At 40.4% G+C, this 1,153,433-nt stretch overlaps 12 protein-coding genes and 2 long non-coding RNA genes across 59 annotated transcripts in view; 6 read left to right on the plus strand and 8 right to left on the minus strand.

The window, feature by feature from the left end:
* Positions 1-102,162: 102,162 nt before the first annotated feature.
* On the minus strand, positions 102,163-131,480 carry ACTR3 (actin related protein 3). The gene is made up of 12 exons (XM_068687298.1): positions 131,301-131,480; positions 116,696-116,751; positions 112,586-112,710; positions 111,936-112,046; positions 110,362-110,457; positions 108,810-108,917; positions 107,037-107,180; positions 106,196-106,369; positions 105,562-105,654; positions 104,979-105,104; positions 103,391-103,474; positions 102,163-103,038 (listed from the first exon to the last, which is right to left on the minus strand). The coding sequence occupies exons 1-12, from the start codon at positions 131,342-131,344 to the stop codon at positions 102,943-102,945; spliced, it is 1,257 nt and encodes a 418-aa protein (XP_068543399.1). The 5' UTR covers positions 131,345-131,480; the 3' UTR covers positions 102,163-102,942.
* Positions 131,481-144,546: 13,066 nt separating this feature from the next.
* On the plus strand, positions 144,547-179,704 carry SLC35F5 (solute carrier family 35 member F5). Of its 2 annotated transcripts, none has more exons than XM_068687299.1 (17): positions 144,547-144,679; positions 147,036-147,106; positions 149,164-149,239; positions 153,070-153,211; positions 154,346-154,489; positions 156,628-156,690; positions 158,240-158,321; positions 159,670-159,860; positions 161,364-161,445; positions 162,197-162,284; positions 162,561-162,625; positions 162,959-163,063; positions 163,476-163,635; positions 166,325-166,415; positions 170,410-170,564; positions 171,004-171,092; positions 171,961-179,704. In XM_068687299.1, the coding sequence occupies exons 4-16, from the start codon at positions 153,077-153,079 to the stop codon at positions 171,083-171,085; spliced, it is 1,443 nt and encodes a 480-aa protein (XP_068543400.1). In that variant the 5' UTR covers positions 144,547-144,679; positions 147,036-147,106; positions 149,164-149,239; positions 153,070-153,076; the 3' UTR covers positions 171,086-171,092; positions 171,961-179,704. The 2 variants fall into 2 exon arrangements, with proteins under 2 accessions (XP_068543400.1, XP_068543401.1); XM_068687300.1 differs by lacking the exon at positions 144,547-144,679 and adding an exon at positions 144,902-145,187.
* A 25,428-nt stretch (positions 179,705-205,132) lies between these two features.
* Positions 205,133-277,077, plus strand: GPR39 (G protein-coupled receptor 39). The gene is made up of 2 exons (XM_068687301.1): positions 205,133-206,482; positions 276,563-277,077. The coding sequence occupies exons 1-2, from the start codon at positions 205,618-205,620 to the stop codon at positions 277,075-277,077; spliced, it is 1,380 nt and encodes a 459-aa protein (XP_068543402.1). The 5' UTR covers positions 205,133-205,617.
* On the minus strand, positions 274,855-301,055 carry LYPD1 (LY6/PLAUR domain containing 1). Of its 2 annotated transcripts, XR_011098075.1 has the most exons (4): positions 300,631-301,055; positions 299,895-300,032; positions 275,469-277,662; positions 274,855-275,365 (listed from the first exon to the last, which is right to left on the minus strand). XR_011098075.1 is itself a non-coding variant. In XM_068687303.1 (3 exons), exons 1-3 carry the CDS (start codon positions 300,680-300,682, stop codon positions 277,427-277,429), a joined length of 426 nt encoding a protein of 141 aa, XP_068543404.1. In that variant the 5' UTR covers positions 300,683-301,055; the 3' UTR covers positions 274,855-277,426. The 2 variants fall into 2 exon arrangements, 1 of the variants encoding a protein (XP_068543404.1); XM_068687303.1 differs by having other exon boundaries at positions 274,855-277,662.
* Positions 301,056-301,487: 432 nt separating this feature from the next.
* NCKAP5 (NCK associated protein 5) lies at positions 301,488-736,701 on the minus strand. 29 transcript variants are annotated; one of them, XM_068687308.1, is made up of 22 exons: positions 736,446-736,701; positions 736,256-736,346; positions 735,518-735,609; positions 647,848-647,976; positions 549,879-549,952; positions 514,597-514,660; positions 489,609-489,742; positions 438,657-438,747; positions 422,173-422,322; positions 399,189-399,257; positions 394,220-394,258; positions 387,880-387,999; positions 367,550-367,654; positions 364,217-364,408; positions 359,914-363,740; positions 359,055-359,232; positions 354,687-354,765; positions 333,895-334,209; positions 331,554-331,690; positions 329,998-330,127; positions 327,104-327,291; positions 301,488-303,123 (listed from the first exon to the last, which is right to left on the minus strand). In XM_068687308.1, exons 4-22 carry the CDS (start codon positions 647,914-647,916, stop codon positions 302,842-302,844), a joined length of 6,243 nt encoding a protein of 2,080 aa, XP_068543409.1. In that variant the 5' UTR covers positions 647,917-647,976; positions 735,518-735,609; positions 736,256-736,346; positions 736,446-736,701; the 3' UTR covers positions 301,488-302,841. The 29 variants fall into 29 exon arrangements, with proteins under 29 accessions (XP_068543409.1, XP_068543407.1, XP_068543411.1 ...); XM_068687306.1 differs by having other exon boundaries at positions 735,518-735,612; XM_068687310.1 differs by having other exon boundaries at positions 736,256-736,375.
* On the minus strand, positions 623,665-635,334 carry LOC137858914 (uncharacterized). Its single transcript, XR_011098076.1, has 3 exons — positions 635,131-635,334; positions 629,783-629,852; positions 623,665-624,589 (listed from the first exon to the last, which is right to left on the minus strand). It is a non-coding gene; the product is annotated as an uncharacterized lncRNA (long non-coding RNA).
* Positions 736,702-774,825: 38,124 nt separating the features above from the next.
* On the plus strand, positions 774,826-891,155 carry MGAT5 (alpha-1,6-mannosylglycoprotein 6-beta-N-acetylglucosaminyltransferase). 3 transcript variants are annotated; one of them, XM_068687365.1, is made up of 17 exons: positions 774,826-775,003; positions 816,419-816,809; positions 821,444-821,614; positions 834,832-834,908; positions 835,992-836,081; positions 847,523-847,594; positions 848,718-848,879; positions 850,634-850,803; positions 851,701-851,835; positions 857,893-858,026; positions 861,499-861,632; positions 868,701-868,850; positions 875,286-875,432; positions 878,737-878,853; positions 879,699-879,773; positions 883,150-883,307; positions 883,924-891,155. In XM_068687365.1, exons 2-17 carry the CDS (start codon positions 816,572-816,574, stop codon positions 884,120-884,122), a joined length of 2,229 nt encoding a protein of 742 aa, XP_068543466.1. In that variant the 5' UTR covers positions 774,826-775,003; positions 816,419-816,571; the 3' UTR covers positions 884,123-891,155. The 3 variants fall into 3 exon arrangements, with proteins under 3 accessions (XP_068543466.1, XP_068543468.1, XP_068543467.1); XM_068687367.1 differs by lacking the exon at positions 774,826-775,003 and adding an exon at positions 806,128-806,207; XM_068687366.1 differs by lacking the exon at positions 774,826-775,003 and adding an exon at positions 814,070-814,208.
* LOC137858927 (uncharacterized) lies at positions 806,636-813,752 on the minus strand. The gene is made up of 3 exons (XR_011098078.1): positions 813,691-813,752; positions 813,081-813,270; positions 806,636-807,889 (listed from the first exon to the last, which is right to left on the minus strand). It is a non-coding gene; the product is annotated as an uncharacterized lncRNA (long non-coding RNA).
* Positions 891,156-896,536: 5,381 nt separating the features above from the next.
* TMEM163 (transmembrane protein 163) lies at positions 896,537-997,654 on the minus strand. Of its 2 annotated transcripts, XM_068687376.1 has the most exons (8): positions 997,126-997,642; positions 992,211-992,330; positions 938,797-938,840; positions 937,590-937,681; positions 920,893-920,989; positions 906,504-906,615; positions 899,092-899,233; positions 896,537-897,666 (listed from the first exon to the last, which is right to left on the minus strand). In XM_068687376.1, exons 1-8 carry the CDS (start codon positions 997,307-997,309, stop codon positions 897,606-897,608), a joined length of 852 nt encoding a protein of 283 aa, XP_068543477.1. In that variant the 5' UTR covers positions 997,310-997,642; the 3' UTR covers positions 896,537-897,605. The 2 variants fall into 2 exon arrangements, with proteins under 2 accessions (XP_068543477.1, XP_068543478.1); XM_068687377.1 differs by lacking the exon at positions 992,211-992,330 and having other exon boundaries at positions 997,126-997,654.
* Positions 997,655-998,409: 755 nt separating this feature from the next.
* Positions 998,410-1,043,171, plus strand: ACMSD (aminocarboxymuconate semialdehyde decarboxylase). Of its 5 annotated transcripts, XM_068687372.1 has the most exons (13): positions 998,410-998,521; positions 999,705-999,796; positions 1,002,880-1,002,936; positions 1,009,104-1,009,211; positions 1,019,905-1,019,949; positions 1,024,971-1,025,067; positions 1,027,859-1,027,908; positions 1,029,240-1,029,476; positions 1,032,095-1,032,188; positions 1,033,515-1,033,610; positions 1,034,077-1,034,249; positions 1,042,604-1,042,702; positions 1,043,002-1,043,171. In XM_068687372.1, the coding sequence occupies exons 4-13, from the start codon at positions 1,009,173-1,009,175 to the stop codon at positions 1,043,062-1,043,064; spliced, it is 993 nt and encodes a 330-aa protein (XP_068543473.1). In that variant the 5' UTR covers positions 998,410-998,521; positions 999,705-999,796; positions 1,002,880-1,002,936; positions 1,009,104-1,009,172; the 3' UTR covers positions 1,043,065-1,043,171. The 5 variants fall into 5 exon arrangements, with proteins under 5 accessions (XP_068543473.1, XP_068543475.1, XP_068543471.1 ...); XM_068687374.1 differs by lacking the exons at positions 998,410-998,521; positions 999,705-999,796; positions 1,002,880-1,002,936; positions 1,009,104-1,009,211 and adding an exon at positions 1,015,219-1,015,360; XM_068687370.1 differs by lacking the exons at positions 998,410-998,521; positions 999,705-999,796; positions 1,002,880-1,002,936; positions 1,009,104-1,009,211 and adding an exon at positions 1,016,092-1,016,360.
* Positions 1,043,172-1,045,589: 2,418 nt separating this feature from the next.
* On the plus strand, positions 1,045,590-1,068,896 carry CCNT2 (cyclin T2). 6 transcript variants are annotated; one of them, XM_068687361.1, is made up of 10 exons: positions 1,045,601-1,045,880; positions 1,046,386-1,046,467; positions 1,053,942-1,054,070; positions 1,055,160-1,055,220; positions 1,056,304-1,056,366; positions 1,062,527-1,062,572; positions 1,063,938-1,064,101; positions 1,066,021-1,066,091; positions 1,066,315-1,067,464; positions 1,067,563-1,068,896. In XM_068687361.1, the coding sequence occupies exons 1-10, from the start codon at positions 1,045,630-1,045,632 to the stop codon at positions 1,067,625-1,067,627; spliced, it is 2,082 nt and encodes a 693-aa protein (XP_068543462.1). In that variant the 5' UTR covers positions 1,045,601-1,045,629; the 3' UTR covers positions 1,067,628-1,068,896. The 6 variants fall into 6 exon arrangements, 5 of the variants coding, with proteins under 5 accessions (XP_068543460.1, XP_068543462.1, XP_068543461.1 ...); XM_068687359.1 differs by having other exon boundaries at positions 1,045,600-1,045,880; positions 1,066,315-1,068,896; XM_068687360.1 differs by lacking the exon at positions 1,045,601-1,045,880 and adding an exon at positions 1,045,916-1,046,278 and having other exon boundaries at positions 1,046,378-1,046,467; positions 1,066,315-1,068,896.
* Positions 1,068,897-1,070,861: 1,965 nt separating this feature from the next.
* On the minus strand, positions 1,070,862-1,086,462 carry MAP3K19 (mitogen-activated protein kinase kinase kinase 19). 2 transcript variants are annotated; one of them, XM_068687338.1, is made up of 7 exons: positions 1,086,220-1,086,462; positions 1,082,692-1,082,933; positions 1,081,987-1,082,030; positions 1,077,340-1,079,793; positions 1,076,740-1,076,889; positions 1,075,841-1,076,538; positions 1,070,862-1,074,739 (listed from the first exon to the last, which is right to left on the minus strand). In XM_068687338.1, the coding sequence occupies exons 2-7, from the start codon at positions 1,082,852-1,082,854 to the stop codon at positions 1,074,673-1,074,675; spliced, it is 3,576 nt and encodes a 1,191-aa protein (XP_068543439.1). In that variant the 5' UTR covers positions 1,082,855-1,082,933; positions 1,086,220-1,086,462; the 3' UTR covers positions 1,070,862-1,074,672. The 2 variants fall into 2 exon arrangements, with proteins under 2 accessions (XP_068543439.1, XP_068543437.1); XM_068687336.1 differs by having other exon boundaries at positions 1,076,740-1,076,892.
* A 219-nt stretch (positions 1,086,463-1,086,681) lies between these two features.
* On the plus strand, positions 1,086,682-1,108,895 carry RAB3GAP1 (RAB3 GTPase activating protein catalytic subunit 1). Of its 2 annotated transcripts, XM_068687356.1 has the most exons (25): positions 1,086,682-1,087,034; positions 1,087,130-1,087,185; positions 1,088,408-1,088,483; positions 1,089,778-1,089,910; positions 1,090,172-1,090,250; positions 1,090,943-1,091,062; positions 1,091,629-1,091,794; positions 1,092,582-1,092,681; positions 1,094,887-1,094,968; positions 1,095,717-1,095,785; positions 1,096,228-1,096,301; positions 1,096,829-1,096,921; positions 1,097,955-1,098,124; positions 1,098,325-1,098,423; positions 1,098,734-1,098,906; positions 1,099,811-1,099,865; positions 1,100,146-1,100,523; positions 1,100,884-1,101,021; positions 1,102,356-1,102,583; positions 1,103,078-1,103,174; positions 1,103,264-1,103,367; positions 1,103,471-1,103,586; positions 1,104,642-1,104,744; positions 1,106,306-1,106,326; positions 1,107,659-1,108,895. In XM_068687356.1, the coding sequence occupies exons 1-25, from the start codon at positions 1,087,017-1,087,019 to the stop codon at positions 1,107,899-1,107,901; spliced, it is 2,991 nt and encodes a 996-aa protein (XP_068543457.1). In that variant the 5' UTR covers positions 1,086,682-1,087,016; the 3' UTR covers positions 1,107,902-1,108,895. The 2 variants fall into 2 exon arrangements, with proteins under 2 accessions (XP_068543457.1, XP_068543458.1); XM_068687357.1 differs by lacking the exon at positions 1,106,306-1,106,326.
* A 500-nt stretch (positions 1,108,896-1,109,395) lies between these two features.
* ZRANB3 (zinc finger RANBP2-type containing 3) overlaps positions 1,109,396-1,153,433 on the minus strand; it is a 47,397-nt gene continuing 3,359 nt past the window's right edge. Inside the window, exons 1-21 of one of the 2 annotated variants that reach the window (XM_068687355.1) lie at positions 1,150,803-1,150,916; positions 1,142,681-1,142,732; positions 1,135,308-1,135,326; positions 1,134,074-1,134,252; positions 1,131,586-1,131,817; positions 1,129,837-1,129,922; positions 1,127,135-1,127,306; positions 1,126,562-1,126,690; positions 1,125,130-1,125,249; positions 1,124,300-1,124,419; positions 1,123,612-1,123,791; positions 1,122,233-1,122,385; positions 1,121,128-1,121,596; positions 1,119,980-1,120,174; positions 1,119,209-1,119,300; positions 1,117,608-1,117,709; positions 1,115,269-1,115,411; positions 1,113,666-1,113,809; positions 1,112,385-1,112,769; positions 1,111,109-1,111,240; positions 1,109,396-1,110,257 (exon numbers count right to left, since the gene is read on the minus strand). In XM_068687355.1, coding sequence (XP_068543456.1) covers positions 1,110,159-1,110,257; positions 1,111,109-1,111,240; positions 1,112,385-1,112,769; positions 1,113,666-1,113,809; positions 1,115,269-1,115,411; positions 1,117,608-1,117,709; positions 1,119,209-1,119,300; positions 1,119,980-1,120,174; positions 1,121,128-1,121,596; positions 1,122,233-1,122,385; positions 1,123,612-1,123,791; positions 1,124,300-1,124,419; positions 1,125,130-1,125,249; positions 1,126,562-1,126,690; positions 1,127,135-1,127,306; positions 1,129,837-1,129,922; positions 1,131,586-1,131,817; positions 1,134,074-1,134,252; positions 1,135,308-1,135,322 — 3,147 coding nt within the window. In that variant the 5' untranslated portion in view covers positions 1,135,323-1,135,326; positions 1,142,681-1,142,732; positions 1,150,803-1,150,916 and the 3' untranslated portion in view covers positions 1,109,396-1,110,158. Of the gene's footprint in view, positions 1,110,258-1,111,108; positions 1,111,241-1,112,384; positions 1,112,770-1,113,665; positions 1,113,810-1,115,268; positions 1,115,412-1,117,607; positions 1,117,710-1,119,208; positions 1,119,301-1,119,979; positions 1,120,175-1,121,127; positions 1,121,597-1,122,232; positions 1,122,386-1,123,611; positions 1,123,792-1,124,299; positions 1,124,420-1,125,129; positions 1,125,250-1,126,561; positions 1,126,691-1,127,134; positions 1,127,307-1,129,836; positions 1,129,923-1,131,585; positions 1,131,818-1,134,073; positions 1,134,253-1,135,307; positions 1,135,327-1,142,680; positions 1,142,733-1,150,802; positions 1,150,962-1,153,433 lie in introns of those variants that run through there. The other variant, XM_068687354.1, reaches the window with a different exon arrangement.

The following is a 1,153,433-nucleotide window of genomic DNA, read 5'->3' on the forward strand; positions in this document are numbered from 1 at the left end:
AGGAGGACACGAGGAAGGAAGGGAGAGAGCAGAGCCAGCAGCCGTGGCTTGGGGCTCCCGTGGCTTGGGGCTCGTGTGGGTTTGGAGCCTCTCGCTGCATGAGGCTCCAGATGCCATACCAAAAGCGACATTCCCAAAAAAATGGGCCTGAAGATTGAACGTGAAGGTTCCTCAGTTGGTGTGGATGGAGAAGGAGCAAGCAAGCTGCAGTTTGGGGCAAAGGCTAGTGGTCTTTCTGACTTGCACCATAGTCTGCCTCATACCCAAATGTTTTCCGAAAAGAAAGACTGTGTGTTATCAGCACCACGAGCTGAAGCAGCCAGAGATAACCTGGAGGCTTCAAGGACACATTTTTCTTTTTCATCTTGAAATATGTTTGTGTTTGACAATCTCAGATGGGAACTACTCGAAGCCAAAAGGATGAACTCATGATATTTTTAGTTGGACTAGGTAGCCGTGGAGTTTTGTAAGCTCCTGTGGGAACTTTGTGTAAAGTTTTTGTGCTTGATGTTATGTTTCATAGTGGCTGACCTATGTGAGACACACACACACACACACACACAAAGTTTTAAGCTAACACAAAAATCTCTACTTCACGAAAACAATGAAAAAGGAGCTTGGGTAAAAAGCTGTCAGTCAGAGATAAGATCAATAACTTGCTGGCATTGTTTTTAAATCAACTTCTACAAATTGTAATTTATGTGTTCCTAGGGGGAATAAATTTTGCTGGTTCACCTCCTGCTCTTACCGGGTACAACCTAATTACAGCATGAACCTAACGAGGGTGATCAGGAGTTGTAATGACTCTATAAATGCACCATTCATCATTACAACACATCTCAGAAACAACCTAGGTTAGCAGAGCAGGTTTCCATGTGATGCCAGCAGAATGCCTGCACTGCTGGCTCCCCCAAATGCCACCCCTCAGCTCCTTCATGCAGCTGTCAATCCTCCTTCATGGGCAATCCTCTCGGGGACCTGGCTGCCGAGCAAACTCACCTCACTCTGGATGTTAACTGCGAACACAAGTATCCATGTTAGCCCTGCAAGGCAGTTGTTCAAAAGTTTCAGCATCCTTAGGGTGCAATTAAATAACTGAGTGATTACCAAAATATGCTGGAGAATATGAAAGCTGCGAGCAGATGCCTCTCTTACATATTGCAGGAGAGCAGGTGGTACCTGCTGGTGTCAGAGCTGCCCTTCGGCGCGCTGAACAACCCCCCTTCTTGAAATATTTAAAAAGAGTAAAGAAATCAGCATGATCAGCCAGGAAAATTGATGAAACTATCCAGAAAGTTTAAATGAAAAGCCAATCCCCATTTCCCTGCCTGCCGCGCTGCCCAAACGCAGCGAGCAGCCACACACAGACGGTCCTCCTGCTGGAGGTACATCTCCCTGGGCCCCCATCACTGTCCCTGTCCTGTCATTACCTGCTGCCAGTGATTCCTGCTACAGTTCCCTGGCTGCACATTTCCCTGCTGCTTGCTTGCTTGCTTTCTAAACCTTATGTTCTTCCAAAAAAAAAACACAAAGCTTTCTTCATTCTTTTGATCCACAATTCCTGAATTACCTTGTATACTCTCTGTTTTAAGAAATAAAAAATTAATGTGCGTATTGGTAATTAGAGGTACTTCACAACATGTTTTCCAATAGCTGTTTGCTTTCTTTTCTTTTTCATGCAAGTACATAAAATTCCCTTTTACTGCTGGTCCACATACCCGGGGCCTAATTCTGCATTTGCACACATTGGCAGCAATTGACAGGAGTGAGGTGTTACCAGGCTCAACAGGGCTTACTCTTCAGAGTAACAACCAAGAAGATTTAAGAAAGCAAAGCAAAACAAAACAAAAAAATGTGGCCATACTAATTTACTTTAGCCCACAAGTGTCTCTTTCTGATTCCATATTTGCATTGCGGCCATTCCCTAAAAGCCAAAAACCAAAGTTGTACCCTGTTCACACAGCATTTAAATAAGCAGCACATATTTTTGCACATAAGGAACTTCTGCAAAGAAGAACAAATCCTTTTTCTTCAATCTCCCATGAAGTCCATAGCAGACCCCAGGAGGAGTAGGCTCCATCTTACTGTTTTCGTAAAGAATTTTCTCATTCATTTAGCTTTGTGTCTGCAGGAGCTATTGCATTCTAAAAAGAAAAAAAGTGAACCTGACTGATTTGAGAAGTAGATTTAATTTCATGCAAAACTATTACTCACACTCCTAACAGGATTCAATATTTCTACCACCAGAGAGCTCCGGGATGAGTAATGTTTCTGCACACCTGAAGACTTGGAGGAACCCAGCTAACCACCTCCCTGCTGTGAGCTTTGCAGTATTCCCATGCTTATTGCACAGCACTCAGGAGCTGTCACAAAACACTGGAGACATGCCCAAAGTAGTGTTAAGTGCCTTTCTGTACCAGTTTATGCTTCTTTAAGCATTAAAGTCTTTCTTGTCATGGAAAACACTGAGCTTCAACACAGAACACTTTGAATGCAAGAGCACAACAGCAGTGTCCATCGCTGGTCCTCCAGGGATGCTCTTCCTCACTGAAGAAAGGTCTGAGCCTTTGGTTGGGTCCACACCCAAAATGCACAGTGCAGTGGGGCTTTAGTGAAGATCCCGGATTAGGGATTAAGCTTGAATGAAATGTCAAGCAAGACCAAGGGTGCTGTGTCTAAGCAAAATACACCATTACATGGGCCACACAGAGGCAACCCCCCTTTTTAAAGGTCGGTCCCCAGCTAGTAGCTAAACCTCTGAAACGTTATACAAATTCCCACCCTCAAACCAAACTCAGCTTTCCAAGTAGTTACATACCTTATAGATAGCCCTGCAAACTTGTCGAGGCATTGCCAAGCTTATTACAACAGAACTCAATCTAAAATCTTTGTCCCCTCGACATGAAGAAGTTGCTCCATGATTCTTTCTGCACCTGGGCTGAAGAACAAGATGCCACCTGCAAACAAAATTCACTCTAAGCCATTGCGTTGGCCTGAGAAATTTTACCTCGAGATGCTTGTACATAGAGGAAGCTTCCTGACAGAAAGAAAGATTGCATATTTAAAGGGTTTGAAGTTTTAATTAATAGTTTGTAGCTATGGAGACTGAAGTGAAGATGGAGTTTTTTGCATTAGATCTCAGAGGCTGCAGGAAAGAGTGATGCTTTCCAGATTAAACAAAAACAGAAAAGTTCATGACAACAGCTAAAAAGAGAGAGGGAGAGAGAATGCAAATTGGCTACTACAGACCCTTTTCCTTTATCTTTCCGGGTTAATACAAACCTAAGCAAAATTTTAGAGGCATGCTATCACCTGTGGGCATAAGAAAAAAAAAAAATCTGTAGAAGAATAATACTGAACCATAATTATTCCCAACATTATATTTCAATGTTACTGAAAAACAGATCAACACCCTCCCTTAGTCAGGGTGAATCTAGTAACACATAACATGATGGATTTAACATAGGTGAAAGGTAGCCTGCAATCAAGTATGCATTTTCTCTAAAACACCGCATGGGAGTGGTTACCATCAAGAACAAAAAGATGCTTTCTCTACCCCTTAAGCCAACCCCAAATTTCTTGCCCTACAAGACATGCATTCCTCTCTCCCCACTTTAAAGATGCTTTTACAAAACTTTCAGGACACCAAAGGCTCTAACTCATTGCCACATGCGTAACATAGCAGATGAGTGGTTCATGTTCTGACTTATTCTTCCCTCACAGTACTAATTAATTGGCTGGGCATGGTTTATGTATGTGTTTCTATGTCATGGCAGAAGCCATCCTTTTCATGAAAAGAGATGAAAGGCAGGACAGCAAGATCCCTGCCAGCAGGCCTGCAGCTCCAATTTCCAAGGTGGCCATCCTGAGGACACGTCTTTGCCTGCCCACCTCTGGGGCAAGGGAGAGCAGCCTGAAAACAGCAGCAGCCTCATGCAGGCAGCCAGCAATCATTTTGGCAGCGCTGAGAGCTGAGAGTGAACTGACCCTAGTAAACTAAGGATTGTGTGCAATCTCTAGTTGTTGCTTCAGTAAAGGAAACGCATGATGGTGCAGGGAAGGCACTTGTGGGGAAAAATTTTACACAACCTCCTTCATGAAGCTAGGAGGAGGCAGACCACAGGAATTTGAAGGAAGAGGTTGATCAAAGCACAAGTAATTCAGCAAGAAACCTCACATTTTAGATATAAACCTTGCCATAGGGCTATGAAGATGGGGCTGGGGCATACTGTGCCTTTTACCGCTGATGCTAGCAGGCACAAATGCAGCATGTTCCTGGAAGACAGTCCTTTTCCTCCCTGTGCATAACTTTTCTCAGCCTTTTCAGATGTGTGATGCCTTTTCAATAATAAAATGTTTATATTCTCCCCTTCTCTCTCTTTCTCTTTTCAATCACAAGTGTGTCAGTCGCAAGCCTCCATTACCCGGCCACCATGATTGCTGCTGTGCTTCAGCTGACAAGCTGTGAAAGTTTTGGCTGCCCAAAATCATTGTGAACATTTTTATTTCCTTGTGTTTCCATGTCTGCATCTCGTTGCTGTGTACCAAAGTACCTTCACACTTATACATCAGTGAGTTTTAATGCCATCAAATGGTGCTTCCAACTAGTTAGGAAATACAACCTTGTTAATGAGACGCAACATTGCTGCCAGCTGCTCATTCAAATATCACTTAAACATGCACAGAAATAATTTCTTTATATTTTAGCATCCTTTTTACATTCCAGTTATAAAAAAAAAAAATGTAGAACACTACGTGGGAAAAAGCAGCGTGGATCATTCCCTCCTATACTTTGCAATGAACCATGGACTCTTTCAATGGAAATTACATTCAGTGTCACAGTGCTTAAACTAACGAAGGGACGAGAGATGAGATTGGAACAGCTTCTTCTTTCCTTTAGGCTTTTAGTACATCCCAGAGAGGTGGTCTGGGATTTCAGTACCCCAGAGACTGAAGACCTGTGGGACTCACAGGGTTGGGAGGAATTTGTCAGAGACCAACCAAGTCGTATGTGTGCTTATAGAGTCCCCAGAAACTGTTTAATCTACCAATAACTAAATCCAGAAACTTCTCACCTTAGGTGGAATAGTAAAATTTACACTTACTGTGATGCTGAAGGCCTCAAAATGCAGGTTTCAGTGACAGCTCGGATACCTGTAGGCAAATGCTGAGCATCACACTCACTGATAACTTCTGAGACAAATGTAACACAGCCATCCTGCATGCACAGTAAAAGGATAGTAGCTCTAAACACATAATCCAGCCATTATTTTGATTTCAGTATATTTTCCAAATCATTCTGAAAATATGTTTTTATTAAAGTACATGAATTGTCAAAAGCAATTCCAGCAGGTGGAAGAAAAAGAGCAGAGAAATTGGAGCTGGCTTAACCAGGTTTATAAACCTGCTGTTTCAGTCTCAAAGATAAATTACACTGCGGGAGCACGTTCACTAAACATTCATGCTCTCCTTCTTGCCCTCCTACTTATGTTCAAAGAGCAGAATAGAAAAACATAAATCAAAGTCTCAGAACATATTTCTTCTCCAATTCTGAATCTGCCATATCTCCATGCTGGAATCATAACCCCCCACAACACAAATAAAAAGCATGGCCCAGCGATCACCACTTAAAAAATAATTAAGGGCAACACAGTAATTTACACTTATCTAAAGCCTTTCACCCCAAGGATCCCAAAGCAATTTATACACAATACAGATGTGGCTGATATGAAAACAATAATGGCAGGGAGCAATTTGGGAATTGAGGAATGCTCTGAACTCTACAGCTCTTTGCAGACCAAAACTTTACATTCCCCACTATCCTACTAGCAGTCAGAACCAAACCCACAACAGTCTTTGTCCCAGGTTTAGGAACAGTCTAGTTTCATATTGAAATACGTGTCCTGAATTTCAATTCCAGTCCGTGAGTTTGAGAAATGAAGGAAGGAGAGCATACAACACTGCCCATCGGATGTTGTGCCCAGTTTTACGAGGTGCTCATCCCCAGGACTAGCAGGATTAACACATTCTTCAAGAGGAAAGAAAAGTTTCAAGTTCTATGCTTACCTCTCTATTCCTTTTTTATGTGTTTCTGACTTGTTTGTGATCCATCTGGGCTCTGGGTAAACACTGGTGTGCAGGCAGAGCCTCGCTCTGTCTGTGCTAGCACCAAAATACCATCTTTTACCTGCTGGCTGCTCAGCAAATTACAGCAGCCAGTCTATGGGTGCTTGATGGAGTCCCAGCACTGGCAATAACATTGGACTCCTATATTATATCCCCAAACCACACCCTTGGGGTGCTGGGAGAAAGGCAGCATGAGGAACTGCACTAATACATATTTCAGAAATTAACCAGTAATCCATTTACATTTTCAAGGCAATTTTCATATAGAAAAGGGCTATCGGCTCTATATTACAAGCCATGACTTTTGCATTTCGTTTTAGAAGAAATTTTCTTTTTAAATTTTGTGAGCACTCAAACTCTGAAAGCACGAGCTGTTTACTTTCTAGGACCTCCAAAATACAAATTTTTGGAAAACAAGATCTCTTTTGTAATGGGAGTTATAGATGCCAACAACAGCAAAGCCCCCTGGCACTGTTCAGGTCCAAAGGGGTCACTGCACACCCCAGCATTTCAAGGTGTAGCTGTGTATTATTACCACCTTTTAAAATTGGGAAATCAAATCAAAACACCTCGGTGCCACACACCATTTCACTCTCAAGGTCAGGAAACTCACCCTTTTCCCTTCTTAAGCCCTCTGTTTCTCTACCAAACCAGGTATGTTGGCCTGCCAGAGAAACACAACGGTTTTTAATGGATTGAATGAGAACAGCACGTGCAGCAGGAGTGCAGCATCCAATCTGCATGGCTAATGCACCAGCAGTTGGTCTGAGCAGGGAGAGGAGCTGGCCTCACCACTGGGCTGCAGGAGCATTACTGGCTCGGGAAGGAGGGAAAGCCAACTATGCTTTTTGGAGGTTTTGCTTGTTTGATTTTTTTTAAAGTAAAGTAGCATAAGGGAACAACGTTACCATCTGAGCTGCCTGCACAGCACATCTCAGCTTCAGTCCTGGGTGGCAGCCACAGCATCTCTCAGCAGGGAGCAAGGAGTTTGCTGTGAAAGAACACAGAGAGGAGTGATTGGGTGGGATTTCTCTCCCTTCCTCACGATCCTGGGCTGCTGGCAGCTGATGCGCTAATGACACACGAGAGTAGTGAATTATTCAAGCAGTTTTCATAAAGAAAGGCTGGAGGGGGTTGATCACTTTGCCTCACGCTGGATTACTTTTCCTTATCTCTTTTTTTGGGGAGGAAGTGGCAACAAAATGAACATATTGCTCTAATTAGAGAGTCCACAGAAATTGCAAGTTTTTAATATTGTCTGTTGAGAGATAGATGCCAAAGAAAAAAATAAAATAAAAACAAACCTCATAATGAGAGTAGTTTGGGCTAAATTCTGAAACTAAAAAAAAAACAAATATACAAGGGTCATTTGTTTTTCAATCTTCATCCTGCTTCAGTCTGTGTCTCACATCGTCAAGAGGCGGAAAACAATTTCATTTCCTAGCTGCCCAAAGAAGCTGTGCCTATGTGTGCCACCTGGGGATCTCACCCAGTGCTGCTGTTTCATTCCTCCCTATTTTTGACAGATACCTGCCAAGGGACTAGCCTGGATCTGGAAATGCATTACCCGAGTGTCACGGGTAACGCACTCCCTTTCTCTCCCATCTTCTCCAAATCATCCAAAGCACAAGAGACATCAAAACTGGGTTGGGGAAAGTGAACGGATGCAAGGGCAAAAATACTGGACTGAAGGAGTAAGACTCTGCAGTAAATTGTGGATAAAACAGGCTCTGTGGCTGCCTGTACTGCACACAGGAGTTCATTCCACAGTCCAGTCTTGTGTTCGTACATTTATGAAAATGATTTATTGCATGGAGCTGTGGCTGTGAGGGAGTACATTACATGACCCATGTGGTCCTACAAATCTTTATCCACCATTTCCTTGCTTTCATGGCACGCAGCCATGGCAAGAAGTTGGTCTGGCAATAGTATGGATTTTGATTATCAGTGCAACAGGTCTTGCGCTGGCCTTGGGCTTTGATGAAGAATCACCGCAGAGACCTGATAACACAAGCGTGTATTTGCCATTTCCTCTGCTTCTAATCATTTTGCACTGGTCTGGAAAGACTTTCTGGGGCATTCAGTCCAGTTCCGTGCTGCTGCAGGTGAGCAAATAATGAAGTCCATTTCATAAGCTGATGGATTGCTTTGTTTTGTCATAAGACATTTCATCTTGTGTAGCTTTATTTCTAGCTACAGAAACTTTCAGTCGGTGGGTGGGAAATGCCAGACACTTCTGATCAAAGTGTTTTTTACACTCTCAGGATATTAAAGCATTGGGAAGGAAGGGAAAAGAGAGACATCCAAAGAGATGTTGCAGCCAAGAGACAACTTTACTGTGTTGGGCTCTTTTAAGAGGAAAGGTTGTTTAAAGGGAGCTGAATTCGTCCAAGCATTTCTACAGCTCCCAGAAGTGCTGCTTTCTCCATCTCTGTGCCAGGCACCTGCAGCATCGGGGGCAGCTTCCCACATCAAGCCCTGTGGCCTCTGAAGAGCTCTGGGAAGGAGCAAACATCGCGCTATCAAAAATCCCCACTGAGATACAACCAATGGAGAATTAGGAATAGATGTGGCTTCATGGAAAATAGGTCTTCAGCACCCAGCGTCATCTGGTCGTGCCATTAAATACAAGCTCGGCCACGCTGTTGGAATACAATTCTGTATCTCACTTGATTTGCTTCCAGAGATGCTCTAACTGAGAAGAGCACTCTGACACTACGCAACAAAGTTCACGCTAAATGGATTAAAATTATAGAACTGATAGATCTTACGGCATAAATTTAAATGTAAGTATCTGTCCCACTTCAGCGCAGCCATACAGTTTGTATTTAGAAGAAGATATAAGTGATCATTAATGAAATTTATGGTAACATTAAAAACTAGTGATGTAGTCAGTAACATTGGGAACTGCTCAATTATGTAAATCAATTGGCAGAGTAACACGGATTTTAAAACTGCAAAATGTCGTGTATTAAAGATCCTTAAAAGGTGGGAAATGGGACGGTCAGAGATGCTGGCAACAAAGTGACTCGACACAAGAAGTCCCCACGGAAATGTGGCTGCTACAACTGAGAAGCTGCCACCAAGAGGGCAAAGCAAACCTGTGGCTGCGTAAGCTGCAGACCCCAAACTGTCCAGGAAGGATTTTCTTTTCACATTTTTTAAAGGAGCTGTTGAAAAGGCTAGGGAAGGGTAAGAGGAGAGCTGCAGGAATGACATGAGTAGGAAATGCAGCTCCTAATGAGGTACTAAAGCAGTTTAACCTCTTTAACTTCAGTATCTATGCAGGAATATATTCAGAGCCAAAGCAATCTATAATTAGCTATATATATAACCTCCAAGAATGGGAAACTGAAACAATATCAGGATGAAGACTAAAGTTCTAATTTTATAAAACGAGTGTAACCGACCTTTGCAGATGCTTAGGAATCCCAGCAACCTGAAAGCACAGAAAGCAAGAGCACAGCTCCTGTAAAAGTCACAGCACTCATCTAGTAGCCACCCCGTGGGGTGCACGAGCCCTGGCCCTTCAGCCTAGAAACAAGAGGCACTGATGTCTTCCCTGGCCCCAGGGGACCCTACAGAAGGGCTTAGTAGGGTCCAGGAGGTGGCAGGGAGGAACCCTCCCTGTTTTTTCAGGGCTCACAGGAAAGCAAACATCTTGCAGGTCCCGCACTGCTGGGCAAACAGCTCGCCAGTTTCTGGCGAAGCGCTTCCCCAAGGTAATACTCTTTCATTCCCTGCTCGCTTTGTACCCAGCTTTACACAATTAATTAGGGAAGTGTTCAAAGACCTAGATTTTAAACCACTTAATTAATAAGGAATGAACGGTTAATGGCTATTCCTCTCAGACTGTTTAATTTAATGAGAGAATTTGCAAGAAAAAAGAAGCCAGAAAATCGATTTAGCGTGTAACAAATTGCGGCAGAAAACAGAAATGTCTGACGTGAGCATATGTAGCCATTTACTGTTCCAACGTACCCGAGCATCCCCTCCAGAGCTGGGGGTGTCCCTGAGCAGCAGAAGGAGCGAGTCCCCATCCTAGCAGCCAGCTGGGCAATGTCAGTTTGTGCAGGACACACTTATTCGAACTAAATCTTTCTATTAGGGAAAAAGAAAAACCCTCCTGCAGCAGCAGCATATCAGTTTGATCTTGTAAGAGCTGTCACGCTGACATCTCTGTAAAGGCAATGATTCTTTTTATGTCAGTAGAAGGTCTGAATGCCACACGATGGGAACATGCCCTTCTATGTTACCCGAACATCGCAAGGTGTTTCCTTCCCTGAGGTACCTGCCACCAACAAGAAGAGCCAAGACTGAAGACAGGATGGCTCGGAGAGAGCAGCGAAATACTTCTAATAATACAAAAAAAAAAAAAAAAAAAAAAAAGACCTAAGAAAGTATCGGAGCTGTTACACTCAGTTTTGTAAATTCACGAAAGAAACTGCTCCGCTACTGAGGCACTTCAAGCCTAACCTCTGCTTTTAAACCACAGCTATGCTGGTACATACACAACAGAAGGCTTGGGGCTGGGGAGAGATGGCATTTTGCTGCTTTAGTTTAAGAGCTGGGAATTCAGTGAGATGAGTATAAACATTCAAAATACAAAACAAAACAAAAACATTGCATCTGAAAAAAGGCCTTGGTTATCAGCACTGGCAAGACTGAATGATTTGTGCAGGGATGGAATGAGACTCCAGCATATGTAGCGTTTGGAAATAAATAGTGGCATATAGCTTTGCTGTGATTTTACCAACCATTTTCATCATTCATTCCCATATACTGGTTTAGCCACCTATTTTTGCAAGGCATGTGACTTGCTGATGCACAGCGTAACAGTTTTTTTTCCTTGACTATTGATAACTAGCCCTACCTCTGTAATTCATATCAACCCAGTAAGGCCAATTCAATAAGGGATTGGATGTCTCTTCCAGAGGTCACATAGAAAAGGTATTCACAGTGAGTGTTGCTAATCTGTACTGGGAATTGCTCTTCTTAACAAACTAATTGATAACCCTTGGCCAAAAAGAAGAGAGGAGAAGAAGATAATAGGGAAAGCTTTTTGGCTTTTGCAGGTCAAATCTGTACCCAAAGCCTGGGAAACTCTAAGAAGACAAAAATAGTTGTGTTGGCCAAAAAGCGGCGTGCCCAGCTGAAGCAAGGAACCTACTGGTGTGAAAGGAATCAAAAAATGTCCTCAGCAAATCCCTGAGCCCACCCCAAATGATGCCGGGGCACCCAGCTGCAGTCCTGTGCCAAGGGGGCAGGATGCCCCTAGCCAGTAGGGGATTTAGCCCATAAACACTTTCGAACTTTAAAATTTATGTAATCACTTCTGACTAAATCCTCATTATAGCAGAAGTTAGAGTATATGCAATTATCTCCTTGGTTTGGGTTTTAAATTAATATGAGTCATTCTCCTTCCATTTAAAACCTCATTTTCCACACGTACAACACTTCCAACCAACTTTGGAAGAGAAATATCAAAGGGGCTAATTCCCCTGTTTTAATTTAACTGAAGAAAATAACGTTACATAAAGGACAGATCTGAATCATTAAACTGTGCCTGAGCTGACAAGGAAGAGAGAAAGCAAGGGCAAAACTACATGTGCATAAAAAATTCAGCACCTGTTACTGTGTTTTAATGCTGCGTGTTTGTTTTTACTGAGAGGAGTGCAGGGAAAGAGGAAAGCGTTCCTGCAGTACTAAACATATCCTGGAATAAGACTGGGCCTCTTCTCTGATCCCTGCTCTGCTCCTGAAATTGCTCGCAAAATGAAGCATGACTGGCACGACTGTCAAATCCCCTTTCCTCAAGCCCCATCATAACTCCCTGCACCATGGGACTCTGTCAGAAGAGAAGCAAGCTCTCAGCTCCTCCAAGCAGCAGCTTTCTTGGCATCACCGTTGTGTTTGAACAGCATTATCTAATCTGTGCGCCAAATTATTGCCCTGCTTAGAGCCGCACCAGTGCTGTGCTGCTGCTCCAGAGCTACCCTGGCACTGCTGGGTTCTGCTCTGGGACACTGCAGGGCACTGTACGAGGACACAAGTTCAAAGCCTCATCATGTCTCCTGAGCATCAGCTCAGTATTTGGCTCCAAACCCTCATCGTGAGGCTCAGAGCTGCAGGCAGAGAGAGCCCAGAGACAGGCTCCGTTAGCTGATACTCCCTTAACCCGCACCACCAGGGAGATGGATCCTTTCATTTTTCAAAGATTTCAGATGATCCTTGCTTACGCACATCTTGTGGGCTTTTCATGATGACAAGACTGATTTCTCTTGTCCCTGAAGTCCGGGCCATGACTGACCATGCTGAAGATGCCAATCCTCAACAAGCAGTTCCCTTAAAGATTCATTATTAGCCCCAATTTTGAGAGTCTGATGATATAGACAGGTAAACAAGTGGTACAGTGAACCCAAAACAAAACCAACTCTCTCCTTATGCCTGGTTTACTTATGTATTTTACCTAAATCACTGTACGTTCTAGACTAGCTTCTGTGGTATGAAGTCCTTTGAATAATAAGAAATTTATAATGGGGTGTACTCCAGCCTCCCTTCTGTATTTCGGTTCCCATATTAGAAAAGCACAAGGATTTGCAGTAAGAATATCTCACTGCACAAATATCAAGTCTTTGAAAGCTCTTAAATGAGTCAGGAAAATGCTCAAAGTAAACTATAAACAAATATTTGGGAATATTTGAGAAATGTGAGAGTAAGTTTGTGCTCTGTTGGTTTGGCTCCATCTTTCTACAGGAATGATTTGAAAAAGAGAATTATTAAAACTTCTTTGCATGAAAAATATAAATTCTCTGCAAAATGATAAGGAATGTGTTTGACTCCATCCTAAGAGATAACTTCTTGTTTTGAGAAAAAACACATCCGTAAATATCTGTGAGCTACATGCACAACAAGTACTTGAAGTTGTGTATGGTGTGTAATTTAGAACAGGTCTCCCCCAGCGTGGCATCGCTGCTTTTCCTCCCGCTGGAAGATGACAGCTCTGCAGAGAGCCCACTGGACTTTTGGCCCCTTTTTGGTTCAAAAAGGAAGGGGACCCCTGGCAAGCCCCTGCTGCAGGAAGGTTTTGGGGAAATCTAGGAAGGTGGCAGCCAGCTGCTAGCACACCAGGAGCCCAGCAGGGAGGCAGCTGGTCACTGGCAAGAGCAGCAGCAGTCTGAGTCCAAAACGATGCTAAAATCAGAGGCACTGGTAACAGAATCCCAAACTGATGGCGGTGGTATTCTGAAAAGAAGCATTTCTAAATAGAAATAGTCCAAGTTTTGGATCATCAATTAATTGGATTAATTTGGATTAATCAATTCTAATAAAAAAAATGGTTTTGGCAGAAAGCAGACACTCAAAAAAAAAAAAAAAAAAAAAAAAAAAAGAAAGTTTCATTTAGTTAACAAACTAGTTTGCCAGTAAAAAAAAAAAAAACTCTGACAGAAGATGGTGACCCACACCACCCTGCTTTCACACCATGAAAATGGATTTTAAGAACATTACAACACCTTCAGGGTGAAGCAAGCTTGCCTCTGCCCCATGCACAGCACATCCCAGTTGGTACCTGGGATGTGAACATCATCTCTCCACCAGGAGCAGACAGTGAGATATACGACTGTGCTGCTGTGTTTGAAATCATGGGGATCACAGGAGCACGTTGGATGAATGGCACCAGCACATTACAAAGATGCCAGAAGTAAAAAATCACACGAAAAGCAAACATCTGCAAATGCTATATTTAGACCTAGCTATGATTTGTAGAGGCTCAGCACACCTTTTCTGTGAAATTATTTTTGACAGCAGTCTTAAAATATTACTGCTAAGCCATAAGAAATATTCCTCATTAATTTCCACAGAAGTATATTGGAATCTCTCCCAGAGATGAGCTATCGATTACTAATATGTTAGACTTTTCCATGCCAATGTTGATTTGTTTGCAACCAGGCAAGCAAGCTTTCCTCATGGCTTACGATTCACTATGGCTCAAAAAAGACTTCATATTGTCAAGATTACTTTCCTAAGGAACGTTCACAAATTAAATGCCTAAAAAGGAAGCTAAGTAATCTGTAATTGACATTTACACACACCTAGGCATATGCAATACATTAACTCAGTGTTTATGGCTCTGCATGCAATTAACAGCACTGCAATTAAGTTCTGGCATAATACTGCATTTCTGAAGGCCAACAAAAGGATGGATATAAAACGAACTAGCAGAAACAAGTCCTTTATCATCATGTTTTCCCTTAGGTGGCTGCATCCTGAAACACAGCCTCACAAGAGCCAGGCTGAGCCCAAACTGGGCTCAGAAATGAGGTACTTCATCACCGTCCCGCTGGGGATGTTCTGCCTTAAACGTCAGCATCTGCTCTGAAATTGAAAAGTAAGGCGTGAGTCACTCACCTACCCTGTTATGAAATGACAAACCCGAGCTAGATGTCAGAAAGGTGGTGACTTGCGAAGTGATCGGCTGCTTAACACCACAGCATTACTTCTGGTGGAGAGGCCAGCTACAAGTGCTGCCATGGTCAGAAACACAGGGAATTAGAAAGACGTCCAAACATGGATGATCACATCTTAAAAAGATGCTGGCAGAACTGCCCGTCCAATACTCACACCTCCGTACAGGTGCAGGATGTGCCCCTGACCACATCCTGAGTGCCCCTGCTCCCCTCGCACCGCCTCCTGCTGGGCTAAAAGCTTGCTGCTGCTGCAGCTGCTCCAACAGCTTCCCACAAAACAGCTTTCCCTAAGAAAATGCCAGTCTGCAGATAACAATTCTTGTCCTCCTAAATGTCAGTTTTCATAATCACAGGTGATTTTTGTTGCTTTCCAGTAGGATTACTCGTGGAAAGCACAGGGCAGGTTTAACCCAAGCCCATCTTGCAGCCTTCACGTCTCTGGAGAGGTTTTCAAGTACCTGCCCCGATTACCTTGGAAAACTAACACAGACTTTATGAGGTTGTTCGTCTTTAGCACAGTTGCTAAATGTTTAATTACAGTACATTGTTTATGACGCTTCCTGCTGAGTTCCCTACAGCAAACGAGGAGGATGCTGCACCCAGTTCAGATGTCACCACTGCCCAGCAACTACCGAGGAAGGATTTTCAGGAGCAGGTCTGGATTTAGGACCACTCACAACACACTTTGACAGATGAATGTATTACTGTTTTGGATCTGATCCAGAAACCAGTCCTGATCCTTTAATCACTCACTTAATGTAAACTGCAAAGGGCATGAACCAGATACCAGGCTAAATAACACTAGGTGCTTTTTGGGTTTTGTAATCTTAATTATAGGACATCTTTTCTCAAATTACTTAATGGATGTAATGCACATAACACATCAATAGAGACAAGGAGCCGCGTCATTAGCAATCGCACTATGCTGTAGCATAGAACTGTCAGAAATAAAAGCAAATGTGACTGTGCAAAATGCTCTTCACTTAGCAGACACAAAACGCACGGAAGCCAATTTGTTCCTCTCCTATCACTACTTCTCAGGTTGGCAACAGCCTCCTAAATTGAATCCTATTTTATTCATAAGCATTATGCAGCACTTTCAGTAATTCTCCTTTTTAAAGCTAAGCAAGCCACCCTGCTTTATTAACTAACCCAAGTTTTGTTAGTGTCTGTAACACAAATGATTCAGCTCACTGCGTGCTGGGATGGCACGTGCTGATTGCCCAAACTGCCCTTTAGAAAAAGATCACTCTGATTCTCAAAGTTGCTCAATTATCTGGTTTATCAAATAAATAATCCCAGAGAGCTTGCATTTCACCCTTGCATAGTGCTCAGAAACCTATTTCTGAAAAACATCTAGAATCCAGGAGTGATCCAGAGCTAAAAGTGCATGAAGGGGGAACACTAACAAATGAACCTAATGCCTACTCTTTGTTTTCTGCTAGTGCTACTTATTGCAGATGCTTGAAATGCATTTGGTATCCAATTAGTGCTTGTTTCTGTCTTTGGTGTTGCCTTTAAATCAGGCTAATGAATGAAAATTGCTGATGGTTTAATATCACTTGGGCTATTTTGACACTAAGCAGATTTAACATTGATTTCTAGCATAAGTTAGTTTACTCAAACAGTCTGTGTTTATATATAAATATGTACTTATATTACATATACATTACACGCATCATCCTCTGTGAAGTGAGGGGGAAGGAGTCTACCTCCTGGATTCCAGTCTCAAAAAAAAAAAAAAAATCAATTTAAAATCGCACGCCTGCATCTCTGCAGCACACACTTCACAAGTCTGTACCCAAACATTGCATCTCAGCCCGTGTAGCCTGTGCAGATAGCAGGCAATGGTTTAATGGTTCAAAAGCCCCTTCCCTTCTTTTTCTCCATCTCCATGGTAAGATGGTGACAAGTGTCCCTGACAATCCCAATAAAGCAGAAAAGTCCCGTTCCTAACTTGGCAGAGGCACCACCATGGCAGCTTACACCCTGCCTGCAAGAAGCCATGGGTAGCCAGGATTTATCCATCTTGCTCAGCATAAACTGAGAGTATTTATATAGCATCCAGACAGCCCTATCCCTATTTCTTTATTCCAGGACCCTGGGCCCAGCTGTGCCCCAGAAGGGTGCTTCTGCAGGGTGGGAGCTCACATAGCACACCCACACCCTGGCTTCAGCTCACACAAGGCACCCAAAGGCACTTTTTGGAGCTCAAGAGCAGGCTCGAGGTGCACAATTTCACTGCTGCTATGCAGTGTCCACCCCCTCATACAGCAGTGCTCCTTTCCCAGCTGTCCTTATAAGCTCTCTCAGGATACAGAAGTAATATTTGTTATCTCCAGTAGCCTCTGGGACAATTTCTGAGCTGTATTTGTTGCTGCAGCATCACTACCCACCTCCGTGCTGCAGTCTGAGGATTGTTTAATGGTACTGTAAGCACCTTTGCAGTGAATATTGCCGTGTCAGGCAGGAAGGCAAATCAGAGATGCTGGCACAGCTCTTCTCATTTCACCCCTTATCAGACAATAAACCTAGCCTCACTGGCCATAAATTTGGCCAAAATAGGCCTTCTAAGTATTTGTGAAAACACTTGCTAAAAATACCCCATCTAGCTGCTTCCGTCAAATGTCTCAGTCACCCAGGAGGTGTAAATGCTCTCGCAGACACAAAGTAGTCTAGTCCAGAGCAAAACAAATGTGCATGTTGGAGGCCCTAGCTCTAAATTTAAGAAAAATGTTCTCTCTCTTCTGCTACTTCACTATTTTAAATTGAAAAGCAAGACTGAGTGCACTGCTTTTGGAGATTAGCATTTGAGGAAGTTTTTGGAGCTGTAGGGACTTTTAAAAAGCTGCCTAATCCCCGCACTGTCTTCCTGCAAGCTTTGAGCTTGAAGTTCTAGCAGTGGTGAACTTATTGCACAGATTATGATCAGAAAAGATTGGTTTGCATGGGCTAAAAATATAAATTCAGAAGCCAAATCCTCCTTTTTCCCATTCTGTTTTATCCAATCAATATGGATAGCATTTGAATTCTTCCTCAGAACATAAGCGAGCTTAACTGGAACAGAACTTTTCTCGCTGTAAAGTTGACATTGACTGTCATTACTGCTCCTATTGATCTAAGTAGTTTCTGATCATATTTTCCTACCATATCTTTGTAGATTCATAGGATTGACTTCATTCAGACATGATGTGTATCCTATTGCTTTGATAGTTGTCCAAATTCTTGCTGCGTCCACTAAACTGCTGAAACCAAACCAAGCTGTGTTACTTTCAGTGTGCTATAATGATGGAAAAATATGTTTTGAACAGCAACTATCAACCTATCATAAACTTCAAAGAAACAGAGAGTTGAAAAGTCTTTCACTATCTCCAGTTTGCAGAATATCTGACTAGAACTAAAATATTAAAATGTGAGAAAATCAATTATTGAACCACATTCTTTATTCACTGACACTTTTTGTCAATTAAGCCAAGCTTCAGTTTCTCAGGCTTCCTAGAGCGTATCTTATCATAGCAATTATTGTTGCATCTCTCCTTCAAGTCTGTGTGTTTTCTTTTAACTCCTGGATCACTGAGGTAAGCTGCTTTATAACTGCTGTGTCATCTCTTTGTTGAACTCTCTTTTAGACCTGCCCCAGCATTGCTGAATCTCTCGGGTGTGCCACAAGTGTGTTTTGCCCATTTGGGGATGAAAGATCTCAAAACCATTCCCTTGATACACTCAGCCATTAACACTTCATGTGCCCATCATACAGCTATAGGACAGCTAAGAGATATCCAAGTTAAGATTCAAATCAGCTGTCCTAAAGGCTTAAATCATCTCCAAATTGCCTTTGTAGCCACACTCCCATCTCCAGCCTTGCCTGTCTGAAACTATCTGGGATGCTTTCATGTGACAGTGCTGACTGCAGCTGCTCTTGAAGAATTAGCTACACCACATGCCTCTGTATTCAGGGAAACTAAGTTCAAATCCTCTTACCAAATGCTGTTTACTCAGCGTCATGTAAACATCAGGTAAAATCTGTGATGGGTGCTAGCTACCAACCTGCTGTTCTGGGGGAAAGACAGCAACAAAAGAAGAGGATTCGCTTCAAGCTGCCAAGCGAGACCTTTTTGCATGCATGTTAGAGGCTGGATTTACAAATGATGCAGTTTAGGGGAAGGATAACTTTCCTATCATGTGCAAAATATCAGAAAAAGAAAAACATGTATATATTTATTACTCCTGAACACCTTTTGACTCTCTTGCTAACTCACTGGCATGAGCAGACATTCACTGGGGCTGCTGAGTTGAAGTGGCTGCCACCAAAGGACCTATAAGCATAATAATGGGGAAGCCAGCCCTGGGGCAGCACAGCAGCCAGCCCCAAAAGCTGGTCCTCAAGGGATATCACTGCTCTGCTTGAGCGAGCTGCTGCATCCTGTATGTCACTTGGAGCAAGGCAAAGCCTGTGCAAGGGCAGCGTGGCTGTCTCCTCCCTGTGCCAGAGTTCACCTCCCAGATTGCTCCACTAGGAAGCCTGGTTTGAAGGCACAGGCAAGCACAAGGGACTGCCCCCACCCTTCAGGCCATACTTTAGGAATGACAACCCTATGATAACATTTTGGGCACAATCAAAAAAAAAAAAATAAAAATGAAGTCAACTATTAACTCAGAGAAAATTAACAGGCTTCTCTGACTACTGTCTGTAATTCATCTACAGCACTTGAAGTGCCAAAGAGGGGCACTTCACCGTGAGATGGGACTGAAGCAGATGCCACTCGAGCACACAGCCACTCACCCAGCAATAGCGAAGCACAAAGTTCAGCAGCCAGTTGCAGGCAGCCTCGCCGGTCTCTAAATAGCTGCTTCTCAGCCCTGTGCATAGGAAAATGAAACAGAAAACACTCTTGAACTCAGAAAACACTTTGTGATTTGCCCGGTGGTCAGGATTCAGACCCCTGCTACTGGCCCATGCTCCTGCACCTACTGCAAACAGAAATTTCTAAAGCTTAAGGTAATTTTTGTTTCCTAAACCCAGAGGGGTTTTAAACTCAAATTTGTCAGAGCACTGAAGCACAGGACACTTGGAATAAGTGAAAACATACAAATCTACTGATGAAAAATTAGTGACTAAACAATAATGAAGATTAAGCACTGCCCTGGTATACCATTATCCTTTCTATGCAGTATATAGCTTTCCATCAAAAAAAGCAAAGCCATAAGGGCTCACCCAGTCTGAAGGCCCTCAGAGGGCTCAGGAAGCTCAGCCCTGTACCTGCACTCATCTCTGCAACACTTACCATCAGCACAGTTAAGGCTTCAGCTTTTGGACTTCATCCCATCTAAACCCAAGCAGTAATCCAAAAGGCCCTACCTGACTTGTATCCTCAATTTGTTCTGCCAATGGCCTTTCAAACCTTGCGAAACCTTTTACAGCCTCAGGAGAAAACCCTCCTGAGTCCATGAGAAAAACAACTAACAGAAGGAAACTTTCCCAGGACAACAAGCACAGACCTCTTATGTCGCTTCACCAGCAATGTTTGCTTTTCTGCTTAGGCAACCTGCAGCAGAAATGTACCTGTGTTTTGGTAGGTACAAACCCAGCTCATCATGCAGGAGAACACACAGGCAAAACCCACAAGGGTCGTGTCATCTCCAATAGCAGCACGCGTGGTCTCGGCCAAAAGGCAGGTGTGGTGGTCCTCAGAGCTATTCCAGCATCTCACCCACACCCTAATCACAGTTCCCAGCCTGGGCTTAAATCATCGTTAAATGCTTGATAGCTCATCCAAACAGATCATCTGTTTGCAGGCATCATTGCAACAATTCCACCTGTTAGAATCTGTAATCTATGGGCTATTCATAATTCCTTGAATGCTTTGTTTGCAAGCTCTTCATTGAAATCTGAGAGAGAAACTACTTCAGGAAAGTTTAGTGGGGACTGTTAGTGTTAGGTCAGAGGTTGGACTCGATGATCTTGAGGTCTCTTCCAACCTAGAAATTCTGTGATTCTGTGATTCTGTGAAATTATTTTTTTAACCTTGCCTGCTAACATACAATTCAACAAGGCATTGCAAGCCGGTAGCCAGGTCATTCAGCAGGAGCCAGGTAGCTGCCATGCAGCCTCTGCCATCCAGGCTGAGCGATCACCCAACACTGCAAGGCGTTTGAGGAACACGTTCATTTTCTGCTTGGTACTGGCTCTTTTATCTGTCTTTTTGCCAGACTGAACACTTCCCTGTAACACATTAAGTAATATGAATATTATATATCACCTCTGCGGTTCTTGTTCTCATGTTCGTGTAGTCAGAAGAGATAAATACATTAATGTTAATGAACACTTTAGACTTCTTTAATATTTAGCCTTCTAGTTTTTCAGGGCAGGGACTCTTTAATTCTGTTTAGACCATTGGTGCTTAAAGCTCATTCTGGTTTTACAGTGCATGGCAGTGAAAGTCCTTATATTTTAAGTAAAGGATTTGGTAGCCTCACTACAGCCATGTTAATTTGAGATGCCCAGGCTCTGCAAGGCACTCACGACCGTGTCGAGCCAGCAGGCATCCAAAGGCTGAACCAAGTGCAGAGGTACACGGTGTGGGCTCAGGACAGCACCAGAATACTTCTACCCTGACACTCTGGCCCACTCCCAGCTGCCCAGAGCCTGCTGACAGCTGCTCCTCCAAGCTGTGAGCCCTTCTCCCGAAACCATTTCTGAAAAGCCTTATCATGACGTTAAAAAAAAATCCCCTATTAGTGCTTATCTTTCCACTAACATGAATTCCAGTTGTTTGTAGGCTTTGTTTAATATCATCCTTTCCATTTAAATGTTCTTATTCTGAGATAAGAAAAACAATTCACTGACTTTCATTTCTTTTATCCATCCTAATTAGTTTTCTAATTAATTCATAACTCCAAAAGCCTTCATTTATTTCATGTTTCAATTTAACTTCCGAGCTGCCATAATCAGATTAGCAATCAAACCCATTTTGAAAGTACTTCTTCTGCCAAGGAGCTGGGAAAGCTCACATGAAACTGCCTCTGTGAAGCTAATAAGCTTACAGCTTCTGCTTTGTTCTCCCCGGTCTAATTTTCAAGTTTGCAGACATCCCACTCAATCTGATGTGAACTTACCCGCACAAGGATGTTTTTTTCCCCCAGCAACAGCACTGTTATTATTAGTTAGTTGTGGTACAGCTCTTGGAAAGGAAACGGAGCTGCAGGGAGCTGGATTGCACCAAGGCGTGCAGGCACAGCCACGCCAGAGCATCCAGACCTCCCCCCTTCCCAGCCACTGCTCTGAAGTGACAAGAGGTACTTCGTAGGCATGCTTGAAAAGAAGGCATTCCCCTAAAGAGATAGGGGCAGCTGAAGATCAAGGGGATGTGAGGGAGCTGTATCCTGCCCCAAAACACTTGTTTCATAGCTCTGATTCAGGGAAGCATCACTTTGGAAGAGCACTTAAACGCTTGCTCGCGTTGAATACACACTCGGTCCTGCCAAAGCCTCTGAAAGATAAGCATCCTCGAGAGCATCACGAATAAAGACAGGCTTAGCACGTGATTACACTCTCTAGCTGATTTGAGATCTAGAAAGTGCAGCCCAAGAAGCAGAAAGCAATTGTCAAGGCAGACTTACAGCACATCACAACACTGTCTGTGCCTGTCACGCAGCATGGGAAGCAGCGATGCTACGATTTCTTGTTCGACTGATACGCGTATTTTTGCCACTTTTCCACTGGAAATGGAGAAGCTGTGCAGCATTTCTTACAGCATCCCCTCTAATCTTTCTCCTATCAAACTTTGGAGATGTTCAGATCTTCTCTGAAGATATCTCATGGTGATACTTATGACTGTTTCCTAAAATCCCAATAAACACCGTCTCATTATTGTGCTCTCCTTCAATTACTACATGACACTGGGAAGGACTAATTCAAAACCACCTAAGCAGACCACAGATTCAGACCTGCCACCATCTCTATACCTTCAAAGAATTTAAAAGTTACAGAGCATGTTTTTTTGTTTTTTTTTTTGTTGGTTTTTTTTTTTGTGCAAAGAGATAGGGAAATGTTAAGAAATTACATAAATAAAAGCTTCTTAGTTTGCATAAACACATGTGAATAAGCAACTGAAGGAATCACCTAACTCCAGTGCAGGTTTTGTAAATATAAATTTTTAAACTCTTCAGGCACCTCAAAGAATGAAGGTTTCAAATCTAATTAGATGTTTCCCACCCCACCCTCAGAAATCCCTCGGGTACTGGTCAAACTTAATGCCATAATGAAAATATGGTCACATATACAAAGAGAAGAACAATTCTTGTAAGGGTGAGATCTACTGTGTTACACTGAGAGCGAGTTTAGTTGGATAAAAGCTATTACGTGAGAGTTTTACCAAGGATGAGAGGTTCGTGCATACAGATGAAGAAAGCCTTGAAGAAGACAGATGGAAAAGGCAATTCAAAATAAAAATAAATAGCCACGTATTTGTGTAACACAGAAGTCTCTCTTGCTTTTAAAATCACTCAGAAGAAATCTAAGTGCCATGACGTGACGATTCAGTTTAAATTAAGTCTCCCACATTAATCAATATTCATTTCTTCTTATCACAAGTAATGTAACAGTGTTGTCAACGTTTCATCTTCTAAAAAGGATTAACGACATTAAAAACAACTCTCATGATGAGAGAAAATTAAATGTGCTCATTCTCACTGAAGAACACCCGTACTGCTCCTATCGTTATGCTAACTTCCAGGGAAGTCACAGCATTTGCACATTTGTACACATGAACCACAGATTCAGGGATGAAACTGCTAATTGTGCAACTGCACAGAAGATTTAAAAAAAAAAAAAAAAAGCCAGAAAGATTTTTCTTCTTCCAAAAGCATTCTGCACATGCTCTCATGTAAAACATCACATCAGCTGACAGCACCCAGATTAGGATGTCTCTGGCTGTGGGAAATAATCTTTCATTAATTTTCTGTGATGCTGTGAGCGGCATGAAGTTCCATGTCATGTTTTTCTCGGCGTTTGCTGTTGTTGTTGTTTCTTTTTTTGACAGCTGAACCCCATTCAGAGTTCATGTGTCTATAGAAGCCATTTGAGAGCACACCAGAGGAGGGGCACGGCTGTATCTGCCACGCTGAGTGCACAGGCACCACACCGCACTCTGGGTCTGTCCCCTCCAAGAGGCACAGCTCTGCAGAGCAGCAAAGCCAATTTGTAAAGGTTACAGCAAAAGAGAAGCGGCAGCGAGCACAGCGTGCCGGCACCCAGCTCTTCCCAGCACGGAGATCACCAGGCATAAGCAGGAAAGCGAGGCCTTGCAGGTCCCTTCAGGTTAACATACAAGCTCTGTGTGTAATCCATCACGGGATGAAGGACGCGGCAGTTCAGAGGACTGTCGCCACTTAACACTTTGCCTGCATCCACCTTCTGCCCACTCACAGCCCCGTGCAGCAAGCACAGGGGTGTTAGTGGAGCTGCTGCGGTGCTGAGGCATAGCACTCAGCTGCTTTTAGCAGGGTCTTAATGCTTCCCTAAGCATCTTCCTTGAAGGATTTAATACTTGCCGTCATCTCTTTCTGCTCTGCATCCCTCTGCCTGACACATAAGTAATGGAAGTGTACTCTTCCTATTTTGGCACCTCGTACTGACAGTCAGCTGCAGGGGAAAACGCAGTTGCTCAGGATCTGACAGGGAGGAAGGAGACAGTGGGCTGAATTTGACCGATGCAATAAGTTTCGAAGGCAATCTCATACACCCTCCTCGGCAAGGCTAGAGTCTGACAACTCCAGCTGCCGGAGATGCTCGCTCCTTTACACGAGTCCCTAGCTGCAACAGCAGCTCCTGTAGCCCACTAAATCATATCTTTATCGGAAGGACAGGGGAGCATATAACAGTTCTGACAAGCACATGAGCAGCCATTCATCCCTCTGTTTTAGGAGTACGAGCAAGCTTGAAGTGAACAACAGAAACTTCCAGGCAGGAACAGAGAGTGCTTGGCAAACGCCAAGTCATGGGGGAAAGCTTCAAGGGTTTGGCAACCTGGACAAGGTGGAGCGGAGATGTCCATCTGCCAAACCCACTGAGAGGCAACCATCATTTCACAGTTTTAATATTTCTGAAGCTCAAATTAAACTGACCCCAAGCCTAGACTTTGAGCTCTAAAGATGGTTTTAATGGGGACATTTTTTGTATTCTCTTACATCAGCTACTGCTTGCAACTGGATGGAGATCTTCCAGGAGTATCATTGACAGTAAATGGTTTGATGAAACCAGAGAGAGTTTGTCCGCAGAGATGCCCCTTACACCACAGGAGATAAGATCCTTCACTGAGCATCTGGGAAACATTCATTATTCATACAACCAAAACACATGTGGGTCTTGCGTACCACTCTGCCAAAAGCTTTTAAGATTCTCCTGCAGGTATCAGAGATTTTTTTTTTGATGCTGAAACCTTGCAGCCCTGTTGAAAATTGAGGCTGCCAGGAGCTTGCACCCACCATGCAGAAGCTGATTCATCACCACTGCATCTCTTGTGGAGGTCAAAAATCAGCTGGTCTCCCGCTGTAGTATTCAATCCCACTCATGGGTCCTTTTTCCATAGTCACACACAAACACAACAAAGAAGCAAGCCTGGTGCTTTGTTTTCATGCCATGTATTTCACCCAGGATGCAGGAAAATTAAGTTCATGTCCATCCTCTTCCTTCCCACTGTCACAGATGTGCAGAAGGCATCATGGTCTGAACTTGGGTAGACCTGTGCGGTGTCAAGAGTTGGACTTGATGATCCTTAAGGGTCCCTTCCAACTCAGGATATTCTATGATTCTATGATTCTATGGTCCTTCCCATTAAAAACCCTAAAAACTAAAACCTTGATTGATGTTTCTTGTCTCTGACATGTGGGAGAAGAAAGGAGAGAGCTTTTGCCTTTAACAGTACCTGAGTGGCATAGGTTTCAAACTGACACTGGATTGAATAAGTAAACACAAATATTGTTATTTTTATGCATAAAGAATGACAGTGGAGAAGACCAGAATAACTCTTCGAGACATTTCCTAACTGGAGGGAGAAATAAAATATGCAATAAAAGTTTTACAGCAGTTAGTGATTTCACTTTTGGAAAACCTGCTAGAAAGTTAATGGCACAATAAATTCTTTTGTTGTGAGAAATGATTATTTGGGGTTTTAAGGTTTGACAATTCCTTGTAAATCTAATCAGCCAGCTAGCAATTAATAACATTAAATGGCTTCACGTCTTTCTGCGTGAGCACAGCAGCGCTGTGTCAATGCACACACCTCCCAATGTTCGCAGGCTGGCTCACATTAGCTGGGTGAAAGCAAAAGAAAGCATTTCTCCAGGCGTTAAATAACCACCAGCACGAGCCCAGGGGGAAAGGATCAGAGGGCCCAAGATTTCTACCAGCATGGTTGGAAGACCTCTTATTTTGCTTCAGATTCTGCCTGACCTGGCTTTTGTGCTTCATTTTAACTGCAAGAAAGAAGCAGGTAATTTGAGGCTGACACATCTCAAATCAACACTCCAACCCTCTAACTTGCTGTGTTTTCATCTTTTAAGCTTTTGATCCATGAAGGGACCGAAATCTCTTTGAACCATGTTATTTTTCACCATTGCAGATGACACTACAACTTTTTGCCCTGGACTAAGTTCAGAAAAGGAACGAGGCAGTGTCACAACATCGAAGCCAGGCAGCTGAAGATGGCCTGGGTAATATTGTTAATTTGGACCCAGAATGATACATTGAACTATAGAGTACAAGAGTTTGCATTTTTTGCATAAATATTAAAAAGCTATGTAGGACAACCACAGATCAGATGTGAAATTCAGGAGGTCCCTCTCGGCTCCAACCCTGCTTCAGATTTTTGCTTTAAAACCAAACTCAACCAGATTTTAGCGGTGGGAGATGCTCTGAAGACAAATCAGTGGTCGGCAGGCTACAGTGAAAATTCATAACATTCTTGCACAGGAAAGGAGGTTGAACAGTGCTGAGTGAGACTTAAAATCTACATTTGTCCATTATAATACTTTTTTTAAGTTATTACGTATCCCTAAGAAAATGAATGTGCTACAGTGGCTTTATTTAAGCTTCGGTGGAGTTTGAAGTGATTTGGATTTTGTCTCCTGTGCAATTTCATCTATTGCTCTTCTTGTCTCCCACCAGCAGACACAGAAGCCAAAACCCAGCTACAAGATCAAGTAGCTTTTCATCTTCAAACATTAATTATCACAAACTCTGTGAAGCTGGTGAGCATTGCTGCCTTCCATTTCTCAAGTAAAGAGGCAGACAGCAGCAAAGCAGCTTTCCCAGAGCCACAGAGAAACCATTGCAGAGCCCAAAATGTGATTTAACTTCTTCCTGTGCTTCTACAAACTGAGCGGCAGCAGGAAAGTACCCCCAGTTGAGTCTCACTGGGCACTAAGTCAACAAACACTTTAAATCACTCTTCTGGAAGTCAGTAGAAGTGAGCAAACATACTCGTGACCGAGCCATCCTCACGCAGACACTTGGCTCAGACAAATCCTGACTGGGGCAGAGCCAGCTGGTCAGCCCCAGACAGAACTGCAGGTTAACCTCAGTAATAACGCCACATCGAGAAATTCGCAGTGGGTGGGTGCTGGCAGGTAGGAGGAAGAATTTGGGCCAGTCCGTAAGAGCAGAGCCCCAGGGCAAGCCCTGTGGCACAGAAAGCAAAGAGGAAGGGATAAAGCAGCTTAAATTGTGAGACAAATTGTTGCAAACCCCACTGGCAGAAAGCACAGCCCACAAGCTGAACACTGTGCATGGGAGGGGACGTGAAGCCCTTGCTCCCCAGCCTGCCTTGGCATTTCACATTTTACTGCAACATCAATCCCGCTCCCAGTGTAAAGTACATCACTTTTATCAAAAGTCTTTCCCTCTTCAAAGGGAAACCACAACCAAACAGAGCACAAACAGATCCATGGGGTTCATATGTATTTAGAAAGCTCCTAAAAGAAAAACTCTCATTGTTCACCTCCTTAGCTAAAAAAAAAAAAAAAAGTTTTGTTTTGTTTTTTAATATTTACACTGAAATACCATAATATCTGTGAGCTATCCACAGCCCACAGCTGTGAAGATAGCTCAGACACCTCTGCCACTCCCACCTGCAGAGGACACCCTAAGCTGGTTCATGCAACACATCACCTTATTTCTCCCACACCACTTTTTGGGTGTGCATAGAACCCCTTTTCTCACCGAGCAGCAGGATTGCACCTTCAGCATGCCCTGTCTGGCAGGAACAGCCCCACAGGTGGTGACCCTTTACTGGATTTATGTGGTAGGGTAAAACGTGGCTCAGTAAAGCCACCACAGACCCTCACGTCCCAAACCTCTGGAGTAGATGACAGAGAACTGGCAAATCTGACTGATTGTGTGTTCACCACCAATGCTTATTGCTGGACAATAACCACAAATGCTAATTCTTATTCTGGAGTAGGACGGCTCCTCGGCACCAGGCAGGGCTCCCAGGGTCCCCCAAGTGAAGCCAGACACCACGGCAGGGGTCTGTGGGGTCATCACTGGCAAAGCTCAATTCCCCACACCACCAGTGTGGCATCACAGGCTGCCTAGTCTAAAACAGGCTAGTCCCTGCTTTTCAGTCTCTTCTTTTAAAAAATGAGTAAAATTAGACCTTAAAAAAAAATCCTACTACGAGCAAGGAATTTGATAGCGAAGAATGCAGTTGGCACGTAAAATTCAGCGCTGTTATTCCTCTAAAAATAACATTTGGAAGCTTCCACTCAGCTAGTGCCACCGGTGCAAATTGTTTTCACTGGTAATGACATGATAAAATGTTAAGCAGCAGGTGGGAGCTCCATTACTAAATGCCCAGGAGGAAACCAGATGAAGGATTTTTTTAATCTGCTGAGAATTGACCATTATTATAATTGAGTAACCTTTTTAGAAAAGAGATACGAAGGGAAGTTTTCATGACCTTAACTGCTTCGCATAACTTCACATGTCATCTGTTCCTGTTGTTCCTACCCTAAGAGGCACTTGGTATTCATAACAATCCATAAAGCCCATCGCTCGCAGTAATTGATATCATTAATTTACATTCTTTGAAGGCCTTTCTGTAATCATTAGCCAGCCATACGGGAGGTAAAATCAATGATCTGAACTATGTCATTAATAATAAGACAGGTGTGAACACGTTTTTCTAAAAACATGAATACTGCAAGTTATTTAATTTATATTATCACTGTAGACAAACAATAAACTTGACACAAAACAAAATTTACGCACAACACAACACTGCTATCTAATGATTGCTCCTGATTGATGTTTAACTAAAAGAAATCTATGTTATTTTCTATACTCTTTGCAGGACATTAATTCCAACTACAAGAGAACTTTTCAGTGAGACCCAAATCTTCTCTAGTGGTGTTTATTTAAATAAAGTGTCTGAATACTGGAAAAAATCCTTCAGTCTGAGAGAGAACAGTAAAATTTTGCCACTAAATTCATGAACAGTGCAGGATTTTCCTTATCGCCTCCTCTTCACCATAAAAACCCGGGGGAACTTCACACCTGTTGGCTGTTGCATGCAGGTGCTGAGCCCTCCTGACTGCTATTACATCCCCATCCACACACGACGTGCAGATGCCACAGCCCAATTTCTAGTTTCTTGACTGAAATCTTCCCTAACTGACAGTTTCATAGGAGCGATGCTGCCAAAGATGAGATCTGACTGACGTCTTTACAAATGAGGTTCTGTCAAGCAAAATGAAGCTTGATTTGTGGATTTGCAATGAAAAGCCATTTAAAATGTTTACTCATGAACTCAGCACGTTTCCTGCAAAGACGTGAAAGATATTATAGGCTACAAAAGCTGAATGTCATTTTATGAGAACTGCTTTACAGAATATTACTGCAGTATGTAAATAATATTTTGCTGTTTAAAGCTAAATAATTATCAATGGATAAAGCATTAATATGGCTGGGAATGCCTGAAAAACCATTGAGGAGACACCCTGCTCTTGCCTTTGAGGAATGTACTTGCAAAAACCATTTTTGGTTGGTTGTTTCAGGGTGCCAAAGCTGCAGAGGAACTTCTGCAAAAAAAAAAAAGGCAGATTTTCAACAGAACATTTCCATTTCAAAGCACTTTGCTGTAAAAGAAATGGTCTGAGCCACCTCTAGCCCCAGCCACATGTTCATGATTTCTCTGTGCAGTTTGCTATCCATTAACAGCATTATTTCTATGCACTTTGCTCCAACATGAGGCAGTTTCCGTGCCGTGCCCCCACCTGGCTGCAGCTCCATGCCTCTCTGCACACCAGGCAGGCACCTGCAAGGTGACCCAGGGAGGCTGTGGTTGAATTTCCATCCTTCATTTCCTTCAACACTGCACAGAGTTTTCCATCGGAGATCAAGATAGTTTTGATCAGGCTATTTTTATTTTGTATTATGTTTTTTTCATCGCTGCCTAGCCCATCTTCTTGCCTTGAACCGGACTGCGATGACTTATCTCCCTGTTTTCAATCATCCATTCTCTGGGGAAAAAGCAAACAAGGCAATCACACCGCGGGGACAGCAGCAGCTTTTTCTTATAAAGATCTTGTGGGTGTTTGTCAGCAGGGCTGGGTTTTATTCTCCTCTCTCAGTTAAAACCAGAGGAACGTCTTCAAGAGGCTGAAGATGCATTTAGGCACCTGTCAAATTTGGCTTTCAGTAAACCTCATTTCCTTGCAGTCTCCTTGAATTAATGCCAGTGGCTGACATGTGAGGGGCCTGGCTGACTACAAAGTTCATTTCAGATCTCATAGAAACTGTATTCCTGGATCCTTCTCAGAAAGTGATTTGTTTTCATTTTAAATTTAATTATTTTAATTGCCAACCATAAAAATTTGCTTTCATTATGTTCACGTTAAGCATAGCATTTTCCCCCTACTACAATCACTAACTCACATAAAAAAAAATACGCTAAATTGATTTTCTTCCATAGGAAATACATCAAGGAAAGGATTGATTTCCCTCCATGGGAAACAAGACACGAATGTTTTTAATCCAGCTGCTGCATTCAGTTATCATGTACAGTATGAAGAACTGTGCCATAAAAATGAAACTAAATGTATAATGGCACAGACCACTCTTCTCTCATGTTATCTTCAAGTATCCAGTGCTTTGGCAGGACACTACATAAACCTTTAAGCATTACCTACCCCCATTTATTTTCCATTGGGTTCCAATCCTTGTTTATGCACCTTTCTGGGATGTTCTTTGGAAAGGACTGCATTTAGTCATGCATTTATTTCAGTGAAAAGACTGGATGCAACATTAGTTACAAAACTTGAGTAAGTGTGGCAAGTCTCACCCTCTGCTACTGCAGACTAGGCTATTCTATCATATATATCAACCCCATGAAGATTTGTAACCGAAGATACATTTCACAGGCAGCTTAAATGATTTTATCTGGGGTCTGCACCATCCTTGACCTTAAAAACATCCATGCAGATTTTCTCAGGAGAAGGATGTAATTACATCAAATTTAAACAAAATTTGTCATCTGAATAATGTAGAAAAAAAGCCATACCTGGAAATAACAGTTCTAAGCCCTGCAAAGGTTGCAGCTTGACGGCTACATTGAAGCTCGGGCTAATCCTTAGTGAAAATACATCAGCCACTATATTCTTCCGAGATCATCATCATGGCCAAACTGCTGTCAAGGAGAAGGATTCCCTGGTATTTTACATTTGAAAAAGTGATTCCCAGCATCACTTCTTTTCTGTACTGTGTGCACAGGGAGGAAACAGCTTTGTGATCTGGATGCCCATGGGAGATGCTGAGTGCCATACAGGGGCCATTGGCTGCAGCTCACATGCAACTGATCCATGCCCCATCACACCCCAACCCTGAGCAGGCAGCAGGACCAGGAGGATGCAGCAGGGCTCACTTGTGAGACCAGTGGCCCCAGCAAAGGAGGATGTTTGCTTGTTTCTAACTCATTATCTTCTGAGCCTTCTACTCCACAAACACAACATCTGAATTTCTTTCTTTCAAGACTATTTCCCTGGTTAACAGACACTATGTCCTCTTTGATCAGTATTCAGTGAAAGCTGGGCAGATACAATCCGTCTGGATGGCATTTCCTATATCTGTAAACAAAATATCAGCAAAAGGTTGAGTCCACTCTGTCCTCCAAACTGAGGGAGCCGCAGTTATTGATCCGGACATCAGGCTGCCATTTTAGTGAAAGAAAGACTGATTATCTTTGTATCTAAACTGGCACAAGGTATCAATAAGAAACTTCCTACACTTAGCACCAATGCAGGCAGCTCCTGTTTTAAGGAGAGTATGTTGGCCATGAGCAGAGATTTGACTTTCTTCACTGCTCCTCAACTGCTATTATCCACTAATTAAAAAATGACCAGTTTTAGTTCAATAGAACTGAAATCAAATACAGGAGTGTCATAACTGACACTGGATATTAAACACAGCTTCTAGGGTCGTCTTTGTAATTGTTCAACAAAATCCACAACCTTAGTTCTTCAAATTGCCCTCTGCTACCAGTGTACCAGGAATGCCCATGTTTAATCTCTAGTTTTGGTCTCAATTTACAAATTGAACTTCCCTTTAACATCACAAAAGTTGTGCATGTTGAGGTTAAAGATAACCAGGAAAATCAAGAAAACGAAACAAGCAAAAAAAAAAAAAAAAAAGCAACATGCTCTCTTTAATCGCTCATTTATCATAACTAAGCCATGCAGATGACAAGAAAAGGCCCCATAAAGGGTTGAAGACGTTGTCTTTCAGCCAGTCTGCTAAGGCAATCAAAATCACACATGCTCACCTGCTCCCTGCAGGAGACAGGCAGAGCATCAGCTGCTTCTCCCCATGTGAATGCACTGCCCCAACGATGCACATGCCACCGGGGGCTCTGTAAGGGTTTTCCTCAATCCTGTGGTCACAGCCATTTCCCACACTACATTTTCTTTCTAGCTCAGACAGAACTCTATTCATTTGCCTTCCTAACAATTTACTCAAAGGATTTGACTGCCTTTATATTTTTTACTAAAGCTCAAATAGGTTCCTTGACAGGCTTTAATAATAGCCACTCAAGTGATGTGAAATCAGGAGTCTCTTATAAGTGTACCATGCTCCTTTGATGTTCATTTATAGACCAAAGAGCAAACAAATCCAAAGCAGGCAATCAGGGATGCACTGCAGCCACTCTGGTGAAATGTCCCGGACTTATCCTGGGAGATTTCAGCACTTACTTTGGCGAGATCCCACATGAAAGAAAAGAATTACTTTGAAAATAAGAAATCCTCATTTCTCAAAGACTTCGGATGTCCCTGAGGTTATGTGGGCACACAAGACATAAAACTATTTCAGGTCTCGCAGCCAGCTCTGTCCCAAACAATTTGCCCTCCTGTAAGGTAGGTGTCCTGGTTTCAGTTAGAACAGAATTAATTTTCTTCCTAGTAGCTGGTGGAATGCTGTGTTTTGGCTTAGGATGAGAAGAGTGCTGATAACACCCCGATGTTTTAATTGTTGCAGAGCAGTGCTTATACCAAGCCAAGGACATCTCAGCCTGTCGTTAAACCACGACAGTAGGGATGTAAGTCCGAGTAGTAGCAAGTCAGCCCAGCGGCATTCAGCAGATCACAGCAATCCGAGGCTCAGCCTGGGTCTGCCTGTGCCACTGGTCAGGAGGGACTGCAGCTCCCCCTGGGAGCAGCTCAGCTGCAAGGGAATGGGTAATTTATTTAACCAGTTTCTTATCTTTAAGATACATTCATAGGGGTAGTGAAGGAAAACCGTGCTTATGCCACAGCTCTTTGGTTTATGGAGACTTATTCAATATCTCCACAGAAAGCAAAGCTGGCAGTAGCTGAACTCCCTGTCAGCAAGACACGGACGATACACTCTTCCCACAACGAGCAGCAGAAGATCAATCCATCAATAAAGATCAAAGGATTAAGGCTGAATCCACACCAGGAGGGAGCCACACTCCTGGGCAGGAGGAGGAACTGTGAGAAGTTTGCAGACACAGGTTGGTCTCTCCTGAGACTGATAGTACCTGCCCAGCCACAAACAGTGCCCCACTCCTGCCAGGCAGCAGCAACAACAGTTTCTACAATCCCTGCAGACTAGCAGGTTTCTATTTATCAATCAGTGTCTTTGCACCAAGTTGTGTGCCTTCATTGGATGTGTCAGGGTCTGTACAACGATTTATCTGGACAGAGAGCCATGTCCAGGACTTGTGAAGAGGGCACAACCACAAGGATTTTTATGAGATGTCGTGGATGTCCTCCATTGTCCAGTGGCTGCCCAGAAGATGTCCTAGCCACAGTGAGGTCCCCATCCTAATCCTCCAGTCACCTTGTGTATCTCATAGATTTCCTGGTGCTTCAGGTTTAAGGCCGTGATCCAAATTAGATGATACCTTTTGCCACAAGGGCTGCCCATGAGGGGGAAGCACCCTCTCACTGACTTTGCAGGACACTTCAGTGTGTCCTCACAGTAGGAAGGCCTCTGTGCCAGAGGGCATGAATGAGTCTTTGGTTATCCTTTTAGTGCACCTATTCTAAGACACACTTAGGGAGATATGTAGGGACTATAACATAAAACCACATGCAAAACCTAACAAAACAATAAGCTGATTAAAAGTGAAATGTCTCTGTATATTTGAGAACAATTGATAGTAAAATCGTCGCAAGCTGCTACCAGCTTATTTGTTTGACTCTATTAAGTTGTTAGCGTGGCAAACGTCACCCTTATTTGCTTGTTTTCCACATGTGGCATCTTGTTACATACTGTGACTGACCTTCCAGAAAAGCGGTGATTATCTGCAGTTATTCATCCTGGCACAAAGGGTCCTGATCCCCAGCCGCTGCTCACTTACAAATAAATACAAGCTCAAACTCCTTAAAGCTATTAAGGAGCAGACAAAGTTTGCTTATTCTGCCCCAGGTACTTACACTGCATCTGTTCATTTCAAGAAATAACGTTGCTACTCTGTAGTTCAGAAGAGGCTGTAAATCAGCTCACTCTGAACTGTATATATTCGCAGTTACCATTTGCTATTGCCAAGCACCTATAGATTTCCAATAAACAGGTCTCATTCATTGTGAAAATTAGATAATTGAAACTATCTATTTGCTTCAAGGCTTTGGTCTCAGAGGTGATGCTCGCGTGTTGCCATGACAAGTGGGTGACAGCAGCCGTAATTCAATTCCACCATACTCTGTGGCCCATTTTGTTTGTCAGTAATGAGAGCGCTTTACGAGATACTGGAGATTATCGGTCAGCTTCTGCCCATTGCTATCCTGCCTGAGGAACACCCTTTTTTCCCTATTACCATCTCTATCTCTGTAGAGAGATTTTAAAATGGAACAAGAATGGGACCCTGTCAAAACCAGCAGTCCCAAATCACTCTGTTATCTTTGCCACGCTGCAGATTGCTAACTCTAGATTGTTATGCAGGACTAGATACATCAGAGCAAATAGGAAATGTATAGCAAACACTGCCTAACAAATTTGCATGCAGCCATTTCCATTGAAGAGCAGCATATCTAATGATATCTGATGAAGGATTAATTCAATTACTTTGCCTTTCTGAATAAAATCTTAGGAATAAAAATGAACATTTTGTGTTAGACTGTGCAGCGAGGTAAAATAGGCAGAGAAAGCTTGACTGGTACAAAACGTTTGCATCAAGTACAGTCCAGGGAGCTATGTATGTATTTATATCTCTAATTTAACCAGAAAAGAGAGAGAGAGAGAGAGAGAGAGAGAGAGAGAGAAAGGCTTCCCACTCACAAAATCCATCTCTATGGTTTTCTCACTGTTCTCTTCAGCCAGAGCCACATTCCAATCAAGTCCTTGCTGCAGTGGAAATCCCCTTAGTATTTAAGTGGTCAAAACCTGTATTCAGCTGGGGCATGAGCTTTTCTCATTCTGTGCTATGCTTTTTTCCAAAACAATTATGATCATCAGACTAGATGCTCTTCAACTGAAAATTACTACAAATAAATAAATATACATATATGTATTAGCAGATAACCCAATAGTTCATAATCCATCACCTATTAGCCAGACACAAAGCTATTCACCGGCCACTGAACCTTGCCATCTGACAGACTGCTGCTTGGGTCCATCTGATGCAATTTATAAACTCTTCATTTATTACTTTTTACATATTAAGGCACTTTTCTACCCATGAAATAATGAGGAGATATGAAACATTAATGAGAAACAGTTTAAATTAATTTGAAAATTCCAATTCAAGAAGTTTAAAAAAAAACTAGTTCAGTGGAAAGGAGGACTGAATTCTGATTTGTACAAAACCAGAACATACCAAAGCCACCTTATTCTACTTTGTCACCATTTTGTTGTTCCTAGCTACAGAAGTGTATCTGCAACTTAACCACAAAGATGTAAATCAAAGTTAGCCAGGCATTTTTAAACAAAAGCTCACCTTTTATTTTAACCTATGAGCTGCTGGCTCATGAAAACATGAACATGGAAACAAAGTGACAGGTTTGTGTGCCTGTGCAGCCTGAGTTAGGGCCAAAGAGATGCTCCAGGTCTCCCCTATCACCTCTTGCACCAGAGTTGGTCTCCTCTTGAGGGAAGGATCTTGTTCAAAGCCATGCATTTGGACACCTGAGAGCAGCTCCTTTTAGAAGAGTCTGGGAGTTCCCTAAAGCACTGTTGGTGCTCAGCTCCAGTGAGGTGCTGTGCAGCTGCAGTCTGTGCTCAGCTCCTTGCTCTACATCAAGGACATGCCCAGAGCAAAGAAAAGAGGCAGCGTTAAGCACAGACCAGAGTGAATATTATCCCTTCTGATGCAGGACTTGCTGCAGAGGCAGCCCATTTTCTGCTAAATTCACAGATACAGAATTGCATGCAATCCGTGTTTATAAACACGGCTGTGCCAAAGCAACACTTGACCCACATTATTAATTCTTCTCCCAAAGGAAGGGAATAAATGAAAGAAACACTGGCAACTGTCCAGGCTAAAAGGGCAATATCACTCAAGAGATAGTTGCCAACTACAGTGGGAACGTTTGCTTTAGTAACTCAGAAGCATCAAGTATTCTGCCTTTAAAATTACACTATTTTTCATACACATTTTCAAGCCACTTGCTGTATCATTTGTTTCAAGATCAAAATGATATTTTTATTCTTACTAACAATATTTAAAGTATGATGTACCTGCCGAGAAATACATGATTGCTCTGCAAAAGAATGCTTCAGATACTGAAACTGGCAAGTCCCTTATCCATAAGCCAAGAGATTTGTTGCACTTGTTAAAACGGAAATATGTAATACTGAAAAAGAAGGATATAATTATAATTTATGGAGACACTATTCAGTAAACAGTTTGATTCAAGTCATTTGTATGTGCTGCTTTAAATAACCAGCTTTCTGCATGAAAAACTTTGAGTTCAAACAGAACAAATGGAGAACTGGAACTCAAGCTGGTGTTTTCTTCCATACAATGACCATTCAAACAGAAAAATCTCCACTGATTACATTCATTTATGGGCCTTGGTAAGGATAAGTAATGATGTTAGCTAATTTATGAAGATGAGAATAGTCATGACTTATAAGAAACAATTTATATAACCAGTTCTAAAATATACTTTTAGATCAGGAAAGTGCTAAAATTCTGGCAGTGGCCACATTAGCAAAGAGAAGAGACACAATAGTATTGATTAAAATTTGCATAATATCTGCTTAATTAAAAATGCAGCCTTATATATTGCAGCCAATAGATTAAACCACTCTTCAAGCACTTTTAAAAGAATAACGTAATTCCAGTTCAGAAATATATTTTCCTCCAAGCAATTTGCCAAATAAGGGGCTAAAATGTAAAATATTTTTTCCATTAGTTTTAGGTAATTGAAATGCAAAGTGCTGAGCACTTAATCTTTCCAGGCAGGAAAAGCTGCCTGCTGTCAGATTTTATTAAGTCTTTTTGCCGCTCCTTGTATAGTCAATAACAAGTGTCTAAACCCAGGAAATGATGTAGAGGTAGTGTTCAAAGGTAAGGATATGATAAGGTGGTGTTTGCATTCTGGATAATATGAGAAAGTCCAGCATGTACCCGGGAAGATTTTTCTGCACGTCAACTAATTAGCATGTTTATTGGAAGCATTAATTATTCTGACAACCTCAGAGATTGTTAAGTGTGTTAACTCCTCACATGCTCCCTTCCCCACATGCCTTTCCAGGCACTGTTTACACACCAACCATCAGAGGTAGCTTCCTATATATTAGTAAAGCCAAACAAAACTGGTGTTTCCCATTCTGGCATTTGTTAGAAGTCAAAACAAATTTGACTCAGTTTCAAAGGCAAATAATGTTTTGATAAAAATTAGAAAATCCTTGACACCTCCACAGAAGTGGCCCTGTATCTGAGCATGAGGTCCTGTTTCCAGCTGTAGATTTAAACCTACAGCTGGAAAACAAAGATCCCACTATCTATGCAGCCACCAAAGTTAGGCACACAATTGTCTTCATTGCTCTTGTTGAACATTTCGTTTTTATTTAATCTTTGTAGGTACCACTGCACATCATTTAGGCAGCAACACATATGTCCTATTTTCTCCTATCTATTTTCTTCCCCCTTATTTTCTTTGCCACTTTTCTTCCTTTCATTTCCTCCAATGTTATTTCCTTTTTTACTTTTCTTGTGTTTTAAGCTTCCTGCTCCCAGTTCTGTCTCGTTAAACCCATATCTGAATCAATCTTTCTTTCATGACTTTTCCTCTTTCCCTTGTCTGCTTCTTGCATAAAGGTTTCTGTTACTGACATGAATGTATATGAAAGGAAAATTGGGTGTTTATTAATAGGTTGCAGTTGCTGGGCTCAGGTGTAGCTACTCGTGGCTGTTTTACATCCCTCTGAATGTTTTTTCTAAAGGTTTCCTGTTACTCCTGTGTCTGCATTACAGACCTGCAAGATGGGGACAGGGACAAACACTTCATAAAATACCTCAAAGGTTGAGCCATCGTGAAGCCTTTTCCCACTCCCTCCCTGGTCAGCTCCTCCCGATCTCTTCTTCCTCCCAAACACTCAACAGACACGGATCTAATTACCAATATCTCAGACCATCATTAGCAAAGTAGACACAGACTGAATTTAATATCACCTTGGGGAGATCATTACTTCTACAATCCCACAAAGGTTTTAATACACCTTTCATTAAAACTGCACCCCCAAGCATTTTGCAAAAACTCAATAACACACTTGTAAGGATGAATAATTTGGGGGTAAAAAGAGAGAACTTCAGAATCTACATACAAAGTAAAAATACAAAGTCAAGATAAAATCTGCAGAACAGCAAAACATCTGTGGCTGAGCTAATAATGGTGTTTGCAGGCAGATCCAGGCTCACCCTGCTGATGTTACCCTGCTATAAGCTGAAATGACACACAAACCCATCTGTAATGGACACACTGGTCTGTAGAAAAGATTGAGACTTGAGACACCAGAGCTGGCTTTGCAGCTGGGGTATTTCACAAAGCCAATAAAAAGCGGTGTTGCTACCTCCCCAGATGACAGGCACAGCTGCACCACTCCTAGCACAGACAAAGCAGTGTAAGCAGCTAGGGCAAAAGAAAGTTTGGGGCACTCCCCGCTTGTCCAGAAGAAATCCTAACCAGCAGCCACTGTGCTCCTGCTGCTACACAGCCTGAAACAGAGAAGTTTCTGCTAGGAAATAAAATCTCAGAGAGCTGCTGGCTGCACATCTCCATGCTTCAAGGCCGCTCCTGGCTGTGGGTAACACCAACAGGGCTCCCGTGAGTTTTTTTTTGTTTTTTTTTGTCATTTTCTGTAAAACGTTACAACTCAGAGGTCAGCATTTTATAACTATTTAGTGGCACAGGTACACATAACTACCGTTCTAAAATCCACTAGAGACTCATCTGCCTCTTTGGGCATGTCAAAACATACAGCTCTGATATTAAATAAACAGACATTGCGTATTAAATGCTCTATTTTTTTTTTTTTATTTCCAACCATACTCATGTACAGTAGCATAAATGGTCCAAAAGGAAAAAATAACCAAAAGGACTGGGATTAAAAAGAGAAAAACAGAGATAAAGATGCAAAGAATGGCACCTGTGGAATAACGAACCAAGAGCAGCTGATAGATATCTTTCTTACTACGTTAAGTTAATTTATTTGTAGCACTAAAATATACCTTTTGGATAAGATATCTCAAGTTGGCTGCATCCTTCTTTCCCATGGGAAGGGAATGGGATCCAAGCCAGCAGTGAAGATTGTCAGCCAAAATACTATTTCACAAAAGATTAGAAAAATCAAAGGGTAAAATAAATTGCTGAAAAAATTATTGGCTTGATATTTAAAGTTGCTGAGCATTTGCAAGTCCCACTTAAGTCACAGAGAGCCAAAGGCATTGACAGCCTTTGTAAATCAGGCTACATATGTGGCAGGACCAATAACCAGCCAGATTTTAGAAGCTAATGATGTGAAATTAAGCGTTCTCACTTGAGTGTTGCAGTAAAAAAAATATAATAAAGTTTAATAAGAAAGCTTTCCAAATTCATGATGCAAACACTTACCAATTTACTTTTTGTATTTTCTTTTAAACAAGACTCATTTTCTCTGTAGTGCTTCTGATAAGCAAAACATTTCAGTGACAAGTACAGTATTACAAGCAAAGCTGTACTAACAATTCAGTATTCGAGACACAGAGATACTGTTAAGAATATATATATGTCAAAGCTTGTCTCAGTGATCCTTTAGCTTTGTTTTTTCAAGAATATACTGAAAATTAAGGTGGAAAGTCTTCAAAATCCTTTGACACTGACATGTTCAGGCTTATAAACAGTACAGAGAGAGCAGAGCATGCTGATCCTTTATTCTTATCTTTCCCACACCAGAAAACAGTATCAAAGATTTTCAGTTGTCATAGGAATAAAGGACTGGAGGGCAACATTTCATATTTTGTGTTCAAGTTTAGGATGTTACAGTTACTGTCTTTATAAAATGTTCTTAAAATGAGAGTAATTATGGCCATGTAGGCTTTTTAACAGGTATATACAAATCTTTTGGGGGGCTAAGACAATACTTTACCATTATTTAAGCTGTTCTTCCCTTTCAAATGTAGGTGGTAGAAGTCTTCAGCTGGCAAAAACTACCGCAAAAAGTGATGCGGGCTAGCCTGTGAATGCACATTTTCAAAACTAGTAGGATTGTACCCTCAAGATTTTCCTATAAGATGTTCTGAGACCAGAAATTTCCTTTCCAGCAAAATTTCTTCATTTTTAAATTAATGTAGTTGGACTGTGGCCTCCCTGTTTCCTTCAAGAGGACCACAAAGCTTTGCCACGCTCTTTCCTCTCCTCAGAAAAGGCAGAGACACCCACTGGAGCTGGGTCACAGTCTTTTCTTTCAGACCTTGAACCAAGGCATGTCCCATGACCTCAGGCTCATGTCTGCACTGGGTAGAGGTTGGTCAACCCACTTTGATGTCAGTACTTCCACCAGAAATACTTTATTCTTGCTCAGTGCTCTCCTACAAGTACCAACAGTAGCAGGAGGAGATGTGGAGAATTTTATTGATCCTTAGAAAGAATTTATGTTTCTTATTCAATTAATACTCCCTGTGGAGTATCAGCAATGTGCTGGCCATAGCTAAGTAGAAATTCCCTCCATTTGCATGAGATCAACAGGGTGGCAGGGAGGGGAAAGACAATTTGGAAAATCCTTTTAAATGTAAATGGCTGCTTGTGCACATGTAGGAAGATAAAGCTGTCCCAAGCAGCCCATAGCCAAGACCCAACCCCACAGGGACAACGTACTCACAATGTACAGACATCAGCAACTCCAGAAGAGGCTCCCCTTGTCCATCCTTATTTGGCTCAAACAATTATTTTTTAAAAAGCAATAAATAAAGCAATCTCAGGTGTGGGTCCATGCAACAGATTAAAACAGTCCTGCTAACACCACCTTCAAAATCACATTTCCTCAGTTTTAGCTCAGCATATAAGCAAAACTGCACCAGAAGCAGCAGGGACAACCATGTCATCCCTTGCTCTCAGAGGTACCCTCAGCCCAAAGATGTTGAGAAATCTGGAGAGGTCACAGACACTGCAATGAGAAGCACAAAACCCAAAGCGATTGCTCCAGTCCAAGAGCCAAGAAGGCTGCTCCCCAGGTGTCCTCTAGGGGTACCAGTCCATTAGTATAGGGTAACTTTCTACTGGGTAGAACCATCCAAAATGGTTGACCATCTCTTTGCACCTGTTTTCAGATCTATGGACATCTCTCAGTGAACACAGGTTTGAGAACACTGTAAACTGCTGAATTCTTTGGCCACATTGAAGCAACAGTTAAGAACGTCAATGTCCGCTGGAAGAAAAATACTGGGTAACTGCTTTGAAAATTGTTGCAGCCTTAGGAACACTGAAGAATGATTTTAGGAGCACTCATCAGGAAATCTAAATATGCTCACTTTCTTTAATGATACAAAGGCCACTGCAAATGTCTCACTTTTTGTCATGGAATATGCTTTAAAAAGATCTGACTACTGAGATGTCATTAAATTAAAACTACTCCTGGTGAAAAGTGTCTCAAAATTGCCCTATTTTTTAGTAAGATGAAAAAAATGTTTTTGTTCTTTCCTGTAATTTGTCATAGCCACACAAATCTATTACATGGCTTGACACTTTTTTGAAGAGTAATTTCTGAGAGAACTCATAAGGGAAAGATGAATCCACGTTTCAAGATACAAAGAGACATCTCTGTGAAATAATGCACAGATCATCAGCAGCACCCACACAACTAATGGACATTTTCCTTCCTTCAGTACAATGCATTTGTATCACTTTTACCTTGTTTTCCCTTTCCAGAGCACTTGGAAAAACCCACAAGGGAATAGAAGGATTTGCTGCTACCAGGTGTAGATCTTCCAAAAATCCTGTCCTACCCTAACCGAGTCAATCTACCCAACCCCCTGGTGTTATGGGAGCCACCTTGGGTAGGAAGAGCCAAAGCAGCCTCCAGTGCAAGACAACATCAGTTTTCAGACTGACTCCTTGGCCACAGAAACATCAAGAAAAAAGGCAATCACTTGCTGTCTATCAGAGCAGAAATATTCACCTCTAAAGAAATGACATGGGGCATCTGAGTTGATACGTTCATCCATTTCAGAGGTGAGAGATCCAAATAAGCACTCCATGATCACTTGACTAATACTAAACAAGAGCAAAATTAAAAGAGAAAAACATGATCCAGCAAATAATCACCCCAGTGACCAGGCATCATAAACGAGCACCCAGGCACAGCACATCTTTGTCTGCAAGACAGTTTGAAAGCATTGCATCACCAGCACACAAAACCTGCACATGAATAACTTTCAAATGTGAAAAAGATGAATTAATCTGAAGACTGATGAATTTTTGATCACTATTCATATGGATTCACTATAAAAAAAAAAAAAAGGAGGCAGGAGGAAGGGCAGAGAACATTTTTAATGAACCACAAGTGCACTGTGCTGGTACATTTTCTGAAGTCTAAGGTTGGGTATATAAAGCAGGTGTCATCTAGGCCTCACCTAGTGTCTTTTCATCATCATCCATATCTTCAACAATTTCAAGTATTCAAAAGAAGCTTGCCTTGGATATGACATTTTTCAAGTCCCAAACATATCAGATTTACTTGCTTTCAAGTACAAGCTGATCTAGTGCCAAATCTAGTTTGTTGAGCTGAGCTACAATACCTGGTATCACACTATCACTCATATCTCATATCAGTGCCGATGCTGCACGCTTACACCAGAGTAAGAAAATGCAGTCTGAACACTCTTTAAAGAGAGTTTTACCTCCTCCTCTACCCTTCAGGTTACCTAAATACCTGTTTTCAATCTTCTTAGAGACAGTCCACTGAAGGTTAGCACTCTGAAATACAGTGGAGAATGATTTGTAATGTATGGCTGAAGATATTCTTCTTTTTCCTGTGCAGTTCCTTGAGGTGCCCCTCAGCAGATCCATTAAATAATTGCCCTTGGTTTCCTAAATCCAACAAAAATGCAGGAATTCCACTAAGGTCCTTCACAGATTACTGTAGATTTTACGGTGCCGTCTTCTATTATGGCAGGATGTCTCAATCTTAGCCAAATGTCATAAGGAAGATAACAATGAAGCAATAAAATGTGAATGCAGTCAATATTTTTTTCCTCTGAAGGCACACAGAGCATTTTCTAGAACTTCTCCACAAATAATTACTTTTACTGTTTCCCTCCTCCAGGCCACCTTCACCTGGCTCACCCAATGCAGAATTTGACCAAACAGTTCCTGCACCTTGTTCGTAAATTCTGGCTGAGGCAGGAAACATCTTTTAGAGGAAAACACAAACACTTGGGACAATGAAATGTATACAATTTTGCTTATAAACAACTTAACACAACTGTGCCCTGATCTCAGACGAGGCCTTTGGTGCTTTGCCATGCAAATGATAAAGAATAACATTTTCCTTATGAAGATGTTTCATCTTTTAGGACACTGAGCCTTTCTCCAATTGTGCGCCAACTTCTCATTTCAGATTCAGATACAAACACTTTCATGGAGCTCTGTGCTTGTACAAAGGAATTGCTTTAGCTTAAACACTTTGCTGGTAAAAGTCACTCGAGTACAGACTAACTGATTCATGAAATTTTGCATATATTTCCAGTACTAGTCAGGTATTCATTGCAGCTCTGAGAGCATATATCGGGGTAATGAGCATTCCCATTTTGATTCTTTTATATTGCGTGGTGTATCTTGTCTGATTTATTCATATATCAAACACCAGTCACTGTACTATAAAGCAGCTGCTAAGCCCCAGAAACAGACTGTAATAAGATTTTCAAGCACCTGATATGGAAAAAAAAACAGCTGCTTATATATTCTGGAATGTTTGCAAATACAGTTTAAACACGTAGCATCCATAAGACGCTGAGTGTTTTATTTTACAGAACCAGAAGTAATAACAGTGAGAATTCTTGCATTATTTTGTATCATAGCAACTAACGAAGCCATTGCTTTTCTTTCTGAATTCAGCTCATTAATGATTTCAGTGGAAAACTTATTCAAAACACTTCACCAGAGGCAACCCTAATGTTCCACTAGTAAATAACATTTCATTTATAAAGCTGTTTTCTGGCCCACTTGGCTGGTCCTTTAGAAGCCTGTCAATAAGCTAAGGAAATCCAATTTTCTAATCTCCCCTAAATCTCATTTTCAAAAGCAACTTCAATGCTCTGAACTTGTCCTCAGCTCAGTCAAAGACAGGGCTGTAATGCAGACAGGCAACCCTGAGCTAGACAACTACACGAGGCACCAATGCCAGAAGTCCTACCACGGCACAGGTGTTAGCTGGGAAATACCTGTGCTAAATCCTGGCTGGGTTTCTGCCCCCTGTATGGCCTGCCATGGTTAGATTACTGCTGGACACTTAATACCTGCTTTGGGCTCACTAGGAAAGCTGTAGACTGTTTTGTCTTTCACGGACTGGGTGTCCTTGCGCAGAACAGCCCAGCTGACACCAGCGGCACCCATAGGGAGGCTCATCCATGGCTCAAGGACCAGCCAGTCACCATTTGGGGATAGCAGAAACCAAACAAAACCAAATACACTTCTAGCACATACTGAGGAATTTTTTTTTTTTTGCTTTTTCATATGGGTGTTAAGCAAAAGGCTGAGTTTGCCACTGAGCTCTGCACTGCTGCATTGCAAGAGCCACTGCAGCACAACGTAGCCCCTTCACAGCTGGTGGGTTTAGAGCCCCCAGGTAAAGCTCACCATAGTTCAGTAAGTCCAGAATATGAATAGGCATTAATACTTGCAGCAATTTTTAGAACTGAAAGCACTCATATCACACAAATCTACTCTCCACTTTGTTCAGTAAAATATTTAGGTACGTGTATAGACCCCTTTGAGGCTCCAGCAGTACTGCTGGGAGCTGCATATTGCTGAATTACAGCCTCACAGAAACGTACCAAACTATAAAAAAAATCTATTGCAGGCAATATGAAAATAGGAATCCAATGAGCTGAATTATTAATATGAACATCCAACAAGACAAGCAGATATTTGCATCCCTTCCAGTTTGCGCAGTCTGTAAGAGGCAGATGAGTGTTCCTGGAAGCCTTACCCAGAGACCACTTCAGCTTGAGGAGTCAACTGTTAATTGAGCCCCAAAGTTCAGAAAGATTTATAGTATTATTGTTATCATAGCTGATTCAAATGAGCTGAAGGTTCAAGTTACCGAAAGTGTACAGATGATTGAAATACTCCTAAAACACAAACAACAGCTGAAGAGGCACCAAAATCTTCTCCAAATGCTTCCTTACCATTCCTTATTAAATCAACCCCTCACTCTCCCATTCCCCCATCTCAGCAATGCTCAGGGATGAGAATGCAAAAGAGGTTATTTTAAAATAAAAATTCTCCTAATCCGAATGTTTTCTACAGATATGGGAAGAGACAGAGCAGGATTATTTTGGCTCCCAAAGAAGAGTTATTGGGCAAGACAAAACTAGAGAAATCTAGAGGGCAGGTAAATCTTAACTCATTGCACAGGTAAAAGATAAAATCTTTGGAAGAAGTATTTTTCCTCATTTAACATCTGCAAAATTTTAAGGAATTGTAAAAGGTTATATGATGATCAATAATAAGTCATAAAAATAAATCTGTAACTGATTACATTATTTTATCTGGAGATGACAGTCACCGAAGGCTTCCAAGATGCATGCACTACATTACCAGTTCAGATAGAGCTCGTTGCAGACAAAAGACCACAAGAATTGGTAAAACCAATTCCACAGAAGAAACGTGCAAATAGACAGACCCCACAAAAAAACTACCACATCCAATTTTCTGTACTCAGCAAAGAACATTCAGCCAATTAAGGTGCTGGAATTGATTTCTGATTAAACCACTTGAATTTCTGATTCTTTGAACGTTTACTCCTACGTGCACTAAACTGACCTCACAGCCTAGTGTTAGGACCGAATAACATCACGTACAAAAAAGCTGTAGCACTTTACCTTGCTAGATTCCACCTAAAGAACTGAGAAAAACAGTAAATTTACTAACTTGTTTACTCACTGACAACACATACAGTCAGCTTTTCCTACTGATAGGCTTTAAATGTACTTTCAAGGTGCCATGTATTTCCTCATTTTTTAAATCCTGTGCTTTTTCTCGGTCTTACTTCTAAAACCCTCTGGAAGTTCTTTGCTTCCCTAGACTAAAAAAACACTACAGTATTTTTTGCATTTTGTTATGTACATGTGAATGATTTATTACTGTAGAATTGCTCTTAAGTACATAAGTAACAGACAGTTGTAAAAGAGCAAAATAGGCTTATACTTAGCAATCTTCCCAAGTTTACAAAATAACTGCAATTCCAGACATTTCAATGTACCCTTGATTTTAAAACTTGCACAGATCTAAGCCGTGTGTTACACAGACAATTCTAGCAGGTTCTTTTATAAATATATTCCATAAGGCAATAAGGAAGTGTCAAACTGTTGAGTATTAAAGCTGCTACTGTTATTTTAGGAGATGTCATGCTATGAACAAATGAGGTTATTACATCTTAATCATTGTACAAAACAGGTGTCATTCAGAAAATCAGTTTCCCTCTGATCAAAGAGAATTTGCAATTCTAAAAAAGGGAAAGAGAAACCTCCTTATGAGTTTAGTGATTAAAAAAATCTCATCTGCTTCAACCTTCTCAGCTTGAAGGCATTATGAGAAAGCACACTCCCCTCTACTCTGTTTGATGGCCTAAGCTTTAGCAAAAGCTGGTTTATTTTCCTTGGAACCACCTCAAGATGCTGAAAACCTCTCACTAGGGAGGAAACATGCCAACATGCAGTACTGCAGGAGCTAAAACGAAGTAAGAGAAGGCCATACACAAAAGCAGCCAAAGGATTGACAAGATTGACAAGCGTTTTGTTGATGCTGCTCAGTGTGGTACTGAAGCAAGAAAAGCTGGACTTTTCTAGCTCTCCGTGTCCTAGTCTGTCAAATATAAACATCAGCTCTTTACAAAGAACATAAGATCCTACCAAGACCTTACAGGTCGGCTGAAGACTTCCAACATGAAAAACCTGACTGACGCATGCTGTTCTTGGATTACTGAAACTCTGGGGTCAGCCTGCCATTAATGAGGGGTGCTTGCTTTGATTTTTATGATCAGAGGGGATATATTCATTCATACTCTTTCGATTGCTTTAGAAATACCATCAAAATTGTCGAGAGAATTAGGTCAGTCTTCTTTTAGAAAACTCAATGTCCATTATAAGAATGAGAAGAGACAGACAACTCTCCAGTGAACCCTATTTAACGTAAATTGAGAGGAACTGCATGTTGAAGTGATATACGGCCTTGTGTCTGAACTCTACAGCATCAAACATATAAAACAAGCTTGGCTTCCCTTTCTGCTCACTTTTGATGTGCCTTATTGATGGCGATGGGAGTTCAACATAACGATGATTTAGATGCCATTCAGAAGATGGGGATGCAAACTATCAGTGTTTTCAGTGGGCAGTTTTCTACAAAGCCTAACAAGCCAGTCTGTTATAAAATTAACACATTTTAGCATCAAAAGCACTAAAACATTACTTGGTTTCAGTTGTGAACACATCCAGCTCTCAAGTTCTACCAAAGTGGCCCACGAAGGCTCTCTACAGCCCCCAGTACAAGCCCTTAAAAATTGTGGTAGTCTCCATGCAGCAGTCCTGTGAACAGAAACCTGCTGTGCGTGCGTGGAGTTATTCTGGTACTTGCATTGGGTGTAGGTAGAAGGGATTGGCAGTAGGGGGCAGCAGGGGTAGCCTCTGTGAGAAGAGGACAAAGCTGCCCTGTGCCAGACACTGCCCAGCAGTGAGGAACACCAGGGTCAGAGAAGATCACACCACACTCCCCAAAGATCCCAAGAACGCCCTGTAAACATTTGTATTGCCATTCTTGGAGCTTTTCTTTATTAATGGAGACTGAAAGAAGCCAGAATGTGTCACGTAGAGAAACGGGACTGACTCTTGGAAAGAAATCATTCAAAGATCTGTAACTTCTATGCTCTTGCCCTCCCAGAAGGATAATTCTTTTTCTATTTAATCAAATAGTCAATCTTCTCACTTCCCACAATTATTTATGCATTCATCTTTGAGAATGATGTAAAGAGAAGGGGAGTTGAGCCCTAGTTTGCTTTTTTTCCTGATAACTAGCAATTTGTTTCAGCTTCTGAGGAAGCTGCAAACATTCCACGTGGAGCCAAATACCTTTGAACCTGACAGCTACTTTCCAGTAATTTCTCTAACTCGCTCTTAAAAGGATCAGAAGTCACCTAGCTGTTCTTTCACAGAGCTGACTTGCACTGATTTTAATGCCCTGAATTACATTAAAGTAAGAAAAATATCTACTTACAAAGTAAGTGTGGTTTCCCTCCCTCGTTCAAAGGGGACAGGAATTAGAAGGTGGTGTCCAATGGGAACACAGAAAACAGCATAAACTCTAGTGAAAAGAGATGGAGGTGCAGCTGTCAGAAGAGACAGTTAATTTATGCTTTTAAGGTTTTCTGTATGCAGAAGGAGATAGGAATAATTGCCACAGAAAGCCCAGAAGCTTACTTTAAAATTATTTTGAAGGTATAAGTATTTCAGGCAAAAAGGTGAGAGAAAATTTCATTGACTTTGTAAGCTGTCAAGTCCAACTCTCCTTTGCAAGATCATCCAAGAAAGTTTGCCCTAGGCACACAAGAAAAATAAAAAAGCCTTCATAAATTTCTCCTACCTAAAAAATTTTAATATCACCCTCTCCCTCAAATGTAATTCAAACAATTATTGAAACCACTAGCTGAGAACTGTCATTTGTTAAATATGCGTAGAGTGGCATTAACAGAAGGCTTTGTGTTTCCCATTAATGGTATGACATGTAATGCCACATATTTGGTCTTCCCTCAAAGTTTAATGAGACCAGACACTTGAATCATTTCAAACTTTATCTCATGAGCTCAATCCTTCCTTCAGGTACCAAACAGCAAGGCAAGCAAGTTAGCAAGGAGGGAGATGAGGGTGTGCAAAGCTTGCCCTTGAGCTCTCCCAAACTCAAGATGAAGACATCTCACCAAAAGCTCAGTAATGTCAACATGTATCACATAAGGAGTCAGATTATTTCTGTCTTAGAGAATGGGGGTGGGGAGTGTGTGTTCTGGGTTGTTTTTCTTTGTGAGCTCTCTTCATCCTGCTCCCCTGTTCTTTCTTCTCATCTGTAGAACTTGTGTAGTCCATTACATGGGGCTGCCGCTGTGGGCAATGGTTGAGGGGAGGCCTGGAAGGGGAAGGGTTTGATTTGCTTCTGCAGGGATATTTATCTTCTTCACCAGATGATAGTCTAATGGTGGGCTGTAAGATACTACTGAGCAAAACTTTGCAATTGTTGATCAGCTATTGTTGGGATGACTAGAGTCTGTAATCTAGACAATCTTTTTATCTATTAAGAAAAAAGGTATAGGATTTTATGTATTTGAAATACATACATTACTACCAAATCATTTTCAAACATCTTAAAGACAAAGTGATTGTTATGATATTTAGAAAGCTAAACAAAAGATTAATCTAAAGCCAGAAGTCCAGACTTAGAGCAGGATGTTCACTACCTTCAACTCACAGCTAACACCTCTGATTCTCTTATGATGGTAAAATTGTCAAGAACAATATTTGTGTTGTTTTATTCTACTATATTTCAGCCTGAAATAACTCCAGGCTTTTATTAACTGTGTGACTGAGTCCTATTCATCAGTTAGGCAGGTGTATTGCCTGATAATGCAATAAGCTTTCCTGGATGTATGAGTTGTTTTATTTCTTTTATACCAGTAATCAGTTCCAAGAGCATAATAAAAATAAAAGGTTTATTTCTTTTTTACTGGTAGCAGAGCTGTAAATTATCATCCATCAGCAATAACGTTGCCATTTAATAAAAAAAATAAACCTTTCCTTAATCTCACATGGAACATAATAGATAAAAATAAACAATGATATTAAAGTAGGTGCCAAAATGAAGGATTGCTGCAACTGATGATGCACAGTGAAGTTATTTATGCAGATAACACAGTTTGGCATCAAAAAGAAACTAATTTACTTATAATAAAATAGATAATCCAAGCTCTTCTGAAATATAAATAGTTGCAATAAACTTAGCTCATTCTCCAAGTATTTCAAAAACTCAGAAAATCGGTCAGAAAAACAAACAATTAAAAAAAAAAAAAAGGCTGAATGGGAGATCTCCAAAGAAGTATTCTTCTCTCAGTTCTGTCCTGCTTAGCTCAGAACATCAGGATGTTGTCAAATTTATTTTTTCTATCGTGATTTTTTCAGTCTACTACTGAGATAAATACCAACTTTAAATAACCAGCATGCAGACTGCTACTTCACAAAGTCTTGCAGCTCTTGTGACCACAGCCAAGTATGCACCACATTTATAAAAACATGTAGCAGAAGTTACTGTTATGAGTAGTTGAAAAAAAAAATCAACAGGAAAATCTGAAAAGACAGGCTTTCAAATGCAGTCAGCAAGAACTGATGGATAGGAGTCTCTCTGCAAGAGGTAGCTGGTATGTAGACTGAGTGCTCAAGCACCTACACAGATAAGCACACACAGTCTCTAGGAATAACCAGGACGGCCAAAACACAATGTCTTAACCAGAACATGATTTCCAAAACTATGCTTTTTCCTCTCACGGCAGTCGGGTTATCTTTCAGCTCTCTGCCTTGGCACAGACCAGTTTCACAGACTCAGTTTCTTCCCAGCTAGGGGACCTTAGTGCATTATTTAATCCACTTTCAAAATTTAATGCCTCAAAGTGACAAGTGCTCTTTTTTGTAATATATCAAGACTTTGTGATCTTCTGACATTTTCTCATCGCATTTTTGTAAAACAAGACAAAGTATACAGTGTGTACAACTGCTTTGAAGGACTTTTACCCAGCAAAGTCCTTTCCCAACTACTCACCCCAGGCCTCACAGTAGGAGCTGCTGCAGTCTCAGCAGTGGCAAAGGGAGACCAGCAGCTGAATACACCAACAACATCAACATTTATGAGCAGGAAAGCATGCTTCCAGGGAAACTGATCAGCAGATGGACTGATAACCTTCCCAGCTGTTATTCAGGGAAGGTGAAATTTTGTCCTTTACCTTCCAGCCAGGTAGAAATCCTCCTTTCCACCAGCACTCCTGCCAGCTGGCAACTGGACCATCACCTCTGTTGTTTAGAAGAGGAGACACCTTTCTGCATGCAGGAGGACAGGGACAGGAGCTCAGCACCCAGGAGACTTCTTCATGTTAATACAGTGTGGGGTTGGAGGAGGCAGCATGCAGGACCAGGCAATGTTGAGAAATGCTGGCTGTCCCAGAGACCTCATCCCTTAAGCTGCAGGCTGAGGTTGGGAGGACAGTGCCCGCAGCTTCCTATAAATCCTGAAACGCAGTGCTGGCTTCTCTAAATATAGAGATATGTTAGCTACAGGAAAGATGCATTATGAGCCAGTCATAAAATTCATAGGGATGCTTTTTTTTTGTTTAAGGTTTAAAAATGGAAAGTATCTTCCCATTATCTCTTTTCTTGATATATCAGCCTTATAAATCACTAGCACTCCATTAGTCTACTCTGAGGAACCAATTTATATGAGCAAATAATAATGCAATTCCATTTTTTTTCCCTTCACAGAGCTGACCAACTCAATGACCAAGAAAGATGCAGACATGAAACTCCCTGGAGGAGAGGATAAACATATTTTGGCCAGAGAGGATGCCAGTGAGGATACATGGGGCAGTCAGTACAATGTGGCATGCTCACAGGCAGCAGCGTAATATCCACTCCCTTTCATCGACACACCAGAACAGACCATTAGAGTGACTTGCCTGACCCCCTTAGGTATCAGCTTTGTTTCATTCATCTACACCTCTAAAAAACTCAATCTGCTAGTTTGTCTTTATTTGGCAAAAAAAATAAAATAAAAAAAAATCAATGGATAACTATGAACAAAAAGCTCAGACTGTAAAAGCAACAGAGGCGCAGTCAGTTTGGTGTGTTGGATAAAGCACAACATGCAGCTTGCATGGGCCAGGATATCTGCCTTTGCCATTGCTTCTAAGGAAGCTTGCTCTCAAGTTTTTCTTGCCTTTTTCCTACCTCTTCCCTCTTGTCAACCAGCACCTCAACTTGTGTAGTGGTCTCCTGCATCTGGAGCAGAAGCCTGAGCTTAGTGGATAAGCGATAACCCTTCAGCAGACTGATGTTGTAAGCAGCTCCCAGGACATCAGGCATGCAAGCAGCACATTTGCTGTCAGACATCTCACATCACGCAGACCTCCACTGGAGTCATCTCAGAAGGAAGAGGAGAGACCTCAGATCTGCCCCAGTTTGCCTGAATAGTGCCATCTTCCCTAGGACAAGCAAGTGGCAGTGACACAGGTAGCCCAGCAGTGACCCACTGGGGCTGCCCTTGTGGTGAGCCCAGAGGAAGGTCAGCCCTGTTGGAGCACAGCGAGCCCTTAACTGGGACAGGACTTTGGGGGCAGCTGGGGCTTGAGTGAACAAGGCAGGTCGCACTGGGCTGGGCTGCCGTACCCAGTTAAGGCTAAAATTCAAACCCCAAAGCACTCGCAGACCCCACAGCCATGCACTTGGATGCTGACAGGGAGTTATATTTGACTTGCCTGCCAGCTGGACCATACAAGCCATTTGTGAGAAAGGGTTCCATGAAAAAAATGTTAACAGAAGAGATAGATTTATTTCCTACCAGAATTGCTTTACATGGATTAGGGTTAAGTTTTGGGAAGTTACATCTCACTCTACTGGCAAAAAGTATTAATAATGCATTTGTCCTTCCAGCCTCTTCCACAATTTTCCCTCATTCCTCCCTCCTTTCACATCCTCTTTTCCTATTCCCCGTTGCTGGCAGCCCAGGAAAGCAGCACCTCTGCCCCCTCAGCCTTTAGGAGTCATCCAAAAAATCAAAGCTCTGTCACAGGCTGGCCCCTGAGTATCTGGCAGAGCCTGGGAAAAGCCTGGAGACCTCTAAGATCTTCAACACATGTTTAAAAATATCCTTACTGCAAAATGCTTATAAGGACCAAGCATATCATTGGGTTTTTGCAAAGAAAAAGAGGTTCTGAACTTCCTTCCTAATGGGTCTCTTCACAGATAGCATAATGTACAAAGGAATCAACTTATACAAAGAGGAGGGAAAATTAATTGCAAACATTTGCTAGAACAATGAGTTCAGCAAGGCAGCCAGTGTAACATTATAGGCTTTAGTATCTGGGCATGAGAAGTCATACTTCATGAACTCACTCATTATGTATCCTAAGAAAATCAGGACTTTCTTGCTGAAGATGGATAAGGGAAAGAATTTGTTAAATAGTCTCAGAAAATGATACTATATGCTTCAAAGATTAGCAGCATAAAACTTCTTTCACATTAACTGTAGTAATTCCTCTGTGCTATAATAGCTTAACAAATATACTTGGGATTTTTACAATAAAGAGAAAGTGATAAGGCAATTAGTTACTATCCACAAAAAAGCTTTGAAACGATTTATTCAACATACCATCAAAATCACACATTAGATTAGCAGGTTGTAAATGATAATCTAGCGCAAACCTCAAATGATGGCTTTTGCATCCCAGAGCGATAACATTTTTCCCAGCTAGAAGGGAATAAAAATACAAATTATTTTTTCATTGTGACAGTGAAAACTTTCCAGTTACAATTCACATGCAGTTTGGTATTTTATGCACAAGTGAAGGAAGCAAGCAACATTCAAATGACAGAGTTATCAGTCTTTTTTGTGTATTGCAGCTGTTTGGAAAGCCACAGGGCAAAGGCATTTATATATGAGATAAGCTCAGTCTGTAGAACAAATTAATGCTGGATTGTGAATTAAATGGCATGTCTTCGGACAGCTAATTAGCTTTGTGCTGCTCAATTAAGCTTTGAAAGGACATGTTGTGTTTCTTGATGGAAGAGAAAACATTTCCAGGCTGTTTCACAGTCTCAGGGCTTTCTGTTTCATTGACTGAGAAGTCCAAGAAGAAATAAAGAAAGATCCAGCAGCCTTACTGAAAGGTATTAAAGTCTAAACTACAAAGCATGCAACAAAGTTGCTTTCAATAGCTCCAGAAATCTTTGATTTGATGTCAACTGGCTTAAGAATATAAGCTAGCTTGGGATAGCAAGGAACTATAAATCCATGTCTACAATTCATTTTAAACCAGAAAAGTAGCAGGACCCTCTCTAAAGAGAGGACAGAGTTAATTTATAACAGCTTTCAGTGATTTGTTAATGTTGCATCTTCAGCAAGTCCAAAATTTTCCACCTGTTTTCTACCGTGCTACCATCCTAAGCATGTGTATCAAGCAATAAGCACTCCAATGTCACTTGGGTCCCTCATTCAATAGTATGAAAGAGACACTAAAGGTTTGGGTCTTGCTTCACTAATTACGGTTTTCCTAGTGTTATCCAAATCCTCTGAGAGTCAACAGTAAGTGAAAGCCTTCCAAGATCAGGTTTCTCTCAAACTCAGTCCTCCTACCTTTTTTTCTCTGCTGGTAGCAACTTAAAAGCTGGTTTCTTGCTTCTCTTTTTCTGCTGCCAAGCTCGAGCAGAAAAGCCTGGTTAAATTGGCATGGAGTAGGGTAAAACCTAACTGAGCTTCCTGGAAAGGAGTCGTGGCTGTCAAATCTAAAACCAAAGCTATTCAGGGTGAGTTTATCTCTAGGTGTAGGATCTCTTGTAAAGTGACAGGCCAAATTGTCTTTCTGAGCTAGATTAACACCCAAAGCAATAGAAATCTATTGTTGATCTACAAGCCGCACACACAGGGTATTTATTCAATGTAATAACCATCAAAAGGGAGAAACCTATGATCAAATGCTGCACTTTGGCACAGCAGACATTGGAATAAACACTCAACTAAGTGCAGAAATCTGATGAATTTTCTTCAGCCTGAATCTTAACCAAAAGAACATTTAAGTAGTATTGTGGATTACAAAATAAACAGCTGTCAATTCTGTCGTAAATCTCTGAAGATCACGCTAAGAAGCGGGGTACAAAAGCCAAGAAAATTCTCAAGCTGTGAAATGGTTTCCACCTGCACTCTCCGGATCTGTACTTTGCCAAGCAAATTCTAACTTTGAGCAACTGCACCCCAGAAGCAGAAGCGGAAATCCAGCCCAAGGAAGGGCTGCCATCTACTAACCTGCAGGTGTGAACGCACACGGTACACACAGCAGTGTATACATACACATGCATTCATATATTTTATGCACAGCAGTAAAAGTGGGCCAAGTACAAACCTACTTGCTATTCTGGCACTTCAGAGAGATCCCCTTGTCAGAAACAGAATAGCTGCGTACCAAGACTACTTCTCTGTAACAATACTTTTGAAGATTTGTGTTCTCAGAGCCCCAATTCACTGTTGTACAGCTACACTGGTATGCAAGTATGTAAATCTATATATTCTAGATATAAAAACACAATGCACACATCTGTTAGTGCACGACAGGGAACCCCTTTCAAATACATGCAGGTTTTGTAGTTTATTTTGCTTGATTCTGTTTCTCCTGAAAAAAAAAAAACACACCTAGTGTTCCTGCTCTTGCAACTTCTATTCAGGGAAGAAAGAAAAATTCCTGAGGGCTAAGTAAGAAAATCTTTGAAATAAAAGGTTAAATCCACAGGTAGCAACACCAAGAAAGTAGTAGTTCTTATGAGCTCAAATGGAAACTTATCAGGAAGCCATCAGGAAACATTAACATAACCTCAACAGCCATTTTCACAGTGGTGTCTGGAAGTCACCAAAGGGTTGTTCAGTTTGTTACACATGAATTTTTCACAGATATTCCACTATAGCCTTTGAAATTTAGTCTATACATGCCATAAAGAGCTTCAGCATGGCCTTCCTCAGGGGTTAACGTGAAGAAGCTCCTGATGCTTCCCTACTGGGCTTGGAAGAGGAAAATGAGACGAAAAGTAATGGATGCAGCTTGATGGCAAGCATGCAGATGTCACAACGTTGTCACCTGGGAAACAGAAGGCACAGCTTGCAGGCACAGGTCCCCATGCTGGTGGACAACCAAAGTGCCTCAAACATAGCACAGAAGCACTTTCTGTTCATGGGGAGAGGAGTCAGTCTTATTTGCTACTGTTGACAGCTGTTCTCCCATAAATACATGAATATTTCCCCCCGACGGTATCTTTATTACAATAACTATCCAATAGAAAATATTTATCGCATGCCAATAACAATAAAAACCACTTAATTATGTAAATAATGAAAATGAGAAAATGAGAAAAAAATGTCTGTATTTACTTCTCTTTCCGTGAGCCACACCTCCATGACAAGCTGAGACTTTCAATGGCAGACCAAGGATTTCAATATGCAGTTCCGACCACTTGCACAATGGCTAGCTTTCAAATCACATAGATGGCCTCGAAAATTTGAACAGTTAAAGCTATTAGGCATATATTTTCAGTTTTTTGGTTACTCCTGTATTATACCTGCCTCTTGTTTTATTTTTTAAAAGGTACCATTACTTTTGTTTTTGCCTGGACCCTCTTCTCAACATGCATACCACCACATGTAATTAAGCAACCTCCAAACACACTTCACAAGCCTGTGTACAGCATAGAAGTGCTTCATATAGAAAGCTGTCAGAACTGAAAAAACTGAAAACCAGCATTTGTCTGAGCTGTATTTAGCATTCTCTGAGTGAATCTGATGCCGTGTCAAGAGTGAGGAATCAGCAAGAGCCAACCATGAAAGAAAGAGAGCTTGCTTTGTTCCACATCCAAGAAAACATTCAGCATCACTACTCCCCAAATTGTACATGAATCCTGCCCCATTTCATTATTCAAAGCCCTTAATATGTTGGGCTGAAAGCTGGAATACTTCAAAAAGCACCAGCAGTAGATCTGCAGCTATTAAATGCTGTGCTGTGTTACCCCTGCAAATTCTGTAGTGCTGGCTTTCAGACGAGCGCTATGAAGCCAGCACAGACAGGAACAGTGGCTCCTTGAACACCCGTTTCTAAGATTTTGCACATGCTAAGGTCACGTGGAAGGAAACCAAGATGTACACAAAGGAAAAGCACAGGGAAAGTCTGGACAGAAAAACCCCAATAACTGAAACCCAAAGATGTATTTTGGAGGAAAACAGAAACCAAAGTTTTCAGTAAGGCACAAAATACTGATGAACAGCTGCTTTCCCAGGTATTTCTCAGCCTCCAGGCACGCATCCTGCTCAGTTTGGCACCCGCCACACAGCTCCCCAGGGTGACACAGGCTTTCCTTTACCTGGGGCACAGCCCCAGAGGTCCCCACATCATGCCCGCAGCCATGGGCTGCTGAGCAAAGCTGCTGCTCCCCTTCACTTCCTCACCATGCCCTCCACAGCAAAGCCCCCCTGGAGGACAGGTTGTGATAGGTTTCAGCCTTGGTGGCCTGAGCACAAAGATTGATGTCAGCTGAAAGCCAGATAAAAGCTTGACTGCATTGAACGCCAGAAATGCTCCTTATTTCCTCTTTCATTATGAAAAATGATTTTATCTTGACTTTTCAAAAGTACAGTGATTGCTCTCTCAATTAACTGTGTTCTAAGTTTTCCATTAGCACAGCACGGAATAACTGTAACCCATTGTACCATCCCAGGGCTCTTTTTGAAGACACTGATTTACAGCAAAAAAGGGATTTCGTGTTTCTTGCCAGTTATAAAATTGCTAAGGTAAAGCTGGGAACCAGACACGACAGCATTCATTTCATCTTCAGCTCCTATTTCCCAAGAAGGCTGCAGCAGGCAGCTCAACATAAAAGAAGGTTATTAAAAATTCCACATCCTTGAAGAAGTCTTCATAACATTGATAATAAATTCGATTTTCAAGTTGCTTAATACAGCCTTCTCCTGACTAACACAGTTATCCTAACTTAAGGACCTTTTAAACTAATGACCTGGAAGGAATAGGGGATATTTCATTTGAATCTGTGCAAAATTTGAAAAATTGCTCCATACTCTGATTTTCTGCATCTCTTAGTACAATTAGTAGTCCCCAAGCGTCCCTCCCTGCCATGGAAACTTACAGGAAAGAACAGGGTGATTCATAATGCAACACAAGTGATTAGGTGCATCTGAACTCAGAAATATTAATAAGTTGCTGGTCATATTTTAAACAAAGTCATGCATAAGTAATGCCTTACAAATCAAATTCAAATATTACAAGAGATAAAATAATGAAAGTTTACTTAACTAAACCACCTAGGACCCAAACATGCAATAAATGAACTTCAGTCTTGGGTTTTGGATTGGAGTCACAATTTAAAAAATCATTTAAGTCTTATGGATCTTTTTCAGATATAGCACTTGGTTGAAAAGAAAAATAAAAAAATGGACTTTATAGAAAATTATGGCATGAACTTACATTAAAAACAGGTTTTTACCTTTGTCCAACCTAGTGAATATCACTTACACAGCAGAAAAGATAGTTCCTAAGGAGCACACTTCCCTACATAAGAAAACACTCAGAAACCAGTCCGCAGTGGGTCTGAAAGTGGGTCAGGAGAGCATAAAATGTCTCGCCCCATTTGAAGATAGTAGCCCAGATTTCTCAAAGGCTTTGATAAAAAAAAAAAAAAAAAAAAAAAAAAAAAGCAGGCAGAGGTAGAGAGTCCAATGGCATGTGGTCCCAGTTGTGCATTGAGCTGCACCCACACTCCACCAATGCTGAGACCTCTGCCACCTGTGGGGTCCTGACCATCCCCTTCAGTCCCCACAAGTAACTCACCCACTCAGATAAGACTTCCCCGTAGCCAAGAGCCTCCAGCACTGGAGATGATGCTCAGGCAAGCAGAAGCTGCAGCCAAAATTCCCCGACGTGCACCTGAACAGAACAGCAAGCCTCCCAATTGCCCAGCTTTGCCTGGGCTTTGGATTCCTCTGTCTGGCTCCCTGATACAACCTAAACACCCACACCCTGATGCGAGGCTAGTCTGTGCTGTGAAGAAGCAAGAACAGCCTAAAACATACGTGGAGGAAGGTACTATTTTGCAACAAGGTTCCCACATCCCTCATCAAAGCCTTTGACAGAGATGAACCCTTCCTCTAATGCACCAAGATTGTTCCTTTTGAACTTCTGACGGGGTTTAATTTCTGATTCGGGAACAAGCTTGTGCATTGATTAGCAAAAGAGGGGAAAATCACCTTTGAAATTGTTCTTTTGAAGATATTATCTTCCAGCTCCATGTAAATATCTAATGAATTTGGAAAATATTTGCAACTTCAATCAAGTAGCTGGATGTAATCTTAACAGAAATGAAAGTCTCTGATCTGATACTACTGAGTGCTGTAGAGATTTGGATGAGTGAGCATCCACTTGGACTCACGTGCTATCTGTGAGTTAGTTTTTGAAGAAATTAGCAGATCAAAATTAATTTTGTATTTATACAACTGCAAAAAAGATTTTACTTCAAGTACTCGCTTTTATAAATTGCGCTCACAACATCATTATCTGATTAAGTGCAGTGCGGATTGTCAAATTCAGGAAGTGATACATTCTCACGTTAACTGAGCATATATTTACAGACAACTTCTGTGACTTTTCAAGTTTTAAAATACATACAATAGGGACAGAGGCTGATAACTAGATAACTTTAAAAAATTTCTATGGATGTTTTGATGAGTTGGGCTTAAGAGCATGTTACAACAAAGCCTCAAAAATAACAGGGGAAAAAACAGAACAAGAAGCTGTCATGGCCACAAGAGACTGTAAGCGCTTCAGAGCACAATCTATGTAGAGACAAACAAGTGAGGAGAGGAAGCCTTAACCCCACTTGTAAGAGAATTCAATCTGGATGTCCTTGCGAGGCAGCCCAAGCCCATCAAACTGCCCCGTAGTGTCACACAGTGCCACTTTGGAGAAGCACTCACTGTTGACTTCTGCCTGCTCACATAAAATCCATGGCAAGGCTCCTACTGGCTTCACCACGAGCCTGGAAGAGGCAATGGGAAGAGTTCTGTAAGGTCTGCCCCGTAACACACATGGTGAGAAAGCAATTTCGCTCACACCATTTGTCTAAGCAGAGCATTGTTGTGCTCTGAGCACACCTATTTTCCAGTGAGCTACAGTGGCTGTTAGAGCATCAGCCCAATCTGCCACCGCATAATAAAGTCAACACATTAGAATTTAATTGGATGGAGTTGTTTACACAGTAATAACGAGGATTAAGACACAGAACACAACAACTCATTTTCTTAAATCTATAACCAGCTGGTTTCACTGCAGGAGTAGAGAGTACTTGCCTCACTCACCTCCTATTAGTTGACATGTTTTGCCAGGTACTTTAAGGAATGTTTAACAAAAAAACACTATTTTCAGATACTGAGGCATTCAGCCACACAGCTGCTCACGGGGGAGTCCATTAGCACATGAGTGCAGAGCATCTCCTCCAACTTTTACAAAGCTATGAGACTTCCAGACAGCAACAATCCAAAAGACACATGAACTCCTTTTGCTCTCATGTACAGCCCTCAGCTGAATGCTCCTAGAAAACTGTGGGGTCACTACCTTGAGGCCTAGGACCATGACCCACATCTCCTGCGGGATGTGGCTGTCAGCCACAGACAAGAATAAATCTGCTGGAGAAGATTTTCCCCACCCTGAGTTTCGATCTCAAAGTGATGCAACAGCAGATGAAGGCAAAGCCACCCTCACTGTGAGGTTTTAAGAGTTTCATAGGACCTCAGTCCTAAAAGCCTCTTATCACAAGCTCCGAGGCAGTGAGCTGCTCCAGAACACCTCCATGCATTTAAAAGGAGAGGTCAAACCTCTCATTTCTCTATTATTTTTGCTAATCTCAGTTTCGGTAGTTTCAAACGGGAACAGGAGACAAGGCTGAGTTTTGCTGCCTCGCAGCACGCCCGAGGCTGTGGCTCCGGGCAGACAGTAGCCTCCTCCTCCAGCAGCCCCCCACAGTGCTGCCTCCCCATCCTCTGCAGCGCAGGAAAAGAGAAAACACAGCTGAACAGATAAGCATGGCTTGCTGTTGGACCATACTGTTCTCAGAGTGGCATTTCGCATCGTTTGATATTTTTGAGGTACTGAGCTGGCTGGCATGAGGTAGTATCAGCCACCAGCATCCTCAAGGCTCACAGCTGACAGCCACACACTGCTAAGAGCAAAGCTCCCCCCAGCACGTCTGCAAGCAGCTACCAAACTGAAGCAGCGATAGCGTGGTGCTTATTTGCCAAAAACACAACTTAATTCAGTAAGTAGACAAAGATGAGGGCTGTACAATAATGTTTTGAGGGGTAACGTAAGAAGAGAAAACTAAATGTAACTGGAAGAGATTAATTATTCACTGCAAGCTATTTGCCAAATTAAATCTCAGTATCTTTTAATACAGTAGCTGGTTAGATATTATTCTAAATGAAACCTTATAACCTTTTAACCAAATATTACTAAATCACCTCTGCTGGCTTGATTAGCGCTAATCAGACCAAACATTTGACTGGATAAGCATTTGTCTCATGTTTTCTCTTCAACAGCAAACATGTTCTGGTGCTGCTGCTTCTGCCAGAGCCAAGCATGCAACTTTGAAACCTGGAACTGCGCTCCAATAACACCTCCTCAGTAAAGCTAAACATAACAGATGGCTTTGGAAACCAATTTTTTGAAGTTTGGCAAATATTATTTGTTTCCAAATCAAACAGGTATTTCCATAAATTCTTTGTCATAATTCATCTGAAGCTGGTAATTATGCTTCTTCCCTCCCCAAAGTTTGCTGAAAGGCTTCATTCCCAGCACTGGTAAATACTGTTTCGCAGTACAAGCAGTACAAAACAGATAACCTAATGTGAGAATATCTATGTCCAGAGATCGTCTCTCTGCTTATCTGTTGCATGGATCAGGACAAACCAGTCAGGCTAATCCCCAAAGCTGTTTTCTCTGAGGGGCTCTGTGTTACAGCTGTCTAGAAAATGGAAATGAAAAGGAAAAATGAAAGTAACTCAGTTCTGTGATATTTTGATGTTTCCAGAAAGAAAACATTTCTCCAAGAAAGAAAATACCTTCCCAAGCAGGCATCTTACAGCTGCAATACTTTCCTGCATGCATCCAATGCAACCCATGCCAGCTCAGGGTGCCCACCAGGTCCCGGCTCAGAGCTGCAGCCGGGCAAGCTTCCAGCACAGCCTGCCCTGCCTTGAAAAATGAATTCTGCACGTTTCCATGAAGCATTTCGCTTATGACAAATTGGCATATTCTGATGGAGAACTGAGTCCTCAAAAAACTTCTAAATAGCTTCACTCAGTGTGATTTCGCTACACAAATAGAACTTGACAGTGTTTATTGCCATCCACCAGGACTCCATTAGAAGAGTGGAAATTCATCACAAGCCGCCTCTTGTAAAAGGTTGCTGTCATATAAAGTTTCTTCTTCAGGTATAATTGTATTTTTTCACTTCTGTTTCTCCTCAAGACTTATTTTAACACATTATTCTATTGCATTATTTGTCCCCAAGTAATCTGTTCAGTCAGTTTTAGGGGGGTGAAAACTCATCGGACAGACTGAGGTAAATACAGGATTCTAGCCTGTTTAACGCTACTGACTTGGAAACAAATTTAAATGCATTTTTGGGGAGTAAATCTATCTATAAGTGATATTTGGGGTGTTTTTATCTATATGTTTTATTTCCAGAAAGAGATGTTAACAATATTCTCCTAACTTTACTGAAACGGTGGTAAATACACATTACTCTGTCAAGGTAAGAAAACCCTCCAAACCAACAGCTCCCATTGCATTGCCCGAACCCTTGAAAAGCCCCATCACCTCCCCAAAACAAGGTTTCTCCTCCCCATAGTCCTGGGGTGCCTTAGCATCACGTCCCCTGACAGAGCCTTAGCAAGGGCAGTGGGGAAAGGCAGCCTAGGTGTTTCCAGCTGGCGTCCAACCCACCTCTGAACTGAATGTTCCTCCCCAGTGTCTTCCTCTTGCCTTCTCCATATTCAAGCCCACCCTAGAGCTCTGCACATCAAATTCAGGTAAAGAACAGTGCTGAGACACTGCTCTGAGCTTTTCCTTTGAATCGGGATTAGGAAACTGCTGCTGCATGCACAGCAGGTCAGTATTTTAAAACGTGACTTAGACACAGGATGTTGGATTTCCAAGCTAAGGGAAATTAAGGACTAACTTTAAAATTGAGAACAACTTTCTAACATGCCTGGCACTGATAGCTTCAACAGCAAAGTAGGACTTTTTCCTGCTTTGAATTATACAAGAACTGAAATATGCTTAGTATATAATGAAGCATTTGCTTCTTTCTCCATTTCTTGCCCATGAAAAACCATAGTAAAGTCATAACAGTGACAACAAACATTGTGGGCTAGTTTAAGCCAAATTGCCTCCAGCTAACTCAAAAGCACCCTTAGGACAAAAATTAGAACGATCAAGTTATATCCCATTCATTGTCTACATTTAAATCCACATAGAAAAATTAATCTCCAGTTCAGAGAAAGTCTGTGAAGTTTGTGAAGCACTTTTCTAAGTTCCTGAAGAAAATCCATCAACACTCAGAATTAGCAATTAAAATAAATTCATTTAGATTTCCCAGAGGTAGTGGCAGAGTGGTATTACCTTCCAAACTAACAAAATGCCTTTGATACCAATTACTGCCTTTACTATTTCGGCACTGCAGAAGAGGCTCAAATAACGGCAGGGAGCCGGTTAGGACCCCCAGGGTGCCAGCACGCGGAGTGTACAGTGGGAGAGCCATTACCCACAGACATTTTTAGCTTTTCAACATTTACATTGAATGCCTAAAGTCAGACAGGAATTACCCAGATTAAAGCACTGCTTTTATTGACATTACAAGGCGCTTCCATGAAGCCCAACATGGTGTCTGATAGCTTCATGTGCATGGGTAGAGGAACAGCAAGAAATGGGCAGACCTGTTCTTATGATTTCACACTCCAAAGAGCCTTCCCCATCTCACTGTATACCATAAAATCAGAGGAAAAAAAATACCCAAGATGTTTATTTTTAAAAGAAAGTCCACATTCCAATGGTAAGAGGAAAACTTGGGTACAAATTGTCTTGAAATACAGCTGAGTAATGGATTAAATGCTTTTGCAATTATAAACAAAGCATCTTGCCAAAGAACAGTGAGAAAGTATTGCACTGTACAATTCAACAAAAAAAATATCTGGCATTACCTCTGAGTTACCAGGGATAAATGCTCCCTGGCAGGAATGATTTGGTACCATCAATTTTGTACTGAATTTTCCCAGAGGAAGAGGATTTTGTTTTAGCTCCCTGTATATTTGTTGACAGAGCCCTCACTGGGGCTTACCTGCAATAACTTCACTTCCTTTAAGAAGCAAGGCAGATAACATGATTTTACTTTTCTGCTGTTGAGAGGGTGGCGGCCAAGGAGCAAACTCTAGAAGTTGTTTTCTACCCTTGCCATAGCCTTAAGCACAGGCACCACACTGCACACATCAATGGAGCAGCAGTCCAGGTCAACTTGTCTGCCCAGCGTTAACCCCACGCTGCACCCAGCACCACACCAGGAGTGCACAGCAGCTGGCTGGGGCTGAGCAGGCGGAGCTACACAGCCTTCTGCAGGCTGCAAAGGCATCAGGGCAACCCCAAGCTGTTTTTCTTCCAGCATTTGCTGAAAACAGCTGGAGCAAACTTGGCATCAGGCATTCACCCCCCTGTCAGAGACCAGAGAGAGGAAGTCTTGTTTCTCTAGAGCATCATCTGCTGCTCAGAGACTGTGTTGCTTTTACTCACTTGTTATTCCCCAATGCTGTCAGTGCTGCTATAGTGTCAATCACTCCTCCCTGCAAACCAAATATTCCTGCACGTTTCTTTCATTATCCCTCCAAACGAAAGCACCAAAGTATGTATGAGTTGAGATTAGGCCAAGTATGCTCTGGTTTGATTAAGAGTACTGTAAAAGTTGTAGTGAAATCCAGCATTTCCCTCACCCTTGCTTATCTGGTTAATAGCTTTGACACAGCACAGACAGGCTGCTAGACAACCCGATCCTGGTAATAATGGAAAATCAGATACTGCCTGTTTCTAAGGGTCTGAATAAAGACATGAAATAAAGACATGCCTCCTGGGCTTCTCATCTGCTCTGTTACTGCCAAAAGACCAAGTCAACCTCTTCCTAGCTAAGAGTCACCTAAAGACTCAGCCTTCTTTTGCAGGAGGAGGTGGCAAGTAATGAATACCTGTGCCTTAGCATCTTAAAAAGAGACTATATTAACTGTATTACGAGTGATCCTGAAAAAACTGGCAGCTCACGTGTTAAGCAGTACAAGTCTTTTTCTTGGAGGTTCCCAAATGACTCAAAGATATTGGTTTTATCAGACAAAGCCCTTGCACCTTTCCGTTTCCTATCATAACTGCTGGGGCTGTAGTCAAGCTCATGTGCTTTAGTAGCTGGAAAAAAAAAAAAAAAAAAGAGCCAAATATTCTTCTTTAGAGTCTTCTGCCTTTGAAATTCATATTTGCCCACTCCCCTATGAACCAGTGACCAAAAATTCTGGGAATTACTTCAGTGCACATGCTTGTGGTGGGTTACTTGATTTGGAGTGAAAAAGAATTGATAAAGATCTGCTATGTAGTGGATTACAGAGATATCCCAAGACATGAGAAACCTTTAATAAAACAATCTAAGTTAAAGAATAAAATGTTGATCTTGTCTGACAAGGCCAAAATAACACAGAAGGTTCTCTACCCCCAGCACACATTAAATAAGCAAATTACTAAAACAGAATGCTACAGCTAAACGTTTACTTCTGTCTTTCACACCAATATCCTTTAGCTCCTGATATTCTGCAAGCATTTTTGCCAGCTGCTGCAGTACAGGGACATGCATTATTTATGCACTGTGCACACTTGTAAAAGGGAAGATCTTTGCCATGCCCAAGTCTCTGAACAACCTATGAAAGTGCTGGCTCACACAGAGAAGCCCTAACACGAGCCCTGCAGAGGCTCTTCCCTGACCACTCTCCTGCAAACTGCAACCCAGGGGTGTGCCAGGAATGCAGCTGCTGGAAAGGTCACATCAGGAGCAAGTGGCTTCGTGCAGCTCTGCTATTGGCAAGTAGCGGTGGCCCGTATCACACAACCCCAGAGCAGCATACCATCCAAGGGTGGCAGAGCAGTCAAAGCCATATTAATCCCTCCATCCCTGGGCTGCACCTTTGGTATTCTGCCTCCTGCACACCACCAAATCCTGCCCAGGGTTTGCCAAATACCTTGAAGTAATGCGGGATAAATGCTGCAAAATAAGGGGTGTTGTAATTCCATGCATATCTCACGCAGAAAAGACACAATCCCTATTAGTCACCTAACACAGATGATGCTGACATGAGAACTGGTTTCTTTCACTCAGCTTCAGAAGCAAAGCACTGCTTACCCTAGCACTGCATGGAGGACCGGTGGGTGTTTCCACAGGACCTGGTCCCGAGCCTGGGCCCCTTGTGCTGGTGCTGTGCAGAAACAAAAAATATGCCTCCATCCCAAACAGCAAACAAGGTACAGCAAAGAGCAGTGGGGATGCAGTAATGCAAATGGAGTTGAGCATGCCACTGAGAAGGTCTTAGCTTGTTTCACAAGAATTCAAGTCAATACAGACCACAGCCTTTAGCAGAAGAACAGGATGATGCTGAGGAAAATCCCCTTCCACAGCCAAGCCACTACTTGCACACTGATCTGATCGTCTTGCACCTGACCAAGCTGATTTCATCTGAGGGATGGGATCGGCACAGATCAGGTACCTGGGGGTAGCAAGGTAAGCCCAAAACAAGACCTGGCACATCTGGAAGCAAGGAGGGGGTTAGGTGGGTCTGCCTGATGTACCACCAGTCATGTAACTGAAGTGCCACTTCACTGCTTCGGTAACAAAGGAAGGGTTTGACCTTGCAGTCCTTTTCCCTGACCTCAAGCTCCTGTTCACCTGGGGTGCAATAAATAAGAATTCAATAAAGTGAAATGAAGTGGAAGTCTTATTAAATAAGTGAGACTGGGCAGGATTTACCCCCTTTCAGGCCAGCCAACAACCATCAGTGTTTCTTCACATTTTAGATTCCCTGGACTGACACTGATCTTGTTTGTGTGTTAGTACACATTTTTATGGGGTAGTTTTGTTTGTTGTATTCCTTAATTAGGATTTTCCAACTTTGTGAATTCACTCCTTTTAAACACTTGTTTTCCTCAGTTGTTTTTGGCAGGTGAAAGACCAAGGGTTATCAACTATTACTTGACTTTATGTAAAATTAAATGCAACATAAGTTCATAATAATAGAAATGCCAGCTACATAGCCATAGCTTGTTTCTCAGTAGCCTGTTGGAATTTCACTTAAAACTTCTGGCATCAAGTTATCTCCTACTTGCTTTTGTGAAAAATAAAATGCTAACCATCTTTGCAGAGAGCCAACTGGAGCAATATATTAAAGATGCAAGTCATAGTGCCTTCAGGATATACTGCTTCTCAAAAGGCCTTCGCTCAATTAATCAGACATAAAGAGTTTGGCAGTATCACCATCTGCACGTTGGTGTCAAGGACATCACCCATGTGTCACTCCTGTAATCAACCCAATTTGCCAAGCTCCCAAGTTCCTTGCTGCAGCCTTTAGTCTTTCTGAGATGGAAATAAAGCCCCGTTGTTAATCACAAGAATAATGGATTTTGCTGTAATTGACAGTGACAGAAGCAAAAAGAATATATTGCCTTGGGTAAACAATGAACTAGCAAAAGCCTCAGCAGCAAACAGCTATGATCTCTACTCCTGAAATAAAAAAAAATGCACAAATAATGCTGAAACTAAGCATCAGTCTCTCTTAAGCCACTTGATTTCATAGGTAATTTTATCCAGAGCAACAGGGGACTGAGATATGTCAGGAAACCTCAGAATATCGGTAGAGCAGGATGCTCTGGGAAACACCCTGCACAGGGCTGGCCCAAACTCCTGCACCCACAGGAGACAACTCCTGTCTCAAAAAAGTGAGATTCTCCCAAGGAAAAGGGCAAAGGGTGGGAGCACAGGGGTATTGCTCTCCTGGTGTCGCTGCCAGAACCGTGGTGAAAATCAGGTTAAAAAGCACTACAGCCAGACCCCTCTCACCAGAATTCAGCATTTGGAGTACTCAGCTACACAACACAGTATTTTTATCATAACTCTGGGTATTAAAACAATTACAGAAACGTAAGGGGAGCAAAAGCTATTTCTGTAAAAGTTGTATTACTCAGGGCTATAACAGTGATTGAAATCTGTGCTATTTAATTTGTAAATGCTGAGAAGTATGAAACATTTAGTGCATACCACATAATGTAGAAACAAACAGTCCAAAAGCAGTGAAGGCCAGGGTTTCCGTGAAAACTTCCTAGAAAAAAGCTTAATAACAATCATTTTTATTTGCACCCTGCTGTCACTCCAGTGGGTGCAGTGCAACAGCAGATGTCCATTCTGACATCAATCCCTACTTAAGGATTATTAAAAAAAAAAAGTTCCAGAAAAACATCCTAATTTCAGAGCTATCAGCTCCATGGTTGTGGATCACAGATTTAAAGGGCTACCAGGAGAACAAGATGGGAAGCTGTTACTTTGAAGAGATCATACACTCACACTTAGCAGTGTAATACAGGAATCAAAAAGCAGGATGTGCATGGTAATGAACAAGGACAACCAGCCTTATCAGCCTGGGAGCTATGGCAAATACTTGTGTTTCCAGTCAACTTTTCCCTCTGCAAACTTGCCATACAGCCTCCTCGCACCGTAAAAATAAGGCCCTGCATTTACACTGTAGGTACCTGAGGACTTCAGTTATTTCAGCTTCTCTGGGCACCCACAGGAGGCAGAAGATTTCACATTCACATGACAGAGGAACAAATTGAATAACAATGAAATTAAGCAAGTTTCTAAAGGACACTTCCCCACACTTCAGCAAATGAGTGAGTTACCAAGAGCAGGGGTAGCACCCCCACATGCCATACTACAGCTCTTTGAGATACCGAGGGTACAGCAAATGAAAAGCCCCATTACTTGCAGGAAGAAAAAAGTTTCTGGACACTACTGGGTTTCAGCAGCAGGTGACAGAGCTAGACATAGGACAAGTCATTGGTTATTTGTTAAATTCATCTAAGCATTTCTGCAAGAATATTGCACAGATCTAACACAAAGCAATATTAGCATGTTGGCAGACATCATTAATACATTAATACTACTGGCCCATTACTGCTCAAATTCCTGAATCTTCCACATTTCAGAGGTTCTCTATAACAAACATTGGAAGTTTTACAGTTCTAACCTTTTCTATGCTTTTTTTCCCCTTTAGCTTTTCCATCAGAAGCACTGTGGGCACCGTTTGCAGCCCTGATGCTGCAAAGTGCTTGTGCTCACCTCACAATGCTCAGCACATCCATCGCCGATCCAGCGACTCACAAGCTGTCCTTATATATATGCCATAGGTACAATATGAATTCTGAGAACCTGCTGTCAAACAGCATTATAAAAATCCTTTAGAGCCAAGTTCTTTAAACATTTATGGCTAACTGCTATGCAAGTCAATTGCACTGTTTATATTACCAAATGTCATATCTAATTCCCTGTTATGAGCCCTTGAAATAAAACTATGTGATAATTACACAATCTGTTTGAAACCTGACAAATATATCCCCAGTACAAATGATTTATGAAGATAATGTGTTGCTATAGCATAATGGTACTTCTTAATGGAAGCAGTAAAGCTGTTTCCCATGCTCCGATAACCACAGTGATTTCTTACACAACTACTGATTAAGCAATAGATAATGTAGGCATTTCAGGAACCATGTACACCACAGATTTGTTCCAGGCTGTTCAAAAGTTATAGCCCGTCTATCTAACTGGCCTGTTAGCAAGGTACGAGCTTCATTTGGGCTGTTTCCCTTGCTCCTACCCAATTTAGCACCACTGCAAGAGATTTATGTTGGGAGTAACGCACGGTTTGGTCTCTTTTTGTAAGAACCGCTGCTAATCAGCACATTAATCGCTTGGCTGGTGTGGAGTGAGATGTTAGTGGTGCATAGCCTGGCCTCCTGCAGGGGACTCTGGATTAGTAACTGGTGAGGATGCAGCTCCCACACCTGAGAAAGACTGCAATGCTTTCTGCTGGTGATTAGCTAGCTCTGATGAGCAAGCCCTGCCGCTCTGAGGTCACAACTAGTGACAGTAATTAAGGCACAGGCAGCAAAGAGCAGCACAGGGGCATCTTCTGTGTGCCCTCCATTTGGTTTCCCACCATGTCCTCTCCCTCCCAACAACTCTGCCCTTTCAAAGGGAACAAGACAACACACACAAAACACCTTCACCTAACCCCTCAGAATGGACCTCCTCCCCAGCATGTCTCCAGTTATTCTGGCTTTTCAGGGCACTACACCAGCCCTTGTCAGATCTTTCCCCATGTGCTTCCAGCAATGCACCTCACAACAGAACTTTGGATGCCCACAAAACCATGTATATTTTTGCTTTCTGGTCACCCATGCCCCCTGCACACTAGTAAGAAAAAGCTCCTTATTCCACACTGCATTCAGCCAGCCTCACTCACTCCCTTTCCCATGCTGAAACAGAGAGGTTAACAGGAGCACTGAGATCATGGCATCAAGCAGCAGCAGCAGATGTTGGTACGTATTCACTTGCAGTATGTAAAAGTGTTACCGAAGCAGAGCTGACTCCTAGCAGTTAGACAAGTCTGGCTAACACCCCTAAAAAGAGATATTTCTTTTTGCTTTACTCTTAAGTACTGTTACTTACAGATGAGGTAAACCTACATTAACAAAACATCACACTTCAGTGTACACCTGGACAGAACTTCACCAATCTGTCTGCTGGTAAAAATTGTGCATGAAACCTCAACATTTGCTACTGCAAGAAAAAAAATACTACAATAAAGGTAAGGAGCAGGATGAGCAGCTTACATAAACGTCTTATAACAAACCTGAATGAGAAGCTGGGAAGTTGCTCAAGAGAAGGAAAGTGACTCAATATGCTTTTCCCAGTTTAAGATCAGCCCTACCAAGTATATATTACATTATTTTCCTACTCCTTTTTCCACTAAAGGGGAATATACGCCTCTTCTCCATCACTTCAGCCGTATCATAATTTGTATGTATGGCAGATGATCAAATTAATTGTTTCTGGGTTCAAATCTAATACTGGTAAGATGTTAACAATTTAAATGAGACCCTCAATTTTCTACACATTTCTGCAGAGAGTTTGGTAATTGCTTTAGCTTTGTTCATTCTGCCAATCCATGCTTCATAACACTGATTCCATTAATGAGCAGCTAAACATGACTGCCCTGCTGATGATTTGTCCCTGTGCTACCTATGAAATGTCATTTGAAATGGCCTAAACTCAGTAAAAAGGGCACTGAAAATATTTTAAGTGGCAGCACTTTGTTTGATTCCAATTTGCTATGTGTAGCAGAAAAAAATGTGTTTTTATAATAGCTGTATATAAAAAAGACATCCAAAAGTGATTGATGCACATTGTAAAGTCATACCTGTGGTAAAGAAGGGTGAAAAACCTAACTATGACAACTTATGTTTAACATAGATGTTTATTCTTTGAGTACATCACTGCTAGAATTAGGGTCTATTTAAGGAGAGACTCTAATCTGTTCTGTTCTTGCTTTAACTCTCCTTTTTTCCAGTAGTACTAGACCTGTAAAGAATGATCATTTCATATTTCAGAACCAATGTCAAGTGGACTTAGAAAAAGGAAGAGGCTTAAGATAGAGCTTTCAGAAGCACAAAAGCCATTATTTGCTTACAAGGGACAGGACAAAGGGAAGCAGACAGATTCGCTTGTATGGCTGAAAAACTTGTCTACAACAGGAAGAAATAGTGATTGGCACGGGGAAAAACATGCTGTGCCATTCTCAAAACATCAGCATCCTTTCAGTTAGCCTAAGTTGCATCATTTTTTCTTGTTAGCAATACAGCTATTACAGACATAGGTGAACAAGTTGCCACTTGAAAATCTGCCTTTCCTATAAGTGATATTATGGGATTGAAATAACAGGACAATCCCATTAGACAATTTACCGTACAAAATCCACTCATCCAGCAGTTATCATAACAAAGATTAGTGCATCAGCACCTGGTGAAATACATTAATAAAACCTTGATATTTGCAGAGTGTATTTGATTAGTTGCAGAATTTAGTAATTTTAATACATCAAAATATTTCATCTTTGGAAGAAATGGATGGTTGGGGATACAATAGAAAAAAGTAAGCGATACAATAGAAAAAAGTAAGCCTTGTAGGTTACAGATACACTTGAACTGACCCGTTAAGAAGCAATTATGCAGAGATCAACACCTAGGTATTTCTTGCTAAAATGAAAAGCACCCTGTTCATTTCTAATTAGGGTAGATAATTGGATTGACAATTTTGTGACATTTATTTTAAATTGGATTTAAGTCTTTCCTAAACTTGGCTCATTTGAGAGCAAGACTGGTAAAAATAATATTTCTTCATCAATAGCAATATTTTCCTGCATGGCTAGCTGGTATTTCCAGCTGTCCCCATGTTTTTAAGTGTCAGAGAAGCATTGACTAAAAGAACAGAATAGTATTACGGATATATTTCTTGCTATTTTAGCAAAAATGTACCCATATTCATCTAAACCTCACAGATCTTTTGTTACCTCAGTTTGTATTCGCTCAGAACTTGGCAGCTAAAGCCCCCAGCTGGGGGGGAGCCAGGCATCCCGCAGCCATCCTGCCTGGCAGCCAGGGAGGATGGCAGGAGCAGCATCAGGAAGAGCTCGGTACTGTGGGCCAGGACCCTGTCAGCTAGAAACACTTCCCCAGACAAGGGAACACTTATCTAGCTACACTGCACAAATCAATTCACTGATATTCTGGGAAGGTTAGATTGATTGCACTGGGGTTTGCTTCCAACATCTCCCCTGCTACTGACTGAGGTTAGATCTCTTCATATAAGAGGTTGACTCTTTCAGCGCTCTGTTGCCTGCAGATGACTGAGAAGCCTACTAACACCACTGAAAGCTGTTATAAGAACATTTTTAACAGGAGCAAAACAAGATTTTTTTTCCCTGAACTTTGTTCTGATCCCACAATTTTGGTTGAAGCATTTCTAAAGAAATGTCTCCTGTAAAGGGCTGGTAGTTGGACAAAGTTATAAGCAAGAAAAAGTGTGGCCCTCAGGAAAGAAACAAACATACAACCAGGAACCTTTACCTGCGCTGCCAATAATGCCAAAGAAGGGATTAGTCTTAGAAAGATCAGCACAATGCCATCTGCCATCCTCATGAATAATTTTAAGGTGGTTGTTTAAATTAGAAATACAGTGGGTATTAAACACTAATCAGTTTTGCAAAGTGATTACATTAGTTCTGTGCAATGTAATTGCAAATGAGTATAACAGGCATTGAAGTAGGGGTGGGAGACAAGAGTAACAAGGGTAGAAGCCTGCAGGTGAACTTCAAGAATTTATTTTAGAAGGTAGAAATAGGAACTATTCTTAGGTCTTATTGGATATGTAACCATGCCATGGCTAAGCAAAGGTGCCAGAGTGTGGCAGAATCGATGGTGCAGAGCATCCAGCAGCTGCCAGTTCTCCGCAACATGGGAGAGAGCAACTTCAAAAATGCAAACAGATTTTGTAAGGCACTATGTAATAATACGGGAATAAAGCTCACTGACATTTTAAAATGTTCTCAGATGCAAGAAGGTAACTACAAGGAGCCTCAGACAAATGTGTTCAACTTCTGACTGCCTGCACTCATTTCCACTACCCTTCAAGCTCTCACACACTGGAGATCTCCCACCTCACCCTGGCCTGTCCTGCTTTTCTCCCAGGAGACAAGGCCACTGCAACCCATCCGCAGGACAAGGCAGGTCCACCAGGGAGGTCAATAGTCACTGACACAGCCAAACTTTAGCACTCATTTCTAATTACATCCTAAAACCTGGATTAACAGTGCTTGGTCTTACAGAGTAGAAACGCTTTAACAGAAAGTTAGTAAAGATGCTTGTTTAAAAGGTACATCTCATTAGGTAAGACACTTTACCTAATTTTACCTAATGAAAAAATAGGAAGGAAAACCTATGAATTTTTTCAGCATATCACAAATTTCAACTCCAACCAGGCTGTAAACCATGACAAACCTGAGGAAAACAATGTAGTGAGACTACCAAATGGTCCTTAAAAAGGTAGGGGAGAAAAAAAAAAAAAAAAAAAAGCATTTCAGCAGTTTTAAACTTCACAGACACTTATTTTTAAATGAGAATTGCTTTTTACTTCTTAATCTGGTGGAGAATATCATCAACAGACAGAAGAGCCAGCAATGCATACAACTCCAGAAGTTCTATGAAACTTAAAGCTCTGAAAAATTGCTTTTTCATCCTTCCCCATGTCCCAGGACACAAAATGCTCCCCTATTTCACATCTTTCCCTTCACATCTGAAAGATCACCAACCTACTTAGAGGCTCGCAGAGCATTCAGAAGTGTTTTGATGAAAGGCCTACTTGACTTTTGATGGATACTTCCCTTCTGATCATTCCCTTTCTCCAGCTGGAATTCAGCTGCAGCTGCATTTGGTCGAAGGTGTTATTTACTGTTCAACAGCACATCACTTGACAACAGGTGAGATACTGACTACAGACTCACTCCAAATGCAGTCCCATCTTCTGCTGTTAGACACGCAGCCTGCATTAGCCACTTCGGGAGTAACACAGAAGACAGCACAGAAAGGGTGCTATGGCATTGCAGAGGATTTTGACTGTCATTTATTTCATGTTTGGAAAAGAAACATGAATCAAACAAAGTCTCAATGCGCAGATCCTCACAAGAAACCAGTTTATAGCTACAAGAATAGTTTAGAGGACTGTTTTCTGAAGGACTGAAAAACATGCACAGTATTGAGATCTTCCTGAGAACTTCTGCTCAAACCATACTGAGATTTAAAATCTGCTTTCAGGAAAAAATACTGTGTGCAAAAAGTATGTTGAAGTCAGCCACTTTTTTTTTTTCTGTCATGAGTGGATCAACCATATCTGTAAGACAATGTTCTCATAACACAATAAGCAGTGGAGTAAGAAAAAAAAAAAAAAAAGTCACATCTGTAGGGTTAAGATAAATTAAAATTGCAAGTGGCTTTTATGAAGCATCAGCTTTCTTCATCCCTAACACATTTGAAAAAAAACACATGCACTTAGGAGCACTGGCTGTTAGGAAGCTAGGTTTCAAGTTTTTAGCTTCCCTTCCTACTCACACAGGACAGATAAGTATCTGTGTTGATTAATGCAGTCTGAGATGTTCTGCAAGAGCTACCTGTGTGTGCTGCACAACTCCAATTTCACACAGCATCTTTCTGAGTAGACAAAGAAACTGCTCCAGGCACAGCAATGGTCAAAAATCCAGTCAAACAATCGGATGCCTAGAAAACGTGATAGAAAAAACTAGAACAGAAATAATGCTCTCAGATCAATATTAACCATTTCAGAATATAAGGAAAGACTACAAAGCCTAGCTGCAAATAAAGATGCACATCAAACTTCAATTTCCATTCTGTCTACAGAAAGGCATAAAACTTACAGAAAGAAGTGCACGTTGATAGTGACCTGACTTTAAAATCCTTTGGTTTACACCAATCAGAGCAAATGTAAGCAAGGAACACAAACGCGAGGCTCTGTCAGTATCTGCAAGCTCTGCTCACACTCTGCCTTACAGGCAGAACACTATGGCTCAAGCTGTCTGAAATAGATACTGTGGACAGCAGCACAAACACTGAATTGATCAAGAGAGCTGATGCAGCATTCAGCACATCTGTAATTGCAATCTGCCCCTACCAGAAGCAATTCCAAGCAACCACTTCAAAACAATATTTTTCTCCCCCTCCCTTTCTATTTTTAAAGAAACTCAGAAAGTCTCTCCAGATGACTCAGCGCTCCTCGCTGCTGTCCCCATCCACATGTGTGACCACCCCCACACAGCTTGAAGATACAGCAGCTGTCGCCCATGTCCCTGCTGGATGAGTAGGGTCTTCTCCATCTCTGCTGTGACACTTGGTAGACCATTTCAGAAAGCAGCGATCTGGTATACCTTTTTCTCATCACAACCACATTAGTAGCCTGCCTTCTTGGGACTGCTGCACCGCCAAGTAAATGCCAATGCCTTCACCAGCCAGAAGGAGCTGCAGAGCTTGTCAGATTACAGATACCTAGGCCATCACTTTCATTTAAATCTCAAAATAAAAGCATTTATGGCTACATTTATCAGCAGTCTCTGAAAACACAAAGAGGAAGTGTCAGAAGCTTTTCTTTCCCTAACTGTTTTTGGATGACTACACCACATTCATTTAAGGAAGAAGCAACTTAGAGGAAAAAGTAATTTTCTTATCACACTCAGCTAGCACATCTGTTAAGATATAGTCAAGAGGGAATTTTGGTATGGGTAAGTTAATCACTGTGTTATTGATAGAAAGGCAATCTTAGTCTGTTAAGGCTCAGAGAAGATGCCAGAGACCTGCTAGCTATGAGTAGGTGCTTAAACCCTACAGTACTCACAGGCAGGCAGAGGTAAGCATTGGCTGAACTGAGGTCCTTGGTATAAAAGCATTTGAACAATAGCAGACCTTGAACACATCTATTCATCTGAGGATAATGAAAAAAAAGCCTGATACCTTAAATTTTAAAATCCTTGCCCGTTTCCAAGCAGTGAAATTGTAATTTCGTACATTCTGAAACACAACTTTATTATCATGCATCTCCACATTTGCTTCTGTATAACAGCTTAAATAAGGAAATACTGCCCCATTGCATAAAATCATAACTGAAGCTAAACCAAATGCTTGAAAAAAAGCTCAAGTTGTTTCACTTTCAATTACAAGAACTCTTAGAGAAGTAGAAAACTTAAAGAACAAAGTTACCCAATACAAGAAAACTAAAGTGTAAGCTAGGATGTTATTACCAATTATAACACCTTCTATTTCAATGGCATCCTGTTCGCTGTTTTCAGCTTTATGAAACGAATTGCTGCCACAGCCTATGCAAAACTGTGACCACGCTGCAGACACTCAGACCCACAACTTCTGGTGCTACAATTGCCACCTCATCATAGGAAAAAAAAATATCTAAATTTTTTCAGGTAAATTGTTTTGCCAATGTTTTTATTTTTTAAACAAATACTTCAAGATCTTTAAAGGCAGAAATCAATGATTACTATAATGAGTTTCAATATAGCAATTCCAATGCCAAGAAGTAATTATGGTTTATTAGATTTGCTATTTTACTGGAAATGCCCACATTGATGATAAATTGTCATACTACTCAGTCTGGATGCTAGACCAAATCTAACATTAGAAGAAATGACAAATTTAATTAGACTAATTGTGCCATCATGCCAGTGCTCAACGGTCCTGTCTTCACTATGATAAAATAGGAAATATTTGAAAGTTTTGATTCTATACAGCTAACAATTCAGAGTAAGGTTCAAATTTTGCCAGAGATTTTTTAATATGAATGTTAAGTTTTAAAGTCTTAATTGCTCCCTTTCAGATATATTTCCTCCCCTGTCATTTTAACTGTGTATCTCTTGTAATTATGAACAGGTATATTTGCTTTAAAATAATAAAGAAAAGATGCTTTCAATTCATCTATTTTCTCGTGACTATGGCATTTGCATCAGTGAGAAGCACTGCAGCGTGTACAAGTTCCAAACAAGTTGAGCATACCTGAAGCAATCACTGCTTCTGCAGCTTCCCTTTGGTGTAACACTTGAAGGAAGAGGACAAGGGGACATGCTGAGGCCATCTGCCCCAGCCTCCCCACACCACTCCAGCCATCGGTCACACTGCCCCAGGGGTGCACCGGTCACTCTGTTACCAGTGCCACAGGGGTGCTGGCCCACAATGGGAATTTGTTATCTACTACGCAGGTGGTTGCTGATAGGTTTCTCTGCCCCATAGATGCATAGACCTCTGTAACATCTCTGTAACTGGCCGCTGCCAACCAAAGACTCAGGAGAGGCACTGTTGAACATTTGTTCAAAACTTTTGTGGAAAACTAGGGTGGAATATAACCCACCCTTATTTTTTTGTCCCACACAATTGAGGCTGGCTCTGCACCACCAGCACGGGCAGCTTCCTTCTTCTGTGTGGGATGCAGCAAGGGTCTCCCAAAGCACAGGTGCATGTACCTTTATCTCTCACTTCATTTTTGCTTTTCTCCCTCAGATGCAGCTCTGCATTTCCAGACTCAGCTCAACCTCTGCTGCTGCACTCCTAAGGCCTAGCTGAGGGAAACTGGCTACTGCCCAAGAGGGGCTGATAAACCCCAACCCTCCACAAAGCTCCTCTCACCTGTGCAGCCTCAGCAAGCCCAGGTGTTGCTGGAGGGGGAAACAACCCAGCTGGGGAAGCCATGTGTTGGGGCAGTGGGGTGCCAGATGGCGGCAGCCATCTGGGGGATAACCTGGGAAGAAGAGACTTTTCATCAAAAGAAGCGCTTCTTTCCTAAACTCAGCTCCCAAAGAAAGGGGTTGTGCACTTCTCTGTGCTTGCCTGTAACCTGCTCTTTTTTTTACCTTTTGACTAAAAGTACAAGTGTTTCTTGTAAAGTTGTGCCTGGTGTGCATGTCCGTGTGCAGGCAGGAGGCTCTGTGAGGAGAGGCCGCAGCTGCTCTGTGCCAGACGTGGCTGGTCCCAGCTGGCTCCTCAGCCATGCTGGTGGCACCTGAGGGTCAGTGTAGTTAAGAAAGGGCAAAACACTCCAGGGCAGTGAGGGGTGAGGGAAAAAGTGCTGGGTACAACACACCAGAGGTAGCTGCCCCACATACCTCCTGCCCTGTATACAGGACAGGTGCCACCACTGCTAGGATGAACCAGTCCTGTGTGTGCACGGTACATCTTTAGCGCACTGAAACGGTGGATATCTTACTGCAAGTCATTTACTGAATTATTTACAGCATGGTGTGTTTCATACCTCCCTCTTCCCTGCTACTGAAAGCACAATGTTTAGGATTATTGGCCCGCAGTCCCTTGCAACGACATGGCAGGCCACACGTTACATGCTGACGCTTCAGGGAGCCCGAGTCTTGCCTCCTGTCAGCTCCCCATCTGATTTCCAGGGAATTCAATGCTGTTAAATAATGCATTTCTGAGATTAGCAGCAACAAACAGATTCTGCCATAAACCGGTCAAATTTAATCAGAAACATTAATCAGAAAGTAGCAACGGCCATGCAGACCGAAATATTTTTCTCTCAATGTCTTGTGTTCAGCGGAGTTTTGCTGAATCCTCGGCCTGGTTCCCAGATCGGAGCTGATTTCCAGGCAGACTTTGCCAGGTTCCTCAGATCTAAAGCAGATCTGCCACAGGGCAGACTTCCCCTGAAAAGGGACGTCACCACCAAGTCCTTCAAAGCCTTTCCAGAACATTTGCATATCTGCCATACAACAAGGAAAATGTCCTTCCAGCTCTGTCAGTGTGAAAGTACCACAAGTACTAGATGGAGTCAGGCTCTTACAGTTTCCACATCCTTACTTTTTTCTTCTTTAAACTGACACATGCAGATATCCAGTCATTCGTCTTGCTTTTCGGGTAGATAGACTCCTGGCAAGCCTACCTAACTCAAACTCTAACTTAAACCCCAGCAGGGGAAGTTCTACACCTTCCCTAACTGTGGTTCACATGGACAAGAGGCATGGAGAAATAAAATCTTTGCCCTTGACCACTTTACCAAGGGAGAGCGATAGATCAACCAGCTGACAGCCTGAGAAGTGCTGATTTGGACTATATTTTAGCTTACTGTGATGTATTCTGAGCTTCCCCCTAGAATCAGCAAACACAAAAGTACAAATATCTTCCTAATGCCTGAGTTCCCCTTGCTGCAGCTTTAGTCCAGCTCTTCTTCCTTTATCTGTCTTAGGCCTGGAAACACTTCCTTTCTCTTTGCAGTTTTCTCAAGTGTATTTCAGGACTGAGATCTTCCATTGATCCTCTCTCCTCTACAGGACACAGATGCAGCACCTCAGTCTTTGCTCATACATCTCACTGTCCATAGCTCCAAACAGGTTCACTTCGTATTACTAAGTACAGCACCAGTTACACCTGCCAAGACTTCCCCAGAGCAGTGTGTAAAGACTACTTCAAACATTTTAAATGTCATGCAGCTACTTACATATTGCAATATTTGCCATTTTTGTTTCAGAGGAAAGGAACAAAAGTATGATGTTCATGATTTCCCTGACAGAGCAAAACTGCTGCTGCAGTGTGGCTCAAATATTCTTTTTAGAAATATCTTTGTCGCCTACTTTCCAATTTCTGTAAAAATTCCTTCTAAAATTTCAGCTCGCTAAAAGCTCACAATTTAACTTCATGTCCTGTTCTCCACAGCAGGATACTTTGCTCTCGAATTCCTTAAGGAACGGCCAAGTCTCCTGAGTACCTATTTACCATTGGGAAACCATTTGTTTCCCATAGAGAAATCCTACCAGTTTTTGGAGGGAAGCAACATGTGCTGTCTTGAATTCATCCTTTTTATCTTCTCCCTTTTTGCCTTCCCAATGACACTATATAGTTATCAAAACTGCCTTTCACCATCCTGTTCTTAACAGGATGATCTTCTTCTGATCTTCTACTGATCAGTTCAAAGCTAGATGGGTCCACTCTGCTTTTCTGTCCAAAGTTGTCTCCAGGTTACTTCAGAAACCCCAGTCTGTGTCCTGGAGCAGTCTGCTCCTCCCATGATGTCTCCCATCCATCCTAGTCCTTCCTTTAGATGATGCTATTTGTTGTTACATGAGGTCCCATCTACCTGGCATGCTTACCTCAGCCCCTACCACTGCCATGTGTATCCTTCATTCCTTTTACATTGATCCAGAGATTTTCAGTGGCTTTATTACCTCCAAGTTTCTGGACCTCAAAGAAGTAATGCAGCTCCTTCCTTGGTTCCTTCCCTCTCCTTATCTCCCAGAGTAGTATGCACACCAGATTCTTAAGAATCTTGTAATTCTTAAGATTCTTGTAAAAAATTAACTTCATTTTTTCTTGTCCTTCCCAATGCTGTACCTTGACTATGTAAATTAGGATCACCACTTCTCTTCTTCTTGTATATTTCTTCAAGGATCCATTTCTAAGTCCCAGATCTCATTTACTAGTTTGCAGAATTCCAAGGATACTCTTTCCAATATTTAGATTTTAAACAATATTTTGATTTTCTCCTCACCCTCTTTCCATTGACTGAATCGCTCTATGCTCAATATTTTACGTTAGAGGGCATGTTCTCACAAAAGTGTTGTTTGGTGAGAAGCACATAATCACAGTATTTTGGAACCAGATGAACATATTTATACAATTCCTATTTTTGTTGTTGTTGTTGTTGTGTTTTGTTGTTTGTTTTTTGTTTTGTTTTGTTTTTAAATATTGATAAAACAAGAACAGAAAACATTTATCTATATGTATATAGAGAGATTTGTGGATAGATATAGACAAATAGTTTTAATTTTATGAATAATGAAAATAGTTCCTCAGAATATATTCCCTTTAGTGTATTTTCCTTTGGTTTTATTATAAATGGCCTTCTTTTGACCAAAGTCTAGCTTCCTGGAGACACATTTTCACTATTTTTTTAGTTTTATAAAACAAAATCCACAAGTACTGCAAAATTTCATACGCCTATCAAATGACAGTTCCTTTGAATACAGGCAACCAAATCCTGCTGATCCTGTGACAATTGAACTGCCACTCAATAAAGTTACATTTTTCTTAGGGAATAGCATGTTTTGGTCCAGAATTGCATTTATTTTGTTTTATGTAGAATTTTACAGTGAAGATGATTTCCACAATGCAAAGCTACATAAGCATGTTAATCAACTCACAAGGGTTCACATCTTTATTACAGGATATCTGCTATCCCTTGAAAGTGAAAAAAATAAAATAATAAAAATAAAAAAAATAAAGTTTAACTAATTATAAGAAAACACCATGAAACCTCAAGAATGCTGAGAATTTTAAGAGAAATGGGACAGAAAAGACAGAGGAGGGTGATGATCAGAAATTTCCTCTGCAGCACCTTCCTCTTCACCATTTGTTATTCACCATTTCAATTATACAGAAATCAGTTTCACAAATCATGTTTGTAATTGAAGTATTTGTGCTTATCCTAAGGTCTACCCTAGCTGCTGCAAACAGAACAACTCTTCAAATCCCATGCTGCTTCTGAAACCTTGCACACGCTGAAGTCTACTTACATGAAGTGACCCAGAAGCCAATGCTCAGTGTTGCTCACGGGGGTCTACATGGTGGACACTCCCCTGGAGCCCCAGCTCTGCAGAGTGCTGGTGCACAGCCCATCCTGACCACTCACCTGGGAGCACATCTCATGTGGTTCATGGCAAACAAGAGCTTACACAGCTGTCTGTGGAAGCTCCCCCAGTTACCAAGCTCTGGACGCTTTGCAGGACCAGGATGATCTCAGTAACTGCTGCAGGAGTCAGCCAGACTGAACTGTCAGCCCTGGGCAGTAGCTGAGAGTGTCAGAATATCTCATGGTTGTGTAGGAAATATCTCTGCGTATCTGCTTGGTAACCACAGGCTTTATGCTGGGTGTTGGCAAACCCTTCTCCGTCTTGGCCCAGGGCAGTGAACAGAAAGCAGATCCTGGCAAGGACTGCAGGGCAGCATCAGCATGAGCCACATCCATGGAGTTAATGAACTCAAGGAGTGAAGCTCTTAAAGGAATGAATATCCCCGAATTAATGAAATTTTTCATTTCATTAGGAAGCAAATACTCTTTCTTTTTATTCTACATCATTGAAACCATAAAGACAGCCCCTATGGAAAGAGAAGACTCGTCTGAAAAACTGATTTCATCTTTATCCATTATCGTTCTAAAAGCAGCATCTTAGTGCTTGTGCTTTGAGTGTTCTCTGGAGAGCCAACAGGATTTTTTAATGGACTTTGTGCCAGGCTGTGGGAGGATGGCTGTGGTACTTATTTCCTCGCATAGCTTCACATAATGTTATAAATGTAGCACTGCAACTGAAGAAAGATGGAAGTTGTCGGTTATTGCCCTGCATGTGGGAATCCCTCAGAGTATTTGGGTGCATTTCCTGACAGGGAGAACTCTGGTGCAAATTTCTATATCATGTTTAAAACTTAACTGTGTTTAACAAACCGAGCAAAAAGTGGCAAGCAATGCAACAGCAAAGCAAAGTCCAGACTTGTTTCCAAACAAGCCCTGGGCTAGTTTAGCCAGGCAGCTCTCAAGACCTGTTCCCAAGGATGCATCAGGCAGGACAGGGTGTCACAGGGATGGCTGCAGGAGGTACCTGGGGCCCTGGAGGGGCTGGGGCTGCAAGAAGTGGATTTTAAGGGTACTTTTGGCAGCCTCTGCACCTGGTCTCAGCAGTATCCCCATCCCTGGACCCCTTCAGGGAATGGCAAAGAGAGCCCAGTACCTCTATGTTGGGGGGAAGGAGAGAGGTGAAAGGGGCCTCATGTCTGATTGCCAAAATCTGCAGGTCCAGCCTGACCTACCAGAGTAATTAAATATCACTCTGTTACCTCTCTATTAAGCCCAATATTTTTTGTTTAACTGAGGACATCCACTCTGGGCTTAAGACAACTGGTTGTGATTCAAAAGCACTGAGAGACTGTGAATCAACTGCTTCACTTGGTAATTTGTTCCAGTGATTAATCATCCTCACTGCTAAAAACTGTGCTGGGATTCTCATTTGAATTTATTTGGCTTCAGCTTTCAGTTATTCATTCTTTTTATACCTTTTCTTCCTGAGCCACTTAACTCTATCATAGCCATTACTTTTTCCATGTGGGTTTACACCATAGTCACATTACCTCTGCATCTCCTTTCTGATAACTTAAACAATGTAAACTCATTACGGCTCTCACTTTCAGGTGGAGCCCAGAAAATCCTGCAGCCTAAAATTCTGTGAATGGCTTTTTTCTGTATCCCCGCTGGTGTTCTTCATCATCCTTTTAAAATATCAGCCTCATTAAAATCAGATTAAAATGCATTTTGCCCAAATAAGCCTGGCTCCCCAAGTGATCTGCACAGCTTTAATAGACTTCCCTTTCCTCGTGCGAGTTCTGGCTTTGTGTCAGCCACAGGTGCACAGCCCGTGCCATCATATTTACGTTGATGAAGGGCAGCAGTACTGCCGTGCTGCTCCCTGCCGACCCCACAGCTGTCCAGGATGGGTGGCAGCTCCACAGCCAGCGTCATAACATTGCACAGCCTCGGCCCATGCAGTGCCCCAGTAAATGTAATATTTTGTGACATCTTCCTTTACCCACATCTGATTCTGCGCGGCTGTGACACATCCCTCCCGTGACAGCCAAGGCACTGCCTGGGGTTGTCCCTGACCCCACAGTGTGGCCAGCCAGGCCCCTGCACCCCCCTGGATTCCAACTATCTCACAAGACTGATGAGTGCATGTATTACAAGGGGATTTACGCTCCTCTGCACCTGTTGGTGTACTACCTCTGCAGGCAGCATGATAAATAAAACAAACAAGGCGGCCACACGGGTTTCTTGCCGAGGTGTCTTTGGTGCAGTCTGAGCTCCCATTGCCATACGCCAACATCACGTTGCTAATGAGGAGATCTGAGATGAGCATGTGTGCAGCTGAGACCAGCTTCAGCTGTTTAACATTTTACAGGTTTCTTTTTTTTAATCTACAGTAGGTGTCGTATTTTTCCATTACCATACTTCCACAGGCGCAATCTTTTTTGCTTTCCAGTACGATTACTGCGTCCACTTTGTTCCAGATAAAAAGTTCAGTGATAGCTCCTTAATTAATCTTAATAGCCTAGCTAAAATTGCAATTTACAACACAAGAGGGACACCAGGGAGATGAAGGACAAGTGGTGGCAGCACAGGTGCTGCTCTGTGCCTCTAACATCTCTCCCACCACCTTGTGCAATGCCCCTTGCTGCACCTGGAGCCCCGTTTTGTGCAGATGGGGTGATGGCCCTGGCTGCCAGCCCAACCTTCTGGACTCCAGATATTTAGAAGAGAAGATGTCTCCTGGGCTGTGGACACTATCCCAGTGGGGCTCGTATTTGTAATTCAGTGGCATTTTGATCATCTCTGGGGAAATTAAGGAAAATGGCTTTATAATGAAAGATCTGTTTGTATTTTCTCTGTGCCTCATGAAATCCCTCCAGGATTCACCTTTATGCATGCCTTGAGTCAGGAGCAAGTAATGCATTTTAGCATATACATTTCATGGGATCTGCAGCTGTGGAATTAGAAAGCAGGGCCAAAATAAATAATAAAAATAAAACAAGTGCCAGAAAGACACTATTTCCATGCTGATCACAAGGTAGCTTCTGTAAATGGGAGCACCAGGCAGAGCTTGCCGGGCTTCCTCAGGGAAATAACAGGACAGCATCTTTCCATCACTGAAATCATCTGGGAAACAGCCTCTGTCAGAAGCTCTCCACAGCTCCTTGTTTCTCACATCTTAAGTCAGGGCAGCCTTTCCTCAGGCACTTGTAATTTGGCAGGTAGGGGACGGCGTGTGCGTGGAGCTGAGCGGCTGGCAGAGAGGCACACAAGCAGACAGGAATTGGTTCCTGGCCATACACAACCTCCTGAGTGGTGCAGAGGGGTCAGCACTATGCAAAGCACAAGTTAAGATTTACATTTTTAAAGCTAAAGATAATAGAGGAGCCTCTCCTGACCTTCTGAGCTCTGGGAGGGAGACAGTCAATACTTTAAGAGAGTTGGTTTGGGTTTTGTTTTCTGGGAGTAAGCTTGGTACCACAGAAGCCATCACCAAATGCCAAGCTGCCTTGCTTCCTCCCCCTCCAACCACACACCTGTAATTTTAGTTTTATTTGCTAACAAAACCAAAGCTATGAGGAGCAGCGGCGTTGGGGCTGGAGGAAACACTCCTGCTTGGGTGCTGGGTGCGTGGCACAGCCGGCTAAAACAGGGGTGGCCACATGCTGGTTTCTCCTTTTCCCTATCACTTTGCACTAAAAGCCTGGACAGTTTTATTCTTTGCGATGAGATATATTTTTTGAACAGTTTGGGAACTTCTAAAGCTCTTTCTGGTTTTATTCTTTTTCCCGGACGAGGACTCTTCTTCTGTCTGGTACTTACCGGAATTGATTTTTAATTCAAATGACTCCACCTCTAGGTCATCCTGTCAGCGCGAGAGGTGCAGCCATTACATTGCTGCCTTCTCAAGTTTGGAACGTATTTTTCATTTTGCAGCTTTAGAAATTAGCTCTCTTTGCTCCCAGAAGAGCAACAGTTACAAGAAATGCTCATCCGCAGCCGCAGAGAGCAAAAAGTGGCACTAAGCGAAGCCCTGGCAGGAAGCCTGGGGAGCACACCCTAGCCCCGGCTGCCTTCTGTGTTTTGGGGCAGCATGTTTATTTGGAGCTAATCAGGTCAAAACTTAGGGCCAAATCAGGCCAAAATCCCAGGGATGGGGGAAAAGCACTGTAGTGAGGGGGAAATGGGTATGTAGATATGCAGCCACATTGCAGGGACCCCAAATGCACCCGGTCCCATCTGCCAGGACTGAGCAGCCCAGTGCCTTGTGGGGCTGCCCCAGCTCCAATTCGGGACCAGCAGCAGCTCGGTCACATCCCCTTTGTGGTGCTGCTGTGCTCCCGGTGGCACACTGTGGCTCCCCTTTAAATGCAATGATTGGATCAATACTCAATATTCAGGACTTTAAAAGTTACTAGAAAATTCAAAGGGACATGAGACAGATTTGAGCCTGTGCTGCTGATTCATGTAATTGTTTTTAAGGGGGGTAGTATTCTCATTTCCTTTTTTTTTTTAACTGAAATTCTCTTCCATTTTAAAACCCCTCAAAATACTAATTGTTTAAAACACTACCTGATCATTCTTTATCCTCTTTGTGTTTTTCTGCTTTTTTCTTTCAGCAATAATGCCAACAGATACACAGCACATTTAATTCACTCCATAGACCTCAGTTATAGATCACTAGAATGATTCCTTTCCTGCAGCACACTGAGATTTAGAGAAATGCAAGTAAGCACAAAATATTGGACTTTAAATAGGGATTCAGACACAGAAACAAGTTACCTCAGTGGAAAATTTACAAGGAGCAGCTGGGCAGCAGGAACTACATGTATGTCCATGCTTGTAAGTGGAGTTAACCAGGAGGATATTTTTTTTCTAATTTTGTCTGCAAGAGGGGAGGATGAGCAAAACCCAGCTCTCTGGTGTTTCTGGTGGGCACAGATCATATTGGGCATGGCAGCATCCTCACTGGCAGTCCCATTGTGCTGTCCTTGAGACAGATGTTGTCTTCCACTCAAACTGAACACTTTGGGTGGGCTCTAGGTGGTATAGTCTGTGTTGTATTTTGTATTTCAGTACATTATTACACGTTTGTTCTTGAGCTTCCTTTAGGTTTCTGCACAAGTGAGCACTTCCAAGCTGGAACCAACTGAGGTGCTCTGAATTGCTCTGCACCATGCCTCCAAGCACAGCACTGTGGTCCCTGTGCGACTGGACAGGATGAGTAAGGCCACACAGTCACAGGGCCTGGAGCACAGCAAAGCAAAGACCCCCCGGTGGCTCAGGCACACTGCTCGCTTTACCGAAAATGCACTTTTTGTACCTTGGCATCATTCAAGAGTCACGCTGGGATACAAATCACAGATCCAAGGGATGGCTTTGCCTGTCAGTGCTCCCAGGCAAGACCTTGCAGCTGGGCCAATTAAGGACCAGTCTGGTTACTGCCTACAAACCTTTTCTTTTAGGATTTCAGCAGTGGGTTTCACTGCCAAATGACATATCTGAACACTTTATTCTAAAAAGAAATACTCTCTGATGATCCAAGACACCCTGTGAGACATGGGCAGTAATCCCTTCAAAGACACAACCCTCCTTTTCTCTGAAATGTTGTTGGCAAATTGCTCATTTCTAAAGGTGAACAGCAAGAACAATCATGTGCTATATATTTTATTGCTATTAATTTTTGACATATTATTTAATTAGATTCCTGAACTTACTCTGTCTCTTGCAGTGTTTTTTTAGCTGGAATCATTTTCACCATTTAAGATATACATGTTGAATTGGTGTTTTGTTTTTTCCTGGTTATTTAAACTCAGATTGAATTTCATTGTTAACTTTCCCGATATCCATTAGTATCAAAAAGATAAATGTCACATATGTCCTGTTTCTATGCAGAGATATCCATACAAGGGTATGTCTGAGTGAGGGAGTGCTGAAAGCTTTCACTAGCTTTCAATGATCACCAACATTGCCATCAGTTGGTGCAGAGCTGGGAAAGAGGCAGATAACGAGGAAAAGGGGGCTTAACTGAGATATGTGCTTCCAGTTCAACATCTTCCTTGAGCAAAGATTTCTCTTCATGCATGACTTCCCAGCTCACCTTTTCAAATAAGAAAGACCAATCCTTGGCTTAGACCAATACAAAAAGACCAGTACAAAGCTCAGAGAAAAATCTGGAGGCAGAATAGGAGTTACTAAAAATGCCACCGCAGACCAGACAGAGACCACCATCAACTTGTATCGGCTCCCAGGCCAGCCCACCCCGCAGGCAGTGGTATTGAGCGCTCCTGTCACTTCCTGGGGCATTCAGGACTTTGTTTCAGCAGAAAGCAGACACAACCTTTCGAAGTTCTGGAGATGATCAAATAAGAAGTTTAAGTCTGTTTCCTATTTGGGAGAGTGCAGAATAATATGCCATTTTCTGTATAATTCTGCATAATACGCTTTTTCTATCTCAGCTACAGTGTCTCTCTTCATTATTTCTGCAGGCCCAGAAACCCTCACTTTAAATCTTCCTCCATCACTCCTCTCTATCATGTCTACACCATCCTACATGTTGTTATCTCTTTAAGCTTGCTAGGTAGGATTTCATCATATCTTCACTCTCCTACACATCTCTCATACTATCCTATAATTTTATTTCTCATCATTTATTTTGTTTTTCCAGGCACCTGCTATTTCTGTTAGTCCCGTTATTCTACATTATCCTTCTGACTTGACTGTATGATCATCCTACTGATTACATTTCCCCTTCTGTTTTCCCCAGATCTTATGTTTTTCAACATTTAAATTTATTTTTCTGACAAGGTTTTGGTGCTGATATAAGTACTAACAGCTCTTGGGTTTAAGGGATGATGTACCTTTGAGAACTTGGACCCCAATTTCTATTGGTTTTAAGGGGAAAAAAGCAGCTCAGTGCTGACCTGATAGTTTAGATGTGGCTGTACCAGACTGGGCAGTAGAAATCTGCATTATCTTGAATGAGGGAAAGGGTGAAAAGAGCAAAGAGATCAAGTTTATTACAATAGCAATATCACAGCCGGTATGCGTTGCCTTATTCCAGATTTATAGCTGGGATCTGTGAATGCCCCAGGGCTCAGCATGCCATCCCGAAGATGCTATATTTGCATGTATTTCACATTCTGTAAATAAAAAATGGACGTGTCAGAGAAGCACTTTAAAACACTGTGTTATTAAGCAGTTACCAGCAGATCTTGTGCTTTTCGGTCATTAGTCTTCTACAAGCTGTCCCTGTAGATGTCATACATCTACCAGCAGTAGATGTTCCAGCTTTGGTGCCAGACTGGGAACTGAAGCAAAAGAAAAAAAAAAAAAAAAAAGAGGTGGAAAAAATTATATTTAATTCGTTGTGTCTTAAGATAAAGTCCTGCCTGGAGACAGCCCCCAGCAGAAGGAGGGATGGCTGAGCCCCGGTACCTGCAGTGAGCAGCCCCTTCACTGACAACCTCAGACACACAGCTCTATGCACCAAGGGATACTGATGGCCCATGAAATTTGAGCCTGTATCAATGATACATTTAATTTCCCATCTTTTGCTGCAGAGCAATGAGTTCCAGGTGGATGTGATGCATAAAGGACAGGTTTGGCAGTTAGCAAACAGAAACAAAGCCATGATGTTCAGGTGACCGGTCACCTGTGGTCACACATCAGCTGCTCAGAGGAGCGAAGAAACCATCTGCCAAAAGTTCCTCCAAGACATACTGTCCAAGATTTTATGTACACGAGCAATTTAGTCAAAAAATATTAAGTAGGGAAGAAATGAAGCTCCCACTTCCTTTGTGAAGAAAGATGGTAAAGGTAACTATACAGTTATTCCCTTTTATGCTCTTGTTTTGGCAAGAGCAAAGGAACCTTTGTTCCTTCCTCCAACCTCTTTAGCTTGTGTTACTTAACCCAGAAGGACAAAAAGGGTCTCTCCTTCTGGGTAGCTCTCAAAAGAGCCAGTTCCAGCCCTGGCAGCTTGCTGCATGAGCCCGAGAGCTGATGTGTTCCTGAAGGCCCATGTGTTCAGCGCGGTGTCATCTAGGGGACTAGCTCACCTTTTGGTGTATTCAAATGTCTTTAAAATGATTTGGGGTCTCTAAGTCATGATCCCTATAACAAGTCATGTATCAAAGCAGAGATACTAGATGTAGAAATCCCGAGTTCCTTAAGGAAGAGAAATTCTCCAAGCCCTGAAGGCCTCCAGGAGCTCGCCACTGCTGCGGCCTACATGGCTGTGGTGCCAGGATGAGGACAGTGTTCCCCACGCCTCAAACTCATACCTGCTTCAAGCTCCCGGTGTGTCAAATAAATCCTGTAGACAGGCTGGCAGGTTTTCACTTGTGGAGCTATTGATTTTGTGCACAAACTTAAACTAGAAATTACAACTACCACAGTAAGCACAAAAACAAATCTCACCGTGACCCCAACACAGCGTGGCGGAGTCTCAATCGCTTCACTCATTGTTTTGCTCCAATCTGTGTGTGCTTGGGGCACTGTCTGGCATTTCTGAGGATTTTGTATCCTGCTGTGTCATGTCCCACCCAGGACCTCTTCTCCTGTCCCTTTTTCTGCTGATTCCCCCCTTACCAGGCCCTTTTGTTTTCACTCCTGGGCCTCATGCAGGCACGTGCCAGCTAGATAACCCAAGATACATGACATGTTTAACCACCATTGGCTCCCTTGCCTTTTACCCTCTGGAATATAACTTTGATTTTTCCTTTCAGTGAAAGGCAAAGCACTGCCAGGCAATAACCTCTAAGGGACGAATAAATTTACAGCTCTCCCGTCCCTGCAAAGGCAAAAGCAAAAATGTAATTTGCTCTCCAAAAGTGGGCTCCTTCCCACTCCATTATGTCAGTGCTCACCCACTGCCAGGGCCAAGCTGCACGGTGTGAAGGAGAAAAGTAATCCCAGTCACAAGGAAACACAGAAATTTGTTCTGTAAACTACCTCAGTCACTGGGTGATTAATCCAAGTCTTCTTTTGTATTTGTGTGGGAAGGACAGGTCCTACCTCAGTGAGAGTTGAATGTTTGTTCATCCCAGATGTATTGCCAGTGCCTGTGGGCATCTCCTACTGAGGGTCATGTGTAGCCCCTCCAAGCCAGCTCTACCAGGCTTGGTGTCTCTTACAAAACCTTGCCTTCTGCTGAGCGCCTTGGAGCCATAGCCCCCAAAGCTATGGAGGGATCACAAACAGCCTTTGTGTCTCCCACACCTCCCCACACTCGTGTTTTTTACACATCTGTAGTAGGTCCCCCTACATGTGTGATGCTTGCTGCCACTTTGCTGATGTACTGCTGGGGCACCCCACAGAAAAAGCACCATCGCAGATGCAGCCCTGGGTTTGAAAATTGCTGGCTCAGGCTTTTGGATTATTATTCTGTTTCCTCCATGAGAGATGAGCTGCACTTCCAGCTCCATGTTCTTTATTTGCAGGTGATTTTTACTTAACTGCGCTATTGATCCTGAGATGGATAGGCAGCCCAGCAGCTCCAGCCCTGTCCCCCAAGGTGTGAAAGCTTCATTAGATTTATGAAATTCTCCAGGATACGCTGAGGCTCTGCAGTCCATCTAGCAAAAAGGCTTTGCATTTTACCCACACTCCTGTGATTTGTATTCCCTGCTGAATTATTATTTTATTATGATTCTTGTTTAGACTCGAGCTTTCTCTTCTAGCTCAACTGCATGTGAAATGCAGACAATTAATAGGCGCAAGCCATGTCACCTGCCTAAGAAAAGGAGAAAGATTTGCAGGATGAGCCACATCAATGTGCTGCCTCTTTTCCCCAGCCACAAAAAGAAAGGACTGCAGCTCCCATCGCATGCCAGCACCCGCCAGGCTCCCTCAGAGGACAAGGTGGCCCTAGCTTCATTGCCTCTTATTTAACACAACAGCACTGGCTAAAGCATTAGCAGCGTGCCAAAGGGACTGCTTAGGACCAGAGTTATTTAACACACTCCCTCATGATGTGGCTAAGGGAGGTAGTGGCAGATTCATGGCATTTGTAGAAGAGACTAATTCAGAGGCTAGGCCCAGAGAGGATAATGAAGTTAAATGGATATCAGCTAAATGAGACAGAGAAAAGTCTAGCTTGTAGATACAGGAAATATGATCCAAAAAGTGTGGCATTTTTATTTAGATAGAAAGCAAAGCTTGGAAAATGATAATACAGAAGAAATCCAAGAAGAATGGACAATAAATGAAGCAAGAACAAGCAGGAACTGGCTGGTGCCACCAATTCATGACTGTTCCCTGGGGCAGCTGGAGGAACATGGTGGGGCAGCACCAGAACCAGAGGGATAAAGGAGCAGCACTGCAATGGTGTTGAGGACCGGCAAGAACAGGCTTGGAGGAGCCACAGGAGCTGCACGGTGAAGGATTGTGAAAATCAGGAGTATCCAGAGCAGAGACTCAAGCAAATCTGACAGCAGCGTGTGGCAGGAGGGCAGACCAGTCACCCTAATGAGCACAGAAACCTGCCCAGCCACAAGAACAATTGTCTGTGGGACCCTGCAGCTTCCAGGCATGGGGCTGGAGCACCACACACCTGGGCATGCCAATGGAGCACAAAGAACATCGCCCCTGGCAGGCTCACATTTCTCTGGTGGTCAAACGGAAACATTCGTGCTTCCCTTTATCTGCAGTTTTTGGATAGCTTCAGCATGAATATCCTTACAGAAATGCCAGCTTTTAGACAATTCCTCATTTCTGCCCATAGCAAGACAGTACACTTTTCTTCACAAGAAATAGCAATTTTCCTCACAGTTAAATGTCATTTTTGTTACACTTCCCATCTGCAAAAAATTTTGCACATGGGCATTTTTTAAAGCTACCTCTAGTAGTAGTACTGAAAAGGAGCTTTAAAAGAACATTTAGAGTCCTGATTTCCCCACTTCTGCCACCAAATCATCAAAAGCTTTTTTGCTTGCATGTTTTTTCAAGGTAGCAATTTCCCTGGTGTATTTTGAAGGAGGCATTTCACAGGCAGCACCCCCAGGTGATGGGCAGCATCCCCTTTGCCCAAGCACAGCTGTGGCTATTTAATTTTCACAGGTCCCTTAGGGTCCCTCACTTAAGGGAGTTTTCACTTGCAGGGTTTTCAATTCCAGGGTTACTCCCTGCCCTGGCACTGCAGAAAAGACCCCACAAGCTTATTTGCTTCAATGGCTATTTTTATTCATCCTTTTAATCAAATATTTGGCTGCTGCAATCAGCGTGATTAATGAACATGAGCAGCACCCCTCCTTGTTCAGCGAGCAAGTGCTCTCTGCCCTTCACACCCACATCACTCCCTTCCCTCCTTGTGCAGACACGGACGCACCTGGGCTCATTTATTTCCAAGAGCCACCAGAATTTATTTCTCCCTCTCAAACTGGAATCTGAAATAGCAGAATTACTTTCCTATAAAGTAGGCTGAATAATTAGGCATGTGACCATTCTGCTTATTTAAGTATAGTATTTCTTAAAGCTCTTGGAAAAAAGCATGTCTCTTCAAGACCACATTGAAAAAGTATTTTTCAATACTGCTTTATTTAAAAGCACAACATTTAAATAAATAAATAAATAAATAAGCTGAAAACCCTAAATATCTCAAAAGCTATCCAAGGGTTATTTGGGCTGATTTAGCAATGCCAGCGTGCTATAGGTAACCAGTGCTACAAGCATTGTCAGGGGAAGCCTGGGTGAAGGTCCTGCTTTGCAAAACCACCTGGCCTGTGTTCGCAGCCCCTGGCCTGTGTTCGCAGCCCCACCAGAGGTGCAGCAAGACATCATCTCCTGCAGTTTAGGAAGTTCAAGGTGCACTTTTGGCATGCTGCAACCCTAAAAACAAATATGATGAAAATTATATATCTTTCCTTTGGGGGTGAGAGAAAATTACACATGTATGGACAAGAAATCTGTTAAGTATTCAACAGGTAAAAATTCCTGCCAAACTATGCAGTTATGTTAGTTGCCTTTATATTAGATACCTGAGGACAGAAGGCATGTGACATTACCATGGCACAGAGTTATCCTGGGATTTGTTTCAGGCCACTTGTATTTGTGAGCCCCGCTCAGGAAGCCATCAGCTGAAATAGGTCAGTTATAGGTTCCTACTTTATCCATTGATCTCTTTGAATTACAGCAGTACAAGCTGCAGGCTGAATTACACCCAGCTGTCTGCAGGCTTGGTTTAAGAGAAAATTGTACTTGAAGTTCAGGTGAGCCAAGGAAGCTTTGCCACTGCATATCTCACCCCTAAACCTCTGTGGTCTTCCCCAAGCAGCACTGCAGAGAGGACACGCGGAGAGGAACAACCTACGGAACTGACCCATACGGTATCAGCATCCATGTCCAACATCAGGCTTCACAGATAAAATAGCTGATACAAGATAGGAACAGAGAGAAGATGCATCAATATACATCTCACAGAAAGAGAGGGAAAAATTAGATTTCAGTACATGTGTGGCTCTTTGACCAATTATTGCACAGTGATCTCAAGCAGCAATTTAAATTTCTAACTACTCATAGAATTTTCCAGCCACATTAAACAACTGCAGTTGGATCCCTCTGCTCCCACCAGCCCTGTTGGCAGCTGCTGCCCCCAGCCCACACAATACCAGTGTTATTCCCTTGCTTTTCAGTTCAAAGCATCACCCTCTAAAGAGATAACGTAAGAACATACACTGTATTTATTAGTGCCAATGTTGCATTCTGCTTGGACAGGTCTTCCCTATGGTTTCTTTGTAAAAGTCCAAAACCCAGCTGTGATGCAGCACAAGATATAAAAATTACCACCAATTTTGCTGAAACACAGGTAAATGTGCTGTTACCATTGGAGAAATGTAAACGTGTCGGGACCACTGAAGATCTGCAGCACCACTACCTAACCTCTACATTCAATGACTAAGTTAAAAGGACCAAAAAAGGCCAGGATAATCATACTGAAAAGACTCTGAAGGAAGCAAGAACTTACTTTGTTTATATATATATATACTTAGCATACAGCCAAAAACAAATCCACTGCTACAGGGACACAGGGAAAAAAAAATCTACTGCTTTATTTTTTGTAATCAATACAGTATCTCGAGAAAGTCTTTAGATCTCTCTGCTGTCTCGGGGAAATGAAGGCGTTAACCCCACATATTCTGAAGCATTATCTTCTGCTATTTAATCATTAATTTTGACCTGTATAGTTCCACAGGGCAAAGACAGTAAGTGAGGAACCTTTTCCCCCCACAGAAGGGAGGAAGAGAAGCAGGAAAGCATTGCAGGTATTTAGGCAGCATCATTTGTGCCTGCAGAAGCGATGTTACCAGAATTTCACAATTCAGAGACTTTGTTGCCCTCCTGGTGCAGCACATCCCTGGAAGAAGGACCTGAAAGACACTCATGTGTAATCAGCCAGGCTGCATTTTGGGATGCGGTATGGCCAGCATCACATCCCCATAGCATCTCTGCACCCAACTCCATACCTTACCATTCCTCTTTTGGCAACTTTGGGGCCCTGTGGGAAACAGGAGACATGGATGAGATGTGGGCAGTGCCTGCCTTCATGGCTGCCTTTAAAACAAGGGGAGAGCAATGTTCAGGAAGCAGGCTTCTCTGGGAGAGCGTGGGGGTCAGATGGTGTCTGGGAATCCATGACCAGAGAAACCTTCCTGACAGAAGCATCACCGTAATGGTAAACTTCTGAAAAACACACTTTTTTTAATATACAAACTAACACTCAGGTAAAAGCCTATTTTGCTCAGAAATGCCTAACAATCCACACTGACAAAATTGCTGTGACATCCATGCAGTAAGTATCATCATGTTAGGGTAATATCACCATTATCTACACTTTGTGGGTGACAAGTACAGTGCACCAACAGCACCTAGCTACAAGAAAACTATCAAAACTCTCTCACCTTCGCTCTGCCTGGCTCAGCCCCTGTGCATAGGTATATCATCGGGTCCTGCAAAGCCTCAGCATCACCCACAGCACCCTGGGCTGTCTCCTGTGCCCTGCCCATGGCCAGGTGCAGGGGCAGGTTAAATTAATTCAGAGCTGAGTTGCAATGGGAGTACAGCTTCATTGGTAACTCCTTAAATTAGCTTTATATCCTGTGTGCAGTGTCTTCCCCTGTGCTAATCCCCCTCCAGAGCATCCCCAACACTCAGCTCTGGCTCAGCACAGGGACACCAAAGCTGGTGGTGGATGGTGCAGGTCCGGCCCTGCCTCCTTGGGTCACTTCTCACCATTTTCCTAGAGCATCTTGCAGGTGTCCAGGCACCCACACCTGAAGGGAGATGCTGGTTTATTGTCTCCAGCAACACTCCAGTCCTCCTTACCTGGGCATCACTAAGGCACCCACCTCTCCCTGAACATTTTCCATCAGTCTCCCTCCTAAAATGCTTTCCTGGCTGCGCTGGTGCTGGATTTCTTGTGGGAAGGTGCCCTCCTGTGGCTAAGCGTGAAACCCTCACTGCTTTGCCTCAGAACTGTCAGCCAAAGCCACCTCAGTGAAATATCGAGGTGGGATATTATTATATTAATAAGCAAGGCTCTAAGCACAGCCTCCCCGTGATAAGGCCGACCGCCCACCACCCACCTCCAGCCCTCCTTTTGGCCACAAATCAGAATTAAAAAGGCCTGATCCTCACATCTTCGTTATGTTTTGACTTCCTCCTAGTTTTACAGGGACACTTGGTAGGCGTCACCTGCTGTTATTCCCTGGGGACAGCCCTTGCTGCTTGTCACTGTTCTTGAGGCCTGGCTGAACCCCAGGGCCTGGAGGCAGGAGCAGAGGCCCCGGGCAGGTTGGCACCCACATAAGGGAGCTCTGAGGTCCTAGGCCAGAGCAGAACAAGGCCCAGCAGCTCCCCACAGAAAGAAATAAAAAATTGGAACAACTTCAAGAAGATACTATGAGGTTTTACCCTGAAACAGAGTAAATGCCCATGAAACCGTGTCTTCTCACCTTGGAGAACTGAAAAATGCCTCTTCTGCACTGGTTTGTCTTTCAAACACCACGCTTTTACTGGTATTTCTTTCAGCTCACGAAACCAAGAAAAGTTTCATTACTCGACTCTTTTCTAAACAGTATTGGTGTCACTTGTTCTACACTATGCTATACATACTGGAGTTGGAGTCAATGATCCCTGCAGCTCCCTTTCAACGCAGGCCTTTCTACGATTCTGTGATTTTTGGTTCCCATAAACTTGCTGCTCCAAACCACAGAGAAACGCTGGGGCAAAACACAGGGCACCCCTTATACTTCTTATATCTGCACCTATTTTGGGTCAGCCTGTCCTTTCCCTTTAGTTATTATGTTTCTGATAAAAAAATGTCAAGATTAGAGGCATCTGCAAAACCCAGGAAGCAGCGAGCTGTCCTGGATGACCCAGCTCCTGCTCAAAACCAGGAAGCCAGAGGCATAGGCCAGAACAGGGAAGGGGACCTGCATGCAGTGCTGATTATTCAAACTCTGTCAAAAGTTAAATCAGAAGTGAAATCTGGACTACAGAATCACCACCCTACGTCTTTTGCTTCTTCAGGAGAGGGAAAAAATATTTAAGTGATGACACATTTCCCAGTTTTACTGCCACAAGAGTTTGGCAAACAAATGTTCAGCCTGCCCAAACAACAAAACGGCTACCAGCTAGCAAACTTAAAAAGCACTTTGCTATCAGCCAGCAGCAATGGCACAAGCAACCCTGTGCCCAGCAGGCACCTGTGGTCAGCTCCCAGTAACACATCATTTGGCTGAACCATGCCTTATGTGTGGGTGACATAGTAAGAGGAAGGACATTTTGGTCCAAATATCTTTGTTTCCATGGATACTTAAGATACAAATTTAATGAAATCTTTCATGTGACCAAGGATTTCAGAAGAAAAATTCTCATAAAATGAGATGAGCCTGAAGTGATATGGCAGTGACCTCTGATTTACTTTAAGTTGAGCTACATGAAAATAAAAGCTTTTGACACACAGAGCCAATTAAACCTAGGGTTCTTGTTTTCCTGGGGGAATAAATCAAACTCACAGAAGTTAGAAAAGCCAGCCAGGTTCAGACAGGCCAATATTCAAGCTTTCAGTGTTCCTGGGACTCTTCCATGCATAAATACCCCGGCTGCTGGTCACTAAGACAATAAAATTATGATTTGTCTTTATGATGCACTGTAAACATGAATCCTGTTAAACTCTCCACTATACAGCAAGCATGACCCACATTTGCTGCCTCGTATTTCTTCTCTGATCCATTCAGCTGTGCATTTTGGTCACTCGCTGCACCAGCAGTACCCCTGCCTGAGGGGCTGCACCCCGGGAGGTGGAGGTGAAAGCTGAGCTACCTGCTAATTACCAGCACAACAGGACTTTGAAACCAAGAAAAAAAAAAAAAAAAAAAAAAGAGCTTAATTTGTACAGGGATGCAAATTTTTAATTGCCTTTTTATGTAACCTCTCCTGACAAGTCTTAGAAGAAAAACATCGTTTTTGTTTTGTTTTTTTTTTTAAACACCTGCCTTTGCAATTAATCTTTTGGATGCTTTATATTCAAGCATCAGAACAGCACAGAACAGCAGCAGCAGGTACAATTAAAAAGCAGAGGGTTTTCTGGTATCACTTTGGCAAGGCATGTTTTATGTGTGCAGCACCAAAATGGCAGCCTGGATTTGGATCCAGCTTTATAGGCACAGAGGAGTGATGTAAGCCATTTCCCAAGTTATCCCCAACATAGAAGACTATAATTGAATATTACACCTGGGTGTTTAAGTTTTCATGACTCTCTGTTCAATCCGAGTCATTAATGAGAGTTGCTCATGGTTTTCTAGTTCCCCAGTGCACAAGAAGGTAGCAATGCCTCCATACCTTCTCCATGATCTCTAGGGTATAAAAAATACAAAATACATTATGAAAGTCTCTCACTTGTTTCATTTTATGGTAACCTTAACATTATTTTCAACTACAGCTACAAGAAAATGCATTGTATAAGGACAAGAGTGCTTCCCCCTCTTTTCTCTTCCACAAGCGACTAAACAAGCTTGGAGCATCTCTCTTGAAGCGAAGCGAAGATGAACACACATTGGGGTGTCCCACCTGAGAGGCACGCAGCACATGGGCTGAACAGCTGCGCTTGGACACACACGGTACCTGCTCCCTGGGAGCTGAGGTCCGTCAGCCACAGCAAAGTGATGCTGAGACCATGCAGCTTCTTGTCGGAGCACGGGATCTACCTCTGTGCCAAGGATCCAGAGCTTGGCAGGGGCTGCCCAAAGCCACGCTGTCCTGCACCGCTCCAGCAGTTTTCATTCACTGCAGGCAGGAGGCATCCTTCAGATTAGGAAAAGATTACTCCTGCACGTATCAAACCCATGATTAAGAACTCAGTAGTACCTGTAGCAGTACCCTTATTGGAAAAAACAGCTGTAAGGCAAAAATCCACCCATTTTACACTTGGCAGCAACTCCTGCTCTCAGCCTGACAGCTTCCAGGCTCAAATGTCAATTCTCTCCCGTCAACGAGCTCCCATATGATCTGGCTTGTTTCCTTAACAGAAGTGCTGTTTGTCAATGCAGTTATTATTGAGTCAGACACGAAATCCAGCTCTAGAGTGCTCCCTGCCACTGGGGAGCAGGCATTCCTGAAATCCCAGCCCAAGAGAACTGCCTGACAGTGTCAGGCTGCAAGTCACCATCCCCTTCTGGGGCAGCCTGGTCTCTAGTTTCCCCCCTCCCCTCTCCTGCAAGAGCCTAGCTTCCAAAGCACACTACAGAATTGCCTTCTCCTTGTGACCAGTCACGTCCAAATTCCAAGCTGCAGGCATCCCCCAAGGACCGGTTCAGTTCTGCAGCCCAGCATGCGTGGAGCTCCCTGAAGTACCCAGATGTGCTCTGCCACCAGCAGGGAAGACCTGCAGCAGCCAGCACAGCACTGACAGAACCAGTAGCTAGGCTTGGCATGAAGGTTTTGTTCTCCAGTGCACGGGTAGCACGCCTGCATGAAGGCATGCAAGTGGCACCTCTTCTCTTCCAGCGTAACTCAGTGTGGTCCAGTTGTCAGTCATGTTGGTTTCCAGCCACAAAATACAGGGCCCCCACATACACACCCGTGGGAATTACTGGAGGAGACTGTTCCCCTACCTGCCAAGATTGCCAGGCAACTTTACCCATATATAAAGAGGAATCTATGTGTCTGTGTTTCAGGAATAAATCTTCAAAGTAAATTTGTTTCCCTGAAAATTGGGTCTGTCTTCAGGCCATTGCCGTGTATCAGGAAATCCAATCACTAAAGCATGATACAGTTGAACTAGATGACTGTTGGGAAAGCACAGCTTAAATTAATCTCTATTTTACATATATTTGTCTGTGTGTCTTACCATATGAATTAGTCAGCAGTTACTCAAAAGGTCACTACTATATGACAACCTTTCAAAGCCAGGTATACAAAATTTGTATCATTGATCAGGAGAGGTTAATAATAGCTTTGTAATACCATTATTTAATTTTTTTTTCCTGTTTGCACCAAGGTTCTATTCCAGTACGTCAAGTTTTGTAATGTTTACTGTAAAAATAGCTTTCCAGCTTTCCATATATAGCTTTGTTTTGGAGGCTCATTTATCATGCTCTGAAGTAACTGAAAGCTCTGGCAATTGAAGAGCTTCTCTCTAAAAAGTGAACTTGAGGAATAATGAATTCTGTAGAAGAAACCAAGAGATCTCCCTCTTGTGGTCTTCTACATGAACAGTCTTGACTACATTTGTGAGTTCGGAAGTGTCTGAATCGGAGTTTTCTATCATCAAGTATTAATAGAAATTGCAAGTATGAAGCTTTCTTCCTAGAAAGAATGAGAAAGAGATCGTTTTCACTTCACTTTTTATCTACATGGTATTTTCTTGCAGAAAAACCAGAGATTTAAAACGCAGAGCTGTCTCCTGTATGCCACCACTTGAAAGAAAATGGGAAAAAAAAAAATCAGTTACAGAATGAAGTAGATGAACAAACCTAACAATGCAGATGGATGTTAGGTTTATATAGATCAGTGCTATCTAGATGAACATATAAACTGTAGTTCTAAGAAGCTCACACTTCAGCTTACACAATGCACATAGTGATCTCTATCTTACAAGCCAATCTTACTCATTAAAAACAACAGCGGATATGTAGGAACCCATGCTCACAACTTCCCATGTAATGATATGAACAAGTCTGACACAAACATAAAAAGAAATTTTGTGCCTTTATTGGAATGGTGTTAGGCTTTAAATACACCAATTTTGATAACCTGATTATTTGGTTTTAATTAGAAATGACACTACAGAACTGCAATACTGGTCCAACAGTCTTGTCTTTTTTTTTTTTTTTAAAGCAAGAGATAGAATGAAAATGCACCGAGTAATCAGAAAGCACTAGCAGGCATCAGTTAATCCAAGATACTAGCTTCTTAGTTCCAAAAGCACTCGCATCGTGTGGAACAGGATTTAGACTGGTCATGATTTTCAAGAACTAGTTGCATGAGTCTTAATGACTTTTCTTTAATTTACTTTAAAGATGGTCACTGGTAATTTTTCTCAAATATTACAGTTTCTTTAATTCATATTTTTCCTCAAAGTATAAAAAAAGTAAGAAATATAAACAAGCTCCTGCGTTGTACCCATAAAAGGGTACAACTGAAGCATTAGAGAGCTGACTATCTACACACCGTCAAATCCCACCAAATCTTGGATAATTCTTTAATATACAAAATATCAGGGCACAGAAAGAACTAAAACCCACTTTGTTTGTTACGCACAAGTCAAATAATCTAAAGAAAAAACGTGATCATTTTGGCTTTCCACTACATCCGCATGTTCAGACACTTAAAGTAATCCTGTTTAATTGCGTTTGGTCTTTTTCTTATTGTCAAGGCATGTTTGTTATCTTAATACCAGCCATCAGACAAACGAGTGATCAGAAAAACTCCTCCCCACCTCCCTATCCCTGACCCCTGCAAGGTCAGCTTTAAGACATGACTCCAAACACTGGGTTGTGACGACAGATGCTAGGACCAATTTCTTCATAATCTTTTTTGGTATGGCATACTTGGTAGAATTCAGGCTGTAAAGAGGAAGAGAAAAAATAGTCAACAACACTATAATTTACATAGCAAGTGGGAAAAAGCAAATACAGATGATTTGGAAGACCTAAAGTAAGTACTATTCATCACATCAAACCAAAATGTACTATAAAAAAAAAAAAAAAAAAAAACAAAACACAGAAGTAATTCAGCTTTCATTTGCTCTTTTAGAATTTCCAAATCCAATACAAAAGCTTTGAGGGAGAGTGTAGTGTTTCTTACCTAAAAACTATCAGAAATCCCCCACTTGCATTCGATATGAACTACATGGTAGATGAGAAACCCAAAAACATACCCAGGACTAAAACATGTTTAGCTTTATAGCTAACTTACTGTGGAAGCCAGCATTGATCCTCCAAACCAAACAGCGTATCTTTGCATATGGTGTGTAATGACTTGTACATCAATGGGCTTAGGCTATAAAATAATTTAAAAAAAAAAAAAAGGAATATATTAACATTTAAATGATTTTTTTTTTTTAACTAACAAAAGCAAAAGACTATATTCCAAGCTTACTAATCACAAAATAGTTTTTCTGAAATGGTTGGTATGTAAACATACAATTATACTATCAGATTTTCATTTGTACAACCCAGACTAAGAAATAAGTGTTTGTTTATTAGCAAGAGCTATCTACTTTTCAGATATTTTAAGGTATTTGCATTCATGCCAATTTTCTCAACAGCTCCACCACCCTCGTTCCTCTCACATTACCCACCTTCAATTTTCTGTTTAATTTCCTTCAGGGAATAGCTATGCAATTGCAAGAATAGATCCGTACTACTTATCCCTTTCCAAAGAAGGCTTCTGAAACTTAGTTTTTAAATTTCATGTCATTATTTTAACAAAGCATTAGTTGCAGATCGATCAAAAATTTAGCTATGATCAATGCACAGCTGTGCTTTTCCAACCTATAACATAAAGGTCTGTCTCACAAAGAGAACTGAGAATAAACTGAGTTACTTGAGCTAAGGAACTGTTTATAACAAACTTCAGAGTTGCCTCCATGGCATATTACGAAAAAGCACTTTTTTTTTTTTTAAGTACTGTTTGAGCTTGTCTAGCTACATTACTACTAAAAATTAAGTGAGAAAATCACTTCATTATTGACTTAAAAAATATTCTAACCTGCTAATATCTTTTATGTATTCAGAGTCAACAGAAAAAAATGCAAAAATAAGATCAGAGGTAAGAAGTAGAATGCATGTAAACTAAGGAACATGCAGTTCAGTGAGAATATTAATTCAGAGTATCATAGGATAATTCAGATGGGAACAGAACTCAATGGCTCTAGTGCAATCTCCTGGAGGTCAAAGGAAATTATTCAGAATTTTATCCAACAGAATCTTCAAAGGACAGTGACCACACAACCTCTCTGTGCAGTTACCCATCCAACACCCAATTATCCCCAAGGAGATTTTCCTTACATCCAAGCTCATACGCTGCTGTCCTTTACATGGTCATCATGCAGCACTGTCAAGGGCCTGGTTGCACCTTGATAACCTCCACACAGGTTCCAAGGGGGCTGCTATTAGGACCCCACAAAGATTTGACTTCTCCAAATAAGCCACTTCTTTCAGCTTTTTCTAAAGGGCAAATGCTCTATTCCTTTGGCTACTACTGCTACTAGTGGCTTTGCACTGAGCCTGTACCACACCTTTTAGTGTCTTTATGAAATACAAAACACTGTTTTGAAATACAAAACAGTACTGTAGCTTCCTACAATGTTATACAAATGGCCCCCAGAAACAGTCTTTAACTCTCTACAACATATATAATCTCTGAAAAGCCTGTAGAAGAACCTTAAATGAAGGTGAGAAAATTTCAAACAATACTGTTGTTCCAGTATGTTATTTTTGCATTTTCCAGGTAACAAGGGATAGAAAGCTGCTAGTTAAATGTATTGGCTACAAGAACTAACCTTCAGTCTGCCACCACTAAGTTCTTCACTAAGTTTCAGTCTTGCATCAACTGTCCTCTTCAAGTCTCGCTGCAAACGGCGACCAAAGTCCCTGAACATGGTTGAACCTCCAGAGAGGACAATATTCTGTTTAAGGAAATAAAAAAAATAAAGGTGAAGACCTACAGTTAATTTTTTTAATTAATCTACTCCTTTTTTATTTTTTTTTTAAACACAGTTAACAGGTATGCTTTTACCCTGTTTTAAGTTGTTTAACACTTATACACGACAGAATATGAATACAAAGAGGCTGTGATATTAAAACTGCCTATGCTTTAAAATCCATTTATATCTTAGTGTGTCTCACTTCTTTCACTTAAATTTACACTTCCCTTATTTCTTTCCTTTACATATAACTTTTCAGAATGGGATGTCTCATTACTCAAAAGTAAATATAAAGCCTTCCGCATGTTAGACACTCTTCCAGAAATGGTTTCTGCTTTTGAAATTGCTTTTTTTTTTCCAAACCAAGTTGCCAATACATATTTCAATATAAACCACAATCCTTCTAAAACAAGTATTAAAAAACATTTTAGCTACATACCTTATAGAGAGGACGCCTAACATCAATGGGACAATTCTGAATAACTTCATCTACTACTTCTGAGATTGGTTGTGTAAAGTCAGGATTAGCAAACTACAAGCAAGAATAAAAAAAACAGTAAGTCAACATGCAGGACCATATGCTGCAAAGAAAAAGGGGCTAAAAATAGAAAGGGGAAAATAAAGAACCATCCCATTATACTAGGGATGCAGTGAAAGTGAAAAAGCTAATGGAATATATTCCTTAGCTATATTTACTGCCATTTATAAAAGTTTTGAAAGAACCATAAACCTAAACTATCTATTTTGCTATTCTCCTGTACAGCTTTTGTTAACAACGGGTCAAAGAATACATGACCTTCTCAGATGCTGAGAGCTGAAGCAAAACACCCTAACATGAAACAAAAGCTTTCACAGGAGAACATGGAGAGGAATTCAAGGAAAAGAAAAACAAAGATTTATTTCCAGTTAATTTTTCCCTACACTGGAAAGAGAACTTAAAATAGCTGATACCAATTTACCAATGCAGAATTCTTAGTTGGAATTACCACTTCAATAATTTACAAATACTACTTGTAGGACACCATCTAAAACGCACCTAAAACAAAAGGTGAAGACAATTCAAATCAACTTACCTCAGGATGGAAGAAAATCTCTGGCCCCAGGAATCTCTCATAACCAACATCTATGGTAAATTCTTTCTTTGAGATAGCATTAATTCCAGTATACTGTTTAATCCACTTTGTACCATCTGTGTCATACTTGTTAAACTCTTTTACTAAGTCAGGGCAAACATAACTAAAACGTTCCTGAAAATTAAATATATACAGTTGTAAGTATCTCGTTAAGTAGAGCAGAAAACATGGTATCAACTTTGTAAAAGTATAGTTATTTGAACCTTTAAGAATACGAGTTTGAAACTAGCAAATAATCTTCCTCAAAAACAGCTGAATTGATGTTTACTGCATACAGTAATAGCTCTGCTACTAGAAATCATTTCTGTGCAGCACTGAAAGCAGCACATCTTGCTGGGTTAAATTACTTTTCTTCTGTTTTTCCCTCTAAACTTCTATAGCAATGAGAAATGAGTTCTAAAGTATACTGAAGAACTGCCATAGAAACACTGTTAAAGCATACTTTAAGCTGAATGTCTTTCAAAATAGCTCTGTACTGTAAAAAAATATATCAACATTCTTTCTGAATGAGTGATTACAGCTCTTTACATTACACATCCCACCAAGAACATTTTCTACTAAAATAATAAAGGGGAGGGACAAGTGAAAATTGAAATTCTAGGCCAAAGTGCGGACAACCCAACAATACATCTTAAATGCAATGTATTTAATGCTTAGACATTTTAATATTTACAAACAGAGCAACATTATTTAGAAGGCAATGACTGAGATAATTTATTTTTTAAAATGTATATTGAACTCTGTTCTTAAACAACCCGAACATTTACAATGTTCACATTACCTTCACTGCTTTAGCTGTTTCCAAGGATTGTTCGGGAGGAATTCCTACTTCTCGTTCTCTCAGCAGCTGCTGAATGAAGTATGTTATATCTCGCCCTGCAATTGGAATGTGTTTGATACAGCTGCCAATCACGTATCCTTCAGCCTATAAATAAAAATGAAAGGAAGACATTTACAAGAATTCAACAAAGCTTAGAATGGAGACAGAAAGAGAGTCTAAACACCAATTCGTTACCTGTGATTGCAAAACTGAAGCATTTTAAGACCAGCTCTTAATTACCAGAAGTACACTTCTTCAGTTGCACTATTTTACTTTTGCAGTGTTTTGCTTTGTGTTTGATTCCCAATTACTACAAGGTTAGGAGGAACAGGAAGGCCACTAACATATAAGGCAGACAGTTGCTATACTCACTATTCTTTGGCCTTCATTCTCTCTTTAAAATGAGGTTACTCTTACCAAGAAGATCAAGGTACCTTGTACTGTACAACATTTTAAAATAAACGATTTGACTCTACAGTCACAGCCATGTTACAATCCACATGAACCAAAATTAATTTTCTGAAAGCAGGGAGAAAATGGATCACTTAAGCACATTAACTGAGATGGCTTAGAAAGTGAGGCTGGGATACATTCATCCATCAGTCTACCCTTACAAGTCATATTCATACTGGGGGACAGTATTGGGGCATTTAAAATATCTGGTCTAAATGCAGAAACCAAAAACACTAAAAAAAAAAAAGCACAAGACATGAAACCATTTTAAAAAGCAATTTGCACTACTAAGTGCAATTAGAAAATAGCTTAGCTAAACAAGGTTTGAAATCCCAACTGTTTTGACAAGCCTTATTAAAAATATGCCATCTCATGAACAGTCAGAACAAATAATTGCCGCTATATTCCACAAAGATTAATAAGAAATTTCTACATTACAGCATAGTTTTGCTCATAAACAACGCTACTGTCTGGTATAACCAATAAAGTAACACCTGAGGTTAGTGTGGCAGGATAAAGCTTTATACAGATTTTGGTCTGTAAAAATTGTAATCTAAATTTTTTCAAGAAAAAGTTATGGTGCCTAGACATACATTTATTTCCTCAATGGGAAAGGGGCAGAGCCATGTTAGCTGCCATTTGAAATAAAGAACACTAGTGAATGCTCCAATTTTAAGTACATAGCTTTGTAAAAGGAAATACATGCCCACTGTGAAAATAGCAATTTGACAGTTAAGAAAGCGTTAATTATTTAAAAAAATATATGATCATACCAGTTTTTGCTTTTAAAAATCATATAAGGGAACAGATATTCAACATTAAATAACCTTTGATTTTTAGTCAGGTTGGAACTTCTGTTTTTGCTTGCATCACTGATGCACTAGTATACTAGTGGACATTAAGCACAAATTGAGAAAAAACCTGTAAACGATGCTGCATCTGCCCTTAAATATTTTGCATCATTTTCTAGCAACACAAACTGGAAATATAATAAAGCCATAAAATTTCACTGATCACTTCGCATGGCCTTGCAAATCTTCATTTAGGGTAAATCTTTGAAAGACAATATGCCCTGACAAACTCAGGGTGCAGAAAAGTTCTTCCAAAAGTTTCTGCACTAGCAAATAAACAAAATGCCCCACACCTATCAACCTGGCAATTATCTGACATTTTTGAAGAATCCTAGCTATACTTCAGTCTGCATGAATGAAGACTTCAGAGAAGCTGCAGGACAAACTGTTCTCCAGGTAAGTTGTTTCTATGGCTTTGATGTACACTTACCACAGGAATGACATGAGTGACACCATCGCCACTGTCTATGACTGTGCCGGTCAGCGTCCGTTCTCCTACTTGTCTTGACGTCCAAGATGCAGCTAAGGCAAGGACAGCCTTGTAAAAGAATACAAATGAAAGACTCATCTTAATAATTTGTCATAATAAATCCATTGCAAATCCCACCTTCCACTACTACTTCCAACAAAACAGTACCATGCACAATACATTCCATTTATTACACAAATGTCCTAGCAACAGAAAGGAAGATTTCCTGTGCTGTAAGCAAAGATAGTAAGACCACTGGAGCTTACTAGCATTCAGTCTACTTCTATAAACAAGCACCAGTTTTACAGGCTAAGGAGAGCATTACAAAATGACAGGGCCATAAAATCCATTATTTCCATTAGATGAGTATACAACTACTGCAATTTTTACCCAATCCAAATCTTTAGCATCTAAGCATTCTCTCAACAGTAGAAATAAAATTGAATTGCAAGCTGAATATGATAAATTGAGAGCAACATATTACAGGGAAGACCAACACAAAGTTTTATGAAGGAACCAGGGTTAAAAACTTTCATACTGAAGATGAAAGGGTATTTGTCTTTTTCTACACAATGGGAGGCAAAAAAAGGACATTGTCAAAAATGTGGTATTTCTCGCAGTTACTTTATTATTATAGCCTGGTAAACCGGTTGGGAGAAAAGTAAATTCACAAGCCATCTTGCAAAGTAATCAGAGATTTTTCCCTGAAGGAATCATAAAAGAACAATGGGTCTGAGTTTGCAGAGGGAAGAACCAAATAAAAACTTGAAAAATTGAGGGCATCTTCTAGTGAGCTCCTGCTAAACAGCATTCTAGATATTTTAAAATGTTTTATTAAGTAGTACTTTCACCTTATCTCCAAGTTACAAATTTCCAGTGGAAATGTGATTCTGTGCTATTTCAGAAGTTATGAACAGAAGTCATCAAGAAGTACGTCATGCTCTCAAAACTGAAGTCCAGTGGAACAAAATAAGTGTCTCCTTATGCTAAAATAACTTTATCTACATGTAAACAAGAAAAACCTTTGTCTTAAATCGTGCTTACAAAAAAAGTTTCATTAGTCTGCTTCGTTTTTTTTTCTCCACTATTGACAGAAATATCCTCTTAAAAGCTGCTAATGAAAAGAAACTTGTGGTCATTTATGGCACAGAAACTGATTTGATAATATGCATACCCAAGAGTTTACAAACAAAAAAGGCTGCATAAATGCAGTTTTTGCCTTCTGATGCTTTCTAAGCATGTTCAAATAAACATCCTTTTTGCTACTTCATATTAAGAGTAGTATAGTTCTTGGCCTACTACCACAATTATCACAATTTTTGTTTATGATGCAGCAAGATTTTATACTGTCTAGTGCCATTATGTACCCAGACAGGAGGAACATATCTAGACAGACATCTAGCAGTGGAACTAGTGATGTAGAGTACATAAAAATATTCCAAGCATCACTCATACAATTTTCCTCAGTGAATTTGTGAACCGTAGCCCTAACTTTCAATAGTCCTGCTCTTACCTGAACAGCAATATATAGCCCTGGAACATTGAAAGATTCAAACATGATTTCAGCAGTGTATTCTCTATTTTCTGGAGTATTTAATGGAGGCTCAGTCTGTGGGACAAAAAAGAAAAAATTTTATTTACACTGAAATCAAACACGTCTTTCAAAAACCACCTGTAAGTACATTTTGAAAGATGAGCCATTCAACAACAATAGTATGTAAAAATAGTAAGGTGCAAATGGTCCTATTAGATGCCAATGGTGTAAAGAAGAAAACTCCCCTGACAATAATAGAATTTTTGCAAATCACACTGCAAAAGCACGATCTGAGTGAAAACAGAAAAAAGTTTATGTCTAAAGTTTAGACATTAGAATAATTACTGTTTAAGCATTCACATCAATAGTCCCTTGTGTGGCTTGGTCGGCTCGTTTATAACTTTTCTTTCACAAAGAATCAAGGACTATCAACCTAAACACGTCAATATCTACATTTTACCACATGAAGCACAGCAATTAAGAAAAAACAATTCATTGAACAAATTTTTCTTCAAGAAGCAATCATTATAAAACAAGAGTATACACGATCAGCTGTAGAAACGCACTTAACAGAGGAACTAGCAACTGTGTACGATACTATAACAGCACACTAAGTTTCATAAAAGTACTATGCATACTATTAAATCTCTCCTTTAAGAACGCATTTTGAGTTGTGGCATAGGGTATTTCAGAAGTATCTATCTTTTATTGCATTAACCATGTAAGAGTAAAGACAAGAAGGAATCTGACTTAATGAATATGATACAAGAAGTCATGGAGACAAACAGCAACATGGGAAAGCCCAATTATTTATTCATAGGGAAAAAAAAAGAGTAGCATGAGGGTTGGTAAAACAGTGGAAGAGGTGCCCAATTGGCATCTCTACCCTTGGAGATATTCGAAGCTTGGCTGGACAGTCCTAAGCAACCAGATCCAATTACACCTGCTTCAAGGACATGGTTGCATTAGATGGCCTTTAACAACGATGGCCAACACGAAATTCCAAATTGCTCTATAAAATCCACACAAACATATTGCTTATTTTGATGGCTTTAAAGGAAATGCAAAGGAATAGCAGAGTCTTCAGAATAACCTTTGATCCCAATTCAAATTCAATACATCCAAATATGACAATCAATCCTTCTGAATTCCACACAGAAAAGAGACAGAAGTTCTACTCTCTAGACATACTATATTGGTGACAGTACTGTAAAAACAAAACAGATGCAATTTCACCAAGTCAAAACACACGGGTACTATTCTGCCTCAAATTTAAACATCATTATTGAACTTAGTGGATAAGTAATAAAAGACGAAGGAGGCAGAGGTGCACTGGGTAGAATTCAGAAGGGAAAAAATGCTGCAGTTCAGACACTGGCTTTTAACGTCTTTAGGAAATTAAAGCACTTGGATGTGATAAACAAAGCCAGGAAAGCATCATAGAAATTGTATTCACTTTAGTTTTCAAGTTAAGCATATTCATATTTAAGAATTATTCCATGAACCAGCATAAAATTATTATTAGTCATATACTACTTCATAGTTTTACTTACCAAAAGAAAATAATGATCCTCAGGTTCTGCCCTTAGATACTTAAAGATTACTTGCTCCATAAACCTCTCCATCAGGTCCCAGTCTTCAACTATACCATGGCGGATGGGCCACTGTTATAGAAAATGTAAAAACAATAATAATTATTATTATTATAATAAAATAATCTGTTTTCAATTGTGGTAGAAGCATATGATCTACATTTGAAAACTTTGCATCAGGTTTTCCCTGTCCCAACCTGACACCTATTCAAAATTCTGACCTTGAACAGTAAACAACACATTAAGCATTCCTCATTAGCAGAGAACAATGGTACTAGGATAAACCAGAGGATCCCCCTAGGCCAGTATCCTGATTCTGAAGAGGCTGATGGAAGATACCAAGGAAGAAGAAATAATGTCCTACCTCCCCTTACCACTCTCCCAGCTCCTCTTCATTTAAAAAGAAGCATGTATTCACTTTTTTTTTTTCCAAAATTCCCAAAGGCTCCCAAAGATCAGCAAAATGTATACGATACCAAACCTTATCTTCCATTAAAATGGTTAATAAGAAAATAAGATTAGCCATCTAAGAAGCATTCATAAGTTATTTACCAGGTACCTGATTTTTTTCCTAAAGAACAGTGGAAAATTAGTTTAAATGTCTCTGATACCTTGGTTGCATAAGTTGGTTTTTCTATTGCTTCATCCCCGATAAAGAAGTCTAAATCATCAACACCTTTCAAGACCCTCCTCTGTGCTTGATCCACCACTTTTGCTGATTCTTTGATAGCAATACCTTTAACAAAGAACATAAACAATGCTGTAGGTTATATGTCCCGCACTTCAAAAGAAACAAAAGGAAACCCCACATTCAGAAATAGGAAAACACCAACTGTATTCATCCTTCGGTTCAGGCATAAACACAGAAAACCTAAATAAAACAAAGAATTTGAGTTCCCATGACGGACAGAACTAGGCTTCACACAGTAACACAATAAGGATCTAAACGCAGATTTAATTTTTGGGTGCTCAACATGCAATCAGGGAGATTAAATACTAGAAGAATCAGTCTGATAGGGTATCCCTAAAGATCTCATTTTGTTCAACAAGTGGCCTAAGTTTCTCCACAGTCAGCTGTTAACACCCAAAAGAAAGGAATGCAGTGGTAGGAGTTGTGCAAAGAGCAAGACAGAAGACACATTGCTATTACATAAATCAGTATTTCATTTCACTTGCTCCAATTTGATTTCTGGACGTATTATGAAAATGAGATACAGTACACACAAAAGGAACTGAAAAGCAACTTAAAAACACAAATGCAGAAATGCACAAAAAGGAAGGATAGGACATAAGACAGAGTAAAAAAAAGAAAGTTGGAAGATAATAAAAGGAATATTTTGAAACAAAAAAAATAGGAATTTATATGGCTGTATCATGCATCTTTAGACACTTTAAAACAGATTTTCGTAGTCTTTAATTTCTTCCTTTTAATCCTATTCCTATCTTATCATTAAGAACAGGATGGAGAGTTTCACTTAAGACTATAAATCTCTCCCTTGCTTCAAGGAATAACTGGCAAAAGTTAAGAGCTTTTATCTTGGTAATTTATTCCTTCCAGGATAATTACTCGTCATAAATAAAGAAAAAATTAGAGAAATACTGGCTAAGGCTAAACACAGGATCCAGGAAAGATGGATCAGCGATGAGATATCACAGAAACACAGATGTGTTTCTCCCCTCCTCTTTTGCATCAGCCTCCAGGCTACCAGGGTTACAGTGCCAGCAAACAAAAAAACATCAGGTTTTGAGTCTTCCTGATTGTCTTAAAACATTCGCCTTTAAACAAGTGGAAAATTTCATATAAAAAAATAAGTATTAATATCAGGCTCTATTATTCAAAGGCTGCGAACCAAAAGCATGCTTAAATACAGAATTATGTCATTAATCCTCACCTTCAGCTAGGAAGTGCTCTTTGCTCACAACCAAAAGAAATGTCATGAAAACAGCTGCTGCAGCCTCAAGGCTGCAGGGCAAGGGGCTGCACAGCCACAGGGCTTGGACATGTACAGCATGCTAGGCTAAAGCACCACCAGCTCAGCAGTGGCCCCATCCTTCTCCCTTCTCTTCCCATAAACAGCAACAGAAGAGCTGCGCAGCCACAGAAACTAAGAAGTGTTGTGAAAGACTGAACAGAGTGAGGCAGAAGATATTATTTTGAGCTCTTCAAGAGGAAAACTGAATCATACCACAACTTCTGTAGCGGCTTACAGGAGGGGAGAGGAAGCAAAAGGCTAGAAGCCAAAAAGCAGAGAGGTAGGTAAGAAGCAGAAGCTGAAGCTGAGCGGAAGGAGATGTTGCAAGGCCAGTGCTCGCTGCAAATGAGAAGAAGCATCTTGCCAAATACTTTTCAGGTCAGCAACACAGCTTGCAGACTTCGGGGAAGTTTTGCCGTCCAGATGTGTGTTATCACCACGACGTTTCGAGTGAGACACCAGCACTTGCCACAGCAGTCAGAAACCTTTGAGTCCAAGTGGCTGAATGCTGCTGTAAGCCGCCAGCGAGACGAGAGCTCTGCACACACTGCTGGCGGTCAGCGCTCGTGGCCAACATCAGAAACAGGGAGAAGGAAACAAGCAGAATGAAGAACTACAGCCCCAACACACAAACGGGAACATTCATCTTGCTAAAACCAGAGCTCGGCTACCACGGTGCTGAAGATGGGCAGCGCTCCAGCAGTATCACAGGGCTTTGGCTTTGGTTTGCTTGGCACGAGAATAAGAGCTTTTAGGAAAAAAAAAAATAAATCAATTTTTCTGCTTAACCACTCCCATGGCCTTTTTTCCTCTTTTAAAAGCAAGTAAAAGGTCATCTAATATGTAAATTATCATAGATATTTTGAAACAGATAAATCTGTAGAACTACTGGGTTACAGAAATAGACTCCTATCTTAATATACTGTAGGAAAGCAGGATTGAGTGAATGAAAAATCAAGCAATGATCAGCTGGCAGAAGAAGATGAGAAAAGCAAATAAGTCTCTTCAAAGAATTAACCCAACATAATTTCATTTCACTTTTCACGCAAACATTTTTCATCTCTACAGAAGCCAGAATTAAGCCACGACAACAATATAAAAGAGTGAGAGATAAAAATTTGTTAATCCTAGGAGTGAGTAAGATAAGCAGAAAGTGAACCAGGGAGAAGGAATGCTGCTCCAACCTGTTCCTCAGCAAACCTTTTTTTTTTTTTTTTTTAAAGAAACTTCGAATTGACAAATGCAACAGTTATTCCCGGAAATCAAAATGAGAAACCGAAATATTTCTTAACTGTGAATATTATGAAAAAAATGCAGAACTCCTTGAAAAGACCCACAGTTCTTTTTAGTAAGATACTACTTCGAAACTAACTACTACCATAATCTGTTTTCAGTTTCAACTGTAGGAGAATTTAGTCTGAAGTGCCTCTTTTAAATACATCCTATATGAAAAGCTATCAAGAAATCCCATATTCCCCTTCTCTTCTATTTTAAAAACATCCCTGTTGTATAAATTTCGCTGCTGAATGATCTGACAACTGACTTGGTTTCAAGTGTCAGAATATCTCTTTGCTTTCGTAACAAGAAAGTAATTTTCAAATGAAATAAACCAAGTCTGAATATGCTGAAAAAAGCACGCAAGCCCTAGTTATATGAAATTAAATAATTTGTTTATTTTTTTAAATTAAACTTGGCTAGGAAGCATAAAAAGCAATGTGAGGTTTTTTCATATAGATCAGTAAATCTAACGTTAAGATAAAGTTTGCATGTGAAAGACTAAATTAAATTGTAAGTTATATTTTATATGCCAGAGTTAACCACATGATACTTGGAAAGACACATGAATTGAGAACTATATATTAGAAATCAATCTAGAAGAGATTGCAAGGATTCTATCGCATGTATAAAAACATGAGAACGCATTAAGTGATTTAACATTAGCTTGCCATGAAAATGGCTTTTCTGACGCACATTTTGTACCCCAAAAAAACAAACAACAGAAAAACAGAGCCTGAACTACCAGTTCTTTTCTACAGCATTAAGCATTGTTACTTCCAGCTCTTTTCCTGTTGTATTTACAAGGAAAACTGGGTGTACTAATTACTCCTTTCTACCAGGATGCAATACTTGATTACTTTGGCCCCGATGAACATGAACACTGACAAAACACCAAATGGTGCAGAAGGTGAAGTATTTCTAAGGGAAGTATTATGAAGGGAAGTTGACTGAGCTCCACTCTCCAGGCAAGAACCACATCCCTTCATGTGGCAGAAACATTTCAGAAGGCAGGGAGTGAATAAATAAGCAGTTTTACATTTGAAAGCATATGTTCCTTAATTTAATGTTTTGCAAGTAAAATAAGTAGCACAAACTGTAATACTAAAAAATACCTGGGAAGCATAATATTATTATTTTTCTATTTATGATCACCTGAAGTTTTATCTGATCTATTAACTAGCAGGAGAAGAATCTTCTAAAAAGCAAATATAGCCATGCTATAACTTAATATCTGAAGTTAACTTCTTGGAGATTGAAACCATCACAGTATGCTCTTTTAATGAATCTGTCTTTCTAAACCGAGCATCCAGAGCAAAAAAAGTCACATAACCATCCTGTCATCAGTCACAGGTCTTTTCTATTTGCTTGGTTTTAAATGCCCTTGTACATAGCACATGCTCAGAACTTAAAGGGATCATACCAACTTTTACGTGTAACTTGAGCACTCACATGCAAGTAACAAATACTTACATGAGGGAATAATGAACTGTGGTTCAGTGTTACCGGCATATCCGAGCTTCGTATACCTATTAAAGCAAAAAAAAAAAAAAAACAACTTAGTTATAATATTTAACACAAGAAATACTAAAGATGTTTTAAAGATTAAAAAAAAAAAAAAAACATGATGTGGGAAGAGAGGTGTGTTCGTTAAAAAATACAAAGTCCTTTTAAAAGAGGTGAACCAATGCCTCCTACTACAAAGCAAGTATTGTTGCTAGTTTCTACTCAATCGAAATGGCACTACGAAACATGAAGTAATTCAGTTTATCAATGACTAGGAGTAAAATTCAGTCACAGAAGTTGTTCTTCCCTCTTCAGGGATCTGCAGGAATCCTTTGGTGTATTTTCACGTAATAAATGTTAGCAGTAGAATTATTTTTGCAACTGCTAACCATAGGGGAAAAAATTCCCTTGGCCACGGGCTGCCAGCCAGACTTGAGGCAGGACTGACAACCACAAGCCTCTCCTGCCATGTCCTGCCATAGGTGCTACCAGTGACAGTGGTTTAACAGAAGTTAATAAATGGAAAATATTCTTAATGTGTTTAATAAGACTAAGGAGAGCAAAAAGAAGAGAACTACACACCTTTGCCCACTTGGTTTCCAGAACACCCTACGGACATCACTTACTGGGATGAAATAAGAAATCTGACAAAATTCCCAAGGCATTCGTGGAAAAAAAAAGTCAATGAAATCCACAATACCAAATCTTTGCTGCTGCAAGAAGTGTTATAAAAGAACAGCGCAGGCAAATTCTAATGTGTGCAAACCAACACGCACGCTGCATTTTGGGTTACAGCCTACGGACGAGGTTAACACACGCAGATCTAACAGAGATTGCATTTTCTTCATGCAGCCCCGAAGCTGCCCTAGCCCCAGCAGCAGGAGCAGGAGGCCCTGCAGCGGCACCACCACACCTTTCAGCCGTGCCATACAAACCTGGCACATCCTAGGCACCACGAGGCAGTGCTGACTTTAATAACCCATAAATCTGTGTCAACAATACAGCAAAATGCCAGGCAACGCATACAGTAACAGGCTAGAGGAGTGTTTTGCTGTGATGCTGATGACACAGAGGCTCCCGAGCTGCTCACGTGTTCGCTACCACCTACACAGCTCCTGCTGCTGACACGAGCTGTGCCTGGTAGCACTGGGCCAGAAGTGTTATCCTAATGAAAAGGAAGATAAGTTTCCCTTTAACAAAGTGCTTAGCACAGGACCTCAACTAGAGCCAGAAATGCTTTGCAAGAGTGTTTTACAAGCTGTAAAACCCATCTTGTCTGTAACCCACTGCAACCGGTATAACCGTGCAAAAAAACTTGACTTCGTATTGATCAACTGCTATGTTTACTGAAGAAGAAAAAAGGCAAAATAAAATACTTAATGGAAGAGAAAAGAAGTTGAACACCAGAAAGACATGTACAATTCACACAGAGACCAGCACGTACCGCACATGCCTGAACTCAGGACAGGCAACTCAGATTTTGCAGACTCGAGTTACATGAAGAGTTTTGCTTTTTTCTTTTAGATGCCTTAGATAGTTCCTAAGAAATCCCAAGTAAGAATCCCACAAGTTGATGCCTCTGTAACCAGCTAACGCAGAATACAGCTTTCAGTTCCAAATGAAAATTAATAATAAACCCAACAAATATTGACTCACTCTCTCCACCTTCCCATGCAAATCAGAAGCTGTGGCATGTAGGGTTTTAAAGCCGAACCTACAGAGGAACTTTGGACCCTGATGGCTACACAAGCTACTAGATCAGAAGTGCCTTGTCAAGCAATAGTCCGGCTTAGCTTTCTTTAAGTGACCTATTTCAAAGAAAACAGAAGTTAAAGTGCTGCAGGTAACATGCTGTTTAGTTGCTTGTGGTGTTGGAAACTGCCCCGTATGCACACATCCAGCAGACAGGAAGAAAACCAGCCAAATGAAAGACGTATTTTAAATAAAAAGGCTGTATTCAGACATAAAATCAGCATATCTAAAAATACTATGGCCTACTCAGCAAAGAAAAGTCTCCTGACTCATGGAAAAAAAGCCCAGTTTTTAGGTTTCTGAAAAAGGACAAAGAAAACCCCACGTGGCTTCTGGTGTCGGAATATTAAAGCCTTAAAGCAGCTCTCCAACGTAGTCTCAGATGCAATGCTTCAGATTTCTAGTAGATCCAAGCTTCCCAGCCAGGCTCTGCTGTGCATGGGGAGCACCACCATGCCCGGCTGTGGGTCAGGGAAATAACCCACCCTCCTCACCTCCTGCAGCTTCCCCAGGCACCATCCCACAGCCCGCGCCTAGGGCTGCTGGGGAACAAGCAGCAGGCTTCCTCTTCCTAGCCACGAGGCAACAGACGCTCTTGAATTACAACGGAGTGTGAAACCAGTTAAGCCAAAACTATAAAAGTTAATACAAAACTGCAGCTCTCCGAGTGTGCAGTCTAATAAAAGCTTCTTTAATGACTGGGTTTTGCGAAGAGTATTGTTCAGATTGATGAGTTCTGTTCTACCAGCCACTTCATGTGAATTGCTCAAATCTTCTGAAAAAAAAAAAATGATACCTTGGGCAAGCTGGATTTTCCAAGTCTCGGATTTCCACAGAGCAATTCACGCAGCGTGCCTGAGTAATGGATGATTCACGGGGGAATGAGGCACGCCCTGCCTTGTTCAGGGTAGGGATCCAGTATCTTCTGGCACTCCTGAAAAACCTCCTGACATTAAGATATCACAAGGCAGCACCAAGGCTGGATTGCACTTCCCCTGGAAACCACAGCTTCGTTTGCTTGCTGCGCACACTGAGAGGTGACAGGAACGACGTCCATGGAAAACGCAGGCACACATCGCTTGACGAGACTCAAACTCAGCTCTCCCACACTGAATTTGAGGCACTTGGCAGCAAAAGAACAAGGCACAGCATAGACGAGGACAAACATTAGCTATGTGGATTTCTATTGAAATCTGCAAAACAGAACTGATTTTCAAGACCCCAAAGGTGGAAACCTGCACTCAGCCTCCATCATGCAGACGACCTTCGGCTACCTGAAGTGTTTCTGCAGCCCTATTAGCTCACTTAAGGAAAAAGGAGAAAAGCATTAAAAAATGTTGGATAATAACTATTTGGGCTGCCTTTAGAAGATGAACTACAGAACACCCAACCCCAGCAGGGCCTCACACAGCACCCCATGGTCTGGCCTGGGCAGATGCTGTGACAACCACAAACATGTCATTGGGGGGGGGGGGGGGGGGGGGAGGGGGACGACGACGGACACATTCAGAAGCTAGTGGCGGTTCCTTCTCACTTGACTCTACTCATCTACACCTTAACCATCAAGGCAGGAGCATCACTCGGGTCCCACCCACCTCAAACTCACACCCTGAAATTAAGAAGTAGTTCTGTGCTACTCCGCATGAGAGCTTTCTGCAAGGACAGCCAAAAGGCTCTTCGCAAAGCTCTCAGCTACACTAATGGGATTTCTTCTGTGCACTCTCTCACCTAGAATGGATGTTTCTAAGGCTAGGACATGAAAGCAGTAAGTTCACTTGAAGGTTACTTGCATATCAGTCACGCAGACGATTTTAGAGCTAAGAGGAAACAGCACTTAGAGCAAGAATCTCTAATGAGCACGTCATTAAAAACCTCCATCTGCAAACCACAAGCCTTGACCACGTGCCTTTCCTCCATTTCTTTTCTGTCCATGATGAGTGTCATTCTGCTTCCATTCACCCAAATTATACACCCCAATCCTAACACAACTGTAGTTTTAACAGAAGCCTTAAGAATAGGGGAGAATTATTTCTTGGATAACACACTGAAGTACTGAGAAGCAGATGAGAAATGGGGTGGCCCCATACGAGCTGAACCCTACACCTGCTGCTGCCAGTGCTGTGCAAAGACACAAGGAGTTACCAAGTGCAAGCAGAGCAGAGGCACGGGTAAAGTTCTGATTCCTGCTCCAAAGACTGCTGAAATGTTTTATTCTGTGATGGTAGAGATGTGGATACCTCAAAGACACTACACATTGCTTCCTGCAAAAAGCTGAATTTTGCAAGTTACACTGCCAACAGGAGTGAAAATGACCATGTGCTCCCAAGTGCACTTTCTCCATTAAAATCCAACCTAACAAACTCTTCTCCCACCACACCACAGAAGTAAACTCTCCATATGTGCTACCTGGACACCAGCAAGGAGCATTTTAATATCTGCACATGAATCTGCTTGCTAAAATAATGTTTATGCAGACATCCTCCACTGTAGCTTGACACGCTTTGCTGCATAACTAATTCTTACAGAAAACTAGATAAAGCAACTGCACAAAACAGGGCTTTCCTTTCGTATTTCAATTTATTAGATTCCAGGCATTACTGATTTTCACATTTATATTAGCATTATTAAGTAAGTGGCATCGTTATGAATGGCTTAAGATGTAAAAAGGTTATCTTGTGATTTTATGATTTCACAGTAGGCCACTGTACAAGTATGCAGGATAGCACAAATGCCACTTAAGGTCACCAAAGTGCGTAAATCCTTTCTTGCAGGTGTGCACGCAACAGCAAGATTCTCCTCTGGCAAAATTACCCTCATTCTAGGAAATGAGTAATTAAATGAGCAGGTTGAAGAAGGCACTACAGAAAAGCTGAGAATGTGACCCAGTTCTATGGGACATACAGGCAGGCATGTGCTAATACATTCCAAAGGGCATGACATACATCAAGTGACAAAAACAGCATTTTTTTAAACGAGAAAGGAAAGGGATCCCACCCATCAGTCTCCAACTCCTTACAGATAGGTGTCCCTGCCACCAGATAAGCTGCTGTTGGAGAAAAACCCAAGGGGTCCTACTTCACTGGTGCAGAGAGATTGCACAACCTCAAAAGCTAGAGGGTGACAACTTCAAAGGGTATGATATCCTTTCCTGTTTTAACTGGTGAATTCTGCACTGACGTGATTTATTAGATATGGTGGTTTTACTGTCTCATATCTTTTGATAACAAAACTGCCTTAAAAAGAAGTGGAAAACTTTTCCAGCATGGATGAACCTATAGCTTTTAGATGCAGAGCCCCACCTGACTGAAAAGCCTGAACAAGCCCTTACGTTTTTATTTGCTGTTTTACTTCATTCAGACTTCTCAAGAAACAGATGAGACTGAGGACAGAAAAAAAAAAAAAAAAAAAGAAAGAAAAAGACCACACCTAGGGAGCATTTGATTCTTAAATCCCCATAAAGAGAAATAATGGGAAATTGATGGTGAAAGCAAGGAAATCCATCCTCCCCCTTAAAAAGAGGTCCCATGCTCCAGCAGGTGTAAATTGCTTAAACAGCAGCAGATCATCAGAAGCCCCTGAAGGAACTGATTATATTAGGAAAATGGGACTTCCTTTAATGAATTAAGATGTCCTTGATAAAACACGAGATAGCAGAAGACTTTGGAATGAGTTGAGCCCTTTATATTACTTTATATCTTTAGCTAATACAGATCATCTTTCACACATCATTAGGTTTTTAGTTTTAGGGTTTTTTTTGTGTGTGTTTTTTTTTTTTTTTTTTAAATAGCAGCTGCTTAGATGAAAAGTTTTAAAACACCCGTTGATCAAAAATGTTTCAAGCACTCAATAGTGAAAGCCAAAGCGTTAGTTCTACAAATGGAAAAAGCACACGAGATTAGAAATGCTTTTAGATCCTGGTTAATGCATAAAAGACACATCAAGTGATGGCTAAAGTACTCTCAAGTACGTATGGGACCCCTGGGCACCAGAGAGGGATTTGGCAGTTTGCAACTTTGGCCTTGGAATGAACAGCATTAGCACGTATTTGAAACCATTCCCTTGCTTCTCAGGTGGAATATTGCATCAAGCCACTTGAAGAAAAAAAGTCACCTTGACAACTAACACTTCTTTGCCATATGCCGTAACAGACAGGGTAAGACAGAACAGAAGCAGACTGAAGTGGTATGCAATTTGAAAGGTAATGTCAAAAATTAAAGCAGTGCAATGTCAAAAGCAGCTTAAAATAAATGTTTGTTAGAAGTGTTTGTTTCCTGAAAAGAGGAAAAAAAAATAAGGAAGGCTAACATTTTTTTTTTAAGTATCTGAATAAAGAATCCTTGACAAAAACACGGTTCTGCTTTTTCTTCACAGCTACACCTGCAACTCAAAGTACAGATACCATTGCAATGCTCACCAGTAAAATCGAGCTTAAAGCACAATAAAAACTGCCAAGTCATGGCCACAAATGGACAGAAGCCTCCAGGTGTGTGTAAAAGGAGTGCAGGCAGCAGCAGGCACTACAGACACTCACAATAAGGTCAGCTGCATTTGAAAACTGGCACCTGGAGAATCTTATTAACTGCAGCCTGGGGAGAAGACAAAGCTCAAAGCTACCACTGTGCACAGCTCCTATTTTGCTAACAGTTGAGGGGAATTTTCCTAACATTTGGGCAGAACAGAAGAGAATCTACATTCAAGATTGCTTTATGTTTACTTGCATCTTTGATTTAAATTAAAAGCCCCAACAGCATTGAGAATTGACTCTAGAAGCTCTCCCCTCCTGAAGTCAGCAGGAAGATAAGATGCATTTATTAGCGAGAGACCTTAGGTTAGGAGTGAGTCACAAGCAGCATACCTGAAAGCCACCCCTACTTAAATGTCTAAGGCTAACAAAACCCAAGGTCAGGCACCCTGATGTCAATAACATCTAAACTTGTAGTCCTAGTCAATTTGATTTCTATTTGTAAAATCTCTTTCAGATATTTAATGCTGACATGTCCTTTAGCACAGAACGGAGTTAGTTCTGCTTTGAATACATTTTCCTCAAAGTCAGAGAGGCAAATGGCCTTGGATATTATCTTTGCATAATGAAAGCAGTTTGTGTTGGCAAAAGCAGAATGCTCTCTTTTTCCTCGCTGCTTCCTTCGAGACTTTTATATTAAATCATTTTAAAAAGCATTTTAACAGTGCCTCTGTGTTACACCACACCCACACAATACTAACCTACACAGATTTTTTTTTAATTTACATTTAATTTGCTCTCTGAGCACTTTCTATAGTCTGACTCCTCCATGTAGGATGTCCAAGTAGGAGGAAACAATACCCCAAGTCCGGAAGTCATCATGACTGATTCCTTACACTGTAAATTACTTTTTATGAGAGGGAGATTAACTTCGCAACTTTCCACACTGTTTGTCCAAAACAAGCTGAACACCGTGCAGACATACTGAAAGAAAAGAATAGGTGAGTATACCTAATATTTGACAGCTGAAACAAGAAGGGACCAATTTAAACAACAAATACACAATTTCCCAGTGAACAAAACCCTGCACTGGGGATGCTGGTGACCAACACACCACAGCAACATGCTCATGGATATGGGATTGGCAAAACCTTCAAGCCATGATGCAGATGGAGCCACAGCTTGCACAAACCTGAGTGAACTTGATGGTTTTTCCCAAGAAAATGCAATGCATTGGCTAAAAGTGTAAATAGTTAATCCAGATTAAAAGAGAGAAGATCACTTCTGCTTGCTATTGGCACTACAGCTGTGCCTGAGAGCTGCAGCCCTGAATGGAGAGCTGTGTGCTGTCACCTCAGTGATATCCCAGCAGAGGGCAAGATGAACCCAAAGGGACTGGCAGACCATGGAGAGGAGACCAGGAGCCCGCAGCAAGCCCTGCTGGCAGCTCAGGCTTCCCACCTGCCCAGTACTGGCCACCTCTTCAGCAGGTAGCCAAGCACTTTCTGAAAAGGATATGCTTGCATAGAAATATCAATTTACATACTTACCTGATCACACCACACTTCTATTAAAATGTGGCTTTGAATTAGAAAGAGTTGCTTGTAGAAAAGTGTGCCTTACTAAGCTGGGGCTGAAAATCTATCACTGAGTTTTGGTGTAATAAAAGGTAGGTCTCATTTAGCAAGTCATATTGTGAGAGTTCTTGCAGATGATAAACAACATGAGAAATTGAAGGCAAGTCATGACAAAAGTGGACATTGAAAAATTGATGAGATATTGCATCAACTACATTATTAAAATTTGGATTAATTCACTGACAGCAGGGTACAATCAAAATAGAGCGGACAGCCTCCTGCCTGCATCTTGTTCTCTACAGACTGATCACGACATAACACATCCAGCGCACAGCTGCGGACACTCGCAGTGACCACAAGAGAATTATGCAGAGAAAAACGATATCTAGATTTTCTACTTTCCACATCTAGGCTTAAAAAAGCAAAGTCACGCTCAGGTCAAAAAAAAGAGGGAGGGAGGGAAAAAAAAAGACTGACATTGTGACCTACAGAAAGTCAGTGGATGAAACAATGACTTCTTCAACTCGGATATAATCCTCCCTTGGCAACTGATTCCTTTGCAGAATAGTTAAGGCAACATCAGCAGTAGCACTTGGAAAGGACAGATCAGTATCATTTTGATGGTTAAAATAACCCCGATTCGGGCACTTCTAAGTCTGCATTCAAAGCGGTATTTTTAAGGATCTACCCAAGGATATATATTAGATCTGTACACCTACGTATATTTTAGTTCATTGACTAAAAAGAGGAAGTTGCAAAGATTCCTTTTTCTATTTCATTGGGACTGACTAAAATTTTAGTTGTTTTACCCTTGGATTTATAATTTTCTCCTTCAAGTCTTTAAATGAACAATACCTAAATTAAAAGAGGTCTTGTTGGAAATCAAAGCTTTTTTGCATTTTTTTTTTCCAGAGTCTGCAATGATGAAACAAAATGTTGAAACTTTTACACTCATGAACTAAATGAGAAACTTTGCAGCTGGTCTTGTGCCTATGAAATAATAGAGAAGATGGATTGCTACTCAGGAACGAGTATGGCATTTCTGAATTCATTGAAGCCGTATTTTCAACTAATCTAGATGCTCAAACATGCATCACACCCATACAATCAACATCCTTTCTGGGCAAAGCGTTCACGCGAGGTAATAACAAGCGACCAAGAAGGGAGCAGAGAGCCTGCTCTGTGCCACCCACACCTTCCCCAAAGCCGCCGCCACCGCCAGGGCCGTGCTCTGTTCTCAACTGCTTCATGAGCTTCCCACGCACGCCCGACCAGGAGCCGTGCTGTACATGAAAAGGGGCTCATTTATCAGCAACTTCACAGATCCGGCCCATGGATGCAAGCAGTTTTGTCCTCAGCTCAGAAATGTATTCCCTTCCCCCTCCCCCCCCCCCCTTTTTTTTTTTTTAAATATCAAGCTTAAGTGGGAAGCAGGGCAAGGAAAGCAAAAAGAAGGACCAAAAGGTGTTGTGGATCTTGAATGGTTTCTGACGTGCATTCAAATAACATGTAAGCTGACTCCTGTAATGGCATTCCTACAGAGAGGGAGGAATATACAGCAATCTGTGTGTAAAGGAATATGGATTTTAATGGACATAATGTGTACCTATAGCATTATAACAGACTGTGATGTACTAGAATTACTTAAGAAATCCTGTCAATCATAGGTCTGCAGAACCTTTTCTCAATTATTGAAAATATATATATTTTAAGCCACCAACTCAATCTAGCACAACACCTTTTTTCATGTTAAGGATGAAGCATTTCCTCCTCCGTCCCTGACCACTCATTTACTGGCAAGCAAAAGATATTCTGAAAATCCTGGAAGAATGTTTTTCCATATTCCATTAAGGAATGATTTCATTCATGCTTTCCATTCTGAAAAATTACTTCTCGGATAACACAAAATAGAGAGAATTCATCCCAATAGAGGCAGTTTTCACGAAGACTGGAACCCATGAACAGTCACAACAAGACATCTGATGGAAACGTTCACTGTTATAAATCACAGTGCTGAAGCAATTCATACTCAGTAGAAGTAAGGATGTGAAAAATCCGTGGAAATAGCCCGTGGAATGTTAGGAAATGTTAGGAAAGAAAACTCTTTTCAAGGCCCGGTGTAAGTTACTTTTACGAAATTTATGTTAAGTAGCTAAGAGTAGAACCACAGAAGTTGCAGATCAAACAAAATACATGCTGTTACTTCCCTTATGTTGGTTCCTTGTCTCATGTATGTTTGCTGTCTACTAAAGATTAGATTCTCATGGATCTCATACTCTTTTACACTACCAGGACAAAACCCAAAAGTGAAACAGAACAACACAAGCCTGTTACAACTTTTCACACTCAACCTACAAATACTTTTGTCTACTTAAGACCATGAAGGTTTACAAGTGTTGCACAAAGATTAACTGAAGAAGTAAGATTTGTTAAGAAGCATCCCCCAAAGCTTGCTCTGCTGCATGCACCAGAAAAGCCCTAGCCCCAGCATCTCTGAGATCTCATACACCAAAGCCTTCCTTCATTTCTGGCAAAACTTGTTATAGAAACTCCCCAGGAAACTCTCAGGGAGACAACTGATTCCAAAGAAGTTTGCAACTTTAGAACAAGACTTGGAAATCCTGAGCAGCCTCAGCTTTCCCAGCTCTCAGCTGAGAGGCTCTAGGGACACTCGTGCTCCCACCACGAACATCACAGCTTTCTCAAGTCTGATCCAAAACCTTTAATTCTGAATTCTAGAATTCAGAGGGATAAAAAAGGAAGAAAAAAACATGCACCCATTTTTGTAACCTGTATAAGGGAAATAAAAAGGTGCCTAGCTCAGCATGTAAAAAGAGATAAAAAAAATCAACAAGGGAGACCAACATTTTTTCCTTCTCAACTGTGTAAGCTAATTTACCCAGAGGGATAACAATAATCCATGACTCTACTGATGCAAAAGAATTTGGGGTACACTAGAACAAAGCCACTCACTGGTGACAGCCAAGTATCGGTTGGTAACGGATCCACCTGGAAGCCACAGAAAACTGCATGAAAGCCTATAAAATGTAAAGTTGAGGTATGGAAAACACAAACACTTTCCTTCAAATCATTTTCCTTGCTAAAATGAAGTTCTCATTTTGGAACTGCAGTAGGTTACACAGCCACTTAGTTCAGCTCAACTGAAGAGCCATTAATTTGAACACTTGCAATTATCTGCCATCCCAAATGAGCTAATTCAGTGTTGTGCAAGTTCATACTAAGAGAAAACCACGTTCACAACGATTAGAGAAATACAGCTCAAATCTAGATGTCAACCTAATCAAGCTAAATTCTGAAGTGGCGTAGGAAGAGCTTTTAATCGTGACTTTCAGGCTGTTCAATGTTCACCCATAGAAGAGAACAGCAAGAACTATTCAAATACCCAAAAGACACGCAGTAAGAGACTCCAGCCTACTGAGATTAAAAAATGACTAAGAGGCTTTTTCTTTCTTTAGTGTGTTGTTCATATACCTGAAATAAATAATATGGATTCATTTCCTTTTCATATTTTAAAATGCACATAGTCCTTACACCCCCCTCAATACAAAGTATCATTAACAGCATACATATAGAGTCAGTGAACATCATAAAAAGAACAGCACACAGCTCCAAAGAGAAAGGGGTTCACATTAGCCAAGCTATATCCCATTCAACATTACCATGGACAACTACTTCCTGACACTAGTACTTCCAATATTGTTTCACAGATTTCCCAACAAAGCAGCAATATGCTTAAAACTAAGCCAGACAACACTATTGATTACAGAAAGAAATAATCCTGTGCTAAAACTGTGCTAACTGTCTGAGCTCTTCAGATATTTCATTCCCATGTCTGTAACCTTATTATGTAATAAAGAAACTGCTTCATCTAAGGTTTGTTTGGCTTTTAACTGCAATTAGGTATTTTACCTGCTCTTACTCATTACCCTATTTTCTAGATAGCAGGTTTGGTCAAGCAAAGAATGCACAAGAACTTCTGAGGAATGCATCGCTCAAAATAACAAGTGTAATTCTGGAAGAATTTTGCTGCACCCATAATCCGATTGCCATGTCACTGACTTTACCCATTTGCCAGCTCCAGCTATATGACATATACTTGGACTATCCCTAAAGCATTTGACTAACTGTTAAAACATCAAATGACAGGTATTACACGATCTCCCTAACCTCTTCTGTGCTTTGTTCCCTTTATGCTTGAAAAGCGGTTCTTAAAACACGCCTGAGCTGTGCAGGCGGATGCTGAAAAGCACAACTCAGCCACCTCTTCCCCCTCTCATCCTTCTCCTTGCCCCTGGATGCTAGCTGGCCAAAATACACATGTACACCACTCAGGTCAACAAACGGAACCCTGCAGAATCTGTAACTACATGTATAAAACATGTAGAAGAGATACTGAGGGTGTCTTCCTCCATCTGCCCTTTTGCTGATTAAGGTTATTAATTTACAGTCCAAGGACTGTCCCTTCCCTGTAAAAAAAATAAAATAAAAAAAATAAAACTTCTTGGAAAACTTGTGCGCTTTTGAAGTCCTGCCTATTCTACGCAGGACAGCTTCTTTCAACCTTACCGTATTGGTTATGCTTTCTAAACCTCTTTTCCTGCTTTCAGTGGCTCTAACTTGTCTTGTCCACCAAAATTAAAGCAAGCACACAGTAACGTAGCTGAATCCTCAGCTGATCTGCACAGAGCACAAGACGTGCATAATTTGTGTGCAGTGATCTCGCTTATACACACAAAATGAGATGGGGTTGCATTAAAAAAACGAGAGCTATGTGATTATGCTACCCCCATCCCAACACACCTGTTTCCTAATTGTGTCAGGCATTAGATTTCTCCTTTATTAATTCACTACTTCACACCTTCATCTACTTAAATCAATGAAATCCAACAAGCCCAACTCTCTGGTGTACTTTCAACACTAAACGTCTTTGTCCACAGTTTTATGGAGCACAAAGTCAGGGAAGAAAGAAGAACCTCGCCCTTTCAAGTGCTTAAGAAACAGAAGTGAGAGCAGAACTGTTTGGGTTGTTTTCAAATAAACATGGCCTGACAATAAAACACTATCTTAGAGAGACCTACAATGACTTGAAAAAAGGATAAGTACGTGAAACAGGCAGAAGATTTGGTCAGCATCACATACAAGAATGCTAGAGCATGCCCTGTGCAATTAAGTTGATTAATGGTGTACTTATGTTCCGATCTCTTCAGGAAGATTTGCTTTTAACTCTAAGGTCCCTTGGTACACTTCTCCCATTAAAAAGCCAACATCATTTCTTACACTGCTATATTCTCGCATGCTGCTTCTGCTTGGCATCACTGAAAGCTCTGAGCCAATCTCTTGACACCAGTGCTCACAACCTGTATTTTGCAAGCCTAGAAAGACAGGATTACCACAATGGGACTACCTGTAATGCACATACATGCGAGATGGGAAGAAGCTTCTACTGGCATGTGGCAGAGTGCATTACAAATCTTGGCTCTGAAAGATAAATAGTACATACAGACATCATGTTACACTCTTGTATATTTCTCGTATATTACTCGCAACTACACACTCTCAGTCCTCCTGTGCTCACCTTCCTTTCACCCCACTGAATTCAATGTTTTAATTCCAGCTCTACAGATATGACTTGAACATCTGTACACTTAACATTTGTATGGAATAGACGTATATGCCTGCTCTTCTTAAACGCTGATTTGTTAACATCCTACACCAAATGGATTATCTTAAAGGGAAGACAGGGATGTGCTTTCAAAAAGCAAGTGCCTGGATTTCAAATGAACACGCCCTTTCAGAAGAGCACTTTAAATATCCATACCTTCGCTGCACTCACTAAGAAACCTCTTCCATTATTTTCAGGAAGGTGGATGAGAAGTGAAACAAAAAGATACGCTTAGAAATTCGCAGTGGCAGCTGAAGGAGCTTTGAAAAGACACCCGCGTTTCCCATCACAGTAAAACCCCAGTGCACAGCAGCTAAAATAAAACACTCCATCTTTAAAACCGTACGCAGGGAGCAGCTCGCAGAGCGGTTTTCACTTCCTGAGTGCGCTGCCGTAAGCGGCACAGCGTGACCCTTCCCACAGGCACCTCCGAGGCTCTGCTACCGAGGTCTCCAGAGACACCGAAAGCCGTGCCACGGCGGAAAAGGAGGCTGAATCCCAAGGGCTGCCTCCCGAAATCAGGTTTTAGGCTATGTATCACTGGCAATTCATCCTCTTCACCTCCTGGTTGCTGCTAGATAAAAAGAAGAGTTTCTAAAACGGATTTGGTTCAGGTTTGACACTGAAAACTGCCTTATAAGGTATAAAAGCCTGAAAGCAGGAAGAGGCTTTGACAAAACTAAGGAAGTTCCTCTGCGCTTGCTCACTAGCGGAGGAGGCTTTTTTTTTTTCCTCCCTTTCCACAGAGAGAAGTAACAGAGAATAAATGACCCAGGCAGCGGCGACAACAACGGGGGGCCCCCCGAGCTCAAGCCACCGAGGGGGGCCGGCTGCAGGCAGGGCCCTGAGCCCAGGCAGCCCCTCGGGGAGGGCTTGCGGCTCCTGCCCGGCTCCTGCCGGCACAGCACAGGGCCGGCGGAGGCCTCCCCGCTGCCGGGCACCCTGAGGGAGCCGCGGGTGGATGCGCTCCCGGCTCAGCACAGCCCAGCCCAGCCCTGCCCGGCCCCACACATCCCCGGCGCCCCCCACGGCAGCAGGGGGGGAAGGCACACGCCCGCCACCCGCCAGCCCCGAGCTGTCAGCAGCCGCCCCGCTCACCCCGTGCCGCAGTCCACCACGCAGGCGGGAAGCCGCCCGGCCATGCTCCTCGCTAGCGGCGGTGCTGGGGACGGCGGGCAGCCCTGGGCGCGCTCCGGCTCCGCTCGGCTCCGGGGGGCGAGGGCACTTCCGCAGGGCGGCCGCGCCTCCTCCTCCTCCTCCTCCTCCTCCCCGCCCGGCCCGGCGAAGCCCAAGATGGCCGACCCGCCCCTCCCTCTCCTCCCTCCTCCCTCGGTGGCGGCGGCGGGCGCGACAACCCCAGCCCTCTTCCCTCTGACGTCCGATCTCGCGGCCTCGCCGTTGCGCGGCGAGGAGAAGTGGAGCGGGCGGGAGGAGTTTTTATTTTTTTGTTCTTTTTTCCTTCTTTCGTTCTCTCTCTTATTTATCTATTTATTTATTTATTTTACACAGTCACCCGCCCTGTCTGAAGGTTCTCCCGAAAGGACGCGGCATCAGGCCTCCTGTCGTGTCGTCCCCAGCGGAAATAGTATTTTAACGCCGAAACCCTGACAGAAGGCAGCAGCGTGGTGTTAAAAGTGCTGAGGGGATGGCTTCCTGCAGGCACTGCCACTCAGGGCCGTGGGTGGCTGTCCCTGCAGCAGCACTGACGGACTGCTCCAGGAAAACCGCCACAAAGGGCAAATACAGAAGTCAGTGTTGCTTGTTCTGCTTTTTGGTGTTTCCAGAGGCACCATGGAAGATGCTAGGTGGCTGCCTGCAGCCCTGTTAGCAGGCAAAACTATCCCTTGGGAAGGTACCAGATGCCTCTCATCCTGCAGTCTGCTTCCCCTCTGCCATCTTGAAGCCCTCAAGCATCTTAGCCACAGATGCCCATAGGAGTGTTGATCTGAGGTCTCATTCCTGCTCTACTGCCCGCCATTAAGACCTTTGTGCTACAATCTCACGTAATCAGAGCCAGAAGCATAGATTCTGCCCCAGATATCTGTCCCAGAAAAAAAAAAAAATCCAATAGAATCAATGGTGTCCATTGCTTCTTGGGTTCGACCATAACCCTTTTGCCTGGGATACTGAAGCTTTGAACAGGCCAGGAGGTCATTTCTGATTCAGGATAATAAATTGCTCATATTGCCTATATGAGAGGCACTATGCTGCGGTTTTCTGCTGAGCGTATCTATAGTACATGACTTCATAGCTTCACCCCTCCCAGCCTTTCATACACAGCAACATGGGAAGCCATGCTCTTCCCCTTTCTGTTACCCTCTCTTTCTTGTAGCAAAAGCACATAAACCTTCAAATAAGAACAGGTCATACCCTTGCCCACAACAGAGCAAATGAGATGACAGAAAAGAGATGAATAGGTAAATCAAATCAATGTACACTCGAACTACAAGACTAACGGAATTAGCTGTCAGCTGGAAATTATGATAAATAATGAGGGTTGGCTGTGCAGCTCACCTTACTCCCACACTCCTTTTGAAGAATTTTTCATCCCAAAAGGGGCAAGGATGCACCCTGTTGGGGTTTTGGCTTTCAGATGGAAAAAAATAAAAACCATTCAAGGGGTCACTATTTTCCTTCTCTTCCCACCTTTCACAGTCCTTCAGGGTTTGCAGAAGACTGCTGTGTTTATCAGATCTGGCCCAGTTCTTGCCCCATGGTATACTGTAGTCACACATTTTTTGTTTGCTGTCAAAGTATTTTAATATTTTTGCTATTCTGGTATTGTGCCTTTCAGGTATTTTTCAGTTTGCTGCTACAGCTGTGGCAATGTGGAGATGTGGGTTTGATGTTGTAATCTGATGTCACAACCAAGACCTATTTGGTTGCCCATCCAGAGGAGTAGTGTCAGGCCTCAGAGTGTGCTAATTGACCTTAATGGCATTAATCTGCCTCACCTGGGGCTTCTACTCCACACTCCCTGCCCTGAGCACAGGAGCCACAATGAAGTCCTGGGCTCTTAGCCCTTGTTTGAATTATGGTGCAATGTGTGTGGTTCCAGGCTGACTTCCTGGCCCAGTCTTGGGCCTACTTCATCCTTACAGACCTCCCTGTTGGTCACCGAGCTGTGTCTGATGTTGTTTTCTGTTATTGTCATCATTTCCTGGTTTGCAGACTGATCTTCTGGATTGACTTTGGACCCGTTTTACCCTGTCTCATGAACCTGTCTGATGATGTGGACTCTTGGTTCAACCTGGTCACTATCTTAGGTTCTGCCTAATTAGTCTCACCTAGGTGCTGCAGGACATGCTCTGGCTGTTACTGCACCTGGCTCCACATCCCTCAGGGAAACCACCAGCCCTCAATGCATTCTTTCAGTGGTTTTGCTTCCTTGTCCAAGCATTGGTACTCCTCACTTAGATTAGTTATCTTTGAATAAGGACAGCCTTGTTTCCTGAGTTGGCTCTCTTGTAGGGTTAGACAAAGGTCGGGGCCAGTGCAAAGGGAAGGGCTAAGTACATGCCCTTCAGGTTGAGATTGGAGAGCACAAAAACATCCCTTCATGTAGCAGCTAGACCAGTTCAGTTGTGAAGTCAAGCTACCATCTGGCTTCTGTGAGCTGCCAGAGTTTCCTGAGGAACACAGGCAAGGAATGGAGATACTCAGTACATTAACATTTTTATTTTAATACCAAAGTAAATTATGAATAGAACATAATGAGTCAGTTTGCAGATAATGAAAGGGATTTCTGAAGAATATTCTGTGGGCTGTGAGCTATCTTCTGCTAGAATGTGAAAGATGAATATCTGACAGATTTTCAGAGAAAGTGCAAATAGTCCCTTTCTAATGCATATGCTCATGTATGTGTACATAAGTACATATTTATCTAAAGTAAATACAGCTAGTATATAAAGTACCATGTGGACTTTTCACTTTCTTCTTGGTTTTATCACCTGGCATTCAGGGTTATACATGCACCAATACAACTGCTACATCTGACAGATGGAGCCCTGGAGTGAGAGAGCAGCTGAGTGCTCCAGTTGCAGAAGTTCATGTAACCCCAAAAAGGAGAATGAGACAAGGGCCAAAAAGATATGACATGTAGAAAGCATAGAGATGGCAGTTCTTGCCTTTGTTGTACAGCTTGAGAGCAAGGCCCAGAAGGGATGAGCACTGCCTAGTTAGCATGCCTAGCTGTAGTTTTGGTTTTGAACTGTGTAAGTGTTAGTGTGACATGGCTGATTATAATTTATTACCTAATATTTCCAAGTGATACTCTATATAGAGTGATACTCTATATACTAACTTTGATGATAAAGTCAGAAGACAGAGGTAGTAGAACTGTTTTAAAAGTATGCTTATGACTTTTTGCTGACAGAAGAATCTATATTCATACTATATTTGTCACTATAAAACTTTAAATCATACACACAAGTACTCACTGTAATGCACTCTACTGAAAATATCCCATGGCTGGATTTTTTTTCACCTTGTCAATATGAGCATTTTCTCTGAACTTGCAGGACACAGGGTGATAAAAAAATACTACAGTTCATACAGAAAGTGAAACAAATCTGGTAGCTCCATTAGTGATCTCTTGTTATCAGTTGTGCTCTTCCTGAGTCTGTTTTAAGAATGATATTGAAAAAGAGCATTGCTGTTGCTTTTTTTTTTTTTTTTTTTTTTTTTTTTTTTTTAATAAAATGCTGTGGCATTTACAATTGAGAAAACAAAGACTAGGACTTCTTTCAATACTGAGGTGCCAAGCCAATCGATATTTTGCAAGGGGAAGGAGTTGAAAGACTAAAGTCTCTGGCTGTGAGCTCTCAAGTTTCATTTTATTAGTCTTTCCAGATGCAGCTCTTCAGGTGGCTGTGGACCAAGACCCCAGTCCAATAAACTAAAGGTACAAGATTTCTCTCTAAGTAATATTATCCCACCTTGTTATACTACAAACATTTTTGCTGTACTGCTCATCAAAATTCAAATACCTCAATTTAAATTTCAATACTGATTCCTTTACAGACCCTTTGTAGTTTCATGCATCGGTACCTCAATTATCTTTGTAGATATTTTTACTGTAGGAGTCTTGTGCTCAAATTACAAAATTGAGCCTATAAAGCTAAAACTCAGATAGACCCAGCAGGATTGCAGTGATGAATAATACACTTCAAAACTTTCTTGCATTTAAATGTTTTCCAGCCTTTATTTCTTCAGTACAGGAGCAGTAGGAAAGGACATTTTGTCTCTTTGCATGCTATAATTTTCTGAATTTTTTCCTCCTATTTTGGCCAAAAGTCAGTTCCAAACATATGCAAAGCTTTTAGCTGTTTCAGGATGTACCACAAATAGATTTTTTAATGTGTAGAGGCAATGTCTTAGTATGTTCTCAATCTCTCCAATTGGAGTAAAAACCCAAATTGTTTTTATCCGGCACTGTCCTGTACAGCAGCCATAATTCAGCAGTATCATCATCCTATAATGCACAGTTGTTCAGCTTTTATAAGCAGGGTTGGATTGCATGCGACCTTTCCTGAATATCCATGATAAGAGAAGTAATTATCATTGGAGAGCATACTCCTTGTGTTGGTTTTAGGCAGTTTCCAATGTAAATAGAGAACAAGAGAATGCAGATGAATACAAATGCATAAAGAATGAAAAGAGAAAAGTTGAGGAGTAAAGTGTTCCTGTCAGTCAACAAGTAAACACGGGAATGATCTAACAGTTTGACTCAGATGGAGGTAATTGTCAGACAAATTTCTGCAGTTTTATACAAAAAAAAAAAAAAAAGTCTTGGGACCCCAATCTTTTGCATGAAGTGGGCATGACTTACTAGCTCTGGCAGTATTAGGTATTGAAATTTTGCAAGTCCTTCCACTTGGAGAAATGCAGACCTAGACAAAAGCATTACAGATCATGTACTGAACTTAGTGGGAAGCTTTTCAGCATCCTGCTCATTCTGGATCATTTTCACGCAGGTAACGGCCTGCCCTTGTGCATGCAGAAAGAGCAACTCTGTGATTTCACATACAGATTAAGGCCCAGGAAGCTCACTGAAGTGCAAGGAACAAGAAGAAACAAAAGGAACTAAAGTCACAGGGGTGCAGCAATTTTTGAAATGCCCAGGAGAGTATGATTAAACCAAGCTGAGAATCTGAGCTTGCCTGGGTCAGCATGTTGCCACTTAAACAGGTATAAATTGAAATTAAAAGCTGGGTTAATTTACAGTGCATCACACTGAACATACCTTAAGGCCAGAAATGACTGACAATAAAAGCTAGAGAAACAACCAAGGTAAATCAGGTCTCAATTATCCATTAGACAATATTCACTTTATTGCATGCTTTTCCTATGAAGTACATTGCTTAATAATTTATCCATCATGTTTTGAATATTTTAATATAAGTAAGTTTTAGCAATTGTTGGTGGACTAATACAGAGAGCTAAACAAGAAAACTCTTTACCGTGATATTTGACATATGTAGATTTCTTCCAGGAAGGGCCACAAGCAAAATTACAATGTTACTGGTTGATTTTGGCATAGCTATAGTAGCAGCCATATGGCAGGCATGTAATTTCATGGAGCTGCACATGGTGAAGTCATGGCAAATTATCAGGATCTCATTTGATGTGGCTGCTCTCCAAGATTTCTGACTTAGATGAACTAAAAACATTAACTTTCAAAATATATTTAGTCCAATGATATTTTTTCAAAATAATGAACAGGAAAAAAAAAAAAAAGCCTATGGTCCTTTATACACCAAAACTAGTAAGGAGAGAAATTTACAAACAGGAGCCTGTTTATACCCCTTGATTATTAGGGTGATGACACCACTACTGCCTATTATATTTGCTAGGAATAGCAACAAAATGTGCATCAAAAAATAAACCAGAAAATACAAGGGAAGAAGTAGACTGGAAATGTGATGACTTAAATAGAAATTCAGTTTTCTGGACAGAGCCAAAATCTGTAAAAGTCACTCTGTCTGGAGAAACACTGAATTCCTATTAAAGCTTACTTTTGCCTTCAGAAATATTTGTATGCTACTAGTCTGCGATTTCTTGTAACAAGTATGTCTTGTTCCTGCATAAAAGTTAGTGTGAGGGCAACTGGGGAGTGATGCAGCAGTATTCCCAGCCCAGCCAAATGCCGTCTGATTCTCTGCCTTTGTATTGTACCCACACTGCACAGACTCCACACACTCACACCTGGGAGATGAGGAATAAAAGCACATAGCTTGGCCCTGGCCAGGAAATTTGTGATTTCTGTTCTTACATGTTCCAAGTTGTATCTCTTTACTTTCTTGGCTGGAACAAATTTGCATTACTACCTGCTTCATAAGACTTCTAGATAGTACACACTCAAGAGAAGTGAAAACTTCAAGCAATCCCAGCTGAAGAATCTACTTGCTTTAGAGGATGTATGGTAGGCTTCCATGCTTCCATGTTTACCATGTCATTAAAAAATTATTTGACTAAAACTCATAACTTGCAAACATGTAAAACACTTTTTTTTAACTTAGTGGTTTTTCTTATTTAAAAATGCCAGTCATGCTAAATCACACCAGCAAGTCTGAAGTTTAGCAGGCACTGCAGGTATCTGTAACCACTGGCATTTCCAGCAAAGCAGAGAAGCTCACTGGAGTAAAACCAAGCCTTGAAGAAGTGACAAGTACAACAGCAAGAGAAGTGCCAGATCACAGATTCTTAGAACACAGGAAATAAATATCCAAGAGGGCCACCTCAGAAATGCAGGAGCACGATGATTCATAGAGCATGCAGTGATGCCATGGCTTTTTGAGCAAAAGCCCTGCTGTGACAAGCCTTTAGAGTTACTCAGACATTTGAAGCTGCAAGCAATTGAATCTATGATAGGTAAACAAGTTAGTCTCTGTTCTGAAACACTTGTTCGGACTTTAACAGATGTTCACCACCTTTTGAGAAGGTTTTGCTGCCAATATTTGACCTCGCATTCTAAATTGCTTTTCACAAGAGGATGCTTTAGAAACACTCACATTATACCTTTTGGGTATTTTTCCTTGTTTTGTGGCTTTTGAAAAAAAAATATGCTCTTCAGTTGATCCAAACTACTGACCTTTCAGATTAGCTTTTAGAAGGAAAAAAAAAAAAAAAAGACCACAAATATCGCTGTAGTGCCATGTTATTCATTTTGTATTTAGTTCAAGAAACTAGGGGAGGAGACTTTGCAAGTCACATAGACAGATGCCATTCTCTGGATCAAGCAGAGTCCTAGTGAAAAATGGCACCAGTCTTTCCAATTAGCTGGATATTATAGTATCCACAGTTCCATTGGCTAAGCCATGAATAAGTACTCCCTAATTTGCTTCAGACAAAATGAGACATAACTAAAAATATCCTCTCTGATGGGTTAAATAATGTGTCTGCTTCCTCTCTAGCAGAATAAGGAATGCTCTCTCCAACAGAGTGGGGGGCATGCAGCATCTTTTTCAATTATCACAAGTATGTGGAGCCCAAGTTTGACTATTAGTCAAGTAGGTCAACAGTGGAAACCCTTCAAAAACATTGTGTTCCATACAAAATAAATCTATTCCTAGTGACAATGCTGCATGCGTAAAAGTGGAAAAAAAAATTCTAGGCACTATTTCTGAATGCTCTGTACTTCTACAATAGGTTTATTCAATCTATTTGGTAATACATAGAGAAAGAAACTCTAAACACGTTTCTGTGAACTTGACATTTCTTGCTTGTCCTGCTGAAAGACTGCAGGGAATTTTCCAAAAATAATACTTTAATCAAACATAAAAATAACAAAAGTTGATTTGCAGTTCTACAATGTTGTGTCAGACATCATCAGGACTATAAGGATGTCTTTGAAGAAGACCACAGAAAATTTGTGAGAATGTGCTTGTGTGTAGTATCTTAAATACATGTATAACAAAACCAACAAGCATTTTATCCAAGTGTTTAATTCACTCTGCTGCTTTTGAACAACTGTACTAGGTAAATACTGTGGCAAATGTTATTAATGAATGTGTTAGGTTGGGCAACATTTTACAAACAAACAAACAAACAGGTAACATGAATTTTGTTAGCCCTTACTGTAAGAACGAGGACATTAAAATACATATTTGGAGCACTACATGCCTTTTCAAGTTGGTGTGCCAGCTTGAAAGCCTTCCAACTTGAGAGCCAGCTAGCTTAACCTTTAATGACAAAATATTTTGAAACCTTACTATCTGAAGACAAGGAACTGGCAAAGCCCAAAATCCATATCTCTGTCAGTGCAGTTTTTCATCTGATAAACTTTTGGTTTTGGTGTAACTTAAGAGTCTGCACTGAAAAGACTATAGCTACTTTTTACGTTATAGGATGTGAAAAACAGAAACTTTCCTGGATTTCCCTGCGGGATAACTTCCAGTTTAATCCCTTTGCATGTGATACGTATAGAACCTACATACACAGTATGCCTCTCATGGTAACACTGGTAATACTGCAAGAATCAGTACAGAACATTTGTTCCTTTGCTTTAGGCCCTTTTTAAGAGAATGCCTGACTTATCTTGAATATCACGCATGCCCAGCAAGGGATCAGTTAACTATTAGCATATTGGGCAATACTTCAATTCACTTTCAATCGTACCTTATGTTGCAATTAGCCTCAGTGAATCACTGGGATTATTCATACAGGAATGTACAAAAGCACAAATATCAAAATCTGTTCTGTGTTCTCTTGAACATACAGGGTCAGATTATATCCAAACCCTGTAGCATTGTGCTAAGGAAACTGCCTGGCTTGACTTTTAGCAAGTTGCTTTTATTCAGTGCAAGTAAAAATCACATTCAGCTCTCCATTAAGAAATATTTCTTTTTTTCTAATTGAATCTCCAGACAGAGCAGGTACCCACACATGCATTTCAGCTCGCTTTGGTATTCAAATTACTCCCTTCTTGCCAACACATGTGAAGGTTACACATGCAGTCCCTTCCTAAGCTTATTACTTTTCTCAATAACATGGTGAATCTGGGATTCAGAGCACTTCTGAAGGCTTACTTTCCATTTACTTTTTGTTTTGCTTGGATAGGCTTCCAAATGGTCTTTTAAATTGCCTTTTCTAACAAATTAATTATGATCACAATTTATCAACTGAAAATAATTGAATAATAGCAATTTAGTAGTATTTCCAGTTTGGGAAATCCCATTACCCAAAATAATAACAATAATAATAAGCCTGTAAGAGTAAAGAGACTCAAGTAAGTGATAACAACTATGCCAGACAAGTTGTTTACTAGTAATCTTATTAGTAGATAATATTTGCAAGTAATGTTCAGTGGGAAGCAGAAAAGGCTCTGGAGTCCAGTTCATTTTCTAAAGCTATTAAAAGCAATACCTGATAAAAAGCTACATTGCAAAAATATTTGTGGGTTTTGCTTCTAAGACATCTGCAGCATAACATTTTTCCTTTAAGTACTGGTAGTTTTCATACTAATGAGCATACATTTTATTGCAAATAATACATTTCTAAGCACTGAAATCTTACAGCTTTGTCATATGATGAAACAGGTAATAGGAACCACATAACAGCTCAGCAAGGGTAGAAAATACAAAACATTAGTAAATATATAAAAGAGGACTGAGAGCAAAGTGGAAATCATAACTATCATAGCCTAACTCAAAATATGCCCTGGTTTTGAAGTTTTAATTTCAGTATCTCAGAAATTGGATCAGAAATCTGGGAAGGCAGCAAAGGTAGTTGAGCAATAGAACCATTGCCTGAAGCAGTGGTGGTTTCATGCAAAGTGGGATTTAGGATGTTAGGACACATCAGGGACAGCTGAGGATGACTATGATGACTTTAAAACACAAATGGTGCAAAGAAGGTGAAGTGGAACAACTAGTAGAAGCTATGCAATAGGATTATTAACCAGTGGGCTAAGAAAGCAAAACAAAGCATTTTCTTTTACACTGAGAAACTACCTAAATAAATCCTTAGCAGTTAATGTTTTACAGTACAACTGGGTTTAACAAGGGAATTAGACAAGTTCATAGGTCCATCAGGGGCTATTAAATATGTTGGCTGAATTACAGACTTCCAGATAAGGATGCTGTAAACCATTTATTTCTAAAACCCACAAGGATGTTCCATAGAAACAACTCCTGTGTAATTGCCCCATTTCTGATACCCTTTTCAGAGGTATCCATTACCAGTTGTCATAGAGACCTGATTCTGAGGTAGATGGATTTTTGGTCTAACCCAACAGAACAGTGAAAATACTCTGCTGTGTTCTCTATCAAGTCTAGCCCTGCACATCTGGACTGCGTCCTTCCCCCAAGGAGAAAAGAAATTGATCGAAACTGAGTTTTTCAGTTTAAATTTTAATAGAGTTTCTTCTGCCGCTTTGTCCTTTATATCTTATTCATCAAAGATCTGATCCAAATCCTTCTGAAGAAAGCATTTATCTAAAATAAACAAATAAAATTTCATTTATAAAATTCTAATGTGAGACTTATTGAAGTATTACATTTCCTTTTTGGGATCTGATCCATTTCATCCAAATCAGCTATTACGTTCTTGTAAGTAGAACATGCAAGAGCAGAAACTAAATTCTAATTCTCTTTATAAATGCAATTTAGCAGGTCTGTAAAATAAAATCAAGGATATTTTCTCTTATGAAAATATTACAGTGCAGCTGGGAAGTAGATGTAATTTTGCCTTGCCTATAAATGTGCTATTTATGTAACTGTAAAATATTCACCACAACAGAAATAAATATGCAATATGTGTATACTGGCAATATACTTAGAGTTATATTACATGGGATTACTCAAACTAACTCTAAAAGAAACAGTAAAAAAGGGGAAATCATAGTTTCGTTCGGAGAAGACACAAGATCATCATGTGTACTTGTACAATAGGAAGCAAATTACTTAGTCAAGAGCTAAAAATATGAGTCCTGTGATATTTCTAAGTGTAAAAAATGCAGGCCTGTGGGTTTCTTACAATGTTGACCCATTTTTATTCAAATGCCTCAAGAACCACAGCCTAAGTGCGTCATCATGTGATGAAGAAATGTCTGGCACTCCACCTTAAGATCTGCAGTTTGCCTGCCTTGGTCAAAATGTTTAAAACCAAAACAATACCAGCTTGGATTTAGCTGTGTTGCTGCCCTGAGTTGCGAACTCCATAGCCTCATAAAGAAGAAAACTTGCATACAAGGGAGGACATATGAAGCTACAATCAGAAAGACAGTCTCAATTCACAGTTGGGATTTCATATCCTTCGTTTCCACTAAGAGACTGAGAAGAAAATACATAAAATTGGTGCATCTCCAGATATTTTGCCATCCCTTGCACCAGTCCCTCCACTTTCCAGGTACAACAAACTGAGCTGAGCTTTATTATGCTAGGCCTTCAAAGGTGAGGTCACCTTTTTCAGTTTTTCTTCCACTGCATGATCAGGTAGGACAGAAAACATTGGAAACCTGCACCTTTTGTGTTGCTGTGGGTGCTCTCTCTGTTCACGTCAACATATGCAGCTTGATTTTAGTAAATTATAGAACAATCAGTTCATTTTAATAGGTTGTGCATAAAAAATTCAGATTCTTTTTTAGTAAAAGCACCATTAGGTATAAAAAGCTGTTATGTGTAGTCTCTCTGTCATTGCTGTAGTCATAACTTTTTGGCTGTCTTCTCAGGGTTTGCCACATATTAACTAAGTGACCTTGGATAAGCCATGGAAGTTTACCAAGTTGCAGTATAAATACTTAGAGGAAGGATGTGGAAGATCAAAATAAAATTAAATGCTGTGAGATGCGTACACACTTTCATAATTACATTTTATATTATTTTCAGCTCCTCCAAATTCCACAGAAAGCACTATTTCTAGAAGACTTTTTTTTTCTGCAGCTTTAACTAATTCATTTTATCTATAATCTTTTTTGAAAGTTGTGAAGTTAATATTTGTTAATAAAAGCACCACTCTGTATATTTTTTGCTTGAAGGCAGAAGACAGTAAGCACTGAAACACAACATATCAATACAGTATCATTTATAGTATATACTCAGAATATTTTTTTTAATAAAAAGTTTAAACCAAGAGCATAATTCACTGTGTTTCCTGTATTGTTTAGGCTATAAATGCTTCAAGGCAAGCGTTGTTTATCATACTACTACTAACAGTTTTATGTGGCATCAAGCTTGTTGGATGTCTCTTAGTGCTACCACATGCAAATAAAACTACAGATATATTAAGAAATGAAGGGGTCAGTAAAAAAAAAAAAAAGTTTAATTAGGACTAAAATTTCTTAGTTCTTTTTCTCTTAAGAAGCAGCTTTTCTTTGTATTATCAACACCTTATGCATCTCAAACATAAGGTAACAGTTTGTCTAGACAGTTTCACTTTTTTATTCTGTTCAAACTGCGTTGATTGCGAAGTAGCCATCTATTTTGAGAATTTAATTAGTTGTCGCTGCTTCCTGGTCCTCTGAGATTTTGTATCGCAGGCTGTAAAGATCACTGTCTTCATGAAACAAAGCTTCTGTCACCTCAGTGTATTTCAGGACATTTCTCAAGGGCCTTGCTCACTGTTTTTTTTTTTTTTCTTTTCTTTTTTTCTTTTTTTCTTTCTTTCCTCTTTTTGACGTACCAGTTTCAAGCTCCCTCCCACTTCTCCAATCTAGTTCTTTAGCTTGTGCTGTCCCTCCGTGCGTCGCTTTGGTTTTGACCTGCTTATCACCCTCCAGTATCTCACTGCTTGGAAGAGACCGCACAAATGCTGGACGATGACTTCTAGCCGAAGGAAATCCTTTTCCATCCAGGCTGTTCTGTCCCATTTTTGTTCTGGGAGCGGGCTGTGGTTTTGAAGCCCGCAGCCGCCCTGCTCTGCACAGCCTGGCACGGCGCTTCCCAGCCGCAGGGGGGTGACCGATGCCTCTGAAGAAACAACCCAAAGCCCCGTTTTACCACCCCTTTTTCCAAGCCGAAGAAATCTGGCTGTAGTGAAACGGCAAGGTTTCAAAGCTGTTTATTTATCATTATTTAGCGTGCCAACGCAGCTACCACAGGCGGCGAGGCAGGGCTCTGCTGAGCACCTCGCAGCCCCTTCCTCCTCCAGACGTCTCCTGGAGGCCTAACGCAGCCCTGGGGTGGCAGCGGGGAGAAAAGACCCGCAGGGGGCTGTACAGAGAGGGGACAAACCCCTGCGGGCTTCGGGGAGCCCCAGCGCCGCCATTTCGGGCTGAGGGGCGCCTGGACAGGGCTGGCGGGCGGCTGGACGGGGCCGGGAGGCTCGATGGGACCGGGAGGCTGGACGGGGCTGAGGGGCTGGATGAAGCTGAGGCTCGATGAGCCCGGGCGGCTCGATGGGGCGGGACGGGGCGGTCGCTGCCGTGCTCGGGGCTGGGCTCGCTCCGCGCCTCCATCTTGAGAGGGAGGGCAGGGGGAGGGCAGCGGGCGGCGCCGCCGCCGCCGGTCGTAGCTGCGGGCCCCCCCGGCGGCGCTCAGGTACCTCCGCCGAGGCGGGCAGGGGGCTGCGGCCAAACCCCCCGAGCGGCTGCGGGCGGTGGGTGGGGAGGGGAGGCGGGCAGCGGAGCCCCCCCGCCCGCTCGGCCCTGCCGCCGGGGGGGTGCCGCGGGCCGGAGGCCTCGCCCGCCCCGTGCCCGAGCCGAGGGGGCCGAGCGGGCGGTGCGCGGCCGGGAGCCGCCGTTCCTCGCCCCGGGGTCCTGCGGGAGAAGCCCCACACCCTCGTCGGGCTGTAGGGCCGCCTCCCTCCCCGGGTCGTGCGGCCCCTGCTCGGCCCGGCCCGGCCCCCGCTGCCGGTGTTGGCGTTGGGAGGGCGGGAGGAGCCCGTCCTGCCTCCGCCGTGAGCCCCAGGCGGGCAGGAGAAGCCCCCGGCCGGGCCGTGCACGCCGCTGCCTGGCCTCGGTGGTTTTCCCCGCTTGCCTGCAAGGCTCGGCTTTCAGGTGGTGGCGACGTGCGGTTCTGGAGGCTGCCGGGCTTGTTCTTATCAAAGGTCTGCGGCTGTTTATCCCGTGACAACGTGCGATATGTTTAGATCTGGCAGGATGACACGGGTAACCTATGAAGGAGATGTCACTTGCAATTCTGCGCTGGTATTAAATGTATGACTGCAGGTGTTTAACAGATGTGCGCTGCTCTGCACACGATAACGTTTAAAGAGCTTTGGCAGCTTGACATTATTTTCCTCATCTGTTTTTATTGGAAGGAAAGGAAGAAGCGAGGCGATGTCAGTTTCTCTTGTCAGCTTTCACTGCCAACCTGAAGCTACTCTGTAATTCCCGTGGTGCCAGCTGCTTGTGTCCCACAGCCAGCAGCCCTGCTGGGATGCTGGCGGACTGGACCTGGAGCTCTGGTTAGGTGTCCTAAAAGCTGATAGACACTGCTACCTAGGCAATAGATCAGTATTATGCATTCAAAATTCATGAAAAAACTTTGCATAAGTGTAGTTTGCATACACAGAAATAGTAAGTACAGAATTAGGAAACATTTAGAAGTGTTAACATTATACCTTAGGTACCACGATCGAGCTGTACCATAACAGTTTGAAATATTACTTACATTTCCCAGTATGGTCCACTAGCAGATTCCCAAAGTATCTCTTTATGTGAAATTAAACTCTCTCTCTCTCTCTCTTTTTTTCTTTTTTTTTTTTTTTGGTAGTGAACTTGATGTGTTTTCTGTGCATATCTTGGGCTTGTTTAACTTTTCATTTAGCTAAGAATGGTGATCTTTACCTTTAGCACCCAATACTGGTATGAAAAACTTGGTTCAGTTTCCTTTTTTTTCAGTCCTTTGCTTCATTATATTCTGCAGGAAACTTGCCCTGAGTGAAGATTACCAGGCTTTACGAGAGTGTGATTGGCATGTTGCATAAGTCTCACCTTTCCATCTCTTTTGATGATTTTTGCTTTTACTGTCGTTCAGTGATACCTCTCAGCAGAGGTCGAAGTCGTGTTAGTTGAACATTGCTTTAGTGTATATTTCCAAATGTAGAAGGAGGGAATGTCAGCCAGCTTACTTTTTTTCTCCTGATTAGTCAAAGCAGTGTCTCTGTTTGTCTTATCTTGAAAGTAATCAAACACAAAGTGAGAATCACCTGACGGTGACAGTACATATTCAAGGAGGGGGGTTGTATCCCAGAACTTGTATGATTGGAGCAGCCAGTATAACTGGAAAAACTAAAACTATTTCTTCTGTGTGCAAGCCCTATCTTGGTATGTTGTCTCTTATATTGTACGTGAAATAATCTTGAGTAAATACAAGGAAGAATTTCAAGTTGACTTGCCCACACCATAGCTTGTGACTGAGATTCTCTTCTGGGTTTCTTGTTATTCTTGCTATCAAGTACTTCTTCAGAGGTTTTGTTTTCTTTGTAAAACAGCTTGGGGCAATAATCTTGTGCTGCAGTGATTTTGTCATTTATTTTACTTGTAATGACCTCTTCCCTAATCATCAGTAAATCAAGAGTGATTTCGTATTTTGTGAACTTCATGTAGTTTTCCTTTTTAGGGTTGAACTCTTAATGTGGAAAAAACATGATAGTGTTCCCAAGGAAATATTTAGTGCTACAGAAACAAGTTTGCACATTAAATATCAGTAGTGGAGTTATACGTGCTGTCCTCAGAAGTCTCTTCTTCCATTTCAGTGTAGTAAGAGTTGGACAGGCCTGTTGTGTACACACTTTGTGGATTATATTGAGAGACCTTTTTTAAATATATATTTTTTTGAGCATCATAAACTAAAGTGGTGGTGACTCAAGTGATCTAGGATATGGTATGTTAAGAAACAAAATACAGTGACGTGACAAGGAATGTTAAGTACTTTCTTTTTCCTTCTGCAGAAGACCTTCATGTAACTGGCTGAAAAATGGTTCTACAAGATGACAACCCCAACTCTAACACTATTGAAATGGTAAATAAAATTTAAAAGACTTAAAAAGATAGCCATGCTGTTTGCTGAAAATTATAATGATATTAAGAAATGCATTTTAAATGAATATTCCCTCAAATGTCTCATTTCAACCAGCATCTTTTAAAATTATATCGCGTGGAAATGATATTTTCCTATAACGCAAACAGAAGGCAAACGTAGACTAGATTTAATAGGGTGGAATATTGTATTTACTTCTAAACCATCATTTCTATTTCATCCCATGTGTCTTCTGATAGCTTAAATTTATCATAGGTTTATGCGCTTCATGAATTAAGTGTTTTATAATGGGGAAGCCATCTTTTTCAAGAGAAGGACCCTTCTTTTGCGTGGTTCTCAGTTTATTCTTGCTAATAAGGAGTTCTGTGTGACCAGCCCCACTGGGTCTACAGCCCACAGCACATCTTGAGGGCTGATAGGGGGTAACATACAGTTCTTGCATGATAACTAAGTTTGGGTGTAAATCCTGAATGTGGTTACTTGAGTATAGCTAATGTGGATTAAGTAGGGATGGAAAATAAGCAACTGAATGGTATCTTTTAGTTTAGTAATATTTCATGTAGTGTGCATGGAGAAAAGATTTTTTAAGCAACTTCTTTTTTCTTTCTGTTTATTTCTGTTAATGTTATATACAATTACTTCTTCTGGGACATAAATAGGCCTGAACAAACAGCTTGAACTTTGTATGGATAAATACTTTCCGGTTTAGGTCCTGATTATCTGAGATGCTGATTGTAATCTCCAGTTACATTGATAGCATAAGGAAAATATGACCGGCAGCTGTTTGCATGTGAGGGCACTGAACTAGACAGGCATCAGAATGTACAGTGTGTACATTGTGTTTGTGGTATATGACATGGATAAGCACATGCCTGTGTCTTCAAAGTACATCTTCAAAACTGTTTTGACTGGTTTTAGTCATTCAGTAAACTGTGTGGTGAAGGGATTGAATTTGCTGGATGCTAAGCAGTGTTTAAATCTTGATGAGTTTAGTGGGGGCTGAATTATAAACTTATGTGATCTATTTTTACAGTCTCCCTCTTAATCTATTTTAAAATAAATGAGAAGCATCAGTTAAACTCTTGTAGGAGGTAAAAGTTAATAAACTTTCAGGCAAACTTCAGAGGCAGTCAAAGGCAAAATTTCAGCTAAACATTTAGTGCTGCCCTTACTGCTACCTCTTCTTTCACACACTAATTTGTGACTCATTAATGTGGAGTATACATGCATATAGGGTATATGATACAGGGCATCCCTAAATAGTGATTAGCAACATGTAAAATTGTTAGATATTTCCATAAATAAGAAAAGAAAAAACCTTCCTGCACTTTCGAGCAATAAAACAGCTTTATTATTCTTGTTTGTCAGTTCCAGTTTGGTTGTGCATCCTTTTGTTGTGCATCATATACTTGCTAATGTCTGGATTTGCACATGGTTAGATATTAGATGGGCTCCTGGTTTGTATAGTATAGCACTTTTCCTCAGTCCCTAATATATTATGTTTCTTTTCTATACAGCAATTAAAAAAAAAAGTGTGTTAAATAATACTAATACTGTATCAAATCAAGGAAAGATGATGCACTTACACCAGAAATAATGTGGAAGTGTACCATCTGTCTAGATTTTTTAAAGGCTGAAAAGCCTATATGCTCTTCCACTGCTTTCCTAATTCTAACACTTCAATTTTTGCTTAGGAACGTAGGCTTGAGAAATAGGATCTTTCCCTGCATTGCTTATAAAATTAGAACTAAATGTTGTCACCTTCGCATGTGAGCCTCTTGCATTCAGTTAATAAGGAAGGGACAGTGTTCTTTGAAATAAAGATAGTAAATGATCCTGTTTTCAAGCAATTCAGCGTTGTCCTCCCAGCATTTTTTATGGGAACCAATTGTTGAGGTTCTATATTTGTATATCTCTAACATCTAGGACTTGAGCTGCAGTAGATGCATGTTGAACTTGCAATTTTAGAAAATACTTTGTGAAGCTAACTGTCTAATATACACCCACAACATTTTTCAAAATTTTGTCTTTCTTTTTAGGAGACTATCTTCACTGTGACGTGATATGTGAAGTTTGTTAGCATTTTTTGTTTGTTTTTTACACTTATTGTGGAAGGTATGTATGCAAAAAAATAAAGCTTATTCTTTCTGCTTTATTTTTTTATCAGAGTTTATTGCTGTCAATGTGCAGAAGCCAAATATAAAAGAATGTGTGCAATTGTTATTTCATTGCAAGTTTGGAAATACCAGTGATTTGTCAATAAGTTGGATAATGTGGCTGTCTAAAAATTCCCCAAATACTTGTTTCTACCTGTCTTTGCATTCTGCATGAAGTTTTACAGGTCTTAATTCAATCCTAAAACATTTTATGTAACTTTCAGTAGGGTTCTGCTGTTCTTTTGGTAAATTGTGGGTGAGGTATGAAAAATCAGGTACTAAAAAGGACATTGTCCTAATGAGAGAAATGCAAATTAAAAAACCATGTTATAGACACGTTAGTACTGTCACTTAACCATTTTTTAGTCATCTGCTAGCTTGAAGATGCATCTTGCTATATGATCACGAGTTGGTAGTCACCTCTTCTTGTTAAGCATTTTTTTCTCATTATGGGAGAATGATGCAAAGAGTGATTTATTAGGCACACAAAAATGTTAAACAGATACTCTGCAAATCAGATGAGCAGGCAGTAGCTGCTATTGCTGTAACATACTAAACCCCTCATTTTTGAGGTGTAAATATGTGCTTTTTAATTTGAATTTTAAAATCTACATGTAGGTAGAAAAGAAATGGTGTAACACGTAGTTACACTCTGAATAGCTTCATATATAACCTCTAATCTGCAGAGTACAAGGAATTTTATTGTCCTTTACTTCACTCCCACTGAGGGATCCTAATGCGAGGAATTTGCAGGAGCCTAACGCAGCCAGGTTGGATACAGTGTTCAGCAGCTACAGAATGCACACAGTCTCTGCACAGATTATATGTGCTGTATGCTTTGACACAGTTTGTGGTGCAAACAGAAGAGCTAGTTGTGTAAGCATGTCATGTAGAGATTTCAAATCCGCTAGGCAACTGCTGTTCCTTCCTGTTTCCAGCTACCTATGCCCTTCCTACCCACAGCACGTAAGTGGTGAAAGGCTGGAGTAGTTTCCTCTTCTGCTATAGCTTACCACTGTTACTTTGTCACCTGGTAGCCTGACAAGGAATGAGACTTTTCTTCTAGCTTCTTTGGAACTTCTTTATGCTCAGCTTCCATTTTGGCTGCATGTTATGAAAACGTGGGTGATCTGTAGGCTACATATAATAAAATGTAATACAATGCCTTGTAGGCTATTAGTCATAATAAAATGGAGGCAAAGTTGATAGAGCTTAGTACATAATATCTATGAAACTAATTCTTAACAACTCAAAAAACTCACAAGCTTTCAGGCACCAAAATGTTTCTGTTCAGTTACTTGGGCTTAAAATAATATACCTATTTATTTTCTCTTTGGAAACAAACGTTTTCTTCTTTATTCTGTATTGGATAAAAACTGCAGTTTCTTGCTGAGTCTTTCATAACGTTGCTCCTATCCACTTATAGACCTTGCTTTCTTTTGTCAGTCCCACCATTTTATCAGAAAAGCAGAATAATTATCCAGAAGTAGTGCCCACACATGGAATATGTGAGCATAGAACTAGTGATGTAATTATACTTCAGGATCTATTATGATTTTTTTTTTCTTTGGAACGAAGCCCTTTGAGAAATGGAGAAAGAAAAAGTGTCTAGATTTAAATGTGTCAGAGAGTATATAGCAAAGGAGAGTCATGGAGCAAACAAAGGTGGGAAACAGTGTAGTGGTCTGAAAAGCACTTGTGCACATGTAAACATATAAGTAATTAATCTGAAGAATAGGCAAGTCTGAAAGAAAAATGCTGTAGCTTCCTTGCTGAAGATATTGTGGCACTGTCTCCTTCATACAAAAATGTTCAAGTAATGAAAAGGCAGTGAGTGAGGATAAGTTGACATGTGGAAAAAAACAAAGCGTAGTGTAGTTTAAAGTCAAATAACTTTATTAGCAAAGCAGTTCACCTCTCTTTATTGGAAGAGTCAGGATTTGCTCCATAAAGGTGAATTACTTCTTAGTTCCTTGAGTTCTTTCATAGATATTGAGCTTGGTTTTTATGGTGATAATTGGCAAGGTATGCTATATGTTCTGTAGTGAATCAACTCTTAATGCATTTTCTTAAAATAGACCCAAAATAAGATAATGTTAATCATAGAACTACCATATGTATATCTCAGAGTTTCATTAGGAAGTATTTGAAAGACTCTACTATGAGTGGACAGAGGTATGAGATGTCCGTCTCTGTTATATACCTAAGCTTGTATTTGAAGGTTTTAATCATAAAGTTGAAGGTTCCCAAGTTTGGGTCTTACAGTCAGCACTTGTAAAGCTGTATCACAATTCTGAATCTTCTACTAGTGTTAGTGAATGTGAGTGCACATAGGTCTGGCACGTTCGTGACTAGCACTTGAGTTACAACACAAGCAAGATTTTTAAAAGCTCCTCTGTTTTGTTTTTATTTTTTTTGATGTACTTTATTGATCTCCTAATGTTTACTGAAAATACTGAAATTAATACTTTATTTGATGTAAGTTGTACAAAGTCAAGCCCTCTAAAGTCAGGATGTACCACTTCTTTGGCCAACCCAAACAAAAGCACTTCTGTTCTCATGTTTACTCTGTGATTTGAATAAAACAGAAGTACTCTGCCTACTGAGAGAAAAGGAGAGCAGGTTGGTCTGTGCACTGCTATAGTGCTCATCTCCTTCATCCATTTTCTCTTCAGAAATTTCTGTTGAGCAGGAATAGGAGTATACTCCTACTCTTTCAGTAAAAAAAAAAAAAAAAAAAAAAAAAAAGGCAGTTGAGTAAAATACTTAAACTGAGCTGGGCTTTCCTGGTAATTCACTAGAATTGCTGTAATTGAGACCTTTCTATCAATACTTTGGACAAAGATTTCTAAGGTCCATGAAAAGGCTGATAGGCTTGTGTCTGTCAAAATCTGAACTTTTTATGTTGTGATTTCTGGCAAGTCTGTATGGTTTGATAAAGCTGTACTAGATGACAAACCTAAACTTTGTGGCTGTAGTTTTGATGTCTCAGCATATGAAGTGTATGTAAGTGATTATTCCTATGTGTAACGTAGCAGGGACACAGTCAAAATCATAATCAAAATGTCTGAGCTTTATCTTAACCAGGCGAATTTTTCTGTTGTGTATATGCTTACTGTAAGTTTGAAAGTTTTTTACTGGGATTGGTGCATGCCTGTACCTCATGAATTATCATACACACACACACACACACACACACACATAAAAACAATACATAAAAAAGTTATAAAACAATATATTAAAACAGTTCAAGTGCATGTGTGATGTGATTTTGTAAGCTTACAAGTAGGTGTTTTTTAACATTTTAAACATGGAGGGATCATAATTTATTAAGTGTTGCCATATCTTCAGAAATGTTTGATGAATCCTAAAGTTTAAACAAGTTTCTGACTACTGTTAGTTGACTTGTATTTGACATAACATGCCAAACTAATTCCTACTGTAAGCCTAGAGTATCTGAATTTACAGAAATGCGTTGGTTTGAAATTTTGCAGAACTCGCAGCATAAAAATTCCAGACATTTTATGCTTTACCTACTTTTGCTTGTTTCGGTGGTGGAAAGGTAGATAAATTCTTGAAAAGCCTAGGTTGACATTTTTGTTGCTGCTGTCTCTGAAAGTCTTACGCCAGATCTATCAAAGATCTGTCTTTTTAACAAGCGTAAGCATCTGCTTCTTGGTATATTGGGTCTGTTTCATATATGGAATACTTGGTCCTCTCTGCACCCAGCGTGTTTTACATTCTTGTTTGTAATAATTTGGGTTTTATTTCTTTATTAATACTGGACAGGTTACAAATGGTGTGGGTTTTTATCATGAATCGAATGAGCTCCCAGAGCAGTTCATCCTCTCAGCGCAGGCGAATGGCTCTAGGAATCGTCATTCTTCTCCTTGTTGATGTGATATGGGTTGCCTCCTCGGAACTCACTTCTGTAAGTATTGTTCTGTGAACCTTAAAAGAAAATAAAAGTCTATTTAAGAGAAAATTCCAGGGGAAACATTGTCACTCACACTCAGTAGGCATTCTAGTGTAAGGTTTGACATTGTTTTCAGTATAGGGAAGACAGTGTCCTCCTTTACTGAATTACTTTTACTGGAGTTACTTACTTTACTGGATTACTGAAATAACCTGTATACATTAAATGTTATGAGCACGCACAACTCAGTGACTCCTGCTTTCAATATAGCAGGTATTATTGGCGATTTTAAAATGAAATAACATAAATTAATAAATGCGTACTGTAACTTGGGAATTCATTTTGTTTATTGCCATATTGATTAAAATAACACCTCAACTTTTCCTGAGAAGTAGTAAACAAGTTGTAGCATTACAAGTTAGTATGGTAGATTTTAGTATGGAACATCTAGAAGCCTTGGATTAAAGGACTCATGGGTCATGGAGTTAAGCTCTGTAACTGCAGACAAGTGTGTTGTAATCTAGTTCATATATTCACCATCTTAAAACTGGTCTGCTATTTAAGTTTTAGGACCTGAAGTGGAGCTTTAGCAATGAAAATTGAATTGTAATAATTTTTTCTTAAATTCACGTTTCTGAATAGATTATGTTATGTGACAGTTCTGAAATTAAGCATTTACAAATGTTTGTGTTTTAACATGCTATTATTAATGTAACTTTTTTCCAATGACCTGGTGTAAACACTACTGATTCTGAAATATTACTTAGAATAACGTTCTCTAGTTTGTGAATACTATGTTATTGCTTATAAAAGTGTTTTTTTTTTTTTTTGTTTAAGAAATGTTTAGAGATGAGTGTATCTTTGGTCCTATTTGAGTTATATAGTGTGTAACACTGTGTTGCTTGATAAGTAAAAAGTAGCTTTCCTCTGGTGGCATAGTGTCTTACAAGATGGCATTTGAGATGCTTTGAGAGTGGATGTCTCCAGAATAGGTAGGACCACTTATCTTTTCGTCATTGGTGCCAATATTTGCAATGACTTTGGAAACCAAACTACCATGGAGTATATATACCTGAAACTGTTCATTCATTTTTATGAATTCGTACCTAACTGGTAATTTTGGATACTGCTATTATTTTCTTTCCACAGTATGTTTTTACGAAGTACAACAAACCTTTTTTCAGTACATTTGCGAAAACATCTATGTTTGTTCTATATCTCTTGGGATTTATTGTTTGGAAACCGTGGAGGCAACAGTGTACTCGTGGGTTTCGTGGAAGGCATGCAGCTTTTGTAAGTACTTTAACTTCTACAAAAATTGAAACGTTTATATAAGTTTGTGCAGAATTATTTAAAATAAGGAATAGAAAAAGGTGGAATTCATATACTTGCTAAATAATGCTTTAACAAAAGCAGTTATAAACTGAATAATGGCACAGGCTGAGGTGACAATCGTAATAGTAACAGTCTTGTGAGGAAGAAAAATTAAAGAAAAAGCAGTGTGAAATATGTGAGGAATCATAAGAAATCTACTGAACCAGAGCATGTGCGCATTTACCTTGGGCAGTTGCAGAGGATGATTCTTTTCAAGAAGAGCTTACCTGCCTCATTGTCGATTCCCTTTTACTTCTCCAGCATTTATAACCAATAAAATTAGTATTTGAACATAGTAGTTGATTTTTAGATTTTCTAAAAGAGGTTTTGAGTTTTTTGCCATCATATTTAGGAAAGGTGGTAGAATTGTGACTTTTTTGCTGTTAATGCTCACCGAAAGTAAATACTGGCAACCTTTTATGCATATGAATGGCCTTCTGTTGCCCATCTTAGAACCGGGCACAGTTTGTGCTAGAGTCTAAAATTATGACAGAAATAGAGGCATTTTCCAAGGAATTGAGAGATGTTGGGAAGAGCTCTTGTTCTGTGCCAGTGTTTCAGAATGCTGAACAGCAGGACTCAGGAAACAGTAAGACATTTAGCCTTACACTAATCTTGCATTAAAATAACAGAAAAAGGTGATCCAAGAACATGCTGTTAATCAACATGTCTCTAAGAGCTTGTATGAAAGGAACATATTGGATATATATATGGATATATTGAGCGTCACTGATAGTGATATTTTAGGTGTAACATACTTTGTTATTGGGCTTAATGTCATACCTAACATGGCAGTTAAAACAAAACCCAAACTTGTTTAAAAAAATTGTGCTAAACAAATGGAAATCATTTAGAGTTGGGTGATATCTTGAAATATTTTTTGGTAGGCCTTATGCTGTTTAGAATCTTCACAAGGTAACTGGGAAATAAACAGAATTTACGGGTTCTTTACTGGCAGAAATGACAAGGATGTGATGAAAGCACTGAAGGGTGATTAGTTGTACAGAGCAGTTAAATTGATCAGGTTTACTAATCTAAGCAGATAAGTAGAATGAGCAGCTCTCACCTAGAGTGAAAGGTAGTGGTAATATTGACCACCTGGATCCAGACCAGTGCTATGGCAAAGACAGAGATGGTACTTAATTCTCATGTGAACTGGGTAGCAATGAGTAAGATTGCTGAATCTGTCACGTTTTGTGTGTGGCACTCATGGGACTGCTCCTGGAATCCTGTTATTTTCCTTTTATTTTACCCTATAAAGGTAATTTTTAATAATTTGTAGGAAATAACTGTTGCTTTTGATGTTTAGATACTGTGAAAGAACAACACAAAGGACTGTAGAGTGCAATTAGAAGAAAGATTTTTTTGTAGAGACTTTTGAACAAATTAGTAGATACTCAACGGCATAATTACTGCAAGTGCCTTTAAAATGCCGTGTGTTTACCACTGAACAAAAATTATATATTTATGCATTTTTATTTCAACAGTGATTGTTTAGATAAAGATGCTTTACTTTAAGCCCTCTTCCACATTAGAGGCTTTGTAGATTTATTACCAGAGTGATAGAACAGGAAGGTGCAAGTCAGGGAACTGGGTAGCCGTGCTTGTAAGGATGTAGAAAGGAAGAGGAAAAAGGATGGCTGACCTTATCCTGACTTAAGTCTTGTTAAGACTGAGGCACAGTTCTGTGCTTTTACACAAATGAACTTTGCCCCAGTAAAGTGGAGAAACAAGAGGACTATTGTAATGTCTGCACAATAACTTAGTGCAACGTCTCAGTGACTGAACTTCGTAGGTTTTGGCTTTCCAACAGTCTGATCTTGCAGTGACACCTGGGTAGTTGAATTCAGTGGGGTTCTCCAAGAGGTAAAGGGAATTACCAAAAATTGGGTTCCTTACTGAACTTCTAAGCCCTCTTGGTTTTGGGGGTGAGGGTGTCTGTGTGGGGGGAGAATTGTGACAGAAATATGGAAGAAGGCATTAAAAAAACGTGTTCTCAAAATAAACAAGCACAGATTGTCTTCATAAATTGTTACATTTAAGGTTCTTTTAACTAGTTTGCAGATGCTGAAGGTTATTTTGCTGCTTGCACAACAGATAATGCTGTAAACAGTTCTCTGGTAAGTTCCTTAACTTTTAAATCTCAGTGCTTTGTAGTAATATGATACCATTATCTTGACTTCTTGCCTTTAAAAGATCTATTTGCATGTAATAGTTTTGGCAAAGGGGCTTGGTAACTCAAGTATTTTTTAAGTACTGCAAATAATGCTGTGACTTATTATGAAAAATAGAGAGTCTGAACTCGATAAAACATTTACTTAAACGTTTCTGTAGTAGTTTGTGAAAGAAGTATTTGTCATAAAAAGGAAACCTTTTTCAGCTCAGTAGCTATCAAAGCAAAATGTGGAGAGCTAATGGTAAAGCAGAACATCTTCAAGACAAACACACCAGAGCATCATTCAGTTGGTTGAGTGTCTTGTGTACTGTGATCCTGCATTGCAGTTTGGAAGAGAAATGGACTGCCTTCTTCCATCCAGTGAATGAAGCGATTACAGTTTACTAAAGCAAAAGTCATTGCTGATAATTCTGCTGATAAGCCAGATGTCATTTTTGCAATGATTTTCATCATCAACAAATGCTGTTTTTTTATGCTCCCGTTGCTCATGGACTGCTGGCTAATCTGCATGCTTAAATTGGAGGCAACATCCAGAAGTGGATCCAAAACATAGAACATTACTACAGAAGCAGTGCAAGCTTTAATAAAGTAGGGGAAAACAATTGAGTGTTGACAAACTGATACGTAATTTATATTTTCTACTGAAGGAGAAGTTGGAGAAGTTTTTTTTGTTTTGTTTTGTTTTTTCCCCAGAAGTATGCTTCAATATTTTTTTTTTCAACTTAATTTATGTACATTTAAAAAATAATCACGGTAGTCTGCTTAGTGTGTAAAGATCATCTGACCTTAGAAGAAAGATTCATGGTTAAGCTTGGACAATTTTGCGTTAATATAACCACCCACAAAAATTCTCGTCCTAAGGAAGGAACCTAATAAAAATGCAGCTACCAGATTTTTTTTTCTTATTTCACTCTTACAGCTTATTAATTTAATTTAAATAAGCAGCTTAACTCTTGGCTTATTGGAAATAATTTAAACAATTAAAACTCCTGCAAAGTGTCTCGTATACTGGAGGTCTTTTCCCAATTTTTTTTTTTTTTTGACATTTAGTTCTAGTTCATCAGTTTTTGGGAAATGAGTATGGGAAATTTTGTATGGATATTCTGTATTTTATGTTTCTAGTTTAGCATTTGGACAGAGGCTATAGATATACTGAAACTTCTGTGATATTTTTGTGAGTTCTTTTTAATTTTAAATCAGTAGGTTTGTATTGTGGGGGGATGACCTTGGTGACTTTTGTGTTCATGAGGATTTACACAAAAGCACGCAGTTATTTGCGTGCTGTGTTTTACCAGTATGTTTAATGTAAAATACAGAAAACATATGAGCATTCTTGACAAGCCTGTCTGCTCTGTATAAAAACATTCAATTAAATTTTATTCTCAGTATTCACCAAACTTTTATTTTGTATTTATTTTCTAATAAATTAATTCAATTGCTTATAATTTAAATATCCTGCTTAACTTTATTTTACGTATACTGATTCATTTCAGAGTGAACCTTTATATGTTCCTGTAAAGTTTCATGATTTGCCAACTGAAAAAAGTGGCAGTAATAATAGTGATGCAGAGAAAAGTGAGTAAAGATTCTTTGGAATGCTGAAATGCTAGTTCTTTGATTTTTTTTTTTTTAATTATTATTATTATTTTTTTCCCATTTATTGGTATAAGTGCTCTCGTGTTGCAGGACTGACTTTTTTTTTTTTTTTTTCCTCCCCATCCCCTCCCCTTAAATCTCATGTTGCATGAATTGCAGTCTCATATTTGCTTTCAGGTAGAGAAAACATAGGCCTATCGTTCAGTTTACCTTTCTTGGTCACTACAGATCCAGCCTATGTTTATCTCAAGGGACCAGCTGGGTTCAGTACTTGTGATTCTTTCCTTCTGGGCTTGTATGACCAGCAGCAATGAGTCAGCCTCTGGAAAAACAAGCTATTGTCCTTTTTAGAGCAGGAGCAAAGCAGTCAAAGTAAGAATTTTAACAGTCTATGTGCATTCTGATTTTATTTAAGCCTCACTATCTTGTGATAGTAGCTGAAATGGGCCTAACTGGCCCAGATAATTAAAGAAGGGTTGGCTGTCAAGAGTCCAGTTATCTGATCCTCAGCAAAAGTCCCTGTTTATAAAGGGGAAAGTCTCTTAATTTCTAGATGAGAGGTGTTTAGAACCACTTTAGTAGGCTCTACTGTCCTGTGACAACAGGCACCAATCATACGGTGATTGAGCTAGGCTTTTATCCTTTTTTTTTTTTTTTTTTCTTAAATTTAGGAAATGAGGTATTGTTTCATATCAAATCAAGTTAGTACTCCTATGTAGCACGTACTGTTTTTCTTTCCATAGGAAAATAATACTACAATAGTCTTTCAAGTAAAATCTAAAACTGTCTAGTCCTAATACTTGGTTTAGTTAGGGGATGAATTTCAAATGAGAAAGTGACCTTATGATTTCTGCTAAACTTTGAGGTCTGCTGGACACTGTCATCCTCTGAATAGAACACTGTCCTTGCAGTTAGGTATAGATGTGTGTAGTTTTTGGTTAATTTTCTTTAGCTGGTTAATAGTCAGTTTTATATGTAATATTTGCCAATACAGAATAATTCCTACCCTAAAATTCATTGTCCTCTGGGATTTTTTTTTTTTTCTTCTTTCTGACAGGGAGAAGGGATGCTATTTTTAGGATTATTTTTTTTTGTGGATGGATGGACAACTGTATTGATTTAAAACAAAAATTGTGCTTTGTCTTGGTAACAGCCTGCTAAATAGCAAAATACTACTGTAAGAAATTAAAACAGTGACAAGTCTTCTATTTGGATAAAAATTTTTTATTATTTATGAATTATTTAGAATCATAATTTTTATTGCTTTTTGAGGTTTTTGGAACGGTTTAATGATCATGTACAACTTTTTTTCTTTTTTGTCCTTAAGCTCCCAAAAAGCCTCGTGTAAGGTTCAGTAATATTATGGAGATTCGACAACTCCCATCAAGCCATGCACTGGAAGCAAAGTTATCTCGCATGTCATATCCAGCGGTTAAGGAGCAGGAATCAATATTAAAAACTGTAGGAAAACTCACTGCAACTCAAGTAGCAAAAATTAGCTTTTTCTTTTGCTTTGTGGTACGTGCTCCATTCTTTCAGAAAACTATAGATGCATTTAAAGCTTGTATAATAATAGTGAAAATACAGTATTGAGATAAGTTGTGTTCTTTCTGCCTTTTTTTTTTTTTTTTTGTAAAAATACTGTAACTAGTAAAACCTGTTTCATGGTAGACATGGTAGACATAAAGGTGAAACTTCTTAAAGGATGGGTAACCAAAAGAGATCTAGGGTGTGTAGTTAACAGTAAGGTCGGTTGTAAGATGCACCATGCTTTTGTGCCCTGTTGTCGAACACTGGACATGTTTGATACAGCAAAATCTGGGTCTACATGTACACGGGTTGGTCTTACCTCCACTGAGACTGAATGAAATGGTTAAATGTTACTGTGGCTTCTTTCTGTGGACCATCACAGGAAAAGCACCATCTTATCTGGCATTGTGCTCTCTCATAGTATGAAGAGAAGATGGTTAATTGTATTTCAGCTCCACTGAAGGCTGCAGGTTTTTCTTAGGAGTCTGTTGGTCATTGGTGTCTCTGCATAATGCCTCAGTGCTGGGGAGAGAGCTGATGGTGGCAGGATTTTTAAGAGACAGTAAAAATGTATAGAGCAGAGCAGTGAGCTTTTCTAGGCGTGAGTGGCTTCACTGAAGGTTACACGTAGTGTGGACCTGCCAGATCTTTTCTTCAGCGAGTGGTACTAAGTAAACATTAAAAAACATTAATTAGTTCTGTTGATGCATGGACCAGAAAACAGTGATAAAACTTTCTGTGTATACATAAAGAATATGCTTACAGCAGCAAGAGAAAAATGAGTCTCTTGTGAATGATTTTTTGGATGGTTGAAATACCTTTTCTTAGAAGTTATTTAGAATGATGTGTCTGAATATATTTCCATATATACACACATGCAAAATTTTCTGGAGTAAAGTCATTATGTTCAAAACATTCTTTTTATGCCATTCATGGATGCTGCTATTACCAGAATATATATGTATTTATTGGACAGTATAAATATTCCTCTCCAAGAGGAATTATTTTTCTCATTTTCTCTAGAATCAGTTTTCTCATTTCCTAAAGAGAGCGGTAACTTCCCTGAGAATATCTAAAATTTTCTTAAGATATTAATCAAGAAATTTTATTTTTTAAACAAACAAACTTGCTGCTGCTTATATTTATGATGGAATTGAAAGACGTGAATCTTTTCAAAATGTTTTTGAGGTATTAAATGTGATGCTTGTTTTTTATACTGCAGATTAAGCTGACTAAAGTCCCATGTATCACCAGAAATTTCTTCACAGCCCTTGTGTAGTAATCATCTTGAAGCACTTACAAAACATGATAAATATAGCTTTAGATACCACAGAATAACTGTTATAATTTCATTTGAATTATTCAATTATGCTTACATTTTGAAGTATGTTATTTCACTATCACACACATGTTGAATGTGGTCGTTTTAATTTTGTTCTACTCTTGCCTGTCATGTAATGTAATCACTGAATTATTTTTCTCGTCCTCCAGTGGTTCTTGGCAAATTTCTCTTACCAAGAAGCCCTATCAGATACTCAAGTTGCTATAGTTAATATCTTGTCTTCAACCTCTGGTAGGTTTTATTTACAAGATCATACTTGTGTTATAAGGCTGTTTAAAATTCTTTTTGGTTACATTATGCTCGTGTAATGTTTTAGCTGTGGTTTTGGGGGAATTAAACCATTGAATGCATGCATTTAAAAATGTCAGTATGTAATTGCAAGGTTTTAGTCTTTCTTTATGATTCCCTTGCTTTTTGCATTTCAAGGTGTGTGTGAGTAACTATAAAGTATGTATTTTAAATAACTATTCTGGGAGTGGAATATGTTTGAAGGAAGGGTGGTATAACTTTTTGTCAAAAAAAGGTGCAATTCAGAGTAAAGTCATCTTGCCAATTATTCGTTTTAAAAAAATGGGGTTTGAGTGTATAGAACTTAAACCACCTAGATATTGTACATTTCATTTGTTTTTTTGAAAGGCTCAACTATGAGCTTTAAAACCAGCAAATTATGTTAATGTTTTGAGGTGTAACTTTTGTTTTATGAAATCAGTTTTAAAGGCACAATTATTTATTTTGGACTGATTTTTTAGGCTTGTTGCAGTTTTGTTAGAAATTCAGCTCTTCTCAGAGTTGAGTGTGTTCATCTGAGGATTGAGACCACGATGCCTTAGTTTTATAACAGTTCTGTTTTAAAAGCATGGATGCTAAAATCCCATCGTTGACACAAGTGTGTAAAATGCAAAGAATAAAATGTCAGTGCAGCTTTCTGAGCAAAACAGTAGCAAAACTTGATTGTATAAACTGTTCTTATTTTCTCTTGCAGGGCTCTTTACTTTAATCTTAGCTGCGGTCTTTCCCAGTAACAGTGGAGATAGATTTACTCTTTCCAAATTATTAGCTGTTATTTTAAGGTAAGATAATGGAATGGAACATTTGATCAAAAACTCCCTGATGCAGTATGAGGACAAATACAATTATGATATCTGTGATGATATATTGATATGCTTCTAAATCCTTCCTTCATGAATAAATTGAGGAAACAAATTAAAAAGTCTTTTTACAAAATACCATGCTCATATAGAAAATAAGATTAATCCAGTTTCAGTTGGAAGTACATGGGTTTATTTTCTTTTTGTTTAACATTTTTGTGTTTTAAGCAGCATTTTGTATTTCTTCTTTCTTGCTAGCATTGGTGGTGTGGTACTCGTTAACCTTTCTGGATCTGAAAAATCTCCTGGAAGAGATACAATAGGTATTCACTTACTTTTTAAACCTTAGAATATGCAGTGATGAGTACCATCTTTTGTCAATTATCAGTACATTGTACAGCAAATTACATTTCTTTGTGTAACACAACTAAAAGCCTGGCTTTGTAGTTTCAACTTCTGAAACTGGTTTATAGCTTAATTGAGTCAGTATTTACATTATTGAGCTTTTTACATTTTTCCTACTTTTCACATAGTAATGGATTCCATAATAAACAATTTCTATCTCTGTTTGACAGCTTTATAATAGGTGTGTGTTTTGAAGAGCTGATCCTAGCAACACTTGGCATGACTTAAATCAGTGTTTTTCATCTTTACAGGCTCCCTTTGGTCTCTTGTAGGAGCAATGTTGTATGCTGTGTACATAGTGATGATCAAAAGGAAAGTAGATAGAGAAGATAAACTTGATATACCAATGTTCTTTGGTAAGAATAAAAACAATGCTATTGAAAGTTTTAATTCAATGTGTGACTCAGTTGTTTGCTTTCACTCACTTAACTATATGTGAGTGGTTAAGGGGCTTAGAAGAGCCAAAGAGAGAGCTTATTGTTCCCATAATTATCAGTACTTCAGAGAATAGTTGTATGAGATGTTTCTTTTTTATAGTCTCAACAAGGAACGATTGTTGTCCTACTACCTGAAGGAATGTGGACAGCCCCTTTTGATTCAGTGGATTTTTTTTCCTATTTCTAAACCTGTAAATGTATGACATAACTGTTTGTCAGCGTCCTTTCCTCTGTGTATGTGTATTGTCAGGGTAGCAGAGTTTGAGATTTTAATTATCTTGCAGCTGAAGAACATTTATTGTGATTTACTTAATGTTGTTCTTATACTCAGGTTTTGTAGGGCTGTTCAATCTGTTGCTGCTATGGCCAGGTTTTTTCCTGCTTCACTATACTGGCTTTGAAGCATTTGAGTTTCCCAGCAAACTGATATGGATGTGCATTGTCATTAATGGCCTTATTGGAACAGTTCTGTCAGAGTTCCTCTGGTTGTGGTATGTACTACTTGCTTCACGTATATTTCACAATATAAATTGTCTTATATGTGTTATCAAATGTTGAGATGTCAAATCAGTAGCTTTTTTGCTCTCTAGTTTGAGTTGCAGATTGTCATCTGTCACATTACAGTGTCCCTTTTGAGAGCAACAGCAAACTTTAAAAAACAGGTGATGTGGACTTAAAGTATTCATTAAGATAAGCTTAGCTCATTATAGAACTAACATTTTGGTATGTTAGTTCTTCATTTTCCAAGGGCACGTAGAAATAATGAGAGACAGAATGCAGCAAAAAAGTTTTCTACAGTTTGTCTTCAGAGACATACTGCAACATATCTCATTAGAATGTGTTAATCACCAAGGTATGGCAATTCATATATTACCCAGAGTTTTGTTAATTTCATGATATGATAGTCTGGATAGGTCAGCAACAGAGAATCAAACAGGAGGGTTGTAGGAGAACAGCTCAAAAGCTGTAGCAAAGTTGAAAATTTGTGTATAACCGTCAAAAGGAGAGAGTGCTCTAAGAGCAGTGGTTGATAAGGTGGAGTTTCCAGCCTGGAAGAATTCAGGCAGCCAAAGTTTCTTCTGGGCTAGCATTAGGTTAAAATAGGAGTGTAACAGGTAATTCTATAAGTAGTAAAATCATATTTATTCTGGAAACATTAAGGAAGAGTTTCCAAAAAAAAAGAGGTGTTTCCTATGCCATATGGTTGCTCAGTGAACTAGAAGTCTGTTTCAATACTATGTTTTGAATATGTGTGGCAGTTTCTGTTGACTGAGAACCCCTGGCTTTCAATCTCTATTTGTGGTAGAGAGGATAGAAAACCTTGTGGGTTAGACAGTCTTAAACTGACATACTTCTGATCCTAAGTTCTCGGACAGGCCTACAATAAAAAACCTTAATGGAACCCCCCTTTCTGTGTGTGTATTTTCAGCTGAAGTTTAAAATCTAGAAAGTTTAATCATGACTTTTTTTGTTTATTGGCAAAATTTTAGCCTATCCTAGGCATAAATCTATTTTAAAATATATACTTTTTTTGTAATTAAATTTAGTTTATTTATTCACTGAATACTTTTGTTAAATTAATAACATTCTGTAAGACTAGTTCAGTGTTGGTTGGTAAAAAGATTAACTGCTATTTTGACATAGGCCAAATGAAACACCAACAAAAACAAACAAAAAAAACACCTTGGCTGTTGTCCCAAAATTAAGAACCAGCATAGAAGTACGTGGGTGGGCACAGACAATTCTTTAATACACCTGCTAGTTGTGTAACTTCTCAGAATGATAATCCAGTCAATTAAAGAGCTATTTTTATTTTCAGTTACCTTTGTCTAGAATTTTGGACTACAACTAATCTCAGTTCATGCTGACTTCATTCTTTACATGTATAGTGTGGAGCTAGCATGGTCCTTTAATCTTTCTTTGGATGTAAATGCCATTTAATGCACTTCACTCTCCCCAAGAGTAGAGTCCTGCCAAGTAAATAATGTGATAGATGTGACCCTTTCGTTCTTTTTCTTTTTTTAACCCGCTGATAAATTTGGATTGGATTCTATGCTGTTCGTGCATTTATGATGATCTAGTGGTAAGGTTCGTTCTAATTCAGTAACAGCAGTCAGTGCTGCATTAAAGAAGTACTCTGTAATGATGCAGAAAGGGGATTTAGAATATTGGGGGTGGGAAGGAAATTTGCAAAAATTCAGAGCATGCAAAAGCTTTGTTTCAGTTCTGTTTCTTTCTCATCTGCATACATTTTTCTTTCTTTTGAAGACATGGAACAAACCAAAGAGATCACAAATGTTAAAACCGGTCATTTTCGTTTGTTTGAAAGTCAGCTTTATGGAAGGACCTAAGGGCTGGGTATAGGAGTAGTCTTCTAGTTGGAGAACGTGCACGAAATAATGTTCTGGAAAATGTTTTCCAAATATTTGTTCAGTTCTTTGTGTTTAAACGCTGTTAATAAATTCAACCACTTCTGTGAGGTGAAAATAGTATTTTCTTTAGTGAATCACATTTAATGATTATAGTTTCAGTGATGATGCATCTGTTTAATTTTACAGAAGCCGGAGTAAAGATTGTGTGAGTTTAAAATAAATATTACAACTAAAGATTTTTCTTTAAAATTAGTTATTGGCATAACAGATAGCAGTTCCACAAAAAAAAAAAAAGCACAGCTAGTGCTGTTTTCAGCACTTCTCAAAGATGAGGAAAAAATGTCTTTATTTAAAAAAAACAAATAAAAAAATCCAAGTATCTTTGAAATAAGAGTTAACAACTCACTAGTAAACATTGATTTGAACTGGGTAAATACCATTTAGTTGATATTTTCTTCATATGGTAGAATAGACCATTTCATTGCTAACGAGACTCACTTGATGCTTGGGAATTTTTGAGTTGGTCAATCATAATATGGTAGTTGCAGTTTTTATTTTGGATTTTATGATGTTCACTTTATCAAAATGGCTCAGACTAGTCAAATTTTATTTATAGAGCCTTTGGTTTATATCGAAGTGCAGAAGATCTCAGGAGCTGTTTTACAAATCAGTGACTGTGGATATTACATTTTATTAAAGAAGATGACTGAAAGTTGAGCTTAATCATATACCTCCTGCAGTTTGATGTATTACTTTAGTTGTCTTTAAACTTTTATGTAAGAATTCTTTTTTAATTATTATTTTGTAGGGGCTGCTTTCTTACCTCATCACTGATAGGCACACTTGCGCTAAGCCTTACAATACCTCTGTCCATAATAGCTGACATGTGCATGCAAAAGGTAATGTACTACTAAGGTTTGAGCATTGTTAACAGACTGGAGCTAATAGTTCCTTATTTTTCCTTCCCCACCTCAAATCAATGGCAGTGTTATTTTTCACAATGTATGCAATGAACGGTATTCACTTATTTTAATTATTGAATCGCATTGTAATTAATCCTCTTTATATTGACAGTTACAGTAATTTTGCACTTGCAGGAGATTACTTGCGTACTTTAGTTTAGATCTGATTGAGATGCTGCTTGGATGGAAAGTACCCCAAGTCATCAATAATGCCTGTCAAATGCTTTACCTTAACAGGCACTTTCCAGAATTAAAGAACAACTGCAAGTGCAGCCCATGTTAAGACCTTTACGATTACAGAATTGCTGCAGACTGCCTATCTTGAAAATGCCCAATTAGTAATGAAATGAAAATTGTATGGGTTTATGACACAGGCATGTAGAAGCTACAAGGCTTAATTACACATTATTAGGTTAATGTGGATTATAGCTTCCATTTAACTGTCCTGCTTTAAGTTAGTCTAGTGTCATTGTTACTGAGCTAATAACTGTGGGAAAGACCCTGCATATAAGGAAAGAAAAAAGAAACAGGTAATCAGTTTAGAACAGAAACTATCTAAAGTTGGTTTATATTACTCGTCAAGCTGTATAGATACTTCTCATGCTGATCATGTAGAACTTCCAGATTTTATTTATGCATGAATTTCAACTCTGACTTTGAATATTTATTTGAATTTAATATTTAATCAGTGGCAAGGAATATCAAATTCTTAATTTAATGTGAATAATGATTATTTAGCATATTCTGCAAGCATACAATTAACATCTTTTTTGTTTAAGTTGAGGTCATGCAACTGTTTCTGTTTTCTGAAGGCAAGATCACTTTTTTTCCTGCTCTTTATTTTGGATTTAAGTTATCCCTAGTGTTAAAATTTATATTTGAGAAGTTAAGTTTTAATTTGAAAGTTGAACCACCTGTTTAACTTTTTATTCGAGTGACTTTTGGCCCGATTTTCTCACACATCTGTGTAAGTTTAATCTTTCTTACAGCGATAATGCCTTTTCTGGGGGACAGGGCATCCCCTACCTATAGCTTTTGATGTCACTCATTATAGACACTGGTGTATCTGTGACGTGGCTAAACTAAGCATTTACCATCACATGTTTCTTTGCATTTTGACCATTGGTAACCTGTATTACACCAATGTTAGATCACGTATAGTTGAGTGGTATGGAGAGGCTGCCAGAGTTGATGCCTGGCTATTTGTTTTCTGGGATGAAAAGGGTGAATTAGTCAGCCTTTGAGCACTTTGGCCTGGCTACAATTTATAATTGAAGCACATGGCGTTAGAGAACTGGGATGCTAAATTTTGTGTGAATTAGAAAGCAGTTTAGTCATGGAATAGCTTAGCTGAAGATAATAGAAATTAAAACAGCAAAACTGTCCAAACTTAGAGCTAACCATAGAATACTGCCACTGAAAGTGGTCACACTGCCAACTACTGCTTGCTTACACTGCTTTGATGCTCTTTTGAGTTCTTTAGCAAATACAGCTATGTTGAGTTTGTAAGCAATGTACACCTAGAAATGTGGAAATATGTGAAGGAAAAAAATCTGACTATGCCTGGAACGTAACAAATTGAGCATTTTCTGAGTAGTGTCATCCCTGAAGCAGATGTGGTTCATGCATTATCTGTGGTAGTACAATCTGTGACTTGTATTCAGTCACTACATTTGAGTTTTCGTCTGTTTCTTTTGAGGTTTTTGTTTGTACAAGACTTACAAGAAATAAGGTGGTAAGTCTTGCACTTAGAATGGTTCCTGCCAAAAAGAAGCTATACTGAGAAATGTTTCTACAAGCAAAGTGTCAATTCTAATGAAAACTTTTTGACTTCTGAAATTTTCTGGCAGACATGTAAAACGGGGCGAGGAACACCACAGAATTTGTATTTCACCCTTGTTTAATGTCAGGGGAGATTTAGGGGAAATAAAGCAGAAAAATAAAAGGATAAAAATAATGAAAGTCAAATTGGAAAATAAAACGGGAGACAGGCCCAGAATAAATAGTCTTGTAACAAACATGAAATAAAGTATATTTCATATTAGTATTACCTGAGTCTTTCAACATGGAAATGCAGCAAAACCTTGCAGCAATTCTACCTATAGTAAAGCAGTCACTGGTAAGATAACAGCATTCATTTTGCTGTTCAAGTGTCTGCAACATACGCTTGGGACGTAAACTGTAGCAAGAATGTAAATACTTCATGGTAGATATTAAGAAAAAAATGAGGAAAAAGTAAATTTCTTACCAAAAATCACTTCAGTGAGGTGGAATTAGGTTTATATGTAAACTAGTTTTAATAGCAATTTTTTTTAAAAAAAGCGTTCATTTATATTTATTTTTGATCTATTTTTATGTGTGCAAATTTTTAGATCATATGTATAGTTAGATATTGATATTTGAAAATCTTAGGCTGTCTTCTGTACTGATTCATCTAAACTTTATTCTGCAGCACAGTGAAAACTGGAATGTGTTTTTCCTAACTCTTTGTAAATAATTTCTTCTCTAAGCTATTTGATCTGAGTAAACACAGAGTCCGGATCTTTAAAACAAATTTCTTCTCCGTGTACACATGCAATATTGAGTTAGCTGAAGTAGCAGAATCATCTTTAAAGCTCTGTTTGGTGACTTTCAGTTGATATTGGTAGCACAAGGGCAACTTAATTTTTTAACTCGCTTTTATAGTTGTCAGTGTTTTCACTGTTAGAGTTACTCCATGTGATATGTATTTGGTATTTAAAAAAAAAAAAAAAAGTAGTTAACCATTAATCTAACTTCCGGTACACCTTGTTTTCACTTGCTCTTTTCATATCCCTTATCTTAAATCTTCACCTTCCTGTATTGTCTCAGCTTATGTGCTGGCAACATCTTTCATAATCCGAATCTTCATGCCTTTTTCATTCCCTCCACCGTTATTTTCATTTGCCTACACCTGGTTCTTTCTGGAGGTTCTGAAAACCTATTTGCTACCTTCCATTTCTCTTAATTTTACTGGCCTTGTGTAAAAAGGCTGCTTTGTCTTCCTTGGGGTAAATACAAAACCTGACTATGTTTAGGCATTTGTCCATCTGGTGATGCCTCTTTCTTCATCTAACAATTCCAATTTGTTAGATTTTGAGAGTGAGCATCAGTACTTGGTATCAAAACTGTACCTTTTTTTTTCCCCCTCTGAAATCTTCTGTTTTGGACTTTTTTTTTTTTTTTTCCACAAGGGGGAGCTGTGCTTATGTTTCATTGCTCTGTAATCCTTAAAGACATTTCAAACAAGATTATAATTCTTGCACCCTTGATTTATGTAACTTTCTACAATTTTAAGTTTAAAACTGTTTCAGATGATCAATTCTGAGTACTAGTAGTATAGGAACAAGTAGAATTTAATTTAAATTGAGCAAGTATTGTGCCATGCTTTTTTATTATTATTATTGTTTTTAAAAAAAAAAAAAAAAACAACACAAAACTGTAAGTTTCCAGTGGGGTAGTCTTATCTCTGCACGTAGATTTCATCAGTGACTGCTTAGTGACAGGATGTTCACAGTGGATAATCAGATGTACAAATCTTTCAGGTGACTTTTTTTTTTTTGTCCAACGCTTTGGAAGTGACTAGGGGACTTCCTCATTTATAACCAACAGATGACTGCAGCCTAAAAATGAGAGCATCTTTAAATAGCAGATTTCATCTGCACCACAGCACAAACAAAATGTTTGGATGTACAGAACAGAAAAAGTGTTATTGACTTATTAGAAGTAGCAGTGACTGTAGAAATTGTACCAAATGACTTGCAGAAATATTTGTAATATTTCACCCCATTCAAAAGAATTGTGCATCTTAAAATTGCAAATAGTTTTAAAATAACTACTTCTAATATACAGTATACTCTAAAGGAAAAAAAAAATGCTTTCTGAATGAATGATGTCTGTGTCTTAATTCCAGGTGCAGTTTTCCTGGTTATTTTTTGCAGGGGCAATCCCTGTATTTTTTTCTTTTTTCATTGCAACTCTTTTATGTCACTATAACAACTGGGATCCAGTGATGGTGGGAATCAGAAGAGTTTTTGCCTTTATTTGCAGAAAACATCGAATTCAGAGGTAGGACAGTCACAAAATATGATCCTATGTCTCCTTTCTGATATCCTGTAATTTTTTGTAAGCCACAGTATACATGCCGTATTTGTTTTCATCTAATTTTGTATTAAGATGGCTGACTTTTTAGTTGTAGTAGTTGCCAATCCATTTATTAACCTATATAATGTTCAGAAAAGGGAAAGATTTGAAGTCTGTTTATTTCTTTTTAAATAAGTTTCCTAGTGGCTATCACACTTGATTATTTTTTCTTAATGCTTTTATAATAGTTGCTGTATCCAAAGCATGCAGTGAAGAAGTGCTAACTTTATGAAGTGAAGGGGTTTTGTATATTTTTAATGGTGCAGTTCAAACCTCTATAGCACATTTAGTACTTATGAAATGAGTTGCTTTGATGTCAACATATTACTGTGTAATTTAAATAAATAAATCTGTTTCTTTTAAGAATGCCAGAAGAAAGTGAGCAGTGTGAAAGTCTCATTCCTATGCATAGTGTTTCACAAGATGGGGATAGTTGCTGTTCATAGACAAAAGGTATGCTAATAAACAAATTTGAAACAGTATGGTGAAAGATGAGGATCCTATTTCATGATGGCATTTGTTACATCAGTACACATTTTTACAGAGCATACAGTTAATCTAGTTTTGAATTAATGGATAGAGTTTTAAAGAATATCTTCAAAATCCGTATTATTCTATACCAAACATTATTCTTACTTTAATGTAGTTCTTGGCCAATGGTTTTGAAACGTAAAGTAGATTTTTACTTTAATGTTTACATTTTCTCAATGTGACTTTAGGGGGCGAGGAGGGTGACATAAGACAGACAGTGGGGACAGGAGCAGGAAGAGGTAGGAGGATTTAGGTAATGTAAAAAGAAAGCACCTGTAACTTTGAAAAGTCTCATAGAAACTTAATTACTCAAACGTTAAAAAAAATAATATAATGATTGGGGAAAAAAGAAAACTGCCTTCAGGGGGCACAGATGCAGTATATTACAACAAGGAATACCTAGGGAGTTTGCAAAATAACCCTCTAAGAACAGGTTGCACAAATCTCTAGCAGGATTATTACAGATGGTTTGCTGATACTGTCTTGGAGCATGGAGATGGACTTAGTTTTTTGACTGTCTTAGCCCCGTGCCTAGGGGCTGTAGTTTTCAAAGAATGTATGCAGAATTTACGTGATCAGGAGTGTATTTTTATTTTCTGATGTTGCTTAAACGTAATAATGAAATTAAAAATATACTTACCATAAGAGTAATTTACAATGTCTTAAGCTTCGATGCACTAGCACTTCCTTTTGTTTATTAATAAGATGGAAACAAACACACACAGTGATTCCCTTTTGTAATTTTTAATTATTTAGCACTGGTAACTTTTTTTTTTCTTTTCCTTCTTAGTTTAAAAATGGAGTGATGCCTAGCGAAGAGACAATCTTCTGGAAAAGTCCCTAAGGAATCATGTTTCAGTGCCTATTCTGAATTTTTAGTAAAAATAAGAAGTTTTGGTTCTTGTGAAACGTTAATGTTTTCCTCTCTCCTGCTTTCATCTGGTTTTATAAATGAACAAATTTACTACATGCATATCACTGTAGGGAGTCTTAGTCCATCTGAGCAACCAAACCTGCCTTACAACACTGAGCTGGTGAAGTTACTTGACAAAATCAAGAAAATGAATGCTGTTAAGTGATTTCTTTCTCTTTTTAACTCACAATTTTGTTAAATGCTGGACAATATTGTTTTTAAAAAATACTTTCAAATGCGTTATGTAAATAAGTTTGCAGGTTATCACGTCTTACAGGCTTTTTGATGAAAAGCTAAATAGATATGTTACCTGTAGTAGGTACAAATTAACTTTTTTATGTTGTATAGACTATTTGCATATTAATAGAAGAAAATAGTAAAGTAATTTATTAAGTGAATTCTTGTAATTATTGAGGCAGGATCTTTGTACGGTCCTGGAACACTACATATATATTGTTTTATCCCATTTTGAGAAGCCTTGTAATGGCAACGGGTGCCGATGTTTAAAAATCTTGTATTACCTAATGTTCTGGAATGTTTACAATTTTAGTGAATGATACAATATTTCTAATGACAGTACATTTGGGTGTACATTCTCAAAATCAGTGTTTGTTTTAAACAGACTGATTCTGTAACCCATCATTCCGAATGATCTCATACAGAAAACTGAATTTGAAAATTTTCATTAGTACAGCTGCCAGCTAAGAAACAGATCAAATTAATTGTTCAAGTTTTCAGTCAGTGGGTTGCACTATGAAAGATAAAGATAATTATATTGATTTTTTTTCCCAATTGCATTAATAAATTTTTTCTAAAATTGATCGTTTTCCTTATAACCTGCATCTTCCTTCTACTGCGGCATTTTTCCTATTTAATTGTGAGAAGTTAGGAATAATTAAGTTCAGGGATATTTGACACAAATCAGTAACTTTCCCAACTTCTGGTTATAAGACACTTATATTTTAAAAAATAATAATAATTTTGTCTTTTGTATGATTTTGTTTTATTATAATGAATAAAGGACAGATTTTTAGCAAATAGTTTTCCACATAAGAAGTCTGTTAATAACATAGGGTATTCCCATATGCCTTCCAAGACCAGTTTTGGTGATTTGGTGACACAACTACTAGACTAGAGGGAATGCAAGAAAGTGACATGTTTAGTGATACAGTTACAAGACTTGATTTAACCAGCAGCTAGAATGTAGAATTCTTTATGTAGAGAAGAGAAAAAGATACCCAGGAGAAATAAGTGAATCTGGGGACTGTTCTTGTTGACTATTGCACCTTTATAAAATTTTCCTTTCCAGTTCTTAATATTGGATGTCATTAAAAGTTGCAATTATCTGAGGCATCTCTTTAAGATGATGTAGTAAGTCTTCGGATACCTGAGATAGGATTTTTTTTTTTTTAAATAAACTAATAAGATTATTAATTTTTCTGTGGCATTTTCAGAAACTTTCCATTTCAATTCCAAAGCCCAGTAGTAGAGGGGTTGAAAATAGAGTGTGTAAAACTAATTTTACATTTGACTTAGAATTTTCAGAGATTTCTTTGGTAAGAGGAGTTTACAGTAGTTTTTCTTCTAAATTAGCACAAATTAGAGGATGTTAGTTTCAGCTTTTCCAATAAATGTTGTTAAGGCTTACTGGCAATAAAAAAAATGATATCCGTTTTCTCCTAATTTTAACATTTCAATGAGATCATGCCATATACTCAATACCAGCCATTAACTACAAATTTACATCTGTTCCTTTACAACATCTAATCAGTTACAGCTTCAGCAAACTAACCTTAGGAAAACTGAGTTTGCTTTTAAATGGGCAATTACAATATTTTTAGCTGAGTATTTTAATAATGTCGTCTGAAATTGGTCACTGATAGGATTGGAGTGATAACGCATGGTGGGCAATTGCTACCATATTTGTTCATGACTTAGAAGTGAAAGATCATCATTGTCTCGTCTGTATATGATGTCTGTTAAGTGGCATTGTTATGTTAGAGAGGTTTAGAAACTAAGTACTAGGAGAGTGGTGTTCTGTCTCTGACCCGGTCATCTTTCTGTTCAGCAGAGTCAATGTTAGGGCCTTCCCACTGCTTCTGTTTTTAACAAGAGATGTATTAATCTTTTTTTTTAAAAATACTTAATATTTTAATCTTATGTCACTAAGTAGCTTGAGCAGTCTTCTTGCATTAAATTACAGTTCTTTACAGAATAATAATAATAAAAAAAGGCAAACTATCCTTCCTGAACTGCCATGGATTTTTAAACAGTGGTGCCCCTGTGGTTACAAGAAATATACTGCAGTTTTATTTACTGAAGTTATGACATGTAACATCGTTCCTGCATTTAATAGAATGTGATGAGATTTTTCTATAAAATCTTGTGATTTTTAGTACAATAATATTTTATAAATATATCGTCTTATTTGAAATGTAAATTGCATAGTTCTCTAATGGGTGCTTGGTAAATGCACAAGAGATTTAGCTTTGATTCTCAGGTACCTCTGATGTAATGGTGACATGCTGTTTTTTTTCCTCATGACACAACTGGAATGTGAAGGCGCTCCCGTAAATGCTTTAACACTGTGTGCTAGCATAAATTGTCATTGTTCCTACTGTTTCATTTGGGAATGTCTTTATTCTGACTTATTTCTCACAGGAAGTACATACTTCAGATGCTTAAAGAATGATGATTTCCCATGCCTACAAAACGGAAAATGGGTACTGCGTGTATTGTTCTGTCAAACAGCTTAAGTAATTCCTACGGTCCTATGAGATAACCAAGAATTTCTTCCTTGTGTGATTCGAGCTTTTGAGTTGTTCAGTTTTTATATCTGGAGGAGGAAATGGCGATAATTTGCTAAATGCCATGTAGCATGTCTTAGCTTTTAGGGTTCTTGTGAGTCTTGCATAGTTCAGCGTACTGTGTACTGTAACCCAGTACAAAGGAGAAAAACATCATGTGGAGATCTTTAGTTTTTTTTTTTTTTTGAGCTACTTTCTCTTAGGTTTCAGTCATGCCAAAAATGTGCTCACTGAGAGGGGCTGCTGTAGATGTAATACTGATTCAGCAAAGATATGAAATACGTGTGACACCACTACTCAGCAGTTAATTAGAAAGTATGGAGCACAAGAATGTCACTGAATTCACCAGAGGCCCCATATTTCTGTTGTCAAGCATGCGCTGCATCTGGCTTAGGCATTGCCTTTTTGCCCATGGATATTGCTGTGGGGGACGTGGCTGATTTCAGCTGAGAAGCTGCAAGGCTAAGGCACAGCCTGGTTGTCTTACGGGGGGGGAGCAAAGGCTGAAGTATTTCGCCACAGTAGGGCATTGAACTGAGAAACCATGGTGCTGCACATGAGAGGTGACCTGGAATGCTGCTCTATGCATTGCGCACTGCCATGTAACATAAAAGAGCCTGTGAGATGCTTTTCTTGGTGTGTGCTGTTGGAATATTCTCTTTCACTCTCCCCATTGTGCCTAGGTACTCCTATTTACTAATATGGTTGCCTTAAATAAGGTGGTGATTTTTTTTTTTGTTAATTCTAAGTTCCGTCTTTCATTGGGGTGAAAGTCATTCCTATTCCCTGCTAAAAAAAAATCCTTCTATTTTAAGGAAACTAACTTGAGCTTAAGCTAAGGCTATCAGAGGAGGGGAAAAGCAGTTAAACTTGGTGTCTAAAATTTATGGCCATACTTCCAAATTTCACATGAAGATAGGCCTCATTAAGGCAGATTGTGTGTTTGTAAATGAAGATATAGGAAGTGGCATGCTCAAAATTCAAGAAACGAGCTAGTGTTTAAAAACCATGTTGAGTTATATGGCTACCTATAGGGTAGTGATTTTTTAATCAGTTTTCTGTGTTTGGTCTAGGTTTTGCATTAGTTAACAGTTTCTGTTAGGATTGTCACAGGTAGTATCTGCAATGTAATAGCTATCTGCAACAGCATGGAAGTGTTGATGGCTCACTGACAGTTGCTATGCATGATTTTTTTTTCTTCTGAATCTAGGATTGATTAATGGTGTATTCTGTTTTATGTGGTTATTGCATGGCATGATTTCTCAGGGAAATGTGGATGATACCATGCATTGTATGAGCTGATAACTAACTCCTGCTTTTAAAATCGTTCCAAATTTTCAGGTTTCACTCAGACATTTCACATCACATGATTTTCATGTTGAATTTCCTCATTTGTTAGGTGAATCACAATGATAATAGCATCTAAAGGTGTCTGTAAAATGTGCACCGCACAATACTTCGTTAGCTTTTGGACACACATCCATTCTAAATTGATTTTGCAATTTTTTTTTTTTATTTTTTTTTCCTATTTCATTGCACCATGTAAATTAATAGTTGCACTTTTGTTTTCAGAGCTGCACCTGAGGCACGAGAGTGACATTAACTTTCAGGTTTAGACAATGCTGTAGTAATACATGGTCTGACTATGGGGTAGAGTCTTCTAACATAAATATATTTATTTTTATCATTAAATTTTTACAAAGTGTGTTCACTTTGGGGATATTTTTTGTTTGCTTTTCCAGTAAAGTTACTTTGGCTAGGCTGGGATTTTATCCAAAGCCCACCAGTATCATAGGCAGCATTAATAAACTAAAACTTTATTGAAATACTCTGCAGTCAGGTTGACCTTTTATGCCTTTGCAGTATTTCTGTCTGCAGCATACATCTGAAGTAGTTTGCTCTAGGACTTCAGTAATATAAAATTGAGGGATTTTGTGCTGGGAAAAATGGTAAACATACTGTAACTGATCACAGACTGTGTTTCTCTATGGCTGGCATGCAGCTTAATTATTTAGAAGGTGAATTTGTCTTTCTACACGATTTTTCTGTAAAATCATCAGTATAAGAGATGTTAACCACTTCACTTAGTGGTATACTTCAAGGAGAATATTTTTTTTGTCAATAGTGAGAATGTGAGCATAGTGATCATAGCCCTGCGGATCAGCTTCCCCTTGATGATTTCTGATTTGACATTTCCATTTACTTTGCAAAGAATATAACAGGACATTTCCCAGCTAGTTGAAACTTCTGTAATTATATTTTGATTACCCAGATTCTCTCTACTGCTATAAACCTAATATAAAACATGTAATTCTAACAGAGATATAACCGGTCAGCTTTCTGTCTTCTCGCTCCCTCCCCATTGATGTATTGCATCATTACATCCGGTGTTTGTAGGTGACCGGACTTTTTCAGGAATGCATGCCATGATGAGGAGTTCATCCAGACTTTAACCTAGTTGTCACTTCCTACTTTTAAAAGTATAAAACGCTTTTCTTTGAGGATTCAGTAAAAAGCAGCTGTTCAGTTGAGCTACAGTTCATAAAGTTGCATCCAATTTTCTTTTCTTCTTTTTTTTTTTTTAATGAACTTTTGACTGTTTTATCAGGAAAGATGCACAATTTGTTCACGTGTTCCATGAAAGGTGCATTGGAATGGCCTCAGAAAATAATAGTGTGGGGATATTTGTATGGTTCTTGACATATGGTTCTAAAGGTTTTCCATGGTTTATTTAAATAAAAAAATAAAATAAAATAAAAATCAAGCTGAGGAGAAAGTAGCCGTATAGCAAAGAGCTAAATTTATGATATGCACATTACCATGTTTTCGTTAAATATCCTTCAGTGTATTACTAATATTGTCAGCCCACAAGTCTGCTTTTCCTTGTCTGTTATAGGTGATGCTTCTCTTCGATATAAATCTGACCTTTTGCAAGTCAATTAAACTAGATCCCCCATCACAATGAGTGATTTCTAAAATATTTTAGAATCTCCTCTTTTTAGCCTTTAGCTAGAAAAACAACAGGGGCTTTCCAGTATCCCTTTCCTGTGGGAGAAGGAAAAGAGAAAAAGAGTAAATACAATAATTTTTATTGAAAATAAATACAACTTACTGGGCAGCATATGGGATCAGCTGTAAAACCATCGAGGTAATTGCTTACATAGCACAACTATGTACAGGACGTGTTTAGGCAATAATTGTGCATTAAATTGATCTCTCTGATCTTGATTTACTATAGAATGTACATATTTTAAGTCTCATAATTTTGTATTGAAGCTGAATGTTTAAGCCCTGTGACTGTAAGAATCATGGAAAAATATATTTAGGGAGGTAGGGTAAATGATACAGATTTTCTTGGTTGCATTTTGGGATTCTTAGGGGTTTTTGTGTGTGAGAGAGTTGTTAAAAGTCTCACATATGATCCAGTTACAAATGAATGATCTGCCTATTAATCAAAAATCTTGAAACTGTTCACACAAAGCTCTTGTGAATGCTTATCCCCTTGCTCAAGTTGATGTTATCTCAATGGAATTAGTGTAAGAGGTGTGCACTATGGACTTCAGCATTGTACAATCGATTGAATCCTTGTAATGATTTAAAACTTACTCAGATTTTTTAGGAATGAATATCAGTAAAACAAAACTGTACCTGAAACTTTTTGCTTAGATGTTTATACTGATTGATTTCTTAAACATCTAAAATTTCTGCATTACAAGATGCACAAACCCAATAGTTAGTAGCTTTGGTCTTTTTGGCATTAAATTCTGTACTAAATTTCAGCTCTCTGTAATTTGAAGATAATTCTGAATGTTTTTAAAGCAGAGACTGCTTTAGCTGAAACTTTAAACTGACAAAAGCTTCTGTTTGCATGAAGTTTGTGCCGTTCGCTGATAATTCAGATGTTCTGAGAGCACAGATACTCGCAGGTATGCTTCCTTTGTGAAATACCTTTATGCATAACAGTTTAACCGTTTTCCTTAGTGAGATCAGAACATGAATTGCTGATGAGTATTGCATTTGCACTTAAATACCTGATTTCAGAGTGTGTTAAACCTTGTCTATTTCTGACAAAAAACACGGCATTTTCATCTAATTTCCATTTAATGATAAGTATATTCATGCAGAGAAAAACATATAATCATGGCTTGATGCAGTGATTTATGCCAAGAAAACAGCAGGATAGCAGTAGTAACTCTGAAATGAAGATGCACATCTCTTAAGAAACTCTGGCTTCTTGCTCTTTGCTTCCCTCTGTTCTAAACAGGTGTCTCCACTATTTCCGATTTGTACAGCTGAAGCAAGGACCTGAACTTTTGCCCTTTGTTTTTTAAAAGTGAATGTTGACTTTTACCTGGAGTGTCTTTGTCCAATCACTTCATTTTCTGAGGGGATTCACTTCATTTTCTGAGGGGATTCATTTAAATGAGAACTATAGAATAAGTATTTTTTATTAAAATCAGATTTAAGCTATTAATTATTTTGAAATTCTCAATATGAATAGAGATCTAATGAATGGAAATTATAGGCCTATACTGCAAATACCAAATACTGCTTATATATTTTTAACAAAATCAGTATATATGTGATTATTTGAAACATGTATAAAGGTGAAAATGGGAAAATCATTCTTGTCTTGATAGATTTATAAATTGAAATTCTGAATATCCAATACCAAAACCCTATGAAAGGGCTAGTGAAAAAAAAATGTAATGTATTCTGATAAACAGCCTGTGTAATACAATCGCTGGGTGTGATGTTTTTGTTCTGTATTATATTTATTATATGTAAGTAAACAATAAAGATTATAAATCATATTTTCTTAACAGGAGTTAGTATTTGGTTGGGGTTAATGCTTAATGTACTTTATAACATCATTTAAACTCTGAATGGTTGCTAAGGGTTGCTGCCTGGAGAGAGCAGCATAGTGGTGAAAAGGTCTTGAATTAGCCCCCTTAATTCCCCTCTTCCACTGCTAGAGGTGAGTCTCAGGATATCTCACCTTACCTGAAGTCAGCTAGGATGCCAAAAGGTTACAACTTGGTCTCAGATTGGCCAGGTAATTAAGCAGTGAAGTATCCATTTATAATCCATTTTCATGACTGTAGGTGGTTTAGCATGCTCATATATGAATTATACAATACTCTGGAAGACTGTGTTTCATCAGCAGGGGGAGCTACTGTAGTAGCTATCCATCGTGTTCCTGAACTTTAGTGTCAGAAATGCCATAAACAGTAAAATGCACTTAACGTAGCTGTTTGTCATCCTTGATCCTTAACCGGTTAGAGTTAACCAGGACTGGACACCGGCCTTCTGTCATGCAGTTGAACTTTTAGTGTCTTTAATTATTACAAATCTCTTGGGGATCATAGACACTTACTAGAAAAATTAGAGAAAATATTTTGCTACCATAAGCTTTTGAGTTTTCTGAAATTTAGCTGAATTCTGTGCACTGATATAAGCAGTGTTGCTGCACAGGTGTAGCAGGAAGCAGAATGACATAAAAACAAGAGGATACTTGCTGTGCCATATCAAAATCTGCAGATACTTAATATGGCCCTACTGACAATGCAGATACCAAATAAATGACTCTAAGTTTAACATCAGTGTTTCTTAGAAAAATGGTAAATGTAGGTACAAACACGCGCCAAATACAACTCACAATGTGGAGAAGAGTGTCACTGCTGCGTACAAATTTCTAAAATCTAATTACCTATAATAAGCAAGCATGATGTAATCAAAACAATCATTTTATGGAAGCTGCAATTACAGTGACTGCACTGTCTTGTGAATGTTTCATTACCAGGAAGAACTATTAACATTGAAAAATAGTTGGCCTTTTTTTCCTTTTCTTTTCTGTGTTTTTTTTTTTTTTTCTTTTAATAGGCTAATGAATTGCGGTGAGAAGCTTCTCTACTTCAAAAAGGATTTATAAAAAATCAATTGCCATTTTCACTTATGCAATAATTTATCCTTGATATCAAAAGGACAAGTATCATACATCATTTTTTGGGGGGGGGGGGGGAGGGGAAGTCTTCTGTCTTCAGCATTGGCAAGCAACTTTGAGAGATAGGAAATGTAGCAAAATTTTGAAGTCAAGACCAGTGCACTTCAGTACTTCATTTTTTTTTTTTTTTCCAAGCTAATTAATGTAGTTCATCTGATTGCTTGGCAAGCAACAGGAATTCTGGAGCTCAGGTTAAGAACCTGAAGTGAGTTTGTATTAAAATTTTCTATACACTTGCAAGGGGAATTTGGCAATTACATGCCTTGCTCTTACTAGTGTCCTAACCGATGAGTTGATGTATTTTTATCCCACTAGGCTAGCAAGATCTCAATTGTTTTCTGTGGTGTCTTGGCACCTCGTACATTTCTATGTACAGTGGGATAAGCTAGCACAGGCTCTCTGGGTTGCTTTTCACTCTCTGGGACATAACTTGTGAACATATTCTCTTAATCTACTCTGTATTCTCTTCAGTTTTAGGAGATGCATTTCATGAAGCAGCCTTTTGCCAGAAGCTTAATGTCACTGCTAGGGGAGGTTTAAAGCTTCTGAGATGTTTTATACCATATTTCAAAGTTTTTTCCTTCTATCATTAGTATGTATGTGGAAGACCTTTTTTATTTTTACTTATGTCTGCAAACCAAGTATATCCAATTTATATTGATTTAAAAAAAAAAAAAAAAGTCAGAACTTACAGTTTCCAAAGAACCCATGGTGTATCATCTCCATGTGAACTCTCCTTCTTTTCTTCCCCTCTTTCCTATCCCTAGTAAAAGATTATGCAAAATAAAATCTATTTCTAGTTTGTGGGGTTGCAAGCTCTCAGGACTTATTTTTGGTAGGGTTATCCACTGTCTTAGAATTCACTGCAACATGAAGGTGTTCATATCGTAAAGATTCCTTAATTACCAAAATTGGCTATTCTTTGTGGGAACCCTACAGTGCTGTATCATCTACTAGGCTTTGATTTAACTACTAGGATCATGCTGCCAATAACAATAAGCCCGTGCTTCTACTACAAGTAGGTGTTTACACAAGGCAAGGTAAAGACATATTCTGTCTGTAATAGTGTTCACATTCAGAAAGTGTTCCCAGAAGCTCATACGCCAGTAGATTTTTTTTTATTTCTTAATCCAGTTTGTAAAAGACTTCAAATTATGTGCAGATAGCTTCTGTGGCTGGGAATGTCAGTTTGTGGTGGTACAAGCAAGCTGTGGTAGTGCCCCAACGCAGGTTTCTGGCCATTGGACACGTGGTGGTCTGAGAGGAACAGAAGATGAGGAGGAGGTTTGATGTGAGAACCACTGAAAAATGGAGTTTTCCTATGCACGCCTTTCCCCAAGTCCTTCTTGCCCTTTTATATATTTCCTTACTCACAGAGTAATGTACAGAACATGCTTTTCACCAACTGAGATCACATCACTAGTTTATAACATATATATATATATATAAAATATTACGACAGTATATTAGTAATTTAACAAACGTATTTTGTTAAAAACATTTTGACACAAGTACTGAGTTTGCTTCCCTTCTTCATTGTTGAAAAAAGCTGATATGTCTGTCACTCTTCTGCATGTGACTTTTTCCCAGAATTTGCATATAATCAACCACCAGTGAATGGAAATGTGCCTCAACTTCTATAGCTAGTCCTATTTAATTGCAAGTGGCTCATTCTTGTATGCAAAACTGCTTAAAAATGAGGTTGGATTCATTCTTCCTCACACAGGAGGGTGTCACCCAGAGTGAATTTCAAGTGTAGGAAAAGAACTTCCTGAATAATGTGTTCATAGGGATAAGGTAAAAGAAAAAGTCACAAAGTATTTTTTGTGAGGAAGTGGTTATGGACTAAGCCAGCCTCCATTCTGAGATACTCATGTGCTGTTGGGACCAGCCTAGGCTGGAGAAGAAAAATAATAAAAGCAATGATCTACCACGAGCTGATGGAGAGACATGGGAAGGGAAAAAAGAGTCCTTCAGAACCAAGAGGAGTTCCAGTATGTGGGGTGCAACTGAGCTCTTGCAGAAGGAGGCAGCCTGAGATAAAGTTACTTCTTTCCTTATCCATTCCTTTTGTACTTGAAGGTAGGCTAAGGATTGGGGCTCACGGTAAAGCTCCAAGACAACACAAACAACACAAATTTGTGAGAATCTCAGCTGTTACATGAATAGTGAATAAATAAGCTTCAAATTCTCGTGGATGAAAAATTTCAAAACACCAAAAAACTTAACTGGCAGAAATAATTCGTATTGAAACTAATTTTTTTGTTTAAATTGCCTTGAGCGGTCTAACTGCTACATAGGTTTGATGACACGGATTCATTCAGGAAATAATGCTAATATTGTATTGGTTCTTTGCCAAAGTAATTCCTCAAAATGCCTCGTCAATGCTTTTAATGATGTGTCTGTGCTTTCTGGTTCTGGTCTGCCAATCCATATCCTCCCTTTGCAGATGATTTTTAAAATTGCCACGTTTATGTCTCCCTTTATAAATTCTTCATTTTGCCTTTTTTTCCCCTCAGAGCTTAAAAAAAAATAAAATAAAAAAAATTGAATGCTAAATTGCTTGCAAGATTGGCACCGGAGGCATGCTTGCAGTATAATACAGAAGCACAAGTACTGAGGATTTGAGAATACCTGCTTTGACTATTTCTCCTGACAACACAACCGTACAAGGCATATGGTAGCCTTGAACTGTATCTTCAGAAAAGCTCTGAACAAAGCCTCTTGTTTTCACATAATAGTTGGAGCTTGTTGTTTTACGTTTAAAGAACTTTTTGCATAGCTTTGTTTTCAGGGGGTAATAGTTCAGACATAAGTTCTGTGTAAATGCAACACAAAATGGACTCCAAGGAAACTTTACAATCTTAAAGTAAATTTATTGGTGTTCCCTCTGATTTGGCACATATCAAAGGCTAGATCTTACATTGGGATGCTTTGAATATTGAGGGTGGACATGGTACTACTTCTTCCCCTTCCTCATCATTGTGGGTCATATTTGGGAAAGTCCCTTTGCTTTTCTGTGGTTTCAGTTTCTTCAGTTTCCCTTCCCTTAAATGTTAGTGATTATAGTTTTCTTCTCTGTGAGGTGAGAACATATTAATGGTGTTATCATGAGGCATTCTTAAGGAAGTAAGAACTACAGCTTTCAGCCTGAGCCCAGCAGCAGCATTGCTATGCTCATCCTCATATTCCCTTAAATCTCCTCTGTTCCCCTTGCCTTGCCTTACCTGGGCTACTTGGGCAATCAGTCTGCTTCCAAAAGTCCTTAATCAGCCCTGCTGATTGTGTACCTGTACCATGAAAAGCCCTTGTTGCAATGGTGTTGCTGTACCAATGGCCTTATCCTCATAGGAATCCACCTACTTAGCTGTTTTCGTAATCAAAAGAGAACTCAGAGAACATGACAAAACTGGGCCTGTCTATACATAATTATTCTGAGCTATTTTTTTAAAAGTACTGAAATAATTTTTATGTTCAGTGTCCCTTAGCCCAGACACAACTTGCAGCATCAAAACACCCAATGTCTGGGTATTTTTCTGTTCTAGAAAAATCTGCATATAATAATAATAATAAAAAAATCCCATAAGCAATATTATTTCATCACTCTACACCCACAACCTACTGAGACTAGATTTTTGCTTCCTCTGAGCCACCTCACTGCCTCTAAACCCGTTCATGTGCCTCTAAAAATGCTTCTGCTGCACTCTGCAAATCAGCAAGCTCAGGTTAGGTAGGAGAAATTCCTCCGCTGGTAAATGGACTGATTATAGTAGTACCCCGGTGTGGCTTTTGTCTGTTTTTTAATCACGTGTTAGTCCCACAAACCTACTGCATTTTTCTTCTCCTCATCTTTGTATGCACAAACATACCCCTTGGAGATAGTCTGGCTTCCAGAAGTCTGAAATGTGTGCCTGTTACAGAAGGGATAATTGCCAACATGTAAATTGTAGTTCTCTGAAGATACATCTCAAAAATAAACCCTTGGCCATGTACTCACCTTCCCACTGAGCTGAGATTTCTCTGCACTTTATGGGCTTTAAAAATAGGGTGTTCCTCCTTCTGTTCTTAATTTGCTGCTGTATTGGGAGATTTTTAAATTTATTTTTTTTTAAACTTTCTTTTGCAGACAAAGTGGGCTTTTGTAGAATTTGGGATAGCTGAAATATCGCAGCAGGTGTGTTGTGAAACTCTGCTTGCTGTGAACACTGACTTACAACTTTGAGCTCAGCACCATCCCCCTTAGTCTCTGTTCAGGTGAACAAAATCCCACTTTTTTCCAAGAATGTTATAGGTTAGAACATCAGCTGGGACAAAAAAGCATTGCCCCATTTTTTTTCAATGGAGCTGTGCTAATTTACATCAAATAAGAACTTGATTTTGAAGGATAACCTGCAGCTGAGTCCCACAGTGAGTAAGTATCTGTCTAACAGGAGCTGCACCTGGACTTCACAACACTGGGAGGGTCGGGCAGGCTCTGAGGGCTCCTGTCACAGACCCACAAGTGTGGGTACGGGGCTGTTGCAGTGCCATGAGGAATGAACTGGAAAAGCTGTCCAACAGGAGGCTGCCTTTGAGAGTTTATTCTTTCCCTGTGAGGAAATGGCTTTCCCCATGCTGCTCCACAAGGGTGTCCTTCTCTGGCCTTGTCGCCGCAGCTGTGCGCCCACGGGCTCCTTTAGACGACGTGTTTTGCTTGTTGACATGAAAGTGGTTCTCAAGGACTGGCCAAAACATGACCTTGAAATTGTAATCTTATTAACAGAAGCTTGTATTGGTGGTGTTTCATTTGATCTACTTACACGTCTCTACAGACTTGCTTTGACATTGCCTTTGTCTCATCTGGACATTACAGCATGGCCTACATAATGCCTATTAAATTTATTTTACCACTGGCTTTAGCATAATACCATCCCATAGAGCAGGCATGCTGTGATCATCAACGTGACCATGGAAATAAGCAGGCATAATTGGAAAAACCTTGCTGAACTGGCTAGCTCATACCCAGTGCATGTGCACACTCACAGGCCTGTGGCTTGGCTGGGCCTCATGCCCTCATGGCCACAGGTATGTGCCCTCCTTGCAAGGTCTGCACCCACCGCCTTGTCTGGGGCACCACGGCTTTCCTTGATGCTCAGCTGGCTGAGGGATGTTCCTTGAGTCCATCTTGGCTCCACGCTGAAGGATTTTAAAGCTCAGGCTGAAAGTTGAAGGTAGAGAAGCTGCCGCTGTGCCCAAACCTGTGAGTCTAAACCTGGGTTCAGTCACGTCCTCTGCTGTGTTCTCTGGTTTGAAATTTAATTTACAAATGCGTATTAGATTTTAAAATTCAAAACCTCTTTCTGCAGGACATGATGTTGTCTTGCAAGCCAGACCTGAGGTGACTGAACCTGATTGCATTTTGTAAATTTTGATCAAATAAGTAGACTCTGAAAGAAAGCTAATGGCTCCAATTATATATGGATCATGATTTTTTTTTCTGAGAGACCTTGACTTCCTTGTCCAAAAGTAACAACAGCTACTTTAGTAAAAGGCTTTAAAGTTATAAAAGGGGGAGCTAAAGGATCTCAGATACAAAATATTATATATAAAATAACCTAGCAATAACATACATTTTTATTTCTTTATTTCTGTAGTCCTTTTTCCACAGAAAGAATGCGTCCATCACATATGATAAGTCACATATGGTAGTATTAGCATTGGTGTAAACAATATCAAATGTTTTGCATAAAAAGTGGAAGTGAATTCATGGGCCAAACCTGCTGTTGCTCCAAAACTGATCTTTCTTCAAAGCTAAATAAAACAGACATACAGAATGGAACTGCAAAATGCAAACATCTTGTCTAGAGTTAATTCTTGCTTGCAATCTCACTGCTGGAGAATTACAGGGCAGCACACAGCTTTACCAGCCTCTTGCAGACTGCAAGTTCATGAAGAGAGCCAGGCTGCCTTAAACAGCTGCTTTTAAAGCTTCTCTCTAGGCCCACGGCTGCCAAAGGCAGAGGCTTAGCAGCCTAAGCTGGACTCTCATTAGAGAAAAGGGATAACAGTAAGAGGAGTAGTCTGCAGAAAGAGAAGGAAACACATCAGGGAAAGGACAATACCAGAAATTCAAAGTCCACTTTCCTGGTTGGCGTCATACCATCTGAGGAGCTCTTCAGGTTGGGAAGTTAGGAGAAGGAGCAAATTTTTTTTTTTGAGTTCATCTTTACACATGTGCCTAATAAAAATCTTGTGTAGCTACTCCAAAAGGACTAACAAATAACTACCACCACTGTATTTTTGAAGAATTTATCTTTAACCTTGACACATTGTCTTTGTTCCACTGATTTTCATTATCCTTTTGCTTTCTATTTATAATCAGAACACAGTCCTTGGTATTTATTTGGATAAATTTAGTCCTAGTAATCTTTCTGTACTAAATGTTTAGACAACATTCGTCATGACTGGTGACTGGTGCTTTATGGGCCTTTGTCTGTGAAGTAGCACCAAAGCTTAGGCCCCGGTAGGCCCCAGCTGTGAAAGTGTACAAAGAAAGGAATTATAACCTGACTGAAGCTACTGAGAAAACACCTTCTTCAAAGGCAGGGATAAAAGAAGAGTATTTTGGGAAATGCTGGACATCCATAAATATACATGCATATATTATGTCTTCTTATACACCATCTTAAGAACTAAGCTGCTGTCTATTAAGCGAGGCTACCATACCTGTTAAGTCCTCATGGGATTTATCCCCTTTTAGCTCCCATAACAGTGCCTGTTAGAAAATCGTGGAATCTGGGTAAATTTCTTACTCCTAGAAACTGTAATGTGTTCTGCAAAGGAATCTTATTCAGCTGGCCTCTGTGGTAATGTTACTCCAGGTAAATGTGTGAGCCAAATGAATTGTCAGGCATCAAGTAATGGGTATAAGCATGTTCATTCTCGTACAGTGTGAACTCCACTTTTCTGTATTTTTAAGAATCTATACTAAGTATCACAATGGTCTTAATTGTTCGGTAGCTATTATGAGCCACCAAGATGAATGAGAAGCACATTTCCTACAAATGAAACGTGGAAGGATTCTCTAGGCTATATTAATGCTAATTCTTTACACTTTTTCGGAGCTTGAACTTTAAGCACCACAACCGTGAAAAGATTGGACCAAATTGAGAAATGCATTTGGGCCATCGAGATGAAATTGTGAATTGGCATTTAATTGTGGAAAGTGATTCTGTAACAGGTCGTTTCAGATTTTTCAATTGGTGTGAGTCAGTGAGCTTTTATGGTAACAAAATTGCACAGTAGGCTTTAATTGTGCATAATTATTGCACTGCATGGTGCATAGTGCTATATTCCAGGCATTCAACTGCATTCTGTTAAATTTTTTATTGAACTCTGTGAAGAAGTATACCTAATGGTATTTGATACATGCTTGTTTAATCTGCTCATCTTTTTGTCTTAGGAAAATGAAAACAATTATAATAGATATATATTTTTTCCCCAGTTTTCAGATGACTAATTATACTGCATGGGCTATCTGCGAGCTTCTGCTAAAATTAACTGGAGTTTTATTTCTGATTTCAGCTGTAACAATCTTGTAATAGGTCTTTGGGGTTTAGGAGCATAACTTTAAATAATACAATGTTTGGGAGGTGAGCGTAGGGAGGGCTGCTTTTGTTTTGTTTTACATTCGTCTGTGCATTCTTCAGGCTGAGTGATACTTGGTGGACTTTCAGCTTGTTACTTCAGTAATCTGTAGCCTTTTCCAATTCAATTATTTTTCATTCCTGATCCATTTGCTGGATCTGACCAGTGCATCCAGATAGAACACAGCCTGTGGTTCAGAATTAGGAAAATTTTATTACTTCCTCTATAAGTAAAACATTTTCATCTCTGTGGACCCAGTGACTACAAAATCCTGTTGTACTGTTTTTTTCCTTCCTCCTGCTAAGCTTTCAAGTCGTCGGGACTGATCTGTTTCTTCCCCATCTTTTCACCAAAAACGGAGCCCAGGCCAGTACTCTGTTGTTGTCATGAATTTAGTATTACAGCTCTCGTTCATCAAAAGGCCTAATTATGATGCTTGCAGGATGTGACATTTCTATGGCAAAACAGCTTTGGGTTTGGGGCTTGTTTTTTTTTTGGGGGGGGATGAAAAAATAGTCTGACATTTATTGTAATTACTCTACCAAAAGATTCTGTAGTTCTCTTTCCCTGCCGGGGATGAAAGTACTGTATAACAAACAGTAGCTCTTGCAGATCTCTTTCCTATCTGTATTGATGAAGAAGCTGTTGTTACAATGTAGATAACAAATTTTACAATAGTCCTCTTTCTTGTTAGCATCATCCAGCACGGCAAGTTCTGTAGCTGGCCTCAAAGAACAAGCCACAGGAAGAATGAATTTTGATTGCACTGCCGCAAAGTCTTTTTTTGTTCTTCTTGTAAAAATGAAGGAGCAGGAAGAGGCTTTTTTTTTTTTTTCTTTTTTTTTTTTAATCATCTATTCTGTATTCCTCCAAGACATTCAGAAGAATATTGCTACACATGGGGGTAAGCCAGGCAGGATTTTTTTTTTTCCCCTTCCAGCCTAGTTACAATTTATACCTGGTGGTTCCTGTAATTCAAAGGGAACAAGTGAAAAATTCTCTAATTACTTTACTGTTCTTTCCCTAAGAATACATGCATTCAGGAACAATGCAGGATTGTTGGCACCCCACCCTACTCCAAATTGTTGAATTTTACTGGGGAGATGAGTCGTGCTCCTAGCTTTTATTATTTCTGCTTCACTGTTTATATCAATGGGAAGTAACTGTGCAAACACCAAGTCCTGTCTGACGCCTGCCTTCCCGTGGTGCTCTCAGGCAGAGCGCAGAGAGAACAGACACCTCTGTGGGAGGGTGAGGAGGGATAGCTGCTCAGAGGAACTGTGAAAGGAAACATTTGAACACTTTTTAAGACCCTTCTTTTTTTTATAGGCACTAACTGTTAAGTGGGGTATGATCCGCAGTTAAATAAGGTCATTTTACAATATGGCAGGTTTAAATATTTATTTACTTCAAAAGCCATTGCACTTCAATCAAGTGCAATGATAATCAAGTTGAGATAATCAACTCTTTGACAATGTGCCATAGAACTGCATCAACTGTAATGCTTCACTCAGATCTTTCTTTCTTTTTTTTTTTTTAATAGGTTCTTGTTTTATTTTTATTTTGTCTTGCTTTAGTTTTTAGTGGCAGGAGAAGGAATGAGCAAGACAAGAAAAGGAAGAAAATCTTACTGATTATCTTATTGCCTTAGAAGAGAATCTGGATGCAGTCCCAGATTATACATCTGCCCCTCTAATGTACATCTCAAATAATATTAATATCAAATCAGACATCTGTGCGCTAGATGTGTTCAGCTGCTTCCATGTGTGGTGGTGCTGCTGCATCTGCAGAGAACAGCCTGAGCTTCCTCCGGTGCTTAGCAAGGAACGGCGAGAGGAATGAGCAGCTTCCATGCATGGGCTCACCGCCTGATTCAGAAAGGTCTGTTTGGCATTTCACTCTTCGTTTTTCATCCTTCTTGCTCTGACAGCCATAATAGTCTGTAGTTCACATCTGCAGTCAGGTTATGCTTCAGAATTACAGAAGTAATTAAAATAAAATGGGTTTCTCAGCATATCGCTAACTGGACAGAAGCTGGCACAAAGGTGATAGGTGATCAGGGCAGTCTTTCCATACAGAATTGAAGCTTGAAACGGAGAAAATAGCAATTGTCTGACTTGCACCAGGTACTCAGACTTACTCCTCTAAATGTTCTTAGCCAGTTCGATAAAGTAATTAAATTTACTTATATATTTCCAGCCTTTGAAAGAGAAGTGAAACTTTTTTGTAGTTTGGCTGAAGGGGCAGGCAGGGGCAGGACAGTGAAAAGTTTTACCATATTTATTTATTCATATATATTTTTGTACTTTTCTAATATTTCTAACTATAAACTAGTTACAGAGTGGAAAGATCTTTTTGTGAAATAGCTGCATTTACAATGTAGAAAGAACACTGATATTCAACAAGTCCCTCCCTTCAGGTTCCTTTTCCAAAAGACTTCATTTACAGGTTGCCAGGTAACCATAAGTCTTTGACTTTTAAATAATACTTTATACAGCTACAAAAACTGAGATTTTTCCAGAGCTGAAATGGCAAGGGCTATCTGAAATGAACAGTAGTCAAAGTAAATGCCTACAGAGCTGACCACTGCTATGCGCACACACAAAAGTAAAAGAAGCAATTTGCTAAACTCTTCAGTGGCTGCATGGATCCAATTTCAAGTACAGACAGCATGTATTTTCCTACCTGATTATTAAATTCAATTTGTGTATTCTTGCTTAAAGTCACATTGCTGTTCAACAGGTAAACCATATTCTTCATCTCCTCCAGGAAGCCAGGTGTGTGCTGCTCCCAGTCCGCGTTTGCTTCTCCACCAAGTTGGTTGGGGTTTCTGCAGTGTGGAAGACAGGGATCAAAAAGATAGGGTAAAGAAAATTGTCTGTGTTATCATGACCAGCTAAATATCCATGGAGGACAAGGCAGCTCTTCTTCTGCCTTCATCTTAGAAGAAGGAGCCCAGTGCTGTGGATGATGCAGATTCACCCACTGAGCTGAGAGGAACGCAGAGTGCCCCAAATAGAGCTTGGCCAGGGATCTGCCAGTGTCTCAGCCATCTGCAAGACTATGGCTCAGTTACCTCTTAGGTAGCTCCCTTCTTTTATGGATCTAATCCAATATAAAACAAACATGCTTAATTACTGTCCTGTAAAGGTATCGGTGAGGAGATGATGATGATTTTAGCTGCAATCCCATGTAACTAAAGCCCCCAAGCCCTGACTGTGGGCAGGGGCAGGAGAGGCCAGGCTGGGGCTGCAGTCTGGGGAGCAGGATCGTTATGGGTCTCAAAAGCTGTTGACGCAGCCCAAAAGAGAGAAGTTTTTGGTTCGCATCTTGCTGTGGTGAGTCCAAGAGGCAGGTCACCTGCCTCGGAGTGATTTCTAATGACTGCCTTTCTCTGATGCTTAGCACCAGGGCAGCAGTTGCAATACTGCCCTGCCAGCGGGGAGCTCCGAGACCACCACCTTGTTTCACATCCTGAGAGTCCCAGAGTGGCAGTGAGTTTCTGCTCTTTGACCAGCTTTGAGTTCAAGCTCTCCCCACTACAACATGTCCCCTTTCCCTTTAAAGTCTGCATTTTGAAAGTCATCCTCTTACTGTGGTATACAGTGGAGGTCATTGTGAGATATCATGAACATTCAAGCCAAATCAATTACACTTCCAGAGCTTCGTCATGGCCGCAATGTAGTGGAGCAAGTTAATGAAATGTTTATGGCAATGATTGAAGTTCACAGTAATCTGAGAGTGTGCAAAGACAGCTGTAGGATAAGTTACACAGCTCAGCATTGAAACATGACCATGGTACAAAGTATATTGTTTGGAAATCTATTGTATTGTAGGACATGAAATCTACTTCTGCAATTTTTGCTTGAGAATTTACACTGACAACTTCTTTATCGTAAATGAGACACTTAAAGCCATCCTTTGGGCATTCCAGTCCAATCTGAGTACTTCAGGATCAAAACTGATGCAGAAAACGCAGCCTGTGTATCATTAAAAACAGACAGACTTTTTCTAGCAGAGTGTTTGTGTTGGCTATTCAGACAAGGTAAAACTGGTAACACATTTATTGTGTGTTTTGCTACATCTGTGCTCTGAAATTACAGCGTGAAGACTGCAGGTTTATTTCAGCTGAATCCCAAAGGCTTAATTCTTTCCTGTTGCAAAAGCAGACAACTGTACTTGTAAGCAGCCTAAAACAGGACAACGCAGAGAAGAGTCCTTCCACACAGTCACAACAGTTCTTGGGTAGTAAGTTACCTATTTGTAACTCAAAATATAATTGTTTAGTTATATCAAACTACAAGATGTTCAGCAACACAAAGCAGAAATTTGGCCTCAGCCTGCCTTTCTCTTCATTCCTACAAAAAAAAAAAAAAAAAAAAAAAGAAAAGTAAAAAAACACACATACCTCCTAAAAGTACAAAAAAAAAAAAAAAACAAAACAAAAAACCCTACATCAAACTTGATACATCAGTTTGCAAAAATTGCAAATGGAAGTGATTCATCTCTTTCAGATACTGACTTCCTACTATTAATTCAGAAATAGTGAAAAGGTGTGGGGGAGCTGGAAAAGCTGATTTCAGTGGCTTTTTTCATTCATAATTCGGTTGGGGTTGGACCCAAACCTGTCAAAGGATTATCACAGTTGATTGCAATAGGATTGTACTATCCATCCCTGTGCTACACGTGCCAGGTAAAAGACACGAGAAAAGAAGAGCATAGAAATGATATACAGGCATGCAGCGCAACGGCATATCCCAGTCAAATCATAGCCAGATCTTTCAGACACTGCTCAAGCAAAATTTTTGTAGTGATCCAGAAATATTCAATGCAGTTTCTTGTTGGATGCCACAGAAGGATGACTAAAGCAAGTTTAAATTGGCAGATTTGGATGTCTTGCACTCCATAAAACTGTTTAGAAGTTTTTTTTAAATGTCATCTCGGGACTTGTGATGGTGGTTGTTTTTTTTTTTTTTTCATTTGCTTGTGGGCTTTTTGTTTGTTTGTTTGTTTTGTTCTGTTTTGATTGGTTGACTGTTTTGTTTTGTTTTAAACCATGAAGTGTGGGGTAGAGTAGCTAATGTAATAACATATTTCAAAAGCTTAAAAAAACTGACATGGGTAAGGAACCATACTCTTAGCCTTATGTCATTCCCGGGCAAAATAATGGGAAAGTTAATAAGGGATTAAAATGAGAGAGATTCAAAGGACAGAAACATAACAAATGCTAATCAGCATAGTTTTTCTGAAAAATATAGCTTATCCAGCAAACCTGATTTCAAATGAGATTATAAATGTGTTGATAATAGTGGCTGTATAATGTTGATAAAATTTTCTCATATCCTGATGAAAAATTTTACATTCTACAGCTTCAGTGAAACGTGCATTAAAAGTAAGCTAATGGATCAAAAATGAGATATCAATGGCAATTATTACAGAACTCTTACAGTGCTCTAGGGAGGTTGGTTCAGGAAATCAAACAAAATGTGGCAGAGAGACTGAGCAGCTAGGGCTAATCAAAGGTCTGCAGTCAGGCATCCCAGATGGGAATCAGAAAAGCTTGGACGTATTTCAAACAACATCTGAAACTACCGGACATTTTCATCACTAATCCAGCTGCAAATATATAAATTAAAGGCAGGGGCATGATGTAGGATGGGGGTAGGGTATCCCACGTTGCTGTACAGGTCATTTAATAATCTGAACCCACTCACAAATGCAACCAATGCAAAAGGACAAGCTGCAAAGTCCAGATGTGCAGCAGAAATAATTTCCTGGAAAACTCTAAAGATGTTTTAGGAGGTCAAATGAAATTCAAGGCAACTTGTTGACAGGATGCTGCAGCAGAAATGAGGAGGAAGAAAGGCACACAAACTGAGGAACAGCTGATGGGACTAAGAAAGTGAGACCCTGACTTAAAAGATGTAAAAAGTTGAACACCACGAAACAAGCAAACAAACAAACAAATGTGATTAGAGGGCTGGAGGTAGCACCTTGATATAAATGAAAGAAATAATTAGAAAGACCACACACAGATGATTGATTTATCTAGGTGACTGGAATAGATAATAGTTACTTTTCTGAGGGCTGTTTAATTAGAGTCACAAGAACTAGTGTCTGGAGGCAAAATCAAACAAGTTCAAATGTGAAACTGGACTTTCATTTTTAAGAAATGACAAAGAGAAATGTTGGTGTCTTCACCTCTTGAGGTCTGCAGGTTAAGATGGGAATATATGTTTTAGCCAAAGAGAAGCTAATGTACTTACTGCAGGCGATTGTCATGGGATCCAACTAACCTGTTCACTTCTGATCTTAAATTTAATGAACCTATGAATGAAAAAGCAGAACTTTCATTGAAGACGGTTAAATTTTGCCTACAGAAGTAGTGCAGTGTAATTCCCATTTTTTGAAAATTGAACAAAGTTCCTGGTTCTGAATACAAATCCTGCCTTACAGTCCTGGTGTTCACACACATCACAGAATTCTGGAGCTATTTATTCCTCATTAGCACAGCAGTATTAATCCGCAACACTGAAGGACGGGAAGTATAATTTAGAGAAATCCTTATGGGAAGGATCTCATAGGAGAAAAAGCAATTGCAGTCTTTTGGCAGACTAGTAAGACAAATCATGGCATTGCAATGCAGTTATTTTTTAATGTTGCAAATACAGAACTCTGCAGGAGAGTTTTGATTTCCAAGGGGTGCTACAGGGCTAGAGAGTAATTATAATTTTTAACCTGTATGATATATAACCTGGTCTATGCGATTTTTGTCTTTTCTGTAAGTCTTTCCGATACTGTAACGTGTTAGAGAATCACTGAACTGTTCAGTTCACTGTCTTGGGATTATTTTCTTTTATGCTTACTAGCAGTTTAACCTGTCAAAAACAATTATTAAGCAATTTGTAATATAGTAGACACATAAATGGTCTCAAAAAGCTTATGACAGAAGAAAGAAGAATGACAACAACAACAACAAAAAAAAGAGCAACAACTTGCTAGAATTCCCATATTTGTAAAAATCCGTAATAATTTGTTTCACAAAGGTTAGAATACATGAAAAGTATTTGGAAGGTTAGAATATTTTGAAATTATCCATCTGGATTTTTGAGGGTCTCTCTGCTGAGATAAATGTTGCCGTCTCGTGCAATGGCCAGCTCTTCGCTGTGGCACAGGAGCCGCCTTGCTCAGACAGCAGTCCTTGCAAAGAGCAGTGCCTTCAGCTGTGCGAACTGGGATCAAGTGGGGTTGTCGCTCCTGGTCAGCTCGTGACCGTATCAGACAGGAGTGCTCTTAACAAAAACCCTCAGGTTTGTATTGACTGAGCCAGGCTCACCGTGGAGAAGTACAGGGCCACGTCAGTATGGTGCTGATGCCGCAGAGGCAGAGCTTTCTTCCCCACTTCTCAGCATTTAAAAACTGAGCCAACCCCGCTGTCCACCCCATAGCACATACCAGGAGAAAGACAAAGAGCTTTATGGCTCAGGGAGAGAGGGAAATCCCTCTGCCCATATGAGTCATTTTCTACATTTCTGGTAGGGATTGTGGAGAGCGCATTTCTCAAGGACGCATCCCAGGTCCCCAGGGAAGGACGTGCCTCCCCTCCATTTGAGAAGCTGGATCTGTCATCTCTCGCAGCTTAAAAGGAAGAGATGCAATGCCTTGGAAACAGCAGTCTCCATGAGCGATGCTGCAGTCAAAGTGGAAATGAAACAATGGTGCTTTACACAGCACAATCAGAGAAAGGGTACAGGCATGATACTATACTCCAAAATGTTTCAGTGTGGGAGGCAAATTATCTCAGTCAATAACAGCAAAGTGAACAAATAAAAGAGCTTGTATTTTCACTTAACAAAAGGAAATGGATGTTTTGACCACATTTAGCACTTCCTCAGCTCCTTTTCACTGGGTTCATCCCATAGTGGTGCTAAAGACAAAATACTTATATTTAATGCACTTGCAGAGCAGAAGCATTCAGTCTGGGACTTCCTACAAATCCTGCCATCAGCCCAAAGCAGGAGAAAAACCTCAGCATCACCTTCCAGGGGTGCCAGGCCTACAGCCAGAGAGGTAAGTGCCAAGTTTAGGAATCTCTTACTGCAAGTCTGTTGACCATGGTCTAAAATGGAAGATAACAATTATTCTCTGACACCCACCAGAGAACCCTGTTTATTTCTTGCTTTGCTTATTTCCTTTTGAGATTGTGAGTACAAACACCTCACCCAGGAGAGGAGAAGGTTCATGAAATGCAGCATCCTTCCCACTGACAGAACCATGGAGTTGTACAATGGTTTGGCTTGGAAGGGACCTTAAAGACCATCTAGTTCCATCCCACCTCCGTGGGCAGGGATCCTTCATGTTTTCTGTGTGAAAAAGCAGTCTTTGGCTCTGTCTCTCTAAGCACAGTGTTGTGTACAGATCCTCTACCAATCATTTCTCCTGGAGAAAACTGGTGTGCAGTTTGTTTTAAATCCTGCGTGGCCTCCAGAGCTGCACTGCAGCTGCAAAATTCCCGAATCAACCATTTATTTGGAGACCTCTGTACAAGTTTCAAGCAGATTTTGCAAATGCATTTTAAAATATAACTTACACATAGACAAAACCCTAGACAGACTCTAAAACTTGCAACCACCTACATATAAAACACTTCCTAGGAGACCTTCCTGACTTAGCACCCTTTTAGGATTTCGATTCATGTTTTGCAGCCCCAGGAATCTTTCTTCCTAGACTGTCTTTTCTTCCTGTAGGTGGCACAGAAATCTGAGTAAAGACTTTGTAGTTTTACAAACTCCAGTTCCTTCTATCTAGGTACTATCTGGAGCTAACATCTGAAGAGACTGTTTCTAGGATAGTGTCTTCTGATAATTTCTTCTCTTTATCAAATGTTTATTTAGGTCCAAACCAGGCAAAGTCCACCCTGGAAGAATTATTTCCTTTGGTCTAGAGCCAAATCTTTTATCTGTTTGAATGGATGTCCTGTAAAACTAATGACTCTTAAGCAGTCTGTATTGCTTGCTCTTTTCTGCATTCAGTGATTCTTCCTGATAGCTCTTAGGCCAAATTGAAGTTGTTACCGCATGCCACAATTACAAATAAATGTCACCCAACAGTTGGACAATCGAAGTAACGTTCACAAAATGTGGAATTTATCATCTGATGTATACACAAAGATTGTATTTGTCTCACTTCCCTTCACATGCTCTCTCTACAGAGGGCTGTAGATATTGCAGCTGTTATTTGTGTTATGGCATCACAGAATGGTTTGGGTTGGAAGGGACCTTAAAGATCATGTAGTTCCAACCCCCTGCCATGGGCAGGGACCTACAGAGAGCCCTTTTGTTGACAGAAGGAAATAAGTACTCCTAGGGCTACAGGAATACTTTGCACATTTTCCTAAGACTGGCATTAATCAGGTTGTGGTTCCTCTGAGGAAGATCTTCATTGACACAAGGCAATCTTGGGGTGATAGTGTGGGATGTCAGGGTGGGCCTTGTGGCAGCAGGTTGGCATTCACAGCTGTTGGAAGCACGTATTTCCCTTGCAGGAACAGTACACCAAAGAACAAGGATAAAAAATATTGTCAAGAGGGGAGGAAATGAGGGGGAGAGAATTACAGATCCAGAAAGCAAAGAGAAAAAAAGTGATAACTAAAATATTTTCACATTAACTTTATATAATTCATGCTTCAAAAACTACATAATAGCAGTTGGTTTGCTCCAGACAAAGGAGATTCTGTATTTTTCCAAAATAGAAGAGCTCTGCTTACCCAGTATGGGAAGTCATCACAATTTATTGATCATATATTTGTACTGCGAGGTAGTTCTGTCTGTACCTGGACAACCACTTGGGCAGAATATGGTACCACATAAACGCAGGTGAAAACACCATTAAAAAACAGTTTGGAATCCTATTTCCTATTTATTTCCACATTCAGTTTCAGGATTTGGGTCTGTAGGACAGTGAGCAGCCACTTCCAGTGTCAGTCTTCAGCAGAAGAATTTCAGAAGTCAAGGAAGTTACACAGATGAAATAACACTGCCAAAGCAAGTGAGGAACACCCCCCACAGCCACCGTGCAGGGATAAAGTAAATAAGCATGGCAAGCATCACAAATGCCTACTCCTGTGTAAATTCTCTGCTCTAAATTTAGAACAGCTCACTTTCACATTTGTTTGTTTTAGATCTTTGCTTGACTTCGAGCTACCAATATAGTGCGAAATTGCCAAACAGTCCCGTTACACTGTTTATATTTGCTTCTGCATCTCAATGACAGCTAAAATGCAGTGAAGAAAAAGTGCAATCCTCCCAGTCAATACCCGGCGGGTATGGAAATGTGTCGCTGCCACAGAGCTAATTTGGGACACTGCTCGGTGCTGGTGGAGGGCAGCAGCTGCGCAGAACTGCTGGGGACCGATGGAGAGCAGGGCACTGTGCCAACAGCCCCAACGCGAGGCAGTGAGCCTCAATGAGCCTTCACTGCCTGTTGATCCCAGGCCAGTGCCTCCACATTCCTGCACATGCTGTGCTGTCCTCCAAAGCTTTCTCAGATTTTCCTGGCTGCTGTGTGCCCGGCGGAGGAGCAGCCCAGCATGCAGCAGCACGGATCTCCTGACCCAGAAAGCCCCGGTGATAGGCACCAGCATGCGGAGGGCACAGATGAGAGCAGAAGCAACTGGAGTCTGGCATTTCAGCTGGGTAAATGGGGGCTCAGTGCTTCACAGACTCTGCAGTGATGGCATATCTGGGAGCTAAAACTCCTGAAATTCGCTTAGTGCTTTCTCTGAGAACAAAAAACGAAGCCTGTGTTCTGGCCAAATTGCAGCTCTGATGGATTCTGTGTGTTTTACTTAGAAGCCCAGATGTGGCATCCCCTACACCTATAAATTGCTGTGTAATGTTAATTGCCTGCTCTACCCAGAGGTAGCTGCATCATTTCAGCAGTAGGTGAAGCAGTCCACTTTTTCTTACAAGCTATTTAAAATTAGTTTGGTTGAAATTCTTGCAAGAGAAGGAGCTATATAGTGATAAAATACAATTTTCTGAAAGTGAGGTGTTGGTTATTTTGAGCTTTGGCATCATGTATGTGTTGTTAATGAGAAAGAACAAGGTGACAGAAGTACTCTTGCTGCGGTGACATGCTGCTAGGATTCTTTAGATGCAGGTCAAAAAGCCGTCATTAGCTTGCTTCAGGCTAAACCCCATCAGCTGAGTTTTGAAGAGAGGCAAAATGGTTCTGTAATAGCTCTGCTGGGCATAGGAGTGCAAGTGCTGATGATGACAAGGTGGCAAGCACAAGAAGGGAGAAAGAAACCATTTCTTTTGCTTCTCCTTGCAATAGTAAAGCTTAATATGGTTATAAAGAGAATTTTCAAGAGACCAAGAGTGAACCATCAACATTTTTAGACAATTCCTAGTTGGTTTGTTGGCAAACAAAGAAGAGAGTGTTCTCTGAGTTCCAGGTTTTTTATTTGCATGTGATGACCATCTCCATAGGTTACTGACCTTGCAGATTCATAACAAAAGTTATGGTGAAGTCAGGTTATCAGAAGGCGCATTTCTGCAGAAGTTCTTTCTATCTGATATATTTAGGCAACATTCAGAGAGAGGTCTGAAGTTTTTTCCAGTGCAATGGCACAACAAGATCCAAAAGGATGAACCTCTATTAAAGGATGGATTGGAAGAATGCACTGTGTATAAGAAATTTTACTTGTCAGCTTAAAAATACGGCATGGGGAACTAAGTGTGTTCTTAAAAAGGAGCTTTGGCATGTATTTTGAAGCCATTGCCACCTATTTGGACAAGGCATTTTAGAAGTTACAGGGAGAAAAATGAGATTTCACTCAGCATGCTGGGGCTTGTGCCCCAAGGCTCATGGTGGTAATTTCTTGAACCAGATGTTGTGTTGTGGTGCCACTGTGCTGCAGATAAAGGGGAGTCCGAACATGCTATTGTGTTAAATAGGCTAAATGTGTTCAGTATGGTCGATTCATGATTGTTGGGAGCTGGGCTTAGTCTATACGTGTAGTTTGTTTTTAAGTTACAGTTCTTTTGTCAATCCTGGGATATAAATAAACTCAGTTCCTCTGGTGCCTCATTCCCAAAGGATGCAAAAAGTATCAACTAACTCCAGTAGGAGACTTGCTTTTCCCAGCCCTTCTAATCAGCTTCTCACCATTTGGGGACACAGCAGCTGGCCTTTTTTTTTTTTTTCTTACCCCTTCTAACAGCTACAGCAGTGTCAAGGGAGGGAGAGGAGCAGACCTCTTACCTTACTCCAAAAGTGAAAAATTAACCCTTTCACTTTCTTGCCAGAGAAATGCACTCCCGCCTAATCACAGCAATCCACAGACATCCTAGTGCATTTGGTTTACTTCAGACAGTGACATATTTGAGGGAATGCCTTGAACATCTTGAATGTCTTTAATTTACCAAGGTGATCGGAAAGCAGGTGGTGTATTGTTCAACAATTGAAGATATGACTTAGTACAATAATTACGTGTTTTGCTGCTGTAAATGTATTTTAATTATTTTGAATTAACATCAGTTAAAACCACCAAGGCAACTGGTTAAGAGCTGTGTAAATACATTTATTGCTTTGTAGACTGTTGCAGGTTTTTAGCTGAAAATCCAGGTATCGGTAGGTGGCTCAGGCATTGCACAGATTTTCTGTGTCTTGGATAAACCACTTATTCTCACTGTCACCACTTTCTTCTCTTGTTGCTAGCCAATTTGTAAAATACACTGTAAGAAGTGAGGTGCTTTGATCTATTTATTTATATGGAGTGATTTGGAGCAGAGATCACTTTTACAGTGTATCCTGGAAGCATATTTGCAAACCCATTCTCTCCTCCAGATGAGCAAACACTCACAATATGATCTTCCAAGAGGATGGCATTGCAGCAGATAGCTCTGTACATAGCTAAATAAAAGATGGCAGCTTTCCATATGTCACCTTTCTAGAGGTAATCTAATTAGACTAGAATTAATTATGGATATGCAGGTTACACAGCGCATCCATTGCCCTGATTGCATAACCCAGTCTCTAAAGTTGTCAGAAGAAAAGGAGCCGAGCAGTTAACAGCATGGGAATTGTTAAGACTGTGTTGCCCAAGAATGAACTCTTTAGGAAATTAAAAAGTAATGCATTTCACAAATTACTTGTACTTACTTGTATTAGTAAGTACATCATAGACTTCCAAAGAAGTAGAATAGCATTCAAGAATAACTTACCAGAAGCATACAAAGGAATCTTAACAGTAAAGAAGAGGTTTGTTAGATATCAAGAAAACAGCAAGAAACCTTGAGTTAGTTGAATGCAGTCTTTAATTATTTATATTTTTAATGGAATATAATTTAAAAAACCAACATGAGCTGTCTCTGGCAAATTGATTTTTTAAAACATTTAATATCATTTGGGCTCCTCACTTTTATCTGTGTTATTTCTTCCTTTTATTCCTGCAACACTTTCCCCTCTGTCTGTGCAGATCAGAGTAGCTGTCTTCTGCAGAACAGCAATCTCATTTTGTTTACCTTGTGTTTCCAAGAGAATTGAACAAGCCCAGGATTCACCTCCTCTAAACAAATACTTGCAAGACAAAGGTATCTCAGCTATTCTAAGGACAAGAGGTTTGTTGAGATGGAGAACAGTAAAGACTACCAAGGAAAAAAAGTCAATGTGTTTTTATCTGAAAAAAAAAAGTTAATCCTTTGCGCAGCCTCATTTTCTTTGCTTTTGAGATAGCTCTCCTTTTCATTTAAGTTTTAGAGTTTTTCATCCAAAGGAAGCAAGAAACCGAGGTATTTTCTTTGTTCCTGTCAAGTAGCTCGAACAGTTTGAGAACAGAAACCAGTCAGAGCAGTGTGATTAGCGTAGCCAATTAGGGTGGATTTGCATATTCACAACATGGCTATCGAGAAATAATTCTGCAGAGATAATGCAAGCGTGGCAGCGCCTGTCTGCCAATCGGAGCACCCTGGCTCCCGTGCTGGATGGTAATTGAGAAATAACCGTGCAGTGATCCTGCAGATTGGGCACCCCGCACCAATCCACATGCTGGCACTGCGCAGCTGGGGAAGAAAGTGCGTTTGCAAAGCAGTCGCTGTATGATACCCCTGCACGCTGGAAAAGGTTAATCTACACTCCATTTACATAAAATGCAACAGCATCTGTCAAATGAGTTGGTTCTTCTAAGATTATTTCCAGCTACAACTTGTGCTAGCTGCCACTTTTGGGGGCCCAACCTCACCAGGAGTCTGGGGGATGTGGCTTTTAATGAGGTGTCAGGCGGCCAAGCCCTGAGTGTCCCGTGGCTCCTCCGTCCTTCAGTTCAGCCAGGTACAGGGTATGAGGTGCAGGTGAGCTTTGCACAATAGCCCAAAGGTTGAGCCATAAAACCCTGCTTGTTTTTGCCCCATCATCGGGGTGTTATCCAACAACCAGGCAAGAAAGCAAACAGCCTTGCAAGAAACCTTGTAGGTTCTGCTGGATAAAAGACCAGGGTGGCTGATCACAGCAGCTTTATTTTCTCTGAAAGTGAAAAATCACCTTATATACTATAGTGACAACAACCTGTGCTCCCTCTCTGCATTCCTCTGGCTCCCACTGCTCTTCGGCTCATACCAGCAACGATGTTGCTGCAGGCATGTGGGCGAGCACAGGGCAGAGCTCCCTGCTGCCCCGTGCCCACATAATCTGCATCTTCAGGACACCGTTTGCTGATCCAGGGGCTGCCAATTCCCTTCCTGCAGTGTGCAGCAGCCATGTGTGCTGATTTTAGAAAGACTGATGGTGATGTTTGTCCGCAGTACTCCTGAATTCTCTGGTGAGGGGGCTGAGGCCTTGATGCTGAGTCATGGCGGGGCACCCTGAGGCCTTCTCTCAGGTACAGCTCCACAGGCCACGGGCACTTTCAGAGCTGCTAAGGGAAAGACAACTCCACAAAAAAATGAGCTTGTGGGTACTCAGGGCTACGAGATATCAAGGGAAACTTAAAAAAAAATCCCTAAAATTAGACCATTGCACAAATCATAAGATTATAACCTGGTATCATATCTACCAGGATAAAGACCATGAGCTCTCAACCTCTGTGCCACAAAGAGACATTAGGCACATTTAGTTGGGTAGAAATGTCTCCCTCAAGAAAGATATATATTTTATAATAACCCATGATAGGGTTTTTATACCCATCTCAAGAATACTCACCACTGGTTTATCTACTCCACTAACTTACGTAAGATTTTTTTTTTTTTGTAATGGCCTCCCTTTATGAATAACCACAATCATCTCTTTCCTTCCTATCCCCTTTGTGGCACAAGCTTTTTATTAGAAAGTTAATAAACTTTGTGTATGTTCTAAAGATAATATTGAAAACTGCAAAACTGTGTTCTGCATTTTATAATTGGTGTGGAAAAAAGGGGGAGATCTAATCCAATTGGGTCTTCTTTGCTCTCTTTTGCTCTCTCTCTCCCTTTTTCCCCTTTGATGGTAAGCAGCAAATTTTAATTAGCTTCATTTCCACAATTCAGTCATGCATATGTAATCTTTGTTCACACTTTTATAAAGTAAAATTAAGTGAAAGAAATTGGGTAATAATAGAAAGCTTGTCTGAGCAGAACAAATGTGAATTATCAAACATAAGGAGAGATGACTGGGAGTACAGGGCTTGAAGTTGTGCAAGGTTTGAGGTGTTTTTTTTTTTTTTTTTTTTTTTTTTTCTGAAATAGGACTGCATAAATAATGCATAGGAACAGGTGCTGATTATCCTGTTTTGGGCATCTTTTGTTCATTATGTACTTGGGCTGCTGAGGTACAGTGATAACCAGTGAATGTGAGGAGACTGCTTAATAACAGCTTTCTAATGTTTCTCTTTTATTACAAGCTGAAAGTGTCACATGAGCTTGTCTAGTTAATAAAAATCACTTTGTGAACCCACTGTTCTTAGATTTGGTATTGGAACAGATCACTGTATTGGGCCTCTCTTGATTATAGCTGCAAAAGCTGTTCTGCTGTTTTGCATTGTAATTTAAAGGTTTCCTAATCCATATACACACCCTCTAATTAAATGTTTCCAGGGGTTACCTTGGGAGCCTTCAGTGCTATGGTTTGAAACTAAAACTAAAGAGTGCATTAAATTCATTCTCCCTGGGGTGAGACACAGGAGAGGGAAGTACATTTTCATCCCCTGCTACTCTTGATTATTAGAAAGCACCAGCATGGTTGGGACTGCTAACTTCACTGTTTTTGTTATCTAACATGAGAAGATGGAAATTTAAAGGGAGATGATCAATATGTTTATATCTTGTTCAGCTTATCATTTCTGAAGAGATTCATCATCAGCAATGAAAAACCAGAACCTCCTGTTGACGTAAATGGATCCATGGCCACAGAAGCTGCACAACAAACACTGCTGCACCAGACGCTGAGATCTTCACTAAAGGTAATGTAAAGTAGTGAAGCATGTTGGTGTCACCACATAGAGAAGTAAAGTTAATGGTTAATGGTTAATGTTAAACTTATGAGCAGATACTTTCTCTTCAGCGCCTGTGCACACACACTCAGCCTCACCCCACCAACCTAACAGGTCTCAGGGAAACACCTCTTTTTGTCCCTGAGAAGGAGCTCTTGTTACAGGAAGTGTTTCAGACTTGGGAGTTTCTTTTTCTTTTTCTTTTCTCTCTAAGCGTGCTTTGCTATCAGTACATAGGGATAACCAAGATTTAGGTTAATGGTTAACAGACCAGTGATAACCACATAGAAACTCTGACTTCCTCCTGCTGTGGTCAGGACAGAAAACTGCCTTCACTCACAGAAGAGGCAAGAGCTGAAAGGAGTGCAGTTCACAGCGCAGAGGGCTGGAGTATGGCAGCTTTGCTACAGATTGGTAAGAGCTAAGACACTTTCTCTCCCACTCAGATTACTGACTCAGCTGCTGTTGCTTACAAAACCCACAGGTGTGTCTAGTTGAGACACTTTCATTGTACTTGATTGTTCTGACCTGTGTGTCTTGGTGAAGAGGGCAAAGCGAGAAAGGATCTATTTTCTGTCATTTTGGACATCAGGGAGGCTCTTCTTCCCTCTTCATCATCCCAGGGGCTGCTCATGGAAGGACAGACATCCTCTTCAGACTGTTTTCATCGCATTAACCACACTCATATCCCAGAGTTTGAGGTGTCTCATTGGATCAAGATCACTATGGCCTCTCTTGACATCTGCATCTTTGTAGCAGGCATCTTGGGCAACAGCATCACCATCAAGGCCACCAAGATCCTGCAGAAGAAAGGCTACTTGCAGAAGGAGGTCACGAATCACATGGTGAGTTTGGCCTGTTCAGACCTGTTGGTCATCCTGCTTGGCATGCCTGTGGAGTTCTTCAGCGCCATCTGGAGACCTTTTGGCACCCCAAATGGCAATGTGGCTTGCAAGCTCTACTGTTTCCTTTTTGAAGCCTGCAGTTATGCCACCGTGCTGCATGTGGCCACCCTTAGCTTTGAGAGGTACGTGGCTATCTGCCATCCCTTCAAGTTCAAGGCACTCTCCGGACCCCGCACAGTGAAGCTGCTCATCGCCTTTGTCTGGGTGACATCTGTCATCGTGGCTCTGCCCCTGCTCTTTGCCATGGGCACAGAATATCCCCTGGAAATCATCGAGGGCTACGAAAGTAAGATGGGCTGCATGAAGCCAACTCCCAGGCACCAGTTACCCGCTACGGACAACATGACCATCTGTACCAGCCTCTCCTCCAAGTGGCCTGTTTTTCAGGCCAGCATCTTCACTGCTTTTGCTGTGTACATCATAGTGCTGGGGTGTGTCACCTTCATGTGCCACAGCATGATGAAGGCCCTGAAGATCCACAAGAAAGGAACTGTGGCGGTGAAAGGTGACCTAGGACACCAGGAGCAGTACCTAAGGAAAAGTGAGAGCTCGGAGGGCAAGAGCTCCAGGAGACAGATCACTCTGTTCCTGGGTAAGATCCCTCTTCTACTCTGCCTCTTCTCCCCTGCCCCCTTCCCACAAAGGAAGGAAAACCAGAGGCCTGCATCTTGCCTCGCCAAATTCCCCCAAATGAGGGATGTATGGTTTGACACTGGTCCGAGATGGAGAGGCATACTTCTGGTTACAATGACATATTTAAGAAACCTGATTTCTTTGCATGTTTCTGACTATTTTTGTTGTTAGAACAGGTGGGAGGGAAGACAAAAGGAAAAATCCATTTACTGTCTAATATTTATGTTGCCTGATTATACTGCATGTCTACGTGCAGCAATAGTGGTAATAGGATGTTGCTGCTTGACCTTTGTGGTAGCAATAGCCACAGCTGCCTGGACATAAAGTAGCTCTACTTGCATGTCTTCCCATTAAATTACAAATACATGCATATTTAGTAAGGCCCTTAATAAGAGGGCAGACTGTCTTGCAAGATATAAAGCTTGTCCCGCTCTGAAGGCATGTCCCTGTTAACTGGGGATGCTCCCTGAAGTGCACTGATTTAGCTTTCCGTGGCTGTGTTGCATCCGAGCATTGAGGGAGCTGGGCTGGGCAGCTGATCTGGTCTTGCAAATTGCTGTTGCCCTTTTTGATTTTTTTCTCGGTTTTATTTGAAGGCCTATAACCTTGGAATTATGTTTGATTCTGATCTCTCTTGCCACATTTGTCAGACAGAAACTAATCAAGCTGTCATTTTACCAACTTGGACTCTTTCCAGGCAGTGATCCATGCAGTCTCCACATTTGTTGATGCTCTTAGAGGTACCCTTAATCATGTCCTGGCTGAATTACAGCTAGTTCTTGTTTTGTTGGGTTGCTTAATATGATACCGGGTATAATAAATGAACCATCTTGTGTAGGAATGCACAGCAGACCTAGGATTCCTGTGTTGATTTTTGATGCTCTGCTTGATATTGCAGAGGGGGAGCTGAAACTCGTGGACCTGCCCAATTCTAGAGTTTTATCTTGATGGTGATGACTTGAGAATCCCTTGCTTCCTCAGCTAGTCCTGCTTCTGCCCTGGTCTGGGGCAGGGAAGGGTGTAGGGCAAGGAGTCCAGGGTGCAACCAGCACCTTTTCTGCTGCAGGTGTGGTGGAAACCTGTCAGACAAGGCCTGTGACTCAGGCATGGGGACAGGCTGGAGCTGCGTGCTGTGCCTGCCGTCACCCTCCAGATGGGAGACGTGACGCTGCAGGCTGTGCACGGCTCTTCCGCGTGCCCAGGGTGCACATCTGAAGAAGAAATCGTCTCCTCGCACAAGGCATCTATTAGTCAGGGACGAGAGCCCCCGTATCAGGATGATTAAAAGGGCTCTTGATACCTGAGTCCACCAAAAGTACAGACTTCTGGGCTGGAAGCTTAACAGCTGAAGCTAAATGCAGCATGTTGCACAGAGCTGAAAAAGGGATAAGGCTTTGCTCTTTAAGTTAAGTGCTACTGTGGGATCCTTAAATGTCTGTGGATCTCGCTCTCCTTGTAAATTATCACCCACAGCTACATTAAAGTCCAGTCTAAGATCCAAATCCTGTAGCAAGTTCTAGTCAGGTTGAGAGGTGAAGGTAAATTACTGCGGCTTTTCTTCCCCTCCTTGATTATTTTTCTTGCTTGCTGATAGTCTAGTGTGGAGTAGGGCAGACCCGTTGCTGCTTGCAGAAGTGTTAAAAAAAAATAAATGAAAGGACAAGCGAGTTGCTTTATCTTACGGGAATTTGCCACCGGTATCTGACGCTTTCTCTGCTCTCAGCTTTCTGGAGCCGGTAGACACTTCTGTGAATCCCCTGAAATGATTTCAGTGGCGTATTTTAAATGGCTCTTAATATGAGTCTTGCTAATTAACTTGGGTTGGGAAATAAATTAATAAACTGAAGAGGAAGAAACTGTGGCTTGCATCCCTGAGAACAATGCAAAGCAATTTAATTTGGAAATTTCATAAGAGTGATGCTTTAGGGCAGTTTTAACCCAGAAGAAATGAACATATAAATTGTTTACAAATTGCTGAATTTAAATATAGTGATTTAGAAGTCCTCTTTGTTTTTCATTTAACAGATGGGTCAAATTAAAACAAATATTTGCTCATTTACAACATATTTCACTTTTAATGTGAAATGTAAATGACAGCATATAGCAAGATGTCTTCAAACATCTAACAGCAATAAAAACAATTTAGCATTTTCTTCTTCTAGTTGTTAAAAGTGATAAGTTCTCCAAAACGGAGATTAAATTCATAAATCTCTTGACGATGAGAAAAAGCTAAGTGGAAAGAGACACAAGAAGGAACTGGTGCTTTTTTAGTGTCATGTTATTGTGAAGCACTCGAGAAAATTCATGAAAACAAATTGTAAATGTTGAAAGACTGTGTGCTGTGGGAGGCACTGGTGCTTGCAGGATGAGCCCCGGCCGGGATGACACCACAGCTGGGGTGGAGGAGGAGGGGGACGAGAGGCCAAAAGAGGGGAGCACATGGTACTGGGCAGGCTGAGCACGAGGGGAATGGGTTTCTTCCAAGGGGGTGTCTGCAAGGGTCCAGTCCTTTGGTTTAAACCCTGGAGAGGCTGGTTTGAGGGTTGAGGTCCATGGGGTAGGGATGTCTGACCCTCCTGTCTCTGCTGCCCTCACCATGCCTGTGGTGGAGAGGAGAGACTGGTGCAGCAGTCGCTGTAGTTCTGCACCTGGTGATGGAGAGGGAGCACTTCCAGGGGCTGTTCGGCTCAAAGTTTGGTAGATTTGCCCCAGTGGGGGAATGCAGATTTGTCCCAGTGTTTTGGAGAAAATCAGTTCTGTTTTTTAAACTAGGCTGTGCAGTGCTGCTCTTTCCAGGTTCTTTCCCATTATTGCTGTTGGCTTCGAGGAAGATATGATAGTACATGTAAGGAGGCTCTGCTTAATGCTCCTGATCCTGAAATTAGGCATTTGGGGCTTTGGAAAGCCTGGGGCAAGCTTCCTGCAATCTCTGTGCATGTGATTTATTTGATCATCTTCTGAGTGAGGTGGTAAAACTCCAGTGCCTCCAGTGGCTCAGCCCATCCATATGAGCAGGGCAGATCAGACTGGGTGACACGGTGTGGGTTTTCCATAGCTGTTAAAGCAGCTTTGCTCATGTTGGGACAGCAGATCTGTCTTCTAGTGAAGGGCAGCATGGGTCTGCTTGAGTGTGGGCGACTCAACAGCAAGGAAAATATAGCTGGACTTAATTTTTGAGTGGCTCACGGCAGCACTTGATTATAGAAGTTTCTCCACCTCCAGCAGCAGAAATAGAACAGGTAAATGTGCTTATGAAAATACTGGGCGGATGGCACTTTGATGAAATGCAAGTTTTTAATAGTATTTAAAGCCTCCTAGTTCTCAGCCCACCGTGACACTCTTGTCTTTGTGCTGGGGCTGTGAAGGGCCAGACGGTGATGAGAGAGATACCTAAATGGCCACAGAGTGATGTTGGGGCCCTCTGGCTGCTCCAACACCTGAGCTGAGGCACCTGCCCCCATCAGGGAGCTCTTGACAAAGGGTGGGTTTGGGGACTTCGGCTGGGTCACAGCAAAGAAAGGGAGGGAATGTGACAGAAGGGTCCTGCAAAAGGGAGACCCAGCTAGTGCAGGAATTATTAACGTTAGTAAAAGAGGGCACTTCCATAGCTGAATCTATGTCAGTTAAAAATCTTCAGGAATCATTAACTTAATCGCTAATCTCCAGCAGTCGTTAAGGGGAGCCATGTGGGACAAGGCCCTGTGCCAGCCACCGGCGGAGTGCACCTCAGCGGCAGCAGGCCTGTGCCAGCCATGCGGGTCTTGGCTCCTTTCCTCCTAATCCGGTCACTGATATAAGGCTGCTTTTATGCAAAAGCACCTGTGTGCTTAGATCAGACTGGCCTGAACTTGTACTCAAAAATGAAGTGAGTTTTGACTGTCCCAGATGGAAAATTTACCACTTCTGAAGCTTCTGTGGTATTTCCCTTGCCAGCTTCAGTTTTGTGCTTCTGCTGAAGGCTTTAATTATTTTGTATAAAGCAGCCTCGGGCCTACCACGGTAAATACATTGAAATTGAAAAGTCCTTTAGTGTTGCTATATGCACTGCTTTTCTTTGTTATGTGCTTCCAGCATGCCCTTCAGAGCAGCGCTCCTCTCTGTGCAGCAGAGGGGCTGCAAGGTGCTGGGGGCACTTTGCCGCCTGCCCACCAGCATCCAGGCACGGTCTTCTGTCTCCTGGCTGCTATGAGACATCCGTCCATCCTGCCTCTCTTCCAGAAGAAGGAAGTATCAGAGTAATCCAGCTGCTATGAAATTGTTGCACAGATCATAACCAGTGGCAGGGCCTCTGTCTGAGAAAGGCAGTGTCGTGGCTTTATTTATATTTTCCTTTTGTCAAATGCTTTAGTATGTTTGTCAGATACACAGAGTGTCAGCTTGAAGAAGGTAGCAGTGTTGGTTTCATGTGTTGTGGTATGGTACAGGTAGCTTCTGGTCTGTTTTATGGAGTAAAAGAAATTAGAGGCTTTGCTGAGACTGGTGAGTTCCACAGAAGGAAAGGCAGTCCCTCCTGCTAAATCCAAATACAATGAGCAAAGACTGGAAAAGCTAGAGGTGGTGGCTGTTAAAATGATGGGAGGCTATTCTATCACAACCCCGAATGCCACTACAAACACCATGGACACAACTGAACCTGGCCATAAGCTAAAGATAGATAAAACATTGAGTCAGAAATTAAAAAGATCTCTTGGAACTTGAGCTGGAGCACTGTTGTCTCCCCCTGATATACTACTGCTGGCAGATTAATATTTTGCTCCGAATAAAGGTATTGTGTGTAGAAATAGCCTTTCCAAAGATCACTAAGGAAATGTATTCTGCAAGGCACTTGGCAATTGGATTTTCAGGAGGACAAATTACTTCAAGTACTCTGCAAAAAATACATGGTTGTCATCTAGAGATGACTCAGGCACTGCATAGCTTGACAGTGGTAGGACTTTTGTTACAGGAAAATTAGATGCTTCTTCGTAGGCTGGAAATTGGCTTGTTTTTTTTTTTTTTTTTTTCCTTACTGAAAAAGGTAAAACTTGGTAGAACAAAAATTGAAAGAATAACGTAATTGATTAGATTCCAGAAGAACACAGCTCCAGCCCGTGTTCTTTAAACTCAGCTTCATCGACTCCTCTCGGTTCATTTCTTTAATCATTCCACTCAGCTGCCTTTCTTCAGAGACTTTGTTGGAGAGGTGCCTGAAGATAAATATATTGTAGGCTGGATATGATTTTCATCTATGTGTTTTATACGGTGTCTTCATCTATATATTTCCCTGAGCACGGCTTCGAAGTACACAAGACAAGCAGGAGACTGCATGCTCTGCAATGAGTAGCAGGGGCTGAGCAGGGGGCATGAAACACCTGGACCCAGAGACCAGGGGCTGATTATTCAGCCGAATGAGACACCCGCCCCTGCCACCAGTAAGATTTTTCCTTTAGATGTTGCTTTCTAGAAGAGAGATCAAAGAAAGGGATTTACTTGGTGGTGTTCAGGAAATTTTGCTTTCCTCTTTTCTGCAAAAGTATTAACCTGGTGTCAACAGCAAAACTAATCAATGCTAGCGAACACTGGTAGCACAAAACTGAAGCTCAGCAATTCAGCAGATGACAATGGAAAGACTGCATTCAGGGATCTCAGCTTCTCGGGGCAATTGTGTACAGCCAGCCTCCTCTGATAAGCTGTGGGACTTTTGTTGTTTCAAAAAAAAACAAACAAACAAAAAACCAACAACAACAACAACAAAACATAGCCACAGTAAAATACACTCAAGGCAAACTTCTGAAGTCCAGGTATCTAGATATTTTCCGTTTTTCCACAATGCAATTTAAAAATGAACATAAGCAAAAACAGCATAATTTTCCTCCCTATTGTAGAGAAAGCAATTTATCTACTACTGCTTTTAACTGGACTCATGTACTAGGAGATGGTGCTTTTGGCTTAAATAGATGGTCTTCCTTTTCTCCTACTCAGAGGGATGGCAAAATGGTGCAGAGAGAAAAAGAATGTAAGAATAGGGACTAATTGAGGCCAGTACCCCCAGGGTATTTAAGACTTTTGTAGTTTTAATGGAAAAATCAATGCGTGATTACACTTTGCATTAGAGTACTTAAAAATTGCTTGAAAGTGAAGTCTGCAGCTTTAAAAACAACCTAACCCTGAAAATACTACACTTGGAGAAGCAAATTCACTACCAGTGTAATCCACATCATTCTTCATGTGTGTTGTCCTCGCAGAGGACTACTGTCTTTGCTTCTGTGCATCCTGTCTCCCTTCTATTTGTGTATCTTCTCCCCATACCTTTCAGCCCTTGTGTTTTCCAGCACCCCTAGGTATACACTAGGAGAAGGAAGGTGGGAAGTGCAGGCACCATCCCTCAAGAAACAGGGAGGAGGCTACTGCATTTGGGGAGATGAGATTGAGCTGTGTCATTTCAGCTCTGAAAAACCCATCCTGGCTCATGGCAAACCCACTCTAGGGCATGTTTTCTCACAAGTCAAAAGCCTGGGAGCTGTCTCTTTCTCCAAAGAACAGAAAAGAAAGCAAGAAGATTTATTTCCATCTAAATGGAGAAATATAGACGTTGATCCAGGTATGAAATGAATTGAGGGAGATTGTTCTCAGCTAAAAATCAGCACCCCTACTTTGGGAAACCCTGTCCTATTGATTCTGGTTGACTGCCCTCATTCTTTGGTCAAGAGACTATTTTCTTAAGCATTAATTTTCCACTTTGTGTTTTCTTGCTATCTCTTCTGAGCCAGACACCATCTCAAACACAGATTGCTCTTCAGACTTCCCAGTTTTAGTAAATGGGTCTCATTTGTGGCAAGTTCACACATGATTTATTGAAGTCTTCACCTGTGAAAATTAAATGCATTATCTATTCCTCTATTGTTTCATATTCCAATTATACCACATTTCGCAAAATTAAATCTTTTGTTTTCCTAGCTGATGTTAAGACCATTATCTTTAAACAATGATTGCTAGCCTGTGAATTTTAATAGAAGACAACTTTAATTTATGAGCATTTATTAGTAATATGAAGCTTTCAATTTTATCCTACATAACTTCTTGATTTCCTAAAGGCAAAATTTGTATTAGAAACTGAGAACCGATGAACTGCCAACCAACAGGTTAAAGATTATTTTTGTCTCTTTCCTTGTTACAAGTGAGTTCCTAAGCCTATAATTTCACTGGATAGGTAGCAAAATTGAAAAACGAATATGATGGAATTTCCACAGAAGATAAACAGTTAAGATTTCGACTTATGGTTGGCACACGTTGTAGCACCTTCTTTGCCTTTTTTGAGGGCATCATAAGTGTGTTTGTACTGGTAGATGTAAGTCTTATGCTTAAGTGAGAAAGCAGTTATCCTCTGAACTCTGTTGCAGATGTATGAGTAATATCAAGGCTAAACATTTATGGATTAAATGAGTTTGCCAAAAGCCTCTTCATTGTATAAATACTAACTTACAAGGGTTGGTGAAACTGAGAAAGAGGTCCAGTATTGATATGAGCTAACTTTCCCTTGCTTCTCCTTAAGTTGTTTCCATTCTCTTGGTTGTTACGCTTAATTGTCTCTTAAAGGCACTTAGCATATTTGTTTCTATGAATTTTTAAAGAAGGTATTCAAGTTGGAAGTGCAGTTGATGGGGTTAGAGTTGAGGGTCTCTCTGAAACCAGCTGTCTGCTTGTTAGGGAGACGTGCAGAGAGAGAGAGTTGTATGAGCACTCAAACAACACTTGACATCCACCTGCAAACAGGTGCACATACATAATAGTTACCAGGAAACTCAATTATACTCATGTGTGTAAAGAACCCCAGGCACAAAGGTGTATTAGAGAAGACAAAATTGCTTAGTTACCCATACTGGTCCTCACCCAGCATAAATGGCTTTCTCTCCTCATGTTTTATTAGGTAGCATCTGCACAGGTATTCAAGAAGCCCTTCTGCTCCAATCTCTCGTTGAACTCTGCAAAAGAGCTTCTCAGATACAGCCCTTTTCGGAGGGGAGACTAAATATTTTGTCCCTATTCATATAATATTTATGCAAGGCTGCTTTGTTTTTACTCTGCCATATAATATTGCCAGGTTGTTTTTTGTTGAATGCAATGATTATCTTGTGTAGCTCAAGGAGGGGCTGCCTTCAGCTCACCCTTGTTTTGGTGCTGTATCTAACAGGGTGCTGCTGAAGGTGATTTTGATTTGAAGGAATGTTAGGAGACTGTCCTGATTGCTCCTTCCTAAAAAAATCTGTTGAGTTCAGTATATGTGTACCCCTTAAAGTACAGTAACTACCATTATTTGAGCACTTCTTCCATGAAGTGTAAAATTTGAATTGTGGAATTTATAGTCATGGAGACCAAATATAAAAGTGGGCTCCAAAGGGGATTAAATATAACCTTGAAGGATAGTGCTGTCAAGAACAAGATACAGTCTCTAGTTTGGAAAGTCCTCGTGGTGCTGAGTGCCAGAAACTTGATGTGAATAGTACAGGAAAATCCCTCTTGCTTGTTCCTTCTCCCACAGATGCCAATGTGGGATTATCACAAAGAGAAAGGAGTTGCCAGATGAGTGCTAGGTCTGTCCCTGTATGTCTGCCCTGAAACTTTCTGTATATGCCAAAATTGTCAATTAATCAGGGGCTGCCTTCAGACAGGAAGAATATATGCTTTTAAGATGGTGGAAAAAGGAGTTTGGCTGAACAAGAAAAAATTGAAATGCTCTCTCTAAAACTTTTTTTATTGAAAGGTCATTTTTCCTACACACTCTTAGACCATAAACTTGTAAAGAAAAAATTCTATACATTACTGGGGTGCATTTAATTTTAATCTAGAGGAGTTAAAATGTGTCTCTTTTGATGAGCTCCAGTATTTGCTGATTTTTTTCTTCCTGTGCCTCACATTATGTTTCTGCAGTAAAGAAAACTTTTGGGCTCCCTGATTTCCAAAAGAAAACTGACCTTAAATTTGTCCCTTAAAGGTGTTAAGAATGAAGGTGTTCAAGAACCGAATCTCAAGGGAATGCTTAAGGAGAGCTATAGAAGAAAAGCTCTTCAAGCTGCCATAACTGGGCCAATGATCAGAATTAAGCCTTTAAGGTGACGAAAGATTGCAGTACCGCAGCAATACCGTACAGAGAGATTCAAACAGTCTTTGCTGTGGGTGCAACTTAAACATGCCACATTTCTGACCATTAGATAAGAACTAATGTCGTGTGGTGAAGGACAAAGTCAAAAGAGGGCCTGCTGGACAAGTGGAATTGTTTGCCCTTGCCCTGTAGATAGTGAGAGCCTTCTGACTTTGTATCACGAGCTCCTTCAACAGATCAGAAACCCAGGTCTAAAACGGCTGGATTGGGTTGTGTCAGAGGTATTCAAAAGATGGTATCTGAGTAATCTTTTTGTCGTGAAAGCCTGAATACTTAAATTTTAGTGGTAATAATAATGATATCGACTCCTGCCTAGATTTGTAAAGGCTTCTGTTGGTATTTGCAGGCCTACACATACCTTTGAAAACTCGGACATTGGTTCTAGGGCAGGAACTTTGGTACTGAAATGTAATGGGTTAAAATATATTCTTGTTTAAACTTGAACTTTTGACAAAACGTGATGTCTAACTACCCGCATCGAGGCTGGAGAATAGGGCTACTAAGATGACTGGGGAATGTGGAGATGAACCTTAATGGAAGCTAAAATTAGGTTATCTTGTTTAATGTAGCAAAACTAAGAAATGTCTGGCTTTGAGTTGTCTGTAAGCACATTGGGGCAGTGAGTACTGAGGAAAGAGGAAGATCTGGTTTGTACCCTGACCTGAAAATCTTGCAAGACTGACTCAGGAACAGCCATCAGTGCAGTTACTCCAGGACAATCAATCTGATCTCATGGTGCAACCAGTTAAGCGTAGCAGTCTTGCTGTGTCCATCTTCAGAAACAGCCGGACCTGTTAAAGTTAGGCCTTATGTCAAAGAGTTTGCAGTCACCCTTGTCTCAGCTGTGGAGCCGGGGACCTTGCACGAGTCTTCCCCTCCAGCTTAGAGACTGTCTCAAAGTCATAATACCCTTGATTAACTTTGAATTTATGGAGCTCTAAATCCATGCTGAGTATGGATTTGCTAATTTGGTCTATAAGGAGAGTAACCTGCAATAGGACGGCTGGAAGACAGAGTTCTTCTGAAACCGCTGTCTGCTGGTCTGGTGAGTACGAGGGACCATCAGAGATGCCTCTGAGCAAAGCCAGAGCAGATCTCACCTCTCTGTCCCTGTGGGGGTTTGGGACCGTGTACCTCATCTGTCTTTCAATGCTTCTCTTGTGCCCTTTCTTAAAGGACTTTCCCCACCTACTGTACTTGGAGGCAGCCGTGGGAGTTCACTGTTAAATGTGAATGTCTAGAGAGATAGGAACTTTCCACTGTCGTGATTCCCTTCACTTTTCCTATTCCCACTTCCATGCACGTCTGCTGAATTCTAAGAAGCTTTTTGATAGCAACTTGAAATTCAAATGTCCCTTTTCTTTTTGTCTTCTGGTCCAAGCCAACATTTAAATGCATTCCTTTCTATTATAAAGAGCATATTGACAATTTAGGAAACGCTGTCCTGCAGTACAAATGCTCTGATATTACAAAATATTACCATGTTCTCTGCATTGATCTAAATGATGGCATTGGCACAAGAACTAATAGGTCTACAGGGGCCATGAATGAGCACAGGCAGAAATGAGAAAATTTCTAATCATGAGAAGGACATGTTCAGGGACAACCTTCCAACTGGAGAGCTGGACCGAACTAGTTCAGTTTCTGGGGCAGAGAACATGCTGATTTCTGCAAGTCTGTGGTTTGGATGCCCATGCCAGGAGTTAAGGGATGTCTGGTCGTGAAGCCCAGGCCTCTGCTGGGTTGGAGGGAGGAGGTTATGATTGTTACTCCGTGGTGTGGCACTGACTCAGCATCCTGCCCTAGGAGGGTGCTGAATTTGGAAAGGTGCAGCAAGCAAATGTTCATAAGGTTCAACATTTTCTTGGCAAATACCTGCTGGCAAACTCAGACTTTCAGAAATCTGGCCTGGGACTACACAGCATGGTGCATACACGGGTTCCCGTTGTAAATGAAGGATCCATTTCCTGCACGTTGGGGTCTCTGAGTATCAGGGCATCTCCTTTGCTTTCCTCCCCCCCTGCCCGCAGGCCCTCTGTACCAGCCTGCCTTGATACCCTCCTCCACCGCCAGCATGCCCATTAGTCCCGGTGTGCCTGGTGACTGGCATTTGAAAACCTGCCTCCGAGTGCCTTTCTCCGAGAGAGAATTGCTTTAACCTTATCAAATGGAAGTGAAATTTAAAATGACTTCACGTTTATTTACTGACAGGCAGGAATGTCCTCTAAATTGACTGTCACAGCACGAACGCAGTGCGGCAGGACCGCATCATAACCTCTTGTTGGCCTTCAATCAGTGTTAAATTTGGGGAGTGGGGATATTATTTCGGCCTCCCTGGGTGTACGGATAGCATTCTCATTTTGAAGTTTTATACAACGAAGTTATATTTGATATTTGCATAATTCAAATAGATGAAATCCTCAAACAGGCACAGAAGACTTGATTTCATTAACTTGGGATGCAGCCATTCCCATCTCTCATGCATATGGCAAATACCTTTCCTGTAAGTATACTTTAAAGATTCATTTCTTTCTCTAATCAAGTGGTGAAATCCTACTCACGGGAACCAGAATTGATTTCTTTTCCCTTCAGACTGAATGGCACAGACCTTATTTGGGTTAACTTCTGTCGTGAAAGGTAAGGTTAACCCTTCTGTGTGCCGAGAATCAGCCAACTGAGTTCCCATTTGCTGCTCCAACGCCCTGCAAATGTACACAGTGCAGTTGTCCTGCAAATGTAGCTGTCAGCTCTGCTAAGCTCAGAGATGCTCTGCCTATTCTCAGCAAGGGCCTATTTTCACTGAAAGCCTGGCCAAAAGCTGTTTTTTAAATTTCCTCCTCGGCTTTGAATGCTGTAATTGATCATGTGTAGTTTGGTTTTAGTCTTTAACAATCAAGGTGAGGAATTGCTCTCAAATCAGTTAAGATGTTAGGAGGGAGGCAGCTTCTCTGTGCCACATGGATGGTACCAAGGAATCACAACAGGCTCTTGCAAGCCTTCTTCAAAGCATAAGGTTTTCTGGTAGGAAATGGAAATCAGGCAGAAATGCTCCTGTCTCGGAGCTGGCACCTGTGCCTTGCTGTCTGTGGGGGACCTGTGGGGACATGGGAGAGCTCCACCACATCAGTGCAATTTAATAGACATCAGTGGAGAATTAAAGCAATTTTGGTTTAGGTATCTGATGTTGCTTCAAGTAGTCTTGAGGAATACTCCTGCACAGTGTGCAGTCTGAGCCCATGGCTGGGACTCCTCTTCGTAGCAGCACCTCAGTGAATTTCCATTCTCTTTACTACTGAGTTGCCCAAATACATTTGTATGCTTTTTTCCTGTTCACCTTCTTGATAATGGAGTTCTGCATTTTGTTTTCTACCTTTCAGATACATCACTTTTCACTTCAATTGTCTTATATTAGTTGAAACTGATAACCTGACCCTTTGGCTGCTCTGCTTCTCTGAAACATTTCCCAGTGCTTTCACTGAAATCAGGATGCTCTGCTACACTCCTACGGGGAGCTGCTTAAAAAAAAAGGAGGGGGGGGGGGGTCAGGAATGAGGAAAAATATATTCTTTCTTGGTAATTTGGGATGCTTAATTTTCTACTTCTTGTCTTAGAACATGAAGTTGTCCCTGGGGAGGGTTTTCTTCCCCGTGTTACTAGTGCATTTATGGTGTGTTTTCTGCCTCTCCTGCCTGCCAGGTAAATGACAGCAGTAGGTCAGTTGGTATGGAACACCCCAAGAAAAGCCAGGGTTACCCTCCTGTATTAAAGGAAGATTTTATGCTGTAATTGATAGTAATTAGTAAACCTTCCATTAAATGGATACACACTTCAGTATTTGATCTCTAAAATTCCCCTTGTGGGGATGCAGAGTGGGCAGGAAGCACTGAGCTTGCTCTGGTGTGTCGGTTCCCACATCAGCTGTCAGCTGCCTCGCACAAACAAGTTTATAAGCTCAGCACTGTCGTTCCTGAGCAGTTCTGATCCGTCTGGCTTTACTGCTTTGTTCACTTAAATGTTGCACTGCTAGGCCATTATGCAGAGATTTTCAGCTCATCCTAAGGAAGTAGTGCCCTGTTTCTGCTTTTCTGGGCATTCCTGTGGCACAGAAAAGTGGGCTTTTTTGACAGCAGGGAATGCTGAAATGGTCTAATCATTCTCACCAAACATTCATCCTGTGTCAAGGCATGTTCCTCATGCTGGGCGGCTTCTTCACACTTAGGAGGTAGCAGCCCAGAGCCCCGTGGTTGGCACCGTGTTGCCTTTTGCAAGAAGAGCAGCCCAAAATAACAGGGCCTGAAACAATGTCTTACTCTTCTTGTATCTGGAATTTCTGGTAGTTTTGTTTGATTTTTGCAGGGCTCTTTTTGGTTTGTTGGTTTATTTGCTGTGATCTTTAAGCAGGCTCAGATCAAGGGGACCCAGCTCCCATCCTGAGGAGAAGCCCTGGAAAAATCCTCATTCAGCGGAAGCCCCAGGAGCCTAGACAGGCACATGCCGTGTGTTGGGGTGCACAGGAGATCGATGCACTGAGTTCAGTAGGACCTAGAAGCACTTTAGACCTTTGGTATCAAAAATCTTGTTGACAAGCCCCTGAACTCTGACTTTAAAATCATTTCAGATCAGGAATCATTGCCACTTTACATCACCGTTTTCAAATCCTTTATCTTTTGAAGTAACCCTGAGAGAGCCAGCACCCCCAAGGTTCAAACCTTATTTATTTAATTTTCCTATTATTTCAGTACATCAACAGTTAAGATAATTTTCACTCAATTTGTTTTTGGGGAGAATATTTAGAAGCCTGAAAAAATATATATTTGAAGTGAAACATCATATCATCCTTTTGATCCAAGGACTGGTGTTCTGCAGGAGAAATTAAAAAAAAAAAAATCTCATGATAACCCCTCTGCTTTCCTAAAATAGAAAACCTGCATAGTTAATGAATATAAATGAATGTACATTCACTTCCTTTTTTTTGAGGTTACTAAAGCTGATTAACATTAGGTACCACAATTTATTTAAAGCAGTTGAGTAATTATTCTGCTTCCTATCCCATGAACACGCAACTTATTTATTACTGAGGTTGTTTTTTTTTTCCTTTAAGTGTATCCTTGAAATCACATTGGGGACATATCTTTGTCATCATCAGAGTTTTAAAATAAGTATTTTACAGTAAGTAATTTTTGGTACACAAGCAAAGAAGAATAATTGGGCAATGCATTGAAATTCAATGAACTGTGATGAATCGTCTTACAGGAAAGGACCTGAAAGGCTTAGGAATGAAATAATATATTGACAATTTGGGGTTACACGAGTAGAATTCAATATTCAGCATAATTAAATTAGAAATTGATAGCTTCAGCAAAACAAAACAGTTCTTCATATAAAATCTAAAAGAGGTGAAGCATCTCTGCGTTATTGCTACACCGTGTGGGTCAAGGTGCTTTGGCTGAGAGCTGTTTTCCAGCAGATCGTTGTGTAGTGACTTCTATGTGTTGGCCCTTCCTGTTATCTCAGCCAAATGTCGATTTCTTCTCTGCTTTCTAGGCTGCCATAAGTTCTCCTGTGTTGCTAGTTATGCCAAGCAGGTTAAGTCCTTCTGTCTAGGTCAATCTATCCTAAAATTACATGCATCCATCCTTGGGACCAAGAGAGAGAGAGAAGTGAGCAGATGCCAGATGCAGTTGGAGGTGGCCAGGAGCTGTGCAGTTGTGGAGATTTTGAGATTTTGCAGGTTTTTTCCTCATTGCCCCTTTTGTTAACTTTTAGAAGTTGGCTGTTGAACAAAAATGCCTTTAACCTGGTTAAAAGTTACTCTCTAATTTGCCACGCTTGGTAATTGTCTGTAAGAACATATCAAATTCTGCATGAAGGAAAAGAAATACCAAGATTCTTAAATACACGATTACTGTTTTAAACATAATAACAGCACTTCATAGCAACTATCACTTCAGTATGAAAACTGAAAGAATTTGAGGTTTAATGACTAATCATAGATACCTCTGGACAAAATAAACTCAATGTGAGCACCGTAACAGAACAGAGAGTTTCAGTATTAGGTCTGTGTCCCACAGGAACACATGCATACCTCTCACTAATATTTGCAAGTTGTGTGCATGCACCTATGGAGGAACATAAACCACACTAAAACAAGCTGGGGAAAAATAAAAAATAATCTGTTCTGGAAGTTTCCCCACCAAAACACTTGAACCTCATCTAAGGAGAATTATGGGACAGAGAAAAGTTCTGCAGCTGGTGAACTTTATGGCAAAGTTGCTTTTCATCCTCAGATCAGTTGTAAAAAAAAACAATTTAAAATAAATCTTCCACGTTCCGCAGATGTACAGTCAATTCATGAATAAAACGTAATTCTGCGAGTAACCTATTTATGGCTATAATACAAGTTTAAAAAATCCAGGACAACTGGATGCTGCTCATTTAAGGTCACCAGCTTATGCTGGAAGCAATGATATCGAGTCACCGATCGTGGCTTAGCAGAGGCAGTACTGATCTATCCAAACACAGGCACTTCAGTGACATATCTTGTAATTTCTCTCTTACGTGGTAGTATTTTGGAGCCCGATGTGAGACCAGGGGCTCATTGTATTATGCAGTGTACAGATAAGAACAAAGAAAGCATCCCTGCCTATGAAAACGTATAAAATCTATGTACTTAAAGCCAGAAAGAATGGTGAAAAGGAAGCTGCACGTACAATTGATCTTCTCTAGCTTTTAACAATACAATTGTTGTATTAAATATTTTGAGACTAAATGAGAAATGTTTATTTACTGAAGAAATGTGGCCCAGCTGAGAAGTACAGATGATGTGCTACAACCGTGTAGCATATTCAGTTTTTGTTTTGCATTTTCTGCTGCTGCAGATGCAAGAACCTGTTTTAAAAACAATTATTTTTCTTCGGAGAGCTCACCATTATCAGGTGCTCTGACACGTATTGCATTTTTCAAGATATTCATCAGTAGATGAAAATAGGCTTTGTTTCCATGAAGAAACCTCCTTAATTTACAGTGAGGCTCTGAAATGCAGCCAGGTTGTATTTCTCTCATAGCAGTGTTTGAAAACCTCATCTCTCCCTGGGCTGCATTTGAACCCTCTTTGTTTTGCTCTCCTAGAAAACCTGCTTTCAACAATTCCTTTCTCTCCTTCTCATTTGAGCATGGAGATGTTGGGAGGGTTTTTTTTTTTTTTTTTTTAATTCATTTTGAGCCAGGTCCGACGCAATGGCTTTATAGTGTCTCTGGTTTGTCCTTGATAGGCAGCTGTATTTCCAAATGGTCTGACTACAGCTCTCGTGGGTGTCTCTTTTGTCTGACATGGTTTGGGGTAACCCTGGGAGAAGCGTGCAGGCTTGTTTGTTCCTAGCCCTGGGCATGCAGACACGTTGGAGCATTAAATGTCCATGCTTTATGCATTTAGGATGGCAGGCTTCCCATAATGCGTAGGGGGTAGGCTTATAATTTCTAATAAATTTCCAGCTTGATGTGCGAAAGAATTATATGGAGTGTAGAAAAATTAAGAGAGCAGTGAAACCGTACAGTTTAATTCCGGCAGACATCACTCTGCAGGAACGGCCATTTGGGTGAGTGATGCGGGTGTCACCGTAACGCTCACTGTGCAACCCAATATTTTGGACTTTTCAGAAGAGCAGCACATGATGGTAATAGTGCAGGTTTTCCGAGCCTGTAATATCAAGATGTGAAGAAATGAAGCTGAAACCTCTCCTTCCTTTCCCCTTCTTCCCTCCACCGCTATGCCTGCTGTAGGTCAATCAGCAACAAACAAACGTGCAGGAGAAAGGGAGAAGTGTGTAGTTTACTACCAGCACTTGATTTGAGACCGCATGTGAGTAATTAACCAGTTTTTTTGGAGACTGATCTTCCTTTTGCCCTACCAGCAATCCCTTTCTCCTCAGCCGGCTCAACAGCAGCCTGTGAAGAAATTGCTTTGAAGCCTTCTTTCCCTGAGTCTCTCTCCCGCCTTTAATTCGGTAGTTTATATGTGGAAAATATGATTATATAGGCTGTGATTTGACAGAGGATGTTTTCCCCTTGAATGCCCGTAAGACCAGAAGTGATTGCGAAGTGACTACTGCTTTATGCTTCGAAGACAACTTCCTCTTTGTAGCTTATAAAATCCTATAAGCCAGGAATGTCTTATGTTCATAAAATCTATAGCTCCCTCTTGCATCCTAGCCGTAATAGGTTTTTTACGGCTCTTGTGCTCTTCCTCAAGCGGACAGGACAGTCGCCCAAAAACAAGCACCGAATCTGCATAGCCTGATTGCGGAAGAACTAATAATTGTCTTGTTCTGGAACCTGGCCTAGTAGGGCTTTTTAATTCTCTGCTTGGAGAAGGCAGTGGCAGCTTCATAAAGCCATATTACTTGCTAACTGTTACAGATGAAGATAATCTGAAACACAGGAACTATTAATAACGGAAAGCACTGGGCAGAAGAAGTTTTTCTATATGGGGAATTGCTCATCTGCAGCATACTAAGGATTTTATTCCTTCCATAAGTCAGGATTCTGACTTCACCCAAAAGCTTTTATGACTTTAAGCTTTTTTTTATTTATTTATTTTTCCTACTGTCCAGCTGCTTGTTCTTTTCTTTTGGGGAACTACGTAAAGCTTTTCTTTTTAAAACACCAGTTCCTGGCCTCAACACCTGATGCTTTGCCTACATCCTGGCCAGGGTTATTTATTATTTAACCTGCTTGCAATTAGGGTTCTCAAAATGAAACTAGTTAACCCTCTCAGAGAACAAACAGCAATTTCCTCAGTGCTCAGTTGTAGCAGTCTCTTTCCCTCCACTCTGTCCCTCAAATCAAAAGTAAATAGGTCTTAATTTCATTCCCCCAACCCCTGCCTTAAATTGTTCTGGCACAACAGAGACTTTATTTTACAAGCTTTTGCATTTACACCTTTAGAAATAAACACGTTTACTGACAACAGCTTTGCTAAATTTGTAACCCTTGCACTCAGGGGCTTTGCCCTCGGGTCCTCTGTGGTTTTGCTGTGGAAAAATTGGACAAGGACTTCCAGTGGTGTAGCTATTTTACAACCTTCCCAGTCAGTATCTTTTGCTTTTCTTTTTAAAAAGCAGCAGAAATTATTTCAATGACACACAAAGATCTGTGTTGCAGAATAGCTGGAAAGAGGGTTTCCCTCTGTTTGTATTCATGACAGCTCCTACATATCCAACTATCAAAACCTATTATGAAGAGTCGTATTATGGTGCAGATAGATTTGTATGCTTGTCATAATACAGATCTATAGGTAAACTTGTCAGTGATGAATCCACTGTCATATTGCTGTATTTCTTATGGAAAATACTCCTAGTGATGAATACCCAGTTGAATATCCTTACTGTGTATGTCTGTCTGAGTTAATTTGGTTGCTTGGTTTTAGGAAGAATGTATTAAATTATCTTTTTTTTTTTTTTTTTTTTGAGTTTGGAGCAAGTTTAGAAATACAATATTTAAACCAAAAGTAATTTACCGAGCTAGTTACTTTCTACATCCTTTTTTGAAATAAAGTATGCACGGTCCAACAAGCCTCTTTCTACGACTTGCAGTGAGGTTTTTCCTTCTCCCAAGTTAGACATGATTTGTCCAGCCCTTGTTAACGGCTTACACTAGAATAACTTTTGACAGTTTGATGAAAAATCAGCCCTCCTTGATTCCCGTTTTGAAGCTAGGGATTGTTTGAGCTCTAGGGCTGTGTTTAAAACGTAAAAAAGAAGAATTCTCTGTGTGATTTTGTTAGAAAATCTTCCAATGAAAGGACTAATGTCCTCCTTTTCTACAGTGTGTTAGTTCTTGTCCTACCCTCCCTCTTGTTTCTCCGTTCCCTGTTTTTAGCTGAACTGGGGGTGGCAGTGGGGTGACCATGCAGTTATGAAACGTGGGGAAAAAAGATCACCCACTTGTTTCAGGACTGAAACTCAGTTGTGTTTGTATTTTTTTTTTTCTTTTCCTCAACAATCAAAAATTTGTAGTAAACAGATCTCTTTTTTTTTTTTCCCATAAAAAAATAAAAGTTGTTAATCTCTTTAGCTTGGCTTTTAAGAATATGAAGGCCCTGATAGACCAAGATGATAAACCGAAAGGTATTGCCTTGATGATTTTGTCTGATCTGCAAAACCAAGAGTTGAAGCATCGCCAGTTCCTCCCACCCCACTGACAGCAAACTCATCTGGGGCAGGGGAAGTGGAAGAACTGAGGGCAGAGCTTGGTTTTGGTGGCTCTCCAGACTGTGTTGCATGCATGGTGTCACTTCCTAATTCCTTCTCATGCACACTGACATTACTTCTTGTGTGTGCAAGCCCAGAGGTGCGTGCCTGCTGGGACCAGCAATTGCTGGTATCCTTGAGCTATGACTAATTCTCTTTGCAAACATAAAAATGTCATCAGTCATGGACTGAAAGACAAACTAGGTGGTGCCAAGAGGAAAAAGACAGCAGAGCTAAAAGACGCCCACCTAAGGTGGGGTCAGGGAGGGTGCTGGGAGTGATGCTGGGGTCAGCAATGCAAGCAAAGCTTGGGACATGCACATGGGACAGCTCTGCCAGCACAGTCGGTCTCTGCATGTGGACAGGAGCCACCCAAAGGTGCCTTTGTGTGAGGTAAGAGGCAAAGGACAGCTGCTGGTCCCTTCCCATGGTGGAGTCAGGAGCTGGATGGCATGACCTTTCCCCACAGTGATTTTCCAAGGCCTGGTTTTCCAGTCCATGCCTATTTGCTAGAAAGCCAGCTCAATGTATGGGCACTGCACGGTGTTTGTACAGGCCGTGAGGTTCCTACTCAAAATGCTTTGGCAGCGCTGAGTTGGATAGCCTGCTGCTTGAGAGATTTCTCTGAGATCTATGCATCTGTTTCTGGGTTCGTTCGTCTTCCCCAAACACTCTCTGTCTTTGCAGGCTCTGTCTTTGCTTCTGGTTTGGGTTGTGAGTGCATGCAAAAACATGCAAATTAGCTAATTTCCAAAACACAACGTGTGGTTTCCCTAATGCGGGGCTTGCACTGTGAGAAACAGGTATACATCCAGTCACAGGAGCCTTTCTGCCTCTATTTTACTGAGATTCTTAAGTGCTTTTTTTTCTTTTTTCCTTTTTTTTTCTTCTTCTTTTCTTTTTTCTTTCTTCCCAAATTGCCCTGCAGGTTAAACTGCTAGTCCTATTCCCTGTCGTTCAGCCCAAAATAGAGTACATACCACAGCAATAGCATTCAAGCTTTTAAAGGAGAATAACGATGAACCCAAATTAGGTCTGTGTCTGTGAAAGAGACAAAATAAAAGCACAAACTAGTTTAACTACTCCCCATTCAGATGTAATTCAGTTGTATTACACTAAGAAAAATAAATGCTGCTGGGATGTTATGAGACAATTAGTAAGATAATGGAAAATAGTTAATGCCCCTCATGCCTGTGGAAGGAAGCTCTCCCCACTGCTTCAGTGTAGTCTTGAAAGGGTTTTCTGAATTGTATTTCCAAGCAAGAATGTCTTTTCCCTTTAGAAATTTAAGAAAATCCTGGCACAGTCTGAAATGGTTATTTGAAGTTTGGAAATGAAAAGAAATCACCTTGTTCCTGATCCTGCCCCAGGGCACAGGTCCAGGCACCTTGTGGATGCTCGTGCTTGGGGAGGGAGTGACAGCAGCGGTTCTGTCTGTGCCCTGCTCCTCGCAGGCACATCTAAGTGTCTCGTGGGCCTTCCTGGTAGCCATCCCAAACATTTCACAGATATATCAGGCACTCAGAATGCATCCCAAGTATCTTCATTTGTTATATTCAAGGTGGAGGACTTCTTCCCCTTGTGCAGTGATGAAGTTAGAACAGCAAACTTCCCTGCTGCTTCTCAGCTCATCTTCCCAGTGCCCATCAGCCCTAAAAAATGTGCCCTAAAAGTCACTTGGCTATGGGTCTGTGACCTGGCCCCTCATCCCTGCTCCTCAGTGGTTCTGCTGGGTGACCTTGTTCAAGCCGTATGGTCTTGCTGTGTCTCGGACACTTATGTGCCACAAGGATAATGGTTTCTGACCCCTTTGTGTTGCGTGTTTTATTTACTAGAGTCCAATTATCCTGGCTGCTGTCACTGCATGAATTACCAGCTTCCAGCACCCATGGGCACAGCAGGGTGAACTTCAGCATGTGTGGCATTAACACAGGTTTCCTCAGTTCTCTTGTCTTGAAGTTTTTTCCTTGGGGTAAAGAGTTTCTGATATTTTTTTTCCTGGATGTTAGTCCCTCAGCTGCACAACTCCCATTAAAAGTCAACCTCTCCGTGCAACTTGATAAAAAACCAAAAATCCTGTTTAATGTGAGATTAGTTTAGGCTTTTGTACTTGGTATCCTTGGGAAAATGGCAGTCTGAAAAAGAAAATCACCCTGAGAATGTCTAGCACTTTGGGTTTCACATAAATGTAATCCAATTACCCCAGTCTAGGCCATGCAGAACTATTTGGTCTGAGGTACACATCAATCTAGGGGAAGTACAATATACTGCGCTGAAAAGAAGGCAGATTGGGCATATTTCTTAATAGCATAACACAATGCAATTGCCAAAGGAAAGGCATATGCTTCTGTCCTGCATTAGTCAGTGTCTGAACTGAGTAATTCGGGGGGGAGAGGGAGTGAAGTCCTCGCAGGGAGGGATTTTAGAGGTATCTTCCCTGGAGGCCAGTTTTGTAAAGGCACACCATCTGGTGCATTCAAAATGCAAAAAGATTTGTTCTTCAGAAGTCTGCGCCAGGGATAAAAGTCCATCCCTGCCAGGGATGGCTTAGCAGTATCCAGAGAGAGGGATGAGTTTTATCACAAACAGCGAAACTCTCCTTTCCCTCCGCCCTTCACCTCCAATTCACACATCAAACGAACCGATCGCACTGCGGCTGCTGCTTTCCGTGCTGGAGGTTTCTCTGAGCTGAGCAACGAGCTCTTTCAGTGCTGTTTCTCCTTTGCTTCCAGGCACCTTCTTTTTTTTTTTTTTTTTCAGAGGGGTCGGAAGGGGGTTAAACATGAACGCTGACTGTATCCCAAGCAAAGCCTCTGCTGGGACTCGAACTGCTGCTCCTCTCCTGCCTGCCCTGTGTGGCAGTCAGCGGCCTTGACATCGGCGTCTTTTAGGCCCGAGCTGTAATGCTGGAGTCTCTGCGCAGAATTAAGCATTTATTTTACCCTGTACCTTGAAGGGTAGATTTCAAATTGCATTTTAAAGGAGCACTTGGATGTTTAGCTTGCCCCAGAGACACCGCGGGCTCTGGCGGTGCGAGCCCTCGATGCATCACTGCCACAACTGAAGTTCCCTGCAGAGGCTGGAGGCCTGCGGGAGGCGGCTGCTGGTTTGTGCTGCCTCCAGTTTGGGGCCTACCGTGTTGTGCTTAATGCTTACATCAGGTGAGCTCAGGCTATTCACAGAGTTAAGATTTTACAACAAAAGATGGGAAAAACGCTAGGTGAGGAGACATCGCTGCATCGTGCCTGAACGCTGAGTGTGATCTGAGCCCTGTGGCATCGCTCATGGCTGCGAGGGGAGCTTCCCTCCGAAAGCTGGCCACAGACTGCTCTGCCACAGCTGGTGTCCTGGTAGCCCTGATCCTCACTGTTCACACCCACAGAGCTTCAGTCTTGTCTCTATTTTGTTAATTTGAACTTCTTAACTTGCAGCAATTGATGCACTAGTGAGATCTGACTGCTGTAAAATCTTTTTTTTTGCATGTGTCTTTTCTGGTATAAGCAGTTAGAAAAGAAAACATAACCGTAATCAATTACTTAAAAACAAATTTTACACTGGCTTTTCTCATACTAGGAAAAAAATGTCTGTGTGTGAAGTAGAAGCCTGTATCACCTCATCTTCCACAGGTATTTCTGCAAGTAAGAAACTTGTAGAAAATAACTTCTGCTTCACTCCTTTTAATTGCTGCTGCTCTTCTTCCAGATTTGTGGATAGATTTTCATGTGTCTTTGGAGCCTCGTAGCCTTAATCTCATTCCAGGCTGTCCTCAATCTGGACACATAATGTGTAACACTGTGGACCTCAGAGGGCAATAACTCACTGAAATGTCAGACATCTTCCTGGCACCCTGTAAGTAAAGGATGCTCCAGTCCTGAGGAAGCAAGCTGGGTCCTGGTGGTGATGCTTTGCTTTGTGATCCCTTTGTCTGTTCCTTATTAATCTTTGAAATCTGTTTGATGCAATATTATTGAGTTCTAACAACTCCCACATGAAATCTTTGTCACTAATTTTGAGACATTTGTTCAATGAAGTGCTTACCTGGGTATAACTAAACCTGTGAGCATCAGCCACAGCTTCTGTCCTGCCCATCTTATTCCTGGCAATTGAAGGAGAAGAGGAATGCAAGAGAAAAATCTGTTTCCCTATTACAATAAATCACGTCATCAGGCAAATTCATGCAAAATAATTGTGTTATGGAGGAACAGTGCTAACAGAGCCCATGCATTTTCCTTTGTGTGGTTCTTCAAGGGCCAGCTATTAGAAACAAATCAAATTATTTAAACTGGGACTTTTTTTTTCTGGTAAGTCATGTTTTCTTACCTGCTCTGTCTGGCCTTTTCTTTTTCTTTTTTTCTTTTTTTTTTGGAGGATTTTTTTTTTTTTTTTGTGGATTGACAGAGCTCAAGAGAGCTGAGGAAAGCTTATTCAAATGTAATCTGTATGGGAAGGTTAAATACTGCTCTTTGCTTCACTCATGTATATGCTCCCTATGCTCCCCTCCATGCCTACCTCAAGCCTCAGAGCACCACATCAGTGGGGCCAAAGGAGTGTACTCATTGTCAAACTTGGGAGAATGTATAAAAGCCCTCTGAAAACCTGTGGAAGGTGAAGTAAGAAGCAGTGTTATTCTTCATTCACCTGTTCCTTTTAAGCTCTTTCCTAATCATCCATGTGGTAAATATCTCTGACCCAGAAGAGCGAGCATTTTAGGTGGAAGCCACAGCAAAACAAAAAATGTGGCTTAATTTAAGTCTCCCTGAGGAAAAATGTGTTGGCCATTACAGCAAAATCCCAGAGCATCATTAAGAGCTGTAAATACCCTATTAATAAAACACAGTTATTTAGCCCTAATTTGCCACACTGCACAAAGGACGTGTGATTCAGAACTTTTTTTCCCGTCATCTTGAGAAGGGGGGACCTTGCTGATTAATGGTGAGATAGTGAAGGGGAGAAGTGGTGAGAGAGGCTTTTGTTAGCATAAATTACCCTGAACATTCCCTTTTAAAATTCAGTACTGCTGCTCTTCCTCTTTCTCTTGCAGCATCTTTTCTCCCCAGCACTAACAAACCTTCCGGAGGCTCGTGAGGGCTCAACCAGAAGCGTTGCTTTTTGCTGCTTTTTTCTCTTTATGTGCCTGGGCTCCTTTTGAACGATATGTGGGCCTTGAGTCATTGCAGCTGTGAGGGTCAAGTTTCCCTTTTGTCTCCAGGCATATCACACCTCTAGAAGTCACTGAACTGTTGTTGGCAATGAGCAGGAAAGGTGTGTGATGTTGACAGGAGTAAATGCCAAGGCTGTAATGATACAGCTTTCCCTCTGTCTCTTTCCTCCCTGGAAATGCTCAAGACAAGCAAGACATTTCAAGCATCTGTAATTGAAGGCATTAAGGTTTTCCTTGGCTCTGCTTAAATCGGTGGTCTCAAGCATACAGTCCGTTGCAATTATATATTGCTCCGTGCTTGGTTTTATGGATCTGCACACATAAACTGCTGGAGCTTTTTCAGGCATAAGTAAATCTGAAACGTACAGATCATTAGAGGAAGTATTGAACCATTTATTTGTAGAATAGACATAGATTAACTGGGAATGGATCAACGCGCTTTTATCGCATGGCATCAATAGTAAGATTGAAAATCTCTTTGGGATAAAACCAGAATTGTTGGCAGTTACAAGGAGATGAGCGACAGCTTGAGAGAGCACGCTGTGAGATGCTCTGCAGCTTGCGGCCTCTGAATGGAAATAAATATTTGTAAAGCAGACCACAGTCCTAGTTTAAGTGAAATTTAAGAAGTGAAAACAAACCCCTGAGGGGAAACAGAGGGAGACGAGGCTGGCACCGAGCCACACATTCTCCTGCCACCCACCTGGGCACTGGTGACTCTCCTGTACCTCAGCCTGGCTCCATGGTGTGGGAAGGCGTCGCTCTCCCCTCCTTCCTCCGTGCTGCTGCTGCAGCGGGGATCGATTCGGCAGCAAGGTCCTATGGCCTGCGTTATTGAGCAGGTCGGACTAGGAGATTACGGTGGTTCATTCTGCCTTTCTAATCTAATAACCTGCTTTTATCCGGTTACCTTCTGGACTTTAATTTGAGATACTCTTCCGTCAGAGCAGAAGCAAATGATAGAAACCTTCAATGACAGCATGCCAGAGGAAATGCTACGAAAACAGAATTAATTGAAAATATATATTCCGAGAGTGAGATATGGACCCTTTTTCTAATAGACTTAGACTTGGATATTATTACTGAAATACTGGCAAATTCACACATCAATGTAAATTGTCTTGCTGCATCTGTCAACAGGCACCTAAAGCAGTAATAAAGGCAGAATAGCGCCTCATAAATATCCAATATCCTAATTATCAGAGCTTGACTTAACCAATGGCAGGATAATAAAAAGTGAGCTTTTTTTGATCTTTTGCCATGAAAAATGCATACTTTATTCTTTGAAGACTGACTGCAGTGTCACAACTTTTGTGGCAAATAGAGCATGAAGCATATTGTCAAAAATATGGTTAGGGAATATGAAGCCACTAAATATTTTATCTTCCTGGCAATGTACTAGGAGAAAAGTATAAACCTTAAATCTATCAGGTCCCTCCTCCCACCTCCCAAACTGTTTTAATAATATAGAAATTCAAGTTCCTGAGAGAGAAGCAATGCATCCATTTTCCACCGTGCCTTGATATAGTGAATATCATGAATTATGTAGTGTTTGCATTGGGGTTTAAAATGTCATCAGTGTATATCTCTAAGAATTGTTTAGCAGTTGTGTGTTATGAACTTTGTGTTTTTTTTTTAACTGGTGAACCAAGATGCACTGGTTGGATGCAAACTTCTTCTGACGGGGCGCCTCAAGGGTGGTGGGAGACTAGGGGACAGGAGGGACACCAAGGAGGGACAGGAGGTCCCGTACACTGTCAGAAAGCCTCATCCCTCCTGGCAGAGTGATTCCTCTGTGTGCCATCCCTCTCACAGAGCCTCTTCCACCTGCTTTGTCACCGAGTCCTGCTGCTGAGAGCCTGGCAGGACGTGCTGCCTGCCTGGGCACTGGCTGTGGGGCAGGTAAGCTGATGGCACAACACAGGCCCGCAGTGCTCCTCCTGGGGTTTGGCATGGGGCCTGCCTGTGCTCCAAGTTGAATTTCAGCTGAGAAGTTACCTCCATGGCACAAACAAGCCACGTTCCTCTCTGTAACTTGCATCCCGCAAAAATTAAGTGTGGCTAAGCTAACCTTCCTCCTCTCTCATCACCCTCTTGTGAGAATCAAACACCTACACTGTATTACCACTGTCAGTTTTGGGGCACGGTGGAAAATTTTTATTTTAGAGACCCTGTCTTTGATTGCCAACATGGCCTTCGACTTCTCTGGAACAAGGAGATGATCTGCTCTGCCTCGTTCCTCATTAGTAACACTGTCTTATCTTGGGCTGACACATGATTTTGTCATTAATGAGTATTTGTCTCCAGGTGCTGGTAGGGAGGGGGTAGGCACCGTGACACCGGTGGAAGCAGCAGTCCTCCGGCTTTCTGCTCAAAGACCCCTCCAGCAAAACAGCTGGGCAAATAGAATTATGCTTTGAAGGGAGAAGTGTGCAGAGAAGCAGTGGGATCCATCCCATTTTTCTCCTCCCTGTGGCCATTTCTGCAGTTGGGAACACATGGCTTGCTCCGTGAATTGGTAAAAAGCAGTACTAAAAGCATGAAGTTCATACCAAGCACCTGGATAGATGCTGTAGTTCACATTTTAATTTATTAAATCAGAGCAGCTTTTCCCAGTGTACGAGGACATATGACCTTTGTGGCAAAGATATATAGGGGCCCTGACTGACTGCTGACATTCACCTGACCCTCATGAAAAAGGTACGTGGATGCAGAAAGTTTGTGCCTCATAGAAGAGGAGAGTTCAGTGGGAAGGGACTTTCAAAGACCCTGGAGTCCATCTGCCTAACCACGTCAGGGCTAACCAGAACCTAAAGCATGTTACTGAGGGCATTGCCCGAATGTCTCCTGACCACTGACAGACACGAGGCATCAACCACCTTGCTAGGAAGCCTGGGCCAGTGTTTGCCCACCCTCACGGTAAAGAAATTTCTCCTGATGTCCAACCTGAACCTAGTCTGCTGCTCATCACTATGTGAAGTAAGAGGAAAAGAGCATGTGTGTGCAGGGTGGGGTGACATGAGGACTTTGGTTATGCAGCCAAATAACCCAGCTTTCAGCTGTCCGAGAGGCTGGCTTTTCTGTTATATCACTGATGCGGGGCCAAATGATTTCAAAGTGAGAAATCAATTCCTGCTTTGTAAGTAGGAATAGATTATACTGAGATTTAAAGGCTGCCTTTTTTCTCCTTGGATTCCTTGAAAGCACCGAGTGGTGGTTTCCCATTGGGGAGCTGGCTCGCACCTCCACTGCCAGCTGGGTGGAGATGCTGGCATTCGTGCTCAGTGCCAGGATCCCACACATCAAATAATTTGTTGAGGCACACGTTTGGTACAGGTCTTGGGGAACTCTGCTCTTCTGGTGTAGGAATTTCACCTCTCTGTACAGTGGCACTGGCATAAAAATGCTGCATTCACTACATGTCACAGTATTTGAGATAAAAGGGACTGTGAGCGTGTAGTAATGTTTTGACAACAGTGCTTTTTGGGAAGCTTTATAACAGGGACTGTTGCTTTTTCGGTGACAAAAGCTTACAGATGAATGTGCATAAAGCAGAGGACTCCAATTTTTCACAACCTGGGAGAAAAAAAAAAGCTCTTTTCCGTGACACACCGCTCATGCTACAAGTGTGCTCGCCTCTCTATTTTAAAGCATGAGAATGCTTAACAGCCAGGACGGCGCTGAGTACATCCTTTAGAAAGGATAGTCTATCATCTCGTCTCTGGCTTTACATTCCCTGTTGAACAAATCTGCCAACATGACACTGGATACTGATGAGCAATTTGTATGGTTATAAAAATATTGGCAGAACTCCATTGTTTTGCTACTTAATTCTTAATTTACATTTTTAATGTGCTGTGTCCTCATTCATATTACAGGTTTTACTCTTCTGTGTACATCTATAATAGAATGACTTTTTTTTTTTTTTCTAAAAAATAATTATGAATACTAAAGAGCTGCTACAATTGCACTGTGTTTAGATTAAGAACTGTGCCTGTCTTTTAAGATATGCTTCCTTAGGAAGGGAGTATGTTTGCAGGGGACAGGGGAAAACAGAGCAAGTATTTGATTTAGGTTAAAAATCCTGAAGTGTTCTGCTTAACTCCGGATCGCCTTCAGTAATCAGGCTGGTGAAAAGACGCAGTAAACGATGGGCTCTGGAGACCCAGCCTCTGGAAGGCCTGTCTCAATGTGTTTATAAGTCTTCTCTCTCTCTCTCTCTTTTCCCCGTCACAATTTTTTGTTGAAACAGATGACGGCCCACGGAAATAAGGGCTCAGCAGCAGTACCCTCGCTCTCTGCATCCAAGCTGTGTTTCTGAATCTCCGTGTCCTGTAAAACTTTTTCAGCCAGGCTGTGATTTGCGCAAGAACTAAACTGCAGGCAGTCACCTTGCTTCTTACAGCTGGCTTTCTGCTGGCCTGCAGGATGCTGGCCATGGATGACTTCGGGAACAGCAATGCAGTGAAAGCATTGGTGGTGGGTTCAGAGCATGACTTCAGGACGCTGAACCCAGAGAACCAGCAGCAAAGCGCTTTGCGCAGCACGGGCTTGTGAATTTGCTGCTGTGAGAAACTCGTGTAGGACAAAAGAAAAGAAAATGTGTGTTTTCCTGAGAGGGGCATGTCCGCAGGACACCACAGTGCCACTGGAGCAGGGCTGCAGCTCCTGCGCCCTGCAAGTGCACTGGGGAGGGCTTCTCGGTTACAAGGCTTTGCTCCAGTGGAGACCTTTGAAGCTGCCATGAAAACTGCAACTTTGGGGCTCCTTTCCTTAATGCAGGCTTTCCCCCAGCTGGGACCACATGTGTGCCCATGCCGAGAGCAGGCAGCAGCACGGGAGGGTGCAGCAGGAGCAATTTCTGCTGCGTGGCCACGGAGGGACTTGCAGGGAGACTCGAAACAATTCACCGAGTGGAGGAATTAGACTGGAAACAAGTTTTTACATACTCACGCAGACCCATGCATTTTTATGAGGACTCGTTAAGTCATGGTGGAGATAAAAGGGCTTTGGGGAATGGGAACCTGGTTGTTCAATGGAAGAAATAGGATATCGATTTGATCTGGGGTGTATAATGAACAGCGTTGAACCGACCGACTCCTCATTGGGAGCTGCTCCTGGGAAAGCTTTCTTGGGGTTTTAAAGCTCGGATTGTGTTCAGGGAACCTGGAAAATATGGAAATAATTTTAGCGAGCTCCTCACTGTGCTGCAGAGGAGCTGGAGCCCATGGGGCCCCAGCAGAGGAAGAAGAGGGGGATCTTTAAGGGAGTGGCCCAGAGCCAGATGCAGGAGGCTGTGGGATTTTGTTCTCGTTGCTGCCAAAGCGCAGCTCCTAGAGCAGGCTGAGCGCTCCCAAGCACCAGGGGGAGAAATGCCCAGTATGGCTTGGTCATCTTGGAACCAAATCTGATCGACCTCTTGTGGCACTTACTCTCCAAAGTCAGACCAAGCCCTGCAGTGCCGGGGAGATGCCCAGATGTGTGCTTCGAGGAAGTACGGGCTTCGAGTAGCGCTCCGTTGTGAACACGGTGACTAATTTGTGCAGTCAACGAAGCACACCTGCACCCCGTACATTAACTTGTCTCGCACTGAGCTGTCAAGGGAGAAGAATGGCTGCAGAAACCTGTGTGACCCCTGGCTTATTCTGTATTTTAATGTAATATGTTACCATCACAAACGTCTGCGATGAGCTAGTGCACTCCATGGGCTTGTTTCACAGGCCTTTTTCTCAAACAAGCTGGAGTTTGGAAGTAAGCATTGCTGCCTCATTCGGGGGCTTTTTGCTGCTGAATGTTGTGGACGGGGGAATTGTAAAGTAAAGCTCTCGTTATGTCTCTTGTTCTGAAAAAATACTAAAAGCTGAAGTGTGATTTAGGAGCCCAGGCAGCAGGTTTCTGTTGCTGAAAGAAGTCGATGCTGGGTGGATGCAGACTGGCACAATGCTTCCTCTCCGGAATAGTCCCACTGGCTGCTTTACAGCAGGCTCTCTGCGGGGCACTGAGCGTTTTTTGGGATGGAGATCTCACCAAGCAGCTCTTTGAAACGAAACTGCTGTCTTTAGATCTGTCTCTTAGTTACCCATGCTGTTTTTAAGCCCGTGTGTTTACCTGAGAGACATGTTAAAGTAAAAAAAACAAAAACAAACAACAAACACACTAATTAATCTACTCAGTTTTGAATTCGTAAGACCCTGTGCATCCTAGACTACTTTGCTTGGATCATTGGAGATCTGTGATGTATATCTTGGACTCTCAGTGCTCATTATATGGATTTATATTTTTAACTAATAATTTAATGCATTAGTTTCCTTTACACTGCGCAGCCACAATGCTGCTAAAAATAAACGTTTTTACTTTTTACCTCCAGATTCGGATTTCTCTTGTGTCTAGCAGCCTTTCAGAGGCATTGGTGAGGAGGGAACTGGGGCATCCTCTAACTTGCAAGTGAGAAGGATTTGTCGTCTTGGTGGCACTTAAAAAATTATTTTGCTCTAACACTTTTGAAATGATTATCAAAAGAAAAATCATCATTCAAGAGAAATTATACAAGCTCTGGTGAGCATCTCTTCTCCCTTATGTGATTTCAAATAGTCACGGTTTCTTCAGAAAAAATTGTTGGGTAATTAAGAAAAAAGAAGTCTCTTGCAATGGCTTTACCCTTAACAGCAAAGTAAGAGCAGGAGGCACTGCCTGCCAGAATTACAGGTGCGATGCTGGAGAAGAGCTCCCCGAAGACCTGCTGCTTTGCGGCATCCCCAGCTTTATTAGCTGGGGTCTCCGAGTGGGTTTGACACATCCACCTAATGGCCCTGGCACAGCTTTATTACCGCGGCTCCTTCCAGCTTGCCGCACCTCGCTGCGCCTGCTGCAGATTTTCTAAAGCGTCGGGCAGGTAACAGAGCACATCCCCTGCAAAAGCAGCACCTCTGTTAGCTCAGGAGCAGGGAAGGGTGGCCCTAAGTGCCATGGGGCCGGGCGTCAGCAGCAGCTGTGCACAGGGGCCTCAGGAGCTCCTGCACCACTCATCAGCTGAAAAGGTGGCCAAGGAGAGAGAGAGGATGCTCAGGGAAGGGTTTATGCCTGCTGCTGGTGCCTTCTCCGAGGAAATATATTGGAAATGCCACCCTTGGCTCCCTGGACAAACATTCTTTGCTTCCTCAGAAGCTGCATAGGGTGTAATAAACTGTTACTGCAGGGAGTCTACCGAGCGCTTTAGTTTTAATTCAAAAGATGTCTTTAATCTTCCTGTTGCTTTGTGTAAATTGTAAATTACACAACCCTGCAGAAAATTATATGTAAAGTAGGATTATGATCCTTATTTTTATTATGGAACTGGCTCTGCATGGTAAAAACAGATTCTCATGATCACTTAATTTTTCATTTGCTCTCTGATTTACTTTTCACGTATTGAATTCCTTAAAATCTGGGTGGATTATTGTAATTGGGATATTCCAAAGGTATTTATAAACAAACTAGCCAAGCAGATGCTGTTGAGATGGCAGGTCTCCTGTAAACGATCCCAGACATCCCAAAAGCCCTGGAGTTGGCGCTGATGTGTCCAAGCAGCAGCCTTATGTGAAGATTCCCAGTGAGTTTCTTAGATACTAGTCCTAAAATAAAATGATACAAAGTGGTGCATTATTTCACTGCTGATGTTGAGTGCTCCTTGAATGTCTCCTGACTGGTAGGGAATTCTTTTTCTTTCCCCCACAGGTTAAAGTTTTTGTACTTAGTCTTTCCCTTCTTTCCTCTCCTTTTCTTCCTTCTTTCCTCACTTCTCCTTTCCTTTCTCTCTCTCTTTCTCTCATTTACGCAAAATTGGTTCAGCTGGTTTTGATTTATGCAAGCACGGGGAAAATGTGTTTTTCCCATATCTTCAGAATAAAATATGTGCAAACTCATAAGTCTAAGCTGGCTGGAAATAGCGATGTCAAATTAGCTTGTTTATAGCCCTCACTGGGGAGTTCCAAGTTCTGGAGAAAATTGGTTCCATGTTTTTAAGTTCTGAACGCGCTGGAAGTCAGCGATTTTATGTACACACATTAGGTGGGGGTTGTTTTTTGGTTTGGTTTTGTTTTTTTTTCTCCCTCCCCTAATGCTTTTAACCTGAATCAGCTTTGAGCATTTAAGGATGCATCGCTAGGAGACTTTTACATTCAGTTCAAGTTGTCTTGCTAAAGCACTTTGGTCACACATGGGTGCAGAGAGCAGCACACTTTCCTTCCTTTTAAATAAACGCGTACGAGAACCAAAATGCAATGGGGAATCTTGAATAATACAAGCCTAGTGCTCCTAATGCAATGTTAACCATGGGAAATATTCACTTCTCAGAATGATCGGATTGTGTCAAAGGCCTCTACCACAACGTTTGTGGCAGCTGCTGAACGACACGCTCTGTAGCACGCAGCACCAGGCAGGTGGACAGTCATCTAGGAGAGCTTTAAATGCACCGGTGCGTACCACTCTGTTGTGCCTGGGTGTTCTTGGCGAAACCCCAAGGTGCCGGCCCTGTATCTCTGTCTGGGGCTGGGTTCGTCCATTCAGTCCCAGCCGTGGTCTCAGCAGCCTGGTCAGAGCTCGGAGCCCAGCTCAGGAATTGGCCTTGCTGTTAGCACAGATCCTGCTTTAGACAAGGATTGGCTGATGTTAACTCTGGGAATAGAGTGCTGAGAGGTGAGGGCTAAAAATAATAGTTGAATTAACCTAGCTACAAGGTCTATACCTGCCTTTTGGCAGCTGCTGGCCTACTTGCTTGCAAGGAAACCCCAGCTCCCTTCTGTGGCCCAGGCACTAATGCTGCTGCCCCTTGTAGCCAGCAGAGCCTGGGCCTTCGGGCCACAATTCTTTGAATGTGAGCACTCCCTGAGTCTTGTCTGTATAGCTTTTTTATTATTATTATTTTTTCCCCCTCCTGTTTATGCTGCTTCCCAGCTGCCTTTGAGTGCCAGCAGGTGGTAGTGCGAGATGTTACCGGGATCCCTGTCTGCACCAAATAATTCACACCTCGGAGCTGTTCTTGTTGTGGAGAAAGAAAGAAAAGGAGCTGGAGGCCCTCTCTCTCTTCCCCACCTCATTACTCTTCTGTAACCAGTGTGTGGATGCCTCCCCTGTCCCCTTCCCTCCACTGGCAGAGAAAAGCAGGGGGGAACGTGGTGAACCTTCTTTAGGGCACTTCTTCAAGTCCTGGTGGATGTATTTGGCTATTAGACATTGCAGGGCTTATTGGTAGCCTTTCAGCATAACCTGCTTCTGTGCTAATGTATCCGAAATCCCTCTCTATCATCGTTAACATTTATCATTGTTAATGAAATTACTTACTTAATCATCTTAACCTTGATGCTACCCTGGATAAAAGACCTATGATATATCTGTAAAGGAATAACTACACATTTGATACAGATGAAAAGATAGCAGTAATTTATTTTAGCCTGATTTATGATTAGTGCTGCACGGCATGAAGCACTCAGTGCTGCTCTGTACATCACTTAGGGTCCATAGGGTAAATAATTGCTGTACTCGCCGTCCCAGAAGCTGTGTGTGTGGAGCTGTTTTTAGGAGGGTTGGTGACACCAGGCCCACTGCCAGGCATGGGGGCGGCGTTCCTCGGTTATTAGCTCTGGAAAGCTTCATGATTTTACCTTCCAAAAATATATATATGTGTTTCAGCAACAAGAAGGCAGCTCCATTTGCAGCAGTAGGTGTTTGTTTGAGTTATTGCCCCTGCTGCATGTGCACACATCAGTAATACCACCTGGAGAGTGGTGTCAAAGCCCAGGAGCACCCCATGGATGCCCACCACGGGGAGATGCCGAGCCAAAAGCAGGGTGGGAGGAACACCAGGGGGTTTCCAGAGCTCCAGGAATCGACTCCATGGGCCAACAGGGGGGCTGTGGAGGCACCAGCTTTTTCCCATAAAGATGCCCAGATCTACAAAGCAACCCTTGTAGTTGTGCCAGGCAGTCTGACAGTGAAGCTCATTATTTTTGGTTCTTAATTTTAATGTAAGATGACTTTTTTAGCCATGCCTTGATCACGTAGTACATCTCCAATCTACAGAGGGGACTGGAACATTAGGATAATTAGAAGCCATTAAGCATATCGGATAATATCACTGCAAAGCTGTACAGATGTTCTGCGTTCTTCAGGTCTCTGTCAATGGAGGAAATCTAACATATGTCAGGTCCTGTCGATGATGTCTACTTTATTCCCGTAGCATATAGGAGGCTTGGAGGGATTCATCATGCTAGACTCAGAATATTTTTTCTTTCCTTGTTTTCCAATAAAAAAGCGCTTTCTTCTTAAAATCAGCAAAGATACTTTTCCCCTGCTCCATCACCCCCTCCCAGTATCTGGACTCAGAGGTGTAGAGCCAGGAGCTCCTGCCAGTTACTTCTCTCTAAATTCCAGCTTGCCTTTTTGTCTCTTACATTTATTCAGCCAGCGATCATCAGTTCTGCGTTACATGAACCTGTCTGACCTGTCACATTTTACTATGGTAAATGGAAGGGGTGGCTCTATCCCATCTGTGATGGCACTGGGATTGGATCTCGTACATCCACACACCCGGGCTCGAACAACTGACCCCACAATATGGTCACACTTTGAATTAGATTGATACCTGGGTGGCCACTGATTTTTTCTGTGGATAATTTCAGGTCTTGGTGATGTTTTTAAACATTAACAATGTTTAATTGCTTCTTTGTTGTTTTTAATTAAAAGTGGTAGCTTTCTTATGTCTCCCATACCTAACTGGAGACTGCACTATTTAGATTCTTGCCTCCCTCTCTCAAATGCATATTTTGAGGTTGTTGTCATTTTAGATAGCATCTCTAAAATAGATTTCCAGATTATTTGAATGGATACCAAAAGGTATTTTAAGTCTTAATGTTAGATATATTTCATGTCTTTCACTCGGTCTCTCTTGGTTGAAAGAAGCTTTCAAAATGCTGAGCTCTCGTCCTATATCTGAATGATTGGCACAAAGATTTAATAATCTCTTTTGTCTTTATGGCAGTTCCATTTGTAGCAATTTAAGCATCCGTCTCCAGCGAGCCTGAGTCAAAAACTTTATTTAATATGAGCCAGCTAAATATCATTTCCCATTTCTTTGATCTCCTCTATTTTAATTTGCTTCTTATCAGGTACCTGTAGGGCTAACAAATACAGTTTATGGTTTGCTGCTTATGGAAAGATCTAGTTTAAGCTGCATGGATTATTGTTGGTGAGATATTGCCACATTCTTCTCATTAGGGATATGGTAGAATAGGTTATAGATGTTATTGCTGCCAAACACCCTGCAGCTGTTGTGGTTAAGGGCTTTGCTTCCTGAACCCCTTACCAGAAACTTCAGTAAAGTGTCAGGAAGGGGTCTGAAGAGCAGCAGCTGAAGTAAGTTCACCAGGTCAGGATCAGGATCAGGTCCCTCCAGCTCCCATGGCCCTGCCAGGCCCGGGGTACATGAGCTGATGCTCACGGTCCATGGCCTTAGCCGTGAGGTTGCAGAGCGAGCACCCGTTGCTGAATAACATCCAGTTCAGGTGTAAGCAAGGCAAGGGTGAAAGAAATGCAAACAAGAGCTGAGTATGGTCATCCTGGCTGCCTGCACTCAGCAGCATGTCCCTTCAGCCCAGGCCATCCTGTGCAAGCAAATTGCATGCTGAAACGCCTGTCGTGGAGGCAGCAGAGAGGAACATCCAAGCTCTCAATATTTCTTTGGCTGTGTCACTCATTGCTTGGTACAGCAAGAGGCAAACCGCTCCAAAATCGCTGGAGGAAAGCATCTTGGGAACAAGTGTGAAATGCAGGGAGGAAGAGCCAGGCTCGAGCGATGCTTTGTGCTACTGCTGTTTGCATCTCTCCTTGTTGAAGATGCGTCTTGAAAAATGGTGAGGGTAGGTAGCTCAGTCCCTGCATCCTCCTCACCTGGGGAGACCACCTGAGCATGTATTTGTAGGAGAAAAAAGCAGCCTGCCTTTTTTGTGGGTTGTGGCACTTCTGTTCAGCAGTCCGATAGGGACCCCGGTGGTTGTGAAGCAGTGATCAGGTGTGCGCATGCACACACAGGCACATTCTCCTAATTAGAGGCAATTTGAAAACCAAACTCTTCTGCACTATTTAAAACACAATAAACAGCTTTGCTCCCTAAGTGTTAATCATCTCCTGCTGTTCACTCTCTGAAGCTAAAACCCTCTCCTCACTTCAAAACACTCTCTCAGTAACCAAGTGTGACATCGCAAAAAGGATTTTGAGGACTTCAGCCTGGGAAAAAGCAGATGTGTTCAGGAGAATAAAATCACCAAGGTCTTTGGATCTACAAAGAAACTCCAGGCAAGGGAAGGAGAAGAAAGGAAAAAAAAACAACCCAGTCAGCACAAGTGGAAATGCTTGAAAATTCGGTTTCTCAAGCCACGTGGGTGCCCAGGAGGCAGAGCAGGGAGAGGAGCCATCGGTCTGTGTGCTCCTCGGGGAGCCCCAGCCACCCGTGTGGGGTCGCACCCCACGAGGGCATGGCTGTTGCTTTTCCTCCAAGTCCTGACATCGCGTCTTGGGACTATTTGTTGATAATGTCACGCTGCCAGCACCCTTTGCTGTTGGGAGGCAATGAGTTGCCTGCCCTGGCTCCACCGGTGCCTGCTTCCCGGCCCCTGGCAGATGAGATGAGATCCTGCCACACCATCACCGCAGCGAGACAGAGTGTGTTATTAAGCTGAGCCTAGAAATAAAGAAAGGGTTGAGAAATTGCTACAATCACCGATCCATGCATTTATTATAATTGAGTCCATTAGCCTTAATTTTATAATTTCTAAATTAACTTTGCACATTTACAAATGGCCTTAATTGCTTGATGGAGGGAGTTAGGCTTTAACAAAGCTAAATGCATAAAAACTGTATCAGTTACATCAGTATGAGTGGATTCATTTGTAATATAATGCTGCCAATTAGATCAAGCAAATTGTTTAGAAAACACATTGTTGAAACATCAAAATTACTTTAAGTCATTGGAGCTGGTAAGAGAAAAACAACCCCCAACTTGATGTTTCCACTTGCAGGTTCCTCCCTATGCTGAGGCCCTTGTACATATTAAGCACTTAAAAACAGCGCTTATGAAGGGTGTTTGCATGCAAACAGCAAACCTGAAATTATGTTTCTTGACTGGCTATTGCCTCTCCTTATCTAAGTCCTCATCCAGAATTTGAGGTCATTACCTGGCATGCTGATAGCAGTCTGTGAAGGACTTTTATTTTATGATCTGAAATGTGGCTTTCCTTTGGACCTTGTGGAAGGACACTCCAATTCCTAGTCCTACAGCCTGGTGGGGGAAGGACTTCAACACAGGAACTTTTTAATCTACAGATACGTATCTCCAGATGCATATCTGCATATCTCCAGATGCAATCTGTAGATGCATCTACAGATGCAAGAAACAAAGTCCCTAGGGGACACTCCTGGAGAGTAACCAAATCCCCAGTCTTTATTTATCAGTACCAAATCTAGTGATTAGAAGAAGGTTCCTCCAGTGTATTAAGAGATGTGAAGCGGAGTGGTTTCAGAGGGCTTACAAGCTCTGCCTGATGGAGACAAGCTGTGAGGAAGTTGATGATAAGAAATCTGTTGCCTTTCAACTCTTCTTTTTTTTCCCTAAAATTCACATAATTGAAAAAAAGATAAATTAAAAACCTGACTTCTGTTTTGAGTATGATGCTGAGACTTGAATTCAGACCAATTGGCACTTTACCCCAAACTGCTGTTCCCGACGTGAAGCTTTTCAGATTGTTTTCCTCACTACTGAGAAATGCCAGACTCTAACACTGAAATGCCTTTGTTGTCGTTGACTGCAAGGTGAATATTTTAATGGTTTTCTGGAACTTTGATGTTTGGCCTTCTTCACAGGTAGCATTTCCTGAAGGCACTGTGAAGTGTAACCAACTATTTGAAGGATCAGTCTGTGCAGTATGGCCACAAAATTGCTGCTGTACTAAACTTTTTAGAGCAAGATGTTAAGGCTGAAATTTTCCTTTTGAATTCTTTTATTCAAAGCGAGAAGGAGTATGAATTAGAAGTTGTAGTTCTCTGATCTTTATCTAGAGGGAGTGAATTGAGGGGAGCAGAAAAACAAGGGCTGGAAAGTAATTTATTCAAGAGGAAAGAGAATTTTATATATTTGGGATTATTAATATGCAGCAGTGACATCTGTGCTCAAGAAGAAAGTGAACATAGAGGCTTCAGCAGACAGCTCTGGTACAGCATGTGACATTATGGTATGTTTGATTGTCAGTACTATTGCATGACTGACATCGAGCTGGGGTGGGCAAGACCAATTTACCCCTGTTTGTATTTGAAGATGGAAGATGTTTCTTTGCAGATGCGGATGCTTTGATTGAAGCTTGGAAATCGAGGACTCTTAATAAAGTAGGGAGCAACAAGAGTTATAGCTAGATTAAATACTTGTCTTCCTTCCATCTTCCATTTCAAAATATCAGGGCATTTCTTTTCTGCATAAGGATGAACTGCTTCTACCTTTTTTTCCCCTCACTTCTTCAAAAGAAAACCCTCTCTTCCAGTAATTTGATGGTAGGGGCTATTCTTGGAGGTAAACAGCAGGGCCAAGGTGATGACCTAGTCTGAACATCCAGGTTATTGGCTATTTTGATGTTGAGTCTCTGTTATTACATAAACTGTTTCCCCTGTGACTTGAGACTCTTTTCCTGGGGAAATTTTTGTTTAAAACTTTACATATATTCCTATAAAAATGTAGGTTTAATAACTATTTTTTCCAGGATCGGGAGTGGAGAAAATAAACCCCTGACAGAAAATCATCTGGAGTTCTGGTCCCAGTGGGACCTGAGTTATTTTCTGAAAAGATGGACCTGTTCAATGCTATTTTTATTATTTCATTTTAAACAACTTATTTTGTTGCTTGCTGAGTTGGTTATGAATCTGAAGTACCCCTGAGAAAAAGGGAAAAATTAAAAAAAAAAACACAAAAACACAACTGAAAGATCCTATGTATGGGGAACAGCTGTTATTTCAGATGGTAGTGATTTTAAAGACATCACCCATGAATTGTAGCATTCAGGTGCAGGTTAGCTCTGGTGCCCTTCACATTTATGGTGCTACGTTACTAATAACAGGAGTCAGAGAGGGAGCTGAAGAAATCTTTACAGAAGTAGCTCGCTCTTCTGTCACTGTACCAATTTTCCCTGTCTAATCTTTCACCTCCAAGGCCTCCATTAAATGCTGTGGTCCTCTTAAGTGCAGAATAGCAAATATTTCCCAGCGTGCAAAGATGTATCCTGAACCCATTAAATCTTTCAGCTCGATTCTTTTGTTGGAGTGCTTGGCCTGGAGGTTGTAGTGTGAATTCTTTCTGGGGCCACTGAAGGCCTCTTCAGTTCCCTGGATGGGATGGAGTCTAAGAGTGCATTTGAACTGTGCACAACCCTTTTGTCTTGACTGCTGTCCTGCTGTCCGGCTCAATTTGACCTGTTTTTTTTTTTTTTTTTTTTTTTTTTTTGTGCTATTATCATTAAAGGTTGCAATGTTAAAGGCTACATATGTTAAAAGTTCAGAGAAGAGGGAAGGTGACAGGATGCAAAGAGATGCTGATGATCTGAATAATCCAGAAAGGCAGTTTATTCCTATTTCTTCTCTTTCTCAGAAGTAAATGAACAATAAGAGAGAAATCAGATGGACTCCTTAAAGCTTTGTCATACTCATCCAATGAGTAAAAAGCACGTACAGAGTTACAGGAGTCCAGGTGCTTTGAACAAGACCTATTGAGGGCTATTGGATGAAAATGGTGTAGAAATAAATAAAGGTGCAGTCATGACCTAACTGAAAGCTACCTTTTTGATTTGAAGGAGGTTGCAGTATGGGTTATAATGTTTGGATTGGAGGCTTTAATGGGATGATTTTTACTGCATCCTTTGATGTTTGATAACAAGCAACAGCCTTTAATGTTTAATAATACAGAAACAGCGACCACGAGCTGTGCTTGAAGCCCTGGTGAGGCCTGAGCCAGAGGCCTGGGCCTCCTCCTCCCTGGCACTGGTGTCAGCTGGAAACCCCACAAGTAAATGTGGTGGTTTTGTACCCCAGCCAGTCCTCTGCACGCTACTGTGCAGAGAAGAAATGCCTTTCTCTTCTGTGAGGCTTGGAAAAAGCTGGTGCTGTGTTTTGTGGGGCACAGGAGGTGAGCTGCTGTCTGGAACTGACCTCCGTAAAGGAAAGGACAGGCCCTCTCTTGGATGAACATAGGACTGAGTCTAGGGGCATGAACCCGGTTCATTTCAGACAGGGGCTCCGTGGAGCCCCAGGTTTTGCATGGCCACGACACCTCCTGGCCCACCACGCTAGGGTTGGGCCCGTGAGCTTGGAGGGGCTTTGCAGCTCCCGTGTGACACTGGCATGGAGCAAACCAAGCGGGAGAGGCCTTCACAACTTTCACCCATCCCAAGTCTTTTCATATGAGTCTGTCCACCATCACCACTGAGATTTATAATTTTGGATTTACGTAGAGCTAAGGCACTTGTTGCTCATACCAAGGAAACAGAGAGAACCACGACAAGTACACCCGCTGTAACCTCAGCACTTGCAAAGCAGAACTTCTTAATCTGTAGGGTTTCCTCAGGCTTTTTAGCAGTGAGGCAAGTGTGATCCGAGACCAGCATTCTTGTGAAGCTGGGGAAAATGGATGCTTCTGGCAGTGGGGTTTCCTCTGAAACACCATGGAATACATTCAAGAAAAAGATAATTCTCTGGAATACATTCAAGAAGGAGACACCAATGGGAAGGATGTCAGGATGAACACAAGGATGGCGTCATTTGGGTGCACGAGTGTGTCAGAATAGGCTCAAATGTATCCCAGCATAATGAAATTGGAGAGAGGATGTGAATTGCTGTCTATAAATACATCAGAGTAGTAAACACCAGGGAGAGAAAGGAGCTAGTTCAGCTAAAGGACAGTGCTGGCACAAGAGCAAATTGATAATAAACTGTCTGTGAATAAATTTCAGATGGAAATTAGCAGAAGCTTTTAAATCAGTAAAAAGGTGAGTTTCTGGAACAGCCTTTCTCTGGGATTTTGGGGGCAAAACCCTAACTAGTTTGCAGATGGATCTTAATCAGTTTATTAAAGGGATTCTGTGTTGTGGTTGTCTCCAATATCAGGAGACTGGACTCCGTGGCCTGTATGTCCCATCAGTGCTGTGTTCCTGCATATTGCAGCTAGTGATACTCTCTGAATTGCAGCGAGGATAAAGAAATGCTGTATTCTTCTGACACAATTTATTTTTTTCCAAAAAGCAGACCAAACCACAAATGCACAGGATGTGGATTGGGGCACCTTTTTATTTAACCTACTTTAAAATGAAACCTGTGGACTAAATGGCTTTAGTGACTAGGAGGACATTGGCCATATCTCTCCCCCATCCATAAGTAATTTCATTTCTGAAACTTGTACTTCCAAAAATATTGGCTGCTTGGAATTGGAAGCGTTGGAGGATATATAGTATTCAAGGTTACTGTGTGATTAAGGACAGCAAGCTGCCATCGCATGCACTAGGTGTTAGCATAGCCTTGTCCACAAAAAGACCAGAAACTAATCATTACTGCTTGCGACTTCCCATAGTGGTAGACACTTCAAGCAACAGAGAAAGCAATTTCTTACTTAGAAATTGTTTTACCCTTTTTCCTTTGAACATCTAGAACCATCACTCTCAGGTCCCTCCCTTCTGATCGATTGATTGACAGTTTCAATAGAAAAAGCAGTTGGCTGCTAAAAAAAAACACCGAAACCCTCTCTCTAGTTTTATACATGGGTATGTGAGCTTTGAAATGAATCCTGTGAGACTAATTGAATGTGATTGGCATCTGCCACTGGTACAGCGTGGAGAGGAAAGACCTAAATTCCTGACAGGGAGAGAACAGGCGCCTTGCAAAAAGCTATTCTTTTTCCTTCATTCATCATCTCCCAGGGTTCACAACAATAGCTAAATAGCAAAAAAAAAAAAAAAAAAAACAACAAATTCTAGATTCTGAGTCTGCTGTTTGAAATGCTAAAAAGCAAATCAACAGCCTGGTTCTTCCTGGGCTAAGAGGTCTCAGAAATTAAGTCAAACCATGATGAATGTACCATAATGCTGAGTTTCCAGCAATGATTACTGTGTAAACATTATAAACAGCCAGTCTGAGGGAATAATTTATTTTACATTGAACAGAATGCACTACTTGTGACTGTCAGCAGAATCTAATACTGGTCCCCAAACTCATTTTTATTTTAAAAAAGGTGTAATAAGCAGATCAAAGAATGCGTGAGAAGAAAGGAATCTAAACACGACATACAAACTTAGAAAATATCCTCTGCACAGAGGATGTGCATTCATAACGTGCAATTTGTTTATGTAGGTTTAGGAGGTTTTGTGCACCTTGCTGACTGTTTGTTGTGTGTAACAAAGCTTTTCGCGTTTGGGCACTGAATTCTGCTTTGTACCCTGTTGCCGGGGGGAAGCGCAACGTGGTGCAGAGCTGCTCGTGTTGGCAGGTGTAAAAGTGGAGGGTCCTGCTCATGAGCATCAGGTCTACTTTATTTCCCCAGTCTATAATTGCCTCAGATTTGGACAGAGCTCTGATACATCAGATTTGTGACATGTGCAGGCTGCCTCTGCACCACGTACGTGCGAGTTCTCTGCGCCTGCAGACAGGTCGTTGGTGTGGGGCTGCAGTCGAGGCTTGCTCAGGGCTCTCTGAATTTTTCCGTTCACTTACAGGGAAGAAAACAGGAATCTGCTGTCAAAGTACATCGCACTGGCAGCTCCTGCAATGACTGGAGAACAGCCCCAGCTTTCCCAAATGTTGTTGTCCTTTTAACCGAATTATTTATTATTATTGGAGGCTCTTTTCCTGCTAGCCAAGGGGAAGTGTTAGGAGGGGATTTGACCTTTGGAGTGCTTTTCTATCTGATACTCTGTTGTTGTATCTGCATGGCCAAATTCTCCTCCAAGTTTAGTTTGTTGAACATGATAAGCAAATAAAGAATAAAGGACTTATTTTTAATAGCCATGTTTCCAGCAGAAGAAAGTAAATATGGCCCAGTGCTTCCTTAGGACTCAAACAGGAAAGTAATCTCTCAAATGGTAAACATTTTTTAATGTAGGTACAACTCATTTTCATCACCTAGCGGAGGAAGCTCACGCATGTCGAGCATTTCTGTTTGGTGATGCTACCTGCTCTGTGTCCTTTCCAGCCTGACCATGCAGTAACAGTAAACTGGACGTGTATAAGAGCCCAGCCGAGGGTTTTTGACATGAGAAATTATTTCCGAAAAGCACAACGTTGGAGGAGTCTACTGAGCTATCTCCTGCTGCAGCGGATTTACCCTGTCCTCCGGCAGAGGCTTGTTAGGAAGCAGAACTGAGCGGGTTTCAAAGTGTTGCTTTTGGGGCTCTGGGAGAAAGGTGCTGCTGTGGGAGGGATGGAGAGAGAGCAGGGAGGGACCACAGCTCCCACCATGTCAACTGCTCTGCTCCCAAATCAGTTAATCCTGGAAAACCATGGATGATGATTGAGGCTTTATGGCCCTTTTGATTTTCGGAGTGAAAATCAAGGGACACAGGCCTCTGGAAATGAATGCTTGAGGAAGGGCAGCACATGCTGTGAAGCTCACTGCCCGTGGAGGCTCTGGGTCCCTGTTGCTCCAGTTAAACCCCACCTTTTTGAAATAAGTTTATTCTGTTTTCATTTTAATGGGAAAGAGGGGCGGTACTACTAATGTGCAGCACGGAGCCTTGCTGCAGCCCTCGTCAGGTAACCAGGTGCCACATTGTAGATACAACAATGAATATTAAAAAGGCGTGTAAGCAAAAATTACTATAGGGATTTGAAAGGAGGAGGCTGAGATCAGTTCTGCAGGTGTTCACTGTGTGGGGAGACACCTGGGACACAGCGCAAGCTGCTAATTAAAACCACGGAGCGGATAAGAAAGCTTGATGCCATGGGCAGAGGAGATATGGACACTGATGTTTCATCTGCTGCTGGGGAGTCAACATTGAGTAGAAACACCCAGGAGAATCTCTTCTTTTGTATTGAGGCAAGGGAGAAGCAGCAGGGAGAGGGGTGAGGTGTCCATCTCAACCACACGGGATTAAAGGTCCCTCAAGCACTTTGAATGGATGCAAACAAATCAGAGCAATGTTTGCTAAGGCTGAAGAAGAAATGAGCACAGCCTGGGCTGCACACAGATTGCTCAGGTCCATCCCAGGCGCTTGGAGAGGACAAAACCCAGGCTGGCCATCTCTGCCAGAGGCAGGACAGGATCTGCAGCTATGGGACGACTTGATGGGCCTGGAGAAGATCTATGAAAGAGGTGGTGGTGGGGATTCAGTTCGTGCTTGAGCCAAATTGATGGCGAGTGGACAGCTGGACATCCAGGGGTATGTCCACCCTGTGACCAAAGAGCTCTTTCCTGTCACATTGGCAGTACAACCGAAATGGCACAGCTAGAAGTGCTGTGGACAAAACTTGAAAACACAACTGCAAAGCGAATGCCTTTGACAAGCTGAGTTGTTGGGACCAGCTCTGACACAGGGAATTGAAGGAACTGCTGATGCCCTTGCAGTAGCGGCGATTTCCTTTTCATGCTGCGAGAGCTAGAAAGATGGAAAAGAGAAAAATAGCATGATTGGTACAACAAGCGGCTGTCGCTCACCTGCGAGCGCTGAAGTCAAACATCAAAGCCTGTGGACGTATTAACGGGGAGGCAAAGATCAAGGAGCGCCGGCAGAACAAACAGCGCGGTGGCAGCTGTGTGCGGGCAGGCAGGCTGCTCCTCCCAGAGCAGCAATCTAAAGCCACCAGAGAAATGCCCCTGCCTTGGCAGGAGGTGTATTTGTGACTGTTCAGCAGTGGGATGTGGCTTTTAGCAGCAGTGTGCTGCTCTCACAGCTCTTGAAAATCCCATGCCTCGTCTTGCCTGAGGCTGTCCCTCCTTGTGCTGGTGCCCACAGAGCCCTGCCACATCTGGCAGGTGGAACGACAGCATCACTGATCCATGTGTGTCTTGTGCCTCCTTGTGTCACTTTGCTTCGGACTTTTTTTAACTTTTTGAGTAAGTTACGATAGCTGTGTAAATAATTGAAGCTGGTTTATGTGTAGGACTTCCTGGCAAGGAGGCAGCCTGGCACTCTGCTTTGGGAGAGCTTGAGGTGTGTGGCAGCAGCAGTGTAGTACGAGGTGAGATGGGTGCTGTGCCCACCTCTTTCTGGCACTGAGAGCTGCCTTTGGCTTCTGTCTTGTGAAACAAACCATGAAGGAGGGGATGACTGAGCAGAGAGCAATCTGTCCCCTAAATCTTCCAGGTGGGAAACTCCATCAGAGGTGGAGCAGCCGAGACTGAGAGCAGGCATGGAGAGCCAATGAGTTTTAAGTCCAAATCCTACGACACTGCAAGCTTCGTTATCTTCTAAAATCTATTTCTTGGAAGAAGGAATTCACAGAAACCCAGATCTTTGCATACAAATCAGTCTGTCAGAGGAAATCAACAGGAAATAAAATACTTGTTTAGCATTTTCCCTTCTGACCCTCTCCCTCCTGGCATGGTCGCTTGGAAGGGCTGTGGGGCGCTGAGGTCTCCCTTGCCCCAAAACCCAGCACATTTGACAGTCAAACAGAAGTGCAGCAAAAGTCCTGCCAAACTAACTTGTGATCTTTTGGTTGACTGAGTGGAGAGCAGAGAAAAACCTGCAAAAAGTAGTGACTTCATCAGTGGCAAGAGCTGTGCACACAGAAAAGTGATGAAACTGTGATTATTAACCTAATGGTTGCATTGCTGGAAGATTGCAGGGCTTTTATTTATTTATTTATTTATTTTGTAGCAGTGCCAACTGCTGTTTTTATTTACACTGTCTTATTTTTTCCTGTACCTCTTGTAATGTTCTCTTTCATAAAGACACATATGAGGCTCCCAGCAGCATTATCTCAGGGACTTTCTTTTCATATTTCCCGTGTGCAGCTGTGAACTGCCATGGAAACAATTCCTGGTCCAATTGGAAGACTTTTTTTGTTGTTGTTGTTAAATAAAAAAACTTTCTCCTGGGTCTTCAGTTATTTTCGTTTTTAAATATTTTGATGTGTGGGAGAGGTTTTTATAAAGAGAGGCAGCAATTGATTTCTGGAATGTAGTTTTAATTAAATTGCAGAAACAGTATCTGCTGCAGTACTAACAAACTACGTTATTAAAGTAATAAAAGTGAAAGAAACAATTTATTGAGGACAAAGTAGAGGAAAGCAAGAGGAGAAAGATAGCTGATGAAAGGCAAATAAGGGTTTGGCAGCCCTCTACAGGGCAGAGTGGAGCTGGCAAAGGTCCAGCTGGAATATGTTTCCTAATTAACTTTAATTCTCCACTTTTGCATTCAGAATAGATTGCAATATTGTCATTTCTCTGTCACGTGCGCTTCTCTTGCCGAGTTTTCCTTCCGAGCAGGAATTGTACACTGAATGGCGAACGAGTAAATAAATAAATAAAGTCAATTGCCACGAACCATTCCAGTTTTGAAGACTACAGGATATGCTTTTAATGCTCCTCTCGGAGCTCCGCGTTCGACTGCGGGAACTTCATTAACACGCTCATTAGCGCTATCTGATTCACTGCTGCAGCCTCTCACTGGGAGCTGCGAGCAGCAGCTGGGAGAGCGGATCAGCTCGAGCTAATGCATATGTTAATAACACTAATGTTGTAGCATTTGGTGTTGCTGGAAGAGAGAGACAGTAAAATATCTGCGCTGCCTCCTGCAACACTTAAAAAGAAGAAGAAGAAAAAAAAAAAAAGACCAACGCAACGTAAAATAAAGCTATCTGCTAGGGATGTTTATAGTCAGTATTTAGAGATTAGTGCGCTATGCTGGAAAGTCACACAGCACAATGCACACACGGAGACCCATTCAATGAATTATTCAGGGAGATCTATTGTAAAGCGCTCCGCTGACAGGGAAAGCAAAGTAATGTTTTGGTGAGGAGAACTGAATCCGACACCCCTGGCCCACCACTTCACCCCAGCAGGAGAGCTCCGCGGGTGTAAATTTGGCTTTCCTCCGGCTCTCCGTGCATCACTGGTGGTGGCGTGACAGAGGTGCTGCTCCATTTGGGGTCATGCTGGAGGTCCTGTGAGGATCCAGGGAAACCAGCAACATCTCCACAGCCAGCGGGACGTGATGTGGGTCACTCTGCTCTGGAACATGCTGTGTGGCCCTGTAGTTGTCAATTTGAGAAGTATTTGGCCCTGCAGTGCTCTGCTTGCTGAAGTGATCGAGGTAGGCAGAAAAAGCAACTGTGGCATTGTAGGCTTTGCAGGTCTGTGGAGGTGTGTTGGCCTCTTTGCATCCAGTTTGTTATGAATTTCAGTGTCTCCACCATGAAAGGTGAAGGTGGGAGCCAAGGCGATGAGTTTTTTTTGATTTACACCTTCTGGGCTTCTTGACTTCTGTCCTTTCCCTGTGTCCTTGGAAGGTTGATGCATGCATGGATCAAGGACAGGTGTCTGCTGCCAGGAGAGTTCTCTGCTCCGATTTCCCCCTCCCTAAAATCACACCCAAGTTGCATTAGCAAAGCGTACCTTTGGACAGTGTGGGAGAGCTCTGCCAATAGTGAACACTTATGAACAAGGACAGGGTTGGGATTAACCACGATGAATAGTTTAAAAAGGTGCAATGACTTTTTAATAAAAAGATCTTGTACATGCCTCCTTGCAAAAGCATCTTAATTCGTGTGTGAAAGGTGGTCTGAGTGCCCCTGGACACTCCACAGGGTTGAGATACTGTCTACCGTGCACCTCTCAACTCAGAAATAAGTGAAATATTAATTTTGCATGAACTGCTTACAGCTAAAATAGATTTTCAAGCTTCCTAGCCTGGTTGCAGGATTGCAACCTGGTTCCTCTTATTCACATGGGGTAAATCTTTGCTTCTGGTGTTGAGTATGTGCTTGAACTTGTGCATTTGTCACACTATTTACTGTGGTTTTGTTTTGCTGTACATAGTCTCTGTTAAATACTGATACATTCTCAATTATTTTCTTAATCTGATAAAGCTTTCAGCTAATTTTATTTCAGCTAATAAGCAACTCACCCTTCAAAACTGTGTTTTCAGATCTTTTATCTGAAATCCCAATCTCCATTGCAGGCGCTGCTTTCTTCTCACCCGCTGAGGCTTTGCACACCAAAATGATGTGCAGCACACTTCAGCAACTCCCTGTGAGTAGACCTGAAAAGTATTTGGTCCACCACTGGGTGTTTTTTTCCCCTCCATATCTTTGTATGCCACATTTGAATGTATCATAGTGCTGCATTGATATTACAGCAAGAAAGCCTTCATGCCCACGAAGTCTTTTATTGCTGTGAACAAAGCGTGCCCTCCAAGTTGTGGTGTGGAGACAAAATCATGATAATCCGTAGAGCTGTGGTGTGTGAGGGGATGTGGAGAGCCTCAGCTCCTTCCCTGCAGCGAGTCTGCGCCTGGTCTGGGCATCATCATCGTGTTGTAACCTGCCGGGAGAAGGCCTAGCCAGCAGCAATGCTGTCAGAGTCAACAGCAAATTCCCCAGTGGCCTGGATATGTTTTTACTGGTACTGGGGGAAAGAGCTGAGTTTAATGGTAATTATGAAGGCCTTCCTATTTACTTTATGAGGTAAAGTGCTCCTTTATGAGGTAAAGTCATTTACTTTATGAGGTAAAGTCTTCCTCATCAGTCTCATGCGGCCTACTTGCCTCGTGCAGGCCCAGTTCGTGTGCCAGACGGATGTCCCTGATATACTGCGATGTCCCCAACACACTGGGATGGCCCCAACACACTGGGATATCCCTGATATACTGGGATGTCACCACCACAGCAAACCCCATGCCCAAAGCACTGAGCTGGGCTTTGTCCCCTGTGCTTTTTCTTGTGCCCGTGCTGCACGTACAGCACCGCTATCAAAGCGGCGTGACTGCGGCGTGCTATGAATCACCTCCTGTTTCTGACAGTATGGGGACCTTGCATACAAAGTATCATCGTGGAGCCAATTTTTACTGTTGAATCAAATCCCATAGAAACTACTTTCTAATGGAAATGATAATGAAACTTTAATTATAACTGTGCTACTTGGTTCCCTGAGCATACACATCCCATTAGATGGTTTCTGCTAAGATAGTGACATCTTTCAAGCTCATTTCTATGCATATTAAAAAAAAAAAAAAAAAAGAGGATGATATTTTACCTGTGATGTGTTACAACTGTTGGTATTTTTTCTGGGTTCATCAAATTCTCGTTAGCATTAATCAAAGACATGACCAGAGAATAATGTAGTTCCTTGGGTTGTAGACTGAACAGAAATATTTGCACAAGCCAGAAACAGAATTTTTGATCAAGTTTTAGATTTTTAATTTTTATTTTTTTTTTCCTCCCAGAAATTAGCAGCACACTATAAGGGCTTGTGGAGATAGACGCACACAGTCAAGTTTTGCAGGGGATTTGTCTCCTCAGCCTTGGTGCCCTGGGGTGAAACCAGCCTGCTCATCACCACTGCCAGCCGTGAGTGGTTTTGGGGCAGGCACCCCTACATTGTGGTGCCAAGGTGACCCAAGGCACAGCCTGCTCCCTGGAACTATATGACTGAACTCCCTTGCCCAGGATAGCGGTTTTGGGTTTTAGAACCAACATTTTTGTCCTTTTCTGTGAGCACCTGAAAGCAGCAGAAGAATAAAAGGTAGTGTAGTCTCCCTGATACTGCTGGCTAATGGGGACATGAGCACCTTAGCAGCATTACAGCACTGGAAAGTTGGCAGAGATTTTTCAGAGCTGGTTTTGAAGAAGGGGAAGAAAAGAGGCAGCTGCTCCAGTGCAGAAAAGTGTAAGGAAGGCCAATGTTCTTAGTTTAAAATAGCCCCAGAAAGCAATTACTTTTCTTGTGGGAAGTGCAGGATTCCTGGGCACTTCTTAAGCCTTTCCTGCAGGTACAAATGTGCCTTTTAAAGTTTAACCTGCTCTGTGATTACTGCTGGGAGCTCTGTTTTCTCTCCCAGGCTTTGTGCTGTATCTCCAGCTTGTCTGCACGAGCAACGCCAGATTGCAGTAACGAAAAGTTGACATTACAACTTGGAATAAAGCCTTCTTCCCTCTGTGACGCGAGGGGCTTGCTTTTTACAGATAAGGTTAACACCTTTGGCTCCAGCAGTACCCTTGAGATAATGATTATCATATCCCAGGTGCAGAACCAGGGGGGTGAGGATGCTAAGGGAAAGGTACTGAGGGGATGTGCTGCCTTTGACGTGACAGCATATATCAGTGGGGAGCTGCGGGCCTGAGCTCTCCTTTAGTGCCTACAGAAACCTGGCTGTTATTTTGAGTTCCTTTCCTCTGCCTTCGGTTCGGCTTTGTATTCCTGCTATTAATTTTTCAAAGATGCCAGGATCAGGAGCAGCGAGGGAAAATGGTTCATCCCAAATACCTCGCTGCAGAGCCAGATCTTTGCTCCTTGCTGCTAACAGAGTGACCGAGGAGCTCGGGTGGGAGCTGCAGGGCTGGGCTGCTGCAGTGTTTCCAGGTGGGTCCTACAGGCAGCACATGGACCAAAGCCAGGCAGTGAACGGTCCTGGCCTTCCGTCATTGAAAAAAAAAAGAAAAAAGAGAGAAACAAACAAACAAACACAAACCAAACTATGTATGCTGCTCAGGAGAATATTGCTGCACAGGAGAACCGACCTGTGTAGGTCCGGTTCATCATCTTCCTGATGGGCACTTCCCTTAACAAGCCAACTGGTTGCAACACAAACAACACAGCGGCCGTGTGAGCACCGTGTCTGTGACCATTTAAACCATCATACAGGCTGGGCTGCAGATCTGTGTTTGTTTTGGAGGGGCCCATCTGCTCCCCCCAGCCCCAAGGAGCATCCCACAGCAGGGCAGAAGTACAGAGCAGATCTCCACCCAGTGGATACCTTCCAGCATGGCTTGCATGGAGCCAAACCCTGCACAGTGCAGCACCCCAGAACAGGGACTGAGCTGGATGGAAGTGCTTTGAAGCTGGAAGATTTCTCATTTAATAAGTTTGTCCTTAACATGGTACCATTCTTCGCTACCTCATGATCTTCTGATTTCGAATGAACACACCGTATAGAGCACCAATTTGCATGGAAATCTTTACAAATGTGGGGAAGTGCTCTTCGTGTCGGCAGTTTGACTTTATACCCTGGAAACTTCCTTCAGATGTAAATCAGTACGACTCCATAAAAAAAAAAACAACAAAAAACACAGAGACTATACCACATGGATTTTGTTTTAAATTAGACTCCAAGGTCCAGTCTTTAGAACTGAGTCTGGCCAAGACCTGTAGGACCTCAGTACCTGATGTTACAAGCCTAAATCCGTATTGACAAATGTACTGCTGCAAACTGCCCCCTGTGTCTCTCGCTGCCCCACACACCAGCACCAGCAGCCTCCCTCGTTCTCAGGGATACAGAAGCTGGGATACAGAAAACCTCTGCAGAATGCACTTTATCATACAACATCTAGATTTAGAAAACAAAATGAAGGCCAGCTTTTTTTTTTCTCCCTCCCTAAGGCTGTTTTGAAGAGAGATATACTTTATTTTACCAAAATATCTGATCTAATCCGCAACATCCCTCTGTTTTTAATTGCTGTGATAGTATGGGAATAACGGAGAAGAGCGATCTGGAGGTAGGCAGGAACCAGGACAAACCCACCCAGCTTCCCAGGCAGGCTCCCCGGGGGCTGCAGGAGCGGGTTTCAGAAGTGCTGTGAAAGTGAAACCTGATTAGGGAAGGACAAACAGATTACAGCGCAGGCAGCACCACGAGTTTGAATGAGGAGAGAAGTGTGTACCGGTGTACAAGCAGATACAAACAATCAAAGCCTTTTCATTTGAGGCTTGCAGAGGAATACCTTGCTAAGGTACACTTTTATAAGCATGAAACAATTTTTGGCACTCGTGATAATCACAAGGTCCAAAAAAACGAAGGTAGAAAATTGCCTTTTTCTGGGAAAGAGCACAGTTAATATTGAAATCATTAAAGCAGCCAAACTGTGTGAAGGGCATCTTTATTCCCCTTTGGCACATCATGACTACACCTCGATCAATGCAAGATACATCCCCACAGTTTTCTTTGTCTAAACCAGCTTTGATCAACTCAATTGCACAAATTTCTTCAGGCTGCCTCTGTGGTAAGGATGTGTGTGCCAGGCTGGTTGCAGGCGACCTGTCCTTATCCACGTGACCCTTCTGATGAAGAAACAAGATTTAGAAATCAGATTTTTAGATGAAGAAATAACGTTGAGGGCTCAGCAGATTCAGCGAAAGGACACAGCTGCGCATTGCTGCTTCACTGGAGCCGCTGGGATTTATTCCAGCCAGCGGCAGCGGCATGGGGCGCCCGCTCCTTCGTGTTTTGACAAAATATGAAAACTCCATCCCTTTTCAAGAGGAGAGCCATAAACTAAAGGCTGATGGCTAAAGGCAGCCCCTCCTGCTGTTGTGGGCTGTGCAGGCTGCGTCCAGCCAGGTCTGGCAGCCAGGGGCAGGAGGGGAGGCTTTGGGGCTGCAGCTCTGGCAGGAGCAGCGTGAAAGAGGCATAAGGAGGGATTCAACAGGCAGAAAACAACACCTGGTTTTAAAACTGGGTAGAGGGGAAGTCCTGCTGGTGAAATGCTTTTGGTGTTAATCTCCTGCTTGAACTGGCAGCTCCTCTTTTCTTGCCCCCCGTCGCTCTCCTGGCAGGAGCAGGGAGCCTCGCGGCCGGGATGCCGCCCAGGCAGAGCAGAGAAGAAGCAGGGAAGGACACGGGGGACACACAACACTCCGGCATGCATGGCGAGTAGATCGGGGTGTTAAACACAACCTCTGCTCTCAGCTGGCTAATGTTTCAAAGGAAAACATTTCAAACGCTGAGAGAGATTGTGCAGTTAGCCGGTGATGCAATTACATGGCTGTAAGCTGTAGAAACTCTTTCAATGTGGCACATATTAAACCTTTCAGAGGTAGTGCTTTGATTTTTAATTTTACGCTGTTGGCAGGCAATCAGGGTCTTTAATAGTATGGGGGCCAGAGGGAAAATGTTTCAAAACAGCAAGGATCTTATCATAGTGTGCAATTAATGAATAATTATTAAAAACCAGAAATAGCTGGAAGAGCAGGCAAGAGCTGGCAGTGCAATTCTCTGGTTTCAGGCCTATAATGAAATCTCAAGAGAGGGAAGCATGATATGCAGCTCTGTGCAATTAAAGCTAGGATTTTTTCCCCCTAGTTGAAAGATCAGTGATCTTGAAAAAATATACCTGTCACTTGGTTTAGTTTTCAAGTCATTTAATTGTCATGGTAAAGCATTTAACGTTTAACTAGAGTGGAGACATTCTTCTGTGAGTTAGGGAGTTTTGGGGTTGTTTTGTATTAAATGGTGAGGTTTGTTTTTTGTTTGTAAGATGGAAGTCTTACAATGAGAAATGATAAACTCCTCAGTGGAGGAGGCCTTCATCATGAGCAGTGGGTAACCTCAGATTTTAGGCTTTATTTATTTATTTATTTATTTATTTATTTTTCCTAAAATGCAGCTAAATACAACACAGCTTTGTGTTACCTCTGGTCTCTTTTTCCTAATCCAAAGTGAACTTACACTTTGCATTTCCACTTGGCGAGGATAGGAACTTCCTGCCTGGAGGTGTGATCAGCCTCCTTTTTCGCTTTTAGAGCTGCATAACAAATCTGATAATTAGAGTTGTAACATGTGCTTTGTCACTGAAACGCATTCGTCGGTGTCTCAGTGAGTGTCTCTGGCATGTGAACGCTGAAGACGCATTTGCTTGAGCATCCTCTTCCTTTGAGTACCGAACTGCGTTTGCTCACAGCTTTTTCATTATATATGAGCTAAACGAAGAAAAAGTTATTTACAACTATCAGGCATTTTGACATGCAATATTAAGAGAGGTTTTCCATTAGCTTCACGAGAGAGCAGCTTAAATTGTGTGTGCATGTTTTCGTGTCCCTGGTGCTAATCCTGTTGCATTTGCATGCAGCAGGAGTGTAACACCTTGCACCCCCCGTGCCTGCAGCGGGCTCTGGTTCATGACTGGCATTGACAGAAGAAATTGTGAACTACTTGGATCTGCGCTGAATGGGGAAGAAAAGTCTATCGGTTTCTTGGAAGGCTTTCTGGCTTGAGTGCACTTCTGTGTATTTATTTAGACACTTTGATTGCCACGGAGCACAGCAGCTTTAAAGAATTTCACGAGCAAGAAAGTGCTTCAAGAAACAATTAGACTTCCCAGACACATTACATTGAAACCCAACAGCACGCTAGCGGGGAGGAGGCCAAATTGCCTGGTGGGGGCATGCAAAACCCAGATTGGATCAGCATAAGCGAGCTGCAGCGGTTTCTGGAAGCTGTTTCTAGGAGACAGACACAACCTTCGCCACCGCGCCTGGGCTCTCTGTGCCGCCTTTCTGCTTTCTGGCCTTGGGGTCTTTGCTGGCTTCCCTTGCTCCTGGCTCCTCTGCTGCTTGCTCTGAGGCTCTGGGGATGGGTAGGCCTGTGCTGGGGCCTGTGCTGGGGCCTGGGTTCACATCCCATTTCGGGAGGGTTTTGCTGCCCTGGCCCTGTTCCCATCACTGTCACACAACCGTGGATGCTGTGGTAGTGAATAGGTGCGGGATGCTCCCCTCTGCCCATCTCACTCACTTGAGGAAACACGGCTGCTCTTTCTTCGGCTGCTGGAAGATCAGCCCTCGCTGGTGCGGCAACACGGGGCACTTCTGCCTTTGGCACAGCCATCAGGGACATACAAAGCTGTGCTGGCTGGCGTTAGCACTGTGGATGTGCTGTGAGATGAGTTTTCAGCTCTTACCAAGCAGTGGGGATGGGGCCATCACCCTTCTCTGGGGATTTATCCACACACCTGAGAGGTACCCACGGCTCTTGGGCTCATAGGGGACCTTCACTGCGAGATGTGCTCAGTGCTCCTGGAAAACAGGTCACTAACACAGTTCATGAAGCAAGGCAGTGCCTTTTTTCTCTCTTCTCCCTTCAGAACGTAGCATGTGCACCGGTGAAGCTCATTACGGGGTGGTAGCTGGCCTCAGCTCCTGCCATTAATTCATAATCTTACCGTGTGGGCTGTAAGGCAGTGCCAGCTCAGCAAGCTCCGAGGAACTCTTGGGTAAAGTGCTCTCCATTTTGAGACCGTCAGCGGCAACTTATTGCTTGATTTATCTCTCATTTCCAGGTGTGGAGCTAGAAGTAAACTGACATTGTAAATCACTAATTCAAGCAGAGTGCGAGAACAGCGCACAGTCTGCATATTTCAATGCTGCTTAATTAGAAAAGGGGAAAAAAAAATACAACTTGTTCCATAGACATGTGCAGTGCAAATTCTTTTTCTTAAAGCTTCAGGTGGGCAAGATGTCCTTCTGAGTCCCACATGTCCAATGCTGCTGCTTATCTCCTTACAGCAGTCTTTCAGTTTTGCCCCCAGGCCCAGGTCGATCCCAAACCCACCCAGTGTCTCTGCTGGGGAGCAGCCCCTGCCTGCTGCTGCCACGTACACCAGCACAAACACCAGCCTCTCATCCCAGCTCTGAGCCTGCTGACCTTTTTCTTCTTAATTAAAAAAATCCTTTTCTGCTTGCTAATTACATAACGTCCATTTTGTGCCCCAGCAGTCCTGGACGAGGTTGAGCTCTGCACCCTCCCCAAAGGTGTTCTCATCCGCCTCTGGTTCACAATCAGCTTCCAGTTGCAATTGTGCTTTCGCATGACCAGAGTTTCTCTCCCAGCCCCTCATTTCATTGAAACCACCACCTTGGAAAACAGAATCATTTGCTGGATCAGTGGGAATAACATGCTCCTGTGGCATGCCGCTTCAGAAAAAGAAGTGATCCTTGATGCGATCACTGCCTTTGCCTCTCCCATCATGATGTCCCCCTCTTCCATTACCCTTTACACTCCTGCTGCGCTGCTGGATGACTGCACCTGCAGCATTTGCATCTCGTCACTCCTTCTGCTCTTTGTCTTGGTGGTGTGAATTGCCCCAGCAGCCTTGTTGTTTTGATCTGTGGGCATTTTGCTCCGCTAGTTGTGCTGCTCACTGTTACCCCAGGTTGGCTGCTGCGTTCTGCTCCCAGTGTCTGTGGAGCTGAGAGCTTCCCGAAGTGCCACGTGCACCAAGAGGTGGAGTAAAAAGTAAAGCAAGGAGAAAGAGCTCCCCTTTTAATAAAACACCCTCCAACTTTTTAGGTTCCTGCTTTTTTCCTTCTGCTCTTACCCGCCATCCCATTATAAAGCGAAATATGCTGCTTTAGAAAAATGAACAAACAATAACACCACCTTCTGATTTATTGGCATGATTTTTTTTTTCCAAAGGTGATCTCTAACAGGCTTTTCTATTGTTGCTAAAAATGTGGCATTGTGCATAAGATTTTCTTGTTGAGATCAATTTGCTAAATTTTCATTTAGTTTCAAAGTGGTTCATTTTGTTGAGGCTTCATTTCGTTCAGACTAGCAACTCAAGAGGTTTCCTGTAGCTTAGAGAGATTGCTTTTGAATTGACACATTATTCAGTCATGAATTGTTTCTTAGTGTATGAACGGCTGAGTGGGGTTTTTATTACAAATATGAGTTTGAGTGCAGAACTACTACTATTTTGGCCAAATAAAGAACGTAAAATTAAGTGTGAGTCTTCATAGTATACTGTGATGCTTTGCTATACTGTGCCTGTTTCTTTTTTAAGTACTTAGTGAAACCTTCCTGTAGTGCATAGTAATATGATTGACTGCACACAGAATTAAAAAAATAATACAGGATTTTGTAGAAATGTGGCTGTGCTAGTAAGAAATGAAATAATTTTCTTATTATCGGAAGCTAAAAATGAGTAATTTTAGTCTTCCTGATCAGCTGCTAATTAAATGCATCTTCAGCTGCGTTCAGCATCTCATCCTTTTGTGCTGCTCCAGGTGGGGGCAGCAGGATTGCTGCAGTCCCCGAGGTAATGAGGTGTCACAGGGCAGCAGCACAAGTGCAATTCCAGTGTTATGCAGCAGCCTGTTTAAATATGGTTTTCCTCCGTGCTGTTTCTTCTTGTTTACCTGCGTACGTGATTGCTCCTACCTAACTTGAATTAGTTTCCACCTCCGCAGGATTTTTTTTTTTTGCCCAATAAAGTTAACTTGGGTAAATGGAAAGCAGTAGGAGAGAAATATCTGTTTCCTGAAGGTGTTGGCTCCGGGCTGCAGGTGGACGATTGTTGTAGCAGATCAGCTGGCAATTTTTGCCAGGTGCATGGAACTGAACTGCAGGACCTTGTGTGTGCCAGCTGCCTGAAGTGAAGGGATCGAGGATCTCATCTGTGCCCCAGAGCAAATCTCCTGCCTTGTTTGCTGCCATAGGCTTTACCACCAAAAATCAGCTTCCCTGATTTCCTTTAGGAGGGAGGCTGGCCTGCAAGGGCAGCAGCCTGAGGTCTCTGCAGCACCAAGTCTCAGCTCTTTGCTCTCTTCCTTCAAGGAGTAAGAGGTGATCTTTACTCAGAGATCCTGGGAGAGAGCCACTTGTCCTTTGCTCTGTGACTTAGCAGTTGAAGAAGTTTATTGCCAGAGAAGATAATTTAGACTTTTTGTTTCAATCTCATAATCTTGACTATTTTTTTTTTCTATTAGCTCTTAGGAGTGAGCATTTCAGTCATTAGTAGGTGAAAACGCTACAAAGCTCAAGAAGGACTCCAGAAATCTTTCTTACCAAGATGGCTTAGTTGATAGGTCTGATAGAAGAAGTTATTTCAGAGTGAGGTATTACTGGAATGGGGATGAGAAATAAAATCCAGTGGCTCTAGCTATGTTCATGGGGGCGGAGCAGCTACTGAATGATGTGGCAGTGTCAGAAGCAATAGGAGTATTTATTTCTGTCATGGTATAGGTCAGACTAAAGACCAGCAGTTGAATATAGGGTACATAGGGAAGTCCTTCAATGCTTATAATTGCTGCGAATGCAGATATTTAATCATCTTTCTTTCTTTCATATTCATATATTTATTATATATGGGAGGGTAATTGGAAAAGTCTTCATCACTGTGGTCCTGTGTGCCCAAAGCTGGAGCCAGCCACATGAGGTTAGAAGAGGAAAAGAGCTTGGTAACTCACAGTCAGGTAGATTTAGTCCTCGTTAAAATCCCCTGCATCTGCACTGCGCTCCAGAAATCATCACATTTATCGCCAGATTCCAGAATTTCCATTAAAAACGGCATAATCGAATCACACGCATTGCCACGTTGTGGTTCCTCTTTCTTATTTACAGGATTTCCTCCAAAACACACACTCTCATCCCTGTAGTTTTTAGAAGAAAGGGAGAGAGCAAGCTGCTGGGTAGTCGGAGCTCCGGCTTAATTAGTTTTCTCAGGTCTGCAGTAATATCTGCTGGTTCATAGTGTTTCTTGGAAAGGTGCTACGAAAGATAGAGAAAGCTGCGTGCTCCAATTCCACCTGGAATACGCTGGGTAGCTCTGGGTTCTCCTCAAGGAAATAAAAGAGAGCTCAATGGACAGCAAAAATATACCCTGTAAGGCTTGGATAAAGAAAGGAACATCATTGTTGTTTTTTTTTTTCCTAATGTTACAAGTGATTATAAGGGGGTTTACTTCCCGTACGTTATAGGAAAACGAGCTGCATCTTTTGCTAGTGCTGAGGTGCAAGATGGAGCTCACAGCTGGGAGGGAGGACGAGCGGCAGCCTCACGTGTGCTGGGAGCTCTCGCTGCGTGCCGGCTGGCTGAGGCGCTCTGCGCGTCCCCGGCAGCTCCCAAAGCAAAGAGCAAATATCACAGCACAGGCACGGGGCTCCCAAACCAAACGGTGAGCGTAGTCGGTGAGCACATTCGCCTCCTCATCCGACACGGGGAGGCTTTCGTCTCACGGGCTTTGAATTAGGCTGCCGGCAAGGTGGTGCCGGGGGGAGGAATGCTCTTTATCTTGTACACATACTCCTCGGAAAGGATTGAGAGAGGTGGTTTTGACATGTTTGCACTCATTACGATTCTCTGGACAGCTCTGAAATGTGAATAAAAGGAGATACAGGTGTTGGCAGAGAGGAGGCTTCGCTGGATGGAAATGGCTCTGTGCCCTGGAGAAGGCTCCAGGAGGGGAGCCGAGGACTGGGGGCATCTTCCTTGGTGTGAGCACGGAGCTTCACCACTACCCGAGGCTTTGATCTGAGTTATCAAAGCGTGGGCTAGTTTAAAGACTAAAACTGCCTTGCCGTGCCACAGTCGCTTCATGTTTCCTCCATTAACACGGCTGCCAGGGCACGCTTCAAGGACTCAGACTGGAGTTCAGTCTCTGGGCACCTGCAGCTTTGAAATCGCCCCTGTAGCTGTACTGGGGGTGCCTGAAGCAGACATTCCCCTTCTCCCCACTCTTTCCAAAAGATAGTGGTCTTTCACCCTGAAACATCTTTCATTTCTCATGACAGTTTCCAGGCAAGAAAGTCTTCGTAGCTCTCCTGCTGATTACGATTGTCCTTAAGCCTTAAAGCAAATTGCTTCTGAGGATGCGCAGAACTTTGGCTGTCGTTCTGACCGCGTTTGTTTTCTGTTTCCCTTCCGAAAAGAAGAGGAATCCCTCCACAGCAGCAGAATACTCTCTGTTGTCAGAAAGGGAAGCTTGTCGGCATGCTGAGAAGAACATGAGGTCCTTCGGGCTGCACCTCACCTGCCCACATCGGGCCTTCGGTGGGCACACAGAGCGATGTGGTTCGCTGGGCACCTCTCTTGCAGCCAGGGGCACCTCTGGCAGCCTTGGCAGTGGGATTAAGGCTGCACAGTGTGCTGCGGTACACGAGCAGCAAAGGCCAGCCACGTGCAGCAGGGGTTAGCTCCAGAAAGGATCTGGGATGCCCATGTAACCGCTGTGGCCAGATTGTGAACCACAGATGGGGGAAGAAACAGGACTGGTCCAATGCAGCCCTGGAACTCTTCTTTTCCTCCCAGCAAGGGTGATGGAGGCAGTGGCCTCTCACAGGGCTGTCACAGCCGCCTTCCTCAGGGACAGAAGGGGACAACCATGTCACCCTTGGTCCCAAGCTGCAGCCCCCGAGCTGCCAGCCTCCGTGCCACTGCTGCCACCTCTGCCTCCATGTGTTCCTGCTCGTCTGCCCTCAGGATGCTGCTTCCTATCCTGGGATTTGCTGTGGAATTGGAGTAGCTGCACATAATTTCTATGGCGATTTGCTTTGGTTTCTCCTCTCACTTAGGCTGCTGAATGTAAGCTCCAGTTGTGTTTGTTTTTTAAAGCAGTTGGCAGTCCTGATCTCGCTACCATTTGTGCATCAATAACGCCATTTTCATCTCGCTAGCTACCAAGCCTGCAAGTTTTCTTCATTTGAGGGGTTTTGGTACAACAATCTGACTGGGAGATTGGTTATACCTTGCTCATTTAGGAAGAACTTCAGTGATTCCCCCTAAGACGATTGGTTCCATATAACATGTAGCTTGAGCTTGTCTTTCTGGCAAAGCTCACGGGCATCTCATGCGTCTGCTGAGCTAATATTTTGTTTGTCTGTATTTGTATTCTGCAGTTGATTGTTCAATGATTTCTCCTGCTGAATTGCAATAGATGAGCTGTTTAATGTTGCAATGGCTGATTTTGTAATGTAAAAACAAAAAACCTCTCCATTCCAAATTGTGTTTGCTAGTTAGAGCACTGAATTTAAATGAGATTTGTATGGAAAATGTATTTTTCCATTGTTTTGCCAATGCAGAAAGAAAACGAGACTTCAGTCTTTCTAAAAGGAAATCAAAGCAACCATGGCAAAAATTTGTTTTGCAAGGAAGAAGCAGCAATAAAAACTAAATTTGTTCCCTTCTACACATTTATGTCCATATTGGCATTTAAAAAAATATATTTTCTCAATGCAGAAATAACCATTTCCAATAAGCATGTCTTTTCTGACAACTGGAATATTAACATTTCTGAAGAATTAAAAATATATTTATTATACCACAGCACATCTTCAGGTGGTGATTCTGTCTATTTCCACAATATTCTTGATCTTCTTTTCCCCTAAAGTAGCCCAGATTTAAAATGTCATGTTTTTTTTGGAGAATTGCTGCCGTGAATGGAAATGAAGGACCCGAAAGCTGATGCTGGATTGTGTAGCTCTTATCGATAAACCACATGAGATGGGCACCTGACTGACACCGAGCGGTCGATCGCTGCTTCAAATGCCGCGTTGGTATTTACCATCAGGTGTAACGATCGCAGGACTCTTTACCCAGCCACGTGAAGGAAAGCAGCAAAGTGGACAAGGGACTCTTCGAAATCCTCCCGTCAGCTGGTGCCTTTCCCAGTTCTTGTCTGGGCGGGGGGACCAAACATCTGGCTTTGGCCATGGCACTGCAGTGCCTCTTCAAAGTGAGCCAGGAGCTCGTGGCACTGCGGGATGCGCCTGCTGCCGGTTACAGCAGTGAGATCTCCATCATCATTTTTAAGTATTAACGCTAACATGATTTCCTCTCATAATGTATGAGCATGTATGTCTTTTAAAAGCACATCGTGCCTTTAATCGCCGCTTTGCAGAAAGGCTGCTCGTGTTCAGTAACCATAATTCGGTCATGAAACTTCCTGGAGTATTTGCACTTTTTACTGGTGTTTGCACTGCAAAATGACAGTATTTAAAAATATTTGAGAAGCAAAACTTGACCTTGCTAAGAACTGAAGATAATTGTCAGATATTTTAAATTGCAAAGAAGCAAAGCCGTTAACACTTGTGTCCTGACTAATTATATTCCGCATAGCTGCGTTCCCCTGACAACTTCAGATGCACCCAGTATCACTCCACCTAACTGCTGAGGGCTGCTAAGTGACAGAGCAAGGCAAAATCAGCTTATTGCTCTGCCCTGGCTTGCAGAGCGCGTGCGAAGGGATCCCCAGAAGCTCTCATGTTTTAACGTTGCAGAGTCAGAAAAGGTTTTACCATTGTGCTCTGCAAGTCCCAGATGTAGGGACTGACAAATGCACATACTGGAAACGGACTTGAAGCTTAGGTTTGGCTCTGTGGAAGCCTCTCGTTATGTTATCTTTGTTTAACGGGGACATTGATGTTTCTCAACCAATGTGCAGTTTGTCGGCTGGGAAGTCCAACAGATGTCTCTCTGCTCCAAAGCGCTGATGTTCTGGGCAGGTGTCTTTGGGGTTAGCTCCTGTTGGAGGGGATCCTGGCAGCACACTCCAGAGCCTGTCCCGTGGCTGCAGAGCTGCCGACGTGCTGTCCATGGTGCGCCTTCGTCGCCAGGCTCAGGCGGGACATGGCCCCAGCAGACACATGGCTGGGTGGCCCGGGGCTTCAGCTGCAGCAAGGCCTCGCAGGCCTTTTATTTCATTTATTGCCCCAAGAGGCCGCTTGCTGCTTCTCAGTGCCTTCAATTTATTGCACCGCTTTGTGGGGCTGCACTGTCCTGATCAGCAAATGGAGCTCCCTAATAGGACGTATCGTTGGTGTAGGCCACCCATGAGGCTGGGAGGAGCACCGTGAGCATGAGGTGGACCAAATCCCTCTGAAGGCTGCAGCAATTCCTGGCCCATTGTTTTTGTTTTTCTTTTTTTTTTGCTGGCAGCTGTTAGCAGGACATGGTTTTCGACTGTCTGGCCCAGGCCATATGCTTAATTATTCCAGCAGCATTTATAAAGATTAGTTGGTTGCTGACTTCTGTTCAGTTTAAACCCACTCTGAGAAGGGCAGAGTTTTCTTTGCCAGAGCTGTTCCTTGAGTGCTTGAGATCTGTCTGCTTGTGCTGGCAACAAAAATACCTTGCTAACTCTGTTGTCCTTGTTATCCTTGGATTCCCAGCACAAGCAGAGAAGGGGCTGGATTTTATCTCTGGGAGCTATCCACTGGCCATACCTTCTCAAAGCTACCCTGTAGTTACTGCTTGGATAGGGATAGTTTACATATTACCTCCTTCCCTTGCAGAGAAGCATTTTTGAAAGACAAATCCATGATTCTGAAAGTTGAGGATAAAAGGAGCCGAGTTGCTGAATAATTTGAGCTCATACAAAATGTATGCAGCAATGCATGTATTGACTTGTTTCGGTGAATATCACAATTTATTGTCCCTTGAACTAAATATTGACACAGACAAAGCAGCGTCAATATTTATCTCTCAGGTTAATACATTTTTATATTCACCTCAACATCCATCAATATGTGGTTATTATTATGATGATGTTTGTCCTTCAGCAGAGGGAAGTTGCATGTGGGCAATAAAGGGAAAAAGGAGTTTTATATTAATATTCTTTTCCTACTTCAATCTTCATGAGATGCTTTGTCCTGGACATGGAGCACACTGCAGGCCTCACTCAAACAAAACTCTTATTGATGGCTGTGACACTCTGCGCTGAGTACAGGATCGAGCGATTGATTTTCGGGAAATGTGGAGCTAGCTGTCACTAGCAGAGGGGGCAGCAGAACCATCATTTTTGTTTTTACAGCGTTTTTTTGGTGGTGCTTCCTCCAGTGACTCTGTAACTAAGTGAGATCTGCTTTACAGAAAGCGAGAGGTAGAGCCAAGCGCGGGGCACAACCTGACAAGAGTCTGGGAGCCAGGTGGGAACTGCCACCTACAAAATGATGCTCGTAAAGCATAACGGGGACATCTGCAAGTCTGTTAGGACCCTTGTGTTCAGTTTATCTCATGCCTGTGTTACGTGTGGCACTCTGAGTGCCAGCTGAAATGTTATTTCTGGGCATTCGTTAATACTGTGGAGAATAGTGGCATATTTGGGCCACCTGCATCTCTTCCAGGAAGAAAGTGTGCGTGGGCAAGAAGACATTAACAGTGCCTGAGGGCTTATCCTTCCCATCTGCCCCGTCTCTTCTTTTTGGTCCCAATTCTGGGACTTCAAGAACGAGAGAAAGGAGGTTTCCTGGGTAGAAGATTAGGGTGGGCAGCACAAAAAGGATGCGGGCATGGTGGCACTGAGTGTCAGTTCAGGGCTAGGCCTCGGGGACAGAAAGGCCTTCAGCACATGCTTCAGGCTGTAGCGACACGTTTATCAAGTAGTGCCTCAGTTCCTCTCTGGACTGTGCTTTTAAACCTCCTGACCTCAAGCAGAGGGGAGATGGAGAGGTGGGAGATAAATAGAGTGGGTGTCGCAGGCATGGCGCCTTCCTCTGCCAGCCCACGCAGGCTGGAGAGGGCCTTGCTTCACACATCGGGCTGAGCGTCTGCTGCTCGCCAGAGGCTGCTCAAAGCTGCAAGGTTGGGTCTGGCACTCAGCCCAGCTGCAGGCACAGCACAGACCTTCCCCAAATGCCTGACTGCCGGGAGCAGCTATGCCAGGAAGGCAGCGAGGCGAAGGCCGCCCGGACAGGCCCTGCTCCTGCTGCCCACAGCCCTGCCAGGCCGCAGCGTGCCGGCTGGTTTCCTTGCTGTGCTGGCCACTCAGAGCTGCAGCAGTGAAAGCAACAGCAGTTTGTAAACTGGCGATTGTCAGCAGACAGTCGGCATGTGGCAGGCGACTTGTCACAGGCAGACTGTGGCAGCAGAAGGGGTGCGCAACGGCGGCAGGCGCTGGAAGGTGTTGGGCCGCGTCTGGAAGGTCACCTCAGCACCCAAACCCACGGTGCCTTTTGTGGCTCATTTTCTTCATGAAAGCCAGAAAGACAACAGACTGATGATTTATGACCTTATTTGTAATGGAAAAAATGGTTTTGAGTCCTGGTTAAAATAATGCACGATATGCCCCAAACCCACTTCCTGAGAGCAACATCCTTAATTAGTGCTAGTTTTTTCTTCTGCTCTGGAGTTTAGCAGTGACAGCGCTTACAACCCTCCACAACCTGATTAGAGAGCTGTGTTTGCTCCTATTTTCAAAGCCATGGTTGGCAGAGTCAAACAGGGGCCAAGCGCTTTCCTCCTGACTGGCATTTTGCTTCGTGATGGCGAACTTAATGGTGGGGGATGCTCTCGGTATCTTCACCTTTTGGAAGCTGGTAACTGCGGTAGGAAGACTTTGTGACTAAGGCACGGGGCAAATGTCACGCTATACCTTTGAGTATAAAGCTGGGCCAAGTACACAAGTGCAAAATGAGCACTCAGACAGGAAGCCTCCCTCTGAACCAGCGGCACCGCTGCCTGCACGCGAGTCATAACTCAGTAACCATATGCTTATATTCCACTGGCAATTGCCATTTAAATGTCAGTTTACAAGCAGATGTTGAGAAGCCTCCTTTGTGCCATTACTCACAGAAAAACAAAGTTTGAGGCTTAACCCTGTTTGAGCTCGCTGTGATTTGGGGTAGCAGCGGTCCTGCAGACCCTGACTCACCAGGACTCAGTTCCAACAGCCTTGGCTAATGGCGATGGCAGCCAGATACAGGCGTGTGTTGGCATTTCCTAAGGACAATTGCCATTTTGTAGATGGTTCCAAGTTTTGTGGTTGGTTGGCAGTGGCCAAGATAGAGGAGAAATGTGGGACTATAGACAGGGAAAGAGTTAAGTGTCCAGGTCTAGAAAAAATAATGATAAAGAAAAAAAAAAAAAAGAATCTGCTTAACAGAAGAACAATCAAAACCTGGGAAGGCGGAGAAGGAAGCCCTCTCTGCTCTACCAGACATTTGCATGTATTTAAAATCCTTCCCAATAAAGTTCATAATGAATTTAATTCAGTCCCCTATGGCCCAGAGGAATGTTCCGAGTAATAAAAAGTATTGCTAAGGGAGAGATGACTGCCAAACTCGTATTCCATGCCAGCGATGCATATTTATATTATTGGCACTTAAACGCTAGGTTTATTTTACTACTTAAATGATCCTTTGTCACATATTAAGAATTAATACTATAAGATCTACTTTTGGGAAGTTACAATAACAATTGCCGAATTTAAATCATTGTTAAATTTGTATGCTTTACTTTTAAAGAGGCTTAGTGTTTGTTTTTGGTTGTTTTTTTTTCAGACCAAAACAGTAATTGAATGTGGCAATTCTTATTTATGGCTTAGCCTTTTAAAATGGTTTTAGTCAAGGGTCTTTTCATGTCTGCTTTTTGTTGTTGTTACAGTGAAATATGCACATCAATGTTAAACGAATTATAAGCTCAAACACTTACTTAAAAGGTGGTGTATTCACTTACACACAGTCAATTAGGTAACACAAGGGCTCCTGGCTTCTGGTGGCACGGTCTGATGTGCTTCTGAAGATTAAACCCAGTGATTCAAACCTGTGTGGGAAATGTCAGGCACCAGGGGTGGAGGTCACCGGCCCACAGCATCACTCTGTTTATAAACATCATTATTCCATGGGAGATAAATCTCTGCTCTCACCTAGCGTGTCACTTCAGTGCAGTAGGTAGGAAAACAGAAAAATAAATAAAATAAATGGAGCTACTAATTGTTTTCACTTTAATAAGAAGGAGTGGAAAGGGAAGCTGAATATGAGATGAAATGTGAAGGTGTTTAATTCCTAGCAGGCAGCAAATGCTAGGGAAAAAGTGCATGAGTACTGACATAAGATGCAGTTTGTTTTACATTTGAGTTGATACGGAGTTATTTAAGCACCTTCTGCACATTACATTACAAGATTAAAATCTATATAGCCTGTGTACACGTTCACATTGCAGCAATAATTCAGTCAAAATATTTAATCTGTTAAGGCCTGAACATAAAGATTTTTCTTTTGATGCACTTAGGCTTACTGCATACTTTTAAGTGTGAACAGCTGGAAAAAATACTGTGAATTTGTCAGGTTTCTTTTTTTTTTTTTTTTTTTTTTTGTCCAAGTGTAAAAATTCAGTTAGTTATCACTGGCAAATGAGGAAGTTTTCCAGACATTTCCTCCCAACCCCAAAAGTCTAACCTCCTCCATACTATGCAAGGGCACGAGCAGCTCATTTTTCACTTGCTGTACAGACAACGAAATATTCAATTGCCCAGAACAAAAGTCTCTGAAGGATATAAGGGGGAATCTCAAGCATTTGGCAGTTTGGCCTAAAAAGAAAGGTCAATGGCACAGAATTCAGATACGAGTGAAAAATTGGGCTTCTCAGTGCACTGCACATGAGCTCTAAAACTGAATGCATGCAGTGTATGCCCAGTTTTTCACAGCATCATTCATAATTTGGGAAGCTATTAATCAGGATGATGAAATATCCTTTTTGTGACTAATAATACAAATTTTAAACAATAGAGCTTATTTTCTTTCCCCTTGAAAGAAATCATATGGTAAAATTTGGCAAGAACTTTGCAGGCCCTGGTTTGTGGGCTTTGTGTTTAGGCTGCACAGGAGAAGAAGTCACCACAGCGCCCTGCTGCAATCTTTTTGTAAGGCTCAGCAAAAGTCACTGCTTGGGGCTCCTTGTTTTCTGTCAGTCTGTGCCAGGCCCACTATCCCTGTATTTGTTATGCTGTCAGCAGATTAAAAAAAAAAAAGTAGATCAGTTTATGCCAGAGACACTCCAGGAACTGAAACAAACGAGGCAAGAAGTCGGGGAGAGTCGGGCAGCCAAGCAGGAGCACACGACTGTGTAAGAACAGGGATGAGAATAAGGAGACTTGGTAACGGAAGTAAGGGGAGTTAAAGAACACGAAATGGCAAAGATGTCTGCTTTTATCACTTGCCCACTAAAAACAGGCTTCCTAGTCGTCCTCCCCCCCAACCCTGTGAATCTATTGCTGTATTTTTCAGCTAGGCTACTTCCCCATCCTTCCAAAATTACCGTGACGTGAAGTGACTACTTTTGCTGTGACATTAAGTGATTATGGAAGCACACGAGCAAAAAGATGACTTTTATTTGGTATCTGTCATTCAGTGAGATCATAATTATGGCTTTCATTAAGAAAATCAACTTCTTTAAGAAAACCTGACGTTTCTTGCCTTTCCTTTGATGGAGATGGTGGTGGAGGGAATGGGGAAATACCCTGTCTTCAGTTTCAAAGTAAAAAAGCTTGATTTTCTTCCACCCTTCCCATTACATTCATGTCTGCTCACTAGTAAAATATCATTTTTCTGGCTTGAAAACAGTGGGAATGTACTGTTTCAGAACTGCATTCCTACAGTGATCTGTTTAGTGGGGGCATCTGCCATTCTAGACAGGTAAGAAAACCTTTCCGTGCTTCTGCTGGGAAAGGAGGCACAGCACTCCAGGAAATAAAAACCACAAGTGTCTCTGGAAAGGCAAACCACGCACCAGCAAGATACTCCCTGCTACTTTGTGCACTTGCAGCAGGGAAGGCAGCCTGCAACTTGCACTCCCTCTGAAGCACTCGCATAAGGCACGCTTCCTGCAAAGAGAAAAACAAAGCGGGAGCAGTAAACCTGTGGCTCTATTTCGTTTCAGAAGTAGAGCTTTGAAGGGGAGCACTGTAGAGGAATTATCTCCTGTACCTCATGGTTCATGTAGGATGCCAGCACATCTGTGTGCTGGAAGTGGGTGCCAGGGAGGACTGGGGTGCCCGTCCTGGGTGCCCATCCCCTGCTCCATCTCCTGGTGGGCGCTGAGCTCTCCCGTCACCAACATGTTTCTCCAGGGCTGCACTTCTGAGGATGGCATTGCTGCTGCAGCTCCGCTGAGCAGAAGCAGTGTTTTCAGACATCCAGCACTTAAGCCACCCCCTTTTTAATGCCATCAGTGATGCAGCAATGTGTATTTATATCTACATATAAATACAAAATGGTCGGATACCACATTTTAAAGCATAATTTATAATCCGAAACTGTTTACACTTTCATGATTAGGCTTGGGTTTTTCTCATTTACATTCATAATTTAATTCCACTGGAATTTGATTTTAAGAAAGCCCAACAAATCTTAATTACCATAAAAAGATCCATACATATTTTACTTAAAAATATCTTCTGTAAGAGGAAATTTACCAAAAATAACACCAAATATATTACTATGCATACAGTTTCTTCTTTTTTTGTAAAGTACAAACAAGAATCTGATCTCTTTTGGGTATTGCCTGATCTTATATGGCTATAGGTTCTATTTATTTTGTTCATTTGTTTCTCAAAATAAAGGGAAAAACATAAAAAGTGTAAGAACACAGACCAAAACAAAGACCCATTCTTTCCAAAGATATAGGCATTGATGAAAGAACACCTTGAAAACTAATAAATGGCAACAGGTACAAAGAAACACTATCCAAGCACTGTGCGATCTTTTGTCCGTAGCATATGCTGCAATGACCTCGTAACAGTAATTAAAACAAACAAACAAAAAAAGCTACTGGCAGAAAAAGCTGTTAAGCAAAACACTGAAAAACTGGTAGTGTTTCCTAACCAGTAAGTGCAGAACTGATACTAGGTCCTTTGTTTTTTTCCCCCTACATACGCACACTTCTCCCTCCGAGACAAGGCTCTCAGACACGTGATTTTTGGGTGGTCCTTTGGGGACCCAGGCGTTGGACTTGCTGATCCTCGTGGATCCCTTCCAGCTCGGGATATTCTGTGACTCTGTGCTTCTCTGTTTGTTCACAGGGCTGATTGTTGCAACTCTAGCAATATGCTGGATGCCAAACCAGGTTAGAAGGATCATGGCTGCTGCAAAACCAAAGCAGGACTGGACTGTCCCCTACTTCAGAGCGTACATCACTCTTCTTCCCATAGCTGACAGCTTCTTCTTCCTCAGCTCCGTGGTGAACCCCCTGCTGTACAACATCTCCTCTCAGCAGTTCCGCAGCGTGTTTCTGCAGGTCCTCCGCTGCCACCTGACCATACAGCACGCCAACAAAGAGAAGTTCCTCAGAGCCAACCTGAACTCGACAGCCAGGAGCAGACGGTCCCTGCGCCCGCTCTTCTTTTCCTCTGTGCGCAATTCTTCCACCAAGAGCAGCAAGAAAGTTTTTTTAAGTACTTTTCAGACTGAGACCAACTGCAGTCCACAGAAACCAGGTCTTGAATCACTGGAGCCCAGCTTGGAAGTAGTGCCACTGAAGACGAGCTCAGAGCCCGCTCCAGACACACAAACCAGCCTTTGTGAAAATGAAGTATGACTTCATATATAAGGCAAAGTTAACGATCAGCGATGAACTTAAAAACGTGAATTAAAGTGGCTGAGGAACTGACTACATCTTAAATGCAATAACACAGATGGATTTGTTTCCAGTTATGCAAAAAGAGCAGGAGTTCTGGATCCTGCTGTTTAGATTTTTAAGTGCACACTGGAAATTCAATCTGCTAACTGAATTCATTAGCTGCCAAAAATGTCAGCCTCTTTCTCCCCACAGCCACTGAACTTCCCTCGCTGCTGATAGGGATTTGGAAACAAATAGAAAATAATTGCAGTGTCTTTGAAGAAAGGAGACAGAACAAACTGTGCAGAGCAAAAAACTTGCTCGAAGTTTAGCAATACAAAAACAAGAGAGACAATTTAAGGAGCAGAGCAGTGGTTATCACGTGTGCCCTCGGCACCACACCAGAATTCCCTCTCTTCTTCGGCCGGGGTCCATTGCAGAGCGGAGTGTTGCAGCAGCTGATACAAACAGAGTTCACTTTCCCAGGAGAGCAAAAAGACTGATATCCGGCAGAGGCTATCAGACAGGCTGCTGAAGATGCGCAGGATTTGCGATACATGATTCCTGTGACACAGAACAAAGGTTACTCAGCTTGGTACAAACCTAGCTTTCCTTTATAACATGACTCACACTTGAAAACTGTTGCAAAACCAGTTAAATCTCCAAAGCAATGCTGGTGATTAAGACACAAACCTGAGCTGGGACGTGACTACCAGCTCTGCACTGCAGGAGGATCATGGCCACCCTTTCTGGCATTTTTTTCTTTTATTTAACTCTGGTTGGAACCAAAAATACTTGATTCACATAATGTACAGCAAAATGTATTTTATAACCAGAATTTTCCATGTTTTGGAATACATTGTTTGAATAGCTACAACTGGAATGCAGTTAGTTTGAAAATTACTTTTTGATGCTGAATGTGTCTGAATTAAGGTGTCTCCATAGCTACTGTTTTATATGCTGTTAATTTGCCTTTTAATGTGTTTTTTTTCCCTTTCTTGTTGCTTTGCCACACAGACACAAGTAACCAAGAGTAAAAGGAGAATGACTCTCAGCAAAACTTTCTTCTTCTCTACCCCACTTTTTTATTTTAAAGAAAAACTAGAAGTACTTTTCCAAGTAATCGCAGTTCTTGCTCTCTTTGAAGTTTAACGCTTCAACAAATAACTTCCATTTGGACAGAAATGGGTTTTCTGAATGTCTTTTATTTATAAATATGACTAAATTTAATCTATTTTAATTAGTTAACCTAATTAAATATATAACTTCTCAAATTCTTCATATCTGAAAAAAAACATGTACATTCTGATGCACATAGCTGTTATTTTAAAATGTTCCATAAAGGCTATAAAATAAATAGTTGTCTTCCCCCTCCCATCCACTCCCAAACACAGCAGGAACCAGTTGTGGCAGTTCCACCTCTCATTGCTCTAAAATTTTCCCACAAGTGATACAGTAGAAATTGTGCTGGACAAAGGCATGCACCATCTACATACTGGAGGTTTGCTCGTATTGTCTTGTGGTTGCAGAAAGAGGTAAATATTTCTAAGGCTAATAAAATCATGATTCCTTTAGAATATGAGATGCTCAAAAGGATTTTTCTTTTCCCCTCTGAAGGACATGGGACCAGGATTCCCTCAGACAGTGCCTCCAAACCCTGAAGCATGGTTCCATAACGTTTCCTAAACACACAGTGATTAAGAATTGTTTTTTTATTATTGAAAGAAACGAGGCAGGAAAGTAACCTGCAGGTACTTGTTAAATCCCCAGGAACTTCAGAAACAAGCATTGCAGCACCTACACCGTTCAGTAGATACTTCTGCAGTAGCAACTGGCACCACACTACTAAGTGCTGTGTGTAGCAGCAAAATACTGTTTATCTGGGTTATGTTCAGAAAGAAGGATTTCCTGCCTTCAGAGGATCTTAATTAAAGCAGTTCTTTTGTACTGTCACTACCTCGCTGCCATTCAAACAACGTGAGGACTTCTCTGCTTTTTGTTGTCCCTCCCGCCCCAAATCTGAACTCTGAGATGTGTTTTAAGGCTGTCAGGTTAAACTCATGAAGAGAAGCCCTCAAGACAGTATTAAATCTTTCTCTATCTCCAGTGAGCTTCAATCAATCAACACAGCAGGTGGAGTCTTTTCTCAGGAAGGTAGAGGAGCTACAGGCGGCTCTAACCGTACCAGCAACGGCTGACTGATCAGGAGGCACAATATTGGTGTAGGTCACAAAAAGGAGAGCTCTGGCCCTGCTGACAGACCATTGCCAAGGGGCCTCGACTATGCTGCCATCGATAGGTTTGTGATACTGACATCTCAGTAGCTGTCTCCCACAAAGATCTGGTATTTTGTCCGAAGTCTTCCTACAGCTGAGGCAGACGTGACCCTTCCCATGGCTGCAGTTAACTTTTTTCTTTCCCTTTCTCTCCTGAAAAAAAAGAAGTCCTGCATTCAGTGGAACTAAACACAGTGGTTGTTTTCCCCCCTCTAATCCAGCACCTCTTCATCATCTATTCCTTCCCTACAGCTACAGCCACCTGCCTAACTCAGCCATTCTTCAGTCTTCCATACACAGCAGCAAATCTCAGTTTTCTCCTCAAAGCCCATGTCTGCCAAAAGCTTTTGACATTGGCAGATTTGCTACTCCCATTGTTTTATAGATCATTGCCTGTCTGCCATTTCTTTTTTGTGGAATTCCTGCAAGGCCCTATTCTCAACAGCAAATGATTTAGCAAAGTCCCTGAAAATATCATATACCTTGCAATATTCCAGTAGACTAGGAGATGAGAGCTGTACAGTGCTGTGAACAATTAGGCAATGCGCTCGGATGCATGTTTTTCACCTGACAACTCCAGGAGACCTCTCCTGCAGAAATCGAAGTCCTGCAGCATAACTCCAGGCATTTACAACACCTCTGTTCTACGGGATAAATTCCACAGAATAATCCTGAGCTCTTTTTAAAGTCAAACCCCAATATTCCGGCACAGACCAGAATTTTACAACTTCAGCACTGGAGTTTCACACACAGATGGACCATGTTCACGCATAAATAGAGAGAATAATCTCACCAGTAATAAAATCCCATTGTAATGCTTCTCCTGTGTCTTTTCTGTAACTATTTTTTTCCAGTTGGAAATTCCACTCCCAAATGATTGTTTACTCCCATTTCCAGCTATAATCTGAATTGTAACAAGATTCTTGACAGAATTAAAAAAAGTCATCACTTCCATCAGTTTTTCAATAGCTACTAAGTTAAGACATCCTCCACAGCCAAGCTTTCTTTTTTCTTTAAATACTTATGGATCCTTTTCAGCTCACAAATTAGATGTTATTGTACACTAATTAAGCTTCCAAGAATTTATGAAGCATCAGGCGTGAACTAAACTTGATCAGGATAAAATGGCTGTCCCTCTTCTGTAGTTCTGTAGTATCTTTATGGCAAGACATAATGAAAATGAAAACAGGCATAGAAGATTAATGGAAAAAGAAAGAACATTGCTACTACAAGAGTGGCATTTTTAGAACATTTCAGCCACGAGTTCACTTTTTTTTTTTTTTTTTTTAACTTTGAGTGTCAAAAAGGAATGACACTCTTAACTGTATGATTTAAAAGCAGGAAAATACTCTTAAGCCTTTTTCACACCATATTGTGATTCCAGTGAAATAAATTGTGGTAGAAAATAAATTAGCACAACTGACTTCCATGATTCAATGCCAGAAGCACTACCCCTCTTACCCCAGCAATGGCTTAATATACCACAGCTACTGCAGTTGACCACTGGCTTAGAAATCCTAAAGGCCCGGGAGCAGGCTGTCCCCACATGCTAAGAGATAAGTCAGTGCAAAAGAAACCAGCCTGGTAGACCAGAGAGCTGTGGCTAGAGCTCAGGAAGAGAAAGAGGGTTTATAGCCTTTGGAAGAAGGGGCGGGCACTCAGGAGAACTGCAAAGATGTCATGAGGCTGTGCAGGTAGAAAATTAGAAGTGCCAAAGCCCAGCTGAAGCTCAATCTGGCTATTACTGTCAAAGACAATAAAAAATGTCTTTATAAACACACAAAGAAAAAAAGGAGGACTAAAGAGACTCTCCATCCTGTATTAGATGTGGAGGGAAACAGTGACAAGGGATGAGGAAAAGGCTGAGGTACTTACTGCCTTTTTTTCCTCAGTCTTTAGCAGCTAGACCACTTGTTGCCCCCTGAGCTGGTAGATAGGGAGAGGGAGCAGAATAGAGACCTCATAATCCATGAGGAAATGCTTAGTGACCTGCTATCCACTTAAATGTGTGCCAGTCTATAGGTTCAGGTGACATCCACCCAAGGGTACTGAGAGAAGTGCTAGTCAGGATGTTTCCATCATTTATCAGCAGCCCTGGCTATCAGGGGAGGTCCCAGTCAACTGGCGGCTAGCAAATGTTTCGCCCATCTACAAGAAAGGCTGGAAGGAGGATCCAGGAAATTACAAGCCTGTCAGTCTAACCTCAGAGCTGGGGAAGCCCCTGGAGCAGATTATCTTGAGTGCCATCACAGCACTTACAGGGCAAGCAGGCGATCAGGCCCAGTTAGCAGGCGTTTATGAAAGGCAGATCCTGCTTGATGAACCTGATCTCCTTCTACAACAAGGTGACACATTCAGTGGACGAGGGAAAGGCTGTGGACGTGATCTACTCAGACTTCAGTAGGGCTGTTGACAACATTTCCCATGGCATTCTCCAGAAGAAACTGGCTGCTCAAGGCTTGGATGGGTGTACGCTTTGTTGGGTTAAAAAACAGCTGGGTAGCTGGGCCCAAAGAGTCGTGGTGAATGGAGCTAAATCCAGTTGGAGGCCAGTCACTAGTGGTGTCCCCCAGGGCCCAGTACTTGGGCCAGTTCTCTTCAATATCTTCATTGATGATCTGGATGAGGGGATGGAGCACACCCGCAGCAAATTTGCTGGTGACACCAAGTAGGGCAGGAGGCTTGATCTGCTCGAGGGTATGAAGGGCCTGCAGAGGGATCTGGATAGGCCGGACCGATGGGCTGAGGCCAACTGCATGAAGTTCAACAAGTCCACGTGCCAGGTCCTGCACCTGGGGCACAACTATCTGTGAAGCACCTCTCCTGTGAAGGCAGGCTGAGGGCATTGGGGTTGTTCAGCCTGGAGAAGACAAAGCTTTGGGGAGACCTTGTAGTAGCCTTTCAGTACCTAAAGGGGGCCTACAGCAAAGCTGGGGAAAGACCCTTTGTCAGGGGGTGCAGCGATAAGACAAGGGGTAATGGCTTTAAACAGAAAGAGAGGAGATTTAGAGCAGACATTAGAAAGAAGTTCTTCACTGAGAGGCCCTGGCACAGGCTGCCCAAAGAAGCTGTGGCTGCCCCATCCCTGACAGCGTTGAAGGTCAGGCTGGATGGGGCTTTGGGAAGCCTGGGCTCGCAGGAGGTGTCCCTGTTTATGGCAGGGGGTCCGGAATTATATATTTAAGGTTCTTTCCAACTGAAACTATTCTGTGACTCTGTGAAATGCCACTCTCCTTGCTCCAGCTAATATACCACAGCTACTGCTGTTTGCCCACTGAGCTCAGGTAGGACAACAGCATCCTTTCCACATTATCTGTGGAAAACAAATTGCTTTTTTATCACAAGGATGTCCTTCCTCATACTTGACACTTGCAGTGGTTTATTTTAGTGTTGAGCCAGTTCTGAGATCTTCCGGCACCATCTGCCACCAGCAGTCTGAACAGCAGACAGTGCTTCAGAGTGGTTATCTGCCTCGTAAGGCTCATACCACAGACAACTGCTAATTACTGGATATTCTTGCTTGAGCAATCAGCTTGATACTGTCATTAATGCATCACATAGAAATATAATTGGCAAACTTTGGGGGAGCTCTTCTTCTATCTACAAATGTTCTGAGTTTCTGGCTGGGTAAGGACAGCTCATGTTTTGTACTCTGCTTTTATTGGGACAGGGTTGTTCCCAGCTACCTACCCTCAACAGTTTACACTGGTGCACAATTACTGTATGTGCTGTGCATTCTCTTGATAGCTGAGTACTGAGTAATTCAGCCTTTTCACTGATTCAGCAGGGCAGCGTGTGCTATGCATATGCATAGGTACTATAAAGATGTTTTACTATAAAGTATCTATTGCTGACAGATTGATTTTCCTTCATTTTAGCCTCAAGGCCTGTGTGGTTGGCTGAAGATGCACTTTACCAGTACTTTTAAGAAGAGAGGGGAGTAGACAAGGCTGGAGTGCCTGTGTGACAGTGCAGTAATATTCCACCCCCTCTTCTTCCACAGGCACCTACTACACATTAAAACAAACAAGACACCAACAAATAAACAAATCCAACACTCTGAGGTAAAACCAAACATTGACAATTTACTCCTGGACTGAGCAACCTGCCAACCTTATGCTTCTCTCTGCCCCATCTGATCATACATTGAGAGAGCGTGAAGGCCCAGAACTATTTCTGCAGCATTTCTGCCCTATTCCATGCAATTAAGTGATGAAGGTAAAGGTCCTGAAGGCTGTTCCATAGCTCCAGTTTGCAATACCGATTTTCTCGTCAAGATCCACACTACGCACACACCCGAGAACTGTATTGCAATGCTCAAAGCCCCTGCTTAGCTGCTGTCTAGCTCCACACATCCACACCCTGGTACTCTGTTTCAGTCGCATGCAGATGCATTCAGTCTTGATAGCAACAAACAATTGATGCTACAATTTATTCAAATCTAAAATATGAGAGTTCTTCCACCTACCCTGTCTGCAAAGCTCAGTGCATGTTATCTACATGTTGAGTAGCAGCTAAACATGTTTCTGGGACAACAACAAGGTGACATCATACCTACCTACTTCTTACACCATATATAAAAGACGTTAGAATATCCAAACATTTTTTCCTACTGCTTTTCTTACTGCTTATTAGGCACCTCAAATTCTTCTGTTATAGAAGGTACAGAGAAAAAAGAGCAAGTCTGACCCACCGACCTTAGAGCCAACCATAATCCTAAAAATAGGTAACTTTGCTTTGCACCTGTACACTCAAGACCGTCCTTCAGTAGAAGTCTTTGAGGCCAAACTCGGCAACTAAGATACCACACCCAAGATCCATGACCTCATTTCCAAAAAAGACAGCCACCTTCCCACTTGATGACCCAACTACTCTTAACCTGTTTCCTGCAAAGATACACCTCAGCAAGAAACTGCTGCACTCTGCTCTACACCAGAACTGGCTATGGCCACAAAACCGGTAGCTGTAAGTTTAACTCACACCAAACACACAATTCTGTTTAGCCCAATGCCAACTCTTTCAAGCCAAACATTCCACCTAATGGGCTATGACTGACAAACCCTCATTAAAAACAAAAAAAAACTACACACTTGCTCCAGTGTTTTGTACATATCCAACTCTGTAGGCATGAAGTCGTATTTGTCTTCTGCAATTCCTTCCACAATACTGCTTTAGAGAAATCTTCTCTGTGTACTCCAAGCATGCAGGCTGCATGAAATCTTCTGCAGTGCTGGAAGAAACTCTGTGCCAAGCAAAGGTTCAGGAACAAGTCATCCTTGAGCAGTCACAAAATCCCCTTGTCCAGCTTGGAGTAGGAGGTGTGGATGTACACACAAGCACAGCTTCAAGCATGTAGGGAAGTTCTGTATCTTAGGATAAGTAACTTAAAAAAGTTAGCAGGTAGGCGAACATAAATTTTGAGGTGTACCATTAAGAGACTTTGGCAGAAGTTATCCCCTCGTGTCTTTTAATCTTTGTCTGTCTCCTCCAAACAAGAGGCGGAAAACTGCCCAACAGTGGCCACTTCGTATTACAGCACACACAACCCCTGTGAAACCTGTAGTTATCTAGTATTAGCATATTTTGATGATTTGCATGCCATTTGTTTTGTGTTATTTTCATGTGTACCGAGGACCATGTGTATGAACTGATACTCCTCCTCTGTTACAGTATCCCCAATAGCTCCAATTATCTTATTTCACAGCAGTCAACGTTCAGTCCTGGTAAGTCTGCAAGTTTTCCTTTTTGTTGTGCTTGGACTTGTTGTCTTGTGTGCCTACCCACACTTTGACTTTGGTTTCGATTATATATCAACCTTTATTTCTTGTCCTAAACTGTCATCCCTCCAGTTGAGTGAAATTCAGCACCCAGTAGGAGTTATAAAAGTTCTGTGATGTATGCTGAAACCTAAAACGAGAACTTACTCTACAGCAACACGTAAACATTTAATACCCTTTTCTGAAGCACATAAAATATACAATGTGACTATTTCTGGATTTTACTGTACCAGTAAAGTTCAAAATTGCATTCAAAATATAAAGAAATACATTTCTAAGTTCTAGTTTTCATATTAGGTTTTGTGCCCATCTTTTTATGACATCAGTGGTTTTGCCATTATAAATTGTCTGCTCCTTAGCTAGAACCTGCTTGCATACTTCATACAGTGACAGAGGCAACAGTTCCCATTGTGACTTGCTGTTTTCTAGAGATCTTATAATAATCTTCTAGATTATGTTTCAATAGAAATGTTTCATCTAATAAGGTTCTAAATATCTTAGAAAGTGACTGAATGTTGGAAAGGTAACATTCTTCCAATGCTGTGCTTCCATGCACAGTCATGGTTACAGCTGGATCATGTTTATATTGGTTTAAAACAGAATTTATGCTGGGGAAGCTTAATTTATTTATTTATGATTGTAAATGCAAAGTTAGGAAGAGAAAGTTTAAAGTATAACCACTGTAAAGTATAACCATATCCAACCACATCCTCTGTGCTTCATTTTGCACAAACTCTTTCTATCCCATCTTCTCAGCTTTCTTTCTGGAGCTCATGAGTGGGTTAAATAATTTGTACCTTGCTAGAAATTCTCATGAAATGTACTAAATGCCTTATAAACAACTAATTAAATACTACAAGCAAGGATAATCACTGTTCTTTAGTTGAAGAAACTTAGGCACTGAAATTAGGTGACCTGAAATCTTTTACAAAGCTGGGACACATACTTCCCGATTTTTAATCCTGTGTTTTAGGACCACAGCTATTTCATCCCTATCTCCTCCCTTTGATGTGTTCAGTAGGCAAGATAAAAGCATATCCATGCGATTAGACTCTTATGGAGTACATAATTCTGAAAAAAAAAAAAAGCAAACCGAAACCTACCTGCTCATATTAGCATATTTTCATCATAATTTTCAGCGAAAACTCACAAATCCTCCTACAGGATCACAAACCCTCCTATATCTGGTGTATTTTAAAATTATTTTTTGCACTTTTTTGTGGAAAATAATAGGAGGTTTTTGAAAATGAAATAATGGCCTCCTCATTCTCCTTCTGACCTGAACTTCCACATCATCTTGCAGAAATTAAAACATTTTAGAAGAAAACTGGGTAATCGTTGACCGACAGATGACAGCAGTCTGGATTACCATGCTATCTCTTCATAAATCGTGCCTTCTAATTCTGGTACTGGAAATCTGAATCAAAACTACACTGTTAATAAGGTAAATAACAGTACAAAGTAGCCTTTATTACTGCTTGCAGCATCACAAAGCAGAAGCAAGGCATTCAACTGCTTAAAAATGCATAGACGGAGAAAGTTAAGTACAGCTGCTAATGCTGGTATTATCAAGCATTTTTTAAAGCCACTGGAGGCTACAAACCAAAAGGCAAAGCTCAACTTTCACCTGCATGTCTAATTCTTTTGTTTCCTACTGTCCTTATTAATTTCTCTGCTCACTAATGGGGACTTAGAGCCAAGCATTAACAAATTCATTCTTTCAAGCAAAGCTGGTTCACAGTTCTCCATCATCTGTATGTTCATGCTACAACAACAACAACAAAAGGAAATGCCTTGGATATCAAGACCAAAATATACTTTATCTTCTAGCAAGAGAGGTGAACTTGGACTTCACTTTCAGGATTGTGTGTCAGCATTTTTCTTGACACAATCCGTATCTGCTGAAATGAAGTGGAAAGCCACAATCCTTTACGCCTTTACAAAATTATATACTTTTGTAGTAAGTCCCATAAATAATTTTACATGCAAAATGTCTTGATACATCTTACTCACTGATGATCTTGCCAATTCCACATGATCTTGCCATTCATGTGGAATGTCTCACATGTTTATACTGGTGTGCTGCTATGGTGCTAATGGATTTTAAAAATCCATTCAGCTTTTATAGCTTAGTTATTTTATACCTACAGTTTTATAACCTGTTCAACTTTAGAACAGGCTTGGCCTGTTTATTTGTTTATGTATATTTTCCCCACATTCATAGCATCATTGCTAATTTGGCAAAGTAGGTTACACCAACCCATTTGCCGAGGCGATCGGCTCCGGGGCAGACGCGTTCTGCAGCGGAGCGGGGGATCGGGCCAGGCAGGGCTAACTTTCCGGCATCGAGCCGACTTCAGGGAGCCGCCAGGAGCCGGCAGCCCTCGTGAGGGAGGCTGACGAGGCGAAGGCGGAGCCAGCAGCGTCAGCGGCGGGCTATTTAAACCGGGCGCCACCGCCATTTCACTGCCATTTGCCGAGGCGATCGGCTCCGGGGCAGACGCGTTCTGCAGCGGAGCGGGGGATCGGGCCAGGCAGGGCTAACTTTCCGGCATCGAGCCGACTTCAGGGAGCCGCCAGGAGCCGGCAGCCCTCGTGAGGGAGGCTGACGAGGCGAAGGCGGAGCCAGCAGCGTCAGCGGCGGGCTATTTAAACCGGGCGCCACCGCCATTTCACTGCCATTTGCCGAGGCGATCGGCTCCGGGGCAGACGCGTTCTGCAGCGGAGCGGGGGATCGGGCCAGGCAGGGCTAACTTTCCGGCATCGAGCCGACTTCAGGGAGCCGCCAGGAGCCGGCAGCCCTCGTGAGGGAGGCTGACGAGGCGAAGGCGGAGCCAGCAGCGTCAGCGGCGGGCTATTTAAACCGGGCGCCACCGCCATTTCACTGCCATTTGCCGAGGCGATCGGCTCCGGGGCAGACGCGTTCTGCAGCGGAGCGGGGGATCGGGCCAGGCAGGGCTAACTTTCCGGCATCGAGCCGACTTCAGGGAGCCGCCAGGAGCCGGCAGCCCTCGTGAGGGAGGCTGACGAGGCGAAGGCGGAGCCAGCAGCGTCAGCGGCGGGCTATTTAAACCGGGCGCCACCGCCATTTCACTGCCATTTGCCGAGGCGATCGGCTCCGGGGCAGACGCGTTCTGCAGCGGAGCGGGGGATCGGGCCAGGCAGGGCTAACTTTCCGGCATCGAGCCGACTTCAGGGAGCCGCCAGGAGCCGGCAGCCCTCGTGAGGGAGGCTGACGAGGCGAAGGCGGAGCCAGCAGCGTCAGCGGCGGGCTATTTAAACCGGGCGCCACCGCCATTTCACTGCCATTTGCCGAGGCGATCGGCTCCGGGGCAGACGCGTTCTGCAGCGGAGCGGGGGATCGGGCCAGGCAGGGCTAACTTTCCGGCATCGAGCCGACTTCAGGGAGCCGCCAGGAGCCGGCAGCCCTCGTGAGGGAGGCTGACGAGGCGAAGGCGGAGCCAGCAGCGTCAGCGGCGGGCTATTTAAACCGGGCGCCACCGCCATTTCACTGCCATTTGCCGAGGCGATCGGCTCCGGGGCAGACGCGTTCTGCAGCGGAGCGGGGGATCGGGCCAGGCAGGGCTAACTTTCCGGCATCGAGCCGACTTCAGGGAGCCGCCAGGAGCCGGCAGCCCTCGTGAGGGAGGCTGACGAGGCGAAGGCGGAGCCAGCAGCGTCAGCGGCGGGCTATTTAAACCGGGCGCCACCGCCATTTCACTGCCATTTGCCGAGGCGATCGGCTCCGGGGCAGACGCGTTCTGCAGCGGAGCGGGGGATCGGGCCAGGCAGGGCTAACTTTCCGGCATCGAGCCGACTTCAGGGAGCCGCCAGGAGCCGGCAGCCCTCGTGAGGGAGGCTGACGAGGCGAAGGCGGAGCCAGCAGCGTCAGCGGCGGGCTATTTAAACCGGGCGCCACCGCCATTTCACTGCCATTTGCCGAGGCGATCGGCTCCGGGGCAGACGCGTTCTGCAGCGGAGCGGGGGATCGGGCCAGGCAGGGCTAACTTTCCGGCATCGAGCCGACTTCAGGGAGCCGCCAGGAGCCGGCAGCCCTCGTGAGGGAGGCTGACGAGGCGAAGGCGGAGCCAGCAGCGTCAGCGGCGGGCTATTTAAACCGGGCGCCACCGCCATTTCACTGCCATTTGCCGAGGCGATCGGCTCCGGGGCAGACGCGTTCTGCAGCGGAGCGGGGGATCGGGCCAGGCAGGGCTAACTTTCCGGCATCGAGCCGACTTCAGGGAGCCGCCAGGAGCCGGCAGCCCTCGTGAGGGAGGCTGACGAGGCGAAGGCGGAGCCAGCAGCGCCCCCCTCCCCGGCCGTTCAAAAGCAGCCCCTAGGGAGCGCGAGCGACCAGGAGCGCGGCGAACAGGGCGGGCAAACAGGGCGTGGCGCGTCAGAAGGGAGTGGCGCGGCAGTTAGCGCGGCAGTTCGCGCAGGCAGGGCGAGCAGGAAGGGCGGAGAGGAACCCCCGCCCACACGAACGCCTGTTAACGACAGTCGTTAGCTAGGCGATAATGGTCTCCACCAGGCACGGAGCGCTCTGCAGGAGGTCGGTACACACCCAGACCGACTGCCCGCTAAAGAATGCAGCGGTTCAGGTCACCGGATGCAGGGAGTGTCAGAGCCTATTCCTGCCATCGGCAGGAGGCAGAGACGCTGCGTGTGTTAGGTGTGAGCAAGTGGATGACCTGATCCGCATGGTGGCGGAGCTCAAGGAGGAGGTGGAGAGGCTGAGGGCCATCAGGGAGTGTGAGCGGGAGATAGACTTCTGGAGCAACTCCCTGCAGGGCCTCAAGGAGAGGTACCGGGGTGAGACACCCCAAATGGGGGTGGACACCCTGCCCAGTCGCCGTCGGGCAGAGGGAGGGGACCTGGGAGTTGAGGAGGAATGGAGACAGGTCCCTGCTCGACATCGCAGGCGATGCCCTCCTCTTCCGACCCCACCTTCCCAGGTGCCCTTACAAAACAGGTTTGAGGCCCTGGAGAATGAGAGATCAACAGCAACTGAGGAAGAGGTAGAAAGTGTTCCCAGGAGGATTCCTAGGGTGAGGAGGTCAACTCCACGCATCAGGACTGCCTCCACCAAGAACGAAAGAAGGGTGATTGTTGTGGGTGACTCTGTCCTTAGGGGAACAGAGGGCCCTATTTGTCGGCCTGACCCTACCCGTAGGGAGGTCTGCTGCCTCCCTGGGGCCAGGGTCAGGGACATTGCCAAGAAGGTCAAGCGCCTGGTACGGCCCACTGACTACTACCCGCTATTGGTCTTTCAGGCTGGTAGCGATGAAGTAGCAAAGAGAAGCCCGAAGGCGATCAAAAGAGACTTTAGGGATTTGGGGCGACAACTTAGAGGTTCAGGCGCACAGGTTGTGTTTGCCTCTGTCCTTCCGATAGGGGGGATGGAAGCTGAAAGGTGCGCTGTTCGCATAAACTCGTGGCTTCGTGACTGGTGTGACCGGCACAACTTTGGGTTTTTTGATCACGGGAAGGTCTATGCTACACCGGGCCTGATGGCACCGGATGGGATGGGCCTCTCTCGGAGAGGGGTAAGGATCTTGGGTCAGGAGTTGGCAGGGCTGATAGATAGGGCTTTAAACTAGGTAAGAAGGGGGATGGGGCTGAAACAAGGACTGTTGGGGCTGTGCCAGGGGGAACAATGGCAAGGCCGGAGGATAAGGTAAAGGCCCAGCTGAAGTGCATCTACACCAATGCACGCAGCATGGGTAATAAACAGGAGGAGCTGGAAGCCATCGTGCAGCGGGCAGGCTACGACTTGGTTGCCATCACGGAAACGTGGTGGGACCAGTCTCATGACTGGAGTGCTGCGATGCCTGGCTATAGGCTCTTCAGAAGGGACAGGCAGCACAGAAGGGGTGGCGGTGTGGCTCTCTATATTAGAGAGTCTTTCGATGTTGTAGAACTCGAGGCTAGGAATGACAAGATCGAGTCCCTTTGGGTTAGGATCGGCAGGGACAACAAGGCTAGTGTCCTGGTCGGGGTCTGCTATAGACCGCCGAACCAGGATGAGGAGACGGATGAGGAGTTCTACAGGCAGCTGACAGAAGTTGCGAATTCGTCAGCGCTTGTACTCGTGGGGGACTTCAACTTCCCTGACATATCCTGGAAGCACAACACAGCCCAGAGGAAGCAGTCTAGGAGGTTTCTGGAGAAAGTGGAAGATAGCTTCCTGACGCAGCTGATTAGTGAACCTACCAGGGGTGGTGCCCTGCTAGACCTTCTCTTCACAAACAGAGAAGGACTGGTGGAGGATGTGATTGTCGGGAACAGTCTTGGGCAGAGTGACCACGAAATGGTGGAGTTCACTATTCTTGGCGGGGCCAGGAAGGGAACCAGTAAAACCACTGTATTGGACTTTCGGAGGGCTGACTTTGGGCTGCTCAGGACACTAGTTGGTGGAGTCCCATGGGAGGCGGTTCTGAAGGGCAGAGGGGTCCAGGAAGGCTGGGCGCTCTTTAAGAGGCAAATCCTAATGGTGCAGGAGCGGTCTATTCCCATGCGCCCAAAGATGAGCCAGCGGGGAAGAAGACCAGCCTGGCTCAACAGAGAATTGTGGCTTGAGCTTAGGAGAAAAAAGAGGGTTTATAATCTTTGGAAAATTGGGCAGGCCACTAAGGAGGACTATAAGGATGTAGCGAGGCTGTGCAGGGACAAGATTAGGAAGGCCAAAGCTCGTCTGGAGCTCAATCTGGCTACTGCCGTTAAAGACAATAAAAAACGCTTTTATAAATACATCAACACAAAAAGGAGGACTAGGGAGAATCTCCATCCTTTACTGGATGCAGGGGGAAACTTAGTTACAAGAGATGAGGAAAAGGCGGAGGTGCTCAATGCCTTCTTTGCCTCAGTCTTTAGCGGCAAAACCGGTTGCTCTCTGGATACCCAGTACCCAGAACTGGTGGAAGGGGACGGGGGGCAGGATGTGGCCCTCACCATCCACGAAGAACTGGTTGGTGACCTGCTACAGCACTTGGATGTCCACAAATCGATGGGGCCGGATGGGATCCACCCAAGGGTACTGAGAGAACTGGCAGAGGAGCTGGCCAAGCCCCTATCCATCATTTATCAGCAGTCCTGGCTATCGGGGGAGGTCCCAGCTGACTGGCGGCTAGCAAATGTGACGCCCATCTACAAGAAGGGCCGGAGGGCAGACCCGGGGAACTACAGGCCGGTCAGTTTGACCTCAGTACCAGGGAAGCTCATGGAGCAGATCCTCTTGGGAGTCATCATGCGGCACTTGAAGGGCAAGCAGGCGATCAGGCCCAGCCAGCATGGGTTTATGGAAGGCAGGTCCTGCTTGACGAACCTGATCTCCTTCTACGACAAAGTGACGCGCTGGGTGGACGAGGGAAAGGCTGTGGATGTGGTCTACCTTGACTTCAGCAAGGCTTTTGACACCGTCTCCCACAGCATTCTCCTCAAGAAACTGGCTGCTCTTGGCTTGGACTGGCGCACGCTTCGTTGGGTTAGAAACTGGCTGGATAGCCGGGCCCAAAGAGTTGTGGTGAATGGAGCCAAGTCCAGTTGGAGGCCAGTCACTAGTGGCGTCCCCCAGGGCTCGGTGCTGGGGCCGGTCCTCTTTAACATCTTCATCAATGATCTGGATGACGGCATCGAGTGCACCCTCAGTAAGTTTGCAGATGACACCAAGCTAGGTGCGTGTGTCGATCTGCTCGAGGGTAGGAAGGCTCTGCAGGAGGATCTGGATAGGCTGCACCGATGGGCTGAGGTCAACTGTATGAAGTTCAATAAGGCCAAGTGCCGGGTCCTGCACCTGGGGCGCAATAACCCCAAGCAGAACTACAGGCTGGGAGAGGAATGGTTGGAGAGCTGCCAGGCAGAGAAGGACCTGGGAGTGGTGGTGGACAGTCGGCTGAGTATGAGCCAGCAGTGTGCTCAGGTGGCCAAGAAGGCCAACGGCATCCTGGCTTGTATCAGAAACACTGTGACCAGCAGGGCTAGGGAGGTGATCGTCCCCCTGTACTCGGCTCTGGTGAGGCCGCACCTCGAGTACTGTGTTCAGTTTTGGGCCCCTCGCTACAAGAAGGACATCGAGGTGCTTGAGCGGGTCCAAAGAAGGGCGACGAAGCTGGTGAGGGGCCTGGAGAGCAAGTCCTACGAGGAGCGGCTGAGGGAGCTGGGCTTGTTCGGCCTAGAGAGGAGGAGGCTCAGGGGTGACCTTGTTGCTCTGTATAGGTACATTGGAGGAGGCTGTGGCGGGGTGGGGGTTGGCCTGTTCTCCCATGTGCCTGGTGACAGGACGGGGGGGAATGGGCTAGAGTTACGCCAGGGGAGTTTTAGGTTGGATGTTAGGAGGAATTTCTTTGCTGGAGGGGTTGTGGGGCATTGGAGCGGGCTGCCCAGGGAGGTGGTGGAGTCACCATCCCTGGAGGTCTTCAGGAGACGTTTAGATGTAGAGCTTGGGGATGTGGTTTAGTGGGGACTGTTAGTTTTAGGTCAGAGGTTGGACTCGATGATCTTGGAGGTCTCTTCCAACCTAGAAAATTCTGTGATTCTGTGAACCCTTCCAATAAATGTCCAGACTAAAAATGAAAAATGGAGATGAAAAGAGTTTAGATCTAATAAAAATGCATTTGCCTACATTTTGATAAAGTCACTGGAAGCTACGAGAAGTGATAGGGTCAGTCCACAGGGAAGGTTTTGGAAATGCAGATCACTTGTGTGTGAAGTGCAGTAGTCTTAAAGGAGGTTTAAAAGATACCAGGCTGTGTGCACTGTATCCTCCCCAAATTCAATTGTATACCTTTCATACAAGTCTGAGAAATAGAAAAACATAAAAAGCTATTGTCCATGTCCGGTGAAAAATGAAATTCACTGGACCAGTTACCACAACTTCCTTAAAATAATACAGCCCTTCATCACTTTTGCACTTGGATATTTGTCATGACTTTTGAGTCATAAACTACTTGAACTGTTAACTCTGCCATTACTCTTGTGTATTTAAAGACAGTCAAAACAGCAACCTATTAAGTACTGTCCATAATTTCTCCTTAGCTGATGCACTTAGTTCGGTTCATCATGTGTGTCTGGAAGTTTTCCAAGCAACTCAAAGATTGGAAACAATTTCCTAAGAAAAGCTTTGGCATCTGGAAAGTGTTTCTGAATGGAAATATATCCACAGCTCTAAGTTTTCAGCATGCAGTACAAATTACCAACATATACTGTATGCTTTTTATTCAAGCCAGCATCAAAAACAAATAGCATGCTTTCAGTATTACTGTGTCTTCATTTCATCGGGTACCCAACAGTAGGAGGTACGATACAACAACTGTCACATGCTAAGTTTTTTTTTAATTGTCAATAAAGATTGTATTACACTTTAATTTTAAAAACATATCAAAAGTTGAATTGTTTTAATAAGCCTTGGCCAAAAGGGACAGCGTGGAGGGAAAAAAAGATTCACTGCCAGCTCAGTGTATGTTCCTTACTGTTTCTAAACGGATACTGGAGATACAGCTATTACCTGAAAAACTTTAATGTCTTCAGAATTGCTGTAGGCATTAAACTGTGTTTGCTATTTTAATCATTTAGTCAATACATGTGCACCAGAGTATAATTTCCCCTTGATACAAATGTGCAGTTAGTATTAGTACTAATGGATGCTACGCATGAAAACAGAGAAGAGTATGCGCTTCTGTAACCCTGAACAGCCACACACAAAGCAGTTTAAGCATGGCAGCAACACAGTAAGATTGAAAAATAAATAAATCATAAGTAGAAAAGTTAACGTAGGCCAAATCACGGCACAACTTAAGACACTGCTTTCCTCTGCTGGATAAATCAAGTAACTTGGAAACCAATACTGAAGAAAGTAAAGAAAAAAAAAATTACAACGGTGAGATGATCATCTTGTTCCTGATGTTCCCATGCACTACTCTTAAGCATACAATTACAGTAATTGCTTTAATTACATTGCAGGATGATTACATACAATGTAAATACATTAGAAAGGTCATTGTAAACCAAACAAATAAGAAGTTTCTTATTGTAGATTAATAGAAGCAATGAGCTTGTTTTCCAATTCATTTGCAAAGGGAAATTCATAAACAATCTTAGTTTTATATATACAGATGTTATAAAATATCAGCCTTGTTATTGCACATCCTTCCCCCCCCATAGTAAGAAAGATATTTTGTGAAAGTATGTTCACTGCTACATTACAGCACAAAGTATACTGTTCAGAACATTTACATAGGCAGGTTTACTTACAGTAAGGTCTGTGAAATTTGCATTTGCTGCCTTCTGCATTGATGGTCTCATCCTTCAAGCTCAAGTCCTTTCTGAGCTATTCATATTGCAAGTTTCATTTTGCCCTAAGTAGATTTTATATCAGCTTTAATGCTCAGAGGCTGAGCTCTTGCCCTAAGTAAAAGGTAAACATTAGGTTTTCTATGACGTATGTATAAAAGCACATATATATTATAGACTCATATAAGTATCATCAAGATGTTTCATCCAATCCCAGTACACCATGGGATTTCTTTGTCCCTACTTACATTCTAAAATGCAGCAGCATGGAAATTTCTGAGTTAAAAGCCCATGGAGGGAAAGGAGAGAGGCAAGCAGGATGAAGGGGTCTGCCATGGGTATTTCCACAAAGTATCTGCACATGGAATTATTATAAGCAAGAATTCTGATCCTTTGTCAAACATTTCATTTATGCTGTTTTCAAACACCAGCATATCCAGCTAAATGCACTGGAAACTTATCCCTTATGTTACTTTCTACGGGACAAAAATTACTTGGTGTAGTCTTCAGTGCCACATCCCATTTTCACCGTTCTTCCCTCTAAAAGTAAAAAGCACCGATAACTTAATCTCTAAAAAACAAATAATAAATTAACAAAGTAATTTGTAAGATTCTGCTTCACAGGCAAAATCTTGTCCTTCTGTCTATCCCACTGCAGCAGAACATTAGCATAACTGCATAAAACGTATGCCAGCAAAAATTTTAAATAAAACTCTGCTTAAAGTGAGAAAAATATTTTGTCATTTACTTGACAAAGTCTCTAATTCTGTGCACTGATAAATCCCCAAGTGCAACTAAAAATAAATTGCCATAGCAAAGCGCATCTTTGCAGGGGAGACAGAGTTATCCTAGTTCCACGTTATCACTCAGGTACATACTTAATTACTGCTGGATTCTCAATTCATTTTAAGTTGTGCACTGAAGCAAGTTTCTACCCAACAATACCAACAGCTGGGATACCATGCCCGCCTATCTGATTCAAAACATAAGTGACAAATACCTGCATTCTGAGCTACTCCCATCAGAGGCTGTCACAATAATAGCTGCTTTTTGAAGCACTGGCTTAGAAATGTGTCTAAGCTGCTGTTACTTCTGTCTCACCTGAACCTGAAATACGCTTTGTGAGATTGGCTCTCCAGAAATTGGGAAAATGTTCTGAGAAAATAGTAGTATTTGAAGCACTAACCCTAATTTATAGCAAATGAAGAAGGGTGGTTTGTTTAACTACAGTCGGACAGAAGGAATAATTTACAACATAAATGAAAAAACTGCATAGTCAAAGTTCTCCACTGAGTTGCTTACATTAGTTTAATACAGAACTGAGGCTGAACCATCCAAGTGTTGCTGTGTGACTAAATAGGCACTAACAAGTGCCCCAGGAAAAAGTCACTGGCTACAAGCTGGGGACTGTGTTGTAGGCACACCACAAAATGTAAGGGGGAGACCCCCTTCACTGCTAACCAGACTGATACATATTGCAAAGGCCGGGTGACTGGATCAGTAGGTTACTCATTTAGACCATGAACTCTACCTCAATATATCACATTCAACTTTTAAATATGGTTTAGAAGAACTTAACATTTTGCTTACTGACACAGCTATATTTTACTAAGGATAAAAGTGGGTTAGTCTATAAAAATTAAATTACACTCCTTTGGCTGTATCTAGTCAAGAGGAAAAACTCTAATTATGAGATTGCATTGTCAAATAAATGCAAATTCTCATCTTTCATATTCTGGGTTAGAAACTCGAACTCAAATCTATTATAAATTAAAATCAATATTTGAAACACTTCAGCTTTCAGTGATAAGCAACAACTGAAAAAACCCACGAAGTTATGAGATGTATTGGTAGAAGTAGAATGAATTATTAAATAAAACTTGTGAGAATAAGGCATTTATATTACGCACATTTAAATATCAATTAGGAATAAAAACAATAAAGGATGATGAACTGAATCATATCAGTTTTACAACCCATTCTCTCTAGAATTGACTGAGAATAACAAACTATGCTCACAATGTAAATTTCACTCAATTTGAAATACTTAGGTTAAAAATTCTAAATTCCAGCTTGTGAATAAATTTAAATCTCGCAGCTTCAAATGAACAAGGACTGCATTTACAGAAGTAAATTAAATAAAATAGAACAGTAGTACCTGCTATGCACAGCATGCTAGTTATCTCCTAAAGGGAAAATCCAAGTACCAGCCCAGAGATGGTATAAAATTGCACAGAAAAGAAAAATACAACTTGCAAATCAATTTCTTCGTAGGAGTAAGGTCAAGTTGTTATGCATCTCTGGATGTCTAAAACCTATTAAAACTGTTTCAACTCGCATTTTCAGTGTGTCACAGCCACACTGGCCAGATTGCAGTCTTGTTTGCTACTCTGTGAGAAGGAGCATGACCGCCTAACCCCGGTACATGTGGCACACAAGAGGCTGTCTCCCAACACACCCGCAGGTGTGCGCACGCACATGTGCAGCACGCTTATCCAGAAGCGTTGCACTTCAACATGCGAGTGGTTCCCCTGACTGAAAACACTCCTCTACCATCCACCTGAAGACATTACAGCAGTGTTCCTGGAAGGCTGACACACTCTGAGGTAGCACTGAATTGAAACATGAAGGACCCCAGGAAGATATTTAAAAATATGAAAACACGCACACAAATGTTAAGAATTAACTGAGAACAACTGACTATTGTTAAGGACAGGTATTTTTACATTTGTCTACATACCATATTGACAGCACTTCAAACCTCCACAGCATCAGCTCAGACTGATTAAAATTATTATTGAATCTTTGGTGTGCAGATAGCAAAACCTTCAAATATTCATTTAGAGATGCTGAGACTTTCAAAGTACCTAGCAAGCCATAACTATCTCACATCATCACCATCTTTTACAAGTAAACTTGAAATAAAATACTCCAATAAAATACAGCTTGAAGAGGACTAATCTTCCTTTAAACATGCATCTTTTTCTCTACACTGGAGAGCTTCTGAATACTGTACAGAAACAGGCACTGTGCATGATGTTACCCAGGATGATACAAAGTGCCAGCAGCTCAGCTACTGCTGAACAGTTAACAACAACTGCTAGTATTTTCATATTGCTCGTAATGCAATGATCTGCAGCTACCAGCACAAGCAGCACTAGCTAATTGATAAGCACCTTGAAAATACTGATGAATGGTTCCCTAATGCAAAAGAACCAATGTTACAGTTCAAGACAGAGGCTGCACACATTTGCTAGGAAGAGAGGGACTCCCCTGTCCCTGAACGACTCGCTGAGGAAGGACATACTTCAGCTGGATTTATATGAACAGCATAACAGTCCTTTACATCAGTAACGTCCGTGCTCTAAAGCATTACCCTCGGCTGCAAGCTGTTATGCTACAGAGAGCAAGTTCTCCTTAAATCATGGTCAAGTCCAGTCCTGCCTTTTGCTCCATCAGCCTACCACTTGGTACAGGGGTCACATCTACATGGAAGCATACCAGTGCTGTTGCTATCTTACCCTTCTAATGCCTAAAAACACCTTAATCTCTGTTTGCAGTAAAAGCAGGATGATACAGAAACTCCAGCAAACACATTTCCTCATCATCTACCCAGCCCCGAAGTCCCTAATAAAGCTGTAGTCTTCTACACATGCAGAAAGCTACAGAGCAACACGGTGTTCTGAGAGTCAAGGCAGCTCTCTAAAAATCTCAGATTTCTTCCATGAGGCTGAATAAAATAGCAATTTCTAGCACAGCTCAAAAGACAATAGGGTTGAAAAGCAGAATCACAGCTGGTTTGTGAACACATTTATCTCCAAATATGCTAACTCAATATTAATTACAGTAAGGGAAAAACCTCCTTAGACTTAGAAAATGAGCATAGCAAATACATCCATTTATGCCCTCCCACTCTGCCTCGAACTCAAAATAAAATAAAATAAAAAAATGTTCAGTATATTCTTCTCTCCCTTTTGCTTGATGTTTTCTTTTATGGATGAAAGCAAAGATGACTAAACTTTCCTTCCCTTAAGATAAACCTTCAGAGTATATGAATTGCTAGAGTAAATAAAAGAAAGGAGGGAATTATTAATTTAATGCTCTTTCCTTACATCTCTTGGGGAAAAAAGCCATGTAATTAACTGTAATGAGATTAAACTAACTTGTTGTTATTAATTTCCCAGTGCTGGGAAACTAAATCTGAGACCTATAAGACTGCGCATTAACAGCTTTATCAACATTTGGCTTATATCCTTCAGTTTTGACACCAGTTTTAAAGGGAAATTATTAACTCTATTGAGTTGCAAAGTCACTCTGAAGCATAAGAAATTGAATCAGAAGTCTCTCGGTGGGAATACCACATTTATTTGCAGCTGAAGACTGTGAAAGGGTGGAGCAAGAAGCAACAAATCCTGCCCAACGCCAATAAACAGGAGCATAATCATGACATTCTTACCAAAACTTTTCTCCATGACTTCTTTCTGACACATATCTTGAACGTTCACTGTACAATTCACAATAAACTCTGGAGAAGAGCAGTCATTGTTCAGCTGGAACTCCTCACACTGGTAGCACTGTATTTGCAACCCAAAACCTGGAACAGACAGAGGTTTGCTCAGAATAGTAATAATATTAGAGGCAACCCAATGTGTGGCAGAAGTCCTGCTTATCCCTTTCTCTCTGCGTTTCACTGATCTTAACAGCTCTGCAGCTCCAAGTGGGACTTCGGCACAACCAAAACGCACCCAACGCGTCTCCTGCTTCCCTGAGGCGATGCCCGGTGCGCTCAGCACCCCGCTACGAGCCGGCTCCGTTCCGGGGGGCTCCGGGGAGGGCGGGCAGGTGCGTGCCCCGCTCCGCCGGGCGGCAGCCGCCAGCAGGCGGCGGGGACCCGGCGGGGACCCGGCACAGCTCCGCACCGTGCCCTCAGCGCACGGTGGGCTCAGAACCGCCCGGCTCCAGGGAGAGGGACCCGGCCGGCCCCTGATCCGCGCCGCCGGGTTTCCTTCCCCCCTAATCCGGTGCAAACGGTTTAATTACTGTTTTGCCACGCGCAATTACAGCCGCAGAGCATCCTTCACCTCCCGCTTTCAGCACGGCAAGCGGGGAGCTCCGCGCGGCTCCGTCGGGGTGCCTCGCCCGGCAGCCGGGGCGCCTCCGTGTGTGTGTGTGTAGGGGGGGCAGCCCCTTACCTGCACCCAGGCACAATCCCCAGAAAGTTGCGGCGAGGAGGAAGAGCCGCATCCTCCCGGAGCCGCGGCCGCCGGGCTGGCGTGCAGCGGTCGCGAAGGGGCATCAGCGGGAGGGAGGCGCCCCGGGAGCGCTGCTGCCGCTTCCCCGCCGCCTTGCGCCGCGCTCAGGAGCCCCGGGAGCCTCCCTGCCCGCCTGCCCGCTCCAGCCCCGCCGGAGTTGAGCGCCGAGGCTGGCGGCAGCCGTACGAGAGGCGAGGGCTGGGGGGCGGCTCCCCCCCTCCCTCTCTCCCTCCCTCAGCACCATGTGATGCCGCCGAGCCGAGCGGGGCGGGGAGCGCCGACGGGGAAAGTTGAGAGAGGGAGGAGGGAGCCCCGCTGCCGCCGAGCCCCTCAGCCCCGCTCCTCCTCCTCCTCCTTCTCCTCCTCCACAGGTGGCGGAGCGGGGCCGGCCCCACGCGTGACCCGCTCCCTCCGGCAGGGACCGGAGCGTGACGGGCGAGAAAACGGCCACGGGTGGCCGCGGGCTGCCGGGCGGTGCGGAGCCGGCCGCCGCTGCCCCCAAACGGCCGCGTTGACGCCTCTGTGCCGGGGCGGGGCGGGGCGGCCGGGATGGATGGCAGGGAAGGAGGGAGGGAGGCAGGGACGGAGGCACGGAGGGAGCGGCGGGGAGCTGCGGGGCCGGCAGCCGTTGGCGGGGCGAGGCGGCTGAGGCGGCGCGAGCGGCCGGAGCCGTTGGCGGGAGCCGTTACCGGGCACGGCTGAGGCGGCGCGAGCGGCCGCGGCCGTTACGGGACCGCGCTGAGGGAGCCCCCGGCCAGCCCCCCTCCAGGCACTGCACATAGCCACCAGAGGCACTTATACAAGAGGAGGTTTTATTTAAGAAAGACGTCTCGATGAAAATTTCTGAAAAGTCGAAAAAGACAATGCGAGCTTACGGCCGAAATTACTTAAAATATAGCAAATTGCACAAAGTATTAACACTGATGATACAATATCGTTTCAAAGATTAACAGGCGTGTGCTAGAGAAACTGTCGAGTCTAGAAATATCCCAAATATATCTAGTTTACAGATCACTGTACAAAAAGCAGTTATAAATACTTCACATCTAGAAAAAATACACGGAACCTTTGAAATAGACTTTCCCTTACATATAAACAGCCTCTGTAGAAAAACAAAACCGAGACACACCAATCCTCCGAGATATGTTGGAGCTGGCGCTGGCTAGCACCCACATCCTCCTTACACGTACCACAAACAGGAGTGGAGTTCCAATTTTGAAAAATTATTTAGCATTTACGACTTAATTAAGACCAAATGGGGACTACAAAGGATAGCACAATATGCTACATTCAGAAATTGATAGGAAATAATTACAGAGGAGGCAGAAGTAGAGAAACTTTGTTGCTGTCAGAATTAAAGACGCTTGTGTAGTTCCCATTCAACAAGCCTCCCATTTGTGTCAGCAGTGAATTACTCCGGCCCTGATCTTTCAAACTGTTAACGCAGATGATTTATGAAGTCAGTGCCAGCAGTATCAGGCCTTTTAATCTATTCATTTTCTTGCCACGTCAAAAGTCAAAAACCTTTTGAAATAAGACATCTGTTGTGACATTGTAGTAACCGAAATGCACATTTCCCTAGAACACGAGTATGGAATTGCACTAAAAATGAAAAATAAAAAATGTTCCATAAAAGGGACTCCTAGAAAGTTTATTACAGACGATTTGGCAGGCTCAGGTTTATGGTCACGCAGTGTTTCTACATACAGTTTTAAGACTAGAACAATTATAAATCTTTTTTAAAAAATCTACCAACTTTTCTTGTTAATATTAACATCAAGTTCTTTAAGTTAGTAATCTGCCATTACAGGAGCATAGCACCAATTTAATATTTATTGCTGTCATTTCTCCCTACAAATATATTTTCCCCACATATTTACATCTATACAAATATTCAGAAAAGTGCAAAATTAAGCCTTTTTTTTTGTGTGTGGAACCATTTGTTGTGTTCAGCGTTGAGTCTCCTGCATCGCGGCGAATGCAGTCCTGCCTTTCTTATTGCTGTGTCATGAGAAAAAAAGTCAGGAATACCCTGCTGTGAGTACAGCGATCTGGAGTGAGGATTTTCAACAAGTGTCTCTTCTCCCCCCTCTCTCCCCATTTGCCTTTCGCTCTGTAAGTGCTCCATTCACAGCCCACTGGAAAGTGTCTTTATACATCATTAGAGCCTTGGCTGGCGCAAGAGGAGAAGCTATCATACAAAGAATCACTCAAGGATTCTAAATTGTCCACGTCGTGCCTATCGGAGCTATTTAAGGAAGCTTCTTCTTTCTTTCCATTTTCTTCCTTTTGTCCTTCACCCTTATTCAGACAGTTCTTCTCTGTTTCTAATAAAAGTACGGTATTGCTGTTAAATTTATTGAGAGCCTCCAGGGAAATTTTAGATAATCTAGTCTGAGAATCTTCTTTTGTTTCTTCAGTTTGCTTCAATTTCTGTAATGAATGAGAAAAATATTAGAAACATATATCTTATAAAGTTATCGTACTGTACACCATTAGCTACCTTCTTTCCAAAGTTCACAAGGTTAAAGGAAATAGATTAGTAGATGCTTAAATCTCTATTATAATTAAATAGAACATGAATGTCCATTTTAGGATAAATCATAGCTTTGGCAATTCTGCTGAGACAAATAGGACTCCATGTACAAAACAAAAAAATGTACATTTTAACTAGCAAATCCTATATTTGTATGTGTTAAGCATCTTTGGCATCTTCACAGATAATAATGTACATCTTCTCCTTCAAGAGTACTTTGGGGGTATGTTTAAATGGGTAGTTGTTTTGGTGGAATTTGGAGTCTGCCAAAAAAAGGTGCATAGACACATTCAGAGGAGAAAATAGCGTTTTCTATAAATTACAGACAACAATGAAAGTTGCTAGAAAATAACCTCACATTTTGCATGTGTAAGCCTATTGATTTCCAAGAACCCACACCCTCTCTAATAGAAAAGAAGGCAACAAGACAGGAAATTATACTGAACCGGGCCAATCCTCACAGACCAGAATCAATCAGATATTGGCCAGGCCTACTCTGAGAAGTGCTGTAATTCTGCTGGAACACCGGAAAAAGTATTAGCACTTTATATTAAAAATTCACAGCAGGATTATACAAGAGTAATTTTATCCCTTTGTTGCCTACTGCTATCTTCAATCAGAGATCTGACCAAGGAATACTTAGGGAACAGCTTAGGGAGCAGTTCAATAAAACTGACCCGCCTTCCATATACAGGGTGTTTCAAAACCCGTGTAACTACCTGCTCTTACAGAAGATGTTATCACAGAAGTATGAGATAACGTTCAGCGTTTCATAGGATGCTCGGAGAGGCAAGATGCAAGAATTTTGAGATACGCTGTCACAGTGCAAGCCGTTCCTCGTTTTCAGTGAAACCATCAGATAGTATAGATTGAATCAGTAAATTACTGCCAATCTAGGACATTAGTATTTTGGTTTAGATAGAAAATGAGATGGTATTTTAAGCACACCGAAAACAGCATGGCCAGGTGTATGGAGGATGTGGGTCACTAAATATGCAGTTGTAAATGGTCATTGGAACTTTCAGAAAAATTCAAGTTCCAAGTCACTTCATGTGTGCTGGGCTGCTCACCCTAGGAAGTCTTGGGCAAAACGAAGACATTGCTACATGCCTTGAATGCTTCTTTTTCCAACTATTGAAATAAAAATGGAAATGCCAATCTAGTGACTGTTGATGCTGTGATCCTGTCATTTTTTGTAAACTAACAATGCCTGGCTTAGGTTAGTATTTTCATCAAAAGTTTCAAGCAAGCTTCAACAAAGCAATAAGAGATGCTAAAGTCTTAATAACTGAGGATCTGCCATTTGGTTCATTAAATAATCTTTAGTGCAAAAGTTTCGGGGGATGCTATGTTAGGTGCTGGTTTTAGATGACAGTTAAACCTAAGGTCTTCACTGTCTGGAATGACAATAGTTTCTGAAACAGAGGAATATAACCTTTTATAACAGGAACAAACACAAATTTAAACTCTTCAATAGAAATTTCTTCCAATTTCAGCTCAAAAAGTTCTTCTCTTTGCTCTCATTTAAAATATTATAAGCTATTATCAGAACAGTTGTTTCACTTCTGTGTAGGTCAGATGAGATAATTTGGAGACATAGCATCAATAAAATACATATTAGCACTTTTTGCTTGTCAGACTACTAAACCTGAAATACTTTATTATATGAAAGACTAAATGGTTTTTCTTTGTATATATTTTTCCCACCTCACAGCTTTTCTTTGGATAAATTGAATGTGTCTGCTTAGCACAGACTTGGGTCTGCAAGAAGTCAATACTGGTGTTAATAAAGTCTATGATAAAACTTTTATTGATTCAAATGAAGGCCAATTTCAACTGTTGAGCAGGAGGAACTAGAGAGACCTAAAGTGTTTGCTGTGCAGAGCAGTCCAGACAAAGTACCAAAATAAGAGCAGGATCTTTGGCTGGCTGAAGGATAGATTTAAATCACAGGACAGACTGGAAAAAACTCATCAGGATAATCTACATATATGTCGTATCAGTAATTTATTATAACCTACAAGCATGACCTAGACTAAAATCCTACCTTAATCACACCCTAGTTTGTCATTTAATATAAGGGTAACAGTTAAAAAAATATATTAGAGAAACTGCAGGGTACAAAAGTATTCTCTACAAATTTTAAGTCAAATCATTGAACCAAATGAAATTGAAGTGAACTGAAGTGAAGCCCATCACGAAACCCATTCACAAAAGATACATAGAGTAGTGAACAGTATCAGAGTCATAAATTTGATGCATGTAAGTGCTACTAGTATAGCAGACCCTACTACCATTCATGAGGAAACAAAGGAAAAATATAGATAAAAGTTGTAGCAAAATTTATTTCTAAAATAGAGACAATATTTGTATCCAGAAATAAGTTATGGATAATTTAGGATGTACAGCTGTCCTTTTTGCACATCTTAAGCCCCAGTTATGCCCTTCTGTTGAAAAAAAAAAAAAAAAGAAAAAAAAGAGATGTTTTCTTTAACACATTATTGCAACAGCATGCAAATTTGTAAAGGTAATGCTCGCGATCTGGAAAGTAACACATAGGGGATTTTCACTTGATGTAGATGAAATCTGTTTGGATATGATACACTTTCTGGCATAGTATTACTCTAGGAGCTATGACCACCTATTGCTGATTTTATATCTAAACAAGAATGAGAGGTCATCCAGATTAGACTTTTGGGTAGGGAATATTAATATGCTAGAGCTGTACTAAGATATCAGACGTACAATAAGAGTGATTTTATCTGACAGCTTTATTACTACAGATATACTTTAATAATCTTAAATTTTCTCTTAAAACTTGTTTGAAATACAGTAATATCATGTAAATGCAGTTAGAAAGTTAAAATATGATATTCCAGTCCTTGACATACAGAAGAAAACATGTTCACATCCTGTGCTCCATGAGAAAAACTAAAAAGTTTGTGCAAAGATATTAATGCAGGGATCCCTATAACCAGCTAATAATTTTCTCCCACAGTACCAAAATTATGTTCCTAGAGGTGAAAAGCCACTGATAATTTCTGTAAACTCGGTATCTTGGAACAAAAGTTACCCCAAGTTTTACTTTAAGAATCTTCTCTCTAGTCACTATAGATACAACCTGGAAAAAAATATCAGATTATTCATTTAGATCCATCCTTAAATTAAGTTTCCTGTTTTTCAGGGCAGCCACAACAGCTGCTAGATGAAACAAAAGGCAAAACCAAACCAACTACTAGAATCTGTTGCTAAAGCATGTAAGTGTGTGGTTAAATGTGTCCGTAGTTCTGTCAATGTACATTTTTATGACTTGAGCAGAGACACAGATACCACAAAGAACAAGGGTTAGCCCAAAGATGTTACTATTGTGCATTTGAATGTAGTTATTTTACTAATGCATTTGAGAGTCACACGAATGAGACTTGATAGCTTTTCCTGCAGATAAGGAACATCTGGCAGCAGCTGAGATGCATTTTGTATCCATGCGAGCTGGGTGAGATCTGGTAATAGTGTGCAGAGCACCTAGCCTGAAGGTCCTGGGCTCCAATCAAACCTTTCCCATATTTATAGCGGCTTTCTGCATGATGAACAGATGCTTTTATCACCATAAAAAGAAAAGCACTTAGCTATTTTCTTGAGTGTTGCTAGAAGAGCTAAGATGGGCCCAACAGTATGTTCTTGCTCTCAGACTTGGTTCTTTCGAGGAGTAATACTGAAAGCCATTTCCTCCCAGAGGTGTTGACTTTGCTGCTGACTATTCTGCACCTGTCCTATGAATAAATAAAGTGCCTACTACATTCAGAGCGGACATTTATGTTTTCCTGAGTATTAGCTTCAGGGAAAAGATAAGAAGACGCAGTCACAGATTTTGGCCCAAGCCAAAATAGGCTCAGTGCAGGAAAGGACTAATTTTCACTGTGCCTTTGTAAAAGCGCTGACCCATTATCCTAAAGCAGCTCAGTTTATAGCTTATTTTACTTTTATTAACTAGTTTCAGAGTTTCGGAGCTGGTCAGTTACGGGGTGCCTTACACCACCTGAGAGCAGCGGCTGGTCGTTACAAGAGGAGAAACTCTACCTGACATAACCCAGACATTCATCTCGAGCCACATCACTTTGAAATAAACTCACGAGTCATGAATCAGAATAATGTTCCCTTGTTGGCGTCATCCTAAAGGGAATAACTAAAAGCCATTAATGATATAATAAAATTTGGCATGTCGCTTCAAGCACAGCAAATTAGGAAAACACAACTAGCCTGCAGCTACACTGATGCATTATAAATAGGTGCTATTTCTACATTAATACATCAAAATAGATTTTTTCAAACTTTAAAAACGAGAGGTTACATGTGGGCAGAATGCACGTTCAGTGCTGTGTGATCATGGACTAGCCAGAGCTGCTCTGAATGGCAGGAAGGTTTTGCAGGTGTAGCAGAAAGGTGGGCAGAAGGACGGGCTAGTTCATAGGTACAAAGGGCTCGCAGTTGGCATGCAGGAAGGAATGCTACAGCAAGTCCATTTTTTCTTCTATGTAGTAACATGCAGAAGCTCTGGTAGCCTGGAGGTCAGGCGATGCTTATAAGGCATGCCAGAGTCCAGAATTAGCAATGAACCGTTCTGCGAGATAAATGTATTTTCCAGCTGTCTAAGTTTAGTTAACCAGCAGTTTAAGGGGCTCAGAGTCATTTACACACAAGAATAAAATGAACTTTATTTATGTCTCTCATGCACTGGGCAATTTAGTTTTTAGATTAACACAAAAGCAAAAAGGGCACTGCTTCAAGTGCAGTATAACTGCAAACCACTATTGGGTAAAAACAACTAAATTGCTATGAGAATTAAATATAGATCAACAGAATCAATACTTAATTGTATAACTCAAGGTCTTTCATTTCAGATCTGATCTCTAATAGAAGGTACATAGTATGTTCACTTTTTTTTTTTTTGGTAGTTATTTAAAACTTTATTGTGAGTGAAAACAATTTTCTAGGTTTTCACCTTTTTAAAAATTCTGTGAGTTACTTTGTCTGCATATATTCAAGGTAAACTTGATCCCATAATGCCACTGTTTATTACTTTAAATTTAGAGGTTTACAAATTTAGATATCTCATAGTCCACTACTTTGTATTTATGACACAGTAGGTCTAAGTGGTATAAGCAGTTGCAGCATTACATAAATTGCTCATATATAATGTTTAGTAGGACAGTTTTAATATGTTCATGGCTTCTTGTAAAACAGATGCACTGAGATACAGAGCAGTACCCTGCTCAGGGATATATTGTTGTCATTGGAAGTAATGTCTCACTGAATGGTGTTTCACTACTGGTTTGCAGGTTTTTGCGTGGAGTAAAAAGGTGTAACATGAAAAGAGCTACCTCTGAGAGCTACTGTGGAGTAGTTTTCTATCAGCTAGCCAGGACAGAATGCAATGGTAGGCTACCTGTGGAAAGTGAACAATCTCCAGACCTCATTTAACCAAACTGATGAGAACATCAGGTGGACAGGTAACACTCCACAGTGAAAAGAGTCATAAAGACACATCCAGGAAAACTACAAAGGTGAAAGCTGTAACTGCATGACCTCCGCTGCGTTACAGCTGAGCTAAAAATGTGATGTTTGAACTTCTTTCCCTTTAAAACATAACCTTAAATAATAAGTTAAGCCTTGCTCTCTGCTGTATATTGTCAGAAGCTTTCATCCATTTTCTGGACTGACAGTAAAATAATTTTTGAAATAATGAATCACTTTTCTTTTTCCTACTTGAGCAGAAATCCCACGACTATTTTACAGAAAATGACATTTTCAAGGTAACACCATGAGATTTTCAAGATAAACAATAATTGATGATGTCTTTTCTTGGGAAGAGATGTATTGATATGAAGTATTCTTAAGTTCATTAGTCTGCTCAGCAGTTTATGAGATAGCCACATACGCATAGGGAAATATCAACCACATTTGGTGTTATGGTAATGTAACAATGACAACAGATCCAAAGCTTGCCTGCTCTATTTAGGAGTGTAACAATCTACAAATACATTGAAGTTTTAGTACCGCAAAGACAGCATTTCTGATGCTCCTGAATTGTAAGTCAATTACCTTAGAGGAAATAAAGCTGATTAGCATGTATTGTGCATGATTCATAACTGCAGATCTGGACAAAACAGTTGTTGCTTAATGAATAGGTGACTGAGGAATTGAGACTTACATTGCCTGGCTTGAATCCTCACATGGTTTAGAAGATAAAAGATATTTCAGTGAACTGCAACTTACAGTTTTAAAAGCACAGTTTTCACAAAATGATGAGTTGACAAGGTGCAATCAGCAGTCTAATGCCAAGAATCTCATTTTCACAATTTACAAAGTACATGATTTTTTTGTTGTTGATGATAGGACAAAACTGTTTGACCTGATTAGGTACATACCAACCCTCTTTGCGCTTTTGCATAATTTAATAAACCTGAACTTTCAGGACCCAATTTCAAGGTCAGGTAAATCTCACCTTTTACCTTCTGCTCTGTTAAGAACTGAATGTCACAAATATGGTTGTTTTCTAGTAGTGCATCAGGCTGGTTACTGGATGGATCAAAAATGTGTGGGCAAAGTTCATTTAAAATTGAGTAAGAAAACATAATACTAATACCTTGGAAAATAGTGACAATGTAATACACTCATGCTCAGTCAAGTGTGTTGAGAAGAGATATTAAAAAGAGAATCAATTAAATATGTACTTTTTCCAGAAGATGATCAGGCCTGACTGTTCACACTGGTGGAACGACCAATTTTCCTTCTCACAGAAAGAACCTGACCACTAAAAGCCATGCTTACTGCAATCAGAGGCTCATCACAAGGCATTAAGGAAGAAATACCCATGGTGAAAAAGGAAGCTGATGCTTAGTTTTTAGAACTTAAGAGACTGAAAATGAACAAGACATGCATAGGATACACTTTACTTTTCAGAGATCCTTTTAGCTTTACTCATGGAGGGAGTTCAATAACAAAATTGTTCTGATTTTCTAGTGATGAAAAAAAATCACAGTAAAAAAAATTCACACTGAAATATAAGATTGGTGAAAAAGTTATTGAACTTTGCTAAACCATCTGAAGTCCGATACCATTCCTTAACAGAATCAGGTTTAAGGTCATTATGTCAGTGATGACCAACTGAATGTTACTGAAACTATGTGGTCCTAAAGAACTTCACTGTTTCAGTCTTCAGATACTATTTTACCAAGTGATATTTTAGTATAAAGAGGTTATGTCCTACTGAGGAGTTACCTTGATGAAAGTGTGGATGCCTGTTTCAGTAAAGAAGAGGCTTTATAAACAATGGGCTACAATTTTATTCTAGACCAGAAATTTGGAGGATTTTTTCTATTTATTGAGATACTCACTTAGAACTGAATCGAGAAAGGGGCGAAAAGCACAGTTCAAGAAAGATTTTTGAAAGCTAATGCAAAGTGCTGCTCCTGAAGAGTCAGATTCTATCCCACATTAGACTGTAGCAAAAAAAAAAAAAAAGTCTCAAATCCAGTAAATGCAGGATCACACTCATACAACATATAATCTCACTGACATTTTCAGTAATCGGGGGCATTTTTCTGTATGGCTGAACTCTTCTCAGACTACTGTTCCTAAGTATTAGCTGTGTTCTTACCTGTCTTCATCTTCCACCTTTGGCTTTTTTGAACAAGACTATTTATTTTGGTAATTACAAGGGCACTTATCCTCTCCCTCTCTAGTGATGTCTGAGCTCCTGGCCTGTAATATCAGCCACCCAGCATATTGATGGAAAGCAGAACTGTACTTCAGGACTGTACTGCGGATGGCAGTTGGTAGTGGGTAATGACTTTCCCCGCTAGTAATCCTCTCTTCTGAGTACTGGACTAGATTCCCTCCAGGTTAGCCTCTGAGTACCCTAGGCACATCAGCTGACCTAGTGACAAAAAGACAGAAGGAGCAGGTAGAGAAGGAGCAATGTTAAGTGGCAGAACCAAGAGCAAGTCAGCAGTATGAAGACACCACACAGTAATAATTTCCAGCTATGGGAACTGGCTTGTATGCACTAATAGGACCGCGTTGTCTGCAGGTGAGTTCAAAGAGTACAAATCTCTGCTGGGAGATCTGCAGAGGACAGAAAGGTAATGTCCCCTCTTACAAGTTCTAGAGATGATTCACAGAGGTCATTTAAAAACAGGAGTGAGCTCCACAGCCAGTAGTTTTCTCATTTTTAGCCTCTGAGGAGGACAGCTGGGAAGAGAAAAGCAATCTTTCCAGAGCCATCAGTCCACCTCTGCGTGACTGCACATTTAGCCACTGTGGAGGGAGCCTCCACGGCGTGTGTACTTGGTGCACACACATCAGAATGACACCTCTCCCAAGCTCTCACCAAGCAGAAATAGTTTTTTTTATTCCTAAAAAAAGTCTGAATACACACGCTTAGCTGCCAGCCCTATCCCAACAAAACTGATTATTTTAGGAGCTGTCATTTTCCTTTCCATTTCAGACTTCAATCAACTTTCTAAATACTGGAGGCCTTTTTTACTTCTAATGAATCTAACCAAACCATTGCCCTCTCTGGAAACCAGTAACGAGTGCCCCCAGGGGCTCTATTAGGAAGAGGATAGGGCCCTCCCTAAAGGAGGGTTGTGGGTTGGAGGGTGCAGCTGGGCAATCCCACCACACCTTGCACTGGTGAGTGCTCCTGGAGGCAGCGGAGGAAGAGGCTGTAGCGCTGGCTGCCTTCCCCGTGGACCTGTTGCAGCCTGAACTGCATGTGTTCTGTTTCCTGATCCCGTGCAGTGAGACTGCAAAAGCTTCCATGTAATCAGGACACACTGGGACAGGAGAGGTGCAAATAATGCTGGTTACGTGACTGCACTTGCTGCCTCTTCAGCTGACATTATGATCGGCACAATTCTCAGTACTTATTCAAGCAAAGTATGAATTGCAGAGTGGAAACCTGCGTTTAAGTTCATCTGCCATCAAATCCTACCTAACAGAACAGTTATTTACAAGCACTTCCCAAATCTATGCAAACAATTTAACTTTGCTGTAGGGCAGAACATTTTGAGGGACAGAGGCACAACATGCACAGAAAATTTGAGCAAGAGTTTCAGATAAAGGCTGCAGAACCAAATTAAAGTAGAAGGAAAAATCCTCTTGCAATATTTAGTTCATTTCAGTACATCCAGTCATATCAATAAAGAGCCCATAGTATAAGTCAGCTAGGAAATAAATGCTATGAAGGATGTTCCATTTTATGTGGTTGGAATTTGATTAGTGATTAGTCCTGGCGGTTAAACCACATGGGAACAGTAATCAAGGCTTCTCTGCTGCAGTTCTGTAACAACTGGAAAACACTGTTGGCTCATGTCCCATACCATGATGGGATATTAACCTAAAATCTAATTAATCTATGAATGAATTACGGTTCTAGAAATATACTATATTATAATCAATTTTAAGTGAGTTCCTAACAGAAGATAAGATGAGGAAAAAGCTGTAAAATTACCAGGGGTTGATAAATTCTGTTTACTATGACTGATGATTTTTAGGGGGGATAATTTTACAATCCATCAACCTTTTGTCAGTTCAAGAATCATGCTGCCAAACGTATGCAGTAAATTAATTTTTAAATTTACATATTTATTAAAAATCTTATTGAAAACAGCAGGAAGTAAGCCCTGTTTGAATAATAAAATAACTTGTTATTCTACTGGAAAGAAAACAACAACAAAAAAAAAAACAACCAACCTTCTATTAAGATGATTTTATAGTAAGGCAATAATTACAAACAGCTACATGAATTAGTTAACCAAACAATGTATTAAATAGCCAAGCAAAAATTAATCAAGAATTAGAAAAAACTGTTGGAAGATAATCAAGTGAAAAAAAAAAAAAAAAGCAATTTAAAAGCTGAGAAATTCAGGGCTGAGTTTCAGATGTGCTCAAGGCCATGTTTGTTAACTCGGCGGCCCGCTGGCACGGGCTCCCAGCTCCCCGGTGAAGGCATGGAGAGCTGCAGGTGTCTGCTACACGGCTTCCCCACCCGAGGTGCTTCCCTGGTCTCACCTCCATCATTATTCCAGATTTGTTTGACCATGGCCACCATTGGTGCTACGTGCTCACACTCGTAGAGTGCCTGCCTCTCCCCAAATGCTACTTTGAGCACATGAACTAGGTAAAGCTGTCCTGCCTGTGTCCGTCAGGCAGCAGAAGTGCACGGCTCCAGAATCTGTGCTTCCTCGCTCAGCCCTCCTGCTTGTCCCCTGTTCAACTGGTGTAAGGGAAAGGGTCTCTTCACCTGTTTTTTATGGGATCTGGTGCACTCTGAGCCCTGCTGTACGCCTCACTGCCTGCGATGATCTGGGAGCATCTGACACAGCCGTCAGTCACCGGTGTAAAGAAGGATGCCTGCGCTGGTGGTGACAATGCCCAGAATAGAAACAGGCTAAAACGAGATGTGATAATTTAGCCAGTGGACTAAAACGTAGCTTGATGGAAAAAATATAGGTTGCAACTAATCTCATGTTTATCAGACAATTCAAGGATATGGTCCTGGGCTGTGACCCAGTAACCCTGGGGATTAATCCAGAAGGAGATGAGACAGACAGGGCTGCATGCAGGGAATAGGCAATTCTGGCCATAAACGCAGGTTGTAGATGATATTCCTTAGCCCAGCACTAAAGGATGATCAAAAAGAAACACTGTGAATAAGCAAAATAATGCTGGGCATCAAGAAGACTACTGCTGGAGATGCAGATGGAAGTTCCCATAACCAGGAGATTTCTGAAGTGTTCAGCTCGCCTCCTCACAAAATTAAAGCAGCGATACACATTTGGATTAATAAACATATCATTTGGGTGCGATCTGGGGGAATGTTAGTTAATTTGTGTTTTTAGGTTTGTTTGCTTCATCCTTTAGATACAAGCACATCCGTTTCAGGTCAAGAGAACCTCTACCCTACTCGTGTTTCAACCAGGCACAGAAAATGTCCCTCACCTGGAGCTGGGAGGAGGCATTGGTGGCTGCAGGCTCTCTGGGAGGGGCACAGCCTCCAAACAGCAAGGACTGAAAGCCACGTGTGCTGGACAGATCTTCATCTTTCCACCTTTACCTCCCCTAGATGCCAGCAAGGTTCAGGCTATGCAGCTAACAGGATCTGCAAGGCTGGTAAATGTTTGTGCTGAGCCTATCCAGGCTATAAAAATCTTTTTGAATGTGAGATGTTTTTCTGACAAGGCTTCAAGGCTTTTTTTTTTTTTTTTTTTTTTTTTTTTTTTTCCCAGAGAATTGAAACCTGGTGAAAGCACATGCTGGGAACCACAGTTCTGTGGGGCCTGATCCCCTGTTTGGCTGTGAGAAAATCTTTGTCAGGAATGAGAGAAGGAATTCAGTGTGAAGACGTGGATTCAGTCTCCTGTTCCCACTGTAGGCTTCCCTGCAGTGACAGAATAATGTAATATTTTTGTATTGATTTTGCTACAGTTTGTGTATAAATACAGAAATGTGTAAGTGAAGTGATAGCCAGCCACATGAGTGGATTTGTTGGACAAATGCTGAGAAAGATTTATTGCCCTTAGCAATACATAAGTGTTACTGCAGTATTTACACTGCAAACTGTTGTGAGATACTGGTAGTGCAGAACGTGTTCTTATGCCTAAAATAAAGATGACAATATTGTTAATATAATAGGCCACTAGGAGGACTAAAATACAACTGGAATTCATGCAGACACGTTGTGGAGGTAATGTGCACTCATTTTGTGAATGACCAGTGATGACACAAACAGGAAACTCAGAGAAAAATAAAGCAGTTCCCAGCCTTATTAGCAAATTAGTAACTTGAAAATTGTTGTTGAAAATGAACAGGCATTTGGTATTTATTGGAGTACAAAGCAAACCTTTAAAATGTTAATTTCTTCAATGTTTCAGATTATTCAGGATTCAAATATTTGTAAGAATGGAATACAAATTTCTGCCATGTCGGTACTGTGCAGAGCTCTGCATGGGCAGTACGACCACTGAAGGTGGCACAGCTCAGCTCAGGCAAAACTCAGGGCAGGGGCAGGGTGTAAACTGGCTTCTGACATTCTGAAGATTCCTTAGCAAAGGGGCAAGGTGTTTGTGGTGAGCCCTTGTGGTGCGAGATCCTCTCGTGAGTAAGAGTGCTTGATGAGAAATGACACTGATTACTTGCTCAGCGTTGCCATAGGGCCTTCAAAGCCCTCAAAGCAGTCAGATTACATTCTAAATGCAGCTGGAAGGTATTATTTATATTCTTTAGTTAAAAATGGGAAATTTAATATCAAGAGAAGTTTGGCAGTTTGGACAGTCAGCCAGACCATTACCCTAATCTCCACAGCCCTGCATTTTTAACTGCTGAGCACTTTGTCACTATTTGAACATTTATTTTTTTCTTTGCAGGCAGAAATTCTCTGTGGAAAAAACTGGGGCAGAGGCCTCTGTTGTTCTCCTCACTACAGTGCATCTGAAATCCTCTTCACCAGACAGGACCTGGCATTTGATCCAGTGTATGTGGTAGTTAATCAAATGTTTTGCACTGACTTCAGTAGACTTTGGATCAGACTCTTAATGCATTAGAGAGATAAATTATTTAACTTACTGAGTTCCCCTAGAAACAAAATATTGAGCTGCAAACAAAGCTAACAAACACCAAATGGGATACCATCTGCTGCAATGAACAGACCACAACCAGTTTCCCCCATGCTTGAGATTCTTCCAAAATGCAATCTGAAAGAGGTTTGTTAAACTCCCAACTGTCTCATAAAATTGGCTTAGCACAGGTTAGCAAATGCTAATGCCATGAGCAACAGCAAGCCAGACTCTGATATATCAATTGGAGTTGTCTGTAATTTTATTTCTATTGGACTGCCCTGTCTGAAAGCTTGGGGGATTTCTGCTATTCAGAGCCTCTGGAGCCTATGGAGAAGTTTCTCTTCATGCTTTGTGTCCTAGGGCCTACAGACACTGAGTAGCTTCTACCCCTGAGTAAATATGCATGGTAAATATCTATATAATGATATGTATATTGTTATAAATCTGGACTTTGACATACAGACTCCACATCAAATGACCTTCTAGGGAACAGGACATGGAGGCAAAAGAGGCTCAATTTCTCACAGGAATGGCAGGAGCTACCTGAAATCCCCAGTCCAGAGCATTCCCCACTTGGTATCAAAGCTTTCGGCTCTGGCAGAGAACATGCAGGCTCCCAAACACTTTCACAGGGACAGAAGGACATTGCTAAGCTAAATGCAGTGCATGTGGTACTAGTGGGTGCCATCAGCATCCTCCATATTTGCCCTGTAGAACAAGACAAGAAGATAAATGTCTTTACACCTAGATTTCCTACATAGCCAGATAACTTCATCTTCTCGTATCATCACTGCAAGCGATGAAACTACCACGAGCAAACAGAAACTCCAAAGACTATTCAGTCTTTATCTGATAATGAGAAAGGCTACATCTCTCCACATTACTCAGCTGTTTTAGATGGTGACTGCTGTTCTTTGGCTTGCTCTGCTGCCTCTGTTTTCATCACTGTGCTACTAATGATGGCATAATACAGATTCCATTTTTTACAAACTAATTTATTTATAGAAATACTGCATTATAAATGTTGAACTCTTTGGTGTCCTGGCTTCTTATAGTGGTTCTCAGAAACAATGGACTCTATTCCAATAACAGTGATGATAAAAATATTCTATAAAATGAAATAGATGATAGAGTTTCAGCATTTTACAGTCAGTCATACTCTAATGGTATGGAAAATGCAATAAAGAAATAGGTATAGAAGTGCAAACAGTTTCATTATGATATGATCTTAGTTGTAACATTGTAGAAGCAGATTAAAAAATACTCAGCATTTGGCCTTCCCTTTAACTTATGGGAAATTGCCTGCTGAGGTTCCCTGACATTGCCCACGAGCACGAGCACTGCAGTAGGATGCTACAGGCATAAATTCTGCCAGACAGAGGGAGAATATCTAAAGCAGGTTTTGAGCACCTATGTAAACACCATGATTTTCACAGGATCCAACATGAGAAACTGTCACAGACATCAGCAAAAGCTGCAATTTTCTAGCACCCTTGAAAACAAGGCAGCTGAAGTGTCTAAAGACGAATTTAGGTACCACCATTAGGAAATGAAGCTTGGGAAAACTGGCCTCTATTTTTACTGATCAGTGCCCAAAAGTAAGGCTGCAGTTGGGCTATGCAAGACAAACTAATCCTTGCAAGAGGGATCAGAAAGTGTGCCGACTGCTTAGCTGCTTTTATCCACCATTTTCAGGCATTGTCTGAAAAGCTCGTGCATTTCAAATCTGCTCTGCATCTTAGTACGTGTGTTATGCAACAGGTTTCCCAGTCTGGCAACTCTTCTGCATATACAGTATCTTGGTGAATTTTAGACATTTCTGTTATAAGAAATATCACAGAGTATTAATATATGATTAACATTTGAATTTTAAAAGACTCAGCCATATAATATATTCATATTTAATTTCTTCATTCCCACCCACTTCTGCTTTATTCTTCATCCTCCCAAATCCATTTGATGTCTTTTTTTTACAGTATGCTATGTCACGTATTCAGTAACACATGGGATATGTGCATGTGCAATAGGGTGTTAGAAAAATCACTTTTAAATGTTTAACCGTTAATTATTCAGATAGTAATCACTTGGGATTTTATTTACCGAGAATAAAATTAGAGTAGTTAAGGGAAGTTCTTAAGGCTACAGTTTTTATAGCATCTAGACATTTAAGTGACCTCTTTTAATGATCAGAAAAAAGGATGGAGTAATCCAGAGAAGAAGGCAGTAATGGGAGCTGAGCCATTAGGATGTGCCTCAGTCTTGAATGGAAGGCAGCTCAGGCTGGGGGGACTCTGACATGCTACAAAAACTTACATCACTCTTCTTAGCTTTTGTGAAAGGTAATTAGGTATGTAAATTACACAGCTGTATCTTATAAACTTCCCAGACTTCCCTGTGCCAGTTACTGCTAATAAGTGCTCAATGTTTATTTGTCCTACCAAATACAAATCCTGCTTTCCATTACAGTAACACAGATGATGCACAAGGCCTGGAATTCATGTAATGGGGCCTAAAAACACAGCAAAAAAAATAAAATATTTTACTTTGGGGCGCACCATAAATGAGAGTGTTTAGGCTCACAAAAATACTTAACCAATACTTTTCAACAGGATGCAAACAATCCGTATGCCATACTGCATAAAATCCAATATGCTTTCTCATTTAAATGAAATCACTTTGGGGAGATGAAAGTAGATGGTGGAGCAAACTATGAACACCTTCAAATTATTTCAGTATGAGTTTTGCAAACATTTGATATAAAATTTGCCCTCTTTTCAAATAGTATGCTGATTAGGGTATTATTTCTTGTGTTCATATGAAAAGAGAAGGCATCCTCTTACAAAATTGTTTACTAACATATTTCCAGTGTACCGCCACAGTTGCTGCTAGCATCAGCTGTGTAACTTGTTCCTCACGTATTCTGCTCAGAACAGAGCTCTCATACTAAAAGATCTGTCATTCCCCTTCCCTGCATGATGTTTGAGTGCTTTATGCAAAACATATCACTGCTGTAGATGGAGAAGGCAAGTTTCAGCTGGAAACACAATTCACAAAAATATTACAGCATTATTCATCTCATTTAACTCTGCTAATCAGATGCTCCTCTTGGAGTGAAAATATTTTCCAGTTTCAGAAAACAAACAGCTCACTGAATACCTCTCTGCCCTACTGCTCTTGATTGACTCAATCCAGTGTTTATTATATCCAATTTCTTTTTTAGCTTTTTCTTTCATTACTAATATCATTTCTACCATTACAACAATTACACTATCTTGCAAGCTTACTAATATTCATCATTTGTTGCTGTTAATGTGCCCTGAATTCCATTTTGGCCTACGGTGTTATTATAATATTCCAAGTCAACACAGAGAAATGAAACTAAAGCATTATTTCCAAAGATGGACGGCTGAAGGGTGGCTGGTTACAAATGGCAGAAACATTAGTGCACTTTGGGCCATGCTGCAAATCACAGTAGCTCCATCTGTCAAACCTTTGAAAAACAGCTCAGAACATTTTCCACTCAGGGAAATCAGCTAGCAAATGATACTTCTACTCAATACCTACTTTTGGTTCTTATTAGACTAAAGCATCTACCTACTTACGCCCAGGAGCCGCAGCGTCGATTAAATCCTGATGTAATCTTCAGTTACACAGGCAAATAGACATTGACAGTGCTCAGGGCACATCTGCACGGCGGAGGTGTGAAGGTAGGGGTTGGTGGGCTGGGACCAAGAGTGGTGGAAGGAGTCTTACCAACGCCCTGTTATCACGGGCACTCAGCCCTGCTGAGACACTGAGTGGTGCTAACGCTGGGCCTGAGCAGGCTCACTGTAAATTAGCTCTGGATGGTTCTGCTTTGCTCTGGGCATCCGTATGCTCGCCGTGTCAAACTGCTCCTCCGGGGACTCCAGCACATGAGCTGCAGGCCTTCCTGTGACTGGTGAGCAGTGTGCTGGGTGGTTATGGGGCTCCTACATACATTTCTTGAAAACAAAAGGGTCTCTTTGTAATTCAAAATTACTTGCTGAGATGGTGGGGCACGGGGTTTCTGCTCCGGTGATCGTGTTTTTCCCTTTGCAAAGGGCAAAGTTCTCCCTGCTTACAGTGCCAGGGGGTCACAGTCAGCGGCACGCCGCCCCAGCGGCAGCTCGGTGTGCTGCCTTCTGTCAGCCAAGCCCACACACCTGCATCTGGCACCTGGCAAACCAGAGGCACACTGCTGTTGGTGCTGTGAGTTATTTGGGGATTTAGCGCTACATGACACCGTGCCATAGGCACTAGAACCGCACCTACGTGCCAGTGATGCTTCACGTCTTTAACTTTCCTACCGTGTCTACAGCTTTTCACTTCCTCCGCATCTTCTCTCAGACTCACATCCAAACTATTCTCCTGCTAGCCTTGCACACCATGTGTTTTAAATGCCACACAGCCTGCTGCACTATGCCAAATACTTCGTGTCCCTCACCAATATCCAAATACTCTTTTAAAACCCTATGCTAAAAGATACTGAGTTAAAATGTCGCCACCTACCCATCCCCATAAATACACTAAACAAACATAAAATAGAGAGAACTTTTACACCAGCTGGAGGGCTAGTCAGAATGGGATTTGGTGGCGCAGCACTAAAATTAAAGAGTTCGTTAGTGTTAGAAACAGAACTGCATCAGCAGATTACAACTTCCATTTTTGTAGGGTATAAATGTCCTTTGCATACTATTTTAAAAGTTTTTTCTCTGGTGGACTCTGCTCTACATATGTCCTTTTGCCTCGCCAGAGCCTTTTAAAAGCTTAATCAAGTTATGGGGAATGTTATCATCCTGGTATCATCCTCGTTGCTGAACCACTCTCCATTGCATGGTTTTTCTAAAAGGCTCAGCAGCGTAAGAAGCCTCACTTGTTTCGCCTAGAAGGCAGAGGGAGAGAGATGAGTCTCTGTATAACTGCAGCTTTTTATTGTTGCCAAGCTAGTTCCTCAGGCTAACTCTAGGAATGTTCTTCCACACTACACAACATTTCTTTTAAGTGATACACGTCAAGTGAGACTTTGGTCCCAGGAGACTGCCTAGCAGTCTTCAAATTGCTTGTTTAGCTGTCTCTTCACTTTACTTTTTGGAGGCAACTTTGATGGCAAGATACTAGAAACAATGAGACCTGATTAGGTATATAAGACTTGGTAGCAGATCTTCGAATGTGAACTTGCCCTATGGAGGGGAAAAAACATGCAGAGACGTGGGATTTGTTGATGTCTGGAGACATCCTAGCCTATTTGTGATTCCGTATTTCCCCACACTGTGTTGAATCAGACTTGAGGCTAGGAAAAATATTTTTAATTCTGTAATACTCCCATGGGTGATAATGTAAGATCTGTTTTCTTATCAGATCATGCTCCTGTGGTTTTTGTCACTTATGTTGTCAAATACTCCTATGAAATTCCCCTGACAATAGATCTTACATCAACTTGGGTAATTACTCAGACAGTCTTTGCTTTGGCGGAACGAGCATTGCATCATTCATCTGAGGATCAAAACCCTTCGGCTAAACACAAAGAAAGCCTCGCAGCACCGAGCCTGTCAGGAGGCAAACACTGCTGAGGCAATTTTGGTATGAGGAAGCAAACTCAGCTAAACACCCCCTCGCACACCACATGTGGGGGACATGGGGACTGTGGGGCTGGCATCTGCTAGGCAAGGCCTGGTGTGTGCTGACAGGGCTGTCCCGCAGTGGTGGCATCTCCATGAGACCCTGTGCTGGCACACACGAGGCTGGTGAGCTCAGGGACAGCCCAGCCACGCCACTGCCAGGACGAGACAGCTCGAGCTGAGCAGTTAAGTCTGCCTGGCTTTATACCTCCATGGGCCTTCTGGCTGGGGTCCCAGGCAACTCAAGCACAGTGCTCAGAAACGGGGCCCTCTCTTCTGGGAGAGGTAGGTCTCTGCTTGCAGGGCTGATGTGCCGTGTCCCAGATGGGCACATGAGTCTGCCAGGCAGTTTGCTTTCCTTTCATAACACTGCCCTTCTTAGAACTGCTTCTGGATCTTCTCTGCACGCCCTGCACTAACGTGATCTCAATTTTGAAGATGACATACAACAGCATAAATACAGTACAGGTCATTTTCACGTTTTGTTGACAGGGAAGATGAAAGGATACCTGATCCTGACTGAATTACAACGTGTGGTGCCAGACTGGCCTCACCTAACGTTTACATCAACAAACCACCTCCCTAAATATATGCGATGATTTGATACACCGATTCCCTACATGGAAGAAAAGCATTGATCTGACAACACAAAAGCCAGGTGAATGACTGCAGACTTATTCCCTATCTGCAAATTTTGCGATGGCAGTATCTTTCTCAGCATCAATCTCATCAGGTCTAGGAAAGGAAATATAGCTGATTCCCTCCTCACCTCATCATCTTCCTCTGTCTTAAGGCAGGCAAGGAAAATAGCAAAAAGGATGTGAGGTTTCTGTGCTTGATACCTCATAACTGAATTTCACTCTAAAATATAAATGGTATCTACAATAGCTGCTTTTTACCAGCTTCCCACACAGACAAGCTTGGGGCAAAGTTTATCCTCCTATCTTTGGGTAAGAAGTCTGGTATCCGGTATAAGCTAGCTGTGCAGGCTCCCTGTCTGTGGTCAAGGCAAGGAAACAAGTAGTTCCATGGGTAAACACCTCGTTACCTCCAGACCTTACTTTAAGGTCTTTGGTTGCAGCTCTTCCTAACTAATAAGTGGTCCTAAATCATTATCTTACTTTTTTTTTTTTTTTTTTTTTTCACATGTGATAGGCAGAATCCTTCCCTAAGCACATCTGATAATATGGAAAAGATTAGTTCTCTGTGAAAGCACAGTGCAGAGTCTCCCTTAAACTACTTTAGACATTTAAATATAGACAGTTTCTTTTAAGAGAGGCTCCATTGAAAAGCCCATATAATTAAGATAGAACAAGGCAACTACAGAAAATGATTCAAAGAACCCAAATCAGGCACCTAAACTTCACTGGCATGTTCTCCAAGAGCTGCCTAAATAGCTGAACAGTGTCAAGCGCCCAGTGTGCAGCCAATTCATACCCTAGCTCACCACTTACTGTTCTCTGTAGGAGACAAGCCGCAAGCAGAACTAGCTCATGCCTTTCTCTGTTTTCCTCTTTCTTGTGTTTAGTGCAGCCTGCAGAGGTGACTTTAACTATTGCTGTAATTCAGGGACGCTGGAACATCCTCCATAGTATCAGCTTACTACTCTGTGATCCTACAGGATGGCAAATGGTGTGCAATTACCAAACTTTCTTATTATTGTTGCTAGCCCAATTGTGGATATTTAATTCTCTTTAAAATGATACATTTGAAGGGTTGTGAGCACAATGAGATAATCATATAGCATTAACTCCCAATCAGCTTACTCATCTGTAAAAAACCCTCAAATTTATCTGGGAATGCCGCCATGTCAGTCCCAAATGTAAGTACGGCCAAAACAGTAGAAACTTCTCTAATTTTTCCTTTTCCTGTATTTGCCAACAAGCTCTAATATCTACTTGAATTGCAAAAGACATGGTGATTTGAGCACTGCATCTCCTTCATCAATCAATTGTACGATACATACAAACTCTGCTGTGTTGAGTAAGACCATACCTTCATGTTGCACCTACAAGCCTCTTCAGTCACTTGAGCTGCTTAGTTAAATTGTTGATGTAGTTAACATAGTAGTTGTGATAGAAATGTCAAGTTTCTCATGTATGTCATCACAACTGAGGGTAAGCAAGAGAATTTAAAAACTTGTGGTGGGTACCAGCCCCCTCCATGAATGATCTTTTCTTTAAAAGTGCTCCTCAAGACATTCCTTCAAATACAACCAAGATGTAGCACAGAAAAAAATGTATGTGATGGTTGGTTAAGAACAGAAAAAAAAATACATTTTTCATGATGCTTGGGATCATAAGGAAGATTAAGTAATAAAGTCTTTGAACAACACCATTACTTCTCCAAGTGAACAAAGAAGATAAAAAACAAACAAACAAACAAAAACAATTTGTATTGCTTCTCATTTGATCATAAAGTAAGTCAATAAACAGTAGGCTTGGGTGAGGGAAATTCATCTTGTTTTCTGGATTATTTTAAGAAAAAAAATGCTTCTAAAATCTGAGCAGAAAATTAATTGAAATGTGAAATATTTTTTTCATTGAGAAAATATGGTAGCAATCACGATGTCAAAAAACTGCTCAAGGTGCTATCAGGTACTGCTACTAGCAGGAGAAGCAGCTGTGCAACGTAGGTCTCTCTGAAGTTTCACTCAATTGGTGTCTCTCCCATGCTGTGACTGCAGTGGACTTTGGCACTGCATATGTTTTATTAAATTGGAGAAGTTCCTGTTTAATTAAAATTAATTGATGGGTATAAAAGTAACAGTTTCTAGTTTTGAAAATCCTACATGACAAAAATACACTATGGCTGTTAATTTAAGTGGAAGTTTTGTCCTCAACTCAATGTATTTTATTCCTTTCTTTGACACTGTGATTTGCTTTTCTTGTCCAAGATACTGCAGTGTACGAAAGAATGACATTATTCTGGAATATGTTTCCCAGGTCAAAATAGATGTAACGTCAAATTGGTTTTAGGGCCAAAAGAATTTAACCAGGGTGCTGTTTAAGACTTTGCAGATAAGGAACTGGAACAATAAATACTTCTTTCAATGTGTAGAAGCCTTTTTGATTTCTCAAACTGTGCATTCAGTGTCCTTTCATTATAGGAATTGCCCATTGATCGTTTCCCCTCTGAAACTCCTTCTGTGCAATACTTTTTGCTGATAAAACTTGTGTGTATACTCTGGGGGTAACACTGGTGAATACATTTGGTGAGAAGGAGACAACTCAAATGAAATAAGTCCAGGCTAAAAGAGCTCCCTGCCAGACTGTCTCATTAGAGCACCCAGTCTGAAGCCACTATCTTACTGGTGCTGTACAGTCCAATTTAATTGGACTAAGAGACTGATACAGCACACTGCTCTTTCGACAAGCAGAGTAAACTCATTCTGTCCATCACGACACTTGTGTTTTTTTGTGTTTTTTTTTTTTTTTTTTTTTCTTATGGCTTCGCACACACCATTTGGGAAGGAAATTCAAAGCACGTAACATTTCCTTTTTCAAAATGTCAAATATTCTGCATGAAAGCTGCATTCCCCCTCTCCTCAAAATGTATCTGTTGGTCTTTTTTTCAGAGTTGCTGGCCTTCAGTGTCTCGGTAACTGGTGTCCCCCTTCTTTGTGGGTAAAGTTCTAGATCACACAGTTCTAATTTAAACAGGCTGTGGATCTTCTCAGATTGGACAAATTACAGCTGAGAAAAATTTGCTGTTCTGGTTCAAACAAGGAGTTCGGGGCAACCTGCTTTTCATGGTTACTGCTTCTCATTTGTCATTTTGAAAAGTTTAATACTAATAGGCAAATCTCTAACACTTTATTGAGTTTCCACTGCTCACCGAGAGGCAATGCTGTTTTGAGAGCTCTTTCAGATCCTCAAAAGTAATCTCAAAATCCCCCCACCATAATGCATGAAAAATGTTAATGCTGAGTTATACCTGTTGCCTTCCAGTTTAATGATGGACTTTTACAAGGACCCTAAGGCTCTTTTAATGAGTGTTGTTTAAACCTTGGTGCTGATTGGGCACATTGCAGAGATTTGTCGTGTACAATAAATGCACAAGAAGAATGAATTAAATGCAGACACAACTCTGAGCAACTTTTCTCTAGTGGAACCAAATCTAATTACTCCAATAATAGCAAAATACCTTGGCCTTCAGAAGGCAGAACTGATTTTATGTATATATCTTACATATATATAATTATAATTCATCTCATCTACATAATTAAGCTATGAATCTGTAAAAGTTCAAGGTGAGGAATTAAGTGGATGCTCATATTATTTGCCTTTATCTATCCTTCTTAATGCTCTTCTTCTACCTTTTTTTTTCCTTTTCTTCTTCCCAACTATGAAAATAGATTCTTTAAAATTATTCTTTCTAATATGACTCAAATGTATTCAGATTGAATCATATTCTAGGTACTAGCAAAATCTGGTTGATTGGGAAATGAGGCTGATACATTTCAGAAGTTTGTGAGTCAATTTAATATTCAGTTAAGCGGGGTTTTTATGCCAGCAGAGTTGGAATAAACAGGGGCACTGCCAGTTTGTTCCACACATTCCTTCTGCACACTTGGCCCAGATTCCTGAAAGCTGTAAGACTCTAACTTTGGTTAGAGTTAATCACCTCTGAAGTTGCAATGCACTGTGATTCTCTGAAACCGAAAACTGGGGTCTCAGAACAGATAAAAATTCTTTTCACTCCATGAACTACACCAGTGTGCTACAAACAGCAGCTCGTTCATTATTTTATGCTACCACTTTTGTTTATACTGTAAGGTACCCAAAATTGCTTAGGCATGGAAATAAAAGAGCTTGTATTTAAAAAGAAAAAAAAGAACATGGAGGCAAAATGATAACAGGGGACCATGGTTGGGTGTCTGTGCTTTCAAAAAGGTAGGCTTGTTAAAGCAAAGGAGAGACCAAGTGAGAAAAAACCATGAGAATGAAAGGAGAAGGCATGAGAAAAAAGAACAGGTTGAAGGGGTGCTTTTCAGGAATGTTTAGACTGCATGATGTCAGGTTCAGCATTTTTAGAGATAGAAATAACAAGTGGGTTCACATGAAATAATGGGAGAAAACTAATTTGGTTTTGTTTAGTATCAAGATCTACCGATCAGATTAGGACTGATCACAAAAATAATGTTTAAAACTCTCAGGTCAGGAGTACCAGAGCTAACATCAAGTATGTTGCACCAGAGCCCAGAAGGAGCTGCCTTCTATAGCACAGTCTCATTCATATTTTCAGGATTACTTCAGATGCTGAAGTCATTTACTACATGTTGTGCTACACATATTAGCTAACTGTGTATGAAAGAGCAGCTTTAAAAGATAAATTCTGTGTTTTCTTGCCTTAAATGTCAACTCTTTTTTAATGGCAGAGTGCTAGCTCTAGACTGTCTCTAATTGTCAATTTTGGAAGTCTAATTCTATGACAGACAAACATCACAATGTAACATCCTGTTCTAAAAATATTTAGATCTTTACGCTTCTGGATGTCAAGCTGTTTATTCAGGTCTGCCTGGTTTCAGTAACTAACCAACACATTGAGGAGAAAATAAGCAGCAAGTAAAAATCATGAAGAAAACAAGAAGTAATATAAAAATCATGGCAACTCACACTTGGGCTCTCTTTGTCCCTGCTGTCTTTACTGGAAGGTCCACTCAGCTGCTCAATTAAACTGTAATGTGCTAATTGTTCAGGTCCATCCTCTCCAAAATGGCCATAGAGACTGTGCTGGTATAAATCCAAGATTGACATCGGGTTCCCCAGATTTGACTTTTTCTGCTTCTGTTTTTCCTGCTCAGCTGTAAGAGTTATTAAAAATAATGTTATTATGGCTTATTTACTCGATGAAATACAGTCTAAATATACTGTTAATGTAATTTTACAATTTAAAAATGCATTTCAAGTATTTTAAAGGATCTAGAATTCAGTAGTAATAAAAACATTAGAATACTAGCTGCTCTCCAATCAATACATATACATGGGACTGTTCATATTTAACATTCAAGGTGAAAGAGATGGTATGAGAAAGCCAAAATTAATTTCCTTTCTTTTCTAAATGTGGACAAGATGGTTAATTTGGGAGGATTGTTCCATTTATTTATTTCCTGTAAGTTTTCATTCTCCTCTCTTAATAGCTTTACAGGGCTGATATGCTAAGCTGCTTTAGCATGTCTTTCAGTTTGAAGTTTGACTATTTCTGATAATTCTTTCATTGTAATTACATTTTAGCTAATGAAAACAACAGTATAAAAATACATTAGCAAGGTTAAAAATCAGGCTCTGTTCATTTGTTATAGATCCTACTGTAATACAAGAATACGAGGAGTAGAACCTCAGTTTCCGAAGTCCAAAGCTCAAAACTCATACTAAAGATCAAAAACAAAGAAATTTTCTGCAGCTTCAATAAAAAGCACAAGGGATAGAGGCTTGGATGATCATTAGCCTCTTTCCTCACACTTCTTGTTACACAAACTTCAACTCTATCTTATAACCTATAGCATTAGAAGAGCCTCTGCCTCCAGAGTCTAAAGCAGAATCTCATCAGAATAAAACCTCTATGAAACTGGAATCAAAACATTCTCATGGTTGAAACAGAAGAAGCTGGAATATTTGGACGATTCCCTGCTATTCCACTGACTTTCTCTGTAACACTGGATAAAGTACTGGGAGTCTCATCCAAAGTCCTCCAAATCAATGAAGGTCTTACCACTAACTCTTAATAGCCTTTGCATTAGGCAGTCTCTCAACCTTTCAATTTCCTGCTCATATATGGAAAATGAAAATCATTCTAACATTATAATACTGCAACAAGGAAAGTTCATTAATGTTTTGAGGACTCGTCTAATAAATATAATTATCTCTGCATATTAAAATATACACAGTGACTTGGTTTGCTGCAGCCCCTGCTCCAGTCTCACGTGGATGTTTTGAGGCTGTATCACTTGTGTGCAAAAAGAAGCCAAGATCTTTGAACACAGAATGGAATAAAGTACTGTTAATAATCTGATGTGGGAACTGCATTTATAGAGAACAGAGCAGAAATCCTGTTCAGAAAGAATGACCATGGCAGAAATAATTTTGCAATAATGCTTTGTAATTTTATTTTCTATTTGTCTCAGTCACAGCTATGAATTTTAGTTCTGTTACTAGCCCCAAAGTTAGGCATATACACAAAATAAATGGTTTGCTGTGTAAAACGGTGATTTTAAGTCTTGCTTATGTATCACTAAACTTGGAATCTGCTGTCATTTAATGCAACTGCTTACACATGCTAAAATCCTTTTTTCTCAAACTGTGATCAATCATGAAAGAATTCCTTACATACCCTTTTGGAAAAGAAAAAAAAAAAAGCAAGAGAGAATGTGATTTGTAAAAAGCAATTCAGTAACAAGAAGTGTTTATTGGCTGAGTTAAATTACTTCCAATGTTTCATACAGATTAAATACGGAACGTTACAGGAATAATGTAAATAAATGGTCCTAGCTTCCTACTTTGCTCTTTCTGTGGTGGAATCACACAAAAAGGATTATCTCTGAAAATGCCAAATGTTTAAGTCCAACTCCCAGCAGACACTAAAGAGCACAGTATGCCTGTCTACAGTATCTAACGGTCCACGGCATTTTTAATGCATTCATCACTGCAGTATCTACTGTAGGTGCTAATCTCTGCTAGGTCAGGCTCACTGCTGTGCTGAGAGCCGGCACAAATCCTCCGTATCGCTGAAGTGCTGCTTAAGCTCTCAGGGCTTCAGTGGTGGCTGAGACCTTGCACTGGCCTTTGCACTCGCCAGAATTCATCACCAGCAGGGAAGCCATCAGCTGCATAGGATATCAGCCACCGTCTCCTCCCGCTCCCAGGGGACACCCATCTGCACTGAAAGGTGGCTGGCAGCGTGGCAAGCTGGTGGTCATGACAAGACAGCAATTTCCCGGGTTATTAAACACACAGAAAACTATTATCTCAAGAACTTTGCTTAAGGTGCTTTCATCTACTGGAATTCAGTAAATTCCAAATTGCTATCAGTTGCTGCAGGAAGGTTTGATACTTGAAAATGGCAATATGTACATGGGGGACACTGAGGGAGACCTCACTACGGCATCACAACCAACATCATTTTGATGTAGAGGTTGGAAAACTATGGCCTTGATCATTGGGTTATTACAACCAGCTAATATATATTTTTTTTTAAAGGGGGGGGGAAACTATCTTTATAGTCACCTTTTAAATTCTGTAATAATGTAACAGAAGACTTTTTACCTACATTGAAGCAATTTATGCATAAAAACCTATGAGTTAAGCCCTTGCCAGCAAAAGCAGTGGAAGAAGGGAAAAAAAGATACACGAATAAAAAGCAAAAAGCAATAAAAAGTTAATGGAAAATTAGACTGAAGTAAGATCTGGGGTTAGAAAGTGAAAATTAGAGACTCCAATGAAGGACATTATCTGTTGCTGAGTCAGTGTGGAGATGAGAGATACGCATTTCTTATGTACAAATTTTCAATTACCTTGTTTGTTGCTCTTTGTTAACTCTAATAATGTCTCCTCTGCGGTTTGAAAATAATTTGTTTCATACTCTGGCTCCGGCTCAGTGTCACTGCTGCTGGCAGAATAAGTGCACACTCTCAGAGCTGTGTCCTGTACAAATAAGGGTATTGCAATCACTCAGATGATGCATACATACCAAAATAATGCAGAAGATGGAATGAGGAGTGGAACAGTTTATATTCTTCATGCCATGGAAATGGATAATTCAGTTGGTAAAATGTCTGCTTTACCAGTTTAACTAGCCACTTACCCTTCAGGTAAGTAATCAGCTACCACCTACTGGCCTAACTTCAACTGCCTCTCCGTGGCTCACTGTATTTTTCAAAGAGCAATATTAATTTCCCCATCTTCCCAGCCATGGTGCAGCTTTTAACTGATGCAGAAGGCCATTCACTGGAGAGGGAGCACATAGCTGTGAAGTGGGTACCGGACCTGAGGATACCTGCACAGAGCCAGATATGCCCAGCACTACTCTACTGCTAAAACGGGGAGGGTGCAAGCTCCTGACTCTGAGGCAGACTAATTACCCATGAATCATGCTAACATGGTTTTGGGGCTGGTCTGTCGTAACTGAGGCAGGGTGAATATGACAGTAATGTGGTTGTGACTTGGAAGCCAACATGTTGCACCACAGAGGGTTCACTGCCCGTTCGCCAATAATATACGAGACAAGCCATTGTTTTCTCTCTATTTCTGTCCTAAATATCCAGAGCACGAGCTATATAAAAATGGGAGATACTCCAGTCAGTAAATAAATGGATGAAGCAGACATGCAAAAACGTTAAGCAACAAAAGGTTTTCAGCCTCTTACAATGCAAGTCTTATTAGCTAACGGTCTGACAGCTTCCTTGCCTTAATGCCCACTTTCTGGAGGGGGTTGTTCTCTTTACTTGCTAACCTCCTGACCCTGTGCTTCTCACAGGACTTGGCAGCCTGGAATTCCTGAATATGAATAACAACCATCAGCAGTAGCTTTTACACAGGTACGTGTATTTGCCTGTTCTTCCTGCAGTTTTCTTGAAAACGTCAAAGGACAGACAGATCACTGCAGGAATTACCCAAAACCCCACAGAAACATGTAAGAAGACTATTTTCTCTTTCACAATACTTTCCCAGCACAGCTGCTCAAACACTCATACTACACAGCCAAAGAGAAAAGGAAACCTAGACCTGGGAAATAAAACTGGAACACAACAGATCTGATTCTCCAAAGGAAAGCAAACAAGCAAGATCAAGTTCCTAGAAGAGAAAAACAGAGTGAAAAGGTCTCTATTTCCTTGCCTATAAAATGGCTGTGCATTTTAATTAATCATGGTTTGCAAACCATGAGAACAAAGTACCTTTTGGTGCTGTATTATTATTAATAATAAATAATGAGATTGCTAATGAAGGTCAAGAAAATAAATGTAGCTATTAGATTGTTATTCTTTCCACTGCATTAATAACATTCACCATTTCTGACTCTTTACACCACAATACCGATCTCACTTAAGAGATGACACTTCTTAATTTATACCTTTGTTTTAGCAGTTTTCTTGGTGGTCCAGCCTGGAAGAACTTTTCTATTTTCCACAGTTTCTTCAGTAAGCTGTAATGAGGCAGAGGTCACAGAACTTGGTTCTTGTTCACTTTGCTTTGCAAGGTTAATTATTCCTGAATTAAGAGAGACATTATTTAAACTGTAGGTCTCATCAGCATCTTCTTGAGAGTTTCAATTATAATTTGGTAAAAAATGGGAACTAATCATGATACTTTTATTGTGTCAAATAGTATCTTACTATTCAAAGGAACTACTTACCTTCTTACCGGAATAATTCTAACAACTATAGTGGCAGAATTTGATCCAAAGCCTTTTCCAGTTAACAAGAGAAGAGGAAGGCATGGACTTAAATCCCTCTTTTAGTTTTATAATGTATGTTCTTTCAAATAAGAAAAAACATTCAATAACTACTTCCAGGCATTGTAGGATCTGCTTTGCTATTTTATGTTCTCAGAGCGAGAACAGTGTGTTAACATAAATATAATTAGAAGTACCTTTCTAGCAGAAATTCTCAATCAGCTAGCCTTTTTATTTGCTATATTTGCACTATGCAAAATCAGAACATCAAAGAAGATCTATGGTGCGCATGGAATAAAGTGATAATTGTAATTTGGAAGAAAAAGTGAGGGAGAGGAGAAGATTCAATTGAAAATATTCTAGTAAAGAATGAGTTGACCTCACTGTCTGGTGTATACTACTTTTTTTTAACATCTCTTCATGACAATTTAATTAAGATACAAACCTTGCAAGGTTGGTGCAGTGAATATTAGCATTAAGATCAGAACAATCTTACTGCTACTGACTTCTTATGAAGCAATTCAGTGCTTGCAGTTTCTATTCAATTTGTTATAATGACAGTGTTTAATCATGGAGTCTACTCTATAGCACAATGCTGAACTGAGGTCACACATGTGGCTATTCAAGCATGTAGCATATAATCTATAACTAAGATTTCTCTTCTGAATCCTTCTTAGCTGTACCATTAATTACATTTACATTAAAGTACATTTATTTAAAAAATACTAAGTATTAAAATATCTTTTATTTAGCTTTGATTTGAAATGAGCAGGGGAGACCACAATTAAGCATACAATGTGTGTTTGCAGTCTTTTATACCATTACAATACTGCATAGGGAATATTGCTAAATCAACCAGTTCTAAGATGTTTAATTAGAATTCTTCTGTTATGCATCTTATGAACATATTAAAGAGCCTTCTTTCCTCCTAGGCTCAATATACATCAACTCATTAGCAGAACACATATTTGATGGTCTTAAACTAAGATTAAACTTTATACTTAACCTTACATGCTAATTATATGGAATCTTTCTTGGAGCAATACAGATTTATGGAAGTTAAGCACTCACAAGTTGTTATATGGGCAAAAAATACTCATGTTGACAGTGTTAACAGCCATAACACCAGTGACATTGCATTCCATCAAGATTAAAAAAAAACACTCTTCCCCATTAAGCCAATTAATTTTGCTGAGTTTTGTTCCATATCTATCATACATGAAAAATTGTTTTATAAAGCTAAATGCTATAAGTAATGATTTCTAACTCTATTGGCATATATATTCGTTGCTCAAAAACCTTCAAAAATGTATACAAATAGTGTGCATTTATAAGGAATTGCACAAAGTTCAATAGAACTATTTACTAATATGAAGTTATTTGTTCATGTTTTGCTGAATTGCTATTACATTTATTCCTTTGTCAGCTTTTGTTTTATACTTTATAGTAAACATCTACTCGGCTGACAAGTTAAAGTGAAGTACTTTATGTTCATATACATAAATATTTGTGTAATGTAGTAAAATAACAGGAGTCCTCTTTGAGGTCAAGGCCATATATTCAGTGGGATAGAATTTATGCACTGAGGCCAAATGAATATTTAGACTAACTCTGGTTTCAAAAGCAAGTCTTTATGAATGTGTCTTTTCTATGTCACAGCATAGCTATGCATTGTACTTTGCTACAAAGTCTGATCCTGAATACTGCTGAACATCTGCATTCTTATTCAATTCACTTTCCAAAGCAGGCATGTTTTTTTTCTTCAAGTACTGTTTCTTGAGAAAAGGATTTAAGTACTTAACACATTTTTCTTCCTCAGTTACAGATAAGCATTATGTGTAGCAAAATTTCCATATGGCTCAGGTCACAAACTTGTTAACCTTATGCATTCACACAAAGAATATTTTCTGCTCTGTATTTAACATTTCTGTTATCAATCGTCATTATTGTAGGACTTCTGCTAATCAAAACAGACATCAGGACAGAAATAATGTGATTTTCAGTGTAATTGACATTTTACCTGAGGAAGCTGGTTTTGGAAGGCGACTTTGAAAAGGTCGTATACCTTTGGCAGTCATGGCCGGATCAGATGTTGAGTGACTAATTATGCTTTCCACAGACTCCTGACTCTTAGCTGTTGAAGGCACTTCTCGCTCAAGAGTTTTGGCTCTTACTGAAGGAGCTGAAAGAAGAACTTGCTCAGACGCTGCAAGGGCTTCTGTTTCCAAGGTTGATTCTTGCTTAGAAATGTGTCGCCCTGCAGATCGGTTCCCTGAGTCGGGGAGGGGGAACGTTCCGATTCCGCTGTCCAGTGTCCTCATCTGGCAGCAAGACTCTAATAAGACACAGGAAAATTGTGTGACAGGGTGGAGCTAAAGGAGTCACTGGTTCTTAAAGACAGTGAAAGGGTCTACGGGAAAAAAGGGCATCTTCAAGGGAACATTTCAAGGGAAAAAAACATTTTGCATTTTGTGAGTGTGCTGGTACCTGTCATTTGCATGCTTTTGACGCAACACATCTATTTAAATGAGTGCAATGAAATACCATTTTCAGGTGCAATGAATCTAACATATGCCAAGACACTGAAACTGGCCTGCTTCAGACTTATGGTGTGATAATGAATATGAAAGGCATTGTCCTAGAAAGTGATTACGGATAGAATTTTTGAATGACTTAGTTTCAAGACCCACAGGTCTGGAGACTACCAATGTGAGGGATTAAGTTAGGTAACACCCCTTGCTAAACAGAACTATGCTTGGCTTCTCCTTATTTATTTCTGTTTACTTCATTGTTTCTGTTATAAGAAGTGTGTTCATCAAAATGTGCCATTTATTCTTACCAAAAATTAATGTATATATTTCCTAGAGATACTGGTCTCTCAGAGCTTCCTCAAAAACTCGAATAGCAACAGTTATGTCTTTGTTCACCTTGCCACACTCTGGCTCAGCACATCCTGCTTTGGGTAAGTGTACATCTTACAACACAATGCCTTGAAGACTTGGTTTGGAAGCAGGATGGTCACACACAGCTCTTCATATAATTCACACTACTGGAAACGTCCTCTGCTAAACACAGAATAGCAGAAGATGCAAGTGCAGATACACGCCCACTGCTGTTCTAGCAACACCATCCTGCCCCAACATTTTCTGCTCATTCCCAGTGACTTGCCTTTTGTTTGTATACTGAACAAACAATATTAAAGAGACCATGATGGCAAAGTCCTTTTGAGCTGTATAAACATCAAGAAGGGAACTTCAGCACTAATGGTTGGAAAATGAGCATAATGTAGGTTAAACATCTGGAAACATCCCTTGACAGCAAGATCTTCAGTCTGTGGCAGACACTCCCAAAGGAAGTAGAAAAATTTCCTTTGCTTGAACAATTTAAGGCTACACTGGATAAAAGACATACTGCAGTGAACAACTGTACTCTAGCAGGAGATGCAAAATATGACCCAATACATCTTTTCTTCTCTACTTCCTGTGTTCCTGAGTATTGATTATTTTTTTTTATGATATCCCCATTTGTTATGTAAGTCTGTTGTAGTTAGCAGTCTTCTGTCAAATCATTTCTTGTGATTTTTTTCCTCTGTAGTGTTTCTAATACTTTGAGAAATTTGGAAATATTTCTCTTCTACAGTTTTTCCTGTTTCTTTTCAAAAAAAAAGAACATTACCATGGTCGTTTTCCATTACTATCTCAATCTCAATGGGCCTTGTTTGATAGCACATAAGGAATTACTTACAAATAAATGTTTATTTATGTTTCTTGGTTCTTGTCAAAAAAGGAGCAATTTATACTTTCATGGTGCTCGTTATCTTATCCTAGTAATTCTTAGTCTCTCGAATGTGATTTTCCTGATAACATTTTTAAGAGGAAGTGAAGCATTTTCTCCCCTCATTAAAAACAGAGGATTTAGAATCACAGAAAGATTGGAAGTCATATTGAGCACTCTTCTTACCTTACAGGGCCTAGCTGAGCTGCATCAACAATCCCAACAACTATGCCCTGTTTTAAAAGGGTAAGAAGTGACTCTGATTTCTCTTACACAATTACTACACCACAATCAGTTCTTCCCGCTGATAAAATGAGAAAAGGTGTGGAAGCTGTGGCCAGCTGGCAACTCCATTTTCCATCACATTTTTGAGCTAATGTGCCATACTGATTTTTGAAGCTGCTAAAGGTTGTCCAGGAAATGTGACAAAGAAGAGAATTATATTTGGATCTGCTAAGTCATGTGGAGGTTTCCCAACTACTGAACCCTTGTACAGTCTTAGTCCTTCCCCTAAGATATTTTTGTTGCTTCTTTTTGAATAGTCAAACACCTAGCTGGAAGTGGGTGAGCTGTTCCTCTTAGGATATAACAGAGTACAGAAAAGTAAGTTAAAATGTTAAGTGTCTGTCCTTGCCATTTACACTCTACATAAATAAACTTAAAAAATGCATTAGCTCATGGATAGGCAGCACTTTAGCTAATGACTGTCAGTGAGAGAGTCATCAAGTAAAGAAAAATATAGGGTAAGAAAGGACCTCCAGTAGTTTCTTTTTGACCAGAAGAAAGACATTCATGCAACACTGGCTTATTGGAGATGCAGAGCTCTTCAGTGGAGACACGGAGTAAATTAGAAGCACCACAGAAAAGAACATCCTGAAGGCAAAAATCAGAAGAGATATCCCTTTGCTGTATGTATGGCTAATGCCAGACCCAATTCCACAACTCAGTTTCACAGGGACTTTGAACGATTTTGTAGCACTGTTTCCTTCCCAAACATTCTCTAAGAAGCTAAAAAGGTAGTCCAGTCCTTCCTGCTTACTGCAAGAAAGCCGAGTAGACTCAAAATCTGAACAGCAAAGCTATGTCCTTTGCTCAGGCCAAACTGGAAGATGAACTCTGTTTTATCTTCTAAGGTCATGCTTCTTAAATTTACATAATCTATGTCCTGCCCGCAGTTACCTTTTGTAAGTCTATGAATGGATCAAGAAAACACACAGAGTATAAAATCAAGAAAAATGAATCATACTTCCAAGAACACATAGTCTGCCATTTTTAAAATAATTGAGAGAGTGATAGAAGAACACACCAAAAGCATAACACTTAATTAAAAGGAAAAATAGTTTAAATCAATTCTGCCTTCACTTTATCCACAAGAAAGGAAATACACCATGTGGAAAACAGATTTTTAAAACATCTCACTAATTTTTAATTCTCAACTACAAAGTGCTCTGGCTTTCAAACTGCTCAAAGCTCAGCAGCTCCCACTGTGACACTTAAAAGACAAATTTTTGAAAACTCCTTACTGGACTATGCTGAGTAATCCTGAAAAACTTAGTCCTAAATCCACAGAGTATGCCACAATATTCTGTACTAATGTCAACTGTGCACTAACAGAAGTAACTAATCACTTGTTTTATATTCAACAAACAAAGAAGTATCTGTGAGAACAATTTGCATTACTGAATGAATGAACATACAACATTATCTTGTGTTGTTTTTAAACTTTTATGAGGCAACCGCAAATTCAAAAAGAATATGTTACACATCTCAGTGACAGCTTTCAAACCAATCAGTTCATGGCCCATCTGATTTCATCAGTCGTGCTGACACTTCAAATGGCTGTTATCAGCGAGAGCTGCACAAGACTACATAATGAAAATTTGTAAAAGTAAAATCTCTGATGCTGCAACAGTACTACTTGATAGATAAAAAGTGTTTCTGCAGAACATTAAAGTCTGAAAAAAAAAGTTGTATTTCAGCTTAATTGATTTTGCTTGTGAATCTTTTCTGGCAAACAAGGCAAATTCCTTGCCTGATTTTGTTTTGTTTTGTCTCTTTCCCTGTCAAGGAAGAAAGAAGCTCACACAATAGCACTAGCTTTTATAGTAGGCACAGATAGACTTACCATCTGCCATTTACCGAACAGTCAGACTAGAATCAAGACTGAAATATTGAAATAGCCCTTCCCTCCCATCATGGGGATTTGATTCGAGGCAGAAAACAAAGTGCTTGGAAGTCCTACGGTAGAGGAACATACAACTGAAAATGGAAATAAGGAAAGTATTTATTGGAAATCAAGAAATTCCTTACTGCATGGGAGTCTTTTGACAACAGGCTGCTGTAAGACAGATGTGGACAATCTGAGGAAGACCTTCAATGTTGAGAAGCTTCTTCCCAATAAGAGTTTAGAGAAAACATCAGCTAAGACATTAACACTGAGCAGGAAGTTTTCTGAAAGTTTGCTGAACACCCTACTCCTGAATAAATTTGAGTTTTAATATTTTCATAGGCAAGACAATCATTCAATCATTCAGTCCATGTTCTGCATCAGCAGGACACCATGGAAGTTTGTGCAGTTGGACTGGCACACTGTAACATTACTGGTGTTCCACCAGAGTTTTCTGGTATCAGTAGACCACCAAGACATCTTCAATACGGAGACAGCACCCAAATTCAATGGAATAAAAAGTATCTTTGAAAACTGTGCACTGCTCTGAGGGTATAGGCAAGAGGAGAATAGAAGTGGGACATAAACTTAGGCTGGTAGGTATCAGGAATTCTGAAAATGACATTTTTCTTCAACAGGGAAAAATTACAATAGCAACTCCCTCTGTAGGTTTCTTATGGCTTCCTCCAAAATGCAAAAATTAGAAGTTTGAAATAAACATAGCCTGCTGACAGGAACTGACAACCCAGAATGTATTAGTCACATTCTCCTGAGCACATATCATTTAAAAATACATCTTAAATACCAGCAACAGATCATTAAACCTAATTATTTTCAAACTTTGTTATTGTTTCTAAAGACACTATCTCTAGCTCAGGACCTACCCTCATTACAAATCATTGTGCTGGCTTGGAGAAAATACCCAGGGAAGCCAACTGCTGGCCTCATTTTTGTGTTCCTCCTGAAGCCTCTGTATTGGTCACTCTAAGGTCAGTGAACAAGAGGAGCTCTCAGTCTCTTACAAAGCACCCTTCTGTGCTCCTCTTTTTACACAACACATGTGAAAGGAAAATCAATTTTGGGGAAAAAATACAAGAAAACATAGAACAGCTACTATGAAGGGAATTGCTTCCAGCACAACACAAGAGACGTGGGTCCAGCCTCCCTCAGGGTAAGCTCTATACTGATACTTAAAAATAGGATATAATTCAAAATACACAATGGACCCAAGCCTTTCTCACATTAGGTATAGAGAAGTCTTTCTAGTGTTGAACTTCGGTAAACTTATATTGAGTCCCAGCACATATCCAAGAGATTTCATGAAGATCATACAAAAGAAGACACAAAAAGTGGTAACACAGCTTTTAAAAAACGCTTATACACACCTCTTCAAGATGCTTTTACTAAGGGGGATGTAATGCCACGTATAATTGTATACAAACCCTTAATTGAATGACTGGAGAGTATTTCAAAATATTTACTCTAATAAAGATTCACATCCTAATAAAGTCCTATCTTAAAAGGGGTTTAAGAAATTCTTAGTCTATTCACAAATCACATCAGTCTTCCTTTCCATAGGGGCCGTTATAATTTCCAGAAGCTCATGTATTTACCCACTGTTATTTTGAGCACTTAGTTAAAAGAATATGAGTTTTCTTATGCTGCTTAAATCACATGTAAAAATCTTTACAGAAACCACAAGATCCAAAGTTTTATTCATAGAACTAAAGTAATAAGCCCTCGATCAGCAATTGTATTAAGCAGGTATATTGTCTTATGGTACACATAATCTCATTCAAAATGATCGGGCAATTGACTCACTTTGAATTAAACATAATAATAGGAGACATTTTTGGATGCGGGCACATAGGGAAGGATTTACAGGTCTCAAGAGGATGTAATTGTAGGTCCTACTGTGCTGTAAGTCAAGTTTTGCCTCTCCACCAACTTGGGCTATGACTGACACAGCCGCCTCTCAGCGCTGCTTGAGGGGTCAGGATTTCCAGAAGCAGTTCAGTAACTTCAGCCATCCCCTGTCACTTGGAGCCACAAGAATACTAATAAAACATATCGACGGATTCCAGGATGCAATTACCGCAAACAGCCATAATCTCTACTTTAAACAGTTTCTATTTGAAGGTAGCAAAGCTACAGAAGCATGTATGTCACTTAACTGTGATGGCTGATCCATCTTAACATCAAAAACGCATCGAACAGCAACAAACAGGACAATTGTATTTTAGGTCCAAAAAAAAATAAAAGAAAGGAAAAAAAAAAGAAAAAAAGATCACAGGGTGTTCTGCTTAAACCAGCCTTTCTAGATAATGCTCATAGCACAGGGACACATTTTCTACCAAAGAAGCATCCCACCTCAGGAAAAGTGTGGAGTTCTCCTCTGTGCTCACCACTACAGCTGGTTTGATATCTTCCTCACATAAATTTTCAAGTTCTGGCCTCCCAAATTGCATATGATTGACACAAATTTCAGCTGAAACTTTTGAATAACAACCAGAATTTTCCACAGAAAGCAGACATTTTTAAGAAAAAAAAAAAATCAGTCATAAATAGCTCTGTATCAAGAACAGTTTCACTGGGAAATTTCCAGCAAGCTGTTTTCAGAAGTACAGACTCACTTAAGCCTTAAAAGAAGGTTTTGAGAGATATCTAACACCGAGTGGGCTTTCTGCAAGGAGTACCTACACCACTAAGAATGAAAGGGCTTTAATCCCATCAGTACACAAATTCTAACAAATTATCTTTCTCTGCATTAGAAAGATCAAGACTTCTATTAAGCTGACATGGGGAACCAGAGAATATGTAATTTTTTTTTTCCTGACACACAGTGGTAGTATCATTTTTCTAGTATTATCAAACACGCCAAATTATTAATTAATACTTTTTCTTTTTCTTTTTTTTAACATATAAAATCTCAAATGTAAATAGGTCTCTGCAAAATTGCTTTATCAGTTAATAAACATCTTTAAGCTACATGTGGCATTGGCAGGAAGAACTTAAACTACAGATGGCAAAACAGATCTCTTTATTTGCACATCCTTCTCTTCATCTGCAATGCTAAAGCAACCACAAAAAAAATGAACGTATTTCTGCCAAATCAATGTCAATTTTAAGCAAATTATTCCTTCTGGGTTTACGCCATCATTTGATCCAACAAAGATGAATGCATTATTGTTTTCTATCTGGATCTGAATGTAACCATTATGCAAAACTACAAAAACTGAAGGCTATCCTAAGTAAAACTATATAAACCACAAGTTTTCACAGCCCTGATACTCCCCTAGGCACTGCACTGGTGAAACGTAATTATTTCTAATGTATACTGAGAAAGGGTAAATGGGAGGAGGACTGTGCAGTGGATTTTCAAATAATGAATCTGTAAGTAGACTTGAACTAAATTCATGGCTGTTTGAATGTAGGATTAGAGTTTATGCCTATTTATAATGGCAATAATAACAATAATAATAAACACTAAATACAGACTTTACCAACTTTACCAATTTAGTATTTCTTCTACTGCTTCTTCCTAAAGTTCTTTGCAAAAATCACTAACCTCAATATGTCATTTGTCCAGCAGTTTGACAGTTGTCTTCACAGTTTTCCATGCCCATAATTGCATCTTTGAAATGTATTTCCTATGTTGAAACATGCAATTGCTGCCTCATTTCACTTCAAGTCCCGCTTTAAAATACAATTCAAAATAAGTCAAAAGATTAGTTTTAATTATTAGTGAGTACTGATAATCCTGTTCAGCAGTTTAACAGTTACATATGGATTTTTTTTTTTTTTTTTGCAATAAGCACTTTCAATCTCCCTCCAGGCATTTAGGTCCCTTCCTTGCATACTTGGAAAGACTGGTGGTAAGCTATTTTGAGCAGGGTTGTTACACAGAACAAAACTTTAAATAAGTTGTAACAAGAACTAAGATAATGCTTGAAATTTTGTGTTCCACTTCTCTGGGTGTCTGCTAAATACATAGGTGTACCTTGCAGCTTCCACATGGTCCCACAACAGATGACCACTGGCATAATCTCTCTGTATTATGTTGGAATACTTTCTTTCTAAAAATCTATTCACTGTTCTCAGGAGCCAGGATATTAGAAAGAGATATGGTTTTAGCCCTTTAGAAACGATTTTGGAATCTTTAGAATAGAAAGACTGAGACCTCCAATTCATGTGAACAGCAACTTTAAGCTCCATGTAAAAGGTAATTAACTGCAGTCCAATGCAGCCCGGCTGCCAATGAGGCCAGCCTACAAATAATTTGGGGAACCATCCCTCTTCTTTATGGCTGTATGTCCTTTTAGTTTTACCTCTGCAGCTGCCAATGAGCCTTAGAGACCTGCAACTATCTTTAAGACATCCTGATAGATGAGTAATAGTTGAAAAGAAAAGGAACCTGATGCAAGGGTGAATCCCGGATAAGCAACAGATCTGCAGAAATGCAGAAATTTGGCTTTTCCAGGAACTTTCATGAAGAGAGAGTAGCTTTCTGTTTCCCTTAGAACCCTGAAATGCAAAGGTCAGAAGCCAATAATTGCATGCTATCACAAGAAACAACTCAATATGGCAATACTCATTCAAGGCAAAGATGGATGCTTCCTTTCATTTCCTGCTGTCTAATAGAAGAGACCCATCCCCACGCTCTGAAATTGTACATAATAAATTAGCAAAACCTAAGAGGCAACCTAAAAGGGCTGCCTCAGCCATGCCTCTTCCATGTGACCACAGGCCTCTCTCTCTCACTATGCTTCAGTTCTTCATATTAAAACACCGAGCTAATTGCACCTCCCTATTACATAGTGACGGTGTAAGGGTAAAGAACCTCAGAGCTTCACAGGCAGCAAATAACCACCCTGCAGTCACTTCAATCTGTAATGCTTGTGTGGAAATACCCAAACTCAGTTTAATGCAGCTATTTTGGAGGCTGTTCAGGAACTGTGCTGCAAAAGACTTCCATGAAGCATTATGATCATTATTTTTGCTCTTACTATTAGAGATAGCTGGGTTGACTTTAGTTGGGAACATCTCCATTAGACCACATTTACAGAAGAGCTGAGGGCACACGTAGCATCCCATACATGGGCTGCACACAGTGCCCAAGGGAACATTTGCTGCTGGTATTACTTGGCTGGTCCCTCGAGGGCTTGAGTTCACTGACTGGTGCATTAGAAGCCCTTAAGGACAAAGACATGGAATCACTGATTTACTTGCACTTAAACATCTCTTAAAAATTGGAGTTTGGTTTCACTCATGTTGAGAGACTTTCTTTGATGTTCTGTTCCCAACGCACAGGACTAGTGATGGTGCGTAACCATAAATGCTCTCCCTGGTAACACTGACCAATTACTAAATGCACAGAAAGCTCTGGGTTTTGTAAATACACAGGAGAACACGCTATATTTATTTTAGTAACATTGTTGCTTTTTGTTTATTAATAGAAAACAAGACTGTAATTAAAGCCACATAAATATTAAATGAGGCTTTAAATAATTTATTTTTAGTTCTGCCCTGCAGATGGCTTTACTTAAGGGTACTAGTAATAAACAGTTAAATATATACATGCACACCTGAAACAGCCTGATTTTATTTCTTAATTAATGAAGTGAAAACTCATTAACAGAGTGAGCACAGAAAGCTCTGACTGACTTTTAGGTGAACTATAATCTTTTAATTTCAGTACTCAAGTTCAGCTCCTCCAAACCAGCTGAATCACTGTGAAAGTATCTGCAAGGAAGTAGGGGTTGGTGAGAAACCATCATGATTTAAAGCCAGAAGAACGAAGTGATTTTTTTCAGGAAGTCTGTTTTTTTTGGAAAAAAAAGAAAAAAGTATGTGATGTTAAATGGCGTTTCAAAAACACCATTAGAATGAGCAGTTTAAAACAACATACTAGATCTCTTTGCATGTTAAAGACAGTAAGTAGGGAAATCACTATATTTTTTGCTTTTTCTTTTTCTCGCAGTGCATTATCCAAATACTGAGAAATTTTCAAGATCATCTAGAATTAAAAAAACAATGCACTAATTGTATAATTATTATTTCTCTATATTTATTTTTGAAGAGCCTGCTTTTCTACGAGATGCCATAATTACTAATTGCATAATTAAATGTCAACAGTTCAGTCTCTGACTTAAGATACAAATCAAAGCTCCTCAAACTCCATTAAAAATGGCAAAGACAGCATCAAATTAGGAATTGGTATCTCATCCTCATACTGAAGATTTAGAAAGGCATATGCTGATAGAGCTTAAATATAATTGATAATTCAGGTGAAAATGTGTTTCCCATGAAAATTCTCCTAAATGTCATTTTAGAAAAGGAACACGGAGCTCATATGAGCACGGTTGAAACAAATGCTTGGAGTAACTGAACACATACTCCCTCAAAATGCTTTTCAGTTTGCTCAGTTGTATTTCAGGTGTATGAATTAGAGTTAATAGGAAATGCATGACTGAAGATCCATACAAATGCCTACAGATGGTCCTAGCCAGGAGCAAAAAACATGCAAAACAGAAAAGTTTCAAACAGAAGGACTTAAACTAACATAGAGAATACCAGCATATCCTAGTCTGTATTAAGTATGATAATCAGGTACAGTCCTGATATGAGTGATAAAAACAAATATAGATTGGGTCAGACTGTAAGCCAGTGAAAATCAACACAGCAGCATTAACTTCAGAGCTGAAGAACCAGACTATCGTGTTTAATTGACATTTTAAGCCTGAATGAGACCAGCAGATTCTCAGTATCTTGAATAATAATTAGACTGCATCCTATATATAATGTACAAAGAGCCACACTTCTACTCATTCTAGTGATAAAATATAGTATTTCTGGGTGAACAACCATAATGACAAAAGAATGAAATTAACAGAAAATCATTGTGGCTAATAAGGAAGCGTTGATCCAAAATATGAATACTCTGCATCGAAGAAGACAAGCTAGACAGTAGGCTGCAGCAGCGCTGCAGAAGAACTGGCAATTAGACAAGTGCTCTGTGTACTATCTGTTAAAGTACAAAGAAATGATTTGTCTCTGCCAGACTGTGAAGAAGGTAAGCTGACATAAATTAGAAGACACTAATGGATGTTAGTTTCGTATTATTTACATTGGCAAGGTTCTCCATCATCTTCAGCCTACATAAGTAACAATTACAAAAATACACAGAAAGTTTCACTCTATTATAATAGACTCCTTCAGAACGTCATTTCAAAATTAATCCCTGCAGAAATACCCAAATGCCAAAGAAGAGTGAAGAACACAGTACAGCAGACAGTCCCATTTCTAGTGGCCCAAACCAACATAATGCTCTTCCTCTTGCAGCTCTTTCCATTCTGCAAAGTCACCTATTCATGTCCTATCTCACCCCAAAACTAATAAATCCCCACTGAAAAGATGTGGAGCAACTCAGAAGAAGAAGGTATTTAATCAGTTTTATGCACCAGTGCATGGGCTGTTTCTGATGAGCAAGCCCTGGGGCAGTAAATGAGGCACTACAGAAGGCTGCTCCACGCTGACTTGGAAGGCCATTCAACAACATGACCACACTGATTGTCAGTAACAAGAATACTGCAGCACAAAAACACAGGACTGCTAAATGTTATGTAAAACATCCCAAAGCAACGGTGCATTGGCCATGAACCAATTTAGAACAATATCCTTGAAGACATTCAAACCTGAACTGGTAAGTCCCTGAGCAAGAAGCGTCTGGACCTCTGGGGGTCCCTTCTGCCCTATATGCTCCTAGGGGCATGTTGCTACACTCAAGAAAGTCAGTTCTTGCAATGCCTAGTGGTTACTAAACAAGGTTTCTCTTTAACAATGTCTTCTTTCAGCTACTTGAGCTCAGAAGAGTAAGTAAACCACAGATAGGGGTCATTTCAGCAGCACTGAAGGAACAAAGAAGGAAGATTTTGAAGTACAAAAAGGGGTAGAACAGTGCTCGATAATAGCATTCAAGTGTGAGCAATTTGGGGAAATTAGATGGAGGCATGAAATGCCACAGACTTCGAACCCAGGGAACAAAACAACCAATTCGGCACTGAAGTGGAAGAGGGAAAGAAGGAGAAAATTTTAATTCTAGTGGAGACACTGCCCCTCTATACTCATGATTTAGATGTATAACTAATATCTGTATAAAGCTTCTGTGCACATGACAACATGGCAGATTCTCCTCTGAGCACACAGCCAGTATCCCGTGTCTTGGGCACACCAAGATTAGAGGAACTGACAGACATTTAAGTGAGTGAAAGTACAAATACAACTGCTCTTTACCCAGCTGAGCTCATTTCTGCTTCTGCGCTTTCATACATACCTCTTTTCTGAAAAATCCTGAGGACAGAGAGATAATGATAGGTAAGGAGGTTGTGAGGGTCTGCCAGGTATCTTCCAGGCCACTTATGGGTCTGGATGTTGAGTTTGTTTGTTTGTTTTTTAAGCCATTACTGTCACGGATGAATTCTGATGTTCATAGAGGTAAGCAGCTTATTTCAGTGTTTATTAATTCAGCGTTTTAGCAATTGAGAACAAGTCCTTTGGATTAACACCCAAGTTGGCTAGATACAGTGAGAGTGCGTGTCATTAAGTTGTCTGCTACACTGAAGTCCCATTTCAAAGCTGCAGCCCAGGTCAGCATCTACAGATTTAATACTTACCTCTCAGCCAGCACATGTACACAGGGCTTTAGAAAATGGCTTTGTTATTGAGGTACAAATAAATGCACACATACACATGTTTGTGACATTGCCCATATAGAAGGGATTAATGAAAAATTTCACACTTTATCACAACTTGTATCAAGCCATAAAACTTTTGAGTATGCAGATTCCAAACAACAGCCCCATGCTGGAAACTTACTCAGTGATAACTGGGTTTGTTTGATGGCTTTTACAGACAGCAACCTCACACTCACTTGTAGATTTTGAGATATTCCACAGCTTTACTGGGTGGTGATGGGGAAGATAAAACAAACATTTTTCCTTTATCTGATCATGTGTAAATGAACAAATCAACTCCTGTATCAGTGATAAGATGTTTGCTAAATGGTTCTTCTCAACTTCTATCAATGGCCTGATGAAAGGAATTAACACTGACAGGGATAAGTTATTTTCTCAGGCATTGAGACTTCATGACAAAGGAGGATTTCTTTTGTGGTCAAAAGACATTTTATCAGTTGAATATTCTTCTTCATTAAATGCATTAGAGGCGTCCAAGGATTCGCCTGACATTTAAACAACTTCTGGATTATTCTTTTGCCTTTCTGATGTGGATCACCTCTCTTTACTGAATGCACAGGCTGTAATTCAGATCAATTTGTTCACCATCTTTCCTCTGTCACTTATTCTGTTACATTTATCTCAGTAATTCATTACAGACCTCACCTAATCTGCCTCCAGGTTTTGAGGGTTCTTTAACGTGAATGTGTTTGCTCAAATATGTCAGGCTTAATGGACATGTTTTAGGATGATGCATGTCAGACTTAATGTATTTACCACATTAATCAAGCTCGCTTCCTTCACATCTATTTCCATTCCCTTAGAATGAGAAAACATGAATTAAATAATTATTTACTTAGCAGTCCAGAAAAAAAATAACCTGTTTTGGCAGTCTAGAAAATAGCGAATGAAACCAAGTCTTTTGTTTAGCGGAGGGGATTGTCCGGTATTTTTTGTTCTACAGGAAGCTTGGTGCAAGCTTATTAAACAAGTAGAAGAACTGCTATTGTTTACATCAAGCTTTGGAAAAGGCCACTGAATAACTTACGTAATTAAGCATTTTGAGTATGTACATGAAATGGCACGTTTAGAAATAAAATGTGAAATGTATTTTTTCAGTTCCAGTGTACATCAGATCTAGATTTCAGGAAGAAGCCTAGGCCTATCCAAGAGACAAAGGCAGATGATACTGGAATTAAGGATCCACTGATTACAACTGGTATCAGTGTGAAAACAAAAAGGCAGGCTCTGTGTCATGGTTGAGATTCATGGGGAGTCAGATAAGCTGGGAGAGCAGCCTATGAGTAAAGTTTAGAACGACTATGACTTTTAAACAATGCAGGTGAACAGGCATGAGGATATGCCTTGGCAGCGAATGAATGTATCTGTGGGAAAATCAGAAGAATCAGAAAGAAAAGAAGAGTCAGAGATGAATGAATTTACTTGGGGTACTACAAAGAATGTATGTCCTTTTCCTCATAGAAAAAAACTGCTTAGGAAGTATGTTGTTTTTTTTTTTATCATTTCTATAGCTTCTAGTATAGCTACTGGATGCTGGACAAAACATTATCAGAAAGCACAGATAAGGCTATCATTTTCACTATTTTGATACCTTGATACAAATAATTATAATACTGACATTTCATTTTATGTTGAACCTACTCACATATACATTTTATATATCCTATTTTTGCTATCATTTTATCTTCAAAATTGCTATCAAGTTGCTGGCAACTTCTCTATAAAACTTGCTGTCAAGGACATCCCTGTTTTCTATTGAAAATGTAGTCTGATCACTTTTCTGCATACAAAACTTAGAGTGGTGGACTTTAAAATACAATACAACATGCAAAATGGCAAAAATAACCAACAAACGTTCCATTCTGGAACATCGGGAATACACGGAATTCAACCAAATGTTCTCTGGAGAAGACAAAACCTTCTAAAAGTTGCTTAAAAGACTTTTTTTTTTTTTCTTTTTTTGACCAGATTGCCTTTAAATTACACTGCAAAACCCTTCTGCAGGGTTGTTCTTGGAAAGTAGAAAAAAAAGATGATAAAGCCTGCTATAAGGGAGATGATTATCAAGAACTTTAATGGAATTGAGCGCTGGGATACAGCACAACTACAAAAGAATCCCTTGACCTCAATGTGTGGTTTTGTTCTAGCACAAAGCAGCACAGTCTACAATGCACTTTTAATGTTGCTTTGATAGTGTGGATGCCCAACCCTCCATCTAGCTTGAGACTTTTCAATACCCTTTTAAGCATCTGCAGGCCTTTTCTCTGTATTATAGAAATGCCAGTATCTACAATGTTCCATTTAATGCCGGATGAATCAATTTTGAGCAACTGACCTGGACCTCTAATGAAAATTTGACAGAAATTAGACATAAGTCTTTCTTTAAAGTTCGAAAAATTCTGCCTACGCTTATCTTCATAATCTTTACTTGGTTCTGAATTTCACCTGACATAGTCAAAACAAACAATATGGGTCAATGCCACAGACAGATAATTTATTTCCAAGAGCTGTGAATCTTTCTACCGTGGATCCTAACTCCAGGCAGCTTCAGTGAATTAACTCCCATACAGCTTCAGTAGGTAATATCCTGTACTTCTAGTGGATCAGACAGTACCACCACCAAATGGATAGATTTTGGATTGCCACTACCAATTCTTGCATTATCAAGTATTTGCTCTGTACAGTACCCACAATGCTAATGCAAATTGCAGGTCTGTTCAGAATTACCTTTTTTGGGGATTTATTTTTACCTGTAATGTCATTCCAAGAACCCAGAGGACAAAACCAGCACTTTCTCTCTCTCAACAGGCTTTCCTTAAAGAATGAAATTGGCCCTTCAGTTCAATCAGTGGCATATTGAAGTTAACATTTCAAACCAAAAAGCTTGCAGTTCAGTAAAACAGTTCCTCTAGATGAATTGTCCATGCGTTCACATCCCTGAGCTTCAGTGCTTTTGACCAGAATTGCTTGTTTGATACATTTAGGGACTGCTGAGGACTGAATGACCACTGGAAGTCCTCTAGGGTGAATAAAGACATTTGCACATAGAAATATCTGGGACAAGAAAAAAAAACAAAAAACAAACAGAAAATTCTTTCTTTGTATTGAAACCTGAGTATAGATTTAAGAATAGACTTGAAATCTCAGAAACCTCTCATCAGCCTATTCAGGTTGGTGAGGACATACTGAGATCGTGTATTTTGTGCAGCTTAAGTATATCATTTTCATTGCTGATTTGTTCCTCTAGTGAATTTGTCATCCACTTGGGGTAACAAAGAGAAAAGGAAACTGGATCCAAAGAAATGATTATCATGCAGCTTTCAAACAGGGTGTTTTTTAAATTACCAAAGTGTTGATTACTGAGAAAAGGTCACACTCAGTCTCTCCTCCTTCAGCATCAGCATAGGTTTACATGAACCCTGAAGAATAATATGGTTAATTACTACTAACTTACCTCTTCATTACATATATATATATATTTCTAAAAAATATATATATATAAAAATAGATAAGCTCAGAAATCTTTCCATTTGTATAGGGACCTTACATACCCTTCCATACCGAATACCCTTGTGCCTTCATTTAGAACTTAGAGCAGCCTCCCAGTACTTTCCATGGCCTACAAGAAAGCTAGAGAGGGACTCTTTGTCAGGTAGCGTAGTGATAGGACAATGAGAAGTGATTTTAAGCTTAGAGAGGGGAAATTTAGATTAGATATAATGAAGAAATTCTTTACTCAGAGGGTGTGAGGCACAGGAAAAGGTTGCCCAGAGAAGCTGTGGATGTCCCATCCCTGGAGGTGCTCAAGACCAGGCTGGATGGGGCTTTGGACAACCTGGGCTGGTGGGCGGTGTCCCTGCCCATGGCAGGGGGTTGGAACTGGGGGTTGGCTTTAAGATCCCATCTAACCCAAACCATTCAGTGATTCTATGTCAACTGTATTTTAGATGTAACAGATAAATATTATGATCAAAGAAACTCTGTATTTGGTATGACTATGACTGTATACCACAGTATTGTCATGTGAAATTGTCTATAAGAATGAATTCTTCAGTAATTAGCATTTGTTTGCTTGTGCCATGGATTTTTGTCTTTTCCCTGTTTATCAATGAAAACTCTGAATACATTATAATTAGTACAATCACACTTTTCCTGGAGTGGTTGCTAATAGGAACATTAAACTTTGTAAATGCTTTTTTTCTTCTCAATATGTCCACTTATTTGCCTCTTTGTGTAAAGCTGTCATTTGTAACTGTCTTGTAATGTTTTTGGCCGTTGTGACAATGGGGAAATTCAAGACAGGAAGCAAACACTGAATATTCTATTCCATTGAGAGAATTCTCTTCCTTTGTGAAGTGAAGGCTTTTTTATGTTTACGTGGGAGCAATACTGTCAGAAGCCTGACACATTGTCTTTGTATTCAATAAAGGAATTTATTGATAAGAACGTCTTGCAACCCCATTGCACCTGTCTGAGCTGGGGAATCTCTCATGACATGAAGGGAAAGGCAACCTTTTTATCATGCCATTTCTATTATTATGTACTTTAGAATTTCCCTCTTCACCACTCCTTTTAAACCCAACTACTTCACTGCAAAGGGCTTGAGGAATGAGCTCTGAGGATAGCTGGACCTGAAAGCAATACACCTGGATTTTCAGGTCTCTTATTTGGGGGAAGAGAGAGTACAGGTAGCATCTCTGCTGCCAGGGCCACATTTGGCATCCTCACCTACAATCCAGCAAAAACATCCAGGGTGTAACGCAGTTATTTTTTAAAAAAAGATTAAAACTGTTTTAAATATGTGCTTAAGCACAATACAACAACATAAATGACTGCTACATAGGGAAATGATGTCTACCTGAGATACAAGTACACTAGACAAGTAATTTTGTATTATCGTGCTTTCTTGTATTCTTTCAATGCAGCAAAACCAAAGAATCAGCAAAGTACTTAAATTTGTTCAGATCACCAAATGGTAATAAATTAAAAACCTAGCAACTGGCAATTTACAACTACAGCAACACTTATCTTTTCTATTATTTCTTTACCACAGTAAAGAACATCTTTCCTACTTAATCACAGCTTCTCTACATCTTCTGTACATTCAGCTCTGTTTTGTTAACATTTCAGAACAAAACTAGTAGAATGAAGTCCTTAAAGTACAGCTACAAAACCACAATGAACTTTGTTTCTAAAAATGACTGTTTATGATGGCGAAGAATGGAGACTAGTAAAAAACTAATTTACTACCCACTGAAATTTTCAAGATTTCAAAGACGTTCCTGTTCTTCAAGAACCCTGCAATCTGTGAAACTGTTCCATGAAAACAACAGACCAAAAGCTTCCACCAGGACAGGAACTGCTGAGGGGACAAAGCAACTGCCCTCTGATCACACCAAGGACCTGGGTCACCATTGTGTGCTTGATGGCAGTGAGGCAGAGCATTGTGGAGCCATCCTTCCTGTATTATTCCTTTCAGCTTCTGACAACCAGAAGCTTAGTTCATAACAAAGAAAGCTGAATTTGCCTCTATCACACATCAAGTAATCCTTCTTACCAGCAGGTTCTTTATAATCTTCACAAGTTGTGTATGGTTCTAAGAATATCAGCATGACGTGGGAAGTATTCCAACTAAAGTTTCTCAAAGCTGCACAGAGATCAGTTTTGAAAAGAAAAAACAAGCAAGCAAGCAAGCAAACAAACAAACAAAACAACAACAACAAACACATTTGTTCTATGTAAACCAGAAAAATGTGGTATGTATCAGAAAAATGTATGTATCAGAAAAATCCAAGAACATCTAGCAAGGAATTCGGTAAAAGAATCTGAACCAGAGCTAGCAAAGTTTGCTATCCACCAAAGAGCAACGTGGACATACAGAAGCAAAAATTCCAGTGTGGTATAAAACACAGCCTGGTGAGAGGGGCATAAAACACAGCATGATACTGATTTAGGAGTATTCAGGAAGCTCACTTAATCCACGCTTCCAATTTCCCGGCCTTGTTCTCATCCTGCTGAAGTAAGTAATGACTAGGACATTCTGTGTTAGGACTCTGTGTGCTAGTGCCAAAAACTTTGCTCAGACTTCGATTATTTTTACCATGCCAAAACTATCTACTGCATGTCTCTCATCATCAAGGAGTTTCCTTACATCAACTAGATCCTTAGAGCAAAATACTTGAGTTATTCTAGATGCTTTAAAAAGGCAGAAACAGGGGTAGATACCACACTGTGTTGAGCCTTAAAGAGATGGAACTGTATAGGGTAAAGATGTGTCTTTTATAATTAGTATAATTCAGATGTAATTAGTATAATTCAGATGGTGGGAAGTTCTTGTACAAGCTGTATGAGTTTCCCAAGAACAGCACTGCCTGGCTACTCTGCAGAGCCACATACAGTGGACTTGTACACACCCGGTCCACAGACCTACCTGTCACTCCATCCATGTGACCAGCCCTGCAAAATGGCACAGAAAAGGAGCTTTTTGCTGAGAAAAGGGGCTTTGGTGCACAGGACCGTCAGATCCACAGTGACGATGTCTCAGCTAACTGAGGGCCTCATGAACCTAAGGCACAATAGAAGTCTGGCTTTTGGGTGCGCCAGCCACCCTACTCCACAGCCACTCTGTCCTGTCAGAGACTCAGACTTGATGTATGCAGGAGGAGTAGCACATTAGCATCCTCCCCCCCCCCCCCCCCCATGACATATTACAGGACCCACTGACACAGTAATATATGAAAATGCATAGTGATTAGGTGTCAGCCACAACCACCAATTACACTGATGAACACCAAGGAAGAACTGCAGTCTTTTCAGGACAACACTTTACATATAGCTGTTTCTTCTTATTCGGTAACTGGATTAAAAACAAAAACAAAATATTTCAAATCAATTCAAAGTAAAAGTTTTCAGAACTTTGGGGCTGGGAGTGAGGGCAAAACAATTCTGAACTAACTTAAGTGAGTTATTCTCTTTTCGGCAATTTCTAGCATCAGAAAGAAAGGCCTTTATTCTTAGAGGGAGTAGCAAGTATTTCACTTTTCAGGGCTTGCATCTATCCAGCTGCAGAGCCCCATCACAGTCGTACAGTGCATTGTTCAAAGTTCTTGTTATTTAGTTACTGTAACAGAGCCAAGTTTTGGATGGGTTGCTAGAGATCAGAGAATTTAGGGATCTCTGCTGCAAGGAAGACAGAGTTCATTTACTTGATATTAGGACTGAAAACATTGGACAAGTCAACAAGGCACACAAACGTTATCCCAAAGAGAAATGTGTTTCAACATGATACCTCTGGTTCAGCCCCACTTTCTGGATTGAGAGCATTAGTGAAATGAAAGAGCTCTGGGCTACTACAGTTACTGACAGTGTCCTGAAAACACCGAATCAGATTTTAACTACTGCAGCAGTCTCTGCCTGCAAAGGGAACTTGCTAAAGATTATTATATATTTTTTTAAATTCAGAATCTTTTTCTTATATTGGTGACACATTGCTCTATTACAGATCTCAAACAAACTTCTGTTTCATCCTCCATTGTCTATTAGGTATTTTATAACAAGTATTGAAAGTTCACCTGCGGTTAAAAATTAGTACCTGCCAATCAAGAAGGACTGACGGTGCCACTCTCCTGAAAAGTTTAGAGCAAGGGCAGCTATATTTGCAATTACAACTTCAATGTTTGCTGAACAGACACCTGGTTTGGTACCCACTCTGGGATAGTTTATCACAGTTATTCTGCTATTTGGAATTTTACTCTGAATCTTACAAACTCAAGGACAGACTGCAGAGTTACAGAAAATCAGTATAATTTCCACTGAAAGTATCATGTGCAATATCCCTTGAGTTAGGCCGTTGTATGTAACCCCCATGTTTTGGAGACTGAAATGGTATTTCGTAGTCATATTCCAAAGATCTTCTATCAAACATTGCTTTGATCCACAATCAGTAATGGCATGTACTGATCTTTTATATAGTTGGTGAAATCTGACTGGTGGTGACTGCAGAGCTAAATGAATGCTAAAACTGGCATTAGGTGGGCAAACAAAGTAATGAGGATTGAGCATGTTTTTTTCTATGAATGGAGACAGCAATAAAATCCAGTGTAAAACATAGTTTTGTACCTATGTCATGACTCTGACATGTAGTCCTTGTCATGGTGTCCTCCTCTTCTTCTTGCAGGTTTTCTGTCACTACTTTAGCCTGTACATAGTACAACAATGACAAAAGTGAGGAACATCTGTGACTCTGCTTATGTTGCTATATGATAACTACTGAACATCTTTTCAGAAATAAACCACAGTAAAGTTACAGGGCAGCTAAGAGTGGAAGTATATAGCCTGTCCCATTCTATTAATTATATCAGAGGACAACAACTTTAACTTCATTAAAAGTCACAACATGCAGTAATCCAAAAATACCCTTGGAAATTGCAATTCCTCTGAAGAAAAAATATTTTTATGCATTTAAAAAAAACTAAGAATCAAGAATTACACTCAGGACTGTTGACCTCATACTTGTTTTTCCTTGAGAAATACCATGTTTCAGTTCCTATGCTAAAAAGAAAAAAAAAAAAAGTGAATTTAATAGGTGATACCTTATTTAATCCAGTTTCCAAGCACTTAACTTTGGCATTTTTGTTTCTGCATCTCTTTAAAAACATTTTATTAGCTAAACAGCGAGAAAATCCAAATTTCAGAATTCACTAAGAGCTCTTACATCGAGCTCTTTAAACCTGTTTCAAGTATGTGTTACTCAGATCCCCTAGATTGGCCTGTTCTTCTGCATGAGTATTTCCAAAGCGTGTATGTAAGGTCAGTATCTTCCTATAATACAGTGAAAACCCCCTCAATTACATGTCACGAGTGGCCATAATTCAGATGCTAGGGACATATTTTTCTGCTATGGTATATAAATCAAACAGGAATGAAGATACTTGTAGAGTGCTGAGAAGAAAGCCAGCCCTGCAGAAAAAATTACTGTCAGTATCTCACAGATCTTAAATTGTTTGCTAATCACTATCTGCCATTTAAACCACTTATAGCACACTCCAGTAGCATTAGATACATTCTGTAATCTAAAACAGCAGAATTTATCATCATTTGCATGACATATCTTTGATCATTGTATATATTTTGCTTGTCTGGCTTAAAGTAGTAGCCCTATTGACCTCTTGTGACTAGCCTCAGCAAAACATGAAAGATTTACTCTCTATATTTATAAAAGTGCATTTATAATCTCTTAATCCCAGGTATTTAATTACATCTTTTTTTTTTTTTTTTTTTTTTTTCTTCTGAAATAAGGATTTTCAGGCTATGGAAAATGAAGAGGAGGATGCATAACTATTTGGCATCAAAATACAGGCAAAACCATCTCTCACATGTGCATATGGCAGTCTGTTGCTTGCTAGTGCTGGGACAGTTCACATTAGGATAGATCTTGGGTGTTCCCCAACCACACAGACTACAGGCTGACAGTGCTATACAGAACTGGTGTCTTGATTTTGGTGCCACACTTCCACCTCACAAAGTAAAGCTCATGGCTTTTCTAAATTACACTGGGCTGTAATAAAATCACAAAGGTGAAATGAAGCAGTGCGGCACAAAAATGATTGTATCTCACCTTAAGCTTCAGCCAAGGACATGAAAAAGTATTCAGGAACATGGAACATCCTTGGTGTAGGCTAAAGGATTATGTATTTCTGTTGGCTGGCCTTTACAGCAAAGTGCTTTTTTGATGAACACTAACGGGAAGTGTATCCCTTTGAAGGTGAATGCACAAGGCTGCCATTGGTGGAACATTGCTTTTTCCATAAATTCAGTGGCAGTCAAGCAATCGTGTTCTTTGTATGAACAGTAATCAGACGTAATTAGTGCATATGTTATGGCATAATAGTGCCTCAAGTCTTTTCCTGGCACATCATAAGAGAAGAAATTTAATTGTCAAAAATTAAATGGGCTTTAAAGGAAAAACTTTCTATAAAATTAATATTTAAAATGTTATGGCTAGACTTAAATAAGAGGTATATACGATATGCAGTTTCTGCACTGTACCTGTGTCACTAAATGCACTTTGCATTGTTCAAAGAAGAAAAAAAATGCTCTTAGTTTAGGGCTTTGCAAAAGATTTATGCTCTTTTCTCCAAAAGTATTCATTTTGTCTTCATACAAGCAAAAAAATGCACAATAGGCCGTTCTACCACACGCAACTGTTTTCAGTCTCAACTATATCCCAGTCCTTTGCAATCTGCTTCAAAGGAAGCTGACACCAAAGAATAACTGAAAATGATAGTAATAAGATGCATGAACTTTGAATTTACAGACTTTCTATTGTTTTTCTTGTGCAAGTTTGGAGGACAAGATGAAATCTCACATACTTTGGAGTCTTATGGTATATTTCTTTCAGAAGTAAGCATTAACAACTGCAAGCATGTTTTTATTCTCTTTATTCTAGATGTCTTCAGCCTTTTAGCACTAGATATTTCATTCAGGAATTGAATGCCGCAAAAACAAAACATGAAACTCACAGAGATGAAGCATATAATGCAACTCAATCTCCCAAAACAATATTAAAAATACTTTGATTCTCAGTGAACAAAAGAGTGCGTGGTATAGGATAGGTAATGCCTTTTCTCTGTGACTAACGTGTCCTTAAAAGCTAAACAGAATAATTAGGATTCCTCCATTATTTATATATATTAAGGGCAATCTTGTAGTTCCTTAATAAATTGAAGTGTGTTTCTTGAAGATACACTTAAAGTCCTAAACGACTATTATTGCTGCATTTAGAAAGACTGCACAAATTGACAGACAAAAAGCACAGCAAATTATTACAGCATTAGAAAATAATAAGTTCGAAAGAAATTGTAGAAGCGATGTGCAGGGTTTTTTGTACTTCTGTACAGTGAAGATATACCCTAAGCTGTCAGGACCATATTAAATGGGGCATAGTTAAACTGAGTGGCTCTGATAAGGGGCTCTGCTTTGCTATCAAAGTTCTAGATCAGTTGGATTGAATTTCCTGCATATTGCACATTTCCAGACTTTCATTCTCTCTCTTTCCTTTCCGTGACACTACAAGGACAGCCTTAGATACGCTTATAATTTGTGGTTTTATAATGCAGGAGACATCTACATTTTCAAAGAAGAGATGATACCACAATAGTCAGGAGAAAAAAGTTTTCCAACACACGCATTCTGCGCATATTCCCTTTAAGTTTTAAAAAATGACTTTGTGGATATTCTTAGGAAAGACATTTGCACTGAAGTAAAATATCTTTTGCCTGAAGTTGAAACCATGTGTGTTCATACTTCAGCCTTAACCATCTGAAACAACAACAAAGAGTTTCTCCAGTTCCCATTATGAAGCTTTTTGAATTGTTTTAACCTTGAAACACATCCCCCCCAAAATGTATTTCAAATTCTCTAAAATGAAATAGTTGCATGCGCTGTACTTCAATAATTCAGTTTTATCAGAACAACAGAAGTAGTAGCTTCATGTTCAGTATATATATTTGACATAAATTTTCAGATTATTTTGTGAAAAGTGATTATTTGTAATAACAATCATAATAATATGGTCAAGACAGCTACCAGGAATGAGAAAAGAATGCTTATGAAGTTCAATTACATGAGATCAAGTCAAAGTATCTCTGCTCTCATGGTGCTTGGGCTTTAAAACATAATGGGAAAGGCCCTTTCTGGGCAAGAAATCACTCGCTAAATTCCAAGGTTAATTATTAAAAGCTTCACAAGGAAGGGCACCCATTCAGTTTCACTTTAGGCTACAGTCCAGGGCTGTGCTTAAACTATTCAAGGTACAGAAAAGTTAGCCACTCACATAACCTTTCAAGAATCAGAATCTAGCAGTTAACAGAAAATAAAATTATTTTTCTTCAAAATCACAACATTGCTATTTGCTAGATAAATTAAAAAATCAGGTATAGTTAGTACCTTATTAAAATGTAAAACTAACTACAAGGCATTAACAGGGAGATTTTCCGCGGTACAGAGTCATGGGTGAAATGTATGCTTTTGCTTTTGAAAGACTCCTTCTGAAGTGACAAATATTCCCCAGTGTGGTCAAATGCTTTGCCTTTTCCCCACCAGCATTGCACTTTTTGGGCTTAATGTTTTCTATAACATTCAGAGTAATGTTCAACACTGGCAGGCATGCAATTTTCAGGGAAAGGGGAAAAAATGGAAAAAAAGAAAATGGTCCTATTATTACACTGTACTGCAGTATGATTATAACATCGCTGTGCATATATCTCCACTGAAATTGAATTGCCAGCAGAAGCAGTAGGACCTTCATGACTAGCTGTATAATCTGGCCTATAGTCAAGCTGCCAACTTCGGTATTAATTCACAATTCTCTCGCTGCACAAAATCATATATAAACAGTTATTATCCTGTTTGTCTGTACTGGCAATAAGGAACACATCCAGAAGTTAAAAAGAAGGTAATAACGTTTTCATGTTCTAAAGCACTTACCAGGGTCTGATTCTGCATTTCCATATCAGCTTTTGTGTTGCTGTTTTTCTTGTGGTTTCCTTGAGAGCTGATAGAGTTGCTGTGAAGAGAGGAGCCCTGGGAGCTGCCCTTCGACACACTCCTGTAGGAAACATTATTTGATCCACTTTCTGTCTGCTGAGCTGCTTTCTTATCAACTCTGCAGGTAGAGAGTGATTCCTCTGATAAATTACATTGCCCTTCTTCAATCACTCTACTTTTCCATTCCTTTAATGTTTAAAGTAACCTCTCCATATCTTTCTGTCTCTAGACCTTTGAGTGATAAATGTTTCTAACTAGCCTTGATCAAATCTGTCACTTGCAATTTCAGGTAGTATATCAATTTAGTCTTTCACATGTAATGATTTATTTTATATTTGTGACTGCTGTGGGGCAAACGTGAAAACACAATATAGCAATTGCTACGTTGTTCTGTGACCAAAGGTTATGGTAGCTAGAAATGTAACTAATTCTGACTAGTTTCCAAACATGTCTACTGGTTAGAATACATGGAAATGGAATTCATTAAAAGATGTACCTAAGTATCCTCTATATTTACACATTGTCTGCCTACATTCTTGATTTCTACAATAATTTTGTATTTCTATCAACTTGGATGTAACTTCCCATTCTTTAATTTCAAAGACCATTGGTTTGGTTAACAAGAAAAAGTCAACAGAATTATCATTTCATTATTAATACTTTTTTCCCTTAAAGATGAGAGTCCTGTTAGTTTACAAACCGATTGCTCCCATCCATTCTTAGTCTAAGAGGAACATACATTGAACTTAGCATCTGAGGATGCCAGCAAAGTTACACGGCACAACAAAATATCCCATACCTGTTTAAAAGTTCCTTCATAAAACTGTCTTTCGGTGAGTATGCAGCTGTGGTGGAACCTCTGACTTGTTCACACCCAATGTGGCCGGACGTGTTTTGTGACGATTTCAAAATTTTACTCTCCATAGCATCACCTAAAATGTCATTGTTTGTTTTCCTGTTAATTTCATTTTCCATTTCACAGCGTTGTTCAGTTTGCTTTTTTTCTTTTCTTCTCTCTAATTTTGCCTGCTTAATTCCAAATCCTGAAACCTTTGCTTCTTTTTTTTCTACCTTTGTTTTAGGAACATCAGGTTTCCTGCTACTCAGTGCTGGGAGCTTACTCTTTCGAAAGCCAAACCAATTAGCTATAGAGGGCCCTGTCTTTTGTTTAGTCTCCACAGTAGGAGATTTGTTTTGTTCCTGACCCTTCTGGACATTTTCTTGGATGCATAACATGACCTTCTCCTCTATTGTAGGCTGTAGAGCAGGCGAACTGAAAACATCAGTAACCTCAGAGGCTTCCGCTAACTTTAAAGACATCTGCTGTCTTTGTGATTTTGTTGCTTCCAGTTTATGAGGACACTTTATTCCATCCAAGCTTTGAAATGATGAAATCTGTTTGGAAGATGCAGTAGCTGATGCTTCTAACTCCAATTCTGCAGGCAAAATGCTTTTTTTATTTAGAACTTCATGTTTTACATTTTCACTGTTTTTCTCACTCTGGACAGATGGACTGCGTGCATCTTTTTGAGAAAATGCTTTGTTTCCATCACATTTTGAAGTGCTGTGAAACAAGTCTACTTTTGGAGACGATCTGAATGGCAGTTTGCTTGGGCTTCCATGCTGGCTATTGCAATTACTCTTATTTCCAACAGAACCTTGTCTAGAGTACGAATTTTCAGTGGTTTTTGAAGCATTTGAAGGAGTCTCTTGTGTCACTGCTGACCCAGGAATGGCCTTGATTTGAAGTCCTTCCATGGCTGAGTTCTGCCTTGTTAGAGAATTTCCTCTGTCAGAAGTATTTGTAATAATCTGAGTCCGTACTTTTCCAAGACCTTCTGTAACAAGAGCAGATGGCTTTTCCCCTGTATGAATGCTAAAACTCTGACTACGAGCTTTTGCTCCATTCATGCCCAGAGCTGGTTTCAAGTGTGACTTGTTGCTGGAAGAAGCAGATCTCTTAACTAATTTGCTTTCTAATCCATCTACTCTGTCTACCACCAAGCTGCAGTTTTCATGTGGCTGAGGTGATGCTGTATCCATACTAAGTCCCACAGTAAAATTATCTTTTATATCGGTATCAGACTTAGAGTCTTTTAATTCAGCATCCATTGCACCCCTGGTGGTTAGGCATTCATTTTGCTTGTACTTACTTGAACTCACATTGCTTTTGGAAGCTGCATTTATACTGTCTTTTTCCTGCTTCCCTGGGACGGTAGAGCTCTTTCGGAGAAGTTGAGGAGATTTGACAAATAATTTCAGTCCTACGGGGAGACGGGTTTTCATTCCTTTCTCATTAGAGTTTTGCGTAGTATTTGCAGTGTCGCTGCCATGAAAGGATGACAACGGGGAATTGTTTACCTGAGATAGTAAGGGCTCGCTTGTGCTTGTGGCGTGACATTGAGGAGTTGCGGGGAGAATGTTTGGCATCTTTTGAGGCTGATCAACCCCACTGTCACTGGAAATATCTTTTTTGCTGGAATATGCTTCTGTCGAAGAAGTTGTTTCCAGTGACGGACAGCCCAGGGGAAAGGACCTGTCTGTTTGAAAGTTTGTTTTCAGGAGCTCACGATTCCTGTGGAGACCTGGCTGATTAGGGCTTTTTGGGCAGACTTGCTTTGTGAAAACTTTGGAAAGTCCTTGGCATGCAGTATGGGGTTGCTGAGATACACATTTATTTTGCATAATTGCTTCTGCATTTTCCTGAAGGTAAGATAACTCAATTTTGGCCCCAGAAGATACAGCTTTTGCTTGCACTTCATGACTAGATTGATTATGAAAGCCGGAGTTCACAGCTCCTTTTAATGGTGATGATTTCAGTATATTTTTTGCTGTTTCACTGGGACCAGCTCCTTCAAACTTTACAGCTATAGGTGATGAATGAGCATAATCAGGCCGAATCAACAGGGATGTTGACCTGCCCGGAGGAAGGGGTGGGGATGGCGATCGGGCTTCTACAGTTGCCGAGTCGCAATGAAAGTCTCTGGTTGGAGGTTCTCCATAGTCACTGGGCTCTATAAGGTGCTGAGGCAACAGTGGTGATGCTGGGCTCGGACTCTTTGGATACTTTGTCCCATTGGCCCTGCCTGGACGCTTTGAGCTGGGCAGGAGGTGGGCAGGGGGCTTTGGAACCTGGAAGTCGACTTTTGAGTCAAAATTATGAGGTGGACTTTGGGCCTTTTTGAATCTGGAAAGCTTTACAGGTGGCAGAGCAGGTGATTTTTCAAGGGTTGCATGGCTCACTGATGTAGCTACAGGTGTCTCCTGGCTCTCCATCATCATAGTTTTTTGTGGAGAAAATTTCCCTCTGCTGGGTATTTTAGTCAAGTTTGGCTTTTGATTGATTCCTGTATGAACAGTGAAGCTTGAATTGGCCTTGTATGATACCTCATTCACTGGCTTCACTATTTTTTGCCGTGGAGCATTTTGCAGTATTATTCTTCCACAGCGTGAAGATTCACTGCAGGTCAGGGGGACAACCGTATTTTTATTACCTGTATTATCCTCAAGAGTGTTCTTGGTTTTATCTTCAGATCCTTCTAAAGCAGTGTAGTTTCTAGCACTGCTTCCTGTCTGCAAATTAGTTATTCCCTGAGGCATAAGTTCAGTATATTCAGCACTGGACCTAGTTTGTGGCTGGTTGATTGAAATTTCATTTCTTGTTACAGTGACAACTCCAGTTTGATGCGAGCTGAATTCAATAGGCTCACCATCCTCGGCATCAAATATTACGGTAATGCACTCTTCAGAAGAGGTCTTTTTTACGACCTTTTGTTGTTTAATGAAATTACATGTCTTTGGCCTAATATCTGACTGAGCAGATACCTGTTTTTCCTCTTTGTCAGTAAACTGAGAATTCTCTGTGACTACGAGGACGTCAGAGTTCTTTGTGTACTTCTCAGAAAAAGGACTTGATAATAGATCTGATGGACTCTTCTCATCACTGCTTTCTATACGCAATTCATCCAAGACTTCATTGTCATCAGTATCTGAAAGCTGAAAATTAAGGTCCTTCCAGCCCGTATTAGCATGGCTTTGATCTAACTGTAACTCAGGCAGCTTTGCTCTGGTGCACAGTTTTACTTCTGCCTGAAATCCACTGACAAAACTAGTTAATTTTTCAGGTCTTTCCTTTGAATTAAAATATGAACTTCTTTCTGGCAAATGTTTCCTATTAGGGTCCCAGTCAAAGAGACTGTCAGAAACACTGTGAGTTAATTTGTTACAATAGATCCTGCAGTCTTTGCTGGGTACTTCCTGCAGCAATAATAAGGATGAAGAATCGTCATCTGCATCATCATGTGAATCTGAATCATAAGAGAAAGTTTTATGTTCAATGCAAATACTTCCCATCTCCATTGGCTTACAATGAGTCTGTTCATTATGGCTGCCACATTTAACACCAGGGGAATATATTCCTTCATTGGAGTTCATGCAGTCTTTGTAACCCCATTTCGATATTACTGAAGGTGATTCAAGTAATATTTTTTGCTTCTGTAATTTCTTCAGCCCTTCTAGGATGTGGTTTTCCTTGATACGAGTTGGAGGTAGATCATCTGCAGGACTTGAGAGGTTACTTGGGAGTGAAGAACCAATGCTTATTCTTTTATCCCAGCTCACGGATGACTGTCAAAACAAAATAGAACTCACATATTACTCACAAGTGCCGTTAATAAAAACGTTACCATTTTATTAAAGAGATTTAGGAGTGCATAGGGCATTACGTTTCATCCATTGCTATTAATAGCAATGTTCTTTTTTAATACAGGATTTCATACTGGTGTGAAAGCTGCAGTGGATTTAAAACCTGTAGGAAGAACAATATGAATGGAAGGATTAAGATAAAGAAGGAGAAGAACAATTTGGATTGTGAAAAGACAGAATAAATGTCAGAATAAATGTGGAAACTGCGAGCAAATTGGAGTGATAAAGGAATTGTTAAAAAAAATAAATGAGGGAGAGAGAAAGGGAGGGAGATGGCAGGGAGAGAACTCCTGAGTTTAGTGACAACTGTTTTAAATACAAAAGAAGGAAGAAAATTAAAAAAAAAAAATCTGAAAGTCAGCTTAAGCTAACAAATGAAACAAATTAATTTCATTTACCCTTTTGCTGCATGTCTTCCCATCATTCCAAGTGTAGGAGGAACCACTGGAATATTCACTGCAAGCACTTGAGAGGGAGAGTTCACTGCTACTGCAGCTGCTCCGGGGATATAGGCGGCTAGGACCTGTCGTATTTAATTGACTCTGGCATTTCAAGACAGGTATACTGGATTTCACATTCTGCTGGCATTCCTAAAACATGAGAAGAAATAGAAATATCTCATGGCTGGAAAAAGATCATTTAACTTCCCCCTGATAAAGAAGGACAAAGAAAAGCCAGTAAGCTACTTACACCTTCCTACTATGCCATTAGTGTTTGGTGATTTTCATACAGAGAACTAAGTTAAAAATTGCTAATATTTTCATTTGTCAGGGGAAAAATCCCCGATCCTCCATGTTTTTTCTTTATTCTTGAACAAGTATTGTCCTCTTCTTTTGCTAAAGATTATTCTGAGTCTGCTTGAATTATGCTTTGTACATAAGCAGCATGCTCCAGTAAGATACAGAAAACAAAGTTATAAGAATACAAGTACATCTTGACAACTGCATTATAGCCCTGGAATGTAACAGATGAGGCTGTACACCCTAGACAAGGTAAATTAATTTAGTATCCCAAGCAGAATGTCCACTGAGAATGGAATCTCTCCATTACAGTCTAATTTTGGTTTCCTATCTAGTTCAAAGCTTTGTCTAAGAAACTCTCTGACGTAGGACAATCCATCTTTGTGTCACTTGCAGACAGCTGAAGCCTCTTGCTTATGCAATTTATTGACACTTTATGGCTGCCTTTAGTACTTGTGTAGTTATCGCCTCTCTCCAAATGCAATTTCAGCTGACTGTGACTAAGTGCCAGCTTTGAGGAAGAGAGTAATGAAGAGCAGATAGCACTTTAGGTAAAATATTAAACCTCCGTAGGAGTATCTAGGATTACTTTAATTTGTTTCCAAACTAATACTCTTGTGCCTAACAATGTTAGAGCTTCTTTAACGTTAAGCGCCTGCACCATTCTGTTAGGCGATTCTCCAGTTTCCTTACCAAATCTGACATCTTTTTAATTACCAGTAACACCAGAAAGAATGACACAACTCTATTTCATAAAACTTTGGTTTGAATTTCATTAAGGCAGAGTATGATTGTGCAACCTCAAATATTTATTGCTTTTTGCACATGGATATAGCCCCAATTAATTTTGCATAGATGAAAAATTTACCTTTATATTCAGGAAGTCACAAGAAATCTGAAGTTACAGGATCCACAAAAGAAATATCAAAACTGCACATGCAACAGACGCAGCTGCTTCATGCAAATTTCTGGAAAAATGTTCAGTTTGTACGCATTTCTCATACACCAGCATGTTTATTGGACTTCTGCTCATTTCTTCCACTTATTCCTCCACAACCTCCCATTTATTATTGCTAGGGCTGAACCGCTTTTGGTTAAATGGGAGAGCAGAATTTTTACTGCTGAGGAGTTCATCAGTACAGCTGTTCATTGCTCAGCTGACATAATAATGTTCTGTTTTTGACAAACTTAACTACAGGGCAAATCATTATTCTCTGTCACAGGCCAAACTTATGAATGGGAAAATCATTTAGAGGTAGAAAGAGCACATTTCACCTCTGGGAGTTATTGGTACATGTCCTCCTAGGAAGTCAAATGGATGCAGGAGGAATAGCCTTTAAATCTGTTGACTCTGGGAGGAATACATGTTTCAGCATCAGACGCAGGATGATGCCTTTGTTTTTAGCTCTGAAGCAGACTTTTTGCTTTGTGGAGACAAATTACACTTTATTTCTGACGCCATGGCTCCCATGGGAGACCCTCTCATCAGCTGCCACAGCCACGACGGCGTCGTTCCCTGTAAGGCTGACTGAACAGAGGCCAATGGCAGCATATGCCAGCTCTGGCTATTTCAGTGCCTTTCAGCTGTGGCACTGGAAAAAGATGTCATGTCAAATTTCTGCCCTTTATACTAAGCTATGTCCTAGCCATCATAGTGTTGAAGGGAAGGATGCCTGGATAATCCTTTCCAATAAGAACATCCTATAAGAGAAAAGAAGGGATTGGAGCCCCTTCCCTTCCTATCACCTTGGCTAGCGTGTGGGCCTGTCCATCCCCTCGCTTCGTTTCCTTTGCACCAAAAGAAAAGAAAGGTATGGTTGGTTTTCTAGTTTTAACAATATGAAAAGAGGATATACAAGTGAAGCAAAAGAACAATATATTACTGTAATCATCTTTAGTGTTGAAGAGATAAGAAAACGTGCAAAAAATATCATGCCATTGGAGATTCTGAGTTAGGATGCCTACCCAACATCTAGACTGCATTCAGATTACTAAGAACTGGAATATTCTCTGGCAATTTGCCTTTATTCTCTAAATTCTCTCAGAAAGTACTTTAAATTGTATGTTTATGATGCATTAATTAAATACATTTAACTTGTATATGGGTTTATTAACTGACATGGTGAAATGTTAATTTTTTGTAATCATGACTTTTAAATCATTACCTTTAACAAAACTGGAGTACAAAGGCCCGAATGTAATACTACAATTTAAATACCTAATTTTTGCTAGACATCACAGAGAACTGAATCAGACTATAAAAGAGACAAAACTATACACTTAGAAAAACCTAACCTGAAGGCTTAATTACATATCATACAAAGGGTTGTTAGCATTTTCGTGAACCTTTGAAACAATGCCTTTTCATTATAATACGTACTACAAAGGAGATTACATTTTTGTTGACACTACTACACTTCGAGATCAAAGGCACACACAGGTTCAATGTTCTGTTCTTGTCCTCTTTATTTCTCTTTATTCCTCTCTATCTTCATGTGACTTTTGTTTTTTAAGCTACTTTTCTCTTTGACAATGAAACATGAAAGCCACACTGGCTAAGATTTTGCCAAATAAGCACAAAGCTAACTCTATTTGGAAAAAAAAAAAAAAAAAAAAGCAGAGCCCATGAATTTTTAAAAGTTCATACATAATATATCATAAAAGTGGATGAATAATATGGTGTACGGGCTTTAATAAAAAGCTCCTTGACCATTTCTCAGAGATTCTGAGATGTAATCAATACCCAGAAAGGTATCTTGGGGACATTGCTAAGATTTATGCTTTTTTGCACAGAGTGACACTATCTGCTTACTATATCAACCGAGGACACAATATTGAATTTCAGAGAACAGAAGGAAGAAGAAGTATTGTTATCTGCCTCAACAGTGTTTCAATTCAGAGATCAGCTTTATGCCTCATCCCTGACATCAGACTTCAGAGGCGAAAAGGAAGGTGCCGAACGAGGAATACAAGGACAGCACAAAAACTCACGTGGATCTGAGCATCAGCAGTTCGCGATTGCATCAAGCTTCTGTTTCTTTCTACTTCTGAAAGCAAATCCCCAGACGAGAGGTCTAAGATGCGTGAATGGAGTTTCTGGGGGGTGGGGAGGTTAGAAGGGAATGAGCAAAGCATAAGCACTTGTCAAGTATGCAACAGATCAGCATTTTTAAAATTCCAAACTCTGCGGTTAAATTTCAAGGGAAAGGAGGACCCCGAGGTAAAAGAGGATTTGTTCTATTTCGAAGTGTTGCTGTTCGTGCTTGTTTTGTTCCAGACATCCTGTCTGAAGAACAGGTTGTTCTTCATCTAAAACAAACCATACTTTTTCTTCCAGCCTCTGTTTTGCAACTTATCATTATTTAATATGCAACAATGACAAATGACCATGAGTTCCACCACTATCCATAGAGTCTGACAGGTTTCAGGGAAAAAAGCATAAAAATGAACTACAAAATTAACATTTATAAATCAATCAACATGTTAATGTTGTTTTATTTACGAGCTGCTACACCTTGAATGAATGATTGCAAAAGTGACCCAATTTTTAAACAGCATTGATCTGCTGAAGGCCTCCCTTGCACACATTTTAACTCAAAGTCATTAATGTCATCTGTTAGGAACAATTAATGTGAATAGAAAATAATTGCATCAGGGAACTAGGGACTCAGAGGATTTTGTGCATTAATATTCAGATGCTGTTCGATTATATACACTGTTCTTTCCTTGGGTTTTGCTTGGAAGAACGACTAAGCTGGTGCCACTTCCCCCATATTCACCTGTATACCAATTACTAAGGCTTTCAGTGTGCATTAAACCTGATTTGTTTTAATTGCAGTTTCAATAAAATCCATGATTTATGTGAATGCCTTGGCCAATGACTTCAACAGAAGAAATACCTGCAGTCTTGTCAGTCACTGGGCCCACATATCATGTAACAGGCAGTATGGATCTTATTCACAGTCCACCAAAATCAATGAAAAAGGACTTTAAAAGAAAAAAAAAATCAACACAAACACCTTCCACCTGCAGGAACCAGCAGCACAGCCCCTGCCCTAGCACTGCTCCAGGCTCCCTTCCTTGCAAAGGATGTAAACCAGGGGCGAGATTTGCTGAGGCTGCTTGCGTGGCCCTTCACCCTGCCCATCCAAAAACCTGGTAAAAGACGGAAGGAGACTCTCTACCCACTGAAGTCCTTCCCCACAGCTCAGCAGTAACAGTGACAATGCAGCTCTTTGCAGGGCCCCGAAACATCAGTTACACAGTACCTTACAGCTGGATGTGCCCCTGCCTGCTCTCCTAGTACTCGCTGCAGAAATTCATCTGCTGGAAACCAAGCAGGCAGAGCCACAGGGCCATTGCTACAGCCTCTGGATCTGCATGCTGTGCTTCAGGCGCATTTCAGAAATGCTAGCAAACCTTTTTTTTTTTTTTTTTTTCTAAACAGTAATTAGTAATTTGGGAATAATTTCTGAAGAGTTACATATTGATACAGGTTTTATGCGCTGGCTCTTCAGGAGGTGCTGTCCTGCTGCAGATTATGGCAAATAGCTTCAGTGAGCAATGCTCTGCAGAATCATATTTTGTCCAACATATTGTTGGGTAGATTAAAATGCTACAAGCACTCAGCATCCAATATACATTTTATTATAAATATTAAGTACACTCAGGCTATGTGTTTTTTAACACCAGGGATGCCTATTCCCTAGTTATTCAGTGTGTACCCTTTAAAACGTTATTACTAGAGTTACCGTTGGGTGTTTGCTCAAGATTTAAGCTCCAGGTAAAATGCTTTCCCAAGCTCACAGATTTACTGACTTAGTACACGTGTTATTCTTGACAATAATTCCAAGTGCATCATTGAACCACCAGAAAATTCCACTGTTTTCTGAAACAGGAGAACCTGATGCTACGAACAAGTGTTGTGCTTGCTCTTGGCAGAGGAATTACTTTCTCCAATGAAACCAGCCATCTGATTTTTGCTTCCAGAGATTTTTTGGGTGAGTTACAATAGCCAGACCTGTGCATTCAAACTGATGACAAGGGACATCTGAGATGGATGAACATTTACACCTGAACATCTATTTTCCCCAAAGTATTCTAGAAATAGTGCTATAGGAGTTTTACAGTTGTAAAATTGTCTTCTTTTTCCAGCAAAGCATTTTAAGTAGCTCATTACTTAAATGGGAACGTGCATGCATCTCAGTAAGGGAAACAAAATACACCCTACAATGTCATCCAGTGGGACTTAGCGCGCTGCTGTTATTGTCCATGTCAGACTTGAGAGCAGAGGTCAGCCCACTTGGATCTAACACCTTTGAACAGGCAGAAGAACCAAACATTTCTGGCCGGAGAGCTGGCTGGTGATAAGACACAGCCCAGCAGAGCACGCTGCCAATAGTCCAGAGCTGCAGGGCTCCAACCACATCAGCTCCATCACTGGGCAGGCTGGGCTGTGCACGGCTCACGCTCTGTTTCAATAGGCTTTGACTGACTTATAATAACAAAGGTGAACCAGCAGACTGAAATGGAGGAAAATGCTTTCAAGATGTGTAATGTGATTATACATGTATTTCTGCATCAAGTGAAAGACTGCCACATTGGAAATATCCCCCCCATGCATATGCAAAGACACCAACAGCCACGGGGCCAGCACAATGACTAGCATTAACAAACAGCCTAGCAAAGTTTGAGATCATTAATTAAATAGTCACACAGCACTGAAGCAAGTCATCCAATTACAGAAGAAAAATGATAAGAAAATTGTTTTTCTTTCATTTATTTGTTTTTCTTCCTTCTCCATTTTCCAAATCAAAAATAGGAAAAACTCGGTTAAAAAAATCTCATTAACGATCCATTTAAAATCAAGTAGCAGATTGTGCTAACTATGTAACTTGATTCTGATTTCTTCTCAGATAACAAAATGTACTGTGTCCTTTGTGGTTATTTTTGGATGGTCACATACCCAGATCAAGGAGTCACCGTTGCCTTGAAAATCACACAATGGGAAAATCACTGTTGGTGCTATCGCAGTGCAGAGCAACGCAAGGCTGACCACAGCACAGACCGACTTTCACAGAAAAGACCACATCAGTTCAAATGAATATTTAAATACAAGCCAAAGAGTTATAACTATAAATTCACTTCATCTGCCCCATTTGGAATGTATTGAGGTAGCTGGTGACCTTCGGGGATAAGGGGAAACTGGGCAGTATTTGTGCATGGGACATATCAGCCCCTCTGAAAACAGGAAAGTATCAAGAGCTGCAGGATGGGAATCCATTATGGAAGCGAACACAGCATGGGTTGGACCCATTTGCTCAGAAATTACCCTGTGCTGAGCAGTGCTGGGGCAGGTGCAGATGAAAAAGTTACCAGCATCATGGCTGGGCTGCAGCCACGTCTCTGGGGCTGGTGGGGAGGCGCAGGCCAGGCAGAGCAGAAGGGGCATCTCTGGGGCTGCCTCTGAGCAGTGGCAGAAAAGCTCCACCTTCGACTATAAGATCGTGGTGTTTCCCAGGCTTTATTGCCACGGTCTCTCTCCCGGCTTGCCTGTGTTTTCAGCCAAGATGGAGCAATATGGCTCAAAGTCAAGAATAACTCCTGTAACCCACATAAAAAATAAAAACAAAGTAATTGATAATTTAGGTGGAAACCTATTATATCAAGTGCAATAGGAAATACAATTATCTGGCAGCAGATAACCAATCCATCAGACGGAAGGCCAGCCCCCATCCCCACAGCGACATCCTTATTAAGGCTTTCTAGGAAGAGAAAAGAAGGCTCCGGCCTCCTGGCATGAGGCAGTATTACGGGGAGACTCCACAGTGCCTCGTGACTGGATCTGCACAGAATATCTATCAGTTCCCATCTCCTTTTTAAAATGTCTAATGGCCTGCAGCATTGCCAGAACAATTTTCAATGAATTATGCCAAACTGCGTATGACTCTCCAATATCGGATGAGTTAATTGCTATTAAATCAATTGGCTTTGTTTTTCTCACATGAGCCAAAGCCCATCATTCACAAGAAAGAAATTTTCGAGGTTCTGAGAGAGACATTTTCATCCCGGTGCTCTGAGCCAGAGCTGCAAATGTTTGTTTGGTACATCCCCTCGTCTCTGCTGCTATCCGGGGCATCACAACGCTGAAAAGGCAAACTCTGGACTTCTTTCCCACATAGAGCAGCTGTTGCAACACTACTGGCAGGGAATACCTTCTCTGCAGCCTTCACACCACCCATTTTTAATAATTCTCTGCACAAAGAAGGTTCCTCTCAAATCCACAGGCAGCAACACACCTGCTCAGGTTCTACCCTGGCTGTACTAAATAAGCAAGCCTTAGTAGCTCTACCAAAAACACACAATAAATGTACAACACGAGAAGAGTGCTGATACAGCTGTGACAGAAGCTCCAGAACTCTTGCTAGGTGACTTTTTCACTCCTGATCCCTTGCTCATAACTGCTATATCCATCCAAAGCAGAGTCCAGCTATGAATTAATCCCACCTAGGATGAGATTTAGTTTCAAAGGTCTTACAGAAATAGCACTCCATCCTGCATTTCCATTGCACCCTGGCAGATAGCAGACCAAATATATATGTATGTGATTAGGTATGCAATTCACTTAATACTGGTTTATGCAGAAATAACATCTGTCTTGAAACTGAATGCTGATTTTTTCAGTCCCTAGGTGCATTTTCGTCCCTAGATGCATTGCAGAGGGATTCAGATGGAGAGAGAATAACTTTCACATACTCCATCAGAGGTTAGCTAGATTAAGAACACACACTATTCAAAGCATGAAGGGTGAACTTCTCATACAGCTGATATTCTGAAATAAAGGAGAATGTTAAATGTATGGAAAAATAATAAAATGAAGTTCAACTTCTGAAAGCAGAAGTAGATTTTGCCTTTAGACAAATCAGAGACTGCAATACATGTGCTTCTGGCATCTGGTAAATCTGCTTTTTAAAGTGAGCAGAACAAGTTGTTGTCAACAGAAAACAGCCAACTATGAAGCAAAAGTGAATGTTATATAAAGGTGCTTCCATCGTATTTAATTCCAATAATCACTAACGTAGGAAATACACTTGAAATCATACACTGTGTGCATGCAGCAATGCCTGATGTTTCATCGTATGTAACTGATGCAATGAAAATAAAATGATAAATATTTCAACACTCGGAAGTTATATATTTAATAGAAAATTCAGAATTATGTCCTACTTTCTTACTGCTCACTTCCTATAAACAGAACATTTCACAGTTTATAATGGCAATAGCAGTTGGCATACTGAGCACTTTACACGAGTAAATCAGCTTGGTTAAGAACTTGCCTTCATCCTTCCAGCTGTCTATTGAATATGAAGACAGGCAACTTCCTAGCAGACTTCTTGTGCATCATTTATACCACCTCATACTCCTTTTTATACCTGTATCCTTTAGGTTAATTTCAAGGACATTTCACTGTGGAAATATCCATGCTTTTTTCCTTCTAATTCCCTGATAATCTGCTTTGCAATCATTTACCCTAACAGCATGACATTACCTCTGACTGTTTCTCTCTGATAAATATTTTAGACTAAAATCATGTCCAGCCTTATGGTGCTTGAGCTGAAGAATTCAGCATGTCTTTAAGAAGCATTTATGTTCTTTTTAACCACTTTTCAGGAGTGCCTTTACATCAAATAAGGTCCCTTATTCACAATTGTGTTCTGGTATTTCTTCACAGAAATAGGCAGTTAATAAAATGAATTTTTCCACCAGTTCTGAAAACAAAACACAGCCTTATCTTATAAGTTGCACAGAGTAGTGCAATGCAACATGAACCACGTAAGGGTATGCTTTTCTATATTTTTAACAAGTGTTAGAAAGAGACCAAGTTTTATAGGACTACGTGAGATTGACACAAATACTTAGATTTGTATTTTCACTTGTACCTATAGCAAAAGTGACCAATCAGTCTGTACCTGTGCATTTCCTTAAGCAACAAAATACTGCATCAAGGAAGAAGAAATGGCAAGGTATGGGTGAAGCACAGGAGCAACGAGAGGTTCGCCATAGCTCTGCTCTGGCCTGCTCTGCTGCTGCAGAGCATCCCCTGCAGAAAGTGAATATTTCTCTGCAGTATGGGCAACGGGAGTCAGCCACAGGAGACAGCTGGGAGAACGTGCACTGTGCAGCCAACTTGTCAGGGAGCTCCCTTCTCCTGCCAAACCTTGTCCAGGACTGAGGCTAAACACAGAGTGGGAAACGAACAGCCTCTGTCTGTTCCAAATGCTGCTCCTGGCCCCAAATTGCTCTACTCTCATCACTTCTTAGACATCAAGAAGCTGTCAATGCACAAGTTTGCCTCTATACCAGCAGGCACACACAACTTCTCATCGTAAAGCTAAGGCATCACACAAAACTCTTCTTACTCTTTCCTTGTTGTTACAGGCTCCATTTCTAACAGATCAGGCTCTAGCAGAGGTACATGATATTTGGCAAAAGCACACAACATGAAACGTTATACAGCTCTGTCTGGAATAGACAAAGCAACGCAGAGGTCTTACACCCCGTGGTAATCAGCACCAACAAATATACTGCCTTTGATACTTAGTACTCTGCTCTGTCTGCCTGGTGGGTCACCTGAAATTCATTGCCCTGTGTGATGCTGCTAGGGTTCTCACCTCTCATACCGTGGGAAACACACCTCTACAGCTGGTTAGATTTATTTCTGGTGGGAGGAGGGGGGTTAATCCACAGCGAGTGAACCCCAGGATAACTCTCACAGTGCTAGGAGCGAGCAGCGAGAGACTGGTATTTATTGGCCTTATTTACTGGCTGTGTAAAATACAGGAAACAGAATCACAAACTTACAGTATTGCCCAGCGTTAAAAGGGGAAAGAGTTATAGAAAATATGAATACTAAAGGCTCAACTATAAAATACATTTCAGTAAGCTAAAACATTTCATGGTACAAAAAAGGCAGCCTCCAGTTATTCCAGAAATTTCAAGTCAAGCAGATTTGAATTTTCTATTAATCTAACAAAAATATTTCCATGCAAGTTCTAATTTGATTTTTGCCATTTGTTTTTGCTGTCTCCCCCACTACTAGGTGGACATTGCTAAAAAACTTGATGTCTGGAGATCTAATATCTAGCAGATGCTAGACTTTAAATTCATACCCAGTATAACAGCAGTTTGTCAGTTTTGCTGGCAAATCCTCCAGGCGAGTTCACTGAGACTTAACTGACAACGTCCAAGACAAAGTACACGGGTATGATATTACAAACATTTGTATAGAAGATTAGGGTGCTAAAACTACATCGGAAAATCCTGTTAACAAGGCAAATCCAGCACAAAAAAAACAAAACAAAACAAAACAAAACAAAAGCTTCACTTGCATCTACTTCAGGTTTTCCAGGCTTGCCGCTCTCTGTTATTATCAAACCATTCAGAGAGAGGAAAAAAACAGTCAATTAGATTCCAAAGTAAGGAACTCAGAAGGTTGAAAACTTATATCCTAGGGTATAAATTGGGAGGTATTAAGCAGACATTTGATGCATAAACATAAATAACATAATCTCTCTGAATTCTTCACAGAGTTGGCAATATTATTGTAAGCCTAAAATTACTCCTCTTCCAAATCCCTTCGTTTCATTAATTTTCATAAACTGTTTTAAATAAAAGTTACACTGAAAGACAGAAAGTAATCCTCCCTGATCCTAGTTTTGTTTTTATAACTCTATCAGTGTTCTCAAGCTCTAAGACTCCAATGTGGTTTTAATAGCACTACAGTAGGAGCCTGTAAATATTGCAGTAATAATACAAGGAGCTAATTTAATTTCTTAGGAAAATGTACGCATAAAGTTCCCTGTGGTTTGTAATTACTGTAAAGTCAACAGTTTACATCAATGACCTGGTAATCAGCTACTCAGAATGTAAACAATTAATGAAATAAATGTTTTAAACAAGCTTTCTCTTGGTAGAGTCCTTGGAGTATGGTAAAACAGCAGTTTTGTGAGAATAGTATTGTAGAAGAGTCAAGCCTCTTATTAAGTTTATATATTTACTTTTTCTCATTAATTTGGTACAAAACAGTACATGCTTTTTGTAAATACCTTTCTATTGATCTGATAGCAATCCATATGTTAATTCCACTTTGCTAAATGGATGCCAGCCTCATGCTGGTGCTATGAATTATAGGAACACCCGAGCGTGGAGGCAGACATCTGCACGTTCTGCAACCTTCCCTTCCTGCACTGCTCACAAACAACACCAGTTTTCCTTCACATCTCAGCATGGTCAAAATCAGTCTAGAAAACAGCTTTATACTAAACTTCTGTGACAAGGAAGAACAATGCCATTAATCTTTTATGGCATGCCTTTCACATGCTATCTGTGCTTTAACAGTGAAAAGGTGGAGTGTTTGTTATTATTTCACTGTATTTAAGAAACGCTTTAACATGAAAACACAGCTGAAAAGTGTTGAAGGTTTAGTGTCACTTAGACTATTGCAATCGCGTTATCAATAATAATCTGATTAAATTACTCACTAATTTCAACATGCTGCTAAATTGATACTGATCACTGATACTATGACAGCCAGAGATATTCCTGGTAGCACAAAATAATTTTGGTCTTTGAATTTGTGATTCTTACAGTTTAAAACTCATTTTCACATTCACTTTCTGACTATGCCCCAAAATCATCTAAAGGAATTAGGCAGCCCTCAATACGATCTTGTTATTGACATTTATGTTGATCGATGTTGGCTCTTACAGAATTGGAATCTACAGATCAATTCCCTTATTAGATTCGTTCTCAGTGCTGCCATGATCATTTTATCACAGAAGCTGCTGCTATCAAATGCTGCTTTATCACTTTATAATAGGATACACTGAAGCTTTCCTCTGGCATATAGTTGGAAATGAAAACTGGCTGAGCTCTTAGAATTGTTTTTACAGATTTTCAAAATTATCCTTATTAACTGCATATGTCTAATTTTTAAAAGCTACTTAAAACTCAATTTACCTAACTAGTAAAAATTCTTCCCCATGAGAAAATACTAGTCCTCAGGGTGGTAAAAAAAAAAAATAAAAAATAAAGGTTAACACTAGACATTGCCCTGGATTTATTAATCACCTTCTTTCTGTTGCCTCTAAGAGTGAAGAGATGTTAGATAAAAATGAGTGTAAGAATGTAGGTATGATAGAAGAAACAATGTGGTTTCAGGAATGGCATTATGTGAACACAAACACATGTACGAGCACTCAAAAGCACACAGAACAAAATTATACTCGCGGTTTGTTGCAGATTTTTTTATCTGGTTTTGAAAATATGCAGGGCAATGGTATTTTTGTAAGAGTGGTGTAACAGCCCCTGTTGAGAGAGGAGTTCATCACATTAATTTAAATCTACAATAAAATAAATTAGCTTTTTTATTGCCAGGTTGAACTACGGGGCTATGATTGTTATGTATTGCTACAATCTAAGTCTTAATGGCATTTTAGCCCTGTGGTGGTCAAACAGAAACCATTTCAAACCTTCTAAAGGCTATTAAAACATGTGCAGATGTCTGGAAAATTAATACTATTATCTAACTCTAACCTTTTGCCTGTAGGAGGAAAAGGAGAGAGAAGGCTCGGGGAAGATGTTTTAGATCAATACATGGCAACAGAGGAGGGTGAACGCTGCTTCACATGGAAGTTCATTGGCTGTGAACAGGTGATTCAAGTGAGCAGATTCATCCTTATTTGGTTTGCACTGAAATCATTCATTTACTCAGAAAAAATAATTTAAGAGATATGAGCATCATTTTTACAGTCCTTCCTCACTGCTGTTTCTCAAGGTCCAGCAAGCTAGACACTGGAAAGGTTCATTCATTTAAATGACAGGAGCACGAATTTGTCAAGGTTAATGTTGAACAAGTTGCATTTTCCGTGCTTCAAAATTATGCATTTGAAAGGTTTCACAATCCCTCCACCCTTCCTTATTCTTTTTTTTTGTTTCATTTTTTTTGGTGAAATTGTTGAAATGTCAGCTGGACTGAAAAGAGTGTAAAAGTAGTAGGAGGATTTAAGGAAATAACGTTATTGTTAGTTTAAGGCTTTTACATACATATTTTCTCTCCAACACTAATGCATTGTTTTTGGCTCTGACAGAACAATTTCAAATAAGGAGAGCCTTTTTACAGTGGTTTTCTTGGATGCCTGGATACCAGGTACTTATGGAAATGGAAAATAAATACCACCAGCCATTGCTCCTGGGCCAAACTGGGCTCTTGCGAGTACAGTGCCGTCTAAGTGCTGTGCAGGACCTGGACCAGCCCTGTGAGTGCCAAGCCCTGGCACACGATGGCATTAAAGAGAGTTCCTCTCCCACCCTGCTGCAAGAATGTCCCTGGAGGCAGCCTGCCCTGGGCTCGAAGCAGCCATGATCTTTACCATGGAAAGCTGAGAGCTGCAGACCCCTTCGGCAGCTGTACGTGCTCGGAATAAGCGGTGCCAACTTTTGATTAGGAATCTGTGACCTTGTGAATTGATCATTATTTTCCCGTAGATAAAAGCTTAAAGGGCTTAGGAGGTATTATATAGGAGTTTTAAAAAGGGTCAGCCCCCGGTTCAGCACCAAATAAGTAGCCAGATTTTTAGAAGAGCTCAGCAAAATGCCTGAACAGTTGAAAGTCTGGGTCTGTGTATGTGAAGGACCTAAAGACCTAAATTAAAGGTTAATTCCATTTGTTATTCCCCCATGAACTGGTAAAGACTGGCAGCAAAGCTGAGTACCCATATGTCTAATTATTGTCAAGAACCTCCTAAGGACCATTTAATGGAATAAATTTAAGCAAGCCTCTAAAATACAATGCTAATGTCTGGTTCGTGTTCACACTCACATTATCTATAATCCATAATAAGTGTACCTAGACATATATGTATCTACAGAACAGGAGGAGGATGCAATGCTTATTTAGGGAAAAAGAAAAGGGGGAGGGTTAAGAGTAAGTGAAAGGAAACTTAAACACATTAGATGAAGTATTTCTGCTTTTAGAATATGACTGACTATAAAAATTTAGAATCAAAACACTACAAAATGAAGTAATTCATCTCAGAAGGTGTATACCAGAAGAAGGAACAGAAAAGTGCTATCTGTTTGAGTTTTTAAAGCACTGATATTAATTCCAGATGTCATTACTTTGACACTCTGGTTTCCATACTTTTAACCCAGTAAGACGGAGTTTAATTCATAATGTTCAAGATGCCCTTGTAATGCACACAGGACACAGACAAATCACTGCTCCTCCCTGCATCCAGACATCTGTTAGTGACTAATGAAACAGGGCTTGCTCACATCCAGGCAGAAATGAGCAGGAATGCAATCTAAAAATGCTAAAAATACAGTAAGACTCAAGTTTGTCAATATCACATTATTAAAGATTTAATGACAAAGGTAACTTTTCCTTTCAGCTTGCCCTTATCAAGAGATACCCAGATGGTAATACAAGAGTTAAGGCACTAATGGACTCTTCAGTTTCACTGAGCATCTACGTGCTGATTTTATCTCGCAATACAGTATTTCACATTCTCAGCGAAGTCAACAGAGACGTAGTCAATAGTGTCACAGCCTCTGGATGAGGATCTGAATCTTACCAGTATCCAAACCATCATTAAAGAAGATAGGTCATTTGGGAAACAAAGGAGAGCATTAGTAAAATTCAATACTAAAAGATGGGGTTGGTTCAGTAGGTGTTTTATGATTCATTATGAATAACATTTCATTTTAATTACCAACCCTTTCTTCCATGCACAGTATACATAAAAGTACACAAAACATACAGAGCACATGCCAGGGAAATTATTTTTTTTTCATAACAGATGGCAACAGAAAATACTTATTGAGTAATTTTATGTGCTAAAAACCACTTACCATGATGTTGGATTCATCTGATTGAATGTGTAATTTAAAATTACTAGCAAATTACACTGACCTGATATAATCTGAAATGCTTAAATGTTACTAAGCAAAGCACTTATTGGCACACCACTTTTGAAGTAAAGGAGCCATAGTTCCAGATTGATTCATGTCCTTAGACTCTGCCACTATGCTTCAACAGTAACAGAAACACAGTTACGAGTAAAGTACAATTTAAATGAAATTCCACACGTATTAAGTGTAGTAAAATTAGAAATTAAATTAATCATTTACTTATTGTTATTTATTCCATACATGCATACTTCTGAGCAGTTGTCCTTCATTTAAGTTTCAAAGTCTTTTAGGAAAACAAACGACATGCATAGCTCCACTAGAGCAATAGGAGAAACATGACACGTCTGTAATAATAATGATTATGCTTTTATACTGCCTTAGAATTTCAATAGATTTCTACTTTGCCACAAGAAGAAGGCCTCAAAATCTTCGAATCATTTAATTTTATGCATTCTTTTGGTAATTCATTTGGGAGTTATGGAGTGTGAAATATGCACCATGATGAAACAACAATTATCTAGCACACCTGTTGTTTATCCACACTGTATTTAAGAAGGGCCTGCAGTGGCTACTATTTCAATCCGCTGTGCAATTCAAAATCAGGAAGCTTTAAGAAATGACCTGATGACACAAAATTACACTTCCATATGTAACACTTGGCTTGTACTGTGCATATCATACACTGAGATAGCATTAGAACAAATACATGCTAATTTCTGCTATCAGAATTTCAATGAGAAAGATTTTTCCATTTAGAAAGGAAACCAGAGTGAATGACTTTTGATTAAATACACCTAACATAACAAAAACGTTGTAAATTTAATCAAAACCTGAAATATATCATACAAAAAAAAAAAAGAAAAAAAAGATGCTGGTCATACAAAATTTAAAGGCATGAATAACTCAAAGAGTTTTCACAAAGTTCTCAGTCTACAATAAGGATTCCTTGTAACCAGCCTCTATACTTATTCTTTGACCATTCATGCAACGATTTACACAGTACGTTGCCAATACAGTCAGCAAATAGCACAGGTTGAAACTGCATCCAGTGGGTTATTCTCTCTAAGTTAAGCATTGCTATAGGTTAAATGTAACTGCAGAAAATTAAAAAAAAAAAAAAGTGTATCTTTTTCATGCTTACTGTAAGTTTGAAGCACAGGGCAAGAGTTTGGAATACAGAAATACGGTTTTGTACTGTGGGACTCTTACCTTTTGTCTTATTTGTCGTCTCTCACTGAATGTACACAATGATAGGAAAAGCTTTGAAATACGCTGTTGTACTTAATGACTGCTTACATACTCGCTCAGGGTTTCAAATGCCATATTGGATTCCTGCCATCATGTGTATCATCACTGATAGTAAAAATCCATGCATAAAATAAAGAGAAATCTACAGCTCACTCAGCATCAGTTGCATGTTTGTCTAAAAAAATAGGCAGCAAAATCTGACTTCTTTTGTTAAGGCCTGTCGCATCAGCACAGCCCCACTGTTTCCTTGACGTATGCTTACTCTGAAAGACCATCTCTGCTCTTCAGCACTTGGTGAGCTTTAGTCATTATTTTCTTTTTGTTTAAGAGTACATCAGTGAAGAGTTTAGGTACTGGAATAAGGATTAACAGTCTGACAAGAAGGGAGGTCACCAAGACACAAATTACAGATGGGGCAGACCTATCAGCTACGTTGATCTAACTCCCTGATAATAAAAATACCCTTCTCCACACAACACCTAGCTGTGCTTTGCTTGCTCTAGTTTTAAAAGCTGTGAAGGATAATACCCTCGCTCTCCTTTCATATATCATGCCACAGTCTATAACTTTGTGTGTGTGTGTGTGTGTGTGTGTGTGTGTGTGATGTTCCTTTATCAGCCTGAAATAGATTTAGATCCAGCAAAGCATTTTGGCAAATGTTCCATTTTCAGAATGAGAGTTTTACAGTTTCCCTAGTTATAAAAGAGCACAACAGGTTTCCCCGGTGCTACAGACTGGTATTCGTAAGGGACAAGAAAGGCCTCCTCAGCCATGTGGTTCAAGGGATCTATCTCACAAAGCTTTTTGAAAGTCTGCACAACACAGCCATGATTTTCACACTGATCTTCCTGGTAATCCGTGATATAACAAAAAGGAATGGCACAAAGCTGCCTCAAGGGATGTTCAGACTGGACATGAGGAAACATTTCTCTGCCACGAAGGTAGGCAAACACTGGCACAGGCTTCCTAGTGAGGTGGTTGGTGCCCCAAGCCTGTCGGTGGTCAGGAGGCATTGGGATAATGCCCTCACTAATATGCTCGAGCTTTTGGTTATCCCTGAAGTGGTCAGGCAGTTGGACTCGAGGATCTTTGTAAGGTCTCTTTCAACTGAACTATTCGATAAGTTTGCTTCTGTCAGCTTACATCCTTGTGACTAGAGATGACCTGTAGGGAGCCACTGTTGTGGATGACATCCAGCGATGCGAGGTGCTCTCCCAAAAATCTGCTCGTCTCAGAGCCTTCTAGAGCTGTCAGGTTATCAGATGTCTAGCCTCATTCTTCCAAGCATTCTCCTATCACTGTTCCTTCAAAACTAGAGGTCATGCAGCTTAATTTAGGGAGGTTAGATGGACTTGCTTTGGAGGATATTTTCTTTCCTTCTCTCATCACTGACTTTGGTTACCCATACATTTAACCAGTAGGCTCTCAGCCATACTTTATTCCTGTAACATTTCTTCAGCATGTATGTGAAGCTGTAAAAAGGGTAAGAAATATGGTTCCAATAATATATTCCGATATATGGAATATATTATTCCATGTCGGTGATTTAAGCTGAGATGAAATACAGAGCATTAAGTATCACTGCAGAAGCTGTTATGCCTTATTTTTACTTTAATATTTTCTGAGAAAAAAAGGCCATTTGCCAATCTGTTCGGGAGTTGGAGTTTCAGAAGATTTGCAAATACGAGTGCCCTGACAATGTGATGGATACCAAGGAAGAGAAGTGAAGTAAGAAAATAAGCAGGTCAACCGCGGGAGTTTCCAAACTTCACACACAAATTTGCTGATCTTGGTCTCAAGTCTGCGTGCTCTGTGAAGAGCCCAGAGGCAGCAGGCAGGACGAGTGGCTGGCTTCTGTCAGACGGGAATTATGCTGCTGCTCAGCGTGTAACGATCCAGTTATTTAAATAGATTTGGACTGCTGACAAACTGTTTTCTAACAATGTGCGATGATCTTTAGCTTTAATTTCAAACCCTCCAATACTTTCTTTCTGAAATACTTAACCATTTCATATATCTAATTGCTGGAAGGTGATGCAACTTCACTTTTAACCTTCCGCATTCAGACATCATCGTGTCTAACGATGTCTGAACCAGAGGTCAGGCTCTGAGGCCAGACACTCCATCTCCTTTTGTCAGGTGTTAGGGCAATTAATTGCCCTTTTTCCTTCTCATATATAATAATGTCGTCAGTGTAATTTACCCCTTCCTGCTAAGTTGCACAACTGTTTCCATCCAAGTGCGTACAGTTACAGTCTATCTCATATGTCTCGCAGTTGTCAGGTTATTACAAGAGCTAATGTCAATGCAGTTACAACAAAGTAGTTATTATTTGAATCTAAGGATTCAGCAGACTGTGCTATGGCACTCGAAACAAAATCTTAGACATGAAATTAAACAATGTGGATGGTCCATGAGTAATAAATGAAACTAATCTAGCCAGAGAAACACAATGAGAAAATGGATGCTTCAGGAGTTCTCCCTACCTTGTTCTGGAGTTGGTAAAGTAGCATTTTTATGATGGGAATAAAAAGGCAATGAAAATACAGTTTGGGATCAGAGATACTGTAAATCTTGTGATTAGTAGTATTATTTTATGCTTTCCCAACTATGAAAATTTTATTACTTATTTAATCAAGTAAATCAATTCAATAAATGTTGCTACTCTGCACTTTTTAACACCTTTCACTGTAAGTTCCCTGCCTGCTTTATAAACAGCAACCTCCTGGATGAAAAGTGAAAACAAGAATTTTATCCATGAGAAGAATTTATCTAACAAACATTTTCCTTTTATGTAAACAGAGATACATTACATAAACGACTGCAGTATCTATCAGAAGGCAAACACCAACCCCTTTTACCTCTCAAAAACTCTATGAATGTCATCCTTGTTGCAAAGGAAAAACATTCAATTCTAGAATCAGGTTTGATGGCAATCATTATATTGTCAAGTAGGAGTAGAATAAGAGGGCTAACTAGAAAAAAAAAGGCCCGAGACAGATCTGTCTCAAGAGTGAGTAGTCTATACCCAATAAAGTCAAACAACTTTATGAGACGACAGAGAAAAAGTATAAAAGTCTATAATTTGGTTATTTTAATAGTTTTACGTTTCTCTGAACAAAACACTGTGCCATTTATTAAAAATAAATAAATAAAGAAAAGACAGAAATTAAGTGATATTAACATTTACATTTAAACCTATTTCATATATGCTATACATGACCATGGGCAAATCAAAAGTGGTAGGTTTAATCTAAGGCTGCTTCTTTTTCCTACCCTTACCCTTTTTCTTACCTTTTTCTCACCAGTTTTCTTACCCTTACCCTTCTTCTTATCCTTACCCTCTCTTTAGATTTATCTCATCCCTTCATCAATCTTCTGAGCATCACCTGCGCAAATTTGCCTCTTTGCTTCCAACCAGTTCCACTCTACCCTATTTTAAACCTTTGTCTGTCATTCCCAACTACATCTCCCACTGCCAGATGAAATACAAAGTACCTCACCATAATGGAGTTCCTGTTTTTCTTTCCCAAACCTTTTTTTTTGCCATGACAGGCAGAATTTCATATCTTTTTAGCAACCATATCAACTGAGGAAAAGGAAGGCTGTCTTGGCAGAAGCCACTCCTATGTGATAGTTTCTAATGCTATTCCTTTTCTTCAGATGGTGCTGAGACAGAAGCACTTTTCCAAGGCTTCTAAATTTTCAGAAAGCCATTTCAGAGAGATTTATTGGATAATATAAAACAAAAATAAGCACAAACAAAAAACCCACAGGTTATCAGATTCTTCCTTATTTACCTACCCTAATAACCCTAATACTGGATTTGTAAATCACACTATTCAGTTAGAAAGAACGTCCCTAGAAAGACAGGGTAGCTCTTAAAATCATCCACAAAAGAAGTAGTGGAAAAAAAAAAAGCTTGAGTTATCTCTTTCTCCTCCTTATATTTTGCATCAGAGCCTGTGTTATTTAATCTTTTCATGACAGGAATGAGATGTCCTCTGTATCACAGTCACTACAGGCAGTAAGTACACCAGAATTTCTAGCAGCAAAGAACTTATATGGCAATCTACTTAATCACATGCCTCAAGAAAACACATGTATTTCTTTTAAAATATTATTAGGCCCTTCAATTTCATGAGTACTTACTTTTCTTGTAAATGCATGAGAGTGTAATACTTTCAATAATAGTTTTATAGTGAAGGATTCCAGAAGCAGTCATGAAAACCTTCACTACATGATTTCATTTTTAAATTGGAAGCAATCAGTTTTTCTTCTGATCTATGTGAGAAGCACGATGAAAAACAACGCAGTGCAATCAGTACTGTACACAGGCTGCTATTCTGCAGTCAAGTTCAAGACATTTAAATCAATTTGTTTACTGGGAAAAAAAGTGAATGAACTGATTTCTAAGAAGACACAAATTGTGTAAAATTTGCTTAAAACCAAATAACAAAGAAACTTAGGGTAATGGTGAAATCTATTTCACCTTATTTAAGAAATCTATATTTCTGTTGAAATCTGAGATACTCAGAATGTTTATGATTTAAAAATAAGCTCAGTCTTTCATACAAGAGTTTTCTAGTGCCAATCACAGAATGAATTGATGGTAACATAGAAACAAATCACAGAAGATATGCAGACAAAGTAACTAATGTTACTTATTTTTAGCTTAGACCCTGTTCTGCAGCATTATTGAAAATTTCTAATTGTACTGAGTATAAATACTTGTAGGATGAGACCAAAATGTAAATTATATTAAACTTTGCTGTACCGGACAGTATGGGAAAGGTAAAAGTAACACCACCACCACCCCCAACAGTATTTGTCCATTCACTTTGATCAGGGCTGTGAATTAACAGAAGTCTCCTTAACCACACAGTTAGTACTCTACTGGAGAGCGAGAGATTTAAACAAATATTTAGTTCTTGCTCTAAACCTGCTGTTTATGCATTTCCAAAAAAGACATAATCCAAACTTTTCTTCCATTTTTGTTTCAGGCACACAACAATATTTGCTTAATTTCAGCCCTAAGGAAACAGTCTTCTTTAGATTTTACATCCCAGTCTACAAGATCACAGATGACACACCACTAATTCAAGCCTGGAGTAAAATTGGAGAAAAAAATAGATTTCTGGAAACTCACTAATTGACTTTTTTGTGTGTGTGTGTGTGTGTGTGTAAAAGTGACATATGAAGTGTTTTAACAGAAGTTCTTCATTTTCTCCTGTACACTGCAACTTGTTCGCTGCCTTTTATTTTTTTTATTTTTATTTTTTTTCCCCCCGAGGGGGGTTAAAATCTGTTGATAGTGTAGGGACATAACAGCACATTTTGTCATCTGTGTGACATGGACCTTAAGAATGATCTTAATTCTCTTTCTTCTTTGGCAAAAAAGACAAAGCAGTGAAAAAAGGGCAGGGGTGAGGGGTGTGGGGGGAATCTACACACATTGCCTGCCTGCCAAACTGTGCAGGGACAACAACGTAAAACAGTTTGAAGCCCTCTCTAAAACCTACATCATTTAGTCCTTCTACTTGGTGCAGGTTCATCTCTTTCAACTTCCTTTGCAGCAGTGACACAATCCAGTTTCAAGGAACTGAAGTCAAACCATCGATCCCACTTTTCAGATGTTATCTTACACTTCTGTAACACTCCCAAAATAACCTGGCCTTATTGTTGCCACATAACTAGGCAGTAAGGAATGTGAAATGTCTGACTTCTGTGCAACCTAACCCAATACTAACACTGGCTAGAGTTAGGCACTTTGGAAACGGAACAAAATAAGAAAATGGGAAGAAGGAGCAGGTGATGGAACTGTCAAAATCAGAAGTGAGCAATAAACGTGCATGCTGCAGTGGATGCATTAAAGACTGAATAAATAAAGATGTAACAGTTTTACACAGCAACCATGAGTCTATGGAGGATGAACAAACAGGCAAGAAAGCGGGGGACAGGAGAAAAGAAAACAAAAGAACGAGGGTCTTGACCAAGCAATACCCAAATCAACACAAAATGAGGAATATGAGGACAATGCAAGAACACAGATCCCTGTGATGGTGACCTAGCACCACTCTGCCTGTGCTTTAGTTTCACAGCTATTTGCTCTCACTGTGGGGATTCCTTGCCCTTAAGCACCAGTTGGTGAGCAGACCAATGTTTTCTCAATAAAGAACCCAAAATGATGAGAGTTAGTAGCTGTCAGGTGTTGAGTGATAGTGCAAAGGCTAAATTTTACTTCAAGATATACTTGCACAGCATCAGACGATTTTAATAAGACACACATTTAATATCATTTAACTAGGTGAGTTACCCAAATTTCTCCCCTTAAGTTTATGATTTTTTTTTCTCTAATAATAATAACATGCATTGCCAAAGCCAGACTTTGCCCCGTTGTTTGAAACTTGCAAAATCTAGTTAGTCTTCATTTACTGTTCTTCTAGCTCGTGGTCAGATTTGTTGGAAGTTCTGCAAAGCAATTCTACTTCTACAAAAGGATGTCAAAAAGATGGATTAATTCATAATAATGGACTTTGCCAAATCGAAAGGGATACTGAAACATCTCTTATTATTCCAGAATGGCAAAGGAGTGGGAGATGGGTCAATTGGTTCCTCAGCTATATCCTCCCATGAAAGGTTAAAAAAAATATCTCTGTAAGCTTGTGAAGATGTACTTAAGTCCTCGTAACACATATGGCAGGAGTTAAATAAATGGGCTGTCTTCTTGCAGGAAATTACACTGTTCACCATCAAGCAGAATGTTAAGGAATCTGAGTTTCTCTCCTGCAGAGGGATAATGAACCCATATAATTCCATTTATCATAGTGAAGAAGCACTGAAAGAGAAAGTCACTCCACAGGTATACTCCTTTTTCCACATTTGCACATAATATGTAATCATAACTCATTGGTGTACACTTTCAGTTTCAGTGGTATTAGATTATAGATAACTGACATTCTTCTGATATATTAAATCTACCAACTGTCATTTCCTGCTTATTGACATAACCTTAAGAAAAAGAGAAGAACAGAAGAAGAGAATTTTATAATTGTGAGAAATATAATGCTCATGGCTTTCCTTCTGCAAAGCCCATTTCCTACCTGAAGGAGGAGGTCAGAAGCTGGTTTGACTCTCTGCTGGAAAAGCACACTTAGCGTTCGATTCTGTTGTTCCAAATCAAAAACTCTCGTTTTCAGCTTTATACATTCTTCCCTCAGATCCTGCAGCACAAGGGAAAACAGGAAGATTAGAAAGCAGGTAACAGAAGCAATTTTAAAATCTCTATGTAATGTCAGGCTCTAAGAAGGAATTTAGAATTTAGAATAGTGCAGTCGGAAGGGACCTACAAAGATCATCAAAACCAACTGCCTGACCACTTCAGGGATAAAGAAATTAGAGCATGTTATTGAGGGCATTACCAAAATGCCTCTTGAACACTGACAGGCATGGAGCATCAACTTGTATATATATGAACAACATAGACAGCTTTTAAAATAATACAGATCAGAAAAATTTGCTACTTCATTTTCTCTGGTTATTCGATCATCACATGATAACATCAAAAAATTCTTGTAATGAAAAATGACAGTTACATGCTACATCCTTTAGGAGTTTCTGTTAGTATAAAAAGTGACTGCTAGCAACGTGTTTCATTTTGCATCCTGCTCAAAGCAGAAAACAGCAATTAAGATATGAATATTGTAATAAGCATACGCTAAGGAAAAAGCTTCAGCCACACCATAGAAGAAAAAAGTTCAAAGAGGCACTGTGCCTTCAAGGTACTCTTCTGAAGTCGCATCCCCTCCCTGCTTTTTCTGGAATAACCAAGTCAGCAATGCTGGCTGCATGTTGTGGATGGTCTGTATCTTCCTCACTGTAACTAGTCACTGTAGAGGAGGCCAGGCCTTAGATGTCGATTCACCAGACACACTTGTGAACACGATCCTGCCTGCCATTTCCAATATGAGGTACCAAAAAGCCTTCAGATAGGCCATTAAAGCAGCGGTAATGCGTAAAGACCATTAGAAGCAGAGGCAGAGTGTGAAACCTCTGCATCGTAAGGCACGGGATGTAACTGCCACAACTGAAAGATGCAGGTCTTTTAGCCAAGGCTATGGCAAGTTCATCACGAGCAAGCCATTAGTGGCTTCCCTATACAGCAAATTATCTATCCTTCTTTCTTTCTTTCTATCTATCTATCTATCTATCTATCTATCTATCTATCTATCTATCCATTTATCTAATTTCTAATGTCAATACAAGACCTGCTTTTCCTGGCCACATGGAGGAGTAAGGGATTCTATCAGAAAGAGGATTTTGATTTTGGAAAGAGCTGAATCGGACACTCCACCTTCCCCCATAATTTCTGAAGCTGTCTACTTTGAGGTATGGGAGCTTCTTAAATTAAGAAGAGCTGTTTGCTAATAAAGATCACATATAAAAGTAATAAGCTGCAGCCATGTCTAGTTTTATTAAAAAAATAAATAAATAATGAACCCCCCCCAAACACCTTGCCTTATGCTTTTAAATTTAGGCCAGTTGCTGCCCTGTGGTATTGCCTAACTGATTTTACTTCCCACCATATGAAGGTGGAGAAACAGGCCTCTGGATCCCCATATGCTGTCCTGTCAATACCATTATCAACATAATGACCTACCCTCATGAGAAAACAACACAGAGGAGGAAACTGCAGTCAGATGTAGCCTAAATTCTTGCCTACAGTAGCTCTTGTCTCCACTGCAGCCAGCACTGAGGTTATAAGAGGTGAACACACAATAAAGTAAGCTCATCTTGAGACTTTCAGAAAATTGTAAACATCTTTTTATGCATATAGAATGCATCAGATTTTATGATGCTACTGGATGAATGCAGTTATTTTCTCTTGATAGGTTCTCAGCTTAATATTTGTTTTAAGTGGCCATCAGGCTGTAAGTAAAATTGTTAGAGCCTTTTAACATAACCCCCCCAAAATCTTGAATTTGATGTTATATAAAAAATCTAAAGTTTTGATTTCTGACAGTGAGACCTATTTTATCTCTGGTCTCACAGAAAGCAATGACTAACAGGAAAGTGCAAGCATCAAGACTCATCATTATCTGCCTTTCACAAATAATCAGAGAATTTAAAACAAAGCCTTGGTTGTTACAACATTATTTAACATTTCAACACTACTAAGTGTACTGAAAGGGAAAAATGATTCACAGGAACTGACACTGTAGAAAGAAATTAAATCTTAGCAATGCCTCTGCTCAAAACTTTCTTATCGTACAGTCCTAAAACCATAAGATTTATGTTTGAAACTTTAGACTTCCTGTAAAAAGTGAAATATAAGATAGTAGATTACCCACCCAGATGCTATAAACTGTGCCAATGGCAATGCCACTTATAGTACAGAGAAGAAATGAAGCACATTAAGGTAGCAGTATTCTGGTAAAATAAAATCTCAGTTTAGCAAGTTGAAGTCTTAAAATTACCAATTAATAAAACTATCAAATGTCTGAAACAACTCTTTCCCCTCCTGAGCGCAAAACGACCAGCTATTAAGATCACAATCTCCCAAATATGTAAGGTATTCCTACGGTCTCACTATAGCAATAACTGAGCATCTCTCTATTCTTGCTTTTTCTCTGCAGTATGAGTCCCACTCTTCTCCAAAATGGGATTCAGTGCCCATTTCTAGAGGTTCCAGAAATGTGCTGCTCTTCCTCTGAATGTGCTTCTTCTGTTTGAATAATCCAGTTCATTTTATTTCACTGATGAAAAAGGAGAAAAGACTTTCCTACAAAACCCTGAAAAAACAATATTCCCTCAATATACTAATGAAGAAGGTAATATGCAAAAAGCAAATACGTAGATCAGAAGATAATTTAATTAAGTGGTATAGCTCAAATTTCAAACTGCTGATCTAGGTTTTACATAAAGAAAATAAAATAAAACATACAGTCCCCAGCACTTTTACCATCTCATGTGATATGAAGAGTCTTTGGATAGAAGGAGAAAGAATAGACGCTTCCAGTAAGTATCAGAGCACACACATTTGTCTCATTTTTTTTCTGACTTTTTAAATTTCCCAGAGGTAAAATTTTCTATTAGTTAGTGGTGGAAAATCCATATAATTTTGCCATATAGAATTGTGAATTTTTGCTGTTTGGCTAATTCAGCACAAACCTCAATTTAATATAGTTTTTTCCACAATCCACAGTAAAAAAAAGAAAAAGCCTCCCACATTAGAGAAATTCTATATGTATTGTAACAACCGACCAACTTGAAACGTGCACATTTAAGACTGTAATTCCATTTCAAGGTTTCAGTGACATTGATAAATCACTCAGGCTTTGCTCACTCAATTTGTGTCACCAGAATCTCTCGGTGGAATCACAGTCCTTCCACATACTGGTGAGTACACAGTGCTTTATTCGTTACATTACAGCATGTACTTAATTTAAACAAAAATTAGTCCTTGAGGGACAATTTCAAACTCACAGCAAAGCCTACGCAGTGTGCGTTACTGTACAAAATCACTCCTCTCCATTTTCTGAAAGCTCCCGGCTTTTCTTCATGTCTCACTATGCCCCAGAGGTGTGTTATCTCACTGTGGCATGACTGGCTCTGTCTTACTGCTTAGCTGCACTACCCTAGATTTATCTGTTTACTGGTTACTATTTGGATTCAGATATCCACTTATTTGGGACTGGTGTGAGGAGCCCAGGTTCCTCTTTATTGCATGCTATTGTGTTCCTGTCTTTTCTTATAAAAGGACTTGTATGAATGGTGTCAGGAGAACTCTAACAGTTAAATATTCATTAGCATTTAGAAAAGTACCCTCTTTTCTCCTACTATGGATATTAAATTAGCTGTTATTACTCAGTAATAGGTAAGCAGCTGTTACTTCCCATCAATACTAAGTAAATCACTTTATTAAAATGTATTCAGATCTGTTTTTATTGTATCCATATGAACTCGCTGGTTCCTATGGGCTTGGGAGGATTCATTACTGAGAAAGTACATAGTCATCAAAATGTCTGACACCTTTGAAATGGGATTCAGGAAACTCCTTTATTCACTGGAAAACAACCACGTTATTCCCAAAGTAGAGATGAATACACTGAGATTAACCCTCTGGTAAATATTTAATCACAAATGGTTTTATATTACAATATGTGGATCCGTTTTTTTGTGTGTGTTAATACATAAGAAAGTGCCTCCATCTTCATTTAAGCTGTACTGAAATGCAGGTTTGGGATTTTTAAAAAATAGCTGATGTTTCTAAAAGGTGTTACAGCAATAGCTCTGTAGGCTGCAGTCCTCTGACAATATGCAGCCCATACAGTATATGCGTATATGGAGAATAGGGAGTATAGGCAGAGTAATACAAGGCAGACAGCAGCCGTGCAAACTTGCCCATATGTTGTGGTTCACGAAGATCACTTCCAAGTTACAATAATTCCAAGAGCTGTAAGGAAATATCCCTCTTCTAGAGCAAAAAAGGCTTTGTCATGCTTCAGTAAGTCATGGGATGAAATAATGATACATGAATCCCCAACCTGTGGAAACAGCTGTTTTGTGGCCACAATTCTTGGGGGAAGAGATTTCAGGAATATTCTTACTTCTGGATTTCTGATTCCAGGAATATGTGGCCCAAACTGGCAATGGCACCCTCCAGAATCTTGCATCACTCACCTACACATCACCTCCACCCATCTCTGCCTCCACAGCAGGGTAGCCAAAAGCAGACTTACTGGGGGCAGAACATCTGCCTGAACATCTCCTAATCCCGTCCAGAAGGTCATAAAGTTGATTCGCAAAAAAATTGGTCCAACAAGGCACTGAGCAGGGTCTCCATCCTTTTCCCTGCTGTCCAGATGAACTAGTCTGCACGTATTAGTATTCACTGACATGCAGATGTTTAGGGCTGTAGCTGTTTGTCTCTCCTGCTGCCAGGGCATGCTCCCTTCTGTTAATTTAGTTGGCGAAGCTGAAGGTCATCACGTTCATGCCAAAGCAGTGCAGCAGCCACCCCGAAGCTACACCTATGCCCAGCCTCCTACCACCTCAGTCCTGAGCTGCGTCCTGACCCCTGCCTCAGCTTTCCTTGAATGCCTGCCCCAAACAATGAACCTAACAGGCTTTGGAGCCTCTCCCCTAAAACTATTCCCATATGTTGTTATATTTGCATCTGCAAAGGTTTTAGGTGCATGGAGGAGGTTTTTGATTATCTTGGTGTTTCTTGCTGCATTTTAAGAACATTATTTCTTGTCCTGTCATTCAGTGTAGACAAAACAGTTTATATTCTTCCTTGCACTATCTGCACTAAAAGACTGTATTTATGTTCCTTTCAGACTTGTCTTTTTAAAGCTAAATGATCCAAAACATTTTAATAATTGCACATTCATCAAGTGTTCTAGATCACACAAAGGATCATTTCATGAATACTGCAGTGTTTATAGCTTATTATAAATCTTTATATCTTGGGTTTGTTTATTTTTTGTTCTTTTTCCCCTAAGACAATGACATCATGGAATTGTGTTCAACTTAAAGACCACATCTTTGTATAATTGTTTGTCCTACCAGTTAATCCCTGCTCTCTCTGGGCAGCTGATTATTTCTGCTTATATGTAATTACCTTGCTTTTCTCTCTATTGAATTCCGTCTTACTTTTTTTTCCCAGAACACTTTTTCATTTTGCCAAGATCTTTTTTTAATTTTACTTGTCCAGCTAGGTTCTATTTGAAACTACCACACTTCATATTCAACAGTTTGGAGTGTGAATGGAAAGAAACTTCAGACATGACTTGATCCAGAGTGGACCTTTACAGTATCTGCAGTGAATGTTTTCATTTTGACAGGTTTGCACAACCCCACAAGAATGTTGTTTATACAGTGCTTCCCTTGCTTATCCAGAATAATGGAGCATGAGGCCATCAAAAGGCAAAATACACAATCTCTATTGCTGGTCCCCAGCCCACAAGCAGAGTAGCCAAATTGCCATTCTAGACTCACTCTCTTTTACCCAGGGAAGCACAAGCTGACACCAGGAAGTCTTTCCTTTTCCTGTGCATGAGTGGAAGTGCCAACTACTGACTTGCACTGTTATTTTTTATTTTATTTCACACAGGAACAGGCTGTGGGAGAGCCAGAGCTAATTATGGATAAGGAATGGAGAAGTCACCATCTGGGGATGATTTTCAGACACTGTTTCGGCATAGGTAAACAGTAAGAACTGGACATGGCTCCTATTTGATTGAGCCTTGAAGATGTACAGTTTCATGGACTTTTATTGACCTGTATTTCAGAAAGCCCTTGAATTTGGGCCAGACATGTTGCAGCATTGGTAATTAAGTGTGCGAAAACTATTTAAAAAAAAGTACCCTATATAACAATATGTATATCTTAAATGAATGAACTTCTGTAAGCTTTAAGTTACACCAAAATACAACTTACCTTTTGAGTAAGTAAAGCCTGAACAACCTGATTAGCTACCTGAAAGAAATAGATAATATAGTTTAAGTACATGATCATATGTGTTTTTGCATAACATTACCTTCTTCTGTGGCTTTATACTCCATTTTCCATCTAAAACCACCATGAAACCTACTATTTTCATTATTTACTAGCATTTTCATCAGGTTATACTAGAAAGAATATATGAAATGCCAGTCATTACTTCTGTGCTAGTCTTTATAAACAAACATCTATCAATTTTAGTGTGACATGATGGACATTTCCTTAACTTCTGTCACCCTTTCTTTAAACTAGATTAAAACCTCACAGGTTTATATGCAGCTGTTGTGCATCAGCATGGATTGACTTGCATTCACTAGAGCTGATTTTTACCAGCTGAGGAGTCCTGAATGTTTTCATGAAGTTTAATTGCTTCTTGATTCAATATTGACAAAATGGTACATCTATCATGACAAGCAGAAACCATAAAGAGCCACAGAAAATTAAAGTACCTACTGTCATCAAAATGTGGTTGGAAGGCATTCACACCACACAGTATAATTGACTTGAATGACATTACACACCATTGATTAGTGGAACTATATATTCAATGGGGAATTGTTGAAGTTATTTATATTATACACCCTTTCTAATTTATATTTACCAGCAGGCATGGGGGGAAGAAGGAGGAATGGAAAGAAGGGCCGAGGTAAGATTTTCTGTTGATGATGTCTAACTTGCAAGTTATGTTTTCAGTGTAATATAAGAGTTGAAGCTAATTCATTTCTGCAAAAGATTCAGTGCCATTTGATCTAAAAGGTACCTTAGATTCGTACTCTCACAAAATTGCCTAGTATCAGTCTTTTCCTCTGAGCTGGTCCCTAAGTTAAGGCAGCCTGTGGAACAATGGTCCCATAAAATTGCTCTATACATGATTTAACAGAAGACAGACTAATATTAGAACAGTAATAAGCAACAGAAGTAAATATGTTGCAGTTTTGAAAAACCATGTGCCTTGCCCTATGGGCTTTCACAATCTACATCCAACAGCGTTCCTTCTGGCATATTCTTCCAATGTCTGTTTGCTCTACCTGAAAATTGAACAAGCCATGTCTAATACATTATTTCTTTACTTTCTGACATGGAGTTACTTTACCAAGAACTAAAAGGTTCTTAGAAGTGTATACAAGTCTCTTGCAACAGAATTGCCTATGAAATTACACCTATACCTTTATATATTGAGTGTAAATGACATGATCCGCCAAATTAGAAAAAAAAAACAAACAATTTTCCAGTGCATATGGGACAAATTTTCTAACTCTGAGTGTATGAAGTTAGGTATCTAAATGGACGTACTTGCCTATGATCCATAGCTCCCCTAGATCTCAGTAAGAAAGATATGGAGCTAGTTTCTTAACAAAATTAGGCTATTTGATTCTTGTATCTAGCAACTTGGCAAAATGTGTTGCTATTACTATTCAAAGATTTTTAGGTCTGTATGCTTGGTGGGAACAGTGGTGGGAAGCCTCCAGTGAAATGTTCTGCAGCAACTACAGTTAATTTAGCAGTCTGTAAGTGGAATCGTGTCCAAACTTTTGCATTTCAAATGAGGTTGTCATTCTAGTCCTACAACAGGGTTAGTGTCCAGATGGAAATAAACTTCTAAGCTATAAGGTATTTTTACTTACAGGTATCAAGAGACACCATGGATATGAACAACGTAAGCCAGCACTACAAAGCGGATAGTCACTACTACCAAACTGAGACCACTGAAGGCAGAGGGACTGGTACCTGAGAATACGTGAAATTCCCACTGATATGAGACAGAACTGTGCCTCAATCCCTGCAGGCAAGAGACTGTAAAATGACTTGACCTGTGAGTCATGAAGTTAACAGGGCAAACACAAGGCATAGAACCAACGTGGCTGGTTCCTCAGTCTGCTGTTAAGCAGCATATGACACTGCTTGCCTTCACACTGCCTGCCTCTACTTTTGGCTTAATCGCTAAGATTTTTTGGTGAGATTTCTTTTTGTGGACTGCAATAAAAGAGATAAAAGATCAAGCTCCACTTTTCCCTTACACGATTATGTTTACATATACATATTATAAAGTGGTCTTAATAGAAAAGGTATAAAAGAATGAATCAGAGAAAAGAGACCCTAGTGTAACATCTATTACATCTTTTACAAGTACTCAGATTTTACAGGGCTGTCTTTAATGGATTTTTACATACGCACAAAGACATTTCAACTGTACTAAAATGAAAGGTGTTATATTTTATTCAAACTTCAGAATGAGTTTTTACGATGACTTTGTATTTTTTATTAGCTAAATGGATACGTATTCAATAATGTTACAGTTTAATTCTTAAAACATCAGCAAACATATTATCTAAGCTAACTTACACAATTTCCTGCTTATAAGTATAGTGAAGCTTGACAGAAATCTCAGCTGGCACTGTAAAGTGAATAAACATGACATTACCACTTGCCAATAAACTGAGAGCTGAATTCTAGGATAGGAAACTAGGATTAGGCATGCTAACCTCAAACACTGAAAATATAGGAAGACAATCCTGGTTTTAGCATTAAATTCTTCAGAGATGGAAAGATACGTATTTGTGGTATTTGTGAAATTAAATGAGCTCTTTTAAGTATTAAGTACTGGGACGATAACACTTTCTTCCAGATGTTTCTTCTAAAGTTGTTTATATATACATTCCAATATGAACAATTACTTTAAAAATCAGTGAGTATTTATTTAAATTCATGAAGGACTCTTTTTTTTTTTCCCACAAAAATATTCATGCAATACATTTTATTTTCTCGAGATCTCCAGTAAGAATCCTTTTTTTGGAAAGGACTTTTTCACATGCAATACATCCTCAGAAGACTCTAGATGGAAGTGAAGGTTCTCACATGGACTGAGTTATTCACTAATTACTTTTATATCTAATCTCTATATTGGTACTGTAATGAAGCAGAATTTCCTGGGGAGGCCCCCAAGGGGATGTGCTCAGGTGGGTGCTAACTCAGGAATCCTGCAGAACTTATGATTATTAAAAAACGATTTTGCTGCCTAAGCCAACGGTAACAACTTCTTCACCTCAGTGCTCAGAAAGGAGTAGGTCCAAGCCTGTGCCAGCTAAAACAACACTGGCTGCAGTGTCCCTGCCAAAGCACCATGGGAGCTCAAAGGGGAAGGAGGAGAAAAAAAGTGATACCAAACAATGGGAAAGGACAAGAAAGGGCATTGCACACACACAAAAAGATAAGCAAACAAAACAAAAAAGTAGGGAAGCACAAAACCACAGGTGACAAGAAGCACTCTCTCCTGAAAAAGTTGACACAGTGGGAGAAGATGGATACAGCTGTGATAATATCGAAGAACTGTACACAACCAGCCTAATGTTGAAAATAATAAAGTTCAGAGCATAGTTTGATATAATTATTCATTCTTCGAACTGCAACAGCATGTAAAAAATACAGCCTTGGATCAGAAATCCATCATGTTACTGCAAACACAGAATAAATACATATCATCTGTCCTTGTAGTGTGCCTGCAGTGTTTTTTCTGGGAGGGACAGTTATGGTGCTTTACACATCTCCAAAGTGTAGACAGATTTTGTCCAAGACAATCTAAAAAATAATTTTAAGCTCTGTAATTTAAACTAAAGTAAATAACTGTGTGGTAATTTCATCAGGCCATTGTGCTAATTTCACTCAGGCCAACGCAGACCAAGGCTCTGCAGCTGGCCCACAGCCACAGAAGAGACAGCACGCAGCCTGGTGGGAAAGTGCATCTGCAAATATACTACACTGGTGAAAGTGTGCGTGTGCTGATGAAAGTCAACCTAAATTGGAAGCTTGTTGTACCACAGCTATATTGATCATGACAGTAAAACTTCAGCAAATGCTGATTGAAAATTTAAAAAGCTGGTATGAATGCATGAATTTTTATCTGCTATGTGTGGTTTAGACACTTTGTGTACTCTTTTTTCAAAGGTAGAGCTAAGAAGCCAGAATAGGTTTTATGGTGTTTTTTTTTGGTTGCATGTTAGCTAATTACTTTCACTACTACGCGTTCCCATTGTAGAATGAGCAAATGATTTTCGCTAAGTAACACCTTAAGCTACTAAAAGTCTCAAACTTATTTTAAGCTCTTGCACGTCTTGAAGAGCATTATTTCAGGAAAATGAGAGGAATAAGTAAACACCAGTAAACATCTCATCATACAGAGAAAGCTGTAAGCAATAGGAGAGACACTGCCCAAAATCTTGTATGTCCTAAGGCAGACATTTCTGGAATGGTAAGCATTGATGGAGTGCTCAGGCAGTAACTGATGGGTGAATTAGATAGCTGTAAATGATCAGAAGATGAGGCATGCAGTAGAAGTCAGCCAACAGATAGGAAAAACAAAAAACAAACAAAAACAAACAAACAAACAAAAAAAAACCCACACACAAAACCAGCATAAAGACCTGGGTATGTAAACACAAGGGGGAGCAGAGAGACAATTCCTATTACATAGGAAAGCTGGGGGAGTTCTGACAGAAGCATTGCCACCTGTGTTCCACGCTACTGAAAAGCAAGAGCACACAAAACCAAACAGGTAAATGATAATTTTCTCCTCTTAGGATAATTTACTGGGAGAAGGCATCCCTGCAAAAGGGCATCTGTCTGACAATTTAATTCCAGAATAACATTTTTGGTGGCAAAGCCAGTACAGCAGTCAAGTTCCAAATATTGGTCACGGAGATACCAACTTTTTGGTGAAGACAAACAACAACAATTTACAGCAGAGGTCACGGAGTATTTATGACTGACAGACACATGTTCTTGGAATTACATAGACTGAGGTAGTACCAGAAAATTGCAGAACAATGTCAACCTTGTATGAGAGGAGAAATTTGTTTCTATTCATTTCATTGCAGTACCAGGTAAGAACACCCCTTTTTAGCTACCTTACCTCATCAAGACATCTTTCATACTGTTCTCTCTGATTTTCGTTTTCCAGAGCCAGTGCTGAATTCTCTGCCTACAATAAAATACAATAAACAAATAAATAGGTATTTTGAATTACAGGCCAATTCATAAGTTTTCTTAAGGTGAGTGCTTTGTGTGCTTCTTCAAGATCCAAAATAAAAAGCACGATACAACTTGTTTGAGTAAAAATAGTTTCTGAAATTATTCACACCATGCATTACAATTTAGAACAAAATACCAGCAGAAGTATGTCTACAGTCTCATCTTGCCAGGTGCAACAGAGTCTGCAATGAAACATTATAAAAGATCTTCATATATCTTTCTCTCTCCCTTTCTTACTCTTAGAGTGAACTTGCTGTCTGAGAAAGCCACTTGGAAGCGGACAGAAGCAGCTACTATCAAAAGGTAATGATGGGCAATCTTATGTAAACATTTACTCATGGCAGCTTTTCATAAGCCAGGTTTCTGCATCGAGTAACTCCAGATGCACTGACACATAATAAATAATTGGTAAATTACACCCTTTAGCAAAACCAGAGAAATTTATTAATCTTTACCTTAAAAAAGCTACCATCACTTCAAGAATACAAGTGGTATTTTAGTACCTCTAAATGCAATCTTAAAGTCAGAATTTTTTTCTCTAGTGTATGTCAGTTTAAATATGATAAAGTTTTCTGTACAGTAGTGCCTTTTATCTATCTTTAATTTCCATTACACTCATATTCTTGCATAGTGCGAACTTCAGAATGGCAGAATCTGGTACATAAATTAAAGGAAATCAATGCATTTTTCTATATATTATGACTTGGACTTTAGGAATACTGTCAGTGTTAGAAAAGGAAAATCTCTTAAGTGAGATGTATACAGCTGCATCAGAACAAGTTTCAACTAGTTTTCTTTTAAAGACTGAGAAACTAAAACAATATATAAAAAGCTGTGAGTTAAAATAGGCTCCAGAAAGCTCTTTGCCTCCCCTGTATAACTTCTTATCACGTAACCATAACACCACAATCACTGCATTCAGATAATTACAACTATTATACAATTTACATTACTCGCTTCACTATAACTGTTCTGTCAATCTGTAAAAGTTTAACAAGTGCTGTTTCAGAAGAGTCATGGTTATATAATACAACACTCATAAATATGGTTAATGCATAATATTAGGAGAAAAATTAATGCAATGTACTGCACGGAAAGAGTCTACAGAAAGATGCACAGTTATCACTTCTGTGTTAAGAAAGGTCAATGATTCAGCAAAATGAAAAGCCCTAAGTCCAATAAATTGATTTGTGGTCACTGTGGTCACAGTCCAAGCTAGCAAAGGTGGTAAAATGCTCAGCGTAATATTTTCACAGTGCTTCCTCCCAATGGATTCAACATATGGCTATAAAAAGTCTATGGGTGATCCTGCATGGAGCAATGTAAGACGAGGGAACAAAAAATACAGATGCAGAAGTAGCAAGGTAGAAGTAGCAGAAGCCACAAAAAGCAAGAGCAGCAGTAAGGAATTAGGAGCTGGAGGGTAAATAGTCCTCCTCCGCACTGAAGACGCTATCACATACAGTTATCAGTTTGCTTTTACAGATGCATTCCTGCAGATTGATTGATAAAATAAAGAGAGGATTGCTATGTAAAAAGGTATTTCTATGAGTTAAAGATCTTCAGATGTTTTCTCTACGACTATCACCTTAAAATGTCATCCAAGATAAATTCTTACTGTTTTGAAGCTCTCATTAAAGGATTAGTCTGCACAGCCGTTTAACTCACTCATGTGGTGTACCTATGGGTTTAATTTTTGGAATTTTCATTTTCCATAATGTGAAAATATACTGTGTGATTTTATCCTAGAACAGTCTGAGCAGATTGCTTCCATATAGAGATGTCTAAAAGACCTACTACCTGCAGTTGTACTATACAAAATACCCAGAGAAGTCCCCATTATTTCTTAGTCCTTTTTTCCTTTGAATGCTGTGAGGTTTTAAAATGGAAGCTAAGCCTTCCTGGCTCTGTTAGCTGAATCTCTGATTTCAGTGAGCTATCCCTTTACAAACAGGCTACCAAAATTAGGAAATCTGAACTTGACAGCATTATAAATAAATGGTACATTTTTCCTCTTATCAAGCCATAGTGGAAACATCTGTATAATAAAACCCTTTTCACACCAGTAGCTCTGAAAGTGCAGAGAAAGGATGTAATGCAGCCAATGTTAGCTTGACTTCTGTTCTTCTTGATTGCTGAGCAAATCATGCCCATTTATTTGGCGTTTTTGTAATGAGGACTGGACTAGAAGGGAACACTTGACCGACTTTGCTTAAGATTCTGCGCCACTTCCCACAACGTGGGAAAACCAGGACTTGATACACTAAATCACCCTATTCAGCAACTGAATACTTGATAATAATCCACAATCCCCCAAAAGTATTCATTTAGAAAATCTGTAATAGCACTTGTGGTCTCAAAACCCTGCCTCCTAATCCAAACCTTCATTTATTGAACAGAAACCACTGGGCTTTGTTGTTGCCGTACGTCTGCTCCTTCTTGCTCAGAGGGACCTGCCCACCTCTGAGCCCACCTCCGGTATTGTTCATTCTGGGCATCTTCCGCCTGTTAAGCAAAGTAGGTCTCATTGGAGAAATCACTATTACATTTTATTTTCATTTTTATTTTCAGGCCGTGCTTTTAGTAGGCTAAGCCGCAATAAGAAGCCCCCACTTCTCTCAGCACGAAGGCTATTGCACGCTTGCAGGCACCCAGAGGCAGTGGCAGAGAAGTACTGACCCCTCTCCAGTCACTTCTCCCACACACAGATAGCCTAGCAGGGCAGCAAAATCGAGACTGCTGAGAATACCCTCTGAGATACCACCTCATTTCTACGGTGATTTCTAGTCTTAGGCATAGCTATCATCTAGGTATTTATATGTATTTTGTTACAGACGGAAATAAAACACCTCTGCCCTTCAGCCTCACAGGCACTAGAAGTGATGCAGCCCAGCAAGCTGCTGCAGGCACACGACATTCAGCACTTGCCATCAGCGTCCATAGGCAAGCCTGTGTTTTCTTGGGGGTCAGCTCCCAAAGCATGGTATCATCCTTACAGCCAGCAGTAACTGTGCAGAACTTATCACTAAATGAAACATTGCATGTGGTTTTTGGGTCATCACAGAGTCAAGGATCCTACAGATGTCGGAACAGAGGGACCTCCTAGTTCTGATTTGGAAAAATTATTGCCCACAAAAGTCTCTCCAAACATTGGAAAATTTAAATATTTCAGTCAAGACTTGGGAAATGTTAAACAGCCATCAGCTGCCTTAATTAGAGACAGCTTTGTTATGAATGGTGAGAGTGAGTTTATGGAAAATCAATTTGAAATTGAAAACTTCAGATTACTTTGCATAAACCAGAAGTAACACTGCTAAGATACAGTCATTACAGAAGACTTTGTCAACTCTAATTTTAATCCTTTTCTTGGGGTGGAAAACATAGCCATAGTAACAATGATGATCTTCAGGTCAACTAAGAGTCTTCTTTCTCCTTCACAGATGCTGAAGAAAACTACTTTCACCTGCGGGGCAGCTGCTCACTGTTTCATTTGAGACCAGTAACAGACAGACTACAGGACTGATACTCTGAGGTCCAGTCCTGTTCGTGCTGAAGTCACTAAGAATCTGACGTTTATTTCCAATGAATGAAGATCCAGGTCCAATGCAAAGAAATAAACTATATTTGTTTTCACATTACACAATGTTTCCTTAAAACTATTTTTTTTTTTTTCCTCTGGGACAGCAGGAAGCTCCTTGGTTCACAATGATTTATTGCTCTTGATGCTATAGAAGAAACAAGGAGACAGAAAGCAGCCATGGCTTTTTTCACGTTACTAAAAACGTGTTACTCTACCCAATCAGTAAAGGCACACCAATTAATTACAATTTAAAAAAAAATAATAACTGTAAAATGGTAATGATCGTTATGATACCCTTAACACCAAGAAACAAGGAGCATCTATTCAAGCACGATATTTATCTATCCTTCAAATTCTTGTGAAAATCATCTTCACCTGAAGTCTAAAATGGATGTCAAATGTATCCTTAACACGGTCATACTTACTATTTTGTTAAAAACAAACAAACAAACAAACAACAACAAAAAACACAACACAAATATCCCCCTAACACTCCCAAAAAAGAGAAAAGTGCTATCTTCCCAGAAGCATTTATTACCAGTAGGCTCTAAGACAAAAAGTGCTCTGCTGCCTTCCATTTTTTTCTGAGTTTTTATATCCTCAAGATATCCTCACCCACACTGATAGAGCCTGGCACCTTTCAGCTAAATAGTATCAGACTATAAATAGCTGAAATCAATATGCTCATCATAAATATACTCTTACATCGATACACACATTTAGGATGATTTCTTCATTCTCTCCTCTTCCCTCTTAACTGTCTCAGAGAGGATTATTAGAACAGGTTAAGGACTGCCGACTAGCTATACTTTGTTCAGCACTTACCCGTGTTTGGTAGGAGTGGCAGACATTCTCGCGTCTGAGAACGCCATGAGACATCCATGTCTCCTCCAGATTTGCGTCTCTAAGTGGCACTTGAGAGGACATCTCTCACTTAACATCTTGCAAAAGCCCTTTCTGTGTGCTTCTTGAAAAAGGAGTGAAATGCTTAAATCATGTTTGAAATGAGATTTGGATTTTAGTCCCTAAAGTGCTTTTCAAAAAGTTTAATCTTAACCTTTATGTGCCTTGATTTATTAAGGCAGGAGAACAGGAACAACATTTTGTTATTTAGCTAGCCTATTTCAATGAGATAAGAACGAGGATATGCTGGGTGCTTTGGGGTCTTTAAGTGAAGAATTACTTAATGTACCTATTAGGGAATCTTCAACAGGCAGTCCTCTACACCTTTAGCACCACGCTGAAAAGAATTAAAGCACCAAAGTTTCTGCTAGAAGACATGAATAAAAGAGAAGCACATAAAACCAGTTGTCCTTATTCAACCATTGTAGAGTTGAAACAACATAAAAGAATGGGTGGAAGAAGGGAGAAGAAAAGGAAGGATAGAAAGCATTTACTGTGCACTGAGGGAAAAGCAGATGAAGGTCTAAAGGTTGTGTGTCAAGTTAGCAGCTCAACATGCTTTGAAGGTATCATCAATAAAGGTCAAGAGGAACAAAGTTATGACAGTGAACTTTAAAATCCCTGACAGAACGCTACAACAGTGGTTACCATGTGCACTTCTTTGCTATTCATACTAAACCATTAGTGCATTTATAGAAAGGTTTATCGATTTACACAGACACTCATTTGTCATGCCCCGCGCAGTATATTAATAGCTGTCCAAGCACTTCAGAAGTGCTCAGCAATTTCTTCATGCTTTCAGCCTCTGATTTTGTATACTTCTGTGGTCACAGCTGCATACAGCACACTATTGGAGAGGTTACAGCCTGTTGCTGGTAAAAGTAAGTAACAACATTGTTGTAATATTCCCCTAGGTCCTTATGAGGTCCTTATGGCTTTTTTTTTTTTTTCTAAGCTGCCACCCCAGGAAGAGTTTACCACTTGAACCACCTCCATATATTTGGTCGCAGGAAACTTGGTATTATTCTGCCCACCTTACCCAGAAAACTTGTCCTTTGAGATCTAGCCCAGTAATCACGCTTTCTTTTCAATTAAACAAGTTGTCAGACTAAAGTTTAACAGCAGAGTTATGCTGGCTAGAAGTAGATAAAATGGCATCTTTGCTTTAAACTCAACATAACGATAGGAACAACAGCCTAAATTTATTTCTAGCAGTACAGAAGCATTGCCACTGGTCATTTGCCGATGTTTTTTATGTTGCTACAGATGTCTCCTTGCTAGGAATAAGCTGGGAACTGCTCCCCACAACCTGTCAGCACCGGGCTGCTCCCCGATCCTGCCCTGCAACAGGACAACGCCAGAGAGCCCCAGAGCCTCCATGCAGAGCTGTTCCCCCCCCCAGGGGCAGAGACCAACTGAGGAAAGCCACGTGCTGATGGAGTAACAGGGCACTGGGCAAGCTAATACTTAAGTGAACACTACCAGATGCTTTTTCAACTGTTCCAGTCTCATCTGTTTCTTCCACCTCATGGAGATGGGGAAAAAGAAGCAAGAAGGACAAATTATTGATATGACAGCCAAGCTTCTCACCCTTGCTTGGGAACACAGGGGCCCTAAGCCTTGTCAACTGCCGCATTTGCAGCTTTCTTTTCAGCATGATAAAATAGTCTTTCCTCTTCAACCGCACTTATAAGATTTGACACATTTTATCTGAAATATTCAGCCAATGCTCAACACAATTCAAATAAAACAGGATGAAAGCAACGCGTGCTATTTTAAATTACAAAATACAGAACCATAAAAGAGTTAACCATAATTCTGTCTGTAAGAAGGCCACAACAAAGCTCTCTGGGAGGGATCATTCTTGAAATTAAAAATTTTAGTCTTGTTTTTTAGTTCTTTACTGATGCAAAAATCCCATGAGATTAGAAGAAGCCACCACCAGCTCTCACAAGCAGCCTATCTCACAGCCGTGCTGAATTATAGCTGTGCTGCCAGCAAAGTGGGGTTGTAGCCTTGCAGAGAGCAGCATAACCTTCTTGTTTTAATGTGTGCTAGAAATCAGAAGATTATTCAACATCAAAAGGCTAACCACTTAAGACTATGTAAAAACTTGGCTTTAAATGTTTTTAAGTAAAAGCAGCCCAAGGTCTCTGCAGCTGCATATGGTGTTTTACGAATTATTGATGAGCTGATTCGTGTATTTAAACAGGAATTTACACTGGAGATTATATTAGCTTTAAAAATCATACAGATTTCATGCTGCCAGAGATCAGATAACAGAACTTGCCCGTTATATGCCCAGATCTGGAGCAGATGGAAGGAGACCCAACCCTGGGTCCTGGACAGGGCTCACAGGCAGGGAGCTCCTCTCCTGCCCACTGACTGTCTCCCACTTCCCATGGGAAGACAAAACTGGTTCTCGGCTTACAAGGCAAAGCCTCCTTTTTGTAAGGGGACGGCTATAACCTAATCCTTCAAACCTACTTATGCTGGAGGAACGTACAAACTTCAGCAGATGAACCAAACAAACCCAAATCGAATGATTCATACACATCTGATGAGACTGCCTCCTAAAATGTGCTAAAAATGAACCTCACATTCCTGGGAATTCCTCTGTGATTCCCCCCCCCCCCCCCCCCCCCGTTGTTATTTCCAGAAGCTGTGGCTGGAAATTTTTAACTGGTTCAAGCATGGTAATATTTGTCTTCTTTTTATTATTTTGGTTGACTCTAATGTGTTTAAGAATGACAAGCCTTTAAAACCTTCAACATTTTCCCTCCTGACACCACAGAAATGTCTGCAGTTGACATTTTAAAGAGAAGGTTAGGAATGGATCTAGCAAAACAGACTGCCCAGGCTTATCTTCCAGCAAATAAATATCTAGGCTACCAACAGATCTATCAATAATAGCTTTGTCTGTTTCCTTGCATACAAATTGTAGCAAATGGCAAATTCTAGCATTATTTACTGAGACTATAATAGACTTACAATATGCCCACTGGCAATGCACTGTCAATACAGGCCTTTGAAAAAATAGGTTAAAATTGTGAAAGATGACATTTTTTTTTCCCAAAAATTATTCCAAATGATCACCAATAAAACATTTTTGAGGACAAGAAGTAAATAGATACAAATAAGCAAAGACAGGCGGTATAAAGCCATGTGTATTTTCTTAAGTTAAAGATACACATATAGGGGTAATTGTACATGTACTGTGCACACACTTGATGAAGCACAAAAGTATGAGGATGGAGACCCAAAAGCCCCAGCAGAACTCCTGCTTTTCACCGCTCATCCTCCACACAAAGTGCTAAGCTGTGCACCTTGGTGTGACGCCATGCTCTGCACAGGGACTGCGGCACTCAGCTTGCCTGTAAACCACAGGCAAGACAGCTCTCAGCAGCCCCAAGAAGCTCTGTGCTATGGACTGGTTGACTTGGGCAGCAGGAAGGAGGAATGCTGGAAGTCATTCACCCATCCCAAAAACGCCACTGTGCCAACAGTGCGGGGCATCTCCCTAGAGCATGCACCTGAGCACGATGCTACAGGCTCCAACGCCGTCACACAATTGTATGATATAAGACTGAAATGTTATGCAAGGAACTGTGTGTGCCTATCGCAAAATTTGTTTATTTTCTGATTTTCCAGTATTTACATTTGGTGATCCTTCCCCTTGCAAGTTGTAAACCTGAGGCAGCTGCTCGATCTCCTTCATTTTCCTCTTGTTTTAAGTGATTTGTTCCCCTTTGAAACAGGCTGTCCCTGAAGAACTCACAGGACCTCGCTCCGGCAGCCTTACAGTGCTTCCCCATGTAATATTAAGAGGCAGTTACTTCCTCTATCAAAGAACTAAAAATAAAATCCCTGGTCAATAAAAAATAGTAAGCAGTCCCGAAATTGGAACTGAAATTAAGATTCTTACAATTAATACAGGTAGATAAGAGCAAGCAGAGTGGACCTGATTCAACTGAAGGGACATTTTGTGTTTAACATTAATTTGTATGTAACATATACATATATATCTTTGTATTTTAAGCTCTTACCTGGATTTTTTTTTTTTTTTTTTTTTTTTTGGTAAAAAGACCAAAACACCAAACTCTTCAGGGAAAATTCTACTAGGATTCTAATAGGATTTTTTATTTTTTTTTTGATTTCTAGAAATTCAATCCATCAAGAGCAGCTTTTCTCTTTTAAAATGGCTTTTATCTATTTTTTCTAATATCACTGGAATGAACATGCGATATAATTTCATAGGTTAACACAAGCAGTGGCCCTCACGCAGTAATCCCAGGGTGCTCCTTGCACTCAAATGGAAAGGGTATTAATAAATGATAGTAAACTGCAAATTTGGATCTAAAGTTGGCACTGTCTCCATGGAACACCAACACACCCCACGCTCCCTGTTCCCCAGGAAACTAAGGAACTGAGCATGTTTGGGGCTGATAATAGAAAGAAAATGTGCAAAACTTTAATGCATTCCTGCCTTTTTTCCCTGTGTATCATACGATCAACAATACTATTCACTGTCTCCCATTAACTGGTTATTTTAGTTCTCACTGAAAGGTGAAACAACAGATGTTTTGCCCTGTCTTGGTAAATGAGGATGGTGAATTTTTATCAAGAAATAATTTTTTATGCTGGTTATTTATTCAAAGCTTTTGCGTGTAGTTAAAACAAAAATAATTCTATGTATGCAGTAATTGAAACTGATAGCCTGGCAGACACAGATCCCCTGTGCTGAAATGTCACATCCATTGCCTGTGTGATGTGAAACTCGTATTAGTTCCCTGGTATCCAATGATTCTTTAAGTGGGAACACCTGATTTTTCTTCTCCAAGTAAACATGTGTGGTTCCTGATGCAATGGCAGAAAATACACAAGCGGTTTTCCTTTATAAAAATATCCTGTGAGCTTATTTTGATTTGAACTGTGAGTAAAAAGAACGATTTTTCTTTGCCACACTATGCAATGGATTTAAAGTATTACACAATATTATAATTGATATTGTCAGAAAATTTCTTTTAAACATAATAAAATATAAAATATGTTATTTTCTTCCTTCTATGATGAATCATTTTATTCTACTCCTTTAAAGACTCAGAGTTAAAAGGTTTCCACCACAATAAGCTATTAATGTCAACCATTTCACAAGGCATAACGTAAATTTATAACAAGTTTCTCTGTTCTTAACTACACAGGAGCATTGAGTTATTTCTGAAGGCAGTGTTTCCTGCAATTTCACTTTCTTCATCCAAGTCACCCATAAGTCAACAGCCCCAGGTACTTAAAAATGAACTTCTTTTGATGGTTTCAGTTATGTCTCTCCCTTCCAGGTAAGGAGGCGAGAAGCAAAGCAAAGCAGAACAAGGTAGTGGTTTGCTGTGCTATGAATAGCATCAAATGCCATATAATGTGCAGGAATTGTTTTGTAGCCAATAGCTAACTTCTCATAACTGAATCACAAAATTACTGTTTCATTTCTTGCTGAAATAAAACTCAATTTGTAATCAGTTTGCATCTCCTGAAAGCTTTATATATACACACACACACACACATATATATATATTTTAAGAGACGGAGCAAGTACCAAATGATGCCCCTCACTCCACACAGCAATACGTGGTGGGCTGACTTCTGCATGGACATTTTTTAAATGATTTATTTTTAATCTTTGAGAGCAGAATAGTGAATTTACAAAGTAATTGCCTTTTGCTTGACAGATAAACAGCTCAGGCCTCAAACTCTGTCTATTTAAAGTTTCAACATTTTGGAGTTCCGTCTGTTCTTTCTGCCCTGCGGACTGCATTCATGTTAAAGAAGACAGATGTAGAGGAACGAGAATCCCTTCGAAGCTGTCTGATGTGACAGTACCTGACTGCTACCCTAATTTCTCACAGGGAATTTCTCCCATTGGGCTGGCTGATGTCTGGTGCACCTACATCAGCTTTTTGACTTGGATAAGCAGTGAGCAGCCTTCTCAAGTATTTTTCTGATAAAAATCAGAAACTAACCAGGTTGCAGTTCACACTGTGGTGTGGCTTTGGGACCACAGACAACTGTCTGAGTTTCTTGCAGACAGAACTAGAGGAGGAACTCCAACACCTCCTGGGCTTGACTAGAGCTAGGCCAAAGGACTGCACCTCCCTGCACCAAAGGGAAAGGCAGGCCTGTTGGGAAGGCTTTCTCCTGCATGAAACAGAGATGTGCCAGAGGCATTTTTTTTACTTGGATAATTTTACAACTTGGTATTTCATGAAAATATAAAATATGAAACTGTACAGAAACATAAACAATAAAGTTAGCTACACAGAAAACAAACAAACAAAAAAAAAAACAAAAAAAAACCACTTTATTTTAATTATATATTATGAAGTGTTACAGTGAAAGACTAAATACTTTCCTACTATTTATTCAATCTTGCTTTTCAGTATATAAAATTCTACTCAGAGCTTATCCTTTGTACTTTTGTTCACTGGTAAACTATACCCCTAAGATGTCCAAGAAAAGACTTACACTACACACTATGGGAACATGTAGCAAATTGCAAAAATTCTTAGAAAAAAACAAGCTTTGGATACCAATAACAGTTTCATATGGATTTTTTTTTTTAAGACAGGAAACAGTTATTTCTTAAATGTTGTGTGTATTACAGGAAGTGTATTCATTAGCATATTGTATTGAGTCATTTGCTATTTAAAAAATAAGAATAGAACATATATTAAGTCAAATTTGATGGGATTCGGAGGTGTTCCAGCAAGAAACTCAGGCATGGAAAGTGCAGCAGCACCAGCCCAACAGCCCAGCTGGGATCTACAAACTGAGCCAAAGTGGTGTCACACATAAGTAAGCACAACTCGAGTACAGCCACTGGAACTGCACCCACCTGCACACCTCCCAGTCTGACACAAGATAGCCAAATACACTACTGCTAGGATCAAACATGAGGATATGTTTCTGTTATCTTATTCCAAGCTGCTGTTCAAGAGCAGTATGTGTGATTAATTGATTGGCCTAAAGGGAAAATGTGGAAAAAAGAACAAAAATAAATCAATGTGTGAAATACTATGCAATGTAATATATACCTAGGATCGATCATATTACTGCTCTGTCAGTACAGGCTGCAGTTGGGAAATATCCCTGCCTGGCAGAGGTCACCAGCAGGGCAAATCAGTTGCTTAAAAACATCAGAAGTTCTCATCTCTTATTTCTATTCAATTTCTCTGTGAAAAATAGATTTTTCTCCTAATATTAGCAAGTCCTTTGTTACAATGAACTAAGAATGCCTAGTTTTACCAACCTAATTCGGTAAAAGTTTGAATAGATACCCTTGAGTCACTGTGAAGGACAAAACATTTGATAAAGAGTACAAAAAATACCATCACCGGTATGTAAAAATATATATATATATATATATATATATATATATATATATATATATTCCCCCACAAAGAGGACCAAGAGAAAGACACAAGCTCTTTCCTTAGCTTTGAAGATAAGTCAACACTCACCAAGCAGCTCTGCAAAGATCCCCCAAAGCTAGCTCAAGTTGCTAACATCCTGTTCTATCAGCGCTAAGGCCCTGGGTTTCCAGAGGAGTTAATTAGTCCCTACAAAAATGATGCTTCTGCTACCTGAAATACCTTGCTTGGCAGTGTGGAATGCACGACAGCCTCCACAGCCCAACAAACCTTGGATCCACTTCTTCGGCTGATCTGATACTGTTGTTTCGATAACTTTACGGAGGACAGTGACTAAGAAAATAACCATTTTTTAGTATTTTAGTCTTAGATTTGTTCGTGAATAATTTACTGAAAAAGTGAATGAAAAACCTTGGTCTTACTTGTTTCCTCTTTTTTTCTTTTTCTTAAGAACCTGAATATTAAGAGCAAGGTCATTAAAATCAGAAAGATTACTCTGGAAGAACTTGTCATTTGATTGTTGGAAGACAATAAGGAAACTTGAAAGCTTATAAATGGGAAGAGTTATAATTACTAAAGGAACCTTTTATCTTCCAAATAATATCCAGGTCTTGGCCTTGCATGCATCTATACTAAGCAGACCAGGAATAGGAAAGTCCATGAATTGCAAAGATGAATGGGCTCTGTCACCACTCGTAATGGAAGGCTACTAGTTATCCCAAGTATTCCTGTGGGAAGGGAAGAAACTCTGCCCTCTAGATGGCATTATGCACCTGCATATCCCAGGCGCGTGCGGAGCCCTGCCAGGCAATTTAATCATTTCTCCACCTGCAGAGGAAACGCGGGCACATACGTCAAGAAGATCAGATGGCAGTTCTTGGTCTCAACGGAAAGGTGACAGCTGCACGTTGCTAAAAGGCAGAGCAGAGGCTACCCAGGGCAGAGACCTTGTCTGAGCCGTTTGACGTGGGAAGCAGAGGAAAGGTGCTCATCCTGAGAAGCAGCAGAATGGAGGCTCTCCCCGACACCATATGGGGAAAGGGAACTTAGAGCAGGCAGCGATGGGCAGTGTCTGAAAACAAATAATTATCAAACACTTGCAGAAAAAAAGGGTAAGATTGTCCCTATGAAAAAAAAAACAAAAAACAAAAAAACAAAACCTATACTTGGCATTTAATAGTCTTGTATCTTGTAAACGTGTATTAAAGCATGGATATATACATGCAGGCATGTATGTCAGTGGATATAAGGTTACATCATATCCACATATAGCACTTTTGATAAAAAACTTAAATTAAATATTTGGTTAGTGGTTACCAAGCATCTATGGAACCATCAAGAAAAATCACAGTCCTACATAATAGACCAAAGTAAGACTATTCCACATTTGATTTATCTATTCTTTTTATATATTTATTACTAATCTTAAGATCTGGGCTTGTAGATATGATAGATTAAGTAGATTTAAAAATAATTGCTTTTTTTCTGCTGTAGATTTTTGAAGTGGCTGCATAATAATGCCAGTGAATATTGAATTTCACAAGTATGTTAACTGGATAGATTTCACATGTGCAGGTAAACATACAGCCAACGCAAGAGCCCAAATCCACATCATGACAAGCACTTATATGCTGCCAGTCAGCATGGCTCTGGTAATTCCAGTAATTTGAGTGTAACTATACCTGCCCAGAGTCTCAGCTGTAATCTCTAATTTTGTGTTCCTGCAAGATGGAAATCACTGTCAAACTACAAAAAAGTGCATCACCATGTGGACCTCATTATTGTTTCATTTTCCAAGGCCAGTGCAAAGAAATGAAAAGAGAGTAATTATTTTTGCTATGTAAGGGTTATAAGGGATTCAATTCAGCAGTTGAGGTAAATTAATTGGGATTTCCTGTGCAGCCAGTAGAGAATGCCCGCAGAATACAGGGATTTTCTTGATAATGCTACTTTGACATGAACTGCAGCTATTTATTTAGTTTATGAACTATACGACTCCCATTACTGTCAGCCAAATTGCATGCATTAGTATGCAAATTAAAAATATAAGGCATGATTCTAAAATCTGTTATGCAGAATCTTTCCTCTGAAATAAGTGCCACTGTGAGGAATGAGAAGGCTCACAAAAGGGGCTTTCGTGGAGGCTGGCCCAGCCTGGCACACCTGATAGAGACTGTTTTAAAAAACTTCTGAGTCTCACTCTGAAATGATAGATGTGTTGGGATAAACACAGTCACCTAGATCTATAACATACTATTGGAAAATCTCATTTCACTCAGAGAGGAGAGTGAATTTTCAATTGTATCACATGCCTGATTGCTATAAAAGGTAAGTCGCATTATCTACTGATTACGTGTAAGAAGGCACTACAAATGGAGAGAAGGGCACTGAAAAACTACCCTTATTTAAATTATAAAAGTCAGACCAAAATATCAGATTCCTTTGGTGCAACCTAGCAAGGACTCTTTGCAGAACATGGTTAACATTTATTTCAATAGAGAAAATTTGACAGGTTTAATAAAACCACGATGATTTTCCTTCACTTCTGTAACTTACCTTTTCTCCACTACCTAGACCTATTTCTCAGACCTTCTGGCACCAAATCATTATTCTTGTTGCTATATTCAGTATTTTGAACTTCGTACAGAGTGGTTCAGCCAAGTAAGTACCACAGAAAAAGAAGCATAAAGAAAAAAGCCATTGTAAAAAATTGGAATATCATAGAAAAATCTGCCCTTACAATAAATACAAGCAATTACAATTAGCTGTGGTAAAGCAAACATCTAAATGTTTATCTCTGTTCTCACTATTTTTTGTAAAAGTTCTAGAGCTCAATATAACATCTTAGGTATCTTAAAGTATTATTGTAATTTTCAAGTGTGCACACACTTGAATAATTTGGGCAGAAAATGAACAGCACAGGTAAACTAAATACATTTCTAAACAGTATGCTGACCCAAATATGAATGTAAATTAAAAATTGTACAGAAGAGATGTTTCTTCCACATGGAAGATGTTGGATTTACTGTCATGGAAAATGACATCTTTTGTTAATCTACCCTGAGAAGGTACAAATCAGGAATAACCTAAGTTATTTACTCTGCCTTTCTACCTCTCTCAGGTAGAGGTGCTTTGTACCTCACTCAGATAAGACTGATGTGTGTGATAAGAGCATATCTGAAATATCTGACTCTAGTTTAGAAAGCTACTAACCTTTACTAAAACCTAAATTCCTTCCATAAGCAGGCTAATGAAGAAAAATTCTGATATGCACCAAAATTGCTGGTGATGGTGTATGACACAGAATTAAATGCAGTTTTAAAACTTCATAGAACAGAAATGCTAATCAGCACATATTCTGTGGATCAAGGAAATAGCACATCTTGAAAGATTACTGCTACACGGGAATCTCATAGCAGAAAGCAGAGAATCAATCTGAAAGCTTTTACCTTTTCACCACATGCCAAAAATTCAGAAGCCCTGCATGTTTTGACCAAACCCAAAACATTTAACTTCTGAACCACTGCTGTGTTGCTTTGTGGGAGATGCAACTGAATATTTTTTTCTTCTTCTTCCTTTTTTTTTTTTTTCTAGACTTTGCTAGAAATGAAAACAATACCATCTGTCATTTGGACTAGAATTCCCAGGAGGCACCATGGTTGATTTTGGAAACTAAGTACTTTAAGCTCTCATTCAACTGGATAGTCAGAAAAACTCAGATATGCACGACCTCCCCCACCACTCATGGATGCAATGACTTACTGTGCAGACTTATTTATATGAAGCCTCTATCCTAGCTCAGGAGATGGAGCTGTTTTGGTGGAACAGAGGATCAGCAGTCTAATGATACCATCAAATGGTTACAGCAACAAGAAAGAACAAATCTCAACAGCTCTTCCAGTGGGCTATTTTCAACCTCCCTGTGTAAATTTATACCCACGGTAGATCTTCTTGATTTTTGCATGCCAGAAAAGAAATTGCCATGAACTTTGTCTGGCTTAGATAAAAAATTGTAAAGGGAGTGAGAAAATAAGAAAGTCCATTTAGATCCTCAATATTTTAAATGTCTGTGAGAACTATATTCTCTTTTCTTAAATACTCATCACCTCCTAACTGAATTCAATTAGTCTGCCCAGAAGAGGTTTCTCTTAGTATTCACCTTCTGTATGAAGATATAATTTCTATTAACATCCAAACTGATAAGGTGCATTGACACTGAAAGCAATTCAGGGTGTGTGCCATCTATGGAGAATGCAGCTTCATGCATTCATCTGCAGCATGTAGGATGGGATGGAGAAAGCACAGAGGAAGATCTGATGGGCAGGAAGGCCCATGTTGGCAAAAGGGAAGGTACAAGCATGTGGCAAAGATGTGCATTTAGAGACTGCAGCAGGAAAGGGTAAGGACAGATGGCAAAGAAGAACGAATCCTAGAGCACAAAGGCAATGAGACACAGGTAGAAGCCACGGGATTTGTTTCTCAAACACTAGGAATAACTGAGCCACTGAAGATCTACAATGAAAGAGTTCAAGCATCAACAGATTATAGCATACGTTCCGCATGATAGTACTTGTTTGGTTTTCATTTAAAAACGTATTCGTTTCTTAGGAAGCCACAGCAGTTTGACAGTACTGTTACCAGCACAGAGCTGGAATAAACTGGGCTGTATTTGAAACCAGTGATGTGAGTCAATGCTGATTCATTATCAGCCTTTGTGTAACTTTGGAAATAAAACTTTTCCAGCCTCATCTTCTGATCCCTGGCTATTTATTAAGAAAAAAAAAAAAAAAAAAGACTTCTTAGGCACAGTTCAGAAAACAAATTATAAAAGTCTCCTACGAGGAGAGATTTAAAAGGAAGGAAGATTTAAAAGTAAAATAATCCAATAATTAGGATTAAGTAGGTTGGCCTTTGGTGATCAGCATATTGAATCTATTTATGTGGATTGTCAAGGCATTGGGCTAAGAAGAGGCCTCTGGCTGAATTAGTTTAAATGCACTTAGATATTGCATGTTTCTTTTCACATAAAATGATACAATTATTAATTTTCTTTACAATTGACATTGTATTACATGGAAAATGAGAAAAAACAGGAAAACCATGTAAAAGCAAAACAAAAATCACACAATGCCAAAATAAGGCTCTCTTCTCAACACGCCCAAAGGAATTAAGTCACCTTCTCATATCTCTTTTTCATCTCACAGTTTGTTAAAACCATGTGTCTCTTCTTCTACAGGGTAATAAAAGCATAATATGGGAAATACTTGACATACTTTCTCGTTTGTTTAATGGTGATGATACAAGGGAAATTACCCCTCTAATATATTTGAACATTTAGCTTATTATTCTGAGTGAGTTTTGTCCCAAAAGCTCAATTTATTAAAACAAAACACATCTTTCTATGATGAACTGCAAAAGGACAAGAGGGCAACATTTCATAATTAAAATCAGAGTATTTCCTTGACTCTTCCCTAGCGGATATTGGTTCTACTGCAGCTTAGTTTGCTGAAACTTTCATTGAGTCTCACTCACCCGCAAGCAATGAGATTTTCACACATGAATTAGGCTTTTCATTTGATAACTTCAACGTTACAATTTAATGCTACTCCAGTGGCTTGCAATTTGGTGCCGCGCTGCAAGGTTGTGAGCAGCCTTCAATCATTAGTTTTTGAGGCCAACAGAATTTGTTCCCATTGCAGAAGGTCTGGAAGGGAAGTAAGGGTAGTCAGCAAACCAGGCCAACCACTGAAACCACTTTTTTTTTTTTTTACTTTTTTTTTTTTTTTTCCCCTGCAGAATGGATCTAGGATCTATAGTTTAGATTTTCCTTGTATGTGGTAAAGGCTGGATAGACACATCCAGACTTAAAACCTTAATTCTGCCAAAGTTGTCCATTTTCCTCTTTGTTTCATGTGTAAAATGTTACCCTACCAGACTAAATCAGGTTATTATGGCCGGAGTTGTTTCCAGTTCCATGTTTTTAAGTAAAAGAGTACGTACAGAAGAAGCTAGGCGAAACCAACCAGCTTCCCAAGGCATTTGACTGCATGCCCCATTCTACCTCTTTGCTTGCCTCCAGGTGTAGTACCAAGGTAGAAGTAAAACAGTCTGTACAAGGATGCAGGAAATCTGGAGCTGAGACAGGAACTGAATCCAGTCTTCTTGAGTTTTCATCCCACCTTGACTCACAATCCCCTTTCTTTTTGAAGAATTGAGGGGACATGGACTGTGTGAAAGGACATAGTATCAATAATTTTTTTTTTTTTTTACTGGCAAAGGAGCATCTTTCATATGAGGAAAGGCTGAGGGAGCTGGGCCTGCTCAGCCTGGATAAGAAAAGGCTCAGGGGGGATCTGATCAATGTGTTTAAATATCTGGAGGGAGGGCGTCAAGACGATGGGTCCAGACTCTTCTCAGTGGTGCCCAGTGACAAGACAAGAGGCAATGGGCACAAACTACAACACAGAAGTTCTATCTGAGCATAAACAAAAACTTTTTTGTGGGGATGACTGAGCCCTCAGGTTGATTTGCGATAATAAATTCAAAAGCAAATACTGTGAAAAGAAAGTTGCTTTGAAAAGAAAGTTGCAGTATTGCAATGGCAAAGTAGGAAGTCTGGAAGAACTCAAACATTTCATACAGTTAGACATAGTTAATTCATGCTGAATTATCGTCACCGCATAAATGTCTGTGCAAATGACAGACTTTAATAAGCCTTCAAAGCTGACACACTATTTATCACTGATTAAATTTTTTAAATCAAAGTAACTATGGCTTTTACAGACATGTTTAGATTAAGACTGACACTAACTCAGTATATCAGTTTAAGTCACTTGCAATTATGCAGGTGCTTGGGCAGCCTGTAGCTCTGTCACTTAAGGCTAAATTGGGGCAAAGAGCCCGTATCCATGTTGGATAATGAAGCCCTTGTCTCAGGAGACAGATAATGATTTTCAAATGTAGAATATTCCCAAAGTTTTCCTCTGTGCACTGTGACTGTGTAATCTGTTCTTGCTGGAAAAAGGCTGTCACAGGGAAAGTATTAGTATAAAACCTTTCAGTTTGAGTCTGTGTAATACCCATCGTCCTCAGGAGGTCAAACAAAGCCTTTGCGAAAATTTCCCAACTTACATGCATATGACTTTGGAAAAGCAATAATATTGTTTTAATGTAATTTTATACATATATATATACCTGAAATCATTATACAGGGGTTGATACATGTCCAGAATAATTTATATTTTTTGTACATGCTGGCTACTGGTTTCAAAAACAAAACATAAAAGAATGCAATCCGTCTGCTGATGAAAACAGATTAAAAAATGAAATTCCACCGAGGAGTGGATGTTATTCCCTGTACTTCGTTAACATTTCATTTTTTGCAGCACTCCAAATACACAGAGTTATCAGGGATTTTTTTTTTCTTTGTAAGAGTTTTAAGGCATTTGATCATAACAACTGCTGAAGTAAATTAAGTGGCATTTCATGAGCAGCCAACTAAAAATGCTGAAGGCACAAAGTAGTTTTGATATCCAGGAAATCACAATTAATTTCAACTACATAAAATGGAATACAAGACTGTATGAACCATTTGTTATTTGTCACCTGTTTCATTTGATTAGAAACGTATGGTATTTATCAGTCAGTAGAGTGGAAATAGAATTTGCTGTAAACGATAAAGAATGTAAAAAGATTACAGGTAAAAGGAGCAATTGGGGAATATGTATATATATTTCTTATCGAAGTATATGATAGCTTTCACTTGGGCTGACTACAAAGACACTGTATTATACTGGTTTTTACTGTTCAGTGAGAAAATTTCTAGGTTAAACAGAATTTAATAAAACCTAAAACATACTACAGACATTTATTTGGCAATACATTTGACAGCACCCAAGTATAAGAAAAGAAATGTTAAATACAGCTCCACTGATAAGGAAGTCATTTAAAGAAAGTTTTTCTCTGAAAATGAAGCCTAAGCCCTTTATTCCACTTGAAGCTGATAATTTGCTGGTCAGTATCTGACAGTCCAAGATGACTGCAGTTCTCTTCACCTTGCCAGAACTTCCTGAAGAAAACCACCACTCACCTCATGTATACCACAGGAGTAATTGACAAAGGATGGGATAAAAAACTATTTCATGCATGGATCAGGAGGGTTTTTTTCCCCATGTAGATATTAAAAACAAAGAAAAAAAACAAAAAAAAAAACTAAACAATTTATTATCTTATATATGTACTTGCTGAGCTGTCCATTTATTCCTGTGCTGGTGGATGGCTTTTCTCTTTTTCTCTTCATTCACTTGAAAACCAGCTTGGACTTATCCTTTTGTTTGTTTGTTTGTTTGTTTGAATATCACCAGTCAAGAGAACATATTAATCAGGAAAAAAAAATTAACTACTGAATAAAAACCTTTCTATAATAAAAACATTACACCAATTCATCACACTTCTCCCCACATGGACATTGTAATATCCCTTTATATACACATACGTACACACAGGCCCTCATTTCAGGAGAAGTGCACCCCAGCAGTAGGACAGGTAGGGAGGGAGGATGGAATGTTCTAGCAGACCAGGCTACATGGGTTAAACTGATAACATAGACAGGAAAACGAAGCTAACTAAAGAAACAAAGTTATACAAAGACATATTAATATATATTTTTTTAATGCTGATATTCCTGAAATTATAGTAAGAGGTTTTAATGAGTTAGGCCCCACATTTTCACTATCTTTTCAGTAGTTCTGTTTGTATGCAGTGTTCAGATTCTACAGTGCACAGATGGAGGACCAACTTTACTAAGTATTTTACTAGTCTTGCTGATTTTATTAATTGTGTATCATACTGTAACATCTAATAATGTAAAGTAAGATTAAAGATTCTGACACCCACTGCACAGGAACTAGCAAACAGCAATTTTTCGTTCCTTTTTATATAGACTAATAAAATATTTAGAGTAATTGCTTTGCAAATAGTAAAGGTTTAGAAGTCCTAATTGCATATAACTTAAAAAAAAAAAAGTATGTCTCAATTAATAAACCATAAAGTCTTTGACATTACAATTTATGTTCTTCACAAGAAAAAACAAGTGTGTGAATATATGCCACTGAACAACACACAATTAACAACACTTTGTTTTAATTATCTTGGGCCACAATTAATGATAGTCCTACAGTTCATCCTTCAACTTTGATAGCTACTTAGACTACTTATGTAGATTAATTATTGAAGTATTGGCATTCACTAATAAGTGCTTTTTTAACAAGCCACTGCACAGCACTGACATCAGTGAGGGGATCTGTTCACTCACCTTCCAGGCCTAGATTCTGTCTGTCCATTATGTTATGTTACATATCTGGGCAGTTTGCCACAACTGATAAAGGCCGTGACATTGCTGAACAACTTCCTATTAACTGGGGACATAAAGAACTGAAACTGTCACGCAGACCGATTAAGATTCTGGCCAAGTAAACACAAGTCACGCGTATTTGAAAATTAAAGACCACAAAGAACATACAGTCATCCTCCACTGACAGATAAAGCAAGACGATAGTAAACTGTATATTTATCAGTGGTTTATGGGCCTTAAAAATTTCCTATTGAGCAGTTGGTTTCTGTGCAAAGTTAAGGTTAATTAATATTCATAGAATCATAGAATGGCTTGGGTTGGAAGGGACCTCAAAGATCATCTAGTTCCAACCCCCTGCCGTAGGCAGGGATGCCACCCACCAGGTAAGCCAATGCCCCATCCAGCCTCGCCTTGAACACCTCCAGGGATGGGACATCCACAACTTCTCTGGGCCAATATTAAATGTGTTTACTTTACAAACTGCTCATTATCTTAAAGGAAAGAAAAACTACAGTGACTTTGTGTACCTTTCAGATTTTGGAATCTGTATTTAGATCCAAACAGGGTTATAACTGTCCATGTTTTACTTTTAACAAAGTCCTCAAGAACAAAAATCCAGAGTTTTATTTTGATCAGAGTATAACTCAAAAATAGAAACTGTGATGAGAAAAAGTGATGGCAAAAGAGCCATCACTTTGAACTGAAAATGTATAAGGCCCAGTGATGAAGACCTTGCTTACCAAGAGTAGGTAAAAGGCCGCTACAGTCACTGCAATGCATTCATTTATAAATACACAGAATGCAACATAGCTTGAACGGAAGAGAATGAAGCAAATGCTTTGTAAATTCAAAATGTCTTATTACTAGTTTTAATTTATATTAAACTCTGCATAGTCTTAATGTTTTATACACATTGAAATCCATGTTTCTGTCAGGGAGAACAAAGTTCATATATGTAAACATACATATATCAATATATAGTGGTTACAATCCTACCTGCACCTTCTTCGTGGTTGCTTAACAAAACTAGAACTTTTTCTTCAGGAATTTTTAACCATCTTGAATTGTAGAGATTATGATTAATAAGTACCACAAGATTCAGTACTTTGCATGCCTTGATTTTCCATTGGACTAAAAATGTGAAGAGTGCAGTTTTCCTTGTGGTCTACAAAGAAATAGATTTTCCACAGTCCAGCAGTAAAAAGACTTGAGCCAAGTCTTTGAGCACGCTGAGCAATAAACTACAATGAAGCGGCATTGGTTTTATGACAGTTGTTAAACCATCTGTATTTGTCTGAAAATATTAATAATTGAAATAAAAACAGTAAAAAATCTCTTTAAATGATCTCAGTTGAATTAAAATCAAGTATGAAGACTTTTATAAAGATATATGATGCTCAACATTAGAGAGAAATCCTTTCAGTGATTCTAAGACTGAGTTTCTTATTCATCCCTGGTAAATGAATTATAAAAAAGAAATATCCCATAATATGAGTACAGGTGAAGTGTGAAAGATTAGATTTATACTACAGGGGAGATTCAGTGACAATAAACGAATGAGGTAGGGGACAAGGTGGGCTTTTATGTGTGAAACTGTTGTATTTCTTACCTCCAGAGCCTTCAAACGCTCTAATAGCAATTTTGTCTTTTCTCTTTCCTCTTCAGTGCTGCTGCTTTCACTTCTTGAATCTTCATCTACTACTGCGTGAATTTTTTCCATGCCTTCTTTACATTTCCTACTGTCTTCTGACAGCTTTTCCTGAAACGATTTTTTAAAATGTCATTACTCACAGGTGGAAATGAAGTTAACTGTGCAAGTATCTTCAAATCTCCCTTGTATATGAATGAAAAAAAGACAGAGCAAATTGCGACTTACAGAACTAAATAAATGGAGTCGTGAAGGGTTTATTAAACATGCTGCTATGCCAGTTCTACAAAAGTGTATGCACAAATGAACTGCTACATCTACTTAAGATACTTAAAATTTGGAACTTATCATTTTTAAATAGAGTAACTTGCATTTTCTTCTTTTAAGGTTGCAATGAAAATTGAGTGTATCTTCTTTCAATGGAAACATTCTGCCACTGAGATATAAAGCAGTTTATTAACGAAAAGCTAACATATGTTCATGTCTGATGTATTTCACCTTTCTTCATCTTGAGCTAATATTTGAATTACTAAATAATGGGCTGAGAACCAAGCTACGACCTGAATACTGATTTAAGACCCACACTAACAGACAACTAGAGAGAACCTGACAGCAAAATTTTCCGAAGTGCCCCAGCCTATTACAAGTCAGTCAGACTGGGTATTATTAGCTGCTGCTGTTTTACGGCTGTTCGGTTTTACAAGATGTCTATAAAAATGCTAGATTTGAACACTTGAATGCTACTAACACCATTAATTATGTGCCCAAGTTCTCTGTTGAGAGAATGAGATAGAGCAAGCAAAAGATCTAGACTACAAAAACAGGCAACAATAACTCTAGACATAAAAATATGTATTTTCATGAAGAACTGTTCAGCTTGAATAACTGCGCAAATATCTGATAACTCTTCAAAGACTTAACAGCAAAACATTATCTTAATTAAAACCCATAAACATAACTGAATTAAAAATTAGCTCTGTGAATCACAATTCTAGCAATGCCTTTTTAAAAAATTAGCTAGCTTAGAAATGGACTGTTACCATTTTAAAACTTTAATCAAGAATCAATTTTATAAGCTATGGGCTTAATCATTGAATACTCTTACAGAAACCAGGGGGCACAAAGCCTCAAAACATTGACTTCAAAGAGCCATTCCATCAGGTTTCCAGCATTAGTGTTATCCTGATCACATGAGAATCATAAATACAGTTTGTTTGTTTGTTTTCTTGCCCCTCGCTACAAGAAGGACATGGAGGTGCTTGAGCGGGTCCAGAGCACGGTGACGAAGCTGGTGAGGGGCCTGGAGAACAAGTCCTACGAGGAGCGGCTGAGGGAGCTGGGCTTGTTCAGCCTGGAGAAAAGGAGGCTCAGGGGTGATCTTATTGCTCTTCATAAGTACATTAAAGGAGGCTGTAGAGAGGTGGGGGTTGGTCTGTTCTCCCACGTGCCTGGTGACAGGATGAAGGGGAATGGGCTTAAGTTGTGCCAGGGGAGTTTTAGGCTGGATGTTAGGAAGAACTTCTTTTCCGAAAGGGTTGTTAGGCACTGGAACAGGCTGCCCAGGGAGGTGGTGGAGTCACCATCCCTGGAGGTCTTTAAAAGACGTTTAGATGTAGAGCTTAGGGATATGGTTTAGTGGGTACTGTTAGCATTAGGTCAGAGGTTGGACTTGATGATCTTGAGGTCTCTTCCAACCTAGAAATTCTGTGATTCTATGTGATTGTTACTAACTGATAACAATGATCAAGCATCTATAGAAGAGCCATTGAACACCTTTCCCTTCAAGTTACCCCGATGAGTACATTCACATAAAGTATTTCAATGAACTCAGAAAAACATTGACAAAGGTACCTCTGAAGTAATTCAAACACAATTATTTTTAGGAGAGAGACTGACATGTTTTAGAAGTAGCTAACAATGGTAGAACAGATAGGAGAAAGCACAGGCTCTGCGATTTCATCGCAGAACAGGAGTAATGTAACTTCAATCAGAGTAAATCCCAGACGTCCATCAGCTGAAGAAGTAACCAATTCATCTTCTAATTACAAAACCTGGTGAACTTTGCACACCAGTGGCATAAACAAGAATACACATCCTGCTTTGCTATGATGTGCACTAGAATAATTGCAAATACTTCACACTGTACCCCTGCTTGAGTATTTAAATACAGCTCACATATTTAATAATAAACTAGTTTCAGTGTTTCATGGGCTAAAAGGCCCCGATATATCACATATCCTATCTGGAAAAGGTGCAGGATAAATACTATTTGTGTTTAAAATCAAGTCAAGTAAGGGGGAGGATGACAGAATCCTCTTAAAAGTGATAAGCCTGCTAATGTCAAAGGCAGCTGCCTGCAAGGGGAAGACAGGGAGGGGCAGAAGACAGAGAGGGGCAAGAGGAAATATGCATCTCCTACATGATGTTGATCAAATCTTACAGAAAGCTCTGGAGTGAGCATGCTGAAGGCAGAAAACAATGGCATGGAACAGCTTTCTTTCTTTTTTTTTTCTTTTTCCTTAGATTGCTGTACAGCTGGAGTTACCTGGAACAAAGACCATATTTGGAATCTTCTACAATGTCTCTGTTGTGCACCCTTTCATTGCACAATGAAAGGCAGGCTGGATTTGCAAGCTGAACCGCAAAATACTTTGGGTCGGAAGTCCTGCAAGGGCAGAGTAAGTGTTGTCCTGCTGATCAATGCTGCTTCACTTCTCTTGAAAGGTAACAGATGAAAACTGCACTCTGGAAGTAAGCTGGACACCAAAAAACAAGCAATAGCCCAGCTTGGTCTCCCCAGAGCACTAAGAATTTAAGACACGTGCCTGTACCCTAAGAGGATGCAAGCACAGCAGCCTGATGAGAATTGTACAGTAAAGACTCATCCACGTCTCTAATGCTCTGTATCAACAAAGAGACAATAAGAACATTAAATATTCAAATCTTTCTAAAAGGAAACTAGGATTATGCTGCTCACTACGGACCCATCTCACTGAAACTAATGAGAGACCTGCTATCAAGTCCCACCTCATGGAAGCTTCTCAAACTGGTTTAAACTGTCATGGCTTTTTTGAAGCCAACTTCACTTTCCAAATCTAAAATGACATCCTAGACTGATCATTATTTCTATGCATTGTTTGCTCTATAAATCAAACAAATAGTACACTGATGATGAACCTTTTGATCAAACGCTGTAGGCCCTCCAGCCAATAGAAAACAACCGATGAAAACACAGCCGGCAGTCTGGAAATGGCAAGCTTTCTAGAATCAATGGGAAGATATAAATCACTGAAGACATTGATCTATGAAGCTGTACAAGACAGCGACCTCACTGAGACTCATCAAAAAGTTGGTTTTCAGTTAGATCAAGTAGAAAAGAACAGTATAATACTTCCTCTTTCCATTAATAAATGTAAGTGAGAACAACAAACTAAGAGAGCAGGAAACCCAATTGAAATTCCAAATAATAATTTTCCTGGAATATGTAGGAATATAAACAAACTTTTAAAGCCAGTCTTCCCCCTTCTGCCCACGTCTGAGAACACTGAGCAAGGAAGTGTTTATGCTGTTTATAAATAAAGGAGTGTAACTGAAGTGATGGGAAAGATCACATAGCAGCTTGCAAGAAGATGAAAGACACAAAAGTGCTTACTTCAGGAATTCCTCCTTCATCCCAAGGAAGGCAACAGGCTGACCTTCTGGACACAGCTTTAGTCGCTGGGAGCTGTGGCCAATGCCAGTCCTCTGAGTCTGGTCACCTTTCCGGGGAACAGCCAAATGTCAAAGGGATGCTTAGCCATATAGTTCTTAACCACTGCAATCTCACAAATGAGTGTACTTTTGAAGTTTTATTGGCAATAGTGTGGTTTGTCATTCCTTGGCCTTTCATCTTTCTTAAGATGCTTCCTAGGAATCACACTACACACACACACGCGCGTGAAAACTGGAAAAAAAAATGAATACAATTTAAAATATTTCAATTTGTAACTACAAAATTTCAAACGAGGGCTAAAAGTCAGATGATGCAAAGAATAATAATAATACTAACAAAAAAGGTATCACCAAAAAATCTATTCTAGATTTTCTTTTTTATAATGAACAAAATGATTAGGCACTAATTGTAATCAGGACTCTTCTCTAGTAGTAAGGACAAATACGTTATACAAAATGATCATATAATTCCTCAGTACCTTATGTTCCAATTTTTGCTACTTTGAGATGTTACCATGCAGGAACTGCCTACACAAATGAGAAAACTTTAAGAAAACAAAAGTCTTTCACGCTGTTAATGCAGCAGACAGGCTTCCACAGGAGGAGCTCTTGCCAGACATGAAACTAAAAGAGACAGCAATTGCACAGCACGTGCCATAGCTGTCAGCATGGCAAATGCAAAGTCCTGCACTGGGGGAGAGTGGTTATATGGTCACTAGAACAGGTTACCCTGCTTCTCGAGTTCACTGGACAAGTGGCTACAATAATATAACAGCCTAATTTTAACCTGATATAACTGGATCTATACTCTACAGTGCTGATTATAAACAGCTATCTCTCACAAGGACATGTGACACAATCCTGTTTGAACCAAACGAATTAAAAAAAGATCAAGATACTTGAGATGCTGATTTTCTCAATGAGCATTTGATGATGAATTGCTTGTCTGGAAACTGATAAGTAATAATTATAAATGACATCTTTACTTACAGCAGCTAGAGATCATTCTCAGGTGATTAACCCAAGCCCTCCATGGAAGTGAAGTGTTTCAGATGCAACACAGTAAAGATCCCTCAAATACAAACTATCCCTTTTTCCATTTGGGGTGTCAGGTTGTGATGCTGTGATGCTAGAGTTCTTTTTTTTAAATTTTTTTTTCTTTTAATTCTTCAACCTATGAAATTCATTAGACAATGGTTTTATAAGGGTTACAAATGCAAATTCTTCAGAGATTCGTGCCTGCATTTTTCCAAATAGCATACTTTAATCACACAGGAAAAAAAAAAAAAAGTAAGACATATAATTAAATAGTGTTTATAATTGGCTATAAGGACTGATTTTAGGAGAAACTTAGCAACTTTCATAATGTAAATCTCTACTAGCAGAATGTACTTAGATGCCCCCAAGAATCCAGTCAATACTGAACCCAAGCTATGTGGCTAGCTCAGCGTCTCAAACCAGTTAGCACTTCTCATGAGCACATCTCAGGAGCTTCTGCAGTTCTTTCTGAGTAAGATAGGTACTGAGCTGTCAGTAACTCAGTTTGGTAATTCAGGTAAATTCCTTTAGTTCTACGCTTTTAACACTCTCTTGTGCTATCAGAAAGACAGACTCTTAACCTCCAAACCTGAACTGCAATTTACAAAACCATATACAGAATTGTGTCTGTAATAATAAATTCTGAATGCTGCTTCTTGCAAGGCCGTTCTATAGTCTTGATGTATTCTTAGATTATGTACTTTCAGTGTTATTTCCACTGCAGACCTCCTAGTGTTCAGCACTATTCTTCACTGTGAGTGAGCAATATGAAACGAGAATTTTTAGACTGTCAATGTAGATAAAAACAGTAGATGAGGGTTTCTTTGTACTTTCAGGAAAAAACAGCCCCAAGCTATGCACAACTAGCTCCAATAATTTGACTGCAGAAGCTGAAAAAGACAGCAATTGCTCCAAGGACTACTGACTTAACATTCCAACAAGTTTAAAATTGTTTTTCAGTGGCACCTTGCTCTCCTTTTACCTCCCACCATAGTCTTTTTTTCCTTTATCATAATTAACACATTTACTGGGACTCAATCCCTCTTAAATACGCCATTTGACATGTTTGCAGTTTCTTCTCATAGGCTGTTTGGCCAATTTCACTTGGAAAAACCTGAAGTGCATAAAGGACGCTTGTACATTAAGTCAATGCGATATGAAGTAGGACTGATGAATTCACTAAGTGCTTCCTGCAAGATGCCCTGTACACAAGTAGTTACTGATGTCACTGTGACATGAATATGTCTGTTCTAGCTGCAACTTTTTTCTTTTATTATTATTTGCTCTATCTGCTAATGGCAATCCAATTGAACACCATGACTCAGGCCCCAAAAAAAAGTAACTGAACAATCAAGTTACAATGAAAAAAAAAATTACACACAACTGGATTGTGCAATCTAAATGATCTCTCAATATAAGGCTACAAACACAACTTCTGTTTTAGCTGCTTATTTGTCTCTATGTATTCAGCTGTTTTCTTTCACTTCTTCCCAGTGGAAGGGTAGACTAAAATATAGCCTTGTTTCTGATAGCGCATCAGCAAATGCAATAATAATATATTTTTGTTTAGCCAACAGCTTTTGTTCTGAACAAGCTGACAAAATTGAAGAAAAAGGAAGGAATGCACATAGATCACAACATTTTACACAAACATCCCAAATTGTTCACAGGTTAACATTACTGTTGTCAGGAAGAACATATAAAGTTCTTCTTTTTCATCTCTGGTTTTGACTTACAGAGTGAACAGAGTGAGCAGTAACATTCCCTAGATTAAATATGGGTGATGGATAAGAGAACAAAGTACTTTCTTTATGTTTCTGATATGAGCCTCCTACCGCTCACATATCAATCTCAATGTACTACATATTATTCTTCACTCAAAACTCTCTTCAGCAGTGCAGGCTACCACCCCTATGAGCACTTCTGCAGTCACATTAATAAACTTCCTGATGATGCTTTTATTGGCTGCTCCATGCATCAGAAACAGTTTTGAAAAAGTTCTGATCAAAAAGGACTCTAAGAGAAGAAAACCTTTGCACTGAAGTTCACTGCTAAGTGAACTTAGAAAATCAGAAAGATGAGATGGAGCTTCTTGTCTTGAGGTCCCCAGATTAAAGTCAGTCCTGGGTGCCAAAGGGAACTGCACCAACCTGTGACCAAATATTGCTGTTGACACCGTCCTGACTTTAGTAAATGGGCATTCACAGGATCAGCAGCACCCTCACCTCTGGCACTTCAGCTGTCAGAAGCGAAATCAGGGAGTGACAATTCTGGAGGTGACCCTTGTGTGCCAGGTCTCAGGCACGGTGATGGCAGGGCAAGGTGGCAGCAGCTCTGTGTTGTGTCACTGCCTTCTCAAAATGGAAGGCTGCAGCAACATTCAACAGCAATTGGCAGAAAGGAGGTATTCAAGAGCTAAGCTGTTTCTTCTTCCTATGTTTCTTCTTCATACGGCTTTATGAGAAGAATCTGCAGCATAGTTTTTCACGCAGATATCCTCCTACTAGTTGGTTTGTTAGTACCACCCTTGAAGTAACCATCTTTCTTCACAGGAAACCTACATGCAGCATTTCAACTTTTACAAATGAGTTTGTATGTGTTAAAGTGACTGCACTTGACTGAAGTGACTGTATTAAAATATCTACCTTTGACTGAAGTACAAACAAACCAAACTATTATGATAATTAAATTGGGTAAATTCTATGTGATGGCAATTAAGGCAACAGATTTACTCTGGATTTAAATTGCTAGAAACAAGCCTATTTTTCTTCCCTTTGCAACCCTTTCACATTCTAAAAAATAATATCTTTTCACTACTTGGATGAAGGCCAAATTGCTCTTTTTAATGAAATAAAAGACTTTAAGTGCAGTGTTGTTTTTTTTTTTTTTTTAACCACAAGAAAGTCTCCTGAGAATTTATACTTGTTGATCCAGTTTTCTGTACATGGTTTCTCTTGGGAATACCACAAAGCAGCTCTAAAGAACATACCTGAAGACGAGTATTAACTAGTACTTTGGAATGAAAGCAATATATTAACTGACTTGTTTCCCACCATAAGCACAAATGCTGAAGCTGACCTAAGAAGCTACCTGTGTGATTTGGACCAAAAAAAAAAAAAAAAAATTTTATTACATAACCAGGTAATTTTTGCAAATTGCAGGACAGTTGGTTTGTCTCACAATCTTGTTGGGGCAACTCCTGAAACAAACTCAAAATGCATCTCCACAAAAAAATATAACAGAGGAACAACTATCATCAATCTCATCAAAACTCCGCCTTTTCAAATCTGTTATTATATTTTGTATCAAATACATTCAACTGAATTAAAATATAGAATCATAGAATCATAGAATATCCTGAGTTGGAAGGGACCCTTAAGGATCATCAAGTCCAACTCTTGACACCGCACAGGTCTACCCAAGTTCAGACCATGTGACTAAGTGCACAGTCCAATCTCTTCTTAAATTCAGTCAGGCTCGGTGCAGTGACCACTTCCCTGGGGAGCCTGTTCCAGTGTGCAACCACTCTCTCTGTGAAGAACCCCTTCCTGATGTCCAGCCTAAACTTCCCCTGCCTCAGCTTAACTCCGTTCCCGCGGGTCCTGTCGCTGGTGTTAATGGAGAAAAGGTCTCCTGCCTCTCGACACCCCCTTACGAGGAAGTTGTAGACTGCGATGAGGTCTCCCCTTAGCCTCCTCTTCTCCAGGCTGAACAGGCCCAGTGCCCTCAGCCGTTCCTCGTACGTCTTCCCCTCCAGGCCTTTCACCATCTTCGTAGCCCTCCTCTGGACACTCTCCAACAGATATATATATATACTTTCCTTGATCAGTACTGTAAATTATTTCCAGAACAGATATACCTCTATTTGTATACTTCTAAGTTCATTCTTATGTTTAAAGAAGTTTTCAAGAAGGATGTTTGTAAATACATAATAGATTCCTTTTTTTTTTTCCTCAGAAAACAAGCAAATTTTGTCTAGAATTTTTTCATTTTTTTTTAGAATTTAAACTGCCAAACTTTCCCAAACTTTCCCAACTGCCTTTTTACAAACATAAATGAATCACAGTTCAAAATGCAGAAGGAGCAATATCTTTAACTGAGATGTGGAAACAGAGAGCAAGTGACTTGGCCGTATACACAACCCATCCTTGGAATACCAAGGAACACAAACTGGAATTCAACTTCTTTGTCACTAGGCAGCTGATTGCAGTCTCTATTTCTAATTTCTTATTTCTATTTATTATTTTCTTTCTGGACTCTATTTATTATTTCTTATTCATTTTTATTTTTTTCTCAGAAACCACAAAAGGATTAGAGAGATAAGGATGCTTCTTATTTACTTGCTCGTCCCTCCTGCCCAACCAGAAGCTCAATAGCAGCCCAGGATGCACAATGCTGTGTAGGTCAAAAAAACACTTCTGGATCCCAACAGGGATCCAGCCTGTCCTTAGCCTACAAAAATCTTCTGGTCAAGAGCCAGGAGACACCCTACAGACCTGGGAGCTCAGAAAGCAGTCGCCAGATGGGAGATGACAACAGCTCCCTGGGGATCTCACTGCTCTGCTGAGAACTGGAGCAGGGCTGCAAGTGGTGCCGGTCCCACAGCGAGTGCGCTGCAGCAGGCTTGCTTCCTCCTGCTGCCGAAGCGTGGGCCAGCCTCAGCCCCTGCTGGCAGCTCGGAGCTGACCTGCTTAAGGAAGACATGCAGATAAGGAGCAGTAAATTGGCCTTCGCATTCCAAGATACTGGCGTCTCTCCGAGCAGCAGACAGATTATCTGAAAACTGAGAGGTGCTAGGAGCTCCTGGAGGTTATTGCAGTCTCTTTGGACTACCAGGCAGAGGCGTGTCAGAGCCATGTTCTTCTCTCAGATACAAACCCTGAATTAAAAAAAAAGGGCAATCACAAGAACACCATTAAGGGCAAGATTTAGGCTGCAGGCAGCCTGCTGTGCATGTTTGGGAAGTCCCTGTATGCGCTAGGATGACCTGCACCTGCCAGGCTGTGAAGCACATCATCACCTTGTTTTCCTGAGTGTCTCCGGATTTCCCTTATGCCTGTTTCATATGCACAGGGTTTAGGCAGGGTTTATGGGCTGATTTTTGTGGACTCCTTTCAAAAATAAGATCTAGAAGAATGATATATCAAAAGACAAATTCTGTATTGCAGAGAAAAATCTAACCAGAGACTTAAAATCAGTACAGTACATAACAGTATCATCATACCAGTCAATCTGCACCACTTGTTACTAAAGATATATAGAAAATCCCAGGAAGGAAAGAGCAGCTTGTTTTCTGAGAAACACAGACACACAAATTGCAAATTTCAGTTCTGAGACTTCATTATGTTAAACATAACTCCACTGCTTCATTACTGTACTACAAACAAACAATCAGGAAGGGAAAACTATTTGCACACAACTTCCTTGCAGCGACGTTGTCATTTTGAGCAGTGTCTGAGAAGCACCATCACTGCCCTTTGGGGGCAAGAATCCAACCTCAATTTAGATAAAGAGGGAACAAATATCTAACAGTCTCTGCACACTGATGGAAGGCTACCAAAAGAAAAGCTGTAAGGAATTAGTTGTTACAGAGCTAGCTCTGAGTTTCTCCGTGTGGAAAGCAGTCCGAGAGCAGAGGCTGGTGTAGCTGACCGCCCAGGATTTCTGGTGGAGGTCCCAGGAGTGTGGGTGGCTGCTCCTCAGTCCTTCTCTGGGCGACACAAAGCTGCCAGCCTTTGCCTACTAACATTCTCCTTAGTAGCCGAGGGGACCCGGCTGATGCAGTCTCCTGCGTGTCCTTCCAATCCAGAGATGTAAGTTTAATTTTAAGGATATATTTCCTCTCTCTGCAACAGCAGTTAGCATTAAAAATCCTATGTGGATTTCAGCTAGGGAATTCAACTACTGCCTTTTTTTCAATTCATGACCATGCCCCTTCTATAAAATGTTACGTATCAGCAGCCTGAACATCAAACTTGCATAATTTTGTGTTAAGATAAAATTATATTGCCAGAAGATACAATTTTTCTTCTCCTGAAAGACCTGTTGACACCAATGGCTGTGCAAATTACCAGTGCCAGCCACAACAACTGTTCCGAATTTGTTGTTCCACACAACACACAGACAAAAAAAGGGTTGATCTGCCCAACAATGCCACCTGAAATGTGCCTGCATCACCCATGCAGTCACACCTTGCTGACACCTGCTTCAGAAAGCAATCAGCAAAACACTGCAAACTTCATGAGAAAGAGCTGGAGGTCTTGCAGAATTGGCATTGCTTTATCTTCGTATGGAAGTTATCAGTATTAACACTCCTGACAAATCTTCATCTATCACCTTTCCTACTTTTCATTAAAGCAGAAGCATGTAAACATATCCAGCAAGAGGGCAGGAAAAGGAACTGAACTTTCCTACGTTCAAAGCCACTGCAGAGAAGCAGATGACCGGTGGTGATGCCCTGCAAACATGACAGATCTCCCCCATGGGGCTGCGTGTTGTCCTTCTCGTGGTGCACAATGAAACCTACATGTAAGACGCCTCTTTGGAAGTCATTCCTTCCCAAAACCTTGTCATTCCTCTGACTGAGGAGAAGTCCGGAGCTGAACCACCATCACCCAGCCAGCCCTTACTTGGCAAGAAGAACCCACACAAATGCCAGGCTGCAACTGCTCAAACTGTCTGCCACCACTTTGATGTTGCTTTGGGTGCAGAAATGAGCAGAGGAACAGAAATGAGACAGGACACATACCTCTACCAGAAAGAACTGGAAGGAATCACACTGATATTCTCTGTTGTGCCCAGGGCCAAAGAAACCCGAAGCATCCCACTACAAAGGCTACCTGTGATCCCCATTCAGTCTCTCAGCCAGACTTTGTTTGGTGATGACTCAACAGCACTGACCTCAGTGTGGGAATCTTCTCCTCGATAAACTTCCTAGCACAGAAGTTCAGGGATGACAGGACCTGTGATGTTAGATGGGTACGGGCTTCAGGCTGTGTAAATCGCAGGATTTCAGTTCCCACTGAGCAAAAGACTGTGCCTGCTCCCCACAGCCGTGTTCTTTTGGAGACTAAATCTCAAAGAAGCACAGTAGGGCTCAGAAAAGGTTGCAATGGTTTTAGTCCCAAGTGCTCATTTCCATAAAACGAGCACAACTCACTTCCACACTTTTAAATAAGACAAAACAATTCTACTCAAAGACCATCCAAGCTCCACTTCAAAACTGATTCCTTTTCTATCAGAAATATTCGTATGCCAAGCAAATTCTTTGGGAGAAACAGGCCTTTTTTCAAGTTTACCAAAAAACATCAAAAGTCTGTTTTTCTTTTTCTATTCATTATCTGACCCAGTACTTATAAGAGTTCCTGTTACCAGAAATAGCAGTTCATACATACTGATAACATTTTAAACATAACTAGCGTATTGTTACCATCTTTTTTATAGACAATGTAAAAGACGGACAGATAAATGTATTTGTCCAAGAAAATTGAGACATTTGTGGCAAACGAAGGAATCAAAATCTAGTCTCCCAAATGCAGTGTTTTAAACAGCAGATTGTCGTCCCTCCTCTCCTCTCTGATGTGACTGTGGCACGTCTGTTCTGAGCTTCAGTGCGTATATTGACGGTTCCAGAATTGTAACAAATCATAAACTCACAACAAACACTCTTCCTCATCTATTTTGATTACTATGCAGTGACAGATAAAGTCAAAAGGAGTTCAAAGAAAACTTGAAAGACTTTGTTTGCGTGATTTGTAATCAGGTAGGAGTCTAGATACCCAGTAATGCGACCAGGCAGGGAACAGGCTAGTTTTTGATATCCAGAAGACAAGGACAACACTAGGAAGAAAAGTCTGCAGTGGTGCTCACAATTATTTCTGTGGATCACTTTCCTTCTTAGATAAAGTATTAGTATCTTGAATGACAATAAAAATAGTACATAAGATATTGGTTTGGCCTTTCATGGTCTTAATGCACGTGGATAATGCCTCTTGGAAATGTCCTAAAAGCTCTTATACACTAGAGCCTTTTAGTCAAATAAACTTGAAGAAGTGAAAGAAGCACGATGGTTCACATCAATTCAAATCACACATATTCTTATCTACATTTTCGTGAGCATTCATTATGAATTTTCCATCAGATATTATTATGCAGAATGATAACAACGAATTTTATTTACACTCCCGCTTCTGAAGTCATTTACCCCAAAGAAATCACATCATCCATCTGTAAGTCCAGCAAATTAAATTCCCATAGGGCAGCTAGCTCTACAGAAGGGGTTAGAATATTTTGCTTCAAGTAAGAATCCTGACAAGACCTAACAAAATATTGCAATAATACTGCACGCTCTGGGCTCTATCTTATTATTATTCTTCTAACACGAACACTATGCAACATTTAATGTTCATTAGCAACAATATTTATTCTGGAGTCAGCCGTATTGATATTATAATAAGAACTCAATTTCATACATCCCAGAACAATAATTAGATTTGTAAAAAAGCAAATATGTAGACAACGGTCAATAGATCAACAGCGTTTATTGCACAGAGGTATCTTTTATGACTATTCAGATATTAATTTGAACAGGCTTCACACACTAAAACTAGCTTACCATGGTGTCAAAAAATATGGGACATATGTTGATATGTCACGCTGGAGATCTCCTAGTACATGTCCTCATTTGTTACAAAATACGTGGCTGTGAAACAGCAGTAAAATCTGATCCTCTGGTGCACCGAGTGCAGAACATGTCATACTAATTACGAAGAACAGTTACCAACACATTCTATAAGGTAGCTGCTTGACTGTAAAGGCTAGCTTTCAAAACAATGCTAATATTTATATATTCGATACATTTTGTATATATATATAGATAGATATAGATGTGGGTATATATATCACTTGCTATTCATATCATAAAAAATCTTTTCTCATGTGTTAGCTCACATTGATAGTTCACTCCCAAATACAGGATGACAATATGGTTATCATGTTCCCAAAAAGCTGAATACATCAGGGTATAAAGAAACATTACCTTGGTTGTACTTTCAAGTTCTACCTCCATTTGTGAATTACCCTTATAAATATATCAAAAACTGTCTGAGCACATTTGGAAAAAGATAGAAATGAAATGTTTCTATCACAATATTGGTGCCTCTTGCCAAAACTGGACTTGCAATATTTGCAATAAAACATTACAATAAAATACAATAAAAGTATTTTATATAAAATAAAGTATATTTAAAGTATTTTTATACAAAATAAAAGTATATATTGCAATAAAATGCAATAAATTATTTGCAATAAAATTCGTCATATATTTCAATGATATGTTTGTCTATGACTTCCACACGGTTTATTTCAGTAACACATCCATTATTCATACATTGCTTCATTAATATGTTTCTCAATGCTAAAATACTTTATGAACATTTTAGATTGCAGATTCATTGCCAACTATTTGTTTCAATGAGTTTTTCAAGTATTAACTTTTGCTATTATATGTGATTGTTGCCTAAATCACTGCATAGTTTTCACCTGGTGACTGAGTAACAACCATACAAGGGAATCCACCTCTAGCCTACACTTCAGTAGGAGGGTAGAAATGCCCTGTTTTGCATGTGAATGGAGCCATTCGTTAACATTTTCAGTAAACAAACTGTTCAAAAGTTTGGCATAAAACATGAACAAAAGGTATGTCAGGAAGAATAAACCACAACATTCATGGAAATGTTCCATGTTTATGCCTGTTTTACTCATCACAGACTGGTATATGATGCAGTAGACTAGCTACAGTAGACTTTCCTTCAGGAAAGGAAAAAACATTGCTTCTGAGTCACAAATTGGGAAAAGAAATTCATAAGCAAGGCAAACAGTATATTGGCCATAAGAAGGAAATCAAAATTGCTAAACTGCAAGCTGACTTGCATACCATGAGCCAAATTAAAACAAACAGTCAAACTTTCCCAAGAACAAGAAGAGAGCAGGAAGAGAAGGATGCTGGTATGCAATGTGGAGCACACAATTGAAAACAACTCCAGAATAACAGGTATATGGGTCCTTGAAGGTCCTGGGATGGAGGTAGCTTCACTTTAGGTTAACAGTTAATGGTTGGACTTGATGACCTTAGCTGCCTTTTCTAACCTAAATGATTCTATGATCCTAAAAGAGAGTTAGGCTCTGTCTGGGGAATAAGCCTAGCAGATTCAGAGAAAAGCCGATGTCCAGAAAGAAGGGAAAAAAGTGTTAGAGGGCACTTTGCTAGGTGGAGGAGGCTGTTTTCTAGAGATGAAGGGAAGCAACAATTGTTCTTGTTTCTAACCAGGCAGATCTTTTTCTTTTGTTGGACCAGTTTCCAAGGTAAAACAGTACACAGAAAAGCAGGTAATGAAGTCATTCCAGCATCTGTTATAAACAGACAAACATGTAATCCACCCAAGGCAGAGACAGAGGCCAAGCCCACTTCAGAACACCCACCGTTTGGTGGCAGGAGTGAGCAGGAAGCATTGATTTAAACTCTGTACCAGGAGGAGGGAACTGAGCTTCATTTTCGCATCCCAAAGGGCAGTAAGTAAAATATAGATGCTTTTATAACCAGTTTCTGAAAGCACAATGGTTCTATCATGAGTTCAACAAAAAGTTTAATTCATCCTGAAATTAAATTTTACAGGCTATCATTTTAACAAGAAAAATTGATTATTTTGGAAGGTTAATCTAAAAGATTCTTTTCCCCTCAATTCCAACTTAAAATGAAAATTCAATTACAGTGATAAATACTCTCCAGTACACATTTCTGTTTAGCTCTATGGCTGTATATTTGATCCATTGGTTGTTAGAAAGGACTAAGGTAACTACAATTTTATGAAAAATCTCTTATCAGAAGGATTGCTACCTGGTGGCAGACTTTAACATATTGTTTCGGCATTTCATACCCTTTAAAAATGCTTATTCTATTTTAAAAAGAGAAAACGCAGGACTGACCTTCATTACGTGTTTTTTTTTTTTAAGAACTAATGTGCAGAAAATCTGGTTAACTGGGATGTATATCATTCCCATTTCCAGAGACTAAAAAAAGGCTTTCTACCACCTCATGTTCCCTGCTTCCAGAACACAGCAGTGCATTAGAAAAGTGTTATTTCTCATAAACAGCATAAACAAACCTGGTTCCTTTTAAAACCTCTAAAATCATTGCCCTCATAATCTGTCCTGAGACTCTCCCTTTACAGCAGATGAGGACAGAAAAATGCACCTACCACAAGCAGTAAGAAGAAATTATGCAGATTCATAAGGAAACCTCAAACCAAGTAAGAATATGCGTTGATAATATTATCCATCACAATCTGAAGGTCAAGTTGCCAAAAACATCTATGTCTTTTAGGGATTCCAGAATATATGACTTTATTAAAATGATAAACACAGTAATAAAATCTTCAAAACTAGTTTCACTGTCCCCTGCTAACTGTGAGTGAGAAGCAACAACTGCAAATAACAATGTCAACAAAAATGGAAAACCTGTAACTGAGGTGAGAAAACACCTGGAAAAAAAAGTAGCTGGTACCAACAGCCACTTACACACATTCATAACTAATATAACAAATAGAGGAAACAATGCCAGACTCATTTATCTCACTAGAGAGATTTTTGTTTTAAAGAACTTTTCTAACACAAGAAAACAGGCAATAAGTCACTAATACCTGATAAACCTTCATGATATTGACAGTTCCTTCTCCATTCTGGCCTGGGGATCCTTGGCTCTGTAGTAGATTCCTTACTGTCTCCTCCATTCTAGAGAAGGAAAACATTTATGTAAGTCAACCATATGGAAGAAAATTTTAGACTTGCATTCAGTGTTTTTGTTCTTTAGAAGAGCCTAATGCATCCATGGCTACCATGAAATTAATATTTAAAGGAAATCCTGGCCTTATAATGTTCTCATACTCCATGTTATGAATAACACATTAAGGGCACTCTTTTATCTTTTGAATATGCACAGTAATTAGGTGCATTGTTAAAATCCTACTGTAGCTCAGTTACAAAAATTAAAAACAAGTGTCAGCTAAAAACCTCACCTTGTCAACACTGTAACCAAACACCATCAAAAAATTACTGTCATTTAGGAACAAAATCAGTCAGATTCCAAAATAAACTGTTGTATCACCAGCCAATTGTCAGTTTTGTGCAATTTAGGCAAGCTGTCAAATACATTAGCAGTATTTACTCTATGTTATAGGTGCAGCAGCGTGTGCCAGTACATTTGTTTATAGAGGCACAGCTGCTTGAATACATTCACCCCTCTTTGCCCTTTCAAAGGGATGTAAAAGCAAGTGTAGGCTACAATCCGGCATTACCATCTCATGAAAACGTAATCAACTTCAGTTCCATCAGTGAAAGAAGGAAGGTTTGTACTTTCACTTTACAAGGTATTAATGCTACCATCAGAAGTTGCCTTTGATCTTCACAGATTCATCCAGCACATCAGGACTGAGAATAACGGTAACTGCTACCCCTCCTGGGTGGCGGCAGAACACAGCAGAGAGTTCTGCTCCGCCACGCAGGAGGACCACTGCAGGCACCCATGAAACCCTTGGGCCCATTCCAGGCAGATCACAAATTAAATCCTGTGGGCTATGAGGATGTCACTGAGACTGACTACACATCAAGCAACTGGGGCTACAGCTGGTTTCCCCCCTGCGAATATGTGTAAGAAGAGGAAAGGCATCACAAGCAGAGAAGCAGTGATGGCCAAGCCATGAAGAGGCTGGCTTTCAGGACAAAGATTGCGGAGTGTCATCCACACACAGTTCCTCGTGCTTCTCCTCCTCACATGAATTCTCACTCCCGTGCAGCTTCTTAGGTGTGTGGATGCAAGTTTCTCTGATGCTCACTTTTGTTTTCTGTTCTTTCCCTTTTAAGCTGTCTAGGTCTGGAAGACGCAGCTGGAAGAGCAGCCCAGCTGGAAGAAGGGCTGGAGAAAGGAAAAATGCTGTGGCATAGGTGTGAGGGTGACGCAAAGGCAGGAGAGGAGGAGGAATACCTTCTGCCATAATGCCAGATAAGCTACACATCAAAACTGCAACCTTGAGAAAAGAGCCAATATTCCTAGGAGTCAGGCTAGAAACTGCCAGTTGCTCATTCCTACTGTGTTTAGGGAAACATGACTTTCGTGTACCATTCTTTGCAAATGCAATCGAGCAGAATTACTCACAGCATATCTTTTTTATTATTATTTGATTTTATTTCTAAGGTAACAATCTAGTGAGACTGCAAATATTAGCTAACTGCTCTGGCCAGAGGCCAATAACATTATCTTTTATATAAGCTATGTCTGCCTCGTAGCCTTTCTGTTCTTTCAGTCTTATCAGAATGAATGGTATCGGCTAATGTAGCAATAATACCAGCTTTTACTAGGTTTTCTCCGTTCAAGCCAGCCAGCTAGGCTACTTTTCAAGAAGCTGACACTGTGAGGTATTCATTCTACCAAGGTGCCCACTGACATTTTACTTATATGTATGATATTTTTTTTGTCATTGATGTGCAGACTTCTACATTGCCAGAATGCCCACAGAATAGTTGGACCATCTGTTGACCAAATGTGAATAAAAATAAGCCAGCTCTAATCTCTAGTGCAGACAGTGGTGCAGTTTTTCACTTGCAGATTGGAACCATTTCTGTTCACAGGCTGACCTTAATCAGATCCATTTTACACAAAAGAACAAATCTTTTTGTGGTTCACAATAGAAGTATCCTTGTATTTCCTTTCCTAACGTGCTTACTAATTCATTTTTTCAATTAACAATGTAGTACAATTCTTATTTTAATTACTGGGTTTACACATGCATATACAATTCCAACTCTAGTCCTATAGAAAGTTAAACAAAAGTAATAAACAATGAAAAATGGGAGAAAGGATAGATTTGACTTTCACTAAAATCAGAGTTTTTCAACTTAGGCCTAATAGCATTAATGAAAATAAAGTTGAGCTGCATATTAGCATCACCAATAAGCCGTTCAGAAACATTAAGCAGAATTATTGAACTCAGTAGGTCATTTCACCTTCAAAGTCAGGTATTTTGGATAACAGGCCTATCTCATCCAAAAACCTTACAGGGACTGGCTGGCACGCTGTTTCATGTGGCAATTAGAAACACCTCCCAGCAGGACATAGATTTCTAAGCAACATAATAATATTTGCAACCTGACAAAGAGCTCAGCTAAACGCAGGGGAAACTTGTTGTTTTCCTTGCATCTATTACAAAAGTTTGTAGAAGTCGACAGCCACGAAGCTGAAGGACGGGGATAGCAGAGACATCGCCTGAGCTGTCACGTCGCTGCAAAACCAGCACGGAGAGGAGCTCAGAAGCTTTGGGTACCCGTGGCATCTCCGAAAATGGAAAGAGCAAACTAGTTTCTGTCAGACAAGGAGGTGAAACATGCTTTTGGTCAGATTTACTGCAGAGCTCTGATGGCCAGCGCTCCTGCAGCTTATAAGCTGCTGCTTCTTCACTAGTATCCCAGTTTGCTACTTTTTTTAGGAAGGATTGTTTAACCAAACGTTGCACAGGGTAATAATTCAGACTTTTTCCCCATAAATTAGACTCTTTGAAGCCTGAATTAATGGCGCAGTAATTAAAAAGTGATTGTTATATCACAGTCTGTAACGCTCCCCGCAGTGACATTATATGCCAGGAAGATTTAGTATAAATTCTTTTAAAGAATGCAAGAACAGTTGAGCCTCTGTAAATTTAATGCGAAATACCATGTTTTATTCCCTGAACAAGGCTTCCAGAGGACATGTAAATTTTGGAAGTGAAGCAGAAAAATAAAGCGCTTTATGAAAGGCTATTTCTACACATCAAACCGTGACTTTGCCCCTTCTGGTAGCCACGAAAGGTTATCTGCTCTCGGTTGCGATTCGACTATCCTAGATGGACCCACTCCAACATCGAGCACTTGCCGATTACATCTAGAATAGCTATCCCCCACGCATATATTCTGGCTGCTTGCTGGCCGATGCTAAAAAACCTGTTTTGTCAAGGATTCTGTGTATCTTACATAACTATCAAGCTGTTAAAATCTGCAAAAATGGTCTCTAAATCTCTCCATTCCCAAGTCTACGTTTTCCAACCACTTTAAGAACATTTCTTTTCCCTTTTCTTTTAGTGTGCTGTTTAGCGTCTACTCATCTGAAGCATCTTAGTTAGTATCATTAAAATTCTTGTTACATCCATTATTTGAAGAGAAAATTGAAGTTTCTCAAACTGCAGTGTTCCTTTCAATTTATATATATATATTTAAAAAAAAATAATGGATTTTCTCTTCAGGAGAAAAATAAATGAAACCTGTGTTTGATAGAAGCTTTTTAAAGTTTCTTGACATAATGTCAGAGTAAGGAAACAGTCCTCCACCAGCCCTAAACTCAGGATAAATTTCTCAGAGCATTAAACAGACGAAGAAATGAGGCACTCTGAGACCAGAATCTGTTCGAGGAATACAGGAGTTTAAGGAACATAAAATATTAATGTTACTGTGGAAAGCACTGTCAAGATTTCATCTAGAATATTATCTGCAATTGCGATTAGCAGTGTTCAGGAGCAGCTCACTCACAGAGGATTCAGTGAAGAGGCAGCTCGGAGGTTGTTTAGAGGAACGGAGAAGCTGTGTCATGAGCAGAGGCTGAACAACTTCCTGAACCGAAGAGAACAGGCTCACAGAGGTATGACTTCCCCAAATGAATCAGTGAGAAAAAGTAACACGGAGAAGAAAACAACATCAAGTTGAGGTCAATGATTGATAAAACAAAATGGAAATGCAGTGGCTACAAATACATTTGGGCTGAAATGAGAATGTTTTTAATCACTGAAAAAGTGAGACTCTGAAACTGCCTGCCAGGCAGCGTAACGGGATGGGAAACCTGAACAGCTTTAAGCCAGTTGAGCAGTTTGTGAAATTAATTAGATAACAGGGGCTGAGGACTTGAATTTATGACCCGCAGGTCCTTGCATCCTGAAACAAAATCAGTCATTCCTACATATTTAAAATGTAATTTGTCCAGTGCTGTTGCAAGAACACCAGGAAATCAACCCAGCTGCAACATACAGTGTTTAGTTTGGCCTTTTTTCTGTGTGTGTTTCTGGCGAGACAGGCCCTGCTGGGGTTGACAGCTCCCTGAAAGGCCGGCAAGTTCCTGACTGTCCCCTCACTTTTCTTAGGGCCATCACCCTCACAGACCGGCAGCTCCTGGTGCTGTCCCCCAGCAATGTTGGGACATGGTCAGAAAACTTGCCCATTTTGTGCCTGGCCCAGTTCTTCCTATTCAAGTGGCCCATAGCCATACAGTATTTTACTGGGGTCCTCCCCAAGAACAGAATTTAATACCACACAGGAATTGAAGTTCCCTCACATACACCATTCCAGGAGGCACAAGTGTCAGGTTTTCTCAGCCCTCCAACTCTGGAGGGCCTTCCCCGTACATATCCTTCCCCAATAGAGCTTTCAGACCCTGTTCAGTGAGGTTTATGGATTTCCTTCCCTGAGAGATGTCTGTCTCACAGTTTGCCACTGCAGTTTCACATAAAGAGGGGATTTTCTCCGACCAGCTCCCTACTGTACAGCACATGCCTTTATGCCCTGTTTCACTGCAGAGGAAACTCCTTCTCTTTTGTGGCCCTCTGCAGCATATCGCTTAGAGCTGTTTGATCTCCCCAGACCTAAAACCTTTTCTTGACAGAGCAAGCTCTCCTTGAGAAAGATAAAAAAAAAAAAAAAAGCCTTTCCATAAATCCTGATCTTCGATTCCCTTTCCAGCACCGGGGATATACACACTGTAGCCTTCCCTCTGCTCAGCCGCATCCCCACAGCCCAGCTGATGACTCTCCCCGCAGGGGACAGGCAGCACGCAGTCACTGCAGCTCTAGAAGGTGCTCGACAGCTCCAGCCCCTTCTCCCGTGACCTATTTCCTTCAATATTTCCACAGGCTGGCTGCTACCTTTTGCTAGGTGCCATCACCTTCCCTCTTCATCACCCTCAAGCTGAGGTGACAGTACTCGGTGGTTATTTCAAAGGCATGTCACAACAACTCCTGCAGCTTTGTCCTGACTTACAGCCTTACAGAGAGGTGTTTCTAGAGTCTCACTGCAGCAGTTGAAGTTTGTATTTCATTTTTTCCCATTTTTGTATTTCATTTTTTCCACTTGCCCATGCCATGCAGCAGGCACAGGACTCTTTTTAAGGCCATAGACAAAATATCAATGGCAGATCCTTCTACATCTTTAGCTTAAATTACCTCTGTGTATTCCAAACTCTCAGATGGGTATTTTCTTCCAGCTCCTCTCTGTGAGACAGTGGAGCTTCTTGCCTCTCCCCTGGGCAGTCTCCAGCTCAGATTTGCTCATTGCTATTTCTAGTTACAGCCTCCCTGGTGACATGGCCTGGGTTTCAGGTCCTTGAGCTGTCTTGACCCTTCCCTACAGACTGATCGTGGACCAAGGAACAAGTTCCCATGTGGTCTCTCAGCTCCTTTGGCCTCTGCCAGCTCTGCCCAAGCACTCCTGTGCAGCACCGTGACTAAACATTGCTCGTTCAAACTTCACTTTTGGGGCTACCTGCACCTCGCGTCCTCACCACTCCGACAGGACCCAGAGATGTTCAAAGGTGAGACTCCTTACAGTGAGCTCCTCAGACTACCAAAAGGCTTCAGAATAAACAAGCATGCCTCCCCCTCACAAACAATGAATCCAGATTTTAGATTAAATGCTGGACTTCTTAAACAGAGAAAATATCAAAGGGGCTTTACGGGCCACATCAGAAACACAAAGAGCTCAGCAAACAACTGCTCCTGTTCGCTGCGTCCTTGTACCTGACGTCAGCTCATTCAGCAGCTGCCTTCCTGGGGCTCACTCCTGTGAACCAGAGCACTGCCTCGAATGGTAGGCAGCCCGCAGACTGATGCAAGCTTCTTCAAATAATTCAGATATTGAAAATGGATTTAAAAAAAGCAAAGAGAGAAGTGAAAACAGATACGTGGTAAACTTTAAAGAGAAGTGACAGATGGGCAATGTTGAGGCTCTAAACCCCAAGGGGTTTTCTCAGCGTTTTCAGTTCTGCTTAGGATATGACACTGGTACATGCCTTATAGCAGTGCACTGGGCAAAGCCTACAAATGCACAAAATCCAGCCTTAGCATTTCAGCTGGAAAACAAAGTACTAACACTCTACAACAGCAACAGAGAGCTGCCCATATAACCCGTGATGTACATTTAACTCATTCTGCTCACAAGCAGCTCACCACCAAAGGAATACCACGGCAAAGCCTCTTCCCGCAGCCCCAGCACAGCCCCGTCCCCAGCTCAGGCTCAGAGCAGCCCGCTCAGCCCCGGGGCTTTTGCTGGTGGCAAAGCCAAACTGCGCCAGCCGTGCTCTGCTCACACACTGATGCTAAACCACTCTGCTGAAAGCACTCGGAGCCTACTCAAAGTTTTGCCTGCAGGGCAAGCTGTCTACCCAACAGTGGCACATAAAACAAACAAAGCATCTTGTGTAAGATGCAGGCCATTATTGCATGGCTGTGCCAAAATGAATCAGGTCTCAAGCCCTATTAATACAAGTGGAGAAGGCCTCTTCCTTCAAGTGGAGAACCAAATCTCCACTAGCCCACACCACTTCAAATTACAGAGGGTTGAAGCACTGAGCACAACACGTGCTTAGTTGAACTGCTGATGATTGAACCCACTGGAAATTTTCAAGGTATCCTGAAAATAATGTACATGCCTCAAGCCTGAGATAAGTGGGGTAGGATTTTGGAAGACCTCAGCATTGGCACATCACTGCACCCACGCAAGCCTGAACTCTGTCATCGTGCAATGGCAGACCTGACATTTCTCTGAAACTCCTCTAACTACCGTTGGAGCCAGGAAAAGTTGGAAATGTTTCCATCGTCTTTCAGCCACACAGATTTCAATCATCAAACTCATACCTACAGCAAAAAGTTTCGGAACTGCAATAGAAACCAGTGGTAATGTTTATTTCTGTGTTGACAGATAGACAAATGCCATATGGACTGTATGGGTGTCTTCCATCACCAGCCCCATGTAAGATGTTGTAAGTTACAGGCATGGAGGAGGATTAAATAAAATATAGTCCAAGACTAAGCCTCACAGAAAAGCTGCTTACAGGCAACAGAAAGGATTTTTCAAATGCTAAGACTGTCCCTCCTACAACTCCCCAGTAACACATTCGGGACCTTATGAAAGGAGATATTTTCATTAGCTATAAATGGATAGAAGCAGACACACAGCGAAAGCTAATTCTCATGTCAGCTTAAACATATGCTCATAAGTTCAAACTTTATTCATGCTGGAGGCACCAGAAATAGTTGCAGTGTTTCAGCATATCTAAAAGCATCGGAAAGATTACAGACAACTATATGACCAGACTGCAAATATTTCCAGTTTCAAGCAATGATTTTTTACTCCTCCCTCCCCATTTTCTATATTTTAAACAAATACTTGTTTTTTCCATATTTGCAAACACCCAGATAGGTGAATAGATGCATCTACCAGCTCCCCCAAAAACATGTTTTCTTTTGTATATACAAGCGCCCTGATATAGACAAACCACTGTTGCTTTTCAGTACTCACGGGAATGTAATGCCACCCAAAACCAAACGCTTGTGTTCCACTTTGTATGTGCTGACATGGCTGCATGAATTTCTTTGTTTGTCATGAACGAAGGCAGCTTTTGTGTGGTTTAAGAGGTATAGAGATGCACAAGCTGAAAGCCTTGCCTGTCATCTGCAAGCATTTGCCCACTGCCCACAGTGCAAACTAGTGCATCTCCTGCATTTTCACACTAGGCAGCCCATCAGGAAACATTCAGGCTCCGATTGCAAAGTGTAGACACCCACCTGTACTGCCCAGAGTACAGACAGCAGCTGAAAGAAAGCTAAAAAGAGGAGGATTTTTTTTTTCCTACTACTGAAATTATCATGATTTGTTTTCAGTCTCTCCAGCTCCCCAGTGAAGGCTTTTTTAGGCCATAAGATTCTGGATTCCAATCTCAAACTCTACATAATATGAAGTTATTTCACTTTCTTCATAGCTCCACCTCTCTGCATATCTTATAGGAGAATTGAGACAGTTCCAGGGCTGTGACAAATATCTGGAAAAGCCTTGGGAAGATGGGTGGATAAGGTTTTCTGTAAGTAAAATGCCAACTTAATGGAACCAATAAATAATAGCATTTTCTTTACCGTAACATTTTCACCTATAAATTTGGATTCTCCCTAGCTCATATGTACACCACTGATGGCAACAGAAGATTTGTTTGTATTTGGTGACAGATTCACTGTTAATTACCCTTCACAACACATGTGTGAGTACTCTTGTAGTAGCAGTACCTTTCAGATTCACACATCTGAGAAATCCATTGCAAAGTACAGACATTTTCCCAGTAGTGAACAACAGCAATAAAAATCCAAGGATGATTTATCACAAAGTGGAGTTTGTTCTTCTAACTGACAGATCAGATTAGCTTTAGTTATCATAACTCACCATGTGCTGGTAAATATGGTTATTCTTTTAGAAAGATCAGTGACGTGAGTCCTCATCCCAGAATGTACTTGTGAGAGGTTTGAATGTTCATAGCTTTTGTGCTGTGATTACACAGGTTAACACAACATAATATATATTTTCGTCTTACAGGTGAATAAAAAAACACAGCAGGGTTAAACAACATGGCCAATATCAGTGACAGAAGCCAGGATGCCAACTGTTCACTGTGCTGGGTCTAACCAGCAGATGAGGTCCTCTCTACTTCATATCTTTCTGTTGATATGACAACAAATCTTAAGGTCCTTTCATCAGTGATTTGCGCTCTGTATCTCAGAAAATATTTGAATAACTTCAAATAAATTGGTAGTTTTTCTATCTCTTTACTGGCATGTTAATGTTTCACACATTTCAATGAATAGCTTATGCTCGTGCTCACATAACCTTAAACAAGCCGTTCGATCTGGAATGAGGTATGGTATCAAAAACTTCATTCTGTCTTTTTATCATTCTGACATTTCTACTGTTCTGCATTAAAATGAAACCTGGAGGACTTGTGAAATGATATAAAAAGATATTTATCTCTCACCATTCTATGATTGTTTAGCAATAAAAAGAACAAAAAACGTTTAAAATATATAATTATTTTGATTAAGCGGCTAGTGAGGATGCATATTATTGCTGTACAGAAAGATACATAATTCTTTTGATTAAGTGACTACTAAATATGCATATCACTGAAGTTTTTTTCAGAAAGTTTCATTATATTCAACTCTGTGCAACATGCCCCAGTGCCTTGAGAGACAAAGACTGGGAAGTTTTTCTAGCATATTTTTCTCTTCAAATGCTGTTTGCGAATTTAATGTCTATAAAAAACTAAGTACTAATGGAGCTAAAGGGAGTCTAACTACACAACATTCAACCACTCCTGGTTTAATTCAGTAAACTACCCCTTACATTAAAAATCAATCAAATTCATAAGAGAACACCAGCCTTTTCCTGACACCATACCGCCTAATGCAAAGGCACAGAGGCCAAACTCCTGCAGATGTAACTACACAGGACTCAGGTATGTCAGGAAAGATTTATACTTTGAACTCAGATGCCCCCCAAAACGAATCACCTCGGATGTTCACAAAGAACAGCAAGAATCAACAGAACAGCATGAACCAGGCAGGTTCCCAACCATGCGAGTTGCTTAGAAATATTTTTAAAGACAACATGGAGTCTTAATAAATATAATTTCTTTTGACCTATTCAATTTAGCCTTTCCAAATTACAGCTTATAAGGAGTAGAATAAGACAAGAAAAGAACTTGAGATTTTCAATTCAGCTATGGCTTCCTGAAAGCCTCTATGTATGAGACTAGCAAAGGCAGACAAAATGCGTAGGAATATTCCAAGTGATTTCTATGTTACATATAATGATACATTAATATTTTAATTCCTAAGGGGGACAGTGTATCTAGTAGGTGTATCTAGAATATGTCATTCCATTTTTCTCCTCAGCAGAAAGCTTGCTTTGAATATTCAAATAGACCTTTATAAACAGGGAGTATGAGACAGTTCTTGACTGATCAACTATGATCAAGGGTTTTCCTGGTACACTTCATGAACTGCTGACGCTCCCTCTGTGTGACTGGGACCTTCTCACATACCTTTGCTGGCCAGGGAGGCTGTGCAGGCACAGGGGGATGGCCTACCATGGCATTAGCTACACCCTGGTGAAGTTTTTTTAACATGGAAAACGTGCATAGGATTTTATTTCCCAAGGCTGAAATCTTCCTGGAAGAAATGTTTTTATAAATGATCTAGATGCAGGACTCGAATGCATACTGATTAAATTTGTGGATGATACTAAATTAGGAGGAACTATTGACTCCCTTGAGAGTGGAGAGGTCTTGCAGAGAAATCCTGACAAATCAGATGTCTGGGCAATCACAAATCACATGAAATTAAAAATAAGTGCTGGATTCTGCACCCAGGGTGGGGCAACCCTGGATGTATGTAGACTGGGGGGCAAGAGGCTGCAAAAAGGGATCTGGGGACTCTGGTCGATGGCAAGTTGAACATGAGCCAGCAGGGTGCCCTGGCAGCCAGGAGGGCCAACTGCATCCTGGAGTGCATCAAGCACTGCTGGCTGGTCAAGGGAAGGGATCGTCCCACTTTGCTCTGCCTGGCGCAGCCTTAACTTGAGTTTGGGGTGATCCAGTATCAGAAAGACATAAAGCTATTAGAGAGGAAAGTTACAAAGATAGGGAAGAGTCTAAAGAAGACATATGAAGAGCAGCTGATGCCCATTGGTTTGTTCAGCCCCAAGCAGAGCAGGCTGAGGGGAGGCCTCATGGCCGCCTGTAGCTCCCTCACGAGGGGAGCGGAGGGGCAGGCGCTGAGCTCTGCTCTCTGGGGACAGCGACTGGACCCGAGGGAACGGCATGGAGCGGGGACGGGGGCCGGTCAGGCTGGGGGTTAGGGAAAGGGTCTGCACCCAGAGGTGGTCGGGCACTGGCACAGGCTGCTCAGGGCAGTGGGCGCAGCACCAAGTCTGCTGAAGTTAAAGGAGAGTTTGGACACTGCTCTCAGATATGGGGTCTGGTTTTGTGTGGTCCTATATGGAACCAGGAGTTGGACTCGAGGATCCTTGCGGGTCCTTTCGAACCTGGGATATTCTGTGATTCTACAAACAGTGACATTCAGACACCTTTCCAACATTGTGTCTAGATTTTCAAATGACCAATTTACGGCATGAAAAATAATAAGTAGTTTAAACAAAATATTTCTATGTTTTTCCCACAAAGCAGGTGGGGAATGACTGCCAGGATAGTGAATGCCAAATGCCTTCTCCTGAGCCTGAAGAATGCCTCCTCCAGCACAAGTTTCCTGCAGCACTGCCCTGCAACAAGGCAGTTTTCTATTCTAATGGCACCTGGCTCAAAAGGAGTTTGATGTTGTGGAGGACAGATTCGGTTAACAGCAACACACACCTACTACCAAAGAATGAGATGTAGAAGTAATTACTCTTCCTGTTTCAAATTTCAGATGGTTAGAAAACAATCATGAAAACAAATCATGTTGGAGACATAAGAATGAAAACTTCCTGGTTGTAGATTCCCAAACCCTAGTAACACAGCAAAGGGCCTAAACAAGTAACACATGGTTAGAATAATGGTCTCCAAGGGCTAATTGCCTGGATCATTAGATAGTGGTAATCTCTCTTAAAACTGTATTGACAGCTCTTCTACATCTACGCCGTTGATAATGAGGCAATAAAAATACAGGACAATGCACAGAGAAGAGGGCTGGAATGGTGTCACATAAAGCATCAACATCCTTGATGCCAATGAACAAGAAGAGCTAAATTAAATTATTTGTGATCTGGTCACAAAAGAATCAGAAAGTACCTGATATGAAACATTTTGCCATCAATCACTTTTAGCGTTCCCCCTTGCTAGGTGTGCAACCCTAACAGAAAGGGAGAGAAAAAAAAAAAAAAAAAAGGGGGAAGGGAAGAAAAAGGGGGAAGGGAAGAATATCAAGGTACAAATAAATTCAAGGTGAAGAATTAAAAACTGCATTTAAAAGAAAAAGAACATTTCTGTGACTCTGTTAAGTGGCATAAAGCACTCCCCACATCTTTCATATCTTTCCAAACAAATTACTCAGTCACAACCATTATCCATTGTATGACGCAACAACAGGAAACAAAAACCTGATCAGATCAGCTCAAAATGCCAAATTCTACACTATTGAAGCTCATCCTTTTAAATTGCATTATCTTGGAGATTAATTCAATAAAAACAGGAGGAAAACATTTGTGTTTCTCTGTGTATGATTTACACTGAAATATACAGAAGAAGCTTTGTGCATGTTGTGCTTCCACTGCTGCATCTTCCCACTTTTCCCTTGCTGAATTTATATCAGATGCAGTGTCTGAAATCTTCCATGCCTTGTAGGTTGTAAGTTGTATGATGCCAGTAATTGGGTTAGAAGAGGAAAGGACACTTCAGATTGCTAGGCAGCTGTCAATATGGAAGGAAAAAAAAAAACACACACACACAAAAAAAAAAAAAAAAAAAGAAAAAGAGAAGGTAAAGGAGTGTAGAACAACTGGACAAACTAAGATTTGGATTAGGAGAAGAGAGAAGGAAATACTTATAAACAAAGAGGGAAAAGAGAGTGAAAAGTTCTGAGAAAGCCTCTTAAGGAGTGAATGGAGAGAAAGAGAACAGAGCATGGCATGAGGATCACAAATAAAGAAAACGGCATAAAAGATCTAAGAGAACTTTAAGGAAAAGAAGATAAAAGGATATGCAAATGTAAGCAAGACGTAAGAAAACAAAAAGACTACAGCGGATCAACATCAACAACAAAAAGGTAAATATAAAGACAAAAGAAGAGAGAGGACATCTAGATATCTACGCATCTCAGAGATGCAAATGTATCATTATTTGCATAGTATTGGAATTTCATTTTCAGAAACAAAAGAGCTATTAGCTTGGACTTCCAACAGAACATCATTTATGAAGGGTTTAGAGAAGGATTTTTGGTCTAACTATAGCCCTAAATGGAGAATCACTACATCGCTCCCTCCTTCCTTTTCAAGCACTCATTCTTTAATCATCTATCTTCAGCACAGCACGGGATACATTTTAAAACTGCTTTGCAGGATTTTAGCCATGCAGCTCCCATTGTGTTTAATGGGAATCCTGTGAACAGAGCTCTGTATGAGGCTTTCAAAATGTACTCAAAAAATCTCTAAATAATGCACTAGTTGAACATTACCCTGTTTACTTCTCATAGTACACAACTAAAATGAAACAAAGGATAGGTCTTTTATAAAAGTAGTATTTATTGGGAAGCTCATCAGTGTTTCCTATAAAGCTATTTTTCCTCTCTATAAATATTTAAAATGACTATTTAGATTTTTTTTTTCCCCCATAATACCTAAACAAGAGGACAAACTTGAAATCAGCCACATTTGCTTCAGAAAGTAAGATCTGACAGTTAACACATCAGCCTGAGATTCGAGAAGCCCTTCTTCAAGACTTCACACTGTGACAGGATACCTCTGGTTTTGTTTCAGATTTTCCTCTGAAAATTGGTTTAATAGTTTCTATTTCATAATGGCTTTACGATGATAATAAATACCAGTGAAGTATTAATCAAAGATTCGCCAGAGACAGAAGAATGTTCCAGTATTCATTCTCTCTCTCCCTTCAAGATGAGGACTGTGTCCACAATCAGGTCTGAGATAACATGAAAGTTTTGAGAAATGTAAATTCTTGCCACCTGTGCTCTATAAAGAAAATACCAGGCTTTCTGTGCTTTCACCTTTCAGAAGCAGCCGTCAAAATAAATCCACAAAGATGCAATTTTAATCAGCTTTCTTGCGACCAGACAGTGGATCATATTCCATCATGTTTTGCAATATGATCCAAATAGCCTCAGCTCCATAAAGAACTTCAGGTATTTCAGTTTCAGAAGACAGATCCTCAACCTCTACGAAGCAGAACTGAGTTACTGTAGAGAAGAGAAGGCTGGCACGTTTGTTAAGCAAAAGTTTATCCAAGGAACAGCAACGAGGTACGTACAGAGCTTATAGTTTTGGCTTCAGAAGTGAACATTAGATGTAATGTTAATCTCAACAGCTCACTATAAATTTATGCTTATGCTTATACATGAGATTTGTGCTACCATGTAGGTGGGAGATCACTTCAGGAATACATGTACTTATATTAAGATAACTCAAAGAATTAGGCTCAGCAAATACAATTCTTCAGTCATGAACCAATTAGGCACTTTTTCCTAGTCTTACAGAACAGATACTGAACATAAAGGTCTGCCATTACAGCCTAGGGAAATACCTGTAACACATGAAATTCAACCTTTTGTGAGAATCTGAGTTTGTCAGTGCAATGCAGAAAAATTAGATGACTAGAAAGTACTGTGCCTACCAGCTTCAACATGTACCCACGTGAATTACTGCAAAATTGAATAGCTTTGGTCAGAAGTCATTTCATTGAATTAACAGTTCATTTCATAGAATCAGGGTCTTTGTGACATAAGTGAAGTGAGAACATGTATTTTAGCTAATCTGGCTGAAACAAAGCTTCATAAGCCCACTGTACTAAGAAATAATTTAGTAGTTCTCCTGAGGGAACTTTTTTCCCCCCTCAAAGCAAGAATCAACACAAAGAAAAAGATCCTTTGAATACTTAATTAATATAAAAAGATGAAAGAAAACAATCATTATCTTATAAATACACCCTTGCAATGCAGGAGACCAACTTCTGAAAACCCAATTTAGATATCAGTGTTCATAAGGGGAAAGGGCAATACCAACAAAAAAGCCATAGAGACGTATGGAAGAGATGGGAAAGAGGCTGGGCTGGAGATACGGGAGAACTGCTGAACAGCAGCTCACAGCGCGACAGCCTTAAAAATTCCCTTTGTTCTTCAGAACGGAAGGACAGCTTACCTTCCTTGTGAGCAAAAACACTACATAGGGCAGGAAACTGTGTGTAACAGGATTCTGGTAATGTGAAGAGAAGTTACGTCGGGTCCTTTTATATCCATAGCTGGGCAGGGGGAAGGGCAGGACTCTCCAGTCCTTAAACAAACACAATGAAACCTGTGGGTATAGGAGGTAGGAGGAACAATAAAGCAAGAGGGCAAACATCATAACTGTGCTAAAAAACTGCATCCAGACCAGTGAAGTGCTGATGGTGTAGGTCAGCCTGCTCGCTGTCTTCCCAGCCAAGGCAATCCGAGCTGACACAAATGCAAGTAATGTCACCTTGCAGAAAATATAATGCTAGGAATGACTGCAAAATGGAACTAAAATGAAATAGAATTATTTTAGATCATGCATGATCACTTTATTTTTAAAATAACTGCCATAATAGTAATTTGTAAATTATCCATATTTGCCTGTTTTATCAGTATCTTCTAAACAGCGTTTTTATTTCAAGATTCTTATAAAATAAAGATGCTGACAGTATTTTTATTAAGATAATGCTAGCACCATGTTTATTTATTTATTTATTTATTTATTTTTACCTGTGTTAAGCTCATCATTAATGAGTCATTTCAAAATTAGTTCAGATTAAAAGGAAGTGTAATGTATTGCCCTTAATCTTCATTATCCTACACCGCCATTCGCTGTTCATGCCTCCAAGCAAATTGCACGTTTTAAGAAATCCCTTGGTCTACAACCTACATAAACTAAACCTGCTAAAAAAATAAAGGTATTTTTTACAATTGTAAAAATTATAAATCCCACAGTGTTTGAATTGCTGAAAGAATATGGTAACTCATTTTGTAATAAAGGCCACATTCTTCCGTAAAACATGGGCATTTTTTTGTTCTGATATTTACACTGATGCATCACCAAATGGAAAATAGTCTAGTGGGAGGAAGGGAGCCAAATCTGTATCTGGCAGGTTGATCATTTCCAGTGTTTGACTACTAACGCTGTTTGCTAAAGACAAATCTTTTAAAACTTGAACAAATATATCTTGATTTTATAGATTATATCTTCACCTCTTTGAGCAAGTGGAAAGCTTCTAAGTTTTAAACTCATTTGGGAACAAATCTTTCAGTTTATCACTGATGACAAACAACAGAGAAAAAAGCTGTTGTTAACTTAAAATATAACCAATCGTACTCACTTTATTATTGCTATCCCATGCTGCTGTTAAAAAAGTTCTTTTAAGGACCTGCTTCCAAACCATATAAAGACAAATACAAAGTTAAGAGGAACCTGGGTCAGTTAACCATTAAGGCCTGGAGAATGGCTTATAAACCCAAAAGACTGCGTATTATTAGTAGGTCCAAAAGAATGTATCTGCAGGACAAACTTGTCTTGTAATAAACAGCACAGTCTTCAATTATGGATATGAAATTCAGATATTTCTATGTTCAGTAGAATACCTGATGATGTAAAGATATCTGATATTTCTTTACTCATGTAACTCAATTCATTATTGTGACAGAGTGAAAAAGTCAAACACTTTTGTCAAGTTGTTCTAGGGGTCAAGACCTAATGATGGGAACAGTACTTCAAACAGTTCCTTACACTTACACAAACATACTTCCATCACAATAGTTTTTCAGAACTAGCAAGTGGATCACACATGCCATTAAGTCTGCCTTAAACAGGCATAGATTGCACAGGCAGAATTCTATCCTGAGACACCAGATGTTTTGAACAAGCCTCATGTTGTGCAACCAAGAACCAAGACATCTACAGTCATCCTGCACTTCTTATATCCTGTGTTTTGTACTAAAAGCTTTCACATTTTTAATAGAAATAAAAGGCAGGGTAAAAGCTAGGTAGCTTGCCTAGAGCCAGTCACTCCAAAGTGCTCAAACTCCCTTTCAGATTTCCATGACAGCAGTGTCTGACTGGGTTAGTAATTTAGTCAAGAGCAAAACACAGCAGCCTAGCTTCATCCTTCATTACCAAACTGCACCAATTATACTTTGCTCCCATTTTCTGTAATAATTTAAAGGCATTCTTTTACATCTTAGTCCTTTGTGTAGACACAATATGAACTCTGTGGTTTGGTTTAATCTTTGCTCTGATATCCTAATATTTAAAGAGCAATGCAAAGCTGAAGTACTAGCTATATTTGTCTAAGCATTATTTTTTTTCTATAATTTTCTCTAGCATGTGAACAGCACATGCAGAACAGAACCAGAAATAGTAACCAAATGAAAGTTGTTTGTATTGTCTTAGTAGAGCCAAAGATGAAATCACAGCATGAGGGAAACGTACAGTAAGAACTACAGGGAATCTAACAAAAAGGAAGCTTTTTTCTAAAGTTTTAGGATTTTTTTTTTACCAGTTAAATTTGCAAATACTTGTGACAATCACAATAAAGCCAGGTGTGTGCCTGACTGGCTATTTACCAGGCTAAGATTTACTTATAATACCATATAATATTTGCCAGAGCAACTGGCCCATCATTACACAGAGGGAGGAAAAGCTGCGGATGGATACGAGCTGCACCAGCAGCTTTAACTGCTGGAATATTCCCAGAGCTATTGTATCTGTCATACTCTGCATTCAACATTTATGGCAGAATTTACTGTTTTTAGCTGAGAAATCACTCAGATGCCATGAAGGACAGCAACATAAAAGCAGGACAAGCAGGCAGTATCCACCATAAGAGTGCCTGGTGTTTAACACGAGGTCAGACAGATAGCATCACTCTTGGCTTGGACTGGCGCACGCTTCGTTGGGTTAGAAACTGGCTGGATAGCCGGGCCCAAAGAGTTGTGGTAAATGGAGCCAAGTCCAGTTGGAGGCCAGTCACTAGTGGCGTCCCCCAGGGCTCGGTGCTGGGGCCGGCCCTCTTTAACATCTTCATCAATGATCTGGATGACGGCATTGAGTGCACCCTCAGTAAGTTTGCAGGTGACACCAAGCTAGGTGCGTGTGTCGATCTGCTCGAGGGTAGGAAGGCTCTGCAGGAGGATCTGGATAGGCTGCACCGATGGGCTGAGGTCAACTGTATGAAGTTCAACAAGGCCAAGTGCCGGGTCCTGCACCTGGGGCGCAATAACCCCAAGCAGAACTACAGGCTGGGAGAGGAATGGTTGGAGAGCTGCCAGGCAGAGAAGGACCTGGCAGTGATGGTGGACAGTCGGCTGAATATGAGCCAGCAGTGTGCTCAGGTGGCCAAGAAGGCCAACGGCATCCTGGCTTGTATCAGAAACACTGTGACCAGCAGGGCTAGGGAGGTGATCGTCCCCCTGTACTCGGCTCTGGTGAGGCCGCACCTCGAGTACTGTGTTCAGTTTTGGGCCCCTCGCTACAAGAAGGACATCGAGGTGCTTGAGCGGGTCCAAAGAAGGGCGACGAAGCTGGTGAGGGGCCTGGAGAGCAAGTCCTATGAGAAGCGGCTGAGGGAGCTGGGCTTGTTCAGCCTAGAGAAGAGGAGGCTCAGGGGTGACCTTATTGCTCTGTATAAGTACATTAAAGGAGGCTGTAGCGAGGTGGGGGTTGGCCTGTTCTCCCATGTGCCTGGTGACAGGACGAGGGGGAATGGGCTAAAGTTACGCCAGGGGAGTTTTAGGTTAGATGTTAGGAAGAATTTCTTTACTGAAAGGGTTGTTAGGCACTGGAACGGGCTGCCCAGGGAGGTGGTGGAGTCACCATCCCTGGAAGTCTTCAAAAGACGTTTAGATGTAGAACTTAGGGATATGGTTTAGTGGGTACTGTTAGTGTTAGGTTAGAGGTTGGACTTGATGATCTTGAGGTCTCTTCCAACCTAGAGATTCTGTGATTCTGTGATCACTCCTTACAGAGCTACTCATGGTGTCTGCCTAGGATACAAAATCAGAGCACCTTAAACCTTGCACCCACTGCATTGCTGGTGGATTCTGCTGGATCATTGCAAGTCTGAGCACCAGCACTGGAGCTGTACTGTGGGCACCTCCCTGCTCCGCTCACCGGCAGTGCCCAGTGCAGCCACCATCGGCACGGCTGCGCTTCGTGCTCTGTAGGTGAAGCTAGTGCCCACCCTACCTCGCAGCTGGATTCAGACTGCAGTTGGCATCCTGAGTTCAGGCTCCTTCCAAAACAGAATTTTTTAAAAGGCAGTGTTATTTGCAGCAGGTCAAAACCATTAAAGTAGGCTGCAGGCTTACAGTCATTGGAGAAGGAAATGGAGATATGAAACAGCCTGTTTCAGATCTTAAAAATATAATAAAATATAAAATAAACAAACAAACAAAGAAGATAACAAAACCTCAAGATCTTGAGGTATAAGATGATAGAAGGTGCAGATGGCACCTGGTAGGAAAAAAGTTTGAATCCAGCTAAGATTTGACAGGATTACTACATACATGTAGGGCAATGGAAAGGCTGTTTTCTTCCAAGAGTCAGAAACCAGAGCTTACACATCCCTCTCCACCAGGCACTTGAGGAAGAACAAGGATAAATCCTGACTTGTAATTTGCATTGATACTAGCAGTCTGCTCAGACAGGATTTTCACATAAATTCCAGCCAGGTCTTTTAATACAATTTTCAATATCACTTGCATACATGATCTGGTAATACGAAAAAGACACAAGACTTTGTTTTAACCTAATGGTGGCCATTTTCCTTGCGTTTCTTTTTTTTCAGGAGCTGTCTGTGTTCAACACCACATCATGGCATGCCTTGCTGTGGCAGCATATAGAAATTCTGCCCTGTCTTGTTTGTATAAATATCAGATAGGAAAATACTTTCAGGAAAATGTTTATTTAGAGTATTGTACTTTAAATAGACATACACATTTAACATCAGTTTAATTGCATTAAATATATTTAATTTCTTGCTTAAAGTTCAGTTTGGTGAGTGTGCCTGCATTTAGGTCCTTGTATTTCACGATGTAACAGGAAGAGTGAACAGAGGAAGAGACTCATGTTTTTAAACCAATTCCTTAATTCAGGTGATCTCCTAGAAGACAAACTTTAGTAACAGGTCTCCAGCTTTCTTCAGTGAGAAAAAATTCAAAGCTAGACTCTAGGCACTGCTGGAAAATAAACAACTTTCACCAACACACAGCACCTGCAGTCTCGAAGTTTTGCTTTACACTATATTTGTGAGAGGCACAGAGGTGATGTGAAGATACCACTTGGTTCCACCTTTGCGGTATTTGAGCAGTGTTGGGAAATGCCAAGACTTTTTTTTTTTTTTTTAAATAATTTTTTAACCTTACCTTTGGTGCTTTAGAGTTTCATTGTCATTTTGATTGAACACTATTCATACCATCGCATGTGCACTTTATCTGTTTGGCTCCAGGGCTTTCATCTTCATGCCTTACTTTAAATTTTTATAAAAGCTCAGTCCATGCACTAGATTGTTGTGCTGATACTGCCACAAACATGACTGCCGTGGATGTGATAGGCAGATTTAATTTACCCAAATACCGAGCTAATTTTAATATGAACTTATCATTTAATTAAAGGAAAAATGGTGAAGAAAAAAGAACTCACATGATCATTTAAAAAATTTTGCTGGACAGATTTCCTTAAATATTTTGACTGCTTTTATTTCTATAATTAAGAAAAAGGTTGGTAGTGAATTAGCATTACTTTCAGGAGCTTATGATCACTCTTGCATTTTATCTGAGAGTTACTGAGTATATCCACCACTACGAAAAGCAAATTTGGGAATCTTAATGCAGGATTTTTCTAACTTCTGAACTAGATAATAAATGCATGCTGTACTTAGGAACACTTAAAAATCTATTCATAAACTCTAATAGCATTCTCCAGGAGACAAACCTACAGTCTCTTCTGCATTATCCGACAGATTTACTTTGATTATCACTTTGTTGAACAATGTATTATTACAGGCCTAATCCAACAAACAGTGGACTAAAAATTTTTGAAGTTTACAGACACACATTAATTGAATGAATAATTCACAGCAGTTTAACAGCAATTTAGAACTTTTTCTTTTAAACAGAGAACTTTTCTTCTTCTCTTCTATTGTGAACAGAAACACAGACAATACTGTAAGAAGCTGCACAGAAGTGATCAATCACAAATGCTCTAGGAGACTTCTCTTCTACGTTCAGCTTTTACTTCTATAAATATTGATTTATTGAATATTGAGGGGAAAAAAACAAACACACTATAAAACAAGTTTTAAGATCTTGAATACAAGCGGAAAACCTCCCCCACCTTTGGTCCTTTCCCAGTCAATGACCAGAGGGTGCAATCCAACCTTCCTCAAGCCCACTGCACAAAACCATCGCTAGAAAAGTATAAATCAAAGCTGGAATTAAAGGAGTATTGCTGAAATCTATGATAAAAGGTGACATAAGCATATGAAATATTTCCAATTCCATTAACTCCTCCAAGCTGACAACAGAGACATATTATCTACAAACTGCAACAAGCTTTAAAATGACTGAATCCCTTTGTATCTACCCTCCTTACGGGAAGCATAATCAAATAAATTCAGTTGTAATTACATGGGACTCAGATTCAATTTAATTTTAATTATTTGCACTGTGTACACACTCCAGAAAAAAACTCATTAAGATGGCTCAGCCAGTTTGTTTTCAAATGGGACCTGTAAGTCAACATTTATAACTATCCATCATAACTGCCAACCAGGTCAGATTAATCACTTATTATGGTCGATTCATATTTGTAAGTAATAACAAATAAAACTGTTCTCCAGTTGTATAAAGAAGATCTGATCATCCAAACAAGAGAAAGGTTCTTACTGCTGGAAAGTTTTGTTTCTCTTGCTGCTTCCTACTTTTCCTGTAGGACAGTAAATCATGTTGTAGGGATGTGACCTCCACGGGTTTCCTCAAACAAAATGGCCTTTAAGTTCTTTGGATTCCTACTAGAAGCAGAGTGCTGCCATAAAGAAGAAAAAGATATTTTGACCTCAAGTTCAACACCAATAGGTTGATTTTTAGTACACTGCCTATCTGCAATACATTAAACAGCACTATCTTCCTATTTTGCTGTAAGCAAAGAGTACAATCAAATGTTGTTCAGAAAAAAATCCTTCTTGCAGGGCTGTTCTCTTTATCCTTTTCTCCCATTCTACTTCTCCATCTCCCCATCTTAAACACCGTGTTTCTCTCTTTCTCTGAGTAATTCTTGCAATGCAAGACTAAACTGCTGCAGAATAAACAGCATTTGTGACACAGTAGTATGTTTAAGGAAAATTTTTGAGTAATAAAAAAGATTTTTCTTTTAATCTTGGCATCTGAAGAGGCAGCAGATGCTTTTTTTCCCACTACCTGGGAATTTTTTGTAGCACCAAAATCATTGGCATATTAAATCCATTGGTTTGAAGACAGCAAATGCAACAAGACCTCCGGCATGAATAGAAGCCTATTGTACAAAAGCACTTCTGTGAAGTCAGCCAAAGCTAAATCCTGGAGTTCAGCACTAGGTCAGTACATAGCTCTTTCCAGTCCAAGTAAACAATTGAAAAAGAAATCAGCGGTATCGGAAAACCGTGTTTGAAATCCTTATTTAAAACACGGTGTTAGTAAGCCCAACCCTTTTTTCATGGCATCCTAAGAAGAATCACCATACTGTCCATGTATTATGCCTTGCCTTACTAGTAGCAGTAGACACTTGGAAAATGTTATTCAGATATTAACTTCCCTAATTATATAAATTGTTATTATTAGTATTCTCAATCTAAAATTCACAGAGCATGGAGGTGGAACAGTCATAAAAGATGTCATTCTTGAGAGCTGGTCATTAGCTTCACCAGATCATCAACAACCAAATGCTTTATAACCCAATCCCTACACTGGTCACTTTGGCCAGTTCTTGTCTGGAACCTCTCAGCACATTTTCCTATCGTCATTCTTAACTTTTTATTAATAGGGGCATTACAAAAGTGCTTTTGTTTTTTCTTCCAATTGCTGCAAAGCATCTGTGAGGTTTTTCAGTTTCTGCAAGAGTAACTGCCCAGCTTTGAAATGATGCTGATAACAGGTGAAGGAACTGTGCAGGGTCTGCCTGAATTCAATGGAATGCATTGAGATTTAGGTTGATGCTTTGGGTGATGTACCTTTACTACCAAGGCAAGTATCTTGCAATAGCGGAAACTTCTATGTAAAAGAAGAGAGAAGCAAAATGAGTTCATGCCTTTCAACTTACAAGAATCCAATAAAGTATTTTAGAAAGACAAAGGATTTACAGCATTTTTTTCCAATGACTATACTTAGAATTCAAACACTGCATCTTCCCCAGATATATAACGACACCAGACAATATGTTCAATAAATATTCACGCATCTGCACTAGTGATAAACATGAAAAGTCTGCAGCACTTCCAGAATGCAACATACTGTAAAGTAGGAACAAAATAGTTTTAATTTTATTCCGTGACTAAGTGTGCCCAAAGAATGTTTTTATGAAGCGCTAACATTACCCCACAGTAAAGAACTGATAGAAAATAAATGGTTGTTAACCAAATACTTGAACTAAATAAAGTGTAACGTATACAGTTATTAAGGTTCAGTGGTTAAGCAAGAATACTCATCTCTTCACTGCACCTATCCTCTCTTGTTACTGTTCATGTCATTATTTAGCCGTAGGTCACTCAAATTCATTTTCACAGGGTAATATTATAACCTTGCAGGTATTTGAAGCAGGCAGAATAAAACAAAAAGGTTAATTGTGCATTCTGTCAGGACCATGCTGCATCAGGCCATGACCATCACTTGTCTGGTAAATCTTATCTTGGTTTCTTTGTTATTTAAACTGTCCTTGGATGAATGATATTTTTGTCATTTTCTAAGTTGCCTAAAGGATAGGTTTCAAAATAAAGTTCCAGTTTCAGGTTCTTTTGCTTATACCTTGGTTTTACTTACTAAAATCCCCAATGTTGGCAATGTTTACTGTATTCTTACAGCTCTCTCACCTCCTAATTAATCATTATATTAATTGTAGTTTAAATTATTATGAAACTTGTCCTCTTAGTACATAGCTACTAGGCATAAAATATCTTAATTATATGTACTTAACAAATTGCATTCCCTGCTATCAGCAAACAGGACACAATAAGCTTTGTGCACAATGTAAAGAAGGCTGAAATATTAAGAACTATAGCGAATTTTGATTCTTTTGGCCAAATTCAGTTCAAATAGGAGAAAGCCCAGCCCCGCCAAGGATAATTCAGGATTTCATCAGCAAGATCACTGTGAGTTGAATCCCTAAGAGAGCTGGTGTGTGCCAGAATGCTTAGTCTTAAGGAATCAGGAATGGGGCAGAGCAGAATTAGTCTTTGAAGGCCACCAGATTTGGTGCCCAGGCTCTGAGCACAGCTACTGCTTACACCAAGGACTGGAACTCTCATAAAATGCAGTCATGATAACCCTGTTTTGGGGGAGAGGAAGCTGATGTTGACCTTTTACAGCATAGCTTTGTACATTCACATTCAACCCATGACGGCAACTGGGAAAAAGAGGCATGAAGGGTCCCTCAATTAGTAGGTGGAACACTCAGGTAGGAGATATGGGCAATTTTTATTCAGTGACTTTATGGGTATGTGAGTCCATGTAAAATGATCTAATTCCAGACAAAGCCCAGCTTTAAGGGGAGAACAGAAGACTATTTCCACAATGAGGCCACCCTTATGCTGGTGAGGGGACACCCTCCTGAAAGATGGGAGAAAGCAGCTAGACTCAGTGGGCTGAAGCAGTGCACGGACACTACGTGTTCCAATTCTGGCCCAAGTGCTGCCTCCATTAAGGGGTCAGAAAAGAGGATTCCCTACACCATCATTGCTTCTCCCAACCAGTTTAAAGACCAATTCTGAGCAGCTTGCCTCCAGCACCAGCTTGTGCATGAGCTCTGTGATGGGACATACTCTTTCCAACAGCCCTAGCTGGTTTCTCACTTAGCATGAAGGCTTTATGAGTCACCTTCAGAAGTGCCTTTTGCTGTGCATTGTAAGTGGAACCTGGGTGTCTAATTGTGACTTTTTTTATTCCCTCTACAGGTGTATTTTTATATCATTAAAAAAAAAAAAAAAGTTAAAAATTAAAAAACAAAATTTGTCCACAACATACGTGTATTCCAACTATACAACAGACAAATGCAGTAGAGAGAAGGGAGAACTAATTTGCGTCTTCAAGACAAGTGAACACTCTCTTACTCCATTTAACAGCATACTGTGTACTCACAGGAGCAGCTGGGCAAGGATATTAATATTATCGCTCTGTTCCAGTAATTAATAGCAACGCCTCTCATAGCACTGATAAGCTAGGAAACACATTTCATTCTTTGTCCTTTTGTGCTTGTGAAACACTAATGGAAGAGAAATGGGTGCAATATTCAGGCAATGACCTTGTATCAGGACCGCAACTCCTTTAAACTAACTCAGAATCAGTATGGAGCCATTACAAGTCTCCAGCAGTAAATGGTATGGGACAGCCAGTAAAGTTTTTGAGAGCATGCAGCTCAATGAGGCATTTCAATTCCATCACAACACACTATTAATGCCAATTACAGCATGAAAGATGCTAATGCAAGGTACTTCAGAGACTAAGCAAAACTGCTCAGTTTTGAAGATAGCCTGTCTTACTTTCCCCTCCCAAGCACAGATTTATCTGCTGAAATTTCACAGCCTGCTTATTTCCCGTCGCTTTCAGAGGTACCAAGAGACACAGAAATGTAAAGTTAGGGACAAGTTCCCCTCTCCAGATGATGGAATGACTTACAAATAGGACAAAGATTTATTGTTACTGTTGTAACTATATTTTCTGAATCACAGAATTATAGAATCATAGTTCTATGAGTTAACATCCATAAAGTTTCCTCTTCCCCTCTTATTCTACATGGACTAGGGAAAAATACATCCATGTGTAGCTCACAGAGGGAGAGGAAGAAACAAAAAACATGACATACATCACTTCAGTTACATATGGTTAACGCCACATGTTTTGACAGTGCTGGCTGGAGAGATAATGTATGTTTATCAAGCAGAAATACAGTAGTATATCTTGACAGCAAGGTGTATCTATGAGAGCAAAAGGCAAAAATGCGCTCTTTGGACTCTGCCAAAGTTTATAGAAAGAAAAATACATGTCGAATGCTAGACCTTAAATCCTCAGAAGATGGCATATGAAATCTGTGAGATATTTTAAGAAATTGTCATTGGCCCAGTACACATAAAAATCCTATGCTAAACGAACAAGCATGTTCATTAGTAAAAACAAGTTAATAAAGAAGCAGAATTCTGTTTTATGGTTCCAGTGGGCTATTACTAAACAGCATCAAACAAAATGATGAGTTTAAAATTAAAGACCTCCCAGGAGTGTCTTTTTTTTTTTTTCTTTTTTTTTTTAATTAGAATTAACAGCATAAAGATGCTGATCACCAGCACGCAACTTAAAGATGAATTAAAAGTCTACAGAAAAAGATAGGGATTAAAAAAAAAAAAAAGAAGTTAAATAAGCCTTTCTAGAAAAAAATCAGGATATTACCAAAGAACGTGCTGAGTGAAAATCTATTGGACTACCAAATGTTCCCTTGGTATTTCTTGTGCTTGCTGTTAGTGATTTCTGCTGTGTGAGTGCCATCACTTGTAAATCAACAGGATTTCTAAAGGGAATAAAGTGGCTTCTTCCAAAAAAAAAGCAAACAGAAGTTCTCATTAAAAAAACAAAAACAGCCAATGGAGTTTGATTTTCTCACTGTATATAACTCCCCTACGCAATGCCTGCCACCTCATGAAGCAAGCTCAATGGCACAGACATCACTGAGCAAATCCAGGTGACCAGAATAGATCTTCCTTACCATCAGCATCTTGGCAATTGTAAGGGATGTGAGATCAACAAACTGCTGAAAAACATTTAAGTGGACCAATAACATTTGAGAAAAGTTACTCAATTCCAACAGCATCTATGCTACAAGCATAACTAGCTGTGGGGTAAAACTTGCATCACAGAACTACGAAGCTCTCCTGAAACCAATGGCCCATTCTTCTCAATGGAATAAAATTTTTCTAAGTATTTCAGGTATGCAGTAAGGACATCAGGCTCATGCAGATACACAACAAGTGTTCATTCCTGGTATCACTTTTAGATACATGGCAAGGCTTTTGCTTAATGATTTTTAACAAAGATGACAATGAGCAACAAATTAAAGTCTAACCATGAATTAACATAACTTACTCCAACACCGGCCACCACATTCACCCTCTGCTGGAAGACATTTGCTTTCCTCACTTGCAACTTCCTCTCTTTAGCAATAGTCACAGGGAATATTACAATCTCTATTCACATATAGATTCCAGTACAAAGACAGGATTCTGAAGTATTACGAAAAGCTGCTTTATGTACATGTTAATACGTGCTGATGAATTATGTAAGTGCAAGGAGAGCCAAAGAAATATATCATCCAGTATCTACTTACCTCCATTCACATGAAGTCTAACAATATGTCTTCACAGAAGAAAGGTGACAGCCACAGTTCACAGATTTTAGGTTTTGAATTTAAGTAATTTCATGTCTTTCTAATTCTACATGCCTGTTGGTAGAAGAGGTCTGTACTCCCCAGTAGGGGGATTTTCCAATCTAAATTAATTACATATCAGATTTGTAAGAGAAAAGCACCGAAAAGAAAGCTGCTACATGATACGTGAAAAAACAGTATTTTTTCTTTTGTGTTAAGTATCTTGGATTCTCCATATGCCCACAGCAGTGCTCAACCTCTTTAGCATCAAATATCTTCCCTATGTCTTTCTTCTGCATATACTGAGATAAATTCAGTGAAATTGTAAATGAAACTAATACCATTAATATCAGATGTAAGCGTGTATCTGTCCATGGACAAGGTGATGATCCTCTACAAAATCTCGGTCAGGACTTTGCTCATCTATACTGTACTGGCCTTCAACTCCCCAGTGTACAGTCACTGCTAGATATATGTAACTGCAGAATGTTGCAACAAAGACTTCCTATTGTTCTTTACTATGTTTCATACAATCAACCAATTTCATAGCAGTGGCATAAAATGTTTTCATAAGGCACTTACAAGGGAAAGTTGTGCATTGTATGAACAAATGATATTGTCATGCTTTCTCCTTTTTTCTCACGTACATATTTCAGCAATTACAAGTTACAGGTGGGTTATTAACTAGATTAACCTGCATATACCCCTCTATGGAAAAACTATGTGAAGTTTTCTTTTGGTTTGTGGGTTTTACCCTTTTGATTAAAATAGTTCTGTAAAAATGTCTCAACTTGCTGTGCTCTTTATTGACATAAAAGTAGATTTCCTGTTAACTGGAAAAGAATTTGAATGACTAATTGTACCAATTTGGATTCCCTCTATATAGTCTCTCCATTTTTGGAGCCAAATGCCACCAGTTTTGTTTGGAATGCTTGGAGACCCAGCTTTATACCAGGTAACTTCCCTGCAAGAACAAAAGGTATTCAGGATATTTAAGCACATGAAAATTCATCACTGATAGATAACAAATGAGAACCTTTGAGTCAGGCTTAAATTATGATTCAGAAGACGATGCAAAGTGAAATTCAAACTTATACCACTCTAGAACAGAAAAATCATAAAGCAATCTTAGAATGGTGACATCAACAGCTGTCCTATTTATAATTCTTTTGGTTGCAAATACAGATAAGTTCTTGCAGGTCCAACATGTGAAAGCTTAACACATGAAAGCTCAAGCTGAAGAAAACAAGCCTACATAGTGATTCCTGTCAGAAACCATTAACTTCACCTGCCCAAAAAAACACTGTTGTGGCTGAAACGATTCCCCAGATTGCAGGTCACCAATGGGAAAGAAAGGCTGCACACTTATCACAGAATTCCTCTGCTAGGATTTTATGCGCTGCTGAGACATACAGAAATGCCTATAGACAAATTTTCCCATTTTATTGCTCTGTTACACCAAGTGGGTGGAACATACCCGTAGTAAGCAGCACCGTTAGAGCTGCTGGATGACTGTAATTGCCATTTGCATTAACATAACTGCAGGATTTGAACTTAAAGGGATTGAGAAGATGGAGAAGAATGTAATTCCTGGAATTAGAATGTCTTATATATTTGTACATAAAAAACTGAGTAGCAGAAGGAAAGAGAATCCCAGGTGTAAAGAGCCTGTGGTCTGAACAAACCTCTCCCCATCCCACCCCAATTATATTTGTATAGGATAACGCAGTAGATAGATACTTTAGATATCAGAAGATAGTACAAGTAGCCAAACATTTTGCTTTTTTAAAAATTTTGTTTTGTTTTATTTTATTTTGTTTTGTTTTTGTTACTAGCACCTTCTCAGAGAGGTACCTATGCTACCTAGAACAAGAAATAAAATACCCAAAACCTCTACAGCAATCTTGTGCTCTGATCAGTATCATGCAAGGAGGACAGAGGGATTGTTTTCCCACAAACATGCAGAAAACAGATGCCTGGTGCTACCACTAGGAAACGTATACATTCACTAAAACACAGATGTGTGTCTTCAGCTGGCTGATATAACCAAAAAGAAATTTAATCTTAGTGCAAGTCTCATTGCAATCAAGCTGATCTACACAAAACAAGAAGTCTACAAAACACTAGATTGGCTTAAAAATTAATTACACTCAGCAGGAAGAATTTGATTTATCTAGATTAGTTACTAAAATGCCTGCAGGGGGTAGATATAATCTTTCCTTAGAAAAGAAATGAAGATATGATTCCAAATGTCATGCTTTGAACATATAATCAATACTCCAATTACCAAAATTTCCACACTAAACTTTCTTAAAATAGTACCAGCCAATTTTGTGAGGTGTCTGAAGGAAGACAATTATGAAAACCTGCTTTTATACATGACAATTAACTTGGATGGGTATGACAAATCTCATTACAGTACGCACACTTTCTCCAGTGACTTATTAGGAATTACAGGCTATGAAAATATACTAAAAACATCAACAGATTTAGCAAGGTTTGCCATCTATAAATGAGGACACTTATACCTAACAAACACGATGCACAATAAAAAATGCCAACAAGAAGTATTCAAAGATGTTCAAGCTACTGCTTTTACAGTAGCAACATGAAGGTACAAATAATTTGATTCGTAAACTGAAAAACACAATCCACCACTTCCAATTCTTACATCATTTTGAAATTTAGACAATCTTGTCTCTTTCATGAGACATCAATCTAAAAGACAATAGGGGAGCCAGACAAGGAAAATGACAGTGATGATTTCAATGCCTAATCCTGGCTATGGTTGCAATTTATCTTGAAATGTAAGTTTTCCAGTATATAGAGGCTGGAAAATTAAGTTTTTAATTCTTGAAAAATAGAAGACAAAAATAACAAACTTACAATTTTTCTACTTCTTACAAGGACTGCAAAGTAGTGTATCAAAAAACTTCATTCTCTGAGAATTCTTCCCATATAATTTATAATTTTTCTGTAGCTGCTCCTAGACACCAAGGGTCTTTCTTGATATCAAAGCATAAAACCTCAGGGACTGAACAGCAAAGAAACAATCCTTCATTTTTATTCTACACCTTTGATGATTAAAACTGAGCAACTTCAGACAGTGGAAGTAAGAAACCGAAGGGAAAAAAAAACAGACACCTAGTATTGGGTTTATCAGTGTTTAAAAAAACAACAACTATTTACAAATAAAGTCTGTCTTTGATCATCTTTCTAACAACTATCTCTTAAAAGAGCAGTATCTTATCAAGGAGCAAAATCCACAAAACATGAATATTAACTGTAAGAGTGAAAAAAGAATTAGAAGCAGGATGGATGCACAATTACAACTTTATCTATAAAGAAGGCAATACTTCTACAGGTCCACAGAGATGCAAATGAGACTGAGCTGGTCTATGTGCAGTCGGTTCTCTGAAGTCATAGTCATGACAGTTCTTTAAATATTCGGAATTGTAAAAGTCAATCTAAAAATGGAGAGGGGAGAGAAGACAGAGACTAAAATGTGGAAGTTCGTTTCTTAGCCAAAAATATCATTATCACAACTTGCAAATGAGATTAAGTGTGCTTTTAAAAGATTTTTGCTGCAATGGAACTAGTTTCTGATAAATCTATGAAACTACCACAAGTACAATAAAAGTATCTAAACCACGGGTGAATGACACATAAATTTGTGGCTTGCTACAATCACACACTGCTACACATCAGAGTTATATCCTTTCCATGGCATGAGAAATGACGAGATTTCAGATGAAACACTGAAAGAAGAAACAGTTCTTCAGACCAACATTTAAAGTGCTGTCAAAGGACAGTGCTCCACTTCTTAAGACCTCTTCAAATTGATTGCACACAAGTGTGAACTCTCGCTCTTAGTATACAATCAACTTTATGAATTTCACTGTATCATTCATCTTAAATTCTCTCAGACTTAACACAATCAATAAGAAAAGTTTCTCCAGAAAGATGCAGTACCTGCAAACAGCCTCTCTTAGCATGAAATTAAAGTCAGGCTCCTGTGAATAGGCTCTCCCGGGGACACTCCTCCTGTGCATGTTCCGGGACATTGCCAGTTCCTTTTTCTGACTTGGACAAATGACTTCTCACAAAAGGCTACTCAGGAACTGAGCTGCTTTTTAAAAAAGCATTAACGTGGCCCCACACTGTGCAGTCAGAGACTCTTCTGCATGAAGCCTTCATTACTCATACATTTCAAAACTGTTGCACAGCACACAGGACATCAGAACTAATCACTCTGTCTGGTCCTCTCTTTCAAAGTCCGCAGAGCTACTGTTTCCACTTGCTACTGGGAAAAACAGGCTTTTTCTCCACCACATGTTTGCTAGTGTCTGACCTACATCATGAAGAAGAATGATCTTCCACTAATCCACATCCTAATAGCCAGACTTTCTTAAACCCCAAACAGGAAAGCCAGGCATGTGACAAGAAGCATTACTCCTGCCCCCACCTTTTATTTAATATTCCTGCTCCTCAACTTTTTTCATATCCTCTTGTTCTCTTTGCAAAATGATTTCAGAGTGAATTAATGACATTTATAATAATCTACTATGTTCATAAATTTCAAAGATATGATCCGCTGGTACTCCATTTATCAGCAAGCTAGGTATCTCCGCTGTAGTTTTTAATACAATAAACCTTTTAAATCAGCTTTAACAGAACTCAATCAGAATGTGCTTACAGTAAGCAATATTCAGTACTGGACCTGCAACTTGTTTATCGAAATAGACTCATCTATGCTACATCAAACCATGAAATCCAAAATTATGCAGTGGATTTTTTTTTCCCTTCCAAAGATTTTATCGTTAAACTGATTTGGAAGCCTACAGACTCAGCACTGGATAACTGTGGCTTTCATGGTCTGAATTAGCGAGACGACTGGCACTTACTGAAAATTTCATTTCACTGGACAGGAACATTTAGAAATGTCTATCAGGTATTTTTCAAGCTAGGGTCCCCAGTGCTCTCCTACAGGGGAAAAAAAAAAAAAGTTCTTGTATTATCAGTAGCATACTGGTGGTTAGACCATGCAGTTTGCAAATGCAGATAGGAAAACAGTTTCCTGACATCCAGCAACACAGTCCTCTCCCACTTACCCATTTTTTCATGAGTAATTTTAATCTTTTTAGTATTTTTAAAATCTTTTCAATGCTGCTTACTAGTTGATTTACTATTACCCCACTATGCTTTTCAAATAAACTTCAATGCCTGAAGAAGAAACAATTCTACTGGGTGCTTTATGAAATTCAACACAGAGTTAAGACGTGGATTCTTAGTCTCAGGCATGCTGCTGTTTTACCAAATAAACAAAGATTTACTTTGCAAAACACTATGAACTCTGTAGGTAAGAAGTCCCATAAGTAAAAGTTTACATATAAATTTACTTTATTCTCAGTGTTTTCTTCTCTTGTTTTTGCAGAGTGCATTAACAGAAGGGAATGAAATCCACAACTCAGATGTGCTGGGTTATTCAGCCCTCGAATCCCCCAGCTGAGGTCTGAACCCAGAATAGTTCTTGATGATGTCCCAGGGCACACCTGCTGCATCTGAAGCCCATGCAAGGGAGGGATCAAAACTCATAAAGATTTCTTATGAGGTAAGTGCAGCCTGTTTAATGAGGTTATTTTCTTAAAGGAGAGATGATTCAGACACTCTTCCATGCACATCCCACTGAGGAATTTAATTTTATTGTTTTAGAACTCCTGGGGAAGGTCTTGTGTCCATGTCTTGTGTCCATGTTCTAACACCCTATGTCTTATAGAACTGTCACCAAGCCTAAAAGCTTGTGACGAGCATTATTCTCACGTGTGCTTTTCAAAATTTTATTGAAAAATCTTGACAAGAAACATTTCAGTATTTGCTTCCTTAGTAAGCACAAGTTACCCGGATTTACCTTTCCCGGTTTTGGAACGGGAGACAAGACCTAGAAACTTCTTTTCTTTTCCTGCCTGGTTCCCTCAGAAATGGCTGTTATGGAACCTCATGAATGGGAGTTTGGCTGAGTCTGAGCAGAGGGGTACATTTTCCATTGCATAATCACCATGTTTGCCCATTTCATGACATAGCTATGTGATTTCGATCAATCATACCTGCTTCAAGTGGACACGTTCTTTGGCTCTGATTCATTAGGACCACAATACCAAACACCACACTGGATTATGTACATACAAGGTTCTCTTCAGTGGTCCACAAGACAGATTTTTTATGAGCACACACATACAACTACTTTGAAAGACATCAGGGCTGACTGATGTCCTGCCACTGAGTATGGGGTTAGAAACGATGGGATCAGCAGGCACTTGAAACACTGACATGGCTTCCGTTAAAAGCAATCTGCCTGTGAAAAACTTGACATTCAGTTAGAGTTCATTTGTGTCTTTTCATTTGCACAGTTTTATTTTTTTTTTAAACCAGGTAGGCGGATTAGATTTGCAGTTACCAAAGTTTTCTTTCAGTGTTTAAATATCTCCCTTTCTACTTCTTGATGCTATGTATAATTTCACAGCAATATTAGTAAATAGTTCAGAATTGCTCTGCTTGCTTAGCTGTAAAGCATCATTATTTTCGTTTAGGAGCCAACAAAGGAAAAAAATCCCAAGAAATCTGGAGTCAGCTTTATAATCTTTTTGTAAAGCAACTGATTTAAATACTGAAAAACAAAGAGCAAAACATGTTTACAGAAGTGTTTCTTCACCAAAAAATAAATAAATAAAAATTCAGGCTAAGTACTGGCTGAATTATTAGCAAGAGATAATATTGTTTATTAGACTTGTATCGGCTCCTTTACAAATATCTCTATTTCCATAGCCCAGGAAGGCAATGACACAGTTACTACCGCCAGATAATTCCTTCTTTCATTTTGTAAATTAATGTATTTTTCAAATGTAGATTTTAAATTTCTGAAAGTGTGATTATTTCTCCTCTAAAGCACAGCTTATCTTCCCAACATAATTTGCTGAATGTTATTTCTGCAAGAGGTGCATGCTCTTCATCAAAACCACTGCTGCAGCTCAAATAACCAAGCTAACTTTAAATGAACTGGCTCTGCTCCTGATCAACAGCACTACATCAAGGAGCTTGGCGCAGGGCAGTCAACAGAATATTCGTCTGTGGAACAGGGAAGCTTAGAGAACACACTGCTAAATACGCTATGTGGGGGGCTGCATTGCTCACCAAATGCCGGCTCAAATACCTGTGTGTTAGCTACCATCCCAATTCGGATTTATTTCTAAGTGTTCTGGAGGGAGGAGGAATGCTATTTTGCTTTTTAATTGATCTGTGTAGCTTTACAGGTTATTAGGTAACTGTAAAAGCAACGTGCTTCTTGGAAAATCATTATAGAGCAGGTAAATCAAGTGTGCTGTCGGAATGCTTGCAGTGGGATTTGTGCATTCTTACTATCTTGAGCAAAAATAAGTATACACCACACACAGTGGCACACACACTTAGAGACTTTACCAACAAGTGGTAATATAGATCATTAAGAAGTAAGTGGTACAGGACAGGATACTCATATCCTTTATTTATTCCCAATGCATTTACAAAATTGATGGTGATATCAAAAAAATCAGCAATGTTTTGTTCTTGTCTACATAGCAGAAATAAACACTATCAGCACAACAATTGGCTAGCACTTTCACAATGTTAAATTAATCTCAGTGCTGCAGACATAAATTTATGTTAGAATTGCACAAAAATATATGGGGGCTAAACAAGATGCTGGAAATAAAAATATATTCTCATCTACTATATTTATGGGATCACAAAATCACTGGTCCACTTCAATTTAAGCAAGACAGAATGAAATCACATCCTCGAAAGAATTAGTTAAACAGTCCTAATCCTTCATCTTCTAAATCCAGCCCTACCTCTCAGCCTTCGTATTGTTTAATCTGAAGAGAGGACTCTCATCTAGTTCTCTGAATGCCGTGGTGATTAACCCTTCCAAATGAGAACGCGGGGCACAGAGGGAAGATGCAAAGTGATTAAGATTCCACATCTGACTCAGATGGTATTTTTAACTAAAAATGTGCCTAACCATTTTAGATATGCTAAACAGTAGCAAATGCAGAGCAAATGGCAAAGTCTCTCCTGGAAGCAAGAATAATAATACTGGCCATCCAGAAACTCAGCTGGGTATTTTAACTGAAGGAGAAGATCCGCGTAACCAGAGGACTGGAGGATAAACAAGTAAGAGAAGACAGACAGGAAAGGCTTCATGCACTGTGCAAGGCGTTGGTAAGACCCTTCTGAAATATATTTCAGACCTGGGAAAAATTAATCATATTGGAATAGACACAGGAAAGAGGCTGAAAGACCTGGTTAAGTTTAGTTTGGCAAAGCAAGCTTCAGCGGGGACAGCGTTAGGCAACGTGTATTTATTTAAATGAAGGTGATGCAAGAACAAATAGGCCTGCATGGAGCAGTACTCTATATCCAACAAATCTGAGCAGCTGAAGCCAGACCAGTCGTGCCGTAGCAGCAGAGGGACAGAACAACTGCTCAGCAGGGCGTGCGGTCAGATTGCAGAAGGATTATGAGCCAGGACTGCTTTAGCAAGGTGGGGGATGAACCTCTTGGCCTAATTTTAGACCCTAAAGTTTCTGGGCGTTAAATACCTGTCAAGTAAGTAGAGCAAGTCAAGAAAACAGTAAGAGTGAGCTAAACTACCTGGTTATGTTGTGAATTACAAATTATTCTCCAATACATGCATATTGTTTTATATTTGTAACTAGGTTAATATCCGTATGAAAATGACAGATTATTTTAAATATAGACCCTATGCATTTTAGATTTAAAATGTTATTAACTACTCAGTATCCTCCATAAATTGGAAGGTAGGGTTCTGAAGAACCTAGACTAAATCATGACACAGCTTTTCTCAGCGCTTAGTTCTTCATTCATTTCATCAGAATTTTGCCAACCCCAACACTGCACCAGCAGCATGTGCCAACCTAATGATAACACATTTCTTCTAACAATTTCACATTTTTATATACTGCAAACACCAATGATTCAGAAAGAACCCCCCTCCTTAATTCAGCAGGATTAGGGAACCTCTTAAACAACCTCAATCACATTTCTCATCCTGCCAGCACCACAAGGGATCACGATGCATGTGCTTCACGTTGTGCTTGCCAGTATAATTGTCCTATTACAAACACGCTGATTGAGAAAATACATACAAGGCTCCAACAAGCACCAAATATGTCACAAAATATGCAACAGAGGGCTCACAGTGAAACGTGGCCATATCTGGAATGGGAAAATATTGCCCATTAGTTTGCAATATTACAAATTTCAGCAGTTCAGTACAAGACTGCTACAAAACCCAGAATATTTCAGGTACTTTTACAAAAAGAATACTGACTGAAGTATGAAACTAGTGAAACCTGTGACCCATTTTACTTCCCTGTATCCACTGTCTGCAACAAAAATCTCAGAAACAAATCTAAATGGCCTCTGTGAAACTCAAATACGTTTAAAAAAAAATCAAGTATTCCTCATTCCTCCCTCTAACAAGTTCTACAGTAAATTCACACCAATATAACATACTCTCCCACTATTCACTACCACATAGTCAAAGACAAAATGAGCACTTTTCTCTGGGAAGGGCTGAGATTAAAATATAAGAACAGAATTTGAGACACATTTTGCCTTGCATTAACCGTTGGGTCGGTTCTTGGTATCTTTTTCTCTGCAATTTAAGAACACGTGCCTTGTAGCAGCAGCAATGTACAGTGCTTGCGAGGTTAAGAAACACTTTTTTTTTTTTTGTAGCAGAATTCATATTCTGAGCTATGTTTGCATTCAACAAGCAAGGGGAGGGATTTCCACAGTACACTGTTTTTAACACAGATTCATTTTGATATACCATAATCTAAAGGCAGCTTTGAAGTCTGTTAACTCCCTGGATTTTAAAGCTACTGCTTGCCTCTGCTCTGCCTTTCAGAAAGTAGTACGGGTGGTCAGAATTTTCTGTTTTCTCATTTAGTTTTATTTTTTCTAGTCAAAAGGAATATACACAAAGGCTTACAGTGACTTGCTCATTATCAATGCATGAAATATACACAACTAGCTTTCTCCTGTTTAGTAGGAACAAACTGGAAGGAATCTGTGCACAACTTAAGACACAGAGAACACAGCAATAAAACCCCAATCAACGCCGTGCCTCTAAAAAGGCGTTACGATGATGGATGAAACCCATAGCTAAAGACAGAAAAAGGTTACCTTCTGATTAGGCCAGGTGGTATATCAACCCATGCCACATTCATTCAATTAATAGACTCTGCAGCTTGCAAACACTGATAAGGGCACTACAACTTAATGATCTAATCTGTGCTCCTAGAGAATGAAAACTTAGTTCAGAACAGACAGCGTACTTGGATTTCCAATGCAGTCACAATGTATGGCAAGATGTACTTTCTCTGCTAGGCCTGCAGTGCACTAGCATAGGAAAAAATGAAGAAATAAATCTCACAAATACTGAAGAAAAAGAAAAAAGGAGGATTAAAAAAGCTTGCAGGAAAAGGTATGTCAAGTTTTAAAGTGCAGCCCAACACCTTGCTCAAGACCAAGAGACTGCAGAGATCTCTGCTCCCTTCCAGCATTAAGTCTCACTGTCTGACACCTCCAAAGCACTTTCCTCATGACAAACCCAACTCCCTCAGCATGCCACTTCTTCCTTTAAGAAAAGCAAGAAGAAGAGGGCCTTTTACCAAGATCTGCATTCAGGGAGGATAATGGATGATTTCTGAAATATATGTTTACCTAATGCTATTTAATACATAATTGTACTGAAGGGTAGCACTGCCCAATTAGCAAAATTTCAGATTATGAGGCAGACTTTACAAATGGAACTAAAACCAAGTTACACTGAAACAATCATTCATATCAATCTACGTTTTCTTACAGTATCTGCAAACTGAAGCATACATTATGACTAAAGATAATCACATTAAGATTTTTGGCAATGCTTTACAATGAAAGCTATCTGCAAGAGCAGACAGTAATTATTACTAAACTGTAGCAGAATCCCTATGGAGTTAGGTATTATAACCATATTAGTCGTACAGGTTCAGCATGATTAATGACACTGAAAGAAAAAAAAAAAAAAAGTTTTAAAGCAATAAATCCCTTACAGGAAAAGCCCATGGCAAGTACCCAGGCCCAATCCTGCCACAAACTATACACAGTTAACTCTTGTCTTGCATTTCCAGGGCAGTCATCTAGCATCCTTCAGGAGTTGGTGAGGATCTGGCCCACCAGTTTTCCTAGCCTAGTTGATTAGCTTGAGTCATGCTATATGAGTTAAAACTGCATTGTTTGTCCTTTAATGCTTTCCTCATCCTGAAGAAGGGAAATGTCCATTCCTCCCCAGGAGTTATTCCCTCTGCTAGGTCTAGATCCAAATTTAGTGAGAACCCTAAAGCTTTTCCTCAAACAGGACTGAATAAAGACCTCATAGCTGTCCTTCCTGATACAGATTGACTATAAACAAGCTTTTTTTGCCTTTTTTTTTGGTCACATTTTCCCTCTACGCAAATTCCATGACAAACCTCAAGAAAATGAACAATCTACATCCATGTAGCTGAAACAAACTTATTCTGCCTTCAGGGCATAAATCCCTGAGGATACATCAGTAAAGTACCTAGCAAAATGCAGCACCAGAGTAAGATATGAACAGTTAGAAGAACTAAAGCTATAAGCCTATACAAGAGCAGCAAATCCCATCGTGTTCTCTTAAAGTTTGTCATACACTCAGAGAAGCATAACTCTGAAATGGAGGGTTTGTGCCTTACAGCTTTTCAGTGTTAAATATACTCGCTGCAACTTTTAATAATCATATTTGAAAGTTGCTCATAGGGGAAAACACACACCCAAAACATTTTGATAAAGGGAAAAGATTATAACTAATTTTTTAAGTTGCCCTGTCCAATTCTGAGCACTGACAACAAATTGACTGCTGCATGGCCTGTTACATTAGAACAATACTGTAGAATAATTACAAGTTCTAAGATAAAATTAAAATTACCATAATAATTCTCCTGTGAAACAATCCAATCTACATAGGCTACAAATTGCTGCTAGGTTGAAAAAATATATTACCACTTCAAGTCAGGCAGAAAAATTATTCTGTTTCCATTAGTTAATATAGCTACTTAAGAGGTTATGCAGAGCAAGATGACAAACTGATTATATTTACAAATTCCGTACTGGTCACGTTCAGAGACCAGCTGCTTACTTGCACAGCAGCAGTAGGAATTGGCTGAGCAAACTGTGAGTAAAGACTCTACAACAGGTTGTCACTGACTAGAGTGAATAGCCCAAACTACAGGGCCCACCTTTGGGTAGAACAGGCAACATGATGTTGGGCAGGTCTTTGTACACATTTCTCGATTATTCTGCCACCTGTGCTGCTTCCGTGCTCTTTGGAGAAAGCCCTTTTCTCCTCTAGGCCTCATACACACATGAGAAAACTTGTTTCGAGATCCCTACAAGACAAAGCACTCACCTATTATTCTATGCTGAGAGGTAACATCCAGGATTTCATGTTACTATACCTTGCAGCACAAATCTGCACATCTGTACGATGTAAGGCAACAAACTCCTCAAGGGTACCTGAAGTACTTTTTTCCTCCTGATTTCAATGAGAGCAGAATGCACACGAGTACCTTAAAAAGGCTGAGCACTTTTCTGGATCAGATTTATATCTGCTTGCAATTAGAAAGGAAGTGCAGGCTTCTCCTTCTTAGTTTGTTTAAGATTGTAAAGGTAAAATTTGGACTCAGTCAACCAACGGTCCGTTGAAGAACTCCAATCACACTCATAAAAGCGAAGCATCACTATCAAGATCATTTAGTTTTATGTCAGCTTTTTAATCATAATATTCCCTCATAATTTAATTTGTACTGTACCTAACACCATCAATCTGAATATGCTCCACTGCCCATTAATGATATATTTAGAGTTTACAACACAAATTTTATAGGACAGGAGAATTATTAATACAAGTCACCTCAAGCACCTACCAGAAAAACAACCACCACAAAAATCCTGATCATAAACTCACATTTCTCTGTGAAGCACTAGTAAAGAAAAACAGTCTATAAGCTGTTGCACATCAGTTACCACTTTCAAGTATAGGTTCACTATCAAGTGACAAAAGGAACCACAAGTGTGACAGGCTCAGTAAATTAAAATGGGATAAATCCATGTTATCTGAGCAGTAAACTTAAATCTAATCATGCAATCAGACGACCAGTCTCAACCAGCATTCTACGTATTGATTTTTGGCATGCTTGTCTTTTTGACTCTCCAGGAGAACTGCCCGCCCTATTAAGAAATGAGTCTCAAAGCATAGGTGGCACATGTACACATGGCAAGAAGTAAGTGTAAGTACGCACAGAGAGCCATTTGTGAGGGGCACAGGCAATGGAAATTGTTAAAACAGTCTTGTGCTTTCCATTTTGTGTTTTCTTCATTCCTAGGAAAAGGGTATCTAATAAAAGGCACCACTGGACAGCACTGTAAGGAAACAAGACCTTAAGGACAGACTGAGTTATCGTATTGGTGTAGAAAACAACTCCAGGAGACAATCCTGCAGCTCAAACCAGACTGATGCTTTTTAAAAAACATCCTTTAAACTTACCGCAATCATCCGTGACAGACCCTAAAGTAACATCTGCTCTCTGCCTGCTTTCTTCTCGCTGTTTGCTTTGTCTAGTTTAACTTCTCTAATCATTTTAACAGGACATGATCTTCATTTAAACAGATCTCTTTGAATTACTGAATTCAAAAATGTCGATGAATGCTGCCTCAAAGGTGACTGTAATATATTCTATTGTAAGGATTCAAGATCTTTATCACTACATTGTCTTTCTCTCACAGGTATTCCGTCCATTTCCTTTTAATATTCCTTTGTTATACAGGTAGTATGAAATGAAGATAATCTTTTTCAAGGACAGAGGTACACATATAATCTGAAGTAGGGATTTTTTCCACTTTCAGGTTCAAAAAGGTGGATCTGGCTTTTACATGCTGAGTAAAACACTCTGTTGAAGACTTCCATCCCACTGCAGCTTCATATTCACTCTTACTGTTTTGGTAGGGATCATGCCAGAAAGCATTACTGATTTTTTAAAAGCTCTTTATTGTAGGAAAGGCCTTCTTTTTTGAAACCTAGGAACTTTAAGATTATATGAAGCCATTCTTTACTACTCACTTCTTCAAAGCATATAAATAGTAAAGGCCATTAACAAAGAGAAAGTTAGCATACAGAATTAACAGAGTTATATACTCAATACACAAAATTAAATATGCACAATATACAAGCCAAGGCGATCTCCCATGTTGATATTTTTAAAGCACACCTGAACTTTTAACAAACACACAAAGGTGATTTATAGATTTATGACTGCAATCTAGACAGAAGCTTGTCACCTGTAAATACATTGCTTATTATGTCTTCTCCAAACAATGAAAAATTATTCTAATACGTTGGGTTGGCAGGAGTTCCTAATGAGACAAGTAAGGGATTGACCTCACACCTCAGGACATGGGAACATCTCAGTTTTTTCCATCATGAAAAAGCTTTCCCAGAGCAGATATCTCTAGCCACCACTAAGGACTTAGTGCCTGAATCTAGCCATGTTCTAACTTCAAAAGTGATGTGAGAGGCACACGACAGAGCATTGCTAACCTTGGCACTTCCTGTATGAGTACATTTAAGTCAAAAAAAAAAAAAAAAAGAAACATACTAGAAGAGTTTCTCCAAATGTACTTATCAGAGCACAAGCAACTGAACTGAGCACTGGGACCATAATTGTTTTGTCTTTATGAATATTATTGTGGAACCATATCTGAATTTTATAAACTGCAAATCGGTCTAATCTTCTGTGCACAATTCCTTATTTATATACAAGTAAATAACACTCCTTTGGGACTTCCCTCATTCTCCAGACTGCCTACACACATAATTGTCAGTGATGGTTTGGGTATGGTTGATGCCTGTGAGTACAATCAAGAAATCCTGGCTCCATGGAACCCACTTCTGTTATCTTAATTCTTTAACTAGTTTTCTTCCACATTCCATCTTGCAATCTCAGATCATCCTTGCTGGTCTTTATTGGTGTGTTTATGCTGTTACTTTCCTTCAGGGAAGACTAAGACAGAACAGCTGCTAAGCATTCCTGCTTTCACATCTATTATATACTCTTCTGTTTCATATCTTGCACATGCTTTTCTGTTTATAATCACTTCTAATCCTTTTATAATCTTTGCAAAGATGCCTTAGCTATATATGCAAATATAAATATATACATGTATATATATGTACATATATATATCAATCATACTTCCAAATAAAAAAGAGATGTCAAGTATGAAGGAGTTTAGTCTTTCGTGTAAGGGGATAATCATGCATGGGCACACCAAGGTAAGGTATGAATAAGAAGTGATGACAATTTTCCAGCTTAATTAGGGCAGGTTCTTTCCTGAAAAATGGCTCTGAATTTACAATATAATGTTAAAAGAAAGCCTTTTAAGAGATGTTCTTCTTTTAAGAAGATACTTTCTAGTATGAAATGGCTTGACTTAAAGGAAGAACTAAACCTAAGGAAAACAAATCATTTTCTGCTGATCTTTGCAGATCTTTTCCTCGCAGATGTGCTGATCTTTCTGCTGGTCCTTGGAATTAAAGTATCTATCATGTCTAGCACAGGAATCTTTTTATTAAATATGTGGAGGAGTGTGTTGGTTTGAATAGTCCTTTTATATTGCATCAAGGAATTGCAGAATAACATGTACGGTAACTGTGACTTTCCTGCTTTCACAAGCTCAAAAGAAACCAAAATAATGACAAGATCCACAGTAAAGAAGCCGTCAGTACTTGTACTTGCATGTTTCAATGCAACTGTAAAAATATATCCATAAGAACAGCAAACTAGTACTAAGTGTAAGCTCTCTTGACAGCCACAGGTCCTACCTTTGGAAACATCTTACCATCCACGACTGCACAGCATTTAGGCAGCAGCATTACTCCATAATAGTACTTAGCTCCTATATCAGCACTTTCCTTTCATAAATGTAAACATGTTTTACGACCGAGAATTATCTGTAGCTAGGAATATCTGCAAGAAATATACCTATTATCGTGCAAAATAAAATGCACAGAGCTGTGAACTTCAACAGGTAGAGGATTTTACAGTACATAAACAGCAAACATGAACCTTAATCTCTTTAAACAGCAGTAACAAGGGAGTCTGCAATTTCACCCAAAAGAGGTTTTCTCTGTCCTCTGACATAAAAGGGTCTGTAAACCCAATCACATAATCTGCACACGAATCCCTGCACTTACAATATTATTTGGAATATGCTTCCAGGAGTTTTCTTCAGCATAAGTGAGGATCTCACTTTGGGAATGAAACAGCCACATAACAAGAGAAATTATGGCTACAAACCACTCACTGTCTAACACAGATAGGTCCTGCTTTATTGATGATCATGGTATGGGGAATGAGAAGAATATTCAAACCAGCTTTCTGTCACATAAAAGCAAGGAGTAGAGTGGATAACATGCTTTGTGTGGACCTACGTATGGTAACCTACTGTTAGCTTGGAGTGAAAATTTTAATGTCTTGAATTTTTGATAGTTTTTTCTTTACCTGTCTTTACCCTAGACAGGGTAAACAGTCTACTACTACTTTGGTGGTTATCTACTACATTATGCAAAGGAAAAGAAAAAAAAACAAAACACAACACAATGTCCTATTAAAGTGTAGCGCTACATAGGAGAACAGAGGAAACAGTATCATTTCATGCTCTGATAAATCTAATAAACAGGCAATAGATGCAACTGTCCATAAATACAAGTATGCATACTTGTATTGCATACTGTCAGCATACAAATACAAACCAAAATCAGGATTTTCTGAGCACACAGATAACCATCTTTTTTTTTTCTGTGAAGACAAAGATTACCTACTTACCTGGAACCCTTGAGAGAGGGGTCTTTCATCAACTAAGAATTGTCATGAAACTTCACCACCTGATTTACTACTGTGTTGGGGTACTAAAATAAGCTTCCTCTTAATGTAGCTTCAGTGCCTGAAGAGTCCACAGAAGTTCAGGATCTCCACATACCTCTCCATGTGTCTACAATAATGTCTGAAGCAAAGCAATCCATTGCTCTCTAAAAGTGTAACGTATGTCAATGTATGTCGCACAATGTAGTCTCTTAGAACTTTTGCTCCTTCTCTCACTTCTGTGTTTTGAGGTTACAGATTCTTCAGTATTCTACGGTCACTCTGACCTCATTGCTTGTTTTCCTTCTCAACTTCGTTATGAAAATATGTGTAGCTCAACCAGATGGTTTTGAACATCAGAATGAGAATTTGAAGGAAACTGAGGTAATAAACTCTACGAAGATATTCCTCATGAGTATGTACCTTCAAAACTACAGTATTTAGATAAAAAATGAAGCTTGATGAGAAGTTATAAAATTCGTTTTTTCTTCCTGTTGGTAAAACAATGTGACACTACAATGTTTAGTCCAGACTAGCCTGTGAAATGGGACCAAAACTCCTATACAACTCAAGGCGACCTCCTCTTCAGACTCAAGTTCAGGGGTTTGGTAAACCATTCTTTTATTTTCTGCCACATAAAAACTATTCACACAAAAGCTCCTTGATCTTACTTAAAACAGTGCTTGACACTTCTGAGCAAGGATTAGGGATGAAATATGTACCTAAGGGTTGTACATGCACATAAATAAAAATACTAATATGCTCACCCCATCAGTGTTAATCTAAAAGAAACTTCATCCTTTTACTCTGTCAATTCTAATAAAAAGTCCAGATCAATATCCTAAGCATTAGGTCAAAGCCCCAGTAAAATGCTATTCATACCACGTCCTGAGGCTTAGCAAGGCAAGCCAAGAGCTGAGCACCCCTCCAGTGAAAGCACCCTGCCCAGCGCCCTGCGAGCAGCAGCTCCAGAGCTGATGCCTGTGGCCCTGCGACCAGCCCCCCTCACACACCCCGTACACCTCCCAGGCCTCCCAGCACTCCCAAAACAAGGTGGGATCAAGCTGGAGCAGCGAAAAGTGTGATGAGGAAGGAGTAGCAGGGACAAAGTGGAATGGCCAAGGTCAACCTAGCACAACGTGGCTGAGGATGGAGGACTTGCAGTCAGCAGCAAAGCAAGCAGTAAGTGTAGGAGTGAGACACGCACCCAACATGTAACACTTTCAAGTCCTGAAGTTTAGTTTTGTATTTATTCACCAGTTTTCTACATGACATTTCACACAGGCACATCTAGAGATATCCAGAGGTACCTAAATGCCTCAGTTTTGTGAGGCAGTATGACAAGGCCAGCCTTTGATACAAACGCTATCTTTGTGACCGCCTGGCCCCCAACAACCTTCTGTTCAGGCCACTTGGGGAGGACAAGAGATTTCTGCAGAACTACACAAACAAGAGGAAGACTGCAGACAGCTCCTCCTGTGATACTACTCTGAGAAAAAGAACGAATTCCTACACAGTATTTTATTCATCCCTTCTATGAGAAAATCAGAGGAATAGCATAAATTGCTGCCAGGAGAGCATTTTAATCACCCAGAAATGAGACTGAAATGCTATTAATGGTTTAAATTGGCATTCAATGGGCATTAGACAAACTGACCGACCACAGGAGCTACAGATACATCCTGCTGGTTTATGCTCTCAGAAATGATCTCTGCTCTATATGGACTGCCAGTCATGGCAGTAAGGCCTCTCTGAAGTGCAAGCAGGTGGTGACCTCTCACACTCTCACATCAAGCAGATGTGACAGGGTTAGACATGATGATGTGATGATGCTGGAAATGGGAAAGATCTCTTTGTCACAATTGCTAGGAAAACAGTTACCATCTCCACTCACCTGTGGACAAGCCTGAATAGAGCAAGAGGAATTAAAAATAGTTGGAGAAAAGCATATAGGCTATGCTCAAAATAATGGACACACAGTCCTTTCACACAAAGCATTATCAGGTTTGTAGGAGTCACGTTTCCCCTCATCAGAAGCGACAGGCCAACACTGACGTGAGGGAATGCTGAAATATGGTCTAATGAGAATTACACTCATCCCATTTGCAGGACTCTGGCAGACCAAACAAGGATCATTTCCTACAATTCCAGTAACATCTCCCCCTAAAAGCCTGAGGCAGCTTTCCAGTCACAGGCATTGATACCTATAAACAACATCGTCTTAACTGAAAGAATTTTTTAAATTTACCCAAAAGGGATTTTAAAGATTTGATACCAGTTTCCTCAATTATTGTTTAAAGATATACTTTGCAATGGTGTGCTCTATTAAACTGGTTCCATTTAGACCAAAACACTAATCAAAATAACTTAAGTAAAGCTACTTCTTTTACTGCTTTACCATTTAATCCCAGTTTGGAGTCGCATCTACTGTATGCACTCAACAAAAACCAATTTGTATTACTTACTGATATATAGCAGAGAAATGTAATCAATTTATATTGCGTATATCAGTGTGCTTTTTAGAGTGAAACTATAAATCACTACTGCTTTGGGCAGGGTTGTTGTGTTTCTGCTCCTACTGCTGTAGGAAGATGCTGAAATTAGGAAAAGCACAGTTGAATCTAAGAACAAGGAGATACACAAGACGCAGTGGTTGCATTTTCTTCTCTAATGTCCAAAATGGAACACGTCCAAGGAGGAGCTAATGTTAAACTGTGAGCCATCAAAGATAAAATAAAATAAAATAAAATAAAATAAAATAAAATAAAATAAAATAAAATAAAATAAAATAAAATAAAATAAAATAAAATAAAATAAATCAAGAAGAATTGACCCAATTTCTTCCAGAGCTGGATAAAGAGACAGCAGGCATAATCCTATCGTGAATGCTAACCTGTCAGTATATGCATGAGAGATGCCAACAGTCAAAATGGAGAAGTTGGACTGCGTGACACTATCTTGGAAGGAACTGGGTGATAGGTATTTATAGGGTTAGTCACTGTGCATTTAAGCAACGTTCATCTATACACTGCTATGCCAAAAAGGGCCTTATATAGTAACAGAGTAGTTGTAGTAAAGCAACAGATCTCCATGGTTTAAGAGAGAAAACATCAAAGATTTCACTTCAAGGTGAGATTATACTAAGGCAATGAAAAAATAACTGCATTCAACTAGAGCGTAAAATCCTAGTTTTAGCATTAAATATATTTTTTTCAGGACCTTTGCGCACCTCCAATACATTCCCCTCCAATAAAATTAGAAGACAATTTTAAAACTGCATGGAATTCACAATGGAATTCTAGAGAAGAAGTTTGGTTTTAAAAGCTCTTTCTTCTTCTGTGTAACTGTCACATATTTATCAAACTAACCACTGTGTCATCTTAAGGCTCTGGCAGATTTATATAGATGTTAAGAAAGAGAACTTCGATTTACTTCAGACTCTTAGCCTGGAATACTGCTTACTTGGTAAGAACAGAAGCGTCAATCAATTAAACAACAACAACAACAAAAATCAGACAAAAAACCCTTGTGTTCTGAATTCCTCAATCTCAAACTAGATGCTTATTTGATAGACTGAAGTCTTCACAAAATTTCAGCATGGAACAAGCAGCTTTCCTTGACTGATTAGAAAGGTCAACTTACAGCTTTCACAGAGTCGTGGAATCATGGAAACCACAGAATGGTTTGTGTTGGAAGGGACCTGGAAGACCACCTAATTCCACCCCCCCTGCCACAGGTAGCCACTATCCACGAACCATTATGTTTCACTCTTTCAAATAAAATATTTGAGATGCAAAGAAACACCTCCAAATCACAGCTTAACCAACTGCACTACATGTAAATGAACTCAGTTCAGGAATTACGCAGATTTAAAAGATTTATGCTTTAATACATGTTCTTACTTCAGTCTATCTTCATTTGAAATCCCGAACATTTGGGCCCAGAGTATTATTCTCTGGTCATTTTCTTCTAAAGTACTTCCTATTTGCTTAATTTTAATATTTCCTATCACCACCTGTCTTGTCCCATTTAACTACGCTCAAACTGGAGAAAAAAAGCCTCATATCCTTCAAACAACACAGAGTCTCCAAAGAACACAAGATTATCCTGTTGCCATTACTTGCTCAAACAGGGTGAGAAAAACACTCCCATTTAAGGAGAAGTTCTGTACCTTAATATTCTACTAAATATAAGAAAAAGTAACCACTAATGTTCATAATGACAAACACAAGGTTTTAAAAGCAACTGAAGTACATTTAAGTGAGGCATTCTCTTCCTAGCACTGGTCTACACTAAAATAAAATCATAGCACAACGAAGCCCATGACAGTTTTCATTACAGGCAATAACAGGGCCAACCTCAGGTGCTATTAATGAAAAGTGGTATTTAAGTTTGTCTTCAATTAATATAGCTAATGTGCAGACAGTCTTATACGGAACATAACACTGATTTAGACTGTATTCACCTTTATCTAAATCAGAGATACAAAAATAGAGACAAACAGCTTTAATCCAAAGAGCTTGTATCCCTCTGCTTCTTTATAGATAGAGCAAGCTAGACTGCAAATAAAATAATAGAAGAAAAAGAATGGATTAATTTGAAGATAGTGGACTTCAGGGATCCTAACTAATAATACAGTAGTTCTTTTCAGAAATACTGTAGAAAAGAATCAGGCTACCACAGTTTCACAGGAATAATGAAGCTTTATCCTGAAAAGATCTGAATATGCAACAGATAAAATTTTACCAAGTTACGGACATGTTATTCTGGTTTCCTCTCACCTCGTTCCTTCCTTTTTCTTAATCAGGACTGCACCAACTTAAAAAGTTTATTTCAAAGGTTTCTAATTATTGTGACTGTAATTATTGTTCTAAAATCAGCACCTCAAGAAATTTGTCCATAAACAAGGATTAATATATAAGAACATTTTCTAAACAAGAGTACAGGTGTATTTAATTTGTGTATATTATACAGGGACTCTGATCAGAATAAATAAAAATTGAAAACAAAAATCATAGAAAAACAGCAACCAAAAAAAAAAAGAAAAAAGAAAAAGAACATCTTTAACATTTTTAGAAAAAGAATTTCAAATTTCTCTGAACACTTTTAAATCTAAAGAACATTAATGGAATTTTTCCAAAAACAAAATAACAGATCAGAACAAATTTTATTATTGCTATTAACTGCTTTTTTGTCGTTGCCTAGAAACCCAATCTCAGAGAGAGGATCAGCATGGCAGACACTGAGCAAAAAAAACCCAAGAACTAAAAAAAAATTTTAAAAAGAAAGCCTTAAAAAAAAACAAAACACACACACACAAAACAACCAAAGGAAAAAACACATCCCATAGCTTGTTTTCATCATATGAAACTGAACTTGAACTTTTCAATGATTTGGGGGCCTAAGGGAAGGAGACCTAAGGGAGTGAGTTAAAATACTGGATCTTGATGGAAAATATACAACATAAAATTCCATTGTCTCTTTCAATTCTGTTTTGATTGTTTTGTTTCTGTTCATGTGACAAAAACAATAAAAAATTCTATTTGATGTACAAGATCTCATCACGCCTCATAAAAACGATAAAGAACTCCAATCCTTAATGTGGCCATCTGAATTAACAGTTTGTCTTCCATCCCCCTTTCAAGGCTGGCTCCCTTGTACGTGGAGCTCTGCTACAGTAGATGCAGGATGAGGCACTGAGCTTGTCCAAGGAGAATGATTACCCAGCTGGCAAAAGGCATCACTTTTTTGTCATTATTGAGATTGATCAAAACCACTGCTGTTGGTTAACAGAAAAGCAACCAAACATGGACTTATTTTGAGAAGTGAAGACCTGTACATCTTAGAATATTACCGGGAATTCTAACCAATACAAAATCCTGGAAATTAAAATGTTCACCATTATAGTGAAAAATGGCATAAGCCTTTTAAATTTTACCTCATGTAGAACAGTCACAACAGTCATTCTGACAAAATCCTGCTATGTTTACAGAACTTCAGAGGGAAAGCAGTTTTTGCCTTAGATTCCACCCATTCAAGCTATGAAGAGGTTTGATCAGTCTTTTTGAATCAAAGTTTGTTCTTCTCTTATTTTGAATGTAATTTATTTATGCAACATACCTGGAAAACTGTTCTTGTAGCCCACGCATCTGAGCTCTGCTACGCTCTGACTCCAGTGTTACCTCCCGTAATCTTTTTTCACTCTCAAGTCTTAAATGTCTTTCTTCCTCCAACTCATGTATCAGTTTCTCACGCTGAAAGACCATAGAAAGTTATTTATTAATTGTACATGTAAAACACTTTTAGGATAAATTTTATATTTAATTTGGTAAAAATCATCAGATATTCAACTATGCAGTCCGAACATTTTATTTTTGGAATGGCAATGATACACAGAATAACAAACGAGGGATTGAGAGCCTTTCAGAGTATCCCCATCACAGTGAGCTACACTTACATAGCTCATACTTACTGAAGTCAGCTTAAAAGCTATTTAAAACCAAACACCATCCTCTCCTTCCAAGTGCTTTTTCTTCACCTCGACTCAAAATAAATTTTGCAAAAATATTTAAGATCTGTGATCTATCTTGCTTGGTGATAGATACAGGAAGCCTGAATCAAGTCATGATGAAAACTTGCACCTATCCCTTAATGATTCAGTCACAAGAACAGAGAAGGACATGATTCTGCAGCCCTGGTTTTGCTGTAACCAAACCAGAAAAATAAGACAAAACAAAACAAAACAAACAAACAAAACCAAAAAATAAGGGGCAGGATTCCTATGAATAGGACAGAGTCTATTCGAGTCTATATAGAGAGATACTATGACAAACATATGAATATGTCTGTAAAAACTGGGAATCTGAACAATTAGAGGAATAAAAATGCCATTATTTTTACTACTAGTTCTCAAAGGCAAATAGATAATGCTTGTTGTTAATTCTTGAACTACAGGAACAAATATACTGTGCTACCTGGATATATCGACATATGTCTTGGAGTTTTTTTGTGTTTTTTTTTTTTTTTTTTTAAACTTCAGGTCCAGATACAAAAACATCATAGAAAAGCATCCTAATGATTTCAAAACTCTATTTAAAAAGTAGCTACATGTGATTTAGGAGGAGTAGAATGAACTGAAAAGTTATAAAAAATGTGAATTTAATTTAAAAAAAATGTATGCACAGCCTTTTCCTGTGTGACCTTGTTACACAGGAATTAAATTAAATTAAATTAAATTTATCCTTGTGCGTTTAAATGGGATAAAAAGTCAATTTAAAAAAAAAAGCAATTAACATGGTACTGCATTATACTCCTCCAACGAAGGCGTTAGTTGCCTAAGAATAGGTTAAGTTACTGTAAAGTTATACTGGATGCACCACCTATATGCTTTAAAAAATTTCTGTGTGCTTGGTGAATTGCGATTTGTAGCCTGTCTGACATTCTAATGGAGTTCCATTGCTGACCTAAATTTTCATGACATACCTGCAAAAAACTATCTAGAAATTATACATACAATTTCATTAGAAAATAACAAAGGCATCTTAGTGTTAAGCCATTAAATGGGAGAGATATATTATTTGTACAAGTCTTACAGCTATAAATCTTACTGGATAATAATTTATAATAGTGGTAACCAAGGGACCAAAAATAAGAACATTACCAAGTGGAAAAGGGATCTTAAAGACAGTGATAAATAAGCAGATGCCACAAAGGGAGACTGCACAGGATTAAATGAAATATCCACATACTTGTGCAAAAATATGGGGAATTACTCAGAGAATAGAGGGGGTTTGTCTATTAAGTCACACACAATATCTGGAAAATGTAAAACTGCAAAATGAGAAACAAATTATTGGAAAATAAAGATATTGTTCTAACTAAACTATCTAATTTCTGTTCTTACGGTTGCATAACCACGTTCTGACAGGTGCTGAGTAATCCTTTGTTCCTGCTAAAATGAAAAGAGCAGAGTGCTCAGCACCAAGAAGAAGACACACAGCACCTTTGAGAAAGAGAATTTGTCCCATGAACAGTAACTCGGGCCAGTGATATGAGAATAATATTAAAAACTGTTAGAATTTCTTGAGATTTGATTCCATCAACACCAATTTTTAAGATTATGTTGTTCCAGTGGCCCTTGCTGAACACTCTTCTAATAGATGCATTTCGCTGCTGCTAAGGAGACACCTGGAGCTTGCAGGGAGTCAGAGAATAGCATAGAAAATGACCCAGTAGAAAGGCATAGTTACTAATCAGTGCTTAAGACAAGTTCACAGGACTACAGAAATTGGACTTAAACCCCGATAACTGTCCCTACAGTAACTGATAAGCCACCTTGGAGGAACTGCTCTGAACTGCAGAGTGCCCAAGCTAATTCAAAGCACCAGACTGTGCCTGAGCCTCGTGATGCAGTAACGGCTCCACTGTGGTTACACGCTGAAGAACAGAGATTCAGCCATGCCTTCTGCACTCATCCAGCGTCATTACTGCCACAATGATCTTCCTCTGATACAGCACCAACCTCCATGTCTCTGCTACACTGGCCATGCTCTTGGTCCTTGGATAAACCTTCTTTCTATATTAGGTACAAAGCCACAACTCCACAGGGAGGACTACAGAGAAATACAGTTGTTGTGAATATTTTGGGTACTTTACAGCGTCTCTTACCAAAATATGACACTTCAAAAAGCAGATGAATGTCCTTTCTTCCATCTCACTGCCCGAATCTTTTGTAGGTTGTATACAGCTTCGCTGATGCTGCCCTGCAGAATGACTGTGTTGCATCTCTGTGTACAGCTATGTTGCCACTAACCACAAAACCACATTTTCTAGCAGAACATAGAATATACAGCAGATTCACAAATTCAAACTGTCCCCTACAGGTCGAAGGGCAGCGTAAGCTATCTCGAGGTTTCATTTACCTCTTGCTGATAGTTCAGAGAATGCTGTTGCTACCACTTACTTTGTATTTTCAGGTGGGAAAGTCTGCATTATCATCCTACACAAAAAGATCAGCACATCCACAGGATTTTTTCTTTTTTTTTTTTTTTGAAGAGTAGGAAGAGAAAAGGATGTGGGAGTTGCCTTAAGAAAACTATCCGTAATGCAGTAACAAATGCACCTATCAAGAACAATAATATTATAGGAATTAAATGTTTTAGCATAAGGAACTTCTGGACTGAGTTAAATGTCCAGTCTTTATTCAGTCACCTCAAGGGCCGGCATCACGACACAGTATTAGTTATACGAGCAACTCGCTGTACAAAGCTTATGCTTCTTTGAGGGTATGGGACGAATAACAAGCAAATCACAAGACTCTCTACAAGACCAGAAACAAAAGTACTAGCCTATGACCCTGAAATTGTAGGTTCTCTTCCCAACAACAATAAATTTCCCATATGAATGAGGAGAAGACTAAAGAGTCCAAAGGGAGAAAAAACAAGTAAGACACCACCCACACTTGGAGAGTTTTCAGTCTCCAGGACACAAAACACTCACACATACTACGTACAGTAAGCAGCTCCCAGCAGCACCGATCTTATCTACAAGAAAAGATGACTACATTTTTATTCAAACACAGAGAAGCCATAATGAAGAGTCAAAAGAGAGAAGTGAACCTCATGCACTGAAAGGCCAGGATTAAACACAGATTTTTTTTTGTCCCTGGAAGTAGACTACAACCCTGAATTCTCCAGAAATTTTGCATTGTCATAACACCCTTTATAAACTCATCTGTGCTAAACCCACTTTATTCCTGTGCAAAATAAAGGTGTGTGAAAAGAAATGAAGTAGCCACAAGTAGTTCCTGTTTTTATACCGAATGTATGCTTACTGGAAAGGGATACAATTAGCATGCAACATGAAGAAAAGGTTAAATAAAAAAGAAAGTGTTGTGAAACATCAATATGTTTTAACACCAGAAACATCGTTGCTATCTTCAAATGAAGTGATATGTATTCCCACTTGTCAATTCTTCTTTAATTGCAGCTTCTTCTCACCACGAGCTCTGCTCAAACTTTTCCCTGTTGCCTCTCCTCGCACAGCTATAACCTTCTCCTCTTAGAAGTATAACCCTTACCTCACTCTCGTTTCCCCTTTTTCAGCCTCTCCAGATAGCCTCACTTTCATCACATCTCCCTGTCAGATCTCTGGTAGCTTTCCAAATATGCAAAAATTTCAAGTGAACAAACTAGACTGAAAGTCGGGGTTAGCAAGCTCAACCAATACTTTTGTGTTAAGTACTAGAATATTTTAACACTTGAACAAGTACTGTTTGTAGTTACTTTTTCATGAACGTGTGAGCAATTTGAGTTTCACTAGCTGCTCATTATGCTCGTGAGCAAGCATTTGCACGTCAACAAGTTCCTTTTTGTGTAGCTGTAGAAACGTTCATGTCAAAATGTTTCCTTTCTCATCCAGTCAGGGACATGTACCACACATTAATTCGTCTTCTCAAAGTTAAGCAAGAAATCAGAGCGAGATTCATGATCAAAACAAAATGCAGGAAAACTATTTATGGCTCAACCGAAATTAGGACATGTATTTGACAGAAAGATCCAAATTGCTCCTCAGCACTCCAGGAAGAGACAAACAGACAAAGCTTATTTTCAGAGTCCCTGGTTAATAGCCATGCTCTCGGCCCCAGGACTGGCCCAACGCAGCCTTTATGTCTCCTGAAATTCACCGGGACCATGTCGCAAATGTCAGGACCTGGTTCCTCCACCTTACACCCAACTGCGAACCTCTCCGCTCTGGAGCTCTTGAATGACCCCTAATGCTACAACACCCAGCGGAAAATACAGAAGTTACAAAAAATAAAAGTACACAGCACGAGTGGCAGCCACAAAAGGCAGAGCAAGGGGCATGTTGTACAGGGCAGGGGCTGTACGATCAGGGTTTCATTTCTGGCGACAGCTTTACACCCACTGTGACTCAAACATGTAGTAGGTTAAGGTTTTGTATGGGAAGGCTACCTTCTTACCCATTTTTTTTCCTCTCAGGGCTATTTCACTGTCAACCCTACATTTATATGTGGACAACAGTCATGCCTTTGAATGTGGAGACTTGCAGTTAACCTCCTTTAATCATTATTGCAAATAAAACAAGCAGATGCCAGTCCTGTCACTCAAAGCAGGCTACCATGACAAAAACTTACCAGAGTACTCTCTTTACTGGGGTCAAGCATTTGCCTAACTCAAGCAGGTTTCTTATTTCAAAATCCTCTAGTCTCATCCTACTTTTTTTTGCTGGACGTACTTGACTGCCCTCCCGAGTACTGATGATCTTGTATCCTTTGCACTCAAAAACAAACAAACAAACACATTTCCTCCTTCCCCACCCTACTGTGCCATGCCAACAACCTCACTTTTTCTTAAAGTAGGTTTTCTGTAGGTTAGATGTGCTGGGCCTGCATGGCTGGGTGCAGGCAGGGGGTTCTGTGAGGAGAGGCCAGGGCTGCCCTGTGTGGGCACAGCTGGCTCCGGCTGCTTCCAGCTGGTTCCAGGCAGTTCCAGCTGGTTCCAGATGCTTCTATCTGGTTCCAGCCAGTTCCAGCCAGTTCCAGCCCTACCACAGGGCCCCGCTGAGCCCCTCAGCTACCCCGGGGGCACCTCAGTGTAGTTAAGAAAGGCCAAAGCTCTGCAGGGCAGCAAGGTGTTGGATTAAATTTGTTTCTCGCTGTCCAGATCTATTTTAATTGGCAATAAATTAAATTGATCTTCCCCGAGTCAAGTCTGTTTTGCCTGTGATGGTAATTGGCATGTGATCTCCCTGTCCTAACCTCAGCCCAGGAGCTTTTCCATCTTGTTTTCTCCCCAGTCCTGTTGAAGGACTCCACCACACCAAAATATTTTATTTTTAACTTCGCTAGTTGTCTTCCACATAAAAATCATACTACTCCATTGATCAATAATATCTCTATGTTAAAACATGGCTGTGCATCAAGATTTAAAACTATAGACACCTGCAAATGAAATACTCAAGACATTTGGCCTACACATGCCACACGTGCTGCACAGGTTGTAGGTGTTCAAAAGGGAGTCAGCCCGACAGCACCACAGAAAGTGGTCCCTCCTTTTTCTGCTTAGCCCTTCTTACAAACTACTGTTCTTACAAACAGACCGGTGTTACGGGACTGCTCAGCTCAAATACGAAAGATGTCTTATAGGAGGCACAAATGGAACCTCCCCTCATATTTAAGATTAATTCCTAAGTAGTAAAATGGGCTGCTGTTTACACGGAAGCAAGATTCCTCTTTCTTCTTGAATTTGTTCATTGCTTTCCCAGTGTATCATAAGATGGTACTACTATGGCACTACCAATCATGTTAACATCAGAGAACAATTTTGTCAAAAAAAGTCAACGTCAGGATACTTAACACAGGCTTAATGTTGCTCTAAATCGGGCTATTAACCTGCACATTAATTTTTTAACAACTATTTTTAAGCATTTGCTAAAGAGGGCTACAATTTCTGTATAATTAATATTGATTTCAAACAGTTACTTTGCACTGAATTTAAATGAGGGGGAGAAAATAATACATTTTTTTGTTATTGTTGTATACAGTCTGCAGCACCACTAACCTGAAGTGAGTCTGTCTGTAAGTTCTTATACAATTTCTGATGATAAGCATCTGATACCTTGCATTAAGAGTAATAATTTAATAGAATCACAGCCTGGTCTGGAAAAAAAAACACGGTACCAGCCTGAGGATCAACTGGAGGAAGCAGACAACAAAAACAAAACCAAGCAAACAAATAGCTACTAGAAGCACATTAAAATTCTGCAAATCGGTTTTTAGAGCAAGTCAATGCCCAATACTGTTATGAATAAATATATATATTCAAAGTACTCAGAAACACTATTTTGCTATAATACTGGGGACTATCTGTACCAATGCAGTAGTGCTGGGGGTGTTCAGAGTGTGCTGCATACTGCAATCACTGTCATATCAGCATTCAGTAACTCTGGAGCCACTTAACCAAATTAGTGGATTCCAGCTCACTGGGCAGGATACAAACATAAGGACATTCATCAATATAAAGGCTGTGCTGCAACATATACAAGGGTTTGGAAAATTACTGTCAGGAAGGTGTGTACAGAAATATAAATTGCCTGTTCAAGATGATGTGCAAGAAGCCTGGGACAGGTCACATCGGTCTAAACCTAGATGTGGGCCCTCTGCCCCAAGACCTTCATTTCATCACTGCCTTCAGTCCCTGTGCACACACAGGCAAATGGCCTGGGAAGCATGAAGAGATAGTGGTAGCTCCATACTAGGTGAAAAGCATACTCAAAATGTAAAGATATACTCATAAAGATAAGGAAGAAAAAGCTTTAAGTTTTTCTTCTGCCTGAGAGGAGCTAGACACTTACACTCCACTTTTGAAAGCCTGCTTCAGGCAGCAGCCATGGAACAGCATGCAGTAAGGAAAGGGGGATGAGGAGGGCTAACCCCCATCCCCTTGCTGGTGGAACACTTCTGTTTTCCAAGAATTAAGTGTGAAATATTAATTGAAATGGAAACTAGAATTTGTGACTTCATCTCTTATTTGGTTACTTTAACAGGGTAACTTTTCCTGATGCAATGAGTATTTAATTCCCCCAATATAAAACATAGTAATCAAACAGTATTTGAGCAAGTGCCTCTTGTCCACAGAAGACACCTGAACCCCCATTGCCTGGAGCCCAAAGCCCCGGGCTCCCACATGAGGCGGGACCTTTCCATCAAATTCCCCTTGTGCAACCTGGTCCCAAAACCAGCACACAGGAGACTAAGGTCCTCTGTCTAAACTTACTTCACTCACAGATGACAGGAAAGAATCATGATTATAAGAATAGAGAGAGTAGATGTCATTTGTTACTCCATCATAAATTGTACCAGGTACTGTACTTTTGTTCAAATTAAAATGAGTGAAACTTCAGTGTCCTTTGTTTGCTCCTCATCGATCGCTGTTAAACCAAATGTTTCTCATTCTGTAATCAATACTTCTCTGCAAAAATAAACCAAGGCACTGACAAACAACTTTGCAGCACACTGCAGCTTTCCTTGTAGCGGACTTTGACAGCATGAAAAAACACTACCCCAACGAACAGAAAAAAAGAAGTGCATTGCTTATTGTACTTATTACAATTTTAACAGGCTGCTTACAGCTGAATCATTTTACTGTAACAAGACTTTATTAAATCAGCCAGCTATTGAAGCCAGAACTTTCCAACAGTGGCAGTTAATATGCCTTTGTCCTTTATTAATGTTTCCAGCTATACTGGGAAAACTGACAAATACTCTTAAACACTCAAAGCTTTCCCAGTGATGAAGTTATAGGTGTTTTTAAACCACTGTGAAGCATTAAGATATAAACAGTAATAACTTAAGCACTTGGAAGGTTCATGGAGGGAGAGGTAGTTTTATTTCCCCATCTCTTCAAAATAAACTTAAGGGTAAAATTATGTCATTGCTTTGTAATCAAAATGAATTACCCTTTCATCTGATACAGGCTTGTACCACAGAGGCTTAAGAAGACAATTCTTTGACTTATGTTACATCTCTAATTTTTTTCCCCAATTATTTCACGATGTAATTATTTTTCCTAACCTTATTCCCACTAAAGCTCTGCAACAGCAAGATATAAACAGTATAAAAAGCATCTCTGAATTTTAGGCTGGTATCTTCTAGCTCTTTCATTCCAGTAAGAAAAAATGATGACTCTCTGGAATAGGATTCTGCTCCCAAAATGACAAGCTGCCCCGAATAAGCCAGGAAAACCTAATTGGCACTAAATAATTTGTATTAGCATTTCCTAAAACTGCCTTATAAACAGTTAAAGTGAGTAATTTCAAGCAAATAATTTATTTTTCACTATTAAGTTTTAATATGCTGATAGATCTCTCCCTTTTGCCCCATAACAGACTAGCGCGTGTGTTCCGTGACTACCAGATGTAAACTTCAGGCTTTGCTTGGCTCTGAGATGAATAGCAGGATAGGAAACATTTATTATTACTAGTGATATTTTAGTGACAGTAGTTTACAGACTTTATATTCTTGGGTGATAACACTGCTCCAGAGCAATTCAAGTAAATTAGAAACACTTTCTTGGTATGGTTACTACTTCCGAATAAAGTAACGCTGCCTTTCATTGTGCAGTAGCTCAAAATTGCCACCATGTGGCAGGACAGCAACTTAATTTAGCATTATTTATGCTGCACTGATACAGATTTAATTGCATCTGTACAACAGAATAACTGCTGTGCTGAAGCTCCTTTATCATTGCAAGCCTACAATTAATCTGAATTAGGCAGGCTATTACATGAGCAGCGCTGTATATATAGTTGGAGTTGTAACATTTATTTTACAGATTTTTTTAACAGAATAATTCATAAAGCCTTTCAATGCAGAGCTAGATGGCTAGCACTACTGCCTGCCCATCTCCCTCGACAACTACGGCCACCCCTTGGAAAGGAAGCTCTTACTGCCAACAGCTCTTTAATTCTGTGAAACATGCAACAAAGGCCACAGAAAATTGGAATTGCCATTGAAAATATAGTAAAATAAAAACCAACACCAACACCAAAACCCACTCCTAGTCTTCCAGAATCAACTGAAGGCAAGTATATGGTTGACTTTTCTTTTACCACCTTTCCTGGAGTCACACCTGTAGACGTCTATTGGGTTACACCCAATCGACCACAGCGACTCGCACCATTTGCGGACACGCTTTATGGAGATGAACCACCTGCATCCCCAGTAGCCACCATTAGCTAGAACTTCTTGAAGATCATCTCCAGATCACATTTTCAAAGTTGAACAAAGGCAAGGATTTTTATTTTATTTTTTTATTTTTAATCCTGTCTCCGTCATACAACAATTGCTGTTCACTCAAATTCACAACTGATAGCCCAATTTCCAAGACTGGTATTGATCCTCCGTCCTCAGCCTAATTCTTATTCCATTTTGGATATATTATTTCCTCACAGGGGACGAGTGTAAAGAGAATACTCTTAGTGAACAAGGAAGTCCCACACAGATCAAGTTTTTTTTTTTTTTTTAATTATTAATCTTAAAATGATAATGCTTTTCAAAAATGAATTTGCAAATGTAATTGAGCTTTTAATAGCTTCAACAGACAGTAATTAAAGAAATTTCATTTCCCTAAATTAAACATAATGTAATGTTTTTCAAGATCAAGTAAAAACTTCGAAACAGTATTAAGACAGAGATAACTCATATGAATACCCAGTATTCAGAAGCGTGCAGAACAAACTTCTGTCAATACCAAAATGAGAACCAGTGCAAGTAATATGTAATGTAATGGAAATTTTTTTCTCCCCTAACACATGTTAAGTTTTAATAGCTGATTATAATTCCAAGCTCTTTGCTACACATTTTTTTGATAAGGTGACATGATTATATTAAGATGTCTAACTAAGTACAGACATGGGATTTTTTTTTTAATGCTATTTTAACTTGCAGCGCAGGCAGAACATTGACTAAAGTTCTCTCAAGCGCTTTACGTGTTGTTTTGTGCCCTACAGCAATGCTTTCAAAACAACTATCTAGAAAAAAAAAAAAAGTCAAGGAAGTTTGTAAATAAAGAAAACTCTCACTTAGGGAAGAGCGTTTTGGCAAGAAAACCAGTAGGCCAGCAAAACATTTAATTAAAATTATGTTTCTTTACTGTTACCATTCTACAACCAACAGAGACAAACATGAACTATTCTTCCACATTTTCCTCTGCTGCTCAAAAACTCGGCTGCAGAGAGTTACCCATCCCTTCTGGAGGCAGAGGAAGGAACTGAGGAATGAATACCAGCCATTTTCACTGTTCTTGTTGACCACGTCCCTGAGAAGGCCAGCAGAACCTGAAGGAAGAGTCCTGGTGGGGCTGGTATTGCTTGGGGCTGGAGCTGCCAGCAGCAGACAGGTCTCTGCTTTATGCTTGCTTTCTGCTGCTGTGCTGGGCAAAGGCCAAACAAAGTAGAAGAGTAAAAAGAGCAAGACAGGAACCAAAAAGAAGAGTAGTGTGCCCTTCTGATGTTCCTTCTGCTGGTGGAAGGACGGGTCAGAAGGTACCTGTCCTCACAGGACCTGACGGGGGCAGGACTAGCACTGAACACACAGGTCTGGCTGTATGACAGAGGGTTGTTTCCACACTTGCACATGCTCAGATGACGTTTAATTTTTGATAGGGCACAGCTGTGTTTTATAGTTAAGTAGTAGATAATTGCTGTCAGTTTAGATGAAGTTCCAGCCTAAGCACTGTTGTGATTTCATAGAAAGAAAAAATAAAGTCCCATAAAGAACAAAGGAGAACCTTATTACAGTACTGTGCTACTTTGTTCAGTGCTATTTTCATTAACTTGTGATTAGCACCAGGACTTATCGGCCATCAGAAACCAATCAACTTCTCCAAGCTGATTAATCCCCAAGATTAATTACAGTCCAATCCACATAGCTGTGCAGAGTGTCTTCATTGCTTAACGAGCACCGTGTGGCTTATGCTTCATGGCTGCAGGCACGACCCAGAGCAGCACCTCTCTGGGCTAGGTCAAACCACAGGTAATGCTGGCTGCCGTTCCCAGCAGCTATGGATACCAGCCCAAACACAAAAATCCTTACGCTTATAATTCACTCTTGGAACTGCTAATAGAGGTATAACAGGGTATTGCTCAGCACGTGAACTGTGACGGACTGACACCTCCGTGGCTGCCAGCCCACCACCAAACGAGCTTTGAAGTCCCCTGTGCGCAGAGGCAGGCGACGGAGCAGTGCTGTGACCCTCGCCACCTCTGCTGGCGTTACTGTCACAGCGTAAATTACTTCCGCTTATCTGAAATGAACGTGAGCCTATACCCAAAGCAAATGTGTTTTTTTTCCCCCCCTGTAACTGACCAATGTGTTTGTTAGATGATACGAACGGCTTCTTTCCTAAACGGCTGGGTGCTCACAGAACAAACGGGCACGTGGCTGAACTGAGCATTTCCCACTTGGAGCTGGGTTAGAGAGATACGAGATAAGCAGCAGAGCACAGGATAAGCATTAAAATAAATAAATAACTTCTAAGAGTTTCATTTGGTGTAATGGGAAAGGCCAGTGGAACTGTGCTTCACTGCTCCGGGGACCTCTGGTATTTACGCAGAAGCAGGGAGTAGCATGCGTTCCCTGCCCTGATGCTAGGGACAGTTAGCATTTCTTCCCTCTCTGAACTTCTCATGAATGTATTCATATTTTCTGCTAATAAATGGGATATCAAGAAGTTAACTGAAGTAGATGTCAGGCTAAACAAGAATTGGGAGGACGGAAGATGCAGAACAGATCATAATGATTGTCAGAAGTGGCTCAGAAACATCTGCAGTGCCACCAAGCCCCCGCGGATCTGGGATATGCTGATATTTTAGTTTCCAGACACACTTCTTTTTGCCTTTCTCAGCTGACACACTCAACACCTCCGGCAACACTGTTTTGCTGCTAGCTACCTTTCCATCTAGCATTTCTATTTCCCAGGCTCTTTACAGCATTGCTCATGAACATGTCAGATCTTATTACAATTTTTTCTGTGTTCACTTGAAGAGTCCATTTATGGCTGGTAAGTAACTGCAAAAAAAGGCACCTTATTTACTCAGCTGTTTCATGCACGTATTCCAGAGGCCTATTGCTTTAGTTTTCTGACGAATGGACCTCTATCGTTTTCACTCCTTAGGCATTGCAGGCACTGCTGTAAGCAATGGGGAAATATGGTGCATTTTTTGTTGGCTGGCATGTCTTAAATGGTATTTTTAACCAAGCTGCCACTGCAAAATCTTTATGAGGGCTGATGATGCACTCATCCAGAAGAACTGACATCACTTGCAGAGGCCAGACTGAGTTTGCAAGCCTGGTAGATGGAAGAACTTGAAATAAAAAAAAAAAAAAAAAAAAGAGAGAAAAGAAAAAAAAAAAAAAAACACAACAAGTTTGCATCGTGTTTTTCATTTGTTCACTGGTCCAACCAGAGTAATTGAAAGACTGTATCACAACCTGATAGCATTTTGCAGAGTCCCTTTTCAGTAATAGGTTCACTTCAATGTCTGTTCAAGTTTCCACAGACCAATTTCAGCTCGACTCTAAGCAGCAGCCAGGCTCTACCCCTTCAGTCTCCTTCCCTTACTAGGACAGCTGGGGTAGGTGTACTTCTACAGGAGCAGATCAAAACCAGATACAAAGCCTCTGACATCGAGCTCTCTGGTTTTCATTGCCATGTTTATCTATTTACATAGGATATAACAGTTTTACTTCATCTAACCATAGTTTATTCTAATTTGTTAATTGCGCTTAGTCATGTACTCATCTCTCATTTACGACATGACTAAAAAGTCTGCTATTTTCCAACCTAACAGCAAATGTTGACAATTACAACTGCTTGATTTTCTTGAAGAAAAATAGAAAAGGCGTTTCTTTCTTTACAGAAAGTGCCAACTACTAAAACCAAAGAGTGTGACTCTCCTCTCTGCTGCCTCTTCCACCTTCACACTGGTTGAAAATATCATAAAGAAGGAGGTGCAGCTATTAGGCTGAGAGAAGATTTGTCTCTGAACAATAAAACACTTAATCACATAATTAACATGCCATGTTCTTTCCAAGTGAGACCTTCCACATGTATTGTATTGTGTAGAGCACTAGAATAGGAGTCAGGGGAATCGTGCTAAATTTTTGGTACGTTTTGGCCAGCACATCAAGGCTTCCCATCGCTTCCACACAAGGTTCCCTTACAGATGCTCTGTAGAAGCAACAGAGCCACCTCCCCAAATCACGAATGCTCAGCAATGCTCTTGAGATTGCCTGGTTCACAGCCACATTTGTCTGTCCACTGGGTGTAAGAAGTATGAAGAGCAAACTACTTGTAATTATACAGTGCTTAAGCTGTGGTGAGAAAGAAATGTTGCTGTTTATCTGCAAAACAGGAAATTTGCTGTTCACTAATGCTTCTGTGGACCGCTGTAAAATATTAGTACTTCCTGGAACTCACTCAAGACATCAGGCTCGATATCAATTTCCATAGAGGTGAAATATGAACAATCTTTATCTAAATAGGGCTGAAAGAAATAACCCAGCTGCACTGACCACAGAGGCAAAGTCAAACAGAGCTGGGTTGACTGGAATTGGGGTGCGCCAGAGTTTTGGTCAATTACTCGGCTGTTGTGGGGACAGGGGGGTGAATCCCAGCTAGTACTGGTGGCTCTGCCCCAGCCCTGGCATCCAGAACCAAGTCAGGAGCTACACGGGAAGAATAAAGCTGAGAGAAGTTTCTTCATCCCGTTTGCATTAAATTTCCAGAAACTTGATGTTCTTGCTTCCTCAGGGTTCACACGGATATTTCTGCAAACCTGTTTATGTCCCGTATAAAGCTCTTCCTTTTGTAATGTGTTTTACACGTACACTCCTTCTTCGCACCTCAACTTTCATTCACCTCCTCCTACATATTCCAGTTTGTGAGCAGGCTGCCCTTACCAGCTGCTGTAACATACAGCTGCTGAATGCAACCAACAACTCTGAAAAGCCAGTTTTAGCCTGAAAATCCTTTTCAGCTTCAGATTTAAGGCACATCTTCTCGTACGGTATCTCCCACATGACAAGTTTTCCATCGAAGGGGTAACATCACCTCAGCAACATCTGTTGGGCAACTGGACGTAGCACAAGGTTTCCAGCAACAGCCTGGGAATCCTGACCTGCTCCGCCAGCGACAGCCACGGGGAAAGTTTTTTAACTGGAAAACTCTGCCAGCCAGCGCTCCAGGGCGCTTGTTAATGGATACTACCAGAAACAGGATGTTCCCAAGAGATAACAAATTTTCTCTGGCACTCAGAAATCGTTTCTAAATAAGCAGTGTCACCATGGATGCCAATCACAAATCTGCAGTGTAAAGATGTAATTACAAAACGCCTGCTGCACGGCTTGTGCATACTGAGCCAAATTCCCTCTCAGTATTCATCCCAAGTGGCTGGGCTGTGATTATCCACAGCACATCAGCACCCCCGGGCTCCAAATGGCTCCCAGCACTACTTACAAGCGTAGTAAGATCCTGCCTCTTCCCCAACAAGTTCACTACCTACACTGGCAATCACACAGCCAGCAGAAAAGTTAGAATAAAGGCTGTTTGACAAATAAGCTGTTTGGATCAGACATTAAGCATTTGCCAAGATTATTAAAGAATTCGGTGGCGGAGGTAGTATCCTGCCTTGTACAATGCTAACGCTAAAGAAGAATATGGCCTTTAATGAGAACAGCGAGTAGAGATTTTATCCACCTGGTTATCTGAAGGCCACAGCAGGTATTTGAAAGAGAGAAGGACTTAGCAGCACAGTTTGGAGAATGAGTGAAAGCCGCTTCACAGCCAGGTAAGGCCCTGTATCAGGCCTGGTACTTTTATTTGTATTAGTTTCCAGAATAACTGCGGAGTGCAACATGCCAAGTGGTATGGAAATAACACAGTCCAAACATCACAGTCATTCCCACAGTCTAGACAGTCTCCTCTCGCAGGACATTTAAGCAAGTCTGATCACCAGTTCCAGACTTGGAAAACTATGTCATGAGATCTTCGTTATGAAAGATCCCATAGAATATCAAAAGATGCTTTATCACAATGCAGTGAGCAGAGAGCCAAAACAAACATAAAGTATGTAAAAGCAAATTCCTGACAAAGCAAAAACTGAATTAAAGATTATGAAACTGAAGTAGGGCGGAAAAGAGAGGAAGAATCAGAGTTGATAGCTCAAGCCACATGGATCTATGCAAAGCTATGCAAGTTTAACATACAATTTCCTCGCTCTATTTTAATATTTCTTCTAAACCTTGACCCGAAGTTGCAGAGAGCAAGGTGATTACTAAATGCCAAGAGAACAAAACAAAACAAAACAACAAAGTAAACCTCTGCTTTACGGCATAAAGAACAGTCACAAGTCCAAGTCTTGCTCTGGTTGCTGTGACTGGTTTTCATGTCTACTCAAAAAGCGCTCTGTGCTCTGAAACAGGCAAATAGTTTTTTCCAGCTTCTTCTCTCTCTGTTTCACTCATCTCCAATAGAATATTTTCTGTATATATATATATATATATATATATATATGTATATACACATATGTACATATATATATGTTTTGGGAACCGGTCAAGACACTGATACATTTTGATGTTACCTTGGTGCTGCAGAACTCAAGCATGGACCAGGACTCCATTGCACGAGATGCTGAACAGAGCTGGTGCAGTGAAGTTTTCCTCTAATACGATGCAATCTAAAGCACTGCTTGAGCTGACTCATTCTAAGGGTCAGCACCAACTTAATGGTACAAGCTCCAAGAGCACTGCATTCATTTAAATAAATGGGCATTTAATGGAATCACAACTGAGCAATACTCTTGGTACATAAACTTTGTCCTTCCTCATGCAGAAATTTTGTTTCTCTCTCTCTCCTGATAACCTTTTCTTCTGCATTTGGAAAATAAGGTCATTCTGTGGGACCCAGACAAAAAAGCGCCTTGGTTTGTGTATTACCTAGTGCCACATACAAAAAAAAAAAAAAAAAAAAGTTATATTTAAGTTCACATTTCTATAATAACAACAATGAAGAAATTAAAACCTTACTTTCTCCATCTCTCCAGCAGTGAAAGTGCTCACTGGCATTGGTTGGCTTGATTAGACAGAGGCAAATTCAGGGAATCAATATTGCTGCTTGGCCGCACCCTCTCTGCCCTGTTTTAGCCATGCTCTACGCAACAAATCAGTAACTGGCTCCAACTGCCATGAGGGCAACTGCAAAGCAACAACCCACAGAACCACTGGAAGAGTTGATACAGATGCTGTAAGAGGAAAAGGCTGCAATTTTTTGGAGGGATATTGTGACCAGAGCTGCATCAATGGACTGAAACCAGAAAGACAACAGTTCTTTGGTCTTACAAGAGGGCCTACCAAGATTGGAGAACAAAACCTAAAAATACTAACAAAGAGGTTTATTTAAAACAAACAAACAAACAAACAAAAAACAACACCAAGTGTATCACAGGGGTTTCGCTCCTATTAATCTGAATAAATTTACCTTCCCAGTTCGCAGGAAATTCCAATTGTTGGCCCACTTTATCCACTCACCTTTCCTCTTCAGAGCCTCAGATGCTGCGACTAATTCAGCGCTAGCCGAGATTGCTTTCCGGCATTAGGGAAAAGCTGCCCGTAAACACTCTGCCTGCTCGGGCTGCAGAACGACGGCTCTATTCAGGTCATCCTTGCAAGAATATTAATCCAGTGAGTGTGCAGCTTCCCGGAGTCAACTCATGCCATTGCCTGGAGGAGTTCAGGATTGCAGAGCTTAACCTTTGATATGAAAATGGCTACAATTCACTGTTATTAGTGCATGTGCGCATCACTCCTATTAGGCAGTGAGGTATTGCCTAGAGCGGGGTACAGCTGTTTCGAGTCATAAAGTGGGATTTGCTTCACGTTGAAGCCAACTGCCGCTCTGATAGCAAATATATCCATAGCTACTATGAGACTGCATGTGCTTTTTCTGTGCTGCCTTCAACATCCCCTGCCTTTGTTATCTAATGTATAAATGGCAATTTCCACTTGAGGGCAATTTAGTTTATGACATACTTTCTACAGATTGCCTTTCAGACCTTATATAAATGCATTTCGTATATATATTTTTTCTCTGTTCAATGATTCTTATATAATGCTATTTCTCTCTTTTTTTATGTTGACTAAATACTTCCAGAGACTTGCTGGAGAGACAGACCACTTTGGTAGGTTCCAGCAGGAGAGGCAAAATTTATTTCTGCTCCTTTGGATTTAACTATGGTCTTCCTCAGTGCTGGCACCTACAGCAGCATCCCAGGCAAGTGCAGCAAGAGAATACCAAAAGTGAGGAGAGCGTATCGCTGCCTTTACAGTGCCAAGCACCAAGAGTCCCTGCAAAGCTCAGCTTATTTTCAAATACTGTAACTAATATTTTCCATCTCAGAAACTAAACAAACAAAAACCCATAAATTCCAGTGAACCAAAAGTGACTGAGTTTGTGTTCTACTTTTACAGTAAGTCACATATTCTGCGCTTGAACAGATGGTTTGCTTTTTAACAGGGCTTTGGACATAGGTGTTATTGTAAGTGAACGTAGCTCCCTCTCCTGGTTGAAAGCCAGATTCAGAAAGGCCACTAACTGGGGCAGGGGGAATTGACCGGCATCTTTTTATCCCTGTATATGCTCACACCATTTCTATTACATTTTAAACAACGAGACTGAAAGTAAATTGGTTTTAACGAATATGCTCCTTACAATTTATTGTTCAATTTGGTGACCAAACCAGGCTCTGAAATTAATTAACCAGGAACTGACATAGGCCTGAAAGGCAGAATTATTCTGAGCAGACATAATCAGGCTTTTATTACTTCAATTTCAGAAGAGTGAGCAATTTATTTATTTATTTATTTAACTTTAAAGTAACTCTTGAAAGGTCTAACTACCTTAGCTCATGAAGAATCATTAGATTCATAAAATCCATAAAGTAAAAAAATAAAATGTCAATGTGCTTGCAAAGTTGTAGAAACCAAACCAAATATGTATGTACGTATATACATACATATATATACACACATACATGCATGCACAGACAAACACACACTTAGGAGTTGTAAAGATCTAAAAAGAACTAAAATCCTCTCCTGGACTAAAAATTCTAAAACAACTAAAAATGAAACTGCTAAGTTGTGGATAAGGACAGTTGGACTAATGAGGTATGGACAATTAATGAGGTCCAGGAGCATTAAAGCAGGTTCGCAGAGAATTTCAATAGCCATTATTGATGTTAACTACTACTAATGCCACCTAGTTTCTCTGACGGCCATGTGACAAAGTTTCTAAGAAAGAGGAGCTAGACAGCATGGCTGGTTGTATAAACACACAGCTTCACAGAGAAGGCACGAGGGTCAGACTGCTCCTTTCTTAGGTTTAGGATGTTGAATATTCAAAGAGACATTTTACAACAGCGGCTTTGCCTCTCTCTCTGCTACTTTCTAATTAGAGCACAGATAGATGATTTCATAGATGTAAGAACCCAGGAGTTGGGAAAGATAATTTAGCCTTTTGTACCTCATCTTTAACACTTCATTTATTACTAAATATCATCTATTTTTGCCTGATCCGGGTGCTTCTGCAGCAATCCCGGCTGCCCCTGGCCATGGTGCGGACCCATCATGCCGATGACAGCGAGTGCCCCCCGGCCGCGGCCGCTCATCGCATCGTGCTGCCATCCGTCAGGCTGGAGCTCATGCACAACCTCACGATTCCCTCTTGGGCATAAGGGCAAGGTGCCTGGTGCAGATGTGAGGGGCTGGGCCTCTGAAAATGCTGCCTGTGCTCCTTTTAAGAATGCTCCCTGCTTGACGATTAGCGGGGCAGCGTGAGCATCAGCTTTGGCGCTGAGCGCACAGCCAGAATGTGGCACGAGACTGGGTGCCTGGACTGTGCTGGGAGCCAGGAGTGGTACACACAGCTTTCTGGAGGGGGAACAGGTGCAGAAAAAGGGCAACTTCCTATAATCATGGCCTGCCCCTATAAATGCACATTTCCAGCTTCCTGCAAAAAAAGACGGAGATTTAGCTTTTTGTTTCTGACTTCATTTCGCTTCAGCTCAACAAAGCATCGTCAGGCAGGGCTCTGATCTCCTCTTTCTTCTCACCAAAACCTCATACCTACATTAAGGTGAAAGAGGAAACAACTGAAATTACACACAAAACAACCTGGAGCTTGGAAAAGTAGAGAATATGGTCAGAGTCTCTACTGATTTTCATAAGATTTCAATCAAGACCTTTTCTGCACTCTAGCACATCCATCTCCTTGTGAATGCTCCAGTTCAGCAGCCCATGATGAGAAGAGGGAGCAAGAGAGAGATCTTATCACAGCTGATTACATTAGAAGTTCAGCTTCAATCCGGGAAAAAGACTGGTTTGCATTTCAATCCCAGCAGTTTTACAAGAGGCTGTTATGTATATCTGGGAAATTACATTTTAAAAAGTTGTAACAAGCAAAAGTGACTCCGTTCCTAGTAATAGTGGGGTATCTTACTGCAGGGAGACTTTTCCTGCCTTTTCCTTTTACTTTTTCCAGTCTTTATTTTGAAACTTGCAGTCTCTAGTATTTTATAGCAAAAACTGTTTGTAAAGCAAGAATTGTGCTGATCGCATCAGAACTCATTAATATAACTTGTTTTTCCATTATTAGCACCATCTGAGCCTGTTGAAAGCCTTAACCAGGGCTTTAATTTTTCCACAGAGAGCTTTAAATTAATTAGTGGTTTACATGCTAACAAAGAATCTGATACATTCATAAATCAATCTAATGCAGAAGGATTACCAGAGGGTGGAAACCTATTCAGTGGGGACCTCACATTCAGTTAACATGGTGGTTTTTAACAAAAGGGTGCAGGTGTGGAATAGACAGACACCGGGAAGAGCCCACGATAATCACTTTGCATCACTTAAATACGCAGCGGGACACATGGTAAATCAGAGCCTAGGGCCCACCCTAAGTGAAAGCCATGTACACATAAAAGGCGCCATCATCCCACTTTAACCTTCACAGCTAAATTGCCAAAGTGGCACAATTTCTTTTGTGTAGGTTACAGGCCACTGAACTAATGGAAAATAGAGTAGATTTAAAGTACTTGGATGCAGAAGTACAAACTAATGAAGCAACCCTGTAACATGTATGAATATAAAAGGATCGAATAAATAAAATCTTGAACTTTTTCTAGGTAATTATTAACTGAAGTTATTAAAACATGATGTAATTCTGTGTATGTTTGGTTCACTCAAGGTAATCTAGATGTCTGCTAACACAACACTTAATCTATCACAAAGACTCTGCTATGTAACTATGGAATCATTTTTCTTGTATTTTTCCTAACCCAGCATTGTTCACTGTTAATAAAATCTCACAAAAATGAACACTTTTCCTGGTATTGTTCTGTGTCCTAAAGATCCAAAGTCAGGCACTTAAGGTTTGGTAAAAACATTTGGATTTAATGAGTCAAAAATAAATAAATAAAAGAGGACTGACTAAAACAGTTTCTAGCTTTTATGATCTTTTGAAATAAACACTTCATCTGTATGGAAAGCTGTTAATTTTAATAAAGGAGACACCTGCACAGTCTCCATCAAATTCATACGCACTGTACACACATGAAGTGATCGTATTCTTTTCCTTTACAGAAAGGTAAAATATCTTTGATGAGTCACAAGTAACATGACTAAGAACATTTCTTAAATTCACATTAAAGAACTGAAGGCCACAAGCAAAAGAGCCACACCACAGCTAGGCTCACTGCTGCTGGTGTTTCCAGTAGCTTGACTGGCAGCAGAGCAGATGTGTCTTCTGGTAATGACTAATCATTAATATTTACTGATGAGAAACTTGAGCAAATGTCAGGTATTCACAGCCTAAATTTATTTGGTTCTCCTAATTCAAACAATTTATAATGCACATTCATGCAATATTACGTATGAGGTATCAATTTCTTTACAACCATATGGAAAAAATGGGATCTTAGAGTCAGCTCATATTTTTGGTGATGAACACTAGTCTTGAAGTGCAATACCTTCATTTGTTCTCTTCTTTAGAGTATCTTCTGGTACATATCTACTTCCAATAATCCAGTCATGAAAAATACATGTCTGGGACATGGGAAAAAATACATTTCTACAGGGACTGTTGTGGAGCTGACACACTGGTATCGCACACAGTACAGCATACCTGATCTTTTAGCCTTAGCTTTTAAAAAAGGTCTCCTCATAAAAACCACATTCCCTCATCACTCACCGTGTTATTTACACAGATGTACAAATCCCTTTTTGAGCAAAGATATCACAGCTTAACTAGTTTCTACAGTACATGCTTAGCGTTGATCGTTTGATGTTGTTCCTGTGTCCGAGCAGGCCTTGCCACAGCGATCCCTGCCTCAGCTTCCAGGGACCACATGAGAAATGCAGAGACCACAAATACCGACGGGCCCACGTGCAGGGAAGCGAATCATAAATAGCACATTCTGCACATGATTCCTGCAGGGAAGGCAATAGTGAAGTCTATGCACAACTTTCTCACACTGCGATCAAACAGGCACCGAACGGAGAGCAGGCAGGGCAGGCCGAACCCCATCCTGCAGCCATGTGGTGCCAGGGACAAACACCTCTGGCCCTCTGACTCTGCTTGTCCTAGAAGTGGCCGTGGGTTGGTGTAATGCCACCACCTCTTACACTCATGACCCATCTGTATTGCAAAACCCCAATAAAATGTAAAATTCTTTGAAGTAAGGAAGGAGCACTGGCACGGTGCTAAATGAGGTGCCCCCCTGCAGAAGGCTGGGTGATGTTTCGTGCGGTTTGCAGAGGCAGGAGAGGCGGCACGGCTCCTCCTGCAGGCTGCTTTCCACCCATCCCACACCGTGTACTCCGTGCGAGACAGCACAGTGCTAATAGCAGCAACTGCTGTCACCCCTGCCCTTCCCAAACAAACTCGTTAGCTCACCAAAAGGCCAAAGCCAAAGGCTTGCTCTGCCCAAAATCCCCCTCCAAAATTTCTCTGTGCATCTTTCCTAAGAATGTGCCCTGAGACCGGCCGGCGGTTCAGGTTCTGTGCTCAATAGCCCAGGAACGCAGCCTACCTGAGTTACTTGGTCCATGGCCTCCCCTGCATTCAGATACTCCATCTCCCGGACCCATACTGCTTCCACACTGCTCACAGCTGAGTTCATTAATGTTAATTAATGACTGCTGTGTTTCGTATTAAAATTACCGGTTCTGAGCTCTGAGACACAGGCAAGTTTCCATACATCAGCTGCTTCAAAGCAATTGTCTCTCCAGGCGCACTCTGCCTCGGCAGTAGTTGCAGGATAATTGTGGAAATGACCCCTCGGGAAAGAGCAGGAAAACAGTCTGATATTTACCTTGGGGAGAGGCTGCACCCCTGGGGAGCTACCTGTCAGCTTGTAACGGGCTACAGCACTCAGCCTCGCAACCAATTATCCAAAATCACACTCTACTTAGCAGTGCCGTGTGAGGAATCTCACAAGCCCGCAGGAAAAGGCACCCGGCGTTCCTGACCCCCAGGAGATGAAACCACCAGGTGGGTACGACACCAAGGCCAGAAGCCCAAGCCTGGGGCTTTTTCAGAGGCCCCACTGCTTCCCTGCCCTGCTGCAGCCCTCTCCCAAAGGCATGTTATCATCTCCAAGCTGCTGAGAGCTGCTGGGACAGAGGAAGATCGATTCCCATTATTCTGTGCTGTTTCTTGAGTCCAAAAAGTATGTAAGCAAAGTTACTGAATAGTAAATAAAAGGAATTGTAATGGTCTTTGAATCTGAGTGTCATTTATCAGGCAGATAGGTCTTGCAGCAGTTCACTTGTTATGACAACTCTTCTTCCACTATAAGTTACTTCAGGAGAGTGACAACCTACAAATTATAGGTTTTCTACTAAAAATAGGGGGTCTCTGGAATTGCATATACCAAAAGCATTACCAGGTCTAGAAGGTTAATCACTGTTGCTTATTTCATGAAGTCTTGAATTATCCCGCTAAGTGTATTTTACATGCAATATATTATATTAGTTCTATGCCTCCAAGGGAAAACTGGTTTAAAAAAAAAAATTAAAGGAAACACTTCAAATACAGTAAACAGCTCTTTTCAGATTTTGAAAATTGTTTACGCTGGAAACTAAAATGCAATTCTAAACCCCATGCCTGATCTTTGCCATCCTTCCTGAGGCAAAATCCCCTCTGAAGTCAGCAGGAGTTACATCGTGGTTATCAGCTGCTGGATTACAGCTCAACGTGACAGAAGTTTGCTTCTCAGTTCCTAGAGAACTTCTGCCCCAACACGCACCCCATAGCCAAGTGCCGCATCTGCCTGACTGCCGAACTCTCAAAACTTTCTGGTGGCCAAATCAGCCCCAGCACAGACCCAAGGGTCTTGGGGTAATGCTTGCACCATGCCTGGCACACAGCAGGATTTGGTGCAAATCCCACTGCCCTCCTTCCCCTCACTACAAGCCATGAGGATTGCCAAGGCTCCTGTCCCTGCAGAGCCCCCTGTCAGCCACCCTTCCTCCGTTATGGAGCTGCACGTGGCTATCGTCATATGGCTCATGGCAGGTTTCTCCTGTCTGTCACCCACATCCCTCCAAACCTTCTTGCATTGCATTGATCACTAATAATGATTTATAAAATGCACTCACCGGAGGCAGCTGGGATTTTAAGGACCTGGAAGCACACAGCTAGCTGAGCGTACAGATCCTACACAGCTTCTCTCCACCAGGTTAAACAAGCTTTGCCCCAGATTATTTCACAGCCAACTATGAGACCCACTCAGATCAACAGCAGCTTCCTACATGTGTCTGAGGGAGTGGATCTGGGTTTGGGACTCTTCTGCTTTGTTATCCCATGGAAGCCTACGACATTTTATCCAAAGACAGGGACAAACAAACTTCTTAACAGATGGGAAGAGTTCCTCAGATATTAAGTAATTAAGCACATTCTGCACATGTTGGCTCCGAAAGAAAATTGTTTTGAAGAGATAAGGCACTCTGTTAATTGAGAGCTCTGGTTAACCAAAAATCACTCGTTTCAACTTTTGCTCACAAGCCTAATCTCAAACTGCTATGAGAAAAATGAAGATACAAAGAGCATTACATGATTTACAAATTGATTGGATTGACTTTTTTGTTTTTAATTAAAGCTTCCATGCTTGCACTCTTCCATTTTTCTGCAGCTGGCCAAGATTTAAGGCCAACGAAAGGCAACTAAATCTACTACATTTTGATCTGAAATTGCCCTTCTGTGCTCATGGTCTTGCTTGCCTCTCTTCCCATTCCAGTGAGCACCATCAGCAGGGAAAAGGAAACAGCTTTTCACTACCGCAGCTTTCCCCAGAAGCCAAGACAGAGCCTTGAGCTTCCTCAGAGGTATGAATGGTTGGCACCCATCGTTACATCCACGACAGCCTTAACACTCGGGTGTTCATCTTCAGCAAGACAAAATGGACCTAAGGCCTGGACAGAAGCAGTACAGTAAGAACCGCAAAGCAGAGGGGTGCCGCAGCTTACCATGGTTCCTTCACTCTTACTTTGTGCAACTTCTCGCTGCAGCCGAGCCACAGACAGCTTCTCCCTACGGAAAGAAAAGCGTGTGAATAGCATTTCATTTCTCACTGCCGGAGAGGACGCGCCACATCCACGTCACGGCGGCGTTCCTGCACGCCGCTCGGGTAACCCTCCTGGCAGAGCGCTGCCATATTTCTGTGAGGTATTTAATGGCTGTGTTATTGTTTCATTTTGTGGCAGTCCGACAGAACTGGCAATAAATCAACAGAATCTCAACATCATTTGCTCCGTTCAAACACCAGAACAGCTCATCATGCTGCTGGTACGGAAGCAGACCGTGCAAATCAGGCCGCGTGATTTGTTTTCCTGCGGCCCTGCACATCAGCCTCTGCTGCACTGCATTACCACAAGCTAGAAGACTGTTAAATTATCAGTAAATGTATGCATAAAATTAAAATAAATATGCTCCATTTCTAAACATAGTGTAGATATTTTGCAATTTTATTCTTTCTATTAAGCTTTTTTTTTTTTTTTGTACAAGGCCTTTACCCAAATCTTTGTCATGACTCATATAGCAATTCACGTGCTTAATTAAGAATTTGGCAATCACAACACAGGTTCTCCTGAAAAGTTGTAAGAAAGGACTGGAATTACACTTTTAGTATGTGCAGAAAGGGAGATGTTTTCAGTGTATGGACTGGGAGAATGTACCATGTACCAAGTCTGTGAACTACAGAATACTGTGGCATGGGAGACCCACAAGGAACAAAATCCCCCCATTTTCAGGAGGTCCCAAATGGTCATCAGAGTAATCGTAGGCATTGGTAATATTGTGATCTGTGAACGTACAGTGCTGAAAAAAATGAATATTGGCAAAAGCTAAACACAACGCAGCCACCACCCCAGAGAGGCTGCATTTGTGTTACTGCAGAATATTTGGATGCTTTTGTGAACATGTGAAAAATGACTGAAAATGGAGGAGTGGCAATAACATAAGAGAGAGCCTTAATGCAAGTATCCTACAAACTGCTTCTAAACCACACGTGTAACCCTCCCTCTGTCCTGCTTGGTCAGTGTCACACTATCACACAGTATCACAACTTACAACATTGGTTAAACCTATTTTAAGGATGTAATAAAAATAGCCAGTTGCCTTTTTGCACTGGTTCAATGCCCTAATATGTTTTAGCGGAAAAAGCTTGCATACCCTTTGAGGGGGAGTTGACTTTTTAATTGCAAAACAAATGCCTGAAGATATTTTATGAGAAAAGATTTGATTTAGGGAAACAAACAAAGAAACAATCCATGAACCAGTCTTCCATGTACTTCCAATCTGCATAGGTTTAGTTATTCCTCCTGAATGAGGACAATGCTTTTCCCTCTCCATTTTACCCCTAACAGAGATTTATTTACACATTTCTGGAATTCTGTAGCTTTTATAAAGCTAAATTCTATTCAAGCTCCATCAGCAAAGAGAGCTGCGCTTAATGAGATCCAATTTTCACCATTCTTACAGGGGAAGAGTCAGAGGGGGCTTCCTGAACAATTTTCCCAGCAAAGGAGGGCAGAGCCAGGCGTTCCCATACCGTGCCTACAACACTCCTGCTATTGGGAGTGGAATGACTCTTCAACAGGAGAAAGCAACAAATAAACCAGATCATCATGTATGGGAAAACTTGCACCAGGGGATGCAGAAGAGCTATCTGTTGCAGTGGCACCTCCAAATAAGCAGACAGAGGAAGGCAAGCTCCGTGCTCCCTGTTCAGAGGGGTCCCAGTGCTCTTTCTCCTTTCCTCTAGGCAAAGGATCCGGGCACAGGGCACCAGCCCCAAGCAGATGGTCATCCTCACCTGTGCAGGGCATGCCATGTGCCCCCAGAGCATGGTAATCCCTTGGGTAACTCCATCCAGTTTTGGGACGCATCTGGCCCATTGCCCACAGTGAGCCGCTCTGTGTAAATGTGCCCACATTACCTCTGTAAATACCCACCAGTGCCATGGGTGAGAAATGTGGTCAAAATCCTGCTGTGAGCCAACAGCGTTTAGCACCAATTTGCAGCGCTGGAAGTTTTCGTGTAAGCTACGAGGCAAGGGAGAAGTGGGACCTTCGTGTACAAGCACGACCAAATTACCCAGCTCATCCTCAGCACAGTGAGTTTTCACTTCTTTTTTTTTTTTTTTCCTTTTTTTAACAAGTGTTACAACTGGATAAGCACTTTTACTATGACTGAGCTGCAAAAATAACAAGCTTTCAGCTACTTTAGCCTTTCAGATGCAAAGAACATTTGACATGCAGCTTCAGCGTTAATCTTGTTTTTTTAATCTTTGCTTTTAAATAGGAAAAAAATCAGTAGCGTTGCTTTGTGGCTATATGGCTTTATTTATTTTTAATCAAGCATGTTTCATCCCTATAGCATGATTAATTAACGAAGTTAATTAGCAACTACAGCCAACCTACAAGAAAACAAAATCCTTCTGAGGGTTTAAAAAACCTAAAACATGTTCATTGAGAAGTTCTCATGTTCGCTTTTGAAAAACTACCAAATGATAAAAGGTTTACAAAAATGTTCTTTGAAAGCACAGTTTATGCTCCTAAGTTTGAATATTTGCATTGTAAGTGGCAAAACTCCCAGCCGAGGCCTTTGCAAAGAGATAATTAAAGGAGCCAAACAAGGATGCAATTATATCTTTTCCAGATGGAAGCAGGCACACAAGTGTTCAGTGTGTGGATGTAAGAAAGATACATTTCAAGTCTCAGTATCACCACTAGATTTTGCAGTAGCTTGTTCTAAAAAACAACAGTTTGAGGAAAGCCCATTTAGTCCAAGAAAAACACGAGTGTTTTAAATAATCCTGCACATGCTAAACTCTCCTCAAGCCGACGTTTCTCCTTCTCTCTTCCCCACCAGCGAGACTCCACCAGCCACCAGACAAAAGCAGTCTCCTACCAGCAGTGGCAGCCACCCAGCACAGCTCAGGTTTTCCCTGCAGATCTGTGTCACTTGAACTTCTCACAGTCCACAGCTATTAAGAAAGTCAAAAAGATGCAATTGCAGACCCCCACCTACCACCTAAATTTGAACAAATGCTGATCCTCATCAGATCCACCAAGGCGATGAAGGCAGTACTGGATGCAGGGAAGACCGCCTTGTTCTTTCAGTTCTTCTTTGTGCGTGTTTTACATTGCTGAGACAAACAGAAACCTCTAGCAGCAAAGTTCAACTTCCCAAATGTTAGAGCGAGATTTTCATTCGTATTTTGAAACTTCAGACTCAGCAGCTCGTAGATATATATGGTGTTGCTTCTGCATCTCACACAGGAAAGGTATTTCTTAAAATAGTTTCTCGATAAAGGCATGAAGTAAAGACTTCATTACGACATGCTGGATTGGAACTATTTGCCAAGACCTCAGCCCTGCAGACTCAGAGTAGATTTTCAATGCTAGATAATGATTGTACAGTTTTAATGAAGAGAAATAATTTTAGTATTAACAATGAAAAAGAACAAATCCCAAACTCTAAAAGAATGCAGAATTTCCTTGTGACATCCCCTGAAAGTCAAGTTAATGCTTCACTGAATCTTAATTGCTATGATCCACTGAGAACGGGATGGTTACACCAGACCCCAACATTGTTCATCCACACTTTACACATCAATGTCACTACACACCACCAAGTATCAGCATCTTGCATTTTCAGCATTAATGAAAAGATTTTCACCTTTTCTTATTCCTTATAACTTATTACATTCCTACACCTGGAGTGAATGAGGACAAGATTTCATAGGTATGGCAGTTCCCAAGTAACTAACTTAACTGCTTCTTTACTCTCCGATTTATTTATTTCATGACCAGGAAAGTGTTTTCTTCATGTTTCATCCTTTCTTGGAAACTTTCACTCAGCAGCAATTTCCCTTAGAAGTGGTCAGTTCTGCACCAGAAAATAAACCCTGGATTCATCTTTCATCTTACAGCTTTCACCATTTGCAAAGATGGAAAACAATCACTTAACCTATGGAAAAAGTCAGGCTTGAAAGTGTTGCTCTTACAATTGGTTTTATTTTTAGTGCTTGTGTCCAACCACAGCAACTGTGCTATATTCCAGGGAACACTTTGGTGTCTTTCTGCAGACCACTTTGGAGCAGAGAAATTAGCAGGAGGTTCCTGCTCTACGCTATGGAGATTCAGAAAGTGAATAAACAGCTCACAATAGGAAAAAATATATTTCACCATGTAAAAGTCAGCAAAATGAGAAGAGCTCAGAATGTGAATTTGCAAAGTGTCCCTACTCATTACGCGCTGAAATGTCTCCCTATTTATCACCTAAAATTCGTTCTTTGTAATTTTCTCCCCCAAGCACCCAGTTGTCATAACCCTGACTTCCCAAGGCACCAGAAACCCCAGCATCAAGCCCACTGAGCCGTGCTCAAGCCCCTCGCCTGATGGGAGCTGACAAGGGACAGCCACAGGTGTGGGGAGCTGACGTGCCTCCTTCAGTGCTTGGCGATGCCACGACCTTCCTTGCAACTGAAGATCAGGCACAAGGGGTGCGTTTGGTGTGCTGGAAGTGTCAGCGCTGTGCTCTTTTTGAAGCTGGTAGTTTAGAATCACAACAGTTTAGCTAGATCTGGCAATAAAGAGAGTCGTCTTGCAAAGAAATATTAATTGAAAATTTAACGCTGAGCAGAGTACGAGCTTTATTTAGTTATTTTTATAATAATTGCAGACTGTGGTTACTACAATAGAAGGAGCAATGCTGTCAAGGAGAAGCAGAATAAATAGGAAGAGCCACCAGCAAGGCACAGGCTCCCAATTATTGCTAATTTATTTCTGAGTAAGAGATAAGCATACTGAAAACATCATTTACATTAAAGCTCTCTTCCACGGGACATGTTCCTGCCAAATCCAGACAAGCCGAACAGGTAGCAACTTACTTAAAGTGCATTTCCTTGGGGATGAGGCAGCGTGCGTTGGGGGAACACAGGATGTACAACTGTGATCTAAAATATCAATCAGCCACCCCCAGGGCTCTCACCGATTTCCAGTAGATTTGAAAGTATGTGAAATCTGAAGCAGCAGGTTCAAAGACCATCTAATTACCTCCAGAAGCATCCACGAGACCACATACAACAAAATCCCATGGGAGACCAGGGGGGTGCCACGGGGCTCAGTCACACACCTGGGCTAGAAGCGAGAAGCAGCACAAGCAGCAGACACACCTGGAGGAGGCAGAACTGTGATAAGAGCCCAAACGCCCCCCTTTGCTAGGCGAGGGGGAAAGGAAAGGTTGTCAGCAGTCCCTGTCGGGTGATGACGGGCTGGTTTTTGTGACAAATTCCTCTCCCAGTCCTGGTCCATCAGCAGAGGCCAGCCGGGTACGGTCACATCACTGGTGCTGAGCTCATGTGTGGGGCTGGCAGCAGAACTATCTTCTCTCACATGGACAATCCTCATTACTTCTCTGCCATTTATTGCTTTCAACAGGGGAAACCTGGGTGCAAGCTTGCACGCATTAATTATTCACCGTTATCTCAGTCAACACTTCAAACTTTTTTATTTTTTTTTTTTTAATGCTGAGGAAAAAGTCTCCTTCCACTGTGAGCACTGACCCCACAGCACAGCCACCTCCCAAATCCTGTACACGTCTGGGCCAGCAGCATCAGACAGCCAGGGACACCTACACAGGGACTTTAAAGTGCCTTTTTTTCTTTCCCCCTCAAGCTTTGGGCTGTTTTTTTTTAACTTCGGTATTGTAGAAAAGCCAGCAAGCAAAGGGTAAAAGCTTTTTAAATAGAAGTCCCTAACACTCATTAGTAACCTGCTGCTAATGAGAATGACAGCAAATAGAGCCAGCAGCACCTGTCACTACCCGGACACACAGACAGCAGCAGCTAGCACAGTCAAAGCAGTTTCCAGATGAAGAAAAGGCGAGCAGGTGACTCCTTCCTCATGGCACAGACATTTACTCATAGAATGAGAGACTGATGTCTGGGTGGCACAATGCCAAACCAGCAGGGTGATTACACATTACACCAAGTGATCATTCCACAGATCTCCTGGAGCATCTCACTTGTGACCATCATGTGAGAGAGAAAGCATTTGTGTGTGTTTTTTTCAGATCTATTCCTCTGACACCTTCCACCTGGAACCCCAGCCCAAAAGGAGGAGGAAAATGGGGGGGTTCAAAATTCATTTATGAAACACAAAAACAGAAAAAAATCCTAATAATTTCTGAAGTCCAGGGGCAGTAGTGAGAGATACTTAAAGATTTGTTTTTAAAAGTCAGCTCAAACATAAACCAGTAAACTGCAGCAGGCAAGGGAATTACAGATGTTCACTCTAATGCACCAGCAAGTATGACACTTCAAATACCCAAGTTTCAAGAAGAAATAGACAGCACTACAGTACTGAACCCTGGAATGCTTCTAGCATACAGTTTTTCACATTACAAGTAAAATATTCCAAGCATTATGAGAACCTCACATTTCTCAAAAAGCACGTGAGGATTTTAGCAGGGCCAGAGGCTGCCCAGATTTGTTCCCCATTTAAACCTGCTGATTTAGTACATCCCACAAACGACTGAAACACACTACTACAAATAAGTCAGCACAGGATCTGTCCCACAGTTACTTTTTTCTTCTAAGAAGCAACACGTTAACCATAAACCTTATCGTCTCTCTTCTATAATCCTCGCCACACAATAGATAGCAAAAGCAATTTAACAAAATTCAACAGCGTGGCTACAACTTCGGAATTTCTTGACAGAAGTGATTGATTTATCAATTTTAATGTTACATTAACAGTAATACTCAGATTTAATGCTGTATTATTTCAGCCCATAAGTTGCAATCCAAGAAGCATACAGAGCAAATGTGTATGATTAGGCAAGCTGCCAACTTCTCAAAGACTTATCGTGGAAAAGCTCGGTGTTCGGGCAGATAGGGAAAGAGATGAAAAGGACTAATAGAAGTCAGTTTGGAATATTAATTTAGCCAAAGAAACTTTAAAGTGTAATATAGGACGCAGTTGCGTGTAGATCCCCGCACTACACTTCGAGAATAACTGCTTGTTCTTCTTTCCAGGTGATAGCTTAAATTGTTATGCAAATGAAAGCATCTGTTTAATGCAAGCCCTGAAACACTCTAAAATTGTACTAAAATTCTTCCTGAGACTTCTGTCACAGTAGAAGGGCTGCAGTTAGCACTTTTCCATAATAAAAAGAAAACAACAGTGTACATCATCGTCCTGACAGCATGCTCCGAGTGGCTGAGTCATTCTTATAACCTTATCCAGTACAGGGCAGTGTGAAGAGCATGTTTTATGCTACCCCTTCTGCATCACTAACCCAGCTCATTGCTTTGCAGCAGTTTGTGGTCCAGCAGCTCCATTTCTTTAAATGGGAGGATGAGACAAGAAGACAGGCTGCTAAAAGTCTCCAGTTTTAGCTTTATACTGAAGGCAGGCACAGAGAAGGCGCTGAAAGAGGCACCAGGCCAGAGCTGAGTGCTGCTTTAGCCGCTGCCTTTTACCTCCTTGTATCTTGCACCATTATTCATAAAGGTACTTTTTGCATCTTGCCTCTCCGCAGCATCTCCTTCACACTGCTCCAGGTTTAAAACTGAACACACCAGCACCAGCAGGGGACCTGTAGCTGCTTCCCCCCAGCTCAACTGCTCCTCGTGGCGTGTTTCATCCTGTGAGCACATACCTTTTTACTTTCCATGTTGTTGACTGTTTTTAAGTTGGACGAAGCTGCTCTCTAGGTAAGATGGATTCTCAGCTCTCGTGTTTCTGGGTGGGGGACTTGGTATGGCTTGAAGTACTAGATCCTTAGAGCATATGGAACTATCTATCTATGTTCCTTCTTTTTATACTTTTTACTGGTGTTAATTGTTTCAAGAATTAAACATTTTGAAGTCAGAAGCTGTCTCCCGACACAGGAAGAACTCTCCGGATTGTTACCCAGACAGAATTGGCTGAGAGACCTAACCCGGTTCAGCCATTCCCAGTAATAAATAAATAAATATTTTTTAAAAAATAAGCCTGCTCCCAAGAAGACCTTGAAAATAGAAAAAGAAAGGAACAAACAATCAAGAAATACATTCTTTCTGCAAAAGACTTTAAAGTTAAGCTAACAAATCCCCCAATCACTGGTGGTTCGTATACATTTTTTCCTCTGGAGATCTGTCACATGGACATGATGTGCTGTGGAAATTCTTCTGAAAGGCTCTGCATTTCCCTAAAGGATTTTTAATGAGAATTTATTGCTCATGAAAGATTCAGGATTGGCAGCACTTCTGTCTTCAGCTAATGATCTTTGTTTATTAACATAAAATGCATCGTGCTCAACAGTACTTTTACTTTCCCAACCACTGCATCAAAGCATGAAAGCATTCTCACTCCTTCCATCCCGTTCCCTGAGGCTCTCTGCACGGGTGCTAACTGATATTTATATGACAGTCCCCTCGCAGGATGAAGTCAGAACCCTTGTTTCACATAAGGCTGAAAATAGGGGAAACATTTCTTCATAACCAATATTACTCAGACATAAAGCTAACAGCAGCCAAGAGCAGCAGACTGCCATTGCTTCTGGTGTCTGTTCCTTCAATGCAAGCCTTTCATCACTAGCAGATCTTTTCTTAGTCCTAATACTAATTGCTCTTAAATTCCACGATTAACATTCGCACAAAATGCTCCTTCCACATGCTTTTAGTGAATTACCAGCTTCTGAAACTTCATTTCATTGAATGTGCAAAAGAGCGATGAAGTCTGTAGACAACTGGGCCTGCAAACCAGAGATCCTATAAACAAACTGCTGAGCCTTCTCTTGTATTTCTATGGAAATCAAATCAAAGGAGTACATACATTTCTTTGGGAAAAAAGGACCAAATGCAAGACTGAAGAAAAATGGGGGTGTAAAGCTCAAAAAAAAAAAAAAAATCAAATACACTGGTATGTCAACAAGCATCTCTTAGATCCTACTCCTTTCTTCCTAACTAGCTTTCCTTCTGCTATGCCTCAGTGATGCACTCATCTCTCAGGTTGGCTGTGACAATGTTTAGGAAGATTTTTTCCTCATTCTCTACAAAATCTTCTCAGTTTCACACTTACAAATCAAAGAGGCTATCTGATTTTGCTTCATTACTGGTTGACCTATTACCTCCGTTTCCTCTCCTTTGTTCCCAGATCATCATAACACATTCCTGGTATTCTTTGTAATCACTTTTTTAGGGTGCTGTACAGTGCAATAGGGTTTTAAACCATCCAGAAAGCCCACAGCATCAGGACTTGTGTTTTTCTTACCAGACGGCACTTACAAACACCATGTCTTTTCTCTCTGAGCATCATTTATTACATGCTCTGTAACCTTCCTGCTGTCATTCATGTCCTGTTCCAATTAAGCACTGGAATATACCTTGAAAAAAAGTCCTTTTTTTTTCCCCTTGATGGACAAGAAATAAAATAAAAGTGATTTCATTCCGTTTGACTCCCTGGATTTTTTTCTTGACTTTTTCCATTTCTGTAGCAGTTCAATGCTTTCAAGTATTCTGCCACACACGCTAGCAAATCTACAATGACCCTCTGCTCAAAGAGAATCAGAGTTGTTCAGAAAAATTCCCTTTCTTTACTCTTTAAACTGCTCTTGTTGCTTCTTGTCATTCCCTTTAGCACCCTCAAGACTACCAATATCCTTTTATTAAGGCTCATGAATAATGCTCAGTCATGCAGGCTGGGGACGGCTCCGTTTCAGGGCCAGAGGCAGCTCACACTTGGATCAAGTCCCTGCAGCAGAGTTCTGTCCCGCATCCCATCTCCGCTTTCCTCTACCAACTCAGCTGAGAGAATTTCTTCTCACATCATTTTACAGGAAAACAAACTGAATAGTGAGATGCTCTGCAGATCCGTGGGTGCAGCAGGACAGTAGCACCACCACCTCCCATGGGTATTAACTGCGTGCATCAACACCCAGCACTGGGCACTTCGATTGCAGAGCAGTACTGCCGAGTGCTTTGTACCCAGGAAGCAATCAGAATAGGTCAAAATATACACCAAACCAGCAGGTACATATTAATACTTTCTGTATGAGGGAAAACATACATGTGTAAGCCACACATTTCCTGTATTTGTGCCTCCAAATTTCCATTCTGGGATACTGTGCACAGAAACCCCTCACAAGTCTGTGGATACCCAACAAGTAAGAGTCAAAGTGAGAGCAGGTAAACAAAACTAACCATACAAGACAGGTAACAGTTTCCTAAATGCACTTTGAAGAAAGGACCAATAGAAGAAACAAAAAGGGCTACTAAAAGGACGGAAATAAAGTTTGCAGCACAGAATTTAAGTATTGATCAATACTGAGTACATATGCTGGAAGATGAGCAATACCTGCAATACTTGCAACACTGCTATGAAATCAGCTACTCCTTTTTACATGTGTATATCATTGATCTCCATTATTAAAAGCTCTTGTGCACCTATTCAATCACATTAGCTTACACTGTGGCAGTGAAAAATAAACCAATTATGAAAATAATTTCAGATGACCATCCATTTTTCATAATTCTGGAAGGAAAAAGCCTATTTCATAGTTAAAGGACACATTAGTCTGCCAAGGTCATCTTTGTACAAAAGATGTGCCTGCAGTACAAGGTAAAGCAGATGATGTGTACTTACAGAGCAACAGGTTGCTCGGTGGCATGCAACAGTTGGCTCTCGGGCCACCTGCAAACAGCCAGCAGCAAGAGCTGCCCGCTCCTGGCAGACGCCGAGCATCAAGGCAAGCCCCGCAGGGGCCTTCTGCTCGGACTCCCAGCAGGAGAGAGATGAAAGAAACGCATTCTTTCCTACACGCATCCTCAAATGTCAACATAAAAATGGTTTGGATTTACTGATAGACAGTAATCACCACATAGATTTTAGATTTCAGAAACACGAGTCCCTGTAAACTTCAGCATACCTACCAGTTTTGTGAAGAGGAGAGAAGCAGGGAAGGAAGTACCAGAGAATCCCTTGTTTATTTAAAGAAAAAAAAGTGATAGCATAACAATTTTCTTGGAGAAGTTACAAACTGTTGGACTTCCCCCAATACTTTCCCAGCTTCAGGAACGTGCTTTGCCATGCCTTAAACAAAATAATGTGGTCTAAATCATGTCTCATTATGCCAGAAATAAAAAAAATTAGCATGCTGAAAACCACTTTGAAGTATCCTTCAGTAACCCAATCCATGAATTCATATTTATGCAGCCTTACAGCAATAAAATCAGTTACATGCTAATGATATAATTGTTTCTTCTATCACTCTGTCTACAAAAGACAACTAGATAAAGTCAAAGCCAGTGGCCTCTGGCTGATTATGTGTTTTGACAAATTAGATGATTAACTGGAACCTCTAACTCAAGCTCCGCAATCTCAGTAGACCCAAAAGAGAAGAAAAGACCGACTGTGAGAAGGACACGGCTCTACAGGGACTCTCGCCCAGACTGAGGAGAGCTTCTCAAAGAGCAGTATTTGCATTGGATCAAACAGTGGCTGGCACGCACACAGGCTAATTTTAATGCAGAAATTACCCGTGTCACTTTAAATAATGGGCACAGCGTTTGGTAATGTATGCAAAATGCTTTCAAACACGGTCAAGTAAAGATAGAGAACCTCACTTCTCAGTGACAGTTCTGCCAGTGTAACACTTAATGACAGTGAAAATTAAATCCAAAGCACATCACAATTATCACTGGAGCAATGGAAGTATTTGTGTGTATTTATGAAGCCGTTTAAACTCACACAGTCAAATCACAGCCTCAGTAATTGTCTGGGGATGATGCAAGAGCTGAACAGCAACTGGCACAAGATCCACTTGCTTCACTCAAGTTGTTTTACTGAGCACACGCAGTTATACAGCAATGAGGACTTGCTTCAATACAGGAGCTTTAAACATTGATCTCTTCATGTTAAATGAAAAACTTTCAGATAAGCACAGGCACATCCTGAGCTGTCCTTTCAGCTAGTACAGCTCAACAAGGCTGGGACAAAATTGTAATTCAAAACTTTTCTAATTACTCATGATGCATCGCAAAATTGAAATTGTAACAAAATTATGAAAATGTGTACTCCTAGCATTTCCTTGTAAATGATACCTGGAGAAAGACTAAAAAAAAAAAAAAAAAAAAGGAAAGATTTCTGTTTAAAAGCTGAACCAGGGAAGCAAACACCTTCAAGAAACCCCAGACAACTTAAACCCTTTTAGGGCATCATAAAAGATCTTCCCCAAGGACATCAGCAAGCTCTCCTCTGCGAATGAGGACAGCTTCTCAGAGCTCAAATAGCGTCAACTTCAATGGAAGTTTAATTTCAGCAAACAAAATAAATAATTTAAAAGATAAGGGTGAATCAGGATGCAGATGCGTTAGCATTCAGGCATTTCCAAACAAACATTAAATGTATATTAACAATGATTTAAATATTAACTGTCTGAAATATTAACATAGAAAAATCTTCAGATGTTCAACTATCAACCAGATGCTTACACAAGTCTGCATTTCTCCAGTTTAAGAATAACATTTTGAAGCCAATTTGATATTTGAACAGAGCTCCTTGCCATTATTTTACAGCAGAAAAAAATATCTGGTATTTTATCTATGAGGCTGAGTAATAAATTGTGGTCTGAAATGACTTATTACTGTCACTGTCACTAGCCAGATACCTCACCTTTCTATGAAGCAAAATCCAAACCACGAACAGTGGTCACATAACATCACCTCAAGAATTATCTCATTAACAGAATCAGGAAAACATCAGTCTGAAATCAAGGTATTGATTATTTCAAAATTTAATTCCCCAGGCAAAAGCCAGACTGACAAATAAATCCAGTAAAGGGCATCTGCCTATTACCCAGGTGAGCCTAATCTTGAGCTTAAGTTGAACTACACTTAAAGTACTTACATTAGTGAAGAAGACAAACAGCCATACATGAAATTGGTGATCAACTTTGCAGGTGAACTCCATGTCGCTACATGGTCACGCCTTCAGGTTATGAGATCAAGACAGCTGACAGACAACACACATATGGACATCTTGAATATCTGCTGCTTAAACCAAAGGTATGTGTTCACCTGGAGTTCAGAGGATCGGTGTGAGGCTGCAGTAAGCAGCTGCTTTCACATCCAGTCCCACCAGTAACTGGCAAATGTCTGTGCAAAAGGCAGCTGAAGCCATCTTCTCAAGAACCAGGGTTCACAAGGAAAATTTTATCAGTGGCTCTTAACAGTATTTTACAAGAGTGCTCAGAGAACTGAACATCCTCTTCAATACAGAATGCATACTATTAGTGTTCTGAGTTAGTAAAATGGGCATCAAGAGCTTTTCCAAACTCAGAGGATCAATATCTAGGGGATGTTTGCATTCACCTTCCTTTCTTAAAGTCCCCAAAGCAGAACAGAATAGCTTCTCCTGTTTAATCATGCTGCAAAAATAATCATATTTTGATACACTAAGGTTACTTCCATGCTGACATATTTTTCTTAACAAGCTACTGTCTTAATTAGTTTTGTCTGTCATTAAAAGGTTACCTACAGGGCAAGTTAAGGATTTTTTTTTTAGTGAAGCAGAAAAACCCATGGTTTTAGATTATTCCTTACTGTAAAAGCAGCAGATGCTCTTTGCTGCACTTCCCATAAAAACATGTTTCATAGTGAAAGCTATTAATATCTAATTTCACGTGGAAGCAAAGTGTTAGGATTTTGTTCTGCACTCTACATCCATATTCATCTCTTCAGAAGCTGGGTCATTGAGGATATGTGGCCAAAACACAATGGTCTTGTGTTGCCCTACAGCCACTGGCTCAGTTTATTATGTTCAGGGTTTCCATCAGCACTTCTTACGATGTCCTCTTTTGGATAAGTTCTCACCCTGCACCAATGCAATGGCCTAGTGCACAATGGTTATACAGCTACCTGCTAGACTTAGTTACTGCAGCCAGCTTACTCATGCTTTTTCCAAATCTCAGATGCAGGAAGAAAGAAATGCTCAAGACACATGAGGTCATGTTACTGTTCAGCAAGCATCTTCCCCCAGTACTGTCTTGTGAAAATGTTATGAAAAAACTTTACCTCCTTATAAACAGTGTTTCTATAGTTGTCTATAAAAAACAGTTTTACTTAAGAATACAAAAGCTGTCAACCTCTCAGAAGTGCAACTGACAAAGAAAACTATTTTCTAGATAGGTACTAAATAATTCCTATTTTCCCCTAAACACAGGTCATGTCTCGTGGCTTTCCCAAAGCCGTATTTTCTTTAAAATTAGTGGTATCTTGCAGATCAAAGACTGCAAAACATTTAACAAAGCAACATCAGCCACCAGCCTTTGTATGAGGAAAATGTTTTTAAGTAAATGCACACAAGGACCTCAATAACGCCAATGAGGAACAGCATAAAAAAATACCCTAGCAAATTGCAATCATACCAAGAAGCGATGTAAGACTTCAGGAAAGGGGCCCACTCCCAATGACACGTACTTCACCAGCTGATTTACCCCAGATGAACGCCTAGCTGGATCTTCAAGAGGCAGACCACCATGGAGCTGGAGCTAGCAGGGTTCAGGAATTGCCAAATGCCACAACTGGGAAGAAAAAGCTCTTGCTGCCCCGCTGACCCTTCGGATGTTACACAGCCCAGCCCAAAACTTCACATGGAGAGAATACAAAAAGGAGTCAAATTTACACAAATTGCTCTAATATTACAGTCTGAGTACTCAAATACTTCTGCCTCAGCCTCTAGGGGAAGCACGAGGTGTATGCTGTTAACTCCATGGCACATCGATGGCTCCCTGAACCAGCCCCGGTGAGCAGGTGGCATGCCTGCAGCCTCACCACGGGGCAAAACCAAGGCTCCATCACCCCTATTTGCCTTGGGAACCAAGCTCACGCTCAATACTTATTTTTTACACAACATACTGCAACATAGTATTTACTGCCTTTTTTATCCTCTTCCATACATATGAAGCACGAAACAGTTTTTATTTTAAACTTCTGAAAGTTGGTAAGCTTTTCTGACAGTTAGGTGTTCTTTTTTTAAGTTTCATTTTTAAAAGGCATGAAAAATAAATCTAAATCCCAACATCCAACACCAAACAGCAGTGAAAATCAGTGACAGGTCACTTATTCTCAGAAAAAGCTGAGCAATTTCAGGACCTTGTCTTTTGAGCATAGATTGCATTCTGGCATATCAGATGCTGCGGTAATGGGATTTTGTAAATCTGAAACATGTTCATATTGTGTACATAAAGAAATCTCTTGATATTTTAAATAGTTTAGTGCTTTTTTCATCATATATACCTTCCCATGCCCCCTTGCTTTCAACAGCTAATAACCCATACATCTGATGAAAATTAATTGTCTTGACAGCTTGCATAAAACCTATAAAGGTCCAAAGGAAAAACGCTGTAACAGCAGTTTCTTTCCGTGTAGGACAGTAGCTATGGAAACTATCTTTAGAGGCCAACTGGCCTTCATCCCAGCACAACATTAAAAGAAAAAATCAAAACGCTACTTTCACTGGGATAGCCAGAGGCACCAGTCTTAATTGTCAACCTTTACAACTTGGCTGCATGTTAGCTAAAGCAAAGTATTCATTGATGTTATTGGGAGCACAGCTAGTAGGACGCTATAGTAATATTACAGAGTTAGATAATATACACCTTATGAACCGTGCCTATATTGATAATTATAATGATAACCTGTTACAAAGAACCTGTAAAATGTGGAAAACTAGACAGATACCTCAAATATCGATGTGCACATTATTCAGTTCCTTATATATTTTATTAATTATTATGATATAAATAATTTTGTCTTATCTTTAGGTAGATATTGCAGCCAAAGAAGAAACCTCTAATCTGATTTAACTCTGTCACATTGTATCAGCTGAAACACCTATCTTTTGGAAGGGATTTATCTCATACACCGAGCCTGAACAAAAGCTGCAATTCCTAATACAGCCTGACAAAATCATTTTTTATGAATGCTGATAGCTTATGCAAGGTCTTTCCCTCAAACGGTAAGACACAAACAAGGCAGAGATGCCCTACTGCAAACGCATGTGGCAACTTCCACCAGCAGCCACAAAATTATTCCGCAGAGCTGCAGCCACAGGCTGGTAACAGGGCTCCTAAATTTTAGGAAGTACAGTTTTCTTCAAGAATGATATTCAGAAAGTAGTGAAAGATTTTATTCATACATAAACGTACCTGTATGAAAGGAAGCATCACATATACACCTCAAGTACGCATGCAGAGCTCAGCTCTTCACAGAGCGACACCATTTTGTCCCCCTGCGGTACCCTGTTACAGCAGCGCTTCTGGAAAGCACTTAAGTCTCATCTGAAGCTTCTGCCCACAGCAGCAATTCTCATTTACATGGCTTTTGGGAACCACCCAGGCAGGTCAGAACTACACAGACCTGGTTCGGGTTTAATCAAGGCCCAAATGCTCCCAGCTGCCAAGCGGCCCTCCCTGGATGCGGGCCTACTCGGGTAAGGAAACGCAGCACCTGAAGCACGCTTGAAACACTGGTACTTTGCTACACCAGTTCATAAAAGAAATGAGTGTATGATTTTGGTTAATATACCAAGAGGCACTAGGCTAACAGCTGGTAGCTGATTATTCAGATAAATCCATAAATATGGTTGCATTCAGAAGTACCTACGCCTGTTGGCAGAAGACAACTAAAGGCAGGGTGTAGGCCTAACTCCAGGACACCTATCAAACATTAACACTGGATTTAGCTCACAGATTACAATCATGGGGTTCATGAGAGCTCATCAATTTACCTGTTACCCTCAAACAGATTTATCAGTGTAAGATTGCAGTAAAATGAAGCAGAACCGTTTATTACACACCTCACACTGAGCTGATCCAACTATTACTAAACAAGGCAGGTACATTTTAACTCTCTTGGATTTCACTCAAAAATAGTTGGGCTGTGCCACCATCATTAAAAAGAGGAGATTAACATGGAAAAGGAAGTCAAGCTTTTGGCACATAAGCCCTATTGTCTGCCTTTTTAGTTCTGTTAATCTCTTAAGAGACACCCACGACTGAAAACCTTGTGGTGCTTACCCATCCTTAAGCCTATCACAGCTACACCGCTGCTGAGTGAAGATGTTAAGGAGATTAATCCAGACTCTAATAATATTTATCTAAGTATTGCCATAAATATCTATTTTAAAAAAAAAAAAAAGCCTTTCCATGCCAAGGGAAAGAGAAGCTCACATACTGCTACATCCCAACCTACCCTACCTCCACCCTAGCACAAAATCTAAAATCAGCCAACAAAATACATGTTAAGTACCCAAGTACCTGGCTTTACTTCATGGAGTAATGAACATCTGGGAGCACTGCCATCATCTTTATGTTAACAGCATTCATACTACAGTGATGAGTGACAGCATTAGCTTTTATTAAAAAAATTTAACAACTTATAAACAGATTGTCCCTTTGTTTGATATAAGCATCTCCATCCCAGAAAAATCCCAGTGAAAACAAAGGACTTCTAACAGCTGTTAATAGCACATTTCCTTTCTTCCAGTTTTACAATGTGGTTTCACACTTCGTAACATCTGTATCACGAATCTAAAGACCTGACAGACTGTCCTGCTACATTTTTATTCCCTAGTTCTCATGATTTCCTAGTACTACTTTTCAAACTTCACAGAACATACAACTTCAGCTGAGTATTTTCTACCTTTGATTCATTTCTCCAAACCTGCAGTTCTCTTTCTGAACATGATTTCATCATTTTCTTTCAAGAGGAAGTAAACCAAGATCCAACATGGCCATTTTCTTCCTCCTCACCTGAGAAGACCAAGCTCGTCATTTCACCTCCCAATCCCTTCTCTCACCTGTTCACGATGCTTGCCCTGCTCTTCCTCAGGATTTTGCTGCCTGTGGGTCCCATTCCTTGCCATGCAGATCTATTAGCCTTCCCCAGCTTAAAACAGTCATCCTACTTGCCCCACGCTTTTCTTCCTTCTGTGGGATCATTGAACATTGTGGCAAGGATGGGTGGCTGCCTAGACTTTTCACCCATCTCTTTCCTAGCCAAACACCCGGAGTAGTCTTCCTCTGCAGGAATGATTATGACTCCACCTCATTTTCAGCAGCCCCTAGGAACCACTTCATAGCCAATGCAAAGAAGGCCAAGACGTGCCACATATTGAGTATGGTTCAACTAGTAGCTCTGGACTTCATCCCAAATTAAGAGGAAGATGAGTTTATTACACTGGTTTGGTCTACATTCCCTATTTATTGCATCTTGCATACTTATTACAGACACAGCTGCCCTTCGGGTTGCAAGTCAGTCAGGTCAGCATCTTACATAGTGCACTTTGGCTTCTGTATCTGAGTCTAGCAACATATGCTAGAATGCAGACATACACGGTGGATGTAGAGAAGAGGTATGCAGGCAATTAATGTAAAGGAGAAAGAGCAAAACAAACAGCAGAGATCCACTTCTCTTTCCATGGAAAAAAAAAAAAAAAAAATAATTGTGCATACGGCAATGATGTGACAACAAAAACTGGACTGATCATTCTAAGGACATCATCAGGCACCTTCGGAAACAGAGTCACTCATAAGAAATTGGTACATGCAGTCGGTCACAAGAAGTTTTCTTATTAGCAAATATACAATGGGATAAAGATTTTAGCTTCCTGTAGTGGATTAGAGCAACAACATGGGCAAAATCTTGGCACAGAGAAGAACTGTAAAGCCTTAAGGATCCAAGTGAATGTAATGAGAGAACAGCTGCATTGTCTATTTAGAACAACACAGGCCACAAGGAGCCAGGAGTCTATTTAAAGGGGGTTATACACAATGCAAGGAAAGTTATTAGAAAATGGAACAAAGATGTATATGGAAAGCAACTGGTAAATGTTTGGCTCAGAGCCTCAGATTTAAGGGAGATCCTAAGAAGGGAGATGTGAAATAAAACAAGAAGAAATACTTTTATTTTTCCCAATATACAGCAGCAGTGAAAATTTTGTTTCTGTGATACATCAAACTTTTTTCCATACCTTGTTTTTTTCCCCTCCTGATCTTACTTCCATTCTGATTACTCTGAGGAATAATTTATGTTTCAGATGTGAACTGTCAGTGCATACGCCACAGCAAGAGAGGAAGAAGTACTTGACTCTCCTTTATGAGCCATTAGTTTCTGTATTTTAAAGCTTTTCTCCTTTTGAAAAAGGAAAAATCCTATTTTCATTTCAAGGAAAAGTATAGAAGAAAAATCAGTTCTCAAAGAAGTAGAGAACTCCAGGGTCTCTGCCTTTTAGAAGAATTTTGCATATCGACTCTTGCTGGCAGAACACCCAGTCTCTCTCTCTTAATGTTTAAATCATTTGAATATATTAAGAAAAGAAGAATTTCCTTTTTTATTATTTATTTTTAATTCTATCCACATCAGCTTAGGTCTGTATGCACTATCTAATATCCTAATTCTGTCAATTCCTTGGTCATTCCTAGGAGTTTCCATTACACAATTTAAATGGGGTCTAAATATGACAGAGTTAGAAACAATAAACAGAATTTTGCTGTAGCAATTCCTCTGGACCTTCTTCAAAATGGGAACAAACCTAAAACCTACCAGGCTCCTGGTCGGTTTTCTCAGACAAGTATTATTACAATTGCCTCTCCACTGTCTGACTTCTGAGCAGTGCCAGCTCTGCACACCTCAACTTTATCACAATGCAGACTCAGTAGGAAGAAATGGTTCCAACCTCTACAGACGCACAAGCCACAAGTAGAAACAACCCCTGCTGCTTGATACCAGTCCCAAGCCAGCTCCATCCCACTATGTGAATACATTTTAACTAAATGAACTGATAGCAACTACCAACCATGATTCTTGAGAATAGGAGCAAAACAAAAGGGATTGTTTTTTGTTTTTAAGTCTTCTACATTTTTTGTGCAGCACATCTTTGCAAGCCTTAATCCTGCAAATACCTCCGCACACACCTGACTTTACACCCAGTCACCTATCTATTTCAATGCTGTAACTCTGAGGTTAAGCAGGTGGTCAACCAGTTGCAAAATCAGGATTGTAAATGGAAAATTAATCAGCGCGAGAAGTGGATTTATACACAACACCTGATTTCGGTGACTCAGTCTCTGCATAAGGATTCATCCGCCAGAGTGGCACAGCTCTGCAAGAACTGAAACCAACCTGACCTGGCCCAGGAGTGGAGAAGTTCACCATGACATAATTACTACAGCAACGGAGGTTCTTTGCTTAAGAAAGAAGGCATCACCAAATATCTATTAAAACATACACTTAGACTTCACTCCAGCAACAAATCCTGTCAGTAATTGAGTGCTGCATGCAATTAACAGCAAAGACACAGATGAGAAAAAGCAGAGGCAGGAATACCTTTGAGGAAACTCTCTAGAAACACCAAGATGAAAAGACCAGACTGAAAATGCCAAGTAATACAACTGATTATATTTGAGCTAAAGGATGTAACTCTCCTATCAGAACTATTTAACAATGTGCAGTGAGAGAAGAAACTGTACAAGAGATGCCAAAACCATCCTGAAGTTTTGTTCTTTCCCATTTTCCTGTCAGAGCTCCTCACCCAGCTTCCAACCCATCCTTAACTGTCAGCACACTGCTGAGCTGGGCACAGGGGGCCATATGCTTCTCTTTAAGCGCGTAAATTGTACGGCATGACATGAATGGAGCTGCTCCACGCACACAGTCAATCACACGTCTCAAGTATTTGGCAGAATACTTGAAACTTGTGATTGTGACTGTACCCTGCACTGCAGCTACTCGAAGAGTCAGACCTGGGCTTCTGCAACACACCGCTGGTTCACGAGCAAGTTCTGGGATGCTTGAACTCCGAAGACTCAGGATTTTGTCAGGGTATTTTTAAAGCAATGGCAAACAGTGCACTTCTTCATACTGTTGGCCTGTAACAGCACGGTAATTTTCAAGTTTTAAAGGAACACGTAAACCTGCAGTAGCAGGGACCTGATGACATTATTCTTGCTACTGGCAAGCCTCATCCAATGCCAGCAGCATTATTCCCAGTGATCACTGGCAAAAGGAAGCAAGTCTTGGTAAATTCAGGTAGGGCTACTGGCCACTTGAACCTGAAAGCACGTACTGCATTTGGCTTATGCAGCTTGATCCTTCTGTTAACAAAAAAATGGAGAAACATTCTCAGTATTCAAGGCCAAACAAGTATTTTTGGTTCATCACCACTAACAAGCATCAAAACCCACAGAAAAAAAGAATTCCTTAGAGTTCCGCCTGCTGCATAGTTATTCCCCAACCACGTTTAAAAATCCAGCCTGTCAATTCCAGCATTTCAGCGCAATTTTTATTGACCTACTAACCTGTAACTCTGGGAAGCCTGGAGCTAAGAATGCAATAATGGCTAGCAAATACGAGTCTCCAAACGGAGTGTAATAACCTTAAGTAAACTACTGCCAAGCAAAAGTCCTGCAGATCAAACAGTTCCCACGAAGCCTCATGCTATTAACTGGCAAAGAAGTCCCACGATATCTCCATAGCCACGCACAATAACAGAGCGCTGCGCTCCTGTTTACTTACACGGCTTATCTGCAATCCCGTAATGTATACAGCTGACCCCGCCGATGTAAATCACTTGTCTATTGAACGTTACTTCACTTGTTACAAACTTCGCCAGCTTTCCACGGGTAAACAAGGGGTTTTAGCTGAAATACCCGCTTTTAAGGGAAGTGAAAATTTGTGCTGGATGTTTATGGGTCCGAGGCTGAAATGGTTTAAATTTGTTTATTGTTATGCGGAGAAAAGGGGTCTTATATGCAGCAGGTTAGCAATGCTGTTATTTATGAGGTTCTTTTCTTCTTATGGGGAAACTGTGAGGCCCAGTCATGCTTCTTCAGGCTCATTTAGGGTATTTTCAGGTCAAACGCACCTCAGAAGACAAACAGGGGATCCAACACCTGCGTAAAGCCAACCCGGTGACAACCAGCGCTGGGTGACCCCACGCTGCCTTCCCTTCCACCCCATGGCTCCAGCTCATTTTGGGGCACCCTCCTTCCCCACAGCACCACCGCCTTTTTCCATGGGTGCAGAGGAGCCGAGCAGAAACCCCAAACCAAAGACAAATAAACACAACCACCCCCAAAACAACCCCAGGCGCTGCTGCCAGAAGCAAACCCGCTGCCCCGGGAGCAACAGGGCCGCGCTGAGGCGGGCTGGGGGGGGGAAGCCCGGCGGGGCGGAGGCAGCGGGGAGGGAGGGCAGCGGGGCAGGAGGGAGGGAGGGCGGCCGGGCCGGGCCCTCCGGGGCTCTCGGGCCCCGACCGTGCGGGCCCGGCGCTGCCCGGCAGTGGGGAGCGGGGCGGGAGCAGGTGCCGGGGCCGGGGCCCGCCTCCGGCCGCGCCCCGCCGGGGGCAGGCGAGGGGGAAGCGGGCGGCTGAGGGGAGCGGCGGGGCCGGCGCTTACCTGGCGGGGGCAGCCCGCGCCCCGCTGCCTCACGGCGCTCTCCGCCCGTGGCCGTAGCCGCGTCCCCGTCCCCCGGCTCGGTCCCCGTGCGTTTAAGGCGCGGGGGCGGCTCCTCCCGCCGGGCGGCCGTGCCCCGTCCCCGTGGCCGTCCCCGGGAGCAGCAGCAGCAGCGGCGGCGGCGGGCTGTCAGCTGCAGCCCATCTGCCGCCATCAGCCGCGGCTCAATGGCTCCGGCAGCTCGGCGGCGGCGGAGGGGGCTCCCCGCGGCGGGGGGGGGCGGCCCGGGGCGGGAGGTGAAGCCCCCCCCCGGGTTGGGGGGCGCGGAGCCGGGGGGAGCCGCGGGGAGCGGCCCGCAGGGGAAAGGCTGAGGGGTAGCGGGGTGCTGGGTCGGGGTGTGGGGGCCTCATGGGGACACGGACGGAGCTCGGGGAGAACTGGGGGGTTAATTGGTGAGTTGCGGGTTTAATTAGTGAAAGGGCACGGTAGAGGCCTCGGGAGGTGAGGAAAGCTGAGGCAGGCTGGAGCGGTCCTGCAGCCGGGCTGCTGTGGGTTGGGTAGCCCGGCAGGCAGCTTTGTGCAGGCTTCCAGGTTGGGCATCCCTGTCTGCAGTGTGTAACGGGAACCTCCAGCATTGCTTGGATCTGCCAACGAGAAAATGCCCTCTCCAGGACAGCAGCCTGTGCTGGCACCTCCGTCTCTCTCGGAGAGATGCAGCCGCTGTTTTCTGAGGGCCGATGGCAAGTCCTGGGCTAGCCAAAGTCTCCGGGTTTCATTCAGTACGACTGGGTGAAGTATAAAGCCTGTGCTCCGCTGAGAATCAGAGCCAATGATTTAGTCATGACTCCTGCTCGAAATACCACAAAACTGCAAAAGTGAACTGCAAAGAAACATGAGAAGGGAGCTAGGCAGAATGGTAGCTAAAAAGTCCTTAAATCCAGCCAGTTTGGGGTTCTCCAAATGGATTGTGATTTCTCGTTCATTCTCACGCCTTAAACCAGGATCCTGCAGCAGTCACACAGTACTGGAGTAATGTCAATTGATGTGTTTAATTGCTTTGTTGTGCAGGGAAACACCTTGAGCAACTCTCCGAAGAGCTAGGTTTTAATTACTGAGTTTAAAATATGTTAATGTTGTGTTTAAGTAGAAATAACAACATTCCAATAAAATGTAATCACATTGTAATGCTTGTTGCTTGCACAATCAATCTAAATCACCTGTTCAGATTCCTTTATAATTAGTGATTCAAACTGCAAGCACTAAATGTTTCCGAGGCTTGGGTAACATCGCAGCAGCAGCAACAGATCTGACTGAAGTGTCTGTGTAGCTCAGCATCACCTCTCTGACAGTGGCAAAAACTGAATGTCCAAAGAAGGACAAAGTACTTTTCTGCTCCCCCACCATCCAGGAGCTCAGGGACTTCCAGAGCCAAGCTTGCCCTCTCTGCCTGTGGTACCTCTCACTGGCTTTCTGCCGTGACTTAGTCCAGTCTCCAGCTGAACCCACGCACACCTTCAAAGTCCTCAATATCCTGTTGCAGGGGCTCTGAAGCCTGATTACTTACTGCATGAAAAATCTCTTCATTTGTTTTTTTGGCATGCCACCTGTTAGTTTCATCTGATACTGTGTATTTTGTGTATTGCAAGAAGCAGCAGACAACCTGCTCCTCTCCATGCAGCTCACGTTCTCGGATCTGTCGCTCCCCTGCCTAAGTTCCTGCTTCTTCAGACCAAGGAGTCCAGGTAGTGCCATAAATGAAAGCCATCATCTCGTGCTTCTGCCCTTCTCTGCCCTCCTCTGAACTTTTCCAGTTCTTTTGCACCTTCTTCAGGGTGGGGAACTCAAACTGCAGCCAATATCCAACGTGCAAGAAAATCACTGGCATAATGATGAGCCTTTCCTAAGCCTGATGCGGCAGATTTTAAAATACAGTTCTAGTCTTGTCAACAAATCCCTCAGTCAGCTGTAAATTATTGAACAGAAAGCATTTATTTAAATACCACAGCTACCTTTCTGCAATTCTGGTTTCTTCAAATTCCTAGTGAAATCTGCAGGTGTTAGGTCACTGAGTGATCTTACCAGGTATGCTAGATAAGCTGGACTACTAGAATGAAAAAAATAATATTGTCAGTTCTTTAATTATTTTCAGGCATGAGCTTACATCCACTGAAATCAATAACAATGGAATTGGTCTCCAATTCTATAACTAGAAGTGTTTTAGAATTAAAAAGAACCAGTATTCATCTACAACTTGAAGCTATAATTACATTTTTTAAATATTTTCATGCATATCGAGCTTCTGGTCCTGACAGCTGAGATACTGTTCTTTGTATCTCTTTAAGATTAATTGTATCTCAGTTTCATACCCAGCAGTACGTACATGACCCAGATCGTTAATTATTTCTTGACCCTGGGTTTGTGCAGTTTTATCTAGCATTTTTAAGACAATACACTGGTCCTCCAACCAAATTCATGACTTTGCTTACCAGTACTTTGGGGTGATACTAGAAATGCAAGGCTCGTATTTCAGAACACCAGAATGAAGTAGATACATTCATGGTAGCCATCGTTTAAATATAGAAACCTGGCAGCTGGCACATTCCGAAATTGCCCAGTATAGGAATTTTATCGTTTTCTCAGAGATACCTAGCAACTGTGAAAGACAGGACAGACAGTTCTTTCAGCTGGCTTCTGTTTCTCGACTGGGCTAGCGAAAATGTAGAGGTGATTTACCTCTGCCTACTGCTGCTTTCTGCAGATCCTCCAAACAGGAGATACTTGGGAAAGAGCAGACGCATTGACAGGTTGGAAGTAATGTGTGTGCCTTGACATCAGTGATACACAATGACCACGTCATCTTCAAGAGGGTCTGCGCTTCAGGGAGAAAACTGGTATTTGGAAATTTGGGGGAAAAAAGCCTTCAGAAAGGTACAGTTATTAAGTTTAACTCACTTCTCCGTATTGGATGGTGATTTACGTTGGACTGAAGCTATACACAAGCACTGTACTACTAGATTTTCAGGCGTTATACCCAAAGGTTACTGGCACTTAACGCACGCTGTCCCAAAACTCCATAAAACACGAGTAGGGCAGAAATCACATGGCTGGTGTCACTTTCAACCCACCACCAAACACTATTCATCGAGACCTGAGGCAGCCCTGCACTTTTGGGGGCTTCAATTCAGCTACGGAGACAATTACCTGTGGATCTGGGAAGCCCACCAGGCGAAGCTACTACACCCTGAGCTCTGCAACCACAGAGCTGGCACTCATTGAGCTCCCTGTGCTGGAATAAAGCATCACTGCACAGAGCAGCACCCAAGCACTCCAGTCCTTAAGAAGCAGGTTTCCAAGGTGGTGAGAAGGGCTACGGGAAGAGCTGTGGTCCTGCTGCTGCCTTGGGTTGTCTTCCTTGGCTGTCAGCTCCTGCTGCGGGCTGTTGGGTTCAGCCTCGGTCTGACCCCACGTGAGTTTTCTGTCGATGGCAATTCAGAATTCAGACCCCACGTGGGAATTCTGTGCATATTTTGAAACATCTGAAGAAAGGCACCAGTGCTGCCATTTGCACTTTTCTGCACTGCAGCAAAGTGCAAGGAACTCCGGCCGCTGCTAGCGCTGGCAGCAGAGCAGCACTTAGCCAGTTCTGCAAGCGTTTATACCAGCGTTGGTAGAGAAAAGGAGCAGACAGATTCAGCGTGCTTACAGCTTTGATCTGTGTTTCTGGATCAATCTCCCTCCGGGCTTTGCAGGAAGATAGGTCCTTCCTTTGCATTTGATCTCCCTTCCTCAGCCAGGAAGAGGAAGATCATAAAAATACAGGCGGCCCAACAGGAGCCACGCTGTATGTGCTTACTGCTCAAAAGGGCTTAAAAGGCTCCCAAATCACCTGGTGGAGGACTGAGAATCTGCTTCCACTGGAGTGAATGAAAAACAGTATTTGTTTTATTACAGCATTACCATGAGTGTGCCTGAACTGGGAAGAATTTGAGAGTAGCATCAAGATAGCATCAAGCCTCCTCTGGGACTGGGCGTGAGCCTCTCCGGGCAGCACGGGGAAGCAGACAGGGTCAGTCATTCCTCTGCCATCCTCAGAGGTGCTCCATAAACTGCAGCAATATCCTGCCAAAGCTGGTATCTCCTGGCTGCTAAGCTGTGCTGGAAATTAAGCTGGGGTTTCTGTTTTTTTTTTTGCATATTTACGTTACACTTTCTAGACTCGGCTTAGCTAATCAGGTGGTAATGAAACCATGAGGACTGTATTTTGCAAGGTTTTATTCATTTTCCAAAATCTCTGGAGAATATCTACATAAGCAAGAGTTTGCAAATTCTGAGCTGTGCTGATTTAAATAAGAAAAAATATGCTCGGGTCTTTAATATCTAATGAATACTGCCTTATATTTGAAACCTTGTCCCTAGTGGAACCCATTACAATAATGTTTATACAGGCGTATGCTGTAATGCATGATATTTTCCCTACAGCAGAATATGTTGGAATTTATTCCTGATTAAAGAAAAAAAAAATTGCAAATGGGCCGTATCCCAGAACATGGGCTGCTGCTGTCACAGCGATGCCCTCTTATTAACAAATAAAGCAATAAAAATTTAATTTGTTAATATGAGAAGGCGGGCAGCATTCACAGAAGTGCACTCTGGGTCCCATGCAATGTGTGCGAACAGGAGGGCAGCCAAATCCTGCAGCATTAAAGGAGACTTTCAGAAGGTAGCGACGTGATCTAAATTTCACGTCTGCAGTAACGCCCTTCAGGGAGGGCGCTGAGTGTCAGGGGGACAGCAGAAAGGTAGCAGTGACAGGCCAGGGCCCCCTTTGGCTGCTGGAGAAGAGTAAGAGATGATGGCACAGGAATATTGGTGTTGCCCAGGTGTCCTGCGGTATTTGTCCTTTAAGAGCCCAGCTGGATGTGACACATCTACATCCATGGTTTTGTCTGCAGTAAAAATCCTTTGCAGCAGCGCAGCAACATCAATGTACATTCAACTAAACTTTCTTAAGAGAAGAGGGTAGGGCTCTTTTCTCCTTCTGCCCTCGTGAATGCCCATCTCCTGACGAAGATCATTTGCAGTGGACTTCTGTACTGTGGAGCGGGGCCACAGACAAGAGCTGGAGGGGACGCTTCCTCAGGCAGGGCTCCTCTTCCACACCTCACCATACTGCGAGCTGCAGACAGAGGAAAATGCTCTTCTCTTGCAGAGCACAGGATAAGGTTGTCACCGAGACTGCTTTAAGCAGCAAAACCTTTTAAAGATTCAGGCAGTGCTGTAGGAACTTCATTCCCTGGACGGCAGCGGCAGGCTGACACGCGGTACCGTGACATGGGAAACACAATCTTATTATTCAGACACCAAACTGGAGCACTGAACAACTCGGCTCAGCTCCTGGCTTAGACACAGATCTCTTCTATAAGCTCCATCACTTAGTATATTCACAACTTTACTTTCCTCTGTAAGAAGGGAATTATGTTATTTCTGGTTTCATCCTTGGGGCTGGGGGGATGAAAAGCATTTCTCACTTTGTGTAGGACTGGAACAATGAGGCCTTGTTCTTACGTGGGATCTTAAAGCCTTGCTTTAACGTAATTTAGGAGAAATAAAAACGGTAGAGTGTTACAGAATGAAGTAGAAATGCTAAACGTGATTATTTAACTTTGCTTCCACAAGTGGGACTGATTTACAGGGAGAGCTGCTAACGTGACTCGCATGACTTCATGTGCAGCTCCTCCTGGGCCTCGGCTAACGCTGCCATCAGCGCTGCTATCCAAACACTTTAGTGAAATACATCAGTGATGTGGCGTTCCTTCAAAAATTATGGATTCAAAAATTGCCCATTTCTCTGTGCTCAAGCCTTCCTGCCTACCCCTCAAAACCCCCTGGAAAACCCTCTTGACAAGGTTCCTCTATCACAGCCTGTGTCTGTGCACCACTCCTTTCTAAAATATCTTTCAAATCCTGGTTTTGTAACAGCACAACTTGTCATTTTGTTATCTCGATGTAAATCCATGGGTTTTCCTCTACCAAATAGGAAACAGCACTGCAGATGCTGCTGCTGTTGGGTCACCGAGAAGACTTCAGGGCAATGTCACTGTCACGCGTCCAAATTATCCCTTGCTCTGTGAATAATTCCAGTGAAATCATTGGAATTATCTGAGGAATTAAATATGATTCAACACGGTAAGCGTGGCTGTGTCTAGCCACCAGTGGGATCGGAAGGCTGTATTCAGTACAAAATAATAAAAGCAGCCCACACATAATTTTACACGTGGAGCTGTGTGATTTTTAAACACGGCTGAGATAAACTGGAGATAAACAGCTAATTGCTATTCATTTCTTGCAGTCGGGTGTTTTGATCTGTTGCTTGGATTCACAGCACAGAGCAGGGCGGCACTTTCGGACTGGAGCACGGCCACGTGCCCGTGCTGGAGCAGGGTGCTGGGCAGGGTTAGACAGCAGCAGCCCCGAGCATCCCGTTTCTTCCTGACCTACAGAGCCACCAAGGTAATATGTGTATCTGCATACACAAAAGAGTTCATTTTTATAGAAATGTAAAACAAACAGAGAGCCGTGCCAAGATTATACATTTCATTTCCCAGCATACAAATGAGGATCTAATTTACTCTGGGCCGTTCATGCATTTTGCTTTTAACAAACATCCATATGTCAAATAGACCTTCTGCATACTTCCCCGCTGGAGGTTTTTTTTTTTTCCTTTTTACTTTCAACTTGGTAGGGAACATTTGTGATCCTTATTCTACCAAATATATCTAAAGAATATATTTTGCTCAAGGCCTTCTATTTTTTTTTTTTTTAATTTAAGAGAAACAAATCAATTCCTGGTTCAGGCAGTCTTGCTATTAAGACGAGCATACATCTGTGCAAAAATAACCCAGTCCCTAATTAATTACAGAATGTTATTAACATTTTAACTCTGGTTAATTTATTTAATTTCATAAACATGATCACACCGAGTTACTTTTTAAAGAACGTTTTTCCATCCTTTTGTCTGCAGCCTTACAATTCGGGTAGTTTATCATAGGTATGGAGATACTTGCTCACACCATGATGATTTTATATTCGGATGGTTCCAGATCCTTTCTGTAATGACCTCAGGAACTGAGGCTTGACGCTTCAACCCCGACTCCCGCGGCACTGATGGGCAGTGTTAATGGCAGTTTTCTCCGATTAAAGAAAATGGGCTGAGATGCATTCTTCAGAATTAATACATTTAATGAATTTATTATACCGAAACCATCCCAAGTCCTGTTTCTCATATAGCACAGCACATCAATTTGTCCTTATTTTAAGCCATCTTAGTAAATAGTCCACGAAAGCAGGCCCAGTTGGTGTTACAATGACTTGCTGTCAGAGCAGATTTACTTATTGATCAGGCAGATTGCCCATAAAGTGACTATTAACTTTAATCAGTTGTGGACAAATGTGTTATTTGACTGATTCCTGCACCTGATAAAATCTTTTGAACAGGTGTAAACTTTAGTAAGGCATCTATCTATTTGACTTGATATTTGTTCAAAAGGCAGTGATCAGTCTTGATCTGAACAGGGAGTTAAATTATGCTCCCTTACACACACAGTTTTCCTTGCAACTTGCAACAAGTGCTCTAGCTTCCAGCCAACCTTTTCCCTTTGTTAGGTTAGTATTTAGAGGGGACTGAGGCGCTACATAAGGTTCACATGTGATCTTTAACCTACTACCTCTTACTTTTCTAGGATCCTATTAGAAATATGATTTGCATGGCTAAATGGCAATCACAGTAAAATGGCTGCTTTTCTATGTCCCGGTTATTCACATTACTCTCATCCAGCTCAGTCATGGAAAAGTATCTTTACCAGCCATGGGGTGACACAGGCATTGTAGCAGGGATTCAAAGGAAGCAAGTCTTTTTCATTCACTGCTCATACAATGGCAGTGCTTTCTGTGACCTGGTAGCTACACACACACTGCTCACTGAACCATCCAAATTTACACTCGTCTAAAGAAAAGCACATTTGGCCAAAAATCAGATACATTATTAATTGGTAGTCTCCTAATGTGCATATTCAAACACTAATCTGTGGTAGAAATGCAGCCTTATGTATTTCATAGCCATATAATGTGTGATTTATTTTATTTTTAAACATTAAAGGCGCAAATCAGAAGCCCCAGCTTCAGAGAGACAAATACATGATATTGTAATTTTAGTTGGAAACATCTGAGTAATTGTGATGACTGAATGACTTCAAAGTGCCAAACTAAATTGTGCTCTGCCCCTGCCAGCCTCACCTCCTAACTTGAAGGATTTCCTGAAAGAAATACATCAGTGTTTGAGGGAACTTCACAAATTTAACATCATGCTAAATTCTCCAGTGTTCTAGGGATATGACAAAATCAAAACTAACCAACAACCACCCAAAACACCAACAAAGAGATGATAGGTAGGTGCTAATGGGTAATAGCACAAAACACCTTTCCTGGCTTTGTCCACTGGCAAGATGGTGGGATAAGGCAGGGGACTGAATACCAAGAAGCAAAGGGGAAGGAAACCTCTCGCTCTTACAAATCAAACCAACCAAACCAATCCCAGCTGGTCATGGGCTACAACAGCATTTTGGCAAGATTCTGCATGCAGTCTGTAACTCAGGCTAGCATCATAGACCAGAGACATTTGTTATTAAGAACCTTCCAGAAAGGGATAAACCAGGGTTGCAGCCCCAGTATCTGGCTGCTTTGACCTTAGTTCCACTCAGACCAAGTTACTAAGCCCCTGATGAGAAAAAGATATTTGTGCAGAGCATGACCTTATGGAGCTGGGGTAGCATTTGGGTTTTTTCATAGCCTTCATTACTGTAATATCATACATTGGGTTTTCATTTGTTTGCCATGCAACTTATTCCCCCAAGATTAGTCCTTTTCTAGTCAAGCAGTTTAAAGCTAATCACAGTTGTTATTTTAATCTGTGCTTACCATTAAGAATTCTTGCAGAGCTATTTTGCTTGTTAGCAATTATGGTCTCCCAATGGAAGTTTGTGATTACAGCAAAAGCAACCTGTTTAATGCTTGGCACCTCTTTAGTATACAGGCATTAAACCCAGGAGCATAGAAGCATGCTAATGCTGGAGATGAAAGTAGAGCAAATCTATTTAGTAAACTCTGTTTTTAAAACACGAAGTCGGTGAGATGCCATCTGGTCCTCGCAAATTTTGTGGTGCTCCCCCTCTGTGTTTTTCCTTCCTTTTACAAGGTAATAAGGTGTTGTTGCTCTGTGGTTTGTTTTATGATTGTCATGTCTGAAAAGCAGCCATGCTTTATATGCAGTATATCCTAACACTTTTACCAAGACAGACTGAAGGTTTGGTCCCGGTTCCAGGAGCACTAATAATAAAATTCCCATGAACGTCCTTAAGAACAGGACCTGACCCTTGCATATTTCGATGTGCTGAAATTCATCCTTCTGTTAAGGGAATTAGTAATTGCTGTCATTGACCTAAGTGTCAAGAATAAAAAATTATGATCTATTGTCAAGGTCAATTAGCAAAGACTGTAGGAGCAAATTTCTGCCTCTCACATTGTTTCTTCATGTGATTTTGCCATAAAGGATGCTACAGAGTAATACAGGTCAGCCGAATTAGAATGAACATTAAATGAGTGAGAAATGCCACTGCAGGAGCTCCCCTCGCCCATGACCCCTTTCTGTCCTATTTAAAGTTATTTCCAGGCACGATAGGGCAGAGAAATCTAAAGTAAAGCAGAGCTCTAGCTCAAGCTCATACACTGATACATGTTATTCATGTAACTCCACTGATAAATGTTGGCAACGGGAGTTGAATTTGCCTCACATGAAATAAGTTTATTTTGTTCTAACAAGCTAGAGAAATGGGGGGAGCCACTGACCACTCAAGCATGCTGCCATATTCATCGTTCTTCAGCTGAAAATAATTATTGGAAGATCCTCAGCACCAGAAAAGCTTAAGAAAGCCCACGTGTCCATGTGCTACTGGGGTAACTCTGCTCGTTGCGAAGGTCTTTAAGAACAGGAACTCGAAAGCTGGGCTAAAGGCCTGCTTTAGCAGAAAGCTATAAAACGTGAGCTAACCACAGACAGATCTCCGGGGACTGCAATTACAGCAATAAATGTTCGACAGCAGATGCTTAAGCCATGTATAAACAGTAGTCCTGTAAAATGAAAAGAAATTTTTGCCCCCGCATGTCTTTTAGGGTCCCATTGTACATGTGGAAATGTAAAGGAAATGTAAAATTGATATGCGCACCATGACATCGGCTTTAGTCTCCTCGGTCTTAGCCCGGCTGCTATAAATCTGTCCGGCTGTAAGCAACACTGAAGGAGCTAAGCGCTGAGGATTTGTGTCTGCCCTTTTTATTAGCTCGCCTAGAGTAAAGTAGGGGTTATCGGTCAGTGTCAGGTTCAGCGCCCAGTGACCCACCAGGTTAAAACTGTGGTAGTCACAAATCAAGAGCATAATGAAGTCTGAGAAGAGGTCCATGCTGATTTATTAGGACATCTGTCTGCCTGTAGACAGTCTAGTCCTGCCCTTGCGTCGTGTGAGCTATTAGCATAATCCTCACATGAAACATATTACAGATTTAAAAGAGAGAAATGAAGTGTTCAAAGACGGCTGGCAAACCAGAAGGGTTTACCTTCTAGGGCTCATTTTAAGTCTTAACCTTTTGTGCCAACACACCATAAAAATAACATTAAACATAAATTAACATTAAAACCAAAAATTAGTCTTGAGTTTTCCAAAAACACTGAATTTTCAGCCCACATCTGAATGTCTGTTCATAATAAAATGAAGTCGCTCTCTGACACTTTTCAGACTTTTTCATCTCTTCATTTTTTTACTTTTCATTTATATTTAACCACTGCATTGTCTTCCACACTTACTACCTTCATTCAGACAAACACAATTTCCCAGATACTGTGATCTTAAAAGTAAAGTTACGGGTTTTATATCAATTATTTTGACTATTTCTGTATTTTTTTAAGCAGGAATTACACACAAACTTTCAGAGTTTTCCCTATAAAAAGATGAAGCCCATATCTCAAATGCCGTATGCTTTAAATGCTGTAACACTACTTTCGTATCCTCCAGGACAGGAAGTTTGTGAGATGCATGCTAACTAGTACTGTGATGTGCAAAGCTACTTCTTCTGTGCATGAGAGGCATTCAACTGAAAAATCAGACAGATCATTACGTCTCCCCTTGATCAGAACTAAGGAGAATCAGGTTTTAGTCTACAAAGACTAAATTAATCTATAAAGATTAATTTACAGTTGAATATGTATTAATAAAGATTGTCATCTATGCCTTTAGAAAAAAAAAAAGTTAAATCAAATATTACATTTAAAAATATATGAATTGAGAATGTTGAATTAGTTTAGTCACTGGTATTATTCCATTTCCTCTGTATTAAAAGTTATTCCAGATATGAATCTAGCTATTAACTATAAAAATATGAGATACTGAGCAGTTAAAACTGAGATACTGCATACTTAAGTAAATATAAGTACAAGGAAATTCTGCGAAGTGCTGTCATACAGATCTCTTTATACCAACTTGATAACAACTCTATATAAAATAAAATTCTGGAAGAATTAATTTAAAAGTGATCAAGAGATAATTAACTCATTAAGAGCAAGAGACTTCTGAGGCTTTCCAAGATTAGGTAGTTTCTCAGCTATCTTTATCATTTTACACCAGAACAGCCCTGAAATACAGCTGGAGAGCAGTACTGCAGAAATACCTAAAAAATCTTCAGTATTTGCACCAATGCGTCACAGTTAGAGATGTCACTTGATAAATTTTGTGAAGATGCAAACAATACACAAAAGTTTGTCCTATCCAATGAAGACATCAACAGTAAAACAGCAGCAAAACTACTGAAGTAAATTATGTAATAAAGTGGTTGTTGTAAAGAGGAAACTGTGTCTGCAATGAGGGAAGCACCTTTTTGCAAGAGAGCGGACAACCTACCCCTGTGAGTAAATGACATTTACTAGATCAGACAAATGCCCAGAGATTTGCAGGGCCCTATAGCCATCATACCAGAGGAACACAAATTTTGAGGAGATCTTCAGAAGTGCTGGTGCAGTTATCACATTTGCTGAGTAGAAATGACCGCTAGTTTTACATTAGCATGTGGAAATTCACAGAATCACAGAATTTCTAGGTTGGAAGAGACCTCAAGATCATCGAGTCCAACCTCTAACCTAACACTAACAGTCCCCACTAAACCATATCCCTAAGCTCTACATCTAAACGTCTAAATTGCTGCTTTGCTTAAATCAGAGTTAAATCTGGGCAACCTGCACTGAGCAATATGAACATAGGAGACAGAGAAAATTCTGGACTATCAAAAGTACTGCAAAAATTTTAAATCTTGTTTATTTCAGTTTTGAAACTCTCAAATTCTGTTACGCTATCTAAAATGCTGTTATGCTGGGTTTTGTGCCAAAACGCTTATACTCAAGAATATCAAAGCATTTATTAAATTCAGTCCAATTAAAAGAATTTGAAATAGAGTTAGCATCCACTGCTTTGAAAATAGGACGGGAAAACTGTGCATGTATTTAACTGCCCTGAGTATCAAAGTTCAACTGGTGTGTGATGCCTTACTGAGTTATTTCATTTAGGTAAGATTCGGTAAGGACAGTCCGCAAAGCACTAAAAGTGCAGAAACTCAATACCCAACCATTTATTTGAAATCAAGAACTATGGAGTGGAGTATTTCTTCCAACAGAACAACATAAATAAAGATGTATATCTATTGTACTTGCCTCCATAAATTCCAGCGTTGTTCCTCCAGCTGAGTCACTAGATGCTCTATGTATTTGTTTGAGTCCATATATTCCTAAAAGAAAAAAGAGCAGAAGTTATTTCTTCAATGTTCAAAGCATTTGTAAATGTTTGAGTGAAAGACACAGTGATAGTTTGTGGAGTCCACCTTCATTTTGCACCCAAGGTTATCCCACATACATACAAGTCCCAGTGATGAAAAATCTAGATTAAAATCAAATTTCTATTCATTCCAAATGAGTAAGGTAGTAGCCCAACACACTCCTCAGTGATTATGTGAGGGGAAGATGAAAGGCAGTGAGGATCTGCAAGCAGCTCAAATGAATTAGAGTACATATAAATACGTATCCATATTCTAAGCCCAGAATTATATACCTTGGATTTGGACTGAAAAATAACTTTTCATCAGTGTTTTGGTGCTGTCATTATTTTGGTGTACATTTTGTTTACTTCAGGTATATATCAAAGCGAGCTGAATATTTGACTCAAATATTTATTTCGTGCCTGGTATGAAAAATATTATACTATGTACCCTATTTGAAAATGGAGCTATAATTCAACTCCTATATCATTTCCCAGTTCAACTTTTGCAGATGCTCTAACTTGCAATATCGGCTATATGAAAGATACTGTATTTGTGTCTAGACCAAACTTCTGATAAATAATCATGATCAGATGAACAATTTGTACTTTTTAAATTGAAGCCTATTTTTTAAACTCAATGTAAAGAGATGATCATCAGAGAAGTATTTCAGTAATAGAAATACACCACTTAATTTCCAGGAAGAAGGCAACTTGAGTGCTATATATATAAAAATATTTCAGAATGAGCCCACAGAATAACGTGTCATATAGCATGATATATTCATATGACATTGGTAACAATACAGCAACATTACTATTATTCTGAAAACCTATCAGTAGTAACGTAACTCTCTTGAAATAGCTCAAAAACATATATATGTTTCCAACCTCATACTTCAGCAAATAACAAGTACCGGAGTGCTATCCGGGAAAGAATCCATCTACAGCTCCTGGAGACAAAAGGTCCAGTTTTATAGCTCCGATTTTATAGCTTTGGACTTATCACAAAACCACTTTGTGGGGTTCCTGTTTGTATTAGGGGTTGTTTCACTCGTATTATTATTTATTCTGTGTACAAATATGTTTTTTCATTACAAAGCAGCTGGTTCTTCTTAGCCATTTATCTTTATAATCAGGAATATGAGACAGCCACCGCAGGGACAGTACATCATCATGTCTTCTCAGGCTGGAGATAAATGTTAGCTGATTCTAATGATCATAATTTATATAGAAATGTACATTTTCATTTCTCGGGACTGAAACTGCTCTAAGTGATTGGGTAATAGTACGAGGCAGTCATACAATATTTCTTGAAATCTCATTAAACTTTTAATACTCTGTATAAAGTAGCGAAAGACGTAAGATACATACAATCAATGGCAAATATTTTCCTGTGCATATACACAAGCACACTCAGTGGGTGCCCATCGTTGCTGAGCGGTACAGCTCTGCCCTGAGGCAGAAGATAGCTGGGCCAAGGTAGTGTGGGGCTTGTGCCATCCCTTGCAGGAGCTGTGCCTGCACCTTTGGGTGCCAGTGGGTGCTACCAGTGGTGGAGGATCCTCCACACCATGTTTCTGCCCACAGGCTGGTCTGACTGAGAAGGATCCTCCCCAAAGGCACCCAGCAATATTTCCTGGCATGAGCAGGAGTTTTCTGAAGAAAGCAAGAGCAGGACCTTGCTCCCAGGGAGTTGTGCAATGCATCTGCTGCCGTTTGCTACAAGGCTGCCTTGCTTGAAAACCTCCGCGTATCGTGAAACTTTGCATTAAACTCCGTGCTTGCCCTAAGCTTGAATTTTAATCTAACCGCTGTAGGTAGACATATTTTGTAATGTTGCTCTCAGAAAACACTCAAAATGTAAATACTGGGAAATGCCGTGAACTTCATAACACAGCCTTTGTACCAGTGCTGTTAGACCAGACACTGGCTCGAGCACGGGCTGTGGCTCTCCCTGTTAATCAGCTGAGCTGCGTTTCACATGGAGTACACCACGTAAAGTAGGCAGCAAGCTTCTTCTAAGCCAAAACAAGTCAAGCCATTCTGTAACACACACACATCACAGTTTAGAAAAATTATGCCATACATATGTATAATGATGGTTAGTTGCAGAACCAAGTTCTTTAGAATAGGCTTTTTTTTTCTTATTATTTTTTACTACATTGTACCTACTGTAAATTATTATTAATACCTTTATATTTTTAATGTAATATTAAACAATATTCCTGATTTATTCATCAGTGCACTTTGCCCCACAGGCAAGGATAGGATCAGCAGTTTTCTTCTGCATAATTCTATCATGATAATATAAAAAACTCATTCTGAAGCAATTTTCTGAAAAATATGGTGAAGAAAATGAAGACAATGGGGAAAAAGAAAGCCATGTGTTTATACTGTATGATTCCTGCCCTCATGTCAGGTTTTTCCTGTGGCAAATCAGGAATATTCTATTTCTCTTTGAAGACCTGCAGCTCAGAAGTATGTACGCTGTCAATCTGCAAAAGTGTAAAAAAATCAGTCGTGATTTGATGTAAATACCACGATTGGAAGCACCTTCGTTCTTCTGTGCCTCTCTAGCACCTTAATGTGCCAGCTGTGTCCAAAGCGAGCCATCTGCTTAAGGCCAGGTCTCTGTTCCCAAGGCCAGGTTTCTGTGCTTTTCTGTTATCAGCCATCCCAATAAGCCAAATTCTGCAAATTCTGGACCAGAAGCCAGTATTATCATTTTGTCTACATGAAGCATGCAGTGCTTTGAGATTTTAAGCAACTTGGTGGTTTAAAATAACTTGGCATGTTCAATTAAAACAAAAATCTGGAAAAAGAAGCCATAGTACCCACACTTTTTCACAAAGTCTGCAGCTTAGTAAAGTACCAACACTTTTCAGTTCCCAACAGATCACATCGAGAGAGGAATTACAAATGTTTTGAGGCTTCCTCGGAGCAATGTTGTGTGCATACTTGCACCGTGTAGGGTTTGGGCAGCACGGTTGACTCAAATATGCAAAACTACACAAAGCGTCATTTTCTGGTACAAGCACCTGACTTTAGGAGTTTGTGTTATTGAAAGGAGGATCCTAGAGACCCACACGTAGTTAAGAAAAATACCTCTTCCATATGAAAACAGAAACAAATCCCATAACGGAGCAGGGATAAGAACCACTGAGGGAGACAAAACCTGTACTTTTACTAGCTACTGATAAAACAGCCCCACCAAATGGTGGAGAAGGCCTGGGGAGCACAGTGGTGCCAGGTTTGCACAAGAAGTGTGCACGTTCCTAACAAAGCCTGAGGGGTGGGAGGGCTGAGTGCTCAGCACCTGGGAACAGGCAGGTCTCTGTAAGGCCAAGACAACGTTTCCAAAGCTGTCTGAAGCTGGAGAGTCCACACACAGGCCTGTTGTGAATCTGCTGGTATCACACAGTGACTCTGCAGGCCGCGGAACCAGTCAGCCTCTTCTCATGGGTAACTAGTGACAGGACCAGAGGGAATGGCCTCAAGTTGTGCCACGGGAGGTTCAGGTTGGAAATGAGGAGACATTTCTGCTCAGAAAGAGCGGTCAGACATTGGGATGGGTTGCCCAGGGAGGTGGTGGAGTCACTGTGCCTGGGGGTGTTCAAGGAGAGGTTGGACGTGGTGCTTGGGGACATGGTTAGTGGGTGACATTGGTGTTAGAGGGGTGGTCGGATCAGATGATCTTGGAGGCCTTTTCCAGCCCTAATGATTCTGTGATTCTGTGATCCCTGCCACACTGGAGCAGAGCAAGGCCCCATGCTGCGCCCACTCCCACCTCCGGCGGCTGCCCCAGCCTGCAGGACCAGCAGGAGGCCTGGCCTCAAGTCTTTTCTCTTATATCCCTCAAATCAAAAGGGGGGAAACCCGCCCCCTTTCTTCCCAGTGGCAAAACAAAGTTGGTAGCTTTCCAGCCAGGATTTCACCGCTCCATCTCTCCTCCTGTGATGGCACATAACTGTGCCGTTTTAAGGCAAAAACCTTCTGTAATGTGCTTAACTAGGGTAGGAAATCTTCCTAGCAGCTGCATAGATTCAGGCTTCCAGGAGGAGCTGGGATGCAAATGTCACTTAACGGCTCATCTAATTTAGAAAAATTTAGAGAGAATCAGAGAATCGCTTTACCGAAATTGTCACTGCACTGAGCTGAGGCACGAGCTTACCTACTTAGGCTTTTTGACAGGACTAAATATCAAGCTTTGTGATGCTTTAATTACTTTTTTTTTTTTTCCCCCTTCTTTGTTAGCTGGACAAAAGGCAGGAAAGTCTGCTGGTCAGGAAGAAAGGGAAGAGAAAGGAAATGAAGCGCCTCCACAGAGGCCTGGGATGCACCGCTCGGTATTTGGGTTGGTTCCGTGGGTATTTGTTCTGGCATCTGCGTGCTGTTGTGCTGGGCAGGGGATCAACAATTATGCAGCACACGGAGCATTTTCCCATCCACTGCTACAGAGCAAACCCAGGGGCAACCTCAGGCTCCTAACACTGGGTTCCCTCGCTGGAAGGTTACAAATTCAGGCTAAGGAAATAACGCGTATTCTCTGCCTCTCGTAAGGAACTTGCACAGCTTGGTATCAAAGAGAGTTTAATGAGCTTAGCAATATGTGAAAAGGATTAAGGATACAGTCGCTGATCCAGCAAATCACTTGATTACATACTTAATTCAATAGGGCCACTTGTGCTCAAAGTTCAGGGTGTGCCCACGAGCAGTGGGCAGTGGGTGGTGGGAAGTGCTGCTGTGGGGCTGAGGCACCCAAGTCTGAATCTGGCCCCTCGATGCTTACCCCTAAACCCACACGTGTGTGGGGACAAGGCAGCTGCCTCATCTGCCACCTCTCTCCTGCTCTGAAGCAGCTCCCAGAGTACACCCTGGACACACAGCTGAGGTGCCCGAGTTGCAGAAAATGGGGAAATTTGGATAGTTTTGGCCAGCACTCATCCTCCTGCAGGGCTGGGAGGTAAATGTCACAGAGCCCCAAATGTCCCGTTCTCCTTTTGGCTCATCTAACACTGCTCCCGATGGGGTTGGGACACTGAGCTCGCAGCCCTCATGCCACAGCGCCCAGTTCCTCCTCTGATATTTGCATCTGAAACCAGACAGGAAAACACCAGTGTGGGTTCAGGCTTCACAAGGGAAGGCGTTTGTTATCCAGGGGGTTGAGAAAAACAGGGAGTGAACACGGCAGTAAAAGCACAGACTAGTTGCTGCGAGCGTCTGGAGCCGGCCGGCCCTGGGGACACGGAGCTGCCTTGGGGAGCCCCAGTCGTCTGCCCCAACAGGGGAAGTTGTGTTTTCACAGGGAAAGGTTATTAGCAATCAAACAACAACAAAGCTGTCTGCAGCCCAAAGCAGACTGTTGCAATTAGGAAATGATGTTAGCAAAGCACAGAGTGGATGCGACTGACCTGCGAGGGGGAGACGGGAGCTGTTGCACCAATGCGGAGACACAAGTCAGCTTTGAAGGATCTTGGAAGGGTGCCCTGGGGTAAGGCTTTAGATCTAGGGAGGGTGCCTTCAGACAATATTGTACATTTTGTAAAATATTTATTTTTGTTATCATCCTGCCGCATAGACCTTTGATGGAAAAGAGGCTTTTTTCCAGCAGCCCGAGAGGATATATATACATATTCTTGTCTGGACTGTGTTTTTCGCATGTCTGAAAGCGTTATAATTGAGGATTTGAGTGAGCTGTCTGTTATACAACATTACTCAGCTATGCACTAAAAATAAATCACATATTAAAAAAGATAAAAACCTCTTTGCATTAGATATTTTTCTGTCACTTCCTTCAATACCACACCTGGCCAGACTGCTCGCTGTCAGTGCTCAACAGCAACAAAAGCTGAACTGTGCAGCTTAAGCAAATCAGATCTTTTTAAGCTGCCATTATTGCTAATTTATTATTTGCCTACCTGATTTCAACATGTTATTTTAATTGTCAGTTTTATTAATGATCAAACAAAATGTGTATGTTCAGAGTGTCTGCAATGGAGCAGAAGGCTGGCAAGAGCCCTTGTGCACATACTGTGGAATTACACCATTATGGTAAAAACAGTAATGATTATTTTAATAAATGTGTTGAGCAAATTTCTTAATTGTTTAAAATCACTCAAGCCTCAGTGAACAGTTCATATTACATCTCAGCTGCAGTGATTAAAACTGATTTACCGACTCATCTGAAGCCAGTTGTTTTCATGGGAATCAGCTGGGTTTTCCTCCTGCTGCTGCCTGGTTTCCGCTCAGCACCCTATTAAATGTCACCAACCACAGAGGACAGCAGAGCTTAATAAAGCTTGAAATAGCTCAAGCTTGTTAGCTAATGGACAGATCCTGCACCCCGTGCAGGCAGGGATGCGGGGATGATACGTCCCCCAGGAGCAATGCCCAGACTCACAGAGCCCCACTGCATTTGGGTTTTTGCCAGTTTGTCCCCAAAGAAGCACAGGCTCTCGAACATCAATGTGGGTGCTCTGCTGATCAGTGAGACCTGAGAATGCTGTAATTTTTACGTTTTCATACAAAACCTTCTGTTTTCCAACAAGACACTTTCTACATGCAATTCCCAGGCAGTTACATACACGAGAGATGTTGGGACCAGTATTCCGAGTGAGCTCTCCCCCAGCTTAGCAGACCACAGCTGGGAAGTGAACAATGGGTTTGGCAGGAGCCACCAGCACCACCTGGACTTCCAGATGCTGCCTGGTTTGGTTTGCTCACCCTCAGGGAGTTACTTCTCATGTCACTTATACAACATATGTGGGCTTGGACAGGGGCAATAAATCCTAACAGGTAGGTGGATAGCAATGGTACTGGGAGAGAAAAAGCTCAAATGTTGGCCTAACTGAGGTTAATTGCATTAAAGCAGATTTACATTAAGTCAATGTATGAAGGGAGAAGGGAAGAAGAACGAACGGAAGAGTCCCAGCGGCCCAGCTCCTGTGACACTAAGGAGTGAAGATGGAAAGACAAAAAAATAGCTTCAGCTTTCCAAAGGGAAGCCTGATGAAAGACTCAGACAGAAAAATAGGACAGCAGTTTTCAGACGGACAGAATCAGCACGGCTCTGCTGAATTCAGCCCTTTTTGTTACAAGTGAGCACTACCCTGTCAGAATTCGTTGCAGTACAACGCTGCATCTCCCCTGTAGGAGATGCACGTATCTCCCCTTCCTTCTCAGCAATACCTGCTGCCTTCTGTAAGGACAGGACTGTTCTCAGGGTCATGAGGAAACACCAAACTTCCCTCACCAAACCCAGATGGCTAAGCAGGGGCCACAGAAATTATTGCAGCACCACCTGGACATCGCAGTGCTTGCAACCCAAGCCGTTTAGATCAAGATAAAAATAATGCAGAAGGTCCAGCTGATGCCCGAGTTTCCCATGGCCTGGAAGATCTCTGGCAGTGGTAACACCACTGTGCTGCATCCCATGTCAGTGTAATCCTCTGGCCCCTCATTTTCAAAGCACTTAATGGTTTTAGAAACAGCCGTGTTAAAGGGCAAATGCCAATTTATAAAGCAGTATGGCAGCTTCCTTCTCTCAGGGCAATGAAACACAGCCCAAGATGAAGTAGGTGAGTGGTAGGAAAAATTCCTGAGATCAAACAGATAGATGAAAATAATATTTTACAGAAAATAGGCACTTGGGCAGACAATTTCAAACCGGGATCCATTAACAAAAAAGTGCTTATTTGACAGAATGGAATATTTTGCAAAATGAGATATGATATAAAATAAGATAGCGGGAAGTGAAGTCAGAAACCAAGAAGATGGATGAAATACAAGAGGGAGGGCTAACTAAAAACAGAAAAAAGGAGAATGGGAATGAGTAAGTACAGAGAATGTGTCTAGAACCTGACAGATTTTTTTTCTACCAAATATCTTTTACTCCAAAAAAATTATCATTCCTTTGTCCCCAAAGGCTCTATGCACATATGCAAATAATAGGGATGAGAAGTGTTGTCATTTCTACTCAATATTGAGCTAATTCTTTTGTTTGGCTGTATATGAAACCAGACATTTTGTCCAACAGACAAATCCACACTATTTTTGGTTGTTTTTCTTTCCTTGAAAGAAAACAAATCAGCCAAAGCAAATACAAAGCATTAACTGGAATTTACTGTAATTATCGTGAAATAGGAAAGGATAATATCATACCAGAAAAATGTGAATTTATTAGACACCCTCCAAGTCACAGAGCTTTCAACACCAGTTAACAGATCCAGTGAGCAATACGTCAGAGGTACACACCACTACTGCAGGAACAAACCCCAAGATTGTACAGCTTTGTGTCCTACAGCATCACCAGGGGTGCTTCCAAAAAAAAGAAGTGGATGCTCTTGATTTGTGTTTGGGGTAATCCCTCAACCTCCTCTGATACACATCTCTTCTGGAGTGTAGTTCCTTGTGACTGCATTCAAGAGGACTGCACAGGGCCTGATCCTGGCCAGCAGGCAGGGAGCATGAGATGCAGCAGAGGTGGGTGATGAAGGTGCACAAGGCAGCCCTGTGGGCTGGGCTCACCCTCGCCAAGAGCTGAGAGCTCTTTGAGCTTTGAAAGCTTCAAAAAAAAAAAAATCAACATGGCCATTGCAGCAGGCAAGGATTTTAGGGGGAGGTGGGACAAGAAGGCCTTTTTCAGGGAAGGAAGAGATGGGGGTGAGCAGGCTGCACCACTGTGCCCTGCCCACGTCTCCTGGGCAGGCTCGGAGGCTGCTCTCCCCGTTTCCTCGAGTATGGGAAGCTCTTGTCCTCAGGCAGTGTGGAACCCCTCTGCACAGAGAAATGCAAAGCCAAGAGATGAAGAGGCTTAGTGGAGTGGTACCTGACAGCTCGCGGTTGTTTGAGGTTATTAATGGCTGTGTGCAAGTAAAGAAGGTGCCGGAGTGACAGAAAAGCTTATGTCTCAGAAATTCCACCTATGGAAAGGCCTCAATGTTATTTAGGGCAGTAGGAACTTAAAAACAGACATTCAGAGTAAAAAAAAACTGAGTGCAAGAAGATGTGCAGATTTTATGGGCTCAGAATGTGTATATGTACGTGAAGTAATTAGCTGTAGTCTTGTTTATGTCAAATCCAATTTCCATTAATAAACTTCTCACAGCAAAGACACTGATGCTGTAAGAAATTGCCCAGAAATGTTAGCAGTCATAACGATGCAGGGCAAACACTGGAGCATTTAATTAATCAATTTCTGACATTACCAGGTAATTATAATTTCTGAATCACTTCTTGATGTTTTTTAGGAATACAAACCAAGCAGAACACACAGCAGAAGTGCTGGTTGCAGGCATCTGACATACGTAGACACGTGGGGCTCACGTGGGACTCACGGTGGCTGAAGACAAGGAGTTATAGCAAGGAGAGAAAAACATTCCTGGGCTCTATTGCAGAGGTGGGGAAATCTCATTCTAATGTTATTACAGACACTCGGCAGTCACAAATAAAGACCTTCTTCATTCTCTGCATGTGTCAGATGTGTTAACTCATCTGGAATAACCGCTATCATCTATCCTAGCAAATACATCGGGACCTGAAGTTTCCTACCAGTTCCTCTCACTGCTTCATTATCGCTGTCTTCGCATATATTCTGGCAACTTCTGACAAGGATCAAGGCACATACTCAAAAATCAAGTGTATCTTCACCTTTGTATCTCTTCTTAAAAGCAACTATATATGAAACAAAGCTATGCTGAGTTCAATCAGTCACTTATTAAGAGTCCATAGTAAAATTTATTTCAATACTTAACAAAACAATCCCACACAGTGTCACAGGGGTGTCATTCTGGTCATCCCAAAATGCTTCCAAGCAGCACTGGGCAAAACAGAGTGAGGACACCCAGCTCCACCCCCTGCTCTGAGCACCAGGGTGACCTGCTGTTTAGCAAAAGCCCAATTATCAACCTGTTAGGGGTTGTATGGTAGGAAAAATGAGAAAAAAAAAAAGGAGATGAGCAAAGAGAGGGCAATATTCTCAGACCTGCCTCCCAGACATTGCGGCCATGCCTTTTCCTGCTGCCCCTCTTTTGCCATGCTCTTTTGCCACACTCCACATTTTGGAAATTAGTATTTGTGTCAATGGCTCTGCTTGCAATGCCTTGCACACGCATAATTATAATAAAGAAAAATTAATCTGGGAGTTAGAAAGGTAGCAAAGCCCCTTTCCTCAGAAGCTGCTTCTGGCACTCTGCCTCCTCCTGGCCAGCTGCATTCAGCAGCACGCCCCTGGCTGACACCCATCCATCCATAACCAGTACGGTGCAGACACGGACATGCAGATAAATGACAGAACACGCACATAAATAAGCTCCTGAACAGCTCTTACTGCTTTGCTTTTTCACTCTGTGTATAGAGGAATGAATCAAAAGCTACCACACAAACAGACCTCTGCATGTCTGCACGCTTACGACAACCAGAGCCAGCAGCCTCGCTGCAGGGAGCTGCGTGAGCTCAGGTACGTCCTGGGGCACATCCATTGCCTGCTGTCATTGCCAGGCTTGGCTCTGCGCCGTTCAGTTTGGGTATTGACTGAGCATTGGGCACCACTGAGCCCAAGGCATTCATCGGTTGTAAACTGGGGCCCAAATCACACCATTTATCCAGCTGAAATCCCCACTAATTTCCATGAGATATTCAGGAAAACAAAACCATTCCTAAGTGCAACTGGATTGGCTCCGGTTTGTGCATTTACATGCACAGATGGGAATAGACAGAACTGAGACCCTCACTGTATTTTCTTGCAGGTAACAATTACATGAGGTGTGTGTGAGGAAGCTAACCTTCCCTGAGACCTCTGCAGCGCCGTGTCCCATGCCAAGCTCCGATCCCAGCCACCGCACATCTCCAGCAGCCTCCCTTCATAACAGGGGCTTATGACAAGATTAGAGCCTACATGGACTAGATGAGATGCAAAATGTTATAACTGAGGACTGTTCTGGCACACACATAGATTTTTACATGGGCACGCTGCTCCTGCTCCTCAGCTGGCCTCAGTGATGGGTTCCCATTTTGCAAGCAGCCATGCAGGATGTCTCCGTGTCCTTCACAAAGCCAGGAGAAAGCTGTGCACCTAAGGCAAGCGTTAAAGGTTGCTCTGATGGAAAGCTGCGAGCCAGACCCATGCTCACAAACAGAGCAGCTGCAATGCATGGAGGGGGCAGCTTGGGAGACTGCCTGGAGCCAGATGTGGAGCGGGGAGATGCTGTACTGGAGAGAAAGGGATGCACACTGCTAGATGTAATGTGTAGGAGTACCAGAATATAACATAAAGGTTGTCATAAAGCAGAAATTAGTAGTTTTTCCTCCTCACTTGTGTTCCAGACAAAGCAAAGAACTCCCCCTTCAATTCTTGCATGTAACAATTGTATTAATAATCATTATTATCTTGTGCTTCTATAAGTGGTCTAATGCATTGTTCACGTTTTGTCTTCTGAACACTTGTAACTTCAGTGTTGCCATATATACAGTAGATGCTAAACAAATATAATGACATTTCTCAATTTAAAGATAATCTATGTCCTTTTCATAAAAATTAAAGTGAACCTTTAATTTTGTTCCGCATTTTAGAATTCACAGGTACGATGCGGTATTGGTGAAATCAAAGCCGTAATTTAGCTCCCAGTAACACTAATAATTTTTCTGCCATTGAGTATTGCTGCACTGAATTGCAGATCTGTCTCAAATGTTATGCGCCTAGAGATACTAGTTACAGCTATTGCAAAACATTATATTTATTCAAATAAGACCAAAACAAATATAAACTGTAAAATGAAAGGTTTGAAAACACTCGTTTAGATAAATATTCATTGTCAGCTTCTTTGCAGGATATATAGTGAAAATTCAGATTACATGATGGCTTTCTGTTTTATACCCTGTCTTGCTAGTTAGCATTCAAAAGTGTATCTTTAAAAATGTCCTTAATTTAATGTGTGAAATAGCAAGAGAAATACTTAGCTTTCCATATTTCTTAAACATGAATCTTTCAATCCACATCAAACTTAATGTGAATTAACAGTGAGGACAGAAGCATAGCCCTTTATATTTCTGCAAATCTAATTCTTGCCATTATCTGCGGCTTACTGGAAAAGTTCTTCACAACATTTAACTGAATTACATTTTAAAGATCTTTCTCATCATCGGCTGGAAAATCTATGGCAACAAGTGATGAGTCACGTTAGTGTACCTTCTGCTCTACTGCAGACTTTGTGATATTTAGATACCGCGTCTCTCTCTTGGGAGACAGACATACACAATTTCCTGCAGATGCCTTGGTTCCCAGTATCTAAGACACAAAGGACAAATTAAAGCAAAATACATATTAACCCTGGACCTAAAAGAATTAGTTTCACACAAAGGTGACATCACATTTCCTGTGGTTAAGGGTGATATGGATCAACTTCAGCTGGAATCATGCTGACCTTGAGATGGAATTAACTTAGGGCATGGCAGTCCAAAATGAAGACAGACAAGCGAGTCACAAGGTGATCAGCTTTTCCTCTCTACTATTAATGGGTGATTTTTGGAGTAATTGGACAAAAAGAGTTTCAAATACATTTCTTAAAAAAAAAGTCAGATCTCACAGTTATTAAGCATCTCATGTTTTTAAGTACTTAAAATAGTGGCAATAGTTTATATAAAAAAGGAGAGTTGGAATGCTGTGTCTCAACTGAGTATGTGCTCCATGCATGACTCACAGACTATATACTGCATGATTGTCGCAAGGGCTGATGATGGAATTAACTTACGTAAGACTTCAGACGTTTGCATGCATGCTCTAAATCAGAGATATTAAATCACAGGAGGAAAAAAAGAAAAAAAAAAGAAACTTTAAAAGAGAGATTCATTTCATGCATATTATTATGGGAAAGGTTGATAAGTCTTTAAAAGTGCTGCCCTGTCTCATGGCTTACGCAGTTGCAGAGCCTCCAGCTGGAAATGGGACAGGGCTCTGGTGCCCAGCTCTCACTAAAAGTCTGCAGAAATGCTCTCACCTCTGCCTTAAAGAGAAGCCTACCACATACCTATGGTTTTAAGGTGTTGCAGACATCAAGGCAGCCATAAAACTGAGCCATTTTACCCACTCAGCCATACTCCTATAATCTTGCACAGCTTCATTGTGAAAAGCGCTGAGCATCTGCAAGTCTCATTGATATCACAGAATTAAACTTATTCAGGGGAGGAAAAGCAATTTTCAAACTTTAGATACAGTCCTTAATCATTCATTTAAAAAGAATTTCCATAGCCATCAACTTGACAGTGTTTAAATGAAAAGACTCTGAAAACCTCTTGTTTTCCAACAGGAAATGTTTTCAGGGACTGGCATTTCACATGTATAGAGAAATTTACAGTAATCATATCCTGATGACAAGTCTAGGAGAGGATTTACATCTAACGGGAACGATCTAATTTATCTTTCATACAGTAATACCCAGTGGCTATTGTGAACATTTCATTATCAAGGAATTAAAGACAACACAAGAAAATTAATGTTTTAAGAGAAACTCATATGGTCCATTTAACTCTTCTTTTGACTGTCCACATAATGTAATAAGATAATTTGCTTCCTTTCATACGCCTGAGTAATAGAAATAACACTTTTCATAAATCATCCACAAAAGCTTTAAGAACAAATGCATGCTATTCAGTGTAAAGCTTTCAGATTACTTCCATATAAATGCATATCGTGCATATTTCAGAAATTCCCCTCTCAAAGAAAAAGCCCTTGCGCTGAGTAATGACCTACCTCTTCTTCTCCTTCCCAACTGTTTCTGCCTGGGTATCAGACAGCCCCTCTGCATGACAGGACTATCCCCCGCTCTGACGGGACTCAGAGGAGATTTTGTCACAAACTCAGGATGTGGAAGCGGTGACACGCTGTGAGAGCACGGCGTGCCTTCCCCGCAGGGAAATGCCTCATAGCGCTTTATGGGCTGAGGCTTGGAGGGAAGCGCTCAGAAGTTTTGCTGCTGAGCAGAGCCGTTTCTCCTGCCTCACTTCCACATACCCTTAAAAACCCTGCAACTCATAAAACAAAATTGTTCAGCCAGAAGCTCTTTGCAGGAGCAGGGAAGGAACAGGGCCTGACAGAGACCGCATAGCTCAGACCTTAATCCTCCTTCTTGCCCTGGGGACGTGGCTACAACAGCCCCCCTGTAGAAAAGGCCCTGGGCCTGGCATCCTGACGAGGTCTCTTGTCGTGGCCTCTCCTGAGGATGCTCACAGAGGCCTCCAGGTCACGCCAGGCCCCGCAGCTCTCCCACAAGTGCACCTCAGAGCTCCGAGTGCCCTGGGGCCATGCTGCGGCCTGCACCGCTTCTCTGGCCGAAGAGAGAAGCACAAATGGCACAGGAATCAAACCAGCACAGGGTTAGACGAGGCGTTTCAACATCTGAAGATGCAAATAGGCGCCTAATGAGATTTTCAGAAGAATGTGCACATTCTGCCCCCTCAGAGATTTCTGAAATCCCTCTGGATCTGTGGTGAATTTTCGGATCTGTCTCCCAGATCCTTCCCATGAATCCGACAGCTTTGCTTTGCTTTGAGTGGGGAGGGCAGGGAAGCACAGCGTATAAATTCCTTTCCTTTGATACTCACATTCATACTGCATAAGGTGAAATACAGCCTCCTCTGTACATATTTGAAAAACACAATCACTTTTGTGGATGGCTGAATTTCCCCTTCTACTAGTTTGCACTCACGCACCGCATGCCTGGGGCTAGAAGGGCAGCTGAATGTGAGAGTGTCTGTCTAGCCACAAAGTAAATATGGGGCAAGGGGAGGATTAGAGTGAGGCAAATGAGTCTGTCATTTCAGACAGACTTTGCAGGCTCTCCTGCAATGCCATAAGAGCGACGCGTTTCACAGAGATGATTGAATTTATCTCCAAGCCAGGGGAAACTGAGTCACTGAACCAGTCACATTCACTGAGTCCTTCTGGCAATGAAATCTAGATGTGGCTGAAATCTAGACGTCCTCAGTCCTCCCATCCATCTCCATAGCCTGTTACCAGAAACACACCAAGCATGCACGTGCTTTATATGTGTGGACACATACATATACAGAAATAAGCTTCTTTGAAACATGTATGTAGTTAGGATGCAATGACTTCATCTTATGGTCTTGAAAATTGGAGAGGTCCTTTGCAAAAGAGAGTTATGCAGTCGGCTCTAGGGATGGCTCAGGAACAATTGATTTTTCTGCTTTGACAGATTGCACTGCCGATGCTAAAATGCATCAGCTAATAGATCTCAAGCCATATTGCATTGTTTTATCTTCTAAATTTTGATGAAAAAGACCTTTGGATTATTTGTCTCCTAAAACACTCCTGATTAGCGCTTGTTCTTTCAAATCTGATATTAAGTTATTAATCAAGGCAGAGTTTTCTGCTTTCCACAGACTGGTAATTATCCATTTAGCTATGTGCTACACTGCGAAACCTTAGTTTTAGAACAGGCAGCGTTCAACCTCTAACAGATACAGTGCATCAAAACCTCAGCTTGGAAGCTGGGATAGTGTAGAGGTGTACAGTTCTGCCGGGAGGTCTGAGGATTTGCTCCTCATCTAATTTTAATTTACAGCGTTGTTATGCTATAACTTTTATCTGAAAAATAAACCTGTGGTTAAGCCCACCAAAGATATGAGACACATACTAATACCCACCACAAGAAATTCATGAGCATGATTGCAAAGCAGTTACTAACTTACAGTCTATGGGAACACTGATTAGTTGCATGACCACATCCAATTATTTGCATCCTCTAAAAGCTTTGGGAAAATTTGTAAAACAGGCTGCTTTCCCATGGAGAGCACTGCAATTCCAGCAACACAGTAGCACAATATTAGGCTAGATTTCACTATTTCTACTACCAATTAATATTATTATTTTCATCAGCATTAATATTCATTAATATGAATTATATTCATTAATATAATTTGCAGAACCAGTCAGACATGGAGCCCAGCTCTACTGGCTTACAAAGGTGCTGCTCCTGCCTTGGCCACCTCAAGGTTTTAAGGTTAATCATTTAAACTAAGGATTAAATAACATCATTTGGATTATAAACTATAACTTAGACCTGACAATGTTTTACATTTGTGTACTTTCAGGGCTCAGTCATGGCTGCAAATGGCATTTCCAAGGCACGGCTGGTGACATTTCCCACTTCCTCGTCTATTTTTCTCCTGTTGCTCCTGTTATGACTAAAAGCAGCAGGATTATATTTTTCTCAGTGGGAAATGTGTCACCTGCTGGTGAAAGGAAAGCAATTATTGTGTCCTAGCTAAATCTTGGGCCTATTTGTGTAGGCTTTAGAGCTTAAAAATATAAACATGCCTCCCTGTGCCAGTGGCAGCGGGGAGGCACTTTGGGACCCAGCTGGGATCCCCTGCATGTCACCTTCGGCGCCTGTTAAGCATGGGGAGAGATGCCAAACCCGAGTGCCTTTCCTGTAACTGTGTCTAATCAATGGAAGGTAAACGTGAATGATGGGCTCGGAGTTCCTGCACAGGACACCTCAAGTGCTAAAAATTAGGTTCTCCCTCTCCCCCCTTATTCCAGGAGAAGATTATACTTCTCAGCTTCACAAACATTTCTGTCTGTCTTGCATCTGTGTGGTTGTTTTCACTCCTTCTGTGTGTTTTTATGTGACTGTAAACCTGTCTGACAAAGGCACAGGTATTTTATTTGCACACTCTAAGATGCTCTTTTTTGTGCAATCCCTGTTATCAAACTAAAGAAGTCTTATAATCGAAAGGGGAAGTAAAGCAACTAGAATTTTACATTTGCAGTTGGCAAAAAGCAACAAAAAACAAACTCACAAAATGTGTGTGTGTGTATATAAACATAAGAAAGGATATACAGTTGTATGCTAAGAGATGGTAGATTTTAATATACAAAATTTGTTTCTGGTGAGTCTATTGTTATTTATATATTTTTTATTTCTTATGTATATTCATTAAAGAAAATGCATATAGATACTGCAAAGGGAAAGAGCATGAGCATGACTAAATTTAAGAAAAAGTAATATTAGACCATGTATAAAGGGAAGTTTCTGACGCTGCTGATCACTTCCCTGGGACCTAGGGAAGTAGATCTAGGATGCTTCTAGGAGAATGATCAGCAGGGTCAGTATCAGGCATCATTTTAGGTAATAAAAGGGTTGCCAATTTTTACTACCATATGATCCCAACCAATTACAATAATTGTCAGGAAGATCTATTTTCTCTAACATAAATTAACCCCCCTTTTTTTTTTTTTTTTTTTTTTTTTTGACAAATACGCATGTGGGAGATTTTACCCCTGGACAAACTAGTAGAAACACCAGATTTTGGTTGTTTGATTTAAAAAATATCCCAATTCTATTTGCAGTGGTTTGAGTAACTGACAACCTTTTCTCTGTGCTTGTTTTACTACAAATATGCAGGGTGCTCCATCTTTGAAAACTGACTCAGAACAAGAAAATTATGATTTTACAGTCAAGTTATACGTTCTCAAAAGCCCTCTGAAGACACCAATTCTTGTTGGCAAAGAACTAATTTCACGTGAAGAAGAAACACTGTATTATAGAGTATATAAAATATTGCCCCAGCTTTCCCCTCTCTGTACCACCAAACATTTTTCTAAGAGAATTCTTCTACTACAAAATTAAATATTGTGCTTTAATGTAATTTGTTACTAGGAAAGGCAGTGGAAAATTGCCACACTGAAGAGCAACCTTCTGTTCATTTCGCTTCAATGGTCCTTATCCATTTTGTTACAGAATTTCTGACCAGAAGTCCAGAAACAGACCAGCAAAAATCAGAGGGCTACACATCACAGAGCATGTTTTCCTTCACATGATCTGCTAGAAACAAGGGCTTTTAGCATTTGGCCAAATTCAACCACTCTGGCATATTCATAGGTAACTGTTCAAAATTGTAGTCCATGAAATAAAACAGTATTTAACAGCTTGACCTATAAAATCTTTCCTAAATTGTGACTATGAAAATAAATAGAGCATATGGTCTTTGCTGAGACATACCAAAAGATTCAGTGATAACATAAACACAACAAGACCGGGTACTTCCTTTCCAGATCACATTGTATATAAGAGTTGCCAAAAGCTATAGCATATGGACATATTTTATTTTATTTCATCTCATTTCTCTTCCATTTCTCTTAAAATACTCTGGCTACACTAACTTTTAATTCCAGATTCATTGTTAGTTCACCTTTGATCAGGGAACTGCCATCTCACTATGCAGTGTGAAAGGTTCACGAGTTTCACAATTGCTGCTTTAATACTGCTTTGTATCCTTTGCTTTCTAACTTCATATGGTCTTCTCATGTCGAGTCACAACCAATATCGGAGTAATGTCTACAACAGATTTGCACTGGAGACTACAGAGGAGAAATACTGTATTTCTCTTCTTTTCTCAGCTGCGGATGAAAGTGGTACACGGCCACTAATCCCTTCTATATGGGCAGATGGCCATTTGTTGTATGTACTCATTTACAAATGAAATTCAGAAATTCATCTGGCTTTATCTGCATTCATTATGTATTATTGGTCTCTCTTCATTTAACATCAAAAGTGCAAGTAAGAGGAATGCCATTCTTTATGGTAATTGTTCCGTTGGTTCCGCATGAGTAACACTTAGCATTTATAGCGTTCTTTACATCTCTCAATTATAAATTTATAATTCTTAGTTCATCAAAAAGTCCCAGATTTCTTACCAGAACTTACCTTCTGGAAATAATGACTAACCAAAAGGTAAAATAATAATAATATATTAAAAAATGAAAAAAAAAAAAAAAGTATCATGGCGCAATTTGTTAAATATCTCGTGATTTAAGGTACCGAAGCAACTGAGTGCATGAGCATTGAAAAGAGGTTGCATTTCAGTCTTATGTCAAAATTCTTCTCACCTGTTTACATGGAAGCAAGCAGGCTAGAAAGGGATGAGAAACAAGAGTGAGTAGGGAAGCATTATGCCACTGAAAATGAACTAATTGAAGGATTTTATACCACAGCTACTGCTATCTGACTGCCCAGTACGGGTCAAAAAATCAGAACTTACCCCACTAACTTCATCCACTTTTGAGGTCTGTACCAGGCAGCTGAACACTAGTCATGGATAAATTGCATCCCCGTGCCTGTGGCTCTCCGTACTGCTTGCTGAGAATTTGTCACTGCTTTTTGGCAGGACTTTGTTAGCAGATTCAGGGTGGTAATCTTACAAATCAATATCCCTCCATCCCTTCACTGCCCAAGCTTACAAAGCTGCTTCTTGCACAAGATTTCCTTGTACGTGGCTGTCAAACTACCCAGCATAACGGCCAGAAGTAATGAGAGCAGTGACTCAAATGAATACACTCACGAAAGCAGAGAAGTCAACAGAATGTCCTTGTAATAAGAGGCACAGCAACGTAAGTTTTGATCAGGAAGAAGCAAAGCAGAGCAGTGAGGTAACATAACTGGGTGGCCATGCAGTCCAACGCAGTGTCACCAGCTGGGTCAGGCCTGCAGCTGAGCCTGGGTGCCTGTTGTGCCTGGCACTGGGTGTCCGGAACTTTCTCTTTGCATTATTTCAATTAAACAGAGAAGAGAAGGGAAGGGACTGACATGACATTTATATATATTCAGTACATTCTATAGGAAACATGGAGTTTATCCAAGATGCTAGCATGCTACAAAACAACTTTCTATCTAAAACAGCCCATTCTCCTCTAGACAGAGCAAAATAAATACAGATTGTGTGTCTGTCCATACAATTGGAAGGCAGTTTACATACAGATTTGTATGAGAATAGGTTTTGCTGAAGAAAAAAGAGGACTATCCCACAAGTGGCCACTATCTCACAGAGCACTGCATGGAAATGAGTTCATAAAATAATTGTAGTCCTTTTTGTGGGATCTAAACACATCTTCTTGCCAAGAACAGATGCACCCAGAACAGATGCAGAAAGGGGTCAAGGCCTTTTTTGGTTGCTGGCCCACCACAGTCACTCGGGCTGCCTTTAGGTGTATGTTGGTAGCTCTGTGCTGTTTTTACAAATGCAAGGACCAGCTGTGCTCTTTGCCAGCTCACATTAAATATGAGGTGACTCTGCAGCTGTTTGGTACCTCTGCACTGCATAAAAAAATGATTATTAAAGTTGGTCTTCCATGGGACAGCTTACTTGAGTGTCACTTAAAGTTCAAGCATTTGCTGGGCTGAAAATTCAAGCGCAAAAAAAGAAATTGTTTTTTGATATTAGTTGTGCTACCAATTCTTTAACAATCATAAAAACAATTGCAGGCTTCAAAATGTGCTATTTAAGTGAGACGATTAAAACCAATGGTCCAGTGTCAACGATAGCTGCTAGGGGTTGAACAAAATAAACACACCTTTTAAAATAAGTGGATGCTCAACCTCCGCTCATCACGAGATGTTGAATATCATTTAGAGGATTTTTGCTAGCTTGTAAATAACAATGTCACCACAGTGTAATTTTTGTCATTTACTGTCCAGAAGTCAAGGAGTCTCCACTGAGGAAAGGCAAAATGTGGCCTCATACCTATAAGAAGAATTAGCTCTATGCCAGCAGCTGCAGCTGCCTGATTTTATACAGCCTTCCAACCAATACATCTGGTTAGAGTTTGAATTAAATGCAGATGCCACAGCGTCATTGCAGCACTTTAGCCCATGGTTTTGGGGCCATTTTTACTCTATGCAGGCAGATTCTTGCCCCGTGTTGGCAGAAACCCATGTGTGTGCAGTCGTTTGTAAGATCCAGGCTCAGCACAGTTTTCTAAAGGAGTACTTGATTTCCTAAAACTCCGACTCTTTCAGTTTCAGATACATTTCTGATCCTATTTGTTTTAAACAGGTCTTATTGCCATCATAGTTTGAGATACAAGTCATCTTGTGAATTTCTAAAGCACATTAGCCAAAAGCTGAGTACTGTGAATGTCTCATTTCATCCTGGTGGTTGTGTTATGTTAACTATTAACATGCAATAAACCCCCATGTTTAAAACAAATTATAATGGTTTAATAGACAAGAAATAATTCAAGTGTCTAATTTCTGCTTTGCTTAATGTAAAATTTGGTCGTTGACTCCACTTACAGTAAAATGGTTGAAACAGCAAGAACAGTAGCAATAGTCATGCAATCCATCTGGACCATAAACACTTCAAAAATCTACTTCACCAAAAACATTTTGATTAATGAAAAGTGCTTTCCTCTTTTTATTAACTATGCAATTCATCCTTATTAGTGTTAAAGTGAATGTATTAGATCCTTAACAACACAAGAAAGGATATAAATGAATTAACAGGCCATTTTAGCCGTCTTGACATGATTAGCTTGTAACATCAATTGTGCAATGTATCAATTGCATTATGACTTTCTGGAGAGTCTTGCACATTACAAAACTGATGGATATTTAAGCTCCTGTGCATTTTTTTTTGTTTTCGTTTTAAAACCGGTCTCAGGGGCTTCTACTTAATAAAAAGCAAATGTATCGCTCTGTAAGCCTCAAGTAAGCCTGGGCTTGGGCCAGGGCTCGTACAGGGATCCTGGACTTCACAGGCAAAGAGAAAGTGCCTACGACATTTGGCATCCTGGAGATGTTGTGCATGCCTTCATGGGGATGGGCGGCTGGTTGGTTTGATTGCAAACATTTGCACAAATTTCACTGAGAGCGCTGGGAGCTTCTTAGGAGGTAAGAAAGCACAGGCATTCAGAGAGAAACACTGGAGGCAGGTCGTTCAGATCTCAGGAGGAACCTCAAGAGAATCTCCTCAGACAGGGGAAGGATCCCAGCCCTGCATGTCTGCCCCAGGATGGGGACAAAAAGCTCAGTTTGGGTGGCAAGTGATGCAGTAGTGAAGGAGAAGACAAGAACGTCCTCTACCAAGACCCCTGCAATCCCACGGACTCTCTGAGGCCAGCAGTGCCATCGTTTCATAGTGATTACCACATGAAATTAGTTCAAAACAAAAAATAATAAAAAAAAATATTACTACCCTGAAAGATTCAAATGCTATATGCCATCCTCACAGGAATTTCCAAATTGCCCTTCATAATGCGGGCATCATCCCATCGAATGAAAGGTTTCTTGGTTAATCAGAAGGAATGACAGCAAGCAGCCCGTGAGCAAGCGTGTCCCAGTCCAGGGGCCCTAGACACTGGGTCTGCCCGTGGTGCTCTCACCGAGGGAGGGCAGTGGGGGTTTCAGCAAGCCCCCCTTTCTGCCAGTGTTGTTGCTAGCAGTGGTGTGGGGTGGGTTTGGGATGTAGGAAGGAGGTGGCAGCACTCCCAGGCCCTGGGTCTGGCAGCCCTTCCACTGCAGGCACAAGATTTCAAGAAATGCAAAAAGGCCTCAGGTTTCATGGAAGAAATATGACCTTTCATAGAACAGGGGGGGAAATCCAGGGAACAGTGTTTGCCTGAGGATTACCTCAATAACCTGCTGTCAGTTCCAGAAGCAAAGTCCATTATTACACTTCTACTGCTGCCTTGAACAAGTTTCTGCAGTGTAAATGAAATGATTCTTATTATCTGCCCGCGATAGTGATAAGTTTGCACTTTACAGAAACAGCTCACTGCTCTCAACTGCCTCATCATTGATTTTCTCCAGGCCATGCCTCTGCTGTCATGCCACAGACAGAAAGCCCCCTTCTGTGAGGTTCGTCAAGATGCAATGAATTTTACCACTGCCAAAACTCACTTTATGCCAGGGAAAATTTGTGGAGACGGAGCTAATGGAAAATCCCCTTACCTTGTCCTCGCTGGCCCTGCCATTTGCTTCCCGCGTTATCCAGGGCTCGGTTTTTCATCAGGAAGGTGAAAGCCCATGGCAGAGGACAGAGAGCAGGAGAGGATGAAACAGTGTCGGCCCTACCAGCGGCAGGGGAAGGGCCGTATCATATCTGCACACCTGCTCAATGAGACACGCTGAGAGGGATCCCTCTGGGTCTTGTGAGATAGGTGCACGGGTCTCAGGAGAAAATTAAGAGTGAGAGAACCTCAAGAGCTGACAGGATAAATGGGATTACATTTTTTAAAGCTGCTAAAACTCAAGACCCTGAACCTATCTATATACATATATAGATATATGTATGTATGAAGTAACCATTTCTCTCCATCCAGCTTAGGCTCGGAATTTTCCCCCGCTGATATGCCAAAATTAGAAACACATTTTCAGAGAAGACCAAGTCACAGATAGGTGCATGGCTTTCAGAAAGGCAGCTCTGTCCCTAAAGCCTTCTAATTTTTCTCTTAGCAGCCCCTTGTTTGGCCAATTAGATATTAACAATCCAGTCAGAAGGAAAAGGGAATAATTCACAAAGGGCAGCTACATACTTTGTCTGCCTCGCGCACAGCACCAGCAGCAGTCTGTCCGTCCGCCTGGCGCCACGGGCACGCAGCCACCAGCTCCTCTGGCTGCCAAGCTCCGGCCAAACGCTGCTTCCCTCCGAGTCGAAGCACGCTGATAATAAGAGCATGACAAATTGATCTGCTTCTCTGGCGAGTCCTTTGACGCTGCTCTAATGGCTGCTTGAATTTGTGGGGAACATGAGATCAAACAAGGTTGAAGTTTAAGGATGGGATTCAATCGCTTACTGCATCTGCGATACCTGAGCGGTGTCTGGTGGGGAAATGTGGGCCGTTGTTTTCTGCAGCTACTTCCACAAAATATTTAAAATAGATTACAAAGATGATAAAATCACATAATGATCTTTGGTTAATCAATGTATGAAAGGTGTGAATTGTGCCGTGATCCAGTAATTGCCAGTTATTTCAGATTCACTCTTGTGAGTTACTTGTCTGTGACTTATCTACGTGTGGTAAGTCACTGTCACAAGGCAACAGTGATGCTTCAGAAGAGGCTGAGCCTACCTGGGCTTAAATATTACCTGCTGGTCCTTCCATGCCTAAGAAAATATAGAGAATACTTAAAAAATATTGTCATATAAAACATTTTGTTTCATAGGGCTCCACAGACAACTTGCATTGGCATTAAAAGGTTGTCTCCACAACCTGGAGTCCATCCCAAATCAATACAGAGGTTTAAGCAAATGCTTTCTTGACTAGGGGCTTTTGTGAGTAAGTGGTTTTTCCTTTTTATTTTTTAAATTTGTATTATGTCAAAATACCTACACATATAAATTAACCCCCTGTGTTTTCTCACTCCCCTCTTTGCCAACCTACCCATTCATCATCCTTGGGTACCGAGCTGTGTACTCCTTGGCGCTGGGGCATTGCCTCTTGGAAAGCGAACAGCCAACATTTTGGAAGTTTCAACAACAGCAAAACTGAGCTGAGGTGATTTCTGTGAAATTCTGAAAGATCACGCACAGCGAGTGGCAGCAGACTGTACTGAACTTTGGGAGACCTCCATGCAAAAGGACATGGCTTGAGCCCTTGTTCTCACGGCTGCTGGGAACTAAAAGCCATAGAGAGAGGATGTGCTCAGCCTGCAAAGGCAGAGATAAGTCTTACAGCTCCGAGAGTGAGTGCACAGGGTGAACTATGGATATTCTGACCCTTCCTCCTGGAATATAAATGAGTTTATGACTATAAGATATGGGGCCAGAGTTAGGGGAATGGGCTAGAAAGTTTAAATGAGATCCCAGTGCATAACAATGCTCTCCAGAGCCAATGTGGTAACTGAGGTATGGGAAAAATTACATAGATTTGGATCTCATTTGTGCCCATACAAATCTGTTTCTATGCACTGCTCCCTACAGACAGAATTTGCAATCAATATGTACCCTCCCCACACCTTAATCTTCAATCTAGGTAACTTTTAAAAAATACTGAAATAGTTAAAATTTATAAAACAATGTGTCCAGACCACCAAGACAAAGAAGCATGAAAATGTATTTGGAAAATGCTTTCTCTTTTGGCAGACCTGCTGGAAACCTTTTATCATAATTAGAACTACTAAGTAGCTTTATAATTCATTTCCATATAAGGCAGTCATAATATTTGAGAAACAGCGAAATTCCTGTATGCTTTTTGAGCTACGGCATAAAGCGCTGGGAAACACAATACATACATCGTTTAAGCACACTACGGAAGAGAATGCATCGACACAGTCAAACATAAAAAACACAGAGCAATTTTTTCTTCAGATAACTCTCGAAATGCTACATAAGACAAACATAAATGATTCCTTGGAATAAAACGACAATGTTTTGTCTATCTTCAGCTTTGCGAGCTCATTCTAAAGTATTTTAGTAATGGGCATGAATGATTATGAAGGTTGTCATAGATGGTTGCCCATTGCCCTGAAGAAAATGTTTATGACCTGAATAGATTAATTATATTCTCCTCTTAAATATCATTCCTTCAGGACTAGTTATTGTTGAGTGTAAATGTGCCACTTTATATGCAAATAAAATAGACTGAGAGTGGAATAAAAAGTTCGGCATATATCTACTGACAAATCATCTTATTATGTTTTATATTAGCAAGTGGAACATCTTGTGGTATGAAATGTTAATAGAGTTCAACAGGATGCAGTACTTGCTTCCTGGTTTCTAAAAAATCTTAGTCAAACTTTCACTTATTTTATGTTAGTCACGTTGGTTTAATTTTAACTGAACAGTAAGAAAAAGTTACACACTGAATGCAAGAAAAATATCTGAAGTTCATTAATACCCAATATTAGTAAACCTATTTAACAGAAGTGATGTAAATTAAAAATAGGAGCTAATGTGAACTTGAACATTCTACAAGAGATGATTCAAACCAGCAACTAATTTAGCACTGCACTCTTTGGTCACACAAAAAAATTAGATATTCAAGAGAAGAAGGAATCTCAAGAACAGACTTTAATTTTCATCCTTAGTTGCAGTTGCTTGTCTGAGTATTGAACACCGTCTGGCTACACCGTAACTGAGCTTTGATAGTTAATTTTCAGATATTTTGAACAAATTAGGAAGTTGCTTGCACCTGCATTCATGATAAGGAACTCTTCTGTCACTACCTACCTATAATACGTGGTTGGATTATTACTTGTTTTTATAGAAAAAAGATGCTCTGGAGTTTGGCATACCAGGACATTTATTCCTGAGGTGCCCAAAGCAACAGTCCACTGCCTGCCATCAGCCATAAATAAGGAAAGTGAAGATGTTCACCAGCTCTTGAAGACATGACCTTTGTTTTTTAAATAAAGGAAACATCCAGGAGACCTGAAGAGGAAAGGGTGCTGTCTCTAGAAAACTGAAAGGCATAAGGGCAAAAAAATGTCTTGGCTTGATTCTCACTTGGGAGTTTCACAAGGGATGCAAGGTTATTTAAATTAAGAATTATTAATTGGTCATAACCAGGAAAAACATGGAATAGGAGTCATGAAGTTTAACTTCTCTCATCTCCTGAGAACTAAACTGAGAGTCTTCTATAAGACACATTAGCAATGTGAATGTGGTAATAGGGCAGCATACTAAAACCACCTCTCCTATCCCTAAGATCTGCTGTAAGAGGAATACAAGTTTGGAATGAAGTGATACAGTCACATACAGCATTAAAATGTAAGGTTATCCATTCCTATTGCAGTCTAAATCTGTTCTAGACCAAAATAAATCTTTGAATTTAAATAAAGCAGTATTTCATTCGTTGAATGGTAATAGCTGAATGTAATTTTATGGATAAATATAGTATATATACTCCCATTTTTAGCTAAAATGTTAATAAAGTGATTATACTTTTTTTTAATATTATGATAGCCAAAAGTCAGCGTCAAACTACCTGACTGAGTTCAGAGAAGCCAGGTTAATTGTAGAGCTCTGGATCAGGCCATGGCAATTAAAAGAAAATCATAATCATAATGATGTAATCACAGATGTCTTGACATAGGATTATTGCCTTTGAAGTGTGAACTTAATTATTGAACCAGCTGCTGGGAATCCTCAGATACTACTGAAGCTGAAGGTACCTAGGGGCCTCTGAGATGCCCCCACCTCTGTGATGGATCAGCACCAACGATGGGATCATTGAGTTCATCAGCACAGCGATATATAAGCAGGATATACAATCTACCTGCTGCATTTACACTGCTAATGTGTTTGATAATGATACAGAATGATTGCACCGGCTGTTAATCTAGGATGCCATACAAAGTGCTATGAGCACAGTAAGACAAAAAACCACCACCAACAACAAAAAAATAAAGTATTTCTCATGCATAAAAATTTAATTTATCTTATTTTCACATTCTCTCCCAAATCCATGTGCGCTTTTGAAAAGAAAAACTATCCTTTTTTCACATGTGGAAATCTGCTCATATGGAAGTTAAAAACAACCTTTGAATTCCAAAGAGCAGATAGATAGATAGATAATAAGGATGACAGCAAAAATCCACATATTACTTTTAAGATCCCATTAGTCAAAACTGTTCAAACAGATTGAAACAAAATTTGGAAAAAAAAAAAAAAAAGAAAGAAAAAAAAAACAACTGCTGCATTTAGGTCTTGAATGCCAAGTTCCTACTCAGAAATCTTTTTTACAACTATAATAATCCTGTGAAATTGGGGTAAAACTGCTGCTGATGTTCTTTAAACTGTGTGGCACTATCAGGAAACTCTACATTATTAGGAGATATTTGAGCCCCTCGTCTCCAATTTCCAGATAATGTACTGACTTAATCACCACTCTCCACAATACAAAGCAGGCAATCTTTCTGTCTTTTGTTCATTTTTTACATCTTAGAACAGTTGCTTTTCAGTCTTCTATACCCCATCTACTCCCACATCTGTCTCACCCTACATAGCTGTTCTTTACAATTCCTGCCATGCTTATTTTTGTTGCTACATTGAAATCTTATGCATAATTATGGGAGGTTGCTATGGAGATTATGTGTGATTTGTCATGAGGAAAATCTATTGTGTTTGAGATAATTCTGCTCACTAATGACCGCCAAATCTTTCTTCTTCCCCTGCCGGGGATTAGGAGAAGCTACCTGCATGGGTGTCACCAGCTGCAAGCCAAGCAGACTTCATGAGCAGGACAGTGTGCTCTGCACAGAGGACAAAAACTTTCTCTTTTTAGACAGACGGATATGAACTTGTACGGGGTGGGGTTTTCACAAAAGGTAGGTGTCAGTGGTTATGAAGTTAATTTTTTCCTTTGGTGAAAATCCCTTAGTCAACGTGTACAACTTCACACGAAGAAGATAAGGCACAGATAAGGTCCCAAACTAGATGCAATTTAGGAACTTTGTAAATGATCTTGCTAGCAGTGCCTCAAAACATTAAGTCCTCTGTTCCTAGTTCTGCATCTTTTTTAGAGCCAGGAAAGTTTACAGTGTGATTGATTACGGCACATCAGTCACGAGCAATTCAGGCCATCCAGTTTGGGCTGAACAATAGCTGAAACCTCTCATGCTGCTTTCAAGCAAGGTCACGGTTTAGTTCCTCCTCACCCCATTTAACAACTTCCCTCCTTCCTCAGGCCGGGACTATCTAGGAAAGTGTACCTATTTGCATAGCAAGTGGACAGAGAGGCACAGGAACACACTAAACATTTCCACCATGGAAGAGTCGCCAGAAGAATTCACAGGGACTTGGTAGGAAAATGCCCCCATATCAGGCAGGGGAGGTGCAGCACAAAGATGCCAAACTCCTGTGGGCGAGGAAATGTACTCACAGAAACACACATTTCATAAGGAAAGTGCAATTCAAGGAGCTTTTTTAAAAACCTTTTCACGTGACAACTCCGAAGTCTAAACTAAATCCTCCACCGATCACAGGCATCATTCAGTGCGGGTCATCATCACGAGGTTAGTGCAGGTGTGATATGCTCTACCACCCAAAAATGCTGGGTGGAAGGGAAGGAGCAAACCATACACACAATAAAAAAATAGCAAAAGCTTTAAAAACTTCAAAACATTCATCATCATCTACCATTCATTCACTCCCTGTAAGTGACCCTTTTCATTTTTACTGCCCTCCTACAGACCACCTTGCAATTTTTGTTTTTATTCAATTAGTTATGGGCGTTTGCTGGCCTAAGCAATCCTCAAATGAGCAATATCAGAAACATTCAGACTGAGCTTGTAACAGAAGGACAAACACACCCTGAGGTGTATGTATTTTTATGCAGAGAGCTGTATTGCCGCATAATCTTGCATTAACCTACTGTTCAGTACTGCTGACTACGAGCACAGGAATACATCTGAAATGGAGAGACTCCTTAATTAAAATCCGACTTTTGATAAAAAATATAACTACTATGGCCAATTCTTTGATTCAGTGATTTAGACTTCAGAAGCAACAGGACTTTGAACAATTCTTTTGTGTCTTCCATGCCCTACACTGTGCACTTACCATGCAGCCTGGCTGATGCTGGCAGCACTTTGATTGCTGCCCTACCATGCTCAGGAGGGGCAATCTGCTTCAAAAGCTGCGCAAATTGATTGGCCTGACTTTGGTGACATTAAAAAAAAAATATAGAGTTTGCTCTGGTGGTTCACAATGTTGGCAGAACCCTTGAATGAATTTACAACCTCATTATGCACAAATGGGAATACATTATTCTATATACTGCTAATGTTACAATTGGGTTGAATAATAGAACTTTTTAGTATTTAAAAAGCTCCTCTACAACACTTTCAAAGGTAGTTGATAAAATATGGCCAGGTAAAGCCAATTATTGACTTGAACAAAGCATGACTCTATGCATTTTTAAGCCCCTTTAATTTTTGACAGTTAGAACTAACATAAAGAAGTCAGTTTTTTTGTTTTGTCTTGTTTGTTTGTTTTAATCAGAATAAATGAGAGAAAGGAAGGGATGGTGGTCTGATAATCAATTGCGTGCCTTTCTTATACTCTGAGGCATACTGGTCTTGAACGCTGTGTACAAGAAAATTGTGCAATTCATTCTGTCCCTGATACACACCAAAGATGTTCTCCCAAAGAAAGGGTGAGTAGAGGTGATCTGGAAAGGGCTTTTAATCTGTGTGATAAATTGCCAAATGCCATTACATTTAATGAGTCCCATCAATGCAGTGCAGGAATAGCACATATAAATAAATAAATAAGTAAAGTCCAATCAAAAAACTCATATAAACAATTACATGAATTAATAATAAGAATCCTATTAATGCCTACATAATTTAGAGAAGTTAATGAAGCCAATTTTTACTAATGTATTTGGTGCTCTGAAGTCTAATTTTCTAAACAGATCTTAATACTCCTTTTCCCTATTCATCCCTCACCACCACCACCCATTTAAGAAATGAGCTTTTCTAGAAAAAAGCATGAAATTTAATGGAAAATTGTATTTTCTTCAGGATTTTAGAACTGCATTGTGAATCCCTCTTTGCTTTAGAATACCCAGTGGCTTGAATAAACAAAGCTACAAGGCACAGAGCCATCATTTACAACTGTAACAATTGAGAGTCCATAAAACCCTTAGTAGAAGACTCTATTGTTCTCAGTTTTCAGCTCCTATTACTGTCATCTTGTTAAAATTAAATAAATAAATAAGTGTTAAGGAAATGTTTCAAAGGGGAACCATCATTCATGTACATACACATTGTCAGGAGAAGATTTTTACACCTCAGCACCTGCACATAGGAAAACAGACCTGTCTTGACCTGCAATGAAGAAATGAGGTTCTGAGTTAAACCCCCCTGCACTTCTTTCTAAGCAGCAGATACTATTTGTGAATTTCCAAGAAATAATTCTTGGTCATTTGATGGTTAAAAAAAACATAAGATTGAATTTTGGTCAGAAAATCAAAGCTGTGAACAAGAAGCATCCACAAATCATCAGGTGTAATGAAACCTGTTCTGGCTAGTTCTACATTAGGAGAAATTAGAAAAAAAAAAATGTGTTGTTTGGCATCAACAACTGCTTGCAGAAAATGTTTTTGTGATTTTCATGTACTGGCTTTGGCAAATCCACTTTTGCCCCAGCTCCAGAAATGACTTCTGTGCTCAGCGACTGGGAATTACCACGAGTTTAGCATTGATCACAGCAGAGCCTGGGACTGAATCTCAATCCCTGCAGGGATCAAAGTCTAAAGCTGCCATTGGCCCCAGCAGGGCCACGAGGCTGTGCCCTGTCCTCGCTTCCCACTAACGGGGTTTATTGGACCGGTCATAGGTCTCCCTGTAAAACCCAGGAGTGAAGCAGTTTCTCGATTGCACCGAAAGGCACAGCCTCACCCTGTGCTTTCCCCAGCTGTGCTGAGATCCAGGCGCCTGACTTTGTTCCACATCCAGCGAGGGCAGGCTAAAACAGAAACCTGCAGTTAGTTAGGTAATGTGCAGTTAGCTAGTGTGAGGATCTTGCTGACACCTTTGCTAGGAGAAGTGTTCACCTGCTGTCTGTAAACAGTTCTTCAAAGCTGGCTGCTTACAGCTGCCACCCAGCTTGGCACAAACTAGAGGGCTGGCTCCAGCTCCGGGAGCAAGTCAGCTTTTTGTTAAGGATCCTCACTGGGAGTCAGCCTGGGAGATGTTCCTGCACATCACCTTTAATCATCCTGGTGCTTAGTGTATTTATAACCTCAGTTCTCATCATCTTTGAATAGGGGAATTCAGATTTTTTTTTTGGCCATCCTCTTGGTACTGCTTACCAGGCCATACATTTGCAAGGGGTCACTTTTGGGTTGCCCAAAATTGTTTCAGGCACTGCTACCTGAGAAAATTCTTGTACATGTATACGACATATACGTGTTTTATTTATCATTTCTTAAGTAAACCATGGCCAAAAAAAAAACACAGCACCATGTTATCTGTAAGGCATTGGGCTTCATGAGATGACTCTGCAGAAGTAAAATGACATTTTAAAGCTCCTGGTGATGTCTGTTTCAAGTTGCAGTGCAACAGAAAGTGATGTTACCAGCTGACATCAGTCATATATCTACTTTTTAACAAGGAAGGAGTTCACAGATACGTATTCTCTTAACAGCAGTGATACTGTTTTCTACTATTTTCCCCTTCTCCTAATTTAACCTTATCTTCCATTTGGTAAGCATATCAGATCCCTTCTGTCTTGCTAAGCAGCAAATATTGATTTTTTATTTATCTGTTATGAGAATGTATTTAAAAAATAAAGATTTTATGAGAAGGTAAATTTACATCTATATTTTCACTTCAAGCTAAAACTAAACTAATAGAAATAAGCAATTGAACAACAAAGCTGAAATTTACCTAGGAAGCTGTACATCATGTTCAGTCCAATCACACACAAACAGTAAACATATTAGGTTTAAGTGATTTTCATCAAAGATTATAAATACTACAGCATTTTTTTTTTCCTGAGGAATATTTCAATGAAACGTATTTGTAATATTCTGTCCTGTGAGGCCAATGGAGAGAAAGGTTGTAGCACAAAAGCTGCTGTATGAGAGCATGGAGCAGCAGGTGCCTTAAGAAGCTGGCTCTGCAGCTGGGTATCTTCCGAGGGTATTAACCATGCACAGCAATGCACATCAGCTGTGCCTCCACATCATCTGTGCCAGGCTCCCAGCACCTCCAACATGACAAATAGTTTAACTGCCAAAGGAAAATAAAAGAAATAAAAATGAAATTATAAACTTGGGAAGGTCATAGGCCAACTCTCTGTCATGGCAGGGCCAGAATAGGTGATGGAGAAGATTTGTTTCCCCAAATCCTGGGCCTTCGAATGGTGATTAGGGAAGGGTAAATAGGAAGGAAGTAATGAGGTTGAAAGCAATCTCTAAAATAAATGAGGCTGGGTGTTGGAAAGCAATAAGGGTATGCAAAACCCATCCTTATGTGCATAGTGGGCTCAGCATGAGAGTCTAGATAGTCTGAGATGTGCCTGTCTTCACTGCCAATGAAGCGAAGAAAAGTGCCAGTCCCACAGAATCAGGAGGCTGAAATTTCAAACAGTGGTGTGGGTTTCCACTGGAGAAGGGCTAGACCTCAAGGAGGATCTTGTACGAACAAAAGTGAGTCATGGTGTTGTCCAGTCTGCACCGTGAGCTAGATTTACACCCTTAATGAAGCAGTAGGTCTCTTGCTTAGGTCTTGGACTCCAAACAATAACTGGGTGAGACATTGCCATTGTCATTAGGGTGTCATACCCGTATTTGTTCTGGAAGAACAAATCATCTCATCTCTGCTTAGAGATGTTGGTATCGATGCTTCTTCCATCTCAAAGGAAAGTTGAGATGGCCTCAGAAACACTTGGCATGTCTCAGCAGGCTCCAGAAGTATGGCATTATGTACTGTCTGCAGCTCTGCCTCACCCCCCTAGTCAGCCTCAGCCCCCTAAAAACTGAATATACCTTCCCAAAGGGTCACAACACTAGTTACCCTGTTCAACTGCAAGCCAGATACTAGAGTTACACACATCCTCTCAAGTAAGATACGTATTTCAAAAGGATTCTGACTCATCCCAAATCTCCTTCATTTCAACAATATTTTTCTCACTCAGTTGCTTGCGAAAGTGTAAGCTCATTATGCGCTGTCCAACACTCATCAGAAGATTATCGCGTATTAATTTTAAAACCTAATATTGCATTTCTTCCTTGTGATAAAGTTTCTCAGAACAGAGAGCTAGAAATTACTTTAGAGTGGCAATTTGTAAAGAAGATTAGTCTGGCAAAGTGGATCTGAAGAGTTTGTTTCTAATTATTTCCATAAATGAGCTTTACAGGAAATTCTAATAGCGAGTTCCAATAATCAAGCAATTTATGCCAAAGTAAGCTGTAGTATTCTTCACTTTCAGATACTGCATTTATTCCATTAAGATCCATAGACGTTTGAGAATAACACTCAAGTTCTAAAGTAACAATGAACATTTATTTCATTATGAATTTTACAAAGTACTCACATCTTGTGCTTGCATTTGAGTTCTGTGTAATTGTGCCTGATACCAAAAGGAATTTTATCACATTAGGTGGGCTGTGTCATGCATCTATGATCAACTCGAAGCATTATTTCACAGCTCAGCGCTTTGAGCACAGTAAGAGGAAGGTAAAGGCTTTGGCTATCATTTTGCATATGCATTAATGTCAACCTGGTAAAGAGCACTGCCTTTAATAACATCATGCACCTTTTAGGTTGCTTGCAATGGAATAAACACTCTGGGATGCATCATTTTTCCTCAGTATCTGCCTTCAAAACTGCAATCACAAGATCAAAGTGACAGCAAAGAAAACTGCACGTGTACCCTCAGCTACACAGGTACCCTGCTTTCGGAGTGTATGGGCATTCACTCCCTCCATTTGGACAGGAATTACGTAAAGCTCTAACAAAGCAAACAAGAACATCAGTGAACCCATCACATACTTCATATATTGTCTCCAGCATTGTTTTCTGAGACCATCTGTTTGTGTTTCAACCTGACACAGATATATACATCCTATATGGAAAGATCTCTGTGAGCATATACCCTGCCTGTCTTCAACAAGACCTTACCCCAAAGCAGATGAGTTGCAAGACTGACATTTCTGAAGCAGGGTTCATGTTGAAATGCTTGCAGTGTGGCACTAAGCACCTGGCAGCAGGCAGTGCTGGGATCCTGGCAGTGACAGCCTCGCTGCTGCCTGCCTGGTGCTTCCCAGACGCGGAGATCTGAGGGGACTCATCTCATTGAGGAGAGCATGTCAAATATTTTCTAACTAAACATGAGTGAGATTTTTTGCCAGTCAGAACGGTAGACGCATTCATAGTTCCATGTCACTAGGAGAGAAAGTATTTCCACATTTCAGTCTTCTGTGTTAGTTAATAAAAATTGGTGATTGCATCTATTATTCTCTTGCAAGGCTTAATATTTCTGCCTTCGGCTCAGTGATGCAGCCCAGATAGCTTTAAATGAAACAAGCATGAAAGAGCAAAAGAAAGAACAAACTGCTGAGAATCTTCTGTGACGTTTCTCCCTTCACATGCTCACTTACAGGGGGACTCAAGGAAGAAACACCCAATTGCAGCTCTTTCTAGCTTATAAGTCTTCCCTAAACTGCAACCTATTTACGTGGTCCCCTTCACCAGCTTACCCAAGAAATTCAGGACGTGTGGAAGGAGAAATAACAAACCATCCACTTCATCTTTCCCTTCTCATTCTACACGAGGAACGTTCACTTTGACAGAGTGAACTCTCTGTCAAAGCACGGGGAAACAGAGTCAGCACAGGGAATGGGAAACCAGGACGTGTTGCTCCACAGACTGGCACTCTGCTTGTGGCTTGTCAGGCTACACAGCCTTCCTTATAATGCTCTGTCAAAACCAATATTATGAATCATGGATGTGGTCATCATGTTGGTCAGGTGCGTGCCCCATAGCTTGGGTTGCAACCTACTGACCGGCTGCACATGAAGCTTAAAAATCAGCTGCCTGAGAGCACTTCCCACAAGTGCACAAATCAGCTCTGCTCAGTAAAGTGCAATTAAAAGAAGAGGCCATCGTGCTGCTGCAGAAAGCGTCGATTGTGCACTCAAGTGCTCCACTGGAGCCCCCTTTGCCCCTGCCAAGGCTCCCCCTGTGCCCCTCTGTCTGTTTGGATTGCCGGGCAGGACTGCAAGTCGGCTAACAAACAGCGAATTTACGGGCTAACGAGCAGTGCTTTGTTGAATGCTCCTTTGATATAAGTTCAACCATGATCAAATGTGCTGGCAAACAAAGCTAAGGGCTAGCAAACACGCTGGAGAGGAGAACAAAACTGTAAAGTGACCTATAATATCAGGACACACTGCAACTTGCAATTATTGAATGATTTAGAGTGAATGAGGAGAGGGAAAATTAGTGTAAAAGGGCACCTAGGAAATTGTGAGGTATTACACAAAGATGGGGTCTGAGGGAGGCTGCAGCATGACTGCAACAGAGTACCTCAGCTCGAAGGGGGAACAGTCCTTACCTGGGATGTTACTTGATGTTAATGCCATGTGGCAACCATCGCCACAACTGAGGGGTGCAATACACAGAGCGAGCAGCTTTTCAAGCACTGCAAGGAGCCAAAATTTTGCCCCATGCCTCCTGAGGGTAGACAAGAACTCCGCAGGAAGCTGAGGAACTGTACAATCCCCATTTTCTGCAGTTCAGAGAGAAGTTTGGCTTGTTTTTTTATCACTGAAGCCTCTTGTAATAAATTCAACCTTACACTGCTGAAAGGGTGTTAAATCTTGGTTTTCGGCAGGAATTCCAGAACCCGCTACTGGCCACTTGTTTTATTTATTTAACCTTCACAGGAAGACACGCAGGGCTGAAGCCATTGCAACTGTGTCTACAAAGGGACATCATTCATGAGGTTTCTGTACGTGGCGCTAGCACAAAGGTACAGGGAGTCCAGAGTACTGTGGATGTCAGTGATAGGGCAAAAAGGACTGAGCTATTTTAAAATTACATACTTATTTCTCTCAGTTTCATCACGGAGACAAAGAAATCATTTTCTTTCCCTTTCCTGTACTGAAAATAACTTTTCATAAGATTTTTTTATCAGCTAATCCACATTTTATTGCTCTCTTTACTAACTCCGAGGAAATATGTAGCTTATTTTAGCAAAAATTTCACTGCAGATTATGGTAGCTTGAAAGTTATGTGATGAAACCCAAAACCAGACTCAACGCTGGAGATTTTCCACTTCATTTCAAATGAAAGGTGTGCCAAGCTCACAAATACTCCTCTGAAGGCAGCCAAGCAAGTGCAGGATAACACAGCATCTGAGTTTTGGTTGTTACAAGTAAGTAAAGCCCCAAGCCAAGCAAACTTTTGTTCCTATTAAAAGCCAAACAGCAGTTGGAAAACGGCTCTCAAAACCCCTGTTACAGCTCAGACTTGACTACCTGCTTTCTGGGAGCACCTTTCAGGGTACAAAAAGTAGCAGCAGTAATGTACCTTCCCCATCCTACACCAAAAGGAGGTGCACAGAAGGCACCCACAGCACCTTAAATAGCATGAAATGGGTCTTCAGCAACACTGCATACTTGGTCACAGTCATTCAGACTAAATAAGAAAAGCATAACATAAGTAAAGCTGCTCTGCTCCTCTGGAGATTTCCTATTCTGTGTAGGCTGTGACACACTTCAGAAGAAATTTGTTGTAGCATTTACTTAGGACTGACCTCGCTATGACAATTCAGCTGCAGAGCGGTTTAGTCTAATTTATTTACTCTGGCAAATAATCTACCACGTCTGACCCGACAATACAGATTACAGCCATTCCCACGTGTTTGAAATACTGCTTAAAAAGGTAAGGAGAGAGCTCCCTGAGCCTCTCTATAGCATGTAATCAGTAAGTGCTTACTGATAGAGACACTCCGCACTGAGACTCGCCTGATACTGAGTAGTATCTGCTCATCAGGGAGCAGATGGTTATTTCTAAAAACCAGCCTAATTCTGTAACCTCTCGCTGCCCAGGTTAGAACAGCGATGAACTGATAAATGGCAGGGAATCCAGATGTGCCTTTCTCCACCAGCACAAAGCCTGCTTGCTGTGCACCCTCAGCTATGCTGTTAAGCCACTTCTTGAATGAAGACAAGCTCAGCAGATGTAGAGAAATTACTGCTCGTGTTTTAGGGCCTTTGGTTGTATTTAAAGGTGCAGGCTTTCGAAGTTTGATGTGTTCCCAGCTATAAGAAGATGCTATAATGAATTAATATAGTAAGCATGTAAATGAACATCCCAAAGAGTCTGGTACAAAAGAGTTCCTTCATCATTACCTAAATACTCTGGTGTCCTTTATGAGTTTGAGACCACCTAGAGTTTCATTCCATAGACTATTAAAATGCAAGGGTTCTCTTGGAAAAAACACAAACAAACCACAAGTTTCTCTGTAGCATGCAGGGATCAGAGCTCTAAGGGCTCAGAGCTTCTCGCTGGATGGCTGGGATGAAGGACGAGCAGGACACAGGGCGCCCAACCCACCCTCACCCTTCTCAGCATGGGAACTCATCCCATGACACCCTGCACTCCTCTGCCCCCTCTCCATCCCTTTCCCCTTTCATCATTCTTTATAAATACCATCATTTCCTGGCTACTCCCCGTGCTATTTGTGCTGTTTTTACTATCTTGTTTACATTGAAACTTCCTCTCCTTTACAATTCCCTGGCCATATTTACGTTCCCATTGCAGGCTAACCCCCTGGGCGCACAGCACACACTGGGGAGCTCTGCAGGGCTTCCTGCCCGGGGGAGCAGCTCATTGCCGTGCTATTTTAAACTTGATGTTTGTTAGTTATCTCCAAGATAACATCGGATGCTGACTTACATGGATCAAGGAGAAAAATCCAGCTCTCCTTCATTAAAAGCGTTTGTCCTATTCTGCCTGAAGCCAGCGTACAGTAGCCATAAATTTCAGAGCTAATGAATGGTATCTCAAGGAGCCGAGCTTTAGCGGGCTGCCTTGCTTGAGTTCTGTCATGAAAGTCATTTCTGTACTTGCTGAATCCTGGATAAACAGAGGTTTTAAATGCTGGAACAGTGTCAAGGGTTTTACAAGGCTGTCACCATTTATTTACTTGTGCAGCAGAGTCTGAAGGAGCATATGCTTGTAAGTTACTTTGCCTACTGGGGGAACCAGAAGATGTGTGACCGTCTTGTGAAATTAAGAGGGAAACAAGGAAACTATTAGTAATATGGAAGAGCTGTGCTATTAATACCCCATGTCATTAGGGTGTCAAACATGCAGTATCTTTAACTTCACATCTTCATCTCCCTAGATCCATTCATGGCCATAGTTCTGCTTGTCTCTGAGCAGATCCCGTGGCCTCCTGCACTGAGACAGTAACTGCTTTCATCTGTCTGCCACAAGGAGATCTGATTTTAAATATACTTGGTTTGCCTCATCTAATTCCAAGTTGGCAGCACAAAAACTAACTGGAAACTTATAATGAGAGTGTAAAGAAAGCACAGATTAATGTCAGGTGAGAAGCTAAAAATCCTGGTGACACAAGCCAGATTTCCTACTCCCAGTCAATCTTTGCACAAATACATAGCTGACTATGTAAAATGTCTAAAACACAGAGATTTGGCAAATACAAGACTTTCCACTTATAATTTTCCCACTTTCCATTCTCCTTGTAGTCATATACCCTATAAAAAGATTTATTGGGAGGCTCCAATAAATGTTGGTATTAGCTATAGCTGTATATACCCTTACCATGTCAATCCTTGAAGGTCTGCATTCGCACATTTTTTATTAACGGAGCCCCATGCCACAGATCTTACACTAATTGTTCCCTCACTGCAATCCATGAAGCATTCACCAGGATTAAAACTTGGAGGTAAAACCACAAACTATCAGTCTCTGTGGGAGCTTCACTCAGGCAAGAGGCAGAAAATGAGGTATGAGATGCGGTCTTCTTGGCAGGCCCCTTGCCAGAGGAAGCTCTGCTGCAGAGGATAAGCCAGAGCCACGCACGCTCTGCTATGAGGGATGAGCTGGAGCTTTTGCTTAGGTAACCAGTGAATTTTTAAAAAGTAATGCTAAAGCAGAACCACAATGTACCTATCTATTTCTGTACTGGCAGCGCCTGGTAGGTATTTAGCCAAACAGATGTTTGTTTGATTATCGTTGTAGGGGAAACAGCCCTCCAGAGAGCTCTGGACTCCTGATGATGTGTGTCTGCATGGTGCTTGCCTCCCAGTCGGCACCCAACAGGCAGTGAGCAGAGTGAGGCACTGCCGCTGTGCGGCCCCATCTGAGGCACCCCCTGCCTCATTCCCCAAGGGCTCCAAATATCCAAAAATGCCTGGGGCCTAGGCATTTCCCCAGCTAGGACTTGAGCCTTTGCTGAGCCTTCCTGAGGTTGACGTTTGGACCCTCACGCAGGAGCAGGCAGAGCATCGTACATCATCCAACGCCCTTCTTATCTCAACACTGTCCCAGGCTGGTGAGTTCAGAGAACTTGGAAAAATAAAAAATGGAGCAGCTCCCTGATAGATTTTCCTTGGGATTACAAACTTCTAATTAAGATTTTCAAATGTAAAAATCATGGGTTAAGCTGAAGCCACTGTCACCAAACATGACGGAGTATTAAAACATTACACAACGAAGCATAAACAATGTGCTTCATTTGTCCATTTGCTTTACAGCCAGCTGAGAGAGTATTTAGGTCATTACATCTAAAATGCCGTTGCATTAAGCCATCTCTCGAACAGCACCACATCCAGGTAATAGCAGATCTGCAGGTTTCCCAATGCCTTCCCAGAAAGAGAAAAAAGCTGCAATTAGTACATCACAGGATTTCATAGGAAAGGTGTCCAGGGCCAGTCTGGTGGCTTCTACTTAAATGTTGTATCATGTCAAAAGGTTTGGGTGATGTCAGGAAAGTGATTTCAGGATGTTAAATTTGAATAAATAAATAAATAAATCCCATAAGAAACACAAGCAAGGATTGGAATAAGAGAGGACAGACTGCAGAAAAGCATGATTGATTGCCAGTAGCAGAGGGCAAGCATGCAAGGGAGAGAGGTCCTTGCACAGAGCCTCTCCAGCACGAGCTGCAAACGCTGGGAGCCGCACTCAGGAGCCGAGCTGTGTGCACAGACTGCACTTAGCACTGACCCCACATCTGCAAGTTAGACCAAGAAGGGGGAAAATAAATAAATATTAATAATAAAGTTCTTGAAAACCAGAGACAAATCCAGGATTTTAGATGTATGTCAGGATTGGAATGAAAAATAATTCAGAAGGGATTTCACTGTCTGTATTACACGTCTGCTTTTGAGTATTGCTCCATCAAACGTGCCATCAAGGCATGTTGGTATCCACTTCCACAAATACAAGCATACATAGTATGTGAAGAGAAACCTCAGTTTTGAGAGAAAAGATGTAAGATACTTTACTGCAGGTAACAGTGAACATACACAGGGCATGGAGCTGTGCTGCCCTCAAGGTCCTCAAGGACCAGCCACGTCCATCAGCCCAGCCAAGCTCCTAAGTTAACGCGTGCTGGCTACCAAAACATCTTTAAAATCATGTTGCCAACCATCAGTAGTAATTACAGGGAATATCCACCTCTTAGCAGTTGCATTCAAGGCGCGTCTTCTTCAGTCCTGTTCTACCTTGAATTTGCTCAATCAGTGTTTGCTGTACGTGCCTTATTAGGTGCTGGCCTTGCCTAGTAAATATTTTGCCAAACAGATGTTTGTTTGATTAAAATTATACGGGAAATAGATTGAGTTCTGTGCCTGTGACGATGTACTGCAAATAACTTCCCAGCTTTTGAATACCTATGAATTGAAAACAGGAGATGTGCAGCAATCAGTTGACAAGGCTAGAAATGTCTCCAGTGATTCACCTGACAAACCACGTACAAGCATGACATGGAGAGAAGCAAACCCTTTGAGCCAGCCGGACCCTACTCAGAATATCTGCGGGTTTTAGCCAGCCTGTCACTGTATGTGCAGCCCAAACCTTCCCTTTCCCATATGTCTGGCAGTCTGCAGTGGGACCATATGGGATCGCAGGATAAGGAAAGCACCACCACTATCTAGGCTGATATGCTGATGGCGCGGTCAGAGAGGCTCTGCTCGCTATTTGTAACGACAGAGTTTTACCTGGTGCTGCTTGATTGTTTTCCATAAAACAGGCAATAATTCACAAAGTCATTGTTTACCCTCACATTAAGTATAAAGACTCTCCAGTAAGAGCTAAGATTTACTTACAATTTGAGTAATATTGTCAAATCTTCCATTCGTTTTATTTTGAGGAGTAAATTTCTTTTACTATACACTGCTGACACACTGCATTTCTCTTCTTGCCTCTAAAAACACACAGCTATTTCCAGAGTTTATTCTCCTACTAAGCTTTGAAGACATTCACTATATTCCATATAATACATCTTTTAAAATATCATTTTATGTCATATTTTGGAGCCTGAAGAGTGGATTACATAGGAGAAATGAACACAGTAGACGGCGAAGTTTGAGAAGAATTCGAGTCACATTTCAAAATGAAAATCCCCAAATTGGATTTTAAAGCTCCTATCTCAGGGAAGAGTTTCCATGCAATTTGATTTCTGTCCGAGGCAGGGCCAAGGATCAGAACACAATCCAAAGAAAATACAAGTTGCAAAGATCCTTTCCTCAAAACTCAGCCTGTGCTGAAACTACATCCAACTCAAAGGTATTACGGGTAGGGAGAACTACTCTGGACCAGAATATCAAGAAAGTGCAGCAACTGGACCAATGTTTTATTACTGCCACCAAACCAGAACCATCGCTGTTTATTTATGGGAAGGTGGCTAGTTCTGTACAAGGATAACATACTGCATTAATAGACAAATCCCTGTTTCTTTCCAGGGCAAAATTCCTTTCAGAGCTAAAGAAACACAAAATGTAACTAACAAATAGCTGCTTTCTGTAGCATTTGTAGGGAGAGGCTGATGAACCCCTTGTGCCTTACCCAAATGTGATTACATTCTGTTGCCTGCTAGTGTTGAGTGCTTATTAATCACTTTTAAAGCCAATTTATGAACTTGGCTTGGAATCCTGTTCTTACAACATCTTTGCTGTTCTCCTTGGCTTTGTTTTTAAAATGATAAAAAGTACAATGAAAAACATTGCCTGAACAGATGTTGTGTTCTTTTACAAACCAGCAGGAAAACTCAGATTACCAGTCTTGCTTCGTTAGAGGAAATTTTACAGACAATTTTATTTTCACCCGTTTAATTACAAAGTAAAATTTCACTCCTCTGAAGCTTCTGTTTCCATAGTTAAACAAAACCAGGCACCAAAAGGAGCATCTTCTAATTTTGAAAGTCCCCAGTCCTCTGCCAAACATTTGGCTTAGCTTAATCACACAGAACAGCTCCACTGCATAAATAGGAGCATGATATTAAGTGACAACTGAACAAAAAATTCTGTTAAGCATGATCATTCACAGTTAAGTTTCCTCTGAACTACAGTACTTTCTTTTAAGTTTCGGAGATGCATAGTAAAAGTATTTCTGGATTTGTTCAGAATGTTTCCTGTGCCTACATAAGCAAACATTTTCTCCGAGTACAGTGAAACAAACAGGAGAATGAAATCAACTCCATTATATTTATTTTACTTCATAGCTTCTGGGCCGGATTCAATAAAAGCTCTATCTGATTTTAGTCTGTGTGACAGAACATTAAAAAGATGGGGTATTTATTTGATTTAGCACTGACTACTTTTGAGCAACAAATGATAATTTCCTGCTGATCCTTGTTTACCATGACTTATTCATGGGAATGATGCTTTAAATAGCCCAAGTCCATAGGATGTCAACTTCTGGAGCTTGGACTGGAATGCACACAGATCTTATTAATTAACGAGGCCTGGGAAAATAAATGGGATAGAGAAAATGTATTTGGGCTCTGAATTCAGCATGAGAACAGAGTCAGCATTCAGATTCGAAGCCAAATCAGAGCAAGCATTCAAATATGCATGGAATGAGGCTCCTAGCAGCGGTTATTGTGAAATTCCGACGCTGTGACAGAAATCTCCTGACATTTCCCTCATTTCTAGCCAACTCAAAGCAACTTCCTTCATTTCCTTATTCCTTTACTCACCTGGCCTTGGGACCATAAATTGATACCCCAATCCTGCGAATTTTCACTGTACGCCTAAGGTGATCAGGCCCTCGTTGGATAGAAAGTTAGGGAAAACAGGTGCTGTTACAAGCTGCCTGCACATCAGTAATCACCATGCTTCTCTCAGAGCTAGGCACAAAGTATGGGCTCATAATTAGCAGCTTTCTGCTGCTTGAGCTCTGTTTTCATGAGAGGTAGAACCGAGCATGCTCTGTCCACCTGCAGCAGTGAAAACTGAGAAAGGCTCAAATCTCATCTTGTCGCAGCTTCAAAAATTGTGTTTTGCACACCTGCATAAGTACTTCCTCCTAATTAACACTTACTGCAACATGTTGGCAAAACTGCCAACCTAATGAATAAAGGATGAATTACGTTCATGTCTGAGCATTGTTTGCAAAAGACTATTTGTTACTGAGCGTCCTCCTAGGCTTTCATGACTTATCCCTGCAGAATGGGCAGGGAAATACCTCTGTTGGTATCAGATTTCCGAATTATTTGTACAGCTCTGATGCATGGGAATGTACATGGGAGCTCTGTGCATCACTCTCAGCAGACACTGCTCTATGTCCACACTTCACCCAGTAATTTACCTTTCTGAATTTTGGTTCGTGCTCTGCCAAAGAACATGCAGTTCAGCCTAAAACTCCACCTACACATTTTCTTTTCCAGCATCTCCCATTCCCAAAATGTGAAGGATATTTCTTTTCTTTGCTCTTCTGTGTGAAGCTTTTGTTTGAGGAAAAGCGCTGTCCTTTTGAAGGCTTTTAGGTGCATGAAAGCAGGCTCCCTAGCTTAAGAAACTCTCATGGGAAACCCATAGTTTCTTTCCCTTCTGCATCAGCACCAGGAAAAGCAGGAACATGAGGCCACCAACAGCAGCACAGAGCAGATACAGCCCATAGTTAGACATTTGCTCCAGGTGGGCCAAATTCAACTCCGGTAATCGCAACAAACACTTTGAATGCAAAAGTTACATGAAGATTTGGAGAGTATCTTGGATTTTTTTTCTTTGAATCACAAGAAATTAAAGGCTTCAAGAATAAGTTTTAAAGATCTCTTGCAAGTTCTCAAAAATATTTTCGAGTTCATCAGTGTCTGACCTTCACCACACACATTTACATTGTTACATCTTTCTGTTTTAATATTCTTTTGTATTCGTAATCATTCCTGGAAATGGGTTGTTTGAACAGTATCACAAAATTGTTTGTAGAAAAAATACATTGCTTTATTAATACACATACTAATGCCAGTTCCTTGTACTGCTTGGATTCCTAGCCCCATTTTTCCTTTCTGAAAAACTATGCTCGGCTTGGAAGGCTTTCCATATGCAGAATTCCCTCCTGGCTTAACAAGGCTGATGTCACCACTGTGCAATTCTGGGTTAAGCCGCAGTGACTCCCCTGATCTCCATAAAGCTGTAACAGCAGAAAACTGGAGTAACACAGCAGTGAGTCACACCCAGGCAGCTCTACATGTGGAAGGGTTCTGGATGTGTCCGAAGAGTAATCAATGAATGCTTCTCGTTTTTACCATGTGCTGGCTGCATTGCACTATGAAACGTGTTCAGTATGCCAAAGTACACGTAAAAAACTTACACAAAACAAAGAAACTAAGAGTTGATTTTGATGTTCATGATCTGTACAGATCAGTGACCTGAAGCTATTTGAGATACCAAAGGTTATCATGTTATGAGACAGCAAAATTGATTAAATGGTCCTGATGACACAAAGTCACAGCTTATTAAGCCTTAGTAAAACAGTGTCACACACGGCTTTCTTCCCAGGTTGGTGCCTGAGCTGCAGCACTGTGAGACAAACTCTATGTTTTTATCAAGCAGAAAGGTTGGGATTTCGGCCTAGGAACAAGGCAGGCATTCAGTTCTGCGCCCCGCATTTGCAGAATCAGGCGATGTAGATTGCACATTTGCATATATGTTACACTTCCTTCTTTCCGTAATCTGCTTCTTCTATAACAATTCATACCAAGGGACTGATAACGAAAAACAGTTCAGGGAATTTCCCAGAAGAAACAAACATCAAATGCAACGTGCACTGCATCGTTCTATTTAAAGCACTGGTAAATGAGCCAACAAACTACTGTCCATGAGCATTACATCACATGTTGCCACGTTTCTCTGAGGCTATATAAAGCTGTAACATGTTCACTAATGAATTGCATGGTATGTTCAGGCCATATGGCACACCGGAATTGTACAGTACAATGCTCTGTTTGTGGGGGTAAATAACAATCCATATCTGACATCTATATCATCGCCAGTTTATGAAATGTCTCCCAAGGAGACTAAATGTTAAAATAAACAGTAAATATTTTACTGCTCGCTCTCTTGAGTGCTTGTTACCATTTTGCTTCTATATTATTTGTTTATAAAATCATTTGTGCTAATAAAAAATATGTTGGCGTTTTTGGTTATTTTCTTCTATGTCCCAATTTCATTGCTGTTGTGGGAATAGAGAAAAGGTGATTGGCTACCGTTAGTTAGTCTCAAAAGCTCCAGCTGCTGACTAATTACCCTTTGGAAAAGCAAACATGGCTGTTTCCCGTATCTCCACTACACTTTCTTATTTCTAAATATGAAACTACAGGAATGCAAGGCAGTTAATATGTCAGGTTTTATTTACATAGCTCTTCAGTTATCATGTGGAGCAACATATCTGCCCAACCTTTTGGATTATAAAAGGATTTTGTTGAAAGATAAAATGCTAGGGAATGGGTTAAAGTATGTAAATAAATTTAAACAAACACATAAACAAAAAGCAGAACCCTCAGACTATCTCTGTGCATTATGGCAAATGAAGCAGTAATCTCATAATACCCTTTGATGATGAGGCCTCTCCATTAGCTAATAGCTGGTTTTAAACACAGTCTTATAATAATTCTACCAACTAAATACACATTTTTAAATGAACAGACACACATGTGCATAATCGCTCTGATTTATAAGGTAAAAAATGTACAACATAATGTCGTACTAAAAAAACACAATTAGTTTTCTTCATTAAATTTTGAACAGTGCATGCCTGTATGCAACCGAGCAGCCCATGATAAAAATATCTCCTGAAGTCAAACCAGCTCGGAGATACCCACACAGCTTTCTGACAAGGTGCTGCACCCCCAGGAGCAGCCCTGCTGGGAGAGCAGCCCTACCTTGAGCAGGAGAGATGGCGAGCCATGCAGGTCACTGGATGGGGGCACATCACCAGGGCTCCAGCAGCCGCTCATTCTAGGTGTGCAAGTCCTGGTCGTGCTCAATCAGAAAAGCAAGAGTCTTCTCCTCAGCCCGAGCTTGGCTGCTCTTCCGCTTCTTGTCAATATTTAACTAGTTTGTCAAGCTGGATTATATCGCCTGTCCTAAATCATACTCCTTTCATTCCAACTCAGCGGGTGTGCTTCCAACGCAGCCTCTTAGGCAAATATTGATACCTTATCAAAGCCATTTGCTTGACCTGAAAGGTACCCAGATTTCTTCCTGAGTGCATTATCATACATAGGCAATATGGTTACCAAACCAGTGGACTGAAGAGAAACTGATGGGGTAAAAAAGCTGTAATGATTTCTGTGTTTGACAGCAACATGCCCAGAAAACAAGGACTTACTTGGATTTGCAGCATTTCCTCAGGATTATTTGCCACAGAAGGAAGCATATATAAAAGTAGCATTCACAACAACAGGAAGAATTCCAATCCACCCATCCTTTTCAGCAGACTAGTACCAAATGGCCTGCTTTACAGACTTTTCCTCTGAAGGCTGGGACGTGGCCGGCAGCTGCCCACTCCCTGTACAGACCCCACAACACCCGGAGGGGCTCCTGGGCCTACAAACAGGCCTCTTCTGTTTGACTCACTGAAGATTCAACTATACACTATTACGGACAGGCTTACGTGGCTTTGCTTTTTGCTCTACTTATGTACATTTATTTGCAGGCTAAGTGAGTCTCTCAGGCACAGGCAATTTGCCGACACAGGCCTCAACGGAACAAAATTTTGCTCTGCAAATTTAAAGGCATCAAGCAGGAAAAACAATGATGCAAAACCCATATGGTGCTTCAAGCTATGGTAGTTAACACTAAAAAGTCAATTATCACCATCCCGCTGGAATATTTTCTCTCAGGAGGTACAATTTTTTAAAGAAATATTACAACGCCTCAGTCATTTGTTGAAGGAAAATAGTGACTTTCAACAACAAATTTCACTTATTGGAAAAAAATAAATAAAAAAAATCCAGTTTTGCTCTCTTAGTGGGTTATCAGAGCAGAATCACTACAACTGGGCCTGACCCCAAGGCCACTGAATGTTCTGGAAGTTTTCCTGCTCCCTTCTCGGGGCTCAGGGCTGGGCCAGGCCACGCCAGTACCTGCACTGGGGCCTGGGGGCGGATTGCCTCGGTGCCCCTACCTCTGCCTCCTGAGACCAAAAATCTCACAAGATGGTTTGAGGTTGATCTATACAGTCTTGTCCCTCATTACGTGATTTCAGACCACCAGAAACTGACAGAAGCTCACATTTGCCGTTCAGACAGATGGCCACGAACCTTCATATTCATTGCCAGTCAGTGAAATCGTGTATGCAATAGTCGGTTACTTGAGATAAAAAGGGATTCTTAACCTGCACCCGATCTCTTGAGCAACCTAATTCCCCTCCCCTTCCCTGCTGCTGCTCTGAAACCCACAGCCTGTACCGAAATAGATGCTGAGCCTCAAACAGTCAAAAGCTATTTTGTAGTTCTACATCCAAACCACGTACAACTGGTCTCTGAAACCAGGGGAACAAATGCTACTCTTCCGCAGCAAGACATTTTCATCTCTGATAAATATTAGCTGACGTGCAATAGTCACGGGGAAATCAGCTGACCCATATTTCCTAACTGGGGGAGCTACGAAATGGGGAAGTTTTCCGTGATGCTGCCACTGGAGGCACTGAGCTGCTGAGGGCTGTGAACCCTCAGACCACAGAGAACAGCATCACCGCGTGCGGCAGCGAAAGGATGAATTGCATTGGCAATCACTCAATAGAAGATTTTCATGTGGTTCTTTACATCCTGAAATTAGCTTAAAAAAAAAAAAAAAAAAAAAAAAAAAAGTGAAGGCTTTCCAGTTATGCCTTATTAAATGTTATTTTTCACTGGGGACGTATCTCTGTGGACTCATCACTGTCAGCAAATGCAGCCACTGGTAGGAGGAGGCAGACACCACTGGGGGTGTTTTGTCCCAAGTGTATTGTCACTAAATGTAATTTTGGTGAAAATTACCTCTAATACCTAAAATCTGCAGACCCAAAAAGGAATTTTTAGTAATCCCAGTTTGTATAAAATTTGAGAAAATGCCAAAAATTTTCGACAGCAGAAGCCGTTAGAAAAGACAACACTCTTGAGTCTAGAATGTTTTTTTACTATGAAACTGAAACACTGCTAATGTTTTCAGGTGCTTTCTGCATTTTTTTTTTTTTTTCAAATAAATAATTGGATTCAAAGTTTGCAAACCAAAAGGGAATGCAGAAAAACTGAAAACACTGAAACTACGCCGAATATTGTAAGCAATACAAAGCATCTCAGAAGAATTCACTACAAATTAGGTAAAGCGCAATCTTTGTTTACTGAATGCAATTCTGACTGCTTATTTATTTATTTATCGAAGCATTGCGTGAGCTTCCCCAGCCAAGCTGTTTGGGATGCCAGCATGAATAGCTTTCCACATCTGCTGCCAGCTGATGTCTCCCCTGACAGTATTCAGAGCTGAAGACCAAAATTTCACATAGAGCAGAATTAGCTCTTTAATAAGTGAGTCTGTGGACCAGCTCAGCCTAGTATAAAGCAGCAATTTAGTGGTTATGTGGCTTTTGGCAATTGTCTCCAAAATCTGCCTTTACCACAGCACCCACATCGAAGAGTTACGTGTTTCTTTCATCACAAATCCCTGTTTTTGCATTCTTAAAAAATACTTTAAATGAAATGGGCACCTCGAAGCATATTATTATGTTGTGAGATGTTCTCTGTTGTTTGCAGAACAAGAGTAAATTCTGACCTCAGAAGTAAATTCTGACCTTCTGATCTCAGTCCAGATCCTTTTCTTGAAAGCCATTTACGCTTGTGTATTGGTTTTGCACTTGCATCAAGGCAACATTTTCCTGGTACACACTGCAACGATCTTAACTCACAGATTCACTTAAGCATCTTAGACATACCCATTGAGGTCGTACTGTCTTCCAATGAGTGCTGAATGCATTCTGTCAAACTCCCACGGCCCCCAGTGGAAATTAGTCCAAAATGAAATGAATAAATAAATAAATAAATAAATAAAATCTACCAACAACAAAAAAAATGCATCATGCTTTGTGTTTGGGAGAAAAATGAACTGTCTTGGTAGCTGCCACATTTGTGTGCCAGAAATTGTTGTGTGGGATTTTAAAAGGTGCTTACTTTTGGCCTCTGTTCCCAGTGAAATCAGTCAGTGATTAAACTTCCATTGACCTCAGTGGGAACAGATTTAAACTAACATTAAGCATTTTAAAATTCAAGTGTGCAAGTTTTACGTACTAGACAACATACCTTTCCAAGCACTATTTTATTAAACCTTTTTCTCCATCAAATCTATTGGCAATGAATCTTTTGCAGTAGATGTTGGAAGAGGCTGAATAAGTGCAATTGTTTTTCAATGTCACTTAAATAAATTGCTTATAACGCCACAGGCTAAATAAGAAGAGCCAATTCCTGGTAAGCTCATAATGTTTTTCTTTGTCTTAGAATGTGCTCATTAAACTTTGAATAGTGTACATCACACAGCATCCAACATAACTGTGGTCCTAACACTGCCATGTCAGCCCCATCACACAACAAACTGAACATGACTTTTTCATGAGAAACAATAAAAAATGTTCATCAATTATTAAAGTTTTCTTTTCAGCACTTATGGTTGAAGAAAAAAAACAAAAAAAAAACAAAAAACAAAAAATAAAATATCTCTTTCCACATGTCAGTTATGCACACACTAAATACTTTGGATTTCTGATATCAGGCCCAGCCACCCTAACACCTTGTTTAGGGCATTGCCTGGCATCTGAATTTCACCATTTTAAACACAAAGGCATTCAGGACCCTCACTGCTATCCTATATATAACTATGGCCTTGGGCTAAAAAATAAATACCTGCCATCCACAGAACGCAGTAGGCAGTTCAGCATTTCTGGAAATAAAACTGTACTTTCACCACACTCTATCTTGATCTTTTTAGAACAAGTCAATTGATAAGAAATCTCTGAAACACTAAATATTTCCAAATGCAGCCGTGATGATAACCCCGATGGCTCGCACAAAAGGTGATTAGTCCTGCAGTCCAGCATTCCCCTGCAGGAGTGGGAACATTGTGCGGGCAGCTTCCAGTGACCTGAGGGTCATTCTTTTGTATGTGGACATTTGTCTACAGTGAGGTCATTATGTTTTTTTTTAAAAAACCACCAGGGAAAATAAGGAGACTGCTTTCCTCCTCCATTGGCTTCTCTGCAGAGCATCACCACATTTCTGCCAAATTTCTGCTGCCTTCTGCCCCCATACTACACCTGAGCAAAGGATACTTTTTCTTTTTTATTCCTTTATTTGTTTATTTTGTCCTTCGTTGACTTTCCCTGAAAAAAAATCTTATCTTTCCTAAGACAGAAAAGACCTTCCTTTGACCTCATTCATCTTGATTTTTTTTCCTGTACTCATGGATGCCAAAGGAGAATGATGAGGAAACCGTTTGTTTCCTTTCTTCCCATAGCCACTCATTTCTCTCTATTTCCAGTTTGTGGCCACAACAAGACTAGTAAAAGATCATAATCTCTTGGCTTCACCCTATACATCCCACAGTTTCTTCATCCCATCTAAATGTTAGCACCTTAGCAAGTACAATGAGTATCAGCAGGTTCCAAGGAATCGGTTCAGTAGCCGATGGGAGGTGAGCGTGGCACCCAAGAAAGACAAACAGTTTCCTATGACATCCATATACCAAAAGGCTGCAAAACCTAACATCCAGATATGGGCCAGCCAAACTTGGCTTAATGTGAGATTGAAAGAGATCACAGCCCAGGGAAGGATGGCTGCAGGCCATAAATGCAAATAGCTGTGAGATTAACAACATGTTATACCCATAAAATTTAAATCAAATGTTGGTCAGCTGAAGGTCATTAAGTGAAGCAAGTCCCTTAGTTCTCCTTCCCTCTGCTCCGCAAGGCTGATACCATTGGGACTTACAGCAAACTGAGACAAAACCACACAGACTTAAAAGGTTTTGTTTCAAGAAAAAAAAAAAAAAAAAAAAGGATTTGCTGACTGTTATGGTGAGCCTAATCAGTGCAAGGAAAGTAGCAATAAACTATAAATTACAAGGAACAATAAAAAATAAATAAATAATAGTTGTTGATTTGAGTGACTATTGCCAATAAGTATCACTTACATAGCACCAAAAGAGAGCACTCACAGCGCAAATTATAAAAAGGCCAGAGTGCTCTGGATACTTTGCCAGCTTTTGCAAGCAGAGTTCAAGAAATGTGAAAACACTTACTGCCAAATGGCTGCCTGCGAACTGTCACCTTTTACAAGAGGTAGAGGGGATCTGGATGTTGTTTCTACAAGAAGTTAACTCAGAGCTCCTCAAAGCAGCAGAGGAGGCTTCGGAGTCCTAAGAGGAGGTACAATCAGCTGAGCATCCCATCATGTCACTGCAGTATGAAATAACTTCTGAATAAACAGGATCTGCAGAACTGGATCGCTGTCTCCTGTATGAATTTAACTGCTCGCTGGCAGTACGAATGGCAACTTGTTTTATCTCCACTACCAGACTGAGCAGAAATTTGCTGGACTTAAACAAAAGGGAAGAAAGAACTTGTAATCCCAATGAAACTACCTACAACCAAAGTACAACTTCTGTAACTACAGTAAGATAAAAGATTTAAAACAAAGTGGATATTTTAATTCATAAATCCATTTAAAAATTACAAGCTACTGATACAAACTCGGGTAAGTGTAACCTTTTGGTCAGCCTCCCACATCACCAGGGCAACTACAGATAAGGAAATGTCAGCGTGCCCCTGAATAGCTGGAGGACAAATCTTCAGGAGTCTTGGAGGACAAGTCTTTGGGAGACCTCTGAGCCTGTGACTCTTTTGAACATGGAATATTTTGATCCATGCAAAACCAAGGGATTAGTTTTCCTTAGCAGCTTCTAAACAATAGAAAAGATCAGGAGGATCTGGCCAGCTGGGAAGCCAGTATTAGACCTGGCCAGGTATACAGTGGCAGTGTTAGAAAACAATGCAAAGAGCAACGAGCCTCTACATAAAACTTGTCAAACCGAGTACATTCACATAAACACTGATTTAAGTATGTTTACAGCAGTTTCAATTTATGAACATATTACTATTGCATTATTTTCCTTGGCTTCTTTGTAAAGTTAAAAGGAAAAAAAAAGTAATTCTGGTCTTTGTCTGGGAAGTTGTTCAGATGCTGACTTTATTTATTTGTTTATTGCCAAATAGAAGCCTTAAGGAAGTGTAAAGTATCTGTTGTGACACACAGCACTTTCTTACTAGATCAAATCTACGTCTCTATAGACAGCAGATAATAGTACAAAAGGGGAAATGTAAGATGAACTCACACTAGAATTAGAAAAAGAAAGGATTTAAGGCTGAAGGATTTGAGGGAAAACATCCATTATGATACACTTCACATTCACCATTAGGCTGCCCTTGGGAGGGAGAGAATCAAGAAACTGTAAAGCAGGGTTTAAAATGGGCTTCCCGGGACTTGTGTCAGGAAGCGGCAGCCTTACATTAGGCAGACTTTTGACAGGTCTCTAACTTCGGATATTCTATACATAAAAATAAACACGGCTCTAGCTGACAGCCTATTGTTCCTACCGCGGTGTAGATCATGACCAGTCAGAGCTCTTAGCAGACTCTGAAACCGAACTATTTTCTAAAAACACAAGCAGCACCCGGTGCAGATCACACATCGCTGCCAGCCTGGAGCTCCCCAGTGACAGCGGCCGCCTGCCCAAAGCCCCGCTGCCTGTCCGCCCTGCTGGGAGGCTCCAGGACACAGCAAACAGCAGGGAATCCATGCCCAAAGCCAAGGGACTGAGCTAAGAAGGCAAATGGGACAAATTTCAAATATAACTTTACAGTCTCCTGTTTTGCACATCAATTTGTTCTTTTTCAATTTTTTTTTTTTTAGTCTTGGTAATGTTGATTACTGCATTTCCTCACTCTCACCAGGCAGATACAGGGTAGAAAACTGTTGGATCCATTCAGTTCTGCTAAATTTGAACCCTGTTTTCTCAGTCAGTCCACCTTCTGTTATTCTCTTCCCTTTGGGGAAGACCCTCAGCTCTGATTTTTTCAGGTCTCTAGAGAGCACTTGTGGCAGGACAGCTTCTGCCAGGTGAAGAAATGTGTGTTAGGATAATGCACCGTAAATCCAGGAGAAGAGGAAGGCAAAGAAAAGGACTAATTTGCAAATGTTAGAGACTAAGAGCTAGAGAAGCTTTCAGGATGGAATACATTGTTTTACACAAAACAGTTCCTTGTTCAGGTTGCTTTACCAGATTACAAAGGGCTTTTACCAACCGGAGACAAAAGCAGAAGGGAGGGATTGAGCTCAGGGCACTGGTTTCACATGAGGCAGCATTCTCTTAATGTCTTATCTCTAGAAGAAAATCCAGCAGAAGAGACAGAAATCCATGGCAATGAAAATATATGCATTATAGCAGTCCTGGTAAAGTGTATATTTATTTGGGGATGCTTCTAGCAAGCTTAATATGAACCTACTGAATTTAATAAAAGAAATACAATTTCATTTCTTGTTGATCATTCTTGCATAGACCTGAATCCTTTGCTCTTCATGTTCCAGTCTAAGAATCTAATCAGAAATACAGGTTTTTCCACTCAATGCTTTTTAGAAGGAAGGTTATTTGCAACACCCAAGTTAAACAGCAGAACACAGCCACACAAGGCAGAGCTGGAAAATACACAGTATTCCCCAGTGGGTCCTACCAGTAACTCGCAAACATCGGAGATAAGACAAATCACCTGAGGCCAGCAGTGTGTTGATTTTTGCAGCACCCAGGTCTCAGGTAGGCAATTCCCAGCACGGCGTGGAGCATATGCCTGCTTTCACTGTAGGTCCCAGAACACCTATGTGAGGCTTGGAGGAGGGAATGGGAACGGAGCAGAACATTCCACAAGCAGTGGGAAGCAGGGCTTCAGTCAACTGGCTGCCTCTTGGCCTCCGAGTTGTAGAAATCTTAGCTTCCTAAGCATCCTCTGAGTTTCGGAAAAACATTTCAGTACATTTACAAGCTGTCAGGATGGTAACGTGGGGTTTAAATAGGCCGACTGCTTTGTAAGTACATTCTTCTCCCTCTACTACAGCTGTGTCAAAGCTTATGCCAAGCGGCATTTGAAGCTGTTCTACTGCCAAAATTTGCTGTCTCTGAAGAAAATGGGGAAGAGTCAATGTCCTGCAGGTCTCAGCTGTGAGGAGCCATCTACCACAATATAACATGAACTTGCAGAAGAAACAAGCAATCTCCATAGGAACAGTCGACTCAGAGACAGAAAGGGGGAGGCTATGTATATTGGATAAACAGTTCATTTTTGTCTCCTGACTAATATTTAGGATCACATTCTCCACTGGGATAAATTAGAGCATCTTTAGCCATATGTTTGCAAAAATCTTGACATCATTGTATAAACCGTATTATTTGAGATGATCAGTCTGGGGGCTGCTTTCTTTGCCTTATAGTTTGAGGGCCTCTGGGCCTATTGTTTTCAAGACACTTTCTAAAAATCAGACAAGCAAGGCACTTGGTCACACGTTGTCTTCATGCAAATGGAGACTGTGGGTAGTGCCCCAGATCTGGGTGTCAGGGAGTGAAAGACAGACCTGGAACCACATACTGTAAAACGAGCAACAAAACCATGAGAGCTTGTGGCTGCAAAATCTGTCCAGTTCCAGCTCCCCTCAGTGGAACTCTGTGATTTTCTGCCAGCTGAGGACCCAGCCCTCAGTCTAAATATTGACTCACTGTTTGGTCTTGTGGACTAAACAAGAAGTTTTGGAAAGCATTTCCCAACCCAGTTGAGTATGCCTGAAAGCCTCCACTTCAGCTTTTGTGTGATCAAAGTTAAGAGCTCTATTTTACTTTGCTCCTGAATGCAGTCAAAAGATTTTCAGCTGCTTGAAGATTTATATATCTATATACACTAGCTGCAGCACATACAATATACAAATTATGTGCCACAGATTCAAGAAAAAAAAAATATTTCCTGATCCTGTAGTTATAGTTAAGGTTGGACAAAATATTTAAGAACAATTTTTCCCTTCCAGAATAAGTGATTTATCTATTTCAGAAGGAAATCGATATTTACTGCTATGCCTATAGTGAAAATTATCTTCTACCTACTGAGAGCTTTGTGTTTTATTTGGCCAACTAAGCATGTTCTGTGGTAATGTAGGAAAAAAGGCAAATTACAAGCATTTCAACATTTATCAAATTCTTTAAAGAAGACAGCACTGCTTGCAAGATTTGCATTTTTCAAACCTTAAAACAGTTAAAGGATTTTTTCTGTGACCAAGCAAAAGACAGCACATTTCATCTTCTGCATAAGACACGTAAGTTCATTGTCACCCCAGGACAACCAGCACGGTCATGTACATACCTTTGCTCAAAAATCTCATTTCTTCAAGTCATTTACATCTCTATGGCCACTGGAAATCTGATTTTTTGTTTGATACCTGTTCTCTCTTGAGCCCGATTCTGTACTCTCAGCATACTGACTGTACTGCAAATTACGAGGGGAAAAAAAAAGAATGAATCCTTATCCTGAGCAATTGGCTTTGATGCTGAGTTAATTGGCTCTGAATTTCTATTAACTGTTTTTCCAGGTTCACTCTTTTAAAGGCTCTGTCAGCAACACACTGCCACATACACCGAAGTAAATCTAATTGTACCATCCTTTGTGCTCATCACATTTTGGTATAACTGACATAATCAAGGTAGATGGGCTGGGTTAACTATTTTCTTCCCTAAAGGTTTATTGGAAGATTATGGAAAGAAGACAGGTATGTTATCATTAGCTGTAATACACCACCTCAATCAAAGGCCATCAAAACCTCTTTCATATCAAAATTCCTTACTGAGAATTTATGTAACAAGCAGGGATAGCAGACTGGGATCACGAAACTTTGGGGCTCAAAGAAGGAAACCACCTTTTCCTACCTGTAGCCATTTGGTGTGGCTGCTTTCCTTGACTGCCTGACTCTGGCCTTAAGTGCTCTTGTACATCACACTCCAGCCTCCACTCAGCAAGCAGTCACCAGAGCAAAGGGACAAAAGACACGTTGCCCTCAGCTTTGAGAGCAGTCAGCCACACCAGGAATATTTTCCAAGAGAAAATATAAATCCTTTTTGCTACTCACGTTCTCGGTTTGGGATCCTTTCTGTTCACCTAACGATGACAACAGTGAGAGCAGCGTGCGTCCAGCCCCCACCCACTGCCCAATTCCCTGGCACAGCGTAAGGGACATCGCCGGTGGGGTCAGACTCGGGTGACTTCCGTCTGTGCTGAGGGATATTGCCTAAATACAAAGAGGGCAAAATGCACCCCGTGAAGAGGAGAAGACCATTTTATTTGTTTTGCAAGGCTATCAAGGATTTCAATAAAAGGCAATAGATGCATTGCCTCTGATTAACTAATAGAGCCCCGTACTGCCATTATGGAGAAATAAAGCTCTGCTTAACACACTCTGCTCCTCATAGAGATGGATGGAATTTATCTCTGATGGCTCTGAACTGAAAACGAGTCATTATTACATATTTTAAGAAGTACTAGAATAATGAAAACAAGTACAGATATTTTTTTCTCATTGGAAAAATTTCCTTTTTGAAGAATTAACTGGACTTTCTGAGTGGTTTGTAAATCAAGGCAGAATATCCTTAAATAATTTATTAATGTGTATTAATGCTCATTATTTTCAGAGATTGGAAAAACAAGCCCATTCCTACCCAAAACCCCCCTAAACCAGGCAATCTCATCAACAGGCAGACTCTCTAGTTCAGCCTCACAAGCATGTGAGCATCCCAGGTCTCTAAATACGAGACACGCTTTCTGTGTTTCCAGTTAAGTGATACAAAACAGCAATAAGTATTTATGAGGGATTCAGCCAAAGGTCTTTAATTCATAATATCTGTGCCCTTTTAAGCCACTTAGTCTTAGGATGTGTCACCTTCTACACGCAATGGCAGCAGACCCTCTGGAGACGACCCACATCACAAGCAAAGGCTGAAGCCTAGTTAGTAGCAGGGATCAGACAAGCAAATACTTAAAATAAACAGAGAAATCTGCAGCCTGTGACTGATTCCCTGCCTCCCTGCAGCTTGTCCTGCTTGCTGATCTGTGCCCTGTGACAAGCAGGGAAAGAAGCTCTAGGAGCAAGGTGCCACCTTTCCCTCTCCATCAGGGGACATGAGATGCCTCCCATGCAGGCATGCAGAGGTGCAGCTCACACACTCGTGAACTAGCTCTAAAAAACACAGTCTAACAATTGCACAGGGAGTTTAGAGGAGGCCCACAGGGCTCATTCACTTAGGGGAAAAAAAAAAAAAAAAAAAAAAAAGAGCAGCCCTGACTTTTGAAATTCATTTACCCAGCCAGATCATAAATGCAGTAGTCTCAGCTGATCAGTCAAGGAGAATGGCTTGGGAAGGCCAGAACAAAAAAACAGCACTTGGGAAGAGCTTGATTTCATTGTCTGAAGGTTTCTCTGCTGAGTTCAACCAGCCCTGCCCTCCGCTTGTTTAGGCAGCTTTTCTCAGTACCAAAGGCCGTTCACACTCCAGTATACACGAGCCGTACAGTTTCCAGAGGCACTGACGGGACACGGGCTTGGCGCTGCGCGTACCCAACGTCATGGGGTGGTGGCCACTGGTCTGTGGGCAAGCACCAGCTTCCAGTCCACTGATCGATTCATCTTCAGCCAGAAGCACGCTGATGTCCAAAATGGACCCACTTCACACTGGCGGAGGGGATATTTGGGGTTAGAAAATTGTACGGTATGATTTTTTGAAGCTCCTGTGGTACAGTATTGGATGCCACAAATAAACACAACGTACACCCCAAAGTGAGGTCACACAGAAAAGCACAATTCTACGCTCTGTATGGTACCAACAAGTGTATAAAGAGTAACTCACCCTATTTTGAGGTTTGCCAGTCATTTCTCACTTCCCTCTATCCCTATCTCTGCTGGCACCACTTCCTGAGCTTTGCTAATTAGTGCATTGAACCATCTACATGGATATATAAATATAGATTAGATATAAAGACCTTGCGTTTCTGACTTCCAAAAATAACCCTAAAAATAGATGATAATTGTGTCCAATACAAAGCGCTGTCCTCCATATTTCCTTCCTCACCACCATTTTGTGAGCACAGTATAAACAATGATTTTATCATCATAAATAATTCAAGTCATTCCACAAGATATCAGCAACGCCAATTAGACATATTTCTTCCCATCAGTGAAAACTTCCTGTTTTATCCAGCATTTTGGGAAAAACACTCTTAGCCTTGATGTAAAAGCAATTGAAAAGACGTCCTTTGTTTCTCGTTCACTGCCATCAGGGTTCATCGTGTACTCAGTGAGCCCAGATTCAGGTTCGTGCTTGCTGAAGTCCATATCCTCACTTCAAAGCGCCGTCCTGCAATCCACGCAGGGCTGGACAACTTATGGAACTTGATATGAAGGTACCATAACGCAAGTTTATTGCGCCCATAATTAGCACGTGTCCTCACAACATCTGCCCTGAAAATCATGTAACATATTAAATAAAACTCGAACCATTTTCAATAACATTTGTTCAGTTTTAAAAGGCCATTAGAAGGTGAGCAAAGGTTGAGGGAGATCTTTATGTGGTGGATAAGAATAACATAGCACAGATGTAATTATAATCTTGCTTGGTGGATGATCCACCAGGTCTTTACAAACATTAATTAAGCCTCACATTTTCCATATGAGGTAGGTAAACACCGTCACTCCCTTGCTCTCAGATCTATAAAACAAAGCCAGTAAAAGACCTGTGACTCATAAGATATCAGAAGAGCCAAGAGCAAAATTAAAAAAGCCTCAGCAGCCAGCCCACATTCAAGCAACTCGAATTAATCCAGCTGGTGATAGGATCCTTGTACAGGCTCACATACAGTTTCCACTGCCAATGACAGCATATTTCTGGCTGTACTCGACTTCCAGTTTTGTACAATGATAAATAATCTGTTAGATTTCATTATTCCAGAGTCCAGTCATCTATAATTTCTAACATGATTTCTTTCCTCCTCCTCCTCCTCCTCTACTCTATTCCTTTGATACTTAACTCCTCAGTTCTTTTCTATGCAGCATGGTATTACAAGAAACCTCTGCAGAAAGGGAAGCTGTGAACCAAATGATGAACATGTTCAGTGTAGAGTCCACAGCTGTGAGAAATTCAATGTTAACAAAAGCCAGCAGGAAAGTGTTTAAATTTCCCCTTCTGTCCTCAGACGTGAGTAACAGCAGGGTGTAAGTGGTTCACGGACATTGTACCTCTCATCTTCACCATGGGATGAATTTCACTTAAACACCGCTGTCATATCTCACGGTTTTGGTCTCCGTTCCTACCCATTTCCAGTTCTGCAATATATCCAACTGAAACTATATCTAAAAATAAATACTAAAGCATACTTGTGCTAACTTTCAAATGCAGTTTTATACCTGTAAGTGCTGCACCAGGCACATGGAATCAGAGATGCCACAAGACTCAAGATGAATACATCAGTAAAAGAAGAAACAAGATCATTCATTGCCAATGCAAATTTTCTACATGGCTGGGCTTCATATATTATATAAAATGGATAACCAAATTTTCTCTTGCTTTAGTTGGTCAAAGATGTCCAAAATTCTGTGCCCTCAAGAGGGCTTTTGAAATGAATTCACCAGCCTGTTGCTTAGGACAGAAGTTTTGACTAAGACCTGCCGGTCCATAATCAAAATTAGGATACTGTAAGGGTAACTGTATATCCAGTTATTTAAGCTGAGGTCCCATTTGCTTATGTTATTGAGAAAAATGTATTTTATTATTTTTAGCTCTTTGAGAGAAGAGCTTCACTATGTGCTCTTCTGAACATTAACAAAACAAGTGCCAGAAAATGGTTAACCATAGCATTCACCCGTGCTGCAAGCACACACATATTTTTAAGCTCCGAAATGAGATAAATTCCGCTGGTAGTCAAAAGAATCAAAATGATGGTAAAGAATGGTGATGAAATAGATACAACTCCCTTAGCTGAATCAGGGCATGGTGGGCTCTAGAAACATCACTGTTTTATTTTCTCACCCAGATGCATGAGAACAAGCAGGTCATTTGGGGTCATTTTTTGAAATATTGTGTTAGTATCTACATTCCAACGTGAAGTTCCCATTTAACTCTGTGTAAATTCAGTGTGCACTGCTAAGAGCAAAAGAGGGTCAAGTAACCTCTTGACCTGTGCATCGAAATCCTACATCACTAATGAGATGAAAAAACCCTAAATGGAAGGACCACATTTGGACCTCTGGAGGACAGCTGATCCAGCAGAGTAAATTTGTTGAGCTGGAACCACCTAGTTAATTCTACTGCATTAATATTTCAAATGCAGCAGGTTCAGAGCAATATATATTTGCCAAAAACAACAGTTTGGCTTAAAGCCAAGACCTGTAAACTGCGGTGTATTAACTGCCAATGCTCTTGAAATACTTCCTGTTCTTATAAATAGAACCTGCAAGGCAAGTGCTATCACGTAAGGAGCGTAAGGAGACATATGAAAACAAAGGTGTGAAATGCAGCATACCAGAATGGCTGTGGTTTAAGAACACAAATATACAGGGAGTCACGCCATGGCTCACAAAGTACCATTGCACTATTTGGAGGGAATGGACTCCACAAAGAGATGGCTTGTACGTGGTACTAACGATGCTACCATCTTAAAAGCACACAAGCTCCTTTAAGACTGACAGTGTTGGAAGTCCTGGGCTATTCCATGCCAAGGAGGGTTCTGTTTATTCACATATGCCAAGTTCTAGGATCTGAACAGGTGTGTTCGGTTTTTTAGTAGTGTTGACCATGCCTAACTTGTTTGTTTTTTTATAGTTGAATATGCACATAAATTTTATATACCTTTTTATACCTTTAATGACTTTTATTCAGGCTTTTCTTGTACTAGCGTAATAATGCACTGCAGTTGCCCACCACAGTAGGCATCTCATTCCTCTAATAGTCAGAAGACAGAAATTCATTTCAATGACCTGAGCAAAAATAATTGAAAGCCTAAGACTTGGAATGCTGGATACCTCCCGCGCTTGGGACCAAAGCACGGTCTGGACAAAAATGATGAACTGAGGGGATGCAACTATCATTTAAGTGAGGTGGAGATAAATGATTCTGGAGTGGATCTCACCCTCTATTTGTGTTAAAGCTTCCCCACTTTGCACAGAATACTTAATTAGCCAGAAAGATTTTCTTGTCCTGTAGTGGGAGATTTGGATTCCTGTTGCTGCACTAGTGGATCATCAATTATTTATACAAAGGAGAAGAAAGTCAACAGGAGGGACTGTGAATGCCCTATACAACATAATGACCTATCGCTCAGAGGCTGTGATGCTCCTGAGGCAGAGGAGAGAACTGAACCTTATAAAAGCAGGACAAAATCATCTCCCTCTCCCTGGATAATATAGCTCTTTACCTCTTTTTTTTTTTTTCCTGAAACGAGAAGGAAAATTTGACCCAAATTCACAAGCAGTTTCCAGGCAACTGAACTTTGCCAGAGTGCATAACAAAGCTCTGGTCCTCCCTGAAATGCTCTTTGCCATCCTGCTGTAAAACAGAATGGAAACAAGGGACCACGAGGTAAACTAAGGACAGCCACCTACTTCTGAGAAGCAGGGAGGAGAATTTTCTGTCACTGAGGAAACGTTAAATACTTATCACCAGGATGTATTTTCAGCTCCATAGGATAATGATCCAGATCTTGAAAGTGATAGGAATCCTTCCTCCCGCACCACCACGAATCTTGTTTCCAGTTCTGCTGTGTGCAATTACTATTAATACCTTAAGCTATATTAGGATCTAAGAGGCCCAGTTGTTATCTAGAAACCCCACTGGTTCAATGCTGTAGAAGCTGTGGATTTGGGGCAGCAGAACAAGAAAGGAACAGAAGCCACCCTAACCTCCCCATTTTTTCCAGTATATGGGGCAGGAAAGTGTTTTAAAGGCTTTTGAAGGAGGGCAGTGAGGCATTTTTTGGCTTTTTATGGAGCACTTTCCCAAAGCGTGCAGAAGAGCCCGGGAAGCAGTCTGAATGCCTTTCAGTGTCTCTTCAAGCAAAGCGGGGAGCCGAGCCTGACGCCAGCGGCCGGTCAGGGAGCCCAGCCGACTCTCCACAAGAGGCCTCAAGAGGTAAGTTATAGGGAAAGGAGAGCTAATGAAGGACCACAAAGAGAGAGATGATCTGAGTGAGTGAGCAGATAGGAAAGCAAGTCCCTCCATTTGACAATTTAAACTAGATTTTTTCATCTCGAACCTGGCTAACAAATTACTGAAGGAAAACCAACCTACCCTCCGACCAGCCCAGAGAAAGCTGTCAAGTTCAGTCAAGTTCGCACCTTGCACTTGCTCCTGGTGGGGTTGGCAGAGCTCTGGTGACAGCCTGCTGTCATCACTCAGCCCTGAGGACTGCTGAAGAGCCCCAGCCCTCCAGCGGCACTGCTCCTGTTGGAAGGGAGACCCGCAGACTGCTGACAAGTGAATGCTGGATTACCTTTTGGAGACAAACCGTGCGGTGCTTCCGCAGAAGGTTAAACATCACAGCAGCAAGTAAAAGTGGTCTGAAATCTTAATAACTTAAACTTTAACCAACTTATTTGTAACTGGCTTGTATTCACTTCTAATTCTAGATTAAGCCATATTAATTAGCTCTTGAGTTAAACGATATGTCTAACGCTACCAGCTGTCTTCCTGTTCTTCCTAGATACACATGTATGGAGCCAGAGATGCTTAAGAGGATAAATTCACCCCAAGTCTGGGAATGTTCACAGAAGAAATCCCAACTGAGCTTGTGCTTCCTCTTGCATTGAGAAACCCAACAGAGCAGCTCGCTGCAGAGCTGGCTAGGAGCATAAATAATGTATACAATTGAATTTGTTTGCCTTGCTGTGTTTTCAATTATTGCTAGTCGCCCAGTCCCTAAACTGTATTCTTTGTCTTGGAGAGCCATCCATTTTGAGAGATGCACTAATCAGTCCTCTTCTACTGTGTGGCTGTGCCCACAGACAAGATATTTTAATGACTCAGGTTACCAGCCATACTATTCCAATCATAAATTAAATCAAGGGAAAAAAAAAAAAAAAAAAAACACAAAGAAATGCATATACTGATCAGAGTCAGTGATTAGCCAGGCAAGAGAATGATATTTTTTCTCTCATTTTGGCCAATAAACACAGATTTTATCTTTCAGTAAAACATCCAAAAATAAGATGATATATCATTTTTACAATGAAAACGCTCCAGAAAAAATATTTCCCCTGGTTTTGACTTTATGATTTAAGCGAGCACTTTCCATACTAATATAATTTTACACTTACTTTAATTCCAGTTCTTCTACTGGCAGTGGTAAATTGCATCACTCTAAAGATGAATATTGTTTACTCCTATGTAAGTTTTATACTTTTGCTGCCCACACCCATTCAGCATGAAGGGCACAGGAGAAGAGGAGATCTTCTCCCTGCAGTTAAATATAGGGCTATTTATTGTTCTGCACTCAGTATTTTCTTTATGGTCTCTCAGATAAAGATGTGGGAAATGGTTAACATCCAAATTTGCAAGGCAAAACAAAACACAATCTGACTACTGCCAAGTATTGCATTCTTCTGTATGTCACAGTGAGTGAACTTAATCACGGTTCATTAACCCCAAATCCAGTTTCTCATTCATGTACCCAACAGTGTGGTATCAAACCATCTCTCATAACTTCAGCATGATGTTCTTAAATCAATGTGAGCTTTTTTTTTTAATATCAACATATCCTATAGCCCTTGCATTTTCATAATATTTATAAATGGAAACACAGCACATTATAATTAATCATTTCAAAAGCCAGTTTTGAAGGAAATAAACTGGGATTACCAAATCTCTTCCCTGAGGACAGAGACGGCCTGATTAAGTGCTTCAAAAAGTTCCTTTTTGATATCTTTTGCAGAAAATGCCCCTGCTGTGTCTGCCCTCTGGTTATTAGTTTCACCTGTAAACAGTTCATTGCCACTGCTGACTCCACTAAACATCTTCTTTGTACTTCAATCTGCATTTTATGTGAACTCTGGAGCTATTAGCCACTAATATCAACAGCATTGCACAGTCTAGGAACATTTATTGCTCCCCTGCTTAGTTTAATGTTTCTGCCTTAGTACCGTAATATTATTAATAGTCACCAAGTACAATAAAAGAAAATTAAGTGTTTATTTTGTTTAGGCTTTCGCCACTTTACCTGCAGCCTTTTTCCATTACATTTGCACATAAATGAGCATACACTACATTTTTTAGATGCAAATCAGGGTTTAACTCCCCTAATCATATTGTTCTATTTTCAGTCATCTTCCAGGCCACTTTATTTGTTATTGCAAATGCAAGTATATTATGGTAAATTTATACATATATATATATATTATATAAATGCATAGCATGCATTTGGTAGCTATTCGCCTAGCTAATAGACTTCATTTGTGTATTTTACGTCTTTTAAAACAAATATTTTGTAAAAAGATGGTCCTCAGTAGAGTTATGACATAGCTTGCAGAACATGCTCACATCACATGCATGCCAAAATAGCCTGTTGGCTCTTTGAGATGCTGCTTTATTTCCCCCCTCAGTTTCACAGATATAAAACTGAAGGAAAGGTTTTAATGCCTATTAAGACGGGCATCGATTCAGACACATTTCAGACTGGTGTGACTGAGATCTGAAGGCAGATGCCTTTAAACTGACAATGAAATTCTGAAGTGCCCACTCTCTAGAGAAGCGCTGGCCTTGGTCGGCGATGTGTTGTTAGAGAGCGAGCCAAATAATATCTGGCCACAAGAATATAAACCAAAGTGCTTCCCATGGACACACACAATTACGCGTTAAGAATAGCATTAACCGCATTCTTTCCGAAGACCAGCTCAAGTTCATAGTGCTGTTCAAGAAAGTAGACGGTAGATAAAATTAAAGATTACATGGTTAATGAGTATGTAAAATTGCAGCTGTGAGAGGCCTCTCTCTGCGAGGCGCTGCCTGCGTGTGTGCCGCCGTGGTGGGTCCAGCCCAGGCGGCTTCTCTGCTGCTGCCTGCATTGGAACCGCCTGCGAGGTACCTGGAGGGACTTGGGGTACAAACCAGCTCTTTTTGGGGGCTACACACTGCCAGGGTTAACATTTAACCAGGCCCATATTCTCATCAGCAGAGAGAAGCTAGTCATTTTCCCTGCCTAGATAATTTAGCTACACGCATGTTCCAGTTAGCACTGCCGAACTTGCACACTCTTGTGCGTTTGCAGCACAAATTACCTAAAATAAATGTGATTTGAGCGTTGGAAGTGCAGGTCCAGAGCAGCCTGATGGGCCCTGATTTCCCAAGCGCTCCTCAGACTGGCCTCCTGCCAGCCTGGCACAGGGACCCAGGATTTTTGGATCCCATCTCCGATTCAGCTCTCTCTGGTTAAAGCAGCTTGCTGAAAAACAGTGGGTAGCTCACATTTATTTTTTTCTGAACCGTCTCTAATTTGACAGCATTTTTGCAGTATTCATGGGCTTAGATTATATGCCAGGAGTCCTGGCCCCAAAGGAAGGGTATTAGATTTTGTATTCTTTTGCTCTGAATCTAGATTAATAGCCCTAAATTCCTTCTCCCAGTGGACTGAAAAGAGATGCTTTGAAATCTATGCATTTGTTGGGCCATATTCATTTGTACATGTAACTAATTACAAAGTAATTAGTATTATCTCAATACATCTAAACACAGACAAGAAAGGGAAGACACAACCATTTATTATAGTGACAAAGGAAATCAGCATTTTCTTATCATAAAACTCGGCGTAATCTTGTTTTCTTGTACATCAGTGTAATTAATCACTGTATTTAGCATTCATAGATAATAACACCTAGTATCTGCTTTGATGAGATAGAAACAAGCATATTATGAATCACTTCACAACCAGACCATCTTAATTGCTAAAATTACTGTCTCCACGCCTGCCTTTTCTGTAACAGCATTGGCTCAATGAAATGACTGAGATACCTGCATGCCTTGGCAACCACTTCAGCCCCTGCACTAATATGGCATTTGTCGTTCCTATTATGGAGCCACACTCTTCCCTCATTTACAATTGCATTAAGGCAGAGAAGTCAATGGGGTGATGCAAGGCATAAACAAGGGCATAATCAGACTTATTACAGTGGATGACTGAAGGAGTGAAAAACGCTTTCAAATTCAGTAATCCCATCTAACTAAACCTCTCAACTGGATCAAACACAAAGTGAAACCTGACTTTTGTCTTTAACCAGGTAATAAAATAAAATATGAAATCTAAAAAAAACTTATCAGTTAATTGGGATTGTCTTCCATTACATAAACACAGCTGACTAGCCTTTAGGGCTTTTCATTAACCAAGGTTCATCAATTCTAATCATCTGGCACTCAAATACTCCAACGGCCATGCCGCTGCAATTAAAGTTGCCAGCACTGCTAACAAAGTTCTTAGGTTACACGCACAGTTATCAGTGTACGATAAGCAATCCTGTACCACGCTGATTTCACAGATACTGTCCTACCCCATTAATGTCTTAACTGGTGACAGAATTTATTAATGGAATTCATCTTCAAATATGTCCTCATTCTTTACTTTCTGTTCAGAACCAGAAGTAGTCACGAGTCCATAATCCCATGTGATATTTTATCGCAGTTAATAAACACAATAGGAGTCCTAGTAGGATTAATAATCATGTTTAAGCAAAATAATTAAGGCTTTAATCTCCTAAGGGTAATTTGTTTGACCTCATCCTACCAAATACATTCTCAACCCATTCTGCCGTATGGATTGTGACTGTGGGCAGGAGGCGAGTCAAAGTGCAAGAAAACAGCCCAACAGCTGCTTTAGAAGATCTTTCATATTCTAAGAATATCCACATGACAAATAGAAAGATTTCTCATGGCTACCGTATGACTTTCCAGTTAAATCGCTGCCAGAAAAATATGCATAAATTAACTTAAACAGCATGTAATACTATCAATCAGAAGAATCAAAAAGCATTAGACTAGTGACTATGCAGCTGCAGACACTGAAGCAATTGCCAGACATAACATGGAGGAATAGTTTCATTGACTTCCATTGGGCTGACCACATGAGTAAAATTAATTCCAGTTCACATATTGCAGACCATAGAACCAGACCCTGAGGTTCTTGCTCCTAAAACTCTGCCCAAGCAATACACTTTGTGATGGAAGGAGCATGCATGTGACTTGGTGGAAGGAAAAACACAGCTGTGGGAGACATTTTGTTCTCTTTGTGTTTTTCCTCTTCCAGAATTATTACAGGATGTTTAGGATTGCATTTCCAAGAAGATGTATCATCTTTCTTGCTTACATTCACCATTGTTTGATTTGTCTTTTCTGTATAGATCAGGAAGAAAAGAATCAGAGGAAGTCTTAGAGCATATGATAAACACAACTTATAGCAGTAATATGACAAAACATAGCGTGACTTTCAAGCATTAGGTAAGGAAAGAACAACCAAACTGGTGAGACCAAGGGTTCTGAGAGGCCAGCAGAAGACGTCAAGGGAAGAACATAAGAGGATGGCAAGCATAAAATCTTACATCCATGGGATACTTTCAGACAGCTCTGGTCTCAATTGTTTCTCTAATAATGCCTAAATTCAATTTTCTTCCTTGACTGCTACTGAATATTGAGATGACATTTACATTGAGCTACCTATAGTAACTACTGTACCTCATTCATGAACCGTAGCACTTAGTTCACATCCTGAATATACTGAATATTTTCATTTCGTCACTAGTCCCTATAGCAATCATAATTTTTAAAAATGAAGATACATTTGTGGACTATGCCTGAACAATAAATACATCCAATAGCTTCTTAGCTGTTTTCAGCCATTCAGAAGCAGAAAAAAAGAGATTTTCTAAGCACTTTGAGGGTTTGGTTTTGGCCTCTTGGATTGCTTTTTTCACCAAAATCACACAGAGGGTATTAGAATTATTATTACTTCACAAGTATGTCCTGATGTGCTCATTCAAGGAACCTCTGGCTTTCTGACTGTATACCATAAGCAGTTATGAGACAACTGAAAGAAAAGCAAAAAAATAAAAATAAAAATAAAAAGACCTGCTATATATTGTTGTTCATGAGTCAGTGAAAGTTGTAGGTCATTGCCTCACTGCTGTGCTTCCAGAATTTCTTCTGGCAAAATGGCAGGACTGTGCCCATATTAAAAGCAATGATACTACTACTAATTTGCTAATATCTTAGAATTGTTGCTGAGTGGTCAAACTTATACTGAAAATTTGCATCAGTACTTGATCTAGCCAGGAGCAAACAGAAAGCTGAAAGCAAGCATTTGGTTTTGTTGTTTTTTGTATTCTTTTTTTCTCAAATAAATTACTTCATTTACTACAAAGACATCTACCTACACTAGCTTGGGGCTGCGTCAGTTTAGGGTTTAGCTTACAATGAATTACTTTGTGTGTTCTTTGACAGGGAGCCAATTTTGTTCAGAATAATATCTGTACAACTATGCTGGAGTCAGTAAAGCCTTGAACTTGCAGACTTACGCCCATATTTTTTTTATGTACTGCAAACAGGCTGGCTGATGTCAATGAGAAAAGGCACAATGGATAAGAAGTGAAACACAGACAAGAGTTCGTAGGAGGAGAACCTACAAAAATGTCATTCAACTTGTAGAGTTTTGGTGTTTGCTACAAAAGCACATTCCCACAAGCATTTCAAGAGTATCTGACACTTTGTAAACCACATTTATCAAAAAGAAAGTGCAAAAGCTACCCTTTAAAGTTTATTGTACAACTGCATTACATTAGTAACTATATGCCCCACAGCAGTTGGACTCAGTGATCCTTGTGGGTCCTTTCCAACTTGGGATATTCTATGATTCTCTGTGATACAGTGGAGCAACCATCCTCATTACACCATGCATAGTTTCAAGCCACACACTCCCACAAAGGGTATATGAAAGAGCTGTCTCTATTCAGCCTGAACACTAGGAGAAGAGGTGCCTGTAAAACGCAGTGATGTCTCCCAGAAGTGACTAAAATGTTCAGTGAGCTACACGAAGAAGCCCATAGCAAAGTCAAGAATGGAAGTCTGATCTCAAAATACAGCCTTACGTTTTTTCCACAAGACCACCAAGTGGATGCACATTTCAAACACAGTGGAAAACACTTGGGAGTCATCCTGTTTCCTTGAATTTCCCTCATTTGTAGCTGGGCTGTCAAAACGTGCTCAGTAGCAATGCTATGCATGGAATTTGCCAACAGTGGTAAGAAAATTAGGAGCAATTAGAGAGCAATACTAGTTAAAGTAATCTCAATTCTCACAACCATTTCTTCCCACAACCCATATTTGAAGTCAAATTCTGGAAACTCCATTTGATCCTTATTCATCCAAACATGCGCTCACCCTCTGAAGTGCCTGCCTGGGAGTTTTTTTCCGAAAAGCGCCGAACAACAATGTCAATTGTTGGCCCAAAGTCAGCTGGAAACAAGCCACAACCTAGACACAGTTGGCCCTCAGGATATGCTTCCAAAGACCTTGACAAACTTAGAATTAAATTTTAATTATCCCTGTTCAGTTTGATTTATACTAATTGTCAATATCTGTGGTTTGAAATAACACATTTTACAACACGATCAGTCAGACAAAATATTTTCCTAATGACTAAAGGGAGGAAGAGTCTGCAATAAGTCCAAGAATTATATTATCAATCTTATTTATTATTTTTTTAAACCACAGAACACAAACATTTTAGGAGACATTGATCTGAAATTGGGGTGAAAGGCTGAAAAATACTGTTTTTCTGGTTTTGCAGCAGTCAGATTTAGGAGTCTAATCCTGCAGACACGTTAGCAGTTGAGGTCCCAAGAGTTCACAGAGATAATTAATGGTGTTAGAAACACTCAGAAATTTTGAAGAGTCCACAGAAGCATACAAATTTTACTTGCCAACTATTTTTCTTTAAATAATTCTGGTGTGCTAAGTGTTGGTAATTTATTCAGTTGGACAAAGATTTGTGTGACGTTCTTCACAGCAAGTAAGCCCACAACCGTCTGTACCCACGACAAGTCCATTAACGTATTCAACTCATTTCATTCCTGTAGAATTGCACAGAAAAGGTCACTTTTAACACTAGGCTATGGGGTTCGTCAGGTTCTGGGCAATACTTCTGAAATAAATGACTGCCATGACTTAAAGGACAGCAGGCAGAACAACAAACAAACTCTTTCTGAAGTGGTGGCAGCATTTCTTGCCTTCCAGCAGTGGCCACTAGCAGAACTACAGGCTCAAGCTGTAGCTGTGCCATGATTTTTTTTTTTAATCAATACTTCAAGTTGCTTAGAAATGATCTGCTTTCCTGCTTTGAATCATTTACAACAAAATTACTCCATATGGTGGTAAAAATCAAAAGCAGAGGGGTAGATTAAAAATCTAAGAGCAACTCAATTCACGTGAAATAAGAACTGCTAAGCTTCTGTGAAAAATAGATCCCAATAATGTTAGCAGAGGAGCATTTGGAGGCCATAAACCACGGCAATATTGCAGTTGCTGTCCCTGCGTCGAGCAAACAGCTCACCAGAAACAAATCGCATCATTTGCAAGCAGTGTATCAGTAGGTCACTGTAACAGATGATGTACATAGGCCTCTATTCTCAATGATCCTTTTTTTTTCCCCATGTATAAAATGGATAAAACTTATATACTTTCCCATTTGTTTATTATTTATTTATTTATTTATTTCTGTGACTGGGCTCTGAAATTGCTTCTGCCATGGGTCTATGAATTCCCAGCCTGTATTTGATTCATTCTTACCAGCAGTCACTTAAGCTGAAAAGACATTATAAGCTTTTGTGATTTTGTTTGCTTTTTAAAGGTAGTCTCCTGTAACGACTCCTTTCTAATAAGCTACTTGCTTTTCATAATATCAATTGGATGAAACATTTCACTTCATGCCTCAAATCCTGCCTCATTTACACCCATCATTCACGTGGGCTATAAATAAAATTACCATTGCCTTTCTTTTAAATAACTCATGTGAGTAAAATTTGCCCATCCTGAATCCCATAGACAATGGAAAAAAGAGGGGACTTTCTAGCTTTTCTGCACTTTACCCTCGGAAACACACAGCTGATAAGCCAATGGACTTCCTCACACGAGATCATTGCTCATTCACAAAGACGAGCCCAGAAACTCCACGTATCATCTGGGAATACTGTATATTAATCTTCTTGAACAACTCCTACCCTGCCCTAAAGCAAAATTTGTCCTTTAAGAATTAGAGCACATTATTCTATAACAACATTTTTCTTCTCTTCTCACCCAGGCAGCAGAAATATGAGAAGGTGAAGGAAAACTCTGTGGCAGTTCCCCCAGAGGAGGCTGAAGTCTCTATCTCAGCCCAGCTACAGACCTAGCTGGATTCTGATTCTCTGCCTCTGAGAGCAACACAGCCTTAAAATGTTTCTGACAGCTTCTTCTAAAGTTAGCCCATCAGTTGCCATCCATCTACATGTAACATTGGCAGCTGCAATGGGCTCCGCAGAGGCCTCAAGTAATTCTGCGCAGAACCTGTCCTCCTGGATAGAGGGGAAGAATTTATGCCCAAGACTGCTAATTTTGAGCACAGACACTTCTACATCCTCACAAACTATAAAAATCTAGGCTGCTGGCCAAATCAGTGCTTAGGAGGATGAGCAGGGAAGACTTAAGCAGCAATTCAAGGGAACAGAAACAACTGTGGCTCCCAAGGAAGAAAGCAAGAATAGCAAAAAGTATCAAAATACCATTAAATATTGAAATTCCGCTAGGTATTTTGGGGAAGAGATCGGTGGGGCTTTAGGGGACTGTATTTAGGGGAAGATACACTCGGTTTGTGTCCCTTGTCCTGTGTGATCTCATGCTAGGATAAGGAATGCCAGGTCCTACCCCCGAAGAAACTTCCCCTTTGCCAGAGGTCACGGTGTTTGCCACTTCTGCAGTCCCCTGGAGGCAAAGCCTCTTCACTGCCTCTTCCAGAGCTGCCAGAATCCATCACTGCCAAAGCTCTGCTCAGCACAGCGCTGGGGTGCAGGAGCAGAGGGAGAAGCAGAGGCTTTCCAGAGCAGACACCCAGGTAGCATCCCCCAGCCCTGGGACAGGTCATCTGTGCAGGCCTGGATTACCAGCTCTGCAAAGCCAGCAATGTGGATAACACAATGCCACGGTAGGATTAACACCTAATAATTTTGCTGTCATTTGCTATTGCATATTTCTAGAACTGCGATAATGCCCTGAAAGCTGCGTATCAGCCATTATTTCAGGGAAGGCTTTGTGAGAATTATCTCTTAAAGCGGAAGGTTTCTATAGAGTCGTTGTGCTTTAACTGTATGTGCTCACAGTCCAAGGTTCATTAATTCAATAGACAATTTATTCTTTTGCAAAAATGATACTCCAGAAGCTACTATTTGAACAGAAATAACATTTCACATGAAGCAGACTCCACAGGGAAGAGACTAACTACCAGATGTTTTATGTTCATTTAATAAATTTATGAAATTGCAAGCTTGACTGAAAAGAAATCTAAGAGAAAAAAAAAACTGTTTGGAGAACAAATGTTGCCTTCATATAGCTGTTTATCAATACCAACAAGACAGTGACACAGCACAGAGTTTAAATCTTTAACTGCTTAACATCTCCCAAGCAAAGATGGTGTTGTAATAGAGCAATGACCTCAGGATCTGTCCCCAGAGTTGAGAACAAAACAGAAAAAAACACAGGTTTGTCAACTTAAGGTTGTCTGCAAGTTAAAAGAGTCTTCTAAGCAAATCTTTGTTCATCTCCCTTGGGCAATAATGAGCTTTTTCTGCCACAAGTTTTCTAGTGTAGCAGTAAGAGGTAGATTTACTGCATTTAACTTTCAATTCTGTACCACAAATAGTAAAAAAAAAAAAAAATGATAAAACTTAGAAAAGAGCACAGCACAGCAGCCTTCTTCAGGCACATGGGAAGGATCTTCAGTGCAGACCCTGGGCCGAAGCTAGGATTGGCATCCCTGACACAGAATTCACCCAAATTGCCTCTGAGGTGCAGAATCCTTTAATGGGATGGGAGTAAAAAGCTTCATGAAGAAAAAAGATCTAAAATCAATTGAGTCAAAAGGAGAGGAATAGGTTTTGATCATTTGTGTGGTGAAGGTGAGCTGTGTCTGGTGGAAGTCCACACGATGTGCGCTGTGCTGACACCGTGTTTATTTATACACAGCATAAATGCTATCAGGGCTGGGGCTTCAGGGGACAGCTTTACCCTAACATACAGCATCCTTGCTTCATTCCTTTCCTTTTCATCAGGAAAGTATCTCTCCATGGGATAGGGGTTTTCTTATCTGCAGAGAACATGCAGAGCTCTCATACATCCCACTGCAGAGTCTTCAATAGTATTTAAGGGCTGATGTGGGGGTTTTGGGGGAACAACCTTCATGGAAGGGGTCAACATTATGACTCCAGCCATCAGTCTGGGAGTCACTCGGATAACTTCTTAGCACAGAGAAAGGCAGCGTGCCATTGCAACAGCACGCCCGCATGCACACGCACATGAATAAGACTTCTTTTGGCCCAAAATGTCTGGTCCAGATTTCAACTCCCAGGCTATTGGCTTGGCATCAGGCTGTCAGTCGTGCAGCCTGGGATGGCAGCCTTCATTCTCCTGCTAACTCCGTGCCTTCTGTTTCTAAGCAATGGACGCCGGATCCCTGCGGGAGTTCTGAATTGCTGGATGCACGTCAGGAACCTGGCAAAGGAACTTCAGGAGAGGGGTGGGAAGGAGTCATAAGAAATGATAAAAAATAAATTAGATGGATTTAAGTTTGATTCAAAAAGAAAAGCTTTTCTGAGTCCCAGCAGCTCCTGACTCACCGTTCCAGCCTGTACAGATATGAAAGGTGGGATGCCCAAACTCAGAGGGGGTGGTGTACACTATATAGGGACTATAACTAGCACAGGGCACTAGATAGCTGAAGCTGAAGCTATCCAGTCCCACAGGGACCAAGATTTCCTTTGGTTTGCTTCCACTTCTCCCCTCTGTATCCCTTCCCTTATTGCAACTGAAAGTGGGAAACCCCCAGGGCTGTGAGGAACCCAGCAGCCACACAGACACATCCCACAGGCTCGGGATACCAACCCTACACGAGCAGAGATTGTAAAAGCCAAGAGAACTTTCCCGTCTGCCATTTCCCAGCCCTCTTTTACTTCAGACTGTCACACACGGTGCATGAAGGATACCAGCAATGACACCGCTGTGTATTTTCCTCACTATGCAGTGTGTGGAGAATCACGTTTGTAAAACACACAGAAAGAGATCAGTGGGGTGGCACCACGTACCACACGTTCATTTGATTTTCACTTCGCTCTTAGACACTCAATATTTAAGCATTAACAGTCTAACGCATAAACTTTATGGATGGGTTCTCTTCAAATGAGACAGTGTCAAAGATTTTGTGCCAAAACGACTATTTTCTCCAGTAAAATTAAGTCCTTTACACTTTCATGCATGCCTTTTATGTATATGAGACCTTTAACCAAAACATATGCTTCTCTTCTGCAGAGTAATTTCTTCCTTTGTCAACAGTACATGCACTGACTGCTGAGTGGAGGAGAATCCAAAAATTTTAACTTCAGTTTTCGGCTTTCCTAACCTTATACAATCACTACAGTCATGTCTCACTTGCCAGCAGTTAACTCTAAATGTTTCTGCTTCCCTAGAGGGGAAAAAAAAAAAAAAGAAAAAAAAAAAGAAAGAAACAGAAGACAGAATAGAGCATTTCAAAAGAACTATCATAGCCATTAGTTCCACAAACACACTGCACCTAGCTCAGAACCAAATTCTGCCCTCAAAAAATAATGTGTCACTTACAATTATGTGTGTATGCACACAGAAAGTGATGGGGACAGGCAGAATGAGAGGACAGTGTAGCCCCCGAATTTTATAAAGCAACATATGCCTCAGGTGTTCAAGTGTCGTGGATATCCATTATACTGTTATCTTTGTTTAACAAGACTTTGTGTGTTTTGCAAATCGAGTTCATCAACAAAATGAACTAATTGTTTCACAGAAAAAGTTGGTGGGGGGTGCGTTGCCTTTTAATTTTAATTCAGATTGCTTCTACCAGCTCTAGCTGTCAACGCTGGTTAAAATAAAACAGGCAAGCAGGAGATCTGGACCATTTTTATCATACTTCATACTTCATATGATAAAATATGTATAACTCCAAAATAGTTAATAGAAATCTAGCACAATATTCATACATTGCAATTTCACTCAATGATTCACAGATATCCTTGATTCACAGATATCCTTGTGGGTTAAGTATTACTATTCCTGTTATATGGAAAGAATTGCTAGAAAGTCAGTGGCAGAATAAGCTCCTAGACTGTGTTTCTGTGCCCACCCCACTCGTGTCCTATAGCTCTTCTTTAAAGGAATTTCACAATATTCACAATATTTATGCCAGTTCTTCTAGGAAAAAGCAATTTTCATGTTATGTGTCAGTGGCACAACCTAACACGTCCCATAGTGGATACAAATATTGCAAAGAGAGCTGGGCAAGAAATGTCTAAGTGCACATTTTGTAACTTTTCCATGCTGAACTGGGAAATGACAGAGACCTTTCAACAGTTTTCATAGTAGATGAAGGAGGTAGATGGTTTGGGCATTCATCCGAAACATAAAAAAGCATGACTAAGCAGGTGCTGGTGTAGTCTGTCTTATTTCAGTCCAGGTTCTTTATCTCTGTCTTATTTAATTATAAACTGCAATATGAAAGATTTATCAGTTTAAAAAATAACGATCTGATACATTTCAGCAAGAAATGTCATAATCTTAAAACGGGCATGTTACTATGAAAAGTTAAGGAAAAACAAATGACTATCCCTTTTATTTTTCCTGACTGCAATACAAAGTGATAAAGGCACCCAGCTTTGACCCATCCCATGATCTGCATTGGTTGGGACAGTCCTGGAAAACAATTTCTTGCCCAGTTCCCCAGGACTTACTCGGAATGCTTCTCTGTCTTGGAAAATCCACAGCTAAAAATTAAACTGAGGACCAAGATCGCCTTGGTCTTTGACAGATCAATTTCAGATTTCCACTGGAATCTAAAAGCAAAAGCAAAAGCACACCCAACGTGTGGCAAAGATAAAACAAATAGCTCTAAAAATTGCTGGAGGATCAGCACAGCGCTGATAGAGTAGTGAATCAAAAGGCACACATCCTTTAAGGCTTCATGCTGACAGTCCTGCACTGAAGGCACGAGACAACTCAGACGAGTCACACTGTGTTACAGCATTTATCATAAATCAATGCTATTAATGCAAGCAGACAAGATAAGTCACTATCTGATGTGTTAGTCGAGAAAGAACAGGAAGAGACAGATTTTGTACAAACCAGTTGAACACAAAATAAATACAAAAGCATTTTTGTTCTTTGAAACAGCCCTCTTACTGGTGAAAAAAAACCATCACTATTCACATATCTTCAGAAATTCTTGTTCTGAAAGTAACATTTTGAATGTTATTTTCCTCCAGCCTAAAGGTCAAAGGGATTCTACAGGTGGCACATTCCTGCTACAACAACCACTCTGCCCTCTGCCCCGAAGTCAGGGGAAGGAGAGGAGCTCAAGGCAATGGGCTGCTGCATTAGGAGAGGATGAACCACTTCTTGCAGGGCTGCTCTTTTACCTACTCGTGCCTCCCTTCACACATCTTTCCTTGCGAATTTTCCACACTGCTTCCAGCGGCTCTTCATGCATTGCTGCCACGGGGGATGAGGAAAGTTTGCCCATGTGTCAAGTTATTGGCAGTGCTTCTGCCCATAAAGTCAGTGACGTACCGTAATGACACCCTGTCCTCCAGAGCACTCAGGCAAGACTGCAAAGCGCTTGAGGAAAGGTAGCAGCTCTTAGCCTCAAGTTACTGGTGAAGGAACTGAGACACAGCATTAGCCACTGTGAAAACGGAGCCATGAAGTGGAAGCAGCCACTAATTACTGGTTTCTCTTTTCCACCACTATTTTGTCCATCATCACTGAAAAGTTAGTTATGCCAGATCGTGCCTTCCCCAGCTGTTTGCTTACGCAGAAGAATAAACTGCTGCAAATCCCTTTTCCCTCTGAGAACCGACCCAGTGATATAGTTGCTTCATAACATTACTAGGCTGAAAAACAAGGAGTGAAACAATGAGAGCATGACACCTAAACCTGGTTCCTGATCCTTACCCCTCTCGAACTGCAGAAGTACTGGATTGCATAGGCAGCAGGGCCATCATTATCCCCAGGCTGACCTCCTGCGTAATGAAGGCCACTGAATTTCATTCGGTAACCGGGGTGGCGGAGGGAATTAATAAGGGGAGTTTGATTCTGCCTGCTGCAGGAGCTCTTGAGGCAGTAGGAGGTTACCAGGAGGGTAAGGTCATCCCTTCCGTGCTCCTTCCAGGCAGTGAAAGCTCCATTAATTCTGTACTCTCCAAATGTAAAACTTCCAAGTATGAAAATATAGATAAGCCTTTATTCTCATTTATAAACTCATTTAACAACTTTTCCAAGCTGTGTCTACCAGGACAGACCCATCACCCTAAAGCTACTGGCCAGCCATGCGGCAGACCTTGCTGAAATGTTGCCACTCTGCAGCAAACTCTGTGTTACTCACAGTCACAGAGAGTGGAAAAGTTCAAAAAATGGCCGAGGATGCACCACATACTGCCTTTTCTTACTGCTTTTTTCCAGGTCTGTAGTGGCCAGAAATCTCAGTAAGGAAGGGAAAGAAAACAGAAGAAAACAGCCTTTGAAAAGTTTAGCAAGGCATTTCTATCTCAAATACCAGAAAAATACTAGGAAAACATTGTATAAACTGTGCTTCTGGGATTTCTTTTGTCCTTATTTTACAGGGATAAAACTATGGTGAACGAGAGTGAAAAACTAGAACACACTAACAACATTAAATTTACAGGAGGGAAATCCCAGTAAAAATCACAGCAGGATCTTCTCCCTTCAAGCAAATTCAGACAGAAGTTGCCACACACAATGCAGCCCAGAACATGGCCAACCCATCAAATGATGAGATTCAGCACGAGCTGTAGAGAAGCTTTTAAGCAAGTGACCAGTAGCCCATTGCAACAGGGAGTACCCCCAGTTTCAGCCCTGTCCTGTGGAGCTTCCCCAGTTCCCACCTGAGGAGTTTCTTCTGAATCACTTCTCCGCGGGGACATTTGCTCCAGGAACAGCAGGAGAGGTCACTGCCCAGACACCCTGTGTGTCCCAAAGCTGCACTGCACATCCAGAAGAAGACAAGTCCATCATATATAAACACTGCCATCACTTCCTTCTTTATACATGCGGAAACTCTGCAACTTTAGGAAGGTTCAGAACAGTGCCTTTCCTCCACCCCTGCTGTGACGTGCGGGATGTATCCTGGGGATGCCCATTTGGCAGAAACCACCTTGGGTCAGTGGTTTATTAGCCATTTGTTTGCCATCTGAAAGACCCCACACAGACACTGGATGTTTTGTTTTCTTTTCCTGACTGCTTTCACATGTGAAGCTGCAAGGACGTGTCAATTGATCAGATGAAGCTACTGCACACTTAAACTCACAGCAAGCGTGCCAGGTGAGGAGTCCATGTAATCAGCTGCTTGGGTCAGTGCAGCTGCTGGCAACTTGTCGTCTGCTGGAAAACAGCCCCAGTGCTTAAAGGCTCCAATCCCACCCCATGTCTGCACCCCAAAATAAAGCTCCCCCTCCAGACTGCCCTTCAACTTATGTTTTGAAAAATTTCAGGATGACAGACAGAATTCGCAGCACAAGAAGTTTCCTCGCATGAACCAACAGTGGAATCAGAGTAAATAAGCATCACTCTGTCTCCTCTCTCCTCTACTGTAACCATTTTGTCCTCATTTGGTCCACAACAGGTTCCTCTACTGACAGCACGACAAAAGTCTCCACTGACCGTACCAGTTTGGGTTCCACTGTAGGTGCTCTGAATTGAAAGGCTCCAAGCTAGCACTCCATTATGCCACCTATAATGCATTAATATACATGCAATTAATTTTAAAAACTTTCCAGTTCTGAACCCAACTCATATACTTATAATAATTAAAATCTTCTAAAGTGCTGTACTTGTTGCATACACTTTGCCATTAGGTTTAAAATACAAGTGCTTACAGAATCGAGCTACGGCTGCAATTTCTCTTTCTGCATTTTCATCTTCCGCGAAGCTGAAGGGACAGCTTTTGTAGCAAGGACAGTCATTACATTTTTGAACAAACGGAGTTCATTCAGTGACAGGTTTATTGCTTGTTTGTCTCAGAAATATTTGCTACAATGGACATCATAGAAAATTGCAAGAAACTGAAATATTGAATGTAGTTTGAATTGCATTATATGGAATTCTACAGCTCAAATGGTATTTGATAAAACAATATTCTCGACTCAAATCACCGTGCCCAAGAAGGATGCTTGGGTCACTAACAAAAGCTGGATCTTATTTGTTTTCTGCCAATATTTTTGCTTGACTAAAGAAAGGCTTGAATCTTCTTGACATCATAATTTCATTGTATCCCAGGATCGGCACAGAACTGAATAACTCTGCTTGCTTGAGCTGCCAATGTTATTACTTTAAAAGTTTACAGAAGCAGGGAGTGCACTGTAAATTTGACATTCCTGTAGGATATAGAAATGTCGCATTTAAACATATCCCTCAAAATGCTTTTTCAAAATGGCAGGATTAGGGACAAAGGTCATGTTTTTGACATTATTTATAGTCAAGTTGCTCAGATTACTTATGGAAAAAGCAGCCATGAGACTTATTATACCCACAGCCACCCATCACTCAGATATATGTTATGGTGAAAAGATAAGACCAGCTCCGCTGGGGGGAATGAACTGAGATGAGAAATGCTGGGCACTGCATATGGCAGCATTTCAACCTGCAAACTCCCCAAACAGAGAGTTAAGAGTCAGCCTAAGGTCTCTCCCTAAGTACTGTGTTCTCCTCCCCAAAGCAGGAGACGAACTGCAGCCTGTGGGAGAGCTAAGTCAGGGAAGAGAGAATACAAACTTTAAACCAACAGGAGGTTTCAAGAGATGTGAGAGAAGTTAATTGTTTCCCACTAGAACATGAAATTTCTTACCTGACTCTGGAGTATGAAAAAGGAAAACTCTGAACGCTCTGTCCCTGTCCTATAATTCAGTATAATTTACCTTATCATTTCTACAGCATTCCTTAAAACTGATTTTAATGGGCACCTAAGCAGCACTGCTACATAAGCTCTTGAGAAGTATCAACAGAGCATGTTAATTTAATGCTACACTAACCAGCCTAATGTCAAAGCTCCTGGTTCAAATTTAAATATGCTTTCCCTCCTCTGGATCCTTCCTTACCGCTCATCAAGGATGAGCCTCAGTAAACAAACGTGTTATGTAAATTCCTCAGACAATCACCTGCATTTACAAGTTACAGATGAGCAAATCCTCTCCCCCATCCCCTCACCCCCAGGGGAGAGCCCCAGGCCCCAAGGCAGCACAGGGTGCCCAGCAGCAGCACGGCTGCTGAGAAGAGCTGAAGGAAAAGCCGAGGCACAAAGACCAGGCTGAGCCAGGGATGTGTAGGGAAGGCAAGTCAAACTCCATTCAAAACCACAAAATAACGAATTGTAACAGTATCTGACTTGAAAGGATTTTTTCCCCCCATTATTTTGTTCTGGAACTTGTAATAACCTGACATTTCTTAAAATACCAAAATTGAAGTACAAAGAGCCCAATTAAGTAATGCCGAGATTATGAAACAAGCCAGGTGCAGCACAAAAATTCAAATTAACGCTCATCGCAAGCTTCAAATCAAGTGTCAGTTTGCTCCTTTTTATTTTAATTTATTGTAGTCAACATTAGTTAAAGCTGGAGACATTTGTTCTCTTGCTAATGATACACACACAACTCCCACTTCCATCCCCCTGCTCCTTCCAATTAAGAACTTCTTCAGAACATTTCAGCTAGGAGGCTTATCTGGCACAGATTATTCACTGCATCATATGGATCCAGGTTCTTATGTCTGCGAGCTCTTTAGAGCAGCAATTTGTTCATTGTTTAGCATATTTTGCAGCGCGCAGTGCTAAATAAGCTTAGGGAGCTCTAGTCACTGAGGCATGTTTGCGCTGGGTGCATTCGGCGTTGCCTCGTGCTTTGTTGTTGGAGTCTGTGCAAAACCCTGCCTCGGTGCCATGAATAAAATCCTGGCTGCCTCTAAGTGGATCTGTTTCTTGAGGAAACCTTCAGACTAAACACACAGAAATTAGTGGATCTGAGAAGCTCTGTAGGTGGAAACAGCACACATTGTATTACCTCGCTGCTCCCTAAGTATACGAAATGAGCAGCAGCTCACTGCTTACCTCCCTGCACAGCTAATTGCCTTCCTTACCATGCTTCTGACACATCTTGCATGCACCCTGGGTGCATTTAACACCAACCGAGTAACAAAACAACACCAGTTCCTTCATGTGGGAAATTCAACACAGCTCACCCAAGTTAACCCTATTGCTTTTGCTCCTAACTTTTCAGCCTCACTGAAATACATTTTGAGAACTAAAAATACCTGGCATGGTTCCTCTGAGGAGCATGGAACAGGTTTCTGCCATCGATGCTGAGCATGGAACATGCAGGACTTTATAAAAGCCTCACATCTGTTAGCATGGACACCAGAGGGGCTGGACAGACCCAGTGGCTGCATCTTCTGGTCTTGAAATTCATTTCCAACAGACTGCCAAACATTTTGGTGTTTGAAAGCCCTATGTCCTCCATGAAAAATGTTTTCTTCCCAGAAAATACAGCATATGTCCTTGGTTTTGTTTAAATAAAGCTTTCTCACCGCTATCATTGTTAAGGGAACTGGAAATGGGCAATCAGTGCTCTGCACTCTTACAGGCTTTCCCCGAAGGGAAGGGAAATCCAACAAAACATTATCTTCCATCTCATGCGACTCTCATCCTCCCGGCTCACACATCGGAGACTGAGCAAGGGGTGTTTAGATAAGACACTGTAAGTGGTTACAGGGACTGTGTTGCCAATATTCCTGCTCTCAGCTGACAGGAGAGGACTTGTAATACCTGCAGGTTATAAGACTTCTGAACCCAGGCTGAATCCCTCCGATGGCAGAAAGGATACTTAAAGTGAACACTTGATTTCCACAGCTGCTACACAACCTAAGCAATCAGTTCAAACACTGAGAAAGGCTTAAAGTGCTTAAGCTATCAGCACTCCTTTCTCTGACAGAGACACATGAAAAACAGAGAAAAGAGTATGCTGACGAGATTTCCACTGAGGGAAAAAGCAATCTTACCAAGCTGCGGGGCCAGGCTCCTGCTTTCACTCAGACCAGCAGAAATCTGCAGAAACTTCACCAGACTGCCATTCACCAAACAGCATCGAGCCTTAAGCAGCCTTAGCCAAAGGAAATATTTCAGGTTTCTGGTCTCTTGACCTGATTTTAGTCATGCTTGCTTGATTGCTAAGCTCTTAATTCCAGCTGATACCAGGTTAGTATAAACTGAAATAGTTTGATTAGCATCGATGCCGATTTATACCACATAAGGGCTCGGTCTACTGGCTTTCTTAAAAGGCTTCTCAATTTACTCCAAAGCTTATGGGGGCAAAATCTTTACATTGGAGTTTCAAACTGCAAGCCTAATTTTGAAAAGGGGCTTGACAGAAAAGTTCTTCTCTAATATATAGATTAGAGGGGCAGAAAGTGTGCCAGTTGGCATTAAACTTCACTGTCCTCCCCTCCCTCTGCCTGTCTAATCCACCAGAACACTCAGCTTACCCTTTAAATAAACAAGAACCAGTTCAGGTTGCATATTTTATCTCACAATTGCATTTGGTGCTCCAAAAGCACATTAAAAGTGGTTTTAAACATATATATTGTATATGTTTATGTGTTCTCTATCTTCCCTGTAGGGATTGATACTTTCTTAAAATTTTACATATGATTATATATGAAGGAAAATAAGAGTAAGTTCAAAGCCCAACTAGTGTGCTTAGGACTTTGTATTTTAATAAGCATAACAGGCAATGATAAAAATACCTATCAGTCTCCAGTCCTAAAGGAAGAAAAGGATGGAAATTGCAAACTCAAACAGTCAAAACAAGGTAAACAAGAGTTAGGAGGCTTCCCCTTGTTTACTTTCAATGAAATTTGATACTTTTTCTACTTTCAAATATTTCAATATTTCAAACCCTTGTTTTGAAATTGGAAACCACTAACCCCAAACTTCTAGATATTAACACAGCTCCCAAAACACGTGTTAGGTTTTAATATTAATATGAGAAAAATCAACTTAACAATCATTTTAGTATTAAACTTACTTCTAAATCATGCACATTAAAACACTGAACACTCGCTCCTGAATATTTGTTCATATTTTAATCCTACAGGAATGATGAAATACAGATCAAAGAAGCTGCTTGTTTAGCCAACTACCTTAGTGAAAGGTAGGAACCAGAAAAGTAGAAACTCTCTCCCAGCTTTACAGGAGACCACGCTATTCCCTGCAGCAAGAGGTGCAATTATGGTCACCACTATTATCCAAGGTCAGAAAATTATTGAATACTATTAAAAGTTCATCCAAAGTACTTATACCTCAGTGACCTCCAGCGATCTTGAATTCCACTGGGTGACAACATATTGGCTTACTTATTGCCTCTTATTTGAGACGGGCCCCAAGCTAAACTTATTAAGAAGTGTTCGGATCCAAGGATTTGAGTCGACACAGTTTTAATTCACAGCAGTTCTTTCATTTCAGAAAGTGTCTTATTTCCTTCTCTCAGGCATCTGGGAGCACGCAAAGCACAGGGAACACACTTTGCTAAAAGCCCAGGGAACAGCATCATTAACCTTGATGCTGATTACACCTCCTGCCTTTGGACTGTGGGCTGCCACTGCAATAAATACCAGCAGCCAGTTCTACAAACGGAGCGGGCACATTTACAATCATTAATGATATTGTAGCTCTGTAAGGTAGGCTGAGACCTCCAAACCCATCACGGAGTTGGGTGCAACGGGCACGTTGAAACCCGGATGCTGAGTCAGTGCTGGCCAATGGGGCGGGTGCCCCAGCACCACCCCTCCTGCCACAGCTGTGCCAAATGAGCTTTGCACGTGGGAGCTGAGCTGACAGCACGGCTGCACAGAGCCACGCAGCCATGCCAACAAAATTCAGTGCAAAAGGGATTAAAGTAGAGCCAACATTATCAGCAGGAAATTATTTTTCAGTACTTGCCTATTTTAGTTTTTTAAAACCTCACCTTTTTCTGGCTGCATCATGTTATTAAAGCACAAGGGTTGTGAATGCACCGAGACTACCCTGAATCCAGGTTCCAGTTGGTATAACTCCCTTCAACAGCAGCTCACATCTGTGGGTGACACTGGGGACATGCTGGGTAAGAAAACCACAGCCTGTGTTGGACTTCCCTTTCCATCACCTGAAACTGGTCCTGACCAGCTGTATGGAGTTGGCCCAGATAGCAGCATCACATCACCAATGAGGGGCAGATGAGTCAGCATCCTTCTTACAAAGAGCTGATGTTGTTACAGATGAGACAATAAGATATACAATACATCTTAACAGCTCTAGGAGTGCTGTAACTGACCTTCTGTCTTGTCCATCTTCCTCAAGAAGCTAGGGCAGAGTGCATATGGACCAGCAGCAAGCATCTTTTCAGTCCTGTCCCATCCCAACACGCTGCCTTCCCATGCCTTCCACTTTAGGCAAATGGAAAAACACTGAAAATGTATTTACCATCTGGAAGGAAGAACACTGCACGTTTCTCTTCTGAAGAAGGATCTTTCAGATACAAAGAAGTGTGAAAAAGTTTTAACTGCACTTACTGTAAGTTTTTAATTAGTTTTGACTTTTTTTGAAAGTTCAGAGTTAGTGCTATTCCTGTATTCATAAAATGTTTAAAATTATCTCACAGTCCTGAAATACTTAAAGGATTTATTTTTTAATTAATCTTAATGTATAAATGAATTAACTAATATAATTGCTCATTTCAGAAAGTTAATTCTGTACTCAAAAGAGTAGATGCTATAATATCAGTGCCACATAAACTATTCTTTACAGATATTAAAGTAGCTGAATCCCTATTTTAATTGTCAAATCCGGATTAGGAAAGTTTTTGGCCATGAAGAATACTTTGATCTGTGTGTAATTACAAATCTTTACGTTGGCATGGTTTGCACTTCTGCAGCTAGCATTTCCCTGCCAAATGTGTCTTTGTAAATGTAACGTCTAGGTAGGTGGAGGTTTAATGGCTCAGACCTTCAAAGGAACTTATGGAGTCTGAAAGTTTCCAGTGTCCCACTTGATGGGATCTGTGTTTCAGATTTCCAACATTTCTGCAATCTAGGTACCCAAAGTTGAATGCCCCAAAGTTTAACCAAAGTTTAAACAAAGCTCCATTCAGAAATAATTCCATGCCTTGCATAGGCGTGGTGTGCCGATACCTCAGCATGTTTAATTGTGTGTCCCTTAGCTGCTGAATCTTGCACAAACTTACCAATACCGTGTAGCAGCCAATCTGGGAGGCTGGGAGGCAGCTACTGCAATAATTCAGCTTGTGCCGTTATCCAGACATAAATCAAACCCTCTGTATCCTGCTGAGACAGCAAGACCCAAGCTTTGCTGAATCCCTACACTGATAAAAAAAAAAAAGGAAAAGGAAAAAAAAAAAAGCCCTGACAATGTAGTTGATGTGGTACTCAAAGGAGAGCTTGAAGTCGCAGATGAAACCAAGATTACAAGGTGGTTGGAAAGTAAATAACAATCCCATCAAACAGAACCACACATGGAAGGGGGTTAGGAGGAACCTGCTGCTTAGCCAGTGACAGCCCGTGTGATTCAGTATCACAAGACAATCCAATTTACAAAGACAAAAAATGAAAGAAAAGTCCAATCCAATCCTCGGTAACAGCAGGAGAAACAGATACGAGGTATGAGGAGAACTGAAAGCGTTTGAGTCAAAATAGTTATGGAACAAATACAGGATGTTAGCTTGGTTATTGGCTAATTTAGACACACGTACATCAGGAACAAGTCCATTGACGTTCCTGGAGTTTACACAATGTAAAAGGCACACAAGTGAAATAAAGAAGCAGACACCTGCAACGTCAGATTCTGTCACCTTATGGAGTACGCATTTTTCTGTCTGAGATATCTGTCTAATCAGTGCCACTGAGGTTTCTGCTTTGTGGAATAATGTAATATATAGACTGGCTGAAGCTAAAAGCATCATCTTGTATATCTTTAGTAAAGCTGGTCAGGTTTTTTCTATCTGAATACTCTTCAGGAGACTACAGTTTCTACAAGAAAAAGCAGAATTTTTGAAAGAAAATGCCAACATCATTCTTAAAAATCAGATTTCCTTTAAGATAACAGAAAATGTTTAATTTTGGGGGTAATCTGTATGAATTAACCCATACACGTCTACACAAACCCTTTCTTAAAATGAGTCATAAGGTTTGGGGTTGGTTTCCCTCCAGACAGAGCACCTCAGCAGATGACAGCTGCGTAACCTGTGGCTGCATGCGTGCCATGGGGTGGCTGTGCAGCAGGGAACACAAGGTGGGGAAATGGCAACTCTCTGAAGGCATTGCAGCTAGACTGGGAAGAAAGTAAAAACACTTCAAAATTCATTTTAAGAGGAGACATATTAAAAATTTCTAAGTAAAAAACAACAACAAAAACAAAAAAACAGTTCTAGCTGAAAAGACAAATATCAAAATAATTAATCAAATTTTGCAGGATGGAAATACCCATTCTAATTATTTCTAATTTCTACTTTCTACTTTCCAACTTCTGATTTCCAATTTCAAATGCTGTCCAGGTCCGATGCGTAACTCTCAGAGGCATTTTGCATTGCATCTAGAGGAGTCTCTTGATTAAGGCTCGTTTTCCAGTAAAGATCTTTGATAAACGGGTATATTTGAACCTTCTTACAAATTAATGGAAGCAAAAGTATTTTCATTAAGAGTCAGATCTTGCTTTTTTTTTTTGTTTTTTTTTCCAATAGGACTGCAATTCATGCTTTAAAGGCAAACAAGAAGTAATTCCTACTTCAAAAAACTGTTTCATTACACCAGTGAATAATATGCAGGAGGCAAAAACAGACTGGTGGGATTTTGGAGGGCCATGTACCACATGCATACATCACCAAAGATGCATAGGAGCTTTCTGAGCAGTCATACTTTGGTTTTGGATTCAGTGAGAGAAACCACTACCCTGAAACACGATCACATTGCGAGTTATCTTTGCCAAAACTCATAAATTCAAGCAAAGGGAAAACATATTGGGTGTCTGGAAACAGTGGAGGTAATTTTTCCCCTTGGACCTAGCAGAGGTTTTCACTATAATGAAAAACTCTGAGGCATAATTACAGAAATACGTTTTCTAGAAATGAACTGAGAAAGTGTTTCCCAGCCCAAATTACTTGGGTCTGCTTTGTACGCTAGAAAAAAAATACCCATTGACATCACACAAACTCTTTGGATTTACACTATCAACTCCTCATAATGCCAGATGTTGATACCCAGAGTCACTCTAAAAGCTTTACGGTGATCCTAGATCACTTCCTATCTGGGTCAAATGAGGCCCTAAAAACAAAAAGCAGAGAGGCAAGCTCCAAGACACAAGAACAGAAGTAACGAGAAAACAGCAGCAAAGCCAATCACAGCAATTAGAGCTCGAGGAGCACTCACAGAGTACCTAGAACAGCAAAATGTCTGGTTTCAGAGCACCTGAATGTCCCTGAATGTCCCTGCCTCCAGGGGTGCTGAGCAAAAGCCATATCCGAGTCACACTGCACCGTTCTGGGTAGCTCTGTTCACAATATAAAGCAGAGTATTTTCAATTTGAAACTAACTAACATTATAGCTAGAGAATCAAATGAGCCAGAAAGACAAGTGAATATATATATATTTTAGAACAAAACCCAGGATATTCCAGCTGGGACCAAACCAAGTATCAAAATCTCAGAATTTCCCACATAGGCTGGAAATGCAGACAGTTCAAAATCATAGTTTTGATTCAAGGCTATCCCACAATCATTGCGAGTAGCTGGACAAAATACACAAAACTTGAGAACACCAGGGAAACCTTTTTTCATTAACCATAGTATTTGTAAAATAAATCTACCTGGACCTAGGATTTCTATCCCTTTTGCCCTTTTTATGGTTGCATGGACACAACTCCATGAGAGAAATGCAGATCCTCCCAGGGATGTAACAATATTGAAAATAGGACATTTGAGAGGATGCCAGGCCATGACTGAGCCTGCAGGAGGTAGATTCGCTGCTCGTACTCAGTCTCGCAGGGCAGGGAATTATATCAACACCATAAAACAACACAGGACATAATTCCTCGCTCTCTTCTCCCCGGGATTGTATTCAAGCAAAATCAGGCAACTGTGAGAGACAGAGGAGACCTGTCCTGCTCAGGGTGTTATGTTTAATTGCTGAAGGCAAGAAGCATTTTTAAAGGTTTGTCAATAAAATCCCTATTTAGTTAACCCCAATCTCCTCAGATCTCTTGTTACAGACAGCCTTCTGCTCTCAACATCTGGGCAGGCAAAGCCTCCAATTACACTGCTGGATTTGGTAGCTTAATAGACCCAGATAAGGGCCCCCCGGTGTATCCATTTCCCTTGGTAACAGCTTATCTGCAGCCAGCCCAACGATACGCAACCTTTATGCCCCGCGACCTTTCCTTTTCTGTGGCTGGGCCTGCATCTGCCACAGCCACTCCATAATTTATGGGGAAGGGGCAGGGGGCAAGGAGAGAGAGGCCTGGTAGCACGGCCGGGACAGGCCTGCACCACACGGGCTCTTCCCTCCTCACCCTGAGGGGCAGCTGAGCTAGGGGCCCGGTGGTAGCCACCCCCAGGGCCCAAACACCTGAGCTGCAGGCTGCAAATTGCCCCATAGCCTCCAAATCCTGGCCCTTAATCCAAACCTGCACACGTCCTTGGCTGAAGGATGCTGAGAAATCCTGCAGAAGTCAGCTCAAGGCACACACACACACTGTTTCTCCCACGCTGAGGTGAATCCACAACCGCATTGCTGTGAGCTCCCTTCCTCCCTCCCCTCAAAATCCATGCAGACATTTGTCTTGTCTTCTCCTTTATTTTCATTTTCAGCTCCTCCTTTGCAATCAAATCAATTTCTTTAAAAGGTTTTTTAAAAGTTATCTAGGATTTAACGTTTTCATGTTGAAAGTCTGACAGGGAATTTGCAGAGACCCTGTTGTAACACAGGCTGATTTCTCCTGCTTCTCTTAAAGGCCACAGAATTTCATTGCCCTCTGTTTTTCTCAGCCCATCTGTCAGCTAATTTGCAGGAACTAGTTAAATCACCTCTTCTCCATACTTCTTTCTCAGTTTTCCTCTACTTTTGCATCGAGTTCTGTGACAATGAACAAGGGCAGATCAGCTACAGAAATTTCTCTTCAAGCTTTCATTGTAACCTTCGAGTCTCATGTTTGTAGCTTGAAGTTTATGTGCCAAAGACGGGAGAAAGCACAAGCCAGCAGTTTGTCAAAGCATGCTGTCTTGGGATTTGTGCTCTGTTTCAGCTGTCACCGTGTCACCATATATATGTATCGATGCAACTTCTGATGTGCAGCAACAAATGGTAAATAATTCCCTTCTCCAAGTGCACTTCTGGCTGTGTTGGTGTCAGTGCTTTTCATCAATAAACCACTGAGGCATCTTCCAGCAGGAATATTGTTCCAGCTGTTGTTCAGGAACAACATGCTCCATGCACCGTTTCCTTGGTTTGAATGCAATATATGAGGCTTTTACTTTTTCTCTCTCTTCAGGAAACATCCTATCTGGCTTGCTATGCAAGTACTGCTCGCTGTTTATCCACATCTCCAGCTCCTGAAAAGGCTTGCTGGTTTCTGTTGGTGTAAGTTAGTTTTAATTGAAGTAAGAGGTCACTACCTGTATCACTCCAAGCAGGGATTCCAGCTCTTCCTGGGGTGCTGGCAGACAACAGAGCTGCTTCTTCCCATTAGGCCTGACGCTTCCTTTTCCTCAGAAAATTCCAAGTGCGCTGAGTCCCTATGAACTTGCAGCCCTTGTATTTTCTGTCTTACCTCATTAGGCTGCTCCAGACTCCAAGACATGCACTTACTCTAACTGCCTGCCACTGGGACACCCACTGCTTTGCACACTTGGGTTTTGAACCTCTTCCTCAATGAAATCCCAAACTGACATCTCCACGACTGCTACACCACCTTCCATCTCACTTGGTGATACCGGTCACTTTATGCTGTCTTTATCCAAGCTGATGTAGATTTTCTTCTAGTACCTTGGACACACTGCCATGCTCATAAATGATGCCCTTAAATTACCCATGCAGACCACAGCGTTTCCCACAGCAGTGCTAATGGTACGCTGCTGTCAGTAAAGGCATTCCTGCCCCACCAGTGGTTTCTCCATTCTTGCCAGCTGCTGCTGTGAACTGCTCCATTCAGATGGTTCTTTTTGTTTGTGTTTTCTAGTCCTTGACATTCCAGAATTCTTTTTCTGATTAAAATTAATTAAAAATGCAAATGCAGATAAATATATGCTACTGGCAATACATTTAGACAGCTCAGTTTTTGCAAAATCCTGGTGCATGCCCAGTGCCATTAAGCACAACAATCTGTTCTTACTCTCTTCTTCTGTCTTTACACATTCTATAGACCCTAGGATTTTCTTTTTATATGATGTTTCAAGCAAATTACAGGGCTGTATATTATATAGACAGCTAATAGCACTTTAGTTTATGCCTTTAAGGCTGCATTTGCCCAGTCTGCGGAGTGATGTCCTTACTGGCAGATTCGCAGAACAGTGCAGGCATCACTAACGTCGCCATAAGGAAAAGACTTTCCCAATATTGCCTTGGTAATTCAGTTTACTGAGTCCTTATGTCAGTTCTAAATTTTAAGGTTTTCCCTATGAATGTGCAAACATTAATCTATTAAGTTAGTACCACTTCATGGACTTCATTGCTGTTCTCTTCTGCCTTCTACCCCCAAACAACACTCTTGCTGACTTCATTAAACTGTTCTCTTTGACATATGCTCTTGCTGTATGCACTGAATGTTATGGATGTTTAACTTTCTTCTCCAACACGTAGTGAAAACTGCGTGCTTGAGGCTCACATTCTGCATGTTTTTTCCAGTGCTGCACCATGCTTTTGCAGTGCCTGACTGCCCTTGGTTGATCCTTTTCTTCTGATGCTGAATGCAAGCAGAACTGAATAAAACTTTAATTCACACATACAAAAAAATCCAAGTTTTGAGAGCACTGAAAGTATTTTCAGATTCATATGGAATTTGACAGCAGTTTTAGGTGGAAAAAAATGTAATCAGGGTGCAAATGTTAAAACATTAGCGAGCATCTGACCAGTAAATATTTTTAGTGACACCTTTCACTTCCAAATGCTGGAATATGTTATGCTACATAGTAACGCTAGACAAATTGTGAGTGTCACAGTCAACTAGTAAAAAGGTCAGGGCTATTCTCTTCAGCGGATTTAATTCCTACACATGAAGAGTCCCCTCCATGCGCTGCTGGTGCAGCATTCTTCACAGCTTTGGCATAACGTTGTTCTCTCTGTGGAACCTTTCATCTGAAGAAACTGAAGCAAGCTGCAGACACATGCTAATAACAGATCACTCTCAGAATACTTACAAGGTAAAAAATATATATATATATAATCTCCAGTTTATTGATTAGCAAACTGGGTTAGCGATTTGTTGGTGATGACGGATTTGGGATTTACACCCCAAATTGGTGGCTCCCAGCCCCAGGCATTGCTCACAGATAACGTGCACACTTCTCAGCAAAGGTCTCCAATACAACTAAGGGATCTTGTGCATGATGCTAATGCAACTGTGGGCAGGCTGGATGTAGGTAGTACTCCCATCCCCATGTACGATTCGTTACATTACACTGCTACCCTTATTACAACCAAGTGCTGTCATTAAAGCTAATGCTACAGAGACCCACGGGAGCGTGTGACCAGAATGAAAGAAGCAGGGCACAGTTCATGAGCCACCAGAGAGGCACATTCCTGCAGCTTGCTTTCAGAAGTAAAACCCTCATTTTAAATAAAACAAAAACTTTTACTTTGATAAATGCTGGCTGCTTCTAAAAGATATTCTGTTCTCAAATCTCCCCGGCAAAATGCCACCACAGTTGTAAGGGCCAACCACGTGTGCAGTCAGGCTGGGAATTATCCACACAAATAAAGAGCACAGCTTGAAACATCGACTTTTTCCTGATCAAAAGGGTCTTGGAGACAACTGGACAGTTTGGATCAGGCAAAGGATAGGGCTTTTATTTTTTTCAAAGAGTGCCCCAGTGAACAGAGTAGCCAATGTGGCCCTGGTGGCAGCGATATGCTGTAACACTCTCCTCCTCCCACACAAGTTATTGAAAGCTTGGCTTTGGATCTGTTTGTTGGTATTTTTTTTTTTTGCCTTTATTATTTATTTTTGTTGAAGAAATTCTGTAAGGGAAATGTGATATACAATCAACCCTTTCATTAACTTTTTTAATAGCATTCCCTGTCTAAGCTGCTTCACCCCTACATACCAAGTAATAAATTGCAAATGTTACCAAAGAAGCATTGTCACCCAAAAAGTGTCTTCATTATACCAGTACAAAGGAACTGTGTGCTGTGATTTTGTTAAAATCAAAATATAAAATAGCATTAAATGTACTTTTCTGTGTTCCCATATCTGTTTTCTTTATGTACTTTAGTCTAAAGTGAAAAAACAATGCATATCCTTTTGCATCTTGTTTTTACCTAGTTTCATTCATTAGGGGTTTTCAACTATATATGCTGAAATGAAAGATTTAACATGGAAAAATTATTTATGAAAAATTTTACAATCATGAAATATTCACATTACTTAACTTTGTAAAGCTGTTCTTTTTAACAAAACCTAAAGAATTTAGGGATTTAAGCTGCATGATAAGGTACAATGCTCTTCAGAAAGATCTGTTTCTTTTTTACTAGTTATATTTCCATTCTAAATAAAAACCAATCTGACACTGTGGTAGGTGACAGCTAAGCAATATGTTGCAAATAAATATATTTTACCACCATTACAATTTTTGTGATTTATTTTAATTCCAATCAGATGTACTTCAGCAATCATTGTAAAGGCTTTGGCCTCAATTTCTATACACAGCAATCCAGAAGAGCATAAGCTTCCACCTTTTTCTTTGATTGTTGTCTATCTTATCATCTTATAACTGGTTCACGTAGGGTAAAATATATTACTTACTAATGCCATAATACATTATGGGACAGAGATCCATTATGTGGAACTCAAAAAGAATCAAAGATCTTCTTTAGTCCTCCTAATTCGTGGCGTTCTGTTTATAAGCAATTTGCATAAGACAATTTCTAAAACTAAAACATAGTAGCATCACTTTTACAACAGATGAAAACAAGAAGTTATTATAAAGTTATTTTAAAACTGTAAAAAGTATATCCTTCTTGTACGGTGTGTTTCCATTTTAAAATGTCAGGCAGAATATGAAGATAAATTGCAAATATATAATTTTCTATAACTGATCTTATAGGATTACCTGTATGAATTGTTAAAAAGTTAAAATTTGTTATTGCTTCATCTAAACATAGAGCTATAAAACATCATGGTCACTGCAGACTTCTTTGTCTGTGAATGTAAATGAGCATCTTTGTGTAAAAAGGTTCTCCAATACTGGGATCCTACAGAGCGATAAGAGCCATTAGCTATAGTAGGGATTTCAGGAGAAATAGGTGTGATATTATGACTAAATGCTCATAGGAATCTAATTCCATCAGAGCAAACAGAAAGTCTCCCCTTTGACCTGAACGGTCGTTGAATTGATTCCTCTGCTGGATGACATGAAAAGTCAGATCAAAGGTAGGATTCTGAATCTTGTTAAAACACACGGCTTCAAACTACTTACTTCCTGCAAAGCATTAATGAAAATACCCATTGGGCCCGTAACCAATCACTGAAAAAATACATCCTATGATGCTCATCCTATGAGCATATATGTGCATTTATATTTTTTGCTTTTTAAAAGGTTTATCTGCCCTCATTTTAAAGCTTATTTCCCCCAGACACAAGCTGGAAAGAGGAACAGTAGTACACGGAACAACTGTGAACTCTTCTCCTTTATCTGAGGTGATCAAAAAGCAGTTACTGTGCCTGTGTTGTAAGGAAGAGTGTTTTAATGTCTACGAAATTTCTCACTGGCATATCATTTGAAGGATCTGGTTTCTGAAACTGATCCACATCATTTGAAGCCTGACATTTGCTGTTTGATGGGCTAGACCTGAATACAGAACACTCTGATGAAATTCATATTCATATTTCGAAGGCCCAGATACATATTCTAAGCAGGTGGAGGCCATCTCTATTGTTTAGAAACATCTCTTTCCTCTCCTCCCACTTCTTTCAAATAGCATCATTGCCTATATACTCAGAATCTAAGAGATAAGGGAGGCAGAGGGAATTTTTTGGCTTTAAGTATCTCTGAACAATTCTTGTAGATTATATCACGGCAAAAACATTCTAGAAGAAGAGTACAGTCTGATACAGATGGGAAAAGCAGCAGAGCCAAGCAGGGTGGGGAATGTTATCAGAAATGCCTATTTGTAACTCATGGTCCAGAATACAAAAGCAGAAATGTGTTTCATTTAAACACGCAGAAATCAGAATTCTTTCAAAGATACGAGAATGCTGGAAGACTCCACCAAACAAGGGCAAGCTATAGTTTACAAGCAAATCCGAGCCAAGATTTCAAGCAAAGTGTCCAGCCCTGAATACTTGAGAGGTTAAACACAACACCTTTGGGAAAAGACACAAGAAGAAAGAGATGCGAAGACTTGAGGGGGCAGGAGCAGGAGTAAAACATAGCACTTGGATGGAATTTGGCAACAGGAGTAACGAAGACAGATATACGATATGAAGGCAACAATTAAGAAGTTACAGACAAAGGTAGGATAGAACAGGAAATTGGGGAAAATGAGAGGAGTGCTTCGTTTTGCCTGGTTGAATTTCATGGGACGGGATATGTAGTGTGAATTACTAACGTGCTGCTGAAGGCACTCATATCTCAAAATGTCTCTATCAGTTTGTTAAGAAGTAATAGCTGGCAGTTAACTATGAACAGTGGTCATGTGTTTCTAATTAAATTTATGGATGACACTCTTTAATCTAGTTATATGTAGTCTATTCAATACAAACTTTCAATGGACACTGACCTGTAATATACAAGTACTAAAAATGCAAGTTTGCACTGACAAACTATGGAGGCAAGCATAACCTTTAGCTGTCACGGGCAGAAGAAGCCACTGTAAAAAAATGTGTGTCAGCCTGATGGTATGATAGGTTTATATGTTCAAAACATACCACGAAATAACACCCCTTTCATCTTTCCCTCACACATTTCCTTCCACACCTTATCACAACATGGGTTAGTCGAAGACAAATCTGGCATGCGCTGACATAGATGCACTGACCTCAAGCCAGCACCTGAATGCTGGTTTTAAACTGTGAGCAGTCTCCCACCCTACTTACCACTTGCCAAAGAGTAGGGAGGAAACATCACCTTTTCTTGGAGTCACAGGCTCATTTTTTTTTCCTCCACAAGGAGCATTTTAATATGCAGACAGCATTAATTACTACACAAAGCACTTTTCATGGTGTTACACCCACAGTATTCCCAACGACAACAATAAATGTCTCTCTCTACTCCCCCCTTACTGATGCGAAAGGGTAAGAATTAAGCACGGAGCACTAACCTGGCTGTAAATAAACCCAAATTAGCACTAGATGGGTTTGGAAGCCAGAATTACCTAGTTCCTTGTTCCCATCCAGACAGCAGACCATGCTGTCACCTCAGGGAAAAGATAATTCCTGTCTTAATACATGAAGGAAAGGCTGAATCTAGCCTATCATCCCAGCAAAAACAGTACTGATTTGCCATACTAAGCATCATCTTTGTGCAAAATTCACAACTGCTGGCATTCCCATTAGCGTTCACTACCCAGTTTCCATATTGCTGACCCCCAGAAACCAAACGCAACTCTTGCTGCTCCCAGTGCCAAACCTCCCAGCTCCCAGCACTTCCAAGCATCAGCCCAGCAGTACGAACACTTGAAAAAAGAGGCAGCTCTGTTAACAAAAGCTAAGGACACACTTCTTCTGCAGAAGACGCTGTCTATGGAAGTCAAAGAGATGGCATGGGCTTCCTCAGAGCTCTTAGCTTTGCTTGTTTCAGTGTTTGTTCCATTAATAGTCCCACTAGCACGCTGAGTACTTGACTTTGGTATGTTTATCCTCTCACACAACTGTTCAACATCTTTGAGCATTTTCCAGTCATGTATCCGTAGTACAGCTATAAAAACTCCTTGTTAATCTCAATCATCATTTGAAAACATTACCTACATGTAAATATAAATCTAGAATATAATCCCAATAAATTCACATCCTACATATATCAAAAACAAGCACTTTACAGCATATGGCATTTACATTTCACTTTCAGGTGATATTATAGTAGTTTATACATTCACTATGGTGAACAATTTTTTCCTGGTATCCTCAACAAGTATTTCTGATTAGATGACCTCAGCTACCTACAGCTCTCATACACTCAGTATAAAGAAACAGAGGCTTACAGAGGTAAGATTTTAATTACAAGTTTGGTAACTTGTCTGGATTCTTTCCTAGAACGCAGTGAATTCAGGGAGGTTCTTCTATATGATGACATGTTTCTATTTAGGATGCTTTAAAATTCCTCCACCACTTTTGTTCTAGAGACTCTTAAAAATGAGGAAAGGTTGTGATACTGTGATGAATAAATAAACATCTTCAAAATGTACATCATTATGAGTATTGCTTCTTAACAACTGTATCTTTATGACACAAGATATATTTAGTAAATTCAGTAAATATTAATTCTTACCACAAGACTGCTGTCCAGGGAAAGTCTTTTTCCAAATTCCCTTTTCTGGAGCTGTCTTTTTCTCTCCATAGCTGAGGTTATTTGTTTTCCTTTTCATCTACTAGAAATGTCAGACTCTTTCCAGCATCACTGAAAAAAAAATAAAAATGCACATTTCAATATTCTACTTAACAGTTTCTGTCTTTCATCATTAACTTTGTAATAACCCAGCAGCTAATGACTTTGTGTCCATAGTAGGCTGTGCTCCAGGAACAAATTTTCTGTGCCAGAAAAGCTAAACTCTCCAGACAGAAATATCACCAAAATGTTTGGGTCACGTCTCCAACAAAACAAAAACAATCAACAACAACAACAACAAAGGAAAAAAATAAAATCTACTACTACTACTACTACTGTCTTTATCAATACACCCCGTGTTTTAATAGTCTCTGTTTAACCAGGCTGGGAAATGGATTTGCAGAGCCAGCGAACTACCTGGGGTTTGCAGGAGGGAAACAGTTTGTTTCGTATTAATTGCACTCCTCAGTAAGCCCTGCTTGTTGGCACATCTGTGCTGCTACTGTGATGTACAAATTTTGGAACTAATCCTGACAAGTTCTAAAAGCTTTCAACTCCTATTATCCTTAATGAGACACTAATGCCCTCAGCGCTTTTCGTATATTTTTAAGGTCAAATATTTGGCTGTGATAATCAGAGTCCCACTGACAGTGCAGAATGGCCGGGGAACTTCACCTAAAGCACGGAGGGCAGTAGTCTTACTGATTTGGTAGGATTCATTTATTCCACTGATGATTTCTACTAAAATCAAGGCATAATTTACACATAGCTACTTCCAAGTCTCTCCTTTACTACAAGTTTCTGGTGAAACTTGTATTTGAAAGTTTTGGCTTCTACATCGAGGTAGTATTTGTTGTGCGTGATTTGGCAGCATGGGCAAAGCTAAAGAAGTTGTTCAGGATTTACAGAAAATAGTAACAGAAATCAGAGTTTAAATTGAAGTGGGCAGATAGCCCATGAATGCTGAACCAAACAGAGGAATTTTCTCCTGTACCTTGTAGTGACTGCATTTGCTATATCAGGGGGAATATCCTCTCTCTTCCTCTGGGATAACTCTCATTAAAGACTGAGGACTTTCACCATAAGATTTTGTCCACTTTTTTTAGTCAAGGCTTGATATGGAAGCCTATTTAAAATCATAATTCTAGCAAGGTTGTGATATTCATACAGCGCTACTTAATTCTAAACCTAGAGTAGTTCATTGCATTTAACTGGAAGGAAAAAAAAAGATAAAAAATACAAATCTATCAAATCTATCTGTTTCTGATCCCTTGTACTCTTTGTGAACAGCAACTTCAGTTGCCAAGAGCCAGGTGACTACAACAGGCACGAATATCACTGGGCTTGGCTGCAGAGTAATGCAGCTGGCGTTCCCAAAAGAAGCCTTACATTTGGCCTCCAGATGTGCTTACATGCCTGTGGATAGCCTTGACTTCTCATGCACCTGTGAACTAGACCATCTGTCACTGCGGTGATGTCAAGCAGATAAATCCACCCCAACTCTTCCCCCAAATTGCCCCCGAATGCTCTGCCACAAGGGCACAGGGGACTCAGCACGTGGGCCGAGCACGGGCTGCCTTGCAAGGAGATCAGGATGCTCTGGGCGAAGCCTCAGAAACCAGCTGGAATTCAGAGGGCTCCCAGAGGCATGCAAATTGTGATAATCAATCAGGTACAACGCGGACATCACAAGTGGGACTGCTCTTGTAAAGCATTTCCCATGGGGAATCAGTAATTGGTCCAGTTAGCAAGCGATCCAACGGTAACGCAGCGCTCTAAGAAACAGCACCTGGTCTCTCATACGCTTTGTACTTCTGGTTTGCACTTCCACGAGGCCAGTATTCACCCCTTTTTCTCCAAAATGGACAAAAATCAGCTTCTATAACATGAATCTAAATAACACCCATGATGGTAGGGATATGTGTTATATCACAGCGATCATTGTTTAGGTGTATTTTTTTCCAGTTTTACCTGCAAGCTCTTGCTTCCCATCTGTAGCACCAATCCTAAAGCTACACCCACTACTTAATTGAGCTAATAAGGAAGAACAATGGCATGCTATCACACAATTGCCATTGCTTCCTAATTAGCTATCATGTCTCAGAAGACACACTGCAATCCTTACAAACACAGAGGCAATGTATTACACTGTTCTTGCAATCATGACAGAAATCAGCGAAAGAAAAAACTTAATGTAATCTTTGTGTCATTTTTCCGTGCATTTGTCATGACTGGAGAGCATGATTTCCACCAAGGCAGTCTTTGTTGATCAGTAAGCACAGCACTACAGATGAGTGAGCTGGTGACAGCTACAGTTGGAGCCAATTATCCCAGCAGAAGGTCAAGTATTTAACTTCAGTGCCTGAAGAGCCTGTCTGCAGGTATTTGGCAGAACAACCCCAAATCCTAGTTCAGAAGGAGAAAGGATTATTCGTTATTCCAACAGCTTATACACTGAGCTGCCTTGGACACTTCAGAGGGTGGATTTACTGTCCCTCTGTAGCCCTGGCAGGTGCAGCACACCTACCTACGTGAGCAATGGTGAGGCTGCCTCCGACCTGCAGACTCCTTCCCCATGTACACCACGGGAGCTCAAATCTCGGGGCACATCACAATTAGCAGGCTGCCAGGGATCTCTCCTGAAAAGTTAACAACCTAAGGCTGAACCCACCCAAACTTCTGAATCAGAGGTAATTACCTTACGAGATAATACAGCGCCTGTATCAACATATGCTGGTGGCTCAGGGCACCCAACTCGGGAGGTCTTAAAAACATCCTGATCATCAGAGCGAAGTACTTAACAAAACCAGAACAAGTTTCCACGTGGAATGGTCATTTCTGTGCAGTATGCTTCTTGTCACAGAGAAAAATGACCTTCCTAGGTAAATCTGTCTTCCTCTGAGACCAACCCAGAGACTAAAATGAATTCAAGCTGCAAGTAATGCATCTCCCGGGAAGCTCAGCACCGGAGAACAGCCATCCAGATGGAGCACTCTTGAAATGTAAAAACACTGAGAATCAGTTTGCCCAACCATCAAAAATACCATTTTTGTGTTATCAAGAGAACAGGCTGTAGAAATTTATCAGCCTTCCCTGACCGTTTGGTTGTCGGTATCTCTCAGATGATGTCTTCACAGCAGAGCCCCCAGTGATCAGCATTCAGACCCTGACGATCCCATTTGGCTTGGCTGAAGTGGGACCTACATTGCAAACTCACTCCTGATTTCTGGTGTCTTCACTGATACTGCGCTCACATTGGGAGCTGAGTTTTGGGGCCATACCTTTGTGCTGAAGGAAGCTTGCCCACTGCAGGACTCTTCCCTGTGGGACTACAGAGCTCAGCTATGCTGAGCATACCGGGGGAGGCACTGAAGTCAGAGGCACTCGGCGATTACGCCCGTATCCTGAAGAGGTATGTGGGGATCAGTCAGTGAGAATGCAGGTCCCAGATGTTTGCCTGCTGCCTGCTCACTTTAGCACTGAGCTCAGAGAAGTAGGTTTTGTGTGGATGCAGAAAAAAAAAGTCCCAGGGGATGCCCTAAGTGGCATCTTGCGTCAATACGGTGTACCCTCACCGTTCATAAAGCCAGCAAGCCAGAGGCACCAGCTTGATTACATATCTTAAAGTGCAGCAATTTCAGTACTCAACACAAGCACGTTCAGTACTTTGGGAGATGGCTCTAAAACTATGCCCTGGAGAAATGGTGTGATTAACATAGAAAAGCACTCTCCATAATCTATGCAAGAAATTTCTTGGATTATAATACCTTCTCCATTTCTAGTAGTAACAAAGCATGATTGATGCCTATTGCTTTAGCTGATGAAAACGGGTAATATATGTATTACATCCCTCAGATAAGCAGCCAAGATGTTTTCAGACAGTTTGAAACTGTGCAGTTACATTTCAGCAGAGCTATGCCAACACATACCAGCTGGGAACTAACACGTAGGAAATCTTTTTGCTAACTGGAAATGGACTGTATTTATTTTTCCGTCTCACAAATTAGTATAAATCTAGCAGTTCTGACAGGTGACACAAACGACAGCTCCGGAACCTAGTGTCCTTTTGTTTAAATTCAACGTAGATGCTAATTCAGCCTCCCCACCCCCTGCTTACTGTACCTTACCACTGGCAGAAAGCACGATACCTGGCGGGCACCAGCTCATTCTCCCCCTGCAATCTGTTTGTCTGTCTGAGCGTTAACGAGAGGACAGCTTTTGTGATGTGGACGTCAAACTCTCAGGTAATGGAACGAGGCCAAAGTTTCGCAGTGATCACCTTTGAGCCCTTTTTTCTACTTGGCCAGTTGTACTTGTTCACCAGGCATACTTTAAAGCTGCAAGGGAATAACCATATCTGGTATTATCCTTTAGCAAGGAAAGGAAAATGAAAATAATGTCACTAGCACAGGTCAGGAGGCAGCTATGAGAAAGTACAAATTTTCATCAATGCAAATGTTAGTTAGAATGAACAGGTGACCTAAAGGTGAAAGATTTTATAGTTCATTACCAGCCTCTGGATGATTCCGTTTCCTGAGAACCTAATTGAATTGAATTGAGTCTTTCACTGTACAGCTGGGTTCTTTTGCCAACTCTGGTGCTAACACCGATGTCTGAATGCTTGCTTTTGTTGTGGTCTTTGTAGGAAAAGGAGCAGAAGTAAGTACAGTACAGTTTGTCCAGGCCTTCTCAGAGCTGGAATAACAAAAGGCTCCAGGATGATGAACTTGATGTACATTCATTTGATAGATCAGAAATTGTTCAGTCCTACAAGCTCACTACATTTATTCTTCCTAGGCCTAAAACACTAGGTCTGTACTAAGTTTTTGAGTGTTTCCTGTTCTTTTTTAAACGGCAGGGTGTTAAAATCACCAGAGCAGTTAACAGCAGAGAATTTCACCTTCGCGAGAGATGAGAAAATTTTGCCTAGTGACTAAAAGTGAGCCATGAAACCAGTTTCATTACCACACCCCTATCCCTCCCTGTCATGGTGTTCAGCCTGGTCATGACTTTAAGTGGTGAAGTGGAAAAAATAATTCCCAAATTCTCTTCTGAGCTGATGTTTCTAACTTCAACACTTGGGAACTAGCAAGCTACAGCGACATCTGCACTTATGCAACCTGAAACTTAGCTAAATGTTTTTTATTTTGCCCGCAGTGCATTTCAGAGCAATGCCATGAGCATGACCTGCCTAATGCTCAATACACTCAGGTATTTGCTGAGGCTGGTCAGCAGTTTGTTGGCGCTAATGTATGCATTGTGCACGCACACCCACTGGATTAGGCTGCTATTTAGATAAGCAAGCTGCATTTTTGCAGAGAGGGAAGGAGAATGTGCCATGTGCCAGCATTAATGAGTTAATTAAATTAGAAAAATTCCAATGCAAGACCCTAAAATGCTTAGATAAGTGGAATACTATGGGAACTGCAAAGCAGCAAACACTGCTGTACCATTCTGCCTGCATACCCAGGTATTCTGATTGGTTTCGGAAAACTGAGTTAAACCAAAGTATGTCAAGACAGTCAGAAAATATCCAGATTGAAGAAAAAACTCCTTCCTAGTCTTCTTCCCATCACACTGATGCATGGCAGTCTACAAAGAAACTGAGAACTGACTTATTTTAGAGCCAAATTACATAGATCACTCTTGCTCAGATCCCAGCTCTTGAAAGGGAATCAGCAGAGCACATAGCATTGTCTAAAGCAAATTTTTAATGGTGATCACTTGTCAGCACTGAACAGACTCAGAGCACTGTGTCCTAGAAATACAGCATTTAAAACAAAGCATCTCAGCTGCTAAATTCCACATTTGAATCTGTCCGAACCACCGTTTTCAATATACATTTATGCTATCTCCACGCAAGATAATCTTCCATTTATTTGGCAAACTAAACAGCCAGTAAAGCTTTCTATAGCATTGCCTCTAGGATTTAAGCAAGTTAAGATTAGGGGCTTAAATCTAGCAGACCTATCAGTGTGCTCAAAATAATACCAGGAATTTCAATAAATCAGAAAATAAAGAATATGGCATTAAAGATGTTATTACTCTGACAGCTGTCAAGATGAATTGCATGAGAAGCATTTAAAAGATTTATATCTCCGAATCTCACCAGGTTAATTAAATGGATGCATGCATTCATTTAAGAGGATAAGGTGGGTTGCAGTGACATAAAATGAGAGGGCATAAGATTACGTTCTTTCAGCATTAACAAGAATGGGTTGAACCGATATCATTTCCGTATTCTGTAATAAGCGTGATTCATCCACTGCCATTTTCAGCTCTCATTTTCTTTCTGGCAACAAAAAAAGACCATGAACATTTATAGACTAACATAATCAAAGCCTTAACCTTTTCAGCGTTTTGTGTTTGCATTGGCTGTCCATTTTTATCGCAGAGCTCCACAGGCCATGCTGCAGGGAAGAGAAGAATCGCCAGTAAATTACACCAAAGAATGCTGGAAAGGTCAAAGGATTACCCTCCCCTGTTTGCTTTTATGGAACATATGAAGCATTCATATCATGCAATAAAATTACTGAGACAAAAACGATGAAAGATAAGCAGACAGAAAGCATGAATCTGTTGTCAGGACAGCAATCGGTAAGGATGGAAAAAAGGATTTATTACAGCGTTATCATCAATAAGAAATAGGCTCTGACAATGATGGTTATGTACCCCTGGCTCCTGCACTGAAATCAAATCCCTCTCCGTGCCCTAAGACCTATAGCCAAGAACGGGATACCCAAGTACGATCCAAGAAGCTACTCAGGTTGAAGGGAACACCAGGCCCAGAGCTTCCATTTCTTGGGAGCGTTTCTAACCACTCATTATCATACATTATTTATTACCATATACTACTCTAAATTACATAATATAGCTTATTATATGGTAAAAATGGATTCCCTCAGCCACTAAAGCTCCACCAGCAATGTTTTGCAATATGGGCTGTTCATCTGCAGAAGGCACGCTCTGCAGACAGCTACAGCCACAGGCACCTCTGCAGGCTTCAGCGCAGATTTGTCTCCTTTGTGAGGCACTGCCAACCTTGGGGAACTGTTGTAGGGCACCCACCCTAAAGGAATATGTGGAGATCATGAGGTTCAAAAACAAATGTCCCTTTTATATGCCAATAAAGATGCCTCTGGCACTTCATGGTTTCAGGCTGGTAAGTATGAAATGCTGGAAACAACTTCTCTAACTTCCTAAACCATTCTTAGGGCTTGCTGTTTCTCACGGCAAAATATTTTATCAAAATTTACATGCTGTAAACTAACGGGAAGGTCTTAGCACACAACATTTGAATGCGGGTACATCAGAGGGTAAGGTGGGAAAATCACATTGAAACTCAGCATTTAAATAACATTTGTTTAAGAAGTTCAAGAGTAAGTTTCAAACTGATAGAGCAAATATCCCAAACCTGGCATATCGTATATAATGGCCAGGTATGGGAAATTCATGAAGAAGTCATAGTCATTTCTGACTCTTTGTATGCCAGGAAAGAAATCAGAAAGAATCTTTTCACTACATTTTTACGATAGAAGAAAAATCTGTCAGGCATAGGCTTCTGCATAGGACACCTTCAACAGAGGGAGCAGCATCTGGTTGAGGAGGCCAGTGAAGATCACATACCAAATTCACACGTATTCATATAATATGTTGCAAGGTTCAGAAAACTGCAAGCAATTAAATCCAAAACCTGAACTTTTCCAACAGACAACAAAGCAGAAGGAAGAATTTAAAACATACAGTCAAGATTCCTAGAGTTTGTTCACTTCTTTTGTTTCCTCTGCATTTTTCTTTCATTAATATAAATCAAAACACTATTCAAGAAAGTCCAAGAGTTACAAACCCACCCATAAGACTTCAGCTGGAAGCAAACTGCTGGATTAAAAGCTCAATTCTTGAAACTAGACCTGGGAGCTTGTGAAACGTGCTTAAATACGGCTTCTTCCCTGGAACAGATGCATTTCAGCCGGCATCTCTTCTGCCTGCCCATCTGCCCTAATTGTATTCCAGAGGGACCACTAAAAATCGCAGTCCTTTGTGCACGTCCCACCCCTTCCACCTGCAGTGCGGAGAGGGACGATGGCTGCAGTGGCCACGGGATGGCTGAGCGACCTGAGCGCCAGCCCGACAGACACCAGCGAGCCAATGTGGCCAGGAGCCCTTTGTCACAATTACCTCTCATTCGCTCATTTTCCACACCCTGAATAAAATATTTTGCTACAAAACATTTTCTAATAGTCCATTTTTGGCGAACGACCACAGTTTTATGAAATTAAGTGTCGCAAATAAATGCTACCTGATTTGGTCCTTCCCAGCCACGGAGGTGAAAGGCATCAAAGACCATTTCCTTACTGAGACACTCCAACCCATTAAAATGAGGAATTATTAAAATTATCTTAGTGATAATGCCCAGACCACTGGCTTCACTCCACAGAGCACTGGGTAACGCTTTAAAACATTCACTTGGCTCAATGTAAAACTCTCAATATTAAACAAGCACTGTAAAAATATTTCTGGGGCTACTAGTAACATCTTCAGCATCCGGCTGTGCATGTCCTCCTTAGATAACCAAAGGTATTTGCAGCAGAAGGAATATTTCAACATCTAGAGCACAGAATTACTTTCTGATGAATGTGGGGCCCTATGGGTTGCAATGTGCTGTCTCACATCCCACCGTGCTGTTCAGACACTCCCAGAGGGCCAGGGCCTAACCTTCCATTAAAGGTAATATCTTTATAATGAAGATGCTCACTCAGGAACAGCCCAGAAAAGAAGCTGAATCAAACTCATAATCCCTTTTTGTCCTATGAAAAATAAGGGAGGATAAGGTACAATGAAACACATGGGATCCCTGCATCATCCAGGCACAGAGTCACTAAGAAGAGGCTCAGCTTGGCTATCGGCAGGACCTGAAAATAGCTCCTTCACAGCACCATGAGAAAAGGCAGCCCTGGGGAGGAACAAGAGAGGGAAGATGGTGACAATCTCTTCCAGTGCCAGGAACACCAAACCCAAGCCCATGGCTTGAAAGAAAGGACTGTAGCACGGGCCTGAAGCAGGAACACGCAGCCTTATTACGCTGTGCAGCTCCAGCTGCTTCCCGCACAGGCCACCATACACATTTTTATCGGAAGAATTCTCTATACATTCCTTATTTTGCTGTGCAAAGACCTCCACCGAGTCCTGTAAATGCGTAGTTGGGCCAGCCATAACTCCAGCAGCAGCCCCTTGCAGTCACCTCTGCCCACAGGTACAGACACGAACCAAAAGCCAGGCAGTACCCAAGCTGAATTCGGAGCTGCCTGCACTAACAGCAAACCCCCTAGCTCTAGTCCTTTGCTCATCTAAGTATGGGCACTAAAATCCTTCAGCTGGCTCCCCAGCTGTTCAGCCTGCAGATGTTGGACCAAACCTACTCTAATTTCAGCCGACATAACTTCATCCAAGGATCAGACCAAAGAAATTCATCTCCATTGTTCCCAAACACACTCTGGGGACGTCTCTTCTCTCCTTCATGCTCATAACAGAAAGATAACAGGGTACAACTCAGCTCTACCTCCTCCAGTTTTGTAGTGGGATGTATTCTCTATAAATCAATGGACACACATTAAGAAAAAGCGCAGAGAGATTTGCCCAGCCAATTCAAATTCACTTTATTCTTGTTACACAACAGAGCATGTAGGACTGTGGGACATCAAGGCTGTAAAATTAAAAGGAACAGATACACATTGATTAAGCTCCATCTTCAGCTTATAGCCAAGAAAACTATTGTGAAAACGTTAAAAATGAAAGATGTTATGTCCTCATCCATATATCCTCCGACAGTGACAGAGCACTGAACAGCACCGGCATACTGAACAGCCCTGCAACTTTTTTCTCCGCAACTCTGGAGAGATCTCATCTCAAACACTGGCTTCAGTTCTGGGCCAAAAGGATATAGACAAACTTGATGAAATTCAGACAATAGCTGTAAAGACGATTAAGATATTGATTTGGTGGGAAAACGATTAACAAGTCTCATAGTAGCTTCAAACAACACCAAGAGAAGGCTAAGAGAGGAAGGAATGACCACATCTACATGGGTTTGAGGGACATGTACTAACAGTAGAGACAGGGAGGAATTGATTAGGCTATTGACAATAGGCTGAAAAGAAATAAAGACAGGGAAATGATGCTGAGTATCTGAAGAAATTACCTAAAGTGAAATCCAATACAGTGATTCCCAGAGAATCAGAGCAACACTTGTCATATAAAAAAAATAAGGCAGGATAAAGTACGAGGAAATGCACTGACAGTGGGGATGCTGCCAGGAATGAGTTGTGTGAGGATCCTGATGGGCAAAAAAAGAGTTCTCCCTTTCTTCTCAGAGCCTATACATTACCATGGTTGCTCCACATTAGAGACTATTAGAGTGGAAGGCTTTTCCTTTGGGGAGAAAATAAAAAAGAGCCACTCCATCCTTCCCCCACGCAGTCAGCTGCCTGCAGTGCTTACTTCAGTTTCTCACTGTGAAGACTGGCTGTCACACACTGGCTTCAAATTTTTCCATCTGTCAGAAACTTAATAAAAATGTAAATTAAAAACATTCACAAATTTCCTACTTAAAAGGTTCATAACTCTCCTATGTTTTATGTCATCCTACCGATCTTTAACTCATCTGCACTCAGTTCCACCGAGCGAAATGGAAAAGAACGTATAGTCTGCCATCACAGATAATAATCCAACACATTCGGGTTATGGATACAGTAATATCCAGAAAATATTAGAAAGAGAGGAAGCATACTATTAAAACCCTATAGTATTTCTCTCTCTCAAGTGCCTGCCTGTTTAGAATGCAAAGTAAAAGTCAAAAAGTGACACAAAAGAAAAAAGCACTCCGCTGATGTTTCAGAAGTTCATAATTCATTAAAATCTGAATTATATTTTTGCTTGTGGTAGCAACAGTTTGTTAGGTTTATTTTTTACTTGTAGAATTCACGTTAATTACTCAGGATTGTCTTCCTCAGGTTGTTTCCTTATAAGCAATGCCATGTAGGTTCAGATAATTATTATTTTTTTTAAGATTATAGTTTATGGACCTGCAGGATTGGAATAACTGAAGTTATTCAAAGTTATTGCTTTGCCTCTATTCTGGCTGTGGAAAATAACAATAACTGAAAAAAACAACAGTACTTTTAATGGGGAAGGGGAAAGAGTTAATACACTCATACATTTTAAAGGAAGCACTTGGAATTTTAAAGTGTATTTTGAGCCCAAATATAACCTTTTAAAGTACTGTGCTCAGCATGAGTTTTTTTAATTGTTTTCTTGGGGGGGAGAACAGCCTAGGACACATGCACTGAGGAAAGAAAGCACACCTGGCTCATTTCAAGGAAGTGCTAAGCACTGACCAATGTTTGGAGTTGGATCCTGGCTTGAGTGGGTGGTTTAGGTTGGTACCACGGGACTTCTCGCCCCAAGGCTGTGCCCTAAAGCCGCATGAAAGTGTCACATCCTCCCTCCCTTCCCAGGTGAGGACCCTCCGAGTTAGAGTTTCAGCTCTGCCCCTCCTCATCCACGAGCGTGAGCCACGCCGTCTCAGATGAGTGCAGTGGGCGCTAAGGAGATCCAGCCTCCTAGGCTACCAGGGCGGGTATCTATGGAGCCGAGCTCAGCATCCCCCTGTAACACACAGGACTCAAACCTGGAGCTCAGGTAGAGAGGAATAAGTAAAACGAGGAAAGAAAAACTTACTTCCACAACTGACAATAGCCAGCGGGGGAAAGCCAGACTGTGTGTGCTTTACTAGCGAGACAGAGCCCATCGGTAACATGACCTCGCTGCCACGAGCAAGGAATAGTGGCCAGGAGTGGTGGTACCTGCCTCCGCATCCTCATGCTGCCCATGGTCATCTCATGAGCCGTCCTCCTCTCAGAGTTGTGTCAAAAACCATAATCTCTTTGCTAAATTCTCATTGATGTCTGTTTAAAGCTTTTTCTTGGGACGGAAGATTTTTGTGGTAATCGAGAAGAAAAGCAATTCACTTGATTAAAGATTGGTAAATACAAGTGACAGAAATGGTTTCCTATGAACATCATGATGTGTCCCCAATCGATAACCCCATGAGAGAACTGGAGCTTAAGGGAAGGAAGTTATTAGTTTTAGTAAAGGCTCATATAATTAAATACAAGTCTACAGATTCCCAAGCAGAGAGGCAAGGAGAATGTCCAGGGAAGACTTTTCAGATTGTTCTACTTTTTTTCCTCTTCTTTTCAGTTGATATGGTGCTTTCATTTAATTGTGCAATTTTAAGAAAGGTGAAGATCTTAGTCTCACATGTTAGGGCAAACAGCCAGTGACATAACAGAGAACTGTTTATTAAAATGTTAGGCCAGGTTTCACCTAAATTGTCCTTCAGTAGCAGCCAACAGTGGATGTTAAAAATCCTTAATGATTTAGCTGAACTTTTAGTAAGTCATTAATTTCTAAATGTTTCTCATGTGTGACTGCAAAGAGCACCTACAACTTAGCACCAGCTTTATCTGATCCCCATACTGGGCTGATTTCTGGTAATTGGGACTTTAGCCTTTCACCCCTGGATCAGCGTTTCAAACTCACACCAGGCTGGTATTGAATAAAAGTCATTTCCATCAGCAGGCTGCTCAGTGACCTCTGTGAAATATTGCAAGTTGGTAGTGGACAGGTGTCTATATAATTAAAATACACTTTGCAAGCACAGTTGGCACCCTGGAATTTTCTTATTATGACTCTATAATTTGCTCCCCCCAGCTCATAAATGGGAAGCATTCAGGAACACTGATATGTCATTTGAAAACAAGGAGGATACAGTTTTCTTCATAAATCCCGCAAACAAAGTACCTCTGTTTCTAGAGCAGTTTTAAATCCCTAGACAAATGCTTTTGTGCACTGCAAAGATTATTATTCAGTCTAGTAAAACTCAGGAATTGTAAGTAAAAGATCAGCTTTAAAAACTGATAAAAACCCAGAGCCCGATAGGTGCATGACAAGATCTCCCAGCTGGTGTTATGCCCAGCATTCACTGCAAAGATGCTGTTTCACACAGCAGAATAACACAGCGTATCCCATGTATCTGTGAATCTGCATTAATTGAGGTAGCATGCCCAGATATCCACACTGACTCAGAGTACGTTTTGTAGCAAAAAATACAATGAGGGTCTTAACAGGAGAAGATATGCCCAGCTCAACATGAGGCAGTTTCGCTGACTAGGAATCAAGGCAACAGTTTTATGTTTTAGCTGGATTTGGAGGGCAGGCAGGGGAACAGCACAACGTTTTTTGACTTTTGACTAAGCAAGCCACAATCCAAGCCTCAATCCTTTACCCTGTTCCTCTTCTCTAACCTCTTTAAGCAGAGGTTTTGTCAGAAAACACGACACACTGATCTCCTCGTGCAGTAAGGGAGAGCTAAGCAAGGCAGAGCGCTTCGGGCTGAGGCCGTGGGACAGATGCAGCTGCACAGAACTGGGGGATGCTCAGAGGCTGTCATGGGTATCTTTGTGGATTCACCAGCAACTCACGTCTGTGCCAATGAAAGAAATAAGGAGAACGTTATATGGAATCCAACCACCAAGGAAGGATAGTTAAGCACAACACACGTGCATGATGTTTCACCCCTCTAGACAGACACATCATTTGTTCTGACCTCGTTTGAGATGTTAAAAGATGTGTAAGAACACCGTTACGCATGGATGGCATGAGCTCCCATCTCAGGGTGGGAACAAAACAGAAGAAATTATTTAGCTCAAGAACTGAGTAACCTTCATTTTGTAGGAAAGCGAAATGAAAGCACACACCCACCCCCATACTCCCTCTATCCCCAAAAAGCAAAGCCAAGGCATTACAGTGGTCCTGCTAGGGACATCTATAGGGTTCTATTTGAAAAGTTCTCTAGAAACTTTCTCCTACTAGGAAGTTTCTCCTCAAATTGTTTTTCTTAGCCACTCATTTCCTCTGCACTTGGCAACTGGAATACAGAGGCAAACACACTGCCAAACAGATCTCAGCATTCACCCCTCATTCCCCAATTTATATTCATTAAAGCTAGTCTGCTTTTTACATGTATTTCCGAAGGAATGGTTAAGAGCAGGAGGAAAACAGAAATGCGTAACCAAAGCAAGTATCACACACCCATTTTAACACATTTCCGTCACGTATTTTTGTTCCAGAAGAACATACATAGCCTGCTCAGCCTGAAACACAAAACCCCAAAGTTACAAACTGTGAAGATGGCCACTGTTAACAAATTGCAGATGCATGAGACCTATCCAGAAAGACCTCACAAATCAGCAGTGAGGGAGAAGAGAGAGCAAATCATGCAGAAACTATTTAATCAATGAGTAAAGACAATTATAACATCTGTTAATCTTTTGTGTAGGTTATAATTAGATGCTGCAGAGGAGTAGCCTTTAAGGGGGGAGGCAGGGAATCCTTTAACATCTGCTAGAAGGGCAAACACTGTGCAATAAATGACTTTAAATGCAATCAGCAAAATGAGAGCTGTGCAGAGTTCACAAAAGGCCTGTATAAAAGATTGAGGATAACAAAATATTTTGCCAAAGGTCAACTCCTGCAGCACAAGAGCCTGAATAATGACAGCTAGTTTAGAGGCCACATCAAAAACAAACGTGATTGTACCTCTGAAAAACAATTCTTTTCTCATTTGTGTCATTATAGCAAAAGCACATGCTGCTGCTGTATATCACGTCAGCTTAATGACTTATTAGAGCTGTATCTATCAACCTTGAACAGTTGCGAATAAACAGGTAGCTACGATGCATTTCAAGGATCAGAATTCAGTCTAATTAGTCTGACACGGAACTGTGGTGTGCTGCAAAAGTGATGTGATTCTTATTTTAAATAATTAATCATTCTGTAGCTTCTAAAAAATCTAATTATTTACTCATTTTGCCCTTGAAAACAACCATATGCTTTAAGCTGCTACTCACTGAAAATGTGAGCCCAAGAGGGAGTTACTTTATCCAGTTTAACGTGGCCCTCTACTGGCAAAATAGCCCCCAAAATCTTATCACTATGAACCATTTTGTCAGATCCAGGGAGCTAAGCAGCTGAAAAGATCCTACATTTTACAGCAGAGTTACCCCATATTTTAGAAAACAGCAACGTGGAGCAGAGCTTTAGGAATGTGTAGAAATTAAGCCATTGTTAATCTCCTCTCGAGTTCCCCACTACTCCTTTTACCCAGCAGATGCAGCTCTGGCCATCCACCAGAGCACTGGAGAGAAAAGCCAAGCGCTCATGTCTGGAGGGGTAAGTCATTTCAGAAGCAAAAGCCATCCTCTTACTCGTGTGTCAAGTTGTGCTGTATTCCTCGAGGAGTGCTGCTGATTCCAAAGTGGATCAAATCACATATGTGAGTTCAGTTTGCACGATTAGCTAATACTTAGTGCTGGGGAAGTAAGCATGATACGACCCAGCTGCAACAAGAAGAATAGCTCTCAAAATACAAATGGTAACCACCACCAAAAAGCAAATTCAGTGCACAAGGAGACCTGCTTCTTTTTTTTTTTTTCCCCACCATTACTGACAACCCACAGTGGTGATTCAACACAGCTTCAATCAAAGCGAAGCAGACAATGCAATTCGCCTCTGTTGTTGCGTGCAGTAATTAACTCTTCCTGTTTGCATTATGCCTGAGCAACAACGAAACAAAAGGATATGGTAAACTGTTGAATTTAACAATTTAGATAACAATGAATTATAATAATCAATTAGCACTGTCAAAGACCAGAATTTATGGCATATTTGGTTCTGCACAGACCTATTGTGTGCACTATCCAAGGCTAGTTTGGCTCAGGAAAACAAATAGTGGCGTCTTGTGGGCAGCTTATCAACCCCGCGGTTTCCCGGTAGCATTTGTTCTTGCTCTGTGTCAATACCAGTAGTCCATTTTTCAGCAACATAATTTTTATCCACCGTTTTATAATCCAAGCTACTGCTCAGGGCCTGCATCATTCACAGCCCAGTGTTACTGCCAGCTTCCAGAACCCGCTGCTGCAGCACTGACCCCATCCCTGGGACTCACCCCATCCAACTCCGCATGCCAGGCTAGGGAATCATACACAATTTCTAAGTATTTTTCAGCTATCTAACTTTCCATCCCCAAAACACTGTGACTAATGTATGCAACCATCAGGGAACACTTAATGCACTTCAGGTTTCTGCACAGTATAGGAGAGGGATCATCAGGCAGCATGGAACAGTACTGCAAGTGCTAACGGTTCATGTTTTACTTGCATTGTACATTTATCCTATTTTAGTAATAAAACTCTACTTTCGATGCTAAAACTTCCAAAGGTGTATATTAGCAGCTTTGGTAGGGATTTTTGGGAAGCATAACTCCATCCTGCCAGGAGCTGAACATGGCAGAGCACCTCCTGCTAAGCCCCGCAGCCAGCTGTGCTCCCCTTGGCACCTTTGTTCGGTGGCTTTTATCCCAGCCTCAGTCCCACTTGTCAGCTGATGACAGGCTGGAGCCTGCACTCATTCCACTTCTTTTCAGACGGCCAGAAAGCCCGAAGAATTGCCATTCTGCTGGCAATTGTCCCCTTTAATGCCATCCCACAATGTTATCAGATAATATGCGGTGTCCTTGGGCTTATTTCTCAGACCTGTAGCCTCTACCCAGGGAAAATCCAACCAGGGGATCGCTCGACTGAAAACCGAGCTTGCTCTGTAGCCTAATTTGCTACATTGAAATATAGGAAAGAAAATGTAAATGCGAGAAGGGAAATGTAAGAAAGAAAAATGAAAATCAAATGGCCTCAAGCTCATCAGGTTTCGAGAGTCTGCTCCTGCTCTTAAAGCAATTATCTGAAAATTTGCTCTTGACTCAAGTGTAAGGGGAATTGCACCCTACCACAGGGCATTTAATGGGGCAAGATTTCTACTTGTTTAAATCTAAGCCTCAAAACACTAGTATGCAACTCACGCTATGCGCAAGAATAAGAGCAGAAAAGTCCATGAAATTTTCTTAAAACAGGAGTGAGATCCACATTTGTAAGAGCAGGACTTGCACATAAAATGAAATTAAGTGGGAAAGCTAAGTGGGCCCTGATTATTACTATTTTTTTTAATCTCAGTTTTTGTTCTGAAGGTCTTGTAGGCATTTGCCACCACGATGCCTGAGCTTTGCAAACAAGAATACACTTATCAGCTCACAGCAGTAGATCATCATTACTGACCACAGGCTGACAGAGGGAAGGAAAGACTGGCCACAGGAGTCAGTGTGGTAGGGCTCAAAGCACCTTGCCTTCAGCCCATTCCCTCTCCCCAGCGAAAGGCTCTATCACAATGCCCTGTTCTCCACTTCCAAATTCAGTGGCAGCTTCTACAAAAAGGTCTTTTAAAGGAAAAACTCTTTTAAAGAACATATAAACTTTTTTATTTATACTATTTCTGAAGGAAGAGGATGAATACACAGAACAAAACTCTATGCCCTCACTTAAGCCCCTATTTAAAGCCCCCCAAACCTTTGCCATTCCCATGGCATGGCATCAATGCAGAGCTAAATTTAGGGACCTTTTTTTTTTTTTTTCTTCCAAGAGAATACACTTCAGTTCCAAAGACAGAACAACGGGTCCTAAGTTGCACATCTTGACATGCCAAGCCACATTAAAACATCAAAAGAAAAGACAGACAGGTTTTGATCTGCTATAGAAACAAGGTCACTTGAGAGAGGCATCTGCAGTTGCAGCCACCCAAGCCTGGGAGTGAAGCCCCAGTAATCTGTTGCTGTGTGTGACTGAGAGGCCTTGTAAACAAAGTCAGTGGCAGGAGAGGCAACAAAAATAAAATAAAATAAAATAACATCAGTGCTAATAATTAAGGAGGAATCCTCCTGTTTGATTGATTTGTGCTGGCTTAGCCTCATAATACTTGCCCTCCAGAGTCATAGATTTCTGATTTCATTCTTTAGAAATGTGCTTTGTCTCCCCAAAGATCATTAAACAGAGGTAAACAGTAATAAAAGAGATCCTCATACACGGTCCTGTGATCAGGTTACTTTCTGGAAGAGCCACAGCAATTGAAATTGCAGTAATTTAGAACGGGCTCCTGTGAAGGGCTGAAATGAGAAGCAGGAGAGCTGTGGTCTGTTACCAGCTTTTGAAGAAGGTAAACTAAGTTTTAATAAATCACCGCTCTGGGTCAGTGTCCCCCTCTGTAAAATGGGAATAACAGCATGACAATCTCACCTGGTTGTCATGAAAATGAGTTAATTGGTGGCTATAAACACAGCTCTGTCCTCAAACAGCAGGCAGTGCAGAAAAAGTTTATTTCACAGCAGTTACCAAAGTAGTAGTGGTTTTGTCCTGATGTGTCAGGATTTCTTGGATTTCTAACATTAATACTCAAAACAAAGTAAAAATCACTGTTTCTCATATAATTGACAATTCATTTAATCCAAAAGGCGTCAGATTTCAAAGCAGGGTACGACTCTCTTTTAAACTTAACTACCTCCAGAACTTGAACAAGGGAAAAGAGTAGAAATAGCCAAGTTTTACTTTAAATCTCTGCCTGCATAAGCAGCAAAACAGTTTTAAAAGAAAATGTGTTAAAAACTACAAGGAAATTATATTAAAAATTCACACTAATTTTGAGCATTCAAATAAATGCCACGAACTGATAAAAGAACAATCTTTAAAAGACAGACTGCTTTTGTTTGCTTAATGGCAATATGATATTTTAAGAACCTTAGAGTTTCATCAATTATATTAAGAGAGTCACTTCAGTGCAGCCTCATACAAACAAAAGCTAGATTCAAGTTTTCATTTGCCCTTTATCCTGTTACAGATACATGGCTGCAATTCCTAACTACATACTTGCTGCTCTTTTAATTAAACTACAAACAGCAATGCTGACAAATTCCTAGAGAAAATAAGCTTTACAGAGATGATAAAAACACTAAAACAGCAAAAGTCTTACTTGCAGCAGTTCAGTCAAAACATGCCAGCCCTGGAGAACTCAGAACCGTAAGAAGTCTTTGCAGTCCAGAAATTCTCTCGAGTTTATCCAGTGTTTATTTACCAAGCTTTAAAAGTCTGTGGTTAGAAGAACAGAGTTAGCTTTCTGCACCATCCACAGCACTACAGAAGTCCTCCAGTAACAGCAGACATGAAGTTTGCTGATAGTTGGGTTTTCTGCTGCTATGTAGTTGCTCAGTACTTGTAAATACAAGCTCTGTGGACAAAGTCCCAAATGACATCACAGGCAGCTGCTTATTGTTGAGTCTTTATTAACTGACTGTCAAAAAAAGAAAAGAGAAGAGGAAAGAAAAGCACAAACTATCTTCCCTGCAGCACAATTTGCATCTTAGTAGGAGTTGCAGTGCTACACACATAAATACTTCTGTTTACCCAACTGATGTTTTCTTAGAATGAATAAACAGTGTTTGCAGGGAAAGCACAAAATTAAGAACAACCTCACCAGAGCTTCAAAATGCAAAGAGTGCAGGGAGAAAAAGAAAAATTAGAAGTGTCAGCAGCGCCTTTTTCAGAATTCACCCCTGCATTCTCCTAATTCTTTTGTTTATTTTAACGATATGCAACCAGGGGTGCAAATCTGCATGGATTTAAAAGCACAGAGCACAGAGTTTCATTAAGTTGAAATGAGTATTTCAACTAAGTCCTAATTTTAAAAGTTACACAATTACAGACTTCTATCCTTACAAGATTTAAGGCAGTTCAATGTCAGTTACAACACGTTCTGAAGAAATTCTCCTCACTTTCCCAGGGTGAAAATATAAGAAAGCAAGAAACAGCCTCAAACGGAGTTTTTCACTCGGTGATGAGGGTGTAAATACTGACCTTTCCTCCCCTGAGTCGGAGGTCCATGACTAGGAGGTGTTTTGGAGCTGAAATACCCGCTCAGCACCTGGGGGGCAGGGGGTACTCACCTGAGCACTGGCACAGGCACTCATCTCAATCTATCCCCTGTCACTGAGAGCTCCTGCTGAAAGAGAGGGGCTGGGAGCCTGTGCCTTGGTTTCTCAGAAGTCTGTGCTTTCAAGTCAGAACTTCAAACGCTGGAAGGGCACCACCAAGGGCTGTGACAGACAGAGCTCTCTCTTATCTGCACGCTCTTCCACACAAAGAGCTTCGATATTGGGAAACGCCTCACCACTCGCATCCAAACACCCCAGATTGCACGTTCCACACACAACAAAACAGAAACCTGAGCTCAGAGATGAGCTGAAGCCAAGTTTTTACGATGTTCTCCACTGCTACACAGAAGAGTAGCAACCCACATTTCTGCCAGGATTTACAGTGAGCAAATCAACCTGGGGCCAGATCCTCAGCTGATGCAACTCATGCTAGTTGCAATGACACAGCTGAATGACAGCAGTTAACATTGGCTGAAGATCTTGCTCTTCCCTGCAACAGCATCATTAAAAAAAAAAAAAAAAAAAAAAAAAAGTGGTCTTGATGGCAAAGTGCCTGATTTCCCTGGTGCTTGCCCAAAGGGGCAGCGATACCCTGCTGCCACAGTGCCGTGGAGCTCACTGGAACCGCTCGCACCAGCACGCGCTGCCTCGAAACCTAAGTTTGTGCCTTGAAGGAGCTGTGCTGTAATTCCCCTACCTTCACTCCTGTGGCTCATCAGCCCGAGCACACCAGAACAGCAGCAGGCAGTGCCACCAGGAGCTGCATTCACCGCCCTGCCTCATGGGGCTGCGCTTAATCTTCTGTCACAGTCAGCATAGGTTTGTGATGGGTTTGTGTTGGGTTTGTGTCTCGCTCCTTAAGCCCTGGTCCAGGAAGCCTTCAAAAGACTTTGAAGATGAAGTGGGCCACGGGAGTAGTGAGTACTAACACATAACATGCAATAACATGCACTTCAAAAAAAGCAGCTTTAGGCCTAGCTATGCAAGGGCTGTGCTGCAGCTACTCCTTTAAAAATAAAAATAATTAATAAAAAAAAAAAAAGAGATTGCATGCTCACACGTACAGGTCCACAAGACATCAGAGGAACAGGCCCATCCATAAGATCAGTAGAAGGGTCACATTCTGTTTACATTCAATGCCAGCTTGCAGTGCACCATCTCGGGCCAAGGATAAGATTTGTTTTTTCACCTGCCATTACAAGTACTGATGAACGTTAAATAACTGCAAAACACAGATTATACTCCAGCTCTCTTGACAACAAAACTGGCTTGTAGCATGATGCTCATGCAGGCACACATGTGTAGAAGAAAGCAAGATTCATAAAGCAAGGAAACCCCTGATTTAATAGAAAAAGCCAGATACTTCATGAAATGAAAAAAGACAAGCCTTAAGAGAAAATGCAGCCTGTTACCAGGAAGCATTTGTAGCATTTAGCAAAATTCATCATTTACTCAACTTCCTAAAGAACTGTGATGTGTTTCCAGGCTAACTACACCCAGCTGCAGAGGATCAGGAGAGCAGACACCAGGCAGACTTCTCTGGTCAAGCAGCTCTGCAGGGCAGTGGCGTCAATTCCCTGAAACCAGTTTTTTGGAGACTTCCACCAAAATAAGTTCTCTCTTAATCCTTTTCAGAACTGGTGGATCTTGCAAAAATAAACGCGCAAAGAAACCAGTATTGAGGCTGGTGGGGTTAAGCAGTAGGTTATTCTTCCCAAGATGAGAATTCCCATGTGGGGGGACAAACAGATTCTGCATTCTTCACATTGCAGCCCTTATTACGGGAGTGGCCATTAGCTCACCCTCCGAGTGCATTTATCCATCTAACTTCTATTCTAGGTCATCGTAAGATACAGTTACTGGCTGTGCGGATACAGCTTATTTTTGGCAGGAATGCCATGGCTTTTGTTAGAACAAAACTCACAACAGAAGCCTGTCCTTGACGAGCTACAGGTTGACTGCAAAGATAAATGAGTGGAAGTCGTGAGCTACAGCAGTCACTCCCGGGCTTAACATCTGAGGACTGCATCAAGGGACTAGCTCTGCTTCATGCTGCCACATTTCCAATGGGCAGACAGCTCAGATGAGACATAATGAAGTGACCTAAGTACACACAGCCATTAGTAAAGCTTGTCAATTCACCTATCGCAGCGTAGGCAGGATCTGTTAAAGACCCAGTGTCTCATGCTAATACAAATCCATACCATCTCCAATACCTCTGTTTGCTGCTCACCAGCACGAGATCAGAAAACAGCTGGGATCCCGGATGCTTGCAGTCCCCTCTCCGCGACAGACCATAAAGCCGTGGTGTGAGCTGCTCGGCTCCCATCAGTTGAACAGGAGGTGGCAATTGCTGAGAGGATTTCCAGCCAGGGCCACCTAACAGCGCAGGGAGTCGTGCGTGCTCCAGCACAGCTTCATGCGGTGAGCCCGCGGGCTGTGCAAAAGCCTTTTTGTACCCAATGCCTGGGGCAAGGGCAGGCAAGCTGGCAGACTGCAGAACAGCATGGCCTAGAAGGATTAAACTGCAGGACGTTCACATCCCAACAGATTGCAACACAATATAATATGAGGTTATGTAGCATAATGCAATACAATAACTCATACTACATAGAATAGAATAATCCCAATATGTTATAGTACTATTCCACAATAAATACTCAGATCACTGGAGGGCAAATTTGAAAAATAGTAAAACAAATCACAGGCTGCAGAACTTGCCCTCCTTGGAGTTGCACATGGTTGGAAGTCTCGGGCTGATCCTTAAAATATCACAGAAATTTCCCCAGAATGGCACCAGGGAACTGGAAAGCAAAATGCTCTCTGGAAATTAAAATTATTCTCTCTTTTACCATCACAATTAAGTATCAGTTTCATAAAACAAATACCTAAAAGCATGTGGGATCATCACATGTTAGCACAGTAAACACTTTTCTAAGCCTGGGGTAGCTGGCAGAGAGGATAAACAACAGAACCAAGTAAAAATATGTGGAGAGAATAAAAGGAAATGTGCGGAGGCGGTGTATGAATCTCCTCAAATACTCACTGTCAAAAAAGGGTCTTCAGCTGAAGCAGTTTGATCAGGCTGGTAAGCTTTTGATCACAGAAACAGTTTGGGTTTTAACCTTACTAGGTGATTTTTCAAAGCTTTTTACCTCCCCTGCATGTCAGGAATAGGGGAAAGGTCCTCAGCAAAGGAAGGTTTTATTGCTGGAACAAACGATAGATCTCTCCTTTGTCACATTTACGAATTTAAGCTTCAGAGAAAGCAGCAAGTAAGATGTAACAACAATAAGTGTGCCCAGTTGGCCATTCTGCCCCATCTGGGGTCACGGGACATTATCCATCTGGTTTGTCCTTCCCAGCCCTGCTCTGCGCATGTACTGCCGCATGCTCCCCACCACCTCGCAGACAGCTCTGTGTAATGGGCTGCCTGCTCCCCTGTACCTAGCACCCCGGCACCTAAAAAGACGATATTCCATCTCCTGGAAGACGACAGTCACACAGAAACATTTCTTCTACCTCACATCCTACACTAGGGGAATCCTGTCCTTAAGTGTCAGGATAAACTTGACACCACATACTTACACGTAAGAAAGCGAATGGCTAAAATGAAATGTTTTATCTAACCTTTTTAGATGAGCTGAGGACTAAAATGAGCACCTACCATTTTTCCAGCTGTAACAGTGATGTGAAATCAATTCCTAAATCTTTTTCAGTTCCATAGTTTATGCTTCAATAGAATTCCAAAAAAGCATTCACAGGTGAAAATTGATGTGATGCCTTCAAAGGACATTGACTTTCACTATAAATTGCCTCACTGTAAAATACATTTTTAAGCAAATCATACGAAGTCTCTTCCGTGTGTTGCCACTTGAGCCAGGAAAGGGGACGCAGAAGCTGGATTCTTAGCTTGCAAAGGAACTCAGAAACATTTTAAATGTGATTACTAAATACAAGTACCTTTGACTGGCTTTCATTAATTTCCCAATTTAAGCCATTATTCTTTCTCTGCCTTTCTTGTTGTTTCTGGAGTCGTGAGATTGATTCAGCCACCAGTGACCTTAGCCAGAGTTAATTGAAATCAATGGCATTAGTGCATTCTGGAGCAGGCCCAAAATCAACCTGCGTTCAAGGGCTTTTGTGTATCCTTAATCACACGGGTAAGTCTCTGCAAATTTAGCTTCCAATGGGTCCAATCATTAGATCAGTTATGCAGCGTTTGATTTCACATATGGACAGTGGTCCCTCTCTGGTTATCAAATGTGTTCTCTACTAAGAGGAGAAGGTTATTTCCATAATTTCTTTCTGGTGAAAATACCTATTTCTGCAGGTGTTGGTGTTCCAGCAAGGCTGGCAGCTAATGGGAATGCTGACTAATTTGCACTCTCCTCCTGCCTTTTCGGACGTGTCCCTGTGTGTCAGGAAGCAGAGGTATCAGCTTGTGAAACACACATTCCTCTGATGCGAGCATCTGGCCTCTTGGCAGCCAAGTCGTGACAGGTTCTGCAGCAGCTGTGATGGCTCCATGCTCTTTCAGATGGTTAAACAGCCTTGTTTTCTAGCCTCGCTGTTTGTTTTCTGCTGCACTCCTGGATGAAAGCCCATTTGCCCTTTTAATCAATGAACTGGCCGTTGGATTGGAGCAATCAGTTACATTTTTGTACATGTCAGAGCAGAGATTCTTGCCCGGGGAATGCCAGCCTCACAGCCCTGAGCTCTCGACTGGATGGTTGCACTCCTCTGGCTGCACCCTGACACTCTCACCCACCAAAGGAAGGGTTGGTCGTCTTCCCAAAGCGAGGGCAAGTGCTAGCATATCGCCCTCCAGCCCTCAGACATGGAATTGCCTTGCTCCTGTCCTATTACAGGACCTGGTAATCAGACTGAAAAGAGGAAATGAGGAAAACAATTTATATATTTCAGATGGCTTTATAAACCATCCTCCCATGTGCACGCACCAGATGGAGATACGGATCTGGCTGGAAGCTGTACCCGTACGCTGTGCGGCACAGAGGTAGCAGCACATCAGCGTACTAAGAGGAAAAAATCCTCAAAGATTATATAAATCAGAACCAAATTTTATGTAAATTGCTTTTAAACACATAACGCAAGTCCATAATATAGCAAACAGTTCCAAATAGTTCCCTTGAATGAACAAGCACGTCGCACCGTAACAGCTGGGGTGGTGTTAGGGATAACACTGCATCTTTTGAAAGCTCTCAGAGACCTCCTGAACACTGGGAGCTGGCAGCTCCTGGCCATTTGTGAGCCCCTCTCTGCCCTCTCACTCCCAGCGATAACCCCTGTCTCTCTGTAACTGATGCCCTCTTTTCCCCCTGTGTATTGCTGCTCGTGGAGGAAAACCAAGTAATGAACTGGTTGGGTTAGCCTACTTTCTCTCTTACCAGGCTTTTACTCCAAGTTCTTCTTGTACTCGCCACAGGAAGCTCTTTTTGTGGGGTGCCACCGCTCCTGCTTCTGCCTTTCTGTCACGAAGGGGCCGCTTCTTGCTCCTGCTGCGGGGTGAGCCTGAGGCGGGAACAAAGCTGCCTGCTATCTACCTGCATGTGTTTCATCGATCCCTTGATGAGGACATAGTAACCATCTGATGGGTCCTATCACCCACTCTATTTGCCAAAGGGCACACACGTAGTTAATCAGTACCCATGAGCAGCTGTGGTCACTGGCCAAAGTGCCGCCGTGAGAGCAAGGCAGCGGCGTCCCCACAGGGCCCAGCCACACCAGGGCCCGTGAGGCCCAGCATGGCGACCAAAATGGGGCCCTCAGCACCACTCTTGCCCAAAGGCTGCAAAAAAAACAGCAATCCTGGAACTGTTAGACAAACATTCATATCATTTAAAGCTCTCTTTGGGTCTTTCAAATTCTGTCTTCAGAGCAGGACGGGGAGGAGCCACTACCAGCATATGACTTGTCAAATAAGAGGCGCAACACGCCGTGTTTTAATACCACACAATTCCATACTGTGACACGCCGCAGGGCTGATAAAAGCATCCCGTTTTCCTGACTGTGATAAACAACAGTCTGCCTGAAACACCCTGCAAGTACGCTGCTCCCACAGCACCCCTGAGACCCACAGAAAGCTGATCCGGCAGCACAGGTAAAACCCCCGGGGGTCAGTTCCCTGCTTAAAGCCAAAATGGAGCCACCAACAAATTAAAGTCTGGGAGTTACTGTTCTCTGTACTGCCAACAGGCCCCTGAACAGCACCACTAATTCTTACCAAAAAGTACCTCAATTCAAGGCCTCTGGCCTCCCTCCACTGCCCTCTTGAAAAATCCTGGGTTGTTGTAGAAGAGGGTGATAAATTGCACACCCACTTTCAACACACAGGATTTCAACAATCTGCTGTGATTACCTTAAATCTGTGAAATATAACAGTTCGTAACAGCCAGCTAAACAGTTTTCAGGGAAGGGGACCAAGTGTGGCTTTGCAAAAGGGATGATGAAACAGCCTGAAATTATTTTTGTGAGAAGAAAAGTTTCTCAGGCCCCCTGCAAAATAAAGCCCTCCGTTCTGTGTGTCTGGCTCGAAAGGGGCAGGTATATCAAATGAAGGCTGTGCTGGTTTATCATGCTGCCTCCTCTACTACAGTACTGAAGATTTTATGGCATGCTATAAAGAGAGGAAAAACTCATCTTGTAATCATATAAACACAGTGAACAACACAGAATAAGTATCAATTACTTTTCAAGTTTCAGTGATAGCCTCAGCCCCTGAGGATAATTTCAAATGGTATGATAAAGACTTCAGTTAGATTAAAAGCATCAAAAGCAAGCTAGCGTTCAAAAACAAACAATTCACTCTCAGCTACCTAAGTTACAATAAATTTTCTGAACTGGCAGATTTCCCTCCTAGCTGTTCAGCTGTTCCTTCCCCACAGGTAAAACAAGTCAATCTGCTTGAGAAGACAATTTGCCACCCAGCTTACTTAACGCCACACATTAAAATAAAATGAATAATTTTGATGTCAAAACGCTGTTTTAATGTGAACCCACGGTTAAAAGAAACAACCACAACAGAGAAATGCAATCAGCTGCTGCTGACTTCTATACAGATTAGATCTAAATGAAATAACTGTCCAGCTTTTGGTCTCATATTTTACACCGAACCTTCCTCAATTCCTGCAGCAGGTCGCTACAGATACGTTATTCTTTGCTTGCTTTAATCTCATGATCCACATTTTTCTCAGTGACATTATTATAAACACAAACGTGACTAACAGACAGCAGTAGATCTGTGATAAATTTTTATTCATCTGGAACCAAACCGACGATCAAGTTGTGTAACACGCTAGCGACTCAGCATAGCTGCATTTTACATTGACTTTGTGCCAGTGTATGTGATGGGAAAGTGCACAATAGTGCAGAAAAGCAGTACTAGGTGATATTCACACAGTGCAATGCAGTGACCTGCAGAGGGGCTCGAAGTGTCTTTCAACAAGCTACCTGGGTTATGGGAAGCAGCCCTGCCACGTCAGCTCCCTGCACGGAGCAGAAGGAAAGGAGCACTTCTCAGCATCGCTGCGGTCACGGTCCTCCACACACAGACTTCATATACCCATGGATACATGATTAATGAAATGGGCTATCACCAGCCAGAACCACTTGCTTAGTGCATTTGGCACATCCTAAAAATACAAGCCCTTTACAGTTTTAACTCAGAGATTCTAGCTCTAATTTGGGTTTTAGGCTGCATTACCAAACTACTTGGATCAAGTCTTGTGTGCTGACCAAGGGGTCGGTCATCACAGACACATGGGACAGCTTCTCAGGCATCTCCCCTGCCCTGTTGCTGCTTCCTTACCCCTCCAACAAGACAGATACAGCAGCCCGCAGAATGCAGAAATGTGTCTCACGCTGCACAAGTTAGCATTACCGGTTGGTATTGCTCATACCATACCACAGGTTTATGGACAACGTCTAAGAATTTTAAATAAGGCCCCAAACATTTCATTCACTGCCCATAATATTGACAATTTCCTTTCAGAGCTTTCCTTCCAAACATCCCAGAAGCTTGGACGTGAATAATTTCTCCAGTGCTCTAAGTTTGGCACATGTCTTTAAACAGATGGAAATTACTGTTATGCAGCCTTAGGACATATCAAGATCTCTTTTTGTTTCCATAATGAGGCCCAATTAATACCTACGACTTTCTGCCACTCAAATGATTTCAAAATATCAGGATTTCAGCCAGAACAGCCACGCTGATGTGTGCTTTCATGATTTAATCTAACTGTAATTATCTAAACCAATATCAACCTCAGTAATGATAGTCATTCTATAGGAAACTCAGGTATTCTGCTATATTCAAAATACACCTACTACAAAAGACTTCCCTTTCCCATTGCAGAAGCAACATTATATCTTCATCAGGCTTCAAATTAGAGTAATATTATTGAGCTAGATAATCTCTGGGGAAGCGTCCATGGAAGTTTTGCAGCAAAATAGGATGGGACAGAGCAGTTGTCACTGTGTGCAATCTTACCACATGGCAAGCATTAGAAACATCTGCACAGAGAATCAGTGTGGAATAGCTGTTTTGTAGTGTGATTCACTGCTAATTTTGCAGTAACTTTTCTGTGTAGACAAAGCCCTAAAACTAGGTTTCTATTTTTAAGACTTATAAATCTCAAAAGCTTTTACAGAAAATGATACCCATGAAAATGCAGTATTTATAAAACATTGCAAATGAATAACTTAATTATAGCTTATTTACCCATCAGGACCAGGATTACCACTCCCCCCTTAAAAAGTCAGTTTATGAATGCTTGAAATGCTCATGGCAATTCTTGAACTTTGTCCTGTTCATGAAAACTTTGCTGTGATTACTTACTATTTTAAAACCAGGCAACTCTAGGCAAATAATAAGATGACACTTCTTCCTAATTAGCTGTACAGTTCACGAGTTTTTCTCCACCTGCAGCGCACTAGGAACCCTCTGAATTAATTCTCAGCAGCTTTGCTTGATCCACTAGGACTGTTCACTTGCTGTGGTTTCCAGCTGCTACCTAACATACCTGAAAATTTCCACCAACCTCAGAATCCTGGCTGTCATATTCAGAACAGATTGAGAAATATTTTATTAGTATACCCAGATACATTACAAAACAGAAATTCTTTACAACCAGGACAAGGCTGAACCGATGCTATTAAAATATAGGTAAACTGAACACAAGCAAGCTGCTTTCTTCTCCTCTCCTCCTTTCCTTAGAGAGATTCAGTGACAAGACAGTGACAATAAATGCCACTGTGTCTTCCTGGGCACTATGTACGTACAAAGCAGAAATGGTAAATACTGTGGCAGGAGTTGGTTTAATATTATATGCTATGATTTTTAAAAATATATTTAATTACTACTGTCAGAAGCTGTGCTAAAAATAGGTTATTGAGCTGCATTTTTTCTAAATGACAGATAACTGTAGGAATGCAGCATTCACAAGGAACTGTTTGTACTAGGCACTGTATTTCCCCTCCACCCAACAGTACTTCCAGCAGAAGATCATATGAATTCTGCAAATATATCAAGGAGAGAATAGACACCAAAGGCTGTAAAAAACAGAAGATCATAGACATGCAAGTATATGCAGGTGTTATAAGCAAACATTTTTATCCTGCCAAAAAGGCCTCTCTAATCTCAAGTCAGTGAGAATGTCCTCATTGCTCCAATATTTTCCCCCTAGCCACAACAATTATTTAAAATACATGTATGCAGCCATTTGAGTTTTTCACCTAGAATGATAACTTCATGTACACGCTGAAAATCAGCCTACATATTGGGGCTATCTGTACAGTTATTAAAATACTGCCAGCAGTCTTCAAGAAGGAGAAGAGCTCGGAATCCAGCTCTTCCTGTAGCCCTGACTCAAGCTAATTCTCCTGAAGCCGAGTGCAGAAGTCAGACCCTACAGGGCAGATAACTGACGCCAAATCACTGCTCCTCTGCCTCAGAGCTACAGAGCTGGTTTGTTTCGGAAGGGTTTGGTGCTAAGGGCTGAAACCACAGCCGCCTGCTATCCAAGCAGCTGCGTAGGACGCACTGCCCTGTGCTGCACCAGCCTGCTGGTGCTGCTGGCGGCCACTGGAGCTGGGCTCTCGCTTGTGGTCCGCTCCTGAGGCAGAGCTGTAAATCAAGGCATCCGAGTCAGCACAGCTTTAATTTACTCAAAATAAAGGCATTAGAAACCTATCTAAATACTCCTGCTTCCACTGGGAACAGCACTGTCCGCCAGTGGTAGGAACTGGAAACCCAGCTTCCCAAACCGATGCCAAAGCAGGGGAGAAGCACGGCCCCACTGACCTGGGCAGCAGGTAATGCTGCCAGGCCCCCTGAACTGGCAAATCCCATGCCTTCCAATTATCAAGTATTTATTTTCTATGGACCCTTGGGGAAGATAGCTGCCCTCCCTGAAGATGGCACGTTCTGGAAATATTTGTGAGGAAAGTAACACGGGTTTGGGGAGCAAGGCAGTCTCAGGGGCACTGCTCAGGGACAGACATTTATCTGGAAAATTTTCCCCCAGAGTTCCCATGAATACTGGAGAAGTCTCCCTGGCCACCTCAGGTCTGGAGCATCTTTACCACGATCTCTTCTTGCTGCCTGCAGTTACCCCACTACCGGTGTCTGCGCCTTACCACAGCGCTTACCCCTTGCTCTAGAATGTGAGCTTTAATTAAACGTTTCTACACCTTATGCCTGGAAGGAAGATTTATCAAAACAGGAGCGGAACATAAACCTTGAGCCTATATAAAGCCTGAGACACCAGCCCTGAAATTCTGCTAGTCTTTCTTAGCATGATGCTGAGACGAAATAACAGTACTTTGTAGAGGCAGCTTCACTGAGAACACCAACTTATTAAATAAAAATTAAAGAACAACTCTTGCTGTTTTGTTTTTTTTTTTTTGGCACCGTTTTAAAGGTGCCCTAACAGATTTTACCTTCAAGTCTTATTGCTTTCCTCCTGATGACCCCAAAAGGAAATCTGTATTATTTTCCCAATTTAAAATTTAAAACTTATTTAGAAACAAGGTATTAAAAGACTATAATAAATTGAACAACAGTATAATGGACTTACTTAGTAGAACGTTTTTAAAAATATATGTTTACATGTTTAATTCGGCAAAAGCACCCTCCTTTCAAAAACAGCTGGGCTGCTGACCTGGAATTTCAGAAAACGAAGAGAGACTTCAGCGCCGGGGCAAGGCCTCTACAGAGGCTGCACAGAGCCTGCTGGGGGTGTCACAGGCACTCAGAAACTGGCTCTGATCCACATATTTAGCATCCTTATCAAAACCCAGCCGGGGGTCTGCTGATGGCCACTGGGAACCCGTGGGGTGCCCTGGGCTTTGGGCAGGCAGAGAGGCGAGCTGCAGGGCGGCTCCACGGTGCGCGTTGCCAGCAGGAGCAGAAGCCGCAGGGACACGTCCCGTCCCGCAGCCCTGCCTTAGACAGCAAATCTTTCAGCCTCGGGGGAACGGCAGGCAAACAGTTTAATCACGGTGCACCGCTGCGGGCATACAAAACCAGTTTTGTTTCAGGGCAGAACCACAGAAACAACGAGGCACGGCACTGGGGTCACAGATGCTGCTGGGTCCTGCCTGCTGCTGGCCGGGAGGGCTAAGGAGCTTCCCTCAGCTCCCAGGTGGAAAACACCCAAAACTTCCCCGACTGGGCGCATGACACCCATTTGTCCACAGAGACATGCTTCAACCGAGCCGGGCCGCCCCACAGCCAGGCCATCCCACACAGGAAGGACTGGAAAGCTGTGTGGGTACGGCAGGGCCAGGCAAAGATGGAGCGATGTCCAGGTGGGCTACAAGGTAAAAGGCCGCAATGTGGTTGCCCTCCGTGCACCGTTCAGCTCGGAGAGACGTGCTGGGCTTGCACAAAATACCCCCAGATGATTGCATTCTGGTTTTCGTCCCTACTGTAATGAAAGAGATGAAGTTATTAAACTTTCCCCATGCAAAAATCTAATTTATCATCCATACCGAGCTAAGCTTTGCAGCCACACCGATGTTCAGTGACAGTGCTACAGTAGGCAGTCCTTTCGTACAGATTAGTTTTGAAGTCTTCCACACCCATGGACTGTCTCAAATCTATCCAGCCTTACAGCTTACAGACACTCACCCAGTTAATACACAAGTACCTTCACACGATTATATGGGAGAAAAGAGGAAAACAAGAGGGAACCCAACGCACCATCCCCTCTCCTCGACTGAATGCCAGAGGTTGCCCCTCATTCCCATTTCTCTTTCTTTGCTCTTGCTAAGTATGAATGACAGCACCCCATGGACACGCTTCTGGCAAGAATGGAGCTTCCTTCCATGCAGACGTGTTGCTCTCTTGAAGGACGCACTTCAAGCTGCCAAGTGTTCTTCTAACACACAGCTTTCCAGTGTGTGATGGCTCCTTTCCCTCCACAGCACTCAGCAACCACACTGGTGCTAGGAAGATGGATTCAGCTCAGCTCTACCTGCCCACTGTGCCACAGAAAATAGACCAGAAAGGTAGAGGCCTTCACTCCTTTTGAAGGGGGAAAAACATTTTCTGACCTCACTTTCCCAATCACACTTCCATAGGTTGATTGCACGCAGGGTCTGATAAATACTGAGCAAGTTTAAGGTTAATGTACACTCCTAAAAGATTGGACCACAAAAGGGAAAAACTCAGACAAGAGGGAGCAAATGCAGTGTGCTGTCAGGATGGTGCGTTGCTGCACCACACAGACCTGAGCAGCTCTGGGACCAAAGCTGGTACAGAGGTGGGAATTTGGCTGAAAGCTGATGAAGCTCCTCCCAGTGCTACTGGCACTCACATAGCTGTGATCAAACAAATCTCACCTGAATTTTGTGAAGACACAAAGACAAATTACCATGGGAGTCACCATTTCTAAGTTTGTTACTGAAGTAGAGCACATGCAAAAAATTTACAAACCTCTTTGTGCAACACAATTTCCAGCACGTCGCTGAAGACCCACATTACTAATAAATAAATAAATAAATAAATAAATAAATAAATAAATAAATAAATGCCAAGGCCTGTGTGACTGTGTGTGGCAGGGAAACATCCATGTGTTGAGCCCCACAATTTCTATTTGCCAAGAGATACAATTGCAACTACCGGATGCCACAGGGGATTAAACAGTTAACAGAAACGTCAGAAAATGCACAATTACATAAAATACAATCTGTCAGTCAGCTATTGGGAATGGACTACAAGGATGCCAGTGTAAGTGCACGTACTTATACCCAGAGACCACTTTAAACAGCCGAGCATGATTTACACGTACTGCAGCTGTCACGCACACTATTTTTGACATTCAAGAGCCTATGCATACTGTCACTCGAAGAAATTTCTAGTTATTTGCTATTTTGTAGATCTGTAAATCACATAAATGCTCATATTATTACCATGTGCTCTGACAGAGCACATGCATCAGCAGACCATCTCGGAAGAACTACAGTGATGAATTATTGATAGTATCTCACATAGCTGGCAAACATTTATTTGAAAATCAGACTCCTGTGATACAGAACCTGCTTCCTTCCAATCTTGAGATCGACCCTAATGTAAACTATAGCATACAACAGATTAAAAAATATATAGCCTAGCTCCCAATTCATGTTCTCATTTTTATCATTTGATGGTTCCCATAAAGATTGTTTATTATTGATGTGAAATGTTGGAACCAAAATATCCTGTAGCTGGAAACTGGAAGTCTCAGTGACTGAGTCAGTGTGACTCTTTTGGCCTCCTCTCAATATGCTTTATTTCTTCTGCTGAACAAACAAGCAGTCCCATTCTGTAATGACAAAGCAAACCCGAATTTTCCCATATTGTTTTGACAGATGTTGTCAGGGGCTGATTACAAAAACCTGTATACCTAGCAGATATTTACTACTATGATTTTCCATAATGTAACTGAACTTACATGCAGAATAAACTCATGTCATAAGAAGCTGTGCTAATGAAAAACCTCTGACTATGGAAATTAAACTGCAAAATAACTTTTCCAACTGCAGTAAAATCTATTTTTAAGGGCACTGCAGGAAGAAAAAAAAAAAAAAAAACCACTGTTATTTGTTAAGTTGTACTAACAGGGCACAAATGACTGATGGGCAGGAAAGGACCGATTATCAAAACACCTCAGCGTCTGGCTCTGACACCTTGCAGGAGGAGATCAGATCTTTCTCCAAAGGTCTCCTTCCTCAAAAGCTCTCCGTGAGAACAGCCAGGCCAGCCTTTAGCTGACTGCTGCTTAGCTCAATGCATTTAGTCAGCATTTAGTCTGTTAATGAGTCTGTTTTGGACTCTGTTAGTTGGAAAATGCATCAAAGCTGCTGAGGTTCAATTATAACCAATTATTTTAAAGTTTTTTGGGGGTTTTCTGTTCCAGGATGGTTAGAGGATGATACTGTTTCACTGACCACATCAGGGCATTATTTTAACTCACAATACATACAAGTGGAACGCTGCTGCAGTACAACTACATGCAGAATTGAGAAAGGGAACGATTTTCTGTTCTCAGGTGTTAATGTGCCATTTGTAGCTGCCAAAAGGAAGATCCCAGACACCGCCACATCAAGGGGCTTCCTTTTGAATATTATTTTTCAGGTCTCTAGCCCCCACTGGCTCTGACATTTCCTTGTTAGATAAAAGAGCACGAGTGAGTATCAAGAGGACAATCATCTTTTGAAGTTAAGGGAAAATGAGACCTACTGGATAAGGAGCATCGCTGCGAGGATATTTTCATCACAGCAAGGGTATTTAGACCAGCAGGTTTACACAGGCAACAGGTGTTTTTGCAAGCCCAGGTGACTAATAATTCTGGAAATTAAAAACATGTCACTCTGTATGACTGCCAAAAGAGATATTTCCCCACGTCATTTCGTCTGGGCAGAATGAAGCAATACAATTTGTATTTAAAAGCATGTTTCGCCAGTATTTCTCCAGATTTTGTACAGCCACAAAGATAAATGTGCATGTATGCATGCGTACACACTACAGATAGGTTCAAATGAATAAATATAAATAAAAGGGCATCAACAACACAATTCACTTGGTTGGAGTGGGATGCTAACATAACACGAGTCAAAAGGTCTAAAAAGTTTGTGATTTGAACTTTTCACTGCTCTCTCTGATAAAAGACTTCCTTCGGTGAAAAAAGAGGGGGTTTAATTATCTGTAGAAACGTATCATTTGATGGCTTTTCTTCAGTTGTTTGTCTGCAGGTAATTGCATGTTAAGCAAGCCCAAACCTGAGGATTTTGCAGGTTTTCTATTTAGAAGTAAATGGGAACTGCAACTGGGGGAAAAAAAAAAAAAAAAAAAAAAAAAAAAAAAAAAAAAGCTTAATTCTTCACCAGTGTGGAGTAAAACTTGAAATATATTAACATAATTAGCATACAGGAGGAAAAGTATTTCAGTGAGAGTTAGGATATCTTAGTCTCTACAAGGATATGGGCCTAAGTGCCGTAGGCTTTCCTGGATGTGGAGAATAAAAGCCAAAGCCTATTTTAAAATCCACTAATTTTTCCAGTGATTTACTTTATATTAGACTACAGATCTGATCTGATAGAAACCTCAGAAAAATGGAAACCACTTTCTAAGTTAGTGTCCTTTTCCCAAAACATTGACTCTCTCCACATGAAAAACATATTAAAATGGGCTGCCATGCTCGGGAAGGATTCTGACCTAGCCACTGTCCCTCCGTGTCATAAGGGTCATTGATGTGGCGCTCCTTCCATGCAGAAAATGATGTAAGCTGAGCAAGCTACATGTACAGTAACAGTTCACAGAAGCACTCCAACCACCCCAACACTACAGATCCTTTCCCAATTTCCACAAGTTTCCAAGAAGCAGCACAGGGAGTCATCTCCCTCCACCTGATGACATTCACCTCGGTGACATCCCCCTGAGGGGATAATGCACTGGGATTTGTGCAGCTGAAACTGCCCCCGGGAGGCTTGTGAAAACCCTCAGCCCAATGCACTATTTAAAACCAAAGCCTGATTTAAGGAAAAAGGCAAATTCTTTGGAGGGCAACATCATTAAACTAACAGATAAACAAAAACTGTGGCAAATATGCATACAGATGAGAATCAAGCAAAACTTTTATTCAACAAAACAAAAAACTTGAAGTAACATTCATCCTCCAATACCTTTGAAATCAGTCATGCCTTCAGCAAAAAAAAAAAAAAATTGTCCTTGTGAGCTGTGATGATACTGATAATATCTCTGGCTGTAGGGAGTATTAGGTATTTGGAAAAACAGAGTCAGGCTAAATCTGGTCTGCTCATCGTTGCCTGACTTGCAGATGTGAAGCGGCCGTGGGGGAGCAGGGGGTGCTGTCACCACGCTCCCAGACCCTCCCACAGCACTCTAATGATGCCCCCGCAGATAGTACAAGCTGTGAACATTTCCTCCCCTTCTTCTTCTTATTTTTTTTAACTTGTCTAACCCTGGAGAGTCCTCCAGACTGTACAGCACAGTACTGTTTCAGGCCAACATCTTACTTCATTGTGCCCCTGAACACAATTAAACTTCAAACTCAAGTTGATTGAAGGGGGATGATGCTTAGCATCTCTGTGAAAAAAAAATGAAGGTGGTTAAACCCATCAGCAAGTGATTCATCTTTCAGATGAAATGAGCACCACCAGAAAATAGTAGAATGCAAGAGACAACAGAGAAACAAAACAGGTGGGTGCAATCTTTAATTTAGATATGATAATTTACACTGTTCTGGTCACCTTCAGCAATCATTACTGCATGCAGGAAGGGTGATGTAAACCGTAACTAGAGGGTGAAGAAAAGATGCCAAGGAATCAGATTAAAAAACAAAAAAGGAAGTGGAATTTCAGGCAGATTGACACGCACAAGCATTTTCTTGAGCGATACATGGCTAGAGTGAGAGAGAGGCTGAGCTGTCATTGATTTCCTTTCAATTACACGAGCAAAGCCAAGAGGGCACAGCATTATTCATTACACCACCATCTTCCCGGTGGGCTGTATGCAAATAGGGACCAGCACAGCAAAGTTGGATTGTCTCTGAAAGAGCACTTGCAGCAGATGCTCACCAAGTGGTTACGTGTGCTTCACCCAAAGGCTGGCCGTGGTAGTGGCAGTTCCGACCCCAAAGCCACCCTCCTTGCCACCAGCAGACCTCCCATCTGTGTGTCACCCAGCCCAACACGCTTCCCAGAGTAGGGCCACCACAGCCATAGCTAACCACTGTCCACCCCCAGGAGATTCGCAGAGCCCAAGCGCTCACCGCTCAAGCAGGAGGCAGTGGGCCTGGCTGCGGGCTCATGGCCAGCAAAGGATGCAGCAGCAGGGGGAGGCTTTGCTGAGACCCGGATCCTTGCTCTGTGAGAACTGTGAATTCCCAAGAGGCTGCATTTGCAAAGCATGAAAGTGCTGTTGGTCACATCCACTGCAATCCGATTGATCTGAACAAGAAATACTTGTAACTATCCAAGGCTGTCAATAATTCAAGAACAAGTTTTGCTTAGTTGAATTTCCGCAGCTGACGCCTCTGCCATTAAAGTCTCCCGTACTTCATACGCAGAGCTCTACAGATTTATTTCGTATACATACTATGCTGCTCATATAAAGTTGTCATTTGAAATTATTTTAAGCATAATATTTACAAAATTAATTCAATAAGAAAGCTTACTGCTGAGGGATTCCAATTCTGACTGCTGAAATCACTTGGTCCAATCGTTTATGGTAGTAAATAAATGTTATGAAACCTCATGGAGAAACTATTATCTAAATTACTGAACAAAAACAAAAAAAAAGCATTTATTATGTTCCAGGAATGCATTTCTGGCAGAGAAAATAACATTCATATACAATGTCTTTTTATAGATTAGTCAAGGGAAAAAATGACTGCATTGATGTGCTGCAAACTGTAAGGATTTTTTCTTCCCTGAAGAATTAGAAGTGACATCAGTTTTCATAATATCCAAAAAGAATAGAAAATACTTTGTTGAAAGAATTCCAGCTTTTTTATTCTGCTATGTTATGTTACTGGGACAAAAATTCCCATTGTTTATTGTCTGGCCAGTTGTGGATGTGGTGTACATAAAGGGAAAATGTTTCAAGCTCTAAAAGATTTTTTTCTGAATAATTATTTTATTGTTTTCTCTCAAGCCAGGCAGCAAAATGACCCTACTGAGATCTGTGACAGCATTTGCCAGCGGATTCTAGCCTCCACCTCCAGCATGCAGAATAAAGCTGTCCGTGTGGTCGTGGCGGAGCGTTCTCAGACCATTTATTCCTGGATCAGGTGAGTTCAAACAATCCTCAGCAACAGCCAAAAACTTTGCTCAAAAAAAAGGCAGCAGTAATTACTGGGGTTCTGCAGAGGAAAACAGTCTATGAGATCTTCCCAAGATGCTAAGCAAAATGCAAAGTGTACTGGGGGAAAAAAAGCATCTACATGGTGGGATCTTAGAGTGAAGCTCTAGGGATATCCACTTCTTCTCTTCTTCATCGCTGTACAACATCCAGAGCTTTGGATTATACTCCTACGTGCAAATACAGCTGATGGTGTGTATGGGATCTGTTGTCTATCCCAGGACAAGTCCCTTTATGAAATGTTTCTTCCCAGGTAGAAATTGGAAGGGTGCACTTTTACTCCACTGGTTAAACTTCTCATATAAATGGTTCGTGATGCCATATGTTCGTTAGCTAGGAACTCAACAGACTGACCATGCTGTTGACTCTGACTTCAACAGTTCAGTTTATTTTTTTGTCCATCTCACTGGGAAAAGGATAAAAGTCACACATGTTGAGTTGGTGAGCTACTGCCACTTGTCACAGGTTACCACAGAGTCATCCAGGTCCACATCAGAAATACCTCTTACATAACTTGACTCATCTGGCAAAAGTAGACAGCAGCTGTTTGTGCTAGTTACAGTTTGTCCTCTATTTCTTTACTGCCTCCCAATATTCCATTGAAGAGCATTTCCTTTTTTTTCCCCCCCCATCTACAAAACTTTGTTTGGGGAATTAATGTTGGCATGGCATCCTTTCCCTCAGAATGAGTGACCCCCCAAGGTTTGTTGTGTCTGTTAGGTGTAGTCTCAGCACATCTTAGCATCTCTGTTCTGCAAAAGACATAGGCAGTGAGGTACAAGGACTGTCCCATATGCCAAAAGCACAAGCTCTCAAAATGGTTTTGGTTCAGGGCTAAATGAAGAGATCAGGCCAAATGTCTGGACCCATCTGGCTTTGTACAGCTGTCCTTTCAGGTTTCTGGTGGTCTTCTGCCTGTGGCGGAATCCTGTTCTCACAGGAGCCACCAGAAGGCTCCTTACTGTCATCCTCTAAAATTAAAAACTCTACCAACGAGCACAGTCCCCCTCCAGAAGATATTTCAGGCCTTTCAGACCAAATGCACAACCTAAGTACCCCTGTGCAGTAGCTGAGGATTTCACAGCAGAATGCGCTATGCAGCTGCGTGCCTAGCAAGCAGTGTCACACAGAATGAATTTTTCTTCCCTTTCATGTATTAAAAGGAGCACTTGACAAGAGACAAACTACACTGTTGACTCGAACTTCAGCAGGCATTCCACAAGCCGCTGCTTTATGTGAGGCAGAGACCAGCAGCTCCGTACAATCATCAGTCATTTCAGGAAGTTCTTCTGCAAAGCCAAGATTATAACAGCTTAAAGGAAATAACTTTGCAACTGTCAAAAGGCAGGAACACGCTCATCTTTTGAAGAAGTCCTATAACAGTGACTGTCATTGCTAGGAGCAAAATTATTTAAGAGCTTCATAGAGAAAGGGTGATGGTGTGGTTGTTAAAGCACAAGCACTTAACCAAGATGATTTGGGTCTCTCTTGTTTGTTTTAAAAACCACTGCCACCTGTGGGGCATTGGGCCAATCCCTTACCCATCTGTATTTCTGCCCCACTCTACACCTCTCTCACTTTGAGGTACCCTTTTTTTCTCCACTCAGTTGATTCTGACTGCCAAGATCTGGGTGCTAGGAGCAAGCCAGCAGTGGCAGGGTGAAGCTGCAGTGACAGGAATGCCCTGGGGAGTAAGGCATCACCAACTGGGAGCACCACCTCCAGCGTTCCTGTGCTGTCCTGCACCTGGTGCCCGAAGCTGGATGCCCTCAGTATCAAAGTCCAAATGAAGTTGCACCTGGATTCCAAAATCTTAAATCTTACTGAAGAATAAGTAGTTCTTGTTCTCCAACACCACCTGAATTAATCGGTAAAGCATATTTTTGGGTGACACCAATTGCCAAAGGTTCCAGTTGTGCACCAGCTGTGCTCTGAGGTTCAGCAAGCAAGTTCAGTGCAGCAATGACAATAAACCCCACCTTAGGATCCATTCCAGTGAACTGGGGCAAAGATAAACTATTTCCTAATGTAAGGTGGACTTTAGCTGGAAAGTAGTAAAGGGTGATTTGAGATTCATGTTTGCTCAGCTCTCTTTTCCCTTACCCCTCTCCTCCTCCTAACCCTCCCCACCCCCCGTCCCTTTTTTTGTTGTTTTCCTCTTGTGCATGAAGGAAATAGCTTTGTAGGAGTTAAAAAATAAACAACAAAACACAAAAAAACTCCACTTCGGTGTCCTGTCACGTAGATAACCTGCTGCTTTGCAGAAGAATCAATGCTTTTACTATTCAAGAAAATGTGTCTTTGCTTACAGTACCAATTGTGTGAAACATTTAGTAATCAATGAAATAAACACACCATCAACAGATCCTCCATGGTGGAGGAAAGGTTAGCTCAGAAAAAGAGATGGAAGGCAAGCTCAAAGAGCTAATGCCAATTATATACTGCGTGCTGGAGAAATTGCAGTGTATGCCTCCCAGTGCTAGGAAGGATCTTGCCAGAGGTACCCACACCTTGAACAACAAAGCTGTGACATTCTGGGGGAAGCCTCCATACTTCTCCTCTCTAGGATCTTTCAAATGCAAAAAAAATAAAATAAAAAAATCCATTTACTGATACTTAGCTTCAAAATTACTGTTTCAGCAACCCCTGACAGCCTCCTGAGGTGATCAAGTACAGTACAGGCAGAGCTGCTTTCTGTTCTCATAAAGCTCCATCATCGAGAGCTAGTCAATAAAATATTCTTCCAGTTCGTACTCTCACTAGCAATGCACTGTGTTTGCAGCACACGCTTGAGGCCAGGCAATCACAAAGCACTTTAAATACCTTATTTTGCAGAACAGCTATAATCACACATCCCACCCTCACAAAGAGCCATGCACGCCGAGGCTGAGCAGGGATTGCAGCACCTGATCGCTGCCCCTGCTGCCTGTGTGCCCAGGCCAGCCTTCAGACCTCCCCACTGAGTACCTGCCCTGCAAAAGGGAGCAGAGCAAAGTCTGCAGGGCTTTGTAAGAGATGAAATTTCACACCTGGTTATTCCCTGCATCATGTATTCCTAAGCGTCAAGAGTGTATTAACAACTCACATCACAAAAACCTGCATCACATTATTGAAAATAAGGAGTTAACAAGAAAAATGGCAAAAAAAATCCACTGTGCTTCTCCACAGGAGTGTCAAGAAAGTATAAAATAGTTTTAAAAGCTAACCTGCACTAATAGGCGTAACGATACTTGTTCCTTGGACTTTGCAATGCCAGAGCATGCTGCTCAGATTGTGTTGCTTTGAAAGTGCACATAGCTCCAGGAACACAGCCTGTTCCCCATTACAGCAGCCTCCCATACACAACCCTTTGCAGTGGGTCAGTTTCTTTCTTAGCTGTACACAGGCCTTCTAGAATAAAAAAAGAAAGACTCTAAATGCAGGTGTTACTTTGATAGTGTCCCCGCATATATCCCCTACGGGCATAGAGGGGATTGAAAGGAAAGAGTAGGAACTACACAGCTACTGTTATTTTCTCTGGAATGGCGACTTGGAAAGACTAATGAATTGGCTTTTCCTTTAGGACTAGCCACAAAAAGCCAGTGTGGGTGAGAGACTAGAAAACAGAAGCAAATTACTTCTCTTCCAACAAATTAAGGAAATAAAGGCAGTTCCTTCCTTGGAGCAGTCGCATTTATACAAATCGGTGTCTAGAGACACAGCCTAACCCTACAGGAACAAAGCTCTGCGTAATGAGCCCAGCTGCCTATCTGAGAAATTCTCCTGGGTCGATGCGACAAAGACAACATTCACATGGGCTGCTGCAGAAGAAGTCTCATAAAAATTACCCTCAATTTCTGTTTAGTCACTCCTACCACAAAAGAAAGGAAGGGAAGAGCTCCTTGACTTTGGACAGGAAAAAAATGACTTTGGTCCTATAGGCTGTTGAAGGAATAATTTCATTAAGGCCCAGGATCCAGGCTGAACACACTGATCACCAAGGCCCTAAAACCTCATTTGACTGCGATGCCCTCATTTATCAGCTTTAGTTACTGCTACGAGATTAAAGTTCCAGGATACTGCATTGAACTGCGTAACTCGGGGTAACTAAAATAGTGATTGCATTGGAATAGTTCTCTGGAGAGGAAAGGATGGTCAGCAACCTAATTGTATGCACGATGATCTCATTGCTTAGGTGAGAGGCTGGGGAGTTGCCTCTTCTGCCACTGAATTATGAAAGCAGCTTTAAGAAGGTCTGTCTTCTTGGGTTATCCACAGGATCTCAGACAGATAGCGTGAGATTCGAAATAATCACTTTAAAGACTATAGATTAAGAGTTACATTCATTACCAGAGCAAAGTTCTGCAGAGAGAAGCCTACCAGAGCTCTTACCAGATGTTGAAGGACTACCTGAACCAGCCTTGACAATCTCATAATTTGGGTAATTAAAGGATAGCTCAATGTTTATGTTCTGTCATGAGTACTGATCACCAACCCCCTTTATCCTTATAACATAAAAATAACAAGAAGAGGAACTTTACATGAGAACTAGCTCCACAAAAAAATAAGTACTCACACAGCAAGTCCCACTAAGAGATTTCCTGCAATAAGTTCTGATTTGCCCTGCTTGCCTTTTACTATTTCTTACTCAAAATCAATCCTACCAAAAATGTAGTTCTTGTTACACACATATCTGGTATACATTACTCTTTCCTTTAAGCTTTCCAATAACCATGTCAGAGAGTTTAACAATTTATGTTAGCTGAGTATTTCTTTTCTTCCTTTACATGTTGCACAACCTCTGTGTTTGGAAATAGTTATCCATCCTTCCAACAACTTGCCCCTGACTTCACTACGCGGAATCCTAAGCAAATAGGAACCAAATCAATGACTGACCAAACAAAATAGGAAAGTTATTTTTAAGAATCCCACAGAACCAGAAATCCCAGAACTGAAGCCCCAGTAGAGTTGTTTTGCAACAGCAAATGTGCCTGAAATGAACAGAAATCCATGTTTTGGCTTTAAGACACCCCTAGAAAGTGATATGGAAAGTTTTAATTATCCATTATGAGTAAACTACTGGTATGAGATCAATGAGAAAAGAACTGACCACCTCACCGAGGACCAGACCCTACTGTCTGTCGAAACTGAAGGAACACGAGTGCTACTCTAGCTTCTTCCAGCGGTTTCTCTATATGCACACAGGTGCAGCCGTTGCACTTGCTTTCAGCTTTCACTTCACAGGTCCAAGGTTATGAGGAAACTCTCAAGCACAGCTTTGGTGTAAATGAAAAAATCTACTTTGTAAGCGCCCTGAATTCTCCCCTTTAATCTAGAAAACAAGCACCATCCTTTTGGCCTTTAAAAAAAAAAAAAAAATGATATCCCATCCCAAATTTTTCATACTCTAAACATAACTCTCAGCTCCCTCTTGAGACTTGAAAGTTATGAGATCTCTCCACCCCTGTGCCGCACATTGCTGCAGAGATATTTATCTGGTTAAGTCTGATCAACAGAGGACACGTCCTGATCCAGGGTTTTGCATGGAACATGACCCCAGCCAGCCCATGCAATTACTTTTTATGGTTCAGTAGAAAATATCAACAACACTGGCCCTACCAGAGCTTTTCAGGTCTCTGGAACAGTCGTGGAAATTTAACCTTCACCATGCTTCCTAGAACAGGCTGTCCTCATGGCTAACAATTCCTCCTAAGTTATTCTTACTGCACTCAGGTTCCAGTAAGGGTAAAATGAAGAATTCTCTTACTAAATACGAAATGTAAGCGATGCTATTCCACAGTTAACAGAAGTGAACACAAAAATCAAATACATAGATGTATTTCCTACATCTTTCTGACCCTGCACAGTCCACTCAATGGTCTGCTAGGTATTCAGCTGCAGATCCATTTCATACAGAAACATTTTTGTTCTTGCACTGACTGCATTCACATCAGAGGATCTAGACTTGAGACCACTCTGAAAGAGCCATACTCACATTTTCAACCCTGTCTTTCCTTCTTCTCCCAAGAGTTCCTAAATCTTAACTGGCTTGGGAATAGGGTTTGATCCTCCGCTGGCACCAGTTCTGCCATCATCATGATGGGATGTGATTACCACATGCTCAGAGTGGAGTCAGCTCAAGAATTTACAGCACTTGCAAAGCCCCAAAGAGACCTGTAGGCCACTGCCTGCTGAGGCAAATGGAAGCCAGTCCCAACTCACTGTGTGCAGTGTGCTACTGCCTCCCGTCTGGGGAGGGACACGGTGGTGTGCAATCATGCTGGAGGGACAACGAGCATAAGAAGAAACTCTGGAAGATGCATCAGGTTTACTCCAAGTTAAGTCTTTCTGCAGTCTCCCATTATCAACAGCTTCTTCCTGGCCGTATGCCACCAGGCTGGGGACCTCAGGACCAGATCCAATGACCGTGGCAGAAGACACTTGCGGCAGAGAGAAGCACGTGCCATACAGCACCTGTCACAGAAACCAACCACCAGAGCTATCAGGGCTGACACAGGGCAACAGCCCCCTTGGGCCAACTCCTTCATCACCTGTACATCTTCTCCTGCACATCCTACAGGAGTCCTCATCAAGGCCACGAAGGCGGACCCAATGTAAGAGGCAGAGGCATCTATTCTCAGAGCTACAGGAAAATACCATGCACAGGAGAAGTCTCCCCCTCTGCCAGGTAAAAGGACTTCAGTTAGAGTTCAGGCTGCATGAGACTCATCTTCATCCACTAATTAGCTTTCCCTCTGCTGCCATTCCACTTACTGTGAGGTTGGGGACAGGTTCTGTCCTCTGGAGTCCTCTAGAGCATCAGCAACATAATAAGGGAATGAACAGCAAATCCTAAGTAAAATGAATAGATGCTTTAATGCAGAAACCAGAGAGCACTTTGATTTTCAGGAAAGCAGCAGAATAGCCGTTCTCTAGTCCTGTGGGCAGTATAATCATTACGGACTCCTTGCAAGCCTTTTAATAAAGAAGGGTATATGTTCAGATACCCAAAGATTTCAGAGTTTGACCTGCCAAAGACATGAAGTAGTAGTGGCTATAGCCGTACCAGAATCACTAATACTGCCCAGGGGAATACTGCAGGAAAGTTCTCATCTGTTTGCCATTATAAATTATGCCGACCCTTCAGTTGGACTCATGTAATTTTCCCTGTGGAGTCACACCAGAGCCATACAACTTTTCAGCAAGTCATTCTGGGGGAAAAGCCCAATAGAAATCTGCCCGTGTTTTGGCAGAATTTAAGGACTAATATCCAAGGAAAAAAAAAAAAAAAAAGCAAGCTTTCCAAAGGATATTTAACCTTGGGGAGACCTAAAAAGCTTTTTAGAATTCCCAAACTATTTCCTTAACACCTGTGTAGAAGCACACTGTAGTTTGGAAAGTTTCACACGTAGCTCCACCTAAACTCCAAAGACCAGGCAGCAGCGTGCCCGTAGGTCAGTACGCTCCCCAAAGAGATGCTTGCTCCAAGTTTAATTGTGCAGCAAAGGACTGCAAACGGCTGAAGCCCAAACACTGGTACGAGAAGAAGGAAATACAGAAGTACTAATACATCCTCTTCACCTGTTTGCATCCTTTCTAAGCACCTCTCTCGTTTTCCTTGAGGTAAACAGTGTATTAGCTGAATCACTGGACCTCAGAGATACATCCATCATTGCATACAGGAAAAGTACACAAAATGCAAAACATCATTGTGCAGGAGGACAGATTCATCTTTTGATTTATCCTGAGTCAGCCAAGCCTGTTTAAGATGGAGACTTAGTTTGAAACAAGTTTTGCCCATTGCTGGCCCTGAAGGTCCGTCAAAAAGGTTAACAGCCCACTTTTTGGTGGGCCTCTACTCATGTAGTGGCTTCCTCATCTCCCACCTCATTTACTTAGTAAATGTTCAGAAAGGAGTCGTTTGGTATTCTATAATAAAAACATGCTCATATAGCCCTGTTCATCTGCAGATCCAACAAATTTTGCAGATCTGCAAAATGTTCTAAAACATACCATTTATTAAAAGTCAGAGAGCATACAAAACTAACTACTAACAGTGTTAGCACACTACTGCAGCCATAGCTGGCTTGGCCTAGCCCCTTTCTTTAAGGTCAGCTAACTTCTTCACACTCCCTTCTGTACTCCCACTGCCTTTGGGCTTGGATCAGATCTTTAATGCTATAACAGACCAGGTGCTGCTAAAACTTATATGCATGATTCAAGTCACTTAAGTCAAAAAAAAAAATCAACATTATATTTTATGTACCTACGTATTTCATGTACATATATATAATTTCCATGATACAAAATTGGGGCCAACGCTTGTTTAATTGCAATAAGTAACAGTGAATGGTGGTGAGTAGGACTTACCCAAACAAAATAGTTCCTAATCTGTCAATAGATTTCACTCTGAATACCTGCAGTTCAAAAAGGGTATTTTAACAAGAACACCAACCTCTCAATTTAGAGATTTTTTAATGTTGATTCTCTTGAATTTTATTGTCTTAACTGCATTAATTTTCATAGTATAAGTGTACTCTCATTTAAGTTTCTTGATAAGTGTTTTTAAAGTTTTATAATTTGACATTTATTTTGGCAATAAGTTTGTTGGTGTTTTTTTTTTTTTTTTTTTTTTTTATAAGCCTCCCTTTGGCACTCTCTCTGTGCTACTCACACATCAGCAATTAACAAGGCACTTTTAAATGCACCCCTACTGCTGCAATATGATCTGTCACCATGAAATTTGCAGGAAACTTTACTCACAGTTTAAAAAAAAAAAAAAAAAAAATGAAGCCAAGACTGACTGACCATTATATACTGGAATAGGAAGGAATTAGGATTTTGTATAATTTCATATGAATTTAATACGATAAGACATAACCATAGGTAGAAACAAATACTTGTTACTTATGGAAGACGTTCTCTGAATTCTGCATTATTTTCTGATAAGACTTAAAAAAAAAAAAAAAAAAAAAAAAAAAGATAGAACATAGGAAAAACTTTTCATTCCCCTACTTTCAGCTGCTTGTTAAATACCAAAAGGTAATGAGAGTATTCTCTGATACACTATTAGGTAAAAAACACTGAGCCATCTATAAAAATATTTGCATTTGCATTTCTAAAATCAGCACAATAATCAGTTAAACAGCAAAAAGTAAACTTTACACAGGCATATTACAAGCAGCAAATTTTGAAGGCTCGCTTCTAACCTAGCAGGGCAGCGTAGCCATTCAAACCTAGACGTGCATTCATTTGTGCACCTATTGCACACAGTATCAGCAGTGACTGTGTACAGCTACTTCTGGTAAGGTCTTTCACCTCTTCACATTGTCGCTTCCTCCCAAAACACGAGGTTAAATCAGAAGCGTTAATGGCTTCTTTCAGAGCTCTAACTGCACACCTCCTTCCGAGCAACATTTAAAACATTAAACAAAAAAAAATCTCTCCTTACTTACAAGGCAAAGCAGAAAAGGAAGGTCATTCATGACACCCCATTCACTATTTTCTGTTTCTTTCTGTAAATATTACAGTGCTACTGAAAAAAATATCAAGTCTGAGGTTCTCAGATCTTCCTTCAGAGTTTTAATCATTCGCTTCCCAAGAAGGGGTTTAACAAATACCACAGTGTTCTGTCAATATTTGTATGCAGCACCACACAGGGCAAGCTGCCAAACTTGCATGGTTTAAAGAGCCAAGGGTGGAAAACTGACACCCTAACAAACACACTCCCCGCTTTGTCCCAGTTAAGGTGGTGCTAAAAGTGTCATCGTTGCTGCTGGACTGTGGTTGAGGACAGCTTTGTTCGACTGCCGTGCTTCTGCAGAAATGCAGCATTTAATAATCGCCTTCACCAAACTTCAGGGATTTGTTTCATGCCCAAACGGTTCTTAGGCAATTACGAGCCTTTTGCTTTCCACCAGCTGCACTTTAAATGTATTTTAATTGGCTGGAATTTCGAAGGAATCCATTTGGCAGTCATTTACATTTGAAGCACGCCCCTAGCAGCTGAAACAGGCCCCAGAAGCAGCCCGATTACTTCATCAAAAGAAACTGTTTGAATACCGTTGACTCCTACATAACTACAGTGAACTCCATTATATAGGTGTGGTGATGCAATTAATAATTCCTCGCTGCATTTTTGCTTATCCTGGGAGCACAAAGCCTTACGAACTGAGAAATTGAGAGTGGTCTGCAGACTTCCAGAGCTCGGTGTTAGTTTCCCAACATCGCTGCGCTTCCAGAGAGAGGCCTTCCTTCTGCTTTCTCTCTATCTGATCTGAGCCACTCTGTGGAAATGACAATGGTATTATTGTTTCTACACTTGCAACGCATCAAGAATGTTACCAGCTGGATTTCTGGATATAAAGTTATTTTAAAAGCTAATGTGTTAGTTATTCGAGGATCAAAGTATAAAGCAAATTTAGTCCATTATATTAGTAATGGCTCTTTTTTCCCCTTTCTCTTTATTTTTGGGCTCCTAATGTGCACTGCAAGCCAACTTTGCCGGGCCTTAGTTTAATGCAGCGAGTTCATCCTGCTCTGCAGTTTGTAATGCAGAGGTTTAAGGGCTGACAGCATTAGGGAGAGCTACCAACAGCTGCTCAGAGAAAAGAATGAGAAGACATTAATGAAAGAACCACAAGAATTCACACTGCAAAACGCAATATTTAGGCTGAATGTAGCAACATTAAGAAGTCAGATTTAAAAACAGAGAGACATTCCAAGCCATGCTGATTGAACGCGTGGTATCTGAAAAACCCAGAGCTCTGCAGCCCATGAAAGCTCCTGTGAAATTGTAACTGCTTGAGAGTTCACTTATCATCAGTGCGCCACGGAGGATGAAGGCGCAAAAGAAAGGGGATTATTCTCTAGCTGAAGCACAATGAGAACTGTTTTTTACATTTAAAAGGTGAATAGTTCTTGAAGTGAAGTTATGACAATACTTGCCGCCTACGGAGAAAAGCAGCATTTCAAGTGCATTGTATGAAAAGGAGAAGGATTAATGCCACAGAGAGAGACCATTATGCTGCAGAAGGGTTGCATATTTTAATAATTTGACTCCATCCAGCTCTGGAAATTTCCATAGTTAACTGGCTTATGCTCCTAAGAAGTACAAACCCTCAGTGTACGAAGGTCTTGAGGGAACTTACTGGAAGTAGCACTTGGGAGAAAGAAAAAAAAAGCAGACATGAAGAAGCAGCCAAAGCGGATGATAAATGATGAGAAGCCCGAGGATTTGTTAGTTTTAACTACCTCATGATACTTCACTGAGAGAGGGTCAAGCAGCCATCCAGACTCTGTCCACATTCTTATGGTAACCCAGTGTATCACAATCACTTCATGTATTTTATCCTCAAATATATTCATGACATACAGAAGTATTCTTGTCTTCCTGCTTTTGAAGGCACGACACCTCTGACCAAACTGGGACATGAACCCAGCACCTCAATGCCTTCCTTCTTTCATTATGCATCTATAGATGTCCCATGCAGACCTGCTTGCAGCTACAGCACAGGTTAGAGCTGACCCAGGTTAACAGCTGAAAAGCACTACAAAGCATCTTAGATCTTTGAAAGCCAAAGGGAAGAGAAGTAGAGGCTTAAATCCAGACTTTCCCTCCTCATCCAAGTGGGAACAGATGATTAGAGAGCACCGGTCACCTCTATCTCATCTGTAGCCTACCAAAACTGATGACAAAACTCCAAACAAGTTCAAAAGGCGATATGGGTGAAGGAGAATCGCAGTGACCTCAGCCATAAACAAAAAGAAAATCCTAGATCATCACCAGCAATTGCAACTCACCGTATTTCAATCCGTAGCCACATTACCTATACGACTTCATGTATTTATTTAAAAAACAAAAGCCTTCCTGATAAGTCTGCTACAGTGCAAGCATCTGGGGATGTATCAGCAGGAATCATGTGGTGGACCAGGAGGAGGTCCAGGCGGGATGGCTGAGGGCACAGCAGCACAGCCTGCCCCGTCCCACTGCCTCTGCTGAGCCCTGATCGGCAGAGAAAGGTCGGAGCTCTATTCATGCTGCCGCTCTGGGAATCCCTTGCGTTGTCATGGGCTGCGTGATGACAGCCATGAAGCCTTGATGTGGCACTGATTGTTAGAGGACACTGAAGACAATCGGCCATTATTTAGCTTCAATATCTATCTTTACTATTATTTAAATCGGAGACACTGGCCAGTGTTTCCAGAGAAACAGCGCTGGTGTGATTTTCAAAAGAAGGAGACTGATTTATTTTCAAGACTCGTGTGGGATTCAAGTCACAGCCACAATAAGCCTCAGAAAAGCTGTACACTAAACTGATTTTCTGGTAACAGTTACACAAGAAAACCCATGCATTGACAAAAACTTAAGCATATGAAACATTTACTATTAAGACAGTTAATAGCCCTTAGCGCAGTGAAAAAGAAAAGCATTACTTTGAAATTTCAGAAACTATTAAAAAAAAACAACATCGAGAGAAATATGGCTGCTATCAAAGGGAAGATAATCAATCCTTCAAAAGCAGGGACATCAAGCCGTAAAGAACACTTCCACCATGCCTAATGGCAATTCTCTGCTGCCTTCCTGCTCTAACTGCTGTTGGCATTCAGCTGGACAAGAGGAAAAAACATTACAGTACTACACACAGGCATGAATGAACTATGGCAAAGGAGAAATCCCACAGTGAATGGAAAGCCGATTTTCCCTTATGCAAATGCTACGCATCAATGAAACAGTTTCCAGTCAAACGGAACCATCTTGAGGAAATATATAAAGGCTATTGGTGTAACTGATACCTGGTTAAAAACGAAGGAAGCGAGGCAGATGAGAATATAAGCATGGAGGATTTATTGAAACACCAGCAGGGTCCTAGCGAAACACATGACAAAATACAAGAATGATGTCTCTGAAAAGGACATTAGAAAGAATATGTCCTCTGACCAGCATGCTAGAAACCAGGAGGTAGAACCATTACAATAAGGCTTATTACAGGCTTTTACAAATTAGGTGAGAATACCGCCCAGTCAGATATTTCTCCTCAACACAGAGATTGCCCACCTGAAATGCTGTAAATGCAAGTAATTAGATGATCAGCCTCTCCCTGGCCCTAATTGAGGTAGACAGGCAGAAGGAAAGCAGAGGACAAATCACAGCCCTTGTGCTCACAAAGACAGACCATACCTTCTGTACATTTCTTATCACTTTCCGCCTGCCCATCTTCATTCTGCACATTTCAAGGTTTCCAGACCTGGGCAGGCAAGAACAGGGTAGCAGCAGACTTCAGCTCCACTGCCCTACAATGTTCTCCTAAGCATCACCACAAAGGTTGTCATAGCACACCCACACCTCCACCATGCTGAGGTGTATGGGGAAGGATGTATATTTATGAAAATACACTTCCTTCTGTGACCTATTTAGATCTGGTTCTGCACCCCTTGCTCATGAAGAAACTATTGTACTCCACTATGCCACTCCCGCTGCATTGCACTACTGACTAATGTTGACATATCCCTATTGGAAGCCCCCTCAGGGCTGAACAAAGGCAAGATGGCCATTGATTAACGTCTTATGCTTCTGAATAAGAAAGTCTAGGCTTTGTAAACAAAAGAATGCATAGAAAATATACCTGATAATTTTTTTGGATGGCAGAACAGGTAAGGAAGACAGTCTCCTTCCTTGAACACCTTGACTGCTTGACAGCAACAGCAAAGGGAGCTGGGGATGTCAGAAAGCAGCCTCTTCCTTCACAGTAGGCAGCACTGAGAAGTGTTTCCATGTTGTCAGTCTCCTGGGATTTCAAATGTCATCTGTCTGTACCAACTTGGAAGGAAAAAAAATTCTCTGATCCTGGAAGTGGAGTACAGGGCATGCTGCTGAAATACCAAGAGCAGAGATGATAGACAACCTTTGACTGATCAATTCCCTAAAGCTAAGATACGTGTTGTTGGTCCATTATCTGCTACACACGCTCCTGTGAATTGGCATTTGCTGCACTACTACAGTCTTCAAAGTAGGCCCAAACAGCATTAACATGGAAAAGATTTCTCAAAAAATAACAAATTATTTGTGTTCTAGACCAAATTTATACCCTTACCAAATACGGCTAGGCACAAAATCATATTACTTAGCATTAACATCACTTTGGAAGTTTAATGTATATTAAAACACATGGAAGTTTAATGTATATTAAATCCCGTAGCATCACTTCTTAATCTTTCCCTTCAAAATATCATACCCACAAACTCGTTGTTATTACTTTTGTGTTCCCTTTTATCACTTGAAAATAAATAAGGTATTTTAAACATCAGTTAGCATTCAGAATTGCTGCAATCATATGCCCTGCAAACTGCTGCTACCAGATAAGGTAATCTGCTCCTGAAGAGAAGCATATGACCAAGCAGGGTGGTTATGGAAAACTTCAGACCACCCCTTTGCAAGGGCACGGTCTGAAAGTTCACATTTTCAAGGCAGAAGACAGGCGTGTGCAGAAGACAGTAAAGGTTGTGGGAGAATGCAGTTGGCTACAAACAGGTCTGGACAACATAACTGACTGCAGGGCAAAAGTAAACAGGCGTGGAGCAAAAACAATCCAAATTATGCATCTTGTGTGGATGCACATTTACCTCCAGGGTAGTCAGTCTGCTGCCCTGGAGAGATGCGTCATCTGCAGGTGCATATTTCCTTTGGTGAGTTAAGGCAAATGCCATTTTCAGCTGTGCCATGCTGGTTTACCTTAGGACCAAGCAGAGTCACATGCCAAACTGCGACAACTTGAGAAGAAATAACAGAAAAGCTATATATAGAGAGAAAAGAATCCGTGTTTCACACCCCACTGTAGATATTTAAAAATATTTACAACATCATCTGCTATTCTAATATGTCATCTCACTGGGGATTAAATGAAGAATCAAGAGTGCTTACAGTTAGAGGAGTCAGGGGGAGATGCAAGCCCACAGCTGCTCTTTCGTATTACCTCTATTAGCTTAAATTTCTATTGAGCAAACAGGTAGAGGAAGACCAACGGATACTCAGCATAGAGAGTAACTATGGACACCTAGAAAAGCTTAAGGTTTGGTTTACACATTCCTAACAAAGCCTTGGTCATAAGGACTCACAGCTTGTAATAAAACAATGCCTGGGAAGTTATTTCAAGGAAAGCATTTTCAATAAATATAAGAAACTATGACATTTGCACTAGCTTTGTTATGGTAAGACAGCCTGCAAAGATTTTATTATTATTATTAAAATATTAATTGAAACAGCACAGAACAATAATACACAGTGTTACCAGTGAAAGTGGTCAACCACTGAGTTTTGTGAAATAGTGCTGTGGCCCAGGATACCAGCCGTACTAGCAGATTATCGGTGCCTGCATGGAGTCCCACTGGTGTTGGGGAAGTTATTTCAGCAGAAAGTACCGTATCACCCCTTAATCACTCAGGTTTTCCACACTACTTAGCAATTACCATAACAATTCATATATTAAGAATTTTGTTTCACATACTCTTTTAATAACAGTACTTGGAACTCTATACAGTATCAGAGAGCTCAGCACCTAACCCTTCCCAGAAGGCAGGCAAAAAGCAAGTGTCATACTTTCATAATGCATTTAGGTACTGCATAGATGGGACATAATTAAAGCAAGACTTAATTAAAGCTTTTCTTCTCCGGAGACGGACAGGTAAAACATAACTTACTGTATTCCTGAGTACAAAAGAGTCTAAAATTGTCTCTCCTGTTACACAATTGTAGTCTCTCTGTGCAGCAAAAGAGGAAAAACAGTAACAGTCGGGAGTAAGTTTTGCTTCCACCTGTACCCTGCTCAGTCTGGACTAGTTTATAATACCTGGAAACAAAACAGTCAGGATTTGTTCTGCTTCATACAGAAAACTTGGCCTTTGTAGCATGCTGCTGAAAGATTGCATGGGTGATCCCTTCTGCTCATGCTAAACTGCACTGCCTTCAACAGTACACCACGAAAAATTAAGCAGGGTGGAACTAGCCACTTGAAAGTGTGTCCTTGGGCAAGTTACTTAGCTTTCTCGGTTAACAACGGGGTTTCTTTGTGGCGGTACTCACCACTCACTATCTGCAGGCATAGAAAGTACATCCACAAAGGCAGCATCGCTTGCTGGCACCACATTACTGAGCACTATGTAAACTTAGTGTTGGCTGCTTTGTGCTTGGAGGGAGATCTCCCAGACGGTGGCTGGCCACAGCATTCAGTATGGTGCACGGGGAGAGACTTAGAAAACAAAAACAGCAGCATGTGCTGAAGTCAAGTACACATTAAACCTCAGTCCCTCTTGTACCTGAAGAACCTTTTCAGAGCTGGGCAGAAATCTTTCCGCTCATTTCTATTCTAACCTGCGGATCCCTCTCTAAAAGGAACTGGGCAATGCCAGTTCTCTGACAAAACTTACACCTAAGGATACCATAGGAAGCAAGCTACTACTCTGTGTTCCTAAATAGCAGCTAGAGGTAAAACGTGTCAAAGAAAGGTGCCACCAGACTGTTCTCAGTGTCAGCAGTAAGCCAGCAACAGACATCTACTGAAACAGCCCAACTCTTACTGTAGAGACCCTCTGACTTCAGTCTGAGGGTGATGCAGAGGCAAAGCACAGATTGGAGAGGCAGAGCTGGGGCAGGAATTGTGGCCACGAGGTGGAAACAAGAGAACTGACATCTGTCAGATTCAGCTACAGACTTGCTGATATCCTTTCTTCTTAGTTCCTTGTTCTGCAGAATAGGGATAACCTTCTCTTCTGATGACTGCAGTGGCAGGAGAGGAACTTCCATCAGTTATATTGAAGAATTTACTTACAAAATCCTCTGCTAGAAGAGACAGTTCAGGTCCTGTAACTGCGTTACATGAGAACTATCACCAAAAAAAAAAAAAAAAAACTATTCACAATGCTGTACTAAGTTCTCCTGAGCACAAGTAACATTTTAGTAGAATTTTTCTTGCAAAGGCACAGGAAAGAAAGGTGGACAAAGAGTTACAGCATGACTAGTACACAAGTCCATGTTTTCTAAGGTCATAAAAATAAAGCAAGACAGTTCTGTATATTAGCTGTAAGATCTTCCAATTACCTCACTCTTCCTCCAAAAGCAAATAAAGCTCCCTGACCATATCATTCTTTACTGAGTTTGCTCATCCTCCACCAAGTAACTCTGTGGGTGAATTCTGAACAAACAGAACTGCAGGATAGGGGTATTTATGATTACTCAGCTAAGTAGACATGTGCACATGTAAACAGTCAAGCCAGAATTAGGGCATTTTTGTCAACGAACCAGCAAAAGACAGAAATAAAGGTAATAGAGCTGACAAAGAAGGACAAGAGAATAAACAGCCAGTCTGGGAAGAGGTAGCAAGTTCAGCATTTCAGTTTCCCAGACCTGATACTCACTTTTAAGGATTTCCCCCCCCCCCCACTATGAGTTCTTAGGCCTTAAGGTGCTATAGGATGGGCAGCTGAATCTTCTATCCTGTTTTCATTTCCAAGGCAACAACAAACGTTCACCAGATCAAAGGAGACTTGTGCCAGGACATTTTTTCCCCAGTGAACTAGAATTTGTCGTCTTAACCACAGAGCCCACAGACAACTTCTCACAGATGCATTCTAAGTTTTAAATAATCCACAGAAATATTTTAAACACCTTCTGATGACAAAGCACTGTTAATCATATTCCATAGTGCAGGAGCAAAAACGGACAGCTGGATGTCTGCAAGAAGAAATGTGATTCTGTTTGTAGCTGGAGTTTCCAGAGCCTCAGTAGTGATGCTCTGAATCAGTGCATTCTCTAGCTACCCAGACCAGTATCACGTATTTTGGGATCACATTTATCCATTCTCCAGTTGCAACAGAGATTCGAACACAGTATGCTTCTGCAAATGATTGCTTACCCCAGATTTCCACTCCAGGAATCCTAGTCAAGGGTCTTGTGTTGATACACACCAAGAGTGAATAAGGCCCTGAGTATTTTGACAATAGAACAGCACTTAACTTCTAAACATATTGCCCAGCTGTGGTCTTATTAAATCTAAATAAACTGCATGCCTGAAGCAATTTTCTTCCTTGCATGATAAGCCTAGTTTGCTTTTGTTCTGATCCCTAAATAGACCTCTCCCATTTGTGTTTAGCCAAATATTTTGCTGTAAAATTTTAACAAGGGGAATGATGATTCACCTGAATTACAGCTATACATCTGCAGTAACTGTTTGTGAGGATGCTTGGATGCTCAACACACCCATGAGATGGCTTGCAAAATAATCCACAGGAATGTACATGAGAAAAAACAGCCATAAACACACCAAGATGAAGGTCTGACGGGGATTTAGTCAGTTAAGACAAATATTTTTGCACTAAGCAATTAGAGTCACAATTAGAAGGTGTCCTCTTCACTACGTGGTAGGTGCGTATGGTTCAAATGGAAGAGATTGTTAGCGCTTCGGTCAGTAAGCTCATTCTTAAAAATTGCAAGCAGAAGGGGTGGATAAAGAGCCCCAGACCAGGTTGGCCTTGGATCACGCATGAAGATTGATGGAGCCAGAGCAGTTGCAATAACAAGCATTTCAATCATGCCCTAGGCCTCCCTAGGAAAGCGCTTTTAAAAGGCAACAATAGAGACACTACTGCTGATACAGGAAAACTACAGTGTGTATCATCTGGATCTCCCAGATGCTAGGCTGTGCGCCCGTGATGGATTGACTTGTCTACACGACGGCAGCACGTAGGGAGCGTTTCATTGTTCTTTTCTTCTGCAGCTATTCTTTGGGCTGCCTCCTCACAGCAATGGGGCACTGGGCTGCACGGGGCCTCAACGGCATCACATTACTTTTCCTCAGCTACCATCGCTAACTATATTCTGGTCGGTACTCTTCAATAAAAAGGACAAGTTCAGCTTTTGATTGTGCAGCAAGCAGTTGGAAACGCAGACCCAGCCTTTAAGCCATAATAACCCTAGCACACAGAACATATTTCATGTTCTATTTTTATGCTACTTCCATACTGTAATTAAAAGAAAAGATTACCACCTCTTTCTTCCCAATTAAAAATCTCCAGATGGAAGTAGATTGGGCATGGCAGATAGCAATCCAAAAAGATAGACAATAAAGTGAAGCGAAGAGGGAATTTATCTTCATTTAATCAACAATTTTTAGGGAAATAAGGAATTACATTCATTAAGAAAAACAGCAATACTGTCTGCAGCACCAATGCAGTAGTCTGCAGCTGCGCAGTGGGAATTTACAGCGATTCAATAACCCTTTTACATGAAAAGGGACTTCTTCCATCCAATATGAAGAACAAATAGAACAGGATACGTTCATTTGGTCCATGATCAGAGAGAAAACAGGACTAAACATCACTGTACAAATGATGTCACAGCTTTGCAGCTCAGGAGCTATATTGGTCTTTGAGGACTTCTAGGTTGTCCAAAGTTTTCCTATTGCGCTGCAGGACTGATTCTGTCATTCTGTCCCTGGTATCTGATGGCAGGACACGTGGGAATGGTACACAGCTGTGCCAGGGGACGTTCAGACTGGACATGAGGAAAAGTTTATTTACCATGAGGGTTGGCAGGCACTGGCACAGGCTTCCTAGCAAGGTGGTTGATGTCCCAAGCCTCCTAATGGTCAATCTTTATAGGTCCATCCCAACTGACCTATTGTATTCTCATCTTCCGTGGAGTTCCTGGAATAATACCTATTTATTCCAACTGTGCAAGAAGAAAACATGAGATATTTGTTGGTGTTGTGTCATAGATGAAAGAGATACAAAAAGGCTGACCAAGCCACAGAACAGTAAAGCTGATTTGGGAGGGGAGAAAGGAAGAAAAAGTAACTTTTTATGGGAAAAGAGCTAGGAGCACTGGAATACTGTCTTGCCAAAAAATAGTCTGATGGACTCTGGCCTGAGTGGTGACTAGACCTTTGTTAGACAAACAAGAGGGAAGACAGGCTCCTCGGAGCTGCAAGATAAGGAGTCCTGCTCCATCAGCTCCTCAGCATCTCATAGTGCAGAAAGGAGAGGCTCAGAGCTGCTGCTTATTTAAAGCTAGATCTGCTAATCTGTGGCTTAATAATTATAAGCAAAGAGCATACAATTTGTTAAGTTTCAGGCCAAGTTTAGTCATATTTCCCCAGCACAGCAAATCCACCTACCCCTCTGGCAAGAAAATGAAAGATGTAAGAATCAAGAATAAACATGTACTACTGGAGGACACACACCGCATTTTTAAGCCCAGACGCTTAGAAGCTTTCACTATAAAGCAGTTAATGATAGGCCAAAACCCCAAAGCTTTTTTATTCTCCTTAACCATCTGTCAGCTTCAATTGCAGATAAAATAGGATCCTGATTTAAGTTTCAAAGATAAATCCAGCAAAACATCCAAAGTCTAGATCATCCCCATGAACACTGGTAAGTATCTTACAAGCAGTACCATGGTGCTGCTCAGTCCATCTTTTTCTTCTGTTTTACAAGTGGCAAAAAACATCGCTGTTATATTTTTGTGTTTGGAAAATTCAGTTGTGTCCCTAAACCTCTGAACCTGGCCCCAGCCAAAGACCTTCAAGTGACTGCAGCAAATAGACTGTTGTCATTTCCTTCTAACTTCATTACCCCCTTGATTTCAAGTAATGTTATAGTCCAGCTCTGCATGCAAGATGCTCAAATTCAGATTGACAGAGCCTATGGAATCTGTGGAAACAAGGATTCTTAAATAAAAAGCAGAAGAAAAAACAAAAATTTCTGACCTCAAATCATGAAGTTTGCACAAAAAGCAGTATAATAAAACAGTCTGCAGTTATTTTATGGTCTGGTAGCTGATTTTCTGATAAGTACTGAGGGAACATGCATATAGAGGAAAATCCTTTAACATAAGTAAGAGTTACAAACAGAACTGCAGTCAAACATTTCTCTGAAATGACCATGGTTCCTCCTAACATACTTCTCAGTACACTTACTTCCTTTGACCTGGAAAATCTGATAAAACTTGTGGGTTTCTTTTTTCTTTTTTCTTTTTTTTTTTTTTTTTTAATATAAACTAAATAGTGAGAGAATTATTCAATGTGATTATTCCTTAAGCATGAGCATGTAGTCATTTTTTAAAAATGTGGCTCTGGATGAAAATTTTTACATTTCCTTCATAGATCTGGAATGTGCAAAAGGAAAGATGTAGTTTTAGATGTCCACTGAAACCACCTTCATCTATATAAACATTAATGTTCTTCGTATCTGGAAAAAAAAATCTACAAAACTAAAAGCCAGGATATTAAGATGTAAAGTAACTTAAATCACGGTAAACTAGAACTGACTCAACAGCCAGCTGTGAAAAGAGTGATTCTAGATGAAATGGACTGTAACATATTTACAAAAGAAAGCAAGGAACATAACCTTCAACTTTCCCTGAGGCTTCATAAAAGAGATTCAGCTGTGATTTAAGAGACCTGAGGCAGGAAGGCATCACAGAACACTGAAGATTGACTTGTTTTTTTTGTTTGTTTGTTTTTTAAATTACTCAAAACATTACAGACAATATAATATGCACTTAACTATATATAAAAAGAACTATATATATATAGTTTTTTTTTATATATAGTTATATATATATATAAATTTTCATCCTCTCTTCTTCTCCCATCCCATAAGACGATAAAAATCTATTGCTATATTGATGTGCTTCCATGCGAAGTATTCCTAAGGAAGAAAACAAAATTGAAGTCCTCTTTGCAGGACAGTAAGGTCAAAGTAACAGCAGCTAAACAGGAACAAGTTTTGCCCCATCCCTCTTCCAGCAAAATGAAGTTCAGACCTGCTCCAAAGCACTAACCTTCCAGCAAGGCAGTTTCTCACTACAGTGAAAATTAGAAGGCATTCCAGAATTTAATGATATTTTGCCTTCTTCATTTTCCAGCAGTATTCACCACCATCCTAGTGCCTTATGTGTGCAGGCTCCAATCAAGTGTCACTGAAGCCTTTCCTTTACAGCAAAAAGCTGTTGCTTGCCTTCCCATCTCATAATGCAGCTTCATGTCAGGTGAACCTCATGTAACTGTAATTCAGTTTATGTTAACCTGATGTCACCTCCTCCATTTCTGCATTTGAGCAGACCTGCTACTCAAGGAATCCTGCCCCTGTGCTTCCAGTTTATCAGACACCAAAACAAGTTTTCTGGTAAACCTGTGCTGTAACACCAGTCAGATCCATAATTAGAGGAAATTAAAATATCTTATGGAATATATATCTAATGAGGAAGAAAAAAAACTGAGAAGTAAAAAAAAAAAAGTCAGGTGTTCTATGAATCATTATGTGGCTTGTGGACTAAATTCTTTAATAATTATGTTTTTTGCTGACACGTTGTTTGTATTTGCCTTCATAACTATCTGTATTAATAATGAGTAATTTCATTTGGAAAATATTTACATAAAAGTATTTATTCTCATGCCATGGGCATAGATAATGGATTTTTAAAGGGGAAGAGCAGCCAGGAAATGACTAATACTGCAACCAACTTAAAGTGCTGCTCTGGGATATCCCACCAGAAATCTATAGATACACAAGGGATGTGACTCCAACCTCAGTTACCACCACTTGGAAGAAACAAGGCTCCACTGGCCCTCAGGTTTTGGGATACTCAGTGATTCTGTAGTGTCTGAGTTGGAAGGGGCCCACAAGAATTATCAGGTCTGACTCCTGGCTCCACACAGGACCACCCAAAGCCAGGCTCTGTGTCTGAGAGCAGTGTCCAAACACTTCTTGAACTCTGGCAGGCTCAGTGCTGTGACCACATCCTTGGTAAATGCCCAACCACCCTCTGGGTGCAGAACCTTTCCCTAACCCCCAGCCTGACCCTGCCCTGTCCCAGCTCCATGCTGTCCCCTCAGGTCCTGTCGCTGTCCCCAGAGAGCAGAGCTCAGCGCCTGCCCCTCCACTCCCCTCGTGAGGGAGCTGCAGGCCGCCATGAGGCCTCCCCTCAGCCTGCTCTGCTCGGGGCTGAGCAAACCCAGGGACCTCAGCCACTCCTCATACATCTTGCCCTCCAGAACCTTCACCATCTTCGTAGCCCTCCTTGGGATGCTCTAATAGTTTTATGTCCTTATATTGTGGTGCAAAAAGCTGCACGTGGTACTCAAGGCAAGGCCACCACCACGCGCATTATGCTACACTCCGCCAGCCAGACACAACATTCAGAAGTTTCCACTAGTGCAAAGGTTTTCAAAGCCACCCCAGTATGGTCTGCAACCACAGTTTACATTCATGGTTATAATGTTTGCAGGAGTAATTAACAAGGCAGGTGTAGAAATATTTGTCATATTTCACTATGGCCCCACCATTTTCCTGTACTAATTGTTAACTCGGTCTACAGACATTTTCATTTGGAAATAAAGGGAACACAAAGCACTGTGGAGTAGGTAGAAGGCATAATGCTCTCTTCAGAAAAGACAGTCTGTGGAGAACAAAAAGAAGGATACAGGACGATGCTGATAGATTTTAGATGCAGAGCAATAAGGATCACGGTGACTCTGAACTTAGAACTGCCAAGACAGCAAAGCTGAGGAAAAAAGGCTGAACTGGACATCAGCTATTAATAATTCAACCATCCTCCTCCCTCAGGAACAGCTGAGTTTTGAATCCAAAAATCGGGTTTTCAGATTAACTTTTACACCCAAAAAGGAAACCATGTGAAAGAGCAGGACAACAAAGAGGAAACAGAAGAATCCTTCCTGACTGCTATTCCTGCTAGCTCTAGCTGTAGCTACCACTAAGCAATGTTTATCTGTTCACACTTTACCACGCTTTGCGTTTGTACTAAGGAGTTTGTAAATTTGTAGTACAGCTAAGATTAGAAGCGATTTTATTGACATTTTTGTTTTACAAAGCATGGGGCTAATTTTACTTTGCATCATTTTTAAAGATATTCAGTTGCAGATAAGAAATAAACCTAAAACACACACAAGCTGCTATAACTTAAATTTTAAATGGTCTACTGTGGTTTCAAAGCTGCCAATTGTAATCAAATATATCCTTCTGAAAGCAAAGCTGTTGTCCTGTAAAAAGCCTTGCCTGGGAATATTTCCCCACTTGGTGCTTGCTGTAAGAGGCCTGCCCAGTTCAGGCAAAAGCAGCCTCTACTGAGAGGGTGGGAAAGCGTAGTTAAAATGAAATATCAAGGAATGGGCTGGAAAGGAACTTCCCATTGGCAAAAACAGGGAGCAAAGACTATGCAGAGTGCTGCTCAGAATCAAAAGGTTTTCCCAAAGCTGTTGTAAGACAGAGTAAGACAGAGGTGAACAACCCCAGAGTGAGATGCAGAACATGGCTATGCCTACAATACCCATCGTAAGCCGAGAAAGGAGAAATAAAACTAAAAAGATTACAATAAAACATTACACACATCATGTGTTTTTCTTCACAGCTGTATCCATAGCTGAACATCCAAGGAATTCTGCAGATGTCTTCCTTACATTCCTTGCAAAAGATAAACATCTGCTGGGCAATGAGACAGAACCAAGTGAATAAATATCTCAGGTTGGAAATACCCGAAGGACTTTGCGTGTCTTCAGTATCTTTTTGGACGGTTTGACTGTGTGAGTAACACAGTACAGTGTAAAGTGAAGCCATTTAAGAGGCCCACAATTAAGATATCCCCTCGTCATTACAACTTCTTGCTTCCAAACTCAGCAGGTTCTCCGTTTGCTTTGCATGACTGAGTGAGAAAGTCCCGACATGATACATTACTCTCCCTTTTGAACTTGCACTTTTAAACATTTCCAACAGCCTGTGCAGGAGGCAACCAAGAAACTAATGAGACCACTACATATGGCCTTTGGATGTTGCAGCCATTGTAAGCCCACAAGCCACACTGCCTGCTGCATATCAGGCGTTGGTGACAGCTGTCTCCTCGGAGGACAATCCACCCCAGCAGCACCTACACCCGGAGAGCCAGTTGTCTCTGTTGTGGCCAGCACAAAAGGCTCACTTGGGCATTATTCATGCAGCTCCGTGACAGATTGTGCCACACAGCATGGCTCCGTGCACCGACCTCTGCTCTGAGCATCGTATTGAATGCAGTGGGTCATAAGTGAAGTGTTTGCCCAAAAAGCTGTTATCATTTCTAAATTAGAAATGGCTAAACTGTGCAAAAGGCTTGCAAACATTTTGTCAGCGTTCCCACCCACAAGCCGTCCTAAGTTTTCCAGATTGCTTTGCAGCCACAAATCCAGCTGGCGACTGTGCATAACCTGTACAATGGACTGCCTAATACCTTGCTCATCTGGCAGGTTGGATATTTGATGGCTTATCCGTGGTTACAAGTCACACCATTACACTGTGCTACTTTTATAAATGCAGCTAGGCCTGCTTTTAAATAATGGCTATGATTTCCAAAAGGGAGTCCACAGTCCTCTTAGGTGAACCAGAGCTAACAAAAGCACAACTCTGATTCTCTAAATCTGACAGGTTGCTCAAGAGATGGATGAATTTAGCATAGCTGGAAAGCATTGCTTCCAAGAAAGGTGACATGAGACAGATGCTAGTCATATCCCCCTATTTTTTTCCTGAGACTTACAAATAAGAGTTGAAATTTACCTCTGCCATGAAATAATATGTGCACTCTTGTTTCTCTGCCTTGGAGAATAAAAAAAAAAAAAAAAAAAAAAAAAAGAAGAAAAAAGCTGCTACTTTTTTTTTTCCAGAGCTAAATATACAAAGACATGCCTGAGTATTGCCATAGGCACCTTTAATGAAAATTTAAAAGACATTTCAAATGAAAACCTTGGCAAACATCCCCCTTCTACCACCCCCCCTCAAAAAAAAAAAAAAAGAAAAAAAGAAAAAATCAACTGCCAACAGCAAATATTTCCACTGGCGAACACTTTTCTGCTCTATAAAGTTCTTCCCCATTAGGAACCTCCTTCCCCAAAGGCCTGGTAAAAAGCGTTTGAGCGAGCTCCACAAATATTGTCAAGTGGAGGCTACACTTAGCCAGAGGGCCAGAAGGGACCATTAGATCATCTCGTCTAACACCTGCATTGAAAATAAAATAATAACAACAACAAACATGATTTCACTCTCTCAATTCTGTGTACAGTCAGCAAACTGCATTTGGTTGGCAAGTATCTTCCAGAAAGTCAGTCTTTACCTTTGCTCATCAAGAAATTAAGAGTCCACTCTGCAGCTCCCCTATTTTTATCTCTATGGAAAAATCACATTATGCACCTCAAGAATAACTTCCTTGGAAAGAGCTACCCTTGTTTGTTTGTTTTTAAACTAAAATCTGTGTTTGTATTTCTGCCATGCCTCTTTCTAAATGCAGAGTCTCCATCTCACTGAAATCTGTTTAAGCATGAGTTGACCCTGGTTGTGCAATATTGAATTTATCAGTCATTTTGGAGCCACATGATAATAGAAGTGTACAGTTAAAAGTACACCCATCACTAACAGTAGCGTGCCAAATGTATAAGACAGACACATGTGCTAGTGGCATTGAGTCCTCTAGAGAGTGGATTTGGAGATGGATCCTGATTGACGCTGAACAACATTGATTTACTGGCATCTGTAAAGTAAAAGGGCTCCATCTATGACAGCTGCCCGATTTGGTTTATCTGCTAAGCAGTTAGTTCAGCTACTTATGTAGAAGTCTTACATTTTTAATGCAACCCCCCCCAAAAAATGTGTTAAATAAAGATAAAATCAAGTTAAAATATTTCACCACATTTTGTTTTTAAAAGTATAAAACATTACGTTTCTAATCAGTTCTTATCTTCCTGTACCCCTAATAGAATCATGGCATTTGCATATGCATTTTAAAGAACCTTCATGTTTATATATTTCCTATTTAATTTTATAGCACATAACTGAGTGGTTTACTGGCACTTCACATTTATAATTGATCACATGATTTTTGCCTGGTCTCACTTGCAGGAACATTTCCCATTTGGGGGAAGAAATCCAGATTGGAGTTATTTGTCCGTGAGGTAGTGTAGGTTTCTATTTATCAGCATATGATTGTTGTGGCTCTGGTTCTGTAGAACTATGTTAGCTTCCCGCAGTATAAAGATGACATTTCTGCCTTTTTGACAGAAAGTATAAGTGATGGCACAAAATTAAATCCATTGTCTTCATAACAAGATAAGAGATAATGAAGTAGAAAATAAACAAACAGAACTTTAACCAGCAATAAATCCAACAAAACATGGAGGGATGTCAGCTTCTGAAATAGTAGGTATTCTGCTGAAATCTATGGCACAAATAAAGCATGTGTCTGTGTATATATAGAGGTGACACAAACCTGGGTCACTGTCCAGTCAGAATTAGTGGGAAGTATTATGCTTGATAGTAATGGTTTGCAGGATTGGCCTTAACATGGTCAAATCTGACACCCAGCAAGCAGATTTAATGTGCAAAGTCTGTTTTGCCTTCTACAAGTGGTTTTGCCAAGACAAGAATAAAGTTATGACATCATCTGAAAAAAATCTAAATTACACTCTTACCTGAACAATGGGCCGCCTTGCTGTTTTGTGCAGTTTGCATACAATAGCTGTGCGTAAGCATTCCAAAGCAATCATTGTCAGTGCTCCAAATTTGCATCCTTGCCCATCCAAAGATAATGAAGTGCTTTGCAAACACTGGCTCTTAATCATTTGGGAAAATGCATTCATCCTCAAACACCGCCCTTCAGAGGCACGTATGGAAAAGTGCTTTCTCTAACGCTGATGCATGCAGACTTTCTTATGAAGAAATATAAAGCTGTGTGGTATAACTACTCCTATCTCTCTGCACAGCATCATCATAAGCTTCCTCCTGTGTCAAAAACTATGCTAGTCATCTGCAATAGGCACTCTGTGAGAGAGAGGGGGAGGGAAAAAAAAAGGGAAAGATTTACTGTTTTATTATAATTTATGGAAGAAACTTCATCATTACAGTAGAGACTTCATCTTTCACAGCAAGAAAAAAAGCATCATGTTCTGTTTTCAGATGCCTCCACTGGGAGGCATCCCTCAAATGATAAATAACGTTGGCAGACGTAAGACTGGAACTCCGCTCTCCTCCAGGAGTGGAAGTGGAATTGAAGCTCCGACACGAGCATTTATAAAGTTGCTCGAGGAAAGCAACTACAATTAGAAGATATATATTTAAAATGAATCTTAGAATGTGTGAAAATCCGCAGGACTGAGGCACCTACCTACGGCTAAATACATGCTTGAGTACTTTCCTGACCTAGGGCCACAGCTGGGAGTTAGGAGTTTCTCATCAGCTTCAGCTCAGGCTCCCAGATGTCTGTCAATGGTGAAATTAGAAAGCAGATATCTATTTGCACTCATTCGGTTTCTGTGCTAAATAACCTGCACTGACTTGAGGGCTACACCAAATCTTGCTCAAAATCATGCACTAGGCTGGGGAAAGAATGAAGTCACTAGCGTAACAATCAAGGAGTCAACACAATGAACACATCTGCAAAAACCTATAGGGAGACACTGGGCTCTTATAAGACAGGCAGATCATTTCAGTAGCTCCTGTGTAATGACTCTGCACAGAAATATCAGTGGTTTATACACAGCGTAATTCCACACAAACAGCTACGGGATAAAATAGATCACACTAATTCATTTACGCACAAAGATGAAATCCCTATGGATCTCAACACATTCAGTAAGCTACAGCCTGTGATAAGCAGCCAGAATAGGTGGCCAACTGCACTGTCTGCAGCCTCCAGGAACCCCCAATCCCTTTCTTCCCCTCCTACAGCCTCTGCTAGGAAGGGACAATAGGATGGAGGCCGGTAGAGTTAATCCCCTGCAGTGCAGTACCGGTTACTTACCCCAACTAAGGAACAGCGATGTTATTATCAGCCCTGCTGCAAGCGTACACACTTGGATCACCAACATGAAGTTGTTTCCAGGTTGCAGAGTGATGATCGATTATTTGATGTTGGATACCAAAAGCACCTGTCCACGAGGGCTCTGTTCCACTAACAAATTAAGATCAGATGGTCTTCGTTCTGTCTTTGCTTCTTACATTTTCTTAGTGTCCTCTCAGAAATGTTGTGCTTCTAGTGGAGGGATCAGAACCCACTGAGCACAGATCAGCTATGGATTAAAGACTAATTAAAGTCTTAATTTAATTAAAGGCTAATTAAAGACTGCATATAAAGAAACCTGCAGAGCAAGTGCCTGTCCTCTTATCTAAGCATGGCTACTAAAGCAATTTCTACGGATGTACTTGCAAATCCGTACATGTAACATCAATATTGCAACTCCTCACCAAGTCTTTTCAAGCTGCCAATCGGCTTTTCCCATTTGTCTCCATTTCCACATTTGTCAGAGTGAATTCATTCCCTATGAATCAATACTAGCTAGCTTTTGTCAGCTGATACCTCTCCAGATGTTTTGTGATCTCACGGCTTATTAATGCCTCCAGGACACTGCCTGCCAGTAAGGTTGGGCGCACAAACCTGTAATTGTTTGTCTTGTGCTCTTCCAAAGGGCTCCCACGCCGACTTCCAGGTCTCCTCAGCAAGGTCAGCCAGAGAGAGCCACACGCAGAAAACACGCTTAGAGCCATCCACGAGGAGCACTCAGCATATATTTCATCCCTTTAGTGGCCAAGACATTTGCAACGGCATAAATCTAAAATATATATATATCTACTGGCACAGAGCCCACAAATCCAGTGGTGGGAATTAAATGGTTATAAGTAAAAGAAAAGAGAAAGGGAGATGTTTCCCACACCTATCATTTGAGAACTTATCATTCAAAGAAAATCCCTCTCCTCCATCTCTTACAAATACTCTTTTGTGCCTGGTGCATTTCAAGTCGCTACTAGTCCTCAGGTTATGCCCTGAGAAGAGCCCTAACACTAGAGAGAGCAAGATGTGACAGGAGAGCTGGCAGGAGTCCAGCAGATACAATTTGCACAGCACAGATTTGAGGCAGCCTTAATTCAAGGTACAAACTACTGGGGGCTTCTATGGTGGAGTCTTAGACACTCATCTCAGAGATAGCGTGGGTACAGCAGAACGGAAAGTATGAATGACCACCTTATAAAAGGATTGCTCATACTGGAGAGCTACACAAAATCTTCTAGCTGCTTCTACTGCTATTCCAAATTCAGGTTTGCCTCTATGTCGTTGAATAGTTTTCTTTCAAAATCCAAGACTTTGCATAGTTTTAAAGTTCAGAACAGCATGCCTCTGCTTGTGCAGGTGCTTCCCTCCTTTCCTTTCTGAATCTGAGAACTCCAGGCAGAGAGATCTTCCTATTTACACATCGATTAAACACCCTTCTTACCGGCTATACAATTTCATCTGTTAGTTCGTTCCATGTGATACAATACAGATTATTTAGATTATCCTAAAGCATTATCACCAACATTTTTTAAAGCTGTGTCAAATGGTCATTCAGAATTGGACTTGCACAGATTTTCCTTAAGCTACTGTACACAACAGGGCCTCTTAGCTCTTTGTGATTACGCCTCTGTACCACAATTGTATGTGCAAGAACCATCTCAGCCACGTTTACAGCCCTTCTCCTTTCTTTGCTTGCTCCTAATGCCCTGCTTTAAGTTCTCACTCATCAAGAGGAACTGGTCTCATTTCCCAGCACTTTCTGCCTAGAATTAAAGCTTCAGCATGTGCCTATTTTCAGTCTCCATACTCATACCTTTGTCCTCAGTTTTGTAAACACTTTTTTTAAACACTTCCATTATTGCACAACTAGGAAGTGTACTTATTTTCCTTACAAGCTAGTAGGTTATTACACCACCTGACACTACATCCAACTCCACCATCCTCTCTGGTATCTTCCACAAACATTTCCTCCCAGAAATCCCCTCATTGCTTCCTGTTAGCCTCTGACTGGCTGTTCCTCACTCAGGCTCCATCATCTGCTATTGGGAGTCTTCCCCCCTTACATGCCATTTAGCTCTGTTTTCCTGCACTGGCTGATTTCTCCACCACCCTTCCTCACACTCACATTCTTCTGTTTATTAACCTCCTCATAAAAGGGTCTCCAATTTAGAGATGATGCTCCTCTTGAGCATCAGCTATCTGCAACTTGCCAGACTTACGACGAGTCTCAGTCTCCTCAATAATCTCTCAAAATTCAATTGGAAACCCCAGGACTTTCTTTGATTGTGCTTCTACTCTGTAGAGCTTTCTGTCCATGAGGTTTATTAAGTGCTCTTCCATACCAGCTGCACAATTTGATAAATCCTATACCCTGTAGGCTTGTTTGCCCATGACATGTTTTCATATTCAGTATTCAGCTGCCATTTCAATCTTCCTTATCCCCACCAGAATAAGACGGAGATGCTCCCCCTTTACTTACACAGGCACTAAAAAGCTCATAAGAACTCTTGCATACAAATATTTGCCGGCTTGTACTACTTGTTGGACTTCCAGCAAACACAGTCTGGTGGGTTTTTAAAGCTCTGCCCCTCAGCCAGCTCACTATTAAACATAACCCAGGACTGTGGGCAGGAAAGAAAATCTTGCCTGCCAGCAAAAAGGCTCCTACAATGTACCCGGGAAAGACCCCCCAGACTACCAACTGCTACAGGTTAACGTCACCGTGCTACAGAAAAATCCTGCTGCATGCACAGCCTCTGAGCTAAGCCTCCTTCCTAATGCTCTGCTCCCTGTTTTCCGCTGGGCAGTTGGATTGAAACATCTTTCTGCTCCTTCTATGAAAACATTCTGGATTTTGGGGAAGGATCACGACCTAAGATGAAACCTTGGCATCAGCCAAGCCCAGTGGCCACTAACATGACAGGGGGAAGACTTGGCCCAAAGGTTTCAGTGCCCTAAGGAACCAGCACCGATCTCTTGTCAAGTCTCTGCACGCAGAGCTGGATTAACTCTGGAGATTAACGCACTCTATCATCTCCTGAATATTTACACTTTATTTCATCTAATACCAAGTATGAATCTTGTAACTAGCTATTGCATATTAGCCTGTTCCATTTCCGTGATTTATGGCGCTCGTCTCTTGGCATCCACCTCCGAACATAAATCAACCAGCATATAAAAATCATTGCCAAAAAGAAATAAGATTTATGCGCAACTCAGTGGTCATGCAGCATCTCTAACTGTAAAAGATGTTCTCTAATCAATTTAAGACGCATCATCTTTCTCATCTCAGAGCTTTAAAAATATACAATATATTGAAAACCTATTCGCAGTAGTCCTCAAAGACTGCACTTTAAGCCCTTGTTTTCCGTAGCCCAATAATACAGGAGCACATCTTGCAGAAATACACCTTGCAAGCAGTCAAATGCAGTCGTCAGCCTCCTAGTGTTAACAGTAGAACCTTTTCTATCCTAATTTTTAGCACAAAGAATTACTACTAATGAAATTCAGCATTCCCAAGGCACAAATGAAAGGCAACACCTAATGCCAACTATTTCCATCATCTCCTTTGTTATTCCGAATGTTTTTATCTGTTGCCATTGTTGTTATTCCACAAACACAATTACTTCTAGAATTACAGTTGTTAGTAAAGTCTGTAAGACAAAATGAGCCATACCTATCAAAGGTTATTATCATAAAGTCAGAGCTGCTATCTAAATTTTTTCCCAAAAGAACTGAGTACCATAAAAAAGTAAACTTACCTTCACTAAGTATTTTTAATTGAAAGTGTTGTTTATCAAATTTCCAAGAATATATCATTACAACTTTAATTTTTGACAAGCTTTATCTGTATTTTTTGTGTGTTTTTTTTTGTGTGTTTTTTGTGTTGTTTTGTTTTTAAGTTTCTGAAAAAGTGTTGTAAAACCAAACAAAAAAAAGTGTTAAGAAATTGAAACTTTTTAAGTAACAAGTTTTTAAATTATGGTATTTGTGGAAAAATAAAAAAAGCTCAGAAATTAGGATGCAGTAACAGATATACAAGATCAACAGTTTTCACAGAATCATCTTTCTTTTGAAGAAGTTTTATATCCCCAAAGAAATAGAGCTACAAATATTATTTGTCAGTCCTGTCAGCTAATACATGGATGGAAACTGTGCAACTTCCTTCTGGATACATCAGTGCTATTAAAAACCTAAATCAACAAGCATAAAAGCCCAAGGAAAATAAGGATAAAGTCAGTTCTCCTGTTTATTATTACCATTAATTAAAATAAAAGTAATTGTGTTTATATTGATCTGTGGCTACTGGATGAGAAATACAGATTCTTTGACACAAATGATCCCCTCAGATCATTAAAAGCCCTCTTCCAGGCCAGGAGAAGAAACGACAGCCATTACCCCCCCAGAACACCTTCCCAATTTAGCAGAATGCTGTTACATGTAACTCATCTCTTGGGGGTTTTGTCTGCACACAGCTTGTCTGCTTGGAGAAGCCCAGGAAACCCCAGCCCCTGAGCTCAGGGAGTTAAAATCCTTCACTTACCTCTCCCTCCCACAAGTAATTTTAATGGCATAGGTTTCAGCATAACCTGGGCACTTTAAAAGCCAAAGCAAGTTGAACCCGAATATCTTATGTGTTGGTGTGGGGTTCCCCATGCACTGCTTTCAGCAGCTTGCTGAAGGCCTCCAGGGCTGAGGACTGAGCAGGGCTCTCTCTCTCTCCAGCTCATTTTCAGCTCTTGTTCCCACACAAATGTGTGGCGGTTTTAAAAATAAGATACTCATGTTTTATGGCCCTGACCGGGCATTTGATTTTCACAAGGGAAATAATACAGAAATGATGATAAATTGTCCAATAATTCCTCCAGTAGGAATCCAGGGAGAGAAGACACCAAAGACTTTAAAACTGGAAGTAGGAGCCAATTCAACAGGACAATGGTTTTGTTCTGGAAGAGTGTGTATGAAATGTTACTGCTCCTTTTTTTGGGGGGGTTACTTCTGCTTAGAATATTTGTTCACTGTGACCATGATTTGTGAAGTTCTGTGTGAACACTGCTGTAGTTATCTATTGCTCAATGTGTTATGCTAGTGAAAACACAGACTGCAAGCTTGCAGTGCAACTGTAGAATTAAACAGTTGCTTATTTAGTGGGCCCTTTAATCACCCTGTGAATCCTAGCAGCCTGCTGCAGTACTTGCCAAGGGTCATACTCCAACAAATCATCACCCAAGTGATGGAAGGAGAAGAGAAAAGGTGTACCATACCCTCTTATGTCTCTGCGTTCAGGATGCAACAATTATCCCAGCTCCTCCGTACCTGGTTAACAGCTCACACAGGTGGTAAAGCTGTCGGGGTGTACGCATATTGCAACACATGCATAACACCACATAGTCATGCTTTCCTTGGAAAGGAAACAAATCACAAGCCCTCAACTGAAACCTTAGTTTCCTTCTTGGTTTGAGAACAAAACACTGCTAAACTACAGCTGAACTGAACTTTTCGCTGGCATCTGACTGTGCCTCATGGCATTTAAGTATAATGAGAGAAGGACGAGAGAAGGACAGTCATAAAACAGTATATGAAAACTTTGGATATAACGACATTAAAGCCAAAGCTCCCACTTAACTTCAGAAGGGCCAGAATTTTAGCCCAAATCTAGAGATGCTGACACAAAAACAATGTCACACCCCCCACCAAGAAAAAAAACACACACACACACACCTAAAACTAGTTGATTTACAGTACTCAAAATGAATATAATCAATGCTTCCACATGAAAGCAGAATGATTTATACCAAAATATCCAAAAGAGACAAGACACAGATGTCAGGAAAGCTTCAGTTTAGCAATAATCTTTGTAATGTGGCTTTTTATTCCTGTTATGCTGCTTAAAGGTACACGGACGTTTGCTACTTTGCAAATACACATTTCAATTCCTGCATTCACAACCAGTTTGAAACACATCCCAGTAAGAGCTGTTTTCCATGGTTCTGCATACTGCTGAGAAAAGAAAATGAATTTAAAGAAATACTGCAAATGGCTTAAGTTGGCATCAATTTCACCCCACTGTGTATGTGCAAACAGCCCCAAAACAAACACAATAAATAAAAAACTGAACTGAACTGGAACATCATTTGTCCACAAGACAAGACTCATTTCAAGATAAAGGAAATAAGGTACTGCAGCATCAGGAGAAAGACTGCTCATCCTTTAAGTCACCCAAACATTTAATTCCTTACATTCTCATCTGCCTTAAGAGAGGACACACACAAGATCTGGACTACACCCTCACAAATTCTTCCTCCCGAAAAGCTGAATGCCCCCCTCCCTCACTGAAATATAGTTTTGTTTTAAACCTGTTCTTGCATATGCAGCATGGAAATGGGGCTGGGGAACTCACATCTCATTGAAGCGAAGAGAAATTGAGGATGAGTAGCCTCTGTGAGCCTTCTGTAAATGAAAACACTGTCTGACCTTTCATATTCTTATATTTATGCAAATTCTCCAAGAATATCCTAAATTGTTACTCAAGTTTAATGCCTTCATGCAATTTAGCACCAAATATACCTGCATTATACATGCAGAGCCCATAGTTCATACTGAATGAACTCATTTATCTCAGAAATAGAGACACTACAACGACTTACTACCTGGTGTGAACTTCTCTGCCAGGTATTTACCTGCACAAAACCAAGCAGACATTCCTTAGCGGCCCTTTACTTAATTACTTAGAGTAGTTTAGGCTTTTGTTAGTGGGCACTATGCCTCTGTGCCATGTGTCACAAATACATCATGAGTAACACCGCAGCAATACTGAGACAACAGGTGTAAGAAACTATTACTAACACCTTCACTCTTGATTTTGTCTTGGGTCCAAGAGATATTACTCTTAGTACAAATCCTGACATTTCATATTTACAGTGTGAAGTGGTGAATCAGTTCTTCTGTGTTGTCATTAACACACCATATCATTTGATTATAAGTTACAAGTATAAAGGAGACCAAAATGAAGCTGCTGCTAGAAATGCCTATCGAATGATTGATGTTCTCGCTGGTTTTTCAGACCCATTGTCTGGTGTTTTGGTGCACTGCAGTGCAGTCATTTCTGACTCAAAAGCTCTGTGCAGGGGATTTAGAAAGATAGGACGGGCTGCAAATGGTCTAAAAAAACCCCGAGAAATTTGGGACAACTTCATTGTGAACAAACTTCTATTCATCCGCTGAGTGTAATGCGGTGAGTGACAGCTTATACAGAACTTGGCAGGCTTCACAGAACGAGAAATAAAAGCAAACTTTTAGCCTGTGATAAGCTTTATGACAGGGCAGTAAAATCTTAATTGAGATACACTGAACCATACAAAGAAGCTTCTATAATACAATGCAGGTTTAAATGAATAGGCATAGTCAGAAGAAGATGAAAGAACCTTCAGTTAATGATATAGCCTCTGATATTTTTATGGTATTATTCTAATTCTCGCGTTTGCTGTTTATCTTACCTATTCTTGGCATTTATACTATGCATAAGCAGATAAACTCTCATATTTCCTCTCATTCTTGTAATTACTTTGACAAGCTTTAATTGCACTAGTCATTTTTAATTCTCCTTTTCAGAGGAACACGTAGCACAGCCTTAAAACTTGTATCATCTTGCCCATGAAGTTGTGCCACCCCAAACACAATCCTAAGCCTCCTGAAATCCAGCAGATGTTTAGCTCATTACATCACACCGAGTGTGGGAATAGCTCTTACCATACTTCTGTCTCATTGCATCCTCACTACAGGATTTGGTACGACAGGACAATTTGTACAGAAATTAAGTCAGCTGTAACTATAGAACGAGAGATGTTCAAGCTGAAATCAATAGACTTCAGGGCAGCTCACGTGTTCGTGCAGACCTCCCACCAGAAAGTCACATTGCAATTAAAGGATTAATAAAGGAAGTGGAAATAAATATCTGAGGGCAGAGACTTATTTTATATCCTCTTTTGCACTATCATGACAAGGCAGCTGAGAATACATGAATGATCTGCTGAACTTTAGTCTCTCTCAAGAGGCACCACATGATTTGGACCGCATGAAATATTGCCCACATAAAAGGCTGCATCAGCTAAAGATTTTTAGCTTGAACTAGCAGCCTTTCTGTACCTAACAGCCCTACCTCCAATCCCAAATCCAGCCCAAGCTTTGCATTTTTCTAAAAATTCTTTATAACACAGACCTAAACTTGTGGTCCAGATTGACAAGCAACAGCCCTAAAGTCGGACCAGATCCCCACCCCTGACCTCCAGCAATGCTTGTCACAGCCCAAGACCCCTAGAAGCCCCAGGGCCCTTTTAGACCTACCAGTGTATCTCAGACTCTGCCAGTTCATATCCCATCCTTACTCCTAACCCACTGCTTCTGCCAACCACAGAAACCTAAACAATTCTCAAAGGCACCTGCCCTGTATCTATCCCAACAATCTCTGGTCCTTCAGCACTTCTGATCTTTAACTCTGTCCCCTACTCTTAAATCATTTCTTCTCATGCATAACCCTGACCACGTTCCATACTTTCAGCCCATATTTGTATCAGCCACTCATCTCCCAGGCACTAGATTTTTTTTCCTGAGATAAAAGGAAATTCAGTCAAGGTTGTTTGTGATGTCTCCACTTGCTGTTAAGTCAGGTTAACAGTGCACAGAGCACTATTTTACAATCACACTCATACATTACCTGGTCACTATCAGATCCATTTCAAACTAACAGAGCAGCCACTATGTTCTAAAGGCTATCTGCTGCGCTACCACTGCTGGATCAGTAAACCTAAGGCAAGGATATTGGTCCTCCTGAGACTGACCACAGCCTGGACTGATGCCCATCATTCTGCTTGGTTGCCTTGACTACAGCCCCTTCTGTCAAATAGCCCATGAAGTCAGGAGTTCACTTTGCAAACACACAATCCTAACCTTTTGCTGGGAGTATTGCTGAGCCTCTTTCATCAGAGGCTGATAAAAGTTCACCACCATGATAAGGGATCACATGAATACAAGCTTTCTTGAGTCTTTCATTGTAGCTCCTATTTCTCCATTGGGATTTGAGCTTTAAGAATAAGACAAGCCGCTTCCTCCTCACTGTGTTTTGCTGTCTGTGATTGCTTTGATGGCTACAAATTATCAAATCCCACATTTCTAATACATTTTTCAATTTGGTGAATGACCTTTGTAGCTGGTTGCCATGTGGAGTGCACACATTCCAGTACTTAAATGCTATCCAAGTGGAACATCTTCCTCTTGAAGACATCACTGAAGACTCTTCAAAATGTAAAATCATTAATACTTTCTCTCAGTTACGTTCATGTAAACCACTGACATTACCCAGGGGCAGCAATGAGGTGAAGACGTTCCTACCATGGATGAAAAGAGCCCATTCATCGCCTGAAAGACTTCTGACTTCCAAATATCTGCCTTTGACCTCAAAGCAGTTTTATACTTAATTTTGGAGGGAAAAGAGAAGAGGAAGGATTGAAAACCCAGAGACATGGTCTCACCTTTACATCTGAAACTGTTTCATTGATTTCAACAGATTTATTGCACTCAGGGTCCCCTGGTAACAGGGTGTTTAAGACTATGGCCATGCTAAAATGGAAGTAAAACCCTAAGAATTAAAGAGACGGATATTGGCAAAGGGAAGCAGACTGAAAAGGAAGGAGAGGGTAAAACTGTTTCCATGGCAACTCCTCCGATAACAGTAACAGTCTACCTAGCCTAGAGGGATAGGTAAGCGAGACTAAAATATGTATGTAAAATAAATACTGTCAAGGCTCTTCTTCAGTTTAAATACATGCATTTGAATTCAGGTACTGCCTGAAAAATCACAGATATTATGCACCCTGTATGTCCAATTTCAACAGTAAAAGAACATGTTTTACACTGTACAGAATGATTTAGGTGAGAAAACCCTGAGATCTGTCCATGGAAAAAAGATCATTGCTCTATCTTCCCTAGGTAAGCTGCACAGGCTTTGGCTAATTTAGAAGCCCACTGAAGTGTCAGTGAAATGGATCTCCATATAGCTTGCATCCTGCTTCATCACATAAATCATTGACCTAAAAGGTCTAGATGATTACTTTGCCATTGCTAGTAAGAAAGCAGATGCTGGCTTCACACGCTGACACCCTTCACGGTGGGGCCATGAGAAAGCCCTCTGGTGGTTGCAAGAACCTGGACAGCAAGAGGCCAGTGGCATGGCTGGCAAAGCCAGGCCAAGCAGAAAACCTTGGAAAACACATGGGAAAGATGTTAGAGGAGAGAGTCAGACAGCATTAAAAGGATGTTTAAAGAAATTAGGGGGTGCTTGTGGGAAAAAAAGCTCAGAAGTCATCACACTAGCACCGGGAAAATACCATTCCCATCCCCAGGATGCTCAAGGTCCCACACCCAGAGATGGGAACCCTGGAGCAGAGGCAACTGCCCCAGCTGCATGGCAGGACGGCTCAGGAAACAGATTCTGGACTGCAGAAACTTTACTCCAATGTGTGCAGGTAGAGTAACACCAACCAGTTTTCTTACCACATGTTGCAAGTTACTCCATGAACAGCACCGAGGCTGTGGCTACAACTCCGTCTTCCTAAAATGCTTCTCTGCTCAGGCAGCAATTAGGAATCCAATTAGAACACCTCTACAAGTCTTCGCTGCAACTTAAGTGATTCCTTTTTTCTTCGAGGGGGAAGAAATAATAGTCATTTATCTCCCATCTCATGTCCTGAGAACCACCTGCTGTTCTCATTACTCTTCTCTCATTTCTTTCAAACTCTTTCTTGAAGCGTGGTGCCTAGAGCTGAAGGCAGGATTCCAGCTGAGCCTTCACCAGCACCGAGGTGAGCAGAATAATTACATCTGACACTCCTCCTACAGCCTTCTGCAATGATATTTGCCTTTTTGCAACTGCGTCATGTAGCTGGCACACACCTGAGTAGCCAAAGACTTGCGATACATATGTATTTCATTTCCAAAAACAGAGCCTAACTTTATTTCCAGTTTAGCCTCTGTTCTGATGCCATCCTTCAGAGTGTTTGATAGCTCTCCTCTTCTTCATTTTGAGTCATAACAAATATTGTTGTAACTGCATTGCTGCTCCATTAGCCAAGTTGCTAAAGGAAAATGCTGTCCAGAACTGAGTACGAAACAGATCTGGTCTGCCCCAACTCCAGAAGCCCTCCCACCAGTTTCACAGCAAGCCACTGCACACCACTTAGGCTCATGAAAAACTTTTAAAAACTGCGTTTGTGTGTGTGTCTGTGTGTGAGAGAGAGAGAGAGAACACATTAAAGCAATGACCTCCAGGCCTGCCCACCTAGCTGGATCATGGCATTTGGGAGTGTTAAAAAAAAAAAAAAAACTTTACCTAAAAATACTTCAAAGCTCTCAGCTATACCAAAGGTACTGCTTCCACCCTGTTGGGAGTTCAGCTGACGTACTGCATTTACATTGTGTGTCAAGGTAAGGCTCTTGATTGTCTTCAGCTCAGGATCCTTCAGAAATCAAAATTTGACTGACTGTTCTGCTGTGCACTAGCTCTTCCACACTTTTTCACTGTAAAGGTACTTGCTATGCTCATTTTTCTCCCCTCCTTTGGGATATAATTCATGAAATCTTGTGGATAGCCTCAGATAGTTGAGAGATCATTGCAGTTGACTCCTTACATACTCTAAACTAAGCCTGAAGTTTACCAAACCTTTTAACTAGAAAACACAGAATTTATTCTTTCCCTGCATTGGCCTACACATCTATCCCCTTATTAAAATTAATCTCATTAAGCATCTGATCACAACTAACTGTTCGGTGAAGACTGAAACAAAGGCGGCATTGACTACTCCAGTCCTGTCTGCTTCATCCATTATTTTCTCATTTTCTCTCTTCCCCCATTTAGCAGGAAACCTATGTTTTCCTTTTTTTTCTTCCTCCCCTCCTTATTCCTAATATATTCATAAAACCCACTTGGGTTGTCTTTTACATCCCTTGCCAAGCAAACCACACAGCACTCATCCCACTAAATAAGACTGAGACACATAACTGGGCAGTTCTCATTTTAATCCATGAAACCTTGAGACATCCCAAATGCTCACTCTCTCTTGTGCTCTTGATAACTATCAGCTGTGGATCAGCTGGATTCAAGTAGATTCCAAACGAAGAAGAGTTCATCAGCTACCAAATGTAATTCCCTCTCAGAAACACAGTCCACTGCAGAGAGCTGTCACAGGAGACATTTGCACCATGTGCCCGGTGTCACTCCAACCTGCACCTTGTTTGTAAAAAGTCAAATCTCAGATTAACCACTTCCCTCCTTGCACTTCAAAACCCACCATGGTCTCCAGAATCAGTGCAGTGAGTGACTCTACCACAGCTCTGCACAGACTGTAAGAGTACTTAAACAGCTATTTCAGCATTAGTCTTTTAAGTTCTTGCCTAGGAAAATAGTGAGCTTCCTTCAAGTTTTTCCACTACCCATGTACTACCACAGGGCTTCTTATTTGTACACAGCTCCCTCCTCCTCATGAATTGTCAAATAACTGCTTAAACAGTTTTAAAAGAATAGTTAGTTCTCTGCAGAGTTGTAAATAATTTATCATTGCCAAGAATCTGAAAATTAATCTATACCTGTCCATCCAAGCAATAGAGACATAACATTTTACTGGCTGCTAGAGAAAGGCTGCTGGTATTAAAGTGGGAGCTATTTAAAGTAATGCAAGGGAAAAAAATTTTTGCTCTTTTCCTCCTTCTTTCCTCGCCTTACTCCCCTGGTGACTTAGTGCAATTTGCTAGCAGCCCATCTTCTCCAACCTGGCTGCAGAGCCAGTGCCCTTTTGAACTCAGCCAGCAATCTCATCTGAAACACCTACAGCAGGAAGCGTGACAAACGCCGAGTAGCAGAACGCTGGCAGCGTTTATCAAATCCTTCCATCTCCCCCTGTAAACTTCTGTCATGGGCATTCTGCATTCCCTGTCTGTTCAAACAGACAACCTGGAACAGTGACACTATTCCTCATAGAAAAAGCCCTTACTGGCAGATCCTGCAGACAAGATTTAAAGGCTATGAAGGTGTCTCATTTGAAGTGTGAATGCACTCAGAGGTCACCCCTCTGCTCAAGGCCAGGCTGGATGGGGCTTTGGGCAGCCTGGGCTGGTGGGAGGTGCCCTTGCCTATGGCAGTGTGTTGGAATGAGATGGTCTTTAAGGTCCCTTCCAACCCAAACCATACTGTGATATTCATGCCTGAAGTAGGTTTTAAGGGTATGGAGGAAGAGTTTACTCTAAAAAGAGTAATTAAATTTGTACAATTTTGCTTTTTTCATATTAATTTTTTTTTCCATATTAACATATACCTAGAAATTCTTTGGCAGTAAAATATTGTGCAGCCAAGAATACAAGCACTGCTCTTCCTTCTGGAGGCCTCATTTTGCCTCCATTTGTGCCTCACTTGCTCTGATTCTTCCCTGCTTTACAAGCAGTAATTACTAGACTCAGAAGAATTACACTTGAAAGTTTTGTTCTAGTAGCATTAAGCCTGACTTAGTATTCCAGAAACAGAAACCAACCTCAAAATGAACAAAAGTAGTAGGCAGGACATTACCTTTTTACACAAGTAAATAGTAACTGAACACAAAGTGCTATGGGAAGTCTTAAGACACAATCCTGTGCAACGAAATGCAGCAGTCCGTCAGCGTGTACACCTGAACTACTTCTGAATTATCTCACACAAGGCCGAGTTGGCAGCACAGCTGTGTTAGCATGATGCCCTGCTTGCGTTACTTACCCCAAGCCAAACTATCACATGCAACTGCAATCCAGGCAGCTACATTGCTTCTGGGATCAAGCTAGCTAAAAAAACTACATTGTGCCACGTAGACATACACAGAGCGGTGGCAGAAGTGCAGTTTGAATGGATAAACTGTGCCATTTTTCAACTAAGTGACTTAATGGATGCAGCACTTCAAATCTGTTCCCATGGCAATGTAGAGACAGCAATGGAAATACAGGCAGTTTCCTCTTATACTCCCAGTACAAGGAGCAGAACAAAAACCTTTTCTCCATTTGAATGAACAAAAGCAGGAGCATTTTCCAGTGCAAACATGTAAAGCCAAAATCTTTCCCATGTCCCGACCACAGTAAAATTCATGAATAAACAGAAAAGACTTGCCAACAAGGTCAAAAAACTTGGGTTTTGCTTTGTCGGACCAACAGGGGTTAGGGCTGATTCACAGAGAACATCCTGCCCCCATTCCTCCTGAGCTAAAAATCAAAGCACTTTTGGAAGAAGAGTCCCAGATGTTCTTTCAAGAGGGTGAATAAAGGCAGAGACAGCCTGTAAGGTAGCCTCGGCTTTGCTGATTAGTCATCAGTTTCCATTGTGTTTGGAAACAGACAGCTAGCGCAGTACAGGAAGCAAAGAGATACACCACACACACAGATCTCCCAGAGAATCTTTGTGATGTGTGTCAAAAAAAAAAAAAAAAAAAAATAGAAAGAGTCCAGACAAACTCCAAACCGTTCTCCTGGCCGCCTCTGCTACCTTAGAAGTCTGCACCCTCCCATCGCTCCCAAACAGAAGGTACCTCTTGGGCTGCTAGCTTCATTAACAGAGGGGATTTAAGAGATATGCCTCTCACCACATTGTCCTGCTCTCTTGCATCACTTCAGTCTGGTCTGGCAATCTTCAGAAAAGCTGGTTGTCAGGCAGGCCCCTAAGGCAGGTGTTGAGAAAGCCCAGAGTCTGGGCCATCACACTGTGACTCAGCTGAACATCAATCTGTGTACTCAGCTCATAGTTTATCATAGCCACCTATTTTTGGTACTTGCATCCTAGTTGTACCTAAAAACACCAGTCAGCAGCAAGAACTCCGTTCTGCCAGGCATTTTGTACTTAAATATGCTCTGTGTACACACAGAACACAAAAGCAGTACAACTAGCTGGCCTGCATACTGAAGAACTAAGCTAGAAAGCAACCCCTTTGCATGCTTTCTAGACTCAAACACCTGAAAAACTAAACACCTTGCTTAAGGGCTTGTAGCAGCAGCAATGTGTCTGCAGGAAGACACCGTAACTTCCACTGGAACTCTGTACCCTGTCTGGCCTTCTTCAGGTCCCGAGTTCATCAAGAACCTGACCAAAGAACACAGATATTTCATTGCATTTTCCTGAAGGAAATACAGAGATTCAAATAGAAACAGACCAAGTCTCAGAATAAGCATCCTGACCTTTAATGCTATGAAAAAATATTATCATAGCACCTGTCATTTATTGCCTATCCAGAAGGCCAAGGCCAAGTTCTCCTGTTTTCATTGCAAAGCCCAGGCAAACAGCTTCTCCCCCAACCCTTTCCCATGTGGTCCTAATGGGTTTGTCATTAGGAGCTTAGTTTCAGCTGCACTGTGTAAATCTAGAAAAGGAAAGTGAGAGCAGAGACTTCTGAGAGCAGCCCTCCAGCATAAATACCGGTCTGATTACACTGCCTGTCCACTGAGAAGTCCTCTGTCTGCCTCTGCCATCCCTCTTTTCTCCTCCCCAGCACTAGCAGTGAAGCACCAACATGCAGTACCACAGATCCTCTCTGTGAGCACAGCGCTGTCCCTGGGCCCTGAAATCCAGGGCACTGCCTGGCGGCTCTGTTCCACCTCACACTTCATGATACAGAGCCGAGCACTAAGTGCAGGGCTCCAGCTGAGGAGACGCAGGCTTCCCGCTACCCTGCCTTTTAATTAAATAATAAACAGGATTAAATGGAACTCAATTCCCTGGGAAACTCCCACCCACTCCACGGGAGCGCATCACTCGCCAGCAGCCAGCACTGTAGGCACGTCTCTTTTTATTAATAAACGCTCCTCCACTGCAGGCTCTGCTTCTGCCTCTGTCTCCCTGTCACTCTCAACATGGGGCTTTCCTAATCTCTTGCCTTTAAACACACCAAAGCCCATCATCAGGGTATTCAGAAAGAATCAGGATGGGATTTCTTTGCACATGTAGGCTGCGATATACTCAAACGTTCACAATACGGTCTTGAATTTAACCCGATGGATGTGGCAGAGTATTTTTGTTAATATTAATGAGAATTATTTTCTTTATAAAGGGCTTAGGGGCAGCTTCTCTGTGCTGAGTGCAGCGTGCCAGTTCGCACTCCTCAGCCACGAGGAGTGCTCTTTGTACCACAGTGCACCCCAAGCAATCAGCGTTTGGGATGTGAATTTTGCATCTCATCCAGTGGCATGTGGTCTGGAGACACACTTTACTTGGTTTCTCACAAAAAGCCCTGATAGCCTGTACCACTTCATCCCTGGTGTAATGTTAGCTGAGTCAGTGGAACTTAGCTGGCCCGGCTATGATTTATATATCTGCTGTACAGCCTGCTGCAGTAATTTCAGAACAGGAATATCACAGTGACCTTGACATGCCTTCTGTTCGCTGTTGTTTTTAGCAGTTTTAATGAATACATCTTTCCTGAGCAAAGGATCAAGATGTGGTCCCTTAGATTACCCACATGGATGATGGCTTCCAAATTCATTTTAAAAATCGCAGGGAAAGGATTTAAGAGTTATTACAAACAATTCAGAGATGGTGCCTGCTGAAAGCCTGATTATGCTCCCAGCCATCATTTTTCAGACAGAGGGAAATCTGTTAAAGTAAATCTCCAATTAGGATGCTTGTGTTCTTTTAAATTAATGTTTCATTTCAATTTTGTTGCCTAGTTCCTCCTGTCATTTTCTAAGGAATACATGTGCTGAAATCATCCCTTTGATGAGGCTTGGACAAGAAGCTTAGTGTGCTTTGATGTGGAAAAGGAAAATGGGCCTCCTTTTTCTACGGAACTGGCTTGCATTTCTATGGAACAGCAAGCTGTAGTTAAAGCAGGGTGAGCCTAACTTCTTTTTTTCCAACCAGTAAAGAAGGCAGGAAGAAGCAGCTTGTTCAAACACTAATGAGCAATCAGGTGAGGACAAGAACTTCCACAGTTACCCAAGTTTCCATTATTCTCCTTATCCTTCAGAGCACCACAGGGCAGTGGGAGAAACCACATTTAGACCAGGAACTCCTCAGGACAAAGCGATGCCACCTGGACATCAGAACTACGCACTTGTAGCATCACTCTGTGTCTGTGCAACCTTTGCATCTCTTGGCCGGTAAGAAGCAGAACTGAATCAGAGCAAGAAACCCATTTTTGGATTTGTTTTTCTCACTGATGTGCTCTCACAAGAATAGGAGGAAACAACTGAGGACATTCAGAGGCACTCATACCTAACACACCCCACCTATAGGGAGCAGCGTTTGACCACAGAAGAAATGCAGCCAAGTAAGGCTGTAAAAGGACTTCAATGTGTGAACAGAAGAGGTCCAATGGTAAAGCCACAGTCTTCCCGTATAAATACATGTCCCTTGGCTTCATCTTTAGAAGAATCAGAAGCAAAGATCCAAATTGCTCCAGCAAAGCCAAGAATAGAAGTACTGCTGACATGGGTGTGAGATGGGTCAAGCCTAGACTCTGCTGATGGACAAGACACCCTGCTTTGGTAAACTAAAAGCAAGAATATGTCAAACTACATTAGCATGCTGAAAACCAAAACAAATGTCTGCCTTGTTACCTTCTATAACTGTTAACCATGAATAAAAGCAGGTAGTTGCTATGAGACCCATAGTTTTGTACATTGCAACCTCACTGCATCTAAAATATTAGCAATAACATCACGCTGCTGTATCTGATTTCCTATACAGCAGGATGCTTCAACGTGAAAGTCACATTAAAAATGGATTGGATTAGATTAGACGTGCTAAGTGCCTTGTGCAAAGTGCAACATACCTCCAACTCTCCTTTTTCTTTGAGAAGTCCATGAGAGCACCAAGCACTTCACAAGAGCTGGTCAGTGATGACAGGCACGTCTCGTCTCCTCTGCGTTTCAGCACTTTCCCACATGCATACTGTATCAGTGAAAGGAATAACTTCTCTTGAAGCTATTATGTGCTAAATCATACATAACACATAAAAGGTTTTTTACGCTGTTAATTTTAGAATGAGAAATACCCAGTTCTGCTAAGTTATATGGCTCCCTTGCACTAAATGACCTGCAGCAGAGAGAAGGCTGCCATTTCAGCTTATGCTGTTGGCAAGTTTTTGATTCTTTTTTTGAGCAAGTTTCTTGCAGGTCAGTTCCACGCACAAAGGAGGTAAAGAATTAACAATGTTAATAAAAATGCGCATTAATCAACCAATTCATTTTTAAAAAGATGCTCTTAGTCGGCAGAAAGTGTCACAGTGAATGATATATTGCCACCCTGACTCCAAAAGCCACCTGCAGCTCATCAGGAAGCTATAAAGTAAATTCTTCAAAGAGAAACTAACAATCTTCTGACCCAAAAATAATGGAGAAAAAAAAATGCAAAAGGGAAAAAGAAATCCATTCCTCTATTGTGAGTCAGCTCTGGTGGGGAGAAAAAAAAAAAAAAAAAAAAAAAAAAAAAAAAAAAAAAAGAAAGAAACCTGTAGCAGTTACATTTTTGGAGATGTCATGTTCCTACTTCTATATTCCTTTCCATTTCTTTGATCTAAAAAGATCTCAGCCACCGGGGGCTGAACCAATCCAGGAGATTTACATGGCTTCTCTGTTCACTCCTGGGTGCTTATCACATTTTCTACTGCAGGCACTTTTTAACAATTCTTTTTAATTTCAATTTGGAAAATACAGATGCCACTACAGCACATAAGGCTGTCTTTCTTATACCTCCACTGACCTCAGGATTAGGGAAGGGCGAAGCTGTTCCCAGCTGTGCCTCCTGCGCTCATGCAAATCACTTGGGTACCGTACACCTCCCTCACACAAGTGAGCATCACTTCTTATGCTGTGTTTCATTGCTGAAAAGGTTCCAGGTTGTTAATGCCACGCTTTGATTAGCCAAACTCTGTGCTGAAGACAGCTCCTTTTCTGACAGAAGCGTCACTGCTCCTACCCAGAGACTGACATGCTGTCACTGCAACGCACGTAACTCCTCTGCAGCAGGCAGGATACAGTGACCTGCAGAGAGAGAGAGGCCGTGCCACTAATAGAGGGCTAAAATCTGAGTTCTTTGCCTGCCATTAAATGCTGCTCCCTGGGCAAACACTCCTAGGCCAAGTAACGAAGGGCAGTAGCTGCCATGAAGGAAACAGCCCCGCAGCCATGCCCTGTCCTTCCTTGCCAAGCAAGCCATGAAGGAGCATCTTAAATCCCAGGGAAGCAAATCATGACATGACAATCCTTTACATGCTGGTAGGTGCATAATGCAGAGACATGTGAGGGAAAGCTGTCAGGAGGAGGAAGCCTAGGCGTACGTGCAGCACAAAGCCTGTATTTTACTTATCTGGAATCTAAAAATCCATTCCAAAGCACTAGCAGACAAAACTTCTGAATGTGACAAACTAGTTCTGGTACACATTTCAGCCTGACGTTTTGCTGCTTCCCACATGTACACAGAGACCCCTAGCTGCAATTCAGCTCAGGACAAGTATGTGCCCAAGAACACCATTTATTATCATTTTAAGTGAATAGTCATGTTTCATTTTTAGCAACCATCACCCTAAGGTGCACAGCCGCATAGTGTCACTACCCTATACAGCACACCTGGCAATGCTCACAGATTTCCAGTGGCAAAATCGGTCAATCGTTTTTGCAGTCTCCCACTGAAACTTCTTGTCTGAAGGATAGCTAAAACGTGTGTTATTCCCTACAGAAGTAACCAGAAGAGCCTGTCTCTGAGCACTACAAGATCTACCTCAAAACCCTGCAAAAGCTGAAGCATCATATGGGGGGGGGGGGGGTTTGATTCTAACGAGACATGCTGGGAAGCCCTTTAAAAAATGGTCACGGGACCTTTTATGATGAGACATAGTGCTGACTCCCCCTGCTTCCACATTACCCCCTTACAAGCAGACCCCCAGGACAGCCACACGTGGCTCTGGAAGCGCAGCAGGCACCAACCTGAGACCAGGACTCTGCACGGAGCTGCCAGACAAGCCCGACCATGCAGGAGCCCAGCTGCACGCACCAGCTGCCAGCTCAAACACCAGATGTGCCCGGGCACACAGGTCCCAGCATGTTCTGACCGCCTGCCTCCAGAGGGCTGCCCCAGCACTACACCCCAAAAGTGCCAGATGTGGCCAGAGCTGGGCCAGGTCTGCTTTGGGGACAGATGGCTCATCCGCTTCTTGTTCCAGCCTCACTCCGCGTTCACACCTCACAGCACCGCTAAGATCCCCCCTTTTCTCTGTGCTCTCAGAGTAACACCTGATGCTGTCCCTCTTCCCTCGACACAGACGGGTACTGTGACTGATTCAGCAAGGAAGCAAAGTACTTGTGTTTACTCTTCCATTTGCACAAACAAATTTGTGCAAACCTCAAGAAATACGTGATCCCACAGAGGTGATACACACTTCCTTATTTCTCCAGCCAAAAGAAAAGAAGATTTAAAATCACTTACAGCTTCCTGGGATCAGCACATTTAGCAGGAGAGCTGCTTCCATCTGCTGACTCACGTAACAGAGATGAGCTTTTGGCCAGGTGTGCTGAACCCTACTGGATCAATGCAGAGGGGAAAAAGGCAAACTTGTTTGAGTACTCCATCCTCTAATGTACACAGAGAAATGCCAAGACAACCTGTGTACACTCTACAAAGTCAAACTAATCGTATGTTATGTTGCCTCTTCCTATCCATCCTGCTTTCTCTCATATACACGCAAGCTATTAGGATGCTAGCAAATAAAACTTGAGGGAGAGAAAAAAGGCTGAGACCCCTTACACCTTGCTTCCAGATTTTCTGCCGCTCCAGTTAAAGTCAATCAACTTGGTAAAATAACTTTTGGAGATCAGTCAAATGATCAGCTGAAGTAGCAGCTCCTTGTCTGAATGCAAGTATTGATGAGCAGACTTCTTAAGCAAAAAATATTGAAAAATATATGTATACATATAGACATAAAAACGTAGAAAAGGTAAGTGAGTTTTTCCTTGAGTGGGCTACTGAAGCAAAAGAGATGCAGAGAACAGACAGGGAATGGGAGACTGTGGCCCTTTTACTGCACCATAAAGGTGGTCATAACCATTTTTTGCCCTAAAATAAGATTAAGACACACACATCTCACTATCAGAGTGAACTCTGCCACATTTCCCACAGCAAGCAGGGCCTGCGGGGAGGCCAGCAGCCCCTGGACAAGGCACATACCTGCTGCGTATCCCACAAGACTGCTCGTGCTGCCTTGAGTCACTTCCCCCTTGGAGAGTCACAGTTCTGTACCACCCACACAGTAAGACAACTGAGGAGCCAGAAGGAGAACAGCAACACCTCGTGAGGCCCAAAAGCCATGATTAGACTCTCCCACACCCTTCCAGTTAGGGGAAGGAGGAATACCTACCTCTCCCAAGGCAGCTCTGAGCTAACCCTCAATGAGCTAGTGCTGGGACCTGAAGAGCCGCAGCTGCAGCCAGCTCGTGCTCAGGCTGCTGAGCCTCCTGATTTCTGCCCACCGACTGGGCAGAAACCAGCTGGGCTGTGTAGATGTGCCAACCCATTCCAACTCACACCTGTCCTGTAGGCATACCAAGAAGGTCTTGCCATATATTGCTACACCAAAACATTCAGAAACACGCTGTGGTACAGTACAGTACCCAAGAGCTCTGCTTTGGACATCTGTGGCTGGGAATTGCTCTCCTGAAAACAAACAAATGCCACAGCAAAGGCTGACTCACCTGGTTCACGTGCATCCCACAGCCATTTCTCTGGCCCACAGCTTGCCACACACCACTTGGGGCTGATTAACAACCTTGTGTACATGGGAACAACCTGACCCAATCATCTCCACTAAAGGTTTCTCATTATGTCAGTTAGCAAGCAGCTAACTCCTCCTGCTGCTCGTTGAAAAAAAAAAAAAAAAAAAAAAAAAAAAAAAGAATTTTTCTGTATGGGAACACATTCGAAGAAGAAATGCCCCATTAAGGGCAACAGTAAAATGCATTTGCATTTCAAAGGAGGCAAATTTGGCTTCCTAAACTCTAGAGGATCATGAGAGACATTTCTTACTAGCTCTGTTGGTCATTAACAAGAAGTAACTCATCTGACACACCTGTCTATAAAAGAGAAGGATCGTGGAAGTGCCTGAGTCACTGAAAACAAAGCATTTTCAGATCTGCAAATGATAAGTGCTTTGGCACAAAAGCAGATATGCAGGACAGAGTTATTCATCATTCCTGCCTGCTAATAAGACAGCTTCCTAGACACCTAGGCAATTTCTGAAAACAGTTTCAACAATTTTGATTAATACCTACTGGGTGGCGTTATTGCTTTCCTTGCTAAAAAAAAAAATAAAAAATAAAATACATTATAAAAACCATTTGTGATTGAGCTGTGTTAGAACAGCTCTTAAAACATAGCATTTCTTAGTTTCAGTCCAGCCTCCAGAAAAAATCTCTCATCAGGTCAGATAAAGTGGGTGGGCACGATTAGGCTAATGCATAACTTTGCATGCAACTTTAAAACTCATGGGCTGATGTATAAGGATGAGAGGGCTGTGAGACAGCACATCTTCCCCCATGGCTAACAGAGACAGACATGGAGCTGTCATAAATTCTTTAATGCAGAAGTTAAATATGAAAATCACGTGTATGCAGAGTGACACAAGGTCTGGGGAAGCAGCTGACAATTGCTAGAGACTCATTGCAGAGCATATGAATTTTGACCTTCCCTTTACAACCAAGCAGGTTACGAGCAAAGGCTAAGTACTTGCCATTCTGCTTTTTTTTTTTTCCCCCTTTAGGTTACAAATCTTAATGTTATCTCAATATGTGTTATGAAATCATGCACCTCATTGGGAGTAACGAGGCAGGCAAACACTGAACAGCCACTTTTAAGACCTTGCAGTGTTGCTTACGCTGCGAGGAAGAGCACCAGGGCACAGGTAGAAAGGAGCTCTGAAGTAAGGGTGAAGTCGCTATGGAGATGCAGCTTATTAGCACGCGATCTGTAGGATATTAAGATGGATGTGAAGAATTAATAAACAAATAAATCTGACAATTCTTTACGCCGCAGTTTTGCACTGATGCTGGATTCCCTCCTAACTCCCCGGCCTTTTGCTGCCACCTCCCGGGCTGCTGCTCGTCCGCGGCGGGGTCCCGCACAGCCCCGGGGCCTGGCTGTGCTCGGCGGGCTGGCTTTGTGACAACTTCGTGTGGTTGTGCAAAGCCTGGCACACGCACTGCACGGTACAGACCGTGTTATATCGCAGCATGAAGTATAAATATCACTCCCACGCGGCGGGGCTCGTTAGGGAGCGTAAAGCCTGTTGTGAGATCATTTATCCTCTAGTTTTACTCGCAGAGAGTGCGTGTGTGTGGAGGAGCTGTCCTCTAACAGCTGAGACGACAGCACGAGGCCAGGCCAACCTTGTACTGCCAGCCACCCGAGTCTTGCTCTAAGCAGAGCCCCAGGTATGCTCGCTCCCAAGCAGGTCTGTGTACCTGTGCTGGCAGCACGACCCAGCCGCCTGCCGGGCGCAGAGATCCTCACGATCGGATTGTCCAGGGCTGCCTGCTGCCAGAAATGAAACTGGAACAGTTTAGGTGCAGGAAAACGTGGGCCTAATCCAGCTGGGAGAGCGGCGCCGAAATCCCTCAGGTAGAAATACACTGACAATGAATCGCTCTCTTATCCTTCGTCTGGATTATTTAACAAGTGAAGAATGGGCACTACAGGCTATTTTTCACCCAGCCAACGCCTTTCCTCATGCATGCAAATCAGCACACAGGAGATTTTATGCCCATTTTTCACTTGGAAGGGAGCTAGAAGAGTATAAATTCATCTCAGTCCTTCACGCTTCCCCTGTTCACAACCGGTCATAACTTTCATTTATTGTTTGTGCTATCCTTTAAAACTAATCACACTTTGCTTTTCTATCTTGCCACTCCAGCGTCTTCTGCTATTGCATGAGGAATGACAGCAGTTTTCTAAGAGGCTCACAAGCAACTCGGTGGAATAATGTCCTTAGGTGCCCTCTGACTGGCTTGCAGCCCTGGCACCCTGCGCCTCTACATTAACCCCATGGAAGCAAACAGGAGATCTGACAGTGTCAGGGAAAGGGAAAGGAGACTTCAGCTTGTTATCTTTAGGTGTATCCTAAACCAAAGAAGTAAAGGATTTTCCTAAACACCAAAAGAAAAGTAAAAATCCACCACCATGGGTTTGGGATTGAAAGGACTAAAATAAAAGAAGGCAAATTTATTACCAAGAGCAGCAAAACACAAAAACAAGTTTCTATTCGACTAATTTTCAAGTTTCTAACACTATATTTTTATTTTATTAAAAGAAAGTTGCTCCAAACCATTTTTTTTTCAGGTTATCCTTACATATTTCAGATCAGACCGACATGAGAGCTGCAGCAGCACCCCCCTGACGCCGCTTTCAGCGATCAGTACTTCCAGCATCCACCCTCCTCTCTGGGCGAGATTCCTGCGAAGCTGCAACTCCCACGGCTTGCCTGAGAAAAATCTCACGGATACGGTGGCTGTGAGCCTGGTGGGAAGAGAGAGCTGCCATCTGCTTCTAGGAACAGCAGGTGAGGTGAGGTGGATGTGCAGAGGCTGAGGACAGACCATAGCCCCGGTCAGCCTGTACCTGCAGTCTCACCGCTTGTCTGATGCACGCCGGGCATCTCACAGCCGTGGCCAGCACCCTCACCTAACGCATCTTTGATGTCACAGAGCCTTGCTGCCTCCCTTTTTGTAGGCTGGCTGGGCTCCTAATGGCAATTTTGCTAAGGTAAGGCACAGATCTGGGCTGAAATGAAGCATTTTGCAACATTCAGAACAACAACAAGAAAAAAAGAGAAGAGACAATGGAGGAGTTCCAACTTTATAATTCAGTTTATAGAAGAGCAGAAAGAGTTAAAATGAGAGGTTCTCTCCCGTGCATCTCACTGGTGCAAGAGGGATTCAGAACCAAGCAAATGCTCTCTAGAAAGGTTTTAAAAGGCATTTTCTGTCAAAAGAAACGTTTGATGTGTTCCATCTTTTGCTGTTAGGGCACACATAAAGGAAGGGCTTGGATAAAACTGTGTCAGAATTGCAATTCTGGAACAAAGGAAGGGCTCTCTGTAAAGGAAAATAAACAGCACCTGCACTGTTAGAAAAGTCTCGATTGCTTCTTGGTGCTGAGCTGGGGCGCGACTGGCCAACCAGCCTGGAAGGTGGCATCATCTCCTTACACGGGGCACCAGGACTGACCTCAGTTAGGTGACTCAGCTGTGGGACCTGCCACCTTGCTGTGAGTTCAGGTGGCTCTGTACCCAAGAAACAAAAAGGTGATAGGTGTCCCCTTGTAGTAACATCTGCGTTGATTTTTGGCACTTCTTCAGAGACACCTTCAAAATTAGTCCAAACAAGCTCATGGAGAATCACCAGCCTCCTATGGCTAGGCCAGCTGGTCACACTCACTACGAAGTGTATTGCTCATTTTAGGGCTGTAGTTCCTGAGCTGCCACACAAGTTTTGAGCCCTTCTTATTGCTGTGAATATTCTTAACATCCAAAAAGTCAATATGGAAGTGCTGGGACAGAAGCACTAGAAAGCTGAGAAGAGCAAAGAGACACGTTTAGGAGCACGTGAGCTCCCATAGGTTAGCGCTCTGTCAGTTTTGTTTGAGATACTCAGAGAAGCCAAATGCAAAGTCTGAATCAGTTTCACGATGATTTCCCTGCCAGAAGAGGTGGCATTCACTGTGAATGCATTACCAAAAAAAGAAAAGCACAATTGTTTCAAATGCCAGATTTTTCAAATAATAGGTAGCTTCTGAAGCCTCATCTGAAAGGAATAACTCGAGCTGAGCCAGGTCATGCCCAGCAGATCCCAGGATTTTGCCATAAGGAACAGCACGTGTCACAATCATTTTATTTCCTGCAAATCCATGTGCTAGCAGAAAATTAAGTTAAAAGGCCTCTGTACACAAAGGATCTTTTTTACTTATTTTGCCCACAGTGTTCTCTGCTGCATCTCTGCTCTCTGCTTACCCAAAGAGCACAGCGTGTCCCCATGGCACAGCCCAGAGCAGAACATCTTCTCCAGAAGCCAGCACGCTCTCAGAGGCAGAGGACCAAGGCCGTGCTAAAGCTGGGCTACCCACCATAATGCAGCACCTCACCTGCAGCTTTTAAGAGGTGCACGCACCTATGCCAGAACACGGAGAAACAAGCTCTGTCGTAGGCCTTGGACAGCTTCACAGCTTTTTGGTCAGGCTTACAAAAAGAGGCAGCTGGCTCTACAGCCTGCCCCAGGGGCTACCTATTGGCTGCTCTTACATGACAGCTTCTGCACAAAAGTCTCAGTGCACCACAGTTGCCTTCAAGTTTTGCCAGGGATGTTCCGAGGGCAAAAAGCTCCCTTTTTTTTTTTTTTGTGACACTTCTTGACAGGGACTCACCCCTTCTGCTGCGTGAACAGCCTCACTGGGGAGTGAACTGGCTGGGGAGCCTCAGGAAGGAGGGAACCTTGCAATTGCATTCAATAAAAGGGTAAAGGCCGGGAACCTCAGCCTGATCTGGAGCAGAATGCATTTGGCTTTAATCCAAAACCACCAGTGTGGTGTCACCTAGCATGTCCACACAAGGCTTTTCTGCCGCAGAGTGATTCAATAGATTTATCTTAGAGCCTGTCCATTAGGTAGGAAACCTGGGCCAGCTAACTGGAATACTGTCTCTCCTTGCATTTCATTTAGCTAGAAGAAAACTAGATATGATGAAAAAAAGGTTTTAGAATAACTGAAGAAATCCTAAAATTATCATTCAGTGGCTGTATGGTGTCTCGCATTATTTTAAATCAGGACTGACTGGGGTTGATCCTGCTAAAAACTAAACATTCAAATCTAGGTATAATTTTAATTAAGTCTAGCCCAGTACATAAGTGAACAGGAGCCACTGCTCTGATCCGTGCTTCCTTCAAGCTAGGTGGCAACTGGCTCCCAGCTTCTCCTACAACTCTCTAATGTTGGATGGAGTCTCCAGAGAGAAGAAGTGATTTCAAAACCAGCAAAGCATTCCTGGGAGTGGAATCTCTTTAGGCACTGATGTGACTTCCTAACATTTATATTGAAATACTGTGATGAGAGAGAAGAGGAAGAGTTAAATTGGCACCTTGTTGGGAAAGGCACCCATAAATTCCCCAGTGATTGCTCTCACAGCTGAACTAAACACGAAAAGACAATTAATTGGCAAGGGGCACAAGGTGACAGCAAGATTGTGACTAATGTGACAGCTAGCAGTTACAGCAGCCCCAGCACTCAGAAAGACTCCAGGTTTCCAGATAATATAGTGAAAAAAACTCTTTAGAAAGCACAGAGATACTGAGCACTGTAATAAGAACGTGTACTGATAGCATGCCTCTACAATATCTGTCTCCATCCAAAAATTGTCCATTTCTAATAGTCACCAGTAAGTATACCAGATTCTTCTGAGGTCCTGGGACGTCACATTTGTCATGTTTCCCTATCACAGGGGCAAGCGATTGCTGCTTCTGGCAAGAAACCCCTGCATGATTTGTGGGCTCTTCCTCTGCTCTGTTTTAGAACAAACTACAAATGGTTAAAGGGAACCAGCTTTTCTTTGAACTGGAAGAGAACAGAGTGGTTCATAGATTCAGAAGCAACAGAGGGGTATTTAAAGAAATGACAGACTTTGATCTGAGAGCACTTCCTGACTAATACCGCAGACAGACTCATACACATTATCATCAAACACATAGGTATGCTGATAAGTACGTGTGACTGAGCTTGCAATCACTACATCTTTTGTGTAATCATGCGAGCATACCCCAGCGCTATTCCACAGATAAATTTTCAATGGAGGAAACGCAGCCTAATGATATATATTTGGCATAAAAGAAGCTAGATCAAAGACGGGTGTCAAAGCTGCAATCTTTTCAAGACGGGAGGGAGGAAATGTCAGGATGGCCTGAACAGTGCACAGTTTTTAGTCCTGTACGGCCTCCTGCTCCGAACCCAGATAGGCAATAATAAGTCCTCCTGGAGTATCTTGCTCCAAAACAAACCCAAAGCACTGAAATCAGCGTTTCACAAAGCTCTGAGAAGCACGTCAACACGCAGCATTACAGATAAGTGAGGCCCACAGAGGTCCAGGCCATGCCTGGACTAGGCTGGGAAGAGCCTGATATTCTCTGTTCTCATTTTCTTATTAGAGAGCTGGCGAGCGATGTCATCTAGATTTGCAGGGATTTATTGCGTGTTTCCAATCTTATCAAAATGAATAACCTCTGAGAAATTTCGCAGACAAGTCTGCAGGCAGAAGGATACCTTGGCTGTTGAGATCAGCGTTTTTCAGTGGCAGAAGATTGCAATGTGAGGAACGTCCAGCCGGCTCTAAGCCACAGCGTTAGCGCTGATACCAAACTGTGACAATACGAATTCTTGAATGCCCTTGTAAAATCCACTTAGTTTCTTAGCACCCTGGTTCTGCTACCAGGCAATGTCCTGTGGCAGAAGAGGTGTTCAGGTACGCAGAACATAGGCGTGGTGGAATGAGCTGGATGACACAGGCAGCCAGGATGAGGAGTGATATCCCTCTGACATGCATTTCTGCACAGTACGGGCTGCTGGGTTTTTCCTCTCAGATTTTACCAGCACTACAGCCTTTTATGACATTGAGCTCTTCACCGTACATGAAGCAGGTCATGTGAAACAAGTACCCCTTGCAAGGCAGCCCATCCTTCAAACACCCTGTGGAGGCATCCAGCCCCATCTGCAAATGCATTTTTCCAATGAACAACTGCAGCGTGATAAGGATTAGCAAGAAAATGGTTCCCTTCCAGTACTTTCAACCCCATGGTCAGTTGTGGCCTCATATTAGCATCCTTTAATTGGGAAAACAACAAACAAGCCTGGCCATTTTTAAGCCAGCCATGCCTGCTGCAGTGTGTCACCAGTAGCCTCAGTCATGCTAAGACCAAGATTAAAAACCAATTAAAACCAAGTTTCCATTGGTTTTCCATCAGTCTAATGCTACAGTCATTATACAAGGCCACCTCTCGTCTGCGTATACTGGTTTCAGCATTTTAAAAGAACAAGATGTCAAAAAGTGCCAGCTACTGCATAGGAAATGAGTTTGGGGGATATATCTCAGCCGCTTCTCTCTTCATCTAATGCACCCAAGATTTGAGTTTGATTTTGGTGCATTGAAGTATAGATATAATAGGTATCAGATTTTTTTAGTAGGGGTAAGACCCTTCAAAATATTTTAAAGTATACAAATAGAAAGCAAACAGAAAGCAATTGGGCATCTTTTTCTACTCAGAAAGAAAACTTTACTGCAACACTGTTAGAAGGAAGAGTACCCAAGAGAGTCCATTTCCTCCTTCCTCCCACTCTTCATAAGTGGTTCCTAAAATAGATTTTCTTTCCTATAAGCAATCTGGAGCTTTAATGGAAGATACTTTAACAGAAGGTAACACTTTCATTCATGCATTACTGGGAGATTGTAAGCCCAGGACACCTTTGCTCCGTGCCTCAAATATTAGCATGCCACTTCAGAAACAGCAAAACACAGACAGATCAAGCAGTAGTCTGTTCAGTCACCCAAAACCAAAGGGCTGTTGCCCACAACATCTAGGAATACTCCTGGCAACTAAACAACTGTCAGTTTTTGCTGTTATAGAACAGAAAGCTTCCAAATACAACGATATTTAAGAACTTGTTTAAAAGCAATGTAATTCCATCAGTATGAGCAGCCTCTGAGTTTGGCTGGCCATTTCAAAAAGAGGGGAGTGAAAGAATCTCAGCACTGTAAGAAATCCACAGCGCCAGAGCACATCTGACGTGTTTGATATTCCACATACTGCACTAACGAGCAGAAGACACGTTGTAAGCTTATATCCTTACTGAAGTGTAAGAGGTTCGCTTCAACAAAGAGCATGCTGCATTCTCTTGCATGATAAGTAGCATCTTTCTTTTAATCTTCTTTAATTAATATCTGTCAGCTAATTTTTAATTTGCCTGTATAATATGACCAATGGGCAGATGATTCATGAACTGATACAGCATTTCAAAAACTCTTTCATCAGTAGTCTGCATTCTTAATTATTTTGAAACTTCTGTGTTTGTCAAAACCCACAGTGCATTATCCTAATTTGTATTATGCCTGGAGGTTTCAGTGAAGTAAGAGCCCAGCGAAAGTAAATGAAGTTTTGATGGAGCCTGAGAAGTTGTTGTGAATACAACCTTCCCTTTCGCTTGCTTTGTTCTCTTGTGTTTCACAAACATACCTGTCTAAAGAAACGTGGATTTGGCACCGTGCCTATGGATTGAACTTCTGTGGATAACCCTAAGTGGTTGGAAATGTAATTGGACAGAATCTCTATATCCCTTTTATGTACCTTAAATAAGGCAAGATTTTAGTTCACTAAAGAGGGATTTTACTTGCTGAAATACAGAAAAGCTTTCTCAAGAATGAGGAGCACAACATCCCCTTTTTCAAGCAATAATTTATGAAATGTCTAGGGTTGTGTGCAAAGCAAACACTCAGGGCTCCCTTGCCCTACGCAGCTCAGCACGGAGCTTGTGCAACAGGGCTAAGTGCAAGGTAGACAGAATATGCCTTTCATTTTATGCTAGTCCCAGCTCTCAGTTCTGCACACACAATTTACATTAAACAAGTATTAGTTAAAAAATAAATCAGCCTCAGAGCAGAGACCAGGCACAGGAGCTTCCCGTTCCAGCCAAGCACCTTGAACACCAGACACCACAATTATTTCCATCTCTGTTTGATCTCCTCTTGGCCCCAGGAATACTGCACAGTGACCCACTTTTAGACCAGGCACAAGAGATTTCTCCCTCCATTTACATCCTCATGCTGGGAGGCTCTTTGGTGAAAAAGCAAAGGGAATTCACAGCCATTCAGGCCACCAGCAGCTACACTCGGGAGCAGGCTGTGTACTTTGGAGCATCAGCTCTCAGAGCGTCTGCCTCAGATGCCATAATCTCCCTAAGCAAGGGGGAATATCTGAGCTACGGACAGCACTTGGCATTTCCTTTGAGCTAATTCATTCAGCACACATCTGAGATACCACGCTGAATTACACCTTTGTTTTGGCAGCCATCCCCATCTCCCTTGTTTTTCATAACACTTCTCATTCCCAAACACGCAGCATGCCTCCAGGTCATTACGCTGCTTCCATAGCTTTGAAAGGCTCTAAGACAGTCCTCAGGAGCTGTGACATCCACCGGGCATGAGATCCAAGGGGGTGAGGCCTGCTCAGATCCATATGTTGCTCCTGACCTGAAAATCCAATTTATACAACCTAGTTCTAATAAGGAACGAACTGACAGAGCACAACTGAAAAGCACTCTCAGGACAATGGGTCTGTTTTCAGGTGCATCCGCGTTCTCTTGAACTGGAACAATCACAAGCTGCTTCAATCCATTTTAATCCATCTTTTGTCCCCGAATTACAAACGCTGAGAAACCAAGGAAACTAGCTAGCAAGGTTGTCCAGACAGAGTAATTTGAGTATGGAAATGACCAAAGAAAAAAACAAACAAAAGAAAGAGTCTCAAGAGAAAGGAAAACTTGGCCAAATAGACATCCCAATGTAAAATGTGTCTATGTAGAGTTTGTAAAGGGATGGGAAGGGCATTCATTTGCAAAGAGCATTCTTCATAAATGAAAGGTATAGAAATATACCCAGGAGGGTTTAGCTGACCCGTACAAAGAAAATTGAGCTGACTCTAGTTCCTAAGTAGAGAAAGGCGAAAGAGGCAAGAAGTGACGCCTTTAGCCACTCAAAATGCTGTGGAGTCAAAAGATAATTTAGGTCTGGCCTAGCAGTTAAATACAGCTTTTCTGCTGTTTTTAACAGAGATGGTTACATTCATGGGGATAACAAGAGGGCACCTCATAGCAGTGAAGCATTAACCACATCCTAGGAACTACCAACATTTGGAAAATCTCGATAAAATTGAACATAAAGGGTAAATAGTCTCAATCCAAAGAGGTACAAAGATCACCAGTCTGTCAGATAGCGTATCTGTCTTTTAATTTGACAGTGATATGCTATGATCCAGAGCAAAAAACATTGTGTGTATTTTTAAAAGTAGGGAGTGGTAAGAGAGAAATAACATTTTGCAAGACTTTAGTACCATTAGTGGAGAAATGAGTCAACCTAGGAGAGGGAGGTAAATTAAAACTGTGATGAAATGCCCCATGGTTTTATCAAGCTTGATGGTGGCAGCCTGTAGCATCCCTGTTCAATAAGAGAATCGTTTCCTTATACAAGTTCAACGATTGGAACTAATCTCTATAGACTTAAACCAGGCATTTCCTTCAGTGCCTCCGGGCAGATTATTAAAGCAGAAAAAATGGAGATTAAGAGAATAACTATTAAGTAGGTAAGAAGTAGAGATTGTAATTGTTTACACCACCAGGAGAAAAAGGAGCATCCTCCTGGTATCAGTGCTGTGCTCAGCTCTGCTTATATTTTAATAAAAATCTTGGTCCAAGAAAAAGGTGATCTAAAAAGGTGTGTGGTCCTAAAGCTTCAGGTAACACAGAATAGGAAAGCAGTGCTAATTACTCAGAATACGTCTTCATGCATGCCGAAAGAATTGCACAGCCTCATCAGTCTGAGATGGGCAGAAATTCAACACTGCAATTCGCCAGTCCACTGCACCCACCCTGCCGGGCAGCCAGCCGGGGACAGGGGCAGAGGGAGGCACCGAGAGTCCAGAAATGGGGAGCAGCAGTGCCCGGCCATGTCCTCGGCTCCAGGCCGTGGACCTCCTGCCACAGTGGCACGAAGTGGAGCTGGCTGGAGGCCCGACAGGAGGCCTGAATGCACACCTGCATTTAACTGACTAGTCACTAGATGTCGCTGAAAAATGTCTCAAAAGGCAGAGAGGCAAAAATACCTGTCTGTAAGCATGGCCAACACCATTTACCGGCTCCCAAGCAGGAGCATGCACCCTGTGCCGAGCAGCAGCCCATCCCGAAGCCTTGGCTGAAAGGGAGCAGCAGTTCCTGTGCCTGAGCATCACTGACAAGTTTCGGTGCTGAGCACCACGGGTGCTGATGCAGATCTCGGGCTTGGCAGAAGTTCAGCGCCCTCAATATGGCCAGTGGGACCCAAAGTGGTTTGTCCCAGGTGGTTTGTGAGGGTTGTACAAAATGCCAGAGTTTCTACAGGCTGTACTAACTGCTCCCTTTTCACTCCACACTTAGAGCAATTCCTTCTCGGCCCTTTCGCCAAGGCCATCTCTTCCTAAGCACAAAAAAGCCACTGTTGGTACTGGATGGTTTAAATGCCGAGTCGGTGCCCACCACGGACACCCGGTAGCTGGTAGAAGGCAGCCGTCTGTGCCATGTGCCCGTCAGCAATTCGACTTTCTTCCTCCCTGACAACATGTTGGATAACCTTGTGCAAAAAAAGGCAAAATGTTATTGCTACCATGCTTACAGCTCTAGCTACTGCTTTTAGTCTGCGCCACGAGACAGAAAGTTTGTTTTCTACCTTGATTCTGAATTTGACTCTCATACTATTCATTTTATTTTTATTTTTATTTTTATTTTTATTTTTATTTTTATTTTATTTTTATTTTTATTTAGTGGAACTGATCCAGAGGGAGAAGGCAATAATTGGTGGTGGTTTGGTCTTTTGTTGTTGTTGCTCTTTGTTTTCACTCTAAGAGAGCTAAAAGGAAGCTTGTGGGGTTTTTTGTTTGATTGATTGTTTGTTTTTTGTTTTGTTTTGGTTTGGTTTGTTTTTTTCCTGATAAAAAGAAAAAATGATCAGTCCTTGGCTCCCCCGCTTTATATGAAATAGTTATTGATGGCTTGCTGGTATAAATGCATACCAGACTAATTCAGTCCTCCCTGGCTCTATCCCCCACAGAGCATTTAACCACTGTCTGTGTAACACTGGAGCCACTTTCCTGTCTTTTTTTTGCTTCTAATGAATTTATAATATACGACACCTTCCTGTACATCACTCCCCTTTCTGTAGAGGCCATGAGTTACTGCTTGTTCTTCCTCACAGACCTGTTCTTCCTCTGCTCCCACCTACAGAGCAGAGGCTCGGTCCTTATGAAAATCCGTCTGTTTCTCCCTCCCATCTCATGCATGCCATCCACTAAAGGTAACAGCTGCTAATTTCTCTGCCACTCTTTCCTCCCTGTTGAGTGCTCTCATCCAGCTGCTGAAGTTCCCAGAAATACTTCACTCAGCACTGTCAGGGCAGGCCCAACACCTGGGTACACTGTGGCCGCTGCTCCTTTCACAGCAGCAAGAATCGTGGGCAAACCTGCAGCCTGACTGAAATTCCCAATGGTCTCAAGAAGATTAGGATTTCTTCCAGACTTATATCGACGGAGAAGAGAGGAACTAGGGATTCCTTTTGTGGATCTAGCTGTCTGTATCACTGTACAAAATCACCTCATTTTGACTAGTGAATTTTGATTTAGCTGCTCATTCATAGCAGTCCTAATTGCTTTGTGATTCCTGCTCTATGACTGCATTTTTGACAAGTCTCATGATGTTATGAAACCTGATTTATTTATTGCTATGATCCTCATTCTCTGTATAAATTCAAATGTAACTTGTAATGACTTGAACTTTAAGCACTTTTATGCAATTTTAATTTTTAATGTACATCTTAATATCATTTTCCCCTGCTCTTTCCTAACTCACTTAAAAATACCATTAAAAATCACATGAGCTTGCAGTGGCTGTATCAAGCAGAGCAGTGGGAAAGGTGGCATTATGTCTCTCAAAAAAATGAATTAGATTTGTACTGGAGGAGCATTTTACCTTCAGGGAAATTGAATTCCAACATATGAACAGAAACTGTGAGAAGTCTGCCTGCGTATGGGCCTCAGAACTCACCCCAGCACTTGAAAAAAATAAGTGACAACTCACAAAGTGTTTCTTAGTTCCTATTATATATGAAAAAAAAAAAAAGTTTAAAAACTACATTTTAGAAGACTTCACAAACAATCTGAACTGCAAACCTTTTGACTGAGTTCAGCAGGCTGTGCCTTTGCAATTCATAGGCATTCAGAGATACAGTCCCCAAAATACAAATACAATTTACAGGAAGCGTATTTGTCTCCACTGCTTAGATAGGGAAATCAGACATAAGCCTGGAGTGCCTAATTTAAGCACCATGGCTGGTGGCTTAGTTTTGGTGTCAGGACACACCACAGATTGTACAGGAAGCCTGACTGACAGCTGAGGAAATCTGGCAGCCTAAAACACTTGTTCTTTTGAACTGCATGTCACAACACCCTGTGCAGCCTTGTACGTTAGGCAGAATTCCCCTCTTCAGTGCTGTCCCTCCACAGGAGCTTGTGAACAGTTCCCTTTAGGACCAGAGCCTTACCTTTTTGCTAGCATCATTCATCAAATCTTCAGGGCTAGCACAGCAAGCTCAATTCTGTTTTGCTTTACCTATTTTCAGTAGAATCGACGATGATGCTTGAGTGAGGGAAAAAAAGTGTGACAGTTTTCAATCCCACAGTGAGTAGGCAGTGCTCATTGTCAAGGGGAGAGTAGAGAAGGAGCACGTAACTGTCCACAAAAGAAACCTTCAGATTTTAAGACTGAGGGATCATAAGGTGGGGGGGGGGTCAATGATCATGGGGTCAATGATCAGCATTTGGTCTCCTGGTACTAAATCAATTAGATTGTTTAAAGGTAAGCATGTTGAGCTTAAGACACTGAAAAAAAATAATATAAAAAAGTCATAAGCTTTTAATTAAATATCTACAGAAATAAATCTATGGCTAGTTTGGAGGATGCAGTTGATTTACTAATGGAAGGTTTGAAGAACTCAGCAGCACAGCTGTATTTCCTCCCAAAACAGAAACCAGAGCAGGTTGAAAAAGAGAGGTTCTGTTACACACAAACATTTAGGATGAGTTTGTTTTCTGAAACATGACTGCAGTCCACTGGGACTAAAATCAAGAGTTTTCAAGGATGGATATTTGGCAGTAACTTTGTTTAAGAAATAATACAAAACACATTTCAGATATGAAATATGCTATCTGCTGCCAGTAGCATGATGTTACCGGCTACTTAGAACTGGGCTCTCAAGCTTCCCAATGCAAATCCTGAGATGTCTGGAGAAACTGTCTGCTCGGATTCGCAGGGTTGCCAAGCCTGAAGTAGTTTAGCTGGCAAGTTTGCCTGAGAGCTACTGATCTTGGAAAATGGAGGTCTCACTGTCATTGTGCCAGCAAACTTCACTGTAATTTGGTGGAATGGAAACTCTTGCCATATATTAAGCAGAAGAAGAGGTAAACAAGGATCTGTAAGTAAGGGCTACATGTGGAGTCAGAACATGAAAAATAAATTTTGTCCTGTTGGTAAGTGAAAAGCAAAGAATATCTTCTCTTTTTCATATTTTTAGCTTTCCAGTCAGGATTACAAATGGAAATATTTATTTGTGCCTTGGATTCTTATTTCTAATTAACAACAACTATTATTATCTACTTCGGTCTATAGCTTCAGGATGTGCATGGCTTCCACAAAAACTTCTTAGTAAAACCACAGTGAATCACTCAAATTCAGGTCTCCGTGTAGCAGCCTTGTATTACAACTACAGTCTAGCACTTAACAGAAAGTGGAGCAGAGTGGAAAAAAGAAAAAAGAGAAGGGGAGATCTCTGTAAGAGGTGTAGCCTCTTCCTTCTAGACACCATTCCAGCAGTTGCTCCTCCCTGCCTTGCCACACTGCAGGGAATCTCTGCAGCAAACTGCATATCCTGACTCTCTCCAACAGAAGCTGCTACATAGGCCTAAGATGCTGCTACAATTGTTGTTAATGTGAGTGTGATAAATATATAATCTTATGCCAATGTTTGTTTTTATAAAAGATAATATGCAGCTGCCATCCAATCTACGAATATGGAAAGGACTAGAAATAGCTCCTGAGTCATGATGAGCTTGTTTGTCATGACAGGGGACTGGGTATCACTTAATTTATTTGATTTGTGTCTCCCACAGCACACATTACATGCAGACATACTCTTACCTCGCTCTTCTTACTATTAACAACTTTCTTCTAGAGGTGTTACACTTGGCTGACTTACAACACTGAATTCACAGGTCAGAGTGACATACATAAGAGCTAAGGATAGACCATTGTTAGCCAGAAGGATCTAGCTTTGACTATTATGAAGGAGATTAGATAATTTCAGAGTTCAGGCATCCTTACAGAAGATGGCAAGGCAAGCTTACCTTTAAATAAGTCCACCCATGACAAGAACAATTCACAATACTGACCATTCCCTGCTTCCCAGACACAAACACTTGTACAGCATGGGGCAACTAAGCTGGGAGTGAGGGGGGAAGGAAATACATTTTCCTTAGAAGTCTACAGCAAAGCGCATACACAAAAATTAAATGAACAAAAACTGACAGTAAAATCATATCCTGCATTAATTTCCCAAACAGAATTTTGGTCCTGAAAAAGGGAGAAATAGGACGATATCATGCCATCCATTCAGAGACATTTTGTGCTGGGTAAATTACATGATATTATTCAGAGACCAAAGTGGTCAGGGACAACCTGGAACTCCAAGGTACACAGCCAGGGATTACCTACCTCAACTTATGAAGACATAGGAATATAGGTACACTGTTTTCTGACAACTTGAGCCACAGACGTCTTTTGTACTTGGATGTGTGTATTGATTTTAGTTACACAGGTGTTCCCCAAGGACTCCTGACAGGTGATTTAGCATCAGGAAACGTTGTGAAGCCATGCTGCTCCTCTCTGAATCAATTCTTAGTCTTGATAAGCTGATAAATGCACTTTGTTGCTTTTTGTGTTTTGTTACTAGTGGTTTCTCATAATTGGTTCTCAAAGCTTACTTTCTTCAGACTGCTCCTTTGATATTCTGTAATGCCATAGACTGTCTTTGAAGAGTGAGCAATAATTGAGAGCTTAAAAAGACTGGTAAAAGTTATAAAGTCATAAAACTATTTGATTCCTCTTTCAGTCTGCTTTCTGAAAATGCACTGAATTTTAATGGTGAAGAGATCTTGTGGGTTTTGAATGAAAGATTCTTTTTCCTCTCAAGCCATGGTTTCTACTGCACAATCCTCATTGATATTTCATTGCCTTCAGGATAGCAGAATGTCTATAGAATTTTTTTCCAAGTCTCTTATCAACAGTGTTTTGTGACATTTGGCCCAAAAAACGTGTACCTACTCTCCCAGGTTTCCTTTTCGAATGCATTGTGCAAATCAATTCTACACGGAGCTACAGTCATTGTGATACAAAAGGTACACCAAGACACATTTTTTGTGAATAGGCATTGTATTCTTTTTCATTTCACTTCTTGTTCCTGGCAGTTGCATATAGGAGCTTCCCATAAACTGAGTACATTTCTCTTCTTCTTTTCCCAAGGTGTGACTGAGCCATAAATAATTGATGCTTCTGTGAAGAAAAATGGTGAGAAGAAAATGAAAAAAACTTTCTTAATCATGGTGCACAGTTTCAAGTTCCACCAGCCCATTAACTCAAAATAAACTACTATGCATGCTGTCTGCTCACTGTCTGCACACTGACATTTACCAGGGGAGAGGCAGACAAGAAATAGTCAGTGACGAGATTTTTACAGACCAGAATAGTGACACTGTAATCTTGCTCTTTCCCACCCTGTCCCCGTTGCCCCCTTTTCCAATCTCTATGTCCTTTTCGAGACACAGCTAAAATGAATCTCAGAAGTGCCCCATAACATGTGTTCAAAACCAAAATACAGGTATTAGATTTCACTTGACATTAGAAGAGGTATATGATGGGAAAGAGAGAAAAGGAAAAGGAGATAAGGGGAAAGGAAGAGGATAAAAAGGAAAAGGGAAAGGGAGAGGAAAAGGGAAAAAAGGAAGGCAGTTTAAGCATTTTCTTGTTCCATGACATGTGGCAGGAGAAACATTACTGTTACTAAGCTCATTTCTGTAGTCAACAGATGGTCTTGGAAATTGTTTTGCTGTTTTTTGTTTATTACAGAAGAGAAAAAAAAAAAAAAACAACTGGAAGTAGTTTCAAAAGATTGTATCAAAAAGGCATTGTGCCAATCCTACTTAAAGCAGCATTTCTCATACAGCTGAAAACAACTTTTACAGTTGTGAGTAGGTGTAAATATTACAGGACATTTTTAAGTACACATGAGCTCTGCCTCCAAATGAGAAGCAACAAGAAAAAGTCAGATGTTATCAGCCCAGTATACTTCATGCAACCAGTCAGTGACAGCAGCCCACATGTGCTGAGGCCAGAGATGCTTTGATAAATCAAAAAATTTGCAGCATCATAGGAGCCATCAGCACAACAAAGAGGCATGTGGTTATGCCTCTTCCTGAAAGGAAAAAAAAAAAAAAAGTGAAAAGCAGAAAAAAACTTGCCTGGAAAAGCTGATTAACTGCTAGCTATGTATCATACAAATGGAAGCAAGAGCTCTTTAAATGGAAACAGACAGAGTTACCGCAGCATTTGAGTAATTAATGTCATGCCCTTTTATCAACTACTGTTATGGTTTGGGCTGGGACAGAGTTAATTTTCTTCACAGAGGCTCACACAATGCTGTGTTTTGAATTTTTGATGAAAATAGCGGTGGTAACACAGCAGTGTTTCAGTAGCTGCAGAGCAGGGCTCACCCAGAGCCAAGGACTGCTCAGCTCCTGGGGCTGCCCTGCCAGCCAGGGGCTGGGAGGGGACACAGCCAGGACAGCTGGGCCAGGCTGCCCAAAGGGATGCCCCACACCATGGGGCGTTTGCTCAGCAATAACACTGGGGTAAAGAAGGAGGAAAGGGAGGGACATTTGGAGTTTGTCTTCCCAAGAAACCATTCCACGTGCTGAGCCCTGCCTTCCTGGGAGTGGCTGAATGTTTATTACAGAAGATTACATTATGTGGCATCTGATGGGATGTGGTGAATGGGCTCCTTGCTTTGCTTGCACACGCAGCTTTTGCTTTATCGACCGTCTGCATCTCGCCCCATGAGCTCTCGCACTTTTACCTTTCTGATTCTCTTCCCCATCCCACCTGGGGACAGTGAGCAAGCGGCTGGGTGGTGCTGTGCAGCCTGCTGGGCTGTCACAACAGCTCTCTTGGTGTCTTGTTTTAGGAAAATGATCAATACTTAACACCGCTTCTGACCCTGGTCACATCCAGCCCCACCTAGTAACTGCTGATTCATTCCCGGTAGCTCCTTGCAGTTATCACAATGGAGACTGGGAAAAGCTAGGTATAAATGGCACTAAAACTAAATAACCACAGAGTACTTCATCCATGCGTTCTCCATCTGCTGCCTCCATTTATGGATAATAATGCCATTTGCAGACAACAGCAGCAAAACTTTTCTCCAGGGATTTATTTATATCCCTGTATTTCCTGGATTATGTATTTCCTGGATTATGGTTTGTACTTTCTAGTGCAATAAGTGCCCCAGAGAAACACTAAGTGCAGCAATTAAGAGAAGAGTTCATTTTCCTGCCCAAGTAATCCCTGCCTCCTAAGCCATCAATAGAAGGAATGCCTTAATACCACACTGCACTGGGAGCTGAATTCATGCTTCTCAAGCCACCACTACTAACAGAGGATAGCAGAACTGCAGGCTTGTTTACTCAAATGAAAGCATTTAAGTTACTCACCTGATCTGTGCCCACAGGCTGGTGAAAGAGAGGACATTGCTTCTGTGTTTTAGTAGCTTTGATAATTTCAAATTACGCCCCGGGGCTATTAAGGTGTACTACCAGAAAGAGATGGTGAGTTGAAAGATGAGGTTATTGACGTGCCTTCCCGGTGAAAAACTTGAGGCAAAACTGAAATGGTAGTCTGCTTCTTTGTAATTTTTTCCTCTATTATTTAGCATAGATAGAATGTACACTCGGTGATGCCCTGTGCTTCTCGTGTAGATTATCCATCTTCCACTGTCATGTGTCCTAAATTACAAGTCCCCACTGCCTAGGCTGAATAATAAAATACTTACAACAGCAGCTGAAGGGGAATAAAAGCAAGCAACAAACAAGAGAGCTTTTATCTCCTTTCATTCTTATTTTTCCCTGTCCTTTTAACATCCAGCAGGCCACAAAATGAATGACAAGGATTAAATTATTTGGCTGCCAGATTATCTCAGTGGCAGTTCTTAGCCGAATATCCATGCGAGTCATTGAGAGGTCATGATATGAACGAGTGAATCAGACTCTGCAGGGTCACTGCACATCTCCCTGTGTTACCTGCTCTCTGATAGAAGGAGGATTCAAAAGGAAAGATAACCCATCTAAACGAATTCTAAATATTGAATGAAATCAAAGCCAATAGATGGGGATTTTGGTTTTCTAACAAATACAAGCTAAAAGGAACAGGAATTCTGCAGATGGCTTACATGAAAACTCCCAACATGCTTGCACCTGCCCACCCTTTAAAGTACATTTACTTCTGGAAAACAAAGACGTATCTCACCAATGGGAAATATGAGATCCTAATGTGCAGAAATTGAAATTCCAAAGCTACCATGTTGTCCTCACAAACCAATGATTTAAATTTGCAATGATTTAAAATTGCTCATTGTTCTGGTGAGATCCCATTGCTTCTTTGTTGCATTTATTTCCTCATTAGATTAAAAGGTGGTCAGGAAGGAGAATGTGTTTTACCTGCACAGTGCTTTGCACAATGAAATATTTATCTCCAAATGGAGATTCCAGGCTTTATTACCACATGAATAATATATGTAACTTGAGTTATGACCTCCCAAAGACCTGTTTACAGGTCTATTTTTCTGTCTGTTCACCATTGTGATTCATGACTATGGTCATTGATAATATTTTCTTATTTTATGATAAAGGTTATTTTTAATAACCTCACCTTGTCTTCATAGCTGTTAACTATTCTATCACCCCTTGCAAAAGTACACCACTTGTTTAAACTAAACTACTTATTTTAAAACAAACAAACAAAAAGCTCCTCTGTTGACTCAAGAAAAGCAGCCAGTAGCAGCTTAACCTAATAAGCAAGTTACCCCAGTGGATGACTCTTAATATAACAGCAGAAGAATTTGCTTTCATAATAGGCAACTGCCTGGTGGGCAAAACCAGCAGATGAGAAATTGCAGATTCCCATGACAAGGACATGCAAAGACACCACCTCCTATATTCTTTGGATGCAAACTCTATCTTTTACAAGCATCTTATTAGAAGAGGAAAAGGTTCTATTAAAAATCTGCCTTGCTAAACTGATAGAGAGGAGAAAGAACTGAGACAACAAACACCATTTGCTTGCTTAGTCACTCCTAAGTTTTCCCTGACTCCTCCATACAGCTGAAGAGCAGATCATTCCTAAAGATATTCGAAGTGCTACTTGGCTATGACCTTAGCCCAGACACTCTGCCCGTTCTGCAACGCCTGCTCTCATATTGAAGATGTGTAGCATCGACTGCCCTCTTAAAGGCATTCAGCAAAAATAACTGAACTTCGTACACAGATGCAATGCAGGAAGTCAAGAGCATTTGTGTTTAGTCACCTTGGATTTTTAAGTATTTTTAGGTGAATGCCTCTCTATACTTGTGTGTATGGTGCTTTCAGGAAATTACTAAGCAGTGGTGCTACAGGGAAGAGCCTCCTGCATAAAAAGAACAACAACAAAGTTCTTCAGGCACGGTGAAGTTGTCTTGTGCTTTCTAAGATGGTCTGCACCTTCCAAGGAAAACTGTAACTAAAACAAAACACTTCATGGAAAAGCTGCAGGTACCTTCTGGGTAACACAGACCTCGCATCTCCCCCTGTGTGTCTCAGACTTTTATTTAAGCCTGTTGATGAGGCTAAAAGTTTCCAAATGCCAAGTACTAAAGGTAAGGCTCACTTCCCAGCAGTGAAAAATTGAACGCTGAGTTATAACAATTGCAATTTCCATTTCTAGGACTGGTGAGTGATGAGTGGTTTCATTACAGATAAAACGTTGACAGCGTGACAGCGCTCCGTGAGACAGTACAAATACCTTCCCTACAGCTGGTGCCGTGTGCTTACCTGCTCCTGGCAGCCAGAAGAAACTATCAATACCCATGACAAGATACTAGAATGGGCTTCCCAAATTAACAAATTCTGTCCCTGCTATCAGCCAGCTATGGCACACAGTCCCCTTCATAACCCGATTGAAGGATATCCCCCAAACAAGTTGGAAAGAGCTCAGTCATATGGCTGCTATTACTGGAGTCTTCTCAGCTGCTGTCATTGTGAACAGGTAATCTTTCGGTTCATAGCAGGCATTTTTGTTTTATCTGCCTAAATTAGGACTTTGTATTCTACAACACTAAATTGAAAGCCATTTCTACAAGCAAGGTAAGATAGCTCTTCTCAACCGTTTGTAAGTCCCTTTGGGGAGCACAATCTTTTCCATCCTTGGGGAATCACTTTATCCTACAGTTCTCAGCAAAAATCTGAAATAAAAGTGGTTGCCACCTCAACTGAGGAGCTTTCTTATTATTCCTTCTCCAGAACTATATTTCTTCCTTTAGCATAACCTCCCTTTAATACTAATTGTACTCCTTCAAGCCATTCCTAAAGTGTATTTACAATTCTTACATTAATACCAGTTCTAAAATTATCTAAAAGGTAAGCTTTAATGGTATGTAAGTGGTACATAAATATACTGTGCATTTGCTCAAGGTTCTTCCTGGTTCGCAACAATTTATTATTATTTTCTTATTTACGGTAATACTGCTTTTTCCAGAAGACAATGCCAGAACCCAAACGACAAAAATGGCGGTTTCACCATATGGGCTGCTATGAAGAAAATTAACCATGGCACAGCCAGACCCAGCACACTTCCAAATCCACAGTCAAAGCTTTCAAACTGCAAAGATGAGAAGGAACTCTGTTTGCTTTCATTTGACTAAAAGACTCTTGCTTTCTAGAGCAGTTGTTGTACTAATCTGTATGCTGTGTATGCCTTCAAGGACAGCACATCAGTGCTGCCAGCATGTAAAGGAAAAACAGGACAGTTTGTCAAGGGTTAATTAATCAAAGAATTTTTATAAATCCAAAGTGCATTTTGGAAGATTCACAATGGTCAGGATGAGTCTCAGAAACATAGAAAGCAAAACAAATTGTGGCTGTCAAGCAAAATTTAATCTTCTATTTGGAAGAGACATTGCTTGGCTTACAAAACCAAGACAGATAATGACCAGCAGGGACGTGGCAGTCCATGGACGCAGGGCCTAATGGAACCATTAACCCGCACGGAATAGTGCCACGCTGATCCAGCAGCACTTCCCAGATTTATCATGGCTTGGGGGAATCTTTCACAAGATTAAGAATACTTTATTTATTTATTTATTTATTGTATGGCCAACAAGGCTGCTCAGTTAGAAGGAGCTAATGGCAGTAATATGATTTTAGAGAACCCCCAGGAGCTCAGGAAGTTGTTTCATATCTTAGTTAAGGCCAGACGGCTGGGTAGTAAGGGAACAAACCAGAGATCCCAAATAAACAGCAATTAAGGGTTTGGTCTAGACTGTAAGACTGAAGATATAACCTGCATCAGTGTTGTCTTTTAGTATAACTGATTCATTAGAAGAAGATGGATTTTTAAAATAAAATTACTGTGGTAAGTCATATTCTGGCACATATATCTTTATACATAGAGCATAGAAGACGCAGAGGCAGAGGGCTTGCTGCCGTTGTCTCTGAGCAAGGTACCTATCGGCATAGTACAGTCTGGGGACAATGATGCAGCTTTTCTGACACTTCATTTTTTCCCAATTTTAACTTTTCTTCTTTACTCTTTCTTGTACCATTTATTTCTACAGATTACTCAGTTCAGGCACTTAAAAAAATATGTTATCACAAGCTTAAATCCAGTATTTTTTACAAAAGAAACTCTGCCTATAAAATGTTTTTTAATGAAGTTAGGAGAGCTTATGCTTTTAAGTCTACTCGATACACAATCTCAAAAACAAGAATAGGAAGGATTTTCTTCTCAAAACTTTCTGTGAAGCATAATGTTTGAAAGCAGGTGTTTCAAGGTGTTAACAGAGCTTGAAACAGGTTTATACTACTTGATTTTTCCTTTGCTTTTACATTTAGAAAAATACTTCATAGCATATCTATAATATTTTATAGTATATACTCAAACAACATATTCACCCATTCTTTAATTTTGGTAATTTAAGGTTTATGAAGGTGTGAGTGGCATGTACATCCATAACACAAGAAAACACTAAAACAACGTACTTGTTGAGATAATGAGGCAGGATAACAAACAAACAAACTAATAAAACACTACTGCTGTAGCTGGTTTTACTTTTAAAGCAGTCCACTTTGGGCAAATTACTTTTACAGTTGTTTAACCCCGTGGACAGCTCAGGGAATTGCTTCTGTGGCTTCTAACAGAACTCTACATTTCTTTATTTGACTTCTGCTATTGCCATGGGTTGCATCAGACATCTGGGGAAAACAGTTCACTACCCCACCCCACCCCAACAACAACAATAATAAATAAAATAAATAAAAGCTCTTTGACACTGAGGTCAGGGAATAAAAAGCTACACAGAGGGATCAAACCTACCACAATGAAGAAGGCGTATCTGGAAAGTAAAAAGGAGGAGCCACTCATTCTTCCCAGGGCAGTATCATTTTCCTGTGTGAATACTTAGGCAGAGCTCACATTATTCATGCAAACATGTCCACGAGGGTCAATGGGAGCACAGCGAGCAGGATGTGCAACGGCATTTCCTTGGAACCAACAGGGACCAGGAACTCTGCTGTGCTAGATATTGTTTATACACATTGAAAGGTCTTCTGGCTTCTACTGTCTAAACTATAAAAAGCTAAGGTAAGAGGAAGAGAGGAACAGAGGCACAGTGCAATTAATGCCGTGGTGAGCAGGATGCATAAAACGCCCAACTTCAGATGTATGAACATTAGTGTCTGACTGCCCCAGTGTCTGAGTTTTTTGCTGGACCAGGGTCAAACTAATTTGACAAAGGTCACGTATAGAGCTTCAGTGGAAGAGTTAAGCATTAAATTCCATTATTCTACAATCCAAGCTACATCAGTATTCAGCCCCAGACAATTAATCCTGTTATCCCAAATCCAGGCAATAACATGCTATGCACATTTACTTCTGTAACAGCAGTTTTACTGTATTGTGGTAAAGTGATAAAACAGATTAGGAATAATAAAAAGACCTAATAACACAAGACTTTTTTTTTTCCCTAAATTTAAATGACGGAAAAATCCTCGAAAGAATAAAAGCAATTAGGTCAGATTCCTTGATGGTAGTTAGATATTATTCATGTACCTACACCACTTATAGAGTGTAAAACCATCCATTTAAAAATAAATATTGTATTACCACCTCATTTACGATCATTTTAAATGTACCTGCTTGTAAAGAATATGATAATATTCTTCATGTCAGAAGAGAGCTATCTTTTTTTTTTTTTCCATTAATCAAGCCAAATATCTGCCAGAACAAGTTTAAATCAAATCCTCCTCCTTCAGCACTATTTCAGTACGTATTCTTTCCCAGAACAGGCAGTTGCATGTAGTGTTTATGAAGTCACTGAAGTTGTGGCTGAACGTGACGGGACGTAGCATGAACTATTTGATCAAAGCAACTAAAATGCAAGAGGAAATAATGGACTGCCACAACAGATGGGAGGTATCTGATGGAAACCTCTTGTAACAAATTAAAACACCTTTGGTCTCTGAAAAGTGAGTAGCAGGTAATGCCCTAAATAAGATTCACTATTCATCAGTCTTTGTATTCACAACGTGTTTCAGGCATTTATTTTTGTTGTTGAAGAGACTCTCTTCGTTCCTTCTCAAATCAAGGAGTTAGCATGAGCTGTGAGTCCTTAAGGAATGCGGTATCAGATGCTAGATTTATTTTGCTCTGTTTAAAATTCAAATGGATCATTTTTGAAGTAAAATCAGCTACAACAGGGATGTCTTTTGTTTTGATTAATTTGCTCAATTTGAAATGCTGGAGCTGGATTTGACTCCACACTATCAGTATAAGTAGAAAATCAGACACCCAGACAAGGATGCAGAGTCCTTCGCTTTTTGTTGGAGGGGAGACTGTGACACAAAATGCATGCTTTTATCCAGATAGTACAATACAGCTGATGCAAATTCTATGGAGCCCTTGCTAAATGCTGTTCCGAGAGCTGACAGGACCTTACAGCATCCAGCATCCCACAGAGCTCAGCTCTTCAAACAGAGAAGTCACCGACAAGTACATTTTTGCAAACAATTGTATTCCAACTGCACAGACCCTTATCAGTTCTTCCACAGAGAGAAGCCCTGTCCACCAGACTGCCAACGTGGCCAATTTTCACACTTAGCTACACTCATTTTCCTCGGGAAACACACTATTAAGGACATGCTGATCGATATTTCTGTTTTCTAAATTTTTTTTCTATGAAGGACAGACAATTGTTACCAATTGTACAACCGCAGCTCATCTGTGAATTACTCCAACCCCAAACAGTTTCTCAGCTTAAATTTTGTCTCCCTGTAATAGCTGCCTTATCGTTATTTCATATAGCAGTGTTTTTTGTATAACTAAGTAAACAAAAATAAATAACAGAACCCCAGCGGTTCTGGTAAATTGTTCTCTGTAAATGGCTGCCACGCATTGCTTCAGCTCCGCGGTGGTGGCTCACTGCATCCCGACAGCTGAAAACTGCTCCTTTAGAAATCTCTTTCCACATGCCTTAGCCTTCACTCACCAATAGCTTCATTTTTTATCTTTTCAATATAGACACTGACAGGTCACATGTACCAGAACACAAAGAGTTGTCATGGCACATCAGCCTACTGGTCCATCAGGCTTCCTATTCTGTCTTTACGAGATCTCAGAGGAAGGTGCAAATCCTCCTAATGCAATAAGCAATTATGCAATGGTACCCATAAGGGCAACATTTCTTTTCCACTTTGACAATCAGCTTATACCCAGAAGCAAAAGATGCTATTATCCTTTAAATAGTTTCCTAGGTTGTGCATAACAGATTCCCTTCTCTTATGATCGATACGCAACAGGACATGGTCACAGTTAATAGGCTCCAAATCTAATTTGGCCAAAAAAGAATGAGCCTAAAAATCCAGATTAACAGTACAGCTGCTTTTCAAAATTAAGATTGAAAAAAATATAGAGAAGAAGCTGGATTCTGTGGCATTAACTTTCTTAAAGTTCTGTGTGCAAGCTGTCCAATGATTTTAGATTCACGTGTGACTCATGAGGAAGACAAAACAAATTTTAGCATCATGTGTCAGGAGCCATTTGGAACAGTCACGGAGTTCGTGACCTGGATTTATTTGCAGTCCTGCAGTAAACTCTGAATGCTAGCCTTTAATAACAACTGTTTATATAGAAATACTGCTTTTATTCATGTTTCCTGGTGATATTTTGCATGTCAGTAATTTCTCCCTTGAAAAGGACTTTCCAAAAGAGTAGCTGTAATGTATTTCTGAGAGGAATCAAAGCCTATAATCCCATTATTCTGTGATTCCGGTACTTCTGGACCTACTGCTCAACAATCTGTTGAACTTGGAAGAGCTCAATTTCCGCAGTTTCCAGTCTACTTTGTAATTACTCTTCATAATTTGTAACAGATTATGCAGAATGTCCCACAGAGATCAGCAAACCATCCGAACTCTCTGAAACTCTGACAAAAATCATTGAGATGTGAGTCAGATGACTGTGAGTTCAGATTTCCTTTCTATTAATGGGTAGTCATTTTTCCATTCTTTGGAACCCTTATTTGAATCCCAAATCTGACATCTTTTCCCATGAAGGGAGTCAGCTATTAACCCTGGCTGGTGTTTAGGCTCAATCAGCAGGGAGGAAGACCAGAAGAACTAGAAAAATGAGAAAGAATATCCAGAGAACAGTTAGGAAAGAAGTAATTTGTACAGAGTGAGAAAGAAAAAACAAATGTGCTTTCAGAGACAAACCAGCAGCCTACTGAAGGCTATTAGCTTTGTAATTTATACTAAAACATGTTATTTCCCAAAACATTTGAAAGATCAAAAAATACAGGAGAGGAATTGTTTTGAGTTCTGTAAATGGAAACAACTGGAATTACATGAAACTAAGAAAAGAAGGACTTAATGAGAAAACAGTAAATACAGCTGTTGGATTCCCTAGTATCAGTTAGATATGAAGAAAGTGTAGGAATTTGGAAAGTTCTTAAAAACAGCTTAAACAAAAACATCAGCAAATACACTGTGTGGGAGAAAGCGATTCCACATTCGCAGCAGGACAGACAAGCCCTGACTGGTCTTTTCTGTGTGTAACTGCTGTAAGTCTGTACGTGCAAGGAATGGAACAGGAGATTGAAACAGTTTCTGACTTTTTTGAATAAGCACATATAAGTGAGTACATCTATATGTGAATACATAAATGAGTAGATATAATTTCTAGGAAAGCAAATGCAAAATAAACATTTGAAATATGTTCATTGGGTTCTCTGTGGTACGTATGTAATTTTAAAACAAAAATGCCATCTAAAAGGGAAATATCCACAGGCTTCTACATTTACAGGGGTACGTATTGTTTGTCTAGGATTTGCCATTAAATTCGTCTCTATTTTAGCAGCTGTTTTCATTTTTTGCCAGAAGGGCTTCAGGAGGGCTTTGCAGTGATAGGGAAATCTAGGAATGTTGGTATAAAATAGACAATTAAAAGTTGTGTGGGTGGTTTCAGAAGTGACTCCACTGGTTTTAAGCATCTTTACAGCAAAAGGGCAATGTGGAGCTTTCCACAAAATAGTCAAGCACCTAAGCCTATGGGCTAGAACAGTGGTCGCTTCTCAAGTTCTTTCTGAAGGAAGAGCGGTTTGAAGCTTGCTTTGCACCTGCCCCAGGCCTTTGCAGTTCCACCTGCTGAGCTGACAGGATAGCTCTGATGATTCCTACACTTTCTGGTACCATCCTCACCCAACCCCAGCTTCAGCAGGCTGGTTAGATTTTACCAAAGTAAACCTTTCACCTACCTGATTTGACATACTCAGCCTGCAATATTTTTTAGGGGATGATTAATGGTAAATCACCAGTATATGCAAAAAACTTTCTTTTCTGCTAGCATCTTATACCTCATTAATCTACCTCCCTGCAATATTTATACACATTATAAGATGACATTTCTCTAAACTCTGCTTCTCCTGACTCAACATTTGTCCTTGTTACTTGTCAACCACCCTAATTCCTAGTGACTTCAAAAAACAAGTCTTCAAACTACTAACTGTATTATTTAGCCAGATTTACTTAAACTGCAGTGATGTCCTAAATCACCTGCTACTCCATAAACTAGGCAACCCATAGATAGACACATCTTCCTGCTTGCTAAGATCTAAATGCTTGTTAAGATCTCCTGGTCCTCTACCATGTGCAAATGTGAGGCTGCTGAGGGTCAGTAGGGGATAATCTGCAATACCTCTCCCCAGCTTGGGCTGATGGAGTCTGTATCAAAAGACTTTGTCCAATGGTCTTTCTCTTGCAACAAATCACAAAAGATGTTTAGGAATTTGATGCTGAAATATCTGTCATAAATCTGGCTAGAATTCAGTTCTACAATTTTAGATGAAGCCACCCAATCTTTCTTTCTGTCTTGTGCCTGTCAGGCATGTTGTGTCTAAGGAGATAAAATTACCTATGAGAAATATATTCTAGAATGCCTAAGGAAGGAAACCAGAGAGCGGAGAGTCATTTGAAGCCAGGGACCTAACTTGATTAGGAATACTTGATTAGGAATTAAAATTCCAGGATCTCAGTCATATGAGAAAACTCAAAAGCTGGGCTGCATCTGCTTAGCAATGGGATGTATCTCCAGGGATAACCAAGTATGTCTAAATGCTTCCTATCCATGGGAATTGGTATGGGTCAAAGACCAGAGTGACATGAGAACCGGATTTGGAGATTCTACTTGAATTTTGCTTGTGACTGTTGATTTTTGTATAATAAAAATATTCTTTTGGCAAAGAGTAAGAAAAAGAAATAAATATACAGGTATATTTCAGTATCTGGGAAATCCACAGAATACCTCAAATCCAGGGGAGAAAAGAAAAAATAAAAATAAAAAATTGCCCATTTTCTAGTACATTTTTCATGCAGAAGTAGCATCCATTATAATGGACAAGCTGCTATAAGTTCCTTGCATTGCTTTCCCAGATTCCTTCTGGTTGCAGTTGTTTTTATCACATTTATAAGTCCTGAATGGCCTAGGAGCTTATTACATTAGCAAGCTAAATAAAAACTTCCACTTGATGACTGGTTTTATTGGCCATCTACAACACAGAATTTCTTATGAAGGTGGCAGCTCCCAGCAACAGCAGAAGTGATGGTTGAGGACAGAACACAGAAGGAAACTGAGTTTTTGGAATGATTTAAAGTTGAAGGATACAAACAAAGAAAAGAAAAGCTTTAGAAAACTGGATTTTTTTTTCTTTAATACTGTCTTGTTCTTGGAAAATGAAGTTAGACTTGTTACTTAAAGAAGAGCTTCCCCAATTCTTGTGTCCTGACCGATACTCACACCTGAGATTTTTCCTGTTAATGCATATCTTTTATCAAGTAAGTAGTAATTCACTCTTCTGTGATCCAGAATAATGTGAATTTTACAGCTGCAGAAAGCAAACACAACCGATTCCATCTTTGAATTCTGAACTATCTCACAATGTCTACCTATTGCTATAGAGCAGACCTGGGTGAAATAGTGACGATGTGTTGTTATTTTCTGCACACACACCCCTTTTTTTTAAGAAAAGGAATACATTTCTGAGTAAGTAAAAACTCTCCCAGGTTCCAGCTAGAGTCCTTTCTATTCAAAGGGACTGTCTGACAAAGGAATATTTTCCCTTAATGAATGGAAGCCTCTGTTTTCTGACTCCCTTCTGCAAGACTTCTCTCAGGCTGGCACATACATAAGGTCAAATGACTTGGTGCATGTCTAGTGGCTGCATTTACCATTAAGTAGCTTATTATTTTAAGAGACCTTGTACAGAATTATTCCTTTCTCATAATAATTTCACTTCAAATATGTATTTTTTTGTCATGCATGACATGTCCTTGTTCAAGAAAAGCATCTCAGAGAAAGCAGTCTGTTAAGGTTAAGATACTTTACAGTCAGTATAATCCATTTCCATAAAGCCCACTGTATTATGCAAAAAAGTCCATAAAGTCCACTCTATGCAAAAAAAAGAAACGATCCTTTTTTAAAAGATCTTCAACTGCAGTATAGTAAAAACACATAAAAATAACGAGTCTTGGGAGTTTAAGGTAAAAGATGGAAGGCAGTGGTAGGACAGAGAAAATATGGTATTTCTGCTAGTAAGTAGTGAAGACAATTTTAATGTGTTAGAATTTATCAAATTCTTGCAAGAGCCAGTTTAGGAACTCCATTGTATTTTGTCCATTCTAAATATGTTGAGTGAATATTGACGTTGGGCTAAACTTTGCAACTAGTTAGGCACCGCATTCAGAAAACTGCAGAAGTAAAGCAATGGGGATCCTTTGCATAGACTTTCAATTTCCAGAAGTGTCCAGTCACTGCACGAGGAGACTCAGAGGTCACTGACATTCCAGGTGGACGAGCACTCCTCCGGGACTTTTGTGGTGCTTGAAAGACTGTGCCTATATTCTCTGTTGTACAAACTTGGTGGGACCATAGATTGCATAATGTCAGCATTCCAGAGAACTGCAAGCATCTAAAAGATTCTCACTGATGTCAGATGAAAATTTTCAAGCTGAAACTTTAAATTACTTTTAAGGAGATGCCATTTAGGATAACCTACAGAACGGAGTTATTATTTAGGAACTAAACTCCACAAATGCTTTCATTTAGCACCAACAATGGCAAGTATACGCTTGGTATTGTCCAGATCTTAGCCAACCCAAATGTTTTTGTTATTAATAACAGCAAACAACAACATAAACCTACCTCAGCTTCGTATTCATAGACCATGGGACTCTTAACCTTTTAGACTTCTAAATTAAAGCAAAGGGTACCTACCAGATCCAGTTTACAAGCAGAAACCCTACAGGTAAGCTCTCATATGTGGCAGTTCTCCAGTCAAGAACTCTGTCTTTTTCGATCATCTCATAATTAACAGACAAGACCTACTATAAATAATTTCCCAGTACTTAAAAATATTCCAGGATTTCAGACGTGGGGTGAATTACAGTGAATCAGTACCCTACAAAAAATTTCCTTCTTTTTGGGGGCTGACAGGAAGAGTGTTCAAAGCTGTTGATCTAAATCTCACAGTTTGAGTGTTTCTAATAATAACAGAAGCTTCATCTATCTCCTGTTGAGTTTGTTTTGTCACAGTTCATAAATTGTTGAAAACAGTTTCCTTTTTGTGAAGTTTTAGAATCAGTTCTTTCTTGGCTTTATAAAGCAGTCTCCAGTTTAATGTTTTCTATAAATCAAATGCCTCCCACTTCCAAACTTTAATTACCAAAATAGTGACAACAGCTCCCTTTTAAGTAGATAGAAAGTAAACTACATCTATTTTTAACACCCTGGTTTAACAGTTCCCATAAGTGAAATGTCACCTGGCTACTTGAGAGAGAAAAGATGCCAATTTCAGTGACTGCCTACGTGATCCGTTTTCTTCACCCCTGTGTGGTAATGCATTTTGCATTAGTGAAGAGTGAACTTTTAAGGTGCATTTCTGAATCTGTATATCCTTTTGAGTTTCAAATAAACAAGTTAATAAAATATTTTAAAGAAAAAAAAAATCACTTAAGAACAACTACACATACGGACAACAGTACTATCCAGATTGTGAAATTTATAGGAAATACGACATTTCCTGTACATCTTATAAAGTACTAGGCCTGGTTCTGTAATCTCAAATAGCATCCCAGTTTATACTGTAAAACCAGAATCAAAATTAAGGTTTATTTGTCTCCTAATATTTGTTTTGGATATGAAGAACAACAGAAATGCAGAAACAATTAATAATGTAAGGCTGAAAAACAATCAGTTTCATGATTTTGTTTTGGCATTGACCCAGAGTCCTTGGTTACGCCAGTGATAATGCAGCAGAGATGCAAGTAGATCTGTATTCCAAATTCATCTCTCCATTACACTGCTTGCAACCACACCAAGGGTGCACATTAGTTTATAAATAAATAAATAAATTTGTACATGAGACAGTTCTATGAGATGTGGTACTATAGCACCAAATTATTGGGGCTATACTGGGGATAAAGAGGTGTAACATCTACAGGTTGTTATGACTTACTGAATTAGAGGCATTCTGCACCTTGAGGAGGTTGAATTTCAGTGTAAACACAAAGCATTCTGCCCTGTTCAGGTCATTTCTGTTAAGGTGAAGCAGACAGTCCTTAGAAAAGATTCCGCAGATCAGTCAGCAAATAAGAATGTAGCAGCAGCTGCGCTCAGCCAGATGAAGGCCCATCTGCTCCCTGTCACAAAGAAAGAACAGGAGGAGACACTTTGGTAGGCAGAGGAAGGGACAGGACAAATACAGAATGATGCCCCCCAGGGAACATCTTCCCAGCTTCCTAACAGTCACAGATTTAGAGGCCTCTTTGAAGTCATTACCTAATTAGCAGCAGCTAAAGGATCTCTTATCCTTGAACTATGCAATTCATTTTCGAACCTATTTAAATTTTTGGCCTCCAGAAAATCCTGCAGATTCTACAATTTAACTTCTATGTTGCCTGAACGAGAATTTCATGTTGTTTGCTTGAAATCCACTGCTAAAAACTCTTTGGGCATCACAGGTTCTTTTGCTGCTGAAAACACTGAACAATTCTGTCCCATTCATGTTTATATGATCTGAGATTTCATAATCTTGTTGTATTTAATCTCTATGACCTCTTTCTTAAGTCTCTAGTCAGTTTAGTCTTCTCATATGATGTAATTCAAAGTCTCTGATCACTCTTACCATCCTTTCCTGCTTTACTGTATCCTTTTTGAGGTAGGGGAAGAGAACTGCCAGGGGAAAACAAATCTGAGTGTACCACAGATCTGTACAGACATAGGAGTGTTTTATTTTGTTTACAGACCTTTTCTTACTAAGTCCCCAAATTCTGATCTTTTGATCACTTGAACATGAGCTGATATTTTCTGAGACTCTTCAAAATAATCTCATAATCTCATTCCTGATTAGCAATATCAAACATCCATTTGGTGATATAGGCTGTCACTTTTTTGTGCAACTTTGCATTTATCATGCAAAGCAATATCAACACTAAATTATATCTGCTGTTCTATTTTCCTGTCACGTAGTATCACTGTATCCTTCTGCAACATTTTGCAATCAGCTTTAGATTTTATTATCATGAGCAATTTTATATCATCTGCAGTTGTCACCTCGATACTCCTTCCCTTTTCAGATGGCTTACAAACATGCTAAAAAAGCAAGGTCACAAAACAAGGTACTGAGGGATTCCAAAGATAAATTCCCTCCACGGTGACAAATGACCCTATATTCCTAATTCTATTTTTGTTTCCTGTGTTTGTTTTGTTGTTTTTTTTTTTTTTTTCTACTCCTATTTTTTTTAGCCTTCTATGACAAATCTCATGACAATTTAATTTCTTTAAGTCACTAAGCATTTGGCTTAAGATTTTGTTTAGAAGTTGGTTGATACCTGAACAGAGATCACCCCGATCAGAAAGATGGTTACCGACTCCTTAAAATAGCAAACAAACCTGGGAGCTTATTGTTTACCTCCAAAGAATAGCATCGTGTATAGATATTAATCTATTATGCATATGTCATCTGTATATATTTTATGCATATTTCCAGCCAATCCATCAGGGACAGAAGTCAAGCTAAGCCATCCATTTCCAATTTTCAGAGTAACTACAGCGCCCTCTGAAACTGGTGCCTCTGGTAATTATGAAAAGAGGCTGCTTAGGCAATGTACCGGAGATAAATGCTCAGAATTTTCCTACCTTCATTCCTTTAAAACACTTGGATGAATACCATCTAGCCCTAGTACTGTTAATTTCATTAATTCAATCCAAAAACTTTTGTATCGATTTTTTCAGTTTGAGACGATTGCTCCACAAAGATGATACTGGAATGGAAATTTCCCAAATGATCACCTTGGTAGCAAACACCAACACAAATAACCCACCCAGATTTTCTACTGTGTCCTTATCACCTTTGTTCCTTCTCAGTTTTACTCCATTTCTGCCTTGACCGTGTATCTGCTGCACAGTCCCTGTGGCAAATCTCCTTGAGCGGCCAGTGACTTGTTTGCTCAGTAAAATCTCTAATTCCTCCGGGTCCAATGAAGTCTCTAAAATAAATCACGGTGCAATTTCAGTTTGCATTCAAATGAGAACACAGAGTATCTCTTGCACCTTGAGAAGTCATTCAAACCTGTGCAAGGTGGATGTAAAATATGACCATTCTTACTAATTACTATGAAGAGCATGAAACACCGGAGAATCAATCAGATCTATCAAATTTAGACTGTGCCTATGAATTTTTCCAATTACATGCCACTTTGCACTGAAATGCCACTGTGATCTCTGAAAAAAATCTCAATTTTCCTGCAAACACGGCGCTGCTTAATATACTTTTTGCAGACGTTACATACCGATTGGAAATGTCTGTTTTGGTACTGAAAAGCAATGGTTTATTTCCTGTTTGATAACTTAATGCAAAGTTAATGGAAATGTTTGTACAAATACAATTTATATTTACAATGCCTGTGGTAATGGGAAGATCTGTTGGAATACTGATCAGTTTTCCGGTGACAGAACATCGTATAACCTAGTTGTTACATTTATTAACAAGGGACAGAAGAAAACCTTCAAAGGTGAGGGTCAAATAATTAATGGGTTTGGTCTTTTGTGATGGGCAGAATTTATAATACCTTTTAAAACAGGATTTTTTCATATCCATAAAAATTAGGTGGGAAGGATACAGCTAAAGTCTAACTGCAAAGTCTTAACTGCTTTAAAACCAGGGGCTTTACCTGAATGTGGGCAAAGGACAGGAACATTTCCCATTTCCTACTCTTTCGATATTTAATCAGAGTTAAATCGAGGTTATCCTTTAGCAACCTTGAATTGTGAATGAGAAATAAAAGAGAGGGTGATTCTTCAAGATTTCAGTTTGTGATCAGAATACTAGTCGTGTTGAATATGAAAAATACAGAGCTTCAAAATTATTTTGCATTGCACTTCAAAAAAAAAAAATCTGAAACACAGATGAGGCCCTGAGAAAGGTGCAATCAGACAAAAAAAAAAAAAAAAAAAAAAAAAAGCAGGATACATTCTTGAATAAGACCACACAAGTTTTCTGATCTCCAGCATAGAGGTTGGAGTCATTTTGTGGTAAACGCATTTGTATGAATAAAGCTGAAGGAGAGACCTCAGAAAGCTTTAAAAGCTTTCTGTTGGAAGTTGGAAGCCTCAGGACACAGCTACTGTGCTTGACAATGAAGAGAGAAACATGCTTTTCAGGAAGGTCTTTCATTTTCTATTTGTTTCAAACTTCAGTCAGTTTTTCCTTCTCCTTTCCCTTCTTCTTCTTTTTCATTCTATTGAAGTCACATTCAACATTAATAACACAGCACTTGGCCTACCAGCAGAGTCCACCTGGTATCTGCAAAGCTAACAGATAACGTGTGGGGTTTATAAAAGAAGGTAAGAAACCCTGTACAGAAGGTATGGAGACCTTCCAGAGTCCAAACAATAGGACTTTGAAGGAGATGCAGATCATAATGTGGGTTCTCCCTTGTTCCATCCCAAGTGCTTTATTGCTTTGTTCATCCAAGAAGCATTAAGTGATGGAATGCTGTGCCCATTTACCTGAGACATGTACGGGCTTTCAACCAGAACCAAGGTAGGGACATTAGAAGTAGTCGACCTCAGAAGAAAGAGATTTCTATATAAAAAAACTATTTTGTATATGTATATTCTCTAATAATAGGTATTTTATAATTTTGCTATTAGGAAAGGAAAACTAAATTTTACAATAACATATGTATGCTGTAATATCATTACAACTTGCCTCTTGTTATACTTTATACTCTTGTTACGAGTCAAATGCTGACTTGAAGCAATTCTGGAGTTAGCACTGGTAAATTCTGTGCATTTACATTTTAGGTTAACAACCATTGCTGTTCCATAATAAGAATTTCCCCAAAATCGGTATATAGAAATACAAAATAATTGGTCTCATAATGTAAACATTCCTTAAATTGTCCCTTCAATGTCTTTTAAGGATTACTTCTGTCCTGCTGTGTTGTGTTCACAGTTCACAATCAGGACTTCACAAATCTGTGACTTCTTAACATAGTCTGAGCCCTCGGCTAATCAGTAAGCTGGAAGACCTCCATGAACAAGAGGTATAGCCAAGACCCTCAGTCCCAGCCTTATGCAAAGCTTAAGCATTCCCACACATGCAACAGACTTACAAATTTGTCTTCTTCAACCACTGAACATGGGCTCACGGGATGTGCTTGTTTGCAGGCACTGCAGATATACCTGTGGTGACACTCAGGAAGCACGTGCAGAGCTACATGGCGGAGTGTGATGGCCCCTGGGACGCACACTTCTGGCTACTCCTTGAACACATAGGTGCCCTTCGGAGGCACCCTAAATTCCCATGTAGCACTTCCACGTCGTTCCTCGCAGCACCCGGAGGTGGGGGGGATTAGCAGGCAGCGTCCCGGAGGTGGAGAGAGCTTGTGACTCAGCGATGCAAACAGGCAAGACGAGATGCCAGCATCAGGGCCCTGATTGCATTAATTGGCCTTAATGGTCCTAATCAGCCTCTCCTTGTGCTTTCACCCCCCCACACACGCTCTGTTCCTGTAGGCAAAGAATGAGCAAGCCTATGGGTGAAGATTTAACTGCGACTTTCTTGCTGAGCGTAGAACAGGCCTGAGAGAGCTAACTCTTCATTACGTGGTGGCCTACTTGCTACACACTGCAGTCAGGAACCAATGGGTAAACGCCAGCTGATGTTTGGGTGCTCTTAATGCTTTAACGCTGTGGGGATCTCTGCTGTCTTCCCTCGGCCTCTGTACTCCCAGGAGCCCTCCTTTCCTCAGCGCGGTTCCCTGGGCAGGCAGCACCCTCAGCCCTGCGGCTCTCGCTTCCTTCATGGATGTGCTTGGTGTGCTCATCTCTGCCAGGCTTTGCCATTCGGCCGTGTCAGACACAAACGCTGTGGAATCGCCGTGACTTCCTCACCCTGTACGCGGGATCACCTCAGCGAGCTGGGAGCTCCTGAGCTGTAAGTTCCTATTGCTGCCTTTGGAAAGGGCTCTGCTGGGGGACTTGTGCGGTTATTTTCTGGGTATGTTACTTCAGCAATACATCACGGCGAACCCAAAAGTGACGGATGGGCTCTACATCAGCTGCTGTGTACGCGCATCCCCAAATTCAACCCTCAGAGGAGCGCAAATGTGGCCATCGCCCCCACAGCCGCTTTATCCCGCTGTGGCACCAACCAGCCCACCACCACCGCCTCGCCTCACGGCGTGGCCGGGAGCACTCTCCCCCCCGGGGCAGGCAGCAGGAGGCCGGCAGGAGGAGCGGGGCCGCCCGCCAGAGGTCCCCCTCCGCCCGCAGCCGCCCCCTGACGGAGCGCCGGGCGCTGAGGGGCGGCGCCTTCCCGCCCCCTCCTCCTCCTCCTCCCTCCCGCCTGCCGGGCGGGCTCGCACTTTGCAGACGCTCCCTTGCGGTGCCTCAGCCTGTCATAGGCGCGGGCGTGCGCGCGCGCATTCCCCCCCCTCCCTCCGCGTTCCCCTCCCCTCTCCTCAGCGCCGCGCCGCTCTCCCTCCTCCTCCTCCTCCTCTCTCCGCGCCCGGCACTTTGCAGACGCTCCCTGCGCCCTCCTGCAGGCGGCCCGGCCGCCCCTCAGGCCGCGGGCCCATGGGCGCCGCGCCCCGCCCGCCGCGGGGGGCTGCGCACGGGCGAGGCGCTGAGGTGAGGCGAGGCGGGAGCGGGGGGCGCCTCACGGCTCCCCTGGGGGGTGGAGGGCGGCTGGGGGAGATGAGGGGGAGGGAGGGGACGCGGGGGTCGTGGGGGTGTGAGGGGGGTGAGGGGGGTGAGGGGAGTGAGGGAAGATGGCCCCGGGGGCGTTGGTGGCGCCCGTTGGTTCCCCTCAGGGCGCCCGTTGCCTCCCCTCAGGGCGGTGAAGTTCGGGGGCGGCGCCGGGTCGGGGCTGGGCGCCTCAGCCCCTCGGAGCCGCGGTGAGCCGGGGACGCGCCGTGCCCTTGATGCTGCGGGCTGGGAGCGGTGCCGCTGGGGTGCCCGCTCCGCTTTCCCTCAGCCGCCCGTCCCCACTGGGGCTGTGTCCCGTGTGTCCCCCCGTCCCCCCCCGCCCTCCTCCTCCGGCTGCAGCCTTGCTGCTCGCGGCTCTTCCCAAATAGTTTCACCATTTCGTAAAGGGCTGACAGCCGCTCTCCGGAGGAGGAACCGGTTGGTTGGTGTTGTGTCGGTCGCTCTTGGAGCCATTTTGCCTGGGGGCACTCGGTCCGGGTTCGGCTGAAGGGGGGATTTGCCTCCTCCTGCCTTCACCTCGCGCAATGGCTGAGTTCTCCAGGAGAAATCGTGCTGGCTGCGGGACCCGCGGTTCACGTAGTGACTGGTAGCTGTGCCAAGCCTCATAGTGGTAAAAAATCCATCACTTTCTTTTTTCTGGTGTTTTTATTACATATAAGGCAACTTGCAGTGCTGCCTCCTGCTCTGTACCTGTACAGGAGAATATAGGGAATAGTTCAGTCTTAAGTAGAGCGCTATGTGTACTGAAAGGACTGGCTACTCGCCTTAATTTAAGGTGTACAGGCTGTTTTTTCTTTCTCCTATGTAGAATATGGATTTATTTTCTATCAGCAAATAAGGATTAAACAATATACGCGTCCCTTTTCTGGGTGGTAAATCCATCCTGCTGTCTAAGAAGGAGCCAGCTTGTACAGCCTGGACTGAAAAGATGCTGAAAGACCAAGTGGCTGAATACCGAGTGTAAGAAGATCAGGTTGCTTAAGCTCCAGGAACTAAACTGCCTAAAACTTAGGAAGCGGCCAGCAACACTGAGTGCAGATCATCTAAAATCCTTAATCTGTTTTGTGATGTAGAATCGGGCAAAATAATGAGGTGTTCTGCATTCCTGAAACGATTTAGATTAACAGCAATTGCTCTCCAGTTTGTCATCTCCTTCCAACCAAATTCCTTTCCCTTGATTTAAACAAAAAGCAAACAAAAAGTTATACCATCAACTTCTATTCTTGAGGTAATACGAAGGATTTTAGTAGCACCATTCATTTCAGTCTGAATTTATTTATTTTTTTATTATTTTTACAAGGTTACGTTTCTGGCATTATATTCTGCTGTCATCTAACAGGTTCGCTTCACTATTTTAATAAAATTGGCTTATTGTGCAGTTTTCCTCCCCATCTTGGCTCTCAAATTTTACTAAAATTCAGAGGCTGTTGACGTGAAGTGCCCTGCACTGATGTAGTAACTTGATTATTAGCTGTGTGGTAGGTGTTTTGAAGGCTTTTGTGAACACGGCATTCACGTTTTGAGCAGGTTGAATGCTAAAGAAGATTACCTTAGTATTTTATGAGAGAATTTGGTTTTATTGTTGTGAAAAGGGACCGATAAGGGAGATAGAGCAGCAAACATTACTTTATGGTTACTTGCTGACATTGACGTAGTCTATTGAGCAGATGGTGGAAAGAAATCTGATATGATAAATATCAAAAAGCCAGGTTCTGGTAGTATTTTCATTTACGTCATGTTATTCCAAAAGTGCCTGCTGAACTCGCTTGCTTAGCTGCGTTTGGAACCCGAGCAGTGCTCCTGCAGTCACTTGGTAATGAAACGCAGGAGTAGCTGCTGGAGGAGATGAACATGCTGCACAGCACTAATTAGCTGCGAATCTGATGAGGGGAAGCTCTTCCACGAATCAAGCAGTTCTGCTATTATTGTGTCTTCAATTTAAGAAATTTCTTAAGTGGTTGGAGTGGTACGATGCCGTCCTTTAATCTTCTCTGCTTTTGCAGTTAGTATTTACACGGCTCTGCAATTCATATATTGTAACAGTTAAATAAAAAGCAAAAACCCCTTTTGTCTGTGATGCTTCAGAAGGAAAAGTAGAGTTTTGTATTTGCCTCTGTGTGTATGCACACACATGCAAACCCCTCTGGTTTTCTTGTTTTAGCATCCTGTTACTGGTATACATTATTGGATCTGTGGAGGCTTCACTGCATCTCGCTTGCATTTCTTGAACAGCCTGGATGAGTATGAGGGCATGTAACTTCTGTGAGAAATGAGTTTCATTGTTCAGATCCGGTTCTGGTAGTGGCTTGGTTTCCCTCACTTGTGACCCCATGTGCTTTTGTCAGTTTCTTGTTTTTTTTTTCTTTTTTTTTTGTGTGTGTGTGTTGGTAACAGTTACTGTGAGTTACTCTCCAGCCACAGAGGGAAGGAGAGAAAAACTTTCTACCAGTTTTTATTAGTTCTGTGCAAGACTTTAGTTATTGACATAGGAGCTCTATTTGGACAGCATTTGAGGAGGAACAGCCGTGATTAGAACTAGTGACACCAGTGCTAGCACAACCTCAGATGCGTGGCAGCTGCTTTTGTGACCGTGCAAACTTTCATCAAGGTGGATAGCCTCACTCTTCTGCTCAAGCTTGGGTGATGGTTGAGCTGTCTTGAGACAAAGTGGCAGGGTTTGTTCTCGCCTTGCAACAAAAAGAAGTCTTGTTGGTTTTAATTGGGTGGTTCCTTCAAGGCCACAATGCAGGCACTCAGGCCAGGTTGTTGCTTCTGCCAGGAACTTCTGCTAAAAATGTGGCAGTTCTGTGTACTAGGGAGACCCGAAGGAAGGAATGGAGAAAACAAAATTAGTTCGGGGGACAGGGATTCCCTCTTTGAATGCTCCAAGTAGCAAAGTCCATGATTCAAAGTAGCAAAGTCCTTTTCACAAGGAAAGCTTAAGTCAATGATGTGATTCATTTGATTTATTATTTATGGTTTGTATGAGCTAAGAATCCTGTGATCCTTGCCCTTCGTTGAGTCTCACAAGGTCCTGTTATTCCTATTAGCTAAGCATATTTCTTCATACATCCCACAGGCATTCCAAACTGTTTAACCTTGATTATTAGTCCAGCTCACTGGTGTTTGTCTTACTGCTTTTTCTTTCCTGATAGAAGACTGTAGTATTTGAAAGCTATCAACCACTTCTTTTGACCTCGTCCTTTAGACAAAAGGGTTTACGTGGGTTACAAGTAGCAGGCAGATTGTTTTAGTGACTTGTTTTTTCCTTACATAAGAAGGAAGTAGATTCGTACTGTTAGGAAAAAAACTGATTTCACTTGTATCAGTTGCTGGCCTTGAATCATGGAGTTTGTTTCGTTTCTTTGTGTCACCATTTTTTGTTTTGTTTTCCCCATATAGTGTATTGCTTTTGGTTACGCTTCCTGAGAATAGTTTTGTAACTAGAATGTCTTTCTTAAGTCAGAGATTTGAGTGAGGAAGCTTGTTGCTGCTTCCTGTCTGTTTCCTGTTAAGGTTGTATTCCCTGCTTCCCAAAGAGTCAGGTGAGCCACGTGAGCACTCTGACTGTTGCACAGCAGTTTACATGACCTCTTTTGAGGTCCTGTCAAAACATTTTCAGATAGCTACTGATGAAGTGGTCATTGAAGGTACAAGCTGCAGTGAATTACAAATCCTGCCATATTCTGTGGTCTGGAGGTTTATTGGATGTGTTACATGTCAAGATATGGACCCTCTGGATTCCAGCCCGTTATGTGATAGTCCTCTTGTCTGAAACGTGTGTGAGTGGCGTGGAGTCACCCACTCCTACAGAAGACCTCCAGCAGTGCAAAGCTGTATGTATGGATTCACTTAGGCGGTGGTTCTCTTGGGCTTAAAATACTCTCTCTTATCCCTCTCCTCTTTTTTACCTCTGTTCTCTCCGTGTGTCTGTTCCCTTGCTGCAAAAATTTGTTCTTTTCTCCTTCCCTCCCCACGGCTGTGTCTGAAAGAATGAAAACAAATCTCCATCGGTTGCTTCAGGGCTGTTTTTGGAAGTTGCCCTTGAACTCTGCAGAATGTGGCTGGAATATGCATCCGGTATACCTGGAAGATGATTCCAAGTATTAGGGACCCAATGTAATCAAACTTTCACTTTTCTCTGCTGTTATGACCTATTTTGTTAAAACAACTTCATGGTTTGAGTGTAGATGGTCTATTTGAAACATTTCATTGGTGATGTAAAACTTGCCAAGGTGGGATGCATGAAGGAGTTACGCGTGTTTTTCTTAACTCGTTTAGTAAATTTGCACCTTTCTGATACGGTATTCATAGCGAAAATAAATCTTTGAACAGATCATTTACTTCTTAAAATGCTTTTATGTAATTTCAACGAGTCTGTCTTGATAGGTTCTGTTCAAGACAGCGTGTGCATTGATTTAATTTTGGATGTTGTAGACAAAGAAGAGTGAAAATGCTAGCCTGAAGTTCCTGTGAAGAAAATTTTCACCATCCCATTCTCTTCTTACTCTATTCTGAAACATGGTGACGTGACTGCCTTAAAAGCAGTGACACTGTTTGCTTGACCTAACTGTAGAGCCCAAGTCCCACACTGCTGCAGTCCACTGTTGTGTGAAGGCTGTTTCTGCGTGACAGAAATGCTTCCACTACTAGGGCTTCTCAGACATTGCTCCAAGTAACGGGAGCCATCAAATAGTTTTCTTTTCCTGAAGTTGGTTTGAACTGCCTATTTCTGCCAAGATGCAATTAAAGCATCATCATCATCCTGTCTGGATGAGTTTTCTTTCTGTTTTGCTTTTGGTATGAATTGTACATTAAAATGAACACACATACATGCACCTTTCCTAAAATGAATCTTGGTGTGTCTTTGTTTACCTGATCTCAGAATTTGAGCCACCTGACAAGGAGTCTTCTCCCTGGAAAAAAAAAAAAGAGGAATGAAGCAGCCATGTATTTCATGCCTAGAAAAATCCAGAAATACTCTTAACACTGGGACTTTCATACTTGTTTTGCAAATGCCTGTGACAAAGGGGCTTGGCAGCAGTGTTCTCTGTACAAGATAATTTGCTGGAAGCGGATATGAACTTTTCAATGTGATTAACACACTGTAAAACCAAAATCAGGTGAAGAAACAGCTCTGAAACTCCCTCCTGAAACACTGAGAGTCCTGACAAAAATGCATTTGGCTAGTGGTAGGCACATGGTGTGTTTAGTGATAATTCTGGCAGGAGGAGGGGCTGTGCCCTGGGCAGTAAGGAGATGTTTAAAACACAAGTAGGCAAGGAGTCCAAGCAAGGTACCTTTTTGGTGCTTGGGCAGAGGACATCTTAGAGGTAGGCTTGCAAGTAAAGAGCATGAGCAGAAAAGGGACTGTTTCGCAGTCCATGTGCTGGTGGAATTTCAGGTGGAAAGTTAAAACATGTACCTCTGTTGAAGAGGTTGTGGACACAGGTCTATAGAGCTCAGGAGAGAGTCTGGAAAAAAATATTTGGAGGACTGAACAAAATGACTTGTTTGAGAGAGGCTTTTGAAGGGCTCAGCCTGTTTGTCTGTAAGTTTAGTTTCTAGGTTTAGAAATCAGGTGTGAACTTTAAACAGATATAAAGCTAAATTAGAAAAGGAGGTTCCTTCTCTCTCTTTACCGCTCAGACTTCAGCATGGGTTGTGCTGCATATTTGACCGGATAATTACAGCTGCATCATTTCGATCAGTCCCCTGGCACATTGTTTTGCTTTGCAAGTTCTTAACATGAACAGCTCCCCTCCCTGTATTTCCCTTCATGAAATGCAGTTTCTCAAGCGACACTATTGATCCTCCAGGAGCATGGAGAAATGTAGCGTCGCTCTGTTGGCGCTTAAGATCTATATACATGTTAGGTAGCTACGTTTCTTTTACTACAGTGGGGAAAAAAAGCATGTAGGAGGAGAAAGCTTAAGTAGGAAAATACAGTGAAAGCACTTGCAGCTAACGGCTATTTTACTATGCAAAAAATTGACCAGTTCTGAATATTTAGACAAATTTTAAGAGCCTGTGATCAAATTAAATGATTTTTATGGTTATACTTTAAAACAATTGGCTTTTATTTCTAATAGCCATTTTCTTAGATACTAATTGAGTTTATTGGTAAACCAGTTCCAGAAATAATCTTTGCCTCAATATTGTAACTTCTCTTGAAAGAGGAATACAAATTGTCCTCCTTTCCTGCTAGGTAGTAGTAGTACTTGTTGGAATACTTCTCCAGATTTTTTTTCTTGAGTAGTTTGGCAGTTACGTTCGAGAAATGGGATAATCAGTAAAACAAGAACTTCTGCGTTCCTTGTAATGATGTAAAAAAAATGAAACCGGGTCACACACGTAACAAAGCAAATTGATATGTTAATTCTGAGCCTAGGTCTCAGTGCTTTGAGACTTCTGGGGACGCCTACTGCCCCTGCTTTATGGCACTAGTTGTTCAATATTGTGAAATCTTTGAATTCTCTTCGCTGCCTCTCCTTAGGGCTGTCTGGAGAACCTGATAGGACTATGCATGATTCCTTTTGAGCAGCAGGCTGCAGTGACTCTCATCTCACCAGTTTTATCCAAATTCTCACCAAGTAAGTTAAAGGGGGAGCGAGGAAGATTTTCACACTGGAAAATGACTAAGATTTTGGCCTCGCTGCTGGCTTCCATTGAGGCTTGCTAGCAGCTGAGATGGAGGTTCCCTGGAAGTAGCGCTCACCAACTGATGGTCTGGAAGTTCAGCTCAATCTGTTCAGGATCTGTTGCCACTGGTGGGTCACCAGTGGTGATTCAGTGTGCCCCTGGCTTGGAGGAAGGGATTTTCATCACACTGCAGCGAGAGGCCAAGTGCAGTGGATGAAGTGCCATCCTGATGTAAAAGGCGTGTTGCCGCTTACTTTAGCTCTCGAGTAGATGCTATTTAAACCTCTGGCTTTGTTTATTGAAACTAGGACAACGAGGCCCGAGTGTGCTCTTAAAGTTTCCTTTGAGGTCTGTAGTGGCTGATTTAAAAATAAAAATCAGCTTGTTACAGGTTTAGCTTCTGTTCAGCTTGTATTAAAGTCCTTGTACCTTGATATGTTTCCTGCCATACTAGCTTTCGTGTGTCCCAGTTCCGTGGCTTGCACGCTGTGTAATGGTACAGAAGAATGCCAATATTGTGTAAGCTACTTAAAACATGTCTAAGAGCACTTCCTTGCGTGCTGAGGTCTTAGTATGCGTGTGGCCACATCTACAGCAAAGAAAGCGGTCAGCCTTATCGAGCAAAAAATGGTCTTTTAAGAAAACCCCACCAGCCGTTCCCTGGCTTCTTCACCTTTTACCTGTGTCAGCTGGGGAAGGAGCTCAGGAGGTGGTAAAGCTGCTGCTGTCAGTGGCAGTGCTGGCTTTGGCTGTTTGAACATCAGTCTAATTTAGAAGACTGGCTTTATTCCTTAAAATTCTGTGTTACTAGGGGGTTAATATGGGTTAAAGCTCCCTCCAGTAGGCCAGGTGGCCCCAGTTTTATTTAAGAAAGTAATGGCCTTTCCCCTTTCCCGAAATGTGCTGTGGAAGTACTATTAACATACATGTTTGTACCTATTGTAATTAGGACAAAAATATCCTACTCGCTACAAAAACTTCTGATATTCAAATCAGATTTCGTGCTATTGATTTTGGATGTGTGTTATGCAAAGAGGTTTTTTTTAACGAAGGCAGACTCTTGCCCTTCCACAAGCTACAGAGTATTTTTAAATATGCCACCCACCTCACTCTCTAAATAACTAAAATTTGGCATTTTATTAGAAAGGCTGCTGATGCAGCATTGTATTTTGGCAGAAATTACTCCAGGAACCCTACAGTGCTCAGTATTTCCACCATGCCTATCATATGGGGATCAGGCCTAATTGCTCAGGATAAAAATGTGACCTGTCTATAGAAATACAGGTGAAGAACATTTCCATTGCTGATTTTGTACTGACCTCCTCTGTCATCCTTGCATTTGACAAATAGAAGAAGAAATTTGTCAAATGGTATTAGCAAACTGTCTTCCTTTTTTTCCCCTTTGCTGCTGTTTTCTCATTTGGCTTGCTGGTGTGGCTGACAGTACTGCTGATGGTTGTCCAGCTATTATTGTGTTAAGGTCTTCATTTCCTAATTTGATATTTAAGAAATTTTTGGATAGTACACCAGTGTTTGAGCTGTAAAACTGATTTAGGAAAAAAATAAACAGGGAGAAGCATTAGAAATTCTCTAGGACATTGTGTAAGAGGTTTCAGGGTTTTGGTTGTACCTTCCTTTTCATCTGGGCTTGTGTCTTTCTCCTCCCTTCCCTGTTTTTGTGTAATTTGAAGCATGATTTCTTTGTCACTGCTACTGAACTGTTGCTATTAGCACTGCCTCCTGTGTTCCACACCTCAAAAAGACTGAGAGGCTAATGGTGTTGTGCTCTCTTTTCATTTGGCATTCAGAAAAAATGCAGGCAACATACGTATTTCTGTTCTGCTCAGCCTGGCTGCTTCTCCACTGGAAGCAGCCTTCAGCTAGAGCACGAAAATTTTAGTGAACGTTACTTTCTATTCAGCTGTTTCTCAATGTTAAGTCAAAACTGTCTTGCATATTGTTTTTTGTTGTCTTTTGCTTGATTGTTGTTTTGTTGTTATTGATGTTAAGCTGGATTTCTGTTGTGTGTGAGAAGTGTTTGAGTGTCCTCTGCAGTGCTCAGAAAGAGGCAAGCTCTTTTTCTCAATACAGACTTCTGATGGCTTTTGTCTGTTTTCCCCAAACATCTTCTCTTCAAGGCTGTGGTTTCACTGTATGACTTGACATATTATCATACACTCAATGTTTATGCTTTACCTTGCATGTTCCTTCCCATCTTCCAGTTCTTTCTTATGTCTTTGTAACCTGTTTCCTTATTAGATATTTTAGAAAATCTTTACTGACCTGGGCTAAAACAGATCTCGTCCTTCCCCATCCAATCAACAAACCTGGATGGATTCTTCATCTGTAAAAATTAAGTAGAAATTCATGAAGTCTGAGAGGTATGGTTGTAGCTATGCAGAATATTTGTGTAGTCAGCTGATAATAGATATGAGATGAACATTTCTATTAGGTTGCCCACCAACTAATTGTCAAACCAGCTGATTTCAAAGATGGCTTGCGTGCCTTTAGAAGGCCAGTGGATCTTTTATCTATTTCTTTGTCACATCCATAACACTTTCACGCAGTTCCTCTTCCTTTTTTTTCTGATGTGGCTTTTTTCAACCAACCTCAAGCAACTGTCTGAAATGATTGAGTCATTTTACTGAAGGTCAGACTCTGCCCATGTTGCACAAGCTTTGAATCTACAGAAAATCAATGTAGCGTGTTGAAGAGGCGAGTGATCATTAAGTGTCCTGTAGTTTGTCTGGATCTGCAGATTTTTTTTTTCCCTGGGGGGTTATTGGCACCAGAATTGACTTCCATATTTTGCTGTTCTAATCACATATCGGGCTTCGTTGCTGCATGGTCAGCCATTGGGATGGGTTGCCCAGGGAGGTGGTGGAGTCACTGTCCCTGGGGGTGTTCAAGGACGTGGTGCTTGGGGACATGATTAGTGGGTGACATTAGTGGTAGGGGGATGGTTGGACCAGGTGATCCTGGAGGTCTTTTCCAACCTTAATGATTCTATGATTCTATTCTGGATGTCTATATAAGCATCTCTTCTAGGCCAGTCATTATATTAAAAAAAAAAAAAAAAAAAAAAAAAAACACACAAAAAACCAACTGGCTGAGCAGGAGAAACAAATGTGATGTTATGACAATTACAAAGAAAACGTGACCTTACTACTTCAGATTGTCTCAGCGGCCTGTTAGAACATCGGAGAGCTGAGCCAAGCAAGTCATCAAATGAATCTAAATTTCTGAACCTAGCTTTTTAATATCATTTGAAATTTCTTTTCCACAGAAAGCTTACACTTCTTCTATACTTCTTTTGCAAGTGGGCTTTTTTGAGACCCTTTTTGCAGTGATGCTCTCCATTTCATTGTGTACAGATTTTAGGTACCTGATGTGGAACTGAGTGTCATAGCAGCTAGATGCCTGTAACCATGAAGCGGTGTTTCATTTTCATTTTTTAGCTAAGCAGAGAAAAAGTATTTCTAGTTCTAAAGAATCTTACAGAATGATAGGCAGAGAGTCTGGTGGTGGTGAAGCTGTTGTTAAGGAATTGTTGAAGTAACTGGTGGAGTTCGGCTGTCTTTAAGGTAAAGCAAACTTGCATATGGAGAGCAGGAGCAACGTAGTTAATGAAGGAGAGGTTAGGGGTTAAATGAAACCTTACCTATGGGAAAACAGGCTTAGTTGCTGGACTACTGTGAAGATCAGGTATTTTATCAGGTTTAAAGAATAAATGAAAACTGCTCAAAAGCCATATGCTGAAATAACTGTTCGAAATAACTGCTTCTTAAATCCCTGATTATTATTTTATACTAAGTAATGTTACGGGACTACAGAGATGATTTTCAAAGCACTCTTCACAATTAAGCCTTAAGTCATGTGTTGGGTCCAAATCGTGGGGTGCATCTCTTCCCAGCATTAAAACAGCAGCCTAAGCTGGAATAAAGCCTGGAAGCTCTTGAGTGATATGAAGCTGTAGGAAGGAATATCGTAACCTCCTGAAGCACGGAGGGAAATTATAACAAATATATATAGTATAAAGATAAATAATAAATATAGGCTGTCTTTTGTCAGGCTGTTAGTAGGAACAGCTCTTCTCTTTAAGACCAGCCCTAATGAACATGAGTGACTGACATCTGAAGGGTTTTATTTTGCTGCCCCTGATTAGAGGTACTGTTCCACTCTGCATTCACATGGCTCAGCTATGGGTTTATGTCTTCTGCAGTGGGCTGCAGGTGGAAGTCAGTAGGCTAAGGTACAAAACGGTAGTAGGATAGCCTGTCTTGGGTCCTTGTGCTTGTAGCTTATAAAGAAAGTGGATTGCTCCGGGTGTTAAAAATGTGCTAAAATGTCTTCAATAGTTTTCTGCAAGTTCTGTCAAATCCTGGCGGTTACCAAGGTAAATCTATATAGCCTGGTTATACAAGGTTTAAAAGAGTAAGGCTTCCTGTATCCGCTTAGCCTTTAAAGATGCGTTTGCCAGCACATTCCCCCAGTGAGTAGAAAGGAATGAATATTTTCATAATATTGGAAAATCTGTTCCTCTGTGTCTCTGCCTTATTATCTTCGCTAGCTATGACTAACCCACAAAGAAATCCATTCAGCTGCGGTAGCATCAGTGATGTGGCCTCTTCCCTTCTGCCGCTACTACAGTACTGTTTGAAGACCATTTAAATTCTGCTCAGAGCTCTAGGTGATCTTTTTTGGCAGCCTTACGTATGCTTTTACATTAAGTGCTAGGTTGCAATAATTTTTAAAAGGCTTGTCTGAAAGTGGATGTTTTTGTGTGTATTTATAGGTGGTATTTGTCTTAGAGGTGTGGATTTATTTCACACACTGTGCCTTTAGCTCATTAACAGGACCTTGGTAGTAGGAAGGTTTGTCATACCGGAGTTTTACAACAGTCAGAGAGAATGGATGCTGAACCTGGCCCTGAGGTCCAGAAGAAAATCAGAAAGTAGAAGTAATTCCAGTGGGTTTGCATATTTGATACTGGGTGCCTTTAAGAACTCATTACCATGTTCTCCACCTAATGTTTAATTAGATATATGGCAAATAAATGTTGTCCTTGCTGCTAATGAAAGTTCCTTTTGAGGCAAGCCTACTACCACTGTATTTGTCCTGGAAAGTCTCCTAGCTTTTTCTTGTTACCTCAAAATACACTTATTTTCTGCACCCCGTATTTTTCCCCCACTGTGACCATTCTAGAGATGAACATTATTGCCTCTTGGATTTCCTTTTGGACTCTGGAAACAGTTTGGTTTAGGACAGTAAAGAGCTTTGTGGAAGTAACACATCCTGCTGTAGATGTTGCCAGGAGTTTAGAACGCAGCTACAGTGGAAAGATGTTTCTTACGTTATAGCCACAGCAGCTCATCTGCTGTCGATAGCACCACTTGTCACAACCAGAGACATTTTTAGAGCATTTTTTAAGGTTCTGCTAGTTGTGTGTTTTTGTTTTTTGTTTTTTAAGCAGTTTCATTTGATTACAATGCTTTAGTTCACAGAAAAGTGTTTTCTAAGAACTGACTTGTGTTCTAAGCACTGTAGGGAGAAAAACCTCAATTTGCCTGTCTGAGAGCGTGCCAAAGAGCTTGCATGGTGAAATTCCTGGTCTAGTGAAATCAAAGAGGAGGGCAACAGGTATAAAACATGCCCATAGATCATATAATCTTTGTATGGTTCAGCCAAGTGCAAAATTAACTCACCAGATTTGTTTCAGTTGCTTCAAATTGATTTGAAAAGGTGGAGAGGAGCAGAATTCCTTACGCTGAAATTGTTCAAGATAACTGCAGTGGGCAGCAGAAGAAAATAACCCTTTGATGTCACTCAGAGTGAAAAACACAAGCTTAAATTCATGTCAAGGCAAATGTAATGCTATTTTGTAGTTGTATAAGGCTGTTTAAAGTGGTTATCAGTGTTGGGGAAAACATGTCTTTATTTTCTAGGCTCTTTTTTTTAACGTACCAAATAAGTGTTTTTTCCTCCTCCCCTTCCCACACTAGAAGGAACACTTTTTCCTCTGGGGACAGAGATAGGATGAAGCTAAATATATCACTTGTCGGCTGTATTCTCCATCACGTTGCTTCAGTGGTTATTATTTGAGTTTTACCTTCAGAGGTTCTGCCTGATATTTGGTGACATGCATAATGAATAGAGACATAGCAATTTAAAATTCATTCTTTATTGCACTTTGGTTTTAGTTTACAAAGTGCTATAAAAATGAAAGGGACTTTGTAAGCATTAATCCAGGCACTTGGGGAAATTTCACCTCGATTTGTGTGAAGAGGAAAGAAAACGGCATAGGACTCAGCTTGCAAGTTTTTGTTGTTGTTGTTTCGTTTTCTGGTTTCAAATGCTATGTAGGAAGGTGACATTTCTCTTCTTTCAAAGCACCACCCTTTCTGTGAGGGTGAGGAGGCCAGCTGGGTTTGAAGGCCATGACCTGTGGCCTAGCTGTGCATTTTTGGTTGGTGTTCTTGCTTTCTGAAGCACCAGCTCGAGCAGCCTAAAGGCCAGCCTGAGGAGAGCAATGCACGTCTCTGGAGAAGCAATCCTGGGAGACAGCAGCTGGAGAAGAGGCTTCAGGTAGAAAGAGAGTGGCTTCTTCAGCAGTCCATTAGTGCTCAGAGGTACAAAAGAAAGTCTAGGTGTACCTAGGTGTGCTGTAGACATCTAAAATGTAGACATCAAAACCTTGTTCCTTTAAGTCTTTTTATGCTATGCTTTGGGTAACTGAGGAAAGGACTGGAAGGTTCCCTTTCCCATTGCTAATGGGAGCCAAGCAACGATGAGGAATAAGTTTCATTCTGCTGTAAACAGTATTCAAGCTCTGGCTTTGCTTTTGATACTCCTGACTCTCAGAATTGGCATAACCAGTTGCCAGCAACGGCAGCCTTGTCCTGAAAGCCAGGCTTGGAAGTTCTACTGGTTGCGATCATTTACTCTGACTTTCCAGTCTGTAGCTAAATCCTGTTAATCCAGCTTCTAGTTCATCCAGTATTTTATCCTTTGTAGGAGCTGACAGTAAAAATTGTGAGTTCATGCTGGAAATGTGTGTTGGCAAATAAACGAGTAGCCATTACAACACACATCATAGGAGCATCTCCTCAAGCTTTATGCACAGCCTTTGATCGAAAACTTACTAGGGAGACACGGTGGCAGCATGCTGACCTGGAGAGGACAACAGAGTGGTAGTAGAAGGTATTCTTGATCTTGATTGAAGGGCAATTTATACTGTCTGACCTATTCTAATCAAAATAGCCAGACCAGCCAGCTTTGTAGTTCAAATAGCAGATGACTTCTTACCTGCTTTCATTTGACTGAAATGTCTGGGGGACTCTCATTCAGGTTAATTCCTTGGGCAGATGTGAGGAGGCAATGACTTCTGCTTGGAGAAAGAGTTGGGTTTCTGCTGGCAGGGGTGGATCTGGCAGAGGTCACACCTTCCTGGCCCCAGCCTGTCACATCCAGAAATGTAAGCAGGGCATACTGAATCCCATGGTCCTCGTGACTTCCCTTCAGCAAATCCGGTAACCATTTTCCTCTTCACTCTCTCCACTGCTTCAACTTAACTGTGATAGCTTCTGCTGCCAAAAAGGGCTGTGGGTAAGCATGTGAGCCTGCTTTCTATTTTCTAAATTATTTTTCCTGATGTTCAGGAAGAGATTAAAAAGTTGCTCATTCTATATTGGGAAGCAGCATTAGGAAGTAAGAACAAAAGATACAAAATCTTGAATGAGTTGCAGGCACTAACGGGTCCTGACTATTTGCTGTGTTGTAGGATACTGGGGGGTGTGGAGAGAGAGGAAGAGATAAAAGCAGGGATTGCTCAGAGTTTAGGGGGCCGGCTCCATCCATGGTCAGCACGGAGCGCGATGCTTTTGAGGCTGCTGTTTGGAATCATTCCCCCAAAGGTAGAGAATGGCCAAGCTGAACAGCTCTTCATTATGAAAAGATACAATTTCTCCTTTTTGTTTTCACCAGCTCGGATACGCACCTGACCCATCTGTCGGACAGCTTGGTTTGCACAACAAGCCGAAAGCTTGTGTAAGAGAGAGGCTCCTTTTGTTTTTGTGATCTGAACAGCTCATCAAGGGATCTGTTGATTTGGCACTGCTCCTCCAAAGGAGGGTGAGGAAATGAGTGGCTGGAGCAGAGGGATGAGGGACGTGAAACGTGAAACAGGGCTGCCCCTTCTTCCTCCTCTTTTGCCCCACGTGCTCTTGATGTTCATTTGAAAACAGCAGATGTGGTAGTCTTGGTAAACCTTTATACCTTGCTAGGTACAAAGGCAGTAACTAAACACTAAGGGGGTTCTGTGGCAAAAAAAAAAAAAGCCAATTTCTCATTTGTTTTGGTTATGTCACCACAGCCTCACTCCTGATGCTGCAGAATGTTTGTATAAAAATGCTTCAAATGTAAGGAACAGCCAGCATTTTTGTTTTGAGGCTGTTGTCAAGAAGGATGCACTTAAAAAGGGCTTCTGACTGAGAATGCCCTGCCACACCTGGGGCAGTGTCAGAGTGCAGTACCAAGCCTATTGACACTTCCTTTCGTGGGTCACATCTGGGTGCTTTTTGTTTTGGCATGCGGTCAAAAACCGATTTAGCCCTTTACAGGGATTAAGCGTTGCTCTCAGACATTGTAACTCAAAAGACTGTGTCCAGTGTGTGGTGTGAAATTAATCAAAAGGAAAGAAAATTAATGACCTGCTGTGGTGCCATCCATCAGGATATCACTCAGCAGGTGTGAAATTAACTTGCCTTGACTGTGGATTAAATTTAACGGCGTGACGTGAAACTACAGAAACCATTTCTGTTATTACTAGGGAGCAAGCAAGCTTTTTTTTTAAAGATTCCAGATTAATGAACTGCTTACGCCATACAGTGGATAGTCCTGTGATCATTTAACAGCATGAATTTAGATTATGTTCCCTAAGAAGATCACGTATTACTGTATCAGTAAAAATTGTTAAAGGCAGGCCGCAGAAATGCGTTTTTAATTTCTGTAATTACGGTGCGCCAGATGGTGGGTGCATACTTGTTTCCAGTGTACTATTTCGGCTCAGATATAAGCAGTTGTGATCTTTATTTACAATTAATCAGATTTTAACCTAGGTGATTTGAAATTGCGTTGTGACTATAATGAGTTCCAAAGAAACACACAGAAGAAATGTCTCTGCTGCTTGTTATAGTTGCAAAAAAGCCTTTATTTTTTTCCAGATCCTAATTCTGAGGATAGCAAAACAACCCACTAACTTTAATTGTCTGCCAACTATTTTGGAATGAATATCTAATATTAGATTATCTACTTAAAGGACTTGATAAATCATGGTTAGTTTGTTACATATAGAGAGAGAGTTCTTTTGAGAAGTAATAATGAACTCAGTTCCCCTACCGAAGGTCGCAACCCTCAGAGTATACCCCTGCTGCCGAGGCTTGACTTCTTATCAGCTGCTCTGAAAGAGCAGCACTACAGAGATGTAAAATACATTACAGTTTATCAACTGCTCAAGATGAATGAGGAAGACGAAGGAAACATACCTCCCAGTTTAAATCTAAAGATTCTGCCAACCATTTTTTTCTGTCCATTCCTGCTTCCTTATGCGCATGCACTTTTTCTCTGCAGTTGCCCCATATTTTTCATGTGGCATTTATTACCAGCGTGAAGGCTCCCTTTGACTTCTGCGTTCTCAGTGGATGTTGGTTGAAAATGCCTTGAACATCCTCCTTTAAAAGGTTCAGTCGCCTCACCTGTTTTAGAACTCCTGATGTTTGTGCCCTCAGCAGAGACGTAGTCATTTATGTGTGGCTTTTTTCATTCCTTCACACCCTCCTCACCCCTCCCCAAATCAATTCTGACTCCCCATTTCCAAGAATTAAGGAAGCTGCATGTTTGTGATTAGAAAGATTGAGTTGGGACTTGCATGGTACATAAGCAGTTCCTGGAGGATCTGTGCTGCCCTGCAACCTGATTGAAGAGCTCTGTTAAAAAAAATAAAAATAAAAATCCTTTTGTTGAACTGCCAGGATATTCTACAAGTTTTGTCTCCTCTTTGAAGAGAAATGTCAGTCTTGGTGCCTGTTTCAGGACGAGGAGTTGAACAAGTGATGGAGGCCTGATGCTTTTTATCTTTATAAGCATTAACAATTCAGGTCAAGCTTTTAACCGAGAATAAAGGCTAGATGATTACTAGAACAGTTATTTCAGCTGGACCTTTGGGCTGTTTTCTTTCCTGCATTAGAGAGTGAAAATCTTGATATGCATGCCTAAAGAGACTTGCTCTTTAGGCAGAGATTGTAACATGGTGCTCTTGCAAACTTGCTTGTGTTGAAGGAAACGCTGGAATATTGTGCTCAACTGCTGCCTGCGGTGTGGCATTTAGATTACCGGGCTTATTTAATGTACTCCTGCCATTCTCTTGCTGATGGCTTTTATAGCTGCCTAAGCTTTTATGATGAATTTGTAGCCCCTGGAGAGGGAAAGAAGAAAACAGATAACTTCAACTCTTTCTATTGAACTTGTTTAGGTTTTGAAGACAAGTGGAAGGAAAAGCAGCAGTCCTCTTCGCAGCTAGGGCAGCAAGACAGTTGATTTGTTTCTGTCCTGGGAAACTTCTTGCCAGCAAGAAGTCCTCGTGTCTGTTTGCCATGATAGGCTGTGTGAGCTGGATCTGTGGAAGCGCTTTATTGTGTTTTGCCTTCAAGCTGAGCTTGTGTTGGCTGCTTTTGCGATTTGCTTTATCTTTGCATATCTATTCTATCCCATCAGAAGGGAGCACGCGAAGCTAATGGAGCTGTTAGGGTGTCTTCACAGCAGTGCTTTTTTTTAAATGCAGCTCTCCTAGATTTTGGGATGAAGAGAACTCAGTAGATTTTTCTGTATTGTCTGTTACAGAAATATGCAAAACTGTTTCGACAGCATGCTCAGAGGTGAGCAGTGTGATGCTGTCTGCCTGTGAGCATGGGCTCCTGAGAGCGTATTCCCATTTCTCAGTTCAACTGAGGAGTGCTGTTGAAATGAGAAGACATCGTTCCCTGCACACAAGCAGAACCAATGGAGGGAAAAAAAAATATAATAAAAACAAACAAAACAAAACTGCTGTTGAATGTGGTTTGCACAATATTGACCCAACTAGGGGAAGGGGACCTGGCTCTTCTGGTTGCACCCAGTATTTCCAGAGCATTTGTTCATCTCCCAGGTTATGCTGACAATGCTCTTGAGTTTCTGGTGGGTTCAGAGCACGTGAGCAAAGGGGGAGCTTGTGTCTGCTAGCAAAGACGTTGGCTGTAGCCAGTGGTTGAATTACTGGGTAGGGTTTTTTGTGGATCTGTGTGAGGAGTGAAGGCTTTGTTTGGCTTTTCTCATGACATTCTCTGTATTTTCTCAAGCTGCAGCCAATAAATGTCCCTTCCCAAAGGAATTGCCAGTCTGTAGACTTGTGATTGTTATTCTAAGTCAGCCATGGAAACATGTTGTGTAACAAGTCTAAACTATGATATTTAACAAGATACTAATTCTTCATGGCAAAAATATAGAGTTGTTTAATTAGCACTCAAACCACTTCTTTAGCCCTCTAGTTCATTATGTCTCAAGTAGGTTTATGCCACTGATTCATATAGCTCATTACTGCTCATAAATGTCACTGTAAAATTACTTAAAATAAGAGTGTTAGCGTCTTGCTGTCATTAGTTCTACAGCTGGTTTGGTTGTGGTGACAAGTTGGTAGATAAAGTGTGAATTTTATAGTTGAAGATGTCAGGACTTGGAGAGCTTGCTGCTCCTTGTCATGGGAAGAGACATGCCTGCAGAGCTGAAAGCTGGAGTTGGAAACTTCTTTCTGGTCATATCTACTGCCTACCTCTTTTGTCAGCAGTATGAGTCAATGTCCCGCACAGAGTTTAAAAGCAATAAATGCAACGGTAAAAACTGTAAATTAAGTCACTGATGACACTTCTCGGAACATGGCATCAATGAGAGGCTTTCACTGAATCTTTGTGTTCTCCGAGTAAATGGCAGGCAGTCAAGGTCTGGAGCATAACAGCATAGGCTGAAGTGGCCACTTCTTGAGTAGTGCAGCTGATGATTTCCAGATGCAAATCATAATAATTTGCTCAAATACTTTACGCGTAGGTGGGATCCTGTAATCTGCATCTCAGAAGACTGTTGACATTGTGAGAAGGAAACTAGAAACAGGACAGGAAAAGCTTGCGTGAATCACTTTACCAATTGATAAGATGATAAAAGGTCTCAATACTTTAAAGTAGCAAGTTGTGATGGTGAACAAATAACATGTCTGTTGGTGGCCCTTGAAGTTTTTGTTGTTCTTTTTGATGATGTTGGCAAATTCCAATTCAGCTGAGTAGGAGAAGTCTTGGAGGCTAGAAGTTCAAATTGATTTATTTTAATAGATTCAGGGGCCAAATATTTGGATATCTACAGTATCGTGAGCTCTACTTGTGCCAGCTATCAGTAATTTTTGCGTGGCTTCATATGAACAGATTTCAAAGGTTGGAGGTTATGATGTTGCTTGTTTTATTGTGTATGTAGTGAATAAGGTACAGGGCTGTACAGGAGTAGCAGGCCAGCATTAGAGTCAAACTACATGACATGTCTCATGTTCCAGGGTGCAGTTCATCAGTGGGAAGAGATTATAGATGTGCAGAATTAAAATGGGAGCATCCCTGGTTTTAACGGAACTGGTGTGGGTAGGATGTATCCATCTACTAGAAATTAGTGAGGCACAGAATTTGGCCAGGTAAGAACTTGTATTATCAGACTGCAGTGGCACAAGTACTGCAACCTGAGCCCAGATCATTTTCTGGAAACCCTAAAGCAGTCTGCTAGGTATCTGTTGTTTGTTTGCTTGACAGGGATGTGCACATACATTTAGAGGAATATGTCTCAAGTGACTGAAGATGAACTTCTTTTTATGCTTCTTTTTTTAAATGAACTGTAATGTTAACCAAGAGCGACATTCCAGTTTAGTCTCTGTTCAAAGAAAGATCTGTTTTTAATAATTTATGTGGAAGCTCTATGAAAGATGTAAAATGTGACAGCTCTGAAATAAGAAGATTGATGCTGCTCCGGTGTGATCTGATTTGGATTCTGACCTAATTTCTGTTAGTTAGTGATCGGTATAAAAGTTGGTGGGGTACGTGAGCTTACGACTTCGGGAGATTACTGGCTGATATTTTTAGGCCACCAGCTAATCCTGTTTAGGAATAGGATTCTCATCTGAAAACTGACAGGTCTTTAAATTCTTCCCATTTTGCTTTATGATGACAAATGGGAAGTGTACAGAAAAAGCAAAGGATTGATTGCCTATTTCCAAGTGTCTTGTGCTGTGGTGCTCTCATCTAGATAAGGATTCTCTGCATGCATGTGTTTAAGAAGTGGTATTTATTTATGATTGAGCAGAATGAAAATCTTGTATTGAAGCTGTTAATTTTGCATGTACTCCAGAGGAGGTATGGAAAAACATTGCACACCGAAGATGTTTGGAGCCTTTCCTTCTGGATTTTTCTCATATTGCCTTGTAGCTGTTTGCATAGCAGCCATACTGTAGATAAACTAACAAATGCAAATTCCCTGTTCTGTTTGCTTAGTCAGAAGCTGTGTTCCATATATAAACACATCTTCCAGATGTTTTCTTCTTGTTAGCAGTTGCTTTCTTGCTCTTGTAGCCTATGGCAGAGGCAAATGTGCTCTTTAATTCCAGTCTTACGGTGGGGTTGTCATCTGCTATGTCTGTTAAATTGGTAAGTTAGTATATGAAGCGTTTTGTCAATAGTTTCTACAGATGGAGTCCACAGAGCTTACTATGGAATCCTTTAGATGAGTCCACCCATGTGATTTTTTTTTTATTAAACATCATAAAAATTAAGAAGCAGCAGGAAAAGAAAGGGCATCTGATGCTGGAGTGTTATATCCAGGTTTGTATTGTCTTGTAGCCGTTCTGTTTCCTTTCAGTTGTACATGTTGATGGGAAGGGAAGTCAAAGCTAAGTGGAAAGATGGGAATTTGGACTGAAAATAGAATGTGTATGAATAGTACTAGGTTGTACTGAAATTACTGTAACTCACTCTATTGCTGCTATCTCAGAATTGAAGGTGTTACTTATAGAGAGAACCCAACTTGGAAGGCTTTATGGAGTGCCACAGCTTCCACCTGAGTAGCTGTTCCACTACACATAGAGTTGTGCGTGTAGGTAATGAAGTGAGAGTCGGACAGTTTTGATGAGGTAAGGTGATCTTTATGTGAAGAAGGATTGTTCAGTTAGAGCTAAGAAAGTGAGCAAGGCTTTCAGGATTGCCTACAGGTGAGGTTCTTGCTGTGAGCTACTTTTGAGGCTGTATCTCACAGCAGTGGCTCTTGCTGACCGTGTTCTGCTTTTTGACTGCCTCGAGTTGTTAAAGGATAATTAAAGCACATTCAACACCTGTTTAATACTGTTATTGTCATATGAGCAATAGCTGTGCCATAATTTAATTTGGAATTGTTGGCTCAAATTGAACTGTGGGGCTTTTGTTGCCAGTTTAACTTGATAATATAAATGGGTCCTTCCCTTTTTAGTGAAAGTGGAAACATTGGACCAATCTCGATTTAATTTTCAACTTCCACCACCCCTTGCTCTGAACTGCTGCCTGCTAAGAACCCTCGTAATACATAGTTTGTGTAGTGAAACCTCTTTTATTGCCACAGAAAGCTCCCATCATGGCTTGGTGAGGCCTTCATTTCAGTGGCGATGAGGGGTTGGAGTGAAAGGCAGGGGAGTAGGAGGGTGTCATATCTATATGGGCGACGCCATGCCTTGCAAGACATCCCTGTGTCCTAGCACACAGCTATAGCCAAGCCCGTGTCTCCTCAGAGAAGAGACAGCTGTGGTTCTGTGGGCAGTGTTACCAGTGAAAGAGAGCAGCTAACTCTCAAGAGGTCTCCCACGCAAGTCAAGACAAATTCTGCAGTTCTGCAGCACAATGTAGTTCTTATTTTTTTTCTTTCCTTCTTCTGCCTTCCTTACCAACTTTTGAGAGTTATTTCAGTGTTTTCTGGGAAGAAACTGATTCAGCTACTACTCATCAACCAGATGTTTGGGTGTATGAAACACTTCTCACTGAGGCTTTCTGAGCTTCCTTCAGAGCTACCTTAATAACTGTCCTTCCTCCATTTTCACTCCCCTGTCTTCTTTTTACCTCCTCTTTCCTCTGCAGTTTCTGTATATCACTCCTGGTTTTTATTCACCTTTACAATATCTGAGTAAATAATAATCAGGTATTTGCAGAACTTAATTCATGAAACTTTTCTAAAGCTGAAGCTGTAGACATTTTTGCAGACTTATTTAATTATCTGTATTCATCTGATCTGAATATTGTATAAATCACGCAACTTGAGCTTTCTACTCTTTAATTGCCTGGTTCAGTTATTCTGGCAGTGCTCACATGGAAAGAGGCTCTACTGCCTAAATACCCAAGTGAGCTGTATTCTGGTAAGTGAGAGAGGAGATGACATGCTAAAGAAGGCTGCTTTTTGTTTGTTGTGTTCAGTGCAGGTGTTGAACCCCATCTCACCTGCTAGGCAAGGGCTGATTGTGCACATGGTGTGGAGGAGCGTTCAGTCTAAAGAGAAAAAGCCCAAGGTGTGGTGTTGAGGTAGAGTATGCTCAAAGCATGAAAGAGCCACTGAAAGTGTCACATGCTCCCAGCTAACCATGGGAGTGGCTCACAGGTGATAAGAACAAGCATCAGTTCCAGTCTGAAGGGGGCCTCAAGCTGTCTGGCCACAGAACCCACCCCGTAACAACTTTTCTGAATGCAATAAAGTGACATAATCATTAAAAAGCTAACCAACAAGTTAGGGTACTACTAAAAGGGAAGGATTGTGCCGAGAATTGGTCTGCTTTGCTTAGAAGTTTTGCTGACAAGTGGCACTGATGCAGCAAGATGTTAAGGTGAATTGGAAAGATGGGAAAGTGAGGATGGAAGTAGCTTGGGCTATCCCACTTTAAAAGATACCATAAAGAGCATCCAGTGCTCTAAGTGCTCCTTGTGTATTGAATACATACCAGTATGTTTATGACTGCTGTCACAAACGTTGTAGTGTTTATGTGCGTCATTTGATAGCCTTAACTCAAAAATAATTAAATTAATCCCTTTCAAAGCCAAATAAAAACTTTACAGCACTGGACAAAAACATGCGATAGAAATCTAAACTCAGAACGCAGATTTGTTTTATTTGGTGTAATGACTGTGTGTCCTGTGGGATTTATGTAACAATTTTTAAGTGGCTCAGTGTATCAGGAGACCAAGGCAATTAGGTACTTAGAAGGGGCAAAGGGAGAAATGTCAATTGCTCTTTTAAAGACTGGGCAGCAACTCCTACGCTGTCAAGAAATGATCTTGCTTTTACATAAATTGCCACTGAACAGCTGTCTGTGTTCAGTGGGATGAATTCAGTGGGATGAATGAGCTTTAAAGAAGTTTAAGAGAGTTAATTTCTTATTCTTCCCAGTACAATAAAATTCAAGACTTGCTCAGTCACATTGCAAGGATGTAGCAATAGGTGAGAAGCAGGCATGGCAGTAGGGGTTAAAGATGCTGTATGTATCAAGCGTAATGCTGAAAACATGTAAAGTGAGGGCTGCTGTTTTGGGGTCATTCTTTTTCTTCTTCTGCCGCAGGAAAGTACATTGCTAATGATCTTGTATAAACTGAGCCTGAAGAGCATTCAGTGGTGGGCTTTTCTTCTCAAGTGTTGTCAGTGTAATCATGCCGTGTATTATGTTTTTATTTTGCTAAATGAAACGCTCTATTTTCATTACTTAACTAAAAAAGAATCAAGAATGCATGAGTAGAGATGGCTTTTATAGTAGTCTTTATTTTCTCAGTACTGTAAGCAAATGCACTTTAAGTTGAGAAGCATCATTAAATTGGATTTCTGAATGGTGGAAATTATTCCTTAAGTTGTTCAGTGTTGTGATTTATTTATTTTTTTAACGGTGCAGTTCTTTTCCTTAGACCAAACTCTATGGGACTGAGTCTGTTACTTGATACCAGCTGTGTTCCCTTTTCTTCCTCCTGTCCCTGAACATGCAGCATTGATAATTCCCCCCATTCAAGATCGAATGGACTCTTGGAAAAGTGACGTATTCGTTTTAGATGCTATAGAAATCAACTCTGTATATCCATAATTCCTTGTAAGTAATCCAAAATAAATCTGTATACCTTCAAAATAAGATTTTGCATTTCTGGGCATCTTTCTAGTTTTGTTTTCTCTCCTTTGGTGGAATGCACAGGAAGAGCTGAGGATAATTTTGGTACAGCTGGGTTATGGGAAGCCACGCTACCAATGTCATGACCAAGCAGAGTAAGGCTGACTTGCTGTGCTCATGACGTGTTGGCTAAAGCTCAGAGGAGAGTGCCCATGTGCTCTGACTGCTTGTGCTGACCTGTTGGGCTGCGCTGCTGTACTCATCAGAGCCGATGGCAGTGAGGAGTGCCCCACCACTGCCTACCAGCACGACATTGCTAGCTAGTGCTCTGGGCACGCAGCCTGGAACCATGGCTAAATGGTGTGGGTAGCAGTGAAATTAGCCTCCTCCACCTGGCATGCCAGGTCATCCTCGTCCGAGTCAAGCCATCTCTCCATTTGTTGGCATCTCTGAAGAAAGCTGATCTCTGCACAGCAAAAACACACTAACAAAATCTGCTTCAGTTTACAAAGCTTAATATGTTGGGTTTCTTCTTTTCAAGTTTGTCCTCAAATCTCTTTCTTCCTACCTTCACTGCAACCTGTGTTTGTCAGATCCCTTGGGGCTGTCATTGTGTGGCATCAGTTGTGCAATGCTAATGAGCTTCAAGAAAACAGAACAGCAGTCTGTGCCTGGTGCAACCCCTGCAAGATCTCTATCAGTCTTGTTGTGTTTTCAGGAAGGCCACGTTTCTTGATAACATTAACTTTGTGAAAACAGCAACAATTTCTACAGCAGAGGCAGCTTACCAGTGTTTTAGCAAAGAAGTCCTGGCCATGTGTTACTGAACTCACTTAGTCTGCAGCTCTTGAAGTTATAACACAATTACGTGTTCAGGGTTGAGTGACTGACCCCCACAAACTTTAACTGGTAACAGAAATCTGCAGTGTCTCTGAAATGTGCTGACCCATCTGCCCTTGGGTTAAAAGAATCCTGTCCTAAAGGGTTGGTCTGGCCTACCTATGAGCCACAGTTTCATTCCATCTGTTACTATGCATGTTCTGGAGACGATGCCAAGAAGGAATGTACTAAATATAAGTACTCCTTCTGGGACTGCCCAGTCCTTGAACTGATCAAATTTTCTCAAACACCAAAATTAAGCAGCTTTTGACCACCTTCTCAAAAGACAAGGGGTAGGAAATGCCCTCCTTTGGCCTTCATCGCCTATATATTTCCTTTGCTCTTACTGTTTTTCACTCATCTGGAATGTTAGTCTGTATTAGAGCTATTCTTGTATTCGTGTGCATTCATATGTGTATATTGAAATTGCTATGAAGGTATTTAAATTCATAACTTAAGATATTTTTATAGTCAAATTATACTTAATCTGCTATAAAACTGATACAACATAAATGTGGCAGTAAACTGTGATTTCTTGTTATGGGGATAATTGGTAAAATATGGGTCACCTTAATTTTCCAATATTTAAGCAAATCATGAGAAGTAGACGAAAACTTTTCGGTCCCAGTTCTCAAATTTCCAGAAAAGGTTTCTTTCTTTTGTGCATTCTCGATTTCTAGTTGTGATTTAGGTTGACTTTCTAACAGCAGCAAATATATACCAAATCCTAAATAAATTATTATTATTTTTTTTAATATTGAAAAAGACTGAAAGAAGTCCTTCTGGAACAAAATAAAAAGAAAAAGCTGGTGCTGAAAAATTCAGCCCTCCCTCTTACCCTTCTATAAATTGCTGTTTAGTATTCCTGTCTCCATGTGTGAGCCCAAGGTCCAGGCTTGTGGTTTAAGCTATAAACAGAGATGAAATACTTTTATACACGAATAAAAGCGCACAGATGGAGATAATCAGAAGTGACTTAAATGTGTAGGCATTTCCCGAGGTGCCAAAAGCCCACAATGCCAAGATGATGTTGATGAGAGCTACAGGTGCAAAGTGTGCTCAGACACATCCTTAGAGGCTGGTTCCTAAAAGGTGTGCAGACACCTTCAGGAGCCTCGTTAAGTGCAGTGGAAATTGTGCTTTTGGGTGTGTTCTTAAATCTCTTAGATGCCTCTTTGCATCTTTTGAGATATCTTTAACATCCTTGATTTTTGCTCTGCTGTTGACAGTAGCCATAATTAAGGGGAGTTCTGTAGGGCTTGGCTTATAGTTCTTGGTTAACTATAACAAATCCTGATGGTGTGGGCTAAAGACTAGAGACAAAAACTTTCAAGGACAACACTTTGCATAAAACAAAAGATTTCTGTGGGATAAATGAACCTATATGATACATTAAAATCCAGGTAAAGGACTTTATCTGCTTTAAGAGTTCTTAATAAAAAAAAAAAAAACAACAACACATTTTTCTTTAAAAGAAAACAAACTTCCATAGTTACACCTCTTCGTTACAAAGAATTTTCGTCTCTTAGAAAAAAAAAAGTAGAATCTGTTAACAAACTCTTCGCACTTTTAGTGACAGTCACCTGGCATGACTGTCTGACAAAAATGCTTGTTGTTCTGTGTATGTTACTTGCACTTCAGCCATGCTTCTATAGTAATGGAAAACATTGGCCTTGAAAGAGATTCAGGGTTTGTTCTCATTCGTTAATAGTCATAATGATTAAATGTGGAGAATAACATGGCTTTGTCATTTAATAATAAAAACTGTGAATGAGCATTTTTGGTAATGATATGTTCTTACATGTAATTCTTGTATTGACCAGTAAGCCTCCATTAAACTAAGAAGTAAGATTTCATGTTCTTCAAACCACGTTCTTCTCCCAAGCTGAATGTGAACACATTTAATTCATTCTTATTTTTTTTTTATCTCCCCCAAACTCTACTTTGCTGTGATTTCTACAGGGGGGGGAAAAAAATGTCAGAAGACTGCCAGTCTCGTTGGCATGACTTCTTCCTGCTCGTTCTTTGTATTGCCACTCCATCTGCTTGCACCCTCAGCATTTACACGGCTCGGCTGCTGGGGCAGGACCTGTCTTGTCCTCAGTGCTGTCAGATGACAAACCCCAGGCTCCTAATCCATATGGAGGATTTGCTGTAATGCAGTAATACTAGTCTGGAGGGGTAAGGCTATATTGCTCAAAACGCTGCATGTGCAATATGACACGGTCACTGGTGTATTCTGGTGAAATCCAGCCACTTCTTGGCTAGGAAATAGCAGTTGTGCGTCTTTCCTTTCTTTCCCTTCCACCTTTTGTTATGCTCTACAGGTTACACAATTGTACAGTTTGATACATTTACGTATCTCAAATTTAGCTTTCCAGACAGAAATACACAGACATGAATTACAACTTGACATGAAAAATGTGGGCAGGCTCACGGGGTTTTTGTGTTTCAAAGGAACTGGGGACTCTTCAGAACTTTGGAAATTTTCTTCTAAGAAAATGTTTGTACGTTCTCCATGCTTACAGCTACAAATAGCGCTGTCGCCAGCAGATGGTAGGTGGTAGGATCAACCTGGTTATTGTCTCACCTAATCATTTCCACCCTTTTAGGTGACATTTCAGTGTTTACTCATCCTCCAGGCTGCCAATTTGTACGATCTGAAATGTAATAGGGGAGAGCGGTGTGGTGATTAGATAACTGTTCCTACTTGTCTCTCTGTTGTGTGTACAAACAGGGAGTTTTGTACTGTGTCCTTTATCTTGAATGTCTGCTCAAAACCTCTTCAATACCATGTCTTTAACAAGCTGATTTCTTCCTTCTGCTTCCATCAGTTGTTTAGTTCAGGCGAATGGATTACTTGTTTCAATGCAACCTGTAACCAGCCATGCCTTCCTACAGCCTTTATTATTCCTTTAGCTTCTTTTAATTCTTTTTTTTTTCATTGGGAGTGGTACATAAGATTACACAGTCCACTGAGACCTTGGTGTTGCTGCTTCTCCAAGTAGCCTCGGTCAGCTCCTTTTGTTCGTTGGTTGTGTTTTAGGCAGTCCCCTTTGATTTGCTCCTCTTGAGAAATTGCACAACAGGCACTTCATTTATCTTTCCAAACCTGAGCATCTGGAATTTTCTTGCCATGTTGAAATGGAGCGGTTTCAGTGGAGGAGGAGAAGTAAGGAATGTTAGGGAACAAATTTTTATTTAAAATAAATGGAATTCAGTGGGTGACCTGGTTTGTAGTTATGCAAATGCTCGCTTCAAAAATGAATTCTTGTCAAGGTTCTTGGGGAAAAAAAAGTGGGATGTCTTGGTCCCTTTCTCTTTTCTGAAAACTATTTGTTCTCTGAGAACTTTTTCCTTGGAGTTGGCTACAGTGTGGAGAGCTTTCTGTTACTGTTTTTGCTGACGCTTTTCTAAGGCTTGCTGGTTTGCATTTCAAATCTCCCTGATGTTTATTTGCTTGCAGTGTTTGCAGTGTCACTTCAATTATGCTCATGATTTTTTTAGGCATTTATCCTTCACCCACTGCTAACATTAGATCTTGTGTAGTTTTGGTTCCCACCTTTGTCCTTCAAACTCTTCCTTTTTCTTCCCTACTCCCTAAAAAGACTGAATTACCAACTAAAGTGGTGAAAAATGCTATCTGACAGGTTATCTTTTCATTATTGTGCAGTTTTAAATGTGGTTTGCTTCTGTACCTTTGTGAAGCACATTTAACAAAGTCCTGTGTGGTTTAGATCTCTGTGCACTTAGGTGAAAATTACTTCTCATGTTGTGCATGTTTGTCAAAATACTTTTAATGCTTTTTTCCCCCTACTAAACTACTTTTTCTAAAGTGATGAAAATGGTTCTGTTTGCTTGTTGATAGTTGCCTCAGAGAGAGCCTGCCTTCGATGGAGAATGAGATGCTTTTAGTTTTATATCTGGTGCATTATAATACTCAGAAGCTAAATGATGAGAATTACCATTATAACTCCTTTTTTAAAGAAACTGGTGTTATATTGGGTTTTGTCTTTGTTTTTGAGAGTGTAGAAAATTGGAGTAATAATTCTCTCCATCTCTTCAAAAGACTGAAATGTCTATTAAATTGGGAGAAAAAGCTTATCTTCTAGGTTATTTTTTCATTATCATGCAGAAAAACTGGGGTTTCATTCTATTTTAATTGAAAACATCAAGGAGCCAGGCCATAATGCAAGGGAAGCATGGTGCAGTTAGTAATGGGAAATAATTGAAGGGGTGCTGAGCGCAGACTGGTGCTTGGAGGAAATTGGCAGGAGGAAATTTAAGGGCATCAGCTTCGGGAGTTTCTGTGTGATTTGTCCCTGGCTGTGAAACCTGAGTGGAGCTGCAAGGGGATTTTTGTGGGCTTTTGTGTTCTGCATAACGTGTATGTCTTCCTCCTAGTACTGGGAAATCCAAGCCCATCAGACTTGGTGGTCCAGATTTTCTACTCTACTGTAAAGTGAAGGAGACCAACAGAGGACACTGCATTTCTGTAGGACCTAGATTGACACCAAGGTACAGAAAATATTTATTTGGGTGCGCATACAGTCAGTTGCTCTTTTACAGACTGGGGCAGCTTACTGCAAGTGAAACTCTACCCGTGTGAGGGCCTAACAAGCTGTTCCTTCTTTACTTCAGTGACCTCTGCGTTGTGGTCATAAATCCTAAGGAGCTGCTGCAGTCAGTACCGGGCACGCTGCAAGGATTGAGTCTGTATGCTGGGAAACAACTTCAGCTAATGACACACACGTGCTTGGATAGAATGTTTTCTGTTGGTCACGCAGATAGAAGCTCTCTCTGGTAGAAATAGCATGAGGAGATGGGTTTTTGCCTCTTTGGAACCCAAAGCAGAGCTGCGGCTGAAGCTCCGTGAGCAGCAGCCCTAACAAACAAGCCTTGTACTTTCAGCTGATCACACCAAACTTGTTGCATCTCTAAGCCAGGTGTCTGGTGGCTTGCTTTTCTGTTGGGTTTGGAGTTTGAAGTTCAGATGTGAAGGGGAAGAGGCAAGGGTGAGATATTTAAATCTTACTTAATAAAGAAATCTGAACAATCTGATACGTACCACAGTCATCCTTTTCTCCAACAGGATGTGCTTCTTGGTTTGTGCTTATATAAAAGTGCAGAAAGGATGTTATGCAAATAAGTGTTTTTTAGCTTGACACTCACTACGCAGCCACCTGTTAAAACATAACGGTATGGATGAGTCCCAGCACGAGATACAAACGCTTTGCTGCTTGTGGTGAAATGTTTACTAACCAGAAAGCACACTTTGTTACCAAAGGAAAAATTGAGAGCTTGAAAAAGTGAATGTGTATGAACTGTGAGAGTTGGGCAGAGGCTGGTGGTGTTCTAGTAACTGAAACAGTAGACTCCTGTAGAAAAATTCAGTGTACTTCTAAACTACAGATGTGGACAAGGCTGGGTTTAAAAGCATGTTATTTTTTGACTGTTTAGATTTAAGAGTATCAGAAGAACTCTTGACACTCTCGTGAGAACCCTTAACCGAGTCTGAACTCGGTATCACTAGCCATGCCAAATTATGTGCTGTCAGAACAGTGAGAGGGGATCCTTCTCAGAAACCATGGGGAATAGCTACTGGCAGTTGCTGAAGTCTTTAAGGGATGTCTAGTTGTGCCTCTTCTGTCACCTGTGGTTAGATGTGTGGATGTGCAGTGTTTCTGAACATCTCTGCCTGCGTAAGGCTGTGCATAAAGTGTTTTGAGGAGGGTGGCTGCTTTGGAACATTTGGAAGCACTGCTCACAGTTCTGAAAAACAAGTGTAAAGGAACTCTAAATTGTTACTGACCGCATAGAAGGAGATCATGTTCACCAATTAATTAATTACTGTGACACTACACCTTGTGGTTTGTGAGATGTAAATGCTAATACGCAATTTGTACTAATTTTTTCATAATCCTGCATGTAAATCTCGAATATCTTCTTGCAGTGTCTCTAGCTCTATTTCCTACTGTTTGCATCCAGCATCACCTTGCTACCTGGGCAGCAACCTTAACACAGACCCGTGATTTCTCAGGCAAAGGTAATGTTGTGTCTCAGCCCTGGTGGCAATGCAGAGCTGTAGAAATAGTTACACTTGTGAACATAAGATCTGCTTTATTGCATGTATATATTTACACACTAAGGGCCAGATCCTTATGGGGTAAACTGGCATCTGACTATATGAAATGTTTTCTGTTCAGCTGATCCATCAATACAGCAGCAGTACTGAGGAATAGTAATAATGAGGGAGTATCCCCTTATCTCGGAGAATGTATTTACAGAAGGTAATCACTGCCTGTGGCTTTCTCAGACAGGAGCTGGTCTGCCTATTCCTCGCTGAAGGTGAAAGCTCTGCCAGCTTTAAGTGTATCAGAAAGCACCACTAACACCGTGAGCAAACTGTTTCCTTCATTGATGTTTACCGACCCGTTTGTGTGTGTGACTTTATTAGTTATACATCACTAGTTGCCCCTGTAATCTCCTTTTCATCTGTTGGCATCTCAGTCATAATGTTGATTTAATAACACTTAGTGGTTTGCTGTGTTTGCTTTTGTTGGTTTTGTTTTCTCATGCATCGGCCAGTGTGTTCAGTTTGTTAAGCCCTTGTCTTTTCAGATCACTTCTGCTAGTGCCTTTTCATCTGCTTATGGCGTGTTTGGTTTACTTTGACTTGCATTGAAGTGTTTTGTTGCCTCATCTCCTCATTTGGAGCGTTTGTTTTCCTTCTTGCTGTGTCACCTTTCACTTTCTTGGCTAGCCTAATACCTCATTTTAGTCTTTATTGTAGTGATTTCTTTCTCAGATGTTCAAATTTTTTTTCCCCTTTCTTACTCTTGTTCTCTCTGGCTTTCTTCCTGTATCTGTTATTCTGTAATTGCATCAATTGCTGTGTCAATGAATTGCTGATGATATTTTCGAAGTCTTGCTCATAATTAAAAGGAAGACCTCACCTTCTCTTCTGTGGCTCATACTATCATCCCTGACTTGTTATACTGAAAATGGGAATACAAAATTTATGCCCCTTTGATTTTTCTAGTCTAATTTTCCAGTGAAACAAGGCTCTTCCAGTCATCTTATTTTTGTCCCTCATAATTTCAGAATCAGATGGAATTACTGTGGGACTGCCAGTTACACTTGTGCAAGCTTGTGTAAATTAGCAGCAGGCTCAGAAGACCCTTGCTAGCGCCGCAAGGGAAGACATGGAATCAAAAGAGATGATGAAAAATGCAGAAAGCTAAACTACAGCTTCCTCTTTGAAGTATTTGCATGTTGTTACAATGGTTACCTGGCTGTAAAATGGCCAGTGTGAGATCTGGGCAGCTTCAGCATGCGGCAGGAATTCAGGTAACCCTTTTGATACAGTTGCAGCTCATTCAAGCAGAAGCTGACTTCTGGTTTAAGACAGGTTCTGCCTTAGTAAACCTGCATCTGTAGCCGTTTTGTAACCAAAATGTACCTGAGTAAAGGCGCAGCTTCTTGTATTCTTTTTTAGCCTTTGAAGTTGCTACGTGTTTTGTTACTTGAGGGAGTAACTGCAGGTACTTGATTCGAGTTAATTTTCTTGGCAATTCCTGTGAAAGAGTTTGGTCGTTCAGAGTAGTTCAGGTTGTTCCCAAACATAGGTTCAAATGAGAAGCTTTTAGAAGTGAAGTAAAAACCCTGTTAAGAACACTTTGGCTTGTATGGTGGAGTACTTGGAGATCACAAATGGGATTCCCCCTTAGTGAAGATATTCACTAATATCCAAATGCCCTCAAGGTGTTAGCAATTCCTCATTAAGAGGAGTAGGTACAACGCACAGCACTGTCATTCCCCCCCCCTCCAGTATTAACACACACGTGTGGATGTCAGTTCCTCAAAACCTGTTGTTTTATTTTGCAGATGTGCTCTTGTTCTGTTGTGGTACTTACTAACATAAATTGAGATTTTGACACCTAAGGTGTGCTTTTGGCTGGTAAAGACAGGCTTCAGGCCTCGCTTCCTAGTTCATTTCAGGATACCTTCAGTGAGGAAATGTCTTGTGTAAGATCTAACTACCTTCTTTGAGGAGGAAGAGCAAATCCATGATGACTCTGAAATGAAAGCATTTGATACTGTAAATAATTAAATTTGCCAAGATGTTAACATTTGCTTTGGAACTACTCTGCAGAAGGAATAAAGGTTTTCTTTCAGCACTGCAAATGAAGCTACTCTTGCTACCGAACTTTGAATGAGAGCATTGACAACAGCCTCAGCAAAGCATGCTCTGGAAAGGATGCCTTTCCAGTAATTTAGATGATTTATAAAAAGCATTGAGGCTTTGAAGAAAGTTCATTACCCAAAGCATCATCGTGCTGTGGACCAGAACCAGCAGGCAAAATGGCCTTCTTGAGTAATAATAGATGGTGGCTATCTAAAGGACCTGAAAACTTGGGAGGGAGAGAGGCTAAAAAAGATGCATTGTTAACAATGGGCTATAAGCAACAAAGAGCTGTCTGGGTTCTGCATCTGTCCTTACGTAACAGTAGGTTCCCAAAATGCTCCAATATGCAGAATAGCAGCTTAGAAACCTGTGTCGCTTGCTAGGGCTTCTTAAAATTATTTCCTCTGTGTGTGTGCATGCATATGTGTGTCCTCTCCCTCCCCCTTTCCCTGCCTGGCAGCAGTCTCAATTTGAGAGAGCAACAAAGCGATAATACAGATTTACTTGCCTTATGCTGCTTGACTGTGCTGGCTGTTTTCTACATTTAATTTTTTTCACTTAGTTCTGTAAGGGCCACAGCTGAAGTATTCCTCTGAGTTTGCCAGTACAAGCTGTTCTACAGCTGTCTAGGGATGTTGGAAAAAGGGAGGCTGTTTTCCACCTACTTAAAAGAGTTCCTAAGTTTTTTGTGCCCTACACAATACGAAGTAAAGCTCGTATTTGTGCAGAGGAAGCTGTATAGTTTATTACATCTTAAAGATAACTGGACAGCTCTGTCTTGTGTGACTGCGGTTTTCTAAGTGGGCTTTTGGGATGTGTGCAGACCTACACATATGCCCCTTTAAACGTTTTGATAGTGGGATTGCAATGTTTCTGGTACGACGTTAGAGTGTAACAAAAAGCAAGCTTTGTAGCCCTGCTGCTGTTGCTGACTCAGCAACACTGCAGCCCCTCATCAGCAAGGACGGGACAGACTGCCTTTTAGTGCTAAGTAGAGCTGATCTCCCTGCTCTGAAATGTTACTTAGAAAGAGAAATAAGAACCATTAGCAGCTTTAATTTTGAGTGCTCATCTAATTGTGTCAGTAGTTGGTAAATACCAATGCTTATAAACAGGGTGTACACAGGCGGTATGGGATATATGTTGGAATGTTTTGCTGTTCTACTAAGTTTTACTAACTTTCAAATGAGATTGCAATTTGTTTTGTATCTAATCTTTTCCCATAATAAAGAAAAGGCCTTAAATACAGAAACTAGAGCAACGGAATAATCAACAGCACTGTCACTTCCAAATGGGCGACTGCTGAAACTTTAATTCCATTAAATTCTGTGCTTCGGAGATGCAGCTCGTATTCTCAACCATTTGTCTAACCACATAAATTGGAATGTGTTCAAAATGCTTGCCAAGAACAAATCTGTAGGAAGAGATGTTATACTTTGACCCAGGTTCAACGTGTTCTAAAGCAACGAGAAATAAATATTTCTGAAGACTTATTTAATGCTCAGCTAGGGGAAAAAACAATCTATGATCTGATACGCACTTGCTCAGTAGCACACACACATTAATTTCCTATGCATTTCTTTCTACTTCTTCTCTATTTTAACTTGAGTCTCCTGTCTTTTTGTCTTGGCGTGACCTTTATGGAAAGCTTGGATGTATAATCCTGTAGCTGCAATTTATTGAAAGCCAGCTTAATAAGAATTTCTTTCACGTTTTGATTATCCTGCATCCCCTGCAAATTATAAGAACTTGAAGTAAGTTAATTTTCTTACAGAGATGTATTAATTCTTCAGCATCTTTTGTTGTCTAAAACTTTTCCAATAAGATGTAGTAAACATCAACATGTTTGGATCTTTCCTTAAATCTTGAATTTCCTCAGCTGCCTGCATGGGGTCCGGCACGATTGCCAGAGGCCGCATTTAGCCTGTTGGCCATCAGGTTGATGAGAGATGGTACTTGGGCATCCACATCGATGAGAGCTTTTTTGCTGAACACAAAGCACTTTTTGACTTTGCTCTGTGAGCTGGACAGGGCTGCTGTTGAGAGCTGCTTGTTTTTCTCTTGGACAGACCGCAAGATGTGATGTAACAGGCGGAGTTGTGGTTAATAGCGGTGGGAGAGACGGGGGCCTGGAGTGTCTGCTCGGTGCGTGAAATGAGCTAACGATTCCATTTTTCTGTAATAAACATTAGTTCCCAGAGTGCGAAGTAATTTGGGTGCTTTGATTATCAGCTGAATTCAATTCCATTTTTCATTTAAAATATTTTCTGACTAAGTTCAAAGCAATTTTTGTTAGCTCCTCCAGCTTCAGCTATACTCTCTGACCCATGGAGGCGGGAGAGAATTCCCCAAGCCCAAGCTGCACACACAGGACTGCTGTGTAATAACCAAAGGCATTTTGCTCATAGGCTTGGAGAATTTCCAGGTGATCTAAAAACTGTGAGACTGTGTTTCTCAGCAAGTGCCAGCGTTATGCCTCTCAGTGGTCATAATTCAGCTGTAAGTTTGAGAATGGCGTATGAGGATGTCGTGTGTTAGGCTTTGAGTAGGATGTCACCTTTGGGTAGGCGCAAAGAGGGGAAGACAAAAAGGTGTGTGCTTGGATCAGAAAAATTCTGATCCATGATTCCTGTTCCTTAAATTCATTAAAATTAATGAAGTGACTTAAGGTTTGCCTGTTGAGTTATGAGGGATTCTTGAAGGCAAGAAAATATGACTCATGCATACTTCTTTGTTGATTTTAGGGATGTTTTCTAAGTCTTAGAATGACTGGGGCTCACAGTCTGTTTTTCAGTTACTTCCTCCTATATATAACAAAAAAGTAACTATTTCCTAATCTGTTGATCACCATGCTGACAGCCCCAAATGTCATTTTTTCAGTGAGAAAATTATATTTCAGGAATCTTGTTTTAATGTAATGACAAGATAAATATTATTAATGTACCCTGCAATTTGCCTGTAAATGGCTGCAAACATTTAAATTAATTTTGTTCAAGGTTAGGGATATTTCTGGTTTTCTGAACTTTGAGGAAATCTTCCAATTCCTAATCCTAAAATTAATTCAGGTTTTTGATCTGTAAGTACTGTTATTAAAAGACTGGGATAGGTTTTGGTTATGACCTTAAATTCATTGTCTGGAATGGCTTTAGATCATAAGAATTACTTGAACCATAAGAATTTCAGTCTGTAAGGATTTTTTCATATGGATTTTCTTGCAGCCTTTTTTCCCCTTTTTAACATGCATGGGTTAAAAACAACGGGATCACACAAAATTCGTTGTCACATCTTTCTTCCATGTAAAATCTTCAGTTCTGAGCTTCTTTGGTATTGAAACTAAAGAAATTTTTGAGCTGCAGGTCAACTGTCTGAGTGGTATTCTTTCATTGGCTTGTTCATCAACTGTGTTTTGATGCAGTTCTTTGCTCTGGCCAGTCCATGCTCCAAACATGCCTAAGCTGGCATGCATCTTAACGTAAAACAAGAATGGTCTCTGATCTATTGAAAGTCCTTTATGAGTTCTTTGAAGACAGAGCAGGTACAGTAAAACGTTGAATTAAGCAGTATAAGAAGATACGAGGTGCATCTTATTGATCAGAAAACATTTGGAAAACTGTTTGTGCAATATAAAATTGGTATAATTAGTGAGTTTGGAGAGGGTTTTAGGTAGGATGCTGGAGGATGGCACTTAGCAGTGAGTGCTCAGTGTGAAAGAGCAAAGAGTAGTGGTTGGGACACTCTGCATGATGGCTGAAGCAGGTAGATTGATCCTTCTGCACAGTTTTGGGAAAAACAGGCTTTCTGCATCCTGGAGAGTGTCCTGTATCCTTCTCTTCTATCTTGGCTCTGATTTACTATGTGTTTGTGGGGAGTTTGCCATTGTCATCACTTCTTTGTAAACATTCCTCTTTATTTGTCTTTCCTCCCTGAAATACCAAGGTAAGCAAACAACACAAAAAGAAGAATGACAATGTATGTTATGTAGGACTAAACTGCAGAAAATGCTGTGCTTGGTAGAAAATTGGAAACATTTTGGAGTGCTCTGTGAAATCACAGGCCCACATGGGGAAATGCTGCTTGAGTTGCCACCCAAACTGTTTCTAAGTGGAGAAATTTATTTTTGAAAGTGCAGGCAAGCTGCTTGCTCAAGATGCAAATTTACTTCTTTATGGCATCTTATCAATTCCTCTCCTTCAACTTTCTTCCCACCGCCTCCTGCCAATTTCTACTACACACACACACACACACACACACACACACATATATATACGCGTGAAAGCAAACATGCCCCCCTCCCATCTAAAAAACAAACTCGGAGTATTTATACTCCTACTCTCCCTCAGTCCATCTGGCCTGCTTCTCCTGTTGTGCCCCGGTGGTGTTCTGCTTTTCTCACTTGGTGGTGTTGCATCCCAAATTGCCGCTTCGGGAGCAGCGTGCGGTGCCCTTTCAGCTGTGGAGGGGGGTGAGAGAGGAGAAGCAGTGACATCTGTCAGCTAGAAGAAAGGAACCAGCTGGTGGGAGCATTGCTGAAAATAAAGTTGAGCAGTAGGAAGAACAAAACTCAGGCTCCGTAGTTCAGATGAGGAAATGTTGTTATGCCTTCTTTTATATACTAAGGAACCTAAATTGTACCCCTACTAAAAGCATGCGTAAACATTGGTTACTAGACAAGGCTGGGATAGTTGCATGAATTTTCAGCTACCTCTCCCTCCTGAGATGCTGGCATTGTCTTTGAGGTACGTAGAGGATGTGTGCAGCTCCAGTGAGCTGCAAACCTTGCGTATGCCTACTTGGGTTAGCATTGCAGGCTTTGCTAGCTGCTTCTGCTCCTTTCAGATCTGTGTGCCTTGTCTTTTACAGGACTGATCCCAGCAGAATTAGGAGAATTTATTTTTGGGGTGGTTCAAGTGTATGACCTTAGCAGTTGAAGTAAATTAAGTGATCAGTTGTTGGAATCAGCGGACTAAATGATCTGGCTGCGTCTGTCCTCTCGTCGGGGAAACCACCAGGTTGGTGCTGGGAGTTACTTTGGTGTCAGGTTTCTCCCGAAGTCTTGTGAAATGTGTTATTGCAGAACTTACCTCTTGGAAGAACAAACAAAAAGCAGCTGCTGGAAGCTCTCAGTGGGTCCTGAGGCTGCGGTGCTCTTCCTCTGCTTCTGCGAGCCCACCAGGCTGGGAGGGCAGTGTGCTGCCCTTTGCAGATACGGAGTGAGCCTTTTGCTGTGCCTGCTGTCTGCCCTCTGCTTGGTGGTGTGAAGATGGTCAGCAACTGAAAGAAAAAAAAAGAAAAACAACCAAGAAGTATGACTGTGTGGATTCAGTTGTGGTGAGATTTGGCTGGCTGCAGTTGAATTTGAAGAAGAACAAAACCATTCTTTATTAGTGTTGTGGTTCATTTTTTTGCTTTGCCTGGTATGTTTTTTCACTTTCACCCTGTTTTTCACGCTCGACTTGTAGTTTTGGTACAGTAGGGGCTCCCAGGAATTCAGAGGGGTCATCTTTCTAACAGTTTCCTATACAACTTCACAACTATGACATAGCCAGTTCCTAGAGGGGTGCTGGAAGTAGTTCAGGAGTTGTGCTAGAGTGAGAGCACCTCTTTCCAAGCCCTGAGGAAGGGGGATGCAGTCCCACATTCTGCAGAAGCACGTACAAATCTGTTTGCAAATCCTCTTCAGCTACTGCTTACCATTGTGCACTTCGGAGAACAGGCGAGGTCGGAGTAAAGAGCATCAGCTCCTTTCAGGGGACTTATGAAGGGGGAGGTGGGGAATAGGGAAATAAGCTGCCACCTACAGCTTGGCATTGGCTTACTTGATATGGGCAGAGAAATAACTAGTCAGAAGGCATGGCCAAAGTCCATAAGCAATTATGATGGGCACACATGCGTTTATAACTTCACCTGTGTCTCACTTCAGTCACTCATTAATTTATTGCCAGAACATTTCTGTGATATTTATGTCTCCATGCCCTTCACCTATCCCTTGGTGTCTTCTGACCGATGTCTGTTTAGATACCGTATGTGTCGTTGTAAGTACGTGGCAGTCACTGCCCGTGGAATAGTTGTGTTGTCATCAACGTCTATCAAAGCTAGGATTAAACATACACCAAGGCCAGCACAGGTGTGCAGTCCAGCCACGGAAGGAGCCTGAAGCCCAGAGTCTTGCCCTGTGTGCTCTGAAAGCCTTCCTACCCACCAGCAGTGCTGTAAGTTGATGAGCTGCACAAATACTGCCTGGTCATCTCAGTGCTACTCGCTGGAATTGCTTTAATGGCAGCAAAAAATAGGGCTGGATGTGGGGAGTAGTTTCTCTGTTTTTCTTACGGAAAAACTTTCATATTTCCTGACTGCCTTCTTACCATTTGGGGGTGTGTTTAAGGCTCTTTATCTGATTGTTGATGAACAGAATAAAGAAGTCAACAGCTGTATTTAAGTAGGTAATGCTCATAGGTTAGACAGATGTTTATAATCATCCTTGGTTTTCCTCTAGAACTTAAATAAAATTGTGGGATACTTGCATTATTGTGTAATTGATATTTTTAATGTTCTGTGTGCTTTTGCTAACAATGTTTTATGAACAGTTGTTTAGGGCTTGTCTGTTAAAACAAGGGTGGTGGTAGCTTTACCTTCTTGTTCAATATTTAATTTGTTGCATAAAGCTGATAATTGGGAACAAAATGTTGACTGTTCTAACCACAGATCTTATTGCTGCAGAGGACGATGTCAATTCTTAGGTGAAATTAAGTCACTGAAGGGATTCCTGTTGGATATTAGGTATTTCATTTCCAAATTGCAACGCTGTTTTAAACAACAATCTTCTGTATTTTTTCACATCAGATGTTGTAAGAGAATTAGTAAAGCATTCAGTTTGTAGTGAAATAAGTGTTGCACTTCTCAGACAGCACAAGAATGTCCCAAGACTATAGCTAAATAAACCAAAAGAAGTGAAACTTCCCTCTGCTGTTTCTGGGAAAATTCACTTAAGTGTATGAAGAGCAGCATTAATCCTTTGTAATCTTTTTTTCCATGAACTCGTGATTCATTTTTCTGCACCATTCTTCCTTAAGCAACAGATGGCTTCAAATTGTTCTTTTAGCAGCAAAGACGCCCGGTGCGGTTACTCCTCTTCTGCTTCCAGTTCTGTGTAACAACACACTTCCACAGTCAGTGGTCATCAGTAAACGCACGCAGAAGTCATGGTGGAAGTCAGGTAGTCCGGGGGTATTTCTGTCCCTCTGCAGAACCCCTAGCTGGACTGAAAGGGGAAGATCTAAAGGGAATTTTCACAAAAGCAGAGTGCTGCTAGCATGCATCTGTGTAATTATCCTATTAAATGAGAGTAACATCTGCATTATCTGGGCAAGTGCAGAATGGGAGGGAACATTGTTTTCTAATCCTGTCTGGGAGCATTATGAAGTTAAAAGGATCGCATTTTACCAAATCCGTGTTTTAACACGATAGCTTACACTTAATTACCTTTTAATTACCTTTCTTCTCTTGTAGGGTTTTTCGCTAAGGACCCTGCCTCCAGCCCTCATCACAGAGCTTTCCTTGCCTTTGGGTAGCTTATGCCAGGTTTTATTTTTGAGTTCACCATGAAAAGATGGTCCTACTGTTTGTCTTGAAGGCAGTTAGCCAACTTTTTTCCTTAGTGTGGGAAAGGCTCTGAGAATATTAATTTTTATATACAAAAGATGTGTTGTAGCATTCAGAGGGACGTGTGTAGAATTTAGTTGTGAAGTGCAAACTCATTGGACTCCATTTTATGAATAAGGAGTAATGATGCATGGCAGAGGCCACACAGGAGCAAGAAGAGATTATTTCAGCCTTCTGACTCCTTGCAGTGTAAGCCAGGAGAGTGGATTGGTTTAAATAATGTAGACTACTTTTTTTTTTTTTTTTTTTTGCTCTTTACCCCTGAGGGAGTCTGATTTCCTGATCATCTATCTAGCCATATGCCATAGCTCTTGCCAGGAACTCCTAACAGTGTCACTGCCAGCTAAAATTACGTGTTTTCTGAGAACTGAATTATGTTAAGAATTGTCTTAAATTGCTGCATTGGCAACATCACAAAGTTTTTTGTGTACACACACAGGGGAGGAGAAAAAAAATGTTAAAGCAGCCTTACCTTGAAATTCAGCTTGGAAACAGCTTCAAGCATTGAATTTGATCCAGGTACTGAGAGGTGCTCTTCACCTGCTCAGGCGCATCACTCTTTGTTCTTTTTCCAGGGCTTTTCTTGGCTTGTTTGTGCTTTAGTATAGTACAATATTGATATGTACAAACTAAACATTTACAAAAAAAGCATATTGTCTACTCTTGTTTTATACTAGTTACAATGGAGACCTAGTAAAGCTGGTAAAAATTCCTAGTATTTTGTGTTAACTGTGCTAATTTTCTTTTCCTCTTTCAACAGGATGGAACTGAGATACAGATACACGTTGACTAAGGAGTTGGAATAAGATTGAGTCCTGCTCTGTGATCTGTATATACCCGGACCATGAACTTGCTCTTTGGCTTTATGCTTTAGGACCCTTTGTAGTAACTCCGTGAGAAGCTGTTGGGAATCATGGCATTCTCTCCATGGAAGCTGTCCTCTCAGAAACTTGGCTTTTTTCTGGTGACTTTTGGTTTTATTTGGGGAATGATGCTTCTGCATTTTACTATTCAGCAGCAAACACAGCACGAAAGCAGTTCAGTCCTGCGTGAGCAAATTTTGGATCTCAGCAAAAGATACATCAAAGCATTAGCTGAAGAAAATAAAAATGTGGTTGATGGGCCTTATGTCGGAACAGTGACAGCATACGGTAAGCGTGTGTCCTAGATTATGTGATAATCTGATAAAGGGTTTTTCGAAGTTGTCCAAACATTGTACTTCCTAATGCTGCTCAGTTGACAGTACTTCATACTGTGGGTTTTCTGCACAGATGGAGAGAACGTTCTTTACTTGAAAGTTACGAAGTGGGACAAAATTTAAATTTTCAGTCATTTGGGAATGAAGTTATCAGCTAATTTTTAATTATTTTTTTTTTACTGCATCCGTCTAGTAACAGTGTCTGTTATGCCTCAGGTTATTTGTTAGAACTTGATTTAAAAAAATGTGTGGTTTTGCTGTTCTTGAGAACCTTGGGAAGTTTTTCAGTTTACATGTCAGTGATTTAAAAAATTCCTTCTGGAAAAATAACTTGCCTCAGCGATAAAGCAGAGACCTGCAATGTTTATTTTTCCTCTTTTCCATTGCACTTCTGTGTCCAGTCAATTTACCTAACATTTAAGATTATGGATGTGGCCTAGGCTTACTGTTAAGCTTGAATACGTCATATTTACCTCAGGGTAGAAAACTTTCATGAGTTTCAGTGCTTGTCTGGCAGTTATTTCTGCGTAGTAGGTTGTAATGCTCCCCCCCCTCCATTTCATACTACATGGCAGTTCGGTTTGTGTGAAAGCATGAAAGAAAGAAATTCGTGGTGTGTTACTACAAAACGTCATGAAAAAAATATATCATTTAATTTCAAGTGAGGTGAGGTCCCTTTTTAATCTGATAGAATCTGATTGATTTTTAAGCTCACTTTCTTTACTACTTACCTTTGTCCTTTCAGACTATCTGGAGAATTAATTGCTAATTAGTCATCTTGATGTCTTTCTTTTAATATTTGTCTTCATATTTTGCTATAGAAAATCATCTGTTTTTTCTAGGCTTAAAAAGGAATGAAGGTTAGGGTGCAGCAGATCAAAGCTGCGCTTCTTTTCTTTTGTTTTTCTCTTTGCATATAATGAAAATATCATTCTGGGATGTCATCTTGTTTCTGTTACCACTTCTCTTAAAAAAAAAAAGTTTGTATGACGATGCTTTTTTGTAAGGCTGATATTGTTGTCCCTGACATAGCTAACAATTAGATTGCTTTGTTGCTTAAATAACGAGCATTCCCTGTTCTTCAGTTCCTCTGTGACTTAACTTTGATCTCTACTGCTATTGTAATCTTACAGAGCAACACAAGCAAAATAGAGAGGTGCTAGATAAATATCTGGATTGGATATCTCCAAGCACATAGAGGTCCCTAAAGGATTCACAGAATCACGGAATGGTTGAGGTTGGAAGGGACCTCTGGAGGTCACCTGGTCCCAGCCCCCTGTAGGGCCCACCCAGCACCACGTCCAGGTGATTTCTCAAGACCTCCAAGGCGGGACACTCCACAGCTTCTCTGGGCAAGCTCTGCCAGTGCTCTGTTACCTGCACAGGTGGCAGATGGAAGCTCTTGTGTTCTGGGTGGTGCCCGTGGCCTCTTGTCCAGGTGGGGCTTCACCAATGGTGACAAGAAGGGAAGGGTTGCCTCTCTTAACCTGCAGTTACATTGTTTGCATAGTTTTTTAAAAAAATAAAAACTATCTAATACATAACCATTATCAATATCCCTTTATCTTGTAAGGTTGCTTGATTTTAGGTGAATTGAAGAAAAAAATAAATAAAGCAAAACAATATATTCCTCCAGAAGCTGAAGGGTAACTGCGTGAATCCGTGCCCTAGCTAGGATATCCTTAAGCTAAGCTCCCCCTGCAATTTTTTGCCTGTGACTTTCATTTCCTGCTCCAAGTCCTGCTGTGGAATACATTGACTTGCTGCCAAATAGTGGTCAGGTTCCCCAGGAGAAGTTAACAGCATTTGAAGGTGGGAGAAATAACTCTGTAACACTTCTGTAAGTTACAGCTAAATCTTGCAGAGAAATTTCAAGGTCTACAGCTAAGAAGAATTTGCAATTTAAAGACAAGTGTAGACAAGCATTTTCAAATTAAGGAGTTTTGAAGGATGTAAAATCATGGTAATATATGTATTTAAAATGCTAGTGGGAAAGGTGCTATGGGGAGCGAATGGCACCCTATGAAATAATGCTGCATTAAACTGAGTAAGAGCGTTAGTCTGTCTTCCTTAGTGCACCAAATGATTTATTAATAGCAAATTATCAGGTTAGCTGTTCAGAAATAAACCCATTAATGTCTAAGGTTAGTGATAGTGTGTAGAAATTGGTTCATTATTCCATGACAACTGCCCTTGCTATTTGGCCTTTTTATTTCTTGTAATCCTCTGATTGCTCTTAGTGAACAGGCTTCGTGATTCCTGTGTGCAGGCTCCAAGTTTCCTTGATTTTGGCCACTTTTACCCACTCAAAAGATTTTCAGTCACTCATTAATCTTGATTGCATAGCTTGTTTTCTTTCTTTTGCTTTCTACTGTATTATCGGCCTGTCAGGTGGATCAAACATCTTCATTTAAAAAGTTGTATTCCAAATATAAATGAGTATTAGTTTTTTATAACAGTAAAGAGTTGTTTTACACTCCCCTTCTCAAACTGGCCTTCAGTTGCTTTTTTGTTCCAGGAAGCAGTCTCTTACCTCCATGTTTCAGCATTAGGGTTAAAAAGTTTCACTATCAGGGTTAAAAGATTACAAGTTTCAGCTGTTTTTCTCTTGATGCTCTGTCTGTGCCTTTGTGTACTGTGTTTCTTCCTCACTGTTTCCTGAATTTTTTGTACTACCATTTTTTCTTAGATTTTCCTTCTCTCTACCATGGTTTTGTTGATCTTAAGTCCCTCCTCCACACTTTGCTTTTCTTCTGCACACTATCCCATTAAGTAACTTCTGGACTTTGACTGAATCATTTGATTCTCATAAATGCTTCTTTTATTTGTTGCACCACATCAATATTTAAAATTGTATGAAGGCACTGTATTATTAGCACTTAAGGTTCCACATTCTGATCTTTAATGTAGACTAAAGAAAACACACAATCACAAAGAAAAATACATTCTTTATGGCTCCATGGAAGAAATGTAACTCGTTTGTTAGAAAAAAATAAAAATAATAAGCTTTCTAAATGCAGTAGCCTTCTCTTATTTACTCTCACATTTGCACAAGAATTGAGCTGTCCCTAAGAAAAACAATAAGGAGCACAAAATCTCTTATGGCAAAACTGCAGCTGATAGCAGGGCAAATGAATCCCTTCAGGTGTATGGAGGAATTTTTTATTGCAGATCAGAAAGCTGTTTGATTTTAAATTTGTGGAAAGCAGAAAGTGTATTATACAATGTACATGTAATTATTTTATGTAATTAAATGGGAAAATAATGTAAATTCATCATACCAAATTCTTTAATCATGAGACAAGTAAACGAACAAAGAACAGTACTTTTCTTTCATCTTATTTGGCTTGTTGCCACTTTAATTAAAGTGTAGTATTATAGCGGTCTATTTCCCTCCCTCCCCCCCATTGCCCACAGTTCTTTTAGCTTACCCACATGTCTGTTACTTTAAGAAAACTGAACAAAAGAACTAGAAAACAAAAAATCGGGAAACATTTGCTTGGTTGTCATATGGATATGCAAACTCCTACTGCTGTTTGTTGCTTTCCATGCAAAGTGAAGTGCCACTTCTGATCCAACAGATAAGTACAAACAGATAAGTACAAACAATTGCCAGCACAATGAACAAAAGAAATGGGTGATTTTTTTGTGTTTTGGGTATACAACAGAAAGTTTGGACTTCAACACTGTGTGCCAGTGCGGAACCTGATTGTGGCGGAATAGATGCAGGAGAAGGTTTTGATGCTGGCCCAAAGCTGTCCCCTCTTTTGGGACTGGCATCGTGGTTTCCAAGTGACTGAGAATCTTACAGAGCATTAAATTCTGTTCCTCTGATGGCACTTGAATATGGATTAAGGTCTTGCTATTGGAGTAGTTGGGAAATATGGCAAAGACTTCCCTGCCAGATACCTCAATCAAGTCTAATGCCTGCTTTGCTTTTAAATTCAAGTACTTTGTCCTTGATTTCTCCTTTTTTCCTTTCTACTTGATGCTTAATTTTGATAGCTCCAGCTGATTCTGGTAGATTGAATGAGCAGTTTTGCAAAATTGGAATGATTTGTGCCCCATGTATTTGTGCTGGAGTCAAGCTCTTTCATTTTGCTTAAGACATCCCAAAACCCACCAGCAACGTGTAGGTACTGAATTAGAGGTGGGCAGCAGGTGTTTGTGTGTCTATGCAAAGTTCCGCCATAGTACCTGAAGGCAAGTGGTAGGTGCTTGTAAGATGCAGCCATTCATTGTTACTTAAGCAACATACTATTACTTGAGCTACTACAAAGCAAGTATTTTTTTTTTTATTTTTCTTCTGTGGTTATACCCACATGGGTGCACATTTCCCCCTCGAGTGCAGGATGCATACGTGAGTTGCAGTGTGCTTTATAAAATGCATAGAAAGACCAGTTCTACATCCAGGGAAACTTATACCTGAGGCTCAACAAAGCAGGGAACATTAGAGCACAAAACTGCTAATGACAAAGACTTGCACTGATTGTGTGTGTGTGTATTTCAGTCTCATTCTTGTCTCTATTTTTTGGTGCTTATAGCGTGCATTGCATTATTAAGCATAACTTCCTTTTTCACTTACAGATTTGAAGAAAACGCTTGCTGTCTTGTTGGATAATATCTTGCAGCGCATTGGGAAGCTGGAGTCCAAGGTGGAAAATCTTGTACTGAATGGAACAGGAGCAAACTCTACCAACAATACTAGCACCACTCCTGCTCCCAGCTTAGGAGCAGTCGAAAAGCTTAATGTAGCAGGTGGGTATGGCAGCACATGTGGGCTGTTTAATCTGTATTTTCTCTCTCTATGCAACAATATGTTTTTTCAGTTAAAGAAATTTGAAGTATCTTAAACAGAATTCAAAAGTCTAGCCCATACCAATTGCACTCGTAAGTCCACTGATCTTTTATAGTCTCAGAGGAAGACTTTCAGTGGTAACTTGGACACGCCAAGGAAAATTATATTCTATGCCAAAATGTATAAGCTACTTTATTCACAGTAAATGTTTTATACTTTTAAATGTGTGTGCATTAGAAAGATGAAACTCAGCATATATTTTTTCACTAAGCCTTATTACTTGAGTTGGTACGAATATGCTCTGCATTTCTACCATATGCACTTGACTGGGTGTTAATTAAAAGAAAACGTATGTGTTCTGGTTATGAGATAAAAATGTAATTCCCTGCCCTGGCTAATAGCTCTTATGATTTGACACACAGAGATGACCTACCCTGGTACCTTCAGCTTATGCATTTTAAAAAGTCATTTGAAATCATTAGTTTTGTCTTTTGTCATAACTGCATGCTTAAATCTTTCCTACGCTTGGTTTTCCTAGCAAAATAAATACTTGTGTTGAGAGGGTGTTTAAATATGGCAAAAAGGAGCAGATGCAAGCTTTGTTAGGGTCATGCCTTTGACAAGAAGCCTGGGAGAGGGGTTCTGCAAGTGACAACACAGCTACAGCATGCCAGCAGAGTTAGTGTCAGCTGCTCTGTCCCACCAGCATTTGTCCATACCAGGATGTTCAAGTCATCACATGGTGAGAGAAGTCTTCTGTGTCTCATTTGCCACAAAATAAAAGTATGCTCATAGGCATGTAGTAAAGCCCTGTGCGTGCATTTTATGCTACTGCTTTTCTTGCAGTAATGCTTTTCCCCTTGTATCTCTGGAACTCTTTCCCTTGTATTTCTGGTTTTGGTTAGACTGAAGACAGATTAGAAACAAGCAACTAAAGAGGTATGGCACTTGCAGACTAGTGACAGGGTGAGCCACATCACTGCCACAAGGGATACAACACAACATCTTAGTTGCAGATGGAATTTGAGATAGGACAGGATTGTTACAGGTTCTGAGTTACATATAAAATGAAAAACAGACCTGTATATTTTGCTTCTGTAGTAGGACAAAAGAGAGACCTGATGCTGTTATTTTCAACAGATTTGCGGATAATTTGAAGAAGCAAACTCAGGTTGTTGTTTACATGTTGGTAGGCAAAGGACCATTGTTCCTGCTTGACTAGGATACATGACTAATCAGTTCTCAGGGTGAATTAATTTTGTTGTTGTTGGAGTTGGCCAGAGTTGCAGCGTTAGTACTCACAAGCAACCTTTAAGGAGCTGGGTAGTTTTCAGTTTGCTGAATCTATCTAGCTTTATGCTGCCTCGGGCTTGATCTGTGGCAAAGAACACTATTTGTCTTATTAGAGCTTCAGGCTTTTTTTTTCTTTGACTCTTGATGCATTAAGTTTAAAATACCTCCCTGAAGCAATTACAGTAAATAGTGATGATGGAAAAAAACTTTAAGAAACAATATCTTAAGGTTTGATTAATATATTGTGCTGGTGTCTGTTTGGATGACATTACTGCTCAAGTATCTCCAGGCTGGATAGAACCAATGGCTAAAATAGAGCTTGGGACTAACCCATGTGTATCTGCTGGTTAAAGTGTTTACTAATTGTCCATTTGAAGCAGTGAGTAGAACTCATTTCATTGGAGGCATTTCCCAATGGAAATGAAGTTTGTTTCTACTTCTGTCTTCATAGTAGTTTTCTGACAGTAACAGAATCTAGAAGCCATAGTTATTGCTTTGAGGTCAAATGTAAGTATATTTTATGTTAGCAGTGAGTTGTTCAGAAAATAAGCTGGGTAAGTAAATATTGTGATTACAATACCAGCCACAGTGGTGGTTTTTTCTATTGTGATTCAAGTGTCTCCTTTTTCTTGTTATAGAGCAACTGAGATAATCTGCAAATTGTTGTAGAGGAGGGATTTTGTTACCAATGGTTTGTCAGTTTATTGAAACTGAAACATGTATGCATACAAACACATGTGGTATTTCCATTGCTTTCTTTGTAATAGCTTATTCGGCTCTTAGCTGATGAAGTGATCACAAAATGCAGACACGATAGGATTACTGTTTCTCTCTATCAGCTGTAATATTTTAATGCTGACTTTAGAGGAATTATGTTATTTATTGCTAGTAATTTACTCTTTCCATGTGGACAACTATGCTAGGATGTTCCATAAATAATAAACTTGTGTTTAATATTACTATTAATATTTTTAAAAGAGCACTTGAATTTGTTTTTGCAGATGTTTTTCTTACCTCTGGAGTAAAATAAGCATTTAAAGCCTCATTCAGCAGAGTAACAGTGCAGACTTCTACCAGACTTTCCTAGAAGTGTGCTGCTTCCAGTAGAGCTACTTGATGCATTTATGATTTTTGTCGCAATACTCTAAAACCTATAAGCTGTGTAACCATGCTCCTTTATCTATGGTAAGGCTTCCTGAAATAAATGAAGCTTCATGCTTGCTTAAGCTGCACCATAATATCTATTCAGTGACTGTAAAATCTTACTTTTGTCCTCCCTGACCTTTTACAAAGTTTTTTATGTGCTATGTACTATCTGCTTAGCTACAGGTGATAAAATAGGATATAACAGAAAGACAAGAAGCTGATTACATTGTAAATGTTAGACTGTTTTCATTGCTGATTATTACTAGTCACAAGCTCAAGAACAAACTTTTTTTTCTTATAAATTGAAACCTGACTACCATGGCGGACGAGACTTGTCAGTCTGAGCACCTTGAGATTTTTTGTTACATATTTTACATAATGCTAATGTTTTCATGAAGGAAACAAAAAAGGGTACTTTTTACCCGCATACTAGGAAGAACAAAAAAAATGATTAGTCAACATTTCTTTTCTCGAAGTCTGCCTGTAAGTGGAATCTCTTTATCAGTTACGTTGCTGTAAACAGACAGCTGTTGTAAAAACAGTATCTATGTGCTACAGGTAGTGGATGGTAATAATGAAGGAATCCTGGTTTATTTCCACAGTCCAATTACTAGAATAAATCCAGTTTGGTTTTATGATTTTTTTCCGGCTGTAATAAACAGAGCCGGTATGTGGTTGTGGCTCAGATTTACGGATTGCAAAATTCCCTTTTGTGAGATGAAAACACTGACACTCGGACCAGATCAGGATTTCTAGTTTTTTTAATTTTTCACATTTATTGACATTATATGAACAACCAGAATAATAGTGTAGAAGATAATATTTACCATATTAAAATGGATGGGTGTTTTCCCCCTGTTCATATGTACGTTGTTTTTCAGTTCGGATGGGAGTTTGTGTCTGAGTATGCAAGTAATCCAGGTAGTGAAGTTAATGTGTTCTGAGAAATGGCTGGCTGTTACACTTGCTGAACAAGTGGTTGAGAAATCAATTTGTTAAGAAAATGCTGATGTGTTTTTCAATGAGCTGAGGTCGGGATATTTAGTTTTGCCCAGTACACATGTTGATGGTAAAATATCTGCTGGTCCAGGAAAGCTCTTATGTATAATTAATGAACTTGCAAGGATACTTCTTCTAATGCACTACACATAAGCTAACACCACCTTTAGTTACTGCATTCCCTTGATACTGAATCTATCATCTGTCCTTCTAAGGAAGAAAAATAATAACCTGTTATGTACTTTTTGATGTTTTCAAATTCTTTTGTGGATATACATATCCAGACTTGGAGTGGTCATTGCAGCTGCCTGAACAGACCTGCTGTGTGTTTGCTGGTGGGCAGCAGGTGCCTCTAACTCTGTCAGTGTTGAGAAAGGGATGCATGACCTTCACAGCCTTATATAGAAACGAATGAAATGAGGAAAGACTTAATAATCACTTTTGTAGCTGCTTTGAAAACAACTAACTACTGTTTGTCATCAGAAAGTCATTTAAAGGGCTACCGAAGGTCATCTTAAACTTCGTTCAGTAACTTCTGTAGGTTATCTTGATAAGTAAAATGAAAAAGATGAAGTAAGACAGTCTGAGGAAAAGAACATACGTGGGAGACTACCTGAATATCCAAGTTTAAAACCGCCAAGCCCCACAGCACAATGTCCAACAAACAGAATGGAGTCTGCCCTTGGAAAGCGTGAGCAATGAGCCACCGAGTCTCAGGATGTCCAGATGGATGTTGAGCTGGGCGGTTTTACAACCAGGGGCATTGTGCAATAAAGGAATGAGCAATGCCTTCTGTGAAAGAGCCTGTTGGTGAAGGAAAAAGGAGGCACGGACCTGGGAAATAGCAGAGCTGCTTGGCAGATTTGATGAATGATCTGTCTTTATTTTAGGATTAACAACACAGCCAGAAGTTGAATTAAGTCTGGCTAAACAGCACCCATCATAGCTATTTTGCTCTTGTAACAGCCTAATAGAAATATTTGTGGCTTCCTAAAAACAGTTTTCATCAATCCTTCAGCCTGTGCTTCGACCACAGTAGCATGAACAAGCAATTTCTGTGATGGATATTACTTGGTACGGAGCCCGTGACTTTTTCTTTCAGTGGGGTAGCCTCCTCGTTATCATAATGAAACCCACAACACGCTGCTATTGGGAGATTACCTAACATAAGTAAAATGTATTCTTTGAACAATATTTATAATTGTACTTTTGGGCAGAGGTGCAGAAATCGTAGGAACATGACTCAGTGTTTGAAATTCAGAGGCTGTGTCAAATTAATTATTCATTACTTTCCAAAAGTCTCTTTATCAGTTGTGCTTCTTGTTTGGCAAGCCATGGAGAAATGTAGCTTTTTTTCTGTTGTTCCACCTCTGGCTGTCAAGCCAGCTGTACAACTGAGACAGCAGTGGTGAAGTCTGCAGCAGAAGATATTAGAGTGGTGTGCACAGTTCTTGGCACATTAAATGATCTGAAGAAAATCCATCTGGATTACGCTCGTTCATGATAAGAAGGTGATAACAGCTGGTAGGAGGAAATGTTGAGGATTTAGCAAGGGTTCGAGCTCGGCTGTCTCTGAAGTAGGTAAATTCAAACTTGTCTTGGATTCATTTTTCGGTTTACATTTAGAAACCAGAAATGTCTTTCTCCTCAGACTCTCAGACAAATTACATTGTTGATTTGGATATAGAAATGTACAGTGTATTCGCATCTGTGTTTTGTTTAGGTTCAGTGTTTGTGTAGTGTTGCTACACCTGGTTTCTTCCTCTGAATTTAGTTTTGCAGAATCATTCATTGAGAAGCGTAAGAGCAAAAGCTTCTCTTTTTGTTTGGCTTGCATGAAAGGATAGTGAAGTGCAAGATTTGTGTCACAAATATCTTTAATCCTAATCCCAAAGGAGTTGAGGTTGGGACCTCTGCTAGAGAATGAGATGGGGTGAGCTGACGCACTGCATAGGCGAGGTTGAAAAGCAAAGCCATGAAGTCCCTTGGGTAGCTTGAGTGGGAGGGTAGGTGCTCCTTTTTTCTCCCTCTTAAGATCCATAAGTAAAACTATAAGCATGCTTTCTTTTCTCTTCTCCCCTCCTCAAAAGCATCAAACAAGCTTGTTGATTTGATACCGACAATTTTCAACTGCTTCTCCAGAACCTCCATTTGCTTTATGAAAGAGTAAGTTGTTAATAGTGATGCTTACAAGGCTTCATCTGACTGGTTTCAGATGCAATGAAGTCCTTTTTTTTCCTTCTCTTTCCCCCCTCTGTTTTCATTTGTCCAAATTTTATTTGATGAAAAGTTTTTAAGAGTTCTGGTAGTGATCTTCTCTGGCTTTGTGGGAAGTGGTATATTCTCATATACATAATAACATATTTATCTACATCTGAGGTGCAAAGCAGATAAGAGTTATTGTCAGTCTTAGAACAGGATGCTCCAAGCCACTGCCAATCATAACACACTAGGTCAACCGTAAATTACTGGTTTTAAGATAAAATAAAAATGGGAGAATGGGAAACCGTGGCACCTTCAGGCAGGGCTTCTCTACAGCACAGCTTCTTTTGCAGCTGAATTGTTGGATCCTTGTAGCGGGCACAAGATCAGTTTCATTTAGGCAGTTTGGCTTTTAACACCAGGGCTTTTCTAAGATAAAGCATTTATTTGTTTGCTGGTTGTGTGGAACAGTATTCTGCTAAGCGTATTTCGTCCGATAGGACAATCTCCTTGAACAAAAATGATCAAAGAGCGTATCCTGTTTTCTTTTGAGTTTTTATTTTTTGAAAAGCAGGGCATGTGGGTTTTGTGTTGCGGGTTGTTTATTTTTTTGGTTGGTTGGGCTTTTCTTGTTTATTTTTGCCTGAAATCTCGCTGTGTACTTCAGGCAGCCATGGGAAAAATTTGATTCAAGTAAATTGAAGGAAACTTTCAGTACCTTATTCTTCAAACCACTGCTAAACAATAGTGGTATTAATTATGAATATAGCTGTTACAAACATTTTTTTTGTTAAAATGTTGATTTTAAAGTAAGGGCGAAGGTGCTCTGAGGCCATTACCCTCACTGTATTTCAGTGCGTGTTCAGTAAAACAAATTGCGGTAAGTGTCACAGTCTTAGCGTTTCAGATGGTATAATTGCACTGAAAAGTGTACCAGTGTGGTTGTTAGCAGTGTTATTTGCATTGAAAAATGTGACTTTGGAAGATTTTTTGTGCCTTTGATCTCATAAAAATGAGAAAATGATGGTCTGTGTTCAAATTCCCCCCTTGCACATAGGTGACACTTGGAGGACTCCTTCCGAGCCTGAGCCCAGTTCAGTACCAGCGTGCTGTACGTAGCCCTGCTCAGGGAGGGAGAAACTCCTGGTGTATCTGTTCTTAGCTTCAACAGCATTTTGAGCTTATGTATTAGCATGTTCTGGTGTATAGGCTGAGTTCTCTTTAAAGATGTGAAGACTAAGTTGTTCAAGTCACTCATTTGGATGCAGACTTCAGTATTTACTTGTCATCTAAAAGATGATGCGTGGATGCCTGTCAGCTAGCTGGCATCACCCGTGAATATGTAGCAAGGCAGACTGACAAGTCAGTTCTGGCAATGCTGCGAGCAGGCATTTTTATTTAATGTTGCTATGGTGAGAAGAACATTTGGCTTTATATTTCCATGTACTTCTTCCTGCAGAGTTTGGGGTGACATGATGAAGACTTTGAGGTGGGAAGGAAGACTCGGGTAACTTTGTGAGAAGTTGGTTTGTTTCCATGGCTCTTTTCAAAGAACTTTGTTATGTGCAGGACAGACCTGTTGGTTTAACAGGCTGCGGTGATGGTTTATCCCATAATGCTGTACTTGCAGAGACAAACTTGATAAAAAGCTAAGTATTGAATATTATTGTGAATTTCCAAAGCTGTCCTCCCGTCTTCAGAAGACTACAGTAGGTTTTTCTTCAGTTACAGTAGTACATATGGTATTAGCTATGGCCATGCCTTAAAAACAAACTAGTCCTCACAAAACATCTGTGAGTACTGAATGCAATAGGATGTGGGCTCCACTGATACCAGGAGTCAAGATTACAGCTTGCTCAGGGCAACACTTTGATTAGTATTTATTGTGCCTTCTCTGTGTATTTTTCTCCACACTGTTTATAATAGTGAGTGCTTTTTCCCATTTTCCTGTCAGTTTGCCTCCTGCAAAGGCAGTAGCTTGGAGCTGAGGAGAGCTGTGTTTTCAAGCCTCGCTGTTCCAGCTCAGCGTAATGACCGTGCAGAAGACCACACGTTAATATTTTCCACTGCAGTGCTAAGCTGTATTAGTAATGCTGAAAGGGGCTGTTAGTGGTCCCCCGGGCTGCATTCTGATTAACCACTTGACTACTACTTGAATTCTCCTAACATCGCATTGATTTCAGTAGCATTAATGGAACACAGCAGCACAGCTGGTGTGAGGATGGACTAGCAGTCGAAAAGTTAATTTTCTCTAAATCATACCAATGCTTTGCTCCCAAAGTTTCTGAAATGTTAGTAGAAAGTGGTTTGTGCTTTGCATTTACAATCGTGTAACCTCTAGTTTGTTTCTTTGAAAGTGTCGATAGTGCTTTCAGCTCACACTGCAAATTCTCTCTTTAAAGAAACCTTCCCAGCTGGAAAAGAAAAATGTGAATTAACTTGAGAATGTGTTAATTAGTAGGAGAAGGGAAGGGAAGGGAGATAATACACAAATGAAAATTGCCTTAACTAGAGTATTGCAAGTAACCTTGGATTCCAGATTTCAGAACAGAAATAGAAGCAGAAAGATTCCATAAATTAAAGTAAGAATAGTACATTTATTTAATGATCAAAACCAGAAAGAGAGCAGGTAGAGAGAAAATCGGTGAATAGACTGATCAGATAATTACTCAGTCCTTTTAATATTAAGGAGGTTTCTGCTTTTATGAGATTTCCTGATAGGAAGCACTGAGTTGAGCTATTATTTGTGCTCTACGTCATCACAAGGGACTCTAATGTGCTTCTTCACGCTAGTCTGAAAATGGCCTTGATGTTCCAAAGTGTATAAACTTGACGGCATCTAAATTCTTACGGTATTTCTGCTCTTGTAAGAACAAAGAGTTGGTCCTTACCCAGCTAGATATGCCACTGGTGTCACAGTTTGCAGTTCAATGGTGTTGGGGCTTCTTGATTTGCTTTAACCAAGAGTGCTATTTTAGAACTTTGTTAGGTATTCTGTTTGTCATAAAACAACAATCATTATTAAATAACTATGCAATTGCATTTTTTTTCTATTACTGTTATTCAGCTTACTGTCTTTGCAGATTATTTCTAGGCTTCAAAACCATACTGAGAAAAACAAGCAATTTTTGAGCGTATCACAAAGCACATTATTTATTGTAAGGGTATTTATTATTATAAGACGTGTATAGCAAAGGGACAAAGTATGTATGCAGCACTTACTAAGCCTTATTTTTACTGTTTTGTTAGTGAGTAACTAGAGAGCAAACAAAAAATGAATGCCTCATCACAGATTATTCTTTGAGCCACACAGCTCGCTCTTGAGATTTTAAAGCTTCCCTAAAACAAACAAAAACCCCGATACGGAGTTGGACTGCATGAACATTAAAGACCTGTACCTGCAAAGTGGTGTTTCAAGAGTTCAGTGTCAAAGGTAGGTGACTGGAACCAATCTGTCCTTAGCTGTACACAGCAACAAAGGAGAAGCATCCTTTGCAGAGCAAGGTCAGGTGGCTCAGCTTCAAGCTGCCACGTCATTCATGCTAATGCGCCAGACTTTGCACTGAAATAACTGCTAGTTGTTCACAAGTTCAGTTCTGCCTGCTGTGCACTAGCGATCTCTGATGCAGAGCTGGTAGTCTTCAAACAGCCCCAGACGTTGGTGAAGTGAACATATGGCTGCTTTCCGAGTGCCGACATGGAGTTTTAGTTACATATCCAATGGCCCAGGACTGCACAAACGAAGCACTGCATTAAAAAAGCCTCTGTGCTCTTAGGTTTATTATGTGCTCACATCCAAGTTTTCAATATATCAGTGTAATATCGTATTAGGTAAATGTTTAATCTGTGCATAATAGCAATCAAGAGGATATAAGTTGTGCTTGATGTGAAAACCACTTGGGTGTCTGTAGAATGGAAACTGGCATCATGGACCTAACTTAAGAGGAAAAAAGTGTGTTATCTGGTGTTCTGTGCTGACTTGACAGTTTGCATTTTTAACTGTTGGCATAAAGTTCTAAGTTTTGGCTGGAAAAGTATCTCAGAACTCATATTTTAATTGCTATAAATCCTAATTAAGAATAAAAATCTGTGTGGTTTCTTATACTATTTTCTCACGAAAGCAGCATTAAAAATGTCTGGCTTGATGTGTTTTGGGTTTGGGGTTTTTTCATCATCTTCCCACTAGGAAGAAGCTCTGTGCTCTTGACTTGTATTTTGAACTCGCTTTTTCACACTGCAAGACCAAGATTGGTGTAGGTCAGCATCCCCAGGCTTCCATTTGCTTCACGTGCTCTTTGTAAGCCATATAAAAGGGTACGTTGCTAGTGTCTGTCTGAGGTGGTCACAGCTGTCTGTGGGATACGTATGATTTGTTCACCTCTGGATTTCTGATGAAGGGGAGCGTGCTCTGTGCTAGCATGGATGGTGGCAGCCTCGGAACAAAACAGCATGAGCTGCTTTGGCAGCGCAGGCACATTGTGAGCTAGACGTGCACGAGGAAATGCTGTCAAGCCCATGCTTCCTCCGCTGCTGCAGCTGCACAGCAGGGTGTGATGAGGGCAACCGGGGCTGTTAATCTGTAGCTATCAGCTCATAGTTAGAGGCTGGCCACTCTGCCCTTGACTTTCAATATTTTACAAGGCTGTTTTCTTTGTCTATAGTTCACAGGAGCTAATGCAGTAAGGGTGTGGAAAGGAGCCTTTCTGCTGCCCAGAAAGGAGCACGTTCCTTACACCTAGCTGGCAGCGAGCTGGTTGAAATGTAATTCTTCATGCAGGCTCTGATCGAGGACAAAGGAGAAGTGGGGAGGGATGGTTCTCAGTCTAGAACTCGCACTGACTGTGGCTAAGATGGAAGCGTACTGCTTCAGGGCAAGCCCAGATCCACCACCGCTTTTCACAAGTGAACTCAGACTTGTGCATTTATTTCTCACACTAATGTATGGAGACCAGTATGTTCAAGAAAGGCGTTAACATGCTCACCTATAAAACCATTTGAGTGCAGAGACTGTTTATGCATGCCAAAAGTGAACTATCTAGACTACAAATGCGTATGTACCTAGAGAGTCCATTCTCTCTATCTTGTGTTTTTTCTCCTTCCTCCCATTCTCAGGAGTGTCACAAGATACCAATGCAAATCTAATATGGTGTGACAGACTTGGCACACTAAAAGGTTTTGCTCAAAAATAAAGCATTATAGTTGTATTTCTTTAAGCAGAGGGTAGTAAATAGCCTTTAGAAGAAGAGATGGTTTGTTGCCTAGACATTCAGTATTTTCAACCCTGAGTTCAGTTCAATGTCAAAAGTTGAATTTTTCCTGCAGTTGAACTATATTTCTGATATGATATCATACATTTAAAGTGTCTTTTATGTTTAGGGAAGATCTGGATTTAACATGTCTTATAAAAAGCTCAGTACTTATTTTGTATTCAGGCTTACGAGTTCCTAATTTAGTAATGGATAGCATATCTAGCATAGAATATATTTGATTTCTTGAAATTCTCACAGAATTAGTTGACAAGTGAGGAGAGAACTTAGCTACCACCCAGATCTTAGATCTTTGTGAAACTGCTCAGAATACCAACTACTTCGCTCACACTGCTAAAGACAAGACCTGAATACTGGTGTGTTACTGATGTATTACTTTGTATTTATGCAACACCATTCTTTTGCAGTACTGGAATTTTAATTTTCAGAATGCCTTTAAAGATTTATTCTGTAATTGTTCATTATTACAAACAATTATTTTTACAAATTTTACAAAATTGTTAAAACTAGAACAGTCCTTTCTGGAAGAGGAACTCTTCTGTAAACGTAAATAAATAAACCTCAATACTGTTTTATTTTGCCTGAAAGGGAAAAAAAGTAAGGGCCAGACTTTAGACCACAAACTAATGTTTACCTAATGGCATTACACTAATTATCAATGATCACCACAGTTTTATCCATGCCTCCTTTTGTTTGAGGGTGTGTATTATTTGATCTCAAGCACTTTCAGTACAATACAGGTGGGAGGTCTGACTCCTGAACTGAGTACAGCAGAAAGTCCCACTGTTATCTACCCTTACTGAGGCAAAGTAGAACATGGGTCCAAGCTCTTGACACCTGTCTGCGTGCTCTGTGTGTTCCTTATTTGGGCAGAAATCAAAGCCGTAGATGTCAGCAGTCTGGTCTGCAAGAATCCTGTACGGATAGCAACATCGGAGTATTTTGAAAGCGCTTATTGATTTGAAATTATAAAGTCATCTGAAAAACTGCTTAGCTCCAGCATTGTTGTCGGTGGCGGTACAGCTCGGTTTGTCAAATTGCTGCTGCTGCGGAGACTGCCAAATACATCTTCTTCCAGGCATAATTCTTCTTTCCCCATCCAATCCGTTTTGTAACACTTCACTTGCATTTCAAGCTTTATCTTGAAAATAAACTATTTCAAAAAAACCTGACTAAATAAAAAGCAAAATATTCAGATAAATCAGGAAAAGGCTTTTTTTGTTATACAGCAAAACCACGATTACTCTAGCTTTTTTTTCCATGGATTTTGGCCATACTCTATTCTAATGCTGCAGCCTTTTTAATTTTTTTTTTTAACTGAGATTTCTAATTAGCATATTCAGGGTGAGGTTGTGCAATATAACTACAAAAATGCCGTGGTGTGAAGTGTTCCTATGTTGATGGATGGTTGGCTTTAATGATCTTGGTTCTAGTCCATGGGAAAAGCCAGAAATGATGCAGGTGTAATTTAGATAACTCCGGGAGGAACTAGCTAAATTAAACTTATCCTCCACTGACTCTGGTGAGAATCTCTCCACCACATTAATCATTTTTCTTGCCTCAAAGGCCTGTGTTAGTGGGTTCTTAGTAGAAAGTCCCATCCTGGAACTGGTGTGATAATGTCCTTTAAATACTGCTCATTTTTCCTTGGTTTATGGTCTAAAAGAGTTGATCTGTCATATTCTTCAACATGCTGCAAAAACTGAGAATTACAAGGTATTAAAATAGTTAAATGTATATGCATTAGGAGACCATAATATTTTTTATGTTGCAGTGTTAGTTGTAAATTTAGATCATATTACAGCATTTAATTGGGTCAAGTATCTGGTGCCAAGCCTGCTGATCGAGTATTTTATGAAATGATAACAGAATTGGAAAAATCTTGAGTTCGCGTCTAGAGTAATGTACATCTTACAAGTGTTTGGCAATTAAAAACAAATTATTGCAGTTTAGTAGCTTTAAGCATGCTTTGATTAGGAAGCTGTTTTGCTTTTTATTATTTTCAGTATAGGTTAGCTTTATTTTTATTTAAGTCTTCACAGATCGTGTTGTATAATTCAGCACTTACTGCAAGTCAAAGTTGAAAGCTATGTAACCTTTTTCTATAATCAAAAAAGAGCACACTGAGTTTTAATGATATAACAAATGTTACACAGTGGGACTCTTCAATCAGTCTGGATGTGGATTCATAAAAATAAAAGGAAGGATTCATTAGGCTATCTGTCAGAACTGTAAAACAAAATTCAGTTATGGTCTCTGTTTCTCTTTAGATCTCATAAATGGAGCCCAAGAACAGTGTGAATTGCCTCCTATGGATGGTTTTCCTCACTGTGAAGGGAAAATAAAGGTAACTGTGAACTGTTCTTAATCTTATTATGTGTGTTTTGTAAAATTATGTGTGTTTTGTTGCAAGAAGTCACCACTCAGTGTTGTAATACAAGAACAACTGGGTCAAAAAAGAGGGTATTTAGGAGCAGGTGTCACTACAAAACTCCTTACCTTACCCTTTAATACTCCTGCAGAGAAACAAAGGGTCATCCTATTAAGAAAGACATAAAATGCCATGTTATATTAAAATGCCACATTATTTAATGAAATTACTCTTTGAATGCTGTTTTGTTACTTAGACACCTTCTCGTTTTTAAAAAGCCCTGTCTGCTTTATTCCCCATAGTGAGTCATTGGACGTCTCCCCACCCAGGGTTGGGATTTTGTGTGCACCTCACTCCAGCCCTCTTTCAGCAAGATGCTTGTTCATACTTCATATGTATGAACAATTGTTGAGTACTTTCATATGATTATCAAATGCCAGGATTTATTTCTGAAAGTGAAGCTGGCAAAGTGTACCTGAAATTTCCTTACCTTTTCTTCTTTAAATAAAATTCTAACACTATAGTATTTAAAATAAATATGATTGTATATAAATCTGTTTTGATCCATTTTGACAAATGGGCTGTGTGGTGGCTATGAAATACATCACTTCTATGTTAAAATAAGAAGTTAAATGAATTATTTACTTCTGCAGAATTGGCATGTTCTTGGCAGAGTCAGATTGCTGTCTTGGTAACTAAAATGACCAGTTAATTTGCAGAGCATGTGTAACGGCGCAATGAAAGTCAGTTCCAGCCACACCCATGTGTATGAATCCCGATTATATTCTCCTTTTGGTATTTGCCTCTGCTTGCCTTGCTTACAGTTTGTGCAAATTGTACCCACACCTTACATGTAGTTCCTTCCCCACTGCAGTTGAATGCTGAGATGCAGTCTGCTGCAAAATATTCATAGAACTCTTTCTGTTATTTGTGGGTTTTATCAGTTTGGATATAGTGGCTTGCAGCTTTCCTTTGTTATTTGTGACTTCAGTATGAAATGGTATGTTTCAGAGAGATTCTGTGAGGCTTAAACATAACCCTGTTCTTGTTCTGTTTCAGTGGATGAAAGATATGTGGCGATCGGATCCCTGTTATGCAAGTTACGGTGTAGATGGGTCCACGTGCTCCTTTTTTATTTACCTCAGTGAGGTCGGTAATCTTTTTATCTGCATAAGGGGAATATCATAGTGCCTCACTAGCTTTTGGTAACTGTTTGTAAACATTTTTCAAAACAAATAGCTTTCTTCAGAAAAATTCTAGAAAGGAAAATAGTAAAACAGATTTTTTGGGAAGTATTTTGCTATTTTTCTTCAGTCTACCAGGTGTTTCTAGCATTGGAGAATTCAAATGTTTGTAACTGAAGTGATGTAAACAGCGACTGCTCAGTGAGTCCACACAAGATACCCTATAAAACTGAAGTGTGAAGATCAGTCATAGATCCTTGCCTCTGAATGCTTGGTGTTGTCTTCTATGTAGTTCCTAAGGTAGCAGTAGATAGGAATTCTAGGGGGAGGTGTTTGGAGTGTGAAATTTAGAAAGTGGTATGCGGTAGTACATCCTCCTAGGAAGCATGGTCACTTCCTGCTTAAAGCCCAGTTTTGCACACAGCTGAATAAGGTGCTTGCCCTGGTGTTTTTGTAGGTTTTTTTTTTCCATGGATCTCTCATTTCCTGAGCAATGCTTGTTTTCCAAGAAGAAATTCTGGCAAACAAGACTCACTGTGAACTCTGTCACTGGTTGGTGGTGTGTATGCCAGAAATAGTCAAATGTATTTGATGACTTGACCCCTTTCTTAATAGTAAAATTCTGATAATTTACAGCAATTGACTTGGGTAGAAGTTTTGATGCCTAGTGGCTTCCTAGTTGTACAAAACTGAGAGAGCCAGTGCGGTTACAGAATTGTGAACTGATTTTAATTACACAGTTTCTGCAGGATTCCAGGAGGAAGGGCTGGGTTTTTAAATTCTGTATCAGAGATGAAAACAGTAAGTCTGTTATATGAGTAACTCAGTTATAATGAAAGCAGATTCTGTTCAGTTACTCAGCTTGCTGTAGCTGAACTTTTCAGGGCACTGCTTTAGGCAGCATTAGTAGTTAAATGCGTGTCCAAAACACACATCTGAAGAAATAAAAAATGCTGGGTTTTGTCACAAATTTGACTCACTACATTGCTAGCACTTAGTGTTGATTTATTTATGGGCTATAAAGCTGGTGTAGGAAAAGATCCAGTATGACTGTGTTATTTATCCTGTTATTTTTCAAAAAAGCTGAAGGTACGGTTTCGTAGTCATCTGAAGCTGATCGAAGTTTCTACTAAAAGATTGTTGTAGCCTTAGTGGATTTATATTAGTGCAGTAGTATATTGTCAGCCAGCTGGTGCTTCATGTCTCTAATGCAAATGTATCTTAAAAATGAGAATACCTGTCAACTGAATGTGAGAATCTGGTATTCTTAAATGACAAATTTATTAGTTTGTGTTCCTGTTGAGTCACAGTATTTTCTGTGACAAACTTCTGTTTGATCATCAGCTTTGAAAACTAAGTTGATGCTGTTAGTTTTTTCATAATTGATCTTTCAGCTCATCCCTGTGGCAAAATGTGAGTAGCTCTTGCTCCTGATGTCGTATATTTCAGAATGCAGATGTACCTCGTGGTTATACAGATAACTACTTCTTAAGTGCATCGGTTACAGTACTGTGTTCTCCCACTCTAAAACAATGTGCCTCAGCTTGCCAGGAAGGCTGTTTGTGAAATACTCCTGTGTTGACAAAAACAACTTTCTTTTGCCTTTGAGAAGGGGATCCATTTTTAAAGTGTAGTGATATATAAAGAATGTTAAGTACAGAATCTTTTTATAAAATAACTTCTGAGAATTTTTGTTAGGTTCCTCATCAAATACTATTCCTCGTTAGTGAAATGCTATTTAGTGTAGTGTATCTTTATTGAGAACATAACAGTGCATGTAGGTAGATGTCGTTGTAGGCACACAAACACTTGGTCCTTCACACACCAATGAAGTTTATAAAGGTGTAGTGCCAGTTGTGGATTCCTACTGTCCTCAACCCTTCTTTCCTCACTTCTTATTGCATGTGGTAGCTATTCAGCGGCAACAGGTAGGACCTGCAGTCTTGGATCAGGACCACATTGTGTTATACTCATAAACAGTGCCAAATAGATAGTACCTTCCTCAAATGAACTGCTGAGCCTACAGAAACTAGTATAAGGGCCTTCTGATTTGCACCTGGAACTTGGTTACAGAAGCAGAAGTTGTACTTAAATTATTTTGTTCTGCTAAAGCTTCAAGGCTTTTAGGGAAATTTTGAATCAAACTTTCAGGAGCAGGGAAAAGTTACCACTTAAAACTACTCAATGCAGAACTTTATTACTTTATAACATTAAATATTGTATCATTTAGTCAGTAAACATTAAACCTTCTGGATAAAAAAAAATAAATGAATAAATAACAGTTCAGTTGTTATTCTATGAGTTGTTGACCTTTTGCTTTTAAGTTCACAGCTAGCAGGAAGTAGTATGAGAAAATTCTTTTTATTTTGCTAGTGGATGAAATGTATCTCGTAATTGTTAAATGGTATAAGAGGATTCATTCAGTTTGAGTTTTCAGAATGCTGTGAAATAAGCTAGTCTATTTGAAATAATTTTTAAATTGCGTAAACTGCCTACTGTGTGCATAAGAATGTATCAAATACTTTTACAAATATCATAGTTGTAAGGCCTTTTCCATGTTTCTGTCCTTACAGTCTGCTCTGTTACCTGTAATCTCTTGGAAGTTTAGTAGTATTTCTCTTAAAATTTAGCCAAGGTAACAGATACATTAAAGGAGATGTTTTTCCAATGTAAGGCTTGTGTCACTTCACAAGAGGGCAAATGGGTGTTTTTTTCAAGGGTGCAGGAAGCTGATTTTTTTTCTTTAGGAAGAAATGTAGAATTTGGGCAACTTGTTGCCTGATGGAACAAAGGTACAGTTAGCACCATTGTCTGTGGGTATATTTGGGAACTTCAGACTAAGGCCTTACATATTTTTTGGAAGTTTTGTCCCCGTGGCAGAATGTAAAACTAATATTGGTTGAGCATGTTATTAACCTTGAGTTTAAATTTGGCATTCTTAATCCTATGATTAATTCCATGATTAATGCCCAGCAGCAGAGGTTGAAAGCTTAAATGTTTGCGAATGCAAGCATGAAATGAAATTCTAATAACACTACAATGATGTGGATTTATGAGGTGTGTTGACTGCTAAGGATAACTGGAAATGCTACTGCAAGAGTAATTTGTCAAAGTGGACAGGGATGAAGAGTTGACAGTTTATAGTATGGTTGCACAGCTGAATGATAAATGTGCCTACAGAGCTCTCAAGTAAAAACCGCTGGTTTAAAACATCCAACTGTGTTAGGGTTCTGGCAGGTTATTACTGTTAAGATTTTTTTTTCACTTCAAGGTAACTATCTAGGAATAAAATAGTTGTGTATACATCTTCTGTTTGAAAAGGCAATATTAAATTATGTGTAGAATCACAGAATGGTTGGGGTTGGAAGGGAACTTAAAGCCCATCCAGTTCCATCCCCCTGCCCTGGATAGCGACACCTCCCACCAGCCAAGGCTGCCCAAAGCCCCATCCAGCCTGGTCTTGGATACTGCCAGGGATGGGGCAGCCACAGCTTTTCTGGGCAGCCTGGTCCAGGGCCTCACCACCCTTATAGAGAAGAATTCCTTCCTTATATTTACTCTAAGTCTCCACTCTTTCAGTTTAAAGTTTCATCGTAGGGGCCCCTGACAAAGAGTCCCTCCCCAGCTTTCCTGTAGCCGCCTTTAGGTACAGGAAGGCTGCTGTAAGGTCTGCCTGGGGACTTCTCTTCTCCAGGCTGAACAACCCCAATGCCCTCAGCTTGTCTTCATAGGAGAGGTGCAGTAGCCCTTTGATTATCTTTGTGTGTCTACTTTTGCTCTTAAAATCACTTCTACAATCTAGTGTGACAAGCACATGTGCTCTTTCATACTTTTTCAGGATCTGATTTTTTCTTCTAAAGCAATTCTATTAGGATGTTATGTTTAACTCACCTCTCTCTAGTAAAGTGATTTCAAACCTATAAACAGAGGAGCCCAGAATGTTACTTTTCATTGTGTAATATGGGTCAGAACCACAGAGACACAGTAATTTGCCCATGGTTTATGCAAAGCCTTAAAAACACAGCTAGGAATAAAACTGTCCTACACCCTGGTTATGTTGTCACCATGTATCTGCAAAACAGACACAGCACAGTGAAAATCCAAGTCGTCTTTTCTGCAGAGCCTGCACAAATGCAAGTATTAGCAGCTCTGCCTCCTCTGGTTTGCTTTTGACGGCGCTCCCGTAGGAGTACGAGTCATCGACAGCGAGCTTAACAGCTCTTCTCCTCTTCTCTTCTGGTGTCTTGGCTGCTTGAGCAGACTGGGAGGCGAGCATGGCAGCAGAGGGAAAGCAAGAAGCTGTCCAAGGCATTCAGGTTTAGTTTCTTTTATTATTTAAAGCTCTATCCTGTACAGACTTGCAGGTAAAGCTGCAAGGATGTTTCACTTCAAACCAGCTGCCTTGCTGGAGGCACCAGGTCACTCCTGGTGGATGATGCACAACTGTGCAGTACTCCAGTTGTGCTGGAGCCTTTGAAAGACTGGAGGAGAAACAAATGTCCTGAATAGCAAAACCAGACTTGTGTTTTCTGGAAGGAAAGAGCAAGGCAGGGATTAGAAATGGCAAAAGTTGAAAAGGAAGTTAAGCTAACTAAGGTTTCTGAATAATTGAGGGCATGGTTTCTTTTTAACTGTGATACAAACTTACCCACTGAGAAGAGGTTTCCCTTCTAACCTTATTTAGTTATCAAAAAAGCCAGTTGGTTAACACTGTGTCATTGCCACACTGGTTGATGGTTGGCATTGCTTCTGGTGAGAAATGTGTCAGAATGAATTTCTGGACAGTACAAGAACATGCTTCACTGCAAAATGTCAGTTTGCAGCTTAAGTATTAAACTTGAGCAAATATCTTCTAGAAAATAAATTCGGCACAGTTTCCCAGCTTAATAACAAAAGGTGGAGGGATCTTTTTGCTCCTTTTCTTCATTTAGAGATTTGTGTCCTCAGAGGACTGTCTGCCACCCAGGAGCAGGACTGCTGCTGTGCCTGCTGGTCAGCCGGTGGCTGTTGTGCAAGTTCCTGCAGCCCAGGGAAGCTCTCTCTGTTTTGCTCTTTTGTGTTCCCTTGAGATTTGAGGCAGGAGCTGGGCAGCTATCATGAGGATTCCAGGCTTTGGATCCCAAACTCACCTTTCAGGTGCAAGTGCAGTGTTTGGTGTTCTTTTTCAAAGTGGATCCAACACTTCAAAAGACTAAAAAGCTGTTTCAGCAACCAGTCGTTGAAACTTCTGTAGCTTTTGTGTTTCCTAGTATACCACTGGAGAGAATTCTTATTTTTAGTTCTCTAGATTTCATAGAACCAACACTTTTATTTATTTTTTTTACAGTAATATTATTTTTTATGCTGTGAAGGGGTGGAGTAGAACAATACAGACCAAAGGTGATTTTCAATGTGGACTTGTTCCCAGAATGCAGGCTGTAGTCTAAGGCATGTTTTAGTGAAATAGTGAAAACATCTGGTAATTACAGTTATGCAGGTTCCTTAAATCCTTGTGGTTTTGCTAGTTTACTGCAGTTTGCTAGCTTCTGTGTGGAAGTCCCATTTCCCCAGCTGCTGCTGCGTGTGTTAGATAATCTGTAACAATGAGGTGAGTTAGCGATTTCCACTTCTTCAGTGTAACGTAACATTACACCAACTTCCTTAAATACTAAAGCATTACTTAAAAAAAAAAAAAAAGACTAAAATAGCATTCTTGTCTGAAATGTAAATTAGCAAAAAGCTTGAACTGAACTTCTGCAGTTCCTAAGAAATTGAAATGCTGATGCTATTCAGTACTTTGTCCCCAAATCAGCCTGGATTTGGGAGATTGGAGCTCAGCTATCTTTTCTACCTTGGGCACTTTTTTAAAAAAAGGATTATTATTTTTCTGTCTTGTTGGAGGATGCCAGTGTAAGAGAGGGATAAAATTGAGCACACGTTACTGAAGTTAGATAAGAGACTGTTTGGGATTGCCTGTGGAAACAAACTCCCAGCGCTACCTGTATGCGCTTCTCAATTTCACTGAACAAGCTGGCAGTCATCTTACACACCACAGCTTTTGTCCCATCTTCAAAATGATTATGTATCACTGAGCAAATGCTAAACAAAATGTAGATGTTACAGCTTCTGGAGGAGCGGAGAAAGTCACCTTCCCAAAGGTAGCATTTCATTTGTCTCAAATGCCTAAATGGGTTTTCTAAGTGAACATTGAGTTATCTTCTCTGCCTACCTGCGTACTGTCCAATGAATTTCAAGATGCAGTCTTTCACCAGGTACTGCAGCGTTGTTTATTTCCTGCTCTTATTGACAGAAGATTGTTAATAGCAGCGCTTCGCCGTGGATTGAATTACACTGAGCAATAACTCCACTCACCCGAAGTGCAAACGCGCTTTAGTTTCCCCGTAGACGTGCTGCACCTTTCCTTCAGAAGAGTTCAAAATGAAGTTACTGCCAGGTGTTCAGCGAGTATCCTTCAGCTCCTGCTTTGTCCAACTCCCACTAGTGCTGTTTGTGAAAATATAAAGGACCTCCTGAAGTTGGGGATGTGGAGAGCCTCTGGCAGAGTACACTCCCATTCAGTTTGGAAATGCTCAGAGTGGCCTGTGCTACAGACACTTGCCAGCTTTTTAGGAGTGTAATCAAGGTCCTTGCTCTGTAATATAGCTGAGCACTGCAAGCCTGACATCTCCTCAGTTTCATTGTATTTCTGAGGAAGAATTATTGGAACAGATGAAAGCTGCAAAGCCTCTGAGATACTCTTCTGATTGCCTAGGTTTGTTTGGGGTTTGTTTTGTTCTTTTTTTTTCATGTTAACTCTATTGTTCAGTTTAAGCAGTTCAGAGCACTTTCTACTAATACCAGGAATTGTGTAGCAATTTGGGGCTTCTAAAGTAGCCTGTAAGCTAACCTTACAGGGCTATCTACATACGCTGTAGACAGCGCTGTGTCTCCTGTGATTCAGAATCAGGCAGGAGACGCTAGTCTTCTCAGGTGGACTTAGTCTCTTGAGCGTGATCAAAGGCTACCCAATACATTTGATTTGCGTTGAATTCAACACTAGTTACAGGAGGCACAGCTGTTCTTAGTCAGAAATATGACAGGAGAAAGATAAATATAGTCTGCTCTGACAAACAGCTTAGCATTTGTATCACTCATCCAAAAAATGGGCAGTCTTCAAATCTGCACTTGCTGCTTCCCAACAATCTCCTGTAACTGCTGTTCTGTGCTTTATCGCATCCTTCCTACCCAATCATGCAGAACAGCAGAGCACTCAGTTGCTATGGAGAGAAGAAGCTAGAGGAAGAACCGATGCTAACCCAGGGAGAGTAAGGCTGTCCTGGAAAGCACAAAGAGAAGTCCCAGTTCCTTCTTCAGGGATTAGTTTGTTTTTTTTTCTTAAATGATCAAGTAAAATGCGTAAACTAGTTGAAAGGCAAGATCTGAACAAATACTGCTGCCCTCCTTCCTTTTGTTCAGACTTGTGGCTTTTGGCCAAGTGGTTATCTGTAACTAAACAAACACAAAGCTGCAGTGTTTGTACATTTCTGACAGATTTCATCTAGACACGCTTTAGTGATAAAGTAATCATTTGTCATCGTTTCCCATGACAAGGAAAACATCCGTAACAGCAAGCAACAATACCATGTTTGTAACTCCATACTGCAGCCTTATGCACATTCTGTGTAGTCTTGCTATTTATAATCATGTATATGTGTGTATGTATGTGTATGCACATGGATTTTTCTGTTGTACCTGCCACATGATCATAAAGATTGCTGGCCCAGGACAAGGTACACTTCTGAGCTGTTGCATTTCCTGCACACTTTTTTTCATTAGTTAGGTGGTACAGTCTAAAATTAACCAAGGCAGTATTTTTTTTTTCACGTCCCACTGCAGCAGCTTCCAGAAGATGTTTTGCAACACAAATCCTTAATTCAACCCCTTATGTTCCCCAGCATGTTGCTGTCTCATCCCTCATAGCTTCAACAAAAGCTAATGGGTCCCACAGGAAAACTTCTTTTGGGCACCACGAGAGCAAGGGGAGAGAAGGAGGCTCCAAGCATCAGGTCTCTTCCCTGAGCAGGCATTGCTGTTGGTGCTTGGCTATAAGGCCAAGGAGATTAAAGGCCTTCGCTCAAACCGATCTGAATGGTTTTCGCCCACATTTATAATTGGAGGTTACTGCTCCAAGAGGTAAAACACAGTTTCTGAGAGAAAGATCATTGTCGCTGAAATGCGGAAGGATGCTCAGAGCACCTCCCTCTGTTTTCGGAGAAGTTGGCTTGGCAGTGGTTACTGGGCTGAAGCTGAGATGAGCAACTGTGGGGCTTGCTCAGAACTGATGAGCACAGTAACTGTCTGCTCCAGACCGTATTTGGTCACACAAGGCAACCAAGGAAATTACTGAACCCTTTGAGGTTTCATTTTGAGTGAGAGGAATCCTTGTGCTATTCTCTGTGAACCCTGGGCAACCTGTGCCGGTGCCCCACCAACCTTCAAGAACATCTTCGTAATGTCTGATCTAAATCTCCCCTCTTTCAATTCAAAGTCATTACCCTTTGTCCCATCACTACATCCCTGACAGAGTTCCTCCCCTGCTTTCCTGGAGGCCCTTGCAGGTACTGGAAGGCTGCTGCCATCCAAAACCATGGCTAACTGGAGGCTTCTTACTTGAAACGCATAGGAAAATACAATCGTTGTGTTTCCTGAGGAAAGCTGCAATTAAAATTTAGCAGCCTGATAGTTCTTGTGTAGGTAACATCACATCAACAGGCTGTTACATTCTGCAGTCGAAGCCTGTCAGTGCTATTGTTTCCCTTTCCAGTAACTTGACAAAGCCTCTCAAGTTTTAGATAACTTGTGTAGTTGCCTAGGCTGAAATCCCTCTCTCCGCTGCCAAAGAGCATAAATCATTGATCATCTGTTGCTCGCACTGAGCAGGGAAGCAAGAACCTGAAACAGAGAAATCTCTCTGCTCCCCCTGAAAACCTCGTCTTCGTTAGAAGTGTGATATTTCTTGAGTGCTAGGCACCTTTATAAGCACAGGTATTACAGCGTGCGTGGGCTTCTCTACTATAGCTTTTCACTTCTGCTTTCTTCATTCCGTGTCTGTGATGGTATCTCCGTGTTCTGAAAGTTACTTCTGAGTAAGCTGCAGTGTGTGTGTTGAGCCCTGCCGTGGCTCTGATCACCTTCTGATTTTCCTCTCTCTTTTTGAACCGCTGCATGGTAATTCCAGTTCTTTCTTTAATTGCCTGCAGAATTCACTTTTGTTTTGATCAACACAACAGTATTTTGGCTGTTTTGGTCATCATAATGTTTTCTTCCTGGAGGCGTGTGCGCCTCTGCTGGTTATTGCTCAAAACTACCTGAAAGTCACTTCTAGGTTACACCTGGCTTGGTGAGTGTGTCAGTCAGTGCTTTGCCTCTCCAACCCTGCTTCCCCATGAGTCAGTAGATTAAGTTAATACAGTGATTATCTTCTTTCCCCTCCTCCTGTACATCACATTTTTAGTCTTCAACTTTGCTTTCCGGGTGCTCCTGTTCATTATTATCCCACATCTAACAGCTCTCACTTTGTGAGCCACTGGCTTAGCAAAATGTGCAAATCCTCTCCTTTTTCTATAAGAGAATGCCTCTGCGTTCTTCCTACTGCATTTACAACTCCTGAAAATAATGAGACAACCAGAATGCTTTGAAGAGTATGTGTTTAAAAATCTTCTGGTGAGCCACGTTATGGTTTTTTTTGTAGTTTTTTTTGTTACTGTTTTCAAATGAAAAGAGGAATTGACTAAACGCCAATATGGAAAAAATGAATGCTAGACCAGTTGTGATATATCCTTGAGTCTACTCCTGCAATGTTCATCCCTGAGCTGAAATGCAGCATTTTGATTTAGATTAGAAGGAAAATGGAATATTACTAAAAGCACAAAGGTACTGTATTGTTCAGCATGATGCCCCATGGTGTAGGGCGTCCCTTTGGGCAGCTTGGTCCAGCTGTCCTGGCTGTGTCCCCTCCCAGCCCCTGGCTGGCAGGGCAGCCCCAGGAGCTGAGCAGTCCTTGGCTCTGGGTGAGCCCTGCTCTGCAGCAGCTGAAACACTGCTGTGTTATCACTGCTATTTTCATCAAAAATTCAAAACACAGCACTGGGTGAGCCTCTGTGAAGAAAATTAACTCTGTCCCAGCCAAAGCCATGACAGGAGAAGAGAGAAATTGAGACTGTGTACAGTTTTTAATACAAATGTTTCCTAGTAGCGATTCCACAGCTAAAGCTAGGACTGTTAATTGCTACAATTTCTAGTATCCTTCCAGAGCTGGAGATAATGAATAATCAGGTATTTCAAACAAGGTTGTTCATGTCATGGCTTTCAAACGTTGCATTAAGTATGTTGGGTAGATGAATTCATAGCATTCAAATTAAGGCTTTTATGTAATTTGTCAAAGAAAACTACGCTCGATATGTTTCTTCTTTTTAATGAGGTTGTGATATTTGCTAATTTATTATTTTCATGTGACTGGTTTTCTAGGCAATCGTTCAGTTTTGAGGTATCAATCTCTAATGCTTCAGGCTTACAGGTCTGTGACTGGAGGGACCCTCCCTTTTTGCAATACAGTTCTGTTTCTGTTGTGCTTTCATGGTTTGCCTCCAACAGTGAAATTCCTTCACAACACTGAATGGGCTGATTATTTGATGTGGGTTGTACAGATTCCACAGGACAAGTGAGATTCCTATGGAAAGTGCAGGCACTTTCAGTGACTTGTGTCCATTTGCTGTTTCTTCCTTACCTACTAGCCGTTGTTTTTCTAGTAGACAGTGGTAGTACTGTATTTGCATGGATTGTTTCTCTCAGAATTATGGCTATTAGTACTTGTGGATACCGTTACCTAAGTTATTATCCTATTACTTATCAAATAAGATTTTTTGGTGAAGTAATCTTTCTTTCAATTTTTTGTCTAGATTTCTACAAGGTAGAACTCCAATCCTTGTTTTTTGGTCCTTGTTTTTTCTCAGTCTTTTTATAGAGATATCCTAGGCAGATGGGAAATGTGTATTTATAGAATACATATTTTGTAAGGTCTAGAAGCACAGAAAACTCAGTGCTTTTTGAAAATAATTTAGGACCTGCTCAGAAAAAGCATTTAGCAGCTGACCTCTGACTTGAAAGGGTTTTCTGTTATGTATTCATTATCATGAATGAATATCTAAATGCTACTTTTAGTTGCAAATTTGCAAGGTTAAAGTAGAATTGAATTGCAAAAAGTCTTCTTAAGCTTCTCTTAGAAGTCAGGTTTTGCCATGCAGTGACTTACTAATCAGCTGATGTTGTATTCAAACCATAGGAAAGTGCAACATAAAGGCAGTCAGAGTTTGGTAGAGGAGCTGAAAGTAAAATAGAATTGTTTGTTTTAATTTAATTGTTTTGCAGGTTGAAAATTGGTGTCCTCGTTTACCTTGGAGAGCAAAAAATCCTAATGAAGAAACCGATCAAAAAACAGTGGTAAGAAAAACATTAAAACATGAGTGTTGAGTAACTGTTCACTCAAAAGACCCTGGGAGCCTGTGCCACATAAATGCTAGTAAGACTAGAATTTACTATTGTTATTCCTCAGCTCCTCAAAACTGAAGGGCAGCTTCCTTGACTGTGTATATGTAGCTTGTCACATATTTTCTCCAGTCATACTGCAGTCTTGGTGGCAGATTTCCACTAAAAACATTTAAGTGTTCTAGTTTATGTAGCGTTGTACACTACATAACACAGACACTGAGAAAATTTGCAAATCTATAGACCATTCACCAGTATTAAGTGACCATATGTGAAACTATCTGTTTTTATTATCCCATAAATCTGGGCTTTATATAAAACAATGCTGTAACAGAAAAGGCCTACGTACATTTCAGTTTTGTAAGGTTTTGATTTTTTCCTTGAGAAATAACTCAGTATGCAGTAGAGTTTTTAAACTGTTACAGCCTAATTATGTAGCACTTAGGTATTTTAAGATAATTATTGGGCTGCAAATGAACATCGCCTATAGATTTTGGTGTAGAATGTCATACTTAGTAAAAGCAATTGTTTTGCATCAGTCTGGCTTTCGGATGAATATTTCTTTTTAAAGGAATACTGTAGCAATGTTTCTGCCTTAATGTTATTGTAAGAGCCTTCCTTGTATTTTGAAGATTCATGATGATATCTGAATCCTCAGTGTAATTTTCTGAATTTATATTGTGTCCTAGAGATACTTTTAGACTCCTTTTGCAAACACACGAACAAAACTAAATCTTGTACTGCAGAAATAAATACATGGTGAAACATTGCAAATATACTCCAGTGCTAATAAGTACTACTAACAAAAATAACTGTAATTTATATGGCTTAGAAATGTCCATTTAAATGGACATGGGAGGAGCCCAATTTCCATCTTGCTACAACCTCTTCTAAGGTAATTGCAAAGTAAAATCTTGACTTTAGCATAAGAAGCATTATCCTTTTTTGTTTGCTTTTATTTTATTTTTTTTTACACCAAATAATGTAAAGAAAAACTCATGTTTGTGTAGTTTCATCACTTCTGAAAGGTACACACAATAACATTGTTTTTTTGTTTGTTTTAATGACTTAATTGAAGGCTGAAATTCGTATCAACTTTGATCCTCTCTACAAAATGATGTCAAGGCATGAGGAATTCAGGTGGATGATGTTACGCATCAGACGAATGGCTGATACCTGGATTGAAGCAATTAAATCACTTGCAGAAAAGCAAAATTTGGAGAAGAGAAAACGAAAGAAGGTAAGTTAAAACATTTTTTAGCACTTGCCACTTGCAAACATTTGCCTTAAATAAGCTAAATTTTCCAAAAGTAACTTTGGAGCAGGAATACCAAGTATGAGTAAAAGGCTCATGTTCGTACATTTGTCTCTTTTCAATGAGTATTTTGTTGTTTGGAATTATTTGTAAAATGGATTTGTGTTAGTATACATCCAGTAAGTCAGTCTTTGAATAAGTTTTCTAACATCTTTAATTTTGGATAAAAGAGAAGTTATGCAGAAGGTTTTAAAGAAATGAACTATAAATTCACCACAAACTGATTACACTGGAATGTTTTACATAGTTGTAGAAAACAACAGTTGTATATTTCCTTTGTCCACAACTAAAATCTTACGTGGCATCTTTCTGGTTTGGGTTGGAGTAGGCTTGAAGTTGATCACAACTTTCAATCAGATTTCTTTTGATTTGTAGTGAGTCCAGTTTAAAGTCTGTGAGACTCTTGAAATCAACAAGTCTATTTTATTTGAATTATTTTTTTAATTACTTCAATTAGTTAAGATAAAGCTGAAGCTCTTAAACGCAGAAATTTCCCTTCCTGTCTTGTGCTTACTGGAGCCAATCCTGAGCGACAGTCAGAGTTGTGTTCCTGTCCCCTCAGAAGGCTGCCTGTCTGTGGCTCAGCTCCTTGCTTGCGATCCTCAGTCCCTGCAGGAGACCTGGGCTCCATATTGTGGCTCTCGTGTTTGTCACTTATCATAGTCCTTGTGGAGGCTCACTCTCTGTCAAGGAGCAATGCTTTTCTTTCAAGCAGCAGTGCAGCCTGTTTTATTAAAGAAATATAACATCTGAGAATACAGAAACTCAGAAATAAACAAAAGCAGCACTGTCCTGTATAGGCAGTTTTGATGGGATGTTCTAGTGCTTATTCTTTGCTTTTAAAAGTCCTTTAAGGTCTTTAAGGTCTTTTTTAAGACCTTTAAAGTCTGCAAACATATGGTGATTTCATTTTAATGTGCCCAGTTCTCTTCTGGGAGCAGAGATGAGAACAAGATGTTTTTATGAATGCTGCTTCTTTTTTAAAGAGTGAAGGATAAGGTTTTTGGTGTTTGGGGTTTTATGTTTGGCACTATATGTATCAACACTCAAAGAGTAGTCCAGATGTGTAGCGAAGTGTTTGAACTTGGCTGTTGTGCTCTATTAGAAAGGCAAGCACAGATTTCAAGGAACTTTAGAGAAAACTCTCCTCCAGTGGCAGTGCAGAAAAAGGTTGATAAAGCATCCTGTCATTCTTACGCAATCTTTCCAAGTTCCTTAATGGCTCATCCAAAAGAACATACTCTTCCTGGACCAAATTGTCCTGTTGCATAAGCGGGAATATCCTACTTGAGAATATAAGTGGTTATTCAAACAAAAGAAATTAATGTGAACCACAACTTACTTTCTGTGCAGAATTACATGTTGTTTTGTGAATAACACTGATTTAAGCGTTTTGTAACTGATCTGCTGGCATATTACAGTGCAAAAGAATATAGTAACATTCTTACAATTACTGTTCCAGAGATCTATTACAGAATTAAATTATTTACAGGGTCTCCAATTAGGGTGGAGGTGTTACGTTGTTGTTGTTGTTGATTGTTGTTCTTGTGTGTTTGGCTTCATTGTTTGGTTGTTTTTTTGTGTGTGTCCATAGTGGGAATTTAAGAGAGAGAAAATGCTGTGAAGTATGCTAGTTGTATGTTTAATGTTGGTAACTAACATACAACTTTTCTTTTCAGATTCTTGTTCATCTGGGGCTTTTGACGAAAGAATCTGGATTCAAGATTGCTGAGAATGCATTTAGTGGTGGCCCACTTGGTGAATTAGTCCAGTGGAGTGATTTAATTACATCTCTCTACTTACTGGGCCATGACATCAGGATTTCAGCTTCTCTGGCAGAGCTCAAGGAGTAAGGAGATTACTTTCAATTTTGAAACTGGAATACAAAAAAAATAAAATCGGAAATTGTAAACTCTTGAAGCTTCTATTAACAAAGTGTATAATTTCTTGAAGCATAAAATGAAAGTGATAATTCACTAAACAGACAATAAGATTATTTTCATGAGCTAAATATGTGCTATAAAAGGATAATGTGTTTTCATTGTAGCTTCAGGCTCATGAGACTTCATAAATGAATGCTGTAAAATTCAGACTAAGCAGCTTATTCTTTAACATTCCAGGTGCTTTAACCAGCTGCAGTAAGAAGTTTTACAGATTATCCTAATTCTGTGTCCTCTTCTTCAGTTTTTACTATTCTTCACTCAGTATCTGATTTTAACATAGAGGTTTTAATCCTTTAAACAGATTACTTTTGATGTAGTTAATTGCTTATGTTAGGTCACATTGCTGCCTCACTCATCTTTGTCTTGCTTTACATGAGACGTTCAGCATTAAGCATAATACAGCTATTTTAAGGTTGGGAACATGCACCTTTTCCGTAGCTTTCATTTTTTTAAAACATGACAGCATCATTTTGTAGAGAGCTCTTATTCCATCAAGCTGCCAATAGAAGAAATTATTTCCAATCATTTCAGAACACTATTTTTAAACATTCAGATCGTACTATTATTTTTTTTTTAAGTGGATGGGATTTTTAGTGAAATTAGCTCTTTACTGATGCATATGCAGCTCTTTAATAAATGCTGAGGATCTTTAGCATTTGAATGTTTCTATATAGTTACTGATTTGGAAGAGATAAAACTAAGGCCTTTGTGAAAAGGTGAATTATTGGTATAAGTAATATAGCATGAATTTCAAGGTTGGTCTGAAAATAATACTTTTCCATGTTCCTTCTTTTTCCGTTTAGGATTATGAAGAAGGTTGTAGGTAACAGATCTGGCTGTCCTACCCAGGGAGATAAAGTTGTAGAACTCATTTACATTGATATTGTGGGACTCACTCAGTTTAAGAAAACCCTTGGTCCATCGTGGGTACATTACCAGTGAGTATAATATTTATTTGACCTCTAAACTGCTTTGTTGAAGAGCTTTTGTGGAATAACATGTAAAAATACTAAAGTGGGTACGCTTACATGAATTGGAATTTATTTAAAAGTAAAAATACGGTTCTCTGTTGTCCTTCATTCTTAAGAATAAAGCAACTGTTACCTGTTTGTTGCATACCAGATGTAAGGCCCTCCCCACGCATGTATGGAATACTTGTTGTAGATCAAAGCATTTTTAATCTTAATGAATTATATTGCTGAGTCATCATCTTTGTCTGTCTCTTCTTCATCCCCTCTCCCAAGTTTTGTTCTTCCCATCTATTTGTAAATTAATAGATGGGCTGAAAGATTATTGAATTTTGCTGTTGAGTTGGAGCAGAACATGCATGTTTTGCTTGTCTGTGTTTGTCTCCATACTGGATTGATGGTTGTGGGGATTTATCTATTTAAATTTTATTGTTTAACAACAATGTCATATTTTCTGTCCCATCCCTAAAAATGCTGGGGGCAGAATTGTCTTCACTAGTAATTCTAAAGAATAAATCTGCTGTTAACTGCAGTTGCTGTTGCTTCTGTAATCTATAAGCATTTTTCCATTAGGGATGGAAGATGGTTGTCACAAGAAATTACTTGGAATGGCCTTCTTATTGTCTGCGGTTTTAGAACCAGATTTCTTTTTGTCAATATGTTTAAATGAGCAAGCCTCACACATGTTGCATTGATATAGATCAGCATGAAATAAAACCAAACCTAAATCACTGACTTTGATTTATTTTTTTTAGACCTAATCAAATTAGCTGTGTTTTATGATCTGTAAAGTCCAGTAAATCCTAGCTGAGGGAAGAAATTGAAAGGTTCTCTGAAGGCAGAAGAATTGTGTTTCTTTCTACTTCAGGATTTGCTAGAACATTGCATCTTTTCAGCATAATTTTAAATAAAAGTACTGCGATTAACGTCGCATATTAGATTACTCTTAATCTCTTTTTTAAAGTAGAGGAGTAAACAGATACTTGGGTTTTTAGGAGCCTGCTAATAAAGCTAATCCCATTTTCCACTGAGCTAGTGTTGGCTGTCTGTCTGCCAGATGTAATTGTCATTAGGCGATCACATACGGTATTGTGGTCGGGATAGAAAACCAGGCTTAGGAAATTGTAACCAAAAGGGAAGAAGCGTTTTAAATTTCTACTTGGCATATTCTGTAGCAAAGATGGTGGAAATGCAGCATGACATTGAGTTTATTAGATCAGCTCTTCAATTGTTCTTGCTTGTTTCATGAATCATTAAATCTTAAGCTGCCAATCTGTTTTTCATTGATTCCTAATTTGTAGTAATGACTGACTTTTTTTTTTGTTTAAGGAGAGAAGAATTAAATTTCACTGTAAATACATACGTTAGGCAGTATGAGATGTTTTTTATCTATGCTTTTGAGGAAGAAAAAATACCACTAGTTCTCTTCCACAGCCAGCATTGTGTATCTGGGGATTGAACAGGACCTCATCAGGTATATACTGTTGTAGATCAGGTGTATTTATCTTTCTTGAGAGATTTTTGCCTAGTCTCTTAGAGAAGACTCCAAAAGACGCCACAGTATTTCATACCTTAAAGAGAAGTTTAATAGTATCTTTCTTGGCTTGATCTCTTGCAAACTGCATGTTCCTGCTTATCCCCCATGGTTTCAGAAAATAAATTACTTCCTCCCTCTCTCTGCCAGCTTGTAGAATATCTTATGTACTGTGCTTGTTTCAATTTGCCTTCTCTCCCCTGCCCCCACATAAATAAATAAATTCAGAGGTTTGGATCACTCCTTATAATTCAGGTTTTCATTGCATTTGCTGGGGATCTCTGTAGTTACTTGATACTGTTCTTCAAGGTTAGTGTAGAAAACAGGGTCCAGAGTCTAGCAGAGACTATCAGAGAAGAAGAATTGATTCTTAGTTTCAAGTAAGCTGTCTCCTGTTAAATGATCCTGTTGCAACCTTTTTTCTTTCAGCATCATGAGTTCCCTCATAAAGTTTGTCATAATAGTATTTTTAAGTTAAGAGAGTAAGCCTGGTATAAAAGATCGTATTTACGTATTCTTGTTGAATGCATTCCAGTAAAACAAGCATTATCACCTATAAAGCTGCCTCGTAGGCTTTGTTCTTCACAAACTTCTCTTCCTCACTCATTAGTATCTAATGTCAGCAGGAAAGATTTTTTTTGTCTCGAAAGAGGTGTCTTGTTTTACGCCATGTAGTTCAGCAGACACGTGCTGGTCAGCTTAGTCTTGTGTGCAGACCAGACTCAAATACAAATAAAAGGTGTTTATTCGCTTCAGATTGAAGTAGAGCGGTAGAATTAACCTGTGCCTTCAGAACAGGCTCTTCATAAGAGCGCAGTATGTAATCTTTGGGTGAACTTGAGCCCCGAGGAAAGTTTTGGCTGTCTCAAATCAGGTTTCTAGGACTGGTAGCTCACAAAAATGCCCTGCTGTGAGAGGTGAGTGCTTCTCAGCAGCTGGAATACCGCGTTGTACTTCTGAGGTCTGTAGCACCAGTGACTCCTGATAGTATGTGCTTTATCTGGGGTATAACTGTGCTACAAATAGCAGGAATATATCAAAACAGATTTCATTTGTTCCGAGCACTGTATTGTCAAGCAGAATGCCTGGACAAGCTGCATTTTTCTCTTCTGAAGTTTGGATATTTGAATGCAGTTCACATGCAATGAAGCAACATAAAAATTAGTGGCTTAATATAGATTGAGGGGTGCAGCTCATTGCTTTTCTTGTCACCCGCGTCCTCTGTACAGCGCAGATGAATCTGGTATTTTTTCATTTTTCTACAGCCTCTCTAGCAATGACTCATTCCCATATGCCTAAAATCTAACTGGCTTTATTCTTGAAACAAATGAACATGACAGGTATCCTGCAAAATGAGCAACATTCCTGCTGTTTACGTGTTTTCTAGAATACGTCTGTTTTAGGAGGGATATTTTCTGACTAAGTTCTTACGTTTTTGAATTTAAGTAGTGAGGGGCCTGAAAAAATACGTGCGTCTGCAGAGCTTGCTGTAGGCAGACGTGAGCTTGGCTGGGCATGAGCCAAAGCAGTCTGGAGTCTGTGTATGTGTGCAGGCATGTTGCTGTGCCTGAGCTCAGTGCACCTACAGAGCTTCTGCACCAGAACTGCTTGGGTTTTGACCGGCTTGCTCCCAGGAAAATGTCTGCTGTCTGTCTGCAGCCACATGCCCTTCATTTAGCAGTGCTTGCTGGCATAGGTGTTAGCTGCTGACAGTGATGGGTGCTGCTGGACAGCACTGCTCACCCAGACAGAGAGGATGTACAAGGAGGGAACAACTATAACCTCAGGTGGGAGAATGACCTGAATAAATATGTAGAAATACTTCCAGCAGGGCAGCCCAGTTCAGATTGTGCGAATGCCCAATATTCATGGAAAAACGCTAACTTGAAAAATGGTGATAATTCTGGGTTACTTTTGTCCCTTTTTTTGTAAACACAACATTTGTCACTTCTAATGTATCAGAAGAAAGAAAACATTGATGTTGTTGTTTCCATAGGCAATTTACTACCCACCAATCCTTGTTTTAGAAGAACTGTTCTATGGTTTGTGGAAATCTTTTTTAGATGGGAAGAGTGCTTTCTGGTATACTCAATGTGAAATATTCAGTGGTGCCACACTAGTGTGTCAAAGGACAGCACTCTATTCTATGGGGGTGATGTACCCCTTGTTTTCTCTTCTTTGGGTGTGAGAGAGGTTTCAGACATAATTTATTTTAAATACTGCCAGCTTCAGTGAGTTACAAATACACATATAATCACTACTTTTCAGTAGTTCCGTTAGCTGTGTAAAATTAGAAAAAAAAAGTTCAGTTCCTCATTTTAAAAAGGAGATGGGTCCGTTTCATTTTTAATTTAACATCTTGTGAATCAACCGTGTCAATGAATAGGCAAATCAATCTCACACCAGTTCCTTCTGCTGTGATCTCTTCCTGTCTTCCTGACTTTCTTCATGCCCTAATACTATAAACACAGGTTTTGTTTTCCCTGCTTCATTGCTTCACTTACTTTCCATTGCATCATGTTTCCTGTACTTCTGCTTCAAAGCCCTGTGTAAGTTGGACTTAGTGACACTATATCACTCTAAATAATTGGTGCTAACATACCTTACACCTGAATACAGAAAAACGAGAGGAAATGAAGCACATTGAGACATTTGCATGCACTGCAGTGCTCCTTAAATGTATGATTTGACAGACTCCAGTAGTGCTGCAGGTTTTCAGTAGCTTTCACTCATTTTCTTATTCCCCTGCATTCCTGTACCTGGCCAAAAGCTGTACATTTGCTAAGAATTCTGTTTTAAGGCCTGCCAAGAAGTAAGAGGGCTTTTATTACTCAGTGATTCATCAGTGCAGAAGTTGTTTTGGTCTTGCTAGAGTATTTTGTATGATGCAGAGATAATTGCTACTGTTGTAAAATATTTTCATTGAGAACAGTTGACATAAAACAGTGCACAGAAACGGATCTGTCAGCTTTGTTGTTTGGTGAATCACAATGTGTTGTATCTTTTGACTTTCTTTTTTTGCTTGAAAGATCTCTATGAAGATTTAAAAACAAAGTAAATTTGCCCCTTTTGTACTCTGAAATACAAAGGTGGCATTTCATGTTGTTTTATTTGGTTTTGTTGGTTTTTTTTCTTTTTCACAATGTAATGAATACTTCAGTGAAAACAGTGACATGTATGTATGTAAGTGTGGTTTGGGGACTAAGTTTTTTCACTTTTTAATGCTGAACTATATTTGGAGCTAAGTTCTGTTACCTCTTGAAGCCAAGAACTTGATGTTTTACCAATGAGAATGTGTATGGGCTTGAGGCATGGGAAACTTTTTGAAGAGTGAGAAATACAGGCATTTTTTAAAGTCACTTTTACCAGCTACCGATGTTTTGTGCCACCTGTGAGGTTGTGTTTCTTTCTTAGTGACAAAGTGTGTCGTGATAAGAGTTGATGTCTTTACATCACGACCCAATATGGCACATGGCCCTGCACAGCCTGTATCAATCTTTTCCCCAGATTTTATTTGTGGAGGGCTGAAAAACAGAAGGGTCAGTAGCTTTAGAGCCAAGTAACACAATTCATTTGCAGTAGAGCTAACGGTCAGTGTGACCACTACAAATAAAGTTCCTGTCCAAGCCATATCAAAATTTTACAAGGCTGCATTTTGGAAACATAAATCCTTGAACCTGTATGCTAGAATATCCACCATCTTATATTGAGGGTGGGTTTTTTCAGCCTTTCATGTGCTGTGGATTCTTTTTAAAAATAACACGACTCATGACTGAAGTAGGTTTGTTGCTTTTTTTTTTTTAAGGAGTTAATAAGACTTTTCAATAAAGAACTGAGTGTGAATCTCTTCTCCAGACTCCTTATAATCCCAATGCCAAGGTTTCTCTTAGTTGCAGACGTTTGACTTTTGTATTATTTTTTCAAATGTCTCTAACAAACAGTTTTACAAACAAATGGCCTGTCTGACTGCAAGTCTGCCAATTAAACTGTCTTCAGGGCTTCTCCAGTAGGTCTAACTGACCCAAAAGTCAGAATCTGGAGACTAAATAGAGTTGTCTAAAGACAAAATACTATTCTGCTCTGATCTTGGTATGTAGCCTTTGGCTGTTGCACTGGTTTTGTAGTAGTGGGTAAGAACATTAGGAAACAGATGAAGAATCCTCTCTTCTTCTGCCTAAATTCTACTTCAGAGCCCCGGGAATGTAGGTGACCGCAGTAGCGTTCCCATAAGCTGTACTTGGATGTTGAAGCATGAATTCATTTTCTGAGAACAAGGAAACCAAAACTAAGCTCCAGGGTTTCTATTTGAATGTCTGAAATGTCCTTCAACTTGCTGATTGTAGTGCCTTTGAAATTGAAATATGCCTTCAGTTTATAAATCATTCACAGTTGCAAATACAAACAAAGCACATCTTAATTATAACTGTGTACACATGCTTATATATATATATATGCTCGTGTACCTGCAGTAAGTCTTTATTTTTTTCTTTTAGGTGTATGCTAAGAGTTCTGGATTCATTTGGAACCGAACCAGAGTTTAACCATGCCCATTACGCACAGTCTAAAGGCCACAAGACACCATGGGGAAAGTGGAACCTTAACCCCCAGCAGTTCTATACGATGTTCCGTAAGTATCCCTGGGTTTATAAAGAAGTTCGGGTTTTAAAAAGGAATGCTGTCATTGAGAAGAATTCTTGTATTATTTAAAACAAGTTCATGGCTTAATAAAATGTATGTAAAAGGGCAGAATCATAAGTGTAGACTATGCAAATACTCTAGCATACTTTTTGTGTACTGTCATACACAAAAAAAAAAAAGCACAATAGCAATGAAAATGATAGGGCATAGTATACCTGTGGAAAGTGATGGCTGGCGTTTCCTTCAAAAAATTTTTGTCTCAGTTTTTGGAGTGGATTTCTCACAAATTTTCACCAAACTTATCATTATGTTGTGAGCATTTATCCTGAGATGAACTGATTCTCACTTTTTTCCCAGCAGAGTATAAAGCTATTGGAAAACAAGTAGTAGATGTCAGTATTGTTATAAACATTTAAGGAATCTTTAAATATTCCCCACCACCACCCCAGGAAAAGAAATTCTCTGTAAATTTTATCATATTAAATGATTGCAGTGACCTATTCTAGCGCTAGTCTTTGACTTTATGGAACTCAGTTCCAGAATCAAAGGAACATTCTTTTGCATGCTGTAGTACTTTAAGTTTGTTATCTCTGAAAAGAGCAGAAAGATTCACCACTGCGAGCTAGCTTGAGGGTATGTGAAGCTTAGGAAAGAGGGAGGTGCACGCTGTTACTTACAGGAGTTTCTCAGCTCAAGCCCATAAGGAAGTCCTGGGCAGTGACCAGCCTGACCTCCAAAGTTTGCTGGTGATTCTTACCTGACACCAAGATCAGGGACATACACTTTTTTTTTTTTTTCCAAATCAGACTTTATAGTCACATCTTTCAAACTTTCCTGCTCTTCACAGCAGAAGTATGCATGCTGCTGTCTAGCTGACATGCTTTTGAATTCGGTTGCCTTGTAAAATTCTTTGAAGAGGCACATTTTGTCTGTTAACATTTACTGTGCAAGTTTTTTCCATTCCCAGTTATGTAGAAGCAAGCAACTAAAGGCGTGGTGGGGAAATGGGACTTGGGAGTGGTTGTAGAGTTAGTGCCTGGACTTCAGTGAGCAGAGCTTGTTCCTTGTCCACATGACTTGTTAACATTTTTTGGTTTGTCATACATGGAAAATGAGCCAAAGGCCCAATTGTGCTGTATTTAAGTAGAACAGCTATTAGGAAATCTGATTGTGAGATCCTGCTTCAAGATAGCACCAAGGGTGACGGTGCACTTGAGGAAAGTAGTTGCATGACTACTTGTGGTACAGCTGTGTTTACTCCTCAATCCCACTCCAAGAAAGGCAGAAAAAAGTAAATCTTCCCTATAAGGAAGATCTGTTATCTGTTGCAGTACAGACTTAATGTTACATTCTGTTGTTTGGAGCAGATCACTTCATAATAAATTTTCGGAAGAGTATGAATGTATTGAAACTCCAGTAGGTAACCATTTCTGGATTTTAATACTAGCAGTGACTGCTGTTTGGCTTTGCAGGGAAAGTGCTGAAGAGACTGCAAGCCAACTCATTCTGAAGCATGAGTGATTACAGTGCTATAGGTTGTTCAAGGATTTTTCCTTTCTTTGCTAGGTGCTGAAGAATCAGCATGTTTGGATATCTAAAGTTTATTTTTGTATTTTTTCCTCTGCTGCAGAGAGAGCAGCATCTTCATTGGGTTGTGATTGGAAGTGCTTGTTATGAATCAGTAAAATTTTTACACCAGGTTGGAACCCTGGACACCTTCCCAAGATCCCCAGACTCTATTATGTTTTGAGAACTCTGATTATAAGGGCAAAAATTATTACTGAGCAAAAAGAAAGCCATATTCAAACCTGTGGCATATTACCAAATGCTTGAGTTTTCCAAAGGCGTGAACTTGTTTCCCTTCTTATGTTCTTTTTAAAATCTTTTATGCAAAATAGCAGCATTGGTACTTCTTAAAACTGCATGGTCTTGCTTAAAAATCTGAGTGCTTTCTGTCAGTGATATTTAAGGCCCTGAATTCCACCAGTTATAAAACTTTAACAAAGGTTTATTTTTCAAGTGCGTACTGCTTTGCCTCTCCTTTGAATGCAGTCTCTTATCCAAAAATACAAAAGGATAGAAAAATGCCCCTTTTCAGGAATATTTGCAACATGCCATTCACTGTGCTAAATGTTAAGGAGTCCTTGGGTTTGGTGAGTGCATAACGGTTGCTGAGACGTTTTTCTGTGAAAGAAGGATAATTGTCATTTGAAAGATCAAATATAACAATGAAGGGAACCATGTACTGCGTATAGTTTCTGTTCTGTTGTGTTTTCCAATTTGCTGGGTTTGAGGAATCAAAAGTAAAGTGTCATAATAGCAATAGAATTTCTTTTTGTAGAACTTTGACTATGGGTTTAGCATTGTATGTTGTATGTCTGGGGTCTTTTTTTCCTCCATCTTTTCCTCCATTTTTCCACCTTTTTCCCCCTTTTCTTTGGCAAAGCGCACTTACTAACAAGTTGTCAACTTGAATTAACAGAATTTGAAAGGTGAGACTTGCAGAGGAGATCCTGGTTTTCATTGCAGTGTTGTTCTGTGTAGACATGCAAGGCTGTGCCACTTTTTAGATAGGTGCAATACCCCCATATATTGCAGTATTTTTATACAATAGGAATGAATTCTTACCTGAAGCTGTGAACATTGCAGTCCATCTATGCAATTAAACACATTTTCAGCAAACAAGCAAACAACTTAGCTGTAATAAGCCTACAGCTCTGTGCCTTTAAAGGAGGAGAGCGGTGCATAGTATCACTGGATGTCAGTGCTGAAGAAAGAACAATGGAGGCTAAAAATACAGGAAATTAAGACCAAATTCCATAACCTTTGCAATTAACACAACAGTTTCGATCATTTCAGTTGTCACTTTTTGATATTTTAACATAGATATATGTAGTGAATTAGGCAGTGAAATTTCTGTTCTGGTTTGCATGGTGTGACTTCGTAGGCTAATACCTAACACAGATACATAATAGGCAGCAAGCTGGATGGAGTGTTAGCTCTCCTAATATAAGAGATGAGCCCCGGAAATTCACAAAAATTTATCACATTGAGAAACATACAGCTTTGTTAACCAGCATAAACCCAGTGTTTTTTCCAAGTGTTGGTGTTGCGTCTCTGGGATTGTCAAGCTAGATTCCTTCTGGCTCTCTTATCTCTAATAGTAAAGCAAAGCTGAACACACAAAGAATCGTTATCATTGGCCTGGGTCCAGCTGCAGAGTTTCATTGCAGGAAATGAGCCAGAAAATAACTGCTTACTTCAGTAGACATATGCAGCAGGACTTAATAAGAACTCTTCTCAATAATAAAGTAAGCAAATATATCTGTGTGAATGTGAAGAAAAGAGGTATCTGTTGTATGTTGTGTTCCTTATACCTACTTTTATTTTTGTCAATGCTTATACTGTTGTAATGTTAATTAATGCTTTAAAATGTTTTGAATATTTTTAATTTCTTACAGCTCACACTCCAGACAACAGCTTCCTTGGATTTGTGGTAGAGCAGCATCTGAATTCCAGTGACATCAAACACATTAACGACATCAAAAGGCAAAATCAATCTCTCGTTTATGGCAAAGTGGATAACTTCTGGAAGGTGAGTTTTCCATACCTGATATGCTTGAGCAGATTTATTTTGATCAATGTAATAGTGCATAATTCTAAACTTAAGTATTCCTTTTCTATAAATCTGTTAAGTTCTTTTTCTGAAAATAATCAAAGAATTCGGTTGAACGATTTGAAGTCTTTCTGATGAACAAGATTGTATCAATCTAGGCTGAGATGGATCATTTGTTATTTATGCACACTTTCATAGTATAATACAGTTTTTATAGTCTTGATATCACAATTTTAGAAAATGCAGAAGCTATTAAAAGTAATGTGAAATTGAAGGTGTCATAGACTTTGTAGACTTTAATTGTTTTCGTAAACAAATGTCTCGATGATTTATTTTAATATATCTACAAACAAAAATGCGCTGTATTTTGCACTAGAAGCTGTGTTTCACTGAAAACCCTAGAAGTGTGAAATCTCATTTTATCTCCCTGTAATAATAGCAGATTTGTGTTTCTTTAATACTTCAATTGCTGCAATGTCTCTTCCATTTGCAGAGGAGAGCTCCAGAATAACAACACTGAGATTTGGTCATATTTTCACCAAGTATCATATGTTGGACTGCTGAGCTCACAGTGCTCACTGCTTTTTGTCCACTGTCCTTTTCTGGAGCTCTTTTTTTATAGGCTCATACACCTGGGAGTGTAAATTTTCTTCAGCTTTCAAAGAAAAAGGATTATTCCTTAATAACAGTATTTCTTTTTCACTTATGTCTGTGTCCATATTCCTGGTGTGCCTTAAGACCTTATATTTTAAGCTCCTTGTCAATTGAAAATGGAACTCATCAGTACGTGCTGTGTCATACATAGGACCAAATGATACAACAGTGTGAGAGCATCTCACATTGTTGTATCATTTTTCATGATATATTCATGATATTTTCATATGTTTCTCACATTTTCTTTCCTTTTCTCTTCCTTGGCATAAGCATGTCGGTCTTACAGTTTTCTGACCCATAGGACCAACATTGTCTGGTAACTGTGACTATACAGAATATGTTCTTGAAAACTGATAGCTACAAGTGGTCCATCTGTGAGACAAAAGAAAAACTTAAGGGAAATGGGAGAATGCTAACAGGTTTTGTGTTAGAGAAAAGGTAGAGCTGAATGTTTCTTGGCTCCTCTGCTGAGAAAAATATGTACATTAGTTATGCTTGTTCAATTTCAATCTCTCAGGTTTAAATTTGGTTTTACTGCCCTAAGCTATGTAATCTGTGTCTTAAAAGGAAATTTCACTTAGCATCATACTAAATACTGTGGCAGTTACTCTTTTTGAGCTCATGGAATAGAATGGCTTGGTTTGTCCCCATTTGCCCTCTGTTCTTCTGCCTGCAGAATGCTGGTGCAGAGCTGGGTTCCTTTAATTCATGTCTCTTCTAGCTGAGGCTCATGCACTTTTAGTTCCTGATCTCATTATCAGTCTCTCAGGAACAGTTGCATGTAATAATCGTCTACGCTTCCTGACCTGAATTGTACTGCCTATCAGAACAACAACCTGTTGAGTACTGGTTAGATTTAAGGAACAAGATACTGGTGTAGTCACCAGCATTTGTTTTTTTCCCACTGATATATATATATATATATCTTTTTCAGTTTATTCAGCCTGCATTAATTCAGAAATATGTATTAATAGATTATATGCCCAGAGGGAAGACTTGTGATTGTGTAGTCTGAGATTTGGTGTGACACAGAGGATATTCATGAGCTGATTAAGACAAGAATGTTTTTTTTTTTTTTTTTTTGGAAAAGAACATCCAATCTTGATTTTTAAATAGCACACAGTGGAAACCCCACTACTTCCTCTGGTAAATTCCTTAATTGTGTTCTCCCTCAAGACTGCATTATTTCTACTACAGATTTCCAAACTAATTTCCAGTTTTAATAGCAGGTATAGACTTTGTCTACTGGACTGCTGTTTCTGTTCTGTTTTCCTATAGAAATACATAGGTTGAGGCTGAAGCAACTCATAGTCGTCTTCTGAAAAGCCTAGATGTGCTGAGCCACTGAGAGCTTTGTGCTTTCTAATCTTTAAGCGTTCTCTCATGTCCCTTTTCGCTGAACCTTTTCAAGATCGTTCACATTCCTCTTACAATGTGAGTGTTGGCAAAGGGTGTGTGGGCCATAAGAGCCTTGAAGTCAGAAAGAAATACTACATGCATTATTACGCACATACCCTTTTCACCATTGGGAACTCATGTTTAGATGACTTCTCAGCCAAAACCCTTGTATCTCGTATTTTCAAATTGCTTGTTCCGAGTCAGTGCTCCATTTCTGTAAGTAACGCCTGTCTTGTTTCTTCTAAGAGCTATAACTTAATATTTGGTGCATTAAAATGCTTACTGAGGGCTTGTTACATGAAGCGCATCGTAACTGTAACTTGCAGGATGCAACAGCAGTCATGCCTATATGCACCCGTACGTGAAATGCAGTCACTGCAGATAGGCTTGGAATTGGTGACAATGGAGAGAAATTCTGGTTCTTGTGATCACCAAAAGGCCTGAACTAATCTTGTATCTGTAATTTATTTCATGTTTTCTCGTTTTCCCTGTGCAATGTTCTTTTCATCTGCTGTCATGGCGTATACTGAACCAGGCTAATCTATTTGTCCTGCTATCTTTCTTTATATTGAACATGGCCAGTTAACAAAAAGCATAATCTCGGCTGAACACACGTCTCTGCTGGTTCTGGTCAGTCGCTGGAGAAGCACAGTGTGAAGGGGAGGGGTTTCCCAGACTAAAGTGCTTTGTCAGAATATCGCTTGCAGATAACTTGTTAAATTTTAAACCAAAAATTGTTGAAAAGTTGAAATGGAACTGAGGACACTACATTGTCAGTTCAGAGTGAATTCTTTTCTTTTTTCTTCCCTGGGAGTGGGACTAAAATAGCTAACTGCCATCATGGTTTCCTATAGCCATGGACAAGGGTCCTTCTCTGCATCTAGCTAAACATGTAGAAGAAAGATCCCAATTTGCTAGTTACTTAGTATTTGCTGGAAATCCCCATACACCCATCCCTGCTGCATGACTAGACAGGGCTGGAGAGGCTAGTTCAGACCATCTACTTAAACTGGTGAACTAACCTGGTTATTGTAGCTAAAGAGAACTATGGATTGCTTCCAGACAACGATCTGTCTTGCCACCTCATTCAGTGGGGTTAAATTCCAATATGAGCATGATGAGTGGTAGAGAGAAAGAATACTATGATCTCTTCTGTCAGCTCTACTGGATACAGTGAAACACATGAGCCCATGGCCTGAGACCAGTGGCATTAGTCCCATGTTGCAGTGGGGAAGTCTAGATATGTCTTGCTGGAGGTCAAGAAAGATGCTGCAGAGACTGTAAGAAATACCTTCTTGTTTACTGTCTTCTGACAAATCAGTCATAAGTGGATTGAGGATTACAAATAGGAGGCTGTAAAGAATTTTACAACATGTCTAAATATTATTCTTAGAGGTAACTTATAAAATGCAACACCTACAAGTTTTCAATGTTTGTTATCAAAAGTTAGGGGTTTTGTGTGGATGTGGCAGCACTATGGAGTAAAGAGACCTCTCTCTTCCTAAGTGTAAAAGAAGGAATAAAATGTGAGTGAAACCTCTAATTCTCTCCATTATGAGAATATGATTTAATTACAGAACATTTCAATTCAAAGGGCATGTTTGAAGCCTTTCATGTCGCCTTAGCTCCTTTTTAGGTCTAAGTCTCTTTGTTCTTCTTTCTGCAATTTCCTGTCGTGCTATTCCAATACTTATGCCTTCAATCCTAAAAAGTAGAGTCAAGATTCATGATTCATGCATCTTACACTTCTATCCGTCTCAGTTACACACTGCATATACCACTGGATTTTGGCTTATCTTGGGATTGACACTTGGGCGAATAAGCACCCAAATGTTTGGGCCTCTAGATGTAACAGTATGCACTTAGGAAATATGCAAAGACCTGTCCCAGTAGTTCTTTCTTACCTGAATTGCATATGTCAAATTTTATAAAAGCATTGCGTTCTGATTTTTTTCAGTGTTTGAAGGTGTGGAAAGGTTATACGAGCTGTTTTACATGCGTTTTGCAGTTTCAACTTTTGGCCTCCTAATCCACTTTGGGACTCTGAATCAAGATATTGTGTAATGTAATGAGCCTGTAGCTCTGCATATGTGATGGCTACTTTCATTCCCTGTGGAATTTACCGTGTTCTGTGCAGTTGCCCAAGTGGTCTAAAATTGTAAAGAATAATTATAGACTCAGACTGGCAAAGTCATAGTAAAACTTGGTCATGCCTTCTGTCTACCACATCAAGAAAATGAAAGTTCAGTTCTTCATGCGTCGTGTTTCTACTATGATTTTTTTGTCACATTAATACTTCTTACATTTTCATCCAACAAACTTAAAATTTCAGCCCTTCAGGACTGAAATTGCTATGTCTCCCTGTCAACATTGTCTTAGGGAAAGACTTACCAGACAGTTGTCATTTGATTTTTTTGATGAGAAGGGCTTTACGATGCTTTTAGAAGTAGGTAGAAATAATTGATGTACAGTAATAACAGTTCTGCACTCAGTGATCAACAAAAATGTCGTTCCTGAATGGCAAGTTTATTTTAGCTGCTAAAAACTTGTTTCAGAAAAGGCTTGTATGATTCTTAGTCACTGCTACTCTTACATTTTGGTTCTGAGGAGAAATAATTGCCTCTTTTGTGATGTGATTATCTTTCATGCTGTAGGTCTAGATTTGTACTGCAGACACCAGACGTACAGTGAATAATGCAATCTGACCCAAACTCTGCGGAGAATGCTGATTTTGCATTACTAGCCAGCAGCCCATGATCTGTTCTCTTTAAATTACCTTTGGAAAAGGAAAAATCTTCAGTTTATTTTTATTCTTTAAGATAAAAGAACATTTGAATCTGCTGGCGAGCAAGCAAACTCAGGAAATGGATTAACAGCGGAAGGAATGTTGGGATTCTGTTTGTTTGCAAATCACATTCCTTGATTTATTTACTTATAGCCCTTGTATTTATAAATGCCGTATTTATGCTCTCTCACTTTCTAAACATTAAAACATTCTAATTCAATGTTTTTGCTCACTTAAAGCATACCTCCATTCCCCAGAAGTGCTACTGTAAATGCAGCATAGAAACCTATTTGTTTCATCCTGTACTGCTTTCTTTTGCTATATTCCCTGTTTTGTAACAAGCAGGTGCTGGTATTTATATAGAGGACAGCACATAAATACAATACAGTAGGAAGGTTCACCTTGTTATAGATGATTCGGGAAATATTTTGGGATACACTGAAGGTCCATTATGTGTATCAAATAATGTTTCCAGCAGGATTTAAGTGATGAATGCCACAGATGCGTTACTGTTCTGACTGTTGCTGCAGTGCACAGGCAGGTCGTGTTGTCATTAATGCCCGTGCTTCACGGCTTTCTCTTTGCATTCAGAACACTGAAGCCAAACTTGCAGGCTTTGTTTGTAGCAAGCGCTGGGCAGACAGGATTTAGTTCTGCTTCTGACAACAGGCCGGTGCTTCGTTCTGGGAAGAAGAGGAGGCTACACCATTTGTATTTCTCCTAAACGTTTGCAAAGTTCCAAAATGGACTTTTGTTTAACAAAATATATGGCTTCTCTACAGTTTCTAATCTTGGTACTTTATTTTACACATAAAGGAAGGAGCATCTCTTTCAGAGTAATTCAAACTTAAGTAGAAGTGAAATAAAAAAGAATAAGCTTTTTCTAGTAGTTTGTGTCAATTAACACTAACAGCAACTGTATCAAAGAAGAAAGCACGTTTGTCTCCATTTGTTGGCTATTTTATATAATACTCAGCCCAGGACATTCAATGGTGTGATCTTGGCATAGCCACCAGCCTAGAGCAGTTCAGTAACGAGGCAGGCAGTTTATTTCTTCACAAACAGAATCGCCAGCAGAAGAAGGTGCAGCTACAAGCCAATCGTTATGTGACATTGAATAACCTGTGTATTTGAACGTCTATCACCAGTTCATTTGGTAAGGAAGTTTCATGAAGCAATGGTGTTCATTCTTTTAGGCCTGATGCCTTATTGTTCCTCCATGATTTCAAAAGACAGGGTTTTTCCAGTCTACTTGCCCTCTGAATGAACTTCAGTCAAATTGTTGGCCAGCTTTCACATAGGTCTGTGGAAGAACAGTGTGCAGAATTTACATGACAAAAATAGTGATTTGAAGTAGAGTTCTTAAAAACTCCCTTGCTGCCAAGAAGTACAGAAACTTGTTGCATGATTTCAGAGTTATTACTAAGACTATGTGCAAATATTGAGGGAAAGTCTCTGATCTGTGCTGCATACTGGCTGTAAATACAGTCTTTAGCTAATTGCTTTTGGAATGCTAGTAGTCTTTAAAACTCAAAAACATATGGCATTGAAAATTAAAGTAATTCTTGTTTGCAAACTAGGGTGGTGTACTGTTTTCTTGTGGGTTTTTTGTTTTGATTATTGCAACAATATAGAACTGTTACTCTGGGTCTTTTCCAAAATGCTTTTTAAAACTTTAGGTAATTTGGATATTTGGAAGTATCTTGTGATTCAGATACCACGTACTTAGATAAGAATGTGTTTTCATTTGGCAGGAGTGCAGCTTACCAGGTGAAATTCACCCTTTTCTTCACAAAGATGATGAACAATAATGAATTTTGTTGCATCTGTGACTAAAGCAGAATGACAATTTGATTTCTCTTTTTTTCCTCCTTTTAGAAAAAGTGTTGTTTAGGCAGTGCTAAGAATACAGCTATCTGGTGACCTATTTTTGGTCCAGTTGGAAATTAATAGGATATTATTTATTTATGCATATACTATGAAACAAAAAAAGCTGCATTTCTCTTCCAAACTAGTAACAAAGAAAATTAATGATGTATGAAATATCAGATATTGTAGGAACCATGTAAAAAAAAAAAAACAAAAAAACATAAGAAGCAGGATGTAAGGAATCATGTTAAAAAAAATAAATAAATAAAAAAAATGAGAAGCTTCTTCCCTTTCTAGCTTCTGCTTGAAACATGTAAAATATTTTACTGTTGCTGTTGCAGGATAAGAAGGCTTATCTGGACGTCATTCACACCTATATGGAAGTCCATGGAACTGTTCACGGGACAAGCACAATGTATATTCCTGGCTATGTAAAAAACCACGGTATACTCAGTGGGCGGGATTTGCAGTTTCTGCTGAGAGAAACCAAGGTAAGTTGGTAAAGGAGAAATGGCAAAAATAGCTAAAGATAGACAGTATCTGAAGTACATGCATCTCACCTCCTACGATTACGCTCCTAATTTTAAAGTACTGGAAAAATAAATGACCAATAAAAAGGAGATTTAACTGTCTTCTGTATGCTAAGAATACATTTTTCATCATGTCCGTGTTTTGTGGATTGACAGCTGTTCCTAGAAAATCAGGACCACAACCTACAGTCTGAGAGAGATGCTTAACAACCAACTTGAAAAATGTGGATGAACGCATTTTTCAGTTTCCTAAATGTGATACTCAGCTCAAGATTACCAGCTAAGAGTATAGTTTTAGATCTGTAATGTGAAAGTTAAGCATTATCCAAAAGACCTGCAATAGAAATGGTTGCTCTGCCCTACCAATGACTTTAACCTAGACTAATCATTCTCTCTAGGGTAGAAAAGAAAGAAGGCAAGCAGTTCATGCTCGATTCAGTTCTTTCCTCTGTTCCAGTTGTGCAGAGACAGAAAAACATTGTGTGCTTTTTGTGGTATGCTTTGCCTGTGGCCCCGTAGTCAAGGCAGCTCAAGATAAAGGACAGTGTATATATTTAAATAAATAATTTTTTGTCCAGGAAATCAGAATACCTTGTTGGATTTTCAATGCCATTCCCATAATCTTTGTGGAACACTTTACAACATTAAAATGCTTTAGTAGACTACCTTTAAGTAGAATGTTTAACTTTCAGTTGCTGAAATAAATGGGTCGTGTTTAAAATTAGCAGAAATATATGGAACTTACTCTCCATCGCTGATGGTTCCTTGCTGTGCACTTTTACTGAAAGAATCTATTAAAGAAGAAAAGAAAAAGCAAGTACTTTTCCAGTCTTCCCACACAACTGTAGAGATCTCCTTTTTGAAATATTTGGGAAAATGATGGTAATTTGACATCTCTGCGTGACAGCTGTTGGCAAATTATGACTTTTTAAAGGCAACCACTGGGTGTATGTACTTGATGCATACAGATACACATAATGTTGCAGATTAAAAAGTCAACATTTACTTTCATCATAGATAATACTGAGATTACACAGCTTTCACCTTCATGGAGTCTGAAATCACTGTGTTAATCATAGTACTAACGTGGGTAGAATATTGACATAGTAATAACCCCAAGTACAAACAATGACTTCTTTCTGGAAAAAACTGCATTCTGTTCACCAAAATAGTAAAATAAGCTAATGAGCTTCTTATTGAGTTGCTGAACTCTAAATTTGCAAAGAACAGTTCATAATACTAGTTATATTTGAGTAAGTCTTCATCTTGAATTCTTTTTTGTCTGTCTTACACGTGTTACAATAAAAAACTTGATTTTCATTGTTAACTGGATAGCTATAGTTATTGGTTATATTTGCTGTATGCTAAGATGCAACATAAAGACACAGTTTAGGACAAGTCAAAGCCAATGCATACTATGCAGTTTACACAGGGTTTTATGACAGGAAGTAGTGAGACTAGCTTTACTCCATCCTTTGACTAGTAATTGCAAGACTGAATGGAAGATACCAGCTTGTGACAGTGAAGTACTCCTGTGCTCAGTAAGTTCCTTATTCTTCACAAACTATATTTCTGTGAGAAGTGTGGATCCAAGCTGTAGTGTTTTCAGAGCCCTACAGGCATTTTAATGATTTTCTATACAATTGGTGTGTTGTTGGATTTTTATTTTTTTTTCCTCCTATCATTGAGGAAAGTTCTTTGAAAACTTACAGTTCTTTTTCTTTTTAGCTGGATGACTTGTTAAAGGAATTGCACCTGTCAACTTACTTTCCACTGCCTTGTTTTGCCCTTAGACAGTGAAATACCAATAGGTAACAGTCATGATTCTTGATCGGAGCTTTGCAATCCCAAAAATTGGTCCCTAAAGCAGTTGGTACAGTACATAGTTATTCTTGAAAGCATGCAGCTGCCGTTTTCTTCTAGAGTATGTTACAAAGCAATGTATTTCAGAATAAGTATGCTTTTCAAGCAGGAGGGGGCTGTTTGAGATTCATCGTGGCTAGCTCAGCTGTGCAGTGCGTGACACAAAGTGGAGATGCCAACAGTTCCTGATGAGAAGGTGGAGAGCCATTCATCACGTCAGAGGAAAATAGGGTAGGCAAGCTGGCAGCCTTCCTGCCAACTTAGCTGACTTCCAGCCAAGTGGGCAGCTGGAGGAGTTGGACCAGGCTGTCTTGGAAGAACCAGTACTGAATTTTTGAAGAACACTCCTCCTTTAGAGAAAGTTTCAGATGCAAGTTTTTGCTTCCAGTCACTGAGCATTTTTGAGGGAATCCAAATTCTTCTATTAAATGATTTTTACATTTTCTGAATGGTAATTCATAAAAGCAGAACCAGTACCCTGTTGAGGCGGTTTGGGAAAATTCCTGCTGTGGTGTTGGCAAAGTTTAAATAGGGAAATGAACTTCTACATTTTTTTCTTATATTGCCTTTTAGGATGTAATATACTTTCACACACTTCACAAAATCAGCTGCATAGACATTTAACTAGTGAATCTATCCTAAAGGAGTTTCAATCTCAAAAGGATCAACTTTTTCAGAAAGCATTGTATATTCTTGAGGAAAAATATATCAAGATAGTTAACAATAGTCTTTATTGCATGTCTCTTTCTGTTGTTCAGAAGAAAATGTATGAAGTAGTTCAGTAAGGAGGCATACAAAAGTGATGATAACCCCACCAGCCCAACGGAATAAATTAAATGAACTGCACTAACATTAAAAAGAGGAGAAGAAAAGATAAACACTCCTGTTCATGGAAGTATAGCACTTAGTCTCTGGAATATGAAATACTTCTCTTAAATATTGCTATTCAGGACTATACAGTTGCAACATTCATTCCTCATTTTATTCTTTTGCCCGTAAATGAGAAAGAGACTATTTGTTCAAGTACTCATTTTAATAATGGTCCAATCTGTTGCTGTAAACTCCATGGATAAATTGCTTAGTGTCAACTGAAAGTCACTGTTAAAACCAGTGACTTACAGAATACAGATTTTTTTTTTTTTAAATCTGCTTTTTCATGGGAGTGGTTGTAAAGCCCTCGTCGAGTTGGATGTCATGTCAGGGAAGTTTCCATTGAGGTACTACACCATGAAGAGAATACCAACACTGGGATCAGACAAGTGGCGTCTTGGCTGATGTGGTGCTTGCTGGCCAGCTCCAGAGCCTGAAATTTCCTAACAGGGATTCAGTTCACTGCAAATGCAGAAAAGGTTCCTAAGGAGCTTTTCTCATGAAACCAAAGTATTCCAGCTGAAAGGTTTGAACTCCTGCTTTATTTGTTTCACTTGGGCAAGTGAGACCCTGGTTTTGATTCATGCAGCCCTACAGGTACGGCTGGGTAGCAGACCTTGCAGACAGGGAAGTGGTTTTAAAACATACACGCGGAAGCCAAAAAAACAAAACCACCCTGATGCTAATAATCTTTCTACATCTGCATTTTTCTGCTGTTATCTCCTGTAGATACACTTTTATAAACTTCTGACAATCATCTTGTTGTATGTGGCATAAGCATACACCGCCTGCTGTGGCATGTGCCCACTGGAAGCGCTGTGTTAATAATAACAGTGTGGCTGTCAAAAACATTTTAAAGTTCAGAAAAATGCTCACACAGAATGAGATGCTTTCAAGAACCAACCCACCAGTGGAGTACAAAGGAATTCCACTCTGCCTAGTAATCTGGCTCCAGCTAATAAAGCAAGGTCAGGACTGTTTCTGAACATCGTGTAGCCAAGGTTACGTTATCAACCCGGATTGGAAGCTTTGCTTTATGGACCTCCAGGTGCGGGGTGAAGGTGCGCGTCCTCTGCAGGCTGCATTATCGTGCACAGCACCTGGTAAGAGAGGACCATGGAAGCCATGGTCAGGAGCCTTATGTGGAGGCAGCAGAGTGCATTTATTTCAGAAAACAGTGGAAACGCCGTCTGCTCCTAACCTGCCATTTCTGGGGGAGGGCGCCTTCTCTTCCACACAGCCTTATCTGTACTGAGGATGGATGGTACTTCGCTGGTAGCTGACAGTAGTTGTCCATTTTTAGTCTTTGTTGTTTCTACTGTATGTTTTTCCTTCTTTTTCAATTAGTGACTTGCAGCATTTCTATTACATGCCTTTAGGAAGTACCTTGAGGGATTGTTTTAGCCTTTTGGGAAGTAACAAGCTGCATGTAATTCAAAGGATTAGCAAATTAGAGCATCATGCCAATGAGTTATGGAAAGGACTTGAGTTCTCTAATACTTGCCTTATGAATCCTAATGAATGTGGCTTTCTTGGAGCAATTAAGATAGCCCTCAGATTTGATCTTTATCCTGTACAACAATACTTACCAAGGAACTTTGTAAGGCCAGTTTTCAGGAGCAGGGTGGAGATTCAGTTTGGCGATCTCAGCTGAGCTGATGAAGGTGTTGTGATGGTGACTAACAGAAGACTTTGGAGGGCTGCAAGTAGGAGCTTGGGACTGCGAGCAGCAGCAACCTTGGACTCAGGGCCGGCAGGCAGCACACACGGACCCAGCATTCTAGCCATGAGGAGCATCCTTCTTTATTTCTTCAAAGGTGTGGTGCTGCTTAGAAGTAAGGTTTGAAAATGGATGTGAAACAGGTGGTAGGCTATTTATTATAGATTAAGTGTTGACAGTGTGCTCTGTGCTGTCAAAACATAAAAACCCGTTTCTTTCCCCATGGAGCTTCCTCCTAAAGAAACGGACCAGTCAGACACAAAACTGTTCAGCAGTGCACAGCAGCAGTTTATTAGAAAAGTGAAGGACGAAGCAAACAAACCAGCCTTCTCTGCATAACAGGCAAACGCTGGATCATGGGAGAATTGATGCTTCAGGTGGTTCTAATTGCTGGTTCTCATCTGGTTGGCTGCTTGAACTAGGGAGTAGTTAAAAAATAATAATAATGACAACAATAACATCCTATGTGCAGATTGCATGAAATAGTTTCACATCTGTAATTCGTTCTTCTCAAGAAACTGGAGTTCCTTTAAATTAAGCCTCGAGGTGAATGTCAGTATGTAACTTTTTTTTTTCTGGCAAAAAGGTGATGTATCTTATGCCATATATAAAACCCAAATTTACATAATCTAGCTTTAGTGGAGTGAGGCTTTCAGATCTGTTTTTATCAGCCACTGGAGAGTTTTCTGCAAGATTTCTCAGCAAGATAGCTGAGAAACATTTTGCAAGTGGGTGACTTTTTTTTTAACCTGAAAATTGGAAACTGAAAGACCAATCTTCAGCTCTGTGCAGTGAAAATTGCATGCTCTCAAACGAGGTGAGAGGTGTTAACTTTCTTTTTAGCCAGCCAACTTGGAATTTGTGCTGTTGTCGTGGGTCAGAGAGGAGCGAGGCTGCAGTGCCTGCGCCCAGCCCAACGTGCATCGATGCCACGGGTAGCTCCTGGAAGGGCCCTTTGGTTGGGAATATCCTGTTACTAGGTTTCACTGCTGTGTGGGAGAAAACTAAATGTAGAATAGTATAATTTGAATGGTTCTGAGTACTTGATTCTAATAGTGACGAAGATTCCCTTTTGTTTTGAAAAAACTGGGCAGCTTTATAAGTGTGTGTATGTACATGAAGTCATTCAGCGGTGCTGGGAACTTGCTGGTATCAGAGCTTTTCATCTCCTATTACACACAGACTTCCAAATAAAAATATTTAATTCAGGGGGTTTAATTATGCTAGGCCAAGGAAAGGGGCAAGATCTAAATAAATGCTGTGCCACTAACAGAATAGTACATTTCTTTGCATTGAGGACAAACACTGCCTTTTTGGAGCACCTGTGATCTCAGCTGACAACAAGGATAGCTTTGCGGTGCATTTTTTTCTCCTTCCATTTGCCTTGGGGGCACTGAATCCACCTAAGCCTATGCAAGCTCTTGCTGACTAGTTACAGTCTCTTCAGCTGCTGTTTGCTGCCATCTACCGTTTTAATTAGACTTAATCAGTCTGGCAGGAGCATGGTCGTACTGGCAAACGAGCAAGTTGGCTGATGTGGGGGAGAGGGGGAAGACAGTCGTGTAGCTGTTCAGGGAGGTCATTGCAGTAAAACCTGGACCTGCAAGAGAGCCCAGCAGCTTCGTGTGAATGCTAATCGAACTACCAAATGACTTCTTTCCCCTCTCCCGCCCCAAAAAACTGAAAGAGTCCGTTGTTGTCTCAGCCAAATGTAAAAACACTCAGCTCATTACAGAAGATTTTGGTCAGATGTTTGACGAGACATTCCAGTACTGCTCGGGTGTGAGGGAGTGAGCCACTGGATCCCTCCCATTTTCTTCTTAACATTAAGTTCTCTTAGGCTTGTACATTTTGAATGTGTTATTGTTTAGTTTATGTTAGTTCTTAGCTTTCAATTTTTGTGAAGAACAAAATGAAGATAGGCCATGTTTTCTATTTTTCAGCTCTTTGTTGGTCTTGGATTTCCATATGAAGGGCCTGCTCCTTTAGAAGCTATTGCTAATGGATGTGCTTTTCTGAATTTAAGATTTAATCCACCAAAAAGTAGCAAAAACACAGAATTTTTCAAAGGCAAGCCTACACTCCGAGAGGTAAGCTTTGTTAATATTGGTAATTCCTGTATTGAAAATTTTTGTGGGTTTCTTTTTAGTAACACAATATAGGAAAAGTCGCATAAATGTTCACAATTTGTAGCAAAAAGTGTACAACTGTCATTTTCCTTAGCCATCAGTGGGATTGTCGGTCCTTATTTCTAAAGAATAATAAAAAATTCATTCCCATACTGTTAAGCTTTACTTCTGTGTCTGTCTGTGCATTCTGCTAATACTTATTGAGAGACCACAAACAGGAATTTCATTAGGACACCTGATGTTCTGAGCTGAACAGGTAGGTCAGCATCTCTGGAGGTGTTCAAAGGAGGTGTAGATGTGGTGCTTAGGGGCATGGCCCAGGGGTGGACTGGGCAGTGCTAGGTAAGTGGTTGGGCTTGGTGGTCTTAGAGCAAGGATTTCTCCAACCAAGGTAACTCTAAGCTTCTGTGTCCTGTGATGCTGATGCATCATTTGAAAGTTTTTGTTTGGCTGAGGAAATGTTACTGTATACTTCTCGGGAAGTGAATAGGTGTTTAAGTAAATGAGAAAAACAGTATTTGCAGGTCACTGTGTATGTTTTGGGATTTTTTTTCTTCAGAAAAGATCCACTCAAGGCACTGTTGCATGCTGGTATTAACACTAACAACCCACTGCATTTGTGGTTGAACACTGAATAAATTTGGAGAACTGATTCTTCAAGAGAACAGGAAAACCAAACCTCAAGGTTTCATAACAGACAGGGTGTTAAGACTCTGGTAAGGGAAAAACAATGCTAAGGAAGCCAGCCCCTCATCCTGGCACTGATGTTCAACACCAGATTTTTCTTGTTTGATGTAGGTAAAATTCAGCACTTGCAAACATCTGATAGTCACGTAGCCATTTCTGACATGCCCACTTTTACTTGGGGCCGTTCCTCAGCAGTGTGTGTGTATGTGTGTCTGTTTCCTTTCCGTGCTTGTCTGAAGGACAGCTCTGTGGTAACACTTGGGTGATGTGAAGCACGCACAGCAGTATTTCCCAGGAGGAGTTGCTCTTGGGCTTTACAAACTGTGCACTGAGCAGCGCCAGGTAGCCAATGAGCATAGCACAGCTTCCCATTTAAAACCATGAACATGAGTTACTCACAACTTTGTGTGCCAGGGCTGTGGCCATCGTTCAGCTCGTTACACACTCAGCAGGTACAGGACACTGTATGTCCAAACTGACCCCTGCTCACAGCTCCCATTGCTAACGAAGGAGATCGCAGTAAGAAGTCCATTTAAACCTCCTCCTTGGCACCTTTTGAAGCTTTCCTTCCCTGCGCTGCTCCTCAGCGGTGTGTCTCTTTTTCCAGTTGTTCTGTGCCCAGACACTGGAACCAGCCAGGCCCAGTAAATCATCAGGACCCACCCAACCCAGCAGGAATCATAGCGCAGGGAGCGCTGTGCTAAATCCTGCCGGCTTCTGTTGGCTGGAACAGAAATGCCGTGTGCTTGACCACACAAAAGTCATCCCTGTTGGCAGCTCTGCTACAAAACAATATAATGGGTGTTCGTCACAAATGTGGCTCTGTTCACGTGCGCAGCTGATCTATCGTAAGCGCAGCCTCTGCTGGAACTGCCACGGCTGCCTTTAGATCCCATTGCCTCTTACCCTGGTGCTGGTTCCTAGGAATCAAGGAAGTCCTTACAGTACAATACCTCTGCCAGTGTTTTTAGGTATTAAAGGAGAACAAGAGCTTGTGTAATTCTGCAAAGTAATTGGTTATCTTCAAGTTGGTCTATGAATAAATTTTATATTTAGTACAGTGCAGGGAACCATTGCGAGTCACTGTATCTCTTGTTCAGGTGGGATTTATTTAGTGGATCTGGGGCAGGAGGTGGCCAGGTTCCCTTCTGCTCCTGAGATGGGGTCCTCTGGCAAAAACTCTATATGAAAGCTGGAAAAGACCAGAAAAGGGGGGAAATAAAACACTGTGTGCTAAATCTAGTCAAAATGTGTTTGGTGGGTGCAGTTTCTTTCTCTACAGAAATCATTTTCTGCTTTTAGGAAGAAGGAAAAGAGACTTTCACTTAGAAATTCCAAATGCATTTATGAGCACTCTTAGGGGCTTTTACCATAGCCAGGAGAAGTATCTCCTGAACAGACGAAACGTTACGCCTCAGCTCATTAAATCATTTCAGTATTAGGAAATAATACGTTTTGAAAGAGCAGGTGCAGAATAACCTGTGCAGTAAAACCTGGTGAGAACGGGAGCAGTGACTGGCCTGAGAAGCACAGCTCTTCGTCGGCCAGATCAGGTCTGGCCAATGTGGTAGAGAAAAGGGTGGTCTGAAGCCTAATGCTGAAAGCTTTGTGGTACTTACAATGCTGTCTGTATTCATATTTTTAAGAGCACAATGGAAGTTTTTTTTGTGATCCCATGTATAATTGTAAGACTGATTACTTTTGTTCACAAACTAAATGCAATGGGCAAATTTGCAAATTTAGTTCCTTGTGTTCACTAAAGCAAGAGAGCAAGCATGGTGTATTTTTTAGCATCATGCATAAAGCGGCAGGTGTACAAAAATTGTCTATGACTAATCTATCCTGCAGTTTTCTGTGTTTATTTTGAAAAGTTTTCTTCTGAGACCAGTGTGAAACGTTCCCCTCTCTTCTGCAGCTTTTCCTTCCCTTCAATGTGTTCCCTTGCATGTTCATTTCACTCCCACGAGCCTGTCACCAAATATACCCTCAGTGCTGTCCTGCTAGTTCTGAAGCATCTAACAAGCAATCTCTGATAGCGCTTTTCTCAGTTACCTACTTGAGTATTTATTGAAATTGTTTTCTGACAAAGGGGTGAGCACAATGCAGTTAACCCTTCCTGAGGTCAGATGACGCTTGCAGTAGCAGCAGCAAGAGTCAGAACTCATCCGAAGCCATAGAAATGGTCATTTGCTACTCATGGAAGCTTGCAATTGCTTGAAATTTGGGGAGATGGAGCAGGGACACAGTCTGGAGGTGGGACAGGGCAGGGATGGCAGCTCTGGGGGGCAGTCACGTGGGACCAGCCTGGACTGGTAGCAACTGCTGCTGAGACAACGGGCGGCTTTCAGCCAAGGGGCCTTAGCCCAGTTCATATTCAGTTTTCCAGCTATAGTTGCTCTCTAAATTGTAAACTCAAAAAAAATCTGAAAGGTAGCTCAGAAGGAATGAAGCTGACTTCTCAGTTCTAGCAGAACCCCTGGGTTAGTGTAGCACATCCTATCTGTTCAGTCTGGTGAAGGGAGAGAGGAAATGATATCCTGAAACTGGAATTTTTACCGATGTCGCTTCTTCCTTTCAGTTAACGTCTCAGCATCCCTATGCTGAAGTTTACATTGGGAAGCCCCATGTCTGGACTGTGGACATCAATGATCTTTCTGAAGTTGAGAGGGCTGTGAAATCAATTTTGAATCAAAAGGTGAGAAATGTATTGTCGATTTGTAATCAACACCTGAGAGCATATAATGGAACATGCGTAGGCTTCCGTAATGTTAGTCTAATTAGAGGGCTGTGCTTTGTACGTTATTGGGGAAAAAAATGTTGTCTTTACAACTCTATGGGATATAGTTATCATGATTTTGTACTAGACAAGTCAGTTTTTTACCTGAATTAAAAAAAAAAAACAAAAAAAAAAAAAGTGAATTTGGATAGAAGTACGAATTTTGCATGTAATTTATAAAGCAATACATATGTTCTGTGCATTCAGTGAGGTTTCCTTGTTGATTCTTAGAGCAGTGCAAGCTGTCCAAGCACATACTTAACTATTTTGACTGATTTTATAGCCTTAACATAACTGCCACTGAAGTGCCCGTACACTTGCAGCATGGGGATTCTAATCAGAGCACTTTCAAAAGAAACAAAAAGTTTGAAAAAATGTTGACAGCATGTTCAAAGGTATCATGTTCTTTTTTGTCTCACTGTTTTGTTTTTTCACTTAAACTCCAAGAGCTGAAAGTTAGTTAAAACAGGAGCCCTAGTATCCAGAAAGGTCTCAGGGTAGTTTTATATCTATTACTTTGCAATAAACCCTGAAGTTACAGCATTTGACATCTCCTTAAAGATAGTCACTGAGCAACTTTATAGCCATTACAAAGGAGTAAAAATCAGCTCAAGCTGCTGCTGACTCTGTACAATTGTGGTTTGTTAAGGAGTATATTTTCATTTATTTTTGCTTCTATAACATAGTATTTGGAATACAAGCTGCTACCACAGTGCAACACGATGCTGATTTGAATAAAAATCTCTAACACACTGTTTCAACAGATCGACCCCTATTTGCCCTACGAATTTACGTGTGAGGGAATGCTTCAGAGGATGAATGCATTTATTGAAAGACAGGTATGAAATTTTAGACTTTTATTGTGGGCAGATCTTCATGTTGGAAAGGGAAGACCCTCTCAGTTCTAAAGCTTCTTAATGCTGCTGCTGTTCAAGTCAAAATGAACTTAACTGTGCAGTCTGTGGCTGGGCGGTTGCTTGGTCTGCTGAGGTTCCACTGGCGGTCTACAGGTATGGGGACGTTCACTTTTGTGTACATGGCTCATAAAGCTCCTACCAGGTACCGTACCACTGGGATTTTTTGTATACGCAGAGGATGTTGAGCAGTTAAGATAGCGTGCTGGCTACTAAAATATTCATTCTGCATTTCAGTTTTGGTACTGGGTTCTGATTTATCCATGAATGTCTGATTTGCCATATGTCTTTGCAAAAAATGGGTATACTTGTTTGTATTTCAGGATTTACAGGAGCTTTTAAAATTATTATATAACCATATATACACATTTATACAAAGAACCTTCCTTCTTCTGGTATTGTATCGAAGCAGACAGGCAAAGTAATTTTTCAGCATGTACGTGGCCACTTTTACAGCTGGCATTGTTGGTGTGTACACACAAAAAGCACCTCTGGACCATGAAGTGTCACATAAATATCAAGATAATTTTGTGGTGTGTTTGCTTGGTCTCCTGCCAAAACCAGATCTGTTGCCAATGCCAACTTTTCCCTTTTGTTCTGGCTGCTGCAGGAGAGTGATAAGAATAACCTGTATCTCTGTTATGCCAATTAACTTCTGGAGTTTCTTTCAAGAGCTCTGGATGGGCTCCCGTACCTTTATTCTGAAGATGACAGTGTTACAGGCAGTAGTAAAGAATAACATGGCGTCAGATCAAAAGTTCAGTTAACATAGCATAGCTACTTCCAACTTCCTGCCAATAAACACTTCGATGTTTTTTGCTGCTGTGCTGATGCTGTAGCCTGTAGAAATACCTCTGCTGCTGTTGATTCTTCTGAGTTAGCTGTAAATGAGATTTTTGGTCAATAAGGGAGAAATGGAGCTCCATACAACGAAGATAGAGTCAAAGTAGAGAGAGCATCTTTGGGCAAAACTGTTTCTTTCCCCTCTACACCTCTCCTGAGGACTAAGCCCTGACCTTTAGTGCAAGGCCCTCAGAAATAAATGCAGCAGTATCATTTTGTTCACTGCTTTGACTAATTGTCAAAAACTGTTATTTCACAGCCACCAGGATGCTCAAGTACCATTACTAGCTCTATGTACTTAGTGTTGTGCCTGCCATGTCAGATGAAGCAAAACAAAAAAAGTTAAAAATTTTTTTTTTTTTTAAAGAGTTTGGGGTTGGAGGCAGGCAGAACAGCATCCTCCTTTGTCAGCAGCAGCTTACTTAGTGGGCTAAGTGCCTCACCTTAAAATTGTGGTTATAGGTGGAGTATAAACACCACCTCTGGTGAACCTTCACCTCTGGTTTTGCATAGCATCTTTTCTTTATTTAACCCTTATGTGTGTCTGATTGTGGGGCAAGCCAGACTGGGGTGAAGTTACCACTTAGGTTGCCTGCTGTGGTTGATCAGGAAACCAGACAGTGACAGCCGAGTGCAGCATGGCTACAGCACAGCCGTGTGTGTGCTGCTACCTGCAGGGGCAATGTCCTGAGACGTGCTTACAGGCAGCGTGTGCTGGGGAAGCCTTCCCACTGAGCTATGGACCAGAAATGGGAGGCTTGGCGTTATTGCCAAGAAATATTAAAAGCTGAAGTCCCCAGCAAATGGTGAAGCCTCACAAGTGGTTTCCCTGTCTGAATAACTTTGTCTTCTGTCTGCATAAGCTGGCAGTCCCATCCAGTGTTACAGTATTGGGTTGGATTTGGAACCCAGATGAATTTCCTCCTGCATACAGTATTTAAATGTTGATTATAAAAGTGCAGAATAAGCAGAGCACCGAAGTCCAAATAACACAACAACCTCCATAAGCAACTTCATTAGAAATACCTTCAACCATCTGTTGTGAACCTGCTTCCCGTAGATGCTGTTAAAATCATTCTACCACAAATGTCCTCTAAAATTACTCGTTTCTTTCAAATCTGAAAGCTCATTCCTTTGCCATTGAATGCACTAAACCAAATAGATCAATGGCACCTATCAATGTAAATGTGTATGACTAAAAAATTAATTCATTTGCACTGTGACTTCATGAAAAATCAGGACACTGATTTTTTCCTTCTCAATTTATGCCTGAAGCATAAATTGAGACATATTTAGACTATAGATGCATATCATACTACTTTGGTACACCAAAATGCTACTGTGCAGATAAAGCAGCTGTACAAACCAGTAGTTCAGTCACTGTGGTTATATTAAAGTGTTTGTGAGGATAATATTTATAAAATGTGGACTGATACGGTCTAACTGTGAACATCTGCTCTGTCCTATCAAATGTTTGACAAATGATTTACGATATTAAATTTATGGTTAGACCTAGGGTTACTAAAGCCTCCGGCTTCAGCAGGGGAAATCTAAACAGAGGAGAGAAAAATCAAAGAACTGATATTGAGAATTGGTAGATGTTTTGAGATCTTGTCTCCATTGAAATTTCAAGTAGCCCAGCCTTCCTAAGCCTTGGGTCACAGTCTGGGACCTGTTCCTAGTTTTGTCAGGAGAAAGCAAAGCAAACCCTCATGGAATAGGGCCCAAACCTTTTGATGAGAGCTGCCAAATGCTAAAGTGCTGGCTGAGTATAAAGCAGTGTTACATAAGGGCACCAATTAAATTTTTATCTTTACTTTTTCACACTTTAAATGTCAAGACTGTAAAAAACTTGTGCTAGTCTTTGCTGGCAGGGGTGTTCAGGTAGTTTCTTCCTTCCCTTTTCTGCTGCATGTGATGCTTGGCTGCACGCATTACTCTCAGCCAGCTTATCTCATCGCTGGGAGAGCACCACCAGCAGCACTTCCACCCAGAAGGGCAAATGAACTCTTTGAACCCTGGCCGCTTACTCAGTAGCACCGTGAGTCCCCTGACCCTTTCCAGAGCAGTCGCCACATGGCCCACTTAAGGCATTTCCCACCTGTGGGGTAGCTGGCCTCTGCAACTTCCTCGTGGTACTACTGAGAAAGCCAGAATGGGTTGGATTTGTGAAATTAAAGAGAGGATCTACAGTTGCTTATGATTAATGAAGCAAGGTACAGGTGGAAAGAAGCTTCTTGGGGAGCCATGACCCCACCCTACCTCATTTTAACGAATAATCAGAGGTGGCAATTCCCTCATGCTAAAAATTCTTTTTGTTATGTTTCTTAGTAATTTTAGTACAACCAAGGTGAACTGAAAAATGAGTGTTTGGGGTAATAATCACTTATTTAACTAATGGGGAAATTGCTACCAAGGGACTGGCTGCATCATAACAAGATATTGTCTGTCGCTGCAGGACTTCTGTCACGGGCAGGTGATGTGGCCCCCGTTAAGTGCCCTTCAAGTGAAAATCGCTGATCCTGGAAAATCCTGTAAGCAAGTTTGTCAGGAAAGCCAGCTCATCTGTGAGCCTTCCTTCTTCCAGCATCTTAACAAGGACAAAGCCCTGCTTAAGTAAGTACTTAAAAGCACAAATACGTTATTTGGTCTCTCTATGTTGATCTGTTTTTTTGCCACATACGATGCTTGGTGTACGAGTTCTAGGAGAAGGGCAGGTGGGGGTAGAAGCGCTGTTGGTTTTGGCAGCAGCAGCCTGTGAGGTCAGCAGTCAGTCCTTCACAGCAGCGGGTGGATGGCAGAAGTTACTGCTGTGCTGCGAGCTGTTTCACCTAGCGTGTGTTTTTGCAGTGAGGATACAGCCCCGAGACAAGCGCAGAGCCAAAAATTTACATCTTTGCCTTCCTTCTTCCACCTCCTACGTGCAAGCTCGGTACAGTGCCCTTCAACATTGGGCTGCCTGCATTAAGCAAAGGTGCTTGTGCTGCAGCATCACAGATGCCAGAAATGTGATCGTGTTTGAAGGGACTTGTAAAACCTGGGGCCCTCTGCAGCCCTGGCTGAGCAGGTGCACTGCTCCACAGCTTTGGCCATAATGAGTAGTACCTGAAAAAAAACAGTTCTAAAGGTACTTGGTTTAGTTTGTAATAGGGTATTTTACTTTATTTTTAGTGAGTTTAGTACTCAACTCCCATAAAGTCCACTGATTTTGATCATGTGCTTCACTTTTTAGGCATAACATCGAGTGTCTCACCATCGAGTCTGTGAATGACATTCTGGTCCCCTCCTTTGATGGCAGAAGGAAGCACTGCGTTTTCCAAGGTGACCTCTTACTGTTCAGCTGTGCTGGATCCCACCCAACCCATAGAAGAATCTGCCCGTGCAGGGACTATATTAAGGGACAGGTTGCGCTTTGTAAAGACTGCCTATAGCAGCAGAAGAGCTTCTTTTGAGTTAAGGACAAAATGTAAGTAGTTTTGAGAGGAGCTACTTATTACTTCCTGCACTTTTGTCCAGGTTTTTGGCTGCAGGCAGAGCTATCATTGCTGGGCAGAATTATCTACTAAGAGAGGAAGGATTCATAACAAACAGCTAACTGATCTTTTTTTTCCTATAAGAACATTTGCTGTGTAACTCTTCAAATTGCTTCATCTGTTTGCGAAGAGAAATGAGTTTCGTGTTCTACAGTGATTTGAAGATGACTGCACAGAATAGTTTGTAGAAAATTCCCACACCCATCAAACTTCCTTCTTGGTTCTTTGGGTGACGTGTTTTCTATTTTTTTTAATGAGTTAGAACATCCCCGACCATGGTTAGCTAAAGGATGTCAGCATCATTCCAGTAGAAAACTGAAAAAAAGTGTGCTTGGGGGGGTGGGTGCAGGGGAGGGAGGACTACAATTTATTATAGGTGCACTGTTTTGGGGCCTGCTTTATCTCGAATGGCTGTAAAGTGGCTTACTTCACAAGAATTTGGAATCACAAGATAGCTCTTTATCTGTTATTGGCTTATCTGGGCCCAGTTCTTCGTTTTTTTTGTGTTTGTTTGTTTTTAACTTTGTATTCAACAAGGTATTGTCTGCACCATGGCTGCTGCACCACAGCAGCCTGAACAGCGAGCATCACGAGTGAGCCAACAGGCAGTTGCCAGAGCGTGACACATCTCGGTGACTCGACGACTGGCTCGGGTGGTGGCGTTCCCCGGGGTGGAACAGCCCCAAGAACGTGCTGCCGCGTCACGGACGGACTCGTCCCAGTTTACTGGTCCCTTTTAGAGAGTGACCCTTGGAATTTGCCCACGCTTCTGTTGTAGTCTGTCTACTAGAAATTCTGTGTGAAGCAAAAAGTATTCAGCATCTTTGGAGCAATATTATCGTTAGAGCCTCAGTTTGTTGCGCCTTCCAGTAGTTCAAGTGTCGCTGAATGACATAGAAAGGTTAAACTAAGCTAACTATAATTATTGTATGGTAGAAATGTAAAATGTCGTCATAACTAGCTAGGTTTTTTAAAGAGAAACTTTCTGAAGAACAAGAGGAGACAAACAACTGGTAAGAAAAGTACTGATCAATCTTGGGGGTTGTTTGATCATTTTTCTCTTTAGAGGGGAGGGTTTTCTGCTGCTTTTTGGTCTTTAGTTTTTAACGGGCACACTGGTTACAAAATTAGAAAAAAAAAAAAATTCAAGAGTTTGAGTTTGATTTGAAACAGCGGGTTAAATCTTACTTTCATAGAGCGGATTTTTGTTATTTTCAGCAGAAGGTGGCATGCCTGACAGCACCATTTGTAGTCAGGAAGCAATATGCTAAGGTTAGTGAGAAACAACTCGGCAGTATGTTTCGAAAGCAGCCATCGTCTGCATGTTCCAAATTCGGTTGTGCTCTCATCATAGTGGAAAAAATCACATTGGCATGAGGGCTTTTTCATAAAGGTTAATATTACCAGATAATCATGAGAAGCACCAATGAAAAGCATAGAAACTTCAAATTTTCCTTTTTTGGAAACATCTGGTCAGATTTTTCTTGTAACTGGCATTCGTTATCTGTGTGAGCATTCACGTATCTCCTGACCAAAGACCAATCAAGGGAAATGCCGTGTAATCTTGGATAAATTCTGAGGAGCACAGAGAAGTACCAACTGAAAGTTTCAATCTGCGAGCAGTGTTCGCTTTCTCGAGTTTGTTTCTTGCCTCAGCACTCCCGAGGGTGTCATGCTGTACCGCCCGTAGCACTGCTGTGGACTACAGAGGACCTGAATCCTGAGCTTGCTGAGCATCCACAAAGCATCCATGGGAGATGCTGAGCAGCAGCAGTACCCCTGACTGGGTTGTGATGATAAAATCTGCTGTATTTTAGGGTAGTTTTCCAAACCCAGCGCAGTGGGGTCCTTTAAGGGGAGGCAAACATTTTGTATGAAAAGAAAACAAACACAAACTAGTCTGAAACTCTTACTGCTCGCATATCCCAGCACTTGCTGCAGTCAGCACAAATGTAGCCTGCAGTTGTTTTAATGCCCTCGCAAAGCTGGGGGAGGAGGATTAGAAATGCCTCTGAGCAGGTGCGACAGTTCGCTTTGTATTTATATAAAATATTCCCCACATAACTGCGTATTTGTGCAACTGGAAAATCCTGCGTATTAAAGGAAGCCCGTGCTTCTACCTGGTGCTGGAAGTCCAGGCGACAGCTGAATTGGTCGTTTAGTTCAGCCCGAGGTTCTTCAGGCAGGCATTTCATTCAGAAGGACATATCACAGAATCACATCAGAAACAAAGATGTGTGTGTGTGCACTTACGAATGCGAACTGCGTCGCTCGGGCTGTAGTGTAATTCCTTGCTGTAAATACCGATGTGCTTGATGCCCACCACTCTGCGGCCCACTTGGCATTCTGCTTTTTATTTTGCCTCTAAAGTTTTTATAGATGGGGAAGGTTTTGTTGTTATAAGATTTTCTGGTCTAGTGCTTTGCTCAATGTTAAGTCTGCATTTACCACAGCAGGGAGAGTCTATTATAAGCTCTGTTTTTGTTGTTGTTTTTTTTACATGCTGTAGCACTATTTCTTTCTAATCTACTGAACTGAATTACTGCATTCTGGCACAAATGAAACAGCAAACACCAATGCCGCTTGCATTTCAGCCAGGGACAGTCTATCTGAACTGGCTTGGCGATCAGTTGGGTCTGATCCAGTTTCCACTGAAACCTATGGAGAATGAGTCCTTAATCGTAGAAAGAATCGAGGCCTGTAATTTCATAGGCCCATATTATTCATTTTGAACATAGTCGCTGGACCTCTATTTTCAGAAGAAATATTACTTTCATGAAATACAGCTTCAGTCTAAATTTCTGTAAAAGGAAGACGTCATACAAGAACTGTAAGTGGATAAACTTTGAAGTGCTGATACCGCACTGCCCCATCCCCAAGCAGCATTAATTCGTGCATTGGTGCATAAGGGAATCCACCCACAGACAGGCACTCGGCAAATCCATGTGGGACTACTTAAAAGTTTGAGTGATTTAGTAAAATGTGTAATAAATCCATGTTTGAGGATGGAGGCCAGCCTTCTGTCCACATTCCAGAACTATTTTCCTCCCTAACTAAAGGCTAAAGATGTAGTCCCAGTATTGCACTTAAGGGTAGTCGAGCTGGGGCTGTGCTACTGGCTGCGGTTGGACAGCTGAGTGTACAGCTTCTTTTACTCCAAAATCAGGTTTCTGCATGACTTGCGTTTGAATATATTGACCAGTGATTGATGGGGAAAAATGTCAAAAGTTGCATAGAAAAACATTTTACAAGCTTTTAAACATATCTCTCATATCAAGACATTCTTTGTTTTGAAATTTTGTATTTTTGTATGTGACCTAGTTTTTTCAAAAGATCTTGTTCCTACGAGATTAGAAGACTTGAGAGAAACATTTACATATTTATTAAAATTAACATAAAATTATGGCTTGCCTTTGAAAGGTGAAGTTGGTAAATACACACTGTTTAAAAATGCCAATATAAACCTCATTTATTTCATATATGCAAGTTGATTTGCACATGTATAAATAGAGTTGCTTTTTGCATTTTTTGCTTAGTTTCTTTGTTTCTTTTTGTACTTTATAGTTGCAGCTCTGTGTTTGTTTATATCAGATTGTTTCTCCTACAAATATTTAATGTTTATGTGCCTTTTTTTTTTTTAACTTTGGGGTTTGGATGGGTGTTTTGAATGTGGACACTGTCTGAACAAGTATATTGGAACACTAATTACAGGTAAAAGTGGTGCTTGATGAGCATATACCTGTTAGCAGGATGAGTTTTGAATGTTTTTACACAGCAGGGAAATTGGTTCTAAAAAAAATACAAGGTAAGGGTTAGTAAGATAAAAGAAACTGTAACATATTAATGATTCTTGCAAAAAGTTGGTTCTGCAAGCAAAATGCCCGTTACTGAATACCTGTAATTTGCCAGGCATGCTCCTGCTAGGATGGGATGTCTGTGTAATGGCCAGAGAGCAGACTAAAGCGGTTACATTCCCCAGGGAGACAATGCTAACAGAAAATACCTGGTAGTCATACCTGATTTGATCAATAGGAATTGCTAAGAACTGCGTTCAAGTTGATGAGGGGCTCGGTTTTTCAGATGGGGATGTCTGTAGAAGGAAATGCATGGGGTGAGCCAGGTGCCCCTACAGTCCTTTATGACACCTGAATTTACAGATCTTAGTGGAGAAGGACCTCTGGCTCTTCATCTTACTGCAGGTGATTTTCCTTTTAATGCTACTGCTTTGCTGTCAGAAGGACGCTGCCTGAGAGCTGCTGCCCAGGTCTCGGCAGAACGGGCCTGTTTGCGGGCAGAGCCAGGATTCCGTGCGTTCCCTGTCCAGCTCCACTCCCAAACACTTGTACCAGACTTCAAAATGTGCTTGTTGACAGCATTCTGCCTTGTTCAAAGTGTCTGGCAGCTGCAGATGAGGTTGTTAGCTATGTCCTCTCTCCTTACCTGGTCACGCTGTTGCTGTCTGTTTAAATCCTACTCGAGGTCCTCGGTTTACCCTTTAAATGAAAGACTCTCACCCCTCTGAAAAGCGAGTGGCCCCTCTGCGTCATAAAGGTGATTTACAAGTTTGCTGCTCTCAACATAAACAAAGTTCAAATTGCTTTTTTAAGTATAAATTTTGCTCAAGATACATTTCAGGACCAGATTTTGCTCCTAGGAAAATAAATTAAAGGGGATGAATCAGGCTGGGTGCAATCTCATCCAAGTCTAATTAACTTCACGACTCCCACTGGCTTCAGTGATAGTGCAACTCCTCCTTTAATTTCTCCACAAATTAAAAAAAGCAGCTCTCCCTTTTTAATAAAGCACTATGTGCTACAGCATGGAAATCAGATGCAGGTTGCACTGAACGCGTTATCAGCAACTGGTTCTGTCTCTGCTGTGGCACCTGCCATTGCCTGCTGGGTTGGTGTTACTTGTTCAGGAGTGTCACTGCAGAACTTGGCTGTCTGTCCAGCCTACATTTTGAAGTGCTGGGGGCAGTGGAGGCTGGTTTTTTGTTGTTGCGGTTTTTAAAGAGAGTATTAGCTCTCCATTTCCAGTTTTACAGTCTTTTTTTTCCAGGGGTGCTAACTTTTTTGGCATGGCTATTCCTTTGTGATGTTTGCCCTATGGCTGCTATGCCTTCAACTTACAACTTGTGATTTCCATTTGTAGTTCTCTGATCCCGTCATTTTAGGGACCACTGTAAAGTCAAGGAGAGCAATGCACTGACACATGTATGTTTTCTCTTCAGGCTGAAGGGGCCTGGGACAGATACAGTTTCCTTTAGATGTGCTTTAATACTGCTGTAAATGTAACATCAAAACCTGTTTTATGGGCAGTGACTTAGCTCGTCTTCACATTTTTAAACAGCTCTATAGTGTGTTTTTTTAAAAGTTAGTTTTTAACTTCCAGATATTATATTTAAATGGAACATGTAAACAGCAAGCTCCGTGTATCAAGTGTGAAATGTTTACTGTAGGAATGTGCTGAAAATACCAGGGGCTGAACCTCAGATTTGAGGCATTGTTTGTGGTCTTTTTCCAGGGAAAAACAAAATGCAACCATTGTCGATCCATCTTGTAATCCTTCACATATCCACCTAATGAAAACCAGTAGTAGCTTTTGATTCAGCAGGCCTCGCAACAGCACTAAGCCACCTGCTTATTAAATGGGTAAATCAATCAGGTCCTTAAGTATTGATAAAATGAGTCATAACCCCATGGCCCACACACACAGCGCTAAAAACATGCTCAGCTGTAACCAAATCAGAAGCACCTTACTCTGCTGGGGACTGGGGTGGGCGTCCTGCACTGAGACTCCATGTCCCTTTATCGAAGGCATGGGAGCAGCATCCCTCAGGATGCACAAGGGCTTGCAGAACTGATGCATCAGGGACCCTGCTGTCCCCACGTTTCTCAGCAAGGGTGAAATGCGCTGCTGCCTCCCTGTACCAGGGAAAGATGCCCAGATCGCAGTGCGCTGAGGTGCCTGCAGGCACCAGCCAGCCCTCAGGTGGCACGGCCTGCCTCGATCCCAGCAGCTGCAAAGGAGTTCAAGGTATCACATAGGTACATGATAAATCAAGTTAATCTAATCAACTGCTGTCTGAAGGCAGTTCATTTTAATAGGGTTATGCCCACAACTAATTTGTTATGGTCATTAACAAGGCTGTAGCGCTACAATGACAGTGAAAACCATTTTTAAGAAGCCCTGGGTTTATTTGGTTTTCACAAAGAAGTATAGTAGAGGAGGAGGAAATGGCAGTGTTTACCAAAGGGAAAAATAAATATTTTTGAGAAGGATTACCCTGAAGATTCTAAGAGAGAAATGACAAAAGTAGGGGAATACTCACAAAACTAGTTTAAGAAACTAGTTTAAGCTTAGAGAGGTTTGTCTCCTGAAGCTTGTTTGGCTGGCCACTGTAGGGTCAGCCTCTGGAGGGTAACGTGGGGCAGCTCTCTGGGCTCTGTTCTGATTCATCCCCTGGAGGAGTCTCTCCATGGGGAAAGGCTGTAAAATTCTGACTAATCCCCATAGCACCATAAATGGGAGAAAACAAAACAAAAACTTACTGAATCTGTAAAAATAAAAAGCTGCTTTTTTCAGGTAGTAATTTGGAATCAGTGAGAGTTTTTAGGTGTCTGTGAGCTGGCTGGTACCACGTGTGTTTGGTCTGAATCTCCTAAAATCTTGATACTTTGTTGTATTTAAATGCTTGTGTTCCACTATATTTTGTTCAAGCAGTTTGATTCCAAAAGAACAGAACACAGTGGTTCGCATACTGTCAAGTTACTGGGGTTCAGTAGGATGGGATTATTTTATTTTGTTTTTTAGAAAAGTAAATGTCTGTACTTTAATGGCATAGACAAATGCTTTGTTTTCACTGTTGTAGAAAAAAAACTAGGGAGAACTTTATTTTTCAATAAACTTTTTTCTTGTGTGATTTGGATTTATGATTGATTTGTGCTTAAATGGGGAGCCCACGAGCTGCCTATTTCTGTATGGCATCTGCGTGGCCTGTCCTGCAATTCTGCCGCTGCTGCTGGCCCACCCCTTGCAAAGCCAGCCATTGCCTGAGCTGTCCCACTGACCCACATCCTGGTGATCGGAACAGGCAAGTAATCATCTTCTGGTTTGGGTTTGTTTAAATCTACATTGGATTAAAAAAGGCATAAAATCAAGCTTCATTTCAGGAGGACAGGTCTACACTGCACTAGTTAGGAATTCTGTTTCCTAGAAATTTCAAGCACAAAAGGAAGATTTGGGAATTGCACGCTGAGACACTGACATATAGTACTCACGTGGTAGGTACATCATGCCATTCAAAGAGAAAAGCTGTGTTGTGCTAGCATGGCCTTACAGAGTGTTGTCTATCAAAATCCAAGTTCAAAAGCAAAGAGCTTGCGCTGCTTAAGAAATGCTCACATGTGGAACAAGAGATCAGGCAGGAAACTTCGGACCAGGCGCCTGCATCGCTGCAGTTCGCATCACTCCGACGGCCGGGCTGGAGTTGCTGCTGGAGAGCAGCAGGTAGGTGCTGCAGCAACCTCCTGGGAAGTGCCAGGACTGTATGAGACGTCACTTGTGTCATCAGGGACTGGGGCGTGCTGCCCGGGCACTTGATAGGTGCTGTAATAAAATGCCTGGGAGGTTATGAGCTGATGTGTCAGAAAAGACATGCAATGTACATGTCTACAAAGAGAAATTTCTTATGCTAAGCGGTCAGTTTAGGAGCACTGAGAGGTTTCAGTGGAGCCATCCAGAAGAAGCTAAGAGGGGAGCACAGATTGTATTGGGTAGTAAAATGATTGGGGGGGGGGAGGAGTAAAAAATGAAGAGCAGGAACAGGAGCTCTTTATGTTACAGAAACACCCATTTGTAAGACAATTGCTTCATACTTTTTAAACATACTTTTTAAAACTACAGTGGAGCTACAGTGGAGGGAAGCAACTTACTTGGCTACAACCACTACCTTTTTCTACCTTGTTCCAAGTTCGTATGTTTTGGACTATTTTTTTAATCTGGTCACACAACTGAGGAGTTGAAAGTTAGAACAGTACAGAAAGCTGTGACTATCACCTTGGGCTTGTTTTTTTTTCCCCTTTTTTCCTATTCTGATTAATGACACACACCACTAGTAATCAATAGCATTAATCAAGATGTCAGGCTGAAGCAAGAACGTGAAACGCCTGCAAGCCGGGAGAAGGCTTGTGCCTTGGTTGCGGATATCCAGCTGCAGGTCTTTTTGCTCTCTGGAATGAGGGATCTTAGTGCCTCATGATTAAACGTGGTGGTTTTCTGCGGCAGGTTGCTAGCTGTATTTCAGCCCTCTTTCTGTGGGGTGGGGTATCTGGATATTCCTCACCAGCCCCTCCTTCCTATGGACATTTCCTTGGCTTATTTCACCTTAGATTAAAATAGTTTTAAAAAAATAAATTGGTTCTGTGTTGCTGTTCAACATACCCCAATTCCCCAATGTTAACATCAGAACCAATTAGCAGGGGACCCTCCTCACTTAGTCTCTCATTCTGGTTAGTTTTTGAACTGTTTTCTTTCCAGCTTCGTTCCCCTACTTGTTCAGCTCTGACACTGTAAGGAGACATCTGTAAGATGGCAGGCAGCTACAGTCAGATGTGCTACAGTCACGTAACAGAAAAAAAATGTATGAGTGCTCGAACTTGGAATAAAAACCACACATGTTGTGCAGCTGTATTGGAAAGAAGATCACTGAGGGAGATTAAATACTAAGTGCTTTAACTCTTGCACATTTAGACTGGTTTCAGTCAAACTCCAGCTGGTAGAGAGCCCACAGATGGAAACATTTGCAGTGACTGCTTCGTGCTGCTCGCAGAAGGCTTCCCTCACGCTGCTACTTTCCACTTCAGCATGCAGCAGGCCAGCTGACTGCCTAATGATGCTCCTAATTTATGGTTGTGCTTGTCGGGACTTGCACGTTTTATTACTGTACCAATCAGGGGGGTTGCATTTCACTGAACTCCTCACAGTAAATCTTTGTTGCCAAAAACTTAGGGATGTTTGCACGGAGCAGGCTCTGGGTGTGAAGTCTCGCTTTACTGGAGCCCTCAGCCTGGGGGAGCGGAGGCATCGCTTTGTGCACAGCTGTGACAAAGGAGCCTTCAGAGCAAAGTGTGCTGGACTGGTAGCATCTCTTAAAGAAATTGTACCATGGAGCGAGGCTTTGCTGTTCCAGCAAGTGACGGCTGGTGTTCGCGATAAGATCAGTGCAGCAGAGCTCTGAAGCCCCCTCTCAGCTTTGATTTCCCCTTTCCAGAGCAGGCAGGAGGCAATGGGACCTGCCCAGGGCTGTGCTCGATGGCTCCTTTACTCCTTCGAGCGTGCTGAGGTGAAGGGTGATGGTCCCGTGAGGCCCAGTCCTGTAAGGCCCGTGTCACTGAGACGTGACTTCTGAAAAATGCCAGTTGGTGGCAAGAGCATTGGCTGACAAGTGGCCATGTGCCCTTGTTACTTGTGAACCAGACTTTAAACATCGTAGCCCTTCTGTAAAGGCTGGGTATAAAAAGTATTGCAGCCTTCCTGCACCTGCTTTCCCTGGCGGTGGGGCCACTTCTGGGCGTGCAGGTGGTGTTGGGGTCTCCTCTCTCACACTGCCGGAGCAGCAGCCGTGCTGGCCCCAGCCTGCAGCACCAGGCAGGGACCAGCCCCGAAGTGCCCCGGCTTCCTCCTGCAGTTACGGGTATGGGCGGTGTGTGCGGCCACAGCACCGCGCGGTGGCACTGCTCCCCCCGCAGCAGCAGCCTAAGAGAAGCGAAGGGTGCTATGAGCACAGCGAAAAGCACGCTCCACCTTGCAAGTCCTGAATGGGGCGGCTGCAGAAACGCAGCCCGGGGACACCCCTCGGAGCAGCCCCGGTGCTTCCCTGCCTCTGTGGCTGCAGAGGCAGCGTGCTCAGTTACGGCTTCCCTACAAAGCTGCAAGCGGACTAAAGCAGTGCAGGAGGCGAACTTGGTGATTTCTGAGATCAAAAAAAAAAAAATGTAGCTTTTAACTACAAAGGGAACGTGACCAATTTCCATTATCTAACAAGGGAGGTATTCAACATGTACCACATCCCTACCTGGCATGTGCAAGGCACGGCTTGGGGCTCAAGACTGCAGCTGCTGTAATCCTTGCTGTGAGAGCTGTTGATAGCTTCCTTCTCTGCTGAACTGCAAGGCAAACTCAAAGCCGCTGCTCAGATTCATCGTCACTTTCAGAGATTAATTTGCAGCTCTGAGTTTGGGTAGGCTTTAGTGTGCAGCTTGTGACCACCAAGTGAAATGTCACGCTGGGCACTGCTGAGGTTCAGGTGATTCGTCCTGAGCTACCTCAGCTTTTTTGAAAAGTCCACCTTCACTTAGCGTAGCTGGGCACTTGTTATGTCATAGTTAGGAAACAACTGGTGCAGACATCTACTAAAGAAAATCAATGCAGAAAGTGTTACCTTTGGGTGCCCGGCTAGATCAGGACATCTCAGTAAACTGGATGAGCAGTGATTGTCGTTCCTGATGTGGTGCACCAAAAGAAGTGGCTTTGATGCTAGCTGGCTTCATCGGCGTGTATTTGTTCTCATTTCTGAGGTATCGTTTCCTGGTCTTTTTCCTTTGAAGTCGCACAAGTGTTTCAGTTATTTTCTTGTACTTACCTGCTAATATCAGAAGTGCTTTGAAGCACCTGAGAAGTTTCTGCAGTTTAGGATAGGACAGGATTAGGGATAGGATAGCATTAGGATAGGATAGGACAGGACAGGACAGGATAGGACAGGACAGGATGGTTGGCAGGGGTTTTCAAAGATCCCCAAGTCCAACTGCCTGACCACTTTCTCACCAGAAGCATGTTACTGGGAGCATTATCCAGGTGCCTGCTGACTACTGGCAGTGCCGGGACATTACCCTCACTGTGTCGCCTGTGTCACCGTCTGCCCACCCTCACAGTAAAGTTAATCTGGTAAGAAAAAAGATGAAGTTGCTTAACCTCACCTTTTCCCAGGCTATGCAGCTGGAGGCTGTGCTTACAAACATCCTCTGAGAGGTGTGAAACTGCATTTACTCAGCTTTTACCTTTACCTCATGCAGGAACACATCTGCATCGTCCTGTGCTCAGCATTTTAACAGGCTGCTTTAACACTGGAGCTGGACACTGCTTTGAATGTCCTACGTGCTTTCAATGGTCTGGGACCGTGTTGCCAAGATTATATCAGGAGTTAAGTATCTTGCCACAACCAATTTTACCTTCTTGCATCTCTTCTGAAGCAGCTGGTGCTGGGCTCTGCTAGGAACCTGCTGCTGTAGTGCACAGCCCTGCGGGGCAGCTCTGTTAGTAGGTCCCAGGGGTCATTCTAGTGACTAGCACTGGGACTGGAGAAGTAACAAAGCCCCTGAAGAGGTGGAAAAGGGTAAACAGTATGAACAGAACTAACAAACCCATGAAACGTGTAATACAGGTAGGTTCAGGCCATGGGGCTATGATTCTGATGCTGTAGATGCTCGACACAAGTGAGTTCAGCAGCAGCGAAGTACCAGTTTCATGGCTCTCTTCAGGGGACTTGGGAAACACAGTGTGAAAATATGAGGACTAAGCAAAAGCATAACAAATTAGGACCTTGTGCATGAAGAAAGGGTTTTGGGGTGGTATGTGCTATTTAGAAATCTACCTTTTGTATGGTGACAAATCCTCTACGCTAGCTCCTTCTGGACTTCTTGCTGAATGCATTTATGAACACCCAGTGACAGTCGGGCATAAGCAGCACCAGGATACTGATACGAACAGTAGTATGAAGTTTGTTTACAACCATTTATACAAACTTGATCAATCCAAGATACGTGTAAACCAGCTATAGCAGCCAAACAAAATTCATTTTGCAGTAAAGCATTTTCTGTTGTGTTTCAAAAGGAAGTGAGTCACCTTCCCAGCACTGCACACCTCACGTAGGCACTGTCAGGCCAGTGAAACCTCTGGGGTCTCTCCCTGCACGTGTCATTTGGGGTTTGCTTTTAATAAAGATCCTTGAAAACCTGGCTAAGAACTTGCTAAGTGACACATGATGGGAAATATGGTTTTAGATAACACAAGGTGCTGGTCACTTCAGTCACTAAACTACTCATTGTAGGGCTACTGTCATTTACATAACCTATTGTAGAGTAGCTAGAAATAGGAATTTCTAGCTACTTGGCTACTTACCATAGTCCTATTTCAACCTCTACAGTGGACTGTCTGCTATTTTTTATCCACCTTTGATAAACAGAAGCAACAATACTGTCTCTGTGTTGTGAAAGCCAACCTGAAATATATAAAATAAAGAGAAAATGGATATAGCCAGAGAATCCAGTTTAATAGGCTGCTATACAGGAAGACTTTGCTCTATGATACATTCTGGAAATAGTTTTCAAATGTTACTTACAGGTACTGTATAAAATAGATACCAGTTTTATTGACTATACATCAAGATTCTTTGATAATTTAACCTGCTATTTAGTAATACATAAGACGTGTGATGGAAGGTGAGCAACACTTTACGGAACAATCTAAGTCTAATAAATAGATCTCTATCTCACCACCAGGTTGAGCCACTGCTGTGTCATTGTCAGACTACAGAGCAACCACAAAGTCACACACGCTGACACATCTGTGCAAAGTACAATAGAAGATGAGAATCCCATTCCTCAAGCAGCTCCTCTTCCTTGCAGGACTTTTTGGCTTTGGTCTGTACAGTAATACTGCGTGTGCTTGTTTGATCCATGCAAAGCAATGGATGGTGTCTTGTTAGGAAAAATCAGAATTTAAACTGAGGAGGGATAGTTTCAGTTGGTTTAGGGTTAAAACGGAGTACCTCTCTGCTCACAGAAAGGTTTGCAACTGCTCTTTCTGTGGGTCTATTTAAAAAGGGGTGGAAGAAGTTGCTACTTAAGTGTTTCAAGCAACACAGCTCTCGGTGTCCACTGTCTACACGGGGTACTCTGTTAGCCAAAGAGGTTAGCAAGGCTTGCACTTCTGTTACAGCACATGTTGAGGAAAATACAGGCTGGGGGAAAAAAACAGGATCTGAAACTGGCACTTCTTTACCCACAGGTTTATCACATCATTAAGAACACTTTCACTCTAGAGTATACAACATGGCAGCTGGGTTAAAACTGCAAACTGCATGTTTTCTATTTTCACAGGAATCGATAGCATACTTGACAGAAAAATGCTGCTGTTTCGCTGAATTGCAAGCAGTGTGCACATATGCCGGTTTTACAGAGAGATTTCCCATTAAAACAAACTTTAACAAAAACAGACCACGGGAAACAAACCGCATAGTTAATAAAATACCATTGGCACCACTTGCCAAAATGCATGATGCTGTAGGTCTACAGTCCTTACAAAGAAGAGGGTGTGAGCTTCACTCAAACATTTCGTAGTGGCGCGTTTGCCTTACGCGGGGAACCATGTCGATGAGCAGCCTGCAGGGGAGAGCACAGGAGCGGTTATGCAGAGACACAAAAAGAAGGCCCTAGAACTGGGGGGCTTTATTTACTCATTTATACACACAAATTTATTTTATAAGTAAAAGAAAACTCACACGTAGTAACCCTTATCTTGCTTTCTCCCGATCTAAATTAATTCTGCCCCAGAACTGATTCTGCCCAAAAGGGAGTCTAAAACTGTACAGAGACGGTGTTGCCTTTAGAAAGTTTGGACACACAGCTGCATTTGGAAACTGAAATGCACAGCAGCAGTCACTTCTGGCTAGGGAAGGTGGGGCGTTAGTGGATGAAGGCATCTTGTAGCCACCTGATTCTCACATGGCTGCTGTAAGGAGGTCTCTAACCACACAGAACTGCAGCAGTTCCAGCAACTGGAAAAAATCAGGTCAGCTGCTAAAACAGAATTCAGTTTTACCCTTTGTTTTCTTCATTATCCCTTACTTACTTACAATGGCTGAGCTGATTGTTGGGCAAAATGTTGGCAGGGATGTAGTAGCACGAATTTCAGAGGCTGTAGGAAAGGTTTCCAAGCTGTTTGGTACATTTAAATATTTTGGTACTGATTTGCTGCTACAGTTTTCCAGAATAGCTAGCTTTGCAATTGAAGTAACAGCAATTATAGTGCTTTTCCAAGAATGGTATTCCCCATTAAAATGTTAATTTAGTTTTCCAAGTTTAAGGGGGAAAAAAAAGCACACAGCTTCCAGAGGGCTTACTGCAGCCTAGGGCTGTTCTCTGCAGTGGCGACTCCAATTAAATAGGTTGCTGCATCTCCCCCTTTGTCTTATGGCAGAAAGAGAGATGAAACACAAAACCCTTAGATTTCAAGCCGTCAAGGGAAATTGTGGCAGTAAAGGAGCATGTGGCAGAGCTTCACTTGATCTTCCTCTATTTCTGATGTCACATATCAAGAAATCATCTTGCAATTTAGTGGAAACAGTATTATTTGAAATACAACTGGCTAACCTTCAGTTCCGAAGTTGCTACAGGGTCAGACTAAGAAAGAAATCAAAGGTAAGACCATTCTTTAAGCTTAGGCATTTTACCTTAAAGCTATGGTTTTGCTGGAAAAAAACAGTGCTTAGAAGTGTCCCGTAAGAGCAGCATGGAGTGATCTTACCACATATTTGTAATTATTATTATTTTTTTTTTTTTTTATACTCAAGGCCAAAACTCTAAATTCAGGTATAGAAAAGCCTTCCTTCCTACTGATGAGAGACAGCCAGACAGTCTTTTGTCCTTATTCATGCACTGTGCTTCAATACTGGCAGCTAGTCTAACAAAATCCAGTGACAGATTTCATAGAAGTTACGCTGGCATTTAAGAGCTATAGCTTTTTCCATTAACAAGACAGCCCACCTACAGTATATAGAGAAATACCTACTAGCAGGAGATACTCACTTGATCCCATAGGCAAATATTGTTAGTCCAATTAAAACTCCTATACTGCCATCCAGAAACCAGACAGAAGAATTGTGTTTAAACACTTCTGCGCTAAGAAGGATGGAAAATCCCATTATTCCACCTACAAGAGAGTTGAAACCTAGACGGGGGGAGGAAAAAGGGAGAATCAAATCTCAATAACCTTACATAAGGAGACAAGGTCATCTGTAGGGAGAAAAGCCATGGTTGTAGCGGTACCACCAGAGAGGGACCCATATGTGAAGTGAGCCAGGGCATGTCTACACAACAAACTTGGAATATTTGGTGTCTGACCAGTGTTTTGTAAGACCTCTGTCACTTGTCAGTTCTGATTTAAAATATTTTACATTCATTTCCCCATACTGTGTCTTGATTTAGTTGGTCCCAAACTTTTCATTCTCTGTTGAGTTCCAAATGCTAGATACCATGATGACAAATGAAGAAGACTAACTTAAAATAGTCTGTGCTGTGTCATGAGCCAACTCCAGTCAGCTGCAGCTTATACTAATTGCCCATTTTTTTCCAGTTGTCCATGTCTGCCAAGAACCACATGCATGGCAATTAGTCCTGAACGTCTCCTTTGATCCACACCTCCCACATCCCAGCCCTACCTAAGTTGTGTTCATTTTTTCTGAAAGATGTAGCTAAGACTTGACCTTCTATAGCTGACCTACTTGTATAATCCCTCCATATTTTGATTAAGATGCACCGGGTTCCTGTCAGGGGGAATTTAAGCACAAAGGAAACCCTGGCATGGAAAAGCACGTGTTACCTAGCGCTTCTGTGGCAGAATGGGGAGCGAAAGGTCTCAGGCTCCCCAACCTGTGAGAAAAGTCTTTGGGGCTGTGTTTATTTGTGTTGTTGTTTGTTTGTTTGTTTGTTTGTTTTCCAGCTATGGTAGTGCATTCTGCAATAGGAATCTCGAAACTTGCACGTAAGTGCTTGAGTGCTGAATTAATTATACCAGTCTAGCTAAACCAATATTGACACAAAGCACTCGAATGAGCTCCTGCTCTTTTTCATTCCCAAGCAATATAACTGCTTATACTTGTCAATGAAATATAGTGTGTGTATAAATATATTAAGTATAAATTAATTAACTATATATTTAAACCAGTTTTACTTCCCCTGCTCCAGCTGAAGTCAGATCCCATCACCATGATATGCAAAAGGCAGGAAATAATAAGACATTTTCTTGCTATTATTGGCTGATGGTTCCAAATGATCTAAAAGCTACTTTCAGAGGAAATTGTCCTCTCTTCCTGCCTGTCCTTCAGTCAAACCTTTCTTTGCTGGTGCGGCAGGAAATCAGGCTGCAGGTATGAAACCAGATGCCACGTTCTGTGCATAAGGCTTGCTAGCACAGGATAAAACAGGTGGCTAAATCTGGGAGGGAAATGGGTATCTAAAACCTACAGGAAAGCTGGGTGACACTACCCGTCTGTCTCATCTCTGCACCTGTCCTTTGAGATGATGCAAAATTCAAGATGGGAAAGGGCTGCATTTATTATCCAAAAGGCCATGAACTTTTGCTATACACAAACTGTATAAATGACATTCTGCCTCATCAGGATTAAAATCTTAAGGCTTTAAAGAGCTACTGTTGTAAAGCCCTATTCAAAAACAAACTTTTTCTAAGAACAAATATCCTCAATAGAAGCTGACATGTATGGCAGAGAATCTGAAGTTTTGGAAATACACCTATTTTTCAGAAAGAAGAATGTATGCTCAGCTTACTCAGAACAGTTTGCTGCTATACAGCCAGTGATCACAGGAGGTAAAACAGCAGGAAACAGAAAACACTAATAAAAGAAATGCAAGGGAGTGTTAAATCTGTCTCAGACACTGAATCACATTGTCTCCTCCTGGTTGTTAATAAACCAAGTATACATGTAAATATTTTTTGTGAAAGAAGTTATCTAACTACACGTGGTAAGATCAGCCTCTCACATTTTCTAAAATAGCTCTAGAAAGAAGAAAATAGAAATAAAAAGCAGAATGAGTTAATTGTTTACTTTATTCCCTAATTTTTTAATCAAAGGATGAGCAAGCTCCAGCTCAGAAGCAATATAATTAGCACAAGGATGTAATTATGGGCAAAGTGATTTCTGTGTTATACAGGAGACCAATTCAGAGCTAAAGTGATACAGGATTTTGTCAGCTAATGTTTTGTCTGAAAAAAGTTGATTGTTTAAAAAACAGGGCACCTTTTTTAAAGGGAGGGTTAGATTTTGCCTGCTTAGAAATAGTTCTAAAACAGTCAACACATCTTGCTTACACTCTGACAGCAAAGGAAGTCAGACTCACTGGTCCAGTTCCCAGGATCCTTTCCAGAATCCTTTTTGCAGGTTGCTGATCTTTTTGCTTCACACAAAAAGAGGGTCCCTAGTAAGGAGGCCGAGTAAGTTGCCGAGTAAGTAAGGAGGCCTAGTAAGTTGCCGAGGCGATCGGCTCCGGGGCAGACGCGTTCTGCAGCAGAGCGGGGGATCGGGCCAGGCAGGGCTAACCTTCCGGCATCGAGCCGACTTCAGGGAGCCGCCAGGATCGAGGGTAGGAAGGCTCTGCAGGAGGATCTGGATAGGCTGCACCGATGGGCTGAGGTCAACTGTGGTCAACCACTGACTACTACCCGCTATTGGTCTTTCAGGCTGGTAGCGATGAAGTAGCAAAGAGAAGCCCGAAGGCGATCAAAAGAGACTTTAGGGATTTGGGGCGACAACTTAGAGGTTCGGGCGCGCAGGTTGTGTTTGCCTCTGTCCTTCCGATAGGGGGGATGGAAGCTGAAAGGTGCGCTGTTCGCATAAACTCGTGGCTTCGTGACTGGTGTGACCGGCACAACTTTGGGTTCTTTGATCACGGGAAGGTCTATGCTACACCGGGCCTGATGGCACCGGATGGGATGGGCCTCTCTCGGAGAGGGGTAAGGATCTTGGGTCAGGAGTTGGCAGGGCTGATAGATAGGGCTTTAAACTAGGTAAGAAGGGGGATGGGGGTGAAACAAGGACTGTTGGGGCTGTGCCAGGGGGAACAATGGCAAGGCCGGAGGATAAAGTAAAGGCCCAGCTGAAGTGCATCTACACCAATGCACGCAGCATGGGTAATAAACAGGAGGAGCTGGAAGCCATCGTGCAGCGGGCAGGCTACGACTTGGTTGCCATCACGGAAACGTGGTGGGACCAGTCTCATGACTGGAGTGCTGCGATGCCTGGCTATAGGCTCTTCAGAAGGGACAGGCAGCACAGAAGGGGTGGCGGTGTGGCTCTCTATGTTAGAGAGTCTTTCGATGTTGTAGAACTCGAGGCTAGGAATGACAAGATCGAGTCCCTTTGGGTTAGGATCGGCAGGGACAACAAGGCTAGTGTCCTGGTCGGGGTCTGCTATAGACCGCCGAACCAGGATGAGGAGACGGATGAGGAGTTCTACAGGCAGCTGACAGAAGTTGCGAAATCGTCAGCGCTTGTACTCGTGGGGGACTTCAACTTCCCTGACATATCCTGGAAGCACAACACAGGCCAGAGAAAGCAGTCTAGGAGGTTTCTGGAGAAAGTGGAAGATAGCTTCCTGACGCAGCTGATTAGTGAACCTACCAGGGGTGGTGCCCTGCTTGACCTTCTCTTCACAAACAGAGAAGGACTGGTGGAGGATGTGATTGTCGGGAACAGTCTTGGGCGGAGTGACCACGAAATGGTGGAGTTCACTATTCTTGGCGGGGCCAGGAAGGGAACCAGTAAAACCACTGTATTGGACTTTCGGAGGGCTGACTTTGGGCTGCTCAGGACACTAGTTGGTGGAGTCCCATGGGAGGCGGTTCTGAAGGGCAGAGGGGTCCAGGAAGGCTGGGCGCTCTTTAAGAGGCAAATCCTAATGGCGCAGGAGCGGTCTATTCCCATGCGCCCAAAGATGAGCCAGCGGGGAAGAAGACCAGCCTGGCTCAACAGAGAATTGTGGCTTGAGCTTAGGAGAAAAAAGAGGGTTTATAATCTTTGGAAAATTGGGCAGGCCACTAAGGAGGACTATAAGGATGTAGCGAGGCTGTGCAGGGACAAGATTAGGAAGGCCAAAGCTCGTCTGGAGCTCAATCTGGCTACTGCCGTTAAAGATAATAAAAAACGCTTTTATAAATACATCAACACAAAAAGGAGGACTAGGGAGAATCTCCATCCTTTACTGGATGCAGGGGGAAACTTAGTTACAAGAGATGAGGAAAAGGCGGAGGTGCTCAATGCCTTCTTTGCCTCAGTCTTTAGCGGCAAAACCGGTTGCTCTCTGGATACCCAGTACCCAGAACTGGTGGAAGGGGACGGGGAGCAGGATGTGGCCCTCACCATCCACGAAGAACTGGTAGGTGACCTGCTACGGCACTTGGATGTCCACAAATCGATGGGGCCGGATGGGATCCACCCAAGGGTACTGAGAGAACTGGCAGATGAGCTGGCCAAGCCCCTATCCATCATTTATCAGCAGTCCTGGCTATCGGGGGAGGTCCCAGCTGACTGGCGGCTAGCAAATGTGACGCCCATCTACAAGAAGGGCCGGAGGGCAGACCCGGGGAACTACAGGCCGGTCAGTTTGACCTCAGTACCAGGGAAGCTCATGGAGCAGATCCTCTTGGGAGTCATCATGCGGCACTTGAAGGGCAAGCAGGCGATCAGGCCCAGCCAGCATGGGTTTATGGAAGGCAGGTCCTGCTTGACGAACCTGATCTCCTTCTACGACAAAGTGACGCGCTGGGTGGACGAGGGAAAGGCTGTGGATGTGGTCTACCTTGACTTCAGCAAGGCTTTTGACACCGTCTCCCACAGCATTCTCCTCAAGAAACTGGCTGCTCTTGGCTTGGACTGGCGCACGCTTCGTTGGGTTAGAAACTGGCTGGATAGCCGGGCCCAAAGAGTTGTGGTGAATGGAGCCAAGTCCAGTTGGAGGCCAGTCACTAGTGGCGTCCCCCAGGGCTCGGTGCTGGGGCCGGTCCTCTTTAACATCTTCATCAATGATCTGGATGACGGCATTGAGTGCACCCTCAGTAAGTTTGCAGATGACACCAAGCTAGGTGCGTGTGTCGATCTGCTCGAGGGTAGGAAGGCTCTGCAGGAGGATCTGGATAGGCTGCACCAATGGGCTGAGGTCAACTGTATGATGTTCAACAAGGCCAAGTGCCGGGTCCTGCACCTGGGGCGCAATAACCCCAAGCAGAACTACAGGCTGGGAGAGGAATGGTTGGAGAGCTGCCAGGCAGAGAAGGACCTGGGAGTGATGGTGGACAGTCGGCTGAATATGAGCCAGCAGTGTGCTCAGGTGGCCAAGAAGGCCAACGGCATCCTGGCTTGTATCAGAAACACTGTGACCAGCAGGGCTAGGGAGGTGATCGTCCCCCTGTACTCGGCTCTGGTGAGGCCGCACCTCGAGTACTGTGTTCAGTTTTGGGCCCCTCGCTACAAGAAGGACATCGAGGTGCTCGAGCGGGTCCAAAGAAGGGCGACGAAGCTGGTGAGGGGCCTGGAGAGCAAGTCCTACGAGGAGCGGCTGAAGGAGCTGGGCTTGTTCAGCCTAGAGAAGAGGAGGCTCAGGGGTGACCTTATTGCTCTGTATAAGTACATTAAAGGAGGCTGTAGCGAGGTGGGGGTTGGCCTGTTCTCCCATGTGTCTGGTGACAGGACGAGGGGGAATGGGCTAAAGTTACGCCAGGGGAGTTTTAGGTTAGATGTTAGGAAGAGCTTCTTTACTGAAAGGGTTGTGAGGCATTGGAACGGGCTGCCCAGGGAGGTGGTGGAGTCACCATCCCTGGAAGTCTTTAAAAGACGTTTAGATGTAGAGCTTAGGGATATGGTTTAGTGGGGACTGTTAGTTTTAGGTCAGAGGTTGGACTCGATGATCTTGAGGTCTCTTCCAACCTAGAAAATTCTGTGATTCTGTATGAAGTTCAACAAGGCCAAGTGCCGGGTCCTGCACCTGGGGCGCAATAACCCCAAGCAGAACTACAGGCTGGGAGAGGAATGGTTGGAGAGCTGCCAGGCAGAGAAGGACCTGGGAGTGATGGTGGACAGTCGGCTGAATATGAGCCAGCAGTGTGCTCTGGTGGCCAAGAAGGCCAACGGCATCCTGGCTTGTATCAGAAACACTGTGACCAGCAGGGCTAGGGAGGTGATCGTCCCCCTGTACTCGGCTCTGGTGAGGCCGCACCTCGAGTACTGTGTTCAGTTTTGGGCCCCTCGCTACAAGAAGGACATCGAGGTGCTTGAGCGGGTCCAAAGAAGGGCGACGAAGCTGGTGAGGGGCCTGGAGAGCAAGTCCTATGAGGAGCGGCTGAAGGAGCTGGGCTTGTTCAGCCTAGAGAAGAGGAGGCTCAGGGGTGACCTTATTGCTCTGTATAAGTACATTAAAGGAGGCTGTAGCGAGGTGGGGGTTGGCCTGTTCTCCCATGTGCCTGGTGACAGGACGAGGGGGAATGGGCTAAAGTTACGCCAGGGGAGTTTTAGGTTAGATGTTAGGAAGAATTTCTTTACTGAAAGGGTTGTGAGGCATTGGAACGGGCTGCCCAGGGAGGTGGTGGAGTCACCATCCCTGGAAGTCTTCAAAAGACGTTTAGATGTAGAGCTTAGGGATATGGTTTAGTGGGGACTGTTAGTGTTAGGTCAGAGGTTGGACTCGATGATCTTGAGGTCTCTTCCAACCTAGAAAATTCTGTGATTCTGTGATTCTGTGAATAGGCTCACTGAACAACGTGGTCTGCTGGGAGAGAATTACACCTGCAGGGAAGCAGTAACTTACTCCTACCTCCCTGCACTGCTGTTTTGATTATTTTTTTTGCTTCTTTTGTATTTATAATATAGATACTCACAAAGCATTTATATAAGCGGGACAACATAAAATATAAATACTCGTGTTATCACACATCACAAAAAGAAAAATGAAGTAGATTTAAATTACTCATACTAAAGCAATTATATGCATGAAGGCTGATTGCTGCTGAAGGCAGGGAGGCATTTTCTGCAACAGACTTGCTACACATGCACTGTAGGCATGAGTTTATTCACCAGGTGTAGGCAGCAAAGATGGATGTGACTTTGCCAAAGCTATAGAAATTGGTGTCATAGCCCCACGCTGCAGTCTAACCTCTGACACACACCTCATTGATTATATGCTCTCTCTATACGTGTATTATTGCTTACTATCTAGCCATTAACTGCTTGACATCCATCAGACAAACCCATTTCAGTATCTACGTAAGATTCCAGTGGTACCATGGATTGTTCTGTTTTTTGTTTGTTTGTTTGTTTGTTTTCCAGTGGCTTTCTCATTTTGTTTCCCTTGGGCAAGGGGTCACTAGCACCCTATGTGTCTGCAGAATTCCCTTGGGGAGTCTGTAAGTGCAGCAGGATCATCTCCACACTCACCGTCAGTTATCAGCGCTCTGCTTGTAAGGACCTTTCCCAGCATAAATTTGATTACTGCCAAAACAGTGCAAAGGATGCCACTTAAAACGGAGACGCTATACAGGAAATCATCCTGAAAGAAAAGACATTAGACATTAGTATATCTTATGGTCCTGTCCTACATATTAAATGACAAATAGTACTCGTTAATATGCAATTACTTGTGCCACTGAATTATACAACCTGAGAAAAAGATTTCCTGAGTTATGACTTTCATGACAGCCGGTGCTTATTTTGTTTATACTACTGTCAGTAATTGCTCTTCCAAACATAATTAATGATGGTTCCAAGCAACACAATTTGAACAGACCCAAACTCCTCAGATTCAGCTTATGTACCTGCTGGGCTGACTGCAGACTGCCTAGTTATCTGATGTCTAATGCAATCAAACACAAAGGCTCTGCATGCAGGATAAAAGACTGAGAGCAAAATCCCACTTACCAGATCTTTGTTGATTTTTTTTTTTTAACATGAGAAATAATAATTTAATTAATTTCTGAGTCAACAATTGCTTTGGTTGTGTTTGGTTTCCTTCTTTCCTAAGGTAAAGTCTGGTCTAAGCTATAGCCATATGAGTTTTGCTACTGATGTGCAAAATTGGGTTTAGCTCTTAGAAAACAAATTTTCACCAGGCTTTCATTTCAAAGCTACAGAAATATCCACATTGCTTAATTTGAATACATAACATGAGCTCCCTAGGCTCCCCTGACGGAAAGCTGAATGTCTATGTAGGGCAAATTTAATTATTGTTTAACATACGTTCTCTAAGAGGTCGTCTGCAGGCACCTACCTCTTTCCCCTGACTATTTAGTGTTCAGCTGGGGTGAGCAGAGCCACTTTTGGGTGCTGAAACACCGGCACCGCAGCCAGGTGCCCAAAAGGGGTCCCTGTGCTTCCTCCCCAGTGAGGTCCATCAGCCCACGGGCAATGCAGAAGCACTACCATGCCTGCCTGCCACCTAACCACAGAGATTTGGAATAGATTAATTTATTACTCTTCATAGAAGCTTTAATTTAAGCTGTTGCAACATCAGTAGAAATAAAGGAAATAACAAGAATACTTTTTTTTTATCTGCAGGTCTAAGTGGGCCAGTGCCACTGGGACCCTGTTACCGATTAAAATACCCTGGCAAAAATCCCTGTTGATAGTAAACACTGTCATCATGATTCATCATCACCTCCATCCATTTTTGTTATTTCAGCAGCAATTCAACACCTAAAGAAATCAAAAAAGGGTTTTGAAGGCTGCATAGGAAGATACACTGGGAACTGGATTACTAATGCAGTGTGCTCACACCCCCAAACTAATTCATTCCGTATGTTTTCCAACAATTTTTTTAAGTTGTATTTTCCAAGTCTACTTCATTCTCTGTCAGCCATGAGCTCATTCTCTAGTGCTGGCACAGTATTGAACAGCAAGACGAAACGCACTGAGGGAAGGAGCACAAAACAGAAGAGGTTAGAACAAAGAACTAGAGCAACCGGGTAATGGTAGGAAAAAAAAAAGGCATTTGTGAAATTATTTTACCAAAATAACTGAAAGATACCCAGTCAGTTTTGGAGTAGGGAAAGACTGGGAATGTTTGCTTGGTGACAGCCCAGCGGGTAAGGCTGGAAGCTTCCAGAAGATCTGAAACAACAACAAAGCTTCCATAGGCTGGATAAACTTTGCAAGAAGCTCCTGCCAAATTCATTCTTCTATATGTTGTGCTTCTTCCTCAAAAATGTATATTTACCACGCCCAATGATTTAATTTTGACAGTTTGACAAATTCTGGTTGGTTTGGGGATTTTGATCTCATCTAACATTTTATTAAATAGTTCATCTGATGTTTAATGTACAGCATAGGTGTAAGAGGTCAGAATAACCTGAAGAAGAATGACACGCTCCTTCAACCTAATGACCACAGAGTCTCTACCCTGAGCTAGCAGTCACAGTACTTCTCTCATGCCATCAGGCAGAATACAACTCTTCTACAGATGAGCAAGTTTGTTTTTGCTTTCCTTGCAATAGTAAGCATGGCAAGCAAACCTGCTCGTGATCCCCTCGAGTCTGAAGGACCTGAACTTTCTTTTTTCCCTACAGAATCTCGACCCAGCTGGTCACCAACTGATAGGAACTGCCTCTCATCAGTTATTGACCCTGAAAAATAATAGCATATATACTGTGATCAAAATCAGTCTAACAGCTTTAGTGACAGCCAAGGCAACTTATATGTGATACAGGTTTCTGAATAAACTCATTGAGTGAATTTATGAATAAGATTTTTATCAAGGTTTCAGGAACTAAAAAGTTTTCCTAAGCTCTTTTTGTTTAATAATAAAACACAGACTCATTTTATTGCTAATACCAAAGCGACCAGATCAACCATCGCTCCTTTGCAATCACAGTGGACATAGAAAGAGAAGAAGGCAAAAAACGCTGCTCTTAATGTGAACACCTCAGTAATTTCTTGCTTTAGACTGTGCAGAATAGACTTTCAGAAGATTTTATCTCTTTTTGTCTCTCTAAGCAGTATTTAAAGAATGATCTCCGGTTCGTCGCAGTTTTACACAACAGCCACAAGGAGGCGGCCGATACTTCAGTACAAGGCGAGGAGACAAAACTGAAGGGAAAAAAAAATCACCTAAATTCACTTTCCTCAGTCCTTTTCCTCGCTTGCTGGATCTCCAGGCACCCAGCTGGAAGAAGCAGCGTGAGGCTACATGCTGCTAGCAAGAAGGTTTTGTAGATGTAAGAGATCAGCTCAAAATCTGCGGTGAAGCACAGCAGCTTGGCTGGCACCTACGGCACACAGGCCGAGCAGGTGAGGCAGCAAAAGGGCAGAAATGGGCTCAAAATGCTCCTTGGAGGCTACATACAGGACCAGAAGCTGTAAGTAGTTTAGGAGAGCATCTGTCTGTGCTGGTACACCACCAGCCTGCAGGATGTGACCACTAAAAGGGGCTCAACATATTACCTGATCCCTCAGGGCCGCTGCGTGACAGGACTTGGGGCTGGCACACCCCCCCCTTGCTGCAGCGCCGTGGGGCCTGAAGAGTTAAGCACGTCATACTGGGGCTGTGAAATGCTGCCCATTAAACTAACCATCATTTGGAGAAACGAAGACGAGAGAAGCCATAACGGAGAGCCAAATTAATAAAATAAGCCTGGCCATCTGGCACCGTCTCCCTCAGGATCTTCCCTCAGTCGTGCCCTCTCTGTAGCCCTTGCCTTAGCATCTGACGGTCATCAAGAGCACGCAGCAGATCTAGCCAGACTCACTGCACACATTCCTGGTGTTATTTTAATTAAAGCAGCAGCAGCAAATTGGGACAGATGATAAAAATTTAAATTCTGATCATTTCCATATGATAAAGGCTTCTCAGCCTTGTAAATAAAGCTCTTTCCTTTTCCATTTCTTTTCATCATATTCCCTCATTACTATTACACCGTACATGAGACCTCAATTAATAGGCACACGTTATCTGGCGAGATGGCTTCATGTATAAAACAGCAGTGTACATAAAGCTAGGTGCTCATCCTGGGCCGCCATCTCATTACACAGCACTCTAACAGCTGCAATCTCCCAATTTAAGATTTTTTTTTTTATGCAAGATTTTACACCATGGTAGTTTCCCCGAAAAAAAAGAGAGCTTTCCTACGATGCTTTCTTTGCTCCTAAAAAAGGAATAATAGCAGTCCGCAGGCAGCTTTCCTGCACTTTATCCAAATGCATTGTCCCCACCAGTGCAGATGAGAACAGAGGTCTTCAAAAACGTGACAACATTTCCATCCCTGCTTTCAAGGATCTCACCAAAAGCAGGAGTCTTCTTATGGCTTAAGGAAAATTTGTTGATGATGATGTTGTGACTTTGATCTCTTTCTGAATCTACTGTAAAAACTACAAAAAAAGCTGCAGGGGATGCTTCAGTGCTTAGCTTAGTAGGTAGAGATATTTTAACACAATTCCCAGCATAGTAACTGAATTTTAGCTGATCTGTGCTCCTAGCCTTTTCCTAGAACGTCTTACTCGTTCTGACCCTAATAATTTGCCCAGATTTCATACCATATTACCACATTATTTCTACCAATTATTTTTTTTTCTCTTCTGTCCTTCATTTACAAACCTTTCATTTCTTCTTTTGGGATGTAGAAATGTTCTTATTTCACCCTAAGTTTACAGCATTGAGTTAAAAGGTATTTATTGGCATGGGAAGAAGAAGGCCTCTCCAGTGTTCCTCATCAGTGGTGAGCCTCCTTCCTCCGTCAGCCGCCACCAGCAGCCCCCCAGCATCACAGCCAGGAGCTGCTGGTACCATTTCTTCATCTCACTCTGCCCTTCCCACAGAAGGCAGCCTCTCAGCGTGTCCCACCTCTTCTCTGCTGAGTCTTGCCCAGGAAAGAAGGGTTTGAAATGAAATGAGGCATCTTGGCTGAGGAGGTAGGGACGTATTTCTGGAACGCTACAGCTGCTATTGGCACAAGTGATGTTGTGACTAGCCCAAACCACGCCGGGTTGTGCTGCTAAATACTGGTTTTCCCCATCCCTGCTGTCTCACACATCTCCACAATGACCCTTTTTCAGTCCAGGATGGGTCACTATCCTCTCCAGCACCCACCAGGGCCTGCTGCCACCCTGTTCCCCGTCCCCACCTCCACGTACCCTTGGCTGCCGCCTGCCCTCACCTCACCTGGGCATGCCGGCTGGCAGGGAGCACCTCACTTAAATAGATTTTGGTCTCCTGCCCTTAGAGATGTTCCTAACACAAATACTTTTTTAAAAAAGTCAAAATCTCTACCACACTTTCTCAGAAGTAATAAATAGTTTATGTAATCAGTCTACAGGGAGCTTCTGGGAAGCCAGAGGGCCTACCTCACCAGCTAGCTTCAAAAGGGACAAGAGTTTTAATTGCTTTTCACTGTCAGAAAACAAACCGACAGCCCAGCCTCTGACTCAAGTAGCAGACTCTTCACATGGAGACACAAAGATCTATTATTAGCTCCAAAACAAAATCCTTATGAATGTTTAAACTTGTATCCTTAGTGCCAAGGCACTGTGACGAAGCAATTCCACACTCACTTTGTATCACCGCACCAAGACCTGAAAACGACTTCATCAATCACTTCAATTAGCTAGTAACCCACAATTTAGGATAAAAGCTATCAACTACATATTTTTTTCATGTATCTGCAACATTCTCACCAACCTGTAACAGCATATGTGTTTTAGGGTTAAATTCATTGTTTAAGGCCAAACAATGAACCATCACACCAAACTTATTGTAACAATAACAAAACAGGATTCTGATGTATAATTAATATATACAGCACTTTGATTTGAAATTATGTGCAATAAATTATATATATATATATGTGAGAGACTAGAAGTGTATAGAGAAGTACGTATAGGGACACATGTACATATAAACACAAGCATTGCTTTATTGCTATTGACCTATAATTCAGCTGTTGATGTTGTTAAATATATTATGTATTTATTATAAATGATTGAATTTGCAAATAAACTAGAACTCAAAACGCTACACTGTGCCACTCCAAGCTCCCTCTTCAACTTTAATCAATAATATATGATAGAATTACACGCGGCCTAATCTTACAAGGGATTTCTTTTATAAAAGCATTGGAGGCACCACATCAGATGTGCATCACGTCTTTTGTATACAAACTGATTACATTTTCCTTCTTTGTTCTGCAGGAAATGTCAGAAATATGGCATGATGCTTGCTTACTCTTGCAAAAAAGTGTCCTTTGCCATACTAATGAGGACAAATGCCAAACTGCATTGACATTACATGTGTTATACTATTATCTAGGGAAACGCAAGCAGTAACTGAATAGTAAATGGATATTGATTTACAACCCCAGGTGAAATTAAAAGAGTCACTCTCAGTGTTGCTGGGTTGGGCTTTTTTAGCCTTCTTAATAAACAAGAAATTGTCTGCAAATTCTTTGTGGCAACAGTCAAGCTAAATCTCACCATTTTACACAAATTATATTTATTTCATTCAAGAATATATAGTGATTGACATGAGGAAGGTAAAGAGGCAAATGAAAAAAGGTTTCTGTCAGAGAGATGTCAAGAGTTAACACTAGTAAATCCAAACACAAAACAATGCTTGAAAACTATGCTTAATTTGAGTTTTAAACCCATTTCCTAAAATACTAAGAAAACATCAAGAAATTACTAAAATTTACCCAGAAATCTAATCACAATGTCATCAATGTCATGGAAAATGACAGAACTCCTCCTTATTTGTAATGAAACGTGTGCACCAAATCCTCAGGGTCGGTACTGGGTATGGATATAGCTCTGAAACATCAATAAAGGAATGGCAATTCCTTTTCCTACTGGGAATTACCTTATTATGGCCAACACTGGCTGGAGAACAAATGCTGTGAGGAACAATAGGGGTAATATTCTGAATCTGATAGCTATAAAAAAAATAGTAAATCACTTCTGAGACATTAAGAAGTGATTCTATTTTAGCTTCAGTACTCAACATTGTAGGAAAAAATAAAATAAAATTATACAATCTGAGAATGATTCATTTAAAATTAAGTGGAAGGGTAAACAGAATGAAGGTTTTATATTCCAAATGCCAAATGTTGATTAACTTAATAAGTTGGATATAATGAAGAACTGCTAAAATTATCAAAAAGCTTAGTTCCAAATAAACCAGAAAGGAAGAGCAGCTGGCCTACTTCTAACAATTCCAGCATGTGTATTAGGAACAAAGAAAAAGAGAAGAAGGAAAAAAAAAGAACTGATGAGTGAAAACAAATTTCCTTATGAGTCAAGGATATGTAAGTGAAATAACAACTTAACAACTTTGGCATGTCATGCTGAAACAGACCCTACAAAAATAAAGCTTCACAGCTACGTAAGAAATAAGAAAAAAAAAAAAAAAAAAGAAAACAGAAAAAAAAAAAAAAGTGGAAGTTATAGCTGTAATGTCACATCACTCTTTGCTGTGAAAATAAAGTTTTTCAAGGATTTTGTGACCTTCCTGTATTTTTTAAAGTCTTCCAAGCGTACTTGCACATAGCTATCTCTCATGAGAACTGTATTCACAGTGTTTGGGCACTGTATAACCCCCCCTCCCCCAGGAAGTTCAAGCCAGTGTTACACATTTACGTGAGAGCTGAGGGCACTGCACAGGTTCTGTACAGCACATCTATATCCACTATTCTGTATATATATTCTCTACTCACTGTTCTGTGCACCACACCTATACCCAATATTTTTCAAGAAATCTTAACCAAATATTTAAGCATCCTAGCTATATGAAAAAAAATAGGAGAGGAACAGTATGATTTCTTTCAAAAACAACATGCTCCAAAACAAGTGTAAAATGTCATCACATCTCTAAATTCATAAAATATGAAAGCTTTAATTAAAAACATTTTCAGACAAATGAGAAAGGAGGTCACAGCTTGATAAAGAAAATGACTTGCGCATATGTGTTGCATGCACAAACTGCGTCTACATAGACACCCACACAGATTTGTCTCCAAAGGAAAATGAAGCATCTCTGCAAACTCAAGGCAAGGTTGGATGTCAGTCAGATGCTCTCTGGAAGGTACACAGAAGCTGTATGCTCATCATTTACCGCCCTGGCTAACTGGGGAGGTTCCAGTTGACCAGAGGTTAGCAAATGTGACTCCAATCTACAAGAAGGGCAGGAAGGAGGACCCAGGGATCCAGGCCTGTCCATCTGACCTCAGTACAAAGGAAGGCCATGGAGCAGATCACCTGGAACGTCATCTCATGGCACACACGGGACAATCGTGTGATTGGATGCAGTCAGCATGGCTTTATGAAACGTAGGCCCTGCCTGACTAACCCCATCTCCTGTGACAAGATGATCTGCTTACCCTTCAACAAGGCTTGGGGCCTGGTGCTGCAGTTGGGGCACACAACCCCATGCAGCCATACAAGCTCAGGGAAGAGTGGCTGGGAAGCTGCCCAGCAGAGAAGGACCTGGAGGTGCTGGTCTGCTGATGGCTGAACATGAGCCAGAGGTGTGCCAGGTGGACAAGAAGGCCAATGCCACATGGGCCTGCATCAGAAACAGCATGGCCAGCAGGACCAGGGAGGTGATTGTCCCTGCGTCCCCAGTCAGCCCTGATGAGACTGCACCTTCAATAGTGGGGCCCTCACTACAAGAATTTCTTCACAGAGAAGAAATTTCTTCAGGCATTGGAACGGGGAGGTGGTAAAGTGGCCATCCCTGGAGAGACACACGGATGTGGCACTGAGGGACATGGTTTAGTGATGGAACTTGGACGGTCAGGTTGACAATTAGACCTGATGATCTTGAAGGTCACTTTCAACCTAGATGGCTCTTTGGTTCTGTTCTCTGGTGCTCAGTAAAAGTAATTTCCACAGCTTTCAAAATGTGACTGCCCTATATAGAGAGAATTTTTAGTTTCAGAGTATTTGTCACAGTAATTGTAGAAACACAGGAGGAACTGTACATCCATCCCCTGCCAGGGCAGTACTTGCAGTTAAGTATGAAGGGAAACTCACCTGCAGGCACTTTTTGTTGTTCCTAAAATCAGGTGTGAGAGAAAAACAATCCATTATGCTTCTCAATGCATATATTCAATTTTAATGCTTTCCAGACCCTTTGGACAAACAGATGCCTTTAGCTGCAGTACTTCTCCTACATCTACACTTTTATCATCTACTCCCTAATTCATTGATTAATTAATTTAAAAACACAGTAAACAATATAATTCTATGGACCAGTTGTTAGAAAACACTGCTCTATGTCACAAATGTTGAAAACACTAGCAGAAGGGATTTTATTTCAGACCTTGAGGATTAATATATATCTCATTTACTTCAAAAGAAACTTTTTCCCATGATATTAAAAAGTATATAATTAATACAAGTACAGAATTACAGAGTACGTGGAAAAATTAATTCACTGGCCAACTCTCCTGACACAGGATGTCATTTTTCAGGGCAGGCTTCTTTTTAATTATTATATAAAGTAATATGCATAGGGAAAATCCTAAGTTTATCTAACAGCGACAATTTCTGAACTTGCCATTAACCGCAGGAGTTGGAATCTACATTTGTGAAAGTTCTGCAAAAATATCAGTTCAGTGCTCAGTAGTAATTTGGTAAAATGAACATAAGAAATTCATAAGTCATAATTTCTTCATAAGTCATGAAGAAAGTCAGTGATGACCAAAGATAATGAATGCCTCCCACATGAGGAAGGATTAAACAGAAAAGGATTCTACTGCTGTCAGAAGAGACTGGTGGAGCATACAATGGAGAAGACTTAAGACTGGGATGGAGATGATTAACAGGAAAATGCTGTAGCCATCATTTACCTCTTCCAGTACAGGAATTATGGAGGCAACAAATGAAGTCAAAATGTAGTAAATTCAAAAAAGCACAATGGGAATATTTCTTCCTACAGTACCTAATTACAACATCATATGATGTTGACAATACTAAAAACCTAAAAAGTGCTTTAAAAAGTATTAATAGAAATTCCTAGAAGAACAAGGGTATCAGTAGCTAGCATCCCCACGACCATGGGGCTTGCTGAGATGCAGATGGGCAGAACCAGGACCACCAGGCACCTGCTGCTGTCAGGAACAGGAACAGGAGCCAGGGCCTTCAGCCCAACTCAGCACAGCCACTGTAGTGGTTGCATATAGAAAACACATGCATTACCAGCAGCCAAAATTCCAGACAAGCAAGTATTATTAAAATGGACCAGATTTTAAACCAATTAATCTATCTAGTCATTTATATTCTACCTTGCAAGCTATTTCGAAGGCAAATAGTGTCCTTGGTATATCGAGCAAAGGAACTATAAATAGAAATAGAGCATTTCTGTGTTTTCCAGGATTTTGAAGTATTTGAAAAACTGCAAAAAAACATTGTCTGTGCTGACAGCATATACACTACATATTATTTGTAATTACTTAACACAGAGGAAAAGGTAAAATAAATAAAAGCAGAAAAGAAAGGGAGAACCAGTATTAAAAAATACAGAAAGTAATTGGCCTCTCTTCTAGGCCAATGTACATTGGGAGTGTTGTAATTCAGTGTGTTTGAATGAAATTACATTCAGGAAGGAATAAAAGAGAACTCAGCTAGGTGAGTGAAAAATGCCTGCCAGAGCTAAACTTGAGCGCCAGTGCTGCAAACTGAGCTGGAAATGCCATGAATATGTAAGCCTGTCATTCTCCTTTTGTTTGTCTGAATCCTGGTGAGGACTGGCAGACCTGCAACTGAAATCATCATATGAAATGACAAAAATATCACAGACTCCTGCTTCCAAATGTCCACATAAATAAAATAAAAGCTGTGTTCCAAACACTCGAAAAAGCATTCAATTGATTTCTCAGTCATGTGAAGTTTGCATCGTTTCTAGCTAGCAGTATTGCCATGAAAGCCACTTGTCTGAGATCCATCCACTTCAAGGACAACAGAATCTCTATACTTAAGAGCTCATAAATTCTTTTTTAAGGAAGTATCTTTCTCTCTGCATGCATATTAAGAACCAACAGAGAAGTAACCAATGTATCTTATATCAAACAAGAAATACAATTAACTTTGTATAAGTGATCCAGAATGATTCAGAAGTGAGTAACTGCACTTTTAGGTCTTTAACCATAGCATGTTACAGTTCACTAAAGGTTACTTGATTGCTTGATCTGTTTCATTTGTTAAATTAAATTTGTCCACATCATACACTATTTTCTCCAAAACCTGCACAAATTAAGATGAACTCAGAAGTTATAACTGCTTGGAAATTGTAACTTTGACAAAGTCACTGAAGTTTCCCAAAAATTAAGATGTAAAAAAGACTTTATAGTTCTGGCTGTGATGCAGTCAGTCATGGTGCTCTGCATTAACATTTTTGTTAATCTGGAATCCCACACAAATGGTAGAGCAATGCATTCAAAAACATTTCTGTCTTCAAGACTGATTTCATTAGTTTTGTGTTCACCATCTGAACACCAACTCATCTTCCATCTGAGTTTAACCACATTATCCCCTCAGACTGAAGTCACACATCTAAAATTTCACACGATGCTCTGAGAAGTACCCACACCTTCCATGACCTTTGCTTCAGGAAAGGCAAATTCAGACATATTGTACAAAAGCATCATGCAATTATGACTCAGATGTGAACACTTACACTGTAACCTACATCTTCTTAACCTGGTAAGGAGTTTTTCATGTTACTTTTATATCAGTTTGGGACACCAGTGGAGTTACACTGATCTTTTCGTCGTCTTGATGTTCGATTCTTGCTCATGCCACTAGGATAACATCCCTGGCATCAGAGTAGCATGCTAATATGAAATCCCAATGATACAGAAATCACCACCATATAGTTCATGTCACTATTTGATGCAGAATGGGTTAGTTCATTACTAAACAAAATGCCATAGCAGAAAATGTTCTTTTTCCATATGTGTCTAGGTTATATGATGTTACAGAGATTGGTTTTATTAGCGGTTAATTCACTGGTAGTTCAAGAAGTAGAAGATATCAGCCTAGATAAAAGTAGACTAAGAAACTTCTTCCACTACTCATTTCATTTGAGCAGATTTCTGCCCTTCTAAGAAGCTAATGATATTGCCTAGGCAGCTGTGCATGAACTGAGAACTCCCGTGATCAGCAAAGACCTAAACAACTGAAAGGAATGACTACTTCCACTGAGAGAGAGAGCACTGCATAATGCTAAGGGACAAAATCAGGATCAGATTCAGGCACAGCTGGAGCAAATGAAAAAGTTTTATTAAACAACATCCTTCTGCCCAAGTAGTTTTAATGTAGCAACACTTAAGTTTAATACCTCACTGGCCATTACTTGCAGCAGTATCTTCACTACAACACTGTTCTCTCAGTCCCCCCTTTTTTCATTGTTATTCCTAGTTTATACAGAGATCTTTCACCTGTCATGCAACCCTTACCTGCACCAGTTTCACAGTGAGATGTACTGGCAGACTTTGAAAAGAGAACCCTTGCCATGTCATTTAGGAGACACTCAACAGAAGTATCATCTTTTCTCATCCCTGGTTTTAACCTACTTTCCAGGGAGAACCGCAAGGTATGAAAATCCCTTTGTGTGTGCATGTGTGTGCCCTGCCAGACACATCTTTCAAACCACTGATATTACTGGAGCGCCTGCATGAGTGAGAGCAGTCAGTCGGATTTCACAGGAACAAACCTGTCCACTTATTCTGATACCAGGTCAAATGTAAGCAGCATCCACCCTAACTTGTGCCTACTCAACACAGTTTTTAGGCCACCAAAGTCTAAATCCAAAATAGTCTGGGACATAAGGGATCTGCACAAATTATCTCTACAGGACACTTGAAACACAGTGGGATTTGCTCTGAGATCACCTGTCTGTAGGTTTCATGTTTTATTCCTGCTGTAAATAAATTTCAAAAATTAAAAGTTAAAATGTGAGGAAGTACAACATGTCTGAAATTCATATGTAACTTTAATGGTGCAAATAAGAGACATTTCTTCCTGTGTAAGAAACAGAACCCTCACCTGCAGATGATACCTGTAATGATGGAAGAGTGAGATATGCCATACCTTTTAAACTTTTGTTCCTACTGCTGAAATTACTAGGGCACAATGAGTTAGACTGAGCCATCTAAATTAATCTGATGTATACTACCATCAGCTCACCAAATGGGTCTTTTATTTTCAATCAAGACCTCCCTTCTTATTTCTGCTTTGCACAGTCAATAGTATGTATTTATATTGAATTTTCTCACTAAATAGGAGTCAAACTGTAGCCAGATGCATTGTTTGGGCCGAGCCAAGTTAAGAGGTTGTCCATCTTCAACTGGCCTTCAATGTAGGGTTTTACCTCACCCTTACCAAGATCTCCTTCAGCCTTACTGGCACAACGGCATCCATGCTCGCTCCCTAACCCAGTTCTGTCGAAAAGCTTTGGTTGAATTGGAGAACTGACTAACAAAAGCATTTGAGCTAACCTAGATCATTTTGACAGAACCAGGCTGGGGAACTACATGTGCTGTTATGCTGGCAGAGCTGAGGAGGCAGTAAATTATGAAGAGTGGAAAAGAGAGGAAGAGAAATGCAAAGAAAACAGGAGTCACCTGTAGCCAAACAATGCACCTGGCTGCAATTCAGTAATGCATTAATTCATGGGCTTTTGCTATGCTACTCGTGGTTGCCCAAACTTCACTAAACTACTGAAAATAACTTTCTGTAGTTGCCCAGCTACTACTTAGAAGTTACCAAGGGCGTACAGTACCCTGAATTCACCTGCAGTGCTAGCAGTGGGTAACAGGTTCAAATTCCATTTTGTCTCTTTTTCCAGCTCTGCCTCCATCTCCTGGTCAAAAGCAAAGAGTTGAGGCTTCCCTCCAGCAATGTGTGAATAATGGGACTTGCTGGCGAGAAGCCGAAAGACTGTATACAGACCAAATTTAGTATCTATATAGCCCAAACTTCATGAAGGCTGAATGCAAAAGGTCCGGGTCAGGTTGCATATGCAATGCCTGAACCAAAGCCTAATTTTGTTTGGGCATATTAGAGAGAGTCTTCTGGGAGTGGAATTGTTGCCAAATGGCTCTTCCAGTGATTTGGATGAGTAGAGCTCAGGAAAGTTAATAACCACTACTGGAAGGAAGCAAGCAGGACAGGACAGAGCAGAACTGAGGGAAAGGCTGCTGCAGAGAGCTGCTCTATCGGCCAGGTACAGGCTGGCTTTCATAACCAAAAGAAAGCAGAGAGCAGGAGAAAAGCCCTTTGTGATGCTCCATGGTGAACCAGTTGAAAAGCCAGCTCTTTCACTCAGCATGCTCCCCTCACCTGTTTCATTCTTGCTACTTGTACATGGCTCTGGAATTGGAGGCAAGAGCTGGAAAACAAAAAAATAGAATCCCAAAATACATTTTTCCACATTAAAAATAAAATACTGAAGCTATTGGAGTACTAAACTGTGGAAAGATTCTCCTCTTAAAATTCTACCACTTTCTTTAAGCCCCGAGAGACTGCCTCACTTTAAGTGAACTTCTATTCCTGTATGAAAACCTGTATAAAAGTTTTAAGTGATTATGCTGCAAAAGATTTGGCCTGTAAAGGTAAATATGAAGGAGAGAAGATGGAGTCAAGCCTGTAAAAACCTATAAAGTCCAGACTCCATCACATAAGAAAAAAATACTGCTTGAAGACCAGGACCTGTACGTGCAGCCAGGCAGGATCTGCACCTGCTACAGCTTCACCAAGTTCAACAAGGCTTGATAAAAGGAGACATTGGCCTTTCTCAGTTTCACTGACAGTGTAAAGAGAACATTTTAAAGAACATGAATCACCTTACCACTTCTGGAAGCACCTTCTTCGCTAGATCGTGGATGGCTTTGATCACAATACATATAGATGATAGGAGGAATATGACACCCAAGATAACACAAGCTCTGTGGAGAAAAAAAAATGGTTAAAAATTTGCTAAGAATATATTTGGAGTTTTCAACTCTCCTTCTGCTGATGGGTAACACACAACTAAATTTTAATGATAAAAAATCTTATGTAGTTAAAGATAGAGATTTGGATCAAAGAAGAGGAAAAAAAAAAAAAGCATTTCTCAAAAAAAGAGGCATCTGGATCCTTCCCAGTTCTTCAAACTTGGATTGTATGTGAGAAGACAGGGTAGACCAGATGATGTTTCAGAGTATGAGTGAGGCAGAAAAACATGCCTCTTCTGATCCTGATGACTTACCACGCAGTCCTCTAGAGGTCTGTTAGGTCTGCTTCTCCATTCGTTTTTTTTTTCGTTGTTTTGTATGACATTAGAAATAAGCAAGGAAACTTCATCCTCTTTACCAATCTAGGGAAGATGATTGGTAAAAGTAGTGCAACAGAATGCGAAACCTCTGTTTCCTCCCCAAATCTCCATAAATAAATTATTTAATTAAACACGAGTATTAAAAAAATCCAGCAGGTTACGTCACTGGGATTGCTTCACAGGCTGTCCAGGGGTCTCTCAGTACTAAATGTCAGAAGAAAGGAACAGAGCCTCACCAAATTAGGTGCTGTGTGGAATTAGACTTTTTGATCCTGCCCCACAATCTGGTTTTAGAAAAATCAAACAAACAGGCCATCGAAGAGACAACAAAGTAACAGAATAATTGTTTTGGATGGGACACAGGCACAATAAAGGGCTTATAAAGCAGGTAATGCAGACCCAGAAGTTCCCAGTCAAAAAGAAAATTCTTTGTTTTGTTCAAACATGGACTAATACCACTTTGAGATGGAGTTCCTCTTGCTTAGAAATACTACAGGATTTAAGGCTTTGATTTTCTCTACACAAACAATAACAGCCAGTCTACTACAGTATTGATATATCCATAACTCCACAAGTAGCTCTTCATATACAATTCTATTAGAAAATAGCAAAATACCATAAACAGATACACAGCAAGAGCAATTTTACTGTTTGAAGCATTAAATATTTAAGAATTGATTTCTACATGTACATTTTTTCCCCCAGAAGTTCTATTTCCTTTCTGTGGTATTCATCGCTTGGTACCTATCTGTTAGCTCGGTCTACGGGTGCTATAATTATTCCAGTAGCATGCTACTATTTTTACCAATTCAGACATCAGGCCATCTGGTGGTTGGCAGCACAAGCAATGTTCACATCAAGCTCAATCTGGGGACTGCAGTTGGACTGGTACTGCTGTGCCTACGACAGAAGATGCAGCTGCAGCAGTGGCACAGGCGAGGAGCTGGAGGAGCTGGTCATTTAATTCCCTAACACAAGGAACACAGAACCACACCGTGGACAATCCATGTAATCCTGTGGGTGAGATCTTAGTAAAGAGGCTGCCCTCACACAGAGGAGCACAGATAACAGAGGCCAGCATCCTTCCCAGCTTCCCAGGGGTAGTATGCTCAACAAGGTACTGTCTCAGGGAGGCACAGCTCTGCTCCATCTATTTTAGGAGATGCTCAGCTCCTTATAGTCTTTGCAATAAACTGCAGCACAGCCCTCAGTCTTGTCCAACTTGATGTGCTGTAAAAAGCCTGAAGAAAAGTTTAGAGACAGTCCTGTTACCCCGGAGTCCTACCCCTAGATTCCAACAGGAGAACAAAAATTTGGTCCACAACCTGTGGCAGAGAAAGAAACTTGCAGAATGGATTCCCTGCAATCCTGCAATGATCATTAAATAGTCAAAAGGCTGGGAGGAAAGTTCATTTCCCAAAAAGAATGAGCAAAATAAAAAATCAGAGGGCTTTTGGTTTTCTATGGTGCATTTGCAAGCAGATCCCAGTTCTGCAGTTGGTTCCTTCAGAGATTTGCAGTTTCACCCTGTCCAAATGGATCACTGCAGACATCTGTCCAGAGCCTCTTGACCTAGTTTTGTCCAACTCAAAAATTTCCAGTACTGCCTTTTACTACTTCTGTAATATTTAGCACTGTTGTAACCTACAAAGTTTATTAATTAAATCCTTCACTTGCTGAGCCAGTGACAGGCAGAAATAAGATACATACACTTCATGCAAGAATTGCTGACATTTCATCTGAAAGCAACACGGAAAGAAAAACTTTTCTGTCATTCCCAGCAGGCTTAAACCAACACAACCACAGATTCATCAGCTGGAAAGAATGGATTAAACTTCTTTGTGCCAATATTGTTTAACGCCAAGGGAATGGGCAAGAGAAGACAGTGAAACATCATCACCTTCCCTTGGCACATCTCCTATTCCCTGTACACATCCTCTGAGGAAGACAGGCAAGCAAACAGCAGACTAGCTGGCACAAGTTTAATGTGTCCATGGAATCAGCACTTGCCCTGGCCATTGCCTGATTTGGTTCTCACTCCTGTTGGCCTGTTTGTGCTTACCCTGATCTCTGTAAACTCTCCCACCACAAGCCTAACAGCAAACATTTTGCATCTTTGCTATTGCCAGCAGACAAACCATGACTTCAGCAATCTTGAGCTGCTTATCTTATTCTCCAGATCGGTTTTACTGTGTCAAAAGAAATCCCATATACCTACTTAGCCAGAAATAGCTAAAAGAAGAATGAAAAAAGAAATACATTAATAACAGTGACATGAGTATTAATAGCAGAGAGAAATGCAGTCTGAGGCTTGAATCAGCATTCAGACATCATATTTAGCAAGCCTAGCATCTCCTTTACATTCGGGCTTTTGGAATCCACAGCCATGCAAAATTCATGAGCAATGGTATAGTACTTTAAGTGCTAAAATACATGTTTCTTGTCCTCTTGAGTGTATCAATTCATCTGCAAAACCACTAGAGCAAAACACTGCATTACTACTGAGCCTACTGAAGTAGCTTCTTTCAATCTCATTAGCCAGAAAAATAATTTCTATCTAGACTGCAAACTATGCAAAACACAAATAAAAATGCAGAATAAGAAACCTCCAAAATTAATTGGAAATTTTAACTATAGTAAATAATGAAAAACTGTAAATGATTAGTACAACCTTGCTTTCTTTTCAAGCCATTAGACAACAAAAAATTTAATAGAAGCCTGCTAACTTTCATCTGCTAACAATTATTCAACTGCTTTGTAACCAAATGAAATGTTTCCAGCTGCACATGAAGGGTGTTAGTGCCAAGGTTGTAGGTAAATGCAATTTCATTAATAACATTCAATTAAATTGGATGAGCCAAATGGCATTTCTAAACAAGTTCACTTAGAAGTGACTGTAAAAATTAATGAAAGAGTAGTTAGATAAAAGTGAGGTTTGACTGGTATCTGATTTTCCAGATACCACTGGCTTGGGATCACCATGGCGTCAAAAAACACTCCTCAGACAAAGCATCTCCCTACTTGATCTTAAAAATCTGAAACATTACAAGTACCATATTAAATAGAAACAGAAAATGATGAGTGCATTGTCTGCAAAATTCACCATTAGCTATCAAAGAAATCTGTTCTTCAAATTTACGTGAATACCCTACTCTTACTTAAAAAGAAACATAAGTAGATTTTTTTTTAAAGTACTTATTTACAGCCATTTCTACCTAAGATAAAATATGATCTTCCCACTATTTACTACATCATCAGAGATATGATGTATCTATAATGCAAAATAATCAATCACTACAGGTTTGGCAGGCTACAGAAAAGGTCTAATGAAGAATGCATGAATCTGAAATTTCCTTCATTTCCGTGTAATGTATTACTTTAATGGCTTCTAAACAGAAAGAGGAGCAGAGAGAATTTAGTCAAAACATTTTAAAACCTAATGGAAAAAGATGATTGGATTTCCAGAAACAATGAGCTTTCTGGAATTGTTCGGAGTGCAGAATATAAAGAACCAGAGACTAATTCAGAAAGGACAAGGTGAGGGCACCTCTCTGATATGCAAGCAATAACCAACTTTTAGGACAACTACAGCTCAAACATTCAAAGGTTTTTTCTTAGTGCAACAGCACTGGGAAGGTAAGAGTAATTAAATTTGCATGCTAAGTAGTTAGTAGAAAGAATTTAATACTACAATTTTAACAGTGAAACCATAAGGTCTTCTTTAGTCTGCTGTAGGAATTGGTAACATATGGTGATCTGCAGAAGATATTTCTTGATGCATTTTTGATGCCGTATTTCTATACAAGAAGCCAGAAGACAATATAAAGTATAATTCATTGTATTAAAAAATGAACTCATAAATTTTGTCAGCTTTTCAATCTAACTTTGTCACAGATGAAACTGTTAAATCAGTCATACCACTGCCTTGAGCATTAAGTATGAAACTATTTGGACTTTAAAAATAATTTATACGGCTTTCAAGCTTTGATTACTCTTAGTCTACTTGTAGTGGAATTCAGAAATTTGATTATGTCTGAATTCTAATAATTAAACCCCTGTCTCGAAGTAAAACTGGGTTCTGGGTGCACTACAACCTGACCATTTCCCAAAGACCTTTTTCTGAAAGCAGTGCTACAACCCACTACAGTAGCAGTACAACAACTCAGACACAACCCGTGTATATTTATACAGCCCTATAAATACCCATTTTGATTTACACCAGTCCTGGATATTTCCACTAAAACCAATCATTATGAGGATAACTGTAATTGTATTTCACAACATACTGCTGCCACCTCATCTGCCATAGCACATTCCCCCCTGTGGAGCTCAAATAGACAAAATTCTTCATTTTGAGGACAAAGTCTCATAACTCAAAAGGAAAGACGAAGAGGAAATCCATCAAAGCAGGCAGCTGATAGTCTTTCCCTTAATCAACAGTTTGTTATTTTGCATACGTTAACGGCTTTTAAACAAGTAGCTATGAAAAGGACTGAGATTCAGGGGGTTCCAACTCCACAAACTGTATTTTCAGGCTGCTATTAATAAGTTACCTAGTTATCTTTTTGTTTTGTTTTGTTTTGTTTTTCATTCTTGCCACAGATTTAATTTGGGGAAGAAAAAAAAAAAAAGTCTAACTATGCAATACATTTGCATCTAGCAGACACAGCAAAATAGCCTACTAATTCACAGATTTCTCTTTAATTCTGTCTTGCATTTGGGATCATTTGTTAGGATTCCCTACAGGTAGTGATAAGAGCAAAATCCTGTGATATTTCAGTCTTGGAACTGAAGTCCAATCTCACTCAGATTTCAATGGTGATTATTTTTCAATGTAATAGAACAATTTTACCTCTTGTATGGCTCTTGCCACACTGATTACTCATTACAAGAGTCAGCCCATTACTTGCTCTTCTGTGTAAGCAGCAGCCAAACTGAATTAAGATTGCAGATTTAGACACTCAGCTACATGTTCTGTAATGATTTGGAAAGAAAAATAAATAGATAAATATAATTGAAAAGTTATGAATACACCCCCAGAAACAAGCTCTGCTATGTATTACCTCAGAAGGGATCTTTACTAAGCTACACAAGGATGACTGACAGCAGAGGTTTCCTCATATCAATTCACTGCTATAAAATACCCACTGGAAGGTGCTTTGCTTCTTAATTATCATCCTTCTATCTTTCTGGCAAATGGAATACAGTGACACAGTACCAGCAAGGGTCCGTAATGAAGCTCTTGGTAATTACTCCTCTCAAGTCAATCTGCTCTAATATGCAGCAGAGGTGGTGCAGCAGAATTAAGGATTCAGAAAAAAATTAAGGATGCATGTGAACACAACCTGCAAATATGTGCTAGCCTTCTCTTAGCAGCTCACAGCTACTGTTGTTTTGGGGCAGTAGAGAGGAAAAAGATTCTCACGTACCTGGTAGTTTGTCTGTTACATCCTGGAACCAATTTTACCAGCACACTTCAAACTCATTAAAATAGTCCCTGCAACGTGATGACACCATGTGGGATAATACAAGATTGCCAGTAGCAGTCTAATTACTTCCCAGTTCTGCTAACTTGATACATCTAAAATGCAATATTAAAAACCTGGTCTCCCTCCTCTTTTAGGAATTATATCTGTCACTAAATATCTTGCTATTTTGGTTCTCTGGCACTGCGTACTGAATCAGAGAGAAACAGGACTTCAATGCAAAGCTGTATTCAGGTTTTTAAAAGCTTTCAGTTCTATTGGTAATACAGCTACAGTAATATCTTGAGCAGAAAACAAACTATCTGCAGGTATCATTTTTTGCTGAGGATTTCGAAGGTGTAGTTTGTGAGGACCAGGAATCACAAATCAACACCTGCAGTAAAAGACTCTATGATTTCAGACTGGCTCAGCTCTAACCCACATCTGCACGTCCCCGTGACATTTTTACTAGGCTAAATCTGGAAGTTAAACTTTCCCATAACAACAGAACTTCTAGTGGAATGACTCTCTCTGACAACATAGGTGCATATAGCGGTAGCTCATTTCATTGCATTAGGTGCTAGTGCAGATTCCCAGTTTCACCACAAAGCAATCCCAAAGTGGTTTTGGTCAGTTGTGTTCAATCCTTCCCGGCCTCTCCTTAACTCTCGTAGCCTAGATTACTTTACACTGTATAATATGCATTCAGTTTATCCATATTTCATTCACTCATTCAATTTACCTTTTTCCCAAATGAGCGTGCTTCCTCCACTATCCACAAGTTTGATTTTATTGCTCTCCCTCCTCACTTTTCTCTTCCTGCGTAATACCGAGTTTCACCAGGCTGTATCAATAGTTTACGTACCTGCATTTTTTGGTCTCAGCTTGTGGTACTAATATGTAAAAGCCCCAGGTGTTCCTTAGTGATAACATACATCCTGTGGCTGAGTTAGGCCCAAAACTTTCCTTAACCTGCAGGTAGAGATGGCTAACTGTAATTTAGTTTAATTCTGGACTTTTGGGTTGGTAAGAACCTTACCGTGATGTATTTCTCTACGAGAAATGGACTTTCCACCCTGAGAACTGACTGCCCATAGAGATAGTGCAGCCTCCATCCTTGGAAGTTTTCAAGAGCCTCCTGGATAAAGCTCTGGGCAACCTGTTCTGATCACAGAGCTGGCTGCTTTGAGCAGGAGGTTGGGCTACAGATCTTCAAAGGGCCCTTCCAACCTGAATTATCCTATGATCCCATGGATCTTTACCCACAAAATATTTATCTCTGAAGGTTCTTTCAAGGTCTTCTAGCACTAATAGACCACAGAAAAGGCCATGTTACAGTCTCTACAGGCTGTTTTCACTGCTGGAGTGAAGAGGTAGCATGAAACTTTGCAAGGAATTGTAAGTTACCATTAAAATGTGATGCTGCAGGCCAATAAGTGCAATATGATTTCTAAACCCATGAGTAATATGAGACTTTTCAGCAAAGCTGAACAAATCAGTTTTGTGATGGATATGTGATTTAATCTCTGAATAAACCCACTAATGAATCCTCTGGAGTTTAAGCGAGAAACAAAATTAAAATGATAAAACTAATTAATTTAATAAAGACCAGAAATGTGCTAATTCCTGTTTCCATGCGATTTGAAAGGACTTTAATATTAGTGGGTGACAGCGTGAGCATCATGTATGCAATTATTCAGGGGAAGTCATATGGCACAACACTGCAAGGCAGTAACTTGGAGCTGGCAGTAACCTGCACCACACTTCTAGATGAGAGGCAGTCTGCCTGCTTCAACAGAGCAAGGCTACTTTCATTTAATATTTGTATTACGGCAGCTCTTGGCTACGACAGTAGCCAAGTATGTAGTTCCACTCACAGCCAGACTAAGATGTAAGTGTAGGCAAAACTGAATGTTGATACTCCAAGGGGGAGAACTCAGAGGAACAAACCCAATCCCTTGGTCACCAACAAGCTATTCTGTGGGGGCAAACCAGCGGCTTCTGGCTGGTGGGAACGGTGTACAGCAGAGTAGAGAAGCCAAAGTCAGAAAAGGCGGTGTACAAAGAAGTCAGAGGACATTTTAGAGAGAAGGTGTTAAAAGTGCTCATTTTGGTTTACAGACATCTGGGGAGACAAGGGAGGTTCCTGTTTCTTCATCATACTCTGCTGCTGGATGTTAAGCTTTTTTGTACCCAGTCAGACAGTTGTACTGGTTGTTTATGTTTGTGGTGTGGCTTATTTGTTATCAGGTTTAGTTACTGATGAAGGCTTGGCCACCAGGCTGTACATAATCACAGCTGTTCTGTCTTTACACCTGCCTGTTGCTGGATGAAGAGAGTCGCTTCAAAATGCACAGGAACAAAGTAAGCTCAATGTTCACTGCACATGTCCCAATCCACCTCCAACTGCCAGAATCCAGATCAGCAGCATTACACCTACTCCTTTTCCTCACCACACAAAAAAAAAATAAAAAAAAAAATCACCAAATTACAACCCAAAGGGGCTTCAAGTCATATTCCAAACCATCATTGAAAGCACTTTCCTCACTTATTATATTAAAACATATACAGTGTTATCACATGGCCTAACCTCTCCTTCCACAACATGCAGGAAGATGCTGTTTATATCTGACACCCAGGTTAGCCACGCTAGGGATCCATTTCATGTAGAAAATGTCTTCTAGAACTTTTTATTACCCTTGCAAAGGCAACTAGTTGCTGCAGAACAGGGTATTAACATCCTTTAAAATCATGCAGCTGAAATGAGACATCATTTCCACAAATAATTTGAGTCTCTAGGTATTATATATCTGCCAATATCTGCTTGTATCTTAAATGATATCTTAAATATCTGTTTTTAGTTTAAAAGACTTCTCTGCAACTCAGAGATTTTGAAAACTCTTAGGACCAGCTTTGTAGTTTCTGGTCTGTATGGACTGTACAACTGAACAGGCTCCCCAGGGAAGTGGTCACTGCACCGAGCCTGACTGAATTTAAGAAGAGATTGGACTGTGCGCTTAGTCACATGGTCTGAACTTTTGGGTAGACCTGTGCGGTGTCAAGAGTTGGACTTGATGATCCTTAAGGGTCCCTTCCAACTCAGGATATTCTATGATTCTATGATTCTATGCACTTAGGGCACGCCTGCCTTTGCCTTTCAACCTCCATCAGAACTCATGAAGAGCTCCTGGTCTCAGTAGCCACATAGCAGGTGAGCGAAGATCCTGTCCTTCCTCTGAAGCTGGAAATTAAAGCCTTCTAAAAATTTCTGTAATACTCATTTTTAGGGGGATTATCAAATTGCAGCACAGAACATTATATTTTACATAGTACGTATGTGTGTGCATACTAGGCAATAACCACAAATACCACCTAATCAACTACTCGTGAAGTAAAAGGAGAGGCTTTCATAAACTAAATAGATTTTGGATCTAGCTCTAGTAAAATCATTGCCAAGTCTACAGATGCCACACTTTTTGAAACAGATTTTAGAATGTATAAATATATACATTTGCTATTTCGTATTTAATATAAATTCTATGTGTGAGAATTTTGTGTGTGTGTGTGCCTAAATGTATGCATACATGCATTTCTGCCTGGATAAGAGCAAAGTTTATGATTGCTTCACTTTTTGCCTGAATAGGGGATAATAGATTTGTGAAGAAAGGATGCAGCCTTGCAAATCAGTCTAATGCAGGACCTCTGAAACTTGTATCCAGCACTGTACCTGGATGCAGCATTTGCAGACTAAGTATTTCAGAAGAAAAATGGTTTACAAATTTTCAGTGATTAAAAAAATAATAATAATTCTCCTCTTATAAAGTAAATATTCAAGCATAGCCAAACACTTATTTTACAAACTCTGCTCTGTGCTCCTCCAGGTAGCAGAGACACACACGTGCCACAGGAGGACCAACTCACAGGAGCTGAGGACTGCACAAGATCTGCAGTTCAATTCTGAAATCGTTGCAGATGGCAGGCAATCTCCGTGCATTTGATGTTTTTCCAGATCACTTAGCTATTCCTTTCACTCATCACAAAAGAGTTTTTCCTCCAGCCACAGAGGTTTGCCCTTAACTGTGGGCAGGTGTGGATTCTGCCATCTGTGCATCTCTTTCTTATGTACAGCATAGACAAAATTATCCGCAGTTCTTTCAGATGTGGCTGATACTGTTGGGTCTGCATTGAGAGGATTATTTTCATTCAACACTACCTACGTTGACAGCACTCATTTAGTAGGGCTAGCCAGTACAGTGGAGTCAATCTGCACGTGACAATTTAAATAATGTACAAATACTGAAAAAGTTCAGTATTTTGTTTTGTTTGCTTATTTTGTATCATGAGAGAACATACCCTGTGACACTGCAGATCAGCATGCTCTCTTCTTGTGAATCAAAGGAAAAGAAAGCCGAGGCAGACCTTACCTGGCAGTACCACAGTCGTTTCCTCCCATTAGGGGCAGTTTCTAACTATTTTAAGCTCTGAGGGCAAAAGGAGGTTACATGATGATGCCCATACTGCATGCCCAAATGTAATACACATGCACTCGATACAACTTCATGCTCGCCCCTGACATCCCCGGCTTCCAAAAATGTGATGCACCAGAAAGTAAAGAGCAGGAGAAGAAGATGTAAAAAGAAAATCTGTATCCGTAAGATACCCATGCCGACAAAGGGAACGTTACAGCAAGACTCTTCCTTCAGGTATTTTCAGGGTGAATGTCTACTTACTACACGGACATTTACAGATGGTTTTATTATTGCTGTTTATTTAACTCTAAATTCCAGAGAGAAGGTAACTAAGCAACTGTTAAGGGTTTCTGATCACTTGACTAGGCTTCTTCAAAGGTCACTTGCCTAAGAAGATGTATGACTATTAAAAAACAACAACAACAACAACAAAAACTGTTCAAAGCTGTATCTTTCTCCTAGAAAAAAACATCCACTGGTCCCTGGCAGCATTTGCAGCATTTACATGCCCAGTTGCTGCCCTGCCCCATCTACCTGTCATACTGTCACATAGCCCTAAATTTTACATCTAGTGCATAAAGTCCTAGGAAAGGGTCAGCACATCCTTTTTTCCTTCCTGCTTCCTTGCTTCTTTCCTTCTTTCCTTCCTTTTCTTACCTTCCTCCCTCCCTTCCTTCCTCCTTCCCTTCACTACACACCCATACGCAGTGGATAATCGAGGTGTACGGGTATCCACACAGCATATTTCTAGAGAAGTTCTCTGACATACATGCCTGTGCATATATGTTGTGTAACACACACAGATGAGAAATCAGGTGTACATCTTCACCAGTGAGCTTACTTAAACATAGGGGTAGGGTAGGGACAAATGTGAGAGGTTTTCTAATTGTTGCATCTAGCATGTCCATTATGAGTCAGGCTTCCTATTTACTTCGTCCCTGAGGAACAGTCAAATATCTTGCTTAGAGATATTTTTTGATTGAGTGTGTCAGACTATTCTTACCTTTATTACTGTAATAAGAAAATTAAATCGCATAGTGGGCAAATAATTCCTAATGAACTCGTGCTGCTCTGTGTTGCCATGACATAAGACATAATGAGTGCACCTGTAGCTGCACTACTACAGGTAGCTCCAACTAAGTCAGACATTCTTGCATTTCTTACAGATGTACTTCTCTGGAAAGAAATGTAAAAATAGATGAGAACCCCGGTTCATTCTCCCCATAATTTAAGAACCTATTAAGAATCAAATCCTCAGGGCAGGCATTTTTCACTTGGCCAATGAGTCCAGCACTCTGACAGTCTCAAATCTGGCTGCCACAGCTGAGATATAATGTACAGAGATGAAAGGTAAGTTACTGACACATGGCGAAGCTTTTAGACAATGTCTAATAGCAAGGCTGGAAAGACTGCAAGACCTTCCCAGTTCTTGATCCATTGTTTTTTAACCTAGCATAAAGTGAGAAAAGATATGCAATACAGGTACAGGAAGGGAGATAATTTAAGCCACCTACTCTTCCACGTGTCATCTTAGCCACAGAGAACAAGCACTCCAGACTAATACGCTGCTCCATTGCAGACAGGAACGCCTATTTGCACCCAGCACAAAGCTTTCTCAGCAGCAGTGGAGGTGTGACAGATATCTGCAGCCTTGTCTGACACGCAGCAGCCTCCATCTAATTCCTGTTATTTTAATTCTCCAGCCTACACTTTGGATGACAGTTTCACCAACATCAGAATAAAAGACACATCTGCATTCATTACATATCATGTCATGGCAACACGGAGCACTATGAGTTCATTAGCAATTATTTGCCCATGGTACAACTTCATTTTCTTATTACAGTAATGAAGGTGGGACTAGCTGGAGTCTGACATACACAATCAAAAAAACTGTGAAAGAAATGTGAGCATTTTGCTCTTGGCTTTATCCAGCATGCTCATTAACAGTAAGGGTTCTTATTTACTCTGGCACTGAGTTAAGAAAGATGTTGACAGACTGCTTCTTGGGAAACACAGAATTTAAGCTGGCACCATCAACAAAATAATATATAATAAACACCAGCTGCAACTGTCACAAATCACCATGTTAAATACGCTGCACAGTTAGTTTCTGCAATACCGAACACACAAGCCCAAAAATAAAATAAAATAAAATAAAATAAAAAATAGGCCCCCCAAAAAATCCGAGGAGCAATGGACCCTGAGGACATAAGCAGATACTCAGCCCCTGCACTGCAGAGAAATGCAATCGTAGCTCTGTAATCTAGCAGGTTTGTTGCTTTATAACCTAAAAAGTAGCATTTCTGCTTGACCCAAGTAGGCTGCCAACAGCATTAATTTAGGGAGAGCAAAGTCCTGTTTCCCTGAACAGACGGGAATCAAACAGGAGATGTTTCCTTTGTTCGCAGTTTTGAGACTTTTCCAACTACCTACACATAAAAAGCTCCGTCTTTTACTGATTTTTCACGAGGCTGTGTGCCCAAACTTTGTTATTCTGCTTCTCAGTCTCCTTTAGTGGTGGTTCTCACCGTCTCCTCCTCAGCCCCAGTTCCATCACTCCAGTCCAATCCTTCATCCCTGCGTTTCCCCGATCAAAGAGCTGCCCTTTGGCTGTACAGCTAGTTACTATTTCAACCTCGCATGAGACATTTCCCAGGTCCCTAATGACTCAGTCTTCTATTAAGAAATGGCATCTACTGCTATTTACTGAGTTTATGTACATGAAAAACCACTGCTACCACATCAATTTCAACGAATTTCTCCCTTCAACAAAATTTAGGTTTGCTTCAGCAACCCAAGAAACGATTGTGTTGCTAAAGACTAACTGGAGGGCAGAATCCACCAGAGTATTTGTACACTGGTTATGGCCCGCTGGAAAGCAAAGTGATTGCGAGATTTTGCCCTCTTGTACTTGGCTGCCAAAACAGAAAGATAGTGAGAAACTATCCCAAAAGTACCAGTCACAAGCATATCAAACGTCCACCCCACTCCTAGATGCTATTAATGAGCCGGCTAGACAGACTCAGGCAGCATCTCATACACCTTACAATCTTACAGGGGCTTATACCTGATCCTTGTGAATATACACTCTATTTTCAAAGCCACTTGGTATATCTAAAAATAAAGCATAAATATTTCATCACAATTAAAGCTGGAACTTGAACCTAACCAGATATACCTTCTCATGAAAAATTCTCCATTGATAAATACTTGAAAGGCCTGTGAGCCTCAGCTCCTCAGGCCATCGATTGCAAGGAGTTTTCAAGTGGGGTGAATCCCAAAGGTGAGTTATATTTGAGATTACTCTAGCTGAACTACCAAGAGAATCAGCAAAGATGTATGTTGTATAACTTCAGTCACATGTACACCAAGAAAGTTCTCCTCTTGCCCCAGAAAAGAAGAATCAAACACCCTAGCAAAAATGAAACAAGTTAAACTCAGCAGGACAAATTTTCTTGGTAGTTACAAAACTACAGCCCCCTGAAGTCAAATGGAAATGCATCAGTTCAGCTTAACAGCACTTGGCACAGCAAGCGCTTTTCTACTGCTCCTTCCCGTACCAGCTCACAAAATGCTGCATCTCACTTCCATATGGCTGCATCTTAGCAAGATTACGCAGTTCTTTTCTATCCTAGGATTTTATTGTAAGCATTTAATTCATCACATATCATGAGTCAGGCTGTATCTTTTTCTGGGGTTTCGTTTTTCATTCTATGTTGATGCCCTCTCTCCACAAAGTCTAACAGGACTGGATCCAACTTTGCCCTTCCAGGAAAGGCTTCCCACTGATTTCAGCAGGTTCTGGATCAATCTTCATCTGTCAAGCTTATAAAACATGAATTTTTATACATTTGCAACATGTAATCTATTGGCAATTTCATTTGACTCCTGGTAAAGAACTTAAGAATACAGATTATTTTCAGGTACATTAGGATACACATAAATATAATATTTAAGTGAATAAAAGACCTATAGATAAAGAACTAAACTGCACACACCGTGGCACACCTTTCTCTGGTAAACAGTAATAATGTGTTTACAGAAAAGCTGAGTTTTGCACAGGCATGTAGCTTCTCCACTAAGGCAAAGCATGGCTAGGCACACAGAAACATGAATAACGCACAGCATGACAGCAGCACCTGCAGGAATTATGACCAAACCGTCTGGGGGGCTTAAAGCAGACTTTCCCACTGAGGCACTGGCACAGAGAAAACAAGGACTGTGAAAGAACAGGTGTAGTTATAGCGCACGTGATACACAAATTATTTACAAGTTAAGAAAGCAGCCAGGAGGAGCCATGCAACATTTTCTCAGTGTAGAGGAAAAAATAATTGCATTTGGGGTTTCAGGCAAGAGGCTGATTATACACTACAGGAAATTAGAAATGTGCTTCCCCTAAAAATCTGACCCAGTAGGAACTGCCTTAAGAGATCCAGCCATCTCTTTGCTTGGCCATGCAATGATGATTCTCTTGTCAAATCTAGAAACTGAGCAATAACCAGACTGCCTAAGCAGTGATTAATATTCCCAGCATATGGCAATATTCTTTCACTCCGTTCTGATCTCATCATGTAACCTTAGCTGTCTTCAACTAGAGGGCATGGCAAGTAATTCATTGACTTAATTTAGCTTTATGTAAAGCAGAGGGATTCTATGAAAGCAATTAAAAATGAGCATAAAAAGCAGGAAAATATGTTTGCCACTTTGCTTGTTCACTTTGCTGGCTTAGCCATAGGGATATGTTGATTCTTCTTTTGTATTGGGATTTATTTTCTCTATAAACTACTTTACAATGTTCACTTGAAAAAGCTCAGCAGAAGGAGATTTCAAAAATATGTTAATTAAATGTTGACAGGAATCTCTGTGGACGCCCACAAAAGCAAGATACCCAGGAAATGTCTGTTAAGATCTCCAAATTTGTGCAGGAAGACTAATTTTAATCACACATTTCTGGATTTATTTTTATGAATCAATGCCACATCAATCTTCTATGGCCTTTTATTCCCAACCGTTCTGTATGGAACCCTGCCAGAAAGGGATTCACAGCACTGGCAAGCTGTTGCATGAGCCTCAGTTAATGCATTTAAAAATACTGCTCACTGTTTTCTTAGTTTTTAGGAAAGGATTACGGAGACAAGTAATAGTCCCCTCTGTGTATTTTTCCTTGATTCCACCGGTCATATAAAAGGCCAGTTTCATCAGGCATCACCTTTTGTGGAAGGGACTTCATTAGACATGTTTCAGGACAAGAACACCTTATCCCCCCTAATTGCAGTCCTTTCCAGGGGATAGTTGAATTATCTTCAAACAAGCCAGATGGGGGACTGCTTGCAATGGCAGCACAGAACAGAAACAAGGCAGATAAATGCAATACAGTTTTCCATCTTGATGTACCATAAATATAGAGTCGGAGGCAAAAGCACTAGCTGGAATAATTCTCCAGCCAATCTCCACCTGATCTTCTCAGCTAGCACACGTATTGCCAGCAGAAATGCTACACAGTGAAATGACACAGAATACAACCTCCATTGTGATCAATGCTGCTCTGCAAACTAAAGAAGATTTTTTTCCCCATAGGATTCCTATAACAATAATTAAATATTCCTCCTTTGCCAGCATATGTCTTTTTCCATAAAGAAGACATACAAATATTGTTAAACTCTTACTTACTAAAACCACAGTAGTTCGACAATAAAAGCAAATTTGTGTGTGTATTTCCCTCTCTTTGTACAGCAGCACAGGTAAACTACGTCACCCTACTATCATAACACTAAAAGAGGCTTGATCTTATCAGATGTTAACCTCAACTTCTAATAATATCTCTAGCAGCTGAAGTCATCTGCATTCAAAGAGAAGGGGTTCAACATCAAAATGTGAATTCAAGTTTTGTTAAGGGTTTTTGTTATAATATAAACACCAATTTTAAAGGGATATGATAAGAATGGTAAGAGTAATGGAGAAAAATGCAAAACAAGAGATTTACGTATCCATTACAGACTGCAAATACAGTTCATCTGATACAGATGCTGCAAGGAGAAAAACAGCAAACAACAACAACAAAAAACAAAGCCCTAACAATTACTGTATTGGCTGAAAAGAAAATACTAGTCACAGGGAGGTCTGCCCAAGTACAGGCTGCCTGTTTGGGTGCAAGCAGTAAATGGGCACAAGGAATGAATTCTTGCTGACAGGACAAAACTTTTTTTGCCAAAGCTCTGGAATCTGTAACATCACAGCTTGACAGCAAAAGCTCTGCAGGCCTTTATCAAAGCCAAAAGTAATTAAGTGTACTTACATGTACTCCCTGTGTGCAGAATGTACAGCAGCTGCGTTGCTGTAACGCCACAAAACTATCGCTGATGACAAAACATCCAGGGTAGCATCAAACTGAAAGAGATACAAAGTCAATCGGCTTCTGGGCCATTAATACGCCCTGTACCAGGAGGAATGCATTTACCATCCTGCTGCACAGGCACAACGCAGCTTCAAATAAATCATTTTAATGAATGTAGGATTTACATTCATTAAATTGATCTTCACATTTTTGCCATGTGTTATTGCACAATGATACACTTCAGAGCTCATTAAGTCATCAAGGGATCAAGAACATTTATTTGTAATCCATCACCTGTGAAGGAGTTCAAAAAAAACCTGCCACTGTGGCACCACAAGAGTTAAATTATTAATATATTCATACGCAAGGACTCTAAAAGTGATTGAAAATGCCTGTCAAACATTGCTTTTCCCTGGAAATTCACTATTTTTCTTCAGTAGAAGGTTTGGTTTCAAAGCAAGGAAATATTAACTTTTTTTCAAAATCCCATTTTATCGAGATTTCATATTATTCTATATCATTAGCAAGACAGAGAAGGTTTGTATTTCCAGCAAATGAAGACATGATGTTAGGTAACACCTAAAAATTGCAAAAAAACATGCTTGACCCCCCTGTAAGAGCTTTCATACCCAAGTCAAACTTTCTATGGAGTTCATCTAACCTTCAAACTTAAAAGCTAAAATGTTTGAAAACAGGCATTTTGTATGTCGTAAGGAATTTTTTGCTCTGCCACCAATCAGGAAAATCATGGCAGCAATTAAAGAAGAAGGTATCAACAGAAGTCAACAGAAGTTTTGCTATAGACTTCAACAGCAAGGTCATGCAAAATTCAGAAGGAACTTCAGAATTTGGCTCAAGTTCAACAAGGAAACCGAGTAAGTTGATAGATTTTGTAAAAGAAAACCATATCTGGTGGATATTACCTATCAATGATGAGATATAAATATCAATATTAACTCCAGTGTAAGACTTAATAGGCAGAAACTGAAAAAGTGTAATGAAAATATTTTTACTATCCCTTCCATCATCGCACTTCAACATTAATTTTTCTAACCATCAATGATTTTGCAAACCTTACCAAGAACTTACAATAAAAAAATAGAGTATTTCATGTTCAGAAAGATGAAAAAAAAAAGTTAGGGAATATTTAAGTTGTGTCTCTACTTACAGCAAATCCAAATGATGATGCACTGTATCTCATTACGGAGACAGCTAAAGGAAAGAAAACATTATTTAGAATCAATTAATTTGTTTTATCCTTTCTTTTTATCTCACCTGGAAGCTACAAATTAGTTTCAACACATGGGCTTAGTTTCACCCAGCTGCCACTAGAAAGATCTGACCCACACTTACAGAAGGTCTATGAGGAAGACCTCATGCTCCAGGACATGGTTAGGTCACTCGAGATGCTTTTCTTTCTTCCAAAACAGGAATGGGACAGAATTTACCACAGCATTCAGAAACTGTGTGTTTATGAAGTATGCTGCCTTTTGGATGAAGTTTTGGGTAAAAATATGTTGAAACCACAGTTTGAAACTCTCAGAAATTTCATGTCTCAGAGTGATTTTTGCTCCACCAGGGCACAAAGTCCACCTCTTTGGCAATGAATTCGCTGCCAGAAAATTATGGAGGTCCATCCAGGCACCTTGACAGCCATCCTTTTTGCCAAAATCTTTTTTCATTAATGGCAAACTCGAGTTCTGTGGCACTTATTGGATAATCAGTGATTAAAATCTTGGAATAAATACCCCTTTTCTTATTCATCTAAGATGTAGCTCTGGCTACAAGCACACCAGATACCACAAATATTTGGACTTTCTCATTACAGCTGACCAAAAAACAAAGAAAAGCCATCAAGTTCCTTTCCAGATTTCCTTTTATTCTCAAAGTTGAAGCATACTCAAGCAGTAAGTATGGATTTAGAGCTGCCTCTCATTACTAAATCATGATTTCCCACACTTCAGCTCCTAGGTACAAAAATAGGCTGTACTCCTTGGTCAGATGTGCCAGGCAAGAGCTCCACTTGACAAGCTGACACCAGCTTGCAGTGTTCCAGCTGCAAATTTGAACACTTCACTGCATAAAAATATGTTTCCTATCAGATTCCCAAAGCATACCTCCTTAGAGTCGTCCAGTTCCCCGAATTGCATAGGCTGCATCAAAAACATGGGCACTCACAGGCACACATGTGCCTGCCCTGTGCCAGTAGTTATTGTTTTCATGTGATGCCATTTAAAGCCACTTTCTTCCTACTGTGTCTCTGGACTGCCTCTAAAGTGAATTTCTCTCCCCAGTTTTGGCTAATTTTCCAGCTTTTTTCCCCCTACCCTAATCCAGATTTAAAACATTAACTCTGTGGTTCCCTTAAAAATGAGTACTAAACTGAGTTTCTATGGGAGATACATCTTAAGAATGCTTTAGGAGATATATTTAGTGCCTTTAAAGCCTAGCTGTCTTTATTTTTATGTATTCTACCGCAGTGCATACCCACAGCACTAATGTACAATCTGCTTGGCCTGAGCTATCTGAAACAGGAATTAAAAACAAGAATTAATCATTGGTTAATCACTGGACCGACAGTGTCACAAGTCTGCTCAAACCTTCTTGCTAGCCAGTGAATAAGATCGGTAGAAAAGACTTTCCAAGGACTGTTATCCTTGGGTATCCTTTCAGTACTAACTTGTAGTGGTAAAAGACTATAGTAAAAATAGGACCATTTAAGCAAGGGGAAGATGTATTTTTGTGTTATTTAATTACATACCGGTTTTAACAACCCATTTGTCATTCTTTCCATGTCAAATAACGATGGTAAAGTACCTTCAGCAGTGATTTAAGCACGTTAATCCTTCCAGCTGACAAGTACAGTAATAAAGTTCATCAGTAAATCACTCCGGCTTACACGGGATCTCTGTCCAGCAGTCTAGGCTCTATGGCAAAGAAATCAACTGCAATAGTTGCAGACAGGGCATTGACTACTGGATGTGGCCAGTCCAACCACCTCCCATAAAAACAACCACCGGCTCCCATCCTATGCCCTGAGAAAAGGGCTTTCGGGGAAGTTCTTGTTACCATCCCAGCACCTGAGATCCCTGGGCAAAGGACTGAGGACCACCAGTGGTCCTCATGACCGCAGCATCACTGCCGTGCACAGGAATAGATCACGAGGTGAGGGGTTTGCCCCCTTTCTCCTTGATATACATGCTCAGTTATTCCCAGGTGACTCCCTGATATTAAAACAAAACAGAACACACAGATTCCCAATCTCCATATTGAATCAGGATGATGGTAGGAAACAAGCAATGAGGAAAGAGCAGAGCGCATAGCTTAAAAATCCTGTGGAGTCCCTGCATGCATTCAGCAGCTCCAGCAACATGACTGGGGGAGCCAGCTTTTAGCTATTCAATTGGCTGAATTGGGCAGCATTTTATTACCTCGAAAACAAAGGAGATAATCCTAATGCATTTCCCTGACATTTGTAAACAGAACTTCCAAGCAGCCAGAACCTAAAAATAGAGCCAGCACAGTGAGCCACAAAGCTAGCACTGTCTCCACCTGTACAGTGACAGCAATCTGTGAAGTCTGCCAAGAGCCAGGTCAGATTTTACTACAGCTCCTTCACCCCCTCCAAAGTAATTCCAAATAAGGAGAAATACCCCCTTTTCCCACAAATTCTGTCCTCAGAAAAAAATTTTTTTTTTTCCCATTCCTGTTCTCATGTACCCCAGAAAAACCATATGGTTAGGCCCCTAACAAAACCACGCCAATTCAGCTCTTCAGCTACCCAGTCTCCTGCCAGCCTTTGCCAGGTTTAACCCATCTAAAACATAGTCCTGGAAAACCCAGACCTACAGGCACCTGGGCAGAGCACTGGCACCTTTCTGCACAACCCAGTGAGGCAAGAAATAAGACAGAAGTAACTCTGCCTCCTGCTCTCCCAGCCAGGAATCTCTGGGTCTGGCTTATCAGAAGGATGGTACATAAAAGCACCTCCTCTGTCTGTACCAAAATCTCCTATTACCAATTTAGGGAGGGGAAAGTGTTTTTTGGAAGCTTCTTGATGAGATAATCCATCTAGTGTTCACTTTAAAGGTAGCCCTTTGAAAGGCACACGTGAGAGTCAGCATATAAATGATCGGGCTTCAATGCACACGACCTGCACTTGGCAGAAACCAGGCAGGCAATTTAAGCATCACTCGAAGTGTTGGGTTTATTTCTGTGTGTATTACCATGCACATCGTGCAGGTTGTGCAGTCGTGAGCAAGAGGGCTGAGAGCTGCACTGAATCCCAAGTGAAACTGAAGTGCTGTGTTTTCATCTCCCGGTGTTGGCACAACATCAAAACCTAGTATTACAATAAATATTTCAAAGTAAATCCAAGCACAGAAAACCAAAGGAGAAAAACTTTTTAAAAAATCCACAAAAAGTCCCTCACAACAACAAAACACCAAGAGCAGACATGGACTGAGTCCTTTACTACTTGTACTGACCCCTACTAATGCACAGCAGGGCCAGCAGGTACACATGCCTTTCCCCAGGTACCAAGTTTTCCCCAGACAGAAATTTTAGGAAAGCAAGATTTACAGATGTTTATGCACACGCCTGCAGTATCTGCAATAAGCAGAGGAGCTGCAAATAGCTGCTAAACACCCGGTACCTCAGAGCTGACTCTGACAGACATCGAATCTGCGTGGGCAGATCCAGTGCTGTCCATCAGCATTGTGTTCCTACGCTCCTGTTTCTGTCTGAAAGTTAAAAAGACAAAACTGTACCAACCCCATCTGTACAAAATGTGAAGACTTTGCCAGTTTTATAACAATATCCCTATGGTAAAGACCCTTAATTCTGGGCAATATCATTGTACCAGTTTGGTTTCAAGTGGAAGCATAACTTTGACCTTGAGCCCCAGAGAGTTACGATATTAAACTTGGCCCTTGATCTCAGCCGAGTTATGACAGATACATAGGAGTGCTGATTTTTCCACCTGTCTGGAAGACTCTGTGCAGAATGACATGCAGAAGGGCATTCAAGAGATTTCTGTCCCAGGGGAAGAAGCAGCGGGATGGGCAGTGCAATTTGGGGACCCTCCCTCAGCTCTGCCACTGACCAGGGTACGCCTGTAAGGCCAAGAAACCACTCTCCTCTAAGTTGTTGTTTTTTTCCAGTTTCTGAATTTGTTTTCTGTACACATCCTACACACTTCAGAGCAGCACTGCATCATCCAGCCTGCTTCTACTGCTCCCTGGACAGCAGGCAGAGCTGGACCTTACTGTGCACTAAAGCAGCAAAGCCAAGGAACCTAGGATTGACAGCTCCTTTCCTTCAAAAAGAAAGGTGCAATCCCACCGAAAGTATTAATCAGCTTTACCCTTTCCTTCATTTTTTTAAAGGAGTGAGGTCCTTGATGTAAATGAGTGACTCTGTTTGATGTTACTTTTCCTTACTGCTTCCATAGTAAAACAAAACAAAAAAAGCTCAAGGTATCCTAAATATCTTTGCAGATTCAGGTTGGTGACAAATGCTGCCATTGGTAGTGATAAATTTTTCCGGGACTATCTTTCATTCTTTCCTTGTACTCAGCTAATACTCTTTTGTTTAATTTTATTGCAATAGTTGAATCTTTAGCAGCTACAAATTTCCATAGCTTTATTTACTTCAGTGAACTATAAGTGTGTATCAGGAGAAGATTTTTCCCATTAACAGTAAAAATAAATAAATAAACAAACAAACAAACAAACAGCACAACTTCATGGCCTTGTGCAAAATTTTTTGTTGGAGTTTAATCCAAACAATCCTTTTCCATTTGCTGGCATTGTAACAAAAGTACTAATGAGTATCACCTCTGACTCCAGGATTTTTTTAAACAGAAATCATACATTTTTCTATGTTTGTTTCAAAATCTATTTTTCATGGTTCTTACAAATAATTAAGGATCAGTTCTCCTTTAATTCCCTTTGCTTAAGGGAATTCCCATGTTTTCTGATGATATCTGTCTTGTCACTGCGTCACTGTCTTATTGTAAAGGACCAGAGGACGTCCATTTCAGGAGTTACCTGTTCACAGGACTGGTATCTATATGCCTGTTCAGGCAGGCAGCATGGATTCCATTGTCCCAAAGGGACTAATGAGTAGTCACTCATTATACTCCTCTTCACTACCAAAAGAGCATCCCTGGCAGGTCCCCCCAATGAGCAGAACAGCCCTGGCAGCTGAGCAGGGCTGAACTATGCTCTCTGGTTGTTAGATCTTGAATTATGAAATATTCCTACTGGAAAAACCAAGCTATTACTTTCAGAAGATGAAAAAAATTATCCACGTGGAGAAAACAATGAATAATTTTCTCTGCAATACACAGTAAACAGCCCCCAAGAGCATACCAGTAGTGTAAAAAAAACAAGCAAACATAGACTGATGAAGAGACACAGACCGAAGATAAATCAGTTCCTGATTTCAGAAAAAAATAATGTCTCTTTTAACAGCTGCTGAAATAACTTCCATAAACATCGAGCCTTCGCTGACGCACTTTGGTAGATGTAACACTAAGAAATGGTAAATCAAGTACACCAGAGCAGCCAGTGGTGCACGGCACTCTTTCCAGCACAGCTAGGCTAAAAATTATTCATTCAGGGAAAGCTTTTTGAAAAAATAAACAAACAAACAACAACAACAACAAAATAAAACAAAACCAACAGAAATCAGGCAACTCCTGCAAGGCAGAGTTACCAACAATTTCCAGGGATGCTCCAAAGCCCGTGCAGCAGCAATAGTGCAGCACATCCAAGCTGTGAGCAGAGCAGGGAAGAAGCAGGAGCCCTCCTGTCCAGCATCCCACTGCTTCACACACTCCTGTGCTTCCTTTGCCGTATGCCAACCTTCTGTTTTCAAACTGGATCACCTCAAAAATAAACAAATAAATAAATAAAAGCATGCCAAAAAAAAAAAATAGGCAGAGAGACAGAGAGAGAAGAAACCACTATTTTGGGTCAGTTTTGGCTTTGCAGGGGGCAGGAACAAGAAGAGGGTCCATATGTTAATGCTCCAGTTTTCTCAGGTTGACCTTTATCAGGATGCTAAATGCAAACGTTTGCATTTAAGTATAGGAATATTAACTCTTGAAGGTGTGCAAGAGATGCTACATTTCCTTCCACACCCACGGTGCTAACTCTGTGCTACCGAACATACAGGTGTATGGGCTGCTGTATTTCCAACGGGGTCACTTGACTCACCCAAAATAACTCAGTGCAGTGACATTAAAGCACATCATCTTTTAATGACACATGTATTATTGAAGCTCCAGCGCCAAAGACAACAACTGAAGAAGTCTGATGTTGTGTGTGCCCCAGCTTCACATTTACTAGGGCAGCTTCTGCAGTTTATACCCAAAACCCACAGGCTTTGCCTTTTAGAGTCTGATGTTAGCTTCCAAACCCAAAGGAAGCAGTCTGGCCCCAGACACAGGCAAGGAACGGGTGGTACTTCGTTTAAAAACCCCACAAATAACCAGAACTGCTGAGTGATGCTAGACATACTCAACAGCCCTTTCTAAAGCCCTGGGACCAAGATGTGTAACTCTCTGTATCCAAATGAAGGTTATTGCACATTTAATGACCCAGGAGACTCTCCAGATGTAGAATTTCTCCCATCTTGTTGTGTTTTACTGACCAGAGGGAAAGCTAGCAGAGAAGTGCTCAGATCCTCCACAGTATGAGGAGTTTATTCTCAGGAGCTTGGCCAGTTGCTTTGAGCAGATTTTACCGACATTAACAGAAAAAGCCAGAATAGTATGGTGAAAGTTTGGAAATGCTTATCTAACTGGGTTTCTGGAAGCTTCGCAGAGATCCACTGAACTTGTATTTTATACCTGTACCCCCAGACCCTGGACACAGGCTGAATGTCTTTTACCAGTCCCTGAAGATCTGTCAGCCCCAGGCAGAGCCATCCAGCCATTAGCTTATGGGAACACCCAGCCTGGATGCTGTCAGCAGGGCTTTGAACTGTTAATAAAAGAGATGAAATATTGCCATCTTTCTCATGGTCTGGGAAGTTCATATCCTGGGATCACACTAAAAAGACTGAGACCCTCACAAAAACCTACATGAAGAACAATAGCATACACAAGCTATAGCTCAGATGGATAGAATTTAAATGCTACACATTTGCTAAATATAAAATGCCTAAATTTAAATTATATTTAAATTAAATTTAAATTCAAGCTAACTGTACAGCCCAACCAACAATAAATGTCTCTCTATAAAAAATGAGACTGTTTATTAGCTTTTAGTTAGAACATAAGCACATTAAGAAGAATATAACCACTGCAAACCGCATCCCCCCACCCAGCCCAAGGTTACGGGGCTCCATTACCGCGAGGAAGCATGAAGGTTTAAGTTCCACAAGATGTTTCACTTGAAGTTTGCCACGTTTAGACTGAAGGAAATGGATCAGAAAACTCCAAATTCCAGACCTCCAGATTCAGAAGCTATTTATTAATTTGACCCTATTTTTATCCTAATATTTCAAGTTTGGCTTGACTGTGAACTGTATTTTCCTCAATTGTGGTATATTAGGCACCAGGAACATTTAAAGAATCATCAATGCTGCTATTAAAATAACAAACAGGTGCAGTTTAAAAGCCTTTCAAAGAAACTTAAATAACTGTCCAGTATTGTAAAACCTAATTTTCAACCAATCAGGGTGTTACAAAGATTCAAAACACTAGCCTTACGGTGTATCCAGGCAGCATTTCATTGCTTGGTATTCCAGGTTCAAAATCCTCACACCAGCAGACAAACCCAGCCCAGCCTTAAATACCTGGAAACATACTCCAGAGAAACCTCTGCTCCATATAAATTGGCTGACTGAAGTGCAGCATGGAGGATTTAGGTGTGTGGGGATTTAGGTAGCTTTGCCATCCATCTTGCTCCTTTCTAGAAGTATCCCATCTATCCCTTACCTGACATATCGTTCTTAAATATCATCAGAAAAAAATATGGCTGTGCTTTAAATCTACTCAGGTTGAATTCCTCCTGAAATTCCATAAATTTTCAGAAAAGAAACGTTTTAGCCATGGTAAGCATTTAAAAACAGCCCACAAAAACATCTGTGCGTTGGCTAAGCTCCCATCCTAACCGCAGGAACCCCTTCTCACTGTCTGCTCTCCGCATCACAACACATGTGTGTTTTCTGGTTATAAATAAACACGGACCTGCTGGATCACATTCTCACTGTAAACTTCAATATACACATTTTTGATCAAAGATTTTTTTTTTTTTTTCCTTGAATTTCAGTACAATTTTAAGCCATTAATGTGCTGTAACAATAAATTGCACTATTTTGTGTTTACCCTACAACATTTTCCAAACAAATGGGAACCTATTTTTTCTTTGTTTATGTTTCCTCTTTGCTTTTTTACCCTGAAGGGTAAATGTAGTCCTAGCTACGTTCACCGCTGCTAAATATTAAAACGTTATATATTCAGTATTGTTTTGTAACGTTGTTGATTTGCTTTACATGAGTAGCAGCACTACTTCCACTGCAGTTACGAAATGGCTCAGGAACCTGGAATCACAGCTGGATGTAACATGTAAAAGGGCTTAACTTGACCTGAACTGAAATGGCTGATTTGGGGGAAACGGACAAGTTTTTAATTGATGGATTTTAACTTCTTAATTCTGTATGTGTGTGGACAGAGTTATGAGGTCGTTAGAGACACACAGGCATATTTACAATAAACCCAAATTACAGCGGTTTCCCCAGTTAGCAGACAAGGAAAGAGACCTGGAGCAAGGATCTCAGGAGATCTGAAGATGATGGGAGCTGAATGACTGGACTCTGAAGAGGAATTGTAAATGTTGGAAAAGGCAGCCAGGTCCAGGTGGTCGTCACGTGTTCACACCTCATACTGCCTTACTAAGTTACTTTTGGAAACCCCTTAAATCTTCCCTTTTTTAGAGTTTTTAGCTACACAATGGCACTACAGTACTTCAACACTTCAGGATGGTACACAAACGAAAAATAGTTTTACCAGATGGAAGCATCTAGCAATTCTGCAAAGAGTGACAGCAGGCACCATGAATATCTCATCTATCTGAAGAAGCTGGTTAGCATGATAATTTGCCTTTTGTGATATTTCACACTCAAAGCACTGCCTCAACTTTTGGGAATGCAAACATTAACTACTGAAAGTGGTAACCCAATTAGAAACGATCTGCGTGATCTCTGTGGCATTCCCATAGCCTACCAGTTTTAAGAGATGCTATTTTTATACTAGAAGTGTTTCAACAGACTTCTGAAAATCAAAGCAGACTTGCTTTTAGACAGAAATATTGCAGCACTTGAGAAGTGGATCAGGTGCTGAATAAAACACAGAGTGAACTGAATCTTGTACTGCCCTTTGTCTTATGTTAGTGTAATGTAATTATAGTTTTTTTAATTAATTGTCCTAATATTTCATGAGACTAATGCAACCCCCTTTGCTGGGTTATTATAAGCACTTTTTCTTCTCGCTGCAAGCCATGTAACACAAGTGCAGTGAGACCTCTGAACACAAAAGTAGCTATTTTAAGCATCCTTGGTTTTAGACGGCTTTGAAAGCTTTTAAATCTGAAGCACAGAAAAATGAGTTCACACAGAATTGACAGCTGGACACCCAGTAATGAAGATACCCGAAATAATTATGTGAAAGAGCTATTAAGGACAAATTCAGGTAAATGAGAACAGATAGGCTGGTCGGTTTGTTTGTTTTAAGCAATTTCTAGCGTAATGATTTATCTGTGCTCTGTTTTTGGCAAAAAAAAAAAAATCACATAAATTCAACAGGAAATCTGTCAGAGGAGTGAAGGTAAACTAAGATATTTGCTTCACACCTTCCTGGGTATTTTTGTCTGGTTCCTCCCTCAGCTAACAGGTGGTAAGTCCCGCAATGCTGTTCTTGGGGAAGATAAACACAATTAGAATAATTTCTCTGCAAATATGCATTCAGGATTTAGAAATCTGAGCCTGGTACCCTGACTGAAACCCGTCTGTGGCTTCGGCTCACGAAGGATCCTGAGACAGGGACCTAACTTGGAAGCTGGGGGGCACAGAGCACGATCCGATGCAGATCTGCCCCACGCAGCAGTGCAGCAGGCTTGTTCTCGGAGCCAACTGTTCTTGTCGCCACGTGGATCGATGCCTTCCACAGCACTTCCTACACCAGCCAGTCACTAACGTCACCACTGCCTCCCTCCATCGTCAGCGGGAGCAGTGTGAGAGAGGAGCCTAATAATGCACAGATTGACAGCTTTTTCTCATCCCCATTTAAAGGTAAAAAAAAAAAAAGAGGGCTTGGATTTATTTCTCTACGCGCTGCTTTCATGAGCATGGGAGGAATGGAGCATGGTGTGTAAGACAAGACCAGACGAAATTCACATATATGACATTCAGTCTTATATTAGATGTTTGTCCTCTGAGCATTTTAATGACCTGAGAATATGAAAAACAAGGAAGATTCAAACTGGAAAGCTTTGGTCGTTGATTTTCTTTCTACCCTTTGTCACCATCCCTATAAAGACAAGCCACATATCACAGTAACCTCCATTTTAATTAGATGGCTAGCAAGCTGCCCAAGAACCAAAACAAGCTGCCAAATACAATTAAGCAGGTTGTCAGAATATAGCACAACATTACACACTTTCTTTTTACAGAGAGATTAAGAATGCAAACCCTACCAGACACCTCCATGAACTAGTAGAGAAACTTTAAGCCTGGCTTCAGATAAAATTGGAACAAGGATTTTTAAATGTGCAAGTTGCTTTTTGGTGTAGAGTTTTAGCTACTCCTCCTGACTGTGGGAGAGGACATCCATTCAAACTTCTCTGCCCGTGGGTGCAGCCAGCATGGGCGTGTAGACATCTCCCAACTCAGACTTGGAGAACTCTGACAGGGGAGTTCCCACACTCCAAGAATCTGCATTTTTTAAAATGCAACATCACTTGCAATCCCTTTGCTGTTTTTTATGTTCAAGAACTCATCTACATTGGGTATTTGACAAAACACTGAAATCCAAACATGAATTTCAATTCAGACATGGAAAAATTACATTGGAATAAAATCACATTTATTTTGGAACTGAGTGTCAGTTGGGAAAACTGTCACAATTTTACACAATACTTTTACTGGTCAATGTTATTAATATGAGTAAAAGTTACCCAACCAACTAGTAGTTCTGAATAAGCAACTATTTTTATCATTTAATTTTATTTTGATACTGTCTTATCAACATTTATGTATATTTATTGTATCATCGGCTATCTTGTGGCACAATAATACCTAGAATCTTACCCTATAAACTCATTTCTATGATCAAATGACTGGAAAGCAAGAGATAACCGTAAATGTTACCTTGCTGTTCATTCAGACCAGCTGGCGGATTTTGGCACTTACATCGACAGGCAATCACAGCTTCTGACCAAAGTCACATTTCACTTTCATTTCTATCTCTGTTAGCAAAGATCATCATATTTGCACAAACTAATTCAATAGCCCAGATAACTGCAAGCAGAATGTATTGGTAGAGAAGGGAGGGAATTGCAGGCTTATATAAATTCCTGCTCGTTGGGTGTAAGCAAACTATTGAATGTAGCAACTTCCACCCAAGTCAGCTGGGCTCTGAGGAACAAAAGAGGTTTGCTCATGAAATAAATGGTGAAACTAGGATATAATATCTATAAAGTTACTTATCTGAAATCTCTAAACACAGAGAAAATGGTGCTTGCTGACTGCTTCCTAGTGAAGGTTATTCAAGAATAAATGTTCAACATAGATACTCCCTACAGCTCTTATTATAAAAATACAATCTACTCTGAGCTTTATTTTAGCTTTGTCTTCAATGGAAGACATGTTAGTTCATTATTGTATAATAATTTTACTCTTTTCTATTCCTACAAAACACTTTGAAGTGCACAAATCCAGAAGACTGGACTTGGCTGGACCTTCTTTGCCCACACATTTTTAACTAAAACACATTTTCTTTTGGTATGATTTCAGCCCAGCAAAGATTGCAAACCCTTGCTTTATTTCTCGTATGTCTGCTGGAATGTAAAGACAAAGTTTCAGCTGGGTTATTAATTCTTCTTCTCTACGGATCACCAAACAATGAAAACTCATCCTCCTTAGGCAGATTTAATTAAAAATCCAAGTTCTGAACACAGACATTCCTGCTAAATAAATCAAAAGTCATGAAGAAGAAAAGGAAATCCCATGTTATCTTTTTTATCTTTCTAGGCTGAAATATAAACACACCTGTCAGGGACAGAAGCAGCTGTCTGATAGCTCTCTGTTGACTATAACCGTAGGAAGGAATTGAAAGCCCTTCAGACAAATCTCTTCTCAGGCAGCATGCTAATCTTAGCAATCTATTGCTAAGGGCCACAATAAAGAAGCCTGTCATCAATCCTACTTCAGTGTTGTAATATGGAGATGTTCTGCTAGCAAGGATGGCACAGAGAGAGCAGACACATGGGACACAGAGAACAGCACTGCAGTCAGGCTCGGTATGCAAACCCCATATATTAAGTTAGCTGTGGGCTCTAAGCCATCCAGTAAAAATTACAATGAAATGTGAGCCTTAAAAACAAATTTCCTTTGTTCTGTGTTTTTAAGGTGGCTTTGTTAGTTGCTTTTTAATAAAATAATTATTTTTTTTCTTTTTTTCTGGAAACACGTAATGATGATTTTTCTAACAAAAGCATTTTAAAACAATTACTGCTTTCTTTTAGTTGCTCAACCTGGACAATAGGTAGGAAATGCCACTCAGCAATTCACACAACCAGAAAGATCACAACAGCATCCAGAAGGATGCGGAGCTCTAAAACTACAAGAAAAAACAGCCAGTGATTGACATACCGCACTACTTTGCATCTCTCCAATTTTGGAGTAATTGGCTTGACACATCAACTGCTAATTCTGATCAAAGTAACAGAAAACTCTCATTCCTGTCTGTACTAGGTGAGCCTAATTTATCTAGAGAAAAAATAGTCCAGGTAACATCAGATAAAATGTAATGATAAGGCAGAAGGACATAAAAAAGCTGTATATTGCTATTTACAACATGTAACCATACTAATAAAACTCAAAGTGCATCCGTTATTTTTTGTTTTCAATGTACAATTGCTCCAAGGAGCAAGCTCCTGAAAAATGTCAGAAATGCATTCCCAGGACGCATCCCTTTATGTCAAACAGCATGCACCTCTTCTTTTAGCACACAAAGGGGTTTTGTTGCCTTTGTGTGTGTGTGTGTGTGTCTGTGTGCGATATAAAGGCTTCTTATTAGAATGAAACTAAAAGGAAATGTTCCACATTTCAGCATACTGGGATTGTTGAAAGCAGAATTGAGATGTAACTGACTTGCAGCTAAAATGACTTTTCAATGGAAGAGCAAAAGCACCAACATTCAATGGAGTCACCTCAAATATTCCAACTTAATATTTCTAAAATGATAAGCACAGTCAGAAAAACAGCTGTTTCCTGCCAACAGCACTCCTGAAAAGGGCAAACTTACAAAGGATTAACACATCTTCTACAATTATAATAGATCTGTATTTAAAAAGTCCAGTGCTCTGAATTTGTATTCTCCAATCCTGTCCTTGAGCCTGAGATTAATTCCCTAGAAGTGTTAGGTCTTCAGTGGCTGAGAATCGTAACGCCACTGTAGCATGTTATACCAGCCAAAGCTCTCTCACTCACTATTCCCTCTGTGCCAGATTTGCTGCTCTCCTTTCCTGGTGCTGAAAGGCTTCGAGACGCACCAGTAGGGCTTCAGCCTGTGACGTGAGCACCACTGCCCCAAGCAAGCTCAGCTGCCTGCTGCAGGAAAGATGCTCCTCCTGCAAAGCCCTCCACACCAAAACTGGTGTCCATATTCAGTCACAGCTCTCATTATGTTTACCTACTCACTCTTTTTCATGACCCCTCAGCCTCCCTCCCAGGTAAGACATTCTTTAAAGTCCACAAGTTATTGAATTGTTTTCCCTGCATTGCTCCTATTCATCTTTTCTTTCCAGCTGCCCTATGGTCAGAACCAGACACTGGGTATGCCCTGCAGCAATGTACAAGAGAAATTGCAGAAAGTTCCTTCAGCTTAGTTTTCACCACAATTAAGAGAGCACAAGAATAAAATCAGCACTGCAAAGCTAACATAAATGATCTAAAGTTAATGTGTACAAGCACAGAATTCAAACAACTTTGCAGCTATGTCTGAGAAGAATCTTAACAAATATTTCCCTTCTACCACCCCAAGCAGTTCAACTTCTCTTAGCCCATAAGATACTGTTGCCAAGATTCAAACAAGTAGTCTATACTACTGCGTTAAATATTATTTTTTAAAAAAGTAAAAAAAGAAAAAAAAAGATTATATGAGAAAAATAGCTTACTTTTGAAACGTAGAAAGAGCAAGCTACATATTATTCACTGTGCAAAGAAAATGACTGTGAGTTCTGGAGTACTGTATATTTCCCTCCCAATACATTTCACAGTAACTTGATTGTAATATATGAGATAAGCACCTAGGGTCTCAGACTATAAATCTACATCATGCTCTTCAGGTATCCTTATTATATTGCTTGATCATCCAGCTTTTATATAATTGACTGTTTCTAACAATCAACCTAAATTTACCGATTTCCCATTTTGACCACAATGTGATGAAGAAGTATAAATATTTCCATGGAAATTATTGACAGAACTTGATCTATGGTACTGCTGGATAAAAAGAATATTTACAATTGAAAACTTTATTCTGGAAATGTATTTTTTAACGCCAGAAAGACAATACCCTTGGAAAGATAATATCCTTTCTTCAAAATTTGTAATGGCTTGTCAAATACCTTAGCAGTATATCTTCCTTCTGCATACCATCTTTTCAAAAACAGCCCAAGATACGTTTTCATTCTACCAAAGATTAAAATGTAGAATAGGCAACTGAAAGAAATGGCCAGGGAGAGAATTTGGAGCTTGAGTTGAGGTTCTCCTGTGGCAGGATGCAGGAATGCCATGGCTACTTCTGATGGGAAGCACGAGATTAGTCACAGCACACGTGTGAAGTCTTGACAAGGTTTTTACCTTGTACACGAATGGAGGTGATCACTCTCTCTATATAGAATATGGACAGTTAACAATAGCATGTGTAAAATGAATTTGCAATATGCTAAGTCAAATAAACTCTACTCTGTGCCAGAAAGTCCTTATGACACAGAAGCCAATCTTTATGCTAGATGTATACTTGCCCTGTACACAGCCTGCCCCTCTGCTTCTCTCATGAAGAGGGACCTTGGGGTTCAAATCTCGCAGTCATGTTATCCAAAGGTCTGGCACACAAATTACCTCTTCGAACCATGCTACGTTTCCTACAGATATTCCAAACTAATGTAACTGAAACCCTGTAAGTGATCTCAGTTGTAAAAGGAAAATTTCAGAGGGAGGAAATGATCAAAAGACTAAATAATAAATCTGAAGACTCCATTTATATAAGGCTATCAATTTGGTTTCTTCACATGCATAGCTTTCACAGGAATATGTAACATAATATCTGCTCTTTTCCATACAAGACCTGTTTGGAATCTCCTTTTGTCATAAACCATAGCAGAAACAAAATGACAAGCTGTTATTTGGACTGCTATACATTAAATATGATAGCAATGCTGATTCTTACTTGATTGCACAGTAGGAGATAAGCTTCAATTTAAATAGCTCAACAAGTTTCAAACCTTACAGTCCGAGCTATGAGCAAGCCTGTTTGCCTGCATGGCTTTTAATATTCTTCTGATGTCTACACTAGAGGAAATCCCTGTGTTTATTTGCTCTTGTACTTCTGAGTGATCTTAACCATTAGCTTAAATACCTCCTCCTCTCCATGACTGTGGCTTGCGTCCACACTGCTCAAGGTTAGCTCCTCCACAGTGGACTGGCCTCCATCACACTGGCTTTTATCTCATCTCATCTCATCATGATACTACATCAACCCAGAACGGGGACCTCCATATAGTTTAAAACAATTTCAAAATAAGATTCTCAATAGATAATGGCTAGTTGGGGAATGAATACTGGTAAACTAGGGGTCCAAAAAAATCCACTTCAGTAATAATTTGGTAACTCCTTCTGACAAGTTGTTGCTTTTGTTGAAAACGAGATTTTTTTCTCAACAGCAAATACAGTCAAAGAGTAAAAGTTGTTCATCGGGAGTTAGTAAGGTAACAAAATGGCAAGAACTTTAAATAAAATTGTGAATGATTTTTGTTGATGCTGTACATTATTCAATGGAAAGGATTTTCTCAACTGTTTCTGCTAACCTGTCATGGAACAAACACGGCAGTGATTGATCCGTATCTTTATTGTTCTCTTATAAATTCTGGACTGGGTTTGTAGCTGCAGGATTGTTAACGGCTGCTGTTAACGAAATTGTAAAAACAGCTGTTTGCATGTGGGAGCTGTATACTGAAACCAGACTAGATGATTAATACCATGACAGGTATCCCAAAATGCAATCCTAAAGAGAAAGGTTCATTGGGATAGAAATACAGCTAAAAGAATATATGCATTAAAAAATTAATTAATACTTGGTAAAATTGCTTATTTAAAATTAATTCAAGTTGGCTGTATGTACCAATCTTGTTTCCCTTTATAATTCAGGTTACTTCAACCTAAAAATATGCAGTCTTTATCATCTACTGATACAATTAGTCTGTCAGATTTGGACAGGAGTCTGAATTAGTATTCGGCAATCCAATTTCTGATTTTTATGCCTTACAAAAACATTAAATATTAACTGCAACTTTGGTTATTTGCAATTTTGGATCTGACACTAGGGACAGTAAAATACCTAGGCCTTTAGCACTGCATGATGTTCAGGAAGGCTCTCAGAAAAGCCCTTTTGCTCTTTCTGTTTTTTGCATTTCTGTCTTGCAGTTGACCTGAAGTGGATGTATGGTATATTTCCTCGCTGCATCACTTCCAACTTGGACAGTTCCATACAAAAGATAGACTTTATATTGAAAAATCTCCCTGTAAAAACAGAGTTGAGCAAAGAATCTCAAAAAATACTTAATTAATTTTATATGACCATTTATATGGCCAATTACTTTTATATGACCCTTTATATGGCCATTGTAAAGAAAAAAAATATTCCTGTGTACGATGAGAAAAATTGTTTGTTTTCTAAAACTAAAATAATCCCAGGCCCTTTTGAAAGCCAAGCCAATGACAATGACAAAGACTGATCACTCTGTGTTAGTCACCTTCTTCTGTAGCACGGCATTTACAAAACCTCACTGACGTGCAGTGACTCACGGTACTTGTACACAGCTCCTGTGCTTTGAGAAAGATTAACGTAACCTTGCCACTGGTTACACAAGGAGAGAACTGGAAAACAAACACAAAATGTAAATGCAGTTATACACCTATTCATTCCAGCTCATTTTAATACAGAGCCTGTTGCTAAACTCAGCTCTCACCCAGTGCCCAGGAAATCAATGGAATTACTTCAATTGATCCTAGTATACACTGGACCAGATCTACAACATCATCTCATTGTTTCTCAATTTCAGTGGAAAAGTAGATATACTTACATAAGTGTATTTTTGACCTTTTATACAAACACATTAAAACCTATTCAAAAGTAAACCAGTGTCCTTGTCGCTCTTGAAGGTACTCCAAAGCTCTATACTTATTAGGCCTCACTTTTAAAGCTAATCGACTCTAACAAAATGGAAGCACTTCTGTTCTTTCAATGTTACCCTAAGCCCTGTGCCTGAATTCCAGTGGTTCGGTAGGTTTTCATGACTTGAAAACATTTTCAGTTCATCTTAGAATGAATTTTACAAGGAAATTCTGATCCATAGACAAAACACTGTCACAGCAAAGTGCATCGATAAGATATTGGTTCGTCGTTAGACATGTGAAAGGAAATATGTGAGTCCACATAGAAGTTTATTACAAAGAGGATAGTAAGTATGTCCTTTCTTTCCTAAAGAAAACTAATGTAGCCTGAAGAACAAGATGTAACTACCATTTATTTTAGAAATGTCTAAATAAACACATCTAGAAACAGCATCAAAGAAAACCCTGCATAATGTTATTACTAAGGTTTGTAGATTATTTAAAATGCTACAAGGCAAAGAAAAATCCGCATAGCAAGTCCTGTTGAGAAGATGAGCTGATTTCCTAAAGAATGTGGTCAACTGATCATAGAACCACTTACGGTGCTTTAAAGATGCAGGTCCTCTCTTTATCACAGATCTTAGTGTAACCTGTTCTGATGACACAACTACATAATTAGAGAGATACCACACACAAAGGCACGTATTCTTATTTTTCCCTTGTGGTTTGGAACGATTGCTGCACCAGCATCATCTCCAAAGCTGTGCAAGTGATGGGAAGCATTGTAAAAACAAGTGTCCAAAACAAATCCCACTGCCTCTACACTTGACTAAGAATTCGAGAAGCTGCAGTAGTGTACAACAAGGCATGCTTCACGTCAAACCAAAACAAATGTGAAGTTGTCATTTGCGCACATGTGCCAACTGAAGAAAGTTTAGCACTGCAAAGCAAAATATCCTTCCGAGTGTTTTCATGTAGACGTAGGCAACACAAACACTGGGAGGAAAGCAAGCCAAACTAGGCTGACAGATGTGGCAATATCCTACTTTTGTAGAAACCCAGAATGGTGCTGACACTGGGAGCTTCAGGTTGGAAATGAGGAGACATTTCTCCTCAGAAAGAGCAGCCAGGCGTTGGGATGGGTTGCCCAGGGAGGTGGTGGTGTCACCATCCCTGGGGGTGTTCAAAGAAAAGCTGGACGTGGTGCTTAGGGACATGGTTTAGTGGGTGACATTGGTGGTAGGGGGATGGTTGGACCAGGTGATCTGGGAGGGCTTTTCCAACTTGTGACCAGCTGGGAGAAGCAGAGCTCCCCATGACCCCACAGAGCCCCAGAGAAGAGCCACATTTATCAACAGGCAGCAGCAGCAGATCGCTCACATCCCAGCCTCATGCCATCAGCAGAAAATCCTTCAGGTGGGGGAAAGGAAGGAGAACTACATACGGGCTTAAACAGTCTCCAAGCTCAACCACTCGACGGTAGCTACTCCTTTTCCACCTTTCTGTTATGATACATACTGCCACAGCAAAAGGAGAGAAGCAAGCGGATGGTGTGTGGGTTTCCCGGTGTTCATCTAGCTCTGGTTTTCCTTTTTTTTTTTCAGCAGAGGAGCCTTTGGTTCTAAATGAGGAAATCAGTGAGAAAAACAGCTGTGGCTCCTGCTCCTTTAAAACACAGCCCTGAAAAGTGACAGCCGAGCTGCTGGCCTCGGCTTGGGCAAAGCCAAGACTTGGGCTTTGTCCATCCCCGCCACATCTTCAGCTGTTGCCGTGACAACGCCAACATCGCCACATGCTGCGAGGCGCTCTGAGTTTAAATATTGTATAAATGAACATAAATCTTTCATATTCCTCGGGCAGCTATTGTTTGTGAAGTGGGAGCCGTATTCCTCTTCTCAGCTTGACCAGAGGAAGAAATATTTAAAAAATTTACCAGAGGAAAAAGCAGGGATTGTTACGCACTGAGCACAGAAAAATCTGATAGCCCAGCCTGGCATAATTATATATATATATATATATATATATATATATATTTTTTAATGAAAAACAGGAAAGTGGAACTGTATCCTGAATGCAGGAAAGGTCAATTTCAACAAATTTTGTCTCTTGAAAAATTCAGGTGTGCTGGAAAACTGGGGACCTCCACTGTAACTTATTTTCCATACGCAACCTTAAAATAGCTCAAGTAAAAGACTTTTTTTTAATGTTTTAGTATTCAAAGTGAACATTTGAGGGAGATTTTCAATTAATAGGTTTTGAGATTTTATTTTTTAATTCCTCTTTGATGATTTTATAAACACTGAAGAGGGTAACAGCAGAGGGTAACAACACTCCTGCCTGTCCCTAGCAGAGTTGCAAATCTCAAAGGTGACCCTATGCCTTCCTTTGGGGCTTTCTGCACTTGAGGATCTGTAAAAAATCTTTAAGACAGAGTTATGGCTTCTACCACCATGGGCACATAGATCCATAAAAATGTTTCCATTATTTTCAGTCCTATATTCAGATAAGCATTGGTGATAACCCTACAAAGAAATTAGATCTTCAGCATTTTATATTTGATTAAAGGAATTTTGGAATGAACACACAAAAACATAAGGAAGAAAAGAAGAGTCAACCTTTTCAAAAAAAAAAAAAAACAAACAGCAAAACAGGACTTTTCCACCACAAAATCCTAGGAAGACACTCACATAGGTACTACAAGGCAAAGCTGGCATGCAGTTGATATGCTGACAACACATCACGTCTCCAGCATTGACACCACTTGCTCTTTCAGTGGGGCCATCTTGTAGGGGCTGGGCCTCCGAGGCCAGCACCTCACAGAGAGAGCTGATAACTTCCATCCACATTGGCACAGAACCTGGATGAGTTTATTTAGGACCGAACATAGCTGGCAGGATCGGCAGTGCACGTGATGCAGCACACACCATTAACATCAGAGGCAGTGTGCTTAGACTACCCCAATAATCCCCACCCTTGAGGTTCTTTGGCCTCGATGGGATCAGCCTCTTTTGTGAGCTACCTCATGGCTGCTTCTTCCCATGCAAAAAACACGGAGCTCCTAAGGTCTCCTGACATAGATGTGCATCTGCCATGGCTTCTATCCCAGAATACAGTGGCACTGGGGAGCAGGGTGTTCGTGTCTGCACATACACAGCAACGCTGCAGTGACCTATAGGGAAATGTATGAGATGAGATCGGGCTCATCTTAATTAGTCCCTTCATTTTCTTTATAGAGAGATAAAACATGTTATATTAGATAATAATAGATAATAATAGTTGTTGATAATAATAATAGTAGATAATAATAGGTGAAGTATTTCATCTCATTTTTTCTTTTAGGCTCCCTTTTCTGCTGTAGCATTGAAATGGAGATAATCAGTTCCCTCCGGAGCAAAGGCAAGTACCACGAACAGAACCACACGGCTCAAGGGATGTTCAGCAACTGCATTCAATCAACACTTGCTCCTTCTGGAATAAAGAGGATGTGCCTCTGCATCAGGTTTAGCCATTGTCTACTGTTTGAACTGTGAGGCAGCCTCTGTCTATGCCATAATATGATTTGGGTTGAGGGGAAAAGGGCAAAGGATTATTTTAAAACTGTACTGCAACGTCCATCCTTCATCTAATGAGGATTATCTAATTTACATCTGAAAACCTATACCTACTGCAAATGTGGAAGTCATAAAGGGACACGTGTGCAGGGCTGGAGCTGTTGGTGGGAAGGCAGATTTAAATTTACTATGCCAAGCTTCCTAGTCTACAAGAGCGTGCTAATTATTGTCGCTTGAACAAAGGTTTTATTAAGCAAATGAATAAAACCTTTAATTGCAATATTACCCTTCTTTCTGATGAATGTACACATCTAAAAGTTAATTAGAACTGAAAATAGCAGGCTTACGAGCACAGCATTTGCTGGCACATGGGCTGGCATGTCGCGTTCAAAGGTGATAGTGCCAAACAAGTCATTTAGCCGTAACGTGGATTAAAGAAGGGATGAAAATAACAAATAAATGAATCGAATCAATAAATAGGCATCAATTAGTGGTCTTGATTTTGTAAACCCCAACAGAAACTGGCAAATTTCAGCCACATTAATATCTCATTTAAACTGGTAGCATTGCCCAAACTCTCATAAGTAACTCTATCTCCCTCGTTATTTCAGTAGATTGTAGGTTAATTATGAAAAGATTTGGAGCCTTCCCGACCTATCACTTTACACCCCTGAAATCCATTAAGGAAAGATAACACGGGGCCATCCGTGCATGCAGACACATGGGTTCCTTTCATCTCTGGAGCCAAACTGTACAACTCCAATTTCCCATTAATTAGATAATCTTTCTGAGGTTTATTTGCTAATTATCCTCAGTAGGATTTCAGCAGATGAAAAACATATACAGTGAAAAAAAAAAGAAAAGGAAAAAGAAAGAGAAAAAAAAGCACAAAGAGAGACTTCTCTAAGAAACAGCGCATGCTAAGATGGAGTGAAGAATGGGCATACCCCACAGATTCTTGGGGATCCTTCCACCCTGACACCCCAAGGTTGTGCCAACTCCTCCTGGGGACACAGAGTAGCCAGAGTCCATTATGCTTTGAAATCATCCAACTCGAGGCAGGACTTTAAAATAAGATCATTTTACTACAAAAGCTTATTTAAGCAACTATATTTCACATGTGGGAAGAGACACAAAAAGTGTGATATCTACGGGCTATGTGTCATTTATTAGCTCTGGAAATTTCCTTCTTTTCCATTCTAGTTCAGGGTTTTGAGTTACTATGTGCCCACCAAATGCTCCAGAGATTGCATCTACAGCCAGTAAATCCCTCTCGAACTGATACTCCACTGACAAGCTAGACATCTGGAACCAGAAAGGATGAGACAGGAAGAGAGAACTGTCAGACTTATCCTAGCAGCAGCAGAGCTTTATTCTTTCACCTTCTCCCAGCTAACCAAAATACGGCACGCAGTCTGGGCTGCTGCTGTTCTTGGCTGCCGTGCTGCCATCTCCTCCTCCATTTCCTCCAAGCCATTGCAATGCGGGTTTAGTTCCAGGACCTCCTACGCCCAAAATCTGAGCAGCAGTGTGCAGTGACTGGGGACATCTGAGACGAGCAAAATGATGCCTCAGCCACCTATCCAGCAACCAGAAAAAGGATGGCTCGGCGCTGGCAGCTGCAGACCGGTCTCGTTTGCCACCAACCTGGCCATCTGCAGCACGTATGACAGCAGAAGACACAGCCAGGTGTGTTCAAGCTCCAGCAGCACAGAAGCCAGCCTAGAGCCACAAAAACGCTAACAGCCTCCAATTACATCCCGCATGTGAACTTTGGTCACCGAAGCCGAGAGCTATTCAGAGAAAGTCAAGCACTGTGGACGTGGTTGCGGATCTTGGGGGGTGTGTGTCAGAAACTTGAAAAACAAAACCACTGTGGTGTACATGTCTGTATGTGACAAACTGTCTACCTCTTTCAGTGACAAGGGAAAGGTACAAATCCTTGCCTATAATAGATTCATGAATATTTCATACGCTAAATTTCTGGTGTATGCTAAATTTCTGGTGTAAGGTGTTGATGTCTTGAGTTACTATAGATTGACCGTGCTCAAGAAGTATTTCTGCTCTTTATCACTTGTCTACAGCACTCTCCATCTGAGATACCAGGAATATTTTTCAGCTTGATGGAAAGGGAAAAAAAGGAAAAAATAACCACTCAACAAGAGCTGATGGTTTATCAGTAAAGCAGACTGTCTCAGAGCACTTGAGAAACATCTGGACCAAATGTGTACCCCACAGCACTGCTTATACTTCTTGAGAGAATGCTTTTCTAAAGAAGCAAACGTAGTTGTGAAGTTAAAATAATGAAATAAAAGATACTCCTGTGTTACATTCTTTTAATTATTTTTCGGTCCTGTTTTTAAAAGTATCTACTATTAACAAAGCCACAACTGAAGAGCCATTTATGTTATTCAGCATTTCAATCCTTGGAATAAGAATGTTGAGAAATCTAAAGGGTATTTTGTTATTGTTACAAATGTCATGGCCATAAAGATACTGTACATAGATCATTCTCATCTAACTTTCAAAATTTTATGAAGGATTAAAAGGAACTGCACTCTCAACGGTGTAACTTCCAAAAGACAACTTAATAAAAATTGGAAATTGCCTGTTCTGTATCCCTCTGAAGATTTCTGAGCACAGAAATCTTATTTACATGCACCAAAAGGTAAAGAACTCAGGCTTTGTGCAATGAAAAATAATGCCAATTATGTTCATTTACTACATATCTATCATGGCCTGACTTCAAAAACTGACAATAGCTCTTTCCTCTGTAAATGCTTTTTTATTTCTCTAACCATATTCTTGTCATCCATGTGATCTGAGAACAGGCCAGACAAGTACGTTACTTACTCAACTCATGTAAAAACCTTCCAATGAAGGTATATAAATTTTGTTCAGAAATAGGGAAGAAATTATATTACATAAATGATTCTATGGAATTCTCACACTGTGGCATATAAATGAAAGGTCCATGAAGAAATACAGTGGGTATTCAGTGTGTGCTGCAGATGTGGTCAGCATATTGTCATATTTACAGAATTCCCAGAGCAAGCCAAGCAAACAGGGAAAGCGATACTCGAAACAAAGCCATCTGGACAGTCTGTTTAAGCAAAACAACGTCCCACCTTAATGAATGTGCAGCTAAGTGTTTAGCTATTCTTCTCTAGTAGCTCAGGTCAAGGTCTTAGTTAAGGTAAAAGAGGAGAATACATCACTGATTTCAGCCTTACCATTACAGGAATCATTTTTAACCGAAATTCTCTGGTATGTGCATTTGCTGCCAAAATCAGCTTCCCTTAGACCTGTTCATTTGGAGTAAAACCGTAGTGATGCTCCAGACTCACATCTGGACAATGCAAAGGACTTCACCTAGCATGAGCCTATACATAATTACTGCATTTCTACTGGCATCAAACTACATCAACATTTTGAGTTCCTTAGTTATACGTGCAGGGATTGCCTGTATTAAAACTTGAGAGTATTTTGCATTTTTATTTTCTCTTTCCAGTCTTCTATAATACGATCTAAAAGGCCTTGCATCATGTCCAATTTGCATACTAAAATATATATTATAATATATATTAATATTATATATATATTATAATATATGTAATATATAATATATATAATATAATATATATATAATATAATATATATAATATATATTATATAATTGAGTATTTATATATTATATAATATATAATAATATATTGATCTCTGGTTCTAAAATAACTAGACTAAAACAATGGTACAAAATGTCATATGTACAGTGAGCCTGGAACAGATTTCTCTATTTTCACCAGCAAACTTCCTATTCCAAATGCAGGCCTGGAAACACAAATATTAATGACAACAACAAAAATTATTTGTGTTTGTATCTATTTGAGAGACAAATATATGCACTTAATGACACTACAGTCTACCATATCAATAACGTCTTTTAGAAAATTAAATAAATACTCAATTAGTCAGTTGTTTTATCTGGAAAGACCCATTTCAAATATACCTTGTAAATATGGGATGTTGTAATGTTTTTACAATCCCTGTATTGTTGTAGTCAGTTCCTTCCCAAAAGCAAGGCTTAAAACTGCAATATATAGTAAGAGATTGATTAAATCAAAAATAAGTTAGTTAATCAGAATTTAGACTGAAATTCTACACTTACACAATGCCAGTTTTGTTTATCCAGGCAAAATGAGCAATTATGTATGATCACATTTTATTTTACAATAAAAATAAATAAATCATAAAAGACCAGAGTAAAAAAATGCTTTTGCACACAGCAGGTTCCTAGAAACATACATTTTTCAACTCTCCTTGTGGAGTCAGATACAAACCTTTATACAAGGAGCAACTTGCAATCTAATGTCATCCTGGTGACAACTAACACAATTAGGCTGAAAATAAAAACTTTCATGCATCAATTTCAATTCAAGTTCTAACAAATGCACTGAGGCAATTCCGTTTACATCAAATGGTATCAGGATTTTAAAAATTCAAATAAATAAATATTGATATATAATGTACAGAATATTGCTGCCTATTCTGTAACTTTCTTCTCTCTCTATCTCTTCCCTTCCACCCACCCTCCTGATACACTAGGAATATATGCCAGGAAATCATGTACTAGCCAAAAAAAAAAAATAAAAACCCATTATGGATAAGGCTGCCTTTCCTTCCCACACTATACCTAATTTTCATGATCAACATGCAAATCTGATTGTATACATTCTTTTCTCTGCTTTTATAGGCATTTACTTCATAATGTTATAGAATGATGAAGCACAGGACTGACAACTCCCATAATAAAGAAGTTTTCTTAAGGTAAAGTATTTTTAAGACTGTTTTGCAGTAAGCCATACCTCTCCTGGGTAGTTCAAATTCAGCATCTCTCCTATACCTGATACTCAGCTGCTGAAATTCTGAGTTTGACAGGTGGTAGCTGTTGCATTTTGTTCTACAGAATCAGGTGTTGCACAGACCCCAGCCTATGAAACACCTAAATCTAGGAATAAAACTGCCTCCTGATGCTTACAGGATTAACACTTATTTAGTTTTTACCATTACACTGGTGATCCATTAGTATTTCACTTCTTCAGATACCTATAGCCATGGACAATACAGTTAAACTTCACCTATTCAAATATGGAACAAGTACAGGAAATCAAAGCAACAGCAGTTCGCTACTCTTTGCCAAAACAGAACCTCAAAGGATTTCCAAAACCAAAAATTTGAATAAGAGGTGAGAAAAAAATAATTGACTTGGAACTCTCAGTCTTCAATAAAGGATTTTCACTGGTCAAGACTTACGGCAGTTGATAACAGTAGTAGGTAATGTACTATGAATTGAAGATGAAATCCTGGCTCCAAAGTCAATGCCAAATTCCAACAGTACTTTTGAGCAATTCTTAGCCCTTCTGACTCAGTTTTTGAACTGTCAGTTGAGTGGGAGGTGTGAATTGAGGAAATGTTTTCATGCGTTTCCTCATTTAGCCATTTCTCCATAACATACATTGGCAGAGCTCAGAGAAAAAACACACCAGACTGTTCACTGTTTTCCAAGTGAATTACTCGGCTTTTTAGCTAAGCCAGCATTTACACCTCCCAGGGCTTCCAGAAATGCTTAAGGCTGCAATTCTAACTCCTCAACACAAAGACCCAAAGCCCAGGAACAATTCTCTGCCATGTTTTCACTGCCACTTTTTGCAAGTCATTCATCGTATAGATACATACACCTATTATACTTCAAGTTACTACTGAAAGGAAAAAAATGTTTGGAGATTTTGTAATGCAAAGAAACATGTATGCATACAAAACCAAATACAAATTATCTTCATACCTTAAACGTTTATCAGAGTTTAAACTTCAGAAAAACTTACACAGGCTGGAGTAGGCAAGAACTGCTGAGCAAAAAGGTAGAGTTGTCTCTGATGACTGCTTAGGCCAGGAGTTAGCAGTCTTATCTCTGGGGTCCTATTTCCAGCTCTGCTATTGACCAATTCTGGGGCTTCAGAGAGTATGATATAAAATGTAAAATGTAAAGATCCCTGTAGGGCTCAATCAGGTAGGTACGTTTTGGCCCTGTTTTATGAATTCACAACAGACAGAATAGGAAACATCCATCACTCTTTGAAATGCTTACTTAAAAGGGGACAAACCTTCAGCATTCCTTGTCTGAGAACAAAATGTTCTGATTCAAGCAATCGCTACAAGATCAGCCTGGTGAGAAGGTGGCAAATGGAAGAAAAGGACAAAAAAGTGCCAGGTGAGGTAGTGTGTGGAATAGGTACGTAGGAATTCAGTTTCATTCTGTGAAAGCCTTTTAATGGGTGGAGACATAAAAGCATGGAGGAACCTATTCTTAAATCTAAACCTTCTTATTTCAGTTCTCATGGTATGGCATCTTTCAACACTGCAATGGTTTCTTTAGCTATGCAGAATAAAAAAAAAGGTGTTGGGGCAGAAAGATCTAGAGTATTCAACAGTAGGACTCTCCAGGTTTCAATTGCTTGATGGTTTCAGGACTTCCAGGACTTGAAAAAGTGTTTCAAGCATTTGCAGAGGCCTCGGCAAAATGGCCTTAATAAGAACAATTATTAAGATATGGATGCTAGTGCAAATGGTGTGTGTGAATGAAACGCAAAAAAAAACAACATAGAAAGTGTTCACCCAACACTGATCATGCTAAAGACAAGGACAATAACCATGTGATTACAGAGTAACAAGAGAAGCATGAAAAACAAAACTTTTAAAACAAAACAATACTAACATCTGTATCAGTGGGGAAGAGTGGTAGAAACAGCAGTGGGCAAAACCTGGCCTCGTTAGCATCCACCGGCATGCATCGCCATGTCCCCAACTGGAGGTGTGCAAATGTGCCCAGCAAGATGTGTCCCCATAACACTCCTGTCTGTGAGGAGGGATGGGGGTGCACATACAGCCTTAGGAGAGCTATAAAAGTGTTTAGAAATTCACAGTTACAAGTAAAGAGTTTGTAAACATCTAATTCTGTGGGTTATCCATTGTATTGCTGATACTGAGCCTTCATGTACAATTTACTGATTGCCAATTACACATCATTAATAAATGAACAAGCCACTTTGATCCTTGTTTGATTTAATCTACATTAACTGGGTAGTTTTTCCTGCAACGAGCATTCAAATCCAGTGCTACTGCAGGAAGAAACCCCAAAGTCACTACTGCCTAAATAATCACCTGGATCTCCACATCTACAAAGTCTCCTCGTAGGCTACAACATCTATAGAGAGCTCCAGGGCATGCAGCATCTCCAGTCAGATCAGTGCTCCCCAGACACACTGCAGCTGCCTACGCACATAAATCCAGGCTATCCCTGTGTTGCCATATGTCATTTTGCATGCAAACTATTTGAGGGCTTTTGTATTTCTGTGCTCTATTCATAGCGCACCTTGCGAGGCTTGGGAAAAGGCCCATTGTAGTATATAAAAAATAAACTCTGTTAAGGTTCTCATTGGGAAAGTGCCTTTTAAGTACATTGCACCATCAAGAGTCTTTGGGATATCCTGTTTGAGATAAAAATGGTTTTCAAAACAACAGCCATTTTGTACGGACTCTGCAGGAATGTATTTAAATGGACCTGTAAGCCTATTACAGCTGATTTTATTTAAAAGGTAAGGACGACAAAATTAGCAGGGAGATATATTTAAAAAGTAGAAAAACATAAAATCCAAATACATTTTAGAGGTAATCCCTTCCAGTGGGTCAAATTACTTTGGCTTTTTCATGCCTACCATCACAACAGCAGGGTTTCATTATTCTGGTTTCCTAATTGCCGGTCTCCCTGCAAAACGTTGACAAAACAAAACCAAAAATAACAAACAGAACACACAGCACTGGTTTCTCAAGGGACCCATATACATGTTGATGCATGACTGCGAGATGCATAATTCAGGATCTTCCTATCTGAAAATGGTTTTTACATAACGAAGGTCTAAAAGCCCCTACATTCATTAAGAAAGATTAACAGCTACAACTGCGAATTCTGCGATTTATTGTCATTAGGCTCAACGGCTAGAGTGTGAGCTTTATACAGGCAAGGGACAAGGATCTGTCCGTGCTCTGCATTTTCTGGATAAATCATTCAATAGCTTTTCCTTGAAATGCATTTTAAAGATATTGATCGCTCAGGTGTGTCACATTAAAAATGCACCACTTAAGACACTGTTAGGGGAAACAGCTAACTAAAAAGCTAAAAGGGAGCTTCTAGCAAACAACAGCGTGAAGTCTGTCAGCCTGACAACAACGTGCCATTTTGTGTCACATCACCAATGGGTCAGAGCAAATGAGGTACATACTGTGGGGTTCTCAGGGGCTCACCCTGATGCAGAAGGAAATCAGTGGCAGGAGGGAGGAAAGGCAGTGATTCCTGTGACAGTCAGCTTCTGCTAGCGAGAGGCTTTCCAGTTCTCTGCTTTTTGAGACGTTAGCAGGTCCCACAGTGACCTATTTACGCCAGGACACTCACAAGTATCACGAGGATGCTGATCTTGGGATGGGGGTAGGGGAAGCAGGAGAGAAAACGGTCTGAGCTACCCTTTGTGTGGTGCCCTGAGCCCAGATCACTGTGCTCCATACACACAGTTCAGACGCCAGCTAAGTCCTACAAAATTCACTACTATACTCTCAGACGAGTGTTAGAAAAGGATGACATCCAATTATTGCTTTGCTTTAAACATTTTTTAGCAGAAAATGTGTTTATGCTTCCAAATAGCAGCCTCTTCCAAGAAAAACAGTCAAAGCACCAAACCGTAAACGAAGCATCCCATAATCTTTTGTAAGTGATCTCTCTAATATTAAATAAAGTTAAATGAGCCTCCCTGAATGCTTCCATTGACATATTTATGTCTTGTGTTTGTGGCTTTTGTGCTCATCTGCAGAGCTAACTAATAATAGGGCAATTCAATATGCATGCACGACATGGTACTACTCCATTAGCAAAAACATAAAGCCCAGCTATCAAAAAGCAGCTGATGGTTGTTATTCTAAAATTGCAGACCAGTGATATGGGGGGGCTGCCCATGTAACTCTATCAGATTTTTAAGGATTTTGAGGCTTGGGCCGGATATTCAGAAAAGGTTCTTCACCCAGAGCGTGGTCAGGCAATGGGACAGGTTCCCCTGGGCAGTGGTCACAGCACCACGCTGCCGGAGTTCAAGAAGTGTTTGGACAGAACTCTCAGATATGGGGTCTGGTTTTGGGTGGTCCTGTGTGGAGCCAGGAGTTGGACTGGATGATCCTTGTGGGTCCCTTCCAACTCGGGATGTTTTATGACTCAAAATGCATTAGAAGAGCATATACTGAAAAGTACGCAGGTTCCTCAGGTTCCAGATTGATCAATATCAGATGCCCAGGTCCATAGCCTACATTTTAATTCATAGCTACTTCAGAAGTGCAGCATGCACTGACAGCAACTATTTGTGCCTTTCTCCAAAGCGGGACCTTATTTGGTAAAAAACAAGGCCTTCAGATGTTGCCACTTACTAATTTCAGGGTTTTAATGAAGATATGTCTGGAGAACCACTTTTTTCCTAAGTAGCCTTTGCCATAGTGACACAAAAAAACAAGTCAAAAATCTTTTTCTGTCTATGTATACTGAGAACTACACACACAAATACATGCCAAGGAGTTGATATTAACTTGCTTGTAAACCTAATAAAATGTAATCAACTGAACAGATGCAATGAGAAAAAGTTTCTTTTTCCAAAGCAGCTCCAAACCTTCTTTTTCTTTTTTTTTTTTTTTTTTTTTTCAGGTAAGGTGATCGGTTTAATGGCTGGAGCTGAGGAGCGCATGAGCCTTGGCCACAGCCACCCAGCAGGGAGAAGGGGCCCCTCTTTCAGTGCAACGAATGAATGGTGACAGCAGCCTCCCTTGGTCCAGGCCGGTACCAAGCTAGCCCCCAGGCCAGGCATGTCGTGCAGCCACCAGTAGGACTATCCGGTATTGTGTTATAAATGGTATTTCAGGAACACTGAATAATTTATATCAAATACCACTTGTACTTCCAAATGCTAAGGCATCAGGAGGCACTATTCCAGGATAGGAAATAAGCACTGCATAAGTTGGAAGGAGCTGTTCCCCTTAGGCAAAATATTAGCTACCAAAAATATAAGTGAGATTTTCAAGTTCCTCCAAATGTTTCTGACTTTCAAAATCAGCACCAGCAGAGCTCATGCTATGATGCCACCAGTGCAGCAAAGCACATAACCCAACCATTCCCTTCAAGGACAAGTATCACTTGGTCTGAAAGACAGCAGGAATAGCACATGTGTATTTCGGAACAGAATTTTACCTTTTTACAAGATTTCTGAAATTACCTGTGTGTGTGTGTATATATATACATATGTATATGAAGACAAAATGTTAATACTAAGAAATCAAAATATGAAAAGCTTGTGCTAACTTAAAATTTATAGTAGCAAAACTACATTTGGAAGACAAAACAGATAAGATTCATTAAGGAGGGAAACATTCTCCCATTGCAGGAGGAGAAACGGGGCCTAGTCTTGGATATATAGGTTTTCCACAGCATCCAACCAGTGTTAAGATCATAAAATAACCTCTAATAAGGAAGATCCCTTGCACATTGGATCCTTTAAGTCCAATAATTCTGCAGGAAAAAAAAAAAGAAAAAAGTAAAAGTTTCACACACTTTAATTGGTATGAATACCCACAATGGGATTTTGATTTGTTTCAGAAAACATCTACTCTCTAATGCAATGGAATATTTTAAAGTATGGAGTTTTTAAAGGAAATTTTATAGTGGAAAGTCCTATGCCAGACATTTGAGCCACTGATGACAGCAAGAGAGCTTCAAGTTTCTCTAAAATCTTCTCATGGAGTTTCATGGCACTTCAGAAACTGCCACACCATTTTTAAGTGAACTTTCTTGGTTTAGGTCCATGAATATCCTTTTGTTGATACATGTGTTTTCAAGCATCAAGAAAATAACCAGTACTCCCAAAGAAGTCCCTATTTCTATACATACCATTTCCAACATTGCCTCAACTAAACCTTTTCATAGGAACGATTTGTTGCATAATTACCATTTAATTATCAGATGAAATAGATCAGACACCTCAAAGGCACTTCCTTTGATATTTTTGCTGTTTTAATAGCACTGCATCCTACCCAGCTGACATGTGATGTGTGAAATCCGATGGCATAGAATTCCACAGTGGTAGCACCTTCAGGTTCCGACACAAACACAGATTTAATCTATGCATTTATACAGCACTCTGCTTGTTAAAATAGCCTGGTGGATTGAGTTTGTATAAATTTAACTCCTGGTGTAATTTTTTAAATTACAGTTTCCCCCACTAGATTGCTTCAAAACGGAACTGCAAATGTATAAGATGCCTTCTGAACCCTTGCACCAACAAAATATGCATTGCTTTGGAAATAACTTTACTAGTTTTTCATCTTTTCAAACATCAATGCACATTTAGGACTATTTACTGAACTTAAATATATTACTGGAAGTACCCACTACCCATTACCAGGGTACTATTACTATCCCATGCTCTCTTTCTGATAATTATAGTGTTACACATGGCAAAGCAACACGTGCCCAAATCACAGTGCAGCTCACATGCTAACTACATACTATTTGTTAGTAATTCATTACTATATTTCTCAGCTACACAAGTCTTTCATCTTTGATTATGAAATGAAACATGCTTCAACTAATATATTGTGTTTCTGAGAGGTAATTACTGTGAAAACAAGCCTCACAAACAGTTATAAAATAACTTTTTCATTAATGCTCACAGGCTTTTTACTGAAATTTGGCTTACAGAGCAGTGACTCAAATTTCAAAACTTCATAAAGTTCAAAACCTGACTTCATAAATTCCAACAGCCTGCTGTCACAGGGCACATGATGTCAAACAATGTTAAACTTCACTGTTTGGAAATCCTGAGCTGCCAATCCCAACAAGTGATAGGTTAGATTTTGAAAATGAATAGATTTTGTTTTGAAAATAACAAATATGACAAAAAATGAGTGACCTGGCCTGCAAGTCCTCTGGAATTAATATTTTCAAAATTATCTTTATTTTAAGGGAAGTTCATCTGATATAAAGATGGTATGGGGGAAAAAAGAACCACAATACTTCTATAATAACCCTTCTCCAACAATTCACAGAAAAAAAAAAAATCACGGAAGGCAAAACCATCCCTTAGGAGAAGATACCAAGAGCTGATCTGGGGTACTAAGAGCCAGTGTTAGGCCTCTGAAGTCAGTATTCAAATGATTCTTTTTCTAATGTACCCTTCCCAGTGGCACTAAACAGTAAGTATGGTCTGATTCACTGGCATTTAGTTGCTAGTGATAAACTACATGCATAAATCAAACACATAACATAACTGCAGCTCAGTAGATACAATGGATCTGGAATTGCAGTTCCAAGACATGACCAAGACAAGAGCAGAGTTAGATCCAGGGAAAGCACAGAAACAAAAAGGACCTGGTTAACACCCCCCTGGAAAACCACATGGCAAGGTTACCAATGCTAATCAAGGCAATCAGTGCTATCAGTGCTCATCAGCCTGTCCAAGAACAGGTGCTTATCCCCAAAGTAACGCTGTACATGTAACCTACAGAGTAGACTTTCACCCAAGAATGGTAAGAATGTAATAAAAAAACAGTGTTCTGTGATCAGAAGGGTATAAAGTATGCTGTTTAAGCACTTAACTAAAACAGGTTCAGGTCCAAAACAAATGGGCACTTTCAAAGAAAAAAAAAATAGGAGGAGGAAAAACAGGGAGGAAGAAGTGAGCGAAAGGCAATACGCAGTTCTTTCAGTTTTATAACGTCTAAAATAGTATCCTAAATTATTAAACATGTAATTTGATTCTAATGGAATTTTTATTCTAGAGGCCGTTTATTCACAAAAGAAAGATTTTCCCCTGCTTTTCAGAAGATTCATGCCCACAGCAAAAGGAGAAAATGTACAGCCCAGTGACTAGAGGAGACAAATTATCCACTGCTTGGTATCCCCACAACCCACCTCCCTGCCACACCTGACTCAATTTGTCCTCATCTTCCTCTAGGAGTAAGTAGAGCAACACCAGAAAACTGGCACGTGGACTGCCCCTGCTTTCTCACTCTCCCCTCTCGGGAGACGCTGCCCACAGAAGAGCAGAAGCAGAGGGCTGGTGCAGTCCCCCAGAGGCTTGGTCCAAACACAGCTCCTGCTGGCTCGGCGCTCAGCCTCTCGCCCAACAAACAGCAGCGCTTCCAGCACAAGATTGCTTCTCCTTCTCCAACCTTTCTTTTTGCATTTTACACCTCAAATACAAAACCCCAGCTTTCCCGAGTCCTTCTGGAAATCCTAATTTAATTTTTTAAGATGGCAAGCTATTCAGTTGCTGGGGACAGAAAACCATTCAAACTAATGTCAACTGCTTTGACGTCCACTACTTGTAACGCTGACCCAATGCCAGCTGAAGGCAATTAACCATATGAACTTAACAGGTTTATATCGTGGAACTGCAGAAATACCATGTCATTACTTGTGCAGCGAGCACAGAAGAGAGGAAGTTGCTTAATATTCCTAATCTATTAGATAAATCATTTTTCTTTCCATTAAAATCCAAGCTAAGAAACTTGGCTGAGTTGAGTCAGAGTTTCATCTGATGGATAAGAGTGCATATGCATAAAGAATTCATGTCTCCAGGTTCTGCTGCTTTCACACCAAGCTAAATTCTGCCTTTCTATAATCCAAGCAAATCAGGGGAGAAAGAAAAAAAAAAATTGTCAATTAATTTTGGCGTCGCAAACTTGACAGTTGTTCAAAGCAGCTACCCTTGCTATTTTTACTAATCTTAAAATTCAACATGAGCTATGTGCAGCATTATGAATCACTATGTTATTTTCTAAACCAGCTCAGATTTAATCATCATTTCACCAAACAGAGAAGTAACACGATGTTCTGGATCCTTCACCACTAACTGAGGAAGGGGGCACGGCACTAGAGGCAAACACTGTGAGCTGTGTGATACGGGGTCATAGCCTACAGGAAGTCAAAACAGAGCACGGTAATCCTTGCAAACAAGCAGGTGAACTTTTTGTTACTTACTTTTTTAGTAAGACTAATAATTGCCAACAGCCAGAATACATCATCTCTCCATTTGCCAAGTAGAGAAAAGTTCGTGTCTGTGTGGAACAAGAAGCAAACCAGGCTGGCCACACCTGGGTACTGCCTGTGAGCCACTGACAGCAGCACCCGGCGGAGTTCAGAGCCTGGATTTTCAAACCACCTATGTCAGTGGAATATGAAGTAGTGAGGCACATAGGGTGAGACAGCCTGTCCTTCCAGAAATGTACAGGGAAATGGGTACTCAACCTTCTTAATGCCAAATTATATGAAAGGGATGCCCCCTGTACTCCTAAATGCTACAACTAAACCTGTACACCAGTAAATGCCATAACCAAAGCATTGCAATTTCTGTCATCTGTACATAAAAACTCCCATTTTCCATGCACTGATCCACAACACACTGCACTGTTTTAATGGCAATTTGCCTGAATAGCTGTAGTGCTGGAGGCAGGAGAACAGATAAAATGAGCTGCACAGCAATGCAGCCTTCTCCCTTAGCCTGTGATCCGAGGCATGGTTCCTACTGGGCAGCGCTAATGTGCTTAACCAGTCGCTCTTTCTGAAACAGAAATAAAATGTTGTTATTTCCATTTACCACTGGGAAAAGGGCAACTGAGGGTGTAAACACTTGGCCTAGAAAGTAGAGCATGCCAGTATGCAATATAGGATTGAAACATGATACTTGTTCCTATATATAAGGAAGTCAGCCTTACTGTACACATACACAAAAAAAAAGGGGGGGCGGGGGGCTTGTTTTTATTATTCTCTATGTAATAAAAAAATTAATCCGAATAGCTACATTTCCAATGGCAGTTACTGCTTCTTCTTTCGTTCTCAGTGAACTCCATTACATGCCAAAGATTATAAGCCCCTCATAACGAGCTTAAAATTGCACTTAAAATCGCAGAAACTAAAATCAAAGGCTGTTTTTCTCATCATTTTCTCAACATCCCTCACTGCCTCACAGACAGCTTTCCATTCTCTCATCAGCACTTCAATGAAAAATTAATATAAATTTAATTTTTAGACATTCCCTAAACTCACGGCCCATTTTAAACCACATGAATTCACTTTAATTTCAGAGTTTGAATTTGTGTTTCGGTGACTTTTAATACCCTTGCTTCCAGATGCTGTAACACAATAGAATTGCTTCTGTACTAATGTACAATCCCTCTTTGCTCTAACCCTTTGTCCTTCCAGAGAGCAAGAAACAAGAAAACAATGTTTTTCTAAGTGGCCATTAGATTCCTTCTAAAATAAGCATGGGAACAGATGAGGCAACAGGGACAGAAAGCATTGTCAGATATAATTGTGGGACGGGAAGGGTTAGGTTTTGATCTTCCGTTTTGACTTAACATCACCATGAGTCTCACTGAGGGTTCCCCTCCCCACCTCAAACTCCCCAGTGCTACACCTGTAGGTGACACGGGAGCATGAAATTTTGATCTCATCTCATCCATCTGCAGTAGGAAGAACCGAAGATTATTTAAAAAGAGAGAATCAGAATTCAAAATGATCATGACTTTTTTTTTTTTTAATATGTAGATGTAAGAAAATAGAATTAAAACCATATGCAGCCACATTAAACCCTCTTTCAAAGTCCTGGGTGCCACCTTCTGTATTTCTGTGATTTCTGTCACTATAACAACACCGTCACTTTTATCAAAGAGTGGTGGGCTGCTGCACTGTATTCTACACTATACCAACACTTAGAAACAGATCTCTGCAGAACTCAAAGCCCAAGGCCATGCTCCTACTAAGTGTATGAAGAGGATGTGAATAATCTCAACGAACACAAAACAAATAATTACATCTGCCATTCAAATTTCTAATCTCCAATTCCCTTCTAATTCTTTACCTTAAATTAAAATGGCTAGACCTGGGTGCAGCCTTCAAAATCCAAGTGCGACATAGTGACAGAAAAATGAAGTTACAGCATCAGAACTAGAAACTGAATGCAGATTTTCTGAAGCCTAACATTTGCCTAAAGCTAAAATAAATAACTTCTATTAAAACAAATCCGGACTTTACAAGGTAGCAAACAAAGCTAGAGGTAAAGGCACTGAGGAGACATTTGAGGACAGTTTAGTGATAATTTCTTAAACTGCTGTAGTAGGGTTTACAGACCTTGATTGCTTCAGTCAAAATCCTACCTTGAAAGCACGAACAAGTGCTCCCTGGCAGTATCTTCAAATTGAAAATGTCTTTCTTTGAAGTAAACTGATTCCTAGGTTCATTAGGCTGCTCTTTGCAAACAGCTGTAGTACTGCGGGCATATTGCATGGCTTACCTTGTATGCTTATTGGTATCATTTTATGTCACAACTAGGTAACCGTGAATTGGAAAACACAGCCTAAATAGTTCCTTTATGTACTTTTTTATTCTTTGTATTTTGTGCGTTCTTTTTACAAAGTCAAATCTTCTCAGCTATTGATCTCTCCCTACGTCAAAGAATTTTTATAGATTGCAGGGAAGATAATGAATACCAAGTATCTCCCAAACAGAGCCCCTTTATTAACATCTTCTGCTGACCCAGGATGTTGACTCACCTTAACTCAATTTTTTTCAGTGTCACAAGACACATGCCATAGGGTATGAAAGTCTAAATCAATTCTGATTAAAGTCACACAAGTGAAATCAAGGGTGATGCATTACTGTGAGTGCAAGAGCTATGCATCATCATTAATGGGATACATTTCATTAATTTCCATGCTTCTTACCCAACCTCCTAGTGTAATCCTTGAATGTGCACACAAAAAGTTAGAGCGTGGAAAACAAGATTATAAATGCTTAGGTCTAAAAGGTGTTCTTGCACTATATGGTAGTAACTGATACTTCTTCCATGTTCAGCTTGTTCCAAATGTGAGGCCTAGGACACCGTGAAAGGAGGAACATACCATGTGCATTCATTCCTAACTTGCCTCAGAGATGGACACATTCAAACTGAGGATCAAATCTGCTGCTTGTCAAAATCAAGCGGCTGTGAAACTGGCTGTAAAGCTCAGGTAGTATCACTTCTTAAACTACAGTTGACTGTGAAATACATCACTTGGATGATAGTTAAATAGATTCATTACGAGCAAAGGTCAGGCCTTCATGTGTCCACTACTTCTGATAAATGACCTATTTATACTTGCATGGGAAATTCTAAAAAAAAAGACATAGGTGAACATGACAAGAATCAGCAAATGCAATTCTTTACCTTCAGAAGTTCCTTTTCTTCTAAGATATGTGAGTGTTTCAAAAACAGACAGCATGGAACACTCTTTTTGAATTAAATCAGTTTTGTGTCAGTATCAGTATCAGCTATAAGCAACCTTGCTCACTCTGCCAAGCAGCAGAGAGCACAAAGGAGTGTACGCCTGGTTCTATAAACCCTGACCCCTTGCTGTCCCAGCTTGCTGGAGAACTTACTTTGTTGGAAACTGAGACTACATTTTGAGAAACACTGCATCCACACAACTTAATTCCTTATCACATTGTACTTAGCAAGGCACCAGCTTGTGCTCCTGCTTTAAATGACGGTATCCGCATGCTTATATTTACACATTAGATCGTCCGACCAATTTTTCAGTCCTGCAGCTTCTTTGCAACCCAGTCACACGATCTGTTTTCCTTTGTGTCCTCTGCTACACAGAACAGGATGACCAAGTATCACTTCCCCCTTTGTAAAGTGGAGTGCAGCCAAGTTCGGGATGATCCACGGACGAGTCCATTTCCACCTCTGCTTAGCACAGCCATAGCTGGGTACCAGCCTTCCTTTCCAACTGAGAGCATGCCTGTTCTCTTGAATGATGGGAATGCCATGGCAATCTGCAGGTCCACCTACCATTCACAATTTTGAGGCTGATCACGCTCGAAGCTGTGTAACCTATCAGTAATACCAAGATTACAAAAGTCCCCTGGGGAAAAGCAAAAATCAGAAATCTCTCATCTTTAAAAGCACTCAAGTCACTCAAGTCCATATGATGATCAGACAAGATTTTTCTCATTCCAGGGACACGGAGCATGAGAATAGTGAAGGTGCTGTGAAGGCAGCTCTGTAAGCAGTCTGATAAAAACAAAGACCCAACAGCCACAAACATGTGGGACACCCAAGACACAGAACCCTTCCCAATGCTGACCTGCAGACGCAATAGATTCTCTGTTAGTATTTAATCTTCTTTCCTTAAGAATTCCTCCATGCGTCTTCCCTAATTCTCAACAACATTTTCAAACACTACACCACCTGAGGCTGCAATATTCTCCTGTGCACTGACTAGACCAGACAGTAATTCTTTTGTAGGTGGTTCAAGCCATCTACCTGAAGCTCCTCTCCCCAGTAGGCACTGAAATGATAAGTATAACAGGCTCAAAAAAGAAAGCAATATCATGGAAACACACATCCCGTATGCTCAATAAGTGAACTGCATTAGAACACAAAAAAATTATGTCATAGTGACAAGCATTTTCTGACTTTACTTTTAAAACAAATTTATCACAATTTTGGGGTTGCTTTCTTTTGTTTTCTTTTAAATCACTACCATATTTAGGCAACTTTTTTTTTTTTCTTATACTACAGAATTTTGCACATAATTTTGGCTTGCATTTCATAAGATCAAAATTTAGCAAGGTTTTTTTTTTTTTTCCCACTCAGCAGAAAGCTGCATTGCAGCAGTAAGCCTATTTAGAAAATACATATAGTACATAGCAAGAACAACTCATCACTAACTCCACTAAATTCTAGGGCGCCTAGCTGTCATTGCAAAATAGCAGCTATTTCACAACAAACTATAAGCACACCAGCACGAGATACAGAGTAAAACTTTATGTGCAGAAAGTCCTAAGACAGCAGGGCATGGCCACCCTCTACATTCTCAAAAAAAGGCAGATACAAACATTCAGCCACCTAGGAAAACCAGTCAAGAACACCATGCTGGTTGACAGCATGACCGTTCATGTTGATAGACCTCCTTAGTCTTCAGAAACATCCTTGCTCAGATTTTCAGCCCCTTGGAGCAGGGACAAATCCTTCCCCACCACAGCAACCTTCAGGGACCTACAGGACTCAACTAGCCTGACCCATCAGACTCCTGTTTCACATCCCTGCATCGTGCCCTGAAAAACATTTACAGCTCAGTAACAAACTATCAGCAGACTCTTACAGTAGCAAATGCAGTCAAGTCCACCTGCTCTGTGAAAGATACAGCTAACTTAGTTCTACCAGGGCACACCTGAGCCAGCCAAACCCTGAAAGAAACAGAAGAGTAGCAGTAGGCCCTACAAAGACCACCAAGCCCAACCATCCCACCTCTCCAGGGCTGACACAAAGTTAAAACAGATCATTTAGAGCATTATCCAAATGCCTCTTAAAAATGACTGCTCAACTCCTGGGGGAAAAAAAAATGAAGAAAGAATAAAGGACAAACCATTTTGTAACCTGGTGGAATCCAACCACACAGTTTTCAAACCTCACTTTTGAACTGCAGAGTTTCCCTACAAAAGCCTCCCTATCTTCAGGCTCAGGTTTTCTCACCCAAATAGTAAAAGCAGCAAACCTAGCATAGCCCTGCAAAAGAATAACCTCAGATTGTGCTGAAAAGACAAGTTACAGAGAACATCAGGTCAAACAGAGTTTAATAAATAAATAAATAAAAGGTTCTTTCCTGGAAGTAAATATTCAATGCCTCACTAATGCGTTCCTGTCAATGGACTAAAGGCACCATACTTGCTGCTCAGAGACTTAAGAAGTTTTTAAGCTGCCAACCTCCATCAGATCTCTTCCTTGCTGTCAAAAACTTTGTGCACACAGAATTCAAGGCAAGTATTTCCTAGCATTCTCCCATCTTCCCTTGTTTCTCTACAGTACTCATTTGTTAGCAGGTTTACGTTGTAAAAAGTTCTTTCCAAAAATCTATCTGACTAATGAAAACTGTTACAAAACTAGTAATGAGAGTGACAGAAGAAATGCGGAAACGTTTACCTCTCTCTACTGTCTACCAAAGCTAGGGGAGAGGCAGAGATAGAAAGTCCAAGCTGCTAAGTAAATACTTGGGTAGGGTGATTTTCACACGCTGTCTCACATTCTGGCACTTCTCTCTAGCTATCCAGCTGGCACACATCAGAAGTTCACACTTTCCTCTGTCTGTTCTCCAAGTCCAGGTGCCTTAATGAACAGCGGGATTTTATCAGGCAACGCTTCTCTCCTGGTAGCAGCACACAGCTCCAGCAGATCAGGTGTAATGTTCACCAGTGGTGGTGACAAAGTGCTCAGCAGCCACAAATGCTGGAAACCACACCAACAACGAGTTACACACTCTGAACACATCAGGCAGCTCTAATAGCAGTGTGATCCCTTCCCAGGTTTGGGGCAAAACCACGCACTTCATAAAAACGTTGCTGGGCTGTATGTGTGAGTCACATACATCTGAGCCTAACCTATTCTGTCACTTCAACATAGCTGTCATCAGGTGAGCCACAGCAAACCATGGAAACTGTCCCACAAATCAGCAGGTCCAGGGCTGAGACAAAGTCTCAGACTTCTTTGCCCAGAGCTCAAAATCCAGAATTCAGAGCCTGTTTTCACTACAAAAGACTTACAGTGCACATAAACACGTCAGCTACTATACAGCACAACACTCTGGCTTTTGGCAGAAAATTCATTTACTTTTTCATGTATCAAAACCTGAGGTGTGCAGATGGAGAAGAAGCTTACAGCAGCAAAATGATTTTCCCATGGCTACGAAGAAAGCCTGGATCAGAAAAGTCCCTGAAGCAAAATCTTGGCCAAATCCCTGTAAACCCAGCAGTATCTGAGTTAGTGTTAATTCCCCTTTCTTCCTCAGCCTTTAAAAACGCTTGTGAAAGTTTTAGCAGGCTGTCTTAAACAAATATTCTCTCTCCAAGAAATAAAGGATGAAAAGCAAGCCTAACCATTAAAAGAACAAGAAAATGACAGAAGGATAAATAAGTTTGAAAACACCTCACCTATTATAAGTTCATCCTATCACTTGCCATATGTTTTAGTGTTGGCTGCGTTATGTATTTCAGACTTACATACATGTAAAGCCATGCAAGTCAAATCTATATGCATTTTCTCCAGCTGAAGATCTGCCCCTGTAAATTGTTATAAGAATATTTAGGAGATTTTAAGCCCAAAGATCACATAATATTAAGACCAAATATCCCATTAAATATTACTTGCCACATTATTCCTTAATCCAAGCCTTGTTTTCATCCACCAGATGCTTCTCAGCAGGGAAATGTACATATGCTAACCCAACGAGCATCCCTTGGTGGGAGAATGGCAGGGAAACTCCCTTTGAGCACTGTTCACCTGAGCATTCACCAGAAATCAAAAATCACCAGATCAGGTCATTTTTCTGCCCACATCTCAACAGCAGATTCTTTTATTTGTAAAACCACACGCACCAGCGGTAACAAAGGTCTTCACTCAATCTGAGCCCACACAGTAAAAGGGCCATAATGGATTTTACCTCTTTAACTAACAATCTGTAAAAATTAATTTGCTGTCCTATTTCTTCACGTCTAGTGAGACGATTGTTAAATAATCTCTCTTTTTCCTGTTGCAGTTAATTACACACAGAAATACCGAGTCATGCTAACTAAAAAGGATGCGCAGTTTATTATCAGTTTCTAATGTGCCACAAAGAAGAACAAGCGAATGGGCCCTTTGGGGTACGATTAGTTCCACACAGTTAGGCATTATAGCCCGATATATGTTAACAGCGGGGTCTGTCAAGTGGGGAGGCAGACAGCGGTCCTGCAGGCTACATCCAGCCCTCAGTCACTTGCTTACAGAACAAGCCGAGACCGATGCCTTTGGTCTGCCTTCCCGTATCCCCATCAGCGTGCACTTATGCACACACAAACTGATCAGCGTCAAACCCTGCCAGTCTGGGCTGCCCGTGCTGCTCAGCAGTTTGCTCGTGACTCCTCAGCCAAGCAGGTAGGAAGTGATCTTCTACCCCTGCACTCATTAGCCACGGAGTTAGGAACCACCACTTTTACCACCAAAATCATTAGCAGTTTTGCCAGTGGCTTCCCTAGTGCTAGCCAGGCCTGATGCTGGTTACTCGGCTCTGCCCGATGTTTTCCATGGATCAGTTAGAAACGCTTTTCTGTGATTAACTCCATTTACACTACATGTGAATTTTACTGTGCCCAGCACCAACCTGCTGTTAAATATCCGAAGCCATTCATTGCTTTGAGAAAGTATTCTTACCATGGCAAGATCACACATCATTCTTTCAGTCACAGTAAAATAGGCAGTTTCCACAAAATCCTACTTCTGAGTAACTCCTTCCTAATTTGGACTTCAGTATTTCCATTCCATCTCAACCAAAGCTGTCTATCAGCCTTCCAGAATGGGAACTCAAGGAACTACTTTTATTTTGCCCAGCTACAGATCCTAGCTGACACTGCAGGCTGCATTTGCATCCTATTAAATCTCCCACTGAATGACAATAGATCTTTTCTCTAAAATTTGAGAGTATTTCTTTTCAGAGCCTGGGGGAATACTGCTATCTTTTGGTCACTGATACATTTCTTTAAAAAATGGGATCCAAGGACAATGTGATTAAAGGTACATTTCCTTCACCTTGACATATTGAAAAGACACATCATACGTAACAGTTCCCTGATGCATAATCTTTAACGGCAGGAGATACAGAGACTTCAGACCTGATGAGAAAACTTCATTTAGGATTCAGCTGAGGATCCAGTCCTGCAGTAGGTCTTACTCACGTCCTCAGCATTGCACCCAGCTTGAAAGTGGCCCAGAGATCTCTCCAGAAAGGCAGAGTTTGTGGTGCAGGTACCAAAAGCCCCTTATTTTGCAGCAGTTCCTGGAAGGCACTGTGCCTCTTGCCTAACTATTTTTATGTTACTTGTCAGACTATCCCCCTGCCTCTGCAGTTTTTATGTCTAGCAAAATACCAGCTGGTTATTTCTGGTCACTTCTTTGACTTAGCACTGACTAATCAGCTTCTTCTTACTCTGAAGTTGAGCTTTTCTTTCCCTTTTTCTGCACGTGCAGAGAAAACGAGACAGTAACAGGTCATACAAGAAAGTCAGAAGAGATACACAGGAGCTCTTTATGCTTTTTTTTTTTTTTCCCCAGAGAAGGCTAATTTGCAAATGAAGGTTAGCATTTTAATAAAAGTTAACTTGCCTTGCCTTATCTCCAGACATTAGGCTTCAATCTTTACCAAAGATTTAAGATAATCCTTATTTGAACAAAACTAATTTGACCCAGTAGTACTGCCCTTTTAATGCAAAGCATCAAAGTCTTCCCAGCTTTCAGCCTGAGCTAATTGACCAACTGACACTGCAGTTGCTTGAGAGGCTATCAAAATCTGGGAATGTAAAACAGAGATCGGAACTGTAGACCCTTACCCTCAAAGCACCATCACCTCAATGGGAAAAAAAAATAATAATAATAAAGAAGTATTTTTGCCTATTTTTATTTTAGACTACTGTTTGTGTAACATTTTCTACTAGGACTGATAATAGTTGTACCAAAAGACATGCAGATTGTTTGCAACATGTCAGAAATGCATCCACCACTACACTGAAATAGCCCAGCAGTTTAACAGAGCATAGTGGGGATCAATCAGAGTTTATGACATACAGTGACCATTTAAAAAAAAATATATATATATACTAGATTAATTTATGTAACTGCATTTCAAACAAGATTAGTATTGCTTTTCCTTAAAAAGTGTCATAGCAGGTAAAAAACAGGAATACCTAGGACATTAGTTTTACAGTCTTGCTGGTATTTTCAGAAACAAACGCGTCCTGAGGTTAAACCTGGGTAATTAACCCCAGAAGGGGCACACCACCCTTTGCTATAAGTGGATTTCTCCACCACCACCACCCAGCCCACCCGAGGCACCCATTTCCCCTGGTGCTGGCACTGGGAGCACGTTTGTCAGCCAGCCCGCAGGGTTTCTGCCGGGATGTGGTAAACAGAGCTGCTGGGATTGACGCTGCGTTGTAAAGCAGCAGACATTATTTATGTGAGTATTTCACTGGTAATAAGCTCCTCCTATGGTGCAGCCATACCAAAATGAGATGAGTCATCTGGAAATGAAAATCTGTCCTGAAAAGTATTAAAATCTAACGGGCTCCAGATCTCAAAAGGACCTCAAACACTCCTAGTGAAAAACCCCAGCAAGTGGGTGCCAAGAAGTAAACACCACGCGCTACCAACCTCCCCACAAAGCAAACCAGTTGTTATTTAAAAGTTCAAATCCGGTACAAGTTTTACATTTTGCTGTCTACCAAGTTAAAATATCTCATCTTTAAAAATTTCTGGCAGAAGTAAAGAAAACCTAAAGAAAGCCATTACTCATCCCTTTCCCTGCTGCCCAAGTAGTTTGTCATACCTCAGTAGTGACTTAGGACCTCACAAACATCAAACAATGAAGTGACAATGCACAATGAATATTAAACGCCTGTTTTCTTTCATTACTCTTGATTTTCAGTTCCAGATACAAGCTCATCGTTGACAATAAGCAAAGAAGCAGGTTTTTAATTGAGGGGAGCAGAGAAGAATCCTCATGCTTTATGAAAAGCAAGCTCTGCTGGTACATCAGGCGTTCATAAAGCAGCCTGCTAACACATTTGTGCCCCTGTGCAATGGCTAAGTGTGTGATAAGCAAGTTACTGCTGTGGGGAACTGATACTACATCAATTGATTGAAAATACGTTTGACTTTTAAGACTGCAGTCATGTTTCTTCAAGGGCAGGTATATAATCGCTTGTCTACGTGATGTGCCGAAAAAAGCCAGAGCAGCAATTCAGACTTGTACTAGAGAATCATTTAAACTAAATTTTATACAAAAAAAAAAAAAAAAGTCAGGCGGTTTTATGTACAATGGTTAATAATGATCACATGCAATAAACCTAATATCCATTCTTTTTCTAAATATTTTGTCTACTTTCAGGCAAAACACACGTTTTTCTTCTGCTGCAGGCTAGGGGTGGCTGTAGGGCACATCATTCCCACACCCGTCAGCCTTCACCACCTGGTGGGCCTAAAACTCACCCCATTAAGCATTCAGTTCATCTTTTCCCAAACACAAAAGAGTCTCCATTTACACCTATCTCTAATGGCACAGAGTAATTCTCTGAGGGCTATGAGCAGGATGCCCAACAGCAGCCCAATTACTTACCACCGCCTTGTTGTTTACCTTACTCACCTGCACACTGTACCTTGCCACCCAGCTGCACTCTCCTAATTGGAAACTCCGAACCACCAAACACAAGGCTGCCTGTAGTGGAAACCCAGCAGAACTCCGACAGCAGAACTCAGGGCTGAATTGCAAGTGCCTAAAATCTCATGATGTAATACGAAAATATATTCACGATATTATGTAAAAATACAGAATCACAGAATGGTTTGGGTTGGAAGGGGCCTTAAAGCCCATCCAGTTCCAACCCCCTGCCACAGGCAGGGACACCTCCCACCAACCCAGGTTGCTCCAAGCCCATCCAGCCTGGCCTTGAGCACCTCCAGGGATGGGGCAGCCACAGCTTCTCTGGGCAACCTGGTCCAGGGCCTCACAACCATCACAGTAAAGAATCTCTTCCAAATATCTAACCTAAATCCACCTTTTTTCAGTTTAAAACCATTATTCCTTGTCCTATGACTACACTCCCTGACAGAGTCCCTCTCCTGCTTTCCCACAGTCCCCCTTTAGGTACTAGAAGAGAATATTATATAGGCAATATAAAGGAATAATATATATTAGAATAAGTATATTATATATAAAGGTATTTTGTATGGTATAAGATTTATATTATATAATAGATGTTAAAAACGATTATAGTTCTTCAGGACTAGATATTGCCTAGACTTATTTCAGAGTCTTGCACAACAAAGCTCTGAATCTCAGCAAGGAAAAATAAAAGGAACAGAATTGTGATTATGATTTTTACACCACATACCTTAGATCTAACATACCTGAGGATTCCTATTCTATATGAAATGATGTTATAGTGCTGGCTTTCCCTCAATATTACCACCAGATTTTAATTTCAAAATTCCTTGGGATCACCTTCTCTCATCAGGAAGGAATCAGCATATAGATAAAGGAATGATTAAGCTTCAGTTTTCTAATGCAAAAATACAACAGGCTCTTATATTTTAAAGGTTAGCATTTAAAAATGAATTCAGGTGTTTTAATAAACTTTCACCACAGCAATAATTTTTTACTTTTCTTTACTGCTTAAGTATATAGATACAGATCATCTACTGCCTCTATGCTACTCTAGATTTCACAGACTTCTGTCATCATTTTGCCCGTCAGCTCAGCAGAAGATTTCATGACGTGTGAAGCACTGCAGATTTCAGACCCATACTTCTGTTCAGCAGTCATCAGTCTTGAACTTGACATCCATATGCTATTTTCTCCTACCAAGAAAGTCACTTAGAGTTTTGTATGCCTAAAAAAAGACAGGCCCTTACTGGCTTCTCATTTCATTTTCAGTGAATGAAAATTGTATTTTGCTGTTACTAAGTACAGACTGACCTATACAAGACTCTCTTCTGCCAGTGCTGCACAGGCAATTCGGTTTTTGTCCTTTAGATATTACATATCATATGATATAAGGCCAAGCTCTGTTTTCAACTGTAGTAATACAGCTATAAGGAGCACAATAGGGCTGCACAAATGTCACCGATATCAGAACTCTACCTTGGGAATTTAAATTCTATATTTCATTAACACTTCTGTGAGACTACAACCCTGAAGCAGCTGCCTTTTTGTAAATGATGTAATTAAATGCCCTGAGAAGTATGCAAAATGAGGGATCTGCATACTATCACACAGAGGTTCTATTTTGTACTTAGCCTTGACTTCATTTTAGGTTTCTGCATGGCATTGTGACATAAAATGTAACTTTCTCAATAGACACAACAAATGTTCTGCTGAAAAAAAAAAAATAATCAGATTTTTAGGACTGAGAAATGCAAAGCTTTATAGCTCCCAGAAGAGAAAACACAAAGACCAAGACTGGCCATGTGGTCAGTGATCCTGGAGAATTCTGTTTAGGTGCCCAGCTGAGACGCTCTTAAACCAACCTGAGTTTTGAATGCCTGGCATTTTTCTGAAATTCAATGACCTTTAAAGACCGTTGGATTGGATAACCAAAGTAAAGAGGCTCAGAATCATGAGCCTTCAGCTACATTCATTATTAGTATTATTATTCACAGCTGCGTCCAGGGCATACTAAGTATTGTGCAAACAAGGCAAAGTCTGCATATATTTAATTTTTCTAGCAATGATAGGAATGGATCACTGGGAAAATCAGATTTTCATTACTAAATGAATACAGTCATTCCCCAACTTAGTTGTATGTGTAGCATGTCTGAGATGAGGAGTGACAGATGACATCAATATATCCACATCCAAGCATCCAGAGGACAACGTCTTCACTTGCCCAGTGTTTGTCCATGTAACTCCATTTGAACTGCACTGGAGTAGCATAATAGGGGAGAAGAATCAGCAACCATGTCCTACAGCTAGCCAAAATGAGATTTTCTGGCTCAGTTTAGTCATTTGAATGAGGAACGTGAACCCGGATCCAGACTTTCTAAGGTTTGTTGGCATTTCAATGTCTGCAGAGTCTAAGCTAGCATGAACCTCCTGTCTGAAAGCAAGCTCTATCCTAAAACTTCATTTTCCCTGCATTTCAAACAAAATGCCTCTCCAATCCCAGTATGTGAAAGTTTGCTTTAATAAACAATTTGTCAGGAATTCGTGTTTAAACACAAATGATTTTGCATACAAAATCAGAACATCAGTTTCTCTGCATTTTCTTGCAATGTCTTATCCTTGGACCAATAGTTAATTCTATAAAATACTTCCACTTATGGAACTATAGCTACCAAGTTTGCAACTGTAACACTGGACAGATTAATAGAATTCACCTTCTCAAAATAACAGTGCATATTTATTACACCAGCCTAAACAGTTACCAGGGTGAAACTTCTGATCATACACATATCACTTGCACTAAAGTCTTCAGTTATTTCTACAAAGCTCAACCCTCAAGTATGTCTACAGTGGTCTAAAACAAGCAACTGTGGTCCATCACGCAACTGGGATGGATTCCACAACCTGCCTGCTATTTCCCCAGCATTTTGCAAATAGCCCAGCGTCAACTTTTCCCGTGGTGCATTAACATGCAGAACCTATTCAGGCATGCTCTGACCTCACCGGGACTCAAGTCCCACCTTGACCACTGCCCTTTACAAAGCTGACATACAGTCTAAATTAATCTCTGGCTACAAAGGGAGCTTGCAGTGCAGAATTTGGTCTACGCGTTGTTTTGACATATCGATATGACCACTCCATTTGTTACGAAACAATTTTAGCTAATTAGATCAAAAAGATGAATGAACAGAACGCGTTCTGTGAATCACAAGTCTAAACGGAACAAGAAATACCAGGCAGAATGAGAGTTTGGTTTCTGCTTTGGTAATATGATCAGAGATTAGCTCATTGGGCAGAAAATAAACTCTAACAGCAAAAGACGTATTTGTATTTTTTTTCAAAATTAGGTTTTAGTCACATAAATGTCAAGAAACTAAGAACAATGGGTTGCAAAACACAAAAGTTCCATTCCACCTGTAATAATCCCTCATCCTCTCTTATGACACTGAAACGAGGCTCAAGATGAACCTACAACACTGCAGCTACAGGAAGGAGAAATTATAGTTGTTATTACAAAGTGATTTAGATCACACCATTATACTACACATACATACATTACAAAAATGTTTTACTACGCTATGATTCTTTTCTTGTATTATTGTGAAGCAGAAAGAAATAATTATGTTAAGGTGATTATTCCAGTACTTACTTGGGGTGCTGAGCAGCAACTTAATGCTGATTTTAGTAACTTTCATCATGCCCAGTCTCAGTTTACGGCTGTTTTTATAAAAATGAAAATACACTCTTGATGAGAACTCTACAAGCATGCATATTTCAGGCAATATAGAAAGCAAAAGGGAAATGAACTTATCTGTCAGGCATTGCTTAGTATCTGATCATAAACATGTTGCACAAAACCCACAAATGTCAGAATACACAGAGCTGATCCTAAGCAAGCCTAACTTACAGCCACTGAAGACAGCACCATAGGGCTCTGCTAACATCAAGGATTTTACAAAGTGAAGTCTGTAAAGACTTTATAGAAGCCTTGTGCAACCTTGTGCTGGCAAGCAATGTCTTCAACAGCACCCAGAGCTAGGGAGACCACGACAATTACCGCACGGTGCTTCTGCAGACAGGAAGCGGTATTTACAGACAGCAGCTCAAGCTGCCGAAAGGTCTCTTAAGAGCACAGAGATTCTGCAGTAAAATTAAGTATATTAAATACCTGACAGTAAAAAAGAATAGATCTTTCCAGAAATTTTGACCATATGTACTTTTAATAATAAGTCACACTTTTAATAATAAGTTAATAAGTCACACAGAGTTCAGTGGAGCTCTAGCCTCAAGTGCCACAGATCATTACTGAAATAAGGAACTTCTTTACATATTCAGATCAACTCAAGATTTATCAGTCTCTTTCAATATTACCAAGCAAAAGATCAGGGTTCAGCTGGGGCACTGTAATCCCACTGGAAGGAAACGTCTCATACCAATGTAAAGCAGCTATTCCAACACACTTTAATGCTGCAAAAACAGCTTGGGAAGCAACTTTGGTCTTTGAAAGGCTGGACATAATCAAGCTGCAGCACACAAGTGACAGGAAAGGTCATAAAAAAAGGGAAGGAAGTCTAGTTACAAATCCTTGGTTGGACAAGGAGGCTTGGGAACCACCTCCCCACTCTGCACACAGTCCGTGCAACAAGTATCACTTTCCTTAGCATTTTTCCTGTCCTCCAGGTGCCCCATTTCTTCAGCTGCAGTTACCAAGCAATGCCAATTCCCTGGCTCAGTATCTTTACCATATCAATTGCAGCTGCAAAGCAGCATTGTAAGATACATTCAGAAGAAAGGATTTTACGGCCTGTAAGAGTATAAACCAGAAATTTGCATAAAGACCTTATGAGGAAATCAGAAAGAGTAGTGAGAGTGCGTCAGTGTAGCCTGACAATTACCACAGCAGGTTCCCATTTCTCACTGCACATCACGGCTATGTTGCTAACACCTTACCATTACAGACAAGAGGTAAAAAGGAAGCAGGATACTTTAAATAGCAGGTGTTTGCAAAGAATTGGCAGTGTCAGACACCCCAGGGTGACAACCAGTCATTTATATAAAACAGGCAGCAAACTCTGGGAATCTGACATGTCTCCCAGATCACGGAGTGGCTAGAAAAACCTGCTAAAAGGACAGCAAAAGAGATGTGAGACAATAAACTGAACACAACTGCAAAATTGCATGGGGGAGCAAAATGATTCTAGAACCACTGCATTTTCCTCAAAGATTAAAAAGTTTTAATACTAAGCATACCAAACACCCTGACAATAGTTCAGTGGCACATAAGTTAACTGTCAATTGTTTATTAAGAGATCCCCTACAAATTGAATATGTATGTGTGCTGCTTCCTCTTTTGTTCTTCATAAATTTAACCCCTTCAGGCCATGAGGAAAGATTGCATAAACATAGCTGATTGCAGTCCTTCAATGACCATTCCACCTGAGTCACAATATACATGCAGGCAGGGACTACTCTATCTGCCTTTATTTGTTGTTAGGATTTCTAAACACTACCAGAATGACACAAATAAGGAAAATAAAGAGGGGAAAAAAATAAATAAAGATAGCAGATAACCTAACTAAATTACAAAATTTTAAGAGACCTTTTTAAAAGAAATAGAGTGGTTTAACTGCTGTTTTTGTGCTTATATCTTGCAAATCTGACCTAAGTTTAAAATAAAATAAAGCTATTTCTCAATATTTCCTAAAATTATATTGTTAATATGAAAGGAATTAAATTTATTCTAAAACACAGTTTTATGTTGCTGCAGTACAAAAGACAGACTATTGCATTTTCATGAAGCAGAACAAAATGGAAACTCTGGTGTCCTGCTTTCTTGTTAATGCTCAAATTCTTTAGTGTTAGACTCTGCTTTTAAGTGTTCCTGCTCTTTTCTCTGCTTTTTGAATCAAGCTGTTGTACCTATGTTTCCATAAAAACCGCTCCAAGTAATGTATTTTGGGTTTCAGAGACCATTTGGTCAGATTCTAATAATCTCTCCTGGGAGCTGACACCAACTTCCAGCAGCAGGTCGAACACTGCAGATTAGAATAATAAAACACATGCTGCTGCAGCTTCCAAAAAAAATGCAAGTGTCTTTTTCAAGCTGAAGAATGATGGTTTGAGACATCAAACCATCATTTTGATGCCTTGTCTCTTAGACAGAGCTTTCCTTTTGCTTATACAAACATACACATGTAATAATTCTTGTTTTTTCCTCTTTTAAACAAAGAATGTGCCATTGCAAAGATTTTGATCCAGACTCCACGTTTCTTTTGGTTCTTATGGGAATGTAGTGTTCCTCAGCTGACTAAGTTCGAATGCTAGTGGTTTAAAATTTTGCATTGAACTGAAATATATCTTTATTTACACAATGCGGCATTTTTTCCTGTTTTGAAATAAAATAAATATATTTCACTTTTCCAAATAAAGGGGTTTTTGTTTGTTTGTTTTTCAAAATTTTGTGTAAATGTAAAACAGACAAATGTCTTGAAACTTAGGGAAAAACACTGGCTTAAAAACAGGCTGGTATTTCTCTTTCACATGAACAAGTTGTTAGGTTATCTGCTAGTGTAAGAAAAATTATATATTTCCCCCTTATAATTCACTGCCGTTTATTATGGTGTTCCAACCATGAATCCCAGGTGGATTAAGGCTTATCATATTTGACCCCTTTGGTTAAAGGCAATCCACTCCATAATGATTTTTTTTTACACTGTTCTGTAAAATGAACAGTTCCACATACATAAATGCTAACAGGAATGAACATCTCCTGTTTCTTTCTCCGACCTTCAACAACCCTATTCTCTGCAGAAAAAAAAAAAACAACAGTTTTACTAATTTATAAGCACCATGCAGACACAGGCAGTCTAGAGAGAAACCTTTTTAGCAGTTGCAAAGAAAAAACATGAGAAAGCTTCCATACAGATTCTGAAAAATTCTGGGAATCAAACAGAATAAAGGAGAAAAAAAAAAAAAAAAAGGAAGGAAAAAAAAAAAAGAAAGAGGTGTGAAGATTTAAAATATTCCCAATACTCACTGAAAGCAGCCACTGCAAGAGCCAGTGTGACAATAATGGAGACCCAGGAAACCCACAATGCCTTCTTTCTGTAGCTTTGAGCTTCATGAGGTTTTAGCCTTGTACTGCTTTCTAGTAAACCTGATAAGCAATAAGCAAAGAGGGTATGAACAATACAATGCTCTTTTTAAAAACACAGCTGTGTTAGTTCAGACCTAGATCGCATATTTACATTCTACATTACATATCGAATCAATACAGAATCAAATCCTCCTCACATTAGCACAGTTAGGTGAATAAAGCCATCAGAAATGTATGAGTAAGCAAGCACAACACACACAAGCTGGTTTGATTCCACACGGAAGGTAAGGCCCACACCTCAGCCACTTGTAAGAGCACTGCAGTTGTGTGGCAGTTAACAGAAATTCACATCACTTGTGTTTTCCACCTGTACACCTACACAAGAGCGAGCCCCATCCTACACTCACTGAGATCAAAAATCATTTCTGCAGTTCAGGATCCTGCACGTAATTAACATAGGAGAAAAACTGGTGTCCGCCAGCCTCTGAGAAATAACCTACCGATGCACGGGAACACACTGCACATGTTGAGCATCAAAGTAGAAGCAGGCACACTTTAGAATCAAAGCTAGCACAGTTGAAAAGAACTCTTGAAGCATAATGTCCTCCCCCAAAGGTAAGAATACATCCCCGTCTAGAAGCTGCACCAGGAACTGTCTGAAGAACAATTCGGGCCTTACTCTAATCAGCACAAAAGTCTGCTAACAAAAGGGAACAGGACTGCTTCCTCTCTTCTTTGATGCTTTCAATTTGTGGGAATCTTTTGTCCACTCATCTTAAATTGCAGAAAAGAACCCAAGTTAAAAATAAAGTACATTCTTTGGTTTTCGTTCTCTCAGTCTGAGTCTTAAGGCACTTTTCTGATGCGTTCATAATTAAACATATTTGCCATTTGTTTATCCCATCCAGATTCTTTTCTGCATATGATATTCATCTAATTTGAAACATGCAAATACACTTTTTTTCACCAGCAAGTTCCAGCTCAAATCTGCTGGTGACAGAAGGCCTGATGACTTTTAACTTTCTTAATGAATTACTCCAGAAATTGTGGGTGGTCCTTCTCAGGTGATGATCCCTTTTCAGAGGGACTTGCCTGCCCACAATGTGCAGAAGTAGGGCGCCGTGTGTAGAAATGTCATTGAAATGTGTGTAGAAATAGCACAGTCTTTCAGTCCAATGTCTTAGGCAAAGGGTAGGGAAGAGGAGTGCTGGCAGACAAAGCAGCCGATTAAAATCTAACAGCTAAAGCTGTCACTGTCCTCGCCTCCCCCAGTTTTATCTCCAACCTTTCTGATGGCTACTGCAACCCTGGAGGTAGGGACACCTGATCTGGTTATGAGCGTACTCCTGAGCCCACACCACGCTTAGCCCAGTTTATTAATGCTAGCAGATATTAATTTCAGCTGGCTGTAATGCGCTGGCTCAACACTGCAGTGGTTTCAGAATCAACGCAGAAGTGAATCAGACATCTCTGCCTCAGGGGCAGCAATGTGTCAGCAGCAGGGTAGGCATCCAGGGCTGGTAGCAATTTGAGCCACCAGATTTTATTCTGCCACTTCCAGCCTGTCAGAACTCTAATCCCAGAATAGTTGGTGGAATTCACCCTCTCTTGGAAAAATGCCTTACGCTTTTTCACGTCAATTACTCTGCCTGGAAAGCAGAGAGAGTTTCTCTATTAGAGAGTTCAGAAAGACACAGGGAGAATTTAAATTAATGCTGTGTTTTCAGACAACTTCAAATATTTCCTCCCTTCTAGGCTACACTCTTCATGAATGAAAAAGAATTTGCAAACTTGCGCACAAGAGAATTACTAGGCCCAACAGAAAACAATGTCTGTGTCTTACTATGCAAATTCTTTGTCTGACACCTGAAAATCACCAGATGACAACTCTGAAAGGTTGGGGTCCTTTACCTACAGCACTGCACAGCCATTTCTCACATAGCCTCCCTTCATTTGTGTGAAGAAATATATATTTTTTGCAATGTTTCACCTATCTTCTGACAGGACACATAATGATTAACAGTTTAATTGCTATCTGATATGAGATCAATAACAACAGATTTTGAAATGAAGGATTAACTTCTACTAATAAAACCACACAGAAACAATCTCATGTTTTTGTGATTCCCCCTTCCTGCCCCCTCCCCAGTACAAGCATTTTAAATTAAGGCCCAAATCTTGCTGGAGTATAAAGCAAAGTAGGTTTCCTTAGCCAATTTTGATTCTCAAGACTTCAAACATGAAATAAACACAAAACAGAGAAAGAAACATCCTTCACCTGGTTCTTTCTTTAAAGACATCCTATAGTTCATGGCTACTGCTCACTATTACCTGGGAAGACCAACATATACGGTTGATAATTACAATTCAAATAATATCCTAATTAAGTTGAGAAGTGAATAATAAGCCCCAGAGCTGGCAAAGCACTGCTAATTAGTATTCACATGTCAAGCACGTGTCCAGTATGACAGAGACTGCAATCCTTATAAAACTGAACCACTTCTGCCGTGCATGTGTGTGTGCGTGTGTCTTTCTCTCTCTCTCTCTCTCAAAATGGCTGGCATATTCTAGCTATCAGATATGATCCTTTCCTTCCTAAAGTAGTATTTTCCGTAATTAAAATTCTCTTCCCTGAAAAGATTGTATTTTTCTCAGGAGTGTCCCAAGGGACAGCACACAAAAATACAAACTCATTCACAGGACTACCAAGCCCATAACATGGAAATTATTGAGAATCAACACCTGCTCATTAATTTACACACAACAACACGATTCACAAGGTAAACCTCCACATTTTTTCTCTGACCATAAGAAAACAAATTTTAAGCATCCATTGGAGGCAGGCTGAATGATACTTTCAGTATAACCTGCATTGCAACAAAAATGAAAGGCTTGTATCTGCTGATAAAATTCCTCCACCCTGATATTAACATACTGAATAATTTTACTGACAATTATTTATTTAACACATAGATAACCCTACGTTAAAGAAGAGACGATGAGCTGGTTAAATCCACTGGATTTTTACTTTATCTTTTAGTATCTTCCTATATTAACTGATTTTCTTCCAAAAAAAAATCAGAAGAAAAAAAACCTGCCTAACAGTTGCAGAACACAAGCTTGGCATATTTGTGAAGTGATTCTAGGATATTCTTTACCATATGCTGACTTACCAGAAGTACTTTTCTATTTGGCTAAAGGATCATTTTAAAATGTCAAGTTAGAATTTGTGAAAGAGATAAGGCAAATAGAAAAATTGTTCACGTAAGATGTCAATTTAAGGACCCCATAAAAAAAAATAAATACCACCAAATTTGGGTCTAGATCTCTAAGAGCAAATATCTTGTTCTGAAATTTGAGGTTATTTTTTATTTTTAGCAAACATGGAAGTATCATCTCTATAACTGGATCAGCTATGATTCATAGGAAAAGAGCATAAGAAAGAGTACAATCTAAAAGGACAGACTGTAACAATTCCAATGGGGACAACCTGCAAAAAGCAGACCAGAATATCCTCTATGATGGCTGGGAATTAAGCTGGGAGATGGAATTGGTGACTTTCCTATGAAAGACTGCAAGAAAAAGCTACCACAAGGGCCATTGGAAGAGTGTGAATGCAAAGAAAGAAATAATCAGCAGCTTTAGTCTCTTCTCCCTCCTGGAAAGAAAGGTTAGGAACATTGCGCTTTCTCTTTTTGGAACTACCCTTAGTAGCAAAAGGCCCAGCTTTCATCTTTAGCTCTGTCATACTGGGCACAAACGGAAAATTTCTGCACTCAAACTTCCACGTTTGAACCCTAACCAAAATTTCCGATTCCTACTACTTAAAACAGAACTGAAGCCTCAAGCTGCCCTCAGTCGAGATGCCTGCCACCTGCCATTGGCTGTGACAGTAAGGGCACCCTTGGGAAAAGGGTTGTCCCCAGTCCCAACGTGACCAAAAGCAGGCAGGGAAGGTGGTGATTCCTCTTCCCCAGTACATCTATTTCATGGCTAAAATAAGCTAGCAAGCACGGGAGTTTGGAAAGCCGGAGAGAGACCAGGAGGATACAGGGGTTACGTGTAGGATGGGGTGAAGACTGGGAACACAAAAGGGACTTTGGGATGCACAACGAAAAAAAAAAAAAAAAAGAAAAATGGGACAAAATGGAACAGAGATGCTAAGGAAAACACAGTATGTGAAATAAAAAATAGAGACAAATTGTGTGGAACAGGAGCCTGGAGGCGTTACAGAGGCCGGGGCAAGGCGGAGGGTTAAAATGGCAGCTGCCTGTATTCCCAGACGGGCGGCAGGTAAGCAAAGTGCCTTGCACACCACCAACAGACGTCCAAAAATTAACATGTTTGAGGCTAGCACGGCTGGGAAGCAGGCAGCCTTCCACCTCTGGTCAGGGTCTTCGGTAAAGAATAAAAAGAACAAAACACCAGTCGGGGGACGGGGACTCAGGAGGGCCCTGACTGACCTGGCCGCCCGGGGCCCCGCTGACAGGAGCCCGGCGGCGCCATGTGCGCCCCGGGGCAGGCAAGTTTTCGGTGGGAGCAGCCCCGAGTGGAGTTTGTGAGGAGATTTTTAAAGCTGGGAAACGAAAAGGGAAAGGCTCGGGGAGCGGGGTGCTGTGAAGGAGTGCCCGCGGGGTCCGGGCAGAGCCGGTGTGGGGCTGACAGGGGTGGGAAGGGCTCCCGTGGAGGCGTGAGGAGGTAGTGCTGCGCCCGTCAGGGGGCTGCAGGGGAAGACGGAGGGGAAAAAAAAATAAAAAATTAAAAAACTGCCGGGGGTGGGCGTCGGGCGGCCGGGGCCGGAGGGAGGCTGCCCAGGGGGAAGGCGGGTGCGCGGTGAGGGACGCCGGGCGCTCACCTCGGTCCTCCAGCCCCTCGCTGAACTGCCCGCTCTCCCCGATCCGCAGCTGCTGCTGCTGCTGCTGCTGCTGCTGCTGCTGCTGCTGCTGCTGCTCCCGGGGGGGCAGCGCCGGGCTGCTCCCGGGGGGCTGCACGATGGCGGGGTCCGGGGTGCTGTCCAGGGCGGCTGCGGACGGCTCCATGGCTGGCGAGGAGGCGGCTGGCGAGCGGAGCGGCGAGGCGAGGAGCGAGCGGGAGCATCCAGCCCGGGTGCGAGCCCGGGGAGAGGAGGAGACAGACTCCGGCTCAGAGCATCAGGGAGCCGGGGCCAGGCGGCGAACAAACTCCTCCGGCTGCTCCCCGCGGCCGCCTCATCGCGAACCTCGGCACCGCCGCCGCCGCCGGGGGGCAGGTGGGAGAGCGGTGCCGCCTCCCGGCGCTGCCCTTCCCCTCCCCGCCCCGGGGAGCGCCTTCGGAGGCGGCAGCAGCAGCGCCCGGCTCCGGGGACGGGACCGGGGATGGCACCGGGACCGGGGGGCAGCTGTGCCCCGTGCCGAGCGGCCTGTGAGGAGCCGCCGTCCCGCCGGGGTGTTGGGGAGGGGAGAGGTGGCGGCGCTCCCTCCCCTCAGGGCCGCCGGGGCTGGCTGAGGCTGAGGGAAGCCCCCCACAGCCCGCAGGGACCTCGGGCTTGAGGCGCTTGGCCTGGCGGGCTCCCCTCGCCATGCCGGGCTCTGCCTTCCCCCTGCGGGGTTTGGGGTGTCTTTAGAGGGCAGAGCCCCCCGTGGCCCCCTTAGGATGAGGGGCAAACGCTGCCCCCCGCTCCCGAGGTGCTGGTCCAGCAGGGGAGCAAGGCGCCATCCGCCCCTCCTGCCAGATTTGCAGGTGAATTTGCTCTCTCTCCACCCGCTATTGCCATTTTTCAGGACCACACACACCCCTCTCAGATCCCGCAGAGGTGAAATTTGGTCATGTTGACAGCTATTAGTTAATATTAGGCTAAAATCTGTCCCAAAACATACGGTGGTGTCATGGGGGTGCATGGGATTAGAGCTGGAGACTTGGTGTCCACGGACACACGGACACAGTTCTCTCGCTTGGCCTTTCTAGGGCCACAGAAAAACACTGGTGGAAAAAAAAAAAATAATAATAAAATACCTTAGGAGAACAGAAGTGGGGAAAAAATAGAGAATTTTACTGATAGATCTGTGCCAGAGCTGTTAGCTTCTTCCTCTCTGCTGGTTTCTAATGACTAAATAGAGAAGTGCAAATAAGGAAAAGCGTTTTCTGTGCTAGGACAGGCTCCCAGTTGCGTGCTCACTGGCATGCAGATAAATGTTGAAACTGCGCTGTGCTCTGACTTGCATCTAGGAAAATACCAGAAGACAATTAGACATTGCAGCCCGGGTCCTCAGTCGGTATGTAAGCGTATAATCTCCATTTATGTTATATAAAGTTCAGGTTGCCTTTCTCTTTTGACAGGTTAGCAAATCTGGGGAGTATGCAAAGACCAATGGGAAACCAAAATTTATGCAAACCGAGGAACATGATTTTGTATCCTGTCAATCTTGCCTTAAAAAAGTTTTGTGACGCTTTAGGAATACCTATTTGGGAATGGTTTGTGAGCTAGTGAGCTGACTTAGGTTTAAGCAAATGCCTCAATGCTGTGTGATAATCTTTTCAGCTGTATTTTAAAACATTGATTATTTTAAAAAGTAAATATAAGTAAACAAGGAAATAAATAAGGAAAGGTATATAAACTATAATTTTAGAAACTTATTGATGTTCAGGCCTTATAGAATGAAGATGGAATTCAACCTTATAGAATTGAGTTGGCTATCATGGCGAGAGGGACTGGTGTTTGCTTTTTACCTAATCTCATGATTCCTTCATGTATAGTCTGCTGTGCATACTAAATGAAATATTTTTGAAGTCTTCTGCCTCTCACTTAAATTTGATCTTCACCCTTATCTATCTTACTGTGCTTGGTGATCTCAGGGCTTTTGCTCTTCTAGTTGGATTGACATAAATGTGAATGTAAACAATGCCTACAGTATTTTTATTTTCCTTCATGTAATAGATGCAATATTGTAAAGTGTCTATTTGATGTTAATGTCAAAAGACATTCTCACTTGCATAAGCTAACACAAGTGAGTTATTCTGAGGAAAATGCTTTTTGGGGTTTGGGCTTAGCTGGGAGAGATTGGAAACTAGTAACTCCAAATATATTTTTTTTCTTTATGGGCTGTTCATAGATATGAGATATAGATATGAGACATGAGAATGAAAAGTAGAAAATAACTTTTGTTATTTGCTCAAAGTATTAGATTGCCACATCTCTGTAGCACTTATAATGTGTTTGTAAAGAAAAGAGAATCCTTACCTTTGAGTAGAACCAATTTTGTAACCTGATGAGAGACAAAGGATTGGGGCCAAATCACTTTTCAGCACCTGGCAGGGATACAAAACCTCTGAGTCAGATTTGGGAGTCATGCTCCCATGCAGAGTTTATCCATTGCAAGCCATGAAGAGTCCCTTGAAATTGCTGCAATGGATTTAATGCTCCCTAATGCAACTACTGCAAGATTCTCTCTCTTCTAGGGAGATATGTCCATATCAAATGGATTCCATCAGGATTCCTTGCATAAATGGAAAACAGACCACTGATTCGCATTGAACACTACTTCCTTTCTGTAAGTTTCTCTAAGTTACTTTAGCATTCTTATAACTTCCAGAAATCATCACAAGAGGAAAGTTCCTGGAGATTCCTAATTCTATTTCTTTAAAAGGAGGTGAAAGAGGCAGGTTTCCAAATGACTTGGAAATGAAAGTAAAAATAATAACAATTAAAAAAAAAAAAAGCTAGGAAGACCTAACCAGAAATTTTCAATTTTAATATGTTTCGTTTTCTTTTTTTAGATGTTCTCAATTGCTGTTCTTGCATGAAACTGTCTGGTAGGGGCTGCAGCTGTCTCTATTTGTATAAATGCTATAGTGTTCAGGCTATAGAAAAGAATATGAGGCTTGCAAAGAATATTGGTGTTTCTTCTAAATTACTCTTTTCAGTGCTTTCAAACATGGCCTCACGAGAAGGGGTGTACTCTGTCTGTAAGTAAATACAAATTCAAAACATTCAACTCCACAATGCAGAGTCTTTCAGATCAGACCATTATTTATATAAGCTGGCTATTGAGAAGCAGAAAGACTGCAACATCATAGAAGCTAGAAGCTGCTTTCTTTTCCAGCATTGCCTATAATTTCTCATGACACCTCTTTGACCCAAAGTATATTACATTGGATAAAGAGGTAAGGTTAGGGGTTTAAAGACCTGGGTCCCATTTTCCATCCCTGTTGGACTTTTTGTGTAGCAAGTCTGTACGCAAAGTCAACAAAGAGAAAAAGACCTGGCCATAATCACTGTGTTATTATATGATATTATTTCTTGGCTTCTCAAATATCCCTTTGTTGGAGAGGAACCAGGAGAACCCCAAATCAATTAAAAACAAACAAACAAAAAAAAAAATCAATGAAAAATCGCTTCCCTGGGTTCAATCTAAATCAGCTGATGCCATCCCATGTTCTGTAGCTGCTGCAAGATTAACATCCACTTGCAGAACTTTCTTCCCTGCTGGAACTGCCTGTAATTTCCATAACGTTTTGCCTTCCATAGAAAAGGTGGTTCCAAATTGGATGGAGGTCTCTTGCACCCCAGCAACCAATGATAATGAAGAGAGCCTTGTTTTTCTTTATCCAGATTGTCTGTGTTCTGTTTTTGCTGAGGTTACTTGTGGTGGTGGTGGTGGTTCATTTGTTCCTTCTTCCTGCCCCTCCTCCTTCCTTCTACTGAATAAGTGAAAAATACCTATCAGATTTGTGATACTTCCTTCAGGCCCACTCTAACTCTTAGCAGTCACAGAAAAAAAAATATATTTGACAAAGTTTGGATGAGGTCCATCATTTTACTCATTTCCAAGGTAGACATTCTCCTGGGGAAATAGCATTCTCTTGAGAGTAGAGTAAGCTGTTGTCCTGTTATAGTCCCCTTGTTTCACTTAAACAGTGTCATACTACCGTCAGCACCCACTATGGCATGATAAAGAGTAGCACAGTGCAAAGAGGCAGAAAGAACGTGGTATCACCTCATTCTGCAGAGTGGAACCAATGGGTGGCAATAGGAAAACAGGTCCCGGTTCTTCTGTCAGATAGTGGTCGCTGTGCGAGTGTAGAATATCTGTTATTCCTCGTCAGTCTCTGTAGAGTGAAATAAATCCATTTTCATTATAAGCACAGTTGGATGTGTTAGTATTATATGTTCATTTGTCATGCTGAAAATGAGAGGTACATCTATTCTAGACTTATATTTCCTTTTCTTTTTAGCACTACTTACAGGAACATTTTCACCTGAATTAGCAGAACACTGTGGTGCATTCAGAGACTCCTAAGAAGGAAGTTTGCTTGTTTTGATTGACATTAACTAGTCGATATTCCATATTGACCAGCACCTTGAGTGCAGCACTTAAGTTGAGAGCACTCTTGCATATTTGGGAAGAGTGTCAGCTGGCCCAGTGATTATGTTTTAGTATGTTTAAAGGCATAAGAGCAATACAATACTGTCACCATTAGCCAGGTTGTTTGCAGGGTTGTGTTTCATACACATCTTAAATGGAAAAACTGCCTTTTTCTGGCAGCAAAATACTGTATTTGTCACTGACATTTTATTGCAGTATCAGGAGTGCTAGTGTAGGCCAGGATGGTTTATTAGTTTGGTCAGAGGCCTTATGACATTCAAAAGAAAACATTCACTTCGTACTTTCATCAGTTGGTATTTCATGGAACTCCAGCAGGAGGTAATAGCATCCCCATTCAGTTCCACAGGAGACACATCTGAAACAAAAACTAAGTACCAATCCAATTCCAAGTGGATGGGCAGACAACCATCCTGTAAAGGTCATCGCTATAGATAAAATTCACTGTTACTCCTCTAAGGCCAAGCTCTGAGACTGATTCATCCAAATACTTCTAAAGGCAAAGCCTTCAAGTAAGTGTTGGTATTTTTTAAACACTCAGTGCATGCCATACAACTACCATTTTGTGTCCATTGTGTGGGTGAGACAGTATGATTCTTTGCCATTTAGACATTTTCTCTAGCAAAACTAATACATGAAATACATATCTAAAGTGATGAAATCCTCTAGATTCTGTATTTCACAGCCTTCTTATAACAAACCTAATCTTTTATTTTTATAGTCTCTTTACCATCTTGTGCGGTATTGGCTTCCATAGTTTTGTTTTATGAGCAAATACAAATTAGGCTAAATTTTGTGGGATGTTTTTAACTGTTTCTTTTGTTTTCTTATTTTTTTTGCATGTAGATGGAGGAGGATACGTATTTTCCTATTGTTTTATAGATCACTTGTAGTACCACAGCATGTTCTACAGTCTACAGGATGAGAAATTCTATACTATGTTCTCTTAACTCTGTATATATACCTCTGAACCTAGCATTAGTCACCCTATTTTTTAATTTAAAATAATGCAATAGTAATGATATTAATACAACAATGGTACATTAATTTTTAAACTGCACAGCAGAGTTAAATTATTACCCAATGTATGGAGGTCACTTAGTGTTTTTCTCTTACAATGGGTTAAATAGAGTTTAAATTGAACTAATCTCTCTTCTTGGCATTTTTAGACTGAACATTAACTTGGGTCAAAAATAATCAGATTGTTATTTTGAGAAAAGGATATGATAATTCGGTATTTTTTCCTTCAGGCTATGAAAGAGTGCATATAATACTATTCCCAGGGGATACAGCTTGCAATGACCTTGGTAAGTAATTGATGACACCTCACATAAGCACCTACTCTTCCTCTATATGATGTTGCAGGATCATATTTGCAAAAAATGCCCAAGCGAGCTGGAGCCATGAGCATTAATAAATGCTATTGTGGCTTCAAAAGAGGAGTGAAACACTGTGCAAAATATGTCATCCTTAAGTGAGCAGATCTTGAAGAAGATTCTGCACAATGGACATTTCTCATCTTAAAACTTTTTTAAAGCTGGTTTTGAATTAAAAATTAAATATAAATATGGGAAACCAAAGGTTTACCCACAAAAACTAAACTTACTATTTTGTTTAGAGAAGCATAACATCATGCAAGATTGCATGCCTCTATTCTAAACAAATGTATTTAGCCTTATGCATTAAAAATATATTAAAAAATAAAAGTCATAATGACTACCTTGAATGTAAGGATTTCGTGAGAAAAAGGGACTAGTTGCATTTATTTATAGGATTTGCCTGTGTCTGAAGAAAGACATGATGGGATTTATGCATAATGTTGTCCAACCCATACCTATTTGCTTTTCCAATCTTTTAAACTCTCTAAGCTGTGACTTGGATTAAAATCTTATTCTTTGGCAAGTAGCATCATCAACAAAAGAGTGATCTTCTTTTGCCTTGCTGTATATTTATTTTTTTATAAGAAGATGATGTAGAAGTATTTGAGGAAATACATTTTTGTTAACCTGTAGCAAACTAACTATATGTATATTCCTTCCACTCTACTGGTAAGTAAAGACTCCACACTTCACTTATGCTGTGAATTGTCTGATAAAATGTATATGACAATATTTTTGTATTGTTTTGAATAGCTAATCCACATTGTTTAGAGAGTTGGAAAAGAATATCTTATCCTTTTCTTATGCCAAGTGAATTGCAACTAGGGTTCTGTGCATTTCCACTTGAGTACTTAGCCAGGATGATTGTAGAAAGTGTTTGAAAATAGAATGTTAGCCACAGCCAACATGAATGTTTTGTAAAAACATGTTCTTCTTCATAACCAGGAAACTACATTCATTCTATTGTGTGCCAGTTTTTTGTGGTTGTTTTTTTGTTGTTGTTATTTTTTATCTGTCCAGAGAGAGGCTTGACTGTTTAAATCATCTCACTCTTCTAGGTTTTGATGGAGATCAATTTCCCAGGTACTTAGTCCACCTGTTGTCAGCTTACATTTCTTTGTTTGGTTTTGTTTCTGCTTTTTTTTTTTTTTCCTGAGTGGTAGCAGAATTACTTTCCTGACTCCTGGCATGCAATTTGAGTTTGAATATTTCATTTCTATCACTGTAGGTAAAATCATGAAATTCTTCAGATACTAATTTTAGGAATATTACTGGGTTAAGCAAAAATAATGCTGGCAGCATGTAGAGCAATTTTAATAGGATCCTTGCATCCTCGATTTTCTGGATATATTTATTATTTCTCATCCTCTTAGGTAAAAGGTTCAGTGGGCAATGGGAAAAATAGGAAACAGTGATTAGAATTGCCTTTGTGATTTTAAGAACATGAATCACATAATTCACTGTATTATTCTAGTGAGAAGAAACAGGAGCTTGTGTTTTGTGGAATTGAAGACCAAAATTTTCTATTGTATTGCAGCTAAGCCATTTTTCATGTGCAGCAGTAGCAAAAGTGATGGATCTGTTTGATCTAGAATGATGAAATGTGCTGTGAATATTGACATTTATCTATCCATACTGAATATCATCTGAATTTGTATAAGGTGACAGGGTAATTGGTTAATAAGCATACTAAAACATTTATATTACATTTAGCAGTGACATGGAGTTATGCATGGCTACCAGCATTTGCTAATTTTACAGGGAAGAGTAGCATCTTTAATAAGCTGAGTTCTAGTCACATTTTTCATTTTCTGCAAAGCTGTCAATGGTGCCCTAAAAATAATCAAGAGATGGTCGATCATACAGTAATACAGACAGCTTCTTCTCCGCCATCAAGACTACATGTACCTTCAATATCAGGGTTCAAAAACACTTCAACAACCACAGATGTTTCACTTAATTTTCACATCGTGTTAGAAAATATGTATTTTAGGGTGTTTACATTACTTTAAAGTTTATGTACTTGGTTTCATTTTAATTTATCTATTGACTGACACAGGTGTATGTGGGCTGTACAAATTAGGTACATTTTATTTATAATTTTGGTCAATTTGAGGCAATATTTGTAAAAAAAATAAGTAAAAGATTTTCCTAAACCAGTTGGTATAATTCGTTTCCAAGTAATGCACTCAGAAAGTGTAGCTGGACAGACAGTCCTCATGACTTCAAGAAGGGTTTGCATGTGCAACAGTGCCTACTTTTTTCACCTGTTGGTTTAATTAAAAAAAAAAAAGTCATTTCTTTGTACCAGGGTGTCTTTATTTCTTATAATCTGTTTTTTTTGTTTGTTTGTTTTTGTTTGTTTGGTTGGTTTGGTTTGGTTTGGTTTGGTTTGTTTGTTTTTGGTTTTTTTGGTGGTGGTGGTGGTTTTTTACATGTTTAAGATCTAACTGTATAATCTGTTATCAGGAGGTGCTAAGGTACAGCCCTTTTTATAGAATAACTTTTCAGGTTACATCAGCTTTGAACCTTACTTGGGTCAGAAATGATGACTTGTGTCATGTGGGAAACAATTTCTTTGCCAAAAGTTTGAAATTCTGAAAAGATCAGCTTGCAGAAGGAAAAAAATAGCAATAGCACTCGATTTTGTTTTTCATCTCGGTTCCCAAAAGAACCTCAGATTCCCTTTAAGTTCTATAAATGTAATTATTCGAGATTCAACTCATGGCTTACAAAAAAAAAAAAAATGTAATTGCTGTCTTGCTAATGCAATGTATCAGCACTGTGTCTTGTCCCACTGGCTGGTGAATCACAGATTGGGCTGATAAACTGAATTTAGGAAGTACAACTCCCAAAGAGGCAGTTAACAATGGCAGGATGCTGCAAGTTCAGGAAATGCAGCCTTGGCTGTAGGGCAGCATTGGTAAGGGGGCATTTGTCTGAGGTTTGAACCTCAGACATGAGGCTTGACTGTTCTGCCTGGCATTGTAGGCAGATGTCTACATCACTTGAGGCTCCAAAATGTGTTGTACTTCTTCAGTAGAACTGCTTCTTTGTCATCTTATCCTTAAAAACCTTTACCTTGGTATTGTTTTCAAAACTAAAGGGGAAATATAAGCAGAATCATCAGAATAGATAACCGGGGACAATGGCCACAAGCTGTGGCTTGAGAGGTTCAGAAAGGACATCAAAAATATTCTTCACTGTGATATTAGAGCAGCACTTGAACAGCTTACTGAGAGACGTGGTAGTCTTCCTCCCTGGAGAATTTCTAAATTCAACTGGGAAAAAAGCCACAGGCAACCACATCTGACTTGGTATAGGCGTGCTGATAGTCCTCAGAGATGTGAGTTGAAGTGAATGATCCCACTGGGTCCCTCATGTCCGAATTTGTAGGATTCTGCCAATAAAACATCAGGGGCTATGTAACTGTAAGGTTTTACCTAGTAAATGATAAATTAAACAATATCAAAATAGGTTGACACAACATGTGCTAAGAGACAGTGTTAACTCAGGCCTCTGAGCAGGTTAATTCACCAATAAATGGCAGGTGTTATGTTTTTGTGAAGGAAAAGAGTCTAATGGCTTTCTTCCCTTGGATTGTGCCTTTCCTGTTGGCTTTGGAAAGGCTATTAATGGAGCATATTACTTATCTGGTACAAATAGCCTCTCTTGACCACTTAGTCTACTCTGATCTTTTTATGACAAGCCTATTTCCTTTAGATTGTATAAATTTGATTTTTAGGCTCTTTTTTCACTGTCTTAATTCTGACTTGTATCTGTTTATGGGCACTGAAAAGTGACCTCATAGTTCTGAAGATGATGTTCTTCATTCTAAAACGCTCCAGAATTACAGGTAGTTTTGGCTGAAGTATCAGTAAATTTCTTTGAATTGCCTCCTTTACCAGATGATTTGGGTGTCATTCTGTTGATCAAAAAAATCAACGCCTATGTAAAATTAAACTGGAAAAGAAAATCAAGAGGCTTCCGAGGTCTATTACATATCCTACAATCATTGTAAATACAAGTTCACTGGGATTAAGATTTGTGTGTCTTGCCTTTGGGGATAAAATGTCTTTGGAATATATTTAAATTTGGTAAAGATCTTTTATCATGGAGGTTTTGAAAATTAAGTTATAGTTCTTCTGCCTTAAGTTTAATTCAGTATTAAAACTGTCAAGTAGTTGCAACACTGATTAGACTTACATTTCATGGGATATGTAGACAGACTTGTTGCCTCTATACTTGTTGATTTTTCCACTAGATGGCATTATGCATTAACTGCAAGTTAATTTATAAACTTCCCTATAATTGAATGTGCTAAAGACTTTAAAAACAAGAAATGATCTATAGTGCTTACTCCCATCCTATGCAAGAGGGAAAGAACTGTGGCTTAAAAATCACTTGACCTGCTTCTACCTAAGAGTAAGCCAATCCATCCTTAATGCATCAAATATGGATTTGCTCAAAGCAATAAAGGAAGTGAGCCATGGCAACAATATCTGATCCTGTGTGCTGTGCACTTTTTAGAATAAAACTCTTCCAACCTTTTCTGCATTTAACATTTGAAGAGTGACTTCAGTGCTGCAAATTGCTTCCTTTCTGGCTACATGGCTTCAGCTGAAGTAATAGGAAGAGTCCTAAGTAAAGGCAGAAGATTGCTATTAAATAGAGAGTCTTATAAGAGACTTTGTTTTCTATTTAGTAATTCAGGCAAGCTTATCAGAATAATTTATCACTGCAAGTATAAATATAGGTAAGCTGTTGTTGCCTTCACCTAGGTAAAACGAACTATTAGTGACCCCTTACACTGCACAATTAGATGCTGCTCAAGAGCGAGGTTTCTAAAACAGAAGGTCCTAACTAGCAAAGCACCATCTGCAGTGGAACAAAGGTCAAACACCTTCGAAAGAAGATTTTTGCTTTAATCCTAAAATTTGTGGTGATTAGGCAAGGAGCAAGCAGCTCTCCCAACAGCAAGAAGAAGGCAAGGGCAAGGATTTGGTACATGAGAAGCAAGGATGCAGCACTAGTGGTGCAGGGAGAGGAGAGGAAATGAAACAGGCAGGTAGCAAAGCCAGTGGTGGAGGAAAAAAGGAACCATGAGGGTGAAGAATGTGGTGACAGCAAGGCCCAAATTTTTATGCCAAGCTTGCTAATTTTTTGTGTGTGTCAGTGTTTGTAGGCACATGGGTATTAGTCTTAAATCCATGATATGGGGGAAAAGATAGCTAGGTGGTCCTCTGGTTTTAACTTGTCTTCCATAACTAGAGATGGGATTCTCAAAAGAGTGCTTATCGTATTGCTGATCGGATATGTATTGTCCAGGGTGCAGTTCTCTGCATTCTGTTTTCTGAGGTTATTTATATCTTGATTTGTTATGTAGAATATGAGAGATTCCAGGCTGGAAATGGGCACGTTATTTTATTGTGATGGTGCATGTTACTGTCTACGAAATCTTAACTAATATGTAAAAGGGGGTCTAGAATACAAACTGAGATGAACCAGTTTGGTTGAGCTGGGCCAAAAATGGAAAATCATCCAAGGCCAAGAAAACCCTAAATATGAGCTTAGTATTAAACAGGTCTCTTAAATTTTCCTGGTAATAAAGCATGGAGTAGGAAAATACTTTTTTAATTTTTATTTAAAAAAACAAACCTTGTGTTTAAGGTTGTCTCTGAATTGGGCTTCTGTGAAGAGTACCTACCAATGTCTGTTGTAAAAAATTATCAGAATAATTGCCCTAAATTCAGACTGTTAAGCTATTTATGTTTTCTACTCAAAGCTTTATTTTACTTGTGGTAGCCCCTGAGTTTTAATAAAGTATAGTTTTAATTGCTGTATGCAGTGCATGGTATAGATGATGCAATTTATGATTCTTTGCCTTAGCAGTGTTTATAGTTTGTACTTGCCTGTGATGGTCAATGTGATTCAATGCTTCAGTGACACTGATGTAAAACATGTCATGGTACCCGCTTTCTACCACACTGTTATTAAGCCTTTGGAAGCTCAGGTCAGCAGGTTGGGCATCAGGAGGTTTTGTATAGGCATCTGTCTTTTTTCCAACACTAACCTTTTCTTTCTTCATCCTCCAGCTCGTGTTGCAGAGGCCAGGATCTGCTGATAGGTACATCGTGGTATGATGGAGACTGTAGCACAAGTGAATGCTGGTGGTAGCGTCTGTCATCTGCTGTCATACCAAGGTAGGGGATCATTTATTTTATTTCAGCTGGTTCAGGCTCACTCTGTGCTCTTCTGAGATACATATATATATATATATACACATATATATATTTGATTTTGAGTGAACTGCACTGAATCATGGAAAAGCAGACTAACTTAAGAAGCAATCTAACTGTATTTCAGCTATATTGTTGAAGCACCTATAAACTGCAACTCTGGATTAGAATATAATTCCACTGAATTGGTATAACTGCTTTCTTTTTGTCTTGAGATGAAGAGTTTGTAGGTTTTTGTTTGTTAGTAGTATCAGAAATTATTTTAAAATTTTATTATTGGTTATTTTTTATAAGCACACCTATTTTGTTACTAGGATGTGAAACTCAAAAGCTTCACAAATAGCATCAAATCTTATCATTAATATGCAGATATTCATATGAAAAAGATTAGTGCAAGGCCTTCCTTTACTGTTTGGTAAGTGGTGAGCATTTATTGAAAATCAACATAAAAACCTTGTATTTGAAATGTATGTTCTACAATGTGATCCAAATGGTAGTGCTCCAGGCCCCTTGGGGATTTTAATACATCCACTTGTTTAAGAACATATTGCAGAGTTGAGTAAATGTGTGAGAAGAGTGAATATTTGGAAGCATGGACTTTTCTGTTCCTAACAATGCTGTTTTACCAGAGACGAAGGAAATTTAAAACAACCATTCATCAAGCAATAAATTGTATGAGTGTGTAAAACATTCATTACAAATTCCCAGCACTTAGCAGCAGGAGTTCAACCCAATTGTACTTTGACATTGAAGCCCCAGCCACAAAATTAGATGGCAGCAACTTGCGTCACTTACCACAGGCAAAATCCATTTCAATCAATATTAAATAAGTGTTCTATGTATATATTGCAATCACTAGTTGGTGCTCCGCTTAATGCACTACAAATTGTGACCAGTAGTATTTGGAGTGAGCTGCACAAATATTGTTCAAATGTATGGTTTATAATGCAATAATATTATAATGCAATTTTCTACCCTGAGGCACCATACTGACATGGGCAATCAGACATAATCCAATAACTCTAAACTGCTTTTGTATTTAACTACTGAACTTTGGGAAAAGTTTACCTCTAATTCCTCATTTAAATTGGTCCATCTTTGCAAAAACTACTTTTTGATCTGAAACTATCTATTACTAGATCTCTTCTGAAAAGACTAGTGACAGTTTTATTGTGTTGACCGATTACTAGTGTTCTATTAGCAGTTCATTGCCTTACAGTAACATTAAGAACTGCTAATAGGATATTCTGTAAAGCTTTACTCAATCACAGCCTGTGCAGCAGCATTATGGCCCCTTTTGCATTACAGAAACATAGTCTGACCTGTAGCATTCTATTCTTCTGATTCTACCGTAAAATTGCTTGTCACCAGACAACAGAGCAATACTTCCATCAGTATTTATATTATATTTGATGGAAGTAATGCTAACCATCAGATAACACTCCACAGTGCCAGGCTTCACTCAGGGTCAACACCAGTTGGAGAGTATGAGTGTCATGACTATATTCTTACAGTCATCTGTTAACAACTGGTTGTTTTTTCCAACTGACCGCATTTTCTGTGATATGTAGACATGAAAGTGGTAATCATTGGGACAAATTTTTGCTTAGATTGCTGGTGCAACTTCTGTAGAAGAACTGGAATGAGTAAAACTGAGTGAAAGCTTCAATAATTGGAGCTTTCTTAATCCCTATGATAATCTGAACTGTAATCTCATTCTGCTAAATAATTGTAATATGTTGTGGATTTCAAAAGAAATAGTTTTGAAGTATGAATCCTATTTTGGAATTATTGTATGGGGGAAAATAAATCCTGAAATGTGAAACAAAAATACCTATATTTGAACTCAGCAAGTAAAAGTAGGCTCCAGAAATCCTCTGTGGAAGCATTCCTCTGCTGAACGTCTTCCAGATGAATGAATAAGTGCACCTGCACTACAAAACCCTGAACATTTACATTGTAAATATCTGCATAGCTGGAAAGATCTTTGCACTGGCACTCATTGCTGTAGGTCTACAGATATCAATATTCCTGTCTCTCAGAGACTTAGTAAATGCATCGTTTAAAATCACCGAAGCTGGGACTAATGATTTGCACGATTTCTGGAAACCAGGCTTTCATCTTAGTCCCTTGCAGAAGATCTCCTTGGTGAGTGGGATTCCCAGCCACTCAGAAATAATGGAACATACAATTTCATGTTCAAGCAGACCTTGAGGATCTAGGAAGCAGCCTGTTTCTTCATCTCAGGCTTAGTAGCACAGAGGAGACATAAGCATGCTTCTGCAGTGTTCTAGAGGCACATGTAGGATTTTTTTAAGCAGTAGTACAAATTCAGATACTATTTTGAATAGTTGGTTACTTGTCTGTCTTTCTGAAGCAGCAAAAGCTCTGAGAAGACCATTCTTATCCCCAAAATTCAGACATCCCCAAACAATGGCACAGAGAGACCTCTGGAAAGAAAGGTGGGGATGTGTCCAGCACATGAAAAAAAGTTGTAAGACTACATTTGGCACCATATAATTATTTATTTATTTTAGAAACCGACCTTCTAAATGATTGCAACAATCTCATATGTTTCCGTGGGGTATTAACTTGAAAATTATGCTTTTAATATCAGTAGCTGTAAGCTTCAATCCATCTGTTCTTTCTGGCCCACACTACTGGTATCTGTCTGGTTGCTCTCACTGCACAAGAGTGACACTTGGCCTGATATGTTCTTAAGTAGAATCTCTTTTATATCTAAAAGTGAAAAAAAATGAAAATTCTATTTTACTTGTGCTGAAATTCTGGAAAATATCTATTTAATTGTATTTGGTAGAACATTTCTATGCAAGATAAATGCATGGTCAGTGTAAATCACAATACTGCAGTTGTGGTGTATTAAGAAAATGATATTATTTGAAGGACAGTAATATGGTTTTATTTGGATTCAGAATGCCATCTGAGTTTCAAAAAATTATCATTTTTTAGAAACCTGAAAATAAATGAGAAGTTATTAAGGTTTACCTTACATGGCAGAGCATGCAGTAGTGGCCAGAAATTTGGCACGGGACACACTGTTTGCTTTCACCACTGTGTGATTCATGTGCTGCCAAAGGCATCAGCAACCTTGGCCACCTCTACACAATAAATTTTAGTGACGTCCTGTGCTGGCTGTGGCAGGTCTAATAGTTCGACCACCTGGTGAGGTCATCCTGAGCTTGTGCGACCATGAAGCTTCGCCAGGCAAGTTTGATAGCTTCAGAAGCATCAGAGATGCATCAGTACAGTGACATCTGAGCTAAAAAGCTCAATTTCTGTGCAAGACTAAACTGACTCAGACACAGAGCAGCATCAGCTCTGATGTTTGTCTAAACAGAAGCTCTTTCAGTTGTTCATTTCTGCAGAGGGTTTTGAGTAACAAAATGAAAAGTGTAGTTTCCTTGTCCTCAGATTTTGGAATCAGTACACCGGTACTGCTGTCATCTTGAGCTGATGCTGTGGCATCCAGACTAGAGACGTGTGTATCTCTGCTCTTGAATTCTGCAGACACGCATAAAGGAACTGCAGACATCACAGCCCAGTGAGCTAGGCAAGCCCTCATGCGTTCAGCCAGTCTAGTCGGAGTGTTTGGTAGATGGCATTTAAGAAGGGAGAATTGTAACGCCCCCCACTCTCTGGGATACAGCTTCATAAAGGGTTTTACGAGTGTAATTGTAGCTGGACGTGTCCTCCTGGTGTAGCTGTGCTATGTACACTGATGTTTTCCTAACAAAAATAAATCCTTTGCGTAGTATTTTGATATCTACATATGGAAGCTAGTGTGTAGGAACTTCATACTATTATTGCTCGTGAGAACAGAAACCACAACCATTGCTGTTGTTCCCCACAGAAGGGAAGGCTTACCATTTCCACTAAATTCTGGGTTCTCTGGAGTCCCAGAAAAGGATTAAGTTCTGCAAGTGGTCTAAAAGAAACTAGTGCCATACATAAATGTTGTGAGGCAGGTGGGGCATGTCACCTTTATGTATGTTCCCTCTTAATGTACATAGGAGGCTCCTTTTGGCTGGGAAGATGTCTGTGCACTTTAGTTCTCTCCAGCAGGTGTTGTGAGTACATTCATTGACTGATTTATGTACTTTTTTTTTTCCACACTTTGTGTACTGGGCCTGGATGGGCTGGAGCTTTCCACCGTGTTTTTTCCACTGCTGAACAGTGCTGGCACAGCATCAAGGCTGCCTCTCCAAAGGCCAGTAGGCTGGGGATGGGCAAGAGGTGGGCAAAAGCTTCATAACATTTTTGTTATGAAGGTGTTGGTCTTCCTGAGCAACAGCTACATGTATCAAGGCCCTACTTCCCAAGATGTTCCTGAGCATCACTTGCTGCCTTTGCTATTTTTTCCCCTTTCATTAAACTGCAAGATTTGGATTTATTTTTTTTATTATTTTTTACTTTTCCTTCTTTTTCATTTTCTCCCTCTCCCTCATCCTGCTGAGGACGGGGAGTGAGAGAGCAGCTGTGTGGGACTTCGCTGCCTATCAGTGTTAAACCATAGCACTTTGCCATCTCATCTAAATGCTCTAGGATGTAAATACTCTGTGGGTAGCCCAAGAGTGGGTACAGGTCAGAGGCTGATACCTAACAGGTCTTTTATATGTGCTCAAATGGTAGGATGTACTTTCTGTTGTCCCAGTCGTTCTGTGTGTGAAAGCTTCCATCTGGTCAGAACCTCCTGCTTGACAGAAAGCACAGTGAGTTTCAGCTTCTCTCCCTCTCTCTAGGGCAGCCTGAAAAAGTTGCATGTCTTCCTAGCTACCATTGCCAGCTCCTGCACCTCTGCATCACACTACAGAAATTCCCAACCAGATGGAGACAGATAGCAAGGGCCATGCTAAAAGCCGTCACGTTGTATTAGAGCACAAACTCAGCATAGAGGCCGAGGCATGTAAGTCACTCAGCTGGTAAAAGGCAGATTGTCCAAAATATTAGGCAAGGTGGCCTGTTTTTCAAACCTATGCACTCGAAGCGGGGTGCAAGGATAACTGGAGATGCTCTTGTTTGTAGCCACTGCCAGTCCTTCTGCCACTGATCCAATGGACCGTGATGGATCCAGCCAGATGTCTTACTGGCACTAAGATCAAGTTGAAATGGATGCAAATTTTGCCTTTGACTGGTATGGTTTCCAAGTGATGCTTGCTGTTAAATGAAATGCAGTGTGGGAGTACACACTGTTTGCAAGCTAATCTGTGTCTTGGGAGCAGCAACTAACAACTCCATCTTTTTTTAGAGCTGAGAAAAGTAAAGCACAGTTTTGAAGAAAAGTTGATCTCTGCAGCCATGGTGACTTAAGAGGAGAAACTATTGGACTACTGTTGTGGATCTTGGACTATCTAGACACACAAACCTCTCGTGGTCCTCTCCTTCACTAGTACTTCTGCCTTCTATGCTTAAATGGGGAATTGTCCTCCAGAACTCTCTTCATTGAAGACAATGAATCAATAATTCTTCCTTATCTCTGCTCTTGTATATACAAGGTTGTTTCTTGCCAGCTGGCTAACACTGGAGTACTGGATTGTTCAACATACCTGTCACATTTGGGAGCAAGAAAGCAAATTTGCAGCTTGACCTGTCAGCCTGGTCAAGAACAGACTGGTTAGGATTTTGGAATGGAAATAATTGCTATTTTCAATCCCATTTTTCTGATGTGCAAAAGTGAATTATTTGCTGTCCTGCTTACTGTAGCAAATACTCTCCCAAAAGCTGCTGCTTCCTATTTAACATTCAGTCTTCATTGATCTCAGGTTGCAGAGAAGCACACAATCAAGCAACCAACCAACCATGTTACAAGCAGTTGACTTCAAGATTAGGCAGGTTAACTGACCACATCAGAAGCAGACTTGCTGAATGAAGGAACAAGCAGGGAAATACAACAAAGTCATTAAAAAAAAAAAATCAAGCCCAAATAAAATAGCAAACTCAGAAAAAGGTTGAAACAAAATGGACCACTTGTTTTTCAACTTCCTTGATTTCAGGGTGAAAGATTCACAGCAAAATTTAGTTTTAAAATATCTGCTTTTTTCATTAGAAACAATTTAATCATAAATGGTTAACCAGCTTTGGCAAGAAGACACCATGTGAGTAGCTTGTGTTGAAATAATTTATATAAATAAATTATTTTATTAAATTATTAATTAGAAATAAATTATAGAAAGAACAGTACGACACAAGTAAAAGAAAAGGGTATTTGGAGGAAAGAAGTGTAATATTAAATTGAGTAAAGGGTGAACCGTGAGATGTAATTACGCAGAAAATCTGAGGGAGCTCCAGTTAAGCTTCACTTTGGATGCAGAAGTCATTTGCCATATTAACTAGTGCACTCCACTGGTCTTAACTAATGGTAATCTCAGCCATTCTCCCCCCTGATCTTGAACCAATTCAAGAGGCTCTGAGCACCAATACGCAGTAGCATGTGTAAATATCCTCAGAAAACCAATAATCAAAGGGAGGAAATGAAGTGCACAGCATAGATTTGGCTATGATTCAGTATTTCTGTGAAATTTTTAATATAACTTAAGAAAATGCAAAGGAATGAAGAGAGGAGGTATGACTGTTTACCAAGAGCATATTATACACTCACTACAAATCATTTCAGCATCTAAGAGGGAGAAAGGAGGAAATTCAAATCAACCTGTTTAATACATTTATTCTGATTCAATTTCATTGAGTGATTTTCAGTTCGTAATGCTGAGCCTGTAAGTGAGCTTGCATTTTAGATTCTAGGTAACAAACCCCTTTATACTGCCAATATAAACATGAATGCTTCCCTTTGCCCTCAGCCAGCTGTAGTTTATGCATTAACAGGGACTTTCTGCTAGAAGCCTTTGTTCTTTCACAGAGCCACTCCTCTGGGATCCAGGCTCCCTGGCTGGTTACTGTATTTAGTTCTCATGACCCGCAGCAGGTGGATCTGAACCGCAGCCGAAGTCAATAACTGCTGAACCAGGGACAGGAAGGATAGTAGCAATTACACAGAAAACATTTTCTGAGAAAGAGTATTTCTCCTTTGATACTTCAAAAATGAAAATTGATATTCATAGCCACATTCTACCTAAGGAATGGCCTGACCTAGAAAAGGTAATAAGAGTTTAGATATTCAGTGCCTTATGTTATCAGCAACCATTGGTACCAATGTAATTCTTGAAAAATCAGTGAATGAAAGGTTCTCTTAGAAATTCCTGTTTTCAGTAGGTTTTTGTCTGATTCGATTTTTTTTTCAGATGTAAGATATTCATATTAAATTACTATGCAAAACAAGAGTCCTAGTAAGAAAACTGGGCTGTTACCCACTTTCTATTTAGACTCATGTCATTTTTTGTTGTTTTTTATGAGACCTATAACTATTGAATGATGAGGCATAAATTCCATTTTCTTGATGAAAGTAGAGCTGTCAAGCTCCCAAATGGTATTCACTTTTGTTTTAAATAGGAGAAATAAGCAAAAGTGTGACAAGATTAATGTTACCTAAGACAGAAGTCATTCATTCTCATCTTATGCCCACAGGCATGAAAGTCATTCATTCATTTCAGTAGGTATGGGAGAACTCTAAGTATGGTTAACTGATGATTATGATTGTTTTACTAATATCTGTTGTTTTTTTCAGTTACTGGGAAGGAGTTGCATATTGTATCACAAATACTAAATTTCAGTTGTCACAACACTGAAGCTATAAGTCAACTTGTCTTAACTTTGCATTTCTGCGTGCTATTATTATTAGTAGTGTTTAACAACATAGATTTATGCTTGTCAGTAGCAATTTTATGACTCTGAAAAGTATTTGAGAATGGAAAGTGTCATTTAGGTTTTTATGTAATAATTCTACTCCTTTTCTTACTTCAGATTATCAAAAGCAATGTAGTCATCTGGTTCTGAATTAGGTTTTAGAGTTGTTGCCTGAATAATTATAATCACAACTGAATACAGGGGTGGCTGATCTAAGGATCTTGGATTCATAAGGGATCACATCTTCAATGGTACAAAGGGTACTGAAAAAGATCACACGGGTAAAACTGTATATATTGGTTATACACGCAAACAAAATTGTTTGCAATTTACAGAATTCTAGGATAGCTATCTTTTATAACTCATGGTAGAAAAGTCAGACTAGAAACACTGCATTGTTGGTTCTTCTCTTATTGTAATTCTGTGCTGGTAGCAGTTTGAATGAGCATTGCCTGTGTCTGCCAGTGGTATGGAACCACTTGATTTCATTGTGCCTGCCTTTGACAACAAAAGAATGCCATTGTTTCAGCCATGCTCTTAGGCCTCGGGCACACTAACTGACACTCTGTTTGACACCGTACATCTCTTTCACTTTACTCTTTTGAGGTTGATGATGGCAAACTCTCAGGTAAGCATTTTGTATGCATTAGCTCCATGTTTCTGGGACTTTAAACATGACAGTCCAGTATCAGTTAGATGTTAGCCAGAGAGCAGCTGCAAAATGTAAGAAAAAATAGTCAGGAGAAAACCTGTTGCTAAAAACATATATGGGATTATTTCTTCGTTAGTAGTGAAGAGTAACATTATTATGCATAAAGCCTCCTGGAAGGGAATGTTTGTTTCCTCTTTTACCTAGGAAGGGCTTTTTAAACATCTGTTTGAACTTCCTATTTGTAATTGTAAGAGCTCTTCAATGAAAAACACATACACAGGATAATGTAGGTGAGATGATAGGTATTTTTGAGAACAATTATTTTTGTATTGAGTGGATAGGAGTTTAAATATCTAGTCCACAAAAAAAAAAAAAAAAAAAAAAAAGACTACTCTTGTTTGTTTCAGATTTTGTAGTCCTTGTCTGTGCAATATCCCTATAAAAATCCCTATAAAAATTCTTTATTCTGATTTTGAATTATTTACATACTTTTGTCTGTCTATGATTGAAAAGGACAATAAGTTCATTGGGATAAAATCACCTCAAGAGTCCCTTGATGTTCATAGATGTATGTGAAAGATGAATTCCTTGCTGTTAATCCCTGAGGTCAGCTGTAGGCCAGTGTTGCATTTATTTAAATGCTGATTAAAGAGGCTAATACAATTTTTTTAAAGGTAATCTCCGCCTGCTAGTTTTTGTTTCCTCTTTTCTAAAGTTTGAGCATTTCAAAGGTTTGTTAGAAAGAAGAAAACAGAATAGAAAACAACCCTCAGGATTCCCTAGAGCCCTCTGAAAATTCAAGCCATTAACGTGGCCTTCTACATCTCATGCATGGAAGACCAATTAGGCAATCCTAGCATGCTCAAGTAGTGTTAAACTTCTTTCTTTTTTTCCATCTTATAAATGCTGAATCTTGAATCTCTGACTAGAACGTTCTATTATCAAGATAATTATTAAGAGCTTAAGAACCCATAATAAGTACAAAAATGCATATAAATTAATGAAATCCTTCAGTAAGGACCATCAATGCATCCAATTAATAACGAGCAGGTAAAAAGAAGACTAGCAGTTCAAAATCAGACCAGTGAGATTCTCTATTCTCCCTGAGCACCTTTAAGGTACTCATTTTTTGTACAGCTTCTAACTGCAATTAGCATGGAGCTAGAAAAAAGTAAAGTTCTCATTAGATGTCATAAATTTTTCCTTAACTGAAAATGTGTTATGTATGTAAATATATATAAATATATATATGTAGTTTATATATAAATATATATAAAAAATAAAAGTTTGAATTTAAATAAAATTTACCTAGCTACATAGCTAAAAGTAAATAATTGACTGAAATGTTCTTAGCTGTGGAAATTATGATCTCTGATTGACTGAAGTCAGGAGGCTTGGCTCTACACGCCTACCGAGGGAAAGCTGACAGCTGCATTTCGTAATGATGTCTTATCACGGGAAATTCAGGATTGTATTCAAATTGTTTACACTTCAGTGAAAGAAATCCCTGCTTTTACTCAGATTCCTTTTAAACTTTTCGTAATAGAAAAAAAGGAATTTTGAGCATTGTTTTCAGTCTACTATGTTATTTTGAGATTTCTAATCTGATAAGTTATGAAAATGCAATCAGCTTCTTTTGTGGTATGTTTTGGTTTTGGTGTGTTTTTTCTTTTTCTTTTTTTTTTTTTTTTGTATAAACAATTTTGAATCTCTCTGAAAGAATCAATGAGCATCTAAGCTTCTCCTTTAAGCTTCTGTTGGCTGTTTAAATATTAATAGAGAGAGACTGACCTTCAGTACTGCTGATGAATCATGAAAGCTGAAAAGTGGAATCGATACATCTTCGTGCTAATGATTAACTGATTACAATTTGTTAGAATTGGAAGATTGTCAGCTCAATTTTCATATTGCCAAGTGCTTGATTCAATTTTTGCAGTGTTAAAATACTATTCCAATTAGAACCTCAATACATATTATGCAACTTTAAGCACTTTGAAATCAGTTTTCAGGCTTATTTTAAAATGCTGTTGAACTTGGAGCTAAAAGTTCAGATTTACAAACAGCAATAGTACAGTCTGGTTAAACTTTGGTGCTTTTGTTGAAGTTTGGGGCTACTTGTGGGCTCAATGCTGAGCATATGCTTCAGTATTTCTCCTGAATAAGGTACTGCTGGGTTATAAGAAAGAAATTTTGATTATTATTGCAGAGTGCTAACTAGTTACTGGCTTTTTCTTCTTTCTTTTACAGAGATATGGATATGGTGGATGGGTACAGCTGGATCATCACTGCAAGGTGTGGGCTGTTTGGTTGGTCTTGTGTTGTCATTAGGAGTAAAAACTCCTAGGATATCCATTAAGAAGCAAAGTGGCAATAAGATTGGCCAAGTCTTTGATACATATTTAGCTAGAGGTTTATCTTTTCTGAAGTAATATCACTCAAAGTCCAAATATACCTCAGCAGAACTTTTTGCTTAAGATGTGAAATGACTATACCAAATTTCACATACCCTTGTATGAGCCATTTTCCATTATCCTTTTTTTTTTTTTTTTTGTCATAATATCATCTAAACACTTGGAACAGGTAGCTCTTAGGAATTGTTTTCAATAAGTCTAAAGCAAGATAAGCCTAAAGCAGATAACATATTGACTACTTTTAACTAAAAGAATTCTTCTGTATGAGAAGCAAAACCAAAAGGAACTGGTATTTTAATAAAAGTTAACTCAGTCATGAAAATATCTTCAAAGGGAAAGAGTAACTTCTGTAATGTTATGACAAAGAGAACAAACAGCGGTTTCAATATCCAGAAACAATAGGAAAAATACCTAGATTTGGGAATCGTTATACACAACAGTAGGAGCCTGAGGTTTCTTGGCAAGTAGAAGGCAGACAGTCTGATTATACTTCATCCTTCACCCACTCCATTAACTTCACAAAGCCACTTCTAAGCTACATAAATATAACAGGAACATGTCTCCACATGCTATGAGTCTATGCTAACAGTCTATCTGCATTCAGAATCCATTCTTCTTGTAGTGAATTTAGCAAAATACGTGCATTTACTGTGATGGAGACAGAACTGTGTTTTTAAAGGCTTGGTTCTGATCTCACTCACAGTAGAGCAAATCGGAAGGAATTTCAGTGACATCCACAATGAGACAGCAACGTAAAGCTTCTGAAAGCAAGATCAAAATGTTGCTGTATATCTTTTGGTAAGAGCATTTAAAAGATACTAAAGTGTTTTTTTATTTTTTTTATTTTTTTTTGTACAGGAAGGCATAATGACCTAAGAGAGGCAAGGCTGATAAGGCAAAGTAATACCCTTTATACATTACTATGTAGGTGAACTATACTGACTTATTTTAAAGATGTTCCCTCGATTACCATATAATGGCTTTGGCAGTCAGATATCCCTGTGTATCTCCAATGCTGTCATGGGAAGCCAGCTTCCTCCTGTGACCTGTCAGCTCCCTGCTTCTAGGAATCTTTCAGAGAGCCTGTCACTGCAAATGGCACTGACCTCTGGAAGCAGGAAGATTGGAAAGGTGTCTCAGGAGAACTTAGTCCACTTCCAACTCTATTTCATATGTACCTGCCCTAATTTGAGAAATGCCATCTGTAACTGCCTACCAGAGGTATGCTGTTAGTTGTACTGAAGGGATAAAGACAATGCAAGGTGTTAGGAGGATAATTAAGGAAAAGATACGAAGGTAACAGAGGATGGATAGGTAAGAGCAGAAAGAACAATTTGGATATAGACAGCTGCAAAACAGAAGATACAAAGTTAGGAGCATGAATAGCTCAACAGTGTCAACACATGACCCCCATAAATCATGTGAGGAATGCAAATAACTGGTTAAATCCAGTTGTATACTGTGTTAATTTTCGTGGAACTAGACACTCCACTGGTCATTTTGCAGAATCATACTTCTTTGTGATTGTATACATAAGCACACAGTAACTTTTTTAAACAAAAAAAAGCTGGTAAGATGGATATGATAGTGCCTATTTATTGCAACCTAATGATACATGCTGTTGTCATGCTATAGTATGCAAGGCTATGCTGTCAAGTGCCTAACAATTGTTTTTGAAAGAGGGCCACAGAATAGGAAGGCTGGGACTAAGAATGAGGAAACATATATTATGCTGAAATTTCAGATATGAGTCTAAGCAGGCATGGGAGGAGAGAACAAGCCACCTGCTGAGCCAAAGTGTGGATGGCACAGCTTCTGAGATTCTGGTAGGTGCAGGAAGGGGAGACGTGGAGACATTTTTAGCAGCTTAACTGTTTTTATAGGCCTGATGCTAACACTCCTTGCTAAAAATAGTTCGCAAAGGAACTTTGTGGCAAGTTAATAATAGCCTGATACACTCTGCAGAGAATTCTGTCTAGCCCACTTCTGTCTGAAAATGTTGCAAGAAAATAATCATGGCAAAAGAAAATCTTGTTCAAATCTGTTTGGCTGGGGAAGTTAACTCTTGAAATTTTTAAAAAAGGTAAAACTTCAGATGCCATTCTGTGAAGAAGCATCAGGGTCAAACTGGAAGAAAATAATTCCATGCATTTTTAAGGAAGTGCAATTTGGGGTGTAACTGAGTGGTTTAGCAATGCAGTAATTTAAATGTAGATTGCTGAACCAGATCAGCCTCCTAGACTTCATTCTTAAATCTCTCTCTCTTAATTTCCACATAAATTAATTAAAGTCTTGAATATTAGATAATATTAAGAATAGAATAGAGTAGGTGATAGAATTTTCCATCTGTTCCCTTAGAAAATTGTGTTAATTTGCCAAATAGAGATCTAATGTCTTTTCTGAAATTTTCATAAAAGCATCCATTTCTTTGCAACCTGAAAATTTTCATTCTCATCCATGTTTCATTCTCATTGCTGGAAAAAAAAAAAAAAAAATCTCAGCAATTGAAGTGTCTGAGTAATTTTTTATTTTAAAAAATATCAGGTGCAGATTAGTGGCAGTGGCTAAAGACAATAGCAGTATGACTGAATTTCCAGTTACAGCGTTGCTGGGGTAGATCTTTCAATTCTGACAGACATGAGCATGAATCTATTCAGAAGATGATGTTTTGCTTTCCTGCATAATCAAGTCTGTTGTTCCTCACACACAATGCTGTGAGTTTAGCCTTGACCTGGAGCATGTTTTTGTTCACAAAGAATCAGTTAATGCAAATGAAAATAGGAAGCTGTTCAATGAAGTCTTCAATGAGAACAACACATGGCTTATTAGAAACCTTTCTTATTTTGCAAACCCTGCTGCAGCTTGCAGAAAACCACTGTTCATCTCAGCATTTATGTATAAGCACTGTCAAGGTTGCAGGTGAAATTACAGTTTTCACATGTTAGCAGAAGGAAAAATATGTATGTATATATATATTTATATATATGAGTAGTTCAGCTGCTGTGCTGTAGCTGTGTCTGAGTAAAGAATTAAAATTCGCCTGTGTTCACAGAAATACTCCCAGCGGTAAACCAATAAAGGCCACACAATCTATTTGTATGTGGTACAATGCTCAGTTCTACTCTGTTTTCTCTGCTCACACCCTGAATATTTTTCCATTTATTAGGCAATCTGCTGCAATGGGCTGATCTTTTTTTAATGCATCGGAGTATATGGCCAGAGTAAAACTTCTTGTCAGGTTGGAAAATCAATTTTACAAGAACCTGAAGTATTTTACCAGAGGATCAGGACTATGTGATTGTTATTACTGACTGTAATATTTCAAGTAATTTTCACAAACTGTGTTACAGCTATCAAGTACCTTGACAGTTTGCCAAGGCAGCACAGTTAGATTTGTTGAAGAGAGCTGTAAAATATTCATTAGGGCAGTGTATTTGTGAATGATGCTTGAAGTTAATAACAAATTCAAGGTTAAGAAGTCTGGCTTCCCTGAAGGAGGTGATAGAAACCCAGCTCTTCACTGATTAGTGAAATTTGGTGGGTTATTTCTGTTTTAAAAATAATAACAGGGAATATTCTGATTTATCAGATTTTTATTTAGCAATATAGACAAGTGTCTTGGGGATCCTAAATAAAATATTTTTGTGGGGAAAATAAAGTGGCATTTAGAGAGAAATAATTCCCTTTCCGGAAGTGTCAGAAGACTGCCCTACACTTAGCTTGTGTTTACTGTGAAGGTGAAAGAGTAACTGCTGTGCTTTCTCACAGTTTATCTGGTTTTCTATTTTCAACTGCAAATTCAGTGTCCCTTCTGTCCAGTATGTTTCCTGCATGACCACGCTCACTGATTCCATATCCTCAGATCCAAGATGGAGATCTTGAGGACTTCAGCTATTTCACTTACACCCAAAGTAGCTACAAGCAACCAAATAACACTCAGGCCTTACAACTATTGGTGAATTATAGCTAATCAATTACTTCTAAGCCAACAGAAATACTGTCTGGTCTGTCTTTACAAGATCATAGAAGCATGGTTATGTAAAACCCGGACAAACATTTTCCTTTGCTTAATGTGACGTCATTGTCCTACTCATCATCTTTGCACAGTTGACGTATCAACCAAAAAATAAGTTTGAAAAGGAAGTTTCCATGTTGACAGTTAATGGAACAGTATTAAATTTCCTGACCTTGATAATATTTTGAACTTTGTAAGTTTGGGAATTAGTGGTGGAAGAATGGGAAAGGTATTACCGTAATTCAAGTCATGGTTTATACTGTGTTCAGCTTTGTGCTTTGGTCGTTGTTTTTTGTTTGTTTGTTTGCTTGCTTGCTTTTTCCAAATACAGTTTTTCAGTAATTCTGTTCCTAAGGAGAAAATGTAATCTGAAGACAACGTAATAGGTCTGCTTTTGCCTCAGTATGACTGGTGATCTGAAACAACTGGCTGGAATTTAAGAGAGTTGCACAATTATTTCTGTAGTTATTGGAAGCATTTTATGGTGTTGATTTTAAAAGAACACACGCATACCCAAGGGGAAAATTTAGCACAGATTTAATTAGAGTGTTATCTGGAGGTCAGCATTTGATTTGGAGATAAACTTTGGTTAAGACAGCTTGTATCTTTTCCAAGCATATGGAGTGATACGCACTGCAATATAAAAGGATTTTTTTTCATTTTAAAGAATTAATTCATGTCATCTGAACTATAAGTGTCTATTTTTATAGTCTTTTATTAATTACTATTTTAAAATAGTTTTTGATTTAAAAATACCTGCTGAATAAAAATAAAAGAACAAAAATCTGTCTCTGAATTCCTGTAAAGCACAATATACTCAAGTCACTATATAAATTATCACGTACTACTTTGTCACATTTATAATATATGAAAATGTCATTTCACAGGGACAGGCAAGGATGATGAAGGATGGAAAGGTTTTTAGAGTTATTCAAGAGAACTGCTGGGATCCGGAAGTACGGATAAAGGAGATGGACCTCTCAGGTACCTCTGTTAAGGGACTGAAATGATTGTGTCTCATTCAGAATAACATCTCTGTTAGTGCATCTGAAAATTGTTAATAACCATATCAAAATCAAAAGGTTTAGCAAACTACTTCCTTAATTTAAATCCACTAAAAGTCAGTGAAAAATGTTACGTTTTATATTCAGACTCAAATGGGACATGTTCCAATAACTTTTCTCATTTTCAGTAGCAATTCATTTCCCCACTTTTTTTTTTTCCACAAATGTCAAGAGTCTGCATTTCTTGTAGTTTTTTTTTTTTTTTTTTATGTAATTGTTTCCTTTTGTGATATTTTTTTCTGCTTAGGTGATGCAATTTCATTCCATAAGAATGGAATTACTACCATTACTCTACCATTACTCTTTCAGGAAAGAGTTTTCCTGATTTAGAAATAAATTTGAAAATTTGGCATGTAGTTTATTTTCCTCCAGGTTCCTTCATGCCACTAAACAAGATTTGCAAGATGTGAGACTGAGAATGAGCAAAGAAATTTTTAGTCTGATCAATTATTTTTCTATTTGTAATGGCAGAAAAGAAAATGTATCATAAAAGCAGCACCACAGTATTTCTTCACAAACTAAACAGTGCTTACTTACTTGTGTTAAAAAAAAAAAAAAAAAAAAACACTCTAAAACTGTGTGTTACAGCACCATCTGGTGACTTGTGCTCTAAAAATGTCCCTTTTTATTACTGCACTCCAAAGATACAGGCATCAGCTAATTAAGTGTTTAAAAAAAAATCTTACTGTTTTTCATTCTTTTAATAATAAAGATTGTGGTCTATGTTTATTCCTGACAGTTTACAAAGCTTGTGGCTACTTAGTTCAATGACAACTTTATGTAACACAGACCAAGATGGATCATACTGAAAAAATAAACATCCAAATATGGCATAACTCCACACTGAACAAAGCTAGTAGCAGTCTTTGTAAGATGTTATTTATTCAGAGAAATAACTTACAGCTTGGTTGCTAAAAGGCTTTGTTTATGCAGTGCCCTAGAAATCTTGCCGATGATAAGAAATGGTAGCCAATGTACCAAAGTGACTGAATTAATTCTCATAATCATGTGTCCTAGGTCTAATTAGTGTATAAACCTGTGTCTTGATCTACTCAATAAAACAAACTATAAAGGTAATTCAGGAAAACAAGCTGTAAAGGTAATTAACAACACAGTTCTGTGATACAAATCATCACAATTTTATGGGATAAAATCTTTCAGTTAATCCTAACTGCCTCTTCTTATTATTTTCACCTTGTAAAACTTTCTGAAGAGGTGCTTCCTACCTCTGCAATCAAACCAAACGTGCACTGGTCTGTGTGTCATTGCAGTGGTATGGTTAGTAATGACATGCTTGCCAGTATGGTATATCATCTGCTAATCTCTTTGCACCAAGGGGATTCAGAAAGCTAAGAGAAAACGTATTTGGAATATAAAGTAGAGTTTTTTGTGTTTTTTTTTCCCCCGTACTGATTCATCTTCTTACTAAATCTAGTGTCTGGGATTGTTCAGCATAGAAATCTACCTATGTTAGATTATGTTAAATTTGCTTGGAAATGTAAAAATGGACTGGAACCAGATACAAAGCATTGTGTGGAAAACCTGGAGAAGGTTCTCAAGCATACTAATCAAGTGTCCAGCAGCATATTGGTGCACAATACAACATAGGCTGTACGTAGATTAATATGTCATTGTAGATGTGATTCTTAACCTCCAAACCATGGCTGCTGCACATTATGTTAATCAGATCTTGCAAAGAGAGATGCCTGAGTCAGCTTTTCCTCTTGTTTCCTACTCAAAATAAAGAGAAGGATATAAAGCATTTTGCTAAAAATTTAAGTGCTTTATCAAGGTCATTCTCTTAAATTCTCATAGGGTTTTTCTGCAATCTTTTGGATTAGTATTTTTATTACTAACAGCCATGTTATTTTTTTTTAAAGCATGATAAAATGCATGCATACCTGTTACAATATGAGATGGTGCTGCAATCAGACTAAAATTAAAGAAAAATACATTTATGCATGTAACTGTTTAGTGAAGTCCTAATTACTATTTGTTGTTTGTTCTGTTGTATATTTGTAAAGTTCATTCTTTTAAACACATGTGAGGTTATAGACTTGTCTTTGAACAGAAACCAAACAACGTAGAGTTAATTCTCTACTGCTATCATCAAAGTTATTTCTAACACCAGATAGACTTTCTTATACTTAAAAGCTCAGTAGTACAGCCACAGGATGAATAAAACCTAACACAACACAGATTTTGGAAAGATTTAGGAAAACATTGTTTAACAACCATTGTTAACATAACATTGTTTATCTTTGATCAAATTTACATATTTATTTATTAATTTTATATATATATATAACTATATATAAGAAATGTGACCCAAAGTAAACAAGATATTGAATACTGTTTGTTTAACAAAGATTCATTCATTTATATAACATTAAATTGCTATTTTATTAAATTTTATGCATGCATATCAAACACTGCTAAAATCAAAATACTTAATTTCACAAAATAATCTGCTGTAAGTTTTTTATCTCCTTAAGTAAAACATTGGAATCCTAATAAGCTGATACACCACAAGATTTAATACCATGACCATCAACTAGCCAAAAACAGGTTCTGTTCATACCAAAGTTAGAACATTCTTTCCATTTTAGTAGTTAACTTCTAGGCCTCTGCCTTTCAAACCAAAGTACTTTCTTATTTTCAACATTTTATCAAAAGAATGAAATGTTAATAACTGTTCTTTCCCTTCTCAGGAGTCACAGTCCAAGTCCTTTCCACAGTCCCTGTAATGTTCAGCTACTGGGTAGGTTCCTACTAGCATATTTTGTAATTCATATGTTACAATTTTTCTGAAAAATTCCTCAACCTCCTGTAAATTAGGTGATTGAAATAGGCACTAGAGCACTGAAGTAAATGGGGAATTGTTTTGCTGAGAAAAACGAAAGAAAAAGTAGTCCAGGAATTGGAGGAGCCAGCAGGGTGTCCTGGCAAAGCTCCACTCTGGAGTACACACAGTAATTAAAAATAACCCAGCAACAGAATTTTTGCTGGGGATCTTATCAGGGGGTAGCTGGAAACATGGAGAGAGCATTCACTTAACACAAGTCCCTGGTTAGCAGGAAGGTGTGTATGGACTGATTCCAGGAGTTAGGCATCAATCAGTATCTTCTCATGAACTGAAAATCAAAGGTATTTTTGTGACTTCAGTCCACTTCCTTTTAAATGTGGCGTGGGAGGAGCACTCGTTGACATAGAATCCTTTGAAACTTAAAATTCAGTTGCAAATTGTAGCTAATACGTTCTGTGCACGGCTTGATCCTGAATGCATCAAGGAAGTTAAAATAGTCTGAGAAGATATATCATAGCAATATGATTTTCTCAATACATTCTTAATTTGACTGTTTGAACTTTTTGACCAGAAGTCAAGTAAACAGACATGCTACATGAAGGTCATTGTGTTAAGTCCATGTATAAGTAGTGCCACTGAATTTCAGAATTTCTTGTTGCACGAAATATGTTTAAAATTTCACTCTGATATTTATGGTAATTTTTTCCTCTACGAATATATTAGGGGGAAAACAGCAAACTAATTGGGTGAATATTGCAGTTCCTTAGCTAGATATTGCAGTTCCCTTACTTGAATTATAACTTATCCTTTTCTAAATGTTAGAGAGCTTTGCTCAAATTTTCTCTGTAAAATTCTCGTGCTCCATCATTCCACATTTATTATATTTCTCTCTTCAACTCTGATAATAGGATAGTAAATATTCATTGCTGTGTTTGAAAATCGTTTGCTCAGGTTTTTGCATTTGGATAAACAAAAACAAAGGACTGGTTTACACAATAGACCAGATACTTTAGTGCATCAGCAACCTGGGCCTTCTTACATTCTTCCTGAGCACTAAAGGCAGCCACAGTTGATATAATATTTGAGACAAGAAGGAGAACTTTACCCAGAGGATTTAAAACAAGGCAAAATTTAGCCCTACTGATTTCCGGCCATTCAGAACTGTAAATTTCAAATTCAAACACTGTCTCTGAATTGTTTGCAGTGACATTTATCCAATATCTTCCAAAGGTGATAACATTTGAGAACTATATTTTAATGTACTATTCTGCTTAATATCTTATCAGGCCAAACCTCAGGATACTTTAGATCTATCCCAGATATTAAATAATGACTTAGCTGCTACAGTAAAAAAGTACCCCAAGAGGTTCGTTGGCTTGGGTACGTTACCTTTGCAAGCTCCAGACCTGGCTGTGAAGGAAATGCATCGGTGTGTGAATGAACTTGGCTTTCCTGGAGTACAAATAGGATCTCATGTCAACAAATGGGACCTGAATGCACCAGAACTGTATGATGTTTATGCTGTGAGTAAATGTTTCTTTTTTTATTTGATGGAATTCTGTGACATGGAATTCTGTCTAAAAATATCTTGGGATGTGTTCAATCATCAGCTAAATTTATATATACATTAAAACAATTGACCCTCCTATTCTGCTTAGTGTAAAAGAAAGAACATTTACAGGAGACTGTTAGTAATTTTCTTTAGTGACTGGGAAATCAAGCTACTAAGAACGTTCATTTAAAATTACACAAGCTTTCTTAAAGAGTGCACCTCAAATGTTTTTTAATTGTGGATTCATTTATGCAGCCTGCTTAGACCTGTGAAATAACACTGAGGTCTGAGACTTGTGTTAGTGCTTGGTACCAGGTTTCTTATTCACCCAAGTGAAATCAACACAATCCTACTTTCACACCATGCAGTTACATCTGACTAATCACCAGTGGTCAGAGAGCTTCAGCTTTAATTATACATGATAATTGATCATATGATGTAATGACAAGAAAGTGATATAAAACATCCTGGAACCTACTTCATAATAATGAATAATGAAATCTTTTTATGATATGAATTCTTACCGCAGAGTTGCCTTCTTGGTTTGTGAAGAGAAGTGCAGTGTGAAGTAAAGCATTTCTACACTGTTTGCTTTGGGGTTCAAGTTACTATATCCAATCCTATTGAGATAATTGATAAACTCTCTGAGATTTTCAGAGATTTCAAAGTGAGATACCAATAGAGCCAAAGTATCCTATATGCAAATGGGACCAAAAATTCCAAATGTTTTGGTGATAAAATGAATGTTTTGGTTATAAAATGAGCTTATAGATTGCATTTCTTAAATAGTCTGAGGTTCATTTAGGGATGGCCATTTTTCTAACTTACAGAGTTTCATCAATGTACATTCTTTATCTGTTTCACAGGTTATTATAGGTGTCATCTTGAAATTGATCCATAGAGGTTGTTTTTCAGAATTCTCTATTTACTCAATAATGTTATTAGCACAGCATCTAGGCTGTTTGTTTTCGTGGTCACAAGCAGTCTGCTATCAGCTTCTGCTCTTGGAGATGCACACACTCTCAGACTCGCAGAATAGTTGAGGTTGGAAGGGATGTCTGGAAGTAATCTGGTCCAGGGCCTCTGCTCTAGCAGCGCCACCTACAGCAGTTTGTCCAGGACCATGTCCAGGCTGATTTTGAAGACCTCCAAGGAGGGAGATTCCACAACCTCTCTGGGCAACCTCTGCCAGTGCTCTGTCACCCACACAGTGCAGGAGTGCTTCCTGATGTTTAGGTGGAACCTCTTGTGTTTCAGTTGGTGCCCCCTGTCTCTTGTCCTGGCACTGGGCATCGCAGAGAGCTTGGCTCCATCATTTTTGTACCTTCCCTTTAGGTATTTATATACATTGATAAGATGCCCCTGTGCCTCCTCTTCTCTAGGCTGAATACTCCCAACTCTCTCAGCCTTTCTTCATGGGAGAGCTGATCCAGTCCCTTAGGGACTCTTCACTAAACTTTCTGCAGTAGCTCCACATTTCCCTTGTACTGGGATCTCTCTAATGTACTGTACGTTCTTCAGCTTATGTTTAGCACGTGTAGGAAGAAACCACTGTTATTTTTAGAAATGTTCCTGGATAATAAAGATTGTGAAATTAAGCCATATTTGATACTGAAATTTATCAATCTGCCAAGCCAGTTACTGAATTGCTATTTTCAATTTGCAAACGTATATGACAATTACTCCGTACAATCCAAAAGTTGCAGTTTTATTTATGTATGTGTGGGTAAATAAACCAAAATTCTTCAAATGTGTGATAGTCTCCTTAGCAACAAGAGGAGGTTCAGAAATACAACTGACAAAATGAACCTGTTAAATCCCAGTTAAGGATATGAATGATGTTGATGAGTGTATACTTAAAATTAAGCACATAGTTAAGCACATGGCATTAAGCACATAGTCACAATTGGGATCAGCATCCTATGTTGTTTCTCTGCTTTCCTTTCCAAAGGTAGGAGTAATTGGAAAAATTAATGTATCAGCGTGGACATGGGTTCTTTCTTGATCAGAATGCAGCTAGATTTCTGACTCAGGGTGGATTAGGAACAGTTTTAACTTTTTTTTTTTTAAACCAAGCAGAGGGCCAAAGGGGGCAAATGTAGCACAACAACTATAAAAACTCCTTAATGAAGCAGGAACAATTCTAGAAAACCATCCTAAAATGGTTCTATAAAACATTGTGAGAAGTAATCCTTATATGTGAAACAAAACCAATAGAAGCTTAATTTGAACTGAGTTTTATACTGCAGGATGACTGACGTACACACAGCTAAAAAATGGGTTTGTAGCACATCAATGTGAGGAACACTTGGCTTACTAGAAGGATATTATCATCAGTGTTTCCAACCCTGTAGTCTCAAAAAGAACTTTGAGTCTGAGTGAGGACTTCAGGATATGTACCAGAGGATACGTACCAGAGGAGTAAATAAAACAAACTATTGCTTATAGTTCTTAGAATTTTGCACCTGTTTATATTGCTAGTACTAAAATTTGGTCCAGTTTTGTAGGAAACCTTTAAAGCATAGCTAAAAACTAAGATGCATTTTGGTAGGATTAAGTCAAGATTTAGATGTTTTGTATTTGCTGCAGGCTGCTGAGCAATTAAATTGCTGTCTTTTTGTACATCCCTGGGACATGCAACTAGATGGAAGGATGTCCAAGTACTGGTTTCCATGGCTGATAGGTAAGTTTACGTTTACTTTGCTTAATTTTTGTTTACAGACTGTCACTGGACTAAGTAAAAAGAGTAAGCAAAACCAAACACTGTTCCCTAGAATTTCATTGGACTATTTCCTAGTAATAGGTTGATTGGAGAAGAAATACTGAATCTAAGTTCACATCAACTATAGCTGAAACAACGTGTACTTCAGAAGCTCCCCAGAGATGGAGGGAATTTATCTAGTTTCTGTTTTATTCCCCATCCACTAGGTAAATGTGGATGACATTGAATAACCAGAAGTAGGTTAGCTTGCTACTTAGAAATGGAAATGTTTAAGACTGATTCCACCCTCACTCTTTTTTGTGTTTTTGTTTTGTTTTTCTTTTGTTTGTTTTTCAGAGGTTTGCTCTGCCTCTAGTAGAGATGCTCTGAACAATATATGCAATAAGTATATAATACATGTTCTGCAAAACACTCTTGAAAATCGTAGTGTCCCAAGCAACAGTGCATTATTTTAGAACAATATCAGTTAGTCTTAATCAGAGCAGGCTCTACAACATAGACTTAAAAAGAGATTAAAATTGTTACATTTACCTAACAAAGCATAATAATCTACACTATTTTCCTAATTAGTCTAGAAGACTTTGCATCTGAGAGTACAGAACAAACATGAATTAAAGACACCCTTTTGTGTGGTATAGGTATTGTTTCCACCAAGAAGAGGGTAACTCCAACAGTTCCTTATTTCCAAGCTAAAGTTATGTACATAAATGACATAATATTCTAAATATAATAGGTGTGCTCAGAAATGGAGGGTTGATATAGGAACCTAAACTCCTGTTAGATCCCTAGCACTGGGCATCCAAGCTATTGAGAGATATCAGTTCTTTCTAAACTGTAAGAAATAGGCACCATGTCATAACTAAACCACAGTTCCATGTTGGAATATGCCCCAATGTATCTGCTCTACTTTCCACACAAAGAAAACCCAGAAGCACAGGTGAGAAGAGAACATGGTAGATTCCAGACTTGCCTTTGAGCCAGGATAACTGTGGAGCTAAGCCAGTGAAATGCCGTTCAGGACATAACCCAGCTTGCCAGACAGCTGTCCCTGTGGTATAGGATAAAAAGTGGGTTTAGAATTCAGAAGATCCCAGCTTCTTGTCCCATTTCCTCATTTCAATTAATTAGCATGGAGGACTATGTTCCTCTAGCAGGGAAAATGCATAACCTTTAGCAGCTGCTCTGTAACTTACTTTTTCAGTATGCTCAAGGCTTTTTGAGGAAAATGAAGATAACATCTAAAATTCAAGGTTTGGCCATATATGATAAAGCTTTTTTTGTTCCTAGGCATGCCAGCAGAAACAACTATGGCCATTTGTTCCATGATTATGGGAGGAATTTTTGAAAAATTTCCTAAGCTTAAAGTTTGCTTTGCACATGGAGGTGAGTAATATACTTGGTTTTCAGTTGAACATGGTACAATTGTATTTTCTGCTATACCAGTTAATGTGGTTACCACCGTAAGCCTGCCACCTGCTGAGTACTCTTAGCCCAGTGAGGATATCTGCCAGATGGGTTGCTCATACTAATGTTCTGTAGCATGTTTCAGCCAGTGTTTGAACTCCTATGGTAGCCTTTAAGGAAATTGAGGAGTGAGAGGAGACAGGAGTCAGTTTATGGGCTTAGGGAAAGGAGGAGTAGGGAGCAGTAGGAATTCGGGCGTTACTGTTGTGAAGTGGGGAAAACAAAGAAAGAAGGTAATGAAAGGGAAGGAATAAAAAAATTGCCAGTACAGGGCACTTTCATTCTATGTAGTTAACAATAAAACTTACGTATCTCTTTGTTGATAATGTCACTCTTTCCCTCCTTCATATTTTCAATTTCTGTTGCTAAAAATTTGTCCTTGTAGGTGGAGCTTTTCCATACACAGTGGGGCGAATCTCCCATGGATTCAACGTGCGCCCTGATCTGTGTGCAGTGGATAATAAGGTGGATCCAAGAAAATACCTTGGTTCATTTTACACAGACTCTCTTGTCCATGATAGTGGTGCACTAAGGCTTCTAACAAGTGTAATAGGAGAGGTGAGTTTTAATGCTTCCAGAAGTAGGTAAGTCATTCTGAGATTATTTCTCTCTATGAAATAGCAAAAGGAGAAGAAAGGAAGAAAGCAAGAAAAAGACAGCATATTCACCTAGTTACTATTCACCTAGAGTTATTATAAACTGACGTGCTTCTGTAGTGTTGATTATGTTCCTTACTATAGTAGGGTGCTTTTGAGGTGCTGGTTTTAATCAAGGAAATCATCCACTGTGAGCCAGACTAGTTCACAGAGACTAGTTCCTTGCATAAGGTTAACCAGGATTTAGAACTGCGGGAATGGCAAGACGTTGCATCAGGGAAAGGTCAGGTTGGATATTATGAAAAGATTCTTCTCTAAGAGATGGTGTGACACTGAGACAGGCTCTCCAGAGAAGTGGTCACAGCAACCAGCCTGATGGAGTTCTAGAACCATTTCAACAATGCTCTCAGACATAGGGTCTGGTTTTTGGGTGGTCCTGATTGGAGCCAGGAATTGGCCTCAATGTTCGTGGTGGGTCCCTTCTGACTCAGGATATTCTGTGATTCTAGGATGGGACTGCAAACAAAGGCTGCCTCATTTGGAGCCTTGCTTTTAAATGTCTTAAGTGCATACTTCTTCAAGTGCATACCTGAAGAAATCAAGTAGTATTTCTGCTTGGCAAGTTGTAGGCATTAAAAAGTCAGTAATAAAGATGATTTTTGTGAGCATCCTGGCTAGCACATTAAACATCACGGCCTGCAAAAATATTTTAATTGTTAGAATAGAATGTGAAGAAATCTTTGTACTTTTGCAAACTGTTTAAACACAAACAGTGTGCATCAGAAAAATCCAAGGCCATTCAAATAATTCCTTCTTATTAGTAATTCAAATGATTCCTTCTTATTATGAAATACTCAGGAAGGAGGGGAAGACAGCATAACTCTTGCCAACTTCTAATGGATAGCTACAAATCAACAAGAGGCTTGTATTTGTGTCCTGATCTCTTGATCTCACCAGATAACAAATACAGAAATACAAACTGTTGATGTTGGCTTTCTTGTGTCGACAACTGTATTCATCTTCCTGTATATTAGTTTCTAGGCTACTTAGTACTTCCTCAGGTATGAGACTGTTGTCACCAGGGCCTCTTGTATGACCAAAGTTCAGAAAAACAGCTAAGAAAGATGTTTTCCTTCTTTTTAGAGAAAAAGTTACTGTTGATTTCCCATTTTTATCATTAAAGTCTGAATGGGTTGCTGCAATAAGTCTGTACAAAAACTGATACAGAAATGACTTGCCTGGGTCAACCAAAAATAATAAAGCAGAATAAATTATTGCTTTTCCTTATCTTGGTACTGTGGACCCAGATCACATCTGTTTGAAATCCACGGTTTTTCAGTCTGTGCTGCACAGGAAATCTATATCCTTGAGATTGGACTCAGCTTCCCTACAATACTTTCACTTTTTAGGAAAACTGCATTTGAAGATACATGAAAAATTCAACAGTGACAGCACATATACACCTTGACACAATGCTGTCACAAGATTTTGTGAAGTGTATATACACAATGTATTTATATACGGATACAATAACACTACAGCTATAAGAACAGGAGGGAGAATATTTCTCTCTTAAATCCATCATGAATCAAAAATAGATTTGTAGGAGAAGCCCCATAAAATGTGCAAAGAAACTGCCATGAAGCTTTAGTTCCATTATCAGCAAGAAAGATAAATCCCGGCTTGATTTACTTGTCAGAAGATCTGCTAATGAGCTCTTAGTATTGGCAAGTTCTTATAACATCAGTGGGTATTAACTCAGGTGGCATTTGCCAAGTTCTTTCCAGGCATATTACAGCATTTTTTTGGCAATGTTAGCCCTCCTGAGCACTGATGGAGAGATCTGTGTCAGGGATGAAGTTTTAGGCACCAAACTCATTATTAACAAAATTCTAGGGCTCCAGCCCAATATTGATTTCTGTTAATTTCTGCTACCAACCTTTAAATGGTAAATATATCATGGTCAACAGTACATAACTTTTTATGATGTATTATTACCTTTTGAATGTAACTGTAATTTACAGTATCCAATGGCATTAAGTCATTTTGAGAAAAGATTTGAAAATGTTACTATATGTGATGTGCACTTCAACTTTATAAGATACCTGAAAGCTTATGGAATAACTGTTTGGCACTTGCCTTCTGTTATCTCATTTTCCAAGAAGTCTCCCCGCATCCAGGCCATGTTTGTCATAAGTATATTCTCATTCTACATACAGGCGTAGTATAGCAGGGATGAGTCTAGTTCTTGAATTTTAAATTGCCACATATAGGTGGTCAGATACCTTTGTTGTTGTTATTATTTATTATTATTGCCAAGGAGACAAGACCACTTGCTTGTTTTGTTGTATGCATTTTTAAATGTTGGGAGACATTTTGCCATCATTAGAAAGACCTTGGTAAATTAGAAGCTGTGAGATTCAACATAGCTGAAACCCACACATCCTTTTTTTCTGGTCTGATACTGTTTTTAAGTTAAACTATTGAATTCAAGAGCAAAGCAGGAAAGAAAGTACAACAGGATGCTTAATACATTAATACGTTACTGAGGAGCTTAACTTTTTTTATTTTTTTCTCTTTAACATGCATAGAATTCAAGTCTCAGAGCAGTTCTGCTTTAGAGTAGCAAGTTAGCTTTCCACCTCAAGGCTGTTCTGAGCATGGTGACTGTGGGAATTGTGCTGTCTATGCATCATGCTTAAACTCTTAACTTCCATACCTTGCCTCCTAAGAAGCAACACATAGACTGTATAGCTGGTAATTTGTTGTGGATTGCAATTGCCTAATCTAAAAGTTACTTGGCGTTGTTAAAAATCATGTGCAGGAGCCTCTCCGGTGTCTCTTCCCTTGCCCACAGATTTCTGAAATTAAGCTTCTTGATGCAATACATTAGCTCAGTGTACTGCTTGGGATGTTGGTATCCTTAATTCTCTGAGTGGTTTGAGCTCAGCAATATGACATGAGGTGGAAAGGTCTGGGAGAGGTTACTGGCTGAAGGGAATGGAATAGGGCTTCTGCAACTGATTCTATTCTTTAAATTCAATCTGAGAAACTGGATTTGCTGTCTTTTGTTTTCTATCTGATAGGAGGTAAGTCATCCTCTTCCCACTTTATTGTTCTGCCTATGACATATTAGTGTTGTCATTTAAGTATCTATCTGTGCTTGTACTTGGCTTTTAATGAACACAGTTGTGAAGTCCAGACAATAACAAATGTCTCTGATGATAACAGCAGTAGAATCTTTCCCAGTATAAAAACAGTGCCAGAAACAAGGAATTATTGAAGGAAAATGAAAGATTTAAGATCCAAATAAAAATTCTGCTGTGTACAGTCATTTTACATTAAGTCTGGTCTTGCAGGTATACGTTACCTTTGCACTCTTGTTTTCAACAGCCTCACTGATACTTTGCCTCTTACTCATATTCTCTCATATCTCTGTGATAAGATGGCACATTTTAGTTGTTGTGCCTGTTACCCTTTCTATACACATAAATATTATCATCCACTCTTTGTATCTCTACATAATACCGAATCATGTATTTTACATAAAATTCTTTTGCAACCATTTGCCCCTATGTAGCTTGTAGTCTAGGGAAGAAAGACTCCTTAGGTATATTCAATTTGTGTTGGGTTCAAGCATCTCTCTAGTCCTCTGCTGCATGCCAGAGACCATTCCTGCTTAACTGGTCATTAGAAGATACCTCTCATGGAGTAGTGAGCCTTCACTGGACCTCTGTAGCCTCTCTGGGATCAGATTTGGTTACCCTGTGGAGGATGCACTGCAGGGCTGGGCATTTGTGAAAGCACAGGGATTCCCTTTCAGGCTGCTATTTTTTAGTAAACCCTTTTATTGGTGGAACATGCTAACTTTTATAGCCAATTTCTTTTTTAAAAGTCTTACAGAAATTTAGATGAATTTTATCTTCTTTCCTACTACCTCTTTCTTTCTGGTTTAGGAAGCAGTCCTGCTTTGTTCAGTATAATAATTAATTGTTTCATGAGAGGCAGCTTTCTTTGCCAGGTTGGGTATAATCTGAGCTCGACTGACCAGTTGATAACTTTAGTGAGTAGTAAATCTACTTTTTTCAGTGTGCGTCTTCATTTTCACTATCTCCTTTGCAGAATGTTGTGTTTTATATCAATTTTTCACATTAACAAGCACAAACAGAATGCAGATATCTAAACAGAATAAATGCAGCCATCCTGTCTTGGAGGGGGAAAATACTTGGGTGGTATTGGGTGGTTGGCCTCAGGGCCAGAAAACCGTCTACAGCCTGCTTTATCTACAAGTGCATACACAGTCTTTGACATGACTATATCTGAGTGGGCCATGTGCTGGCAATATAATTAGCCATGCCTGTGTTACATCATTCTAAAATTCCCCTACTCCAAAGGATTCCTTATCCAGAACAGCACTGATAGGATGGAGTGAGCTCTGTTATCTTTAATTCTGAGGGGAGAAGGTGGGGGGAGAAACTGAACAGGTTGAAATCTAAGCTCTACTTTGCAGAGGTTCAGAGCAATGTGAAGTCCATTGAATTAGTAAAATACATCACCTATATAAATTATATGAGGTAGGAAGAGCTTTGAGTCAGGCACATATAATGAGCAGCTATTTATTTTACTGGCTAAAGATCAAGCTGCCAAGAAGCAGCACTTGATGGAAATAGCGTTGTATTTATGGCAGATATTTTCAAGAAAAGTCTCAGTCCAGTGGAACTTCTCATAGAGCCAGATTTCTTTCAAAATAAAGGAGCAGTTTAATTAAAATGAGACTTTCTTCTTTCTTAATGTGAAACACAGTAAGAGTTACGTGTATTTAACGAAGAAGCAGATTTGGCTTCTTGTTGCAATATTTGGCAACCATGGTACTGAAAAGTCATGAGTCAGATCCCAAAAACTCAAATGCTTTTAAGAATTAGAACTTGGAAAGCATTACATTGTCTTTCTCTTTTTCAAAGCCTAGGGCATCTTATCCTTGAAGAAACATATTTTCAAGCTTCACTTTATAACCATGAAGATGAAAAACTTCCCTAATTTTCCCATTAAAGCTGATGTTCTCACATAATACCATTCCAAAAGTCAACTCATGTGTTGGCAGAATAACAAGGGTAAGATGAATAAATGCCAGGCTAAAAACATTGCAATTGGGTCTCTCGCATGACGTGTAACTTTATAAACCAAAGGTTTGAAATAGGACAGCTCTCGGGAGTATAGCTGGGAGCTGTTCAGGAAGGGCATCAGTGTGTGTAAAGATCTGCATACAAGTGGCATCAGGTCCTCAGGGAACAGCCATTACGTGGCATCAAAATGTCATGTGTGGGCCTTGAGCTTATGAATATTAAAATCCAGGGATAGCTCTGAGTCACGTACATTTAACTTCAGCCCTTCTTAGTTTGGGGTGCAGGTTAATTGGAGCCTATCCCAGTTAAAGGAGGCAGGAGTAAACATTTCTGAGAAATACTTTTGTGAGGCTGCAGATTTGCTGCAGTCCTTTGCTCTCCCCACAATGAGGTAGCATGAAGTGAATAAACTAAACAAAAAGTCCCTAAAGATTCTGGCTATAAAAAGTGAAGATCTGGGTTGGCAGACGATTAAATGATTCAGTGCATCTCTGCAAAAACCTCATGGTGATTCTTCAGCGTCCATCACCAGCAGGTAAAACGTTCTCAGGCCAGAAGCTGGAGCTGAACTGGCTATAACAATCTGGCCTTTTCTTGAGATGTATTCCGACAGCAGGAAAGAAGGTGAGATTCAGGAGAAATACAATTTTTCACTGACGTAAGAGGAAGAAACCATGCTTGACATTCTTTGAGATTCATTTCAAGATTCAGGTCTGTACTGCTGTGAAAAAAATTCTCTTGAGCAGAAGGGTCTGTTGAGGCAAATTGTCAGCCATATTTACCTTTCTGAAAGGCTAGAGGCTTCATTAAGGGCTTCATTAAGGCATTGAACGTTAAGGTCTACTAAGGAAAATGAACTTTGCTGATATCTTTATCATTTATACATGTACAATGATAGACAATATGCCAGGAGTATTGTTTATCTGCAGAGACTTCACAGGACTTCTCTGAGGCCAGCTGATAAATACAAGGATTGCAAACCCCGTTTTACGAATGGGTATAAACTGAAGCTCAAAGATTATAAATAAATAGCCTAATAAATAGCAGCAATAATTCTGCTTCTAGATGTTCTCATTAATTTACAGCTCTTAATTTTACCGTTTATGAACAGATCTCCTGAAATACAATGAAACACTGTAAACTAGAGGAAAATAAAATAAAATAATCAAAATAACATATACAGATTATTCCAATGATGGAGTGAGATTTCTTTCTGCTCTGGTATACAGGAAACTTAAACAAGAATGTACAAACCTTCCTGACCTTCTTAACTTTCAGTAATAAGCAACTGAGGAGGTACTTTCTCCTTTACTAAGAAATCCATTTTCCAATATAAAGTTAGTATGCTAATTGGTATTTGTTGTTGTTGTTTAGTTGTTGTATTTTTTTGTGGCATACATTTGTTTTTCATATGTGCAGAAAATGCCTTGGTACCAGATTGCACTTTATAATGAATAAAAGAATGTATTTGGCTGTTTAATCGTACACATACCCAAATATATTTTGTTTAATCTGCATTCAGAAATTGATGCAGTAGACAGAGGAATATAAATTCTCCTGTTCTAATCATATGGCAGGACTTCTGTAATAAATTATAATACAATAATAGAGGAGAGAACAATAGAATTTGTATCTTTGGATTTCCTGTAAGGGTTCCTTTAGACTGTTTCACAGACTCTCTGGTGACATCTATTGGAGGTAAAATAAATAAGCACCATTTGGCAAACAAGGAAAAGAACAATTTCATAAAATAACTGAAATATGTTTTCTTTGTCCTATTTCAGTATTGGCAACTGAATTTAAATGCTATAACAAGTTCCCCAAAATTCATGAGCTTGACTTTAAATTTATGAGACATTTCAAAACATACATTTTTAATGAAAATGGTGGTTTTCAAATATTCATGTCTCTAGGAGATGAAGCTTGAAAGAAAATAGACTTTTGATAAAATCAAGTGAGTTGGCAATATTCAATCTCTAGGGTAGATGATAATATGAGAAATACCAGTGCGGTGTGGAAATGAACATATAACAATACAAACCCATTGAGAATCTGCCTATTCGTTTCCGCCTCTGATAACAGGAGTGATGCATACGGATTCTTACTGAATTTTCTATTCCCTTACTGTTGCTTTCAGAAATAAATCGGATCATGTCACTCAGATTCTCACATACGGGTTTCCAGCTCACAGTTAATACCCAATCCCAGTCAAAGACAATGACATTTTAAGAAAATCCTAGGCTTCCAAAAAATATAGGAAATTCGGAAATGAGATTTTGATTGTATTATCTGAAGCTGAATACCAGATAAATTTTGAAGTTAAATACCAGTTACATATTTTTTGAATTTAAATGTTTGTAATAGTTCTACATTTTACCATGCTTAAGTAGTATCATGTTGCAAGTATTACAGCTTTTAAAGTATTTCATGAAAGATAATTCTGATTGCTTTGGGTTGTTTGTTGTTTGTTTTATTACACATTCTTTTCAAGTATTTATAAATTCTGGTTTGTCTGAGTGAGTGCATTTATGTGTGTGTATACTCAAGAATTTCAAATTCAAGAATCCAAATCCAAGCATCTTTTGTGAGTTTGGTGGAGAACTTCCTGAGATCCTTCAAGAAATCTGCCAAAAGATTTCATGGTCTTTTTGGACAGCAGTGCAGAGCATGCAAGTAACTTCCTTGAACATGAAAAATAATTCAGAAGTAGAAACAGTACTAGTAGGGCAGGAGATGAAAAATAGATGCCATTTTGTAACATTTCAAAGCTGCACCACAATAAAGTTGATCTCCATAGGAAATTACCATTTGTACTTGTACTGTAGTAATCGGAGCAGCCACTCACTTCCCCATGCCCAGGTTTTACATTTTGAATTTTCTGTATATCAGAAATAAAAGTACTCAACACTTTAGTTAGGCAACACAAAAACAATTATGAAACAGACAATACTATTTTTTAAATTTAAATTCCCAAATAATCTCGAATACTTATTTTTAAGCTTTGTTATTTTTGTTGTTTTTTTTTTTTTAATGTAAATTGGAATCCAGAGACTATGCTCACATTCACTTTCATAATGAATCAGTTCAATGTATATATGTAACTTCCTGTGATTTATTCTAAATTCCAGAAAGCATGTGAAACTATATCCTTTGATGATACTACAGAATGTATGATGTGTTTCTTTATCACTAGGACAAAGTTATTTTAGGGACAGATTATCCTTTTCCACTGGGGGAACTGGAACCTGGAAAACTGATTGACTCAATGGAAGATTTTGACCATAAACTGAAGGTATAATTTGGATGGATTTTTTTGGGTTTTGTTTGTTGGAGGGGTGAGGAGGGGAGAGGAGAGGGGAGGGGTGGAGGGAATGTATCATTTTTAAGGCTCTAGTTTTAGACCTGGGGGGGGGGGAAATGAAAAACAGTGGAGTACAGTAATTCCTGCAAAGTTTGGAAGAGGCCCTTCAGTCTCTTTAAAGCAATTCATGAGAGCATTTTAAAGCAAGAGTGAAAGCATCTGAGTAAAAACAATTGACTAAAGTGTGACTTAAATACACACAAACATATGTAAGTGTTTTATTTTTACAGGATAAACTCAAGGCTGGCAATGCTCTGGAATTTTTGGGTCTTAGCAGAAAACAATTCGAATGATTATGAAGATATTAAAAAGACCAAACTTCAGATAAAACATTGACTCCTTAGGGACACTTCAACTTTGCATGTGCAATTGTACTGTGAAAAATAAATTTGACAAGTACATTTCAGTCTACTGTTATTTCCAAAACAGGAACTGGAAATGCATAATATACAGAATTTGAAAGACTACTTTTGCCTTTATCCACTGGCTGAAACTGCAGCATACAGTATGTCAGCCCAGCACTTTGAGCATGTATGCTGACACTTTGTAGATGTGGTAGGCAGAAAAAGGTCTATGCAGGGATGTGTTCTTTTCAGCTGCTGCCTATGCCCCTGGCAATTAATTGATCAAGAACAATTGGAACAAAATGATTGTAGGTGCAAAAATGAGGTATTTGTGTAGATAATACTTTATGCATCACTGTTAGTGTCAGAATAAGTAATGCTGCTTAACAATGGCATGGATTAATGTTAGATGCCTTAAAATCACTTTCTAATGGTAAGGTTGGATACTTTAACTGTTGAGATGTTAATGCTCTTTCCAGTTTCAGTGCTGCTGTAAGTATGGAAAGATGGTTTTCTTTGTAGGCTACTCAAATGGGTTTTCATGATGCCTCAGGAGGGCATCCTCCTCCTGAGAAGTTTTTATGCTAGTCAGAACAATGCTGTTGTTCACTGAGACTCTCCATCCTCATGTGCACATTTGTTTGCTGCATCAGGTGTCACCATTTTTGTTTAGTCTCCAGCAACTCCAGGAAAAATAATATTAGGCAGAGTTTTGTTTGCGGCTGTGTCTGTAACTGTCCTTATAAGCACAGAATGAACCTGAAGGATTCAGCAGGTCCTGCTGATAACAGCCTCTGTTGGACTCCTGAGAAGGCTTTGTCCTTCTTTATAGAGTTAAAAAAAAAAAAAAAAAAAGTGAAAAAAAAAAAAGTGTGTACAGTTTAATTATATGTTTGCTCAAATATTGCATTTCAATCTGTCCTTTATTGCTTCTCCAAATATACCCCATTAAAGACTAATGGATATCAGAGGCAACGCAGTAGTAGTCAGCAACTCAGAGATTTGGGCCCTGTGAATATTAGCTAAGAGGGGAAAAAAAAAAAAAGCCTAAAATAAAACATCTTTAACAATATTAATTGTCCTCAGGTTTGCAAGACTTCTGTTGATTATTTAAATATCTACATGCAAGTATTGAGTTAACTGACTGATTTTTCAACCAGATTGTTTTAATTAAATTTCAAAGTAGAAAAAAGGCAACTTTCTTCTACCTTCAGTATGTTTGATTTTCACAGACGTTGAAATGGATTTAAGAGGAAAATATGTTATGATTCCTCCAATACATTTTAATCAGATTAATCAATTAATTCTTCAGCTTTTTAATGATCAAAACCTGTTAAGTGAGAATGCACTGTTGTATCTTCGGGGACAGAGGTCACAAGCTTACCCAATAGCAAACCCAGTATTTAATTACCTTCACCTATGACTGAAGGGGTGATTGCAGCACTCTGCATGACAAGTAAGTAGTGCATACCCTGCATAAATCATATTCATTATGTACTGTCATTATTTAATGATGTTCTACTTATTCTTGATGTATTAAGATTTTTAAGCCAGGGATATAATTCTCTGTCTTCCTTTTTTTTTTTTTTTTTTTTCCATTAACAATGCTGATTGATGTAAATATAAATTACATAGACAAGAACATTCCTAATACTATTCCATGAGTTTTTAAGGGAACTAAAAATATACAGAGAACACTCGAGTTCCAAAAGTTTTACACAATGATTTAAACAATGAGGTAAAACATTGCACTTCTTTAAGATTGCTAAGGGCCCAAAAATACGATGGCAAAATATGATGGCAAAGATAAACTCCTAATGACAACAGAAGCCTTGGTAGTTGAATTTAAGGTGGACATTTTAACCTGATCCCAGGAAAATAACCAGTGCCTGGTGCTGGGCGAGCCTGGACAGCTGGGAGCAGGCAGCAGCGAGGGGGCCGCTCCTCACACACCCACACCCGGTTCTGAGGCAGTTACATAAAGTTGGGACACCAAAGCTCCACTCGTGGCTGTTTCCACGCCGAGGGGAGGTGCTGGTTTTTAAACTTTAGAATGAAAAGAAAAGCACGCAAACGTTAGGAGAGATTAAGCGTTTATTAGAAGTAAATTTATCAGACGGGGAGCGCGACTCAGCAAGAAGCCAAGTGAATCTGAGTTTGGACGCCCCGCCCGCTCAGCCTCCCATTAATCCCAACTGGGGGGTGTAAACAAATTAAAGCAAAATAAAACCAAAACATTTTTGTGCGGCTGCTTTCGGCTCGCCCACCCCCTGAGGAGCCGCCTGACAGACCCCGAGCCCGCCAACGGAGCTATGCCCCCTGCGTCATTTCCGTATTCCAGAATCTGGGCGGCTCCTTTACGCAGCCGGAGAGGGGCCGGGCCACGCAAGCGGCGTAACCCCCTCGCGGAGGCGCGGCCGCTCTCGCGAGAGGCGCCGCGGAGGGCGGGGGGGGCGGTGGCGGCGGCTGACGGGCGGGGCCGGGGCCGCGGGGGGGGGAGGGGGCGGCGGTGCCATGGCGGCGGCGGCGGGATCGGGACCAGGCTCAGGCGCGGGCTCCTCAGCGCGGGGCTGTGGCGGCGGCGGAGGAGGAGGAGGAGGAGGAGGCGGCGGCGGCGGCTCCACGGCGGCGTCGCGGTGGTTCTTCAGCCGCGAGCAGCTGGACAACACGCCCTCCCGGCGCTGCGGCGTGGAGGCCGACAAGGAGCTCTCGTACCGGCAGCAGGCGGCCAACCTCATCCAGGACATGGGCCAGCGCCTCAACGTGTATCCCGGCGGGGCTGGGGCTGCGGCTGGGGCGGGTGGGGGCGGCAGCGGGCGGTAACCCGCGGTAACCGTCGTTAACCGTCCCTAACGCTCGTTAGCCGCCGGGCGGGAGGAGGAGGAGGAGGCCGAAGCCCCCTCCTCAGCGGCTTTGTGGGCGGGCGGGCCCCGCGCCGCCGGCTGGGGGCTCCCCCCCAACCCCGGGCAAAAAAAATGATGAAATTGGGGTAAAACGCGAATGCTCGAGCCCGTATCGCAGCGCGTGTCATCAGGCGAGGAGGGCTCGCGTGATGAATGAGGGGGCCCGCCTGCTACCGCCACGCTGCCTGTGGGGATCCGCGCTAGCGCCCGCTCAGTGCTCCTCAGAGCCGCTCAGCGTCGCCTTCTCGGGCCGTTTCCAGGTGAAGAAGCTGTGTTGGAACCCAGGGTTGGTGTAGAAGGAACAACAGTCTCATTAGTTACAAACGGTTTTCATAATACCTGCTCTTTCCTTAATCTAGTCCTCCAGATCTCAGCTGACAATAAATACTGCGATTGTTTACATGCACAGGTTTTATATGCACCATTCCTTCACAAAGTTTAATCGGAACGTAAGTACAATTTTATACGTTGTAATAATGCGCCTGTGATTTTGGCAGCATAGCTAACAAAGGTTACGTTCCTCTGCTGGATTGCAAAGTTCAATGTGTTTATAGGCCTTCCAGCCTCTTGCCAGGGGTTTACTAGCGGTAACAATACTTCCTCTTCAACTTCGAATTATTTTGTTTTGTTTTCTGCCTCTTAAAGAAAAAAATTTGACACCATCAGCAAACATCTCAGATGTGTGAAGAATGCGTTTAGATGTTTGAAGCTGGCTGATGCTTATGTGCTGTAGTTGGAAGGGCTGATGTGCAGGAACACACATTTTTCTTAATGAAGGCAGTGGCAGAGCTAGCATGGTGTGTCTGACAATTCTGATGTGGTTAGATGTGTATCCATATGGATTATGCATCTCCTCTTGAAAACCAGCATAAATTCATTTCACTACTTCTGTCTTAAGGAGCTTGACAATAAGTCATGTTAGACAAGCAAAATCTGCTGAGAAAACGCTGGTCGTCCTGTTTCATCTAATGAAATGAGCATGCTGAATTTGATTAGTGTGTTATGAAGAGCAGAATTCTTCAGTAAAACTATTCTTTGTAATTAAGTGTTGTTTTTTAAATAAGTACGGATCTTGTGATACTGATTTCAAGAATTCAAGCTTATTTTATGTCCAGAGTACTGGATGTAATAGGAAAAAACGAGTAAAATAGTATTCTAGATATCCTTTGTATTTGTTTTTTTGTGTGTGTGTTGTTGTTTTTTTTTTAAGTACTTCATTCTAACTTTGCAAGAACAGTGATACTGGTGGTATGTCATAAAGGATGACTCTTTTTCAGATCTTGTTTTTTTATGACAAAATAAATTAGGTGTGTGAAAGATGTTGCGATCTTGACCAGAGTAGGCCTTGGTCTACCAAGGGGTGGAGTGTTGCAAACCTTGGTTGGAAATTTGGGCAGACAGTGATCGCAGTTGGTCATAGCATTAGCCAACTCTTGTGTCTGGTGTTGACTTTATTGTTGTTGGCTAAACAAATAGGCATCTTTTTTGGTGGTCACTGGGGAAGGAATACATAGTAATTTGTAGATGGATTTCAGAGGTGCGTCTAATTATTTTTGTGCATAATCGGAGATAAATTCAAACTCGGGCAGCAAGCTTGTTACCAAGACTGTAGTTCTTTGGATCTGAGATAAAAGCTAAGCCTAAAAATGCAACTGGAGCTAAGTGTGCATCAATCTGAAACACTCAATAGGAATAGCTGTATAACGTGGGTTTTATGTAGTGTTAGAGAGCTGTGTGTTGAACTGATAGACGTATAAACCAGAAGGTGCTCCCCTGAAACAGTTCTCTAGTTGTAGAGCAAGAATAGCACACACGAGAATCAAGTTCCAACAAGCTTTGTAACGAAATACGTCTTTTAGAAGCACTTCTGTACTATATCAAGCGAAGGCAGTAAAGCGCTCATTCCATCTTCTCCCCCTCTGTGCGCTGTGCCACCAGTGCAGCAGTAACCTGGAGCTGCGGAGGCATCTGGAGCTTTCTGGGGCTCTTTGTGGGTGGTTTGTGGACTTGAACTAGGAATGGAGAGGTTGCTCTGCAAAGGTGCCTGAGCAAGGGCTTGTGCTGTGATGCATTGCCTGTTAGATTACGGTTTGTCCTCTTAGCTGGTAATCAAGGATAAATTTAGGTAGCAAGAAGCTTTAGCTGCCGTGTTCTGGTTTTCGCCAGATGCTAGAAATTGCCGGGTCACTTGGAACTGAAAGTACAGTGGTACGTGGATATGCGGTGCCCTTGTTATGAAAAGTAAACTTTCAGTTATATTTGTGAATCTTAACAAAGTTAGCTATGAAATGGCTGAATGCCATGAGAACTCCAACTGTTAAAGCAGAATAAAGTGCATTGTTACATTAAATCTCAGGTAATAACATGCAGCTAAAAGTTGAAAGGAAGTGCGCTGCAAGTTTGCACTCGGTAATACTGATTCATGCTGAAAAACTTCCAGTAGTTCTTAATAAGGCCAGGCAGTAGCTTTCTGGGTGTGCTGATGGAGAAATTACTTATTTTCCTATTCTTCTAGAGTGAATGGGGGGCCTCTTTCAGAATTCTTACTCCCAAACCATCTGGCAGGTTCTGTGTTGAGAAACAAAAAGCCAAGGACTGTAATAAATACTTAATATCAAATCTCCAGAGTACTAGGCAAGCTGAAAAATACTAACAGTGTTCATCCACTGCAAGAAGAAACTAGCGCTTGAAAATTAAGTAATAAGGTCCCGCCAGATGGAAGACCTAGCTAAAAAGGTTTACAGTACATGCAGCGTGTCAATCAACGTGTGCATGCGGTGATGTGTATCCTTGGAAAGAAGGGAGCTGGTGGGTGGGGTAGAAATTTAGACCGCCTTTAGCAGGAATTCCTTATGATCTCTAATTGAAGAAAATTAGCCTTTATTTTCTTGCCTTATTGGTAGGTTAATGTTTTCAGTTGAGTAACACGCACTTGGGTGTTTGTGGTCCTGTACAGTCGCTGGGTTATGCAAATACATGTGTGTGTCTTACATATAAGGCACGTGCACTTCATTGCTGTTAGTAAACAGGTCTTCTAGGGGAAGCTCATTTACTGAATAACTGTTGGCCTGATGCTGTTCTTTTTATCTTAATTTAATTTTATTCCTGAACAATTCTGCAGGCTTTCAAGATTTTGAGGATCATTTGTGAATAGGGACCAGAACTCACAACCGTATTTTCAATCTGTAGAGCCACAGGGCTGGGACACAACAGTTAATGTGGCCAGCGTGTTATGATTGTGTTGCATTTACTTCTCTAAGGACCCAATATCCATATTTTTAATAAATTACTGTGGTTTAGCATTTTGAAATGCTATGGTTTATCTATAGGGTACTTCCAGTCATAAAGAAGAGTGTGTTTCTTTGATGCCGCAGTCAAAGTGCAGTTGCAGTGCTCCAGTATGGTGGAAACTTGCTTAAAGCTGGTCAAGAGAATTGGATGCCCTGACTACTAATCTTCCCTAGCCATGAAAATAGTGTTTCAGTGTGAATCACCTCACCAGTAGTACAAATCATTACTTCTATTTTTGCAGCTGACCAGGGCATGGTGACTTTGGTTTGCTGAGCACAAACTTTGCCCAAAGATCAGGGAGTGGGAGAGCTTGCTGACTTTTAATGGGAAATATTAGCATTTAACAGTAATACTTCAAAACATCTCGAAAATTAAAATTCTTCTGAAAATACTACGTCTGTGATACTTTGTCAGTTAATACTGTGTAGGAATAGCGCTTGGTAGAAGTGTACTCTGCAGTACACTGATTTCAAGAGCAGAAGAGGGAAGAATTTGTGGTATGTTGGAAATGAGAGGTAAGGCATCCAAACGGTAGCTGTATTTTTAAATCTAACACTTAGAAGTGCTGTGTGGAATAGCAAACAATTAGTTGAAAATATACTAGATGACGGCCGTTTTTTTTTCTGATACGCAGTGGGACATAGTAAAGTGCCTAAAGAGAGGCTGCGGGAGGAATTTTTCCTGAGGTGCAAGGTAGGTGAGTTGAGTGTGCAGAGTTTGGGGGGAGTTCTTTTGTTTCCTGTTTTTCTATTACTTCCCTGTCTTCCACACCCCATCCAAATTGCAATATTAAAGAATCGACTTTGCAGCTGTGCTAGTTCTAAAAACTTTCATAATATGCACCACACTTCAGGGAGGCTGGTTGTAGACACTTCTGTTTTCAATCTTGCAGTTTAACATAGTTGCTGTTTTTATACAGTGTAAGCTGCTGGTAATTATTACTTTTGAAAAAAAAAAAACAACTTGCAGTTCTTTGTTGCTCCAACTCCATAGAGTGGCACTTGCAGCTCCATCGTAGACTGAAACCACTTAGTATCTTGAGCTGCTGCACATCAAGCCTAAAAACATACTACTATTTGTGTTAAAAGGGAGAGGGAGTTCTCAGGAAGCTGTGTGCATGCTGCAGATGCATTCTGAGGTTATTCCAAATGTCTTCATTGCAGCGAGACTTTGTACGAGGTGTCTGGTACTTTTTGTGTCAAAAAGGACTTGTACCACTTCTACCAATAAAACTTGCCATATAATGCCCTTTGACTATCATAATAATAAGGATTGTGTGTTTTGTATTTTTATTTCATTGGAACTTGATTTCTGATACTCTTAGCTAGTAGGAAAGTGGGATTTAACTTCATAAATCATGTGTCTTCTGAAGATATTTCTCAAGTCTTAAATATTTTGGATGTATTTTGGAATATTTTGGAATAATTCACTTTAATTATTTTGTTTTATATCAAATGAGGATGCTCATGTAGCAGAAAGCTTACAGCTTTGCCAAGTCTGTCTTTAATACTGCTTTTTTTTCTACCTTGCTTTTTCTGCCATTTTTGAGAAATGGAAGTGGTTGAAGCCTTTATGAGTAACTTTGCAGTTAGACACTTAGCAAGTGATGTGTTCTTCACTGAAGAATTGCAAGCCGAGTCTGAAATGTTACTAGGATGTCTATTTTCCTCAAATACCAAGGGAGGCAAAAGTACTGACCTACTCTAAACGGGGAAAGCAAACCCTAGTTCTAGACAAGACAAAGACCTGAAATCCTTTGGCCTGAAGCCAACACTTCATTAAGTAAGTAGATAATTGTGGCGTACGTAGGTTTCTGATGAACCAGAGTTAAACGCCACTTAATCACTTTGAATTGTATAAACATGCAGAACTGTTTAATGTAAGGTCTTGGAGATCAGGGATTACGTGGAGACTTCTTGGCATGATCTCAGCCTTTTCAGTGTATTAGAAAATATCCAGAAGTCAGCCTGGTGAAGGCTGCGCGTTTTTGGAATGAAGTAAAACCTTGATGCGGTCAGATGTAGAGTAACAGCGAGCGAGAATTTGCTGATAATTGAGTTGTGCAGTTCTTCGTTGCTTGGTTCTGAAGAATTGGTTGTGAATTGTAAATATTTTCTATAGTAATAGGTGGATTTTGTTCTGTTTTTCAGAAAAGTAAAATGTGGAAATGCCCTGTATAGAATTTGGAACAGAACCACAGACTGGGTAGAAATAGGCCTTGTATTTAGGTGTATTTGACTTAAATTTCTATGTGAAGCTAGGAGAACTAAGGCCTGAATGCAGCAACCTGAATGGTGAGATGGCAGTGCAGGAAGGAGAGAGAGAAGAGCGTAGTTGGGTTTCCTGCGTAGAGGAAAACAGCTTTTGTTGTCTTCCTCTCCAACTGTGACTGCTGACTCTCTTGTTTAAACACAAAAACAACTACTAATAAAAACTGAGTGGTCGTGAAGGCACGGGAAGGATCATTTTATCTTCAAATGAAGCTGCTTCACACTGTCCAGGCTGTTCCTGATTCCATCCACTTCATGACTCAGTTTTCCTCCCTCAGTGATTCCACCGAGCTGAGTCCTTCCTATGCCAGGTTCAGTCATCACAGTCCACTTATTGCAGCTCTCTCTTGGGTAAAAAGTGGAGCCTATTCTAGTTAGGTAATGCCTCCTCGTGTCTGTACAACATCTTGTCAAACTTGTTTCCCTAAAACTGTTGATTCTTAACTGTTCTCAACTTCCTTTCTTCTCAGTAGTTCGCATTTCTTTGGCTTCCCAGCCATGTCTGCTAACTTGGGTTTTCCCAGAAGCTCAGGATTATGTTGGAGACTGTAATCTTTAGCATCAGGTGTCAGCTTTGGATATGACTGCCCTTATATGTGTGTACTACTGTACTTCTCAAAGCTGTTGTTACTTCAGCTTTCTGAACTCCAGAAAGTCTTTCCTTCACATGTAATATTTAGAAATTTGTCTCCTGGCTTAAGTGAGGCATATTTTAAGTAGTACAGCCCTAGGAAAGGGAGTTTCTTCCAGAACTTCATGTCTTTACTTCAAACAATGTGGGTATGAACTTCTCAAAAAATGTTAGGATCTTAAATGTGAGTGCTAATGTGGCCTGGTTCAGCACCACTTCACTTCAGGCTTTTATTTCACTCGTTCGTAAGGGTCAAGTTACAAAGTCCTTGAAGAGGAAGGAGTTTTTGGTCTCAGTTGTGAGAATTTGCTGCATGTGACTTGGTGGTGGTGGTTTGGTTGTTGTTTTAGAGCACTAGGTTTTTTAATAGCACATTTCTGTGCATCAAAGGGTATCACCTTCCCAGGGTATCAATTCTCCTCGAGTCTGCCAGCTTACAAGTTCTCCTTAGGATCTAAGTGGACATTTCAGAGTGATTTGAGGAGCCTTTAAATGTATCAAGGGAGCACTTGTTGCCTCTTTAAATGTAATGGGTAATCATTAAATGTTCAGTTCTAATTAGCCTATTGCAGTTTTTTGTATATTGGGAATTTCATACCAAATGTTTAATTTTGGCATAACAAAGAGCTACTTACAAGAAAATTCTAGGGGGAAGTATGACTGCTGTTCAGCTCATTCAGTCTAATTGTGTGTGGGCGCTGGATAAAAAATCCAGTACCTGCACTATTGACACTGTGCATCAATTACATACTCAACAAGCAGCTATTTAAATTCCTGAAGAAATGCTTAATTTTAACCAATTCGATCTGCTGATATCTACATGAAGATTTCTGCTGTCATCTTAATTCATGTTTAACACAGACAACTTCTGCATACAAGGAGGACCCTGATTCTTTTCAGTCATGTGTGGTTAGCCATGTTCCACGTGTAGATAAATCAGTTATTCTAGCTGACAGCTAAGCATCAAAACTATTTTAATTGCAAAATCCTAGGTGATACAGCACTGAGTAGGTGCTTTGCTGCCAGCTTATGACACCTAGAGTTGTTTTTTTTTTTAAATTATCTTTAAATGTAACTTGTAGTCGTTAGTAATATCTGATGTAACTGGTCTTTTGTGAATCTTTGTGCTTTGCTCTCCAGATACTACTGGGTGTATAGCAAAGTTTCTAGGAATAAACTTCTGTGCCATCAGTGGCTGTGCTAAGAGGTTACGCTTACTATGATTATACTTCTATAACCTATGTTTATGTAACAAACTATTTTCCTTAAAGTTCTCTGCCAAGTTGCTTGCTTTTTAGGAGAAACACATGCTTGCAGAACCTGAGATCAGCAGTTCTAGCTCGTGCTGAAAAGGTGGTGTGACGGCTCACTAATGTACTAGGACTTGGATGAGCTTTCTCATCGAGTGTTTTTAACCTGAAAAGTCACTTCTGGTGTGGCTAAATCTTCTGGACCAAGTCTGTGATTTTTGTGTTGAACTAGAATTAGCTTGACCACAGACATCTCACTCAGTGTAATGTTGCATTTATGCTACTCCTTCCACATGGTGCTGGGAGGATTGCATTACTTATAAAATAAAACATGATCGGTTATTTTTACCGTGCTACATGATTTCAGAACTGTTTAAAAAAAATTAAACCTCTAAACCGTTTCTAATTACTAGTTTGTGTTCTCCATAAAAAATAAAGTCCTACTTGTAAAAAGTTAAATCTGTGTGTTTTTCTTCTTCAGATAATATCTCCTACGGCATTGTTCTTGGCTGCAAAAGTGGAAGAACAGCCGCGGAAACTCGAACATGTTATTAAAGTAGCACATGCCTGTCTTCACCCTCAAGAGCCACTACTGGATACAAAGAGTGATGTAGGTGGAAGTCATGGTTTTAGAGATAATCAAATGACGCTTCATCTGATGAGTTGTTACATTGTCTTGACTGGATTATTGCTGTCTGCATACTAGAAAAAACATCTGTGTTTAAACCATTCAGATCTTTTGTATTACTTAATGTAACTAATTGAGGACTCAGGTATCTGTGTTATGACACTTGGAGGGGTTGCTTCACCTTAAACTTGCATTATTTTTAAAACTTCCCCATGTGTAGTAGAAATCTTGATGAGACATTAAATGAGAGGTTTCACGCATGGCTTTGTGAGTTCCATACTTTGTGTAGAGAGTTGAGGACGCTGAGTATTCCTCTCTCTCAGCCAGAGGCTGACTGTGCTGTTGTCTACCTTCTGTTTTAAAGGATGCCATGCAGGCAGTCAGCTACTGTCTCTGCTGTACATTGGTCTTCCTTCCTTGATTTGCCAGACTTTGTACAGCTCCCACTTACTTCACAGTTTCCATTTTCTTTCCTGTGATGAAGCTTCCTGGAAACAACTGTGAGGAAGTATGGTGGAAATGCACCAGAGTTGCTCTGCTGGAAGGTCAGGCTGAGCTAGTTATACCCCGCTGGACCTGAACTGACATATAAGCTATTTGCCATGCTCCCAGTTCTTGGAATGACACATGGAGGTGTACTATATATACGGTGGAGCCCAGAACACAGGCCAACTGCGTATCTCCAGCTGTATTTTAAAGTACCGAAATGGAGAACCTGCGTAGAGATAGTTGAGTTTGTTTGCACTGGCAAGCCTCCATAATGTACATAGCATTCCTCATCCTCCCAACGATGCTTTGCTGGAATAACTGTGTAAGATTGAAATGAAGTAAATCTTACTGTGAAAGATGGTTAGGCTGCTGTAACTGAGGGATAACTGAATTTACAGTGAGGCCTATACAAGTAGAAGGAAGTCTTACTGCAGTAAAGTATTCTGAATGCTCAGTGCTCACTGGCATGGGTACTGGTCTTTAATTTATGTTGATAATGCCAGTGTTCAAGTAGGAAGTGTGTAATTGAAATTTTGAGACGATAGATGCCTACGTCTTGACGTGTTTGCTTATTTGTTTCAGGCATACCTTCAGCAAGCTCAAGAGCTGGTTATACTTGAAACAATAATGCTTCAAACTTTAGGTATGTCTTTTTAAATGCCTGTTGTGCAGCCCATTTGCCATGAGCCAGTCATGGGACCCAGGTAGCTGGATTTTTGATGTGCCTTTGGTATGCTAGAATTTTACTATTTTTTTTGTATGCAACTTCTGACCTGTGAGTCTAGTTTTATATCACCAGTTGCTGTTGTGTTCACTCTGGAGAAAAAAGGCATACCAATACTTGTCAAATAAATGTTTCTGACAGTTTGATGGAGTAGAAATGTATACCCTTCCAAATAATGTTATTCCAAAGTAGTAATTGTGTTACTTTACACAACATAGCATGTGCTAGGTCAGCTGTGTGTGTTCTAAAGCACTTGGCAAAAGCTTTATATACCAAGTGCTCTTCCCTGTTTTGCCTTTCAATAGAAAAATACTATCTAGTTGAGCAGAGTTGTTACCTCTGAACATTGCAATTTGTAGTGTAACCATTTAATGGATTCAGGTAATTCCAAAATCAAAAATGCAGTGTTCTGATAAGAAACTGTTCTGGCTTTAAACTAACATAAATAGAGACAACTACAGCTGGCAGCCCTGAGAACATTGACTTACTAAATACCACTTTGAGTGTATTGCTTTAAAAAAAAAAAAGGGAAGAAAATAGTAGTGACCTACTTCTTAAAATAGCTTAATAAACAAAGGCTTTTGAAGTGACTGACCTACAAATTGACTTAATTGGTAATCTCATAGATGGAATATGTTCAAGCCCCAGAAATGATTGAATAAAGCAGACGTGTGCACACATACATGTTTCAGTGTCTGTGATACAGCTCATACTGATAAGTATACTAGAAACTGTTCGTGTATGTTCAGCCTGAAAAATGCAGTAACTTCACATATTCTATGTAGGACTTGAGGGTAATGCAGGGATGTTTTACTAATTGATCTGGAAATGGCTCTACCATTCAGAAATACAAAAGTGCAGAGTAAGAGACAGTTAAATAGTGTTATATGATCTGCAGTGCAAAGGTTTAGTAGGTATTAGGTCTCTGGGGGAAGGAAAAGGTCTCTTTTTTGTGGTACAGATGGAAATGTGTAGTTCTAAAACATATTCTTAACTCTTCAGGTTTTGAGATTACCATTGAACATCCGCACACAGATGTTGTGAAATGTACGCAATTAGTGAGAGGTCAGTGGCTTTTATCCCCTTCTGTAAGCCCTTTTTTTTTTTTTTTACATTTCTAGTAAAATTTATAGGTGATGTTATTTGTGCAATATGAACAATTATGTTGTCCAAAGAGTTTGTTTAAGGCTAACTACTAAAAGTTTGATCTTAACCATTACAGTCTGATGAAGAGTCCAGTTCTTTGTCCTTCATGAAATTTTCTTTTGCTTGCTTAGTAGCTTTGATTGAATAATCTGTTCCATGTTCTTTCAAATAACAGAGCAATTACTAGTTAAGAAAGAAATTCTGGGTTGATTTTCACTCTGAAGTAGCTTTACAAAATAGTAATAAAGTTAGTCTTTGTGCTGGTTGATAGCTAACAGTAGCTTTCTACCTTAATTTTTTTAGGTAATGAGCTGTGGGATAAAAGGACGTACTTAATTTGGATGGGGTGGTAGCAAACCTCCAACCTTTGGTGTTTCGTATCCTCTTAACTTACATGCAGTTCATTAACGTGACTAGCTAGAAATCTGTTTTGTTCTTTATATCTAGTATTTTTTTTGTTGAGTGTTGGTACACCTTCTTTAACTCTTAAATCAGTTTCCTTTAGAGTTCTAAAGAGCTTTTCATAAGATGGAGGATGAAAAATTGATTTTAAGTGCTTTTTCAATTGATCGCCAGCTTTTTCACTTTGATCGTGTTCTTGAACTGGAAATTATCAGGCTGTAGTTGTTGATCTTTAGTCATTAGTTGTTGTTGACGTTGAAAAATGCGAAGTTAAATGCTTCAAAGTTGTTTTTCTCCCCCCCCTATAAAATGTAGGAAAGGTAGGCATAACATTATCATGTTAACTAGATCTGTTTGCTAGTAACTCTAGAATTAAAGCTGTTCTTTGAGAGAGAAATATTTTGTTTCCCATTTTGAAGTAGCTTAGTGGTGTAGTGTCTTCAGAGTTTGAGGAGAGCTGGTGCCATTTGTAGCTTATTTGCATATAAAGTAGCTTTATTGCAATTCTTTAAGAAGATTCTTTGCTTTCTGTCCAGGTTTGATTGTGACTCAGTGCATAAGTCTGATTGCACCTAGTGTCTCAGTGAATCAGCAGCTCGAAAGTTCTGTCATGGTTTTTGTTTTTTGTTGTTTTTTGTTTTTTGTTTTTTTTTTTCAGCTCTTGGTCAGTATAAAAGTTAGCACACTTCTTGTTGATTTCGTGTGAGCCCCTGCACTTCAGCTCTGTGTCTTAGGGGAGTGGGAAGGGGTGATAAGCAGTATGGTAGATTTCCCCATTAGCAAGTGTGTTTTCCTGGAGCTTAGAAGAAGAAAGGCGTATGTTACATAAACTTCATTTCTTTTACTCAAGTACATAACCCTCTAAGACAGTTCAGCTCTTTCCTGTGCGTTTTGCGTGCTGCTTTTGTGTACTAACACAGTTCATACACTGAAGGTACATGCTGCTTTTAGTGCTACTTTTAAAACTTGACATTTTCAAGCTAGTACTTAATGTCAGTGCAGTTTAACAAAATACATAAAATTCAAAATTATATGAAGTCTTGAAATCTGAAGACTGCACCGAGGGCTGAAAATCTACATACCCCAAGAACTGGCACAAAGTGAATTTAATAAAACAGGTGCTTGAAAACCTCCTGTCTCGGGTAGGCATGCTTCCTGGTGTATGTACACGCAAGTAGAATTCCTGGCAGCATATCCCCCTCCTAGGGGTGATATGGGCGGCAAACACAAGGCTTGAATAACTCATTTAAAAAGCATGAAAGAAAAAAAAAACATATATTAAAAACATAGAGCATGAAATCTATAATCACGCTCACAAGTAAAGTGAGTAGAGAATAATTTCCATAGAGCATCAGTTGTATGTATTGAGTAAATAGAGATGGACTTGGGGGAACAGTGATAACTGTGGCATGGTTTTAGTTCTCAAAATCTTACTTCTTGGACATTACGTTGTTTTAATGGAAGTGAGTGCTACACTTAAATATCCAGTCCTGAAGCTTTCCACAGATATCACAAACTGTTGTCAGTGTTGATCCCTTTAGCCCAAAGGGCTTGACTGAGAAGCTGAAGAAATTTTAAGGTTTCTTCATCCAGTTCTGGTAATATGCTGTCTTGGACATGAAGTATTATTCTAAAGGGCAAAGTGATCTCCTCTTATATTAAAGGGGATTAATTTATCCGGGACTATTATGATTAAAACTTTCAACTGTGTGTTTGAGAGGAGAAGGAAGGGAAGGAGATAATTTGGCTGACTGAGCAGTCAAAAGAGAAGCTACAAGGTAGCTGAGGTCTGTGGCTGTGCTTAACAAGGCTCTGGCTCAGCACTTGTGTGTTGAATTGCCGTGTGGTGAGAAAGTGCCCTGGTGCCTCAGAGAAGCTGGCTAAAACAAGTTTAACAAAGGTGCTAAGAAACGGGCTGATTCCTATATTAATTCTTCTTATCTTGCATCCAGGATGGTGCACTTCATGCTCTCACCTGTAGTAATCTGTAATTATCTTTAAGAAATGGGTTCTGTTGCTGAGGCTCACAAGTTCTAGCCAAGTCCTTTGTCAGATGACCCAGTGACAAGTAGAGGCCTACCAGAACAAATTCCTGGAAGCTGAACTAGTGAGGGGGACTTGGTGCAAACAGCCATAATCTGCTTCAACGTACAACTAAAGGAAAAGTTGAACCCTTTGTCTCTGTTTGAAGGGCTGTCTGAAAGTAGTATTAGACAAGACAGATTGTCAGTAAGGGGTAAGTGGGAAGGTGCATAGTGACTCGTGATGCTCAGGCATGAGGTGTATCTAATTATTCATTCTGATCTTCAGAGATCCATGGGTGCGTTAGATTGTTCCATCTGTACAGCTTAGGCAGGGTAGTGGACAAGGAAAGGTGTGGGCTCAGTCTTTTTTCTGCACCGTTCTTCCTCAGTGTCGAGAGACTGAGAAGAGGAAACAGGGCCATCATTCCTTAGGTCCTCTGAGGAATCTGGGGCAGTGGATCTGTGAAGGCCCGTTGGCAAGCTCTAGTGCCCATTCCATGGATGCTCTGTGCTGAAGAGGAGAAGAGGGGAAAAAAAAAACTGCTCCTGGTGTCAAACTACCTTTACTGGCTTGCATGCTAGTTCAGCAGTGAAGCTGCCCTAGTGCTGAGACCATCGCAGTGTTCTCTTAAGCTCTGGGGCAAAATCAAGTCTGTTCTCAGCCTCCTGGTGGAGCTTGAAGGGGAAGAATCTATATTGTTATCCACGTCTTGGGAAGTCTTCAGTCATTCCTTTTTCCATGTTGGTACACGACACTCTTTTGGAACTGAAGATTGGATCACAAGGATTTCTAGGATTGTTCTTGCTGCTCTGCAGGTTATCAGGTATCTCGAACACCCGTGATCCTTACTAATCTTTTAGAAGTTGCAGTAGCAAATTCTGCAAACATACCGCAGTGTCTGTGTGCGCTGCTGCTGTTGGTTAAGTCAGGCTGATAAAGGCTGCAGAAGAGGCAGTGAATCTGAACGAATATGCTTTTTCAGAGGGTACTTTAAGGAAAACCTAAATCTCAGTGGTGTGGAGAGATCTTAGACTCCAGCTGTGCTATCGGCGGCCTTCACATTCTGAACTTTCACCTTAGGCTTTCACAGGCCTGTTCCCAGCATTTAAAAGCTTCCAAGAGAGAAGCCACCAGGACTGCTCAGACCTGAACACCGTGGCTGCCTCCAGTCCTTTCCAGCAGGTGTCTGCCTACGTAGCTCCATTCGGAGCCTGTAGCTTTTGTTTTCTTTTTGCTCAGAAGGATTTCGGCAACCTTTTCTGTCTTTTGATACTGACTGGCATATCTGCAGCCTCCTCTTTCTGGGGATGCTTGCCTACATTCCCAGGGTCCTAGGCACAGCAAGCCACCATACTCCTAAGGGTGACTTGCCAGTTGCGTTTTCGTGATTATCTCAAGATCAAAGATAGCGTGAAGAAAAGATTCAGAATGTCTTGGAATTGCATCAGCTGAACTGTGTGGCCATGTCCAATAAGAAATATTGTGGCTTCATGTTGGTAATTTTTTGAACTCAGTAGCTTTTTTGGGATGTGTATCGAGACTGCAAGTCCTGATTGAAAATCTTGATTACTAATTAAGTAATCCCCTGCGTTACAGTCACTTCTGCAGCAGTGAGACAGGTTAGGTGTTTTTAAATCACTCCTGAATGATAAAATATAAAACTGATTGTTAATGGCTGCTGTCAGTCATCTGTCCTGAGGCTTGTGAGTTGTAACAGACCAGCTGTGCTGGCTTGTTTTAACCTCTGCACTTCCAGATGATTTTAGCTTGGAGATGCACTTTACACAAAAGGAAATAACAAAATACAGGAACGAAGATTGATTAGCTTTTAGTGGATAGATTCTGCTAAACCAAAGTTGTCCCAAATGTAAGAGTTTGGGACAGTTGTTCTCAGTGGTGCATGGTTTTGGCAATGTTGATTGTTTAGCTGTAAGCACATTGAAACAAGTACGATACTGCCTGTAAGATAGGTTAAGGTCTTTATCACATTGACTTTTTGTTGAGGCTAAAACGTGTGTTTCAAGATGTGATTCTTTTCTTCCAGGTGTGTGTTTTGATTTACTCAACTTTGAAGCTGATGTTAAATAGAAGTTTTCTGGCATCTGCTTTTCCTCCTTTTTCAGATGTGCCATTTCAGTGAGAGTAGAGATGCTTCTTGGTCTGGTCCCAAAATTCAAATACGGTGTAACTGTACAGAACGTAGATGTGATTGAAGAGCTTTTAAACATTACTTCGATGAAAAATTAAAAGCAAGATATCAATTCCAGTCTTATTAAAGCATTCTATATTTTCATTTGTTTTAATAGTCTCATTTCACATTGTTAATACTGCCTGGTACTTCTGATGGGAGGGAGAGGAAATTGAACATACCTCTCTGGCATAAAATTACCATTATAGTTTGGAAACTAAATGTTATAGTATAATGTTGTCACATAGCTCACCTTCTGATTATTATGGATTAGTAAGATCTGTGTAGCAGTGGTTCCTGTTACCTTGCTACTTCTGTATTCTTTTCTATTCTGTGTTCTGCCCAGCTGTGTAGTGTGAAGACAAACCTGATTTACACCCTCTGGCAATCATCCCATTTTTAATACACATTCCTTAAATTAAATTTTAAAGGCCATTGCAGTGTTTCTCAAATTTAATAGAAAGGTCACTTTTAAAACAAAGCTTTGTGACAGTGTACTCTTTGACATAAAATTCAACAATGCACTTTCTGCAGGTAGCACTGATTTCAAGTGGTAGTGTCAAAGTAAGAATTCAATGAAGGCTGCGTTCAATCCTCGGTTTAAGCCATTGTGGCCAGCTATCCCATTATGTACGTGTTACAGTAAGTCCTTTACTTGAGTGAGGATCACGGGGGCTTTCCTGGTAGGGTTAGTGCTAGATGTTGTAGCAGTGGCAGTCATTGGCTTGTCCTTTTTGGTATGTTGAGGTCTTGGGTTGTGTGTTTGTTTTTTTTTGTTTGTTTGTTTGTTTGTTTTTGTCTGGCTAAAATGTAGTCATTTAATTCATATTAGAATTTTCAACGGAGGTTTATCAGAAATGTGTAACAAAATGCTATGAGCGCTGTGCCCTTGATCGGGGGAGCAGAAAACTTGCCTAGTTTTGTTAACCATCTGTCTTGGGAGCTTGCTGTGTTCTGAGGTGCTGGGGGAGAGACGTGGTTGTGTTTTGGGGGTGTGGTGGGTTCTCCAGCTATCCCACTGTGTTCTCAAAGGGCAGAACTTGCGCTGTACCAGGAACTGGCTTCTCTTGACTGCCTTGCTGCAGTATGCAGGTGGGGCAGGGTTACGCTGGTGGGCAGCCATAGGTGAGGGTGGGGAAGCAGGTGTGCCTAGAGGAGAGTGCTGAGGCTTTTTTCTAGAGGAGAGTATGAGGCTTTTGTGGGGTAGATAAGCAAAGGGGAACTTTGTTCTGTGGGTTGTCTTGGGGGGCAGAGTCAGGAAACTGAAGGACTGGGCCATCTCCACTTGCTGAATGTAATGGGCACGTCGGTATCTTGGAAAGATTTTAAAGGCTAGCTAGTTAAATTCAAATCAGTTCTGTGAAAATAGGAAATGGTGCTTATGGAAGGCAAAATTGCTTCAGTTTTGGAATGAACAGGAGTTAGAGTAGATGCTTAATCTCTCTGTTTTTCTTTTTCTTACAGCAAGCAAGGATTTGGCACAGACATCCTATTTCATGGCTACCAACAGGTTGTTATCCTGAACCTCTTTGTTGCACTGTTGTAGCACACTATAGCTTCCTTTACTGCAGGGCCCCCTACATGTGTCTTACCCTTGTTGCAACAGGAGACTGGGCCATCTACAGTGGTGGTACCTTTCTGTTTGCAGTGCGGTGTATTGTACAAGGGCCTGACGGCACAAAGGGGTTAAATGCACAATGAGAAGTGTAGTGGTGCTTTCTGATGACATTTTCTCGATTGTGAGTGCATAAGTCTAAAATTGGTAGCCTGAATAGCAGCTAAAGATTACAAAGAGATAAACTTAACCTAGAAATTCGAGCATCTTGGTAAGTACAAAACTATTTCCAGTTTACACTTGTAGTTAATGGCAGTTTTCTCTTAACTTTAAATATATTGATCCAATCTTAACTTATAAAATTGTAGTGGGCCTAAGATCTTTTCAACCAGTTGATTTTTCTTTTCCAATATACTAGAAGTAGTCCAATGTTCTTCCTTTTAGAAACAGCTCTTTAAACTTAATATACAGTTTGAAAACTTAAGTACTTGTATTAAATTTAAGTTAAAGGATTCCAGATGGGGATTGTATATGGGTAGCCTGTTGTAGAAAGATAAAATTTGAGAGCAGACTTCAGTATTGATTTCTTGATTATTCCAATTTATTTCTTGCAAGACAACTTTGAGCTTTATTTAATCAGAATTAAATTGTATGTAGCTAAGTTTTAAGTAATATCTACTACTGGTTGGTCAGAAGTCTTCCAGCCAAGCATTTTCTGGGGGTTCCTTAGTGGGCAGGATTCTGTATTTGAAGCAGCTGTTAAGATAAGCTGTGATAAAGTGGTGATACTGAACCAATGCCTTTGTGCTGGTGCCAGCTGGAAGCTGAAGCTGAGTTCACAAATATCGCAGGTTCTGGCCTAGTGAAAGCTAAGCTGACAAGTAATTCACTGGGCCTCTGTCGAACTTGGGTGTACCTTCATTTACTAGACTAATTTGGAGGCTGCATAATGAGCTGTATGGTGTTTTGTTTTTTCTTTTTTTTTACTGTAGGTAGAATTTAATTGACCATATTATACTAATTTCTTTCTTAGTACTTAAGTACAGTATAATAATTGGTAAATTTCTTTACTGTTAACCACGCTTTTATAGAAAAGGCAAATTAAACTTTCTGCAGATAAATGCCCTATCCTTTGTTTTGTTAGGGCAGTAAGATATATTAAGAACTTAATCCAAAATATGTTCCTTGAATTAATGTTTAACTGCTGTTACTTGACAAATTATCTTATGCTGTGTGTTAATGGTTGATTTGTTGTTGTTTTTTTTTTTATTTTACATGTTTGATTTCCTTTGGTTCCTCATTATGAAATTTATGCAACAGTCTTCACCTTACTACATTCTGTCTTCAATACAAGCCTACGGTGATAGCATGTGTGTGCATTCACTTGGCCTGCAAGTGGTCTAACTGGGAGATTCCAGTATCGACTGATGGGAAACACTGGTGGGAATATGTGGATCCTTCGGTTACTCTGGAATTGCTGGATGGTAAGTAGTGCTGCCTTTCCACATCTGAGTTTCAAGTGCTTATTGATAATGTCCCTAAGAATAGGAGAAGAGCATAGTAAGAGCATAGCTTTAAGCCTAAAATAAGTTTCACTGACTTCGTGCTGAGAGTCCTCAGGTATGAGGAAGGTATAGGAGAGGGAAGAGCTTAGGAGGATAGTTCTGAGACCCTTCTGATTTCAATATGTGAGCTGGGATATGCACAGACCTTTTGTTAGGTACAGGCTAGAGGTTGGCTTTTTAGGGCTTTCCAGGACAGGGAAAACAGATAGAGGAGCATCTCGGCAAATCCATGGAATCCAGATAATTTTATGTACACAGGTGTTCAAGTGTACAGTGTCACTGAGACAGCCGTTCTTAAAACTACATAAATCTAACATCAACAAACGTAATTCTGTGTTAACGTAAGCAGAGCCTATGATACCTCAAACTCCTGCAGAAATAGTTTTCTTGTTGTTAAATGGCTTCTTTCAGGAAGAAAACACGCTTAGAAGACCATACGCCTAGACGTCTTACTAGCTTTTGTTCTGACCCTGCTTTCCGTGTTGTTACCCAGTACTACCTGTGTGCTATCCTATTGCTCTGTGGATTATAGGGTTTAGAAGGCAGAAATGGCACTTACTGCGGTGGGGCCTGAACTTACGGCCTTTGTAGCTGCCTTATGTAGGTGGTGATTTCTGGGGGGCTCACATCCATTGGGCTTTGCTTGTAGTTCTAGAGCGAAGAATTATTTCAGAGAGGTGCTGATGGAAGCCTCCAGGCGTGGTACAGCCCAGCATAGCTCCCCGTGACGTGCTCTTCCTGTTGGCTGAGCTTTCATTTCTTAATGGCCTGATTATATTTTGAAAATGCAAACCAGAGTAGGTGCCACATGAATCACAGCACCTGAGTGAGCTTGAAATTGCAAGCTCAAATGGCTCTGTCTTAGGATTCTTTTAAGCTGTCGCTTCAAATTCAGCCACTACCCTGCCTTCTCAGCTGTCTGTCGCCTTTGCGTGTTTGGTAGGCATGCATCCTTGTAATTTTTAAAATCCTGTGAGATGTGTGCTGCGAGCCTGCAGTGACCACTGCTTAACTCTGTAAGTGTCTGTGGAGCTGGTGTCTGAAGCAAAGATGTGGGAGCAGACTGAAGTGGTGAGGTGCTTTTGCACTTAGGAGCAACTTGGTTTGTGACCTGCTGTGGGGTTCTGGAGGAGCCAGTTCTTCCAGACCTGCAACAGAGCCACTCTCCTGTTTGAGTTCTGACTGTACCTAATTTATTTTTAGCTTACGAGTAACACAAAATTTCAGTTGAAAGTATTTTTGTTGCAGCTGACAAGTGTAGAGCCCTGGGTTTCCTTGTGGGCCTACTAATTGCAAGGACTTTTTTTAAACACAGCCAGCTGCTTTGCCTTGAACACAAATGAACTGAAACCTGTTGTTTAAAATAGTGCTTCCTACGGTCCCATGGCTGATGTTTTGCCCAGATCTGTTACTGGTTGCTCCTGAAGTTCAGTGAAATGACTGAAATGGTGACTTAGAGGTTTAGATTTTAAGGGAAATTTAACGTCACGCAAGAAATGCTTAAGCTGGATGGCAAATGTGTTATTTTAAGAGCTGCTGTTTGTACAGCTCTAGAAATTTTTGGTCTAATAAATACAGACTCTGCAAGAGTATAAATCTTAAACGCGGATCTGCTTTTCAGAATGCATGTAGTGGTTAAAGCCTGTTGTGGTGAAATACTGCAGCCATTTTTGTTCAGCACTTATCAAACAAGATTTTTGATTAAATATCAATTCAAGTCATGTGTAACCTGTACCGCTAAAGCAGTATGCTGTTTGTCTAGAAAACTGATTAAAGGCAAACCTGCTTATTACAGAATCAGATATTTTATATTTTTTTTTGTTTGTTTTTCTACCCAGAACTAACGCACGAGTTTCTGCAAATACTGGAAAAAACACCTAGCAGGCTGAAGAGAATTAGAAATTGGCGGGTAAGAAATTTTCCTGTAACAATTTAGCCAAAAGGAATGATGAACTTGTAGGAGAACTATGAATCAAGGGAAAAAAAGGAGGTTTATCCTGTTCTTTATTCCTGTAGCTGGGCTGGGGGATGAAACCTTGAGTCAGCTTTTATCCTCTCCTTTGAGCTAAACTGGATGTTCTTTACAAGTATTCTAAGCTGTGTATTTTCTCACTTGTTTCCTTTCTGCATAGGCTAACCAGGCTGCTAGGAAACCTAAAGGTGATGGGCAGGTATCCGAGAACTCGCTTCTTGGCTCGTCTTTGGTCCAGAATTCCATTTTGGTGGATACAGTTACTGGTGTGGCCGCAAATACAAGTTTCCAAAAACCATCGACATCATTTCCTGCACCGGTACCTCTGACCTCAGGAAGTATTTCTGTTCCAGATAGTCATGCACCTGAAAATTTGGCAATACTAGCAACAGGGATGCCAAGTACCTCATACAATTTGGCATCCCACCAGGAATGGCCTCAGCATCAAGAACAAAACAGGACAGAACAAATATACTCTCAGAAACAGGAGACATTACCTCCTAGTCAGTATAACATGAACTTCCAGCCAGGGACGTCTGTACAGCTGCACTCGGGAGTACATCACAGACCCGACAAACTTGCCGAGCATTCTGCTGTCAAGCAAGAGTATTCTCATAAGTCAGGAAACAAACACCACGGACAAGTTGCTGCTCCCGTAATAATTCCTCAGAAAATGTCTCTGGATAAATACAGAGAGAAACGCAAACTAGAAACCCTTGAATTGGATGTGAGAGAACACTACGTAGCAACCCCAGGCGAACAGCCACACAAAAAACACATGCCGGCGCAGACAGCCAGCAGTGCTTCCGTTACGTCTCCCATTAAAATGAAAATCCCCATCACGAACGCAGAGAAGCCTGAAAAACACGTGTCTGATAAAAAAGAAAAGGGAGGCTCGCTCAAACTGCGCATACCCATCCCGCCCACAGAAAAGGGTGCCAGTAAGGAGGAGCTGAAAATGAAAATTAAAGTTTCCTCCTCAGAAAGACATAGCTCATCGGATGAGGGCAGTGGAAAAAGTAAGCACTCCAGTCCACACGTTAGCAAGGAACACAAGGAGAAGCACAAAGACCACTCCTTAAATCGCCACCACAGCATGGGTCACAAGCACTCCCACTCGCACAGTGGCAGCAGCAGTGGCGGCAGTAAGCATAGTGCTGACGGCTTAACACCGACTGCTCTGAGGAGCCCCGTTGGCCTGAGTAGTGACGGCAATTCCTCTAGTTCCGGCTCGTCAAGGAAGAGGTTACACAGCAACGATGCTTCTCACAACCACCACTCCAAAATGAGCAAAAGTTCCAAAAGTTCAGGTAGTTCATCTAGTTCTTCCTCTGTTAAGCAGTATGTATCCTCTCACAGCTCTGTTTTTAACCTTCCCTTACCCCCTCCTACCCCTGTCACATACCAGGTGGGCTACGGACATCTCAGCACCCTCGTGAAACTGGACAAGAAGCCAGTGGAGAACGGTCCTGATGCCCATCACCAGTACAGTACAAACAGCCAGCATATGGACTACAAAGACACATTCGACATGCTGGATTCGCTGTTAAGTGCCCAAGGAATGAACATGTAGTCGATTCTTAGGTTGTTTTTCTTTTTTTTTTTTAATTTAAGAATTGTTAGAACGGAAAACTTCCTACTCTAGCAGTGGCAACACCAGCTGTTGCTGCCGTGGTTTCAGTATATGTAAGTGCTGCTTTATCCTTCACTCTGAAAAGAAGAGGTATAGTAAATGAGTCTTTATCTCCACATATGATAGTGTTATAAATACTGTAATAGCATGGAAGGTGCAAAAAATCTCAGTATTTCTACAACTGCAGCTAAGAACAGTAGAATGAACGTCTGCTTTTAGGTGCATAGGATGCCTCGAGCATTGATTATTTATAATTTTGAGTACCGCAGCCACAACTTTTTTGTTGCTTAGTTTTTGAATGAGTGTAATTGTTTTCTTGTGTATTTATACTGTATGTATGATTTGCATGTTTTGAAGATAAAGGGATTAAAACAGTATACTGACAACTGTTTACAAGAAAGTGGAGAAAAATGTACATACATTTTTGTATGTTTAGATATACCATAAATACTCAGGATTGGAGCTGCTTGTAAGTATAACAAAATACACATAACTTTATTTTATCTTGTCAGAGTCCATCAGTTACCCAAACCGAGATGGCACTTTGTCTTGTTTATCTTTATAAACTGTAGGCCTTATTGGAAGCCACTTAAAAGGGACACTTCACTAGAGAAGGTATCCAGTACCACGTAGGGTCTCCACCAGACAGTATTACCCGCGAGGCAGGAAACAGGGTGGGCCTCTGCTTGCTGACTGTGGCCAGAGCTTTGAAATGTCCCTAATTTCTTGAAGGAAAAAGGAATTAAAATAAAAGTTTACATAATATCTTGATGTGAAGTGCATTTAAATGTTTATTGGCTTGATGCAGTAAAATAGACACAGAGCTGTTAATAATGGTTATGTAGATTTAATGTGACTTAACTGCAATTCCTAACTGTCATGGTGGGAAAATCATCTTTTTTTAAGAAGTCATAATTTATTTTAATAGTAAACAGGAGTCACTGTTCCCATTACCATTTCAGAATAATATCCATGTTCTGAAATCCAAAAAGTGTACTTGTGTGTGATGCCATATTTCTTTTACAGGTGAATGCAGTCTTCACAGTAAATAAGAATAAAACTATTGATATCCCAACTTTATATTCCAACAATAAAATAGTTATCATTGATTCTGTGCATTGTACTTGTCATTAGTTACCAAATTGGAAGATATTTGTTCTGTTTTTTCAGCTCTGTGGGGAAAAAAATCAGTCTCCCAGTTAAACCACTAGCATACATTTTTATCTGCCTGCAAGTGTCAGTGTTACAGCTTGTGTGCTCTTTCCACAGTGTTTCAAAATATATGACAGGTGTGAATGTTCACGTGTTCTCAAAGCCAATACTACAGCTCAGCCTGGATAAGTGAACTGACTTTCTGGGTTGTTACTCAAAACTATTCATAAGCTATGAAGTACCTCAACACAAACTCAGTATATGGTAGCAACAGACAGTTCTTAGTCACTTATTTTAACTCAGAAGCAAACAGGATGTGAAGTAGGCTTTTGCTAGTTTTGCTAAGCCACCTCCTTCACTTCGTGCTTGTGTAATTCTGTCATCTCAGATGTCAGACCCGGCACCTAGCCCTTCCAGTCGTGTTACTCAAGCGTGCTTTAAATGATAAAAACTGCTCAAAACCTACCCAGATGGTAGTTGCTGTATGATGTAACTACAGGTATATCAATTACTATGTAATACTCTCTTTCCAGTAATGCAAACGCTTGTAATTACTTGAATAAGTTTTATTTGAATGAACTATGGATACTTCTTTTTACACTAAGGAATATTTAAATGGAAACCTGATGGCATCTTCTGCTAAATCTAACCTGAAACCTTGGCCCATGTACAAAACGCAAAGCTGTCTTATCCTTACTGTGGTTGATTTTCTCTGTTCAGAATGTATTTAAACCCTTTGTTACATTTCTGCATTGTTGAGTATTTTCTATCCTTTTGTAGTCTGTTTCCTTTCCATCTCAGCTCTACTCTTAGATCTGGCTTTTAGCAAATGTAATCTGCATTATGTACTGTCCTAGGCTATAGCATGGGCAGATGGATGAAAAAGCAGTAAGTTGTCTTCATTTTGTCTTTAAAGCACTACACTGCTCTTCTTTTAAAGCACTACACTGCTTTTCAAGTCTGTTTAAATAGTTGTGCCATTAAATGCATCTTACACAGCCACTTTGGATAAGCAATATATTGTACTGTAAATATAGCAATTGCTGTCATAAGTTGGAGTTGAAATGTCTGGATGATAACTAGTGCCTGTCTAATAGAAATTGGAAAAGAGCATAGGTCTTCATCTTAAGGTGCTGTTTCAAAATAACTATTTCCTATTTTGATTCTAGGAAATTGTGAAACCTTGTGGACAAAATGTTGCTATGCTACATTGAGATCCGAACTGATTTTTGGTTTCTCTGTAAAGAATATCCATACAAGTCATTGGTTTTGATTTTCAATGTGACTGTAAATATGTGAAACTGTATTTGTCTTTGTGTCCGGAACTAAATTCAGTGTGGTGGGAGTAGGGGGTGAGAGGAAGGGAGAGGACATGCAGCGAGATGCCACTGATGTTCCCTGACCGAAACCTACTGCCAATTAGTGAATCGTGTGAACTGGGGCCTGGCTGAGGTGTCTGAAAGGAGTGAAAATTCACTCACTGATCAGCCTCAACCTCCCAAGTGAATGACTGAATAAATGCAATAAAAGGCTAACAGATGACACTATTACTCTGTTCATCACCGATTACAAGTTTTTTGTTGTAAATTGAGTACATGCATTATGTAATTTTGTAAAATTAAGCTTTAGTGCAGACCTTGCTATGACACTATTAAAAATATTCCCTTTTTGTGAGATACAAGGTTTGTAGAATAGTGAGATTCTTTTGTATGTTGAACCTTAATTCTGTTCCTAATGGTGGGAGTTCTGAAGTAATGTATCTCACTGTGATCTGGTACTTCGGTATTTGCATAAAACAGCAGTTCTGTATATTCTTTTGGCAAATTGTAAATATAAATGTTTCATATTAGCATAGTTGAATTTTTGAGGTACAGCCATTTGTGTGAGATTAGAAAGAAACTTTATTTCTAAGAAATTGTAAAAAAAAAAAAAAAAAAAAAAAAGTATTTTCAATAAAATTCCCTACCTCACCTCTATTGTGCAGAAATTATCCCATTTCCTGTTTAATTTTCCAACTTCATGTGCAGATCCCTGTTAATTATTGGCAAAAACACTTTTCCATCAAAACAATCAAATAGTAAATTACTTTAAAGTTCTACGTATAACTTGTTTCCCTTGCTTCCTTCATGTTATGGTGCTCAGGCTTAGGAACACGCTGCAAATTCTGTTTGCGAGCCAGAAAAGCAAAACCTAGACACTTTACAGCATCTTAAGAGATGCATGTATGTTTTCTTATCCAGCCTGGGTCTATGAGCCTGTACCATGTAACTTCAGCGTGCAGTGGCTGGCCATACTTGATAGCTTTTCCTTTTAGTGAATGGGAGGGGACGGAGGGGAGAGGGTGGTGACAACAGCTTTTTGTCTCTGTAAGACCACAGGGGAAGGGTTCCCAGTCAGTTTTGCTTAAAGGGGAATTTAGCAAACAAGTTCTTTGCTTTCTTTAATTGCAGTGTAAACACGTTCCAGAAATGAATTCTAAAAATAAATCTTAAAAGACTTGAAAGCTGAACTAGCTAATTAATTCATTCGTTCTCTGAAATGCTTAATTCTGTATACTTTAAATTAAAAAATAACACCAGGAGTTTTCTCTCACATTGCTGTGGAGAATGACTCTCTCTGACTTCTCCGGAGGTGGATGTAGCAAACCCAATTCAACTCTCTAAACTAAAAAGCTGGAAGTACCTGGTTTTGATTCCTAGGTGTTCCTGTACTCAAAACTGCACCCTTTTTCTTACTGTAGTTCAGAAGTTTTGTGTTCCTTGGCAATACCTGTAAACTGCAGTTCCTGAGGCTGCCTTGGGCAAGTAAAGTAAAAGTAAAAGCAAAAAAAGTAAAGCAAAGTAAACTTTCTTAGGGGAGAAAACTTACTCTACTCTGAGTGCTTGAATCCCTTCCTCAGGGGAGAACTTCTGGCCTTTTTGGATTACGTGCAAAAACTGGAATTTAGAAAGGGCTGTAGATAATGGCAGCAGTTCCTGCCAGAAGTTGTGAGAAAGCTGTGCAAGTCGGTGCTAATTTTGAACCTGAATCTCCAAAGACTGTGGGTTTCTGAGCTTGATGTCTGCTTCCTTGAGAAGTACGGTCGATAAATGTATTTTGAGATGCAAATTTTTATGTCATGGGTGGTTGTAGTTTCAAGCCCAGTGCAGAATAGTTGGGCTGGCACACCTACAAAACCTAACTCCTGAACAGAGCTCAGAGCTTTAAATATTACTGTATACAATAAAAAAAATATACTAGGTATCCCCTACAGTGATAAAGGGACACATACTTTCATATGCTTGTATTTAAACTCTAAATGTTGAGGAAACTTAGCATTACAGCAAAGTGGCTGTACCTGCTGCTTGGTAGCCTGCATACTTTACAGTGGGGTCTTCACTGCTGTTTTGCTTCTGGCCTCTGTTTTTTAGAAATGAAGGCAGCAAATTCAAAAAAATAAATAAGGTTTGTCCTACTCAAATACTGTAAATTGTAAAGCATGTCTCTTTTCAGTGAGGCACTTTTCATTAAAAATAAAGATTTAAGAAGATTTAAAAAAATTATCTCCTTATCAGCTTAGATGCCTCATTACAGGTATCTGGATTTTGATGTGAAACATCTATATCTCCTTAAGTAAGAAATACGCAAAGTTAGACTTGTCTACGCAATGCCCAAGATTCCCTACATCAACATACTTCTTGGTTAAGCTGTGCTGAGAACAGAGCTGGTACATGAGCACATATCCCCTGTTCTCAAGTACGCTTAAGCTGAAAGAAAAACTTTATGCAAGTGCTGGCATTAAATAATACCCTCATTCTCTAAATCTGGTTAAACAAGTAAAAAACCTCAGAGTCTTGTCTTAAAAACTTTAAACCTTTTTTTTAAAAAAGTTGAAAATTAATGTTAGTGTAGCTGGACTAAACATTACATTTAAATTCCAAATAACTACTAACCCTAACATTAGAGAACTCACACTCTAACGGATCTTAGTTTCGGTTATAAGACGTGCATGAGGAGGAGGATTCATAGCTCTGAAAATTCGAATTAATTGCATATCCTCGAGCATTCCCATTCTTTCCCCACTTGTGACTGTCATCTCAGTATCATTTCATGCTAAATAAAAATTCATATTTACTTTTCAGCTTTTTTTGGAAACACTCCCTTAATCTAGGAAGAATTAATATACACCTTGGAGTTACGTACATCTCACTTGAGTTCACGTGCCAGGGCTCCTACCTTTTTTTCTGCAAGGTACTTTAATGTGAAGATACTCAAGTTGCCATGGATTTTGGCATGAGGACCAAGCGGTATTCCTCAAAATGGGACTGATAACTGTTTAAGATTGGAAGATTACTCTGATGCTAGGATTTCTCTCATAATGGCATAATGCTCTGTCTGTTATGTGACATCATACCTACAGAAACTACACAAATAAAGAGTTCTGCTAAAAGTACTTACTGATTTCTCTTCATTTTTATAAAGTTTAGACCAAATTGCTCTCTGAAGTCAGGCTACTGGAATAAGATAAAATTTGAAAGCTATTTAAGTAACTAAAATGCTAAGCACTCTGGGGGAAGCTGATCTTATATAAACCAAAACTGTTTGTTGCTTTCCTTCTTTGTTTTGTAAAGCAACCATTTTTGAATTCGCTGTTGGTACAAGAGTCAGAGTCTTGAACTCTTGAGGGCTCAGCCCTTGAAAGTTCTAGGGCTGAGTTTTACTACGTCTTCCTAGAAACTAGGTGCTCACAAGAGATTCACCCCATTTTAATAGTTTCTGCAATGTTCTATTCCCCTGAAATCTTAAATATACTGAGAAGGAAGCCCCATCAGGAAGAGGACAGCCTATTACTAGGCTGAATCTTTTTTTTTAATTATTATTATTGATATATCATAACATTCTTCAAATAGTGTTTCATTGCATTCAGTTACTAGCAGGTAGTAGCTAGTTACACTAACTACCTGTAAAAAAAAAACAACTCCACCCTTGGCAATATGCAAAAGCCAAATGGCCGAGGGCTGCCTTAGCAGTGGGGTTAGACAGGGCCATCTCCAGAAAAGACAATCTCAAATCTCTGATTCATAATTCCAGAGAGATTAAGAAATTACCTTGATGTAAACTCCATAAGGATACATCTGTGTACAACTGGGCATCTCTTCTCATTATCACTCCAGTATCTTGTAGCTGATAAACCTCAGCAGCAAAGGATAAAAAGGATTGATACATGTGTACAGACTAGTTGTGTGGTTCTTTCCACCAGCTAAAATTGAAAGGCACATCTACCTAAACAAAAGCATCAGTATGTTTTATGCCAACATAACCACATGGTTTGACATTTTCCTGAGATTACAGGCACATTTAAACACTCATCTGTGAGTCTGAGTAGAGCTTTCTGAATCTGCAATGCTTTCTGCTGATACCATGTTTTCCAAAGGCTTTTACAGACAAATTGGCACTCCCAACTTACCTTGCTTGTCACGGACTGGTGATAGTGTTGTGGAGTGTTTTTTTTAAGTCTCCTCAAATGCAACAAATTGTACAGCCCTGTGTTCACAGCGAAGGAATGCCCATTCCAATGAGCACAGACATCACAAAAAATGTTAATCACCGCCTAAAAATAGCCTTCTTGTCTACAAATTTACCTCTAGTAAGTTCAGCTGTCACTTTTAAGTCCAGTTCCTTCTGATGTTTTCCACAGGAGGAAATCTTCTTTTGTGTGAAAGGTAAACTGGTTTGGCAGGAGTTTTGAAAAATTCACTGTCTTCCTTTCACAAAGGGATGGTCCAGCAACTGCAGAGCAGAAGGGCGTTCATATTGATCTCTGCATTGAGGGTTTGAAAAATCAGTACATAAAATGAATATGCATTCCTGTAATGTAATTATTTGTAAAATTTAAATACAAACTTAGGCTTTTTTCTTAACTCTGCTGTCATTACTCCTTTTCAGTTTTTTGTTTTGTATTTTATAAAGCTGGTAGAAAGGAAGGCAGAATTTAGGGGAAGAGATTGTTACCATGTATGACTTATAAAAGTGAAATAACTTATTACAAAAATCTTTCTTTGCTCCTCTGAATTCCTACCAAAACTTGGAATAATTCTTATTCAACTATTTCATGTGCACAAAAAGTGTATTTAAGAAACATGTAATTATTTGTTTGGCCTTGTGTCAGTCAGTTTTGTCATCTCCAGTCAACATGATTCATGTTAAGGAGGCCATTTGGGCTTATAGCATTGCAAGAATCAAGGAGTTTGTTTTTTTTCAACCCTCAACTTGGAGAAAAGTGAAACAAGGGAAACAATAAAAGGCACTGATTTCTTAAGTAAAAAAAATAATAGGAAAGACAGGATGAGGAAGGTGTTTTATATTTAGGACATGGTGAGATCATATATTAAAATTTTGCCGCTAAAGATGCATCATTTAAAAGAAAAAGGAAAAAAAAATACTGTATTAAAAATCTTTCTATTTGTATATTTCCTTCTCCCTAACAACTCCTGATATCTTTTAACTACTAGTATCTCTGAATCAACATTTCTATGATATTGCTATTTACTGACAACAGTTATTCTGGTTACTGTTATATGGTCCACAGGGACCATAACAATTCTAATCCAAGGATTAAGAATTAAGCCAGCATTTGTCTAAAATGCAACGGTAACATGTTTCTGCATGAAAATTACAGGAAAAGTAAACGCTGTGCATAAGGCTCCCTCAAAAAGAACACGTTACTATTTTTAACACCATTATGGAGAGTAAATCTCTTTTATGTATACTGCTATTCAATGGCTTTCCTGAAATGCTGTAAAACCTAAGGATTTACAGTACAATTCTTCTACACAGCCATATGTGCCATTTAAGATAGCCTAAGCTTCCACACACACTATGTGCATTTTTCCTTTTCTTTTTCACCTAAAAATCCACATACCTGGTTAAGCACGCATGCACAAAGTCCGCTGCAGCTCCCGAGAATCGGTCAGGCAGGGAAGGCATCAGCCCTCTGTGGGCCCCGATATAGAACATGGCAGCTATCCTGTCCATGGAAGCCAGCGGTGGTTTTCCTGTTGCCATCTCAAACACGGTGCAGCCAACGCTCCAGATGTCCGATTTCCTTCCGTATCCAGACTCATTTATAACTTCTGGTGCCATCCAGTACGGAGTCCCGTGCACGGACTTGAGCATCTCGCTGTGTGTGCCGCTGAGGCTGGCCCAGGCTAAGCGCCGGGCACAGCCAAAGTCAATCAGCTTTACTACACCGCTTGGCATGAGCATAACGTTATTGCCCTTGATATCTCTGTGCACCACACCATTGCTGTGCAAGTATGCAACCCCCTCTAGAATTTGTTTCGTGTATTTACAAAAGACAATTTCTGTCAATGGACCAAACCGATGAATAATACTAGAAATTGAGCCACCGGGAACGAACTCCATGAAAATGCTTAAAATGTTATCTTCCAGACAAGTTCCTAAGTAAGTTACAATATTGACATGTTTCAGTGTCTTCAAAAGATCGACTTCCTCATGCAACTTCTGGTACTCCTTTTCTGTAGTGAGTTGATCTGACGCATCCAGAACAACCTGTTTTACTGCTATTAATTGTCCTTGGCTTGTCAGACCGCAGTATACCTACAACGAAACTAGCAGTTATTAAAATGAAACATGAATAAAAGTGTATGTTCACTTATTTTACAGGGTATATTTCCGTTTGTCGTTTCACTGCATAATCAAAAACATTTATTTATTGCACTGGACAACAGACAGTTGCAAGGTGAGATGTAGCTCTGAGATGATCAGTGCATCTCTTAACATACTGAGACTTTAACTTACTGTGCCATAGGCTCCCTTTCCAAGAACTTCACCCCTCGTCCACATGATAGTATCCTTGTTAGTTAAAATGCTTCCGTGCACTTCAGTGGATTCCTCAAAGTTTAGCAGGTCTCTTTCTTCATTTGATCCCCAAAAGGCTCTACTGTCACTCTGCTTGAAAGATGATGGGCAGCATGAGGAGAAAGCAAGGGGGAAAAAAAAAGCTTCATATTATCATTACATTTTTTATAAGGAGTAACTTTCACCTGGCACGATTCTCTCTCTTTCTCTTCCTCCTCCCCCCCATACAATCATTGCCTGGCACATTGATACAACAGCTCCTGAAACAGAAACTTGCCTCCTCGCTGTCTATCTCTGTCATGCCTGAACACCATCTGCCTTGTGTCAGACAGGCAGCATCTAACATGGGTGTCCTCAGCTGGGTACCAGAAGACGCAGTGGACAGCCCAAGCAGAAGAGACCCGATCATTAATGAGCACACATTACCCGTACTTCAGTTAAACACTGTGTTCTTTGTTAACATCATGACTCATCGTTCATCCACAGTTGTGTTGGAGCATCACCCAAAGGATCTAGCAAGTTACAAGAAGTTATTTTTACCTTCACTAGAGCACTATTTACTATTTCTCCATCTCCATTCATCGTATTTCCTTCTTTTGTATGGGCATTCTGCATTTTAGAATCTGCAATTTTTGTTCTTGCAGAGTTGATGTCTTTTTCTTCAAGCACTCGCAATTCTGCAGCCAGACAACAAAGCAACTCGTCAGTCATGTCCTTTGTACCTGCCCAGGACAAAATGTTTTGACTTGTCTGGAAACTGGGACTTGTAACATTTGTTGCCTGAATCACTGAAGGCTGAGTCAATTCATTTGCCAGACTGCTGCCTTGAGGTGTGTATGCCCAACTCTGACTTAATTTTTTTGCAAGGGATTGACACTGCAGTCTGTCTGAAAAGTGCAATGATTCATGTGGGTTTATAGTCCTGAAGGAGGTCTGGTCTGATCCCAGGCCTGTGCAGCCGTCCTTGTCCACCCTGCACTGGGGTACACAATTGTTCTGGTCAGTAAATGAACTGCTGCATTCAGCAGCACATTCTGTGTAGTCTTTATGACTGAACTGAAGAAGATTCTGGCTACAGGTAGAAGCTATCTGATGGTTGGATAGATCCTGACTGTCTAAAGAATTCTCCAAAGAGACTTCTGTAACAGGAGATAACTTTGAATTTGATTTTTTTTTATTTTGTCTGTTTGATCGTGAAAGCTCTTCTAAAAACATAAGGTGATCATTTAAGTCACCACAAACCAGCGACATGCTTGGAGTCTGTATTTGACAATCTGGACCAGAAGTTTTTACATTATCTTGCTCTGTGCTACTATCACTCAATTTGATACTTTTATCCTTTGGAATTAAGCTTTTCTGCTTTTTTTTGGTACCAGATACGGTCTTCTTTGGCTTAGAATACGTTCTCTTTTGAGCGTTTCTTACTTGGCTGCCCTCTCTCCTTTTATTGCAGGTAGATCTGCAGGTGCTAGCAGCGCATCTCCCAGGTGGAGCAGAACAAACATCTCTGTAAAAACTGTTCTTGTGTTGATCAAGCTCACGCATGTGGGAATAGACTGGAGTTGCAAACATTTCGTAAATACCTGGACCATTGTCATTTGAATTTATTTTCTTGAACATGTCACTGTATTTCAGATGTACAAAATCTGAAGCAGACTGTGCACATGGTAGAGAAAGAGGAGTAACAGGTTTCTTTAAAATAACTGGATTTTGGCAATGGGAGAAACTTTGCTTTTTAAGTTTTTGATCACTCTGAGGAAAATGGTATTTGTTTGCTTGAGGTATTTTTTTCTGACATTTTAGGGAAGTCTCAGGTTCCATGCATGGCAGACGCAAAGATGGAAAAATCCGATTCTTGGCATTCATCTCTTGTGTATTATATTTTGTGGAAATCTCATCAGAAACAATTACTCCTTCAGTTATCTTTATCTTGCTACTTATTTTAGATTTTGATGAATGTTTGTTTCTATTCATCTTTATCTCACCTTTGTCATTTTCTTTGTGAGCAGGAACATTGCAGCTCTGACTAGCACGAGGAGGGAAGCTACGAATGACACCCCTTCTCCCGGCAGGACATTTAGCAACGCGTGGTTCCTTGGCTGGTTTTTGTTCAGAGAACATAACATGAGCAACAGGTACAAGCTCACTTTGATCTTTTGCAGTAGTTTCTTGCGTTGCTTCTTTTTTCTTTTCAAAATCAAGAAGACAAACATTATTTTCTGTTTGTTTTCCAGAACAATCTTGCACTCTGGGAATGACTGCAGCTCCAGAGTTACCTTCTAAGGCATGGTAGGCCTCTATCACTTCATTTGTACAGGAAGAAACTAAATCATGGTTGCCAAGCATGAAGTTCATGCCCTCAGCATCTTCACAGGGTATATAACCCACTGTCATTTCTGGAACATCTCCTCCTATAGCAGTTGTGCAGGAATTCTCCACTCTTTTTTCCTTCTCGCCAGCTCTTAACGTGTCTGTGTTGTTTGACACAGGACATAGAGCTGTAAATATTCCACAGTTTATCACAGCGTAACTTGAGCTGAAGTAGGAAGAGCTATCATCCCAATAACTGACTTGGGTCATAATATCTACGTCCTTACAAGCCACTGAAAACTGATGCTTCATCTGGTCATTCTTTTCAATATTGGTAGCTACATCAGCTTCCCTCCATTTCAAATAGTTTTCAATTTCTTCTTTGGTGTCACTAGAGTACTTATATTTATCCTTGCTGAAGCAGCACAGGTCTTCTGTTGGAGTGAATTTATCATAAATAGTAGCCACAATCAGACCTGAAGACTTTGACTTTTCAGCGTCTCTTTTTAATAGATTGTCTAACTGATACTGATAAAATTTGTTAGCTGGTTTTACAGGCTGAGGAATAAAGTTCATAATATTGAAGATATTTCTGATCTTGGTGCTTCCATTGACAAAATTATCCTCTAGAAGAGCAAGATGAATTGTTCTTACAGGCTGAAATGTCACTGGTGGCAAATGAAACTGTAATTTCCATTAAAAGAAAAAAAAAAAGTTAATAATGTACTACAGAACAGATACAGGTAAAATCTAATCACTAAGAACCGAGTAGGTGAAGGAAAAATAATCAGAAAATGATTACTCTTTGATATATTCCCATATTTAACTTAACATGAAGTGTAATTTCAAAAACACATTATTTTTCTCACATCCAGAGTTATTCCTAAGTATTTTTAGCACAGAAAATGGGATCCTTTGTTTATGGCCTAAGTCACTATTCATGACTTAAAAATAATAAACTTTGTCCGCATACACAAATTATCTCATCAGTTATTAACCACTTGTTGACCTATATAGCATATTTGATATAGGAATACAAAACTTTCACGTGCCAAAGTTTTCTTGCTGTGCACTCTCACTGAACGAAAGCACCACTCTCGTGCTGATATTTAAAGCCTTTTTATGTAACCCTCCAAAGCGTGCTGACAGCAGTAATTATATTCCCAACGGAACTAAGGCTCATGAAAGCAGTTTTTAAAAATCAAAAACTATAGTGTTATAACAGAATGCTATTTTACCCATGCAAAAAAACAATCTTTACAAATTATTTATTGCTTTTAAGAGATGTTGCTATAATTCTAAATATGTACCTCTTTCATGTGTTCAATGTAGTCTTATAAAAAACTTCATAAACCATGTCAGACAGGCCACAGATTTAGCTCACAGAATTTAAAGTATGTTGGAAAATAGCACAGTCTGCACTACATTTTGTCAATGAAGTTTAATGGATAGCTACCAAAAGACCATTTTCTGGTATGGCAGCTAATGCAGTAGTCTGTTGTGCTTAGGATGTATTTTATTATTCTTCCCTTCTTTCTTCTCTCTCCCCTTAATCAAAAGGTACTGTATGTCTTTGAAAGAGAACAGATTTGAGAATTTGAGTGCATTGTTGTGATTATTCAGATGAACTGTGAGAATAATTTTCTGAAAATATTATTTCTATTCTTTTTTTTTATAGGAAAGGGAGAAAAAATAAACTCAAATACACTGTGTACTTTTATGCAAATGAATGCAATAGAAATAATTACATAGTCACATGCTCTGACTACACACTTGCATGTCTATATTCAACATCAGTTAGCAATCTGCAGGAAATTTTTGTTTGCATTCCAAGGGCAAACTGAGGCTTGAATGTGCCAGAAAAAGCAATGAGTGCTGTTTTGAAATTTATAGTTTGGAAGACTTTGTCTAGTCTGCATGGTTTTAGTCTGAATGCTCAATTTATTCCAAATGATATTCTCTAGAAATCACCAGAGCCTAAGATGTGAAATGAAGCTGTATTAAGTCACAATGAGGTCAACTGAATTATTTTCTTAAACACTTCCCTCCACTAGGAATATTTTTTTCCATAGCTCCTTTTATGATCTTCTGTCAGAACTTCTAGACTTTTCTGTAACTTTTTTCCTGTGAATACTTTCATATTCTGCAGTAGGTACACTAAAGCACACAGATGATTCATTAAGTCTTCTGTACAAAGGGCTATTAATTAATAACTACAACAACCAAATTATCTTTGTTTCCAAAAATAGTATATTTGATCTTTTGCAACATTTAAGGCTCACCTGGTGTGAAGCACTGATTTATGTTAAACAACTAACTTGGTTGTGTGTGCAGAAGTAGCTATCAAAACTGTTTTGTCACAAATCGTGTTTACACATCACAAAATTTCATGTCAAATATGTTTAATTCTAAAACATTATTTTTATATGTTAGGAAAATAAATTTCAGCAATCATTTAATATCAAGACAGCTCTTCAATTCTGCTTCAATTTTAAATTACCCATCGATACATGGAATTGTTTTGTTTTTGAATTCAGCAAAGCTAGACAACTGTGCCTAACATACAGAATATACATACCTGAAATTAACTTATGTATTTCCATTATAAGAGGTTCTATATCTTCTCGAACTTCCAGTCCCTTCCACCCCCCAAAATCCCTGATGTAACACTTCACTGACAATTTTTTATATAGATCTGAACATTTGCTGATATATATGTATATATAAAATATATGTACACATAACTGATGTTCATCTGAAAGGCTGAAGAATAAGTAGAAGAAACAACCCACGCTCCTTTCGCGTTGCTGTATTTCAAGTTTTGAAAGTATGTAATACTTTTAATTGTGTTCAGCTTTATACGTAACACCATCTTACCTCAGATTTCTTGTTCCTCTTTTCTCGTACTGTTATATTTAACCCTTGAAAATCAAAACAAATGAAATATTGGTTTGGCATTCTTAAACAGAGTACAGTTTTCATGCATAAATTAATTTCAAACTGTAGGGCTCTGAGGACCAGGAATCTGTCTAATGTGCAGTTGCAATCCATGTTATAAATCTGCTATAAAGAAGAAAGTTGAAAGTGAATTGTGATACTGAATCTTATAATTGCACTTTCTGTAGAACATGGTGAAATATAGTAATTTTAAAATAGTTTTATTCTAATAATTTAAGCAAATATCTCTTCTCAATTTCAGATGTTTTCTAACTTCAACATGCAGCTAATTAATGACATTATGAATTAATTAATTCCATTATGAGGAAAAAAGTGAAAGATATGCTATCCTGGCCGCACTGAAGCTGCTGAGAATTCCCCTATATGTTTTGTGGACTCAGTTTCATTATACAGAGTAATGTTCTCTGTCATCGCTTCTCTTTGTCTCCTTCATTTCCCAAATACACATACATATCATTAAAGAAGATGTTCAACATGGTTGAAAGTCTACTTAATATGAAGAAGCTGAACAAACATAAAGACAATTTAAAATTTAAATAAAAAGGACTTCTGAGGCTTTGGAACCTCACTTGATAGCAATGTATAGCTATATATAAAAGTTGTAACTTTTAAAATAGAGCTTACTTTGTCGTGCATGTGCTTGTATTATCTGAAAGGCACCCAAATCCATAAATGATTTTGAAATGTTGGATTCTGTGCATGTGGCCTGTAGCAGAAAGCTGAAGTCAAAGCCATGTCTTATGTTCTCTTTCTTCAGCAAGAAAGGTAGAGTAGTGTGCTCTCCCATCTGTAACGCTAACTGATTTTTACTTTTAAAACATGCCACTTGTTTATCTGGCCACAATCCGGTTGTTGGTATTATCTGGCTAAAAGGCAAAAAGCAAAAAACAAAACAGTATAAAAAAAAGTGTAAGGAGCCTACTCAGATCAAATAACCAAGTGACATGGAAATAATGTGAACAAGAAGACTGTAAGATCCAAGAATGTCAACGTATTTTCTCTTTCTTGATCCATCCAGGAAGTTGGTGCTCTCCCCAGCAGCATCTGACTGCAATACCAGGGACTGATTACAAATGACAACGAATGACAGACAACACAGACAAATCCAACACATGAAGGGGAAAAAGTATTACCCACCTTCTCCTTCTTGATAAAACCTGATTGCTTTCAGCATGATTTTTTTTTTTTTTTTTAAGAACCATCAGGAAAGTATGTCAGAAGAATTCCAGAGACCAGGTGCACCTTTGTTATTCATAAAATGTGCTATGGCCTGCCTGAAAGAATAGAGGCTATGTAGACAAGACTCAGATTTCAGCCATCTGCCTTCTGAAGAATGGAAAATCCAAATATGGAAAAAAATAAATCCTGTGACTGAAAAGAGGTTGAAAATACAGTCTACATTAATCTTAAAGCTGTATGTGAGATAACTGTCTTTTTAATTAAATCAAACGCTGATGTAAAACCATATACATTTTTTCCTCATATTGTACCAAATAATTAGTTCATCTAGTGCAATATCCTGCCTCTGGCAATGACCAGGAATTGACTTTGGGAAGAAAGAAACACTGTATAACTCATAGGGTTGCATCTAGCATCTGGCACTAAGTACATTTTTTCAGACTGACAGGCTAATACCTGCTTTGTCTTCATTTTTGAATACCCAAAACTTCCAGCAAAAGAGGCTCAAGAACCAAAACTTTCTGAGCTTGTACACTGCAGTCTCAACGAAGTTTCAATGACAGCTTATTCCAATGAAACACGAAGCCAACTGGAATCTTTCTAGCAATTTGAGAGAAATATGAATCAGTCATTAATTTACTTTAAAAATAATTTGTAAGTATCTTGAGAAAGATTTGTTCTATAATACAAAAACAGCGTAGTTTTAAATGTATGCTCAAAAACTAGCTAGTTATTTTTCTCTACAGAGCCACAGTCTCACTGATATCAACAAGCTATAAATTTCATCCTTTATCTCAGATCTATTATAAACTCGTAAGTACACACATGGCAATGTGAATATCTCTGAATATTACAAAGGTAATTTTTAAGTGTTTAAAAATGTACACATTATAAAAAATAACTTGCCATTATATGATTGTTTCATTGTTGTTGCCACTGGATGTCTGTGACCTGTGCTATAAAAGATGCTTTTATTAGGCTTTACCCTTAACTAGAAGGTTATAGTGAACCTTTCTCCCAACTAATCAGCATACACTGAAGGAGCTAGATATCACCCTCTTGCTAAATATAGCTATGTGTGGGCAATATTGATCCTCTACAGTTAACAACATTCCTGAATATGGTGAGTAACCACACCGTGAGCTGGTTCACAATTACAAAAACAACAACCCTCTTTTCTAAGAAACTCAAAGATGAAAAATACCATAAGATGCTAATGATGTAAACAATAAGAAACAATGACGAATTGCAGAAGAAGAATGAGAGGGTGAAATTAAAGCTTTTGAAGATCAGAACTTTTTGATAGCTAACCCTTAAAATAAATCTCAATTAATACTTCCTGTGGATTTGGGGTCATTTCTGAAAAACACTATGAACTTCTGTTACTCAAGTGACAAGAACACATAAAGTAATTAAAGACAGTGAAATTAAATGAATAAAAGATACTATTATTAATACTGCCTAACTATATTACAATATTTCCCATTGTCTTTATTATTTAGCAAACAATTTATAGTTTCAAAAATACAGAAGATATTGTTAGATACCTTATGTGTATAAAAATATGTGAATGAATATGAATATATATTTAAAGATATATGAATAAAAGTCTCAAATTCCTACAGGGTAACTCTGGGCAACATTCCTCTGAGTGGAAGATTGTAAAGTCCATAATGGAATATGTAATAAAGTAAAAATAAGCATTTTTTTCCTACAGTTTAATCAATATAGTACCACAATTTATGTATTGTACACATTCATATTCTTGCTAAGAGTATTGAATGAGGTCTAACTTTTCCTGCAGCATAAATATATTCTCCTTTCTAGATTACGTGGCATATTTTATTATATTGACATAATTGATATAGTGTGGCAGTGAACTCTCCTTTTTAACTGTGTAAGAAATACATGCTATGTCCATTTAAGACAGTGATCTTTCATTAAACTTTTTTTTTTTTTTTTTGCATTTGCATCTTAAATTTAATTTATTGCGATATATTCCCTCCTCAAACACAAACATTACTAAACCACCATACACATGCTACTACCTAAGCAACTAGTTTTAGAACTTAATTTGTATGGCAAGCTAAAATAAAGGTATAGTTTTTAGAAGATTGTTTATGGCTATTAAATCTATCAATAGATGGACTGTGAAAAATGGGACACCTAGTGGCTCTTATGTTAATTTCTTCACAAAATTTTCTCTCTGATCTTTTTCTCACATGCTGGTTTCTACCTCATTCCTTGTCCTTACATGACTCAACTGAATAAAATGCTCAATATTATAAATTTTTCACACTTAGTAGCAAATAACATTTTCAACATTCTTTGTAAGTTTTATTAAAAGTTTTTCCTAACAACAACGTCAGCTACTACCCTAGCAATGCTTTTTTTTTTTTTTTTTTTTTTTTTTTTGGCAGCGTGTCTGTGTGTTTTTGTTGTTTTAAGTTCCCTCATAAATACTTAATGTCAATTTATTCATAAATAAATTGACTTTTCTATTTTTCTCTGCACCTGAGCTCAGGGGTCTCAGCAGAGCTACTAATGCATCTGGGAGAACTGCCTAACGTCAAGGTACCATTTATTAATGGTGAGATGCATGCAACAGATGGAAGGTGGCGAGCCACGTAGCTGCCTGTCCTTACAAACCATTCCATCTCAGCGTCACTGCACAGCTCAGTGGAAACGAGTTCCTCATCTTAGTTCACAGAGGAGGAAAGACAAATGTTGAATGTTATGACCAAGGTCACCCAACGAGCTGTGCAAAAGTAGCTTGAGTAAGCATTCTTGTTTTATCATTCTTACGCTAAACACAAGATAATCCTTTAAAATGCTTATTCCGTTGTATTAGTCTGTTAAGAGTTATATCAGATCGTGAACTTCTCCAAACTTCGACCTTTCTTGGATACACGAGACCCGCTTCAGAGCACTGGCTGACGAGGCCCTACCAAGCGGCCACAACCCCCATCTTACCGTGTGGAGAAGGGGTGACAGAGGCGCAGCAACCCGCCCAGGAGCCGCAGAGCATCCCCAGCTGGCAGCCGTGCCCCTTGGCCGGGCGGCACCACATCCAAACCCCAACCTCACGGCCCGAGCCCTTCGCTGCGTGCCGCTCTGGCGGAGCGGGGCGGGTGCGTTTACACGGCGTTGCCGGGGGAACTCCGGCTGCGGGCCGGGAACCGGGCTGGGAGGCGCTGCTTGGGGCAGGGCCGGCTGTGGGGCGAGCCGAGGGGGAGTGGGGAGAAAATGGTGTGAGAGGGGCTTGGGGGGAGCTGGCGTGAGGGGGCTCGGGGGATGATGGTGTGAGGGGATTTTTGGGGGAGCTGCTGTGAGAGGCGCCCGGAGGTTGCGTGCCCCGACACCCGGGGACTTGGGGCTCGCTCTCTTTTCTTGAGGACCGCGACACCGGGCACAGGGGGCAACTCGGCTCCTGGCCGACCGCCTCGTCCGCCCCCAGGTCCAGCCGGCCCCATGGGGACAAGCTGCGACGCCCAAGCGGGTGGGCGGCCGGACGGGCAGCCATTTTGTGTACCCTCTCGGGCCGGACCTGAGGGAGCCGGGAAGCTTCGACAGGCGAGCCCAGCTTTGATACAGCACGTCCGGGAGGAGCAGCCCTGAGGCACCGCTGCTCCGCGGCCGGTGCCGCCTCCCGGGGCAGGGCAAAGCGAGCCGGGGCGGCCCCGTGAGGAGGCGAGGAGCGGGCGGAGCGCCCGGCGCCGCCTTTCCGTCAGCCGCAGCAGGCAGGGCGGGGGGCCGGGCAGCGTCGCAAAATGGCGGCGGACAGCGAGGTGAGCGTTAACCCCCCCCGCTCCCTTCCCTCTCCCTCCCCTCGGTGCCTCAGCCGCCGCCTCCCCGCTCACCGCCTGCCCCTCTCTCCCCACAGCCCGAGTCGGAGGTGTTCGAGATCACGGACTTCACCACCGCCTCCGAGTGGGAGCGGTACGTGCTGCTGCGGGACCGGGGAGAGGGGCTGCGCGGCTCCTGCCGGGGCTCCGGGGGGCTCTGAGGGCTGGCAGGCGCCGCCGCCGGGACTGTTCATCTCCTTCCCGGCCCGGCCGCCTTTCTGGCGGCTTCGGGAGCAGTTTTTTCAAGTTTTCAGCTACTCCGTGGCCTTGTTTTGTTGTTAGGTGAACTTAGGCGGCCCCAGAAGGTGTCTGTGCCCCATCATCGGGGTTAACGCAGCGCCAGGGGCAGGGGGACCGGGACAGTGTGCCTGCTGGTGGTACTGCTCGGCAGGGCTAAGAGGATCGAGCCAAGCCCTTCCTGAGCTTAGCGGAAGATCTGGCTTAATGTCTGTTTGAAGGGGATCAGAATAAACATCTGGAAGAGCTCTGTGGGTTTTTATGTTGTATTAATAATGTAGTCGTCTCAGATGAAGCCCTCAAAAGTTAGAAGAAAATTTCAGGTGAAGATTGCTCTTGGATTCTTGGTGTACTATTTCATAGAAGTCCTGGAATCATTAAGGTTAGAAAAGGCCTCCAAGATCATCTGGTCCAACCGCTCCCCTACCACCGGTGTCACCCGCTAACCCATGTCCCCAAGCACCACGTCCAGCCTTTCCTTGAACACCCCAGGGGACGGTGACTCCACCACCTCCCTGGGCAACCCGTCCCAATACCTAACCATTCTTTCTGAGAAGAAATATCCTAATTTCCAACCTGAGCCTCTCCTGGCGCAACTTGAGGCCGTTCTCTCTAGTCCTTTCACTAGTTATTTGCAAGAAGAGGCCGACCCCTGTTTCTTAAAATGTCTGTATTGGTAATAATGACTATGACAGAAGCAGGCAAAGATTTTAAGCGCTGTCTTTAAATCTGAATTTCAATTACAATTATGTGTCAAACATTTATTCTTTCTGTCAACAGTGAAATAAGGGAATATTTTCTTAAAACCAATCTGCTGCAGTACCGGACAAAAATAAGCGAGATTCTATAATCACTCAAAGCATGTTCATAGCAATTGCTAAAAATAACTGTAATCTGCAGTGTAAACGTAGAAGTACCACTTCATTCATACAAGGAAGTGGTTCTGTTCCTGTTGTGATACTTGGTGTTTTTTTAAAGTATTCCATAGTAGGACAACATACTGGCTGCTTTAGGGAGCTGAATTACAGTGCAAGCTGAACAAGTCTTCAGGAAATAATGACTTTTCCCCTTCCTACTAGATTCATTTCAAAAATAGAAGAAGTATTGAATGACTGGAAACTTATTGGGATTTCTTCAGGCAAACCTCTAGAAAAGGTCAGTTGCTGCTTCCAGATGTTCTGTTAGAATTCTTAACTAGCAATCCGTATGGATGTGTTTACATGTGCTGTCATTTACGTAAGTGTGCCAGGTAATGATTTATATTGGGAATTTCACTTGTAAAGCTGGCTACTGGACGAACAAGTGCTGTAAGTCTCTTGGTGGGTTGTCTGGAAAATGGTCTCCTTTTTTCTTTTTCTTTTTTTTTTTAATTGCCAGTTTTCAGTCTGGAAATACAGTTCAAGCTGTTTGAAATTCTCAAGGAGTTTCTCTTTGCCTGACCTCATGCCTTCGTCACACCTCATGTACTTATGGTTGAGGTTTTCATTAAGTTTCTGGTGACTCAGTACGTTTCATAGATCAGAGAGATATTTTTTTTTCCCAAAGTCTAATTAGAGCCTTTGTGGTGCTTCTTCGGTCTTGTAAAACAGACAGGAAATTACTGAGCTCTTCTGCATATTAGAATATTTAAATACATAAATAGAATATGCTTATTATCGTGAATAAAATTAGCTGTTTTGGTTTGAATGGTTGCCATGTTTCCAGGCAAGTTTTATGATACTTAATTTTAGTCATGATACAAACTATTCAGAATTAATATTTAAGGTTGACAACTAGTTCACTATTTTATTTGTCAGTGTATTCATACATGTTTTGTTTTCTAGACCAGACCTCTCTTTTTGCTTTCCAGTGAGAAGACACTCTTTACAAAGGGTGGTTGTCCAATTTGCTTAGTTTACTAGCAGCTGTAAAATTCTGTACAGTGCTGTTTATTTTTTTCCCCCTTATATATCCTCACATGTAGTATTGTTGCTTAAAATTTAATTATCCTCACAGAAGTTTTGCAGGTTTTAGATATGTAATCATTTATCAGTGAAAGCATGTTCAAAGTAAATACTAAAGAAGCATTTGCATAGATTGGTAGGGTTGACAGGTAGGGGGTGCAGATGCTTAAGATGTGTAGTTCCCTTCATGTGAGGGGAAATATTTACCTCTTTATTACCTCATAAATCTCAAGATTTTGTGGGGGACAAGATTTCCTTGAGATGAACATTATTAGTAATGTGGATTTTAACATTCAGATACCTTTAGTATGAAGTGTTTTGAGAATCGTATTCATATATCTTTAAACCATGCCTTGCTATGTAGAATAAAACGGTAGCAGAAAAAGGTGGACAAATGTTATAGATTGTTTAGGCAGTATATTTTGTAAAGTTCATGAATGTTAACATAAATTTATGTGATGAAACAAAAGCCTTGTGTGTGTGTTTGTTTATTTTTTAATCTATAGGGTATATATACCACAGGAACATGGGAAGAGAAATCAGATGAAATTTCATTTGCAGACTTCAAATTCTCAGTTACCCATCATTATCTTGTACAAGAACCCAGTGACAGAGATGGGAAAGAAGAACCTGCAGAAGGTAGCTTACAATTCTCTTTTGCATCTGAATTATGTCACTGGCATAAGCATATGACAGAAGACAATTTCAAAATGTGGAATTCATAGTGCGTTGATTTGAATCTGTGTGGAATTTTGAGGTGTCTGATGGGTGGGATCTGACATCTCTGATTTTAGCGTTTTACATTGGACAAATGCTAAAGAATTTACAAACTGCTGAAAAAGTAAATTGTAAGTTAGCTGAATGGATGCTGATGCTTTTATGTATCAATTTGTTTTGCAGATGCCCTCCCTCTGCCTATGCAGGACTTGTTGTGCATGAACAACGACTTTCCTCCTAGAGCTCACTGTCTGGTAAGATGGTATGTATGCTGCCTCTCTTCTTCCCTAAAACAAATAAACATAGCAATTGAAAAATCTTTGATGCTGACAAAATCTTTTTTTTTTTTTTTTTTTTTCCATCCAGTGTTAAAGCTTAAGGAAAATGGCTCTTTGTATGGGATGCAATAAAGAGCTGAAAAAAAAAAAAACCCACAGTCTTTCCAAAATATTTTTTTCTGAATTTCTTAGACTAATCAGGCTTTAACGTGTGTGAAATCAGATGGATTCTCAAAAACAAAGCTTTAGCACCTTAAGAGAGGAAAAAACTGTAATAACAACCAAATACTTCTTAATAAAGCAAATCTGTAGCAGATTATTGTATTCATCAAGAGATTGTTTTAAAGTATAAATAATTACAGTTATTATTAACTTAAGTAGTAAACTCAGAACTGATAGATCTGGAAATCGTCACGCTACTTTAATAGTGTTTGAATGCTCATGAATGCCTGTAGTTACTGATGTGAGAATCTGCAGTGCTACATATCCAGTCACTTCTTGACCTCTCTGAAAGAGGGTCTCAAGTCCAAATAACATATTCACAGTCTGTTGGTGGCAATTCCATTATTCAGATTATAATATCTCTAACAATTCTGTGTTTAAGCTGATTTACTAGAAAATAGAAAAGTCATGTTTTTTTGTTGTTTTTTCTTTTTTCCTTCTCGCCCCCTCCAAGGTATGGCTTGCGGGAGTTTGTGGTTATTGCTCCAGCTGCAAATAACGATGCAGTTCTTAGTGAATCCAAATGTAACCTGCTGCTGAGTTCTGTTTCTATTGCATTGGGCAACACTGGCTGGTAAGTGAAAGCCTAAACTTTTTTAGTATGTCAAGATGAACTACTGTACTTCTATTTTTAGGAAAAAAGTATTAATTTATTAATGAATTACATTCTGAGTTCGTTGTATTTGCACCATGATGTTTAAAAAAAAAAAAGAGATTAAAAAACAGTCTTCCCATGGTAACTATAAAATGATTATTTCGGTATGTTTATATTCATGGTTATTTAAAAACCTCCAAGTCTTTAAAAACTGATGCAAGTTAGTCGAATAATTGGCATACAGAGCATAAACTCTGGAAGAAGCTTTCTTATCTGTGTGGTAACAGTAACTTATCATATTCCTCAAAAATACTTAGACTAAAAATTAACCATTGATAAGCTTTTGTGTTTGTGTTTATGAAACAACAATTTGTTAGGCATTCCATGTAATGGTGAAATTAATATTTTTCTATGATTCATATTGAGCATTTTGTGTTCCACTAAGAAAATGTATTCTAAAAATATGATATTCAAAATTTTTTTAGCTAGTTCAAAAGGCTATGAGATAGCATGACGTTTTAAATAATCTGAAATATGTTTTATAGTCAGGTACCATTATTTGTGCAAATACATCAGAAATGGCGACGAATGTATGTTGGAGAATGCCAAGGTCCAGGAGTTCGAACTGACTTTGAAATGGTTCATCTCCGCAAAGTGCCAAATCAGTACACGCACTTATCGGGATTGCTGGATATCTTCAAGTCCAAGATTGTAAGTGCATCTGTATGTGTATGCCTGATACTAAGAATAATTCTATTATCTGATTGCTGTACGTTCACTTCTGTCTTCCAGGGATTTATTTTGCAAGGGTAAGACTCACACTGCCAATACCAACAAAGTCTCCTTCCAGATACTGCTACTCTGTGTCTAGTAGTAGAAAGTAAAAAAAATATGTTTTGTTGCTCAGTTGTATTTCATTCTTCCATCTTTGTTTTCCACAGGGCATGTGAAAGAATGTTTCTGTTTTGCAGTTTACTTGTAATAAGTCTCTTCTCAATTTCCTTCAAGCAAACACTATTTCCTCTTTGAAAAGAGAGAGAAAGGTTGGGGTGCAATTTTTATTCTGATACTTTGTAGTTCCTGCACCCAACCAATAAATTAAGAGGGAAGAAAAACATGATGGAAATCTGAGAAGTCTAAGTGGACTTTTATAGAGGAGTATGGGGGACTGCAACGCTTCACAACTGATACTGGTAGTCAGCAGTCTCATCAAAACACTGAGAGAAGTCCTTATTGAAAATCTAACATATTCTAGATTAGAGTTACTTGTGAATAAACAGTTAAATGGAGCATGTAAATGTTGCATAGGTTTTAGAAAGCTTTTAAGCTTAGTTTTGCAATGAGTGTCTTGTTGAGCAAAGACTTTATTAGTAATTCTTGGGGTGTTGCAGTTCAGATAAAATTAGCTATAATACGAACTGTCATAACTTAGGTTCTGTTCAAGGATATTGTAAAAGATGTATTCTTTACACTTAATTTTTCCTTTAATGTTTTCAAGGGATGCCCACTAATGCCACTGCCTCCAGTTAGCATGGCCATTCGGCTTACATATGTGCTTCAAGACTGGCAACAGTATTTCTGGCCGCAGCAGCCACCAGGTGGGAGTTTTGTGTCCACAGAATAACTTGTTTTAAGATAAACAATTAGTTGATGCTAAAGAAAATGTTTGTGTATCTTGCTGGAGGAATTAAACATTGTTTTCTGCATTACTACAAAACGCTTTAGTTACAACTCTCTGTGATGAGCTAGTAAATCTAAAGCTCCTCTGAAATCATGAGTTAGAAATATACTTTTTTTTTTTTTCATTAGAATTCAGAGATATAGTTTGTGATGCTTCTAAAACTGTAGGGTCTATTGAAAGAGAAATGGGTGACTGTTTATAGATCTGTAAAGAATTCTGCCCTGGGCTCCACAGGGAAACGGTTGGATTTAGGTTTTGATAGATGCTAATACTTCACACTAGTATTGGGCAATAATTTCAGTAAAATAACTGATTTTAGTGCTTCATTATTTACTTATTTATCTCTACTAACAATGGAACAGGAGACGTCTTTTCTATGTTCATTTAAACTTTGAATTTAAAAAGTCCACAGTGTTAAGTAATCTAAGTAGTTGATGCATTCTTTTTGTGTAGGAAAAAGTGCTGATCAAGCTTTTTACTATAGGAGGTCTTAGGAAAGGAAGGAAAGAAGAAAAGTAATGTGTAGTCTTAAACCTAAAGTACGTATACCAGACTTGATAAGTTTATGCAACAGTAATGCTCTTTAGAAAAATCTGTGCTAGTTTACTCACTTGGTAATCTCACACTGAACTCGTACAAGCTTGCTTGGTGGTAACGTTTTCTTGGGCTCCAAGGATTTGCTCTTAACAGACCTATTCATATAGAGATAGCATCAGGAAATAAATTATAAACTTCTGGCTCAAAGTTAAGCAAATCTATAGGAAAAAGGTAGGTTAGTTTCTTCTCAACATGTGTTTTTATTAGTAACGTGGTATTTTAGGCACAAGGTGGTAGAGCAATTAAAAGGCCCAAGATCTATTCTTAGCTTGGTAGTAGGTTTGCATAACAGGATGAAGTATTTAGGGTGTACTTAGAGGGACAGAACCTGTATGACATTAGTCTCGTTGCTAATTATTTGACTTTTGTTTCCTAAAAACAACAAAAAACAAACAAACAAAAAAATCAGATGCACAGATGTGTTTTGAAGGATCCCTACAGAGTAGCAATGAATCATGCTACTCTGGTCATGTGTCTTGCTTTAAGCAGGTTAAATAAACTCTACTCTTCTAGAAGTTTCTGGATAAAGAACCAGGAGTAACAGTGTATTGCAGAATCTTGAGACAAACAATGTTTTTACTGCTGTTGCTACATGCAGTTGTGGTTATATCTTCTTTGTGAATAACTAGACCAGGAATTTATTGCCCTCAACCACTCAATTAGTTATTCTCAAATAAAGCCAAAGAATTTGAATATGTACTTTATCTTCTCTGAAGAAGAAAGTTGGAGAAATAACTTAATTAATTTATTCAAATACTTTGTCTGTTCTAATTCCTCTGTTGTTTTGTATGCAAACAATTTATCAGATGCATTTGAAATTAAGGATCAGAGGTCGTAGTAACATTATTATGATGTCTTTACAATATGTTATTACCCATTTAAATTTTTGATCGGGAAAGAGTGTCAACGTTTGGTTTGTCTTTAAAATGTATAACGTGGGAAGTGGTTTGGGATGCTGGGAGGCATCTTTAGCTTTTTTTAATTTTATTTATTTATTTTTTTTGTGGTAAAAGGAATCCCCCACATCACTGGGTTAAGGCTTTAACTGCAGCAGACAACAAATTCTTTCCATAAAATTTTCAAACAACATTTTCAAAGTAGTTGGTTTCTCACTCCTGCAGAGTTGATTTTCCAGAGTCTCTCTTTTCTGCCTGGAACTGATCTCTTGCCTAAATCATTTCATGACAAAATTTGTGTCTGTTTGTTCTTTTGTGAACATAGACTCTTTAAGGATACCCTTATAGCTTTATAGTCATCTGTTCCTGCATAAATGGAGTAACATTTGTTCAACGCAAGTGACAAGAGTTTTGTCTGTGTTTTTTATTGTCCAGTTTCAAGATTAATTCCTAGGTTCTGTTGGAAACAACTACTTTGGCTTTGTGCTAGGATTACATCTTCATATCTCTGTAACCTTAGCTGTTCAGCTTGTTTCTGATGAGCTTACATAGTGTAATCTTTTTCCTATCAAATTAAAATGATACGCTTCTTAAAATACTCCACAAATTCTGTATTGATCTGTCTTCAGATATAGATGCACTAGTTGGGGGAGAAGTTGGAGGTCTTGAGTTTGGGAAGTTACCGTTTGGTGCCTGTGAGGACCCTATTAGGTAAGATAAGAGTTTAAAAAAAAAAAAACAACAGTTTTTTATAACCTCCTTAGTAGAGGACTTAAATGTGTGTTATTTGAAATCTGAGCTTTGCCTGCATCTCACTTAATTATGTCACTAATAGAAGGTTTTATTATTCAAGTACTTGCTCTAATCACAAATAATACCATTTACGAAGCTGTGTAATGGTATTCAGAGTTCTGGCTTGTAAATGTTTCACCATAAACTTTTAGAGTACTCAGTTTGTCTCTGAAATTATTATGTTGAAGTGTACCTTAAATTGGGATAAACCTTAAAAATGATGTACTTTCATTCAGCAGTTGGACTTGTTTTTTTCTTGTACTATGACATTTGTGGGAAACTTAAAATGAGAGGGTCTAGTAACTGAGTTATTAAAATCCCTCTAACACCCTCTTCTGAATGCCCATCACCACTCAGCAAATCAAGGAGTCATTTAATGCATTAGTGTTTAATGCTGTAGGAAATGTATGATTTATTTTTTTTCTGTACTGGGATACCTAGGATATAATGGAGAGGAGTGTTGAAAGAGTTCTGTGTGCCAGCTACCACTAAGGTTCAGTGTAATGCTGGGTGACATGCCTTAGAATAACCAAAGGAACGTATACAGCGAGGAAAACATGCATGCTTCTGGACTTAGCTGCAAAATATGTATAGAAATTTAAATATGAGCTGTCATGTATGTCAAGATCTTAACTGTGATGGAGTCTTAAATCTTGTTCTGTTTCAGTGAGCTCCACTTGGCTACCACATGGCCTCACCTAACAGAAGGTATAATTGTTGACAATGATGTTTACTCGTAAGTATTTTGCTTGAACTGTAGTATCTACCTGTGTACTGCCTTGTTAACTACTGCATTTTAGTTACCCAATTCCCATGTTTTTTGTTAAGCTTTCTAAAGAGTAGGAACAATATATACTGATATTTCAGAAAGGAAAAAAATAATTGCTGTCTACTGATTTAATTAATGCAGAAATGAGTTTTTGACATGTAAAATTACTTTCTTTTCATGTGTGCTAAAGTTGAGCTGAATTCTGCTTACACTTCTTATTCTTGTTAATTGTGTTGATGAAACAAGGACTCTTGCTTGAATGTCATAATGTTTGTCATATTCTTTCGTGTAATGTGGTGTATGTTATAGCTTCATGGCTATGATGTTCCATTTGTTAAGAATTTGATACTCATCTCTTGCATACCTATGGTGACAGAATTACCTTTTTTTCTATTTTTTCTTTTTTTAGTGACCTGGATCCTATTCAAGCACCACAGTGGTCTGTGAGAATCAGAAAAGCAGATAATCCTCAGTGTCTATTAGGTAAGATAACTGAATTTCCAATCTTCTACTATAGCTTTTAGGCTATTAAGACTTGAGTTTAGAACTGAATGGTTGATTACCTGATGACCTCTGTTTCCTCACTCCCCTCATTTCTTTGAGTGGACTATATTATGGGCTTCTTTTTCCAAGAAAACAAGCTTGCATTAAGCACTGTGTGTGTATATCAATTTCCTTAGTTGGATCAATTTGTCTGTGACAGGATTGATAAGCCTGGAGAACAGTACTATTGCCCATCCTGGCCTTTGAGCTTGTGGAGGAAAGGGGTGAAGAAATGGATTAAACTGCATGCAGGACTGTGCTGTGGAGCGGTGGCCGATAGCTGTTTAGCTGTGCATTTCCTGAGGCTTTAATTATGTGGTTTAAAGATGTTTGTGCTTCAGAACAGATTATCATGTTCTTGCAGACTAAGAGAGAATGTATCATCCTTCAAGAATTACTTTGAGATTTAGTTTATTGTTCAATGACATTTTAATTGTAGTGGTTCAGAAACTTTGTTTCTCTTACAGGTGACTTTCTTAATGAATTCTTCAAGCTTTGCCGTCGGAAGGAGTCAACCGATGAGATACTTGGAAGGTCTGCGTTTGAAGAGGATGGAAAAGGTAACACTGAAATCTTGTTGATTTGTGTTACTTGGTATTTAGATGTTTCACAAATTTTGCCTTTCTTACCCCCCTTTTCCTGACTTCAGATTCTCTAGCATGTTTTACTTGTTACTCTTAGGCACTTTCTGGAACATTTCTGAGTTGTCCGGTCAGTGCTGCCTGGTACCATTTCTCAAGAGTTCTTGGCGAGCCTAGCTGCCAAAGTCCCTGAGGACAAATTCCTGTGTCATGGTTATTTTTTTAATTGGAGAACTAGACTTGACAATGTACTAGTATGTACAAGAGTTGTTTTTGACTATCACTTCGTGGTTTCTTATTTTCTTAACTTTTTTCTACCTTTTGAAGTACCATGTTCTATGTTTTTAACAGCCAGTTTAAACTGTTTGAGAGTCTGTCCTCTAATTTCCTTAAAACATTTACCAAGATGAGGTTTTCCAGGCTGCAGTAATTGTTCACTTAAATTTGTTTTAAATCTTTCTAACAATGTAATTCATTTTATTATAAAAGAAGTTCCAAAGTTTACCAGCAACAACTTTGTCTGGAAAAAAATCATCTTGTTTGAGTTCCCTGAAGACTCTAGAATATGCATAGACCACGTATGGTCATATATAGTGATAAAACGGGATTTACATAAGGCTAATCTAAAACTTCAGCATACGTTTGAATAGTCTTTAACTTAAACATATTCTCTTTTTGCTGTGTGTAAATGAAGTTTATACAGTAGCTTTATAGCAGGCTTTTTGCTGATACACTGCCTGTCTGCAAGTATGCAGTGCTTGCAGCAGGTGGCAGGCGCTACCTGCAGCCAACCCAGTCTAGTCTTTGTTCAGAAAAATAAATCAAGGCGGTTGGTTTGTGACTCCTGGTTGTGCTGTATGTCTTTGTGGCTAAGAACAGTGAGTATTGAGGATCAAACATAACAGCACAAGGGTATAGAGTGTTAAAAATCAATACAAGATGAGTAGGCTGAATATGACACACGAACTATAAGAGCTGTTTCTTTCTTTTTTTTCCTTGTTTAATGTTACAGAGGTTGCTGATATTACTCATGCTTTGTCGAAGCTCACAGAGCCAGCACCTGTTCCAATCCATAAGTTATCAGTCACAAATATGGTTCACAGTGCAAAGAAAAAGATTCGCAAACACAGAGGTGTAGATGAATCACCTTTGAACAATGAAGTTCTGAACACTATTCTTCTGGTAAGTGAGCTACCAGTGCACACCAGATTCATAAAAATTATATTTCCTGCTTGGACTGATACATTTGGTTTATAGCAGAATTGCAATTAAAAAAGTTTCAAATGTCAGTTCAATTTTTGAATTACCATTGATCAGCTTCTTGAAACACAGCCTAAGTTGTTACTGGTGCAAGTTTGAATTTTTGTTTTTGTTTCTTCAAGTTCTTATTTCCTGATGCTGCTGAAAAGCTTGCAGATGGAGTTGAAAGTGGAACTAGCCCTTCATCAGGGAACAATCCTCCTCCAGAGAATGAAGATTATGTGAGTTTTACTGACTGACACTTGAGAGAGGGAATGCACAATTTTTAGTGCGTGTTAATACAGACTTTGCTGTGGTTGCCTTCTAATAGATAATCTTATCTTTGTGGAATCTCCAGGTAGAAAATAGTGAATGTTTGTAGGTGGTGGTTTTCCTTATTTATTTTTTTCCTTCCAAAGGCTCATTTTTGGTACCTTACAGGCTTAAAGCATTAGTTAGCCACTTGTATTGACAACCAGGACACAGATGGTATGGTTTTGGAGAAAATGCCATTGATTCTACATTTCTTGCTTTCTTTTATTTTTTGTGTAGAATCTCTTCAGTCAGTTTAAATCTGCTCCTTCTGATAGTCTGACGTACAAACTAGCTTTATGCCTTTGTATGATAAACTTCTACCACGGAGGAGTAAAAGGAGTGGCACATCTTTGGCAAGAATTTGTGTTAGAAATGCGCTACAGATGGGAAAACAACTACCTTATCCCAGGGTAAGATTTGTTTGTTGTTGTGTCATAGAAAACATCATTTCAGGAACAGAGCAAGTTCACTATGACTTTGAAATATGCCAATATTTATATTTATTTGTTTGCTTTCAAATGCTATCTTCCATTTTTATTACCTTTCTTCCCTAAAGCAAGAAAGGCAAGAGAGACTAGGAAGTGTCTGTGCCCTCCATTGATCTTCGAGATGTCTGTAGGAAGCTCAAGTTAAAGATTATATGAAGGAGGAAAAAGAAGCTTATGCAAATGCTTAGCTTCCAGTCTATCATGAGATAAAAAAGAAGGAGATAATATAATCTGAAATACCTTTTCTTTGTGGTGGTTTCACCACTTTTCCAAGGGAGCAGTTCCAAGTTCCTGCTGGTATAGTAGTCTTTTTGGGCAGTTCGTGCTGTCTCACCTATCCACACCCTTTCCTGCTTGTTGCAGACCAAATGAAGGGCTCTGTCAGGAGGAGGTGTCAGTGTAGAGTAAATGTATCAGTTCCTTTTATTTTTTTTGTGGGTTGGACTGGGTACACTAACAAATAAAATGGAATGTGAACTGTTTTAAAGTGGGGTCAAAGGTGCTTAATTTGTTGCTTGAAAACAGTTACTCTTTTAACATCCAAACAGAAAATTGACAGGAAATGCAGAATGTCTCTGTCTTTTACTGCTGTGAATGATCTTTGAGCTCCAGATATGATCTCTAGGAAATAAACGTAGTTTAAATTCTGGGCTTGTTCAATCATAACTTGTCTTCTGATACCACAGAATTGCTGCATAGTTTGATTGGTGGGAGTGGGTTCAGTGTGGATATTTGTCCTTTTCTTGGGTTTCGTATGATTTAAGGCTGTGCATGTGTGAAAGATTCAACTTCATAAATGATAATAGTTACTTCTACCTTTTGTTAGATTAGCTAATGGCCCTCCAGATCTGAGATGCTGTTTACTGCATCAGAAGCTTCAGGTAAATATCCCAAATTTAAGAATGATTTTTCTCCTAGGGAAACAGTCAAAATCATAACCATTATTAGCTAAATATGTTGGGTTTGTAGACTTAGTTATCCTTTACTATTTGGGTCTGGACATCGTTCCTTGGGAAAATCTTTGTTATAGCACCAATTCAATTGAAATAATAACTTTTGGAGTTTTAAGAGATTATTAGTGACTCTCCAAGTACTCTATGGTATTGTTTCCGTAAGAGAAGTAATTGTTAAGCACTTGTTGTTTTTCCTTTAACTTGTTAGATGTTAAATTGTTGCATTGAAAGAAAGAAAGCAAGAGATGAGGGGAAAAGGGGGAGCATGTCTGATCGTTCACCTGGTGGTTCTTCTGGTGATGCTGGAAAAGGAGCAGACCACTCTGGAGATAACTCAAAGGAGACTGATAAGGAAAAAGAAGTTGGCAAGTCTTGGGAATCGTGGAGTGACAGTGAGGAAGAATTTTTTGAATGTCTAAGTGACACAGAAGATCTGAAAGGAAATGGGCAGGAAAATGGAAAGAAAGGAGGAACCAAAGAGGGCAGCAAAGAGCCTGTGAACTTAAAACCAGAAGGTCGCCTGCATCCTCATGGAAAGCTGACACTGCTGCACCCAGGAGAACCTCTCTACATCCCGATAACACAGGTTAGGTGGCCAGAGATGAGCCCGGTGTGCAATGTGAGACTGATGCAGTATGAGTCATACCTAGGGTTGTGAAATTGTATATAGTGTGAAGGTTATAGATTTATTTGTGCTTAAAATTGCTAAGGGCTTTTGCCTGAAAACCTTGTTTTCCATTTTGAAAACTTGGTGAGGCTGCTTAAAGTGAAATCTCACATGCTCTTGTTTTATTTAAGAGTGTGTCTCCTTACAAAATTTCACTCAAACCAACTTTTTTTTCCCTTTTAAACCAAGAACTAAATTGTCTTGGCTACCTTACATTTTCCTTAGTAAGGGCTAAGAGTAGGAGAACTATTTGTAAGCTTGCCTTTTTCCATGTTACAGGAACCAGCACCCATGACTGAAGATTTGTTGGAAGAACAGTCTGAGGTGCTAGCAAAACTAGGGACCTCGGCAGAAGGTGCACATCTTCGAGCACGCATGCAGAGTGCCTGCTTGCTCTCAGATATGGAGTCCTTTAAGGTAGTACGACTTGAAAAATTCTGTGAGACTGCTTTTCTCTTAATTAAATTGTTTCTTGTGCTTGTGTTGAACAAGTGTGAAGGTTTTTATGATGAGTTTTATTGTTTTCCTTCCACAAAATAGTTTCAATATAGTTTAAAGTTGATAATAAAAACCTATTGAGAAAACTGAACACTTTAGAACCTATGGCTATCGAGTCAATTATAACGTAATGTTCCAGTAAATTTGTACAAAGTCTGACTTGTGTGGCTTTCTTTAAAACGGGAAAAAATGCACTCAGTTGATATTGGGAATTAAAACTCAGGATAGGCTGTACAAAAGTGTCAGAAGAAAATTGAGCATCAGTGTTCTGAATCAAAATTACGTGTGCCTCCCTCACACCACCTTGTAAGAATGAAAGGTAAAGGTGCAGAAAACAAAATAATTTTTACAATTCTGTATTTGGAATTTGGGGAAGAGATGGATACAACTTCAAAGTACAGCTGAGGATGTTTTGTTATTTAGTAGGAGGGATATGTTATCACTATTTAAAGGTTCTGTACAGCTGTTCATTAAATTGGGATTGGACTAGCTGTGGTTTTGAGTAACTTGCTTCATTTCTTTGCTGAATTCTGTAGAGGGAGCTAAGAGCACATAAGCTGTTTTTAACAAAGGATTTCAAAACTCTAAAAGGATTTGAGATTCTGTCATGAAATATATGTGTGTGGGCATGCATATGTTGCAGTGCGGCTGTGTAATAAAAGGATGCAGGTGCACTGTACAGTCAGACTATTTATAACATCAGTATCAATTTATTAGCAGTAATCCATATCATATTAGATAGACATAGCAGTTTTATTTCTGTGCTGCAAGTGATCTTAAACCTTGCAGTAGAGCTATAGAACCGTGGTTTGACAGGGAAGTGCACTTCCCATAGGTACCTTGCATAGATGGCTGGGTTTCCTTTTTGTTCTGGTGTAAGCTTATATGTGAAAATTAATATTCATTGCATTTATAAAGCACCAGATAGAAGCTTGGCTTAACAGTGAAATTTTGAGCTTGCCCAAAGTAACTCATGAATGTACTGAATTTTGGGAATAAGAGGAAGCTTTATTATGTATTGATGTGGGTTCCACACACACTTTCTGCTCCCCAGCTGCCATTCTCTTAGTTTGCAGTTACTTTCTCCCCTCACCCAGGTTTCTTTCGTACTGTACTTTGACTGCAAGCAGAATTCTCAGAGTTTCTGGCTTGTAGCCTGTGCTTCGCCCTATAAACGACATTGCCTTCCTACCCAGGCTATGACATCTTTGTAGGATTTTTCAGGTACAAATTTTATCTCATTTTCTTTCCAGGCAGCTAATCCTGGCTGTTGTCTGGAAGACTTTGTGAGGTGGTACTCCCCTCGGGATTACATTGAAGAGGAAGTGGTTGATGAAAAGGGGAATGTGGTAATTAAAGGTGAGCTGAGCGCCCGAATGAAGATCCCTAGCAACATGTGGGTAGAGGCCTGGGAGACAGCAAAACCAGTCCCAGCACGGAGGCAGAAGAGACTCTTTGATGACACCAGAGAAGCAGAGAAGGTAAAAATTTTGTGGCTAGTGATAGTCTGATCTGTAATGCTTGTACAGACCTTACAGCAGCCCTTTCTTCATCCAACAAGATTAGAACTATATCCTTTGAGTGATTCAACTGTTCCGTAAATGGCTTAGAGTTAATCAGAAGTCCTTGCTGCCATACAAGTGTGTTTGGAATCTAAAATCTAAAACTGTGTGGATTGTAGCTTTACAAACAGTTCTACATAGGTACTTCTTTGAATTATTAGTAAATAGATCTGTATCAGCATTTGTGTGTTAGGAAACTAAATGTTCCTAAATAGTGATTATTTTTAGTTTCATTCTAACTTGCTGGAACTGTAAGCAACCACTAGGAGTTGAGTAACATCTACCTATTGATTCCTGTCTCGTAATGATACTCCCTTCTTGTTACTTTCATGTAGCTACTCGTCTTTTGTGCTTAACCTTATCTTTGAGAAGAAGTTTGGAGCACTAATGTATTAAATTTTCTAACGTTCTAGGTGCTTCATTACCTTGCAGTTCAGAAACCAGCTGACCTTGCAAGACATCTCTTGTCTTGCATCATCCATGCAGCTGTACTCAAGGTAAAGGAAGAAGGTAAATAATGTTTAATAAATTATTAAGATATTATCACATCAGTGTTCAACCTAAAATGAGAACTTGCTTGTTTCTTTTTCTCCTAATAGAAGTACTAGAAGATATATCTTCAGTTAAGAAGATTATTAAACAGATAATATCCCATTCCAGTAAAGTTCTACGATTTCCAAATCCAGAGGACAAGAAGCTGGAAGTAAGACTTCTATATTGGCCATAGTTGAAAACTTGATAGATGTGTGTACTGTTCATGGGAGTGCTAACATAACATATTTTTTGTTTTTATTAAACTCCTGCAGGAAATCATTGCTCAGATTATGAGTGTGGAAGCTATCATCGCCAGAGCCAGGTCTTTGAAAGCAAAATTTGGAGTAGAGAAATGTGAAAACGAGGAGGAGAAGGAAGATCTGCAAAGGTAACTGATTTTCTTCCCTTTTTCTTGTGATGCCCTTTTTTAGGAGTTTCAAAATTTTAGGACATCAGAAAGTGGTGATAATAAAGAGATACTGAAGAATCACACCTAATAGCTGTAAAAATTCAGTGTCCATGTTCCTATGCTACCAAGATGTGGTTTGTGGGTACCCTGTATGCCCATCAAAGTAACCATCTCTTTAAAAGCGTGTGATACAGATAATTTCAATTAAATTTGTTTTCTGTTGATGGTGCTGGAGATTTCATTATTTTTGTGTTAAGTGAGTGGTGCACACGATCAACTTTGTTGCAATATATGTAAAAATGGAAGGACAAGAAATTTAGTGTTTTCTATAATATGGAATTAAATGCTGCCCAGAGTTGCATTTTCTCATTCTACTCTCCATACTAATTTTAAATGTATTATTGAGGAACCATAGGAATGAAAAGTGACAGTACGTTTCACTGCATCTGACTGCTGTCAGACTATTTACTTTTTGCTTAAGCAGATGAACATGGAGAGTTGTGGGGCTCTCCCTGGGCTGCAGCCTCCTTCAGGGCACATCCACCTGCTCCTTACAGTTTACCCATCTTCCTTAGGAGCCTGGCTGCCAGGTGAATTAACGGAGGGCACCAGGTCCTTTCAGGGAGCGACCTGCAGTCTGGGGGAGTTACAACAAAACAGCTGCGTAATCTGCCTTTCCTGACCTCAGCTGGGAGGCTGCCTTGTGCCGCTCAGTTCTAGCCTGCTTCTGTGGGAAAACAGCTGCTTAGTGTGAGAGGAGGAGCCATGAGGTAGGGGGCAGCACAGAAGGCTGAGGACTGGAGGCCTAGGCTAAAGGAAAAGAAGTGAAGCTGATGGTGTTTGTGTGATGCTGGGAAATGTCATTTGTTTGCCTCAGATTTTTTTTTCAACAGAGAACTGTGTCTGCCAGTTCTTACTCTGTGCTAATAACGCTAGGTGGAGGTCTCCTCATGGGAAACAACGCTAGTTTTAGATTAGAAAATGCAGTAAGCATGATACATACATTTATTTTTTTCAATAATTTGCACTGTCAGATTTGTAAACTGCCTCCTGGAGCAGCCAGAAGTGTCCGTTCTTGGTGCAGGAAGAGGACCTGCTGGCAGCGTTATTCACAAGCTGTTCGTGAATGCCCAGAGGGTAAGAGAGAGTTCTTGACTGCTTTGCTGATGCTTCTGATTCAAATGGTTTGAGGCAGTGCTTAACATGTGATGGCAGTTTATGTTGTCTCCATATGTGCATGTACTTTTATAAATATGATTGAAGGGGGTGGGTTTTTTGTGTGATATTCAACATGATTTTAGCCATAACAGAACCTCATGAGACAAGAGATGACCTGGGATGTGAAACACTGAAGGAAGCTGTTAGGTACTAAGCATTCAATGTTTGATGTACTTAAATGGTGACATCAGTAATGGAACTATAGCACAAATTTCTGCTTTATTCAAGTTGCACAATATATGCAACATCACAGCGAGAAGAATCAAGTGTGCTTATGGTTTCACAAAGGAATGGAGGAATGCATGTTCTAATGTTTAATACTTTAGAAGGAGGAACTCTTTAGACTGAGGCTTGTATTTGGAATACTTTGTTGTATGGAAATTCATGTGCTTAGGAAGAGTTCCTTTCTTTTCCAGTACAACTCTACATTCACTTTACTTACCGTCAGTGTTGCATCTGTTTTCTTGAAACCTTTCCATGACCTATATTGTTATAAATAATCCCTTCTTCTCTTAAGCAGTATTTTTTAATAACTAGCTTGGTAAGTATTGATTTCCAGACTTCTTGGACTGCAGTCAGCCTACAGTTTCTCTCAGAATTTCACCTATTCATAGCATCAAATTGCCTAATTAAAATTTAACTGCATTGCTAATAACAAGGTGGCATAATGTTACAGACACCTTAAAGCCTGAAATCCTGTTTGGATATCACTGCTGTTTTAAAAAAAAAAAAAAAAAAAAGCCAACAACAACAAAAAAAACTAAGATGCAGATGCTTTTAATAGTAATCTCCATTTTGCAACTCAACATAAAAAGGACCATTCTGAAAACAGCCCTGGTTATTCTGAGAAATGAAAATTGGAACATTAGGTTTACCTTTAGGAGAACTTGAGTCTGTAGCATACAAATCTCAGTGTGTAAGCCAGCCTGACTTACCAGCTTCCCTTTAAAGCTTAAGATTGTGCCCGTAAGCGTAGGCACTTGCCTTTTTAGTAACGTGGTATTATGTTTTTGAAGTTGAGTACAAGCTTGTAACATTAATAATCGATAAAGATATATGTAATGTCTATGGGTTTGTTTCTTTTGAACCATCAGTAACTAAAGCTAGCTTTTGGGTACCTTTCACTAGTCACTGGTCACTGTTAAGACTTCTTAGTGGGATGGGAGCGCGCTTGATACAGAAAACCCTCACATTTAATCTGCCGTGAATTATTTTGATAGAGAGCTGTTCGGTAAATAGAAGTTGAATGACTTTTTTGTTCATTACCTTTTGCTTCTGGACTCTCCTCTGAGTTGTGTAAAACGTCTTGTTATATTCTCAAGCTTTCTCAGGAAAATTATGATAGCAAATGCATGTTCTTGGAAGTAGCGTGCATGATATCTCTTAAACCTACAGTCTCCTTCTAACCTCTTGTAAGTCATCTCTGACTTGCCTTTGTTTCTATCTTTCATCATTGGTTCTTTTCTCATCCTTTTTCAAGCTGACTGAATCTTCTGATGAGGTAACCAACTTTGTCCCTCATTTCCCACTCATCTTCCCTAGTTGCATAGAGCTGAACCTTTTGGTAGATACAGCACAAAGCCTGGCATGGTTTATACTGTTGTTCACGTATTAAGTGTAAAAATAATTTTGTGTTTCCAGAATGGTTTTTCCTTATTCACAGACTTCTTAGAGCCTAACAGAAAGTGGAGGAAAAAAAAAAAGAGCAAAACAAAGAAAACCAGCCCACCCACAAACATTTATTCCAGTAAATACTGAATTTTCTGATGCTGAAATACATAGCCTCACCTTCATACTCATCTCTGTTACTGTCACTGTTTTTTGCTTATTAAACAGCCAGATGTTTTGGGGGAGGTATTGATGGACGGTACGACATGGTGGATGTCAGAGTCCAGATACCACCAAAACTATCGAGATAGCAATGCTTATTAACACTACTGAAACTTTTGGACAAAGGTACGGAGGGGCTGGGAGGGAGAACCAGGGAAACCTGTGAAGGAGTGTAGCAAAGGGAATATCCTCTGTTTGTTTCTTTAAACAGTTCTTGTAGGAACAACTGGCACTTAGCCTGGTGACTTACCCTATGTCACCGGCTGCAGAGCTGGGTCCCTGCTCCTGAGGACTGGGGGGAGAGAGGTTGGAAGCAGCATGGGTGTGAGGCTCATCCTAGGGTTCTTCTGTGGTCTTGAGTTGTGGACAGCTAAACACAGACACTGTTAGCGTGTTGGTGTGTAATTAGAAAGTGTCTTATTGGCTGTCTGAGGAGCAGCCAGAAGCTGGAGCATGCTGGTCATTCTTCAGTGTTCAGACTCCAGCATTGTTGCTTACCAGCTCTGAGGCAATGGGTAGTGATGGCAGTGACAGCCATCTGCTCTGTGACATAGCCTCAGTAAGCTGCTCTTTGGCCACGAAGGGCAAGTATGGAAGTAGCATGCTGTTCGAAAGGCAGGTAGCTTTCAGTCAAGACTCCAGGATGTTTGCTGGTTGCTTCTAAAAGGAGGTTGGCTTGGCCATGTGTAGCCACAAGAAGCTGAGGCTGGAGCCCTGACTGAGAAAGGGCTGTTTTGTCTGGTGAAAACCCTTGCTTCACACTTGTCAAAAACCAGGGAGTTTAGTCTAGGCTGAGCTTTACCATCCACATACGAAGGTTCTTCCATTTGACCGTGTGCAGTTTATTTCTCGACATCCCATTAGTGTCTCGCACTGTGTACATGTAAAGCCTTCTGATGTGTTACCATTTCTAATCTTCCTCTTTTTCTCTTAAGAATTATTTTCTGAATCTCACTCTTGATAAACAGCTCGCCCCGCAATTATACTTCTGCTTTTATTTAAGGTTTCTGCAATGCCTCCACTTGACGAAGAACTGAGGAGATCAGGTTCATCAGACGAGCGAAGACTCAACACGGGCACCGTTTCAGACTTCCCACCCCCCACAGGGCGGGAGGTTATTTTGCGCACAACTGTCCCCCGCCCTGCACCCTACTCGAAACCATTGCCCCAGCGCATGTACAGCGTGCTTACAAAAGAAGATTTTCGACTTGCAGGTGCCTTTTCAGCGGACACAACGTTCTTCTGATGTAACTAGCTGGGGTAGCTTGTGTCTTCACAAGTAGAATGCTATTCATTTTCCTTCAGGGAAGTTATCACTTAGAGATTTACCAGCTTGTGGTGAGGAGAAAGCACGGTTGTCATTAGTGACAGAGAGGAGCAGTCCCAAGGACAGAGCAGAACTAATGGCTGGGAAGAATGCTTGCAGCAACTCTGTCTTGGAGGTTTGGCACGGACATGCAAGTAGTTTTATTCAGACCTTTGGGGAAGGAAGTTCAGCTTCTCCCCTCTGTCCCAAGGGAGCAAATTTTGTTGCATAGGCTTGTTTAATAATTAACATTAATGGGCTATATGCAAATACTTTATGTTGAAATTTATGGAAAACGTGCTGCTTTATAGTTCTTAATCAGACATGATAAAATGATATTAGCTTACTTAAATTGATGTGCAAACATGAAGTAATTTGTATTTATTGCTAATCACAAATATTGAGCTCGGTATTTTTTTGTTAATCAGTATGTTGCAAATACTTCTGAAATACCCTTTTTTTTAAGTATACAGTACATCCTAGTTCATGCTTACCTCTCCTAGCACTGCAATAGTTGTCCAAAAAAGATCTTGTCTTGGATGCTCCTGATAAATATAACTAAGGATATTTAGGGCTATTAGCTAACATACCCCTAATAGCTGTAAGTGGATCACTTACTTTGGGATACTTCATATCCTTCTCTGCATGCAAGGGCCAAAGCTGTATGTAAAATACATGTACAGAGGTGTTTTACTGTAGCCAACGTAGTGATCGTTAGAGCCCATCTGAATGCAGCCTGTCTTTAACCTGATGTGATGACACAATTCTATCACATGCTGTAACCTAACCCCCTTGAATATCATGCAGACACTGTGATGTGTATGTGCCAATGCTGCTCTACAGTGATCCCGGTGTGTTTTTATCAGTCAGATCAGTTACTTTATAAAGTGAACTGTAAGAACAGCAGTGTTGTCATTAATAAATCTCGACTTAGTATTTGTTCTCGGCTTCTTTGGATGAATAGTGTTGGTTTTGTCAAAACACTTTTTTAAATGTCATCCTTGTGGAATTTGATGTAGGAACAAAATGGCTTGTGACTGTATCAAGTACAGAAAGGGAAGTTCTGTCTCACAGAATAGGCTCCCAGCTGTTACCCTAAACCTGCCCTGCAAGGATAGCTGCCAGGACTTAGAATGGTTCCCTCAGTTAAATTTGCATCGTGGTTGTGGCTGCTGGAAAAGTCCAGTAGTTTCACTGCATAGAAGATGGAATAGTCCCAGCACTATCCATCTTGATCTTTAACTGAGAAAAAGAATGTATAAAGCAGTAAGAATTTTCTGATAAGGATAACTGCTGAAAGCTTTTCAGTGTATTTTAACTAGCTCTACCTGGAAGTGTATAACAGGTAATGCTTTCAGAAAAATGATTGGTGCACAGATGTGCATTGCTGCTGCCCTGAGAGCATACAAGGGTCAGGGAAGAAACACAAAAACATTAAAGGATGACATTGGTTTATTTGAAGGAACCATAGAGAAAGTGACATGAACAATGCAAAATAACCATTATCACTACACTCATGATAAAGTAGCATTTCCCAGAACTTACCCTAGATAAGATAGGAGCAATAGGTACTATTTTTAGCATAAGTAAGTTTTAAATACTAACTGCTTTAAATAAAAATGGACACGTAATGTCTCTTAATCTAAGTCCTTTAAGTCAGGTCCAGTGCCAATACTATGTCTGCCATTGCTGATTACAATATTCGCAAGGCTGCTATTATCTAACTTCCTGTATAGGTATGAGAGGGTTTTAAAAGAAACAGATGGCCTGCACTGGTACAACAGAGATCTGAGGCTATATTTTTTCCAGTAATTTTTAATTATGTGAACAAAGAAAAGAACTTAAACTAAGCTCTGTAACAGTTGAACGCCAAGACTAACACAAGTTGCAACAGCACTTTCTCTAATTCCTGTAGGTGTAAACACACTCATGAAAATAGTACAGCAACAACGTTGTGTTATAGCTGCACACAGCAATTCAGCTTTAAACTGAGGGGGTCACAAAAATATAACCATGATTGAGTATCTTGGATTCACTCATCTCTGAAAATCAGTGTTATAAATTTTTAGGATTTAGTTACACATTTTCTTCTCTTTATCAACACACTGATAGACTTATTTTCTAAATATGTACACAAGGAAAACTATGTAATGATACTAGTTCCTGACTTACAATGTAACTGAATATATTTACTATTTTATATCTTCACAAAAAACTTAGTGATATCACAGCCATACTTTGTAGCTAAGGAACGTCGCTTCATCTGACTTCTTTCCTTGGCCTGTTTTGCAGTTCTCTGCAAAAGAGAAAGGTACTGTTGTTGCTTGGAAAGCATTATTGCACAGTTAAGACTTTAATCTAATTTGCAGCAGACAACGTACTAAAATGCAAGTATTTATTAAGGTGAGTAACCTGTTGCATCATAACACTTTAATGCTACTGACTTCCATTCTCTCTGGGGCCTTCCTATGGGCTGAGCTGTGCCATGCCACAGACAAGGTAACAAAGCTTCCATTACTGAGTACAAACTAAATGAGTACTAATGAAGTATTTCTGACTAAGGTTCTTTTTTACTGGGAGCTTTTCTTCTCATTTATAACAACTTGGGCACTCTTCCTCATGAGAGGCACAAAGCAATAACTGATTTTTACTGTAAATATAATAACATGATCTCAATTACCTATAAGACAGTTTTAGTTTCTCTTGCCAGAGCAAAGCTGTAATTTGCTACAAGTTATGTTCCAAGTACTTACCAGGATAGGTCAAATGAGGAGAGAAGCTATCAATAGGCAGCTGTCCTCAGACAATGCATTTCTTGTTTGGTTGCACAGCTTTTCAGCCCAGCAGCAGCACAACACCTCCCACGGATGGGGAGGGGATATCGAGGACAGCCAGAAGGAGCCGTGACTGTATGGGAATGGAGAGGCTGAGGGCACAGGGGGTGTTCAGCTGGTGACAAGGGGGCTCAGTAGGGCCCTAGTGAAAATCTACTGCCTGGAGAGGCAGTGCTATGAAGTCTACTCCCTAGAGATTACCAGCCCAGAGTAGGTCTGGGCTAGTGAATACCGGCACGCAGACATACTGCCCTGATACACGTTATGTTTCCATGCTTGAAGACAGTGATTTTTTTGCCTGTACCATACTGACCTCTCTGTGGCAGATCGTGCACAGAGTCTGAAGGTTTTCCAGGGAGCACTGCCCTCCTCCACTATAGACAGGCTTGATGTGATCCACCTGCCAGAAGTGACCTTCTGTGGGATTTGTTATAATTTCATTCAACTGCAATAAGCAGAGGACATGACAACAGGAGCATTAGATATTCCTTCTGAAGTACATGTATGTTCTCCAGTAAGAACAAGAAAATAATTCAGGAAAGTAGCTACTCATAGTCTTTATCAGGAGAATGAAAGTGTTATAAATTTTCCGTTACTCCCTGCAGACAGGCAAAGAGCTGTAATTTTAATTGGCCTAGTTTTACCCAGCCTGCAGCACACTGAAGCACACGACAGCTGATCAAGAAAAAATGGAAAGGTTCAGTTTTCTTGACCGGTACAGTAAATTATCTTCAATGTCATTTTATCAATATCAAGTGCTGATATTAAAAAGGTTGTAAGAAACCCACTCTCCACAGGACTTTTCATCTCAGTATTTTAGATTTTCATTAACTTGCATTTTCAAAAGCCACAAGCAACAGTAAGCTAATCTCATGCATATGGCCAGTAATGGTAAATGATTTTTGTTCTTTTGCAAGATTATAGGGGTGTAAGCAGAATTTCTTTTAAAATCTAGAACCAGTATCTTCTGAATTTCAACTTCACAGCAGAAAAAAATGGTATTCAGAAATCAAAATACTGCCTTGTGTAGGTATATTCTCTCTCCCAGCTCCATTGCTTCCTATCAGTAGAGAAGCAATCACAGCGGGGGAAGAACAGCAGTATTTTTTTTTTACGCATTTTGAGGTGATATTGAGGGGAACTGTCTCATCTGGTTTTTGCTAAGCTCCTGCCAAACATTCTGCAAAGCAGGAGTAGCCTCATACTACTGACTACATCCATTCCTTAATTCTGCTCACAACCATACAGTTTGTGAACAAAATGTATTTCAAATAAAATTGGCTGCAATGTAGGTATCCCTAGGGAATCAAAATTCCTGTAATTAGGAATTACATCCCTAATTGAGGATGCCTGTCCCTTTTAGATGTCTTTATGTCTTTGATGACACTGACGTTTTGATTGTTTAGTTTTGTTTGTGTTTAGTGTATGTGTGGCCTTTTTTTCAGTTTTTTGTTTTTTTTTTTTTACTCTGTTGTTGGTGCTGGGTAACCTACCTGAAGCCTGTAAGAGTAACATACTAGATTTCTCTGCACTGTCTACTCCAGAACTACACGGATTAGCTCTAAGTGTTCAAAAAGCAATATTAATACCTGCCCAAGTGGAAGGTGAGACATCCAAGAGCTCTCCAGGAGTTTCTTACGCTGACTCTTAGGTGCATCTCTGATGTTCAGATAAAGCTCGTGGGCATTCTGATGACAGAACTGGCAAACGCCGTGTTCAATTTCAAACACCTTAGTCCTGATGTAGCCATGACTAGAACGAATCGAGAAGTCCTCCTGGCAGGCAAGAGAGCAGAATCGCGTGTCCCAGGCACGGGCCTGGTCAAGCTGAGTCGTGGGCTGCTGACAGCTGAGACAAAGCGGGTTCCCTTCACTGTCCAAGGCTTGTAAATAGCCTTTGGGCAGGGGAGAGCCTTCAGTTTCAGTCTGATCTGGACAAAGACCTGAAAAACCTTTTACGTTCTCCAAAAGCAACCTGTTTACAGAGAACAAAGTACTGCTATTAGTAAAGCAGGTCTTCAACAACACAATTCTGTAAGTCATTTTGTCATAGAATCAGAATAGTTTGGGTTGGAAGGGATGTTAAAGACCATCTAGTTCCAACCCTCTGAGTGAAGAATTCCCTCCTAACATCTAATCTAAACCTCTTTTAGTTTAAAACCATTTCCCTTCGTCCTATCATTACCTGACTGAGTAAAAAGTCACTCCGGATACGCATTGCATATTTCCATTAGATATCTTTTATGCTCAAAAATACACATTTCAGTTGGAAGATCATCTTACTTGGGTTGGTATCTGCACAGCTGCATGTCATACTAGCTAAAATAATGGTGTGTTTATAAAGAAAAGGTGGTTCCTTTCATGCACATATACACATGAATGTATATGTCCCCTTTTCAGCAGAAGTCAAAGGAAAACATCCTGGTTTCTCTCTGCAACTTTCACAGCTGCCTATCAATTTTCTAAATAAAGTTTGCCTTGAGGCAAGAACTGTCTGAGAACAGAGGGCATTTTCTGTCCAAAATTTTCATATTTTCTGCCTTATTCTGTATTATGAAGTAGAAGAGAAGAAAACTTTGCTACCTAATTTGAGGTTGACTGCACAAGCTAGCCTGAGCTAAACTCTTACTTCCTTAACCAAATAGTGTAACTATTTTCTTGTTTCATTTTGTTACTCAGTTAATTAGAAGCTATATCAGCAGACAACAGGTATATATGCACAAGCTAAATCGTTAATGGCTCATTACCAATTTCAGCAAATTTCCTACCTAAATACTATAGCTCAGCAAGGTAAACACTCATAACAACTTTGCTACTTTAAAAATAAAGTCTATGAAGATAAGCTTAATCATTTTACTGCATTAAACTTACTTTGTGGAGTGGCCTGATTGTTCAGTAGAAGCACTTTCATTCTTCAGACAAACCTTATTTTCTTTAGAGATGAGGCGAACACTGCCCCCACTGCTGCTAGCTTTGCTAAGCGAGGCTGCTGCCACATCCTCCTTGGTCACATACCTAAAATAATTCAAAATTTTGTCAATACATTAAAACACGAAAAATCTCTCTCAAAGAATATTCATACTTGGCTGCAACAAGATTGGTGCTGCATATTCTCTTGAAACATTCCTTACATCCTGGACTAGAAATGAATAGTTTGGGAAAACATACTTCTCCATATGACTTCCGTATTACATAAGATTGCATCTTCTAAAACCAGGATCAACTCCATTCAGCAAACAAATTATTTTGCATAGAAGAATTAAAAAGGTGAAAGTAATCTGACACTGATTGACAGTAGTATCTGAAAGCTATTTTGTTTCAGTTTAGAGAAGTGTTAACAGATATTCTAGTTGATACAGGAGGCTTTAAAAGCTCTGGAGGACTCTTGCTCAGTTATTTATCTTAGAAATCAATTTTCACATGAAAATATACAAACCACCACCGCTTTTAAGTAAAATTATCTTAAAATCCCTTCACTCTGATCATTCTTCAAAGAATGACATTCAGACAACTTCTTATAAATACACCTCTCTGTGTTATACAAATGCTAAACCCCATATACCACCTTAGGACACCAGTGTAGGTTACAGTAGATTTTCTAACACAGTTTGCAGTTAGATCTTTCTTACATTTTATGGAAGAAAATGATCAGGCATCAGGTTAAGAAATACATACTACTTATACCATTGGAATTAAAAAACTCTGTTCTCTTACTTGAATGCTTACCTCCATCAAATAATACATATAAAATGCAAATTCTCACCCTGGAGAATATAACAGTAGGGACTGAGAGGCATAAACAGGCAGAGGCACCTTGGTGAGTAAGCTAAGTAAGGTAAACCTGTACAAATGAGAATTTTTGTGAAGAGCGATGACAGCAGGTAAGCTGCAAGTGTGTACTGGGGAATATAATGCATCAGAAAAAGGACAGAAAGTGGAAAAAGGTGAATTCAGATTTTAACTAGGATTAAATGCTATCATTGTTCAATACCACCCAGTGAGAAAAACGATAATTTTGAGAAATGTCACCCACAGGGAAAAGAATTATTTGAAGAAAAACTGAGTATGAGAAAGGTTTGGACTAGGCTGTGAATTATAATTAAAGGATTGTAGCATTGATGGCAACTAATGATTTATTCCTGCTTCAAAGCAGGAAATGCAACAAGATTTTTTTTTAACCTTGCTTTTGAGTCCCTAACGGTCACGATTTTTCCTCAACAACTTCTAGCAAGCTCCAGGTGTTTAAACATGCAAAGCAGAAGGCCAGAATAGCTGCTGAATGTGACACACTGAGGGACAGGGAAGCAGATACTTCCCTTCCAACAGATTTACTGACGTGCTCAGTCGCCTACTCCTGTCACTATGAGACAGTCATTGAGCTGTGGGTTTACAGTCCCAGCATCTCTCCTCTGAAAGTTACATTAAACACATGGAGCTTCATGCAGCAATAAATAAGGGGGGAAAAAATACGTACCTTTTTGTGCTGCCGGCCACTGACTGCTTTTTAGACAACTCCTCTGCAGCATGAATAGGACTACAAAATATCTGACCACTTTTTCTGACAATTTTCTGTTTCACTGCTGTGAGGCGATTCCATTCTTTCACAAACCTCAGTATCTGGTGGAGAATGCTATTGTCAGCAGCATGACAGGCATCGAGCAGAAACACTTAATTACAGAGAAAGGGAGCTAGGAATTACTATATTCAAAACTCGATGGAAAAAAGCTGGTACAAAAAAGCTGAGATGGTCTCTTCAGGTCAGCTTTCATGCAAGCTTGCAGCCCCCTGTTCTTGCTCAAGCTGAGACAGCTTTGGCATTGTCTACTATGGCTCTGCTCTGAGAGGTATGCTGCTTCAGAAGGTAGAAAATAAGGTTAGAAATTGACTTTTTAAATCTGAGCTACAGTGATAGGAGAATGGTTTTGTGAGAAAGCCTGAAATAACCCTTCTTGTGCGAGTGAAACTGCTGATGGGAAAAACAGATGGGCAGAAGTTTTCTTACAGCTGCCCTGTTCTTTTTGCACTAGGCCGCTCAGAAAAGGAAGGTTTGCTCCAGTTACTTGAACTGCATTTATCATTTGGTTTACACACCACCTTTCTTCTTTCCTCTAACCTTCTGATACATGCTTAACACCAGGTTAACGGTTGGTGTACAATTGTTTCAGCTGTGGAATTTTAACAGAACCATAGAGGTACCTGCTCTGAGGTGACTGTATTCTTTTACAATAATACAGTGCCAAAAAAACCCACATATATTATCAAAATTACTGTGTTAGATTTGCTATTAGTGGTATGACATCACCAAATTATCTTAAAATTATACAGCTGGTTCTACCACAATTCCACTCTTCTCTGGGGCATTACAGTGCAGCACACGGTGATCTATGAAGGTAGAGATATGGCTTAGCATCAAAATATTCAAAGGACAATAATTTTGAGCAATTTAACCTGTACTTCATCTTTTATCAGAGCAATCTCAAACTGATACAACTGTAGGATCCTACAGAAAAACTGATGAACTGCTTAACACTATATTTCAGAAAGGAAATGGAGAATATAGCATAGTATTGATCAGCTTTCCTTATTTTGCATTTAGAATTTGAAAGTATAATAAAATAAAGCTGCTCTGAGGGACTTAATCATTTCTGGTAGTGAACCTCATGGATTTTTACAGGCCAGGAAGCCACATAAAATTTTGAAGCTGTAAACTGACAAAAATTGGATGATTAATGGATTGACCAAGAGGAATTGAGTAGAAAAAATGTTCCTACATAGGAATTTAGAATTTACAACATGGCTGCTTTCTTTAGGATGTGTGTAGAGGAAAAATGGTTTCATCCCACCACCACCTCTCCAACAGGAAACAAATGGGAGTAACAACATGACCCCCAGTGACAACAATATGAGCCAGTAGTGATAGGACACAGTTTTCTTTTTTTCCACTATTTGCTGACTTGAAACAATCTAGTAGGCAGTATCACAGTGTTTCTGAACGTGGACTGTGGTAAGAATAAATTGTGCATTGTGCAGTATGGACTTAATTGTGATTTCAGCTTCATCCAGCAACGTTCTTCAAGACAATGACACATCAATAATTTTCTTTTTCTCTTTAAAGTATTTTTTTCATGGCAAATGTGAAAGTGTACTGATCAGTCTTACTTCTAAATCAGAGCCACAAGAAAGAAGTCAAGGAAACTGCAGGATATAACAGAAACATGGGAGCAGTTACTAATGTGGGTATTTTAATCTACAAGGTAACATAGCGCATCCAATTTAAATTCTGATTTCATTACTTTTAGTTCTTGGTTTAACAGCATTCATGTTCTCACACACCATTATGAATGTGCCCATTATTGCTGAAATAACTGAAGATGCTTATCGCAGTGGAGTTACGCCCTACACAGTGTTGAACATTGTTAGGAGACCAAAGGATGAAGCGAGAGAGGAGGCCTGCTCAGAACTGCAGCTCTGATACAATCTAGCACGTTCGTATTCATCACGCACCATACATAATTCATAACCTTTAAAATGCTATTTTGTTGACTTATGAATGTTAGTTACTAATTCTGTAAATGAGAAACTAAATGATGCCTGGTTGACTCCATCTACAGAAATGTTAACAGGAGGTATGATAATCTGCCAGAGGAACAGACTGCATAATTAATATTCACATCAACATTTATAACATCTGCTTGCACTGATGAAACTGTGCCTAGATCCCAAGGCCTGAAAGTGTTCTGCATTTATTAAAAAAAAAGTCCAAGCACTCCATATTAAACATTATAGTACTGTGCCAGTAAAATTTGTACTTGCCAATGAACGATTTTGTTTATGCTGGAAGGTCTCTGGCAAATCCTCCCAGTTATCCAGCTGTATGTCCAACGGAATGAAATTATGATTCAGTGGTTCACCATCCTACACAAGAAAACAGTTTTGTTTACAGATGAAATGTAGTACAATCTAGAAAAAATGATCTGTTTCAACTGGATTATCCTCCTCTTCCAACTAAATTTAGACCCTGAAGGTAAGATTTTTCCAGGAACAAATGATAAGCCACACATGCATGATAACACTACAGATGCAAGAAACATTACTCACATTAATATATCCAAAAGTAAACAGGGTGAAAGTTTTACATTTGAAACTGATTCCTTGCAAATAGTTCAGAGACAAACAAACTGCCTTAAAGTAATAAACAGAAATTATAATTCTCTTGACTGAATTTCCAAGTGAAATGAATAATTATAGAATAGAGAATGTCATCCTTCATTACCATTTAAATTCAGATTTTATTTTTTGTTTTTAATGTTATGGGTTTTTTTTTTTTATATATGAACAAGTTCGACTCTACCTAATTTTTCAGGAACAAGTTGTCCCCAGAGCATTCACATGACCCAGGAACTTATTGATGATTCACAAAAATTTGAGGGAAGGATTTAAAGCAGATTTCCCCAGTGTATTATGGTTCAGTAGAAAGATTTTGTGCGATATATAGCATAACAAAGTTCTGATTCAAGCCAAAACAAACAGTTGACCAATACCATCCAAAATGTGTTTTTATCTTAAAGTAAAATGTGCAAAGCTAGGAAGCATAATATGCTTTATGTATATCACACAAATTTGCAGATACAAGACAACACTTTTTTTTTTTGACTGTTTTTTCCAGCTCTATCAGCTCAACTAATAAAAATGTACTGCCTCAAAGACTTGCCCTCAGCTATTCGTGATGCTTTACAGTTGCACCTAAATACACTGACTCATTCAGTAGCTTCGGAGAAACCTTCTAAGTAAAGGCTTCCAACCCTTAAAAGAAGTGATCAGCAAGTCCTGTCTTCTCTATGAAAGGTGACCTAGAAAATTATCACCTGCTAGTTTCTGTCCTACTATGACCGCTGGATTAATGATAACGTGTTTTATTCAAGAAATTACTTATACACAGCACCAATGCCTACCTTTGTGAAAATGTGGTGGCAATATTTTATTTACTTATTTAGTCTGGTGGGATTCACTGATTACTGTAAGTCTACAAATATTTTGGAATAGCACACTAGCTGCAAAAAGGAGAATAGTTTATCATTCCAGTGATTCAAAGTTGTGGTAAGATACTATAATAAAAACAGGAATCTTAAATATCACTTCAATTCCTAACAGGTAATCTGAACATACATCTAGTGCATTAGCACCTTATAAAGATAAGCTAGGAGAAGTGTTAGAAGCTATATATCTAGAGAATTATTACTTAGTTCCACAGAGAGAAAGAACTAGAATAATAAACTACCTAATTTTTGTATATTTCAGTTAATAAAAAAATACAGTTTTTTATATAAAGCGTAACAAATGAAACATCAGTATTTCATAGGACATTCTACTTTGGCATTTAAAAATGATAAAAAGCATGCTCATTTCAGGTTTACCTTTGTATAGAGGTGAATTCTATCAGTGTTCCTGCTTGCACAGAACATAAGCCCATCATACACTAGAAATGTGTCCGATTGATCTAAATCTTCTATAAAGACAAAAAATTTTGAAATTAAGAAATTTTCTTCATTTTGTCCACTCAGACATTAAAAACAATATTATACCTGTCTTTTAAGGAGTTATGAAATTTCCCAATTTGGTGCACATACAAACTTTTTTCTAGGAACACTGTTAATCTCTCATCTTTTCTTCCCTACCCCCTTCCAATTTTCAGAAATTGGGGCACCAACTTGAAGAAAATATATATACCACACTAGGATTCTATATCTAATTCCAGAATAACAAGATACACACAACTCAAGCTGCAAGCTATTAAGATGTCTCTGTATTTTCTGTTTCTCCTGAACTACCCATCATCTCTTTTATCTGTGGCTGTCCTGAACGCAAGTAAACACCATCATAAGTTTCAATAAATCTCTATGTTGTAACTTAAGGTTCACACTCGCTAGTTTGACATAGTTCCTATGTCAGCCAAAACCCCTGTATTTCCTCTGGCGTTGTTTGAAAAGAGTAGGTTTAGACATCATCAGAATTCAGTAAACATCCCAGGCTGAAATGAAAAGTCATGTGCTAGTCTATGTACTTCTTTCTTTCAAATACACTTTTGAAAGGTTTTCATTTAAAAGTTCTGTTTCTTGCCAGAGGCAGTTAAGACAGTTTCACAGACAAGATACTATCATCTTTCTTTCGCAGGAGTCCCACTTTACCTTCTCCACACTTTTTTTCACCTTCTTCACTTTCAATTTTAACAGCTTCTTGTTCACTGATTTCAACAGATCGTTCAGTCACTGTTTCCCCCAAGTCTTCTCCTTTATCTTCAGCATTCCATGCTGTTCTCTGTTCATTTCTTCCAGAGTCTTCTGACATGCTTTCTTCAATCTGGCTAGCAGGATTTCTCTGAGCTACAGATGAAGAAAAGTGATCACTTATACTATCCATATAAACAGCTAGAGCTACTCAGTACGTATATGGACACAAAACTATGCAACTGAAATGCAAAGAAATTGCATTTTGCTCTCTAATATCATCATGGTGCAACCACTTTTAAAAAAAGCTAACTTCAATATTAGGAGCGTAAACACATGGACCATGGTATTCCACTTCAGCAATTTCATGTACCCAGCTTTATGTCAACATACATGTAATAATGTGGTTAGCAATCGCCTATTATATATATTTATCGTACACCTTAAACACATGAAGTAGTTTTCCAGGCATTGATCTATACTTAAGAAATTCAGAAGTTGTCCTTACTTAATCAACCAGAGAGACTTAAAGAAAAGAAAAAGAAAAAGAACCTTACTCCTTTCTTTGCAATTTAAATTGCAAATATGGGGATAGATTTATAAATATGTTTTAATAAGTTCCCAGACAGCATAAATAAATTTAATAAAAGATATTTATTCTGATCTGTTGGAGTGAGAAATGCTGTATTTTCAAGGCAATGGCTCCCATGATAACTGTACAATACCGAAGTTAATAAAAACATCTACGCTACATCATTTAGTTTTGACAAGCTGTGAAAAACTTTACCATTTAATTGGATTCAGAATAACCATAAACCTTTGCAAAGGAAAGATACGTTTGCTGCAAAGAAAACGAAATGTATATTCTTGCTCACTATCTGTATCTTGTTAACTTTCAGCTGAAGTCTCTATTTGTTTCAAATTAGAATAACTGAAAAAATCCTCAGGAAAAATAAAATTAAGAAAGATCACTTAACAGGTGTCTGTCTGTTAATGTAAAGGTATCATTCTTCACAGTTTGCCTGTAACTGTGTATATTTATATATTTAAAAATACTTTATTTTCTGAAACTAATCACAACTGGAATGAAGAACGCATGGGTCACTTACCATTACTGTTCTGAGGGCAACTGCACATTTCACAGTAAGGCAGCAATTCGTTATTACCGTAAGTGCAAGCACTACAGTGCCAAACTTTAGTTAAAGCTGTGCTTTTACTTGAAGTGTTTGAGTCACAAGGAAGGACTTCAGCATTTTTTTCTGTAAACAAAGTGGACTTTTTTCCAGTTAAAGATTTTTTCTTTTTCTTACTGGAGCTGACTGGAGTAGATCCACTTACACTTCTTGCTCTTTTAGCTTCACGTTCAGATGAACTTTCATGACAAATTGTATCCACGTTGTTTAGTCTTGTGGAATCCAGGTTTTCACTGCTCTTCTCTGCATCCTCTTCTTTTGTGACTTCAAAAGATTCTGGATCAGTATTTAATGATTCACTACCTGAAAATATTTTGCGTTTCTTCTCAGAGGAGGATTTGGGGGAAAAGAAGGAACGTATGTCATGCTGTCTTTCCTTTTCAAACTAGGAAAGGAGAAAGAAATATGTAAACCCATCTTGTATTTACAGCATCAGAAATCGCCAAAATTATTGCTTTTATCCATTAGTAGTGCTCACTAATACAGGAAACTAGTTTCAGTTTGGAGATATTTTACAAAAGATATTTTCCTTAAAGAATAAACAGCTAGGAAAAAAGCAATTCAACATTGATCTTATGTTTTGTAAAAATTATTTTCAATATTCTTAACAGAAGTCTGAAAACAGTGACACAGAATTGATATGCTGCATGCCTTTTTTCTGACCATGCCTATTACAAAGAAAGCCTTTAAACACTGCTTTTAAAATAATCATATTGAATTTAATTGTCTATTAATGAAATTATGATTTAAACAGAAATGACATGCTCTTATCAGACTGAGGGTGATTCAAACACCTAAATGATAACATAAGGACCTATGCAAAAACTGGTGACATTTATGCCCAACAAATCACTTTCTCCAACTTCACTAACTTTTTGAAATGGAACTCACGTTGTATTTATTCCACTCATTCAGTGTTTCTCTACTAGTAAAATCTGCAGTGCACACAAAGCTTAGGTAAGCAACGGCTATGTTTTTTTGAAATGACAGAATACTGAAAAACATAAGTTTTAAGTCTTACATGTGTAAATAGAACTTCATTTTGGGTATCTTCTAGACTTTCATTTGGGGCCCAAGTTTCAGCAAAACTCAAAAAATCCCATTTCTCCTTGTCACCTTCTTCAGCCTGCATTCTCTCTTTCTTGCCATTCAAGGTGCTGCCTGTAACTTTGGCCTGCAGAAAGAAGACTTGCATAAAAGTTTTGAAGAATTCACGTTGGAACAAATTTAGTTACCTAAATGTGCTCATTACAAATGTTAAACAGAGTTCGCAAGAGAAAAGTGAGAAACTCTATAGTAACTCAAAATAACTTTGGTTAAAACTGTTCTTCTTTCAGTTGTCCAAATCAAAAGTCATTTTTCTGCAAGAATAAGTAGCATATCTAACATGTGACATATAAAATGTCAGTACCTACAGGAATTAGAATAGTTTCATTCCTCAAATGAATTTCAAATACAGTTTGCAGTTCCTTGATTCTGTAAACTGTGATTACTTTCCAGCAGCAGAGGAAAATGTTGACAAAAATGGTTATCAGTTTCTCAATATAATAACAATATGGACAGAAGCAATTGCACCACTTCAACAAAGGGGTAGCCAAACGCAAGAATGAATTGCCACAGATTGGAATAGAGCACTTAACTGGCATTTGCATCAGAAGAAATTGCATAACCACAATCTCATTAAGTTCTGACAATTAGAGTTTAAAAGGCTATTCTCCTTCTAGCTTTACACCTCTGGAACTGTCAGAAGATGAGAGCTGACACAACACTAACACACCTCAGCTATCAAAGCAAGACACATAATAAATGGCATCAAAGGTTATAAAAAGGTCACAAAAGCAAAACAGCTAAATGACTTTTAGTTCTGTGAAGATCTTCCAAATACTGAAAGAATGTAGAATGGGGAACTAACCTTCCTAAAACAACTGGGTAGTACCTGACAACAAGAAGGTAAGACTACTTGAACCTTGGGTGAGATTAAGAAATGTTATTTGGGAATGCTCCTGTATCTCAGAAATGAAGTTAGAAAAGTATAACATTCACTCAATAATACTAATAAAAAAATCTCCAGGTGTTATGACTGCACGGAAAACCTTAAATTTATAAATTGAGTAACCAGAGCAATAAAAGGCTAGAAGGAAGAAAAAACAATAAATGTGAACTATCCCATTCACCTTAGCAAAGAGTTACCTTATTTATCTTTCAACCTTAAATGGAGAGCAAAAGATAGGAAACACTAATTCAGAACAGTCATTTTGATAATTAGCAATTCTTGGTCTATTGATTTGTCTTATACTAGAACAGTGCTCTAGACAAACAAAAATGTTATTTGCCACTCTCACTTAAGTGGTATCTTAAACACAGTGAGTTCCTGGTTATTTGGTTCTGTTCCACACATACCTTGCGATTCAGCATTGCCCACATAAGAGGATCCAATGTTCCTTTTGCAATAAGGAAGTGAATATTCACAGAACTGCACTGCCCAATTCGGTGTGCTCTGTCTTCTGCTTGCTTAATATGGCCTGGATCCCAATATAATTCAGCAAACACAACATGAGTAGCAGCAGTGAAAGTTAAACCCTAACCAAAATAAGCAAGTAGATAAATTTTAGAAAAAAAATCTCCACACAAAGCTACATGCTGCACAGAACATTTTTATATGTTAATAAGGGGGACCATGGGGACAGGAGATGGGCCTTCTACACTGATTTCTTCTTTGACCCTCAGGTAGGTACTAATAAGATTCAATAAACACTCCAATATTATGCAAAGACTGCATACTGCTTTTTGTTATGGAAATAAATGTTACTTATTAATCTGGTACTTTAAGAGAGAAAATGGAGTGTGTTGTTTTTGGTTTTTTACTAATTATTCAAGCACAAGATGCTGCTGCTTATCTTGATTTTACTCATGGAATTTTAATGGAGGCTTAAAACAGTTAACATGATTAGTGCAAAAAATGAATACATATGTCTCCAAAATATATACTGTATGAACTGCCTTCAATTAAATAACTTGAGTCATCAAGTGACATCAGTATTTATTCTTGAAGTTTCTTATTTCACATACTTCCTTTTTTTAATCCTACCTGACCAGCTGCCTGAATACTCAAAATAGCAACTCGTGTATCAGGATCCTTCTGAAACTGATTAACAAGACGTATTCTTTCTGAGGAAGGAACACTTCCATCTATCCGTATGTAGCGAACCTGTAACATATTATAATAGAGACAAAAATGAAATCATCCCTGCTCATTTTTTGATCCAATCACCCTCTGTCCCCCAATACAAATACAAAAACATCTGTTCTATTCCAGTCATGGGGACAGGGGTAACTCAGTAGCTTTTTGACTTTTGATCTACAATTAAGCCTGTTTATCTAGAAAACTGATGACTGGGCACTCCCCATTTACAGAAGACAACAGAGTGACAGAAATTGTATACTCCACAGAACCTGCAATTTCCCTGATGTGACTAATCAAAATTCAAAGCACTTGCAAAATAATAGCTTAATATTAAATAGCACAGTTAACCATTGTTCCCTAGCAATGGATGAGAGTCTATGACCAATAACATGAAGGTGGTTTGTAGACATTTTTATTGCTTTTAATTAAACAGAGAAAAAAACAAAGTACACAGAACCATACTGGTATATGAAAAAAAAAAAAAAAAAGCCACTTGGGAAACAACTGCCTACAACATTAATTCAATAATGAAGTGTCATACCAGATAAGAGTGTTTACATTATCCTTGTGTACAAAACAGTTCTTCCAAATTCCACAATCCTTTTAATCCAGTGGCACTGACCTGTATACACTCAAACTCCTTAAATTCCAGGTAGTTCTCCTCAGTTCAAACACACCTGTTGTGTATTTGTAAAGTCTGAAATTAAATGAGTGCGCATTTGATAAATTATTACCTTATTTTCTATAACTGCCTCTGTACAGGCTTGAAGCATGCTTAAGTGGTGAGCAAAAACTAGAAACTTCAATTTGTCATTTTCAAGCATCATTTTGATATAGTCCTTTACTGCTCCTGCCTGGAGTAAGAGAGTAAGTTTTCATTAGTTAAACATATAAAACATTCAAAATGACAGTTTTTACTTTAATGCCTTTCAATTTCTTTTGAAATGAAAAGGTAAATGACCATGGTTTTTGTTATCCATTTAAGATTTTATGGAACAGTAATTATTAAATTATTCAAATTGTTTTAAAAAGTACCATAAATTTATGTCTTAATAGTGAAACTTATTTCCTTTCTTTAGAGAAAGAACCTTCATCCTCAAAAGATCACACAATTAGATGTCACTTCTTTCAGATTTAGATGCAAATAAAAATACTTTTAGTTATGACACCATTATCTGGTGTTTCAAACCATGCTAAAATAAACCTCCTAATTTCTGTCCAAACATAAACGGATAAGACATTGCTTAATGAGAACATCTGTATCTGCAGCCATAAATCCATGTATCAAAACCAAAAAAATAGTTTTGATACTTTCATGATACTGCAATCATGAACTGTTAGCATTTGCATATTTAAACATTCATAGAATTCTTGTCTGTCAAGTATCATTTTCAATAGCTTTTATAACAGCAATTAAAATAATGACAGTTACTAATAAGATTTATCAATGGTAACTAGTAAGATTAAATAGTTAATAGAAACTAATAAGATTCATCAAGATCAGTATCAATGGTTAATGCAATACCCACAGTTGCAGTCCCCTGACTTTTTTCTCTTTTTCCTCTTTCAACTTTCTGTCTAAAAATGGGTTGACAGTGATAGGGGAGAGAATAAAAAAGTATGGAAGAAATAGCAACACAACCACAATAATATCTTTAAGATATGCAAAAAAAAATTAAGAAAAAATTTCAAGTAGTCAGTCTCTGTCCTTATTGATACAGCAGCCTGCAGAACTTTTATTTATTTTTAAATACTTTTTTCTAAAAATAGATTAGCATAAAGAAAACTGATAACATTAAAAAGTAAGGGTGTAAAACTTTTAGTTAACAACTTGTTTTTTCTCACATCTTAAGTATAGGAGGAAAATACAGAACAGGGGACTCCATCTGTTAAAACAGAGACTAGCTAGAGCAGATTATTCTTTTTGTTTATCCGTGGAGAGAACCAGTACTGGCAGAGCACAGTCTGCATAAGGGCTCTATCAGCACCATCCTGTACCACATGCCAACTGGATCAGCTGCAGCAGCTGCCAACACACAGACACATCGCTGAAGTACCCGCCTTCAGTACATTCCTAGTCTAGGAGATGCCAATACAACTGATTTTATTAAGTTAAACCACACTGAAAAAAATAAATGTATTCTAAAAAAATACTTCCATGCTTACCTTGGCAATGGCTGTTTCTTTATACATGCGTGTGATTAGACTCATAACTTCAACAAAGTGGCTTTCATTGGCATCTGAATTCAAGTTTCTCATTAATTTCTCCCACTCTGCAAAAGTAGCATTCAAATTCTGAGTGGCAGAAGAGATCAGTGGTTAGATATATGTACAAATAATTTATTGACAGTTTAGACAGCACAAAGCATTCTCTACCACAATATTGATCTGCATGAAACATTTAGGAACGGAATACTTATGAGAGTATCAAATTTGGCTAAAAGTAATTGCAGGATTCAAAATCTAATAGAAAAGAAGACAAAAAGGAAGAAGACTGTTTTAAAATTAGGCATATTTTATAATTATTTCATGACAAAGTGGCATATTCATGTTCTTCACATATTTTAAAAAGAATAATACAGACGCTATGTTATATATGTAGTTACAAAGAATACGTGAATATAATACACATGCATAAAAAAAAATATATATACATATATACATACATATATATATATATATATAAAATTTATAGACATTACTAACAAACGTGGTTTTAGCATTAAGTGGAAAATACACCTTAGCTGTGGCTTGTGGGAGGTCAAATGGAATACGTTGCCTAACTTTGGGAGGCAACTGAGTTAGAACATCATTCTTGAGTCTTCTGATCATAATTTCTCTTAAAAGCTGATGCAATTCTTCTAAATTTGAAGCTCCTCTACAGTCCCATTGAGCTCTTTTACCAAAAAATCTGGAAAAAAAATGAAAATCAGCATTAACAGTGAAAACTGGCTCTTCCAAATCCAACAGAAACTTTCAGTACGTAATTAATTTTAAAACACACAGTTGGATATGAAGGCACGCTGGATAGCAATATTCAGTGTTCCTGGTTACACTGGAGAGATGATTGCTTTCTCTCTGATTCTTTCCAACACTGAAGCCAGAGCTTTTTCAATTTTCCAGCAGTTATTGCTACCTGCAGGCCTGACTACCCATCAGATGTACACAGTCCTGTATCTCATCCCAGCTGCACTACCCTTTCTGTGAGAAGCAGAAGTTCCAGATATCACTTTAAAACTCTTCTTTCAAGGGACTAATGAAAATAATATACCATAGTAAGAATGTTCCTTATTATATTATAGAGGGGAACAAATGATAGAGAAACTGACAAAAATGCTGCAAATATCACCATTAATATTTCTTTGTTTCCCCCTGAGAATTCCCTGCTAGTTACAGTCAGCTTCCTGTTTTAAATGCAATGCTATTTAATGAACAAGGCTAAATAAAGGAAGTAGGTTTAAGGTTAAAAAACTAAAGGTTGAAACAGAAATAAATTACTAAATTATTGTTCCTTTTTCTTCCTTTAGTTGTTTTCAAGGACATGTTGCAGCAGAAAGAACAGCTTTTTAGTGTCAATATTGTCAAGATGTAAAGAAAACAACTAGTACGACAGATTTTGCTGGCTTAGAGAAAAGCCCAGGTGGCATTTTCCAAGACAAAAGAGCACATTGCAAGCATGTAATTCCACTGGTAAAAATTATTTTAAAAATTTAAGAATTTTAAGCCTTAGTGAGCTTATCAACAGTATTTCATTGGCTGACTATGATCAGTTTTGGAAGGAGCTGAGGGACTCATTTCTGCACTGGCAAAGTAATGATGTAGCTCACTTAGAGGGATGACAGCTACATCCTTTACTCACCTCACTTCTTTAGTCTGTTTATATGACTGTCCTTAGAAAGGGTTCCTCCCTCCAACTTGAGCATTGGGGATAAAAGAAATGTTAGCTGAAAACTCTCAGAAATACTTTGGACCTCATCCTTAGAAACAGGTACCTATGAACACCTAAGTCAAAAAACCATTTTCATGGAAAGTTCTGTGTAAAACAATCCCATCAAGTTTATTACCACAGGATGTTTTGTTTCAGTCATTAAGACAAAGTTTTTTATTGAGAGCTTGCCAAACCCTGAACTTGATTCTTATTACATTTATGCCATTCCAAAAATAAGATAATCATCTATGATTGTGTAGTTACCCATGCTGTACCCACGCACACTTGTGGTGTGAAAATTACACATGCATTCAGTCAAAACACCATGGAAAAAATAGCATTTCTCTGTCTGAAAATTAGGCAGCACCCTTCCTTGTTATTAAAAGTTTAATGCTGATAAAACACATATGATGAAAGAAAAACCAAGCTATACCAAGCTATATGAAAATGAAACTGTGTAATTATTACTGTAAAAAAAATCTAAATGCTAGACAATTTCGCTGACAAAATCTACTGTTCCAAATATATGTAAAACTGTAGATAAGAAATTTTTTGTAAAGGTCCTTCCCTTCTCGAAACTTCTTTCATTCCAGATTGCAAAACAGATTCAGATGGGTAAAGCTAAGCATTTCATATCAGAACTTCTTCTGTCCCCTCTATTTTGGAATATATCCAGAGAAACTGATCATTAAACTAAAGCTGAGGAAAGCAAACAGAGGGGTATGGATACTCATGAAGTTAATGATTTTAAACACATGAAATATGAAAGCACATGAAAGATGCAAGGGGTAAAAATGGGTTAAAATTTAATTAGGAATGTATTTGAAAGAAGCAAATAGGAGACAAGGTAGTGGACAAGAACTTACAATGCCCATATTCAAATCCTGAAACTGAAGTACAAACACACTACCAGGCTTTGAGGAATGTCATGCCTTTATCTCTTTTTACCATATACGGTGTTCTTTTCTCCAAGTGTTAAGGGACAGTAAAAAGTTTGGATCCCATAATAAAAAGAAATGTAAATTATTACATGATATGCATAAAGGACTGACAATCAAAAATTAAAGTTTCAGCTTTAACGGAAACACTAGCTCTAAAGGTAAAACATACACATTTCATACTAACAATGGTAAATTTGGAAATCATTTTACTTAACAGAATGTTGGCACTTCCACTTTCTCTCAAACTTTAATAGCTTCCAATTTATTCTTTAAGTAAAGTCTTCTGTCAATTTAATCCTCTCTCCAAATCTTCCTAAACACTGACAAAAAAACCTGTGTGGAAGCCAAGCTATCTTCTACGTTTGTACAAAATATGTATTTATACTTTTGCTCTGCAAGGTCCCTAATTCTCTTTGATGGAGGAGATGTTATCTGATCCTATGTCTACAAACACAATGGCAAACATGCAGCAATAGAGATGCTATTTATCGATTCTCTCATTTCACATGAGAAGAAAATCAAAGACACCAAAGACAATTAATAAGAAAATAAAAGGACAAGTACAATAATACCTGAGATGAGCATTGCAGTATTTCTTGGCATATTCATTCCAAGTTCCGAATCTTTTTGGAAAAAGTGCCTCAATCTGCATGAAAAGCTGTAAAAAAAAAAAAAAAAAAAAAGTGACAGTGACAAATTGCCTGTAAATGTAAGACTATTCAGAAATAATTCTCACTTATTACATGATTATTGCATTAAGCTTACATTCAGCAGTTGCACAGAAAATAACTAGCTCAGCACATATGCAAAGGACATTTTTTAAGGCTATGCTCATGTCTTCAGGCAGGACTGCTGTATAAAGCCCTCAAAGAGCAGAGTACCCTGAACACCACAGCGGTGTTGGAGACTTGGAAAAGAAAAACTGAACAAGAAAACATGGACAAGAAGATATTCTTCCTAATAACATAACATTTGTGATTTGCCAGGTACATAAACTTCTGCAAAGCATCAGTGCAGGCATTCAATGCTCTGTAGTGGCAAGCAGAGTCCTGTTTCTTAAAAGAATGAGTGGGATTTTCACGTATTAAGTTCTACTTTAAAAAATAGACAGTGTCATTGAGGACCAGAAATTCCATACCTTTTGTCACAGCTGAGTATCAGGGATAGGGACGGGAACAGTTTACACAACCTTAACCAGAAAGAATCCTACCTTACAAGCTGTTTTACTGTCAAACCTTTCTGGATTCAGCAATGAATCCAAGACCCATTGCTAAGGGAGAACAGAGAGGACATCAAGACAGCATTAGTCTGGAAGGCTCTCTGTCTTTCCCTGTTATCCTCTTAAGTCTACTGTACATTTTGGACTAGATGATCTCCAGAGGTCACTTTGAACCAAATTGTGATGGGGAGGTTCAGGTTGGAAATGAGGAGACATTTATTCTCAGAAAGAGTGGTCAGACATTGGGACGGGTTGCCCAGGGAGGCAGTGCTGTCACCATCCTGGGGGTGTTCAAGGAGAGGTTGGACCTGGTGCTTAGGGACATGGTTTAGTGGGTGACATTGGTGTTAGGGAGGTGGTTGGACCAGATGATCTTGGAGGGTTTTTCCAACCTTAACGATTCTGTGATTCTATGAAATGCACAAATATTATTTTAAGCCCTCTACATTCCCTTGATAGAAAATTAGATCCTATACTCCATTTATTTCTACATTTGATTAAAACAAAACAAAACAGTTTGTTGGGTTCATTATAAAATCCAAGAGATTTTTGTTTCTACTCTGCTCCTCCCCAGTTCCATAAATTGATCTTCCATCAAGGAAAATTCATCATTCTGGAGAGCAACTAGCACTAGATAGATTTTTTCCACTTTTGCCATTAGCAAAATTTTGCTATTAGAGAATGTTAGCAATAACAAAAAGACCAGAGAGAAATAAATTACTGCCTATATCAGATGAGGATATAGAAGACTTAATGCAAATTTGTGTCTACCAAGGACTCTCTTATCCAGCAGAAATAAATAGTTCTCTCCTCAAATCCTCTATTTTCTATTTCAGCCAACAGTCTGGTCTATTATGAGAAAGATTAATTTCTTATAAGAAACAGTCCCAAGTCACCTGTTCATAAGCCTAAAAGGAGTTTGTAAAAACATCAATACAATCAAATTAAAGAACACTTTTTTACTTTCTCATTTGTGCTTCCTAACATAGCTAGTGACCTGCTTTATTTTCTAATGCATATAATTGTACGTATTCAAGAAACTTACAAAATTGTAAGCTCATTAGTGATACTATCCCTCAAAAAAGCACAGCATGTCAAATACCTCTTCAGGTCTTCCCAGAGCAGGAGTTCCAGTAAGAAGAATAGCTCTAACAGCTTTCTGCACAATTGGCAACAAGATCTTGCTGCGGGTGGCATTTCTGGATTTCATGTAGTGTGATTCATCAATCACAACTACCTTAAAGTTCTGCTTGTATAACGTGTCTACTAAAGTCTGGGCATCAGAAGTTAACAGGCCGTACCCCAGAATCGTCACTTTGCTGGTTGATATTCTCCTAGAAGAGAAAATCCAGAAGTTGTCTTAGTAAATTTTCATCGTAGAAAAATTAATATAGCAATGGAATTATTAATTAGTATAGTTAGCTTAGTTTAAACTAAAACTGATTTTTTTAAGCAGGTATGTATGATACCTTTTATATTGGTTAATTAGTAAGCTGTCAGGTTGGCTAATAATATAGGCTTTTCATTTAGAAGAAAATCTAGCATATGACACTTCTAAATCACACACATTTCATAACCATTTTCAGAAGACATTGTTGTGTGAAATGAGCAGCTAAGTAACACCATGCCCTTCTCTCATTCGCCCTCATCAAAGAGGCAGGGGGAGAAAATACAATGAAAAAAACTTTGTGGGTTAAGATAAGGACTTTTTTTAAAAAAAAACAATTATTTGTAAATAATTTCTTACTATTCGTGTAAGAACATACCCAGGCCCAAGGCATGAATTGTTTTTAAAATCACTAGAGAGCACTGTGGCCCTTCAGAAGCCTTTGAGCAACACACGAACACTTAGTTGTTAGACAAACAAGTTACCAGAACTCGAGTCTTAGCTGGTCTGTCCATCTGTCAGACACTACTGCTCTGCTGGCATGATTTTTATTTGTTCCCCAGTAGCAATGGATCAAAACCCAATCAACTAAGTGGAATTTTTTTACAGTACTTATGCAGAAGAAAGTACATGCACATGCACATTCATGCTTCTGGATATGGAGGGAGAGGCAATGGTCAGAGTACTGGCACTGTGGCCAACACTTTGCACCCTCTGGCTGCTACTGCGCAGCAACCAGGAAAACAAGGATTTCTCCTCCTCTGTGGAACATGGTGGAAAAGAAATTAGAAATAAAATTGTTTATTATTAGTTGAAAGTTAATTCAAGAAATATCTGCTTTCAAACGTAGTTAGAAACTTAGACACCCTGAACTGATTTCTGAGTATATTTTAACCTATTCACATTAAGTTAAACAACATTCAAGCAGTAAATTTCATTGTTGAAGTTTTGAAGAAAAGCAAAGTATTGAACTGAGAGAAATCAAAGGCTGAACATAGAGAAGCACAATTTCCCGAAGTGCAAAACCAAGTGTAGCTGCTCTGTTTTTGCAAAAATTTAATTAGCTCAAGAGCTACCTCACTTACAGCTATGAAGCTTCGTGGGAGTTAAACAGAAAGCCAGTTTTTTTCCTCTTTTATTGTTATGAACAAAAGTAAGTAATAGTGGTTACCGTCTACTCCTTTTTTTAAAATCTCACGATAAAATGAACAGAATTCTGTTTGCCACTTACTTTTCCCATCATTTACCCTTATTCCACATTTCTCCTTTCTGCATTTAAAACTATAAGCATGGAGTTTGTGTGCATTTTAGCTGAAGAACTACAAAAAAAAAGGCTCATTAAATCTTTATTTTATTTCCCATATTCCTATGAGAAAGTTATATTTTGACTATCAGTAGCAACTATCCCTTGATCAAGCTTTTAATTTATGCTGTTACCACAAGGAAGGTTCCAAGCTACTGTCTCATCAGCATGTCTTGGCAGTTAAGTCACTTTCTGATACTCCCCAGAAAATGTGGAGATCAATCTTCTAAATCCACACATTTTAGAACAGTATCTTGACATTCCCATGACATCAACCACGTCATTTACAGTAAAAGAGACTAAAAAAAAATACCTTTGTAATTGAGTGTTTCCTCCCAATAGGAGAGTTATTCTAACAGCACCCAAGACTTGTAGTCACACACTGATGAATTTATGCTATTAAGTCTAAAGATAGAAAGCTCAGGTCACAAGGACCTTTGCAGTTACTTAGAGAATACTTATTTTAACTTCTAAATTTTGTCAGTGCGTTAAATATAATATTAATGGTAATTACTTCCTTATTTTATAATGCATACCAGAAGTTTGCAAAAAATGTGCTCAAACTGTTTTACAACAAATAACAAATCCTAGCTAATTCAACAGAGTTGACACAGAACTGAATATGTTCAATGAGAGACACACTAAGGTAACCAAATTTTAAGCAGACGACCTTTGCTACTGTACAATCAGACCTCTCAGTTTCAAAGGAGATGAAAAACAAACATAATTCCAACTCTCAACTGAAAGATATAGCACCTAATTGAAATACCTTTTATTTTGCTGGAATCCTTACCTTCCATTATGGCCATAATATATACTGTACCTTTTTCACATATATACTGGAATCAGGTCACAGAATGAAACAAGCCTTTCCATAGTTCATTAATGAACTTTACTCACCCAGTATCGGTTTTGTTCTGAATGATGATAATATCATCTGGAGAGAGTTCTGGAATCCACTTCTCCATCTCATCAACCCAAGGGTATCTCAGAGATGAAGGCACAACAATTAAGAGAGGCCATTCCTTTTTGTAGTAGTAGGAAATGGCAATTGCTTGAATTGTTTTACCTAAACCCATCTGGGAAAAGAAAAAAAAAATTAGAAGTCTATGCTCAGAAAACATACTCAAGTCTCAAGAGCCTCTCTATTTTGCAAAAAAAGAACCAGATGCAGGGAACAAAACCAAAGAGGTAGTTCCACAGTATATATTTAATCGTCAATTTGTTACTACGGATAATCTTTCATGAAAAAAGATACTTCTCTTTAACAGGATTAATACATATTGCATATTTGGCTAGCTCATTAAAGGTAAAAAAAAGCATTTCCATTGATTTCAGAAGGTTTTTTACTCATGGCTTTAGTAGGATGGACTATAAGGGTAATCAAACCCTTTAACTTGTTAACCCTTTAACAATTTAACCCTTTAACTGCCAAAAGCATTTTAAAAAGACTACTCAAAGGAAAGATAATTCTTTCTTGAAGTTGATTTTTCTTCTAGCTCCTTTTTGCTAAATAATATCCCAAATTATAAATGGGAAGCTACATCAATCCTCAATCATTACCTCTTTTTCAATAAGGTTTTATACATCAATTAATGTAAAATAAAATAATTATACCCTATTACAAAAATGCTTTTTTTCTGTAGTAAGAAATTCTGAACTCAAATTTCCCTCATATGGCATAAATTCATATATTTGAAAATGTATACAGTCATGAATTTCATTAATAGTACTTGTCCTTGTTACAAAAATTCTTCTTTGGAAGCATACCTCTGATACACAAATGTCTCCTAACCCATTAAAAAAGAAAAAAAAAAGTTATCTATACAATAATAAAGTGCTAAAAATAAAAATAAACTGCATTAAGATTTTAAGGACCTAACAGCATATGAGATTTAGCCTAAGTAGAATAAAAGTACCTTTCAAAGCTTTCTCAAAGCTTGTCTTAATCTTGTGTCAGATATATATATATTTTTAATTAGGTATTTTCAGAATATCTACTGAATATTATATGAATTGGGCTTCCTTCACTGCCAACTGTTCTGCCCACATCCCCCAGACAAGAAAAATCACATCTGAATGGAGTACATTAAAACAAGAAAAATGGTGTTAAAGGAACAGGAACATAACTTACCTCATCAGCAATCATACACCTAAGCATGAAATTAGAAGATAGGGGAAAAAAAAACAGAAACAAACAGTAAATATAACATATGAATAAATACTTATAAATTGTTTGCTATAAATTTAAGTTAAGGATTTACCAAAACCAAAGGGTTTCCTCTGTCACTAGATCAAAAAAGGTAGACTTCCTTTCTACAGCATCCTTGATAATAACTATAAAATTTGGTATAAATGTAAAAATAAGCATACCACTTACTCTAGTTTTATATTCAATTTATTAGTACTAATAAAGAACATGCATAGTGAAATTGAATTGCTGCTTTGGTCTAGTGCTATATTAAATATAATCTTAAGAGACATTTTCAGGTTGTGAAGTACATCTTCAGTTTTGTTGTCTTTCAGAAACAGCAATGTTTTTGCTGCTTCATGATTAAGATTGTTTATTTGATTGACTGATTTAGAAAAGGCTGATTTCCAGAACAATTTGTGTTGAAATAGAAACAGACACCTTCTCAACCCATAACTGTACTAGCTAAACCATTAGAAAATGAACTCATTTTTTTTTCCATTTTGGATCATTTAGTTTATGCTACTCCATGTAAAGACAATAATGACGAGTCTACAGGCAAAACTAGCACATGCTTTACATTTTCTACATATCAAATGCCATCTTTGATATAAATTTCTTACAGGTATTTTAAGTTGCCTTAACTCATTCTTAACTCATATAGGATCTAGGGAACTTAGGAGCACACAGAAGTTTCTTCATAAAATTTTTGAGACTGGATGAAGGACAAATGCGATTATTTGGTGGACATTTAGGGATTCCATTAATTGGATAATGCTACAGCTTTCCAAACACTTGCCCTCAGCTATTTCACAAACTTTTACCTCTGCTATTTTACAAGCTTATGCAAGCTGGGGAAAAAAATTGAAATAATAAAAACAAACTACAATAACAACAACCACAAGAAAAAGCACAAAAACACAAAACCAAAAAAGCAAACAAAACCAACACCACAACAAAAAAGCCTATCCAATTTGAAAGCATTATCTAAAGAATTAAGAAAGTTTGTTCTAACTCTAGTAATTACTAGATGAAATAACTACATTCAATTCACACACCAACAAATTCAGAGGAAGACAAATTCCAAGAAAAAGCTGTGAACATAATAAAGAGGAGTAGAAAAAACAATCTACTCCCTATAAGTCATCATTTGCTGCAAGACATAAGTTTCCTTTTTTCCCGTAGCAACAGCAGACTGCGTAAAACTATAGGCTTACAAAGAATTTTCTGAGCAGAATCAGCACCGGGAGTTAAGAAGCAAGATCTAAAATAAGCTCAAAGTGTAAATTTCTGCAAGTTTGGAAGAAATGTCAGAGTTCAATAGCAATACCTGCTTGGGTTTCAGTTAAGTAATTGGCAATTAGATGAATCTTCCAGGTATTAACTAATCTGGGTAGCTTTTCAAGCACCATATCATTTTCCAAATTTTCATAAAAAGCAGTGGCAGAATAATTCCCACCACTTCGTTACAGTACCACACAAACAGCAGAGGCTTAGTCAAACCATTGGCAAATATAGCACGGGGTGCTGTTGCTTGAACAAATGGCACCAATAGATTGACAGCTGTATGCAGTCCATCACTGTGCTTTAGGACTTATATATGTTTACCAACAGGAGAGCACCAAGTCTCAGAAAATGAGATACTTTGAGCTCTAGAAGGGAACAGACTTTGCAGGCCACTCTACTTATTTTCCCCTGTCTCAAGGAGAAAAAGCAAAAGACTTCTGCCTTGGTTTTTGGCTTCTCATCCTCAGGAGCTTTCAGTCAGACCCAAAATAGTCTTGATGAATTGCTCTGGATGAGTTTCTTACTGTGTATTCCCACCCACTGCATCTTCTGAGGAAACTGGAATTTCTCCTACTCTTATGCCACATAACTAGACATGCACCCAGTGCACCATGCAACCCAAGTGAAATGCTGATTCCATGAAAAAATTGGAGGCCTTCCAGGTCTCTGTATCTATATCTAAATTTAACACATGAAGATATAAAAATTCTGTATTTTGATAACCTTTTTTTTTGTGTTTGTATGTCAGGTACTTGGAAGTTCATGCAGCTGCCCAACAGCACAACAGAAGCCCTCTTTTCAGCACAAGCCACAGCCGCTTTACATTAATGATTAATGCCTGCAGCAGCCCCATCAGCTGTGACTGTAGTCAGTAACGTATCTTTTACCATGAGCCCAAAATGGATGGTTCTGGGGCAGAAAATGTACAGTGGGACTTTACAGACATGATGTGCGAGATAACAATTTGATATTCTGAGAAATCTGGTATACTGTTGTTTACTCATTCAACCTGACAGGTTCAACGTCAACTAATTGCAACATTTTCTTTCAGCTGACATAAGAGTAACTCAAAACATATCTTATATAACTCCAGTTTTTATAAATAACTATCTACTTGTAATAATTTTGTAACAACACCCCCCACTCCCCAACAAAACCCCAGCTTTAACCATATATTTTTTCTGATTTTTAGATGTTTTTCACTTCACGCTTGGTAGGGATGGAGTGATAAAAGCAAAGATTGAAAACATAACAAAATAAAAACACCAAATCTGCACTGATTTACAAAAAGGCAGGAAAAGAATATTTTTAGTGGCAACTCATGTCTGTGGAGCCTTCATGTTTGTGATTTGCAGCCAGGTGAATACATTTATTTGCAGAAAACCAATAAAAAATTCTAATTTTAAAATAATGCCAGGTTTGTGGTTGTTTGTTTTTTTTCCATGTAATACTCTTAGTTAATTGCTTCAACTGTAGTTTAGAAAACAAATCGTCTTTCCTGCAGATTCTTTAAGAGGCCAACCCCTTTCAGATTAATCATTTTTTAAAAACAGTTTGAAGCCTGAAATCAGCTGGAATGTACAACAACCTAATGTTGCAGGATTTATTTATTTTTTTTTAACTCCTTAAACAGATACAGAAAATGGGTATGAAAATGAGAATGCCAATCTGCTACAGAGCAGAGGCATCTCAAGAATAAACCAAAAACATTCCTCAACAATACAGTATGTTTAATCCTAAAGAATAACAGAGCAAATATGTAAATACAGCAATATCCAAAAGTGTGTTGCATCTGAGTAGCATCTGCTAGTAAAGAATTGTGGTAAAGAGAACAAGAACACAAATGTTCCTTGCCAACTTACACTGACAAATGCAGTATTTCTCAGCATATCAACTTACATTTTTAGCAGAGTTGCATAAATAAATGTACATCATGTCACTTCAGACATGCATCTTCTATGTAGAGGCAATAAATCTACGTTAACATGAGCCACGGATTTTGAGAATTTAAGCGAGAATATCTAAGATGCCATTGTACTATTTTTTGGCATATGTGACCAACTACTTATACCTTCATTCCTTTTTTCAGAGTAACAAGCTAAAATGAAGAAATTCAGAGTCATTTATGGAGTGGTCTGACCACTAAAAGCTAAAGAGCAATCAAAATAAAAAGCCTTAAAAATTTGTCAACCACTGGAACAGGAGTTTTTTTCCACTAAACAAGTTGTTTTTTTTTCCATTAGTTTACTGTAGCCACTTAAACTTTAGTGACTTGAATATCTGCAGAACAACAGGAAGTTGTTCTGTTTTATTGTTTTCAAACGTTTTCACACTGTGCACATAGAATCTTCTGCTTTCGTGCCTATTAGCTTCAAATTAGTATGTCTTACGTGAAACTTCTAATGAAGCAGGGACAAAAGTGTTGGCTTTAAAATATTTATAGAAATTCAGTTTTGTTGCTGGTAAATGAGTGGAAGAACAAAGTCACTGCCATCTTTTTATCCATATAATAGCCACTCCTAAAAGATAAACATGGTAAAATGATCAACACAGCTTTAACTTCCTTGATTCTGCAGTAACAATACAAAGAGATCCCACAGAAACACCTATTTGCTTAAAATAGCTACATAATTAAGGACAGCAGCAATTAGAATTCTCATCAATACTCTAAATTGTAGCATAAGAAAAGTTGCTATTGACACATTTCCACTCTCTAGCTAATCTGGATTTTAATGTATACTGATCTATTTCTACACCTATCAGAAGAGATTTTTTTTCACAGCATTTCTCAAAAATAGTAGTTTGCTAGCATACTGGACATTATTATTTTTAACAAAGCATTATCCATATTTTAAATAGTGGAAACTTATCTGGTCACTCATGCACATTTGTCTAAGCTACTGAAAAATGCAAATTGATTCATAACATAAATAAGCTTTACCTGAACTTTGCTAAGCTCCTACACTGTAAGTCTGACTCTAGATTTTGCTTTTAACAATCATTTTCATAGCCTCTCTTGACACTATTCACATTTCCAGCTGTGATTCTAATACTCAGCACCTTGCTGATTATGAAGAGCTGGATCTGGTGCACTTCTTCCTGCTGGGCAGCTATTGATAAAGTTTCCTGAACAGTCCTGCAAAATCAAGTAACATTAGTTGAGAAGTATTAGAATTCAATGGAAACCTAGAATGAATGTACATCGGGTAAAATAAACAGATATTAGAATGACAAAAGGAAAAAAAAAAAACAACTTTTTTTTTTTGTTTGTTTCTTTTTTGGTGTTGTTCGTTTGTTAGATAAAGATATCATCACTTTTCAGAGGAGATGGAGAAATATAAACACCACTATATAACATATTGGTGAATGCCACCCATCCAGAATACTGCATCACATTTTGATCATCCACATCCCACTGTCTTCCGACAAATTCAAGCCAGAAGAGATGCAAGAAAGACCTACTAGAAAGATTAAGGGAAAACAAAGCTACCCTATTCTAGCTGAAACCAGGACACCATGGTAGGAGACACCAGTAGAGAAACAGTTTCTTCATCTCTGAAAGTAAACGCTGACATGGAATGCTTATTCCTCCCCTCACTGTTCTGTAAATCCACAAAGAAGAAAAATTCCACGGGTAGAAAGTACAACAGTGTTGGTACATAAAATACTTGGCTTACATTTAAGCTAGAAATTAGAATGATGTTCTTAATCACACTAATAACAGTATCTGTAAAGAATCCTGGGGCAAAAAAGTAATTTAGTACAAGGCGGAACCCAAACTGTGCTAGGAATTCGTACAGTGTGGATCCTTCCAGCAACAGAAACTTCAGGACACAGGTGACCTCCAATTCTATGTTCCCACAATGACAGTACAGTTTCTGTTAACAGAATTACAAAAGATATGGTACTTCTACATACAACTCACACCCTATTAAGTCTGGGTCTCTTTAAAAAGTACTATAACTCAACAATAAATCCTCAAATGTAGTTGTCCCCTATCCATTTTGCAATAATTTGCAGTAAAATCAAAGTGGGGAAACTACTAAGCAGAGGAAAGATGCACAGCATTGGAGGCCATGCAGATTCTGGAAGCAAAATTATCTCTTCGTTACCTGAACATAACCCACACTGCTTATGAATCACAATATTTTTGCTTTTGTTAGTATCATCAGAAGGGAAAGTATAATAATTGTCACTTAGATACTTATTGAATTCTGCTGCAAATGGTTGTGGCTCAATAGTGATATTTGCTATTTAGTTAAGTATTAATTCTCTTCCCTCACTCAATGCTGAAATAGCTTTGTATTGGATTTTTGTCCTATGCTTGCAATCCATACACCTTTCAGTCATTTAAACATTTGACTAGACACATCACAGACTGCTATGAATCAGGTGCACAAAGTTGTTTTTAACGCTCCATTTCGAGTATCTGAATGTGTTAGGTCCTGTTATGATACAGTTTCCAACATGAATCACTGCTTTGATCCACACCATTCACATTCAAATCCCTGAAGTGCTACAGTTTCAAAACTGCTGATTTATGTCAGCTAACTAACATTATCAGCACAACTAACGAAGTTTTGACATTATACACAAGATGAGTTTATGATGCAGGTAGAAGTTAATAAAACCAATGTTAGTAGAAATTGGGTATGTTCAAGTTATATTATGACTTGATGCGCTTCGGAGCGTTAAAACTCTGTAGTTTTCCCTGTTTTAGATACTTAAACCAGCTTGCTTAACCTAGTTGGTATATATCAGAGGTCCTATATTTGTTACTCTAAAGCAACATAAAATAGGTTATATTACCGAGAGGGAAATCGTCAAGTGTCCCAGTTTATAATCACAGCAATTAGTTTTGAAATGTACAGAATTTCCCTATCATTAGAGCCCAGATTGTACAGAACTCATAAGATCCAATAGTCACATTAAACTGGGAAGAAGAACTACTTCACATTTTGCTTTACGTAACCTTAAAAATATGCAGCCTCTATTTATAACAAACTTCAGTATGTTCTATATTACTGCAGTCAGACAAGCTGCCAACACGAACATAAAGGTTTCATGCTGTCAAAGCAGAAGAAACAGATCTTCAGATACACTGAAGGGACAAATACGTATTTTTGTTTCACATATTTTGACTGCAAGAAGACAGACTTCTTGTTCTCTGAAGTTCAATTAGTCATTTCCTCTCAACTGGTAGTTACCCAATTTGAGCTTCATCATTCATATCCCATCTGTTCATATGACACCTTAATAATAGCTCTATCCAAGAATACAAATCAGAGCTATGATACGCAGTTCCATATCCTGTTATAAGCTCAGCCCACACGGTCAAAAGTTTCAGAAAACCAGGAAAAAGCATTTGAGATGCCTCAGTTACATTTCCCATCAGTGAAAAAGTCCAACCATGAAAAAGTATCACAGTCAATAGCAAGTTCTCTGTTTCTTCCCCATTTAATTTCTAAATGTTTGCCGCCTTCACAGTGAATCCCATGGCTAGCACTTGAATCTCTGTCCATTTGTGAAGAAATTCTGCTATTTTTTCTTAACAGAAAATCTCATCAGAATCTCACTGTGGTTCACTGCACATGCTGCTATAAACTTCCTAATATTCATGAGCCATTCACAGGTGTAGGCTTAGCAGTGGGCTTTGGACACAGCTTTCCATGTATTTTCATAAACAGAAGGGAACCACCCAGTCTGATTTCCACTAGATTTTAATAACCTTTTCATTTCAAGATGTATTAGCTTTAAAATAAAACTAAGAGAAAGTATCCTGGTAAGTGAATATGCATGCAAAGCAGAAAGAGCAAGAAACCTATTGCGTTGGTTCACCCCACATGCATGTAGGTCTGAAACCTTTTTGTAGATCCCCACACAACAGAATACAAACACCTAAAGCTGTAATTTAAGTGACCACACAAAGCTGGATGAATCAGAACCCCAGAACCAGATATTCAAGCGTTAGCAAACACTATCAAAACAGTCTTGTAAAGGTATCAAGCGCCAAGCAAAAGTGCACTTACAGAAGGAAGCAACCCCAAACCCACGTCTAAGAAAGCTCTGGTCAGGAAAGCTCTGCCAAGAGAGAAGGGATAATTTTTCAAACCTCACAATGCACAGGAAGAGCTTCTGGTTGTATTGATGTCAAGAAGACTGAGCCAGCTTTGTAAAGAATAAGGAGAAACAGATCTTCAACACTGTATGCAGATGAGATTGGAGAAGCAGAACATTTAAATGAAAATCATTTCTATTTCTGTGTGTATGGGTTACATTCAGGTCATCCTTCTGAAATGGTATTTCGATATTACCAAGTAAGTGATGCCATTATAGCTTCTTATATTAATTATGACTACTTCAGCAAGGTATCTTTGCAAAGACAAAATCTCTTTTTGAACTTTCTTCTTGGAAAAATACTGATTACCAACATGCTGACATATGTGAGGTTTAACCTTATAATCTATATAATTTATATATAGATTAAAAAGAAATATGTATTTAACCACGAATAAGTCACACAGTGCTACACGTTTCTTGTAACTACAGAAATATTTTGCAATAATATTCTCCCTAAACTAGACAGTTCTGCCTCCTTATGCATCATGGATTAAAAGTTGAAGGGGATATAGCAATACAATATACTTATTGCTTGCTTGTGGGGATAATTTAACTTTTTGATTTATTTTCAACATCTGTTTATCCAGAAAATATAGAGCTGCAGGTAGCCTTTTCAGAACAAAATGCTTTACTTTTAGTTACATTTTCCAACATAAACACTCAAAGCAGTAGCACTTGATTTCTTAAAACACTGAAAAATTTTGTTACTACTCAAACAAATTAAAGCTGTTTTTGTTAATGTAATCTTTGGAACATGTTGTACAGAGGAAGCTTGCGTCTTTCTTTCACTAGTGTGGGTGTCCTGATATTCTTGGGATTCTCACCTACTCATGTGAGTCAGTTTTATATAACGCTACAACATATAATTTACCTCCTACTCACAAGCCAACACTTTAGCACTAACATCTTAACCAAGGGTTATTTAAGGAATCTGAACTTAGTACATTTTTATATAAAACTGCGCAAGCAACCGTTACATTTGTGTGTCAGTAATCACAGCACACAGTCCTAAAACTAGAACAAAGAGAGATGACTTCCTTGCAAAAATAATCAAGGTTGTTTTACCAGAAATAGAGCCCCAGAAGATTTAAGCTAGATGATACCCTTGCTCTTGAAGTACACTATGTATTTAAAAAAATAAATGAAAAAACAACCCTCAAGCTAATGTAAAATGCAGTAAATTGCCCCATATACAGTGTTACTGATTCCCTAAAGGAATATGGAGTAGAACGGTTGTGCCAAGTTTTATGCTTTTCTCCAACACTGCTCAACCTACAACTGAATGAAACATCTAAAATGTTCCATGCTTATGAAGATTTGCAATCTAGGAGAGCACATTAGCCTACATATTTCAGGATTTAAGCATGGGCAAGGATGTGTGGAATAACACATATCAAAGTGGTCAAGGTGAAGTTTAAGCTCAGAGAGCTGGAATCACTGAATGGTTTGGGTCGAAAGGGCCTTAAAAATTATGCAATTCCCCCCCCTGCTATGGGCAGGGACACCTCCCACTACACCAGGTTGCTCAAGCCCCATCCAGTCTCCAGGGATGGGGAATCCACAGCTTCTCTGGGCAACTTGTTCCAGTGTCTCACTGCTCTCTGAGTAAAGAATTTCATCTTTAGGTCTAACCTAAATCTACCCTCTTTCATCTTAAAACTGTTACCCCTTGTCCTATCTCTAGAAGACCTGGCAAAAAGTCTCTCTCCATCTTTCTTATAAGCCCCTTCAGCCCCAATCAGTTCACCAGCCGATTCATTGCAAGAAAAGTTGACATCAGTTAATTGGAACAGTTGGAATAACATCAGCTAATTTCAACTACTCACAGTGTAGGCTACAAGCTTTAACCTAGATATTAATTGGCATGATTGAAATATATGTAATCAATGGTAGCTCTTCCTTAGGATGCAGTCTAATGACTTTCAATGAAAATTAGTTACCTGTCATTACTTTACCAATAAAATTTGCTTTCCCATGTGACACTCCCTGCAGTGATGTGCACTGCAAAAGCTGCAGAACTAATCTCTTCAAAATCTTCCTCCTTATTCCCATCTGATCTGAAGATATACAGTCAACAGAGATAGTTGTTGACAGCACTTAATGCTTCAAGTCACCAAGTATAAATTAAAATAAAAATTAAACATTCATAAAAATATAACATTCATAGGCATGACTCAAAAAAAAAAAAAAAAAGAAAGGAATTTCATTTTGAAACATGCAAATTTAATTAATGTGGCATCTATCAAAGTCATTGTGAAAAAAGCAGAGAAAGTAAGAAGATCTCCCAAAAGAAATGATGATTATCTTCACCCTTCCTATTTTGGAAATTCTTCTCTATATTTTCAAGTCTGAACTCCCCATCTTAAAACCAAATCAATCAAAAGTTTAGCAACAAGAAATCAGATTAACTCCAATTTCACAACAAAATTGATACTGTAACATTTGCACTCCTTAACGGATACTGTATTTGGTAATTATACCAACCCAACATCCTTACCTGCAGCATGTAAGAATGACATTCATTATGTGCTTAGCAGTCAGAACTCTCACTCAGATTTCAAACACATTACTCTTACCAAAGTGGCCCAATATAAGTAAAACTTGAAGAAAAAATCTTCTTTAAAATGTTCTCCATAAATGTCAGTGTCAGGTACAACATACTGAGAATGATTAAATTGCTCCATAAAATGCAAACTCTCCATGTCAACCATTTCTGTTAAATTTTTCTGCCTATAGCAATTAATGGTTAATGCTTTCATTGCATAAATGAAGTTGCATGCAACTAACTTATATGGAAAGAAGAAGTTCAGTACGCTGTTGTGTTTTGAAGACATAATAATAGAGATGAAAAATTATAAGGCTCAACTGAAAAAAAATATGCCACAGCTTCCACAAGAAAAATATTGAGAAGTACTTTTAGAGGACAGTCCAGAAGTACTCTGTAAAGTATTTTTGATAAGTATTACTTTGAAACATGTAGCTGATTCTGAAAAAGAAATGGCTTTAGAGAAGAGTAAAAAACAGTTGGCCACACAATCACAATACAGACTTCAGCAATCTACGACCTCTCAAACAAAGGACAGAAAAAATAGATGCAGACAGCAACACATGTACACGCATCTAAGCTTAGTGTTTCAAAACGGAAATGGATGAAAATATTTTACTTTTCCAATGTTTCTTTTTATTCATAACTACTAACATAAAATACAGAATCACAGTAAAAATGATAAAAAAAAAAAAAAGAATTAAAAGGAAAAATAATTAAACAAAAAGAGAAGGATCTGCTGCTCTAGCAGCAATTAAAACATGCATAGAGACAAGTGTAGACCAACATATTTTCTCTTACTGTATCCAATTCCAAAACCTAGAAATATATCTCCACTACACTCTCAAACATACAGAAATGATACCCTTCATGCTGCTCAGTGGCTGATATAGAAAAGTTAAGCTGATTAAGGCTTCCTTGTTCAGAGTCTAGACAAAGAAACCTTAACACAGATAACCTCTCTCTCGTGTTATGAAGAATTCTATAAAAAGGAACCTTTCCACCCCCACCCGATGTACCACACATGCAGACTATAGGTTTATTTTCTGGCAGGTTGAATGAAATAGAACAAAGCCGATTCAGAATAAGGACTTCTGAGAATTTGAGACTTCAAGGGAAAAAAACATTAGTCTATTGGATGCTGCCACATCCAGACTCAATTTCCTTGCATTCTCTTCCCTTCTTATTACTGTCCTAGAAAGTTAAAGAAAATTGTGCAGAAATTTGTCCAAGAATTTCGATACAACATATATCAGGAATTCCTGACCCAACAAACTGGTATTCCATCACCAGGAATTTTAAAATTTCTATTTGTTTCCTGCCCAAGAGCTATCATTTCTACGATTCAACAACTAAAACCTCATCAGACTGTATCCACTCTACCTTTCCTGTAAGGAACTGGAGCTAGAATCTTTTAGCCTTGTTCATAAACTTTGAGAAAATTCTGATTTGAGCCTTTGCTTTTCTGGTCTATTCTGAGAGGTTGGGAGAAGGAAATTAATTTCTATGAAGACTGATAAAAGTTTTTGAGCCAAAAATATATTTTAATTTATGAAGAATTAACTAAGTGCTTCTCCTGTGTTGACTGGTAGAGTTCAGAGACACAGTCAATGGAAAATAAATATATTATTTTGAATTGCAGCCAACTGACTTGCTATTATACTAGGTGACACTCTGTTCTATAATGAACTCTCTATCACAATGATTTTCTGTAGCCTATTATCCAAAACAACATTAAATAACATAACAATCTTTATTACTCTATTAAATGACCTGCCTAACAAAATAAATCTCTTCATTAAAAGATAGCTCTTAATGCCAGATATGAAGTCCCCATAACATGTTGCCTCTTTATTACTGTAACTATACTCAAATAATTTTAAGCCAGCATGTATAAGATACTAAATATCACATACTTTAGAACACACAAGTTAACATATTAACTCTAAAACTTATACAGGTAGCATTAAAAAGCAAAAATTATCTATGAATCACAGCTGGAATAAAATATAGGTATTAGCAAAAGTATCAATAAGTGTTTCAATATTTATAAAAACTTTTATTTTAAAAAATATTACTTGTCAGAGAAAAAGAGTTACAATGGTAATGCACTTGTACGCATTGAACCATGTACAAGAAAAGGAGAAAAAAGCACAACAGGGAACTAGTCTATGCTAGTTAAACTGTTTGAGCATGCAGTTATAATAGAAAAGCTCATTTCATACGTGGTAAACAACTCTTCTTTCTCATCCACAAGCAAGGTAGCTTAAACACATTGTTCTGCCAACGCTTCTAGGAAAAAAAATCTGTATGTCTGAAGGCATCTTCCTCAGATACCACCAACAAGGCAAGCAACACTAAAAATGGTGTTTGTAAATCACATGCTAACAAATTTTATTACAAAAGTTGGTAAAGTATTCAGCAATATGGTTTGTATGTGTTAGCAGCAAGAGACATAACCCTAAAATAACAAGCTTCTAACTTTTACAGTGTATTTAGGTGAGCAAGCTGTCTATAATTAAAGTAAATAATGTAATATAAATATATGAATACAAATATATATTTATAATGTTTTAAAAGTAAACTAGTTTCCCTGGATGAAAAAAAAAAAGAAATAAAATAGTTTTCAGGTATGGAATTTGCATGTAACCACCTTTTCTGCACATTAATGGTTCAGGTTATAAATAAAGATTTCCATCCCTAGGTACCTTCTTCCCAAATGCACTTCTGAAGAACAATCTCTAGTAAGGAGTAAAGATCAGTAACTCTATGTCTTCTTAAGGCATGGCTGTCAGCTAAAAGGTATCTTACCATATTTTGAATTACACAGTCTTGTTGGCTCTAGAATTACTGTATTTTTATTATTTCCTAGAAAAGCGTTAGGCAGCATGTGTTGCTCTAGACAAAGCCTTTGCAGCATTTATTGCAAAAAAAAATAAATAAACACACAGGATCTGTCTGCTTCTCCTGCCTCCCTTTTACCATTGAATCAAAAGCACAAATCACAACAGCATATTTATCTTATCATTAGGGGAACTATGGGGGAATTAATAAATTAATCCCTGCCCCATTAGTGTCTCAGAGGGTGCATTTCATCCAAGAGCATATTTTCTTTTTGTTCTAATAATGCTGCGAGCTTGTCTAACCTGAGATAACATGAACTGAATGTCTACAGCCAGCAGTAGAGCACTTTCTCTACACCAGTTTCCTGCCACTACAGCAAAGCATGGATTAAGTGATGGCTGCACAGGGAGCGCACAGCCCAAGGGAGAGAAGAAAGACAAGCCCAGATGCACATATTGCTTACTTCAAGTCCCAGGTTTATATATTTTTAAAATTAGAAAAGACACTTTTATGGAAAAGCACCAGACCTTGCTAAAATATACTGATGGAAATAGTGAAAGAAGGCTTAAATCATTAAGGAGTACACAAAAGGGAGAGATTTGTGTGAGCCAAGGGCTGATACACTAATAGGAAAATTCAGCTACAAGCTGCAGCACAGGCTCTTGTTCTGTTTTGGGACTTAGAAAAAATTAGATCTGCCTGAGCAAAGCACAGATTTTTTTAAAAATACTGCTCTGGAAAGTTTGACGTAACACATTTTACTTTATACAGAGGCTGGCTGGGAGCAGGCATACTGTTCTCCTCAACTTGACCCAGCTACTGAATAGAACTTGCTATGCCAATGAATGAGATTTCTTGCACTCATGACGAAAATACATTCCTACCCATTTTATAGTAAAAATATCAGTGCCATATTACTCAACAATCTTTTGTTAATGACAGGTTTCAAGAAAAGAAAAAAGCAAAACCCCTAATCCTAATAAAAACAGTCTCATTCCCTCTTTTATGGTCATTCCAAACCTTTCTACATACTTACTGCAGACAATTGTTTCTGCTCAAGGAAGAAGAAAGAAAAACGTAATTAAAATTTACAGTTAAACAGTTTCCTGAGGAACCTGTATATTACATGGTAGGCTGCAAAGCTTTATGCCACTTTCAAATGCACCCATTAGCCTACAGTAGTTAACATTAAAGACAATAAATACATTTATATTTTTGTGTTATTTCAGTTTGTGTATACAAATGCACCTCTATTACATACAATATAAACTTCACTTCCCCTTACTAGAATCAGATCAACTGTGATATAGTAGTAGCCTAAGGCTCTGAACTTATTAAATTCAACTCAAATACAGACTTTTGCTGTCTATTCTCTCCAAGTCTTAGTGATCTGTTAAAACTGTGTATGTTTATCCTCACAGTTACACCGGGCAGCAGTGAAGTACCTCACATGACTGGTGGTCACAGAGAAGTTCATGACAACACAGCATAAAGCTGTTAAAATCCCAGGCTTTAAATTCAAGCTTGCACCTGAATGGCTGGACCCATCTTTCTACTCTGCTACCTACTCTGGCAGCCTAAAATATATGGCTTATGAGACAGAAATATTACCATTACTGAAGTTTTTTGGCCAGATGACTAGAAATAAAGTGAAATACTTCAGAGAAAATTTGACTTGATCAGAAGTTCCATATAACTGCAGGGACTGATGAGAAACATTTCCTTTCCCATTTTTAATCTTTAGAGAAGGCCATGCACATTTCTCATCTCCTACAAAAACATCACAAACAGTATCAGGCAACCCTCTTAGGCCCCAAGCCTCTTGTATTGAGCAAGATGATGAGGTTATCAGAAACTAACTTCATCCTTCCTCACAACTTAAGCCCAAACTGTTTCTTTTGTGCCAGACCTCTAAGATGTCATTACTTTCCAAAAGAACAACATCCAGTAGTTTCATGGCTTTAGGCTGCAATTGCCTAGTTATTAGAAAATTTATAAATCAGAAATCGCATTTCCCTTCCCACTTCTTCAAGCCTGTAACTCAGCAACATGCTCTTACTCAGCAAAATATTTACAGACTCTGCTGCATAAACTATTTTTCTGATTTATCAGGTACCTAATTGTCCAATGCCTTTTTTTATCAGTTACTGCACTTGCTAACCGAGCATTCTGCTAGTCTTCTTCTGCTCTGCTGTTGCAGCTCAGTGAGTTCCAGAACACCCTGATTACATACCAGAATTGTACAAAGTTTAAAATAGAATACCACACAGATGCATCAAGATCTGTTAGTCATTCTCTTAACAGCTCTACCACGCCATTAAGAACTACAGAAGCAAATGTGAATCAATTTATTTTAAGCATTCTCCATTAACATGACAAAAAGGATGGTCCTGCTGATAGCAGCCTCCTCTTGTATGAGGAGATCTTGGATACTACAAGCCTCTTTTGCACTATTAAATATTTCTTCCTCCTCTGGAGGAAGAAAAAACACCTCATTATAAGCCATGTTATCTTACAGTTTGCAATAAAAAATCTGTAATATAACTCTCCTAAGTGTTGCTGTATTTGCATAGCTTTTGTAACCATTCATTATTTCTACCTAGAATAATTCTATTTAGCACATGACAGAATAAGGATTTTACCTGCCATTTCTCTGAAGTGCAAATATGATGCCTTTCTCCTGAAAAGGCAGCAGTTTCTTTCTCAGTCTTTCAGGTAGAAAGGACAGCTTAGCATCAACATTTTCAGAATCAGAAGCTTCAAGTGTAGGTGTTCCTTGGAACACACAAGCCATGTTGAGCCTAGGGGAAACAAAATCAAAAAAGATATCTAACTTAAAAGATAGGTCTGCAACACATTACAGAATAAAGCTTCATGGAATAATGGTAACTTGAAATAAATGATATCTAAGTAAGTCGCCCTTACAATAACAACATTAGGTGGAAACGAAAAGGAAATGCTCAGACTAGCCAGTTGACTATTTCTTACAGGTTTTTACAAAAAAAACAACAACACAACCAAACACCTGGCTTTTCACAGATGTCACATATGACAATTTAATTAATAGAAAACATATTGCAAATTAAGACCACCAGAATCACCATATTAATTAGTAACTATGAAGGTCAAAAAAAACAAAAGCGTGATAACTTTTTTTTTTTTAAAAGAAGGGCAAAGTCACAAAGTTGTTGTAATTCAATGTACATTGAATTGATTGATAAGGAACATCAATCTCCGCAAAATACCCCCCCCCAAAAAAAAGAAGAAAAAAAAAAAGACAACAAAAACATCCCCACATTTCAAATATCCTTCCCATTTCCAAAGTAGCACAACTTCATTTGTATTAGCATGGAAATAAAGAGCTAAACCAACTTGCCACACACAAAGCAGCCTGCCTCAGTTTAGAACAAGAAACGGGCAGTAAAGCTTTGTACCTCTCTTTACAGCCATGATCATGGCAACATGTGAGCATGGCTAGGAAGTTTTGCCCATGAGAAGTCAGTTGCAAGAACATTCAGGAAAGGAGTGGAGGAAGAATGCTGTCTTCAACAGCAAAAATGTCACCAAGATCATTAGAGAACGATGGTGAGATCTTGGTATTTTTCTTTTATAACAATGTCCTTGAAAACACATTACTTCTTTTTTCCTTTTCTTCTAAAATTGATTCATTTTCATTTTTTGGCTTGTTTGGCTACCAATGATCTCAGGTGGACCTGACCAGCATTGTTTACAAGAAATCACAAGAAATTACACAAGAAATCTAGAACTACAAAAGAAACTTTATTCCTTTCAGAAATAAAATCTTAAACCAAGAATTAATCAATGCCAATTCTCATACTAAAGATTTTCATATTCTTCAGGGTATAAATATGAATTTGATTCACTTTTGTGCAAGGGAAAAGAGCTGGAGAAGAAATCCTAGCTTTTTTTCTCTTATAACTTCCAAAAATTGTATATGTTAGTGCTCAGTAGCAGTACACTAACTAAACACGAGGAAAGGAACAAACCTTTACATCAAAGCATAGAGGAAAAGTCTTTAACCCCACACTGCCTAATTACCTAATTTTGGATTCACAGCCTGTGTGAGGATTGGGACCTTAGTTATGCTGAGAACACAAAATATCAGGCAAAATATGCCTCTTGGATTGTCAACAGTAGGTATCATACTACCAGGCTCAGTAACAAATTTCTATAAGAACACGTTGTGCCCAGATTCTTTTCTATTGATACATTTCTGAAGCAACTCAGAACAATTCAGATACGATTTAGCGAGCATGATGTATGATTCTTCCTGTGAATTTAATGATTCATTGTAATCACAGTAAGAAATGTACTGAGCTACATGGCCATTCACTTCAAAGATCTGCAGGACTAAACCATCTGGTTCTTGCACTGACTAGTTACGTGGTAAGCCCGACCTGAGGACAATGCAAGGGGTTCAGTAATCAACACAGTAAAGCAAGATTATGCAAAACAGAGGTTGCAACAGATGCCTTCTAACTTTCCGGGGAACTGGCAAGGAAAACATCCATTCAAAAGGAATTATATGCCATGGTGACAGAGAACAGCACCTCTGTATTCCTAAGGAATTCAATTTATGATTTTTTAGCTACAAAACCTGATGTGCACTCTTCCAACCGAAGTTACATTCTCTTCAGTGAACAGAATCCAGCCGTAACTGTGCTGTGGCACACTCAAATAACGCTACTTCAATACATATGCTGAAAGAGCTTGGGGTTTTGTTCTGGCACGACTGTACAAACACCTCCATCTTCCAAGGGCCATTATGTTACTAAAACTGAGAAATCTTCCCATTTGGCGAGGTGAGATGTCCCAGGCCATCAGAACTCCCTGGCATGGTGTGGTGAGACTCTGGCCGTGGTGCTGCACGATCCCAGTGGAGATCCCAGAGCAGGTCTGGCAGACCCACTGCCGTAGCCTCCTACCACTGCTGAGCCACTTGTGCCCTGCCTTGTCCGATAGCTGAGGCTGTCCTAAAATTGATCCAAAAAAAAGGGAAAAGAAGGGAGGACTAGAAAGAGCAGCAAAAAGAAGTTATTGGGAATTTGCCTTTCTGTAGCAAACAAATCTGGTAGTACTGAAGTACTGTGGACAAAAATGTCTGTAAACAGACGTACACAACAAGGGACCAGATTACTCTGTAAACCCACTCAACTGTTTCACAACCCTAGAAAAAAAAAATCAGGATTTTGGTGTATCCTGTCACTGGCACCACTGGCCAGACTAATGACATTCAGACCGAAAATGAGTAA

This window comes from Anas acuta, chromosome 6 (genome assembly GCF_963932015.1).
Source record: "Anas acuta chromosome 6, bAnaAcu1.1, whole genome shotgun sequence".
In the NCBI taxonomy this organism is placed as follows: domain Eukaryota; kingdom Metazoa; phylum Chordata; class Aves; order Anseriformes; family Anatidae; genus Anas; species Anas acuta.

Coding starts and splice junctions, on each gene's coding strand:
- ACTR3 (XM_068687298.1), bottom strand. CDS start 131,344: ATGGCCGGGCGGCTTCCCGCCTGCGTGGTGGACTGCGGCACGGG. Junction 112,047..112,585: donor AACCAACTTATGCAACCAAG/GTATCAGAGACA, acceptor TTTCTATAACAG/TGGCCCATCCGCCATGGTAT. Junction 105,655..106,195: donor AGATTTTCTTCCATCCTGAG/GTAAGTTGATTT, acceptor TCTTGCTTGTAG/TTTGCTAATCCTGACTTTAC.
- SLC35F5 (XM_068687299.1), top strand. CDS start 153,077: ATGGTGTGGGTTTTTATCATGAATCGAATGAGCTCCCAGAGCAGTTCA. Junction 159,861..161,363: donor GCTTTTTCTTTTGCTTTGTG/GTACGTGCTCCA, acceptor CTCGTCCTCCAG/TGGTTCTTGGCAAATTTCTC. Junction 162,626..162,958: donor TCCTGGAAGAGATACAATAG/GTATTCACTTAC, acceptor TCATCTTTACAG/GCTCCCTTTGGTCTCTTGTA.
- GPR39 (XM_068687301.1), top strand. CDS start 205,618: ATGGAAGGACAGACATCCTCTTCAGACTGTTTTCATCGCATTAACCAC. Junction 206,483..276,562: donor ACAGATCACTCTGTTCCTGG/GTAAGATCCCTC, acceptor GTTTGTTCACAG/GGCTGATTGTTGCAACTCTA.
- LYPD1 (XM_068687303.1), bottom strand. CDS start 300,682: ATGCGGCTCTTCCTCCTCGCCGCAACTTTCTGGGGATTGTGCCTGGGT. Junction 300,033..300,630: donor GGGATTGTGCCTGGGTGCAG/GTAAGGGGCTGC, acceptor TGTCTGTTCCAG/GTTTTGGGTTGCAAATACAG. Junction 277,663..299,894: donor AGTCATGGAGAAAAGTTTTG/GTAAGAATGTCA, acceptor TCTGTGTCACAG/GAATCATGTATCGCAAATCC.
- NCKAP5 (XM_068687305.1), bottom strand. CDS start 596,667: ATGAGCGGCTGCTGGAGCCCTGGTGATGTGCCCCCATCCAGTGACCTG. Junction 422,323..438,656: donor ATATCATGAAGGTTTATCAG/GTATTAGTGACT, acceptor AAATCGTTTCAG/GAAAAGCTGTCAGAAGACAG. Junction 394,259..399,188: donor ATGAAAGATGTCTTGATGAG/GTAAGGTAGCTA, acceptor TATTTCTTTCAG/GTAGCTAATCAGGTTGTTCA.
- MGAT5 (XM_068687365.1), top strand. CDS start 816,572: ATGGCATTCTCTCCATGGAAGCTGTCCTCTCAGAAACTTGGCTTTTTT. Junction 816,810..821,443: donor CGGAACAGTGACAGCATACG/GTAAGCGTGTGT, acceptor TTTCACTTACAG/ATTTGAAGAAAACGCTTGCT. Junction 879,774..883,149: donor ATGCATTTATTGAAAGACAG/GTATGAAATTTT, acceptor CTGTCGCTGCAG/GACTTCTGTCACGGGCAGGT.
- TMEM163 (XM_068687376.1), bottom strand. CDS start 997,309: ATGGAGCCGTCCGCAGCCGCCCTGGACAGCACCCCGGACCCCGCCATC. Junction 938,841..992,210: donor TCTTGCAGTGGCTGCTTTCA/GTGAGTATTGGG, acceptor TCTTTCCTTTAG/CTGTCTCCGTAATGAGATAC. Junction 937,682..938,796: donor CATCATCATTTGGATTTGCT/GTAAGTAGAGAC, acceptor TATCTCTTTCAG/TTTGATGCTACCCTGGATGT.
- ACMSD (XM_068687370.1), top strand. CDS start 1,016,304: ATGAAAATTGATATTCATAGCCACATTCTACCTAAGGAATGGCCTGAC. Junction 1,019,950..1,024,970: donor AGCTGGATCATCACTGCAAG/GTGTGGGCTGTT, acceptor GTCATTTCACAG/GGACAGGCAAGGATGATGAA. Junction 1,034,250..1,042,603: donor TAACAAGTGTAATAGGAGAG/GTGAGTTTTAAT, acceptor CTTTATCACTAG/GACAAAGTTATTTTAGGGAC.
- CCNT2 (XM_068687359.1), top strand. CDS start 1,045,630: ATGGCGGCGGCGGCGGGATCGGGACCAGGCTCAGGCGCGGGCTCCTCA. Junction 1,054,071..1,055,159: donor TACTGGATACAAAGAGTGAT/GTAGGTGGAAGT, acceptor TATTTGTTTCAG/GCATACCTTCAGCAAGCTCA. Junction 1,056,367..1,062,526: donor ATGTACGCAATTAGTGAGAG/GTCAGTGGCTTT, acceptor TTTTTCTTACAG/CAAGCAAGGATTTGGCACAG.
- MAP3K19 (XM_068687336.1), bottom strand. CDS start 1,082,854: ATGGGAGAGCACACTACTCTACCTTTCTTGCTGAAGAAAGAGAACATA. Junction 1,076,539..1,076,739: donor GAAAGGGAGCCTATGGCACA/GTAAGTTAAAGT, acceptor GTTTCGTTGTAG/GTATACTGCGGTCTGACAAG. Junction 1,074,740..1,075,840: donor GTGCATGCGTGCTTAACCAG/GTATGTGGATTT, acceptor CCCTCAATGCAG/AGATCAATATGAACGCCCTT.
- RAB3GAP1 (XM_068687356.1), top strand. Junction 1,090,251..1,090,942: donor GCTCACTGTCTGGTAAGATG/GTATGTATGCTG, acceptor GCCCCCTCCAAG/GTATGGCTTGCGGGAGTTTG. Junction 1,091,795..1,092,581: donor ATATCTTCAAGTCCAAGATT/GTAAGTGCATCT, acceptor AATGTTTTCAAG/GGATGCCCACTAATGCCACT.